Source organism: Homo sapiens, chromosome 14 (assembly GCF_000001405.40).
Source record: "Homo sapiens chromosome 14, GRCh38.p14 Primary Assembly".
Classification (NCBI taxonomy): Eukaryota; Metazoa; Chordata; class Mammalia; order Primates; family Hominidae; genus Homo; species Homo sapiens.
The window spans coordinates 48,363,847-49,517,279 of NC_000014.9; the positions used below are offsets into that span (position 1 = coordinate 48,363,847).

General features: G+C 37.1%; 2 long non-coding RNA genes and 3 pseudogenes across 4 annotated transcripts, besides 5 other annotated features; 3 read left to right on the forward strand and 2 right to left on the reverse strand.

The window, feature by feature from the left end:
- Positions 1–15,258: 15,258 nt before the first annotated feature.
- LOC124903311 (uncharacterized) lies at positions 15,259–21,502 on the reverse strand. The gene is made up of 2 exons (XR_007064151.1): positions 21,121–21,502; positions 15,259–15,403 (listed from the first exon to the last, which is right to left on the reverse strand). It is a non-coding gene; the product is annotated as an uncharacterized LOC124903311 (long non-coding RNA).
- An 8,650-nt stretch (positions 21,503–30,152) lies between these two features.
- LOC105378178 (uncharacterized) lies at positions 30,153–924,177 on the reverse strand. 3 transcript variants are annotated; one of them, XR_007064152.1, is made up of 10 exons: positions 924,109–924,177; positions 792,574–792,617; positions 787,984–788,091; positions 705,946–706,069; positions 372,543–372,622; positions 65,340–65,397; positions 63,618–63,678; positions 36,634–36,711; positions 32,653–32,704; positions 30,153–31,265 (listed from the first exon to the last, which is right to left on the reverse strand). It is a non-coding gene; the product is annotated as an uncharacterized LOC105378178 (long non-coding RNA). The 3 variants fall into 3 exon arrangements; XR_943837.3 differs by lacking the exons at positions 30,153–31,265; positions 32,653–32,704; positions 36,634–36,711; ... (1 more) ...; positions 65,340–65,397; positions 372,543–372,622 and adding exons at positions 685,720–693,011; positions 694,017–694,104; XR_007064153.1 differs by lacking the exons at positions 30,153–31,265; positions 32,653–32,704; positions 36,634–36,711; ... (1 more) ...; positions 65,340–65,397; positions 372,543–372,622 and adding an exon at positions 685,720–694,104.
- On the forward strand, positions 34,463–35,529 carry LOC100422641 (STT3A, subunit of the oligosaccharyltransferase complex (catalytic) pseudogene; annotated as a pseudogene).
- On the forward strand, positions 126,051–126,621 carry RPL18P1 (ribosomal protein L18 pseudogene 1; annotated as a pseudogene).
- Positions 197,534–198,105: an enhancer, noted in NCBI's record as "OCT4-NANOG hESC enhancer chr14:49030583-49031154 (GRCh37/hg19 assembly coordinates)". NCBI's record gives its function as "activates a minimal SCP1, AML or CMV promoter by ChIP-STARR-seq in naive H9 embryonic stem cells {active_cell/tissue: H9 hESC(naive)}" and the evidence as "EXISTENCE:reporter gene assay evidence [ECO:0000049][PMID:30033119]".
- Positions 199,297–200,496: an enhancer, noted in NCBI's record as "P300/CBP strongly-dependent group 1 enhancer chr14:49032346-49033545 (GRCh37/hg19 assembly coordinates)". NCBI's record gives its function as "activates an origin of replication core promoter dependent on BRD2, BRD4, P300/CBP, MED14 and CDK7 cofactors, with strong dependence on P300/CBP, by STARR-seq in HCT116 cells {active_cell/tissue: HCT116}" and the evidence as "EXISTENCE:reporter gene assay evidence [ECO:0000049][PMID:35650434]".
- Positions 234,866–235,422: an enhancer, noted in NCBI's record as "OCT4-NANOG-H3K4me1 hESC enhancer chr14:49067915-49068471 (GRCh37/hg19 assembly coordinates)". NCBI's record gives its function as "activates a minimal SCP1, AML or CMV promoter by ChIP-STARR-seq in primed H9 embryonic stem cells {active_cell/tissue: H9 hESC(primed)}" and the evidence as "EXISTENCE:reporter gene assay evidence [ECO:0000049][PMID:30033119]".
- Positions 1,002,391–1,003,018: an enhancer, noted in NCBI's record as "NANOG hESC enhancer chr14:49832955-49833582 (GRCh37/hg19 assembly coordinates)". NCBI's record gives its function as "activates a minimal SCP1, AML or CMV promoter by ChIP-STARR-seq in naive H9 embryonic stem cells {active_cell/tissue: H9 hESC(naive)}" and the evidence as "EXISTENCE:reporter gene assay evidence [ECO:0000049][PMID:30033119]".
- Positions 1,010,066–1,010,688, forward strand: ATP5MC2P2 (ATP5MC2 pseudogene 2; annotated as a pseudogene).
- Positions 1,104,467–1,104,968: an enhancer, noted in NCBI's record as "NANOG hESC enhancer chr14:49935031-49935532 (GRCh37/hg19 assembly coordinates)". NCBI's record gives its function as "activates a minimal SCP1, AML or CMV promoter by ChIP-STARR-seq in naive H9 embryonic stem cells {active_cell/tissue: H9 hESC(naive)}" and the evidence as "EXISTENCE:reporter gene assay evidence [ECO:0000049][PMID:30033119]".

Below are 1,153,433 nucleotides of genomic sequence, written 5' to 3' on the forward strand. Positions count from 1 at the left end.
GTTGCTTCCAAAAAGAGAAGTCTATGTCCTATCACAGGAAGCTGTGACTGTTACCTTGAGAGTAAGAAATGCTCTTGGATTATTAGGTGGCCCCTAAATCCAATGACAAATATCCTTATAAGAGAAAGACTAAGGAAGAGTTTAGACAGACAGAAGATGTGGTCACCTAGAGGAGAGGGCAATGTGAAGATGGAGGCAGAGATTGGAGGAATGCTGCTACAAGCCAGTAGTCCCGTAAGCAAGAAGTGCCATTAGCCACCAGAAGCCAGGAGAGGCATAGAATGAATTCTTCCCCTAGAGTCTCTAGAAGGAACCAACCCTGTTGATACCTTGATTTCAGACTTCTGGCTTCCAGAACTGTGAATGAACACATTACTGCTGTTTTAAGTAAATATGGAGACTTATAAACTCCTATGTAATAAAAGGGCTGCCTCTGACTTCACTGTGAACACAGTTGGCTCTTGTGAATATTTTGAGGAAACGAAATTATCAGCACAAGTGAGTGCAGAGGCTTGGCCATGAGTGTGCACGGAACAAGCAGAAGTGTGGCAAGTGCCCTGGGGCAGAATTGCAACTTGGAATGAAACTCTGTGTTTTATACATTTGCTGAAATAATCTTTAGCATTTACATGGATTTTTAGGTTTAGTTTTAGGACTTAGTTATAGTAATTCTGTCACAAACTAGTTTTCTAGAGGTAAATTACTTTCCCTGAGCCTGTGTTCATACACTAAATGAGGGATTTCAAATCAGAAGAAACAATTTTTCTCTAAAATAATCTCATTGTAATTTTCAGATAAATTTTAAACATAAAATCAATTAATTTTACCATAAAAGTGTTAAGTTGATTTGTACATGTATAGAGTTTATCAGTTTTATTTAATTACTGTCATAGAGACTATCAGTAAGTTGTCTGCATTTTAATTGTCTGCTTTCGATCTATTCATTCTTTTTCACTTGTGAGGTACAATGATTCAAACATGGATTTTGATGGCACTGCAAAATCAAGTGTTGATTTGACTCTTCCTACTCAGTGGTACAGTTGAACCATGTTCAGTACCATTGACTCCATGACCTATTTTACATATTCATTTCTAATATTAATTAACAACTTATGGATAAGGTGCAGTGGCTCATGCCTATAATTCTAGTGCTTTTGAGGGCTGAGGCAGGAGGACTGGGAATATTGCTTTAATCCAGGAATTGGAGGCTGCAGTGAGGTATGATTGTGCCACTGCACTCCAGTCTGGGAGACAGAGTGACGAAAAAAAAAAAACACTCAAAATGTGTATTGTCCAAATTGAGATGGGTAATAGGTGTAAAATGCACAGCAATATGTAACATTTAGTATGAAAAAGAAAAATAAACATTATCTCAAGAATTTTCTATTCATTTTATGTTGAAATTGTATTTTATCTACATAAAATTAAATAAAATATGACATTAAACTAATTTCATCCAGCTTTTAACATTTTTTAAAAATGTGCCTACAGAAAATGTGAAATTAAATGAATTTGTATTCGTAGCTCACATTTGTAGGTTGTTTTTTCTGTTGCACGGTGCTGGTTAATTTTGTGTAATTAGCAAAGCTCCTGTAAGATTACAAACTAACTTACAAGAAAAGAAGTTACGAGAAAGGGAGGAGGACAACACTTACAGAACACATATTTTGTATAGGGTTTTATCCTATTTATTTTATATATGATCAATATTCAGCATATCTTCTGTGAATTATGTTATTATTATCCCCATTTTATTGTCAAGATTTCCAAAGTATAAGTAGTTAACTTGCCGTTTATATAGGGCAAGTTAAAAGTAATATCAGAAGCTAAAGTTTTTATCTGCTGCTTACAAAGTTCTTAGATTAAAAAAAAACCTTAATTTCTAGAAAAAAAATCAGAGATTATTGTTTCAATATCCATTTTTCCCTTTATAAAATAGTAATAGAATGCCTAATTTTAGTTGGACCCAGCATTTCTCAATCCACTTTCAATTATGTATATCATATAATCTGGCCAAAGAGATGTGAACAGATGGAAATCTTCCTCAAAAGAAAGCCAATACGCGTGTCATTTGCATCTTCTTCCCCTTTCTTTCTTTGAATCTGAGTATGCTGTCTGGAGTTGAAGCAACAATTCTGGAATATAAGATAGCCTTTAGAATCAAAACTACTCCTAAAACAAGATAAAAATAATGCCATAGAATAACTTGAGTTCCCAGAGATTTCGTAGAGGAAAATTAACATGAAAACAATTGGCCAGTTTACCTCAAGACTTTTACATGTGAGAAAAATAAAAGCAGATATTATTTAAGCCACAGATACGTTTGGTCTTTTTTTTTCCCCCTTTGTATAACCTAGCCTCGCCTGATACCAATAGTAATGAAATAGCCTTTAAAATAAAGTTTCTGAATAGGTTTCTTTTTTTTTTAATTATACTTTAAGTTTTAGGGTACATGTGCACAACGTGCAGGTTTTTTACATATGTATACATGTGCCATGTTGGTGTGCTGCACCCATTAACTTGTCATTTAACATTAGGTATATCTCCTAATGCTATCCGTCCCCCCTCCCCCGACCCCACAACAGGCCCCTGTGTGTTGTGTTCCCCTTCCTGTGTCCACGTGTACTCATAGTTCAATTCCCACCTATGAGTGGGAACACGCAGTGTTTGGTTTTTTGTCCTTGCAATAGTTTGCTGAGAATGATGGTTTCCAGCTTCATCCAGTTCCCTACAAAGGACATGAACTCATAATTTTTTATGGCTGCATAGTATTCCATGGTGTATATGTGCCACATTTTCTTAATCCAGTCTATCGTTGTTGGACATTTGGCTTGGTTCCAAGTCTTTGCTATTGTGAATAGTGCTGCAATAAACATACGTGTGCATGTGTCTTTGTAGCAGCATGATTTATAATCCTTTCGGCATATACCCAGTAATGGGATGGCTGGGTCAAACAGTATTTCTAGTTCTAGATCCCTGAGGAATCGCCACACTAACTTCTACAATGGTTGAACTAATTTACACTCCCACCAACAGTGTAAAAGTGTTCCTATTTGTCCACATCCTCTCCAGCACCTGTTGTTTCCTGACATTTTAATGATCGCCATTCTAACTGGTGTGAGATGATATCTCATTGTGGTTTTGATTTGTGTTTCTCTGATGGCCAGTGATGATGAGCATTTTTTCATGTGTCTGTTGGCTGCATAAATATCTTCTTTTGAGAAGTATCTGTTCATATCCTTTGCCCACTTTTTGATGTGGTTGTTTGTTTTTTCTTGTAAATTTGTTTGAATTCATTGTAGATTCTGGATATTAGCCCTTTGTCAGATGAGTAGATTGCAAAAATTTTCTCCCATTCTGTAGGTTGCCTGTTCACTCTGATGGCAGCTACTTTTGCTGTGCAGAAGCTCTTTAGTTTAATTAGATCTCATTTGTCAATTTTGACTTTTGTTGCCATTGCTTTTGGTTTTAGACATGAAGTCCTTGCCCACGCCTATGTCCTGAATGGTATTCCCTAGGTTTTCTTCTAGGGTTTTTATGGTTTTAGATCTAACATGTAAGTCTTTAATCCATCTTGAATTAATTTTTGTATAAGGTGTAAGGAAGGGCTCCAGTTTCAGCTTTCTACATAGGGCTAGCCAGTTTTCCCAGCACCATTTATTAAATAGGGAATCCTTTCCCCATTTCTTGTTTTTGTCACATTTGTCAAAGATCAGATAGTTGTAGATATGCAGCATTATTTCTGAGGGCTCTGTTCTGTTCCATTGGTCTGTATCTCTGTTTTGGTACCAGTACCATGCTGTTTTGGTTACTGTAGCCTTGTAGTAGAGTTTGAAGTCAGGTAGTGTGATGCCTCCAGTTTTGTTCTTTTGGCTTAGGATTGACTTGGCAATGCAGGCTCTTTTTTGGTTCCATATGAACTTTAAAGCAGTTTTTTCCAATTCTGTGAAGAAAGTCATTGGTAGCTTGATGGGGATGGCATTGAATCTATAAATTACCTTGGGCAGTATGGCCATTTTCATGATATTGATTCTTCCTACCCATGAGCATGGAATGATCTTCCATTTGCTTGTATCCTCTTTTATTTCATTGAGCAGTGGTTTGCAGTTCTCCCTGAAGAGGTCCTTCACATCCCTTGTAAGTTGGATTCCTAGGTATTTTACTCTCTTTGAAGCAATTGTGAATGGGAGTTCACTCATGATTTGGCTCTCTGTCTGTTGTTGTTGTATAAGAATGCTTGTGATTTTTGCACATTGATTTTGTATCCTGAGAATTTGCTGAAGTTGCCTATCAGCTTAAGGAGGTTTTGGGCTAGACGATGGGGTTTTCTAGACATACAATCATGTCATCTGAAAACAGGGACAATATGACTTCCTCTTTTCCTAATTGAATACCCTTTATTTCTTTCTCCTGCCTGACTGCCCTTGCCAGAACTTCCAATACTATGTTGAATAGGAATGGTGAGAGAAGGCATCCCTGTCTTGTGCCACTTTTCAAAGGGAATGCTTCCAGCTTTTGCCCATTCAGTATGATATTGGCTGTGGGTGTGTCATAAATAGCTCATTATTTTGAGATACATCCATCAATACCTAATTTATTGAGAGTTTTTAGCATGAAGGGTTGTTGAATTTTGTCAAAGGCCTTTTCTGCATCTATTGAGATAATCATGTGGTTTTCATCATTGATTTTCTTTATATGCTGGATTACATTTATTGATTTGCATATATTGAACCAGCCTTGCATCCCAGGGATGAAGCCCACTTGATCATGGTGGATAAGCTTTTTGATGTACTGGTGGATTCGGTTTGCCAGTATTTTACTGAGGATTTTTGCATTGATGTTCATCAGGGATATTGGTTTAAAATTCTCTTTTTTTGTTGTGTCTCTGCCAGGCTTTGGTATCAGGATGATGTTGGCCTCATAAATTGAGTTAGGGAGGATTCCCTCTTTCTCTATTGATTGGAATAGTTTCAGAAGGAATGGTACCAGTTCCTCCTTATACCTCTGGTAGAATTCGGCTGTGAATCCATCTGGTCCTGAACTTTTTTTGGTTGGTAAGCTATTAATTATTGCCTCAATTTCAGAGCCTGTTATTGTTCTATTCAGAGATTCATCTTCTTCCTGATTTAGTCTTGGGAGGGTGTATGTGTCGAGGAATTTATCCATTTCTTCTAGATTTTCTAGTTTATTCACTTAGAGGTGTTTATAGTATTCTCTGATGGTAGTTTGTATTTCTGTGGGATCAATGGTGATATCCCCTTTGTCATTTTTTATTGTGTCTATTTGATTCTTCTCTCTTTTCTTCTTTATTAATCTTGCTAGCAGTCTATCAATTTTGTTGATCTTTTCAAAAAACCAGGACCTGGATTCACTGATTTTTTGAAGGATTTTTTGTGTCTCCATCTCCTTCAGTTCTGCTCTGATCTTACTTATTTCTTGTCTTCTGCTAGCTTTTGAATGTGCTTGCTCTTGCTTCTCTAGTTCTTTTAATTGTGATGTTAGGGTGTCAATTTTAGATCTTTCCTGCTTTCTCTTGTGAGCATTTAGTGCTATAAATTTCCATCTACACACTGCTTTGAATGTGTCCCAGAGATTCTGGTATGTTGTGTCTTTGTTCTGATTGGTTTCAAAGAACATCTTTATTTCTGCCTTCATTTCCTTATGTACCTAGTAGTCATTCAGGAGCAGGTTGTTTAGTTTCCATGTAGTTGAGCGGTTTTGAGTGAGTTTCTTAATCCTGAGTTCTAGTTTGATTGCACTGTGGTCTGAGAGACAGTTTGTTATAATTTCTGTTCTTTTACATTTGCTGAGGAGTGTTTTACTTCCAACTATGTGGTCAATTTTTGAATAGGTGTGGTGTGGTGCTGAAAAGAATGTATATTCTGTTGATTTGGGGTGGAGACTTCTGTAGTTGTCTATTAGGTCTGCTGGGTGCAGAGCTGAGTTCAAATCCTGGATATCCTTGTTAACTTTCTGTCTCGTTGATCTATCTAATGTTGACAGTGGGGTGTTAAAGTCTCCCATTATTATTGTGTGGGAGTCTAAATCTCTTTGTAGGTCTCTAAGGACTTGCTTTATGAATCTGGGTGCTCCTCTATTGGGTGCATGTATATTTAGGATAGTTAGCTCTTCTTGTTGAATTGATCCCTTTACCATTATGTAATGGCCTTCTTTGTTTATTTTGATCTTTGTTAGTTTAACGTCTGTTTTATCAGAGACCAGGATTGCAACCCCTGCCTTTTTTGTTTTCCATTTGCTTGGTAGATCTTCCTCCATCCCTTTATTTTGAGCCTATGTGTGTCTCTGCATGTGAGATGGGTTTTCTGGATACAGCACACTGATGCGTCTTGACTCTTTATCCAATTTGCCAGTCTGTGTCTTTTAATTGGGGCATTTAGCCTATTTACATTTAAGGTTAATATTGTTATGTGTGAATTTGATCCTGTCATTATGATGTTAGCTGGTTATTTTGCTCGTTAGTTGATGCAGTTTCTTTCTAGCCTCAATGGTCTTTACAATTTGGCATGTTTTTGCAGTGGCTGGTACCAGTTGTTCCTTTCCATGTTTAGTGCTTCCTTCAGGAGCTCTTTTAGGGCAGGCCTGGTGGTGACAAAATCTCTTAGAATTTGCTTGTCTGTAAAGTATTTTATTTCTCCTTCACTTATGAAGCTTAGTTTGACTGGATATGAAATTCTGGGTTGCAAATTCTTTTCTTTAAGAATGTTGAATATTGGCCTCCACCCTCTTCAGGCTTGTCGAGTTTCTGCCAAGAGATCAGCTGTTAGTCTGATGGGCTTCCCTCTTTGGGTAACCTGACCTTTCTCTTTGGCTGTCATTAACATTTTTTCCTCCATTTCAACTTTGATGAATCTGACAATTATGTGTCTTGGAGTTTCTCTTCTGGAGGAGTATCTTTGTGGCATTCTCTGTATTTGCTGAATTTGAATGTTGGCCTGCCTTGCTAGCTTGGGGAAGTTCTCCTGGATAATATACTGCAGAGTGTTTTCCAACTTGATACCATTCTCCCCGTCACTTTCAGGTACACCAATCAGACGTATATTTGGTCTTTTCACATAGTCCCATATTTCTTGGAGGCATTGTTTGTTTCTTTTTATTCTTTTTTCTCTAAACTTCTCTTCTTGTTTCATTTCATTCATTTGATCTTCCATCACTGATACCCTTTCTTCCTGTTGATCGAATCAGCTACTGAAGCTTGTGCATTCATCCCGTAGTTCTCGTGCCATGGTTTTCAGCTCCATCAGGTCCTTTAAGGACTTCTCTGCATTGGTTATTCTAGATAGCCATTCGTCTAATTTTTTTTTCAAGGTTTTTAACTTCTTTGCCAAGGGTTTGAACTTCCTCCTTTAGCTCAGAGTAGTTTGATCATCCGAAGCCTTCTTCTCTCAATTCGTCAAAGTCATTCTCCATCCAGCTTTGTTCCGTTGCTGGTGAGGAGCTGCGTTCCTTTGGAGGAGGAGAGGCACTCTGATTTTTAGAATTTCCAGTTTTTCTGCTCTGTTTTTTCCCCATCTTTTTGGTTTTATCTACCTTTGGTCTTTGATGATGGTGATGTACAGATGGGGTTTTGGTGTGGATGTCCTTTCTGTTTGTTAGTTTTCCTTCTAACAGTCAGGACCCTCAGCTGCAGGTCTGCTGGAGTTTGCTGGAGGTCCACTCCAGACCCTGTTTGCCTGGGTATCAGCAGCAGAGGCTGCAGAACAGCGGATATTGGTGAACTGTAAATGTTGCTGCCTGACCGTTCCTGTGGAAGTTTTGTCTCAGAGGAGTACCCAGCCATGTGTGGTGTCAGTCTGCCCCTACTGTGGGGTGCCTCCCGGTTAGGCTACTCAGGGGTCAGGGACCCACTTGAGGAGGCAGTCTGTCCGTTCTCAGATCTCCAGCTATGTACTGGGAGAACCACTGCTCTCTTCAAAGCTTTCAGACAGGGACATTTAAGTCTGCAGAATTTTCTGCTGCCTTTTGTTTGGCTATGCCATGCCCCCAGAGGTGGAGTCTACAGAGGGAGGCAGGCCTCCTTGAGCTGCAGTGGGCTCTACCCAGTTCGAGCTTCTAGGCTGCTTTGTTTACCTACTGAAGCCTCGGCAATGGCGGGCACTCTTCCCCCAGACTCGCTGCCACCTTACTGTTTGATCTCAGACTGCTGTGCTAGTAATGAGCGAGGCTCCACGGGTGTAGGACCCTCCCAGCCAGGCGCAGGATGTAATCTCCTGGTGTGCCCTTTGCTAAGACCGTTGGAAAAGCGCAGTATTAGGGTGGGAGTGACCCAATTTTCCAGGTGCCATCTGTCACCCCTTTCTTTGACTAGGAAAGGGAATTCCCTGACCCCTTGCGCTTCCTGGGTGAGGTGATGCCTCGCCCTGCTTCAGCTCATGCTCTGTGTGCTGCTCCCACTGTCCTGCACCCACTTTCTGACACTCCCCAGTGAGATGAACCCAGTACCTCAGTTGGAAATGCAGAAATCACCTGTCTTCTGTGTCTCTCACACTGGGAGCTGTAGACTGGAGCTGTTCTTATTTGGCCATCTTGGCTCTTCCCCCTCTCTGAATTGGTGTCAAATTTTTAGATAAACAGTAACTGAAAAGCCTCAAGAATAATAATAACCCAGCAGCAAGAAATAGGAATATTTCAATCAAAGGATTTGGAGGGCTTTCTGGCTATGGTTAAGAACGAGAAGAAGTAGAAAAAGGGATCAAAGAACTCAACAAAATATAAATGACGAATGTGAACATATAACGTGACATAGTTTCTTTTTAACTGTGCACAAAACCTCTCTCCCTTGTATCTCGGGACTACCTTTCACTCGTATCTTATAACTAGTGTGGTTTGGTGCTCAGTTCTCTTTCTCAGCACCACCTTGAGATCAGAGATGGCATAAATATGCCTTGAAGTAGTAAATATAGGCTATAAACAGGAACATGATCGGTACTTGAAACTTTCTCTATTAACCTAAAGTCATCAGAATGAGAAAATAAGCAGATATAAATTCCCATTTCTGCTCTGTCTCAATCACGAAATCACAGACAATGCACAAGATATGCGAGAGAAGACTCACATTGTACACCACTGTTATCCAAGAGTATAGAGCTGGAAACAAATACAAAAATGCCAACAATGACAGTTGCCGCCAAATGCAAAGTGAACAGCTAGAACCAAGTGGGAAAACTATTTATTTTATTTTGCTACATGCTCAAGGTTTGATTTCCATTTTCCCACTTTCAGATTGTCATTTTGCCTAGGAAGTTTTTCATTAAACTTTCAGCTGACAGGCAAGTGATAGTCTTCAAACCTGGAATTAGTTCAGTAATAAGAATCCTCGCTTGAGGCTCTATCAGCATTTCGGAGGCAGAATAGTGTCAAGGGAGAGGCCTGCCAGAGGGAATTTTTAGAGGTGGGAGCAGATTATAGATCAAGAACTCTCTGCTAGTACTTTCCCTCCACCCGAGCCCTTCCTTTCAGTCTTAGTGCACTTGTTTAAGCAGTCTTGCCCTCTTGGAATTCAGGCTGAGGTAAAACAGGCAAACATTGAAACTGACACCAGGAACAGCATCACCTGCCATGAGTTTGTTGAAATAACAAGTCAGTTTTAAGACCCAATACCTACGTTTTTTAAAAGTTTACCAAATCTATTTATTGCACTAAATTTATAGGTTACTTACAATAACCCTCAGCGGACTGACTACATTGTTTTTCTTCCTTTGATTTTGTTTTTACTAAGTGTGGTAATGGTATCATTTCATTTATATACATTATGTACTAAAACATTCCCTTTAAAAATTTTTTTGGAAACTTAAAAGCAGATAAAATGAAAATTTGCTTGGATTATTTTTCTTCACCAACTAATGCATTTAGGGCTAATATATTTAAGAAATGGAAATTTTGCTTTAAAAGAGTAGAGTAAGAAAAATCCAAGCAAGGTGTGAACTTGTTACTTAGGGGAAACTAGGTTAAGGCTTTAAAACTAAGGAACAAACAAAATAAATGTAATCATTTAGAAGACATTCTATCTGTTTTCTCTTTATTATCTTAATTAATGTTATGAAGACAGTGCCTCTAGGCAGAAGGTGCCACTGAAACAATCCAGTCTGCTCAAGGATTTAAAATCATTGTCAAATTTCTGCATTCCTGGGATGTAGCTAAATTTCTCAGAGAATCCATGAATATTCTCAGATGAGTTTCAATATATGAAGTGACTCTAAATTAATGAAAATTGAACAGGGGCTGGAGTTTCTCCTCAAAGCCTAATGTTTAGAATTTTAATCTAGCATACTCAGTCAGCCCTAATTAGAGGACTTCAACATTATGCAGACATCTATCACCATGATATGACTCTGGGGAGGAATGTGTGTGTAATTAATCACCATGAATACCCGCTGTCCTCTTTTCCCTTGTGGAGATTAGAGGGGAGAGAGAGGGCTAGAGTCACCACGTTTGTGTAAACAACTCCGAATCCTATTCAATTATTTTACTTTCTTAGAAGAGCCTTGTTTTAAAAAGTCATTAATGTCCATTTGTTCATTCTTTTTAATATATATTTTCATGGGCAATTTTATCTCCTCACCTGAAAGCAACAGAGCTGCTTCATTGGGAGGAGGGGAAGAACTTTACTGTCTTTTGAAGACTGTGTTTTTCCCTCTCAAAGGACAAAGTTCCTCCATGTGAATCCCCAGTGCCTATCCATGAAACACCTGGCTTTTCTTTGGCGATTTCCACCCAATGTACTGAGAGAGTCTGACCTTTCTTAACTCATAGATAATGACAAGGCAGCCAAACATGTGTTGTCTCATAATTGCTTTTACAGATCTATGCCATGAGGTATGATTAAAGACAAGGAGAAAGGTTATTAGAAGATAAAAGAAAGACAATGCCTTATTTATGGAAATCATTTAGAATTGTGTAGCACCTATGGTGTAAACCACAAATACAGTGAGAAAGTAAGCATTAATGAACTTTAAATGTTGAAGAATATTTTTCTGCTGGGCTATCAACAATTTGAATGCAAGAGGCACCTTTTGCATATTAAATGCTGAGATTTTTACTCTGTAGGACAGTAGTGCGGAAAGGAATAGGAATTGTCCTAAAATAGCAAAGACTAATAGAATAAAGGGGGCTGTTCTCTTCAGTTACCCAAGGGAATTGTATGCTCTGAGTTATCCCAAATGTGTGTCTCATTTACAATTGCAACTTCAAAAATTTTTTCATCAAGCACATCAGACTAGGCAGAAAGAACATAAGTCACTGGGCCCAAGTCTCAAAAACCACTGGAAGTGTCAGTGAACCGTAAAAATCATCAGACTGAAGGAAATACTGGCCTTGGAACAAAATTAGCTTTCATGGTAATATTGTTTATAGATAAAGCAATGTACCTTAAAGATATAATATCTAAGTTTTTATGCCTTTAGATCAAAGACTAGTCAAGGGGTTCTGATAGCTCTGAGGAGCAGCTGGAGAAAGTGTGTGTCCAAGAACAGAAACAAAAAGACCTCTAATTAAAAAGCCCCACAGTGAATGTAGCCAGAGGAAATGTAAATCAGAAATTGTTTAAAGTTGAAAGCGATGGTAGCAGAAACAGAAAACTGGGAACATGAGCTGTGCATTAGAATTTTGACTTAAATAAACAAAGATAATTCAATGAGTCTTCCCATGCAAAGAAAGGCAAACACAAAATTTTAGAAAAGAATTTAAAATTCAGACAGAGATTAGGACCGGTCTTATGCTCCAACCTATTTGAAGCAAGGTTAATTCCTGAATTTCTTACTTAGGGTATAGCTATTACCAAGACTCTAGACATTGTAATTTTGGCAATTTAGGATCCAAGAGACAAATTTGAGAAGAAAAAACGTAGTCCAGCTCATACAATCTTGAAAAATTATATTTAATTCCTGGTTTTGACAATTATTAAGGAAGCAGATGGTGACTCATTCAAAGTTTGCCTCAGACAGGATGACATTGGAGAAGATTGTATCAATTTTTATAGATTTTAAATATTTTATTCTATTTTCTTTAATCAAATCCTCTTATTTCAGTCTTTCCACAACTCAAATACATAATCATCAGGAACAAATATGGTAAGAAAATTTGTATTTTGGGGAGACTTTATCTTCCTTTTTTTGGCTTATAATATTCCTGAAATTGCTCCAGATACTCACGGGTGCTGATTCTCTTCCTACCATATTACCTATCAGAGATTTCATTATAGATTTTTTTTCCTAATAACCAATGATACAAGATCCTAGCTCCTAACCAAGTGAAAGAAGAAAATGCAGTTTGATTTATGAAACATAGCAAAAGACCAAAAGAGAACTACTATGTTAAGAAGAAAAGAAACAAAACAAAAACCCCAAAATTGTTTATTAAAACTCAGTTAAATAAATTAGTCATCATGCCTTTTTGTCAAAGCTGCAAATGAAGGAGACCCATCTTTGCACAGTTAAAAACCTTAACCCAGATGAAAATTACATTTAGATTGATGGTAAAGCTATTTGTTAATATAGTCACCATTTGGACAAGGTTGTCTCTGATTTGCATATTTCCAAGTGATTTATTTTACAATAGGTTGTCTTTTTCCTTATCTGTCTTGCACTAGAGAACAGGCAAAAAGTAACATTTGCCTCATGTTAGTGCTCTAAATGAGGATATGCTCCTTCAGAGCAGGTCAGTAAGTTACACCAAGCAATGAGCACATTAGTTCTGGCACCCTGGGTTTATATCTCTTATAATAATTTGAATAGAATACTTTCAGTTTACATTAGCAAGAAAAGGTTGCAGATTATACCAAAAGTTTGCTTCTTAAAACATGATTAATCTGAATTCAGGTATATGTCCAGTATCTAGCAGAAGAGGGGATGATCAAATTTGTGCAAAACCATTAAAATGAAGATATGCGCCAAATTTTGTGATCTGTCTTTTAAAGCAGTTTCTCATTTGAAATTCCAGAAAGGATTTAGCAGGACTTAATTCCAAAAAGTGTGCTTTATGGAAAAAAAAAAGTAACAAAGAAACAAAGGAATTAAGTGATGATGAGAAATAATATGTCCTCAGAGTGGAAAAAACATTAGATTAAAATCGTGTTATAAATGAAGTACCTGATAAAATATTATAGAATTATTTTTCCTTTGAAACAACAAAAGGCTAGAATCAACTCTCTTCTTTGTAGAAAATTAGTCCATTTATTATTTCTAACTAAAGGCAGCAAAAGAAAAAGAAAATGGAAATAGCAAGAATGATATCAGCAGTGCTAAGGTAGCATTTTGTGAAGTGAGGCAGAGGAAAGACAGTGCCTGACTGCCGGCCCCTTAAAGACAAAAGCATTAAAAAGGAGAATGAATTAGCATGGCTGAAAGCAATGTATTTATTTATTTTTTGTGGAGTACTGCTATTTTAGGTTACCTTTTCTTTTTTTGTTTTTTGTTTTTTTGTTTTGAGATGGAGTCTAGCTCTGTCACCCAGGCTGGAGTGCAGTGGCATAATCTTGGCTTACTGCAAGCTCTGCCTCCCAGGTTCAAGTGATTCTCCTGCCTCAGCCTCCTGAGTAGCTAGGATTACAGGTGCACACCACCACACCCGGCTAATTTTTGTATTTTTAGTAGAGACAGGGTTTCACCATGTTGGTCAGGCTGGTTGCGAACTCCTGACCTCGTGATCCGCCTGCCTCAGCCTCCCAAAGTGCTGGGATTACAGGCGCGAGCCACCGCACCCAGCCTTAGGTTACCCTTTCATCCAACAGTGCTGATTCATCAGCTTGAAGAAATCATTAAATTCAATGCCAGGTATAGTGTCACGCTCTTTGTGGGAGGTCAGTAAACATTAATCAAGGGAGCTTATGAGAATTCACAAAGCAGAAAAATAGTATTATGTAAACAATTGTAAAACACAATAGAAACTGTAGTAGCTCTGGCATTTAAAATATGGGCTAAAATATTTAATAAAATATTTGGCTGTCTTTCTTACTTCGACGACCTTGTTTCTAGGGCAGGTTGACTCCTTTGAGAAGTGGATAATTCCATCTTGAATTTCTAATAATTTTACCTTGTAAAGTTTTCTTAAGAAAAAAATAAATCAGAAGAAACTAAAGTATCAATAGTTGTCTATCTTATTTATTGTTAAATATGTTTAACACATTTCTTAATAATAAAAATGATATTAGTAACTCAGTACAAAAATTGCCATTATTGGATATAAAACTTTAACATTTCCACAGGTATACATTTCATTAATTTAGTAAATAAATAGTGGTGCTTACTATGAGCCAGGTTATCAAAAAAACAATGAATGCCACTCCTGTTAATTATTAAAGTTATTGTTACTTACCTGGTGACAAAGTTTGCACACAAATGTACACAATTAATATGGTAGTGAAGTAGGGAAGAGGGGTGGGGGAGGCACAGCTCCCATAGGAGAATGGAAAGAAAGGAAGGTAACATTCAGACACGTGTTGGGTATTTTTCTACACTTCATTTCATTTACTCTTCAACCTTCCCATCACCCCTCCAAGGTTTTTTTCCTAATTGAAAAACCTCTGGCTTGAAATTACGTAATTCTCTTAGCAGTTAAGTTATGTAGCTAGTATTTGAAATTATGTCTATTTTACTTCTGATTTTATATTTTTAACCATATTGCCTCAGGATCTAGGGGAAATACTCCTGCTATCATATTCCTATTGAGCAGTGGTATATGATTCCTAGCTATAAGACAGACTAATGATTCCAAGAACCCATAACACCATTTTGAACTAATGGCTCACTTTGTTCTGTGATGCAATCATTACAAATCCTATTATTTGCCATTGTTCATTCTGGGAAATATTTATCATTTCTAGAACCAAGTTCCTGAGTTTATGAATAATTGCCTGCACTCTAACTTGCTTACTATCTTGGACATGCCCTAATCTGATTTTATCTGTCATCTTTCATCCCCTTAGTGAGCGCCCAGACTACAATGCAGTGCCCTTGGTAGTAACTCTGAATCAGATGATATATGGAATTAAAAATTCATGTATCATCCATCTTTTTCTTCTGTGCTCCTCCTGATGTTAACTAAAATTTCACTCTCTGTAAAGGTTAATGCTTTGCCTGCATCCCTCAATTCTAGGTAGTGGCAAGATATATACCACTTTCAAAAGCTTTATTTTAAACACTTCACTTTCCTACCACCATTTCTTATTGGTTCAATTGATATGTTCTACTTTCTTTATTTTCTTTATTCTTTATTCATCAGAACACTCTTCAGTGCACTTCCATCTTCATTCAATTTGGATTTATTTACCTATCATTAATTTTATTGACTCCATTGAAAACATTCACGATTCTTTTGCCCACTTAACCTCTGTCATCCTTGAACACAGGGTATTCCATCTCTGCATGTGTCATCAAGCTGTTGGTTGTAGCTGGGAGAAAATATCACAAGCATAATAATCAGTTTCAGTATTAATTCACAATTACAAACACAAATAAACAAAGCTCACTGCCAAAGAACTCTATAATTTTTTTTCCCTTTTTCTTTTTCTTTTTTTTTTTTTTATTTTTATTTTTTGAGATGGAGTCTCACTCTGTCACCCAGGCTGGAGTACAGTGGCGCGATCTCGGCTCACTGCAACCTCTCCCTCCTGGGTTCAAGCGAGTCTCGTGACTCAGCCACCTGAGTAGCTGGGACTACAGGCAAGAGCCACCACACCCTGCTAATTTTTTGTATTTTTAGTAGAGATGGGGTGTCACTACGTTGGTCAGGCTGGTCTCGAACTCCTGACCTCAAATAATCCACCCTCTTCTACTATATTTCCATTAGTATATTTTCGTTTCTCTTCCAAGTCCTTACCACCTCCTTTCTCTAGCACCCTTGACTCTTAGATAATGATTTCACTTCGTATTTCATTGAGAAAATATAACCTAACACAGAACAAAAACTATTTTATCAACCAATACGTCAATAATCCAATAAAAATTTTTATTCCTCATGTGTCTATTATCTTATCCTCTTAATCTTATCAAAGTCCTCTCTTGTCTTCGCTTCTGAATATTCGTTTGACTTTACTCAAAATTTTACTCATTATTCATCACCTTCTTCATCAAATTATCTGGATCCACTGGATTATAAGTATTAGCTGTTCCAGTGACTCCTACCAAAATAATTATAACTCTATTTTCTAAAACCCAAAACAAAACAAAAATAAATTCTTCCTACTTGATGCTACAACTCCTCCTGTGAGGGACATTTTCTATTCTTCTTCATAGAAAAATCTTCAAAGCATCTTTTACAATTTAATTTGTATCTCCATTGTCTCACCTTCTATTTATTTTTCTACCAAAATTATGATATTTTAGCTACTACAGTTGCTCTGAATAATCAACTATCCTTTGTGTATAACAAGGAGTCTGTGTCTTCTACTAACATTCATAAAATGATGGTAGTCTAAATTGTTTTTTTGTAAGTAGGTTAAAATCTCAGACCCTTCACAGCTCTTGACAGTTATCGGTATTTATGTAGTAGTCTACGGACTAAGCAATGCTTTTTGTTTCCCATATCTATCTCCAGTTAACTCTTGTCATATCATTATGACATTTTTTGCATTGTATAGACCAAATCATATTAAAAGGAAATTCCGTAGTACTGTGTAAATATCTACCGCTCTTTATCTTATGTTTGTTTATCTATTTATTCATTCATTATGAAGAAGTCTGTAATTGAATGAGACACATGGTGGACTTCTTATTTTAGGCCTTCAGATCAGCAAATACAGTCTTACTTGCCCATAAATACATACATATTCCTGTAGGTATAACTTCTTATATAGATGAACTACATGCTGTGGTATACATAATTAATTGAATAAAAATATATATTGGAACTAATTGAATTTAAACAATAAAATGCTGTAAGTATATACATTCAAATAAATATTTTCTGTTGTGGACTGTAACTGCTACAGAGGAAGGTACATTGTAATGACAGAAGTGACCACCCTAGACATTTAAAATATATGATTGTCCTGAGAGTTAACTGGGAAATTTACATGCAATAAACTTAACCATATGTGGGAGTGAACAATTAGATCCTGCATGTGTAGGAGGACCCAGAACTCAAATCACAGTAATCTTAAAAGAGTTAAATTACGGAAGCCAGATTTACACTTAAATCAAAATTTGATCAAGCATATGTCATGCCAAGCTTAGAGACTGAGGCTCATTTATCATTTGCAGCACACACAAAATATTTACCCAATGCTTACTGTGTCAAGCATTGTGTACAAAATAATGAGCAAAACAGGTAAGATCCTTGACTTTCTGGAGCTCACATTTCAACAGACACTAAGTAATCACTTAAATTGATTTACAATCACAATTTCGACAAGTGCTATGAAGACAATACTCCAGTGTTATAAAAGAGACATAATTTAGTATCACATTAAGGAAGACCTCCATAGGACCTATTAGATACATGAGGGTTGGACATAAGTGGAAAGCAAGCACAGCAGTGAGGATGGTTTTGGAGAAGGGACTTTTGGCTATATAGAACCCAGCATCTGGGTTCCTTTATTAAGGTTTCCCAAAGTGAAGGATAACACTTGTGGCTATGTAGCTAAAAGATACTTCTTAATATCCGGTAATTCCCTTTTGGATGATTGAAGTACTTGCCTTCAGTAAGGAAAAACAAATTCATATTTCCCGTTTGTTGTTTAGTTTATAAAATATTATTTGGATTATAATTTGACTTTATAAGTTACTAAGCTTTAGGAAAAAAGCACTAACCCACATTCTTATTGCATTGCATTTTTATTATAAATTAGCATATTCACATTTAGGTTTTTTGAGTGGTCTGGATGAGATTAGTTAATGTGTGTTTCACTCTGAGGTATACAGATTTTTAAAATATGCCCTCCAGATGAGTCTATTATATTTGTCTTTACTAGATTCTTAACAGAGGTGAATTCATTAAGGTAAATTCTATCTTGTAGGGTGCAGGGACAAAGTTGAGTGGACAGAAAGATGTTTTCAGTTTGCACTCTCTTTTCTTAGACATGAAAAATGTATTTAAGAACTGATCTATAAACAGTAATAAAACATTGAGCTATTCATGCCTGCTCAGTGGTCAGAAGTAAGTAAAAAGGTAACTGAATCAAAGTTATATTAGATAATATAAGTCCCTGTTTGATATCCAATATTACTTGTTTACTCTCCCTAATGGAGATACTATGTATCTAGTTACAGCATTATGAAATGAATATAAATGAGAAAATAAATAGAAAAATAGATCCTATAGTTATTTTTAATGTTTACAAATGACAGTTATTAAATATAATAGATTAATGGCATAGTAAGTGATATGAAAATAAAATTATTTTAGAAAATTATTAATAATGATAGTAAATATAAGGACAAACCAAACATAATTGTAATAAATAAGTACAAAGGTGAATGTATAGATAACAATCCCCTTCAGCAAATGTTCTAGTACCTTTGCCTGCTGACTCCTGTGAAGACATTTAGACTGAACTTTTCTTTGATGCTGTTAGATTAGTGTATTGTGTATATGTGTGTTTGTGTTTTTTTAAGCTAGTATAACCTTTACCACATAGACTATATATTCCATATTACAAGTAAGTTAGCTACATATTAATATGTCCAGTCTTGCACTATTCATAGCACTGTATTCTCAAACTGGTGTCTCTCAATGACAAAAAACAATCACTAAAAATGGAAATTAGCTGGCTGGGTGTGGTGGCTCATGCTTGTAATCCCAGCACTTTTGTGAGCCCGAAGTGGGCGGATCATGAGATCAAGAGATCGAGACCATCCTGGCCAACATGGTGAAACCCTGTCTCTACAAAAATACAAAAATTAGCTCGGCGTGGTGGTGCCCGCCTGCAGTCCCGGATACTTGGGAGACTGAGGCAGGAGAATCACTTTAACTCGGGAGGTGGAAGTTACAGTGAGCTAATATCACACCATTGCACTCTAGCCTGAGCGACAGTGTGAGACTCTGTCTCAAAATAAAAAAAAAATTTAAAAAAAAGGAAATTAGCTAAGCCACAAATTGGAAACCAATGAATTTATCTCAAATAAAATCCTTAAAATCCATAAAGCTCTATAGATGATGGATGTTGGAGGGCTTTTCTGACAAAGCCAAATGTGGTCGTGATGCAAGATATTTCCTGGACCCCTTCACAGGACTTGCAACAGGGGTGCCTCATTTACTCAACCCACCCCGTGCAAACCCTTGCGGGAGGGAGCACACAGGTGAGCGAGTGCGGGATCCGGCCAGCTGCTTTTGGGCACCAACAGGAGCAAACTCCCTGTGGGCCTCGTGGCAGCATCCAGGTGGGGGTGCGTGCAACTCGCAAAGCCCCAGAGGGCATGTTACAGTGCTCTTTTAGCTCTGCGGTCTGTGGACGGGTTAAGTGTTAATAGCTCAGGGGCCCTTTGCCTTGCTGCATGGGGTGGCTGCCTTCTGCCAGCGAGGGCAAAGAGCCAGTGTGACAGCCTTCTTTGGGTACCCGCACCCAGTACATCCGGAATTCTTGTCTGGTGCCCAAGTGAAATGAGGTCATGTGCACAAATTGAAGGATGGTGAATGTAGAGAATTTTATTGAGTGATGAAAGCGGCTCTCAGTGGAGAGGAAAGGTGGAAAGGGAACGGGAAGGGAAGATCACTCTCCCCTGAAGTCAAGATGCCTCTGCCTCTTTTCTGAAGTCAAGTTGCCTCTCTTCAGCTGCCGTCTCGGAAGTCAAAGTCACCTCTCTCCAATGCCCAGATGTTTCTTCTTTCTGTCAGCTGAATCTGGGGTCCTTATAGGCACAGGATGGGGGGCAGGGTGGGCCATGGGTAGTTTAGGAAAAGGCAACTTTCAAGCAGGAAAACAAGAATAGTTCTCACTTTGGGTCAAGGGTTTCAGGCTTTGCGGCTCGAAGGTGGGGTTTTGCCAGAGACCCACCTCTAGAATTTCTCTGTCTCCTGCCTCTATCATTATATCAGTAGTTATCCTTGCTTACTAGAATATTGTTAATAAGGTTATTAACTGGGAAATTAAATCAAAGTTATTTAGCATTCATATAAATGCCCCTATAATAAGGAATGATTACTTAAGCTTAAATATTATTTTACTGTTAAAGATACAAAACCTTTGGCCGGGCGCGGTGGCTCACGCCTGTAATCCTAGCACTTTGGGAGGCCAAGGCTGGGAGATCACCTGAGGTCGGGAATTTGAAACCAGCCTGACCAACATGGAGAAACCCCGTCTCTACTAAAAATACAAAATTAGCCAGGCATAGAGGCGCATGCCTGTAATCCCAGCTACTCGGGAGGCTGAGGCAGGAGAATCGCTTGAACCTGGGAGGCAGAGGGTGCGGTGAGCCGAGATCATGCCATTGCACTCCAGCCTGGGCAACAAGAGCAAGAAAAAAACTCCATCTCAAAAAGGAAAAAAAAAAAAAAGATACAAACTCTTTATCCATAATATTCTAAAATGATGTTAAACATTACATAAAATTGTTATACACAATTCGACGTGAACTTATAGAAGTTAGTCAGATATAAAAATATCCTATAAGAAATAGCTTAAATATACAAATAAAAATTCCTATAAACTATGTGAAAAAATGCTTCTCTTTGTGTTTACACATTTAATACACAGGATTAAAATGTTAAAAATTGATTATTTCTATCACACAATGTTTTTAGATAGCATGGCTATATAGGAAGATTATTGATTATCCTGGTGAATCAAAACCAACATCATTTCCTCAAATTTATAAGGATGGTTTTGTGCTTATTTTCCCCCAAGTTTATGATATCCAAGTTCACACATTCAGTACTTTTATGATGTAATTTCTTGGATGCATCTCCTATATTATAATTTGGATAGAGATTTTCCTTGTAATTACAGCAAAGTTTACACTATACTCAAAACCATGTAAAAATTATCTCTGACATGAAACATGAAGCTGTTGAAATATTGGGATGACTAAGACTTTCACCCAGAGAAAACAAAGTGATAGAATATTTTCATTGAATTTTGAATCCTACCCCTGATAAAGGCAAACCATCACTTACTCCCTCTTATTAGTCACAGCTATTTTTGTTACAAATGACAACACAGCTCAATCTTACCTCAGCACAAAAATAACTTATTGACTCAAAGGATGGCACTATCTTCAGGCATGGCTGGCTCCAGGAATTCAAAGAGCTGTAAGAACTCTTTATCTTTCTATCCGTATTTCAATTTGGACTCACTCTCAGATAGATGTGGTCCAATACAGCAGCAAGTTTCCCAGGCAACTGTCAACTTACATGTTCCTTGGAGACTGACATGCAAGAAAAATAAAAGTATGTGTTTTGCCAAATGGCTTCAGTGCAAGACCCAGCCCAGATTCTTATTAACCCAGTTTGGATCGTATACTGATTTATGGACTAATTACTTGTCTATGAATGGAGAACTCTGACTGGTCAGATATGTATGTGCACACTATTGCCAATGGGCCTTGGAAATGTGTTCAGTCACACCAGAACCAGTCAATGATCATAATAATGGTAAATACATCTCTGAAGAATAGGATACTGAGCAGACCAGAAATAAATACACCTGATCTTCCTGAGCCTGAATCTTCACATTAACTATTTTAAGAAAATTTAGGTTACAGGATTTTATAAATTTATATTAAAACATATATTTAACTAAAACCTCAGAAGTTTCTTCTGCATTTAGTCATACCAGGTAAGGTAAATCATATTTCTCAAAATATTTAATTCATTTTAATTAATATTTTATATGCATGGGAAGCCATGCATTTAAAATAATATATTACTGAAAGGCACTGAAAAGTGAGCTTCTGCAAATGTTTAAATTGAATAAAGGTAAACAATATTTACTAAGAATCCACTGTGATAAAGATGTTAAGGGAATTTCAATAGGCATCCCAAGTAACAGCAATAATTATATTTATGAATTGAGGAGTAATTCTAAATCAGTGTTAAAATAATCCACCCAAGATTAGGGGACATAACTGAGTTTGTGACTATTCAAATCTCCTGTTTGTTTCTTTTTTAGTCTCCCGCTATCCAGTGCTAGATTCTATATTCCTACTAATTTTGCTATATACTGATAGATACATTATGAAGTAGCTGAGAAAATGAGCTTGGAGATCAATGTGAATGGAGGCAAAATTAGTCATTTCTATTAACTGTTCCCTTAAATTTCTCAACTTCTCTCAGTAGCAGTTTAGATCAAATACATCTAGAACCCATCATCAATCCGTTTAGCTACCTTCTTGCCAATGATACCACTTCCTTTGCCTTTGTGTCCAAACTCTAAATCAACCCAACCCTCAGACTTTTCTGAATCTGACCTTAAGAGCAATTACAAAGAAAACCACACAACCATGCAGACAGATGTCACTCTATGTGTAGACTTCTATCTGTACAAGGCCTTCAGAACTTACTGGATTTATTAGTTTACAGTTCCAGGGGTTAGAAGTCTGAAATGGGTTCACTGGGCTAAAATCAAGATGTCAGCAGAGCTGGGTTCCTTCTGGAGGCTTTAAAGGAGAAGATGTTTCCTCGCCTTTTCCAAATTCTAGAGGCTTCCTGGATTTCTGCACATATGATTCCCATTAGCAATCATATGACTCCAATCTCTGTTTCTCTGCTTCTGTCTTCACATCTCCTCTGATTCTGACACTTCTCTTATAAAAACCATTGTGATTACATTGAGCCCACACAGATAATCCAAGATAACCTTCCTATCTCAAGACACTGAATTTTATCACATCTGCAAAGTCAAATCTTCTATGCAAGGTAACATATTGACAGGTTTGGGGATAAGAACATAGACATCTTTGGGAGACCATTATTCAGTCTATTACACCTTTCTATCAGCGTGTTGAAATGTTCATTGCTTTCCTATTCTCACTCCCTTAACCTTACTTGAAATCAACTCATTTTTTAAACTCTTCAGAACCAATCTTCTTGAGCTGCCTAGAGAAATGTATTTTTCCTCATCACCCTACATACACATACACAGGTAGTACAGAAACGACTTCCACCAAGGCCACTGTGACTATTTTTAAATTACAAAAACCTCTTCAGTTCTTACACTTGACTCTTTAGTTGCATTTGCAGTGTCGGTAACTCATTGCTTCTTAACACACATACATAGGTATCTACGACTTCTACTTTTCTGGTTTTCCACTTGTGTCTCTTGTTCTTTTACAGTTTACTTTCAGGATTTTTCTTCCTCTGCCTATTATTTTTATGTTACTTTTTCTCTGGTTCTGTTAGTCTTATTAGCTACTGGCTGCAAAAATCTCTCTAGGTTGGCTCAAAAACACTATCATTGCAAATTCTTTTAAAAAATACCAAAAAGTTTGTAGTTTCCACATTTGGAATAGATCTCTTTTTATTGCAGACTATATGTACAACTGATTACTATAATTTTAATTAGATAGAGAAAGCACTCTGATCCTATTCTACCCCCTCTGTTTCTTATGCTCAAACAAAAATCTTCAATCTCATTCTTGAATTTTCCTCTATATCCTCACCATCCAATTTGTCATAATTCTTCTGTGTTCTTTATTTTAAATACATCCTGTAATGTTTTACTTTATTTTTATGGTCATGACCATGGTTCATGAAAAGGTTTTCTATCATCTGAATTATTTTTATAGCCTTCAGGCAAGTTTCCCTTCTTCAAATGTGGCTTCCTTTCTAAGCTATGTTCTGTGATAAAGCCAGAGGGATTTTTCTAAAATGCCAATTACCTCTTCCCATTCTCATGCTTAAAATCTTTCATAGTTTTCCATTGCTCCTGGATAGGACCAGCTTCATGGGCATGGGACATGTGTAGTTGCACAGGATCCTGCTCTGAGAATGCTCTGCTCTACCATCTTAAAATTCTTAATATTTTTTGAACATGAAGCCCCATGTTTTCATTTTGCACAGGGCCTCACAAATTATAGAGCCAGCCCTTTTTTAATATTTGCCTATCTTAATTATAGAGCTGGCCCTGTTCTTACATTTAATTACTTGGCCTCTGTCCTTTGTCCCTTTAGCAACTCAAGTTGCTCTTTCTGTCCAAATGCACAGAGACATAAACACACACACAATCATTACAACTCAACCATTTACACTCCGTCTCCAATGCTTTATTGAGCTACTATTCAATCTGTAGATCTCTGTTTCAATATTAATTTCTGGAGGAAGCCATTACACACACTATTTCATAGCCAGTCCGAAGCACAGGGCATCTCTGCTTCTGTCTTGTGGCGCTCATTTATCTATGGTAACTGGTAATCTGCTTTTCTGTATCTGCCAGTGTATGCTAAGGTACATGCAACTGTTAACTATTTTACCCATAGCGCATTACATATTTATTGTTATTAAGGATATTTATAAATACTTAGTTTCTGAAGGGTTAACAAATAGTAATTTTCTTTCTTTTATTCAATAGAAGAAAACATGTAGATGTTAAGACCATCTACTTAATATGGATCTGTGGCAGCAAACATAATATAATTATTATATTTCTATTGATAAGCTTTGTACATCTGCCAAAATTCAGAGACGCACTAGCATCTTGGGTTTTACTTGTGCAAATACTGCAAGAAAGGGAGTATTTTCACAGCTCAAATATTTTAAATTATATAATTTATTATTGACTGCTCTCTTGGTTGACTTTTACAGGGATGGTCTTTTATAGTCATGCAAATATTATTATTATTCTGATAAAGTAAGCCTATTGTTAGCTAAAATCCATGATGAAGACCAAAATAAGTGTAAAATGAAAGGTCAGTTTTCCTGTCTTACTATGATTGTCAAAGCAACCTCTTATTTGTACTATGTAAATAAAAGACTAGAGAAAATGATATTAGCATGAAAGCATACAGGCAGAGATATACTAAGGCCTTTGTGTAAACTAAATAACAGCATGGTACACAATGCTATAAAGGCACTAAAAAGTGAGCTTCTGCAAATGTCTACATTGAACAAAGGTGGGAAATTCTTCCCCATCACAAAATTTTGTCAGAATGCCTAGTCTCAGCATGTTCTTCAAGGTATTGTACAATGGGATAGAACTGATTTGGCTACAGATATGCCCAGTTATCTGGACTTTATTATCCACATTCACCGAGTGACAGCCTCGTCGTGATCATCATCATCATCCTTCTCATGAAACAATATTTACTAAGAATCCACTATGATAAAGATGTTAAGGGAATTGCAATAGGATAAAAATTAATACAGTCTTTAAATTTTATTAATTTACAATTTTTAAAAATTATGCTAAGTGAAATGAGCCAGACACAGAAAAATACTGCATGATCTCACTTACATACAGGATCTTTTAAAAAATCAAGTATATTAAAACAGAGAGTAGAACAGTGGTTACCAGAGGCAGAGAGAGGGAGGAAATGAAAAGTAGGCCAAAGAATACAAATTTGTAGTTAGGTAGGATGACTAAATCTAGAGATCTAAGGCACAACATGAGAACTATAGTTAATAATATTGTATTGTATACTGAACAGTTGTTAAGATAATAGATTTGAGGTGTTCTTACCACAAGAAGGGAAAGATAACTATAGAGGTGATGGATGCATACATTTGACTGTAGTATTAGTTATCATTTCATTATGTATATGTATAATAAATCTGAACATCATGTTATACATTCTCAATATATACTATAAAAATATATATATTTTTTAAATGAGCTATCAAGCCACAAAAAGATGTGGAGGATGCTTAAATACATACAACTAAGTGAAAGAAGCCAGTGTGATGAGACTGCACATTGTCTTAGTCCAACTACATGGCATCCTGGAAAAATTAAAACTAGAAAGACAGAGTAAAAGAGCAGTGCTTTCCAGGGATTTGTAGGGAGCAGAGGAGATGTATAGGAGATACATGGGGGATTTTTAGCCAGTGAATCTATTCAGTATAATATAATGGTGGATACATGATATTTAGTATTTGTCAAAACCCACAGATCTGTACAACACGAAGTGCTAATGTAAACTGAGAGCTTTAGTCAGTAATAATACACCAATATTTGTTCATCAATTATAGTAAATGTACCTGGTGCAAGGTATTAGTGACAGGGAGATCTATGAGGCAGAAGGAGAAAGGAGTATATAAGAACTCTGTACTATTTGCTGGAGTTTTTGTAAACATAATACTGCTATAAAAATAAAATCTATTAATTTAAAAAATATCCTAAATTGTATTGAAGGAGAGCTAAGGACCCTATTTAATACAGCATGCAAATACGTACTTTGCTTTCTTAAGACTTTTCTCATTTATATTTCTGCACAGTGAATTTGCCATATGTTCATCTAGCTGGATTAATGTAAGAACATTTCTCATAAAGTGAGCAGAAATATTGTTAGATAAAAGCTTACAGATACTATGAGCCATAGTGAAACTATGAAAAATAATAAAACATAAAACCGATTGCAAAATAATGCAGCTAGAAAGCCAATAAAATTATGCTATCACAAGACTGGTACCAAGGAAGAAAGACTGTGTGCTGGGAACAGATATAGCACCAGCACACAAGACAGATGCTCTTCATAGCACTTTTATATAAACTTATTTGGGTACAGCTGGGAGGGGCATTGCCAGTCACATCCAGATAGTGCTCATTAGAGAAGCTGTGGCAAATGATAACAGAAACTCAATTTTCCCTCCCAAGAACTATCTGCTAAAGAGGAGTTGTCATTCAGCCTTTGGGAATGTTTCCCCATGTGCAGATGTTTCTATTCTCTGGGTGCATAATCAGATCTGTCATTAGCACTTCCAGTCTTTTCTGTTTGGGCAGAGAAGAGAGTGTTTCCCGCTTACGAGAGAATCTAAGTGTTTGTTATGCCATAGTCAAAAATAAAATGGGATTTACTTCCAGGATCTCATTTAGGCTTTATACTATCTATTGTGAAAAGGTAGGTTCCTCCTCAATGTTATGACAAATTTTTCAATTTGTCTGAATATATACATGCATTAAAAAATAGAAGCCTAATGCACCAGGAAATAGCCCTTTTCTCACCCTGTAGTCACTTTTACCATGAATTTTCAATGCTGTTTTACCCTTGACTATAAGGCTCACTATCTTGCTGAATGTTTTTCTTCAATTTTTTTTAAAGAAAAGGAAAAATCATTTCAAAGGCCAATTGATTATTTTTTCAAGCATGTTGTGGTTTTCAAGTTAGAGATGGATTGGTTAATTAAAATTTGAGGGGTGGATTTCCTCTTCTCAAGTGCAGGGATAACATGTTACACTTATTAGGAATAAGTAGCATCAAAATCGTTAGATATGGGAAAGGGACTCAGGATATACAGAATCTAAAATCTACATAACCAGGGAATATCCTCATAAACTTGACACAGTTTTTACTCGTTTGAGGACAATTGGGATGGTCATGAATGCCTGGTCCTTTTCCCACTGGACCACACTGTAAAATGGCACTTCTGTACTCCCTTTTATGTATGTCCAGGTGACTATCTTTGGTTGAAGACATGTGGTCAAAGGTGATGTGTTACCTTTTGAGTGGAGTCTGAAGAACCAGGGCGTGGTTTCTTTTACCTACTTCCTTATCAACTGTTGTGGTAATAATGAAAGAATGAGAAGGGGCTTCTGCCAATCCTACGGGTCTAAAATTAGTAACCTCCTGCCAAATGACCTCAAACATATGATGTGGGTGAAAAAAATTGTCTTTTAGCTACTGAGATTTGGGAAATATTCATTACTGCATTGTAACATAAGTATTCTGACTTACATGAAGTAAGGTCAAAACTGAGTGTAAAAGGACAAACAGGAGTTAATTAGAGGAATGAAAGGCGAGGAGTATTCTAGAAAAAGGGGATATCACAAGCAAAGATACAGGAAGATTTAAAAGCCTATGACTGGGATAGAAAGCATGCACAATTAATGACTCGGATTTGGTAAAATCAGCACAGAAATCTGCTCAAGAAGTACATTTTTAGCCATGTACTAGTCTGTTTTTACACTGCTGTAAAGAACTACCCAAGACTGGGTAATTTATAAACAAAAGAGGTTTAATTGACTCACAGTTCCACATGGCTGGGGAAGCCTCAGGAAACTTAGTCATGGCGGGAGGCAGCTCTTCACAGGGTGGGATGAGAGAAGAAACGAGCAAGAGAGGACCTACCAAACACGTATAAAACCACAGATCTTGTAAAAACTCACCCACTGTCACAAAAACAGTATGAGGGGAACTGCCCTCACAATCCAATCACCTCCCACCAGGTCTCTCCCTCAATGCTTGGGAGTTACAATTCAAGATGACATTTGGGTGGGGACACAAATCCTAACCATATTAAGACACATATTAAATACAAGAAACAGGATTGCTGGAGATTTTGAGGGAATAAAGGATGAGGGAATGTTAAGTACATATTTTAAGAAATCAACTTCTCCTTTTCCTAGAGGATATATTCCTTGGAAGCCTTCTCTCTGCTGTCTTCCCTATTTCTTCCCATAGTCTATGGCCACTGCAATCTGTAAGGACTTCTCAAAGCAAGCTTTTGACCTCTTAGAAAACCTGCAGATTTTGGTTTTGGTGTCTTTTATTGCTCACGTGTATTTTACAAAGTGGACAGGAAGATTAAACCAGATATAAACTTACAGATGCTACAAGCTTTAGTGACATGAATGGTCTTTTCCCAATTGCAAAATAATACAAATAAGGTTAAAATGCTTTTTATGTATTATATGTGAATAGTATATATTCTATAGGTAAGTTTTCACAAATTTGAATGTATGGACACATATTTCATCTAATGAAATTTTAGAGTTGTCACCAAAACATTATCTGACAGATCCTTTATGATTGATTTTTATCTATAGCCTATATATTTTCCCCAATAATTCTATAGTATCTCAGTAGTGATTAACTTATGCCTTTAATTGCTGAATCCTGGTCATTAAAAAAGTGCTGATTACTTTAAAATTCACTAAAGTTCTTTGATATTAATCCTCTTCCTGAATAACTTTTATTGATTTATTAGCATTACTCCTATCCAATTATCTTTCATTAGATTTTAAAAAATAATAATTTTCTTGTAATAAAAACTGAATTCAAATAAAATGTGCAAATTAGCTTCCTTACCAATCTTTAAAATAACAGTCAAATTCCATTGACTCTGGTTTTTCTATAGTGTAGAAATAAATAGACTATAAATAATCAGGCTTGCTGAGTATAAATCTAAACTTGTCAGACTTAGCTAGTTAGAAACTGTTTTTTTGTACTTCTGTTAGTCATGAAAGATATGCAGAATTGCTTCTATGTCACTTTTAAGTAGCTGAACATTTCTATGTATGCGTATTCCCTGGGGATATTGAAAATAGAAATTTCAAAAAAATTAAGTACCAGATTGTCTAGGAGCATAAACACAAGGGGTAAAATTTTACCTTTAGCTATGTTAATGCAAATGTGGTCACAGTCATGAATATATTATTTTTATTCTTCTGAATCTGAGATTGCCTATATCAGAAATGGAATTTTAGCTCATTTATCCTGTGGATATAACACATTACATATGTACTAGTGAGAACATCTTTTTTTATTCACTTTTTTTTTTTTCGGGTATTACAAAATGTAACTGGTAGCTCATTCTCTTATAAAGTCTGAGAACTCCCTCCTACTATAAAATGGTTATATCAACAAAAGACTATCACTGCAGTGTAAACCATAGCAGTGCTTGAAGTTACTGGCCCTGGCAGGCTCCTTCTCCAGGGTTATGAGATCAAACAAATTGAATCGATCAGCGAGCTCTGTGAACCACTGGCCACTTCCATGAGACAAACCTATTCCCCAGGAAATTGTTAAGTTGTTTTTCAGTCTTGATCAAATTGAAGAGTTATGTTAGTATTGTATAGAAAACGTTCAAACTTACCAGACCTTAATCAGGACCCTTTTCAAGTGGCCATATTTTCCGTAGATGTGTATGTATGAATGTATATGTGTGTAAACGTCAGGTGGGAGTTTGCAGTACTTAAATATCATGTACTATATAGCATTATTATATTTCCTTACTCGTATCCACTCAAAAGGTAGAAACAATAGACAACTAACCATGATATCAGGCAAGAAAATGTAATGTCTTTAGGTTTCCCTTTAAAATGGAGGCACACCAAGAGAATATGAAACTGTCTTTATTAATGCTTTAGCTCATATTCACATTGCTGATGTGCATATCAAAAGTATTATTTTTCCTGTCATTTATTTTACTTGTTTGCATTGACTCCGTAACATGACTGCAGATGGGCCTGCTGGAATGGTGAGATGGACCATATATAAATGAAAATGATACTTAAGTGTTTTAAAATTTGTCTCTTAAAGTTAAAACTTGTATCTTTTAATCTAAAAGCGATTATAGGAATCATGATTATCAAAGCTCTGGGTTCAAATACATAAAGATAGCAAACATTTACTGAGTAGTTACATGGGCCAGGCACAATCCACGTGCCTTCCTTGAACTATCTCATTTAGTCTTCTCAACAGTCCTGTGAGGTATTCACTGCTACTATCTGCCATTTGCACATGAGAAAAGTAAGTCTTGGAGAAGTTAAGTCATTACTTTTAACTTTGTAACTTGTATTTCTAAACAGATGCTAAAACAATGGAACACTTTCATCAATGTGAGAGTGTCTTGAATTGCAAGAACAGGTGTATGTAATTACCAGTTTTAAATTCAAATTAAGGCTTTATTCTCCCTTTAACACTCACCACACATAAAATTAAACATGGGACATCACAATGTTGTTACTGGTGCATCTCTGGCTGTAACACTCATGAGATGAATATATTGCCATGACCAAAAGGAAAAAAGGTAATGCTGTGGACAGATACAGAAAGAGGACTAACCGCATTTTGAAGGTTTATCACATGACTGTACTTGCAACGTTGGATAACTGAGTGTTTAAGAATTTGAGCTAATAGGTCACTCGATTTATTTACATAACATACTTTTATTCTTTTCAGATATAAATTAGTCCAATCATATTAAATATCATGTGCTGTGTGTAGAGTTGGGTAATGATCTCCATCAAATAATGACTGCAGAGGGTACACTTCACCCCAAGTGCCTTCTGTTCCAGCTGTTTCTACTCATCTTAATTTTCTTAATTGGGTTACAATTAGACTCTGAATGAGACGTTTACAGGGGAATTGGAGCTTTTCAACAAAAGAGTTTACTTCTTTTATTGTTTTGTGGTTCTTAAATTTCAGAGGCCTGTTTCTTGCTACCTGTTAATTAAAAAAAAATACAAAGTGTTTAAGACAAGCTTACGGCATACAAAGAATAACCTATTTACATCTCCACAGATCTAGCACTTTGGCTGCAAGAAAAGCACCATGTGGGAAAAATTCTTCAATTTTTTTTAAGGCTTGATAAAATGTTTATTCAAAATCCATTGTAATATCTCACATTTGTTTCTGGCCTTTTCTCCAGTTCTGACTTCACTGAGAAATTTGAAAGCTGTCAACTCTCCGAGGCTAGAATTAGAATGAGTAAAAGTGAAGTATCTGTCCTGGAACTAAGTCTTTGCTATTCAAAGCATAACCCTTGGATCAGCAACATCTCATCACCTGGGAGCTTGTTAGAAATGCAGACTCTCAGGCTCTGTTTCAACCTTATTCAATCAGAATCTGTACTTTAATAACATCCCCCAGGTAATTTTTATACATATTAAAGTTTGAGATGTCCAGAAAAATCTAATCGTAGCAACAAAACAAAGGCAATTCCAAATTCAAAAAAATCATTTTTAAATTCTGCGTCTCATCATGCATTCTGATTATGTATTAGTAAAAATATGAAATCCCACCTGGGCTTAATGCTAACTAAAATTTTAAATATTATCACTACTTTACATTTTTTAAAAAGAATAAAACATTTTAAAAAGCATTATGTAAGAAAAGCATGGAGTCAGATTTGAGTTGGGAACTGTTATTATGCTGGTTCTTTAGGCTGTTGTTTTCTAAGGGAACTAAATAACTCAATTTTCTTATCCTCTTTGGGTGAGTGGTGCTGTAAGTTTGAAGACTAATGTAAGGCTCTAGAGTCAGAAAGTATTTTATTCCATACCTAATTTTTCCACTATGTTTTGTTATTCATTTTAATAATTATACCCCTCTTATGTACTATGTAAGTTTATTTTACCCAATAAGGTATACTTTACTATTAAAAAAATTTTAATCAATAACATATGATATGGTTCAGGTCTGTGTACATGACCAAATCAAATCAAATGGTAATTCTCAATGTTGGAGGGCAAGCCTGGTGGAAGATGATTGGATTATGGGGGCAGCCTTCTCCCTTGCAGTTCTCATGACAGTGAGTGAGTTCTTACAAGATCTGGTTGTTTGAAAGCGTGTAGCACTTCCCCCTTCATGCTCTCTCTCTCTCCTGCCAGCCATGTGAATATGTACTTGCTTGCCCTTCACCTTCCACCATGATTAAGTTTCCTGAGGTCTTCCCAGAAGCAGAAACCTGTATAGCTTTCAGAACTGTGAGCTGATTAAACCTCTTTTTTCTTTATAAATTACCCAGTCTCAGGTATGTCTTTATAATAGTGTGAGAATGAACTGATACATAAAATTGGTACCAAAAAATGGGACATTGCTATAAAGATACCTGAAATGTGGAAGTAGCTTCGGAAATGTGGAACGGGTAGAAGTTGAAACAGCTTGGAGGGATCAAAAGAAGACAGGTTAGGGTATCTGGTGGAAGAAATTTCTAAGCAGCAAAGGATTCAAGATATGATCTGGCTGTTTCTAAAAGCATATGTTTATATTTGTAAGCAAAGAGATGAACTAAAACTGGAAATTATATTTAAAAGGGAAGCAGAGCATAACAGTTTGGAAAATTTGCAGCCTAGCCATGTGGTAGAAAAGAAAAACCAATTTTCTGGGTAGGAATTCAAGCCAGCTGCAGAAATTTGAATAAGAGGAGCCAAATTTTAATAGCCAAAACAATGGGGAAAATGCCTGGAAGGCATTTCAGAGACCTTCACAGCAGTCACTCCCATCATAGGCTCAGAGGACCAGGAGGGAAGAAGAATGGTTTCATGGGCCAGGCCCAGGGTCCTACTGCCTTGTGCAATCTCAGGTCACTGCTCCCTGTGTCCCAGCTGCTCCAGCTCTAGCTCCAGCTGTGGCTAAAAGGGCCCTGAATACATCTCAGGCCACTGCTTCAGAGGGTACAAGTCACAAACTTTGGAAGCTTTTACGTGATGTTAAGCCTGCAGGTACACAGAGGGCAAGAGGTGAGGCTTAGGAACCTCTGCCTATATTTCAGAGGATGTATGGAAACACCTGGCTGTCCAGGCAGACGTCTGCTGGGGGCAGTGCAGAGGAGAAATGTGGGGTTGGAGCCCCCACACAGAGTCCCCACTGGGGCACTGACTAGAGTGGAGCTGTGAGAAGAGGGCCACCATCTTCCAGACCCCAGAATGGTAGATCCACCAACAGCATGCATCATCCACTTGGAAAAGCCACAGGCACTCAATACCAGCTTGGGAAAGCAACCAAGGGGGCTGGATGTTGCAGAGTCACAGGGGTGGAGATGCCCAAGTCCTTGGGAGGCCATCCCTTGCATCAGTGTGGCCTGGATGTGAGACATGGAGTCAAAGAAGATTATTTTGGAGCTTTAAGATTTGTGAATGCCCTGCTGGGTTTTGTACTTGCATGGGGTCTGTAGCCCCTTTGTTTTGCTGATTTTTCCCTCTTGGAACAGGTATTATTACCCAATGCCTGTACCCCGATTGTATCTTAGAAATAACTAACTTGCTTTTGATTTTACAAGCTCAGAGGCAGAAGGCACTTGCCTTGTCTCAGATGAGATTTTGGACTATGAAATTTTGAGTTAATTCTGGAATGAGTTAAGACTTTGGGGGACTATTGGAAGGCATGATTGTGTTTTGAAATGTGAGAAGGACATGTGATTTGCGAGAAGTCAGGGGCAGAATGATATGGTTTGTGTCTGTGCCCCCACTCAAATATCTTGTTGAATTGTAATTCTCAACTTTGGAGGAGGGTCCTGGTGGGAGGTGATCGGATTATGGGGGCTGAATTCCCCCTTGCTGTTCTTACGATAGTGAGTGAGTTCTCATGAGTTCTGGTTGTTTGAAAGTGTGTAGCACTTCCCGCCTTCACTCTCTCTCCTGTGGGCCATGTGAAGATGTGCTACCTTCCCCTTCACCATCCACTGTGATTGTAAGTTTCCTGAGGCCTTCCCAGAAGCAGAAGCCTGTACAGCCCAAGGAATAGTGAGCCGATTAAACCTCTTTTCTTTATAAATTACCCAGTCTCAGGCATGTTTTTATAGCAGTGTGAGAACAGAATAATACAACATATTGTCAAAAATCTTGTTCCAAAGTAACAGACTCTTGAGGAACATTGTGTAGATATTCACGTATCATCTGTTGCCAACCACTGTTGTCAAAATTACTTAGCTGGGATTTTTGCTGCTGTCTTATGAGAAACAGGACACACTTGCTAAGCATCCGCACCTGTTAATAGCCACTTTGTTATCTCTCTTCACCTGTCTCTTTGTAGTCATGAGAATTGAAAACGTTATCTATAAATTGTATCTGCATTCCAATTATTAGACTAACAAGTTCCTGGCTGAGGAGGGGTTTTATAAGTACTGTACCTGGTTTGATAGCCAGGAATGATACTATTTGGAGCAAGTCATTGTACAATTAGCCCAGGTTTAATGATCACATCTGCTGTAAATTACCATGAACTTCATTTTATCCACATTGTAATCAACATTCAGAAAGGCTGTCCCTGTCCTTTCTTTTCTCCTACTTCACAGTCAACACTGAGTACCACCTCTTTAAAGGGCTCATGGATGCAGGATCTGGGCTTTTTTCTGCTTTCATAATTGCAATAGTACCTGCCTGTTCATCCTGACATGTGGCTGTATCCTGTGATAACAAAGGGATTGCCATCTTTTTTATTTGGCTCACCCATAATACATGTGGATTAAGGCATTAAATACGGGCTCCATCTAGTGGTAGCCAACTGCATTCTTTCTTGTTTTTACATAGGCTCTTTGGGATTTTCTGTGTTCCTGATCAAACCAATCTCTTTCTGTGTACTCATAAGATATTTTTCCATTGGATCTCTGTTGCTTACTGTACTGTTTACTTCCTGAGCACCATTTTTTGGGGGAGTGGGGATCTCCCTTGTGTTTGCAGCTCATTCTATCAGAGAACATGGCAGCCTTCCTGGTCTTTGCTCCTTCGCTAGATCTATTCTTTTATAGATTACAGCAAATTGGACACCTAGCAATTTGAAGTCTTTTTCTAGAATGCCCTCTCCCTGATAGTCCTTCTACTTCTCACTGTGGGCCCTGTTTGTATGCTGACAGGAAAACTACCTTCCTAGATGGAGTATTTCTACTCACTGATGGATGGATCTTTTGTATACTAAGAACTATATTGCCATAGTTGCTTTTTGGTCCCAGCATTAGTCCACAGTACAGTCTTTATATCATTTTTTGTTAATGGAGAGCAAGAAATCCTAAATAACACAGATACACAAATGTCTTCATTGCTACTATGATGTGTTACTACTACCTTAAAATAATTTTGGAAAACATGGCAAAAAACATAAGATTTATTATATCCAGGTGGTAAGTATATAGTGTTTGTCATACTCTCTTTACTTTTCTGAAGGTTTGATTTCACAATAATAGTTTTTAAATATAATTGTTTTGTTCTAATAATTTTATGAATTAAAGAAGGGAAATATGCAAAACGTTTCATATGATTTGGCTCTGTGTCCCCATCCAAATTTCACCTTGAATTGTAATAATCTCCGTACGTCATGGGAGGTGATTGAATCATGGGGTTGGGTTTCTCCTGTGCTGTTCTCATGATAGTGAATAAGTATCATGAGATCTGATGGTTTTATAAAGAGGAGTTCCTCTGCACATGACCTCTTGCCTGCTGCCACGTAAGACATGACTTTGCTCCTAATCTGCCTTCCGTCATGATTATGAGGCCTCCCCAGCCATGCTGAATTGTGAGTCAATTAAACCTCCTTATAAATTACCCAGTCTCAAATATGTCTTTATTAGCAGTGTGAAAACAGACTAATACACCTCTGTGAACAACTTTGTCAAGCTTTTATAACTTGTTATTGCTGACATAGGCTGAGCAAAAATGCCACGAAAATTTGAGATTTGTGCCAAGCAAAGCTGTCCTTGTGGTTTTGTCTGTTTGAATGCACTTCTCTCCCAAACTCCACAAATCTTGGTTACTTACTGACTTTAGAGGTCAAATATGACCTTCTCAGTGATGCCTTTCCTGCCCAATAACTAATAATCCCCTCTCCAATTATCCCTACCTTCTTCTGAATTTCACCTTTTGCACAAAAATTATCACCATTTTCATTTATGTATTCATTTTTAAATTGAATGTCTCCTAACATTTGAGTGTAAGTTCCATGAAAGCACTGTATATCTGGTACCTAGAATACTGTCTAACACATAGTTAGCACTAAATACATTACATTAAGTTAATATCAGATAATATGCCATTTCTCCCTTAGGATGTCCTGGTGTATGAGAGTTGGGGATAATATTTATTGACAATCCCATTAGTACCTTGAATATTCTATTTCTTGATATCTTTCTCCTCTGATACTCTGCCACTTCTTGATATCTATATTCAGACAGATGAACCTGCGGATGGAACAAATTACGCAGAATGTCTATTAAGACTTACTACCAACAGGAGTAGAAATTGTGAATTACCATAGTGAGCCAGAATAATCTAACTCTAGATATAATATACATAATGTCAATAGAGGGGATTTTATTCTTAGAGTTCTTGAATTCCTATAGCTATTCTATTGTGAGTTAGCTGAAATAAATGAGGATTCTTTCTTCAAGTTCTACTCAACACTCAGGAAAAGGGTAAAAAAAAAGTGATCTTCTTTATTTTCCTCAGCGATAAGAATTAATAACAGAAACTGGAAAGGAAAAGAACTGGTAAGCACTCAGAAAAGTTTCAAAGGCGGTATTAAACTGAACTTCAGATTCCAGCTTGAGAGGGCATAAACCAGAGAAGGAGGAAAAGCATTGTGATAAATATCTCATTTACAATTCCGCATTTCTGATTCCTTTTGTTTTTTTACTTGAATGCATCTTTTCAGTAGGGATTTTAGGAAGATTTCATCTAAATGAGTGCTCAGGAAGCCCTCTCTGCTCTCCACTGAGATGCCTTCAATTAAAAGTGATACTTCACACCAGTTATTCCAACTGCTGCTAAAATGTCAAAATGAGAAGCATGTTGGATTGTACCATGACCCAGAGCAAATGTAAATAACCACAGCACTGCAATAGCATCGTGTAGTAATATACCTTTCTTAAAATAAGGAGGATGTTTTAATTCAACTAACAAGCAAAAGTGGAAAAGTGAATTACAACTTTTCACATTATCAGCTACATTTTCCCCAGTCTTAGAGTAAAAACATATTTTTTCTTTTCAGTTTCTGTGCAAGGAACGCTGTGGATTCATAAAACCTGCCAAAGTAAGTGCATTGCTTTTTCTCTGAAGCAGAGATCAAGAACAAATAAGGCCTCCAGTTTTCAAAGGCAAGGAACAAATGACTTTATGCTGGATGTACATGGTGTTATTTGGAATAGGCAATGGAAAATGAAGTGAGACCAGGGACACAGTCTGGAAAGGCATTTTCTCTTCTTGGCTTAAATAATTGCTATAGAGACTGTTTACTATTGGTAAATACATTTTTTCTTTGATACTGTTTTTGTCTGTAGCTTGTCTTTTTTTCTTTTCAATAAGATTAAGAATCTAAGTAAGCTAAGAGCTGTAATATGTACAGATTCCGCCCCACAGGATTCATCTATTTATTAAGTGTCTATGTACACACTATACTCTCTTAGACTGTAAGCTCCACACAGCCAAAGTTGAATGCACTTGTAAACTGAGATTGCCACAATTGTTTTAACCCCTATAAAAAATCCTTACATTTTTACAGTAACTCATAATCTATGATTACTAAATCACTCCTGGATTTATGATATTACCCCATTTTGACATGAATACACTTAGGGGAGTTCCAAAAGGCAAAACTTTTACTGGGCATTTACAAATTTATCATAAATTAAATGATTATTCTTCTCCTCCTCCTCCTACTCCTCCTCTTCTGTGACTGCCTGACATTGCTTCACTAAAACTTTAATAATTTAACTTTAAAATAAATATCACTTACTTAAAAGCAGGCAAATAGTTTATAGATATTTTATAATCATGGCTATTAAAATATTTTAAAATAATTATTTATTTTAGTTTATTTTCTATGGTGTCCAAAGGACTTATTTTTATCAATCCCTACCATTTTTCCATAAAAGCATAATTAACCTTCAAGGATGCATGTTAGCACCTGAAAGCCTCAATAATATTTGTAAAAATGAATGCAAATTTTCTATTTAGGATTATATTAAATAAAAAAGAACATTCTGACTTCCCTGCCAATTATCAAAAGTTACTTCAGTAAAAAAGAAATGCATATGTATGATTTATTGTACTATAAATACACACAACATGCACATGTACAGACACATACATTATGTTTTTAATATTATGCTTTCAAATTGGGACAGCCAAGGAACAAAAGGAAGGACACCAATGAAGACTATTTGCTTTTTTGAACTCCTCTGTGTTTTAAAAATTACAATTGTGAATCTCCTTTTAAAAATCTTTATTATACATTGACATTAAAGCTGACTTATCATTTTATTTAGTAGACAGACATCCCTAGCTTCCAGGCTTCATGACACAGAAGAGGTTTCAACATGTTTTTTCCAGTTTCCACTTTTGTCTTGTCCCATCTCAATTTTCTGATCCCTTATTGAGATTGCTTGAATAGAAATACTCGTATTTTTTCCTTGTGAAACAACATTGTCATATCCTATTTTCTGAGATAATACTGCTATATTTTCAAAGTTATATTCAACCTATGATTCCCTTATCTCTCCAAATTCACTATGTTTGAGGAGAGTTAAATCTTCTTTTGCCTTTAAAATTAACCTCCAAGAACATTCAGGCACAGGAAATTCAGCAATGACAACTCAGTTTCTGTTAATAAATAACTAGTTTTTACTCCTTCTATAAATGAACATCTTAGTTTTAGTTTAGTTAGATTTAACAGTCTAAATAAAAGAATGTTTTTTCTATTTCTTACCTTCATTAGATCATATTTTTTATTAGGCCTGGATGCTGAATACTAAATCCATTCAATAAGGACAAGATTGATTTATCATATTCATTTGAAGGTGGTGGTATCTAATGAGTATACAAGAAGATGTTTTGCCTTTACAATAAATTGATGAAATTTCATTATACTCAGTATAATCTTTAGGTACTCAAAGCAAACTTGCTGGCACTGGTGGGAAAGATCAGATGTTAGAAACCATAACTTGAGGACCAAAAGACAACAGTATCCTTATTACCTAATCAGAAGATAAGAAAGGCAATCTTTCAAGTAGGTGCCAAGCCCATGAGATTTTATCATGAAAAACAAATAAAGCAAAGCAACAATCTAGTATTTTTCATTTTTAACCATACATAAACTAAAAGGGTGTAAGTCACAGCACAAATATCTAAGGTCTGTAATACTCTGACAAAAGAATGGTATAAATTTTAACGGATTATTCAATATTTTGTTGAATTCTAGCTGTATGTGGATTTGATGACTTCTCAAACTCTTTATAGCTCCTCAAATTGCTGAGTCTATCAACGTATAACCTTTCACTGTTTGAAGTAGTTGTGACAACAAAACATCCCCCCATCATGCACAATATAAACAGCCTTCAAGAAACTTGATGAAGCTAGGAATGTTTTATCTAGTTTCATTTTAGAAATAGAGGGAAAAATATCTGAGATTTTGCAGATATTTCTCTTTTTTTCTGTTTAAAAGTAATTTCATTTTTAAAATAAAAACTGTCATTAGCTAACTTTTTACATCTCAAAGATTTTGTGTGGCTTTGAACAGTGTACAATATGTTCTCTTTCCTTGAGGTTGTCTGATATAAGTGAATTTGTGGTGGTATAAATATATTAAAGAGAACCAATGTTTCTCTCTTTAAAAATTGCTAACATCAACACTTTCCCATAAGGAGAGAACAAATAAAAGAGAAAGTTTATCTTTATGGTACATGCAAATTATTCTCTTTACACAAATAAAGGCACACCAAGAGAGAGTGAGGGCTACATACTTTGAAATGATGAGATCTCATGAGAACTCACTACCGTGAGGACAGTACCGAGAAGGATGGTGCCAAATCATTCATGAGGGATCCATCCCCATGATCCAACCACCTCCCACCAGGTCCCACCTCCAACAACTGGGTGTATTTGTTCTCACGCTGCTACTAAAGACATACTCAAGACTGGGAAATTACTACTACTTGTCATAGTAGCCTTATGTAACAAAAAAATATAATTCAAAAACAGTTGATAACAATAATTGGTAAATCTGAAGTGACTGATGCATGTATATATATGTATATATGTAGAAATAGAAAAACTCAGTGTATATTTGAAAGGTAAGAAAATGCCTTCAAGATGAACTAATTTATCACTATTCTCAATTTTTAAATTGATACATCATAATCGTATATATTTATGGGATATATGTGATATTTTGGTATATAAATACAATGTGCTATGATTAAGTCAGGGTAATTGGGATATCCATCAATTAAAGCATTATTCCTGTGTGGTGAGAACATTCCAACTCTTCTCTTTTAGCTATCTTGAAATATACAATAAATTATTGATAACTATAGACACCATACTGTGCTGTCAAACACTAGAGAGTATTTCTTCTAACTGTATTCTTTTTAACCCATTAACTAACCTCTCTTCATCTCTTCGTCTCCCCTCCCCCTACCTTTCCCAGCCTCTGGTAACCACCTTTCTACTCTATCTCCTTGAGGTCAACTTTTTTAGCTCTTACATATGAAAGAGTACGTGTAACATTTTTGTTTCTGTGCCTGGCTTATGTCATTTCACAGAATGTTCTCTAGGCTCTTCCATGTTGCTGAAAATGATAGGATTTCATTCTTTTTTATGACTGGATAATATTGTCTGTATATTTACTAATTTTTCTTTATCAATGGATCCATTGATGGACACTTAGGTTTAAACTATATTGTGGTGTAAACAGTGCTGCAATAAACATGGGAGTGTAGATATCTTTTCAATATACTGATTTTCTTTCTTTAGATATATACCCAGCAGTTGGATTGCTGGATCATATGATAGTTCTACTTTTAGTTTTTTGAGTAACATCCATACTATTCTCCATAGTGGCTGTACTAATTTGCATGCAATATAGGACAGTTCTCCTTTTCCCATATCCCCTCCAACATATATTATTGCTCGTCTTTTGGATAAAAGCCATCTTAACTACAGTGAGATGATATCTCATATGGTCATGTTTTAATTTGCATTGCTCGAATGATGGATGAGGTTTAGCTTTTTGTTTCCCCACATACCCATTGGCCATTTGTGTATCTTGTTTTAAGTAATGTCTAATCAGATCTTTTGTCCAGTTTTTAGTCAATTTTTCCCTATTGAGTTGTTTGTGCTCTTTACATATTGTGGTTATTAATCCCTTGCCAGATGAGTAGTTTGCAAATATTTTCTCCAATTTTGTGAGTTGTCTCTTCACTTTGTTGATTGTTTCCTTTGCTGTGCAGTAGCTTTTTAGCTTAATGTGATTCTACTTGTCAACTTTTATTTTGGTTGCCTGTGCTTTTGAGGTCTTACCCAAAATATCTTTGTCCAGACCAATGTCCTGAAGCATTTCCCTAATAATGTTTTCTTCTAATAGCTACAGAGTTTCAGGTCTTACATGTAAGTCTTTTCATTTTTATTTGCTTTTTCCAATATGGTGATACAAGGATCTAGTTTCTTTCTTATACATGTGATATCTGGTTTTTCCAGCACCATTTACTGCAGAGATTGTCCTTTCCCAAATATATATTCTTGAAACCTTTGTTGAAATGAGTAGGCTGTAAATATGTGGATTTATTTCTGGGTTCTCTATTGTATTCATTCATTCTTACACTACTAGAAAGAACTGCATGAGACTGGGCAATTTATAAAAGAAAGAGGTTTAATTAACTCGCAGTTTTGCATGGCTGGGGAGGCCTGAGGAAACATAGAAGCATAGTGTAAGGGGACTCAAACATGTCCTTCCTCACATGGTGGCAGGAAGGGGAAGTGCTGAACAAAGGGGAAAAGATTGTTATAGAACCATCATATCTTTTGAGAACTCACTATCATAAGAACAGCATAAAGGTAACTGCCCCCATAATTCAATTACCTCCCACCAGATCCCTCCCACAACCCATGGGGATTATAGAAACTACAATTTAAGATGAGATTTGGGTGGGGATACAGCCAACCTATATCATTTTTCCCCTGGCCCCTCTCATATCTCATGTCCTCACATTTCAAAACACAATCATGCCTTCCCAACAGTCCCTCAATATCTTAACTCATTCCAGCATTAACTCAAAAGTCTAATTCCAAAGTCTCGTCTCAGACAAGGCAAGTCCCTTTCACCTCTAAGCCTGTAAAAATCAAAATAAAGTTAGCTACTTCCTAGAAACAATATACGTACAGGCACTGGGTAAATACACTCATTCCAAATGGGAGAAATTGGCTAAATTAAAGGGTCTATGGGCCTCATGCAAGTCCGAAATCCAATAGGGCATTCATAAACCTTAAAGTTCCAAAATGATCTCCTTTGACTCCATGTCTCACATCCAGGACATGCTGATGCAAGAGGTGGGTTCTCATGGCCTTGGGCAGTTCTTGCCATGTGGCTTTGCAGGGTACAGCCCCACTCCTGGCTGTTTTCATGGGCCAGTGTTGAATGTCTGAAGCTTTGCCAAGCACATGGTGCAAGCTGTTGGTGGATCTATTATTTGAGAGTCTGGAGGCTGGTGTCCCTCTTCTCACAGCTTCAGCAGGGAGTGCCCCAGTAGGGACTCATGTGTGAGGGCTCTGACCCCACATTTCCTTTCCACACTGCCCAAGCAAGAGGTTCTCCATGAGGACACTTCCCCTGCAGCAAACTTCTGCCTGGACAATCAGGCGTTCCTATACATCCTCTGAAATCTAGGTGGAGGTTCCCAAACCTCAGTTCTTGACTTCTGTGCACCCACAGGCCCAACATCATGTGTAAGCCACCAAGGCTTGGGGCTTGCACTCTCTGAAGCAACGGCCTAAGCTGTGTGTTTGCCCCTCTTAGCTGTGGCTGGAGTTGAAGCAGCTGGGATGCAGGGTACCACATCCCAAGACTCCATAGAGAAGGGGGACTCTAGGCCTGGCTCACAAAACCATATTTCCCTCCTAGGCCATCAGGCCTGTGATGAGAGAAGCTGCTGCAAGGTTCTCTGACATGCCCTGGAGACATTTTCCTCTTTGTCTTAGTGATTAGTTCAGCTCCTTGTTACTTATGCAAGTTTATACAGCTAGCTTGAATTTCTCTCCAGAAAATGGGTTTTTCTTTTCATGCCCAGGTTGCAAATTTTCCAAACTTTTATGCTCTGCTTCCTCTTGTATGCTTTGCTGCTCAGGAATTTCTTCTGCCAGATACCCTAAATCATCTCTCTCAAGTTCAAAGTTCCACAGATCTCTAGGGAAAAGGTGAAATGCCACCAGTTTCTTTGTATAGCAAGAGTGACCTTACTCCATTTTCCAACAAGTTCCTCATCTCCATCTGATATCACTTCAGCCTGGACCTCATTGTCCATATCACTATCAGCATTTTGGTCAAAACAATTCAACAAGTCTCTAAGAAGTTCCAAACTTTCCCACACCTTCCTGTTTTCTGAGACCTCTGAGTCTCTAGAAAGTTCCAAACGTTTCCACATTTTCCTGTCTTTTTCTGAGCCCTCTAAACAGTTCTCTGCCTGTTATGCAGTTGCAAAGTTGCTTCCACATTTTTGGGTATCTTTACAGCAGATCCCCACTCCCAGTACCAATTTACTGTATTATTCTGTTCTCATGCTGTTACAGAGAACTGCCTAAGACTGGGTAATTTATAAAGAAAGGAAGTTTAATTAAATCACAGTTCTATATGACTGGGGAGGCCTCAGGAAACTTACAATCATGGAGTAAGGGGAAGGAGACACATTCTTTTTCACATGACACCAGGAGAGAGAAGTGCCGAGAAAGGGGGAAAAGCCACTTATAAAACCATCAGATTGGCCAGGCATGGTGGTTCATGCTTGTAATCCCAGTACTTTGGGAGGCTGAGAAGGGTGGATCACCTGAGCTCAGGAGTTCGAGACCAGCCTGGCCAACATGCTGAAACCCTGTCTCTACTAAAAATACAAAAATTAGCTGGTCATGTTGGTGGGCACCTCCAATCCCAGCTACTCAGGAGGCTGAGGCAGAAGAATTTCTCGAACCCAGGATGCGATGTTGCAGTGAGCCAACATCATGCCACTGCCCTCCAGCCTGGGCAACAAGAGAGAAAATTAGTCTCAAAAAATAAAAATAAATCATGAGATCTTGTGAGGACTCACTTACTATCATGAGAACAGCATGAGGGTAACCACTCCCATGATTCAATTACCTCCCACCAGGTCTCTCCCACAAAATGTGTGAAATATGGGAACTACAATTCAAGATGAGATTTGGGTGGGACACAGCGAAACCATATCATCTGTTTTGTTCCACTGGTCTATGTATCTGTGTTTATGCCAGTACCATGCTTTTTTGGTTGGTATAACTTGGTAGTACATTTTGAAGCCAGGTAGTTATTTCAACTTTGTTCTTCTCACTGAGGATTGGGGTCTTTTGTGGTTCTATACCAATTTTAGGATTGTGTTTTCCATTTCTGTGAAAAATATAACTGATATTTTATAAAGATTGCATTAAATCTGTAGATTGCTTTAGGTAGCATAGATATGTTAACAATATTGATTCTTCCAAACAATAAACATGGATTACCATTTGATTTTTTGGTGTCCTCTTTAATTTATTTTTATCAGTGTTTTATAATTTTTAATGAAGAGAAATCTGCTGTTAGTCTATGGCGATTCTCCTATATGTGACATGTTGCTTTTCTCTTGATCTTTTTAGAATTCCTTCTCTTAGATTTTTACCATTTGATAAAAATGTGCCTCAGAGAGAAACTTTTTGAGAAAAATCTACTGGGGAATTTTTGAACTTCTTATATTGAATATCTATATCTCTTCTAAGAGTTGGGAAGCTTTTAGTTGTTTTATTAAATAGGTTTTCTATACCTTTTTCTTTCTCTTCTTCTGGAAATCCAATTAGGTGCTGGCTTGATGATGTCACATATATCATGTAGGCTTTCTTCATTCTTTTTTTTTGTCTGAGTTATTTCAGAATACTTGTCTAAGCTCAGAATTTCTTTCTTCTGATTGATCTATTATTGAAGCTCTTGATTATGTTTATTGTATTTTATTCAATGAAACCTTCAGTTTCAAGATTATTTAAATCTTGAATATCAACTCTATCTTTTTGTTATCTATCTCTTTGTTAAATTTTCATTCAGATAATTTTTTTTCTGATTTCTTTCATTGCTTAATGGTTTTATTATTATACTTTAAGTTTTAGGGTACATGTGCACAATGTGCAGGTTTGTTACATATTATACATGTGCCATGTTGGTGTGCTGCACCCATTAACTCGTCATTTAGCATTAGGTATATCTCCTAATGCTATCCCTCCCACCTCCCCCCACCCCACAAAAGGCCCCGGAGTGTGATGTTCCCCTTCCTGTGCCCATTTGTTCTCATTGTTCAATTCCCACCTATGAGTGAGAACATGCAGTTTGGTTTTTTTGTCCTTGCGATAGTTTGCTGAGAATGATGGTTTCCAGCTTCATCCATGTCCCTACAAAGGACATGAACTCTTCATTTTTTATGCCTGCATAGTATTCCATGGTGTATATGTGCCACATTTTCTTCATCCAGTCTATCATTGTTGGACATTTGGCTTGATTCCAAGTCTTTGCTATTGTGAATAGTGCCGCAATAAACATACGTGTGCATGCGTCTTTATAGCAGCATGATTTATAATCCTTTGGGTATATACTCAGTAATGGGATGGCTGGGTCAAATGGTATTTCTAGTTCTAGATCCCCGAGGAATCGCCACACTGACTTCCACAAGGTTGAACTAGTTTACAGTCCCACCAACAGTGTAAAAGTGTTTCTATTTCTCCACATCCTCTCCAGCACCTGTTGTTTCCTGACATTTTAATGATTGCCATTCTAACTGGTATGAGATGGTATCTCACTGTGGTTTTGATTTGCGTTTCTCTGATGGCCAGTGATGCTGAGCATTTTTTCATGTGTTTTTTGGCTGCATCAATGTTTTTTTTTGAGAAGTGTCTGTTCATATCCTTTGCCCACATTTTGATGAGGTTTTTTTTCTTGTAAATTTGTTTGAGTTCATTGTAGATTCTGGATATTAGCCCTTTGTCAGATGAGTAGGTTGCAAAAATTTTCTCCCATTTGTTAGGTTGCCTGTTCACTCTGATGGTAGTTTCTTTTGCTGTGCAGGAGCTCTTTAGTTTAATTAGATCCCATTTGTCAATTTTGGCTTTTGTTGCCATTGCTTTTGGTGTTTTAGACATGAAGTCCTTCCCCATGCATATGTCCTGAATGGTATTGCCTAGGTTTTCTTCTAGGTTTTTTATGGTTTTAGGTCCAACATACAAGTCTTTAATCCATCTTGAATTAACTTTTGTATAAGGTGTAAGGAAGGGCTCCAGTTTCAGCTTTCTACATATGGCTAGCCAGTTTTCCCAGCACCATTTATTAAATAGGGAATCCTTTCCACATTTCTTGTTTTTGTCAGGTTTCTCAAAGATCAGACGGTTACAGATATGCGGCATTATTTCTGAGGGCTCTGTTCTGTTCCACTGATCTATGTCTCTGTTTTGGTACCAGTACTATGCTGTTTTGGTTACTGTAGCCTTGCAGTATAGTTTGAAGTCAGGTAGCGTGATGCCTCCAGCTTTGTTCTTTTGGCTTAGGATTGACTTAGTGATGCGGGCTCTTTTTTGGTTCCATATGAACTTTAAAGTAGTTGTTTCCAATTCTGTGAAGAAAGTCATTGGTAGCTTGATGGGGATGACATTGAATCTATACATTACCTTGGGCAGTATGGCCATTTTCACAATATTTATTCTTCCTACCCATGAGCATGGAATGTTCTTCCATTTGTTTGTATCCTCTTTTATTTCATTGAGCAGTGGTTTGTAGTTCTCCTTGAAGAGGTCCTTCACATCCCTTGTAAGTTGGATTCCTAGGTATTCTATTCTCTTTGAAGCAATTGTGAATGGGAGTTCACTCATGATTTGGCTCTCTGTTTGTCTGTTATTGGTGTATAAGAATGCTTGTGATTTTTGTACATTGATTTTGTATCCTGAGAATTGCTGAAGTTGCTCATCAGCTTAATGAGATTTTCTGCTGAGATGATGGGGTTTTCTAGATATACAATCATGTCATCTGCAAACAGGGACAATTTGACTTCCTCTTTTCCTAATTGAATACCCTTTATTTCCTTCTCCTGCCTGATTGCCCTGGCCAGAACTTCCAACACTATGTTGAATAGGAGTGGTGAGAGAGGGCATCCCTGTCTTGTGCCAGTCTTCAAAGGGAATGCTTCCAGATTTTGCCCATTCAGTATGATATTGGCTGTGGGTTTGTCGTAGATACCTCTTATTATTTTGAAATACGTCCCATCAATACCTAATTTATTGAGAGTTTTTAGCATGAAGGGTTGTTGAATTTTGTCAAAGGCCTTTTCTGCATCTATTGAGATAATCATGTGGTTTTTGTCTTTGGTTCTGTATATATGCTGGATTACATTTATTGATTTGTATATGTTGAACCAGGCTTGCATCCCAAGGATGAAGCCCACTTGATCATGGTGGATAAGCTTTTTGATGTGCTGCTGGATTCGGTTTGCCAGTATTTTATTGAGGATTTTTGCCTCAATGTTCATCAAGGATATTGGTCTAAAATTCTCTTTTTTGGTTGTGTCTCTGCCAGACTTTGGTATCAGGATGACGCTGGCCTCATAAAATGAGTTAGGGAGGATTCCCTCTTTTTCTATTGATTGGAATAGTTTCAGAAGGAATGGTACCGGCTCCTCCTTGTACCTCTGGTAGAATTTGGCTGTGAATCCATCTGGTCCTGGACTTTTTTGGTTGGTAAGCTATTAATTATTGCCTCAATTTCAGAGCCTGTTATTGGTCTATTCAGAGATTCAACTTCTTCCTGCTTTAGTCTTGGGAGGGTGTATGTGTCGAGGAATTTATCCATTTCTTCTGGATTTTCTAGTTTATTTGCATAGAGGTGTTTGTAGTATTCTCTGATGGTAGTTTGTATTTCTGTGGGATCAGAGGTGATATCCCCTTTATCATTTTTTATTGTGTCTATTTGATCCTTCTTTCTTTTCTTCTTTTTCTTATTATTATTATACTTTAAGTTTTAGGGTGCATGTGCACAATGTGCAGGTTAGTTATATATGTATACACGTGCCATGCTGGTGCGCTGCACCCACTAACTCGTCATCTTGCATTAAGTATATCTCTCAGTGCCCTCCCTCCCCCCTCCCCCAACCCCACGACAGTCCCCAGAGTGTGATGTTCCCCTTCCTGGGTCCATGTGTTCTCATTGTTCAATTCCCACGTATGAGTGAGAATAGGCAGTGTCTGGTTTTTTGTTCTTGCGATAGTTTACTGAGAATGATGATTTCCAATTTCATCCATGTCCCTACAAAGGACATGAACTCATGATTTTTTATGGCTGCATAGTATTCCATGGTGTATATGTGCCACATTTTCTTAATCCAGTCTATCATTGTTGGACATTTGGGTTGGTTCGTAGTCTTTGCTATTGTGAATAGTGCTGCAATAAACATACGTGTGCATGCGTCTTTATAGCAGCATGATTTATAGTCCTTTGGGTAGATACCCAGTAACGGGATGGCTGGTTCAAATGGTATTTCTAGTTCTAGATCCCTGAGGAATTGCCACACTGCCTTACACAATGGTTGAACTAGTTTACAGTCACACCAACAGTGTAAAAGTGTTCCTATTTCTCCACATCCTCTCCAGCACCTGTTGTTTCCTGACTTTTTAATGATCACCATTCTAACTGGTGTGAGATGGTATCTCACTGTGTTTTCATTTGCATTTCTCTGATGGCCAGTGATGGTGAGCATTTTTTCATGTGTTTTTTGGCTGCATAAATGTCTTCTTTTGAGAAGTGTCTGTTCATGTCCTTCGCCCACTTTTTGATGGGGTTGTTTGTTTTTTTCTTGTAAATTTGTTTGAGTTCATTGTAGATTCTGGATATTAGCCCTTTCTCAGAAATGTTCTCCCATTTTGTAGGTTGCCTGTTCACTCTGATGGTAGTTTCTTTTGCTGTGCAGGAGCTCTTTAGTTTAATTAGATCCCATTTGTCAATTTTGTCTTTTGTTGCCATTGCTTTTGGTGTTTTAGACATGAAGTCCTTGCCCATGCCTATGTCCTGAATGGTAATGCCTAGGTTTTCTTCTAGGGTTTTTATGGTTTTAGGTCTAACATTTGAAATTGTGGCAATAATCAATAGCTTACCAACCAAAAAGAGTCCAGGACCAGATGGATTCACAGCTGAATTCTACCAGAGGTACAAGGAGGAACTGCTACCATTCCTTCTGAAACTATTCCAATCAATAGAAAAAAGAGGGAATCCTCCTTAACTCATTTTTTGAGGCCAGCATCATCCTGAAACGAAAGCCGGGCAGAGACACAACCCAAAAAGAGAATTTTAGACCAATATCCTTGATGAACATTGAGGCAAAAATCCTCAATAAAATACTGGCAAACCGAATCCAGCAGCACATCAAAAAGCTTATCCACCATGATCATGTGGGCTTCATCCCTGGGATGCAAGGCTGGTTCAATATATGCAAATCAATAAATGTAATCCAGCATATAAACAGAACCAAAGACAAAAACAACATGATTATCTCAATAGATGCAGAAAAGTCCTTTGACAAAATTCAACAACCCTTCATGCTAAAAACTCTCAATAAATTAGGTACTGATGGGATGTATTTCAAAATAATAAGAGGTATCTATGACAAACCCACAGCCAATATCATACTGAATGGGCAAAATCTGGAAGCATTCCCTTTGAAAACTTGCACAAGACAAGGATGCCCTCTCTCACCACTCCTATTCAACATAGTGTTGGAAGTTCTGGCCAGGGCAATTAGGCAGGAGAAGGAAATAAAGGGTATTCAATTAGGAAAAGAGGAAGTCAAATTGTCCCTGTTTGCAGATGACATGATTGTATATCTAGAAAACCCCATTGTCTCAGCCCAAAATCTCCTTAAGCTGATAAGCAACTTCAGCAAAGTCTCAGGATACATAATCAATGTACAAAAATCACAAGCATTCTTGTACACCAATAACAGACAAACAGAGAGCCAAATCATGAGTGAACTCCCATTCACAATTGCTTCAAAGAGAATAGAATACCTAGGAATCCAACTTACAAGGGATGTGAAGGACCTCTTCAAGGAGAACTACAAACCACTGCTCAATGAAATAAAAGAGGTTACAAACAAATGGAAGATCATTTCATGCTCATGGGTAGGAAGAATAAATATTGTGAAAATGGCCATACTGCCCAAGGTAATTTACAGATTCAATGCCATCCCCATCAAGCTACCAATGACTTTCTTCACAGAATTGGAAAAAACTATTTTAAAGTTCATATGGAACCAAAAAAGAGCCCGCATCACCAAGTCAATCCTAAGCCAAAAGAACAAAGCTGGAGGCATCACGCTACCTGACTTCAAACTATACTACAAGGCTACTGTAACCAAAACAGCATGGTACTGGTACCAAAACAGAGATATAGATCAATGGAACAGAACAGAGCCTTCAGAAATAACGCCACATATCTACAACTATCTGATCTTTGACAAACCTGAGAAAAACAAGCAATGGGGAAAGGATTCCCTATTTAATAAATGGTGCTGGGAAAACTGGCTAGCCATATGTAGAAAGCTGAAACTGGATCCCTTCCTTACACCTTATACAAAAATCAATTCAAGATGGATTAAAGTCTTTTCTTCTTTATTAGTCTTGCTAGCAGTCTATCAATTTTGTTGATCTTTCCAAAAAACCAGCTCCTGGATTCATTAATTTTTTGAAGGGTTTTTTGTGTCTCTATTTCCTTCAGTTCTGCTCTGATTTTAGTTATTTCTTGCCTTCTGCTAGCTTTTGAATGTGTTTGCTCTTGCTTCTCTAGTTCTTTTAATTGTGATGTTAGGATGTCAATTTTGGATCTTTCCTGCTTTCTCTTGTGGACATTTAGTGCTGTAAATTTCCCTCTACACACTGCTTTGAATGTGTCCCAGAGATTCTGGTATGTTGTGTCTTTGTTCTCGTTGGTTTCAAAGAACATCTTTATTTCTGCCTTCATTTTGTTATGTACCCAGTAGTCATTCAGGAGCAGGTTGTTCAGTTTCCATGTAGTTGAGTGGTTTTGAGTGAGTTTCTTAGTCCTGAGTTCTAGTTTGATTGCACTGTGGTCTGAGAGACAGTTTGTTATCATTCCTGTTCTTTTACATTTGCTGAGGAGTGCTTTACTTCCAACTATGTGGTCAATTTTGGAATAGGTGTGGTGTGGTGCTGCAAAAAATGTATATTCTGTTGATTTGGGGTGGAGAGTTCTGTAGATGTCTATTAGGTCCGCTTGGTGTAGAGCTGAGTTCAATTCCTGGGTATCCATGTTAACTTTCTGTCTAATGTTGATGGTCGTGTGTTAAAGTCTCCCATTATTATTGTGTGGGAGTCTAAGTCTCTTTGTAGGTCACTAAGGACTTGCTTTATGAATCTGGGTGCTCCTGTATTGGGTGCATATGTATTTAGGATAGTTAGCTCTTCTTGTTGAACTGATCCCTTTACCATTATGTAATGACCTTCTTTGCCTCTTTTGATCTTTGTTGGTTTAAAGTCTGTTTTATCAGAGACTAGGATTGCAACCCCTGCCTTTTTTTGTTTTCCATTTGCTTGGTAGATCTTCCTCCATCCCTTTATTTTGAGCCTGTGTGTGTCTCTGCACGTGAGATGGGTTTTCTGAATACAGCACACTGATGGGTCTTGACTCTTCATCCAAATTGCCAGTCTATGTCTTTTAATTGGAGCTTTTAGCCCATTTACATTTAAAGTTAATATTGTTATGTGTGTATTTGGTCCTGTCATTATGATGTTAGCTGGTTATTTTGCTCATTAGTTGATGCAGTTTCTTCCTAGTCTCGATGGTCTTTACATTTTGGCATGTTTTTCCAGTGGCTGGTACCAGTTGTTCCTTTCCATGTTTAGTGCTTCCTTCAGGAGCTCTTTTAGGGCAGGCCTGGTGGTGACAAAATCTCTCAGCATTTGCTTGTCTGTAAAGGATTTTATTGCTCCTTCATTTATGAAGTTTAGTTTGGCTGGGTATGAAATTCTGGGTTGAAACTTCTTTTCTTTAAGAATGTTGAATATTGGCCCCCACTCTCTTCTGGCTTGTAGAGTTTCTGCTGAGAGATCCCCAGTTAATCTGATGGGCTTCCCTTTGTGGGTAACCCGACCTTTCGCTCTGGCTGCCCTTAACGTTTTTTCCTCCATTTCAACTTTGGTGAATCTGACAATTATGTGTCTTGGAGTTGCTCTTCTGGAGGAGTATCTTTGTGGCGTTCTCTGTATTTCCTGAATCTGAATGTTGGTCTGCCTTGCTAGATTGGGGAAGTTCTCCTGGTTAATATCCTGCAGAGTGTTTTCCTACTTGGTTCCATTCTCCCTGTCACTTTCAGGTACACCAATCAGACATAGATTTGGTCTTTTCACATAGTTCCATATTTCTTGGAGGCTTTGTTTGTTTGTTTTTATTCTTTTTTCTCTAAACTTCACTTTTCACTTCATTTCATTCATTTCGTTTTCCATCACTGATAAAATGGTGTTCTCTTGTATCTCACTGAGTTTTCTTATGATCATTATTTTAAATTTCAAGCATTTCATAGATTTCCTTTTCTTTGGCATCTTTTACTGGAGGGTTATTGTGTTCCTTTGGAGGTGTCATGTTTCCTTTCTTTTTCATATTTATTTTGTGCTTACGTTGTTATGTACACATCAGTTGTAACTTGCACCTCTTCCAATTTTATCAAGTAGCTTCTATGTGAAGGATGTTTTTCCTGTAGATGCATCTATAATGTTCATTGGATAGGGTGCTTTTGCTTTGGCTCTAAATGGGTACCTGATATAGTTTGGATATGTGTTGTCTCCAAATCTCATGTTCAAATGTGTAACTCAATGGTGGAGGTGGGGCCTGGTGGGAGGTATTGAATCATGGGGGAAGTTCCCTCATTAATGTCTTGGTGCCATCTCCTTGGTAATGAGTGAGTTTTTGCTCTGATTTCACAAAAAAAACTGATTCTTTTAAAGTGCATAGCACCTCCCCCTTCTCTCTCTTGCTCCCATTCTTGCCATTTGACATCCTGGCTCCCTGTTGCTTTCCTTCATGATTGTAAACTTCCTGAGGACCTCACCAGAAGCAGATGCCAGAAGCTGGCACCACACTTCCTGTACAGGCTACGGAATTGTGAGCCACAGTAAATCGCTTTTTTTTTTTTTTTTTTACAGATTACCCAGCCTCAGGCATTTCTTTATAGCAACGCAAGAACAGGCTAATACAGCAGCACTATATTATAGTCTCTGTATGATAACTTTGGCTATACTTAACATCAGCATGGTGTACAAATTCCTTAGTGGCATAGGCTATTTGTAGACCCTCTGGTGAGGCTTTGCTGGGGATGGGGTTGCAAGATGGGCAAGTCGTTAGGCTCCTGGATGGCATGTGCATGCACTGGCAGAGGCAGTGATGTGGCTCAAGTGGGCTAGTCTTTGGGCCCCAGTCAGGATGCACAGGTGCCGGTGGTGTCCACAGCAGGATGGGTGGGCTGGTCCTTGGCTCCTGATGGGGCACATGGGTCATAGCGTCTCACTGCTTGAGGTGGGCAGTGGCCTCAGGCAGCCTGTTCTCAGGCTCTGGGAAGCTGACACTTCTGCTCCCTGTGTTCTTGGGGCAACCTCCTTGATGTGCTGGACCACCTATTCCTGGGTGTAGAGAGCAGCATAAGTATGAGTGCCAGTGACATCCACACCACTAGGTCTAGCCACCATCATGATGCTGCAGCTCTTTGTGCAGATGTCAGGGTGTATTGGTGGAAGCCTAGTGATGTGGAGATGCAGCAGCTATTGGACCCCAGGGCAGGTTGTGGTTCAGTCCTGGCTCCATTGTCAAAATGGTGGATTGATGCAGTGGCTTGCAGCCCAGGGGTGGGGCCTGGGGAAGATTCCCTTCCTGGAAAAATGCAGCCGCATAAATTCCAGGCAGCTCCCTATAATAGGTTCCCTGCCTGTGAAGGCCAAGGGGCTTTCCTTTAGTTAGAATTGCAGGCATCTGTGGTAGAAATGTGGACTGCTAGGACTCTCTCACTTAACTTTTACCCAAAATGAGAAATTTCTCTTAGCTTCAAACTGTTCTGGCTAGCTGCTTCACTTCCCTCTGAATACTGTCATCTTAAGTTTCTATGCCTCAGAGGGTTTTCCTGTATGTATGTATGTATACCTGTAGTTTTCCTGCTGGATTCCATTAGTCTTCTTAGATGTGCTTTATCTACTTGCTGTTTTGGTCCACTCTTGTGAAGGTGGAAGGAGCTGGGTGGCTCTCATCAGCCATCTTGAGCTAATTTGTGATTGAAATACCCACAAGTGGTTTAAAAAATTATCAAGTTTCTTATATTTATTTGATGTACAAAATGCATGTTGAAGATACTATTAGTGAGTCAAAGCACGTACATGCCCAGCCATAGAAGAGGGATGCCTAAGATAGTTCATACTTCACCTATGGAAAGATAATTACAAGATACCTCTTAGTAAATCTTCTTCTATCAATCCATTTAAATAATCAAGGGCAAAAAACACTTCATTCCAGCTCTTTGAGATATAACACTGAAGACAAAAGAAATATGCTGGCTATATATCATACAAAAACTGAGATAGATGCTATAATGCTATCTTTTGGAATAATAATAATTGTACAAATTACAAATAAAAATAAAAAGTAATAGGAAAGATATGCATTAGATTTACTCTGTGCCATGTACTGTGGATTATAGTATTATCTGTATTTATTTACTCTAACTTTTGAGGTACAATTATTACTTCATCCATTTTTAAGATGGGAAAATGGAGCCACAGATAGATATTAAGCAACTTGCTAGGATTACCCTTCTAGAATGTGGTGGAGCTGGGGCTTAAAACCATGCAGGCTACTTCTGGAAACATTTGAATGACTTTACTGTAATATCTCTTTATAGAAGTAATGTTTTTAAATACATAAGTATGATTTCTGATACTTTTACAATTCATGTCCTTAGTAGTACACTGATAGTCAATTAATATTTATTTCATTGTATTAGTTTCCTATTGATGCTTGACAAATTACCACAAACTTAGTGGCTTAACACAAAACAAAGTTATTATCTTATTTCTGCAGCTCAGAAATTTGAAATTGTCTCTCTGGGCTAAAATCAATGTATTGGTAGGGACACTTTCCTTTAAGCAGGTGATATAGTTTAGTTTGGAGGTGTGTCCGCAACCAAATCTCATATTGCAATGTAATCCCCAGTGATATGGTTTGGCTGTGTCCCCACCCAAATCTCATCTTGAATTGTAGTTCTTGTAATTCCCATGTGTCATGGGAGGGAACCAGTGGGAGGTGATTAAATCATGGGGGCAGGACTTTGTCATGCTGTTCTTGTGATACTGAATAAGCCTCCAGAGGTCTGATGGTTTTATAAAGGGGAGCTCCCCTGCATATGCTCTTTTGCCTACCACCATGCAAGATGTGACTTTGTTCCTCCTCCTGCCATAATTGTGAGGCCTCCCCACCCATGTTGAACTGTGAGTCAATTAAACCTCTTATCTTTATAAATTTCCCAGTCTTGGATATGTCTTTATTAGCAGTGTGAGAACAGACAAATACACCCAGTGTTGGAGGTGGGACCTGGTGGGAGGTGATTGATTGGATCATGGGAATGGATCCCTCATGAAAGACTTGGCACCATCCCTCTTGGTACTGTCCGCATGGTAGTGAGTTCTCATGAGATCTCACCATCTCAAAGTATGCCGCGTAGCACCACTGCCCTTACTCTCTCTTGCCCCTGTTTTGGCCATGTGACATGCCTCTTCCCCCTTTGCCTTCTGCCATGATTATAAGTTTCCTGAGGCCTTCCCAGAAGCCTAGCAGATGTCAGCATCATGCTTCCTGTACAGGCTGCAGAGCCATGAGCCAATTAAACCTTTGTTTATTTTATAAATAAATTACACAGTCTCAGGTATTTCTTGATTGTACTGTGGGAGTGAAATAACATAGCAGACTCTAGGGTAGAATCAGTTTTCTTACCTTTTCTAGTTCCTAGCAGGTTCCCTCAGCCCTTGGTTTGTGGTGCCTTTTTATCTTCAAAGTCAGCAATGGCCAAGTTACTCTTTCTCATGATGCTATCTCTTAATTTCTGAATTTTCTGTCTCCCTCTTTCTTATATATGGACACTCGTGTTTACTGTGGGCCCCCTGGCTAATCCAGGATAATCTATTTTAAGGTCAGTTAATTAGCAACCTCAATTTCATCTGAAATCTTTATTGCCCTTTGCCATGTAATATAACATATTCACAAGTTCAGAAAATTAGGACATATACATCGTTGAGCTATTACACTCATTATGTATTTGTATTGTGTTTTTTGTACCTATAATGAGTGTGTATGTATGCATAATATAATCACAGTGTAATGGGAAATCAAATTAATTATTTAATTAACCATACCTTAAACAAACATTGTATTAGTTAGTCTGTGGTTTAAAACAGGTTACCTATATTAAACACTGATGAATTGGTTCATGTTGGAAATCGCCATTTGGTCAGTAAACCTCAGCAAGGCCCTGTGAGTGCTATAATTAGGGCTTCCAGCAGAGTTGGAAAAGTAATAGTTGGCATGCGAATCTGAAAGTTGTTATAGTTTGCAGCCAGTAATGGCTTGTCCACTCTATTCTAGGCTCTTGGGATAATAACTTTGTTATTTGAGTATTTAACCTGCTTCTATGGTTTAAAGTATAAAATCTTCAAGAGTAGAGTCTCTTTAAGTCTTTGTAAAAACTCTACATTTTGATGACAGGTCTGTTATTATTCTGAGTCACTTGCTATATGTGATTTGCTTTCTATTTTCTTTATCTTGCCTACTAAACAGAAAATGGACATTAGACAATGTTCTGTGATAAAAAACATCTGCTTAATTTTTTTTCAAAATGCTGGATTCAAGGATGACAAGAAACAGCATTCATTGTATTTCTATAATTTGTGTCGAATATTTAAAAGTGGAAGAAACTGACCTTCAATAGTTATTGAGGTAGTACTCAAATCATGCTCAATTTTTTGTTCTATCTTTAAATCATACCTCATAAATCAGATAATGTGACCTGAAAGACAAAAGCAATGTCTACCTGCAAGCAAACATTGGATGGAAACTAATCACCCTGCCTATATATGTGACCCACATAATGATTATATGACATCAGCAGAAAAAGGGTTGTAAAAATGATTTTGCCAGGGTCCACAACATGAGGCTTATGAACACATAGAGCAGTATTTCTCAACTTTTTAAAAAGTTATAACTTCCTAAGGAGTTTTCTGGACACACTTTTTCTAATCGCTTCCTTCCTTCCGTAGAATTTTAATACTACAGATTTATTGTATATTTGTTTATGCATGGCAGCCCTTGGAGGGCCACAAACTATTGTAATAGCTAAGATGCCACCTCCTAAGGAAAGAATTTTCACACTCTTGGGGCCAATATCACCCCCACTGAGATCCATAACACAGAGTGACAGTAGTGGAAGGAAGCTTAATAGGCTGTTATTCAAAACTCTTCATTCTACTAACAAGGAACCTGGGACACAGAGAAGAAAATTGATTTGCCTAAAAGGATACATACTTAATAGGCATTGTGGAGAAAACAAAAGAAATGTAAGGCGTAGAATATGGTGAATTTGATTTTACATACAACTAATATTGAACAAGTTACCTTTCCCACAGAAAAAGTTTCCATTCCCACCAAAGCACTGTGGGTAAGGAAGAAACCCCATGATACCTGCATGATGACGAAGTGATAATGAAACTGTCAGGACATTCAAGGTATTACAATTTCGTCTGATATTTTCATACAGACAGAATGTAATATGACTTGATAATTTATAAAATAAGTATTATTTTTATGATAATATATAATAGAAAAATAATCCTTTGTCGAATTCAGCCACAGAGATTTTAAAATTCCAATAGAAGGAAAGACTTGTTTAAAGGTCAATCACTCGAATACTCTTGGTATTTTCCCACAGTTAGAGATTATTCGACAAAGTAAAGAGTTCACAACTGTCAGATGCTGGCATTTCGAAGGGTAAAAGACATCTTTATGAAATAGAACAAATATCTTTTCATGTAAAACAGTGTGTTAAATACCATCTAGAAAAGAGTATTAAATTTGTTCTTTCAAGTTATTTATGAAAATTATGTCCTACATTCGAGTAATAAAAAAAGAGTCACAACCAAAAAGTAAAACTGCCATTTGAAATTAATGTCTTCATTTTCCTGATGTAAATGACTGCAAAATATTTAGCAGAAGATTGCTGCTAAGATCAGAGCAGTAAATAATGTTCTATGATTAGATTCCAGTGTATATGAAGAGAGCAAATAGCCTTGTTTCCTGGTCACAGGGAGAGATGGTTTCTGACAGACATTTGCATACATTCCTAGTTGGAACACTAGACCACTAATTAAAATTAGTGAGATTCTTTTAGTCCAGTAAAGTATTCTAAATTGTTTCACTCTGCATACCTTACTTGTAATACATTCCTAAATTTATGAGTAATACCTGTTGCAAAATAATACAAATAATAATACAAATAATGTGGATATTATAGAAAAAAACATAATAAAGTGATGTACAGTTGTGATAACTGAAAGGTATATAAAATATGAAAAAATATGAATAGTTATGTCCTTACTTTTGGCCGTGAATTTGATGGTGTTAACATTTATTCCCCTTGAAAATATGCTTTCCATTCTATGCCATCCACCTATCCTGGGTGTGTCTCAAGGCCAGTAAACTCAAGCAAACCTCCCTTCAATTTTGTTCATAGGGATTTCCTAAGATCCTGTCAGTTTTTTCTAAGATCCTGTCAGTTTTTTAAATGTTAGCCTTGCTCTAAATACATGTTGAGTTTTACCTGGTCTCTTACTTCTAGAATATAACATCCCCAATTCCAGGACCAAGCACCATATTTCTTAAACTGACCTCATTGGCTGGTGAGATAGAGATCAGATACTAATTTATTCCTTCATTTGTTATTTTATTCATTTCAAAAGCATTTATTGATCACTTAAATGGGCAAGGAACTTTGCTAGACTTAGAGACACGATGGTGAATAGGAGTGACCAGTTCTTTACGTATCTTACATTCTAGTTGAGGTGAGTAACATAAAATAAATATTTGCATAATTTAAAGGATTATTCCATTATAATGTTGATAAATACCGCAAATGAGTTTAGAGCATTCATATTATATAAAAAGAAACTTGTCCTAGGCTGGTGAGTCAAGAAAGACTTCCCCGATTAAGTGACATTTAATCTGAGGCTCAAAAACAATACAAGTTTACTTTTCAAAGAAAAAGGAGAAAAGCAATACAGAATGAGCAAAATAGGCAAGGGACCTAAGACAGAGAGGAATCTGGTTCATGAAAGGAAGTACATGAAAACAAGTGTGGTGTGAAGTGAGAGGTGGGGCGGATGTGTAAAATTATTGCTGAGGTAGGTAGATACCAGATTATCTAGCACAATTTTAATTATTTTAAATATTATCCTTAGAGACTTGGGAAGGCACAAATGAATATTAAGTTGTGAAATTACAGGATTATATTTAGGCTTCATAATTATTTTTCAGTAAAGAGTATGGAGAATGAACTGGGTGTACAAAAGAAGCTACTAAAAATGAGTTAGGTAAAAGGACACAATCAGCAGAGCGAAAGGCAACCTAAAGAATGGAAAAATGCTTGTGAACTATGTATGTGATAAGGGGCTAATATCTAGAGCATATTAAGAACTCCTACAACTAAACAACAACAATGACAAAGTCAAATTACCTAATTAAAAAATGAGCAATGGATTTGAATAGACATTTCTCCAAAGATGATATGCAAATGACCAGTGAGCATAAAACAAGATGCTCAGAGTCACCAGTCACCAAGACATACAAATCAAAACCACAATGCCATATTAACTGACACTGGTTAGGGTGTATTTCATCCAAAAACAAAATGTAACGAATGCTGGAAAGCATGTGGAGAAATGGGAACCCTTGGGCACTTTAGCTGTGGTTGTGAAATAGTGTAACGGCTATGGAAAATAGTATGGAGGTTCCTCAGAAAATTAAAAATACAACTACCATATTATCTGACAATTCTACTTCTGAGCATATATCCAAAAGAATGGAAGCAGGGTCTCAAGAACATATTTGTGTTCACACATTAAATGCCAGCCCTATTTACAATAGTCAAGAAGTACAAGCAACCCAAATATTCATCCACAGATACATGGATAAATAAATAAAATGTGATACATTCATGTAACAGATTATTCAGCCTTAAAAAGAAATGTTTCACATGCTATAACAGCGATGAGCCATGGAGTACATTATGCTAAGTGAAATCAGTCAGACAGAAAAAGACAAATACTGTATGATTCACCTTAGATAAGGTATCTAAAGTAGTCAAATTCATAAAAACATAAAGTAGAGTGGTGGTTACCAGGAACGGTGAGGAGAGAGAAAAAAGGAGTTGTTTAACGAGTACAGTGTCAGATTTACAAGATGGAAAGGCTCTGGAGATTTGTTTCACAATGTAAATATAGGTAACATTACTGAACTTGCACTTAAAAATAGTTAAGAAGGTGAATTTTATGTAAGTGTTCTTACCATAATAAAAAATAACCAGGAGGTAATTCCTCAGTTCAAAGAAAAGATGAATGGTTGTTTGCATTAGAACTGTAGTAGTGGAGCTCAAGGAAAAGAAATGAATATAAGAGATTTAGAAAATAAACTTAACAGGCACATTAGAAACATATGTAGGGGTAAGGGAGGGGAAGTAGTCAAAGAAGTCTTGAATTATAAAAATATATATGTGGCAGTATTATAGCTGAGATACATATGCAGGATTCATTGGTATATGGGCAGTAAGAACTGTCATGGGCGTGGATGAGATCATGAAGGAAGTGAAAGGTTGATGGTGAAGAAAGAAAGTGAGATGCAAAGAAAATCTAAAGCTTAACCTGAACTTCTTAGGGTTTACAGGCTAAGTTCAGCAAAAGGGGTTGACATAAATCTCTGAGAAGAAGATATACTAATAGGCGTACTCCAATTAATCAAAAAAAGTCACATTTACCATTAATTGCCCATTAATATAAACCGAAGAGATTATCATAAGGACATAATCCCTGTATAATCCAATCTTAAACTTTGTGATGATCAAAGGAAGAAACTGCACAGTTCCGATTGGTCTTTCCTTACTCTGATTTCCTAACTCTGTTTGTATAAAGATGTGTTGTTCTATAGATTAGATTGAAGTTACTACATAAGCAAATGAATTACTTAAATCAACTAATTGTACAGATTTGCCATAAGTCAACTTACCGTGTGGATTCAACAGAATTCAGATTTTTTTATTAACACTATAACAAACATAGTACCTGTTCAGGAATACTAACCCTTATGTGCATAACTCATGAGGAGCTTTCAAAATAGGGTGTTCATTTCTTACTGCGTGTACCACTTAATACCACTGAGCACACAATTCAAAAAAGCCTGTAAGTCTTAAAACTAAATATTATATTACAGAATACATTGATGAATTCACGTCCAATGCACTACTTCTTGTAAGACATTACAATGTGATGTGGCTAAATATATTTCCACTGCATTGCTAATCACATTATAGATGATATAAACTATGGAACAGATAGTTATTATTTATAAATAAATTTTAGGTCTGTCCTTGATTTTCTTCATTTGAAAATGAGTGTTTTAGGCATTGTAAATCACTTACATTATTATTATTTGTTGCTTTTCTGTTAAAATGACCTCATATTGATTAGTTTCTAATCATTCCAATTTATAAGCACAAATTAGTATAAACCACACATTTTAAAATCTGTCTGATAAGACATTTTGGATACAAGGCAAATATCTACTTGAGTATAATTTCTCTTAAGATTTGTTTCTGTCTACATTTCATACTGGGTTCTTTTTAGAAATAAAAAACAAACTTAATAGTAAAGACCTGTTTAAAATAATTAGACACGAAAAAAAGTAAACTTTTTCATCTTATCTTGTTATTTTGAAATGTAATTTTCAATGTGTTGGTCATCAAACATTGATGTTTACTTCGGTATAAACCATATTTTTGCAATTCTGATTATACCCTAAGGTAATTTATAAGATTCTACCAGTTATTTTGATATAATTAATTACTAACATATAAAAAGACAATAATGATATACTATTTCTATAATAAAAAATTTTCCATTGGGAAGAACTGTAAATACATAAATAGCTTAGTACCTTTATAGACTATAAATATAGCACTGTAGAATAGTAAACGTAATCTGAAAATAAAGCTTAATGTAAGAATAATATAAACAGTCATGTAAGTATTTTAAAATGATCTACCTTTTGTAAAAAAAAAAAAAATCCAACATGTCCTGTAACTCATAGCAGATAATTATTACATAGTTTTAAATAACTTTGAGGGAAATATTACTATGATAAAGTAAATTTGCATGAAAAAGTCCCAAAACCAAGGAAATAAAATATATCGATGAAATCATACATTCATACACATACACCCTCATGCATACATATCAAATATACATACCTTTATGTATATGTCAATAATTTCAAATTATAAGAAATATAATTTGTAATAGTTTAATTCTTTGTATGAAGACACAATAATTACGTTGAAAGATTTAGAAAATAAAAGAATACTCATTACATATAATGAATAGGCTAGAATGTTTAAAATATAATTTAAAATTTCTCTTAAAACTCAAGTGTAATAGAAGACCATAGATATAGATACATATCTTTAATATGTATATTTTAAATCCAAATTGAACATCCCAGTACTTTGAACTATGATGCAGGCTGTTATATATAAAACTCTTAGACAAGAATTTAAAAGTTGTATATAGGTGTGAAATATTTCTTATTACTTTTAAACTGGGGCACATTTCCTTTCTTGGAATAAGTCAATAATAATATTTAATTTAATTCAGCACTTTAGTAAATGTACTTTTGCCCTTGAAGAGATAAATCACTGACTCAGGAGAGAAAAAAAGAGTATACAAACTTTACCTTCTATTTAGAGAAATGCCAGGGTGAGCAGATTGTGACATACATCTCTTATCAGGTGAGCCTTTGAAGGCAATTGTGGGTGAATTTTAACAAAGAAAAAAAAAGTGAATTGTTATAAGTACTGGATAAATAAAACAAATAGAAGCAAAAATAAGGCATTGCGAGTTAACACAGATATGACAAAAATTAATAAAACTTTAAATTATTACTATGCTATTCCAAAGCTTGTTTAAATGAATACATATCTCCTATACAATTTTGCCTATATCACTAAAGAGGTAAGTCACTGTAATTATAGTACATCGTAAAACTCCATTAGACCATTTAAGGTAGTTTTTTTCCCTGTGGTTCCACATTACAATCATATTTCAATAAAGCTAATGCATTTTTCCCAATGATAGGAAATTCTTTTCTCAGTATACCAAATCCATGACAAAATCTGTGCTAATGCATGAAACTAGAAACCTAATAAAATACAAAAGTTTGTAAGAAGAGTCAGAACTTCTAAAATCTTGTTAAATATAGATAATCTAGTGTACACTATATGCCACTTAATGCTGAGTACTTAGGTAAGGATTAATAACTCACTCACATCACTTTCTTATAGTAAGGAATTGCATATTAAGCCATGTGACTGTCATGTCATGTCTAGTAACACATACAAGGACCTATTTTTACCTCCAGCCCTTGCAACAATTATATTAGGAATCCTTTAAAAATATTTCTTAATTTCTACCGAAGGTACCTGCCTCTATCCCTGGCCCCAAATGGCTCTCAGTGCCTATAAATGTTCTCCATTTAATGGCTCAAAAGGGAAAGGGAAACTTATGGTGTCCTTTAAATTCCTTCCACCTATCATTCTATTTCCTTAAGCTTTCTGAAATGATTATCAAATCTTGATAACCTATTTAGTTATAAATAGCAATCAATTCACCATTTATTTAAAAAAAGGGAAACGAACATGGAAGGAAAATACAGAGCAAATTTTTTGCACTGATATTTCTCCTGGCACACAGGACTTCAACTGTATTCAAAAAAAATGGACTTCCCATTGCTGTCTGGCATGTAAGGAGACTGGAAGGTAACGTTCTATGCTAACAATAAGTAAAAACTTGAAACAAGCTGAAAAACTGACTACCCTTCTTAGATTCATCAGAAAACTCAGGTCATAGGGAAAATTGGTGCCCCCAAAATTGGAGAAACAGATGGACACAGAGAATCATAAGATGGGCATTAAGAATCAGCAGAAATTCATTAGCAAAAATCTCCATGGGAACCAGTACTGACATAGGAAAACAAAACTGTAACTGACAATTCCTAGAGGCTCAGTGCAGACAAATCTGATGGTTAAAAACTGCAGGGGAGCCAGTTGTAGTGGGACCTGCACATACTTATAAAAAAGTTTTACTGGCTGGGTGCAGTGGCTCACACCTGTAATCCCAGCACTTTGGGAGGCCAAGGTGGGTGGATCACAAGGTCAAGAGATCGAGACCATCCTGGCCAACATGGTGAAACCCTATCGCTACTAAAAATACAAAATATTATCTGGGCATGGTGGCGCACACCTGTAATCCCAGCTACTGGGGAGGCTGAGGCAGGAGAATCACTTGAACCCAGGAGGCGGAGGTTGCAGTGAGCCGAGATCGTGCCACTGCACCCAGCCTGACGACACATCAAGACTCTGACTAAAAAAAAAAAAAGAAGAAAAAAAATAAGTGTTACCTTCAGGAGCTCTACCAAGTTCTCAAAGTCAAGACTGGAGAACAATCCCCTACGGCTTCTGCAGGAGGAGGAGAGAAAAAGTAACCACATTTAAATCAAGCATTCTTTTTCAAAGGGCTTTTCTTCAACAAAAACCATTTTAGCATACTCTAACCTACTGATGTGCTACCAGAGTTTAACCAACCTGGAAGAAAGGAAGCATGCAACTCTATCCCCCTCAACCCAACCAGTCCCAAATAGAGATGAAAAAAATGAAGAAGGCTTTCTGAAATTCACAGCTGGGAGCACAGGCTCACTTAAAAACTCAGAATTAGTCACAGGACTATTAAAGGCTTCCCTTCCCCTTACACTGTACCACCATACCACTAAAGGCTTATTTACCAGCGTTCTTTTTCCCTAACATATCATGTGTAGATTTAATAACAAAAAAAAGTATACTAAAGGGCAAAAAACCAACAACAAAAAAAACAAAACACAGCTGGAATCGACAGATAAAGCATGAGAACCAGACTCTGATATGACAGGCATGTTGGAATTATCAGATTGAGAATATAAAAACAACTATGATTAATATACTGTGGGCTTTAATGGAACAAGTAGACAACAGATAAACAAGGTAAGCAGAGAGATAAAAATAATAAAAACAAATTACAAACAGATGCTGAGATTTTAAAAAATTGTAACAAAAATGAAGAGTGCCTTTGATGAGCTTATTAGTAGACTGGGCACGGCTAAGGAAAGAATCTCTGAGTTTGAGAATATGTCAGTAGATAGCCCCAAAGCTTAAGAAGACTCCTCCCTACCCCTAAAGTTCCAAAAAGTATATATATATATTTTATATATAATATATATTATATATAAAATATACACATATATAATAAATATATAATATATTTTATATATATATATATATATATATATATTTTTAAGACAGGGTCTCATTCTGTCACCCAGGCAGGATTGCAGTGGTATGATCTCATCTCACTGCAACATCCACCTCTCAGGCTCAAGCAGTTCTCCCACCTCAGCCTCCCAAGTAGCTGTGACTACAGATGCACACCACCACACCCCAGCTAATTTTTTGTAGAGACAGGGTTTTGCCATGTTTCCCAGGCTGTTCCCCAACTCCTGAGCTCAACTGATCTGCCCACCTCGGTCCCCCAACAGAAGCAATAATGACTGAGAATTTCCCCACATTACTTTTTGCAATAAACCTTACTTTTTACTTTTGTCAGGCACCAAACCACAAATCCAAGAAGCTCAGAGAACATTAAGCAATATAAATGCAAAACCAACCAACAAACCCCCAAACTGCACCCAGGCATTGATGCAGGATTTTTTTTATTTATTTATTTATTTTAAGATGGAGTCTCCCTCTATTGCCCAGGCTGGAGTGCAGTGGTGCAATCTCTGCTCACTGCAACCTCCACTTTCTGGGTTCAAGCGATTCTCTTGCCTCCACCTCCTGAGTAGATGGGATTACAGGCATGCACCACCACACCCGGCTAGTCTGTTTGTATTTACAGTAGAGACGGAGTTTCACCATATTTGCAAGGCTGGTCTCGAACTCCTGACCTCAAGATCCGCCCGCCTCGTTCTCCCAAAGTGCTGGGATTACAGGCGTGAGCCACTGCGCCCAGCCAGGATATTTTCTTGATCCCTTCAAGGGGCTTGCAACAGGGGTGTCCTTCGTGGGAAGGGGCATGGGAGCAAACAAGTGTGAGAACTGGAGCAAATGAGCTCGGGAACTAGAGGGCTGCTTAGGTGCTGGCAGGAGGAAACTCCTCTCAGTTGGGCAAGCTAGGCTCCACCCCTCATGGGAGGGAGCACACAGGTAAGCCAGTGCAGGAACCTGACCGCTTTAGCACTGAGAGGAGAGCACTTTGTGCAGGCCCTTCAGCAGCATCCAGGTGGGGGTGCCTGTGACCCCAAGACCCCAGAGGGTATGTTACAATGCTCTCTTAGGTCTTCTATCTGCAAAAAGCAGTGTGTGTTAGCTCAGTGGGCTCTTTACCTTGTTGCGTGGGGTGGCTGCCCTCCTCCAGCGAGGGCAAAGGGCCAATGTGACAGCCTTTTTGGGTACTGTACTTAGTGCATCCTGAATTCTTGTCCAGTGCCCAAGAGGAATGAGGGTACACAGACAGATTAAAGGTTAGTGAATATGGAGAATTTAATTAAGTGACGAGAGTGGCTCTCAGTGGAGAGGGGAGCTGGAAGGGGGCGGGAAGGGCAGATCACTCTCCCCTGAAGTTAAGTCACCTCTCTGCCTCTCGCTTCCAAAGCCAACTTGCCTCTTTCTGACATCCAGCCACCCTCTCTGAGGTCAAGTTTCTTCTCCCTGACATCCAGCTCTTTCTCCTTTCTGCCAGCTGAGTCTGAAGTCTTTATAGGCACAGGATGGAATGGGGTGGGCTGTAGGTAGTTTTGGAAAAAGGCAACATTCGATTGGTAGAAAGACATTATTCAGAAGAATCAATTGGAAGAGAGTGGGCACACAGGGACGGAAGTTCTCACTTTGGGCCATGGGTTTCAGGCTTTTCGGCTCAAAGGTGGGGTTTTGCCAGACACCCGCCCCTGTCTGCCTAGAATTTCTCTGCCTCCTGCCTCTGTCATTGTATCAGCATGTCATATCTGAACTGCAGGAATAAAAAAAACAAAAAAACAAAAAAACCTTGAAATGAGCCAGAGATACAGAGAGAAAACACTTCACTTATGCAGGAGCAAAGGTAAAATTACATCCACCTTCTCAGAGATATTGCAGCAAGAAGAGAGTGGAGTGAATCTGGATTCAAGATGGTGGTCTAGAGGAGGAACATCTGCTGCTGACAGTCAGGGACATGGGAAGTCTGGCCCACTCCCAGCAGATCTTGGAGGGAAGATTGAGAGGAGACTGAGGGAGGACACAGAGGAAACACTGAGCCCAAACAGGAGGAAGCTGGGAACCCTGTACACTGGAAATCAATCCTGGCTTCCAACGACTCCTGGGAAAGGGATGAGTTGAACAGGCAAGGAGAAACATATTCCTGCCATAGACCTCTGGAATTCTGGCAGCAGGAGACCCCACGACCCCCACAGACACTTGAGCTCTATATAGAGATTTTTGTCATTAGCTTGTAAATTTGTAAAAGTATTTTATTATAAATACAAGGTATTTGTTAGTTATGTGTATTGCAAACAATATTTCTAATCTTGTGGATTGTACTTTCAATCTCTTAAAGTATGCATGTGCATGCACACACACGCAAACACACACACTCTTTTTTTGTTGTTGTTTTTTAAGAGACAGGGTCTCCTTATGTAGCCCAGGCTGGAGAGTGCAGTAGTAGCTATTTACAGGTGCAATCACTACACACTACAGCCTTGAATTCCTGGGCTCAAATGATCTCCTGCCTCAGCCTCTTGAGTGCTGGGAATACAGGTATGTGTTACTGCACCCAGCCATAAAGTATACTTCGATAAAGGAAAATTCTTATTTTCTCTGAGTTCAATTTTTCAATATTTTCTTTTATGGCAAATGATGCTTTTTGTGCCCAGCTTACAAAATGATTTATTTTGTTTGGTTAAAATTTTTTTTCTACTGTGTAATCATTTAGGGCATTCTTCATTCAATCCACAATCCATTTGGATTTTTTTTTTCTTTTTGGTATGTTGTGAGTTTTAGCTCACAACATATTAAAAGATGTAACCAACATTGCCTGTCTGTTCTTGCCTGTTGTCTACGTATTCCATTAGAGCCCATGGTATATTAATGATAGTTGTTTTGTATTCTCAGTCTGATAATCCCAACATATTTGCCATATCAGAGTCTGGTTAAGGTTCATTACAAAACTATCTCTTTTGCTGACTCAAAAGCCCTACATCAATATTAGAAAATTAAAAATAGTTATATGTATAAGAAGAGGGGGAAAGAAAATGGGGAGTAGAGAGAGGAATCATATAGAAAAACACTAAAAGCTAAATTAATAATTTAGCTGTTAGTATGGGTTTCAATTGACTCAGTGTCATTTATTCAAAGCAATGCAAAACAAAACTTATATTCTTTATGCCATAATTCCAGTCTCTTTCTAAATCAAGCATCCCTATATGCAAGGATTTTTTTATTCTACTCTCTTTCACTGATGATTTGTCTATCCTTTTTCCATTAATATACTTTCTTAATTTCTGTACATTTTTAATGAGTTTTGATATATGTTCATATATATTCTCTAAATTAGATTTTACATATTTTAGGATCATGATGAGTATGCTTGGTCTTTCCATTTCTATATCAATTCTAGAATCATCTTCTCAATTTCCACAAAATAACATCACATGCATTATATCAGAGAATCACACCAAATTTTCACACATTATTGAATATTACAACCCATAAACATGATATATCTATATATTAATATTTAGACTTCAAAATGCATTAGTAATGCTTCATAGTTTTGCTTATAGGAAACCTCCACATCATTCATAGATTTATTTAAAAGTGTTAACTTTTTTATGATGTGACTATAATTTACATCAATTTCAAAAAGTCTTTTATTAGTTCTGTCTTTCAGGGACTGACTTTTGCATATTGATTTTGTACCAAGTTATGTAGACAAATTCACATACATTTTAATAGTTATCAGCTGAAGGAAGATCTATTTTGTTTTACTAAAGGTTTTTAAAATTAATAATTTAGCTATTAGTATTTTTCTATATGATTCCTCTCGCTACTCCCCATTTTCTTTCCCCCTTTTCTTATACATATAACTATATTTAATTTTGTAATACTGATGTAGGGCTTTTGAGTCAGCAAAGAAGATAGTTTTGTAGTTTTCTTTACTTCTAAAGTCTGTAAAGGCCTTAATATCAAAAATAAGTTGAAATTATAAGGCGAGTTGGGACATTTTTTTCTCTTTTCCCTGGCAGAGCTTTTGTGAGATTGGTATTAATCTGACCTTAAATTTGAAGAAAAAAAATCAGCAGTAAATTAGAGCAACTACATCAACTACGAGATGTTTATATATCAATTTGAATTGGTTAATTGTTTAATGTTCCTAAAACTTCAAATTCATTATCATGAAGTAAGTTAAAATATATTACTATTATCTTTTATGACATTAGCATTCCTTTTTTCCTGATTCAGTTTTTTCATTGATAAATTTTGCCTAGCCTATTTTCAGTCTGTTCAAATAACAACTATTTTGTTGATTTTTTCTATTATAGTCTCACCATATACGCCATTGTTTTCTGTGGGATTTTTTTTTCTTTATTATTTCCTTTCTATTTCCTTTGGGCTTAACTTAAACTTCCTTTTCAAAATTGGACTTATTATTGATTTTCAGCTTTTCATATTTTTAATACATGTAGTTAAGACTATATTAGTATTTCTCTAGTTACGACTTCCTGTTTATCCTCTTTTAAAATGTCATATTTTTATTATCATGCATTTCATTTTTTTATATTTTTAATCATAGGCTATTTAGTAGTGTTTTCTAATATCCCCCTAAATGTAGATGTTTGCTATTGTTTCCACCTTAATTATTTCTAATGTAATTGCATTTGAGTCAACTCATACTGTGTGATTCAAGTACTTGGAAATATATCAAGACAACAATTACAAATTTAGAAACATTATATCTCCCTGATGAATTAATCAGTTTGTTATTAAATGCCTCTGTTTTTTCTGGTAGTGATTCTTGGTTTACTGTCTCTTTTATCTGACACAAATATAGCTATACAATTTTCCTTTTCTTAGAATATGATTGGCATATCTTTTTCTAACTTCTTACTTTTAACCTCTCTGAGTACTAATATTGAATATGTTTCTTTTATAAGCAATCTACATACTGACATATTTACTTAATCTGAAAATATGCTTCTTTAATTTGTGTTTAGGTTTAAATACAATTTTACTATTAGATTTCCATTCATACCACATGACTTTTCTTCATTTTCTTTCTGGTATTTTCAAAAAATCACTTCAATTTTTCTCAGTGCTCCTTAATATGGTTTAGATGTTTATCTTTTCCAAATCTCAGATTGAAATGTGATCCCTAATGTTGGATGTGGGGCCTGGTGGGAGGTGTTTGGGTCCCAGGGGCAAATCTCCCTCAGGAATGGCTTGGTGCCCTCGCTGTGGTAACTCATTACCACAAGATCTGATTGTTCCAAGGAACCTGGGACTTCCTCCTTCTCTCTCTCTCTTGCTCCCTGTCTCACCTTGTGACATGCCTCCATTCCCTTCCTGTTCAGCTGTGAGTGAAAGTTTCCTGGGCCTCACCAGATGCTGAGAAGATGCTGTTGCCAAGTTTGTACAGCCTGCAGCACCATTAGCCAAATAAATTTCTTTTCGTTATAAACAACCTAGTCTCAGTTATTGCTTTATAGAAACACAAAATGAACTAACACACTCCTCCTCCACTTCATTATTGTATAGACTACACATTTTTTCTTCTTTCATATGTTACTTTAGTGGTTACAACATACATTCTTGACTTGTTAAAGTCTGATATAAATTAGTACCTAAATTACTATATACTACTCAGACAATTCAAAAACCGAAACAACACTTGAATACCATTCGCATTTTGCTATTATTTTCATGTGTTTATTGTGCATGTTTCAATCCCCAAAAGTTATTCTTATTATATTTTAAGTTGCTAATATTTGCTTGAATTTACTCTTGCATTTGCTGTTATTTATTCATTTCATTCTACAACTCTGTATGCCCACCTGGTTTGTTTATTTATTTAGTTTTTCTGAAGCACCTCCTATAGCATTTGTTTCAATACGATTTACTGGTGATGAGTTCTCTTGGTTTTGCTTATTTAAGACATCTTTATTTCATTTTTCTGTTTAAAATGCTTTCCACTGGATTAGAGCTATTGGTTAGTAGTTATTTTATTAATATTTAAGCACTAAATATATCATCCCATTTTATTCTGTTCTCTGTATTTTCTTCCAAATGCGAGATGTCAGATTTGTAGTTGCTCTCCTGGTGGGGAGGGGCCAGTGTGCGTGCGTGTGTGTGTGTGTGCATGTGCGTGTGTTCCTCTGCTTAAATCCACAAAGCTTTTGGAATCTGAGGCTTGAAGTCATCCATCACTTTTAGAAAATTCTGAAAGTATGTCTTCAAATACTACTTCTTGCCCCACTCTTTTGTGTTTTTCTGCTGGTCTCCAAAGTAACTTATTTTCGATTTCTAATCATGTCTCATATGTCTACTATGTCGTTTTTCTGAAGTGTTTCTCCTTTTCTTCTTAATGTCTCAAAAATTCTGTATTTCTCACATTCCAATTCACCAGTCCTGTAGTCAGCTATGCCTAATCCACTGTTCAATTTACCTATTTTATTCTCAAATTTATTTTTTGTATTTTTACATTCTAGAGTTTCCATTTTACTGTTCTTTAATAGGCTGCAATATCTGGAAAAATTACCCACTAGAATCATGAATGATTATGATGGTGCTTAAAGTCTGTATCTGATTAACTCCAACTTTTATATCACTTATAGATATATTTCTATTGTTTTTAGTTTTTTCACTTAGGTTTTGATTATTTGGTCTTAATTTTATGACATTTCTACTATGTTTCTATTTAATTTCTGACTTTTATATCACAATTTAACAAGAATAATTTGGAGCTCTTTCTGATGTTACCACTTAACAGACAAGATTTCCTTTTCTTTCTGACAGGGAGTTAGAATAGGTGCATATATATTTAATATAATATAAGGTTTAGATAGTTTGGAACTGAGATATTTTGTGAGAGCTGGGCAGTCTCTGGTTTTACCATTATTTCCTTGCTATAGTGGGTCTAGGGTCCTTAGAAATATGAATAATTTCAGGGTCCCTCCTTGCCAATCTTTAAACTCCAAATTTTGTCACGTAGTTTTGTAAAATTATTGAAAGCAATACTTATCTTCATGCTTATTTGTTTACCTGACTCTAACTTTCTGGACATAGCACTAGTAACTGCAAATATCTTAAAGTAAAAAATATTGACTAAATTTCAAGCTCACCTAGAGGCATTTACTTTTCACTGAGATTTGGGACATCTCATATCTAGATGGCTTGGTAGCTCACTGATGACTTAAAACAGGTATTTTTGCTTGTTTGTTTAATTTTGTTCAGTGTTTCTAGCTTTCTGAGTTGTTTCCACAACAATTTATTCCACTTACTATAGGCAGTGATGTGTATATGAATATTACTGTAAGTAGAAAATAGCTATATTTTCATGTTAGTTATCAAAAGGAGGTGTATTTTTCTGAATTAAAAATTCTCGAAGGAAGTTTTGTTGTTAATCTAACATAAGGTATGAAATTGACTAAGATTTTATAAACAAAGTTATAGAAACGATGTGACTCACCCTCAAAAAAATCATACAGTTTTCAATTTTCAGACTGCCAATTAAAAGACATATTTTCTAATTCCTGATCACAACTCTTTTTTTTTTTTTCTTTGAGATAGAGTCTCTGCTCTGTCACCCAGGCTGGAGTGCAGTGGCGCGATCTCTGCTCGCTGCAAACTCCGCCTCCCAGGTTCACGCCATTCTCCTGCCTCAGCCTCCCAAGTGGCTGGGAATGCAGGCACCCGCCACCACGCCCATCTAATTTTTTGTATTTTTAGTAGAGATGGGGTTTCACAGTGTTAGCCAGAATGGTCTAGATCTCCTGATCTCGTGATCCGCCTGCCTCAGCCTCCCAAAGTGCTGGGATTACAGGAGTGAGCCACTGCGCCCGGCCTGATCAAGACTCTTTACCATTCAAAGCTGTTAGATTAAACAAGCTTACAGTTATTTTCTGGGTACTTCACAATCACTTGTGCATGTTTTCTACTCAAGAAACCATGACAATATTTGCTGGCTAATAGAATAAAAGTAATATTTCAAATAAATATTATATCATTACATATAGGTATATAGCAGTATACCATTTTAGTAGTGTACTTACTGAAAAGCAACTAAAGAAAAATGAATTATCTTTCAATAATAGTCACATCTTCTCACATTTACTTTGTCTTATTTTCTGAAAGCACATAGCTTTATGTCCTGTAGCCAAATTGTTAAATCCCCATCTTTGCCTATGAAAATATATAGGATTGATTTAAAGCCAAATTCACACACACACACACACACACACACATACACACACACACACCCTAAAACACATTGTTATCGTTATCCAGCCTTAAAGCTTGTACCTGAGTCTCCCACCAACCCTACCTATCCTCCCCAACAACACTTCAGGAAAGTGTGCTTGTAGTGAGTTATATCATGAATCCGTGACATAGAAAAATTCACAACGCATAACTTTCCCTTTTCATTACTTTGTTCCAGAATCCATTATCAATTATCTTTGTCTTATAAAAACAGGTATCAACATCCAAATAACTTAAGACATTTAATAAGAAAAGTCAAACAATGTGTGGGAAAAATTTCTTTTAGGAAAAGCTTTCATAAAAATAAATACTTTACTATACCAGGGATAGCATTAATTTTTACGTGTGAAAGATTTTGAAAGCTAAAGCATAAGAAAAAAAAAAACTTCCATTTGTTTGTGTCCTCTTTTATTTCATTGAGCAGTGGTTTGTAGTTCTCCTTGAAGAGGTCCTTCACATCCCTTGTAAGTTGGATTCCTAGATATTTTATTCTCTTTGAAGCAATTGTGAATGGGAGTTCATTCATGATTTGGCTCTCTGTTTGTTATTGGTGTATAAGAATGCTTGTGATTTTTGCACAATGATTTTGTATCCTGAGACATTGCTGAAGTTGCCTATCAGCTTGAGATTTTGGGCTGAGACGATGGGGTTTTCTAGATATATATCTGCAAACAGGGACAATTTGAATTCCTCTTTTCCTAATTGAATACCGTTTATTTCCATCTCCTGTCTGATTGCCCTGGCCAGAACTTCCAACACTATGTTGAATGGGAGTGGTGAGAGAGGGCATCCCTGTCTTGTGCCATGCTCATGGGTAGGAAGAATCAATATCGTGAAAATGGCCATACTGCCCAAGGTAATTTATAGATTCAATGCCATCCCCATCAAGCTACCAATGACTTCCTTCACAGAATTGGAAAAAACTACTTTAAAGTTCATATGAAACCAAAAAAAAGCCCGCATCACCAAGTCAATCCTAAGCCAAAAGAACAAAGCTGGAGGCATCACGTTACCTGACTTCAAACTATACAACAAGGCTACAGTAACCAAAACAGCATGGTACTGGTACCAAAACAGAGATATAGACCAATGGAACAGAACAGAGCCCTCAGAAATAATGCCACATATCTACAACTTATCTGATCTTTGAGAAACCTGACAAAAACAAGAAATGGGGAAAGGATTCCCTATTTAATAAATGGTGCTGGGAAAACTGGCTAGTCATATGTAGAAAGCTGAAACTGGATCCCTTCCTTACACCTTATACAAAAATTAATTCAAGATGGATTAAAGACTTACATGTTAGACCTAAAACCATAAAAACCCTAGAAGAAAACCTAGGCAATAGCATTCAGGACACAGGCATGGGCAAGGACTTCATGTCTAAAACACCAAAAGCAATGGCAACAAAAGACAAAATTGACAAATGGGATCTAATTAAACTAAAGAGCTTCTGCACAGCAAAAGAAACTACCATCAGAGTGAACAGGCAGCCTACAGAATGGGAGAAAATTTTTGCAATCTACTCATCTGACAAAGGGCTAATATCCAGAATCTACAATGAACTCCAACAAATTTACAACAAAAAAACAACCCCATCAACAATTGGGCAAAGGATATGAACAGACACTTCTTAAAAGAAGACATTTATGCAGCCAAAAGACACATGAAAAAATGCTCATCTTCACTGGCCATCAGAGAAATGCAAATCAAAACCACAATGAGATACCATCTCACACCAGTTAGAATGGCAATCATTAAAAAGTCAGGAAACAACAGGTGCTGGAGAGGATGTGGAGAAATAGGAACACTTTTACACTGTTGGTGGGACTGTAAACTAGTTCAACCATTGTGGAAGTCAGTGTGGTGATTCCTCAGGGATCTAGAACTAGAAACACCATTTGACCCAGCAGTCCCATTACTGGGTATATACCCAAAGGATTATAAATCATGCTGCTATAAAGACACATGCACACGTATGTTTATTGCGGCACTATTCACAATAGCAAAGACTTGGAACCAAGCCAAATGTCCAACAGTGATAGACTGGATTAAGAAAATGTGGCACATATACACCATGGAATACTATGCAGCCATAAAAAATGATGAGTTCATGTCCTTTGTAGGGACATGGATGAAGGTGGAAATCATCATTCTCAGCAAACTATCACAAGGACAAAAAACCAAACACTGCATGTTCTCACTCATAGGTGGGAATTGAACAATGAGAACACATGGACACAGGAAGGGGAACATCACATACCGGGGCCTTTTGTGGGGTGGGGGGAGTGGGGGATGGGAGGAGGGATAGCATTCATTGTGTTTAACATTACTAATAAAGTAGTTTAATATTTACTAGGATTTAGAGGATGCAGAACAAAACCTTATCTTAAATATTTGAAAAGGAAAGATAGATATAATCAGTTTTCATTGAAATTATAAATTTTCACAGTACTATTAAAGCACTTTAAACTATTTTGATTACATTTTATGTACTTGCTTATTAAATGATTTGTAATTGCAAATGACATGGGAAAGTTGTCATATTTTCCCTTTCAAGGGCCTTGGTTGACTAAATTCTCTCATTATTTAAGGATTATCATTATTATTAGCACAGTTTTAATTTTAAAAGATACCTGGCATTTAATGGTCATTTTAAAATATATATATATATTTGAATGAAATAATTTTGTCATTAGAAATTACTATTAATGCAAACTTAATTGTGTTTGCAATTTAGTTTGGCATTTACTTCAAGGTCTACAAAAAGCTATAGCTACCAAGAACACTTTCATATCTTAAACAAGAGAGGAAACTACACATTTTAATCAAACTGTTTCCTACTGAGAGTGGAAAATATAAAAGGAAATTTAACAGGTGTCTAGCTCTCTGAGCAAATTGAGCTAATGAGGCAAATTTTCATCTTGCAAAGAATGAAAGAAGAGAATGAGACACAGAGCATCAGTTGAGGAATATATGATGAGCCATCTGGCTTGATGATATAAATAGATGATAAGTTCCATATGCAGTTCTCTCAAAGTTGGCCCAAACGCAGAAGTAGTAGATGAGCACTTTACCTGTTTAACCCCCTGCCATGACTTCCATGCAGCTAAAGCACACTTACATAGTTTACTTTTGATTAATCTTATTGACCAGTCTACTCTCCATACACAAGGTAAATGTCAGAGGGATTTGATAAAGGGGTGGACCATACTCTGACCAAGAAAATATTAGGCCAGTGTAACTGATGGGAGGGGTTGCTAGGAGTAACAAACCATGACATAAAAACAAACAAACAAACAAACAAAAAAAACTATGTAGAAAGAAATGCACCCAGGTTGAAGAAAAGTGTTTTGCATAATTTATAGTAACAATGCAAAATATCTAAAAGGGAAAAATATAATTGAAGACCCTAGAAGCCAACAAATATATAATTCTGATTTTGAATCACATCTCATACCGATTCACTAATTTACTTAACAAGTGATCTTTATTTTTTTTCCAGTTTTTAGGCACCGTGTTCCCTGAGGGAAAAGAAAAAAAAAAGAAAAGAAAACATGTATTCTTACAGAAAATTCTTCTATGAGTTCAATTTTCTTCTTTAATATGTACAAACAGCAGACCAAAAGTTAAGCAACACTGAGAAAATGTAATTACAAGAAAAAATGTTGAGTGCTTAATTTTCTACTTTTTACATTCAAAGTGAAAAACATTGGAAAGGACAATGATAATGGATATTTAACCTTATAAAAAGCAATGACAACAAAAGCCAAAATGGACAAATGGGATCTCTTTAAAGAGCTTCTGTACAGCAAAAGAAACTATTATCAGAGTGGACAGGCAACATACAGAATGGGAGAACATTTTTGCAATCTATCCATCTGACAAAGGGCTAAGATCCAGCATCTACATGGAATTTAAACAAATTTACAAGAAAAAAATCAAACAACCCCATCAAAAAGTGGGTGAAAAATATGAACAGGTACTTCTCAAAAAAAAGACATATATGCAGCCAACAAACATATGAATAAAAAGGTCATCATCACTGATCATTAGAGAAATGCAAATCAAAACCACAATGAGATGCCATCTCATGCCAGTTAGAATGGTGATCATTAAAAAGTCAGGAAACAACAGATACTGGAGAGGGAAGTAGAGAAATAGGAACGCTTTTACATTGTTTGCGGGAGTGTGAATTAGTTCAACCATTGTGGAAGACAGTGTGGAGATTCCTCAAGGATCTAGAACTAGAAATACCATTTGACCCAGCAATCCTATTACTGGGTATATACCTAAAGGATTATAAATCATTCTACTATAAAGACACATGCACACGTATGTTTATTGCAGCACTGTTCACAATAGCAAAGTCTTGGAACCAACCCAAATGCCCATCAATGATAGACTGGTTGAAGAAAATGTGGCACATATATATACACCATGGAATACTATGCAGCCATATAAAGGAGGAGTTCATGTCCTTTGCAGGGACATGGATGAAGCTGGAGACCATCATTCTCAGCAAACTAACACAGGAATAGAAAACCAAACACCACATGTTCTCACTCATAAGTGGGAGCTGAACAATGAGAACACATGGACACAGGGAGGGGCACATCACACACCAGGGCCTGTTGGGGAGTTGGGGGCTAGGGCAGGGATAGCATTAAGAGAAATACCTAATTCAGATGATGGGTTGATGGGTGCAGCAAACCACCATGGCACATGTATACCTATGTAACACACTTGCACATTCTGCACATGTATCCCGGAACTTAAAGTATAATTTTAAAAATAAATAAATAAATAAATAGTGACCCTAGTGAATGTTGTGGTGAATTGTATAATTATAGCAACAGTTTCCCAGTATGATGGAATCATCAGTGTACGGTTAAGATATTTTCATTAAGAGATAAGAAAATATTTTAATTTGTAACTGTATTAATTGGTTATCTGATGATATTGCCAGCATTTTCTTAACAGCCAATGAAATGGTGGTTAATATGATTATAGTCAACTGTACTATTTTTATTACATATTTTAGGCAAAATAAATTATTGCATCATTAGCATTGCTATTGATTTTTCACACACTTGCTTATTAGGTATATGAACTGATTGTTAGCCAGGAATAACATCTTTATTTTCATCTGTATATTCACTCATTCAACAAACATTATTAAGTACCTACTGGCTTGTACCAGACACTGGAACCGCACTTGGAAAATAACAGTTGTTGGCTGGTGAACATATGATAAAAGTAGAGACCCCCCAGAATTCTCTGACACAACTTGAACAACCTGCTCCTGAATGACACAAAGAACATAGGTTGTGAGAGAACAAAAACAGTCAAAAATGACCACAAAATGTTTTTTTCTGAGAAAAATTATCCTATAAACTCATAAGAACAAACTTAAGAAGAATTGATTTGAGTAGAAAAGAAATACTATAATCCCAATTTAATAAGAAACATAAAGCAGAATTATCCTCCACAGGACACAAGAATTAGGACTTTAGAACAACTCATATAAATAAAAATAATTAAAATATCTTGGCAGAAACCCTACAAGCCAGAAGAGAGTCGGGGCCAGTATTCAACATTCTTAAAGAAAAGAATTTTCAACCCAGAATTTCATATCCAGCCAAACTAAGCCTCATAAGCGAAGGAGAAATGAAATACTTTACAGACAAGCAAATGCTGAGAGATTTTGTCATCACCAGGCCTGCCCTAAAAGAGCTCCTGAAGGAAGCACTAAACATGGAAAGGAACTACCGGTACCAGCCACTGCAAAAACATGCCAAATTGTAAAGACCATCGATGCTATGAAGAAACTGCATCAATAAAAAGGTGAAATAATCAGCTAGTATCATAATGACAGGATCAAATTCACACATAACAATAGTAACCTTAAATGTAAATGGGCTAAATGCCCCAATTAAGAGACACAGACTGGCAAACTGGACAAATAGTCAAGACCCATCGTTGTGCTGTATTCAGGAGAAGCATCTCACATGCAAAGACACACATAGGCTCAAAATAAAGTCATGGAGGAAGATTTACCAAGCAAATGGAAAGGAAAAAATTTAAAAAGCAGGGGTTGCAATCCTAGTCTCTGATAAAACAGACTTTAAACCAATAAAGGTCAAAAGAAACAAAGAAGGGCATTACATAATGGTAAAGGGATCAATTCAACGAGAAGAGCTAACTATCCTAAATATATACACACCCAATACAGGAGCACCTAGATTCGTAAAGCAAGTTCTTAGAGACCTACAAAGAGACTTATACTCCCACACAATAACAGTAAGAGAGTTTAACAACCCACTGTCAATAGTAGACAGATCAATGAGACAGAAAATTATCAAGGATATCCAGGACTTGAACTCAGCACTGGACCAAGCAGATCTAATAGACATCTACAGAACTCTACACCCCAGATCAACAGCATATACATTCTTCTCAGAACCACATTGCACGTATTCTAAAATTGGTCACATAATTGGAAGTAAAACACTCCTCAGCAAATGTAAAAGAACAGAAATCACAACAACCTGTCTCTCAGACCACAGTGCAATCAAATTATAACTCAGCATTAAGAACCTCACTCAAAACCACACAAAAACATGGAAACTGAACAACCTGTTCCTGAATGACCACTAGGTAAATAATGAAATGAAGACAGAAGTAAAGACGTTCTTTGAAACCAATGGCAACAAAGACACAACATACCAGAATCTCTGGGGCACATTTAAAGCAGTGTGTAGAGGGAAAATTATAGCACTAAATGCCCACAAAAGAAAGATCTAAAATTGACACCCTAACATCACAATTAAAAGAACTAGAGAAGCAAGAGCAAACCAATTCAAAAGCTAGCAGAAGACAAGAAATAACTAAGATGAGAGCAGAACTGAAGGAGACAGAGACACAAAAAAACCTTCAAAAAATCAATGGATACAGGCGCTGGTTTTTTGAAAAGATCAACAAAATTGATAGACCACTAGCCAGAATAATAAAGAAGAAAAGAGAGAAGAATCAAATAGACACAATAAAAAATGATAATGGGGATATCACCACCGATCCCACAGAAATACAAACTACCATCAGAGAATACTATAAACACCGCTATGTTAATAAACTAGAAAATCTAGAAGAAATGGATAAATTCCTGGACACATACACCCTCCTACGACTAAACCAGGAAGAAGTCGAATCTCTGAATAGACCAATAACAGGTTCTGAAACTGAGGCATAACTAATAGCCTACCAACCAAAAAAATGTCCAGGACCAGACAGATTCACAGCCAAATTCTACCAGAGGTACAAAGAGGAGCTTGTACCATTCCTTCTGAAACTATTCCAATCAATAGAAAAAGAGGGAATCCTCCCTAACTCATTTTATGAGGCCGGCATCATCCTGATACCAAAAGCTGGCAGACATTCAAAAAAAAAAAGAAAAAAAAGAAAATTTTAGGCCAATATCCCTGATGAACATCGATGCAAAAACCCTCAATAAAATACTGGCACATCCAAAAGTTTATCCACCATGATCAAGTGGGCTTCATCCCTGGGATCCAAGGCTGATTAAACATATGCAAATCAATAAACATAATCCATCACATAAACAGAACCAATAACAGAAACCACATGATTAATAGATGCAGAAAAGGCCTTCGACAAAATTAAACAGCGTTTCATGCTAAAAACTCTCAATAAACTAGATAGTGATGGAACGTATCTCAAAATAATAAGAGCTATTTGTGACAAACCCACAGCCAATATCATATTGAATGGGCAAAAACTGGAAGCTCTCCCTTTGAAAACCAGCACAACACAAGAATGCCCTCTCTCACGACTCCTATTCAACATACTATTGGAAGTTCTGGCCAGGGCAATCAAGCAAGAGAAAGAAATAAAGGGTATTCAATTAGAAAAAGAGGAATCAAATTGTATCTGTTTGCAGACGACATGATTGTATATTTAGAAAACCCCATCGTGTCAGGCCAAAATCTCCTTTAGTGGATAAGCAACTTCAGCAAAGTCTCAGGATACAAAATCAACGTGCAAAAATCACAAACATTCCTATACACCAATAACAGATAAATCATGAGTGAACTCCCATTCACAATTGCTACTAAGAGCATAAAATACCTAGGATTCCAACTTACAAGGGATGTGAAGGACCTCTTGGAGGAGAACTACAAACCACTGCTCAAGGAAATAAAAGAGGGCATAAACAAATGGAAGAACATTCCATGCTCATGGATAGGAAGAATCAATATCATCAAAATGGCCATACTGCCTAAAGTAATTTATAGATTCAAGGCTATCCCCATCAAGCTACACTGACTTTCTTCACAGAAGTGGAAAAAACTACTTTAAATTTCATATGGTAGCAAAAAAGAGCCCGCATAGCCAAGACAATTCTAAGTAAAAAGAACAAAGCTGGAGGCGTCATGCTACCTGACTTCAAACTATACTACAAGGCTATAGTAACCATGGTACTTGTACCAAAACAGATATACAGACCAATGGAACAGAACAGAGGCCTCAGAGATAACACCACACATCTACAACCATCTGATTTTTGACAAACCTGACAAAAACAAGAAATGGGGACAGGATTCCCTATTTAATAAATGGTGCTGGGAAAACTGGCTAGCCATATGCAGAAAGCTGAAACTGGATCCATTCCTTACACCTTATACAAAAATTAACTCAAGATAGATTAAAGGCTTAAACATAAGACTTAAAACCATAAAAACCCTAGAAGAAAATCTAGACAATACCATTCAGGACATAGGCACGGGCAAAGACTTCATGACTAAAACACCAAAAGCAACGGCAACAAAAGCCAAAATTGACAAATGGGATCTCATTAAACTAAAGAGCTTCTGCACAGCAAAAGAAACTATCATCAGAGTTAACAGGCAATCTACAGAATGGGAGAAAATCTTTGCAATCTATCCATTTGACATAGGACTAATATCCAGAATCCACAAAGAACATAAACAAATTTACAAGAAAAAAACAACCCCATCAAAAAGTGGGCAAAGGATATGAACAGACACTTCTCAAAAGAAGACATTTATGCAGCCAATAAACTTATAAAAAATGCTTATCATCATTACTGGTCATTAGAGAAATGCAAATCAAAACCACAAGGAGATACCATCTCATGCCAGTTAGAATAGCCATCATTTAAAAGTCAGGAAACAACAGGTGCTGGAGAGGATGTGGAGAAATAGGAACACTTTTACACTGTTGGTGGGACTGTAAATTAGTTGAACCATTGTGGAAGACAGTGTGGAGATTCCTCAAGGATCTAGAGCTACAAATACCATTTTACCCAGCCATTCCATTACTGGGTATATACCTAAAGGATTATAAATCATTCTACTATAAAGACACATGCACACGTATGTTTATTGCAGCACTGTTCACAATAGCAAAGTCTCAGAACCAACCGAAATGCCCATCAACGATAGACTGGATAAACAAAATGTGGCACATATACACCATGGAATACTATGCAGCCATAAAATAATGAGTTCATGTCCTTTGCAGAGACATGGATGAAACTGGAAACCATCATTCTCAGCAAAGTAACACAAGAAGAGAAAACCAAACACCGCATGTTCTCATTCATAAGTGGGAGTTGAATAATAACACATGGACACAGGGAGGGGAATATCACACACTGGGGCTTGTCGGGGGGTGGGGGCCTGGGGGAGGGATAGTATTAGGAGAAATACCTAATGTAAATGACGAATTGATGGGTGTAGCAAACCAACATGGCACGTGTATACCTATGTAACAAACCTGCACGTTGTGCACATGTATCCCAGAACTTAAAGTATAATAAAAAAATAAGTAAAATGAAAAACAGTCAAGATGAGGAATAAAAATTATACTTAAAAATTACTATAAAAAATAAGAGGAAATTGATAGCAACATTAGGGAGATAACTAAGGTAAGAGAAAACTTCACATGCCGGGAAAGAAGTGGTAAGATAGAACAACTACATTCAATGGAAGGAAGGAGTTGCAGTACGGTCTTGTGTAATAGACAGCCCCATGTGCATTAGTAATGTCAAAATCTGTTCCTTCAGCTCTATTCACAGCTAGAAGAGTAGAAAGAGTGAAAATAATAGAAGAGCCCCACTTAGAATCTGAACCTTGGGAATGAAAAGTCACTAAAATGGAAGACAGAAGTACAAAGAGAAGAGATGGATTTTGTAATCTCACAGTAGGCATGAGCTACTACTGCACAATAATATCCTGAGGTTATACGGCGTGTGTGCTGTAGGAGAAACATATCAATGAGGGAATCATGTGGACTTCCTGCTTCCTTCCGAATGTAATTTAAATACCCTTTGTCTTTCCCACTGCCACGAAAGAATGGACCTATAAGAACACATTCATGTGATAGAATATTTTTGAAATATTAATTGATGTTTTATTCCTAAACTTGCCTTGTATGTTCTTCCCCCTTTTCATCACTTTATTTAATGAAACAGATTTGGAATTATTACCTCATCATGATAAGGAATGTGAATTGGATGGAAAACAGGAAATACTCTGCAGGTCTCTAGTAACTTTTGTTTCCAAAATACTAAAGCCCTTAAAAAATTCAGACGACCTCTGGAATAACTTAATGTTTTGACGAGTAATGTTTGAGGATGGCAGGATTTTTCTCTGGAACAGTGTTTCTTATATGGTTACAATTTTTCCTCCCAGGGAATATTTGGCAGAATCTGAAGGCATTTCGAATGTTACCACAAAGCTGGGGTAGGGTAGTGTTATTGGCATCTTGTGGGTGGTACCAGGGATGCCGGTAAGCATCTAGAATACACAAGACAGCCCCCCTACCCCCGCCATCAAATAATTATCCAGTCCAAAATGTCAAAAATAACAAGGCTGAAAAACTTTGATCTAAAGAGACTGAAGAATAGTTTATTTGTTGTCTGGGACGACAGAGGCTATGGGGATAGTAATGACGAAGGGCAGTGGCAGATTGTGCAGGAAAAACTCTGTTTCTCTGGAAGAGCCCTGGATGCTGGGAGGTCACCTGTCTCACAGATTGACACCTAGAGGCACGGGACCATCACAGTAAAGGAAGAAGTGTGCACTGTGTTCAGGCCAATGGGATCTGAGCCAGGCAGAAGTGGTGGTGCTCCAGTATGTCAGGCAAGCCACAGAACAAGCTAAAGTCTAAGGGCACAGGAGAGGAAGAGGTGACTAGAGCTGACTGTCCTAGGCAAAACAGGGAGGGGCATTTTAGTGAAGAGCCTGAATGAAGAGAGGATTCAAACAGAGGCCAGGGTTGCACTCTGATCCACCAGTTCTTCTACAGAGCTGTGGTTTGAGGTATAGAAAGTTGATCCCCAGAAGAGAACAAACTCTGTGGTAAGGGAAAAGAGGGTCACGTTCAGTAACAGCGAAACTTGTGTCCCTGGAAACCAATAAAGTTTATCGAAACATTTTGTATTAAGAAAAATTTTCTTAGAAATAAGTTTAAAACATTCCAATTTTAGATAATGACATTTAGGCAAGGGCTGTTGCTGTGCATGCCAAATGTTAAAATTTCTAAAGTGAAATTTAAATATAATGGATTAGGAAACAGAAAGTTACTTCACTTTTCCCAAATACAAGGTTTTCAAAATCAGCCTATTGATGGCTTAAAAGTCTGAATATGGTTTGTTACTGTTGTTGTTTTGCTTTGGTCTTCTTGAGTTTAGTTTTTGTGTTAAATTAGACATTTTAATTCAAATAGCTGGGGTTGAAAATACAGAAGGAATGCCATTATGCAGATGTGCAGCTATTCATTTTCCTTCTGCCTTGAAGACTTCTGGCAGACCTTGGAGGAAGGATGGTAGCAGAATAGAAGTTATCTGAATCACTCGACCTCCTTATAATTTATATGATTTTTGGTACAGATATTAATGTCATAAAACTCTTTGAAAGCCTGTACTATTTAAATTTTTAAAATATCAAATTCACCAAAAGTAAGAAGGAAAAGCTTTATAGCATAGTAACTAAACTTACTAAGCACTAAGTATGTGCCAACCATTGTATTAGGACTTTGCATGTGATATCTTAATACTTGTGGTGACACTATGAGGAAGCTCATGTAAATATTCCTATTTTAGACATGAAGAAACTGACATGCAGAGATATTTAGTGACTTAAGATCACAAAACTAAGAGCAGATATCAGTAATCAAACCTAAGTAGTCTGATTTCAGAGCATTTTGCTTGGGCTTAGAGCCACCCTTCACTCAAGGATGGAAGGTTCTCAGAATTTGCCAAATAACATTTCTATATATACCCCCATTGACTAGGACTACTTATTGGCTGCAAGGAGACTTAGAATATTAGAAATATTAGAATAAATATTTCTTGTATCCCTGTATATAACAGTATCTCCCTCTTTCCCTCACAGTAGAGGAATCAATATTGATGAACTTGTCTAGATCACCTATCCTATGCCAGATTTTCTACATGATACTTGGTTAATATTTAAATAACTCATCTATTAAAATGGTTTAGATATAAAATAAAATTTTATTGTCAAAAAATGTCCTTTATCTATTCCTAACAAGTTCCTCTATGGAAATGATTGACCCATATTTCCAAGATAAAGATAGATAAGGATATAAATCATACCAACATTTAGGTAAAATTTCAGCACTCATGAAATTAATGACTAAAAATACTCTGTACGATCTGTGCAAATATTGTCTTTGTCATGTAAAACCTAATGTATTTTGTGATTTTTGAAGAATGCATGCTCTTTTTCTTGGTGTGTTTATTGGTTTGAACTAAATACTGCTTAATGGCAGAGTTCAAGGTCTTCGCCACCATTTTTCCTTATTGCTGCTATATAGGAGAGCCTGTAGGTATCTTATAATATGCCACTTTTATGAACTTCCAAGTCTTTTTAAATAATTTTTCAGAAAGGGGGACAAATTTTACAATTCTGTCCCCCTTCCCCTCTCCTCTCTTCTCCTTTTCCTTCTTTCTTCTTCTTCTCCTCTTTTATAGATAGGCAACCAAGATACAATTCTGAAGATTTGGACTCTCTTTTTTCAGTATATTTAAATCTAATTCCTTTTCTTTTCTCATTGCATTGTAATTAATTTTTTTATTCACATTAAATCAGAGAGGTACTAGCTGATATTATTGCCTAGTGCTAATTTTAGTGAGACCAAGTGAAGGGTTTAACTCTGAAGTTTAAAACTTACCATCAACAATATGTCTCTGAAATTATGTTTGAAATCTGAAGATTTACAGACAGAGCCTACGAGGTCTCTGGAATTAGTATACTGGTATGAATAGCAGGAAGCAGCTGTCCAGGATCAAAAAGCAGAAAATGTTGGTCAGAGACAAGTGCAAGATTCACTACATTAGTGTGAAGGAAAAGAGACTAAACACTAGAGAAGGACAAGACCAACCATATTTTCAGGAGAAAAATGTGATGTGACTGGTTGCTATTGAATAATGATCAGTAACACTAAAACTATAGACCAGTTAGAAGAGATTATTACTTGTCATTTTTTCTCAATGTGTTTATATTCAAGATGTTAATACATAATTAATAAAAATTCTTTGCCCCATCCTCTATTGTTGTATTGTAAATAATCCAAATTTAATAATAAAAAATGCATTCTTTGAGAAGTTCAGAAACCAATAAGACATTGTAGTGACCATTCTGGTGAATTTATTTACAAAGTGAAATAATATGTTTACAGAATTATTTGTCAGCAAAAGTGCTGCTGTGATTACTGCAATAAATAGGCCTACGAGAACATCAGATAGAAAAGTCTATTTCCTTGTATACTATTCTAAAAAAAAGTATATTATCTTATTACTATGTTTTCAAAATGTTTATACTGTCATGTTCATGAGAACATTAAATATTTTGTACCTTAAAAATAACGTGATTTGCAAGCAGTGTCAGAGATGTTGATCATTCATCCATACACATAATTTCCATATTTACAATTCACTATATGCAATTCTGTATTTTTATTTTTGCAGATAACCATGGATAGTTAAGAGTAAACAGATTTTCTTCCTTCCAAATGACTGTGGTGTTAACATACTTGAAAGTGTAACTACCAATATAGTATTTTCTCTTCAACATAGACTTTCAGCAAATCTGTCAACCTGAAATGCCTATTTCAATTCTGAGTGCTATTTTAATTCTTCCATAATTGGATAAAAAATTACACTTTTATTTCTGTGTAACCTAGTAAATGTCTATCTTAGGTAACAAAGTGAATTATGGTAATGTGCTTTTTATAGCTGTTCCTAGTGATCCGCTCACAATTTTCTGGGAAGCTTATATCACTGCTCCACATGCATGTTATAAGGAAGGTGATGTCTCTATAACTTTTATGAGTTCTCTCATTTGTTGATCTGTCTCTTAGGAAAGCAGTCTGGCATCTTTTCTTTCTTAACATCTGTCTTTATTTATTCAAATTATTTAGGATTTAATTTCCTCTTCTATGTGTTTTTTTAACCTATTCTAATGTTACCCAACTTTTATGACTGCATATACATACTGTTTTGAGTGTGTTATTTTTAAATGTTGAGGAATGGAAAGCATACTAAAGATGTTATTTATTCAAAAGAATGAAATTGGCAAGAGACATTCGACTCTCCCCCAACATGATTTTCTGATGTCCACAACAGTTTTGAGGAGCCAGACAGTTCCACAGGGGCTTTCATGCTATTCGTTTTGATTCTTTTTTTTTTTTTATACTTTAAGTTTTAGGGTACATGTGCACAATGTGCAGGTTAGTTACATATGTATACATGTGCCATGCTGGTGCGCTGCACCCACTAACTCGTCATCTAGCATTAGGTATATCTCCCGATGCTATCCCTCCCCTCTCCCCCCACCCCACAACAGTCCCCAGAGTGTGATATTCCCCTTCCTGTGTCCATGTGATCTCATTGTTCAATTCCCACCTATGAGTGAGAATATGCGGTGTTTGGTTTTTTGTTCTTGCGATAGTTTACTGAGAATGATGATTTCCAATTTCATCCATGTCCCTACAAAGGACATGAACTCATCATTTTTTATGGCTGCATAGTATTCCATGGTGTATATGTGCCACATTTTCTTAATCCAGTCTATCATTGTTGGACATTTGGGTTAAAATTGTGGCAATAATCAATAGCTTACCAACCAAAAAGAGTCCAGGACCAGATGGATTCACAGCCGAATTCTACCAGAGGTACAAGGAGGAACTGCTACCATTCCTTTTGAAACTATTCCAATCAATAGAAAAAGAGGGAATCCTCCCTAACTCATTTTATGAGGCCAGCATCATTCTGATACCAAAGCCAGGCAGAGACACAACAAAAAAAGAGAATTTTAGACCAATATCCTTGATGAACATTGATGCAAAAATCCTCAATAAAATACTGGCAAAACGAATCCAGCAGCACATCAAAAAGCTTATCCACCATGATCAAGTGGGCTTCATCCCTGGGATGCAAGGCTGGTTCAATATACGCAAATCAATAAATGTAATCCAGCATATAAACAGAGCCAAAGACAAAAACCACATGATTATCTCAATAGATGCAGAAAAAGCCTTTGACAAAATTCAACAACCCTTCATGCTAAAAACTCTCAAGAAATTAGGTATTGATGGGACGTATTTCAAAATAATAAGAGCTATCTATGACAAACCCACAGCCAATATCATACTGAATGGGCAAAAACTGGAAGCATTCCCTTTGAAAACTGGCACAAGACAGGGATGCCCTCTCTCACCACTCCTATTCAACATAGTGTTGGAAGTTCTGGCCAGGGCAATTAGGCAGGAGAAGGAAATAAAGGGTATTCAATTAGGAAAAGAGGAAGTCAAATTGTCCCTGTTTGCAGGCGACATGACTGTATATCTAGAAAACCCCACTGTCGCAGCCCAAAATCTCCTTAAGCTGATAAGCAACTTCAGCAAAGTCTCAGGATAGAAAATCAATGTACAAAAATCACAAGCATTCTTATACACCAACAACAGACAAACAGAGAGCCAAATCATGAGTGAACTCCCATTCACAATTGCTTCAAAGAGAATAAAATACCTAGGAATCATTTTGATTCTTTGTTGCTATAACTGATTATTTTGGAAAAACTGTTTTTTCCCTACAAGGCTTTGATAGGCTGTAGCCTCACTAAATTACTAATATGAAAATGAAAATATTAGTAATTTTAATGCAAATTCCAAACACATTTGTGGAGATAAAATTTAGAAAATAGCATAGATGTGAAATGTTCTAGATAGAATTGAATTGGAAATCCTTTTTAAATATACATCACCACCTTAATGACCATAGCTGAGTAATGGGAAGGAATATACATGTATTATAATATTTCAGCATATGAGTGCCTGTCAAATTTTCCTTTTTTCCAGCTGAGCCTTCTGATACATTAAGCATGTGTTTTCTTAGATTCTGTCTTGAGATGAATGAAAAGTGACTTCTCCATCCTAGGTTCATAAAACAGGTAGATATCTTTAAATAAGTTGTACTTGCTCTATCATGACACAATTTCCAAATGTGTTAAACTTGCTCTCCATTTATTAACAATGCTTAGATTAAGCTAATTCTGTAAGTTCTTACTTCAAAGCATAGCTTTTAAGAAAATATGCATCGGGCAAATAAGTATATGAAAAGACGATTGACATGTCATCAGGGAATTGCAAATTTAAAAAAAGATACTTATTAGAATGGCCAAAATCCAAAATGCTGACAGCAGCAAATCCTAGCAAGGATGTGGAGCAAAAGGAACTCTCATTTATTTATTTTTTTTTTTTTGAGGGACTGTGAAATGGTACAGACACTTTGAAAGATAGCTTGACAGTTTCATACAAAACTAAACATACTTTTACCATATAATCCAGCAATTGTGTTCCTAGGTATTGATACAAATGAGTTGAAAGTGTATGTCCACATAAAAACTAGCACATGAACATTTATAACAACTTTGTATGTAATTGCCAAAATATGGATGCAGCCAACATATCCCTCAATAGCTGAATAGATAAATAAACTGTGGTACTTCCAGACAATAGAATATTCTTAGAGCTGAAAACAAATGAGTTATCAAGATTTGAAAAGTCATGGAGGAAACAGAAATGCATATTGTTAAATAAAAGAGGCCAATCTGCAAAAGCTATGCACTATATGATTCCAATTTTATGGTATCTTGGATAAAGCAAAACTATAGAAACAATAAAAAGATTTGTGGTTGCCAAGGGTTTCTGGGCAGATAGGGAAGAATAAACAAAGCACAGAGGATTTTTAGAGCAGTGAAACTATTCTATATCATACAATAGTGGTTATGTGACATTATACATCTGGCAAAATCCATAGAATGTACAACACAAAGAGTGAACTCTATATGCATCCTATAGACAATGTGTCAATATTGGCTCATCAATTGTATAATAACAGCTGTACCACACTAATCCAACAGGTTACTAATTGGGGAAACTGTGTGTGGGGATGGGGGGTGGGTGTAGAGGGCTATTGGTGAGGAAAGGTATATCAGAACTCTCTTTACTTTCTATGCAACTTATCTGTATATTTAAAAGTTTTCAAAAGATTGCCTATTATAATAATTAAAAAATTGTTCAATAAAGGTGTTCCGCAAAATCTGATTATATCTTCAATCATTACAAGGCATTTAAAAATTATTTCCTCCATAGATAGTTGTAATTAAATTTATTATTTAATACTTTCACTTACAACTTCCAGTAGGAAAACCCCATTGATTGAGAGTGTCCAATTTCCAGTTTAATTGAAGAATAAACTTTCTCTAAACTGCTGAGTACAAGGTCTGAGATCCTTTCATCCCAGCATTCACTGTCTCCTGGGTTCAGAGGGAATATGAGAAATTTTATTACATGTATGCAAAGAGAATGCAATGAGTAGTGTGGTGCAGCCCTGCTTGTAGCCAAACTTTTGCCTTTCTCCCTAATTCAGTGATATCAATTGGTTGCTTGAAATTAGTCATGGTGGAGCATTACACCATGAACATTAGCAAATGTACAAATCAGCTGTTTTCTTTCTTTATTTTGTTTTAGAAAGAGAGCTTATCAGCACAGGACTGGTTAATACAATATCTCAAATTTATATCTATAAGAAATATTTTGCCCCATGTTTAAATATATTATAGAAAAAGCTTTTTCCTCAGGCAACAGAAGAGGAGCTTTGATATCAATTTTTTTCTAAGAAAAACACCATTTTTTTCAACATCATCGTATCCTCTCCATATTCTAGAACCATAATAATAGCTTGCTTTGGAAGTTTATAAATTGTATTATTATTACAGAAATAAATCTGAAAAGCCGTAAAAGCCTACAGATAGTACTAACTTGGGATTAGCAGAAACGTCCAGAAATGATGAATTGGAATAATGAAAGGAACTGAAAGACAAATGCCAGAGGAATTCAAGCATTTCTGCCTTAATGTAACTGTCAGAAACTATCTATGAAAGGGTTATGACAGAGAATACTATAAATGGTTTGTTTGTTGGATGTCTCATTTACTCCATGGTTTCTAAAGCCTGTATGAAGCTTATACAACTTCAAATTGCATATTGAAGGAAATATAGCACTGGGTTGTGGAATTCCAAGTAATAAGATGAATGAAAATGGTGGTAAATACAAAGAAAAAGTATCTAGGGACTTACTGCAACAAATACGTAACTGATTATTAATAGCAATTAATACATCCTTTTAAAACAAACAAGAAAACAACTGCACCAGGTATCAAAAGCACAAAAGTGTTTTCTGGCAAAATTAATTCCTAGCTAATAAGAATTCTTAACTAGTTCAATGTAATGAAGAGACTACAAAGTCCAGTGGAAAGGGCAACAATGCCTGAGAAAGTTGAGACAGGCTGCACATTGAAAAGAAACTTTGAGCTGGGTCTTGGAAGATGAAGTTGATACCTAGAAAAGGAAGTTGATACCTAGAAAAGGAGAAGACTTTTCCAGATAAAGGGGAAATACATGTTGGGATATAAAACTATGTGAAAGGACGTAGTATACTTGACCAGAATATGAAAGAAGTTTAAGAGAAAATGTCAGGAGATAAGATGAAAGCCATATATATTCGTGGGCCACAGAACACCAAGATTAAGTAGCGCCAAAGTATGCTGTGGCCTTTTGCATGCTGTTGAAGCTTTATTAAGAAATGATCCTTATGTTCATCCTTCATGAGATACCAAAGTTATGGAAAAAAAAAAATCTTAAAGGGTTAATTCAATCAGCTACTCATTCAAAATACGAATTCCCTTTCCAATACACTTACATAAAATATTTCCATTTGTTCCACATCTTCTCCCACACTTGATATTGTCATATTGCTAGTTTTTGTTGTTTTAATGTTGTATATATCACAGTATCTCAATTTTTATTTTATTTTGTAATTGCCTAATGGCAGTGATAATAACATTTTTCATATGTTTATTGGCTTTAACTATTCCTATTTTAAAAGTTAGAGACATTTACATATATATTTTAATTAACAGGCAGAAGGTCTTTATATACTTTGGATAAAGATCCTATTTGTTTTTGAACTACGAATTAAAATTTCTACTCCCAACATGTAGCTTGCTTTTTCATTCAATTTATCCTATTAATGGTGTTGTTTGATGAACTAAAGTTCCAATTTATAAATTATTTTTTCTACATCTAATGGTTTTTATAACTTGCATAATAAATTTTGCTGACTTGAAGATCATAAAGCTATTATCCTAGATTTATATTGCATTTTTTGCTTTATCTTTATGACATTATCTATGATCTGTCTGGAATTAATTTCTTGCATGCCATGTGATAAGGGTCAAAGTTATTTCTTCCACATGAATTCACTTCATGAAAACACACTCTCCCAGTAGTTCACAATGTAAATTTGTCACAAACACATATTTATGGTCTGTTGTGGACTCTACATTCTATTCCATTTATCTAGTATTCTATCATGATATGAATATTATATTGTTAATAATGTCTATATATGTAACAATTTTGATCTGTAGTTTCAATCTCCAAAATTTATAAGTAATTTTCTGAATTATCCTGGCAATTTCTATCCATTTTGCTATACCACCAACATTTTTATAGTGGCTTGTCAATTGTATCATACTGATACTTATTTGAAATAACCGGTACTATTTAGGTCAATTGTGAAAGAAAGTAATATATTTTCAATATTGATTCTTTCAATCTATAAATCTGATATACTTAAGCTTTTTAAATTTATCACAGTGAAGTTTTATGGACTATTTATAAAGGGCTTAAACTTCTATACTTATTTTTAGATATGTGATAATTTATGATGTTATTACAAATGATGTCTTAAAATCACATATGCTAATTCTTTGCTGATGCTATGTGGATTTTTTTTGTAAATTAATCTTATATACAAACAAAAATTCTGGCAAAAAAACTTAATAATATTGTATCCCTTTGTACATTTTACATGTAAAATTATTTAGACTAGTGACTTAATTTTTTTTGTCTATTTAGCTAGCTAAATAATATAGTATCAAGTGGAGTAAAAGTTATGGTAAAGATCCTTCATACAATGTTCCTGATAATAAGACAATATTTGCAGTACTTTATCATTGAATATAATACATGCTGAGTTTTTTTCTCAACTGTAATTTATTGTATTGAAGATTTCCCTATCTATTCATAGTTTGCTGAGTTTCTATCATGAATGAGTGCTTTTTTGGCTTCTACTGGAGTGATCAAATTATTTTTCATTTATTCTGTTGATGTGGTGAATTACACAGATTGATTTTTAATGTTAAAAAATCATTCCTAGAATTAACACAACTTGGTGTGGTGTATTAGCCATATGATACATTGCTAGATAAAACACACTTACATTTTGTAGAAACTGTTTGTATCTACATTCTTGAGAGAACTTGCCCTTTAATTTTCATTTATGTTTATGTTCTTATCAATTAAAAGAGGATACTCTAGGCTAATAAAGATATTTGAGAATGGCTCTCTTTTCCAGTATTATCTGAAAGAGTACATGTAAAATTATTTTTTCATTAAATTTTTGAAAACAAAAAAATTGAAGCAATTTTGGATTTTTAGGAATGCTTTTTTTATTTTTAATATACATTTTCTTTTGGAGTAATTATAAAAGTTGCAAAGATAATACAGAGTTTCTTCATACCTTTATTCACCTTCTCCTCATGTTAACATACTCATAGCACATTTTTCAAAACTAAAAAAGTAATATCAGTGCAACATTATTAAATGAAACAAGACTTTATTCAGATTTCACCAGCTTTTCCACTAATATCCTTTTCTCTTCCAGGATCCAATATATGATGTCACATAGCATTTAGTTATCATGTTTCCTTAATTTATTAGTCTGTGACAGTTTCTCATTCTTTGCTTGTTTTTCAAGACAGTGATACTCTTAAAAATATTTTTCAGGTATTTTTTAGAATGTCCCTTTGAGTTTGTGTGATGTTTTCTCATGGTTGTATTGGGGTTGTGGATTTTGAGGATGAATACCACAGAGGGCAAGCTACCCTTCTCATTGCATCGCATGATAGCAACATAACTTATTACTGGTGATGATAACCTCAGTTGCTTTGAGGTGAAGGTACCAGACTTCTCCACTGTAAAGTTACTCTTCTTGCCTTTCCATACATTTTTTTTTTTTTTTTTGAGTAACTAGTAAGTCCAGCTCACAGCTACACTCACAGGGAGAAGAATTAAGTTTTATCTCCTGGTAGGAAATATCTACAAAATATCTGCATAAATTATTTGGACTGTTTTCTAGAAGGAAGGTGTGTTCCTTCTCCTTCATTTATTTACTCAATGAATTTTGTGTGTCAATATGGATTGATGGATATTTATTTAATACTGTAGGTTATAATCCAATGCTATGTTATATATTTCATTGCTCAAATTATTCCAGCATTGACCATTGGAATCTCTGATAGGCTTCTATATCATTTGGAAATGTTCCTATCAGTTATTTTTTTTGTTTCAACACTTATTAACTTTTAGTAATATAAAGTGATCCAGGTTCATCATGTATTTTTCCTTGCCCCAGGTGTAGCATCAGTAATTACTTCCAGAATTTCTGGTTCCTTCAACTGGAGAATGGATATATAGAAACTAAATCCTGAGCGCTGGGTATGCTTATTTGTACAAATGTGTCACTATTTCTAGATCCTCTCTAACATATACCACATTTGTAACAGGCTATTTTCCCTTCTGTGGTTCCTCAACAGTCTGGTTTTTAAATTTTCTTACATTAAATTTCGCTCTTGGTGATATAAAGTTCAACAATGTTGACAAATGTGTAAAGTCATGTAGCACCAATCAAGTATCATACAGAGGAGTTAAATAACCCTAAACATTTCCCTGTGGATTGTTTTTGTAGCAAACACTTTGTCTTCTCCAAAAAAGAAAAACAAACAAACAATTTTTCATGCCAATAGTTTGGCCTTTTCCAGAATGCTATATGTGTGGAATAATGTGACATGTAGTCTTTCAAATTTGGCTTTGTTTTTTCAAAATGTGCTTGAGATTCAGCTATATTTTTATTGCATCAAAAGCTAATTTCCTTTTATCACTGAATAGTATAAAGTATTATTTCACACATCACTCATCTGTTGAACAAAATCTTAGTTATTTACAGTGTTTTAGAGATTGTAAATAAAACTTCTATAATCCTCCATGGACAAATTTTTGTCTGAACATAAGTTTTAAATTCATATATGTAAATACATATATGAATTTAAACGTTTTAAGTTCATATATGTAAATACATGTGAATTTAAAACGTTTAAATTCATATATGTAAATTCATATATGTAAATACCTTGCAGTGTGATTGCTAAGATTGCAGTATAAGTCTACTACTAGTATCAACATATTACAATTCCAAGTAGCACACAGATACCTTATCGTCATTTACATTTCTTTATCCATTTCTTTTTATAATTGTCTGAAATGTTACCTATACATACATTAAGAACTAAAGTCATATTATAATTTTAGCTTTTGACTGTCAAATACAATCTTAAAATCTCCAGAGGAGAACACTCTGTTATACTTATTTACATGTTTATTCTTTCCATTATTCTTTCTTCATTCTTGATGTTTTATATATTCTTTCATTACAATTTGTTTTCCGTTTGCTCCTCCCCAGCAGATCTTGTGTCTGTAACTCCCACCTCCAATCCTCTCACGATTGAGATGACAACCCCCCCACATTTGAACCAAGACCAACAGAAACGAGCCAGGAAATGCATTCTGTAGCCAAGCAAATTAGCTGCCTACTAAAATAAAAGATTTGTAAAGAAACCATCATCTTATAGCATAATACACAAAATGTTCAGGAAAAAGTCTAAACTTGCCTGTAACTCTAAGTATCAGGTGTATCAGCCAAGGTTTAACAAGAAAAGCAAAACTTGTAGGAGATGTATATTACGAGGTTTATTGCAAGAAATTGGCTTACTTGATTGTAGAGACTAGACAAATTTAAATTCATATGATACTTGTCAAGAAGAGCAAGTTGGAGCTATTGTACATGGACTATAGCCATCGTCCAGAGACTTTTTTTTGTAGGCAAGTTTCAACTATGTTTTCATGGCCCTCCAACTGATCAAATCAGGGCTTACTTAGATTATTTTAAATTGTCTTCCTTAATTACGGTCAATTGATTGTGAACTTTAATCACATTTACAAAATACATTCATGACAACACATAAATTAGTGTTTTATTGAATAACTAGGGACTATAGCACAGCCAAAAGAACACCTCAATATCACTGTTATATATTTAAGAAAACCTCTCAAATGGAAAAATATAGTTAATGAACACTAAGATGACACACGTGGTGAAATTACTGGCAAGAATTTCAAAATAGCTATCATAAAAACACTCTAAAATGCAATTAGAAACCCTTTAGAAACAAATTTAAAATATCAACAATCTCAGCAAAGAAATGGATGATATAAAGAACCAAATGAAATTTTAGGATTTAAAAATACAATAATCAAGGCCAGGCTCGGTAGCACACACCTGTAACCCCAACACTTTGGGAGGCTAACGTGGGTTGCTGGAGTTTAGGAGTTTGAAACCAGCCTTGGAAACATGGTAAAACCCCGTATCTACAAAAAATACAAATACTGGTGGAGTGTGGTGGTGCACACCTGTAGTCCCAGCTACCCAGGAGGCTGTGGTTGGAGGATCACCTGAGCCTGGGAGTTCAAGGTTGCAGTGAACCATCATTGTGCCACTGCACTCCAGCCTGGGTGACAGAATGAGACCCTGCCTAAAATAAATAAATAGACAAGCAAACAATAATGAAAATTAAAAAGAAAAAAACCTCATAGAATGCTCAATAGCAGAATGTACATGACAGAGGAATCAATCAATGAAGTTGAAGAGAGAGCAATGGAAATTATGCAATCTGAAGAACAAAGAGCAAATATATTGAAAAAAGAATAAATTGAGTGTCTAGGAGTTGTGTGACAATAACAAAAATTATTTAAAATAATTATTCATTGGAGTCCCAGCAAAAGAAGAAAAGATATTTTGGAGCTGAAAAAAATATTTGAAGAAAAAATGCCTAAAAACTACCCAAATTAGGTGAAAAGCAAAACATAAACTACAAATTCAATAACTAAGCAAATTGCAAATAAGATAACACTAAAGAAATCTGTGCCTAGATATTTCTTGATGAAATTTTTGAAAATTAAAGAGAAAATATCTTGAAATCAGGCAGAGGGAAACTATGAATTACCCATGCAAACAATTCTAATGACAGCAAGTTTCTCATCAGAAATCATAAAGACCATAAAGAAGTGTACAAGTTTTCTCTGCTGAAAGAAAGGAATTCTCCACTCAGAATTCAAATCTAGTGAAAATATCCCTTAGAAATAAAATAAAATAATTTCCAGATGAAAGAAAGCTAAAAGAAAATGTCATATGCAGACCTGTTCTAGAGAATGTCTAAAGGATGTTTTTTTAAACTCCAAACTTTTGCCAGTGATTATATCTTGGAATTAGAAGGGCTAGAGAGAGAATTAAAGCACATATACTGCTTAGCAACTTTTAAATGTATGTATTCTTCTATAATTAACACTTCAGTGATAAGTATCATGTTATGAAACCTGACTATTAATTTTGAAAGGATCTAAAGCAAGTGTAAGAAAAAAGTATAAGAATATTCCCAGTATAACATCTTCAAAGTAAATTTCATTTTATGAATTGATAACTAAAAGAGAAAGACTGCAGTAAAAATATGTGCAAAGAATATGAATGTAAGATTTACAGAAAAGCAAATCTAAATAAATGAAATGTTACAAAATATATCTAAACATTCTCAATTTCCCAAGTAGTCGGAAAAATAAAAAATTTAAAAAGAAACTATTCTGATCACTAGTGCCAGTGAGGGCAGGCAGAGGATATATGCTCTTATATACTGGTGGATATAAAGAAGCTTATATTTACTTTATATATCAATAAATATATAATGGGTATGCTTTTGGTGGAAGTAATATTAGAATACTTATTAAAATGTCCATACCCTCTGACCTTAAAATCTACTCCTAGTAATATATTTAATTGCATGAGTACCCAGACATAAAGATGGTTATGGAAGATAAAATATTAGAAACAACGTAAATCTCATCAATAAGCAGAGGGTTGACTAAACCATGATTCACCAACAGAACACTATACTGACATTAAAAACTAGAGAAGTAAGATGTAAAAACTATGCAAGTAAGACTTACAGATATATAATACCAAAAATCAATAAAGCAAGGTGAAGAGAAGTGTCTATACTACAGACCATTTTTGTAAAACAGAAAACCAAAATACATAGGTGTATAATTAAATATATGTGTGTGTGTGTGAATGCATTTGTATACAGTTAAGGGACCATGGAGTACATTGTGCAAGGATACACATCAGAGTGTTAATATTTGTGGCCTATAGCAGTTGGCGGGAGGATTGGGGGCCGGCAGGAGACAGTAACAGAAAGGAGTATATGTTAAAGAAAATGATCCAATATATTTTGATAAATTACTGATTTTTTAAAAAGCTATGAATTCAGTAATAAAGGCCCTGAAACAAGAAGAACACATCTAAGCACAAATTGGGAAAAAAATTATTCAGTGCAGAATATAATGTGAAAGTTCCAAATCTGTTCTCAAACTGAATATCTCAATCATACTTTACAGTACCTTTAAGAACACTGGTTCAAAATAATTAACCATTCCTTACATATGAGCATTTTAAAATTAAGTTATGAATACATTTTTATTGTACATATTACTTTGTGTAGGAATATGTATAGTGAAATATACGGGATTTTTCCTTAAAATAATAAAAATTTTAAAAAGCTACAAGGAAACATTTTTATTATGTACTTAGCAAATGTATACATTTGAATGCGATTAATTTATAAGTGGTGGAGAGGGAATGCAGCAAAACAATGTAAAATTCTCCCACAAAAGCATTTTGTTATTTTTCTTCTGAAATTGTCAAACTTTCAAACTTGCCAGAAACATACTTAGTTTAAATTATTTCACATGGTTTTGCACATGAATATAACAAATCAACTTTCAAATAAAAATTGTATGTTGAAACCCATGTAACCAAAGATAAATCTATATCAAAGATAATTACTCTCCTCAATGTGTCGAGTGATTCGGGATTCCAGTCAGTTCTTAGTTGGTAGAATTAAAACATCTGAAGTATTGATACAAAATTAAATGAAATCTGAGAGGGACTTGTTTTCTGCAGATTATAAAAAATATCATCTCACTGCTTGAAATAAAAATGAAGAGTCCTAATCTTAATAACAAAAATAAACGCAATCCGTGTTACTAAAAAGAAAATTGGAAATGCTTCCATTATCATTGTTGCCATGCAAAATAAGTAACAATTAAATGTAGTTTGGGAATAAGTGAAAACACTTATCCTGGATGGTATCAGCTTTGAACAAAATTTCTTTTCATCAGATATAAGATGACATCACAAAATTCAAATCTCTTCTTCCTCAGATGTAAACTTTTAAAAATCCTTTATTAAATAAAAGTTCCTATGCTGTGGGTTATGAAATTATTTATATATTAAATTTATATTTGCTTTATACAGGACAATGTGAATAACCATAGTATAAATTGAATAGGACACATACGCATTTTAAGCACTTGCTCAGTGAAAACACAATTGTGATACTGAGTCTGTAACTTGAGGACATACATAGGATATTAAGGTCAATATTAATGAACAGTGTTTATTTGATAAATATAAATATAGCTTGATTTTTAAAATTTTTGACAACTTGCATTCCAAAATTAATTAGGTAAGTTACAGATTCAAAACGTTACAAGGAAAGGAGGATGAAAAATTCTACCTGAGATTTTATGTAGACATTCTCAATCTTCTGGACTCATAATTTACTTACTATAACAAATGTTTAGAAAGTAAATTATCAAACTCACAAAACCTTGTTTTCAACATATTCCAAGTGACTCTCCGTCTGGGAGAAAGACTAGACTTATACTGGCAGGCTCCTTCCCGTGGAGCTGGAGCAGCAGTGAAAACTTTGCATACCCAGAACTAGCTCAATTTGTATGAAGAACTAAGGAATCCATGGAACAGAACAGAGTTAAGTGATTAGAAAAAAATTGACCAAAATGTTAATAGTCACAAGGAAGACAGAAGAACTGGAATAAAACCAGTTCAAGAAGAAAAGACAACATCAGATTGGCACTCTAAATAGAAGACTGATGTGGGACATAATGAGAAAAAGCTGTTGCCCATAGACTTCCCTGTGGGTGAAATATTTAATCGGTACATTCCTGGAAAAACAAACTATAATGAATTTCTTTAAAATATCACCTTCCTTAATTACAATCGGAGGTAGTAACCAGTAATGACACTTTTTTGAAAGGTGAAATTTCAAGTAATGGTAACAGTGAGGAATCAGTAATTTTTTTTTTTTTAAAGATGGGAAAGACAGAATGCCAAGAGAGCAAGACATATCAATGATATCAATGGGAGAAACAAATGCTTATGTGATAGGTTTTTGATGTTTCAATTATAAAATAAAATTTTAAATTCAATTCATTCATGAAATAGCTATTTCTTGAATGTTTATTATGTGGATTATATGCTGGCTGGCACAGTGCAAGACCAATTAAATGGCAGTTATAACAAATGATCTCTAAACATCAAAAATGCATATTAGCATAACACATCACAATTCCATTGCCAGAAATATATCATAAAAGCAAAAAATTTGGGAATATCATGTTGGGAATAGATTCAATCCTTTTCTGCCACAGTGGCAGAATACTTTTTTCATAAACAATCGAAAAAAATAGATGATAATTAGATTAAAATTAATCTTTGTATTTATTTCACTTCTAGTGCCAAAACTTGAACTCTGCTAAAAATGCTTTAAGCAATTAAAAACCTTGCCTTTTTTTAACTTCCAACTTTAAATAAATATGTCTCTTTTCACTAAAATCAATAACACCAAAGTACAAAAGCTCAGTAGGCTATGATTAGCCTATTTTATACCACAGTTTTACAAGAGGAGTGAAATTGGCTTTATAAAGAATGTGACAGTGTATACTGCTCACTAAGTGACAGGTGATGGATTTTAAAATACTCTAAAAGATTTTAAACGTACAAAGTTTCATTTTGTTGGGAATAGCACCCAAATAAAGTAATTCAACAGAAAACAAGTCAATATAAAATGACAAAACAGCTTAAAGGAAAAACGCTTTGGGAGAAATTTTTAATACATTCACTTATTCTGATGACAATAAAGTAAAAATCACAAAGCAGAATAATAAAAACATTACTGAATAATAAAAGAAATTAGATGTACACTACTTTCAAATGTTGGTATATGTGAAATACTTCTATCACATATTCAACATAATATGGAACTGAAACTATACCAGAAATTCCTAAAACACCACTAAGAAAATATTTGGTGTCGTATATAAAATTTGGTAGGTAGCTGGCATTCTCTCCTTCACATATAAAAATAACCACTAGTTCCTTATGAATGGCATATGACCTTTTATTCTTTGTTTTCGAGATAATAGTCTCAGTGATTCCTCCTCAGAACGTTACAACCAATTCAATCGGGACTCCATATTTTACTTTGATGAGAGCTGTGTTCTGTGAAGGATAAAATAATGTAAAAAGCTAATATAATAACTGGCATATTAAAATAATTAGGTACATTTTCAATGATATCTTTTCACATTTATCATGTATTTGAATTTATACAACACTGAAAGTGAACCTAAAATTGTACAACTCAGATTTACCATTTTAATTACACCCAAAGTCAGCACCCAACACAAGTTTATTCTTAGTATCAATTATGTTTTAGTAATTCTGAAACTAGAATTAATTCCCAGATACTCCATGATTACACACTAAAATGTTCACAGGGACGTGGCTGATAACAAATATTTGAATTGGGGTGAGTGTAAGAAATGAGAAGGGTGATCCCAGCTCTTTTCAAAATCTTGGCACATGCAAAATTCTAGTATGTATAAGCCACTTTGGGAAAAGCAGTGGGTTGGTTATCCAAAATGGGAAAATGGGATGCAAGAGTCCACCCTAAGGTTCACCCTTCCATCGTTGTGCAACTACTTCCTGGCTGAGTGGGTCAGTATGTCTGCCAATAGCTTCAATCTATTTGCAGCACTTACAAGGATTACATAAAACTTATTACTTATCCCTTATTACTATGGAGATTGCAGGCAACTGGAGAGTACGAGCTCAAACTAAGGTTATTCCAGTTCACTGTTTATAAGAATTTTAATAATTTTAATGTTCCATAATTTCCATTTTGATAGTGTTTTTCAACCAGTTTTTAGCTAACAACGTTAGGTTGGATTTACAAATTGAGTTGTGAAACTTTTATTGTATGTGTTCTTTGAAACACCTAATATAAATGGGGGAAATGCTTGATGGTTTGTTTAACGTGAAACTACCTATTCGGGTGCCTTTTTGAGGGATATTTTGAAACCTAATTTACTATTTTATGGCTTGACTTTAATTCAGGTATTTTCTTTAATGTTTTGCTAGTTTATATATTTTTAGGATATTTTGTTTGATTTATTTCAAAATATTTGGTATAAAATGTCTTACAGTGTCTCATAATTTTTTCTTGTGCTATATTGCATGTGGAAATTGGTCCCTTCTTAAAATCTACATATTGTTTATTTACATCTCACTTCCTTTGTCCCGGAACAATATTTACAGAGATTTATCTATTTTACTAGTCTTTTCATGTCTGTTTTTCTATTTTTAACTTCTTAAATTGAATAACAGCCACTAGTCTATATTATGTCTATCAATCTTCAAATCTTAGTGAAATAAACATAAAAAATTATTTTTGTTAATGTTGCATATTCAATGTTGACAGAGAGTTTCTGCTTATATTTATTATTATATTGTGATATAATAAGAAATATACATTTAATCTTCATTTCTGGTTCCTGGCACAGAGCTCTTAAAACCCTTGTAACTTCCTGAGTGATACGAGTGATAGAAAATCTTTTGTAATAATACTTAGTCCTAGTACCCACTTTCTTTTTTTTTTTCTTTCTTTTTTTTTTTTTTTTGAGACGGAGTCTCGCACTGTCGACTCACTGCAAGGTCCACCTCCTGGTTTCACGCCATTCTCCTGCCTCAGCCTCCCAAGTAGCTGGGCCTAGTACCCACTTTCTAAAGAGCTTCTAAGACTGTTGGAATCTCTGGAGTGATAAGCGTGCCTTTTTGTATGCTAATGTGATAACTAGTGGCTGAGGACCCTTGGATAAATTTAGGATAGCAGCTCTTCAACAGAAACACCAAAACATGATTAGAGGGTTAGAACTTTCAGTCCAGCTCTCTGACCTCTGGGGAGGGAAGAGGGAGTGGAGATTGGGTTAATTATCAATGTTAATGATTTAATCAGTCATGCATGGAGCCTCCATAAAAACCCTGGACAAGGTGGTTCAGAGAGCATCTTGGCTGGTGAACATATCAAGGTATTGGAAGGGCGGCATGCAGGAGAGTGCATGGAAGAGCCACATGCACCCTTCCTCTCCCATACCTTGCCCTATACATAGCTTCCATTTGGCTGTTCCTGAGTTGTATCATTTATAATAAACCAGCAATAGTAAATAAAGTGGCCTCCTGAGCTCTGTGAGCCATTCTAGTAAATTACTGAACCCAAGGAGGGAATAATGGAAACCTCAGATTTATAGCCAATCTGTCAGAAGTACAGGAACCGCAGGACTTCTAATTGCCATCTGAAGTGGAGACAGTCTTGTGAGACTGAGCCCTTTAACTTGCAGGATATGATGCCAACTTCAGGCAGTGTCAAAATTGAATTGAATCGTAGGACTTCTAGCTGGTGTTGAATAATTGGTTGGTGTGGGAAAAAGGCCTACACGTTTGGTGTCAACAGTGTTGTTCAGACTTACATAAAAACCAAGCTGAGAAATGCCTTTTCTTGGCACACATTTCCACAATCACTGCAGCAGTAGAAAAACAAATATTATAGTATCTCAGAAACTGGCACTTGGAATTTCTCCCCAAACATTACACACTGAATTTTGACTCTCAAAATTCATCAGCCTAAAAAGTTACATACTGACACCTAATTTCAAGAGGCACAGAAATAAAATCCTATCATGTGTGCAGAAAAGCGCAAATGCCCGAAATATTTGGTAAGAAGCACAAATGATCACTCGGTTTAATTAAACCTTCTTAGTTATTTGTTTTATTAAAACATGGACTAGAAGTTATTTTACAGATATCGTTTTAGACATGTCCCATTAGTTTTTACTTATAATGGCACTGTTGCCATTCAGTTCAAAACATTGACATGATCATTTCCTCTTTCACCTTTTAAGAGGTTGGCTCATTCTGCTTGATTAATTATTTTGCCTTGTTTTAATTTTCAAAAATATAAAAATTCTGGACTTTTTGTAATTGGTTTCTATCACATTTTGGCCATAGGCTATATATTTCATGGACTCTTGATTTTTTATGCTTGTGTATATTTTCTTTGTGGTCTAGTAAAAGATCTGATTTTGTATAAACGCTTTGTGATCTAGAAAAAAGTTTTTACTATTACAATGCGGAGTTTTAAATAAATATATTAATTGCTTTGTTAGTTTATCTTATCCTTATTAATATTTGATTGTATTACCCAATTTTTTCATAAAAGAAATTAAATTTTACTACATAATTTTGAATACAGCCGTTTCTATTAATTTTTACTTTGTATTTTTATTCCATATTAATATAAAAATTATTCTTATAGCTTAGTTAAATTTTGTTATTCAGTAACTGGTGATTAATTTTGATTTTTGTCTTAAGATACAGGTACACTTGTCAGATGTAACTGTGCTAACTTTTTCTTAGCATGTTATATTCTTAGCATGAACATTTTCTTAGCATGTTATTTTCTATCTCTTTCAACTTTCTAAGTTATTAAACCAAATTTTTTAACCACATTGAAGGAAAATGTAGTAAAAGATAAATTAGCAAAATAAGATAAAGTATATTTTTAATCCAACACGAAAGCATCTGTTTGTCTTCAGGAAAGTGTAATCTGTTTAACATTTTGTGAGTGTTTATAAACTTGGAAATATATTTAATAATTTATCTGGTGTTATCCCAATGACCATGCAATTTCTTCACATCTTCTTTTAAAAACATTAATTATATTTATTGATTTTTCTTCCCTTTTTTATTTTTACTTTTTGCTTCTTCGGAAGTTATACATTCTAGTTTGATCATTTTAGAGATAACTATAGCTAAAATCAATTACAGACAGATTTATTAAAACTGATAATTTATCAAAAATTTATTTACATCTTGCTTCTAAACCTCTCTATGTAATCAGCTATTTTACTTATTATAATATTTACATATTTCTTAGGTCATTTTTCTTGCTTCTTACATCTCCATCTCTCTTACAGAAGTTTGTTGTTTGGTTGTTCTTTCAGTGAGTGTATAGGAGTAGGAAATTGTCTTGGTCTGTAAGTTTGTTTCTTAATGTTTGTATTTTTGCATGATGTTTAAATGATAGCTTAGCAGGGTATAGAATTATTTAAGGTTGGCTGGGCACAGTGGCTCACACCTGTAATCCCAGCACTCTGGGGGGCTGAGGTGGGCGGATCACGAGGTCAAGAGTTCGAGACCAGCCTGGCCAACATAGTGAAACCCCATCTCTACTAAAAATATAAAAATTAGCCGTGGATGGTGGTGGGCACCTGTAGTCCCAGCTACTCAGGAGGCTGAGGCAGGAAAATTGCTTGAGCTTGGGAGGCAGAAGTTGGAGTGAGCCGAGATCACGTCACTGCACTCCAACCTGGGCAACAGAGCAAGACTCCATCTCAAAAAAAAAAAAAAAGTATTATTTAATGTTGAACAGATATATCCTCCCTCGTGCTTCAGTGATATTAATCTATTGTCTGTGGACATTCATTATTTTTGATGAGATATGGTAAGAAATATTTGTTCACTTTATCCAGTCTTTTTCTTATGCAGCCTTTAAGATTTCTCTCCACATTTCATAATCTATAGTTTCAGAATGGTGTATCTGGACACAGATTTGTATTTCTGTTGTCCAAGACTTTTCTTCTATTTGAAAAGTCAGAATTATTTTTTAGTCTGGATATTTTTTCAGCAAATACGATTTCAAATATAGCTTCTCTTCCTTTTCTCTATTGTATACTGCCAAACATACAAGGAGAGCTTCTGTCCTTCTCATGTTACCCCCAATCTTTCTTAATGGCTATTTAGTGTTTTACATTTCTTCATCCCTCCAGTATTCTTGGTTATTTGCTCATATTTGTCAATTACAGTATCAATTTTCTCTTTAAATAAACCTTTTTTTGTTTAAAATGTTTATTAAATTTTACATTTAATAACTATACTCCAAAAATATGTATTGCTATTTTTAAATCTATTACTATTTTTACATATGTATTTAATTGTCAATCTTTTATAATTTTCTTTCCTTTACATATTTTCCTTGCTGATTCCACAGAATAGAGGGTGAACTGTTATTAGCTCTCTGTTTCAGTGGTAGGAACTTCCCTTCATACGACTCTAATTTGTATAAGGAGCATTATGCTATCTTTGTGGTTACGATGATATGGATGCTAAACTCCAGTGATTAACCTCTGCGGCCTGATTCCCTTAGGGACACTTGCTGTTTTTAGTTGGTCATTTAAAAAATACTTCAAATGTCTTTGTTTGATGGGAGAAGCAACTGCTATCAGCATCCATATAGATTTACCTTATTACTTAATGTTGAGCATATACAATACAAGTATACATTTTTGTATTTTTTATAATCTTTTTATGCATAGAGTACCTATATTATATGTATTGTCTTTAAAATCCTCTCTGCACATGGAGAAAAGTGTGTAGAGTTGAAGATTATAAGCCAGAGTTCAAAATAAGGCATTTTTGCTTGGAAAGGATAAGGGCATCCAATTCTGAGATGGAACAGCTTGACAGAATACGGAATGAAATAAACATCTACCTATAATCCTATAGCCAACAAAAATATCTTTCAAAAAAGAAGGTGAAGTGAAGAGCCTTAAACGCATATGAAATTGAAAAAAGTATATATTTTCAGAAGATTTTCAGAAGAAATTGAAAAAAGTATATATTTTCAGAAGATACAAAATTAAAGGAAATCCTTCAGGTAGAAAGAAAATGATTTCAGATGGAAATACAGATCTTCACAAAGGAATAAGGAGAACTGGCAGTAGTAACTAAGAGGGTAAGTTTATTATCTTTATTACTTAAATAGGTAAATTTATAAACAGATAATTCACATTTAAACAAAGTGGTATTAATGTAGTGTTGGTCTGATTATATCTGTAGAAGTAAAATGTATGACAATAGCACCAAGGCCATGAGGGGAAAACAGAAGTATACTATTGTATGATTCTCATAGTTAAAGTGATATTATTAGATGGTAGAACTGATAAGTTAAATATATGTACTATAATCCATAAAGCAGTCACTAAAATAACAAATATACACACAAACTTTATAACTAATACATCAATAATGGAGATAAAATAAAAGCATTTTTTAAAGTTCAAAAGAAAGAAGAAGTGAAAAATAGGACAAAGAATAGATAGGAAAAATAATAAAGAGAAAAATAATAGATTAAAATACAAACATAATAGTAATCACATTAAACTTAAATTGCCTAAACACCTCAATTAAAGGAAAATATTTTACTATCCACAAGCAAAGAGCAAATCAATAAGCCAAAATTCAAAATATAAGAACAGAAATAAGTTAAAAATAAAAGAATGAAAAAAAGATATATCATGCAAACAATAATCAAATAATCTTGCTTTTTTTTCCCCAAGACTGAGATGTATTATGCACATCCCTCTACCCAAGACTAGTTATGAGTCTGTAGTATTAATGCTTACTGCATGTTATAAAGTTTTTACTAATGCTTATCACAAAATCAATTAATTGTTTAATATCTTTCTTTCCTCCTAGGTTATGAACTCCTTGACAATGTAGACCCTAGCTCTGTTGTTCATTATTGTAATTCCATTACTTAATGCAGAGTCGTATTAGGTGAAAGAATGAGAAAAAAAAACATAAAATGGTAAACTCCAAATTAACTCATCCTACTATCTACATATACATCTTTTGGTTAGGGCATATTACACATGGCTGAATAAACAGAACTATGAAATGAATTGCTGAATTTACTCTGATAATGTAGTTAATTATGAAAGAGTGGGCTCTTTCTGAGCTCTCACAGGGAAAACCTCTTGGCTATCAATCTTAGTTATAGATGTTCTCCTGAATTACTGAGCTTTTATCATAAGGACTTCAAAGCTTATCATGTTTATTATCACATAAATTTTACTGTGTTTTCCTCTTTGTTTTGGTTAAAGCTTAAAAATAAAATAGTGAGCTACAATGAAAAAACGTACTTTTTTTTCTGGTGTGCATTTTGGGTACTAACCTTATTCCCAGCTTCATCTTATTTATTCTTGTTAATTTATCATGCTTTCTAGATTTCTGTACCCACTTACTTTAGTTTTATGTATGACTTATAAGCCACTTCTGAATTAGTGTTATAGAATTAGTCTTTCTACATAAGAATAAATAAAATAGAAAATCAATGACGAAATGATCATACAGAGGTCTCTTTTGTAATGCCTTAAAATTGTGTTGTAAGGATGTTGTGATGAAACATTAACAAGAAAAATAGTTCCAAGAAGAACAGATGATGAGAACAATCACTAACCCTACCCAGATGAGGTCAGTATCGCTTCCCCATTATTTTTAAACTGCTATTAAAGACTAAACATAGATAACTAGTGAAGAGAAAATTCAGAGAGATCTAATTTAATTCAGTTTACAGAGCTGACACAGAGACACAGAGCTCTGATTTATAGGAAAAAAAATTAAATGAATGGGCACGGGGTAATGTTATTATTATTTTTTTAGTTCACATATTTTAAGATGTAGGCCAAAGATGTTGAAGCAAGTCTACTATTTTTTTCAATAAGTAATCTTTCCCAATAACAATATTTTCAGATAAAATATTAGTCTGAAAAAAGTACTGAGATGATGAAAATTTTTTTAAGAATTTTGAATAAATCAAGGAAGCTTCAGGCTCTGCTTATCCTTATAAAAACATAGTGCAAGTTATCAAGGTGCCATTGCTAAAAGCTGAAATACAAATTGGCTTCATGATACTTCTTTTCTATAGCAGAAACTATCCCATGATATTATTAATTTTTAATGGGTGAATTATCTTACGTAATTCATCACCTTTCTAATATTGCTACTATTTAACATCCTTCAAAATGTTGAAATTAAAGATTAGAATGGAATGCTCATTATTAACACTTAAGATAAAAAATAACAGCGTTAGACTGAAATTGCTTTTCCAAGCATGTTCTGATTTCTTCAAATTCATATTTTCTTTATTAAAAAGTCTCGGGCCAGGCACAGTGGCTCACGCCTATAATCCCAGGACTTTGGGAGCCCGAGGCGGGTGGATTGCCTGAGGTCGGGAGTTTGAGACCAGCCTGGCCAACATAGTGAAACCTCGTCTCTACTAAAAAAAAAAACAAAAAAATTAGCTGGGCTTGGCAGCAGGTGCCTGTAATCTCAGCTACTCAGGAGGCTGAGGCACAAGAATCTCTTGAACCCGGGAGGCAGAGTTTATAGTGAGCCGAGATCGCACCATTGCACTCCAGCCTGGGTGACAAGAGTGAAACTCCGTCTCAGGAAAAAAAAAAAAAAGTCTCATATACAAAATAATATAAAAGTTCTTCACAAAGCTCATAAAAATTCTTATCACTAATTATCTCATACTCAAATATTGTTGATAACCTAATAGCAGAAAGGAGCTGCTCTAAGTCTTGGGTATAAGGAAGTGAACAAATCAGACCAAAATTTTCTTGTCTTCACAAATTTACCTTTTACTGAATCTACCTTTTACAGACAGTAAAAATATATATATAGGTAAATAATGTTATTTAATTTATTGATAATTGACAGAGAGAAAAGTAAAGTAGGGAAGTAGCATAAGACACCTATCCTTGAGGGGCATGTGGGGAATTGGAGATGAAAGGCTTCCCTGTGAAGTGGACATTTGAGCAGAAACTTGAGTGAGAGAATCCTATGGGTGTCTGGGAGAAACACATTTCAGTAAAGGTAATAGTAACTGCAAAGACCCCAAGACAGGACTAGGCCTGCTTTCTTTGACTAACAGCTAAAGGCAAATATGGTTTGGAGTAGTGAGCTAAGGGGAAAGTCATTTAGATATGATGAGATTGGTTAGAATTATTCCTGTCATATTCCAGCACATGATTATGTTGTAATTGGAGTTTTTATTTCAACAAATTGGGATACTAGACACTTTGACTTGTTCATATTTTCCTATACCAGCCTTATCCAGAAACATACAATTATTTAAGGCAAATTTTCTAGTATTGAATATTGATGTCAGAATTAATCTCAGTATTTCTTTAAAAGTTAACGCTTTGAATAGAAGATACCAACATTGCTCACTCTAGTTGATTATATGAATTCTCTAGATAATGCTGACTGTTAGCCAATGAGGGTTTGGAGAACATGGGGATTGGGAGAGCAGAATGTTGAAAAAATACTCCAGACCCTAGGTAGGGTAACCTGTGGTTGAGCCTATGAGTTCAGTGTAATGAATTGAGTAATAATAACATTTACTTCATTGGAACATTAGTCCTAAGAGCTAAATCACAATTCTATAGGTTTAGAATAGCTTGTCTGCATTCACTATAACCTTTGTAGAGACTGTTGCCTAACAAAAAAGATAACACTGAAGAGTCCATATGTGCAATTTATCAAAAATATACTTAATACCAATTCTATATTTACTTATTCAATGATGCTTTTCTAACATACATTTTATTTTCTATATATTTGACGTGATGATTAAATGAATAAGAATTATGCAACAACTGCAACTAGCAACATAACATCTCCCTTTTCTGAAATCATGCTAAGAAACCTTACAAAGAAAACACTGGTTAAATAGTTACTTTATCTATTGGTAGGGGAGATATATTTTTCTATTTATTTATTGGCCTCTAGAAGATATATTATCACAAACAAAATAAAATGAAATAGTATTTGGAAAATGTATATATATTTTATCCTCTAGAATTGTGCTAATATGGAGGTGGAAATAGAAAGGAACAAAAAGATAAGATCATTTATTATTAGTGAAATATTATCCGAAGTATTTAATAGAGGCAGAATATATATCCTGTTATAATCCCCAGGAACCTTTGCTACAGCAGGTTGATTTTGAACCTGGTTTGAGATATGAAAGTGTTTGAAAATAATACTTGAAAAGGTAAAGAATATTGATCATTCAATGATAAAAACTAAGAACCATACCAAAGGACCATACACACATTTTTGGGCTGAGTGTGTTCTGCAGAATTAGAGGATCATCAAGATGGAGAAGCGATTTATAAGCTATATTCAAAGTGAATTATTCAGAGAATAAATTCAAATATGAAAGTAAATTATTCTATTAACTTACTGTCTTTAGTTAAGTGATTATATTTTTAGTAGCCTAATTACTACTGAGGCATGTGAGTAGTGATTGGTTGTTAAAAAGTTAAATTTAATTTCAGTTGATTCCAAGTCTGCCTTTCCAGTTTTTCTTTTATTTTTTTCTTCCTTTTTTTTTTTTTTTTTTTCTGAGACAAGATCTCACCATCACCCAGGCGGGAGCGCAGTGGTGCCATCACGGCTCACTACAGCCTCAACCTCCCTGGCTCAAGTGATTCTCCCATCTCAGCCTCTCAAGTAGCTGGGACTATAGGCATGAGCCACCACATCTGGCTAATTTTTAAATTTTATGTCGAGACAGGTTCTCACTATGTTGCCCAGGCTAGTCTCGACCTCCTGGGCTCAAGCAAACCTCCCATCTTGGCATCCCAAAGTGCTGGGATTACACACACAAGCCACCGTGCCTGGCCTTTCTAGATTTTTGAGCATATTTCTTCTCAAACATAAAGCATATGCATGTATGACTAGCACATCACCATTTGTCTGTATTCTTTTGAAATATCTGGTGCTGGACAGGTTATTTCTAAATTGTTATATTTGTTCTGCCAGTCATGTGCACTTTGTGTTAGTTCTTCCATCGGTTTGGCCATTTTGTTCCTCAGCCACAGCTAAAATCTGCCAATTTAAAACACACTTACTGTGTGTACAAAAAAAAAAGTATATAATTCCTTTAACTCATTTACAGCAAAACAGGAAAATATTGCCTGAAATTAGCAAATGCAGAATAATCCTAACTTTAATGAAAACAAGGAAGCTGATAGCCGCTATCCAAGAAATGTCCTGCTTTTAAAGGTAAGTGAGCCCTATGGAATAAATGCTGCCAATTGTGAAATCTTCAAAATTAAGCTGCAGATTTAGTCTGTGAATTCAAAGTTGGTATTTATTAAGCCAGTAGAGCTGAGGCAAGAAAACCAAGATCTGAGAAGCAATCATTTCTTATGATAAAAATGTATAGGAGTTATGAGTTAGAAGATTATCATAAGAATCTGTTACTTTCTAAACTAGGAACAGATGACCTTTTGGTTACATTCAACATCTCTAATCGGTAAAGTAAGCTGTTAATGGTCCATATGTTTTTTACTGGAATCTCAAAATCAGTTAAATAGAGTTTTTATAAGATTCATTTCAGCCTAAAAAAGCATGCAAAGAATATCTAATCACTTCAGTCTCTCTCCTAATTAAGGATCAATAGTCTACATAACGTGACTGTCTTCCTCTCTTTGGGGATTTAAGTGACACCTCTTGCTGAACTTCAGAAGCAACAGCTATGGGAAGCTTGCTTTTTTTTTTTTTAACAGTGGATCCATTCATTTTCCAAAGCCCTTAGTGAGCACATAATAGAGGATGTGTATGCAGCAAAGATGAAAGAAACTCAAATTTTTAAGCATATACTCTGGGCTACTCTCCATTTCAGATACCTTACATCATCTACAATTCTTACAACAAGGCTTTATGTATATATTCTCACTCTCAGTGTATAGATGGGAAAAGAAGTGAGTCTATGCCTACATACTCAGTAAATAAAAAAGCTTGGATGCAAATATGTGCTCTTTTTCTACACAATAGTGCCCCTTCTCTCCACAATCAGTATGATGGTCAATTGACTTGATGGGGCTAAGGAATATCCAGATAGCTGGTAAAACATTATTTATAAAATAAAACAGAAGGAAATCACTCAAAATTCCAATACACTGCTGTGAGATTATTGGTACCACAATAAAATACTACCAGTATCTACTGAAGCTGAGTATATGTATATGCTCTGATCCTGCAATACATATTTGGTTATATATCCTAGAGAAATGAGTGCATATTCACCAAAGACATGTGTAAGTGTGTCCATAGAAACTTTATTCATAATAGCTATAACTAGAAAAATTAAAAAGAAATTTACCTTAATAAAAGAATGGATAAATAACTGTGCCATATTAACATAACAGAATTCTACACATCACTGGGAATGAGCTATCTACAACTACAGAATGCAGAAAATAGATGACTCTCAGAAACATAATTTTGAACTTAAAAAGTCAGACACAGAAAAGCATATGCTCATTAGCATATATATATAGAAAACAAAAACAGGCAAAACTAACTGTTAGAAATTAGAAAAGATGCAGAGAGTTGCAGTTACTGGATGGGAGCCTGAGATGTGTTTTTTGGGGAGCTGGTATTGCTTGGCTTCGTGATGAGAACATGTTACATGAATGGATTGTGAAAATTTATAAATCACTTATGATATACGAACTCTCCTGTATGTATATTTTTGTTTAGTAAAATGCTTAAAAATATCAACTATCAGCTAAAATCTGCATAATACTAGCATGGCAGATTCAGAGAGTGAAAAGATTAGGTGGGAACAAGTATAGATGCTTATCCTGTTTGAGAGGAGTCCATAGATATTAATAAAGTCAAGATCCTGACAGGAATAAGTAAACATAAATGCGTAATTTTAAATTAAGGGTAAACAATACAAGAATGCAAATAGAATGTTTATCTTTTAAATATAGCACAAGAAAATTGTATTTGTCTAATAGAAATTATAGGTAAAGAATGAAAAAGAAAAAAGAAATTCTATTTATTAACTTCGTATCCTCCAATATTATCATATCTAAATGTTACATCTTATAGTTTAAAAAATATTTTTGGTTGATCATTAAAATTTTTTACAGACATTATGTAGTCTTCGAGTATACACAACTGGACATTCTTTCTAGTATATTTATAATTTTTGTTTGTTTTGTTTTACTTCATGAGCTGGGATCTTTAGTACAATGTTGACAGAGGTAGTTAAAGTATACATTCCTGTCTTGTCCCCAATCGGAGAGATAAATTAGTCAGTCCTTTACCATGAGATATATAGTTTTATATAGCTATCTGGTTTTCGATCATCATCAGTTGAGGAAGTTTTCTTCCATTCTTACCTTGTTGAATGTTTTTATTATGAAAGGGTATTGTGCTCCTCTTTTATTCTATTATGGTGATTATTAATAGATTTATTTTCAAATGTTAAACTAATCCTGCATTCATAGGATAAACCACACTTGGTTGAGATATATTAATGTTTTTATATGTCATTAGTTGCTGTTATTTTGTTGAAGATATTTACATCTATGTCATGACAAATATATATTCACATTTTTTCTTCAATAAAGGTTGTGAGATACGTGGTATGATGGTTATTTATGGCTCATAAAATCTAATTAGAAGCATGAATTTCACCTTTTTAAAAAAATGAATAAATGTTTGACTGGTAAAGTTTCTGTCTTAAAGATTTATAGAATTTATTGTTAAAACTGTCTAAAACCAGAGTTTTCTTCATTAAATATATTCTTTTTAATTTCTTGAGTTAGTTTGGTCAATTACTTTTTATAAGGGATGTATTCATTTAATCTCAGTTATATTTCAGGTAGTAAAGTTATTCAAGATACTCCATTTGTAGCCTTCAAAATTTGTATTTCCTCCTTTTCATAATATCCCCCCTCTCTTTCCTGATATTTTTGCTTTTATTTTTCTTTTATTAATTGTGTTTAGAGTTTTAGACATATTATTAATATTTTCAAAGAATAAACCTCTGGCCTTTTTACTGTTGTCTATGTCTGTTTATTACATTGATTTATAGCTTAATCTTCACTGTTTTCATGCTCATACTTATTTTGAAATTAACTTGTTCTTTTTTTCTAGCTTCTTAATGTGATAATTTAAATGATTTATTTTTACCATTTCTTCTTTTATAATGTAGGCTTTTAAACTATGAATTTTTTCATTAAACACCGTCAGCAGTATCCCACAAATGTTGATAAGCTGTGTTTCCATTATCTTTCAGTTTGAGTATTTTATTTCCTTTGTGGTTTTGTTTTTGATTGAGTTATTTGATAGTGTAGTTAATTTCTAAATATTTAAGAATTTTCTGAATATCTTCACTTTTTGATTTCCAATTTACTTTTGGTAAACACACATAGAAAACATACTCTAAGATTTTAGTCTTAAGATACACGAGTTGAGAGAAGAAGGCTTCAGACGATCAAACTACTCCGAGCTAAAGGAGGAAGTTCGAACCCATGGCAAAGAAGTTAAAAACCTTGAAAAAAAATTAGACGAATGGCTAACTAGAATAATCAATGGAGAGAAGTCCTTAAAGGACCTGATGGAGCTGAAAACCAAGGCACGAGAACTACATGATGAATGCACAAGCCTCAGTAGCTGATTCAATCAAATGGAAGAAAGGGTATCAGTGATGGAAGATGAAATGAATGAAATGAAGTGAGAAGAGAAGTTTAGAGAAAAAAGAATAAAGAAACGAACAAAGCCTCCAAGAAATATGGGACTATGTAAAAAGACCAAATCTATGTCTGATTGGTGTACCAGAAAGTGACGGGGAGAATGGTACCAAGTTGGAAAACACTCTGCAGGATATTATCCAGAACTTCCCCAATCTAGCAAGGCAGGCCAACATTCAAATTCAGGAAATACAGAGAATGCCACAAAGATACTCCTCCAGAAGAGAAACTCCAAGACACATAATTGTCAGATTCACCAAAGTTGAAATGGAGGAAAAAATGTTAAGGGCAGCCAGAGAGAAAGGTCGGGTTACCCACAAAGGGAAGCCCATCAGACTAACAGCTGATCTCTCGGCAGAAACTCTACAAGCCAGAAGAGAGTGGGGGCCAATATTCAACATTCTTAAAGAAAAGAAGTTTCAACCCAGAATTTCATATCCAGCCAAACTAAGCTTCATAAGTGAAGAAGAAATAAAATCCTTTACAGAAAAGCAAATGCTGAGAGAATCTGTCAAAACCAGGCCTGCCCTAAAAGAGCTCCTGAAGGAAGCACTATACATGGAAAGGAACAACCGGTACCAGCCACTGCAAAAACTGCCAAATTGTAAAGACCATCGAGGCTAGGAAGAAACTGTATCAACTAACGAGCAAAATAACCAGCTAACATCATAATGGGAGGATCAAATTCACACATAACAATATTAACCTTAAATGTAAATGGACAAAATGCTCCAAATAAAAGACACAAACTGGCAAATGGGATAAAGAGTCAGGACCCATCAGGGTGCTGTATTCAGCAAACCCATCTCACGTGCAGAGACACACATAGGCTCAAAATAAAGGGATGGAGGAAGATCTACCAAGCAAATGGAAAACAAAAAAAGGCAGGGGTTGCAATCCTAGTCTCTGATAAAACAGTCTTTAAACCAACAAAGATCAAAAGAGACAAAGAAGGCCATTACATAATGGTAAAGGGATCAATTCAACAAGACGAGCTAACTATCCTATATGTGCACCCAATACAGGAGCACCCAGCTTCATAAAGCAAGTCCTTAGAGACCTACAAAGAGACTTAGATGCCCACACAATAATAATGGGAGATTTTAACACCCCACTGTCAACACTACACAGATCAACGAGACAGAAAGTTAACAAGGATATCCAGGAATTTAACTCAGCTCTGCACCAAACGGACCTAATAGACATCTACAGAACTCTCCACCCCAATCAACAGAATATACATTCTTCTCAGCACCACACCACACTTATTCCAAAATTGACCACATAGTTGGAAGTAAAGCACTCCTCAGCAAATGTAAATGAACAGAAATTATAACAAACTGTCTCTCAGACCACAGTGCAATCAAACTAGAACTCAGGATTAAGAAACTCACTCAAAACCGCTCAACTACATGGAAACTGAACAACCTGCTCCTGAATGACTACTGGGTACGTAACGAAATGAATGCAGAAATAAAGATGTTCTTTGAAACGAAAGAGAACAAAGACATAACATACCACAATCTCTGGGACACATTCAAAGCAGTGTGTAGAGGGAAATTTATAGCACTAAATGCCCACAAGAGAAAGCAAGAAAGATCCAAAATTGACACCCTAACGTCACAATTAAAAGAACTAGAGAAGCAAGAGAAAACACATTCAAAAGCTAGCAGAAGGCAAGAAATAACTAAGATCAGAGCAGAACTGAAGGAAATAGAGACACAAAAAACCCTTCAAAAAATCAATGAATCCAGGAGCTGGTTTTTTGAAAAGATCAACAAAATTGATAGACCGCTAACAAGACTAATAATGAAGAAAAGAGAGAAGAATCAAATAGATGCAATAAAAAATGATAAAGGGGATATGACCACTGATCCCACAGAAATACAAACTGCCATCAGAGAATACTATAAATACCTCTATGCAAATAAACTAGAAAATCTAGAAGAAATGGATAAATTCCTGGACACATACACCCTCCCAAGTCTAAACCAGGAAGAAGTTGAATCTCTGAATAGACCAATAACGGGTTCTGAAATTGAGGCAATAATTAATAGCCTAGCAACCAAAAAACGTCCAGGACCAGATGGATTCACAGCCGAATTCTACCAGAGGTAAAAGGAGGAGCTGGTACCATTCCTTCTGAAACTATTCCAATCAATAGAAAAAGAGGGAATCCTCCCTAACTCAATTTATGAGGCCAGCACATCATCTGGATACCAAAGCCTGGCAGAGACACAACAAAAAGAGATTTTTAGACCAACATCCCTGATGAATACCTATGCAAAAATCCTCAATAAAATACTGGCAAACCGAATCCAGCAGCACATCAAAAAGCTTATCCACCATGATCAAGTGGGCTTCATCCCTGGGATGCAAGGCTGGTTTAACATACAAAAATCAATAAACATAATCCAGCATATAAACAGAACCAAAGACAAAAACCATATGATTATCTCAATAGATGCATAAAAGGCATTTGACAAAATTCAACAACACTTCATGTTAAAAACTCTCAATAAATTAGGTATTGATGGGACGTATCTCAAAATAATAAGAGCTCTCTATGACAAACCCACAGCCAATATCATATTGAATGGGCAAAAACTGGAAGCATTCCCTTTGAAAACTGGCACAAGACACGGATTCCCTCTCTCACCACTCCCATTCAACATAGTGTTGGAAGTTCTGGCCAGGGCAATCAGGCAGGAGAAGGAAATAAAGGGTATTCAATTAGGAAATGAGGAAGTCAAATTGTCCCTGTTTGCAGATGACATGATTGTATATCTAGAAAACCCCATTATCTCAGCCCAATATCTCCTTAAGGTGATAGGCAACTTCAGCAAAGTCTCAGGATACAAAATCAATGTGCAAAAATCACAAGCATTCTTATACACCAATAACAGCCAAACAGAGAGCCAAATCATGAGTGAACTCCCATTCACAATTGCTTCAAAGAGAATAAAATACCTAGGAATCCAACTTACAAGAGACGTGAAGGACCTCTTCAAGGAGAACTACAAACCACTGCTCAATGAAATAAAAGAGGATACAAACAAATGGAAGAACATTCCATGCTCATGGGTAGGAAGAATCAATATCATGAAAATGGCCATACTGCCCAAGGTAATGTATAGATTCAATGCCATCCCCATCAAGCTACCAATGACTTTCTTCACAGAACTGGAAAAAAACTACTTTAACGTTCATATGGAACCAAAAAAGAGCCCACATTGCCAAGTCAATCCTAAGCCAAAAGAGCAAAGCTGGAGGCATCATGCTACCTGACTTCAAACTATACTACAAGGCTACAGTAACCAAAACAGCATGGTACTGGTACCAAAACAGAGATATAGACCAATGGAACAGAACAGAGCCCTCAGAAATAATGCTGCATATCTACAACCATCTGATCTTTGACAAATCTGACAAAAACAAGAAATGGGGAAAGGATTCCCTATTAATAAATGGTGCTGGGAAAACTGGCTAGCCATATGTAGAAAGCTGAAACTGGATCCTTTCCACTTCAGGTGTAAGGTGATTTCTTACACCTTATACAAAAATTAATTCAAGATGGATTAAAGACTTAAAACCATAAAATCCCTAGAACAAAACCTAGGCAATACCATTCAGGACATAGGCATGGGCAAGGACTTCATGTCTAAGACACCAAAAGCAATGGCAACGAAAGCCAAAATTGACAAATGGGATCTAATTAAACTAAAGAGCTTCTGCACAGCAAAAGAAACTACCATCAGAGTGAACAGGCAACCTACAGAATGGGAGAAAATTTTTGCAATCTACTCATCTGACAAAGGGCTAATATCCAGAATCTACAATGAACTCAAACAAATGTACAAGAAAAAAAAAACAACCCCATCAACAAGTGGGCAAAGGATATGAACAGACACTTCTCAAAAGAAGACATTTATGCAGCCAAAAGACATGTGAAAAAATGTTCATCATCACTGGCCATCAGAGAAATGCAAATCAAAACCACAATGAGATACCATCTCACACCAGTTGGAATGGTGATCATTAAAAAGTCAGGAAACAACAGGTGCTGGAGAGGATGTGGAGAAATAGGAACACTTTTACACTGTTGGTGGGACTGTAAACTAGTTCAACCATTGTGGAAGTCAGTGTGGCAATTCCTCAGGGATCTAGAACTAGAAATACCATTTGACCCAGCCATCCCATTACTGGGTAGATACCCAAAGGATTATAAATCATGCTGCTATAAAGACACATGCACATGTATGTTTATTGCGGCACTATTCACAAAAGCAAAGACTTGGAACCAAGCCAAATGTCCAACAATGATAGACTGGATTAAGAAAATGTGGCACATATACACCATGGAATACTATGCAGCCATAAAAAATGATGAGTTCATGTCCTTTGTAGGGACATGGATGAAGCTGGAAACCATCATTCTCAGCAAACTATCACAAGGACGAAAAACCAAACACCGCATGTTGTCACTCATAGGTGGGAATTGAACAATGAGAACACATGGACACAGGAAGGGGAACATCACACACTGGACCTGTTGTGGGGTGGGGGGATGGGGGAGGGATAGCATTTGGAGATATACCTAATGTTAAATGACGAGTTACTGGGTTCAGCATACCAACATGGCACATGTATATATACGTAACTAACCCGCACGTTGTGCACAGGTACCCTAAAACTTAAAGTTTAATAAAAAAAAAGATACACCAAAATATATTTTATATATTTTGATGAATGTTTCATATGCCTTTGAGGGAATGTGAATTTTCTATCATTGGGTTGGGTGTAATATTTTAAAAATATCATTGAGGTTCAATGGTAGAGCTATATTACACTTGATTTTTTGTCCATTGCTTTATCTGAGAGAAGGTAGTTAAAATGATAGAGAGGACCCCCAATTACGTTCTCAGATTGTCTGTTTCTTTTTTCAATTCTATCAATTTGTGCTTTATGAATTTTGAAATTCTTATTAGAGGTATGCATAATATTGAAATACCTTTATGATGAATTACTCCAACTAGCATTACTTTTACATTTTTGGTCTTGAAATCTATTTTCTCTGATACTAATATTGTCACACCAGGTGTGAGCCACCATGCTCAGCCTACTTTTCATATTTTCTTGAAGATTCAGGCTTCTATCTGATAATACTTTCTTTAAGTCTGAAGAAACTCCTTTAGCATTATTGTAGAGTAGGCACACTGGTGAATAATTCCTCCAGCTTTTAAATAAAAAGAAAATATGTTTACTTGAGCCAGATTTTTGAGTGATACTTTTGCTAAATATGTTTCAACTTTCAGCAAATTGAATATATCTTTTTATTGTCTTCTACTCTGTTTCTGGTAAGAAATTAATACTTATCTTTTTATTCCTTTATATTTATTTTCTGTCCTCTTTTGAGTTTTTCTGTGTTTTTTTCTTTTGCTTTTATGGTATGACTTTATATATTCTGCTTTGAGTGTGCTGCACTTCTAGTATATATACGTTAATGTTTTTCATTAAATTTGAGAAATGTTTAGCCATTTTTCTTGCCTTATTCTCACTCACTTACCCTTCTTAACCTTCAATTTCATGTATGCTGGACCATTTGATATTATTCTGCAGCTATCCGAGATTCTTTTCCTTCAATCTTTGTTCTTTCTGTTCTTCAGATTGGAAAATTTCTGTTGATCTGTCCTCCAGTTCACTGACTTTCTATCCCTATCTTCAACTGGATGTTAAGGTCATCTTGGAATTTATACGTATTTGTTTGTTTGTTTGTTTGTTTAGAGACAGAATCTCACTCTCTTGCCCAGGCTGGAGTGCAGTGGCACGATCTCAGTTCACTACAACCTCCACCTCCTGGAGGTTCAAGCGATTCTCCTGCCTCAGCCTCCCAAGTAGCTGGGACTATAGGCAGTCGCCACCATGCCTGGCTAATTTTTATATTTTTAGTAGAGACAGGGTTTCACCATGTTGGGATGGGCCCACCTCAGCCTCCCAAAGTGTGGAATTACAGGTGTGAGCCACTGCACCTGGCCAGGTATTTATTTTTCATAGTTGTAGTTTTCAATTTTAGAAACTCTATTTTTTGTAGTTTTTATTTATCTTGTGAAAAATCTACATCTGTTCACTAATTAAGCTCATGTTTTTCTTCAATCCTTGAAAATTCTTTTAGTTCTTTACTATAACACCAGTTTAATGTCTGTGGCTGCAAAATCCATTAGTGTATGGTTTCTATTGATGGCCTTTTCCCTGGACTATTCACATTTTCTTGTTTCTTTGAATGTCTAGAAAATTGTTATTATATGCTGATCATTGTGATAACATTTCTGAGATGATAGATATTGCTAGTATTCTGAAATATTTATTTTTGTTATTGTGGGCAATTCAATTATTGGATAGCCTTGAACTTGTGTAAAACTAACTTTACACGTGTTGTGGTAGAGCTGAGAAAAGTCCAAATTGTTTCCTGAGTTCCTCTAAGTTACTAGAACTCATATAAGCTCTCAATTCTGTCTCTTCTCAGGATCTCATTAGGATTTAACTTAGGCTTTGTTAGGGTGGGCCAACCGCTGGCCTTAATTTAGAGTGAGACAATTTCTTCTAAGGTTCAGGCTATGTAATATAAGCTGGATGCCAGGGTTGTTACTGGGGTGTTACCAAAGCCTCTCTATTCTGGCTTGTCCAGAGCTCCCATTACCACTAGCAATGCTTGACTTCTAGTGTATCTGCCCTTCTCTCATATCCATGGTGGCCAATCTCTCTTGGCTGACCAATCCACAACCAACAACTCATGGGGATCCCTGACACTAACTTCTGTCCCGTTCAGTACACAATTCTCTGATTTCTAGTGTCCTACACTACTAATTCCAGTGACTTCAGATAATTTGGAGAGTGAAAACAAGTCTACACACTCAAGTAGCCCAGAAGTCCCATTCAGTAATATTTATCCTAGAGATACTTTTGCACATGCCATAGGGTCCAGAATATTCATTACAACAGTATTTGTTAGGGTGAGATGATAGAGACTACCTAGATGCCTCGTCACTGAGGGATTCTGAATAAGTGAAAGGTGAAGGGGGCATAATATGAAATATTATAAATGAATCAGAATGTATTAAACAGTTTTACATGCAGAAATTTACATAGATCATTCAAAAATAAGGCAAAACATCACAGTAGTTTTTATGGTCAAATAATATGCCATGGACAGAGGAAAATAACTCTAGTCCCTGGCATTGGTAGAATCCTTTGAGACAAAGCAAAAGAGTACTATAGGGCCCCTTAATTTAATTACAATAATTTTCCCAAAGTTACTTTGCACTTTTTACTTTGTCATCAACCTTCACCAGGCTATGAATGTGAAGGGGATTCCAGATGACAATTATTTGGTTTATATGTATTTATGAACAGGGATATTTACATGAAAGGTCAGCTACGTTATGCCATGCTAACAAAAAATCTGCAAACTGCAGTTCCTTTAAAAATCAAAGGCTTATTTCACCTGTGGCATTCATGATACGTAATTCAAACGGGTTGACAAGAGGAATGCAGATGGTCTAAAGGGAAATATTGTTACAAATAGCACTACAATTACCACATTATTTTCTGTTTTGGATGTATATTTAAGTGGCTTACTTAATATAACTATGTTAAATCTACAAAAAGTTTCTTCATGGACCACTTCTAGGAAAGATATGTAAAAGTACTACTAGAACAGTATTTTCTAAGTTGGACTATGCTCCAGAATTACTTAGCTTCATATAGATTTACGGGTCTACATACGGATCCTCTGAAACACAATCACTTCAGTGTGGGCCTGGGAGCTTGTTTTTTAATTAACATGTTCTATTATTAAATACTAGGGATGCTCACTACAGAGCTCTACACTTGGGTACCTGGAGCTTGGCTTCTTGAATAAAGCCTTAGTCACAAAGTGTTGTCTTTCTTAAAAAATACCGAAACAAAGAAACAAACAAATAGATTTTAGATAATAGCAGAACTTATAAGAAACTTTCTCTATGCCAGAATTTTGGATAGAAAATAACCAGTTGAGTATCTTTCTGAACCTGGCTGAACAGAAGGTGCCATCTTGTAAGTCAACATCTACCACAAGGATAGAAAGGTTCCACTCAAGGAGCCCAAGAGCCAGGACATCTACCTAAGGCTGTTGGTCAGGCTGTACAGGTTTATGGCCAGAGAAACCAACTCCACATTTAACAAAGTTGTGCTGAAGAGGCTGTTTATGGGTTGCACCAAATGGCTACCTCTATTGCTTTCCTGGATGATCCAGCAGATGAAACTTTCTGACTGGGAAAACAAAACTACTGTGGTTTTGGGGACCATAATGGACGATGTGTGGGTTCAGGAGGTGCCCAAATTGCAGGTGTGTGTGCTCTGTGGTTGAGTAGCTGGCCCACAACTGCATCCTAAAGGCTGGAGGCAAAACACTCACTTTGCTCCAGCTGGGCCTGGATTTTCAAGGGCCATCACACCGTTCTGCTCTCTGGCTGTTGCAAGCACCAAGCACACCTGCATTTCCACAAGGCCTGGATAACCCTTCAAAGCCACACCAAACCTAACCTGCTCCAAGGGCCAGAAGTTCTAACACTCCAGAGGCCCAGGGGGTAGCCTCAGCTACAAAAATTAACCCGAGATCCTACTCTCTATCAAAAAGATTTTGGATCATGGAAAAAAATATTAAAATATTTTAAAACTCAGTCTTACATCAGGAACAGTGAGTGGTGTCAAAATAACATTATTCATTTGGCTTGGATAACCTCAAAACGAGAAACTATTAACAAAATGTAGGGGGACAAAAGCATGAGACTAATTCTGAATTGAAAAAATGCATGAGAAAGTATCAGTGACAAATATAATACCGCCCTATAGAGATGATTCCATAGCATAGGGCCAAAGTGAGTCTCAGTGAAAATTAGCCCACTGAAGATAAGCTCATAGTCAAAGATTACAAATAGGTGAGAGGAAAAAATATCCTGAGGGAATACACCAAATAGAATGACTTTCAGCCCGGGAACTATAAATACTAGAACAATGCGAAAGAGAATTTTAAAGTAGCTACTTAAGCAGACCAAATTTTACAAGATAAAGGATGGAATAGAGATAATACCAATGAAGTATCTGTAACAATGGCTATAATCTGAAAATCTGGCAATACCAAATGCGTGATAAAATACAGAACAACAGGATTCTCCCTCATTGTTCAGATGTAGGGCCTTGTCCTTATCACACTGCCTAACAATTGCATGGAATGTTTGCTATCTACATTACACATAGGAAAAAAAAAACACCAACAATCCTTCATATAATAGGCGAAGGCCCTAAGCCAGGCAGTAAGTCCAAGCCCATAAACACTGAGGAAGCATTGCTAGAATTTTAATTTATTTTTCAGCTTTATCAGGCTCAGATTTTGTATTAGTCCATTCTCATGCTACTATAAAGAAATACCTGAGACTGAGAAATTTATAAAGAAAAGAGGTTTAATTGACTCACAGTTCTGCATGGCTGGGGAGGCCTCAGGAAACTTACAATCATGGCGGAACTCACCTCTTCACAGGCTGGCAGGCGAAAGAATCAGAGCTGAGCAAAGCGGGAAGCCCCTTACGAAACCATCAGATCTTTTGAGAACTTACTCACTGTCAATTATCTCCACCTGGTCCTGCCCTTGACATGTGGGGATTGTTACAATTCAATGTGAGATTTGGATAGAGACACACAGCCAAACCGTATCGGCTTTTATAAACAAAAGCAACTAAAATTCACTTTCCAAGTTTTGTTGTTTTTATTAATCTTTTAGGGAAAACTAAAATTTAACACAGATAAACACCCTGCAGTCTTACTGGTTTGGAAGACCAGGACAGATACTTGAGATAACACAATGGCTAGAAAGTAAGAGAAAAAATTCTAGAAAAGAGAAGGGGAGGGGGACCACAAATTGTGTTGGTGAACTGCCATATCTCCGCCTGGCCCCTGGGGCAAGCAGCCCATAGAAAGTAAAAATAGTCTCTGAATTAGCGGTAGTCCTCCTTAGGTAAAACAAGACTAAAACAAAACAGAGATCACTAAACTAAATAGTCTCCATAGAAATATTTTTTAAACAATAGCAAAATTACTACAAATACAAAGAAAAAGGAAAATCCAACCCATTGCCAATAGAAAATGTCAATGGAGGAGGTGGACCTGAGAAAAAGCAACTGTTGCAATGGCACAGAAGAATTTTAAAATATCTATTTTAACTGTGCTCAAGAAAATAAAGGTAAAATATTTATTGAATGAACAAATAGAAAATATCAGCTGAATAAGGAAAAACATACAAAAATGGAAATTCTATAATTTAAAAATATATTATGTAAATTAAAAACTGCACTAGGTAGACATATAAAATTATGGAAACTAATAACTATGCTGTTATAATAACTGAAGTTGGCTGGGTAGTCTGTGTGTATGAATTGAGTAGGATAGAGGTGAAACAACTTTTTGTGAGGAAGCCGGTAGAGAGATGAGGTGGAGGGATTAGTATGTTGTGGGAAGGACAATGTGTCTTTCTGAAGGAAATAGTTAGTATTTTGTCCATTAATAAAAGGAGAGTCAGGTGTAACTAATTAGGAAAGCAGGGGGAAGTGATGGTTATGATTAATAGGATAAAAAGAAAAATATAAAATAATATCTAAATGAATAAAAGAAAAAACATGAAATAAATGACAGCTGTATCAAACCCACAAAGTAAAAGAAAAAACACTAAAATAAGTAATAAACGTAGAAAAAGACAGTGGGAATAAAAATATTTATCAGTCAAAATGGACTTACTAGAAGGCAGAGTCTGTTAGATTTGGTAAAAGATTAAAAAGAATTTTGTAAACTATGAATTATCATAAGCTTGTATGATGAAGATGCCACAAGCAATTGCAAGAGGAACAGAAATTGACAATGGGATCTAATTAATTTAAAGAGCTTCAGCACAGCAAAAGAAACTATCAACAGAGTAAACAGACAATCTACAGAATGGGAGAAAAATTTTGCAAACTATTCATTTGACAAAGTTCTAATATCTAGCATTGATAAGAAACTTGAACAAATTTAAAGAAACAATCCCATTAAAAAGTGTGTAAATTACATGAAGAGACACTTTTCAAAACATACATGCAACCGACAAGCATATGAAAAACAGTTCAACATCATGATCATTAGAGAAATGCAAACCAAAACTGCAATGGGATACCATCTCTCATCAGTCAGAATGGTAAAAAGTAACAGATACTGGTGAGGTTGTGGAGGAAAAGGAATGGTGATACACTGTTGGTTGGATTTTAAACTATTCCAACCATTGTGGAAGAGAATGTGGCTACTTCTCAGAGACCTAGAGACAGAAATACCATTTGGCCCAGCAATCCCATTACTGGGTATATACCCAATGGAATATAAATCATTCCATTATAAAGAAACATGCAGGCATATGTTCACTGCAGCACTAATCACAATAGCAAAGACACGGAATCAACCTAAATGCCCATCAATAATAGACTGGATCAAGAAAATGTGGTACACATAATACCATGGAATACTATGTAGGCATACAAAAGAATGAGATTATGTCTTTGCAGGGACATGCATGGAGCTGGAGGCCATTATTCTTAGCAAACTAACACAGAAACAGAAAACCAAATTCCTCATGTTCTCACTTATAAATGGGAGCTAAAAGATGAGAACACATGGACACACACAGAGTGAACAACACACACTGGGACCTATCGTAGGGTGAAGGGTGGGAGGAAGGAGAGGATCAGGAAAAATAATTAATGAGTACTAGGTTTAATATCTTGGTGACAAAATAATCTGTACAACAAACCACCATGAAACAACCTTACCTATGTAACAAGCCTGGACATGTAACCTGAACTTAAAAGTTTTAAAAAAGAACTATTATAAAAGAAAAAAAAAATGAAGAAAAGAAAGGTTGACACGACAGATTAACTGTAATTTCTTTTTTAATTTTCCTGGCAGTGGACATTTAGGTTGCCCCAATGGATGACATCCATAAAGAATGCTGCAATAAATATCTTTTTACAATTCCTTATAACCTAGTGATGGCTTCTCTGGGGTTACATTTGTCAGATGAAGTACATGATACCCAATTAAATTTAAATTTTAGATCTTAAAAAACAGGTTTTTAGTATAAGTATGTCCCAAATATTGCATGGGGCATTCTTATACTAAAACATCATTTTTTGCTTATCTGAAATTCAAATTTCAATAGGTGTTCTGTATTTTTATTTGCTATATCTGGAAGCCCTTTCTAGAGTATACACCTAGGAGTGGGTAGGCAGTTTCATAGAGTTTGTTTAATCTTAATTTTATGAGGCACTGACAGTGGCAATGACTTCATGTCTAAAATCCCACCACGAATGCATTAAGATTGATATTTTCCTCACAGTTTGGCAAGCACATGATATTCACGAACTTTTTAAGTTTTGCAAAACAATATAAAGAATTAAACTGCTTCTTTAATTTGCATTTCATTCCTTACTAGTAAGGTTGAGATCTTCTCCATGAATGACTTTAAGCCAATGATATTTTCCCTAGTGCGAACCACCTGTTTGTATATTTAAGGAAAATGCTTTCTATATTTTACATAGATCACAGAAATCCATTCTTTACAGTGAGAAGTAGGAGAAATGTTTTTGATACCAACTTTTGGAGAGTCATAGTCTTTATTGCATCCTTGGCAAATGGCAACTCCAGCGGCTTTCTGACCATGTCTAAGTTTCTGAGATGTGTCATATCAACAGCTCCTAGAAATGTATTGGATGCATAGCAAGCCCTCAAAAATATTTGTTGAAATAAACAAATGTATAATTAAGCATATACTTTTAAAGACATGCATTTGTAGACTTTTTTCACACCAGTATGGAATCTAGTTCCTGGTTAGACCCATAAGTTCTCAGAAGTGAAAGACTTGTAGAAATCCAGGTAAGTCTCATAATCAGTTAGAGAAACAAGAGGGATAAATCCACAGTATATGCAGATGCCTGACTATTCCATCTGACATGGTTTGTCTGTGCCCCACCCAAATCTCATTTTGAATTGTAGTTCCCATAATCCCCATGTGTTGTGGGAGAGACCCTGTGGGAGGTAATTTAATCATGGGGGTGGTTACCTTCATGCTGTTCTCATGATCGTGAGTTCTCGCAAGATCTGATGGTTTTATAAAGGTCTTTTCCCCCTTTTGTTTGGCACTTCTCCCTCCTGCTGCCATGTGAAAAAGGACGTGTTTGCTTCCCTTTCCGCCAAATTGTAAGTTTCCTGAGGCCTCCCCAGCCATGCTGAACTGTGAGTCAATTAAACGTCTTTCCTTTATAAATTACCCAGTCTCAGGTATGTCTTTATTAGCAGCATGAGAATGGACTAATACACCATCTATTTTGCTTGTAGTTCTCACAAATTCCTATCAACAATTCAGGAAAAGTCCTAGCACTTTGGGAGGCCAAGGAGTGTGGATTGCCTGAGCTCAAGAGTTCGAGATCACCCTGGGCAACGTGGTGAAACCCTATCTCCACTAAACTACAAAAAATTAGCCAGGTGTAGTTGTGGGTGCCTGTAGTCTCCCAGGTTCTCAGGGGGCTGAGGCATGAGAATTGCTTGAACCCGGCAGGCAGAGGTTGCAGTGAGCCAAGATCGCACCTCTGCACTCCAGCCTGGGTGACAGAGTGAGATCCTGTCTTGGGAAAAAAAAAATTGAGGAACAATCCTCCTGTGTTCATCTTTGCCTGAAGAAAGAACTAGATTCTTTTTAATGTTTACTTTGTGTGTGTGTATGCATGTAATATACTAACAATACTAAATAGAGCCAATAATTTTTATTTAATTTTAAGTGTAAAAGCTTTATTGAATCATGCCTCACTCTAACAGCCAAACAGATGGCCAAGGCACTCTTTATTCCAGCTTGTTCTTTGTGTTTTTGCACTCAGTGTTTCAAAACATTATTTATTCTCCTAAGAGCACCAGGAAGCTACTTCTTCCTTGTTCATTCTGTATCAGCAAACTCATATCTCATTTTATCTCACCTTCTGCTGTTAAAACAGAAGCAACTATTGGCATTTTGGCTTTTTGATACCTTTCTATGTAGTCCTACCACATGTTTGAGGGAAATCATAAAACAAAAGTAAGCCTCTTTTTGTTCAGAAGAAATGATACATATGTTTAATATCTATTAATCTATATTTAATATCTATAGCTTTAACATATATTAATCAAAAACAACCCAAAGTTATATATGTATGCTTATATTTATATAAATATATTGAGCATTTCCATACATATTATTATTATATATCTTGTCAGTAATTGTCATCGTGTCAATTAGCTACCATATTCAAATTGTGCCAAAGGAAATATCCAATATGCATAAGAACTATTTACTGTTATTGTCTTTGTTGCCAATTTAAAGGGTAATTATTTATATTAAAAGTAAAAATTTCTTTCTTAGTTTTAGAGAAAGGAAAATACCAGAATCTATAGCCACCTGGAATTGCATCAACTGTTTTACATAATACTTTCTATCTAGTTTTCAGTTTACTCACAATTTTTCTATAATTTTATCTTTTGTAGTATTCCTTCGAGGTAGAGCCCACATTAAGAACATGCTTTCAGGCTGGGCATGATGGCTCATACCTGTAAACTCAGCACTTTGTGGGGCCAAGGCTGGCAGATCACTTGAGACAAGGAGTTCGAGACCAGCCTGGGCCAAATGGTGAAACCCTGTGTCTACCCTCCCTCACAAAAAAAATACAAAAATTAGCCAGGCGTGGTGGTGCATGCCCTTAGCCCCAGGTACTCTGGAGGCTAATGTGGGAGGATTGCTTGAGCCTGGGAGGTGGAGGTTGCAGGGAGCTGTGACCACACTACTACTGCACTCCAGCCTGGGCTACAGAGAGAGAACTTGTCTCAAAAAAAAAAAAGAAAGAAAGAAAGAAAAAGAAAAAAAGAGTGCTTGTATTTATGAAAGTGACATGATAGGTGCATTTTTAGTCAAAAATGATTTTAAATTTTATGTTCAATGGTGGTGTTTATGAGTTACCAACAATGTCTTATGAATACAACTTTTCAAAGACTAAATTAAAGGCATGGTTAATACAATTTGCAATGTAGTATGCAAATTGGTCTACACAGGGATGAAAACTATGGTTGTGACTCCTTTAGCAACCTATCCTAACCTATCACCCAGAATATTTGGCTAAACATCTGTTAAATAGAAAACTTGTTTAACTGTCAAACAGGAGAATCTTTGTCTACAAGTTTTGCTAGTTAAATCATGTGTTTTAATGCAGGATGCATTGATGCTGCATGCTAGCAGATAAATGCCTTTATGATTCTCAAGGTGTATAATAAATAAACTCTAAGCATAAGAGATAGTAATTAAAATTAACCATCTGAAAATTGCTGACTTAGATATGTATAGATTTTATTTTTGAAAATAAATACACATGGTCTTGAATGATCGTCAGCAAAGTGCATCCTTGTGACTTATTGTTGCTGTGATTGAATATACATTCAGTATGGCTTACCCAGTCCTAAGTCCATAAATCATGCCATAAAATAGCCCTATAAGGGAGCCATCTGAGTCTACTCAGTTTTTCATTTTTCTACCATACTCAACTATTTCTAGCCTTAGGTGGTTTCCTTTTCAAGAAAATCAGGATGGTGTTTTATTAGTCTGTTCCGGTGCCTACAAGTGTTATTTTATCTTTTATGCTCTGCGCATTTCCTTTAGGATGAATGATGCAATTTAGTAGAGGAAATACTGGGAAATAACTTATTTGTAAACTACTTTTGAAGGGTGGGAGAAAAATCAGTTGTGTTCCCCTTTGGAGTCTTGCAATGGATAATACTGCAATCTCTTTATTTACTTAGTCTTCCAATTTTAGAAGCCTCTTGTTTGACTTGATATTTTTTCTTTCTTATAAATATAAATTCTTATGAGAGGAACTATTGAGAATTTAGAAATTCCATAATCCATATTTGGAATTTAGACTCACAAGCATCAGTGTGACTCTCTGGAAACAATTCATTATCTTCAAGGACATAGGTAGAACTAGAATTTACACCTTATTATTCTCTACCCAGTGTTTCTTATAATATATTTCTTTGATGCTCTTGTATCAAGCTACTGTCGTCTGAATGTTTGTGTCGCCACAAAATTCATATGTTAGAAACTCATATCTAATGGAATATTATTAAAAGTTGGAACCTTTAGGGGATGATTCAGTCATGAGTGTTCTGCTCCCATGAATGAAATTTATGTACTTATAAAAGAGGTTTAAGGGAGCCTCTTAATCCCTTCTGCCATATGTGGAAAAAGATAAAATGCTACCTAGGAGGAACTGGTCGTCACCAGATACCAAATCTGCTGGCACCTTGATCTTGGACTTCCCAGCCTCTAGAACTGTGAGAAATACACTTCTGTTGTTTATAAATTTCCCAGTCTATGGTATTTTGTTATAACAGCAGTAACACACTAAGACACAAGTGGACTCAATACTCCCTTGGCTGTCTCTAAAGTTATTAATAATGTAATAATAGGACAAGGCTTTTGAAATGGTATAGTAGGTATACTATTGGATCCCCTCCAAAAATGCCCATACCTTAATCCCCCAAACCTATAAATATGTTATGTTACATGACAATGGGGAATTAAGGTTTTAAATGGAATTAGTATAAGTAATCAGAGGACTTTAAGATAAGATTATCCTGAATTATACAGGTGAGCCCAATATTATCACAAGGGTCTTTAAATTGTGGAAGAGAGAGGCAGGAGGTTAATGTCAAAGAGATTTAAAGATATTATGTTGCTGGCTTTGAAGAGGAGGAAAGGACCACAAGACAAAGAAAATGGGAGGTCTTTGGGAGCTGGAAAACACAAGGAAACAGACTATCCCCTAAAGCCTCAGAAAAAGAACATAACCCTGCTGACACCTGTGTTTTAGCCCAGAGATACCCATTTCAGGCATCTGACCTCCAGAACTGCAAGGCAAAATACCTGCATTGTTTTAAGCGACTAAATTTATGGTAACATGTTACATCAGCAATGGGAAACTAATACACTTAGGAGAAGAAAAGGTGGATAGTTCATTTCCAAACCCTTCAGGCCCATATGCATCATTTGCTCTGAAGAACTGTAGCCATCTTATCTTCTTATAGGCATAACAAGCAAACTGTAAGTTCTAAAAGGTACCACACACTGCCCAGATATTATATCACTATCACGGGTCATGAGGTTCCAAGAGCTTGACAATGACAAAAGTCCTTATACAGTGTATTAGAGTTCTCCAGAGAATCAGAACCAATATCGTGTGCGTGTGTACATAAGTCTGTGTATACATATATTCTCACAATAAATATTATATATTAATATTTATATGAGAGACAGAAAGAGAGAGATTTATTATGAGAATTGGCTCACATGATCATAGAGTTGAGATGCCTCAGTATCTGTGGTCAGCAAGCTGGAGACCTGGGAAGGCCACCAACTGGTGGTATAATTCAGTCTGAGTTCAAAGGCCTGAGGTGGAGAGGGGTGGGGTATGATGGTGTCGGTCCTGGATCAAGTCCGAAGGCAGGAAAAAATGGATTTCTCATCTCAAACATATACAGAAAGGGAAAATTAACCCCTCCTCTCTGCTCTTTTGTTCTATTCAGGCCATCAATGGATTGGATGATGCCCACACACATTTTCTGAGGCTGGACCTTCTTTAATAGGTCTATTGATCTAAAAACTAATCTCTTTTGGAAACATCCTCACAGAAACACATAAAAATAAACGTTTTTCCAACCACCCAAGCATCCCTTAGCCAAGTAAGGTTACATTTAAAATTAACCATCACATTTAAAGTAAGAGAAGATGAATATATATGGTTATAATCTTCACACACACACACCTTTGTTGTGTATTTTTCCTGATAATACATATAGTTCAAAACACATTCCCAATTTGAAAAAAGAAAAAGTTTCTCTGTAATCAAATCCAATGAAATAGCTATCATTAAGGGTTTTTCTTCTCTTCTTTCATCTATTTTTTTCCTGTGAGTCAGATTTATTTTTCTACCTGTCAAGTGATAATTTGTTCAGATCTGTTCCTTATATTTTTAACTTTCCATCATCATAGATATAAGTGTATTTGCAAAGTCTTTAGAACAACTATTGTAATACTAAGAACTACTATTTTAATACTAAGATTATTGCTTTAATACTGAAAACACCAAGGGGCTGTTCACTGTATCCATTTACCCTATAAGTTCCAAGAATAGAGTAAAAGAACATATTTCCACTCTCAAGATAAATAAAAGTAACGTATGTCATCATGACATAGTTCATAGAATTTTCCATATGAATGTTAATAAAATGCTTATTTAGAGAACTGGACTCTGAAATTCCAGTAAGCCATTAAATTAGGCTTTCTGACACAAATTAAATGAGAAAGCCTACAATGAAAAAACATGAAAGTCATAAGCATAAATAAAAAATATATTGAAAAATGTGTTTCACAGAATTTTCTTAGAAATGGTCTTGTAATTTCCCGTGTTCTTCAAAATAAATCTTAAAATTAACCATATAACCATATATAAAATGAAGTTCTGCAAGTCATGCAAATATAAACATTTTCTATGACAGGATAATAAATCCTTCTGTGATAGATTCATAAAAATGAATGTTTTGTTGTCATCATAACTTTCTTACATTGTTATAAATTATATAGTGAATTATTTTTATTAGCTCACAAATGGATTTAAATAGCAAAACATGCAGATTTGCTTTTGTTGTGTACAATATTTTCTTCAATAAAGACTAAATAGATTCCTGTGTTGGCATAATTTTCTTTAAAGCTAAAATTTTCCAGGCATTTGCATAGCCATACAAATTAGAGCATATACCCTTTTAATCATGATGAGCAGGCAAGACAATGAAAATATTAAGTAAAGAATGCAGAAAACTTAATTATGTGAAAATACTCCAGTGTGATATTATGGGTCTAATTTTATACTGCTTTTGGGAAAAAAAATTCTCAACTGCCATAAATTATTTTATGCAAATCTGTGACATTATTGATAACACATTGGATAATTAAGTACTTTCACTTTCACCAAAGAATAAATATATATTCTGTTCACATATATTTGTTAATTTTTCTAATAAAATATTCCAAAAATCAAAATCAATTGAGTTAGTTATGACCATTTTTCTGTATTTTACCATGCTATTTTAGTTGAATATATTAAATGAACTATGAGTCAAGGTTTAAAATACTGTTTTTCAGGTTTTCCCATAAAATGTAACAGATGTTTTCTCAGTCAGATTTCTATATTTGCAGAAGCAAGATTATTAATAAGAATTCTCTCTCATTAGAAAATACCTTCTCACATTAAATTGAAAATTATATAATTTGAAATAATATATGAAGTTAGGAATGTATTCTATAGTCCTACAATGAAATGATTTTCAAAACTTACCTAATTACATATGTGAGGAAATAAACTTACAAAAATTGAGAGACTTGCTTCATAACAACAAAGTCAATAAATGGAGCTACCCGCCTACTCTTACGGTGTTATTCCCACAAAATGGGAATTTAGCTTAATTGAATTGAACAAGTGAATTCTTGAAAAAATGGGAATTTGGAATTCAGTTTTGACACAAACTAACTATAAATTTTTGACTATAGTTTTTTGGGTGTTTTTTGTTTTTTGTTTTGCAATGGAGTCTCTATCGCCCAGGCTGGAGTGCAGTGGTGCGATCTCGGCTCACTGCAACCACTGCCTCCTGGGTTCAAGCAATTCTCCTGCCTCAGCCTCCTGAGTAGCTGGGACTACAGGCGCCTGCCACCACGCCCCGCTGATTTTTGTATTTTTAGTAGAGACAGGGTTTCACCATGTTGGCCAGGATGGTCTTGATCTCCTGACCTCGTGATCCACCTGCCTCGGCCTCCCAAAGTGCTGGGATTACAGGCATGAGCCACCGTGCCTGGCCTGACTATATATAGATTTTTAACAAAACTACTATCTGAACTCAATTTTATCCCCTGATAAAATGCTAACATGAGACTCATAGGAATATTTTTGCGGTATATAGTTACAGTAAAAATATTCTTTATAGTAGAGTAAAAAAGTACATATGATAAGACATAATCAAAAGCAACTCAATTTGAATAGACTATTAACTTAAAGAAACATTTAAAAATATTTAAGAATTAAACTAAAAATACCAGGGCTAGACTCTGACTACTGAGAGCTACAAGTCTTCTAAAGCAAACACTGTCTATATTTTGTAAACTGTCCAGCATTGAAAATGTTGGATAGTTTCTTAAATCATTTATGAGGCTGAGATAACTCTCATACCAAAACCAAGCAATGATGAAATTAAAAAAATGTAAATATCGAAAATTTATACTCACAGATATGTGAGAATTTGCAATTCTTAAATATTTAAATATGTATTGCCACTACAACTTTTCCCAGAAATATAAGGATGGTGCAACCTTACAAAAATATTAATTTATCCCATCATTTTAGCAGATTAAAAAGTTGAGTAAAAATGGTATTCTTGCTTAAAAATCATCTGATGAAATTTATCTCCCAAATTGATAAAACTATTTGCAAAGCAGAAACAGAAGAAAATTGTATTTATAAATAAACCATATTTTCTGGTGAAATACTAGAAATAGTACCATTTAAGACAGAAATAAAATAACTTTCCTGCAATCAAATAAGAGGGAATACAGCACTGACAGTTCTATTGCAATGCATTGATAAGGGAACAAAAAAGACCTATAAATGTCAATGAAGGGAAGAGGGAGACAAAACTTGTATCCAGACAACATTCAGATTGTTCAGAAAATCAAGAAAATAAATTGTAAAATTATTAGAATTAAAATGGTTTAGAATGGTGGCCATATATGCTTTCAAAATTCAGTAGTTTTCTTAACTATCATTAATAAGCAATTTTAAAATAATGGAAAAGTAATACTATTTACTAGAACAACTTAAATATAAAATATCTGTGAATACAAAAGAAAAAGAGAAAAGAGAAGAGGGAGAAGTTGGGAGAGGTAAAGAGAAATATGTAAAATATACATAAAGAAAATCACAAAGCTTTAACCATAAAATTTTTAAACCATAAAACCTATATATTCACTGAAAGCCTAATTAAATTCTCTCGAATTTTTTGAGAAATTTTACATTCACCTCAAAAAGAAAATATTTAAGAATATCAAGAAATTTTGCAGTTTAGCAGATTTCAAAATATACTATGAAACCATAGATATTAAATCATTTTTATTATTAATTGAAAACAGTTCCCCCCAAAGGCAAAATAGATGGCTGTCGAACAAAGATTGGCTCCCTCTATGAATTTCTAAAGGCATTAAGGAGGCTGAGGGAAACCATCCTAATGTAAGGTCGCAATTCCTTGTCTAACACCTAACTCTAGGTTTATTTTCAGATCTGCAAGCCAGTGGCTGAAGGGACAGGCTGTTTCAAAGGAGGAAGAACTCTGAAAGTACACTGCAAGATCAGACAGAGTTATTCCCCTCAGGGATCTTTGTCAACTTACTCAGATATTAGCATACTGGGGAAAGAATTATACTCAGAGAGTTCAAGGATGGTTAGACTCAGGGTGAGTTGACACAGATACACCTAACAACCCAAAGCACCAGCGTGCTTCTTCCTTCTCAATTTTTTAATATGAGGTGATATGGGGGCCACTAATAAAGGGAGTCCTGATCCAGATCTGGCCTACAATGGGTCCTCTGAGCCCACAGAATACCCCCAAGTGTTCACTTCCCTAGTCTTCAAAATGGACTTACTTGGTATTTGGTGGAACCCTCTCATGTCATATTATGCGGGATAAGTTATCATAGTAGAGAAAGCCAAGTAGAAGTCCTGAAATTTCCCCTTTCTTCCCATGTCATGATAGTGTACCAAAAATAATTCCTCATGGGAATACAGAGATGAGTGTCCCTCTCAAATTGCAAAGGGTGAGGGTGTGGGTGTGATGGTCTCCATCACTGTAAATTTTATTAAGTAATCTGGCTTCTACCAAACAAACAAACAAACAAACAACTAGATAAATCCTTGAGTATATGTTATTCGTGGACTGTCACAAATTCAACCAAGTAGTAACTTTAGCTTCAGTTGTTATACTAGCTGTTATCTCTGCCAAGCAGGTAACACAGTTTAGATACATGGTATCAATGTGGTCATTCATCTGGAAAATGCCTTCTTTATCCGTAACAGGAGAGAGGAAAAGACCAAATGCAGCATGTACTCACATAGGAAGGACAATAGTCTGCTTCAAGGATGCTGTAACTCTATATTATCCAAATGCATGTCAACCATAATAGCTGCAAAATATCACATTGGTCTACTATATCAATGACATCCTGCTAATCACATCAGATGAGCCAGAGTTGACAAGTACATCAGGGTCCTTGGTAAGATACAAATGCTCCATTAGATACAAGGATAACCATATGTCCTTGCAACATCACAGAAGTTTTTAGAAGTTTACTGCTCTGGATCATGCTAGAACATCTCTTTTTAACTAAAAGAAAACTTATCACACCTTGTACCTCCCATCACTAAGAAGCAAAGACAATACCTGAAAGGCCCCTTTGAGTTCTGGAGGGAGCATATTCTGTATTTGAGAATACAGCTCTAATGTTTTCAGTGAATGAGACAGAAGACTACTGAAGTGAATTGGGGCTTGGGGTGGCAAATCAGTTTATGGAAGAACTGTTTGGGAGCTCTAGGCTGTGTACAATTAATCCTGTGGGGCTTGAGCTATATAACTTAAGAACCTATGGTTATCGAGGTATCCATAATGGGAAAAGACCCAGTGTGGATGTTATGACAAATACCAATAGGTAAAACGCAACATAGACCCTTGCTTTCTCAAGTTAAGTCCATGTCATTTGCCTCAGAGAATTATATATCATTAGAGAAACAGCTGCAGCATGTGCCCTGAATGGTAGGCACCATGAAGTGATCATATATGTAAGCAAGACTTTTCATCGTAAGATGAGCTCTCTCAGACACACCATAAGTTAAGGGTAAACCAGCAGCAACCCAAGGGAAGATGGACATGGTATTCACGTTGTCACAAGCAGGGTGCAAGGGTACAAGTAAACTGTAGAAACAGGCAACTCAGACTCCTATGTCACCTATCATTTTTAACCAGCACCATTCCCTCAACTCATACCTATAACTAAGAAGGAGTGAGCTATCCCCACATTATCCAGCTGACAATAAAGAAACAAGCCCCAACCGGTTCACAGATGGAGCAACTCAGCATGTGGGTGTAAGCTGAAATGACTGTTGCTACACTATAATGCCACTTAGTAGTGGCTCTGAATAAACTTAAGTGGAGGCTGCAGTGAGCTGAGATCACGCCATTGAACTCCAGCCTGGACAACAAGAGCGAAACTCTATCTCAAAAAAGAATAATAATAAATAAAAATAAAAGTAAATAAATAACACCATTGTGTTGATAATTTAATACATATAATTTAAAAGTATACTTTTAAAAGTAGTTTTTACAGAAACAAGAATAGGTTTCAAGTCACAAAATACTGTATTTTAAGGCAATAATAGTGACCACTCTTGCAGTTGAAACTTCATGGTTATAGCTTATCAGGCAGTACTAATGAACAAATATGAATTATTTTAAAATAGCCCAAAACCAACTTTCTAGTGTGGCAGCTTATTAAATAATTTTGATAGTTAAACTAGACTGAAATAACACTGCCCTTATTATTTCTTCTGTCTGGTTTAAGTGCTGTTTGACAAGTCTTACATTTAAAAGTTATTTGCAAATGGATGATGTCAGTTATTAAAATTATATTCATAGTGCATACCAGATATATGATACTATTATGGATAGATACACAGATAAGTAGATATAGTTTTTTATTCTGTTATATGCATTATTGAATATTATTTATAAATTCACATTGGTGTTTAAATTATTTTTATCTCCCAGAAAAATTTATGCTGTTTGTTTCTTAAAAACTTTATTTGCTGCTTTACTATTTTCAAAAATCATAGTTACTATTGAGGTCATCATAAGCAACAGATTAAAATATTTTAAAGCCACTATTTTGAAATTTTATTCCTACACTGTACTAAGGCTTGATTATTTAAATTAATCTAATTTTAGTTATATCTAATTGAGGTCATCTAATTAATTACACCTGATTAAAATTTAACAATAACAGTAATGAAAAATAATAAAATCAACATTAGAAAATTACCAAATGACAAATAAAGACATGTCAAATATTCATCATAGTGCAATGATTTAATCTAACAATGACAATGTAAATTGCCATGGGAAGATTTGGTTAGGAGTTTAAATAGAAAAATAGGTGAGAGTAGCAGAAAATATGTTTATCTGTGAGTGTGATTAATTTCCCTACAGCCTTTGCTTTATTAAAAATATGGGTACATTTAATTTTTAAGAAATTTTTTATCAAACATAGCCAAATGAATATTCTGCTCTTTTTCACACATAAACCAATGTGTGACGAAATTTATATAAAATAACAAACACAAAAGACAATTTCTTAGCAATGCTCAACAACTTTCTTTTAAATTAATATTTGGCCGGGCAAGGTGGCTCATATTCGTAATCCCAGCAATTTGGGAGGCCAAGGCGGGCATATCACCAGAGGTCAGGAGTTCAAGACCAGCCTGGTCAACATGGCGAAACCATGTCTCTACTGAAAATACAAAAATTAGCCAGGTGTGGTGGTGCATGCCTGTAATCCCAACAACTCGGGAGGCTGAGGCAGGAGAATCGTTTGAACATGGGAAGCAGAGGTTGCAGTAAGCCGAGATCGTGCCATTGCACTCCAGCCTGTGCATCAAGAGTGAGACTTAATTAATTAATTAATATTTGCAATGCCCAACAGCAATTGCATTGTAGGAAGTTCAACACAAATAGCTGATTTCCCCGTCGCATTTTCAAAAGATGCAATCAGTTATTTGAAAGCAATAACTCATGAGTCAAGATATAAAGGCAAAAAGGTCAAGTGAGAAATGAAAAAATTTAAGAGCAAAGTTTAAAATATTTATTTAATTGACATACACGTATAGAAGAAGCACCTGACCCTGACAGAGAATTCATATTCTTTTAAGAACACATGTAATTTATGTGAAAGACCACAGATAAGGCCATAAAGCAATAGATTTCAATAATTGCATCAGATAAAAATACTCTCTATGTCTATGAAAAATAAATTTGGAAATCAATAACCGAAAGATAACTTTAAAACTTCATTTAAATATACACTTCTAAATAACTGATAGATAGAAAAATCAATAAAAATAAGAAATAGAATTTTAAAAACTAAAACAAAAAAATCTTTTTTCTTTAATGAGGTATGTTTTTTATATTCCTATTATGTTTATTCTGTTTTATAGTATTTAATTACTTAAAATTATTTTCATTTAGCTTATAGATTTTATTCTTTTATCACTTTATGATTCTACCCTAAAAATCTAGAACTGTATAGGGTTTGAGATTGAAATACATTGTTATATATTTACTGCTATGCGCCAGTAAAAAGTGGTAACACCAAAACTCATACACCAGTAGGCATCTGTTGTTTTTATTTAGTATTTGTTGGTAACAGAAATCATATTTCCTTTGGGGAACTACATATTCTTAAAATGTATGGTTTGGAAGAAATTGGCACTACTCATTCTCTAAAACATGGGCTGCTTTAACCCATTTATTGGTTTAATAAATTTTAACCAATTTATGTCCTTATCAGTAATAAGTGAACAAGGATAAGCATGTGTCCAAATCTTTGCTAATAACTACTAAACTTGGGACATTTAGTGGAAATGCTGTAAATGAGAGGCCATTTTTCCCCGGGGGTTGATAATCTCTTTCTGTGTGTCCCAAGGTGCCACTAACCACCTTGTCATCATAAATGGAGAGCCTCTGAGATGGCAGCCAAGATCTACATTTTAAGTTTCAATATCATGAGCCAATTCATTTTCTATTATCCCTAAATCATTTAGAAGGATTTTAAAAAAATATTTACAACTAATGATTTTAAATAATTATAAAATCACATGCTACTAAAATAAAATGGAATACCCACAGGTTCCTAATCTCATAAGTTTTTTATTATGTCATGAAACTCCATAGGGTTGTGTATCCTGAGGAAGTTCTACAATCATTTTATAGCTTCTTTTGTGAAAAGTAAAATTCAATATATTTGATACTTTCAATAACTAAAGTTTTATTGAGAAGTTTGAATTCTTACGACAGCATTTACTTCCTTCAGAAACATCTCTAAGAAAATTAATATTACACGGTGCTTTTTAAAGGAATGTTTTCTTAATCCAGAAGGATATATATGAAGTGCTTTAAATGAACATATGTCAATCATTCACTCTGAGCAATCTGAAATGACACCAAAGTACTTGAAATGAAAGAGTTTCATTACAAATTCTGGTAATGAAATACAGTAGAACTCTTTTGGTTTATTGACAGAGATTTAGTATATTAAACCATAGCTACTAAATAAAAAATATAGTGTCATGTGATAGTTATTAAGTTAATGTAATCAACTCTAGGATTAAATTTTGGAAAAAAAATTATTGGCTATGCCCTGCATACATGAACACTTAAAAGCTCCTAGACAGGTAAAGGTAGCTTAATGAGTCTTGCCCTCTTACCTGGTTTTCTACCTTCAAATTATTTAAGAAGAGAATTTGAAAGTAGAATGAGTCATCAAAGTAAGGAGTTATAGGCCTAGGACTAGAGAGCTTTCACTTTTCCTCTCTCCTTGCCATGGGAGAGAGGAACAGGCACTCTCTGGTGCATTCCGCTGAATTAAAGGGTTTTAAGAGAACCCTTCAGAAAGAGACCAGGGTTGCTACAAGGAGAGATTGGCATCTATATGCCTGGATGGATGTCTGATTCATGCCTGGATAACTTTGTATCTTCCCAAGATGATGAGGCAGAGAACTGACCTCTTTCAGCACAAACCAAGCATCGACAGTTGTGGAAGTAACCAGACATGCGTTTTCCGGGGACTAGATGAATGAATGCTGAAGCAGATTACCAGGCTTGAAGCGTTTTGTGGGAGTCTGCCTAAGAAGGCTTCTTGAGAGGCTAAAAAGTAAAATATGGTGGGATAGACATCTGTTGAAAGGAGTTGGTAGCTTGAAGTATTAGATAGAATATACTTCTTACGTCCGCAACCTATGCCATGGGGAGTTCCCACAGGGACACTGAAGAACGCACATATGCACCCCATAATGGAACAAGAACTTGTGAGCCTGCCATCATGGAAGATATGCTGAAAGTTTAGTGTTATCCAAGAAAGAACTACACTGTACCAGCTAGGGAAGAGAGATTTTTTCTATTTTACTATAATGCTACATTCCTATTACACAAGCACTAGGGCTTTGTGGTGTAGGTGGGGCAGAGGAATAAAAAGTGAAATAAAAAGAAAACCTTAGGTAATTCATCATGCTCTCTTCCTAATTATGAGTCTCAGGGTCACATATTAGCCTTGAGAAACGGGAGAAAGGAGGGAGGGAGTCAGGTTATAATCAGTGAAAGAAAGGAAGAATTAAATTGATCCGAGTTTAAAATTTTGCATTGAAATTCACCTGAAAATGAGACTGTATTTATAGATAAAAGTGACTTGAAGGGTAAGGGTAGGAGAGAGAAGTCTGACAAAGCATTTGTATAAGCAATATAGTAGTTGAAATTATGCATTTTGGCCCTAGTTTAAAAAATTATTTATGGTATTAATAAAAATCACTATATAACAACCTGAAGATTTTGATTTATCAATTATGAAGTGAGCTCAAAAATCTGTATTTTTTAAAGCTTATATGATAGAATATATGTATCTTAAATATGAAGTCAGTATCTTGATTAATGGGAAAGCACTAGAAAGTTCTCCACTGAAGTCATGAAAAGAACAAGTCAACAATCATTTCTAACATTGTCATAGATGAGAGATAGAGATAAAAGTTACAAAAATTGGAATGTAGAACTACCAATATTTGCACATGATAATACTGTATGTCTGAACAATCTGAGAGAATCAACCAAAAAAGTTACAAATAACAAGAGAATTCAGTAAGATTAATGAGCACAAACTGGTTTACAGAAATGATTACTTATTTAAATTCAGGGAAAAAACACATTAGAAGATGCTACATATAAAAGCACCCAAATGGCACTAGCAGGAACATGAAAGACCTCAATAGTTGGTAACAAACTTAGGAAGAAATGTGAAAAAGTAAATATGAAGAAAAGACTACTGATAGATACAAAAGAAGTCTTCAATGGGAAAGCTCAACATCAGGTAATTCTACCTAATAATCTATAAATTTAAGGTAATCCCAATAATAGTGCTAAGAATGTTATCTTAACTTTTTTTTTTTTTTTTTTTTTTTTTTTTGAGATGGAGTCTTGCTCTGTCCCCAGACTGGAGGGCAATGGTGCGATCTCGGCCCACTGCAAACTCTGCCTCCTGGGTTCAAGCGATTATCCTGCCTCAGCCTCCCTACTAGCTGGGATTATGGGCACCCACCACCACATCCAGCTAATTTTTTGTATTTTTGGTAGAGATGGGGTTTTGCCATGTTGGCCAGATTGGTCTCAAACTCCTGACCTCAAGTGATCCACCTGCCTCGGCCTTCCAAAGTGTTGGGATTACAGGTGTGAGGCATCATGCCCAGCCTAATTATATTTTTTAAAAATGTGTAAAACAATTCATACTAATAGTAATAATAGTATTGTGAACATATCTTGTGAATATAATTGTACAATATTGAGAACAACCTCATTCTCCATTATTTAAGCTTTCAAAAATTTGGAATCCATGCAATAGAAGAGTTTTTAATTAAAATGATAATGTAGATCCCTATTTTTGGCATTTAAAAATGAACGTAATGCTTTTGAGTTATATCTAACATAAAAAGTATATTCCCTCTATGTAAAATTGTGGAAATCTATCTGGCACAATATTAACAATGTTAGCAAAAATTATTTCTCTATTCAAAGCTTTTTGTTTTATTAATCTTATATTTTTCAGCATTATTTCAATTTCTGCAATAAGCTTATATTATGTTTACAATAAAAATAACACTATTTTTAAGTTTTTTATGTATAAAAAGGAATATGGTGGTAAAAGATAAATTAGAGAAATGCACCAAAAGAAAAAAAAAAAACAGAAAAGCAATTTAAATGGATAAAATAAGACTAAAGTTTCTAAAGCATTAAAGGGAGTATTAAAAAACATTGCATGTTAAAATAAAATGTAACATTTACGAGGAAGATTGAAATAGCACATTAACTCTTCACTTTACGTGCCACCACACTGAAGTTAACATGTCAAAAGAAAAATGAGTTGGAACTATGATGACAAAGGGAAGACTGAAACAACCCAGGAAAAATATTAATAAGGCTAAAGAATGTCCAAACAATATTTGATGCCACATAAAACATTATATAAGACATACCCCAGTTTTACAAAATTTTGATATATAGTATGTGGTGCTGTATTTTCTTTAATATTAGTAATGACATCTTTGTGCTAAAATAGGTCTTTTATATCTATGGTGTTTAATATGATCTAAATTTGATGAAAGTACACTCCTGCTCCAAAATACCTAGAAACCTCAGAACAAATTGGAAAGCAAAATGAAACAAAACAACCAGTTGTGGTATCTAAACCTAACTGGACTCTCAAGCCAAGAAATTGATGTTTATTTTAGCTGGCATTCTTTAGCACCTGCCTCAAATATCCTTTCACATGTTTCACAAAAGACCAGTAAAGTGAATATGTCTCATTTCATAGAAGCATTTGGCTCTATTGAACAATAAAGACTTCATTTCTGTGAACACCTCTTGTGTATGCCTGTCTATATCCCCATCCATCTTTTCTTCCTTCTCCACTGTTACAATGGAAAAGATGTATTTCCTTGTCTTTTCATGATCCAAAATCCTACTACTATCTCCTTAACATATTGCTCCAAAAATTATAATCTATCATATATTTTTTCTCTCCTAAATTTTCCAACTATATTTAAACATGCTCCCACATTTAAAAAGAAACTCCTTTAGTGCCCTTGCTCCTTGACTTGATTTTTCTCTCACAGTCAAATGAAAGACTGTCTGCATTTGTTTATGTCCCAGTTATTTCTCATTTACTCATCTATGCACTGAAGAATAAGATCTTCCATATAACGCTCAAGAAAGCAATAGTATCCTTCTCATTAACTCTAATAGATTCTGTCCAATCATCTTATTTGATCTCTCCGCAGCATTTGATTCTATTACCATTCCCTTCTTGAAATATTTACTAAAATATTTACCTATGCTGTACCAACTTTCATTCTGTTAGTTTTTTAATATTTTACAAAAATTTCATTTCCTCCTCTCTATTAAATATAGATGTCTCTTGTGCTTTTTACCATTTCCATCTACTTTTAGCCTTCTTCCCTGATCCAAAGAACTATCATCTAAAAAAATTTTAAGAGAAAAATTTCAGTGTTCCAAGAGATTCACACCTACCCAGGAGAAAAATATCCAAAAGATATTCTAAAAGCACAAGGGTGCAAAAATATATTACTCAAGTATACATTCCTTAAAAATGCAAGTCTCAGATGTACTTCAGAAAGAACAATTTTAAAAGATAGAGGAAGTTCTAGCGGAAGACTTTAGTTTTATGTTAGACAGCTGTGGTTGATTACATTATTTATTCAAAGTTATTATTCCCCTCTGACCATACTTCCCTGTAGGAGAAATGTGTTTTCCCATTGAACTTTGGCTTGGCCATGTGACTTCATTTTCCAATTTAAAAATGACTTGACTGACATACAAACAATCAAAGCAGAAAGTTTACATGCATTTGCATGGCTTCACTCTGCCCTATTCCTCTTCATCATGTGAAAAGCATGTACCTAAGAGTGGCGACTCCTTTTGCCTGGGTTCTAGATTGAGAAGTTACAAGGAGGTGAGCCTTGCTAAGTGCAATTGAGCCAAGACAACTCAGCATAGCTACAGCCAAACAGCTATTACACAACACAAGCAAGAAATAAATGTTTGCTGTTGCAAGACACTGAAATATTGGAAATGTTTTCTATCATGGCAGAGACTAATAAAATAATAAAATAGTTAAATATGTAGTTACAGCTGAATAAGTGTGTTGCTCAAATACAATGCACATTTTTCAAAATGTTATGCATGAAAAGGATCATATGTATAATTCAGTTGTTCAGTATATAAATCATAGTAGATTTAAAGTTCTCACATATTATCAAATACAAGGAAGTGAGTTAATAATAGATAAAGCATGTTGAATGTCCAATTTCACCTAAAGTATAGTGAAAATATAAATTATTATTAATTTTAAAACTTAGAAAAATACTGCTTAAGATATAGGTAATGATATATAGACAAGAAAAATAAATTATAAATCACTAGAAGATGTTTTTTAAATAATAAAATGTATAGAGTATGTTGCCAGTCACATAAACCAAAGTACTAGCAAGAATAAAGTATGTTGATAATGATCATAATAATATTTAATGAATTATATAATGGCTAGTTGAATGCCTAATGTGCACTGAGTTTACAATTATGAATTCAATATACATTTTTCCAATCCTTATAAACTTGTGAATTAGGTACTATTTTAAGTGAGTGTACAATGTTTATGTAAACCTAAAACAAAATGACTGTTTAAACAAGAAACTGCTGTTTTCATGTCTAACGTTTAAAAAAGAAAATCATAAATACTTTATAAAATATTGAGAGTAGCAAAATTAACTTTACACTTATAAAGCAATGCAAAAATCTTAAAATGAGGAAAAGACTGTAGCTCTCCATTAGTAAATTAGATGGGTACATAGTGAAGATTAGTAATCATGAATATGTATTGGTTGGTAATGTAACATTAGAATACACAAAACTGAAATAACTAAAAATATCAGAAGAAAATGATACAAGTGCAATATTGGTAGAAGACTATAAAGTGATCTTGGTATATAACAGATATCAAAAATATATCAAAGACCAAAATAAGAAATAGTATATTTAGTATGATTATCACATATGTCATAATTCATACTTTACTGAGTATAAACTCATTTTAAATAGCCCTGAAAAATCACAAGTGTTGAACAAAAAATAGATTATAAAAATAAACTCTGGACACGTAGACTGTTTTCATACCTTGGCTATTGTGAATAATGCTGCAGTGACAATGGGGGGTGCCAATATCTCTCCGAGATATCGATTTCATTTCCTTTGGATATATATCCAGAAGCTGGATAATATGATGTTACCATTTTTTTGGAGAAACCCCAACACTGTTTTTCATAATGAGTATATCAATTTATATTCCCACCAACAGTGTAGAAGCATTCCCTTTATGTGATACCTTAATCAACACATCTCTTTTTTCATAATAGCCATACAAAAAGGTATGAGGTGATATCTCATTGTGAGTTTGATTTGAATTTCTCTGATAATTAGTGACATGAGCACCCTTTCATATACTTGTTGTCCATTTGTATGTCTCTTCATTTTTGTCCATTTTAAAAATCAGGTTATTTGTTTTCTTGCTATTGAGTTGTGTGAGATATATCTTGCATGTTAATCTTCTATCAAATATATGGTTTGCAAATATTTTATGCTATTCCAAAGCTTGCCTTTGCATTTTTTTGATCATTTCCTTTGCTGTGCAGAAGCATTTGGGTTTGATATAATCCCATTTATTTATTTATTTATTTATTTATTTATTTATTTATTATTTTTTGAGACGAAGTTTCGCTGTTGTTGCCCAGGCTGGAGTGCAATGGCACAATCTTGGCTCACTGCAACCTCTGCCTCCTGGGTTTAAGCAATTCTCTTCCCTCAGCCTGGGAATTACAGGTGTAATTCCCAGTAGCTGGGATTACAGGCGTCCGCCACCATACCCAGCTAATTTTTGTATTTTTAGTCTGTGCTTTTGCTGTCATGTTAAACAAAATCACCGCCAAGATCAATGTTAAACATGGAGCTTTTCTCTATGCTTTCTTCTATGAGTTTTACAGTTTCAGACCTTACATTTAAGTCTTTCATTCATTTTAATTTTTGTATATACTACTGGGGTCCAATTTTATTCTTTTGCATGTGGATATTCAGTTTTCCCAACACCATTTATCAAACAGATTTTTCTGTACCCATTGTGTATTTTGGTATCTTTGTCAAAGATTAGTTAACCGTGTATGTGTGGCTTTATTTCCGGGCTCTCTATTCTGTTCCATTGGTCTGTGTGTCTGTTTTTATGTCAGTAGTATGCCATTTTGATTACTATAGCCTTGTTGTATAGTTTGAAATCAAGGTGTATGATGCCTCCAGCTTTGTTCTTTTTTCTCAAAATTGCTTTGACTATCTGAAGTCTTTATACAAATTTTTGTATTTATTTCTATTTCTGTGAAAAAAAGTCATTGAAATTTTGATAACAATTGCATTGAATCTCTAGATTGCTTTGTGTGTGGGCATTTTAACAATATTAATTCTTCCAATCCATGGGAGGTCTTTTTATTTATTCTTAAATTTCTTTTATCAATGCTTTATAGTTTTCAGTATACAGATCTTTCAACTCCCAGATTAAATATATCCCTAAATATTTTATGAATGTGTAAAGAAATTGTGGTATATACTACCACAATTGGTAAATAATATGAATTATTTAGCCATAGCAGGGAAGTCCTGCCATTGGTGACAACATGGATGAACCTGGAGGACATTATGCTAAGAAAAATAAGCCAGATACAAAAAAAGATAAACACTGTATCATGTAACTTAAGAAGTAGAATTCATAGAAACAGTGAACACAATGGTAGTAGCCAGTGGCTAGATGTTAAGGGGGCAGGGATGAGAATGTGTTGGTCAAAGGATACAAACTTTCAGTTTTAATATGAATAAGTTCTGGAGATCTAATGGACGGCATGGGTGGTGATGGATGTGTTGATTTGACTGTGGTCATCATTACACAATGTATACATACATCAAATCATCATGTTGTACACTGTGAGTATATTAAATCCTTATTTGTAAATGAAAATATTTTGAAAAAACAAATAAATATAGATCTTAAAATACAAACTCTGAAATGTGGCTATCATATAAACAACAATCACTACAATCTTATGATACCCCAAAAAGACTAATCATGTGTCAATCTTTAAACCCCAACTCAACTCCTTACCATCTGTAAATATAGTGAGTTAAAGAAGATACACAAAGTTCAATTATAGGCAATTTAAAAAATAGCAACATAGAGAATATGACTTATTTCCATCTGTGTGTGTATAATATTAATATTAATATACTAAAAGTATGTGTACAAATGATTATGAGCATATATGGATATATAGATGTAGTATATATGTATGTAAATATGTATTTATAGAGTGTGAGTGTATACACATACACACACAAAAAACTCATACACACATACACGTTTATACATGTGTGCATATATAGCATGTTTATATGTATAATTATGTGTATATATGATGCACACATTATATATATACACATATATGTATATACAAACACACATATACATATATAATTGCTCCATTTATTTTTGGTCAGTCTAGATATTATCTCACTTGGGTGAAATGGTTACTCCTCAGAGAATTAGCTATGGACAGTAGAGAATATGATTACTTAGAAGTCAGATGAACTTCCCTTTGAAGATAGGTACACAAACACTATAGCAAATAGCTCCTTCTGAATCTTAGATGTTGAATATTATAGGTTATACATAAAATTATCCAAAAATTTAAAACTTAACTTTAAATGTCTTCTTATTAAGTTAGAAAAAAAATATATTGATGTAAGCATTCAGTTTATAAAGGCAGAAAAAATGAAACAAAACCAACATAAGGAAAAGGATAAAAGCAAATACCAGTGAATTAAAACCAGAAAAGGTTAAGAATTGATAAAAATAGAAGTGTAAATATGTTTTATGAAGAAATATAATAAGTAAATATTATCTAGCCTGGAAATTTTACTTGAAAAACCAAAAACAGTAAATGAACATAACTGGAATATTTTTAAAGTGACAAGTAGATTAAAAATGTAAGAAATGTAGCTACAGTAAACCATACAATAAAGGTGATAATCCAGTTGAAGCATAAGATAGTTAGAATTATATGAACATAATTTTCTCATTGAATACCAATATCCTGGGTGGCTTGTTGTAAATGACTAAGTAACTACCTCCAAAAACATTTTGAAACCAAATAATTTTATAGGAGAGTTATTTTCAACTTTTATAAAATAGCTAATATGCATTTTATATAAATTTTTCTGAACCATAGAAGACTTAATGAACCCAATTCACTTTGTGAAAGTAGCATATCTTGTATACTTAAACATTAGAACACAAAAGGGTTCAAGAAAAATTACAATCAAGAACAGGGAAGAAGAACATAAATTAAATAGAAACATAAACTAGGCCATCTAATAGTGATTTCAATTAAGTTGGTTCTATATCTACAGTATAGGACAGTGAATTAAATCTACTAAATTTGATATATCATTAAGTCCTATTAAAAAGGTATATTTTGTAACTAAAAATGATCAGTACAATTGAGCAAACATTGCTGCTAAGAATTCTTACACAAAAGAAGAATTCTTAGAAAAAAATAAAAATATTTTTCAAATGCATTAATAAAGGCACGTATCAAACAAAAGCAGAAGGCATATTCTTCCCAAATGCACATAGAACACTCACCAATATGGATAGCATTCTAAAAAATGTATCATCTGACAACTCAGGATAATAAGCATACAAACTATTACTTTCTATTAACAAAATTCAACTGTATATTTTAAATTATCCTGTGAAGATATTTCAAATCAGAATTGGTTGATTTTAATTGCATTACTAAGACAAGTTTGGCCTGGCGAAAACTAGAGTGGAATATAAGACAAAAGGGAATTCTGGCTATTAAAACAATGAAATTGCTTCAGGTTTTCAGGGACACTTTTCCCCCTGCATCTAAGGTTTTTGAGAAACAAGCCAAGAATTGGAAAAGTTGAAAAACATATGGCTGAGACTTGGGGCACAATAGGCATGTTTTTATGGCTTATGTATGTTTCTACCAAAATTTTTTAGAATAAGAAAGATTCTAAGTAATATTTTAAATATTTTCTGGTGGTGAAGTGGGAATAAATACCAAAAGGAAGGAGAGAGAGGCGAGAAGAAATGGACAGCCATTGACTGAACTGCCTGCCACGTATGCACAGTACTAATAGAACAAGTTAGGAAGTTACCCGAACAGGTAATTCATATGAATGCCACTGTCTTTAGCATTCATAAACAGTCCCTTTACTCCCTAACAGTGCTTCATCTTCTCTTTTCTTGATATTTTTCCTATTTTCTCTTTTCTTGTATTGTTTTGCTCTTGACATTTTTACAGTCATAATTAACAGAAGAAAATATGAAAATACTCGAATGACAAGGAGACTAACAATGATTATTAGCCTTAATTAGTATACATAATATCAATAGTTCCACTTTTTGAGTTCTCGAAGTGTGCCACCCACTAACCTGGATGTTTTACATATGTTTCATATTCAATCTCCATAAAAGTTCTTTAAAGTTGTATTAGAATTCCCATTTGATCAAGGAAATTGTCATCAAAGGTCCACAAGTAGTCACTGGAAGAGTCAAAATCCTACTATATTGTTCCTTCCATTTCACTCTAATTGTCTCAAAATATCAAGTGTCTCCTGACTTGTAGCCTCCGCCTTTATGTACCTCTGAGAGATAACTAAAGAATTCCATATAATGATCATTAATTTTTAATCTATTATCAAGATATTAGGAATGAAAATTTCTAGTTAATTGCGCAGGTATGGAGGTGGAAGAATTCCCTGGGTTTCTGTGGTGGGTCATATTCCCTCCAGCATACGGGTCAGACTTTTGAAAAGAATTCAGTTAATTAACTCCCTAGGCACTTCACACCATCTTAATTGCTCTATGGACCCAATATTGCATTTGGGAAGAAGCAAGGAGACATGCATTCTTTGTTTGGCTCAATGTCAGATACTTTGATCAATGTTTAACATCTAAATGTGCGAATAATGTATCTCTGGGTTTATTTACTCAAACTTTGGTTGACTCTCATTGTTATATTTTTAAAGCATATTTTGTACCAGGTAATGGGTCATTTTACCAACAGTGACATAGAATTTGTCTTCTATTAGGACTGTATCTCATAGAACCAGGGATGCTATTCAACACATCTAACAATCATTACAGAGAAAAAGCAACAACCAATAAGAACAGAAACAAGAGAAGGGTACTGGATGGCTTTTGCTGTACCAGAAATTCCCCTTAGATTGTAGAGAGGTCCTCAGAATCTTCAGGAAGTAGTCATAGTGGCAGGTAGCACAAAGGACCTTGAGGGGTTGGGACAGGAATTTTGCACCAACCAATGGGAAATTATTTCAATAGTTAACAGCTGACATAGGAGAGAGTCAGCCCTGCCTTAGCGCTACAGATTCTCCTAACTTACGTGATTGAGTTCCTGTATAGGTCTTATTGAGAATTATACTGCCCAATCTTAGAAAAAGAAAAAGGCACAGAAAGCTTATTTAAATAATACAGTGTGTTGCTTAACAAGCTGGTACCAATTAATCTTTTTGTGACTGCTTATGGAAAATGTGTTTTTTCTGCTCCATCAGCTCAGCATGCTAGTAAACACAAGTATCTCGAAAAAACAGTTGACACAAAATTAAGAGAAATACAGGTGGAAAACATTTCAGTTGTGGGCTGCATGGGAAGATTACACTAATTTGAGGGCAATTGCAAGTAATCCTTCCTTTGAATTTAGAAGCCTCAATTGACACCTCATTTTATAGTTTTTCAAGGTAAATTCTTTTTAATCTACTTTAATGAAGTTATTCAGATTTTCACATATAAAGTCAGTAGAGAACTAAGATACATTTTAGTGTTAAGCCATATTACAAATATTCTGCTTGAGAACAACTAAACTGCCTATAATTAGATTTACATCTAGGATATACAAAAAGATTTAATTTTTATTACTCCATTCATCTTATATGGTTTCACTCTCTGCATTGTGAATTAAACAATTGAATAATATTCTCTTAAGGAGAATTAAATATAATAGTACTGTATGTCTCATAAAGTGTAAAATGTGGAGACATTTTTAAAAAGGATGAAAGAATGCATAAAAAGTCAAAAAAAACACAAAATCGCACTTAATTACTTAAACACAAACAAATATGTCAAGTGTTCAAGGGAGGGATAAAGTTCCATATAATCTTTAATTAAGTCTCAATAGTGATATGCCCAGCAAAGCTCTGGTTTCACTCTGAAATAGTAAAAGACAAATGTCAGTAGGTTAAAAAAAAAAATTACCATTTACAACCAAAACTAAGTTCACTTGCATTTCTGAAAGTATTGAAATTGGTATGGTTAGAATGCTACAATGAAACAGTTATGACACGCCCATGCAATTTTTCCAATAATTTACTATATCTTAAAAATACTGAAAAGAAATTTCCTATTATCATTTGTTAAATTTATACCCTTGGAATCTATGAAATTATTTATGAGGTGGCTGAAATAGAATAAAACTATTAAATTGAACCACTTAACTGATTGAAGTTGGTCCTATAAAGTAATAGGATATAATTAATAATTAAATTGATAGTGTTGGTTTTGTGTGTTTTGGTCCCCAAATTATAAAAACTTTTGAAGACATAAGTTAAAACCTTATACATCAACATTTCTAGGGCAAAAAAAAAAAGAAAATCTAAGTCTAGCATTTGTAAGGTATCATCTCATTAGACTTGACTATTTTCAGCCTCCTACTGATGAATTCCAAACTGATTTTATATGTGCAATATTGGTCAGATCAATGATATCAAATTGTCTTTTACACAATCAAATATCGATGTATTTACAAGTTTAGGAAAGCAAATTCTAAATGTGCTTTATGTTGAAAAAATGCATAGGAGAGTGCATTCTAAGATAGATTCTATGAATTACCAGTTAATTAAATTTTTCAAAATGACAGTTTTAATAAATGGGTGATTAAATTTTTCTCAAGCATTAAAATGCTTATTGAATGTTAATGGAAACTGCATAGAGACTTTATTTTAAAACATTTTCCTTATCAACTGAATAAAAAATAATTGATAACATGTTGGACAGTATGTGACAAAAGGTGAACCTCTGCTCACTATTAATGGGAATGCAAGTTGGTACAGCACCTATGGAAAACAGTACGGAAGTTCCTCAAAAAATTACAAATAGGACTACCATGTGATGCAGCAATCCTGATTTGGGGCATATATCCACAGGAAATAAAATCTGCACTCCTGTGTTCACTGCAGCATTATTCACAGTGCTTAAAACTTGGAATCAACCTAAATGTCCCATCAATAGATGCATGAATAAAGAAAATGTGGCAAATACACAAAATAAAACACTATTCAGCATTTAAAAAGAAGAAAATTCTGACATTTGTGACAACATGGAGGAACCTGGAGAACATTGTCACTGAAGTAAGCCAAGCACAGAAGACAATTATCACTTACATACGGAATCTGAAATAATTGAACTCACACAAGTAGAGAATACAATGGTGGTTACCAGGGACTGGAGGAGAGGAGGTGTATTGGGGTGATGTGGATACAAAATTTCAGTGAATACAAAAATACAAAATTTTCAGTGGATACAAAATTTCAATTAGATAGGAGGAATAAGTTCAAGAGGTCTATTGCAAAACATTGTGACTATGGTGAATAACAATGTTTTTTTTTAATTACTAAGAAAAATTTCTAAGTGTTCTCACCACAAAATCATAAATATGTGAGTAATGCATATATTAATTGGCTAGATTTAGCCTTTTCACAATGCATACATATTTCAAAGTAACATGTTGTACACAATAATGTATATAATTTTTGTCATTGTAAAAATAGATAAATCAATATTTTTAAAATGAAAATTAATATATTTTATTTTAGCCATATTTGATTTTCTATAAAAAGTATCATTTGGAAGTTTTCGGGCCAGCACGGTGGCTCACACCTGTAATCTCAGCACTTTTCTCAGAATGAAAATAAGCATGCAAAATACAAATTTCTACAATTTAATGTACAATTGTACATGAAATTTTAATTTAATAAATTAAATTTTTATTCACGATGTTATAAACAAGTTGTATAACTTTAGTTCTCACCATTACACACCCAAAACTTAGAACATTTCCTTAGACATGAGTGTCCAAAAAATTAATAAAAAGTAAAATATTACATATATTCTAAGTTCAGAAGCATTTGAAAAAACAATGTGACACATGCAACATTTGTATATACCTTCCTTTTTTATACATTGTATGTTGTCATTCCTCATAACCCTACAGTGAAGCAAAAAATCCAACGATTGTCTTGCAAATTATGTAAACTGCAGGACAAAGTTAATATCTCATAAGTATTCATATAAATATGCACATATCCATGCTCTATGAGCACTCTGAGTTGGAATATTCAACTTCTGTTTTTATCAGAATCTGACACTTCTTCTTATATGCAAAACAAATATTAAGGTTTTGCTAAAATGTACCTATTTGGTTTAAGTAGAGAATGGGATGTAAGTGAAAGGCTTTAATATTCATTTCTAACATTATTGTGAAATAAATGTCCTGAAAACGAATTCAAACTTGGAAAAATTTTCTAAATAATAAACACACATTATCTAAATGACTAGGGATAAAAAAAAAAAAAAGAGGCTATAAGAAAAATAAGGGTAGGTAGGTCCTGACACCCTGATTTCTTGATGGTTCTTGCCAGTTTTAAGAATCTAGAGCCTTGGGTTTTAGAAGAAACTCAAGAAACAGAAGTAAGGTGGGGAGTTTAAATTGAGACCGCTATGTAAACCCAGGACATAGTAAAAGACTACATTTTCAGTGAAAGGTTCACGTTTGCCTAATAGCTACAAGATAATGAGGAGAATTGTTTGACAGCTGGGTGGAAAAATTGAACCATGTCTACAGCCAAAGGTTAGCCCTCCTGTGGCTGTTTGGTTTGAAATCCCATTACCTGCAGATCCCAGGACATACCAAGTTTGAAAATTAGCTTAACATGTATCCTGGGTTAATAGGACCAAACATGCAAACGGCAAACAAACAAAAAACCTGGGCTGAGGAGGAAGAGGAGGGAGGAAAAGAAGTAAATGCAAACATTCTAAAGGGCCAAATGTAAAATCATTTTATTATTCACCCTTTTATTAATAGCTTCATCATTTAAATAAAGAGTGTGGCTCCATTTCTTATGTTTGACTGGTACAGCTTTTAAGTCTCACTCCTCTTTTCTCTCTACCTTGCATCTGGGCAAGCTAAGAAAGCCTGTGTGCCCTCCCCTTTGGCACTCACATGACATTCAAGCCACATACTAGATGCCTCACCCAAGCTCCACCTCTTAAACACCATCAGTACCCCGAGCCTGTCAGGTTTTCTTTCTCTCTCAAGACATTTTCAGACCTAGTTGGGAGTCATACTGTTCCCTCCAGAAACACTTATGTGAGTGATAAACCTTTCACAACTTTTGGTGTGTGTGGCATTGTTAGTCTCAACATCAAATGCAAAGTCTGAGGCGAGTTTCTTCATGAAATCACAAGCACTGAAGAAATGAAATATGGCATGTTTTTCATTAACCCATCCTTAGAATTGAATCATATGCATAAATAGTTTAGGCAATCACATACTGTCTGGTGTGCAGGGATTAGAAAGTGTAAATTGTGGGAAACTGATCTTCTCTTAGATTCTGAGGACCTTCAATAACATGGCATTGTGTCATGTGGAATGCATGTCTAGTGTCTAAAGATACTGTTTTTTATTTATATATCACTTAATCACAAAATGCTTCATAGAAGGCAGATCTAAAGAAACAGTCATTTGTATCATTCTTGGAGGAACGACCTACTTGGACTTACAGGGAAATGAAATACTGGCCTCCAATATTATACCTTTCTAAGACATTTCAAAACGTAATTTGGATTATAGAGATTTTTCTTTCAAAAGCTGACTCTGTAAAAAAAACTCTAGATAATATATATTATTAAATATCTTATCATGAATAAAAGTCTAGTGTCCTAGGAAATACCATAAAAGAAGATAATCTAATCAAGTTTGCTGGTAAGTTAGACAAAACATGAGACCTTCCTAAGCAAATGACACTTCAGTGGAAACTTGCTTGTTATGTAGGATTAAGTCAGGCATGGTGATTAGACGTAGAGAAAAAAGTAGGAAATTGGGAGGAGAGAACAACACACATGAAGTCTCTGAGGGTGGAAAGTAAGAAACATGCCATGTTAAGAGAAGCAGGAAAAAATGCAAATCAGTGTGGCAAAAATATAGGACAAAATTAGAGTGACTGGTGACAGAAGTTACACAATCCATTATGCAGAGCTTTGTATGTATATTGTTGTTTGTTTGTTTGTTTTTGAGACGGAATCTCACTCTGTTGCTCAGGCTGGAGTGCAGTGGAGTGATCTGGGCTCACTGCAATCTCTGCCTCCTAGGTTGAAGCAATTCTCCTGTCTCAGCCTCCCGAGTAGCTGGGACTACAGGAGCACACCACCACACCCGGCTAATTTTTGTATTTTTTAGAAGAGACAGGGTTTCACCATATTGGTCAGGCTGGTCTCTAACTGCTCACCTCAGGTGATCCACCCACCTAGGCCTCCCAAAGTGCTGGGATTACAGGCGTGAGCCACCATGCCCAGCCTGTATATTTTATTAATCATTTTGAATGTCATCTTAGGAGCAATTGGAAGCATTAAGTTTTCTCAAGGCATTTCTGTGGTCAGATTTATATTTGCAATAAGTCATAGGAAAAGATGATAGTGACTTAGACAAAGGTGGCATAAGAAAACATCAGGAGAAAGCTTTGGTAGGATGTGAGTTGATTAGCTGTGGAAAACGGGAAGAAGGGAGGTATCTGGATAATTTTCATGTTTCTGACATGGACAGCCAGGAGAATGAAAAATGTCAAAAATCCGTTATTACAAAAGGAAATAAGAGTTCAGTTTTGCAACATTAAAAATGTGAGGTGCCAATGGAGCATTCAAGTGGAAATGTCAAAAAGCAAGTATCTATACAGATAAGGAGTTCAGAAGAGATGGCTGGCCTGGTGATAATTCAAGAATTGTCAAATTATAATAAGTTTTTAAAGCTATGGGAAATTGATCTAATCATCAATGAAAAGACAATGTGAGAAGAGAGTGTGGCCTATGATAGCCCTGAGGAACTCCAATGCCATTAGTGAAGTGATCTGAACAAGTCTGCACAAGTTTGTGTAAGTTCAAGACCCATATTCTCTACTAAAGCCATACCTAGAATTCACATCTTGAGAATGCTAGACAATGTGTTGCCCATTTATGAATCAAAGCAAAGCAGACCCAAGAGCTAGATTTGCTGGACAGAGGTATCAGGAGACTACACTTTGAAAAGAAGATTCAGTGGGGAGGGTGTTAATAATGTGAAATTTGACATCTGAAAGTAGAGGCCACATATCTGTATGGCATGCAGACAGTCTAAATTGAAAGTACAATGCAGAGTGTATATTAATTATGAGAGTGTCACATTCCCATTGTTACTTAATTTCTGAAAGTAGGAAAATTAAGGCACTTTAATTGTCCATATTGCTACATATCTGAACATTTAAATTCAAACTGTTAATTTTTTATATTCATCAATATTTCTATATGCATACTAGTGTTTCCACTAGTGTCCACTCTGCTCCAGGAATCTCTGGGAAATGCATAAATTATTTTAAAACTCTGTGAATTCAGCAAAGGCTTCAGAGTCCCTAGTAAAATGACAAAATCTAGTGGGTAAACATATTTCTGCCAAAGAGTTTGGGTTTGATTTATATTGAAAGCATATGCAAATAAGCAGAATACACAGACAGAGAGGAATATCTGAAGCTAAACCATTTCTGAATGATAATCAACTTAATTGTTCCAAGACGTATTGTGCAATTTGTGGATTATCCAAACCCAAACCATTTCTTTTTTATTTCTGATCATTGGATTTTGCCATTTTTTTTTCTGCTTCTTATAATTCTTCCAGAGGTGATCCAGGGAATAGTGTAAGAAAGAAATTTGAATGAAAAAAAAAAACACTTGAATGAAAAAATCTACTTTGATGAAGTAACAGTGTGACTTCAATCAAGTCTTGGTACCTTTCTCAAATTTCTCATTACCTATGGAAGCAAAATATATTGAAGCAGATTTGTCAAGTACTGACTTACAAATGGCTAAAAAACTTATAAATGACTGATAAATTTTCTATATCCATCAGGATACTTTGGTTGCAAATAAGAAGATACCCAAATGAAAGTAACTTTGTTTTTGCTTTCCAACTTTTATTTTAGGTTCATGGGGTACATGTGCAGGTTTGTCACATAGGTGAATTGCATGTCATGGGGGTTTGGTGTACATTAGTACCGAGGTCATGCGTGTAGTACCCACTAGGTAGTTTTTCAATCTTCGTCCTCCTCTAATCCTCTACTCCCAGGTCGGCTCCAGTATTTATCGTTCCCTTCTTTGTGTCCATGTGTACTCAATGACTCAGTGTTTAGCTCTCACTTATGAGACAGAGCACACGGTATTTGGTTTTCTGTTCCTCTGTTAATTCATCTAGAATAATGGCCTCCAGCTGCATCTACGATGCTGCAAAGAACAAGATTTCATTCTTTTTATGGCTGCATAGTATTCCACAATGTATATATATCACATTTTCTTTATCTAGTCCACCATTGATTGACATCTTGGTTGATTCTATGTCCTTGCTATTGTTAATAATGCTTCAATTAATATATGCATGCATGTATCTTTATGGTAGAGCCATTTATATTCCTTTGAGTGTATACCCAGTAACGGGTTGCTGGGTCAAATGGTAGTTCTGAGTTCTTGGAGAAATCTCAAAACTGCTTTCCACAATGACTGAACTCATTTACATTTGCACCAGCAGTGAATAAGCATTCCCTTTTTCCCACAACCTTGTCACCCTATCTTATTTTTTTCACTTTTTAATAATAGCCATTCTGACTGGTGTGAGATGGTATTTCATTGTGGGCATATGTATTTTTCTAATAATCAGTGATGTTGAGCATTTTTTCATAGCTTATTGGCTGCGTTAATGTCTTCTTTCGAGAAGTGTCTGTTTATGTCCTTTGTCTATTTTTTAATGGAGTTGTTTTTTGCTTGTTGATATGTTTAAGTTCCATGTAGATTCTGGATATTAGAGCCTCGTTGGATGAATAGCTTGCAAATATTTTCTCCCATCCTGTAGGCTGTTTACTCTGTTGGTAATTTCCTTTGCTGTGCAGAAGCTCTTTAGTTTAATTAGGTCACATTTGCCAATTTCTGTTTTTGTTGCAATTGCTTTTGGTGTCTTCATCATGACATCTTTGCCAGGGCTGATGTCCAGAGTGATATTTCATAGGTTTTCTTTTAGAGTTTTTATAGTTTTGGGTTTTACATTTAAATCTTTACTCCATCTTGAATTGATTTTTGTATATGGTGAAAAAAAGGAGTCGGGTTTTAATCTTCTGCATATGGATAGCCAGTTATCCCAGAACCATCTATTGAATAGGGAGTCCTTTCCCCATTGCTTGTTTTTGTCTGCCTTGTTGAAGAAGATGTTCTGGTATTTGGCTTTATTTCTGAGTTTTCCATTCTGTTACATTGGTCTTTGTGTCTGTTTTTGTACAGTACCATGCAGATTTGGTTACTGTAGCCTTGTAGCATAACCTTGAAGTCTGGTAATGTGATGTCTCTGGCTTTGTTCTTTTAGCTTTGGATTGCTTTGGTTATTTTGGCTCTTTTTTGGTTCCAAATGGGTTTAGAATTGTTTTTTCCTCTTTTGCTAATTCTGTGAAAAATGTAGTTAGTAGTTTGATAGGAATAGCATTGAATCTGTCAATTGTTTTGCCAGGCAAGGCCTACTAGCCTGGGATCCTAGCTCAGCCACCCCACCCACACCTGAGCATGCTGGCTAGTGTCAGCTTTCCATTTCTCTGAGAGAAAGCTCCTAGAGGTAACCAACAGGCCTGCTACACTCCCGCCCCTAAGGCTGTGGAGGGAGCAAAGATTCCAAGAATTGTTGCAGGCCTCCAGCAGACCTGCAGCTGCCTCGTTTTCAGCATGGGTCCCTGCCCCTGCTACTCATCACCTGGGCCTCCAATGCAGCTGCCTTATCCAACTCCTAACCCCTTCAATTGACAGTGGCTCTGCATTTCTCTGAGGTAGAATTCCCAGAGACAAGTGATATTTCTCTGCCACTGTCACTGCAGTGGTAACTGCCCTTGCTGCCCTCAGGCTGTGGAGCAAACAAAAACCCTGATTTCTTTGCTTGCATATCCAGCAAAAGAATAGGAATATAATAAGAAACCCAGAGTGTGATCGTTTTATTGTTTGTTATGGAGATAACTATATAACGATATTCTTTTAAATTGTGATTTACCTCCCCCTTCAGCCCTGATTGTTGTCTCAAATCCATTTATATGGTTTCACATCTCTAGAAAATAATCATTTTGAGAGAAGGAATGTATGGTTGTCTAACACCTACATGTACATTGGACTCTAACATTATTCAAACTATCTTTCTCTTGTGACCACTGTAATATACTTCAAGAAGTGGGCATTATAGCCTTCCTGGATATAAGGTTCCAGAATAGCCTGATATATGTTTTCTCCACCCGCCCAACACAGTTACCAGAGCTTGCTTAATGTTTAGCTGGTCTGTAGTTTGCTAAGCCATTATAAATATTTTCATCCTCTCTATAATTTCTAGTATGTTATCATCTCTTCTGTTCCCTGATCTCTTATTAGCCTAAGACTTTTTTTTTCCTTCTTGTTATTAATACACTTTATTTTTTAGAGTACTTTTGGGTTCACATCAAAATGAAAGCAAGGTACAAACATCTCTCAAAACCCAGTGTCCCCACACATGCATAGCCTCACCCATTTTCAACATCCCCCACAAAAGAGGTATAAATGTTACCATTGATGACCCTACACTGACACGCATTATTACCACCCAGAGTTCATAGTTTATACTAGAGTCTGCTTTTGGTGTGTATTTCATAGGTTTGGAACAAGCATATAATGGCACGCATCCACCACAATAATATCACACAGAATAGCTTCATCGTTTTGAAAATCCTCTATGCTCCACCTATTCATCCCTCCCTACCTGCTAACCCCTGGCAGCCAATGATTGACACACATATTGACACACATTATTACCACCCAGAGTTCATAGTTTATACTAGAGGCTGCTTTTGGTGTGTATTTCATGGGTTTGGAACAAGTGTATAATGACACACATCCACCACAATAGTATCATACAGAATAGCTTTATTGTTTTGAAAATCATCTATGCTCCACCTATTCATCCCTCCCTTCCTGCTAACCCCTGGCAGCCAACCAGTGATCTTTTCTCTTTTCACTGCCTCCAAAATGTTGCCTTTTCCCAAATGTCACATAATGGAAATCATACAGTATTTAGCCTTTTCAGATTGGCTTCTTTCATTAAGAAATACGCATTTAAATTTTTTCCATGTGTTTTCATAACTTCACAGCACATTTCTTTTTAGCAATGAATAATATTCTACTGCCTGGATGCACCACAGTTTATTTATTTATTCACCTACCAAAGAACATCTTGGTTGCTTCCAACTTTTGTCAATTACATATAAAGCTGCTATAAACATCCATATGTGGGTTTTCAGATGGGCATATGTTTTCGACTCCTTTGGGTAAATACTGAGGAGCATGACTGCAGGAACTTATGGTCAAAGGATATTAAGTTTTGTAAGAAACCGCCAAATTGTCTTCCAAACTGGCTGTACCATTTTGCATTCCCACCAGCAACGAATGAGAGTTCCTGTTGCTTCTCATCCTTGCCAGCATTAGGTGTTGTCAGTGTCCTGGATTTTGGCCATTCTAATAGGTGTGTAGTGATGTCTCATCATTTAAATCAGCATTTTCCTGATGACGTTTAATGTGGAACATCTTTTCATAGGCCTATTTGCCATCTGTGTATCTTCTTTGGTGAGATTTCTGTTAAGGATTTTCTAAAAAATCGGGTTGTTTGTGTTCTTATTAAGTTCTAAGAGGTCTTTGTATATTTTAGATGATAGTCCTTCAGCTGGTTTTGCAAATAGTTTCTTCTAGTCCATGGCCTCTTTTTTCATCCTTATAACAATGCCTTCTGCAGAGCAGGAAATAATAATTTTAATGAAGTCCAACATATAAATTTTTTCATGAAGCATGTCTTTAGTGTTGTTATCCAAAAAGGTCATCTAGAATTTTTTCCTATATTATCTTGTAGAAGGTTTATGGTTTTGCATTTTACACTTAGGTCTACAATCAACTTTTAATTTTTGTGAAGGATATAAGGTCTGTGTTTGTATTATTTTTTGCATATCGATGTCGAGTCATTCGAGTACCATTTGTTAAAAAGACTCTCTTTTTCCATTGTACTACATTTGCTTCCTTGTCAAATATCTGTTGACTGTATTTATGTGGTCTATTTCTGGACCATCTCTTCTGTTCCTCTAATTTATTTGTGTATACTTTTGCCATTTTTTCACTGCCTCAATTATAGTAGTTTTACAGTATGTCTTGAAGTTTAGTATTAAGTCTTCCCATGTTTTCATTCTCTTTCAATATTATGTTGGCTGTTCTGGGTCATTTGACTCCTTATATATAAACTTTAGAAATGGTTTATCAATAGCCATGTAATCATTTGCTGGAATTTGAATGAAGATTGCATTGAATATATAGAACAAGTTGAAAAGAAATGACATCATGACAATATTGAGTCTTCTGATTTATGAACATTAAATAGCTCCATTATTTAGTTCTTTTTTTATTTCATTCATCACAGTTTTGTAGTTTTCCTTGCACACATTTTGTTAGATTTTTATCCAAGCATTTCATTTTGGGGACTTGTAATATAAAGTGTCTTTCATTTTTCATTTCAAATTATACTTGTTCATTGTTGATATATAGTAAAGCTACTGGCTTTTTTTTTTATTAACCTTTTTCCTGCAACCTTTAATGCTGTGATGTTGTATTAGTACCAGCTGTTTTTTTTTAATTTGGTAAATTCTTTTTCATTTTCGGTGTAATCATGTCATCTGTGAACAAAAACAGAGTTATTGCTTCCTTCCTAACCTGTATACCTTTTATTTCATTTTCTTGCCTTATTGGATTAGCTAGGACTTCCAGTATAATGTTGAAAACAAGTGGTGAGAGGGGACATCATGCTTTGCTCCTGATCTTACTGGGAAAACATCAAGTTTCTCACTATTAAGTATGATGCTAGTTGTACATTTTTTGAAGATATTCTTCATGGAGTAAGGGAGTTCTCCTCTATTTCTTCTCTCTACGGAGAGTTTTTATCATTAATGTGTGTTTGATGTTGTCAAATGCTTTTCCTGTATGTATCAATATTATCCATGTGATATTTCTTCTTAGTCTGTTGATATGATGGTTTACATTAATTTTAATGTTGAACCTGTCATGCATACCTGGAATAAATTCCACTTGGTCATGTGGTATATTTATATACTATTGGATTTAATTTGCTAACATTTTTTGGAGGTTCTTGAATTTATGTTCATGAGAGATATCAGATTGTGGTTTTCTTTTCTTATTTTGTCTCTGTATGGTTTTGATATTAAGGTAATGCTAGCCTCAGGGAATGGGTTAGGAAGTATTTCTTCTGCTTCTATTTTCTTCTTTTTCTTCTTCTTCTTCTTCTTCTTCTTCTTCTTCTTCTTCTTCTTCTTCTTCTTCTTTTCTTCTTCTTTTCTTCTTCTTCTTCTTCTCTTCCTCTTCCTCTTTTTCTTCTTCTTCTTCTTCCTCTTCTTCTTCCTTCTTCCTTCTTCTTTTCTTCTTCTTCTTTCTTTATTTTTGTTTTAATTTAGAGACAAGGTCTCACTCTTGCTCAGGTTGGCGTGCACTGCAGCCTTTACCCCCTGTGCTGAAGGGATCCTCCTGCTCCAGCCTCCTGAGTAACTGGGACTACAGGCACATGCCACCCTTCATGACCAGCTAATATTTTAATTATTGCTAGACATGAGGCCTCGCTATGTTTCCTGGACTGCTCTTGAATTCCTGGGCTAAAGCAATTCTTCTGTCTCAGCCTCCCAAAGTTATAAGATTACAGACATAAGCCACCATGACTGGCATGCTTCTATCTTCTGAAAGAGATGGCTGAAAATTGGTATAATATCCTAAATGTTTGACAGAATTCACATGTAAATCCATCTGGGCCTTGTGCTTTCTGTTTTGAAAAGTTATTATTAATTCAATTTACTTAATAGATATAGGCCTATTCAGAGTATCTATGCCTTCTTGTGTGAGTTTTGGCAGATTGTGTCTTTCAAAGAATTGGTCCATTTACCAAGGTTATTAAATTTGTAGGCATACAGTTGTTCATAGTATTTCTTTTTTATCCTTTAATGCTCATGGGATCTATACTGATGTCATTCTTTTACTTCTGATATTAGTAATTTTTGTCCTCTCTGTTTTTCTTACTTAGCCTGGCTACGGCTTATTGATTTTATCAAAGAAACAGCTTTTGGTTTTATTGATTTTCTCTACTGATTTCTTGTTTTAAATTTTATTGATTTCTGTTCTAAATTTGTATTATTTCTTTCTTTCCGCTTACTTTGGATTTAATTTGGTCTTCCCTTTCTAGTTTCCTAAGGTGAAAATTTAGGTTATTTAGATATTTCTTCTTTTTTTAACATATATATCCAAAGCCATAAATTCTCCTTTAAGCACTGGTTTCACTGTGTTACATAAATTTTAATTTTTAGTTTTATTTTCATTTAGTTCAAAGTATATTTTAATTTCTCTTGAGGTTATTTTTGACCTATATGTTATTTACAAGTTTATTATTTAATATCTAAGTACTTTGGGATTCTCCAACTATCTTTCTATCATTCATTTCTAGTAGAATTTGATTGTGGTCTTAAAGCAGGCATTGCAAGATTATTAATATTTTACACTGGTTAAGGTTGTGTTTTATGACTCGGAATGGGGTCTGTCCTGGTGAATATCCTATGTGAGCTTGAGAAAAATGTGTATTGTGCTGTTGTTGGATAAAGTAGTCTATAGAAGTCTATTACATCCTGGCCAGGTGCGGTGGCTCACGCCTGTACTCCCAGCACTTTGAGAGGCTGAGGCGGGTGGATCACTTGAGGTCAGGAGTTCAAGACTAGCCTGTCCAACATGGTGAAACCCCATCTCTACTAAAAATACAAAAATTAGCCAGCTGTGGTGGTGCATGCCTGTAAACCCAGCTACTGGGGAGGATGAGGCAGGAGAATCACTTGAACCTGAGAGGCAGAGGTTGCAGTGAGCTGAGATTGTGCCAGCCTGGGTGACAAAGTGAGACTCTGTCTCATAAATAAATACATACATAGAAGTTTATTACATCCTGTTGACTGACAGTGGTGTTGAGTTAACTATGTCCTTACTGATGTTCTGCATTTTGGATCTGTCCATTCTGATTCAAGGGTGTTTAAGTTCCCAACTATGACAGTGGAGTCATCTATTTCTCCTTGAAGTTCAAGCAGTTTTTATCTCAGTTATATATACTGCTATAGACAATACTTTTGGTCCCTCCAAATTCATATGTTGAACCCTAATCCTCAATGTGATTGTGATGGTAAATTTTAGGTGTCAACTTGACTGAATTAAGAGATACCCAAATAGCTTGTAAAGCATTATTTCTGGGTACGTCTGTGAGGGTGTTGCTGAAAAGAGACTGAAATTTGAATCAGTGGACTGAGTAGAGAACATCTGCTTTCACACAAGGTGGACAGGCACCATCCAATAGGCTGAGGGCCTGGATAGAATAAAAAGGCAACTGAAAGGCAAATTCTCTCTTTCTCTCTTCTAGAGCCAAGATACTTTTTCCCCACCCTTGAACATCAGAAATCCAGGTTCTCTGGCTTTTTGACATTGGGAGATGCACCAGTGGTCCCCCAGGTTCTCAGGCCTTTAGACTTGGACTAAGAGTTATACCATTGGCTTTCCTGGTTCTGAGGTCTTTGGACTTGGACCGAGCCACACTACCAGAATTCATGCTTCTCTAGCTTACAGAGAGCGTATCATGGGACCTCCTAGCCTTCACAGTAGTGTGAGCCAATTCCCCTATAATTACCGTTATCTATCCATCTATCTATCATCTATTGATCGATCAATTGATTGATTGATCATCTCTTGTTGGTTCTATCTCTCTGAAGAACCCTGACTAAAACAGTGATGGCAGAAGGAGTTGGGCTTTGTAATGTGATTAGGTCTTGAGGGTGGAAGCCTCATGAGTGAAATTAGTATTCCCATTAAAAAAACTCCAGAGAGATCCTTTGTCCCTCCTACCATGTGAGAGTATGGAGAGAAGACAGCTGTCTATGAGCCAGGAAACAGGCCCTCCCCAAACACCAAATCTGCTGGTGCCATGATCTTGAACATCCTAGTCTCCAGAACTGTAAGAAATAAATTTCTGTTGTTTATAAGCTTCTTATTCAGTGGTATTTTTGTTATAGCAACCCAAATGTACTAATAACACTCCATTGTTAGACATACACATGTTAAGGACTATTACGACTTCATGGAGAATTGACCCCTTTCTCATCATGTAACGTACCACTTTATCCCTGATAACTGCCCTTTGTCTGAAGTCTGATGTCTGAAATTAATATAGCTACTCTTGCTTTCTTTTAATTTATTTTAGCCTGGCATCTCTCTCCATCCAATACTTTGAATCTATGTAAGTCTTTCTTGTAGGCAACACATAATTGGGTGTTATTTTTTGATCTACTCTGACAGTGTGTCTCTCTTTTAATTGGTGTATTTAGACTATTGAAATTTAAAGTAATTATTGTAATGTAGTTGAATCAATATCACTTATATTTGTTAGCGTTTTCTATTTGTTACTCTTTTCCTTGTTTACTATTTTTTCCTACACTTTTCTTACCTCTTGTGGCTTCAATTGAACATTTTATATAATTTCATTTTCTTTCTTTTATAGCACATTAATCATGCTTCCATTTTTTTAACTTTTAAAAATAGTAGCCCTACAGTCTGCCATATGCATTGATAATTTAGTCCACTTTCAAATAAAACTATATCACTTCAAAGACAACACAAGTACCTTAAAATAAAAAAAATCCTTTCTTCCTATTTCTTTTATCATTGCTGTTATACATTTCACTTATATATGAGAATAAACAGCTATTTATATATACATATATATGTAAACTAATTTAATATATTATTTCTATTATTTTGAAAAAAATTTATCTGTTAGATCAATTAAGAATAATAAAACTGTTTTGATTTTACCTTTACTTACTCCTTCTCTTATGCTCTCCCTTTCTTTATGTAGATCTGAGTTTGTGGTATTTATCATTTTTAGAACTTCTTTTACCATTTCTTGCAAGGCAGGTCTACTGGCAATAAATTCCTTAAATTTTTGTTTGTCAGAGAAAGTTTATGTTTCCTTCAAAGGATAATTTTGCAGAGTACAGAATTCTAGATTGAGAAGTTTTTCTTTCAATGCCTTACATTTTTTATTCCACTATCTTCTTGCTAGCTTGCAGAGTTTCTGAGATGTATTTCTTATCTTTGCTCCTCTATAGTTAAGATGATTTGTTTTTCCTTGGTTTCTTTCAGGGTTTTTAAAATTTATTTTTAATTTTCTGTAGTTTGAAAATGATATGCCTAGGTGTATAGTATTTTTAGTATTTATCCTGCTCAGTGTTCTCTAATCTGTGGTTTGATGTCTGACATTAATTGAAATATTTCTTCTTCTCTTCTCCTCTTCTTTTAGCATTTCCATTACATGTGTGTTACACCTTTTGTAGTTGCCCCATAGTTCTTGGATATTCTGGTCGGACTTTTCTTCAGCCTTTTTTTCTCTTTTCAGTATTGGCAGTTTCTATTGCAATATTTTTAAGCTTAAAGTTTCTCTCCTCAGCCTCATCCAGTCTACCAATAAACCTAGAAAAGGCATTCATTTCTGTTACAGTATTTTTTAAATCTCTAGCAGTTTTTATGGTTCTTTTTTATAATTTCCAGATTTCTGCTTACATTGTGCATCGGATCTTCCATGCTGTTTATTTTACTCAGTAGAGCCCTTAGCATTTTAGTCATAGTTATTTTAAATTCCTGGTCTGATAATTTCAACATCCCTGCTATATCTGAGTCTGGTTCAGATGAGTGTTCTGTCTCTTTAAACTGTAGAGTTTGGGGTTTTTTCGTTTTGTTTTGTTTCTTGTTTTGCGGGGTTTTGTGGGGCTTTTGGTCTTGCCTATTTTATATGTCTTCTATTTTTTACCTGATAGACAGGCATGTCCTTGGCAAATGGAACAGCTCTAAGTGAGCCTTTATTAATGTATTGGTAAAGTGTGGAGGGAGGGGAAGCATTCTATGGTTCTATGAATAGGCCTCATTCTTTTACTGAGCCTGTACCTCTGGACTGTGAACGTCACACATGCTTTCAGTGCCTCCCCATCCTTTAGTTAGGATGGATGGCTAGAGGGCGCTGGAGTTGGGTATTTCCCTTCCCCATGCAAGTAAGGCTCTGATAGGCCCCAGCTGGTTAGGCTCTGGTCAAATAGCTTCTCTTGAGGGGAGACCTGCTGAAAACAGCAGAATATTCTGGTTTATTTCAAATGGTTCCTTTTCTTCTCCCTCTGCCAAAAGCGTAAGAGGATTTTTCTTCAGTATTTATTACAAGAACTTAGTCAAGCTTCTGGAGATAAAACTTACAAAAGTGTGGGACCCTAATGACTAGGTCACCCTTAATTTTTTATGTCTCAGACTCGCCCACTCTGAGCCTCCAGCAATTCCCAAGTTATAGTTCAGGTTTCCCTATCTCAGCGCTGGTTCCTGCAGATGTTTGTGTTCATGGGTTTCTGCTCCAGCAAGCTGTGGCTATTTATTCATAGGTCTCTCTAATTTGGCAGGGAGCAGTGTTTTGCCCTGTGACCACATGTCTCTGAAAAATCTAAGAAAAGTTGTTGAGTTTTCAGTTTATTCTTTTTGTTAGGATGCAATGGTAACTTTCAGCTTCTCTCTTACATGTTGGATTGGAAACCAGAAGTTGCTTTAAAAAAAATAACATAGTTTTAGTGAAGTTTGGGGAAGGAGAAGAGAAAAAAATTCATAGGATCAATATGCCAGATTAAATTGCATGTAAAAGAGTATTTTATATTATACAGACCAAAATGGCACAGAACTTTATGGGCGTAATGCCTATACTATTTTAAAAAATAAATGCTAATATTAATCTACTTTACTTAGACTTTCCTTTTTAGACTATATGCTATCAACTTTGATGATACTGCTACTGACATTGGTTGAGAACAACCAGTGATTTATGCTAGGTTACTGAGGTAAAATAAGTTATTGTTCATTAGCTGGCAAAACTATGGGATAAGACAGGCTGACAAAACAATTCTGTGCTGATAAATTGCTGTGTACTTATTTGCAAGGCTGGCATAAATAATCTTATTTCTTCAAGGTGCAAACAATAGATAGCAAGAGACCATTAGGTGTCATGCCAGAGAAGGGCCAAGAGAGCAATACGGCATCCTCAGGGCTTTTCACAGGAGGATCATTAATTTATGTTTTCTAGTGTGTAGGCTTATTCCTGAGAAAAGTACAGTTCTGATCAGTTTCAAACCTAAAACAGTCATTGTTGAAAAGAGCAAGTCCAGTTGTTTTGTGCTATTACTTAGAAAAAGAAAATATACTGTTTATAATATTGATGTATCTTCCAATGAATTCTAACATGAAGCAGGAGTGGCAATCATTTTGAGAATATATTTTGTTCAGTCATCATTTTCTTTTATTTCTCCCTAATTTTGAGATGAATTCTTTTAAATGGCAACTTTATTGTTTATCAAGTTCAATATTTTTAAATGTACAGTGAAATAACTCTTTTTGCCATATTGAGAAAGGAGTGCTTGTATGTAGTAAAAATATCATAATATTTAAATACAAGATTATTGCAATTGTGGATGAAAATGCTAATAAAAATTATAAGAATTAAAGTGATTTCTAATCATGGTATCTATGACAGAGTAATATGGGAGTCTGTACTTTATTATTAATTAGAAAGTGAATATAGTATCTATTGCAGATTAGATTTAAAGGAAACTTTACTTAAAATTAAGTGTTCTTAATGTAATTTCATCCCATAAAATACTTCCATCATAATTTCAAACATGATATTGATAAAAACATTTCAGATAAAAACACAAATTTCCATTTTATTTCTCAACCTTTTGATGCAAAAAATGAAAAATCTGGGTGGATATGGAATACAAAATATTGGATGTTGTACCCACTGAGATTCATATTGAGATTTATAGGCTGTGTTCTGATTCTGCTGGAAGACTGACCTCTATCCAGTATTCTATTCTATGATTAATTCCTCATATGTGCTCCACAACCTACTTTTTCTCCACAATTCCCAATCCTCCCCAATAGGTCTCATTCTTGTCATGTAAGCCATACTTTGTTCTTTCAGCAGTCAGTGTCTGCTTCTGTTCAAAACACAGAAAGTTCACCAATCCATTCAAAGTTTCACCAGTAATATGTACCAAAATAAAGTTTGAAGATGTCCAACAGTGAATGCCTAATTTAGACATTACTTTTTATGTAAAGTGAATTTGCTTTTTTTCATAAGGCAATGTTACTCAATGTCTTGATGCTTTCAAAATCCCAACTGTAGATTAATACAAATGGAGACAATATAATATTGGAATCAAGTTATTACATAATTTAGATAATTTTGATAGACTGGAAATATGTGTCTACTTCTGGCTCTATTAACGATCCATTTTGTGACCCTAAAAATTATTTCATGAATCCACATCTTAAATTAGCCCTCTGTGAATCTCATTAAAAAATAAAGAAATTGTATGAAACTTTCTCAGTTGTGTCTGATAAAATAAGTGAGGGAAAAAATTGAGATTTTTTCCTATTTATCAGATGTGTAATCAGGTTTCATTTACTTTACCAGTTCTAGGTAAATATAATCTTATATTATAAAGTTACATCAATCCTAAGGGATGTGCACAATTTGTTGTTAATTAAAATGAATACATAAGAAAAATAAGAAGAACATTCTTGGAACACTTAACAAAAAATGTACTTTTGCAATTTAACAAATCATTAGATAAAATAGCTCAGGCTTCCCATATTTATAAAATGTGAGTGATCTGCTCTCCTATTCATTCGAAGCATTTTCTTTGCATATACAACCGATTCTACTCTTTAATGCATATTCATCATTAAACATGTTTTCTTCAGTTAAATATGCATGTGAATATAACAAGAAGATTTAGTGCTAAAAAATCATTTTGGGGCAGATAAGATGAAATCTGCTCATTACTTACCATTTACCAAAATTTTGTTGGTCTATCTTTAATCTTCCATAAATAGATCAAATTTTCAGGGTTATATAAATCAGTAGTAAAAATTATGGTGCTTTACTTTGCTTACTAATTTTCAAAGGAAAAATAACCCTTAGAAATCAAATGGCTAGGATGTAAAAATTTTGGTAAAGCAGAGTGTTTTTTAAAATCTTGATTTGCTACATAAACTTCTAAAATAGCTCTCTCTCAAGCTCTGATTACTACATTTCATGCACTCCTTTTCTAAAGTATATATTCTTCTATCCCCCTGATGGAGAGATTGAAGAGACTAACATGCTATACAGTTAACAATTATGCCTTGACCTATTATTATATTCAAAGCACTATAATTGACTAAAAAGTGAAGGCAGTGAGGAAACAAAACTTAATACAACATTGTCATTGCCCTCTATTTCAAATAGTGAAAGAAAATATAATTTTAAAATTTACAATTCTATTAACATTGCTATAGAAATCTATAAATGCTCTTTTTGGTATAAAATATGCCTTTGATATTTAAAAATTCAATTGTGCACTTATAAATGTATCCATATGCATATATTTCTGGGAAAATACACCCCAAACTGTTCATAATGTTTGCCTCTAGGCTGGAGAAAGAGCTACTTCTTATTAGGTTCTTTTGTTCCATCTGAATGCATTTTGTTCATGACATGTATTATATTCAGAACCTACTTGGTTCCAGTATAATTTATTTACAATAAAACATAATCAAGTAAAATGTGTGAGTAGAGATCAATTATGACAAATACATAACTTCTTGTAAACACAACCTTATTCCTTGATTAATCTACTGCCGATCTTTCTTTCCATAATTATACATTACTTTTACCTATTCTGGAACTTTATGTAAATAGAATCATAGGGTATGCTCTTTATTGTTTTTGCCTTATTTCATTACACATAATGATTTCTGAGATTCATTATGTTTATGTTATATATAAAATACAATATATAAGCTATATTATCTATTAATATGTAAGATATTATATATATTATATATGTATAAGGTTATTCCTTTTTAATACTGTGCTGTATTCCTTTGAATGAATTACCACAGTTGGTTTATTCATTTACCTGTTGATAGGCATATGTACTGTTCTAGTTTGTGGGTCTTATGAACAAATTGCTGTAATTACATAGAAGTTACCATGCAGTCACCTGCTTTTATATCTCTTGGTAGGATTGTGTGATAAATGTATTTGTACCTTCATAATACATTGGGAAACTAGTTCCCAAAGTAGCCATACCATTTAGCATTTCCATCAGAAATGTATGAGGATTCCATTTGCTCCACATTCGCATGAACAATTGGTATCATCATCATTTCAGTTTTATCTTTCAAATGGATGTAACATGTTTTATTATGCATCGAGCTGATGACTAAAAATATTGAACATCTTTTGACCATTTTTGTTTGGCTGTTACCTAATTCATGAGTTATAAGAGGTTTTATATATTTTGATAGGCACTTTGTCAGAAATAAGTTTAAATATATTCTGTCATTATTTGGATTACTCTTCATTTCTTAATGTGTTCTTTGAAGAAGACTTTTTAATGAAGTCCAATTTGTTGATTTTGTTATCAGTTTGTGGGTGAGCTTTTTTTGTCCTAGGAAATTGCTGTTGACTCCGAGTTCACAAAGAATTTCTTCCATGTTTTTGTCTAGATTTTTATAGTTTTAGATTTTCATTTAGGTCTATGATTCATTTTTGGTTAATTTTTCATATGATATGAAGTAGATACTGAAATGCATTTCTTTTTCCATAGGAATACTCAGGTGTTCTAACACAATTTGTGGAAAACATGATCTTCTCACATTGAATTACGTTGTTATCCATGTTAAAATCAGTTTATCACACGTGTGTGTGTTTCTGAATTCTATTCTGTTACATTGATCTATATGTCTTATGCCAACATGCCAAGGTGACACCTTATTTAATTCTGTATCATTACAGTATGTCTTGAAATCAAGTACTGTAAAACCTCTAACTTTGTTCTTCTATTTTTAAATTATTTTGGTTATTCTAGGCTCTGTATATTTCTATATAAATGTTAGAATCAGCTGTGTAGACAAACATGTCATTGCAAATAAAAGGAGTTTTACTTCTTCATTTCCAAACTATGTGCCTTTTATTACATGACTTCTTGCACTGACTAGGCATTTCAGTACAATATTGAATAAAATAAATGGGAGCAAATATTACTACATTTTTCTGATTTTAGAAGTTAGCACTTAAGTCTTTTACCATTAAATACGTTATTATGTGTGTCTTACAAGAAATATTTACATTTCATCTGAGTTGTTTTATTTTTTTGAGACTGAGTCTCACTCTGTTGCCCAGGCTGGAGTGCAATGGCCAGATCTCAGCTCACTGCAAGCTCCGCCTCCTGGGTTCGCACCATTCTCCTGCCTCAGACTCCCAAGTAGCTGGGACTACAGGCGCCCGCCACGATGCCCGGCTAATTTTTTTTTTTTTTTTTCGGTATTTTTAGTAGAGACGGGGTTTCACCGTGTTAGCCAGGATGGTCTCGATCTACTGACCTCGTGATCCACCCGCCTCGGCCTCCCAAAGTGCTGGGATTACATGCGTGAGCCACCATGCCTGACCTCATCTGAGTTTTAAAATTTAATTTTGATAAATAGTAAAACTAACATTCTCTTATTATCTTGTCAATGTCTCCAGGATTATAGGATCTACAGTGATGCAAGCTTACCTTGGTTGATTATTTCATTTCATGATCACAGTCATCTATTGGCTGATGGAATGTGTGTGAAAATAACTATTATATTTTTCAAATTATCTAGTTGTTCATTACAGAAAGACAAAACTAGTGCAAATTACTCCATGAGTTTAGGTTAAAATCTGTGCAAAGTTTTTCAATTTTGAACTTACTTCCTTTAATAAATACAGAGTAATTCAATTTTTCTATATTACATTCAGTTTTGATAAATTGTTTTTAATTTATCAAATTTATTAACATATTGTCAAAAGTGTCCAGTTTTCAACACAACTTATAAGACATGCAAAGAAACAGGGAAATGTGACAGAAGAAACATGTAGACAATACAAACTGTTTTTGAGGGGGCCCTCATGATTAACTTATAAACGAAAACTTAGGAGATATTACAAATATATTCAGATAATTAAAAAAAACCTAAAGAAAATAAAGGAAGATATGACAAAAATTTCCCATCAAATATAGAATATAAAGATTGAGAAAGAAATTATTAAATAAGTGCCAAGTGGAAATTAGAAATTCTGGAGTTGAAAACTCCATACTCAAAACGAAAAAAAAAATTGCTAAAATGATCAACAGTAAATTTGAGATGGCAGAAGAAAAGAATCAGGAGCTTGAAGATATATTAAAAGATATTATTCAATCTAAGCAAAGAGAAAGAATAATTTAAACAATGAGTAAAGCCTAAGAAAAATGTGGAACACCATTAAGCACAATATATACATCAGAGAAGAAGAGAGCCAAAAGAAAGAAGAGAGACAAGAACGGGAGGAAAAAACTTCAACATTAAATAACTAAAAAGGACTATAAAGAAATAATACACATTCTATTCAACAGCGTATGGAACTTTCTTCAAGATAGGCCACAAAACGAGCCTCAATATACTTAAGAAAATTAAAATTATATCAAGCACTTCTATACACCAACAGTGATCAAGTGGGAAATCAAATCAAGAACTCAACCTCTTTTACAATAGCTGCAAAAAATAAAATAAAATACTTAGGAAGATACCTAACCAAGGAAGTGAAAGACCTCTACAAGGAAAACTACAAAATACTGCTAAAAGAAATCATAGACGACACAAACAAATGGAAACACATCCCATTTTCTCGATATGTGGGAGATAAGCTATGAGGACACAAAGGCATAAGAATGATACAATGAACTTTGGGGACTTAAGAGGAAGGGTGGGAGGGGGACGAGGGATAAAAGACTACAAATAGGGTGCAGTGCATACTGCTCAGGTGATGGGTGCACCAAAATCTCAAAATCACCAGTAAAGAACTTACTAACGTACTCAAATACTACCTGTACCCCAATAACCTATGAAAAATAAAAAAAATTAAAAAAATATTATCAACATTTGTATGCCAAATTAGCAAAAAACTTAGATAAAATAGATAAACTCCTGGAAATATAAATTAACTGAAAATGACTGGAGAAGAAATAAAGATTCTATGTAGACTTATAACAAATAAAGAGACTGATTGATGTTTTTAAATGACTTGTCACAAAGCAAAGAATAAGCTGAGATACCTTCACTAGTAAATTTTATAGAACATTTAAAGAATTAAATCTAATTCTTCACAAACTCCTTAAAAAGTAGAATATGAATAAGCACTTTCATTTATAAAAAATAACTTTTACTCTAGGCTCAGGGGTACATGTGCAGGATTGTTACACAAGTAAATTGCATGTTATGCTGGTTTGGTGTACAGATTATTTCATCACCAAGGTAGTAAGCATAGTACCCAATAGGTAGTTTTTCTTTTTTTTTTTAAATTATACTTTAAGTTCTAGGGTACAAGTGCACAACGTGCAGGTTTGTTACATATGTATACATGTGCCGTGTTGGTGTGCTGCACCCGTTAACTCGTCATTTACATTAGGTATATCTTCTAATACTATCCCTCCCCCCACCCCCCTCCCCCCATCCCCCTCCCCACACCCCATGACAGGCCCCAGTGTGTGATGTTCCCTACCCTGTGTCCAAGTGTTCTCATTGTTCAGTTCCCACCTATGAGTGAAAACATGCGGTGTTTGGTTTTCTGTCCTTGTGATAATTTGCTCAGAATGATGGTTTCCAACTTCATCCATGTCCCTGCAAAGGAGGTGAACTCATCATTTTTTATGGCTGCGTAGTATTCCATGGTGTATATGTGCCACATTTTCTTAATCCAGTCTATCATTGATGGACATTTGGGCTGGTTCCAAGTCTTTGCTATTGTAAATAGTGCCGCAATAAACATACATGTGCATGTGTCTTTATAGCAGCATGATTTATAATCCTTTGGGTTTATAAATCCAAAGGTTTATAAACCCTTTGGTACATACCCAGGGTATATACCCAGGGTATATACCCAGTAATGGGATGGCTGGGTCAAATGGTATTTCTAGTTCTAGATCCTTGAGGAATCACCACACTGTCTTCCACAATGGTTGAACTAGTTTACAGTCCCACCAACAGTGTAAAAGTGTTCCTACTTCTCCACATCCTCTCCAGCACCTGTTGTTTCCTGACTTTTTCATGATCACCACTCTAACTGGTGTGAGATGGTATCTCATTATGATTTTGATTTGCATTTCTCTGATGGCCAGTGATGATGAGCATTTTTTCATGTGTCTGTTGGCTGCATAAATGTCTTCTTTTGAGAAGTGTCTGTTCATATCCTTTGCCCACTTTTTGATGGGCTTGTTTGATTTTTTCTTGTAAATTTGTTTAAGTTCTTTGTAGATTCTGGATATTAGCCCTTTGTCAGATGGGTAGATTGTAAAAATTTTCTCCCATTCTGTAGGTTGCCTGTTCATGCTGATGGTAGTTTCTTTTGCTGTGCAGAAGCTCTTTAGATTAATTAGATCCCATTTGTCTATTTTAGCTTTTGTTGCCATTGCTTTTGGTGTTTCAGTCATAGGTAGTTTTTCATACTCCTCTCACCCTCCAAACTCAAGTACGCCCCAGTGTCTATTGTTCCTTTCTTTGTGTCCATGTGTACTCATTGTTTAGCTCCAACATATAAGTGACAATATTTGGTGTTTGGTTTTCTGTTCCTATATTAGATTGCTTAGGACAATGACCTCCAGCTCCATTTATATTGCTGCAAAGGATATTATCTTGTTTTTTTTTATGGTTGTGTGTTATTCTATGGTATATATGTACCTCTTTTTCTTTATCCAGTCTAACTTTGATGGGAATCTTGGTTGATTCCATATCTTTGATATTGTGAATAGTGCTGTGTTTAACATACACGTGCATGTGTCTTTCTGGTATCGGGATTTATATTCCTTTAAGTGTATATCCAATAATGGTATTGCTGGGTCAAATGGTAGTTCTATTTTAAGTTCTTTTATAAATCGCTAAAGTGTTTTCCACAGTGGCTGAGTTAATTTGCATTTCCACCAGCAGTGCATAAGTGTCCCCTTTTGTCTACAACCTCACCAGCATCTGTTATTTTTTTGACTTTTTAATGCTATCCATTCTAAAGCTAAGGAATATGCAATTATGTAAAGTAACCTAATATGTGGCTAATTGGCATTCCTGACAGAGAAGAGAAAGCAGGCAATTTTGAAAACATATTTGAGGATATAATCCAGGATAATTTCCCCATTCTCTCTATAGAGGTGACATATAGATACATGAAATCCAGAGAACTCCTACAATATACTATACTAGATGACTATCCCCAAGGCACATAGTCACCAGACTTTCCAAGGTCAATGCAAAAGAAAAAAATCTTAAATGTAACTAGACAAATGTGCCATGTAATCTATAAAGGGAATCCCGTCAGACTAACAGTGGACTTTTCAGTAGAAACCATACCTTCTGGAAGAAACTGGGTGCCTACTTTTTGGATTCTTAAAGAAAAGTAATTTCAGCCAAGAATTTCATAGCCCACCAAACTAAGCCTTATAAACAACGAAGAAATAGGTTTTCCAGATAAGCAATCTATAAGAGAACTTGTCACCACCATGCTAGCTGTACAAGAGATGCTTAAGGGAGTCTTAAACATGGACTCAAAAGAATGATACATGCCACCAGAAAAACACACCTAAGTATGTAGCCCACAGACCCTATAAAGCAACTATACAATTGAGACTACATAGCAACTAATGAAGAACACCACAACAGGAATAACAACTCAAATAACAATATTAACATTGAAGATAAGTATCCTAAACATTCCACTCAAAAGACATAAAGTAGCAAATTGGATTAAAATAAGAAGACCTAACTTCTTCTGTCTTCAGAAGTTCTATCTCACACATAATGACACCCATAGGCTCAAAGTAAAGGAATGGAGAAGGATCTATTTCATAAAAGGTAAACAAGAATAGGGACTGTTGTTTTATTAATCAGATAAAAGACTTCAAAGAAACAACAGTTTAAAAAAAGCACAAAGAAGAGCATAATCTAATGATAAAGGGATCAATTCAAAAAGGACTTACCTGTCTTAAATATATATACACCTGATACTGGAGGACTCAGATTTATAAAACAATTACTACTGGACGGGGCGCAGTGGCTCACACCTGTAATCCCAGCACTTTGGGAGGTCAAGGTGGGCAGATCACAAGGCCAAGAGATCAAGACCATCCTGGCCAACAGGGTGAAACCCCGTCTCTACTAAAAATACAAAAATTAGCTGGGGGTGATGGTGCACGCCTGTAGTCTCAGCTACTTGGGAGGCTGAGGCAGGAGAATTGCTTGAACCTGGGAGGCAGGGGTTGCAGTGAGCCAAGATTGAGCCACTGCACTCCAGCCTGGTGAGAGAGTGAGACTCTGTCTCAAAAAAAAAAAAAAAAAAATTACTACTGGACCTAAGAAAACACTTAGACAGTGACATAATAATAGTGGGGGGTTTCAACACCCCACTGACAGCGTTAGATTACCAAAGCAGAAAACTAGCAAAGAAATTCTGGACTAAAATTTGACACTTGAACAATTGGACGTAATAGAAATCTACAGAATACTTCACCCAAGAACCACAGAATATACATTCTCATCTGCACACAGAACATATTCTAAGTAACCACATGCTGAGTCATAACAAAGCTCAATTTCAAAAGGAACCAAATTATACCTAGCATCTCCTTGACTACAGTGGACTACAATTCGAAATCAATACCAAGAGGAACTTTAAAAAGCACACAAACACATGGAACCTAAACAATGATATTAAGGCAGAAATCAAAAAAATTCTTCAAAGAAACAAATGAAAATAGCGACACAATACACCAAAACCTATGAGATATGGCAAAAGCAGTGTTAAGAGAAAAGTTTATAGCACTAAACACCTATATTAAGAAGACAGAAAGATCTCAAATTAACTACTTAATATTATAACTATAGGAACTAGAGCAAACTAAACTCAATGCTAGTAGAAGAAAAGAAATAATAAAAATCAGAACATAATTAAATGCAATTGAGAAAAAAAACTATATAAAGAATCAATGAAATGAAAAGTTGCCCCTTTGAAGGGATAAACAAGATTGATAGACCACTAGCTAGAATAACAAAGAAAAAAAGAAAATATTCAGATAAGCACAATCAGAAATGACAAAGATGACATTACAACTGATCACACAGAAGTTCAAAAGATCCTCTGAAACTACTATGAATATCTCTATATGTGCAAATCAGAAAATCTATAGGAAATGAACTCCTAGAAACACACAGCTTCCCAAGATTGAACCAGGAAGATACAGACACCATAAACAGACAAAAAACAAATTCCAAAATTGTGTCAGTAATAATTATAATATTTATAATAAATTATAATATGTTTATAATATATAATTTATAAATTAAATATTTATAATAATTATAATTTAAAAACCCTATGAACCAAAAAAGTTCCAGAGCAGATGGATTCACAGCCAAATTCTAACAGGTGTACAAAAATTTCAGTAGCAATTTTACTGAAACTATTCCAAAAATTAGAGGAGGAAGGATTCCTCTCTCTTTCTGTGAAGCCAGTACTATCCTTATACTAAAAGCTGGCAAAGGCACTGTGAAAAAAACAAAACTACAGGCCAGTATTCCTGATAAACATACAAGCAAAAATCTGCAACATGATTCTAGCCAACTGAAGGTACCAGCAATATCAAAAGGATAAATAACCAGAATCAAGTGGGCCTTATTCCTGAAATGCAAGGTTGATTCAAAATCATTAAATATGATTAACCACATAAACAGAATTAAAAATGAAAACCATATGATCATCTCAATAGATGCAGAAAAAAATTCAATAAAATGCAACATTCTATCAAGATAAAAACTCTTAACAAGGCAGGCATTGAAAAAACATACCTTAAAATAATAAGAGCCATCTTTCACAAACCCACAAATATCATACTGAATGGGCAAAAGTTCCCCTTAGGAACTGGAACAATATAAAGATGTCTATTCTCATCATTCTTATTTGTTACAGTACTGGAAGTCCTTACCAGAGCAATCAGTCGAGAGAAAGAAAGAAAAGGCACCCAAATAGAAAAAGAGAAAGTCAACTTCTCTTTCTTAGCCAATGATATGATTCTATACCTAGAAAACCCTAAAGATTCTGCCAAAAGAATCCTAGACCTGATAAACTACTTCAGCAAAGTCTCAGGATACAAAATCAATGTATAAAAGTCAGTAGCATTTCTATACACCAATAACATTTAAACTGAGATTCAAATCAAGAATGCAATCTCATTTACAATAGCCACAAAAAATAAAATACCTAGGATACAGCTTACCAAAGAGGTTAAAAAAAAAAAAATCTCTACAACAAGAACTGCAAAACACTGCTGAAAGAAATCATTGAACACAATCAAATGGAAAAACATTACATCCTCATGGATTGGAAGAAATGGTATTGTTAAAATGTCCATATTGCCTGAAGCAATCTGTAGATTCAACACAATTCTGATCAAATTACCAATGTTATTCTTCACAGAATTAGAAAAAAAAAAATCTATTCTAAAATTTATATGGAACCAAACAAAAAAGAGCCCAAATAGCCAAAGCAATCCTAAGCAAAAAACATAAAACTAAAGTTATCACAACCTGATCTTCAAACTACACTATAAGGCTATGTACCTAAAAAAGCATGACACTGTTAAAAAAAAAAAGAGGTGCATAGACCAATGAAACAGAATGGAGAACCCAGAAATAAAGCCGCACACTGACAACCAACTAATCTTCAACAAAGTCAACAAAGACAATGGGAAAGGATACCTTATTCAATAAATGGTGCTGGGAAAACTGGAAAACCATAGGCAGAAAAATGAAATTCAACCTCTACCTCTCACCATATATAAAAATTAACTCAATATGAAATAAAGACTTAAATATATGACTTCAAACTATAAAAATCCTAGAATAAAACCTACGGAGTATTCTTCTGGATATTGACCTAGGCAAAGAATTTCTAAGTCCTCAAAAGCAAATGTGACCAAAACAGAAATGGATCTAATTAAAATAAAGAACTTTGGCAAAGCAAAAGAAACTATGAAGAGTAAATAGACAACCTACAGAATGGGAGAAAACATTTGCAAACTAAGCCCCTGACAAAGAACTAATATTCAGAATCTACAAGATACTTAAATCAACAAAAACAACATCAAAAATCACAAACAAGGCCATTAAAAAGTGAGCCAAGAACATGAGCAGACACTTCTCAAAAGAAGGCATACAAGCAGCCAAAACACAGACAAAAAAATATGCTTTACATCATTAATCAATAGAGAAATGCAAATCAAAACCAAAAGGAGGAATCACCTTACACAAGTTAGAACAGCCATTATAAAAAGTGAAAAATAACAGGTTGGCAAGGTTGCAGAACAAAAATGAATGCTTATACGCTGTTGGTGGGAATTGTAAATCAGTTCAGCCCCTAGGAAAAGCTGTTTGGAGATTTCTCAAAAAACTAAAAATAGAATTACTATTCAACCCAGCAATCCCATTACTGGGTATATACCCAAAGGGAAATTAGCCATTTTACCAAAAAGACACCTGCACTCACATGTTCAGTGCAGCACTATTCACAACAGCAAAGACATGGAATGAACCTAGGTGCCCATCAATGGTGGACTAGATAAAGAAATAAAATGTAATACATATACACCATGGAATACTACAGAGCAATGAAAAAGAATGAAATCATGTCCTTTGCAGCAACATGGCTGCAGGTGGAGGCTATTATCCTAAGTGAATTAATGCATAAACGGAAAACCAAATACTGTACATTCTCACTTATAATTGGGAGCTAAACATTGAGTACACATGAACATAAAGATGGAAACAGTAGACACTGGTGACTCCAAACAAAAGCAAGGAAGAGGGAAAAGCTTGAAAAACTACCTATTAGGTACTATGTTCTTTAAAACAAGAAAAGATACAATCTATATGCATCTTTAGATTGCTTATTTGAAGTTTTTTTCCATTTATTTGATGTAGGCACTTATAGGTATACATTCTCCTGTTAGTATTGCTTTTGCTGTATCCCATAGGTTTTGGTATGTTGTGTTTCCATTATTATTTATTTTAAGAAACTTTTCAATTTCCTTTTTAATTTCTTCAGTGACCCAGTAGTGATTCAGAGGATATTGTTTAATTTCCATGTATTTGTATAGTTTCCAAAATTCCTCTTATTAACTTCTAGATTTATTCCATTGTGGTCAGATACTTGATGCTGTTTCATTTTTTGAATGTTTTAAGACTTGTTTTGTGACCTAACATATATCCTTGAGAATAACCCATGTACTGAGGTAAAGAATGTGTGCTCTGAAGCTTTTGCATGAAATGTTCTGTAAATATCTATTAGAGCTATTTTGTCTATAGTGCAGGTTAAATCTGATGTTTCTTTGTTTATTTTCTGTCTGGAAGATCTGTCCAATGCTGAAAGTGGGGTGTTGAAGTCTCCAGCTATTATTGTATTGGGACTCATCTCTCTTTTTAGCTCTAAGTATATTTCCTTTATATATTTAAGTGCTCCAGTGCTGGGTGCATATATATATTTAAAATTGTTATATCCTCTTGCTGATTGACCCCTTTATCATTGTATAGTGACTTTCTTTGTCTCTTCTTATAGTTTTTGCATTGAAATCTATTTTGTGTGATGTAAGTCTAGTGACTCCTGCTCCTTCTGGTTTCCATTGGCATGGAATATATTTTTCCATCCACTTGTTTTCAGTCAGTGTGTATCTTTTTATGTGGAGTGTGTTTCTTATAGGCAACAGATCAATGAGTCTTGTTTTTTTCATCCACTCAGCCAGTCTATGTCTTTTGATTGGAGAGTTTAGTCTATTTGTATTCATTGTTACTATTATTGAGTAAGAACTTATCCTGCCATTTTGTTACTCGTTTTCTGGTTGTTTTGGGTCTTCTCTTTCTTCTTTCATTCATTCTTTTCTCTAGTAAAGGTAATTTATTCTGATGATGTAATTTAGTTTCTTGCTTTTGATTTTTTGTGTATCCATTTTATGTTTTTTTGGTTTGAGATTACCATGAGGCATGCAATTACTATGTTATAACTCATTATTTTAACCTGAAAGCAACTTAACAGTATTTGCATAAACAAACACACAAACAAGAGAAAAGAAAACTAACAAAAACTCACTTTAAATTTGTCCCTGGGCTTTTTAACATTTTGTTATTTCTATTTACATCTTATTTTACTGACTATGTCTTGAAAAGTTGTTTTAGTTATAATTTTTCATTACTTTATCCTTTAGTCTTTCTAGTTAGGATAAAAGTAGTTTACACAGCACAGTTATAGTGTTATTCTATTCTGCATTTTTCTGTGTACTTACTATTACCAGTAAGTTTTGTACCTTCAGCTGATTATTCACTGCTCATTAATGTTCTTGTATTTCTGATTGAAGTACTCCCTTTAGCATTCCTTATAGGACAGGTCTGGCATTAATGAAATCCCTTAGCTTTTGTTTGTCTGTGAAGTCTTTATTTCTCCTTCATGTTTGAAGGATATTTTCACCAGAAATACTATCTGAGTTTAAAAGCTTTGTTTTGTTTTGTTTTTCCTTTAGCATTTTCAATATGTCATGTCACTCTCTCCTGGCCTGTAAAGTTTCCACTGAAAAGTGTGCTGCCAGATGTGTTGGAGCTCCATTGTATATTTATTTGTTTCTTTTCTGCTACTATTTTTAGGATCATTTCTCTATCCTTGACTTTGGGAGTTTGATCATTAAATGCCTTGAGGTAGTCTTCTTTGGGTTAAATCTGCTTGGTGTTCTACAGCCATCTTGTACTTGGATATTGATATCTTTCTCTGGGTTTGGGACGTTCTCTGTTATTTTCCCTTTGAATGAACTTTCTACCCCTATCTCCTTCCCTACCTTCTCTTTTAGCCCAATAACTCTTAGATTTGCCCTTTTGAGGCTATCTTCTAAATCCTGTAGGTATGATTCATTGTTTTTTATTCCTTTTTTCTTTTGTCTCCTCTGACTATGTATTTCCAAGTCTGTCTTCATGCTCATTAAATATTTCTTTTGCTTGATCCATTTTGATGCATTCTTCAGTATGCCAATTGCATTTTTTACCTCTGGAATTTCTACTTGATTTTTTTAATTGTTTTAAACTCTTTGTTAAATTTACCTGATAGAATTCTAAATTCATTCTATTTTTTATCTTGAATTTCTTTGAGTTTTCTCAACCAGTTACTTTGAATTCTCTGTCTGAAAGGTTACATATCTCTGTTTCTTTAGGGTTGGTCCCTGGTGTCTTATTTAGTTAACTTGGCCAAGTCATGTTCTCTTGGATGGTGTTAATGCTAGTAGATGTTCTTTGGTGTCTGGGAATTGTAGGGTTATATATTTATTTTAGTCTTCACTCTCTGGGCTTATTTGTAGCCATCCTTCTGGGGAAGTCTTTCCAGATATTTGAAAGAACTTCAGTTATGTGACATAAGCTGATTTTGCTTTAGGGGCACCCCAACCCCGGTAATGCTGTGGTTTTTACAGACTCATAGAGGTACTATCTTGATGGTCTTGGACGAGATCTGGGAGAATTCTCTGGATTACCAGGGAGAGACTCTCTCTTTCCTTACTTTCTCCAAAACATACAGAGTCTCTCTCTGTTCCGAGCCACCTAAAGCTGGGGCTAGAGTAAGATAAGCACTTCTGTGGCCACCACCACTGTGATTGTGCTGGGTCATACCTGAAGCCAGCACAGCACTGGGTCTTCCCCAAGGCCTGCTGTATCCAATCCTTGGCTACTGCATATGTTCCCTTAAGCCCTTGTGCTCCACAATCAGAGGTGGCAAAGCTAGCCAGGCCTGAGTCTTTCCCTTCATGGTGGTGAGATCTCCCAGGCCTGTGGTGAGTCTAGAAGTGTCATCCAGGATTGAGGGACTAGAGTCAAAAACCTTAGAAGTCTACCTGGTATTCTATTGTATTATAGCTGAGCTGGCACTCAAACCACAAGATGCAGTACTGTCCATTGATCCCTCTCTTTTTCAAAGGCAAAGGAGCCTGACCTCATAGCCACTGCCACCTTTGGCCATGGGGAGTACTGTCAGACTACCACCAATGTTTCCTTAAGGAACAAGGTCTCTTAAGTCAGCTTGTGGTGACTTAAGACAGCATTGTAGTGAATGCTGCCTACCCTGGTAGTTATCTTTCAGGGCAGTGGACTCCTCTCTGGCCTAGGGCAGGTCTAAAAATGCCAGACAAAAGTCAAGTCCTAGAATCAGGGACCCAAAGATGCTGCTTGGTGCTTCATCCCAATGTGGTAGTGTTGGTACGTAAGGTGTAAGACAAAGAAAGTCTTTTACTTTTACCTCTTTACTTTTACCCTTTACTTTTACCTTTACTTTTACCTCTTCTTTTCTCAAGCAGAGTTTTATCCTATAGCCACCATAGCTGGCAATGTGCTGAGTCTCATTTGAAGCCAGTAAGTTTCAGAGGCTCACTAAGGCCCTTGGTGTAGTACGTTGGTATGGTTGCTGGCTATTCAGGGCCCAAGGGCTCTTTAGTTAGCAGGTGATGAATGCTAGCAGGATTGGCTACTTTCCTTCATGCAGCAGGTTCCCTTCTGGCCAAGGATGTGTCTACAGATGTCTTCTGGGAGCTAGGGATTGGAACAGGGGCCTCCTGACTCTGACTGGTACTCTATCCTGCTGTGGCTGAGCTGGTGTCCAAGATGGAAGACAAAGTCCTCCCCACTATTCTCTCTTCTCCTCAAGCAGATGGAAGGGGTCCCTTTTGGAGCCATGAGCTGTGCAGCCTGGGGCTTGGGTAGAGGTGATTCCAGCACTCCCTTGACTTCCCCAGATGGTGTCTCAGTATGTTGCATGCCCTCCCAGTCCACTATCTCTCAGACTAGTTCAGTACTAGGACTAGCCTACAAATTGCAGTCCTTCTGGCCTAGACTGCCTTTCAAGTTTACTTACAAGATGAGAGCATTTTCGCCCTCAGTGTCAAGGTTTGGGGGCACTCAAGTTTGGACCACTGGGATCTGTGATTCTCCTGTGGCTAGGGCTGGTTTAACTGATCCCTCTGTGAGTGGGCATCAGCTAAGTTTGGTCTGTTTTTCTTTTTGCTCTAACAGAAAAGCACTGAGTTCAATGACTCACAATTGCTGTGCTTTCCATCTCCCAGCACATAGATTCTCTCTGCACCACTCTGCTGCTGCTGCTGCTGCTGGGGGTGTGGGAGGGGTGGCATCAGCAATTCAGGACTCTTTTTTTCTATCTCTTCAGTACCTCTTTCAGCCATATTAAGTTAAAAACAGGTACTATGAGTGCTCACCTGATTTTGTTTCTTATGAAGGTGTTAACTAGGTATCCTTACAGGGGAGACCATCAATGAAGCTTTTTATTCCAGTATCTCATCCCTCAGAATGCAGCTGTATTTATAAGTGCCAAAACTTGGAAGCAACCAAGATGTCCTCCTATGGATGAATAGATGAACAGTGGCACATCCACACAATGGAATAGTATTCAGAAGCAAAAACATATGAAATATCAAGTCACCAAAAGAGACACGGAAGACCCTTAAATGCACATTGCTAAGTGAAAAAGCCAGTCTGAAAGGCTACATATTGTATGACTCCAATGACATAAGAGTCTAGAAATAATAAAAAGATTAGTGGTTGCCAGGGTTTTGAGGAGGAGTGGCGAAGAATTAATATGTAGACTACAGGGAATTTTTAAGGCACTGAAATTATACTGTATGATAGTTTTATGGTGCTTATGATGACATTACGCATTTGTTAGAACACATAGAACATAAGCCTTAATGTAAACTGTGGACTTTGATTAATAGTGATGCATCAATTTTAATGAATGTACCACACCAGTGAAAGATGTTCGTAACAGGGAAAGTGTGGGTTAGTGTGACTGTGATAGGGAATACCTGGTAACTTTCTGTCCTTTCTGTTTGATTTTCCCTTAAACTTAATAATGTTCTGAGAATCAAATTTATTAATTGCAAAAAATAGCAACTTTTTAAAAATGGGAAAGAATTTGGATAGATATTTTTCCAAATGAAACTTACGAATTACAATATGCACATGAACATATTCACAACATCACTATTAGGTAAATACTAATCAGAACTACAATGAGATACCTCCTCACACAAACTAGGATGGCTATAATAAAAAAGATACACAGTAATAAGTGCCATCAAGGATACAACTTGGCTTGCTAATTCGTCCCTACTAGAAATATAAAATGTTGCACCCATTTTGGAAAATGGTTTGGCAGTTCCTTAAAATGCTAAACATAGAGTCTCCACATGGCCCAGCAATTCCACACCTAGGTACACAGTCAAGGGAAATCAAAACATGTGTTCACACAAAAACTTGTAATCACTGCTTAAAGTAGCATTATCCATAATAGTCAAAAGAGTAGGCATAAACTAACATCTATTTCATTAGGCCATTTTCACACTGCTATAAAGTTACTATCTGAGACTGGGCAATTTATAAACAAAAGAAGTTTAATTGACTCACAGTTCCACATGGCTGAAGAGGTCTCGGGAAACTTAAATCATGGTGGTAGGTGAGGGGAAGCAAGGCACGTCTTACATGGTACCGAGAGAGAGAGCACAGGAAAAAAAACTGCCGCCTTTAAAACCATCAGATCTTGTGAAAACTACATCACTAACACAAGAATAGCATGGGGGAAATCACCCCCATGATCTAGTCACATCCCACCAGGTCCTTCCCTCGACATGTGGGGATTAAAATTCAAAATGAGATTTGGGTGGGGAAAGAGCCAAACCATATCATCTATCAACTGATGAATGGATTTAAAAAATGTGGAATATCTGTATAATGCAATATTATTTAGTCATAGAAAGAAATTAAGTACTAACATATGTATTACATTACGCTAAGTGAAAGAAGCCGATCATTTAAGACCACAGATTTTATAATTCCATTTACGTAAAATGTTCAGAAAAAAATAAATCTATGGCAATAGAAATTAGGGGCTGTCAGGGACTAGTGGTAGGGGGGAATAATAAGTGATTGTTTATGGGTATAGAATTCCTCCTTGGAGTGTTAAAATGGTCTAAATTTAATTACAGGGATGGACCCATTTAATGGTTGAAATATAGGATATGTTAAAATCAGGAGGACAGCCTTCCCTACTGCTATTGTTGATTAGTAAGAAAGCTGAATCAGAGAACAAAGGGTTGACTCAGGCTTCCACTCGACCGTGGTTCTCTGAGGCTAGCAATTGGTTGGCTTTACATCATTATAAATAATAGCTGGTAAATAAATATTTGTTACTTTTTGACTTTCTGACTAGTCGAATGACAATAAATTAGTAATCACACTGGGAAATAGAGATAGTGCTCCCTCCAATTTTTTTTTGAAGGAATGAAGGGATTTATTGAAAATGAAAGTACACTCCACCATGTGGGAGTGGGCCCAAGCATAGGGGCTCAAGGGCCCCATTATAGAAATTTGGGGAGTTTAAATGCCCTCTAGAGGATTCCATTGGTTACTTGGGGTATGCTGTATGTAAATGAAAATGATAAAGTCACAAAGTTATTTACTTGGCCTATTCCCTATGGAGAGGATATTTCCTGTCATAGCCAAAGCGTAAATTGGCCTTATGTTCCCTGCGTCCAGACCCTATTTTCCTGCCTCATCTACCCACTGAGAGATGTGATCCCCGTCAATCTTTATGGGAGGCAGAGAAACTGATAGTCTTTTTTCTGTAACTGCTTCATGCTGGCTTGGGGCATAGTCCCTACCTGATGGGGATCATGGAACTCTCGTCCTGCTCTGTCTAGAGAAGGCAGGGTAGCTCCTTGAAGGCCAGGGGTGCTGTCTTCACCTGCAACTGGCTGGAGCCTTTGTTGCCTGATCATCTGAAGCTTGATGGTCTCTAGATGAGAGGAAATGAATTTGGTTAAAAGACTTAATGAGAACTTCCGGGGGACTTCATAGATAACTATGCTGTCAAGAATGTTTGTTATAGAGATTTGCAGGAGAAAAAGCAAAACCTAGTCTGCTCTAGAATCTATGTGTTTCCTTAAAGTCTTAGTCCAAACGACTTCATTTTGGTTTGGTTTGGTCTGTTAGGGCCTAGTCCATGAGCTTAGTCCAAAAAAATGGCCTCCCAGAATTTTGTTTAAAAAAACTCCCCCTTTTTGGTGAAGTTCTCACTTAGGTGATGGTGTGACCAAAACTTAGGGCCTTAGTGCCACTCTCAGTTACCATCATTTTGGGTTTCCGGTCCCAGCACATCATTTATAGGCTATAGTGGCCTCATGGGTGCACATTTCTTTAGCTTCTGTCATTCCAGTTGAAGAGAGACCATATGACATTCTACAGATGGCTGCATGAAAGCATTTCAAACATTTGAGAGAATACAGCACACCAGGAAGACTATTATTATGACTATTGGGAGAATTAATAACAAGAGTTTGGAGTATGCTTCTTATTCAAGGTCCCCACAAGCCAAACCTCCTAAAATCAAATAGAGCAAAGAATGAGCTAGATAAAGAGTTTACTCACTTAACTAAGCAGTCTCTTTGCTAATCCCGTACCACTAAATTTCTATAATCTTCATTTGATGTATTTCTCCATAGGCCACAATGGCTAGCAGCTGTACAGATACTTCTTTGTTTAGCCAATTCTATCATAACTCTCACAAAAGAATTTAAAGTCTGTTGTATAATTGAGGACATTATAGTAGAATTTGGTATAGAGCCTATCATGGGGAATACATTTCTAATCATTGCCTCTTTTACTTTAAACCATGGATAAAGGACCTAACAAATGATACCCTTATAGAAGAGTGAAGGCCTCCTGGTAATGTTCTCTTTAACCCACGATGTGGGCTAAATGTTTTCGTTTTAACTGATTATGAGGCAACGTATGTACCATTAAAGTTTCTTACCTACATTGGGCCTTCCTCTGCTGGAGACTAAATGAGAACTTAGAAAATTTTAGGATTAGTTGGATACTGTTGTTTATGGAGAGACTCTTATGCCCTAAAAACAAAACGCTTTTGCAAAAAGCTCATGCAAGACGGGCCAAACTCCCTCAGTTGGCAATTACCAGAAATCCAACAGGTGGAAAGGTTAAAACATCTATTAGTAACTGCTCCTGTCCTAGCTCTACTCTCCTCAAGCAGCCATTCCATCTTTTTGTCAGTGTAAGCAAGGGCATAGCATTAGAAGTACTTACCCAAAAGCATGGAGGCCACTGACAACCCATAGCCTTCCTATCAAAAATCCTTAACCAAGTAACCTGTGGATGGCCCAAATGCATTCAATCTGTAGTGGCAACTACTTTGCTAACAGAAAAAAGTAGAAAAATAACTTTTAGAGGAAACCTCATTGTGAGCACACCTCACCAGGTCAGAACTATCCCAAGTCAAAAAGGAAAAAGGTAGCTTACTGACTTAAGAATCTTAAAGTAAGAGGCTATTCTGTTAGAAAAAGATGATTTAACATTAACCATTGATAATTCACTTAACCCAGCAGGTTTCATAACAGGGGATCTAAATCTAAAGAGAAAATACACATGTTTAGATTTAATTAATTACCACACAAAGGTCCAACCAGACCTAGGAGAAACTCCCTTCAGGACGCGATGACACTTATTTATAGATGGCTCCTCCCAGGTGATTGAGGGAAAAAGACACAATGGGTATTCAGTAATTGACAGAGAAACTCTTGTAGAAATAGATTTAGGAAAATTGCCTAATAATTGGTCTGCTTAAATGTGTGAGCTGTTTGCACTCAGCCAAGCCTTAAAGTACTTACAGAACCAGGAAGGAATCATCTACACTGATTCTAAGTATGCCTTTGGAGTGGCTCACACATTTGGAAAAAATTTGGACTGAATGAGGTCTTATTAACAGCAAAGGATGATTAAAATCCCAAACTTACAAGGTTTTAAACAAAAGTAAAGTTTGCTAAAAGTTAACAACGTAACATGTATCATCCTAACTTCTAATCTTGTGGCCTTAGGCAGTCTAGTCCACATACATGAAGGAAGTCTGCTTTGGAAAAGAATGGTTATCATCTTTGACATTAAAAAAGAGGAGAATTTATGTAAAAAGAATCTTAAGTGGTAAATTCTTGTCCTAAAGTAAATTAACTGGTTGTTTAAAGAAAGGGATGTTTACATCAGAAAGTTAAGGCATGTCAAAGATTGTCTGTGAAAGTCATGAAAATGTTATAAAAGATAATTTATGCAAGAAATGTTGTACAATTTGAAAGTAATTAGGCCTCCTGAATGTAAAACTATTGAAGAGACAGTTTATGTGCAAAGTGTGTAAGGAAAGTAAAATATACCTTAGGTAAAAGGATTATAAGGAGGCATAAGAATGCGGACTTTTACCTACATTAAAAGATTTAAAAAAAGTTTTGAAGGTTTAAGCAAGTTTTGAAACGTTAATTGTAAAGGAAATTCTGTGTGTAAACATATTGGCTAAAGTTAAAGGGGTATCACCCCGCCCAGTTTTTCTGTGAACTGGACATTAAAATAAAAGCACAACAGGCTTTTCTTAAAGCACTAACCTGCTCTTTAATAAAAATTATAAAGGGTTAAAAAGAGTCTATAAAAATCTTACCTTATGGTCAGACATTAAAATTGGATAAATATGTCTACAAGGTTTTATTAAAATTGAGTTTAACATTAATAATACACTAATATAAAGGTAAAATTTAGTTCATCTGGTATAAAAATCATACAGGAAGCACTGTCAAATATAAAATGGTGTTTGGCTTTGTTTGGTCTAAAAACTAATAAAAACAGGTGCTAAAGAGAATTCAAAAGGGAAATGGGTACTGCTAGACCAGAGAGAAATGTTATCCAAACCCCTTATGAGGCAAATCTTGTTCCAACTGCATCAAGGGACCCATTGAGGGCCCCAAGCCACATGTGACGCAGTTCTCAGAGTTTATGGGTGCATAGGAATTTATACCCCGGTGAAACAGTTTAAGGACGGTTGCTTAGTATGTAAGAAAACCAATAAACAAACTATAAAAAGATTACCCCTTGTGGGACAGAGTCCAGGCTTAAGGCCATTCCAAAGTATACAGATTGATTACACAGAGATGCCTCCAATTGGTCGTCTAAAGTATTTATTAGTAATACATCACATTACTCATTGGGTAGAAGCTATTTCCATTTCAAGTACAACTGCTAATAATGTAGTCAAGGCATTAGTTGAAAATATCATACCCAAGTTTAGATTAATAGAAAACATTGATTCAGATAATAGGACTCATTTAACTGCACATGTTATTAAGAAATTAGCCCAGGTATTGGATATAACATGGGAATATCATACTCCCTGGCACCCACTTTCATCAGGAAGAGTGGAAAGAATGAACCAAACTATAAAAAAAGCCACCTAACCAAATTAGTCTTAGAGATGATGCTGTGGGAAGTCAGGGACCCTGAATGGAGGGACTGGCTGAAGCCGTGGCAGAAGAACATAAATTGTGAAGATTTCATGGACATTTATCACTTCCCCAATCAATACTCTTATAATTTTCTATCCCTGTCTTTACTTTAATCTCTTAATCCCGTCATCTTCATAAGCTGAGGATGTATGTCAGGACCCAGTGATGTACAAATGTACAAATTGCGTTAAATGTACAAATTGTTTGTAAAACATGTGTGTTTGAACAATATGAAATCAGGGCACCCTGAAAAAGAACAGAATAACAGTGATTTTCAGGGAACAAGGAAGGATAACCATAAAGTCTGACTGCCTGCAGGGTTGGGCAGAATACAGCCATATTTTTCTTCTTGCAGTGAGCCTAAAAACAGACATATGAGTAGGAGAAATATCGCTGAAGTCTTTTCCTCCAAGGAATATTAATAATTGATAACCCTGGGGAAGGAATGCATTCCCAGTAGTAGGACTATAGACAACCACTCTGAGAGTGTCTGTCTTATGCAGTTGACATAAGGGATGAAATACACCCTGGTCTCCTGCAGTGCCCTCAGGCTTACTAGGTTTGGGAAATTCCAGCCTGGTGAATTCTAGTCAGACTGGTTGTCTGCTCTCAAACCCTGTTTCCTGTTAAGATGTTTATCAAGACAATGCATGCCCAGCGGGACATGCACCCTCATCAGTAATTCTAATTTCACCCTTGCCTTGTAATCCTGCTCTGCCCTTTTGCCTTGTGATCTTTTATTGCCCTTTGAACCATGTGATCTCTATGACCCACTCCCTATTCGTACACCCCTCTCGTTTTGAAATCCCTAATAAAAACCTGCTGGTTTTGCGGCTCGGGATCACCATCATGGTCCTACCAATATGTGATGACACCCCCAGAGGCCCAGCTGTAAAATTTCTCTCTTTGTACTCTTTCTCTTTATTTCTCAGACCGGCTGACACTTGGGGAAAATAGAAAGAACCTACATTGAAATACTGAGGGCTGGTTCCCCCGATAGACTCGGTTACCATGAACAAGATGCCCTCCCATTGCCCTGTTGAGAATCTGAACTGCTCCTTGGAGAGATGTTGGCTTATCCTCTTAAGAAATGTTGTATAGATTGCCCTGCTTGCACTCCACTGGAGACATTCCCACGTTCAAAACAAAAGATCAGTTTCTCAGAAATTATATACTTGGTTTATATTCCACTTTCTCTTCCCTCAGCACTAAAGGCCTTTTGGCACAGGTACCCCCACAGTGTTTCCAGTACACCAACATCAGCCTGAGGACCATGTCCTCCTCAAAAGTTGGAGGGAAGGAAACCTCGGATTGGCTTGGGAAGGACCCTACCTAGTGCTTCTAACCACCGAGACAGCAGTTCAAACAGCAGAAAGAGGATGGACTCATCTCACCTGGGTCAAAAGAGCACCACCCCCTCCAGAATCATGGACAGCTATTCTAGGGCCAACTCCACCCAAGCTAATGCTAAAAGGGGTTTGATCCTCTTATATTGCATCTCTTTCTTTTCCCCTTCTATTGCTAGTCCTCTCGTTATTAATGTAACTAGGACAATTTCACCCCAAACTATTACTTTTGATGCTTGCCTTGTGATGCCCTGTGGAGATTTACCAAATCTAGCATTCCATCAACAGGATAAAAAATAAAATCATAAAAGAAGAAGTGCCTTACATGAGTCCTTTGACCCCCATGTTGATATAAATGCTATTGGAGTTCCGTGAGGAATACCAGATAAATTTAAAGCCCAAGATCAAATAGCTGCGGGATTTAAGTCAATATTTAAATTAATAATATAGATTGGATAAATTATGTCTATTATAATCAGCAGTGGTTTATTAATTACACAAGGGATGCTGTCAAACGGATAGCAGAACAATTGGGGCCCACTAGCCAGATGGCCTGGGAAAACAGAACGGCCCTAGATATGATATTAGCCACAAAAGGCACTGTTTGTGTTATGATTGAAACTCAGTGTTGTACCTTTATCCCAAACAATACTGACCCCACTGGGAGCATAACAAGGGCCTTACAAAGACTTATTGCTTTATCCAATGAACTAGCTAAAATTCTGGAGTCGATAACCCTTTCTCAGGGTGGCTAGAAAGGTAGTTCAGTAAACGGAAAGAATTCATAAACTCAATTCTTACTTCTCTTGCAGGAATAATAGGTGTACTTATTCTTGTTAGGTGTTGTGTCATACCATGCATCCGTGGACAAGTGCAAAGACTTATAAAAGCAGCACTTACTAAAACCTTCCTTAACTCTCCTCCACCTTATTCAGATAAGCTTTTTCTTTGAGAGGATTAAGTAGAGCAGCAAAGCTAAGACATATTTAAAAAGTTTGAAGAGGAAGTGCTATGAAAATTGAAAGGGAAATTGTAGGATATAATAAATTCCTCTTTAAAGGTTTTAGCCTGTAAATTGTTAAGTACAATGAGTTCTGAGATCCTCTCCAAAGAACCAGTGTATCAGTATGCTCAGCTTCCCTGTTCTTTGTTCTTCACTTTAAAGTTTAAGATCCTCATTCTTTTGTCTCCTTGCCCCTAGTTTCAGTAAACAACTCCCTCCTAGTCTCTACCACCTGCTCCATCCTGAGTCACCCCTGGTCACCTGCTCCATCCTGAGTCATCCTGAGTCACCTGTTCAGTAACCGTCTTTCCTACCAAACTATTCATCCCGCCACTCTGACTCATACCCCTGCTCTCTTTAAAATAGTGAATCGGAATTAGCTTAGACTGTGCAGTCCAACCCTAGCCAACAGGGGAATGACACAGCACTAGGGGCTACCTCCCTCAGGAATAAAAACCCCTTTCCCTCCCTTGTTTAGCTGTGCTCTCTCCATTGTTCCATCTGCAAGTCAGACCCTTCTATAGAAGTAAAATTGCCTTGCTGAGAAAATTGAATATATGTTTGAGTGCTATTTCTTTTGTGGCACCAAAAATTTATTTCTGACATATTTAACCAGTTTGCACAGAGAGAAAGAGGCAAGATACTGACTGGTAAGAAATCCTTGCCTTTTGCCAGCATGCCAGGTTTCTGGGTTCTCTCTCCCTGAGTGGCCCTAGCAACCCTGCTATACTGTATGCAAACAAACCCCTGCCATGAATTAAGAATATTCACAAGTAGTATATGAATTATGAAGAAATTGGGCAGAAACAGAAATATAACTCAAATTCTATTTACAAAAGTATACTCAACATGCTTGAACATTCAGGAAGCCTAAAATCCAAAGTTAGGTTAAAAGGCTGGTGTGCTCTATCAATTCTTGCAGACCAGACAAAGGCAGCCAAGGAATTCAAGATAAATGGAGAGTAAACAGCAAACAAATGAAAACTAGAATCAAAAATAAATAAACCAGAAACCAACTCTAAGTTTTCCTACTTAATTTACCTTGGAGGCTACAGTGTTACGTAGGTTCCCAGAAAACCTGCATAATGAATATTTCATTATTGATATAGAATTCAATATCCTTAAGTTCACCAATATTATTATACCTCCTGTGCAATCAAGAAATTCACTTTAAGCACATGACCAATAGTTACTCTAGCACTATCCATGCAAAATGGTAGACATAGTGTGAAGCAATGCAAGCACGTGTGTGAAATTTGGCTCTACACGAAATCCAGCTTCATGCTTAACTATTTTAAAAAAAGAATTGCCAAACTGCAGATGCATTTCTTGACAAAACTTCTTACTTTAATCAAGACTAAGAGCTTTAACTATGAAAATGTTAATTAGCCAAATGTCTCCAACTCTCTATCAGGTTTTAAAGAATATTTTATTATTTAAACTTTTTCCACATCTTTCTCCCCTATTTAATGGTTCTTTACTACACTGTTTCATAAATAACCTTTTCAAATCTATAACTTGAAATAACTTTTAGATAACTTCTGAATTAGACAAAATTATTCTTTTTCACTAATAACATAACCTTTTCTGTCACATTTTGTATACAGAATTATGTGTTAACTAGAATTTTTATCTTAATAACCTTAAACATTAGCAAAACCCTAAAAAGCAAGAAATCCTGAACTATCAAATATGGAAATTTATAGATAAGAACAATTCTACAATTTTAGAAACATGTTTCCCCATACCACAATCCCTTCTTAATTGGAAATGTCCCAGATATTAAATGAGCATCAAAAATAACTTTTTAAGATTTTAATTTATGCAAAAATTTTACCTGAAACATTTATCCCATTCTCTGTACTTAATTTTTACTTTTAACGAGGAAGACATGAGACATCAATCAATATATGTAAAATCAACATTGGTTCAGTCCAGAAAGACAGGACAACTGGAGGCGGGGAGGGGGCTTGGGGGCTTTCAAATCACAGGTAGGTGGGAGACAAGCGTAGCATTCTTTAGAGTTTCTGATTAGCCTTTCCAAAGGAAGCAATCAGATATGCATTTATCTCAGTGAGACTTTGAATAGAAAGTGAGGCAGGCTTGCCCCAAGCAGCTCCCAGCTTGAATTACCACTGACATTTAAAAATATCTAGCAAATACAAACATAAAATTCAGACAAAATTCTGGAGGCATTTCTATTTTTATGCCACCAATAGTTTTAAAGCTAGCTTGTTTAGTAAAGTTATACTTTAAGTCATGTGAATTTGAAAATTGCTTAGACTTATTTTACTTATGAGTGCTCTTTTACTTATAAGACAGTTCGGTAGACACAACATATAACAATAAGGGCACATGCAAATAAACACATCTAGACAGGTATACACATGCATAAATGAAGATCCAATAGCTTGGAACCTTAGCCATGGAATAGCAATGCCAAGCTTGCCAGTTTTACCTTGTCCCAATAGATAACCCAAGGAAAGCTGTGAACCAAAATTTTGGCCACAACATTCTCCATGGCAGTTTGATTTTTAAAGGCCAAACCTCCCCAGTCTCCAAAGAGCACTGGGGCCCAACAATACCAAAGGAGGACGTCACACATTAACCAGGCCCCCTGCTTAGGACAGCAGCACAAAAGCTTGCATACATGCAACACCATTTCACTTTCCCACTAGACAGTAAACTCCAGATTCTAAAGAATGTGGGGGCCAAGCAGCCTTGCAACTGTAAAAGAAAATTCTAAGGAAGGCTTATTACTAGACCTCAGAACCTCTACCGAGAGGGTCTCCTTTGGGGAAGCTAAGGTCCTCAGGATCCCCCAGAGCATCCTCCTTTGGGGTCCAAACTTAAGAGTGTCAGACGTCTCTGACATTAGGTGGGTACCAGTGCCACATGCAGGTTTCCCTCCAGAGCCTACTAGGAGCTTCATAGGCATAGCCATGAACCGTAATGAGAGGAACTGGATGCTGGGTGGGCTTTTTTGTCCTTAGCCAGTTGAGTATGACAAGGAAAGAATTTAGCTTAAGAAAAGGAGGTTTAAGTCACCTGAAACATGTGCGAGTTTGGCTGAGCTGTGCCACATGTAGGGATCAGTGACCAGACACAGAAAAAAATAAAAAAACAGAGTCCTTCCCACTTCTGGGCAGGGCAATTATTCCCATTCATTCCTAGGCCTTTAGGCAGTACCAAGGAGTGACCCCAACCAATTGCCCTCAATTTCCAAGGAGCTACTAGGAAACAGTCACTGAAAGACTGAAAAAGAAAGAGAGGGACAAAAAATGAAAGATACAGGTATCTCAAGCGACCTGGGTGGTGGTGGTTTGGCTTATCCACATGGAAACCCTAGTTTCCCCGGCCATGGCCAGAAACCTGCAGTTGCTTCCGTGTTTACACGCTACCCACCAAGAGTCCTGAGTTTGAAATTAAAAGACACAGAGAGAGAAATTCCCCTGTATGGAGCAGAAAAGAAAAGGAGAAAAGAGAAAAACAAATTCCAAACTTCGGGCTTACCTCTTCCTCCTGGCTGGCTCACCAAAATAGGACACCGGTGGAGGGTGTCCAGGCTCTTGGTGTCTGCACTACGAATTGGACAAAATGCACACATAAAGCAAGGAAAGAATGAAGGGTTTTATTGAAAATGAAAGTACACTCCACACTGTGGAAGCGGGTTCAAGGATAGGGACTCAAGGGCCCCAAAAGGATTTTGTAAAGGGAGTAATCACCTGCATCTACAACAGAATAAATGAGTGCTTTAAACCTCAGCTAAGTCAGCTTCAAAATAAAATAGAAAATATACAAAATTAACACACACCAAAAAAGTATTTATGATACTAAATATAAAAAGCGATAGGTTTTACTTGTAAAGTTTATCTATTATGCTAAGATTTTAAATGGAGATAAACTTGTATTTAAAATGTCTAGCTACTTCATTCAACAGTGTATTTTTTAAAATTTTAGATTGATTCTTCATGTAAGGTAGCAATTTGCAAACATCACATAATTTGTACCAACATAAATAAAATTACATTTAACAGCATTAGAATAAAATGTAAATTTACTAAATGGAACTGTAATTCTCTGACGTGTTTTAATTTAAATGTTTACATGTTTTTCTTCTAAAAAACATTTTGCAACCATAATTATTTAATGTATTTAAGGGAGATTTCATGAAGATAGGAATTTTATTTTATGTTGTGTTTTAGACATACTTCATGTTCCTGGCACACATTAGGCACTAAATAAACTTCTTTTACCATTTGATCAATTGTATTTTTTCATATTTCTAGGTGACCCCCAGTTAATTTTCTCTTACGCTGCTTGTAGATCACCCTTTTAACAACTACTCGTCTTTTTGAGATTTTCATTCTGTTTATCTCTTTCTGGTTTTGGATAGTCTGCTAAAATAAAATCCTTCCTGAGCTTTTATCTGCTTAATGTATTCCCCCACTGACATTGCCTTGAGCTGTAATTTGCATCCTGTGGTTCCTGCACACAGAAATTTCCATTTTGCTTTACTTAAAAAATTATTAGCAAATTAAACCACACATTTTCAATACTAAGTAATTGGTTGTTGCTGTTATATATTGTAGGAGATACAAAAGTATTTTGTAAAAAATGGTTTCTTTCAATAACCTGAAAATGTAGTGAGACAGACAAAATTACAGAAAAAAATATAAAAATATTTGCCTCAAAATGGCAGTTCTGTGACTATATGGGACAGAGCTGAGGAGACAAAGCTCTGTGTGGGCTGATTTTATTTCTCTTTACCTTTAGCATGAAGCCCATACTTTTACTTCCTTACTTATCCTTCTCTTTTTATGTAAGATAATTTTTATTTTGTTTAAAATTACTGTCATGGAAAAGTAAAACATACGCAGAAGAAAGAATACTAATAAACATGATGAACACATCACACAGCTTTAGTGATTATTGCCTTAATGCCAATTCTATTTTATTTATACCTCACCCACTCTCTCCATCCTCTTACTAGATCAACCTGTAGCAAATTCCAGATATTACATCATTTGTAAATGTATCAGTTTGGATCTCTGAAAAGATGGATTATCTTAAAAGCAGTAATTATGTCACTATTGTACTTATAAAAAGGAAACAATGATTCCTTAATATCAAAATCTATTCAGTATTCAAATACCCCAGTTGTCTTATTTTTACAGTACTTTTATTTGAATCTGATTCCAAACAAGTTCTTATATTTGAAATTGATTGATATCTCCCTAAGAGTATTGATACAGGTTGAATTTCTAAAGTTAGAAATGAATTCCTTTTACATGAGAAATCTTTTGTTAAAGCCTGTGCTTGAAAACATATTTAGCATTGGCTATAACTCCGTGAGGAAAATTGAGATATCAGAGTATGATTTCTGGAAGGAATCATTCCTGCTTCACCGGTTTCTAGATGAGAGATTGAACTAAGAAGCCTAGAACTTCTTGCTAATCAATCACTCAGACACAGTTGTCATTCTGATTGTATTCCCCAAGAGAGTGCATTGCTAAAGTAGTTGTGAGTAACTCTCATGCCATAGGCATTCTTGGTCCATTTTTGTATGAGTGTGGGCTGTTACAGGAAATTCTTCTCTTTAGATAATAATATTTATTCAATATATGCCATCACAGCCTTATGTAATTTTTTGTGCAAGGAAAAGAAGTGTAGCACAATCTAGCAGCAATGATTGGAAATAACTCTTGAAATGTCAAGGACTTTCTCTTTAAATGATAATTAACAGATTAAATGCCAACAAGTACATTTAATAACCATGATATTTTGTATTTGGACCATAGCCAAAATAATCAGTAAATGTAGTCACTTAAGGATCTCAGATATCTGATCTTGATTTGAAATGTTACTTATTCATGTATATTTTAATTACTCAGCAGTAACCTCCACTATATAAGGTATGTGTAGTGAGTATTAAAAAGTTTACACTGCATTTAATTTTCTAAATAACAGAAAACTATTTGAAAGTAAATTGTATGTCATAGTAGCTTTTGCCTTAGAAAACATTTATTGAAATCATTGTATTGCATGACCATAAAAATTCAAGTTTTCTAAATTCATATCCAATGCTTTAGAAAATACAAACATTATATTAGTTAATCAATCCTTATCTCTTCCAATGACTATTTAATGCCTGCTTTATGCCAGGCACTATCCTAAAAAGGCATAAAGTACAGACAAAAATGAAATTCCTGCCTTCATGGAGCCTCTCCTAAATAACCCTGCTAAACAAAGAAGGAAAAATAAAGAGTTCTCATCAACATTTCTGGAAAAAAAAAGTGTGTATTTACTAAATATCTAGCACGTTCCAGGCACTGTGCTAAGCCACAAACACAGATAAGTTTGAAACATTCCTTTCCTTCAGAATGGTATGGGAAACTAATAGAACACAGTCATAAATAAGTAGCAGAAAGGAAAGAATCATAACGTGAAAACTCAGGGTGATTGGTAAGAACACTTGGCAGAAGATGATGAAAGAAAAGGGACTACAGAGAACCTGGAAGGATATGGGAAGATAACTTTTTCACCTTATTTTGATGATAAATTCTTGGACAAATAGATTAGATAAAATTTAGTTAGCTTTTAGTTTGCTATAGATTGAAGCATATGACAAGCTATTAAGAGCGACAACTTCAGATTGCTAAGCGTGGGAGTTGAAATGCACTTTAACAGCTAGGAAAGTCAAAGCAATAAGGTATGCTGAAATGAAAAAAGTTTGCTAAATCAATTCAAGTTGAGGCAGCATTTGAAGTAAATCAAAATTTACAAGGCTCTAACAAATGGATATCTGATACTACAATTGAAAAGATGAAAATTAAGAAGTTTTTCCTAAGTTTTTCTTTTTTTTATTTTACTTTAAGTTCTAGGGTACATGTGCACAACATGCAGGTTTGTTACATACGTATACACGGGCCATGATGATATGCTGCACCCATTAAAGTATCATTTACGTTAAGTATTTCTCCTAATGCTATCTCGTCACCCTCCCCCGACTCCATGACAGGCCCCGGTGTGTGATGTTCCCCACCGTGTGTCCAAGTGTTCTCATTGTTCAATTCCTGATGAGTGAGAACGTGCGGTATTTGGTTTTCTGTCCTTGTGATAGTTTGCTGAGAATGATGGTTTCCAACTTCATCCATGTCCTTGCAAAGGACATGAACTCATCCTTTTTTATGGCTGCATAGTATTCCAAGTAAGTATATGTGCCACATTTTCTTAATCCAGTCTATCATTGATGGAAATTTGCATTGGTTCTAAGTCTTTGCTATTGTGAGTAGTGCCGCAATAAACATATGTGTGCATGTGTCTTTATAGCAGCATGATTTATAATCCTTTGGGTATATACCCAGTAATGGGATGGCTGGGTCAAATGGTATTTCTAGTTCTAGATCCCTGAGGAATCGCCACACTGTCTTCCACAATGGTTGAACTAACTTACACTCCCACCAACAGTGTAAAAGTGTTCCTATTTCTCCACATCCTCTCCAGTACCTGTTGTTTCCTGAATTTTTAATGATCGCCATTCTAACTGGTGTGAGATGGTATCTCATTGTGATTTTGATTTGCATTACTCTAATGGCCAGTGATGATGAGCATTTTTTCATGTGTCTGTTGGTTGCATAAATGTCTTCTTTTGAGAAGTGTCTGTTCATGTCCTTCACCCACTTTTTGATGGGGTTGTTTGATTTTTTCTTGTAAATTTGTTTAAGTTCTTTGTAGATTCTGGATATTAGCCCTTTGTCAGATGGGTAGATTGTAAAAATTTTCTCCCATTCTATAGGTTGCCTGTTCACTCTGATGGTAGTTTCTTTTGCTGTGCAGAAGCTCTTTAGTTTAATTAGATCCCATTTGTCAATTTTGGCTTTTGTTGCCATTGCTTTTGGTGTTTTAGACATGAAGTCCTTGCCCACGCCTATGGCCTGAATGGTATTGCCTAGGTTTTCTTCTAGGGTTTGTATGGTTTTAGGTCTAACATTTAAGTGTTCAATCCATTTTGAATTAATTTTCGTATAAGGTGTGAGGAAGGGATCCAGTTTCAGCTTTCTGCATATGGCTAGCCAGTTTTCACAGCACCATTTATTAAATGAGGAATCTTTCCCCATTTCTTGTTTTTGTCAGATTTGTCAAAGATCAGATGGTTGTAGATGTGTCATATTATTTCTGAGGGCTCTGTTCTGTTCCATTGGTCAGTATCTCTGCTTTGGTACCAGTACCATGCTGTTTTGGTTACTGTAGCCTTGTAGTATAGTTTGAAGTCAGGTAGCGTGATGCCTCCAGCTTTGTTCTTTTGGCTTAGGATTGTCTTGGCAATGTGGGCTCTTTTTTGGTTCCATATGAACTTTAAAATACTTTTTCAAAATTCTGTGAAGAAAGTCATTGGTAGCTTGATGGGGATGGCATTGAATTTATGAATTACCTTGGGCAGTATGGCCATTTTAAGGATATGGATTCTTCCTATCCATGATCATAGAATGTTCTTCCATTTGTTTGTGTCCTCTTTTATTTTATTGAGCAGTGGTTTGTAGTTCTCCTTGAAGAGGTCCTTCACATCCCTTATAAGTTGGATTCCTAGGTATTTTATTCTCTTTGAAGCAATTGTGAATGGGAGTTCACTCATGATTTGGCTCTCTGTTTGTCCGTTATTGGTGTATAGGAGTGCTTGTGATTTTTGAACATTGATTTTGCGTCCTGAGAGTTTGGTGAAGTTCCTATCAGCTTAAGGAGATTTTGGGCTGAGACAATGGGGTTTTCTCAATATACAATCAGGTCATCTGCAAACAGGGACAATTTGACTTTCTCTTTTCCTGATTGAATACCATTTATTTCTTTCTCCTGCCTGATTGCCCTGGCCAGAACTTCCAACACTATGTTGAGTAAGAGTGGTGAGAGAGGGCATTCTTGTGTTGTGCTGGTTTTCAAAGGGAATGCTTCCAGTTTTTGCCCATTCAGTATGATATTGACTGAGGGTTTGTCATAAATAGCTCTTATTATTTTGAGATACCTCCCATCAATACCTAATTTATTGAGAGTTTTTAGCATGAAGGGTTGTTGAATTTTGTTGAAGGCCTTTTCTGCGTCTGTTGAGATAATCATGTGGTTTTGGTCTTTGGTTCTGTTTATATGCTGGATTACATTTATTGATTTGCGTATGTTGAACCAGCCTTGCATCCCAGGAATGAAGCCAACTTGATCATGCTGGATAAGCTTTTTGATGTGCTAGTGGATTTGGTTTGCCAGTATTTTATCGAGGATTTTTGCATTGATGTTCATCAGGGATATTGGTCTAAAATTCTCTTTTTTTGTTGTGTCTCTGCCAGGCTTTGGTATCAGGATGATGCTGGCCTCATAAAATGAGTTAGGGAGGATTCCCTCTTTTTCTATTGATTGGAATAGTTTCAGAAGGAAAGATACAAGCTCCTGCTTGTACCTCTGGTAAAATTTGGCTGTGAATCCATCTGATCCTGGACTTTTTTTGGTTGGTAGGCTATTAATTATTGCCTCAATTTCAGAGCCTGTTATTGGTCTATTCAGGGATTCAACATCTTCCTGGTTCAGTCTTGGGAGGGTGTATGTGTCCAGGAATTTATCCATTTCTTCTTGATTTTCTAGTTTATTTGCGCAGAGGTGTTTATAGTATTCTCTAATGGTAGTTTGTATTTCTGTGGGATCAGTGGTGATATCCCCTTTATCATTTTTTATTGCATCTATTTGATTCTTCTCTCTTTTCTTCTTTATTAGTCTTGCTAGCGGTGTATCAATTTTGTTGATCTTTTCAAAAAACCAGCTCCTGGATTCGTTGATTTTTTTGAAGGGATTTTTGTGTCTCTATGTCCTTCAGTTCTACGCTGACCTTAGTTATTTCTTGCCTTCTGCTGGCTTTTGAATGTGTTTGCTCTTGTTTCTCTAGTTCTTTTAATTGTGATGTTATGGTGTCAATTTTAGATCTTTCCTACTTTCTCTTGGGGGCATTTAGTGCTATAAATTTCCCTCTACACACTACTTTAGTTGTGTGCCATAGATTCTGGTACATTGTGTCTTTGTTCTCATTGGTTTCAAAGAACATCTTTATTTCTGTCTTCATTTCGTTATTTATCCAGTAGTCATTCAGGAGCAGGTTGTTCAGTTTCCATGTAGTTGAGCAGTTTTGAGTGAGTTTCTTAATCCTGATTTCTAATTTGATTGCACTGTGGTCTGAGAGACAGTTTGTTATAATTTCTATTCTTTTACATTTGCTGAGGAGTGCTTTACTTCCAACTATGTGGTCAATTTTGGAATAAGTGCAATGTGGTGCTGAGAAGAATGAATATTCTGTTGATTTGGGGTGGAGAGTTCTGTAGATGTCTATTAGGTCCGCTTGGTGCAGAGCTGAGTTCAATTCCTGGATATCCTTGTTAACTTTCTGTCTCGTTGATCTGTCTAATGTTGACAATGGGGTGTTAAAGTCTCCCATTATTATTGTGCGGGAGTCTAAGTCTCTTTGTAGGTCTCTAAGTACTTGCTTTATGAATCTGGGTGCTCCTGTATTGGGTGCATATATATTTAGGATAGTTAGCGCTTCTTGTTGAATTGATCCCTTTACCATTATGTAATGGCCTTTATCTCTTTTGATTTTTGTTGGTTTAAAGCCTGTTTTATCAGAGACTAGGATTGCAACCCCTGCTTTTTTGTTTTTCATTTGCTTGGTAGATCTTCCTCCATCCCTTTATTTTGAGCCTATGTGTGTCTCTGCACATGAGATGGGTCTCCTGAATACAGCACACTGATGGGTCTTGACTCTTTATCCAATTTGCCAGTCTGTGTCTTTTAATTGGGGCATTTAGCCTATTTACATTTAGGGTTAATGTTGTTATGTGTGAATTTGTTCCTGTCATTATGATGTTAGCTGAGTATTTTGCTCATTAGTTGATGCAATTTCTTCCTAACATCAATGGTCTTTACAATTTGGGATGTTTTTGCAGTGGCTGGTACTGGTTGTTCCTTTCCATGTTTAGTCCTTCCTTCAGAAGCTCTTGTAAGGTAGGCCCAGTGGTGACAAAATCTCTCAGCATTTGCTTGTCTGTAAAGTATTTTAGTTCTCCTTCACTTATGAAGCTTAGTTTGGCTGGATATGAAATTCTGGGTTGAAAATTCTTTTCTTTAAGAATGTTGAATATTAGCCCTCACTCTCTTCTGGCTTATAGAGTTTCTGCAGAGAGATCTACTGTTAGTCTAATGGGCTTCCCTCTGTGGGTAACCCAACCTTTCTCTCTGGCTGTCCTTAACATTTTTTCATTCATTTCAACCTTGGTGAATCTGACAATTATATGTCTTGGGGTTGCTCTTCTCGAGGAGTATCTTTGTGGCATTCTCTGTATTTGCTGGAATTTGAATGTTGGCCTGCCTTGCTAGGTTGGGGAAGTTCTCCTGGATAATATCCTGAAGAGTGTTTTCCAACTTGGTTCCATTCTCCCCGTCACTTTCAGGTACACCAATCAGACGTTGATTTGGTCTTTTCACATAGTCCCATATTTCTTGGAGGCTTTGTTGATTTCTTTTTACTCTTTTTTCTCTAAACTCTCATCTCACTTCATTTAATTCATTTTATCTTCAATCACTGATACGCTTTCTTCCACTTGATCTAATCAGTTACTGATGCTTGTGCATGTGTCATGTAGTTCTCGTGCCACGGTTTTCAGCTCCATCAGGTCATTTAAAGTCTTCTCTGTGCTGTTTATTCTAGTTAGCCATTTGTCTAATCTGTTTTCAAGGTTTTCAGCTTCTTTGTGATGGGTTCGAACATCCTCCTTTAGCTCGGAGAAGTTTGTTATTACCGATCTTCTGAAGCCTACTTCTGTCAGCTCATCAAAGTCATTCTCCATCCAGCTTTGTTCCGTTGCTGGTAAGGAGCTGCATTCCTTTGGAGGAGAAGAGGTGCTGTGATTTTTAGAATTTTCAGCTTTTCTGCTCTGGTTTGTCCCCATCCTTGTGGTTTCATCTACCTTTGGTCTTTGATGATGGTGACCTAGAGATGGGGTTTTGTTGTGGATGTCTGTTTTGTTGATGTTGATGCTATTCCTTTCTGTTTGTTAGTTTTCCTTCTAACAGTCAGGACCCTCAGCTGCAGGTCTGTTGGAGTTTGCTGGAGGTCTACTCCAGACTCTGTTTGCCTGGGTATCACCAGCAGAGGCTGCAGAACAGCAAATATTGCAGAACAGCAGATGTTGCTGCCTGATCCTTCCTCTGGAAGCTTTGTCTCAGAGGGACCGGGCTGTATGAGGTGTCAGTCCCCGCCTACTGGGAGGTGTCTCCCAGTTAGGCTACTCGGGGTTCAGGGACCCACTTGAGGAGGCTGTCTGTCCGTTCTTAGATCTCAAACTCCATGCTGGGAAAACCACTACTCTCTTCAAAGCTGTCAGACAGGGACGTTTAAGTATGCAGACGTTTCTGCTGCCTTTTCTTCAGCTATGCCCTGCCCCCAGAGGCGGAGTCTACAGAGGCAGGCAGGCCTTGTTGAGCTAAGGTGGGCTCCCCCCTGTTCGAGCTTCCTGGCCACTTTGTTTACCTACTCAAGCCTGAGCAATGGCAGATGCCCCTCCCCCAGCCTTGCTGCCACCTGGCTGTTTGATCTTGGACTGCTGTGCTAGCAGTGAGCAAGGCTCTGTGGGCATGTGACCCACCGAGCCAGGCATGGGATGTAATCTCCTGGTGTGCCGTTTGCTAAGACCATTAGAAAAGCGCAGTATTAGGGTGGAGTGTCCTGATTTTCCAAGTACCATCTGTCATGGCTTCCCTTGGTTAGGAAAGGGAATTCCCCAACTCGTTGCACTTCCTGTGTTATGCGACACCCCACCTGCTTCAGGCTCACAGTCTGTGGGCAACACCCACAGTCCAACAAGTCCCAGTGAGATGAACCCGGTACCTCAGTTGGAAATGCAGAAATCACCCATCTTCTGCATTGCTCATGCTGGGAGCTGCAGGCTGCAGCTGTTCCTATTTGGCCGTCTTGGTACCACCCTCCATAAGTTTTTCTTTTAAAAAAAACTTAAAACTTCATATTAGAATCAAAAAGGTATTTAAAGGTATTTCTTCTGGTAATTTTTGGATTTTATCATGTTTTGTTTTGTTTTCTTTCTCACAAGGGGCCACATTTTCCCCATATCAAAACTTTTGCATATACTCTCTCCTAGTCCTAGAATGGTCCTTCCACCCACTGTCTATAAATTTACACTTAATTCCTTAGGAAGACTTTGTTGACCTCAGATCGATCAGCATTGTCACCTCCACGGAAATAATATACTTCTTTCAAAACATAACTGGACATTGAAAGTATTGATTAATGTCGACATCTACTGCACTATAATTTCCATAAAGGTAACAACTCAGTTTGCTCCCCATTGTCTTTCCAGGACATTCGCAGTACATAGTAGAGAATAGAACTTCAGTGAACACTTGCTGGATAAATTAGTTGAGACTATTTCTTCGAGCTTGCTTTCTCTTCTGAAGAATATTGAACTGCCAATCTAGTGAATATATAACTCAGAGAAAAAGCAGGGGGAAACACCAAACAGCTTTCACAGAACTTACTGTTGACACAAGATTATTGAAAAGAAACATTCTCCCTGTTCACTGCCCTCTAATCGATACTTCTCCAGAACCAGAACCCAAATTGTTTGTATGCTTTATGTATAAACAAGTCCACACAAAATCTCCAAAGAAACCAACCAGAAAAGTAACAGCATCCTAAAAATCATCATTTGAAGGAAGATCTAGAGTAGACAACCCTTCACATTACAGTCCTTTCAAAATATAACCATAATGAAAAATTTTAGAAAAAAAAAGATTTTAGATTTTAGAAAAAAAAAGTTACTTTTCACTGGACTCATAACTGTCATCATATTCCCAGTGACAAAGGTAATTGAATTTCAGATGTTAGCACCAGTGAGTGGTTTAATTACTTGGCAGACTCACCACATACTCAGTTATAGTCTATAATTTGATCTGGATTTATTTGGAAAGAATATTAGGATGATGATGCTGTTGTTCCAGGCACGGCATGAGGTAAATGGGCTCTGACAAAGAGCATTACAGAAACAAAGATAAATATACAATATACAAGCAACATCTTCCCAATTAGTCTATATGCATTTGCCTGTAACTGTTGTTTTTAATCTTTCTACTCATGCGTAGTCAGTTGGAATATGAGGTTAGAAGCCAAAAAGTACAAATTGTAGTAACTTTCACAGATAAGCAAAAGTGAAAATAAAACTCAAAGTGGTATAAGAAGAAGAAAAACAGTGGCCTTCCAAAGGACATATACAATTTAAACCAGGTCTTGGCAGAACAAATAATCAGAGAAGCATCATCTGTACACATGTTTCCACTTAAATGTTGAGTTTTCTTTTTAGAGAAATATATTCTGTTTTATGACCCTTGCAGAATTTTTGCTCTTCCAATGCGATTGTTAATTTTCTGGTTGTTATCATTTAAAACTAGGCACTTGGAAGGTAAAAGTTTCAAATAAAGATTAAGGCTGTACACAGTAAAACAAACAATAGAGAACAACAAAATATAAGATTGAAAAGCTGAGGAAGACTGCAAAATTAATCTGTTCATCTGATCTAATTCAGGAAAATTTGGAATTATATCTTTAAAGTAATGTTAGCTAAATTTAGAAATACCTGTATTATCCCTCTATACATGTTGTGAGGGAAAAAATGCTTACAAAGAGTTCTGCTTTCAAACTATGAATCCAAATTCTAAAATAGTACTTCAATAGAAAACCATAGAAGAATAAATGCAATGAAAAATAAACTGTCGAATTTTCCCTGTAGAATTTAGCAATAAGAAATACACTTTTATACTCTTGGTGGGTCTGTAAGTTGATACAGCCATTATGGAAAACAGTATGGAAGTTCCTGAAAAAATTAAAAACAGAACTACCATATAATCCAGCAATCCCATTTGTGGATGAATACTCGAAGGAAACAAAATCCGTATTTGGAAGAGACCTGCGCTCCCATATTCATCTCATTATTCACAATTGCCAAGACATGAAAACTCAAGTGTCCATCAACTGATGAATAGACAAAGAAATTACAGTACATATGTATATAGAGTGGACTACTATTCGTCTTATAAAGGAAAGAATCTTGCCATTTGCAATAGGAAAAACAAGATAAATGGATCTTGATGGTATTATGCTAAAGGAACGATCTTGAGGATATTATGCTAAAGGCAATAAGTGAGACAGTGAAAAACAAATACTATATAATCTCGCTGATATGTGGACTCTAAAGAAGTTGAACTCTCAGAAACAAAGAGCAGAGTGGTTGTTGCCAGTGGCTAGGGGTTAGGGGGACTGGGGATGTGTTGGTCAAAGGATACAAATTTTCAGTTACAAGAGAAATGAGTTCTGGGGAGCTAATATTCAACATGGTGACTATAGTTCACAATACTGTATTGTATACTTGAAATTTGCTAAGAGAGTAGATATGAAATGTTCTTACCACAAAAGAAAATAAATCAACAACAAAAAAATGGTAACTAAGTGAGGCGCTAGATATATTAAGTCATTTGATTTTGACAATCATTTCACATTATATCATCATATGGTATGCCCCAAACTTATACAATTTGTCAATTATGCCTCAATAAAGCTGGAAAAGAATGTTTTTAAATAATAATAGGAAATAATAAAAATAGAAATAACAAAACTCTTACTTCAAAAAATAAAGACATATTTATAAAAATACACTTTTAAAATATATTGTTACCAGAGCACATGAGTAATATGTTATAGTAGACACATGGATGAAGAATTCAAAGGACTCTCATTTCACTGACCAGTGATAATATTACCAAGATTATTATAATTATAAGCAGTCCAAATATGTTTTCTAGCTCCAAGAAATAATAGAAATGATTTTTTTCCTGCAGTGCAATAGCTAGCTCATCACTTCCCCCTGTGAAAATTAGAAAAAAAAAGGCACTTTTCTCCCTAGGGACAGACTTAGCCCAATACCAGGGGCATGGTTCTGTAACACTCAGACCTTCAGCCAGCACCCTTACGCAGGGCACACATCTTACAATGTGCCCCTACTCAGGATGAAATCTTTCCATTGCTGTCTTCTGGTAGAATGTAGAGAAGGCTGACAAAGGTCCTCCATCTAATTCATGTATGACTGTAGGAGAAAAACATGTACTTATATATGAATTTCATTTCTTATATTTAAGAAGGTCTACTGCTAATACTACTTGGGACAATTACAAGTATAGTTTCAGGTAAATGGACCAACTACAGTTTATTGTTATTATTATTTGAATTCACAATAAACAGTGAAATAGAATGTTTAGATAATTAATAAGAACTGAGTATACCACTATGGTCTTATGATTTTTTTTCATTCTGCTATACATTTGATGAGGTGCTGAAAAAATTGAGTTATTTAATTTAGAAAAGGAAAATCTACAATAACACATCATCCTCAATATACATTTCTAGCTATCTTTGACAAGTTTCTTCTCCACACATGAGAATATTTTTCATGTATTTCTTTAGTTAAGAAATGAAAACATGGAAATTAGAAATTCTTTTGGCCAGTTTATTTAAAACCCAGTCAAATAAGGGAACCATAAAAAGTAATAGATACATAACGAAAACATTTTTATTTTAACCTAAAACATAATGTATATTAATTCATCATATATAATGCTATATAATATAGTTACATATTATATAATGTGATATAAATATAATTTGTATTTATTTATTTATTAAGTTATAGTCTATTTTTTAGAAATGTGGGAAATATACTTGCTATGTAAACTCTGGGCAGAATCCTTCTAGAAGCTAATTAGGGTTTGCAGTGAGGTATGATTAGTCTTGTTACCAGTGGAAGAGATCTGAATTACATGAGTTATCTGGTGGCAAATCAATTCTTGTCTCCTCGGAAGTAAGAATTCAATTGAGGGCCATAAAGCAGAAAAAGGCACCAAGGCAAGTTCCAGAGCAGGAGTGGAAGTTTATTTAAAAGGCCTTAGAACAGGAAAGAAAGGAAAGTTCACCTGGAAGAGATCCAAGTGGGCCCCTGAAGGTTAAAGAGAGAGAAAGTCAAGTGCCCCATGTCGCTATGGTCCTAGGACTTTTGTAGGCTCGCCTCTTTCCCATGATTCTTCTCTTAGGGTGGGCTGCCCGCATGCTCAGAGCCTCCCCTACCGTTGGGAAATGCGCACATGCAGTGTTTTTAAGGGATTATATGCATGCCCATCTGAGGCTTTCTTCCTTTTTCAGGTGGAGTGTACCTAGGAGATCATACTTCATCATTTTTGTCTCTTAATGTGCATAACCAGGAAGTGTATTCTCCCTGGGGCTGGTCTTTAATTAACACTTTAACGTTAACAAGTGTGGATCATCAAGAAATGGCGTCTCCCTGGCGTCGGGTGCCAATTTATCACTTTTTAAGAGGCAATGCAATAATTATGGAACCATTTCTAGTGTGTGAGAGGAAGCGCCCTCTCCTGACCCACTCATGCCTAACTACCTGTAACAGTCTCACCCAAGTCTAATTTGACAGAAAATTACTTATATCAAGTTTTTTCCAAAACATTCAACCTGCCTTTATAAACATAATTTTTCACATACTTCTTGTAACAAACATATTTGATATAAAAATTTTAGATTTTATAACTAGAATTTGAAATACAACCAACATAATCTATTAAAGGAACACACAGATGACCCCTTTTTAGTCTACCTTTCAGGTAGCGAAGTCTAAGTGGCTACAGAGATGCAAGATAAACACAGACAACCCCAAGAGTAGAAAAAGAGTGGCATATTCCAACTATCTAGCTCTAACAGCAGATTCCTCTAATTAACTTCAACTAGGGAGACTATTTATTTCCAATACACCTACATTTTTCCTGTTTTAATTATTTTCTCTAAGATCAAAGTTTTAAGATTTCTTAAATATCAAATTATTTTGTTGCAGATAATAATAGATCAACTTTCACAGAAAACCTAAAAATGAGGCTAGCCTATCATTTATGCCGAGAAAAGCAGATATATTTCATGCAAATTGAAGAGTTTTTGTTGTCTTGTTCTTGTTCTGTTGTGTTTTTTAAGAGTTACCTGTCATCAGAATAATTATTTTTGGGTACTAACAATTTGGAAAATATCTTAGCTCTAATCGTATTGATCTGTTCCATATCACTATAAAATACATAGCTCTCTCAATCACCTGACTTTTTATAGCAGCCCTTCAGTAGAGATTCATGATTTGTAGGAAACTGTTTCATCTAAATTTTATAATATTTTATTTAAGAAAATCTAGTTAAGTAGGATAGAAAAGAAGTGCTTAAATACAGAGCAAATGTAAAGCATCAGACAAACTCACTGGAATCAGCATTATCTGGTACTTGTAATTCCTCACTTCAATAAAAAAACTTTGTATGACAATATTGTAAATTAATCTCGTAATTATATGCTTATAATACAACATTACATATTTTGGTGAAAGCGCATTTTGAATCTAATTATAAGCAAAAATTTTGTAATTTATTTTATATGTAGACATTACATTTGTATATAGGTAATCATAACCTTAAATTGACTCCTCTGTGCTTTTTATATTTAACTACAATTTTAATATAAGTCAAAAATTATGTGTGTAGTAACTTACTCTATTCATCCTTCAAAAGAGCAGAGTTCTAATGTTCTGTTGGGTGATTCTAGTGAGCATGTGGATTCTTACCACCCAAACTTCCTACATAAAAAGAGAAAAAAAAAAAAAAAAGAGCATGGAAAAGAAAACCTAAGGCACTCAAGCATCTAACTTTATATATGAACAAGCAAAGTCTACTAAGCCTTCTTGAATTCTTGGCCAATTATTGTTCACTTCTTGTAAGAAATAAAAAATATGGTTTTAGTAATTATTTTTTTATTTCAAATATAAGATGTTTTCCTTGACCTTTTAAAATTTTATAAAGTTTTCTTCATTGTTAGTTTAGCGATATTTTGAGAAAATAGAATGGCTTTATTTAACCTTCTAGAGGCTCTTTTCCGAATGAGATCTGTAAAAAACAAAGTCGGAATTATTATTTTGAAAGCCTAATATACAGTTAGTGTAGCAAAAAAATAAATATTAAAGAAATAGGTGCATTACAATAACTTTATTCACACTGAGAAAAATTTATTTTAGCAATAATGATTACCTAATTCTATGCAAATGTGTTTAAACAGTATTTACAACCAAGAAGTCTAAAATTCCCCTTCAACTCTGATGGAAATTCAGTGTCTAGACAACAATTTTTGTTCTTTCTCACATTTGGCAAATGTTTGGCTTTGTAGATTATTAAAAATCCACTTTATCAATTTGAAAAAAAACCAACTGTTTTAGAAAAGATGCTTTTAAATAAGTATAAAGTAAAATTGATTCATCTTTTTTGTTAGATTAATTCAGGAAAATAGGATATTTCCCAAGAATATTAGAGAAAAACACTTGTTACAGTGTTAAAGATTTATCTCTTTATAAATTCAAAACTTACTTTATAAAATTGATTATTTTATATATAGACATATATATTTATATGTTTATAGGGATGTGTATATATGCACATAACAGGCTAACTTAGATTACAATGCATATTTGAGTTGATTTGATTCAACAGACTGAAATACTGAGGATAGATATATAGCGAATATTTAAAATTAACATCTATTACTTGCTGGGTATTCATCTAGAAATCTCTTTCATTTTTCCCATGACACATAAGCACAATTTTAAGACGTACTCTGTCATTCTGAAAGTAAGTTTCTCAAAAACAGTGTGAGCAAATTCAGAGAAAATTAGCCAATAATGCTTTGTATTTGTGTTCTAAATTAAATTCTAATGGTATATACTTATTTTGCCACATATCAAGTACTTGAGACAAGACAATGCCAACCCTCCTCCCAAATTTTACTATATTTTAATAATGGCAATAGAATTTAAAGTTTTGCTTTTTTTTCACACCTCTAAATTTTGTAAAGTGAAATCAGAACACAGGAGATAAATATAAATATAGATATATTAAAATTAGTCCTAATTAATGCTCGTCATTTTGGGATCTCTGTCTCCAAAGGATGAAGAAGAATGCCTTATAAAGTCTATGAATAATTGTGAAGGTTAATTTTATGTGTCAATTTGGCTGGGCCATGGTGCACTTATATGTAGCTAAACATTATTCTGAATGTTTCTGTGAAGGTATTTTTGGATGAGATTAGCATTTAAATTGGTGGACTTTGAGTAAGGCAAACTGCTCTTCATAATGTGGGTGAGCCTCATCCAATCAGTTAAAGGACTGAATACAACAAAAACTGATCTCCCTAGAACAAGAGGAAATTCTGCCAGCAGATCTTTGGACTTGAACTGCAGTATCAGCTCTTCTCTGTGTCTTTAGCCTAATGGCCTTCAGGCTTGAAGTACAGCATCACATTTTCCTGGATTGCCAGTCTGCCAGCCAACTCTGCAGATCTTGGACTTGCCAGGCTTCATAATCACATGAGCCAATTCTCTGAAAATAAATCCCTTTTCATACATACAGTAGTTTCCATTTATGTGTGGGGGATATGTTCCAAAACCCCTAGTGGATACCTGAAACCACGGTATGTTATTTCCTGTCTCTATATATACATATATACCTGAGATAAAGTTTAATTTATAAGTTAGCTACATGACATTTGTGCTGTGAGGCTACTATTGTGTAAAATAAAAGTTACTTGAACACAAGCACTGTGATACCCCAACAGTGGATCTGAGAACTGAGATGACCACTAAGTGACTAATGAGTGGGAAGTAGAAACAGGATGGATGCACTGGACAAAGGGTCGACTCATATCCAGAGCTTGATGGAGCAGATGGCCCAAGATTTCATCATGGTATTCAGAATGGTGTGCAATTTAAAATATATGAATTGTTTATTTCTGAAATTTTTCATTTAATATTTTTGGACTCTGGTTGACCACAGTTAACTGAAACCAGGGAAAGTAAAACGGCAGCTAAGGGGACTATTGTACACATACACATCCTATTTGTTCTGCTTCTCTGGAGTGCCCTTACAAACACACACATCCAAATAGGAGTAACTCTTGTTTTATATGCTCTTTGAAGTTTTATATGCTCTTTGAAAACATCAAATTTTTTTAATCTTTGCATTTCCAAAACTTAACTCATTGCTGAACATAGAATCAAGCCTTAATAAATGTTGAAAAAAATACAGTTATAACTCACTAATAATATTCTTGTGTTAAAGAAAATCATTCTGATCAAAAAGCCATTAATTAGAGCAATTCGGCAATGCTGAATACAGAAGACACTGCTGCTAAGCATGATAGCTTTAGGCCTTGGAGCCATGTAGAATTGAGTTTGAAGTCAGGCTTTACTTTGAGAAATTCACTAAGCCTTCATTTTTCATCTGCATCATGGGTTTTCAATATCTATTCTAGTGGACATTTTATGTTTGCCCAGAATCTTTTAAATATCCTTCCTAGATTTGGGGGTTCTCCACATCCTAAGTTTCATGTTTGTAAGAGAGACAAATATCATTTTCCCAGCCTCCATTGCAGGTGGAATACTGACATGTGACATAGGTTTTTCCCACCGCTGTATGAAACTTTGAATTTGAAGAGAATGACTCAAGAAAAGTGGCTCCCCATAGAATCACTGCGATGAGGATGGCAGGAGGTGTTTATGCTCCAGAGACAGCACTGGCAGAGGTCCAGGATCTAGATACTGGCAGAGTGTGTCAAATCTCTGTACCTGCTATATCCAACTGTGGTGTGATTTTAATTACATCAAAATGTGAATTGTTGGCCTCTCCAAAGATTCTGTGTAATAATTTAATGAATCCTTTTTCCACTTAAACTAGCAAAAATGGGTTATCTTGCCTATGATGGAGATGGTTACTTACATATACCTTACAACTATACTACGAATTAGAATATGTGCAGAGTGCCTAGGAGAATTCCTGTTATAGAGTAGGGTCACAACATTTTAATGCACTGTGTTACTTAAGCTTTCTACAACTGAAGTTTTTCTTCAAAGTTTTTCTTCAATGTTTTTATTCCAGTTTTTGGTAAGCTTCTGCAAGTTATGTGTAAAAATGTGCACAGTGTCAGTAATATTAGATGCTATTAGAAAGTGTATCTACTAAGTAAGTATACAGAGAAGTTCCTTATAAAGTCGGACTGATAACAAAAATGTCTAGAAATTGTTAAAGTTTTAGAAATTAATCAGACTGTACACTGTATTTTTATTTGTTCTCGTCGAAGAATGTATTTTGTGCTTTGAATGAGAAATGCTCCAAGAAACCTTGTATAACTATAGGATGAATACGCCAAGTCACAAAGAGATCTATATCAAATATTTTGAGATACCTTCCCAACCACCTAAGTTTCAGCTTATGCCTTCAGCATAAGGCAAAAATAAAACGAATAAATAAGTCTGTTTCATGCTTGGAGAACAAGAAGAAACAATATTTTCAAAATTAAATCCTGCATTTGATTTACCAAAAGCAAACAACAACAACAAAAACAATGAGTGGTATGTGGAAGGCACTCAGTTATTTTAAGCCACAAGTCAGACTACCTTAGACTTAGAATTAGTAGAGGTTAATTAAAAAAAAAACGATAAGATGGATGGATAAAAGGAAAGATTTTAAAAAGCACTCCACAATCCCTTTCCCACAGGCTTAATTCAGTTTAGGTGAGGAAATTATATGAACCAGTTTGTTCACTGAAAAAAATATTCATTGAGTTTCTCCTCTGTGTCAAACAAAGCAAATAATAGGTTCGCCACTCCACTTGACACTTAGGGATAACAGTCTGCTCTTCCTAAACATCCTCAGAAAAGCTTATGTGTATTCAGATGAAGAGAAGTGAAGCAAAATAACCAGGTGGGGGTAAAAAGGCAGTTTTTGTTTGCATGCCTGCTGCTTTTGTGTCTTTAAGTACTACAAGTACTGTCCTTGAGCAGACAATGCTTTGAAAGATGGGCTGCAAACTTAAATGGGCAGCAACAATACTAGTCTTATTCTGCCTGAATAAATCAAAATTGCATTCCAATCAAATTTCATACTAACAAAATACCCTTTATGCCTACTCTAATGTGTGAGAAAAAGAGAATCAGAAAAAGAATGCTTATTTTCCACAAAACTAATGTCTCCCTCAAACTGAATCCCACTCTTCTGTACCTTTTAAAGAATCGGTGTCATTTAAAAGGGACAAGTGTGTAAGGAATAAGAAGCCTATACACTTTACTAAGCATCTTCAATGCTTTCAGGAAGAGTCTGCATTACCTTGGTGGTGTAGAGATATTTTGTGTCTTAGAACAGTGCCTGGCGTTCAGAATGGGTCAATACATGTCTAAACAACATAAATACAACAGTTTTTAGTTTTAGCAATCTAGCATACTTTCATCATTCTAACTCAAAATTTCCAAGGATATTTGCTAAGAAACAACATTTATATATTACATATACACATATTGAATCCTTATCAACATCACTAATTAAAACCACCAAAAGTAACTTGATAAGAAACCCTTCTATAAATATAACGGCCACATTTTAGGAGGCTGTGGCAGAGGATCACTTGAGGCTAGGAATTAAAGGCCGACCTGGGCAACATAACAAGACCTCGTCTCTACTAAAAAATGTTTAAAAAAAAAAAAAAAAGTAGCCAGATATGGTAGTGCATGTCTGTCATCTCAGCTACCTGGGAGGCTGAGGTGGGTGGATTGTTTAAGCCCAGGAGTTTGAGGCTGCAGTGGGCTGTAAGTGCACTACTGCACCACAGCCTGGGTGACAGAATGAGACCTTGTCTCAAGAAAAAAAAAGTGGCCAATTCTACAATTTGAGTGTCAAATAAAAATCATAATTTAAAAATTAAAATTTCAAAATATTAAATACATGTTTAAAACAAAAAAAAAATCACAGATAGCATCTGCTTACAAAATAACTGAAAATGTGGCCATTAAAATTCCTCCTTTGGAAGGTAACTCTACTATGCACAAATTAAGGGGCAGACTCCCAAACTCACAGTAATTCCCAGAGTGACAATTCACACACCCCTATCATTTTGAAGAACCAATTTTCTTCTCCATCAACACTCCTCAAATTAGGTCTAAAGGGATGTGCGGCATGACACTTTTTCCCTAGTACACACTAGATTGGCTTACAAGTGGATTCATGATCCACCAGGGTAAGTAGTAATACATCACATCCCAGGTCTCTATGACTGCTCCGTGACAATGATTGACAAACTTTCCTGAGACTGAAAAATCAGCTGTTAAATATACAGCTTTCTAGGTCCTTTTTCTGGAGATTCACACCCATTGAGTCTGAGATGGGGCCTAGCAATTCTTTTTTTCAAACAGGTACCCCAAGTGAGTTTTCTGATCAGGAAATTTTGAAATGTCATACTCAAAAGCAGTGGTTCTCAAACTTTGCTGGGGGAATTTAAAATTCCAAATGTCCAGGCTGGAATCTATAGGAGTAGGAAGCATACATCAGTATTATTTTTTTTATATTCTGAGGATCACCAGCACCAGCCACATTTGAGAGCTTGTTAGAAATGCAAAATCTCAGATTCTACCCTCACCTATCTAAGCTTCCCAAGCAGAATGTGTATTTTAAAAAGCTCCAAGGTGATTATATGCACATTAAAGTTTGAGAAGCACTGTTAGGAATGAAATTCTGATCCAAGTCTGGCAATAGCTTTTTTTCTCTTTTTTTTTTCACACGTAGTCTTGCTCTGTTGCCCAGGCTGGAGTGCAGAGGTGCGATCTCGGCTCACTGCAAGCTCCACTTCCCAGGTTCAAGTGATTGTCCTGCCTCGGCCTCCTGAGTAGCCGGGATTTACAGGAACCCACCGCCACGCCCGACAAATTTTTGTATTTTTAGCAGAGAGGGGGCTTCACCATGTTTGCCAGGCTGGTCTCGAACTCCTGACCTCATGATCCTCCCACCCCGGCCTCTCAAAGTGCTGGGATTACAGGCATGAGCCACTGCACCAGGCCAATAGTTTTTCTACACTGAGCTGGGAAAAACTTTTCTGGTGGTGAAGGTGGAAGGATATGAGGCCAGCAGCAGTCACTTCTAGCATTCCCATGATTTCCTCATATGAGTTGATGAGAAAAATATCTTTTTCTTGCAAACAAAAAAGTACTATTTCAGTAAACTTCTTTTAAAACCATCTTCATTCAATTCAAAAAATTAATGTGTCATAGTGAATGGCTGAGGCCCCTTCTAAGATTTAAGCTTTAAAAGTCCGTAGTTGTTTAAAATTTAATTAACTTATTTGCATTTACATTCTCTCTCTTGTAATTTCCTGTCATTTCAAAATGCTCATGTAACTGTGTGGTCTTTTCGTACATTATTGAGGTTCTTAAAGTGTACATTTTCTTAAAGTGTACTTCTCTGTGCATCACCCTATTTACCAGCCCAATAGGAGACAGCAACAATAATTGTGAGAGCACGCTTTTGTTCGGTGGCATAAATGGATATATAATTATACGAAAATACCAAATATTTTTAAAATTTCAGAGAAAATTAGAGACCCTAATTGTTGCAAGAGCAAAAATATGGATGATGAAGAAATGTAAGTGGGTTGGTCTATTACTGTAACCTAAAACTGAATAACATTGGTAAGCAATTTTCAAATGATTTAATTCAAGTAGAAAATTATTTGAAGGAGAACGGTGGTACAATTCTTTGGTGAGCAACTTCTGTGGGCCAGAGTTACCTTAGGACCTGGAAGAAGTTATGACAAAGTAGTCAGCAAGCCACCTAGGGTCTCAACCAGAGACTTGAACTTTGCCCAGAAACCTCACTAAAGATTGGAAAACACGTCTACCTGAGCGAATGAAAAAAAAGAAAACTTCTACATCCAATTGAAGAGTGGGAGAGTGAAGCAGTGTAGCTTCCACATGTTTTCCTGGTCTAAAAGTCCCTGATGGCCGGGGTTCTGGAGGCAGCTGTGAGAACCTTCTACCTGTGTGCCTCAGTGACGTTAACAAAGCCCCAGCCAATGGTTCTTGTGCCAGCCCACCCCTCACATCCCTGAGAGGGCTCATCAGTTTCACATTAACAATTTATAACAATATTTCCCCTTCTCCAAGAAAGGACTTGCTGTTTCATCTTCCAAAAATATCCATACATTGTGTCTCTGGGACCCAAGACTTTTATGAAATAGGATGCATCACATATCGTCTTTAAAAGGCATTTTTCTCCAGACACATAAAGAGTTTTTGCTTGTTTGTTTGCTTTGTTTTGTTTTCCACACAGAGACAAAAAGAATGAAGATCAGATCATCCAACTGAACACAAGTGGTTCTGCTTACAGATGAAACCCCAGTAGCCAGTGTCAAGCTTGGCAAACAAGAGGATCTCATTGTGTGCTATTTTGCTTTATTTATTTATTCTTTCCTTTCTTTTTCAGATTATTGCTTATCTTTAAATAACTTTGTATCAACATATAATGTTGACAGTTGCTTAATTTAAATCAGTAAAATCAACACCATAAGAAATTTGAGTCTTCTACACCACATTCTTTTAAATCACAGATTCCCCTAAATAATTGTTGATATGCTTTTAATATTAATAACATTTAAATTTTCAGGAATTGGTTTCAAAGAACATCTTTATTTCTGCCTTCATTTCGTTATGTACCCAGTAGTCATTCACGAGCAGATTGTTCAGTTTCCATATAGTTGAGTGGTTTTGAGTGAGTTTCTTAATCCTGAGTTTTAGATTGATTGCACTGTGCTCTGAGAGACAGTTTGTTATAATTTCTGTTCTTTTACATTTGCTGAGGAGTGCTTTACTTCCAACTATGTGGTCAATTTTGGAGTAAGTGTGATGGGGTACTGAGAAGAATGTATATTCTGTTGATTTGGAGTAGAGAGTTCTGTAGATGTCTATTAGGTCTGCTTGGTGCAGAGCTCAGTTTAATTCGTGGATATCCTTTTTAACTTTCTGTCTCATTGATCTGTCTCATGCTGACAGTGGGGTGTTAAAGTCTCCCATTATTATTGTGTGGGAGTCTAAGTCTCTTTGCAGGTCTCTAAGGACTTGCTTTATGAATCTGGCTGCTCCTGCATTGGGTGCATATATATTTAGCATAGTTAGCTCTTCTTGTTGAATTGATCCCTTTACCGTTATGTAATGGCCTTCTTTGTCTCTTTTGATCTTTGTTGGTTTAAAATCTATTTTATCAGAGACTAGGATTGCAACCCCTGCCTTTTTTTGTTTTCCATTTGCTTGGTAGATCTTCCTCCATCCCTTTATTTTCAGAACAAAGACACAACATACCAGAATCTCCAGGACACATTTAAAGCAGTGTATAGAGGGAAATTTATAGCACTAAATGCCCACAAGAGAAAGCAGGAAAGATCTAAAATTGATGCCCTAACATCACAATTAAAAGAACTAGAGAAGCAAGAGCAAAAACATTCAAAAGCTAGCAGAAGACAAGAAATAACTAAAATCAGAGCAGAAGTGAAGGAAATAGAGACACAAATACCTTCCAAAAAATCAATGAATCCAGGAGCTGGTTTTTTGAAAAGATCAACAAAATTGATAGACCACTAGCAAGACTAATAAAGAAGATAAGAGAGAAGAATCAAATAGATGCAAGAAAAAATGATAAAGGGGATATCACCACCAATCCCACAGAAATACAAACTATTATCAGAGAATACTATAAACACCTCTACGCAAATAAACTAGAAAATCTAGAAGAAATAGATAAGTTCCTGGACACATACACCCTCCCAAGACTAAACCAGGAAGAAGTTGAATCCCTGAATAGACCAATAACAGGCTCTGAAATTGAGGCAATAATTAATAGCCTACCAACCAAAAAATGTCCAGGACCAGATGATTCACAGCCGAATTCTACCAGAGGTACAAGCAGGAGCTGGTACCATTCCTTCTGAAACTATTCCAATCAATAGAAGAAGAGGGAATCCTCCCTATCTCATTTTACAAGGCCAACATCATCCTGATACCAAAGCCTGGCAGAGACATAACAAAAAAAAGAGAATTTTAGACCAATATCCCTGATGAACATCGATGCAAAAATCCTCGATAAAATACTGGCAAACCGAATCCAGCAGCACATCAAAAAGCTTATCCACCATGATCAAGTGGGCTTCATCCCTGGGATGCAAGGCTCGTTCAACATATGCAAATCAATAAATGTAATCCAGCATATGAACAGAATTAAAGACAAAAACCACATGATTATCTCAGTAGATGCAAAAAGGTCTTTGACAAAATTCAACAGCCCTTCATGCTAAAAACTCTCAATAAATTAGGTATTGATGGGATGTATCTCAAAATAATAAGAGCTCTCTATGACAAACCCACAGCCAACATCATATTGAATGGGCAAAAACTGGAAGCATTCCCTTTGAAAACGGGCTCAAGACAGGGATGCCCTCTCTCACCACTCCTATTCAACATAGTGTTGGAAGTTCTGGCAAGGACAATCAGGCAGGAGAAGGAAATAAAGGGTACTCAATTAGGAAAAGAGGAATTCAAATTGTCCCTGTTTGCAGATGTATATCTAGAAAACCCCAACGTCTCAGCCCAAAATCTCAAGCTGATAAGCAACTTCAGCAAAGTCTCAGGATACAAAATCAATGTGCAAAAATCACAAGCATTCTTATACACCAATAACAGACAAACAGAGAGCCAAATCAGGGGTGAACTCCCATTCTCAATTGCTTCAAAGAGAATAAAATACCTAGGAATCCAACTTACAAGGGATGTGAGGGACCTCTTCAAGGAGAACTACAAACCACTGCTCAATGAAATAAAAGAGGATACAAACAAATGGAAGAACCTTCCATGATCATGGATAGGATGAATCAATATCATGAAAATGGTCATACTGCCCAAGGTAATTTATAAATTCAATGCCATCCCCATCAAGCTACCAATTACTTTCTTCACAGAATTGGAAAAAACTACTTTAAAGTTCATATGGAAACAAAAAGAGCCCACATTGCCAAGACAATCCTAAGCCAAAAGAACAAAGCTGGAGGCATCATGCTACCTGACTTCAAACTATACTACAAGGCTACAGTAACCAAAACAGCATGATACTGGTACCAAAACAGAGATACAGGCCAAGGGAACAGAAGAGAGCCCTCAGAAATAATACAACACATCTACAACCATCTGATCTTTAACAAACCTGACAAAAACAAGAAATGGGGAAAGGATCCCCTATTTAATAAATGGTGCTGGGAAAACTGGCTAGCCATACGTAGAAAGCCAAAACTGGATCTCTTCCTTACACCTTATAGAAAAATTAATTCAAGATGGGTTAAACATTTAAATGTTAGACCTAGAACCATAAAAACCCTAGAAGAAAACCTAGGCAATACCATTCAGGACATAAGCATGGGCAAGGACTTCATGTCTAAAACACAAAAAGCAATGGCAACAAAAGCCAAAGTTGACAAATGGGATCTAATTAAACTAAAGAGCTTCTGCACAGCAAAAGAAACTACCACCAGAGTGAACAGGCAACCTACAGAATGGGATAAATTTTTTGCAATCTACTTATCTGACAAAGGGCTAACATCCAGAATCTACAAAGAACTCAAACAACTTTACAAGAAAAAAACAAACCCCATCAACAAGTGGGCAAAGGATATGAACAGACACTTCTCAAAAGAAGACGTTTATGCAGCCAACAGACACATGAAAAAATGCTCAACACTGGCCATCAGAGAAACGCAAATCAAAACCGCAGTGAGATACCATCTCACACCAGTTAGAATTGTGATCATTAAAAAGTCAGGAAACAAAAGGTACTGGAGAGGATGTGGAGAAATAGGAACACTTTTACACTGTTGATTTCACTGTAAACTAGTTCAACCATTGTGGAAGACAGATGGCAATTCCTCAAGGATCTAGAACTAGAAACGCCATTTGACCCAGCCGTCCCATTACTGGGTATATACCCAAAGGATTATAAATCATGCTGCTATAAAGACACATGCACATGTATGTTTATTGCACCACTATTCACAATAGCAAAGACTTGGAACCAACCCAAATGTCCATTAATGATAGACTGGATTAAGAAAATGTGGCACATATACACCATGGAATACTATGCAGCCAGAAAAAAGGATGAGTTCATGTCGTTTGTAGGGTCATGGATGAAGCTGGAAACCATCATTCTCAGCAAACTGTTGCAAGGACAAAATACCCAAACACCGCACGTTCTCACTCATAGGTGGGAATTGAACAATGAGAACACTTGGACACAGGAAGGGGAACATCATACGCCAGGGCCTGTCATGGGGTGGGGGAATGGGGGAGAGATAGCATTAGGAGATATACCTAATGTGAATGACGAGTTAATGGGTGCAGCACACCAACCTGGCACATGTATACATATGTAACTAACCTGCACGTTGTGCACACGTACGCTAGAACTTAAAGAAAAATTTAAAAAAATAAAATTTCAGGAATTGCACCCTTCAGTGAAGAAATGTATCAACATTTTACCATATTTTAAAAGTATCATCCCTTGTTTCTCATTTCTGTATCTGGGAGAAAATAGATGCATTGCCTTATCACCTTATCTTACAAAAAAGGGAGGCACTTTGATGTCTCTCCTGATATCCATCATAGCTCTCCCAAAAGATGAGAACAATAAAGGCCAAATGACATATTTTGCACAATCCAAAGCCTCAATTCATTCTACACGCCTTGGTTTAGAATCCAAATCGCTAATTTCAATTAAGATTGTCCACAGACAATCTTAATCAAACCATTACTCACTTCCCAGGAAAAACCCAGAACAGTTATAAAATAGAACATTATTTTTTCTACTACCCCAAAAAATAGTTAAATCTGTGAAATTCCCAGCTTTTTAAATGTATGACCTTATTATCGCAGGAACAGTGAGTAGAATTAACAGTCTTGATTAACTTCTGATGTTTATTTTTGCTTCTCTTTCATGCAACTGAACATTATACAAAATTTTATTTAAGGATTTAGATAATTGTGTTTATTTAATATTTCTGTGTTATTGGCATATTGTTTTCTACCCCTTGGGGTAGAAACTGGTCCTGCTTCCTTGAATCTGAAAAGCCCCTGTAGGTGAAAACATAATAATTATTAACAAGACATGATGGCTACATAACAAGCAAGTACCTGCCTCTATCTTACTGTTAACTGTAAGAATCAATTCAGTAAGAAACTGGAAAACATACACTATGTTCTGAGGATATTATTTACCACCCATCAAATGTAATTATTCTCTTAAATATGTTTCTGGGATTTTAAAATTGCTAGAAGTTTTTTTCCAATACCTTGAAAGCTTTTCAGTCTTCATATTTAGGCAAAATAATATTTTAAACATACTTTCTAATAATAACAAGGAAAAGCATAATTATAACTTCAGGTAAATATCTCCTTTGTTCACAGTGCTCAACACATTGTCATATTTATAGGGAGCTCGAAATATTTTGTTGATTACTTAACCTTTGAATAGCAGATGTTAGGAAGGAGAAAGAAACAAAAACAAAAGCAATAACTACTGGCACTGAAGTATTATGACATGCCTCAATGCATTCAAAGATGTAGGCTTTGAGAGTTGCCATCTTGGACAGGCTACCCAGGAATATCATAGGTAAATTGCATATTTAGTATCATACAATATCAGATATGGGATTGAACTTAGAAATCATATAGTTTAGATTTATTATATAGATAAAGAAACTGGAATCTAGCAAAGTGAGTGGATGCATAGCCCACAGAGTTGTATTCATGACAGAGGGCAGGGTAGACTCAAGCACTCCTGACTCCCACTCAGTGTATGAGTGTTCTCCTTTGAAGACCACTGTATTGGAAATCCCCAAGATCCTCTTAAGTTCAATGATTTGCTGAAAGAACCTACAGAGCTCATGTAAGCTATTGTAATCACAATTGCAGTTTATTACAGAAAAAATAATACACATGAAAATCTGCAAAGGAATAGGTGAACAGTAGAGTTCAGGAGAGACCAGGCATAAGCTTCCTGTTGTTCTCTCCTCACAGAGTCATACAGACAGACAGTGCTAAATTCTCCCAGCAAACATGCACAGAGTATTGCCAACAAGGGAAGCTCAGCTGAGCTGCAGTGTCCAGGGATATTTTGCAGGATCTGTCCCATAGGCATAGAGCACCAGTGTGACTGACCTGATTAATTCCATTGCCAGCCCCTCCAGAAGTCAAACTCATGCAATGTGACTCAAAGTCCCCACCAAAAATCATATTGTTAACACAAATTCTTTAGGCTGGCTCAGGGCCACAGGTAAAACAAAGCAAAACAACAAAAAACAAACAAACAAACAAAACACCCTTCAAGCAGGGAATTCAAAGGATTTAGAGATTATCTTCCAGAAGCAGATAAAGGACTAGTTCTTTCTTTGGAGTGTGCAGGGTTTTAACAACCAAAACCCACGGAGTTAACCTTTTACTGAACCGTGAGCACCCAAAACCTGCTGATTTAACTCTTTTCTACTTATCAATGTTAAAGGCTGCATTCTTAAGTCCCCAAAATCTATTGGTTTTGATGATATGCTTTAGGAGACCTTTAATTTTTGTAAGATTATCATCCAACAAACTATTTTTTTATTATTATTATACTTTAAGTTTTAGGGTACATGTGCACAACATGCAGGTTTGTTGCATATGTATACATGTGCCATGTTGGTGTGCTGCACCCATTAACTCGTCATTTAGCATTAGGTATATCTCCTAATGCTATCCCTCCCCCCTCCCCCCACCCCACAACAGTCCCCAGAGTGTGATGTTCCCCTTCCTGTGTCCATGTGTTCTCATTGTTCAATTCCCACCTATGAGTGAGAACGTGCGGTGTTTGGTTTTTTGTCCTTGCAACAGTTTGCTGAGAATGATGGTTTCCAGCTTCATCCATGACCCTACAAAGGACATGAACTCATCCTTTTTTATGGCTGCATAGTATTCCATGGTGTATATGTGCCACATTTTCTTAATCCAGTCTATCATTAATGGACATTTGGGTTGGTTCCAAGTCTTTGTTATTGTGAATAGTGGTGCAATAAACATACATGTGCATGTGTCTTTATAGCAGCATGATTTATAATCCTTTGGGTATATACCTAGCAATGGGATGGCTGGGTCAAATGGTATTTCTAGTTCTAGATCCCTGAGGAATCGCCACACTGACTTCCACAAGCGTTGAACTAGTTTACAGTCCCACCAACAGTGTAAAAGTGTTCCTATTTCTCCACATCCTCTCCAGCACCTGCTGTTTCCTGACTTTTTCATGATCACCATTCTAACTGGTGTGAGATGGTATCTCATTGTGGTTTTGATTTGCGTTTCTTTGATGGCCAGTGATGATGAGCATTTTTTCATGTGTCTGTTGGCCGCATAAATGTCTTCTTTTGAGAAGTGTCTGTTCACATCCTTCACCCACTTGTTGATGGGGTTGTTTGTTTTTTTCTTGTAAATTTGTTTGAGTTCATTGCAGATTCTGGATATTAGCCCTTTGTCAGATGAGTAGGTTGCAAAAATTTTCTCCCATTCTGTAGGCTGCCTCTTCACTCTGATGGTGGTTTCTTTTGCTGTGCAGAAGCTCTTTAGTTTAATTAGATCCCATTTGTCAATTTCGGCTTTTGTTGCCATTGCTTTTGGTGTTTTAGACATGAAGTCCTTGCCCATGCCTATGTCCTGAATGGTATTGCCAACAAACTATTTAAATAAAAAGGATTCGATGAAACTACAGGAAGAGGTAGCTTTCACTGCTAGAGAGGTGTGATCCTTACAGGCCTGAATGAAGACAAATTGCTTGGGCTTTCTTTGTTGTCCAGTATATCCTGAAATTGATTTAGAAAAGACAGAAGTTTCGAAATAGAACTCAGGAGGATCATCAGCTCCAGTTTTTAATACTGTAAAAGAGTAGAAGTAGGATCTCTGGAAACACACCTAGAAGAATGTGCTTGCTTCAAAATGTAATTTACAAAGTTATATGTTCTAATCTTCACTTCTTAGAATATTACTAGGGACATAATAGTACATTTAACAACCCAGTTCTCCAGGGGTGGTAAAACTCTGATTTGAAGCATTTGCTGATTTCTGTGGTGTAAATATTCCCACCACGGCCAATGTCAAGCTATAAATGTAAGGTCACTGATTGTGAAAGGGGAGAGAAATGTACGTAATGGGCTCTTGAAAATCCATATGAACCTGCTCCACTACAACACTGGATATTACCAAGTAAGTTAGGCCTAACTGTTTCTAAGGTTTCAATGTTTAACTATCTGTTATAGACTATATATTTCCTATAGCAAATGTATCCTCAACCATCATTACTGTTCATAACTGTATTTTTGGCTTTTAATCTCACTTGCACAATAAAATTTGCTTTGGCTCAATATATTACAATTGATATTCCTGTAAACTGTAATATTTTCTTCATGTGTGTTATATTTTTAACAGACAGGTAGATAAAACATTTTTAATGAGATCCAAGTTTAAATTTGACCTTTGGGATTTGGGTTATCTAGGAGTGGTCAATATCATCATGTCTAAAAGTACTTAGAATAAATGTCTCATGTATTATTAAGTTTGCTGCCAAAGAAATAAAAGGATGGGAGCGACAGAAGTGCAATAGTGGAGCGGTATATTCAGAAAACATTTTACATTATCAAATTACTTAGTTAAATGGAGGTAGTCATTGAGAAAATTCTTGTATCTAGCATAGAAATTTAACTGCCTAGGAAAGAATAAAACCCAGAAAACCATAAAAATGAAGAGCAATTTGGGACCAAGGCCAGGACTCAGATTCTCTTTCTGTTTGCTGATGTCCCTAATTAGTTTTTCAATTCCTTAATAGGATAGGATTGGTGGTTAAACAATGGCTTCAAATAATTGCAAACATTATAATCAGTTATGCATGCACCAAGCAGGTCAATACATTAATAACTACTATAAATTTTATACTATTATTTTTGTTCCTCATTCATTTGTTCCAATTTTCTAGTAAAATAATTCCATGCAGGTGTTGCTAATTTAGAATAACCTAAAGTGAAAATAGCAAATGTTGCTTGGGTGCCAATCAAAAGACTCTCAAATACACTATTGGTACTTAATAGCTTGAAAGCTATTAACATGTCTGCAGTTAAGAAGATAGTGGCCCAGCAGCCGCCCCATCTGGGAGATGGGGGGCGCCCCTGCCTGGCAGCCACCCCATCTGGGAGGTGGGGGGGCGCCCCCACCCGGCAGCCACCCCGTCTGGGAGGTGTACCCAACAGCTCATTGAGAAGGGGCCATGATGACGATGGCGGTTTTGTCAAATAGAAAAGGGGGAAATGTGGGGAAAAAAAAGAGAAATCAGATTGTTACTGTGTCTCTGTAGAAAGAAGTAGACATAGAAGACTCCATTTTGTTCTGTACTAAGAAAAATTCTTCTGCCTTGGGATGCTGTTAATCTATAACCTTACCCCCAACCCTGTGCTCTCTGAAACATGTGCTGTGTCAACTCAGGGTTAAATGGATTAAAGGCGGTGCAAGATGTGCTTTGTTAAACAGATGCTTGAAAGCAGCATGCTCCTTAAGAGTCATCACCACTCCCTAATCTCAAGTACCCAGGGACACAAACACTGCGGAAGGCCTCAGGGTCCTCTGCCTAGGAAAACCAGAGACCTTTGTTCACATGTTTATCTGCTGACCTTCCCTCCACTATTGTCCTATGACCCTGCCAAATCCCCCTCTCCGAGAAAAACCCAAGAATGATCAATAAATACTAAAAAAATTTAAAAAAAGATAAAAAAACATAATGTCATTAGTTTATGACCAATTAACATGAAAACTAAATTTAAAAATAAACACATTAGTGGAATTTAAAATTTTATTATTTGTTTATTTTTTAGAGACCCAGGTCTTCCTATGTTGCCCAGGCTGATCTCAAACTCCTGGGCTCAGGCGATTCTCCTGCTTCAGCCTCCTGAAGTGCTGGGATTACAGATGTGAGCTACCACGCCTGGCCACATTTGTGTTTTTATCTGCATCATTCCAATTAATCACCAAAAATAGTTTTGCCCATTCTACTTTAATGACTACATAACAAAATTGAGAAACTGTGTTTATGCTTGAAAAGTTCATGCTCCTAACTAGGTTAAACATTTCCTAAAACAATATTATTTATATTATTAACACAACTCTTTTTTAAAAAATAGTATAAATGTAAATTATTATAAGCTTGGATGATAGCTGTTTGAATTAATGAAGCTTAACTAAATGTGTATGTATGTGTGTGCACTGGAGTGGTGGTGGGAATGGACCAAAAGAATCCCTGAGAGAAGAGTACAATTGTTTTAAAATACATTTAGGTAAAGACTATTTATGATTCTTGAGGAAAGAGAGCCTATATAAAAACTTTTTATTATCTTTAACTTTTAATTGTCTCTTTTGAAAATTCAAAGACATTAAATACCTGTTCGTAAAATTTTTCAACAAACTAGGTTTACAATTTTACATTCCCACCACCAACCTTGTCTTGAAAGTGTTCATTTTGTTAGTCTCTACGGAACCTAGGATATGGAACCTAGGATAGTTATCTTATACATGGCAGGCATTTCAATAATGTCACTTGAATACAATTCCAATAATTTTATCACATTTTCAACATTGATACACAATATACGAGGTCAAAAATTCTAATAACACACTTATACTAGAATTTCACATTTCCCTAATTCAGATTTTTAGGAACTTCCTAGACTTATATAATATACAAAGCTATGGACAGAATGTCTAAAAAACCATGAAGCCTGCCTCCAATAAGAGATCCACATTTCTTTAAAAAGAAATTTAAAAGACTCAGGCACCTATATAAGTAGATCTGACTGTCAATATATACAGGTTTACCCACAGAGAAAATAAAATTCCCGTATGTTGTAACACTTGGAAAAAAAAAAAAGAAGATAGTGGCTAAATGAGACTGAAACTTAATACTTTATATTACATGTAATTAATTTAAATTTCATTCATGTTATGCTTAGTAAAATATTCTGAAATCATTCTGTGTTGTTTTAAAGTCCAAATAAAGAGTGACAAACCACAAATGCACAAATCATGGTGGATCTTCCTAAGATTAATTACTCAAGGGCAGCAACTGTCCCAATAAGCTACAGACTCCTCATACCCCACCTGCTGTAAAGAGGGGAAAAAGGGAACTTCATTTTAATTTTTCTAATAAAACACCTTAGAAATACAAATATAAATCATTATTGATATCTATCTATTCCATTCAATGTAACTTCTTTCATAATTAAGAAAAAATTAAAACATATAGTACATCTATAGTTCATAGTTTTTCCACATACAAGAAGAGAGCTATGCTATCACTCTATTTTGTGTGATTGCTATACAAAGAAACCACATCAATTATTTCCTGATAAAAAACTTTTCTAAGCAGTAGGTAATAAAGTTCATAGAATAGTACTTCTGTTTGTTTTTTGTTTTCTCCTAAAAGTTTTATCCAGATATTAGACTCTATCACAATCCATATTTATCATTTCTATTTCAATGTGTAAAATAAAATAGGAAGCATTTACATGTCAAATAAATATTACTTCCTAAAAGCAAGAATTTAATAAACCTTGTCAATACTGGTTTTAATTCTCAAACTAAGAAACCAGAGTAGGTCATGTGATACACTGTAATTTTAATATACCATATATATTGAGATCATTAAGTTAATACTAAATTACTTGCTTGAATAAAGAACGATCTAATTCTGATAACAAAGAAAGTAGTCCAGAAGTAAGAAAATATATGCTATGGTTTGCATGTATCCTCCAAAGTTCATGTGTTGAAAACTTAATTCTGAATGCAACAGGGCATTGAGTTGTGTTTTTTTTTTGAAAGTGGTGATGAGGTCACAGGGGCTCTGCCTCATGAATGGATTAATGCTGTTATTGCAGTGGGTTAATTACTGTGGTAGTGGATTTCTGATAAAAGGATATGTTTGATCTCTTGTTCTCTATCTTGCACATGTTCTCTTGCCCACATGACACCTTTGCCACATTATGATGCAGGCAAGAAGGCCCTCAAAAGATGTGGCCTCTCAGTCTTGGACTTCCCAGACTCCAGAACTGTGAGCCAAATAAATACATTTCTGTTTATTATACATTACCTAATCTGTAGTATTTTGTTATAGCACCATAAAATGAACTAAGACAGTATATAATTTATTCTAATGGAAATATGTTTCCATTATATAGAAATATTTCCTCAATCAAAATTGAATTAGAGCACTTGAGTTAGGTATTTAGTGCAAAATAGTTCTGATGGGAGAAGTACATGTCACTCAAACCTTTAAATGTTACCTTCATTTGAAAAAGGTAAATAATATTCCTTTATACCATATATTTGTATTTAAACAACTACATTAATAAAAATATAAAAAAACAAGTAATAATTAACTTTAAGTGAATTACGTTCAATGTATCTCACATTTTCCTTAAGGAGTATTATGGCTGGAATCATCTTGAAAATAGTAGTTGCTTCAAAGCCAATACAATATTTTACCAACTGCAAAACTTGAATAAAGTGACATTCTCAATCATCTCCTTATTTCACACATAACAGAAATGATGGCAAGTACTCTTAGGGAAAGTTTTCTATATGCTGGGAAATATGTATAAACTGATATCTCAGCTATCCTTCTCCGATTAGATAGTGGACTCCATAAGAACAGGTATTTGACACTCTCTTTTTTGCTGGGGTATCTCTAACACCTAGAAGACTGTCTTGTGGGCCAGGCGTGGTGGCTCACTCCTGTAATCCCAGCACTTTGGGAGGATGAGGAGGGTGGATCACGAGGTCAGGAGTTCAAGACCAGCCTGGCCAAGATGGTGAAACCCTGTCTCTACTAAAAATACAAAAATTAGCCAGGCGCAGTGGCAGGTGCCTGTAATCCCAGGTACTCAGGAGGCTGAGGCAGGAGAATCACTTGAACTCGAGGGGCAGAGGTTGCAGTGAGCCGAGATTGTGCCACTGCACTCCAACCTGGGTGACAGAGTGAGACTCTGTCTCAAGAAAAAAGATAAAAGAAAAGTGTCTTGTATTCACAAGCAGCTCAATAAATATTCCAGATAAGCAAATGAACAAATCCATACAACAGAATTACCAAAGAGGGTACTACCAGTGTTATTCTTACTTTACAGATAAGGAAACAGAAGTAAAGCAACTTGTCTCTAATCACACTACCAGTGAGTGTGAAAGTTGGAATTCATGGCCAGGCACCATGGCTCAAACTGCAATCTCAGCGCTTTGGGAAGCCAAGACAGGAGGATTGCTTGAGGCCAGGTGTTCAAGACCAGCCTGGGCAATGAAGCAAGACCCCATATCATCTACAAAAAAAAAAAAAAGAAAGAAAGAAAAGAAAAGAAGGAAGGAAGAAAGAAGAAAAGAGATGAAAGGAAGGAGAAAAGAAAAGAAAAGAGAAGACAAGAGAAAAGAGAAAGAAAAGAAAAGAAAATTGGAATTCATAATTAGGGCCCTTGGTCAGGTGTGGTGGCTCATGCCTGTAATCCCAGCACTTTGGGAGGCCAAGGCAGGCGGATCACCTGAGGTCAGGAGTTCAAGATCAGCCTGGCAAATGTGGTGAAACCCCTTCTCTATCAAAAATACAAAAATTAGCCAGGCGTGGTAGCGGGCACTTGTAATCCCAGCTACTCAGGAGGCTGAGGCAGAAGAATCACTTGAACCCAGGAGGCAGAGGTTGCAGTGAGCCGAGATCATGCCACTGCGCTCCAGCCTGGGTGACAGGGCGAGACAAATTTTGATACAAGAAAAGTTACATCTACTTTAATAACCCAACTTATCTCACTCTGGCTCTTACCTGCCAAACAGGGAAAGAGTATCTCCTCCCCTAATCTTTCTTTCTTCGTGTGCACCTTCTCCAGGCATTTGCCTGAGATTCTGACCTGCTTGTACCATCTGTTTGCAAGTGAAGCAGGACTAGACCTGTTCCTCACAAGAATCCTTAAATGAATCCTGAAGTGCAGTTTTCAGCTTGGCCACATTGGAATAGGGCTGCTGTCCATTGCCTTCTCTAATGTATTAATAGTTTAAATAGCCGGGTGCGGTAGCTCACGTCTGTAATCCCAGCATTTTGGGAGGTCGAGGTGGGTGAATCACAAGGTCAAGAGATCAAGACCATCCTGGCCAACATGGTGAAACCCCATCTCTATAAAAATACAAAAATTGGCTCAGCATGGTGGTGTACACCTGTAGTCCCAGCTACTCAGGAAGCTGAGGCAGGAGAATCACTCAAACCCGGAGGTAGAAGTTGCAGTGAGCTGAGATCATGCCACTGTACTCTAGCCTGGTAGCAGAGTGAGACTCCATTAAAAAAACAAAAAAAAACAAAAAAACTTAAGATGATCTTGACTACCTTTCTCGATCCCGTGCCCTACTTATTGCTTCCTGGATGCCAGAGGCTCTGTATTGCTGCTTGTTGAAGCCCAAGTAACCTGTTGAGATGTGGCCTTTATGTAACATTTTCTCTATTTTTTCCCAGGGATCTCCTTTTTATATTACCACTGGGTCAGGCCTTGATTGACTGCCCCAGGCAAATGTGTTTTCTCAGGCACTGATAGAAAATGCTCTTTCTTCAGTATTTCCTTCAGTGTATGATACTGTATGACTCATGTCCTAAGTGCTATATCATTTTGATTTCCTCAGGTAACCAGACCCCTAGACAGGATTCACACATAGAGCCACTCTCCTAAAGCCACTCTATATCCATTCTCTTCTCCTTTTATAACAGACAGCTACCTTTTAATCACTTCATACATTGCCACCAGCTAAACAACTACAGCTCTTTGACTTCTTGCAGCTACGTGTGACCATATGACTATATTTTGATCAGTGATGTATGTGTAGATGTGTTGCAAGAAATTTGTGATGTCTCCTTAAAAGCGAACAAACATATACTTTCTTTCTAATTTCTCCTTCATGCTAAGTAGAATAAAGATATGAAATACGGAGTTTAAGCAACCATCTTAAGCTGCTAAATGAAAATTGCATGTTACGAAGAGAGGGACCAAGAAAGAAGATGCCTGGATCCCTGAGGAGAGTGGACCTCTAGTGTTACAGGGACCTGGAACCAGAGCTAAATGTTTTTGCCCTTTGTTGTTATTTGTTATGCATTACTTTTACTATCCAAATAATAGCAATAATAGTAATTATATATCTTATTTTCTTGGTATTAAAACTGCGGAATATGTACAGCCCCCTTAAATAATCTAAACTCAATTTTTGGAACCTGGGGCAATAATCATGCATAAAGTCATACATGCGTATCTATATACATGCATATGTACCTTCATGTAAATAACTAATTGTGACTGGATTTGCAATCCCCACTAGATTATGGTTTTATTCAGGGCAGAGATTAAGTCATGGTCTCTCTAGTACAATGTGTTTCTAGGGACACAATAAATTCAACTGGAAAACCAGGAGCAACAGAAAATAAAATAACAAAATGTCCCTGAAAGAAGAAAGATGAGCACTGAGAGCCATGTGATTCTGTGAGCAAACGTTACTCAGTGAACAGGGCAGAGAGAGAGCTTTCCCAGCAGCAGCTTTTGTCTACAAATGTTCTCCTATCTTATCCAGTTTCTGAAAGCTGACCTTTTTCTTTCACTCAGGTATTTTTATAAAACAAGTCATCCTGTTCCTTTCTTAAAAATGAATACACACAACAGAAGTAGAGTGAGGTCAAGGACAATTGGCCATGCCAAGCATTTAGAAGACACCCAAGGAATAGGTTTTATGTAGAAATGGATTTCACTTTTCAAGAAAGAAACTGTTACTGAAGAGATAAGTTAAGCCCAGTAGTATGCTGGTAAATGCTTAGCAGCTAGATCTCCAGAAACAAAGAACACACACAGAAAAAACTACCACCACCATCTCACCTCCCAAAAACAAAGTCCAGATTGGTAACACTGGCCAGTTTCTGTGGTGTAAATACTGCTACTGTGGCAAATTTCAACCTACAAACTACTTAACCACTGACTCGTAAAATTCCTGAAAATGTTACAATCTTCTCTTGTCAGCCAGAACAGATAGTTATAGTATATCTTTCTTGCCACACGGAGGAGTGCGGCTTGGACTTCCTACAAATGTCTACAATAAAAAACAAACCTATGTTTTTATTGATTTTAATTTTCAAATATTTCTTAACATCGTACTTCCTTTACAGAGTTATTTAATATCTGAAAACAGTCCCTATACATAAACTCATAAAAGTCAATGTTTAGATAACTGTTCTTGGTTGAAAACACATACAAACTCAGATTTGATCAAGAGGCATCCATAAATCAGCAGCAAGACCAAGAGACAAACCTAGGTTTGTGTGTGCTATCCTCTCAGAGAGCTTCTGTTGCTATTTTAGAAACAGAAGATTTTAGTGTTTCTAATCCAGCAAAAGTTCTACTTAAGCAAGTAAGAGTCCCTATTGATTTAAATCACAGAACAGGTGTTCTGAAGAGATTTCACAAGCCTTTACAGTGTGCATTTACAGTGGCATCACTTATGCCACTCAGGTTCGCATGTCAATTTTACACTGAAATCAACCACAGGTGTGGGTCTGTTTCATATGCTGGCAACTCTCCTCACGGTTGAGGTAACTCATGTCCACCAAAACTTGGAGTCAAACCATGGCAACTCTATTTTCATACTTTAATGCAAGTGATTCATACGCTAGTTCCAAGGAAACTAATAAAGGAAGACAATCAGCCCAAAAGAAAGTGTCAAGTGTGGCAAACAACTAAAACATAATGAATGAGTCTTCATTGTTTTTAATACCTATTTGAAGAGTATCTTATAATCATAAATACAAATTATGCTGTAAAAAATAATCCCAAGAAAAGATAATTGCACCAGATAGGAGTACAATACTTTAGAATTTGCAAAGACCTAACATTTGAATATTATTTATATACATATTTTCTTATATTGATTTTCACAATAATCCTGTAAAATGGATAGGGCAGAAGTGACATCTGCAAAGTGTACTATATATTCTTAAGTATGATATAAAAATATTACAGTTGCAATTATGTGAGGGATACACACTGAAATGTTTCAGGAAAAAACATTCTGAAAGTGATGGATTTCAAGTCATTTATAGGGATGGAAAGACAATGGATTACAATTCAAATTCAAAATTATTTTTATTTTATCCAGAAAATCAATTATGAAGTGTCTACTCATTAAAAAGAAAGAAAGGATGAAAAGAAGAAAGTAAAGAAGGAAGAAATTCAGGTTCCAAGATGGCTGAATAGGAACAGCTCCACTCTGGAGCTCCCAGCGTGAGCAATGCAGAAGATGGGTGACTTCTGCATTTCCAACTGAGGTACCGGGTTCATCTCACTGGGGTTTGTCAGACAGTAGGTGCAGCCCACGAAGCAGGGCAGGGCATCGCCTCACCTGGGAAGCGCAAGGGGTCAGGGAATTCCCTTTCCTAGCAAAGGGAAGGCTTGACAGACAGTACCTGGAAAATTGGGACACTCCCACCCTAACACTGCACTTTTCCAAAGGCCTTAGCAAAGGGCACACCAAGAGATTATATCCCATGCCTGGCTCGGAGGGTCCCACGCCCACGGAGCCTCACTCACTGCTACCACAGAAGTCTGAGATGGAACTGCAAGGCAGCAGCGAGGCTGGAGGAGGGGCATCTGCCATTGCTGAGGCCTGAGTAGGTAAACAAAGTGGCCTGGAAGCTCGAACTCGGTGGAGCCCACTGCAGCTCAAGGAGGCCTGCCTGCATATGTAGACTCCACCTCTGGGGGCAGAGCATAGCTGAACAAAAGGCAGCAGAAACTTCTGCAGACAAAAACGTCCCGGTCTGACAGCTTTGAAGAGAGTAGTGGTTCTCCCAGCACGGAGTTTGAGATCTGAGGACAGACAGACTGCCACTTCAAGTGGGTCCCTGACCCCCAAGTAGCCTAACTGGGAGACACCTCCAAGTAGGGGCCGACTGACACCTCATACAGCCGGGTGCCCCTCTGAGATGAAGCTTACAGAGGAAGGATCAGGCAGCAACATCTGCTGTTCTGCAGTACTTGCTGTTCTGCAGACTCCACTGGTGATACCCAGGCAAACAGGGTCTGGAGTGGACCTCCAGCAAACTCCAACAGACCTGCAGCTGAGGGTCCTGACTGTTAGAAGGAAAACTAACAAACAGAAAGGACATCCACACCAAAACCCCATCCATAGGTCACCATCATCAAAGACCAAAGGTAGATAAAACCACAAAGATGGGGAGAAACCAGAGCAGAAAACCTGAAAATTCTAAAAATCAGAGCATCTCTCAGCCTCCAAAGGAAGGCAGCTCCTCGCCAGCAAAGGAACAAAGCTGGATGGAGAATGACTTTGACGAGGTGAGAGAAGAGGCTTCAGATGATAGCTAATAACAAACTTCTCCGAGCTAAAGGAGGATGTTCAAACCCATCACAAAGAAGCTAAAAACCTTGAAAAAAATTAGAGAAATGGATAACTAGAATAAACAGTGTACAGAAGTCCTTAAATGACCCGATGGAGCTGAAAACCATGGCACAAGAACTACATGATGCATGCACAAGCTTCAGTAGCCAATTTGATCAAGTAGAAGAAACGGTATCAGTGATTGAAGATCAAATGAATTAAATGAAATGAGAAGAGAAGTTTAGAGAAAAAAGAGTAAAAAGAAATGAACAAAGCCTCCAAGAAATTTGGGAGTATGAGAAAAGACCAAATCTACATCTGACTGGTGAACCTGAAAGTGATGGGGAGAATGGAACCAAGTTGGAAAACACTCTGCAGGATATTATCCAGGAGAACTTCCCCAACATAGCAAGGCAGGCCAACATTCAAATTCAGGAAATATAAAGAATGCCACAAAGACACTCGTCGAGAAGAGCAACCCCAAGACACATAATTGTCAGGTTCACCAAAGTTGAAATGAAGGAAAAAATGTTAAGGGCAGCCAGAGAAAAAGGTCAGGTTACCCACAAAGGGAAGCCCATCAGACTAAAAGCTGATCTCTCGGCAGAAACTCTACAAGCCAGAAGAGAGTGGGGGACAATATTCAACATTCTTAAAGAATTTTCAACCCAGAATTTCATATCCAGCCAAACTAACCTTCATAAGTGAAGGAGAACTAAAATCCTTTACAAACCAGCAAATGCTGAGAGATTTTGTCACCACCAGGCCTGCCCTAAAAGAGCTCCTGAGGGAAGCACTGAACATGGAAAGGAACAACCAGTACTAGCCACTGCAAAAACATGCCAAATAAGACCATCGATACTAGGAAGAAATTGCATCAACTAATGAGCAAAATAACCAGCTAACTTCATAATGACAGGATCAAATTCACACATAACAATATTAACTTTAAATGTAAATGGGCTAAATGCTCCAATTAAAAGACACAGACTGGCTAATTGGATAAAGAGCCAAGATCCATCACTGTGCTGTATTCAGGAGACCCATCACACATGCAGAGACACACATAGGCTCAAAATAAAGGGACGGAGGAAGATCTACCAAGCAAATGGAAAACAAAAAAAAGCAGGGGTTGCAATCCTAGTCTCTCATAAAACAGACTTTAAACCAACAAAGATCAAAAGAGACAAAGAAGACCATTACATAATGGTAAAGGGATCAATTCAACAAGAAGAGCTAACTATCCTAAATATATATGCACCCCATACAGGAGCACCCAGATTCATAAAGCAAGTCCTCAGAGACCTACAAAGAGACTTAGAGGCCCACACAATAATCATGGGAGACTTTAACACCCCATTGTCAACATTAGACAGATCAACGAGACAGAAAGTTAACAAGGATATCCAGGAATTGAACTCAGCTCTGCACCAAACAGACCTAATAGACATCTACAGAACTCTCCACCCCAAATCAATAGAATACACATTCTTCTCAGCACCACATCACACTTATTCCAAAATTGACCACATAGTTGGAAGTAAAGCACTCCTCAGCAAATGTAAAAGAATAGAAATTATAACAAACTGTGTCAGACCACAGTGCAACCAAACTAGAATTCAGGATTAAGACACTCACTCAAAACCACTCAACTACATGGAAACTGAACAACCTGCTCCTGAATGACTACTGGGTACATAACGAAATGAAGGCAGAAATAAAGATGTTCTTTGAAACCAATAAGAACAAAGACACAACGTACCAGAATCTCTGGGACACATTTAAAGCAGTGTGTAGAGGGAAATTTATAGCACTAAATGCCCACAAAAGAAAGCAGGAAAGATTTAAAATTGACACATTCACATCACAATTAAAAGAAACAGAGAAGCAAGAGCAAATACATTCAAAAGCTAGCAGAAGACAAGAAATAACTAAGATCAGAACAGAACTGAAGGACATAGAGACACAAAAACCCTTCAAAAAATCAGTGAATCCAGGAGCTGGTTTTTTGAAAAGATCAACAAAATTGATAGACCGCTAGCAAGACTGATAAAGAAAAAAAGAGAGAAGTATCAAATAGATGCAATAAAAAAATGATAAAGGGGATATCACCACCAATCCCACAGAAATAAAAACTACCATCAGAGAATACTATAAACATCTCTACATAAATAAACTAGAAAATCTAGAAGAAATGGATAAATTCCTGGACACTTACACCTCCCCAACACTAAACCAGGAAGAAGTTGAATCTCTGAATAGACCAATAACAGGATCTGAAACTGAAGCAATAATTAATAGCCTCCCAAACAAAAAAAGTTCAGGACCAGACAGATTCACAGCCGAATTCTACCAGAGGTAAAAAGAGGAGCTGGTACTATTCCTTCTGAAACTATTCCAATAAATAGAAAGAGAGGAAATCCTCCCTAACTCATTTTATGAGGCCAGCATCATCCTGATACCAAAGCCTGGCAGAGACACAACAAAAAAAAGAGAATTTTAGACCAATATCCCTGATGAACATCAATGCAAAAATCCTCAATAAACTACTGGCAAACTGAATCCAGCAGCACATCAAAAAGCTTATCCACCACGATCAAGTTTGCTTCATTCCTGGGATGCAAGGCTGGCTCAACATATCAATAAATGTAATCCATCATATAAACAGAACCAAAGACAAAAACTACATGATTTTCTCAATAGATGCAGAAAAGATCTTCTACAAAATTCAACAGCCCTTCATGCTAAAAACTCTCAATAAATTAGGTATTGATGGGATGTATCTCAAAATAATAAGAGCTATTTATGGCAAACCCACAGCCAATATTATACTGAATGGGCAAAAACTGGAAGCATTCCCTTTGAAAACTGGCACAAGACCCAGATGCCCTCTCTCACCACTCCTATTCAACATAGTGTTGGAAGTTCTGGCCAGGGCAATCAGGCAGGAGAAGGAAATAAAGGGTATTCAATTGGGAAAGGAGGAAGTCAAATTGTCCCTGTTTGCAGATGACATGATTGTATAGCTAGAAAACCCCATTGTCTCAGCCCAAAATCTCCTTAAGCTGATAGGCAACTTCAGCAAAGTCTCAGGATACAAAATCAATGTGCAAAAATCACAAGCATTCCTATTCACCAATAACAGACAAATAGCCAAATCATGAGTGAACTCCCATTCACAATTGCTTCAAAGAGAATAAAATACCTAGGAATCCAACTTACAAGGGATGTGAAGGACTTCTTCAAGGAAAACTACAAACCACTGCTCAACGAAATACAAGAGGATACAAACAAACGAAAGAACATTCCATGCTCATGGATAGGAAGAATCAATATCATTAAAATGGCCATAGTTCCCAAGGTAATTTATAGATTCAATGCCATCCCCATCAAGCTACAGTGACTTTCTTCACAAAATTGGAAAAAACTACTTTAAAGTTCTTATGGAAACAAAAAAAAAGCCCACATTGCCAAGACAATCCTAAGCCAAAAGAACAAAGCTGGAGGCATCACGACCTGACTTCAAACTGTACTACAAGGCTACAGTAACCAAAACAGCATGGTACTGGTACCAAAACAGAGATATAGATCAATGGAACAGAATAGGGCCCTCAGCAATAATACCACACATCTACAACCATCTGATCCTTGACAAAGGTGACAAAACCAAGAAATGGGGAAAAGATTCCCTATTTAATAAATGGTGCTGGGAAAACTGGCTAGCCATATGTAGAAAGCTGAAACTGGATCTCTTCCTTACACCTTATACAAAAACTAATTCAAGACGGATTAAACACTTAAATGTTAGACCGAAAACCACAAAAACCCTAGAAGAAAACCTAGGCAATACCATTCAGGACATAGGCATGGGCAAGGACTTCATGTCTAAAACACCAAAAGCAATGTCAACAAAAGCCAAAATTGACAAATAGGATCTAATTAAACAAAAGAACTTCTGCACAGTAAAAGAAACTACCATCAGAGTGAACAGGCAACCTACAAAATGGGAGAAAATTTTTACAATCTACCCATCTGACAAAGGGCTAATATCCACAATCTACAAAGAATTCAAACAAATTTACAAGAAAAAAACAAACAACCCTATCAAAAAGTGGGCGAAGGATATGAACAGACACTTGTCAAAAGAAGACATGTATGCAACCAACAGACAATGAAAAAATGCTCATCATCACTGGCCATCAGAGAAATGCAAGTCAAAACCACAATGAGATACCATCTCACACCAGTTAGAATGGCGATCATTAAAATTCAGGAAACAACAGGTACTGGAGACGATGTGGAGAAATAGGAATGCCTTTACACTGTTGGTGGGACTCTAAACTAGTTCAACCATTGTGGAAGACAGTGTGGTGATCCCTCAAGGATCTAGAACTAGAAATACCATTTGACCCAGCCATCCCATTCCTGGGCATATACCCAAAGGATTATAAATCATGCTGCTATAAAGACACATGCACGTGTATGTTTATTGCAGCACTATTCACAACAGCAAAGATTTGGAACCAATCCAAATGTCCATCAATGATAGACTGAATTAAGAAAATGTGGCACATATACACCATGGAATACTATGCAGCCATAAAAAATGATGAGTTCATGTCCTTTGTAGGGACATGGATGAAGCTGGAAACCATCATTCTGAGCAAACTACCATGAGGACAGAAAACCAAACACCGCATGTTCTCACTCATAGGTGGGAATTGAACAATAAGAACACATGGATACAGGGTAGGGAACATCACACACCAGGATCTCTTGTGGGGTGGGGGGAGTGGGGAAGGATACCATTAGGAGATATACCTAAAGCAAATGACAAGTTAAGGGATGCAGCACACCAACATGGCACATGTATACATATGTAACAAACCTGAATGCTGTGTACATGTACCCTAGAACTGAAAGTATAATAATTACAAACAAAAAAGAAGGAAGAAATTGAAGAAGAAAGAAGGGAGAGAGAAGAAAATTACACATAAAAAATTAAAAAATGTTTATACACAAGGAGAAGGATGTAGCCAACATTTTTATTATTGCTCTATTTCCCTTGAAATATCTACTCCCAGGCCTTTTGTGGTGGCTCACACCTGTAATCCCACAACTTTGGGAGGCTGAGGTGGGCAGATCACCTGAGGTCAGGAGTTAGAGGCCAGCCTGGCCAACATAGTATAATTCCATCTCTATTAAAATACAAAAATTAGCCGGGCATGGTGGTGTGTGTCTGTAATCTCAGCTACTTGGGAGGCTGAGGCAGGAGAATCGCTTGAACCCTTGAGGCGGAAGTTGCAGTTAGCTGAGATTGTGCCATTGTACTCCAGCCTGGGCAGCAAGAGTAAAATTCCATCTGGAAAGAAAGGAAATATCTACTCCTAAATCTCATTACTAGTAAAAGTATTTTGTAAGCCTTATTTGGAAAGGAAGATAAAAGATGCTGGTCTACAAACAAATATATATTGAGCCCCAGATTGGGTACTGCTTTAGGCCTGAACATGGTTTTTTCTCACTTGTGGACATGGTATTCCACCTAGTGTTTGCCAGAACAAGCTGCTAAGTGAATTAGGAAAGACAGTGAATATCAGTTGCAATATTTAACAGGTGAGATTCATTTAGGACAGTTCAAGCCTGAGGTTTTTTAGCGAATAAAGAGCCTGAGTTTCAGCATGAAAAACAGAGGACAGCTTTTCAAACAATGTGTAAATTAGTCTACCCCCTCACCAGAAATGTAGGAAACATATTTTTTCATTTCAAGATCATATATGTTTGCATACAATTCAGAGACATTTCCACAAGCTTCCACATAGTAAATAAAACTCGAATTTTTTAAGGTTTGAATTTTATTTTGTTCTTTTTCTGAACCTTCCAATCTAAATATAGAGTAAGCAGTTCCTAGAATTTGCTGAACAAAAAATTGAAATTAATTGGCACACAAAATTTAGCTGATTTCATTACATCATATGGCTTGATTTTTTAATTTATGCTATCTAGACATGGGAGTAAATTTCTCAGGCTATCTATGATTAACTAAATTTCTATTTGATTCATGACCTGCCAAGTGTAGATGTTTAAGTCAGCTAACTAGTGGATACATCTTACCAAGTTAGTTTTCCTCTCTTAAAAGCTTGGTTGAAATTTTAGCATTTTAATACAGAATAAGGCTTACAGGAGCCCTGGTCACAAAAAGTAATCAGAATATTCTAGATGAATTATAGATTTTGAGATGTTTTGTTTGGAAAGTTCACAAGCCACACATTCCATCTCTCTCTATCAGGGCATGAAAGAATTTATTGAGCAGCGTTCTTTGTACAATTGAATCACTCACTCCTCAGAAGCTTTCTTTGAAATCCACTCATATAATAACTGTCAGAAATTATCTTCCATAACATTTGAAAAATTTAGTACAGATGCATGAATTTTTCGCAATTTACAGAGAGGACAGGAAGTTTTACAGAAAACATTTTAATTAGCACTATACATAATTAACAGTAATAAAATATAAGTTCAATATATTTTCTATAGTGTTATGGACTTTGATACTCTGATAGCTTTCATTTGTCTTTTTTTTCTGTACCATGTATCTTTATCAACTATTCTATATTTACTCACATCTCAAAATTTTTTCAAGGATCAGAGCAAATTTCGAGGGATGAATTGGCTGCTCAATAGCTACTAATAAAAGACTAACTGGTCACAATTGAACCCTGTCACTTACTTCACAGTTTCTATTAATTTTAAATATTTTAATAAATATAAATTTTTTTAAAAAAAATTTAAATGTTTTAATAAATATTAAACATACATATTTCTCTTTATGAAATAATAACTGGGCACAAACCTAATCCCAATTTCTGACAATTTCAAATGTCTTTAAAATTTTCTGAAGAAATATGCAGTTCCAACTGGAAATAAGTAACAAGATTTTTCCAGAAAAAATAAAACTTTATGTATACACTTTATGAAATAGTATGCATATGAATGAGTTTTCAAAGTATTCGCTCCTTTCTCTGGAAGATACAGGAAAAAGTCAAACCCATACTGATAGGTGAAGTCGGCTGGGCTTCTGGGTCGGGTGGGGACTTGGGGAACTTTTCTGTCTAGCTAAAGGATTGAAAATGCACCAATCAGTGCCGTGTGTCTAGCTAAAGGTTTGTAAACGCACCAATCAGCACGCTGTAAAAACGGACCAATCAGCACTCTGTAAAATGGACCAATCAGCTCTCTGTAAATTGGAAAAATCAGCAGGATGTGGGTGGGCCAAATAACGGAATAAAGGCTGGCCACCTGAGCAAGCAGTGGCAACCACTGAGGTCTGGAAGCTTGTTCTTTTGCTCTTCCCAATAAATCTTGCTGCTGCTCACTCTTTGGGTCCGCACTACCTTTATGAGCTATAACACTCACCGCGAAGGTCTGCACCTTCACTCCTGAAGCCAGTGAGACCAGGAGCCCACCAGGAAGAAAAAACAACTCTGGATTCGCCACCTTTAAGAGCTGTAACACTCACTGCAAAGGTCTGCGGCTTCACTCCTGAAGTCAGCAAGACCATGAACCCGCCAGAAGGAATAAACTCTGGGCACATCTGAACATCTGAAGGAACAAACTCCGGACACACCGTCTTTGAGAACTGTAACACTCACCGTGAGGGTCTGCGACTTCATTCTTGAAGTCAGCGAGACCAAGAACCCACCGGAAGGAACAAATTCCAGACACGATACTAAATATTTTTAATTTTCAGTTTTCAGGAATGTGCCAAGAAAATTAAAAATATTTCTTTTTGTTTTCATGAAATATATATGCATTCTTTACTGGCAGTACAACCTATGATTAATGGTACAATTGTAGAAGGATATGAAGTTTTGCACAATAACATAATGAGTAGTTTGATGTAGATGATTAATGAGAGATTTCTCCTGTCATGCTCTAAAGATAAATTTCATTAAAAGGAAATATTTGATGCATTATATATTTAGTTGTCTCAATTTTCAAAAGTATGTGGCTATGTGTAAATCAGTCAGATATTTCAGTGTCTGGCATTTTGCTGTAATCAACCTCTTAGTTTTTGTTATCTCCTAGGTCTTAAAATGTCACATTGAATGGCAACAATGTCAAAATCATCTCTGTAACACCTATATCACAAAGCACAAAAAAGTAAAGTTTCAGAACTAAAAGGCCAGTCTCTGCTTTCAACATATCACAGATGAATCCATGATTAGGAAATGAAGAATAAAGAGACTCCTGTAATTTGTCCAGTGTGTTTTCTTCAACAGTGTAACCCATTCCTTCCGGAGTCATACATCAGATGCATGAGGAAAAAATCCTTATTAAATTGTCAGTAATCAGTGTTACAGTCTAACTTTCCATATTTTATGGATAAAATTCCCTTTTATTCTTGCAGCTGGTGGTAAATGCCCCGTCAACCAAGGAGTCAAGGAAGAGAATGATGAATCCTGCTTACTAAAGCTATTAGTCTGAATGTTTTTCTCTAATTCTCCAAAAAAATCTAAAATTTAAGATAAGGATAGATAAGAAATTTCAGATATTAGTCTTTCATTCTGTCTGAGAGGTTTGAAGACTTGAATTAAAAGGATCTTATCTGCAAGCAAAATACCACATGTCAGAATATCAAATGGCTCAAACCTAATTTTCATCTTTTTATGAATGTGTGAAATATCTTAATGGGATTTCCACCAGTTAATTCAAGAAGACACTTCACCATACAGCTAAAGATTTAAATATTTTACTTTCATTATAGCATATACATAGGCCTGACAGGAAACTCTGTAAGCTTTGTAGTGTTCAGCAAACACTAGACATGCAAAACAAGTAATATTTTGCACAAGCTTGGGATTAGGTTTTAGCTAAAATGAACATGTGACTTCTGGTCTTTCCTCAGATATCATTTGGTTCATTTTTAAGAAAGAGAATGGAATAATGTAAGTTGAAGACGTGTAATCCCCACAAAGTGGAAAATATATATTGTATACACACACATACATACAAACACATGCACACACATACGAATTAGCATTTGGAATTTTAAACTTTATTTTTATTTTTAATTTTGGACCGTTATTTATTGGTCATTCTCAGCAATCACAATTAAAAAGCATGTTTAAGTCGTCTCATAAGCTGTTTCTACTCTATTTAATTTGTGCAATTGACAAAAACATGCTCTCTCTCCCGCTGGGAAAATTGCTTGTCAGGAAGAATGCAGGCTGGGTTTCAGTCTCCAGCTGCTTTTTTGGGCAAGTTTCTTTGTGCAGTGCACGACTGAAAAACTGTATGTGGCAACCTGGCCATCACTAAAGTGGAAGCAAGGAGTAGACAAAGATCAAGAGAGAAAGGCTTTTGATATAAGAATTAGAGAATGAGACAAAAAAGTAATTTTACTCAATCACGAAGGGCTTATCTAATTAAGCAGAGGCTGATTGAGTTCTAGACAAAAGAAAGAACAGTAATAAATAGATATTACACCAGTTAAAGTGCATTTACAGAATTGGAGTAGGCCTATCAGCCCACAGCCTCACAGGACATATAGTAATCACTTCTTCTTTGTGGTTACTTTAAACGTTGATGAAAGATTCTTGGGCAGTGTGATAGGAGGGCTTCATAAAATGCTATCTCAAGATGCTCTAGATCAAGCATTTAATTACCCTCTACTTGGATTTAGAAATTCAATGGAATATTAAAAAATATGTAGCTTCTGGTATTTCTTGTCACTCCCTAAAAACTTTCAAATGTGTTTCCCATATAAGGTATTTTCTGCCGATTATCAACAAATTCTTTCATATAGTAACATTATTCTGTCTCCCAGGTGCATATTTTTTTAACCCAAATTCCAGTCTAACATGTGCCCCTGGGCAGCTCAAGTGGCACTGGAGATCCGAGAATCAACATAAACACAGATATCACAAGGGACAAAAGGACCCGTTAACACCCCACCACATGGAAGTAAACCCCAAAGCCAGTGCAAGTCTGTGTGTGTGTATACACCTATATATATATATATATATATATATATATATATATATATATATATATATACATATAAATATTTTTCTATAAGATTCTTTCAAGGAAAGGAGTATGTCAAATATTACAGAAAACATTATAGAAATCTCATTGAAATGATAGTATAGTATATTTTGGAAATGTAAAACATTTTTTATTTCCCAAGAAAATTCTAAAATGTTTATTTGATTTATAAAATGGGGACTTCACTCACCAGTTTAAGTGATGAGAACATTCTCTTTATATGTCAAAAACCCAGTAATCCACAGGAAGTTCCAACTTCCTTGGAAAGCAATATAAATTACAGAGTTCTTCACAAAGTGCTGCCAGCATGGAGCTGCTTAGTTTCAACTCAGGCTAGAAAACAAATGAAGCACTTGCTGTTTTACTCGTCTTCCTTGTTACTCAAAAAATACACTTGTGAATTGCTCAGTATCTAACAAGGCTTAGGGAAAGAGATCTGTTAGCAGTGAATTACCTGTTACTGGTTTTTACCTATAGAAAGTAGAAAATATGCTTGTTTTCTTTATGCATGAGTACTAACATCTGTTTAATCATGGTGTGATATAACTCAACAATGTCATTCCTACTGTTTTCATTATCACCAATAAATAAACTCTGGTGAACTATATTAATCCAATCACCAGACATTTCTGTATAGATGAAGAATGTCATGATCATTGCACTCAGTGGTTCAATTATATCAGATAACTACAGAAGACTAAGTAAAATCAAAATAATATATCGACATACTCAAAATTATTATTTAATTATCATTTCAGAATTCCCAATCTAATTCTAATTTTCCTGACAACCTATAATCGACGTAAAATTAAGGCAAGAAGAGAAAAACCCACAAGCTTAGAAAGAACAGACACTCTCATTATAATTTGGTGACTCCTTTCATTACATAAGGTAAAACAAACTGCAAGAAGATAAATTATTGTTCCGATAATTTTATTATCAAAATCATAAAAGTTTCCTGCATTTTAAATTTATCTGTCTTATTTCTTCTCTCATCCTATACCCTAAGCCTTTAGTAATGTGTAATACCCTGCGTAGTTATGTTATTAGCTAAATGTAGTTGACCATTATTTCAGGAGCTCTGCACTTGAAGACTGAAAACTTCTGTTTTTCTCCCTTAGTAAATACTGGATCCACATTTTTAAAAACCTATTCCAATTATATATTCCAAATTAACACGCCAATTATCTTTTATAAAATAGCTTAATAAGTCTGAAATTAAATGTATTTGCCAGTTGTTGATTATAATTTTATATGCCAAATGGTTAGGTATAGGCTCTAGGCTTAAGGGAGATTGTTACTATGACTTCATGAATTAATAAAGTGAATTAAAGCAATTATCCATGCTATTATGGCAAAAATAAAATTATAAGATATGAGATAATGTCTAGTACAAAGAGCAAAAGACTAAGAATTTAAAAACTTAGATCTACACATTACTAAACAATTGAGTGACTTTGGGCAAGCTATTCGAGTGCTCATAGGTCCCACATTCTTCAGGTAATTCCTAGGTGTAAGAGTTAGGCTAAAATCTGTAATATGTCTTCAAACTCCAGATTTTACTGATTTATGTATTATATGACAAATATTTCCAAGTCTGTTTCATTTAGGTAGATGATATAGTTCATAGCTTAACTGCATACTTTATAAAAAACTGTTTCACTATATGATGACTGAGTGGTGGTTATATAAAAGAAAAACGTTGGACCATATTAGATATATAAGAGGCATCTACCTCTTTTAATTCATTCACCTACTAAAGCTAGACAGACAATATCCAATGATCAATATATCTGTGGTTAGTATGATGGGCATACTTATACAAGCGGGAATTCACATTCATTTTCCTAACCTGAGCTGACTTGAAATTAAAGAATTACATTGTTATATGCTATTTAGCATAATAATTTAATAATTTAGAAATTCATAATGTGAGTATATTTTGAACTCATGGAATCAGTGTCCCAGTAAACTTAATTACTTGAAATATTCTTAGGAGTTCATAAAAAATAAAAAGTGAGGAGGAAAAACTCTTACAATAACGATCCATCGTTTTTCTTGGGATAACGGCAGCATCAAGCAAAGTCCAGAAATCATTGACTCAACAATATGTATTATTCATGATTTTTTTCAAGCATTCAATATTTTTATTAACTGCCTAATAACTTTAGTAGTTTATTGAGTTGCATGAACTTAACCTTTATGGAAATTATATTATAGAGGAAAAGAAGAAAACATTATCAGGCAATTATTTAGATAAAACTGATAATTGCCATGAAAGAAAACATAAAAGTATTTGATTTAGAGTAGGGATTTGTCCTAGTTCATCTATGTTGTTATAGCTGAATACTTGAGACTGGCTAATTTATAAAGAAACTACATTTATTTCTCACACTTCTGAAGGCTTGGAGTTTGAGATCAAGGAACCAGCAGGTTCAGTGTCTGGTGACGGCCCATCTCCACTTCTAAGATGGTGCCTTGTTGCTGCATCCTGGGGAGGACCAGAACTCTGTGCTCTCACACTGCAGAAGAGCAGGCCAAAATAGACCACACTCCCTCTTCAAGCCCTTTTATAATCATTAATCCATTAATGAGCGCAGTCTTGACCTAAACACCTCCTGAAAAGCTTCACCTCCCAACACTATTGCATTGGGGATTATATTTCCAACACATGAATTTTATGGGAAACATTCACATGATATCAGGATTTTAAAACAATGATGAGAAAATGATATTGAGGTGAGATCTGAAGGATAAGCACAAGTTAACTAAGCCAATAGTTACAGGGCAGGGAAAAAGAGGCTTAGGAAACAGCCTTTTCAAACCTACTTCCTGAAGCTGCAGGAAATATGGTAAACTTGAACAAGGTAAGTACACCAATACTGCTGAAGAAATTAAAACGAGATTGTGACCAGAACAAAATAAGGCTTGAGGAGTAACTTGGAGCCTTATAAGCCGTGTGAGCAGTTTTGTCTTTAATTTCAAGAACAATAGAAAACCTTTGAAAAATGCTTGAAAAGGAGTATATTTCTGGAGAAAGTGATGAATTTACCTTTGGAATATGTTGTGTCTAATCTACATTTTGACTTACAAGTAAAGATGTCAAATGGACAATTAGAAACTGTTCATTTAAATGTATTTTCTGTTTTCTTAAGACAAAACAGTTTTAGAAGTGGAAAAGGTAAACTTCCAGAAAGTAGAATATAAATAAATTCATGTTACGTGAAACAATAAAATACTGTATGGGTAAGAATTTAATACTCATATGTTTATTAAAATAATCCATAAATAAAGCAATCGGTGTTGATCATAATATGTAAACTTATATTATCTCCAGGTGATCCTAAAAGGTTTGCCCTGAGGCTGAACTTTTTTCTTAAGGACATATTACCTATGTCTTAACAAATATTACCATGCTTTAATCTAAACTAGAAATATTTCAGCCCTGTTTTATACTTAAGTATAAGTACTTTTTAAAGTGTAAGTACTTGATTTTTTATTTTCTTTTACATTTGAAAAATAATAAGAGCTATTCAACATAAGATGCATGGTATGCATAAAAAGTTAAATGACATTTTGACTTTCATCCTTTTTTTCCAATAAAATGAGAAACTCCAACATCAAAGGATTGGAGCAAATATAACTAAAATGATAATTAGCAAGTAAGTTAAAGAGAATTAATAATCCATGAGTAATTTGGGTCAGGAATTCTTAGCGTCGTCTTTTTAGGAATTATCCTGCTTATAACAGGTCCAAGAGTTTGCATGTTTGGAGAGATAACAGGATAGAAATTCACAGAAAAATAAATCTAGCTGATATTACAAATACAGCACCGATTTAAAAAAATGACTTTTTCTCCGTCACAGATTTTCATGTAAAACCTCAAGAACTGAGGCTTCTCCAGGTATTTTACATAACAGTGACCATGTAACTATAGACTGCTAAGAGTTGCCCATAGTTTAATGGATCATAGTTGCTGGTTTCCTTTTGGAAGAATTTCCTTACCCACACGTGGCAAATGTGGTTACAGATGGTGTCAGACTAGGTTTCCAAATGGAATCAGAAGCCAACTGAAATATAAATAATACTTATAAAATGATATTGGGGTTCTTTTTTTTTTTTTTTTTTTGAGATGTAGTCTCGCTCTGTTGCCCAGGCTGGAGTGCAGTGGCACGATCTCCGCTCACTGCAAACTCCACCTCCTGGGTTCACGCCATTCTCCTGCCTCAGCCTCCTGAGTAGCTGGGACTACAGGCGCCTGCCATCACGCCCGGCTAATTTTGTTTTTGTATTTTTAGTAGAGACGGGGTTTCACCATGTTAGCCAGGATGGTCTCAATCTCCTGACCTACTGATCCGCCCACCTCGGCCTCCCAAAGTGCTGGGATTACAAGTGTGAGCCACCACACCTGGCCCGTGGTTCTTTTCTTTATGGGTCTCTCTATCAAGGATTCCCTAAATAATTATACATTGAGCTTTGTCTTCCTTTGGTAAAGACAACGTCTATGTTCCAACACACACACGAACACACTCAACAGTTTCTCGGTGTTCTGTAGATAAAAACTAAGAAAGGACATTCTGATGAGGGGAGAATACAGAACAGGCTTAAGAGAAGCATGGGCTGTCAAAGGCCCTTAGACTACTTTGCTATTAAGCTCATGAGAGAGAGAGAATCTGTGAACAACACAGTTTGCTGCTCAGGATTCCACAAGAATAAACAAGTCACCTTTGTTCCCATTCTACTGCTGCACAGAATCCATCACTAACTTTAACTTCCTCACTTCCTCCCCAGTTAGAAATTTTATAAACATCTGGAGACGTAGTACCCTTGGCATTGACATCAGCATTTTCATTCTAGGTGATGGCAACACTAAAACTTCTTCAATGGAAATTTCATGAAACAGTGGCTTGGACAAGTAGAGTCACACAGCAGAAACAAAGCTGACAGTTTTCACACATAAGGAATCTTCAGGGACTCCCCAAAATAAATGAGGATATTTTTATGTTTGGAGGGCAGAGGTACTGAGGCTCTTCCTATATGAAGGTAGAGGTCATTCACCCAGTAAACATTTGGGTTACAAGTAATTATTCTCAGAAAAATATTAAATACCCATAACATCTCAGGCTTTACCAGCCCTCTCAGATAAATGTGGCCACTATCACAAAATACCAACCCGAGTATGTTAGCTACATTCAGTCCTTTCCAGGATATTTTTGTTTTGTTTTGTTTTCCTGTATTACTCATTATGAGCCACACAGGGAGGATTCTTTCTCTTTCTGTTGTCTTGGGTTGGGTTAGCCAGGGTTCTCCAGAGAAACAGAACCATTAGGATGGAGATATAGCTATCTATCTTTATCTATCTATCTATATATCTATCTATCATCTATCTATCAATTATCTATCTATCTATCTATCTATCTATCTATCTATCTATCTATCTAGAATTGGCTCACATGATTGTGGAGGCTGAGAAGTGCTGGGGTCTGCTGTTTGTAAGGCAGAGAATCAGGAAAACCAGTGGTGTAGTTCCAGTTCATGGCTGAAGGCCTACACACTAGGAAGGCTGATGATGTGAGTTCTAGTCCAAGAGAACCAGAACTAGATGTGAGAACCAGAAGGCCAATGGTATAATTCCAGCCTAAAGGCAGGAGAGGGCTGATGTCCCAGCTTAAGCAATCAGAGAGAGAGAGGAAGAATTATCTGTTTCTCCACCTTCTCATTCTATTCAGGCCTTCAACAGATTAGATAATGTTTACTCACACTGGGGAGATGGATCTGCTTTACCTAGTCTACCAATTCAAATGCAGCTGGGCACACCTGGAGCCAGTCAGGTTGACACCTAAGATAAACCATCACATGGCTATTTTCCATTTAACACTTCTTCCCATTTTTCTGTCCCAATTGTGCATTGGGAGAGTGACAATGCAAATTGTATTCTCTCGGCACTTTTGCCAATTGGCTTCCTGATGGACTTAGCAAACAGAGAGTCATATGTAGGAGATTTGAATGCAATAGGAAAGAGGACCCTGGGCAGTTCTTCTCTGCTCCAGCCCTGAATTTCTGACAGTAGCTGCCATCCTTCAGGACAACAGCTCCCACCAGGCAGCCTGTCCTTCATGACTCACTTTCTGGGCTCTGGAAATCCTATTTCCTCCACTTGTTCTCTCAATTCTAGGAATATTAATATTTTAACATCCTTGTTTGCTCTTGCCCATGCTTCCGTAAGTAGTTCCTTCCATAAAGTCTCCTCACTTGAACCTTCTGAAGTTAATCCCATTTGTTCCAAAAACAAGGATGTTGTCAAACCAATTTTTTTCCCTCACAATCATTGATGACTAAGGTGCCACCATACAGTTTCCCCACCTCTGCTTCTCACTGGTGCTACACAAAACTTAGAACTCTATTCAGGCTCTTGCGTTTTGGCCACTACAGCAGCTGCCATTACCTAAGATGGCAGCTGGGGTGAATGTTGCAGAAACAGGAAAATACCTGCTATCCCTGATTCTGGAGATTTTTAATAGTTTGCTGTTCTTTTGAAGAGACTCTGGGCATTTTCTTTTGGTGGTATGCTTAATTGAAAAACAGAGAAAGGAATGAGCTGGGGGAAGAAATTATTTCAATAGTGTTGCTTGGGTAGAGAAGTATTACAGCTTTTCTATTCCTACTGAAGTTGCATTATTCCTGATGTTGGGCCATTAAGAAGAGTTTGGCAGTAAGTTAAATATAAAATAGTTGTTTTAAAAAATACAATTAATTCTGGAGGAGGAAAATATAATACTATGACTTTTAGTAATCCCCTTAAGGAGAGAAGGCAAAAAGCAATGTCTCTCTTTTTACACAAAATTTTGAACAAACAAGCATGCTGTACAAGGGACAGAAAATTGGTTGCAAGATGTAGCCTACTCAGATGATAATGTGCTTTATTAAGATACTGTTCTCTAAAAGGTACTAAAAAAATCAGTTTTATGAAAATAAGCAGTAGAGGCTGGGCGCGGTGGCTCATGCCTGTAATCCTAGCACTTTGGGAGGCGAGGCGGGCAGGTTGCCTAAGCTCAGGAGTTCCAGACCAGCCTGGGCAACACGGTGAAACCCCGTCTCTACTAAAAATACAAAAAATTAGCCGAGCATGGCAGCATGTGCGCCTGTAGTCCCAGCTACGCAGGAGGCTGAGGCAGGAGAATTGCTTGAACCCAGGAGGCAGAGGTTGCAGTCAGCCGAGATTATGCCACTGCATTCCAGCCTGGGTGACAGAGTGAGACTCCATCTCCAAAAATAAAAAACTTAACTGAAAGGGCTATCTGTGCATATATTTATTTATCCATAGCAAGTCTTGAGGAGTTTATTTGAGGCGTGAAAAAAAATTTAAGATGGGTAGGTGGTGTTGAGAGTGATTAAACGAACACTATATGATAAAAACTCTACATATTTAGACAAGAAGAAACAAGTAATGACAATTCTGAGGTGTCAAAGTGAATAAAACCTTTTTGAAAAGGCTTCCCAAGCCCCACAAGACCAACTTAAATATCCCTCCTATGTGTTATCATTACACCCATGGCAGTACTTGACACTTCCACTCATTACCTGATCACTTGCAAACTTTCTCCACCATTACAGCATTCTATGCCAAGCACCTATCGCATGATCTAAAGAACATGAATAATAAATTAAATTTTTTTATGTAATAAAGAGATGATATCAGTATGATTTTTTTTTCAATCTTTTCTTGCTAGGGAATTGAAGACACTGCGTAGCTAACAAAAATGCCTCAATTCTGGACTCAGTAATTTCTTCCTCAACAGTGTTTACATGTTAACTATTGCTTACAGGATAAAGGCTAAAGCCTTGACATACAAGCTCCTTCCCAAATGGATGCCACCTCATCTATACTTTGTAGCATACATGCAATACTTCAGCCATACTTAATTTTAATAGGGTTTCTTTACTTCCTTGCATTGCAAAATATAATTCCTCTATATAAGATTTCCTACTCCTTCATTTTTATCAAATTTCTACTGACCTGTCTAGGTCCTGCTCTAATATTCTTTTCAGTGAATTTCACACCCAAGAAAGATATAGCTTATTTCCCCTTAGAGCTTTATGTTTAAATTGGCAAGATGGCTCTCAGAGAAGTAGGGCCTAGCCAACTCTCTAAAAGGAAATCTGTTTTGTAGTCACTGTTCCTCAAACTTCTGCTATTCCCAAGGTGCTGATTAGCTAGATATCTCATTTCTATTCCTTGGGATGCCGCCATTTCATTCTGACTGTATTTAGAGTACACATTACCCCCACAGTATAAGGAAGGGAAGGGGAGGGAAGGGGAGTGGGGAGAGCAGAAGCGGGAGAGGACAGGAGAAGGGAAAGAGAAAGCGATCACCTATTATTCTTATCTCTATTTGCAGATACACCCAAACCTTTAAGTGTTTTACTTTCCAAAATTATCTTATTAATTTTTCACATAAGCTAGTAGTGATGAAAGGCACTACTTAGAAATCTGGAGATAGCCAAAATAAACCATCCAGTGCACAGTTTTTCATTCTGAGAATGATTTATTTAGCTAAAACTAGATCTGGACAATGGGAAGATTTTTTTACACTGTCTATGAGCACAGGAAAATTGCTCATGGCTTCAGCCAATGAACTTCTTAAAAAATAAAACATACACTGTAGAGAACAAATTAAAGCTCACTCTGTTTTCTATAAAAAGTATATTTATTTCTCTTTATTAGGTCATATAAGATGCTAACATGTAATAATGGCATTATTTGTTACGTGATATCTAATCGTAGTCTTTGCCAAAATGTTTTCCACTTCATTATGGGGGGCTTTTCGCATTTTTCAGGAATCTATGTACTCACTAGAATATTATTAGAAACACATTTTTTTCTGACACATTCATGCATGAGGTTACCAAGAATAGAGAACAAGAGTGGATAAAAATTTGCAATAAGACTGGTCATTGAATCCACTGAACTGAAAGTTGAGAAAAAAATTAATAAAAGAAAAAAGACTAATCTGAAACAAGTTCAAACATGGAAAATATTTTCCTAATTTATAACTAAAAAAACTTCTTCCTTCACTAATCTTTTTTTTTCAGTGCAGTCCATTATGTCTTAAACTGTATAGAAATTAGTACTGATTGACTTATTAAGTCTGTCAAAAGAATCTGTTTGCGTTTACTATCAAAGTTACATCCAAAGACCACATAATCTGATACTTCTCTACTCCATATTGGAGCCATGTGAAAGATACTGAAAGAGCATCTTCCTTCCCAGAGGGTCATGCTTTTTATTGGATAAAATTATCTACAGATTTCCTTTATAAAATGTCATCAGATCTCAAGTATTATGTAAATAATATGTTCTCAAATATTATATAAACACATAAGGGGATTCTAAATTATATGCCACTTCAGGAATACAAACATGGATAACTTAAAGGAGGTAAAAATTCCTTACCAAATTATTCACTGAGTGGTATACTTAAAGAAACTCAAATATTTGAGGAGGATGATGGGGCTAATTTTATGGATATTTCATATTTACACAGAGTCATTTAGAACATATTTTTCAAAATACTGAAATCACCTCATTAACTTATGCAACTTCCTTTTCAGGTGTTACTGAAAGAGATGATGGAGAGTGAGTGAAAGAGAGAGAGATGATAGATAGGTGATAGATAGATGATAATGTAGAGAGCTAAAGAGGGTCACAGAGTAGTCAGTTGATTTACACAGCTGCTGAAAGGGGCGAGTCCACAAACTGGAAAACATCATTGATCCATAGAATCTATGGCTTGGTAAACTACCTAAAATTCTCTCCTATATTTTCAGCATCTCCCTAGGGTTCATACTGCTTTATAAGCAGTAAAAATAACCAAATATAACATATTTATATCTGTATATTTCTAATTTAAAGTGACATCTTTTTTTAGAAACTCTATAAAAAAGTAATAGTCACATAAGTCACTCTCGTATATGTCTATTTTGTTCCCTTGTTAAGAGCAACTTTATCATTACTTGTTTGGAAAGCCGATTTTCCTTTAAAGGAAAATCTTAGTATTTTCTCCCCTATATTTCTTTGTTTTAAACCAAGGAAGTTGGATTAAGTAATCTTTAAGGTATCTTTTGTTTCTAAGATTCTCTGAATCCTACCCTCACTTGGATCAGGGAGGGTAAGGCAGTGAGGAAATTGATCTGAGATGAGTAAAGAAGGAAATAGCTATTGATCTGGGCCTTGAATCATGGGCAGATTTTTGACAGCTGAAGTTAAAAATCACTCCCATTATAGGTGCAAAGGACAGCAGACGCAAATGGCATGGAAGTGGAATAGTAAGTAGACTTATAAAGAAGAATCATCCCAGTTAGGGTGGAGGCTTGGAAGGTCTCTCAATCTCTCAATCTCTCTCTCTCTCTCTCTCTGTCTCTCTCTCTCTCCCTCTCCCCTTCTCCCCCTCTCTCCCCTCCCCCTCTCCCTCTCCTCTCTCTCTCTCTCTCTCTCTCTGTCTCTGTGTGTGTGTGTGTGTGATCTCTCTCTGTTTCAACAAGCACTCTAAATGAGTCTGGTATAGATGATCTACAAATGACACAGAGTGATAATGAGAAGGATACAGAGGTGGTAGGAAGCTGAATAGGTTAATAAACAATTCAACACATTAGAGGTGCTCAGTAACTCACGACAGCATTAAGCTCAACTCCTCTGAGAATCTCCTTTTTCCCCCTATTTCTTTTTCATGATTTAAGCATTTGGCTTATTATTTTAGCCTTGTTATTCTAAGTGGTTTATTATTCTTGGTGAATAGAGAATTATTCTAATGGTGCTTATTATTCTATTCATTACAACTTCAGGCTGATTAGGAGTGAATAGCTGCTGAGGAGCCTTTCCAATAGCAAAATTAGATTTCTATAATTTTATGGTGCTTATTTTTCAGTATCAGTAATTGTTCTGGAATTTTCCATCACTTAACAATCCCTTTCTCTGCTTCAAACTACTGAGATATAGTCCAGTGATTACAAAATAAAGACATCTCTTTATGGAGTAAAAAGAATCTTATTTTCAAATGACTCTATATTTAACATGATGTTTCACTTCCTAAAAGTATCTCACAACCCTGTTTCATTTATAATAAATAGAGTATGGCAAAGATGATGCAATGATACTCCCATGGTTACTTTATGATGTGGCTATATAAGTCTTTGCCTTGCTAGGATGAACTAGAGAGATTCCATATTTTAGCTCATACTCACAGGATTCCAGACACTTTATGTCTTCCCTTCTTGCTTCCTTGCCTGCCCCATGGACTTCAGACTTGCTTAGCCAGTCCTTTAATACACTGTAATTTGTACATAACGTATGCATATACATACGTGTGCACATGTGTGAGAGAAAGAGTGTGAACTACTGCTTCTCCGGCAGAGCCTTAATTCCATCTTCATCCCCAATGTTATTATTATTCTTTTACAGTATTTGCATTCTGTTCTATAACAATAACTGTCTTCCTAGTTTCTCCATACATTAACTCAAAGATTGAAAGCACGGCTCTTATGTGTTATCTTTTTGTGAAATTCAGTACTGGGATTGAACATATGAGATAGAAGATATTATTTTATGTTGTTAGAGTAACACACTGCAATGCCATTAGAATGGAGCAGCTCTAACATCCTGAGTTTCTACGTAAGCAAAGCAAAACTCAACTCACTGCGAATGGTCATAGCCTAGGAAAATAAAACTCAAGCTTAAGTAATCAGAAACTGCCAAGTAAATTCTAACTAGAGATTTTACCAATTAAAATCCATGAATTAACCTCTCATCTCACTAGGGACCTTCCACTTTAACCAATCAAATATATTTTTGTCTTGCTCCCTCACACACTTAAGAGTTTTTCCCTTGTACCCTTTTGGTGGAGCTCAAACCACTTGTGATTTGGAGCTGCCTGATTCAGGAATCATTGTCTGTTCAATTACACTCTAAAATTTTACTGTGCCTAAGTTTATTTTTTAACAGTGGTCATTAAATATTTGCTGTTCAAAGGTACCATTATTAAAAAAGGGAACAGATAGGAAGGGCAACATATGGGAATTGCTATTTAAATTATCCTTTTAATTTATCTATTATTATCACGGAAAAGTGTTCCATGTCACTGATCACACTCATAACTGATTTTCTGATTTTCAGATCTCAAGCTTGTTCATGTATTTTAATCATACTACAAAAAAAGTATTTGCTATATTCCACCCCTCATTGTATTCAGCCTTCTTACTAATAACAAACAGATTTTTTTATTTAATCACACTATTCATTTTCTTTCTTAGGACATTCTCATGGGGTCTTCATTACATAATTTGGACTAATTTTATTGTAGCCTGTTGCATGCCTGTCATCACTTTCATCTCACTGCCGATCTGAATTATTCTTTTTTTTTAAAAAAAAATTTACTTTAAGTTGTGGGATACACGTGCAGAATGCACAGGTTTGTTACATAGGTATACATGGGCCGTGGTGGTTTGCTGCACTTATTGACCCATCCTCAGAGTTCCCTCCCCCCATTCCCCACCCCTCAACAGGCCTGGTGTGTGTTGTTCCTCTCCCTGTGTCCATGTGCTCTCATTGTTCAACACCCACTGATGAGTGAGATTGTGGGGTGTTGGGTTTTCTGTTCCTGTGTTAGTTTGCTGAGGATGACAGCTTCCAGCTTCATCCATGTTCTTGGAAAGGACATGATCTCATTCCTTTTTATAGTTGCATAGTATTCCATGGTGTATATGTACCACATTTTCTTTATCCAGTCTATCATTGATGGGCATTTGGGTTAGTTCCATTACTTTGCTATTGTAAATAGTGCTGCAATAAACATACGTGTGCATGTGTCTTTATAGAAGAATGATTTATATTCCTTTCAGTACGTACCCAGAAATGGAATTGCTGGGTCAAATGGTATTTCTGGTTTTAGATCCTTGAGGAGTCACCACACTGTCTTCCACAATGGTTAAACTAATTTACACTCCCACCAACAGTGTAAAAGCATTCCTACTTCTCCACAGCCTCGCCAACATCTCCTGCTTCTTGACATTTTAATAATCACCATTCTGACTGGCCTGAGATGGTAACTCATCATGGTTTCGATTTGCACGTCTCTAATGATCAGTGATGTTGACCTTTATTTCATGTTTGTTGGCTGCATAAATGTCTTCTTTTGAGAAGTGTCTGTTCATATCCTTTGCCCACTTTTTGATGGGGGTTTTTCTTGTAAATTAGTTTAAGTTCCTTGTAAATTCTAGATGTTAGACCTTTGTCAGATGGGTAGATTGCAAAAATATTCTCCAATTCTGTAGGTTGCCTGTTCACTCTGATGCTAGTTTCTTTTGCTGTGCAGAAGCTCTTTAATTAGATCCCATATGTCAATTTTAGCTTTTGTTGCAACTGCTTTTGGCATTTTCCTAATGAAGACTTTGCCTATGCCTATGTCCTGAATGGTATTGCGTAGGTTTTCTTCTAGGGTTTTTATGGCTTGGGTTTTTACATTTAAGTCTTTAATCCATCTTGAGTTAATTTTTGTACAAGGTGTAAGGAAGGGGTCCAGTTCAGTTTTCTGCATATGGCTAGCCAGTTTTCCCAGCACCACTTATCGAATAGGATATCATTTTCCCATCGCTTGTTTTTGTTAGGTTTGTTGAAGGTCAGTTGGTTGTAGATGTGTGGTGTTATTTCAGAGGTCTTCTTTCTGTTGCATTGGTCTATATGTCTGTTTTGGTACCAGTACCATGCTGTTTTGGTTACTGCTGAATTCTTCTTAAACTGCTACCTTTCTCTTTGTTGGAGTCCTTTTTGTTGTTTTGTTGAACTACAAACAGTAATTTTCTTTTTTTTTTAGAAAAAGACTGTGTATACTAGATTTTTTGAATTATTGTGTGTGTAAACAAATCTCTTTATATTTGAAATTTAGAACATTTATTAGCCACTTGACCAAATAAAATTTTATGTTTAAATAATTTTGACTCATAATAATAAATAACTTATTTCAAATTCTTCTAGCATTCTTCACCAGAAGTCTGATGTCATTCTCACCTTTGTTCCTTTGAAGACAATTTAGTGTTTCTCTTTAGAAGTTTGCATACACACTAAAAATAACTGAGGGTCCCAGTTGCTCCACATCCTCACCTCAGCTTAGCATTATTCTAAGAAGAATGTGTAGTCTTTGTGGTGGGTGGCTATTAATGTTTCATTTTGGTTTATATTTACATTTACCTAAGGACTTTGGGCATCTTTTTCTGTGTGTCCTTTGTGTCTTTGCCATGCATATGTATTCTTCGGTGAAATATCTATTCAGATATTTTATCCTTTTCAAAATCAGGTTTGTTTTTGGGTTCTTGTTAATAACTTGTAAGTATTGAAACTGCATCCTGGACACTATATGGAATATACTATACAGTTGCATAAGCTTGGATACATCTCAAACTCAACAGGTCCACAATTGAACTCAGTTATCTTTTTTCTCCATCATAGCTGTTCATCTTTCAGTTATTCCCATCTTGGTAAATTACCCAATCAACTACAGCTGCTGAAAGAGGCTTGGTTTCTAGTATTTTCTCTTACCCAGCATCCAATTCACCCTTCAATCTTTAAAAAAAAAATACAATTTTTTATCATCAATGAATCCAATCTAGTTCATGCCAAAATCATTTGTCAGTTACAATATTGTAATTGCCTTCAACCTGGTATCTCTTGTTTCAATAGTGCCTTCCTACAGAAACCAGAGTATTTTTAAAGACCCATAAATTCCTTGTTGTAACCTCTTTTCAAAGATATGTCTCTTAAATTACACTAAATTCCAAAATCAACCATCATCTAAGTAATCACTCCCAAAATTGTACATATACCCATGCTGATTCACACTTTAGGATGCATGAAAATCTGGAAAGTTTGGTAAAGCACGGATTTCCAGAACCACCCCTACGGATTCTAATTTTGTAGTTCTGGAGTGGGGAATACAACAAGCTCTCCTCAATGCTGGTACTGATATCCATGGATTATACATCCAAATCTACATGATCTTTGTCTTTCCGCAATCTCCAGCCCCATATTCATCTGTCACATGAGCCTTTTTTTTCTATCTTTTGGATGTGGCAACCTTGCAATCTGAGGAAACTTTTCTCTCCTTTCATTCTCTCCCTAGATTCTCTCCACACGTCCCAGGCTGCCTCTTTCTCGTTATTCAAGTTATATTCATAGGTCAACTCCTTGAAAAGCTCACATCCTTAGAATCCATTCTTTAATCGAGTAACTGATTACTTAATAATTCTATAATTATTTTCTTACTAGCGTTTATCACCATTTGAAATTATCTTATTTGGTCATTTACGTTTTCATTTGTTTATTGACCACCTCACCCCTAGAAAATAAATGCCATTAAGAAAAGGACAGTGCCTTAATCAACCTGTATTCTGCATAGTTTTGAATACGTTCAAACATTTTTTGGAAGATGGAATTTTAGGATGTCTGAAGAATAGTGGCAGGAGAGAATCTTAATGAGCTAGGCAGAGATTAGTTCATTTAGGGCTATGGGTAAAATGCTCACACTCATCTAATAAAGTGTAACAAAAAGATATGTCACATAAGGACCTATTTCTAGCTCTCCTCCTGGATTTTTGCTATCTCTCTCATTTGGTGATTTTGCTTATCTGTACATTTAGCAAATTGTACAAGCTTGATAAGCATTAACTATTTGGAAAGGATCCAGAAGCACTAATGAAGACAAAATGGTGAAGAAATATATTCTAGTATTTCTACAATGAGTGCACATGACAAATTCCTTTGTGATAGCTCCAGTCATAAACACAGGAGAGTTATGTAGATTATCACCAACAGGCTAGTCACCTATGCTTCTCTGTAACTGAGCACCTCTTTATCCTAGAACTGCAGGCTTAAAATATTTGCCTCGATCTTGTGAAAGTTCAATCATTTTGGATTAGGGTAACACTATGAAACAAATTGGAATATCAAATGGTCATCAAATCCCTACTAGTGGAATGGTCAAAGAAATCTCAAACATCAGATATCACTGATGTTAATACTATATACGGTCATGGATTTTCCCTCTATTAACATCACCATACCTCTCCTATTTAAAGTAACAGCTTACAAAATTATACTTATAAAATTTTGAGACCTAACTAATATTGAAACTTCAATGATAAGTAAGTTGTTTCTTGTTTTTTTCAATTTTTTTAAAACCAAACATAGGAGTCATAATTATTTTAAATCAACTTAAAATTGGTTGCAAGTGTGAATAGAAAACTTAACTAGATATTAATCTTTAAATTTTGAATTAATTTGACTGCATTATTTTTGACCTGCTTTTCATAGTTCCAAATGTTAATGAAAAATGTTTTATACATTCATGACTTAATGACTGCTATCATTTCCAAATATAACAAATGTAGACTATCAGTAAATATCATACAGCAATGATCAAAATCAATAATTGGGCTACTGTTTTTTAAAGAAAAAAAGGTGCGCCTTAGTTCAAAACAAACCTAACACTGCCATGGAAATGTCTTTTTCTCTGTTAAAACTTCAAGAAAGCATTCAATCAGTAACCGCACCCACCCCCAGTCATGTAAAATGAAAAAAAGAAGAAACGAAAAAAATTCACAACTTTATATCTCAGATAAATAAAGTATGGTATATAGTCAAAGACACAGGACATGAGATTATTCTCTCCATTGTTCATATGTTCATGCTAGTTATCTGAAAATTTGATACTTACATTTTATTTGTCCCATTCTGCAATACAAAATAGGCTATTAAAAATGTTTGATCTGATCCACTAATAACAAACTTCAATAAGGTTGTATTTCAAAATACGAGTATATATGAAAGTGAGGACAATGTCAAGTTTACTGAACTAAACTTTATATCAATACAAATAAATTGCAATTGCATTCTCTGATTTAAACCTGTCAAATCAGCAAACAAATAGGACTATATATATTCAATATTTGACTTCAATCTTGAAGAGATGAAAATGTTTCTACTCATCTTAAAATGCCAGCTTTCTGTGATCTCTTAAGAGACTAAATTATAAATTGCAGACTAAGTGTATCAAAGCTTTCAAAATGTAATAAACAGGAAGCTTTGATGTTTCTGGCCTCTTAGGAAGCATTATGGCTATCTTATGTCATTGTTCGTAGACTAATATGCCCATACTCCTCTAATCAAAATTTATGAAAGTTTTACTTTCCCCCATAGACTTTCAGATCACAATGGAAAGCTCATCACATGGAATTATTCAGCCTCTTTGGTCTGGAAATCTGAACACACATCTACACAATTTTTCACTATTGAGAGGACACGCTGGTTTTAAAGTCTGTCTCCTATTTTCAACAATCCAAACTTCATTTCTATGGAAACAGGACTCTATAGCCTGCAGGTAATGTTAACCCAGCCTCTAATACTAGTGCTGGTAGCTGACTTCCATTTCTTTTCCCGGTGAAAATAGATGTCAAAATGGTTAGGACTAAGGAAAGGTCTTGCAATGCTTCTTATAAAAAACTTATCTTATTTCAGTTGATCCAATTTCTTCAGAAACAAGATGCTAAAGGCAACCAGATATTGAGAATGAAACTACCAGCTCATTTTAACTCCAAGGTGTCAGGCAAGTCTATGAATAAACTGCTATATAAAGCAAAAGAGCACTGAATTTTTGGGTTCTTGAAATATTGAGGCATTACACATAGAAAAAAACTACTATTTAAGACATTAAACTTTTTATTTCATTTTAAAAATTTTATTTTAAAACTACATTTTAGGTACTTACAACAGAGACTTACGTATTATCTTTTAATACTTTAATCATAAAATTATACAAATAGCCTGGTACATGTAATGAAATGTGGTCTCACAGAGTACATCAAAGATAATCTAATCATTGTTCCTATACATTAGCACTAGAAGGGATCCTTTCTCTTATGTGTTAACACCTGTTTTTCAAAATAGTGTCTTGTGGCATTAGTTATTGGTATTAAGAGATCAAATTAAATAACCTGGGTTGGAACACATCAAAATATGAGTACCCTATAGCTATAAAATGTCTAATACTTAAGTTTAAAACACATGACATTAACATCACTGAAGTATCTGTTAAAGTACAATCCCTTTAGAAAGGAGTCTCATGATCATCATATCTAAACTAGGAGCTCACTAGTCATTCTCCCCTGCTCCTATTGGTATACTAATTATATATATATATATATATATATATATATATATATATATATATGGTGTGGTGTGGTGGTGTGTGTGTGTATAACTAGTATGTATATGTTAAATGTACATATAAAAATACAAGTATTTTTAATAAAAAGGGGACCACTCTAGATTAGAAGAGACTTGAGTAGCTGATGGTAAGATGTAATATGTGGTTGTTAATTAGATATGGGTTTAGACAAAGCATCTATTAAAATGCTAAGAAAAAAATTTATTTTCAAGGAGAGTTGGAAATCATTAGTTGAAAAAGGCAGGTTACAAAGGAGAAAGAATATGATCTCATTTTGGTAAAAAAAAATTTGGCCCAGTTCAGGCCAAAAATCGTATCTATGATCTTTCAGGACTGACCATCAGCAATTACAAGGTTCTGCCTGGCAAGTTTCAGTAGGGAAAGTGAACCTCGCCACACCAAAATTGGTGTGCAAAGCCAGTGCCTTACAGTTTTCTGGAGGGAGTTGCAGTTCAGGACGCAGCAATCTACTCCCAGTCCAACCATGCTCTTACATATCTGCATTTCTAGACCAACCACTTCCTTTCAAAGTCCTTTGTATTAAAGACTCATCTGAGATACTTCCCAGGTGTCCTCACCAAGAGCTCCGTCGTGAGAATCTCAGCTGAGGCATTTTTCTCTACTTTAACTCAGTTCCTTTCCGCTCTCAGCCCTTTCCTTTCTTCTCCCCTGTTCCAAGAGTCCTTAAAGAGGCAGAAGTCTTTGGTTTGGTTTCATTATTTAAGATAGCTTACAGAAAAAAACAATCAAACCTTCAAGAAACATTGGACACACTTATAGACATGCAAAATGCTCTGGAAAGTCTCAGCAATATAACAGAACAAGTAGAAGAAAGAAATTCAGAGCTCAAAGACTAGGTCTTCGAATTAACCTAATCCAACAGAGACAAAGAAAAAAGAATAAGAAAATATGAACAAAGCCTCCAAGAAGTCTGGGATTATGTTAAATGACCAAACCTAAGAATAATCAGTGTTCCTGAGGAATAAGACAATTCTAAAAGCTTGGAAAACATATCTGGGGGAATAATTGAAGAAAATTTCCTTGGCCTTGCTAGAGACCTAGACATCCAAATACAAGTAGGACAAAGAACACCTAGAGATTTCATCACAAAAAGATCATCACTTAGGCACATTGTCATCAGATTATCCAAAGTTAAGTTGAAGGGAAGAATCTTAAGAGCTATGAGACAGAAGCACCAGGTAACCTATAAAGGAAAACCTATCAGATTAACAGCAGATTTCTTCACAGAAACCCTACAAGCTAGAAGGGATTGGAGCCCTATCTTCAGCCTCCTCAAACAAAACAATAATCAGTCAAGAATTTTGTATCAAGCAAAACTAAGCATCATATATGAAGGAAAGATACTGTCTTTCTCAGACAAACAAATGCTGAGAGAATTCACCACTACCAACCCACGAATACAACAACTGCTAAAAGGAGCTCTAAATTTTGAAACCAATCCTTGAAACACATCGAAATAGAACCTCTTTAAAGCATAAATCACACAGGACCTATAAAACAAAAACACAAGTTAAAAAGCCAAAACAAAAAAAAACAAAAATCCCAAGTACACAGGCAGCAAATAGCACAATGAATGCAACAGTACCTCCTATCTCAATACTAACATTGAATGTAAATGGCCTAAATGCTCTACTTAAAGGATACAGAACCACAGAATGGATAAGAACTCACCAACCATCTGTTGCCTTCAGGAGACTCACCTAACACATAAGTACTCACATAAGCTTAAAGCAAAAGGGTGGAAAAAGGCATTTCATGCAAATGGACACCAAAAGTGAGCAAGGGTAGCTATTCTTTTATCAGACAAAACAAACTTTAAGCAACAGCAGTTAAAAGAGACAGAGAGGGACATTATACAATGGTAAAAGGCCTTGTGCAACAGGAAAATATCACAATCCTAAACATATATACACCTAACACTGGAGCTCCCAAATTTATTAAAAAATTACAAATAGACCTAAGAAATGAGATAGACAGCAACACAGTAATAGTGGGGGACTTCAATACTCCACTGGCAGCCCCAGACAGGTCATCAAGACAGAAAGTCAGCAAAGAAACAATGGATTTAAAATATACTTTGGAACAAATGGACTTAACAGATATACACAGAACAGTTCATCCAACCACTGTAGAATACACATTCTATTCAACAGTGCATAGCATTTTCTCCAAGATATACCATATGATAGGCCCTAAAACAAGCCTCAATAAATTTAAGAAAATTGAAATTATATCAAGCACTCTCTCAGATCACAGGGGAATAAAACAAAAGCAACTCCAAAAGGAACCTTCAAAACCATGCAAAAACATGGAAATTAAATAACCTGTTCCTAAATGAGAACTGGGTCAAAAACGAAATCAAGTTGGAAATTTAAATATTCTTCAAACTGAATGATAATAATGACACAACCTATCAAAACCTCTGGGATACAGCAAAGGCGGTGCTAAGAGGAAAGTTCATAGCCCTAAAGGCCTACATCAAAAAGACCAAAAGAGCACAAACGGACATTCTAAGATCGCACCTCATGGCACTAGAGAAACAAGAACAAACCAAACCCAAACCCAGCAGAAGAAATGAAATAACCAAGATCAGAGCAGAACTAAATGAAATCAAAACAAAACAACAACAACAAAACCCACAAAAGATAAGTGAAACAAAAATCTGTTTCTTTGAAAAGATAAATAAAATTGATAGACCATTAGCAGGATTAACCAAGAAAAGAAGAGAGAAAATCCAAATAACCTCATTAGAAACAAAACAGATATTATAACTGACACTACTGAAATACAAAGTATCATTCAAAGCTACTATGAACATCTTTACACCTATAAACTAGAAGACCTAGAAGAGATGGATAAATTCCAATAAAAATACAACCCTCCTAGCTTAAGTCAGGAAGAATTAGATATCCTGAACAGACCAATAACAATCAGCAAGATTGAAATGGTAATTTAAAAAATTACCAACCAAAAACAGTTCAAGACCAGACAGATTCACAGCAGACTTCTATCAGCCATTCAAAGAGGAATTGGTACCAATCCTTTCGACACTATTCCACAAGATAAAGAAGGAACCCTCCCTAATTCATTCTATGAAGCCGGTATCACACTAATACCAAAACCAGGAAAAGACAACCAAACAAGAAAACTACAAACTGATATCCTTGATGAACACAGATGCTAAAATTCTCAACAAAATATTAGCTAACAAAATCCAACAATATATAAAAAGATAATCCACCACGGTCAAGTGGGTTTCATACCAGGGACAGAGGGATGGTTTAACACGTACAAGTCAATAAATGTGATACACCACATAAACAGAATTAAAAACAAAAATCACATGATCACCTCAATAGATGCAGAAAAAGCATCGACAAAATCCAGCATTACTTTGTGATTAAAACTCTCAGCGAAATCAGCATACGAGGGACATACGTCAATGTAATAAAAGCCATCTATGACAAACCCACAGCCAACATTATATTGAATTGGGAAAAGATGAAAATATTCCCTCTGAGAACCGGAACAAGACAAGGATGCCAACTCTCACCACTCCTCTTCAACATAGTACTGGAAGTCCTACCCAGAGCAACCAGACAAGAGAAGAAATAAAGGGCATCCAAATCAGTAAAGAGGAAGTCAAACTGTCACTGTTTGATGACAATATGATCGTTTACCTTGAAAACCCTAAAGACTCCTCCAGAAAGTTCCTAGAACTGATAAAAAGAATTCAGCAAAGTTTCCAGATACAAGATTAATGTACACAAATCAGTAGCTCTTTTATACACAAATAACAACCAACTGGAGAATCAAATCAAGAACTCAACCCCTTTTACAATAGCTGCAAATAAATAAATAAATAAAATATTCAGGAATATACCTAACCAAAGAATTGAAAGACCTCTACAAGTGAAACTACAAAACACTGCTGAAAGAAATCATAGATAATACAAAAAAATGGAAACACATCCCATGCTCATGGAGGGGAAGAATCAATATTGTGAAAATGACCATAATGCTGAAAGCAATCTATAATTTCAATGTAATCCCCATTAAAATACCACCATCGTTCTTCACAGAATTAGAAAAAACAATTGTAAAATTCATGTGGAATGAAAAAAGAGCCTGCATAGGCAAAGCAAGACTAAGCAAAGAGAAAAAATCTGGAGGCATCATCAAACTACCTGATTTCAAACTATACTATAAAACCATAGTCTCCAAAACAGCATGGTACTGGTATAAAAATAGGCACATAGACCAATATAACAGAATAGAGAACCCAGAAATAAACCCAAATACTTACAGTCAACTGAACTTTGACACAGCAAACAAAAACATAAAGTAGGGAAAGGACACCATTTTCAAAAAATGGTGCTGGGATAATTGGCTAACCACATATAGGAGAATGAAACTGGATCCTCATCTCTCACCTTATAAAAAAATCGACTCATGATGGATTAAGGACTTAAATATAAGACCTGAAACTACAAAAATTATAGAAGATAACACTGGAAAGACCCTTCTAGGCATTGGCTTAGGCAAGGATTTCATGACCCAGAACCCAAAAGCAAATACAATAAAAGCGAAGATAAATAGTTAGGACTTAATTAAACTAAAGAGTTTTTGCAAAGCAAAAGTAACAGTCTGCAGAGTATTCAGACAACCCAAAGAGTGGGAGAAAATCTTCACAATCTTTACATCTGACAAAGGACTAATATCCAGAATCTACCACAAACTCAAACAAATCAGTAAGTAAAAAACAATCCCATCAAAAAGTGGGCTAAGGACATGAATAGAAAATTCTCAAAAGAAGATATGCAAATGACCAACAAACATATGAAAAAATGCTCAACATCACTAATGATCAAATCAAAACCACAATGCAATAGCACCTTACTCCTATAAGAATGGCAATAATCAAAAAATAGTAGATGTTGGCATGGGTGCAATGATTGGGGAACACGTCTACACTGCTGGTGGGAATATAAACTATTATAGCCACTGTGAAAAACAGTGTGGAGACTCCTTACCATTTGATCCAGCAATCCCACCACTGGGTATCTACCCAGAGGAAAAGAAGTCATTATATGAAAAAGATACTTGCACACGCATGTTTATAGCAGCAGAATTAACAATTGCAAAATCATGGAACCAACCCAAATGCCCATCAATCAACGAGTAGATTAAAAAAAGAAAACTGTCGTATATATATATATATATATATATATATATACAATGGAATACTACTCAGCCATAAAAAAGGAATTAATTAACAGCATTTGCACTAACCTGGATGAGTTTGGAGACTATTATTCTAAGCGAAGTAACTCAGGAATGGAAAACCAAACATCGTATGCTCTCACTGATATGAGGGAGCTAAGCTATGAGGATGCAAAGGCATAAGAATGACACAATGGACTGTGGGGACTGGGAGAAAGAGTGGGAGGGGGGCAAGGGATAAAAGACCACAAATATGGGGCAGTGTATACTGTCTGGGTGATGGGTGCACCAAAATCTCACAAATCACCACTAAAGAACTTACTCATCTAACCAAATACCACCTGTACTGCAATAACTTATGGAAAAAAATAAATAGTATTAATTCAAAAAAGAAAGAATTATTTAGCACTTTATCTTTCATATAATATATAATACATATATTGATTTAAAATGTGTGTGTATCATAAATATAATATGTAAAACAAACACCAACCTCCTCTGGGGAAGGAGAGGAATTATTAGGTAGAAACTTCAAATGTATCTGTAACATATCGTTTCTATCATATCTGAAGCACAGATGGTAAAATGTTGATTTGATAAATCTAGCTATTAGGAACAGAGGTGTTTATTATATTACTATACTTTACCGTATTATGTAAGAATTTTCAAATTATTAAAATTAAAGCAATATGTGCACATAAAAAAGGTTGTACATCTTGCACATATCTCTTATACTATTTGCAGTTTATAAAGAACGTTTACATGTATCAGCTCATATCCATCTGTAACACTATTCATCAACTAGTAGGAAAACAAATTCACTGCAGTATTTGATCAACAAATAAATCATATGTTACCGGAAATTGCAGTTCAAACAAGTTGCTTTATAAAGCGGTTTTGAATAGAAAATTTAAATTCTGTCAAGTAACAAATCACAAATTAAATGAATACAAGCTAAATGAAAAAGCATTGATTTAAAAGATTTTTAAATTCAACAAAGCAGTTAAGTAGCATGCCACCTAATAAAAAGGGTTGTAACATAATATGACTTGAAATCAGCAGGCAGGTAAATGAGGAGTATGGCAAATAATAAAAATTCAACATTAATGCTACCATGTACACACATGCATATTTATTTATTAGACTATATGGGTATTTTATTAAAAGTTGGTAAGTCTCCTGGTATGGAAAGCTAAAACCAATTTATATTTCTCAGACTCATATATAAAGCATACAGTTTAGGACTCCTGTATTTTATTTGAACCCATCACAATAAAATTTTAACCTTCAGGAAAATAATGAAAGAATAGAGAAGAAAAATTAAATTGAATATGGAATTTTCCAAATAACTTTGCTCTAGAGACTGTTGGTTTTTTAAAGCTTTCATTTTCATTACTATTTGTTGTTAAGACAAATCCACAAATCATTTCACAACAGAAGACTTTTCAGCAAACCTGCATTGACTTACTATGAGACATATCTAAAGAAGCTTATTTAGGGAGAATCTCAGAATTGGAAACGAGCTCAGAAACTAACTAATCCAATGAATGCCTCAATATCTGTGGTAGTGATCATTCAGCATCCACTTGAATATTTTTAACTATAAAAAAACTTAAGTACTTACTAAGGTATTGCATCATTAAATGCATACAAATTTGGAGAGGGCTGAAAATATAGATCATGAAGATTCACGAAGTTTTTCCAGAGCTATACGACAGTCCTATATCAGGAAGCTACCGGCTCCAGACATCCAAAATAAAGCTGCCAATACCAGGAAATGACAAGAATTGAAAATATCCTAACCAGGGGATGCCTACTATGATCTATAACAACTAGATGGATGCTGGGAGCCCTGTTTCTTCCCATCCCCCACCTCACTTCTGTCTTCTAAATCACATGCAAGGGCATCTGATTGCTAAACCTTAGTTACATTCAGAACCCCAGTAGCCAAATAGCCCAGAAAATACTATTGTTAGCTTCTAGTCTCTGCACAATAGAGGAATGCTGGTACAGTGATAAAATGGAGCTGAGTTGCAGTTTCACACATTCATCGGAGACAAAAACCTAAGCTTCTCTTTTATCTCCATGAAGTATTTCCTCCTGTAGTGTTCTAAGCCTCAATCCAAGCAATAGTTATTTTAAAGTGTTTAAAGATCTACCATATTACATAGCATGTCCCTCCTTTTTGGTATTCTATTCTAAGCAGAGGCTGAGGGTGTATCATCTTACTTTAAGTTCCTTGTGCCTTATCTTTACAAAATCTAAGTAACTCTAACATATTACACAGGTAACATCGTTTAGCAGTATAAATTAACATTTTTAACATTTAATCACTTTGTCCCCTTCAAATCAAAGAGATAATACAATCCATAAGGTAAAAATGGGTAAACAGGTCACTTTTTATATGTTAATAGTAACGTTATTTATGTACCTTTTATTCCTCTACAAATTAGTTGTTTCTCTCCATGTAAACGTAAAGTATATTTTGACTTCTAGGTTGTAAGAGCTGTATACATTTATCACATATCAAATGTAAAATATAAATATTTAAATAACTAAAAAGACCAACAGAGTTTCAGCAGATACAATTAAATTACTCTGTTCCTCACTGAAATTTGTATATTCAAGCCTGGCCAAGTGGCGAAACCCCTTTCTCTACTAAAAAAAATATAAAAATTAGCCAGGAGTGGTGGTGAGCACCTGTAATCCCAACTACGTGGGAGGCTGAGACAGGAGAATCTCTTGAAGCCAGGAGGCAGAGGTTACAGTGATCCCAGATCCCGCCACTGCACTCCAGCCTGGGAAACACAGTGAGACTCTGCCTTAAAAAAAAAAGAAAAGAAAAGAAAGTTATATATTCATTGGGGCCTTGATTTTAATGGAATATCAAGTTCATGATGCTATATAAAATCTTTTTAAAGGACCAAATATTTTGAGTTGGAGAAAGCTTTTATCGACATGTCCAAGGACTAACAATGAAAAGAAATACCGTCACCTGACATAGCTAATAGAATCACTCAGTCTTTATTATGTATTTAGTTGAAAAGATTGGATTTATTCAACATTGAAAAAGAGGTGTAAAAGCCAACATTTCACCCAACCAGCCTGCTAATCTAGCAAGCAAACTAGAAGCTCAAGATCTTGATAACTCCCTAACCATACTGTGTTGAACTCCATGTATTCCAGTAAACACTAAAAATTTCTCTCCCCTTTAAACCATTATAAAGTTACCATCTTTGCTCTCAGGGATAAATAGAAATATATTTTATAAATAGATTGATAGCAATATAGCAATTCCTAGAAATGTCGTGGTAAGGAGAAGGAGGGTGATGGGTTGTGGGAAAATATCAGAGTATAATATCAAAATAGATAAAAGGTTTATAGAATAGACCCTGGCTGCAATATCCATCATGCCCCCAGCTAAGTGCTGCAGTGCGGTTACAAATAAAGGTATTTCCAGCTTGGAAACATTCCCAGTTTTGCTTTAGCCTCAGTGTTCCACTGAGATCCTTGTAGACTAGGACCTGTAGGCCATGGGTCAGCTGTTAAACATTGAATTCATATGCCACGCCCACCCCACCCCACCTTTGTGAATTCAAGAAAATAGTTTTTTACAGATTCAATCGCATTCTTCTTCCACCTTTTCTCTTATATGCCTTAATTTTAGCGGACAAAAAATATTTTCATTATTACCCTTGACTGTGGTCTTTGGCTTTTCATGCACATGTAATGTTTCCCTGAAACAGTCCCAGTGGTCACCCTGCTCACTGGTTTCTGACTGCAGCTTGGAATTAGTTTCTTTGTGGAAGTGGTCGTGGTGGTAACTATACTAATGGAGAGCTTAGTATGTGACAAGCACTATTCTAAATCCTTTTCACTTATTAGCCAATTTAATTCTTTGAATATCTCCATTTTATGGATGAAAAAACTGAGTCACAAAAAGTTTAAGCAACTAGTCAAAGATGACACTACTTGTAAATGGCAGAGTTGGAATTGCAATCTAGTCAGCCGTGGATTTTACCATACACCATTTGAGTAGAAAAGTAGAATAGAGAGCAGTTTCCTTCAGAGTTTCTCATGCTATCTTCATGCCTTATGCCTTTGATGTTAGACTGAGCTAGTTTTTGTCAGTTCCATTGCATTACACTGTATGCACCACATTCCTTCTTTGAAGTTATCTGAAATATTAACCCCTCAAGAAGATTTGATTTATGGGGCATTAATTTTTTTGGTGACAAAATATTTTCTTGGGCTTTTATCTTTGTTTTTACAATTTGGTTTAGAGAAATAAAACATTGTTATAATAATTAGTTTTTGCCACAATTCTTTTGGAGTGACTCCATGCATTGCAAACTGATGCTTTCATAGGTAGAAAATTTTTCATTATAATGTTCTTCATGTTATGCAGTGTACTAACCAATTATCTGGTTTAAGCAAGTTATGAAAGTCAAGACACAGAAAGAGATTTTGAATGTAAGTGAGGGTTATTTCATTACTTTATCTTATTGATTGCTATAATTAACCAAAGTCTTCTCATTTTAAGAATACTGTTTAGGTTTCAATAAAGTCAAATCATGCCACCATTCCACTTAAAACTCCTTACATTTTAATTGTTCTTTCTCTTACATTTATGAAATACAGGAAACAGTACATGTGAAGCGGATAAAGTTTATCGAATAATTAACTGATCTCAGGTTATGTTTAAAAATTGTACATAAGAAACCTTGTTATGAACCACTTAGTTTTCAAAATAGTAGCATTTTAAAAAATAGTTAAAAACCCTAGCAAATAGCCAATACCTAGAGCTTCTCATCAACACACTTACCATTTCTAGCCAACTACCTACCCTAGGAATCGAGCTTTATTGTATGCCTAGCTATACAACTTCTTAGAAGAAAGTCATCCTGTTAACATTTTCAGTTTCTAGCACAACTTGAAAATTCCTGAAACTGGGAATGAGATGCTCGAGGTGGCTTCTCAGTGATCCCTTAATGTTTTGTTCTTATTTATATCTGCTTAGTACAAAAAAAAAGGTAACATAAGAAATGGGTCAAGGATGTAGAGGCCAGGTGTGGTGGCTCACTCCTGTAATCCCAACACTTTGGGAGGCCGAGGTGGGTGGATCACAAAGTCAGGAGTTTGAGACCAGCCTGCCCAACATAGTGGAACATTGTCTCTACTAAAAACACAAAAAATTAGCCTGGCATGGTAGCGTGCACCTTTGATCCCAGCTACTCAGGAGGCTAAGGCAGAAGAATCACTTGAACCTGGGAGGCAGAGGTTGCAGTGAGCCGAGATTGTGCCATTGTACTCCAGCCTGGGCGACAAAACAAGACTCTGTCTCAAAAAAAAAAGAAATGGGTCAAGGATGTAGAAACTGGAATAAAATAAAAACAAGTTAGACTCCTACTAGACAGAATTGATATACTCTTTTCCACAGGCTGACTTTTCAAAGGATTCTTTTTCCAGCCAGCAGGTATCTACAGGTGTAGGCTGGCAGGTATCATCAGTTGGCAATCCATGAAGAGTCAGCAATACCAGAGTAATTGCTGTGGAAGGATAAATTAGCCTAAGTGCTGCTTGCCAGCAGAGGTATGTTGGAAAGCTCTCTTCCTCTCATTCTGGATCTGATGTGCCAATTCACTTTAGCTCTTCCTCTGAAGAAAAGGTTTAAAGTAACAGCAAATCTCAATTTGCAAGTGAGGAGAGAGTAAAAAAACCAACATTCTCTCTGAAGAGTTCTACCTCTTCTAATCCCTATTGCCATTTGAGCATATAATGTTTCTAGAGTCATTTAATTTCCCTGCTAACAAAAACTATAAAGTATTTTAAGAAAAAAAAATAAGTTTTCATGCACAGAACAAAAATGTTGATAAATTGGATATTCAAGCTAGAAGTTATATAAGTAACTTCTCTAGCTTATATTTCAATAATAATAATAAGTAAATTTTATAAAGCTGTCAGTGAGGTACTACTCACACACATATTACCTAATTTGCCATAAGTAAAAAACTTAGATAAAGCATTTTTTATAGTTAGAAATAAACACAATATTTAACATTTCCTCCAAAATGCAAATCAATAATGTTACTAGACCACTGCATACTATATGATTTGAATCAGTTCCTGTTCAGCTGGAAAATGATGGACCAGAATGTGAATACACCCTGTATTTCTAAAAATTTACTTCTGTTTATCACCCGCTGTAGGTTTATTCAACGGTTCTGATTTCAAGTAACTTTATTACTTTAATAATAGCACTTTACTGAATACAGATATAAGTGTTTAAATTATTATGACATTTAAAAAAATCACAGAAAATAAAATATCATAAAAAGTCCATTATAAGAATACAAGCCCTGATGTTAATTGAGAGTAAGGCATGTTTATTTATACCACTCTGAATTTGTAAATAAAGAAGTAATATTTGATGAGTGAAAATTATTTAACAAATACTACATGCATATTCCCTCATTTACTCCTCAAAGTATCTCTGGGGGATAGAAAATATCAACCCCAAGTTCAGATGAGAATTGTAGGGATTTTCAGAGTTAAATAATCACTCAACCACTATGTGGTAAGTAGTAGAGCTGAGAATTGAACCTGAGTGTATAAGCTCCATTGGTTTTTTTCTTTATTTTGCTGCTCAAAATGGAACTTTCCTTTTACCTTACATTTTATGGCAAACATTATTTTGCCCAACATAACATATTTACAATAACGTAGAGTTCCTATGCATTTTTAATTAGCATTTTCTTATTCCTTAGTTCTATATTTGATGCTTTATTAATCATTGTATGACTGTATATATTTATTAGTACAAAATCTCTCCATTTCCATATTGGGCTATCAAAAGTAATTTACCCAAGCAAATGATGATAAAAATAAAGATATAAGTCATTAGTAAAGATGGTATGAATTGCTAAATCACAAGGAGAGCAGAGTGCTTCTTGTCTTAAAAATTTAAATTGATATTTTCTGTTAAAAATGGTTTGCACTTCACATAGATAAATGTTTTTACTCCTAGATCTGTTTAATTAAGAATGGTTACAAATTTGAGGCTCCTTTATTTGAATATTCTGACCATTTTCCACAAAAATCATTTTAACTGTATCAAAATTTTCTTTCAGCACACCAAATAATTCTGTGCTTGAAAGTATGAGAATTCTGAGATAAAACAAGACATTGAACAACATGAACAAAATTATGAGCCATTTATCCTTTCTCTTTCAAGAAAGCGTTGAATTGACTTTTCGATAGCAACAGGAAGAGTTAAACCATCATTCTTTTATTAATACGTCTTAGATCATGTGGCAGAAACAGCCTGCACCTGTGTTCAAGAACCAGCTGTTCCTGATAAAAAACGTCTGCAGAATCCTCACTGGCAGTGGATGATGGAGCCATTAATCAAAAGTGGTAAATCCTAGTAAACTTTTACTAGGATTTCAAAGTTTGGCACCATTATAATTTGTTCAAGAGTTTCCATAGAAATATAGGTGAAAGAAAATAATTACATAAAATTCATGAGGAAATAAAGCCAACCTTTTCTAATATTGGTTCAAATCATTTGGATTCTTCTTTGTTATTAAGATGCTTATTTTTTATTATGCATGCAATTTCTCCCACCTCTTTACTATATACTGGTAATCACCAGAAAAAAATAAGAAAAGAAAGAAATATCAAGGAATATAAAATTAAATAAAAATAATCTGAAGCAAGCGTACAGATACCTCTTCTTAAACTATGATTCTAAAATATATTCCTCACTTGATGTAAATTTAAATAAACCTATTACTCACTTGAATAAACACAATGTAAAATACTACATTTTGTTCTGCTTCTAGCCAGGATGAGAAAACAGAGACAAGATTTAAATTATTTTCTGAGGCTTTTTTTTTAAAACTGGAAAATAATATATAAAGCAAGAGTTTTCAGGATTTTGGACATTAGACATTTTTGAGAGATGTCAAACAAAGAAGGTGAGCATCACAACTGCTCCACAATACTGTCTAGAGACTGTTTCCAGGTTACAGCACAGGGAGTAAGAACCGAAGTAGACCTTAGCAGTCTGTCTTTGGAAGGACTAAGCTGGCAACATGGCAAGCAAAGGCGAGGGTTATTAGGACAACGTCTCTGAAAGAAGAAAGCTGCAGAGAGTGGAAACTCAAGAGATACCACCATCAAGTAGTAGCTGTGTACTAATGAGCACAGCCATGTGAGGAAACCAGCTTCAGTCAGGAAAAGAAACAACATTATAGGGTACAGTCCCTGAAACTCACACGAGGAGATTGAGAAGAGTTACTGTTTTCACTGTATAGAAGAGAACACTGCATAATTCGCAGGCCATTGGGCAGAGTATTGAAGAAGGGCTTTTCCTCCCAAGTTGAGTAATTTTAACACTAAAGTAATTCTGTTCTGGAACTGTAAACCAAAGCTTAAAAGTAGGAATAAAGCTGTTTCTGTGTAACTTACAGAATTACCTACAGCTAACATACTTGCTAATGAATGACTAAATGCTTCATCTCAAAAAAGAAAAAAAGGAGTAAGGCAATGACATCTATTTTCACCCATTTCTGTTATCATTGTACAGGAGGTACTAGTCAAAATAGTAAGGCAAGAAAACAAAATAAAAGGTATTCAGGTTGGAAGAGAAGAAGTAAAACTGTCTTTATTCACAGAGGCCATATTCACCAATCTAGAAAATCTGATGAGAATTACAATAAAACTATTGGAACTATTAAGCAAAATTACCAAGGTTGCAGGATATAAGATTGATATACAAAAATCAGCCATATTTCTATATGCTGAAAACGAGCAATCAGAGATTCAAATTTAAAAAAATCAATTGAAATAGCATACAAATATACAGTACTTAGGGATAAATCTGACAAAATATATGCAAACCCTATAGTCTGAAAACTATAAAACATTGCAGGAATATAAATCAAAGAAGACCTAAATAAGTAGAGATACATACAGTGTTCAGGTGTTGGAAGATTTACTATTTATTAACATATCAATTCTCCCTATCTTGATAATACATTCAACTAAATAGCAATCAAAATTCCAGCAAGCTTTTATGCAGAAATTGATAAGCTAATTTAAATAGAAATGCAAAGAACCCAGAAGAGCAAATTATTGAGATAGAAAACTTGGAGGATTTATGCTACTTGGCTTTAAGATTTGTTATAAATCCATAGTAATCAAGACCACCTGGCATTGATGTACAGATAGACAAATAGATAGATGGGAAGAATACAGCGTCCAGAAAAGACCCACAAAAACCTGGCCAATTAAATTTGAAAAAGATGCCAGAACAATTCAATGGATAAAGAATAGCTTTTTCAACAAACAATGCCAGAACAATTGGCTAACAATATGCAAGAAGTAAACCTTGATCAATATACACATAGTACTTCATAATTGATTGTAAATCTAAATTTAAAATCAAAAACTATAAAACTTCTAGAATAAAGTCTTCATAATCTTGGATTAGACAATGATTTTTTGTATATGGCACAAATGGCACAATCAATAACAGAAAAAAAATCAACAAAATCAAAATCAAATACTGGCTCTTCAAGAGACATTGTTTAGAGAATGAAAAGACAAGGCACAAAGTAGAAGAAAATATGAAAATATTTTCAAATTCTTTCTTCAATAGAAAACTTCTATTCAGCATATAGCAGAAATTCTCAGAACTCAACATAAAACCAAACAGCCCCATTTATTAAAATGGGCCAAATATCTAAATAAAAATAAGAATATATATAGATGGAAAATAAACATAAGAAAATATGCTCAACAAATACACCATGTTCTTAAAAATGGGAGCCAAATGATGAGAACACGTGGACACATAGAGGGGAACAAGACACACTGGGGCCTCTCGGCGGGGAGGGTCGGGGGAGGGAGAGGATCAGGAAAAATAATTAATGGATACTAGGCCTAAGACCCGGGTAATGAAATAATCTGTACAACAAAACCCCATGACACAAGTTTACATATGTAAGAAACCTGAACATGTACTCCTAAACATAAAATAAAAGTTAAAACATTTTTTAAAAGAAAGAAAGAAAAAGAAAATATGCTCAACATTATTTTAAATTAGGTAAATGCAAATTAATACTATGATGAGATATCGCTACATACCTATTAGAATGGCTACAATTAAAAAGACTGCACATAACAGAGGTATTGGCAGGTATGTGGAACAAATGGAACTTGTATTCACTGCTGGTAGGAATTTAAAATGGTATTAACACTTTGGAAAGCAATTTGACATTTTTGTAAAATCTTAAACATATACCTACCACATGACCCACGCCTTCCACTCCTAGGTACTTTCCTAAAAAGGAAAGCATATATCTCTGCAAAACTTGTTTATAAGCGTGCATATTTTTAATAGCCAAAACTTGAAACAATCTAGAAGTTCATCATCAATAGGCAAATGGATAAACAAATTGTGGTATATCCATGAACTAATTAATTCCGCAAAAATAAAACAAAATAATACATGGAACATCATAGGCAAATCTTAAATAATTACTCTGAGTGAAAGAAACCATACCAAAATGAGTACATAAAGTATGTTTCCATTTATATAAAATTCTAGAAAATGAAAACTAACCTACAGTGACAGAAAGCAGATCAGTGATTGCCTGGGTGGGAAGAGACAAGAGAGAGAATTTCCAAGGGGCACTTAGCAACTTTTAGAGGAATGGATTCATTGCCTTTATTGTGGTGATGATTTCCAGGATATATACATACTTATCAAATCATACATTTTAAATATGTGTGCTTTACTGTATATAAATTATACATGAATACCAGTTTTTTTTAATGGACTTTATATTTTTCCAAGATAAGAAATTTTAAAAAGAACCTTTAAAAATTCTGGCTTAAATTTTGATTTGGAAAAGAATTTCAAAGTTTTGGAAATTGAATAGTCACGAAAGTGATGGTGTTTGATTGAAAAACCCATGTCAAGCTTTTCTCTTGATGCTTTGTAATTTTTCTATTATGTATATTGAAATCCAAGCCATATAATGGAATACAATATTTCTGTTAAATCTTTTATTAAATTACAGTGTGTTTACACTGACTAATTATGCCCGCTGGATTACAAGTAATTTTTTACAGCCAGTGCAATGCCTAGTAAATTGTGCATATTTCATACCAAGAGGTGTTGAGTGAGTGAGTGAATGAAAGAAAAAGGTTTCAATATGCTACTACTATGACACATCAAGTCTTCTCTTGGTTGCCTAGAAAAATTAATATTTTGGAACAACAAAAATATGAGAACCCAATAATTACTACATTTTACTTTAGATGCACAGATGTAAGCATTTCATATCCAATTCCTCAGATGGCCATATTGATACTTCTATACTTCTATTTTATTGTCTTGGCAGAGAAATTTTGCTACTCATGAACAACATCTGATATCAGGCTCATATTCACGTATAAGACTTTCTACGTGGTACTGATTCCAGAAAAAAATATCGTTTTAATAAAGCAACATGTTTTTATTGGTATTAATTTGGCTTGAAATTTGCCTGTGCACATCTCTTACTATAAATGCAACCCCTACTCCTGATTCTTCTCATTTTTATATCTTCACAGCTATATGGGACAAAACTAAAGCCATTACCTAAAAAATAAAGCAGAAGTCCTTTTAATGTAATAAAAAAGAGAAAAGTACAAAGCATATTTTCTTTATGATTTTGTTGATTCTTTACATTTTAAATATATTGGTCACTAGCAGACATATTTGCAAAATGATAATAGTAACAATAATAACAGTAGTAGTAGTAACAGCAAATAGTTGTAATGGGTCTATTACACACAAAATAAAAAAGTATTTAGAATAATCATTAATTAACAGGCAAAAAAAATCTCAATTTTTAAAGTATGTCTTTTTAAAACTGCTTGCTAATTTCAATGACCTTGGAAAAGAAAAAACCTCTGCCTTTTGGGAAGCCAAAATATACCAGTGGTTCATATGGATTTATTTTTGCTAACTATACAAAATAAACTTAATTAATTTTGATTTTTCCAATAAAGCAATGCTTAAGCAAGATAAGTAATAACTAAACTCCACAAACTCCTATGAAAGCACTTATAATTGCTGTCTTGAAAATAGCAAGCTACTTTTTTAAATGTTTTTTACTATATTTTATTCTGTCACAGCTATTTTATTCTGTCACAGCTAATTAGTTTTGTATTATGAAATGGTTTTTCAAAAGCAACTGATGTTGGCTTGCTGATTTTTATAGCCAAAGCATATGTCTCTAATTTAAGGTATGGTGCTTTTCTTGGACATATTTTTAAGCAATATAAAAAGGATGTTAAGTATAGTGGAATCCACTAAACTAATTTTAACATAACCAAATAATGTCCGGCAAAATTTAATGTCTAGGCTCATAAATATAAATTGTAAAACAGTAATATTAATAAAAATTTTGACCTACATATTTCTTAAGCGAAAGCTTCAACTAATCATTTAATGTAATGACCTTGAATGAAATATATTTTTATTATTCAAGCATTTCAAAATTATATTAAAATAGTCATAGTCATAGAAAGCTTCATCTCTCAGGTATATTACAATGAAGTTAACTAAATAGTGACAGTAAAAAAGAAGTTACTTCAAAGTTGCAGCATAAATACATACACACATAACTAATATGGTCTACATTTCTTGAATTCAAAAAGTGGAAATTATTTAAACTTTAAACTATGCTATTCTCAAAATCAGAGTAAGTGGACCCCACTGTCCTAGAACTAAGCTATGCTCAAATATACCTTCTGTTAAAAAAAGATTTTGTTTTACTCAATTTGGGGCTACCATTTGCTACCAGTTAAAATCAACAGATGCTTAAAGTATCTGTCCTAAGTCTTTTCAAAGTAAGTATTTTAAAATTCCATTATTCTTATTTTTGTGTATTGTTTTTTTTTGCTTCTCAACCAGTGAATAATCTGATGATTATCACTGATGATGAGCCTGAATACAGTAGCTCACTTTTTTCTTCTCCCCAGAGTAGTAATTTCATCCTGCAATTGCCTTTTTCTCTTCTGTCAAGTCTTCTGCAACATAATCCATCAAGCCCTTTCCTCAGTTGTCTCTACTTATTTCTCTTCTTCAAGTGCAGTGAAACTCCTCTTCTTTGAGATCATATTTAAATATAAAAGATACACTCACACAGGCATTTGTACACACACACACACAGGCATACACGTATTGGTTCACGTTACTCTTTTCTATTTGAACATAATCCATGTGCTTATAAAGAAATACGTATGAATCATGATTTTACTAATTAGCTATGATAGCAACTTACACAGAGGAAAGAATATTTTCTCAGAAATCCTAAAATAATTGGATGGTAGTCCTGGATCTCCCATTAACAATGTGACATTTAGAAACTATTTGCTTGTTTAGTGCTTGTTTCCACATCACTGAGCTGCTAAAAGAAGACTGCTGGCCATTTCTCAGTTATCTAATTCATTGTGCTTATTTAGGTTTCTTCCAGTTACTCTGCTACCATTTCCACCAAGAAATAAGGAAAGAACCTTAAGTGCATTGAGAAACAAATGCCAGGTCAGATTCCTGTTTGCAAAGCATCAGTGACCAACAGGTGGAACTAATGCCTAAATTGAAAAATTAATTTGGATTTCATTTATCTGTATTTCCCCAGAGATTCCTTATAATTAAAAGTTGACTGTACCTGTTTCCTGTTTACTTCAATGACCTTGGGAAACTAAGTAAATTCTTCCACGGAATTCCTTGTAAACAAGTTGCAAATCTTACCTATTTCTTCCTCTCTCCAGCATCAGGTATGCTATATAATTTTAGGCCTTTAGCTACTAATAGGTTTTGTTCATACAGATCAGAAATAAAATCTAAGGCCAGGCATGGTGGCTCACGCCTGTAATCCCAACACTTTGGGAGGCCCAGGCAGGTGAATCACTTGAGGTCGGGAGTTCGAGAGTAGCCTGGGCAACATGGTGAAACCCTATTTCTACTAAAAATATAAAAAATTAGCCGGGTGTGGTGGTGGGTGCCTGTAATCCCTGCTACTCAGGAGGCTGAGGCAGGAGAATTGCTTGACCTCGGGAGGCAGAATTTGCAGTGACCCGAGATTGCGCCACTGTACTCTAGCCTGGGCTACAGAAAGACTGTCTGGAAAAAATAAAGAAAAGAAACAGAAATAAGTTCTAAATAGCTACTCGCACAGTGCACCTGTTCCTCCGAAATATTTTTCTACTTACCAGCACATGTCCCAGTATCATATTAGATTTAATAACTATTTTAAACAATCATAATTCAGGGTATGTATGGATTTGGGATAAAAACTAGAATAAATTTCATGCTGCAATTTTATTTCCAGACTGCTATGCCTTTATACCTAGAAGAATTGCTGGGAACTTCTTTCATTTAATGAATTATAACCACTTGATAACTGTTGTCTAAAGTTACTGAAATTTTATTCTTCTGTAGAAAATATCTAATGGGTTCAAAGTTATTTGTTAAATTAATTTAGGGAGTGGTCATTTAATCTGAATTATGGAGTCATCAAAACTTATTAATTTAAAATTTAGAGATTCTCTGAGGCAGCATATAATCATTTTAAAACTTATTTTTAATCACTATTATTTCATTTATTGAATTACTCTTAATTAACAAATATATTTTTCTGAAAAATCATTACAATGACATTTTAAAACTAACCTCCTACACCAAATAGAAACATTGGTTCACAGCTTAGGCCAAAATTCCAGAAAGTACTCAAATTTAAAGGACTATAAATAGTAAGTATTAGTGAGGATTTGGGGCAAGTGGAAACCTTATACAATTCTCATGAAAATGAATTGTTATAATTCATTTGAAAAACTATTTGTCATTATATACAACAGATAAATATACATATCTACGATGACCCACCAACTCTTACACATGCAGTTCAAAATATATCTGCAAAGAATATTCAGAGCAGCTGTAGTCAAAATAGCAAAAAACCTGGAAGCAACCAAAATGTCCATCAAATGGTACATTTATAAAATGGAATATTATAAGGAAATAAGAAATTAATAAAATACTTCTAATGCAAAGCACTAACAAATTTTGCAAACAATGCTATGTGACAGATACCAGACACATAAAAAGTACACATAAACTTCAAAATGAAAACATGGAGGTTCTTTTTTCAGTAATGACAAAGTTGCTTATTTTAGAAGAATTATCCTACAAATAACAATTGTAAACTGGTATAAATATTTTTACAAAACTATCAGTTCTGATATAATGTTTATTTTGAAACTGCAAATTTGTTCCAAAGTAATTGATATACTAGGAAATAATTGGAACATAATTTAAATTTCACATTTGCTTGTTCAATTTCATGTGTAAAAACCTTAGATGAATACAGAAAACTTAACTCATCTGAACCTAGTTCCATAGGAACACACAAAATGTATATGCACACATACAGACATACTTCATATCTACACGTTACCTCAGTTCCCATGTATTATTGCCCACACCCATCTATACCTGGTATTATGACTTCCAGATTTGAGATAGCAATCCCTCTACCACTTCACAATAATTCTCAAACTGCAAGCTTTCCAATACCCACTTCCATAAATAAATTCCAAATATTTTGCAAGAAAAGATACATTTAATCATTTAACATACGCCAAACTGGGTTACAATTTTTACAAATACTGAATACTGTTTTTTATGTATCACTGGTAAACTTTTTAAGTGCTGTGATCTTAACCCAATTTCTTTCTATAAACCCTATTGTTTTAATTGCATTGCTTTGCATATTATGATGATTTTTAGGAACACAGATGTTCTCTTACAGAATAACTAATTGCATTTAAAAGTACTGTATAATGACAAAAGACAGGCAGAGGCTGCAGGGGAGTCAAATTTTAAAAGAGGCAAACTGCACTTGGTGATATTTCCCTTTATGTGGAGTTTTTGTTGTTGTCATTTTGTTTTTTTATTTTTAATTTTTCCCTTGAAACATGCCCTAATCTTTACTAAAAGTGTATGATGCAAACTGGAACCCAAGCAGAAAGCCCCATTCTCACTATACTGATAAATTAGGAGTTAGAAATTAGAATTTAATGGTACCAGAGCTGGTAGAAACTGACCAGTGGCCCCAAAACACCAGAATTCACACATGAAGAAATGTAAAGAAGGAAGTACATGCTAATCCATCTTTAAATGCCCTGGTCCTTCATTTACCTCTTAACTGTGTATACACGCAAGAGACTCCAAGAAAAGAGGTAGCTGGTAGACTAAGGGAAACAAATAAATGTTTAGACTGCTAATCACATCAGGGAAACAGTGTTTAGAGTTTCAGTCCAGCTAAGCTATCTGCCTGCTAGAACAAAAATAAATTATCATCAGATTTATACTATAATAGAACTCTGTAATATACTACCGACAACGGCCAGGATGTAATTTTTAAAATTTAAACAAAAAAAAATAAAAATAGAAACAGGGAATGTGACATATAATCAGGAGAAAAAGCAGTTTAATTGAGCCAAAACTAAAATAACTTATGTTAGAATTAGCAGCCAAGCATTGTAAACACCTATTTAAAATATGTTCAGTGATTTAAAGAAAATATGGTCATAATGCAGAAAGATACTGGAAATATCAGTAGGCAAAGATTAACTATGAAAAAAAACAAATAGGAATTTAGAAATGAGAAATAGAATAAAACAAATTAAACACAAAGTTTACTAGATGGCCTTAACAGCAGATGAATCAGTCAGTAAACTTAAAAAGACCAGCAGAAATTATCAAGTCTGAAAAACAGAGAAAAAAGGGATTGAATATAAAAAAGAGAGCCTCAATGACCTGAGGGATGATGTAAAGGAGGCTAGAATATATACATACATATGTATGTATGCAAATAAAACTGTGTTTTTCATATATATGTTTTTTCATATACATGAAAAAACAACATGCAAATATCAGTTCTATTTCTTTTTTTTAATTATTATACTTTAAGTTTTAGGGTACATGTGCACAATGTGCGGGTTAGTTACGTATGTATACATGTGCCATGCTGGTGCGCTGCACCCACTAACTCGTCATCTAGCATTAGGTATATCTCCCGATGCTATCCCTCCCCCCTCCCCCCACCCCACAACAGTCCCCAGAGTGTGATGTTCCCCTTCCTGTGTCCATGTGATCTCATTGTTCAATTCCCACCTATGAGTGAGAATATGCGGTGTTTGGTTTTTTGTTCTTGCGATAGTTTACTGAGAATGATGATTTCCAATTTCATCCATGTCCCTACAAAGGACATGAACTCATCATTTTTTATGGATGCATAGTATTCCATGGTGTATATGTGCCACATTTTCTTAATCCAGTCTATCACTGTTGGACATCTGGGTTGCTTCCAAGTCTTTGCCGCAATAAACATATGTGCGCATATGTCTTTATAGCAGCATGATTTATAGTCCTTTGGGTATATACCCAGTAATGGGATGGCTGGGTCAAATGGTATTTCTAGTTCTAGATCCCTGAGGAATCGCCACACTGACTTCCATAATGGTTGAACTAGTTTACAGTCCCACCAACAGTGTAAAAGTGTTCCTATTTCTCCACATCCTCTCCAGCACCTGTTGTTTCCTGACTTTTTAATGATTGCCATTCTAACTGGTGTGAGATGGTATCTCATTGTGGTTTTGATTTGCATTTCTCTGATGGCCAGTGATGATGAGCATTTTTTCATGTGTTTTTTGGCTGCATAAATGTCTTCTTTTGAGAAGTGTCTGTTGAGGATACAAAATCAATGTACAAAAATCACAAGCATTCTTATACACCAACAACAGACAAACAGAGAGCCAAATCATGAGTGAACTCCCATTCACAATTGCTTCAAAGAGAATAAAATACCTAGGAATCCAACTTACAAGGGATGTGAAGGACCTCTTCAAGGAGAACTACAAACCACTGCTCAGGGAAATAAAAGAGGATACAAACAAATGGAAGAACATTCCATGCTCGTGGGTAGGAAGAAGCAATATTGTGAAAATGGCCATACTGCCCAAGGTAATTTACAGATTCAATGCCATCGCCATCAAGCTACCAATGCCTTTCTTCACAGAATTGGAAAAAACTACTTTAAAGTTCATATGGAACCAAAAAAGAGCCCGCATTGCCAAGTCAATCCTAAGCCAAAAGAACAAAGCTGGAGGCATCACACTACCTGACTTCAAACTATACTACAAGGCTACAGTAACCAAAACAGCATGGTACTGCTACCAAAACAGAGATATAGATCAATGGAACAGAACAGAGCCCTCAGAAATAATGCCGCACATCTACAACTATCTGATCTTTGACAAACCTGAGAAAAACAAGAAATGGGGAACGGATTCCCTGTTTAATAAATGGTGCTGGGAAAACTGGCTAGCCATATGTAGAAAGCTGAAACTGGATCCCTTCCTTACACTTTATAGAAAAATCAATTCAAGGTGGATTAAAGACCTAAACGTTAGACCTAAAACCATTAAAACCCTAGAAGAAAACCTAGGCATTACCATTCAGGACATAGGCATGGGAAAAGACTTCATGTCTAAAACACCAAAAGCAATGGCAACAAAAGCCAAAATTGACAAATGGGATCTAATTAAACTAAAGAGCTTCTGCACAGCAAAAGAAACTACCATCAGAGTGAACAGGCAACCTACAAAATGGGAGAAAATTTTCGCAACCTACTCATCTGACAAAGGGCTAATATCCAGAATCTACAATGAACTCAAACAAATTTACAAGCAAAAAAAACCCCATCAAAAAGTGGGTGAAGGATATGAATATCAGTTCTATTTCTATACACTAACAAAGAGTTATTCGAAAAAGAAATTAAGAAAACATTTTATATATAGTGAGAGAGAGAGACAGAAAGAGAGAGAGAGTGTGTGTGTGTCTTCCAGTATGAGTAATAAAAAAGATTGGGCAGAAATGAAATTATTTAATATTGTAATAGCAGGAAACAATCCTAAATACATTTTTAAGTACAACATGCAAATATCAGTTCTATTTCTATACACTAACAAAGAGTTATTCGAAAAAGAAATTAAGAAAACATTATATATCTATATATATATATAGAGATATATATATATATATATAGAGAGAGAGAGAGAGAGAGAGTGTGTGTGTTCCAGTATGAGTAATAAAAAAGATTGGGCAGAAATGAAAGTATTTAATATTGTAATAGCAGGAAACAATCCTAAATACATTTTTAAGTATATACTTGAAGAATCAAAAATATCATTGAAACTCAAGCAAAACAAATAGGAAAAAAAAGCAACTTCTAAACGCATCATAATTAAGTTGCTGAAAACTTTATAAATGTGAAGAAAAAATCATGAATGTAGCTAGAGGCAGCAGCAAGAGGCAAATAATAATATGCAGAAACATGGAAATTTCATCAGAAATAATGATCAGCAATAGCTAATGAAACAAGTGTTGAAGGAAAAAGTATCTATCTAGAATTCTGTATCTTAAAAACAGGTCCTTCAAAATGAAACATATAATAAAACTTGGGTCTATAGGAAGGAATGAAAAGAGCCATCAATGTTACACAGGTAGCTAAACAGAAAACATTTTTTCCTGCCTTAATTTCTTAAAATAACCTAAAAACTTTAAATCAAAAATTAATATTATTTATTAGAGGTTTCATAAATTATATAGATGATTTGTACTTATAATAGCACAAAAGATGAGGGAAGAGATATGAAACTATCCCATTCGAGCTTTTTAAGTCTTACACGAAATGATACCATATTAATTGTAAGTAGACTGATAAATTGAGCATGTATACCATAATAACTACAGAAACCACTAACAATAATGTAAAGTCATAGTTTGAAAACTAATAGAGGAATTAAAATATATAATGAAATTGTTTTATTAAGTCAAAAAAGTCAGGATAAAGAAACAATTTTATAACAATGAGACCAATAAAAAGTCTGTGAACTGACAGAAGCAAATCTAAACATATTAATAATTGCATTAAAGGTAATTTGACTAAAATATTACAACATATGAAAAAAATATTTAAAGATAATCACAGACCTAAACTTAAACACAAAGGTATAAAGTGTAAGGAAAAAGTTGAAGTATATCCCTGGGACCTAAGAAAAATATTTCTTAGACAGTATATAGAAAGTATCAGCCATAAAATTATTTTTAAGTATTCTTTTTCAAAGTTAAACACAACTTCTATTTATCAAAAGACATCATTAAGAAAATAAGCAAGCTCAAGATGAGGAGAAAACATTTAGAATACATACATATAGATAAAACAGGATTTATCTCTTACATGCAAGGATGGTTCAACATATGCAAATCAATAAATGTGATACACCACACTGACAGAATGAAGGACAAAAATAATATGGTCATCACGGTAGACATAGAAAAAGCATTTGACAAAATTCAACATCATTTCATGATAAAATTTCTTACAAATTATGTATAGAAGGATTCTACCTCATCATATGCAATAAACCATATAAAGACCATATAAAGAGCACAAGCCCATTGCTAACATCATACTCAATGGTGAAAAACTGCAAGCTTTTCCTCTAAGATTGAGAATAAGACAAAGATGCCCATTCTCACTGTTTCTGTTAAACATCGCATTGGAAGTTGTGCTCAGAGCCATTAGACAAGAGAAAAAAACAAAAGGAATCAAATTGGAAAGAAGAAAATTGTCCCTCTTTGCAGATGACATAATTTTATATCTAGAAACCATAAAGATTCCACCAAAAAACTTTTAGAACTAATAAATAATTCAGCAAAGTGCTAAGATTTAAAAAACATGCAAATATCAGTTGTATTTCTATACACTGAGTTATTTGAAAAAGAAATTAAGAAAACAATCTTATGCACAACAGCATCAAAAAGAATAAAATACTTAGAAGCAAATGTAACCAAAATGAAGGATCTGTACACTAGAAATTATAAAACATTGAAAAAAGAAATTGAAGAAAACACAAATAAATGAGAAGGTATCTCAAGTTCATGGACCAGAAGAATCAATATTATCAAAAGGCCCACACTGCCTAAAGCAATCTACAGATTCAATGCAACCCTTCTAAGAAATCTAATGGCATTTTTCTTAAAAATAAAATAAGAAAAATCTATATGGAGCCACAGAAGGCCCTGAATAACCAAAGTAATCTTTAGCAACAAGAACAAAGTGAAAGTGTCACATATCCTGATTGCAAAATATACTACAAAGCTCCAGTAATCAAAATAGCATGGCACTAGCATAAAAACAGATACATTGAACAATGAAACAGAAGAGAGCCTAGAAATAAGTTCACGTATTTATGCTTAGTTGATTTGCAACAAAGTTGCCAAAAACATACAATGAAGAAAGTACAATCTCTTCAATAAATGGTGTTGGGACAACTGCATATCCATATGCAGAAGAATGAAATTGGACCCTTATTTCACATCATATACAAATATAAACTCAAAAGCGATTAAAGACTTAAATGTAAGGCCTAATGCTGTAAAACTACTAGAAGAAAACCTATGGAAAATGTTCCATAACATTGACCTTGGCAATGATTTCTTGGATATGACACCAAAAGCACAGGCAACAAAAGCAAAGATAAACAAGTGCAAATACATAAAACCAAATAAAAAGTTTTTGCACAGTGAAAAAGAAACAATAAACAAAATAGAAAGGCAACGCTTAAGTTAGAGAAAAATATTTGCAAATCATATATCTGTTAAGTTAATACCCAAAATAAACATGGAAATTCTATTATTCAATAGCAAGCAAACAAGAAACTTGGTTTAAAAATGGGCAAAGGACCTGGACATTTTGGACATTTGTCCAAAGAGGACATACAAACAGCCAACAGATATGTGAAAAGATACTCAAGTGATTACTCATCAGGGAAATACAAATTGAGTTTATTACCTGTTAGTATAGCTAGTACCGAAAACACAAAAGATACCTAGTGTTGGTAAGGATGTGGAGGAAAGGAAAAGTTTGCACACTATTGGTGTGAATGTAAATTAGTATAGCCATAATAGAAAACGGCACATAATTTCCTTGAAAAAATGAAAATTGAACTACCATATGATCCAGCAGTCCCACAACTGAGTACATATCTGAAGGAAATGAGATCAGTATGTTGAAGAGATATCTGCACTCTTTTGTTGACTGCAGTATTATTCACGATAGCCAAGATATGAAATCAATCCATTAATGAATAAATGGATAAAGAAAATGTGATATAAATGCATAAATATGTATACACAAAAACTATTATTCAGCCTTAAAAATAAGAAGTAAATCCTGCGATTTGTGAGAATATGGACGAAGCTAGATGATTAGATGCTAAGTAAAATAAGTCCGACACAGAAAGACAAATACCACATGATCTCACTTATATATGGAATCTAAAAAAGTCAAACTCACAGCAACAGAGAACAGAAGGGTGGTTACCAGGAGTGGGGTAGGGAGGGGGAAATATTGGTCAGAGGGTACAAACTTTCAGTTATGAGTAGAAGAATTTCTAGAGATTTAAAATATATAGCATGGTGACTATAGTTAATAATAATGTATTGTCTATTTGAAATTTGCTAAGAGAGAAGATCTTAAGGATTCTTACCATTCATTAAAAAGGTAATTATATGAAGTGATGGATATGTTAATTAGCCTGATTGTTTGTGGTAATCATTTCGCAAGGTATATTGATTGTGGTAATCATTTCTCAATGTATATTGATATCAAAACATGTTGTACACCTTGATGATTTTAATTTGTCAATTTTACCTCAATAAAACTGAAAAAGGTGATGTTATAAATAAATGGACAAAGCTGGAATTTTTAAATTTTGGTTTTTGGCCATTCTATATAATTTCTACACTGGTCTTGTTTTATGGTTATTACATAATATATAAAATATATAAATCTCTCTGTGTGCAGTAAAATTTTCCTCATTCTCCCAAAATCTTTTTAGTAAAATTATATTTTGTTTGAAAAACAAACATAAAAAATAGGAGAATAAAATAAAGAAATGCAACTTGTGCCTGTACTCTGAAAATAAACAATTCAAGAGGTACCATACATTCGTATATTTAAATATATTTTACTCATTGTTAATGAATATATTTTTATTAAATTATTGACTAATGCAAAGTGTTACAATAACACTCCAGTGTGTCATTTTCTTTTAAAACAAAAATTAAGGAAGTAGAAAAGGAAAGTTAGAAAGATATCACAAGGTATCCATTCACCTGACTTTAAAACAATAATATATAGTTGTGTTCAACTTTTTTGAAATTAGAAGCCCTGAGGATGCAAGAAAAATAAATTTGATTGTAATGGAATAGTCACCACATCGTAGTGTAGCCTATTAATTTAAAATATGAGTCTGTTAAGTAATGTGTAAATTCCTGAGCTAGTCATTCATGATCTTCCACAGTATGTAATAGGCCCCTTACTACCTAGTCAAACTTAGCTGCATTCACACAAACTCCTATTCTTCAATCAAATAATACTTCTCCCTGCCCCTTTTACACACTACATCAGTTCCTACCACTCATTATACCTGTACTTATGCTAACTACTAAAAAATTATCTTTAACGTTTCTTCCAGGTCACACCCTTCCTTTAATTATCCTATGTTATTGTTTTCTCAAGAAGGTGATGCTATACTTTTCATTTCTAGAGTAGAACGAGATGGGAAAAAGTACAAAACAAAGGGAAGACTAGAAAATTCTAGAAGTATTTTTGTAGCCTGAGTCATATTGTCAGTGTATAGATGTACTAATAGCTGAAGTATTCATATTACAAAACAGTCATTGTACATATTTTTATAAAATTGTGTTAACAACACATTTAGTCATTTTGTAAAATCTATCAGTTTTATCCCATCTCCTGACAATATATAGTAATTTATAATCTCCTTAGAGCAGAAAGCATTTTGTATTTAACATAGTACTTAGTTTGAGCTAACCATATCATCTTGATTTTACCTTCCCCTTCCTCCATACTACTCCTGTACTTAATTCATCATCTCTTACCCAGACAGTATCAGTAGCTTCCTCGCTAATCTCTCTGCTTCCTGGTTTTCTACACTAATTCATACTTCACATGCCTAGGGAATGACATTTTTTAAAAAAAAAACATACAAACTGCCTACTTAAAACATTGTAGCATTTGCTCATCTCCCAAAACCTAAAGTCTCAAGTCAATTACACAGACTATAAAACCCTCTACTCTATAACTCTTTGCCCCTGTTTTCTTTTCCTTCTCACCTTAAATGTGAACTCTGCACTACTGTTCTTCCCAAAGGCTTTCATATCTCTGAACACATTTTGTTTTTTTCAAGCTTCCATAGGCTCTTCTATTCCTCCCTTTCCTCCATCCCACCCTCTATACACATCTGAAACAGTTCTCATTTCCTTGTCTCCTTGGTAGGTGTCCACCTTCTTTCAAATGTCTTCTCCAACATTTCCTCCTCTATGAGGACTGCCCAGACCTTCCCAGGTCCATCCTTCTGTGGCATCAACCTTTTATGTGTCTGCACTGCAAGACTAAAACCTAGAAAGTTAGGGTATTTGTGTGTCTGTTCTCCTATGATCTGGCTCATGGTAGATGATCTAGAAAAGTTTGTTGACTAGATAAACAGAATTGTGTCCAATAAACAGTTTTCTGCTTGATTTGTTACAAGTATATTTTGGTTCAAGTGTCAGTAACTCAAGCTAATGTAAGCATTAAAAAAACACTGATAATTTTTTTCTAACCATTGGAAGCAAAGAGATTCTGGCTGAGCTTAAAAACAAATATATGTGTGTGTGTATATATATATACACACACACATATATATGTATATGTATATATATTATATATACACACACATATATATGTATATGTATATATATTATATATATATAAACAAATATATATATACTAACATGTAATTATATGCACCAAATTTTAATTTGGTGTATATATATATATATATATATATACACACATATATATGTATATGTATATATAATATATATAAAACAAATATATATATACTAACATGTAATTATATGAACCAAATTTTTGAAAACATCTTATAAAAATAAATGGATATAGAACACTCAAGAAAGACATTAAATGTATACAGCAGTCCTCAGTCTTAATGTGTTTCTCAATTCATCAAATCACTTAAAGGTGATTATAATTTCAATGTTAAACTTCAACATTTCTACGTTTTAGAAACCACCCCAGCCCTCTGGAATACAGCAGTCTGAACCATTCTCTTCAAGCAGGAACCAGAGACAATCTTCCTGCTTGATTGTCCTAGGGGAACACAGGAATAATGCACCTAATAACCAGGATAATGAACAAACTAAATTCAGTAGAAGATTACATATATAATTGAGGAGAAGACAATCATGTCTTTCTTCCAAGAAATTTTATATTTGCCTTAACATTTTCATACTTCTGAAAAAAATCTTCTCACATTAAAATAGGTAATAGAATTGTTGGCTTTAGTCAACTCTAACTTGATTATTTTTAAGCTATTAATGCGACATTTTTTAACGTACTTTGAGGAAAATTCTCTTTAGCATTTCGGATGTCAACAAAATCTAAGATCATTTTGTTTGTTAGAAAATGAAACATGAGAATGTATCAAGATACAGTTGTCAGCCTCTTTTTGGAGTTACACTTTGGAGTACTGGTTGGATGTTGGAGGATGCAATCAAGTACTTTGCATAGATACAAAATGCTGTGCTTAACCATTCCCCCCCTTCCCCCTCCCCCAATTCCCCTGGATTCACTCTAAGCAGCATTCATTGTAATTAAGACACTCAGATAAAATAATCCTCAAAACTGCCATAGCCCTCACCAGGCAATATGATAAAGAAACTATTTTCACCAACTCTTGATATAATAGCACTTTTTACTGAAAATCACTACAAAGATAAAAGAAAAAGAAGACTTTCAATAAATGCATACTTATTTAGAACAGGTCCACCACAATAGGAAGAACTAGTAATAGGAAGAATATACTAAAGCAGCTAGTTCCCTTGGAAGGCAGAACCTGCTGAATTCTGAGCAAGTTGTAACATTAATATACTACAGCAGAAATGTCTTCAAGTAAAAAATTATAAAAATGTAACCTTGAGAAAAAAAAACAAACTAATCAGCAATCTAACTCTAACTTATTAAAAATGGCTCTTGCAATTATCCCTGAGATTTCTTACCAAAAAGGAAGCCTACAGGGATCTCATGCTTTCCAGAGTTAATTATATCAGCAATTTCTCCAAGTGGAAAGTATTTTGCAGAGTGGAATCTTAAGAGTCCTTATATACATTGAGTGCCTGAGCAATTCTTAGGAATATGTCTGCTGAACAATATTTTTGAATATCCTGTCTCTGAATAGTAATATTTGGTAAAAAAAAGAAAAATCACCCTGATTTCCACTGAATGTTTGCCATATTAAAATCTATATTAATAATATTAATTTTCCAACCTAAATTACTTCTTTATTCTAATTACTCTAGGCCACTTGTTAATTCATTTATTCTTTTCTCCCCAGTAATGCATAATTAAACATCCTAATAATCCAAATTTCCAAATGATTTACATTGGAAAAGATGACAAAATTATGAATAAAGTATATAGTTTTTTCAGCTTATCCTGTCCACATCAAGCTTAAGTACAACACAGTATTATAGATGCTTTGCCCACTTATTAGTTCATTCAACTCATCTTTTCTGAGTATGGTTTGTGTTAGGTAATGTGCTAGGTGCTACAGACTGATTAACGCAAAACAGGCTTATTGTACACCAGAATGCCAGTGTGTTTATTTCCAAACACGAATACTCATGTCCATTATCCACAGGAGTTCTTACCAGTACAGAACTTCTAAGCAAATAACCTCAAAGTCTCTTGATGAGCATTGAATCAGAGCAAAGAGAATTAGATTGTCTTGAGTGATATTTCATCCTGTCTGCACAGAAACCTGATGAACTATCTCTTCTTCACAACAAAATAGATGTCCCTTGTGATTTAAATATCTGTGTCTGCCAGACACAGTTTCTCTTTTATTTTGGGCTGTGCTTCCTAAATACTTACAAATTCTATCTACTTTTCTGTTATCCGTTAATGCTTACCACATCATTACTTCTGAAAACAAGATTACAACACAATTGAGTGACTTTCATCTTTCTTCAGTCTGGGGATACACTCTGATCCTTTTGATTGGACTTGATATCTCCCATGTCTCCAATGACAGCACTTACCAGGGCATCTTCTCCTAAGGTATTTCTTAAGATTACTAAGTTGTCCATTTTATGTGGGATTGTGTTTGCTTTTTTACCATTTTAAGTGTGGAAACTTATCCAAATCCTGAGGCTACTTTGAAGATTTCTACATACTGAGGTTTCTGAAGTTTTTTCACACATGTGTATTTTATCAAAAAGAGTACTTTAAAAAGGAATAAAACATGAAATACGGATACATGCTACTATGTCCATTAACTTAAAAAGTACTATGTAAGTGAAAGAAGCAATTTCATATTTTTATGAAATATCTAGAACATACAAACCCATAGAGACAAAAGACAGATTAGTGGTTGCCTGGGATTGGGAGGAGGAGGGAATAGAAAGTAACTGTTTAATTGATATGAAGTTTTCTTTTGGGCTTGATACAATATTTTAAACTAAACAGAGGTGGTCCTTGCACAACATCATTAATGTACTAAATGCTACTGAACTGTTAACTTTAAAGAGGTAATGTTATATGAAATTCACCTAAAGGAAATGTTGTTTTAAAAATAAAAGCATGCTAGAGAATTAAAGCAGGATGATAAATAAAACATTATAAAGTAAAATAGCAATAAGATAAAATCACATATTTTATATGCTATATATATACACACACACATATATATACATACGCAAATCAGATGGATCAATTTTGATGTGAAAAAATAATGACTGTGATATGCTGATGTATTACAACTGGATAATTTACCCAGAAGAACTTTCTACTAGAAAAGATAGCTTTAGCATAAAGAAGAAGGAGTAGGGATAGAGGACTGAATTTGTTATGTATGTATATATGTATGTATGTACGTATGTATGTACGTATGTATGTGTTGGAGTGCAATGGCATGATCAGAGCTCACTTCAGCCTCCACCTCCTGGGTTCAAACAATCCCCCTGCCTCAGCCTCCCAGGTGGCTTTTTATTTCTTTTTATTTTGTAGAGATGGGGGTCTTGCTATATTGACCAAGCTGGTTTTAAACTCCTGGCTTCAAGCAATCCTCCTGCCTTGGCCTCCCTAAGTGCTGGGATTATAGCTGTGAGCCATCATGCCCGCCCTTAATTTGGGGGGCATATGTTAGTTTTGAAGGGTTATTGGTATTCCTAGGCAGAAAAGTGAAGCAGGTAATTAGAAATTAAAGTTTGAAGATCTTGACACTTACAACAGCATCCAAAATTAACGATATGTATTTGAGGGTCAGGTGAATATAGTCAAATGAACAGGTACGCAGAAAGAAAGTATAGCAAGGAATAAGAATTAGTACCATAAAGAATACAAGCTTTTGAAGGGGAAAGTAGAAAATTGTGAAAGAGAAATCAGAAAAATCAGCTGAGAATGTGTAGTCAGAGAATAAAACTATTTATAAAACTAAATCAATAATCATGAGATACCTATTTGTCCCAGACCTGAGACACAGCAAGGAACACTTTTCTATGTTCAGTGACAGGAGGTATCTTATCTGGATTAATACTGTATTCCAAGAGTATGACAAAGTATCTTGCACATATTCATCTATCTGGTGTTATATGCTCTTCAAGTACACGCAGAAAACATAGCCTTACTCAGAGGAGTAGTTTAATAATCTTTTCAGATACTGGTGGAGGGTCTTCTTTAATACATCATTAAAATTCATCAGTGGTAATTTCTGAAAGATTAATTGGAGGGTGAAAACATTATCAGTGAGCTTTTCATAGTCTTTCATATTAAGTGTATCAGTTTTTGTGTACCCTAAATGAAACATTTTACCCATTTGTGATTTGGTAACATAACATATTTGAAAACTATTGACTCATTATACAACATAAAAATAAATATGGAAGGGGATAAGATGGTCAACAAAATTATTGAGTAAACTACTGTAATTTGGGCAGATATTCCAAGAGAAGATCTTGCTGAGAGTAAAAAAATGGGCAACATTGAAGTCAAGGGTGAAGAGGGAGGAAGCTGGGAACCCTGTGCTGGGCACCTGAATGCCAAGGCTAGGTCCTAGTCCTAAATGACTCCTGGGAGAGTGGTGAGTGAGGGAACAAAGGGATGGCTCAATCTCCCTGCATATTTCTAGGATCCTAGCTACAGGGGACCCCATGTTCCCCATCCCTACAAACATGTATGCTGGCAGGGGGATCTTTCCATGGAGTCTTGGACAGCACAGAGCCCAGGAGCTTTTGTGTGCTGGACAGCTTCAGCTAAGAGCAGCCATAGACGTGCATCCTCCAGGGCTTCCCACCCACCTCCAGGAAGCAGAGGCTGCAGTTGACCTCCAAGCCAGGAGAGATCAGGGCCACCTTCCCTACGGGACTGGGGCACATCTGCTCTGCAAGTTCTCATGCCTGCTGACCCCTCCCAGGGTTCCTGCCTAGCCGCCCTGCAGGAGCATGTGCACAGCCCAGCCCCCACAGCTCAGCCTGAGTGTATTGCGGGCACTTTTACAGTGACCCAGGAGCACCTGGATCCACCAGCACAGCTGGAACCCAAACCTGAACCAGGACATTTCAGTGTCCTCAGGGCTTCAGCATGTAGCTCAGCTGTAGATCACCAAAATCTATGGCCTGCACTCAAGAAGAGGAGGAGGCCCCACCCTCAGAGAACTGAGAAGAATGAGACACATGGGTTCCTGGACAGGGGTGGGAGTGGGGCATGCCTCCCTCCACAGGGCTGGTCCAGAGAGAGTGTGGCATATCTCCCTGCTGCAGTCTTTGCCTGAGAGGCCTCTGTGGGCTAGAACACCTAACAAAAGAAATGTAAGTGCATTCCCAGTGATCAGAGGGGCTCCCCCAAAGTCCAAGAGTAGACCTGGCATGGGGTGAGGAGTATCTCCCTTCCTCCACCACTTCAGAGCTGCAGAAGTCTGCAAATGCAAGGAAGTACAAAAGAGCCATGTGACTGGGTATTAATCTAGCTAGTGGCCATAAATCTTAAGCACCACCAACTGAATTGCAACCTAAAGTATAACACCAAAAATGTATCCCTGTAATATACACAGCTTTGAAAACAGGTGCAAAAATTCACCCACACATAAAGATCCTATACAGAGCCTTGGCCCTCTGAAAGCATCCAGAAAGAAAGCCAACTGACTACACTCACTTACACCACAGTTAAAGGAACACCAATCTTCCCAGATAAGAAAGAACCAGCAAAAGAACTCTGCCAATCCAAAAAGCCAGTGTTGCCTTACTTCCAAATGAGTCCACCAGCTCCCCAGCAATGGTCTGAACCTGTCTGAAATGACAGACATAGAATTCAGAATCTGGATGGCAAGGAAACTCAGCAATATTCAGGAGAAAGTTGAAACCCAATCCAAGGAATACAAGAAATCCAGTAAAACCATTCAAGAGCTGAAAGATAAAAGCCACCTTAAGAATCAAACTTAACTTATAGAGCTGAAAAACTCACTACAAGAATTTCATAATATAATCGGAAGTATTAGCAGTAGAATAGACCAATATGAGGAATGAATCTCAGAGTTTTAAGGTCAGTTCTTCAAATCAATTCAGTCAGACAAAAATAAAGAAAAATGAATTAGGAAAAATGAACAAAACCCCCAAGAAATATAAGATTATGTAAAGAAACCAAATCTATGATTCATTGGCATTTCTGAAGTAAAAGGAGAGAGAATAAGCAACTTGGAAAGTATACTTGAGTATATAATCTATGAATATTTCTCTAATCTCACCAGAGAGGTTGACATGCAAATTCAAGAAATACAGAGAACTTTGACTAGATACTATGCAAGGTGACTATCACCAAGGCACCTAGTAATCAGATTCATCAAGGTCAATGCAAAAGAAAAAATCTTAAAGGCAGCTAGACAGACAGGTCAAGTTACATACAAAGGGAATCCCATCAGGACAGCTGCAGACCTCTCAGCAGAAATCTTACAAGCCAGAAGAGATTAGAGGACAATTTTCAGCATTCATGAAGAAAAGAATTTCCAACCACAAATTTCATATCGTGCCAAAGAAGCTTCATAAATGAAAGAGAAAATGAAATCCTCATCTGACAAGCAAATGCTGATGGAATATGTTTCAATTAGCCTTAAAAGAGTTCAACAGAATGATACCTGCTATCGCAGAAACACACTTAAACACATAGTCCATTGTCAACAGGCACTATAAAGCAACTCACAATAAAACCTACAGAAAAACCAACTAAACAAAAGATGACAAGATCAAAATCACACACATGGATACTGACTTTGAATGAAAATGGGCAAAATGCCCCCACTTAAAAAACAGAGTGGTAGTCTGGATAAAAATACAAGACACAGCCCTCTGTTGTCTTCAAGAGACCCATCTCACCTGTAATGACACCCATACGCCCAAAGTAAAGGGATGAAGAAAGATCAGCCATGTAAATGGAAAACAAACAGGAATCACTCTTCTTATATTAGATGAAACAGTCTTTAAACCAAAAACCTTAAGGACAGTGAGTGGTATTACATAATAATAAAAGGTACAATCCAACAAGAAGCCTTAACTATCCTAAGTATATATGCACCCGACATTAGAGCATCAAGATTCATTTAAAAGTTCTACTTAGCCTATGAAAAGACTTCGAGAACCACGCAATAATGGTGGGAGACTTCAACACCCCACTGACAGCATTAGACAGATTATCAAGGCAGAAAACCAACAAAGATCTCTGGACTTAAAACTCAACAATTGACTGATTAGACCTAATAGACATCTACAGACTACCATAACCAATAACTACAGAATATACATTCTTTTAATCTGCATATGGAACATATTCTAAGATTGAACACATTCTTGGTCATAAAGCAAGTCTTAATAAATTTTAAAAAATTTAAATCATATCAAGTATATTATTGGACCACAGTACAATAGAAATAGAAATCAAGAAGATTGATAGAAATAGAAATCAATATCAAGAAGATCTCTCAAAAGTACACAAATACATGGAAGTTAAACAACTTGCTCCTGAACAACTTCTGGGTAAACATATAAATTAAGGCAGAAATGAAAAAATTATTTGCAATTAATAAAAATTGGGAAATAACATCTCCAGAATGTAACAAAAGCAGTAAAAACAGGAAAGTTTACAGCCCTAAACACTTTCATCAAGAAGTTAGAAAGATCTCAGATTAATGTTAACTTTAAAAAGAACAAATCCCAAAACAAGCAGAAGAAAATACATAACTAAAATTACATAACTTAATGAAATTGAGATGCAAAAACCCAGACAAAAGGTAAATGAAACCAATAATTTGTTCCTTGAAAAAATAAGATGGACTGCTAAACAAATTAAAAAAGAGAAGATTCAAATAAGTATAATCAGAAATGACAAAGATGGCATTATAACTGATCCCACAGAAATACAAAAGATCCTCAGATAATATGATAAACAGCTCTATGCACACAAATGAGAAAATCTAGAGGAAATGGATAAATTCCTAGATACACACACACACACTCTCCCAAGATTGAATCAGGAGGAGATTGAAAAACTGAATAGACCAATATCAAGCTCTGAAATTGAATCAGTAATAAAAAAAACCCTAACAACCAAAAAAAGTCCTCAATCATATGTATTCATAGCTGAAATCTATCAGAAGTAAAAAGAGCTGGTATCGATCCTACTGAAACTATTCCAAAAAATCAAGGAGGAGGGACTTCTCTCTAATTCAGTCTATGAGGTCAGAAAAAGCCTAATACCAAAATCTGGCAACAAGACAAACAGTGAAAACCTCAGGCCACTATCCCTGATGAACATAGACTCAAAAATCCTCAATAAAATACTAACAAACTGAATCCAGCAGCACATCCAACAGTTAATTCACCATGAGCAAGCAGACTTTATTCCTGGAGTAAATAAATAAATAAATAAATCTGATGCACCACATAAACAGAATTAAAAACAGAAACCATATGATAATCTCAATGGATGAATAAAAAGCTTTCAGTAAAATCTAACACCATTTTATGATAAGAAATCCTGAACAGGCTAGGCATTGAAGGAACATACCTCAAAATAACAATAAGGAACATTAGAGGAACATACCATCAATGACCAACCCACAGTCAACATCATACTGAATGGACAAAAGCTGGAACCCTTCTTCTTGAGAACTAGAACAAGGCAAGTTTCCCCACTCTCACCACTCCTATTCAACGTACAGTCCTATGAGCAATCAGCAAGAAAAGAAAGAAAAAGCATCTAAATAGAAAAAGAAGTCAAAGTCTCTCTCTTTGCTGATGATATGATTCTATACTTAAAAACCCCTAAAGACACTGTCAAAAGGCCACTAGAATTGATAAATGATTTTAGCAAGGTTTCAGGATACAAAATCAATATATAAAAATCAGTAGCATTTCTGTACACCAATAACATCCAGGCTGAGAGGCAAATCAAGAACAACCCGATTTTCAGTAGCCACAAAGAAAATGAAATACCTAGGAATACAGTTAACCAAGGCGGTGAAATACCACTACAAGGAGAACTACAAAACACTGATGAAATAAATCAGAGATGACACAAATGAATGAGGAAACATCCATGCTCATAGACAGGAAGAATCAGTATTATTAAATTGGCTATGTGGCCCAAAACAATTTACAGATTTGACATTATCCCTATTAAACGACCAACGTCATTCTTCACAGAACTAGAAAAAAACATTCTAAAATTCGTATGGAACCAGAAAAGAGCCGAACAGCCAAAACAATTCTAAGCTCAAAGAACGAAGCCAGAGTCATCACAGTACCCAATATCAAACTATACTACAGGGATGCAGTAACCAAAACAGCATGGTATTGGTACAAACACAGACATATAGACCAACTGAACAGAATAAAAAACTAAGACATAAAGCCAAACATCTACAACCATCTGATCTTTGACAAGGCTGACAAAAACAAGTAATCAGGAAAGTACTCTCTATTCAATAAATGGTGTTGGAAAAGCTGACTAGCCATATGCAGAAGATTGAAACTAGACCCCTTCATTTCACTACATGTAAAAATTAATTCATGATGGATTAAAGATTTAAATGTAAGACCATAAATTCCTAAAAGAAAAAAAAATTAGGCAATACCCTTCGCAACATTGGCCTTGGCATAAAATTTATGGCCACATCTGAAAAAGCAATTGCAACGAAAACAAAAGTTACAGTGAGACCTAATTAAACTACGGAACTTCTGCACAGTAAATGAAACCATCAACAGGGTAAACAGACAATCTATAGAATGGGAAAAACATTCACAAACCATTCATTCAATATTCTGGATATTAGACAATATCCGGAATCTATAAGCAACTTAAACAAATCAACAAAGCAAAAAACAAATAACCTCGTTAAAAAGGGGCAAAAGGCATGAACAGACACTTCTCAGAAGACACACAAGCAATCGACAAACATATGAAAAATGTTTATCACCACTAATCCTCAGGAAAATGCAAACTGAAACCACAATGATACCATCTCACACCAGTCAGAATGGCTATTATTAGAAAGTCAAAAGACAACAGATGCTGCTGAGGCTGTGGAGAAGAGGGAATGCTTATGCTCTTGGTGGGGAGGTAAATTAGTCCAGGCACTGTGGAAAGCAGTTTGGAGATTTCTCAAAGAACTTAAAACAGAGCTAACCTTTGACCAAGCAATCCCTTTACCAGGTATATTCCCAAAGGAATAAACATCATTATACCAAAATGATACATGCACTCCTATGTTCATTACGATGATGTTCCCAATAGCCACTACATGAAATCAACCTAGGTGCCCATCAGTGAAGAACTGGATAAATAAAATGTGGTATATAGACACCATGGAATACTACGTGGCCATAAAAAATCAAATCACATTCTTCATAGCAACATGGATGGAGCTGAAAGCCATTATCCTAAGCAAATTGACACAGGGACAGAAAAGCAAATACTGCATGTTTTCGCTTAAAAGTAGAAGCTAAACACTGAACACACATGTACATAAACAGGGGAACAATAGACACTACAGACTACTACACAGGAAGAGAGGATGGGGGTCATGGATTGAAAAACTACCTATTGGGTACTATGCTCACTACCTAGGATCAATATAACCATGAAATAATCGTATACATGTACCCCCTGTATCTAAAATAAAAGCTGAAAAAAATTTTAAAAGAATGGATACACCTAATTTGCAAAAGAATAACTACTAATAATACCAACATAATTGAGATGAATTTGGTAAACTTTGACATTGCTAGTTACAATGTAATTTGGAATAAATTTGCCATGAAAATTAAAACTAAAAAATATAAATGAATAAATAAGTGCATTTATTTACATTAACTATCAGAAAAGTAAGTAGAGAGAAACTGTCAATCTTACATTGGAGAATATACATGATCTAAACTCCAAATATTCACTTGAAAGCTCACATTTTTTCATTGGAAACAAGTATTGCCAGGAATTTCCTGGAAGTGAAAGGCCCACTTCGTTTATTTTTGTGAAAATGTCTGCCAAATAGTTATCTAAATAACCTTCCTTTTTTATCAGTTGTTCTTTCCAGTGAAAATGGTACTCCATTTTTAAAAAGTAGCTAGTTCAACTCCCAACTCAAACAATCATAAAAGTAATTTTCCCCAAGAAAAATGCCTTATTTTATAGGCAGCACAAATGCTTTATGCATATTTGCCATTATCATCTCAGAATATTTTATAAGATCAAAAGTTTTTGTGGCTTTATCAAATACTTCAATGGTCTGAATTTATCCCCTAAATTCATATGTTGAAACTTAATCTCCAACGTAAGGAGTTGGGCCCTTAGGGGGTGATCAAGTCATGAAGGCAGAGGTCTCATGAATGGGATTATTGACTTTATGAAAGAGGTTGGAGTGCCCTGGTCTCAAGTCATTTCGCCCATGTGAGGACACAGGTGTGCCCTTTTTGCCCACTTCCTCCAAGTGAGGCTACAGCAAGAAGATGCCATCTTGGCAATCTTGGAATCAGAAAGCAATCCTCACAAGATAACTGAATTCACTGGTGTTTTTGTCTGGAACTTCCTACCTCCAGAACTGTGAGAAATAAATTTCTATCATTTGTAAATAACCCAATCTGTGGTATTTTGTTATAGCAGTAGGAATGGACTAAGACAAAGATGTTCTTAAGTTAAACTGGCATTTTATTTTCTTTTACTGGAAGTACAGAGCAATGAGGGTTCAATGACAAGTATTACACTTTGGTGCCACTGCCATGATTTGTACTATGGCACCATCAGTTTTACCCACCATTGCTTTTCCACCATCACTGCAAATAGCCACAGTAAAAAGGACAAGGATACCTCAATATTATTAAAACAATTCTGACTTCACAGACTCCTGAAAACATTTCAGTGACCCCCCAGTTATCCAGTGACTACACTTTCAACTATAGACAAAAATGGGGAGAGAAATTTAGGACTAGTGAATTATTTTTCTCAGTTAAAGATCTTTTGCCTGCTGAAAGTAAATGGGGTGGGGTTAGAGTATTGAGAACAGTGGCAGACATTCTGAAATAACTGTGTGTATAGTAAAGAAAGGGAGTTGAATAGGGCTTTAAAATATAAATCAATTGCATATACCAAAGCACTGGTTGAGGTTGGAAATCATAAATTGACAGTACCATGAATCAGCATTTTAGCATTTTGTATAAAAAATATTTAGGTATGTGGTTTATCAAAGGTAAAGCAGGGGCACATCACGAGAAAGAGGACATTGAAGGTAAGATTTTTAAAATGGCCAGTAGCAATTTTATAGTTTGATTTTTGATGAAAACTTATTCTTTATTTAAATTCATATACCTAGACCAAACATGGGACACTGACTCATTGACCTATATATTATGTTTGTACCACAGTACTCTGATATACAGAATTATACAGATAATATACTAGACATGCTTATGAAATATGGTCAGATATTTAATACTTTATGATGGAAAAAAATTACAGAGTATTTTGAAAAGCTACTAGTTTGTGTTTTCCTTAGTAAGTATATGTTATACAAAAACCTTTATCAAGCAGAGAATAATTCTAGGATGTGTTTGTTGATAGTGAGAATTACTGCTATAATGATAAAATTGTAATTTTCATCTTCTAAGCATAAGAATGTGATTATATTTTATACCATTATTTTCTATTTCATCATTATTATCCTACCATTTGAAGTCAGAAAACTGCCACATTTGTCTGATAGGCTGTGGAATTTTACATGAATATTCAATCACTGGAAAACCCCCACCTGAGGTGTGAAAAGTTTAATTTTCAAGGCCATTCAAAAGAAGGCAAAAATCCCAACATCACAAATGTGCCTCTTTTTTCTTTTATTCTATAAATCTTATCATTTAAACTTCTGCCGTTTTTATGTGGATAACATAATCCCTAAGGTTAATATCAAGTATTAGCCAATTCCTCACAACTATAAGAATGTGATTATATTTTATACCATTTTGATGACCGAGTAGGGATGTTTATATTAGCATTCATTTTTAGTAAAAATAATCATTCTAACTAATGATTGCCTGAAGTTCACTTTATGCACAAAAAATATAGACTACATTAAGAAATTATTATTACTTGCATTTATATAATGGTAGGTCAAAGATTGCTAAAAATTCTTACTTCACTTCCTATTTAGAGGTGAAATCTAATTCCCCTTCCCTGGAGTCTGAGCTGGCCTCGGTGACTGGTTTGATCAATAGAATGTGGTGGAAGTGACACAATGAATTTTCAGGCTATGTTAAAAAAAAATTGCAGCTTCTTCTTCGGTCTATTGGAAGACGCTATAGAAAACCAGCCACCATGCTGTGAAGAAACAATTATCTTCATCAAAAAGCCCTGATGGAGAGGAATTGAGCCTTCCCAAATCACAGCCCCAGATGAGCTCCCAGACAACAGCCAACAACTTTGCTAGGCATTTGAAGAAGCCATCTTAGAAGGGTGTCTTCTAGCCCAGTTCACCCCAGTTGATGGGAAGCTACATGGATCAGAGAAAAACCATTCCTTTCAAACTCCACCCAAACTGTGTTTTGTCACAATATGGATGATTGTTATCTAAAGCTACTAAGTATTGCGGTGGTTTGTTGCACAGAATTAGATAACTGAAACATATGTCATTTTGTTCTGTTTATCCTTTAACATATATTTAATATTAGAAATAAATATACTAAATATCACTAAGTAATTAGCATTAGCACAAGCAAGACAAGAATCCATATTCAAGTGCTCTTTCCAATAAATAAATTATTTTCTTCATATTTAAATACTAGGCACATATCTTAGACTCTGAGATCAAAAGTTTACATAAAATAATATGGAAATTATTTTCTTAATATTTGAGCCAATTATGTTTCTCATATATTTTATACATTATTTTTATAACTGAAGGAACGTCTATTAAAAACTTTCAGTGAGTTACAGATAATCATATTCCAATACAGATGAATATTAATATATTTTATTTGTGGTAAGGCAGGAGAACATGATAAATCAAATACCATCTATAAAATGTTGTCTTAAAATAAGACCTTTAAATGTATACTCAATATTCCATTACATAACATCAATTCTCTATGTAACATTGTTATATTTTTATCTCGTTTTCTTTGTTTATTTTTTGACTCTGAGAACCAAACAGCAATGTTTTAAATTATATGACAATTTTATCTATTTTACTTTTCCTAACATTTCAATTATCTTCTTTTGTCCTTTCCATGATCAAATAAGCCTGTATGTAAACAAGCCTGTATGTAACAGTAGACTTTTTATGAATGTATTTTACAGAACATCTTGGAAATACCTAGCGACATTACTGAAATTTTGAATTGTCATTTTTTTATTAAAAGTTTTGGTTGATACACACACACAGACTATATATATATATATACACGTATATATATATATATACACACACAAACACACAAATAATATATATGCAATATAATGTAATATATACGAAAACAATGTTTATTCTTTTTTTTTGAATTTTCTAATTTCATTTTTCTTCTTGTATAATTGTATTGGCTAGAACTTCTATATTTGTTCTAAATAATAATGGTGATTGTGGACATCTTTATCTTATTCATAAATTCAATGCAGTTTTTCCTAGCATTTCTTCCATTTTGCACTATGCAGACTATATTTATTCTGTATTAATATTAATGAAATATCCATACATTGTATTATATTTATATTTTTATTAAGAATGGATGTTTAATTTCCTTCAGTACCTTTTCATTAGTTCTGGAATTGCTCATGATTTTTCTTTTTTGATTTATTAACACAGTGAACTATATTAATAACTTTACTTATGTTGAACAATTTTAACACTGCTTGAACAAGCTTCACTGGGGTTATTTTAATATGTCGCTTGACTTGGTTAGCTGATTATTTAACATTAGGAATGAAAATGCAAATCCTGTTTATAAGTGAGATTGGTGTATAATTTTTGCATTTTGTTCCCTTTCTGTTAAATTGTGTTATCAGTTTTATGGTTACTTGATAAGATAAAATTGAAATCTGTCCCCCTTTTAATTTTTTTTATTTTTTGCCCTGGAACCATGTAAGCAGCGATGGAATTTTTCTCTTCAAGAATTTCGTAGCGCTCTCCAAGCATGGTGGCTCACACCTGTAATCCCAGCACTTTGGGAGGCCAAGGCAGGCAGATCGCCTGAGGTCAAGAGTTCAAGACCGGCCTGCCCAGCATGGCAAAACCCCATCTCTATTAAAAATACCAAAAATTAGCTGGGCATGTTGGCAGGTGCCTGTAATCCCAGCTACTTGGGAGACTGAGTTGGGAGACTGAGTTAGGAGTATTGCTTGAACAGGAGAGGTGGAGGCTGCAGTGAGCCCAGATCACACCACTGCACTCCAGCCTGGGCAACAAGAGTGAAACTCCATCACACACACACACACACACGCACACACACACACACACACACAACACACAAAAAAGAATTGGGTAGAGTTTATCTCAAAGACTATACAATCAAGGTCTATTATTTTCTTAGTTTTTCCTTAATCTTTTAACTATCTTTATATCTCCATTGTTTTCCTTATCAAATTAAAAAAATATTCTATCACTGGTAATAAAAGATGAGAAAAATCAGTGTTCTTTACCATCTCTCAACTTCTCTAGCATTTCTTCTTTCAACTTTTATACTTATAACATTCCTACATTATCAAGATTTGAAATATGTATATGTTTCTTTGAAATCTCAATCCGTACATTTATTTATATTTTAGTTCTACAGTTGTAAATATCATGCTCATTGTCAGTACTTTGAATATAGGTTCTCTGCTAATGCTTTATGACATTTGTACTATAGTTGTTTAAGAAGTGATCAGAGAAACTAAAGTCTAGGAGTTTTTGCATGTTCAGGGCAAAACATATATGTTGTATGCCTTTACCCATGAACAACTTTTCAGTTGAATATAAGATTTTCCCTCAAGACTTTATAAGCACTGCTTAAATTCTTCTATGGACAAACATTGTGATAGAGAACTATGAGGACAAACTGACGTGTTTATGCTCATATGTAACACTTTTTCTGCTTGACTAACAAAGATTCATGCTATATATTTGAAATCTGGTAACTTTAGTAATAGATATGTCATTGTTAAATATTCAGTGTCAATTTTGCCTGCAACTTATTGTGCCTGTTCATTATATAAAGTCTCTTATTTCTGCAATTTAAAAAAATAAATTTTTTTCATTCTATTATTTTTATCTCTTCTTCAAAAACACCAATTACAATGGGCATAGTGGCTCATGCCTGTAATCCCAGCATCTTGAGAGGCAGAGGCAGGTGGTTTGCTTGAGCTCAGGAGTTCGAGACCAGCCTGGGCAACATGGCAAAACTACGTCTCTACAAGAAATACAAAAATTAGCCAGGCGCGATGGCGGGCCCCTGTAGTCCCAGCTACTTGGGAGGCCAAGGTGGAAGGATTGCTTGAGCCCAGGAGGTGGAAGTTGCAGTGAGCTGAGATTCTACTACTGCACTCCAGCCTGGGCAGCAGAGCGAAATCCTGTCTCAAACAAACAAACACCCACCAATTACATATATCCATTCTATTTTGTCTTAAATGTTCATAATTTTGTTTTTAGCTCATTTTATTTATTTCATTTCCATTTCATTTGCTTGTTTTTCTCAATCCTGATATCCTTGTCACTACTATTTTCCATGATTTTATTTTATTCTGTGAGGCTGATTCCAATTTGATTTCTATTTTGTGTTGTTGTTAACAGTATTTTCTTATTTTAATTTTTAAAATTTTAATTTTTGAGAGTACATGGTAGGTGTATTTGATTTCTGTTAATATAAGTAAGCAACTCTCTCCTGTTTCTCCTCTGAATTCTGCTCATGTGTTGCTTCATTCCTGTTATCCTTTTGTAATTGCCTTAAGCTCTTGTATTTCTGCTCTGAAGTCTTGGACGTTTACATTTGGGGAGTTAATAAAGATATAAGTAGTCAGTCACAATTGTCAATTATTTTAAAAAATTTTTATTAATGACTTATTTATATGCATTTTTTATTTTCTCATTTATTTTGCACTGTCTTTATTCTGACTACTCATTTGTGAATGAGGAACTTCTTTCTGGATCAAAGATTTTTGTTTGCTTTTTGTCTGTGTTCTGGTGGGAGAAATAGCCAAGGATATGTTGAAAGCTAACAGAAGTGCCTTTAAGGAACAAGATTGTATGTATGAGTTCTACCCAGCTGATCAAAATAAACACCATTGCTCATAATACTCATGTTCACATTACCAGCAGGCAGTTTACTGTACATGTGGCATCTCTTATTCATCTTTGCTTCTATTGCTTCTTATTGAAATCAAACTGGGACCAGAAAAGTTCCTAATACAAGTCTACATACCCCTTTCCAAATATAGCAAAAGAAGTCATCATTGATTGTGCACTTCAGTGTGTGCCATTAACTTTGAGTTATGTTTTGAAAATTCATAATGAGTCATATAAACAGGTCTATTAAATATATTTAAATAAAATAGTAAGTCGCATAGTTCTATATGACAACACTGGTGTTGATTTCCTGAGCAATCCTAGCATGTCTGAAAGTCTAGGTCTCCTGTTTCTATTTGTTCCACACACTTGCTTGATATTTACTGGATTTGATTGGGTGGGGATAGCAGTCATTTTCGAGTTTTGTCAATTTTCGATTTTACAATTTAATTTCTAATTTTTCATGTTGCTACTGGGTGATTTGTGAAATTAAAAAAAGGAAAATATAGCAAAAACCCAGAGATTTTAGGATTACTCTTAATTGCTTCCATTCACTTATCCTCCAAGAGTAGATTAATAGATTATCTTTCGTATCTAGTCTTTCTACAAAACTGGTCCTAGCCTGTCATCAGTAAATGATATAATCAGCCATTTCAATTACTTAAACTAAAATATTAGGATTCTTTCTATGAGTTCTCCTTGATGTACATCTTTCCCTGAGTCCCCACAAATCTTCCCATTTCACCTTAACCTCTGCTGCCGTTCTCTTTTTCTTTCCAAAGTCATCTTTTGCCAAGAAAATGCTAAATATCCCATGTTTCTCTGAACTCATCTTCACTTTTGCCCAATCTTTCTATAGCTGCACTTCCAAATACAATAAATAATAGCCACAGATGGCTAAGAAATATTTTAAACATGACTTATCTGCATAAAATCACACCAAATTTTGAAGATTTAACATAAAGGTAATATATAAATATTTAATTGAAAACTTTACACATTGGAATGATATTTTGCATATGTTGTATTTTAAAAGTACATTATTCAAATTAATTTCACCTGATTAGTTTTACTTTTTTAATAAGGCTTCTTGAAAATTTTAAATTATATATGGTTTCCATTATGGTTACATTAGTGGCTTATGATACATTTTTATTGGGCAGCACTATGCCGTATCATAAAAAGTATAGCTTTGTTGAAATACAGAGAGGATAATATACTAACCCAGCCTAAAACTCTCAAATGGCTTTATTTTATATTTAAAATCGAATCCAAATTCCTGTGATTAATAAGGTACCTCTTTTTTGATTTCTACCTTTCTGTCCAACTTCACCTCGAGCTACATATCCTCCCACTTAGAATAACTTTTGTCATGCTAGTCTTCATTTTGTTGCTTTGAACATACAATACTCTTCATTGCCTCAGAACTTATACATGGCTTTTTTTTTTAACCAAAATACATTTCCCCTCATGCTCAAACAGCAGCTCTTATCCTTCCTTATAGTCTTAGCTCAATTCCCACTTTCCAGAAAGGTATTATTTGGTTGCCCAACATAAAATAAGTAACCTTTTGTAATTCCTTCTATCATCCCCTTAACTCATAATGACCTACATATATATTCTATACAATATAATAATCAGGGATAATCTGTGATGGTTCCAAAACTTTTTCAAGCCATGTAAATCTTTTTGTCCTGTAGCTTCCCATTCATCAAATCAGTTGATAGGAATTAGAGAGAAGACGGATGGTACCGAGAATGTAGGTTTCATATTTTAACTTTCAGTATCAAAGATGATTTATTCTTAAATTCATAATATAAAATAGCCATTAAAATAATCCAAAGAAAAGTTTCTAAATTCCTTCTTTCCTGTCAACATATCAAGAACCAGCCCCCAGGGACATTGACAATAGGTTTTGTTATAAGCCAAAAGAAGATTTTTATCTCACCCAGTGTGGGAAGAAGAAAGAGAATAGAGCAAGGGAGATGTGAGAAATGTTAGAATTCCCTTCTCTAAGAGAAATCAGCCTGGGGAAGGAAAAACTCTTCACTAGGCTGAGAAAGAGAGACAAAAGCTAAAGGAATTTTTGTCTCATTTTCTCAGTAGAACTTTGACTTCTAAGCTAGATAGTCCTATGTCAACCCCAGAAGATTAATGATGGCATCACTGGGTTAGATGAAAGGAGAGGTGAAATAAAAGGTGAAAAAGCATGAGAGACAGAGAGACTCTCTCAACTCTCTTTGAAAAAAACAAAATTAGATTTTTATTGAAACTGCATAAAACTAAAACACTTCTGCACAGCAAGGGAAAACAGTCAACAGAGTAATGACACAACCTACATAATGAGAGAAAATCTTTGCGAACTGTGCATTTGATAAGGGGTTAATATCCTAAATACATAAAGAAATCAAACAACTCAATAGTAAGAAAACAACTGGATTAAAAAAGAAAAAAGGCACAAAAATCAAAATACCTAGGAATAACCTTTTTTATTTATTTTTATTATACTTTAAGTTCTGGGGTACCTGTGAAGAACGTGCAGGTTTGTTACATAGGTATACACGTATCATGGTGGTTTGCTGCACCCATCAACCCATCACCTACCTTAGGTATTTCTCCTAATGCTATCCCTCCCCTAGCCCACCACTCCCAACAGGCCCCAGTGTGTGATATTCCCCTCCCTACGTCCATGTGTTCTCATTGTTCAACTCCCACTTGTGAGTGAGAACATGCGGTGTTTGGTTTTCTGTTCTTGTGATAGTTTGCTGAGAATGGTGGTTAAATGTCTTAAAGGGATCCATAATTTACCCCATATCCCAGAGATAATTCAAAATATCACCTTGCCTTTTGGAGACACTCCAGACAGAAGTGCTAAACCCCAGTGCAAGTAGCTGAAAGGTAACAGATTAGCTGGTGTCAGGTATAGGCTGTTTGAGGCACCACATGAGTCTGCAGGCTATGTCACATCTAAAAGTTCCAAAAATTTGTTGGTTTAACCATCAAAGAAAGCCATTAAGCTCTGAAAGTTTCCTGGAAAACCAAGGATACATTCATCAGCCACACCTGATAAGAAATCAATGCAATGGATCTAGGAACTAGACTAGATTGGCTCAGTAGAGACTAGCAAGAAGGCAGCGGATATCAATTGGTTTCAAAGCTCTCTCTTCTACTTCTGGGAAGAGATGAAGCCCCATTCTCTACCCTAGTAACCTTCTTAGAAATAAATAGAAGGGAAGAAATTGGACATAATGCAAACTTACTGAAAAGCAAATGAGTCACTCAAAAGAAACTTTTTAAACAAAATATCTTCCTTACAACTCATGAGGATGGATTCATGAAGTTTCGATAAGTCATTGAAAAGAACTTCTAAGTGCAGTGGATAAATGTGCTCACTCTACACTTTCTATTCTGGCTCTCCAAAGAAAATTAAGCTCCATTGGCATGAACTAAGTCCCCCTTATCATTATATACCCAGCATTTAGCTTGAGATCTGGTATGCGGTAGATGATCAGAGGGAGAAGACAGGAGGGTCTGAGTTAGAAAGGAGACGTGAAAACAGAAGCAGAATTGTAGTGATATGCTTTGGAATTAGAGAAAGGGGTCATGGGAGAAGGAATGCAAATAGGTTCTAAGCTAAATAAAGCAAGGAAACTGATTCTCCCCTAGAGCCTTCAGAAAGAACACAGCTCTGCTGACACCTGGATTTTAGCCCATAAGATCTATTTCAGACATTGAACAACAGATCTGTAAAATAACAAATATGTATTCTTTAAGCCACTAAACTTATGGTAATTTGTTACAGCAACAATAGGAAATTAATGTATATTTTGAGTAAATGGGTAAACCAATAAATGTCTATTTTGGTGGCTTCTAATACCCTAAAGTAATATAGATGTTAACATTTGCTGCCAAGTGAAGGTTTTTAATGACACCACATGGTTAATACAAATTATTAATACATGGTTAGTACAAGCCCCAGAGTACATCTCTACATTTCACTAGTTTAAAATCATAGTAGCACACTGAATATATATAGCACATTGAATTTAATGCCAGAAGGCAAAATTACAGCTAATCAGAGTCTTTAGTATTTGAGTTAGTGTCAAGAGTACACCTGTGTTAATAATATAGCTTTTACATACTCTAATAAATTGCTTTACAACTTCCTAACAGTTGCCAATCTTTTGTATTTACCTCACTGAAGTCTCCTTGTATTTTTCAGGAAATAATTTGCTAGTCATAAGGAAGAATTTTTATTAAGCTTCTATGCTCAGTTACAGGTACATCATATTCCAAAAGAGAACCCAATTTACATAGTTCCAAAATAACGAGATTAATTTAGAAATTTAATAGTCACTTGATGCTTTACAAAAAAAGAAATTCTTTATATAAGAAGCCCTGAAATGAGGCATTTGCTTGAACATCACTGGGTACTTACCAGAAAGTTGGGAGAAATAAAATTTTCAGAATCAAAAATTAAGGAAACTAATTCAATTAGTGCCATCAACTGAGTAGTAGCTGGAAGTTAGGTATTCATTAGATTTTAATATCTGCCAGTGGCAAAGTATTAGACCATTTACAAACATTCAATTTCAACGTATTCATTAAGGAACACAGACACTATATAAAGAAGATAAATAATTTTTTGAAAAAAAGTATTTCTGGCTATGTGACCATAATTCTCAGTACATTGATTTTATTGTAAATAACTGCAAGTTTAACCACCCCATGTGATAGTGCTGAAATAACAAATAAAATGTTTTTTAATCTAAATAATATTCACAGTAAATACTAATTACAATCACCATCTTCAGCTGCCTGACTTATCACGCATTTTTCCCCTGGGGATCTAATAGTGCTCCTGCTTTCTCACTCTGCTTTTGTCCTACTTTGAAGTTAGTTGAGCCTAAGAAGAATTAGAGATGGCATAGATATCATAAAAAATGTTTCTGGTAATTTTAACTGACAGTCTAATGGAAAGTCTAGTCCTTCCTTATAAGACTGTGATGAGACAAATGGATTAGTGCAGAGTTCAGAGTCAATTTCCTTATTAAAGGTCCTCATAGGGCCAATAATTCCACAGTGTTCACATGTCAATTAACCCCAAATGTTAACCTGCAACAACTTGTTTAGCAGCTACCCTTTCTGGATATGTGAAAGGTTTTATTCCTGATGATAGTACAGAAAAGAAGAACAGCTCAAAGGTGGATATGTGATGAAAAACGGGAGGGAAAAATCAAGTTATTTTAAATTTTTTTCTAAAATGTCCTGTAGTATGGCTTACTTTTGAGTAGGATGTTTACTTCTCCAATATCCATATATTTAGGAATGTATGGATGACAAATACTGAAAAAATAATCTTACATCTGCAAACATTTCTGTGATTATAAAAGATTAGCAAGGTCACTATTTAACTCTGTTAAACATAACCAAGTCCAGACTTTTGCAGTAAAAGAATGACTTTTACTGTGTGTGTAATGTTGTTGTTTTAAAAATAGACTTATCCAGGCCGGGCGCAGTGGCTCACACCTGTAATCCCAGCACTTTGGGAGGCCAAGGTAGGCAGATCACGAGGTCAGGAGATCAAGACCATCCTGGCTAACAGAGTGAAACCCCGCCTCTACTAAAAATACAACAACAACAACAACATCAACAACAACAACAACAACAAAAAACTAGCCGGGCATGTTAGCACGAACCTGTAGTCCCAGCTACTCAGGAGGCTGAGGCAGGATAATCGCTTGAACCCAGGAGGTGGAGGTTGCAGTGAGCCGAGATCACGCCACTGCACTCCAGCCTGGGTGACAGAGATAGACTCCACCTCAAAAAAGAAAAAAAAAAAAAGCAGATCTATCCATTCCTATCTATTCATTAATCTAATTTATTCATTTAACAAATATTTAAGTTTTTATTGAGAGACTCTCACTCTAACTTATGTAATAAGCCATCATGTGATCACTGAAAACGATTCTCAAGGAAACATTATTTTAGGTCTGCATTTACTAACATTTTGCTTTCTGTATCCATGGTGATATATTTTGGAATTTTTTATCTCTAGCATTACAAAAACTAAGTTGGAAACAACTTTATTAAATTCTAAATTATTATTTATTTCAAACTATTCATAATCTGAGAATAGTCAATGCATATGTTTAAGTTGCCTATATTTTTAAATAAATTCTAAAAAATGTTATAAACTTGCTTCCTTTTGAAAATGAAAATGATAGAAAAAGAAAGCACAGCAATATCAGTATAAATGTAAAAGAAATCTTACTAAATTCTAAGTAAAAAATACAGCCATAAAATGTTAGTACTGTTTTATGCCATTAACAATGTATATGTATATGTATATGTATATGTATATGTATATGTATATGTATATATGTACCTGAATTTAGAAGGGCATAGGAAAATAAAGTGCAGTGGTAACTGTTAACTTTGATCTAATTTTTGATTTATTTCTGTAATAATATTTTAATCTAATATGGTACATTAATTCTATTCTTGCTGGATGAGTATGCATTTGATTTGATAACAGAGTGGGCAGCCCAAGTAAATCTAGGTTTAAAATGCAACTACAAAAGAATTTGACTGCTTATTTAGTAAATATAAAAATAATCTACTTAAAAATTTTATTTTTCATTGCTATTAGGAAGTTAGTGTTAAATTGCCACTTTCCTTTGCTCCTTTAAGTTTAGGAAATACACAGCAAATATATGCAGCAATTTGTGGATTTCTTAGCAATGAGGTGAGAGGAGTAATTTTCAATACACAGGACATTTTGTGGTCTAATTTTCCTTCTTGAAAATCCTTAACGTTTCAAAAATTTGCATGATGCATTTGAGTATTGTTTTGATGGTTTGTTTCCTTTAGAAATATTTCAGGAGCAATTCTCATCTCATCGGAAGATTTTTCTCTTATTATTAGCTTTTCAACAACACAAAATGAAATATGGGAATGCCCTGTTTGATTTCAGCTGCAATGCAGGGCTATTAATCCTTTTTAAATTGCTCCATAGCACCTCCTGATGGAACATGTATGTCTGCATTTGACATTTTTGTCTTTTCTCTTAATGTTACTTAGGCAAGCAAAAAAAACCTCCCTGCAGCTGCCCTTTTTATCCAGACTCTGTTCCTGGGTTTATTGGAAAGGTGATATGGATAATTTTAGTCACCATCCTTCTTCTACCAAGAAAAATCAGGCACAGATAAATTTCTTTTTCTCTTCTACCACTATGTTTTATTGATTTTTAGATTCCTGTTTCCTCAAGGTATTATAGTCTGTAAGTGAAATATTTTATATTTTTTTCTACTTTTTTATTAGCTTAATTAAATTAGGCAGCAGCAGCTTTAGAAGCTGCTGCTGTCAGTTGGAACAGGCACTGCAGAAAATATCAGCTACAAAACAATCTTCCATGATCGGCTCATTTTCTAGAAGGCTGATTCAGATCCCTGTCTTTGAACACCTTGACATCTGTGCATTTATCCCAACTCATATCCTAAATACATCTTGGTCACTTGCACCTCCTTTGCTACCACATAGTGATTCTTTCCCTTCTTCTTCTGCCACTCCTCATCAGTGCTGCAGTAGTCGCTGATCTTCCAGGTTCAGTAATATACTTCTCAGTCATTTGCATTCTAATTGGCCACTAGTCCAGCCCCTGGAGATTGTCCTCACATCTCAAATGCTTCCCAGCTCCAACAGCCCTTACAGGAAAAGATAAGCAATAAGAAACCATGGCAAGTAGAGTGCTTGGTTCCTAGTAATTGCCAGGAGCATTGTGGAATGTCATGACTAAGGTTTTGTCAAGCCTATTAGCTAATAGTAAGCATTCAAAATAATGAAAATTTCTAGAGCTCCAACATGCATGCCAAACAGAAAACTATAATTTACAATCTGTAATATTAAAATATATCTTAAAATAACTCAATTTTTTTTTTTTTTTTTTTTTTTTTTTTTTTGGAGATGGAGTCTCACTCTGTCACCCAGGCTGGAATGCAGTGGCATGATCTTGACTCACTGCAACCTCTTCCTCCCGGGTTCAATCAATTCTTCTGCCTCAGCCTCCCAAGTTGCTGGGACTATAGGCACACACTGCTACGCCCAGCTAATTTTTTGTATTTTTAGTAGACAGGGTTTCACCGTATTGCTCAGGCTGGTCTCAAACTCCTGAGCTCAGGCAATCCACCTGCCTCAGTCTCCCAAAGTGCTGTGATTACAAGCGTGAGCCACCACACCAGGCCATAACTCAAATATTAAAACACAGCCACACATAAGAGATACTTGAAATCAGTTTACTACACTTTAATGTGTATTATGTATTTATTTTTTCCAATACTTTTCTTATTGCTACACTGAATATGAAGCAGGTGTGGAACATAGTCCCTGTACTAAAAAGTTATATTCTAGGCAGGGACATATGACTAACCTATAGGAATGTATGACTAACATAAAGGCAATCTATTTACCTAACACCTAATCCAGTAAAGACAGATAAATGTTAATTATTAGAAATTGGATAAGTTACTTGTAATTAGGACTAAGGGATATAAGAACCAGCAGAAACCTTAGGGATAACGCAGTCAAGGTCCTTGATTTTGCAGAGGAAGAAAAGTAGGCAAAGTTAAATGACTTGTCCAATGACACAGAACAATTGAGTCCTAAACTAAATCAAAATATGCTAATATTTTGCTAATATATGCTAATATCATAACTCCTACATGAAGGCTTTCTCTACTATAGCCTGCATCCTTGTTAACAACAACAAAAAGATTTTCTATTCTTACATATTAGAATGGCAATCTAAATATTTAATGCTGGTCGTTACCTTATGTAAGCATAAAGCCTTAGTAACAGCACTGGTTAACTATTCGAGAACATATGACAAGTAACACTGGCTTTCCTGAGATTTGTAAGCTAGGATGGCTGGTGGCAAATGTGGCTCACGTACCCAGTTGTTCCTAGAAGGCTCTGAGAACTGACTCATGTACTTAGGAATATATATCTGTCAGCGACCAACATGGCTTCATCACTCTTCTGCTCTTCCATTCAAACACGCTTTGGTTTTGTTGTAGCCAAGGCTCTTACTGTCAAAGCCTGAAGCTGAGGAGGGACTGTCAGCACCTCTCCACTACTTTGGCCTTGGAAAAGAAAAATACGCTTTATTAACTTTGTAATATATTTTTGAAAAGCCATGCATATTAAATGGGAAGTTGAATAAACCTTTGCCTATTTCAAAACTAAAGTACACACTTAATATCCTGTATACTAAAAAGTTTATTGGATATTGCAGTAGTCACAAATGACAAATTAAGATGATGTTAAAGGCATGATAATTTAAAAAAAAAAACCTTTATTTTCTCTTTCAATAGCAACTGCCCCACGACAAGTTAGCTAGTAAAATGTTATTTCTATGTGATGTCTGAATTAACATGGTTTACTTAACAACCATAATGCATTCTAAGATTTAGTACAAAGAATAAATAGTTACATAATTTTTTTATAGAGAGGCAATGTGAATAGGTCAAAAATGATCTTAATATCCAGCATCAATAAATATGTTATGTTACAAGGTTTAGGAGAATCAAGATTGCAGAGTGAATTATGATTGCTAATCACATGACCTTAAAATAAAAAGATTATCCTGGATTATAAAGAAAAGGTAAATGGATTATCTCTATATTAGTTTTCTATCAGTGCTGCAACAAATTACCACAGACTTGGTGGATTAAAACAACAGACATTTATTATTGTGTTAAGAGACATGGAACCAATTGTGTGTGTGTGTGTGTGTGTGTGTGTGTGTGTGTGTGCGTGTGTGAATATATATATGGAGACAGAGAGATGTTATGGAATTATTTTACAGGAGTGTGAAGTTTTTTTTTTTATTAATTCCTTCATTTAATTGGATGAAACCCAACCACACTATGTGGGATAAACTCCTCGACTCATATTCTTCTGATTTACATATTAATCTCATCTAAAAAAATTACTTTCACAGGGACAACTAGACTGGTATGGTTTCAAACATCCAAGTACTAAGACCTAGCCAAGTTGACACGTGAAATTAACCATCCAGATTATCTTCTGTTTCTGGATTTCAAAATTTTTAAATGAGTTTCTCTTTGCTAAATTCAAAATGCTGGAAGGCTGTATTCTTTCTAGAGGACCTAGGGTAGAATCTTTTTCCTTTTCTAGTCTCTGTAGCTGACCACATTTCATGGCTTATGGTCCCCCCCTTGTATCTTCAAAGCCAAAACTTGTTTGTCATTCTCATGCTGCATCAATTTGACACTGACTTTCTTCTGCCTCCTGCTCCCACTTTTATGGACCATTGGGTCCACAGAAATAATCCAGGTTAAACTCCCTATTACAATTCCCTCTGCAATCTTCATTATCCTTTGCCATGTAACATCACATACTCACACGTTCCAGAGATTAGAATGTAGGCATATTTGAGGGCATGTGATTGTGGCTATCACATTCCTCTAGAGCCTCCAAAAGAAATTCAGCTATCAGCCTTCTGATACACAGAACTGAAAGTGTACAAGTCAGTGTTTTTTAAGCCATTACATTTGTGGTAATTTGTATCAGCAACCCCAAGAAATTAATACAGTTGTCATCATGAAGGAATGAAAAGTTTATAGGCAACAGAATTTGTATCTAAACACAATATAAACCTCCTTGTGAATTGGGAGCAAGTTAGAGGGATTTAAACATTTCATATACTTTAAGCACAGTGTCTCGACAGAGTCTTAAAGCCAAGTAATAGGAAACAGGAAAAAAGGCATAAAAGAAGAATAAATAATTGACAGTTTCCATGAGATAGATATTGCCCTATGCCAAGCTTTTCATATTGTGATCCTTCCAGCATTAGTGTTCTGTGAGATATTGATAGGGTTTCAAGCAAAAGCAGAAGTTTTACAAAATCAAATACTTCTGAAAAACTCAGGATTCTTTACCACAGGGCCGTGTTGTGTTTACAATCACTGGAAATGTCCCAATGATTGTGCAGTGTTTCAAATACTTTTTGATGATGTAATTTAATTTTCTCCTTTAACACATAATTCTATTAAACATGGCTTGGGAAATAGTGCAACAAGTTTGGCGCATTGGATACTCTACCAAGGCTACCATTAAAAGTATAAATATCCCTGCTCAACTGATTTTATATATATTAATGAGAAATGAATGACCCTACTTATCTAACTTTTAAATTTGAAAAAAGCTTATTAATTCAACTAAAAATGTATATTGAACAGTTTCCACAGGCACAGCTTTCTTTAGTAAGTGTTACAAATAAATAAAATGGCTCATGAGGTACCTGTAATCCAAAACATCCCAGATAAAAATGAAGAACACTTTTGTTTGGGATGATCCCACCATGAAATCCATAAGCATCAGTGTAAAACTAGACATATTCTATTGATTTCAATCAACCCGGTCTTTGCTGTTAAGTCACCTGTTAAGTATCAGTACTCAGGGTTACCATTGCTTTTTAGGCCCACTCAGCCAAAACTCTGCATCTTAGGTACATTCACAGAGTAAAGAAGAAAGAGGAAATTTGACATATCATGAGACATAATTTATAAACAGGATTGAAGTAAATAAACAGAATTAACTTTGGAAGGCATGTTAATTTTTGCCAACAACAACAACAAAAATCCATAAAGCAATTCTAAACAAGATATATATGAATCAGTTGAGAGTACATATAAAGAGCATGTATGTGGTCACTGCAATACTATTCACATAGCAAAGACATGGATTCAGTCAAGGTGCCCATTAACAGTAACTAGATAAAGAAAATGTGCTACATACACACCACGGAACATTACACAGCCATAAAAAGGAATGAGATTATGTCCTTTGCAGCAACCTGAATGGCATTAGAGGCCATTATCCTAAGCAAACTATTCAAATACCTCATGTTTTCACTTATAGGTAGGAGCTAATCATTGACACAAAGAAGAAAACAACAGACACTGAGGCCTATTTGAGGGTGGAGGGTGGGAGGAGGATGAGGATCAAAAAAACTACCTATAGGTACTATGTTTATTAACTGGGTAAAAAAATAATCTGGACACCAAACTCCTATGACATGCAATTTACCTATATAACAAATCTGCACATGTACCCCGAATATAAAATCAAAAAGTTAATAACTGTTCCAACAAAAACAAACAAATACATAATTGAACTGTGTTTTCATTACTAAATTATAGGAGTCATTTATATATTCTAGGTAGAAGCCCTTTGTCAGATTTACATGTTGTAAATACTTTCTCCTGGACTTTGCCTTGTTTGTTAATCTTAGTAGTGTATTTTAATGAATAAGAGTTTTAAATTTTGATAAAGTCGCATTTATTATTTCCCTTTATTGTTGATACTCATGTCCCTTCTAAGAAAACCATTGCCTACTTGAAAAATAAATAAATAAATAAATAAGGAGATATGTGATTAGAAATGTACTAAGTGCTAACAGAAACTTGAGGAAAGAGGAACAATATAAGCAAAGTGACTAAGTACTAACATATTTGCTTAATCTTAGTGATTTGGGTAGAAGAGAGGGAAAAAGGCAATCTTGGACGAGGGAACATGAAAAAATGCAGACGCAGGAAAGAATAATATATTTGGGGTTCAGATAATCATGCAAGAAGCTACTGTGTAAAAATTAGTAAAAATTAAAGGTTCTTCCACATTTATTTGGGGCAGACACTACTTACTACTTTCTTAAGATGTTATGTCATTATTAATGTATGGGCAGGAGAGTCAGGGGTGTTGGAGAGATGCAAGGTAGCAAGGATCTAAAGGCCAAAATCCAGAAAGAAAAAAACCCATAGAAGAAAATCATATATTCTCCCCTCAAGACATTTGCTAATTTTAAAGCAGCAGCTGAAAAGACTAAGAATGTGAGAAAGTAGCAGCTGAGTGGCTGAGAAGGTGAGCAAAGCTTATGACAATACCATGGGTTTAAGGAGACAAAAATTGAACATCTGGGCCCAAAAAGGAAGAAAGAACCTAATAAACACTTCAGATTTTAGATTAGACGTTCGTAGGACTTCCCCTGACAATAAGGGCAACCCAGAAATAGATCAGCCTATAAAAAGTGTGAAGCCTAAATTTAAATAAATTTTATAACTGGTTTGAAGTTCTCTTTCCCTACTGAAAGTCCCATCGACACAAAAGTAAATCTTTTCAGCAGGAAGATAATATTATTTAGACCCTCAAAACATCTCTGTTTTTTATATACAATAACCAACATTCAATCAAAAATTGCCAATATAAAAGGAGTGAAGATCACATAACTGCAAACCAAGAGAATAGAAACAAACTCACAAAATATTCAAATATTGGAGTTAGCAGACATGGATTTAAAATTTCTATGATTAACATGTTTAAAAATTATATAACAACAGGAAACTAACAACATAAAGTAATGCATTGAAATGTAGAATTTAAAATAACACTTAAAATTAAAACTCAGTAGATGCTCTTCTTACAAACAGTAGTAAACCAAGTTGAGATAAGAACAGATGAAAGATTGGTTAGAAATAAAACATCACTATACATGTGTCAGGGCAGGGGTATATGGGAACTCTATACCTGCCTCTCAATTTTGCTATGAATCTAAAACTGCTCCAAAAAATTGTCCTTAGAGGGGTGGCACCAAGATGGCCAAATAGGAACAGCTCCAGTCAGCAACTCCAAGCATGAACAATGCAGAAGAATGGTGACTTCTGCATTTCCAACTGAGGTACCAGGTTCATCTCACTGGGTTTTGCCAGACAAGTGGGTGCAGCCCATGGAGCAGGGGGGGGCATCACCTCACCCAGGAAGTGCAAGGGATCCAGGAATTCCCTTTCCTAGCAAAGGGAAGCCCTGACAGAGGGCACCTGGAAAATCCGAACACTCCCACCCTGATACTGCACTTTTCCAATGGCCTTAGCAAATGGCACACCAGGAGATTACATCCCGCGCCTGGCTTGGAGGGTCCCACACCCACAGAGCCTTGCTCACTGCTAGCACAGCAGTCTGAGATTCAACTGCAAGGCAGCAGCGAGGCTGGGGGAGGGGCGTCCGCCATTGCTGAGGCTTGAGTAGGTAAACAAAGTGGCCTGGAAGCTTCAAATGGGTGGAGCCCACTACAGTTCAAGGAGGCCTGCCTGCCTCTGTAGACTCCACCTCTAGGGGCAGGGCATAGCTGAAGAAAAGGTAGCAGAAACTTCTGCAGACTTAAATGTCCCTGTCTGACAGCTCTGAAGAGAGTAGTGGTTCTCCCAGCATGGAGTTTGAGATCTGAAAATGGACAGACTGCCTCCTCAAGTGGGTCCCTGACCCCCGAGTAGCCTAACTGGGAGGCACCTCCCAGTAGGGGGGTGACTGACACCTTATAAGGCCAGGTGCCCCTCTGAGATGAAGCTTCCAGAGGAAGGATTAGTCAGCAACATTTGCTGTTCTTCAGCCTCTGCTGGTCATACCCAGGCAAACAGGGTCTGGAGTGGACCTCCAGCAAACTCCAACAGACCTGCAGCTGAGGGTCCTGACTGTTAGAAGGAAAACTAACAAACAGAAAGGACATCGACACCAAAACCCCATCTGTACACCACCATCACCAAAGACCAAAGGTAGATAAAACCACAAAAATGGGGAGAAACCAGAGAAGAAAAGCTGAAAATTCTAAAAATCAGAGTGCCTCTTCTCCTCCAAAGGAATGCAGCTCCTCGCCAGCAACGGAACAAAGCTGGACAGAGAATGACTTTGTTGAGTTGAGAGAAGAAGGCTTCAGAGGATCTGTAATAACAAACTTCTCCGAGCTAAAGGAGGATGTTCGAACCCATCGCAAAGAAGCTAAAAACCTGGAAAACACAGTAGATGAATGGCTAACTAGAATAAACAGTGTAGAGAAGTCCTTAAATGACCTGATGGAGCTGAAAACCATGGCATGAGAACTACGTGATGCATACACAAGCTTCAGTAGCAGATTTGATCAAATGGAAGAAAGGGTATCAGTGATGGAAGATAAAATGAACGAAATGAAGTGAGAAGAGAAGTTTAGTTTAGAGAAAAAAGAGTAAAAAGACACAAACAAAGCCTCCAAGAAATATGGGACTATGTGAAAAGACCAAATCTACGCCTGATTGGTGTACCTGAAAGTGACAGGGAGAATGCAACTAAGTTGGAAAACACTCTTCAGGATAACATCCAGAAGAACTTCCCCAACCTAGCGAGGCAGGCCAACATTCAAATTCAGGAAATACAGAGAATGCCACAAAAACACTTCTCAAGAAGAGCAACTGCAAGACACATAATTGTCAGATACACCAAAGTTGAAACAAAGCAAAAAATCTTAAGGTCAGCCAGAGAGAAAGATCGATTACCTACAAAGGGAAGCCCATCAGACTAACAGCTGATCTCTCGGTAGAAACTCTACAAGCCAGAAGAGAGTGGGGGCCAATATTCAACACTCTTAAAGAAAAGAATTTTCAACCCAGAATTTCATATCCAGCCAAACTAAGCTTCATAAGTGAAGGAGAAATAAAATCCTTTACAGACAAGCAAGTGCTGAGAGATTTTCTGACCACCAGGCCTGTCTTACAAGAGCTCCTGAAGGAAGCACTAAAAATGGAAAGGAACAACCGGTACCAGCCACTGCAAAAACATGCCAAATAAGAACATCAATACTAGGAAGAAACTGCATCAACTAATGAGCAAAATAACCAGCTAACATCTTAATGACAGGATCAAATTCACACATAACAATATTAACTTTAAATGTAAATGGGCTACATGCTCCAATTAAAAGACACAGACTGGCAAATTGGATAAAGAGTCAAGACCCATCAGTGTGCTGTATTCAGGAGACCGATCTCATGTGCAGAGACACACATAGGCTCAAAATAAAGGAATGGAGGAAGATCTACAAAGCAAATGGAAAACAAAAGAAAGCAGGGGTTCCAATCCTAGTCTGTGATAAAATAGACTTTAAACCAACAAGATCAAAAGAGACACAGAAGGCCATTAAATAACTGTAGAGGGATCAATTCAAAAAGAAGAGCTAACTATCCTAAATATACATGCACCCAATACAGGAGCACCCAGATTCATAAAGCAAGTCCTTAGAGACCTAGAAAGAGACTCAGACTCCCAAACAATAATAATGGGAGACTTTAACACCCCACTGTCAACATTAGACAGATCAACGAGACAGAAAGTTAACAAAGATATCCAGGAATTGAACTCAGCTCTGCACCAAGTGGACCTAGTAGACATCTACAGAGCTCTCCACCCCAAATCAAGAGAATATACGTTCTTCCCAGCACCACACCACACCTACTCCAAAAGTGACCACATAGTTGGAAGTAAAGCACTCCTCAGCAAATGTAAAAGAAGAGAAGTTATAACAAACTCTCTCTCAGACCACAGTGCAATCAAACTAGAACTCAGGATTAAGAAACACACTCAAAACCACTCAACTGCATGGAAACTGAACAACCTGCTCCTGAGTAACTACTGGGTACATAACGAAATGAAGACAGAAAAAAATATGTTCTTTGAAACCAACAAGAACAAAGACATAACATACCACAATCTCTGGGACACATTCAAAGCAGTGTGTAGAGGGAAATTTATAGCACTAAATGCCCACAAGAGAAAGCAGGAGAGATCTAAAATGGACACCCTAACATCACAATTAAAAGAACTAGAGAAGCAAGAGCAAACACATTCAAAAGCTAGCAGAAGGCAAGAAATAACTAAGATCAGAGCAGAACTGAAGGAGATGTAGACACAAAAAACCCTTCAAAAAATCCATGAATCCAGGAGCTGGTTTTTTGAAAAGATCCACAACATTGATAGACCGCTAGCAAGACTAATAAAGAAGAAAAGAGAGAAGAATCTAATAGACGCAATAAAAAATGATAAAGGAGATATCACCACCAATCCCAGAGAAATACAAACTACCATCAGAGAATACTATAAACACCTCTGCGCAAATAAACTAGAAAATCTAGAAGAAATGGATAAATGCCTCGACACATACACTGTCCCAAGACTGAACCAGGAAGAAGTTGAATCTCTGAATAGACCAATAACAGGCAATGAAATTGAGGCAATAATTAATAGCTTACCAACCAAAAAAAGTCCAGGACAAGATGGATTCACAGCCAGATTCTACCAGAAGTACAAGCAGGAGCTGGTACCATTCCTTCTGAAACTATTCCAATCAATAGAAAAAGGGGGAATCCTCCCTAACTCATTTTGTGAGGCCAGCATCATCCTGATACCAAAGCCTGGCAGAGACACAACAAAAAAAGAGAATTTTAGACCAATATCCTTGATGAACATGGATGCAAAAATCCTCAATAAAATACTGGCAAACCGAATCCAGCAACACATCAAAAAGCTTATCCACCATGATCAAGTGGGCTTCATCCCTGGGATGCAAGGCTAGTTCAACATAGGAAAATCAATAAACGTAATCCAGCATATAAACAGAACCAAAGACCAAAACCACATGATTATCTCAATAGATGCAGAAAAGGCCTTTGACAAAATTCAACAACGCTTCATACTAAAAACTCTCAATAAATTAGGTATTGATGGGATGTATCTCAAAATAATAAGAGCTCTCTATGACAAACCAACAGCCAATATCATACTGAATGGGCAAAAACTGGAAGCATTCCCTTTGAAAACTGGCACAAGACAGGGATGACCTCTCTCACCAGTCCTAGTCAACATAGTGTTGGAAGTTCTGGCCAGGGCAGTCAGGCAGGAGAAGGAAATAAAGGGTATTCAATTAGGAAAAGAGGAAGTCAAATTGTCCCTGTTTGCAGACGACATGATTGTATAGCTAGAAAACCCCATCATCTCAGCCCAAAATCTCCTTAAGCTGATAAGCAACTTCAGCAAACTATCAGGATACAAAATCAATGTACAAAAATCACAAGCATTCTTATACACCAATAACAGACAAACAGAGAGCCAAATCATGAGTGAACTCCCATTCACAATTGCTTCAAAGAGAATAAAATACCTAGGAATCCAACTTACAAGGGACGTGAAGGACCTCTTCAAGGAGAACTACAAACCACTGCTCAAGGAAATAAAAGAGGATACAAACAAATGGAAGATCATTCCATGCTCATGGGTAGGAAGAATCAATATCGTGAAAATGGTCATACTGCCCAAGGTAATTTATAGATTCAATGCCATCCCCATCAAGCTACCAATGACTTTCTTCACAGAATTGGAAAAAACTACTTTAAAGTTCATATGGAACCAAAAAAGACCCGCATTGCCAAGTCAATCCTAACCCAAAAGAACAAAGCTGGAGGCATCACGCTACCTGACTTTAAACTATACTACAAGGCTACAGTAACCAAAACAGCATGGTACTGGTACCAAAACAGAGATATAGACCAATGGAACAGAACAGAGGCCTCAGAAATAATGCTGCATATCTACAACTATCTGATCTTTGACAAACCTGAGAAAAACAAGCAATGGGGAAAGGATTCCCTATTTAATAAATGGTGCTGGGAAAACTGGCTAGCCATATGAAGAAAGCTGAAACTGGATCCCTTCCTCACACCTTATACAAAAATTAATTCAAGATGGATTAAACACTTAAATGTTAGACCTAAAACCATAAAAACCCTAGAAGAAAACCTAGGCAATACCATTTAGGACATAGGCATGGGCAAGGACTTCATGTCTAAAACACCAAAAGCAATGGCAACAAAAGCCAAAATTGACAAATGGGATCTAATTAAACTAAAGAGCTTCTGCACAGCAAAAGCAACCACCATCAGAGTGAACAGGCAACCTACAGAATGGGAGAAAAATTTTGCAACTTACTCATCTGACAAAGGGCTCATATCCAGAATCTACAAAGAACTTAAACAAATTTACAAGAAAAAAACAAACAACCCCATCAACAAGCGGGCGAAGGATATGAACAGACACTTCTCAAAAGAAGACATTTATGCCATCAAAAAACACATGAAAAAATGCTCATCATCACTGGCCATCACTGGTTTGATAAGCCCATTGGAAAAGTGCAGTATTTGGTTGGGAGTGACCCAAGTTTCCAGGTGCCGTCTGTCATCCCTTTCTTTGACTAGTAAAGGGAATTCCCTGACCCCTTGCACTTCCCGAGTGAGGCAATGCCTCATCCTGCTTCGGCTCATGCACGGTGCGCTGCACCCACTGTCCTGCACCCACTGTCCGGCACTCCCCAGTGAGATGAATGCGGTACCTCAGTTGGAAATGCAGAAATCACCTGTCTTCTGCATCGCTCACACTGGGAACTGTACACTGGAGCTGTTCCTATTCGGCCGTCTTGGCTCCACCAGCCATGGATGAGGTTTTAAACTTTATCTATCATTGAAGACAATTGGGACAAGCTGACAGAAAGTATTTTTTCAATGAATATGTATGTACAATGAATGAAATTAATCCATATAACTTAGACTGCATTGTTGAGGTAATAATCCACCCACCTTTAAGGTATACTGGCAAACCTGAATAACCACTTGTCTGGAATATTGCAGAAAGTTTCAAGCATCAAACAAAGGACATCATGGCTCATATCAGGTCCATAACTCCAAGAATTTTAGTAGCCACAAGTCAAGATAGTTTTTAAAACAAAAACGTAAAAGCATTAGCTATCGTGCAAATTGTAAATGACAAATGTAAGAAAAAAAGTTAAACAATTTGATAAACATATTGTTAACTGAAGTTTTAAAAGATACTACTACACTATAATAAAATGTATTAATTTCAAAAGAAGTAAAAGGAAAGAACGGCAGTATATGACTAAGATTTATGAAGAATAAAGTTCTATCAGAACTATGGAATGTGAAGTAGAAAGGTTGAGCTTGACCTTGGATGAAAAATCCGAACTATGCATGTGATATGTTATAGGATATCAGAGAGCAGAGAAAAGAGAATTATGAAAAATATGTGACAGAATCAGGTAAAAATGTCAATATATTTTTTTTAACTCAATTCTCTTGAAGATTTCATTAGCTGTGTTAGAGTTGCCATTTGAATTACACTTTGTCACCCTTAATTATGGCTGCATATGTATAAGTACAAATAACTGTTCTAATCTAGAAAACTCATTGATAAAAAAATGGTCAGACTGTGGGGAGACTTAAGAGATTAGTCCCATCAAAAATAGTAGATGTGGTTGTTTTAGCTTCTATTTTTACTTAAGATGCTGACTATATACCAAATCTATGTGTTCCAGTCTTCAGAGAATAGACTGGGCCCAAAGGAGCTCCTATGTATTCAAAAATGCACCTCCATAATTTGTCTGCTCCTCTAAAGTGCTGATTCTAATATACCAAATTGTTTGGCTGTATTTTGACCTCATGACTCAAACGTTATCTGCCTAGCCTGGTATGTTTTAGAACTGAAAGGCTTGGAAACGTCTAGTCCTTGCTTCCATGATTATCTCTCTGTCCCACCTTCCAAAAATGAAAGGAATAAATATATTTTTCTGCTCTATTAATATGCAAATTCAGCTTCCCTGCATTGAGAACTCTGAAGTGCATATTGTGGTAACTGATGGGGAAGTTGAAGCTGGTATAAATGCTGCTCTTGGCCTTGACATAAGAATAGATGATTAAAATAAAATTGCACTTCTCTGGCAGTGTTAAGCATTGGCCAACTGCCCAAATTCAGCAGTGCACATTCTGGTAGGCTTAGCTTCTCTCTTGACACATTGCACCACTGAGCTCAGACTTCCCCTGCCTGTTACTTCAGATGTGCTAGATTGATATATTTATCCTGCCTCATTGCCTGTGAGTACCTAAGGCATTAAAGAAAAGATTAACCTGCAGGTATGATGAACTCTGGGGACTCTTACATTAGATGTCACTTCTTAAAGCATTGTCTTTAAGGATCACACACACACAGCCAGATCAAAATGAAGCCTGTGTTATGTTAGTGGTTTTTAACCATTTGCTAGAAGATTGAAAATTATATTACATCGTGTCATAGACTAAGAAAGGTTTTGTAGATTTTCTATTTAATTCATAGCTCCAGGCATTATAGTTAAGACACAAAACAGTATCAAAGGATTCCATGAATTGTTCAGGGAAAAAATAAACTATAGAAATTCTTGCTTTGTATAGCATGCCAAAACCTGAAAACTTCTTTTTAAACTAATTTAAGAACATTTTCCTTTCACTCACCTACACCCTCCACTGCATTGATATCTTGATTGCATTTTTACATATTTAATTATATATTACTGCATAGAATATAAATCACTATAGTGTAGTGACTCAAATTGATGATGCAGCATTTCCAGAATTTTAATATGAGATCCACCTAGGGCAGGTTTCTAAACATGTCTTACCATACCTGTGCCTCAGTTTCCTCATCTTCAAAAAAATGAGCTACTCTCAATAAGGTTGCTGTGAGGACTAAATTACATAGTAAATGATAAGTACCTAGAACAGTGCTTGACACATAGTGAATGCTCAGTTAATATCAGCTACTATAATTAAGCAGAGTAGAAATGAGCACACTGAATGTTCAAGAAACCATGTCATGCATGTAATTGCTCATGTGTATCCTACAGAAAAGAAAAATTGGAAGTTAGTTGATAGCTGTCTTCAAATGTCTGAAAAGTTATTAAGGCATTAAACTTAATCTATGTACCAGAGAAGAAAACTAGTAAACACTAGTACATAGACACTATATATATACACATATATATACATGCCAATCATCTCTCTGTTTCCAACCCTATGGATCCTGATGTAAATTTATATAGAAATTTCATCTGCACTTTTATAGACTACATACTCAAAAAATAATCAGATAACATGCAGATCCTGGCCTCTTAAGAGACTTATGTGTTCACACAGACATCATCAACTCCAAAAGTACAGTAAATTTTCAAGTGCCCTCCTCCAAATTCTATCGGCTCTCAATAAAAATATATATCGTTTCTTACAATGATGAAATAAATAGAGGGAGTAAGAGAACAGACTTTTTTTAAGCTTTATTACTCTGTTCTTTAGTGTTATAAGTAAACTAGTCTGACTACTTAGTTGAAATTCAAAAATCTTTAATTCTAAAATATATATATATAAATATATATATAAAAATATATATATTTAATAAGAAAAGAGAAGCCTTCTGCACTGTTGAGGCCTTCTGGCTTTTTACTAGGATGTTCCAACAGAATTCAAACAGCAGTAACTCAGTTCTGAATGCAAGTTAGAATCACCTGGAAACGAGAAAATGCTGATATCCAGGTTCCTTCCCCAAGGAGTTAGATTTTATTAATCTGGGCTGGCAATCTGGAATTGGTGTATATGAAAGCTCTCCAGCTGGTTTTAATATTCAGCCAAAGTTAAGAACCACTGGTGGAGTCTTAATTATTACACAAGGATTCTAACACAATTAACTAGGAAAAAATATTACATAACAAAAAAATTATTACATAAAACAATGAAACATCATTATGTAAGTTTATAAACATTGAAAGCCATGGTATGGTAGAGATCAGTAGAAGGGCAGCAAGTTTGGACCCTAAGATTTCAATGTTATTATTGATATCAGGTTTCTGTGTAAATATCAAGACAATAACTACAACACATATATGAAAACAAATTTCAGATGTTTCATTACAGTGTAGCCATTGGGAAAAAGCACACTTACTAGGTTCAGAAATAGGATTACAAAGATGGATAAAACAATGCCTCTGCTCACAAGCAGCTCAAAATTGAGATTTGAAGCAAAATAGCAGCATAGCTGGAGCATGAGACTAAAGTTTCTTTATTGAGTTCTTATTGTGTGCTGGGCACTGCTCTAACATAGCACATGAAATGTCTTTGCCCCATTTTACAGGTAAAGAAATGGAGGAACTTAAAGGATAAGGAAATTATCCAAAGTCATATTGTTGGTAATGGTGGAGCAAGGACTTTAACTACAACACCACACCTGGAGAACCTGCACTTGTAACCACCATGCCATACCACTTTTCAATCTCAAAATCTCTCAGATTCTGTTAGTCAATGACCCACTGTCTTCTGTGAAAATTTGTATGCGCTTATCAAGAAAGAAGTGTTCTTTTGAAAACTGAAATTATTTGGTGCCTTATTAAAAGCAAGATTTGAGATACTTTGTTTTCTTTTTTAAGGTTTTGAACAATGTTTAACAAAAATAAATTAGTGATGTTTGACTTTCACCAGTGGAAAACAATTCTTGGTAACTTACAACCTAGATAATTTTATAGAAGTGGTTGGATAAAATAACTTATAAAATTGAAAGAAAACCTGGAAAAACACATCTTGGCAAGTTCAGGGACTGAAGAGGTTCTGGCAATATAGGAAGCAAGAACAATAAACTTTTTCAAGTCTCTCAGATTTAAATAAATCATATTCAACCATGTCCTCTGCTTGTATCACTTTACTAAATATTCAGATTTCAGGAAGAGTGGGATTGGCTGAGCTTTGGGTCACATGCCCACCTGCTAACCAGGAGAGACTTGGCATCTTGATAATCAATTCTACCATAACCACTTGAAATGTGGAGAAATATGTCTCCAAAGAAATTTCTTAAAAGAATGATGGAATCAGGCAATAACCTCTGGCTAATAAACCCCTACTACTATTGAAACGGAGCAATGCAATAATTTTTAAAAGCCTTATAAAATAAGTCTGTCTGTTGGTTAAAAACTGCCCCGAAGAGGAAGTGGGAGGGTGCAAAGTGTAATTCATTTGCAAGATAGCTGCAAGGACAATTACCATGCATCAATAAGCTTATTCATCCTCCCCTGAAACCTACCTTCCTAACCTCTTACATTATGCTTTCAGAACAAGATTTCGGAACAAGATTTGTCCTGTTTTAGATAATTAAGGCTGGAGCTGCTGATTAACCCCAAAGCTTCTATCATTGAAATGGGTTTAACATGAGACCAGGAAAAGCTCTTTGCTAAGCTAAAATTTGAAATGACGACTTGTCTTCTCTTGACTAATTCCCTTCTGAAGGCTGCATCTCACTCTCCAAGTAGAACAAGAGAGGTATTTCTCCACACATTTCTGGCTAGGCCTAAGCATTTTCTCACAATATCATTTCTACATTTATGACAGTCTTTTCATCATTTGATTTCAATGGTAATGATCCTTCTGTTGTCTATGAGATCAAGTTTAAGTTCCTCATCACCAGTTTTCCAGCTGCACATCACCCTACTACTTCAGAAACACACTGCATTCCAGCCACACCAAAATATTAACTGTGCCTCCACAAAATGGGGTGCCTTTCCAAGTCTGCGTCCCTATACATTCTCTGCTTTTCTTAACTTTTCTATTTCATAAAGTGTCATTCTTGTATTAAATAAGTTCAAGGATCAAGCAACCTACTCAAGAACTATAGACCTCTCTAGGTCTCTATTAGTAGCTTGTACATTACAACAAGCTTGATGAAGAATCTTGAGCCATATCCTATCCAGCAGCTGCTAGGGCCACCCACTCCTAGGATTCCACACCCAGCGTAGCCTGCCATGTTTTGTTCATATTTCTATTAAAATAGTTTGACAGTATTATAATTATTTGTTTACCAATATGTCTCTCCTTTTACACTGTGAACTGCTTAGGGATAGTGCCCTTTTGTAATCATCTATCACCATGAATTCAATAAACATTTATTGAATATCTCCTATGCTGAAGAACTTATCTAAGTACTAGGGATTCAATTATAAAAATATAAATAAATCCTGCTGTCATAGCACCTAGAGCACAGGGTCTTGACAAAAACACAGACAATGAAGCAGGCCATTATAACATTCTGTGATGAGTACAATGATAGGAAAATACTGGATTGTATAGGAACACATTGAATCCTTATGACCATCCCATAAGACAGGTCCTTCATTATACTGATGAAGAAATTGGAAAGCTAAGATGTTATAATTAATTTGCTTCAAGTCAGGCAGGAGACAATAGACCTATATGCTATCCCAAACCCTGAATACCCAAAACTGAAGGCTCATCTATTGTGTTATGTTGCTTCTTTTCCCAGAAGAAGATGAGAACAGATGCAATCACCTGTGGAAGCTGGGTGAGAAAAAGAGAGGGCCTAAGACATACTCCCAGGAAAAATCAACACACAAAGACAGAGATAAAAGGCTGCCCTAAAAGGCAAAGTGAAATAGGAAAAACAAAAAGTAGGTTGAAAACCAGGACAGTTTGTATCCATAGAAGCAAAGAGAATAGAATACCTGACACAATGACCAGTGTGAAATAGCCACTTAATACATTTTTCTTCTTTTTTTTGAGATGGAGTTTCCCTGTCACCAGGCTGGAGTACAGTGGCACAATCTCAGCTCACTGCAACCTCCGCCTCCTGGGTTCAAGCGATTATCCTGCCTCAGCCTCCCAAGTAGCTGGGACTATAGGCATGTGCCACCACGCCCAGCTAATTTTTTGTATTTTTAGTAGAGATGGGGTTTCACCATGTTGGCCAGGATGGTCTCAATCTCCTGACCTCGTGATCCGCCTGCCTCGGCCTCCCAAAGTGCTGGGATTACAGGTGTGAACCACTGTGCCCGGCCCACTTAATGCACATAAAATGACAAACTAGCTTAATAAATACAATCATGAAACAAGCCTTCTTGTATTTCTTTCTTAAAGAAAGCTTGAGGATTATTTCTAACTCTTTGTAGGAGAATTTAAACATAGTGTATGTAAAATGATAAATATAAACATGAAAATCACTTAGATGGCATTTTTCAATTATGTTAAAATAGTCACAAACTGAGACATGCACTTTAAATTGTGTGGCTTTATTATAATTAAACTTACTGCTGTAAATACAAGATAACTGGATGATTAGATACTTGCTTAAGGTCTTGTGAATACTTTCATCTTTTCTAGAAGACAGCTTACAAGTAGAAATTGCCAATTCATTGAAAGCTCTGACAACACAATCCATCAAAGATGAAACTGCTGACTAGATTCTGCCTCTAATACTGGGATAGATTCTGACTTAAGTACTTTATAAATGAATCACTATTTTTACTTGATGGATGATACAAAATACATTCCTGGACATACACGCAAATGTTCAAACATAGAAATGACCACAAATAATAAGTGAAAAAAGAAGCTTTAAATTCAGTTAGCACTCTGGAGGGATAGAATAAGGATGGAATTCATTCAAGACAAATCACTGTGGTAATCTTTCCAGATAATATTTTAAGATGTGAGAATCATGAGGTTAACTTTGCATTGGTCTGGCTTATTCCTAGACTCTGCATGATCGATTCTATTGTGCAGTGCTATCAGATGTACTATTTTGTAGATCACAGCATATGCCATTCATCAATCTGGTCGGTGAGGAGATAAAGAAAGAAGAACAAAGGTAAATAAATTATAGACTACTGTTTAATTGAAGTTACTGTAATAGTTATAATCGACTCAATTTCATAACAAGGTTAACTCCCCTAATGTATTCTATTACATTCCATTTTAGAAGACCTCCATTGAACAAGACATTATCAAACAAGTATTGTTTTCAGTTAGTGAAATTACCTCAGTAAAAAAATAAGAAAACATAATACTTTCAGTCAACATGCATTTTTTCAAATCAAATTTTCAATCACCCATAAATTCACAAATAGTTGTACTGGAATTTGTTCTCAGCATAAGGTATAATTTATCTTATTTCTAGTAGGTTAACTCACCCTATGGTGTTACTGATACATTTTCTCTATGAAACTGCATGAAGGAGCATATGAATTGTGTGTCCAATAACCAGTCATCTACGAAGCACCTTGATTAATGATGCTTTCACATCTGTTCTCTTCCATTCATAGTCCACACTTTGATAATCTAGTCCAATGCCAGAGTCTATTGTGCAGTGCTATCAGATATACTGTCTGGTGGCTAAAACAGTAAGTATCCTTAGTCACCTTTTGGTAGAATATCAATTTAAAAATCCAAACAGACTAAGGCTTCTAAAGAAGTGCTATAGTGGTGAAACTTTCTAATTGTTTAATTCCTTGTGTGATATTATTTTCCCAAAAGTTGTATGTCAGGTCATTCTTACAGCTGTATTTTATCAAATAATAGTTTGATAAAATAATATTTTATCAAATAATAGTTTGATAAAATAATATTTTATCAAATAATAGTTTGATAAAATAATATTTTATCAAATAATAGTTTGATAAAATATTTTATCAAATAATAGTTTGATAAAATAATATTTTATCAAATAATAGTTTGATAAAATAATATTTTATCATTTGATAAAATATTATTTTATCAAATAATAGTTTGATAAAATAATATTTTATCAAATAATACTGTTATCAAATAACAGTAAATGCAGTATTTTCCATTTCATTTTTGCATGTCCTACCCTTTCGAAGATTGATTAAAAACCTACCATTTCAAGCACAAAAATTTAAGGACAAACAAACACTGTCCCTCGTATAAAATATGTACTGTGACAAGCACGAATGTTTAAGGACAAGGAAAGCTTTTAATTACTATAAAATATGAACAAAGCTACTTATAATCATATCCAATATTTTTTTCCTTTTAGGAAGTCCTTTTCCTACTACTTATTGACTACTCAATTTACTCCAGTCTGAATTGTGACATCATTCCACCAATAATTTCTTATTAAGAGCACCACTTTAGGGGCTGGGCATGGTGGCTCACACCTGTAATCCCAGCACTTTGGGATGCTGAGGCAGGCAGATCACTTGAGGTCAGGAGTTTGAGACCAGCCTAGCCAAGAGGGTGAAATCCCGTCTCTACTAAAAATACAAAAATTAGTTGGGCAGTGTGGCACGCACCTGTAATCCTAGCTACTGGGGAAGCTGAGGCACGAGAATCACTTGAACCTGGGAGGCGGAAGTCGCAGTGAGCCGAGATCATGCCACTACACTCCAGGCTGGGCAACAGAGTGAGACTCTGTCTCAAAAAAAAAAAAAAAAAAAAAGCACCACTTGATATCATTAAATTTACAACATTGATGGACCTGAAGTACATTATCCTAAGTGAAATGGGCCAGAGACAGAAAGAAAATATTGCATGATCCCACTCATATGTAGAATTAAATAAATAGATAAGAGAGAGAAAGAGAGAGAGAGAAATAGATTGATAGATTAAATACATAGAGATAGAGAATAAAACAGAGGTTTACCAGAGTAGGGATCTTAGGGAGCGGGTAGAAAATGGAGAGATGGAAGTAAAGGATACAAAGTAGTAAATATATAGGATGAAAACACTGAAAGATCTAATCTACAACATGAAGGCTATAGTTAATAATAGTGTATTATATTTAGGATTTTTGCTAAATGAGTAGATTGTAGCTTCTCTTGCCGCAGAGGGAGAAATAGGTGGCCATGTGAGATGATAGATATGCTAATTTGTTCCACTATAATAACCATTCTAATATATATATATATACACACACCAACATATATATCTTAAAATATCATGATGTATACTTTTAGACAATAAAATTTATTTAAAAAATGCAATGGTCGCTCTTCTTTCTTTGTCCTTCTGGAATTATCAAGGTATATTACACAAGTGTCTGCTCAATCCTTGTGGAAAAACTCTTCTCTTTACTTTCATGACTTACATCCTTCTTATACTGAAGGATGTTTCTGTATGAAAAGATGAGATGAGGCCAAAACAAAACACAAAAAACAACTTTCCTTCTTCACACGTAGGCTAAGAATAAAATTTTAAATGTAGCCTTCTTCCTTGAGATAAATGGACTCAGATAGCCACACTATTTTCAAAGTCCTACCTTTTGCAAACACTATCAAGAGATCAATTAAGAAGTTATTTTTATAATAATTTTTATGTTAAAAGTACATTTTCACTGGAAATGTCACATGTTCTGATTATCAAAATAAAAAAGATCTAAACACAAAGCTTAGATTATAAAACTTCTAGAGGAAAATATAGGAAATAATATTTACAACCTTTGGGTAGGCAAAGATTTCTTGGACCACAAAAGCACTAACAATAGAAGAAAATGAACAACTGGAGTTCATAAAAAATAAAATATTCAACTTTTCAAGTTATTGTTAAGAAAACGAAAAGGCAAACCACAGGGAAGGAGAAAATGCTTGCAACACACACATAACCTAAAAAGTAAGAGCTCTTATAACTCAATAATAAAAAGACAACATGCCATTTTTTATGGGGAAAATGATTTGAATGGACAATTCACAAAATAATCTGTTAATAACATGTGAATAGATGGCCAGCACCTTTTATCACCAGAGGAATAAAATTTAAGCTATACAGAAATTCCAGTAGGTATTCATAGGAATAGCTAAAATTTAAAAAGCTGACAATATCAAATGTTGATAGGTATATGAAGCCTTGAAACTCTCACTCATTTCTGGTGGTGGTGCAAAATGCTACAGCAACTTTGTGAAACTCTTTAGCAATTTATTGTAAAGTTAAACATAATTCTACTCTTACTCAGCAATTCTAGTTGTAGGTATATAAACAAGAGAAATAAATCATTTCCTTATTAAAAAAGACATATATGAATGTTTCCAGCAGCTTTATTTAAAATAATAAAAAGGTGGACATAATGGAAATATTCATCAAGGGGTGAATGGAAAAGCAAATTATGAAATATTCCCACAGTGTAGCCTTCAATTAAATGGAACAAACTACTGATTCACACTATAACACAGATGAATCTAAAACTCAATATATGGACCAAAAGAAGATAGAAACAAAGATACTGTATGGTTCCATTTGTGTTAAAATTTCTAAAAGGCAAAATTAATTAAGAAATAAGATCAGTGGTTGTCTAGGACCAAAGGGAGGGTGGGAAGATGAACCACAAAGGCCTCTAGGACACTGTTCAGGTTGATGGTGGCACAAAGGCATACATTTCTCAAAATGCACTTAAAATTATACTTCAAAACATTGACTATATGATTATATTCTCACTAAAATATTTTAATGTTCCATAGTCATTTCTGATTATAAAAGTAATATATGCTAACTATAAACCTTCAAATATTTCAAAGGTACAAAACATAAAAATGGATATCTTCCATATTATTTCCTCCTCCTGAGGAACACATTTTAAAATAATGTAGTATATCTTACTTCAGAATGTTGTATATATAATATATATACACATACATACACACATGTATCTATGTATATACATATTTTACAAAAATTGGACAAGCTTCATATAACCTATTTTCTACTTGTTTTCTTTTAAACTAATGATTCTTTGTGATGTTCTATGTCAGTTCATACAACATTCTAATGAATTCAATACAATTTTCTAATGAATGTCATACTAATGGTATGGTAATATATTTTATAGCTGTACTATAATTTATCAATATCTATCAGTGGAAAAATATTCAAAATACACTTTCAGATATTTAAGCTGACAAATAAATGTGTCACTCTTTTAATAAAAGATATCTTTATTGACTACTTTAGTAAAATAATGCTTTGTGTAATTTACCCAGAGTCGGAATATATTTATATCAGCCATGCATCTTCAAAACTGATGAAAAATACTAAGAGTAGAAACACTGCATGATTAAGTGTGAAGTTTCAAGAAACCTTTTGAATCAAATGGAGAAAATGCAGCCCGGGTTGATTAAAAGAAGTATCCAACGTCATATAGATTGTGGTTGGCAGAGCCAGCATCAGTGCCAAGCTCCCGAATCTTAGTGTAGTGTTTTTCACACATTTTCCTTTGTGCAGAATTCACTAACCTGGAAGGGGCTTCAATCCACAATCTTGGCATCATTAACATTGCATCTGAACACCTGAGGTGACCAATCTTACCTGCAGTTGAATTATTCAGTAGAAAGAAACACTATGCAATGAGGGTACGGAGGTAGCATGGTGCTTGTCTTTCAGGAATGATTCTTTATGCTTCACAATTTAACATACCGCAACAGCACGATGCATCTAATGATTTTTTAAAACAGCTTTCTGCTGACAGCATAAACAGAAACAAGTTTATTTTGAGTGAGCAGCTGCTGTTTTTTCATCGAGGAACGTCACTAGCTGAAATAATGCAGCAGGCTGGCACTGCCGTGAGTGGATAAACATCTACGGGGTTTGTGGACTGGCAAACATAAGACCATTCTGCTTCTGTTGCAATTACCAATAAACCAAACAGCCCATCTTCAATTTTATGAGACTGAAAAGTTAAGCCAGTCTGCAAAAGAGTTACAGAAATGGGCTGCACAGATTGCCTTATTTTAATGAATGGATCAACTGCAAATGACAGATTTTTTTTTTTTGGTCCATCTATGTGGTATTTGTAAGTTTATTTTTCAGGTTTTGTTGAATTAATTATTTTTTAATGTACTCATATCCCTTTAAACATATTTCTTACATGAAACAGTTACGTTTATAGAAAAAGTTAAGTTAATTTCAGCAAAATTCCATTTTTTGATCTGTGACAATCTATTCATTAATATTTACATGTTCTCAACAAAGATTTTAGTGCTCTAACTTTGGTCTCAAAGAAAAAAAAAATCTGAGAAAGAACATTTGGTCAGTAAATGACCTCAAAAAATTTGTGGATTGACAGTTTTGAAACAAGTGATTTCTCTTTTTTGGAGTGTTTTATGTTTTCGTGATTCCACCTTCATTTTAGTGCTTCAGGGAAGGCCAGGAAAGTATCTTGTTTGTCCACTCCTGCATACCTCTAATTATGTAACACCATCTTTTTGGCTGACCTCAAAAATTCCATTTAAATTAAGTATAATAACTAATTACATGTTCTATTAAGAAGGTTTTTTTTAAAGTTTTAACTCACTGAAGAGTTGAAACAATAGTACAGAAAGTCCTCATATACCCTTCACCTGGCTTCCTTTACAGTAACATGTTGCATAACCAAATAATATTTATCAAAATTAAGGAATGTTTTGCATTAGACTTTATAATTTTTTAAAATGTGATTAATATAAGAATGCTATGAAATGATAAACATACTGTACAAGCACAAGAAGCTAAAAGAAGAAAAATCAAATATCAAGAGATTTCTGAGAGGGGAGAGATTACTTCCAACCAAGTAGTTCACTGAAGGGTTCATGGTTTAGAGGAATTTCCACTGGGAACTGGATGGTGACGGGGATCTAGACAGATAACAATGAAGCTGGAGGGAGACCTTTTAAGTTTAAAAACAAGGAATGAGATAGAAAGCAAAAATTCAAGTGTACATGGAGTTGTGAAAATCACCCTAGGAAAATTTGGAAACAAACAAAAGACTAATTTACCTTGTTTGTTTCCCTTTCATTGACTTTTCAATGTAAGAATTTTATTGTTAAATCATTAAAGAACTATAAATTGTGAGAATCAGATGAAAAATAATAATTAAAAGAAAGTCTGCAAACCTTGATCCCATGGTAAGCTATTGAATGTGCCATTAAATTAGATAGTGAACTCTTTCTTGGCCTAATCCCATATAATTATAATTCTGTTCTCACACACTCTCACTTTTGCATAGTTAGCATCTCAGCAGTTGAAGAGGTCATGTCCTTAGGGTGTCAATTAATCAAATTGCAGAAACTTCACCATTTTCTTTAACACTTTAAGCACATTTAATACTGGTATCCTTGAGGATCATGGACATTTGCTAAATGTTAAGTATAAAAAGCAATCAATTATTCATGTGCTGTGTTATTAATATCATTTGGATTTATATAACACAGATGTTTTAACAATAGGACTAGTCTGGATTAATGAAGTATAGGCCAGTTACCAGTTAAAAAGGCAACAAGTTGCCAAGATAATTCTCAACGCCCCTTGGGTTAAGGAGCAATAGCATGTTGTTGGTAAGAGCAGTTGTTGATATTGGCTGCCCTACAAAGATTACTTAATGCCTACTGAATTGTTTGTAGAAAGGATAGAGGTGTTACACAAATTCTCATTCTAGAAATTTAATTTTATTTCAAAAGGAGTGAACATCTCTCCTTATATGGAACTTCCAGATCATTGAAAGCAGATTGAGCAGAAGAATGCAAACAAATTTGTTTTGACCTTTATTCAAATTCAGCAACATGAGCAATCCTTATCTTGGGAATAGAACCTGGAACTTTATGGAAGAGTGAACCCAGATTACCACATATTATGCTCTTCTTTTTTTCCTTTTTTTTTTCACTGAAGTCATCACTAACAAAAAACTCAATTCTAAAGGTAATTCCCACCTCTTCTCAATCTACCCAAATTTTATCTAATTATGCATGACCCTCGACTTTCAACTTTATTGTAAAGACTTAACTGGTCACCTTTCCTCAGGAGTGCTCCCTCCTCTCATAGTTCTGTAAAACATGTTCCATACCATCTATTGCAGTGTTCTATATTGTATAGTTATTTGTTCATGTGCCTTATTACTTTGTCTTCCCAACTAGATTGAGATCTCCTTGAAAACAGATCTGCTACTTATTAATAATCCTTCCTATGATAAATGTTCCTGAAATATTTGAAGCCTGACTTTTCTCTTTTAACTTTTGTTTTAGTTTTAGAGCTACAGTTGCAGGTTAGTTGTATAGATAAATTGTGTATTGTGGGAATTTGGTGTACAGATTATTTCATCACCCAGGCAATAAGCATAGTACTCATCAGGTAGATTTTAATCCTCACCCTTCTCCTACCCTCCACCCTCAGGTAGGCCCTGGTGTCTACTGTTCCCATCTTTGGTTCCTTGTATACTCAATGTTTAGCTCCCACTAATACGTGAAAACATGCGGTGTGTAGTATTCTATTCTGTGTTAGTTTGCTTAGGATAATGAATCCCAGCTCCATCCATGTTGATGCAAAGACATTATTTCATTGTTTTTTTATGACTGTATAGTATTCCATGGTATATATGTTTCCTCATTTTATTTATCCAGTCTACCACTGATGGATATTTAGGTTGATTCATTGTCTTTGCTATTGTGAATAATGCTGCAATGAACATATGCATGCATGTGTCTTTATGGTAAAATGATTCATATTCCTTTAAGTATATACCCAAAATTGGGATTGTTGGATCAAATGGTTGTTCTGCCTTAAGTTCTTTGAGAAATTGCCAAACTGCTTTCCACAGTGGCTGAACTAATTTACATTCCCACCAGCAGTGTATAAGCATTCCCTTTTCTCAGCTTTACCAGCATCTCTGAGTTTTTGACTTTTTAATAGTAGCCATTCTGACTGGTTTAACATGTTATCCTACTGTGGTTTTGACTTGCATTTCTCTGATGATTAGTGATGTTGAACTTTTATTAATATGTTTTTTGGCCATGTATATGTCTTCTTTTGAGAAATGTCTGTGTCCTTTGACTACTTTTTAAAGGGGTTGATTTTGCTTAATCTGATTAAGTTCCTTAAAGATTCTAATATTAATATCTAATATTCATATCTAACATCTAATAAAACTAAATCTAATGTCTGATTTTAATATCTAAAGACATTCTTCCTTTGTTGGATGCACAGTTTGCAAGTATCTTTTCCCATTCTGTGGGTTGTCTATTTACTCTGTTGATAATTTCCTTTGCTGTGTACCTCTTTAATTAGGTCCCATTTATCAATTTTTGTTTTTGTTGCAATTTTTAGGGTCTTCATCATGAAATCTTTTCCAGGGCTGATGTCCAGAATGGTATTTCGTAGGTTTCCTTCAAGGGTTTTTACAGTTTTAGATTTTACGTTTAAGTCTTTAATCCACCTTGGGTTTTCGTATATGGTGTAAGGAAGAGGTCCAGTTTCAATTTTCTGCATATGGCTAGCCAGTTATCTCAGCTTCATTTACCAAATAGGGAGTCCTTTCCCTATTGCTTGTTTTTGTCAACTTTATCTAAGATCAGATGGTTGTAGATGTGTGGCTTTTTTTCTGGGCCCTCTATTCTGTTTTACTGGTGTATTTGTTTCAGATCTTTGATGGCCACCCCAGACGTGGACCACTGCAGAACACTATGCATCACCTAAGTCAACAGCTCATTTTTATTCATCAAGTATTTATTAAGGGCTCATTAACAGCAAAGCACCATACTACAGATATAAAAGAATGAAGTATATCTGACATGTGCAGATTCTGTTTCTAAGGGGATTGCTGCTTAAGAGAAAAATAATTCATGCGCATAAATAACTATAATAAAGTGGGGAAGCTCTGTGTGCTTAAGAGAATCACTGTTAAAAAAAAAAAAAAACTCTCCATGTGCTAACAATGCACTTGGGTTAAGCCTTGAGGACAAGAGGATTTTAGAGTAAGAAGGTAACCAGTGCAGGAAAGTACAAAAAAAAAATCACAGGGAATAGCACATAGTTAAAATTAATAGAATAAAATAATTAATTCTAATTAATTTTGAAAATTGAAACCAGGTCTACATAATGAACATATTAAATGTGTCATTTTAGTTTTGATTTTATTGGTGTTGGATAAGAAACACTTATAAGTCTTTGTAAGTGTGAATCTAAGAAGTGGTCTTTAGATAATCTTTAGACCATGAGTAGAACATGTTGTATATTTCATCCTTCAACAAGCACTCCATCATCTCTAAGGACCCACATTTGAGGTGAAAAATATACTAAAAGTAAATGAAGAATAGTAGATATGTAGAGTTCCCAGGGGAAAAATTTGAGTAATTCTTTTAACAATATTTTTCATACAAGTTTAACAAAAAGATTTACTAAAGAGGAGCAAAAGGGGGGTTTTAAAATAAATATTTTAGAATAAAAGAGATAAGAATTTCAGTGGGCCCCCAAAATTTAAAAGGACCAGAAACATTAGATTATAGCAAACATTACAGCATAAAAGAAATCCACAATGTCAAGATAAAGTTAATGGCCTAGCAACTTGGTTGTCAACTTTTTATTTAATTACACTCTGGACATATTTGAGAGGTCTTCATATGGGTAAGAAAACTATGCTGCTAAAAGTCCATCAAAGATAAACACAGGTCTATGTACCAAGAGTATATACAATCAACCTTCCCATGAGCCAAATGTTTATTATACCAAAATTCAAATGATCTCTTAGGCTATTCCTGTTTATTTCTTGTCTTTTTGTTTAGTACCTGTATTAGTCCATTCTCATGCTGCTAATAAAGACATACCAAAGACTGGGTAATACCTAAAGGAAAGGAGGTTTAATGGACTCACAGGTCCACATGGCTGGGGAGGTCTCACAATCATGGCGGAAGGTGAAAGGGGAGCAAAGTCACGTCTTACATGGTGGCAGGCAAGAGAAGTGCTGAGCAAAAGGGGGAAAGCCCCTTATAAAAGCTCAGATCTTATGAGAACTCAGTATCATGAGAACACCAACATGAGAGTAACCATCCCATGATTCAATTACATCCACCTGGCCCTGCCCTTGACACCTGGGGAGTATTACAATTCAAGGTGAGATTTGGGTGGGGACACAGCCAAACCATATCAGCACCCAATATAATCATAATTCTAAAGAAGCTCTGTGAATTTAATCTTAATGTAGACTATTCTGATATCATAATATATTATTAGTGAAATTGGAGGGATTAATATTTTGTAATAGGGTAAAATTAAGGATAGGCAGTGTGAATCTAAGACCAAGATGTCTACTTGCAAGGCAAAAGAATATGCTCTGAGGAGAAAAAGTCAAAGTAGGAACCCATAGTGAAAATAAATAAATAAATAAAACTTTGTTTATAAATTAAATATAAGGTTTACTTAGTAGGCTAGAACACCTATTAACTTGTATTGATCAAAGTAGTAACATTAATATACACAGCCAAGTTGTTTTCTATGTATCATCTCTTTCCCTCATGGAACATTCTTACAGAATTGAGCAGGTCTATGAGAAGCTGCTTCTTAAGCAAAGATGCCGCTTATGATGCAGTTGTTGCTGTAGCTATAGGTTTATGACTGGAGAAGCCTGGTATGTTGGCAAGGGAGACATATATATTCAGCCATTCAGCCTCCTGTTCCCCTCTGACACTATATGTTAAGTAAATATATATCTATGTCCCTAAAGATCACAGTGCCAATGATGCCATCCAGAGTCAATTAGCCTATTGCTCAGATATGAGACCATACAAGTCGTCTCTGATAATTTTTTTAATCTGTTGATCTTAGTGTTAATCTAGAGATTCTAAGAAATTAAAAGTTTTATATTGTAAATTAACTATGTTTGAAAAAGACATAAGCAGATTTGGCATGTGGTGTTAATAAACGTGTACCATCTCCTCTAAGTTCTACAGACCAAAAGCATTATTAATTTTCTTCACCTCTCATTGGTTTGTGTCTCTACCTCCTATAAATCCAGCAAAACTTAAAAAAAACCCTAGGAAATACTATTCTAGACATAGGCCTTGGCAAAAATTTCATGACAGAGACTCCAAAAGCAATTGCAAACAAAAAAACACAAAATTGACAAGTAAGACCTAAATAAAGAGTTTAGATTAAATTACACCAAAGACCTAATTAAACTATCAACAGAGTAAATAGGCAATCTACAGAATTGGAGAAAATATTTGCAAACTATGTATCTGACAAAGTCTAATATCCAGAATCTATAAGGAACTTGAACAAATTAACAAGCAAAAAAACAAACAATCTCATTTAAAAATGGGCAAAAGACATAAACAGGCACTTTTCAAAAGAAGACATATCGATAGCCAACATTATATAAAGTCTTATTAGGCTCAACATTGCTAATCATCAGAGAAATGCAAATCAAAACCACAATGAGATACCATCTCACACCAGTCACAATGGCTGCCATTAAAAAGTCAAACAAATAACACATGCTGGTGAGGCTGCAGAGAAAAGAGAATGCTTATACACTGCTGGTGGGAATGCAAATTAGTTCAGCCACTGTGGAAAGCAGTTTGGCAATTTCTCAAAGAATTTAGAACTACCACTCAACCCAGTAATCTCATTATTGGGTATATACCCAAAGGAATATAAATCATTCTACCATAAAGATGCATGCACACTATGTTCATCACAGCACTATTCACAATAGCGAAGACACGGAATAAACTTAGATGCCCATCAACAGTGGACTGGATAAAGCAAATGAGGTACATATACATTATGGAATCCTATGCAGCCATAAAAAAAATGAGACTGTGTTCTTTGCAGGAACATAGATGTAGCTGGAGGCCATTATCCTAGTGAATTAATGCAGGAACAGAAAACCAAATACTACATGTTCTCATTTATAAGTGAGACCTAGCCATTTAGTACCCATGGACACAAAGATGGGAACAATAGACACCAGAGCCTACTTGAAGCTACAAGGTAGGAGGGAGGGTAAGGATTAAAATTACCTATTGAGTACCGTGCTTATTACCTGGGTGAAGAAGTAATATGTACACCAAACTCCCTTGACACTCAATTTACCCATATAACAAACCTGCACATGTAACCCCTGAACCTAAAATAAAAGTTGGAAGGAAAAATAAAAATTGTAAAAAAAATCAAAACAAAACCAGGGAAAGACTTGGCAGAAGTCAGTCCAGCAACTACTTTAAGAAAAAAAAATCATTTCCTCCCAGGAGTCCTTAACACAAAAATAGGCATACCTTTCTTGCATTTATTTAATAAGATGATGCCACAGTTGTACTGGGGAAAATATGAATAGTCATAACAAATAACTCATTTTATTCCAAAATCAACTATTAATATATGGATTCAAGTTGCTTATTAACTATACCCACTGTTAAACAGTTCTCTGGTAATGAGATGGTCCCTCAATCATACTATAAAATAGAATATTTTACTATGTCTTAAGTACTTATGGGCAGAAACAAACATATCTCAGCATGAAATTATCTATGCCTTGTAACTAAGTATGAAAACATAGTGAGGACAGTGAGAGTTATTTCCCTGAATTATTTACTTTTAATTATTTATGATAGCAGGATAAAATTACATAATCACCTTCAGAATCCATGCTTAATGAACTTATTTCATCTACTCTGAAAAGTCATTTTTTATTCCTCCATCCTTCATAAAGCTGTGCACTTCTCAGGGTTCCCTTTTATGGAGTGTGATACAGAGGCAAATAAAATGAAAGAAATAGTCCACAAAAGTCTTCCCAGAACGAGACATAAGAAAAAATCAGACTGTGGAATGCAGCAAGGAAATCACAGGAAATATTTTAAATGTTTCTCCTTTTAAAAAATCAGAAAATACAAATTGGGCCATTAAATTCCAAAAGTATGGATTCCTAAAAATTGTTTAAATGTCCTGAAAGGTAAGGATATGTGAATTTATGACTGATGAAAGGAGATAGCAAATGCCTTACACCTGGATATTTGCAAGCATCTGGAAAAGCTTTATCTGTGGAGCAGTTCCTGAGATCCTTCACCTACCCAAGACTATTTATTTGCTAAATGCACAGTCATCGTAAGAAACAGATGGCAGAGGTGCTCACTTTTGTACAACATAATTACAATAAAATAAAGCATAGTGATTTTGTCAGAAGAGGAAAAATGCATAATGCACTTGCTAAAATTGGCTAATTGATTTCACAGAGCCAAGGAGACACAGTGGTATGAGTGGATGTGTGTGTACACATAGAATCTTTCTTCACATCTGATGCATTAAAGAAATGCTAACTTCAACTATGCCATTACCATCCTCAGCACCACCGTGAACACCAGATTTCTCTCTTATAAGATTTTTTGAGGTACAATTGCTATACCAAAAATTATACATATTTAATGTATACATTTTGATTAGTTTGGACATATATATATACACCTGTGATACCATCACTACAATCAAGGTATTATACTAAACATATTCATCGCCTCCAACAAATTCCTTATGTTCTTTTCTGTTTTGTTTTTGGTAAGAACACATAACATGAGATCTCTTCTTAACGTATTTTAAAGTATGTTAACAATACAATTAGTGCACTAACAATACATACAGTGAATTGCGTTGTTAACTACAGGTACTGTATTGTACAGCAGATCTCTAGAACTAATTCATCTTGTATAACTGAAACCAAGTTTTCAAAACAATGGAGAAGGATCATTATGGTAACAATCTTACGGTCCCTTAACCTTCCTGCTCTCTGATTTCATGACAATAATGGCAGCATCCAATGCTGACACTATTTTGGGTATTGTATGTACATATATACATATATGTTTTTGTCTAAATGAAGAAACAAGGGAAGGGTGGGCTTGTTTTCTCCCAGTGATTCAGGGCAGAAATGTGATATTCCAACCACTGGAATAATGGAAAATCTATTGCCCATACAAATACAGGATACTGCTGTTAATTTTCTCTACAGTGTCTACTAAAACAAATGTAAAACCTTCTGTAGCCAATTACCTAGATACCAATAAGTTGCAAAGAAAGAAAGTTGTGCAGGAGCTTGAATTCAAGCATGTCAAAAGAGGGAAGAAAATGCTTGCTGAACTAGGATCACCAAATGTAAAACTGCTGAGCAAGAAAGAAGTATGTAAATTGATTAAATTTTTCAAGAGAGAGTCATTTTCCTTTCTTTTCTCCTCATGCTGAGAACATTTCTTTTTTAAATATCATGGTCACTAGAGGTTGAATATTCACTAGAAAGCACATTTCAGCACAATTACACGTCAAATCTTGCCAGACAAAATGTGTGCAGGTCTTTGGGAGTACTGATACCTTTGAAATAAATTGTGTGTTAACAAACAGTCCATTCTGGTGATACAAGTTAATTGCATAATTATGTTGGGATAAGACAATACAATTACCACATCTCACTCTACACAGATCTCAGGATAGGTATCCAATTAACTCAGGTCAACAGACTCCTTGCTTAGGATGTGGTTTTCAGTCTGCTCCCAAGATGACATCACACAGTTGCCTATCTCCTGAAGTGCAAAAAAGGTTTTTAAGGAAATAAGGCAATTTTGAAGAGGTTAGGAGCAAACTGCTGTGATCTACTTGATTCAGAAAGTAGTATTCTAATAAATCTCTTTCAGTATGTCATGAAAATATTGTTCAAAATCGATCAGAGTGGCTAAAATATACAAAAGTTCATTATGTTGTTTTCCATAAATATTTCATTCAAGGATTGTATCAAAGCTGAGGACATGAGAGTTGAATGTAGTCTCAAAAACATCAGAAAGCATGGAAATCCTATTTTATAAAGATATATTTAAAACTGAGAAGATTACCAGACTATCGCAAGCAAAGAGAGAGCCTAGCATGGAATTTTAGAAAATATGAAATGCCTTTAACAACTTGCCAAATAAATAGGTTTTGATATATAAAGAAATCTGTAATATCATGGAAGGATTCGTTTTTTATTCATTTGTTATCCTGAATACAAAAGCAGCATTGAGCAGAAATGTCAAAATAGGGAACATCTGTTGGTGCCATCCCCTCCAGCAGAAACTGGTAACCCCTTTTGCAATTACATAGCATTTACTTACCACTTTTCTAAACACTTGTCATATTGCAACACAATTATTTTTAAGACTCTTCCACAATAAGATAAATTGCTAAGAAACAGGGAATGTGTCCAAATTCACCTTTTCATCCCCATCTATCATTCACTTAGTTCCCAATAAATGTGTGTTAAATAAGAGAAAAATGTATAAACAGCAATGTAATAAATTTCATTATCATGCCACATAGATATGGGTCTTTCGTAGTTATTTCAACATTAGCCATCATTAGGTTTATATAAAGAGGAAATGAATAGAATGGCAACGCAATGTTATATCCTACATAAATGGAATTCTCTGGCTCATGGTAACGGAATGTAGCCAGTTGGAAAAGCCATGAAGTGGAACTAAACAGTGAAGTCAGTGAAGTTGGTACAGATGCTGGGAGAAACTCCAGGTTGTTAGACCTCACACAACATCCAAATATAAACCAAGATAATGCACTGGCATTGATATTTCTCATATGGGATATATGAAGCCAAATGCTATCTTGTAAATCTATATCAGCACATTGCCTAGATGTTTAAGCTCTGTCCACAATTTCCTGGCTACCACACTGGCTTTTAGAGACAGGCCTCTTTGTCTCAAATCTAGGCATTAATGAGAGCCAGCAAGGCCCTGGTCCTAAAGAGGCTAAGATGTTGGGCAAAAACAAAGACACGATTTGAGCAAAAACAAAGACAGATATGCTTTTTCACTGGAAAAAGTATAGTTATCCAGAAGGCGGAGACGACATGGAATTAGACTTGCCAAATAAATCACAAGTCCAATACAGAGCTTTAAATATAATAAAGGTTGAAATTGGAGCTTGGATGACTTGATTCAAAGCCTTAAGTCACTTAATTTTCTTTTATTTTCTATGTAAAGTCAGGATTGGATCTGGAGACAAAGCTGGTTTGAACATGTTAATGGGAGCTAAGCACCTCTTGTTTTCAATTTAAAAATGTATGCCACGGTAAGGAATTAGGCAGAACCTGACACAAAGTCTGCAACTTTTGTTCCCCACCAGCATATTCAATTTGCTATGGGCAGCCCCCACTCATGACTTTATGAAGTAAATATAAATAGAAGGCAACTAGAGATTTTTAGCCCCAGAATGCCTCTAGTGCATTGTTCCATTGAGATTCTGCTACCTGAGATAATCCCAGATCTATTATCCACTCCTGTTTGAATTTCACTTACGATGGACTATCCTTTTTTGGGGTTTTTTGAACCTAAATTCTTAATTACTCAAGTCTTGGACTCAGTATGTTTTCTCTTTGTTTTGGAAACCTAAACACTTAGCTCAGGGGTTAGATATGTGTGTTTGGACCCAAATTAAGTTCTGAATAATCTTCTTGGCTTGATAAAAACCCACATTCCTCTAGCAGTTGGCAAGACTCTTTCTGCTTCTCACTGTTCGTTCCATTCTTGAGAATGTGAGATGGTATGGCTCCCGCATTCTTCCAGCTAAGTATCCCTCGCTGTTCAACTGCAGCATGAATGACTAGACCCTGGTTAGACTATATTTTAGCTCATTCCCTAAGCTCATGGACCTTGGTAAAACAGCACACAGAGTCCTAGTCCTAGTCCTGCCTATTTGTAGTTCTACCACCACACGCACCTCATTGCCTAAATCTTTAAAAAATATTTGCTTTGGGCGTCCAAGCAAGGAAGACAGATTGTAGCAACTGCATGCTTCTGTTTCTGCTATTTAGAAAGATACACTCTGTACATCCAGATGGTAGCACTACCAAGTCCCTGGATATTTCTCCCCAGGAGCACGGAGTCAGACACTGTTAACTATGGTATTTATTTGTGATACTTGCAGAGAAGTGGCAAATTAATATTAATATAGATCACACAGCCGGGAAGGAAGCCCTATCCTTCAAGTGAAAATGTGCATACTCCAGGAAGGGGGCCTGCAGCAATGGGAACACTGGAGAGGCCCTTCTTCCCATTGAGTTCTAGCAAAACATGTTTCCCAAACAATAATAGAGAATCAAGAAAATTATGTGCTAAATATTAAACTTGAAAGCCAACTCTACCAAAATGATTCAAACCCACAACTTTATTTCAAATATTTTCAACACTGGCCTGCTTTTATAAACTAAATTCAAATAAAGTTATGAAAATATTTTGCTTACCCTCATGATACAGATGTTAGAGGCATGCTTAACAGCTTTCTCAGTTTCTTTCTTTACAATGAGTTGTCTAGTCAACCACAGAGATTTAGTGAATATTTCCAGGTCTATTTTTACATGTCCCTCAAAAATTAATAACTGACCTGGAAAATCATGTTATACATATTATATAAGAGAAATGAGCATGACTTTTGTTCTCATTAATCTCTCTATGTAAGTTTTCGGAAGTTAGAATACCTGAGGTTGAACTGACATTTAACAGTATAAAATGATAAGTAGTCAAGAACTACGTGCTAAGTTTTAAATTTTCTGTTTTTTAAAAATTGAAACTGATTTTTAAATATTACATCTTCTTCAAAATATTTTAGGCTGAGCATGGTGGCTCAGGCCAGGTGCAGTGGCTCACGCCTGTAATCCCAGCATTTTGGGAGGCTGAGACGAGGGGATCACCTGAGATCAGGAGTTCGAGACCAGCCTGGCCAAGATGATGAAACCCCATCTCTGCTAAAAATACAAAAATTTAGCCAGGTGTGGTTGCACCTGTCTGTAACCCCAGCTACTCGGCAGGCTGAGGCAGAAGAATCGCTTGAACCCGGGAGGCGGAGGTTGCAGTGAGCCCAGATGGTGCCATTGTACTCCAGCCCGGGTGACAAGAGCAAAACTCCATTTAAAACAAAAAACAAAAAAAAAAAAAACGCAAAGTTAAAATAATTAGGTTACATTAAAAAAAAAAAAACAGAAAATAAAATATACCTTTTACATCAGTTTAGTCAATAAATTTTATAAGTAAGGAAACTCTATGGAACCAGGGGATTTGGTTAAGTAACCCACATTTAGCATGATTTTGCAATCTGAACACCGCTTCTGGTATGTTGTAAGGATTCTGGAAACACTGGAGGAATTCCATACCTTAAGATTCTAAATAGGATGGGAACATATGAATAGTATTCTAGTTTACTTAAATGTTTACCCAAAAGGTAGCCACTTGATTGATCCTGTCCTGGAACTCTTATAACAATGTAAACCCCTCTACAGAATGCTAGGAGAGTACACACTTAGTGATGTTTAATATTTAAATGAACACTTGAATGAATGAATGAACTGGAAACCTCATATTTTTTTCTCATAAATGTTTCCTTCTTCCCCTCTTAAGCTGCGATAGAAAAAAAAAATCTCTCTCAACTAGGTTCTATTTCCAATGGCCATAATATTCTTAAGAATTAAACATCACATACATATGCACTTAATCTTCTAAAATCCTTTCAAAATTGTGTCATATGCAATTAGTGAATTGTGTAGATTGAGCTTCTAGGAACGATAAAGTTCTTTATATGGATTCCATTTCAAATAAAAGAAAGTATTAATCTTCATAACCATGTCTTAGGTTTAAAATTCTTGACATATTAGAAAAAAAGAAACTTTCTCATCAATATTAAATAATTAAAAGTGGTCATAGTTGAACAGTAACCTACCAAGTTTTACCTTTTCCAAGTTCGGACCCACATTTTCAGTGATTTGTTTTCAGCCTGGGGCAGATGACATTCATTCCAATGAATCTGCATTTACAGAACCCATGAGCTATGGAAAATCAAATCATAGTTTTCGTTTTTGCTCTATTTATTTAAAACTATCTCAGTCGGGTGCTGTGGCTCATGCCTGTAATCCCAGCACTTTGGAAGGCCAAGGACACGAGGTCAGGGGTTCAAGAACAGCCTGGCCAACATAGAGAAACCCTGTCTCTACTAAAAATACAAAAAATTAGCTAGGCGTGGTGGTGGGTGCCTGTAATCCCAGCTACTCGGGAGGCTGAGGCAGGATAATTGCTTGAACCCAGGAGGCAGAGTTTGCAGTGAGCCAAGATAGCGCCATTGCACTCCAGCCCGGGCAGCAGAGCAAGACTCCCTCTCAAAAAAAAAAAACAAACAAAAAACAAAACAAAAACACCAATCTCATGTTTCCTAGGAGGTGATTTTAGCTAGCATTTATCAATAATAATTCTAGGAAAATTGCAAACTTTTTAAAACTTACACATCCATAATTATGCCTTTCCCAAACTGTTTCCAGAATAGTTATTTTTGATAATAAAAATGTATTTATTTAATGAAATGTGTGGTAAAGTATTATAGACTTTCATATACATAAACTCACTATTAGTCTAATCTGCCTTGAATTTACAATTTATCCTAAAGTTCAAAATAGATTTTTCCCTTTGTTCTAAAAGTTTTGCTTAGGCTTCTGGCCAAAACCAATATAATCCTAACCTAAGACCTAAGTAAAGCTTTAGTATGCTTATGCACAGTGTATGTAATGCATGATTTCCCATATAGAGGCAAAAAGGTGAACTTTAATAGCATAGACCTTAAGCAATATTTTCTTTCACTTGCTACTTTATAAGTATGAATTATAAGAAAACTAGACACTAACATTCTTTCATCCGGTATTTTTTTCCAGGATCCATTTAAGATGAAAATAACTATGGTGACTAACATTATCACTCTACTAGCTAGCACTCATATGGCTATTGTTCAACCATCACTTGCAGCATTTGAGAATTTGGGTATAGGAGGCAAATCCCAATTCAAGACTAACAGGGGCTTCCAGTAATCCAAAGAAAGGAGAAAAGAATCCTATCGAGGATCTCACGAATCACCACTAAATAACTTACTCATGTAACCAAATACCACCTGTACCCCAACAACTTACGGAAAAATAAAGTAAAATCAAATAAAATAAAGAATCCTACCAATATTATAAGATTCACTCATGTGCCTCTTGAAAATCCCCAGACTTCATAACTGGCCTCTTCCAAATACAAATTAGAGCTCTATTTACCCTCATTGGGTTTCCTTAGGCTCAAATCCTTTCATTCTCTTGACTATGAATTGGAACAGAAGTAGGCACAGTTGGTCGTTTCAGAACTTTATTTCTAGCCACTTCCTCCTTCATGTCTTCCACAACTCACCACCAAACAATGTATTTAGGTACATATATTTCATGAATGCATTTATTTATTGAAATGGTGCCACTTCTTGTTTCAAGCTGACTGGAATTTTTTTCCATTACAACTTACTGTTGGTTTCCAACACCTGATAAATGTTCATAACAACACATATATGATTATATCAAAGCTATTCAATAATCTGAAAATGGAATATAGTTATTATGAATATTTTATATTATCCATACTTCAGAAATAAAAAATAAAAAATACTTAAAGCAAAACCCATCCATGTTCAGGACATATAATCTCATGTTAAGGCCATACAAGGTTTGTTTTGTTTTGTTTAATCTTAAATAAACTACTGGAAGCATGAATTCCCTTGACCAAATCCTCGACAAAAATTGTACTGGAGCTGGACTGAGGGGCCTAACAAAACATCTGAGCCAACTTTTCCATTTGAAAGAAAGGAAATTGAGATCCAGCTGGTGCTACATACAGGGTACTAGTGATAAGGTTGGGTCTGACACTTCACCCTCCCAGCTTTGGGGTGAGGCTCTTTCCAGACAAGGATACATAGGAGCTGAACTGTTTCTAACTGGTTTATGTTTTTTTAAGGAAGCCCATCAATTTTTTATGTGATAAAGATAATCATGTATACAAATCTATTATATCAATTATCACGTGAAAATGGTGGAGGAATTTTAACCAAATGTGGGAATTATGTCTGGGACAATGTGACTTATATACATTGTGGGTTATGTGTATATTTGCAATTCACTTTGCAGAGCCATAACAGCTAAAGATATCAGTAGTCATCTTTCCAAGCAGCCGACACTGAAGTCTAAGGGAGAGAACTGCGTATGGGCCTTTCAGGAAAGATACAGGAACCATGGGCAGAGGGGGAGGGGCGGCACCAAATATGAGGACAGACTCTCAAATGGTAGGTTTCAAGCTGAAACATGCTGTATCTAATCTGGAAATGTTTGTATAGTGTATTCCAGGGAACAGCAGCAAGATTTAATTGCACAGGAAGAGGAAGATGGTACTGCTTTTTCTCTGTGTTTTGTAGAAGACCTCACAGCAGATTGAAGATCCTTTCTCTCTGGCTTCACACACTCCAGATATTGTCGCAAGTCTGGTTTGGTCCCTAACCCACTAACTCCCTTAACACTGAGCCCCTGAATTCAGAAGGGATAAGGAAAAGAAATACAAATCAGTATTTTTCCATATAGTCTTTTATATCCATTGCAAAAACTTGTAAAAGTAATATTTTCTGGCATCATTATATTTTTGACACTTTTATATCTGAAATAATGCCTTAAAACCCCAAACTTGAAACAAATATTATGAATATGGATGGCAATGAAGCTGCCTCTAAGAAAGCAGCAGGGTAGGAAGTACCTATGTGCTTCAAGTTAGCAAATGAGTCGCATTTGTCTGGCAAATAAACAAAGATATGAATCACCTCCTTGCCTAAAGCTGCTAATTCTTTGGAGCGAAATTATTGCCACAAAGAAAGACAGTGGCTGTGTTTGCTCCTGTTTCAACTAAGAGTGACAGACAGCTAACAGAAAACATTACCAAAACATTTGCTAATGATACATTTACATTGATAAATCTGTGAAATCCCATACACAACATGTTAATAGTATATAAACCTAGATCAAGTTTTGATCAATAGCAGCAAGTGGGTATCTTGAAAAAATCTATTATGCTTTTTCAATTTTGGATTCTGTTGTTACGGTTATTTACTGATTGAATTTTTGATCTTATGCACAAAGACTGAAGATTATTAGCATTCTTTGAATATAAATGAGTACTGTGATGGGATTCAATTTCTCACTGAATTTTAATTTAGAAGATGTTCTTTTTTGTTAGTTCATATTAATAATCAGAATTTTAATCATTTTCATGTGCCCATGGAAGTACTGCAAGAAAAAGAAGCAAATGTAGTTAGAAATACAAACTATATAAACCATAAAGTTTCAGTTCTATGTCCACATTATGATAGTATTATACCAGAGAAAGATCTCCAAAGTAATCTCACTGCTATTTTAATCCACACAAAGAGATGAAAAGATGTTCACTAACTATATCACTTTTCTGTTTCCGGTGATGAATTTTCTCAATGAACTATGTAACAACTCATCTAAGCATATTAAATCATTTTTAGTATGTACACACATGTGGCCACTAACTGAGCTTTTTGCTCAGACACATGAACATAAACACCAGACATGCCAGTTTTTCCTCAAATTAAAAGGACATATAAAATATCAGGAAGAATTCACAGGGAGAATGGGACTAGGCTTCTATCTAGGGGAAATTTTTATAGAAAAATCTATTTTTTCAAACAAAAGATATTAAACAATAGCTCATCTTTTCCCCTCATCTCTCTCTGCCCTTCACATATATATGTGATATAGCTATAGATATAGATATAGAGATACATATTTCAGATGGAGTCTCACTCTGTTACCCAGGCTGGAGTGCAGTGGTGTAATCTCGGCTCACTGCAACCTCCACCTCCCGGGTTCAAGAGATTCTCCTGCCTCAGCCTCTTGACTAGCTCAGATTACAGGCGCCCGTCACCATGCCCAGCTAATTTTTGTATTTTTAGCAGAGACAATGTTGCACTATGTTGGTCAGGCTGATCTCGAACTCCTAACCTCAGGTGATCCACCCACCTTGGCCTCCCAAGGTGCTGGAATTACAGGCATGAGCCACCGTGCCCAGCCCCATAACATATTTTCATAAAACATTTTATAAGTGCATTATTATAAAGTATAAAATACAATGTCCTTCCAGTTAAGGTTGATTTAACAGACTGTATGTGACATCATAAGACTTAAATACTAAAATTAGAAGATAATAGAATGAGAAGTTTCATTCCTGTGACTACAGGCTTCTGGATGTACATTTATTTACCCTCATTCTAAGAGTATTTAACTACTAATATAAGGTATTTAACACTGTACAAATAACTGTTTTGCTTTTGGTCAAAAAATCATTCTATTGTAAATTAACTTTTAGCTGTGCTGTATATGGCAACTTTAAACTTTTATTTACTTTAAATAGGAATCAATATTAGTTCTGGTAGACTTCACTAATAATCCTTTAAGAAAAGGATGAATTGTAGGGATGTGTAACAGTAGTTGGAGATAAAAATATTGGAGCAAGAAAAGATTTGAAGTACAACAGGTCCTCAAATAACACTGTTTTGTTCAATGTCATTTCCTTATACCATTGATGATGAAAAAAAAAAAACTCAAAAAAAAAAAACTCACTCTCATAAAAAACTGTCTGTGTGGAGTTTGCACATTCTTGCCACGTCTGCATGGGTTTTCTCTGGTTTCCTCACACATCCCAAACCTGTGCATGTTAGGCAAATGGGCATGCTTAAATGGTCCCTGTATGTGTGAGTATGTATGTATTATTCTGTTCTTGCACTGCTATAAAAAATTACCTGAGACTGGGTAATTTATAAAGAAAAGAAGTTTAATTGGCTCATGGTTCCCCAGGCTGTACTGGAAGCATTGCTAGAGATGCTTCAGGAAACTTATAATCATAGCAGAAGGTGAAGAGGAAGCAGTCACATCTTTCACAGCCAGAGTGGAAGGAAGAGAGTGAAGAGGGTGGGGGGTGCTACACACTCTTAAACAAGCAGATCTCATGAGAACTCACTATCACAAAGACAGCACCAAAGGAGAAATCCATCCCCATGATCTAATCCCTTCCCACCAGGCTCCACCTCCAACACTGGGGACTGCAATTTGACATGAGATTTGGGCAGTGACACAGACCAAAACCATATCAATTTCCTCTGGCCCCTCCCAAATTTCATGTCCTTCTCACATTTCAAAATACAATCATGCCTTCCCAAAAGTCCCCTAAAGTCTTAACTCATTCCAACATTAACTCAAAAGTCCAAGGTTTCATCTGAGACAAGCCTAGTCACTTCCACCCATGAGCTTGTAAAATCAAAAGCAAGTTAGTTACTTCCCTGATACAATGGGGTATAGGCATTGGGTAAATACTCCCTTTCCAAAAGGGAGAAATTGACCAAAACCAGAGGGCTGTAGGCCCTGTGTAAATATGTAACCCATCAGGGCAGTTATTAAATATTAAAGCTCCAAAATAATGTCCTTGACTCCATGTCTCACATCCAGGGCAGACTGGCCGAAGGGGTGGGCTCCCAAAGACTTGGGCAGCTCTTCTCCCTGAGGCTTTGTAGGGTACAACCCCAATGGCTGATTTTACAGGCTGGTGCTGACTACCTGCAACTTTTCCAGGTGCACAGTGCAAACTGTTGTTGGATCTACCATTCTGGGGTCTGGAGGACAGTGGCTTTCTTCTCACAGCTCTACTAGGCAATGCCCCATTGGTGACTCTGTGTGGGAACTCCAAACCCACATTTCCCCTCTGCATTGCCTTAGTAGAGGTTCCTCCTGAGTGCTTCACCCCTGCAGCAGGATTCTGCCTGGACATCCAGGCTTTTCTGTACATCTTCTAAAATCTAGGTGGAGGCTCCCAAACCTCAACTTTTGCACACTGTGCACCCATAGGCTTAACACTGCCTAGAAGCTACCAACACTTATGGTTTGCAATCTTTGAAGCAATGGCTGGAGCTGTACCTGGACCCCTTTTAGCCATGGCTGGAGCTGGAACAACTGTGATGCAGGGTACCACGTCCTGAGGTTTCATACTACAGTAGGGCCCAGGGTCAGGCCCTGGGTCTGGCCCATAAAACCATTCTGCCCTCCTATGCCTCTAGGCACGTTATGGGAGGGGCTGCTGTGGAGGTTTCTGAAATGGCTCTGAGGCCTTTTTCCTATTGTCTTGGTTATTAGTACTTGCATTTCTTTTAGTTATGCAAATTTCTGCCACCTGCTTCACTTCCTCCTTTGAAAATGGGTTTTCTTTTCTACCACATAACCTGGCTGCAAATTTTCCAAACTTTTATGTTCTGTTTCCCTTTTAAATATAAGTTCAAGTTTCAGATCATTTCTCTGTGTATGCATATGAGAATAGTCTTTTAGAAGCAGCCAAGCCACATCTTTAATGCTTTTATGCTTAGAAATTTCTTTGACCGGATACCCTAAATCATCAAACTCAAGTTCAAAGTCCCATATATCATTAGAACAGGGACATAATGCCACCAGTCTCTTTACTAAAGCATAGCAAGCAAGAGTGAACTTTATTCCAGTTCCCAATAAGTTCCTCATTTCCATTTGAGACCTCCTCAGCCTAGCCTTCACTTTCAATATCACTATCAGCATTTTCGTCACAACCATTTAACAAGTCTCGAGGGAGTTCCAAGCTTTCTCTCCTCTTTCTGTCTTCTTCTGAGCCCTCCAAACCGTTCCAACCTCCACCCATTACCCAGTTCCAAAGCTGCTTCCACATTTTCCTGTACTGTTGCGGTAATTAGAGGACCGGAAAGACCAAATGGGTATTACAGGAGGATTTTTATTAAAGTGTACAATGGCTCAGTGGATTCATATCCAAAAAGCTGAGCCTAGAACAAAGAAAGGGCTTGATTTTCATAAGCAAGCTTACAGAAGCAGAACAAGGACAGTTAATTAAATAGTGACAGGTCTCGTAATATCCAGCATAGCTTGTGACCTTGCAGCTGCATTGAAGGAGAAACCGGAACTTACAAAACTTGCAAAATATTTATGGGGAGTGGGTAAAGGGCTAAAAGAGGAATTTTGTTTTTCTTATCCTTATGTTGGGGAGTGCTGGGAGAGTCTCAAGAGAACATTCCTTTTGGGTTCTGACTTTTTAGATAGTGTTATCAGGACCTTGCCTGGGCCTGGGCTGTGTCTGTCACTGCTTTTTGGGATGACACAGCCTAATACAGGAAAACTTGTTTTCTCTTTTAGTTTTTATTTCTTCTTTCTCTAAGTACCTCTCAGTACCTCTAATAGCAATGCCCAACTTCCCCGGTACCAATTTTCTGTATTAATACATTCTCGCACTATTATAAAGAACTACCTGAGAATGGTAATTTATAAAGAAAAGAAGTTTAATTGGCTCATGGTTCTACAGGCTGCACAATAAGCATGGTTGGGGAGGCCTCAGGAAACCTACAGTCATGGCAGAAGTTGAAGGGGAAGCAGGCACATCTTACATGGACAGAGCAGGAGAAGGAGAGCAAGGTGGGAGGTGCTACACACTTTTAAACAACCAGAACTCATGAGACCTCACTCACTATCAGGAGAACAGCACCCAAGAGGAAATCAACCCACATGATCCAATTACTTCCCACCAGGTCCAACCTTCAACACTGGGGTTATAATTTGACATGAAATGTGGGCAGAGACACAGACCCAAATTATATCAGTGGATGTGTGTGAGTGAGCTCTGCAATGACATGACATCTTACCCAGGGTTGGTTCCTGCCTTCTGCCCTGAGCTACTGGGATGGGCTCCAGCCATCTTCAACACTGAACTGGAATAAGTGGACTGGAAAAGAATGAATGAATGAGTACAAATTACCATAAAATAAAAATCCATGAAGTATACAATGATCATACAAATACAAGACAATAAATAGTGCAGTACACTAGGGATCAGGGAGCCCACCACATTTGTTGTTGTTTTTGAATTACACATTTGTTGTTGTTTTTGAATTACATTATTGTAAGAAGCATGCCTTGCAATTTTCGCTTTGTAAACGTTTACCCCTGATTTAACCTACTACTGCTACAACCACCATTACTCACTGATTCACAAGCAACTGGGTAAAGAATTATCATTTTTTATTAGTCTTTCTTAAAGGCATGTATAGGTCACATTTATTTCAATGTTTAATATTAGAAGTGTTTTGGTTTTGTTTAGAAATTTGGTGATCTCTTTTTTTTTTGTAAACCAGAAATGTGCTTTACAAACTTAACTCTTGTTATATCAATTAACCTCTGGTAAAATTGGTTTTCTTATATGTCATTTTGCTTAAAGTCACAGTTTCCAAGAACTGATTGAAAACATTAAGCAAAGACTTACTGTTTTTTAATGTATCATCCTAATTGCCATAAATAATTCTGGGAGGTGGGGAATTAATGCTGGATATTCCATCTATACACCAAAAAAATTTTTAAAAAAGCATCAGCTTCTTTAAATCTAGTACATAAAAAGTAGATTCCAACCACATGGTACATCATGTAAAACATCAAAACTCCTGTAAAATTCAAATTGAAGCCACATTTAGAGCATATAGTTGCCAACACAATGACATTTTGTTTATGTGAATGATGTAAGTGGAGATACATATGTTCTTTTTTTTAATGTTTCATTTTACATTTTTTCCTTATCTAAAAATTACACAACTTTAAATATTAAAATTTGGACATTTATTTTAAAATAAACTAGCAGTTCTTTCTCATTTTGTTTTTCCCCTAAGGGATGATATTTCAATTTTGTGATAATTAACAGTGAGGAGGTGATAATATAAGGATATTATATTTATTTTCTAACTGTCCCTTGCCTATAACACACTGCATTGTCCTCTTAGAATTTAAGGAGAGCTAGCCTTTTGAGTTGGTACACTGAGATGAACAAGATATGTCTTGAAAAATGAGCATTTATTCACATTAGACAGATCCTCTATTCTACTAGGGTCATTTAGGCCTCAGAAATTCGTAAGAGATTTCTAAGAAAAAAATTTGAAAGTGCTTTCATTCTTCTGAAATTTGCAATACAGAAAGACTTCTTAATTTCAGAATAACTAAGAGTTGAACCAATCTGAAGTCCTAAGATTCAGACATATAAATTACTGTTTTATATAATTAGGTAAACTATGATTTTATTTCTTCTTAAATGTTTACGACTATCTCCTGAACTTTTTCCAGAGATTTATTTATTCAGTAGTCACCCCAATACTTTGGCAAATGTCAGAGCTCCAGAAACATTTGATTGGAATTAAATATGTTGTTTTCCATTTTGACAAACCTTAATTCCTTGCTCCAGCCTTCACTCCACCCTGTTTGCCCCACCCTAATCACTTCTGAATACATTCCATCCATTGCCCTTTTATTCTAACACTGTGCTAAATATTAAATACATGCTAACCCAACCTGATACCATGAAATGTAACATAAATCATATTAAAGGATTAGGGGAATTTGTGTGTTTTTAAGAAGTTATTTGAAATAAAACCTTCTAGATTTTTAAGTTATTTTGCACTGGAATAAGTTGGTTTCTGTATTTTCTCTGTTCACCTTCTTAAGCCTGTGGAGAAACCTTGCCTGCCTCCAAACATATCCTGTATACAAACAAGTGAGAAATCATAGAGCTCTGCCATAGCATTTGCTTTTTATGCAGCTCATTTTATGGGAGCACCTGTTCATGTAGATAAATGATGCCAAAATTGGATGTCAGCCCAAAAGATAGTGACTTCAGTGCAGTAAGCCAAGCAGGAGTTGGACCTGCACACAGTAGGCAAGTCCATCCAGCCTCTGTAGTCAGGCCCTGAGGGTCCAAGTTTTCAGCAGCCGGTTAGACCTCCTACATGTCTGCATATCCTGCTTACTGTGGAAGAAATGTACATTTATAAACACAAACCCTGAGTTAAAATCCATCTATGGCCATAAATTAAAATGGGTCCTCCATTCTATATTCATTGCTTGGCAATTAAAGAGTCCATTTGAATAAACATGGTCCTATGCAAACACTTTGAAGTGTGGCAGTTATCACAAGTGTACACATCCAACAGCCTTTGTCTGTCTTTGACTGTTGCCAACTCCACCATAAGGGGGATATTTCTGAGTCTAAAAACAGCTAGCATAGAGAAAACTTGTCAAAACTAAACAAGGCATTCCCTGTTAAAACATTCATAGAAAGAAAAATCCATTTTAGAACAAGTTTAGTTCTCAAACAAATACTACTGATTGTATGAAAACTAATATCATAAACATTAAGGTAACAGTTACTTTTTGACATACAGAGGCTCAAAACACATAGCTATATCTATATAACTCCAGTGTTCATGTTCTGAAACTTGAGCACTTACATTATTTCATCCAATTCTCAAAACAAGTCAGTAAAATAGTGTACTAGTTTTTCATTGCTGAAGTAACAAATTACCAGAAATTTGGTGGTTTAAACCAACAAAAATTATCTTACAGTTCCAGGGGTCACAAGTCCAAAATGAGTCTCAATGGGCTAAAATGAAAGTTTCGGCAAGGCTGTTTTCCATTTGGAGGCTGTGAAAGAGAATGCATTTCCTTGTGGCCTGCATTTCCTTGTGGCCTGCATTTCTTAGCTTATGGCCCCTTCCTCCATCCTCAAAGCCAGGAAAGGTAAGTCAAGTCTTTCTCACATTGCATATGCATAACGTTGACACTAACTCTTCTGCCTCCCTTGCCCACATTTAAGTACCTTGTGATTGCACTGGGCCCACCTGGGTAATCCAGGATAATCCCTTTACTTAAAGTCAGTCGACTGGCATCCTTAGTCCCAACTTCAGTCTTAATTCACCCTTGCCATGGAATATAACAATTCACAGATTTGGGGGATTACAGGTAGATATCTTTGAGGGTCAATGATTCTGTCTGTCAAAAATAGGAATGATTGGCCTCATTAACATATGAGAAAGGTGAGGCTTAAAGAAGTTGAATAATTTGCCTAAATGTACATAGCTAATAAGCTGAAATATTGGGAGTGCTTCCCCTCATCTGTCCAATAGCTGCTGTATCCTTCAGGGTCTTGGCAAGAAAGAGATGGCATATCCAAATGGTAATTTAAGGAGACTTTAATAAAACCATTACTTAAAAAGTGTGGCCATATGTAAGAAAATTATCATGGCATTAACTGGGGACTAGTAATGAGGTTCTGTTACTACACTGAAGAGGTAAAGGGAAGAAGAGTATGATGAGAACTTGAAGACAGAGGAATAGAGCCAAAAAAGGAGATCTTAATGTACAGGCTGCCAAGAGTTACCTTGTCTTACGGAAAACAGTCAGCCAGTGGTAACCCTGAAGAGAGGGTACTAGGAAATTAAGGACACTGACTTTACTCCCATTTCCCAAACTCTTCTGAGTGCTCCATATTCAAAAACCTGGTGCTAAGACAGAGGCCAAGCAGGTCATTTGCCGAGTCTAAACTGGTCAGCCTCTGCAGAGAGCAGAGTAGAGGAAAGCAGAGAGGGGATCAGAGGCACAACAGAAGACACTGGGGAGTTTCTCCAAATTTATTATTGATTTATTAATTTATTGATTTACATTAATAATCATTGCTGATATCTGGGTTTTACTAAAAATGACTTCAACATTTTGATTTTATAAGCAATTAGTATGGAGGTGGTCAAAGACTTATCTTTTCCTTCACATATTACCCTTTCCACAAAAATGTATTTAGTTGGTGCAGAAGTAATTGCAGTTTTGGCCATTAAAAATAATGGCAAAAATCACAATTACTTTTGCACCACCCTAATACCTATTTACCTTTTTTTACTTTATTGGCTTTAAGCTTCAGAATCCAAAAATTTTTAAGTGCTTTCACTCTTCTGAAATTTTCAATACAGAAAGACTTAACTTCAGAATAACTGAGAGTTGAACCAATCTGAAACCCTAAGATTCAGACATATAAATTACTGCTGTTCTATATTATTAGATAAACTATGATTTTGTTTGACCCCACTGGGAATAATTTATGACTGAACTTCCACTGGCTTCATTTTGAATAAATCTTTTCAGATACAGATAGACCAAGATACAATAGGTTAAATTATTAGAAAGGTGTCATAGGATAGAATGACTCAAGTTGAATCTGATACTTGAATATAAATGTTAAAAATATTTTTAAAAACTTTAAGACAGTACAGTACAATTTTTTCATCTGATAGACATTTTCTGAGACAACCTCTGAAAGATATCAGAGCAACTTGATGGCTTTTTGAGAGACCAGTTCAAGGTTGTCCCTCAGCTACCTGTTCTCCTTACTACAACTTATCTTTAGCCTTTATTTTCAGTTGTTCCATTAATAGCATTCAATATGAAAGTCAAATTTCCTGGAATTACCTCCTTATCCATACCAGGAGCTTCACCTTTCAGTCTTGCACTTTGCATGTGTCCGAGGCATTGATACCGTCAAAATGCATAAATTCACACTATTTGTACTAGATTTTTTATCCTTTGACCTCTTTTCAATTTGTTATTCAATATCAAAAGACTACAGAGCTTTGACTTGAAGTGTCAACCTCAAAGGCACTTCTAATACAAGAAAGAGAGCCTTTACATGGCCAAATACCTGTCTTCCCATTATTTGAACTCTGTCATCACGAATATATAGAAGAATGAGATAGTGGAATTAGAATGATAGAAGCCAAGAAAGAAAATGGAAGTGAAGGAGGGTGAAGAGGTCATTTATTTTATCTCATGTCCATGACAAGGAAACGTAAAGGAAGGAATTATACCAAGTTGGGCTGGGGGCTAAGGAGAGTGAAATGTAAATCTAAAGGGAATCTAAAAGCCAGAGACAACCTTAGAAAGAAATTACTGAAAAAGCTAACTTATTCTGAACTTCATAAGATACACTCCCAGGGCTGTGGAGAAAAAATACAAATAACTTAGAATCCAGAGATATCTGTTCTTTGGTATTATAACTTGAAACAAGACTTAAAGTAAGCATAAAAATCCATGTTCACTTCAAAGTTAAACACTGTGGCTGAACAAATGCAAAAATTTTCCCAGTGATACTGCCATGGAACCATTACACTATAACCTCTTCATCAAGGAATCAGTCTTCTAAAAGCATTGATTCTATCCAGCAACCTTGTGTCAGTTTGGACAGATCCGTACCATCAAGGTGCAACCTGAAATTTGACACGTAATGAACACAAAATCTTTCGTTTAGCTATGAATTTAGGTTTGTCTTTTTGAGTAATGGCCTAACTGAAGATGAACTACTTTGGTGATTTCAAACTAAACTGAACTTGAACTTTTCCCTAATAAGGTATCTAAGTGTGGCATCTCTATTAACCAAAAAGAATTTGGAAATCAACAGAACATGGAGTTCCCTGCCTTCCAACTTATGTTCAGACCATGAAAACCTAGAGATCTACATAAATTGGGTCAAATAATAGAATCCTGAGCTAAGTGGGGTGAGGGTTTGGGGGAATGGTGCTAATTTTTAAGTTATTCCTTAGGTAAAACAATGTATATGGGCAATGGAGGGAAATTTTTAGATTCTATCAAATCAGAGAAACACTACTAGTGTACCAAAACTTAGGCATTAATCTCTTTTCCCAAAAAGCTATGCAGCTGGGGGAGACACACAGATTTTTGTAATGCACATATAAAGATTTATGTTTTATACTTGCATATTGAATACATTTTTCAGAGGCTATACAAGGAGATGAAATAATCCTGAAAGATATACAGTCAAAAGGAAAGATACTAGCAGCTCAAAAATACATGGAACCTGTTCTTCTGTGTACCTCTCAGGCCTCTCAGCACTCACCAACACCATTAGCAGAGGAGAGGACAAGTGAAGGAAGAAAGAGAGCAATGAAGCTGACTGAAGCAAAAGAGAGACAAGGAAGACAGGTGTAGAGATGGACAGGATAGCTAATGTTGATCTTTCATCAATTGCAGACAGTAATTACCAATAGTTCTCTGCAATTTTTTAGAAAACTTAGATTAAGAATGGCATGAATATTCTAACAAGGATGGCACAGAATGTGTGAGGGACAGAAAAAGAATTAGTGAATAGCCAAGAATCAGGCAAAAGGAAGCAGGAGTTGACAGTCAAACTAGACCAAAAAGGAGATGAATATTTACCACAAACTACCTAAAGCTTCCACCAATTCCATGGTAAAGACAGATTGTAGGTTAGCATCGGAATCAACTTGCATATTCATTATAATGTATTGTTTATTCATGTTTAAGCTGTTATATGAACTATGAATAATTCATTTTATAGTCTAAGTAATTTTCAAGTAATCCTTTTATTATCTTTTTTAAGTCCTAAGCTAAAGATTTCTCTTCCAGTGATTAAAAAAATTAGAATGCCATCTGAGCTGAAGTGAGTCAAAAGTGTGCGGCAGCCAGTACTTTTATGGTGTTCAGAATGGACAGACGAACTTTGTAACAACTGCCTTAGAATGCTCGCCTCACAAGACTTGTAGTGTCTGTGAGTGTTACAGATAAAAGCCACTCACTGGAGCTCAGGTCTGCCCTGAATGTCTTCTTGCTCATAATGGATTTGAAATGCATTGGTAACATCTTCTCTCTCATTAAAAATGTAATGCATGTTTGCAACTGGCAGTAATTTTTGAAGTCTATTCCTTTTCTATATGACATATTTTCAATGAAACAAAATACATAAAAATTTTCATATCATTTTATGCCATTTTCTTCCCAAATGCCATTCCATAGAATTCGTTCTTGCTGAAGCAGGAAGACTTGTAAGGAGCTTCCCAAAGGTGATAAAGCATTAAAATATAAAATTCTGTTAACAGCAGATGATGATACTACTGCCCAGGACTGATTCTTCCTACAATGTAATCCCATTTCCTGCTGCCAAGACTAATTATCTAATGACTAGCCTTCTAATTTGTCATGCATTTTTGGTATATTTTGATTTATTTGTCACACTACAGATCTTTGATCACCAATCTCATCTTTGCAATGGGTTTTTTTGTTCCAGTTTGCATACCTGTTTTTGACCCATGGTCATATAAGCCCATCTGTTCAATGTTTCTCATAACCTAGTTGCAATCTCCCCCAATCTACTTTGTAACTCTGCAACTCATGAAGTACCAATTGAAACTCAACTCCACCTGCCATAATACTCACCTTTCTCTACTATAACATGACTCCTCTCTCAAGCCAGAGTCCCTAACCATCATAATTCAACTTTTGCAACTCAAGTCTTCATGTCTGCTCTCTGTAGAGAGCATTTATGGCCCACATCTTTTTACATCCCTGGTCAAAGGATACAATTCCCTGTATAGTATCTTTCTACTTGGTAGAAAAATAACTGGCAAATAATATTTGGATTGTTTCTAAATTGCAATAAAATTTTAATTTTTTAAATGAATCACCACTGAGTGTGACCTAGACAAGCTAAATGTTCTTTTGCAGCAGTAGGAATCAGAACTTAGTTTTAACTACAGTCATATAAGCCATTTAAGTGTTTAATTCCTCTGAAATCAATTTCTTCATCTGTAACACAAAAATGATTCCATCGGCCTTACATATGTCCAGAGGTTATATGACAATCAAATAAAATGAAAATAAGTGAAAAATTTATCAAAAATAGTAAGAGATCAACAATGTAGAGGAATGTGTAGAGGAATATAAAATTCAAAGCCAATGAACTTCCCATATATGTCTTAAAATAGTTTTCTAGTTGTGGTGACAGGTTTGTAAAAACATAAGCAGCATTTTTCCCCTGTCAGCATATCCTTGGAATCCTCCCTACAGTAGATGACATTGCTACCCTGCCCTAGACCCTTCTGCCCTACCACTGCAGTGATATCCACCTGCCAGGACTCACATTTAGTTTTTGCAGAGTTTATTCCAGCCATCTCAGCCCACTTTGTCATCTGCTCAGGAAGCCAGAATTCCGCATGCTCTGGGGAGAACTCTTAAACGTTAATTTTATACTGACTCTCAGAATTCCCCAGTGGAATTTGTCTGCATGTACTTAAAGGAGTAACTAGCATGATAACAAACTCAGCTGCCTTGTTTCACTGTTTCACTGGCCTGGGATCTATAAGTGGTATTCTGGGATCATCTAAAATATAAAAAATAATTAATGATATAATATTTTTAAAATAAAAGTCTGCTTTTACTGCCTTTTACTCAAATTTTTGCTTTAGGATCAGCTTCTGAGTTAATCCAAAACAAAACAGAATTCCTCAAAAACAGAATATAAAAAGCATTCTTTCACATAATTTTTGACCCAACTAACATTAAAAGCAATCTAATTCTGTTTTTTCTGAATTTCAAATTCAGCATGGGCTCTTCTCAACCTATCACATAGAGTTCATATTCCAGAAACATGTCCTACATATTTTCTATGCTTCAGCCATAGTGAGTCACAAATATGCCATCCATTGGAAGTTGTTATGCTTCCATGTCTCTGCCTGTGCTAGTTTTCTAGAACCTGAAGTATCCCTCCCCGATTCAGTACTTAGGAAGTTCCCACTGATCATTGGAGATGAAGGTTAACTATCTTCCCTTCTGTGAAGCTTGCCCAGGCTTCCCTGACACAGTTGATTTTTCTGTCATTAGTTCAACTGAGATACCTAATACAGGCTCTTGAAAAAGAGCCCCCACCAACCTGAATTTTCAAAGATTACAATTCCAAAGAGTTCTTGTATGCATAGAGACTCATGATCATACCCTAATAAGCAAAGCTTTGATGAGATGAAGACATCAAATGGAGCCGGTTACAGTTAAGACCTGATGAGCCTAACCGTGCCAGGATCACAACACTAATGATCACATCAGTGCCTCAAAAGAAGTGACTGTTTTCATGACATGAGCTTAGGAAACACTTTCAAATAGCCAAAACAATGAACGATAAACTCAGTAATGCCAAAAGCCTTATGTTATTAGTTTTATTGCAATTACTATATTTCTTCACATTCAACATCTGCTTAGATCATGCAGTGCTTATGGGCATAATTTTTCTTTATCCCAAGACCCTAGGAAAGCATACACACATAACATAAACTCAATAAATATATGTCAAGTGTGGAAAAAATGAAAATATTTTGGCTATTAGATTGAGAATAAACACCTTCAGATGTAATATGAGAGGTGTAAGCAGTCACTGGACTTGATGCTGGCCTAGAAGGAAGCCTCATCTGAGCCTTAAGAGGTTAAGAGATAGGAAGTGAAGCAGGGACTGCCTGTATGTTCATAAATTTGCTCCTGGTTCCCTTACTGTTTAATGTGCATTTATTTCATAATTTCTTTAGTGAGTACATCTTTACAGAGTGTTCGGTATTTGCTACACATTATGAATCTGCAGAGCAACTAACAAGAACAAGAAAACTTGCAACAATGTGAAGGAGGAATTTTGTTGTTATCATTGCTGTTTTCTAAAGGCTTTGCTGCCAGGTTTCCAGAAAATTTATTCTTAACCTCTGGTTCATAATTAGCTGCTCAAATTAGATGATCCAAGAAATTATGTGTGAGTTTCTCATTTCTCTGAATGTAGAAACACTGAAATTAGTTCTTATTAAAGGCCTAAGAATTTATTCCTTGAATATCTTTAAAAATAGGAGAAACTCTCATCTTGCAGACATTTTAGATTATCATAATTTATCTGGAATTAAGAAGATGAAGGATGCACAATCATTTTGAGAGACAGGACTAGCTGGATTTCCTAGGCCGACTATGAATCCCTAAGCCTAGCTGGGAAGATGACCACATCCACCTTTAAACACGGGGTTTGCAACTTAGCTCACACCTGACCAATCAGGGAGTAAAGAGAGCTCACTAAAATGCTAATTAGGCAAAAACAGGAGGTAAAGAAATAGCCAATCATCTATTGCCTGAGAGCACAGCAGGAGGGACAATGATCAGGATATAAACCCAGGCATTCGAGCCAGCAATGGCTACCCTCTTTGTGTCCCCTCCCTTTGTATGGGAGCTCTGTTTTCACTCTATTTCACTCTATTAAATCTTGCAACTGCACTCTTCTGGTCCGTGTTTGTTACGGCTCAAGCTGAGCTTTCGCTCACCATCCACCACTGTTGTTTGTTGCCGTGGCAGACCCACCGCTAACTCCCATCCCTCCAGATCCAGCAGGGTGTCCGCTGTGCTTCTGATCAAGCAAGGCGCCCATTGCCACTACCGATCGGGCTAAAGGCTTGCCATTGTTCCTGCACAGCTAAGTGCCTGGGTTCGTCCTAATCAAGCTGAACACTAGTCACTGGGTTCCACTATTCTATTCTGTGACCCACGGTTTCTAATAGAGCAGTAACACTCACCGCATGGCCCAAGATTCCATTCCTTGGAATCCGTGGGGCCAAGAACCCCAGGTCAGAGAACAGGAGGCTTGCCACCATCTTGGAAGTGGCCCGACACCATCTTGGAAGTGGCCGCCACCATCTTGGGAGCTCTGGGAGCAAGGACCCCCACCCCGCCGGTAACAATTTCTTAAATATGAGTCTTGAAAGGAAAGTTGAGACAATAAAGAATACCATTGGTGTAGACGTTTTCAGAGTTCAGCTGGCATACAGCAGCACACCCAGCACACTTCCTGTCTTTTACACTTTTGTTGGCATGTAACATACCAATGCCTTCAGGTTTTCAATTCAGCGTCGCAGTGCTTCCCAGCCTCTCTCCTTCTAGGGGGCTGTGAAAGCCCACGCAAGGGAGGTAAAGTCTATCAAAAACTGCCGTCATCCTTTTACAGGTCTAAATGTTGAGGAATATTTCTTCAAAAATCCTGTGTAGACCAATTGCCTCCTTCTAAACTTTTTACGAAGAGACCTCACCTGACTTAAATTACCAGGTTGCATGAACCAATCTAACTAGAAATTATTATTTGCATTGGAAGTCCTGAGAAATTAAGTATGGAATTTATAGAATTTACTGTGAGGAATTCATAATGACAGAGAGGAGAAAGAGGGATATTCCAAAAGTAACAAATGACTGAGCTTAGTAGCTCCACCATTTGTAACAGATCTCAGCTTTGCCTTTTCTTTCTATGCATCTACTTTAGTAAGGCTTCCATGCATAAAGAAATGTGTACAGTAGTTAGCTCTACCCTGACTGAAGAGCCCACGGTTTAATCTCAGCTGTGCATTGATGGAGTATAATTTAGAGATTCAGAGAGATGTATGAAATGCATCTAAATTTAGAATCTGACACAATGGTGGTTGCTAGGAGCTCAAAAAAGAAATCAAGGAACAAAGGGAGCGGCTTTTGAAGTGGTTGAACTCATTTACAGAAGCAGAAAGACTGTGCCTTGTGATGTGGCCTCTGTACTGCCATAGACTATTAGGATGAATGAATAAATGACTAGAGGGGTAGCTCAGCAAAAATGTCATAAGAGCTAGAATTCCAGGAGAAGCAGAAAGGTGACTTTCATGACGATGAGCTGAGACTCAAGTATGAAAGTCACATGAACAATATGTGAATCCCATGTCTAATTTCCTGCCTGTTGAGTCCCCATTTGTCTCCTGGTTTCATATAATGATAAATGTAAGGTATTTCATTTGACCTTGTCCTTTTTTTAAAGCCATATGCACAATTACTTTAGTCACTATCCATTTTCCTCTAATTCCGTTCTTCCTATATTGTTGCCAGACTCATTTTCTGCAATTTGCTTTGTTAAGCTGCTCTGTGCAAATATACAGATGGGGTGAAAAGAGGAGTTAGGAAGGAATAACAACAACAATAAAAAGCTTGGTTCAAATGGAAATCATCTTGACTGTGTAAAGTTATTTAATTACTTAGCTCTTTCTGTGGTAGTCCCCCTAATTCCTTTAGTCACTGAATTAGGCAGATAAAGATAGAATTCCAAGAATGTTGACAAATTTCAGCTGGAACCAGCAGCTGAGTCTTCACAGTGTTTTTGGCTATTATAATTTGGCTGTTGGCACAGTACTTGTATATGAGATACTCAAAAACCTTTTATAATGATAGAGAGTTTACCGTGTAATAATCCCAGTGATGAAGTTAGAAAGAATACCCTGCACATTCCAAATAGGAGTGGCAGCATGGTTTCTGTATTCACTGATAATAATCTTCTGTTTGACTAGGATCAACTGAAACTATACAACAGATTCTCGGTTCACAGATTTCTAAGAATGTCTTTATTCAAAATAAGCAGATAAACCACCAGAGACTCTCACTCTCCTCCTTCCTCACAATCTGCTTCAAATTTACTTTAAAACTACATTTGTTTTCATACAGTCAGGAAAATTTCCTAATAAAATAATCTTACTGGTTTTCAGAAATCCAGCTTTCCACACTGGTTTACCTATTCTTGGCTACTCCAGGTCAAGTGGCTTGCTTTGAGAAAACAAAACATCAAATGGTTCCTTTCTGAGTATATGCACTGTGTACATGCCTGTATTCTCACACCTAGTGATAGGTAAAGAATATCAGCAGTAAGACTCAGTGTTTATAGGTACATGATGAACTTTGGCTCTGAATGAAGGCATCTCAGGCACCTTTAATTGTATACTTTGATAACCTTTCTGCTGGTCTTGGAATAGAGAAAACTTTAGAGTTAAAAGTATAGTCTCTGGGCCACATTAAATTTTCATAACATTAAACATGAGACAGAAAGAATTTGCCTAGTGAAACCTAGGGAAAGAATAATGGAAGGCAGGGCCCAAAGATACCCAGAGACCAGGACAGATAAAATCCCAGAGGAACGTGCGTGCTTAAGAACAGGGCACCCATCAGGAAAATGTTGTGATGCCTCACGAAGAGCTCCTGAGTCCTATTTTTATAGAAAGAGCTAAAAACCTGGAATATCAAGCCATTTAAATGGATTGAAATAACTTATCCCACGACTTCCATCATATCAAGCACACCTGTTGTGTTTGCTTGGTGGTTTTTCCTCAGCTCTTCTATCAGTCTTCTCCCATGTGCATCCAGAATAGTGGGGTTCCCTGGGGTTCCTTACCCAGCACTGTCTCTGTTCACCGAGTAAGCTCCTTCCAGGTGAAGGCACCTATTTCCATAATTACAACTACTACTATCCATACCCTGAATTCACACCTCTCTTCTGAGGCCCCAGTACACAAAGGCCTCTCTATGGCTACACCAGTGCCCACAAATATGTCTAAAAATGAAATATTCATCTGTCTTCACCACCAGAATTGCTCCTCCTCTCATAGTCATCATGCTTGATCATCTCTCCCTCATCATTAGTCCATTTTCTCCACATGTGGCCACTCTACGGATCTATACATCTTATTTTGTTTATAGATATTTATTTATTGAACTCTACTGCACATTGGAAAATGGTTTGTGGTGATGCCGGTGTAAACAAACCTACTGCACTGCCAGTCATAGAAAAGTATAGCACATAGAATTATGTACAGTACACATTGCTTGAAAATGATAATAAACGACCATCTTACTGGTTTATGTATTTGCTATACTATATTTTATATTGTTATTTTAGAGTGTGTTCTGTCTACCTATTTTTTTAAAAGTTAACTATAAAACCGTCTTGGCCTGGTCCTTCAGGAGGTATTCCTGAAGAAGGTATTGTTATCATAGGAGATGACAGCTCTAGGCATGTTTTTACCCCTGAAGGCCTCTAATGAGACAAGATGTGGAGGTGGAAGACAATGATATTGAAGGTCCTGACCCTTTATAGGCCTAGGCTAATGTGTGTATTTGTGTCTTGGTTTTTAACAAAAAGTTTAAAAGGTTAAAAAAAATTTAAAAATTAAAAAAATAGGAAATAGCGGACTGTGAGTGGTGGCTCACGCCTGTAATCCCAGCACTTTGGGAGGTGGGCGGATCATGAGGTCAGGAGTTCGAGACCAACCTGACCAACAAGGTGAAACTCCGTCTCTACTAAAAATACAAAAATTAGCCAGGCGTGGTGGTGCGTACCTGTAATACCAGCTACCCAGGAGGCTGAGGCAGGAGAATTGCTTGAACCTGGGAGGCGGAGGTTGCAGTGGGCCGAGATTGCACCACTGCACTCCAGCCTGGGTGACAGACCAAGACTCCATCTCAAAAAAAAAAAAAGAAAAAAAAGAAAGAAAGACAATGGCTTATAGAATAAGGATATACAGAACAAAAATATGTTTGTACAGTTGTACAATGTATTTTTCTTTCCAGCTCAGTGTTATCATAAAAGAATCAAAAAGTTAAAAAAAATTAAAAGTTTATAAAGTAAAAAAGTTTTGGTAAGCTAATTTCTTATTGAAGAAAGAACTTTTTAAAAATAAGTTTAGTGTAGCGTAAGTGTACAATGTTTATAAAGTCTATAACAGTGTACCGTAGTGTCCTAGGCCTTCACATTCACTCACCACTCACTGACTCAGCCAGGTCAACTTTCAGTCCTACAAGCCTCATTCATAGTAAGTGCCCTATACAGGTGTGCTATTTTTAAAAAATCTCTTATACCATATTTTTACTGTAACTTTTCTATATTTAGATATGCTTAGATACACAAATACCATTGTACTATAATTTCCTGCAGTGTCCATTATAGCAACATGCTACACAGGTGTGTAGCCTAGGAGCCAGAGGCTATACCAGAGATATACCAGGTTGTAGTAGGCTATCCTATGTAGATTTGTGTGAGTATACTGTATGATGTTCACAGCATGACAAAATCACCTAAGGATTCATTTCTCAGAACACATCCCCATTGTCAAGCCACATGGTTGTACTTATTAAATTCACACCCAATTAAGTTGCAGCCCAAACCCAATCAAGTTGAAGCCCAAAATTCTTCAATAGCTATCCATAGCCTTCAGGAAAAACAGTCCAAACTCCTCAGCATGGCATATATGACTATGATCTGTCCTCTGCCTCTCTTCCCAGTCTTGCCAAGCCATGTTGGTATTTTTATCCTGTGCTCCTACCACACTGAATCTTTTAGAGTTCCTGAAAGTGCTCTTCCCTCTCCCCACATATACAGGAAAGAGAATCTTACAGGTGAGCATTAGAGTAATTTTGCTAAAATAGACTACTTTTCTTACCATTTCTACTGTTATACATGCACCTCTCTCTGGCAAGCACATGATCTTTCCTGTCTTGACAGCACGTCCTTACAACTATAAGTCCCTACCTGTCACTTAGCTAACTTCACCTGCTACTCACTTTTTAAAACTCAACCCTGGAGTCACCTCCCCCGGTGGTGAGGTATAAGCAGCAGTCATCTTCTCACAGTGTCCTCTGCACACATGAAGTCTAGTACTTATCATATTGCATTTCAGTTGTTGTTTTTGTGGGTCTTTCTTCCCAATAAATTATGACTGTTTTGAGTTTAGGGATTCTGTCTTATTCACATAAGCCAATGCCTGAGACATGAGATGAGCTTTAATACAAAGTTGTGTGGATGATAAAGAGGATATATAAATTAACTGCAATAATTCAGAACTTAGGCCAAAAAGTAATCAATGAGGATCAGAAGCATAACTTACTGTGTTCAGAGACCATATACCATTTCAAATGACGACATCTACAAACTTATTTTACTACTTAAGACTCCCCAAACAAACAAACAAACAAAACTGGTACTTATTATTTGAATCAGGTAGTGAATAATGTTTAAATATTTTTGGTAAAAGAAAACATGATTCTTAGGTCATACAATTTATAATTTGGGAATTTGAAGGTAAAAATATGATTAAAAATATTTTCTAGTATACACAGCTTCTTAATGCAAATTTAAAAAAATATGCATGGCAATCATGTGATATGAAACACATGTATTATTTGTAATGGCCATTTTAGAGATTAGATGATGAAGTTCTTAGAGATTACAAAGTCAGTCAGAAGTTCAGCAGCCAACAAATGGCAAAGCCCAACTGGAACACAGGTTTTTCAAATCTATGTTGCAACTTAATGTTAAACTGATATTAGGGAAGATTTTATAATATGTACCTTCTAAAATTATGTACTTGGGAAAAAAAGAGCCCCAACCATCTAATATGACTTAGGAGGAATATAGCCTATAGTAAGGCATTAATTTTTATTTTCAATTTTGCCACAAGCTTCAAAGTTCAGACTTCTGAACCACTTGAATTTTTAACGTATCAGCCTTGCTTCAAAGGCTTAAAATCTCTGAACTTTTTTGTGAGTCTGAAGCAAATGTAGTTTTTGTCTTGAGAATATTCATGTACTCCAGGCATTTTGTTATTCCCTGGCCTAGAAAATGCAACTATTATTACCTTTATCCTTTCGGCATAAAGTGAATTTTAGTTAATTCATTTCTAGGCCAGAGTTAAGAGTTTTACATTTATTTGTGATGTTGTTTTGTGCTGTGACCATGAAAAATTATGGTACTCTGGTTTGTGATTAACTTTAAACTTCATGTTCTGGAAAGAGAGAGAGTGAGATTGATTTCAGAGGAGAACACCTACAGCCACTTGTCAGGTTCATAGGAAAGAAATCCCTGAAAAACAGGATAGGTTTAGTTATTTGATTTAAAGAAGAAATGTAAATTGAAAACACCAAAGGAAACAGAGTAATTAAATGACCTTCAATGATTCCCACTTGTTATAGAATCGTACATTTTGCCCAAACATTTTTAAAAATTTCCAATAAAATCAGTATGCCTAATGTCTATCAGCTTGAGGAAGTCATATGAGCAACAATAAAAATAGTAAAGTAAGGTCTCTGGCTTTGAATCACTTCCAGCAAACATTGCTTCAGCTGCTATCTTAAGGAGGCTGGAAATGCAGACACAGCATTCCAAACTGGGGTGGGAGGGGGTCAAGATGGCCTCAACTCTGAGACTGGATTTGCCACACCCCAATATCACCGTGGAGCAGTGGCACTGAGCTACTCATTACTATCAACAATTTCTTCTAAAGATCCAGAGGATAATCATCTGTTCAGGAACATTTGTTAAACAGGTATCACCTAATAATTACTATTTCAACACAAAGGCAACATCCCCGGCTTCAAGGGACTGACAATTTAGTGTTAGAGTCACATAAACAAACTACCAAAATACAATTTACTAAATGTTCAAACTGATGTTTGTACAAGGTGATATAGGAGCACAGGAAAAGTGACTCAAACTCAGCCTGGGGAAAATAGAGAATCTAGTAACAAAGTTGAAATTAATCCAAAAAGATGAGTAGAGGTTAGTGGGACAGTAATATCTTTTCTAAAATATGGACTGAGACAGAGCTTGGAGAGTTCTGGAAAATGAGATGCTTCAGTACACATACAGTATAGGATGAACAGAAGGGTATGTAGAAGATAATGCTGAAAAATTGGGAGGTGGCTAAAAATGCAGGGCATCGTATACCATGCTACCAAATTTATATTTTATCCTTAGTGCAACAGATAGTCATTATTGTATTAAAACCAAGAGAGTGACTGACATGGTCAGATTCACACTTCTTACTGTACACTGTTGAGGCAGTATTAGGATAAATTTTAGAGGGGCAGAAAAGTGGGCTAACACAACTTTCCTAGTGAAAAAAGGTTGAGGATCTACTAATCAGTGATAAAGAGGAAAAGGTCTGGAACTACCTCTATTGCTTTCTAACATAAGCATTGACTAACTGGGAGTAAAATCATCAACACGGGGAATAAAGAATAAAAAACAGAAAATGAAGATGGGAATTTTGGCTTGGCACAAATTGTACTTAGGACCACTATGGCATATCTAAGTGGAAATATGCATGGACATTAAGAAACAATGACTTCTAACTCAAGAATAAAGTCTGGATCAAGGATATAAGTTTTGTAGTACAATCATAAAAGTGACAGTTAAAATAATGAGTGTGAATAATATTGTTTAAAAAATATGTAAAATGAAAATAGATGTTTTAATGAAATTTTTACTTTATCCAGCTTATCACATTTTTACATGGATCATGCTTTTAGCTGATTCAGCTGAGAAATCTGCTAAAAGCCATATTAGGGGTCTGCTGAATATGATGTTTCTTTTCTTTGGCTGCTTTGAGTATTCTTTCTTTGTCTCTAATTTTTGGTAGTTTATAATGTGTCTTGGGGAATTCTATATTGGGTTAAATCTGATTGGTGATCTTTGAGCTTCTTATTCCTGAATGGTGCTATTTTTCTCCAGATTTGGAAATTTTTCTGCCACTATTTTTAAAAATATTCTTTTGAGGTATTTTTCTCACTTGTCTTTGGGAATTTCTATTATGCAGAAGTTAGTTTACTTAATGGTGTCATATAATTGTCGTAAGCCAGCTTCAATCTTTTTTATTCTTTTTTTCCTTTTGCTCCTCTGATTGGCAAAATTCATATGTTCTATCTTCAAGGTTGTTAATTCTTTCCTCTGTTTGATCATGTCTTCTGTTGAAGTTTTCTAACTGGGTTTTCAATTCAGTCATTGTATTCCTTATTTCTTGAATATCTATTGTTTAAATTGCTTCTATTTCTTTGTTAAATTTCTAATTTTGTTGCTGGTTGGTTTTCCAAATTTCACTTATTTCTCTATCTGTATTTTCTTGTGATTTCCTGGACTTCTTTGAGATAATTATTCAAAAATCTCTGTCTGACATAGCTTAGATCTTCAATTCCTTGGGGTCCACTGCTGGAGCTTTGTTGGTATATTTTGGTGTTGTCATATTTCTGTGAGTTTTCATAGTCCTTGTGTCCTTACATTAATGCCTGCGCATTTGAGGAAACAGCCACTTTTTCTAGTTCTTACAAGCATTTTTTGGTAGTGTTAGACCTTTACTGCTTATTTTCAGAACTTAAATGCTAGCCCAGTGAACACTGGAAGTAAAATACTGTACTGGAATTAACACTCTACCATTGTTTCTTGGTCTGGGGAAAACTTATAGTGAGCCCCAGAAGTTAAACATGCCTTGGAGCTATATCGTTGCCCTGCCATTGTTTCCCAGTCTGGGGAAAACTAAAGCAGGCCATGGAACTTAAGTCCAAACTTTTAGTCATTGCTGAACAAGCGGAAGACTCTAGACAAGCACCTAAACTTTGTGGAAAATCTAGCCAGGGATTCAGGCCTTCCTATTAAATTGTGACACCTGTGGTACTATGGCACCAGTCATTCTCTTCAGTGTGGCATCCCCTCTGATTGGAGCACAGAGTAGTCACCAAGATCCATTCATCAGTCACTGACATTAGTACTTGCTTTTTGTCCCCAGTTCACCCAAGGTGGCTCAGCCCTCCTGGCACTCCCAACAATTTCTGTGGAATAGGACCAGAGTAGGCTTCCCAGGAAGATCCCAGACCAGTGGAGAGATTCAATATTCACTTCTAATTTTCCTCCTCTCACCTAAGAAACTGTGGAATCTAGGCAAATTCTCTGTGAGTGGTGTTATGCTGGCATGGGAGAGGAGTAACAGTCTAAGATGAGCATTTCTCTTCCAAGTCACAATATCTCTTGATTCTTGGGGCTCATGGGATTTCTCCACTTCTCCCTCAAGTTCTGGTGAATTCAGGGTGGTATTCTTGTCTTTGGATAGTTTGTAGGTATATTTTTTTGTGGGGGAAGTGAGGCCAAGGAATCTTCTATTTTGCCACCTTGCTGCAGTCACCTAATCCTATATTGACATATACTATTGTAATCAATGGTGTAGCTTGTTTCAAATGTTAAATACAAAACATAGATCATGAACACATGCTCATGAGAATGACCATTCTCAGCCTCAAATGGTATTTCCATAAAAGAATTGGCATTATTCCTTTTAGATGCCATGAGCGTATATTCAAAGTAAAAACACAATTGACTAAAAACTACTTATTAAAGTTATCTTTGTTGTTCCAATAAAGATGAATTATGTCTAGTTTCTGACAAATCATCTTTAATTTATAACCTGATCTATTTAAAAATATTTTACCTCATGTCTGATTTTTATTGCCCTTAATATTCTGCCTTGTAATTCAACTACATATTCATACCTTTTGCCAATTTTTCTATTATTGCACTTGCTTTATCTTATTAGATTTTAAGAATTGAACCTGTACATTTTTAACCTTTATAATATTAAAAAGTTTAAACATTGTGTAGAGAACAGTATAATATATCCCATATTCTCACCACTTATTCTAAATATGGTCCATTTTTTATTATCTATATTTCCCTAGACACATTTATATCAAAACTACTCTCCCCATCACCTGTAAATTATTTTAAAGCAAATACAAGGAATCATATTAATTTATTTATAAATATTTTAGCACATATCTCTAAAAGACAAAGGCTTCTTTTAATTTAAGCAAAACATTATCTCTAAAAATGACATTAATTTGCTCTTCTTTTTCTAACTTCTTGAGGTATGCACTTTGTCAAATTGTATCAGGTTTTTTCTAACATTTATATTTAACACCGAAAATTTTACAATAAGAATGTTTTAGCTGCATCCTGCAAGTTGGGATGTGTCATATTTTCATTATGCTCAGTTCAAAACATGACTAAAAGAGTCATGTCTTACACAATCCATTCTTTGGCCCAAGGATTATTTAGAAGTATATGCTTAATATCTTAATATATGGGGATTTTTTTTATAATTGATTTTAATGTCTAGCTAATTCCACTGTGGTCAGAAAACATAGTCTGTGTATTTGCCGTCTTTTGAAATTTTTAGAAACTTGCATTTCAGTGCTTTGAAATTTGTAAAAATGTCCCTCATTGCCTAGCATTTAAACAATATGGTTAAATCAATATGAGTACATGCTCTAAAAGCACTTGGAAAAAACGTTTGTTCTGTAGTTGTTTGGAGCAGTGCTTTCTTGATACCAATTAGATCGATAGTGTTATCATGTCATTCCAATCATCTATATCCTTACTGATTTTATCTTTTGCTTGTTGTATCAATTTCTCCAGTTGTGGTATATGCTATGATATGCCACTCAAATTGTTTTTTCAGAAACGAAAGACTTAGTACCATAGTTGCTGAGAGTGCAATAAGTAGACAGTTCCTAACTGTCAGCAGCCATACAGACCTTTGTGAAATGACCTACATACAATAACTGATCCACATGGGGATATAAAGACCTGGCTTCCTTGTCCCATCCTGGTAAAATTTCAAAGGATCACCTCATTTTCAGAATTCTCTTCAGAGTAAACCATGAATTCTGTAGATAATGCATTATATTGCAACTTTTTCTTCTAATCAATTTTGCTTCTTTCCCTGTTCACTACAGCTGCTGATGCCAGTGGCAATCCTTGAGGAATCTACTATATTGTCATCTCCAGTCAATATATGCTTCCAGAGAACCCATCTGGTGACTGTTAGTGCTAGAAATAGTCTAAGACTGTAGCCACGGGGTTGGGATTTTAGACTAAGATCATCTGTCACCAGCTAAAAGGAGGACTGCCATCTTTGGTGTAGACAGTAGGTGAAGGACAGATAGTATCTACTACGTAGCAGTCCAGTTGTTAAACTTTCACAGGTATTGAACTGTAATGGAATCCCGGTAGAAGTGAATACTTTTGCTGACAGCATAATATAGATCCATCCTTTGAGAAATAGGAAAGAAAATTTATAAAGATAATATAATTGGAATGTTACTATTAAACTCAATTGGAAAAAATATTTTACTAAGACACTGAGAATAATTAATCAGCAATTTAAAAGCTAAGTTGGGAAAGAAAAAGGGGCTCATTGTTTGCATAGAGAGAGCTCTCATCTCCTGCAGTTTGGAGGGCAGAGAAAGCTGAGGCCTATCCCAGAACATAATTGTGAAGGTAGCCAAAATCCTAAGAAGATTAAATTCACAGCCAACGTTAAGTCTTCTATGTTAAGGTTGGGACCAAATAGGAAAATAATAGAGTAGACCACAAAACAAGTCTCAACAAATTTAAGAAAATCAAAATTATATCAAGTTCTCTCTCAGAGCAGAGTGGAATAAAATTGAAAATCAACTCCAAAAGGAATCCTCAAAACCATGCAAATACATGGAAATTAAATAACCTGCTCCTGAATGATTGTTGGGTCAACAATGAAATCAAGATGGAAATTTAAAAAATTCTTTGAACTGAGTGATAATAGTGACACAACCTATCACAACCTCTGGGATGGAGCAAAAGTGGTGCAAAGAGGAAAGTTCATAGCATTAAATGCCTATATCAAAAAGTCTGAAAGCACAAATAGGCAATCTAAGGTCACATATCAAGGAACTATAGAAACAAGAACAAACCAAACCCAAACCCAACAGAAGAAAAGAAATAACAAAAATCAGAGCAGAACTGAATAAATGAGAAAAAAATATAAATAATGAATGAACCAAGGCTCTTTGAAAAGATAAACAAAATTGATAGACCATTACTGAGATTAACCAAGAAAAGAGAGAAGATCCAAATTAGCTGAATTAGAAACAAAACAGGAGATGTTACAACCGATACCACAGAAAAACAAAAGCTCATTCAGGGCTATTATGAACACCTTTACCCACACAAATTAGAAAACATTGAGGAGGTGGAAAAATTCCTAGAAATGTACGACCCTCCAAGATTAAACCAGAAAGAAATAGAAACTCTGAACAGACCAATAACAAGTGGCAAGATTGAAATGGTAATTAAAAAATGCCAACCAAAAAATGTCCAGTATCAGATGGATTCACAGCTGAATTCTATCAGACATTCAAAGAAGAATTGGTACCATTCTTGTTGCCACTATTGCAAAAGATAGTGAAAGAGGGATCCCTCCTTAAATCATTCTATGAAGCCAGTATCACCCTAATACCAAACAAGGAAAGAATATAACAAAAAAAAGACCAATATCCCCGATGAACATAGATGCAAAAATCCTCAACAAAATACTAGCTAACTGAACCCAACAGTGTATCAAAAAGATAATTCACCATGATCAAGTGGGTTTCATACCAGGGATGAAGGGATGGCATAAGATACACAAGTCAATAAATGTGATACACCACATAAAATTAAAAACAAAAGTTACATGATCATCTCAATAGATGCAGAAAAAGCGTTTGCCAAAATTCAGTATCTCTTTATAATTAAAATCCTGAGCAAAATCACCATAGAAGGGACATACCTTAAGGTAATAAAATCCATCTATGACACACCCACAGCCAACATTATATTGAACAAGGAAAAGTTGAAAGCATTCCCCCTGAGAACTGGAACAAGACAAGGATGTCCACTTTCAACACTTCTATTCAACATAGTACTGGATGTCCTAGCCAGAGCAATCAGACAAGAGAAGGAAATAAAGAGCATCCATACCAGCAAAGAGGAAATCAAACTGTCACTGTTTGCAGATGATATAATCATATACCTAGAAAATCTAAAGACTCATCCAAAAATCTCCTAGAACTGATAAATGAATTCAGTAAAGTTTCAGGATACAAAATCAATGTAGACAAATCAGTAGCACTGCTACATACCAACAGCTGGAAGACCAAACATCATATGTTCTCACATATAAGTGGTAGCTCAGCTATGAGGATGCAAAGGCATAAGAATGACAGAGTAGACTTTGGGGACTTGGGAGGAAGGGTGGTAGAGGGGCGAGGATTAAAAGACTACACATTGGGTACGATGTACACTGTTCAGATGATGGGTGCAACAAAAATCTCAGAAACCACCACTAAAGAACTTATCCATGTATCCAAAAACCACCTGTTCCACCAAAACTTATTGAAATAAAAAATGGAAAGAAAGTTTACATTTTCAAATAAAAAATAAAATATACAATAAATTGTTAACTATGGTAACCCTATTGTGTTATAAAATACTAGATTTGTTTCATTAATCTAACTGTATTTTTGTAGTCATTATTCATATGTACTTTATCACCCCCTCCTCCCTATACTTACCAGTCTCTGACAATATCATTCCTCTCTCTGTGTCCGTGAATTGAATTTTATTTTTAGCTCCCAGATATCGGTGAGAATATACAATATTTGTCTTTCTATGCCTATATTATCTCATTTAACATAATGTCCTTCAGTGCCATCCATGTTGTTGCAAATAACAGGATTGCATTTTTCTTTATTGCTGAATCATATCCCATTGTCTATATGCTATGCAGCACATATGCATCCTTTGATGGACACCTAAGTTGACTCTATCTCTTGGCTATTGCAAATAGTACTTTAATAAACATGGGAGTGCAGATGGATATCTCTTCAATATATTGATTTCCTTTCTTTTGTATATTTACCCAGCAGTGACATTGTTGGGTCATATGGTCCTTTTAGTTTTAGCTTTTTGGGGAATCTCCATACTGTTTTCCATAGTGGATACACTAATTTACATTTCCATCAACAGTATATGAGGGCTCCCCTTTCTCCACATCCTCACCAGCATTCATGACTTCCTGTCTTGGGGATGGGGAAAGCCATTTTAACTGGGCTGAGATAATATCTCACTGTAATATATTGATTTGCATTCTCTAATGATTAGTGGTGTTGAGCATTATTTTCATATGCCTATTGGCCATTTGTACATCTTCTTTTGAGAAATATGTATCCAGATCATTTGCCCATCTGGTTTGTTTGTTTTTGTTTTGTTTTCATTCTGTAGCCCAGGTTGGAGTGCAGTGATGCGATCTCGGCTCACTGCAATATCCGCCTCCCAGGCTCAAGCGATTCTCTGCCTCTGCCTCCTGAGTAGGTGGGACTAAAAATGCGCCCCACCTACCCAACTAATTTTCTGCATTTTCACAGAGACGAGGTTTCACCATGATGCCCAGGGTGGTCTCCAATTCCTGAGCTCAGGCGATCCACCCACCTCGGGCTCCCAAAGTCTTGGGATTACAGGCGTGAGCCACCGTGCCTGGCCCATTTGCCCATCTTTCAATCATTTTATTTGTATTTTTCCTATTGATTTTTTTGAGCTCCTTACACATCCAAGTTATTAACCCCTTGTTAAGTGGATGATTTGCAAATATTTTCTCCTATTCTATGGGTTGCTCGTGCTGCCTCAGTGGTGGGAGAGGAAGAAGAAAATTCATGTATAAATGGACTTAGGCAGTTTAAACCCATGTGTTTCTGGGGTCAACTATATACTATTACAAGATTTCTACCTTGTTTGTTAAGTAAGAAAATGATAATTCAAGTTAGACTGTAATAAATTAAGGATAAGTGATGAAATACCTAGGATAATCAGCTTAAAATTAAAGTATAATTTAAAAGACAAAAGAATAAACTGGAATAATGAACAGCACTTGAAGGCAGAATAAAAGAAGAATAAGTAAAAAGGAACAGATGGCACAAATAGAAAACAAATAGCAAAATGGTGAACTTAAACCCGACTATATTAATAAATATTTACAGAAGTAATGAATTGGCAGCCATCTCTTGATTTTAAAAAGTTATAGAATCATTTAACTTAATTAATGGTTTTTAATCATTTTTACAATGTGTTTAGCCAGTGTAAAAATGATATATTTCAATGTATAAAAGTAAAATACTGAAGTGAATACATGACATGGATTTTACTCTTAGTCCTTTCTTAAAGTAGAATAAAAGATTTGAAATATCATATGAATTTATTGACCTCAGTGTTCTTGTATGTAAAATATAAAGGTAGACTAAAATACTTCTACTTTTAAAAATCTAAATATTCTGAGGCCATAGATAAGTTTACACTGTAAATAAAGGCTATGTAATATTGTAAATAAATATTACTGTGACTAACATGTTAAAAATTTAATGGAAGACAAAAATCTAAAATTCTGTACATTATATTACAAAAATCTATTTAATGAAATTATATTGTGTGGATAATTTTTGCACATTCAGGCTTTGTTAAAAAGTAAAAATAATTAAATTTATACATGCACATCCAAGACTAAAGACATTCTTAAGGAAAAATTGCCTATTAAGACAAAACTACTTCTGCCTTTGAATTTTCAAACACAATATTTTCATTACTCTGTATTAACGGAAAAAGATGACAGAATAAGCTATTCCTAGTATATAAAACAGAGGGATTTTGAAAGTGAAGGCAACAAATGATGAGCTTGCTCTGTAATATAAACAAGGCTCCCTGAGGTTTTCACACTGGGTGGAAAATTGTAACCCAGAAATATTTTTCTCTAAAACATTCCTTTCCATGAATGATCAGAAATTAGATTTGAGTGATTACAGCCAGATTGAACAGAGTGAGTCCAGAATGGCAATGAGGCAAAATGTCATGAGAGGCAAAGTCTCTGAAGGGAAGGAGAGTAAGGCTGGACCTCCATAGTATAGAATGAAGGGAAAGCAGCACCACATCAATATAGCACCATTTTTACCAAATGGATAAACCAAACATTTATTTTAAGAAGATTTACAGCCCAGCGCAGTGGCTCACGCCTGTAATCCCAGCACTTTGGGAGGTCGACGCTGGCAGATCACCTGAGGTCGGAAGTTCAAGACCAGCCTAACATGGAGAAACCACGTCTCTACTAAAAGTACAAAATTAGCCAGGCATGGTGGTACATGCCTGTAGTCCCAGCTACTTGGGAGGCTGAGACAGTAGAATTGCTTGAATGAGGGAGGTGTAGGTTGTAGTGAGCCGAGATCGCACCATTGCACTCCAGCCTGAGCAACAAGACCAAAACTCCGTCACAAAAAAAAAAAAAAAAAGAAGATTTAGTGAACTGCTGTAGTTGGAAGGGATTACATTATTAATAATCCTTAGGATTTCCCCCTTTGCTGCTGAGTTCAGGTGGCTTAAATTGATTACTGTATAGGAAAATAAACACTGTTTCCAAGCCTAACATTGTCTCTATATTGAGAATATACAAGCTGATAGAGTCGGGTGGGGGGGGCCATCTTTAAAAAAAAAACAAAAACTTACATTAGTGGTGCTGAGCTTAGTAAAACAGCTGGAGAATTACAAAAAAATTCTCAAATGTATTGTTAACAAGACCAACTAGTCTATAGTAAAGTGAAATAAACTTTAAACCTTTGAAATCCTACAACTATTAAGATCTGCCACAGCCATTTTTATGGGACATTTTTCCTAAATATTTGTGTTTCCTTGATATCTTATGTAATTTTCCAATTACATAAGATATCAGGGACTATAATAAAATATTCTGGAAACCAATAATGAGTTCTAAGATTACGGTGATTCTCATAAAAATAGTTGCTTACAATAGTGGTGTTTACTACTAATCTTTCCATAATTTTTCAGATGCTTTGACTTTATTATGAAATACTGCTTTTTAAATCTATTTATATTTATTTTCTATTGTTTTGGATACATAATAATTGTATATATTTATGGGGTGTATATGATATTTTGATGCAAGCATATAATTGTAATGATCAAATCATAGTAACTGGTATATCCATTGCCTGGAATATCTATCATTTGTATTAGGAGCATTCTAATCCCACTCTTCTTGTTATTTTGAAATATAAAATAAATTATTTTTAACTATAGTTATCCTTTTGCCATCAAACACTAGATCTTATTGCTTTTATCTAGCTATATTTTTGTGCCTATTAACCATCCCTCCCTGATCTCCCATTCCTCACTGTCCTTCCCAGCTTCTGGCAATCCTGCATAAAAACAACACAGCTGAAAGCATTACATTAACTGACTTTAAATTAAACTATAAAGCTATAGTAAGTAAAAGAGCATAGTACTGGCATGAAAACAGGCACATAGACCAGCAGAACAGAATAGAGAACTCAACAAAAACATCCACATATTTACAGTGAACTTATTTTTTACAAAAGTTCAAGGAACATACATTGGAGAAAGGACATTCTCTTCAATAGATGGTGCTGGGTAAACTGGATGTACATATACAGAAGGATACAATTAGACCACTGTCTCTTTCCATATATAACATCAAATCAAAATAGATTGAAGATTTAAATCTAAGACCTGAAACTATGAAACTACTAGAAGTAAACATTGGAGAAACATTTTAGAATATTGTCTAGGCAAAGATTTCTTGAGAAAGACCTTAAAAGCACAGGCAACCATGGCAAAAATGGACAAATGGGATCACAACAATCTAAAAAGCTTCTGCACAGCAAACGAAACAATCAACAAAATGAAGAGAAAACTCACTGTATGGGAGAAAATATTTGCAAATTACTAATCTGCCAGGAGATTAATAACCAAAATATGTAAGGAGCTCAGACAATAAGAAAAAAATCCAATTTAAAAAATGGGCAAAAGATATGAATAGACATTTCTCAAAAGAAGACATACAAATGGCCAATAAGTCTATAAAAAAGGCCCAACATCACTAACCATCAGAGAAATGCAAATCAAAACTACAATGAGATATCATCTCACTCTAGTTAAAATGGCTTTTATCCAAAAGATGGGTAATAATGAATACTGACGAGGATGTGGAGAAATGGGAACCCTCATACACTGTGGGAATGTAAAGTAGTATATATACCATGGAAAATAGGATGGCAGTTTCTCAAAAAACTAAAAGTAGAACTACCATTTGGTACAGAAATGCCACTGTTGGGTATATATGCAAAAGAAAGGAAATCAGTATACTGAAGATATATCTGCACTCCCATATTTATTAAATTACTATTCACAATAGCCAAGACATGGAATGAGCCTCAGTGTCCATCAACGAATGTATAAAGAAAATGTGATGCATATAGACAATGGAATATTACTTAGCAATAAAGAAGAATGAAATCCTGTCATTTGCAACAACATGGATGGCACTGGAGGACATTATGTTAAGTGAAATAATCTAAGCACAGAATGACAAATATTGCATGTTCTCACTCATAGATGGGGGCTTAAAAATTAAACTCATAAAATGTGTTTTCTAAAAATATTAAAGTTGATATACTCTAAACTAATTCTATGAAGTATTAACTCATTTTGGTATTACTCTGATACCAAAACCAGACAAAGACACATCAAAAAAGAAACTACAGGCCAATATCTCTGATAAATATTGATGCAAAGAAATCTTCAACAAAATACTGGCAAACTAAATTCAACAATACATTAAGAAGATCATTCATCATGACCAAAGTAGAATTTGTCCCTGGAATGCAAGGTTGGTTCAAGATTTGCAAATCAAACAAGGTGATACATCATATCAACAGAATGAGGGATAAAAACCATATAATTTCAATTGGTGTTGAAAAAGAAGTTGATAAAATTCAACTTCACTTTATAATGAAAACCCTAAAAAACTGGGGATAGAAGAAGTATACCTAAATATAATTAAAGCTATAGATGACAGACTCACTGTTAGTATCATACTGAATGGGGAAAAACTGAAAGCCTTTCCTTTAAGGTCTGGAACACAACAAGGATGCCCACTACCACCACTGTTATTCAACATAGTACTGGAAGTCCTAGCTAGAGCAATCAGACAAAAGAAAGATATAAATGGCATCCAGATTGGAAAGAAAGATGTCAAATTATCATTGTTTGCAGATAATATGATTTTATATTTGGAAAAACCTAATTCCACAAAACAAGTATTTGATTTCACAAAGCAACTATTAGAACTGGGAAAACTGGATATATATATGAAGAAGAATGAAACTCAAACCTTATCTCCCACCATATACAAATATTAAATGAAAATTAATTCACTACTGAAATATAAGACTTCAAACTATTAAACAACTACAAGAAAATATTGAATAAAATCTCCAGGACACTGCTCTGGACAAATATTTCTTGAGTCATACCACATAAGAACAGGAAACCAAGGCAAAAATGGACAAATAGGATTACAACAAGCTAAAAAGCTTTGGTACAGCGAAGGAAACAATCAACAATGTAAAGAGACAACCCACAGAATGGGAGAAAATATTTGCAAACTATCCATCTGACAAGGGATTAATAACCAGAATATATAAAGAGCTCAAACAATTCTTAGGAAAAAAATCAAATAATTCAATCAATAAATGGGTAAAATATTTGAATAGACATTTCTCAAAAGAAGACACACAAATGGCAAAAAGGTATATGAAAAGGTGCTCAACATCATTGATGATCAGATAAATGCAATCAAAACTACAATGAAATATCATCCCCCCCTGCCCCAGTTAAAATGGCTTTTGTCCAAAAGACAGGCAATAACAAATATTGGAGAGGATGTGGGGATAAGGGAACCCTCGTACACCACTGGTAGGAATGTAAATTAGTTCAACTGCTATAGAGAACAATGTGGAGGTTCCTCAGAAAATTAAAAATAGAGCTATCATATGATCCAGCAATCACACCTCTGGTTATATACCCAAAATAAAAGAAATCAGTGTATCATATCTGCACTCCCATGTTTGTTGCAGCACTTTTTTTTTTTTTTTTTAGATGGAGTCTCACTCTGTCGCCCAGGCTGGAGTGCAATGGCATGATCTCCGCTCACTGCAAGCCCCACCCCCCCAGGTTCATGCCATTCTCCCGCCTCAGCCTCCTGAGTAGCTGGGACTACAGGTGCCTGCCACCATGCCCAGCTAATTTTTTTGTATTTTTAGTAGAGACAGGGTTTCACTGTGTTCGCCAGGATGGTCTCAATCTCCTGACCTCATGATCCGCCCACCTCAGCCTCCCAGAGTGCTGGGATTACAGGCATGAACCAACGCACCTGGCCTGTTGCTGCACTATTTACAATAGGACCAAAATTTGAAACCAACCTATGTGTACAATAGATGAATGGATAATGAAAATGTGGTACTCATCCGTAATGGAGTACTATTCGGTCATAAAAAGAATGTGGTCCTGCCATTTGCAACAACATGGATGGAACTGGAGGTCACATGTTAAGTAAAATAAGCCAAGTAGAGAAAGACAAACATCACATGTTCTCAATTATTTGTGGAATGTAAAAATCAAAACAATTAAACATGGAGACAGAGAGTAAAGGATAGTTTATCGAAGGCTGGGAAGGGTAGTGGAGGGGGTGGAGCAGAGTGGGGATTGCTAATGGGTAAAAACAAACAGAAAATATGAATAGCTAGTATTTCATAGCACAACGTTGTCATTATAGTCAAAATAATTGTGCATTTTAAAATAATTAAAGAGTATAATTGGATTACTTATAATACAAAGGATAAATACTTGAGGGGATGGATACCCCATTTTCTATGATGTGATTACTACACATTGCATGACTGTATTGAAACATCCCATGTAGCCCAGAAATATATACCTCTACTATGTACCCGCAAAAAATAAAAATGAAATAAAAGTTGATCTACTTGCTTTGTTTGCTGTTTCTCTTTAAAATGCTATTTTTTTTTTTTGGTAATGACTTCAATTGAGAGTTTTAACAGTTAATGAAATGACAGATTTTATTATGGCATTTACATATTAAACAAAAACGACAAAAATTACTTTTGCACAATGCTTATGACAGGTTTAGACTATAAATAGTTATATTCTGAAAGTTTGGTGAGTTAGTTCAAGAGTGTTAAAGAATGTTATTGTTACTTTCAAGTAACGGATGAATAATTTAAAACCTGGGATGGAATGTTGTACAATAACGTATATTGATGGCTTGGCTATTTTTAGCCCAGCTATAGAAATAAGCCTGAAAGATTTAGAGACAGTTGACTAGGAAATTCAGAATACTAGCTTAATGGTAAAAAGAAATGGTTTGGATGCCTTAAAGGTGCATATACAATTATTAGTATACTTAATGTGGAGTGCAATAAATACTTTTCTGATATGTTGTTGAGGTCATTAACATGAAGGAATGAGTAATCAAAAATAATTTCTGTAGCTAATTACTGAAATATGTGTACATCTGTGCTATTGCTAAACTTCTCTTATTGGTTTACTGAGTAAGAAGTTAGACAAAATAATTTGGACATAAAGATGCATGGCAGAAGTCTCTTGGATCAATAACAGATTGTCTGAAACTAGATTTCTGAATACCCAAATTATAATGAAACACGTTGTAAAATGAAAACTCAGAAAAGGATTTAGAAGACAGGTGTAAAGAAAAAAAACTTGCATTTTATCAGTCAGAAACTGATTCATGGAGAAGACTGATGGAGCAGAGAAGGAAAGAATGCTATCATGAGTTCAATTTGTGTGACTTTCAAGAGAATACCTCTGTTAACCAGGGTCTAGCTTTCTCCTGGAGGTAATAAACACTTCTTCTCACTTATTCATGGTTCTGTGGTAGTGAGAATACTTAGTTCAAAACAACCAACTTTAATCTATAAATGGATAAACATAAAAATGACATAACAAAACAATGATATAAAAGCAGAGAAAATATGACCAAAAAGAAAAATTAAGATAATAATAGAAAATCAGAGATACAATTAGCATGCAAAATGTACCTTACCAATTTCTAGAGCCCAGAGTTGCTAGAAGCAAGTAACAGATTAGTACTGCACTTCTTGGTGGTAAAGACAAGGAAGGGAAGCTAACTACTGTATCCAGTGAATAAAAGCACATAATCCATGAGAATAGGAATAACTACTGCTGGATTTGAAAACTGAGAACAAGTAATCAATGAAGATGTCACCAACATCCCTATGATAAATATTTCAAGTTTCAATTGAGTAATTATTTTATTGACCCTAAATGCAAGCCAAATACAAAGCAAATCAATGAGTAAAATTCTACACATCAGAAAACAATGTTACCTATCTAAGCAGCTTTCTGATCTGGTTTGATCTAAGGATAAAATCTAATAAAATTCCTATGCCTTAGAGCTTAGGTTTTCTATACTTCAGTCACATAAGGTGCTGGTTAACTTGCAGATCTCAGGACTTTATTTAAAGGTGTTTTATGGTCCACAGATCACTTTAAACATGGCTTTAGGAAGTCTTTCATGAATATTGTATGAGGTAGAAAGATATTCAGATGAAAAAAGTGGAAACTTAACATCATGGGCTTAAGTAAGGAATGTTAATCTAACAAAAAGTGTGGAGAGAAAAAAGACAGTTCTTCGGTGTCATAAAGACATTCTATCTTTTTGCTCTGCCATCTTCAGAATGTAGCTTTAATCTATTTGATCACAAAATTTTTCCTGTTCCTTCAATGCACCACATACAAGAATGAGTGAAAGAGAAATGCAAAAAATGAAGGTGGATACGGCCTTACTCTGCTGTTTTAAAATTTGTTTTCCCAAGAAGTCCCACCTAGCTATATCTTCTTGCAATTCTTCTTATATTTCATTGAATTGAATTAAATCACATGACTACTGCTAGAAGCAAAAAGTCTGAGAATGCGGGTATTTTAAACAGATAGATAATCTCAAGTTTTAATTCTCTGATATGACATTACAAAAATCCAAAGTATTTTTAGACATTAAGTGGTTAAAACTAAATATGAATATAATTTGATATGTAATGAATAAAATATTTAAGATCAATGTTAGCAAAGTTATGTACTATTTTCTACTTTAAAAAAGTCAAACCACATGTCTGTGATTTTGTTCTACTACTCTCTATTTGGATAGTGTCTCATTTCCTATATGTAATGTCATTTTTGAGTTTACTAGTGACTTTTTGTGTGTGTTCCCTATAGTTAAGTTTTGCTCTCCCCAGCAATTAACACTTTGTAAACCAAACCCCTATTTCAAATACCCAAGCTAATCTTGGAAGCAAAAGTAACAGCTCCAAAAATCTGAAAGATTAACATTTCTACTAAAGAAACCCTATTAAGATTCTTATTTTGGATTATAATGTTGTCCCTTCTGCCCTCAATCCCATCCTAAAAGTTGAGAACTCAGAAAGTAGTTGAGAAGCAATAGAGAATCAGAAAATTATATTTTTGTTTCCTATTTGAGTTGCATTTTGAGAAAATTTGCAACCTCTGTATAGCATTTGCAAAAGTCCCTATAAAATAATTAAAAATTAATATAAGGTCATATATAAACATATATATTTATATGAATTTACATATTAGAGCTATATTCCTATTACATATATAGTATTTATAGAATGTTAGTAAATACATGATCCAGAAAACTAAGGTCAAACATTTTTAAAGTTCTCAGATATCCATTTAAAGTTTCATTTACTTCATTGAATAAACTAAATAAAATTACTTTCTAAAAGGAACTTCAGGTGGATTTCACAACGCCTAATATTTCCCAACTTTTATACTAATTATGGGGCTTAAGAGTGGGGTGTTGGCAACAATCGTGTCTTTTTCTCTATATCAACAGTTGATATTATATCAATGTGGCAAAATGACTTATGGAAGAAACTGCACTGATAATTATTAAACCCTAAAGGACTACTGCATACAACTATAGGAATTCGAAAGGAAGAAATGACTGAAAGTAGTAGAGAAATAAGTTGATAAAGTGACTAATAACATCCCATTTGTATTCCAAGGCCAAAATAACTACCTCTATTTAATTTAAATTTTCATTCAGGCACAGTGGCTAACACCTGTAATCCCAGCACTTTGGGAGGCTGAGGTGGACAGATCATGAGGTCAAGAGATCGAGACCATCCTACAAAAATTAGCTGGGCATGGTGGCACGTGCCTATAGTCCCAGCTATTTGGGAGGCTAAGGCAGGAGAATCTCTTGAACCTGGGAGGCCAAGGTTGCAGTAAGCCAAGATTGTGCCACTGCACTCCAGCCTGGGCATCAGAGTAAGACTCCGTCTAAAAAAAATAAAAAATAAAAAAATCTAAATTTTCATCTGACTTATGACCTCCCACAGCAATTAGTCACTAACAAAGCTGTAATAATATAGAAAATTGCCTGCTAACTTTCCAAAATTATGCTTATATAAAATAAACTGGTGGAAATTAAATATTAATATGCTACATTGTACTAAATAGGTTATCAATAAATATTTGTTGATATTAAGAGAATACAAATTCAAAATTACTTGAATCTCAGCTATACAAACTGTTGGTATTAAAAATTTGGCATTAGGTGACACAGAATTCCTACTATACTTGAAAATGAAGAGTTGCTACATTTTCTAACATTAACCTTATTTGCAAGGCTATTCTATTCTACGTGAAGAGACTTAAAAACAATGACAATGAAAAGTTAAATTAAATCCTTTAAAGATGTGGCTTGTGGTGACCTACATGAGTGCAAAATCCACTATTAAATGATTATCTATTTAATTGTATTCTGTAGAAGTGATATTGCATTTTTCATCTACCTGTCATGTTTCAGGAGCAATTTGTATTGTTTAAGGACAAAAAGAGATTAGGGGATTTTTTGTGTGGGGTGACTCAAGGCAGGTATGCATACCTTATCTTAATGAAAGCATTTAGCAAGGACTGTAAGTTTATTCCACTTAAAATATTTTAAACACAGCCTTTTGCATTTTCATGCTTGAAACCAGCTTACATAGAGAGATGAGTCAGTGCAATGGATACTCCTAATGCCTCAAGGTTCCAGAGACAACAGCTTCAAAGAAAAGAAAGATAGGAAAAGCATTCATTCATATTTTGTGACAGGCACATCTCTGTTAGCTTATAAAGCCTAAAATGAACAGCTACTGCAAAAGATATTTGAAGTGATGAATCCAACGTTTGAGAGCACTTGACATGCCTGGGAAGGCAGCCATGTGAAAGATTAAAATAGCCCACTCTGATTTTGGCTCCACTGAAGAGTAGAAGAATCAGTCATGGAGGATGATTCAGAGAGCATTTATTTCACTGTGATATTATTTTCACACAGGTCCCATTTATTTGCTAATAAAATTATTCTTGAGGTTTATAATTTGACTGTTGTAATACTTGTAGTTTCATTTTTTTATAATTTGTCCATAAATATGAAGCCTATTTCAGATGATGTGTTTGATTATTATGAGTACAGCATGAAGAGAAGAAACAAGGTATAGGCATTGGGTTTCACCCAGGGCTATGTCGAAAAGCACTGCTGGAATTCTTTTGAGACTTTCTTGTTTGGTTTTTATTCCCTGTAAGTCTGGTTTACCTCCATCATTCACACAACAAGACTGAAGTTCACTGCCTTTTCATCCCTTAATAAGTTATTATAATTGGCAATGTGATTTTTAAGTACCAGCTAATTTGGTACTATTTGCTCTTTGCACTTAAACATGTTACCTACTCTGAGTAAACAACTGTGAGTTTATAAGACTACTCAATGGTATGGTCACCGGTTAAGAAATTTTACTCCCAGTTGACAGTTCTGCTTCGAAGCCCAGTTCTAATGACTGTGTGATTCTAGATGTGAATTTTGACTTTTCTGATCATCAGAAAATAAACACACTCCTTTTATGCGATTATGAGGATTAAAATGATATAATCAACATAGAGTTTATCAAAATACATAATAAGGACGTAGCAAAGGTTAGCTATTATTATTTTTAAGTGTGTGGTATTTTTTTTAAATCTGGACAAACGTATAGATGGCAAAAAGGAAAAAGTGCTGGCACAAGAACATAATCTCAGCAAATGCATTTGGGAACACAGTGTGGAACTTTGATATGTTGGAACCAGTGTTGCAGTTTGAAAGCAAAGCTTGACCTTGGAAATGACCTATAGGCTAACACAATCAAGACCCTGGACACAAATGACGGTCTTTGCATATCATTTTAGCCTTCAGCAGAAACTGCTACTCTGGAACCTGAAATCTATAGATGTACTTGTACTTGGATCAACTCTCTGATCTATAAAAGAGCTAGGATAATTTGATATTTAACATTTAAACAACACAACAAAAACATAAGTGATGGCTTTCCTTAAGGTACTTTAAACAATCTTCTATGGAACTAACCGTGGATTTCCACGCAAAATTTAAATATAGAGAACAAATAGTCACACATACGAAAAGTCATTAGTAAACTCAAAAAAGACAACAGATACAGGAAACGAGACAGTATCCAAGTAGAGAGAAGTAGAACAAAACCACAGGCATGTGGTTTGACTTATTTTAAATCAGAAAATAATACATAATCTTGCTGAAATTGATCTGAAATATTTCATTCATTACTTACCACACTATATTCATATGGTCGGGCGTGGTGGCTCTCGCCTGTAATCCCAGCACTTTGGGAGGCTAAGACGAGCAGATCATGAGGTCAAGAGATCGAGACCATCCTGGCCAACATGATGAAACCCCATCTCTACTAAAAATACAAAAATTAGCTGGGCGTGGTGGTACATGCCTGTAGTCCCGGCTACTCAGGAGGCTGAGGCAGGCGAATTGCTTGAAGCCAGGAGGCGAAGGTTGCGGTGAGCCAAGATTGTGCCACTGCGCCTTAGCCTGGCAATAGAGTGAGACTCCATCTCAAAAAAAAAAAAAAAATTACATTCATATTTAGTTTTAGTCATTTAATGTCTAAAAATACTTTTAATATCTGTAATTTCATTCTAGAGAAGTAAAACTTCAGAGTATTTTTCCAACAAAAGTTTCCCCTATGTTTTTATGTAAATTTTTATTCTGTTTAGTTGGTAAAAATTTATTATATTTCTGCAATTTACCACAATACAATTCAGTATAAAAAGATATAAATTAAATATATATTTGACTACATGAAAATGTATTTAAAACTCTTATAAGGCAAAAAAAAAAAAACCATAAGTAGAGTCTGAAGTCAACTGAAAAGTAGAGATAAAAGTATTTGCAAAATATATTTTAGATAAAGCATTAGTATCCCTAACACATTTTTAAATACCTAAAAATAAAGGAGTAAAAGCAAAATCACAATAGAAAATGGGCAAAAGACATGAACAATTTTTACAAAAATACAGAAACATGGCTCATAAATATATCAAATGATATATTCTTTTCAAAATAAGATAATTACAAATTAAACTACACTGCTATATCATCTCTCACTAATCAGTTTGTGTATATTTTAAAAGTGAAAATGTTGGTAAGGCTGTAGAAAATGGGCACTAGTGAGAATTCAAACTGGTATAGGCGACAGAGCAAGTCTCCGTCTCAAAAAAAACAACAACAAAAAACAAAACAAAACAAACTGGTATAATATCTATAGAGGGGATTTTGCAATATCTATTTTAACAACATATGTGTTTAGCTTTCTACCCAGCAATCTCATTTCTAGGAACTTACCCCAAAGATACACCCAACAATACAAAAATATATATTCATAGTTATTCACGGCAGCATTGTTTGCAATTGTTTGTAATCTCCCATATGACCTTACATTGGTAAGTGGTTGAAAAAATAACTGTAGTAAAGCCATACAAAGGAGTATTAAGTATCTGTTAAAAAAAAAAGAGAGAGTGAAAGAAAGGAATGAGAAAGACTCAATGAACCCATATATAGAGATGTCAAGGATACACTAAGCATTAAGTGAAAAAGCAAAGTCAAAAACCAAATATTGCATGTTTTCTCACTTATAAGTGAAAGCTAAATGATGAGAACACATGGACACATAGAGGGGAACAACACACACTTGGGTTTAGCAGAGGGTGGAGGATGGGAGGAGAGAGAGGATCAGGAAAAATTACTAATGAATACTGGCTTACTACCTGGGTGATGAAATAATCTGTACAACAAACCCCCATGACACAATTACCTATGTAATGAACCAGCACATATACCCCTGAAATTAAAAGTTAAAATAAATATTTTTTAAAGAGTAATTTTATAATGCTTTTTCTAAGTAAAAAGGAAATAGGAAAATATTCAGATATCTGCTCATTATAAAAAGAAACACAAGTAAAAACTAGAGACTAGTGAGGTTGGTTATCTGTAGGGGATGGGTGAGAACAAGGAGAAAACATAGAAGAAATGTGAGGAGGGAGTGAATGACGCTTCTCTAAAAGAATTTTCCACACAATTTTGGCTTTCAAAACCATGTTGATATGATTTGGCTCTGTGTTCCCACCCAAATCTCATGTTGAATTGTAATCTTTGACATTGGGGGAGAGACCTCATGGGAGATGATTGGATCATGGGATGTATTTCCTCTTTGCAATTCTTGTGATAGTGAGTAAGTTCTCAAAAGATCTGATGGTTTAAAAGTGTGTGGCACTTGCCCCTTTACTATCTCTCTCTCTCTCTCCTGCCACCAGGTGAAGATGTGCTTGCTTCCCCTTTGCCTTCTGTCACGACTAAGTTTCCTGAGCCTTCCCAGTCATGCTTCCTGTACAGCCTGCTGAACTGTGAGCCAATTAAACCTCTTTTCTTTATAAATTACCCGGTCTCAGGTATTTCTTTATAGCAATGTGAGAATGGACTAATACAGAAAATTGGTACTGGAGAAGTGGAGTACTACTATAAAGATACCAGAAAATGTAGAAGCAGCTTAGGAACTGGGTAAAGGGCAGAGGTTGGAACAGTTTCTAGGGCTCAGAAGAAGACAGAAAGATGAGGGAAAGTTTGGAACTTCCTTTTTTTTTTTTTTCCTTCCTAGAAACTTGTTGAATGGTTGTGACCAAAATGCTAATAGTGATATGGACAATGAAGTCAAGACTGAGGAGGTCTCAGATGAAGATGAGGAACTTACTGGGAACTAGAGTAAAGGTAACTCTTGCTATGCTTTAGCAAAGAGACTGGCAGCATTGTGCCCATCCTCTAGGGAGCTATGGAACTTTGAACTCAAGAGAGATGATTTAGGGTATCTTGAGGAAGAAATTTCTAAGCAGCAAAGCATTGAAAATGTGGCCTGGCTGCTTCTAAAAGCCTATACTTATTTGCATAAACAAATAAATGACCTGAAACTACTTATATTTAAAAGAGGAGCAGAGTATAAAAGTTTGAAAAATTTGTAGCCTGACCACATGGTAAAAAAGAAAAACCCATTTTCTGGGGAGAAATTCAAGCTGCAAAAATTTGCATAAATAAAGAGGAGCTGAATTTTAATAGCCAAGACAATGGGCAAAGTGCCTCCACAACATTTCAGAGACCTTCACAGCAGCCCTTCCCATCACAAACCTGGAGGCCTAGGAGGAAAGAATGGTTTCATGGGCCAGGGCCAGGGCCCCAATGTTCTGTGCAGCCTCAGGACATGGCATCTTGCATAGCGGCCATGCCAACTATGGCCATGGCTAAAAGGGGCCAAGATATAGCTCAGGCCATTGCTTCAGAGGGTGTAAGCCCCAGCTTTGGCAGCTTCCACATGGGGTAGGGCCTGTGGGTGCACAGAAGATAAGAGTTGAGCTTTGGGAGATTCCACCTAGATTTCAGAGGATGTAAGGAAACACCTAGATAACAAAGCAGAAGTCTGCTGCAGAGGTAGAGTCCCCATGGAGAACCTCTACAAGGGCAGTGCAGAGGGGAAATGTGAGGTTGGATCCCACATACAGAGTCCCTACTTGGACATTGCCTAGTGGAGCTGTGAGAAGAGGGCCACCATCCTCCAGATCCCAGAATGGTAGATCCACCAACAGCTGGCACCAAGTGCCTGGAAAAGCCACAGGCACTCAACACCAGCCCATGAAAGCAGCTGCGGTTGATATACCCAGCAGAGCCACAGGGGCAGAGATGCCCAAGTTCTTGGGAGCCCACCCCTTGCATCTGCATGCCCGGGATGTGAGACATGGAGTCAAAGGAGATCATTTGGGAGCTTTAAGTTTTAATGACTGCCCTGCTGGGTTTTGGACTTGTGTGGGTCTCATAGCTCCTTTGCTTTGGCCAATATCTCCCATTTGAAATAGGATCATTTACCTAATGAAATAGGATCATTTACTTAATGTCTGTACCCACATTGTATTATGTAAGTAATTAACTTGTTTTTGATTTTACAGGCTCATAGTTGGAAGAGAATTGCCTTGTCTCAGATGAGACTTTTGAGATGGACTTTTAAGTTCATGCTGGAATGAGTTAAGATTTTGGGGGACTGTTGGGAAGGCATGATTGTATTTTGAAATGTGAGAAGAACATGAGATTTCAGAGTGGTCAGGGGTAGAATGGTATGGTTTGGCTCCATGTACCCAGCGAAATCTCAGGTTGAATTATAATCCCTAATGTTGGGGGATAGACCTTGTGGGAGGAGGTTGAATCCTGGGGACGATTTTCCTCCTTGCTGTTTTCATGATAGTGAGAGAGTTCTCATGAGATCTGATGGTTTGAAAGTGTGTGTCACTTCCTACCTTTGTCTCTCTCCTGCTGCCACATGAAGATGTGCTTGTTTCCCCTTCACTTTTTGCCATAATTGTAAGTTTCCTGAGGCCTCTCAGTCATGCTTTCTATACAGCCTGTGGAACTGTGAGTCAACTAAACCTCTTTTCTTTATAAATTACTCAGTCTCAGGTAGTTCTTTATAGCAGTGTGAGAACAGAGTAATACACATGTTAATGTTTGATACACTCAAGAAACTTTTAAAAAATTAATTGGGCTAGGGAAAACTCTACAAACACAAAAACAAATTAAACCATATTTCACATGAATAATACAACCTACCTAAAGGGGAAAGAGAAACTAACTTTTAAACATAATTTTTATAAAACCAGAAACAAATATTGAACTGTAGTTTTTTTACAGTGATATAGGTTAATAATTCTCACACAAATTTCTGTATATTCTAGGATTAAGCAAAGTAGTAAATATATCATAGATGCCTGAACTTTCAAATGACTCAAAATAAAAGTTATAATAATGTGTGTGTGTTCGTGTGTGTGTGTGTGCACTCATGGGAAGGGCAAATATGAATTAAAAATAAGAGGCTTAATTCTCCCTGTTAAAAATAAGAGTAGAGAACACTCCTCTATTTTCTTATAGCATGTGCTTTAGAACAATTGTTATTATAAACGTTCTCTGACTCTGAAATGTATGTAAAGCTTTTTAGAAGCAAAATAAGGCTCCTACCAGCTTGAAGACCCAGGAATGTTTTTCTCAAATAACTGGGAATTAACTCTTTGAAATGTAGTCATCTAGGAAGATAACTCCCCTATCTCCTGGTATTTGTGAGAGAGTAAGAAGGTACCTTGGACAGACCTCAGCTCCAGGTTACAAATAGATTGTATCTGCTGGGCTATAATAAATGAGAGAGATTTCTTTCAGTCTAGGCACTCTCTTAGCAGATTGCCTGTGATATGCATCACATTCCAGATTAATGCTTATTCAATAATTAAATTTTATTTCTCTTCTACCTTTGTTGGGAGATTTTTCTGGACTAGAAAGATATGTTGTTGTAATTATATTTCCTCAACTCTGTGTGTGTGTGTGTGTGTGTGTGTGTGTGTGTGTGTGTAGAAAGAGAGACAGAGAAGAGGAAGAAACAGGAAGTAAGAAGGAAAAGTAAACATAGTGTTAACATTTGGGGAATCTGGATAAAGGTTTTCAAGGAATACTTTATATTATTCTTTAACCTCTCAATAAGTCTGAAATTATTTCAAATTAAAACGATAAAATATAGAATAAAATGACGTAAAAAGCACAGGGCACAGGAAAATTCTGAGCATGAAACTCAACATTCTTGGATTAGTTTTATTTGAGAAATCCAAGACCTTTACACAATTTTCAGAGTTTTTTCTACTGTTCACCACTAATGAGATATCAAGCCTGGTCTATAAAAAATTTACCTATCTCATCACTTAAGGACAATTAATCAAACTTTTTAGAATTATATAACTCTTAGCTCTCAACATTCTAACAGGGATCATTTTATTCAATCTTTTGACAAATCAAGATGAGGTTAAATTTTCAAAAATGACTAGGAAGTTATTATCATCTTTGATTTGCAGACTGTGAAATAATGCGAGATGCAATGAATATTTATTAAATTCAGAAAATCTTCCATTTACAAAGGTAAAAATATTTGTAAGTCACTCTATAAAATAAACAATAAAAACTATAATATAAGCTGGGTGCGGTGGCTCATGCCTGTAATCCCAGCACTTTAGGAGGCCGAGGCAGGCAGATCACGAGGTAAGGAGATCGAGACCACCCTGGCCAATATGGTGAAAGTCTGTCTCTACTAAAATACAAAAAATTAGCTGGGCATGGTGGCGCGTGCCTGTAGTCCCAGCTACTTTGGAGGCTGGGGCAGGGGAATCGCTTCAACCCAGGAGACAGAGGTTGCAGTGAGTCAAGATCACGCCACTGCACTCCAGCCTGGTGATAGAACAAGACTCCATCTCAAAAAAAAAAAAAAAGAAAAAGGAAAAGAAAAAGAAAAAAACTATAATATATACAAAAATTCAACTGTGACTTGAAATCAGAAAAGGTTTTAGTAATTTGTAATCAACATTTTGAGGTTAGAAACAACTACAACGGGCCAGGCGTGGAGGCTCATGCCTGTAATCCCAATACTTTGGGAGGCAGAGGCGGGTGGATCATGAGGTCAAGAGATCGAGAACATCCTGGCCAACATGGCGAAACCCCATCTCTACTAAAATACAAAAATTAGCTGGGCTTGGTGGCACGTGCCTGTAGTCCCAGCTACTCAGGAGGCTGAGGCAGGAGAATTGCTTGAACCTGGGAGGAGGAGGTTGCAGTAGGTTGAGATCACACCACTGCGCTCCAGCCTGGTGACAGAGCAAGACTCCTTCTCAAAAATCAAACAAACATACAAAGAAAAAAAAAAAAGTAAACTGAGCTTCGGAAGTGAAAAATATTTAGTCTCATGAACTATTTGCATTAGTCTGTTTTCACACTTCTATAACAAACTACCTGAGACCTGGTCATTTATGAGGAAAAGAGATTTAATTGACTCACAGTTCCACAGGCTTCACAGGAAGCAAGACTGGGAGGCCTCAGGAAACTTACAATCATGGTGGAAGGGGAAGGGGAAGCAAGGACCCTCTTCACATGGTGTCAGGAAATCGAAAGAGTGAGGGGGGAAGTGCCACAAGCAAACAGATCTCATGAGAACTCGCTCACTATCACAAGAGCAACAAGGGGGAAATCCCGCCCCCATGATCCAATAACCTCCCTCCAGGCCCCTCCCCCGACACGTGGGGATTAAAATGTGAAATCAGACTTGGGTGGGGACACAGAGCCAAACCATATCACTATTTGCAAAGGGAGTGTCTCAATAAACTAAAAATTAACTTTGTAACTCTATGTACTAAAAGCACTTACTTTGATATACATGTCAGTTGTACAAGTTCAGTTTTCTAAGGTTATGCACGTACTTTTGGGGTGGACAGGCTTTTAAATGTGTATTATTCACCAGGTATATATAATAGCATTACATATTTTTGTCTAACCAATTAATCTCATAATTCAAACCATCTTTACTCATCAAAATTATATAAAATGCAATAGGCTGAAAACAAAAGGCACATTTTGTAATTTTTTCATACTCCTATTATCCATTTGGCGTAAGTACTTCTTTTAGCATCCTTCTTTTAGTACTTAACACTAGCTTTATTAGTTGCATTTGCAAAATATTCTAAAAGTATACAAATAATCATTATAAAAAATCATTATAAAATCATTTTGCATTTGCAGAATATTCTAAAAGTATACAAATAATCATTATAAAAATAGCTAACATGTCATGAGAACTTGCTCTATGTCATGTACTATGATAACCAAGTGTACATTTATGTGATTTATTACAGCAACCCTGAGAATATTATCTCCAGTTTATAGATGAATTAACTGAGGCTCAGAAAGATTAAGTAACTTTCCCTATGTCACACAGCTAGTACATAGGTTGCTGAAGTATAAATCTAGTGCGTCTGGTTTGGAAGCCTATAAAAATTATCCTCAACAATATTTCTCTATCTGTATTCATCATGTGAAAACAGAACACAGAAAATGATATGATGGACCATTTTCTCAATTTTTCCAAGAATGCTATATAATTAGAACTAGTCTAGGTGAATAGAAAAGAAGTTAATTCATTAGTTTCTATTTGGTAGTGATTAGTTTGTGCCAGACACTGGGAAAAGTGCTACATGTACATTAACTTATTTAATTACCAAAGCCATCCTGAGGGAAACATGGTATCAGCTCAAGCTTCTAGACTAGGAAACTGTTGCTCTGAATGAAAAAGATGAATTGACCAAGTTCATACAGAATTTATCCCTCCTCACCACCGGAATTCCTAGCCTAATCTCATTTATAATCACTCTCTTGACAATTGTTTACATAGAACTTTAAAAATGAAAAGTCAAAATTGGAAAATGCTTAAAATGGACATAAAATGGCTAAGGAAATTTTCAGCCTAAAAAGTAGAAATTCTACCTAAAATTTGCAGACTGTATTTCTACCTCTGAATCTTATAGAATTATCAGAGCTCTAGAATAATAATGTAGCCAGCATTTCTTCTCACTCAAAAGTCATCATGAAAGGACATTTTGTGTGCATGTTTCTCATTATGTATTTAAATTACCATACCAGTAAGAAGCCTACTCTTAGAGATGGAATTTTCACCTTTAACTGGATCATATCCTGTTATTATAAAATCCTCAAACTCAATCCTGCAGTCAGTTTCAGGCAAAATGTCTTGTCTGTGTAAAAATTTTAAGTGCTTACAACTCCAAGTTTACGCGTGCAGGCCTCTAGTGTTATAATGTCTATAATTCATGTCAAATGTCAGAATCATTGTAATGAGAAACAGTGAGATAGAGTGGCATCGTTACATGTCATCTGCAGAGTATCAAAAATATCTTCAATTCCAATGTAAAGGCTACATTTAGAGGGGCAATTCGTGACAGGTTAGAGTCAATACTTTAATCTGAAGAGGCCACTACTATTTGTCTGCTGTAATCACTGACTAACAAAATGGTTCCATTTTGCAGCTAAAATCAAAATAGGTTTACAGTCTTTGTGCAAGTTCTAAGCCTTTCTTTTCAAAGTTACTAAGTCTGATTATCATGAGGTCAGCATGAAAGCTGAAGCAAGAGACATTTCATCCACTTGGTGACATTTTCTTTACACTTAAATAGAAATTATTGCTCTTCTTTTCTCCTTACTTTTTCTCCTTACCTTTATATTAAAATTTGTTAAGTTCAAATATTAGTACTTACTTCAACTGTTTTTGAGTTTTCTAATATAATAAAGTCTAATGGCTTATGTAATTAAGCAAATAACATTTAGCATTATTCTGTGTTTTCTCCAAAGAAACTACTTATTTTTTTTAAATTATTGAAGGGAAAGATAGTTTTACATTCAGATCTTTTACCACATAACATCTTTCACCATACAATTAAATATATGCATTTGTTAACAGGCAAACTACGTGATTGAGGCCAACCTTCTTGACTGTGGTAGTAAAAATGTAAATAAATAAATCATTAAAAAACTAGTGAAAATTTGAAATAGCCCCTATGGAGAACTGAAAAGGGGTAAACTAGGAATGAAAAAAAGAATTTCCAATTAGAAACAAGGTTGCAAAGGTTAGAACTCCTTTATTTGTAGCAAAGGCAAAAAGTATGAGTATGGAAATTTTCCCCAAAGCAATTTTAATGATACAATAACATAATAAAAACAAGAGGGTAGATACTAGGGATATTGATGAAGATGAATGAAAGGTACCTGGTGATTCTTAGAGTGAGACTCAGGGCAGACTAGGACAACTCCCATGTTTCTGGCTTAGTGGCTTGGGATATTAGGTGGATAGTAATGCTCTGTCATAAGAGAAAACTCAGATTAAGATTAAAGTGTGGTAAGATGGACAAAATAATTACTTCAATTCAGTCTAGAAGTCAAGGTAACTGAGAAACCTCCAAGTAAGAAATTTATATATACTTGAACATATGAGTTCAGAGTTCAGGAAAGTAATCTCCGTTACATCCTGAAGTTATTAGTGCCTCAGTATTTGGAGTTCTGTGCTGTCCTTACTTTGGAAGTAAATAGCAAGAAAATAATATGGCCAATTAAGGACCTGAGTAACACCAACTTTTCAGGCTACATTATGGGATCACGTGAAGAAAATTCCATGAAGGAGACTGAGAAGGATTTCTATGAAAAGTAGAGGGGAAATTGGGAGTGACAGTGACTTAGTGTATCAATATCAAAAAAGAGTAAGGTCTAATACAGAAGAAATTGTCAAGTGTCAAGATCAATCTTGTCTTTTCCAGGCAGGCATGAAAACATATTCAGGAGAATGAACACAACGAATTTAGAAACTGGGATGTCACTGGTGACCTTGGAAGATCAGGTTCCTTGGTTACTGTAGGAAGTAGCCAGATTCTAGAGAACCTAAATGTGAGGTGGAAGAGTATAGACTATTTTTTTAAGAAGCTTAGCCGTGAAGTGGTGGAGACAAGTAGTAACTAGAAAGTGTAAAAGAATTGAAGGAATATTATTTTGTATTGTAAGAGAATGATAATTATTTTATACTCCAAAAAAAAAGGCCATTGGAAAAGTACAAAGAATGTATGGAAGAATTGATGTAGCAAGATCTTTAGGGAGTTGAGTGAGACGGAGATCCAGAGGAGACCTAGAACTTAGCCTCGGGGAGCAGAAGAAACCCCCTTTCAGTGGAGATATATTTATTATGCAAGGGCACAAAATCAGGAAAGTTTTCTTGCATCTCAGATTTATCTCTGGTGTCCTCATTCCCCATTGCTATTTCAAGGCCATGTTATCTCCTTTCTCCAACAATGCTTACCCTTTTTAGATTTACAAATTTACTTTTACATTTCTGTTTTGTTGGCATGGGATTACATCTCCCGACTGTTCCCTGTCATTCGCTGATAACCTAGGCACCTGGATAACAGTTTTCCTTTCCTCTTGCAACCCAAATGTCCAACAATGATAGAATGGATTAAGAAAATGTGGTATATATACACCATGGAATACTATGCAGCCATAAAAATGATGAGTTCAGGTCCTTTGTAGGGACATGGATGAAACTGGAAACCATCATTCTCAGCAAACTATCCCAAGGACAAAAAACCAAACACCGCATGTTCTCACTCATAGGTGGGAATTGAACAATGAGAACACATGGACACAGGAAGGGGGACATCACACTCCGGGGACTGTTGTGGGGTGGGGGGAGGGGGGAGGGATAGCATTAGGAGATATACCTAATGTTAAATGACGAGTTAATGGGTGCAGCACACCAACATGGCACATGTATACATGTGTAACAAACCTGCACATTGTGCACATGTACCCTAAAACTTAAAGTGTAATAATAATAAAATTTAAAAAAAAATTCTGAAAGCATTTCAGTCTGTGTTGGTGATACTTCTAATTCTCTAACAATGTGTACAGTGATCTTTTAACCTCAAACAATTGTTATCCCTATGTCATGACCCTGGTCTGAATGTCACCTGGAAAATCTGAAACTCTATAATGTAATTAATGATTAATTAATTTAATATGTTATTAGATCTATTATTAATTACGATTAGAATCTTCTACAAGTGTAACTCTCACTTCATCCAGTCATCCTATCCTCTCACTTGCATTAATTTCCATTTTTATTTAGCCATAAATTCACGGCAAAACACTTCAGCACATACCAGTTATTTGTCTATCATATTTTTCTCTGTAGTTGTTCCACTTATCCTTGGACCAAGAAAAATTCAAACATCTCCTTTCTGTTTCCTTGCTCTCATGCTGATGAGCGCAGTCAAGCAGGGGTAGAGGGAGCACGAAAAATTGGATCCACTACAAATGTATTTATTCTAGTTCAACTGGATCCTTAGTGCTGATTAGGAATTATTTTATACTGCTTAATGGACACCCATTTCAATCCTCACAATAATCCTCCCAAACCATTACCAACCTATTTATCATTTCTTAAGTATTGTCCTCATTATAACTCCATTATAATGCCATATTCACTTCAGGCCTTTATACTTTTCCTGGACTACTGCAATTGTATCCTAACTAGGCTGTTGGCAAATAGTCCATTCTTGTGCCAATTCTTCATCTAATTGCTACCAAAATAATATTTAATACTGAGGCCCAATTATGACAGTTTTCCATATTTAAAATTCTAACTAAACTATAGGCTTTCAGGATAAAGTTCAAAAACTTCAGAGGTAAAAAATAAATATTTAAAAGTCTTTAACAAGCTGGTTTCAAACTAAATTTTTGAACCCACCATGAATCTGCCAATCTTTCCTCTTTTTCTAAATTTTGCAAACTTTGATATGCAATATATTCTATCATCCATTTAAAATAACTTTTTTTTATTTTTGTGAGGTAAAATAGCATACATTCTTTTCAACAATAAAAATGTCACAGCCTCTGTAAATTCTTCACTTTAGAACCCCTATGGCTCTATTTACATAACCCTTTTTTGGAAAATATCAGGTTATATTATGTTTTCTGAGGGAAGACATTCTGTGTTATTCATCTTCCATACTGGGATGCTTATAAAATAAATAAGTTTACAATTAGAACTGCACTGGCTTCAGAACACCCATTCTTCTAAGAAAGACTGATTTTCATGACTTGCCAAGCACTCTATCGAACAAGAAGGAACACTTAATCAACCCTGTTCTATCCCATGCCCAAAGTTCTAAAGGTTTGCTGGTCTCCAAGGACTCTCCAAGAAGTGAGGAAGCAGAAGAAGGAAACTTTATCTGTATAATCATATAGACAGATCTTAAGATTATAACTGTAAAAAGGAAAGTTACAGGCAATAAATAAAAACTGATAAAATCTATGAATTAAAGAGACCAAATAACATTAGGTACCAGTCACCTCTGTATCTGTATTTGTGTGTGTGTGTGTGTGTGTGTGTGTGTGTGTATAATTCAAACAAGTTAGCTATATATTCATCTTTGGAAAATATGTATAATACAGATTATATGTGTTATCTCACATATTTTCTCGTTGGAAAATTTGTAGAACACATTTTAGGTGTTCTATGGAAAGGATACATAAGATATCTCAATAGGAGAAATTATGTAAAGAGAGAGAATAGGATTAGGTGGGAGGATCTAGAAAGTCAAAAAGGATTCAATTTTATATTTAACATTTTATCAGGAAAAAATAGAATAAACTAAATATAATATTATCTTGACTATTTTAAGTTGTACATAATATGCATTTCTGTATTTCTGAGTTTTTAATTTTTTTGAAACTATTATTTTTAAATGATAAAATATACAGTAAACCTATTGCTTTTCTCAGGTTTTGGTGAGTGAAAATGCTTATATTCTGGCTATGAAGAGGAAACACAAACATTTAAGATAAAAATAAAATAAACTTTATTCAGTTTTAGCTTTGAGTTGTTGAGTAAACTGGGCCTTGAGAAAAGCCCATAGTTTCCTTAGAAATCAAGTACTTCATCCTAGATACAGAGGAATAAAAGGAAATTGTTCTATAGAATAGTTATGGCACATTCTCAAGAGAATGGTGTTGACGGTTCTATAATTACACAGTATGAAGTAGTTCCCAAAAGACTATTAAATATACAGAGTCTGACAGAGAATCCATAATACCGTTTCCTGTCTACTCCCAAAAATGTTGATCTACAGGGCTATCTCATTGAAGTGTGTTCAGCTATGGAGTTTGTTAGCTCTTATTTTACAATAAGATTTTGCAATAAATACACACTGATAACATCTATAAATTAAAAAGACCAAATAATATTAGGTACTGGTCACCTCTGTATCTGTACTTGTGTGTGTGTGTGTGTCTGTGTGTGTGTGTGTGTATGTGTGTGTGTGTATAATTCAAACAAGTTAACTACATATTCATCTTTGGAAAATATGTATAATACAGATTTTATGTGTTTTTTTTTCTAACAGGAATGACAAACACACAATAAAGAATTATGTTGTCTTTCTATTGGCCATCTCAAATTTCTCATTGGTTTTTAACATTTGACGTCTATCTGCATAGGTTGCTATCTATGTAATCAGGTAGAGAAAAGGTTTACAACATTAGCAAAGCTTACACTAATACTTTTTATAATTTTAATACACCAAATATATTTAAATGTTATATATTTTAAGCTTTATAGCCCATGATATATTCATATTTTATTTGAACATTTCAGAAAATAGCAAAAAGTCATATATAAAGCCACTCTTTTTTTGGAAGAGTATAAAGTAAAAAATTAATACCTAGCTCTCCAATTCTTTTGAAGTGACGACAACTAACAGTTCTTGTAAACGAATGCACAATAGTGCGAGAAATCTATCTCAGGTAGAAGAATGGAAGCACAGAACATAAAAAGCAAATGCACAGAGGATAAATATGAAAAGACTGCTAACTGCTTAAAGTGACAGTGTGAACAATTCACTCTGGTGTTTACAACATATCTGGAAGTAAAATATATAACAATAGTGAATAAAAGAGCAAGAGGAATTAAGTAAATTTAAAAACTGTTTCGAAGTTTTCACATTGTACTGGACTTGGTAAGAGGTCTAATTTAAGGTACATGGTAAAATAAGTTACAGACGTCTTTTGTAATATCTGAAGTACCTAGTAAAAGAATGATAGTTATAGTCATAGCAAGTCAGATAATAGAAAAAGTACATTGAAATGACTTTGAAAAATATGTAATTAATACAAACAAAAACAAGAAAGAAAAAAGTGAGTAAATAAACGATGTCACAAATAAAACAGCAAGATCATACACTCCAACACTGTGTGTATATGTGTGTGTGTTTATATATAGGCAAGCAAAAATAAAGCTGGTTTGGCTATATTTACATCTAATATATTATTATATTTTAAATTATTGTTAACATGTAATATTAACATAGCACAAAAGTAGACCTTAAGGTAAGAGTAATAGGGATAAAGAAGGACATTTCATAACGATAGCTAATTTAACAGAAATATGTAACATTAATGACATACCATTAAATATATACATATAATTGATAACATTAAAATATATTAAGCAAAAATTGACGAACTAAAATGAGATAACAAATCTACAATGTAAATAGAAGACTTTAAAGTACTTATTTCAGTAACTTATAGAAAAAGAAGACAGTCATAGAATACTCAAGCAACATATTTAACCAATTTAACCTAATCAACATTTACAGAACACTGCTCCCACAAATACAGAATACGTATATTTTTCAAGTGCATATAGAACATTTACCAAAATATTATGAACCATGAATTATGTTTCAACACATTTCAAAGGCTGAAAACAAGACAGAATAGATTGTATGAATACAGTAGAATTAAATTAGAAGTCAATAAGGAAAAAAATAACTAGAACATCTCCACATTCGTGAAAACAAATGAAAACACTTTAATCCTTGGGTAAAATTTTAAAATTTAATCACATGGGAAATTAGAAAATATTTTGAACTCAATGATAATGAAAACATAGCAGATCGAAATTTTAAGGATGAAGCCAAAGCAATCAGAACAGTTAAGTCCTTACTTAACATCATTAATCTGTTCTTGGAAACTGCAACTTTAAGCAAAACAAGATAAAATAAAACTAGTTTTACCATGGGCTAACTGATATAAACAAAAGTTAAGTTCCTGTGGCATATTTCCAGTCACAAAAGCATCACCGAACTTCCAAATAAAGACCAAACACCCCTAACATTAAACACTGAAATAAATGAGCTACACATACACTTAAGAAAGATTAATAAATACAAGTATAATGATTATTTACCAACTTATTCCAGTTCAGAGGTGCAGGAAGCTGGAGCTTATCCTGGCAGCTCAGTGCTCAATGCAGCAACCAACCCTGGACAGGAGCCCATCCCAGCACAAGGCACACTCCCACACACCCACACTCACTCAGACTGGGACCACATAGACATGCCCATTCTTCTAACACACACGGCTTTGGGCAGAGGTAGCACTGGCTGGGAACTGATTTTTCGTCCCTCATCAATGTTATAAAGAAACATTATTTGAGGACTTGCTGTACAGGAAATTTTTATAGCTTTATATGGTTATATTAAAGAAAAAAATAAAGATTTTAAATCAATGATTCAAGTTTCAACCTTAAGAAGGTAGAAGGTGATGAGCATTTTAATGTAAAAGAAAACAGATGGAAAGAAATAATACACATGAGCTGAGAAATTAATGAAATGGACAACAAACAATAGAGCAAATTTAAAAAGCAAAAGATCTTTGAGAAGATTAATAAAACTGATGCACCTCTAGCCATAGAGCTCAATTACCAACACCAGAAAAGAAAAGGTGCTGATCACTATCGGTGTTAGGGACATCGAAAGGAAAAATAACAAAATATTATAAACAAGGTTATCACAAGAGATTAAAAATCTGGATAATATAGACAAATTTCTTGAAAAACACAATTTGCTAAACTAATGAAAGAGTAAATATAAACTTTGACTATATAATATATATAATCTATATCTACATATATAGATAAATATATGCTTAAATTCATGTTTAAAAACCAATGTCATTCAAATTCTTTAAAATAAAAGGTGTAAATAGCTGCACTGGTGAGTTCTTCCTAATATTTTAAGGAAAAAAATAATATCTTCTACAAATTTTTCAGAGGTTAGAATCACAAATTATTTTATGAAGCCAAATAATCTCAGTACCAAAACCTGACAAAGAGAATAATAGAAAGACCAATTATGAGTGAGTATCTATCATGATCACAGAAGCCAAAATCCTAAACAAACATCAAATGGATATACAGATATATAAAAGATTAATACATCAAGACCACATGGAACTTATTCTAGAGATATATATTAATTTGTTTTTTGAAAAAATATCAATTAAATTCAAAACATTAACACAAAAAGAAAAATAAACCTATGAACTTCTCCACCAAAACAGAAAATCACCCATTCACAATACCAAAAAATCTCTCCAAAAATTAAGAAAAGTAGAAAACTACCTTTTTCTGAAAGAGGATGCTTAGAAAAATCTACAGCTGACATCATATTCTATCATGAAATACTGTATACTTTTACTTCTAAAGTTTGTACTATTTGTTCAACAAATGTTGAATTTACTCAACATTAATGCACAAAAAGGAAACAAAAGGCATAAAATCAAAAACGAAGGAGTTTAACTATCTTTATCGATGGTTTCATTTGGAATTTACAAAATCCAATTGAATCTACAAAATAAACGGTTAAAATTAATAAGTAAATTTAGGAAAGTCACTGTTTACAACATGAATCTATTTTTCACAGAAAATATATTTGTCTTTATATATATACTAAGGAAACACAATTAAAATAAATATTAAAATATTAAAATTTATAAGATCATAAAAACATTGCTGAGAAAAAATTTTAATGAAAAAACAATAAAAATAATAGGGAAAGAGGGAAGGATGAAAGGAGGGAAGAAGGAAGGAAGAAAAGAAGGAAAGAAAGGAGTTAAAGTTCGTGCATTAGAAAACTCAACATTTGTCAATTTTTCATATGTCAATTCTCCCCAGACTTATCTTTGCAATGCGATACTGACCAAAACTTGCTAATGCATTTTGAAATTTGACAGGTTGATTGTAAATTTACATTGAAATAGTACATATGTGAAATATCTAAGCAAATATTGAAAGAGAAGAAATATTTGAAGAATTTACATTACCAAATTTGAAGACTTAATATAAAGTTACAATAATGAAGACATAAAGTGAGCGTTAAAAGATAGCTAAATATGAAATGGAACAGATTAACAGCCCAGGGACACATCCATGCATATACACTTTCTTGATTTTCAGTGCAAGTATCATTGCAATCTAATGGGGAAATATTTTTTTTCAATAAATGGAGCAATTGAATATCCTTATGTAGGAAAAAATGAGTCTTGACCCCTACCTCACATCTTACAATAAAATTAATTTAAAGTGGATCCTTGACTTAAATGTGAAAGTGAAACATTTAAGCTTATACTAAAGAACAGCAACAAAAATAAACCACAGAGAATAACTTTACAAACGGGAGGCTGGCAAAGATTCCTTAAATAAACAAAAAGCACTAAATTTTATAATGACTGTATTGGGCATCGTTAAAGTTGACTTATTTTTGTCAGAACACATCATGAAGAAAGCAAATAAGCATGCAGCACTGGTCGCACACATTTTCAATGTATATAGTTAAGAAAGCATTCATTTCCAGGACATATAAATACTTCCTATATCTCAGTAACAAAGAGACAGACAATCCAATTAGAAAATGAAAAAAAAAAAAGAATAGAAACCAGTATTTCACAAAAGGGGATTTCCAAATACCCAGTATTCATATTAGAAAAAAAAAACTTATTACCTTATGGGAGTGAAAATTAAAATAACAATAACATATCAACATATAAACCAGAAAAGTTCAAATGAAAAAGACAAATTCTAACATAAGCAAAGATGTGAAGAAACTGGATATTCATACATTACCAGTGTTGATGCAAACAGTATAACCATTTTGAAAATATAGCTTGGCATTTTCATACAGAGTAATACATACACTTACTACATAATGGTAATTCAAGTCTAGGTATTTTCACAAGATAACATAAAACAAATGTCTACAAATCACACATATAAGAATATTCAGAATTACTTTATTCATAATAGCCACAAACTGGAAACAATCCAAAAGTCTACAACAGGAGACTAAGTAACCAAATTATGGTATATTTAATCAATGGACTACAAAAATAACAGTAATAAAAGAGCACACTTCTGATATTTATAAAACCTAGCTGTATCAAAAATATTATGCTGAGTCAAACACAAAAGAGTGTTGGAATTTGATTCCACCTTATAGGAAGCTCAAAAGGAGACAAATCTAACCCATGTTACTAAAAGTCCCACTAGCAGTAAGTAATCTCTTGGGCATGAGAGATATTCTATATCTTTATCTCAGTGCTGGTTACAAGGGTATAATACGTACCTACATAAAACTCCATTGAGCTGCACACTGAATATTGTGTCCTTTACTACATTTAAATAATATCTTTTTAAAACAATTCCTTGCTGGCAAAATGGCAGAATAGGAACAGCTCCAACCCGCAGCTCCCAGCGAGAACAACACAGAAGGAGGGTAATTTCTGCATTTCCAACTGAGGTACCCGATTCATCTCACTGGGAATGGCTGGACAGTAGGTGCAGCCCAAGGAGGGCAAGCCGAAGCAAGGTGGGGCATCACCTCACTCAGGAAGCCCAGGGGGTCGGGGAACTCCCTCTCCAAGCCAAGGGAAGTCAGTAGGGACTGTACCATGCACTCGGGCCCAGATACTGAGCTTTTCCAAAGGTCTTTGAAACCCACAGACCAGGAGATTTGCTCCAGTGCCCACTGGGTTTCCACACCACCAGGGCCCTGGGTTTCCAGCACAAAACTGGGCAGCTGTTTGGGCAGACACCGAGCTAGCCCCAGGAGTTTTTTTTCATACCCCAGTGGCACCCGGAATGCCAGCAAGACAGAACCATTCACTCCTCTGGAAAGGAGGCTGAAGCCAGAGAGCCAAGTTGTCTGGCCTGGCAGGTTCCACCCCCACGGAGCCCAGCAAGCTAAGATCCACTGGCTTGAAATTCTCCCTGCTAGCACAGCAGTCTGAGCTGGACCTGGGACTCTCTAGAGCTTGGTGGGGGGAGGAATGTCCTCCATTGCTGAGGCTTGAGTAGGCAGTTTTACCCTCACAGTGTAAACAAAGCTACCAGGAAGTTCAAACTGGGCTGAGATCACCACAGCTCACCAGGGCCACTGCAGCCACACTGTCTATACAGATTCCCTCCTCTCTGGGCAGGGCATTTCTGAAAAAAAGGCAGCAGCCTCAGTCAGGGACTTGTAGATAAAACCCCCACCTCCCTGGGACAGAGCACCTCGGGGAAAGGGGCGGTTGGGGGCACAGCTTCAGCAGACTTAAACGTCCCTGCCTGGCAGCTCTGAAGAGAACAGCAGATCTCCCAGCACAGCATTCAAACTCTGATAAGGGACAGACTGCCTCCTCAAATGGGTCCCTGAACCTCGTGTATCCTGACTGGGAGACACCTCTCAGTAGAGGCCGACGGACACCTCATACAGGAGAGCTCTGGCTGGCATCTGGCATGTGCCCCTCCAGGACAACGCTTCCAGAGGAAGGAACAGGCAGCAATCTTTGCTGTTCTGCAGCCTCTGCTGGTGATACCCAGGAAAACAGGGTCTGGAGTGGACCTCCCACAAACTCCAGGAGACCTGCAGCAGAGGGGCCTGACTGTTAGGAGGAAAACTAACAAACAAAAAGGAGTAGTATCAACATCAACAAAGAGGACATCCACGTAGAGACTCCAGCCAAAGGTCACTGACTTCAAAGACCAAAGATAGATAAATCCATGAAGATGGGGAGAAACCAGTGCAAAACGGCTGACAATTCCAAACACCAGAACGCCCCTTCTCTTCCAAAGGATCACAACTTCTTGCCAACAAGGGAACAAAACCGAACAGAGAATGAGTTTGACGAATTGACATATTGAAAGAGTTTTAAGAAGGTGGGTAATAACAAACTCCTCCAAGCTAAAGGAGCATGTTCTAACCCAATGCAAGGAAGATAAGAACCTTGATAAAAGGTTAGACGAATTGCTAACTACAATAACCAGCTTACAGAAGAACACAAATGACCTGATAGAGCTGAAAAACACAGCACAAGAACTTCGGGAAGCATAAACAAGTATCAATATGCTTTCACTTGATCAATTTGGCTATCAGAGATTGAAGATCAACTCAATGAAATGAAGGGAGAAGACAAGATTAGAGAAAAAAGAGTGAAAAGAAACAAAGCCTCCAAGAAATATGGGACTATGAGAAAAGACCAAATCTACATTTGATTGGTGTACCTGAAAGTGACGGGGAGAATGGAACCAAACTGGAAAACACTCTTCAAGATATTATCCAGGAGAACTTCCCCAACCTAGCAAGGCAGGCCAACATTCAAATTCAGGTAATACAGAGAACAATACAAAGATACTCTGAAGAAGAGCAACCCCAAGACACATAATCATCAGATTCACCAAAGTTGAAATGAAGAAAAAATATTAAGGGCAGCCAGAAAGAAAGGTTGGGTTACCCACAAAGGGAAGCCCATCGGACTAACAGCAGATGACTCTGCAGAAACCCTACAAGCCAGAAGAGAGTGGGAACCAATATTCAACATTCTTAAAGAAAATAATTTTCAACCCAGAATTTCATATCCAGCCAAAATAAGCTTTACAAGCAAAAGAGAAATAAAATCCTTTACGAACAAGGAAATGCTGAGAGATTTTGTCACCACAAGCCCTGCCTTACAAGAGCTCCTGAAGGAAGCACTAAACATGGAAAGAATCAACTGGTACCAGCTACTGTAAAAACATACCAAATCGTAAAGACCATCGACACTATAAAGATGCTGCATCAACTAAAGGGTAAAATAACCAGCTAGTATCATAATGGCAGGATCAAATTAACATATAACAATATTAACCTTAAATGTAAGTGGGCTAAATGCCCCAGTTAAAAGACACAGACTGGCAAATAGGATAAAGAGTCAAGACCCATCAGTGTACTATATTCAGGAGACCCATCTCACATGCAAAGACATACACAGGCTCAAAATAAATGGATGAAGGAATAGTTACCAAGCAAATGGAAAGGAAAATAAAGCAGGGGTTGCAATACTAGTCTCTGATAAAACAGACTTTAAGCCAAAAAAGATCAGAAGAGACAAAGAAGGGCATTACATAATGGTAAAGAGATCAATGCAACAAGAAGAGCTAGCTATCCTAAATATATATGCACCCAATACAGGAGCAACCAGATTCATAAAGAAAGTTCATAGACACCTACAAAGAAACTTAGACTCCCACACAATAATAGTGGGAGACTTTAACACCCCACTGTCAATATTAGACAAATCAACGAGACAGAAAGTCAACAAGCATATCCAGGGCTTGAACTCAGCTCTGGACCAGGCAGACCTAATAGACGTCTACAGAACTCTCCACCCCATACCAAGAGAATATACATTCTTCTCAGCACCACATTGCACTTATTCTAAAATTGACCACATAATTGGAGGTAAAACACTCCTCAGCAAATGCAAAAGACCAGAAATCATAACAAACCATCTCTCAGACCACAGTGCAATCAAATTAGAACTCAGGATTAAGAAACTCTCTCAAAACCAAAAAACTACATGGAACTGAACAACCTGCTCACGAATGACTACTGGGCAAATAACGAAATGAAGGCAGAAATACAGATGTTCTTTGAAACCAATGGGAACAAAGACACAACATGCCAGAATCTCTGGGCCACATTGAAAGCAGTGTGTAGAGGGAAATTTATAGCACTAAATGCCCACAAGAGAAAGCAGGAAAGATCTAAAATTGACACCCTAACATCACATTTGAAAGAACTAGAGAAGCAGAAGGAAAAAAAAAATCAAAAGCTAGAAGAAGGCAAGAAATAACTAAGATGAGAGCAGAAATGAGGGAGATAGAGACACGATAAACCCTTCAAAAAAATCAGTGAATCCACGAGCTAGTTTTTTTTAAAAGATCAGCAAAATAGACCGCTAGCCAGACTAATAAAGAAGAAAAAGAGAATAATCAAACAGACGCAATAAAAAAAAATAAAGAGGATATCACCACCAATCCCACAGAAATACAAACTACCATCAGAGAATATTATAAACACCTCTACAAAAATAAGCTAGAAAATGTAGAAGAAATGGATAAATTCCTGGAGAGATGCACCCTCCCAAGACTAAACCAGGAAGAAGCTGAATCCCTGAATAGAGCAATAACAAGTTCTGAAATTGAGGCAGGAATTAATAGCCTACCAACCAAAAAAGTCCAGGACCAGAAAGATTCACAGCTGAATTCTATCAGAGGTACAAGGAGGAGCTGGTACCATTCCTTCTGAAACTATTCCAAACAATAGAAAAAGAGGGAATCCTCCCTAATTCATTTTATGAAGCCAGCATCATCCTAATACCAAAACCTGGCAGAGACACAACAAAAAAATAAAATGTCAGGTCAATATCCCTGATGAAAATCAATGCCAAAATCCTCAATAAAGTACTAGCAATCCGAATCCAGCAGTACATCAAAAAGCTTATCTACCATGATCAAGTTGGCTTCATCCTGGGGATGTGAGGCTGGTTCAACATATGCAAATCAATAAATGTAATCCATCACATAAACAGAACCGATGACAAAAACCACATGATTATCTCAATAGATGCAGAAAAGGCCTTCGATAAAATTCAACACCCCTTCATGCTAAAAACTCTCAATAAACTAGGTATTGATGTAAGGTATCTGAAAATAATAAGAGCTATTTATGACAAACCCACAGACAATATCATACTGAATGGGCAAAAACTGGAATGATTCCCTTTGAAAACCAGTGCAAGACAAGGATGCCCTCTCTCACCACTCCTATTCAACACAGTATTGGAAATTCTGGCCAGAGCAATCAGGCAAGAGAAAGAAATAAAGTGTATTCAGTTAGGAAAAGAGGAACTCAAATTGTCTCTGTTTGCAGATGACATGATTGTATATTGAGAAAACCCCATCGCCTCAGCCCAAAATCTCTTTAAGCTAATAAGCAACTTCAGCAAAGTTTCCGGATACAAAATCAGTGTGCAAAATCACAAGCATTCCTATATACCAATAACAGACAGAGAGCCAAATCATGAGTGAACTCCCATTCACAATTGCTACAAAGAGAAATAAATACCTAGGAATCCAACTTACAAGGGATATGAAAGACCTTTTCAAGGAGAACTACAAACCACTGCTCAAGGAAATAAGAGAGGACACAAACAAATGGAAAGAAATATTCCATGCTCATGGATAGGAAGAATCAATATCATCAGAATGGCATCGCATGTTCTCACTCATAGGTGGGAATTGAACAATGAGAACACTTGGACACAGGAAGGGGCACATCACACACTGGGGCCTGTTGTGGGGTGGGGGGAGGGGAGAGGGATAGCGTTAGGAGATATACCTAAAGTAAATGATGAGTTAATGGGTGCAGCACACCAACATGGCACATGTATACATATGTAACAAACCTGCACGTTGTGCACAAGTACCCTAGAACTTAAAAGTATAATAATAAAAAAAAGAAAAAAAAAAGAATGGTCATACTGCCAAAAGTAATTTATAGATTCAGTGTTATCCCCATTAAGTTACCACTGACTTTCTTCACAGAATTGGAAAAAAACTACTTTAAATTTCATATGGAAGCAAAAAATTGTCCACAAAGCCAAGACAATTCTAAGCAAAAAGAACAAAGCTGGAGGCATCAGGCTACCTGACTTCAAACTATACTACAAGGCTACAGTAACAAAAACAGCATTGTATTGGCATCAAAACAGATACATAGACCAATGGAACGGAACAGAGGCCTCAGAAATAATGCCACACATCTACAAACCATCTGATCTTTGACAAACCTGACAAAAGCAAGCAATGGGGATAGTATTCCCTATTTAATAAATGGTATTGGGAAAACCAGCTAGCCATATGCAGAAAACTGAAACTGGATCCTTTCCTTACACCTTAAACAAAAGTTAACTCAAGATGCATAAAAGACTGAAACATAAGACCTAAAACCATAAAAACCCTAGAAGAAAACTTAGGCAATTCCATTCAGGATTTAGGCATGGGCAAAGAGTTCATGACTAAAACACCAAAAGCAATGGCAGCCACAGCAAAAATAGACAAATGGGATCTAATTAAACTAAAGAGCTTCTGCACAGCAAAATAAATTATCATCAGAGTGAACAGGCAACCTACAGAATGGGAGAAAATTTTTGCATTCTATCCATCTGACAAAGGGCTGATATTAGAATCAACGAAGAACTTAAATTTACAAGAAAAAAAACTATCAAAAAGTGGGCGAAGGATAGGAACATACACTTCTCAAAGAAAATATTTATGCAGCCAACAAACACAAGGAAAAAAAGCTCATCATCACTGGGCATTAGAGAAATGCAAATCAAAACCATAACGAGATACCATCTCATACCAGGTAGAATGGCGATCATTAAAAAGTCAGGAAACAACAGATGCTGGAGAGGATGTGGAGAAATAGGAATACTTTCACACCGTTGGTGGGAGTGTAAAATAGTTCAACCATTGTGGAAGACAGTGTGGTGATTCCTCAAGGATCTAGAACTAGAAGTACCATTTGAACCAGCAATCCCATTAGTGCGTACATACCCAAAGGATTATAAATCATTCTACTATAAAGACATATGCACATGTATGTTTATTGTGGCACTATTCACAATAGCAAAGCCTTGGAGCCAACCCAAATGTCCATCAATGATAGACTAGATAAAGAAAATGTGGCACATATACACCATGGAATACTATGCAGCCATAAAAAGGATGAGTTCATGTCCTTTGCAGGGACATGAATGAAACTGGAAACCATCATTCTCAGCAAACTATCACAAGAACAGAAAACCAAACACCGCATGTTCTCACTCATAAGTGAGAGTTGAACAATGAGAACACATGGACACAGGGAGGGGAACATCACACACTGGGGCCTGTAGCAGGGTGGGGGCTTAGGGGAGGGATAACATTAGGAGAAATACCTAATGTAGGTGATGGGTTGACGGGTGCAGCAAACCACCATGGCAAGTGTATACCTATGTAACAAACCTGCACGTTCTGTACTTGTACCCCAGAACTTAAAATATAATAAAAACAAAACAAAAAAATCCCTTAAGGAATTATTTATAAGATGCAAAAAGTAGACAATGAAGGACACTCATTCTAGGAGGTTCCTTTGAAACCAAAGCAGCCATAGTGTGTTGAATTATCAATGTTGCCCTGAAAACTAAAGAGACTGTGTACTGTTTTGGAGCATCAGTCAGAGATGTTAGGAAATGTCCATTACAGAATATTTCTTTACCAATTAGCTGTACCAGAAAAGCTACAAATGGTAGTTCTCAAGTAATAAAAACCTCTTTTATAAAATGTAAATATGTTGGGTTTGCAAAGCTGGTTCTATTCATCAGGATGATATTGCAGAATTTACGATTTGCTTTCATTGTCACACCAGCATTATTAGCTATTACCTATTTAGAAAATACTGTTTTATTTGCTTTGAGAACTGAATGCAAGATTAAAAAAAAAATCTTAAAGAATGATAGAAAAACTGAAGAAACAAAAGGAAAAACAGTAGAGCCCACTCTGACAGTATCGACATCATGATTTCAGCCTTGGTTCAGTTCTTGCATTCCCTCAAAACATATGCACCACAGAAAAGCCTGAGCAGACGTTGTTAGAATCCCAGCTTTTCATGTAAGAAAACTAAAGATAAATTCATAAAGTAAAACTGGCTCACCTACTTTAAGGAATTGTCTGATGACCAAAGAATTAATTCCTTGTTATAAAAATGGCATTTTTTAGCAAGAGTCTCAAATTTCACAACAGATCATGCTACCAACACAGCTACTACACAGCTATTTAATCTCAGAAACGTTATACCAGCAATCTGGGTTTTTTTTTTTTCATTTTTAAAATAGAGTTTAATTTTTTAGTTTTGATACATGTATAGAGGTTAAATTTTTAGTTTTGATACATTGCATACATTGTGGAATGATCAATCAGGCTAAGTAACATATCCATCACCTCAAATATTTATCATTTTGGGGGTGAGAACATTTTAAATTGTTAGTTATCTTTAAATACACAATACACTATTATTAACTCTATGTTGTGCAATAGATCACCAGAACTTATTTCTCCTGTCTGACTGAAATTCAGGTCCCTTTCACTAATGTCTTTCCTTTCCCCGTCAATCTCCCCTTACCCCCCCAACCTCTGGGAACCACCATTCTGATCTATACTTCTACAAGTTTGACTTTCTTAGATTCCTCGTACAAGATTATACTTGTCTTTCTGTGTCTGATTTATTTTACTTAGCATAAAGCTGGTTCTATCCTCTAGGTTCACCCATGTTGTCAAAAATGAGAGAATTTTCTGGTTTTTTGAGGCTGAATTGTATTCTATTGTATATATAGGTTTTTTAAAAATCTATTCCTTCACTGTTGGGCAAGTTGATTGTTTTCATTTCTTAGCTATTGTAAGTAATGTTGCAGTGAGCATGGGAATGCAGACATCTCTTTGACATATTAATATTAGTCCCTTTGACTATAAACCAGAAGTGCAATTACTAGGTCTTATGGTGATTCTGTTTTTAGTTTTTTTGAAGAACCTCCATATTGTTTACCAAAATATGTGTACTAATTTACAATACCACCAACAGTGTACAAGGCTTCCCTTTTCTTCACATTTTTGACAACCTTATTTATCATCTTTTTTATAATAACTAATCCAACAGGTGTGAAGTGATGTCTCATTGTGGTCTAATTTGGATCTCTGATAAGAGATGTTGAGCATTTTTTCATATGTCTGTTGGCCTTTTGTATGTTTTCTTTTGAAAACTGTCTATTCAGATTCCTTTGCCAATTTTTGATAGAGTTATTTGTTGTCCTAATATGGAGTAATTTGAGTTCCTTGTATATTTTGAATATCGGCCATTTATCCAATGTATAATTTGAAAATATTTTTATCAGTATGTAGATTGTCCCTTCACTCTGTTGTTTCCTTTTTCTGTGCAGAAGCTTTTTAGCTTGATGCAATTCCAATTGTCTATTTTTGCTTTTGTTTACTATGCTTTTGGGATCTTTTCCAAAAAATCACTGGCCAGATCAATGTCATAGAGCTTTTACCTTATATTTTCTTCTAGTAGTTTTACAGTTTCGGGCCTTATATTTAAGTCTTTAATTCATTTTGAGTTGACTTTTGTAGAAAGAGTGAGATAAGAGTCTAATTTCATTCTCCTGTATGGAGATACCCCATTTTCCCAAAACTTACTGAAGAGATTCTCTTTGTCCCACTGTGTGTTCTTGGAACCTTTGTCACAAATCAACTGACCATAAATGTGTGGGTTTATTTCTGGGCTCTATATCCTATTCTATTGTTTCATGTGTTTGTTTTTATGCCAGTACCATATGGTTTTTATAATTATAGCTTTGTAGTATATTTTGAAATCTGTAGTGTGTTGCCTCCAGCTTAGTTCATTTTTGCTCAAGATGGCTTTGGCTATTTTGGATCTTTTGTGGTTTAATATTAATTTTAAGATAGTTTTTTCTATGTTCGTGAATAATGACATTGGAATTTTGTAAGGTATTACATCTGTAGATTTATTTAGGTAGTGTAGACATTTTAACAATATTAATTATTCCAATCCAAGAATATGAGTTTTTTTATTTATTTGTGTCATCAATTTATTTCATCGATGTTTACAATTTTCAGTGTATAGATCTTTTACTTCCTTGGTTAAATTTACTTTTAAGCATTTTTCTTATGCTGCTACAAATGGAATTGTTTTCTTTACTTCTTTTTTAGGTAGTTCTTATTAATGTATAGAAGTATTACTGACTTTTGTAAGTTGATTTTGTAACCTGCAACTTTATTGAATTTTTTATTTCAAATAGTTTTACAGTAGAGTCTTTAAGATTTCCCACATTACAAGATCATGTCATCAGCAAACAGAGACAATTACATAATTATTTTATACTTAGATGCAATTTATTTATTTCTCTTGCCTAATTGCTCTGGCTAAGATGTCCAGTAGTATGCTGAATAGAAGTGGTGAGAGTGGGCATCCTTGCCTTATTACTGATCTTAGAAGAAAAGCCTTCAACTATTCAATTGTTGGGTATGTTGTTAGCTGTGGGCTTGTCATTACTGTTTTGAGATACAGTCCTTCTATATTTTATTTGTTGAGAGTTTTAATCTTGAAAGACTGTGGAATTTTGTCAAATGCTTTTTCTGCATCTATTGAGAGGATCACATGGTTTTTGTCCTTCATTCTGTTAATATGGCAAATCATGTTTATTGATTTGCGTACGTTGAGCCATCCTTGCACCCCATGGATAAATCTTACTTGATCTTGATTAATGATCCTTTTAATATACTGTGGAATATATTTTCCGAGTATTTTATTGAGGATTTTTGCTTCTATGTTCATTAGTGATATTAGCCTGTAGTTTCCTTTTCTTGCCGTGTCTTTGCCTGGCTTTGGTATCAAAGTGATGCTGACCTTGTAAACTGAGTTTGGAAGTATTCCTTCTGGTTCAAATTTTCGGAAGTGTTTGAGAAAGATTGGCATTAATTCTTCATATATTTCGTAGAATTGAGCCAAATAGCCTCCTGTTCCTGGGCTTTTCTTTGATAGAAAACCTTTAATTACTAATTAAATCTCCCTACTCTGTATTGGTCTGTTCAGATTTCCTATTTCCTTGTGATTCAGTCTTGGTAGGTTATATGTTTCTAGGAATTTGTGAATTCCTTCTACGTTCTCCAATTGGTTGTAATATATTTGGCCATAGTAGTCTCTTATGATTCCTTGTATTTCTGTGTTATCTCTTGCAATATCTTCTCTTTCATTTCTGATTTTGAGTCTTCTTTTTTTTCTCTATTAAGGGTTTGTCCATTTTATTAAGCTTTTCCAAAAAAAAAGCCCCTCAATTTTATTGATCTTTTGTATTTTTTTTCTAGCGTCTATTTTATTTATTGCTTCTCTGATCTTTGTTTTAGATAAACTAGAAAAACAGAACTACTATCCAGATAATGTTAATTAAACATCCTCTTGAGCTGTGCAAAAACAAAAATTTCTATTCTATAGTACTGGGATCCACAGATGCACTTAAGAATAAGAATATGAGAGATGGAAAGCCCTCAGATACATTCCTAAGAGCAGATAGGAGGTCAAGCATCTTGACATAAAAATTGAATTATAAAATTTAGAACCTTCATATTAGTTGTTCATGACATAAAGCAAGCATATCAACAGAGTAGAATTCAGCACTGAATTTCAGTTGCTACAGATTGAAGACTGAAAGTGATATGATTTCAAACCTACACAAAAATATATAAAGCTGATGTCTAATCAGAGTGCTTTGATAATTCTGAGATTTCCAGTTCTCACTTATGGTCAAATGCAGAGTTCCCTAGGGAATTAATCAGAAAAGAACCAAATGTGTGGGTCATTTTTGCTGGGCTGGCTCATAGACTGTGCTGACAGTTCAACAAAAGAGGTAACTTGCATGATTAACAAAATCACTCTGCTCCATTTCTGTAAATTTAGCCAGAAAGACTCACTGGTTTTTAAAGAAGAGGATTAAGATATTTCAAGACAAGTGAGAAACATGAAGAAAAATTTCCTGTGTCCAACCAGACATAATATACATCATAATTGGTAGCAGCATGTTAAATTATCCTTAATCATGAAAATTAACTTATATTATGCATTCTTCCCATTTTGTATCTTTCAAATTACTTTAATTAGCACCAGTAGTATTTTTCTCTTAATCGCTTTCATGAAAATGAAGATTATCTTTTAAAAAAGTCTATTACACTGAGTTATCTTAAATCCCCAACCATATTTTATATGTTAGGCAAATATTAACTTGATTTATAAACATCAAATAATCCTTATTTTCCTCTTTATTTTAAAGGATTTTATAGAGTTTCCTGATAACTAGTATTATTTTCTTCTCAGACTGACTTTATATCTCAGTATTTTGGAAATTAAAATGTTTATTTCTATTACCCCCATGGATTTGATATCCTCACATATTCATGCTAGATAAATTGCATATTTTTAGGTATTGCCATATTTTCTAGATAGGAAATATCTGGTCATCTTTTCACACACAAAAGAGAAATTATGTGTGAACTAATGTTTTTCAAAACACGGTACACTGGCATCAGAGTACTTGTTGCAAATACAAACTGCAGGCTCCACTGCAGATCTACTGAAAAGAAGTTAGCAGGAGAGCAGGCGCCTGTATTTTTAATAAGCTCCTCAGGAGAATTCTTATGTACACTCAAGTGCATAAAAATGCTGGAGACAGATATCTGGAATACGCAGATTTAATTTTAAATATTTTTTTACAACAATCTGCATTGAAATGACAAATTTAAAGTGTAGAGTGGGAATTTTTTTTAAGAGAAATCTACTTTATAAGGAGTTTGGAGTAGCGTCCCAGTTCTCTTACAGAACCAGAATGAGTAAAATTAGTAAATCAGCCAAAAACAGTGCAGGTCAGTTGAACCTTGGAGAGGGAAAGAAAAATAAAACAGGGAGTGAGCAGAATTGCAGAATAGTTAGAATTCTCTTCAGTTTAAGAGAAATAGTTTCTAGGGCATTATGGGAATTAAAGATCAATGCTGTTCTGCCCATATACCATTCCTGGTTGCTCCATGTATAGGACCTTCACATTATCAAAATAATGTCATGATGAAATGCACAAGCAAATAAAATGGCAATTAGAGGAGAAGCCCCACTTATTTTAGGTAGGATGTTTGATAAACATTTGCTGAGGCTGAGCCAAAATAAGGACATCAGGAAAAAAATATGAGTGATGTAGAAAATCATTAACTTGAGCCTGCCTACCTAAAAAAAGAGAGAGAGCTTTATTCCAGGAACTGCTGAGTTGCTATTTCTAGTGATTATTCCAGTGGGTTTCAGTATTAAACAATTAATTATGCCCCTATATATGCATGTTGTCTCACCTGGTTAACTCATTGGCTTCAAGTTTCCCATTCCCTCTGCTCCACAGAAGCCCAGGCAGCTTGCTGTTTGATGGCTCTCCTCCCTGCCCTTAAGTCTCAAGAGTAAGAAGCTAGCCACAGTATTATAAACATTGGTCCATTTATTTAGGCAGGTAGCCTTTATTACCATGTTTTATTTTCTGTGAATTTTTTTTATCAAAGTAATACACGTACACTTTTAAAGTCTAACTATAATGAAAAACAATTCTCTTCCTCACCTCCCCTTTTCCTGAATCCCTCTCTTCTAAAATTTTTGGCTGTTTTTTTTTTCTGACACTAACCCACCTGGTTATAAAGTTATACTCCCATTTCTTATCGACTTAAGACATTAACAATTTTATAGTATTATGTATGAAGAAGATTTAAACTTTCACTTACTAGCTCTATTTTAGTGCCAGCCTCTCTTGCTCTCCTGCTATGCTTTGGGTGTCCTTCAGTATGGAGCCTCTAGTTCAATTTCTCCACCAAATAAACCTCTCTTCTCTTGCAGGGGTGAACGAGGCAGCTGTTTCACTGTACATTGCGGGGGTCCATCCCGCAGACCCTGACCCAACGACGGATGAGTAACGTACACTGACACAGATACTCCACTTGTCAGTCCGGCTGAAAGTCCGGGCGGCTTACAGACTCCAAGTAGAGTGCTGTAAAGAGTCAGCAGCCACGGACTGGACTCGCTGGCTCTCTGGGTATTTATTTAGCACACATTAAATGACAAAAGTCTTAAGTAAACAGCAGTAGAAGGTAATTACCATTGCTGACCCCGGAGTAGAGAGCAATCACGCACGCACAGCTAGTCAAAGGTTAGTCTTAGGACTACATGAGTAAACAAGCTATTTAGATAGACTCCTGTACATTCCTATGTTAATTACCCGGGCTATAGCTCAAAGAGGATTAGGCTGCCTTCAGCCATAACTTTATCCTGAGGCTTTTGCAAAAACCTTTGGCCTTCCAAGAAGGTTTATTTTTATTTTACAATTTTCCCCACCATCCTGACTGAACCCCTACAGTACAGGTTTAGGGAGGGGCTTGGGGGGAAAATGTCTTGCAAACACTTTCAATTCATCCTTCTCATTTGAGTCCACGTCCCATCCCACGCCAGCCAAACCTGGTACACTCCAATGTACCTGCCTGGCTTTGCTTTGGTGTTCTCTTCCTAGCTCATACCATTTACTGACTTCTAAAACATATGTTGTCATTTCCTATCCAATATTTTGTTGGCTTATACCATATTTATTTTCGTACTCCCACTTTACCCAGATTTAAGAAAGGGGCTGAGATAAATGCATATGTGCAGTACACCACAGTTAAACTCAAATCTTCTGAATAGTATAATCCCTCAATTGTGTCAACAGGTCACTTATGTATAAACTAAGAGTCGCTAGTTTCTGTTTTGGTTTGGTTTAATCTCATAAAACATATTCTTATTGTTTGAATTTTGATAATGTGATGAGGCTACAGTAAAAACAGGCATTCTCATATTCGTCATGGTCGTGTAAATTGGTACAAGTTTTTTGGAAAACAATTTAGCAGTATGTATTTAAAAGCCTTTAAAATGCTAAGTCTCCTGGACCCAGTAAAATCCCACTTCCAAAAATCTGTTCTAAGGAAAGAATCTTAAAAATAAGAAAACTATGCACAAAGATATTTATTATGTACATATTCTGAAAGGATAAAATAAGGGATAATCTCATACTAACAGTAAGAAAATGGCCAAGTAAGGAAAGGCATAAACACCCAATAGAATAGACAGATATTTTAAAATGTTGTTTACAAAGACTGAAAACAATGAATTTGGCAACTAGGCTAAAGGCCCACTCAAAATATTTCTAGGCTTTAGTGAGAAAGGTTTCTTCAAATATTGAACAAAACCTTGGAAATCGGTTTATTGAAGATGTGTTTATACGTTATTAGTATGTTAAAGCTGTTATTTGGTCTTGGATAAGAATTATTCAGTATTTAAAATATCTTCTAGGAACTAATTCTTAGAAAATTATAAGCTATGTTTTACAAAAGAAAATCCAAGTATTTAAAAAACACAAGGCAGTTCAGTTCAAAACGAGTTGGGGTGTATTGGAATCAGTAGAACTTATTTTTATAGCAGTACTAAATAGCTTCTGAATGTCTGTTTTGATAATGACACATGAATATTCTTACTCCAGGGGATAGCGAAACTAATTATTTGGGAACATTGGTGTTTTGAATTTATGCCAGGATTCTCTTTTTTGAGAATAATGAAAACCACTACATATAAATTAACCCATTTGTTCACATCATTTCTCACAGATACAGGGATGGAGCAAGTAGTTTCCCAAGTTTATAATTAGTGAGCTATGAAGAATATTTAGCATGTTGTTGAAATCTGTTTATAAAACTCAGCTCTCCTGTGCTCTAAATCAATTGTTCTTTGCTCTAGCCTTGTCATTTTATTATTGTGAAAAGGATCTCTCAACTGTGATCAACTGTACTGCTGAAGAGTTTAACCTCTCATTTCCTGGTAATGATTTTAGAGTATTTTTTTCATAACCTACAGTGAGCCTGAAGCAAATGAGAACATTAATGATCAATTATGTTGTTTGAACAAAGTTTATCATTGAAATTCAATGACTGAAGTCATTGTGACAACATTACTTTAAATGAATCTGAATGGCTTAATGACCTATGTCAGAATGAAGTATCACTATATATCATTAGTATCATCTTACCAGTGCTAAGAAAATAACTAGTGAGATGTTTTATGGTAAATGACTGTCTGGAAAGATTGTTTATTTTAAAATGTATTAAAAAAAAGTTTGTCCTCCTTGATTACTACAGACGACTTCAGTCAAACTAATAACATTTATTTCATTGTCTAAGATGAAAATTTGACCCATAATTAGTATTGTACCTTAAATAATCCTCCAGTGTATACAGAATTCCATTTTAATGACTGCCATCATACCATTTCATTCTATGTGATCACTATTTTCATTTCCCAGATAAAAGACTCAATTAATACTACTTTGATGCTATAAATATAATACATTCTATTAAATGAAAGCCCTATAAAATACATGTTCTTGTAAATTCCTGTCTATATGTCTGTTGGAAATAGCATCTTTTTCATTCAGTATTAATGTGCATATGTACAATAAATTTGTATGAATGTGAATTTTAGGTTATTTTTCTGCATTATGAATATTTTCTTATATTAAGAGATGCTGGGGACGGAAGCACTGGCTCACATCTGTAATCCCAGCACTTTGGGAGGCAGAGATGGGCAGATCATCTGAGGTCAGGAGTTCAAGACCAGCCTGGCCAACATGGTGAAATCCTGTCTCTACTAAAAATACAAAACTAGCCAAGCGTGGTAGCATATGCTTGTAATCCCAACTACTCAAGAGGTTGAGACAGGAGAATCACTTGAACCTGGGAAGCGGAGGTTGCAGTGAGCCTAGATCACGCCATTGCACTCCAGCCTGGGAGACAGAGCCAGACCCCATCTCACACACACACACACACACAAAAAAAAGAGAGAGAGAGAGAGAGAGACAGAGAGAGACATAGAGATGCTGGTACTTTGAAGAGTGTGGATGGAACTGTAATAGGAATTGGGTCCTGAATGGATTCCCTTCTTATGTGTGCCAATAGCAATACAGTTATGTTTGACTCAACCGTGTGGTAATTTGAGAAAGAAAAAGAAAAGAAACATGTAACTTTAGGTTACCCCCAAACTTACCAGAAATGTGGGCATGTTCCCTTACTAAATATCAAGTCCCTGTGGTAAGGTGAAAAAGGAAAGAAAATTGCCTTGAGAATAAAATTGAGGCCTGTAATTCCATTGTGTTACCAGTTGTCAACTTTCTGTAGTACAAGCTTGTTTAAAAGGAAAGATTAAAATGTCCATATTCACAAATCGCCAATACATTTGGAAAAAGATGTCAAATTGTATTAGAAATATATTCAAACATATGTATTCTCTTCCTTGAATACTCTAATCAAATACTCAACTCCTTTAACAGTTTTTCTTGATATGTTTTTTTCTCCCAAAAATATTATTGCTCGATTTTCAGAATTCCCGTAGGATTTTGTACTTAGTTAATTTTCCACAAGGTTCTCTCTATTGTGTAATGGTTTTTCTTCATGATTATTTCTTCTACCAAGCCAGGAGCTCTTTAAAGACTGAGACTATCTTACTTATCTTTATACTCCAGGTGAAAGTCATAGGAACAATTAATTCTAAATGTTTTAAAATCATCAAATTTTATCAACAAATATTTATTGATTCCCTACTATTTTGTAATGAATAAGATAAATCCCTTCATGGAATTTACATACTAATGTAAAGTGACAGACAAATAAACAAATATCTCTTCTATGAAAAATAAAACTAGTTTGAGGATATAGAAAGTGATGAACAGGTGTTGTTTTAGGTAGAATAGACATGGAAAGCCTTTCTGGATTGGTGATTAGATTGGAGTGAATATCTCAGTGAATAAGAGAGTGCCATTGGGTGGAGATGACAAAGATTCTCTCCTTGGACAAACTCTAGACAAGCTTCTCTGAGGCCTCTTCTTGACTAGACCTCAACCTTATCCCATAAAACCTGCAGACTCTCAGTACAAATTATTTTCATCTACTGCATCCCATCCCCTATATACGCACACTGTTTAAGAGACTTGAACAAACATCAGTATAGTTTCTAACAGCTCAAGACCACATCACTAGGGTGATGACTTCCCCCTTAAGTGCCTGCCTGAAAACACTCAATGCTGCCAGGAGAATTTACTATTCTTTCCAGCCAAAACCTGGTAATAGGCAAATAGGCCCTAACCTTCTCTTAGAGCAGTTACTTTAGAAAGCTTGCAATTAGAAATATTTTTCCTACCCCTTTAGGCAGTAAATCTACTACCCCAGAGAACTGTCTTCTCAAGGACCTAAGAGCTGTTTCTTTGACATGCAATCATTCACTGAGATCACTTTCTCCCTTGTTCTCACTGTGGGAAAGTACTTAACTTTGCTTAACTTGCACCACTGCCTACTGTCATAAAGATATGAGAAGTTTGTTTCTCTTATGGGTAAGATCTAATTAGCACACCCAGTTGATGGGCCAAACACCTTAAGACCCCCAAGAGTCTTTCCCTTAGTCCACTCCAGTCTTTAAATGTCTCCTGCTTTTTGTTTCGGTAAAGTTGAGTTGAGTTTAGGTCATGCTGGGCCCTCTTCCCTATTGCAGTAGTCATTTCTGAATAAAATAATTCCTTGTTGCTTTAGCCAGTGTCTGGTTTTGTTTATCTTTACAGGGTTGTATATGGGGAATCATCTCTTAGGCTGACAGAAAAGCTCTCAGGTTGAAGTTTGCGTGGTGCTTTTGAGGAACATCAAGGAGGCCAGTGAGGCTAAAGCACAAAAGGAGGAGGACAGAGTTGTGGGGATAAGACCAGAGAGTGCAGGGGCACGTATGCCCTGGTTAGAGCTTCGGGTTTTACCTGAGTGAGATGGAAAGCACTGGAGGATCGTGAACAGGGTATATTGTAATCCGATTTACTTTACAAGAATTGCTTTGAATAAGGAATAGACAAAAGATGAGTGGAGAGCTATTGGCAAAAAAATGGAAAGAATAAGGCCAATTAGGAGGTGATGGCAACGACCAAAAGAGAAATAGCATTGCTTTGGCCAAGATGGTGATGGTGGTGAAAGCGTTGAGAAGCAGTCAGACTCCATATAGATGTTGAAGGAAAAGCTGGCAAAATTTGCTATGTGAGTATCAAGCAATAGGTTCAGCAAAAGAAATAAATATAAACATTCCCATAGTTATACTACTGGAGGCTATGCTTTTAGAAGTAGCAAAACCTTAGCTTTGATATAATCTCTAATTTATAATTTTGGCATATAAATTCTCTATTAAATCCGGTCAGAAAATTTTAAATTTCAGTGTATCTCCTCTGAATCATGTATTTTTAGAAGAGTTGGATTCAAAGTTCATCTCCTATGTAGTGAGGTTTCTACAAACTTGTAATTATGTCTACCTGGTCAAGGGCAGACAGTAGACAGTGCTTCATGCAATCCACAATCTCTTATATATTTTTATTGAAGCCACCTAAAATCAGTGTCTCATCTACTAACCATAACTACGGCCCTCCTGTCACGCGCTGGGCCAACTGCCATTGCATTTCTAATCATTGAATGCATGAATACTTTTTGCACAGGTCAGACATTTTCATTCCGCATTAGAGGTAACTTTGATGTGCACGCTTTTGACCCAAATGCAGAAAATAGGTCATAGTAAATATGATAGTCTGCTCTACTTAACTTGGAAAAATATATTTATAACTATTCAAAACCACAGGGAACATTGCTCTGACATGAAATAAGCAAGATTTACCTAGCCCAATGATTTGACTTATCTTTATTAGTCATTACAGGCCATTATCTCTAATACTAAAGGTTTATACAATTCTAAAGGACTCATAGCAAATATATCCATAAGAAACCACTTAAAAATGTTTCCTATAGCCAAGAATCTTCTAAAGACTTTGCATTGAATCTAGGAAACACAGAGTTTATAAAAGGGATTTTAAAAATGATCTTGGGATTCAACTTAAATCCCCATATCTAAAATATAATTTCAGATGAAGCCATTTAAAAAGCAATCATCTGGAAGCCTACTTTAGCTGCATTTGGGGTCTAGGATAGTGCCATTCACTCATCTGTGCATTGAACTTATACTGAGAGCCTATGGTATGCTTGCCACAGTATTCTACACTGGGATAAGTCAGGGTGTTCCCTGAAGTGCTCACAACTACTGCCCTAACTCCGAGTAGAAACTACAGCCCTCAGCTTACTGACAGACCTAACGTTAGTTTAGTTACTTCCTTTATGGTATTTATTTTTAGTGTCTGAAGCAATTTGCATTCACATTGAATCCAGACCCTGACCTCCGGTTAGTGTTATGAACTAACAAATTCTTGATTTACTCATGTATAAATTGGATTGTGGAAGAAATGTATTTCTCTCTCTGTATTCCTCTCCCAGAGTATACTAACATATTGGTATATTCGGAATATTCTTTAAAGATACTATGCATTTGTTGCTAGCTGATTAATCCACTCAAAAATAGCCTTAGTCTCCTACAAATAAAAGGAGGGCTACATAAGAACTATGGAAAGTCTTCCTGGGAATGTTTTTTAAAGTTAAAAGAATTATGTAACTACACTAATTCTTTATAAAATAAACATAGTTTTCTTTAGGGCTCTAAACAGTTTTCAAAGTTATAACTTCCATCAATAAGGTACTGGATGGACTATTGTGTTGCTCTCCTGAGTTTCAGCCCTCTCCTGTGGTATTGGTTTTTTATCCTTCTGACCCAGACATACTGAGGATAACTTCTCATTCACTTTGCATTATACTGCTTTTGGAAGCAACTGTGAAGATTAATATACGTACACAGTACATGTCCTTATGTGTATTATCAATCCAGAGTTATTTCAACATTAATGTTCAGCCTACTGAACAATAATTCCTAGTGTTCCCAAAAAGAGAAAAGAGAGAGTCCAAATTGTAATCTTATTTATTATCATTATTCCTTTTATGCCTTTGACACAGGAATCTCATCTTCTTTTCTTATGAACAATCCTAGACTCCCAGCAATATTGCTTTATAAAGTGATAAATAAAAACTAAAGCAAAGAAATAAGACATTTGAGGTAAAATATGTATTTTATTCATTTCTCTTTCTTATAGGGAATTCTAAAAGTATCATTAAAATAATTTTAACACTTCTTTTAGTTCTTTATATTAGATTTTTTTGTGTCGGTTCATACATATTGAGAAAATAAATAAAATTGAGGTTAACTTTAATTCACATTATTGCCAGAAAAATTTACAATAGATAAATTATACTAACATAAAGTGTTTATTTTTGTCAAGCCACAATTACATATTAAAGCTTTTTACCTAAGAAATTCTATATAATAAGCACATTATCATTTTTTCAAATGAACAAACTTAAGCAAAAAATATATATATTTTAAAAGTTATCCAGGGGCGGTTATCCAGGGGCGGGCATGGTGGCTCATGCCTGTAATCCCAGCACTTTGGGAGGCCAAGGCGTGTGGATCACCTGAGGCAACAAGAACAAAACTATGTCTCAAAAAAAAAAAGTTATCTCAATCATTGATTGAATTGGTCTGAACTACTCCTACTCTGTCAGAAAAAAAAAAAGCAAATAAAAATCCTCCTTCAAAGAACAATGTCTACATATTCAAAATATCTCTATTTTTATATCAAACAATCAACATTATAAAAGGCAGAAAAAAGACATGAACTGACCAAAAGTAAGGAAAAGAGAGAAAATGGACAACAGAAACAAAATGACAGGAGAACCAAATAATAAAATTAACATGTAGATATAAAAATAATTCATTTTGTCATGAAATTAAAGCACAAAATGAAGAATATTTAGACAATAACTAGAAAGTAAGACAAGAATAAAATGGGCCTTCTCACAATGAAAAATACAGTAGCTGAAATTAAAAGCTAAATACTTTGTTTTAATAATCATATACATTGAAGATAATTAGAGAATTAGAAGACGGACCTGAAAAATTTATGCATACTGAGTAACAAAAAGAAAAAATGACGAACATTAACAGAAAAGATGTTGAGAAACATTCACTGTGCAAAATGATAAAAAGGTCTAAACCATATTTAATTAGAGGCCAAAAGGAAAAAGGAAAGAATGGTAATAATTGAAAATATAATTGCTAAGAATATTTTTAAACTGGTTAAAGACACCAGGTTATAGGCTCAAGAAGTGCTACAAATTCCAAGCAGGATAAATATAAAGTGATACACAGAATGATAATAATAAAACTGATGATAATGAAAGACCAAAAGAAAATATTAAGAGCAGCCAGAGAAAAGGCATATTACCTTCAAAGGAGTCTGGCAGCTAACAAATCAATGGAAACAATGAAAGCCAGAAAACAATCACATTATGTCTTTGAATGGTAAAACTACGGAACAGCCAATCAAGAATTCTACACCAAGCAAAAGTATTGTTCAAAAATGAAAATGAACTTAAGACATTTTTAGACAAACAAAACTCACATAATTCAGCATCACCTGATTAACAGCAAAAGAAATACCATAAGATGCTTTTAAGGCAAAGGAAATTACAGCAGATAGTAATAGGGAATGTATGAAAGAACAAAAGTAAGTATAGTATTTGTGAGAGAAAATATAAATTCAAATTGACTGTATTTTTAAGTGACTGGTGAAAAGATATATATAAAATTAAAATATTCTACAAATGATACTTTCAATTTCAAAATGGCAGCATAGAAACAACCTGGCTTCATTTTCCCTACCCCACACCGAAAACTAAAAACAAATATACAGTGCCAAGATTAATACCAATAATATCTTAGAATGCAAATATGAGGATTAGGCAGTTTCCAGGGCCATAGAGAAGTGAAAAAAAATCAGGGCAAACAGTAAAAGAATTGGACATCCATATCTGTGACACACCTGCTCCCAATCTGCCCAGCAAAATGTATGTGAAAAACTTCCCCCGACTCACTGCCTCTATACCAGAAAAAGTCAGATTGAGGTAGACAACCAGCTTCTCCATTATCTCGGGTTTTCTGGTAGCGATCTGTCCCTGCCTCAACCCATGGGAATCATAGGGAACACTTGAAGGGAGAAATAACCCTAAGGACAGCCAAAGATAAAGGGAAGAGGCAAAACTATCACCCTCATCCCTGGCATCTCTGCTCTGCAACTTGGACTGAGGAGAAGCCAAATAAGAGTGGCTGTTCAGCAGCACTATGCTGCAGGAAGTTTGTCCCAAAGATCCCCTGGACATGAACCCCTAGCCAGCCTTCCCAAACTACTGGAAAATGCCCTTCGATACCAACCCCATTCAGTACAGGCAGCACTTTGATTGTTTACTCTAATAAGTCAAACCCGGGTTTAAGGAGCCATCTAGTGCTGAAAAAGGAGGCATAAACCTAGAGGAAAACTAAGATAAAATCAATAGGTAAATTACAAAGAATCTCTAAGAAAACACATGCAATAAAAAATAAAACAAAGCCAGACAGAGAAGATTGAAATAAATAATATTTCAAAGATAAGACATAGACATACATCCATAAGAAACAACACAAACAAGGAACCATGACCTCATCAAACAGACAAATCAAGGCACCAGTGATTGACCCTAACGAGAAAGTGAAAAATAAATATGTCCATGCATTTACAGTTAACTCATTTTCAACAAAGCTGCCAAGAACATACCGTTGGGGAAAGGACAATCTATTCAGCAAGTAGTGCTGGGAAAACTGAATAACCATATGCAGAAGAATGAAAGTAGACACGTATCTCTCATCATACACAAAAATAAAATAGAAATTGGATAAAAGACTTAAATTTAAGACCTCAAACTATGAAACAACTAGATGACAATATTGGGTATACTCTACAGGACATTGGTCTGGGCAAAGATTTCAATAAAATTTCAAAAGCACAGAGAATGGAAGCAAAAGAAGACAAAGGATTACATCAAGCTACAAAGCTTCTGTGCAACAATGAAAACAACAAACAAAGTGAAGAGACAGCCCGCAGAATGGGAGAATATATCCACCAACTACCCATCTGACAAAGAATTAAAAACCAGAATATATAAAAAGCTCAAACAACTCAGTAAAAGAAAAAAAAAAGTCTGATTAAAAAAAAGGGGGGCAAAAGACTAGAATAGACATTTCTCAAAAGGCGGCACACAAATGGCCAACAGGCATATGAAAAATTGTTCAACATCACCAATCAAAGAAATGCAAATCAAATCTACAATGAGATACCATCTCACCCCAGTTAAAATGGCATTTATCTAAAAGACATGGAATTGCAGATGCTGCTGAGGTTATGCTGATGGGAATGTAAACCCGGATAGCCATGATGGAGAAAAGTATAGAGATTCCTCAAAAAAACTAAAAATAGAAGTACCATGCAATCTAGCAATTCTACTATTGGATATACACCCAGAAAAGAGGAAATCAATATAATGAAGAGGTATCTACACACCCATGTTTATTGCAGCACTATTCAGAATAGCCAACATACAGAATCAACCTGTGTATATTAATGAATGAATGGATAAAGAAATCATGGTATATATACAAAATGGAAAATCAGCCATAAAAATTAATTATATCTCGCCATTTGCAGCAACATGGGTGAAACTGGAAGTTACCGTGTTAAGTGAAATAAGTCAAGCACAGAAAGACAAATATTGTATGTTCTCACTAGCACGTGGGAGCTAATAAAGTGGATCTCATGAAGATAGAGAGTAGATTGGTGGTTATCAGAAGCCAGGAAGGGTAGAAGGAAGTGGGAGATGAAAAGAGGTTGATTAATGGGTACAAATATATAGTTTGATAGAAGAAATAAGACCTCATATTTGATAGGTTAGTAGGAGAACTATAGTTTGTGATATCTGTTACATATTTCAAAATAACTAGAAGAAAATAATTTGAATATATCTAACATAAAGAAAAGACAAATAATCAAGGTAATAAATATCCCAATTACAGTGATTTGATCTTTATAAATAATGAATATATTAAATTTTCACATGTACCTTCAAAATATATACATCTATTATATATCAATAAAAATTAAAATACATATATATTCTACAAGTAAACCACATAATTGGGAATTGAATAGTGTTCTAAAGCTCTGGCTTTATCTGAAACATGGGATAGTAAGTGTTCCTGTAGTAGTGATAAAGAATCAAACAACAGAGGAGAAAGCAGGAATAATTTTTAAAACAACTGACTGGTTCAACTGAAGGGAAGAAAGTAAAAGAAAAAGGAAAATAGAAAAAATGAAACCAAATTTAACATGTTACATATCAGTAAATGTATTAAAATTAAATTGAAACAATAATACATTATCACAGAAACCAATTATCATGCAGGAAACAAAGTAAAATTCAATTATATACTGCTTGCAAGAAGCACAACATATATAAGTACACTAAAAGGTTAAAAGTAAATAGAAAAGTTATACCATGTAAGGCTGGGCGCGGTGGCTCATGCCTGTAATCCCATCACTTTGGGAGGCCAAAGCAGGCCGATCACTTGAGGCCAGGAGTTTGGGACCACCCTGGCCAATATGGCAAAACCCTGCCTCTACAAGAAATACAAAAATTAGCTGGGTGTCATGATGTGCACCTGTAATCCCAGCTACTCAGGAGGCTGAGGCAGGAGAATTGCTTGAACCCGGGAGGCGGAGGTTGAGTGAGCTAAGATCACACCATTGTACTCCAGCCTGGGCAACAGAGGGACACAAAGAAAAATTGTAACTTAAAGTAAGAAGTATGTATTAGTCTGTTCTCATGCTGCTGACAAAGTCATACCCAAAACTGGGTAATTTATAAGGAAAAAGAGGTTTAATGGACTTACAGTTCCATGTGGCTGGGGAGGCCTCACACTCATAGCAGAAGGTGAAAGGCATGCTTCACATGATGACAGACAAGAGAAAAATGAGAGCCAAACAAAAGAGGTTTGCCCTTAAAAAACCATCAGATCTCATGAGACTTACTCACTACCACTATTGCCCCCACGATTTAATTGTCTCCCACTGGGTCCCTCCCACAACATAGGAGAATTATGGGAGCTACAATTCAAGATGAGATTTGGGTGGGGATACAGCCAGACCATATCAAAGTATAGCCAGGTCTAGAGAGAGCTTCTTCATGATGATAAAAGGCTCAGTAAATCAAGAATATATGACAATACTCAGTTTGTTTGTATCAAATAAGATAGCCTCAAATCATATAAAGGAAACATTGACAGAAAATCAAGAACAAATTGAAAACCTACAATTATATACAAAAAGTTTTTTTCTAGAGACAGGGTCTCGCTTTGTCATCCCAGGCTGGAGTGCTGTGCGTGATTAGCTCACTTGCCACCTCAAATTCTTAAGCTCAAGCAGTCCCATCTCAGCCTTCTAAGTAGCTGGGACTACAGTCACATTCCACCATGGCCAATTTATTTTTGTATTCTTTGTAGAGACAGAGTCTCGCCATCTTGCCTAGGCTGGTCTCGAACTCCTTGGCTCAAGTTATCCTCCCACCTCAGTCTCCCAAAGTGCTAGGATTACAGGCATGAGCCACCATGCCCAACCTAAAAGATTTTTAACAAATCTCTTTTAGTAACAAATAAATCAGTCAAATTAAAATTAAGAATACAACAATAACTTTAAACACGACTTCATTTTATTTTTATTGAGACAGCATCTTGCTCTGTCACCCAGGCTGGAATGCAGTGGCACAGTCTCGGCTCACTGCAACCTCTGCATCCCAGGTTCAAGCGATTTTCCTGACTTAGCCTCCTGAGTAGCTGGGATTACAGACACATGCCACCATGTCCAGCTAATTTTTGTATTTTTAATAGAAACGGGGTTTCACCATGTTGGCCATGCTGGTCTCGAACTCCTGACCTCAAGAGATTCACCCATCTAGGCCTCCCAAAGTGCTGGGATTATAGGCATGAGCCACCCACCTGGCCTCAACAAGACTTTAAATTAAACTAATTACACATACAGAACACTATACACTAAAATAAACATCTACAAATTAAAATTGTTTTATGTACATATAGGTACATTGCAAAGTTGACCATATGCCAAATCATAAAACAAGCCTCAGTAAATTTCAAAGGATTGAAATTATACAGAGAATATTAGTTGACTTCTGCAGGATTAAGCTAGAAAGCAATAACAATAAATAGAAAATACTTTAAATTGAATACATAATAGTAAAAATATGAAAATGCCACACGGTGGGATAAACCTAAATCTGTTTGTAAAGGGGAATACATAGCCTTAAATGTATGCATTAGAAAACAAGAAGCTCGAAAATCATACATTTAGGGATCTGCCTCAATAAATTAGAGAAGTAAAGCAACATTAAACTCAAAGACAAAAGAAAAAATAATACTTTAAAAATACAAGGTAACTGTAAAATACAGAGAATTGAAAAACCTAAAGTCTAAATAATAACAATATACATGTTACAAAATTAATCAATTTAAAAATTATAGAAAATACAAAACAAATATCAGGAATAAAAATAACTTCAGATCATATAATTAAGATGCAAGAGGTTATATGAAAAAATGTTAGGCTCATAAATAGTAAAAATTTAAGTAGAATGGACAAACATCTTGAAAAATTCATTTTACCAAACTGGGCCCATAAAATAACAAAAAAGTTGAACAGTACAAAATTTTATAAAATAATTTAATCAGCAATAAAATTTTTCCTGCACAAATAAAACTCTAACCCAGACAGATTTAAACATGAATTCTCAAAACATTTAAGAAAAAGTAAATAATATCAATCTCATACAATTTCTCTCAGAGAAAACTAAAAGAGGGAATACTATTCTACCAGTTTCATGATAGTGGTATAAATTTAATATTATACCAAAAAAGGACATTACAATAAAACAGAGCAATGTTACAGGTTCTCTCTCATGGACACAAATTTTTTTTAATCCTAAATAAAATATTCAAAAATAAGAAAACCCTTGAGAGAGAGAGTGCCCAATGTAACAAAGCTATTAACATAATGAAGCAGAAACTGCAAGACCTTTATCATGCTGTCTTTAGTAGGTTAAGAGGTGATAAAGCTAGGCCAGTCACTACAAACCAATATGTTCTTCAGTGCAACCATAATGGAAGTATTTTGATTGAACCAAAAAACTGATGATCTCAGGCCACAAAAAGGAAACCCAAAAGGGAAAGAGAAAAAGTAAGAGAATAAATCAAAGATGGATTCCATTACGTGGATAAAGTAGTAATGTTCAGAAACTGATTGTTTGGATCACAAACCATTGAAACTGCTTCAACTGTTACATCTTTAAGTGCTTCTACTTGAATCACTAGGTTAAAGCTACACTTTGATGCTTCTATGGAAAGATGTTTAGGACTTCAAGCATGTACTTGTGGGATGGGGAAAGCCTCAAATTTTCATGAAATCCTTCTGCATTGTACCCAAAATTCTAAATAGTTATGTTCAAAGAATATAATAACATGAAAACATGATATGATTTTCCAGTCACTTTGACAGCTATGTTTTTTAGTAAAATGGTCACCTTAAAAAACAGCAAACATTGGGGATCTAATTATTTTAAGATGCATTTCATTTTTTATGACTTAAAATGCAAAGTAGACTTATATTCAGTTTGTTAGCTCTGAAGTATAGTGAGATTTTCAAGTTACTTAATTTTATGAATATTTAACTTATAATTTTTTCCTGTAGAAATAACTTTATGTTTGAATTTATAAAAAAAAAAAAAAAACTTTTCCCTTTTGTATAGAAATTTCAAGCAAATTTATTTTAGCAGTTTGGGGGCAGAGAAGTGTAATCACTGGTAGTTTAGGCCACAGGCCTCCCACCTGTAACCAGATAGAAAGCAGCTACCTGCATAGAGACACAGAACTCCTTTATGTATATTATTAAATCCATAGAACCCCTTGGAGTAGTAAAGACAGCCTGTAGGGATGGCCTCACAGTTGAGAAAACTGAGATCTCACTAAGCTCACCGAAACATTACAAGCCACACAAAGAAAAGAAAACAACAGTAGAGGAAGAATCAACAGATGAACATACAAATTTTTTAACCAAAGACATTTGACTATTTGGACCTAACACATACCTACAAAATAATCCACGCAACAGAATATGCGTTCTTCTCATCTGCACTTGCACATTCTCTAAGATTGACCACATATGCAGCCATAAAGCAAGTCTCAACAAATTTAAAAAATAATCAAAATCTTACCAACCACACTCTCAGACTACAGTACAATAAAAATAGGAATCAACACCAAGAAGATCTATCAAAACCACACAGTTACATGGAAGCTAAACAACCTGTTTCTGAATGACTTTGAGGTAAAGAAAGAAATTAAGGCAGAAATAAAAAAAATTCTTTGAATCTAACAAAAACAGAGATGCAACATACAAGAATATTTGAGACACAGCTAAAGCAGTATAAGAGGAAAGTTTTGAGCACTAAATACCTACCTCAAGAAGTTGGAAAGATTACAAACTAACTAATTTCACACCTAGAGTAACTAGAAAAACAGGAGCAAACCAACCCCAAAGCCAGAAGAAGAAAAGAAATGACCAAAATTAGAACTAAACTAAACAAAATTGAGATGTAAAAATCCACACAAAAGATCAATGAAATCAAAAGTTGGTATTTCGAAAAACTAAACAAGATGGATGACTGCTAGCTAGATTAATTTTTAAAAAAGAGAAGTCAAATAAATACAATCAGAAACGAAAAGGGTGACATTACAACTAACCCCACAGAAATGCAAAAAATTCTAAGAGATTATGAACACCTCTATGCACACAAACTTGAAAATCTAGAATAAATGGATAAACTCCTGAAAATACAAAGCCTCACAAGATTGAATCAGGAAAAATACTGAAATGCTGAACATACCATTAATGAGCTCTGAAATTGAATCAGTGATAAAAACCTTACCAACCAAAAAAAAAAAAAAAAAAAAAAAAAAAAAGCCCCAGACAAGATGGATTCACAGCTGAATTCTACCAGATGTACAAAGAAGAGTTAGTACCAATCCTACCAAAATTATTCCAAAAAATTGAAGAGGAACTCATCCCTAACACATTCTATAAAGCCAGCATCATTCTGATACCAAAACCTGACAGAGACACAACAAAAAAAGGAAAACTTCATGCCAATATCCCTGATGAACAGACACAAAAATCATCAACAAAATACTAGCAAACCAAATCCAGCAGTTAATTTATCATGATCAAATAGACTTTATTCCTGGGATGCAAGGTTGATTCAGCATATAGAAATCAATAAATGTGATTCTTCACATAAACAGAAGTAAAAACAAAAACCCCATGATCATCTCAATAGACACAGAAAAGCCTTTGATAATATTCAATATCTCTTCATGTTAAAAACCCTAAAGAAATTAGGCATCAAAGGAACATACCTCAAAATAATAAGAGCCATCTATGACAAACCCACAGGCAACATCATACTGAATGGGCAAAAGCTGGAAGCATTCTCCTTGAGAACTGGAACAAGAAAAGGATGCCCACTCTCACCACTCCTATTCAACATAGTATTGGAAATCCTACCCACAGCAATCAGGCAAGAGAAAAAAATAAAAGGCATCCAAATAGAAACAGCAGAAGTCAAACCATCTCTCTTTGCAGATAGTATGGATGCTATACCTAGAAAACCCATAGGTTCCACCAGAAAGCTCTCAGAACTGATAAACTACTTTAGCAAACTTTTAGGATACAAAAATCAGTGTACCAGAAGCAGTAGCATTTGTGTACACCAATAATGTCCAAGCTGAGAGCCAAATCAAGAATGAAATCCCATTCACCACAGCCACAAAAGAGAATCAAATATCTAGTAATACAGCTTACCAAGGAGGTGAAAGATCTCCACAATGAGAATTACAAAACACTGATGAAATAAATCAGAGGTGATATAAACAAACGGAAAAGCTTCCATGCTATTTCTTTTTCTTTTTCTTTTCTTTTTCTTTTTTTTTTTTTTTTTTTTGAGACGGAGTCTCCCTCTGTCACCAGGCCTCCCAAGTAGCTGGGACTACAGGTGCACGCCCAGCTAATTTTTGTATTTTTAGTAGAGTCAGGGTTTCACCATGTTGGCCAGGATGGTCTCGATCTCTTGACCTCGTGATCTGCCTGCCTGAGCCTCCCAAAGTGCTGGGATTACAGGCGTGAGCCACCACTCCCAACCTAGATTCAATGCTATTTCTATTAAACTACCAATGTTAATTTTTAACAGAACTAGCAAAAATTTTTAAAATTCATATGGAATCAAAAAAGATCCTGAATAGCCAAAGTAATCCTAAACAAAAAGAACAAAGCTGAAGGCATCACACTACTGATTTCAAACTATTCAACGCAGCTACAGTAACCAAAACAACATTGTACTGGTACAAAAACAGTGTGACATAGACCAATGGAACAGGATAGAGAACCCAGAAATAAAGCCACATACCTACAACTGCCTCATCTTTGACAAAGTTGACAAAAATAAGCAAGGGGGAAAGGACTACTATATTAGGCCATTCTTGCTTTGCTATACAGAAAGACCTGAGACTGGGTAATTTATAAGAAAATAAGTTCAATTGTCTCATAGTTCTACAGGCTGTATAGGAAGCATAGTGCTGGCGTCTGCTTCTGGGGAGGCTTTAGGAACCTTTCAACATTGTGGAAGGTGAATGGGGAACAGGCATCTCACATAGCTGGAGCAGAAGCAAGAGAGTGTGAAGGGGAGATGTCACACTTTACAACAACCAGATCTCACAAGAAATCACTCACTATCACAAGGACAGCACCAGGCCATAGGGAACCTGCCTTCATAACTCACGCACCTCCCACCAGGCCCCACTTCCAACATTGGGGATTGCAATTTAACATGAGATGTGGCAAGGGCATATATTCAAACCATATAAACTCCCTAGTCAAAAAATGGTGCTGGGAAAGCTGGCTAGTCACATACAGAAGATTGAAACTAGACCCCTTCGATTCATCATACACAAAATTTAACACAAGATGGATTAAAGACTTAAATGTAATACCTAAAACTATTAAAAACTCAAAGGGAAAACCTATGGGAAACCATTCTGGACATCTGACTTGGCAAAGAATTTATGACTAAGTACCCAAAAGCAATTGCAACAAAAATAAAAATTGACAGGTGAGACCTAATTAAACTAAAGAACTTTTGCACAGCAAAAGAAACTATCAACAGGGTAAACAGACAACTTACAGAATGAGAGAAAATAATGTAGTCATTCAAGAAAGTTCTAATATCCAGAATCTATAAGGAAGTTAAACAATTTATAAGCAAAAGACAACCCCATTAAAATGAGCAAAGTACATGATCAGACACTTCTCAAAAGAAGACATACATGCAGTCAACAAATATATTACAAAATGCTCATCATCACTAATCATTAGAGAAATGCAAATTAAAACCATAATGAGATTCATCTCATACCAATCAGAATGGCTATTATTAAAAAGTATGAAAATGTTCGGGCACAGTGGCTCATGCCTATAATGTTAGCACTTTGGGAGGCTGAGGTGGGCGGATTGCCTGAGCTCAGGAGTTTGAGACCAGCCTGGGCAACATGGTGAAACCCCCTCTCTACCAAAATACAAAAAAAAAAAAAAAAAGTTAGCCAGGCATGGTGGAACACACCTGTAGCCTCAGCTACTTGGGAGGCTGAGGCAGGAGAATCACTTGAACCTGGGAGGTGGAGGTTGCAGTGAGCCGAGATCAACCCACTGCACTCTAGCCTGGGTGACAGAGCGACACTCTGTCTCAAAAAAAAAAAAAAAAAAAAAAAAAAAGTCTAAACACAATGGATGCTGGCAAGACTGCAGAGAAAAGGGAAAACTTATACACTGCTAGAGGGAACGTAAACTAGTTCAGCCACTGTTGAAAGCGGTTTGGAGATTTCTCAAAGAACTTAAAACAGAACTACCATTCAACCCAGCAATTGTACTGCTGTGTATATACCCAAAGAAAAATAAATTGTTCTACTAAAAAGATACATGCATTCATATGTTTATTGCAGCACTATTCACAATAGTAAAGACATGGAATCAATGGAAATGCCCAATAATAATGGAGGGGATAAAGAAAATTTGGAACATATACATCATGGAATACTACATACACATAAAAAAAAAATCATGTCCTTTGCTGCAACATAGATGCAGCTGGAGGCCATTATACTAAGTGAACTAATGCAGGAACAGAAAACCAAATACCACACGTTCTCACTTGCAATTGGGAACTAAATATTGAATACGCATGGACACAAATTGAGGCAGAATAGACAAAAGGACCTGCTTGATGGAGGAGGATGGGAAGAGGGTATGGTTTGGAAGGCTATTTATCATGCACTGTGCTCACTACCTGAGTGACAGGATCATTTTGGGCACCAAGCCTCAGTAACATAAAAATTACCCATGTAACAAACCTGCATATGTATCTCCTGAATCTAAAATAAAAGTAGAAGGCCAGATGCAGTGGTTCACACTTCCAATTCCAGCACTTTGGGAGGCCAAAGTGGGAGGATCACTTGAACCTAGGAGTTGACTAGCCTGAGCAATAGTGAGACCAGGTCCCTACAAAAAAATAAAATAAAAATTTGCCAGGTGTTGTGGGGCACACCTGTGGTCCTAGTTACTCGGGAGGCTGAGGTGGGAGGATAGCTTAAGCCCGAGAGTTTGAGGCTGCAGTAAGCTATGGCCATGCCACTGCACTCTAGCCTGGGTGACAGAGTGAGACCTTGTCTCTAAATAAATAAATAAATAAATAGAAAAGTAGAAAGGGAAAAAATAAAGAACTCACTTGACTTCACATCCTCTAAAAAGTAATTAAAATATAATTCAACTTCCATTCATAAAATTTTAAAACCTCTTAAAGTAGTATTAAAAACAAACTTTCTTAATTTGATAAAGATTTTCTGCAAAATACTTTCAACTCTACACATAATGATGAAATATCAAAAGATTTCTCCTGAAACTCAAAACAAGATAAGAATGTCATACGATCAACACTTCTTTTAATACTGTACTAGGATCCAAATCCAGAACAATAAGGGAAGAACACATCAAAAACACTTAAGAAAGCTCCAGGGAAGAAAAAAAAAATATCATTAGAAATGACTTGTTCATAGACAATCAAAATTATTGATTGTCTACAAATAATTACTATTTAATGAGTTCCAGGGATATGAGATCAACATATGCAAATCAGTTGTATTTAAATATAACAAAAACTGAAAAATGGAAAATGATATTTAAAATTCAACAAGCCTTTTATGATTTATCAGAAAACGTGTATCTAGGCAAAAATCTAATTAAAGACATCTTCACTGAAACTATGAAATATCAAGAGAAATCAAAAACCAAAATAAATGGAATTATCACATTTAAGAACACCTGAAATCTACTCTTTTGGCAATTTTCCAGTATACAGTACCATGTTATACACAAAGCAACTAGGTAAAGGCATGAATATGTTAATTTATTGACTACAGTAATTATTTCATTATGTATATTAAAAAATCATGTTATACAGCTTAAATATATACAATAAAATAAAATTTTTTTAAAAAATTGAAAAAAGAAATTATCACATTTAATAATTTGAAGATTCATTATCATGCAATTGAGAATTCTTCATCAAATTGTTCTCAAATCTCAATGCATTATAATCACAATGTAAATCTCAGCAAGTTTCGTGTGCACGGGGAAAGTTAGAAGGTATAGTGAGGGAGACCGATAAACTGACTGTATCAAAAATATCAAAGACAGTCTTGGAGAAGAGGAACATAGTTGGAGGATGCACACATCCAGATATGAGGACTTATGTTAGCACTACAGTAATCCAGATGGCATCCTAATGATGCAAAGATAAACAACCAGAAGAAGCTAAGGAAAGTTTAGAAACAACCATACAAGTATGAATAATTTATGACAGAGATGGCACTTACATTTTAGTAAACATTGAAATTCAAAAAGTATTGTATCCTACCCTGTACCAAACACACACACCCCCTCAATTCTAGATAGTTTGCAAATAAAAACGTGAAACAACAATCATTCTGGAAAATATCAGGAGACTATCTTCATTAACTCTGTGTACTAGGCTGAATAATGGCCTCCTAATCCTTGAAATCTGTAAATGTTATCTTATTTGGAAAAAGCAATGTTTTAGATGTAATTAAGGATCTTTAGATGGAGAAATTGTCCAGGATAATGAGTGCACACTAAATGCAATTACATGTATTCTTATGAAAGGAAGGTTGAGGGAGATGCTGACTAAACAGACAGAAGAGGTGAAGGCAATGTGAAGAGGTGGTGAGCATAGTGATGCAGCCACAAGTCACAGAACAACAGTAGCCATCAGAAGCTGGAGGAAGCAAGGAAGGGATTCTCCCTCGAAACCTCCAGAGAGTATGTGGCCCTACCAATTCTTTGATTTCCACCCAGTGATACTAATTTTGGGCTTTTGGCTTCAGAACTGCGAGAGAAAAAAATTCCATTTTTTTAAGCCACCAAATTTTTGAGAATGTGTTCTAGCAGGTACAGGAAACGAATACACGTAAATAGAGATTGTCAAAATATATCACCAGAAACACTGATCATAAAGAAAAATATTGATAAGTTAGACTTTATTAAAAGGAAGAATGTTCATCAAAAGACATCATTAAGACAATGAAAAAGGAGGCTAGCAATGGAGAAGATATTTACAGCATATAAAATTGACAAAGGACTTTTGTCCAGAAAAACATACATAAATCAATAAGAAAAAAAAGACAACAAAAAATAGATGAAAATATCTAGGAAGATACTCTACAAAATAGCAGGTGTAAATCATCAGTAAGAAAATGTTGCCAACTCCACTATTCATTAGGAAGCATAAAGTAATACCATAATGATATACAACTACATCCCTGCCAAACTGGCTATGATAAAGCAATTGACAATATGAAGCATTGGTGTGTCCATGAATAGAAACTTTGCAAAAGTGTCTATAACTTAGCAAAGCTATTCTGGGAATGTGTCAGGCAGTACAAACTGAAGTTGAACATACACGTTCTTATGACCTCAAAATCCTATTCTATTTCTAGAAGTATACAAAAAAGAAAAGTGTGTGTTTGTGTGTGTGCACCCAAAATATGCACAAGATCATTATAATAGTGTTTCTAATAACACCAAACATGAAACAAAAAAAAATGAATTTCCAATGGAGAAGAATGTGAGGGTGGCTGATGATGTGCTGATAACATTTGTCACTCAGTCTGTGTAGTGACTCTCTCAGTTTATTTAGTGACAATGCATTGAGCTTTACCATAACAATTTGTATACATTTTTCTATGTTATACTTTCATAAAAATATTTTTTTAAATGGCACTATTAAACCTCGTTACTCTTCCATACGTAATTCCAACAAATATTCTTGGAATTTTTAATGAAAATTGTCAGAATATATACATTTTTATGAGAGGAATTGTCATTCTAATAACACTGCATCTCCCCATACATAAGCACAGTTTTCATTAGTATTTACATAATATTTAGATATATATATGTGTGTGTGTGTATATATATATATATCTCACTAATGCATATATGCATAGCATACTGTGTATATATTCCACCATGTGGGTCTTACACTTTGTAGGTTTTATACTTAAATGCTACTGGGAAAAGTATTTTTTTAATACACTTTCCCAATTGGTTTTTTACTGCATAGAGAATTGCTCTTGGTACTACTTTATCTGTTGATACTATTGGATTTTTTTCAATTCAGCAATCATTTTATCAGCAAATAATAAAATTTTATTTTTCCTTTTTTATAATTGTATCTCCTCTTTTAAAAATGTTGCTTTATTGGACACCTCAAGTTAAATATTGAATAGAAGCCATTGTAACTAGTATCCTTTCTTTTTCTTGACATTAAATGTTTCTAATACTTGTGCCTTAATTATTATGGTTATTTTGGGGTTTATAGCATTTAAAATAAATATATTTTAAAATATTCAACAAATTCTTGCATATTGATGTTAAATCCTACTTGCTTCTGATGCATTTTATCTACGTATTATTTGATAGATTTTGTAAATAATTTCATAGTATTTTTACCTCTATGTTCATAACATATAATTTTTATTTTTCTTACTGTCCTTGTCCAGTTTTATGGCAAAGAAATACTAACCCTTCAGAAGGATTTGGAAGACCAATTGCTCTTTAATCTATAGAGTAGTATATATGACATTGGCATTATCTTTTCTTTAAGGTTTTGCAAAGTGCCCTTGTAATCCCTTCTAAACCCAGGATTTTGAAAGGTGGAAGGTGGGCACAGAATATGGAACAAAGATTCCATTTATTCAGTAGTTGTAGGTTTTAGTTTTTACTTCTTCTCTGAGGCTATTTTGATATTTTAAGTGTTTTTCGGAACATTTTTTATCTAATCTTTCAGCTTTATTCGTATAAATTTGCTCATTTTGTTGATAATGTGAACAAGTAAAATGTAACATAATCTATGTCCCCTTTTTATACTGAATACTGTTTTTTCATCTCTTAATCATTCTTGCTAGGTGGTGGTGAATTTATCTTTTCAAATAATCAGCTCCAGGTTGAGTTTATCTTAGCTACTATATCTTTGTGAAAAATATATTTTTCAGTTGAATACAATTAAATTTGAAGTGATCTGAAATTATATCATCAATTTATATACAATAGAAGACATATCTGGCTAGATTACCAATATGAGTAATTTTCTAATAAAATTCACTCTTGGTAGGGAAGATCAATTGTAAGATTTTTGAATTAATAAAAAAGAAAGATTTTTTAAGAGATTTTTTACAAGCATGGCTAGATGGATGATTGTTATTCTTCAATTAAGGCATATTTCTGTCTTAAGTACCACAATTATTCCTTAGGAATCAATGTCTTCTTTCCTCTTCATTGTCTGTCATATATTAATAACAGGTACTCAGTCTTATGTCTTAAGTTGAATAAGTGAAGGAGGCAAACTAACGCATTTTTATGTTCTGTCATTTTTTTATTTCAGTTGTATTCTTCTCATCTTTATTGACTAATTCCAGAAATAAATATTCAGCACTATTCTGGGACATGACAACACACTTGTAAATAGCAACAGGAAGGTCCTGATTCCCAGAGCTTACATTCTTTCATGAGGAAAGTTCGAAAATAGACAAGTAAAGAAATAAAGACAATGCCAAATAGAGGGGAAGGAGCATACTATCTGAAGTGGTTATCAAAGATATCTCTGAAAATATATTTCTGATACCAAAATTATGAAAATGAACCAGTCATGAGAAAATAAACTACTGGCCAGGCACAGCAGCTCACACCTGGAATTCTAGCACTTTGGGAAGCCAAGGCAGATGGATTGCCTGAGTTCAAGACCAGCCTGGGCAACATGGCGAAGCCATATCTCTACTAAAAATACAAAAAATTAGCTGGGCGTGGTGGCCTGTGCCTGTAATCTCAGCTACTCAGGAGGCTGAGGCATGAGAATTGCTTGAACCTGGGAGGCAGAGGTTGCAGTGAGCCAAGATCATGCCACTGAACTCCAGCCCTAGGCCACAGAGTGAGACTCCGTGGAAGGAAGGAAGGAAGGAAGGAAGGAAGGAAGGAAGGAAGGAAGGAAGGAAGGAAGGAAGGAAGGGGAGAGAGGGGAGAGAGGGGAGAGAGGGGAGAGAGGGGAGAGAGGGGAGAGAGGGGAGAGAGGGGGGAGAGGGGAGAGGGGGGAGGGAGAGAGAGAGAGAGAAAGAGAAAGAAAGAAAGAAAGAAAGAAAGAAAGAAAGAAAGAAAGAAAGAAAGAAAGAAAGAAAGGAAGGAAGGAAGGAAGGAAGGAAGGAAGGAAGGAAGGAAGGAAGGAAGGAACTGGGAATGCATTTGAAAGAAAAGTCTATAATGAATACAAAGACCAAAGAGATTGGCATGTTTGAGTAAGAGCAGGAACCCAGGGAAGAAGAGGGGCCCTGAAGATGATGGAGTACGTAGGAGTCAGATCACATCATGCCTTGTAGGCCAAGGTTTGTTTTGATCCTGAACACAGTAGCAAGTTACTATACATTTTTTATTATTTTGCTTTTTGTTTATATTTATGTTTTAACAGATTGTTATGACCTAATTTCCCTTTTTAAAAGATCATTTTAAAACACTTTGGCAACTTTGTTCCTATTCTCACGGCTTTACAAGCTATTCTTTGCATAATTAATAACTTATAATTTTTATTTTTCTTACTGTCCTTGTCCAGTTTTATGGCAAAGTAATACTAGCCCTTGAGAATGTATTTGCAAAGAATGGCTTGTAAGGTGGTAAGAGTAGGGTTAAAGATGCCAATTCAGTTTAAAGATAATGGGTTTGAACTAGCACAATGACAGTGAAGATGGTGAGAAGTGAGCCAATTAAAGACACAATTTAGAGGTAGAACAATCATGATTTATTGATGAATTAAATGTGAGTGGTGGGGAGAAATTAAGGATAGTAAATAAAGGATAAATCCATGGTTTGGGTCTTGAGAAGAGGAATACTAGAACAATATTATGACACATTGCAATACAGTTATCAAGATGCCAAATTTATTTCCACTAATTATATTGCACAGAAATTTTCCTGACAGTACATAGACATTAAAGTACAATGTACAGGCTAGGCACGGTGGCTCACGCCTGTAATCCCAGCACTTTGGGAGGCCGAGGTGGGTGGATCACCTGAAGTCAGGAGTTCTAGACCAGCCTGACCAACATGGTCAAACCCCATCTCTTCTAAAAATACAAAAATCAGCTGGGCATGGTGATGGGCGCCTGTAATCCCAGTTACTTGGGAGGCTGAGGCAGGAGAATCACTTGAACCCAGGAGATGGAGGTTGCAGTGTGCTGAGATCACGCCATTGCACTCCAGCCTGGGTGACAGAGTGAGACTCCATCTCAAACAAACACACAAACAAAAAAAAAAGTACAATGTACAGAGCAATTAATTATGGGTCCAGAGAATTTGGTACAACTCTTATAAAGCTCACTCACTGCACAAGACATTCTCTCAAACGAAAATTATAAAATTTAAACAAATGATTGTGAGCATTAAATTAGATAACAAGGGCAAAAGTAACCAGCACAATAACAGCACATAAAAATTGGTAAGATCTGGATCTATATATATTCTGATCACCTCAGTGAGTGATGGAAGATATCCTGGTACCCTTGGATTAATTTTGACCTTTTACTCTCTTCAGATGTAGAGACTGAGGACCATCGTATTCTGAAGGGTGCTAAGTTGATCTATTATCTCAAGTGAATTACTTCTTCAGAAGCTTAATTTTGTCAATTTTCATACTGAATGTATTTAACTTGAAGTAATTTTTGGATGCTATTGTTGCATTTTCTAAAATGTGTCACACTTTAAACTGTCAAAAGAGAAATATAAGGAAGGCATTGAATAATTTAATGTTAGATTGTTTAGGGGTAAACTCCATCTCAATGCTTCCTTATGATTTGGGCAAATCAAATATCTCTAAGCTCAAGTTTTCATAATAGCAGACAATGACAGTTGAAATAGATAATCTTTTAAACTGCATTTACATATTGCCTTCCTTACTAATACTTGTTAATTGGATAATGAGTTTACAGGCATAAAAATCCTTTGTGAATTGTAAAATATTAATGAAATAATTCCCTGCAAATGTTTATTGACCATTTATTAAATCCAAGACCAAGCACAACTGCTCTGTCAGAGCCAATAAAATAGTAGTAGAGAAACAAGCAATAACTGAATAAATGAATCAATAAAAACACAAGACAATGATTAAGCGTCTAGAAGGTAAGAAATGGATAACAACGTGGAGTGAGTGGGTAATTTTAGTCAGTGTAGGCCCCACTAAGAAATAATTTCAACAGAGAGTTGAAACATGAAAACAATTCAGCCTTACAATCCAACGAAAACTAAAGGAGACTTCCAAAAATAACAGTAAATATAAATGTCTAAGATGAGAATAAGTATGGATTGTCAGAGAAAAAAATAGAAAAGCTAAAGTGGGCAGAGAAAGGAAACTGGGTAGAGAATAGCACAGTAAGACATGAGAGTAGGCAGGGGCCATATCATTTATGACTTCATAGGCTGTGGAACATAATTTGGATTTTTATTATAAGAGAAAATTATTAGAAGATTATAGCAATAAAATAACCAGTTGGTATAGGGGAAAGATTAGAGACAAAGGGACCATTTAGAAGACTAGTAATCATGAAGGTAGTAGTCATAGAGAAGATGAAAAGTAATGAAGTTTGGGAAATATAGGGTTCACAAGAATTGCTGATGAATTGGATACATGAAAAATGGAAGTCAACAGTAACTTCTATTTTTCTTTAATAACTGTATCAATGATGGCATCATTTACTGAGATGTTAAAGGCCAGAAGAGTAGCAGGATGACAGGAGGTGTGGGATGGAGCCAAAATTGAGAGGGACACTTGGGATAAATTAGCTTTAGTATGCCTACTGCATATCCACACGCAGTTGGTGAAAAGGTAAGAGAGTCAGGTACATCATTGTGAAGCTGAGAGGTTAGGACTAGATATCCAAACTGGATAGTCATGCATATAGGATGGTATGAAAATCCAAGGAACTATGTCAGATCACATAAGGAGAAGGTGTGGACATGAAAGGTTGAATTATTTTTGTTATTTAAAGGTTGGGAAAAGGACAATTCAGCAGAAGAGATTAAGAAATAGGATAAAAGGAAGAAAGAATGGTCTTCCAAGAGACAAGTAAAGGAAGTGAAATTTCAAGAAGAAAGAGTAATCAACTATGTAAATCCTGCTGGGAATTTCAAAGTTGAAAAAAAAGAATTGCCCATTGGATTGGACTTATCAAGATTGACAATATTGGTGACTTTGACAAAAGCAATTTCAATGGATTAATGAACAAAAGTTTAACTGAAGTGGATAGAAAAGAAAATGGGAGGACAGACAATTAGAGACAGTGTGCTAGAATATATGTTTGTAGAAGAGCAGAGAAATGGGGTTAAGAGCTAAAAGAAGATGTGGGGACTAGGACTCATTTTTAAGAGGAAGATATTCTCATTGTTTTAATTTTGGTGGTGATTTTCAGATGGAAGAAATGAAATTGATTATGAGACAAACTAAGCTGTGATTACATGATCAAAATCCTTAAGTTGACCAAAGTATCTAATAACCCACAAGTAGAAAAAAATTGGCTTCCTATGGACACAGAGGAGAGTTTTATTTTGACAAGAAGGAAGAGGATGTACATGGGTACAGATGAAGACGGTATGTGGATCAATGTCTATTCACAAATATCTTCATCTCAACCTCCTTCCCCTGTCAGAGCTGTCTGTATATGGTGGTTAAAAGTGTAGGCGAGGCCAGGTGCCGTGACTCATGCCTGTAATCCCAGCACTTTGGGAGGCTAATGTGGGCAGATCACGAGGTCAGGAGATTGAGACCATCCTGGCCAACATGGTGAAACCTTGTCTCTACTAAAATACAAAAAATTAGCCAGGCGTGGTGGTGTGCCCCTGTAGTCCCAGCTACTGGGGAGGCTGAGGCAGGGGAATCGCTAGAACCTGGGAGGCAGAGATTGCCATGAGCCAAGATCACGCCACTGTACTCCAGACCAGTAACAGAGCAAGATTCCGTCCCCACAACCAAAGAAAAAAAAAAACGTGTAGGCTATGGAGCCCAACTGACATGGTTCAAATCCCAGCTCAGTGTGACTACGAACAAGCTGCTCATCTGTGTCTCAGTCTCTTCATCTGTAAAATGGGGTAATAATAGTACCAACCTCATAAATACTGTTGAGGTGACTCAAAGTTTTAAGATCCACAGTTGAAAGGAAATGTCAAGTAAATGTTTTTATTATTATGACCTATTATTATTATTATGTCACTATATCCAACTGCTTGTTCTACATTGCTACGTGGTTGTCTGAATATCTAGTACCAAGCATTTTTTTGTTTGTTTGTTGGAGATGGAGTCTCGCTCTGTCTCCCAGGCTCCAGTGCAGTGCCGCTATCTTGGCTCACTACAACCTCTGCCTCCCGGATTCAAGCAATTATCCTGCCTCAGCCTCCTGAGTATCTGGGATTACAGGCACACACCGCCACGCCCGGCTAATTTTTGTATTTTTAGTAGAGGCGGGGTTTCACCATATTGGCCAGGTTGGTCTCAAACTCCTGACATGGTGATCTACCCGTCTCAGCCTCCCAAAGTGCTGGGATTACAGGCGTGAGCCACCGCGCCTGACCTAGTACCAAGCATCTTAAGCACAGCATGTCTAAAACCAAATATGCAATAAGTTCCTAAATTTGTGAATGCAAAGCCAGAAAAGGGTGTTCCTAAACCAAAACCCAGCTAATATTTGCCTGAATTTATTTTCTTTTTCTTATCCTTTTTATCTTCTCTGGAATTTATCAACAATAATAAGTGCTATTACTTCTAACAAGCATTTCAAAACTTGAGATACTATTTTTCTAATCTACAATTTAATTCATGGTGAAATAGAAAGTAATATCAATTTAGAAATCATTTGTATTTTTCCCTCCATACCTAATGTAAGCCATTGTAATAGCTTCTCAAAAACCTTTTAGTCATACTAAAATTGTGTTGGTGTCTCATGATTTGGCACAGAGTCAATTTATAAGTATAAAAACCTGAAGTATTCTGTACCTAACTTGAAAGTGGATATAAATGCTGAAGTGTGCTTTAATGCAGTCACATGTAATGAAACCTAAAACTTAATTTTAACTTAATAAAATATTTTTTAAATCGAAATGTCTTTTCCTTTCAATTGGGAATATTTTCATTTTAATTATATTTCATTAAGGAGAAGAAAAAACATATTCTGACAGCTAAATGACAACTTTAAATATTTTCTACCAAATATTTCAAGAATGTTTTGATAAAATAAATTAGAATAATCTGAAACTGGCCAATTTTAATTTAGATTTTCATATTTATCAAGTATGTCATATTGTTTTACTAAAAAGAGTAAGTGTTCTTAGGAAATGAAATCTTACCAAATTATAAGATATAATAATCACTATCAGCAATTAATGACCTATAACCAAAATGGACATATAAAATTTTAAACCTTATAATGAAATACTCCTAGGAACAATATTAGGTAAATGTACTTCAAGATTATTGAAGTTATTATTTAATTAGGTGGTTACTGTGGCACATACATTTATATTTCCTCTAAAAAGCTTCCAGAGAAGTAGTTTCACTCTCTTTGATTGTCTTTTAGTAAAAACAAAAAAAGCAAATAGAATCAAGCTGTTTATATACAATAATATACTATATATTAAATTGTGTATTATATAGAATCCTAAAATAAGATTTCACTAATGCTAATTATTGGGTATTATATTGAGTGTTGGAAACAATGTACCTTAAATATATTTAACCAAGAATATTTCATATAAACACTAGAAGACAGCAAAATTGAATTATCTCTAATTGTCATTAATATAAACCCCCTTTTACATAATATACTTTTAAGAACCCAAGTAAAAACAACTGAAAAAGTATTCATAGATCTAAGGATATTAATGACACGTATATTGTCTAATGCTCTTTGTACCACATCTGAAGAAAGACCATGCCCTTCACAAAACAAGATTAGAAAGGAGAAACAAAGAGAATAGGTTTAAACATACAAAACTGCCAAGATTTGGTCATGTTTTTAACTACAAATATATTTTTATATGATTCAGCTTATTATATGACAGCAAGAGCGTGGCAAATACATTAATCAGTTTTTTTATGTGTTTGAGATACAAGGACTTAATTTTCCAGTTGTTAACAAATGGATAGAATCTAAATTTTGTAAGTAACTCAAGCTTTTAAAAAGTCTGAAGTCACATATGTATCTAACCTTGAAATTGATCAATTCAATTTTAGGGAATCATGTGGAAGAAAGAAAACTGAATAAATTTTTATCCTAAGATGAAGAAGTTAAACATTCAATTTTGGTTCCATTATTATCTAAGAAACCATAGTTTATAACAGATTACAATTTTTATTTTATTTTAAAGAGCATTTTTTCCACTTTCACCTAACCATTTCCTCAAAAGTTTTCATGTGCTACCTTAGAAACTTCACATTAAGTAATCATCTATTGTGTACCACACTGGTTTTTTTCTAGGTACATCTCTCCTCTAATCTTGTCTTCATTTTAATTTTTATCAATATGTAATGATTGTACATATTTATGGGGTACTGTGATATTTTGATACATGCATACAAGCTATAGTGATCAAGTCAGGGCATTTAGGATATCTGTCACCTCAAATATCATTTCTTTGTGTTGCAAATAGTTCAAATCTTGCTTGTAAATATTTTGAAATCTACAATAAATTGACTATAGTTACCCCACTCTGCTATCAAGCAATAGAACTTAATCCTTCTAGCTATGTTTATACCCATTAACCAACCCCTCTTCACTCCCTCCCCTCCCCCCACACACTCTTGCCAGCCTCTAGTAACTATCATTCTAATCTACACCTCCATGAGATCAACATTTTTAGCTCCCATATCAGAATGAAAACATGTGCTATTTGTCTTTCTGTGCCTAGCTTATTTAACTTATTGATCTCCAGTTCCATCCATGTTGCTGCAAATGACAAGATTGTATTCTTTGTTATGGCTAACTAGTATTATCTTATGTTTTTTATCCATATCTATTCCGTATGTTCTTTATCCATTCATGTCTTGATGGATACTTAAGTTGCTTCCATATCTTGGCTATTGTGAATAGTGCCTCAATAAACATGGGTGCAAGTACCTCTTTGATACATGGATTTCCTTTCCTTTCCTTTGGGTGAATACCAAGTAGAGGGATAGTTGGATCATATGGTAGTTCTATTTTCAGTATTTTGAAAAACATTTATCTGTTATCCATAATGGCTCTGATAATGTACATTCCCACCAACCATGTGTAAGAGTTACCTTTCCTCTGCATCCTTGCCAGCATTTGCTATTATTTCGTCTTTTCTATTACAACCATTCTAAATGAGGTGAGATGATATTTAAAGTAACCAAAACAGCATGGTATTGGTATAAAAATAGGTACATAGACCAAAAGAACATAATACAGAACCCAGAAATAAATCCACATATTTACAGCCAACTGATTTTCAACAAAGGTGCCAAGGACATACATTGGGGGAAAGACACCCTCTTCAATAAATTATTCTGAAGAAACTGGATATCAACATGCAGAAGAGTGAAACTAAACCCATCTCTTATCATACACAAAAATTAACTCAAAATGGATTAAAGACTTCGATACAAGACCCAAAACTATAAAACCTCTACTAGACAAAAACATATGGAAAATGTGTCAGGACATTAATCTAGACAAATATTTTATGGCTAAGACATCAAAAGCACAGGCAACAAAAACAAAAATAGACAAATGTGACCGCATTAAACCAAAAAGCTTCTGCACAGCAAAGGAAACAACAGAATAAAGAGACAACCTGTAGAATGGGAGAAAATATTAGCAAACTATTCATTCAAGGACTAATATCCAGAATATGCAAGGAACTTCACAGCAAAAATAGAAAATAAAAATAAAAAATAATACTCCCCTTAAAAAATGAACAAAGGACACAAGTAGACATTTCTCAAAGACATACAAATGGCCAAAGAGTATATGAAAAATTCTCAACATCACTAATCATCAGGTAAATGTAAATCAAAACCACATTGGCTTTTTAATATAAGCTTAATATTATCTGACTACTTAGAAATTTAACTTAGAGGAAATACAATTGTGGGAAAACGTAACTATTTTAAAACTGCTGCTCAGTAAGTCCTCAGTATCAAGGAACTGGTTAAGAATCCACCATCCTGCTGCCTGACCCTGTCTTCTATCATTCCCCAGGAAAGAAAGGTCTTTCCATCTATGGTCTTGGGAAATTGAAAGAAGTTATGCTTCAATGAGACTAGCAATTGTGGTTCAACAAAAATCAGTAAAGGGTCAACAGGTTCAGTCTGATCTTTCTTCTTTAATATTTGCAGACCTTAAATATAGAAGTCTCACAGGTGCAATATTTAAAGCTAAGCAGAAAGGAGAAGTTGGGAACACATTTAATAATGCTACCTCCACAAATTTCCTGTATGTGCTAACAATCATGACTCCAATAATTTAGGTAGCAGGTCTTACCTGCCTTTTACTTATACATACACATTCAGAAAATCCTTGAAGGAAAATTCACAAGAAACATGCTAATTCACAAAATGTCAAGTTTGCTTTTTGTTCACTAAAATTAAATGAGACAAATCTCAAAGAGGGTAATTATATTACTAGTGTATATGTGAAATTAAATGTTAGTTATCATGTCAAAGGCAAAAAAAAAAGTCTTCACAATAAATAATGTTTTTCTGTTTTTAAAGTGCTTTTACATGTTATTTCATTTTACCATTACTAACATAAGGTACATATAATCTCACTTTACTATTGATGAAAAGCAGGCTTTAATGGATTAGGTTTGTCCAAGCTCACATGGCAAGTAGCAGAAATAAAACTCAAATACTTATTATCTGATTACATATCTCTCTTTAATATTGTAGACTATTTTAACAAGATTACTAAACACATTATGAAATATACAAAGCGATCCTACTAAATCTTAAACACTTTTTGTATTTTCTGCAAATTATGATGCTATCATTTAGTCCTTGACTTTTGGGGACTTGATTGCAGTCAATTCCTGTTACCATTTGGTGGTTATGATCACAGTCACTGAGGAATACATGACATCCCTGAAGTCACAATATCAAGTGACTCATAGTTGTATTTCAGCTCTAAAGGAGAACTAACTTGTGTTGTTGAGAGAGGACTCTGGGTGACAAAATAGAACCAAGCAAACAAACAAACCAATAAATAAATAAAATGAAAATATAATAAGACAAAACAAAAATAAACAAGACAAAAAAACAAAAAAATTATGAAATCCAGCTTTTGCACAGCTATGCCAATCTCTAGTAAATAATTATTCTTCTGTACTTTTTTGTCCCTCATGCTTTTTTAATGAATGAAATTACTGATTCGGAGAAAAAAAGATAATATCAAATATAATTTCTGTCTTTACATAGTTCTCTTCCACCAGTGAAACTGGATAATTTTTTAGCTTTACAGTTGTTATAAATTTTAGCAGGTACTTTTTAAGAAAAATACATAAAAGTTAAAAATATAAAAATCTTGGTGTTTATTTTTATATTCTACTACACTTGCTTCTTGAATATGATACTTAGAAAACTAAGACCAGCAAACAGTTTTTTGACAATTACTTCACCAACTTTATCATATTTGCCTTCTACCTAATCATGTTTTGAAAAAACCATAATAATTGTTAACTTTGTTAATTTTTCTAAATAATTTTTGTTTTCTAATAGCAATATAGTAGAAGCATTAGGAATTCAATGCACATTTAAAATTCTCTTTGAGAAAACAGATGAAAGTTACAATCAAATAAATTTTGTTCTTATTGATGTGTATGTGTTTAACGGTATGACCAAATTAAAATATTAGTCCATGAATGGAATAAATAATAGAAAGGAATTGGCCAGCTGTAATGTAGATTATATGTAAGGTTAATTAATTTAGTATTCCTAACTCTGTAGACATTTGTATATAATTTTAAGAATATTAAAACGGAATCTCAGTAAAAAATGCAGTGCTAGAGATACAGAAGTTGATACTCCTAGAGCAATGTACCATTTAGCCTTCATTGGGAAGACAAGAATATTGTTGTGCAGTGGACTGGAGGGAACTTGAATTAGTTCAGTCAATTAAGTCATGATTAATTTATGTTAGATCCTGCTCTCCTGAGTCTATAAAATCCAAGAGACATTAGTTAACCAGCAGTATTTAGTTTAATAAAAGTAAAGTCTTTAAAAATGAATTCTAGGCCAGGCACAGTGGCTCACGCCTGTAATCCCAGCACTTTGGGAGGCTGAGGTGGGCGGATCACGAGGTCAAGAGATCGACACCAGCCTGGCCAAAATGGTGAAACCCCATATTTACTAAAAATACAAAAATTAGCTGGACATGGTGGCACACGCCTGTAGTCCCAGCTACTCAGGAGGCTGAGGCAGGAGACTCGCTTGAACCCAGGAGGTGGAGGTTGCACTGAGCTGAGATCGCGCCACTGCACTCTAGCCTGGGCAACAGAGTAAGACTCCATCTCAAAAAAAAAAAAAAAAAGAAAGAATTCTAAAGAGAAAATAATTTACTACTGACATAATCAATAGACAGCAAGATTCCTATTCTAATCTGAGTCAAGGGAAGTTAAAATAAATTTAGAAATTAGTAAGAACAAGGTTGTTCCCTTCAAATGGATTACCAAATTTCCCAAATAGTTATTAGCATGGCTTATACAGTAGCTCTTCCCTGACGTGTGATAAACTTTAAGTATGCACAAGAGCAAAGACTTTGCAGCAAGAATTGCCACTAGTGATAAGTTCATGTTCTCTCTTGGTCTAAATAGAAACAGTCAGTTGCTAACACCTTCAGTCAAAAATGATTCTGCACAGGCTGTGAGTAGATTTTGATTACTCTAATTATCTATTTGAACATAATACATGAGTCTAAGGGACCTTTGTGTATTTAGGGTATATTGAGAGAACGTGTGGTTGTAGGCATAGCTGGGTTCCTAAACCACTGAGAAAATAATAGCGACTTACTCAGTCTCTTCAAGGAAAGAACAAAAATGAATCTTAAGGAAGATGCTTTAGCTCCAATCACAGAGTGGCTGAGATACTCTAAATATTATGCAAAGTGTTTGACTGAAGGCAAGCATAGCACTTATAATAGATCTTTATCTACAAGAAACCAATGATGGAAGTATGCACCTTCAGGAATATCTTCTTTGATGAAGAAAAATTATGTAGCTGATTTGCGTCACATAGTTTTTCAGAAGCATTTCAATAAATCCTACCTGTGTAATCTGAGTTCTATAACAGTTATAAATAATGTCATCATATGGGGTTGACTTTGATAGGGCAACGGCTGCATATGTTTTTGTTTTTTATTTTTTAAATTAGAGATGGGATCTCGCTATGTTGCCAAGGATGGTCTGGAAATACTGGGCTCAAGGGATCCTCCTACTTCTACCTCCCAAATTTCAGGGATCACAGGTGTAAGCCACAGCTCCTGGCCATATTTGTTATGTAAAAAACAGTAGTTAAACAGATAATTCTTCCCAAATATACTCTTATATTCACCTGAATTTAAACTCCTAACCACTTTTTGTCATTACTTTAAAAATATTTCAGCTTAATACTGTTATATATACTTAAAACCATAGCATTTCATATAAAGTGTCTGAGATCATAACATTCCATTTTCTTTTTATTCATTTACACTTTCGATTTTTAAACATATAAAGGACAGGGGGCCATAAATGAGACTTTTTTCCAAACTGAGTACGTTTTAGTTGTTCCTAAGAATTCTGGCTAATGGCATCAATGTCAGATATGAAGTCACTGTTCAAAAAAAATGACAATGAGAAAGACACACTCTCCATGATGGTAAATGCCTAAGTGCTCACATTATCCCTCATGAACTGCATGCTTCAAGTAGCGATCAAGCACAGCCATCCATCCTTCTTACAGCCAATGTGGCGGAAAGTAAGAGGAGTCCCATCTTTGTGAAATACCATGTTTCATTGCCAACATGAAAGATTTTTTTTTTTTTTGCCAGAGTCATTCAGTAATGATATACTAGCTCAAAGGTGTTATTTTCAGCAGTAACTATCATAGTTTCTGTTGGTCTAGAAAATCAACAATGGCTTGCTCGCATTGAATGAAGCTTAAAGTGCACAATGAAGGAAAGGTATTTTTGACAACAATGGCACTTGTTGTGTTAGGGTCTTTAAAACAAAACCAATGGAGAAGGGTATGAAAAGTGATATGTTTTCTGCTGTGGATATGAAGATGCCCTTGTATAATGATAGACTGATGTCTCAAAAAAGGAAAATAAAACAGTGAACTGCTTTCTATGTCTCACAAAGGATAAATCACTAAAAATATCGTTTAAGAGTTGATTAGGAAAAAAAACCAGAAATATGTATATATCGTTACAAAAGTCAAGCCCTTTTGGAAGCTGTGGAAAATGGTGAAAATAGTAATTATCCCATGTGCCTAATTTTTAAAAAATTATTTTTTAGTTTCTTATAAAGGAATACCTGACCACTGTGTTTTGGAAAATAGAGATGAACCAAAAGAGAATCATTTCATAATCCATTGTCCCACTACTTTTTCCCCAGGGTAGTCCATTTTGTACAAAGCAATTAATGTGACCTTTTATAATTGTTAATCTGTTCACCACCTTCTAATGTCTGTTTGGCATACCTAAAATGAAGTCTAAATGACTCCCCATGCCTATATAGCCTAAACAACCTGGTCCCAGGCTCACTCTTTCTCACTAATTTCCCACCACTCTTCCCCTAGCTCATTCCACTCCAGCCCAGAATCCAGCAGCAATTTCTCCAGCATGCCAAGTACATTCCCACCACAGGACATTCCTGGCTGTTCCCTTGACTTGGATTGTTATTTACCCAAATACTTACACTTTGTTCAGGTCTCTGCTCAAACATCGCCTCCTCAGCAAGGTCCTTCCTGATAACTTCCTCTAAAGAAACACCTTTACCACCACCCTTTCTCCTTTTTACCCTGCCATTTCTTAAACTCTAACACGTATCACTACTGAACTTTATATTGTATATTCATGTGTTTATCTCCATGTTGTTTATATACACTAGAATGTAAGCACCCTGAAGATGAGAACTTGGCCAGCATTCCCACTGCTGACAAAGTTCATGACCTAAAGTGTGTTCTCAATAAATATTTGCTGAATAAATGAATACCCAAGGTTAACATTTTGGTTATAAAAGTAAAAATAAATAATATTTTGGGGTTCTTATTTGGAGCCAGTCATTCTTTTAAATGCTTCATATGCATAAACTTACTTAATCCTCCCAAACATCTGAAGAAAAAGGTGTTATTTTTTCCCACTGTATGAATGAGGAAATTGAGGCACAGGGATATTAAATAACTTGCCCCAGATACAGTTAGAAAATGATGGAACTAGAATATTAATCTAAGCAGTCTAGCCTCAAGGCCAAAACTCTCAACCACTAGCTCATGCTCTCCTTTCTCTCTTTCTTGCTCAGCCAGACACATTCTCACATGCACAATTATGCACACACAGTCTTCCCTTATGTAGTGTTTTGGGCATACTTTTACATATATTTAGATATCCTCTGACAACATCGTTTTAATACCTTACCACCTTCTACTTTGAGTTTGTGAGAGGGATTTTAAAACCAATAGCATATGGTGGGCATTAATAGATGACTTGCTTTAAATATAATTAACACATTTCCTATACGTCAAATTATCAGATAAAAAAGAGACATGTTCTCAAGGGGTTTTAATTTATATTACCAACTTGTTCTCCAGAAAAGTTAACTTAATAATCATTTTCTCATATCCTCAAAACCTGGGTATTTTTAAAATTTTAGTCATTTTGATAAAGTTTTTATTTGATTTTTCATTATTATTTAAGGTTTGTCTGATTTCTAGTGTGGTGGAACATTTGTTATAAGTTTATTTCTCCATTTCTTTGATTCTTCATTTTTATTAAGCAAAATTGCTGTAGTTCCTAACTGGTTTTATATATTATTAAAGAAGTGCCCTAATGCATAATATATTCTAGTTATATCCAAGTCCTTGGTTTTATCTACATGCTTTTATTCTAGGCCTGAAACCAGATTTTCATGAACTGAGTTTTGACAATGTTTATATATTTGTTACTAAACAAGTCATTGGATACACCTGGTATTTCCTCTAAAAGTGAAGAATTTACCAGAAGATAACAGGTAAAAACAGTCTGACATTTTGGTCTATATTCCACCTACTTATTGACTTGGCCTCCTATATATCTGGGACTAATAAAGAGAAACAAAGATATAGGTAAAGGCATGTACATAAAAGAGTAAAGGTGTTAAAGTCATTTTATGATTTTACATTTTATCTTTATCTACCTATCTGGCTACTGAATAATTTATTGTGAAACTATGCTAGGTGAAAAAAGAAGAGGTATTTATCACTTCACACTGGGATTGTGAATTCAGTTGCACTTTATCAGCTAGATAGGTAATAATTTTGATAGTTGATTTTGTGCTGGGTAGTATGCAGAGTTTTATACACACACACACATTGTATATATGTAAATATATGTCAAACACATTGACGATAGATACATAGAACAATCAATCAATCAGCCAATCACAAAGCTCTTCTTTCTCATTGTGATGATTAATTTTAAGTGTCAATTTCATTGGATTGAAGGATGCAAAGTATTATTTCTGGGTGTGTCTGTGAGGATATTGCCAGTGGATATTAACGTTTGAGCCAGTGGACTGGGAGAGGAAGATCCACCCTCAGTGTGGCTGGGCACTATCCAATTGGCTGCCAGAGCAACTAGAAAAGCAGGCAGCAGAAGGTGGAAGAAGATGGCTTGCTGAGTCTTCCAGGTTTCTTCTTTCTCCTATGCTGGATGCTTCCTGCCCTTGAACATCAGCCTCCAGGTTCTTCCACCTTTGGACTCTTGGACTTACACCAGTGGTTTGCCATGGGCTCTCGAGCCTTCGGCCACAGACTAAAAGCTGCACCATTCTTCCCTGCTTTTAAGGCTTTTGGACTTAGACTGAGCCACTACTGGCTTCCTTGTTCCTCATTTTGCAGATGGCCTATCAGGGCACTTCACCTTGTGATCGTGTAAACCAATACTTCTTAATAAACTCTCTTTCATATAAATATATATCCTATTAATTCTGTCCCTATGGAGAACTCTAATACAGTCGTCTATAATTCCTCTCACCTCTGATAGGCATTTTTATAAAATGCACAGACATTTTAGTGAATTTTACCATTGCACAATAGTAAATAAGAGAAATAACTAGAGTAACAAATTCAGTTAAAACATTCAAAACACTGAATCTTGTTTTTGTTTTTTTTTGAGACAGGATCTTACTGTCACCCAATCTGAAGTATAGCAGTGGCTCACTGCATCCTCAAACTCCAGGGCTCAAGCAATCCTCCTGCCTCCACCTCCCTAGTAGCTGAGACTACAGGCTTGCACCACCATTTCTAGTTAACTTTTTAAAATTATTTTTAGTAGAGACAAGGTCTGGCTATGTTGCCCAGGCTGGTCTCAAACTTCTGGCTAAAGGGATTCTCCCATCTCAGCCTCCCAAAATGCTGGAATTACAGAAGGGAGCCACTGCTCCCAACCTGAAGAACTCTTTATATCCATTGTGATGTAAAGAAGTGCACGAGACATGAATCAATGCAACGCTGACTGCCATGGGTTACTAAAGCAATCTGGAGAAAGTTACAGAATCAAATAACAAACGAAGAGGATGCCTAGACCAGTACCAAGTACCAAAGCAGAATCTTCCAAGAGCCTCTCTTGAAAGAAAGGGTATCCCTAGTTTCCTAGAGAAAAGGGATAGGGCTAAACTGGAGCCGTAACTACAGAAAATATACAATTACACTGCACTGTGTGGAAGTATTTTTAAAACAACTTTTTGGTAATTTATGGGTGATTTAGTCCAAAGAGTAACTTAACTCTTCCTAATAAATAATGATATTTACTAAAGCCTGCATTAAAAGAACTCCTTTAGGTGCTTAAACTACTAAGCCAAATCAGCATTAGAATAAGGCACCTTGGTTCAAGGTTGGCTAGCCAGCTGGCTTCTAGTCCTTTTAGAATGCCACTGTCACTGTAGCCTAAGCCACCATCATATCTAACCTAGAACATTGCAAAGGACTCCTAATGGGCTTCCCTGAGTCCATGCTTGGTGTCCCTACACTTTACTTTTCACACAATAGCCAAAGTTTAAGTAGGGTTTCTTCCTATTGAATAGTATTGATGCTACTATTTAAATTACTGCCTTTGCAGTAAATGATTCAGGCAACTTCAGAGGAAAGAATTCATTATTTTCATGGCAAACTGGAGACACAAACACTAGCCTTCTCCATACCTTTCCATCAAACTGAAAACACAGGACACAGAGTCCAGTGACATAAAATGTACCTTCTGTTCCGACAAGCAAACCATCTCTTCCTATGTATCTCAGGATAGCTACCTGAAATCCACCTGAAATCATTTGATTTCAGGTTATAATTATTTAAACTTGGTTTTCACTGACCACTCCTAGATCCATTGATGAGTTCTACTTTCCTTCCCAAATTCAGAATAGTTCTGCCCGTGATTCTCCACTCTTCTTTTCTGAAAATACACTGTAGTTGAACTCAGCAGTTCCGTGGCTTTATATAGTCTCTGCACACTGATGAACCAAAGTTTACATCTAGCCTTGACTTTTTCCTTGAACAAAAGTTTTATATATGCAAGCATGCTGAATATCTCCCTTTATATGTCAAATGGACAAACTTAAGTCCAAAATACAGCTCTTGAATCACCCCCTTGGCCCCTGAAGTTTCCTCATTTCAGAAACTGTAGAACAACATACATTCATTCTATTGTTCTACAAAACTTTGAAGTCATTATTAACCCTTTTTCCTCATCTATGCACCCAACACCTCATCTGCCAGCAAATTCTATGATCTCTGCAATTAAAATACATCCAAATATAACTCAAAACCCAATCACCTCACCAATGCCACCACACTGCTCCAATGACCAGCTTATCTTAGTTACAGCAACACTCTCCTACCTGGTTTAGCTGTTCTGTCACTCCACAGACATCTATTTTTTTACACTGCACCTAGAGTTGTGTGTTTAAAATGACATCTGATTATTGTATTCTCCAACTCAAAGTCATACCAGCTGTATTTAGAATCAAATCTATTTTTTTTTCTTTTTTTTTTTTTTGAGACAGATTCTCGCTCTGTCACCCATGCTGGAGTGCAGTGGTGTGATCTCCGCTCACTGCAAGCTCCACCTCCCAGGTTCACGCCATTCTCCTGCCTCAGCCTCCCGAGTAGCTGGGACTACAGGCACCCGCCACCACGCCCGGCTAATTTTTGGTATTTTTTAAGTAGAGATGGGGTTTCACCTTGTTAGCCCGTATGGTCTCGATATCTTGTGATCCACCTGCCTCGGCCTCCCAAAGTGCTGGGATTACAGGCGTGAGCCACTGCGCCCGGCCTCTATTTTTCTTACTATGGCTTATAGGGCTCATCATGTCCTGACACCATGCTCTGGTCCCTGACCTTAATCTTGCCACTCTTCTCAATTTCTCTCTCCAATCTTTACTGTCTTTCTTGTGTTTTTTTCTAACATGCCAGGCACATTCTCAACTTACAGCCTTTGCCCTTTGGTCATTGTGACTCAGAGGCTCTTCTCCGACTCCCACTGCGTTCCCACCCGCACACAAATTTTCACATGACCTCTAAGTGTATGCAGACCCCGCTCATAGAGGCTTGTTGACATTATCTAAAAGAGCACACATCCCCTATTCTAGATCTTCTTATGCTGTTTCATTCATTTTCATGGTATACTATATATGTATTTGTTCATTTGCATATCGTCTGTCCTCCTCACCAAAATGAAAACTCCATGGGGTCAGGGATATTGCTGCTTTAGTCCACCACTATATCCCAGTGTCTAGAATGGTACCCATTTTAGATGCATGACTATATTAGAGGACATCAATTATCATCTAACATAATCTTGCCTTGATTTATAAGTGCCATTGGAGCAGTAAAACATATAGCAATACTAATGCAAAAATTACCAAAGTGATTTTTTTTTTTTTATGAGATGGAGTCTCATTCTGTTGCCAAGGCTGGAGTGTGGTGGCTTGATCTCAGCTCACTACAATCTCTGCCTCCTGGAATCAAGCTATTCTCCTGCCTTGGTCACCTGAGTAACTGGGATTACAGGCATATGCCACCATGCCCAGCTAACTTTTTGTATTTTTACTAGAGATGGGGTTTCACCATGTTGGCCAGACTAGTCTTGAACTCCTGACCTCAAGTAATCCACTGCCTCAGCCACCCAAGGTGCTGGGATTACAGATATGAGCCACTGTGCCTGGCCCAAAGTAACTCTCTAAAAATAAATTAATAGATATAAAAACAGCTCTTACACACAAAAGGAGGGTCACTGAGCCAAAATTTTAAACTGGCAACCCAATTCATTAATCCACCACTACTATTCTACCAAAACTATTTTGTCCAAATAAAAATTGTTTCTTTTGTAGATTACTGTATGTTTATTGTATCTGCAATATGGGTACAGACCACTTATTCCCAATATGCGATTGCTTACATTATATTTTAAATTCGATTTCTCTATATTTTGTTCCCCTGCCCCATTTCCATACAGCACTCTTAATTGATTAATGGCAAATGTACTCCTTGGGCATATGCTTGGGATTCTCTAGAGTCTCCTTATACTAGCTTACGGTACAGATTTGATTGTCAGAACTTCCTCTGCCTTGAGCCTCCTCTCTCTTTAACAAAGGAAAAATTTTTAATAAAAATAAAAAAGATTTCCTTAAGAAACTCTTGATTGTTTAAAAAAGTGTCCAAAACTCCATTTAATCTCTCAATATTTATTAATAAATTGTTTTTTTAAATTTCTTTTGAGATACAGCCTCGTTCTGTCACCCAGGCTGGAGTGCACTGAAGCAATCCTAGCTCCCTGCAGCCTCAAACTCCTGGGCTTAGGTGATCCTCCTGCTTCCGCCTCTCAAATAGCTAGGAGCACAGGCAAGTGCCACCACACCCAAAACATTCTTTTAAATTATCCTTTTATTAAAAGGTAAGAAGAGTGAAGGGAATATTTAAGAATGTTCAAGAATTTTTAATTGCTTAATTAAAATGGCTTAAATTTATTTAATGTTTCAGAATTTTTTCCTCCAGACTTGTATGTACTCATTGTCTTTTTTCTATCCATTGAGGGGAGTCAACAGTTTCAAAGATCACAATGTTTGCAATTGATCACATGTATTTTCCAGGATTATTTATTCCAGTTTTAAGTTGCCTAAATGTTCCATATAAATAAACCTGTTTTATTTATATATTGGTTTTCAAAACCATACTATTTTTAATTTAAATTAAATATTTTCTAAGAATTATTTACTTGGGATTGTATCTTTAAAATTTACCTGCATTTGCTTTTTCAGTAAATTTCTGGAATACTTTATATATGGCTAAAGACCAAAGATGTGGTGACCGTTCTTTTTTCCCCAAGCTGGAACCCCTATCATAATACAGAGCCAATCTAAATGAGATTTAAAAGTTTATGCCCAAGGGGAGTGCTTGCTATTAACTAGCAATGTATACAATTAAACTTAAAGCATGGTCACAGTGTTTTAATCAGGAAAGCTAATAGTCATTTCTGTCCTGTGGGGTAATAAATGAAGGCAAAAGCAATTGAACAAGCTTTCTGATGTGCTAAGTGATATATGGGCTCTCTTGAGTCACCAAATTGGAAGGACCACATGCTTAGTTAATCAACACTGCACAGTCATATTGGGGGAGAGGTGATAAATTTAACAGATGTTACACTAGCAGGGGTCGGGGTAAAATGGACTTGATCCACCACCTCAGTAATTAAAGTGATGTCTTTAAATGCCTATTATCAAATGCCTGACTATAAAAGAGAATGAATTTTTTACTCTCAGTCATTCACTGTAAGTGAATTTAGTAATACTATCCACCACAATGGTCTAAGCTGGCCACTGACTAATACGTATTGACTAATATGTTGACAGGGTAGAAAATCAAATCCCAGGAGACCAGTTAATGTACTTCTTTCTAGAATTTTCAGGGCAGATTAGAACAAAATCACATCCATAGGAAACCATTAAGACTACACTCAGGTGATAAGTTACTGTTCCTATAGGCTTTTCTCCTTCAAGGATGAGCCATATACTCTCTGACTAGAAACATTGTTTCTCTTGCACACAATGTAAGAGCAAATGGACCAAAGGAATTTGTAGCCAAAATGTAGTGATTTTTCCATTTCAAGCACATATACCACAGCTTGTATTTGTAAATGCGTTAGAATGAGCAAGTCATACTTCCGCAATTAAAAATTTGATGCCAGGGCTGGGCGCGGTGGCTCAGGCCTGTAATCCCAGCACTTTGGGAGGCTGAGGCAGGTGGATCACAAGGCCAAGAGACCATCCTGGCCAACATGGTGAAACCCCATCTCTACTAAAAATACACACACACACACACAAAAATAGCCAGGCGTGGTGGTGGAGCCTGTAGTCCCAGCTACTCGGGAGGCTGAGGCAGGAGAATCACTTGAACCCAGGAGGTGGAGGTTGTAGTGAGCCGAGATTGCGCCACTGCACTCCACTCCAGCCTGGCAACAGAGCGAGACTCCATCTCAAAAAAAAAAAAATTGATGCCTGTTTTTGAATAAAACCTTTTCTGTTCTGAAATTCCAGTCACTGTTTAAACTTTTACAACATGAAAGATGAATTAAATAGCAAATATGGATTCTTCCTATCAATAGAGAGAACAGAGTTTTTACTTATAAGTCTTCACAGTCCACAAAATTTCAACTTTTTTTTCACCATTTCCATCATCTCTACCCACTACCTTCAGACCTACAGTTGTACTGTTGCTTTTTGTTTGGTTTTGGTTTAGCCAGAAAAGAATGATGTCTTGGATCATGGCCATTTTCCTTTCTTTCGTAACTTCAGGAATAGAGAAGAAAGCGCTCTGTCTCTTCCCTGCTTTATGTATCCTCAGCATTGGATGGAAATACCCTAAAAAGTAAACCTAAGGAGAGAAATAAAGGAGATATTTTTAAACATTCTCCTTACTCATCTCGTCTGATGTCCTGAAAACTCTGCCAAATTCTAAAGCTTCCCTTAACCGCAACTTAGACTGAACTTTAAGACCAAGAGCCACTGGAATTGAAATTCAGGTCTACACTTTACTGATGACAATGTTCACCAATTAAATTATTCCTGCAGCATATTAGTTTGAAGAGGTTATTTTAAGTATCTCATCTATTTGCCTCACCTGGCTTCCTTTCTGTTCTGGGTTAAATAATGGTATCCTCTTCAAAATTCATATGTTGAAACTTAACACCAATGTGATAGTGTTAAGAGGTGGAGTCTTTAAGACGTGATTAATTCATGAGGGTAGACCCCTCATGGATGGGATTAAGGCCCTTATAAAAGGGCTTGAGTGAGTAGATTGGCTCTGTTGCCCTTATGCCATGTGAGGACACAGAGAATCCTCCAGAAGATGCAGCCACAAGGTACCATCTTGGAAGCAGAAATCAGGCCCATACCAGACACCAAACGTGCCAATGCTTTCATCTTGGACTTCTCAACCTCCAGAACTGTGAGAAATATGTTGCTATTGTTTATAAATTTTCCAGTCTGTGATATTTTGTTACAGCAGCCTAACTGGACTAAGACACTCTCTCACATGACTGGCTAAGCCCAAACTCTCCGAGCCTCAGTTCCTCAACCGTAAAATGAAAATGAAGATAATACCCACTTTATCTCCTTGCACATTATTAATGAAATAATTCTCATTAGAATAAAAATGAATAATTTATAACAAAATAATTAATGTTCCATGTAAAAAGTATGTGTGAGTATAATGTATTAAAAACCTGCTTGTCCTCCATACTCTCTCTCAAAATTCCCACTCCTTTGAGGTAGCTTCTGTTAGCTGACCTCTATTCTTCTAAACATATCTCTGATCTAGAAAGAAGCAAGCAAGCCATGGTTGATTCATAACTGAAATATAAGCAATGGAAAGAATGTAGCATATGAAATCATAGATTAATTACCCAAGATGGCAAAAATAGAAAAAAAAATACATATATATAAAGTAAGATCACAGCCAGGGTCGGCCGCTCATGCCTGTAATTCCAGCACTTTGGGAAGCCAAGGCAGGCAGATCACGTAGGTTAGGAGTTCGAGACAAGCCTGGCCAACATGGTGAAACCCTGTCTCTAGTAAAAACACAAAAATTATCCAGGTGTGGTGGTGTGTGCCTGTAATCTCAGCTATTCAGGAGGCAGAACAGGAGAATCGCTTGAAACCATGAGGCAGAGGTTGCAGTGAGCCAGGATTGCCACTGCACTCCAGCCTGGGCAACAGAGCAAAACTCCGTCTAAAAAAAAAAAAAAAAAAAAAAAAATCACAAACCCACTGTTCTACATCTTTTTGTTATTGTTTTACTGAGTTTTACTCTTTATAGGATACAATAGTCCTATTTCAATATCTTAGTATCTGAAATAGCTACCTGATACTTCACTGTATGAATGTATCAAATTGTATTTAACTACTCTTGATGGACAATAGGGTAGTTTCAAAGTTGGATAGATATTACGAAAGGCCTTTCATTAAAATTTTCATCTGTACTTTTACTCAAGACCACCATTAGAGCTGGGCAACCAGGGCCCCTGTCCTAACCCCTGCTTCAGAGGGCTCCTTCTCTGGTCCTGCTCCAGCTATGATCCTGACCCTGCCAAGAATGGGAAAAAAACTCCAGGGCTAATATATCAGTCCATTCTCATGCTGCTAATAAAGACATGCCCGAGACTGGTAATTCCATGTGGCTGGGGAGGCCTCATAGTGCAAGGGAACTGCCCCTTTATAAAACCATCAGATCTTGAGAGACCTATTCACTACCATGAGAACAGCCTGGGAAAGACCCACCCCCATGATTCAATGACCTCCCACTGGGTCCCTCCTAAGACACATGGGAATTATGGGAGATACAATTCGAGATGAGATTTGGCTGGGGACATAGTCGAACAATATCAACTAAAGAGACGCCTAGCTAGCCAGAAGCTGTATACTCTATTTTAGATCATTATCTAAGTACCTGGAACTGGAGAATTCCCTGTCTAAACAGCCCTGACCCTGCTTCCAGGTACTGAAAGGACTTCTTAGCTGGGTCTGCTCTTTCTCAGAGTGAATTACAGGTGCACACACCCAGGATTGTGGAGTGGCCAAGGAATGTTGTTTGAAGGTGGGTATGGAGGAATTGAATTTAAATGCAGAGACTTAGATTGTTCACACATATGTTGCAAGTTCCCTTCCGGAACCGGATAACACTACAGGGTGACCAAAAAAAAAAGGGTTCCACAGAAACCTGGAAGCTTTCCTTCATACTCTTGTCCTGGGCCTGTAAATTTAAGAGCTTATCTGCTTTCACTTACAGGATCTAAGAGTTTTGTTTCCTGAAAACTTGCTATCAGTTGGTATTATAATTTCTTCTCATTTTTGACACTCTGAGGGTTTAAAAACTCATGTATTATTATTTTAATTTGCATTTATGTAGTTCATATTTTCACATACTAATTATTTCCATTTTTCCCAATACACTGATTTTTATTATCTATTTTAAAAACTAAATAGTCACTGATCTGTTCTCCCTCTATGTAATCTTGTCATTTTGAAAATGTTATATAAATGCAATCATATAGTATGTGACCTCTTGAAATTGCCTTTTTGCATTTAGCAAAATACCCTTGAGATCTGTCCAAGTTGTTGCATGTAGCAGCAGTTTACTCCCTCTTATGTCTAAGTAGTAGTCCATGGTATATGTGCACAGTTGTTTCAAACTATTACTTCTTCAAGGGCATTTTTGTGGTTTCTAGTTTTTTACTATTTCAACCTAATCTGCTATGAAAATTTATGTACAAGATTTTGTGTGGACTACAGAGGTAGCAAGAGAGAATGCTGTGATAGAATGTTCTATATCTTGATACCCCCATGTATGTCTACATGATGATTATAATTTCTACAAATGATACCATGTGATAAAATGGCATTGAACTATTCATGTAAATTGCACCAATGTCAATATCCTGGTTCTGCTAACTGCAGTTATGTAAGATGCAATTACTTGCATAAACTATGTGAAGTGTACATGGAACTACTCTGTGCTATCTTTGCAACTTCCAGTGTATCCATAATTTAAAAATAAAATTTTAAAAATTGGTATTTCCTTTATTAATTTATAATTACTATTTTCAAAAGAAAGTTAGTACTTCTGTTGTGACTTTCAGGTTTTGTCTTTTTATTTCTACAAGTGATAACTTATCCTCTTCTGAATATTTGTTTTATGTAGTTTAATAAACCACAGAAAACAGGCCAAAAGGAAAATATCCAACATTGTAATCAAACTCATTAAATTTTCCAAATGAGGCTTCTGGTTTTTGTGTCACATTGACAAAGATTGCTTTATCCAAAGATGACAATTTATTTAAAAATCTGCTAAAATCTAATTCCTAATATTTTAATGTTTATTTTCATTAATAAATTTGGTCTTTTTTACTTTTTATCTATAATTGTAAGGTGTTGGTGTCAAATTTTTCTCTCATGTCAAAACTTTTAGCCTTTTCTATATTCTAGAACACTGAAATAATAGTATATATTCTGTCCTTTGAAACTTTTAAAGAAATCCCCGAGAAAAAACTTAAGCTGGGAGTTTTAGGTTTTTGTTTGTTTGCTTGTTTGTTTTTTCATTGTAACTCTTTGACCACGCTCTCACTTTCTTCCACATTCAGGCTGTTTCTCTTCCAGAGTTAACTTTGCCTGGGAAGCGGTGAATTTCATCAAGGTTTTCAAACTAATTCACTAGTTTTAAGACATTGCAAAAAAATAAAAGAATGTGGTCTGTAATATTTTAAAGTTTTTTTTTTTACTTCATAGAGGCTTTTAAAATATCTAAATATATGGTCAAGTTTTATTAATATTCTATCATTACCTGAAATTAAAGCGAATTATCTGATTTTAAACTATATACACATACATGTACACCATATCCACATAAATCAATATATGAGATACACCTCAATTGTACAAATCAGATTCTCTATCTCCTTACAGTGGTATATTTGTGTTTCTATATCTTCATTAAAAGTAAATTAACTGATAAAGTCTACAAGAAATGAATTAAAATTTCCTTACTACAGTTATGTGTTTTTATAAATTTCTTCCCTTTCCTGAAGTGTTTTGATGTATTTTGATACTGTATTTTAATGACAAAAAATTACTTCATCTTCAGTGTAAAATTTAATCCCTATCATTATAAAGCAACATTTACCCTTACTTAATATTTATATGAATTCAACATGAACAGATGGTTAATACTATAGCTTCCCTATTTCCTAGTGTTAAGCTTTCCTTTATAAGGTAGATGGCAAAATTGGCTCCAGTACTTGTTAACTTCTCCCGTAAGAGATGAGTCTGTCCTTATTCCTTGGGACATGCTTTGACCAGTGGAATGTTTCAGAGTGGATTTCTGCTCTAGTTGTATCTTTTGCTTTTGGAATCCTATCATCTTTACCTGCGAAGAAGTCTGGACTATTCTCAGGGATGAGAAACATGTGACCCCCACCATTGTCCTAACTGACAGCCTGCCAACCATCAGATGTGTGAGTGAGGCCATCCTAGCTCATCCAGTGGTTGGGGGACATGCAGCTGAATGCAAGATGCGTGAGGACCCAGAGAGATCAGTCAAGTTATCTAGAACAGAACAACTGAGCCCACACACAGAATCATGAACTAAACAAAGGGTTATTGTTTTAGATCACCAAATTTCAGGTAGATTTGTTTCATAGCAAAAGTTAATTGATATAGGTTGGTTGATTGGTTGACAGAATTCATAGCTAAGATTTTTTCTTCTGTGGTCTCTAACAGGTAGCATACCCTCTAAGTTCTTTATTGTTCAAAAATGATTGCCTTTTGCCCTTATTCACGGACAAAAATTTAGCTAGTTATTAAATTTTGAATCACAATTTTTAACCTCAGAAATCTACAGACAAGATCTACTGTCTCTTGACATTGCACATTACTATGGAGAATCTGAGTTTAGCCTTTTTCCCTCCTAAAGGTAACTGCTTTTTCTGATGGATGACCATAATATTTTTTATTTAACCTTGAATATTAATATCTATACAATACTACCCCTCAGGGTTGTTCATGCTACTTTTCCTGGAACATAGTATTCATCTTAGATTTGTAAATTCAGTTCTTTTATATAGAGAAAATTTTATTGCTTTTCTGTATTTAATCCAATCTCTAATTCAGATATAAAAATCATACAAATTTTATATCCCCATTCTCTGGTCGTTATAGCTATTTGCTTTCCTTATCTTGTCTATGTAATTTCCTCATGCATATTCTTGGTTCCACATTGTCTAGCAGTGAGGGTACAGAACTGAAAGAATTTTAGAGATACATAATTTTTTACCACCTGGACTCCTAACAAAGATGTAGCATGGGCATAATGTCTGTGCCTCGGTTTTCTCATCTGTAAAATGTGGATAATAGTAACAGCTAAAATGCAAGTCTTCCAATATTTCAATGAGCCTGTAGGAGTAAGGCATTCAGCAGAGTTTCTGGTAAGTAGTAAGTAAACATTAGCATTTATTAGCATTATAAATTATCACTGGCTCATTTTTCATCACATATACTCTTTTGCTTCTAATATGGTTTCATTTTTATAATGCCTTTATTATCTTCAATTTCTTTCCTTAGCGCTCCAATCCTACTTTTCAATTTCTTCTGCTTTTCTGTTCTCTTTAAACTCTTCTTCAGCTTCTCTAGTATGTGTCCTTTCCCTTTTTCCCCCCATTAGAGTACATGATCTCTTTTATTTCAACATACTTTTTAGAGTCAATTTCTATTTTTCTAATGTAAACTAAGTAGTCTCATGGGCACACTGTAAGCCATTCCAACTGTGGTGATCTGTTCAATCTGAAAAGAGAAATTCCACAAAAACAAGGTAAGGTCGTCTTTGAAGTGATTTAGCATTTATTTATTTCTTGAAAACTGCAAATCTAGTTTCTGCTTCCATCCTGTTATCTATCCTACCTTATCTCTATCAATTCTTTCTGTTAGAACTTACAGTTGCCTAAAGTAATAATCTCATTTTACAGCAGGTACTGCTATGTGCTTCACATCACTCCACTTATTATTTTAGCTGTAGTGCTAGTGGAGAGTTCTATTTGAGCTCAGTCTCACATCACACCATCGGCATCCAATCTGAAGTTTAAGCTGTGTATCACTCTGCTTTCAGTGTCACTGATTTCTTAAGAGCCTGTTCATCTGCCCACAAGTGCTGCTTGGCAGCATGGGCGTGGTCAGGACCCCTGAGGCAATCTTCAGCCAGTAGAGAGAGAACACTGGAGATAAATGCTTTGTCTCCTGTCCTTCAACTGACCAATTCTGAGAGGCATTCTGTGTACTTCAGAGGTTCCAGTGGAATCACATGCTTATTACTTACTGTAGCAACTTTGATAACACACCTGCACATAGGCTTTCTCTGCATCCTTGTCTTAACTTTTCTGCTCTCTAGCTCCTGCTTCTTGAGTCACTTTCTAAATAATCTCTCTGTGCCAAAATCCTTGTCTCAGGTTCTGCTTTGAAGAAACGCAAACTAAAACATACATACAAATATCTATACAATCTCTCTTTAAGCCCTTTCCCCCACACTGCTCTACAATATGGAACTTAACCTCAAGTGATAACCCCAAATTTTCTGGTAGACTGTTTTGTCACAAGGCTTTGTGATCTATAATATTGCTACTTTGACAACTCAGGATCAAATAAATTCAAATATTCAAATGTACGCATCCTGCTTAAGATTTAGAGTTATATATGACCTTGTGTAATACAAATGAAGGGTTTTCTCCTTTTTTTTCAAAAACTGTAAAAAGTTTTTCTAAAGGGTAAACAATTTACTTTGGAAAGTTTAGAAGTCATTAATAATTGAAGCAGAATTAGATGGACTAAATATTAGATAATCCAAGGAGAAGGAATTTACTCTTTGTTCCTCATTACTTGGAGCTCTGTAATAAGGGAGAAGGGTGGCATGAATAAACAACATCTACAAATAAGAATAAACCACATTATAATAGTTTCAAACTTCATTTTTATTATTCTTAAGTCGAAATACAAATAAATACAGCTAGTTGCAAATTTATCTACTTTCCTTTTGAAGATGCATTTATGATTGATATTTGCATGCTTTGTAGTAAGGTATGATTGGAAAAAATATGGTGATTTAGGAGAACAAAGCACTCCTAACTGACATTCTGTTTTGAGAATTAGTATCACATGTTGAATATATTTAATTTCCTGGACAGAAAAAAATGATCTTAAGTTTTTTAAAAAAATGATTCTATTTGGTTTACCCACTAATACTACAATTTGCTTATATAATATTTATATGCATAAAAATAAGGTCACTACAACTCTAAATGACTTACTGATTTGACACTGTCCATAGAACCTAATTATTTATGCAATCATGTTGAAAGCATGATTTAGTAGCATTTTCAAATGTCTTCTGTCTTCTAGACTGTGCTAGTCAACAAGAAGGAGAGGTGAGGCCTTTGATCACACAGAGTTGACAGTCCAGAGAAATTACCAACATGTGAACAGGCAGTGCCAACCAGAATGAGCTGCACCATAATAAGAGAAAAACAGAACTTTCCTATACCCGGGACAGCTGTCTAATCCAGACTTATGGGATAAGAATGTGTTCTCAAAAGAAATCCTTATCTAGTTGCCTAATAATTGAAATAAAAAGCTTTTCTATTATAAAGTTGGTTCCCTAAGAGAGGCCAAAACTATTTACCTGAAAATGTCTATGCGAGTTAGAGTTAGCTATTTTGACTTCCTATGCCTTTAAGTAGGCAAGGCAAAAGAATGCTTTCAATATAAATCTGTCTTTTAACAGATTTCTTCTGAAAATGATTTATTAGCTGTGATTAGTCCTCTGTAAACATCCTAAAAGAATAAAGTTTTAAAACTTGAAATTATTCAGGAGAAGATAACCCAAAAACCTTTATTAAATGCACTTTGATAAAGGCAGAATACTGTTGCTAATCCTAATTAAAGCCTTTTATAAAATTCCAAAGGACAAAGAACAGAAAATAATGATCTAAGAAAGAGACATCGTGATTCTCTCAATGCATTGTTCTATTTCTTTACAAGATAAATGTTTTATGAAGGTAAATCAATATTGGGAAGAAGAGTTTTAACCCACTTAACTGTACTAATACTTAATATTTATTGAACATTAACAATATATAGAAAACTGTTTTAAATTTCAAGTTAGTCGTGGTTTCTGGCCAAATATGATCTTTTAAATTCCTAACTACATTTGGGTTCCAGCCATAATTCTTTAAAACCATGCTTCTTTTGTTAGAGATCTAAACGTTAATTGTTATAAAATTGTTAAATTCTTCACAGGCAACCTTGGACAAAGCAACTAAGGGTTCAGGGCCCCTAAACATCAAGCATATCAACAGATGAAACTATTCATATAAAAGTGTTGAAATACACAGAAAACTCACAGTAATCTACTTTTAAAAGGTATTGGCAAGGATGCAGGATAGAAAATTAATATGCAAAACTTAATTTCACTTCTATATATTAGCAACAAACAGTTGGAAATTAAAATTTTATTTTAAAATACCATTTACAATAATCACAAAAACATGGCATAGGTAAAAATACAGACAAAATATGTGTAAGAAAGATTTAAATACTAACAAATAGAACAGAGAATTTAAAAGACTAAAAAATAGATACACCATGTTCGTGAGTCAGAGGACTCAATATAGTTAAGATAACAATTCTCTCAAATCGATCTATAGGTTTAATACAATCTCAATCCAAATCTCAGTGGGCTTTTTGGTAGAAATTGACAAACTGATTCTAAAACCTACATGGAACTGCAAAGGACCTAGAATAGTAAAACAACTTGGGAAAGAAGTGCGAAGTTAGAGGACTAACACTACCTGATTTCAAGGGTTCTAATAAACCTGAGGCAGTCAAGACAGTGCAGTTTTCTTGTAAAGACAGAAAAACAACAATGAAACTGAAGAGTCCAGAAATACATCTATATGAACAACTGATTTTCAATAAAGTTGTAAAGACAAATCAGTAGAGAAAAGGCAGTTTATTCAACAAATACTTACGGAAAAATCGGACATCCATATGCAAAAAAAAAATTTATACCTCACACCTTATAAAAATGCCCTTGAAATGAATTATGCATGAAAATGTAGAGCCAACAATTACTTTTTAAAATATGTAAGAAAATGTAGGAGAAACCGCTTTGTAACCTTGCCTTGGCCTAAGCTAAGAATTCTTAGATACAACACCAAAAGTGTAAGCCATAAGAGAAAAATTGATAAATTAGACTTCATCGAAATTATGTTCTCTTTGAAAGACATTGTTAAAAGGAAAAGACAAGCCACAAGAGAAAATATTTCACAAATCATAACTGATACAGGAATTATATATTTAACATTTTAAAAATTGTACCCTTTAAATATGTGCAGTTTAATAATAAAAATATTTGAAACATTTATTGAAATATTTCTACTTCATTAAGCAAACAATATTCCATAATGTCATCATCTTTTCTAGGATGGACAGTTCCCTTTACTTGCCAGAATAAAATGGAAATTATCTTGCAAAATTCATTCTGAGAACCTTTCAGGTAGTCTTCTGGAGTTTGAGAAACTTTTACCAACAGGAATGAAAATGTGTATTGCCTTTTCATGAGTCTCTTTAGAGTCATATTTATCCTTGAATGAGCATTAACTTGGGAAAATGCAATAATGACACCTAGTTTTTAAGCAGGTTCCAGACCAGTTTTTCTTAATTCATTTTCTTCACTCAATTTTACCCAACATGTCCTCAAGTAAAAATAATTTCCACATATTCAGACTTTCTCTTATCAATACTATTTTTTAAAGATTATTTTTTCCTAGCCTATTTAGGCAATGAATGGAGAATTTTATTATTAAATGCATAAACTTGCCTTGTGTCAGCAAGGACATTATATGATAACAAATAAAGCAAAGCCTGTATAATCCATCACCTTACTTGAACTCCTACACCAGCAAAGATGAAAAAAGCATAATTGTAGAGTGAAAACTCTCCTTCAGCCAACAATGAGAAATAGTAATGTGCCCATTGAGCACCAGTGAATTACAGAGCCAATATAATTGCATGAAAATCATGAACACATTTGTAAATCTAATAAAATCAAACAACAAATCATGCAATGAAATTGGGAGCCACACTAGGTGGGAATTGGTTTTCAGTGTACATTGATAGAAAAATTGAAAGAAAAAATCCCAATTTGAGTGTAAGGTTTATTGACATGAGGGCAAATATGTGCTAAACCTATTCCAATAATTTGGAGGAAGGGGGAGAATAAGGAGGAGAAGGGTAGCGGGAGGGAAAGAAGGGCATTTTTCTTTTTGAAACGAATATGATTGGGCCATTTCATGGGCTAAACATATCAACTAAACTCTGAATGCATTTACATAATATGACTTGTAATACATTTGTAATATCAGAATTGGCTCCCAGCCTCTGTATCTAAAAATGAGAGTCCAGGAAAAAAAAAATCAAGAAAGGGAAGTTTGATGAGTTTGGTTATTTAAGTGTAGTTAAACTTCCATTTAAAGTGAAAATAGGCCGGGTGTGGTGGCTCACATCTGTAATCCCAGCACTTTGTGAGGCTGAGGCAGGCAGATCACTAGGTCAGGAGATTGAGACCATTCTGGCCAATGTGGTGAAACCCCGTCTCTATTAAAAATACAGAAATTAGCTGGACATGGTGGTGCATGCCTGTAATCCCAGCTACTCAGGAGTCTGAGGCAGGAGAATCTCTTGAACCAGGGAGTTGGAGGTTGCAGTGAGCTGAGATCGTGCCGCTGCACTCCAGCCTGGCAACAGAGTGAGACTCTGTCTCAAAAAAATAAAATAAAATAAATAAAATAAAATGAAAATATCAGTAGACACTATACCTTCTATCATAAAAATAGATAAAGATACAATAGACTTGTGTTATACTTTTACTTTTTGGAAGTGTATGAGGTTTTACTTTCATGCAATATTAGGATTCTGCAGGACGATTCTTTATTAAATATATCAAGACACTGTCTAATCTATTAAAGTGGCAAGGCATTTTTAGCACTAGGCCAGAGGGTTAATATCATCTCAAAAAAAGTCACAATAACTGCCCAAAGCAACAATAGGTTCAACACTATTTCTATCAAGCTGCCAACACCATTTTTCACAGAACTAGAAAAAAAATTCTAGAAATCATGTGAAACTAAGAAAGAGCCCAAATAGCCAAAGCAATCCTAAGCAAAAAGAACACAGCCAGAGGCATCACATCACTTGACTTCAAAGTGTATAATAGGACTACAGTAACCAAAACAGCATGGTACTGGTACAAAAACAGACACATAGATCAATGGAACAGAACAGAAAACTCAGAAATAAAGCTGCACACCTACAGCCATCTAATCTTGAAAGCTGACAAAAACAAACAATAGTGAAAGGACTCCCTATTCAATAAATGGTGCTGGGATAATTGACTAGCCATAGACAGAAGAATAAAACTGGACTTCAACTTTTTACCATATACAAAACTAACTCAATATAGATTAAAGATTTAAGTATAAGACCTCAGACTATACGAATCTGAGAAGAAAACCTAGGAAACACCATTCTGGACATCGGCCTTGAGCGAGAATTTATGACTAAGTCCTCAAAAGCAATTGCAGCAAAAAACAAAACTTTACAAGTGGGACCTAATTAAACTAAAGGGCTTCTGCACAGCAAAAAAACTATCAACAGAGTAAACAGACACTTACAGAATGGGAGAAAATATTCACAAACTATGCATTCAACAAAGGCCTAATATCCAGAATCTGTTAGGAACAAACTATTGAACAAGCAAAAAACAACCCCATTAAGAAATAGGTAAAATACATGAACAGATGCTTCTCATAAAAGGACATACAAGCAGCAAACAAACATGAAAAAATCCTCATCATCACTAATCATTAGAAAAATGCAAATCAAAACCACAACGAGATGCCATCTCGCACCAGTCGGAATGACTATTATGAAAGAGTCAGAAAACAACAGATGCTGGTGAGGCTACAGAGAAAAAGGAACACTTATAACTATAGTGGGAATGTAAATTAGTTTAGCCACTGTGGAAAGCAGTTTGGATATTTCTCAAAGAACTTAAAACAGGACTACCATTAGACCAGGCAATCCCATTACTGGGTATATATCCAAAAGAAAATAAATCATTCTATCAAAAAGACACCCACATGCTTATGTTCATCACAGCACTATTTACAATAGCAAAGACACAGAATCAACCTAGGTGCCCATCAACAGAGGATTGTATAGAGAGAATGTGGTATATATGCATTCATGGAATACTATGCAGCCATAAAAAAGAATGAAATCATCTTTGCAGCAACATGGATGTTGCTGGAAGCCATTATTCTAAGTGAATTAACACAGGAGCAGAAAACTAAATACCACATGTTCTCACTAATAGTAGGAGTTAAACAATGAGTGCTCATGGACAAAAAGATGGCAATAATAGGACACTGGGGACCACTGGAGGGCAGAGGGAAAGAAGGGGACAAGGGTTAGGGGACAACTAACTTTCGGGTACTATGCTTAGTACCTGAGTTATGGGATCAATCATACCTGAAATCTCAGTATCACGCAATATACCCAAGTAATAAACCTACCCATGTGCTCTTGAATCTAAAATAAAAGTTGAAATATTTAAAAAGAATCACAAAAAGAAAAGCCATAATAATGCAAGTACAATTTTCATGTGATTCATTCAAAGAAATTATTAAAATAACAATGAGACATCATCATAAGTACTAGGAGGAATTTTTAAATTAATGATTTAACATGAAAACACAATTAAATCCCAAACAAAAATGACTCAAAATAATTTAGCAGCTTTGTTAATATACAGTAAGTGGATTTGCCCATTTTGTTTAATTTACCATAGTCCACATTGTAAAAATAAATAAGCCCAATGTAATTACAGTCTATAGGATAAGCACAGCTTCTGTTCATTCTTGGCTCATGTCATCTTTTCCCATGGAGAAGATAATCTCCAAGATGCTTCAATCATTCTATTTACTGATGAACACAAAGATACTCTATCAAAATGGCACTGAATTGAAATGCTCATTTGTAGACATAACCACAAACAAGCAAGAGCTTTCTAAGTTTTTAATTTACGCAAAATAAGAATCATGGTGTCCAGGTAACAATGTGAAATCCAAATTTCTGCATTTGTGTGCTTAGGAACTCTATCCAAGAAGAGAATTAGTGTGGGGAAAAAAAAGGAAAAACATGTTAACTCATATGAAAGACAAGATGGAATTTAAAACTTAAAAATTATGAGTAATAAATCCTTTATTTGTTCTACATGCTAATATTTCACACTCCTGTTTTTAAATTACCTTAAAAATATATAACTGCATGTGACACCAGATTATAAAATATTAGCACCTAAAGAACCTCAGGTAATATTTCTAAATCAAAATATTCTTCAAAGTCCTGTCTTTAACCCCTCCATAGAATGTCTACTACCTACAAGTCCAGTCCAAATGTCCTTCATCCAAAGCCTTTCACATGTCTGTAGCCAACTCTTAGCAGTATCTCCCTCTGTTTCCCTTTTAGCCTATGACTCAACCCTGCAAGAAAGAACACTTGACCACTGTACCCCAAATAGTCACAAATTTTTGTGCTTTCTTTTTTCTTCTCCATTTGGCGAGTTCTTTCCTTTCCACTAAGTTGTAACATCACCTCTGCAACAAAGGTGTCCCTGATCCTTGCCCGTAGAGGCAGTTGTTTCTTCTCTGCTTACAGTGTAGTGAAAATAACAAGAGAATCTAGAGCTCAGTATTAATTCAAAAGTGTGAGCCTCTACCACTGACCATTGGTTTCTGAGTAGCTTACTAAATCCTTCTAAGCACACTTTCCTCATTTTTAAAGTACTACATTTCAGTAACTGCCTTGTATAATAGGAGGGACAAATACCATAAGATACATAAAGCATCCAGACGAGAATCTAGCACATAATAGATGACAGTGAATGAGAACTGTCACTATTAGTATTTCACACAACTCTATATAAGATCCCATTGCCATCATTTAATGTATGTCTATCCTCCACATTACGCCATCAGAGGGAGGAACTGATCATATTTAATCCTCGAATTCTTAATAACTAGCACCATGCCTGGCAGAGAGCAGTTACTGACTGAAGAATGAATGGATGGACAAATTGATAAATGTAAATCATACAGCACAACACATTATTTTATAAGTGAAGAAACCAAGGGCCAGACAATTTAAATGATTTGGTGTAGGTCACACTTCTAGTTAATGAAAACTGTAATAAAACACAGAGAAGATTTAATTAATCAAGAATTTTTCTCTTTGGGAACCTCATCTCCCCCTCTCAATGCTATTTGGATACAGCTATAAATTAGGTGGGTCTGTGTCCCTCCAACATCCAGGAGCAATGTGACTCAGGCAGCCAGTCAGGGTACCTCACTCCATCTCCAGGTGGAATGATTGGTAAAAGGGTGGATTTGTAGCTCAAGAAAGGCCATGAGAATTCTTTAAAAGTTACTCCTCTCCTGACAGTGATTCTGCTCTGAGATCAAAAGTTAGCTGAGATAAAGTGGAGAGGGAAATGGAAAGAGAATAAATGTTGACATCAGTAGAAACTGTCTGCAACTGAAGCTTCTTGTACTTCACTGTTTGTTTAACCTATACAGGCTGGGTTGCTAGTATTTGCAATGTTAAGAATATGAATACATTTTTCCTAATTTCTAGACCCATGTTCTTCCTGTACACCCTGATGTCTGCTAAATAACTACCAAATAGCATAAAACACCCAGACAAGTAAGTAGCAGTACACTAAACCAACTGCTTCATTTCCAATGGCATATCTGATATGTTTAACCTGAATTTCCCCCAGTTATTACTGACCAAAACTTGAATAAAATGGCATTCCTAATACTTGCTACTCACATATATTATCCCTTATCATTTACAGAAATCATACTTTTAATTAGTAAATTATAACATTTATCAGTTGTCCTTTGTATGTAATACAGACTTATGAAATCACTTAAGCCTGAGCAATCACCAACTTTGCAATAGTTAAAAACACCTGTGTTTCTGACCACAGTATCATCATGATCCCTTCCCTACATCAATTTTCTTGGAAACATTACATTAACATAAAGCGAATTTTCAAATTAGAAATGTAAAAAGGTTTTTCATCAGAGTAATATGTTAAACTAGTTTACTGTCCTAAAGACAAATGTTTAAGATTCAAATCTAAAACATTTAGTTTTATAATTTTTTTATAAATAAATTATAAGTCTTTGACCTAAACATAAAGTCCCACTGACTTACAACACAGGCTGGAATTTAATAAATAAACGTCTTTTATAAACAAGGCTGTTAGGTATACACAGTCTGTCATTGAGAGTTGAAAATTAAAACTACTCTTAAGTCCCCTGAGAGTCCTAGTATTTTATTGTTCTACAAATCCTTGAATTACCTTGTTAAACAATACTATTTAATAAAAATATTCTTTGAGGTTAGACAAAAATATAGAACCCAATATACCAAAAATCAGAATATAGAACCCAATATACCAAAAATCAGAACATTCAGTCCAATTTCCTCAGAATTTTCCAAACCTATATTTTTATTAATTGTACTTTCAAAAATTAAATGTTGGATTGCTATCTGAAAAAATCTTAAAATATTTTATTTTCAAATTACATATTTGAAAATATTAATCAAATATGAAAAATATGTAACAGTATGCTAATTAAACTCATTCTTTACCTTTCTAAAACAATTTTATTTTAGATGCCCTATTCCAGAGAGAATACTTCTGGTTCCTCAGTCATTATTCTTAATTTTAATTGAGAACTAGACAATCACGTCCTCTTTAAATAGCTCCACCTTAAGTTACTCTAAAAACTTGTGGGTGGTGAGGAAATATCTGAAGCATTAGTTGATTTGTTTCTCTCTTCCCTATAGTTCTTCTATATCCCATCACCCTTATGCAGCACTCATTACCTTAGTAGAGTTGTCACAGCAAAACCAGAGATGAAGAGTCAAATAATTGGGTCTCAATTTAATATGCCAAAGCCTAGGTATGAGCCAAATATAACTAAAAGAATACTTGCTTTATTAGTCCGTTTTCATACTGCTATAAAGAACTGCCTGAGACTGGATAATTTATAAAGGAAAGAGGCTTAATTGGCTCACAGTTCAGCATGACTGGGGAGGCCTCAGGAAACTTACAATCATGGCAGAAAGAGAAAGCAGGGTACTTTCTTCACAAGGCAGCAAGAAGAAGTGCTAAGTGAAGGGGAAAGAGCCCCTTATAAAACCATCAGATCTCATGAGAATTCACTCACTATCACGAGAACAGCATGAGCGAAACCACCCCCATGATTCAACTACCTCCACCTGGTCTCTTTCTTGACAAACGGGAATTGTTAGGATTATAATTCAAGATGAGATTTTGGTGGGGACACAGAGCCTAACCATATGATTGTTATACACATATGTTTCTTTTCAAGGGATATAAAGTTTTCCTGCAAAGTGTTGAGGAGGGAAGCCACAAAACTAGGTGTTGATGTCAATCTCTAAAGGAGGAAATCTATACCCTGCCCCTCTCCAAACTCAAACATCTAGTATAGTAGGTTAGAGAAATGTAGAGCTAAAAATGAGAGAACCCCAAAGAAGTCTGGAGTTTTGAGAGCACAGAGAACAATTTTTTTCCCCAAGAAAGCTCTGGGAATTTTTCCATCCTTATAGAAAAATTCTACGTCCAGAATGATGAGGAACAATGGTTTGGAAATGCCTGCATAAGGATTCCAGGAATTTGCTCCTGAAGGCAGCCTCACAGAGAAGGTGCCCAAGGGATCATCCTAAAGAGGGAGGTGGTGAGGACAGAGGAACACAGTAGCAGATACCAGCATGAACCAATATAACTGGAAAATAGGGAGAATATACAACAGAGGCCAGTGTGGAAAGCCTACTGACCAGAGAGAGATGGGGGAGTAGCCGATGCAGCAGTGGGTTTGCAACTTGGACTGCCTGCCTCTGAGTACCTTGTATCATCTTCTGAATTCCCTCCCCTCCTGACACCTTAATGCTACATTAGCCTATTAGAACTTACATGCAACTCCAGAGAAAAAGAAAATGTGTTTGTTATCCATTGTTGTATAGGAAGTTACCATGAATTTAGGGAGCTTAAAATAACACCAATTAGTTCACACTTCTGTGAGTCAGAAGTGACGACGTTGAATTCTCTGCTCAAGGTGTCGGAAGACTAAAATTAAGGTGTCTTCAAGGCTGACTTCTTGCCTGGAGGCTCGAGAAAAATCTGCTGCCAAGCTCACTGAGGTCATTGGCAGAACTCAGTTCCTTGTGCTATAGGATTGAGGCCCTTTCTCCTGGCTGGCTGTTAGCCAGGAATTGCTCTCACACCTAGACACTGCCTACATTCTTGGCTGCATGGACCCTTCTATCCTCAATGCAATCTGTGAAAAATCTCCCTCACATCAAATCCCTCCCTAGCTTCAAATCTCCATGACTTCTCTGTCTCTGACCTTCAGGCTCAGATTTAAAGGGCTCGTGTAATTAAGTGAAATTCCCCCAGATGGTCTCCCTTCCTTAAAGTAAACCTTAATTATATCTTCAAAACCCATTCACAGCAGCACCTAGATGAGTGCTTGATTGATTAACTGGAAGAAGGTGTGTGAACTCCAGAGGCCAGCAATCTTGTGAGCTATTTTAGAATTTGGCCTACCACACAGATGGAAATCTGGAATTGACTTATAAAACCCTAATTGAATGTGTTTATGTTGAGGTATTGTTAATATTACAAAATTTCTTTCACCCAAATCTGCAGCTATCTAATTTTATTCATTTTATTTAGTTTTTTTTTTAATTTTCAGATCATGCCTATGGCTGTTAGGTAGTAGGCCAGGACAGCAGGAAATGTCCAAGTACATAAATTAGAGTCAGAGGGGAGCTGCGATATAAGTTTTCTCTTTCTGATCAACTTCTTTACTACCTGATTGATGGAACCCAGGTGAGACCCAAGCCTCAAGGTGAGAAGCACACCTTGGGAAAATTCAAAGAAGCAGCAGGGTCCTTAACATTCTTCAGAAGCTAAGGAGGGATAAGAAAGACTAGAAGGTGCTTTGAAGAGTACTCTTGAATTCCACTTCCTGTAAGAGTACTCTGATCCTTGTAGACCAAAAGGTTTTCCCTGTGAAATTGCTGCTGTGAAATAACCCTCCATCTTGACTGGTGGCTGAGAACCATTTTCCTGAGAATTATGATTCCCCCGTGAAGCAAAACAGGAAAATGCTGAAGACCACTCTACACTGAGACTACACTCAGAAATGCACCTACAAGAGTAGGTTTTTTAAACATTAAAGTGCTCAGTTACAAATATAATTTTCCTGATATAGGGCTTTTGTTTTTACCTTATAAAACAGAAATTTTAAATCAGATTTTCAATACTGTCTTTACTCGGCTTTAGTTATGCCCAACTATTACTCATAATAATGCTGGCTCTATCCATGATGCCAAGAGCTCTTTCCATAAACCAAAATAAATAGACAGTCTCCTTTAGGAATAAAGGGAGACTGAATAAGTTGAAGCAAGACACTCTTCGATCAGCATCTGGAGCACCAAGCAGCTTCTAAATTTATTCAATTCGTACTTTGCTTTTAAAGAAGACTGAGCCATTTATTTCTATCCTATAGGCAAACTCAGAATATAATGGACAAAATGTCAGGGAGAATGAAGAAAAATGATGATATCCCCCAGCAGAGTAAATACACCTTCTGCAAAAATAAAGTTACCCGAGTCACCCTAAGCCCCAAGTGCTCAGCTGCTGTGACACATAGGACTGAGCTGAAATCATTGAGCAAAGAACTTGGGTAAATGAGGATTTATATTTAGAATAAAGCAGCATCAGTGAAGATTGATAATCTTTCAAGAACAGACGCCCTAGTTCTCAAATCCCTAGATGTTATTTCAATTTTCCTAAAGGTATTCTGTAACTTTGGATCACATTCCACTCTTGGGGATCTTAGAGACCCCTTGTTAATAATACGTGTTTTGAGTTCTAATACAGAGAGACAAATGGCTTTCTCAATGTGCGTATGGAGGAACATTTGGAATTTCTGAACTGCTACTTTCACATCTGCCAGAGAATGGAGTTTTATTGGAGAATGAAGCCCTGCATTTGGCAATTTATGCACAGCCAGTTTTTAAAAAATAATTATTTGATAATAATCATTTAACAATATATGAATATTGACTTTCCTAAGTAATACTTACCAGATTCTACCCGAAAGACCTCCTCATTGTCCCAAAATTTATTTTAGCCATTGCTAACACCAGATCCTTGCTCAACTTTTCTATCAAAAATCCCATACAAACCTGAGTCCAAATGATTCCCCTATTTTCTCAGGTTTTATCTGCACTATTCAAATTGATATGCTCCTGCTTCCTCCACAAAGCCTGTAGCTCTCTCCTGGTAGGTCTCGCAGTAAATTGAATAATAGTCAACCAAAAATATCAGATTCTAGTCCCTAGAACCTGTAAATGTTGCCTTATTTGGATAAAGGGTCTTTGCAAATGTAATTAAGTTAAAGATCTTGAGATGAGGAGATTGCCTTGGGTTATCCAGGGTGGCCCTAAATGCCATAACAAATCTTTTAACAAAAGAGAAGCAGTCTGGGCACTGTGGCTCATGCCTGTAATCCCAGCACTTTGGGAGGCTGAGGCGGGTGGATCACCTGAGGTCAGGAGTTCAAGACCAGCCTGGCCAACATGGTGAAACCCGTCTTTACTAAAAATACAAAAAATTAGCTGGGCATGGTGGCCGGTGCCTGTAGTCCCAGCTACTCAGGAGGCTGAGACAAGAGCATCGCTTGAACCCAGGTGGTGGAGGTTGCAGTGAGCCACGATCATGCCATTGAACTCCAGCCTGGGCAACAAGAACGAAACTCCGTCTCAAAATTTAAAAAGATAAATAAAAATAAAAATTAAAAAAACAGAGAAACAAAAGGAGCTAATACACACACACACACACAAGGGAACAGGGGAAGGCAACGTGGAAATGGAGTCTCCCCTAGAGCCTTTGGACTGAAAGAACCCCTGCCAAATATGATTTCCAACTTCTGGCATTCAGAACTGTGAGAATACATCTCTGTTGTTTTAAGCCACGAGTTTGCAGCAAGTTTGTTATAGCAGCCACAGGAAACTAATATAGTCTACCGAATGAGTTTGTTAATTAACCCACTGCTCCTCACAGAGGGATTGTATAATAATTCAGCATATAGCTAAGCTCAACCTGTCTTGACGAGACACCTGGACTTTTGTAGCTTCATAATTGCATGTGGCTGGACATGTTAAAATTTGATTTTCCCCAGTTGTAAGAAAAATGTAATTCTCTCTTTGCAAGGTTATTCAAGTTCTGTTATTTCTAAGTAAAACAGTTATTTTGTTTATGATTTTTTTAAAGTAAAACATACTTGAGTTCCCATGGGTTCCAATCCCAGCCCTGACACTTGCTAGCTTGCCTAAAATAGGCAATTTTCATTTAATCTCTTTAAGCTTCCATTTTCTCAGATATAAAAATGTGATACCTTTATAGGATTGCTGAGTGAATGAAATAATTCATGTTAAGCACAGTGACTAGTCCATGGTAAATGCTCAGTGACTTGCAGCTGTATTTATTATTGAGATTCCTATAGTTTACTTGTTCAACACGTGTTTCCTAAAGGCCTCTTATAAACTGGGCACTATTCTAAGAGCTGAGATTACAAATCTAAAGAAATGGACTAAATCTCTATAGTCATGGAATTTACATAATATGATTTCAATTCCTAGTCAGTGCATTTCTTATTTTTAATTCTTAAGATGAGTCATTGATTTCTCTATTTGTTTTCTCTCTTCTCTAATAAGCCTTTTGGCTACAGAGTACCCTTTGCATTCAGCTTGCTCTAGATTCCACATATATGAAGTAGTTTCCTTTTTATTGTTTTTTGCATGGTTCACAGTTTCTTTTTTGAGTTTCCTCATTGCTACAAGGGTTATTTAGGCCTGTGTTTTCTAACTTTAAGTAGTTAAAGTATTTCGATCAATTTATAATTAATTATTTCAATTATACTGACTTATGAGTAGAGAATAAAATGGTAAAATTGCCCATTTAAAAAAAATGGAAAGGTTTTCTTCATAGCCAAGTACATTTCATGCTAATTTATTACTATTGCATCTTGTTTTAAAATATGTTTTTTGGGGCCAGGCATGGTGACTCATGCCTGTAATCCCAGCACTTTGGGAGGCCGAGGCGGGTGGATCACCTAATGTCAGGAGTTTGAAACCAGCCAAGCCAACATACTGAAAGCCCGTTTCTACTAAAAATACAAAAAATTAGCTGGGCATGGTAGCAGATGCCTGTAATCCCAGCTACTTGGGAGGCTGAGGCAGGAGAATTGCTTGAACCCGGGAGGCAGAGGTTGCAGTGAGCCCAGATCGTGCCATTGCACTCCAGCCTGGACAACAGAGCAAGACTCTGTCAAAAAAATACAACAAAATAAAATGTTTTTTGGTGTCATTCATTGTTCTTTTTCATCTTGTTTACTGCTCTTAATCTTAAATTTAATCTTGTCATTAATACTGCCACCCCTGTTTCCACTACTGTGTGTCTGTCAGGGCTTCTTTATTGTTAATCTTTCTTCAAAATTTTTGTACTTGATTTATTGTAAATAGCATACAGCTAGGTTTTGTTTCAATGCTATATAGCAGCCTGCCTTTTATTGAAAATCATCAGTCCTTTCATATTTGCAATGTACTTCATTTTATTTCCTCCATCTATTTTATGTTTTTTTTTTTTTTTTTTTTAAACGGAGTCTTACCCTGTCACCCAGGTTGAAGTGCAGTGGCCTGATCTCAGGTCATTACAACCTCTGCCTCCCGGGTTCATGCAGTTCTCCTTCCTCAGCCTCCCAAGTAAGTGGGGTTATAGGCACGTGCCACCATGCTGGCCTAATTTTTGTATTTTTAGTAGAGACGGGGTTTTGCCATGTTGGCCAGGCTAGTCTCGAACTCCTGACCTCAAGTGACCCACCAGCCTCGGCCTCCCAAAGTGCTGGGATTACAGGCATGAACCACCACACCTGGACATTAATTCTTTATTTAACATTATTGTTTGCTCTATGTATTTATTTCTTAATGTTTTCATTACTTTTAAAAACATATTCTTACATTCCTCCCCTGTTTATTTTAAAATTTAATTGTACTTTATCATGCTTATATCACCTTCCATGTTAGTTAAGGTAACACTGGCTGCTTTACAAAACTTCACTTCAGTAGTTTAATATACAATAATTTATTCCTAACTCACATTAACACTCCAGTGTCATTTCAGGTAGTAGAGTTTTGCTCTGCTTAATAATTTTGGAACCCATAATGACAGATACTCTGTACCTAACTCTACACCTTCAACTGGATGTGAACATCAAGCTGGCAGACAGGGAAAGAACATGAAGGATGATACCTGGCAGTGGGACACAGTTTAGTCACAGGCAGAAACTGGGAAGTTGACTCTAGCCATGTATTAAGCATGTACTAGCCAAAATCAGACACACGTGACTCTCCTTTTACTTAACAAGATATCAATTATATACATCACCAGGTTTTTCATATTTCTATCATGAAGTTACCAATACCAAGATATAATGGAAATAAATTTTCAATGCTATCTGATGTTCAAAAGTACATTCAGGAGGAAAAATGAAATGGAAATTGATAAATATGCTAGTTTTCTTACCTGTTTTTATAATATATGTAATATTATCCTCTGAAAGTAATTTAAAGTCTTATTCCAATTAAAGTCTTATTCCAGTTGTTTATGAATTTGGCTCTCCAAAATGCCCATGCCACCTAGAGATTAGTGATTTACTCTGATTAGTTCTGACTGTTTCCTCATGCACTGCATGTGCCATGAAGCAGGGACAAATCTATGAAGGCTTGAACAGCTCCAACAGTAAGGATGAGCATTCATACAGCATTGTCTCATGTCATCCTAAAATGCCTCCAAATATTCCACTAGAACCTTTCTAAAAAGAGTTTGTAATTAATATATAATAAACTTATTAAGACTGACTTTCCTGGTAGGTATTTATAAATAATATGCATTATCTGGGGAAAGGGAAATTATTCAAGAAGAGAACTAAGAGTTACTGAAAATTTGCAACATTTCAGAATCACCAAATTTCTTCATGATTCATTCGCTCCACAGTCTCTGGAAGGAGAAAAAGCCTGGAATTAGCAAACTCACATCATTCAATTTGGTGACCCACTGCTGAACAGGACCATAATTCTGTAGCAGCTCAGCTATGGTTAAGGATTAGGCTGAGGATTAGGTTACAAAGGTTAATTAAAGCACCCAAAGAAGGATTCAGAAGACAATTAGAATGCATCACAAAGCATCAGCACTACCTTGGGCTTTATGAGATATTTTGTACAGCTGGTCTTTGCTAAGCGGAAAGCTAGTTTTATGTCACTATAAATTACATTTAATTGCAGTTTTTGTTACATAATTTACTGCATCCTTGTCTTCTTAAAATTTCTAATTTAGCTCTACTTTTCGAAAGCTTGACTTCTTCTGTACTTTTTTTCTTTTGTTTGCACTGTATGTCCATCCTTTTTCCCACTGCAGTCACATATTGTCTAAGCCGTGGAGATTTGATCATTTATAGCCCAAATTCTTTGTTCCTCACTAGGAGTCAACTTCAACTTGCATCTGTCTCACTTCTAAATCTAAGTTCACTGATGAGATGGTTGGTCTATCCTGCATTAAGGCATTCCAAAGACTTCTAAAATAAGTCCTCATCCTAAAGAACCTGCTATTTGTATAAATACTTTGCGATCTTACCTCAATACAGCTCCCTTTTGTGTAAAATAGAATATTGGGAGGTTTATCTTGAGCCCCGCCTATAAAATTGATTATTAGATGTCGTGGAAGAAACTCATGATAGTGCTTCATCAGAACCGTTTCATGGCATGAGTCAAAGCTGCCATGTCATTGTTAGCTCTAGAAGATATCAAATTTTATCTGAATATTATGCAAGCAAATATTAGTATCTGGTGGTAAACCGGTAATATATTAAGCATGTTTTGGTGTTTCAAGGTTTTCTAATAACCGGAATTAGATTAGAATAATATCATATATCTTATACAGGGAAATCCAAACACGCAGAATACATTTATGTTACTTCTCTCACCTAAGGGAATCTAAATTGGGTTACAGTGCATATAGGTTTGTGTGTGTATGTATGTGTATGTGTAACCCCAATAAAATAATCACACTTACATATATCTTGAAATCTGAATTATTCACATAAGAGTTTGTTAAACAATCTTTCCAAATCAGTGGAGGTAGGAATCATCACCTTACTCAGCTGCATTTTTTCTGTAGGCTGGGGGACATGCAAAGACGTGATCAAAATAATAGCCTGATCCTATGCATGCACCTATATGCATGCATACATACACACACAGTACCCTTGTCTGATCATTTATAAAACAGATATAATAATAGGAGCTCAAAAAGCTATTATTAAGATAAATATATATTTCAATCTATGCGTAGTGTCTGACACATGCATTCCCAGTAAAAGTTAACTATTATTTTAACAATAGTGATTATTATTGTTCTTTGAACAATGTTTTATTATGGCTTTTATTATTCTAACATAGGATATAGTTTGGGGCATCACGTTGTACCTTGTCTCTTTCATTAAGCAAGATGACCCTATTAACTATCTTAAACTAAATGTAAAATTGATCTTTCTTTAAAATATTTGATGAACAAATTGAAGGATAGAAACGAATCCCTTCCCCTGAATTCTCATCTTTGCTTTGGAAAATATCTTTAATATTTAGCATTTATCCTTTCTAAGGAATAAAATGGACAGAAAAGAAATGACATGGCACAAAGAGAAAAGAAGAACTAGAAAGATTGCTTAATGAGCACTTTGGTCTTCTTGTCCAAGAACTATTAATTTTTAATATTTGCATATATCAAAGTTTCCAAAAAGAACTACTTATGCATGTTTTCATTAATAATGCATCCATAAAAGCTGCATCAAAATATACTAATTATACAATTATTCTCTTTCTCTTTATTTGACTTTTTTAGCATTCTTGTAATTGCCACAAACCAACTTCAAATCATATCATCAAAATTCTATAGAAACAGCACAAATCAAAGAATGTATTTGATTCATCCTAAAATTTAATTAGAAAAGTGTATCTGTGACCTTTCTGTTGGAGAGTGTTGAATGTTTTTCTTAACAAATGTCCCCAGGCAAGAAATAATTATCATAAAATGTGAGAAAGGTACACTAAGGTACAGAGCAATGAGGTTATTTATCAGCTAATAGGGTATCTCACTGTTTGATATCATGCAAATTTTTTATCATTATGGAAATTTAATTTGCACCTCTGATTCCTTTGTGCTTTCCTTAAACCCAGTTCAGCTGTTAAGAGTTACCTTTTATCTCAATAATTGTAGCTCTGATTTATTCCTCTTTTTCAGACAGTGAAAATAGTCAAGAGGATTTCTGCCATTTATTGATTTGGAGAACACACAGCAGTTCAAGGTTTTCTTAGTACTCAAAGGCAATTTAATTGTGCTTTCAATTGTAGTGACAGTAATTTGCAGGCACTTGGCTTGGTACTCAGCGTGGGTGCATTCTGAGAAGTAGTGGCAACTGCTCAGACATTCTAATTCTTCATTCTAATTGTCTGGCCATTCTTTCAGTTTAATAGCACATGCAAATTATCACCTTATTCTTCAGTCAAACCATAAAACCAAGAACCAGCAGATCTGTTAATTGGAGTTTAATTTAGGATCTAGGCCAGATTTCTAGTAGGGTAATTCCCTAGATTGGCCTATAATTTCAGTGATACATTTTGTTTTCGTTCATTTTCTGACTTAAAACTATTGAACAATATTGCCTTATACCTTCCCCTACATCCCTACTAAAAAGATGCAGACATATCTAAATTCTTAAATTAAGTTAAAATCATTCCACAACTAAGATGCCAAAACTTGATAACCTCATAAAATAATATTAAAAGTTTGGGATAGTATCTTATTATAAGAAAAACACAGTGAAAAAGATAAACTTTGAAAAGCCTTGGTGTTGTCAAGCTCAAGGCCACAAGCAGTGGTAACCTCTCAACTGAAGCCCTTGATTAGAGGGCAGCCACAGGCCATCCTAGTCATCACAGCCACCTTTGCCTGAACACTTTGGCTATTGAAAATGCCATTCTGCATTTGGTTTGATCTCACAAATCAGGAATCTCGTACATGTCCAAAAATTGTCATTCTAATCTGGGAGACATAAGTAAAAGCAAATGGATTTAATTCAACAACTGTGTACAAAGTGACTATCTGCCAAGTCAGTTTTAAGGGCAGTGGACAATATAAAAATAATAAAAGCAGAGTTTGCATCCCCTAATCTAGTAAGGAGTTTGGCACTTGCAAAATCTGTGCATAACACAAGGCAAAGAAAGGCAGTAAATTCTATAAGAAGGGAACGAAGTGGAATAGGAAGCCAGAGAAAGAAGGTAATTCTATTAAGGACATGAATACTAGAGACCTCGACATGATTCCGAGTTTAGTCCAATGTAATAGTACAGTTCTCCTAAAGGCATAGCCTGATGGTTCTATACAAGTGACAATTGTAAAGTCCACACAAGGTTAAGATGAAAAGGCAGAATTCTTTTTTTTTTTTTTTTTTGAGATGGAGTTTCGCTCTTGTTGCCCAGGATGGAGTACAATGGCGCGATCTCGGCTCACCGCAACCTCTGCCTCCCAGGGTCAAGCAATTCTCCTGCCTCAGCCTCCCAAGTAGCTGGGATTACAGGCCTCCACCACCACGCCCGGCTAATTTTGTATTTTTAGCAGAGACGGGGTTTCTCCATGTTGAGGCTGGTCTTGAACTCCTGACCTCAGGTGATCCGCCTGTCTCAGCCTCCCAAAATGCTGGGATTACAGGCGTGAGCCATTGCGCCCGGCCGAAAAGGCAGAATTCTTGTTGTTGGTCTCGCCCACATTGTGCTTCATGCCTCAGTGAATTTTTTCATAAATAAATATTCAAACTAATGAAGCAATGACCTATTAGAAGGTTTATTAGAAACTTAGTTTAACTGGCTTCACTTAGTAATGGTAAATATTTCATAGTTATATAATCATTTCCTTACTTTCTACTTATTCACAATATTATATACCATTGAAAATAATCCAGGTATCTGATTATTTGAGGGTGAAATATATATTGGGTTATTAGTTTAAATCTCCTAAATTATGAAGAGGGAACCAGACACTCAAGGAGTTTACGTGACTCTCCCAATGTCACAAGTAGTTAAAATGGGCAGTGCTTGGCCGGGCGCAGTGGCTCACGCCTGCAATCCCAGCACTTTGGGAGACCAAGGTGGGTGGATCACGAGGTCAGGAGTTCGAGACCAGCCTGGCCAACATGGTGAAACTCCGTCTCTACTGTAAATACAAAAATTAGCCAGGTGTAGTGGCGGGCGCCTGTAATCCCAGCTACTCAGGAGGCTGAGGCAGGAGAATTGCTTGAACCCGGAAAGCGGAGGTTGCAGTGAGCCGAGATCGCACCACTGCACTCCAGCCTGGGTGACAGAGCAAGACTCTGTGTTGAGAAAAAAAAAAAATGGGCAGTACTAACAAGTGACTTTTAAATTTGTTTATATATGAAGACTTTTATCTTTTGATGATCAATATTTCTGATAATTCAGTATCCAGCTAGCAACTATTTAAGAATTATCTTTATGTACTTGCACAGTTTAGGTTGATAACACTTTAAATATTTTAGTTTAGAGCTCTTTTAAAGATTTGCAGTTTTGTTAAAAGGACTTTATTGCATAGCAGCACTCTGTATAGTTTAGTTTACAGAGGCATAGGGACATAAAATAATGATTGCTCACTCCCTTTCAATCCCAAATTAGAAACATTACAGGTACATCCTGAAGGTCTTCAGAATGTTCCTCTATGGTATAACTTGGACAAGTTGAAAGAGGTTTATGAAAACCAAAGGACAGGATGAGAAAAGAGTTAAATACACCCAAGTAATTATTGTGGAGCTGGATAAAATTAAAAAGGAACTAAAAATCCAAAGAATATTAGACACAAGGCAGAAGGAATTGCTGCTGGGTTAAACACGAAGATATTATACACTGTGCATCTCTGGAAGGCAAACAAGAAAACAACAACAACAACAATAGTTTACAGGGTTTTTTGTTTGTTTGTTTGTTTGTTTTTGCAGAATGGGCTTTATGCCAATTGGATCAACTCCAATAGGCAGAATTAGAATGATCTCAGTTCAGTAGCTAGAAGATAATTTAGGTCCACTAGAAAAAAGAACTTTCTAACAGAGCTTTCAGATAGGAAATGGGAGTTGTTGTTTAATAGGTTTAGAGTTTCAGTTTTGGAAGAGGAAAAATTTCTGGAGATTGCACAACAATGCAAATATACTTAACGCTACTGAAATTTACACTTAAAAATAACTAAGATGATATATTTTATGCTATGTATATTTATCACAACTTTTAAGATTTAAATGTAATGTACCACTCTGTAAGGTAATGATGACCCATTTTTATAAGTACTCTGGCTGGGAACACAACATAGCATTTATGTTATGGAGGGAAACTACCACATTAAATAGAAGGTTGAATCAGAGACGTTGGGAAATCCTTTCTAACTTCAAGAGGTTAGAAATTTAGCACTGACTTTCTCTTTTGAAGCTACATTTATTTTATCAAATTCTCAAAGAAGTAAGTAAGTAACCAAAGATGACTGGAAACTACAGATTAACAATGATCCAAGGGGGCAAAAATTCAATCTAATAAAAATATTAAACACACGTTGTATCAATTTCCTAAGACTGCCATAACAAAATACCGCAGAGTGGATGACTTAACAGAAATATATTGTCTCACAGTTCTGGAGGCTAACATAAAAAACCAAGCTATTGGCCAAGCTATGATCCCTCTGAAACTTGTAGGGAATCCTTCCTTGCCTCCTCCTAACTTCTGGTGGTTTTCTGGCAATCTTTTGCATTCCTTGGCTTGTAGCTGCGTAATTCCAATCTCTGCCATTGTCATCACTATGTGTTCTCTCCGTGTCTCTATGTTTTCATACAGTCATCTTTTTTATAACTGCAACAGTCATATTTTATTAGGGTCCACCCTACTCCAGTATGATCTCATCTTAACTAATTACATTTGCAAAGAAATAATAACAGAAAACTTCTCAAACTTGAGAAAGACACAAACATCCAGGTACCAAAAGGTCTTAGAACACCTAACAGATTCAACCCAAATAAGACTATTCCCAAGCACATAATAATCAAACACTCAAAAGTCAAGGGCAAAGAGAAGATCCTAAAAAACAGCAAGAGCTAAGAAGCAAGTAACATGTGAGAGAACTCCAATTAATCTGACAACAGACTTCTCAACAGAAACCATACAGGCCAGGAGGGAGTGGAATGACATTTTCAAAGTGCTCAAAGAACAAATTAGACTCCAAGAATATTTTATCAAGCAAAATTATAATGCAGTGACCCTATTTTCAAATAAGGTCCCATTCTGAGATACTGTGGGTTGGGACCCCAACATATATTTTTTTGTGTGTGGGGAGACACAGTTTAACCTATAAGATAAACTGTGCAAGATATTTTCCAGATTAAAGGATTACTAGATGATCTTCCTATGATAAATGAAAGTTTTGCCTTATTCTTCACTGAAGCCCTAGTACCTGACCCAAACTATCAATTAAGAAATATTTGTTGAGGCCAGGCATGGTGGCTCACGCCTGTAATCCCAGCATTTTGGGAGGCCAAGGCAGGCAGATCACCTGAGGTCAGGAGATCGAGACACGCCTGACCAACATGGTGAAACCCCGTCTCTACTAAAAATACAAAAATTAGCCAAGTATGGCAGTGCGTGCCTGTAATCCCAGCTACCTGGAAGGCTGAGGCAGGAGAATTGCTTGAACCTGGGAGACAGAGGTTGCAGTGAGCTGAGATCACACCATTGCACTCCAGCATGGGCAACAAAAGTGAAACTCCATCTCAAAAAAACAAAAAAAAAACAAAAGAAAGAAAGAAAGAAATATTTGTTGAATAAAAGAAAAGTTAAATGTGACTATGAGTTCATGTTGAAATAATAAATTTAGCATGTCCTTTGGAAATCTAACAGCATAGCCCCAACAAGAAGTTACAGAACTAATTTAGTTTATAAATCACCAGCATCACTTGCCTTTTATTCAGCTGTGAGACCTGGACCTACAACAGATAACAATTTCAGGATCATTAGCATTCTCTTAATACCACTTTCTGTGGAAAGATGAGCTGTAATGGATGTCTGGAAACTAGCCCATTTCAGCAGTGAAGAGTTCAGATCACGCCACACAGCTCCTCAAGATGTTATTGAGAATTTCAAAGAAAATGAACAGCAGGGTAGTGTGACAGTTATTGTGTAAGTAATCCCAAGTGAGGTCATTGCAAACAAGAGAGATTGAAGAAAGGCTTTCTATGAGTGACTGATTAACATTTTCAAATAACTTGATGTGATTGTGGAAAACAGTGATAGACAAATCAAAATGACCTCCAACTATAAAGAAAATTCTTGGGCCAGGTGCAGTGGCTCACGCCTGTAATCCCAGCACTTTGGGAGGCCGAGGCGGGTGGATCACCTGAGGTCAGGAGTTTGAGACCAGCCTGGCCAACATGGTGAAACCCCACCTCTACTAAAAATACAAAAATTAGCGGGGCATGGTGGCAGGCGCCTGTAATCCCAGCTACTCACTCGGGAGGCTGAGGCAGGAGAATTGCTTGAACCTGGGAGGTGCAGGTTGCAGTGAGCCAAGATCACACCACTGCACTCCAGCCTGGGTGACAGAGTGAGACTCTGTCTCAAAAAAAAAAAAAAAGAAAAAAAGAAATTTCTTCAGCCACAGCTCAGAGTAAATGGTAACAAGATACTAAAATTGCAGCTACTAGAATAAAGCAAATGGCAAATATCAACTGTACATGATGTAGAGATGACAGTTGTACTTTTTCTTTTTAGCCTCATCCACACACAGAAATGCTATTGTCACCATCAGTACTTTATCAAGAAGAGAATAATAACATATTCAGAAAAATATGCCTCAGACATTTCTACAAGTACAAATCTTAAAAGATTTTTGTTTCCACATGTGCCTAACAAATTGTGGGCATTCACTCAATCTAACAGAGGTTGACAGCCCAGTTTCTCAAAATAGGATTCACACTTTATGTAACTTTTATGTATATGCTTGATCCAAGTAAAGTTAAATATGACAGAAGAAAATCATATTTTACCCAACCATCAAGGTGGACTGGAATAGAAGAACCTAAACTGGTATGTCAAGAATAGTCAAGAAAGACCCATCATACTAACCTAGCTGCCTTAGCCTGGCACTGAGGATTTTGATTTTCTTCATGTCAGAAGTGAGAGACAGCAGCAGGCTGGTCAGTGCCTCACCCTTGTTATGTGCAGAGCTGAAGAGATTGACCTAGATGCGTCTGTTTGTAATCACACCTCATGAGAAATACCCCACCATCCTCCAGATATCCATCTGGATACATATAGACAGAGTCTTGCTCTGTCCCCCAGGCTGGACTGCAATGGCTCCATCATGGCTCCCTGCATCCTTGAACTCCTGGGCATAAGCAATCCTACTGCTTCAGCCTCCTGAGTAGCTGGGACTACAGGCATCAGATATTTTGAAGAGTCACTCCATTCTTCATATTTGCCAAATAGGAACCTTGAGATATTTTCCCCCTCCTACATAATATACATTCACCAAGCACAAGAATATTCTAGTCATAACTGTATAATACATGCATGACCTTAATGACTTTCAAGCACTTGTCCAGGACATATTCACATTCAAAATGTTTTTAGATCCCAAAAGAAATAAATGTCAATTTAAAGTACAAACAGCAAAGAGACATCTAAAAGTTAAGCATGTCCTCACATCATTTTCTTCATTATATCAGATCATTAAAGTCTTCAAAATTGTCTATTATAGAGACATTTTATATTTTAGTGAAGTGTTACTTATTTAAAATGGATTTAAATAAAATTATAAGATAGTACTTTGCACTATTAGACTCCGCACAACATCAGATGCAAATAACAATTACTGACTGATAAAATAAATACCTAAAGCAATTACTCAAATCAAAATAAACATAATTCTTTTTATTATTTCATATTGAAGTATAACTGACTTTGACATAAAAAAGAACGCATACCTAAAAGTGTACCATCAGAAAGATTTTGACTTATGGATACATCCTTAAAACTGTCACTTCAATCAAAATAATGAACATATCCTTTGCCCCCAAAAGTTTCCTCGTGCCCCATTATTATCTTTCCCTCAAGTTTCTGCCTCATCTTCCCCAGGTAAACATTGACTTGCTTTTCACTACAATAGATTAGTTTACAGTTTCTAGAATTTTCTATAAATAAAATCACACAATATGTACTCTTTTTTTGTTTTAGTCCGGCTTCCTTCCCTCAGTACAATTGTTTTCTGTATCATCTATTTTGTTGTATATAACAGTAGATCATCCCTTCTTTATTCCTGAGTAGTATTCCATGGCATAGATATACTACAAATCATTTATCCATTCCTCTGTGGAATTTTGGATTCTTTCCAGATTTTGGCTATTACAGATAAAGCTGTGCTGAATATCTACAAGTATCTGTATGGACATATGCTTTTTTTGTGGGAAGGCAGGTCAATGTCTAGAGTAGAACGATTGAATCGTATGTAGGTATATGCCAAGCTCTTTTCCAAAAAATTGATTGTGCCATTTTACATCCCCACTAGCAGGGTGTGAAAGTCTACTTTCTCTACATTCTCATTAACACTTAGTATAGTCAGTGTTTCTCATTTCAGCCATTCTAATAAATGTTTAATGGTATTTCATTTTGGTTTAAATTGCATTTACCTAGTGACTAATGATGCTAAGCATCTTTTCCTGTGCCTATTTCCCATTGTATATCTTATTAGGTAAAGGGGACGTTAAAATCTTTGTCCATTTTATAGAGAGTTTTTATTTGCTTATTATTAATTATTAAGCTTTGAACCTTCTTTATATATTCTGAAACAAATCCTTTATCAGGTATATGAATATTTCCAAATTTTTTCTCCCAATCTGTGCTTGCTCTTTTATTCTTTTAACAATGTTGTTCAAAAAGCAGTTTTTAATTTTATGAAGTCCAAACTATAAAATTATTATTTTATGAACGATGATTTTGGTCGTGATTTTGACCACATCTAAGAAATGTTTACCTTACCCACATTGACAAAGCTTTATTTCTGTTAATTCTTCTAGAAGTTTCATAGTTTTACATTTAGGTTATTGATTTTTTTTTTTTTTTTTTGCATTCAGGTTTGCAGTTTCCTAGCACCATCTGTTGAAAATACTAACTTTTCTCCTCTGAATCACCTTTGCACCTCTGTCAAAAATCAGTTTTTCTCTCGTATTTTCTTTTCTTCAATTTTCTAGAAGAGGCCAAGAATTCACCAGTGAAGTCATCTGGACCTGGAATTATCTTTGTAAAATGGTTTTTAACTACCTATTCAGCTCCTTTAACAGAGCTATTTATATCAGATATATTAACTATATCTTTTTAAACAAACTTCAGTAGTTTATGTCTTTCATAGGTATCTAAGCTATCAAATTATTTATAAAAATTTGTTCATAATATTTTCTTATTATCTTTTTAATATCTGTAGAATCTTTATATTATTCCATATATGGGCAATTTCTGTTTTCTTGCTTTGCTTTCTAATCAATCTGGCTACAGATTTATCAATTTTATAGATGTTTGCAAAGAAGGAGCATTTGATTTCATTGTATTTTTATTGTGTTTTTGTTTTCTATTTCACTGATTGCTACTCTGATATTATTCTCTTTCTTCCACAATAGCGGGAGAGTGCTCCTTTTTTTACTAGTTTCTTAAAATGGAAACTGAGGTAACTGATTTGAGAATTTTTTCAAATAAATATGTTTAATACTGTAAATTTCTCCCTAATTACTGTTTACTGGTAACTCACAAATTTTGATATATTTGTGTTTAATTCTCACTAAGTGCAAAATACTTTCTAATTTCCTTTTGTATTTATATTTTACTCATGAGTTATTTAGAAGTATATTATTTAGTTTCCAAATATTTAGGAATTTTCCAGTGACCTTTCTGTTACTGATTACTAATTTAATTCCACTATGATTTTAAAATATGTTTTGTATGGTTTGAGTATTTTTAAACTTATTAAGACTTATTTTATGGCCCAGAACATGGTCTATCTTGGTAAATGTTTCACATACGTGTGAAAATAATGTGTATTCTGCTGTTGTAAGTGGCTGTGTTCTAAAAATGTCAATTATGTCTATTTGGTTGTCATTATTGTTCAACTCTAAATCCTAATGATGTTTCTCTAGTTAGTCTATCAATTATTGAAAGGTATTGAAATCTCTGACTATAACTGAGGATGTGTTTATCTCACCTTTCAGTCCTATCAGTTTTTCCTTCATATTTTTGAAACTCTGCTATTAGGTGCCTGATTGTTTAGGATTGTGTATACTCTTGATTAAATAACCATTTTATTATTATGAAGCTATATCCTTTATTTCTGCTAACATTCTTTGCTCTGAGATCTAATCTTTCTGATAATAATATAGCTACTATCTTTTTATTACTATTAGCATGGTATATATTTTCCTATCCCTTTTTTATTGCATGGATGTTAACATTTTAATGTTCCTCCCTTGAAACTTTTTTTGCATATATAATCATATTTTCTTACAAATTGAGTCCCAAATTATGTACCTGCCTTTTCATTTAACATACTTAAAATTAAAAATACACATAGTTTTGTTTCCTATTTTGTTTACTAAATATTGTGTTTGATCTTTATTTTTATTTATTTACTTATTTATTTATTTTTTGAGATAGAATCTCGCTCTGTCGCCCAGGCTAGAGTGCAGTGGCTCGATGTGGGCTCACTGCAGCCTCCGCCTCCCAGCTCAAGCAATTCTCCTGCCTCAGCCTCCCAAGTAGCTGGGATTATAGGTGCATGCCACCACACCCAGCTAACTTTTGCATTTTTAGTAGAGACAGGGTTTTGCCATGTTGACCAGGCTTGTCTCGAACTCCTGACCTCAGCCTCGGCCCGCCTCGGCCTCCCAAAGTGCTGGGATTACAGGAGTGAGCCATTATGCCCGGCCATACTTTTACTTTTAACCTACTTGTTTTTTTACCTTTAATGTATTTGGATCATCAGCTGAGTTTGTTAAATGCTTTGTAATTCAGAGACTTTGTTGTAGGTTACTTGTGTAAATAAGAGTCAACCTAAAATTTACAAGACAGTACTTTACATATATTATTTAATAGAATATCACATGCAAATAACAATTACTGATAACAAATTAAATATCCAGAGTAGTCACATCAAAATAAAAATATATAAACTTTTTATGTTAGTTTAAAGCAGAACTGATTAGCCTAAATGTCTTTGAAATATCTTATTGAATATTGATATTTTTTAAATTATTTGGTAAATTAGATTCATCAGTCTTGTTTAAGAAGAAAGTGAATGGGTAGTCTGATATTCATGTACAAAAAAAAGATAGTACAATATGTATTTTGTAAGTCTGAACAAGAAGTAGACAAGTGAATCTAATATATTTGATTGTGTATGTTATTTTCTATCCTTGCCTACAAATATATATAATATGTTTGCCTGTAGGTATAAAATACATATATATTATATATGTGTATATAAAATACATATATATTATATATGTGTATATAAAATACATATATATTATATGTGTATATAAAATACATACATATTATATATGTGTATATATAATACATGTATTATATATGTGTTATATAATACATATATAGTATATATGTGTTATATAATACATATATAGTATATATGTGTTATATAATACATATATAGTATATGTGTTATAATACATATATAGTATATATGTGTATATATAATACATATATATTATATGTGTATATATAATACATACATGTTATATGTGTATATATAATACATATATGTTATATGTGTATATAACATATATATAACGTGTATATATAACATATATATGTTATATATGTGTATATAATACATATATATTATGTTATATATGTGTATATAATACATATATATTATGTTATGTATGTGTATATAATACATATATATTATGTTATATATGTGTATATAATACATATATATGTATTTTATAGATATAAAATATTATAGATATAAAATATAAAATATAATATCTATAAAATATAGATATAAAATATTGTATCAGTGATTAGCAATGTTAATAGAAGTTTAAATCAGTATCTTCATTCTGAAACCTAATATATATGTCTATTTGATCCAGAAATTTCACTTCTGGGGTTATAAGGTAATTACAAGGTATATGCACAAATATTTTACAATGATGATATTCTTCAAAACAGTATTTTAACAACTAAATTAAAAATAAATTAAACCTCTAAGAGTAGGTAATTAAAGAAATTGTGCTACATCCATACAGTGGAATACTATGCATCTTGTAAACGAATACTTAATATCATAGGAAAGTATTCAGAACATACTATTAACCAAATGCAAATTGTATTACAAACAGCATACACAATGACTTCATTTTTTAAATATATATAGTAATGAAAGTTCTGAAACACATGCGATTACCCCCAATAATAAAATAGGTCCATTAATATGTTAAAAGTTGTACAAGTTGTCATCTTGGTTTTATTATATGAGGTGCTTTGTGTATTTAAACGAAATCTTTCCAAATTTTTACACTGAATATGTATTTCTTTTATAACTAGATAAAAAGCACCATTCACAATTAAAAAAGGAAATCCAAAACTTCCCATTGCACTAATCAAACATTTATTAGGAAATGATATGCATCATAAATTACACATATACGAAAAAAACATGGCCCCTAGCTTCAGAGTACCTAATAGAAATTGACCCTGACAGACTGTGGTTAGGAGAAACAAACATACATTTTAAACAAAGCTAAAATAGTAAAAACTGAAATCAAACCCCCTTTGTGGTTAATTCGCATAAGGCTGCATCCAGCTGCTTTGGAAATATCAAAGACCGTCCAATCATTAACTGCTAATTCAAAAAGCAAACCTTGTAACTCTAATTATGCCTTTTAGAATTTTGTAATGTCTTACTAGTATTTGCCAAGTGGTGCATTAAACATGAATATTGTAGGGGCCAGGCGCGGTGGCTCACGCCTATAATCCCAGCACTTTGGGAGGCCAAGGCAGGTGGATCACAAGGTCAGGAGATTGAGACCACCCTGGCTAACACGGTGAAACCCCGTCTCTACTAAAAATACAAAAAATTAGCCGCGCGTGGTGGCGGGCGCCTGTAGTCCCAGCTACTCGGGAGGCTGAGGCAGGAGAATGGCGTGAACCCTGGAGGTAGAGCTTGCAGTGAGCCGAGGTCGCGCCACTGCACTCCAGCCTGGGCGACAGAGCGAGACTCCGTCTCAAAAAAAAAAAAAAAAAAGAGAGAATATTGTAATGGCTATCACTCATCATCATTTTCCTAAATGCAATGCATTGACTGTTACAGCCTATATGATCTTAAATTCTTAAACGCAAACGTTTAAAATGAATTAAATGTGCATATATATGCACGTGTGTGTGGGTGTGGGGGTGTGTGTGTGTGTGTGTGTAAAAATGGGGGAAAGGGGAAATGGGAGTTTTGATGCTTGCTATGGCTAAGGAATTGTGTAAAGCGTTTCTGGATTTACAAATATACATCAGAAAATGACTAAAGATCTAATGAATTTCAAATCTAGAAAAGATAATAAAGTTTTACATAATACATAATACATAAAGTTTTACATAATACAAATTAGAAGTCCTATACTGCAAGCTATAGTACACAGCAGTAAGTTATGAGTCCCCAAATATAGGTTTAGAAATAGAGAGCTGTAGGTATTCCTGGAAACAAGAAATATTTCTGGCTTGGTTGATCTAGACAGGTTTCCTGGGTGGAGTGTCATCCGAGCTGCAACTGCAATAAACATCTACTCCCTATAAAGCCAACAGAAACCCTACGTTACAAAGGAATGAGTATAGATATATTTTTCTATAGAGGAAACACACAGCATCCACAGCCCTACTGCCTTCCATCCACACAAATAAGAATTTTTCTACACATAACCTTTGAACTCAGACAGACTCTCTCCTTGACCAAATCTTAGTTAGGCTCCTCTAAGCCTTCCTTTCTACTACACCTCAACCTTGGCCTCTGTCCTGTCTTTAGTATGCCTAGCCCAGTCTTAGCAAAAATCCTGCCAAGTCAGTTTAGCAAGAATTCCCACACTTTTAGTATATGATCACCCTTGACATCTGATCAAATTCCTTGTTCCGCTACCCTTGATGTCTGCCCTTGTCCTGCCTTCAGCAAAAATCCTAGTAATTTGGTTTAGCAAGAATTCTTATACTCTTGATGTCATCTCTTATTAATTTCCATCCACTGAGCCCCTCATTCTGCTTGTTGGCTATAAATCTTCAGCTGTCTTTGTTGTATTTGGAGTTGAGCTTGATCTCTGCCCCCCACTGCAATATTGCAATAGTCTTGAATAAAGTCTTCCTCATCATTTTAAAAAGCATCGGAATAATATTTTTTAACAACTCTGAGGGCCAAGATGATGAATCCAGTCAAAATGGATACACCTTGATTTTTCCAACATATATTAATATTATTTAAAAGTTGTAATTCAACTTTATGTAAATCAAGTTCTATAAATTGGCCAGGAAAATTGTTTAGTTACTCAAGAAGTGTTTATTTAAAAACTATCCCTACGAACAGTGAAGGGTCTTAGAGTTTAACAAGTTAGGCTGCCAGTTTTGTGGATGCTGGCAAAAGACATGAGACTCCTGGGATTAAAACAGAGGACTTTTATTACTTAAGGCACAGCAAACAGCATGACCATCAGCATATTTGTAGCAATTCCCTTTTCCTCCCAAGTCTCATGGGGTGATGTGAATGGACTCAGATGAATGTTACAGATGTAGTGAGGAAGTGAGTTGCATAACAAGAAACTCTGAGCTTAAAGAACATGAATCTTTTATAATGTGCAGCAAGTATGCCTCCTCTTTTCTCTGGAGGAAGATTATTTTTCACTATTCAGATATCCTTGTAAAGACGGTCTAGGACAAAGATCTATTAGGGCCTCACCCACAAAATGTTTAGAAACGTCGAGACACCTGTGGAGAATTGTCTCTCAGCACCACTTTGAGCCTATCATTACAGGAATCCTCTTAAGTATATAAGAAGAAGGTAATTTATCAGTGTGCATTTTCATGTCTGATTTTTGCAAAGCCTGAGATATACTTACACATAACACTGATTTGTGACTTAACCAAAGAATATCAGATAACAGTCCCTTTCAACCTAAATTCTTGATGGTTTGTGAGATGAAAAGAGACAAGAGGAAGCATCTTTCTATTTATTTCCATCAGCTCCAGTTCTGCTCTTCACCTTAAGGTATCTCTGCTCTTCATCTTAAGTAATGGCAAATTTCTCCAGAACTTTCCCCCTCGCTTCACCTACTATGTAAGGGGGATAAAGAAAATATCAACTTCTATGCCAGACATTGTAATGGGTGCTCTTTCTACCTCTTCTTTTCTCATGAGCCTAACCACTGTTCAGCATCAAACCATATAGTCAGCATAAAAACCTGAATGTCCTGAAGAAGCTTAGATTTAGCAAAAGGAAAAATCATTCCCTCGATTCCACAACACAAAACGTCTAACTCAAGCAGATTTGAATTTTTCAGTAGACATTGAGGAACAACCAAAGTTTAACCATGCAGAACCTTTCTTTCTGGTTTGCAAACAGGAAGAGACCCAAAAAGAAAAATTGCAAGTAACTTGCTCTCTTTCGTGCTCTCACTCTCATTCCACCTCTTGCTCTCTTCCTCTCTCCCTCTCCTTCTCTTTCCTTTATATTGTGATAAATACATCAATGAGATCTCCAGAAATCCATCTGTCTTCATTTTCTCGATATGCAGAAACAAACAACCCCTCAAATACAACTTAAATGTTACATTTTAAATCTGAATGAATTTAGAAAAGCAGCCTCATAGATCATAAACTTTATAAACAGGAGAAAGGCTCAATGTGTTAAGGCCTATTGCAAACTTTTGCATTCCATTTCTTTTAGTCTATTTTCCAAGTCTTGGATAAAATATATTTTTCAAAAATTGAATTTAGATAAGTTTGTCTAACAATACTGAAATAATTTTTAAAAGGTAGACTGTTATCCAAAGTCTCCACTTAACTTTTTATGTCAAATTGAACAACTTCATTTGTAGCTTTAGCAGTGTTGAGAAATATCTGTATATTTCATAACATATTTTAAAAATTCAAAAGATTACGTAAATGCTTTCCTTTAAATGTATGTTTTTTCCTTTGCCTGCCTTTAGTCATTGTAAAGGGACTATTTCTAGATAACATGTCTGATCTTCTGGATATTATTTCTTTTTGACATTGCTTTCTGGGAATTACAATGAGGTTGGCTGTCAAGTTTACAAGATTTTAGCAACCACATATGCTCTTCGTGCTCTTCACTAAAAATAAAAACCTATTTTCTCTGCCCCAAGCATCATAAGTGATGTTTCAAAATAAACTCTAATTACGTAAATTCTGAATCAGTCCAGTGATGTTTTAAAATAAATTCTAATTACGTAAATTCTGAATTAGTCCTAAGGTAATAGAGTGAAAGGGTATAGAACACAGTGTCTTTTCCAGGAAGCATCAGGAACATGGGGGATGGGAAAGATCTGCCATAGTGAATAGGTTTGAAAATCCTGGGAATCCTTAAAAGTTTGGAGAGATTGTGGGGCTTAGTGAGTAAGAGCCTGAGCTCCAAAATCAGACAGCAGTGGGCTTGACTTTCAACTCATTGTGCTATTTACTTTGGAACACTGGAAATTTACTTAATATTTATTAAACTTCTCTTTTCCTATGCAAAATGGACATGGTAATACCCACTAAATAGGGCTACTGATAGGATTTATTAAAATGATACATAAAACACATATTACAGCATTTCACAAATGTTAGCTACTAAAAACCTTGATGAAGACTGTAATGAAACAATGATAATTATGATGAGGTTGGGTTGCAGGTGTAACCAAAGGCCTTGTCTGTGGAGCACTAAACAGGAAGGCTGATATTTGGTTTCCAAGTATCCGTAAATCTTTCGGCTCTTTAACCAGAGTTTTATTTTTCACTGACCTTAATCAAAATAAGTTCTATGTGAAAATGAATCCCAAATCAGACTTATTAGATTTTATTTTTACATATGTCACCTGAAAGTAGAGTTCCTATGGTCTATCAGTAATTCGATTTCCAGGAATTTCTTCTAAGGAAATAATGAGAGAGATTCACAAAGAATCATGCTCAAGAATATTAACTCCAATGATTTTTAATGCTTTAAAACAATGTAATTATACAAAATATGAGATTGGTTAATAAATTATGGAGTATATAAACATATGGACACATGTTGAAATTATTGTTATATTCTTGAAAAATAATAAACATTGTCAGGATAAAACTTTTTAAAGAAGAAAAAATACAAAACAATTTGGACAAACTGAGCCACATTTATTACTACATTTTTTAGCCACAAATATACACACACATATATATATATATATATCAATGTGTTAATAGGTTTTTTAAATATATGGCTTTTGTGTTGAATAGTGATTTTATTTTCTTCTTAATATTTTTAAAAATTCTAAAATGAAAAAGCATTACCTTTGTATCAAAAAATTATATTCTGGGTTTGACTATTGTCCTTCTTCATATATGAAATAAAATGTTCTGGGGCACAAAGAAAAATGTTTTATGAGTAGACCTTTCTAGACTGGAAATGTTTGATTTGGTTAACCTGTTATCTTGGATGAGTCAGTGCTACACTGGATTGTAAATAAACTAAAACATTTATTTTAAAAATTAAATCACTTCACTCACAAAACTATAAATTTCTTCTACCAATAAATATCCTAGTGAGGCTCATAATGATATATCCATAACTCTCTGATAGCCATCAAACCAAGGACGTTGCAAGATTCTCATATCTAGTGTAAAAGGGGAAAAGCAATAACAAAACTGGTTTGCTCTCTTCCTATAGGGGAACTATTATAAGTGTAAACACTAACTGGGGAATAATAATAATAGATACTAGCAAGAGTTTCATTTATTGAATACTTAGCACAGTACATAGCCCTGTTTTAAGGCATTCTGTTTTATTTTCAGACTTTATGTCTTTTATTTTCTTAACTATATAAGCTAGAAATTTATTATCATTACCATTCAACACATGAGAACACTAAGGCTCAGAGAGATTAATATATTGTAGGTGGCACGGCTAATAAACAGCAGAGTTAGATTTTGGACCCAGGTCTTTCTAACGCTAAAACCCATTTTCCATAAACAACGTTGTTTCCCTAACCTTTCATTTCTTTACTTCACAATTATCCCTCACCATTCAGAATGTTTCTGGGCAACCAAATTTTAATGTACCTGTTACTTCTCTGTTATAACAATCTATTAGCCTAATCAAGAAATTTGGAAAGGATCATCTTTCTTCTCTACTGTGTTAGTTTATAAGGGCTGCCATAACAAAGAGCACAAACTGAATGGCTTAAACAACAGAAATGTATCATCTCCCAGTTCTACAGATTAGAAGTCCAGGATCAAGGTGTTGGCAGGCCCATGCTCTCTCTGAAAGCTCTAGGCAAGGATCTATTACAGGCCTCTCTCCTAAGCTTCTTGGCTAGGGGTGCACCTTAGCTTGTGGCAGCATAAATCCAGCCTTCACACAGTGTTCTTCCTGTGCATGTGGTCCTTTTTATAAGGACACCAGTCATGTTGGATAGGGGTCCACTCTACTCAAGTATGACTTTGTCTTAACTACTTATATGTGTGACAACCCTATTTCAAAATAAGGTTACATCCTGAGTCATTAGGAATTAGGACTTCAACATTTGAATTTTGAGGAAACACATTTCAACCCATAACACCCACCGTGATTATATCTCACTTCTACTCTGCCAAACGTTCTTCAACCCCAGCCACCAGGGTTATTAACTGGGGGACCCTCAAGAGATTCATGAATATAAGTGCATTTCAATTCATTGGCTTTCTTTGTAATTCTATGTTTGAAATTTCATTGATTTTAAAGAGCATTTCAGGAACAGATACTTCTAAGAGGCCTCAGTAGACTGCCAAAGGGATAAATGCCCTTCCTCCCAAAATTAAGAACCCTATTATATCATGTGACACATAACAAAAAAATGTAACATTTGTATCTCCATGATTCTCAAAATTAGTTGGCCTAAATATTACCTAGAAAGCTGTACTTAACTCTGATAATTACTTCATGGAGGCAAAATTATTCAGTGCTGTACCTTTTGGGGCCTATTAAGCCTTGTTGTCCAAATTATCAATACCGTCATCCTAATCCAAGCAAAATGTTAACAGTATCCTAAAGTGCTTACTTTGATTGTACTTAAAGTGCTACTTTTAAATAGAGACCATTAGGGATGGGCCACATTTTATATTTTGTATTTTTCACAGTGCTTACTGTTAGAACTTAGAGATATTATGTAATAAAATGTTAATGACATTTATTAAATTAATAGATTAATAGATGGATTAACATGTGTTTGGAAATGCTCCTTTTTATTCCATCTATAATGTCTACCTGCACCATGTGTTGGTTTATCCTCTGAAAGTGGCAAGCTGGTTCACCATGCCATGAGATCACTGATTGTCCATAGTAAGATTCCTGTACTACAGTTCATAGGTTAGTCTACCATGTTCAGATGATTTGTTCCACTTCTAATTAAGAAACTTCTCTGATTAGCCTATTAATAGAAATATTTCTATTTAACCCCATAAAATTAATAGCAGAATAATTAAGTGTTGAGACTTTGAAGCCGGTCTACCTATGTTCAAATTCCAGATCTAATGTGAATTTGTTACAAATTTATACAATCTCCCAGGGATTTAATTTGATTACTTAAAAAATGGGTGTAACAATATGCGCACCTCTTAGGATTATTTTGAGAGTTATTTGACTTAACTCATGAAGCACACTTAAGTCAGCATCTTACAGCACATAGTAAGACTCTATGACTGACAATTATTTATAATTAAAGAAAATACCTGTAGTGAGAATATATAAATATATGTATGAAAGCAGTCATCAATACCTGAATTAGCTCTCTTTATCCAAATGAGTTAAAAAATATTAACATAGTTTGTAAGAGAACAAATGATATATATATGAAGGAAAGATATTAATACATCAAAATTTTAAAGTCAAACATTTTTTTAAATTATTCATAAGGAGAAACATAGTGATGCTTTTTAGAGTTAGTTCCTCATAGAATAATATATTCTTGGATATATATGCCAACACATATACTTCAGTATATGACATCCATTTGCCATACAAAAATTGGCCTTTTCTAATAACAGTTGCACTGTTACACTGAAAATCATCTGCCTTTCTTGAGGAAAAAACTGTCTAAAATACATGAAGAATTAATGAAGATCTAGTATTTTTAAAAAAGGTAATTCTTGTGAATTTCCTAATATCAAATATGCTTATAACAATGCAATAACATTACCAAAGAGTTGTGGCGTGCCCATTCCCAGAGTTTTAAGGACAAGTCTCACAAACATTGCCTGGAGCAGTTAAAGTTCGGACTGGAAACATACAGACAGACTTGAAAAGTATAGAAGCTTCTATGATTAATCAACCCAGAATTACAGATTATAGCTCAAATTTTTATTTTTTTACTGACCTGACCAACTATTTGTGTAAAAACAAGAGAATCTTGACACTGGGGAGTCTTTAATTCAACAGACCAATTCAGCATGCACTCATTAATTGTTTCTTATGCACAAAGCACTCAGCTACACATTGAGTATATACCAGGCCCCATCCCTGAAGAATGTTCAGTCTATAACTAGGCATACAGCAAAGTAACCAGGGAATCAACATGTCAGGACAAATGCCACAGTTATGGTAAGCAGAAAGTGCTATAGAAGGACCTAGAACGGAAAACACCTAATCCAGGTGTTAGTGGTCTAAGACTTCTTTCTGGAAGAAGTCATATCTGAACTGAGGCCATAGGGCAGCTAGTAGTTAATAAAGGGAAGTGCAGGCTGGGAGGTGTAGAATGAGAGATTATTCCAGTAGGACATGTTTGTTGGCCCAAGCCTCCAGACAAGAGGGCGATGGTTTGAAAAATGTCCAAGGAGCATAGATTGAGGGAAGAAGTATAAAGAGATGAGCCTAGGGAAGTAAGCAGGAAAAGGCAGGTTAATGAAGAGCCTGGTAATCCATGCTACACATTTTGAACTTTATCTAAGGGTATATATGAAGCCATTGAGGGTTTTTCCCTAAAGAAGTACCACACAAGAGTCTAGTCTAGGTCAGACTACAGCTAGAGAAAGAGCATTTAATCCTTTTCTCAGCTTCTTTACTTCTTTATGTTAAATGATTGGGAGATAGAGAAAAGCTGCTGAATATCTTCTTCATAAAGATTTTTATCATCCAAGGGGACCATATAATTTATCATTCACACATAGTTATGCCAGAATAATAAGTGTAAACTGAAATATATGGTCACACTAAATTTAAATCTCTCCAAAAATTTAAGTCCTCCTCTAGCCTATTTTTTTCAATCCTATTTAAAATGCAGAAATAAAAATAAGACTTTTGACTAATCAGCAAGATTGTGTTCACTGGTAAGGCTAGAGGACTATCATGCACTTCATAATTAATTGTATCCCTTTTACTTTTCTGGATATAACCCTGTGTTGCTGGCTCATTTATAGTTTGTATCTTATTGCATTTCCTAAGTATTTTTATGTTATACTTGGGCTTTGAAAGTCTTTATTTATTTTGTAGTTATTCTGCCTAAGAATTTTTCCAACCATAATGTATCTTGGTTTCAGTAGATCATTTCTCTAATGTATAGAGATCACTTTCAATTATTTCCATCTTTGAGCTGTTAGCCACAGAATTATCAGCCATTAGGTCATAAAAGACAGGAACTATGCCTCCCTAGATGTAATAAGGTGTGTATCTGAGTACTTTCTAGATGAAAGAACCAAATTATGTTATTTTTATTGTTGTTTCTGTCAATTCTATAACATATATAGGTAGTGTTACCGCCACATTACTGAAAAAGAAAATGAAGAATTGGAGGTTGGTCGAAGAACTGAAATTCTGATTCATTCCCAGATTGTGCTTAATTACTTATTATTAGCTATCAAATGAAATTAAACTTGGATATGATTTCATTTTTCTTAATAAAAATAGCATTATCACAATATATGCACTGTTCAATGCAAAAATGATTTAAAACAATAAGGATTCTTTAAGTTATCAAAAGTTTCTACAGACAAAGAATGATTTACTTGTGAATTAAAATGTTACATTGACCTCGAGGTAGAAGTTAGGTCAGCAGAAATGAGCTTTGTTGCAAAAAATATATATTCAGGATACAAACTGTAAAAATCACATTGGGAATAAAACGTAATTCTCAAGTTTATTTTTATTTCTAGATACAGAAATATTATTGAAATCATAAATAAAAGCATAGCTGACATATTTGTATTTATTGACCCACAAATAAAATCCCTTAGAGCTTTTTTTCATATTGAATTTCAGGATTCTGGCTAATTGGTTGCAGCTCCCTTAAATTTTTTTTAAGACAGACACAGGAGAAGCATCCTTTTTCTGGGTTTTAGGAGATACATAAATGTCCAGTTATGTATAATTAATTTGGGTTTCTATTTTAAATGTTACTTACATTCAAAGCCACCTCTGTGAGTCCCTGTACTTCCTTAGAAACATCAGTGATTTCCACTTCATTTCACTTCAGCCATCTATGTCTATGTCCACACCGAAGTCTGGCATCCCTTGATACCGAAATAATAAATGCAAACATTCTTCTAAGTTCCGAGGTCTTCTCCTTCCAGCTGTCTGACCCAGTTACCTATACTTTACTCATCATTCAACCTTGTAGAGACCTCTGAGTCTTGATTTGCTGATTTCTTTATCAATTGATAATGGTTTAGATTTTTCTTTCCTTTTTTATGTATGTGTCTGTCTGTCTGTCCATCTAGGCAAACACACATAGTGGGTAACTCTCTCATAATTTTTTATTTATTGCTGTAGACAAAAGCAGTTCCATTGGCACAAGAAATGCCCATCACTTATTCATCCCAGCGTAAGACTCACAAGGCTGTAGACTGGAGTGTGCCCTGCATTTGCAACATGGATGGCAACTCAATCCCAGGAATCAGTGACGGACTGTCACTAGCCCTAAGCCCTAGACTCCTCTCGTGTCCAATATGAGATTAAGTCACCTCAAATCAGCATGTCAGCACCATTTTGGAAGCCCAGTCTCACATAATACCCATAAGAGAAGTATAGCATTGGCCAGCAAGAGTATATTGCACATCAAGCAACTCTCCTGGGAATGGGCCCAGCCACAGAGCTCCTAGGTAATTTCCATTAGGCGTGACTCCTTAAGTATCTGGTCAATCTCATGAATTGGGGAGAGAATTAGATAAACAGGGATGGAGGTCCATCTCACAGCTCTGGAGGATGACAGGACCAAGTCGCCAGCAGATTTTGTATTTGGTGAGTGTTCTGGCTCATAAAACAGATGCCTCTTCGTGTGTCCTCACCTGGTAGAAAGATCGCACAAGCTCTTTCAGGCCTCTTTTATAAGGGCCCTAATTCTATCCATGAGGGCAGAGCCCTTACGACCTAATCACCTTCCAAAGGCCTCACTTCCAAATACCATCACATTGGAGGTTAGATTTTAACGTAAAACTTTGGCGGGACACAAACACTCATTATATAGAAATCTCTGTGAATGACTAGGTATAGGAAGGTAGATCTCCCAAAGGCCCCACTTCTTAAAATCATCCCTGGGGGTTAAAATTTCAACACATGTATTTTAGGGGGACACATTCAGACCATAGCTGGTATTCTGTGCGGACAACATTGCCAGCCCCAGCTAGTTCCAGTCACCGAGGGTGTCTTAGAAAATTCCAAGGAAGACACTCCAAAGTGTAGTAACACCCAGAGGCACAGGGTCTTGAGCAGGGACCTCATTTCCCTTGGTAAAGGGGAAGTGTAGGCTGTTGGGTTCAAAGAGGAAACACTCCAAGACACACCATGAAGAAAGCAAGGGTTCAAAGGGTACGAGGCAGAAGCTGTCACACTTCTGACCTAGCCTCAGCAATCCCACAGCATCACTTCTGTCTTACGTTAGCAGATACAGGCAAGACACTGTGGCCAGACCAGAATCAAGGGAAGCAGAATTAGACTCCACCTCTTGATAGAAGTCAAGGTCAAATTTCAGAACAGCATGTAGGATAGAAGATATTGATGCAGCCAGCTTTGGAAAATACAATCTGTCATAATCACCATAACTGTAATTCTTCTCCATAGTACTTACAGTGTTTTACTATGATTACTTATTTCCTTTTCTATATTCTCCACCAAATTTTCAAGTAATCTGATGACTAAACACCAACACTTGTGTCATTTACACCCCTGGAGTCTGTTGATAGAAGTAGTTAATATGAGAAAATAGAAATAAAATGGCTGAAAACTATGAAGGGGCACCAATAAACAAGTTATGCTTCTTGATAATGCAATTAATTACATATGTATTAAACTGCAAGAAAATACATAATAATAAAAGTTGACTCATAAAAGTCAACTTCTGTGGGAGCTGTGTCAAATTCATCAAATAACAATTCAGTCCTTTGCCACAAAGCTTTTGCTTAATATGCAAAACTCTGCTATGCTAGTTCAATACAGCACAATGTGGAGAACACAGAGGATAAAACATTTGAGTAGAGCAGTATGTAGGCCAAAGATGCTATTCCTTCCAAATGCCCATGGAGAGAATGAGGAGGCATCCTGAGAGTAAGGCACTGAGTGCTTTAATAACAAAGGTGAAATTAATAGCTTTAATCTGTTTATCTATTCTCATTCCAGTCTGCTCCAACCCACAATGTCTGGAAGTTTTCATCCTCAGAAAAAGTGAAGTACTTACTAAGTCTGTCTTTTTTTTGCTAATCTTCAGATGCTGAAAATCATTTTAAATCTATTCCTGTCATTTTGGATTTGCATAAGTGTCTTGAAAGAAAAGTCTAAAAAGGCAACGGCTGATTTAGTGTGAATGAACATGCCATAAAACATTTCAAACCTTACATCACTCATGTAAATCTTTCATGATTTAAAATGTTTGAACTTGCCAATAACGAGTAGTCTAGTGTCAGGCTGGATGAAATAGCTAAGGCTGAAAAGACGCTTTCATTAAAATCCTCCCTCTTGCGGCACATATAAGTTTGGGAGGGGGTGAAAAAAAATCTTCACTTCAGGCTGGAATTTGAAATCTTAGCCTAAACCTATGACATACCAGTTGAGGAAAAAGGAAATTTCTATAGAGTTTCATTAAGATTACAAGGGCAAATAATGTCTTCACCAATGAGATGGGGGATGGTTTTGATATTCAAATTCTGTCTATAGTCAAATCAATTTAGTAAAGAATGGGTGATTTAGTCAAGTAACTGATTAAAAAAATTACTTATATACTGGGAATTTGGTTTTACTAAATCAGCCTTATTGTTTTTCAAAGTGAACCCATCATAGACATTCACTTAGGCAGTGGCTTTCAACAGTGAGATAGATATTTGACAAATCTCTAGCTGGTTTGTCAACACATGGCACAACAAAAGCACTCTTCACCAAAGTACCAATTTTTATGAAACACAAGTCACCTATCAATCTAATTTTCATTCAGACCATACCAAAATCTTTAGAATTTCAATTTTACTTTTCAAAATCCCAAACTTGTGGTGTTTTCATACTATTCTGACCTCATCCAATTGTTATTAAAACTTTTAAAAAGGGAAATTCCATGCAAGAAAATAACTGAAAAGAACCTTCCCACTCCCAGAAATTTGACAGATAATAAGAAGTAAATAATTTCTAAAAGATATAAGTAAACAATATTCTTAAAGTTGTGGGTGGAGGATAAGAATTTCATTTTCTTTCTTTTCTTTTTTTTTTTTAACACTAGTGACCTGAGACAGCAACACTCCGTGTTTTCAAGCATTCTTATGGATGAAAGTTGTTCAGTTCCACTTGGCAAAGGGGCCATTAGCTAATGTCTTAGACCTGTCTACAGAGACTGTGGTTAGCACTTGAGGGCCTGTGCCTAATGAGGCTCATCTTCACCTCTGACAACACAGGGAAGTTTCCTACACAGTTTGTATTAGGACTGCAAGGAGAAAACTGCCCCAAACAGATCTTTAGCTTGAAAGCCACAGGGACTCCCATTACAAATGTATTGTTTTGAATAGAGCATTCTTTTTCTAATATGTTTTTCAATATAACTGCCATACACATACACTACAAAGATTCTACATTGAGTGATGACTCATCTTGTGAATGTGGAATAATACTTATCCTCTGCCCCTACCAGCAGCCCTGCTGTGGACTGTTACCCCAGAGAGGTCTTGAATGTTATTATTAAAAGGCATTTTAATGGTGGGCTGTCATGAAAAAAAAAAAAAAAAAAGAGTCATGAAACCACACAGTATCTAAGGTGAGCATCCGGAAACATTCAGCAATTGTCTAATCCTTTTACTCCATCTTTTGTTGACTCCCCCACATAACTGAATTCTCCACATCTCTTGCCTCAGACCTTCTTCAGAGGATAGTCATTGTTAGGACCCCAAGATATACAATAAGAGCCATCAACACATAGGTCAATGATTGCTTAGAAAGCAAAAAAGCATTTCAATGCATCTTCCACAATAATACCTTTAGAGTCTCTGGTATAGCAGATGCGGCAGGTGCCCCAGCAGTTTTTATTTCAGCAAGCACCAGAGGTGATCCTGACATAGGTGCTTTGTAGGGTACATTTAGAAAATACTAATATTTTACAGAAATGGGAAATAATACTAAAACACAAAAATAGAAGTGGAAAGAGTGAAGGATGAGGGATGGAATTCTATGAGGCACCACGCTCACTTATAAACTAATCTGTGTTTATGAGTTCATCACTGTTTATTGATTAATAGGATTTCACTATCTGAGACTGAATGTTTAAAACAGAGTCTATTTGGCCAGACGCGGTGGCTCATGCCTGTAATCCCAGCACTTTGAGAGGCTGAGGCTGGCAGATAACGAGGTCAGGAGATCGAGACCATCCTGGCTGACACAGTGAAACCCCAACTCTACTAAAAATACAAAAAATTAGCCAGGCGTGGTGGCGGGCACCTGTAGTCCCAGCTACTTGGGAGGCTGAGGCAGGAGAATGGTGTGAACCAGGGAGGCGGAGCTTGCAGTGAGCCCAGATCATGCCACTACACTCCAGCCTGGGTGACAGAGCGAGACTCCATCTCAAAAACAAAACAAAAGAAAAACAAAAACAAACAAACAAACAAAAACAAAAACAGAGTCTAAATTATTTTAATTCAAAATAAGTGATGCTAATGAGAAATTTTAGATAATAGTTTATGGAAGATATCATGGGGAAGATATGGGTTGACAGGCAGGCTTTCCCCTTTCCTCTCCCAAAACTTACCACATAAGTGGCTTCCTACTTCCCCATGCTTAAGAACAGCTGTTTTTGAGGTCTCCAAGACACAGATCTGACTGACATTCAAAGTTCTTTGATCTATTAACTCCAAAACTTTCACTGAGTAATTAAGAAAGTTCTCACAAGCTTGTTAGATTTTGGTCTTATGGCATTCATTCCCTGAAGAAAGAATAAGATAATCTATACAGATTAATGTACACCAGGCCTAGCAGATGTGAAGCCAGTAACAAGGCTCTCATTGAAGACTTAGTATGACTAAGTAGAGTTATTTGAATTATATGTTATTTAAATTTGTCTTAGGAGACATTTAAACCAGTAATGGAACTGCTTTTTTTTTTATTATTTGGCCATGTACGTGAATTTTAATTTACTCTTCTAATACCACCACAGAAGAAATGAAGAACAATGCATATTTCTACTAACACTAGGGTCTTTAAGTTATTAATTACATATCCAAAGTATGTTTAAATAGTTGTTAGCTTGCATATGGATGGCAAAGATATAATCTGTCTAAAATATCTCACAGTACTTAATATGATAGTAGAGCATAATTTGTAATTACTCTTAACATATTCCCTTTATAAAACACAGTCCATCATGATTGTTTGTTCTTTGATGTTTCAGTTTCAGGAAGAAGACAAAGCTTACACTTTCTGAAAAGCACCAGAACCTAACTTTGAATCAGAAAGACCAATATTTTGACACAAAAATACTGTTAAAATTTATTTTGTTCACCATCTCAAAAGACATGTATGCAGTTATTAAAATTGATTTGGAATGGAAATTTTAAAAATTGTTATCTACTCAAACTCTCTGCAGTGATATTTACCTACTTACCTTTATCATTGCTATTAATTATCCCAGTGCTTGTTAATCCCACAGTTTGGAACCACATAATTAGCCTGACCCACTTCCTTTGCCCTCTTTAGCTATACTGGAGCACTGAGTCATGCCAATTTTTCCTGTTATAGTTTTAAGGTGCTCCCTAAAATTCAAGTGTCATAAACTCAATTCCAAGGAAGGGGATATTGGGAAATAGGGCCTTTTAGCATGTGTTTGGCCCTCATGAATGGATTAATGCTACTATAAAAAGGGCTTGCAGTAGCAGATTTCTCTTCTTCTGCCATGTAACAATATGATGCTCCTTCCCTCCAGAGGACTCAGGGTTCAAGGTGCCATGTGGGAAGCAAGAGACCAGAGCCCACACTTGCTGGCACCTTGATGTTGGACTTCCAAGCCTCCAGACTGTGAGAAATAAATTTCTCTTATTTATACGTTACCAAATTTGCGGTATCCTGTTATAGCAGTCAAAATGGACTAAGACAATCACCTTCTCAAAGTAAGTGCTGATTCACTAAGATTCCTGAAGTCCACATTGTGAACCTAGATTTGAGGTATTGAAAATCATGATAAAGATACAAACTCTTGGACTGCATATAGTACTTGACACACTTCAGAGTCATTCACACAACCAGCAATGATTCAGTAGTCACTTAGTCACTAAGAGATCAGTACTGCACTTAGCGTTACAGATATCAAGACAAGTAAGACACAAGCCCTCTCCTCAAGGACATGGTCTACTAAAGATTATTGATACTCCAAGATGAAATAAAGCATTGAAGATGCCGTGATGAATGTATATAAGAAACACAGGAACGACAAAGGAAAGAGTAGTAATTCCTACCTGGATGTGGAAAGAACAGCTCCTAAAAATTTATATTGGAGAAAGCAAAATTCTGAATGTTAAAACTAATGAGCAATCTTTCGTCTGGTGAACAAAAAGTATATATCAATCAGGATTCCAAAAAGAAACAGATGGCATATGTCAAGTAAGCTAGTGAGTGGGGGGTTTATTTACCAAGTTTTTTATTTAAACTTCTGAGTAATTTGGTTAATTTCTGCATTGGAATAACGACTTGATATATTTTAAGAGCAAACAATAATTAAATATTTAATAAGACCAATAATTAAATATTTAATAAGACCAATGTCAAGTGCTTCACTTACAACACCCTTGCAAAGATAGGTACTCAGTCATTCAGTAAATACTCAGTGAGCCCCTGCCATTTAACAGGCATTGTTTGAGCACTGGAGATACAGCTGTGAACAAAGCAGTCAAGTTTCCTCCCTTCATAGAAATTTGCTGGGAGGAGGCAGGTGATAAATAAATATACAAGATAATTTTAGCTGGTGGTAAGTATTATTAAAAATAAATAAATAAAAGGGCACACTTGGTTTCTCAGGTGGTTGCTTGGCCTTCTTCCAAGTGTGCTTTCCTTGCTTTCTTTCCTTTCCTCACAGTTTTAAAGCTTTTTAAATAAACTTTCACCCCTGCTCTGAAACTTGCCTTGGAAAAATAAATAAATACATAAATACATAAAAGGCTTATATAAGTTCAAGTAGCTGAGTAAAGGTATGAGGGGCTATTTAGGGAAAGATCTCTCTCACGGGAAGACATTTGAGATAAGACCTGAGTGATGAAAAAGAGCTTTATTTTAACATTCTGGAAAAGGCAAAACTATGGAGACATTGAATAGAGAATCAGTTGTTAAGGGGAAACGGGAGGGAAGAATGAATAGGCAGAGCAGAGGGGTTTCTTTTAGAGCAGTGAGACCATGTTGTATGACACTACCATGGTGGATATGTGTCTAAACCTGTAGAAAGTACAACAGCAAAAGTGAACCCCACTGTGAACTATGGACTCTGGATGATAATGATGTGTCAGTGTAGGTTCATCAATTGTAACAAATGTGTCACTCTGGTCAGGGATGTTGATAACAGGGAGACCATGCATGTGGAGGGGTAGAGGATATAAGGGAAATCTCTGAACTTTCTGCTCAATTTTGCTGTGAATATAAAACTACTCAAAATATAAATTCTATTTTAAAATTGTTTTAAAATATGATCATCTAGCTCACAAGAGAACTCAATTAAATTTCCTGTGATTCAAATTAAAAATATACATTAAAATCCTCAGGTATCACGTATGTTATGAGAATTGCTTCTGGTTAACCTGTTGGAATCTGGAGTCTCTAAAATGCACTCATCTGCTTGGTGAATTTTGACATAACATCTGAATTAGGTGATTACGTTCAGAAAAACTGTGATTGCTACATTTTTAAGCAAGAATCATGTTGGGGTATGGATTGGAAGAGGATGGATATGGAATGAAAAGATGTAAAAGGTGGTAAATTAGATGGTATTAAGTAATTGAAACTCATCTGAGTAAAAGCAAAAGCAGTTTTAGTTCAGTGTGAATCATTAAGTCAGCACTGAATGTGACTGGTTACTAGAGGAACTTGGGTAATGGAAAATGAAAACAGCTGGATTTATAACTCCCATAAATAAGTTAAACAGCCTACTCAGTGCCAGTGAAAACTATTGACAGTGGTAAATGGTGAGGCTTCTACATACAAGCATGTAGGAAGGAAATCAACAAATTGATAAACCTTTAAAGTTACGGATTAAATACGTTTGAATTATCTTGCTTTTGGTCATTCTTTACTAAGCAACTTGTCTATCCTGATAGCTAAAAATCATAAAACTTTGCATATTTTTTAAATATTGTATTGAGTTGAATTTGGTGTTCTATAAGATAAACCTGCAAAAAATTTACTATCAGCTAGCTATACTCAAACAACTGTCTTAAATAAGTAGTTGAGGAATTCCAAAGTTATGGTGGTATAACCGTATTATACAACCAAGTTATGGTTGTATAATTACGACCCTGATCTCCTTTTCTTCTAACCTCAGAATCACTCTCTTAATTCAGGCCCTTGTTTCCTGACATGTGGACAATTACAATAACCACTTAAACTATTTTCTTCAGGCATCCTCTTCCAATCTGTTCTCCACACTGCCCCCTGAGCTATCTTTCTAAGACATCACTCCTTGCTGAAACCCAAATTCCGTAGAATATAATTCAAACTGCTTACTTGGAAATACATGTTTTGATAACCTAGATCCAACCAACATTTTTAGTCTCATCCTTTCAGAGTAGGATGACTATGTAATTTACATTTCGTACCAGAATACTTTTGATAGTAAAAGAAGGAACTATTTATAATTTCCCTGAGACAACAAGTTTAAACCTGACTATCAAGGCAAGCAAGAAAATATAATTACCTTATTTAAAAGCCAATAGTTTCTTTACTTTCCCAGGATAAATCGGTGGCTCCTCTCCTCTGTGCTCCAGAGCACAGAGCAACATTCCCCTACTTAGCAATTTCACATCATATTTTGGGAATCCTGTATATTTCCGCCACTAGACTCAGAAGTCCAAGAATTCAAAGATACATCTTTGCAACCTGGTACCAAGTACAGGACCAGATACATAAAAGGCTTTCAATAAGTGTTTTTTGATGGTGAATTAATATTGAAGCAGAGGACTGACAGACCTAAATGGAAGAAGTAAGTAAATATCCAGGAAATAGGACAAAAGTCAGGTAAAGATCTAATCACCCAGATAAATCTATAAAATTATGTTTACATGGGAGCTGTACATATATGCATATTCATCCAAAGGAAAGAAGTATTACATATAAAAGATCAAGATTACCTGTGTAAACATTTGTCATAGGTTTTGATCTTTATATTTATTCTTTGAGATGAAACAATAACTTTGCATTCTCCTTTTAAATGACAAGGTACAAAAATAAAAGATAAATTTTTAACATCCTGGTTTAAAAATGCTCCCCAACATGTTAAATAGTACTTATTATGGCTCCAAAAGCATCTCTTCCCAGTCACCCCAGGACTCTAACATTTCAAATTCTTACTAACAAATGATCTCCCAATTATTCCACTCAGTTGATTAAGATACTTCACGCTTTACTCCTTACAAATGTTCCTCTCCTGTGTGATGTTTCCCACACAGGATCATCACAGCTGATTCTGTGTAATCACCACAGCAGAAATAAGTGAACAAAAGATGTAACTCTAATGAAAACAGCTATGCTTCCAAATGGTATCTCATCAGGGATCCCAATGAAAAATGCTCAGAACTTCAAGTCTATTTTCTTATTTTGCAAAGGCATATATTTGATTTTAAAAGCATTTGATTTACAATGACATAAAATAATTTAAAATGAAAATGGGAGAATAAATATGCATAGGCAAGCCTTTGTATTAATAGTTTCAATAACTTTAACAATTTTCATGAGACATATACTCTTTAATGGTAAAATATAAGGTGAGGACCCTCATCCAAACTCCTGCAAACTCTCATCCTTAGGAGAGCCCTCATCACTCCAGAAATCTCCAAAGTTTCATCAGCTTCCTCAGACTCAGTTAGACATCACCTGGGAATTAAATGAGTTAATGGATATTAAACATTTAAAGCACTTTCTGGCATACTTTATGTTAGTTAATAATATTGCAAGATACTTTATTTAACTCTGAGATTTATTTATCTGTTACATGCAAACTTGTCCTCATTCATTAAGTTCTCTAGATTCTTTCAAGGTTTATTTTCCACCCTGTATTTACTGTAACCCCTAGAAAATGTAACCTCCAGCAACCTCATATTATAACTTGAGTTGTCTTTACTCCAGTGATCCTCACTTCTGTTCACTCAGTTACTTCCTATAAGGGCCACACCAAAGATTTTGTGATCATCAAAAAATATTCCCATTAAGAAACTACCGAAGGCCCACGCCTTCTATCACAGCAGTTGATCTTTTGATTTTAATTTAATCAAAAAAATCCCATTCCAGCACCATGCAAGATGACCTTCAACTTCAAACCCTCCTTATCTATACCATTAGTCATTCTTGCTTGTTTTAAAGATCAAATGGTGTTCTTCCTGCTCAAGGCCAAATTCTCTCCCCAGATCTTGTCCCTTTCTCCTTCTTTCTTCCCCTCCTTCAGGATTTTGTTCCCTCTGTTATCATTCATTTTCTATATGCAACTTCTTTTCTTCTCTCTCTCTCCTGTGTCTTTCCCCTCACCTGAGAACAAGTTCAAATATTTTATATCAGGACAACTCTTCTTGAGCTTTTCATGCAGCTCTAGATACTGCCGAGATAATTTTTCCATGTCTTATCCAATCTTGTCAAAAATAAATCTTCATGTTATGTTTCCAATTCCTCACCTCCCATTCACTAATTCATTATTGTCTTCAGTCAACAAAACTTAACAAGTGCTTCCTGTCTGACAGTTAACTCTAACCCAAACTCTTACTTCATAAATCCACTAACATTAACATTTCAGCTTGTCTTTTTTTTTTTTTTAGTTTTTGATAGTGTTAATCACTTCATTAGCCTCCCCTCCTGCTGTGTCTCTGTGAACATACTCATTTTTACATTTTATTCTACCTCTTGTCAAGGAAAAATTGTACCAAACAGAATCAAGCCAGCAGGACTATTCAAAACTATTGCCATAGAGGAGAAAGATTAATTTTGACTCTGCTGAAACAGAAAGCAGGAAGATTTTTAAAAGCTGGTGGGAACTAATGGAAAACTACTGGAGGATGTTGTAGGAGTAGCTCAGTGTAATCAGGCTATCTGTGTTTGCCCACTAGTGTTTATTAAAGTTAGTCTCCTATGCTCCCGCAGATATGGGAGACAGGGTCGCCATCTCCTTAGGTGATATTTCAAAGGGATAATCCACAGACTCTTAAGAAAGACATTCCTGGTAACATCACACACCAAGGCCTGTTGGGGGGTGGGGAGCAAGGGGAGGGACAGCATTAGGACAAATACCTAATGCATGTGGGACTTAAAACCTAGATGACAGGTTGATGGGTGCAGCAAACCACCATGGCACATGTATATCTATGTAACAAACCTGCAAGTTCTGCACAAGTATCCCAGAGCTTAAAGTGTAATAAATAAATTTTTAAAAGAAGAAAGCCATTCCTGGATTGTAGAAGATTTACTCTCAAAGGGACAGAGGCAGAATTTACAGTTGCAAGTTTTCTAAAGTAAATGTTCTAAGTAAAGGGAAGTCAGGGGCCTATAGATAGGGTTCTTTAGAAAGAACCTGTCTAAAGTTCAGTCCAGCTGAGGGGAATGTTATGGATAATTTGATCACTGTCTATTATGCTTTCCCTTCTTTCTTTGTCCTTCTTCTGTCACATCTTAAAAGCAGGGATCTTTAGTAATTATTATTTTACCTACTGCTGCTCATTTTATTCAATACCAACCCTGGGATGCCTTGGCTATCTCATAGTTTCAGTTATCACCTGCTAGATACCCTCCACAGCTTTTCTCATTCATTAATTACCACCCAAATTGTAATTTTTCTCTCTTATATATTTCTCAAATCATCCCCCCATTAATTTCTACTATAATTTGATGCCTTAGTCATTGCAATAGCTTTTTAAATAAGTGTCCTCCTACAAGTTTGCCTTCACACAACTGTCAAACATCTAACCAAAATGTAAATGTGACACGAGACTCCATAGCTAAAAATACTTCAAATTCTCCACAGAGCCCAAAGTTAAAGCCCAGGCTCCCTAACACGGACAGCACACAAACCTCCAGGACCGGGTCCTAGCCCATCTCTTTGGCCCCATTACTCAAAAGGTTGCCCTGTGAACACCAGGATGTCTCTCATCTCCAACCCCTAGCTCACTTTTATGTTTTAACCCATTCTGTTCTCATTCTCTCAACAAACCAAATACAACTTGTTTGGTATGATCATCTAAATTGTTACTAAGTTCCTGGCCAGGCATGAGGGCTCATGCCTGTAATCCCAGCACTTTGAGAGGCCAAGACAGGTGGATCACCTGAGGTCAGGAATTCAAGACCAGCCTGGCCAACAAGGTGAAACCCCATCTACTAAAAATACAAAAAATTAGTGAGGCATGGTGGCACATGTAATCACAGCTACTTGGGAGATGAGGAAAGAGAATCACTTGAACCTGGGAGCAGAGGTTGCAGTGAGCCAAGATCGCGTCATTGCACTCCAGCCTGGGCAACAAGAGCGAAACTCTGTCTAAAAAAAAAAATTAAATAAATAAATAAATTGTTACTAAGTCCCTGATCCTCATTAATTGGGTAAGGTGCCCTCTATAATGCTCTGTATGTTACACTTTGCACTTATCTATAAGTAACTGAGTGTGTTTGTACATTTCCCCTAAACATAAAGTCCTTATGAGGACTCCATCTTTTCCATTTTAAAATGCCCAGCAAAGAATACAATGCCAAGTACATAGTAGATATCTAACAATTATTCATCGAATTAGTTATTAAATTAAATGAGCGAACAAGTGTCTTAGTCCATTCAGGCTGGTATAACAAAATACCATAGACTGGGTAGTTTATAAACAACAGGAATTTATTTCTCACAGTTCTAGGGCTGAGAAGTCCAAAAGCAAGGTGCTAAAAAGACTAGAAATCTGGTGAAGGCCTATTTCCTGGTTCATAGATGCCACATTCTTACTGTGTCCTCTCATGATAGAAGAGTGAATGAGCTCTCTAGGGCGTATTTTATAAGGACACTAATCCCATTGAAGAGGGCTCTGCCTTCATGACCGAAACACCTCCCGAAAGGTCCCCATCTCCTAATATCATCACTTCAGGGATCAGAATTGCAGCCTACCAGTTTTGGAGAGACACAAACATTCAGACCATAGCAACAGGTAAATATGTAAATGGAAGGTTGAATGACTTAGGTATCCTTTTATGCTCACAACAAGATCATAGAGAAAGCAAATATGTCCATCCATACAAATACACACATTTACTAGCAAATATAAAATGACCTTCAAATCTGTTCTGTAAGTTTAGTGAAGTCTAAGCTCACTGACTTTTTAAGTGCTTTTACCATGCATTGCACAAAATTTCTCTTGGATGGAGGGGATATGTATAAAAATATTCTAGAGGCAGAATTCAGTTAATCTGATAGAGAACCTCAGGCAATCAGAATCCTCTAAAGTCATGATAGCACACGAGACCATTTTAGAAGCAAGCCTCAGGTGCCATTCTGAAAAAGGAAAGGATGCAAGACTCACTACAAGTTTTATATCTTGTTTAAGAGCAAATGAGATGTCTAAAATATTTTAGCCAATCTAATATTTTTAAACCACTACTTTCACCCCCATAACTCATTAATATCCATTATGCTAATTAACAAGCCATTAATTCTGCCAATGAACACCCATTGCTAATGTGCTAATTAGCTAATATTTGGTGCTAGGAATAAAGAAAGCTAAAGCACTTAAAATAGTGCTTTTGGAGTGTGGCCTTGCTAATTAAATGTTAGTTGACCACCTCCGGAGTGTGAATACTGGATTAGGGCAACTGACTACCGCTCAGGTAGAGATTAAAGCTAATCAATGCACACACATTGTTTATGCTAAAGAATTGTCAAGCAGATTATGGTCACCATAGCACTCACTGTTTTACATGCACATAAACTCTGACTATTAATAATAGAACCCCGAAACTCTTGTTTAGCCTTTCCTTCCACAGAATGAGAAATTATGGTCTTAAGATTTATTTTCCAAATGCTTCTGCATGCACTTTACAAATGTGGTTTCTACAATCAATATTTAAAGGAGAAAAGAAAATATATTTGATGTACCTATCCAAATATTTAGCATTACACCTCAGAGGAAAATGTATCTTCGTGTCTTTATTATGTCATCAGCTTATGGCTTGAAGCATAAAGATAAATTTCTTCAAAGTCCTTCTTTTTATTAACAAGATAGAAAATAAATATGAACTTTTAACAATCCAAGATACAATCCTTTCTTCCTTAATATCCTCACATTAATCTTTACCTCTGCAATGGTGATGAAAACCATGTAGCATTATTATTGTTTAGTCTTGAATAAGATGTATTAGCAAAGTTAATCCAAGGGGAATGCACACTATTACGCATCTGAAACCTGCAGCATTAATACAGTTCTCAAATCTGTAGGATAAACATATAACTTTTTGGAAGTCAAAACACAATAGATCAGCACACAGCACAGCCTATTTAAATATATTTTGATATATTTCCTTCCATTTATCTTAGATATAAAGACTAGTCAATTTCATATCTCAAATATGGTTTTCTGTGTTGTATGCTTGATATACTACAGAGGACAAGGAAAGACTCCTAAGTGTCAAATAGTAAATCTTTACTCAATTCTTATAAACGTAAAGAATGACAAAAAATGGACTCTAAAGAACAAAAGAAATGTTGTTATATTGAAGTAGTTGTAACTATCCATGACAATATAACAGTGGACAGTTCATACACACACACACACACACACACACACACACACACACACACACATCCCAACACATAATAGATTTTAATCATGTTTTCTCTTAAATACCATGGGTGTTACATAGTATAAATTAATTATTTTATCTCAACTTTGTCTAAATTAAGTCAAGTTTGGTCAAAAACACTGATCTCTGTTTTCATGTTGGCTAAGGCACTCTTTACTGTGTAGAGTTCATTTGCTCTGGAATAAGTTTTTATAATATTCTATACGTTCATCAAACTGATAAATATTTTGTGCTTGTCATAGTGGAAATGAACATCCTCAGTCTTCACTATGCCAATATGTAAAATGCAACTAATCTATTCAGATGAAAATTACAATGAGAGCAATTATTTTATTTAGGATTTACCCTAAGCAAACTTGTGGGGGGAAAAAAAAACCAAAACACCTAGATTTGGTTTACAAATGATTGAACTCCTGCTCTTGACACCACTTCTATTCTAATTCCACACTGCCATATTTTATAGCTATACATGGGTCGCCGATTGATTCCCACAGTGAAATCTTTCCTGGATTTACCTATTTTGAACATAAAACAATATCCAAACCTTCCCATTTTCCATTCCGTTGAAAGGTACTACCCTTCTATTATTTTCTCTGTTCCTACATATCAATTAGAAAAGCAAATGAAGTAATTTATACTATGCTATTAATATAACAACTGAATATGGGATCCCCTAAGAAACATATTTGAATATTAATACATTCATTATTCAACAAATATTCATTGAGTGTCTCCAATGCATTAAGTATTGTTCTATTCTACACCACTGGGGAGGTATTAGTGAAGACGATCAGTGAAGAAAGCAGACAAAGACACCAGCCCTCCTGAAGCACACATTCCAGAAAAGAGAAAGAGACAACAGACACTAGTATATTTGCATATTAGGAAATGGTTAATGCTATGGAAAACAAAAAGAAGAAAATAGAACAGGATAAGAAGATCTGTAGTATAGGGAAGGAGAAAGGGTTGCAATAATTGAGAAGGTGATTTATGACCAGAGACTTGAAGGAGGTGAGGAACAAGCCATTCAGACATGTGGGAAAAGTGCCGAGAGCAAACACTGCAAAGGCCCTAAGGCAGGAAGCAGGCCTGAGATGCTTGAGGAACAGCAAAGAAGACAGTGTGGCTGAGCTCAGCAGAGTGAGCTAGGTAGAGAGTAGGAAGAAAGATAAGAAAGATAAGAAAAAAGGGGAGTGGAAGAGAAAGTCAAGATTATCTAGGGTCTTGTTAATAAATAACTTATGAACTTAACCTGTCATGACCAAAAACAGTGCAGGATGCACCAGTTACAACTGCATACTTATTCCTTTATTCATTCAATAAGTTTTAAGTGTCCAATAAATACCAAGCACTAAGTGAGGTGTGAAGATCCAAAAATGTAAATGGTGCCTTTGGAGAGTTTAAATTTAGCAGGAATACAAAGCAGGGAATTACAGCACAAAGCAAAAAGTCCTATAATGGTAATATTTATAAGACACACTCATATTATACGAGAAATAGCTCAAAGTGCAGCAGAGAAGATAGAAAGTGGAGTTTCAGAAAAGGATAGGCAGTAGTTGAACTGAGATTAGCTGAGCAGAAATGTAGATGTCTCATACATGGGAAGGGCACTCTTAGCAAAAGAAATACAGTCATGTATTACTTAATGATGGGCATACGGTCTGAAAAATGAGTCATTAGGCAATTCTCTCACTGTGTGAACATCATAGAGTGTACTTACATGAACCTAGGTGGTATAGCCTACTATACACCTAGGCTATATGGTATAGCCCATCGCTTCTAGGCTACAAACATGTACAGCATATTACTGTACCGAAACACTATAAAAAATTGGAAGACAATATTATTTGTGTATCTAGACATAGACTTCAAAGAAACAACAGTTTTTTTAAAAAGACGGGAAGGTTTTTTTTAAAAAAGACAAGAAGGTCATTATGTAATGACAAAAGGATCAATGCAAAAAGAAGATATTACAATCCTAAATTTATATGCACCTAATACTGGATCTACCAGATTCATAAAACAATCACTACAATACCTAAGTAATGAGATAGCAACACAATAAGAGTGGGGGACTTCAATACTCCACTGATAGCATTAGACATATCATCAAGAGAGAAAATTAACCGAGAAACAATGGGCTTAAAGTACATTCTAGAACAAAAGTGCACTCTAGATCTAACAGATATTTACAGAGCATTCTACCCAAGAACTGCAAAATATACACTCTTCTCATTGGCACATGGAACATTCTCCAAGACAGACCATATGATAAGTCACAAGACAAGTCTCAATAAATTTTTATAAACAAAAATCATGTGAAGTATTTTCTCAGACCACAATGGAATAAAACTAGAAATCAACTCCAAAGGCACTCCCAAAACCATACAAATACATGGAAATTAAACAATCTACTCCTGAATGAATTTTCAGGTAACAATGAAATTGAGATACAAATCAAAAAAATTATTTGAAATGAATAAATTAAGTGACACAAGTTATCAAAACCTCCAGGACAAAGCAAAAGCAATGCTAAGAGGAAATTTTATAAGTCCAAAATGCCTACATCAAAAGGTTGTCATTAAAAAAAAATGACAACTTAATGTCACACCTCAAAGAACTAGAGAATTATTCACAAACTAAACCCAAAGCTAGCTGTATTAGTCTGTTTTCACAGTGCTTTAAAGATACATGAGACTAGGTAATTTATAACCAAAAAACGTTTATTGGTTCACAATTCCACATGGCTGGAGAAGCCTTAGGAAACTTACAATCATGGCGGAAGGCAAAGGGGAAGCAAGGCATGTCTTACGTGGCATCAGGAGACAAAGAGAGCGCAGGGGAAACTGACACTTTTAAACCATCAGGCCTCATGATAACTCCTTCACTATCACAAGAGTAGCATTGGGGAAACCACCCCATGATCCAATCACCTCTTACCAGCTCCCTCCCTCAACATGTGGGGATTACAACTCAAGATGAGAATTGGGTGGGAACACAGAGCCAAACCATATCATTAGCCGAAGAAAAGAAATAATAAAGATCAGAGTAAAACTAAATGATATTGAAACAAAACTATACAAAAGATCAATGAAACAAAAAGCTGATTCTCTGAAAAGATAAACAAAGTTGATAGACAATTGTTAGATTAACCAAGAAAAGAAGAGAGAAGATTCAAATAAGGTCAATTAGAAATGAAATGGGAGACATTAGAACCAACACCAGAGAAATACAAAAGATCATTCGAGACTACTATCAATGCCTCTATGTATACAAACTAGAAAACCTAGAGAAAATTGATAAGTTCCTGGAAACACACAAAACCTCCTGAGAGAAATAGAAATCCTGAACAGACCAATAAAGAGCAGTAAGACTGAATCAGTAATAGTAATAATAATAGTAATAATAAAAAGACAACAAAAAAAGCCCAAGGCCAGATGGATTCACAGGTGAATTCTACCAGACATTCAAAGAATTGGTACCAATCCTACTGAAGCTCTTCCAAAAGATTGAGAAAAAGGGAATGCTGCCTAAATCATTCTATGAAGCCAGTATCACCACGATACATAAACAGGAAAAGGCATTTAAAAAAAAGAAAGAAAACTACAGACAATAACCCTGGTGAACATAGATGCAAAAATCTTCAACAAAATAACAGCTAACTAAATCCAACCATACATCAAAAATATAATACATGATGATCAAGTGGGTTTCATCCCAGGGATGAAAGAATGGTTTAACATATGCAAGTCAATAAATGTGACACATTACATAAACAGAATTAAAAATAAAAACCATAGGTTAGGCCAGGCATGGTGGCTCATGCCTGTAATCCCAGCACTTTGGGAGGCTGAGGCGGGCAGATCACAAGGTCAGGAGTCTGAGACCAGCCTGGCCAATATGATGAAACCCCAACTCTATTAAAAATACAAAAATTAGCCGGACGTGGTGGAGGGCACCTGTAGTCCCAGCTACTTGGGAGGCTGAGGCAGGAGAATTGCTTGAACCCAGGAGGCAGAGGTAGCAGCGATCCAAGACTGCGCCACTGCACTCCAGCCTGGGTGAGAGTAAGACTTCACCTCAAAACAAAACAAAGTAAAACAACAACAAAAAACCCCATATGTTCTTCTTAATAGATCCAGAAAAATCATTTGATAAAATCCAACATCCCTTTAAGACGAAAACCTTCAACAAACTAGGCATAGAAGGTACTCACCCCAAATTAATAAAAGCCATATGTGACAAACCCACAGCCAACATTATACTGAATGGGGAAAAGTTGAAAGCATTCCCACTGGGCATTGGAACAAGACAAGACACCACTTCTATTCAACATAGTACCAGAAGTCCTAGCCAGAGCAAGCAGGCAAGAGAAAGAAATAAAGGGCATTCAAATTGGAAAGGAGGAAGTCAGACTATCGATATTTGCTGATGATGTTATCGTATACTTAGAAAACCCAAAAGACTCCTAGATTTAATAAACAAATTCAGTAAAATCTCAAGTTACTAAGTCAATGCACACAAATCAGTACCACTGCTATATACGAACAATGACCAAGCTGAGAATCAAATCAAGAACCTAATCTCTTTTGCAGAAGTTGCCAAATATTATAATAATAATAAGAAGAAGAAGATACCTAGGAATATACTTAACCAAAAAGGTAAAAGATCACTACAAGGAGAACTACAAAACACTAATGAAAGAAATTGTAGGTGACACAAACAAATGGAAACACATCCTATGCTCATGGATTGGAAGAATCAATATTGTAAAAAATGACCATACTCCCCAAAGCAATCTACAGATACATTGCAATTCCTATCAAAATATCAACATTATTTTTCACAGAATTTGAAAAAGCATCTTAAAATTCATATGGAACCAAAAAAGATCCCAAATAGCCAAAGCACTCCTTAGCAGAAAGAACAAATCTGCCGGTATCACATTATCAGACTTCAAGTTATACTACAAGACTATCATAAACAAAACAGCATAGTATTGGTATAAAAGTAGACACATAGACCAATGGAACAAAATAGAGAATCCAGAAATAAAGCCAAATATTTACAACCAACTCATCTACAAAGCACACAAAAACACAAATTGGAGAAAGGACAGCCTATTTAATAAATGATGCAGGGAAAACTGGCTAGCCACATGAAGAAGAATGAAACTGGATCACTACCTCTCATCTTATAAAAAAATGAACTCAAGATGGATCAAAGACCTAAATGTAAGACCTGAAACCATAAAAATTCTAGAAGATAACCCTGGAAAAATTCTTCTGGACATTGGGCTAGGCAAAGAATTCATGACTAAAACCCCAAGAGCAAATGCAACAAAAACAAAAACAAATATATGGGACCTGACTAAATTAAAAGCTTCTGCTCAGCAAAAGAAATAATCAACAGAGTAAAAAGACAACCTACAGAATGGGAAAAAATATTTGCAATGTTTACATCTAACAAAAGACTGCTATCCAGAATTTACAAGGAACTCAAACAAATTAGCAAGAAAAGAACAAATAATCCCATCAGAAAGTGGGCAAAGGATATGCACAGACATTTCTCAAAAGAAGATATACAAATGGCCAATAAACATATGAAAAAAATGCTTAACATCTCTAATCATAAAGGAAATGCAAATTAAAACCACAATTATATACCACCTTATTCCTGCAAGAATGGTCATTATTAAAAAGTCAAAAAACCATAGATGTTGGCATGGATGTGGTTAAAGAGGAATGTTTATACAGTGCTGATGGGAATGTAAATTCATACAACCTCTGTGGAAAATAGTATGGCGATCCCTTTAAGAACTAAAAGTAGATCTACCATTCAATCCAGCAATCCCACTACTGAGTATCAACGCAAAGGAAAAGAAGTTATTATATGAAAAAAACACATGCACATGTAGGTTTATTGCAGTACAATTCACAATTGCCAAGATACGGAACCAACCTAAGTGCCCACTGACCAACGAGTGGATAAAGAAAATTTGGTATATATACACCACGGAAGACTATTCAGCCATAAAAAGGAATGAAATAATGTCTTTTGTAGCAACTTGGATATAGCTGGAGGCCATTATTCTAGGTGAAGTAATTTAAGAATGAACAAACTAATACCATGTGTCATCACTCATAGTGGAAGCTAAGCTATGAGCACACGAAGGCATACAGCATGATATAATGGACTTTGGAGACTCAGAGGGAGGATGTTGGAAATGAGGGTGTAAGATTAAAGACTACTTATTGAGTACAACGTACACTACTTGGCTAATGGGTGCACTAAGGTCTCACAATTCACCACTATATAATTCATCCATGTAACCAAAAACTACTTGTAAACCCCAAAAGCTTACTGGGGTACATGTGGTATTTTTAATAATTTTTTATATTTAAAAACATTACAAATAAATAAAAGAAAGAAAATACATTCTCAAAAAAATAAAATAAACATCGAAAATATACAATAAAAATATGGTATAAAAGGTAAAAAATGGTACACCTGTATAGGACACTTACCATAAATGGAGCTTGCAGGACTAGAAATTGCTCTGGGTGAAATCAGTGAGTGAATGGTGAGTAAATGTGAAGGCCTGTGCTATTACTGTACACTACTGTAGACCATATAAGCACTATACAGATAGACTACATGAAATTTATTTTTTAAAATTTCTTTCTTCAATAATGAATTAACTGTTGTTTATTGTAACTTTTTTACTTTATAAATTCTTAATTTTTTTAACTTTTTGACTTTTTTGTAATAACACTTAGCTTACAATACAAATACATTGTATACATGTATAAGAATAGTTTCTTTTTTATATCCCTATCCTATATATTATATTATTTACTATTTTTTAAATTTTTTATGTTTGTTTTTTTTTTTTTTACTTTTTAAACTTTTTTTGTTAAAAACTAAGACACAAACACACACAGTAGCCTAGGTCTACACGGAGTCACGGTCATTAATATCACTGTCTTCCATCTCCATGTCTTGTCCCTCTGAAAGGTCTTCAGGGACAAGAATATGCATGGAGCTGTTAGCCTGTGATAACAATACCTTCTTCTGGAATACCTCCTGAGAGACCTGCTTGAGGTTGTTTTACAGTTACATTTTTATGAGTAGAAATAGTACATTCTAAAATATTGATATAGTATATAAATATATAAACCAGTATCATAGTCATTTGTTACCATTATCAAGTATAATATACACTCTACATAACTGTGTGTGATGTACTTTCATATGACTGGCAGTGCAGTCTGTTTACACCAGCAGCATAAACATGTGAGTAATGCACTGCACTAAGACATTATGACGGCAATGATGTCATAGGGATAAAACTTTTTCAGCTTTCTTATTATCTGATGGGACCACCATAATATAGAGTCCATTGTTAACTGAAATGTTGTTACGTGCTGCATGACTGTAGATAAGCCCGTTAGAAAGTAATAAAAAAAAATATATATATATGTTTCCCAGGTATTATAAATAGCTCAGTAGCATCATAGCAAGAGAATGTATCCTCTTGAAAGCATCGGAGTACAATAAGCTGTGTCCTCCAGCTTCATGGGTAAATTGGGTGGGGGGGGTCCTTAAAAAGAAGAATAGCACTGACCGGGCGCAGTGGCTCACGCCTGTAATCCCAGCACTTTGGGAGGCCAAGGCGGATGGATCACGAGGTCAGGAGATCGAGACCATCCTGGCTAACACGGTAAAACCCCGTCTCTACTAAAAATATAAAAAATTAGCCGGGCATAGTGGCAAGCACCTGTAGTCCCAGCTACTCAGGAGGCTGAGGTAGGAGAATGGCATGAACCCAGGAGGGGGAGCTTGCAGTGATCCGAGATTGCGCCACTGCACTCCAGCCTGGGCGACAGAGCGAGACTCCGTCTCAAAAAATAAAAATAAATAAAAAGAAGAAGAAGAATAGCAGAACTAGCCACCTACAAATTTATTTCACTGAAGCTCAGAACCACAAGTCTACATGGTTACTTCTGGGGTTCTGGCAATCGCTAAGGCATCTCTACCAAATGAGAACAACCTGCAAGATATATCTTGGCCTCCTCTGATTTGACAAGCATAGAATGTGGCACATTAGCATAACAGAACAGCAGCACCATTTTCATTTCCACCATCATCAAGCTACTTTGAGTCACATCACCTTTTATCCTAACAAAGATCCTGCTACATAGCTATTATCTGTCCCCACTTTATGTAACATTAATGGGAAAATGCTTTTAAATGGCTGCAACAGACTGTTTCTTTGTTTTAGGCAATCCCTGACATTCATCTCAGGAGTCGATAAAGTTTAAGAAAGCTCAGTAAGGGGTTATTTTTGGTATTCATCAGAGGTAGCCATCAGAGCCTCATCTAAGATGGAAGCTAAGACATAGAAGAGCTCCTGGAAATGTCAGCCGAGCAGAGCCTAAGGAGAAGACACCAGTGAAGAAGCCCTCGTGACCAAATAGCCAAAGGTCCCTAACAACTGTGATGTCTAATATTCAATTTTAGGCAATTTTGTTAAAATTACAGTAACCCTTCTCCCTTCTACTTCTATTATGCTCCAGAAATGAAAAGAGTAACAGCCATTTATAGGGCAAAGCTAGGAGAGAGGAAAGTTGACAAGGTGAAACAGCGATGGGGTTTTAAGAATAGAGCAGAAGAAAGAACTTACAAGTGTGTCTGTTTCTCTTCTTCCCCACTGTCATCATCCTGGTTTAAGCAATTGTCACAGTAAGTGTGACAGAGTTGCAACATTGTTCCTACTTCTCTTCTTTGTAGAAAATAATCCAGAGTGGATGTGGTGAAGGAGGAATGCTTATACACTGCTGATGGGAATGTAAATTCCTACAACCTCTGTGAAAAATAGTATGGCGATTCCTTTAATTCTGCCCTAACTAATCTGCTTTTCCTCATGAATCCTAACTGTGCAGTACATCAACAAAAAAATAAACAAAAACACTAAATGTCCACTCTGATAAACTCAATCTGACATGCTACCCAAATATTCCCGTTTAGATAATGCTAAGACTTTTTAGTCAAAACTGTTTCATTTCCCATTGTTGTTCCCATCTCCTGATCAATTTTAAGATGGCTTCATGGTATAGCTCATGGGGATAGGTATGGTCTATGTGATCTAGAGGCGAGGAGATATGGGGTGGTGTTATGGCTCTCTGGGTGTCCGAAGGATGGCTCTTGCATCATGGATTGCTACTTGGCCTGCTGGTCTTCATAGCTACACTCAGTAACTGCAGATCTTATAACCCAATTCCTCTGATCTAGCTCAGGATCCTGCAGTGTCGCCTGGTTTTCTTCAATTCTGTTACCCCCACAGGTCCCTCTGAACCTTTGCCATATTAAGCTAGCTTCTATTCTGCATTTTCCTCCCTACATGCCTCTTTATTGTTCATGACAGAAGGGACCCAATGACAGACAGCCCAGCATTCAATCCAGCATCCAAACCGTACATGACCCTAAAGGATGAAAGAAAGGAATTTAGAAATCTCTCCTCATTTCTCTCTCTTTCTCTCTCATGTTTGAATTTACACCAATTACCATCCTGCAAAATTCTTTTTGACTGTCAAACACTAACAAGTAACCCTCTTATTCTCCTTTCATTCCTGTGTCATCATCTTAACGGTGGGGGGCAGATACGTATGCTTCAAGCAGACTACAAGGTTAATGTATACATACGAAAATGAAAAATTTAAAAATGCTTTTATATATTACTTATTTTGTTCCATGAGATCTCAGTCAATAAATATTTCTTGTATGAAAGAAATACATAAATTTTTAAATTGAAACAAAATGAAATACAGAAAATAGCAACAAACCTACCAGACCTAACTAACCACACAGCTGGTGATAAAACTCTGGAAAAAAAAATAAGTTCCTGCAAGTCTTTCTTCACCTTCCTACAATTTCATCTTACAGAAATAAAAAGTGTCTGTAAATATAATTTCAACAAGAAAAAATTAGTGCTTTATTAGTTCATGGTGGCAGTTTATGGTGAAAGTTGAAGTTTATAATACTAGACTTTGGCTTAAAACAAAGCAAACACAAAGATGCTTATTTTGTTCTGCTTTTCTTCAAGGAGAAAAATAATCTTGAATAGATTTTAAAAAACTATGGAAACATATTGAAAACTCACGTGTTTTAAATGAAAATAATTTCTAAAGCTTAGAAAAATTCTACTACATGATATGAAAAGACATCATAGTTGTAATTGAGATCTATTGCCTATAATTTTGAGAAATTTTAACTAATGAAAAAGGGAAGGCTTTGAGAGCAAGACTGTATTGGAGTTGCTCCATTTCACTTTCATGGAAGTAAGTGAAAACGTTCTTCAAAGAAAATGAAGCAAAGGCCCAAGATTGGAAAACAGACAAAGTAAGATTTAGCTGTAGGCTGTAGTGCTGGTACATGTGAGGAGGCAGTTAAAGAGAAACCTGGAAGAGACTGAAATCAGATCCTGGGGAACCAGGAACACCAGACTAAGTAATTTATTCACTGTGTTTTATTTAGCCTTTTATCCTAGGGACACAACTCAGAGCATATATATTCTCCTTATCATTATTTATTTTATCAAAGAAATACTCTCTACCGTAAGCACACTTTGGGGGATTCTATGCTGATGTGTGTAGTTAGCCATGATCCCTTGGGTTGCTTCAAACATGTGTATGTGTTTTATCAATATTATAACAGGAGACTAAGTCTAGGGAACTAGAAGCAAGTGGGCAATGCCCTAGGAAGCAATCGAGAGGAGATACAGTTTTCACATCAATTTCAAAGGTGAATTATACAAGCCTTGTCATAAAACCAAAAAAGAAATGAATTTCCAAGGATGGAAAATAATGAGATGGCTAAAAAAGCAAAAGGCCCAGAGACAGAGCAGATTTGTTAGGCTAATGAGAAGTATGAAAAAAAATTATAGAAGAAAGAGCTACATTTTACATTACCTACTTCCACTTACTACAAAGTATCCAAGCACAGAAAGTTTGACTTAACACCTACGAAAAGAAATTATGATTTCCGAACATTGACAGATTTTCCTGCCATGGCCAGCCATGCCAGGGTTCTTTCCTTCGTCTATGAGACTCATGATGCTTTCAGAGCTTTTTCCAAAGAAATAAATCAGAATGTGTCTATTTAACAATATGTCTTTTCCATTTCCTTCCAAATTTTACAATCATAAGTGGAAATAGATTTCTCCATAGTTTATGTCCCTTTCTCCAAAGAGAGTAGAAATTTATACTCAATAACCAGCTCTGCCTTTTTCCCCTTCAAGGGGCAGAAGTGATGACTCAAGTATAAAAGAAGAGTGAAAACAATGGTAAAATGAAAGTTTAAATTTAAACAGAAAAAGAAATTTTGATTTCAAATTTTCTTTATAAAAAGTGTTGACAATATGCTTTAGAAAACACATGACGAATAAATACTTTGCTGCTCAAACCCATTGGATATTGCACTGGGCATACTCCAGCATTTAATGAATATTTATTAAATGACTGGTAGGCTCTGAAGAACAAGTAGGTAAGGACTAAACACTGCAGCAGTTAGTACTTTCAACAGATGCTAATGATTAGGAAACCATTTACGATCTACAATAACAGATGAACATACAATAAAGATAATTTGCTTCACAGTATTCATAACCAAATTGATAGTAATTTTTAACTTCTGATTCCAATTGTGATGATGGAAATGAGATGGGATTTATAACTACAAAATGAACAGGCCGTACAAGGCTGTGATCCCTAAATAAAGAGAAAAAGCAACATACGCCCTAGGATTGCACCAGTCTGCTGCCTGGAGTCAGTTTCTAGGCTGCAATCCAAGGAAGGGGACCCAATTAGAGTCCAAAGTTTCATTAAGTTGAAAAAAACAGAGATTGGAGTTTGCGGATGCCAAGGCAGCTAGAATTTGCCATCTAAAACACCAGACAGGGCCAGGCGCAGTAGCTCACTCCTTTAATCCCAGCACTTTGGGAGGGTGGATCACTGGAGGCCGGGAGTTCGAGACCATCCTGGCCAATATAGCAAAACCCCTTCTCTACTAAAAATGTCAAAAAATTAGCCAGGTGTAGTGGTGCATGCCTGTATTCCCAGCTACTTCGGAGGCTGAGACAGAATTGCTTGAGCCTAGGAGGCAGAGGTTGCAGTAAGCCGAGATTGTGCTACTGCACTCTCGCCTGGGCAACAGAGTGAGACTCTGTCCCCCACAAAAAATTTTTTTAATACAAAATTTAAAAAATAATAAAACACCAGATAGGCATGAACTGCACAGAGAGAGCTCTGGATACTTAAATACTGATCTGCTCATGTATGAGGGAAAACTACCCAAGACCAAGGAAATAACCACTAAAAAGTAATAAGCAGAGTTTATACTGGGCTTAAAATCATTCAGACAACATGGAAACACCTCCTAATATGAAGGACATTGGCTAAAATTCTGAGAAAGATATCTCCTTAATAATGGGGCTAAATTCTGCCTATATTAGAGTCTGCTCTGGACTCACCCTAAATTTAAAATAAAGCTTCAGATGATCTAATCGATTTTGAATAATGTAACATGTTAGAATAAAGCACAACACAGTTTAAAGAATACAACCAAAGCCAAGTGCAGTGGCTCACACCTATAACTGCAGCCTTTTGGGAAGCCGAGGGGGGCGGATCACTTGAGCCCAGGAGTTTGAGACCAGCCTGGGCAACATGATGAAACTCTTGTCTCTACAAAAATACAAAAAGTACCTGGGCATGCTGATGTGCACCTGTAATCCCAGCTACTAGGGATGATGGGATGGAAGGATCGCCTGAGCCTGGCAAGGGTGAGGTTGCAGTAAGCCATGGTCACACCACTGCACTCCAGCCTGGGTAACAAACTGAGACACTGTCTCAAAACAAACAAACAAACAACAACAACAAGAAAAAAAACAACTGAACACAGAAACCAAGAACATACAATCCACAATGACCATCAGACCATCATCTAATGAACATTACTAGGTACACAGAAAAAAAGGAACATATGACTCATTACTAAGTATCAATCCATAGAATCAAACACAGAAATAACAGATCATAGAATTAGCATTAACATACATTTAAAGGGCTACCATAAATATTTGTCATAGGTTCAAGAAGGTAGAGAAAAATCTGAACATAATGAGGGAAGAAATGGATAATATACAAAATGCATAGTGAACTTGGAGAAACACAGAGAAAATATGCTAAGGGAAAAGTGACAGCATCAGTAATTTGTAGGAGAATATCAGGTAGACTAACATACTTGTAATTAGACGTCCAGAGGCGAAGAGAGAAAGAAGAGGATACAGAAAAAAAAGTTAAAGAAATAATGTTTGAAAAAAACCCAAATCTGGTTTTTTAAAAATGAAACCTCAGCTCTAAGAATCTCGACAAACCTGAAGTAAAAGAAAGGTAAAGAAAACTCACAAGGCCATATCATAAGAAAGTTGCTGAATACCAGAAGTAAAAGAAAAATCTTAAAAACAGCCTAAGAAAAAATGATATCATGACAGACTAAATGATTAATCACATGCTGTATGGCAGAAGGGCAGGGAGATGGAGCATGATGTGTAGTGTTTGCTAATTCCTGGGGTGTCGCTACTTCTACCTTGTCTATCTGCGACTGATGTCCTTCAATACTGAGTTTGGGGCTGAGGCACACAGTCAGCTCTCACAAGGTGGTAACAAGTTAAACACAGCACACCACTGCACACAGAAAGAACAAATCTAAGAAAGGCAGTAGACTTCTTGTCAGAAGCCATGCAAGCAATAGGACAAAGGCACAGTTAGTTTAAAGCAGTGAAGGAAAAAAAATCAACTTGGAATCACCTATTAAGCAAAAACATCTTTCAAAAATAAAGGCACACTAAAAACTCCTTTACTTAAACAAAAGCTTAACTTAAAACTGACCACCAGCAGGCTAAGATATACTACAATAAATATTAAAATAATTTCTTATGCAAATCAAAACCACAGTGAGGTATCATCTCACACCAGTCAGAATGGCAATCTTTAAAAACTCAGAAAGCAACAGATGCTGGAGAGGATGTGGAGAAATAGGAATGCTTTTACACTGTTGGTGGGACTGTAATCTAGTTCAACCATTGTGGAAGACAGTGTGGTGATTCCTCAAGGATCTAGAACTAGAAATACCATTTGACCCAGCCATCCCATTACTGGGTACATACCCAAAGGATTATAAGTCATTCTACTATAAAGACACATGCACACATATGTTTACTGCAGCACTGTTCACAATAGCAAAGACATGGAACCTACCCAAATGCCCATCAATGATAGACTGGATAAAGAAAATGTGGCACATATACACCATGGAATACTATGCAGTGATAAAAAAAGGATTAGTCCATGTCCTTTGCAGGGACGTGGATGAAACTTGAAACCATCATTCTCAGCACAGTAACACAAGAAGAGAAAACCAAACACTGCATGTTCTCACTTATAAGTGGGAGTTGAACAATGAGAACACGTGGACACAGGGAGGGGAACATCACACAACGGGTCCTGTCAGGGGGTAGGGGGCTGGGGGAGGGATAGAATTAAGAGAAATACCTAATGTAAATGATGAGTTGATGGGTGCAGCAAAACGACACAGCACATGTATACCTATGTAACAAACCTGCACATTGTGCACATGTACCCCAGAACTTAAAGTATAATAATAAAATAAAATAAAATAATTTCTCAAGGCAGAAGGAAAATAATATCAGATGAAAATTTGAACAGACATACAGGAATGAAGAGTGACAGAAGTGATAATCCTGTCAATAAGCACAAATATGTATTTCTCATTTTCAAACTTTTAAAATGATAATTGATTATTAAAAGCAGAAATAATGATATATGTGTACATTTATTACATATGTAGAAGTAAAATACATGCCAACAATAGCACAAGGAATAGGAAAGGAAATGGAAGTGTATGTTTTAAGGTTCTACATGCTAAGTAAAATGTCACAAATTTTTTGAAGGTAGACAGTAATAAGGTAAAGATGTATATTGTAAGACCAGAACAAATATTAAAATAAAACAAGGAAGTACAGATTTTAAGTCAAAAGTAGAGATAAAAATGGAATAATAAAAAATTAATCCAGAAAAGTCAGAGAAAAGAGAAAAGTATAAAAAAGGTTGGGACAAACAAAAAATCAAAAGGTTGGGACAAATGAAGAAAGAAATAGCAAGATAGTATATTAAACTCACATTGATGGATATTATTATAGTAAATGTAAATGACCCACATACTCCAATTAAAAGGAAAAGATTGAAATATTTGGTTAAAAAGAGTACCCTAATATAAGCTGTTAACAGGAAACCCACTTTAAACATAAAGATATAAATAAGTTAAAAGAACAAAAAGGAATATGCCACAAAAACAGGAATCAAAAACAAAAGCTGAAGTAGCTATGTTAATATCATATAAGCTACATTTCAGGACAAAAATAATACCTAGGATAAAATTAATCTTTTTATAATGATTCACAATTCATCAAGAGGCCATAACAATCCTCAATGTATAAGCTCCTCACAGAAATCCGAAGTACATGAGGCAAAAACTGAAAAAATGGGGAAAAAATATACATTCACAACTGTGATGGTTAATACTGAGTGTCAACTTGATTGGACTGAAGGATGCAAAGTATTGTTCCCGGGTGTATCTGTGAGAATGTTGCCAAAGGAGATTAACATTTGAGTCAGTGGACTGGGAGAGGTACCCCACTCTCAATCTGTGTTGGCACATCTAACCAGATGCCAGCACGGCCAGAATAAAAAGCAGGCAGAAGAACGTGGAGCAATTAGACAGGCCTAGCCTCCCAGCCTACATCTTTCTTCCATGCTGGATGCTTCCTGCCCTCAAACATCAGCTTTAGGACTCGGACTGGCTCCCTTGCTCCTCAGCTTGCAGACAAGCTATTGTGCAACCTTATGATCATGTAAGTTAATACTCCTTAATAAACTCCCCTTTATATATACATCTATTCTATCAGTTCTGTCCCTCTGGAGAACCCTGACTAATACAACAACTATGGTGGGATATTTCAATACCCTTTCTCAGTAACTGACAGAACAAAAACCAGACTCAGTAAAGATTAAAAAAAAAGATTTAAACAACACAATGAAGGAAGTTATCTAATTGAAAGTCATAGAACATTACTGCAAAGCCAGACTACACATTATTTCTTAAATGCATTCACCAAGATAAATGACATTTAAGATAGATTTATTCATTTATAAAACAAGTCTCAATAAAATTGATACAATTGAAATCAGGCCAGTAAGCTATCTGACAACAAGGTAATTAAACTGGAAATAAGTAATGGAAGGGTATCTGGAAAATCCTCAACTGTTTGAAAATTATACAACATGCTTCTAAATAGTCAAGGGTGAAAGAAGACATCTTGAAGGAAATTGGAAAAGACATTGATCTAATGAAAATGAATATAGAATGTTCAAGAATTGAGGAATTCAACTAGAGTGATGCTTAGAAGGACATTTATAGCATTAAATGCTTATATTAGAAAAGGAAAGAGATTTCAGATAAATTATCTAAGCTTTCACCTTAGATCATGCAAAATCAATGGCAAAAAGAAATGATAAATAACTTTTTAAAGAGCAAAAACTAATGATATTTACAGGGAAAAATAGAGAAAAATCAATAGAATCGAAAGGTCGTTTTTGAGATGTCAAGAAACTGAAAAAATATCTAACCAGACTGATGAGAAAAAAATAAGGAAAAAGTCACCAATTGTCAATATTAGGGACATCACTATGGGCATCACTATGAATCAAACATTTAAAGACTAAGAGAAAATTATGAACAATTGCCTATAAATTTGACAACCTAGATAAAATAGACAAGTTTCTTAAAACTTGTGAGATTTAAGTCAATAAATGTGATTCACCACATAGAAATAATTAAAAATGAAATTACAAAAGTAACTCAACAAGAAATACATAACTTGAATAGCAGTATATCTAGGAAAGAAATCCATCATAAAAATCTTTTCCACAGAGAAACTTCCAGGTGTAAACAGTTTTAGAGGTAAATTCTATTAAACATTTAAGAAAGAAATAATACTCTTCTGGGAAATAAAATAAGAGGCATCTCTTTCTAACCTATTTAATAGGGGCAACATTAAGATAAATCCTGATGCCAAAACCAGACAGTATTGCAAGGAAAAGAATAATAACTATAGACCAATATTCCTCATGAACATAGACACAAAAATTCTTAACAAATTCTTTACAAATTGAATCCAGTGATATTTTTAAAGTGTAATGTCTCATGGCCCAGTGTGTTTTATTCCAAGAATGCAAAGTTGCTTAAAAATGTAAAAGCCAATCAATGTATCTCACCATTTTAAAAGACCTAAAAAGAAACCATACAAACTTCTCGATAAATGCAGAAAAGATTTTGAAAAAATTCAACATCCATTCGTGATATTTAAAAAATCCTCATCACATAGGAATAAAAAGTGAAATATTTAACCCCATATAGGAAACGTGTTAAAAAAATCCTACTGCTAATATTATATGTAATGGTGAAATACTGAATGCTTTCCCTCGAATTTCAAGAACAAGGCAAAAATATATACTGGAGGTCTTAGCTTCTTTTTATTTGTGCATGGCATGATTACCTCTGTATAAAATCCTTAGGAATATACAAAATAGTAACTGAGTGTAATAGAATTAATAAGTAGATTTACCAAATTTGCAAGAAACAATGTCAATAAGGGAAGATCAATAGTAACTCTCTACACATATAGTGGACAACTAGAAATTGAATTAAGATAACAATAGTTTCAGAACAGCTTAAAACATGACATAGAAATAAGTTTTATGTTTGTAAATCCTGTACAATGAAACCTACAAAACATTACTGAGACAAATAAAAGAAGCAAGTCAATAAATGTGATTCACCACATAAACAGAATTAAAAACAAAAATCGTATGACCATCTTAATAGATGCGGGAAAAGCATTTGACAAAATTCAGCATCCCTTTATGATTAAAACAAACTAGAGTCTAGAGGCATAAAAGGAACATATCTCAAACTAATAAAAACTATATATGACGAACCCACAGCCAACATCATAGTGAATGCGGAAAAGTTGAAAGCATTCCCTCTAAGATCTGGAACAGGACAAGGATGTTCACTTTCACCACTTCTATTCAACATAGTGCTGGAAATCTTGGAGCAATCAGGCAAGAGAAAGAAATAAAAGTCGTCCACATTGGAAAAGAGGAAGCCAAACTCTCTGTTGGCCAATAATATAAACTTATATCTACAAAACCCTAAAGATGCCTCCAAAATATCCTAGGTTTAATAAATGAATTCAATAAAGTCCCAGGTTACAAAATCATTATGTATGAAGCAGTAGTACTGCCATGTACCAATAAGAACCAACATGAGAACCAAATCAAGAATGCTACCCATTTACAATAGCTGCAAAAAAAGTAAAATATCTGGGAAAATACTTAATCAAGGACATGAAAGATCACTGCAAGGAGAACTACAAAACACTGATGAAAGAAATTGTAAATGACACAAATAAATGGAAACACATCACATGCTCATGGATAGGAAGAACCAATGTCATAAAAATGACCATACTGCCCAAAGCAATCTTCAGATTCAATGCAATTCCTAACAAAACACCAATGTCATTTTTTACAGTATTAGAAAAAACAAACACAACAAATAGACAAGTACAACAAATTGATCTTTGACAAAGCAGACAAAAACATACCTTGAGGAAACGTATTCAATAAATGATGCTGGGAAATAAATGGATAGAAAAATAAATCTGAATCCCTATCTCTCATCGTGTACAAAAATTAACTCAAAATGGATTAAAAAGTTAAATCTAATACCTCAAACCATAAAAATTGTAAAAGATAACCTGGAAACGCTCTTCTGACATTGGCCTAGGCAAAGAATTTATGACTAAGACCCCAAAAGCAAATGTAACAATAACAAAAATAAATAAATGGGACCTACTTGAACTTAAAAGCTTTTGCACAGCAAAATAAATAATCAATAGAGTAAAAAGACAAACCACAGAACTGGAGAAAATATTTGCAAACCATACATCCAACAAAGGACTAATATCCAGAATCTACAAGGAACTCAAACAAATCAACAAGAAAGAAACAAATAATCCCATTAAAAAGTTGGCAAAGGACATGAACAGACACTTCTCAAAAGAAGATCTACAAATGACCAACAAACATATGAAAAAAGATTCAACATCCCTAATCATCAGGGAAATGCAAATTAAAACCACAATTATATACCACCTTACTCCTGCAAGAATGGCCATTATTAAAAAGTCACAAAACAACAGGTATTGGCACGATGCAGTGAAAAGGGAATGCTTATACACTGCTGGTGGGAATGTAAATTAGTACAACTTCTACAGAAAACATTATGAAGATTTCTCAAATAACTAAAAGTAGATCTACCATTCAACCCAGCAATGATTCTGCTAGATACCTACCCCCTCAAAAATAAGACGGCATTATATCCAAAAGACACCTGCTCACATATGTTTATCACAGCACAATTCACAATTGTAAAGATACAGAATCAACCTTAAGTGCTCCTCAGCCATAAGTGGATAAAGAAACTGTACCATGGAGTACTAATTAGTCATAAAAAATGAAATAACATCTTTTTCAGTGACTTGGATGGAACTAGAGGCCATTATCCTAAGTGAAGGAACTCAGGAATGGAAAATCAGATACCATGCGTTCTTACTTATAATTAGAACCTAAGCTATGAGTACTCAAAGGCATACAGCATGGTATAATGGGTATTGGAGACTCAGAAGAGGGGAGGAAGGGATGGAGGTGAAAGATAAAAAGTTATCTATTGAGTACAATGTGCACTATTGATGTGACGGGTACACTAAAAGCCCAGACTTCACTACTACACAATTCATTTATGTAACCAAAACCACCCGTACCCTTAAAGCTATGGAAATAAAATAAAAATAAACAAATAATTAAATAAATGGAGATACCACATTTACAGCTGGGAAGACATTTTTAAAATGTCAATTCTCTCTAATGTGACATATATTCTATATAATCTCAATCAAAATCCCAGGAAGTTATCTTGTAGAAATCACTAAGCTGATTCCAAAATACATATAGAAATACAAAGAATATATTCTATATAGAATATAGAATATATTCTATATATAGAATATATTCTATATATAGAATATAGAATAACCAAACAAACTTAAAAAGGGAACAAAATTAAAATACTTTTATTAGTTGATTCCAAAGCTTACTATAAAGCAAGAATGATGAAAACACTATGGTATCAGTGTAAGAACAGACATGCAGATCAATGATACAGAGTAGAAAATTCAGAGATTCGTACATGAATGGTCAAATGATTTTTCTACAAAGGTGCCAAAGTAATTCAATGGGGAAAGTGTAACCTTTACTACAAATGATACTGAACAACTGAACATTCATATTTTAAAAATAGACATCAACACTTGTCTACCTCACATAAAAAAGATTTAATATGGTTCATAGATCTAAGCATAAAGTGGCAATTATAGAAAATACTTTGAAGAAATTCTAATTTGAAATTGGAAAAAAATTAAGAGAAATTATTTATAATTTTGAATTAAGCAAATTTTTTTAACTAGTATATAAAAGGCATGAATTATCAAAGAGAAAGTTGATATATTGGACTGTATGAAAATTTTAAATGCTTCCTCTTCAAAAGACACTTCAGAAACTAAAAAAAAAAAAAAAAAAAAAAAAAAAAAAAGAAGTCGTGCCTGTAGGAAGGTATTCATAAAATAAATGTTAAAGTATTTGTAACCGGAATAAAACTAAGCCATTTTTAATATATCAAGTTATGTCATAATGATATATATATGATAAACAAATCTTTGTATACAAAGATATACTAATGGTCAAGAAACCTAGGAAGAGAAACTCAACATCTACAGTTACTAGGGAAATTTAAATTAAAACACAATTCAATACCACTAAACACTCACTAGAATGATTAAAATTTTAAACACTGATGATAACCAAGTACTGGTAAGCATATGAAGCAACTGTCATGCTTACATATTTCTGATGGGAATGCAAAACGGTACAGCCTCTTTGGGAAGCAGTTTATCATTATTATATAACTTTGAACATTCACTTATACACAGTTTAGCAATCTTACTACTATATATTTACCTAGTAGGAATGAAAATATTTATCCATACAAGACTTGTACATGAATATTTTTTAAAGTTTTATTTATATTAGCCAAAACACTGGAAACTATCCAAATGCACACTGCTTGATGACTAGTTAAACAAATTGGATTCACATCCATACATGGAAAACTATTCAGTAATAAAATGGAATTACTGATACATGCAACCTGAATAAATCTTTTAAAACATTATGCTAAGTAAAAGAAGCCAGACACAAATAACTACGCTCTTTTTTATGCCCTACAAACTAAATTTGAAAAAAGGCAAAACTATAGTTACAGAAAGCAAATTGGGGGTTGCCATAAGCAAAAAGTGGGGTCGCAGATTGACTATAAAGGTACAATGAAGTGACAGAAATGTTCTGCATTATTTCAGTAGTTAGACAACTGTATATTTCTGTCAAAACTCATTAAAATTGCTTCACTGTATTATATTTAAATTATACTTCAATAAAGCTGATTATTTAAAAAATAACTTTAGTTCTTACATGTATTGATAGATCTCTTGTGTCTCCCTAAAATACATAAAACCAAGCTGTAGCCCGACCACCTTGGGCGCATATACTCAGGGTCCCCTGGGGCTGTGTTATGGGCCACTGATCACTCATATTTGGCTCAGAATAATCTCTTCAAATATTTTAGATTTCGACTCTTTTTGTTGATAATATATACACATAATTTACCATTTAACCATTTTCAGTGGTATTAAGTATATCACAGCGTTGTACAACAATCATTACTACCCATGTCTAGAGCTTTTTCAACCTCCCAAATGCAAAAGTCTATAACCATTAAATAATAGCTCCCCATTTCCTTTTCCCTCAATATGATCCCATTCTTGTAATAAAAGTCTGGAAGCATACACACGAATTGTCTCAAAATGTTCATCTTACCTGAACATTTACTAAATATTTGCTTGACACCTATTTTGTTCCTCCCAAAAAACAATGGATGACTAGATTAAAAGCAATTTTTACAACTATTTTGAACTTTATAAAACAAATGATTTATTATACGTATAGCATTTAGAAATAGTACCTGGCACGTAGTAAGCTCTACATTGGTGTTAGTTATTACTATCTTTTTTGTGCTAATCTTTATTTTCTATTTTTCCAAGAGTGAATTATTCTTATGAACAGAATAAAGTTTACTTTGAATTTTTTTTTTTGAGATGGAGTCTCACTCTGTTGCCCAGGCTGGAGTGCAGTGGTGCAATCTCGGCTCACTGCAACCTCTGCATCCCAGGTTCAAGCGATTCTCCTGCCTCAGCCTCCTGAGTAGCTGGAACTACAGGCACGCGCCACCACACCCAGCTAATTTTTTGTATTTTTAGTAGAGATGGGGTTTCACCATTTTAGCCAGGATAGTCTTGATCTCCTGACCTCGTGATCCACCCGCCTCAGCCTCCCAAAGTGCTGGGATTATAGGCATAAGCCACCGTGCCCAGCCGAAATTTTTAATAACAGGAAAACTACAAAACAGATAAAGAATTGCTATCCAAATCATACAATATTTATTTTTTAATATAAAACAAAAATACATAAAGAGATATGAACACACATATAAGCAGCCCTATGAATGGAGCTGTCCCAAAATGTGACACTGAAAGGGCCTACCCAGGGGAACAGAGCACACACCAAACCAGGGAAGAAAGCTCTGACATGCTGGGTGCAGGTTTCACAGCTTTCACATCTGTTTCTGAACAGTCAGGTTTCCATAGTCTCTCTCTACACTCTACTCATTATGTTCCTGCGTCATCCCTGGCCGGATTTCTTTTAGCTGTGACTCATTTCATTTCAATCCTGGGGACTGGGCTAATTTGTTCAGCTATATAAAGGAATAGAATGGCACAAATCCTGATTAGGAGCTTCTGAAAATGCAGGATTTCCTCTGCATAGAACAGCAGGGTTTAGTTCTGCCAGGAACATAGGCCTATATCTTCCCTTTCTTTTGTTCTCCAAGATTTTTCTATCTCAATACCCCTAGAGTACTATGTTTATTACTCTCATTTATTGCTCCTCTGAATGTGAGGGTTTGATAGTCAGTGGGGCAAAGCTTACATCCTCAATAGATTCCTCTTCAATACGTGTAAATGACTCTAACTCTTTCCATGCAAGGGTGTTGAGTATGGCTATTTGGATCATCTGTGCTAGTTAAATTACACAGTCTCAGCCTTATCACTACTTTTCAAGGCTACTCAGAAAGTCACTAAATTATGTGTTCTGCTTACCAGAGGAAAAGGATATGTCATCAGGGTCTGTTGCTTTAACACTTTGGGGGCCTAATGTCTTATTCAGTTCTTTTTGGTGACTAATCCAGACCACATTTGCATTAATAGCCTTAACCCCAGTCACAGGTTTAATTTGTTTAAAACTATATTTAGGCCTTTGGGAGCTTCTATAATGAATTTCATTAAACAGAAAGATTATATAATGTACTCTTTTATGATTAATTAACTCTCTATAAAGATGGTAATTATAATTAAACTCATAATCTGACTAGTGTGTCATTATCATAATAATTGATCAAGTCATTTTATCCTGCAAGCATTCAAAAACTGCAATGCTTCTGAAACAGAAACAATTCTAAATCATCAAAAAAACGCAGTTTTCACATATATTTCACACACTCTACAGCCTTTTTCCAGTCTTTTCAGTTAATGGCCTCTTTCCTAACTATAACAATTTCCTTCCCCAAAAACACTTTTTATTACCCAAAAGATCACAATAAATTTATCTATAACATTCATATTTCATATCAGAATGACTGTGTAATTTAGGCATATCTGATGTTTCTGTTTTTAAAATGCAGGATATGCTACTGCCCTCAGGATATTCAAGTTTGTATATGTGGCCTTTGGCTACACTATTAAACAAATGGACAGCATTAATCAGAGACTCCATGCAACACATTTTCAGAGGTATGATGACCTGGCTAACCTTTGAAGGCATTGGCACTACATACTGTAGAATATTCTTATTTCAAAAATGAGAAGGAAGACTCTTCCGGTTCTGACTACTCACAGCAGCCCAGAAAACCCACACAAATACCCACGGGGAATTATAATTAACCTTAATGAATTGCCACATTCCAGGCTTTCAAAGGTCTTATCCTGAAACATCACTGCTCTTCATAGTGCACCCCTGTATCTGGAGGCGTATACAATAGCAGCTGTGAGGAAATGCTGCAGGCAAAACAAACGGCAGCATCATTACGGCTATTTTTAGCCTGTAGGATGGAATCAGCTCAGGGCTGCTGGCTCGGCTCACACACCCACCTACTGAGGCGTCAGCGTTCCACAGCACACCAGAGCAGGACCATTTCAGTAACGACTCAGAAGACGTCAGGACAATTCTGACTGAACACAGAATTCTCCCTGAAATTGCTATATGCAGGTAAAAGTCTCAAGGAAACAGTGGAAGACCCAATGTGAATTTTATGGTTCTCTCATCCAAAACCATCTCCTTGAGAGAAGCGCAGTGGAGTGAATATACATAATGACCTTTTGGCTCATATAATTTGTCTGTATTAACTATTTTCTATTCCTTTATATATATATAGTATATATGCTATATATTATATATTATAAATACTATATAATATATAGTATATATGCTATATAATATTATATAGTATATATGCTATATGCTATATAATATTATATAGCATATATACTATATATTATATATGCTATATAATATATTATATATACTATATAATATATAGTATATATGCTATATAATATATATTATGTAGCTTATATAATATATATTAAATAGCATATATAATATATAGTATATAGCATATATAATATACTATATACTATATACTAGTATATAGTATATACTATATACTAGTATATAGTATATTATATATACTATATACTAGTATATAGTATATTATATATACTATATACTAGTATATAGTATATTTAATATACTATATGCTAGATGATATTATATAGTATATATAATATACTATATGCTAGATGATATTATATGGTATATATAATATACTATATGCTAGATGATATTATATGGTATATATAATATACTATATGCTAGATGATATTATATGGTATATATAATATACTATATGCTAGATGATATTATATGGTATATATAATATACTATATGCTAGATGATATTATATGGTATATATAATATACTATATGCTAGATGATATTATATGGTATATATAATAATGTATATAATTAAATATATACATTATATATATACACACACATACAAATATTCTTTTCTGTAAGTCATCTTGAGAACTTGTTTGAAAAGAAGTGAGATACAAATAAATATTAAGACCCTAGGATGAATTACATTTTAATTACCTCGGCCAAACTAAGGTAAAGCCACTTAGTTTAACCCACTCATTTCTATAGAGGTAGAAACAGGACCTTGGTTTCTATGTCTAGGAAATGAATGGGTTAAACTAAGTGGCTTTCCAACCCAGTGCATGCTCCCTTTCTGATTGTCCTCTGCCACCTGCCTCTGGCTTCCTGCCACTTCTGGAACACACTCTATGCTCCAGCCACAGATCTCTGTGCCTTGACACATGCTGTTCCTCATCCAGTTTTTTTCAGTTTTATAATCCTACTTATCTTTCAAAACTCTGCTCAAGCATTGCTTTCTATAAGAAGCCTTTCATGCTTACCTGTACCAAGCATTTATTCTCACTCTGCTGCAAGCCATGATTGTGAATAACTTTCAAGTAAAAAACCATCTTTCATTCATCTTTGCAGCTCCAACACCTAGTACAACACCTGCCAATAGGACCTAAAAATATTGTGTATTGAATGATTAAATGAATGTCTTTTCCAGCTCTGACCTCTACTTAGATTGAGATAAGCCAGTCAGATAACCAGCACAGCCCTCACACATTACCCAAAGGGCAGCTGCCTCTGATGGAGGTGGGAAGGCTTAGGAAACTACAGAGAAACATCAAACTGACTCTATAGGACAGGCCTGGGATGAGCACCAGTAAAGAAAAGAAAAGAACAAAAAGGAAGTGTCTGTAACTTTTAATTTTGCTTAGGACTAACCCGGGGATTTGTACAGTAAGTTAATTAAATGTGATCAAGCTTGGACTCTTGGATAAACAAGTAGAACAACCTGACATCAGTCAAGATTTCCAAAATGTGTCATATACACTCAAGAAGCAGCAGGAGAGGCATCAAATGTTAAATAGATTCCCTTAAAATACCTAGACTACAGGTCCCATTGGTTATAGGGTTCCTCAGTGTTCTCAATGGGGCATTACTTACTGCCCCACCCCAGAGGTATTTTGAAGATTTGTAGAGTTTTGTCTCTTTGTCTTCTACTATAACTGTGCCTATGCATTTATATGTAGAACTGTATATTATTTTACTAAAATTACTTTCCTATTATATTTCCCTTAAATTATACTTTCATTTCTATTTAAAAATTGAGTGTTCATATGATTTATTATCTATAATTTTGTTTCATGAAAGGAAAGAAGTTATTATATAATATTTTCTATAGAAAAACTCAGTCTCACCTCCAGGGATCACAGATAATAGACCAAGAAAATGAGGAACGGATCATGGCTCCCTCCACCTGGCTTTTTCCAGTCTTCATTGTCACACACTCTTCAGCTACCAGAAGCCACTGCCCCTGGAGGCCCCACCTAGACTTCTCAGACAAGGATGTCTTGCTTCGAGATTTGAAGCAGATACCAATGCCTTTAATGATGTCAGATCTGCTGCCTTTGGAGGAACAGAATGCTTTAGCCCAATGTGGAAATCAACGAAGTCAGAGGATACACTTAAATTTGTCCTTGAAACAAGAGTAGGAGGATTGAGATTTTTCTTTTTTTTTTAAATTTTTTATTTTATTGTTATTATACTTTAAGTTTTAGGGTACATGTGCACAATGTGCAGGTTAGTTACATATGTATACATGTGCCATGCTGGTGTGCTGCACCCATTAATTCGTCATTTAGCATTAGGTATATCTCCTAATGCTATCCCTCCCCCGTCCCCCAACCCCACACCAGTCCCCAGAGTGTGATGTTCCCCTTCCTGTGTCCATGTGTTCTCATTGTTCAATTCCCACCTATGAGTGAGAACATGCAGTGTTTGATTTTTTGTCCTTGGGATAGTTTACTGAGAATGATGATTTCCAATTTCCTCCATGTGCCTACAAAGGACATGAACTCATCATTTTTTATGTCTGCATAGTATTCCACGGTGTATATGTGCCACATTTTCTTAATCCAGTCTATCATTGTTGGACATTTGGGTTGGTTCCAAGTCTTTGCTATTGTGAATAGTGCTGCAATAAACATATGTGTGCATGTGTCTTTATAGCAGCATGATTTATAGTCCTTTGGGTATATACCCAGTAATGGGATGGCTGGGTCAAATGGTATTTCTAGTTCTAGATCCCTAAGGAATCGCCACACTGTCTTCCACAATGGTTGAACTAGTTTACAGTCCCACCAACAGTGTAAAAGTGTTCCTATTTCTCCACATCCTCTCCAGCACCTGTTGTTTCCTGACTTTTTAATGATTGCCATTCTAACTGGTGTGAGATGGTATCTCATTGTGGTTTTGATTTGCATTTCTCTGATGGCCAGTGGATTGAGATTTTTCTCCCTCCTTTTTTTCTTGCTCCTTCCTTTCTTTTTTGAATAGGTGCAAGAACTGCATCAATCATAATCCTTTGTTCATAACACACCATTATCACTGACTCACACCAAAGGATCCAAAGTCCCTTGAACAAGACGAATTACAGCAGAATAGAATCTCAGTTTAGGGTTAGATTACAAAGTCAGTGTACACAGACCAAATCACCTAAATCTAACTAGAAGGTTCCTTATATCAAGCATAAAATACAGTGTACATGATTTTGATCAAGAACCCTGGATAACAGTTATTATGCATGTCAAAGTTTGAGAATCAATTAGCTAGAATAATGGAATAAATAAAAATCATCTATGCAGACTTCTGATCATTTCAACTTTTCTGCTGCTGTGACAGACGTCAATGTTTGACAGTCGATAAGAGATTGGTAGAGAATTCCAAAATGCTCTTATTCCTTTATTCTGTTGGTTTTACTTTTAGCATCTCTCAAATTTTCTTTGTTTCTATTTTTTTAATTTTAGAATAGTTTTAGATTTACAGAAAACTTGTGAAGATTGTTGATATGGTTTGGCTGTGTCCCCACCTAAGTCTCATCTTGGATTGTAATTCTGATAATCCCCAAGTTTCAAGGGAGGGACCTGTAATCCCCATGTGTTGAGGGAGGGAGGTGATTGGATCATGGGGGCGGTTTTCCCCATGCTGTTCTTGTAACAGTGAATGAGTTCTCACAAGATCTGATGGTTTTATAAGTGTTTGGCAAGTTCCTTCTTGGCTCACTCTTCTCTTTCCTGCCCCCATGTGAAGAAGGTCCTTGCTTCCCCTTCACCTTCTGCTATGATTGTAAGTTTCCTGAGGCCCCCCCAGCCATGTGGAACTGTGAGTCAGTTAAAGCTCTTTTCTTTATAAATTACCCAGTCTCCGGCAGTTCTTTATAGCAGTGTGAAAACGGACTAATACAATTGTAGAGAATTCCCATGTACCCCACATCCAGTTTTTTCTCATTGTAAACATTTTTATTAGTATGATACACTTGTCACAACTCATGAAGCAATACTGATATATCACTATTTACTGAAGTTTTTAATTTATGCATATTTTCTCAATTTTTACCAACTATCCTTGTTCTGTTCCAGGAGCTCATATAGGATCCCACATTACATTTAACTGTTATGCCTCCTTAGGTTCTTTGTGACTGTAACAGTCTCTTAGAATTTCCTTGTTTCCAATGACTTTGCCAGTTTTGAGTAGTACTGATGAGGTATTTAGTAGAATGTCAGTTGGTATTATCTGATGTTTTCTCATAATTAGATTGGAATTATGGGCCTTTAGAAAGAAAACCACAGAGGTAGAGTGCCAGTCTCACCACATCATATCAAGCATGCATACTGTAAACATGACTTATCACTGCTGATGTTAACCTGGCATTCCCACCAGTGATGAATGAGAGATCCTGTTGCTCTGCATCTTTGTCAACTAGCAATTAATATGGTAAGCTTTTTGGATTTCAAACATTCTAATATATGTGTAGTGGTATCTCATTGTTCTTTTAACACATATATCAGGTTGAGCATCCTTTTCATGCTTATTTTCCATCTGAATATCTTCTTTGATGAGGCGTTGTTCAGATTTTTGGCCAACTTTTTGAGTTTTTTGTTTCCTTATTGTTGACTTTTAGAAGGGTTTTTCTAGTATATTTTGGGAATACAAGTCTTTGATCAAATATGTGATTTGATTTTCTCCCAGTCAGTGAGCTGTCTTTTTAGTCTCTTGACAGTATCTTTCACAGAGCAAAGTCTTAATTTTAATGTCTAACTTATCAATTTTTCTTTCATAGGTCAAGCTTCTGTTATTATATTAAAGAATTCATATCCAAACCCATGATCACATAGATTTTCTCCTATATTTTCTTCAGTAAGTTTTATCATTTTGCATTTCGCATTTAGGTCTACGATCCATTTTCAGTTCAATTTTGTGTGTAAGTTTCATGGCTTGGCCTCAGATCGTTCCATATTCCATGCTGTTTTATGTGTTTGTGTTGGAATAGAAGGGTGAGGTGGTGGGGAGGGCAGCGGTGCAAGCAAGGGACTAAAACCAGGGTCTGAATTCAATGAATAAATGATGTGATCCTACTGTGTTCACTATGAGGACATTTCTTTTTTTTTTTTTTTTTTTTTTTTCACAGTTCCTCCAGGGAAGCAGTAAAGTAGTGTAAACAAGTTTTCCAAGGACTACTTTGGTGTCCTCATTTGCCTCTGAGAAAAATGCCTGCCTGAACTTTACAGGTCTCTTTTGGAGGTCAACAGAGATTATAAAAAATTAAGGCACTTTGAGAAATTCACCCAGTACAAATGTAGTTTAACAAGTGTCACTCTATAATGAAAAATCTTCCTTCAGGCTCCCTTCTTACACCATGCCTGGGAGGAAGAATCATTCCCTTACTTATGGGAGAACTTCTCATGGTGTAAACATTCATTCTAGAGAGCATTTCCCCATCAAGCTACAGGCTGATGCTCTGAACTGGTGCTCCCTGCAAAGCAATTTGATAAGATTAAGTATCCCCATCCTCCATGTTTTTCTCCCTCCTCCACTTTCCTTTTCTGAAAAGGACTGTGTGAAACCACAGGGAAATGATACATTTGCACGCTATTCAGAAAACAGCTTGGCTGTCTGGGCTTGGCAGTGGATAAGCCCCTATTTTAGGCTCTCTTCAACTCACCATGCTCTGCCTAGAGGAGGCTGAAATCATCCTTTGCCTCCACCTCCACATTGTAAGTTGAATGTCAGCCACAATCCCTGGCCACAGCACTATCTACCAAGTAGACATCAGCCCTACAGCATCCAAATCATCTGCCAAGTCATATCCCAGGGGATCGGAGGCATGGAGTCGCATTCATCCTGGGGACTCGAGTTTGGCAATGGCAAACTCATCACTAAATGAAAAGCTAGCCAATTCTTGAGCTTCTGTCTTCTTTCTGAGTTTCCCTAAGTCCAAAATTCCCTTTCAATAAAAAGGGGAAAGTTGGGTTCTTGGCCCACATGTATCCTCAATACATTGCCAAATCATTCTAGCTTTCGAATGAGTTACCTGATGCTTACAAAATATGAAATCTTTCTGAGCCTTCTCAAATCAAAATGGAAAGAAAAATACTTCAGATTGAAGATTTCAAATGCGAGATCTGAATAATGACTCAGTTCTTTCCTTCCATAAGCAAACTGCTAGTTTTCAAGTACAAAATATTCCCAAATAAGCAAAAGCAATGACTGTTTTCTGGAAAAGAAAATACAGATGAGTAACGATACATTCAATATTGATATTTCCATTAGCCTGAAATCCCATTAAAGACATTTGTAATTAATTGCAAATATATTTTGAACACAGAAGATTTAACAAGAATACCATGTGCACATTACATTCTAATTCTGTTGATCTAGGTCTTTCTATCTCTGGAAACAACGTATGTAATGAATACCTAACCTTTGCTATGTGAAATGAGGGACTAAATGAAGCTCACATTTAAATGTAACTGAAAATGTGTCAAGCGAGTTGTAAGTGAATAAAGCATGTCAGAATGATTATTTTCTAAAGGTGGCAGACACTGAAGCTGTATTTCCAGGTATGTGGAGAAGCTATTAAAATTCTTGCAAGGTCTATCAGGTTCAGAGAATGACACTGGAAATTTATTACAGGTGCCAAATTCAGTCATATTCTGAAGCGTGTTAATGTTTCCCACTGCAGACTCCTATAAAATACATTTCAAGATCTTTACGAGGAAAAAAATGTATTTATGAAAATCAAAGGGCCTCCAAAAGGGAAATAGGAGAATAAATGAGTGTGTGTGTGTGTGTGTGTGTGTGTGTGTGTGTGTGTGTGTGTATGGTGTGTGGAGTGTGTATGGTGTGTGGAGTGTGTATATGAATTGCTGTATTATCAAATGAGATAAACCATAGACTCTAAAATAGCCCTATCTATGTTCTTTACCTTCCAAAGGACCATATACCCAGTGCGTTCAACAAAGCTTCAACAAACTACTGTAGTATTAGTCTTTCTTATTTTTATCTATGCTACTGCCATGGCCTTGTTTGCTCCCAGGGTAACCAGACAGCCAAACAAGTTTCTGCGTATTTGACTGTTTTCCAAATACCCTCTCAAACACACAAACTCTCCACTCTAAAACCAATGTGAACAGAAAGGAATCATGGATAAATAGATCTTTCAGTTTCTCTCTGTAATTCCTTTCACTCTTTCCCACTTTCTTTTGTTTGTTGGTTGGTTTATTTGGTTGATTAGGGGGCTGGATGGCTGTTTGCTTGCTTACAGCAAGTTGAGACACTTGTTTTATTTCTTTTAATTTAAGGTGTGATACTTTAAACTGTGTTTAACATCATTAACTCTGTCCAAGGATGATATAAGTTAAGAAATATTCCTCCCAGTGGCACACTTGCCTCCATAGATGTAGGTAACTGATTCTGCACTAACCTAGCAGAACTATTCTAGGAAGAATATATAGAAATTGCTTTATTTTGTTAAAGACTTTCATCACAGAGGGGGAACTCTGATGGGAAAGACTCAAAGGGCCGATGTGGTTGTGAAGTACAAGGGATCAAGCAATGCACTATAAGACTAGCGCTGTAGTATGTTATGACACCCCAGTGAAAAGTAAAACTCCTGTGCAGTAGCTTTTTTGCCTAAACAAACAGGCAACAACTCATTGATTATTGGGAAAACTGATTTCACCTGTCATTTGGTGGTATGTAATTAACATAAATAAGAATGGGTCACTCTGTGTTTGGATCACAGAACATCGGAAAGGTCCATCTGATGTCAAGAAGAAAAAAAAAGAGGAAATTACAGTTCAATTCTTAATCCCAGTCTTGCAGGATACTTAAATCATTGTCTATGATCCATTCATGCAGATTAACTGTCAGTCACACCACACTACAGAGAGGCAACTAGTAAACAGCTTTAGATCCAAGTCAGCAGTATGGGCAAAGGACCAGCTCTGAACTGCTCTGTTATGCTCCTGTCATATTATGCCCCTGGTTTGGAGGAATTTTAGGTAAATGTGTGGACTCATGTTCTTCTCATGGGTATCGAAGGTTTTTTTCATCACTACTAGTGGCTAAGATTACTAATCACCCTACAACAAGATAAAAGAGGAAACACAAAGATTGTCATACATGCCTGAATTTTTTCCAAGCCACCATTTTTCACCAGGTCTCACCAACCAGGAGATCACCCTTTAGGTTCAGACCCCTCCTCCTGCCCATCCTCCTGACATTTAAATCTTATTTCTCACCAAACTTTAACCCATTCTCCACCATCAAGGCTACATTCTTCTCTAAGGCCTCGAAGAAATAGTATGGAACAGACAAGAAGTAATAAAAATCACATAATCAAATAAATAAATATATATATATATTTCTCCATTAATGCAGGAATATGTCACTGAGAACAAATATACCACCTAGAAAGCATAGAATAAGAGTATACCCCCACAAGAAGCAGAGAAAGCTAGAACGGGAAAAGATGAACAGTTTTCTTGAACTGTTACAGCTTTATTTTTTAGTTTGCTGAGCAATTTACAACCTGGAAGTTAGTAATAATTGGTGGTAATCTGCTGGTGACAGTCATGTGAATGCGCTTGTATCCAAGTGGCTGGAGGCCCCAAACACCGCCTTATCTTGTTTGTGTGCCAGGTCTGTGACCTGTGTCAAAAACACACCAACACATCCATCGATCATTTACCTCAGGGGGTTTTTCATATATGCCTACAACAGTACTGCTTCTGTTGCCCTCTTTTTTGGTAGCCTCACTCAAATACTTTTTAGTCTGCTACCTACAATATGGTTCTTCAAAGAAAGAAACCCATCCAGAAAGAAAGCGTACACCTGCTGTTTGAAGCTGATGGTGTATTGTTGGTAGATGACAAAAAGAAACTGAACTCCTCAACTCCTATTTTGCTTTTGTCCTCACAGTCAAGGGAAAAGATATTTAGACAAAAATGAGTAGAACAAACACTGGTTACCTGGAAATTGAACCTCTAGATGAGAAAAGGGGTTGTAAGGGAGCGCCGATAGTCTATAAATAAGTTCAAATCTCTTGACCTGAGAATTACGTTTCAGGTTACTGGGCACACTTTCACTTGAGTTTGACAAACTACTATAGGTAATCTTTAGAGGAGAAAAAGGGAAACTTGCTGGAATACTGTAGATAATGTGATTTTCATTTTCAAAAGTGGTAAGGTGTACTTAGTACAAAATTAAATTCCAGGCAGGACCCTAATATGAAAAGAAAGTGCATGAGCACCACTAATGCAGAAGTTGGTAAACTTTCATGAATGATTCAAAACAATCCCTTTCAGAAATCTGATTCCATAACACAAACCTTTGCCCCCAAATATGGGATGAATAACTAAAATATAGGATGAGTAGCTATCCTCCCAAAATATGTAAATGCACACAAACTAAATTTCACATACAGTCTCAGGAAGTTCATTACCCCTCTTAATTTCATTCATGACTTGATTAATGAGCTCATTAAGAAAAATCATATCCAATTAAAATAGTTTCTGCCTTAGCAAGGTTTCTAACTGATAAATCTATAAATAGGGTCAATAATGCATATTTTAATTTAGACAAGACATTTTGATAAACTCATCATATTCCTGTGAACGGGATGATAAAAAAGTAGGTTGACTATTAAAATTAGTTTGTTATCCCTTTAACAAATATTTACTAAGTACATTTTACGTGTCATTTACTATAGGCACTAGGGATAAGGTGAAGCCCAAAATAGACAAGATCCCAACATCTGAATCCTTGTAGCCTACTGGATAATTCAGACAACAGACAAAAAATAATTTCAGAGTGTGATAAGTGGTATGGTATGAACAAAGTAAGCAAAGTAATATGATGAACAGTGAGGTGTATGGGCAAAATACGTGGGCTATTTTGGTAGTCTAGAACAGTCTTTCTGATGTGTTCATACTTGATCTGAGACTTAAACCCTGTGAGGGTTTAAGTGAGGAACAAGGGAAAGAACATCCTAGAGAGAAAGACAAGAAGGTGTGAAGATCTGAAATAGAACAAGATTACCATCACTCTTCTCCTGGTCCTCAATGGTAGCTCCCTGCCAATCTTCCAGATGCTACTTTAAAGCATTCCTATCTATTCTCTTCATAAATCAGCCAGAGATATTGACTTGAAATGTAAATCAAATTGTGTCATTTCCCAATTAAATTTCAACTGTTTCTCAACATAGAATATTAACTCCTTACCATAGCCCTCAAGCTTCAATTGATATGATATCTACCTATCTCTCCAACTTCATCTCATGCTTCTCATTTCTTCTCTCAATATGCTCCAGTCTTCTTTCAAGTCTTCAGAAACATCAAGCTCTTCCCTGCCCTAAATCCTCCAAGATACTCTCTTTCCTCTTCCTAGCATATTTTGGCCCCATCTTTTCTCTTGGCTGCTCAACCCATAGGTTTCACCTTAAATTAACCCTCTTTGAAGAGGCTTCCTTGACAACCCTCTCAAAAGCTGATTCTCTGCCTGTGCCTCCCTCCCATTCTGGCCCACTATCTCTAGCTTACCACTCCCATCATTTCCTTCCGACTATTTGTCACAATTTGTAATTATTTTACTCATGAACATATTTTACATGTTTTTTTGCTCCAAACTATAAGCTCCAAAAGACAGGGGGAATCAGTTTTGTTCACTGTTCATTGGGCAAGTAAGTACAGCACAAAGCTAAGAGCATAGGTTCTGAAGGTGGACTGCCTGGGTTCAAATTCTACTTTGCTAATTCATAGCCTTTCTGACCTTGACTTCTCTGACTTCAATGACATCTATATGAAATATGAAAAGAAAATGTACTTACTTCAAAGGTTTTTAGGAGGATTAAATAAAGATATAAAGTGCTTTGTATAAACACACAATAAATACTAGCAATTATTGTTTTAGTGCCTAGCATATAGTAAGTACTGAACAAGCATTTGTTAGAAGAATGATTTCCTCAAAGAGTAGCATTTATAAAAAATGTCAAAACTAGCTGGAGATTATCTATAAGATTAAGAAATGACCTTTACCTGCAAGAGATTTATAACCTCAAGTCAATTGTCATTGCTGTTTTAATCTATTCACTCATTTTGGGTTAACTTCCCAAATAGCTTTTTAAACTCATTTTGGGTTAACTTCCCAAATAACTTTTTAAACTCTTCATCACCTTAAGCCCTCAAAGGAACACCCACAGCCTTCACTTTATAGTACATCAAAACAATAAAAAGTATTTTTATGCTGTCTTAGTCTGTTTTGTGTTGTTGATAACAAAATATTACAGACTGGGTAATTCATTAACCATAGAAGTTTATTTGGTTCAAGGTTCTGGAGGCTGGGAAGTCCCAGATGGAGGAGCTGCCTCTAGTGAGGGCCCTCTCACTGTATCATAACATGGCAGGAGGCATCACATGGTGAGAGATGCTGGAGAGAGGGCAAGAGACAAACTCGGAGGCTCAAGCCCTTTTGTAATCATCCTTATTCATGAGGATGAAGCCCTTATGACCTAAACACCTCCTTGGGCTCAACCCCCAACCCTGTTACATTGGGTATTAAATTTCCCAAACATGAACATTGGGGGACACATTCAAACTATGGCACTGGCCAATTCCCAATTTTCCTCACCTCCACCTCTAAATTTAACTCTGCCTTTAATTACTTTCTTGCTTAGCAACTCAAAAAGAGAAAATCCCCTCCTTTTTCCAGGACCAACTCTTTTTCCCATGTTTCTTAATTTTATACTCTCCTACATTCTCTAGATGCCACTTCACTTTTTATACCTTCTCACTCAACCTCTACCTCTATTTTGAGTTTATGCTCTCAATCTACAAGGATGCTAATGTCTTCCCAAATATTAATAAAACTTTCTGGTAATTTTACCTTTCTTTTACCACCATTTCTTTTCCATACTCAATACCTTAATTTTCTCACCACCATTCACTTTATAACCCACTTTCCAGTACCATTTGTCATTCTCACTGAAGTATTTCCATCTTTCTAATAATGCCATGTATTTTCACCCTCCATGGCTTTGTTCTTATGTATCCAGAATGATTTTTCTTGCCATTATATATCTCTATCAATCAATCAAATTATCTTTCAAAGTCTGATGCAAATTCTCTTCTTTTGTTTAGCTCACTCTACTCCTTTTCTCCCTAGGCAAAATTATTACTCTTTCCTTTGTCTTTAATAGAACTTCATTTATATTTCTAATGATTTTAAATTCTTTCTAGAACAAGGTACATAGATGATGGATGTATTAATATAGAGGTAGGTATTCTGTCTACTAGCTTTCGAACTTCTTAATAGCAATGTATAAGTCTCATTTATTCCTGAATATTTATTTAATTATTTATCACTTAAAGTGTTTCTTTTAGCACTGACAATATTTCTGTCACTGTGTTAAGCATTTTAACTTTAATCCTTAGAAATCTAGAGGAAAACTATATTATCTCCATTCACAGATGAAGAAAATGAACCTTACAATAGTCAGTTTACTTGCCTAGAACAATAGTCAGTGTGCTTGCCTAGAACAATAGTCAGTTTACTTGCCTGGTACATCAGCTTTTGCTCTTAACCATCATATTACATTTCCTCCCAAAAATTTTTAGAAAGGGGGAAAATGGAGAATTAATGGGATGAGTTATAAAATAAATGTAACAATGTAAACCTAATCTACAAAAACACTTCACCAACAGTTGCGCTTCTTTTATTTTCTGTTTTCAGCCTCCAGTAGATTCTTTTTTAACAATAGCTTAAACCTAAAAATTATTAAGATGAGAGCAACAGGTAGGACTATATTCTATTGCTTATTCAACTGTCAGACTTTTCTTGGTTTACCTTACCTTATTCTGTATTTTTTTAAGACCATTATTACTAAGAATTCTTGCTTAGGGAGGAAACAACAAAGGAAATTCAAGTTACAGTCTTACTTTTACAAGTGTTGAGGGGCCTTCATAAGAGAAATATAAGCATTAATAACTATAAATAAACCTGAATAAACTAAATAATACAACTTTCTGTTATGTTACTATATTAAGCCTTTAGGAATTTAGGGATGCCTGGCTCTTACTCACTCTAAATGAGTAGCAGCAGGTGATATTAGAAAGAAAGGGAGAATAAAAGAGCCAGAAGATGTAATTTAAAATGAGCCTGAAGGTAGAATTAGGGAGAGGAATGAAAACATTAATTGGAGGGACAGAGAGGGTTGAAGGAAGTAATCTTCTCTTTCTTAAGGAGCAATATTTTAATCTCTAACTTCAGCAATATTAACACTAAAACTACTAGGCTCATACAATATATACATTTGAAAATTATAAAGCACATGGCTTATATTGGATAAAAGAATAGAAACAACCTAGATATGCACCATTAGAAAATTGATTAAATAAATTGTTGAATAACCATACAATGGAATATAATACCAATGATAAAAAGAGTATTGGCATGGAAAAACTCTTAATATTTGTTATTTACTGAAAAAAGCAAAACTACCCAAAAAGTATAAAATGTATAACTCCATTTACGGAAATAAATAGGACTACATGTTATATGTTGTGTATATGCAATATATTGCTAGATAAATGATATAAAATTACCCAATATTGTTATTTTATGTTCATTTCTAGAAGGTATAACAATAGGATGGGATGAGGACGTGAAGAAAGAAGTGGAGAACTTCATTTTCTGCATTTAAAAATTTGTATTTAAGTTTTTTACAATAAGTATATATTACCTTGATGTGTGTGAATTTATTCAGATTTACTTTAAAATATAGTAATCATGGAATAAAGACAATTTTAAATTAGTGATACAATTTTTAGAACTTATCTTTGTTCTGAGGAGTTATAATTAACAAGGTAACCATCAAATGATAGAATGTAAAGTTGAAAGAATTTTATCTAATCTCCCTTTTTAGAAAAGAAAATAACACTAACAGGGTAAACTGATTTACCCAAGGTCTCATAGACATTTAGCATCAGAGTTGGAAGGAATTAATGAATCAGTGAAAAACCAAAAGGAGGCCTTTCAGCTAAGTTAACAAGTGAACAGCAAAAAAAAAAAAAAAAAAAATTGTAATAATAAGTTGTTTGTATGCACAAGAATTAAGAAGAGATTTGTTGTCTTTTATTCGTTCTCCTAAAGGAGTCACTTCTGTGTCTCAGCCCTGCAGTACTTGAAGGTGGGAGCAAGAAAAACTTTAACAGCTGCTGCTAACTTAGGGGAAAAAAAAGGAAAATCAGGCATGTGGTGCCAAGAGAGAAGACGAAAGAATGATTCACTCTCCAACAATATTTATGGCTCTCCTACTGTGTGCCAGGCTGAACACACTTGATGATGTTAATAGGAATGGAGAGAACAAACACAGCATGTGCAAGGTCACCTGAAGCCTCCAGTCAGAACACAAACAGCCAACCAAATTATAAGCAAATAAAAATAGATAACATCATACCATTCAGCAAAATAACTTGAGCACATTTTTAAAAATGAAAACCAAAATAGTTTCACTGGGTGACAAATGCTATCCTATGTAAACCTTTCCATGGAAGCTATCAAAGACCGCTTGTCCTTTTTCCTTCTTAATTGATATAAACTTAGTCTAATGAACAAAAGGATACAATTTTGGCTGCCACTCTGTGTCAAACCAGGAAAGCCTTACTGGCAGTCCATTCTGAGTAATGATTTGGCAGGAGTTAGACCACTTGAAGTGATGACATCACTACATGTACCCTTTCTTTCAGGACAACAAATATCAAATTATGCTTTTTACCATTTTAGGTAATTTGATTTTGAGGCTTCAAAGTTCTAGATCCAGGCCATCTAAAGAATTATAATAATTTTCGTAAGTGTGAAGGCCTCCATGAATACACAACTGAAGAAATCTGAAAAAGCTCCACAGATTGTACCAATGTGAGTTTCTTGATTTTGTTATTGGGCTACAATTATGCAAGATGTTAACATTTGTGGAAGCTTGGAAAGGACGCATGGGTCTTCCCTATATATTTATTTGCAACCTCCTGTGAATCTATAACGATTTACCAGTTAAAAGTTAGAAAAACAAAACAATCTTTTTGTTTTATTATACTTTAAGTTTTAGGATACATGTGCACAACGTGCAGGTGTGTTACATGTGTATACATGTGCCATGTTGGTGTGCTGCACCCATTAACTCATCATTTAACATTAGGCATATCTCCTGATGCTATCCCTCCCCCCTCCCCCCTCCCCACAACAGGGCCCGGAGTGTGATGTTCCCCTTCCTGTGTCCATGTGTTCTCATTGTTCAATTCCCACCTATGAGTGAGAACATGCAGTGTTTGGTTTTTTGTCCTTGCGATAGTTTACTGAGAATGATGGTTTCCAGCTTCATTCATGTCCCTACAAAACAATCTAACTTTTTATTTAGAAATAAAAGTTGGAAAAACAATATCTAAAGTACATTTATTCTAAGTGCAATGAAAAGTGGGGGTTAAGTTATAAATCAAGCGGCCAATGTCTTCGATTAAGGGCTATGAATTGTATCACCTCAAGGGGTTATTTTCCATTCACTGTCAGTCCCACTAACTTTCATTTAGAGGTTGTTCGGTTTAACAAGCATTCAAGCAGCATTCTGAGAGCTAAGAAAAATTGCACTGTTGGCAGCTATATGACACCCAGACCACACTTCATCTTATTAATAGAGTTTCAATGCAGATTTGTCTATGTTCTTACTTTACTGCAGGGCTCATTTTCTTTCATTTGTTCTTCATAAATTGTTTTCATCATCAGAAAAGTGATTTTATAACAGGTACTAAATATTTCCTCAAGTTATATTTTCTTTATCACATTTCCTTTTGTTTCTGGTAAAATATTAATTTTCTTTCATATCTCAACAGCCAATCTAATACGCTCTGACACTGGAATGAAAAATTGTAATCTCTTTTTCTTTATGTGGTGTCTTCAAATTTCCAGGTAGTTTTTCTCATAAAATCATTATTTACTCTTCTTATTGGATAGGGACATTTTAGAGTGGCTATGCTCAAGGATGATATACTAACCTAAATCATTCAAACCTTCTCTGAACTTACTATCTACCACCCTGCAGATAGTGGAAGTTTAATAACACTCATATCTTTAGTTTGCCAACCAACATGGAAAAGATGATAACAGCCAGATGGCATGGGAAGTAGAAGGAAAATTTATGGAAGCAATAAGATCTTTGTGACTCAGGCAAGAATGACAAAGCTTTCGATGTGGGAGGGCTAGTCCCAATTAAAGATATACTTTCTAAAAGAGTGTCAAGAGATATTTGACCATTTTTTTCAGCAGCCAATTAAAACAAAAAGTGTAGTCCCTGATCTTGATTTACATTTGACCCTGACAATGGCATTGCTTTAGCCAGGACATCCAAGCCTAAACCAATCCCTCTTACTCATGCTTGGGTATGACCTGCTTATATAGACCTAGCTTGCTGTATGCTTGTCATACAACAGGATGGGAAACCAAGATGTTGGACCTGCTTTGATCATGGGAAACAATAATTAGAGGGTTCTGTCTTATCTTCAGAACTTTTAATTATTCTTATTGGTAAACAGTGACTGAGAGGAGACAGTAGTCCTTGCTATTCATATCAATCGAGTTGTGAATGGAAGGGGTGCTGTTGTAAACACAAGTGATACGGGGGAGCCAGAGGTGTTGCCGTGTGTGCTTCTTTCCTTGAGGCAAACAGCAGCACCAGCTATAGCTCCCTCTCTTCTGAGATTAGAGGGAAAATGGATGGCTGTTTTTGTAATTGCAAAGCATTTAAATCTGTTTTTAAGGGATTTATTTATATCCTACAGTCAATACATTTAGTAAACTGAGCAAAACCCTGCCTGCAATGACAACTTCTTAAACTGCATTAAGCAGCTTTGTTTCCAGCTCCAGTCAATAGAGGGACAACAGGCAACTCCTCTGTGGTTTCTGGACAATTTGTCTTTCCCCATTAATTGACTTTGGAAATGGTTCCTCCCCTGATTGAATTTTGCTGCTGTATATAGAAAGTAACAAAATGTGTTATAGTTGAAAGAAAGAGTACTTACAATCTTCTGACCCAATCCTTATCTGACAATCATACCCTCAGCAGAAATATGTCTCATCTTTATTTTTTTTTTCTAGACAGAGTTTTTTGCTCAGTCACCTAGGCTGGACTGCAGTGGCATGATCATGGCTCACTGCAGTCTTGAACTCTGGGGCTCAAGCGATTCTCCTGCCTCAGCATCCTGAGTAGCTGGGACTACAGGCACCTGCCATCACAGCCAGCTATCCCATCTTGACAAATAAGCAGAAGAAAAACCTACTAAGTATCTTAAAGAAGAATTTACTCCTGATAAACTAACTCTTATAAAGGAAAATTAACTATATAATGCCAAAATTTTGAGATAATAACAGGATTATGGACCTAGGAAGTTTAACATCAGTAACATGTCTTTCTTGGTCAATGTTCAAATATCATCTTAGAGTCAGAAATATCACTGTCCCATCTTATAAGAAGGAAGAAAGCAATAGGCAACAAAAGAATAGCCAAATGGGGTTACATCAAATGTAAATACTTCGGCTCAGCTAAGGTAATGATTAATAGAGTGTAAAGGCAAACTGTGGACTAGAAGAACACATTTGTAAATAATATATCTGATAAGGAGTTACTATCCAGAATATATGCAAAACTCCTGTAACTCAAGAACAAAACAAATAACCCAATTTTAAAATAGACCAAAAAAACTTAACAGATATTTCCCCAAAAAAGCTATACAAATGACCAACATGCAAATGAAAAAAAAAGACGTTCCACATTACTAATCACCAGGACAATGCAAATCCAAACCACAGTAAAAAATGCTGCCACATCAATTAGGATGGCCACAATAAAATCGTTATAAAAACACAATAGAAAATAACAAGTATTGATGAAGATAAAGATAAGTTTTTCATAGCAGCCATACCAGTTTGCATTTCCACGTTGGAACATATGGTTTAAAGGTTTCTTGAAAAACTAAGAATAGAATTATCATATAATCAATTCTGCAATCCTACTTCTGGGTATATATTCAAAAGAATTGAAAACAGGATCTCAAAGATATATTTTTACATCCATGTACAGATTTGTAGCATTATTCACAATAGCCATGAAGAAGATGAATAAATGGATAGAGTAAATATAATATATCCATACAATGAAATATTATTCAGCCCTAAAAAAGGAAATCATAAGCCATAATATGAGTAAACCTGACGACATTATGCTAAGTGAAGTAAGCCAGTCATAAAAAGACAAATACTGTATAATTGCACTTACATGAGGTATCTAAAATAGTCAAATTTTTAGAAACACAAAGTAGAATGCTGGTTCCCAGGGGCTTGGAGGAGGGAGAAAGAGGACTTTTTCAATGGGTATAGAGTATCAGTTATGCAAGATGATCTAGAGATTTTTGTACATTACTGTGCATATAGTTAAAACTACTGTACTGTGCACTTATACATGATTAAGATGGGAATACTGCACCATATTCAAAGCAGGAAAGTCTCTTATGGGCAGCAGCAGGGCCTAAAGAATACTTGGATTATCACTGTTGTGTGTGGAAGTGGGAAAAGGAGTGAGAGGCAGACCACATCCACTACCTGGGTGCTTTGTGGAAGGCAGAACTTATGAAAGATTGGTGAAAAAAAAAAAAATCTAAGCAAAGTGTTGAGGGTGTGGCATGGCTTCTCCTGACTGCTTAATAGCAAAATGTGAGAAGAGAGAAACAAAATAAATATGGAATTTATAATCAAAAGGAAAGCACCTATCACTTCTAGAGTTAGAGGCTTCAAACTCCAGTATTAGAGATTGAAGCCCAGAAAGGCAAAAAAAGAAGCAGGCTATGCTGTAAAGAATGAAAAGTCATATTCAGGAGAGAACACCAAATATATGGCCAAGCAAAAGTCTGATAATATGGCTAAAGGGAAGCCAAATGCTATTCATCAAGACAACAGAAGAATGATCCCAAAGGCATTTCAGAGATTATTGGTGCCTGTCCCTTTCATCAGAGGCTCAGAGTATCAAGGCCTAGGAGACAGAACTATGTCAAAAGAGGGGCCTTAGGCCCCTGTGTGACCTTAGCACTTACTGCCCTATGCCATCTCAAGTGCCTGTTCTCTGTATTCTAGCAGAGCACTCCAAGGCTTCTCCAGGTGTGGACCAAGTGGGCCCAAATGTAACTCAGGCCGCCCCTCCAGAGGGCACAAGCAGTAAACCATGGCAGCGTCCACATGGTGCTATCTCTGCAGGCACACAGGGTGAAAGAGCATGGGGGCATGGCGACATCCGCCTTGATTTCAAAGGATGCCCAAGAGTGTCTCAAGGTCCAGGAGAGAATTGCCACAGGGACAGGGCTACAGCGAAAAGTCTCCACCAGGGCAATGCCTAGCAACGCTGTGGGGTCAGGACCACCACAGAGAGCCCCTACTAGAGCAATGCCTAGTGGAGCAACAGGGGCAGGGTAGCCCCCAAGACCTCAGCCTAGAAGAGCTGCAGGCATGCAACTCCAGTGCATAAGAACTGCTATATGGACTACACCCAGCAAAGCCATGGGGGCAGCTTCCCCTGGGGCTTTGAAGGCTCAATCCTCATCCCAATGTGTTTTGAAGTTGGGTCACAGAGTCAAAAATTATTCTCAAGGCTCAGTATTTAATGTTGCTTACCTTGTCAGATTTTGGACTTAAGTGGGACGTATTACCCCTTTATTCTTGTTTATTCTTTCTTTTGTAATGGAATGCCTACCTATGCCTGTCCCACCATTGGATTTTGGATTTAGATAATACTTAGATAAGATTTCAGACTTAGATCTTAAAGTTGATGCTGGAACAAGTTAGGGCTCTTGGGGCTATTGAGATGGAATGAATGCATTCTGTATATGAGAAAAACATGCATTTTGGGGGAGCCAGAAGTGGATTGTTATGGTTTGAATGTTTGTATCCCTCCAAAATTCATGTTGAAACTTGATCCCCGTTGGGTTGGTACCAAAAGGTGGGGTCTTTTGGGAAGTGATTAATTCCCTTATGAAACAGGCTTCAGGGAGCTGCCTTTCTCTTTGGTCTCTTCTGCCATGTGAGGGCACAGCCACAGGAACCATATAGGAAGCAGAGAGTGAGCTCTCACCAGATGCCGAATCAGCCAGCACCTTGATCTTGGACTTCCCAGCCTCTACAACTATGAGAAATAAACTTCTATTATTTATAGGTTACCCAGTCTATGATACTTTTTATAGCAGCAGGAAAAGCCTGAGACAACTCCAATGATACTATCAGCATACTAAGCAAAATGTATTCATATCCTGAAATTTGACGCTTCCTATCCCTTTCTTCTTGAAAATAATTTTTATCTTCTGAAAAAAAATTCCTCTCCTTTAATAGCTTGCCTGTAAGTATTTGCTCAGAATTATCTTGTACTTTCCCATAAGGATTTCACACACTACAACAGCTTCAACTCTACCTGAAATTCAGACACCCAAATCTACATTTGTGGCACTGGAGGTACTGCCCTCAAGAACTGTAAAGTCTACCTGCTTGACACCTGCTACGTTCTACTCTTCTCTGCCCAATCCCCCAAAAAACTTAAATTCTACCTTAAATTATCTTTCTACACTCTTCAATTAACTGGTTTTTCCTCTTGATTTTTTTTTTATTCTGTAATTGTAGCAACATCCATCCAAGCATTCTTACATGAAATCTTGGAATCATATCTTCTCCCTGCTTACATTCAATAAATTCCTAAGACTTGTAGATTCTTACTCAGGAATTTGTTTCACTTTTCTTACCTCTATTTTCTCTCTCACCAACCTGATTCAAGACCTCATCATTTCCTATCTTTCTTTACCTAAACTTCCCATTAGAATTCTATGCAATTTACCAGATCAACCATTCCAATCCCAGTTCTGGCTATATCCTATCCATCTCTGTGGAATCCCATAACATATTGTTAAATCCTCTTCTTTACTCCATTTTGCCTTAAAGTAATTTTATCACTGAATTTTGCACTTTTGGAGCAGAGAACCTGTGTTTTCTCCTCTATAAAGAAGCATCTAGCAGAGATTTGCCTATGGAAGTAATTAAGAACATTCTACTGAAACTGAATTCAATTTAGAAAGGCTTCTTTGAAAAGAACACATCAGTTATACCAATTTCAGTTTTTCTTCAAAGCAGCTGTCAACACTGTAGATATTATTAGAAAATATTGGTAAGTTTACCAAATATATCATGAAGGACTAATCTGTAGAAAACAAGTGAGTTAATTTCAAACTTTGTACAACTTTTTCTCTCCCTCATTTTCTTAATTTTTGGGTTTATTTGACTCCATGTATGCCGTGGTGTTATGGTATTCCCCAAATGTGCATATTGAACTATACATAAACACATGTACACACACTAGATAATTGTCAATAAATTTAAACCTAGTTTTAGAGAAAGGGAACAGGTTCACTTTACCTGAAGAGGAAAAAATCTGGGTTAACTCATGTACTGAGTTAAATTATTGAACCTGAAATTCAGTGGTCCATGAGTGATTAATAGAGGAAACACACTTAATGAGGCTGAGGACTAATATTTGTTTTTAGGGATGTTACTCCTACAGTTGTTGTTCTATAGAATATCACATAAAAATTATTGCCAGATGTAACTTTAATTAAGAGTTGGGTAAATACATGCGTCATTTATCAATATAAACAATATGAATTTGAAGGGTTATATAAATATGGTCATATCTCTTATATTTCATTTATCTTTTCAGCCCTGGTACTTATGGAGTTTGGTATAAAGACGGTAGTCAACAAGTCCTTGATGAACTGAATGTGCTCATTCTTTTATCTCCTATGCTCTTGAGGAGTTGAAACTCTTACTTGCAATTGTTTGTTAAGCTAGGCAAAGACCTTAGGAGCCTTATTGTCAATGGGCAGATCAGTTGAAGAAAAGAATTAGAGCAAAAATATCCCAAGGCAGGCCAACTTTGCCTAGGCAAAGATTTGTATACAGATCTAACGAGTTTATGTGGACCCTATTACCTTACTACAGCATTAATGAGGGCTGAAATTGGAGCTATTCCTATTACATACTGTAGTATGCAATAAAGTACCATGCAATAAAGATAATAGCAACTTTATAGGAAGAGGTTGAGAGGAATAAAGACTAAACCCCTACTACAGATAAGGCAAGAATACTGCATGTAAACAGATGGAACATTTACGGTTTCCTCAATCCTTCTCTTACAACAATGCCTGCTTTAGCCTTACTACTAAAGTGTGGTCCATGAAACATCAGCATCACCTGGGAACTTGCTAGAAATGCAGAATCTCAGACTTTCCCCAAGACCTAAAGTATCAGTCTATATTTTCACAAGAATCCAATGTGATTCATAAATTTAAGTGCTCATGAGAAACAGTTTACTTGACATTGTATAAAGTAACACAAGGTACTAGTAGTGAATCGTGGATTAGAACTAGCACTGGACCATTCTTGAAATATTGAAATGAGACAATGCTACATAAACATATTAATACTAATAACATAACAGCATACTTGATTCCTGCTCTGATTTATATTTGAATCCATTATGGACATAGCAAAGAACTGGGAAACTCAGGGATATATTAGACATTTGTCATCCACAAAACACCTTCCTCAGGGAAGACTTCAACTCTCAATAGACAGTAATGCATGAAGGTCTCCATATAAGTATGCAAAACGCATGAAAGCACACACATGGCAGCAAAGGCAATACTATCACTTACTCTTAAGCCTTAAAACCTACTACAGGAAAATATCATTGGCAATATTTAGTAAAAGTACAAGCACATTCAACTGCCCATGAGGCATTATACATTGAGGCATGGATAGAGGAAAAGTCACATCAGTCCAAGAAATTAATTGTAGTCCTATTTGCACCTGTTTTAGGAAAATAAAAATAAATGTGTGTCCATTCAGGATTAGCTTTTCAAAGCTAGTCTTCCAACCCCGGGAGACACCAGAAGTAATGCAAGCCTCTATAACACATCCATTTGAAACCCCCACAGATTTTGCTATAGAACCTTGGTTCCAAACCTTCCTGCCTCCAGGGTTCTGTTGGAACATGTAGAATATAAAAGGTCACAAAGATACCTGAGCAGGATCCATATCCCGCAACAGAGAACAACTGGAAAAGGGAATTCTCTGAAGACAGCCTTCAGTGTAACCTAAGTCAATGCCCCAGGGGAAAGGGATATTAAGGACAGCTATAGCTGAGTCTCCTTAGGGAGAAAATCAGAATGGGTACAGCAATCAGAGGCCTGTGCTGGGCCACACAGGGAAGATCTTTGCCGGTGTTTTAAATTGCATGCTTAGCCAAATCGTGAAATAGTGCTCTTTAGGACTCAGCGCCTTTCTCAACTTGGACCTCGCTTTGCTTGTGATGGCCCGTCATGGTCACCAAGGAGCTGCAGTTATTCATTATGGATTATGTGTACACATTTCAGCAAGGCAGTATCCATCTCTGTCCTCCCTATCAGACATCACAAGGTTAATGTGGAAAATGCTATCTGAGTGTTAATCATGTATGAAAATGGCTGCTGAGCGGAAGAGGGTTGGGAGGACTATGAGGAACCAAGAAAATGCATTCCCTTTCTAGAATATGCATGCGTTGGGAATCGATAAACTGAGATGCATATCCTTGCAACTTCAGGGGAAAAATGGATGACAACTTGCCTCCTTTCTAGGACACAATCAGTATTCTCACTAATCGCGTCACATACAGCATCGTGCTTCAGGCTTCTGTCATCTGGAAGCCTTTCTGTTCTCTTAAAAGTCTTTAAGGGCAATGTATTTGGGGCTTTGCCACAAAAAAAGGAGGAGTGGGATGCTATAAAAAGGCAAATGCTGTTATATATCATACACGGAGGATTTGTTTTCCTTTTTGCTGTTAGTGGCATTGTGAGATGAGATGTTCTACAAAAGTGAACCCTTGTAACTGAAGTCTTTTCGTTTACATGCCCAAACTTTCCATTTTCATTTTAACCATTTTAAATGAGATGCTTTTTACATTTTTAGACTACATACTTGGATGTGCAAAAATTACAACGCTCTTTATTTCTTTATAATTAAATTTACATTAGCACATGAGCCATTGTTCTCCACCTTTGCCAATTAAAGGCAACCTAGTCTCTCCAGTCAAAGTTCCATCTCTTCTGAGTAACTGCTCAGTCCATTCAGAACTCTCTCTCTTCACATTCTTCCTTTCCTTCTCACCAAATATCTGATGGGTTCCGGAGAAAGATGAGCATGCAGGGGAGAGGCGTGTATCACCACTTGTACTTAACGCCTTTTCTTTTTTAAATTTTTATTTTTAACTGACAAATAATAATGGCATATAGTTATAGGGCACAATGTGATGTTTTCATACATGTGCATGTTGCAGAAAGATTCTACCAAGCTAATTAACATGTGCAGCACCTCACTTATCCTCTTGCCCTTTATGTTATCCTCATTGCTGCTGGCCCCTGCCCATGTCAGCCGGGGCTATACACGCGGCCTCCTGACTGGAGAAAGTATGTCGAGTGTGCAGGCTCATCTCATCCACTTCAGAGGAGTGATGCTGAAGGGAAGGGTCACTGAACTCTTTTCAATGGATTCCCCCACTACATTAGAGAACCCTGAAGAACTTATGACCTGGGAGATCTACTGAACTATTGCTCCTGACTATCCTCATGTGCCATTGGACACGTGCCTTATCTAAGAGTCTCTCAGTGTTCCTTTAATATACCCTGGAGCAAAAGGCGCTGCTTTCAGACCCTCCAGATTGATCTAAGATTTTAATCACTACCCCCTACCCCTTATCAAAGTAGGAGGGGGCACTGGGCCTTTCTCAACGACCCAGGCAGTATCTAAGCTCCAGTCACATCCTCCTCTAATTCTGTTGCCCTCTCTGACCAGGAAATGGCATTTATCTCATCAGGCATTCCTCCCACTCTAGGGGTTAAGGTCCAAATTCTATGCTCTGAATCTCCCAGGCTTCAGGCCTTACTATTTAAAGGCAAGCTTCTGGAATTCATGAAATCTAATTTTCTGACCTGAGTTTCTGGTTCCTTCAATTGAAAGCTGTAGCTTTTAAGACTTTTATCTATGCTATAGATATACAAAAGTATGCACAAGAGCTCAAAAGCCTAGAATTTACTCTTTTCTTTCTGTATCATCTCAGCCCTGCATAGCAGAGCAATATAGATAACTTTCACTGCTGTTTCGATGATAAGAAGTGAAGAGTTAGAAGGAATTGGAAAAATACACAGCTTAATATCAAAGTATTACACTGCTACACGTGACTTATTTACTTCCTAAAGAGGGGATGCTGAACATAATTGTGCATTTTCTGAATAATGTATGCTGCTTATTGGCCTGGGTTGTAAGCAAATGCCTTTTAGTTTTACTGTTTCTGCCTTTCCCATCAGGCTATCAACTATCACTGCTATTTTGAAGGCTACCTCCAGATCTGCCTCTTTTCTAGTTTCTAGTTTCTTGCCTGTTATGAGCTGGATAACCATATAACCGAGCTTGTTAAAATTGAGTATTAAAGGAAAGTCAATAAGAAGTCCTGGCCCGAGAAGTTAAGTGCATGCCTTTGTAACCGCTATGTCAGCCTAAGAGGCTGTTTTTTTTTCTTACTTCTAAGTTTGGGCTGAGTTTTCAAGGGTAGAGGTTGTCAGAAATTCCACCTCTGAATAAGTGGATCATTACTATCATTTAAGGCATAGTTGGTATCATTCTCCTTCATAAAATTGACACAATAAATGCCTTGAAATTGATACCATGAGCATCATGTTTGAACTTAAAATGGGAGTCAAAGCCCCATTTTCCAATATATCTAGGTTATTTTCAGATATCTACAAAAAAGCAAGCATGCCATTAGAAAGCAATGGGTTTTTCTTTCTCTCTGCTTTCATTGACAAAAGTATATTTTCATTTCTCTTTCCCATGAGAACACTGACTTCAGTTATTCAGAGTTCAGATTTTTGACCCAGCTGCCACTGCAAAGGTTTCAACTGAACATCTTCAATTGTGAGAGATCAGTACACAAATTGGGCTATAAAACCATGGCATTTCCTTATAATTGCTTGAGAATGTCTCAGATTAGGAACAAAGTCAAAGATAAAAATATAAGGCACTCAGATCAATCTTTAGGAAATTCTTAATCATCTAAATAAATATATTATGCAGCAATTCTTTCATTCAGCATGTTGACACCTTGAGGGGAATAATATCCTAACTTCAAAGCTGAGGGCTTTTAGCTTTAGGGCTGCTCATTTTTCTCAAGTATCAATAGCAAAGATGCTCCAGGTGAATAGATACCAAGGATCAGCCATACAAAGCCAATATATTAGGGGTATATTAGGAGTATATTAGGAGGTTCACTCTTCCTAGTTACTAAAACTGAAGACATTCAGCATTAACTCACTGGAACTAGAGCCTTTTGTCTAGTCGATTTTTTATTTGTTTTGTTTCTCTTTTTCTCCACCTCACACTTGGCTAATAGGAAGAATGCAATAGCAGGCGAGATATTCAAACTTACTCATGTTCTACAAATAAACACCTCATTAGCTTCAATCTTTTTACACTGCTGGAAAACGCAGCATCCATATTTTGCTACCTGCTCCTAGCAGTAGCTCCATGGTTAATCTCCTGTACCTCTTGGTTTAATAGGATTTTTCCTCTTGCCTTTGCTTGTGTTGCACACTCTTAAAACAACTCTTCATACCGAGTGAATACAAAATAAACAATTGATGAATTCATTCATTTCTTTAGGAAATATATATTTGCACACTAAGTGTTATATCAACAAATTAATACAGTTTCTGCCTATATTAGTAATCCATTGCTGCATGAAAATATTACCACAAACTTAGCAGCTGTTTTTGGCAGCTTAAAACAACACACATTTATTATCTCACAGCTTCTGTAGGTGAAGAGTCTGAGCACTGCCCTCGTAGGCATTATAATCTAGTGAAGGATACAGTTAAATAAATTATCAGGTACATCATGTTGTAATGAGCAGGGCCTACCCCTTAGACCCAAGCAGAAGAGAGGATGCTATGAATGGGCATGAATGTGTGGGCTGCAGTGTTCATATGCATGCCTAGGAGGCTCCTTGAGGTGAAGCATATAGCTGGAGATGGCAAAAGGAGTGGGACAGGAGTAAAGATAGCTCTTTCCCTGTGCCATCAAGTTCTGCCTGAAAACTTGGGACGTCTGAGAATTCTACATTTGAATCAGGCTTTCCAGGTTATCATGAATGTGCATTTGTCAGCTAAGAATAGGATGTGTGGGCCACTGTCTATTCTTGCACCAGGCTCTTCAGATTTCAGGGGTAGACCTGATGCTAATACCATGATATAGGTAATTCTTGGGAAAGAGTTCAGATGAGAGCTACATAACCTCAGATTAGGAATTATTCTAGAGGTGGAGTGGGAGTATTGGGGGACACACCAGCCATGAGAATGAGCCTCTCAGATTCTGGGGGCAGGGAGTATAATTGAGCAACGTCCTCAGCTACTGTGCTGTGAAATCCACCACCATGTTTGCACCAAGGCCGCTGCTCTCAGCCAGTGACTGGGTTGCTCTCACATCAGGGATTGTGTGGGTTGCTCCCAGCCAGAGATTGAGTGTGGCAGGGATATTAAAGGAGACCCATTCCCAGGAGATGTAGGATTCCTCCAAAGGTTGACTTTGCCTTAACGACTCCCCAGTGGCCTTCTAAACTCTTCATAGAACTGCTCGACAGTCCCATACACTTCCCTCCAGTCCTTCTTCCTTCCTTCCCCTCTCTTTCATTCAAGGTCAGCCTCCCAGAGCTGTCTGGCGGCTTTCTTAATCTCAACCAGCTTCCTCCCTATTTTCCCTCACTGGTCTTTTTTCTCTAAATTCATTGCATGTTTAGTCCTATTTTGTATAATGCCTTCTACCAATAAGTTTCTTCCAATAAGATTATTCTAGGAAGCCTTCCTTGTTCCCCTGTGTTAATCCAGGTCCTCTGACAAGTCTGTGCTCAATAACTCTGCAGGACAAGCAATGGCAAGCCAGATTGTAGTGGCCCCTCAAATCACATGCAGTCGTCATCTCAGCAACACATCACAGAGTCAGAAGAAAATTTCCCATCCTCTAGGGGAGGTGACATTGCCTAGGATGACTGCAGGGGTTCAAACCCTGGCTCCTCACATATAAGCTGTGTAAATTGGGCAGATTATTCCATGGGTGTGCCTTAGTTTCTCTAATTGTAAAAGGATGAAAATTGTAGTGCCTATCTCATAAGATTATAGGGAGAATTAAAGGAGTTTATTCCTGTAAACCTTTAAGAACAGCACTTGGCTCCATAGGAGTCATTCAAATACAAGGTATAAAATAAGGAAAAAACAAAGCTTTAAGAACTGTAAATCTTCTTAACAATCTTGAAAATCTTGGCACCTAAAACAAAGCTACATTTGCTTTTAATTTTCTACAGAGAAGCTTCCCAGAAATGGGAACAAATGACTGCCTTTTTTCACATAACACATTATACAATAGGATTTGTAAAAAGCAATGTATATTTCAGGGGGACCATGAATCTGTGTTTACATTTGAAGATGTGACTAAAATATTGCCACATTTATAAAAGTTATCATAATCTTATCTTTTAGAATGTTTATGGTAGAAAAATTGTCCTGTGTCACAGGTATCTGCAGACCCCTCGTTAAATGTCAAAAATCTCCAGAAATCATATTATTGTAAAGTAGAATGGATGGCGCCAGATATGCTTGCTTACTTAAGCACTTGTTTAATTTACTTCAATAACTTTTTAAAATATTGAGATAAAAATTGGTATTTTAGTGTAAGTCTGTGTGTCAGGGAATTTAGACAATTTAGAGCTGCTATATCATTCTGCTAAAGGTTGAATTTCACCAAACATAAAAAAAAAATTATCACAGCCCAGTAAACTTTAATGTTCAAAACCAGGTCTTTTTAACTCCTAAAATACTGAATTTTGCCTCTTGAAATACAGCATTCAGAGCTGTGTTTTTCTAAAACATATTTTCTGATGGAAGTACATACATAGCAAGCACTATAGGCCCAGATGAAATGTATACGTGTGCTGAGTCACCTCCTTGATGGGAAAACCTCACTTAGAAGTTTTTAAAGTTTGCTGTAGATAAGCATCTAAAATTTAACCACTTTCAAAGTCGTCAATCCCTCTTGCATTTACAAAGTGAGCCAGAACCATGCAGAGTGCAAACGTTCTTTAAAATGACTCTAACAATTTTTGTTAACATTTTTATGCTATAAACACTTATGCTTATGATTATTACTTATAATAATTATATTGTGGATTTAAGATTGCCATAGGGAATCACTATCAAAAGGAAAATATTATTAAAAATCTTTTTGTAGTGATTTTTATTGTATGATAATGTAATGTAGCGTTTTGAAAACTGAGACTCCTAGTTTTAAAACATGGGCCACCCCTTATTAGCTTGTGTAACCTTGAATAAATTACCTAATATCTCTGAGCCTCAACTTCTTCATCTGCCAAAATGGAACATTGTCACAAGAATTACATAAAATATAGCATGGAAAACTTTTGGAAGAATACCTGACTCAGGGAGACAATCATCAGATACAGTTCCCTTCTGCTTGCCTTCAGAAAAACAAACCTGAAATGGGAAGATTGTGATGGGGTAATATGTTTCATCCATGTATACTAATAAAGGGACATTTTCTAGTCTTAAAAGTATCTGTTTGTGATATCAGTTTTCTTGCCTTCATGGATAGTCATTCCTTTTCTCATATGACTGAAACCTAAGAAAAACACTCCTGTGATAAGTCTTCTAATAAAACTCCATCTACTAGAATTGTCTTCTAGCAGGATCAAACTATAAGTTAATCTACTTGGAATAGTCCCAGATATAAGAAACCTACCCAATGTTAGAAACCCTCTGGTTTTTTTTGTGATCCAAATGGATAGATAAATATGTAAAATAATAAATTAAGTGCAAAATTGTCACAAAGAACAGTTTTAGGCTCCAATCGTCATATTTTGAGGATCATGAGAAGTTTTCATCACCGTACTCATTCCCTTGTGGTTTACCTCCAGACCAAATTGATTCCAAAGCTGGATATCTGGCCAAATCTATGGAGGTCATGTCTAAGGCTCCTGAGGATTCTCAATCTCTCTAAAATGCACTCCCTTGTCCCCTGCCAGAAATATCCCTGTATTTCCATGCAGTTTGGAATCTATCTTGCCTAACAGAAGACCCTGAACCACCTTCCAGAAAAACTCATTTTGAAATTGGAGCTGAACCAAGAATTAACCAAGTCCTAATCATTTGGAGCTCAAAAGAAGCTCCTTGAAGGGGTGCTCAGATAGGCCAATACTTCTCACTTAGCTTTCAGAGGCTTTTTAACTAACAGATGACAACTTAGGAATAGAAGCACGTTCTTGATAATTATACTGACATAGACTGGAAGTCTAATCATTAGGCTAACTTTTATAATAAAGCTAGTTCAGAGATATATGGGAACATAAAAGCAAGTAGGACAAACTCCAGGGGTAGGGATGGAAAACAAGAAGGCTTCCCAGAGAGATGACATTTCAGATAGCTATCAAAAAATGAATATATGGTCACCACATTCAAAAGGATGATTAGAAGGTGTATTCCAGGTAAAAGAAACAACTTAGGGAAAAACACGGAAATATGAAAGAAAAAAGCACCCTGGGGGACTCTATAGTACACAGATATCCTGCTTTGTGATGTTCTCCTGAGTGCTAATTTCTTATAAAACTATTTGTCCCTGCATATTCCTCATTAAAATGGATAAAAGACATCACATGCGTGCTTATATATCTACATGCTGTTGTTACATGTGTTTTTTACATTCTCAGAGCACTCTCCAACATTTTTTCCAATGGGTGCTCCCACCAAACTGCTTTCCACCCTCAGTCAATGAGAGTTAGCATACCATCATGCAACAGCTCTCAGCCAATGAGCTTTTATCAACCAATCCTGGGCTGAGTGCATTCTGCAAAATAAATTTATCTTTCTGTGGCCTCTCTCTGAAATTAGTGTTGTATGCTTACAAACAGCTTTGATACATCATGACTGCCAAGAGATGATGTTGCTGGACCTGCAGCTAAGAAACAAATGAAGAAGATGGCACGGATATTAAAATGCCAGATACTGCTGCCCTGTATTTTAAAGGAAATCGTCAAAGAAATAGGATAGGAACCACAAAGTCAAATGAAGCACTTAGTAAAGATCACTGGAACCTGAAACAATTGAGTAACCAACAGTAAAAATGTTAAGGGAATTATAGACAGAGGTATGGCATGGAAGTCAGGGGACTTAAAGAAAGTGTGAAAATAAAGAGCAGCTGCCAGTGTGTGATGCTGGAAAGGAATTTTGGCTCTGATTTACAATGCACAAACTTAACTCTAAACCAGGTGGGCTTCTGGCTCGTTGTGACTGGAGGCTAGAGTATGCTGGGAGATGCCACAGGAAGGAAATTAGGAAGGTAAACTAAGGCCTGATTTACCTTAAAAGAGTTCATGTTCCAACTATAAAGCTTAAACTTATTCTCTAGGGAAAGCAATAGAAAAAAAAAATTTCAAATGATGAAATTACAGAAAAAAAATTTGTGTTTCAGAAATTAATGATGGAGTAACACCTCTTTTTAGTAGCATAAAATGGCATTATCTATGAAATAAACCAGGAGATTAACACTGTTATAAAATAATAGATTGAGAAAGAATATACAAAACAATATAAATATAAGGAAGAACTCCAAACTCCAGAGTTGTAAATTCCAGTGAAAATACAGCAGGTAAAAGCAAGGTTTCCTGGTCTGGTACCAGCTGCCACCTGACCCATCCACTCTTAGTACGTCTTCCTATCTATGTTTATTCTCCCTTTTCTTCTATCTTATTCTACCTCTACTCTGAAAATACAGATGGACCTCAGCAGATGAAACAAGAGACACTTAAAATGTCAGGTCACAGGGAAAGGTTACTCAGCAGGGACATATCCTACTCCAACATGCCCTACCTAGCTTGACAGAAGAGTTGAAAAGGTTGCCAACGCCTGTTAGACAATCTTACAGGAATGAAGGCACTTTTATCTCTTTTAGCCAAAGGATCACAAGAAACTGAAGGTCAGGTTTTTAATAGAAGATGAAGGTCCACTTCATTATGAGTTTCAAACACAGAAGATCATAGTACCACAACAGCAACGTGAGAATCTCAGAACAAAGTAAACTGCCATATTTCCCATAGGGAGTTTCCCAAGCATAATTGTTAGTTTCATAGTCCTTGAGGTTTTGAGATGCTTACTAATATTTTCATGGGGGCACCTTTCTTTGAAATTACAACCCCTAGTCCTTTATCACTTAAGGACAGGAGTGCTTAACTATTATGTAGTCAAAACAGTGGCATTCAGAAATATCCTGTTAGTCTTACAGATAAAATCAGTTGAACTTTAGACAGTAATAGAGATTAGCCATCATGATTATGGCACTGTGCTATAAAGATGACACAGCTTATGAGATTTTGTTACAGCAAACACCCTCAAAAAGGACTTCATGTCATCCATTTTCAACATCCTTGCAGGAAGTATGACTTCAGTGGTACTCTGATTGTGAATGCCATACTAATGACACCAGCAAGAGCACCCACTCAGAATAGCTGGTGAATTTATCAGGTTTACCCATCTATAAGCCTTTAGGATCCACTGTCATTAGTCTGAATAATGGCTCCAGTGTCTATAAATGAAAACAGTCCTCTACATGAATAATCACTTCAGAGAACAGGAAAATGTTGTGGGGGAGGAGAATCAAAGATTACATTTCATTGTGGGAGTTACTCAGAATCTTCTACTCATTTCTTTAACTAGCAAATGTTCAGGAGAAAAAGCTTGTCTGTGCTGCAAGAACTGGGGGAAAGTTGTCAAATAGGATTTATAACTGGAAAATGAAAAGATTTTCTAAGCAATGTTTAAGAATTGAGAATCATAATATATATTTTGCACTTCACTACTTTAAAATTAATGGTTCCAGAAATCAAAAGGACAAAAATAATTAGAAAATTAATTGAGAGACTAAATTTAAAGAACTAAAGATGTCCACACAAATGCTTACATTCTTAAGTAGATTTGAGAAACTCCAAAGCATAACTAGCATAAAGAAGCTGAGTATGGGAGGAATCATTTGGAGTAAACTGTAGTATATTTCATAGCAAATAGATCCATTTGTCTTGCGGGTCCTTATTATGAGTCTGTAAACCAAAGTGCCAGCTATCACATGGAAATTAACCAAACATTATAAATAGCATTTGTCTTATAATAGAGTCTTCTAAGCTACATTAATACAAAATAATTTCTGTATAGATACTGATTAGCAACCAGCACTAAATTATTTTTTATATGTGCCTCATGAAGGTTGACATGCAAAAGTCTTCTGAAAACACCTCACTGTAGATTGGTTTGTTTAATAAATTCAGTGAATTTAGAATCATATATAAAGAACTCATAGTGATGACAGTTACAGATCAGAAAGTGTCCCTACAATAAGAAAACCACTGGAACACATTGTTCACAATAAGAATGAATGAATGTCAAGGCCTTCCCAAACTAATCAAATCAATTGGCTTCCTACTTTTTTGTGCTGTTTTCATTTGTGAGATAGTAGGCCAGGTAAATCTTGAAATCTAAAGTATTCTGTTTGTAAGCATCATCCACACTAGAAGAGACAAACTTTTCTGTACACTGTCAGGATACATTCTTTTCTTAGAGCAAATACATACTTCTTCATAAGTGTTTTATGCTACTTCAAGTAAGACATGTCCTTCGTGTTCCTTGGTACTATAAACATACCTACAAAAACAGTGAATGAATTATCTTTTTAAAAAATATTGAATGCTCCAGTATTTTTTCTATTTATTCTTTCAAATAATTCAGGTTAAAAATCCACCTTTTTTTTTAATCTGCCTTATATTGTGCTGCAATTCTTAGCTTTAGAGACTGCATATTGGTACCAACTTTATGAAAGTATAAGTTTATATCTCACTCTTAGCAGTTTAGACTTGATACAATTTTATATAAGAGTTTAAAACTTAAAGGCTTATAGTTAAAATAACCTGTGGCACATAAGGCAAATACTGAGCCCCATACAGAGTGTTTTATGTTAATATTATGAAAAAAGTCAAGAGAACAAGATGATATAGTTCTGCTAGAATACTTGAAATCTGATGCCCCTGTCCAAGGCTGTGTCTACACATGAATTTAGAGATTGAATGAAAATGGCAAAATTCAGAAAAGCTACTAATTTTTAGTTAATTAACCCAATGGGTTTACCAAATAATTTGTAAATTTAACTATATAGAGAGTAATATATTTTCAAATTCATCTTAAAACACTAGAAAGGCATCTAATTTATATTTATGCCTTTTATTTATGGCATATATTAGAGTAAGAAAAAATATTTTATAAGATAAAATTTTAAAATTAATGATTCATATTTCTGCACTCAGCCACAATGAAATAATTGGTAGCAAACTTGTCCTCCTAACAGCTAGTGCAATTAGAGCAGAACTACCCTCTCAACAACTAAAAAATTGGATTGGAAAACAGACAGTAAAGGACTATGTTTCCTGAAAGAATAAAAATAAAAAAGATGAGCCCAACAATCAGCATGTTTTTTTGCTGTTTTTTTTTCCCCTAGATTCACTTATTGAGCTGCAGTGTAAGAAGCAGGAGTCTAAGCACAGTATAGCAGCTTTGCTGAACAGAGGAAATAGAGATAAGAGTTCAGGAATGCTGTGGTGACTGGAATTGGATCTATTTCAGACTTTGGTCAAATATACAGCTACATGAGAGTAAAGTTCAATGAGGCTTAGCAAAAGACAGTTACCAGGGAAATAACATCATTATGGAGACATAAGATGTAAGTTCCTAGAATTCAAACAGGATTAATATGTATCTGATTTCAAGAAGCCAGAGCAGTGAGATCTCAGTAAGGATTCAGGTCATCCAGTAGAAATCCCAGAAGAATCACACATTACTAGTAGGGCTTAACTACCACTACAGTACAGGCTACTTTGGAGTCTTTCATTAAAAACCTTAAAAAGAAGTCTTGAAAGGATAAAACTGAGCTGCAAATAATTTAACTGCTAGACAAAATAAAATGCACAACTGACAGGAAGACAAAAAATTTAGATAATCAGCAATAGAATGTGGAAAGTGCCCAGCATTTAATCAATAATTATTAGACACACAACAAAAGAGAGAAATAAATAATAAAGAAACAATAATACATAATAAATTTAGTTATCATTAAAATAAAAATTGTAAATTATCTATTACAAATGTTTTCCAGGATTTAGGCTAAAACATGACCATAATAAGAAAAAATTGAATATATAAAAAATAGCTAAATAGAACATGTAGAAAAGTTAAACTCAATATCTGAATTAAAAATTTTACCAAATGGGCCCAATAGAACATTGGATATTATAAAATAAAAGATTAATGAATAGTGAACCTGAAGACATAGCAATAAACTATCTAAACTAAAGCAAGGAAGGGGAAAAAAAGCTAAAAAAAAAAGTACAGAGTCTCAGTAACATGTAGCGAAAGATCAAACATCTAAAATGTGATAATTGGAGTCTAAGAAGGAAGGGAATAGGAAATGGGCAAAAATATATATATTTGAAGAAATAACAGCAGAAATGTTCTAAATTTGCTAAAAACTGTAAAACGAGATCACAGAAAATTGATGAACCTCAAGCATCATAAAATATACAAACAAAACAACATCAAAGCATGTCAAAATAAAATTGCTGAAATGAATATGAAAAAATCTTTAAAAGAGCCAGAAATAAAAGACACATTACAAACAGGGAAGCAAAAATGAGAATTACTACAGACTTCTCATCAAAGACAATCCAAGCCAAAAGACTAAGAAACAACATCTTTAAGGTGTTCAAAGAAAAATACATAAACCTAGTGTTCCAAAACCAGTGAAAATATGCTTCCAAAATAAATGCAAAACAAAGGCATTTTTAGTCAAACAGTGACTGATTCATCTTGTTACCAGCAGATAGGCTCTCAAAAAAAATTTAAAGAAAGTTCTTCAGGCTGAAGGAGCATCACAGATGGAAATGCAAGTCTATACAAAGAAGGAGAAGAAGTGAAGAGTTACAGAAATGTTAAATATGTGGATAAATATTAAATAAAATATTCTTTCTTTTCTTTAAATGTAATTGACTGTTTAAGGCAAAAATATTAACAACGCAGGCAGCAGAATAATGGTCCTTCAAAGTTGTCCACATCTTAATTTCCATAACCTGTGAATACATTACACTGTACAACAAAAAGGACTTGGCAGATGTGATTAAGGTTACAAGTCTTGAGATGGAGAGATTATCCTGGATTATCTGGGTGGGTCCAATATGATCACATGAGTCTTCAAAAGCAGAGAACCTCTCCCAGCTGTGGTTAGAGAGAAATATACAAAGATGGAAGAAGAGTCAGAGAGATTTGACATGAGGACTGGACATGCCATGCGTTGGGAGCCAAGGAATGCAGCATACTCTAGATGCTTGGAATGACCTTCAGTTTACAGCCAACAAGAGAGTAGAGACTAATTCAACAATCTTAAGGAACTGAATGTCAACAACCAAAATGCATAGGAAACAGACTGCCCCCAGAGTCTCTAGAAAGGAATGCAGCCCACTGACACCTTGATTTTAGCCCACTGAGCCCCATACCAGACTTCTCATCTAAACCATAAGACAACAAATTTATATTGTGCAAGCCACTAAGATTATGATAGTTTGTTATGGCAGTAATAGAAAACTACTATAAATATATTATGGGGTTGATGACATATATAGATGCAAAATGTATGACAAGTATAGATAGCAGAAAAAAAAAACAGAAGAAATGTAAAATTTACATCACACATTGAGTAATATAACATAATTTGAAGGTTGAGAGTAATAAGTTTAAAGGTGCATGTTACAAATGCTAGATAGATTCATAGAAAAGACATATTCCTTGACTCATTGTGTATCAAATTTGGTGGTCTATGATAAGTAAAAGTTTTCATTTGCATTTTCTTTTGCATGATATTAAAGAGCTATTCATGTGTTTGAGAGTTATTTGTATTGTCTTTCCGGTGTGAAGCTATTTTTCAATTGGTTTGCTGGCCCCCTCTTACTGGTTTGTAAGAGTATTTTATATATTAAGGAAATTAACCCTTCCTTATAATATGAATTATAAATATTTTCCCAGGTGTTTTTCTTTTTGAAGAAGGTGTTTTTCAGTCATAGTTAAAAAAGACTTTCCTGCTTGCAGATTATAAATTTGTTTTCATTATTTCCTCAATTTTTGTCATGGCTTTTTAAAAAATATTGCTCTTTGATAATTTTAAAGTTTTCTGAATTTAGGAGAAGATTCCATTTTTTTCAAGATGTCTAGCCATTCTCCCAAGCCACTTATTAAATCCATCTTTTTACAGCTTATATTAGATGTCTTTTTGTCATAAACTAAATTCCTATGAGCATTTATATGTATTTCTGGATTTTCTATTACATTTCTTGTCTGTCTATTCAAGCAGTAATATCACTCTGTTTTTAATGACTGTAGATGTAACATGTGCTTTAATGTGTAACACCACCTAGCACATGCCCCCCAAACACACATACACACACTCATATTTCTAGCTATTTTTGCTTGTTTCATGTAAACTGTAGAAATCAGTTTTTCTGGTATATAAAAATACCATTACCATATTCATTAAAATCCCATTAAATACATAAATTAGTTTATCAATGGGGAGCTGTCAATTTATGACATAAAAATACTTTCTTCATACTATTAGTCTCTATATCTTGGATTCTTTTCGTGTTTTCCTCACAGTGATTTAGAAATAATTCATAGAGATCATGTTTATTTCTTGTTATACTTGTTGTAAGGTTTTTTTTTCTATTATGTATGGGGTCTTTTGTTATGAATTAATATCTCCAACTGGATATTATGCGATACACACACACACACACACACACGACATTTCGGGGGTGGAGTTGGGGGACTAATATACAAAACGACCAGCAAAGGAAATAACTTATTGGCACCTACTCTGTATCAGGCACTGTGGTAAATGCTGACCCATATATTACTTTATGTAACATCATTTATTTATCTACTTGCCAAAAGACAAATGACTAACAGGAAAAAGTTGTACAACTATTAGCACAAAGAGTTAAGTTTCCTAAAATATTTAATAATAAATATATAGAGAGAGAGAGGGAGAGCTAAATGCCAGGCGTTGGATAAATTACAATCAACACACTTTGCAATGCATTTTTAAACTCAATAGAAAGTACAGAAAATCTCTAAGAGCCAAATAAAAGTAAGGCTAAACTACAGTCATGAACTTAGAACTCTGCTGACTCTGTGACAGAAAGCCAGTACCTGAAACCTCTGGTTTGGAGAATTAACAACTACTCTGGGGAACAAAGATTAGTCTTTGGCATCAACAAAGTGAGTTGTAGCCTGAAACTAGTACATAAAAAAGCCAGCGGCCGGGCGTGGTGCCTCACACCTGTAATCCTAGCACTTTAGGAGGCCGAGGTGGGCGGATCACGAGGTCAGGAGATCGAGACCATCCTGGCTAACATGGTGAAACCCTGTCTCTACTAAAAATACAAAAAATTAGCCGGGCGTGGTGGCGGGCGCCTGTAGTCACAGCTACTCGGGAGGCTGAGGCAGGAGAATGGCGTGAACAGGGAGGCGGAGTTTGCAGTGAGCCGAGATCGCGCCACTGCACTCCAGCCTGGGCGACAGAGTGAGACTCTGTCTCAAAAAAAAAAAAAAAAAAGCCTGGGCACTCACCTGGGCTTTCCTCTCAGTTAAATGTTAGTGGTAAAAATTTCACTTGCCCACCAAGAAAACTACAATAAATTTAAAAAAACAAAAAACTATTTCTGCCACTATTCATGAGGAAGGTATGTGTGAGGAGGCAGTGCTTGAGAATGAAGTTCCTTCCTGTGTGTTTTTCATAGATACTGTTCATTAGATTTATGCACAGTTTGGTAAAAGATTTTATCATAAATGATATTGAATCTTCTTGAAAGCTTTTGCTACCTCTATGTCTCCTTTAATCTATTTATAGATTTAATTAATTACCCTTGAATTCTCAGAATAAGCCCAACCTGATCATTTGAAAATTGAATTGCCAAATGTTTAATATAGAAATTTTACATTTAAATTAATAGAGTTTCTCTAATAAATTGCCTTTTTATATTGTCCAGGTATTGTCATGGGAAAAAAATCACTTTTACATATTTTTATTTTAACAGGATAAATTTACTAAAGTTATTAATTTGTTAATCTACCTTTATATCCAGAAAGAGAAGAGACAAACAACAGAGTCCTTAACATATGTGTAAAGAAAGGAGTCAAGATATCTCAGATTAGATGTCACCTTTCATCAGAAACAATGGTTTACAAGGATTTGCGGTTAAAGGTTATGTTCTCCAAAAGATAACAATATATCTTTAAAAACATGTTTTTTTTAATTTCTTCTGAAAAAAAAAAACAAACAAAAACAAAACGGGATACATGTGTAGAACATGCAGGTTTGTTACATAGGTATAAGTGTGCCATGGTGGTTTGCCGCATCTATTGACCCTTCCTCTAAGTTCCCTCCCCTCACACCCCAACAGACCCTGGTGTGTGTTGTTCCCCTTTCTGTGACCATGTGTTCTCAATGTTCAACTCCCACTTATAAGTGAGAACATGCAGTGTTTGATTTTCTGTTCCTGTGTTAGTTTGCTGAGGATGATGGCTTCTAGCTTCATCCACGTCCTGCAAAGGACATGATCTCATTCCTTTTTATGGCTGCACATTATTCCATGGTGTATATGTACAAGATTTTCTTTATCCGGTCTATCATTGATAGGTATTTGGGTTGGTTCCATGCCTTTGCTATTGTGAATAGTGCTGCAATAAACATACATGTGCATGTGTCTTTACAGTAGAATGATTTACATTCCTTTGCATATATATGCACTAATGTGATTGCTGGGTCAAATGGTATTTCTGGTTCTAGATCCTTGAGGAATCGCCACACTGTCTTCCACAATGGTTGAACTAATTTACATTCCCACCAACAGCGTAAAAGCGTTCCTATTTATCCACAGCCTCGCCAGCATCTGTTGTTTCCTGACTGTTTAATAATCGCCATTCTGAGTAGCGTGAGATGGTATCTCACTGCCGTTTTGATTTGCATTTCTCTGATGATCAGCGATGTTGAGCTTTTTTTCATGTTTGTTGGCCGCGTAAATGTCTTCTTTTAAGAAATGTCTGTTCATATCCTTTGCCCACTTTTTGATGAGGTTGTTTTTCTTCTTGTAAATATAAAAAACATAACGTTTTAAAAAGGATTTTCTATAGACTAGAGCATAGGACATCTTTGGGTAAATTCCCAACACTCTAGCCTTCATTCCTGTGACTTCACCTCCCACTGCTCTCCTGGTTTCTTCTGATTCAGCTCTTCCTCAAACGTGCCAGGCCAGTTCCTGCCTTGGGGCTTTTGCATTTTTCTCTTTCTTCTGCCTGGATCCATGCTTTCTGCCCTCCTTCAGATTGCTGCTCAATGTCAACCTCTCAATGATGCCCACTCTAATCCCCTAACTGAAATTGTTATCCATCCAACTCAGGTTCTTTATTTCTTCTGCTTTGTATTTTCTTTAACATGAAAGAAATAGCATATGATTTAGTTTTGATAGCTATCTCCCACTTCCCTCTAGAATAAAATCTCCGTGAAGGCAGTGACTTTGGCTGTTTTATTCAGTGTGGTATCTCTTGCACCTAGATCAAGTGCCTGACTCATAATACTTGTCTAACAAATGATTGACTCGCCTCTATTATTTCTTACTAGTTACTGTTCGTTACTGCTCTATTTCCATCTTAACCTTATACCCCCCAAATGAGTGCTTATTATGACTATTGTTTTATTCAACCATAATGTTTATCTGGGATCAGAATTCCATATTAATAACCTTGAAGATCATTCTATTTCATGGTTTATATTGTTGCTATTGAAAAATCATGTGACTGTCTACCACTCCTTTACATGTAATCTACCTTTGCTTTCTGATGCCTTTAAAATTTTCTCTTTATTCTCACTATTCTCCATTTCATTAACTATTCCAAATGTGAATTTATTTTGATTGATCTTGTTTAGGGATTCATTGTGATTGTTGAATTTGAGAAGTCATGTCTCTGAAAGCTCCTGGAAAATTCTCAGTTATATTCTATTTCAGTAATGTCTCTCCTTATTTCCTCAATTTTCTCCCTCTAGAACCCATTTAGATAGAGATGCTCAATCTTATCATTCAGTGATTCATGTTTCTTAACCATATATATTATCTCTTCATCGCTCAGTACTGCAGTCTGGGTGATTGCCTCACATATGCCTTCTAAATCATGAAATTCCTCTTTTTTAAAGAAATTTTATTTTCTTTTTATTTTTTAACTTTCAAGTTCAGGGGTACATGTGCAGATTTGTTGAAATCCTTCTTTATCTCTAATTTGATCTTTAAACCCATCCACTGGACGTTACTTTAAATTTCTAGCAACCAAATATGCATTTTTACAAACTTTTCCTACTAATTTTTATCTCATCCTTACATATCTATTTTTTCATTTATTACTTTGATAATTGTAAAAATTTATGTTATAGTCTATGTCTGATATCTCTAAATTTTGAGAGGCTAAATCCTGTATTTGTTATGTATGCTAACCCATTCTTGGTTGATTTTTTTTCCTTGTATGTTTGATAATTGGGACCATTAGCTTATATTGAGCAGGGCTTTAGCTGTCTGTTTCCACAGAAATATTTGGCATCTCTTCTGCCAGTTACCCCAAGGACAACATTTATCCTAATTTCTTGATTTAAAGGTTAACAGACTGCATATTTTATAAGTATGAAGCCAACCCATATAAAGGTAGTTCTGATTACAAACTTTTCTGAAATAAGTATTTAATTGTTTACTTATTTATTGTTTTATTGTTTTATTCAATGTCAAAAACAAACTTATTTGTCATATTTCCTAGCCAATTAGCAATTTTTCCTATTACATCATTTTATGAAGGTATAGTTATTCAAAGGTATTAGCTTTTTAATAAGAAATTCAGTTCCATCTCCACTCCCTGCCCCTTCACTCAGCCTTGTCTCTTCTCATCATGTAGATATTAACATTCTAGGTTCCTCATTTGCTGCTGTTTCATAACTGTGCTTCCTAAATTAATTTCTCTCTTTGTTTTTTGCTACTGGAAATGTTCTTTACTCTTTAGGTTCCTAGGTATGAAATTAAATTTTTAAAAATATTTTCTACAGTATTTCTAAATATTTTATAGTAGAAGTATACAGGTTGTCTACTACCACATTCCTGATACCAAAGTCCTTAAGGGTTTCAAGAGTGGAAGTATATTCCAGGGAAATCTACAACAAAGAAGTCTGACTCAAACCAGATACATGAGGCAGGGCCAAAGCTCCTATAGCATATGGGAGATCATAATGAAACGTAACTCTGAAACACTTCAGGCTCACATGCTTCAGTGTGAAAGGGCCTGAAGAACTGTCTTGGGAGAAAGCTGCTTGTCTATAAATCTCAGTAAGAATCATACACTTTCCACATCCATAGTCTTTATGCAGATGGCATTGCCTTGAAGAAGTGTTCTCTTGTATTTCCAATACATTCTGTCATGAGGCTACCAAGTATTTGTACCATGAACTTCCTCTTTAAGTGAGTCTTCAATTTTAAGCATTCATAAGGGAATACAGTAAGAGTTGGATGCATAATTAAGCAGTCATGGTGACATTGTCTTGAAACTGTGTCAAATTCTGAACATATGTATTCACTATTAGATACCAATAATACTTTTAGTCCCAGACTGGGTATATCCAATTATAGTTTTGTAAATATCTTGTGTTATAAATTGTATCCTTTGTATGAATGTTTTCATTTTGCAGGATGTATTTTCCTTGTAACTGTGAAAATTGGATGCAACTGCTCATTAACTGGGACACATTTATATAATCTGGCATAACTTAGAACATTAATTAAGGCAGAGCATGTTTCAAATATACATGCCCTTTCCAACAATTACTGAATTGGTTGGGAGGAGGGTGCATATCTCTTTGGTACAATAAAAATTTATATATTCAGTTGCTCTTTTGATGATGTGACATGAATTCGCAGACATAGAGCATTATTCCTAGTAAAGGAAGATAAATAGATGATATAGATAGATAGATAGATAGATAGATAGATAGATAATAGATAGAAAGATGTCCATTGTATCTTATCTACATTTCGAAGATTTCCAAAGTCCTGAAAATTGAAAACGTGTTTTATAATTCATTTGACAACAAAATCTGAGCTGACCCCAATTTTTTTAATGGTAAAGCGTGATCTAAACACATATGAGCTATTTAACACAACACACTTACTGTGCCTATTACACATTGGACTGAATAAATATTAAGGTGTTGATTACAGGGCACTTCCCCAGACCTTAGTAGGGTGTTACATAATGTATACATTATATAAAATTTGCACTACATTACCTATCTAAAGTCCAAAAAGATGCTGAACTCTGAAAAACTAAGACTAAGAGTCTCAGAATGCATTGTGGGCCTGTAATAAACTAGCATTAAAAACTAAGAGAAATCCTTTAAAGAATTACTAAAATATCTATGAATTTGGAAACTCCAAACATAGATTTAAGACAGCACTCATAAATCACAATTTTACTTTCTTGTATAAAGTTTAACAAAAAAGTGTATATGTATGGTAATGTATTATCAAAATTTAATTCAAATAGGCTGTAATGCTATAGTGAGTACTACTATTTTTAAGCATATTTGGAATGAAAGCATGCATTAAGTAATAAATATGGCATTTATAGCCACTAAAAGATGTTTGAAAAAATTGAGAGAGTAATCTCCTTAAAGTTATATAAATGTTTGAAGTTTTTTATTTTATTCCAGGATTTCTCAATAACAGTACTATTGATATTCGAGGCCAGGTAATTCTTTGTTGTGGGGGACCAGTCCTGTGCAATGTACACTGTTCAGCAGCTTATCTGACCTCCACTCACTAGACGCCAGTAGCATATTTCTTTGCCGATCCCCAGTCCTTTTAATCAGCAATGTTTCCTGACTTGCTAAATGGCAAGGTGGCAACTTAGTGGAGAAAAACACTGTCTTAATCCAACTCTCAAATAAGACTTCATAGTTTGTAAAAGTATTTTCACATATATGCTGTTATTTCACCACAAAATAGCTCTGTGAGGTAGTATTAACATGTCCAAGTTAGAAATAAGGAAACCAAGGCCCAGGTAGGTTAAGGAACTTGCCCAAACCACATAATTGACCAGATAGGACCACCAGTCTGCTCAACCAGGTTCTTCCTTCAACATCATCCTGAAAAGAGTATTGTGTCTATAAGACATGTTATAGATCATCTCTAATTTTTGAAAAAAGCAAACTAGAAACAACACATTTTGGAACATATGTTAAATCGTTTAAGAACACAGCAGACAATTACTTATGAAACCACTCATCTCTGGGTTTAAGCCATAAGTTGATCATCGGCATGCCAAATAGAGCCAGCTATTTTCATACTTCTAAGTCTTACCAGGCAATGACTCTTGTGGATAAGAAAAACTAGCAACATGGAAATAAGCTGGTGGTATGGAAATCACTTTGTGACTTCTTACTAACAATCCCACCATAAAATCACTTAAAATAATTCCAAATTCATATTTTAAAATGGAATATTACAATGAACTGTGATATGAATAATCAAGAAAATTAGCATTAAACCCACGAAATTAGTTCCCAATAGCTCCAGCTGTTTACAATTCAGTTTAGGGAATAGGTAGTATCACATTGCTTTAAATGTATAATAGGAATGCATTTTCAATTGCACACTTATCTCTAAGGCTTTAAATCTTCGTGAAGTTTATTTGACACTGTGCCAGATAAGGAGCAGCACAGTCACAGAAGCCGGTACACAGCCAGTCCAAGCTCTTTTGCAAAGCACTATCGGCAATTCCAATGAAACCTGGGACAGTCTCCACATTATTGATGCAATTTCATTTTCAAATGTCACATTCGTGTCAAATTGTTTACTCCCAAGAGATTTTGCAATTCACAGTTCAAAGGCATAATTTTCTTATGCTTTTTATTAATCCGTATTTTGCATGACAGGTGCATCATACATTGTTGTTGTTATAACCTATGGGTAAAAATACACACATACTCCCAACATTTGGTAATAGTCATCAAAATCATAACATTTTATTTAAAGATAAAAAGGTCAGTTGATTGGAGTCCCTGTACGCCACATACGGATCTTTAACTGAGAAGTAAGGCTTTTTATCTATTTAAAATGTGAATAAGCATAATGTCAAGATACAGGTGCATTACTTAAAACAGTTTTGTGAGTTACCTTGAAATCTGACATTTTCACCTACATTCTGTTTTTAAATAAATCAGAGTAATATAAAAATATTTAAAACTGAAGGATGTCTGTAGCTTAAAAAGAGATGTGTCTTATGACTTAATGCCTGGACTTCTTAGGATGCAGTAGCTTTTCTCCTCTAATATATATTTACATGACATGGGTACATAAAGCAGAAGAATAATTTTCATGTTTTTATACAAAAATAATAATACCTGCTTACCAAAACAAACCTTAAATAGCTAGAACTATAGGAAGCATGAATTTTCTAAATAAAGGGCTAACTTTACCTAATTATTTTTATGACACTCTTTATCATAATATTTCAGAATCAAGAAACTTATCACATACGTTTGTTTCCAAGCTGAAGGGCACACTATAACAAATGACCTATTCCATCCAATTTTATTGTTTCTTCACAATCACAGTAACTTCACTTACAAGTTTTGGTGTTTATAAACTAAGTAGAAGAGCTAACTAACCCAATGCATAACAGTTCTAGCAAGCTTGTAAAAATCCATATTATATTTCTTACTTAAACAATTGCCTCATACCCTGTGGTCCATCCATTTGGAATAGTAGAAGAAGAACTGAACTAAGTGTGCAGAGATGACTCACTCATCCAGACTCTACCATTAAAGAATAACAACAGGTGACTCTGAGCTGCAGGATCGTTATCCGAAAAACAACAAAATTGGAGCTACTTTCTTACCCAATTGTCACAGAGAAAATTTAATTAAAATCAACACATTTTTGAATACACACACACACATTTGTACAAATGTAGGATATTCTTACTTATCATTGCTTTCTTAACATTCCAAAATTAATGGATTTGAATCCCATCTAATCCATAGTTTTGAATTCCCCCCAACAAAACCATACTCCCACAATAGATGTTAAAATTTTTACATCCTAACAGTAACCAAATTCTAAAAAGGTAGTTGAAAAACCATTAATGAATTTTGAAATTAAGGATCTGAATATGGATATCTATAAATCAGAGTCTTAGAGATTGCAAATGATACTGATTATATTTAATAATAATATTAAAGGTAAATGAAGTATACCAGTTCTTATAAAACTTGAATCACAATTATTGTGTCCTATTTACATAACTCCTAGCCCACAGACATTGATAACCATATTGTGAAAGCCTACCTGTATCTGTTATGTGAGATAAGTGTTCACCAACCTCAAATAACTCATCCCTAAGAAAACAAGATTTTATTTTTCTCAATAGGTAACTTAAAAAATAAAGATAACCCTTCAAAATTTTTATTTACTCATTTATCAAAATGTTAGAAAAATCAATAAACAAACTATAACAGCAAAAATTGAATATAACTGACTTTTTAAAATACCATATTCTATTTGGCCTAGAAGCATACAGCTTTACTTAGAAGCCCACAGAACACATGGGCAAAAATTCTGCCAAATTTATAATGCCATATAAGCTTCTTGAAGATAGTATTTGTGTTTTATTCCCAGTGACCATCACAGTTCATGAAGGATTAGGAAATATTTAACAGCTCTATTCCAATGACTGACAGACACTGAAAATGTAGCAAGCCCAAAACTAAATTTTTACCTTTCCTCATGTCTAACCCTCATCTCCTTTATCATTGCAGTGGTCTTTATAACTGCAAATGTTATCAGTTAATATGCAATTATGTACATTAGAAATTAGAATAATTATTGATGCCTTCCTTGCCTGAAATGTGGTACGTTTCCTACGACCATTGATTTCACTTCTAAATCTGACTCAGATTTAACATCACATGGGCCACACAGAGAGGCTATACTGACTCTGAAAGGAGCTGACATTCCACCAGTGTGGAACTTTTAGACTTACAGAAAATAAATCCGTAAGTCTATTGAATACAGAATTACACATTGCTTGGAAAAAGCCATTTAAATTCACAAACTCCACTTCCTTGGGTTCTCTGTTTTAAAGGGCCCCTAGGGTGTTCTGCCTTTAAACTTTAAGAATTCATCTGGAAAAGGAGAATATGGAAACTTTTGGTGACCTCTTTATCCCATGTAAAATATTCAAATTATTTTCTATACTCGGAGATCAGATTATATTGCTAAAGATCCTGTAATTCCTAGTTTTAGGTAATACCCTTAGCAATTTTCTCTTTTCAACACAATTAAAGATACATGGTTCAATATAGTGGAATTTAACATTGTAATACATTCTTCCCCTGTCATTTTAACCATTGAAACAATCCAATCCATTTCAGTGGCACAATTTACTTGTAACTGGAAAGAGCTTAGAAAAGAAAATAGAAAAATCTATACCATCTAATGTTTCAAATAAATATTTTCCAGAAACCAATACAATTATTTTAAGGACGTGAGTTCTCAAATGTCAAAATCTATAGTTCTTTTTAACAATAAGTGCATGTAAGCTTAATTTTTCTAATTTCCCATCACTGTCTGGATACTTCCTATCTTTTTAAGAATAATTTTCTGTAATAAACCTTTTTGAAGTGATTTAATGTTCCTTTTTTCCTTATCCCGTTCTTAAGAATTAGGTTTTCATACACACTGCTCCTCTGCCGCCATTTGATCTGTCACTGTAAAGCGCACACCGTGACTTCCAATTCAGAGTACCCACACTTACCTTCAAGGCCCGCTTTCTCCTGTCCTTGCTACAACGAAAGAAAAAGAGCTCTGGATACTTAATTTTGTTGCCATTCATTTCCAACTATTGTTTATAGTTGTGCTCAGCCTCTGGAATCAAACTGACTTATTTCAGTTATATGGTCAATTAGGTGGTTATTTTTCTGTTAGTGTTAAAACTTGTTTCAATAGAGTTTTATAAATTCCAATACCTAAATGAAAAGGTTTTCTAACCTGTTTTAATTCATTGTGAATAGATAACGTTTAACAGTACAAACCAAAAGAGAGTATTCTTTTCCTTATTTCTTAGGATTTTCCTCTTTAATGCACGTGCATACCTGGAATATCTTCCCAAATGTATTCTTGTAAACATAAAATATAAAATTCCCATTAAATTTACATAATGACATTCCCAGACCTGTGCTTATAACTAACAACTTTTTCAATATTCACTGGTGGTTTCACTAAAAATACATTTTCTACAATTTCTACACAAGAAAACTCTTTGGAAACAAATATGTTAAATTTCAATAACCTTATATGAAAAGGGAGTTTTATAATATAGAGATTCTTAAATATTCTCATAGATTACCTAGAAAAGAAGAGAAATGTGAAACAGTCGTTGCAGAAAACAAAAAAAGAAGGAAAGCTCTATAGGATGACAGTTTCCACAGTTTAACCCAATAAGTAATTTATAAACTGATAGTAAACTAGTATACCTGGAAAGGTCTCAAACTAAGAGCTCACCAAGGTGAGGTAAAGGCTCCATGGGCCTCACCTATATCCCAGAGGCTGTAGGATATGAAGATCTGCAGGCTTTAGAACTTTGAGCCTAGATTCAGAGCCCTGTTCTATTACTTACAGTCCCATGACCCTCTGGCTAATCAATAAACCTCTCTGAGGCTCAGTTCCCAAGCTGTAAAATGGGAATAATAACGTCTACCTTGAGCAAAGACATAAGAAATAAGTTAAATTTATATGGATTCCAAACACACAATACGCCGAACAAGTGTTAGCACTCTCAATTACAAAAAGAATTTTCCAAGTTGTACCCTCAGGGTATGAATTTACTTTACTTGGGTTTATGAATTACTTTAAAAATGTTATTTCCCTCAAATTCATCAGGTCAAGTGACATTACTTTGGTTGGTACTACTCTCATGAACCAAACTTATTCAAAAAATTTTTACAAAAATACAAACGTCATTAATAAGTAAAGCAAAAACACTATACGTATATATTCAACAAATACTTATTAGGCACTTTTATTTCCCCATTCAGTTTCTTATCCTCCTTATGCTTTGAGAAGACCTCTATACTGCCAGAACAGGCATTTGAGCTTTTACCAAAAAAATGAGGTACAAAAATGAGGAAAGGAAAAAGGACCAAAATCAGTTTCAGGCTGGGGAAAGTGTCAGAGAAGAAAGGTGTGTGAGCAGGCTGAGGAATGTGAAGGAAGTGGATTTGGGAGAAAATGGTGAATTAATAAGTATTACTACGGAGAATATATATATATATATATATATTCCAGTAGAGTTTAAGAAACGCAAGTGATGTTCACAAATCAGTATTACTTTTGGGATTAGGACTGTGTTCTTTCAACTACAAAATGTCTTTAACGCAGACAACATTTAAAGACACTATAAACATAAAGTCAAAGGAGTGGCCTCATCAAACCAGAAGAGAATGGACCTACCCTGACGTGAGTGGGGCTAGGGGCCGGAGGAGAACACAGAGGCAGGTGAAAAGCTAAAGGTAAGTAGAGGGTGAGAACAAACATTTTTGCTGCTAACAATAACAAGTATGTTTATAAAGCTTACTATACATGAAGCTGTGCTCTCAATTGTTTTCATGTATTAACTCTGTTAATATTCTCAACAAACCTATGAAGTTGGTATGATTATTATCTGCATTTTACAAATTAGGAGACTGAGTCAGGAGGTGGTTAAGTAACTTGTACAAGATCACAGAGCCAATAAGTGACAGTCCTAACATTCAGATCCAGCCAATCTGGCTGCTTGTTTTCTATTAGTGTTTTGTTAACTGAAGTTGAACAAATTAAACTCTCCTCAGCAATCTGTCCTTAATTTAACTTAAATTTCCATCAATATTTTAAACTGGATTTATACATCTAATATATTTAATTTGTAAGAACTTCACCTATCCAATAAATGCTTTCTTAAGCATGATCCTTGTAAATCTAACAAATTAAACATTATATATACACTTAAATATTGCATTTTGTTAAATATTACAAACATTTTACATAACAAACATAATGATTATCCTGAATTGAACACAAAAATATTTACATTGTGAGTTTGCTTTGATTTTTGTGCTTTGGTTTTTCCCTTCTGCATTTATTTTCTTATTTTCCTAAGATTGTATCATATTTTTGCAGAAAGTTTAGGGAGGTGCAAATTGCGACGTTAGGCAGTGTAAGATTCCTGGGTCAAAAATTCAGTCAAATGGTATTATTGCTTAGTGGTTATTAAGGATTTAAGACTGAACAAAGTTTCTAAGGGAGAGCAGCTTCTAAAATGTTTCTACCTAAATTGCTTGTTTAATTGCTATATTAATAGGGGCTTCAGCTCTATATTTACTAGAGATTTGTTTGACTCCCTACATATCTCCAAGGATTAAGTAGTTACTTCCACAGACAACTCTTTTTAACCTGTTCATATTTTTATTATTTAATTCGTATAGGCAAAATTTTCACCCCACACAGGTTGCTGTTACTTTCCTTCACATCTGCGTTCCTTTCATATTCTTGTTTTCTAGGATTTCAGCCACAGCTCTATAAACAATCACACTGACATTTTTGCTGAATATTTCACTTTTCATTCCATTATAAGTGAGGATGGGCCTGGGGTGCTTCTAGGTGGTATTATGATGAAAGGACTTGAAATCTGCCCCCAGATCACAGTCATTCTTCCCTGGGTGGACCCAGGGAAGACACCTTTATAGAATAATGATAAGTAAATAGGGATGGTGTCCTACTTTCATGAATTAGCTTTGAAAGCACTCTTAGGCCACCTTCTACTTAAGGGCTTGGAAAGAAGAGGTGGGGAAGTGTCTAAACCGTGTTCACACAGGCCATACTTCTAACCTTTTTAAAAGCCCCTCTTTCAGAAAATGGAGCTCCGTCAGTGGACTGACTATGATGACAATTCAGATCACGCTATTTCATCCTTTGGTGGAGCTATAGAGAGGTAGAGAAGGCCACAAAGGAAGTTTGAGGCCTCAATTGTCCCTAGTTGCATTCTCCTTAAAGTTCAAGGCTTAAAAGAATAAAATGGCCATCATAGTTTTTCATAAACATTCTCTCCAAAATTAATTGCACTTCATCATTTGTGAAAAGCAACTTTAAAGACCAACAGACTTACATTTGAATTCCTCTTTGGGGAAGTTTTTATCTTTCTGACATTGCGTAAATTACTTTTCTGAGCCTGAATTTCACTTATTTATAAAATTAAGTCAATTCTATCTACTTCCTAAAGCTATCATGATGAAATGACAGATTTAAAATATTAGAGATATATTAATAATTATCAATGTAATAAGCTGAGAGATATTGGTTTCTCCATTCAGACACTACCCCATCTCTTCAACTTAAACACATTGCCCTCTTTTACCATCTGGCTTATCCAGCTTATAGCATGAAGCAATACCACTGCCTGTGAATGGTCATGAATCTCCAGCTATTCTACCTATAATAATGATTGTATCACTATAACATGTTTATCTGAACTTCAAAGTTAAATTAATTATCCAAGCCTAGTTCATTACTCTAAATTTAAAATAAAGCCATCTAATTCAAAGAGAACTGATAGCCATTTTTATCAGAATTTGTGGTATAATTAATGTTGGCTTGGTATGCCCTAATAATTGAGTGATTGGCGCTACAGATCTTTGCCAAATGTGGTTTCAGATAGACTGACTACAACTTACTAAACACAATGGTTTCATAATTCTTCTGTAGCTGTGGTCAGACCTACTCACAGATAGCATTTTTCTAAGGTTCTCGTCTCTTCTTGTTTTTACTAAAGTTAGACAAATGTTACATTCTCATGAGAAAGTAAAATTTTTATATCCATCAGTGCTACAAGAGTTTAAAAAATTATGTCAGCCCAAAGGGGGTTCATTTATGATAGAACCATTGGAAGTAGGGCATGAATTATTCAGAATTTTAAATTACAGCCTCATCTTAATTTACTTCCATGTCTTATCAAAGGAACACTCAAGTTAACCATTGAATAGGACAGATTCCTTCATGATTTGCTGCAAACATCCACTCCTATGCCAAGCCATTCACTCATGGCTTCACTTCTTGGCTGGGTGTCTTCAAAAGGAAAAAAAAACTTACAACATTGCCCTCATCTTTTAAACCAAAAGCCAAATGATGCAAGAGAACAAAAACATCAATAAAGATTAAAAGGAAATGTTCTATTTTATTTTTGAGGACTCTCAAATTCACAGTCCCTGTCTCCCTTATACAGTCAATAATTATTCTTAAATGCAAATTTTCAAATACACAGAATTGTCAGTCCATATTTCTGAGTTCCTCACTTTTGTTGTTGGAAATGTGGAACATGGGTGCAATTCATTCTACTCGGCAAGAACGAATAAAGGAAACACGCAATTAGCTACAGAAGGCCAGGTTACCATAGCAACATGGTAAAGATAAAATGATCTCTCAAACTTTTTCAGCACCATGTGTCAAAGGAAAGTTTGAGCTCTTTTATCTTTCTTCCTGGGATGGAAAAGGCACACTTTGTTTTCATCCAAAAGGAGCACCTGCTTCCTTATGATCCTCACCGAGTGGCTTGTGGCAGCTGAAAGGAAAGTATTCAGGGTACAGTAATGACTGAAAAGATTGTAATATCCTTGGTGTCATGGAAAAAAAAATAGCTCACCTCTTATACTCAGGCTATCCTGACTCAGCCGTAACCAGACCGACCTTCCCATCCCATAGGTTTCATAATCCTCCTGGGATGTACCACAATCATAAACTAGAGTTGGGACAGAAAACTCCAGTGCTTTATAAATTTTTCCAAAACACAGAATATATAAAACCAAAAAAATATTATTTGTGAACCTAGCATAGCCCTGATATTAAACACCAAAATATAGCTCAAGAAAAAAAGAACCCCAGGCCTATCTTACTATTGAATATAGATACAATATATTAATTAAAACGCTTACATGTCAATCTTAACATGTAAAAAATAACAAACCAGGAACATCAATAATTGCTTAATATTATGAATCTATTAGTGGAGATGACAGATATGGCTAAAATTAGAAATTATTAGAAACTTTGACCTAGACTATTCAAATTAAAAACTTTGACCTAGATTAATTTTTCAAATTTAAAACAGTGATTATCTCAATATGTCATGAAAAATATTTGAAAAAGATTGGTACCATATTAATATATAAAATAACTCTGAAACCAACAAGAAAAGAGTTACTTTGTAAACAACAATGTTATTAAATCTTTGCTGTAGTTTCACAGCTGAAGTCCAAATCTGAAAATAAAGAATGTTATGCCCACACATTCTAAAGAGGAGTTTCAGGATTCCTTACCTTCCCTACATACTCTACAAACTCAAGTCAATCAACCACAGAAACTGTGGGTATTTATCAGACAAAGATACTGATCTTTTATCCCCAAGCTGGTTATTTTCTAAGCTCCAGAAACCTAAGCTCTTCTTTCCCCAAGAAATTCTCTCAAAGACTCATATTATGAATAGACCAAAATGAAAACCTCTGCTGTGCTTCTCAAAAAAGAGCCAGTATTTGAATACTTGCCATACCAAGGGGATTCAAAAACCAGATCATAATTGTACCAAGTGAGCAATCCTCTCTTCTCCTTACTTGTCCTCCCTCCCCATCTCCAACTCAATATCCTCATGGGAAGAAGAGGGTAGAAGAATGAGGAGAGAATTGGAAAATAACTGTGCATTTAAAAATCTATACCTTATTAAACATCTTGGAAACTCCCCCTCAAGTCCATACAGAATCAGAATGTGATATCTCCTACATAACAGTAGGGCTCTCCTGTAAAGTCTAATTTGGTAGGTGTAGGGTGGGGCCTAGGAAACCGAATTTTTAATACCACTCCAACATCAAATGGGGGAAATGTTGCACTAAGGAAAGAGAAAGGTGATAATGTGTTAACAGGTTTTATCAGTTGCTTCTAAGAAAATACAAGCTGGAGGATATGCCAATGATCTTTCAGAAATAACATCAAACCTAGAATGCTTAGGTCAAAAGCCCAGAGTACTCCCCCAGCTCAATGTCCTAACGGTTGTAAGTAAAAGTACACAATTATCAGTCACACAAATTCTGCCACCACATTAGTAGATCATATTGTAGACAGCAAGTTACATACAGAATAGTTCTTGGGAACAAAAGTTGTACATACCATTTTAAATCAAGGTCATCTTACAGCAGAAATCTCACCTATAACCACATTTTAAAATAAATTCTGATGAGGAATAACTTATGTTCTTATCCATCTAATCCATTGTTGAACCTGATCCAGGTCATATATCCAGAGAAGATTAAATAGCAAGAACAGGTTAAAATATGTTTGCACTTGTAAAATTACAAAGTATGTGCTCAAACCTGGCAATAATCCATGACTTGCTTCCTTACTTCTAAAAGAAGTTCAACCTTGTGAAAATGTCTAAAATTTCAACTATCAGGACAAAGGAAAGGTACGCATTTTCATTTTACCCATGAATCTTCCACATTTTCATCCAGATAACAATGTCACTCTACCAGGGGTGGCCATCACAGCTTTCTGACCGGTATGCCTTCAGGAAGGCTGCTCTTGTGACACCCACATTTCTAAAACGCTGATGTCCTCAGATTTCTAACAAATTGAAAATGAAAATCGGGAACAAGTTAAAAGCGTGCTTTCTCACTTTGTATTCTGTCATCCACCTTTTGGAGAAAGAGAGAGCCTGGTAGAAACAAAGAAAACCAACTTTATCATTACCCTTCTTACTAAAAAAGTATAATGGAGAAAAGTGCTATTTTTAACCAAAATTTCTGGTTCTTTCCAAAGGGGTTCTTTTGTTCTGAACATTATAATGAATTTGGGATAAGGAGCTAGGAAGAACTGCATTGCTCTACAGAACAAGATGAAAACAGTTTGGAGTTACCTGTGCTATCCGGGGACAAAGGAGGGTAGAGAGGAGACATGAGAAGGGTCAAGGAGAGAAGCAGTCAAGATGGTGAGACCAGGATCTAGGATCTAGGAGAGGTGAAGCAGCTGATGAGAAACCCCACATTACAGAGGATTAAAAAACAAAAGATGTTCTAATATAATTTGAAATCGCTTGCATTGTTGCATGATAAAGCTCTCCTCATCACTGTCTCAGGTTGCCAGTATAGTTGGCTGAATGCAGTTGCCCAGTAAAAATAGCTTTTTATGAAAATTGGGCTAGAACTCAAGGATTACATTTGAGATTCCACACAGAAGCATACAGGCAGCAAGCAAGGGTGGTGCAATCCCTAAATTAAATGAATTCTAGGAAAATAAGAGTTTAGGGTCAGATGTAAGCATGAAAATATAAACTCTTCACCCAAGAGGTATTTGGAAAAGCAGCTTATGTGCAATGAAGGGCTCTAAGCAATCTCATCTAGATTTTAGGAGAAGAGTCTTCTGTTAACATCTCAGTTTTCAAGAAACACGACATAATTATAATAAATAGCGAATAAAAAATTTTGTTCTCTATAAGGCCACACCCAGTAAAACAACTGTTTATATTTGGATATCTATCCTTCCAGCAATATTTTCCTTTTCTCTGTATCTCCGTATGCATATGTGTGTATACATGCACAGATGTTTAAGAAAAATATTATTCAAATAATGTAATATACATGTATATATAAACACAGACATTAATTTTATTTAAATAGACGCACAAAATTTTGTGTTCATAAATTCTGTAGTCTCTAGTCCCCACTTCAGCCTTCCCCAGTTTTTCTCTGAATAATACAGAATTTTACAAAAAAAGTTAAAAATATTTACAATACCAGAAACAGAAACTGACATTGTCATGTCACAATCTGGAAGAAATTTTCAAAAATTATGGGCTGCATGGAGCTAGTTTAGATGAAACTATTCAGGCTACAACACATAATATAACCTGATTTCCTTTATGAATCGGAGATTCCCTAAAAGAGATACAAAGAGGTTTTCTTCCCTCACCAACCACCCTCCACTGAAAACAAAGACCCTAGATCAATAAGAGAGCAGGGTAGCTCACACTCTGTAACCCTTTGACTCTGCCATTTTGAACCAGTGTTTGATTATTCCCCTCACTTCCTGGCACATTGGCATGGTCTCCTGACATTCAGGACTTCAGTGTATAACCTTTTGCCTCAAGCTTCTCAAGGAACTGTGTTCTCAGAGAACTTTTCCCCCGAAAGGAGTACTGATATCAGATGTAAGGATAGTAAGTTGTCCATTACATTATATTAGCAAAACCTAAAAACAAGAACTTCCAATAAAAGAAGGTAGAAAATTCTGAGTTGGTAAGGATGATAACATATGTATTACAGTATGTGTCCTTCCTAACACTCTAGTGTGCAAAGGGGAGGTACATAGTGAAGTCTCCTGCCTCTTCAAGTGGAAGGTTACTACGAATGTAGTAAGAAGGTGTCTAGTCTTTTAATTAATTTTAAATAGCACAAATATTTAAATATTTTGTGAAGCAAAGTACTCCATGAAAAGGTTTACATCTTGTCTTTTTGGGGCAAAAACAGAAGGAACCTGGTTTAACTAAGAAATTGTTTTTAAACACACAAAGATTCACTGAATGTGCATTAAACATCTTCTATGGGATTTTCTAAGAAATTAGAATGAGCGAAACATACCGAGTTTTAGAATTTTGTTTCCTAAAGGACCACGCTAGAAACACAGATACATTTGTTTATAATGAGAAGTTAAAAGCATAAGTAAAAATAGTAAAAAAAAACAAGTGAGTGGAAATGAGAGCAACAGACTAAACTTTAGTAACAACCAAATTTAGTAACTGAACTGTAAACAACATTACCAAACCAAGCCCTTTAAAATCTGATGGTCCTGTTTCCCTTGAAGGAGCAAGTCACATAAGATTTTATTAGCCTTAGGTCAAGTCTAGAGTATCATACTTTAGGGTTTTCCTGAACTTGACTTTCTTCCTTCCTTTCATTCATATCTGAAATGGGTTCAAAGGCCAGCGTGCAAAAATTAGACACAAAAACTGGCATCTTTTTTAACATGGAAAAATCTGAAGCTAAACACATTCTTAGTACCTCACTGAAACTCTCTGAAATATTTTAATACAAATTACATTTCAAGGAAACAAAGTTTAACCATGACAAAAGTGGTTGAAGGACAGAAGTTCAACCACAGCAAAAGTCCATTCACTATATTCTCACTGGGTGTTTCATTAGGATTTTTGTTTATTTTGTTTTTGTTTTCTAGAAAAGCAGAAGGCATAGGTATTATATTGTCTTTTAGTGAAAGTGTGGCTACTGAGAATGGCATGGGAAGAAGAGGGAGGAAATGGGAAGACATGGGTCAAAAGGTACAAAGCTGCAGATATGTAGGATGAATAAGTCTAATCATAGAGTATGCTTAAAAAAACCTAGATGGCACAGCCTACTACACACTTAGGCTGTATGATATAACCTATTGCTCCTAGGCTACAAACCTGTACAACGTGTTACTGTACTGAATAACATAGGTAATTATAACACAATGGTAAGTATCTAAACATGGAAAAGTTACCATAAAAATATGGTATAATAATTCTATGGGACCACCATAATTGACCAAAATATCATTATGAGATACATGACTATATATCAAAACATCATCTTTTATACCTTAAATACATAATTTCAAACAGAATAAACTGTTAACACATTTTCTGATTTTAGCACTCAAATACATTTTCACAACATTTACTTCACACTCAAAGTTCAGTTCTGTTAATTACACACACTTAGTCATCATGGTTACAAAATCGTAATTATATCTAAGTGACTTGACAGTGGCACATCCCCATTATGAGAGTGTGAATTCTGAGCTTGTTTTCTGAACTGTTAACCATCATTAGATATGAGAAATTGCAGTCAGTTTTCACTATGTTATCCAATGTATCAGTCAGGATTTAACAAATGCTTAGAAATGTGCTTAGATCATAATCTGAACACCAATTTCTTTGTGAATTTTCACTCTATCAAAACAAATACAAGCCTGTGTGTGTAAAATACCTATGTTTATAAGTATGCAAGGTTTTGATGTTACAATTAAAGTCTCTTTCATCACATATTTAACATACAATTTGCATTCATGAAAATTTTAAGTTCTTGCAAAGAATTACAGGTTTATTTACTAAGAAAAAAATACACCAATTAACTTGTAAAATTAGTTATTTTGTTTAGAACTTGGTAATCTCCAGAGCCAGAAAAAATAGGTAAAATATACTTCCATTTATGAAAGGTTTATTCATCTATCTAGGCTTGATGAAAGTATTAAAATGTTTATATCATATATAGTTGTAGCCTTCTTTAAGAAAAACAAAAAACACATATTTACCAAGTAGTGTTTTAAAGAGATCCCTTGCTTTTCTAGCAGATTGTCGTACTGCATTCAGTTATAAATGTAGGAAACAGACTAGTGAAGTACCGTGTGATCTCCGTATTCTTTGATATAAAAAAAAACTCATCAAGACAATTTTTAAATGTAATAACACTGTGTTCAAATGAAAGTTCTCACAGATGTCCAATATTTTGAAGATTTGGAAGGCAAGTTGGTTGACTACAAAATGGTAGCCAGAAACACTCACTTTATTTTCCCCTGTCTACTCTCCTCCCTGAATGCAACCCAAGAAAATTTCCAGAAGCATATTTAGAAAACCACTGAAGAACATTTAATATTTTAAATTAAAGCTGGGATGAGGCGGGCAGGTGGGGCCACACAGTCTTTTAACAGCACACTTACTTACTAAAAAGTGGGATGCACTTCTGGTGCTGGAAACCCAGCATAAGTTGCAGGAATTGAATATACGGTTTCCATTTCTTATTGTCTGAAAGGGTAATAATACTATTCCCGGATTATGACTTTTTACATTATTTCCAGTGAACCTCTGAATGTTTTGGTAGTAATAGAGAACAACTAAGAAATTATCTGTTGCTCCTCCCTTAGCACATGTAAATTTAAGAGCAGCTTAGGAGTTTATTAAGAAGTTTGTCAGGGTAGTTTAGTTTCTGTTTTGTTTTTAATGTCACAAAGAAAAAAATTATCAATGCATCTTTGTCTGCTTAACAATACATTGGTTTAAAACTCAAAATGCAAAAGATATTACCACTTTATTGCTTCCTGACCCTGGCATAAAGTCAGTAGATAATGCAAACATAGTGCTGTTGTCCATTACAGCAATTACAATTATTTAATGTGCAATAAAAGAATCCTAAATCCAATCTAAGGCTGCACCAATATCACTACTAGATTTGTGGAGTCAGATAAAGTTACTTTCATGGGTAAAAATAAAATCAGTCAACCTACTTGTTTTTTGAATTGACCAGATGTTTGTATTATGGTCCTGGAAACATACTTCCACTTGCCAGCATACAGCAGTGTCAGCATCTCCCTGAGACTGTTAGGGCAGGCTAACAAATACAAGGACAAACCTAGCTTGAAGATCTTAGAGGACATAGCTCTTATCTCATACCCGTCCTTGAGTAGTCATTCAACAAATATGTACTGAGGTCATAATGCACTGTCAGCCATGTTCTAGATACTTGGGATCATCACTGAACCAGACAAAAATCCCTCCCTAGTAGCACTTATATTCTATTGGGGATGGGAGGAAGACTGGGAAACAAACAACGGGCATAAAATAAGTAAATTGTATGGTACATGTTAAGAGATACAGGAATTAAAAACAAAGCAGGATGGGGGAATAAAGAGTGTGCGGAGTATGGTGGGAGTTGCACTATTAGAGTAGTCAAGGCAATTTTCATTGAGAAGGAAGTTATGAGGGTTAATACTGAATGTCAACTTGATTGATTGAAGGATGGGTGTGTTTGTGAGGGTGTTGCCAAAGGAGATTAACATTTGAGTCAGTGGGCTGGGAAAGGCAGACCCACCCTTAATCTGGGAGGGTACAATCTAATCAGCTGCCAGCACGGCTAGGATAAAAGCAGACAGAAGAACATGAAAAGGCTGGACTAGCTTAGCCTCCCAGCATACATCTTTCTCCCATGCTGAATCCTTCCTGCCCTTGAACATCAGACTCCAAGTTCTTCAGCTTTGGGACTTGGAATGGCTTCATTGCTCCTCAGCTTCCAGACCTGTGATCATGTGAGTTTAATACTCCTTAATAAACTTCCATATATATATATGGAAGCCACCAGCATCACTCAGGTAAAGAAGTTCTAAGTCCCCCTTAAGAGATGCAGCAGTTTCAAAGCTCCTTTATCTCAAAAATGCATATTCTCACTTCTTAACTGCCCATATTTTCCAATAGAACCAAGAAATGATATAAAAGTTGTTTGTTTGTTTGTTTTTAAAATGTTTGTGTTTAAAATGTTTCTTCTACTATTTTAGATATTTTATAATCAGAGAGTTTTGGGAACTCAGGTATGCAACTTGCCAGAAACCATTTGAATGGGGCTGAAACATACCTAACTGCCACTTTTATGTGTTTAAACTTATCAGATGTTGGTACTTGCAAATGTTTTGACCTAATAGAAGTATCTTTTAATTACTTACATTAATAACCAGAAATATATGTGCCATATAAGTTATAATATATGTAGCAAAGATTGCTGGTTGCCTGTGTAGTAGGCACTCTCTCCTTCTTTAGTAACAGAACCCTGATTTTGTTCAAGATGGTACTGGGACCACCCAAAAAATATACATTCCCAGACTCTTCTGAAGCTAGATGTGGTCATTGACTAAGACCTGTTCAATGATATGTAAGTAAAAGTTTTGTGTAGGACTTCCAGGAAGATTCTTAAACAGGAGCTTATTTGACTACTGGTTCTTGATTTTTTTTCTCTTCCCCTTTCCCTCTTCCTTCCTGTTTCCTGGAATGTGAGAGTGATGGGAGGAGCTCCAGCAGCTGTCATTGAAGATAGATGGCACATTGCAAAGTGACACAGGAGAAAGATAGCAGGGTCTCAGAGTCCCTAATGATCTCGTGGAGCTTTTGCAAGTACCCCTAGAGTAATAATATTCAGATTATAGAATAAATTGTTCATAGAATAAATCAACACAAAGGCCACTGGTATTTCTATTTTGTTTTTCTGGCTTGTTTTGTTTTTCTGTTATATGAAGCAAAATCTAACTCTAGATAAAAGAAAATTATTTTTTAAATTAATTTATCTAAAAGTAATGGAAGATAGTCATTTTAGATTGCTTTTCCCACTGACTGTAACATAACTACTATCAGTTATATAGGTAGGAAAAATATCATCTAGCCATCTAGGAATCAGTCCAGGTAAGGTGGCTCATGCCTATAGTTCCAGCATTTTGGGAGGCCAAGGCAGGCAGATCACTGGAGCTAGGAGTTCAAGACCTGTCTGGGCAACATGGCAAAATCCTTTCTCTACTAAAAACACAGAAATGTACAGGACATGTAAGTTATTAACTTTTTGTTTTCTTTTGGAAAACATTTTATAGTCATGGTATGGTAAGTCTGTGATGCACTGATGGTCAACATTTTAAGAATGTTAAAACTGGTATGATACAATTTATGAATTACATATATAAAAAACCCTAAGGTTTCAACTGATTATCTAAGAAAATATTCGATTTATTTTTCTCGCTGAAAAAAAATGAACCTGTTTCTTCCTTTTCGTTTGTTTTACCAAATACAATTTTAACCATGGTCACATACCACTGCAATTTAATACATTTTCCTGAGAAAAATTAATATAAAGCATTGTAGCTGCTCTGAATAGAGGATCATAACAGCAAAATTCAAACATTTTAAGAATTGTTTAATGTAAAAATTCTACTTTTTAAACTATTCTTATATATAAGCCACCATGGAGAATGTTAATATATATTTTAGTGCTTCTAATGAATATTTTAAAAGGCAGTAAATAAATAATAAAAATACAGATTTGAGAAGACATATCAACATTTATATATCAATAAAGCAAATAATTATTATAAGATTTAAAATAACTTTGAAATATTTAGTCTACTTGCAAGTTTTAAGGTAAAAGGGTAAAATAGTTCTCAAAAATAAAACAATAAGACTTAAAAACCTCACATTAAATCAATCACTGTCTATTTTAATTAATGACTCTTAATTTCATTCTGGAAAATGATATAATCCATTACCATTTTCAACACTCTATAGTAAAATAAGAATAAAGCCTTTGCAGTGGGTTTTTAATAAAGCTGACCTAATTCGATTTAAAAGAGTGTCCTTTATTCTAAAATGGTATCTTTTATTTTCTGATATCCTATTGATCACAAATAATTATTGTTGCTGCTGCTGCTTTATTTTTAATGTCTTTATTTAGATTCTACTTTTGATCTCAAAAACTTGTTTGAAAGTTACTGATCTCTTAAATCAAAAGTGAGAGAATCCCTCATTTAAGTGATTACTTAGTTCCATTTCATTTAGCACGTTTCTTTTAGATTGTCCATTTTGTACACTTCCTTTGAAAATTATATCAGAACTAAAGCAAGATTTTTGTTAAATTTATCACTGGTCATTACTTTGGAACTCACTCCAAAATGAATTTCGTCACACTTTTCACGAACTTCCCTTAATAATAACAGCCATGTTTATGACTATTATACATATGTATCATGAAAGATAATCCATTACATAGCAAAGTCCACATAATATCTGTGTTTTTTTTACTGATCCAGTCAGGAATGCAATTTAGAAACAGTCTCAACTAATGACGATTACTTGTAAATATTTCTGCACAAACAAATTTATAAGGCTAAGAAAGAAACGTAGCAACACCATTTCTCCTCATTAACATGTTACCTCTTGAAATACCAGACTGTTGGTTGTAGATAAAACACGAAAGTTTATCTTTTATCTATATAAAATACAATAATTCATGTAAGAAACACATTCTTACTACAGAGATCAAGTCTAATAAGTGTCGAATTGTACTTTGTCTATAGAGATGTAAAACTTGTTATTCATTCTGTAAAATGAAAAGCCTGAAGCAGATTGTTTAACAAAAAGATAATGTGAGCCACATATGTATTTTTTTAATTTCCTAGTAGCTACATTTTAGAAAGGAAGAGAAACATGTCAAATTAGTTCTATTTAATTTAACCTGATAAATCCAAACTACTTTCAATGTATAACCAATATAAAAATTATTAAAATATTTTATATTATTGTTTTGATAGTAAGTCTTCAAAATTCAGAGTATATTTTACACTTAAAGTGCACCTCAATTCAGACCAGGCACATTTCAATTGCTCAATAGCCACATGTGGCTAGTGATTACCATATTGGACAGCACAATCCTAAAGACATATTATTCTTAACTCTGAAATAATTGGGATATAGACCACAGGTAAGTAACTGTGTAAATGTGAGATTATTAGATTTAATTGGAACCCAGAGTTTCTCATTTGAACATGGCTGTTTCCACCCAGATGAACTTTTCAAAAGCCTGCAAAATGTGATTGATCCCAACAAATAGGACTGGCCCATTTTCTTATAATAATCTTAAATAAAATGAGTTTACAAGCAATGAAAACCCAATTTACAAATCATTCTTAATGCAAATTCAGAGGTATAAAATTGGCAAGAGCAATAATTTCATAATTTTCATAATTTATATCATGTAATCTGGACAAGGGCATCAAGAGTGATGAAGGTCCTAAATTCTTACAACCTAAGGAAATTCTGAATATTCCATGGACACTTTTCTTGCTAGGCCTTTTGGCCAACCCGGGGCTAAGTGCTGAAAGCCTAGCCATGACACCCACAGTGGATATTCTCTTAACTCAGCTACTCTTAAAAAGACATTACACAATCTGCTCACACATTGCTTACTAATTTGTGGTGGGAAGAGAAATAACTATGTAGTCTAAAGAAACTAGACAAACCTCGATCAGGTGATCAAATTAACATCCTCAGTGAGGGGCCGAAGGACATGATGTACCTCCACATCTGGTACTCTTTTTTTTTTTTTTTTTTTTTTTTTTTTGAGACGGAGTCTCGCTCTGTCGCCCAGGCTGGAGTGCAGTGGCGGGATCTCGGCTCACTGCAAGCTCCACCTCCCGGGTTCACGCCATTCTCCTGCCTCAGCCTCCCAAGTAGCTGGGACTACAGGCGCCCGCCACTACGCCCGGCTAATTTTTTGTATTTTTAGTAGAGACAGGGTTTCACCGTTTTAGCCGGGATGGTCTCGATCTGCTGACCTCGTGGTCCGCCCGCCTCGGCCTCCCAAAGTGCTGGGATTACAGGCGTGAGCCACCGCGCCCGGCCCACATCTGGTACTCTTAAGTGAACACAATACCACTTTTGTGGTATTCTGGGCAAGAACACATAACCTCAGTCTAATTACAAATAAACATCAGACAAACACAAATGAAGGGATACTTTTCTTTAAAGTATCCATGTTGTATTCTTCAAAAATGTAACAAAAGATTTTAAAAAATAGTTGAGGAACTGTCTTAGATGAAAGGAGATGGAACGCAATGTGTAATCCTGAACTGGGCCCTGTATTGGAGAGGGGGAAATGCTAAGAAGGGCATTATTAGAGCAAGTGTCAGAATTGGAGTATGAGAAGCAGATTATTATATCAATGTTTCTGAATTTGATAACCGTAAATGGTTACACAAGAAAATATTCTTGTTTTTAGCACACTGGAACGTTAAGAGATAAAGAAGTGTGACGTACACAATATATTTTTGAAAAAACAGTAAAATGTATATATGTGTTATATGTATATACATATCTACTATACATATGTAGAGAGAGAGAACATGAGCGAGAAATGCAGCAAACTTGGTAAGTCTGGACAAATGGTATGTAGGAATTCTCTATATTGTGTTTGCAGCCTACCTGTAAACTTGAAATTATTTCATGTAAGAAGTTAGCAAAACACAAGACACAATTATAGTTGGAAATAAATACCCCCTTACAGATAGGACTGAGTTTTAGAATAAGATGACATACATTTGAATTACGCTTTCCTTCAAGGCTTTCCATTTTAGAAAATATTTACATTTCTATTATTCATAACTCTTCTCCCTATAAATAAAAATTTACAAGTTTAAAGATAAAAACAAATCTTGATACACAATTGGAAAAGCAAGGTTGTTTACTAAAGGAGCACAAATGAAGTGATGAATGTGCCCAAAGCAAACATATGTTAACTGTGTGAACTAGTTACTTCACAAAAATTTAAATCTCACATAAAGACCAAATTCTTCCTATCTTGTAAAATTCTAATGAAATAATGAACAAAGATCATTCTGAAAAGTATAAAGCATTATATAAATGTGAGGCTCATACTATTGCTCACTGCTAAGTGGTGACTGTTTACATATCCAGTAGATATACATATTCACCTGCCTGCCTGCTTCACTGGTGACCTGAGATTTTGGTCTTTTCTTGACTTCAGACTTGAAGTGAAACATCTGCTCTTGTTGGATATTGAGACTGTGAGCTTTTGAAACTATGACATACCCCATTGGCTCTCCTGGTCCTCTAGCTTACCCACTGCAAATGTTGGCACTTCTCAGCCTCTATAATCATGTGAGCCAATTTCTTGTAAGAAATATACATATATCCATTCTGTCGGCTCCTTTTCTCTCAGAGAATCCTGATTAATACAGAATGTAGACATTACAGACCCATTCTAATAATAATTTTTATTGGAACAAATTGCTTGTGACAGAGCAATGCCTTCACAGGGATGACAAGTCTACCAGTGATTCATTCAAAACAAAGTTATAGTCAGAAGGGGTCTGTAATCTTTTGGATACTATGCCTGTAGAAAGAATTGAAGTAGAATATTTAAGAAATAATTGGAAAAATCAAGTCCCAAAATTTTGCTTGCAAAGAAAATATCTATTTTTGCAGGTTTTGTTTGTTTTAATTTTTTGCACAGTTTTTCTACCCTTTTCTCTATTTACGCTGCAGAATGAGCAACGGAGGCTGATTACTGTTCACTAGTAGCCATTGTTCCTTTTAGTAACAGAAACCTCAAGATGTAGCTGGGCGTGTGGTTTCCCAGCTACAGATTCCATTTTTCAGGTAGCTTGTTGCTGCTAAGGGATGAACATGGGCCAATGGGATGTAAGCGGAAATGATGCTTATAATTCCCAGGTCATCTTCTTAAAGACACTAGTCCTAGACATGATCTTTGCCAACCCCTTCTACTAAGCAGGATGAGGCAATGACTGGAAGAACCTAAGAAGCCGTGCATGCTGAAAATGGTAGAAATGCCCCACTAGTTCTAGACCATTCACCTCTAAATTGCTATGTAAGAGAAGTAAACTTTTGTCTTATTTACCCCACTGTTTTTGGAGGTCTCTGTGTATAGCAGTTTAACCTACATCCTAATGAGCATACGAATTAGCACTGAGAGTAGGAAATTGGTGCAACGAAAACATCACCTATGTTTAAATATATATGTGTATATATAATGGCATATATATGTCTGTATGTGTATCTACATGTATATAGATACATGTAGCCAGATACAGATGCTGAAGCTGGGAAGCTGCTGACCTTGTTATATTATGGGCTGACATGGAAGGTAGATTACAAATGTACTGAGTCTACAGCTGTGGGAACTTGGTTGGGAAAGGTCAGAATGTTGTGATGTGATAGCTGCCATTGCTGCTTTTATTATATATGAGAAATCTGAGCTCAAGCAAGAACTTTCCAGTTGGCAAGAAGAAACTAGGGGAAAATCTGCTAGAAGAGGTTCTCAACCTGTAGCCTGTAATCAGTTAAATGAGAAGCATGAAATTTGGGATTTCACAGGTTGGAAAAACCAAATGCTTTTGTACCTCCCAGAAAATACCAAGAAATAAGAATGTGACTGGGAGCTGTCCCAGCTGCGAAAATAAGATTAAATTTATCCTTTAAGATGACCTTAGAATAGCTAACTCTAAATTAAAAGACAGAAAAGCAGACTGAGTACAGAATCCGGTAAACCAAATGAGGAGATTTGACAGGTTTGAGAACCATGACCAGAACAGATTTTTGTGTGTGGCTATTTTCACATAGAATTGCTGGGAACAAATAGGCCTGAAGCTTACTAAGTTTCTGAAGGAATTGTGTTGCCAAATAAATTCTAAGCCAGGTGTATTAGTTTCCTGTGACGACTGTAACAAATTACCACAAACTTGGTGGCTTAAAACAACAGAAATGTATTCTTTCACAGTTCTGCAGACCCAAAGTCCAAAATCAAGGTGCCAGCAGGGCTGGTTTCTCTGGAGCCTCTCAGAGAGAATCTAGTTCATGCCTTTCTCCTGGCTTCTGACAGTTACTGGCAATCCTTGGCTTTCTTTGGCTGTTGGATGCATCACTTGCACTTCTGCCACCATCTTCACATCCATTCTCCTCCTCTGTGTGTCATTTCCTTCTATTTCTCTTAGAATGATATTTGGGATTTGATTTAGAATCCACTCAAATAATCCAGGATAATCTCCACTTGTCAAGATCCTCAATTATATCTGCAAAGACTCTTTTTCCTCAGAAGGCAACATTCACTGATTCCAAAACTTAGGACCTGATATCTTCAGGGGACAATTATTCAGTCAGTTACATGAGACCCAAATAAACTTTTGATTTCATCATTAAAGTAACCATCAGATAGTTCTGCACCAGCAAGAAGCTGGCTGCCAAAGCTGAACGATGCCCAAGAGAGCACAATCTGCAACACCTTCTTCCAATGTGCCCAAGGAGGATAACAGAAGAACATCCCAGAGGCAGAGCCAATGACAAAGGGATTGAGTGAATCCAGGAACAGAGGTGGAAAGATGGGCCCACAAAGAAACTCATCCTCATATCAGGGCAGGGAAGTCTCACAATATCTACCCAGTAGGATCTGAGAAATGCTCTGGACCAATAACTGCGAGATACTTCCACACTTCCCTCTTGAATGTGGAACTTTTAATTATCCTATGGCTGCTCCCCATTGTACATCTGGTATTGGGAGCATGTAGGAAGACACCTGGCCTTTCAGTTTATAATTTGGTGAACCTCAGACAGCTGCAACAAGACCTGCTGGAGAGGTTAGGTATCAGCCCCAAGATCCTAGATTTTTGAGCTGGGTGAAGTAACTGTATTGGATTTATCACTATCTCTCTTGCAGAGGGGTGTATGTTCTATGCAGAGGAGAAAGATCAATAGGGATATTTAAATGACAAGAGAGGGAGATCATGGTGAAGTCTTCTGTCACCCCTTCTTCCTCAGAATAATAGAGCCCCTAGAACTTCAACGGGCCGTGGCCATCCACCTACAAATTACATTTTCTAATCTCTCTTGCAGTGAAGTGTAGTGGTGTGAGTAAATGTAAAACAATAGAATATAAGTGTAAGTAATAGACATAACTTCCAGTCCTTAATTCTTTCTGTCTGTACTTCCTTTTACCTTCTTTCTACTGGCAAGGAAATGGCGACAATAGTGCCACCACTAAATCTTATGTTGGGATAGCAAAGCCACCCCACCAGCCCTTCAGCCCTGGATCACTTATTTCTAGGCTATTATGAGAGACAGAAATAAACTACTTATTTCTAATCTTTTTGCTAAATGGCTTAGCCTAACATTAACAAATTTAAGTTTCATCTAGCTTTCAAGAGCCCTAGTGCAAAACTATGTTTGACATTCCAAGAAAAGTAATAGGAAAGATGCACATACTGGAAGATCATGAGCATTCTCATGAATACAAACATATACTCATTGCTACTTTAAGAACTAGAAGTCATAATCTTCCCTAAAAACATACCTGATTAATTTTTCATTCACACACACACAAGAAAACAGAATTTGCCTTATTAAGCTGAAGACTTGCATTTGAAGCAAAATATATGGACATCATGTTGAATATCTACCTGGCAAAAGCACATCACTGCTTAAAAAGGAACTTTACTACTACATGAGAAAAAACAGTCAGACTGTAAGAATTTCACTGGGTAAAAATGTTCCTCAGTAATGCAGCTATGCTTCACTTTCCCAAAGATAATGGTAAGACACTTGGAATTATTATCCTGGATGTGGCAGATCATTATGATACAGTTTTACTCTAATCCTGTTCAACACTGCTCACTAAAATAATGATAAATATGCCAAATGGTAGTACATTTGCAGAATAAAAGTTACTTCTCTCCAGCTTAAACAGAGGTAGAGTTATACTCAGCCTCCTGCAGACACCATATTCTGAGTTTGTAAAGATCAAAGATTATGTTAAAAGTGTCTCTATACCCCAATAGTGCTTTCTCCAGAGAAGATGCAAGAAAAAAAATCAACAATCTACTCTTTAATTTTCTCTGTTATGATGGTACACAAATCTCCACTTTAAAATCAGAGTAAATACACTATGATTTTCTTTGACCTTCCTGCATAAAAGAAATAAATCCAGGAATAATAAAAGGCATTTGAGGCTATATAAGTGTGTGGGCGTGTGTGTGTGTCTGTGTGTATGTGGTGTGTCTTGTCAAAAGAAAAAAGAAGCCGATGAAGTTTGAGGGTTTAGACTGCGGCAACCCAAGGATATATGGGAACGTTCCTGAGGGAAGATGACAAGGTGATTTTTTACAGAAATGTCAAGTACAGATTAAATTCAGAGTCACTCTGCTCTTAATATAATAGTTGTCATAAACAAGGAGGTATGAGTTATCAGCTGTTCACATAAGCAGCTTTAGAGAATCATGGAAACAAAGATTAAATGGATATAATTTATAATCTGGGCTCTCTACAATCCTAGGGCTTTGAGTACTGAACTTCTGCTGAGCCTCTGGGCGGGCCTCATTACTGACCTTCACCACAACACTGGTTAACACTGTGCTGTCTTTGATATTGACCTATTATTCCTCAGAGTAATACACAATAATGCAAATGCAATTTTTTGAATTTTCAATTCCCCTTACAAGACTTTCACTGTAAAAATCAGAAAAGGAGAAACAGCATGCAGTTTGCTCTGTAAGCACATGGCAGACAGACGTATCACAGTTGGCCATTGCATTTACCTTTTTAGTATGCAGTAGCCAATTTCTCTGTTGCGTGTGTGTATTACAAGTGAATATATACAAAAATATAAAAATGGACTATATCAGTTTCTCTTTCCTGACATAATAAGCCAAGATATAAAAATAATGCAATGGAAATGTTAACACCCTGTTACTCTACTTTAAAAAATCACCTTTTCCTTCTCTAAATTATTAAATCAAATTATAAATGGTGAGTTTTTATATTATAGCATCTCTTCCCAAATGTGATACATGGCTTTTTACTTCCTAAGGGTGAATTTTTTCTACTTTATAAAATGTTTACTTATGTATATGATAGTGCCTAAGTAGGAGAAATTACATTAATCCAAACATAAATTCCTATTATGTGAAACAAATTCCTATTAAAGAGCATAATAACTACAACTACCAGTTCTAGAGTCAGGTTTTCTGAAATTAAATCTCAGCTTCCCCATCTACTAGCTATGTAACTTTAGGCAATTTAGTTAACCTCCCTGAGTTTCTTTTTCCTTGTCTCAACAAAAGACATATCAATAAAGTCTCCATGTGCTTTGAGGATCAAATGAAATGAGGCATCCTAACTAGCAAAATGCTCAGGAGTTAGTAAATTCTCAGTACGTGTTACCTATTATTATCATCAAGATGTTTACCTTGTTATTGCTACACGTAGGGAAAAAATTTATTGTTATAGTCAGGCAGAAAGAGTTATGTAAACATCCTGCAAAGTGACAAAAAATGAATTCCTCCTTCTTTATCACCGCTAAACAGGACCAAAAAGAACTAATCATTATATGTGTGTATAATTGCTATGTGACATAAAAAATATTTTAAAACATCCAAGTTGTCCTCAAGGTACTCCAGTTGGAAAATGAACATATACGGTAAATGTTCACCTTTACTTTTGGGCCATTTTAAGCATACATCTGTATTCGTGTTCTGTGGGGGAACAAAGAGAACCTCCTTTCTGTGGGCAGTCATTCCCAAAGCTTGTTCTCTCTCAGAGTCTTTGTATTTGGAATATTCCTTCCCCACCATAGGTTTTGTTTCCTTGGTATTCTACTTTCAAATCACACTCTAAAATACTATTTCCAGAATAATGGCATTTGGCTTTCATCACCGTGCAAACTTTATTTCTCTGTACTGTGACCCCTCCTTTTTTCCTGTGACCTTTTCAGGGCATAATCATCCCCTCACTCACCCAAGCTGAAAAATTTGGAGTCACCCTCAACTTATTTGTCCCTCATCTCAGCACATGTACTTATCAAATCCAATCCAGTCCACTACCAAAATATTTATTAATGGGATCCCTATTTACCCGATACCCACTGCCCAGGAAAAAACTACTACTAAATTATTTTATAAATGTTCTTCCTTCACTTAAAATATTGCAATATTTTCTAATTTCCTTACTGCTCTGCATATATCCCATTTCTTGTATATTTTTCTATTGTTTCAGTATGTTTGGTATTAATTGTATACAACCATAGGCTCAATTTTGATTGAATTTAGATACTCATAACTTGTATTTCTCTCACATCACTAAAATGCTTCAAGAATGTGATGAAAGTTATGTATTTAACAACACAGTAGCCTCTGATGATTAAACCCACATATATACAAGAGCCAGTACGGGTCAACTCTCAAATGTGTATTAGTCAGAAATCAGCCTGCCCTCAAAGCACATTATAATATGCCCATTCTTAATAACTTGATACTGATATCAAATATAAAACTGCTTAATAGTCAACTTCCCATTGGGATTTTAATTTTTAAAAGAGACAAGATCCTCAATATATCTAATGGTTTAAAAACTGTGGATTTGGCAGCCAAAAATATTCCCATTCATATGTGTTTATATCGACTGAATCTGTTAATACAACATGAGCATAAAATCGTTTAAAAAAAGGACCTAAAGGACAACCTCATGTTAAAAGACAATGAGAGCTAAATGAAATCAGACACTTTGTTCCACGTGAAGATGGTGTATTTATCTTTGGTAAAACTTTTGCTCTAAAGAAATGTTTAATTTTTCAAACAGATGCAGAAATTCAGAAAGGTTGATATTTTGCAAATGATGTGAAGAGTTGTGGTAATGGTTTACCACAAGTTGATAAGAATTTTAGAGCAGTTCTCCTGAACATAGTCCATCTTCCCTCACATTAGTATCATTTATAGCATCCAAAATGCATTTGAATTCAGCAGACTTCCTGGAACCCCAGAAGGGAGTCATTACATATCTTTCCCAAAGTTAATGTCTTTTTATTTGCATAAAAATACGATTCCATCACAGCTTCCAATCAGAGGTGATCAGAGAGCATTGTGGATGTCTCATCTAAAGATTTTCATACCTGAATAGATCATGAAAATGGAGCTTCACATTCATTGTTGACCTTTTGCCTTTTATCATTGAATTACACACACTACGAAAGAATATACAAGCTTAGAAAAAACATCTTTTACAAAGACACCAGAGCTTATCCGGAGGACAGATCCTATGATGTGTTTTGTAACAAAATACCATCAGCCTTTTTTTCAAAGTCAGGAGGAATGTCTACACAGATTCCAATGATGGAAAGTGTTTCAAAATATGACCTCTTAAATTTCAGCTCTACATAGGTACTAGAATTCCCGTTTTAGGTAACTGTAGAAAGCTGGCAACCACAATACTTTGATCTTTTCCTTGTTGCCTACCTGCAGGAAGATACAAAATAGTTAAACTGATGAGTGCTTAGATGAACCATCTGGGCTGAGACTCCCAGAGCAGGACTAACTTCGATTTCCTGAACTTCAGTCCTAGGCAGAACGTTAACAGAGAGTGAAAGGCATTATATTTATTCACTCATTTGGGAATGCTTTACTGAGAGGGTGACCATAGGTCCTGGGTTGCTTGAGACAATCACTTTTTATATCTATTGTCCTGGTATCGTTATTAATAGTGTTCCCTCAAAGAGACTTCTTTGGGCAACAAATTATGTGGTAACCTTTTTAACATAAGGCTTCATATATGCCAGGTAAGTTTTGAGTTTCAGGTAATGCTCAAAAGTCTTTTGCTCGAGGAATAAAACCCTTTTTGTTGCCTAAAATCACGGAAGCAACAGTCAGTCACACAGGAGTATTATCTGAGGCAGTTTGTAAGGCAATACCTGGTGTGCCCAGGCCTTGCCGGTAAGGGAAGCCTATTAATACTAGTGCAGAAAAACAGCCAGGCCAATATGGATTAAGGAGACAAAATAGATTGCAGGCTGACTAGGACAGCTCAGGATTGAGATTATGTAGAAAATAACTTATCTGGTTACTCAGAGATAAGGGTTTTATCTTGTTAAAACCCTAGAGATGATGGGTTAATATTTTTAAAAAGAATCACACTGTAATTATGCCTACATGTTATTAGTATTTCATTTAGCATATATACGTGCTTCAGTGAGATATTAGCTAATGTGTCCTGTACCTGGTTTATCTACAGTGTTTAATAGTTCAGCCCGAAGATCCTCTCTGCTGCTTGTTTTCCCACTAAAATATTAAGCTCTGAAATCCTTAAATGCAGGTCCGTGTTTAAGCTCACATCAGCAAAACAATCTTAGATGCCAAGCAACACGCAGTCTTCTTAGGGCAAAAATGATAATGAAACCTATGAGCATGTTAGGTCCAGAATCATGGTTACCAGGGATATTCTTCTAGGGAATCTAGGAGGATAGTTTTACCCCTAGATGTTTGAAATTAGGAGCTGCTGCATAATGTATTAGAAAATGCATGGAATTTACAATCAGAAAATTTGGACTTGGGTCCTATGTACTAACTAAATGAGCTCAATTCAATTTCTTACCTCTCTGAACATCATATTCTCAGAAAGAATACGCAGATGAGAATTATGCTGATTTCACAGGGTTATTTTTAGGATCACATGAGTTGAAGTACAATCATGGAATAGAAGATGCTAGCAACAAAGGTAGGACGGCTAGTACACCCTTATTCTCTTCATCCCATGTCTAAAACTCCTTTCAAATTGGTCAGACCTCAACTGTATCAAAGATATTTCTTTCTTCCCTTGCTCATTTATTTTCTTTATCATTGCTGGCATATGGGCAAAAAGAAAAGTGGTCATGTCAGCACACACAAATTTCTTTTTGCCACATTCAATTCTTTATTTTTTGTTGAATCCAGTTAACTCTGCTCTTGGGTTTATTAATAATATAATTAATGGCAATTGTCTAAACACTTTGCTTCTCAGCTATTTGTTTTATTGCCATGAGGAAAAAACCATACTTGATTTTTATCTCCTTTCTAAGAGCAAAGATTTTTCAAATAATCAAATGAAGCCAGTATGGTTCTGTAGTCTAAGGATGTCTCATGTCTTTCCTGAGGAGTGCACAGTTAGCGGCTGCTCACAAAGTAACTGGGAGTAAGTGCATTGATTCAGATGCTTCATGACTATCTGCCCCATATTTTATTTCAAATGACATCTCCACCTGCCAATAAATAATCCAATGGTCGTTTTATGTTCCATTCTAGAAACCAATTTTTTTCTTTTTTTCAACATATGGAAGAATACTCACGGTTGAGAATATGAATTATTAAATAAAAAATTAGAAATTAAGATAGGAATTGAGAAAATTAAAAAGTCATTTCAATATCTAAGAAGGAGAAAATAATTTCAAACCACTAATCTTTAGAAGGCAAAACCAAAGCTTCATTTTACAAACTTCCCTTCTACCCTGTTACTTAACTAACTGTCTAAATACTCAATGTCTGAATTTCTACAGTGGTTGAAAAGCTGTGCTCAACTACTACGACGCAAATCTTCAGAATTAGTTCTTGATTATTTTCCTGAAAGGCTCAAGCTTAATACTAATTCTCTGGTTCATCCTTAACATTTCTATAGGAAATTGATAGATATCAATATTAACATTTCATAAATTCTACAAAATCTTTAAGAGAGTGACACACTTACACTACTACTAGTGAATAGATCCCAACCAGCCCAAGGGAAATTCCCTATGTTGCTTTAGGCCACAGTCATCATTAATAGAGTTATAACGTATCTTAAATTTAAACTTTATAGTTAGCAATTAAAGTTACTCAAAAGTGTCCAGGAAGTGATGTTAAGCTACCAGGGCATGACTGACTACAGAAGATTTAGAGATAAATCTGAAACTGGAAAGTTGACAAAGACACATGTTAAATTTTTTTATATTTTTTATAGTTATGTAGGCATTCATTTTTTTCAACAAACATTTTCTAAATGCCTACTTTGTGCCAAGCATCATTTTAGATCATTAGGATGTATCCGTTAACAAAATTCCTGCCCGGAAGGAGCTCAAATTTTACTAGGTGGGGACAGACAATCCACAATATATATAATAAAATAAATAAAATGTATACTATCTTACAAGTTTATGAATGCAATGAAAATAAAAATGAAGATCAAGATTGTTGGATAGTATGGGGAAGAATATTTTTATCTTTCATCAATTGTATTGTATGTACACCAAGAAACAGCTAATACTTAAAAATCATTATTACAAGTACCATTTGTTTCTTGCAAATATTCATTGGCTTTTATAGTACAAAATTGTCCATTTTCCCTACATCTCTTAAGTGTATTTGTAATTGGAATAAAATATACAGCTACAAAAGAAAAAAAGAGAAACATATGTCATCTTAAATCTGTTGGTATCTATTTCATTCCAAAGGTGATGTCACGTCATTCAAATTAATAAAATTATGTTCTGACACTGTATACTAAAAACAGTATCTGTAATCTCAGGGAAAAGCAGCTGCTGCTTTAAAACAGCTGTTGACCTAGTGTGGAACCAATTTATTTCCATTGATGTCGTAACTATGAGAGCTTCAATAACATTCCAACGTAGCTATACAACCATGTTTATTTTGTAGGTGACTGTTGCTTTAATTGCAGAAGTACATTTTCTTTTACATGTCTCTAGTGACTCCATTGTTACAGAAAAAATGGTGGGCAGCAACATCCAGAGGATGTTAGCCACAATAATTGAAGCTCTATGCATATTCTCCATCTCTCTGCAAAACTGCATTTGTTTCTCACTTAGAATTCAAGAAACATTAATGGAATGCCTACTAAATTTCAGGATTTTTGCAAGAATATAATGTTGAACAAATTAGGTTCCTTATCCTCAAGCAACTCTCTCTTAGAAAGGTTTGCAAAATGCATAAATAGCTGTAAATCCAAAAGATATCTGTAATTGGATAAACACACTAGATATTTTGAACTGTATTCTGATTTGGCCATTGTTATGTAGCATCCTAGATCTCAGAAATGTCACTCTAAGCTTCTTGGGCCTATTATTTTTATTTGCTTAATTTTTCTATTTCATATCACACTTGCAATTTTGAAATTTGCAATAGTGAATCAAGATATAGAAAGAGTATACTTATGAGTATACTTATGAGTAGAGCAGGCAGGCAAGCAAGACACACCTTTGTAAAGACCACCCTGTACAATAATGAACAGTAAGGAAAAGAAGGGATTAGAAAAAGGAGTGTATTTATTGGTAGCTTAGCAAGAACAAGGTCACCAATCAAAATAGAGGCTTCTAATCTTTTGTGCCACAGACCTCTCCTCAGAATAATGTTTTTAAATGCACGAAGTAAAATAAATAGCATTACAAAGAAAACCAATTAAGTACAAGTATCAAATTTTTATTGTCATATAGTAATATATATGCTTCTTTTATAGCACATTAAATCATAAGAGGTAATAGTATATCTAATAACACCTATAATTTTAAAATAGTGAGTGTAAACGATATTTTGAAGTATCTGCAACAACTGTGATGTGATATAAAAACATCTGTGATTTCTATTGATGATAAAGTCACAGGTGCTCCTACAGAGTGGTTTGTTGCCTTCATTCATAATTGAAATATGTGCCAAAGTTCATATGCATAACATGTTATATTTTACTGATTATAAAATGTACTGTTCACATGCCTGCCCTCAGTCACTGGCCCGTGGTACAGACCTAATTCTTACCAATGCTCGTGTCATTCAGCAATCTAACTTCCCAGTGCCTCACAAAAGCAACATCTTATTAACCTCCCACATTTTACACAGAAGCATAAACCTCATTATGCCCTTCGGACTTCCCTGTCACCAATATTACCGGACTCCTGATAATGTGCACTTGAAGTTCTATTTACCCAAAATGCACCACCATTAACTGTCATTTTTGAAACCACAAAAATTATATAATACTAATCATTACTTTAGCTTTTCAGAAATACACTAAAAAATACTGGTTACAGCACCAAGACAATTCTATTAAGACATACAATCAAGCTTAGATGGTTTGCAAAGTCAAGACATGAAGGAGGAATCAATTAGTTAACAACTGACAACAAAAAAAATACTTAAGCAATGGGAACTCCCTGAATTCTGTTATTCCGGGAAAAGACTGTCAAAGCTGGTGCTAAAAGATGAAAACTGTGTCAACAAAGGTAGAACATCTATTGGAATGCAGACAGACAGTCTGGTTTCTTCAGAGCTCAAGTGTAAAAAAAGCAAGACATACTGTTTGATTCATGTGTTGGTGTGGAATCATGTGGCATTCAATTTCTAGAGTAGTTTCGTCTATGACACCTACAAGAAATATTTATTATATGACAAAGTAGGGTCATTCACTCATTGAAAAGAGAAGAACCAGACATATAATTTACACATGAAACATCCTAGATCCACTCAGAGTGTTAGCAACATGCGGATCACATGAACACAGCAGCTTCTATGTCAATAGCTTCTCTGCTGTGCAGAAAATAGTGCCTTTGAAGGCAAAAATGAAAGGAGTGCATCTTAAGCAACTACAAAGGAATACTGATTTTCACCAGACTAGAAAAAGAGATGGGAGATATGGGAGATAAGATTAGAAAAGGAGAGGAAGAGTCAGACTCACAGCACTTAGGGAAAGTGCCCTCAAGAAAAGGACAAACATGGCCACACTATGTGCCCAAGGACGTGGGATCCTTGGCCATTGGGTTCCAGGCAACTCAATGCTCCTTGTACCCTGTGCGCCGCTCACAAACAAAAAGCTACAAAATTTCAAAACCCCATTATGACCTTGGAATATGGGAACATCATCTTCCCCCATTTTCTACTAACAGTAAGATTCTCAGATTCTGGTGCTGCCAGGCGGAACTGAGACTAAATTTTTCTATAATAAAAATAAAATCATAAATCATTCCTTGTTCTTGTTTTTTTCTAACAAGAAAAAAATGTGTTAGAAATTTGTGCCATATTTATTTCTGCTTTCTTAAACTGAACAATGAAAATAAAATGAAAATAAAATGTTGGAAGTCACACAATATGTGAGTGAAAAAAAAAACCAAACATTAAAAAGATAACAAAGAATACATATAGTAAAGAGACTTTGGATAAACCTCAAATAACAGCCTCAAACTCATTACCTGATGATTTTTGATACATGGTATAGACAGAATTCTTCTGTCCATAACTTATACTATTAGTCCATTTTTCATTTTCCTATACTTTTTCTGTGGCTGTTCATATTCATCCCCTAGTGTCTCAGAGCTGAAATAATTCTCTTCTGAGCAAAACTTCCCCTCAGATATATGTGCAGTTATTGTGTATCTCAAGATTTCTGAGTTGAAATTAATTTTTAATGTCTGTGCAATTATGTGAATCATTAAGATTGTGAAGATATTATCAACAAAGTAAAACAAAACGAATGATGAAGTTATGAGCTCATTAACCTCGACAGGGACCAATGAACTCTGTCTTATTACGTAAGACCGAATCTCACAGAGCCCACATTCATGCTGGTTACTTAATAAACCGTGAACAGAGACAGACACAAGGCATAAGCTACCAATACATTCCTTTTTCTAATCTCTTCTTTTCCTTACTCTTCATTATTGTAAAGGGTAGTCTTTACAAAGGTGTGTCTTGCCTGCCTGCCTGCTCTACATATGAGTATACTCTTTCTATATCTTGATTCACTATTGCAAATTTCAAATTTGCAAGTGTGATATGAAATAGAAAAATTAAGCAAATAAAAATAATAGGCCCAAGAAGCTTAGAGTCTCCAGTTACTGCAGTCATTAGAAACTGCACCAGCATCCTGATCCAGGTGGCACTGGGGTAATTGACAACTTCCAGGAAAGGGAGCACCCAAGAATGTCACAGAGAGAGAAATTGGCACAACCCCAAAATACTTTGTTTGGTGTGTTTTAAGCTCCAAATAGTAAAACAAAAAATGTCTGAAACATAAATATGTGATATTGCAAATTAGAAAAAAATAGGGAGAATTTTATTTTTATTGTAGAAGGAAAAATAGACATAACAGTTTCAATTCAGAATATAAAAATCACTACAGAGAATGGGTTAGAAATAAATATTAGTGGCTTTTGGAGGAATAGTACTTATGGGAGATTATATACATATTTTTAAATGATTACGCCTCTCCTCATGAGAGAATTATCCACCTCCACCCTATTGATATCAGCCTTTATGTGTCACACTTGGCCATTAAAATAAAAACAACGAGATATACCACTTCCAAAGATAAGCTTTAAGTGTCATGTTCTCTTGTGCCCTGTCGTGAGATTGGTATGACCCAGGTAGGGGCTACTTCTTCAGTCTGGATCCTGCAATGAAGTTGTCACAGCACAGAGTGACAGTTCATTAAGGATAAATAAGCAGTATAAGCAAGAAGTAAATTTTTGTTTTTGTAATCCACCAAGATTTGTAGAGTTTTCCTATTGCAACGTAACTTAGCCTATAATACAGGATTGGTGAGATTCCAAAGGCAAAAAGCAGGACCAGTGAACATCTTCTAGTACATACAAATGTACTCCAGCTATATACCATACTGTTACTTTTATCCTAGAATCCCAAGATAGACATGCTGCCTTCATCTTTGAGCCAAGAAGATAGTACCGGACCAGTACTGCAGGATACAGCCCAAAGTCAATGGTTTCTGCATTGTTCAACCTTTCTGGAGCACATAACTCGAAGTCTTGTATCTCATTAGCTTTGATAGCTCTACAGAATAGACCATCTAGCACTTTATTTCTCCTGATGCCAGGGGTCCTGTAGGGTTTGTAAACAAGACTTTGCCCCTTTTGTGTTAATAAGGAGTAGGAGGAGGTTAGACGAAGAAACTGTGGGGAGAAGAGAAGGTAGCATGTAAGAATCCCAGTCCATATACCCAGGCACACAAGATGTATAACTTTATTTTCTGAAATAATTTGATTCTGTATTTGACCTGTATTTCTTGAGGTCTTTTATTATTAGGTCAAGCTACAGTTTCAAGAGCTGATCTAGGGGGCTTCCTAAAAAAAAAACAGTAGAGAAGAAGGTTCTACATCATCAGTCCACACAGATTGTCACTGAGATATTTACTGTCCCAGTTCTTAAAGTTCCCTTGAAATTTGTGACTGGCAGGTGTTTCTGTGACACACCTGAGAAAGCCCTTCACGAGGCTGACTACAAACTACTTTGCCTAGCAATCTAGCAGCAGTTCCAGAACAAGGATCTTGCTCTCCCTATAACTGCACACTGGGAATCAGACCTCTCTGCTTGCATCACATTCATCTTTCCTCAGCTGGGCATCTCTAAAAGGAGGGGGAATTCTACTACCTTTGTTTGGGAACAAAATAGTTTTGTTGTTTTGTTTTGTTTTGGATTTTTTTTTTAATAGCTGGCAACTTCTACCTTCCTTAGGCTTAAATTTTCAAAGCAAATGCCAGAAAAAACCACAGACTACTTCTGCTTTGTATGCAACAACCACTCTACTCTGAGGTGGTACAAAGAAGCCAGACAATCTGACTGAATGGGAAGAAAAGCAAAGAGGCAAAGACAGGCAGCTAAATTTAAGTTAGCCTTCTGCACCCACTCAATATTACAAAAGCATTGTGGTAAGGCAAAATTTCTATGAGAGGCCCCTAAGATTCCATACTCTAATCACCAGACCTGTGAATGTGACATCACTTCAAGGTTATATTATGTGGCACAGTTTACCTTACAAAAGAGAGATCATTCAAGTGGGCCTGATCTAATCACAGGAGACTTCAGAGGAAAAGACACTTCTCTGGCTGGTAGCAGACAGGAAGCTAGAAGAGGAAGTCTCAGATATGCATGAGTAGGGCTCGATGCACACTTGCTGCTTTGAAATTGGAGGGTCCACAAGGAGCTGAGGGCACACCCCTGACAGACAGCAAGGACAGAGGGACTCAGACCCACAAACACAAGCAACTAGATGTGCCAACACTTGAATGGGCTTGAGAGCAGATTTTTCCTTAGAGCTTCCAGACAAGAGCCGACACCTTGTTTTTGACCTTGTAAGCCAAGAGCCCAGGTGAGCCCACCTGGGCTTCTGACCTAGAGAGCTGTGAACTAGTAAGTTTGTGTTATTTCAACCACCTTTGTGTTCACTTGTTACACAGCAACAGAAAACAATACAGTCCTATTTCCCATACCCAATTTCACTCCTGCAATAAGTTCACAAACTTCCTATGAACTATCAATAATTCTTCAAGGACCATTTTTCCTTAAATTGTTTAGTTTACCAAGAGTGACTGCCTCCCTTATCCTTCTTAGAACATTAAAATGGTGTTCATTAAATGTATATAATGATTGTACTTTTTTCTTTTTTAAGCTTTCCATGTGTGCTCACACTCATTTTAGATCCTTGCTTGGGATGGATCTAAATAGCACAAAAATGGCAATTCAATATCTTTAACCTAATAACTTATTTTGTCAAGGACAATCAGATTTTCTTCAATGTTGGGAAATATTCTAACACTATGCTTTGAGCTCTGAAGATGCGATTTCCTTCAATAATTAATAGAATTGAGATTATAAGAATAAAAAATGAATTTTTGCCAACGACTGCCTCTGCACACTGACTGCCTCTCAATTTTCCTTGGTTTTGAAAATTCAAGTTAGAAAATTAGTTATTTTCTACTAGTTTAATTCTGTAAGTCCAAAATATCAAAAATTATGTGATATGCTTCAACTTTCAATTTAATTAAGGCCATTTTACATCATTTGGTTTTATATGTTCATTTTCTTTGTTTTTATTAAACAACTCTGAAAGTGCAAGAATTTTTTGTTATTTCAAAACACATGAAAAAGTAAAAGTTTACTCTTGCTGTTTCTGGTTTTTAGCCAACAGAAAAAGTAGAAAGGTCAAAATAGCTGTTTCCATCTTAAGTCACCATTATACACTTATAAGCGCCCCTTCAGACAAGATTTCCAGCTTTCACCTCCTAAAAAAGGCTGGCATTTGGAAGGAAGCACCTCATTCAAGGAAGTTTGAAAAGCTCCAAAACTTGTATTCTATAACTCGGGAACATATCAAAGCCCTAATGTGCTGTGAAAATGCTTTTTGATTCTTGAAATGTTGCTTCTCTGTAATTCTGAGTCCCTCGTGTCAGTTTGTCAGCAATAAAAACATCATTATGTTGTGGTCCCTGAGGTTTTGATTGTTAAAAAAATGGTCTTCAACACTCAAAGTTCAGGCAGTGTTTCATTACACAATTTCACATCTGGGCACTAGTTTACGTTATCTAAAGGGAGCTGTAATTCTCCTTAGGAGATGACTAGAAATGAATTGGTTAATATACAATAAAACATAGTGGAGTAAGAGTTTGACTATGTGATTTATGGTGAACAAGGGCAGCCCCATTCTCTTGTCAGATTATCAAAGTAAGTTTTAAAAATCACTGCCTATGCCCCCTTTTCTATAAAGAGTTTGTGACCAAATTTGCATGCCAATACTCTTTCAGGGATTTCAATACTTGGGAAATGTGAATAAAAAGAAAAGGGTCTGAGGCAAAAAAGGAGGGAGAGCAAATAAAGAGGAGAATGTTATTAAGCCAGTCTCAGCTTTCCACCAAATGTAGTTGAGTGTTCAATCTCATAAGATGTCTCATGAACGAAGATGTCTTCAGGAAGTATGATGTACTTCTTAGAAGTGTTAGAAGTGTTTCTTCTAACAGTCCACTGGGACATCTGCAGCCTTGTGTGTTCCACAGTGCACCAAATACCTCCCAACTTCCAGGTTACACCGGAAAGACCAATATGGCAGTCTCTAGAATGCCCGACCCCAAGACAGCAATGGCAGCATGGGTAGTGCTTATGGAAGACGTGCAAGCAGGGCAAGTAGGGGGCAGATACAAACTCAGATACTCCCACCTTCCCACCAGCTGCTACTTGGACTCAGCCTATTAAGCCTATTAAGCCATTGCACATGGGCACTCAGAAGAGCCCAGGGCATCCTGTGCCTCAGTAGCAACTGTGAAGACCCAGAGAAAGAGCTAAGAAGCTCTGAGCATTATGCTTGAGAAAAGATGTCAAGTCATGCCCATGAGCAACATGAGGACTTCAGAACAGCTGCCTCCAATGAAAGGTAATAATGGAATCCCATTAGACTCCCTTTAATAAAGATTGACACCACCTCCATTAAGGTCCATGAAAATGCAGTTGGCTCCAGGAGGTATCTCTGGAGACTCATCTATGACATCTAGCAGAAAATCATGGCCAAGCAAACCCAGGGATTCACTTAAACTGATCCAACACAGTTTACCCCTTGTGCCATTCAGATTCCCTTACATCCTTTTCTGAGAAAAAAAAAATCTTATTTCTCTTTTAGAGAGCAGCCACTTCTAAGGGATGGCTAATTGTAGTCACCAAAAAAAGACTTAAGGATGGTTAGGAAACTAAGCCCTCATCCCCTCTATATAGGGGGGATGGTCCCAACATTGTCATTGAAAGTCATTAGTTTTCTTCTCCACTGGCCGTTCTATAATTCCCTCACCTTTAGCCAGCATTTTGGGTTGTATGGGTTGTATGTCTAGTGAGGAGATGCAGACCTTTAACACCAATTAGTCTGAGTCCTTCCTCAGTTGCCTTGTCCTTGTCAGACCATGATTGTTATAATCATCCACTTACAGTTATTACCAGGCATGGCAGCACCAAATACACAAAAATACATAGCCATAATCACAAACATTTTCCTTCTTGCCTCTATTATGTATCAGGAGGAACATATAAGCAGAAAAGCGGTGGAAATTCACTGAAAAGACAAATTAATCATTTGCCTAGTGACCACCATCATCACCAACAACAACAATAGCAGCAGCAGCAGCAACAAGATTGCCTTTCTAAAATTAAGAAAGCCTAAGATATCCAATCCAGACGCTCAATGGACTTCAAAAATCAAACACATATAACTGATTAACCATGAGCAATTTTGTTGTAAAAAAATGGGTAGGCCGAGGCCGGGTGCAGTGGCTCATGCCTGTAATCCCAGCACTTTGGGAGGCTGAGGTGGGTGGATCATGAGGTCAGGAGTTTGAGACCAGCCTGACCAACATGGTGAAACTCCAACTCTACCAAAAATACAAAAAAAAAAAAATTAGCTGGGTGTGGTGGCAGGTGCCTGTAGTCCCAGCTACTCAGGAGGCTGAGGCAGGAGAATCACTTGAACCCAGGAGGCGAAGGTTGCAGTGAGCCAAGATGGTGCCACTGCACTCCAGCCTGGTGACAGAGCAAGACTCTGTCTCAAAAAAATTTTTTTTAAATAAAAAATAAATTTAAAAAAGTATAGCCTATTTATAGAAGGAAAGCTATTACCCAGGATATCAAGAGCCAAGACCTACTTGCTGTTACCAAAAAACAAACAACCAAAAATCTCTGCAGTGAATTCAAGTCATACCTGCTATTACAACAAATACTATAGTAAGGTAAGGATTGAGCTTAGCACATCTGAACACAGGAAATAATGACCAGTTCTATAGAAATCCAGATTCTTTGCAAGTAAGCCATTATGTACAGTGAGAATGCATTTTGCTTATTTTTATTATTTGCACTTCATCAAATAGTGGAACATAATTATATTTTTGCTAATAAACCTACAGAATGCCCAGGAACTCCCTTGGAAATAGCTAAAATGGATGTTGATATAATGATGGGTATAGATTGTATAAAAGTAAAAAATGCACACAGGGTAAGGGAAAAATAAAAGTGTGTTTCAGCAAATGAAGAAAAATTGTTTAGAAATAGGAACCATTGTATTAGTATCCAGGGCCCTTATTTAGAGTTCTAATCTGAAACCCAACATGTCTGCTTTTCTTCCTTGACTAAGAAGTGAATGCTTCCATCTTTGAAGTTGTTCCAACAAACTTCCATCCAACAATTCAATGTTTAAGGTGGCGCAGATTTCTGGTCCACATGGGGTTTTGTTTTTGTTTTGTTTTTAATTTTTTTTTTTTTACTATTTCATCTATGTCAAATTTACACAAAACATCTAGAAAATCCAAAATCATTTAAGAAAAATGATCTCAAAGGTAACCATTGCCAAACACAACATGATGCAGCCTTTCCCCAATGCACAAATTTTATTTGTGATGAGAGTGCATGACAGACCATTAGAGAAGGAAAAAAAAAAATAACTGGAATGGCTAAAACAATTATACAGTGTAATGGTTTCATCATCATCATTTCACTAACTCACATCTGTGACTATTTTGAATCTGCTACTAATTAAATAGGGGAATCATAGGAAATAAAACATCTGGACCAAAATCATGGCTGAGGTGCTCATCACAAACATTATCTACCCCTCACGTTTTCTTTTCACTTGATGAGGCTTCATGAGGAATAATTTTCCTCCTTAAAAAATTCTGAAGCAAGGATATTATTCCTGTAAATATCTATGTTATCCATTTCATTCTATAATAAGGTATAATAATATAAATAAATCTTTCAAATTAGTTCTGTTAAAATATTTTTTCCTCTGATAATTTAGAAAATGAATCTAATTTCACAACTACCTCTAGGGACAACATTGAGCTTTTTTCATATTTGTAATTTCTTTAGCTCTAATCACTATAATTTTTAAGGTGGTTCTTCACAGGCCATTTCTTTGGTAGCCCGATGATACAAATATCTTAGAGTAGCCTCCTTAACACTTCTGAAACCATCTTTAGCTAGCACCAACAATTTAAAATGTCCCTAAGGTCTATATCAATGTTCAAGAATAGCACACAAAAGAAATATTGAACTGTGTTCAATGTAAAACAAAAACTAAAGCCAAAGTTTCTTATTTTGTATCCTAAAATGATTCAGAAATGGAGGAGAGCTTGAAACATGTCATTGTGAGGAAAGGTACCCTACAGAATTCCTATCCCCCAGGCCAATCAATCAATATAATTACAAAGTATCATCATACTCAAAAAACGGTCTAGTTCTTACCCTTTCTCACACATTCATACAAAGAGGTAATTGTAACCTCTGCTGCCAGTTATCTTCAATAAGACTTTTCAAGGTATGGATTTCATCTGCATTGTTTTAGCTAAATGTTAGATTTTATATATTCACTGAAAATACACGGGATGCCTAAGTCCCGGCATTGTATTGGATATACCATTCAACACAAGCAGACTAGTCATTAGCTACGTCGCATACAAAAGAACAAAATGCATCTGGAATTTTTTGTTGTGTCTTCCTCCTTGAAAGGAAAAGAGTTGAAGGGCAACTAAAATACAGTATCTAACCTTATGGAGTTACATTCTAGTTGAGGATGTACAAGAGGACTGACTGTACATAAAAAGTTAAGCTGCAATGTGATCCAATGAGAAAGGAGAGGTTTTATCTGTGTTATTTTTCAGATTTCTGTTAACACTGAATTTCAACAATAATTTCAGTCATTTATATTTGTCTGTGAATCACAAAATAAATATTTATAAGGAATAAGCAGATAATGTAAATATGTCTGTTACCTTTTAGGTGTTACCTTTGGTTTACACTCAAAATTTTAAGGATTTTTTTTTTTTTTGCTTTGTTTTGTTTTTCCTGGAAATATAAAATATCACTTCCTGATTTGGGTATACCATATACCAGACCATAGAAAATCAGATTTTCAAGGTTACAGCAGGCAAACCACCAGAATACTATAAGACAACTGTATAACTTTATATTCTACAGGGAACCATAAAAATTCTAGTTAAACCTAAGCCTTTTGGGGTGATATGGTTTGGCTCTGTGTCCCCACCCAAATCTCATTTTGTAGCTCCCGTAATTTCCACGTGTTGTGGGAGGGACCCAGTGAGAGATGACTGAATTATAGGGGTGGGTCTTTCCCATGCTGTTCTCATGATAGTGAATGGATCTCACGAGATCCGATGGTTTTAAAAAAATGGGAATTGCCTTGCACAAGCTCTCTCTCTTTGCCTGCTGCCATCCACATAAGACGTGACTTGCTCCTCTTTGCCTGCTGCCATGATTGTGAGGCCTCTCCAACCAAGTGGAACTGTGAGTCCAATTAAACTTTCTTTTGTAAATTGTCCAGTCTCGGGCATGTCTTTATCAGCAGTGTGAAAACAAACTAATACAGTAAATTGGTACCAGTAGAGTGGGGTGCTGCTGAAAATTACCTGAAAATGTGGAAGCGACTTTGGAACTGGCTAACAGGCAGAGGTTGGAACAGTTTGGAGGGCTCAAAAGAAGAAAAAAAAATGTAGGAAAGTTTGGAACTTCTTAGAGACTTGTTGAATGGCTTTGACCAAAAGCATGATAGCAATATGGACAATAAGGTCCAGGCTGAGGTGGTCTCAGATGGAGATGAAGAACTGTTGGGAACTGGAGCAAAGGTGACTCTTGTTATGTTTTAGCAAAGAGACTGGTGGCATTTTGCCCCTGCGCTAGAGATCTGTGGAACTTTGAACTTGAGAGAGATGATTTAGGGTATCTGGCAGAAGAAATTTCTAAGCAGCAATGCATTCAAGAGGTGACCTGGGTGCTGTTAAAGGCATTCAGTTTTAAAAGGGAAACAGAGCATAAAAGTTTGGAAAATTTGCAGCCTGACAATGTGATAGAAAAGAAAATCCCATTTTCTGAGGTGAAATTCAAGCCAGCTGCAGAAATTTGCATAAGTAATGAGGAGTCTAATGTTAATCACCAAGACAATAGGGAAAATAGCTCCAGGGCATGTCAGAGAACTTTGCAGCAACCCCTCCCATCACAGGCCTGGAGGCCAAGGAGGAAAAAGTGCTTTCATGGGCTGGGCCCAGGGACCCCATGCTATGTGCAGCCTAGGGACTTAGTACCCTGGGTCACCCAGCCACTCAAGCCATGGCTATAAGGGGTGAACGTAGAGCTCGGGCCATGGCTTCAGAGGGCACAAGCCTCAAGCCTTGGCAGCTTCCAAATTGCATTGAGCTTGAGAGTACACAGAAGTCAAGAATTGAGGTTTGGGAACCTCTGCCTAGATTTCAGAAGATGTATGGAAATGCCTGGATGTCCAGGCAGAAATTTGCTGCAGGGGCAGGGTCCTCACAGAGAACCTCTTCTAGGGCAGTGCGGAAGGGAAATGTGGGGTTGGAGCCCCAACACAGAGTCCCTACTGGGGCACTGCCTAGCGGAGCTGTGAGAAGAGGGCCACTGTCCTTCAGACCCCAGAATGGTAGATCCAATGACAGCCTGCACCATGCACCTGGAAAAACTGCAGACACTCAACACCAGCCTGTGAAGGCAGCTGGGAGGGAGGCTGTACCCTGCAAAGCCACAGGGGTGAAGCTGCCCAAGACCATAGGAACCTACCTCTTCCACCACTGTGACCCGGATGTGAGATGTGGAGTCAAAGGATATCATTTTGGAGCTTTAAGATCTGACTGCCCCACTGGATTTCAGACTTGCAGGGGGCCTGTAGTCCCTTTGTTTTGGACAATTTCTCCAATTTGGAATGGCTGTATTTACCCAATGCTTGTACCTTCATTGTCTAGGAAGTAACTGACTTGCTTTTGATTTTAGTGGCTCATAGGCAGAAGGGACTTGCCTTGTCTCTGATGAGACTTTGGACTGTGGATTTTTGAGTTAATGACTTTGGAGGACAGTTGGGAAGGCATGATTGGTTTTGAAATGTGAAGATACGAGATTTGGGAGGGGTCAGGGGCAGAATGATATGGTTTGGCTCTGTGTCCCCACCAAATTTAATCTTATAGCTTCCATAATTTCCACATGTTGTGGGACAGACCTGGTGAAAGATGATTGAATTATGGGGGTGGGTCTTTCCCATGCTGTTCTCATGATAGTGAATGGCTCTCACAAGATCTGATGGTTTTAAAAATGGGTATTGCCCTGCACAAGCTCTCTCTCTTTGCTGCTGCCATCCACGTAAGATGTTACTTGCCCTCCTTGCCTTCTGCCATGATTGTGAGGCCTTTCTGACCACGTGGAATTGTGTGTCCAATTAAGCCTCTTTCTTTTGTAAATTGCCCAGTTTTGGGTATATCTCTATCCACAGCATGAAAACAGACTAATACATGGGAGATGCAAGAGGTAAATATTATCTACTTCAGTTTCCACTGGGTTTTTTATACTATTGTCTAACATACAATAAAACCTTACAAGAAATATCAAAGCATGAAAACATTACGCCAAATCCTGAGTAAAAAAAAAAATCAGTAGAGGCATATTCAGAGAAAACCCAGATATTGAAATTAGCAGATAAGAACTTTAAAATAAGTATTATGAATATGTTAAATATGCTAATGTAGAAGAGATAAAACAAAACATGTGTGTACAGATGGGACATTTCAGCAGAAAAATGGAAACTACAAGGATGAACCAGAATAAACTTCTGGATGTGAAAAATTATGATATTAAAAAGAAGTAATACATCAACCAGGCTTAAGAGCAAAAGAAAGGATTGGTGAACTCAAAGACAGGTTAATAGAAATTATCCAAATAATAATACAAAAGGAAATAAAGAATAGAAAAAAACTGAATAAAGCTTCTGATATTGTTAGGATGATATCAAACGATGAAACAACTGTAACTGGAGTCTCAGGATGAGAAAGAGAGGATAAATAATAACAATCCTACACAAACTCCTTTATAAAATACAAAACATTTTCCTAGTCATTTTATAAAGCCAGAATAACCCTGATATCGAAACTTGATACATACATTGCAAGAAAATAACAAAGCAATATGCCTATCATTAAAGGTGGGAAATGTCTTTTAAAATATTAGCAAATTAAACAACAATGTATAAAAAAGGATAATAACACACAATAAAAGAAAATTTGACTAAATTTAAAACCTATCTGATATATTTTTAAAAAAATACTGTAAGAAAACCAGAAATGGAAGAAGTCTCCTGAGCCTGATAAAAGGCACCTAACGCTAGCATCATACTTAAGGCTGAAAGATGAAATGATTCTCCCCTAAGATCAGGAATCAAGCAAGAATGTCCACTATCATCACTTCTATTCAACTTTGTACTAAGTGTTCTACATAGTAAATGAGGGGGGAAAATGAAATAAAAGCCATCGTATTGGAAAGGAGAAAGTAAAATGTTTTTTATTCATGGATAATGTGATTGTATACACAGAAAATCCTCAGGAGTTTTCAAAAATGAATTAATAGTGAGCTTAGAATGTTCTCAAAAAAATCAAGTGTATTTGTATATATAAGCAAAAAATAACAGAAAACTAAAACTTTTAAAACAATACAATTTACAATATTACTAGAAAATATCAAATATCTCGGAAAAAAACTAACAAGAGATGTGAAAGACTTCCAGAAAAAAACTAGTTTGAGATTTCTCATAAACGTAAAAGTTAAAGCCATAAGCTTCTGGGAAAAAGAAAAAGAAAATATTTTCATGACCTTGGTGAAAGCAAAGATAGACAGAATCTAAAAATCACTAATCATAAAATTAAGAATATAACAATCAGGCTTCGTAAAACTAGAAAATTCTGCTTATCAAAAAACTAGTAATAAAATAAGCAAACTACAGGCTAGAGAAAATATTTGAAATATTTGACAATATAATAATTGCCAGAATATATTTTTAACATTTTATGAATCAATAATACAAAGACCAAAACCTAATTTAAATGGTTAAAATATTTGAACAAATACTTCCAAAAGAAGATAGAGGAATGTCCAATAAGCATCTGAAAAGGTACTCTAAGAAAATACCATTTAAAGCCACAAAGAGATACCATTTCACAAGCTCAATGGCTAAACTACTGGATAACACTGAATGCTGACAAGAATATGGAACAATTGGAACTTTCATACAGACAGCATAATGACTCTGAAAACACCATATTGACCTAGCAATGTCAGTTCTAGATATTTACCCCCAAAAATTAAAAAATGCCCATTTTAAAAAGCTTGTAGAAGAATGATCATTGGAGTCTTATTCATCAGAGTTAAAAACTAGAAATAACTCAAAGGTCTATTGACATTGGCATCAACTAATTAATTGTGGTAGATATACTACTCAACAATGAAAAGCAATGAACCACTAATACATGCAACAACATGAGTTAATCTTGAAACACTGTGTTAGACAAAAGGAGCCAGGTCCAAATGAACACAGATTAAATTATTTCATTTTTACACTGTATAAGAACAAGAAAAACTAACCTGTGATTATTGAAATCAGACACTAGTTCTTCCAGGGCTTGGGAATTTGACTAGAAAAGATCATGAAGGAATTTTATGGGTGACAAATTGTTCTATACCTTGAGTGAGAATTACATAGGTGCATAGAATTGTCAAAACTCAACAAATTGTATGCTTAAGATCTGTGCATCTTACTAATGTATATGATACGTCAATAAGAGAAACAAAGGATGAGGAATGTATTTTTTAAAAAAACAGTGTTAGGAAAGATTAACTTATCTGAAAGTGTGCCAGATACAGGACAATAATTATTCTGTAAGGCTTAACAAATGGCTACCATATGTATGCAAAACACTCACGGAGAGGCAAAAAGTAGAACAGTTGCTAACATGAAGAAATTTAAAATATAATGGAAGTTCACAACTGGCACCCTGCCATGTTTGTATGTTCATGAAAGGTCCTCTTCAATTAAAAATATTACCAGTTGAACAGGAAAAGTAGTGGGAACAATACTCATTAGGAGAATCTTGAGTCAAGAGGAGGCCAAACCCAGGCAGGCATCAGTCACAGCCTGGCAGAAGAGGGAGTCAGCCCAGAAGAAAGACTCTTCAGCTTAAGGGTGTTGCATGAAAGCTCCAGATAAGGAGGCAGATTCCTGGCCAGTGTGTGGAAGAGAATTAGAGGATTCAGAGCAGAATGAGAACAGAGAAGCACCTATTCAGCCTTTAAAGAAGAGATCCTGCCATTTGTGACAACTTGGATAAATCTAGATGACATTGTCCTAAGCGAAATAAGCCAGACACAGAAGGGAAAATACTGCATAATTTCATTGATATGTGCAATTAAAAAATCAAATACATAGGAATAGAGTAAAATGGTGATTACCAGGTGAGGGGAATAGGAAGATGTAAATCAAAAGGTACAAAGTCGTAAATATGTGAAATGAATAAGTCTAGAGATATAATGTACAACATAACGATGGATTATTGTTAACAATATAATAATAATACATTATGCATGGGTAATTTGCCAGGAGAATAGATTTTAGGTACAATTACCACCAAAAAGAAAGGTAATTACAAAAGATGATGGGTATGTTATTAATAATTTACTCGACTGTAATAGTCACTTCCCTGTGCATACATAGATCAACATAAGTATATCAAAACATCATGTTGCATACCTTAAATATATACAATAAAAAATGTTTTAAAAGAAAAAGAAAATAGAGAAAAAACAAAAGAGGAGAAGGTTTCTTATCAGAGAGATGGTACCTCCTGGTGAGCTGCGGTCTGCTTCGTCAGAGCCTACATACACCCCTGGTTTTGCTCAATTCTTAACATCCAGAGGGCCAAGACCTCAGCTGCATCTGTAAACTCCTTACCAGTAAGACTGGCCATTTGGAATTTCAAAGCCTTCTCTGGCCATCACCTCTATTTTCCTCCTTATTTCTTTGTTCCAGGTGTCTGTTTTCTCAGTGTTCTTCCTGACTCTAAACTTTCATTACAACTTTCTGGATTCCTCTGCAGTTCTCTGGCCTTGCCTGTCATCTCTCTGATAGTCAGCTCCCGCCACAGAGAGAGGGCTTTTCCACACAGGTGCTCGTCCTTCTATTTATTTATTTATTTATTTATTTATTTATTTATTTATTTATTTTTTGAGACAGAGTTTCGCTCTGTTGCCCAGGCTGAAGTGCAGGATCTCACTGAAAGCTCCATCCCCAGGTTCAAGCCATTCTTCTGCCTCAGCCTCCCGAGTAGCTGGGAATACAGGCACCCGCCACCATGCCCGGCTAATTCTTTGTATTTTTAGTAGAGATTTCACCTTACTAAAGGTGTTTCACCTTACTATTTTTAGTAAAGGTTTCACTTACTTTAGTAGGGGTTTCACCGTGTCAGCCAGGATGGTCTCAATCTCCTGACCTCATGATCTGCCTGCCTCCGCTTCCCAAAGTGCTGGGATTACAGGCGTGAGCCACCGCGCCCAGCCCATCCTTCTCTCTTGACCACTCCTCTGCCTCTCCTGATGGCTGGAAATAGTCAGTCTGCATTAATCTGCTCTCAGCTAGAGCCTGCCTTTTTAAGTATTCTAGGCTCTCTTCAAGCTAAACAACTGTATTTTTCAAAAAGAAAAATTTAATCACAGTTTTGGCCTTTAACTGAGTTTGTCAAACTCATTTTTCTGAGTTTATCAGAAAAATATATGCCTACACTTATTCACTAGAGTTGAAAAATTAGACAATCACAGTCTTGTGCTATTTTTATCTTTTCTTTCCCTCGATTTCTATTTTCAAATATTCTCCTTATTTACCATCTTTACTTGAAGAGTAAAATGCACTAATTGGATACATGGCAGTGAATTTCCTGAAAGACTCAGCAACCTTAGCAGGTGACAGGTCTTCCAGTGCTAGGGACAAACCTCAGCAGTAAGAGAGGCTATTCCTCAGAAGAAACCTTCACCCAGTCAGCCTTCAACGAATCTCAGATAAGCCTAGGAGTACACCCTAAATTTCCTAACTGAGCCTGGAGCAAAGCGTTATTATTCTGCGTGCTCAGTAACAGCCACCGACTGCATCTATGCTACAAAACTAAGCTTGTACCTAATGAGGTGATGTTTTTCTGTATGTTCTACAGACTAAAAGTCTCCAGGTTGTATGCAGATGCTTTCACAGCGGTGTGTGACATGGCCCAGCCATCTCCAGCTTTAAGCTCTTCCTCAATGCAAGATTTGCCCTGTCTCAGTAACCACCAGGAAGCTTTTCTTTGGCCATCCTATTTCACAGAAAACAGAACTGCTTGTTGCCAGTTTTATTTCTTAACAGAGTTCTTCTCCCTCCCAACTTAAAAAAAGAGCATTAAGTCTTCTAATCATACTATTCAAGGGAAAATATTGAGAATTAAAAGGAAGAGGGAAAGGAAAAAAGTTTAAAAAAGGACTTACGATACATGCTGCTTTAAAAAGAGGACGGTAGGCCTCCTTGAGACAGCCAGGTAGGAAGGGCTCCCCGGCAGAACCTCCTAAGTCCTGCGCACTGGGAGGAATGTGCACTGGGGTGGAGCCTTGGGAAATTCACGCTCTTTGCAGGGGGAGGAGCCTGGCCTCTCTCTCCTCTTCCTAAGTATGGTCCCTGGGATTCAATCTGCAAAGCGGGAAGCCTACTAGCAGGACCCTGGCTTTGCGGAGTGCCTGTTTCCCTTTTCTTCCTGGGCGATAAAAAAAGGGATACATCTCATTTTACTCATTTTCCCAATATATCTCATTTTTCTCACCCTTCAAATTGTCTGCAAGCCTAATTTTGGCGGTTGTATGACAAGGACCACATCTTTAGCTGAACTAAGGAAAAGTCCTACAACATCCTTGCAAGACATACTTTTATTAACCTGTTAATGAAGTTGATATGAATGTAATCTGTTAGATTTCTAATCTATTAGATATCTAATCTACTGGGGTCTCACATTCTCCTCCAGATCTTTATTGAAGTTCCCAGAGGTATGTAGGGTATCTGGACACTGAGGACGGCCCATCAGGTTCTTGAGTCATCTGACCAGGCAGTGTCTGCTGAGGCTTCTGTTTCAAGTCTCTGTCATCTTCCTGTGGATCTTCCCTAATGCCTTTGAAATGGCCTTCTCCAGTCTCATGGCTCTCTCTACTAAATCTGTGCATTGCTTTGAGGTATAAAATATCTCCACTGAGGAGAAAGAGAAAAAGGTGAAGTTAAAGGAGAAAAAGCTGAAAAGTTGCCAGTTCTTACTGTCATCAGGGGTCAGGCTTCAGAACATATGTTAACATAGAACTTGTCTAATTAGCAAACTGAATTGCATTGAAAAAAGAAACAGGAAAACTCTGCTACAAAGAGCAAAATTTCATGTGGGTCAATTGGCTTTATCCTTACATACTCTAGAATTAGGAATTCAAACAACTCAACAACAACAAAAGAAAAATAATCCCACTAAAAATGGGCAAAGGACATAGATAGACATTTTTCAAAAGAAGACATACAAATGGCCAACAATATGAAAAACTGCTTAACATCATTAATCGTCAAAGAAATGCAAATGAAAACCACAATGAGATACCATCTTACACCAGTGAGGTGGCTATTACTAAAAACTCAAAAAAATCACAGATATTGGCGAGGATAGGGAGAAAAGGGAAACCTTACACACTGTCGGTGTGAATGTAAATTAGCACAATCTCTATGGGAAACAATACGGAGATTTCTCAAAGAACTAAAAATAGAACTACCATTTGATCCAGCAATCCCACTACTGGGTAACTACTCAAAAGAAAAGAAATTGTTATATTAAAAAGATTCTTATATTCATATGTTTATCACAGCACCATTCCCAATAGCAAATATTTGGAATCAACCTAAGTGTCCATCAACAGATGATTAAACAAAATGTGATATATATATAAATATGTATAATAAAATAAGCAAACTACAGGCTACAGAAAATATTTGAAATATTCAACAATAAAATAATTCCCAGAATATATTTTTAACATTTTATGAATCAATAATAAAAAGACCAAACCAATTTAAATGGTTAAAATATTTGAACAAATACTTCCAAAAGAAGATAGAGGAATGTCCAATAATATTATATATATAATGATATATATAATGATATATATATCATATATATCATTATATATATCATTATATATCATATTATGTTATATAATGATATATCATAATAATTATATATCATATTATGATATATAATTATATATCATAATAATTATATATCATATTATATATGATATATAATGATATATAATATATGATATATAATGATATATATCATATTATGATATATGATACAACAGATCAGAATGAGTGATTTGCTACATGATACAATGATATATGTTACATATATATAAAGAAATGTGGTGTACATTAAAAGAATGAAATCATGTCTTTTGCAGCAGCATATATGGAACTAGAGACCATTATGTTAAGTGAAACAACTCAGAAAGACAAGTATCACATGTTTTCACTTATAAGCGGGAGCTAAATGTATAGACATGGACATAGAGTGTGGATTGATAGACACTGGAGATTCAGAAGGGTGGGGGGACTTGAGGGATGACAAATTACTTTATGGATACAATGTATATTATTTGGGTGATGGTTACACTAAAAGCTCAGACTTCACCACTACTCAATATATCCATATAACAAAACTGCACTTATACAAATTAATTAATTAATTTAAAAAATTAAAACAATATGAGTGAGTCCAAAGCTTGAAAACAATAAACAGCATAAGTAGCAAATCATGAAGACAGAGTTCTTGTGGAAAGTAAACAAGAGAAAAGTGAAGAGAGAGAGGCAGGGCCGCCAAGAATCCTAGCAGGAAAAAAATATGCCCACTCTCCAGCAAGAGCAAATTGGCTAAGATCATGCACAGAAGATTGGTCCTCAAGCCTGGGATCATTTCTAGGATACTAAGCCCTGGTAATTTGCATGGGCTTTCCTCCTCTTCACTCTTACTAACCATGGGTAGAAGCAAAATAAAAGCCACAGGGATTAAACACATCAGAATGAGTGATTTGCTACATGATACAATGTTTTTGGAAGCACAGTAAGAAAGGCCATTGGTAGTTTCATCAAAATAATTCTGGTGCTTTTCACTCACTAAACACTGTGAATGGGAGTTAAATACAGTAGCACATATGTCATACTTATGAGAATTTAAAATAAGAATACACACACAACATCAGCTTGCTACAAAGCTTTGGCTACTTTTTCCTGCAGAAGGCAAGAAATGGCCGGAGCTTCCTTCTGCCAATCATTGCCACCATGTGCGACTATCATAAACCAGCTTTTCTAACACAACTGCATGTACACACTTCCAGATAGCCCTGATAAAAGACTGCCAAAGGCTTAGAGGCTCTTGCTGACCATGGCTCAAATAATTACTTCTCTTTGTCCATTGACCATTTCAGAGTTTGATCCAATTACTGAACAATTTCTGCCCTCATTCAGGAAATTGACAATGCCCATATAATCTCAGACTGAGAGGATATGGGTCTACTCTGCTCTGCAAAGGCCTAACAGGTCTTTAATTCCTTTTTTGGCAGACGATTTTCTGATTAAAAACTTTTGAATTTCTAGTTAAACACTCAGGAAGAATCTTCAGAGAAAGACTGTAATGTATCCAGTGTCATTACCGTGGCCGCTAATCAGCTCATTGTCGGTAGAGTTCCTTTGGGCTCAGTTAGAAGCCTTTTTTTATTTTCTATACAAATGCTCAAGGCCTACGTTTTCATACAGTTAATTTGCATTTTTATAGGGTGAACCCATTTTGTATGCCAGGGAGTCATCTGTGGATTTTGCACTGGATACTTTTTTAAAATGCATTTAACATAATGAAGGATAGATTGCTAGATACTGAAGTATAGAGGTTAGTACAAAATAGTTGAAAACGTGTCTCACCTAGACATAATAAACCGAGAAATAGTATATCTTTCTTTTTGAAAACCAAAATCTATGCAGTTTTAGACAGAATATATATTTATATATGTGTGTGTGGAGAACACACAGACACAATTAGCTCTTTTATAAATGAGTGACTGTAAAATTCAGTAAAAAATAATGAAGTTATACTCTGTATAAAAAAAAATACTAAAGTTGCCAGAATTCTACAGCTGCTGTAGAAGCTCCTAACTGAAGATATTTAAAATTAACAGAAAACATTGTAAGCAGAAATAACACTAATTAAAAACACTTATTAAATCAGCATGGATTATTTTCCAGAAGAAAGAGAGAAAAAGAATGGGAAAGGACTGTGGCTGACGTGAGAGAGCCAGAATCTATGTTTTCAGTGGAATTACAATATGAATTGCAAGGAATGCAAAGCCCTGTCAAGTCAACACAGGAATAGAAAGATAAATAAGACACAGTCCTTGTTCTGGGCTTATGAAAAAAATGGAAAATCACCATAAAGAATTGTCAGTACCATTTTTAGCTTTAGCTTATGTTTCTCACGGCTCTAGCTCCTGGCATGAAAACTCTCAGACCAGTCGTGCCTTGCTATTCAAAAAGTGGCCTGTGGATCCGTAGCATAGGCGACACGTGGAAGTTTATTAAAACTGCAAAGTCTCAGGCCTCACCCCGCGCTACTGAATCAAAATCTGCATTTTAACAAATCCCCAGGTGATTCTTATGCACATTAAAATCTGAGAAGCACTGGTGTAGAGCTCTGTTTGCCCATATTTTTAATTCTGCCAAAGCTCTATTTAAAACCAATTGATTTCCTAATTATAAGTTATATCTCTTTGAAAATATACTTTGATTATGTTCTTTCTTGTTCAAAACGCTTCAGTGGTTTCCCTACTTTCTAACCATAGCCCTCAGGGCACACTACAGTCTGACCCATACTTATCTTTTCCATAGATGAAACACACGTGTACACACACACACACACAAACACACACTAGGAATCTGGTATCACCATCCCCAGACACTCCTTGCATTCATTTTTACCTGGCATCTTTATTCATTTGATCCCCTCTCCCTCAAGCAATGCTTCCTAATTTTGGCTTCCCATTAAAAACTGTTAGGAAAGATATTAAAATCCTGTTGCCCAGATGTCACCCCAGACCAAGTAAATCAAGTCTCTAGAGGTGCAGCACACACATTAGTGTTTTTATAGCTCCCTAGGAAGATTTCAATATACAACCAAGGTTATGAACCAGTGGCATAGAAAATCTTCCCTCCTCACAATTCACATTCTGAAATCCTATCCATTCTTCAAGGCAGAGATCAAATGCAGCCCCCAATCATTCCAACATACTGAAATCTCTTCCTTATAACTCACAGGCACTTTTTAGTCCATGTCTTCTTTTTGCAAACTGCAACATAGTAGATGCTAATTTTATCTTTAATTAAAAGACTGTTAAATCTAAAGTTGCCACTGGATCCCTAGGGAAAGACTGGAGGCAAAAGGTACTCCCATCTCCCACTGATGGCAAACTTGCATGATATGACAGAGCCTAGCAGGGAGTGGGGCTCTGAAGAACACATAAAAATATGACAACTGAAGAGAGAAAAGGGAGAAAGAGGAAATGGGTAGCTAGAGGGCTCCTTCCAGATTCCGGTCTTCCTCCTATCTAGCTCAGTCATGGCAGTGTCACCAGATAACCCAGTTGCCAAAGTCAAGAAGAAACCCTATTCCTCACTCTCATCTTGTTTATTATTCATCTCCCTCCACTAAAATACAAGGTCTGGAAGGCAGAGAGTATTGTTTTTTTATTCACTGATATAATTTCCTATTGACTAGAGAAGTATGTGGCACAGAGAAAGTGTGATACTTAATTTAATATGTCAACTTGACTGGGCCACAGGATGCCCAGACATTAGGCCAAATATTATTCTGGCTGTGTCTGTGAGGATGTTTCTGGATGAGATGAACATTCTAGCCAGTAGACTGAGGAAAGCATAGTGCCCTTCCCAGCATGGGAGGGTCTCATCCATCTGTTGAAGGCCTGGATAAAATAAAAAGACTGAGTAAGGGGGAGTCCACTCTCTTTGTCTAACTGTCTTTAAGCTGGGACATCAGTCTTTTCCCGACTTTGGACTCAGATTTGGACTGGAACTCACATTCCCAGCTCTCCTGCTTCTCAGGCCTTCATACTTAGCCTGGAGTTGTACCATCAGGCCCCTTGGGTCTCCAGCTTGCTGACTGCAGATATTGTGACTTCTTAGCCTCCATAATCATGACAGTCAATTCCTTATAATAAATACTTTCTCTCCCTCTCTGTCTCTCCTCCCCTCCCTCTCTCTGTCTCTCCCTCTCTCGCTCCACGTTCCCCCCACCCATCTATATAACTATATACAACTTATTGGTTATATTTTCCTGGAGAACACTAACACAGAAGATGTTCAATGAATAGTTGTTGAGTGAATGAATGATCTGATGAGCAATTCTTTGCCGTTCCTTAGTTCAAGCTTTCATTGTGTTGTACCTGAATAACTTTTCCTAGCTTAGACACACACACACACACTCAATCCTTTATGCATTTATTCTTGGAAGAAATGCCTTTTCAAACCCCAAATGTGACCACGGTGACCACAATTTCTCTCCAGCTTAAAATTAAGTGCTCATCATCTGCCCCGAATACAGTTTGGTTTCTTAAGCATCCCACATAAAACATTGAGAATTCAACCCCTACCACATATTTAGCCTCATCTTCTATAGTTATCACCCTTCACTTTCCACTTCCATACCAAAAGTTTCTTTCCTGGTGGTTTATCTGATATCCAAGGGCCTCACTCATCTCTGCCCTTGCATATACGGTCTTCACTGTCTAGAATTACTTTCTGCCCTTTGTCCACTTAGAAAACTACTTTTCATCCTTTAAAACGAAGTTCAGTGATAGCTCCTCCAAAAGCCTTTGATTCTTCCAAAATAGGATTTACTACTCATCTCTTTTTGATATTAATCCCGTAGGTTTAAGTTCTCTTTAATTCTACTTTTTTTTTTTTTTCTTAGAGACAGAGTCTGGCTCCGTCACCCAGGCGTGGAGTGCAGTGGCGTGATCTCAGCTCGCTGCAACCTCCGCCTCCCGGGTTCAAGGGATTCTCCTGTCTCAGCCTCGCGGATAGCTGGGACTACAGGCGCCCGCCACCATGCCCAGCTAGTTTTTTGTATTTTTAGTAGAGACAGGGTTTCACCATGTTAGCCAGGATGATCTCCTGACCTCGTGATCCACCCGCCCCGGCCTCCCAAAGTGCTGGGATTACAGGCGTGATCCACCGCGCCCAGCCTAATTTTTTGTACACTTTTATTGGTCGTGTAATTAGGATGCTTTGAGCTACAAAAACCAGAATGCCTACGAGTAGTTTTTAAATGAAAGAGCCATTTAATTATCTCACATATTAAGAGTTCAGGCCATTCTAGGCCACGTGCAGTAGATAAACTAAGCCATGATGGATCCAGGCTTCACTACCATCCTTAGTATGTCTGTGATGTTCCTCCTGTTTAGAGCTGCAAAATGGCCTCTATGGCTCCAGGCATCCTCACTTCACAGGATGGGGTCCTAAGCAAGAAGTAAGGAGTTGGAGCAAAAGGACTTTATTTTTCATCAGGTAAAAAATTAGCTTCAGAATACCAACACAGACTTTCTTTTAGGTATTCTTAGCCAAAATTGGTCATATGCTTGTTTCATAACCGATCTCTGGCAAAGAGACACAGGACATCAATAGATACACCAATCATAATTCATCACCTAGGCCTGGAAAAATTGTCACAATCACAAAACTGAGATCCTATAAACTGAAGCAGAAAAGAGAATGACCACAGGATGAGTAACCAACATTGGTACTACATTAGTCTATATGTCTTTCTCCCCAGCAAGATGCAGTAGGTTTGAGAGCAAGGTCTATATCATTTCACCTTCTAGCCTAAGTCCATAGGACAATGCCTGGCATTGAATGTATGGAATTGAATTCTGAGGCTCATCTAGGAATAAAACCCTAGTTACAATAATTACATAAGCAGCCTAAGGGGAAAGAAAAGCCAAATTTCCCTTTGGCTTTGTTTTCCCATTCATAAAGTAGAGGTAATACCCCTTCACTCCCTAAACTTCACATTAAAAATTTTAGGCTAGATCCAGTCATTGTTTATGATACATAAGAAAACAAAGCATGAAAATACAAATCAAAAATCTAAATACCTATTTTCATGAGCAACACGGAATTGTTGTCAAATGATGAAGATGTGTATATTTACGGGGCACTTGCCTCTGAGAGGCAAACTTTACATACTATGTTAGTTTACAGGGCTGCTGTAACTAAGTACCACATATTGGTGGCTTAAATAATATAAATTTATTGTTTCACAGATCTGGAGGTTAGAAGTTCAAAATCAAGGTACCAACAGGGTTAGTTCCTTCTGAGGGCTGTGAGGGAAAGACCTCTTCTAGGCCTCTCTTCTTGGCTTGTAGTTGGCCATCTTCTCCCTGTGTATCTTCACATCAGCTTCCCTCTGTCCATGTCTCGGTGAACAGTTTCTCTTTTACATAAGGACACCAGTTGTACTGGATTAAGGCCTACCCTAATGACCTCATCTTAACTTGATTACCTCTGTAAAGACCCTATCTCCAAATATGATCACATTCTGAGGTACTGAGGGTTAAAAATTCAACCTATGAAATTTAGGGAGACACAATTCAGCCCATAACATATGCGTTATCCTCCCAGTCATCTTCTGCAATAGATGCTATCATTAGTCTCATTTCAGAGAGAAAGGCATTGTGAATTGGTGAGGCCAAGTAGGTTCTCCAAGGACACTAGGGACTGGTGGAGCAGACTCCCTATCTTATTTATGAACTAACTATAATTTAGGATGGCAGTATTATTTATAAAATATAGATACTAATTTTGAAATACTTGATAACGTCACCTGAAATATTCATTTTAATTACATTTTGAAGACATTATAACCAGGAAATATAAAACTGAAGTAGATAGTTTCCTTGGTGATCATTGAGTCCAGTCACTTCATTTCACACCTGTGGAAACTGAGGCCCAGATATGGAAATGTACTTAGTTAAAGTCAAATAGCCTGTTCAGGGAAAGACAACCAGAATGCAGATGTCAGCCCGGGGTTTTTTCTATACTGTGCCTCTGACTCTCAAAGTACAAAGCAGACCACTGTTAAAGGAGGCTCACTGGCCTGAGAGTTCAGAGACTCAGGAGCTTTTGCTAACTTTGCTACTGAATACATGGAACTGATTACTTATACTGTTACTCATCTAACAAATATTTCTGCGACTCTGTCCTCTACAAAGGAGATATGTCCCAGTTAAAAACATGGGCTTTGGGATCCTACTATTCCGATCCTGATTCTGTCATTTACTAAATGATCTTGGAAAATGGACCAAACTTCCTGCTATTCTAACTCGTCATCTGTTCAGTAGAGATCATCACAGCTCTTGGCTCACAGGGTCATAATGAGAATTAAATGAGTTAATGCATGCAAAGGACGTAATAAGGAGCCTGGCATGCAGTAACATTCAGCACATGTTAGCTCTAAGCTCTTACTCTGTGCTAGGAACTGTGCTAGGCACTGGAGATATAGATGTTAAAGACAAACAGAGGGGAACACAAACCAATAAATAGAAATTGCAATAGACATCAATAAGCACAATGTTAGGCATACTGTGACAGAGTCTGTTACCCAGTTTGGAATAAACTGTGGTATATCACATCACACTCTCGGGTAATTTGGTGGGAAAAGTATCTCTGGTTAAAAATTTTTTATATTTCTCTTAATTCTGAAGGTCAGAGAAAGCTGCTCAAAGCAGTTGTTGCCTAAGCTGTGTCTAGAAGTTAGGGGGGATAAAAGGGAACATTCCAGGTGCAGGAAAGGGAAATCATCAAGGACAGGCAAGGATTTCACTAAGGCCAGATTTTAAGGATGCTTGGCGGTGGTGGATAAGGGGAGGAGTGGTGAAAGATGAGGGTGGAGAAGCCAAGCCAATCCAGATAATGAAAGGCTGAGCCAAGATGTTGGGAATTTAGCCTGAAAAAAAAATAAAAGAAAAGAAAGAAAGAAAAGAAAGGAGAACGTGTAAAGGATTTTAAGCAGAAAAGTAAAACAATCACGTTGCACTTAAACATCTGTTTCTCACACTCTCCATTTCTGTAAAATGACCAAGCGGAACAAAATATCTTAGATTTTAGATATCAGTGGGATTTGTCTTTTCTAGTTCCAAAATTGCCTTTACTTTGTAACAAATCTCTGTAGATCTTAATTCAAAGCAACTTTAGGTTTATTTGGAGATAATGCAAGTGGAATGGTTGGTGGTACATTCTACGACAATCTGTTAGCAGGAAAGCTTAATGTAGTAAAGAAAACCCATTTTAATACTAGACCCTCAAATTGAGAACTACTGTCCTAATTATGAAGCATGGCCTGAGCTATAAACAACGTTACAGATCATCGGCAATAGCTATAGCCATGTGCTTCTGAAAATGAAGTGGTACCCACAACACGTGCACAAAACAGTAATGAGTAAAGGTTAGTGCATAATTAATAAAATCTTGTTTTGCAACAGAATTTGAAAAGCCAGGATAAACAGTTTGGAGTATGAAAAGTCAAAGACTAATGATTAATAGAATGATTAGTATACCTTAAACCTTAAACTGGTTCTCCCCGTGCATGAGTGATAGTCCATCCATTAGTGTTTGCCTAGCTACAAATCTTTGAAAGGAGGACTTGTCTGAATATGAAATATGTCCCTGTTGGGAAAAAATACTAAAGGCTGGAATGACTGCTGTAGTAAACTGACAGTTTGATTCTTTGAGGTATTTTTTAATCTTTTAAATACACATTCTGAAACATCAATCTAGCAGCAACTTTTCTAATTTATTTCAACACCACTTGAACAATAGACAACTTACCTATTTTTCTTAGTGCAACTTAATGTCAATTATATATGCAGGTCATAAGTTTTCACAGTTAAAAGTACATTTAAATTGAGACCAACCCTGCTTTCCAAATTGCTTTCTTAATTAACATTCTACTGATGATGACTGTGTATGCAGTACACAAAATTACACTCCGTTGAATTTAATTTGGTGGAACGTTACAAAAGGCAACACCACCCATATTCCTAAATCAAATACCAGTAAGAGGATGAACCAAGCCATCTTAGTCAAAACTTCAGAGAAAACTGAAATGAATTAAGTTTTGATATAATGGCAAAGACAGGGACTGACAGGTTTCCAACCCTACTCACATTAATTTTGGTAACTAGTATATACCAATCAGGCAAAAGTTACATTCAAACAGCTAACATGGAAAATCCTTGAGGGCAGGTAAAATAGTTTATCCTGATACCCACATCCAAGCACAGGGTCTATTCCAGTGCAGGTGTTCAGAAAGTGTGTTCCAAATTGTTAACAGGAGGATGACTATAGAACCCAACCCATCATTTCTGTTTTGCAGCATGTCTTTTCTTTTCAATGAGAAACACTACCTTGTGAACCACTGGAGTATTTCTAAAACAAGTATTGTTTACTTCCCTCTCCAAGGAGCTTCAGACATGCTGACTAGATTTATCACCACAATAAAACAGAATAATTTTAGGCCAGAAGTTCTGATTCTTCTATATTTTATGAGTCTCTCATTGATATTTTTTATTTTACTGGATTATATTGCCCTGAATGGCAGGAGCCACATTTTTGTACCCATTGTTTTAATCACCCCCATAGTGCCTAATACAGAGACTTAAGCAGGCAAGGAAATGCTGTGCAAATGAATTTTTAAAAATCAATCAATCTAAGTCATTCTTTCTTCCTGTTCCCACACTTCCAGGTCATCATTTTACACATAAGAAGATTGAGGATTTGAGAAAGTAACTTAATTGTTCAGGGAGACATAGCCAATTACTGGCAGAGTTTCTAAATCAAGCTGCTGTCCTTGTACTGCTATTTCAGTAAGAGAAAATTGTAAAAGAAACACACTAAGAAAGAAAAGCTTATTGATACTGAAAGTTGTAAGCAATGTGCTACAAGAGGAAAGTCAAGCCATTACAAATGTAACAACAACATTGTAATTTGGTCAAGGCATAGAAACAATTTGCTATGGCTCTTAACCTCAGTCCCCAGCTTCAATTTATTAGAGTTAACATTCACCAACTGCATGTTACATGCCAGGCCCTGTGACACCAAATAAGTGTTATACATAGATTATTGTGTTTATTTTTCAAAGCAAGACTTCAAAATGAATATCATTATCCACATTTTTATATACGAAAAAACAAGAGTCTAAATGGTTTACTTCAGATCACCAAGCTAAAATGGAGTGAATCCAGGATTTAAACTCAGATCCATCCATCCCAAAGACCCTTCTCTTTCCATTATACATTTTGGCTTCTTGCCAACAAAAATTAATACAAATATTTTAAGGATTTTCCAATATCATTTGAAATTGTCTACTAAAGATATCACTTTTATCACTGAAAGTATGCATTGTGCATTTCCCCTTACTGTACCTACCTCTACAGCTTCCTCTGCATTGGGAGAGGGGAAGGCAGGAAGAGCATTCCAAGAGTCCACTTTCTCATATGGTTCCGGGTTACAGTTGCCAGTGTGGAGCCGTTGTTGTAAAAGCTGGAAGCTGGGAAATGGGGAGAAGTCATTCTTCCCTGGAGGCAGACACATAGCAGAAAGCACAGGCAAGATTCATGGCAGCTTCCTGGCTGGTGGAAGGCAGCTGCGATTGTGGGAAGCAGTTCCTTGAGAATGGTTGCTTCAGCACCCAAGGCTGAGATGGTAGCAGGCACTTCATAGGGTTCCTTCAGATTTGCAGAAGCTTCCACCTGGAGAACCACTAGTTTTGAAACCACATCATTGTTGGCTTCCTGGATCTTTGCCTCTCCAGTCTTTCTGATCTCCTGTTAAGCCTGCAATTCCCTGGAATAAAGCCTCCATAGTTGGAATTACATAAATGGTTTATGTTTTCCTGGAGAATCCTGGCTAATACAACTACCTAGGTCAATTTCAAAAATATCCAAGTAAAATAAAATAAAATAAATTTACTTATCAAAATACTAACCATTTCCCTTGATCTCCCACAAAACAAAGCATCAAAAATTTTGTAAGTAAAATGTTTTTTTCTTTAGAAATTGCAATTTTTCTTTGTGGGCCCTAATATGAGTTGGTAAATGAAGCTGTAGAGTCTTCCTTGTTGAGATTTTTTTAGATTAAGACAACCATCTGCTTTGATATCTCAGGGTATTTTTTTCCTTGAATCAGGGTTTGTACAAGAAGAGTTTGTTAAGATGTCTACTAATACGACCATTTTAAAATTTCCTCTGGCTGGTGACATAAAAACCACAATACCACATAACACTGAATTAAAATATATATATACACACACATACTTTATGTATCTATATATTTTAATTGCTAAGAACATTCTTAGGGGAAAACATCTGTTATGCCAATATAAAACATTTTAAATGAACACAATCTGGCTGTTTTAATTCCAAAATTAAAACTGCCAAATTTATAATTTGATGGTGGACTGTCTCTGAATTCTTAATTGTTCCTATTTTCTTCCAAAGCCACTAGATGGTGGTTCCATCATGGAAACCCTCATAGTCATGGAAAATGTCTCCATATTTATTATAGCATTATTGGAATATACACTGTAAAGGAAGAATCTATTTCTAAAAGAAATAAAGACACAGTAAAAAGATCTGAGAAAAAGCTAGGGTGAACAAGTTATTTGGAAATTTCTATCATTTTCACTGATGTGTGCCTTCCAGATCCTGGGCTAATTTGTATGTCAGCTCCCCACTCTGTATCAAATGCTTCTGAATGTGCAAAACTGAAATTTTAATGGAGTAGATTTTTCAAGAAAGTTTGAAGCAAGGTCTCTCTCACAGGTAGCTTTAGATAAGCTACTATATACTGGAGTTAAGAGACTTTTTTTAAAAAGTTTATTAATACTGAGCTAAAAATGTGGCATAGTTCAGCCAAGGGGGGCACTGGAACTTGTACAATGATCAGCAAAAGATGATGACAGAGAAACATAAGTAAAAGCCAAAACATGAAAGGATTCTGTACCATACTAAGGAATACAAATGTTATTCTATGGACACCAGAGAGCCATTGAAGGTTTTAAGGAAACTAATCAGATCTGACTTGAATTTTAGAAAGTTCATGTTGGTGGTACTAAGGAAAATATATCAAGGAGAAGAATTAGTAATCTGTTTCTTTGTTTCCTTGAATCCTTATTCATTGATGCCTCTTTTTTTGCTCAGCCCTTAATTCCTAAGGTTATATGGAGCTCTGGTCTCAGAGATCTTCCCTTGCACATGGCCTTAAACTCCGTAAAGATTGCAAAAGGTAATGTGAAAAATAATTAAGGTAGCTGAGGAAGGGTGGGAGATTATTTGATGCCTGTTTCTGTAAGGTGAATCAGCTTTGTATCACTCGGGCACCCTGGAAGAAACAGATGGCACATTCAGAAGGGCTTAACTGAAGAAATTTGTAATGAAGGCACTATTTACAGTGGCATTGGGCATGGTTAAGGAAACCACCAAGAGAATGGTGAAGCAACAGGGGGCTAGCAATAGCAAGAGAGAACATACCACATTCTTGTTGACAGTGAAAACTGGAGAAAGGAAAAGGTGCCACTTAGCAAAAGTTATGACCACAAAAGAATGGTGACCCCCAGAATTGCTACAAGGCAGGGAGAGAGGAAGGGGAATACATGCCCTGGCCTCTCTTTTTTCTTGTTCTCTGATATCCAACCAGTTCCTCTGACTGGCTGAACATTAAGGACCACAGGTGGTGCAGACCACAGAGGTCAGCCTTCCAATGCACACAGCAGAGACAAGACAAGCAGAAAATAGACCTGGGGAGTGGGGGAGCCAAATAGAGAATAATAAGCGCAAATTCATTCACTATCAGAACATGAGAGAACGATGTCAGTATAACACAGAAGTCACGCTGGTAGGTACACACATTTATGCTTTGCATCATACAGTACTAGAGGCTAAATATACAGAAAACATGGAGTGGTCAAACCCATCAGCACAACAGAATTTATTCAAAAAAAAAGAGAGAGAAATCATCAGAGATCAGTGCTTTACATAACACCAATACTTAAAGGGTGAGTACAAGGAAAGGAACTCATCTTGAAGGCTTGAGAGAAACAGATTGAGGAATCCAAAGACAAGGTTCTGAAGGTGGTGTGAGTAGCCAGAGGCTACTTTATATAGTTATATAGCTTTAACTTTTAGTTTCAGTTATTCGAGAAACCTCAACTCCAGTGACAAGGAGCAATTTAAAATCTGAGTGAGGGTGCAAACTTGAGCCCACAGCTGGTGTGGAGAGCATGCCACTTAGCAGGGAGCATCCACTTCTTTAAGTGGCTTCACCTTCTTCTACTTATTGTCAAGGACACATTAACTCTCGTTAAGAGTATGAATCAGGAAATTCTTAAGCTGCAATCTCTTGCAAGTTATGATGACATTATCCGTTATGGTGATATTCAAGAATCTAGAATGCATAAATATTCTTGAGATATATTTCCACCCAAGTGTCAGGGACCTACGATACCATAGAGGTAACAAGTAAAATAAGTGTTGAAACTTTATGAAGTTTATTTGGAATCACTGGAAACTTTGACAAAGGAATGTCCTGAAATATTGATGTGAAGACCAGTGAAGGTGGGTTGCAGAAACGAGGAACAAGAGCCAGATTGTAGCTGGTTATGGAATGAATGGGAGGTGAGAAAGTTAGGCGGCGAATGTAGAGTAAGGTTTGAGGGGGAGTGACCCAGCTATCACTTCTGGGTAGAGAAAGCTTTATCAGAGTCTGACTAATGAGGAAGAAAAATGTGTAGGATAGAAGGAACTTACTAGAGACCTCTTCCTGATCTTGGAGATCTCTGTAATTAAAGAATTTGAAAGTTAGGATGTCGCATGGAGTAAAGGTGGGAGGGCCAGTGGGGCTGCATGTGCTCAGATTTCAGGTCCATGTGAGTATGAAACCTGTTTTTATTAACTATTGAATCACCAGAGGCTAACTCAGCTCCTGTAGAATAGATACTTTGTTATTTTGTTAAATGAGATGAAGAAAAAGAGAATGATCAAAGGTAGAGGCCAGCTCACTCCATGAAGGACCTCAGCCATGGGGTGGATCAGCCCGTGGGAGAGACCGAGCTGAAGCCCACGTGGCTTGTAGTCAGCAGAAATAGTTAATCAGATTTCATCATCTTTATTGTACCATTGAGATTCATTCGCCTTGAATAAGAGCAGCAGGAAAACACATCCTCCAAATGTGTTCATTTTCTCCATATCCCTCTAATATTTGCAGTAGGTCGTGGAAAAACATTCAACTAGAAAATAGGAAACCAAGCTCTTAGTCCTAGTTTCATCACTAATTGGTTATGTGGTCTTAGATAATTCATTCACTGTGTATTTATTACCTATTGCAAGTCAGGTACCGTATCAAGCTCTGGGTGTGAGACAACGCACAAGGGAGTCACCACGGAACTAATGAAATGAATAAGTAAACAACCACTGCAATATAGTATCCAGACAACTGAGTGGTGACTGTAGTGAATGTAGAGTATCAAACAAGATGACACAACACTGTACCTCTGTGAAGTCAGGAGAGGTGCCACGGAGGAAACGATGATGAATCTTACAAGTTAAAGACACGTTGAGTCGAGGTAAACCCTCACCTCTCTGACATAGCTTCTGTGAGAATAAAATAAGGAGGGTTGCCAGAGCATCCCTCAGATCCCCTTGTCCATTATAGTATAATATGTGATCCAATTTTTCTGTAATAGAAACAGAGCTGAAGAAATGCTTGAAATGCTATCCATAAAAAGGGAGAAATTCTGTGCTTAAATTGCAGGATGAAAAGGAGCGGAAAAAAAGGTAGTGTTCAAAAACAAGAGAGAGACAAAACACAAGTGAGAGCACATTTTCTAGGGCATAAAGGATTTTTGTTTATTTTTTAACATAATACACCAAAAAATAAATACAATTATCCCAATTTCTGCCCACAGTTTTCAGCATTGTACAGCCTTTATTTAATGATACATCAAAACACATTCTCTGCCAATCCTTCTGTTGCTTAGGAACAGGCAGTCAAGAGCCTAAGCTCAGAGACTCCAAAGTCATCATTAAAAGGCTTTGTGCATTGCTATCAGAAAAATGCTAATTTAGTAAGCCTGATTGATACCCTCCTGCTAGCAAGTTCCAGGAATGGGGACCCAGGTCCCTCTAATTTGTCTAGTTCCCCTTTATTTGGCTCAGTGGGGCCTGTGTAAAAAAAAAAAAATAATGAAGGACTGCCAGCCAGTGACTAGGAGCATTTTATTTCTGAAGAGTTGGTTCTTCTTGTTCAACACACTCCATGTTCTTCTTGAACCAAGATGGGAAACTTATTTACCTGCTGTTTGTATTTACTGAGTGTTTTCTGCTCTGCAAAGTCAGACTATTTCTAACTGTATAGTCTGTATTCCACATCCTTTTCAGTCACTTCTTGGTTTAATCATGCTTGACTTGTGCTTAAAGAGAAAAAGGAAACTTCTTTCGTTGGCACGAGCAGTATGACAGGTATTAGGAAAGCCAACTGCCCCTGAGTGCTCCGCAGCTGTGAAATGGCTGGAACCCTGAGCTCCTGATCCATGCTTTTCTCTGATTCGCATCCATGGAATCCAGCCACAGTTACCCCTACTTTTGGCCCTCCTTGCCTTGACCTAGGGATGATGCTGCTCCGCATTGTTGGTCACCGCAGAACTGCTGTACCCCTGCTGCCACTGCGGGAGTCGCCTCTTCCAGCCATTGTCTTCTCCATTATGGCTGTTTACTACCATTGCTGCAACCTGGCCCTGAGCTGAAGGTGCTGATTCCTCTTTGCTGGCTCTGTGATGGGTATGAAGACAAAGCTCCACCTCCCATGGCTGGTTGTTTACCTCTCTCCCATTTCAAACGCTGCCTCCTCCTCCCTTCCACTCTCAAAGCAGAAACTGTAAGGAGATGAGACTGCTCTCTTTCACTAAAGGAGAGGGCTCTTCTACTGTCCTCAGAAAACTGGCATCTCTCTTCTCCACCTTCATACAGATAGTGGTGTTTATGCTCCAGGCATGCTTTTAAACACACTAAGTCAGTCCTTTATTGAAGCAGCTGTGAGAATGCTCCTTGTAGACCTCTACAGAAAATGTAATTGGCCTAGAGCCCCAGCTGCTGCACTCTGAAATCCATCACCGTATGTATAGTGAGATCATACTTCCTGAGCTGTTGCCAGTGGATGACTGAAGTGATAGGGATACTAAGGCAGGCCTACTCCTGGGAGACCTGGGACTTCTCTAATAGGCAATTTTGGATTCAGAGATACCCCAAAGGCCTTGTTCGACATTCCTTAGGTCACCTATCTGTGATGCCTCCACCCAATTTGCCTGCCCGTGGTGCGCCACGGTCTGTCAGCTCCCCTGCCGCCCCTAGATTCCTGCGCCTTTTCTCTAACAGGTGATTACTCTAATATAACCCAGTCACATTGAATCCTGGCTTGTAGTCTGCTTCTTAAAGGACCCAAATTAACCCACCCCTTCACCAGATTTATTTGACTGGGTCTGCATGTTTGTAGCCTCCTGTATATTTGAGGCCCTTACTGTGACTACTCACTGGCATTTTCACTTGTGAATTCCTTCTGACGTCTTTACCCCACGACACTTGAGTGCTTTCTGCATGACTGTACTGTGAAGTAGTTGGCCACTGGTAAACCATCTCTAGCTTCACATTAACAGACCCAGAGATGCTCTATCTGCCTCTAAAACACACAGTGGCTGTCCCATGAGCACTCACTTCTCCGAATGTATGCCTCCAGCAGTGCAGGGCATTATGGCCCTTCTGAATAAGTCCAGCAATTGCCTATACAGGCTTTAGGAGCCTGATCTTGAGTGCTGTGGATCTGAGAAGACTATTCCAATCCTAAGCAGTTCCAAGAGGATTTTCCCTGACCCTCCAGCCCTCTTCTGCCACAAAATGGTAGGTCTCCTCTCAAATGTATTTGTGTTTAAGACAAGCTTAAGTGGGTTAGAGAGCGCTCAAGGAGATCACAGATCAAACAAGCTCTCTGAGTTCTGCCCTAGAAGGTACTGAAAACCTGAGTGGCCTGAAATCAATCCAGCTTTGAATGATACTCTAAGTCCAATGTGCTCCAGAAAGAAACCAGATCTTAAATGCACATTACTGATTAGCTGTGAACTAAGCTTGCTTATAGGGTAGAAAATAGTAAAGGTGGGGAATAGAGGAGATACAGGAGTGACTCCAGCCATTTCTTCTATCAATATTGGAGTTCCACGTGGTATGTATGAGTGTGTATGTGTGTTCTGGCAAGAAAATCTCAGATACAAAAGATGGCTTATAATGTGGGGATCCTTGCTTAAGTTAGAAACTCTCTCTATATTTGCAGATGAAAGATGCATAACTACTAAATTTTTTCTTGAGGCCCCAGAAATGGGGCTTCTCTGCCTTAAGGTAGCTCATTAGTTCCTTACCAAGTCTATGTACTGGAACCCAAAGAGAATGCAAAAATGGACAGGCAAAATGTATTCCCCCTCCTCTTACGAATGAGAAAAGCAAGTTGTAGTAGAAAAATTCATGAAAATTCAAGAAAATGTAACTGTGATTGGACCTCAATAATGGTATGAAAACATATCTTTTACTCTAACAGGCTCTCTATTCATTCTAAAATGGACCAGAAAGCAGAAGGATTGCCCTTGTTTGAAAAATAATGCCCTTGTTTGAGGAGTCCAGGCCAAGTAACTTCATGCAGAAGGGAAGCTTCACCATTTGGACAGGAGCTGAGCAGATGTGACCTCAATGTCTGCACTGCATTAAAGCTTCGGTGTAAATCTGATGACCTCATCTCCCCACAGCCTGTGATTAATTCTATTTATAAAATACAGCTCAGCAGATCAAAGTTAATCCTTTCCATGCCAAGTGGGGAGTACACAGTGATGGGTCACTCTGTCAAAGGGTAGGAAACTAAATCAGGCTGCTGTTCTTCATCACGGAGTAGGATACAGGGCTTTTACCTTCAAGAGGAAAGGTTTAATGACTTTGAAGAACTTGTAATGCCCATTTCTTGATACCCTTAAATTCTATTTCAATTTTTTACTATCTTCAAAAAATATAAAATTCCTCAAATATCAGACTCATATTTTTATTTGTTGCACCATACAGCTTCCAATACCTCACCAATACACACACACACACACACACACACACACACACACGTTTGTAGATCCCATGCCTTTGAAAGAACTCTACGAAAAGGTGAGAATGACCACTAAGAGCATCTGTACAGCATCTTAAGCGTATGGTTTCTGGAATCAGAATGCTTACGTTTTCATTCCAGGTATGCCACTTATCCAGCCAGAGGATCTTGGGTAAGTTACTTAGCCTCCCTTTGTCTCAGTTTCTTCATCTTTAAAATGGAGTTATAGTAGTCCCTGACTCACAGGGTTACTGAGAAGATCAAATAAGATAATACGTAAAGAACTCAGAACACCGCCTGGACCTTGGTAAATCTACATGTGACAGCCGTAGCCTGACCCCACGCCAAGCTCAGGAGCATGACATGTACCACAGAGTGTTCCTCTGAACTAGTTCGCATTTTTAACTGACATGGAGATCCAAAAAACCAGTCCTCTTATATCCTCATGTGAGTTAAAAATCCCTAACACTTTGGAACACATTCCCCCACCTTGCCCACCAACCCCATGACAGAGGTAAACTGCCATTCGGCTTGGGGCAAAAATGCCATATTCCCACTGTGTATACATTGTGAGAGGAAAAATAGCAAGTTCAAACCTTTTCTGCCCCTTAGCATGGTTCTGTTTGACTAGTCCCCCTAATTTTCATTTACAGTTAGGTCTCAGTATGGTTAATATCAGGTCTCTGTAGCATTAGGCCTCTGCAATGTTAATACTGTTTAACGAAATGATTCTCATGAGTACCTTGCAAACTGAATGCTGATTTGAGGATTCTAATTTCCCAGTGTGTAAATGAGGTCATATTAACAGAAATAGCTCAAATTTCACTGGGTCATGATTCTACTTGTCCTGAACACTCTCAGCTCCTTACCACCTCCCATGACCAAGGACTCCAAAAATCTACAGTGGGTAAGTCACATGTGCTCTCAGTAAATCTGTCCCTCTGGGCACTAAACCTCCACTGCAAGGTTCCTCTAGAGTTCCCACCATGATTTTCCCCAGTGCTCTGCCCATGCTCTGGGCCTTTGCTGTGGCCCAGATGTTTTAATTCTTTTTAAAGACTAAAATAGTACTTTTAATTTCACTCACAGTGCTTGTGCTGTGTCAGGATTCAGACATGAGTCCAGTGAGGGGTCAGGGCAGAACCAGAATCCAAAGGATAGGCATGATTGTGTAGGCACAAATGCCTCACTTCTGCAGTGACTGAGGTTTTCATATTGAGTCTGAGATGGATATTTCCTGGGGGCAACTCAGTTTTCATGCTAATGCCTGGCTGGTGTTGAATTCAGCTTTGTATCCACAAACTAAATCTGATTTAAGCCAGAATCCTGAAGCTGCAAGAGCAAGAATCAATGACCAACACACTGGTCCATAAACAGAATCAGGTGTATCCTTTTCCTTAAGGAGGGAGTTACTAAATGCTTAAGAGTTAACCAAAGAATATAGCACTTTGTAGAAATCCTAATCAAAGCCTTTGGCTCAACAAAGCCTTGCCTGCTGCTTGTTATGAAACCATCTCATCCCCTCCACTAGAAAGAACCAAGCAACGTGTAAAACTTTTACTTCCCCTCATAAAAGTGTATAACAACATTCAACCACTTTTACACCTTTTCTTCCTAATACACGATATCCAAAATGAGTTCATAGGCAGAAAAATGCCATGAGGGGAGTTTGGCTTTTTTTTTACCGGCAAGCTTTTTGGATGTGACAGCCTAGAGCCTTTCTCACTACCACCAACAGATGGGACACAATATCCACCAATGAGCCATTATGGTCTTTGGTTGTTATTTTTCCTGTGGTTCAGCTGGAACACATTCAGAAAAATAATACACATTTCTGGGGCAGGTTTGCATTATAATTTTGGAGTGTAATCCAGACTTTCCCTTGTCTATTTCCTACTGCAGCAAAAATGGAGCCTCTCTCTCTAGTTCCATTTGGACTTCACTGGGAGGATGCAACTTGGCAAAACACAGCGATACTGGGCTGCAAATGGTTTGTAAAAACATCAATGGTCCCACATGGGAGTCAGTACATCTACCATTCGAACTAGATTGCATTGGCTCTGTTGGGAGTAATATGGGTGCATGTATGCAGTTATCACTAAAAGGCTTTTCATACTGTGACAATCAGATCCTCTGGTGCTCAGATATTGCATTCATTTTCTAACTCATTCATCATGTGAATGGAATGAGGAAATAATGGGATCTGTTCATCATACTTATCCATCATTTAGTGAGGACACCACGTTCAGCTTTTTTGGATGAAAAAAGAAAGATAAGTAAGAGGCTTAGCACTCCTAACATCTGACAGTCCTAGCACCTCGTGAGGACAAACGTCACTCAGGAACCATATCACAACAGACAAGTCCTTGAGAAAGAGGGAAGATGATGAATCTAGCAGAGCCCACCAGGCAATTCTGGGCAGGCACACCTTCAAAACCCTCCTTCTTATTTTACCACATTCTCGATAAATCTTTTAGTTACATTAAAATATTCTCAACTAAATTAGAATAAAATTGTATATCTTTTGGCCTTGTAAATCCACTTTCAAGAATTTATTCTTAAAAAATCAGAAATGTACATAAATACAAATGTTCAAGAATGTTCATTCCTGTGATATTTTAAATAGTGAAAAATTGGAAATGACCTAAATTTCCAGGAAGTTTAGATTACTTAAATAGATTATAATAGAGCATGTATCATAAACAATATTTGTGAAGAACATTTAAATGGAGTATATGGAGAAATATGCAACTATATGAAGTGAAAAATCAAATTACAAAAAAATATATATTTTGCCAATTAAGTAAGAAAAAGTATTAGTAATTATTCTCTCTAGGTTAGGAATTTGAAATAATGATTTTTTTCTTTTCCATGTTTTTTGTGTCTCTTAATATTTCAATAATAAATACATGCGAAAAAAACCTAGAACAAATGACATTTTTAAGAATTCAAGAGTGAGAAAATAGCTTTCTGGCCTGCAATTATGTTGCCTTTGTTTTACAATATACAAGAAAATAAACAAGCAACTTTAGATTGGAAGAAATTACTAGCATTTGGGAAGCAGATACAAGCCAATAGCAGCCAAAACCACAAAATGACTGGGGAAAAATAGAGAGAGGGACTAAAGAATGTTCCTTACTGAAACATTTTTTGCTGCATTTTCTCCTAGAACATACTGCCTTCCACCATGGCAACATTCCAACACAGACAGTTCTACATGTAGTTTGCTATGTATTAACTGTTCATTCATTGTTTCATTTATTCTTTCTAGGTCCCTGTTACTTCTTGAGAGAATAGAAAGATCGTGGCAAACAGGATAGAATTATTTCTGCTTTTGTGGAATTTAAATTTTCTTTTAATTCTTGCAATCACCCCACAAGGTAAATTGCTTATTCCTCAGAGGAAGTTAAGACAGTTTATGTTACTTGCCATAGGTAGTCAAGAGAACTAGTATTCAACCCAGGTCCTCTGATTCCTTAAGACCAAGGTTCTTTTGACTATAGCAGAAGTTTTCAAATATTTTCAAAAAGTGACGTGCATTGTTTTAAATAAAGTTGTAATTGCCATATTTCACCAATTCTGATGAACACTTTTTCACATTTCACCTCACCTGAAAACAAGAAGCATTTATTATGGCTGTTGGCAAGGAAATTACAGAGATTAAATTCTGGTAGCCTGAATGTTTGCCTCCATTCTTGCAAAGATGGTATCAGTAGCTTGCAAGAAAATCCCAGAGGTAGTGGTGGAGTGCTCTTTCAGAAATACTGCCTTACTAATACTCTCAGTGGCATAGAGGATGATATTATCTGGAAAACATAGACATTGGATAGTCAGATTTCAGATATAAAACCTTAAGAAATTCATATTGTTTGCATGCCTAAACAAGACTAAAAGAGTGCTTTCAGTAAGTATAACATTTTTAAAAGCCCAAGTAATGAAAAATCATTGTAGCATGTTTATTTTGGCAGTTATTTTTCTCTTTCTTAATAATATAATAAAGATAGTACATCTTGCCTTCCATGGAATCATAGATTCAATGCAATGTGGCATATCTACAACACTTCGGGCTTGACTAATGAGGTGGAATTATACGCACCACCACCTTCACATCAGGCTCCAACTGGAATAGCTCTTCAGGGGGCTTGGCACCTCTCCTCTTTCTTGATGGGTAAAGATTAGCACTATCAGAACTTCACTGAAAACTTGATAATTGAAATCATGTTTTGGCAATGACTGAAATATGTCTAAGGGATTTGATATTGCATGAGCCACAGATTCTTGATACTCAGACCTCCTAAGTCCATTCCAAACTATGTCCAAATGAGATGGGGTGAAGTAAGATGTGCAAACTTTATAGGCACCAGTTGTAGAATCAGTTCTCTCTGGTTTCAAGTCTAAACTACCTATTTTTTTTGGCAATGTGACCTTGGATAAATTACTTAAACTTTCTATGCCTCTGTTTCCCCAACCATAAATATTAATAGCGCTAATCTCATAGGGCTTAGAATATTGAAAGAGAAAATCCCTGTCAAATACCAAAAAAAATAACAATATTTGTTAAGTATTCAACAAATATTGTGGGGGAGGGAATGAGCCTAAAATTATAGGTTTACCTTTGAGACTTTGCCTCCAATCTTCCAACAAAATATCATCTATAATCTGTTTTCACCAATGACAGATATTTATTGAGCACTTTTTCTGTGGGAGGCATCCTCTAGAAATTTATCATCTATTAGAGGGATGAAATACAGACGACAGAAAAACATCTACAAGACAGTATATTATAAGTGGTATGGAAAATGGCACTTTACAATTCTAGAAGAGGTGATATTGCTTCTAGCATGAGCAGAAAGACTTCACAGAGGCAGCAGGATTTGGAACTTCAGACCCAACACTAATCTGAAAAGAAAACAAATAAGGAGTCACTGGAGCTCTCTTTGTGAACACAAGTGACCTACTCAAGGTCATGTTTTAGTGAACATTCTTTGTAGATCAACAGGAATATAGATCAGGTCCTCTTTGGAGGAGAGTAAGGGAGAAAGGTGACATTTTCCTGTGGTCTTGTCAAGTGTATTTAGCAATAGGTCAGCTCAGAAGGGAAGCAAGATCTTCAACAACAAAGATTAAAAAGCTGTTAAAGGAGTGGGTGAGGCAAAAGGAAATAGTTATCCAGAAGAAGACTACTGAATTCAGACTGCAACAACAAAAGAAGTGAGATTCAGGTTACACTTACCAGTTGAGAGTTGAACAAATTAGATTAATATAGGCTGGGGAAGAATTTGCTAAATTTAAAATACTCTGACTATCTCAAGTTAGGTCAATGACTCTATGACAAACACAAGAGTAATTAATGTGTAACTTCAGGCTAAAAGGAGAAATTGAAAAGCTGAATTAAATAAAGCACATCAATAATAGTGAGATTCAAAAACCCACCATGGCCATTTGCTCCACGATTACCAAAGACCCTGAACAATGAAATCTCACGATAAAAGATGCATTCATCACAGAGTGGGAGAGAAATGATTCCAGGAATCTGCCTTAATTTTTATTACCACTATCATAAAACTGTTACAGGATTATTAATATTGATGTTTGTTCAGGGATTATGCATCACCATTTCATGGAAGCAGCTTAAGAGTTGCCTTCTGTGAAGCCCACCAAGCTGTTTACATAACCCTAAATGCATGGCAAGAGTTCAAATGGTAATTGTGATTTCAGACATAGTTTGTATTGGTCACTCTCTTAGTGTCTAATCACTACAGTTCATGAGAAACAACAAAAGAGAGGCAAGTGTTTGCAGTTCCCCCAGATGATCTACTTGGGCATTCAATTTCACAGATCAAATAGGTTACTGCAAACATATACAAAAGGGTTTATTAAGGCTATTAAACAACTGAAATTATATAGCTAAGAGACCCAAAATATGTGTTTAAACACTTTATGAGAGATAGAAAAATTAGGTCAGACACAGATGGGAATTACTTACGTTTACTCTTAACTCTTCTGAAAATCATCATTGACTGTCTTGGCTGCCACTCACCCCTTCTCCCTATTTCTAGCTCAGAACAACACATCTGTTGTTATTTCCTCTCATATTAATGTTTCTACATTTGGGGGTCAGCACTTCTAACAGGAGCACAAGAGAAATAGCATTCTGGGGAAAATAGCTAAGTAGCTAACTAGAAAGATTTGGGTCAGCTTGCATCTGAATTCTGAATGCAGCTACCTAAATGAAGGTAGGTCAGCCACAGAGGGCAGTGTGATCTATAGCCCCAACCTCTAGGGAATGAGTCAGAGTAGAGATGGTTTCACAGTTTATGGGGAAAATCCTAGGATCTCAGAAAACAAGTATCAGGATAATACTGCATATCTACCCATGGTGAAATTCTGCCAATTCAGGGAGTATATTCAGAGGCAGACAGGAACCTGAGAATGACTGGCCTCCATTAGCAAAAGAGAGCTTCATAACTGAATGATGACAGGATACGGGCTGGAGCCTAAAGGCTACATAAAACAAGGAGGCCTTCCTAGAAGTCAAGGTCATAGGACCATCTCTCAGGATTGATATTTATTGTCTTCAGGGGCTACACCATTCATCTAAATAGATGAAAGGGCCCCCAAATGGTTCTCAGCCTTTGCTGCACATTGAAGAACTTTAAATAATACTAATAATACTAATTCCTGGGTTCCACTCCTGAAGCTTCTAATGTGGGTGGTTGGAGATGCAGCCTGGGAATCTTTATATATGATTGCCCCCAGGTGATTCTGATATAGAGCTAAGGCTGAAATCCAGGAGCCTGGGGTGATATAACAGGGAAGGATGAACATGTGACTAACTAGGGAATATGTCCTGCTTAAAACTATTCAAATTCTTTTGTTTTTTAAACACCAAGCTGGCCATGTGAACATCTCCATTGTCTGGAGCCCAGAGTTTGTAAAGGGACCAAGAAAGACCCAATAAAAACTAATTCATCCGTAGAAAATGATGCTAATGAAATAAAGTGAATTACGGTAAAGATGAGGGGAACTATGACTTGCTAATGCTGAGCATCAACTTTGTGCCACACATCATCTCCTTTAATCTTCTAATCCTTAGAATGTCACCAGAACAACAATGCCTAGCACATAGGAAGCAGTCAACAAATATTTGTGAATAAATATTGTCCCATTTTACATATGGAGAACAAAGGCTCAGAGAGGTTAAATAATTTCTCCACCGTTACACAGTTAGTAGTGAAAGATCCAGGATTTGACTCCAAGTCTGTCAAATCTTACCACTTGGCTGTGCTGCCTTCATCTTTGAGAAGTCTGAATTATCCAACATCTCAGAGAGAAACATAGTCTTAGGGACCTGGTAAGGTATTTGTCCTAGATACAAGTTGTGGTTGAGATACATAGCAGCACTGACTCTCACTTTCCAGAAACAACTTGATTACTAATTTGAAAAAGCGCAATAGACTCCACACCTAAAAGACTGGTTGAATCATTTTAACAAACTAATAATAACAATATTTACATGACATTCAAAGCAATTCCAAGAATTAACCAACTCTAAATAACTAGAGCATCTGCTACAGAAGATAAAATAGGATAGCAGATTTGGTATACCAGCAAACTCCCAGTAACATAAGCAATCAATGAAAGAGATGCATAAATGTGTAAAAGACTATCCATAATGGGGAGGGAGAAAAAAAACAGCCAATGTATGGTGTCAGCTACCAAGTCATATACAAAAAAAAATTGGAAAGGAGAAGGCTAACATAAACAACTAATGGCAACAGCACAAGCTGAATATAAATAAGTAGGCCTAAAGGTCAGGCCTTTAAGGGGCTTGAACTTTATTCAACACATGCTGTTTTCACTCCCTAGAATCCTCTCTTTTTTCTATCTGGAAAGGTAACTCATCTCTAAGGCATGGCTCTACTGTGAACAATTCTCCAACTCTTTTCAACAAAGCAAATAATTTTCTGACGTCTATTCTCACAATATTTTCTATATATCTCTAACAAAACTTACACAATTTGTGTCACAATTATATATGTATTAAATCTCCCTTTTGGCATGAGCTCTTTTAAAAAATGAGAGAGGCCATAATTTGTCTTTGTGTCCCCAAACCTTGGCATGGTGCGTGGCCCATGCTAGATGATAAATATTTGAAAGAATGTTTCTGCTGAAAGAAGCCTTTAGCTGCCTCTAACAGCCACGTGGGGAAACCTATTAACCTTTAAGTGATACTGGAAGTGTTACTATATTTGCCTATATAGTCAATCCCAAAAGCAAGCTGGTAAAGTTTAGTTCCAGCATAACTTCTAGGATATTAAATCTGGTCCTAAAGTTGCTTTCAAGAATACTCTATAAAAGCAGAGGTTTCCTGCAGCCATCAAAAACTATCAGTTAATATTTACAGGATCATAATACCATGGTTCTCCATAGCCAAAAGTAAACATTTACTGTTCTATAAACAAATTTTGCTTTAAGAAAAATTCACTTAAAGAAACATAGCCTCTAGTGTTTCAGACCAATTCAGTACTTTAGCTCTATTATGCAATAAATGTATAATGTTGACCCAAGAACACTCTGAAGATTTAAGAAGGTACATCAACTCATTAGGCCATGAAATCACAAATTTGTAGTCTATTATGTTGAAAAGAGTTAATGCTAATCACCCCTCCCCATCCAATCTCTTAAAAAAATAAAACCTTATAAAAGGGAAGATCTGTCTGTAAGAATTAAATTGCCTTGGAGAGCAGCATTTTTAAACTAATAGCCAGAGTAAGGCTCACAGACAAAATACTTGACCTGTGAAATATCTCTTGCTTACTTTTAATGACTATCCTCAACTCAGGAGTTTGTCATAATCACTCCTTCTTATTGATGTGATGGTAAATTAATCTTTGCACTCTGTCAGGAAAAAAAAATGAATGCACCTGAATACACCCTTAAAGTTATGTTCTGAAAATCAATTTTTCTTGATGAAAGATGGTAAATCAGCCTTTAATAATTTAGATTCTTCAGTGTGAAATTTTACTTTTGATAGAAGATATTTTAAAAAGCTATTTTATAGAAATAAATGAAACAACGTACAATAAAGCTTGACCCGGGTGCCATTATAAACACCCTTCACTTTATAAAGAGACACCAAAAATTCCCTTTTATGGATGGATAGATAAGCATTTAGGATTGTGGTGCAGGAAAGGAGTTGGGGAGAAGGAGAGGGAGAAGAAGAGGGAGTGAAAGAGTGAAAAAATAGAAGGATATGCATATTATTGAAATAAAAATTAACTTATTATTTCAGCTACTGAGAATAATCTTATGAAAGATTTCCTTTGATAAGCCAATCTTTAACTCCAAATAAATGTTTAGGATTCACAATCCCTGTGCTGATAATCCTTGATAAAATGGCAAGTGTTTCCCTCAGCAATATCGAAGTATGGTGATAAGAAACATGAGTTCTCCTCCAGCTGGCATCTGGTGGGTGCCCCTCTGGGATGAAGCTTCCAGAGGAAGGAACAAGCAGCAATCTTTGCTGTTCTGCAGCCTCTGCTGGTGATACCCAGGCAAACAGGGTCTGGAATAGATCCACAGCAAACTCCAGCAGACCTGTAGCAGAGGTGCCCGACTGTTAGAAGAAAAACTAACGAACAGAAAGAAATAGCATCAACATCAACAAAAAGGACGTCCACACAGAAACCCCGTCCAAAGGTCACCAACATCAAAAACCAAAGGAAGATAAATCCATAAAGATGAGGAAAAACCAGCATAAAAAGCCTGAAAATTCCAAAAACTGGAATACCTCTTCTCCTCCAAGGGATCACAACACAACACCTCACCAGCAAGGGAACAAAACTGGATGGAGAATTAGTTTAATGAATTCACAGAAGTACGTTTCAGAAGGTGGGTAATAACAAACTCCTCTGAGCTAAAGAAGCATTTTCTAACTCAATGCAAGGAAGCTAAGAACCTTGAAAAAAGGCTAGAGGAATTGCTAACTAGAATAACCAGTTTAGAGAATAACATAAATGACCTGATGGAGCTGAAAAACACAGCATGAGAACTTCGTGAAGCATACAAAAGTATCAATAGCTGAATCAATAAAGCAGAAGAAAGGATATCAGAGATTGAAGATCAACTTAATGAAATAAAGCATGAGAAAAGATTAGAGAAAAAATAATGAAAGGGAATGAACAAAGCCTCCAAGAAATATGGGACTATGTGAAAAGACCAAACCTACGTTTGATTTGTGTACCTGAAAGTGATGGGGAGAATGGAACCAAGTTGGAAAACACTCTTCAGGATATTATCCAGGAGAAATCCCCCAACCTAGTAAGACAGGCCAACATTCAAATTCAGGAAATACAGAGAACAGTACAAAGATACTCCTCGAGAAGAGCAACTCCAAGACACAAAATCATCTGATTCACCAAGGTTGAAATGAAGAAAAAAAATGTTAAGGGCAGCAAGAAAGAAAGGTTGGGTTACCCACAAAGGGAAGCCCATCAGACTAACAGCAAATCTCTCTGCAGAAACCCTATAAGCCAGAAGAGAGTGGGGGTAATATTCAACATTCCCAAAGAAAAGAATTTTCAACCCAGATTTTCATATCCAGCCAAACTAAGCTTCATAAGCGAAGGAGAAATAAAATCCTTTACAGACAAGCAAATGCTGAGAGATTTTGGCACCACCAGGCTTGCCTTATAAGAGCTCCTGAAGGAAACATTAAACATGCGAGGAAAAACCAGTACCAGCCTCTGCAAAAACATACCAAATTGTAAAGACCATTGGTGCCATGAAGATAATAATAATAATAAAAAAAAAGAAACTGCATCAACTAATGGGCAAAATAACCAGCTAGCATCATAATAACAGGATCAATATCACACATAACAATATTTACCTTAAATGAAAACAGGCTGAATGCCCAATTAAAAGACACAGACTGGCAAATTGGATAAAGGGTTAAGACCCACTGGTGTGCTATATTTAGGAGATCCATCTTGTGCAAAGACACACATAGGCTCAAAATAAAGGGATGGAGGAAGATTTACCAAGCAAATGGAAACAAAAAAAGCAGGGGTTGCAATCCTAGTCTCTGATAAAACAGACTTTAAACCAATGAAGATCAAAAAAGACAAAGAAGGGCATTACATAATGGTAAAGGGATCAATGCAACAAGAAGAGCTAACTATCCTAAATATATATGCACCCAATACAGCAGCACCCAGAATCATAAAGCGAGGTCTTAGAGACCTACAAAGAGACTTAGACCCCCACACAATAATAGTGGGAGACTTTAACACGCCACTGTCAATACTAGACAGATTAATGACACAGAAAATTAACAAGGACATTCAGGACTTAAACTCGGCTCTGGACCAAGCAGACCTAATAGACACCTACAGAACTCTCCACAGCAAATCAACAGAATATACATTATTTTCAGCACCACATTGCACTTAGCCTAAAATTGACCACATAATTGGAAGTAAAACACTCCTCAGCAAATGCAAAAGAACGGAAATCATAACAAACCGTCTCTCAGACCACAGTGCAATCAAATTAGAACTCAGCGTTAAGAAACTCACTCAAAACCACACAACTACATGGAAACTGAACAACCTGCTCCTGAATGACTACTGGGTAAATAACAAAATTAAGGCAAAATAAATAAGTTCTTTGACAGCAATGAGAACAAAGACATGATGTACCAGAATCTCTGCAACACAGCTAAAGCAGTGTTTAGAGGAAAATTTATAGCACTAAATGTCCACAGGAGAAAGCAGGAAGGATCTAAAATTGACAACCTAACTAACATCACAATTTAAAAAGCTAGAGAAGCAATAGCAAACAAATTCAAAAGCTAGAAGAAGACAAGAAATAACCAAGATCAGAGCAGAAATGAGGGAGACAGAGACATAAAAAACCCTTCAAAAAATCAATGAATCCAGGAGCTGGTTTTTTGAAAAGATTAACAAAATAGATGGACTGCTAGCAAGACTAATGAAGAAGAAAAGAGAGAAGAATCAAATAGACACAATAAAAAATGATAAAGGGGAGATCACCACTGATCCCACAGAAATACAAACTACCATCAGAGAATAATATAACACCTCTATGCAAATAAACCAGAAAATATTAAACAAATTGATAAATTCCTGGACACATACACTTTCCCAAGACTAAACCAGGAAGAAGTCAAATCCCTAAATAGACCAATAACAAGTTCTGAAATTGAGGCAGTAATTAATAGCTTATCAACGAAAAAAAAAAAAAAAAAAAGCCTAGGACCAGACGGATTCACAGCTGAATTCTAACAGAGGTAAAAAGAAGAGCTGGTACCATTCCCTCTGAAACTATTCCAAATGATAGAAAAAAAGGGACTCCTCCGTAACTCATTTATGAAGCCAGCATCATCCTAATACCAAAACCTGGCAGAGACAGAAGAAAAAAAGAAAATTTGAGGCCAATATCACTGATCAACATTGATGCAAAAATCCTCAATAAAATACTGGCAAACTGAATCCAGCAGCACATCAAAAGGTTTATCCACTGCTATCAAGCCAGCTGCATCCCTGGGATGCAAGGCTGATTCCACATACACAAATCAATAAACGTAATCCATCACATAAACAGAACCAATGACGAAAACCACATAATTATCTCAATAGATGCAGAAAAGACCTTTGATAAAATTCAACACCCCTTCATGCTAAAAACTCTCAATAAAATAGGTATTGATGGAATGTATCTCAAAATAATAAGAGCTATTTATAACAAACCCACAGCCAATATCATACTGAATGGGCAAAAACTGGAAGCATTCCCTTTGAACACTGGCACAAGACAAGGATCCCCTCTCTCACCACTCCTATTCAACATAGTATTGGAAGTTCCGGCCAGGGCAATCAGGCAAGAGAAAGAAATAAAGGATATTCAAATAGGAAAAGAGGAAGTCAAATTGTCTCTCTTTGCAGATGATATTATTTTATATTTAGAAAACTCCATCATCTCAGCCCCAAATCTCCTTGAGCTGATAAGCAACTTCAGCAAAGTCTCAGGATACAAAAGCAATGCGCAAAAATCACAAGCATTCCTGTACACCAATAATGGACAAACAGAGAGCCAAATCATGAGTGAACTCCCATTCACAATTGCCACAAAGAGAATAAATACCTACGAATCCAACTTACAAGGGATGTGAAGGACCTCTTCAAACAAATCACTGCTCAAGGAAATAAGAGAGGACACAAACAAATGGAAGAACACTCCATGCTCATGGATAGGAAGAATTAATATTGTGAAAATGGCCATACTGCCCAAAGTAATTTATAGATTCAGTGCTATCTCCATCAAGCTATTATTGACTTTCTTCACAGAATGAGAAAAAATACTTTAAATTTCATGTGGAACCAAAAAAGAGCCTGTGTAGCCAAGACAATCCTAAGCAAAAAGAACAAAGCTGGAGGGATCACACTACCTGACTTGAAACTATACTACCAGGCTACAGTAACCAAAACAGCATGGTACTGGTACCAAAATAGATATATAGACAAATGGAACAGAACAAAGTTCTCAAAAATAACACCACACATCTACAACCATCTGATTTTTGACAACCTGATAAAAAACAAGCAGTATGGAAAGGATTCCCTATTTAATCAATGATGTTGGGAAAACTGGCTAGCCATATGCAGAAAACTGAAACTATACACCTTCCTTACACCTTATACAAAATTAACTCAAGATGGATAAAAGACTTAAACGTAAGACCTAAAACCATAAAAACTCTAGAAGAAAACCTAGGCAATACCATTCAGGACATAGGCATGGGCAAGGCCTTCATGACTAAAACACCAAAAGCAATGGCAACAAAAGCCAAAATTGACAAATGGGAGCTAATTAAACTAAAGAGCTTCTGCACAGCAAAAGAAACTATCATCAGATTTAACAGGCAAACTACAGAATGGGAGAAAATTTTTGCAATCTATCTGGCTGACAAAAGGCTAATATCCAGAATCTACAAAGAACTTAAACAAATTTACATGAAAAAAGCAAACAATCCCATCAAAAAGTGGGTGAAGGATATGAACAGACACTTCTCAAAAGAAGACATTTATGCGGCCAACAAACATGTGAAAAAAGCTCATCATCACTAGTCATCAGAGAAATGCTAATCAAAGCCACAATGAGATACCATCTCATGCCAGTTAGAACGGCGATCATTAAAAAGTCAGGAAACAACAGATGCTGGCAATGATATGGAGAAATAGGAACACTTTCACACTGTTGGTGTGAAACCATTGTGGAAGACAGTGTGGTGATTCCTCAAGGAACCAGAAATACCATTTGACCCAGCAATCCCATTACTACATATATACCCAAGTGATTATAAATCATTCTACTATAAAGACACATGCACATGTATGTTTACTGCAGCACTATTCACAATAGCAAAGACTTGGAACCAACCCAAATGCCCATCAATGATAGACCGGATAAAGAAAATGTGGCACATATACACCATGGAATACTATGCAGCCATAAAAAAGAATGAGTTCATGTCCTTTGCAGGGGCATGGATGAAGCTGGAAACCATCGTTCTCAGCAAACTAACACAGGAACAGAAAACCAAACCCCACATATTCTCACTCATAAGTGGTAGTTGAGCAACGAGAACCCATGAACACAGGGAGGGGAACATCACACACTGGGGCCTGTTGGAGGGTGGGGGGCTAGGGGAGGGATAGCATTAGGAGAAATACCTAATGTAGATGACGGGTTGATGGGTGCAGCAAACCACCATGGCACGTGTATACCTATGTAACAAACCTGCACATTCTGCACATGTACCCCAGAACTTAAGTATAATAAAAATAAATAAATAAATAAGCATTATTAAATATAGCAAAATGTATTCATATTACCACAAATATGTACTTCAAATTTGCTATTGAATAAAATTAATGAGATTACTCAAAAAAAAAAAAAAGGAAACAAGCTCTCAAGTCACGAAACCTGGGTTCAAATTTTGGCAATTATGACTGCCCATTGACTTCATCTTTCTGTTCTTCAGTTTCCCTCTCTGTAAACTGGTAATAACAGTACCTGCTCATGGAGTTATACAATGTTTAACTCAGTAAGTGCCTAACAGTGTTATTATTTATGTTACATTTATTTACAGACTAAAGAGGCCACTAAAAATAGCGGTGATTTCTAGAACATGTTAGGTAGAAAGTTGATGAAAATAATAGCTAATAACTGCTATTTATAAGGTCTTAAACTTTAGACAGCGTTCTAAAAGCTTTCTATGAAGTAATTTATTTAATCCTTTTAACAGTGCTATGATGTAGGTGCTATTATTTTTCCCACTTTTATACAGAAGGAAGTGAGACTCAGAAAAGCAATGAGAATTGCTCACAGTCGCTTATTTAGAATGCAGCAGAACTGGCAGTCAAGACGGGGACTGGATTGACTAGAAACGGAGATTCAAACAATCTGCTTTTACATAAGCCTTATTCTCAATGAAATACAAGAGAAAAATCTTTTGAAATTTTTTTCAACATTTGTCTTGATTATCCTGATCTTTTCGTTAAAATAAACTCATGTTTGCAACTATATTCCAAATATTAACGAGATTTTGTATACATAAAAATATTCCTTCAAAATGTATTAATTAATAAGAGGTGGTAAACCAGTGATCAATCATAACCATGCCTGTTTTCAATGCTGAAAACATTTTTATCATCTGAGATTAATGCAATGTCAGTTCACTTCTTATTGAAAATGTCAATTCACTTTGTTATACCTATCGATTTTAAAGAAACTTAAAACCAATTTTACTTAATTTTGTTGTAGAATATAATTAAATTTCAAGTGGGTATAAAAATTAAACAAGGGATTATTGAAACATGAGTTATAACATATACCTGGAGTCAAATGCAAGTCATCTTTTATACAGCTATTTTTCATTATTCAAACTTTTCATATACATTCTATCAATCTTCCTCCAAAATATACCAATTCCTATTCTAAGATATTAGGCATAGTCTTAAAATATTATTTTTTAAAGTTCAAAAACTAATTTTGCGCCATGCTTCTCTTTATTACAACTATGATTTATTGAACATGTATTAGATGCCAATACTGATAAATAACATTTCACTTATTCAACATAACAGATCTATTTAACACAGGAAAAACTGAGGCTTGAGAGAGCTAAATACTACACCCAAGGTCACCCAACACTTTATCATAGGACTTACAACTGTTTCTCCACTAGCCATATCAAACCTATAGCTTCCTCAGCTATGACATTCATCTACCTCACCTGAGAGCTTGTAGACACATAAAAACAGAGCCATCTTTCTGAATATTCAGTGAAATATTATGGAATATTAGAAACATGGTTTGCATCATGTTCAAGACTAACGGTTCACAAACTAGTGCACATGAAAATCATTTCCAAACCTTGTTTAAAATGGAGATTCCTAAGTACCATTACTACAAACCCAAGATTCTAATCTGGTTTGGAGTATTTGGAACAAGCACCTCAGGTGATTCTGACAAAACTAATTATCAGATCATACCTTAAAAAGCAGTATTCTAGCTGGCAGAGCAAGATGGCAGAATAGAAGCCTATACCATTTGCCCTTTACCCCAACTGGAACACCAAATTTTAATGGTTATCTGCACACGGAAAAGTGCCATCACAAGAACTAAAAATCTGACAAGCAATCACCATACCTGGTTTTAACTTCATATTGCTGAAAGAGGCATTGAAGAGGGTAGGAGAGACAATCTTCAATTGCTAGCATCACCCCTCCAGCATTCCCTGGCAGTGGCCTTGCATTGCGAGGAGTCTGTGCACCTGGGGAGGGGAAAACACAGTGACTGTGGGACTTTACATCGAACTCAGTGTTGCCCTATCACAGTAGAGAGTAAAGCTCTTCTGGGCTCAGCCAATGTCTGAACAAGGAACATTTGGACCAGACCTAGCCAGAGAGGAATTGCCTATCTCAGTGGTCGGAATCTGAGTTTCTGAGCAAGCCTCACCACTGCAGACCAAAATACTCTGGGGTCCTGGGTAAACTTGAAAGAGAATCTAGGACACAAGGACTGCAACTCCTAGTACTAAGCTGAACTCAGAGCCAGTGGACTAGGGTGGCAAGTCACCTAGGGAGACACCAGTCATGGCAGCAAAGGTAATGCTTGAGCCACCCCTTCCCCATCCCTAGGCAGTGCAGCTCACAGCAACAAAAGTGACTTCTTCCTTCTGCTTCCTTAAGCAAGAAGAGGAGAGATAAGAGTAAAGAGGACTTTGTCTTGGGTCTTGGATACCAGCTGAGCCACAGCAGGATAGGGCATCAGGCAGAGTTGCAAGGACCCCATTCCAGACCCTAGCTCACAGATGACATTTCTAAACTTACCCAGGACCAAAAGGGAACCTACTGCCTTGAAGGGAAGAAAGCACTCCTGACAGGATTCATCACCTGCTGACTAAAGAACCCTTGGGCCCTGAATAACCAGCAGCAATACCCAGGCCTTGGGTTACATGCTGAATACAGATGTAACCCAGCACATTCCCAACTGTGGCGGCTATGGTGAAAGATCCTCTCTGTTTGAGAAACACAGATGGTAAAGTAAAGGGGACTTTGTCTTGTACCTTAGGTACGAGCTTGGCCACAGTTGGGTAGAGCAACAAGTGGGTTCTTAGGGTCCCCAGGTCCAGGCCTAGGCTCTTGGAAAGCATTTCTAGACCTGACCTGGGCCAAAAGGGAGCCCATTTCCCTGAAGAGTGAGTCCTAAGCCATGCAGCATTCACTACCTCTTCAGATGACCGAAGAGCTTTTCGGCTTTAAGTGAACATTGGTGGTGGCCTGGCAAAACCTGCTGTGGGTTGGTGGTGGTAGTGGCCACAGGGAGAGGCTTCTCTACCTATGGAAAAAGGAAGGACTTTGTGTTGTGGTTCGAGTGCCAGCTTAGCCGCACTGGAATACAACATCAGGTAAATTTCTAAGGATTTTTACTCCTATCTGTAGCTCCCAGGCAGCATCTCTGGGCCCACCCCCAACCCAGGGCCTGAGGAAAGTTTCCACCCTAAAGGGAAGGGCACAAACGTGGTGGGCTTCACCACCTGCTGATCAAGAGCCCTAGGTCCTTCAGTGAACATAGGAAGTAGCCTGGTAGTGGTTACACTGGGCCCTGGGTGAGAGCCAGAGCTGTGGTGGCTTGTGTTCTGACCCAGCGTAGTCCCAGTGCTTATGGCCACAGGGGTCCTTGCATCACTATACCCCCAGTACCAGGTAACTCAGCACAGATAGAGACTGTTGTTTGCTTGGGAGAAAGTAAGGGAAAATAACAAGAGTCTCTGCCTGCTAATCCAGAGAATTCTACCAGATCTTATCCAAAACCAGCAAGGCAATACCTGTACAAGTCTGCAAAATCCACAGTATTATTGGGCTTGGGGCCCAAGTCCCTTCAAATACTTGGAAAGCCTTCTCAAGAAAGATGGGCACAAACAAGCCCAGACTGCAAAGATTACAATAAATACCTAATTCTTCAATGCCCAAACACTGATGGACATCTACCAGCATCAATATCATCAGGAAAACATGACCTCACCAAATGAACTGAATAAGGCACCAGAAAACAATTCTGGAGAAAGAGAAACATGTGACCTTTCAGACAGAGAATTCAAAATAGCTGTTTTGAGGAAACAAGGAAATTCATGGTAACACAAAGAAGGCATGCAGAATTCTCGCAGATAAATTTAACAAAGAGATTGAAATAATTAAAAAGAGTCAAGCAGAAATTCTAGAGTGGAAAAATGCAATTGACATACTGAAGAATGCATTAGAGTCTCTTAATAGCAGAATTGATCAAGCAGAAGAAAGAATCAGTGAGCTTGAAAACAGGCTATTTGAAAATACACAGTCAGAGAGGACAAAAGAAAAAAAGAACAAAATACAATGGAGTGCATTTTTAAGATCTAGAAAATAGCCTCAAAAGGCAAATCTAAGAGTTATAGGCCTAAAAGAGGAGATAGAGAAAGAGATAAAGGTAGAAAGTTTATTCAAAGAGACAATATCAGAGAACTTCCCAAACCTAGAGAAATATATCAACATTTAAGTACAAGAAGGTTATAGAACCCCAAGCAGATTTAACCCAAACACTACCTCAAGGTATTTAATAATCAAACTCCCAAAGGTCAAGAATAAAGAAAGGATCCTAAAAGAAGCAAGGGAAAATAAACAAATAACATACAATGGAGATTCAATACATCTGGCAGCAGACTTTTCAGTGGAAACCTTACAGACCAGGAGAGAGTAACATGACATATTTAAAGTGCTGAAGGAAAAAGTTTTTACCCTAGAATAGTATATCTGGGAAAAATATCCTTCCAACATGAAGGAGAAATAAAGACCCTCCCAGATAAATAAAAGCTGAGGGATTTCATCAGCTCCAAACCTGTCCTACAAGAAATGCTAAAGGGAGTTCTTCAATCTGAAAGAGAAGGATATCAATGAGCAAGAAAAAAATCATCTTAAAGTACAAAACACGCTGGTAATAGTAAGTACACAGAAAAACACAGAATAATATAAACCAGAATGGGGGTTCTTTCTTGTTTTAAGTAGAAAGAATAAATAATGAACCCACCAAAAACAATAACTACTACAGCTTTTCAAGACACAGATAGTATAATAAGACATAAAGAGAAACACTAAGAAGTTAAAAAGTGAGGGATGAAGAGTTGTTAATAGTTTTTATGTGTTTGTTTATACAATCAGTGTTATGTTATCATCAGCTTAAAATAATGGGTAATAAGATACTATTTGCAAGCCTCATGGTAACTTTAAATAGAAAATCATACCACAGATACACAGAAAATAAAAAAGCAAGAAATGAAAGCATACCACCAAGAGAAAATCACCTTCACTTAAAGGAAGACATGAAGAAAGAAAAGAAAGATAAGAATACCACAAAACAACCAGAAAACAAATAACAAAATGACAGGAGTTAAGTCCCTACTTACCAATAATAACATTGAATGTAAATGGACTAAACTTTCCAATCAGAAGACATAGAGTGGATGAATGAATGGGAAAAAAAATTAAACCCAGTGATCCACTGCCTACAAGAAACACACCTCACCTATAAAGATACCCATAGATTCAAAACAAAGGAAACTAAAAAAGAGCAGGGGTAGCAATACTTATATAAGACAAATGGATTTCAAGACAAAAACTGTAAGAAGAGACAAAAAAGGTCATTATATAATGATAAAGGGGTCAATTCAGCAAGAGGATATAACAATTGTAAATATATGCACCCAACACTGGAGCACCCAGATATATAAAGCAAATATTATTACAGCTAAGGAGAGTTAGATCTCAATACAATAATAACTGGAGACTTACATTCACTTTCAGCACTGGACAGATCTCCCAGACAGAAAATCAACAAAGAAACATTGAACTTAATCTGCTCTATAGAACAAATGGACCTAACAGATATTTACAGAACATTTCATCCAATAACTACAGAATACACATTCTTCACCTCAGCACAGGAATAATTGTAAAGGATAGACCATATGTTAGGTCACAAAACAAGTTTTAAAACATTCAAAAAAATTGAAATAATATCAAGCATCTTCTCTGACCACAATGGAATAAAACTAGAAATTAACAACAATAGGGATTTTGGAAACTATACAAACACATGGAAGTTAAACAATATGCTCTCAAATGACCAGTGGGTCAATGAGGAAATTGAAAAGAAAATTTAAAAATTTCTTGAAACAAATGATAATGGAAACACAACATTCCAAAACCTATGATATACAGCAAAAGCAGTACTAACAGGGAAGTTTATAGCTATGAGTGCCGACATCAAAAAAGAAAAAAAAAACTTAAAATAAATAACTTAATGATGCATCTTAAAGAACTAGAAAAGCAAGCACAAACTGAAACCAAAATTAGAAGAAAAGAAATAATAAAGATAGGAGCATAAGTAAAGAATTTGAAATGTAGAAAACAATACAAAAGATCAATGAAACAAATAGTTGGTTGTCTTAAAATATAAACAAAATTGACAAACCTTTAGCCAGATTAATGAATAAAAAAAGAGAAGACCCAAATAAATAAAATCAGAGATGAAAAGGGAGACATTGCAACTGATACCACAGAAATCCAAAGGGTCATTAGTGACAATTATGAGCAACTATATGCTAATAAATTGGAAAATCTAAAGGAAATGAATGAATTCCTAGACACATACAACCTACAAAGATTGAACCATGAAGAAATCCAAAACCTAAACAGACCAATGACAAGTAATAAGATTGAAGCCATAATAAACAGTCCCTCTGCAAAGTAAAGCCCAGACTCAATGGCTTCCCTGCTAAATTCTATCAAACATTTAAAGAAGAACTAATACCAATCCTACTCAAACTATTCCAAAAAAATAGAGGAGGGAATACTTCCAAACTCATTTTACAAGGCCAGTATTACCATGATGCATAACCAAAGACACATCACCAAAAAAGCAAAAGAAAAGAAGGAAAACTACAGGACAAAAATCTTCAACATAATACTAGCAAACCAAATTCAACAATGCATTAAAAAGATCATTCATCCTGTAGGTTGACTGTTCACTCTGATGATAGTTTCTTTTGCTGTGCGGAAGCTCTTTAGTTTAATTAGGTCCTATTTGTCAATTTTGGCTTTTGTTGCCATTGCTTTCGGTGTTTTAGTCATGAAGTCTTTGTCCATGCCTATGTCCTGAATGGTATTACCTAGGTTTTCTTCTAGGGTTTTTATGGTTTTAGGTCTTACATTTAAGTCTTTAATCCATCTTGAGTTAATTTCTGTAAAAGGTGTAAGGAAGGGGTCCACTTTCAGTTTTCTGCATATGGCTAGGCAGTTTTCCCAACACTATTGATTAAATAGGGAATCCTTTCCCCAGTAGTTGTTTTTATCAGGTTTGTCGAAGACCAGATGGTTGTAGATGTGTGAAGTTATTTCTGAGGCCTCTGTTCTGTTCCATTGGTCTATATATCTGTCTTGGCACAAGTACCATGCTGTTTAGGTTACTGTAGCCTTGTAGTATAGTTTGAAGTCAGATAACATGATGCTTCCAGCTTTGTTCTTTTTACTTAGGATTGTCTGGGTTATACGGGCTGCTTTTTTGGTTCCATATGAAATTTAAAGTAGTTTCTTCTAATTCTGTGAAGATATTCAATGGTAGCTTGATGGGGATAGCATTGAATCTGTAAATTACTTTGGGCAGTATAGCCATTTTCACAATATTGATTCTTCCTATCCATGAGCGTGGAATGTTTTTTCATTTGTTTCTGTCCTCTCTTATTTCATTGAGCAGTGGTTTGTAGTTCTACTTGAAGAGGTCCTTCATATCCCTTGAATTGTATACCTATGTAACAAACCTGCACATTCTGCACATATATCCCAGAACTTAAAGTATAATAAAAAAAGAAAGAAAGATTTTAAAATATATCTGACATTTCTAGAATTCATGCAAATATAAGCCTGTTTGGAATTAAAAAATCCCAAGTGGGGTTTATCCCTAGGATATAAGGATAGTTCAAGAGACTGGGATAGGTAGTGGGGTCTTGGGGGTGGAGGCAGGTAGAGATGGTTAATGTGTACAAAACACATAGAAAGAATGAATAAGACCTAGAATTTGTGAGAAAAACAGGGTGACTATAGTCAATAATAATTTAATTGTACATTTTAAAATGACTAGAAGAGTACAATTGGATTGTTTGCAATGCAAAAGAAAACCACTTGAGGGGATGGATACCCTACTTTTTGTGACGTGATTATCACCACATTGTATGCCTGTATCATAATATCTCATGTACCCTATAACTATATACACCTACTATGTATCCATAAAAATTAAATATTAAAGCAAAACCCAGCATTCTGGATTCCAAATAAAAATACCAATCATAAAGTCAGAGTAACTGAGATTTTGCATTTTTTACTCACCTCCTCTGTTTCAAACACATCGTAGTGATTAATGAAATATAATGATTTTAAAATAGCCAAGCTCAAAAACAATATACACATATCTGTGGGACAGAAATTGAATCTCTGTGGGGCAAAGCCCTGAGCACAAAATGAAGCAGAGGCTCACTTGCTCCCAATTCAGAGACAGGCGTTAGTGACTGGGAGCTAACTACCATAAAAAATGAAAACAGTATTACCAGATGAATTAAACTCTGACACATAAATCATTAATAGGAGCACAAATAAGCAGTACAATAAGAGGAAAACTTCATTAATAACAGACAATAATCATGAACATACATGTACCTAATAGCCTAGCCTCAATATATCACAAGAAAAACCTGAAAGAATTATACAGTCATCTCCCATTATCTGTGGAGGATATAATCCAAGACCCTCGGTGGATGCCTGAAACCCCAGATAGTATCGAACCCTATAAATACTGTTTTTTCCTATAAGTACATACTTACAATAAAGTTTAATTTATAAATTAGGCACAGTAAGACATCAACAATAACTAATAATAAAATAGAACAATTGTAACAATATGCTGTAATAAAAGTTATGTCAATGTGGACTCTCTCTCAAAATACCTTATTATATTATATTTACCTATTTTTTGACCATGGCTGACCACCAGTAACTGAAAGTGTCTATTAGAGGGAAACACTGTATGCAGAAACAGAAAGATCCACAATTATATTGAGAGATTTTAACATATCTATCAGAAACCAATGAATGAAATATAAAAAAAAACCTAGAGAAGATTTGACCAAAAAATTAAAGTTTTATTTAGTAGATATAAAATTTTACAGAGAACAAATAGAAACCATACATTCTTTCACATATGAAAAATATAAAACATTTATAAAAGTTAACCATGAAATAAACTACAATGGCAGACTCAAAAAATTTTCAAACAATTATCAGCATGCATATCTTATTCTCTGACATATAATTAGGAAGCAAAAAATTAAAACATATATTTATAAACTTTCAAATACATGAAATGTACACTGAATTTAAAGAGAAAATGGTAATAAAATTATGAAACATTTAGAAGTGAATAATAATGACAGTGTTATATATCACTAATGGTATATGGCTAAAGGGATATCTAGAGGAAATTCTATAGCCTTAAATGCAATTACAGAAAAATGAAAGATTTTTTAAAATAAGTTATTTTAAATCTAATGAGCTATATAAGAAATAACAGACCAAAGCTAAGAATAAAAAACTGAGAAAAAGGAATAACGGAGAATAACAGAAATTAATGAAATAGAAAAGGCAACAACAGAGAGCAAAAAATCAAAAGCTGATTCTTTGAAAAGATATTCTAACAAAAAAGGGTTTATAAAAAGGGAGAAAGCTGACCTCTGCACCAAAAAACTGCTCCTTTTGTGGAAGCTGGGCCTACAAAAGAAAAAGAGAGAGAGAGAGAGAGAGAGAGCAAGAAGGAAGGGACGGGAGAAAGAGAGAGAGAAATGCCCAAGTAAAAATATGGCAATGAAAAGGGGACATAATTAGAAATACAGTTTGGATTTGAAAAGCACAAGTGAAATCTATGAAGAAATTTATGCCAGTAAATTTGAACATGTATATAAACTAGATCCTTTTCTAGAATGTTTACTCAAGAGAAATTAGAAAACAAAGATATGGATGACTATTAAGGAACATAAACAGTCAGTGGAAAGACTAACAGACAATAAGACAGATAGTTCTACAAGTGTTCTAAATCTGAAAGAAATAAATAACTTTTTATTATGCAAACTGTTTCAGATAACAGATAAAGAAGAAAGGCTAACTCAGCATGCTTTATGCAAGTAGCGTAGTTTAACCAAATCAGAGCAGGGAAATAAAAGCAAAAGAAAATTTTAGACCAATTATATGTATTATGATCATAGAAAAAATTCTAAATATATTAGCAAACCAAATTTAGCAGATTATCATTTTAAATGCATCACAAAAAATAGAGTTTATCTCAGGAATTCGAAAGTGAGTCATAATCACCAAAGCTAGTAACCTAACACACAATATTAATGGATTATCAGAGAAAATAGTAGCATCTCACTGGATGCAGAAGTCCACTTACTAATATTCATCTGCTATTCATGAAAATATTCTTAACAAACAAGGAATTGAAGGAAACTTCAGTAACTTGATACAGGACACTGAAGAAACATATAGCAAACACTGTGCTTAATAAATAATATTTTAGAAATGTTCTTATTAAAACAGCGTCAATACAAGCATATTCTTTATCATTTCTTATCAACAAAAATGAGAAACTATAATTGGAAAGTCATTAACAAAACTAACTCTATCTGAAGACAATATTATTATCTACATAGAAAATTCAAGAGAAACTATGGACGTCATATTAGAACTGTTCATATAGTTTAGCAAAGTTTTTGAATACAAGATGAAATCATCAAAACTATTAGCCTTCCCATATGCCAGTAACAATAAAATAGAAAGTATAATAGAAAAATACATCTTGTTCACTATAGCAGCAAAATATATAAGGTATCTAAAAATGACTTTAACAAAAGATGTAGAAGATCTTTATAAGAAGATATAAGGCAACATATAAGGGCACAAAAGAAGATGAAAATGGGAAGATATACTAACTATACAGATGAGAAGACTCAACACTATTAACATGTCTATTCATTCCAAATTTATCTATATATTCAATAGACTATCATTGCCCTACAACCTAAGACTTATTAGAAGCAAAGAGGAAAAAGGCAGTATAGTATTCTTGCAAGGATAGACACACAGACAAATAACACAGAAGAGAAACTTCAGAAACAGACTCGCATGTAACACCAGATACATGACAGAGGAGGAAATCCAAATGAGGAGAGAAATGAACAGTGCAGGGGAAATTGATTCTCCTTAAGGAAACGTCACATACAACTATGTTTCAAAAACAATAAGATAAAATAAAACTAGTTTGTAAGAAATTATAAAAATAATTTTCATGAGAATTAAGGGCCTAAATGTAGGGGGAAAGAAAACCCTTAATAATGCCTTTTGAAGGCTATATAAGAATATATTCTTATGGCTTTGAGAAAGGAAAGAATTTCTTAAAAATCAGTGATAAAAAATGACAAATAATCAAGAAAACAAATTTAAAATTTCATAAATATCTTTATCTCTTTAAAATTCAAAATCATAAAAATATCCATTTTTCTATTGTAAATGGGATTGTGTTCTTAATTTGCCTCTCAGCTTGAATGATATTGATGTATTGAAATGCTACTGATTTTTGTACAATGATTTTGTATACTGAAACTTTTTTGCCCTTCCAATATTTACTGTAGATTCAAGTGATACATGTGGAGGTTTGTTACATAGCAAATTGTTTGTTGTGGGTGTTTGGCATACAGATAATTTTGTCACCCACATAATCAGCATAATGCCCAACGGGTAGTTTTTCAACTATCACCCTCCTCCCAACCTCTACCCTCAAATAGGCCCCAGTGTCTTTTGTTCCCTTCCTTTTGTCCATGTGTACTCGATATTTAGCTCCCACTTATAAGTGAGAACAACATGCAGTATTTGGTTTTCTGTTCCTGTGTTAATTCACTTAAATAATGACGTCCAACTCCATCCACGTGGCTGCAAAGGCCATGATCTCATTTTCTATAGCTATGTAGTATTCCATGATGTATATGCACCACATTTTCTTTATCCACATACTGAAACCTAACTGAAGTCATTTACCAGGTCTAGGAGAGTTTTAGTAGCACCTTTAGGGTTTTCTAGGTATGGAATCATATCATTACTGAAGAAAGATGGTTTGATTTATTTTCCTATTTGGATGCCTTTTATTTCTTTCTCTTGGCTGATTGTTCTGACTAGCATTCTAGTATGATGTCGTACAGGAGTAGTGACAGTGGGCATCCCTGTCTTTTTCCAGTTCTCCAGGGGAATGCTTCCAGCTTTTGCCCATTCAGTATGATGCTGTGGGTTTGTCGTAGATGGCTCTTATTATTTTGAGGTATGATCCTTCCATGCCTAGTGTGTTGAGAGTTTTTATCATGAAGGAACATTGGACTTTATCAAAAGCTCCCTCTGAATCTATTAAGATGATCACATAGATTTTCTTTTTAGTTCTGTTTATGTGGTGAATCACATTCATTAATTTGTGTATGTTGAGCCAACCTTGCATCCCAGGGACAAAGCCCTCTTGATCATGGTGAATTAATTTTTTGATATGCTGCTGGATTCAGTTTACTACTATTTGCTTGAGGATTTTTGTGCTTATGTTCATCAGGGATATTGGCCTGTAGTATTCATTTTTCACTGTGTTTTTGACAGGTTTGGGTATCAGGGTCATGCTGGCTTTGTAGAAAGAATTAGGAAGGAGTCCTTCCTTGGTTTTTTGGGAATCATTTCAGTAGAATTGGTACCAGCTCTTCTCTGTATATGTGATAGAATTCTGTTGTAAATCCACTGGGTCCAGGGCTTTTTTTGGCTGGTAGGTTTTTGATGAGTTATTCTATTTTAGAACCTTATATTGGTCTATTCAAGGTTTCAATTTATTCCTGATTGAATATTGGGAGGTTGTGTGTTAATAAATTATCCATTTCCTCTAGATTTTATAGTTTGTGTACATAGAAGTGTTCATAGCAGTCTCTGAGAATATTTTTTATTTCTGTGGGATCAGTTGTAATGTCACCTTTGTAACTTCTGATTGTGCTTATTTGACATGATCATTCTCTCTCTCTCTTTCTCTCTCTCAGTTTTTTGTTTGGCTAGCATCTATCAATCTTGTTTATCCTTTCAAAGAATCAATTCTTGGTTTCATTTATGCTTTCTATGGATTTTTGGGTCTCAATTTTGTTCAGTTCTGCTCTGATTATAGTTATTTCTTTTCTTCTGCTAGCTTTGGGGTTAGTTTGTTCTTGTTTTTCTAGTTCCTCTAAATGTAATGTTAGACTGCTAATTTGAGATATTTCTAACTTCTTCATGTAGGCATTTAGAGCCATAAACTTTCCTTTTAACACTGCTTTTGCTGTATCCTGAGATTTTCATATGTTATGTTTTTGTTTTCATTTACTTCAAATATTTTTTTTTATTTCTGCCTTATTTTTGTTGTTTACCCAAAAGTCATTCAGGATTAAGTTGTTTTATTTTCACATAGTTGTGTAGTTTTAAGAGGTCTTCTTGGTATTTATTTTTATTTTTATTCTACTGTGGTACAAAAGTATAAGTGATATGATTTTTATTTTTTAGAATCTACTGAAATGTACTTTTATGGAAGAGCATGTGGTTGATGTTAGAGTATATTCCACGTGCAGATGAGAAAAAAATACATATTCTGCAGTTGATGGTTGGAGCAGTCTATAAATGTATATTAGGTTCCTTGGTCAAATGTCTAATTGAAGCCCAGAATTTCTTTGTTAGTGTTCTGCCTCAGTGATCTAATGCTGTTAGTAGAGTGTTGCAGTCCCATACCATAATTGCTTAGCTATCGTCTTGTATATGTAGAAGTACTTGCTTTATGAATCTGGGTGCTCTAATATTAGGTGTGTATATCTACAGATTCAATGCTATTCCTATGAAACTACCAACATGATTTTTCACATAACTAGAAAAAAACTATTCTGAAGGTTATATGAAACCAAAAAAGAGTCCGAATAGTCAAGCAATCCTATGTAAAAAGAACAAAGCCAGAATCATCACATTACTGACTTCAAACTATGCTATAGGGCTACAATAACCAAAACAGCATCGTACTGACACAAAAATAGACACGCAGACCAATGGAACAGAATATAGAACTCAGAAATAAAGCCACACACCTACAACCATCTGGTCTTTGACAAAGTTGACAAAAATAAGAAATGATGAAAGGACTCCCTATTTAGTAAACGGTGCTTGGATAACTGGCTAATTACAGGCAGAAGAATGAACCTGGACCCCTACATTCACCATGTACAAAAATTAACTCAGGATGGATTAAAGATTTAAATGTAAGACCTCAAATTATAAAAATTCTAGAAGAAAACCTGGGAAACACCATTCTGAACACTGGCCTAAGGAAAGAATTTATGACTACATGCGCAAAAGAAACTGCAACAAAAACAAAAATTGAACAAGTGGGACCTAATTAAACTAAAGAGCTGTGGCACAACAAAAGACACAGTCAACAGAGTAAACAGGCAACCCACAAAATGGAGAAAATACTTTCAAACTATGTGCCTCACAAAGGTCTAATACCCAGAATCTATAAGGAACTTAAACAACTCAACAATCAAAAAACAAACAACCCCATTAAAAAGCAGGCAAAGGACATGAACAGACACTTCTCAAAAGAAGACATATAAACATACGAAAAAGTGCTCATGTCACTAAACATCAGAGAAATGTAAATCAAAACCACAATAAGATACCATTTTACATCAGTCAAAATGGCTATTATTAAAAGAACAGAAAAATAACAGATGCTAGCAAGGCTACAGAGAAAAGTAAATGCTATTACAATGTGCATAGAAATGTAAAGTAATTCGGCCACTTTGGAAAGCAGTTTGGAGATTTCTCAAAGAAATAAAAACAGAACTTCCATTCAACCCAGTAATCTCATTACTGGATAAATACCCAAAGGCATATAAATATTTTACAAAAAAGACATATGCACTTGTATGTTCACTGCAGCACTATTCACAAAAGATATGAAATCGAACTAAGTGCCCATCAATGGTGGATTGTGTAAAGAAAATGTGGTATACACAGACTATGGAATACTACGCATCCATAAAAAAGAATGAAATCATGTTCTTTGCAGCAACATGGATACAGCTGGAGGCCATCATCCTAAGCAAATTAACACAGGAACAGAAAACCAAACGCCACATATTCTCTCCTAGAAGTAGGAGATGAATATTAGGTACGTAAACTTGGGAAAAAATAGACACTGGGGACTACTGGGGTGAGAGAGCAGGAGATAGGCAAGGGCTGAAAAACTACCTGTTGGGTACTATGCTGACTACTGAGGGATAGGATCATTTATACCCCAAACCTCAGTGTCACACAAGATATCCATATAACAAACCTGCACATATATCCCTTAAATCTGAAAGTTGAAATTATAAATCACAAAACAAAAAACTTGATTATTAGCATACTTTAAACTCCAGACATTTTCCCCATTTTCTGCTACAATACCAGGTCCTCCCTCTCAGCTAGGTCTTTCCCATCAAATAAACCAGCTCTTATTTCTCCCATCTTAAAAATATTTTAAACATCTATTTTTTCTATTTTCTTTTATGGCAAAATTCCTCAAAAGAGTTATTTATTATTGATGACCCAAATTTCTCTTGTATTATTGTACTATTTATCTAATCTGTTGAAACAAATCACCCTGAACCACTCCACAAAAACCACTCTTGTAAAAGCCACCAATAATCTCCAAATTGTTCAATTGAATGGTCAATTCTCTACCCCAATTTAACAGAGTTTGATGATCACTCTCTCCTCTTTGAAACATTGTTTTTATGTGGCTTCCAAACAATATATTCCCATGGTTTTCCTTCTTGCTTACCACTTATTTCTTCCTGCTCTTTTTGTTGATCCTTCTATATCTCCTTGCCCTTTTAATGTTGGAGTGTTTCAGGGCTCAGTCATTGTCCTTTTTTCTCTTTTCCATGTTCACTGATCCAGATTCATGATTTTAAATACCATAGATATACTATCATTCTCAAATGCATATTTCATTTGAGCTTCAGAGTTACATATACAACTGCCTACTTGACACCTTTATATGGCTAACTAAAGGCATCTCAAATTTAGCATATGCAAACTAAACTCTTGATCTCCCAACAATCTGATCTTCCCAGCATCTTCCCTACCTCTCCACTTCATTTTTCCCATTTGCTCAAGCCAAAATGCTAGTCTCCTCTTTCTGTCATAGTCCACATCAAATTCCTCAGAAAATCTTATTAGTACATTTTCAATATATAGCTGAAATTTGGCCACTACTCTCTCCTCTATCGTACCATCTGGATCTAAGCCCTCATCATTCCCACCTACACTATTGAATAACCTCCTAATTTATATTCTTGCTTCTACCTTTGTCTCATCTATCCTTAAATAAGCAGCCAGAGTAATCTTGTTCAAAGACAGGATGATTTTGTTACTTCTTTGCTCAAAACACCACAATAACATTTCATCTCACTCAAAGGAGAAAAAAAAGAAACACATAATGACAATCGCCTAAAAAGTAAGTTTCAATTTCACCTGTAATTGTTTTCTTAAATGCTCATAATACTGTTATTTGAGATGTTTCACTACAGTAAATAAGACAAGGCCCCTATTCCTTCTCTGACTTCTTCTGTTATCATTTGTTTCTCATTTGCTCCTCTCCAATCACAATGGCTCTCCTGATACTCCTTGACCCTACCAAGAATGCAGTCTCCTTATGACTTTCATGCTTACTGTTCTCTTTACCTGAAATGCTTTTCCCCCAGAGAGCCACACAACTTACCCTCTTGCCTCCTCCAGGTACATATATGAATATATTACCTTCTCAGGAAGGCCTTACCTATTAGCTTCTTAAAAAGTTATAACACTTCCCTCCCTCTAGCATGCTCTAGCCTTCTTTCATGCTTCATTTTTCTCTGTAACACATATCACTATCTAATACACCCTTTCGTTATTTCTATTTTATTTTCTATTGTCTCCCCTCCCACTGGAATGTAACCTCCAGAACGGGAGGGATTTTTGTCTGTCTTCTTACTGCTGTATCTCCAATACCTACTGCAGTGTATAGCACATTTCATATTCAATAAATATTTGTTGAATGAATGAATGCACAGGTAAATAGCACAATTCTAACAGCAAAAAAATTGAAAATGATTTAAATGTCCTTTAACAGAAAAATGGATAAACTCAATGTAATCTAATAACACAATCTCAGAAATATATTGTTGGGGGTAGAAGGGAGGAATCTACATAAAGTGTGATATCAGTTATAAAGCTTAAAACCCTGCAAAATAATACTTGCTTCATTTACAGTTAAATACATATGCAACAATGGAACAAAATCACCTATGGGTAGAGTAAACATGAAATGCAGAGAGTTTTAACTCTGGGATAACAGAAAAATGGGATGATAAAACTAAACAGGAGATTTTATTTATCAGTGAATTTTGAAATATGTATATACACTTCTAGTAATATTTGAAATATTTAACATTGAGTAATATGTCTCTTGTTTGCCTAAAACCTGCCTCTGCATGTTGTCAGTGTTTCTGAAATAGTGAATTGGAGATCTTGTGTGAAAAGGAGATTATTTGCAGATACAGCTATAGCATAAAATCCAGTCTATGACTTCACTCAATTCAGAAACTGAATTGATTGTACTTCAGCAGGTTGAGCATAAAACCACATGGAATGTGTTAAGGATTCTAAATTTTGCTTGCAGTATGACATTAATCAATCTCTAGTGATTCCTAGATCTTCACAGTTCCATAACCAACTCTGTATATATATATATATATACTTTAAGTTCTGGGATAAGTGCAGAACGTGCAGGTTTGTTACATAGGTATACACGTGCCATGGTGGCTTGCTGCACCCATCAACCCATCATCTATATTAGATATTTCTCCCAATGCTATCCCTCCCCTAGCCCCCAACCCCGACAGGCCCTGGTGTGTGATGTTCCCCTCCCTGTGTCCATGTGTTCTCATTGCTCAACTCCCACTTATCAGTGAGAACATGCGGTGTTTGGCATAACCAACTCTTATCCTATCACCCACAGCCAGCTTGTGCTGTAATTTAGCATAAAACTTCCAGGTATTCCCACCACACACCCTACTGAGGGCTTAATCTGTTCTCAGCATGCAAATTTCCAAAGAAATAATCATTTTTTAAACACAAAACTATGATCTTATCACAAAATCTTGTAAATTCAGATTTTAATCTAATTATTAGACATCCATAAAGTTGGATTACTCAAATTGTTTTATATTTGCTATAGAAATCATTAGAAAATGTCAAAGCTCCTGATTCTGGATAAAATAGACTTGCTGTGTTTTAGGATCACCATCAGCTCTTCTTTTGCTATAAATTCCATCTAAAACATAATAGTGTATTTTCTTAAAACAGCTTGTCTTGAACTAACCTCCATATTCTACACAGGAAGCTCGCATTTATCTTTATAAGACACCATTCGGCCAGGCGCGGTGGCTTACGCCTATAATCCCAGCACTTTGGGAGGCTGAGGCGGGTGGATCACGAGGTCAGGAGATCGAGACCATCCTGGCTAACATGGTGAAACCACGTCTCTACTAAAAATAGAAAAAAATTAGCCAGGCGTGGTGGCGGGCACCTGTTGTCCCAGCTACTCGGGAGGCAGGAGAATGGCGTGAACCTGGGAGGCAGAGCTTGCAGTGAGCCGAGATCGCGCACTGCACTCCAGCCTGGGCGACTCAGAAAGACTCTGTCTCAAAACAAACAAATAAACAAACAAACAAACAAAAAAGACACCATTCACCCCACTCCTTTTAATAAGAGAAGCTATGATGCTACAAATGAATTAATTCAGTATTTATTGGGAGGCAAACCTTTAAATCCATAAATATTTAATAGGCACAGGTATTATTTTGAATGAATGCTTTTCTACTTGCATAGATATAGGAAACTGTCATTCTAAATCAACACCCTCATCCCCACCCACCACCCTTCTTAGAGCATGGTCCTATGCTTAAATAATCTTTATAATTACAGCAATAAGGACCTAGCCTGTTAATGGACAGTTCCTTATGGGAATGGTCCTCACCTCAATGAATGAAGAATAACTGTGGATTAATTGATATTAAAATGCCTAATTGAAATTAGTACTTACAAATTTGTTGTTCAAAGTTGTCAGTGATTTGACTGATTTCTATCAGCTCTTATTTCCACCTACCCTCTCCCAAAAGAATTCAATAGGTAGCCCCTCTGGCCCACCATCTGGCCTAAAATAAGAAATCTTGCCCTTTAATTGCATTTATATTGTAACCTAAAGGTGGAGAATCCATATCAAAATAGGAAATGTCTTAACATAATGGACCCAACAAACTCATCTATTGCCTGTGTCAAATCCTGACACTAAGTTGACAGGTGGCTCATATATCTGACTGGCTCTACTCTTCAGCTAGATGCAGAGATCACAGCTGCTATTACACATTTAGAAATGTGGATTTTAAAAAATAAAGAACGACTCACAGCTCCACATATCACATATAATATTGCCACAGAACAACTGTTGACACAACTTGGTCCATCCTCTTTATGAGAGGACCTGAAAGAAGTCATTCCTTTTGGGGTTCTGGTCATCTACAGGGAACATGGTAAATATATTGTTATAATTTATAATTTAACGAATGAGTTGTATTACAGTAAAAATAATTTCACATTTACATTGTTGCTTTACTTTTACTACTTGTCCCCTCCAAAAATATTATACATTGGTAGGAGGGTTGTGTTTGGGAGGGATTTTGAGATGAGCTCAGCATGCTTCCCAATGGTTTCTAGAAGCCAACTCCAAGAGACAGAGATCCCCAAATGGTGCTGATTACACAGACCTCTGCATTGCTGTTGAACAATTATTGAGTCTATGGCCATACCACCCTGGTCTACGGCCATACCACCCTGAATGCGCCCGATCTCATCTGAACAATTATTGAACATTTACTGTTTATCAGATTAGTTTGCCAGACCTGGAAATACTGACATGAGTAAGATGCTGACGCTAGCCTCCAGGATGTCTACTCACACACATAGACAGACAAGCACAACACAAATAATAAAAAGCCTAAAATGACGCTGACAGAACCAAACTTCTCCCAGTCTCAGAAAGAATAGCTAATTCTGGCTAAGGCAATCAAAAAAAGCTTTTGGGAAGAGTTCACACGTAGAGTAAGTCATTAGGAACAAATGAGAATGTGTAGCATGTGGATAGGATAGATAAGGGCACACCAAGCAAAGAACAGCACATACACAGAGGCACAGACATATGGACTAATGTGGAGAATCCAGGCAAAAGCATAGGATGGTTGTGGAATTTTATCCTGAAGGCAAGAGGATCCTTTCAAAAATTGTATGCAAGGAAGTGAACTGATCACACATGTGCTTCAGGAAGATCACTATGGCAGCAGCATGGAAAATGGATGAGGAGGGCCATAGGAGAAATGGGAAGGGAATTATGTGGCCAAAAACCTACAAACTGTATCAGCTGTCTGTCACATCAGGAAATGTGTCAGATCGATTTGGCACTAAATAGTACTTGGGTGACAAGACAGAAATATTTCAAATGTTGTTGGAATATCATTATAACTGTATTCCCTATGAAAATAATAATGAAATAATAATAAAATAATAATTCACTACCATTTAGTATCTTTAATCCTCATAACTATTCTACAAGGTAGAGTTTATATTCCATTTTACAATCATGCCAACAAAATCAGAATAATTAAGTAAATTAATTCCAATAACATATCTACTAAATGGCAGAATCAAGATCTAAACCTGGGTTGTCTGGCTCCGAAACCCACACTCTTTTTATTGTACCATGATTTGTCTTGGATTCTCCATCTCAAGGGTTTATCAATGAAGTCCCCCAAAAGATCATTAAATAGTCATCTCTTAGAAAATATTCCAATAAGGTGAATATAGAAATTTCTCCATCATTGTATTTTCCCCTCATCCATGTATTCAAGATTAAAACATTTTTCACAGAAAATGTACTAGAAGGAAACTGGCCACAATAGTGCTGATCCGGGCCACATAGGGTTATTTTCAAGGCTAAAACAACTTCTCAGAGAGAAATACTAACATTAAATTATGCTAAAAGTATTTTTGGCTCTTACTAAATGATGCATATAGAAAGGCTAGTTTAAAATAGTCACAGATTGGGGGTTGGGAGGGAGGAAAGGTACCTCACTGGCATGCCCTTGCTTAAATTGACTAATTAGTCATGCAAAATGCAACCTATATGCAATGGATGAGTTAACATTGCTATCACAACCTTCACTTTTCCATTATCTGACTTTTATGAGTTTAAATTTGCAGTCTTAAAGGTTGCGGTTGTGCCACTTTAGAATTTTTGCATTTAATTAAACATAGCAATAGAGAAAACTCACATTTTTCAAAACAAATGTTCATCAGCTTAAAACTAGCAATAAAAAAGATGACTCATCAATATTCTCAGAGGAAAGCTTTCAACTTGCCTCGCTACCATACTATTCCTTTTTTTACAGCCAACATGAGTTCTGCCAAAAACACGTGGCTACATCTACAAAAGACATTACTGTATTTGTTTTTAAACTTTCCTACATGCTATTCTGTGACTGAGTGCAAAATCAAGTCTAGCTAGAATGTGTCATTTAAGCCTTTAATAGATGTAACTTTATTTTTTACTATTATTATAATAGGCCAAAGTAAATTCTATCTTAAAAATCCCAAGATTACAATATTTTCTATAATTTAAGCTATCTATCCTCAAATCACATGAAGTACACCAGATATCAATATCAAAACCCAATGAAACAAAAACATCTTTTTTCCTAAAATTGAGTGGTGAGAGTGATCCTCAGAGTATGTTAAAAACACTAAAAATTACATATATTGTAATGGCATCTTATGAAAGCATTTAAACCTATGAGGTAAGCTTTTGGTGGTCATTAAAGTGTCCACTTAACTGGAATGTAAATATTATGGTCTTAAATATTCTAGAGAATACATAGATCCTGTAGAGATATTGCTACAGAATCTTCCATTATTCAGTCAACAAATATTTATATGTTATCTTCTACAGCCAGCCCCTATACTAGGCTCCATCATCTAGGGAAGGGGGACACCGGCCTTGACAGACACATTTTCTTCTATTTGGAGGAGGAAGTTTGTCGGCTGAGAAAAAGGGCAACGGTGCTTAAGTATGTGTTTTGAAGAAGGTGACAAATGTTTGGAAAAAGGTGATGCGAACAAATAGAAGAGCTGATTGAGGACAATACTGAGGTTGAAAATCACACTACAGACCATGAGTTTGGTATGAGTCCTCTCAACTCTGATTTCATCTAGCATCTTCCAGCATCTGAGACACAAGAATACAGAAGGCAGAGGCTGATGAAATTAGAGTTAACAGAATAGATCTGGTAGAAACATAGGGAGACTCTAATGTTGAGAGTACTGGTAAGAGAATGGATGGTGTGTCACACCCCAGGCTTCTAGACAATATTTGGACACGTGTAATAAAAAAGAAACTGAGATCTGGCCAGTAGAAGTGTTACACTGGCCACCACAATAGAAAAGCATAGTTTGCTCATGTGCTTCCCACATCTAAGTCAATTCTTAAGAGACTACCTTGGTGAGGCCCGGTCCCTCTTGAGAAAGAACTCTATAATGCTACTATGCATACATACTATAAATATCATCCTGATTCTTCTCCAAAGGGACTTGCTGCCATTTTTCAGAGTGCCTATGCACTCAGGGAAAGGGAATAACCATACTTTTCAAGAATAGCTAGATATGGGATGTGAATGATATCATCATGGTTTTATGTTTAGAGACAGGGGCTTATTGTCACCAGTTGATAAGAGAAGTTTTCCCCCAAGTTTATCTGATAGATGATCCAATGAGTTTTTGGACCCAGCTTGTAGGTCCCTGTTCTCCATGGTTTATAATGGAACATATATACCCTGGCCTGTGGTATAGGGGCATTATGGTAGAAAGAGCTTAGTAGAAACCACTAAAATGACCTCCCAGTAATATTATCTCTGACCAAGGGAACTATTATAAGGCTAAGGCTATGACAGAAGGCCAAAGACAACAGAAGCCACTGCTCTTCCCATGATCTCCATCAGCCAGAAATAGCCAGTCTCATTGGATCATGGAGTGGCCTGTTAAAGGCATAACTAAGACACCCCCTTGGAGACAACACATTTAAGGACTGAGTTGTTGTCATTCAAAAGGCAATGACTGATATGTGAGGCTATATCTTCAAAGGCTAGAATATGTATCTGTGACCCAAAGGGTAAAAATAAAATTGGCCATTTAAACCACCTCCCCCAGTGACCTACTTGCAGAATGTGTGCTCACCAGCCCTGCAACTTTAGTTTCTGACAAGTGAGGATGGAGACAGGTAAATGAAGACAGTTTCTACCAAAAGCCACATCTCTACAACTATGCTAACAATCTTGTCACTTTGGCTCCTTGTGTCAGGAGACTAGGAAGAAAATAAAGGAGTGATTGTAGTGGCAAAGATGATGGACTCTGACTGACAAGATGAGCTAGTATTGCTTCTAAACAAGGGTGCAGGGATCAGTGCATCTGGAATGCAGGGCGTGTCTCGTGTTTCCATTCCCGTTGATTAGAGTAAATAGTCAGTCACAACAACCATAGTCTAATAAGGACAGAAAAACAGGACTCAGACTTTTTGGGGAAGAAGTCTGGGTTATCCCATCAGACAGGCAATTCAGATGAGCAAAATTTTGACAAATTGTAAGGGAAATCAAGAACACATGGTAGAAAAAATAAATGAAGTCTATGAAATAAGGCCTCAGAACCAGCTGTAGTAATTGAGACGATAGCCTGTTTCAACTCTCCTTCTTGCCTCTACTCCTTCAGAGACTGTAGCTGGCCACCACTTTGAAGTGAACTCTGTGACCTGTAGCTCCCCACTGGAAAAGAGAGGAGGGCATCAAGTTGTCACAGTATTGGAGGTCCCATATCATGATGGGGATGGGAGGCAGATATAACGGAAGGATCAAGTGGATATGAGTGATCCAAAAGGTAGATTATAGCAGGTTTCTCTTATGGAGCATTTCAGATGTTCCTCACCTCACCTGTCTCTTGTTCTAGCTCTTGTCTCAGTGAGCCAATGCCACATAGGCTCCTATGGACTTCATACTGGTACTTCCCGACAGTATGGCACCTCAGGCCTGAATTAAGTTCCTCTCTTGCCTCTCTTCCCTTTGATATTTATTCAGGACCAGTCAAGACAAGAGCCAGTGGATAAATTATTCGCCTTTGGTGTTAGGAATCAGAATCTGAGGCAGAAATTTTTGTTCGAGTGATTCGTTGAAGGAGTATTCCCAAGAAAAAGGGAAAAGAGGCCAGCACCTTAGGACAGGGGAGGAAGCCAACCAAGGATTTGGCCTCAGCAGTTGACTAGCTTTAGCCTGATCCCATAGGGTGCTCTGGGCCATGAATCAAGGCAAGGGGACAGTCCTTTGACCCTTCTGTGAGTCAGTCATTGGCTAGGGGCTACTCCTCAGGCTGGAGACTAAACTTCCTGTTATAATGACTTTCTGGCAATTTTCCAGAGAAGGGGCAGTGATGTATTTCTGGCAGCCAGCACAGCAGCTGGGGGATGGGTGTGCAGGCCCAGTAAAGAGAATCTAGGGGGACTCCAACAGCATCCTTTCTGTCCACTGAAGGAGAGTCCTGAGAGGTCATTTATATGACTGCTCAGGGAACAACCCTTAGAAGCAAGTAATCATTTGCATCATGTGCATGAATCATTGTATATGCAACGGGCCCCATAGCACACCCTGGTATTGGCTCTTCTTCCTCCTCTGTGTCACTTCCCTGTCCTCCACTCCTGCTTCCTGGGGATTGTAATCTCTAATAAATTAAACACCCTCTGCCTCAGGCTCTGCTTTCTAAGGAACCAAAACTAAGACTACTGTGGAAGAAAGAAACAAAGAATAAAGGACCTGAGAGGATATGCAAAGGCTCAAGGTGTTGCCGCAGTGAAACGGTGGGATGGGGGCAGATAAGAGACCTGATTGGACTGACAGGCCTATTCAGAATGAGGTCTCCTGTGCATGGCACTGGAGGCCTGATGAAGGTGACAGTCTTGCTCAATACTTAGGCAGCATTTTGCCAAAAAGTTACTTGCAGAGTCCCATACACAACTCAAGGAAGCATAACTCAATTAGTCAAAGATTTTGGAAGATAAAAATCTCTCCAAATATAAGAAATTTTATCTTCCAACCAAAATTTGTGACTGGGTAGGCCATAAGAGTTAATTATAGTAATTTATAATGAAAAGTCCAAGATGCCTATATGTTTATAGGTGACTAGGAAAGGATTGATATTTTGGTTCCCTGAAAGCTTTCTTCTCAGAAGATTCACAAAACATCCCTGGAGGCATAAGACCTACTTACTTGGAGAAGTTACCAATTTAAATCACTGTTTCTATAGATAGCATTAATTCCTATATGTGGCTGTTTCCCATGCAAGCTTTTGAAATGTTCCTAGCTGTTGAAGTGTGAACAACTTTCATAAAGTACAGAGAAATGAAAATTTTCTTAAAGCCCCATTTGAATTGCTTGTCTAGTAGAACATTACATAGGTTATTATGCCTAGGGATTTGATTTACTTCACCCCTTTGGCACTTTCAATAAGCACCCCATTATCAAAAGCCTCCTTAATTTCATTTAATGTGAAAAGCAAAAAGTCACTTAACAAAGCAGGAAATAAGTTTATTATGCCTGGCAATACTATTATCATTAATTATATTTGTTAACTTTTTTAATTTCCCTAGATTCAGCATGCTTCTTAAGGACATAAACAGACACTTCTCAAAAGAAGACATTTATGCAGCCAAAAAACACATGAAAAAATGCTCATCATCACTGGCCATCAGAGAAATGCAAATCAAAACCACAATGAGATACCATCTCACACCAGTTAGAATGGCAATCATTAAAAAGTCAGGAAACAACAGGTGCGGGAGAGGATGTGGAGAAATAGCAACACTTTTACACTGTTGGTGGGACTGTAAACTAGTTCAACCATTGTGGAAGTCAGTGTGGCGATTCCTCAGGGATCTAGAACTAGAAATACCATTTGACCCAGCCATCCCATTACTGGGTATATACCCAAAGGACTATAAATCATGCTGCTATAAAGACACATGCACATGTATGTTTATTGCGGCACTATTCACAATAGCAAAGACTTGGAAGCAACCCAAATGTCCAACAATGATAGATTGGATTAAGAAAATGTGGCACATATACACCATGGAATACTATGCAGCCATAAAAAATCATGAGTTCATGTCCTTTGTAGGGACATGGATGAAATTGGAAATCATCATTCTCAGTAAACTATCGCAAGAACAAAAAAACAAACACTGCATATTCTCACTCATAGGTGGGAATTGAACAATGAGAACACATGGACACAGGAAGGGGAACATCACACTCTGGGGACTGTTGTGTGGTGGGGGGAGGGGGGAGGGATAGCATTAGGAGATATACCTAATGCTAAATGATGAGTTAATGGGTGCAGCACACCAGCATGGCACATGTATACATACGTAACTAACCCGCACATTGTGCACATGTACCCTAAAACTTAAAGTATAATAATAATAAAGTAAAAAAAAGAAAAAAAAAAAGATCATCAAATGCAACAATGCCATATAGAGTTCACTGGAATGAAAAATATCTCTGATGTCACCAAAAGGTAAAGAATTACCAGCTGAAAGCCATTCAGTAAAGATGACAGAGATTTAAAGTTGAAATGCTCTATCATTGTCCAGGTAGCATTATAATCTGTGTGTATACATATAAAAAATACATGGACACATTTTTAAACACATTAGTTAGAAGCACAGAACTATATAAACAGACATCAGATCTTACATACTACTGAAGTGCCTTTTTAAAGAATTTAAAAGTTTGTGGGAGTTTTTTGGCAGAAGCTAGGCATAAAAAACAAAGATAAACACCAACAAAGATGAAAAACATTTAAAACATGAGCATTTTTGGAGAGCTTATAACTTAATAAAATGTGAAGCATACCTTCTAATAAATGCCTGTGGGTAGATATTTTAAAAGCTTAATCCTTTACTATCCAGCCCCCAGGGTACCCACACATCTTAGGTAGCTACACATTGTCATAAAATGCCTAGAGAAAAGACATACATTTTTTCTCACAGTTATAAGAAGCAGAGTAAATATCCAGGCTCACTGACAAATAAATCTAGAAGGAGCTATTAAACAGTTTTACTATGAATTTCCCTGTCAAATGAGTGACCAAGTTTTAGTCTTTCTGAGTCAACACAAGCAAAACCTTGGTATTCTTTAGAAACATCAGCGGAAATCCTGCGTATTTCTGAGCCTTCCCATATCTATTTCAAATTTCAGTTCAGCATTAAGTGACATTTTAATATTTTTCATTCAATTGGCATTAGTTGTTGAGAGTCCACTCTGTGCCTAGCACTGATGTAGGGGCTAGGGTTTAGAAGGGTGAATGAAAAACACTTTGCTGTTTAGTATATTATGGCTCTCAGGATTATAAATGTGTAAGATCCTTAAGGAAGAGACCATGTTGTCCATCTCTCATGGAGATTAGCAGAGTGCTAAGCACATATTAGATGCTCAGAATTCACTGCACTTTTTTGAAAATACTAATGGTGGTTGCTGGCATATGAACAACTAATTTTTATACTCTAAAATACTTTATTATGTAGCACCAAAATACTAATTCTTACAGATTATGGGATAAGATGCCAATATATTGATAGGCAACTTTGCCTGTCAGACACAGGGTCACCCCATTCTTTATCATTATACTACTTGAACTGTATGCCACCACTGCATGCCCACCTCATGGATATAAGAAGTGTTGCGATGTCCTCCAAAGAGATTCTACTACCCACACTTCTTGCAGGCCAGCCAATTTGATTTTAACAAATATAGTTCCTTTTTCAGTCTCCTTACATTAGCTGCTGTTTGTGCAGGTACCTTACTGCATTGTGTAATTCTATTATTATTTATATCCCACCCACTTTTTGAAAGAATTTGGAATGGCGTAAGATACTAAAATGTGTGATAGACAAGACCATTGTAAGTAAAAAGGGAGATCAAAAACCAGATCAGAATAATGAATAAACATCAAAAAATGAAAATGATGTACTATAAGAGAGCACTAAATTTAGCTTTAAGCTTTCTCAAAGTCAAGGGGAATAGGGAGCTTATGGTCTAATACATAGTTCCATAATATATAATATAGCATATATTATGGAATATGGCAGATTCAAGGAATTGTGTCAACTTATCTATGGCAGAGACTGCTGGGTATCCAACAAAATCTGTTCTCCTCTTCTTCCATAGTGACAAAGTGGTGTCTGGGCCAGTTAGGGACTATATTTTGCAGCCTCTCCTGCAATGAGTAGAGGTCATATGTAACTAAGCCCTCACAAATGCGATGCGAGCAGAACTGATGTGTGCAATTTCCGCATCTCATGCTTAAGATGAATTTTATAGACATGACTTCCAGTCTTTCCCCTTCCTGCTAGCTGGAATGGGCATGACTAGAGTGACCTTGGAAGCTACAAGTTGAAAATGACACAGCCTCCGTTGACTTGGATCCCTGATTGACCCTAAGGAACAGAGAAAGTAGGCTTTCTCCAGGGAAATCCAGGGTGCCCAACTTGAATACTTTTCTCAAGTCATCCAAACGTCTCAAAAATATGAGCTGAAGGAGGTATCTTTGAGTGAAATCAAAAATATATCTCCCAAAAAATGCCACTGAACATCAGAAGAAATTAAATCTGAGGTCACAGCAGGTACTTAGGATCAGACTGGTTAAAGAATTGGGAAAGTAAGCTTCTTGATCAAGATGGCCAAATAGGAACAGCTCCGGTCTACAGCTCCCAGCGTGAGCGACGCAGAAGACCGGTGATTTCTGCATTTCCATCTGAGGTACTGGGTTCATCTCACTAGGGAGTGCCAGACAGTGGGCGCAGGTCAGTGGGTGCGCGCACCATGCGTGAGCCAAAGCAGGGCGAGGCATTGCCTCACTTGGGAAGCGCAAGGGGTCAGGGAGTTCCCTTTCCGAGTCAAAGAAAGGGGTGATGGACGCACCTGGAAAATTGGGTCACTCCCACCCGAATATTGCGCTTTTCCAACCGGCTTAAAAAACGGCGCACCATGAGATTATATCCCGCACCTGGCTCGGAGGGTCCTATGCCCACGGAGTCTCGCTGATTGCTAGCACAGCAGTCTGAGATCAAACTGCAAGGTGGCAGTGAGGCTGGGGGAGGGGCGCCCGCCATTGCCCAGGCTTGCTTAGGTAAACAAAGCAGCCGGGAAGCTCGAACTGGGTGGAGCCCACCACAGCTCAAGGAGGCCTCCCTGCCTCTGTAGGCTCCACCTCTGGGGGCAGGGCACAGACAAACAAAAAGACAGCAGCAACCTCTGCACACTTAAATGTCCCTGTCTGACAGCTTTGAAGAGAGCAGTGGTTCTCCCAGCACGCAGCTGGAGATCTGAGAACGGGCAGACTGCCTCCTCAAGTGGGTCCCTGACCCCTGACCCCCGAGCAGCCTAACTGGGAGGCACCCCCCAGCAGCGGCACACTGACACCTCACATGGCAGGGTATTCCAACAGACCTGCAGCTGAGGGTCCTGTATGTTAGAAGGAAAACTAACAAACAGAAGGGACATCCACACCAAAAACCCATCTGTACATCACCATCATCAAAGACCAAAAGTACATAAAACCACAAAGATGGGGAAAAAACAGAACAGAAAAACTGGAAACTCTAAAACGCAAAGCGCCTCTCCTCCTCCAAAGGAACGCAGTTCCTCACCAGCAACGGAACAAAGCTGGATGGAGAATGACTTTGACGAGCTGAGAGAAGGAGGCTTCAGAAGATCAAACTACTCTGAGCTATGGGAGGACATTCAAACCAAAGGCAAAGAAGTTGAAAACTTTGAAAAAAATTTAGAAGAATGTATAACTAGAATAACCAATACAGAGAAGTGCTTAAAGGAGCTGATGGAGCTGAAAACCAAGGCTCGAGAACTACGTGAAGAATGCAGAAGCCTCAGGAGCTGATGCGATCAACTGGAAGAAAGGGTATCAGCAATGGAAGATGAAATGAATGAAATGAAGCGAGAAGGGAAGTTTAGAGAAAAAAGAATAAAAAGAAATGAGCAAAGCCTCCAAGAAATATGGGACTATGTGAAAAGACCAAATCTACGTCTGACTGGTGTACCTGAAAGTGATGGGGAGAATGGAACCAAGTTGGAAAACACTCTGCAGGATATTATCCAGGAGAACTTCCCCAATCTAGCAAGGCAGGCCAACATTCAGATTCAGGAAATACAGAGAACGCCACAAAGATACTCCTCGAGAAGAGCAACTCCAAGACACATAATTGTCAGATTCACCAAAGTTGAAATGAAGGAAAAAATGTTAAGGGCAGCCAGAGAGAAAGGTCGGGTTACCCTCAAAGGGAAGCCCATCGGACTAACAGCGGATCTCTCGGCAGAAACCCTACAAGCCAGAAGAGAGTGGGGGCCAATATTCAACATTCTTAAAGACAAGAATTTTCAACCCAGAATTTCATATCCAGCCAAACTAAGCTTCATAAGTGAAGGAGAAATAAAATACTTTACAGACAAGCAAATGCTGAGAGATTTTGTCACCACCAGGCCTGCCCTAAAAGAGCTCCTGAAGGAAGTGCTAAACATGGAAAGGAACAACCGGTACCAGCTGCTGCAAAATCATGCCAAAATGTAAAGACCATCGAGACTAGGAAGAAACTGCATCAACTAACGAGCAAAATCACCAGCTAACATCATAATGACAGGATCAAATTCACACATAACAATATTAACTTTAAATGTAAATGGACTAAATGCTCCCATTAAAAGACACAGACTGGCAAATTGGATAAAGAGTCAAGACCCATCAGTGTGCTGTATTCAGGAAACCCATCTCACATGCAGAGACACACATAGGCTCAAAATAAAAGGATGGAGGAAGATCTACCAAGCGAATGGAAAACAAAAAAAGGCAGGGGTTGCAATCCTAGTCTCTGATAAAACAGACTTTAAACCAACAAAGATCAAAAGAGACAAAGAAGGCCATTACATAATGGTAAAGGGATCAATTCAACGAGAAGAGCTAACTATCCTAAATATTTATGCACCCAATACAGGAGCACCCAGATTCATAAAGCAAGTCCTGAGTGACCTACAAAGAGACTTAGACTCCCACACATTAATAATGGGAGACTTTAACACCCCACTGTTAACATTAGACAGATCAACAAGACAGAAAGTCAACAAGGATACCCAGGAATTGAACTCAGCTCTGCACCAAGCGGACCTAATAGACATCTTCAGAACTCTCCACCCCAAATCAACAGAATATACATTTTTTTCAGCACCACACCACACCTATTCCAAAATTGACCACATACTTGGAAGTAAAGCTCTCCTCAGCAAATGTAAAAGAACAGAAATTATAATGAACTATCTCTCAGACCACAGTGCAATCAAACTAGAACTCAGGATTAAGAATCTCACTTAAAACCACTCAACTACATGGAAACTGAACAACCTGCTCCTGAATGACTACTGGATACATAACGAAATGAAGGCAGAAATAAAGATGCTCTTTGAAACCAAGGAGAACAAAGACACCACATACCAGAATCTCTGGGACGCATTAAAAGCAGTGTGTAGAGGGAAATTTATAGCACTAAATGCCCACAAGAGAAAGCAGGAAAGATCCAAAATTGACACCCTAACATCACAATTAAAAGAACTAGAGAAGCAAGAGCAAACACTTTCAAAAGCTAGCAGAAGGCAAGAAATAACTAAAATCAGAGCAGAACTGAAGGAAATAGAGACACAAAAAACCCTTCAAAAAATTAATGAATCCAGGAGCTGGTTTTTTGAAAGGATCAACAAAATTGATAGACCGCTAGCAAGACTAATAAAGAAAAAGAGAGAGAAGAATCAAATAGACGCAATAAAAAATGATAAAGGGGATATCACCACCGATCCCACAGAAATACAAACTACCATCAGAGAATACTACAAACACCTCTACGCAAATAAACTAGAAAATCTAGAAGAAATGGATAAATTCCTCGACACATACACTCTTCCAAGACTAAACCAGGAAGAAGTTGAATCTCTGAATAGACCAATAACAGGAGCTGAAATTGTGGCAATAATCAATAGTTTACCAACCAAAAAGAGTCCAGGACCAGATGGATTCACAGCCGAATTCTATCAGAGGTACAAGGAGGAACTGGTACCATTCCTTCTGAAACTATTCCAATCAATAGAAAAAGAGGGAATCCTCCCTAACTCATTTTATGAGGCCAGCATCATTCTGATACCAAAGCCGGGCAGAGACACAACCAAAAAAGAGAATTTTAGACCAATATCCTTGATGAACATTGATGCAAAAATCCTCAATAAAATACTGGCAAACCGAATCCAGCAGCACATCAAAAAGCTTATCCACCATGATCAGGTGGGCTTCATCCCTGGGATGCAAGGCTGGTTCAATATACGCAAATCAATAAATGTAATCCAGCATATAAACAGAGCCAAAGACAAAAACCACATGATTATCTCAATAGATGCAGAAAAAGCCTTTGACAAAATTCAACAACCCTTCATGCTAAAAACTCTCAAGAAATTAGGTATTGATGGGATGTATTTCAAAATAATAAGAGCTATCTATGACAAAGCCACAGCCAATGTCATACTGAATGGGCAAAAACTGGAAGCATTCCCTTTGAAAACTGGCACAAGACAGGGATGCCCTCTCTCACCACTCCTATTCAACATAGTGTTGGAAGTTCTGGCCAGGGCAATTAGGCAGGAGAAGGAAATAAAGGGTATTCAATTAGGAAAAGAGGAAGTCAAATTGTCCCTGTTTGCAGACGACATGATTGTATATCTAGAAAACCCCATTGTCTCAGCCCAAAATCTCCTTAAGCTGATAAGCAACTTCAGCAAAGTCTCAGGATACAAAATCAATGTACAAAAATCACAAGCATTCTTACACACCAATAACAGATAAACAGAGAGCCAAATCATGAGTGAACTCCCATTCACAATTGCTTCAAAGAGAATAAAATACCTAGGAATCCAACTTACAAAGGATGTGAAGGACTTCTTCAAGGAGAACTACAAACCACTGCTCAAGGAAATAAAAGAGGATACAAACAAATGGAAGAACATTCCATGCTCATGGGTAGGAAGAATCAATATCGTGAAAATGGCCATACTGCCCAAGGTAATTTACAGATTCAGTGCCATCCCCATCAAGCTACCAATGACTTTCTTCACAGAATTGGAAAAAACTACTTTAAAGTTCATATGGAACCAAAAAAGAGCCTGCATCGCCAAGGCAATCCTAAGCCAAAAGAACAAAGCTGGAGGCATCACACTACCTGACTTCAAACTATACTACAAGGCTACAGTAACCAAAACAGCATGGTACTGGTACCAAAACAGAGATATAGATCAATGGAACAGAACAGAGACCTCAGAAATAACGCCGCATATCTACAACTATCCAATCTTTGACAAACCTGAGAAAAACAAGCAATGGGGAAAGGATTCCCTATTTAATAAATGGTGCTGGGAAAACTGGCTAGCCCTATGTAGAAAGCTGAAACTGGATCCCTTCCTTACACCTTATACAAAAATCAATTCAAGATGGATTAAAGACTTAAACGTTAGACCTAAAACCATAAAAACCCTAGAAGAAAACCTAGGCATCACCATTCGGGACATAGGCATGGGCAAGGACTTCATGTCCAAAACATCAACAGCAATGGCAACAAAAGCCAAAATTGACAAATGGGATCTAATTAAACTAAAGAGCTTCTGCACAGCAAAAGAAACTACCATCAGAGTGAACAGGCAACCTACAAAATGGGAGAAAATTTTCGCAACCTACTCATCTGACAAAGGGCTAATATCCAGAATCTACAATGAACTCAAACAAATTTACAAGAAAAAAACAAACAACCCCATCAAAAAGTGGGCGAAGGACATGAACAGACACTTCTCAAAAGAAGACATTTATGCAGCCAAAAAACACATGAAAAAATGCTCATCATCACTGGCCATCAGAGAAATGCAAATCAAAACCACAATGAGATACCATCTCACACCAGTTAGAATGGCGATCATTAAAAAGTCAGGAAACAACAGGTGCTGGAGAGGATGTGGAGAAATAGGAACACTTTTACACTGTTGGTGGGACTGTAAACTAGTTCAACCATTGTGGAAGTCAGTGTGGCGATTCCTCAGGGATCCAGAACTAGAAATACCATTTGACCCAGCCATCCCATTACTGGGTATATACCCAAAGGACTATAAATCTTGCTGCTATAAAGACACATGCACACGTATGTTTATTGCGGCATTATTCACAATAGCAAAGACTTGGAAGCAACCCAAATGTCCAACAATGATAGACTGGATTAAGAAAATGTGGCACATATACACCATGGAATACTATGCAGCCATAAAAAATGATGAGTTCATGTCCTTTGTAGGGACATGGATGAAATTGGAAATCATCATTCTCAGTAAACTGTCGCAAGGACAAAAAACCAAACACCGCATATTCTCACTCATAGGTGGGAATTGAACAATGAGATCACATGGACACAGGAAGGGGAATATCACACTCTGGGGACTGTTGTGTGGTGGGGGGAGGGGGGAGGGATAGCATTAGGAGATATACCTAATGCTAGATGACGAGTTAGTGGGTGCAGCGCACCAGCATGGCACATGTATACATATGTAACTAACCTGCACAATGTGCACATGTACCCTAAAACTTAAAGTATAATTAAAAAAAAATTAAAAAAAAAAAAAGAATTGGGAAAGTACCATGAGGAAACATGATGCATTTTATCTGACACCTAGAGTACTGTGATAGCATAAATGTGCACCAGGGAAGCCTGTCGCAGCGGCACGGCACTGCCTACTGCAGAGCTCTCTAAAGGGCCACTCACTGGGCTCCTTTGGGCCCCAGAGTGCCCAGTTATCATCATATCACTCAAGTCTAGTCCTGGGGAAAGTTTTGTTGTTAGTCATGTTTCATATTTCCTCTTCCTTTCCATCACATCCCCTTACCGCAAAGTACCCTTAAACCAGTGCTGATCTCTGGCTCTGTATGGCCTACCTCCTGCATCAGCACCCCATGCTGCATGTTTCCTTCTGCCCATCAAATTTTACTGGTCATGTGTCATGTCCCTTTAAAGCTTCATTATGGAATGACTTTCTAATCTGATTGTCCAATAGCAAAGTAGTGCAAATAAAATTATGTTACTGCAATTCCTTCTTAATGTTTACCCCACCAGACATTCTATTTGAAATGTAAATAGATTTCCACTGCCAAGGCACACATTTGCACATACACACACAACTAATTGTCTAATATATGGTTCTATAATATGTAATATAGCATATATTTTGAAATATAGCAGCTAATACTTGGAACTTAGAGCATGTAGGCCATTGGGTTGAAAGTTTGGATTCAAAGCAAGGAGAGAAAATGGAAAAGCCATGCCATTATTATGGGTGTCAAGATTCTACTATAGCATTCTTAAGTTATGTGGCAACTTAGAGGAAGATAAGTACTATCTATTTCCTGAAATCCTAGGAGATTTTATTGAGGTTATAGGTGGCCCACTGTGCTATAGGACTATCTCTTGACTGCCTTCTGACATTCTAAAAAACCAGATTTAAGTAAAAAAGACAAAATTTTAACCTTTGTTCTTAATGTGATGCTTGTCATCCTTTTTCCTTCTTAGAATCTAGTAACAGGTAGTTAAGTGCTTTGGATCTAGAGTTTTTTCCCCAAGTTCTGTATCAATAGATTATATGTATGTATATATATTTTTGTATATACATTGTAATATACATATTACAATTACATAGACACTATACAGGACTGTGAACCCTAAAGGTTAAGTAGTCTATAATGAAAGGGGTAACAAATGATCTTCAAATAGCTCTATTTGAAAGATGAGTAGTAAAAGCATGCTTTAAAATGAGGGCTACTATACAATTTAATCCTGGAACACGATAGGAAGAAAATATTAACTATAAAATATATGTTTGCCTAGTACATAGTGCTAAATAGCCCTTCAATTCCAGCTTTAACATATACATAGTATTTTTTAATTCTCACAACAATCCTGCCATGTAGGTATTATCAGCTCACTTTTAGTGGGGGAAATAGTTGCAGAGATCAGTGAAGACCCATTTCTGTATTTTCTACAACTCTTTTAGTTGCACAAAACAGAAACCCAACTCAAACTATCTTGAGTAAAAACAGAGTAGGGGAGAATCACCAGTTTATACAATCAAAATGTTGATAGGGAGCTCTGGCTTGAAACATGGCGGAATACAGGTAGCCAAATGGCCATCTTCAGGGCTCTGTGTCTCTCTTAATCTCCTAGAAAAAAGATAGCCATGGTAGGAGCATGATAGCCATCAGCAGACCAAGAGTCATATCTCCGGAGTTTAGCAACCACAGCATAGAGTATTTTTCCCCAAGGATCTGATTGAAATTGCATGCCCATTCCTGAACCAAGCTCTGTGGCCAGAAACATGATTGGTCAGGCTTGGGTATACTATATACCCCTTTGAGAGAGGGAACATACAAATAAAGCCCTCTCTATTACCATATGGAATGATCCCCACTATCTGCCATATACACACAAAAGTATTATCTTTCTAGAGAAAGTGGAAAATGGATTCTGGGCAAGCAAAACCAAGAGATGTCAATTACACTCATCACCCTTAACCTCCAAGCATATTGCAATTTTTTTAGTCATATATATAAGTATGAAAGTATTTCACTTGGCATATGCAAGTATTCACATAAAACTTAAAATCCATTAACCCTCTGCTCAAGGAACATAGTCTGAATTCTCATATACATAGAATTGCTGAATGTTGTGCATCTTTTTCCATCAGATTTTAATATGGCTCCTTAAGACCTAGCAACCTATGGCCAATTGGATAATTTCACCTCCCTTTGCAGACATAGAAGAAAAACAGAATAAAGACAAGTGATGTCCATTTGGGAGAGAAAAGGTAGCAACATTCAATAGTTAGCTCTTCATAGCATTGCCCATTCTGTTAGGCAGAGATAGGAAGAACTCACTGCCTCAAAGGTAAAGTGAGGCCTTCATCAGCTGAATCACTCCAGGGTACTCACCTGGAGGACCTCTGCTGTCCATGGACCTCTATGGCAATACCTGAGAGAGCCATGAGGAAAGGCAAAGCTGTGGGTGTGGGAAAGCTTCAGGAACATGCTTGTTGATATGGTTTCTAGGGCTTATGCAATCACATCCCATAGGCTAGGCCTGGGACTCCTGTTTCAATACAGCCCACTTAACAGCACCTGAACTATCTGGGACACATATACTATTCCTGAATCTCTAGTTGAGCTCTCATTTCATCTCATCCCTGGCCAACACAGTGAAATTTTGTTAACTAGCCCCAGGAGAATTAGACTGATTTTTGTAAAGTCTCTCAGAATCAGAAAACAGCACCATAATATCCATTACTACATTTTCTCCTCCACCACCTCCTCCTCCTTCTATTTCTCCTCCTGCTTTGTATCATTTAATATAACGCACAAGAGTTGCATGATGTACAAACTGATTATAACATTACAAAAGGATAATAAAATCTAAAATCTCCTTCAAAATCCACAATAGTGTTTTAAGGCATCTGGGAATTGTTAAATTATATTGACTTTGCTCCTGAGAAATGAAGCCTGGACTTCAGTTTGAAAGTAGATGTCTCCTATCAGCCAGGCCATCATTTCCCTATAACCATGAGCTGCTGGTTCCCAAAAGTGAGTGTGAAGATGATTTTAATCAGGGCCTGTCTGGTGGATCACACTCCCCTGTTGCCCACTGCCACACACACAGACAGACATAGACACACACACACGCGCCCGCACAAAAAGTACAAAAAGCCTGATTTTCATTACTGTAAAATAGACACATTTTGTTTGTTTTCCTTTCAGAAGCCACCACGTCTGAAACTATCACCAAAGTATTTGGCTTGTAAAGCATGTGTTTTGCCAGGGAGCTAATAGCAGTTCTAATTCCAGTCAACAATATCTGTTTCATAAACCCAGCATACACATTCTACTGTACACAACCCCTACTTGGAGGCAGGGAGCTGTCTTTATACTTCCAACTCATTTCTATTATAACTTTTTGAGTTGCTACATTTAGGATAACTGTTTGGCAGAACTGCAATTTTCCTCATGCACAGTTAAGTGAAAACTCTTATTATATATTGCTACATTGGGAGCAACTAAAAATGCTATCTCAGAGAAGGAAAAGGAAGACATCTAGCTTTGAGAAACCTTCTCTAAGTCAATTCTCCATAATCACATTATTCTTTTGGAGTTATCCAGCACTTTTTCCATGCAGGGACACAGCATTTCGTACTGTGTCATTTAGTCATACTTACAATATCCCCAAAATGAAAAATATACATAAAAATTATCTCTGTTTTTTTAGGGGCTGGTTATGATTAAAATGAAGCAACCATTATTTCTGGTAACCAGAGCAGGCTAGGAAGCAAGGTGCCTTGATTTGAAGAAAGATGGTTTAGGACTGAAGAAAAAAAAAAAAGAGGGAAAGAAATTTGGAGGTCAAGGGCGAACTAGACACCGACCCTAACCCTAACCTTAACCTTAAGTTGAATCTCCTTTCTATAGGGTTTGACTTTGTGGTTAGTCTGCCACACTAGTCTCTCAGAAACTTCAGGATGGAAATTGTACAGTAGAGGGTTAATTCATCAGATCATGATTACTCTAAATCTATACATTCCAAAGAAAAGCCTGTCTTCAGGAGAACTGGCCCTTGATCAGCTCCTATGAGATAACCTTTGACCCCTTAGAATGTCTTCCTTTATAAGACTGTTTTGGCATTCCTGAGGCCTGAGGCCCCCATGCGTCAGTTTGACCAGACAGCTTATGCTAACAGTGACTTGTGGTGACTGTTTTTGCATGCCTGGGTCTCCGGGATTCCCTATATTAGTTTGACGTCTCAGTAGTGGTAGGAGGATGAAGGAGTGGCTAGACGCTGAATAGCTAAAGTTAGTCATGTCCTGAATAAAATCCCTGGACACCAAGGCTCCAGTGAGCTTTTCTGGTTGTCAACGCTTTACACATGTTTTCACAAATTATTACTGGGAGAATTAAGCACATTCTTTGTGCAACCCTGTTGGGAGGGGATTCCTGGAAGCTTACATTTGGTTTCTACTGGACTTTGCCCATGTACCTTTCTCCTTTATTGATATTGATCTGTATCCTTTCACTATGATAAACCATAAACAGAAGCCTAACAGTATTTCTGAGTCCTGTGAATCCTAGTTAATCTATCAAACTTCAGAGTGGTCTTGGAGCTCCCCCAATACAGAAGTGACTGAAAGAGATAGCTGGAGGAATTTATCCCTGAATATTAATCAGAGATAAATCTTTTGTACTGTCCAGCCAGAAACAGAAACGTTCAAGGATCTGCTGACAACCCTTCCCTTGGAGCCAGAGTCCTGGAACCAAGCCCTTTCCCTTTGTAATGCCTATGTTAGAAAATAAAAGAGCTACTAACCATGGCAGGCCTTCTCATGTTAGTTTATTCCCAGATAAACATTTTTAACATAGACTGTCTCCCTTTCGTCAGTCCACTGCAGAACAAATACATGTCCAGTACTCTCAAAATGCAGAAGCTCACTAGCTCGTTCAAAAAATAAATAAATAAGGATGTAAACTCTCTGGGACTTTATACTCTCTAGTATTTTTTGAAAAACAAATAACTTTATTTAGACAGTCATAAAGTTTTATACAATTCATAAGACACAATTTTGATATTTTGTTTTATTCTTATGCAAAAAGTATTAAACTCTCTTAAAATATTGAAAAATCAGAATACACAATATCAGACCATTGCCCCCCAAAATTTACTTATATTTATAAGAAGGAATAAGGAGAGTGAGAAAAGAAAAAAATAAACTAGTATAGCAGTGTTGTAAGTCCACTCAGGCAGAGAAATTCCCATATCTAATGCATTCAGGTTTTGTTTCCCTCTTGGATGATCAAAATGAACTATCATACTTCCGCATGCTAGAGTACCTAAACTGCCTCTACTGTTTCTAAAAATCCTGCGAAGAGATTGCAAAGATCATTTAGCTTTTATATTAAATCTTCCTATTTCTTTCCAGCAGTTTCTGACTTCTACCTCTTGTTAATCACAAAAGTTCTTAAGATGGTTTTTGTCTAATACACATTTTAAAAATCCCTGAGGCACCGATTACAGAAACCACTATCATCTCCCAATCAGTACAAAGTGTGAAAATCCCATTTGACCTGGCAAATCCCGCAAAGCTTTTATGTTAGCCTACACATCACAATTCACCAAGGGGAGGCTGTGAAGGACTGAGGAACTTGGGCTCTCCAACTCTGCGTCAGCTCGGTCAGTTTTCCTTGGTTTACCACTAGCCAAAATTAAGACAAGAGTTCCACAGTTTCACATTAGAGACAAAACATAACTCTTTCCCAACTGGAGAAGTGTGTTTGGACCTCTTTTTAATTTTTATATGTAAAGGACACAAGAAGCAAAAAACAAAATCTCAAAATCTTTATTTTGAGTTCTCCCTTCAAAGCATAAAAATATTAGGAACTATATTATGATCCTTGAAATTCTGGGTGGCATTAAAAATCCTCCATTTTAGCCATGTATAAAAGCAACAGACAGGGCCAGACGCAGTAGTTCACCCCTGTAATGCCAGCACCTTGGGAGGCTGAGGCAGGCGGATCACATGAGGCCAGGAGTTCAAGACCAGCCTGGGCAACATAGTGAAACCCTATCTCTACTAAAAATACAAAAAAAAAAAAAAGTAGCTGGCCATGGTGGCATGCACCTGTAATCCCAGCTACTCAGGTGGCTGATGCAGGAGGTGGAGGTTGCAGTGAGCCAAGATAGTACCAGTGCACTCCAGCCTGGGCAATAGAGCGAAGACTGTCTCAAAAATAATAATAATAATAATAATAAAGTAAAATAAAGAAGCAGACAATCTTTGTGCCCATGAAGACTGTGAGTGGTTTTACATCCTCAAGAAGAATAAGCCACTAAACCAATCTATAGGCACATTACCACTTAATAAACTTACATTTAAAAAGCACTAAACCTAACGCTGGAAAAAACTGCCTCTTTCTATGGTGCAGTTTCTTAAAAAATCACAGCTGTGAAGCCCCATCAGCTAATTTGCCTACAATCAGTTGAGGCAAGACTTCCCTGGAATAAAAATGGAAAAATCAAGGTGTAGAGAGACACCTTCAAATTCTTTAAATGTAGGTAAAGAAGCAAGTTTGGACCTAAGGCATATGAGAAAAGCAGTTTTCTCTGTTCCTTTCCTTCTTTCCTTTACCTCCACTCATTGATTCAGAATACTTTTGCTATATCCAGAAACCCTCTAATGGAAAATTAGCAACCTCAGGGATAACATTTTGGTAACCTGGTAACCTATACAAACACACACACACACACACACATATAAACACACACTCACACACATATATACACACACATAATGTGTGCATATGTGTGTATTTCTAAGGGAATTGACTCACACAATTTTGGAGGCCAAGAAGTCCCACTATCGCCCATCTGTAAGCTAGAGAACCAGGAATGCCAGTGGTGTAATGTAGTCTGTGTCCAAAGCTTAAGAAGCAGAGCAACTGACAGTATAACTCTCACTGTGAGTCCGAAGGCCTGAGAATCAGAGACGGGTGGTGCTAGTGTAAGTCCCAGAATTCAAAGGCCCAAGAGGCAGGCTCTCCAGTGTCACAGGGCAAAAGAAGATAAATGTCCCCGCTTAAGAAGACAGAGAGCGAATTAGCCCTTTCTCCACCCTTTTGTACCATTCAGTGTTTCAATCGATCACATAATGCCCACCCACACTGGTAAAGGTAGATCTTTTTTACTCAGTATATTAATTTAAATGCTAATCTCTTCTAGAAACACCCTCATAGACATATCCAGAAATGATATCTTACCAGCTATCTGGGTATCCCTTAGCCCAGTCAAGCTAACACATTAAATTAACCATCATAGTTTGTGATTACTAAAAACCTATCTTAAGACTTTTTAATATATAATGGTGAAAAATTAAAGCTTATCTAAATGTCTATCAATAATACAGTGGTTAGGCAAATTATGGTATATATGTATAACTGATTAAATATTATGCAATGAATAAATAAGATGGCTATGATTATTGTATCATTTTAAGTGAAATAATCTAGATATATAGTTCATAATGGGATTAAAATTATATAAAAATACATATGAAAGATTATTAGTAAATATATACAAAAAGGATAACAGAGTATGTTGTGATGGTGAGATTATAGGGTTTTTTTGTTTCGTTTTTATTCTTTTTATTTTCTTCACATCCTGTTTTTTTTTTTTTTTTTTTTTTTTTGGAGTTTTGCTCTTGTTGCTCAGGCTGGAGTGCAATGGCACGATGTTGGCTAACTGCAATCTCCGCCTCCCGGATTCAAGCAATTCTCATGTCTCAGCCTCCCAAGTAGCTGGGAATACAGGCATGCACCACCACGCCCGGCTAATTTTTGTATTTTCAGTAGACATGGGATTTTGCCATGTTGACCAGGCTGGCCTCGAACTCCTGACTTCAGGTGAGCCACCCACTTCAGCCTCCCAAAGTGCTGGGATTACAGGTGTGAGCCACTGTGCCTAGCCTATTTTTCTAATAATATATATATAAAAAAAAAAAAAAACCTAAATTTTTAACTGGAAATCCCGGTTTTAGCCCTTAAAACCAGGGTTTGAATTCTGGAGTAGGCAGAATGAACTAGGTGTATTATTCTGGATTAGGGTTCCTCAACTAGGTACTGTTGACATTTACAGTTGAATGATGCTTTGTTCTGAGGGGCTGCCCTGTCCATTGTAGAATATTTGTCAGTGTCTCTGGCCTCTAGCCACTAGATGCTGGCAGCAACAACATTGCCAAATGTCCCCTGGGGGACAAAATCTCTGCTGGTTAAGAACCACTGCTGTAGATGCTTTCTGAAAATATTTATCATCTATTACTTTAAAGATCTTAAAATGCCTGAGTCATGGCCCTGTTCTCAGGAAGCATGTATTATAGTGGGAATAAAAAGACACACAAGCAAATGTGAGCATAAACATTAGTAAATAATAATAATAAAGATGTGACATTTACCAAGTATGTAGTCATGAAAAGGAAGGGAACAATCAGCTCAGGCTAAGGTAAAGGTTGAGCACCACTGACCCTACCTTCTCACTGGGCCCCAAACTTCTCATAAGAGCTAACACATGAAAGTTTGAGAACAGTTTAAGAAGTGTATCCATGACTGGAAGGGGACTGGCAGGGGATAGCAGAATGAGGGTTTGAGAGGGTCGTATTCCCGGCAGAAGTAAGGGCATGATCATATTCCAGGCACAGAAAATCCCAACAGAGATTTGGAAAATAGCAATCAGGTGGAATTGGTTGCAGCCTAGGATTTCCTCATGAAACAGTGGAAGATCAAGTGAGAAGAGTAGAGTGGGGCTTGATTGTGGAAAGCTTTGAATGCCAGTGTGGGCTTTCTTCTAATCAGTTGTTCTCAACTATGTCTGAACATTAGAAGCATCTGAGATGCTTCTTTAAAACTCCCATGCCTGGGCCCCACTCCAACCATCAACATCAGAATCCTCAAGGAATGAGACCAGGTGATTCCGATTCTCAACAGGCAGTTTGAGAACACCTGTCCTAGACAGTGGCTGTGGTGAGGCCAAACGTTAAATCCAGCCCTAACAACAATAACGTGATTCTTCCCATAATCCTCTTCCAGAACACCAACCCGACCCATACAAACATCTCATCTCTCAGCTGCATGCTTGAAGCTGAACGCTACAGCAGCAGAGACTTCTATTTCCTCTAGAATAGCCCCTCGAGTGGCCAGTCTACTTCTGACAAGACTCTACCTCTGGTAGTAAAAAATCTCAGTCTCCTAAGAAATATTTTGTTATAGTTTTGAGAGATCTGGAGATTTAGAGAACTTCAAGGTACTCATTTGAAATCTACATCCCAGAAATCTGTACTGCCTGATCTTGGTTTTCTCCTCTGGTGCCACGAAACAAATTGAAAATGTCTTCCCATAAGAACTTTGAAATTTCTGAAAACAGCCAATAGATCGGCACCCTAACTACTCAATAGATTAAACATCTCCACTTCTTTCACTTACTCCTGTTGTGATATGGTTTCAATTCCTCTCATCACAATGGTCACGCTTTCCTGAATACACACCAGTTTGCCATTGTCTGTCTTGAACTGTGATGCCCTGACCTAGATAAAAGACTATAGAAGTAGTTACATCAATGTAAGAAAAGCACAGATTTCTCTTGTAATCAGCACATTAATGCATTCGAGGTAGAGTTGGAGGGGCCACTAGGACATGCACACTGAGGATATGCACAGGACAGGAGGCAAGCTTCTCTTCCCTTTCCATGCTAAGTCCCACATTCTGTATCTGCTTCTCTTCCCCTTCCATGCTAAGTCCCACATTCTGTATCTGCTTCTCTTCCCTTTCCATGCTAGTCCACCATTCTGTGTCTGGTTCCTCTTCAGAAGATTCTTGTTTCTTTATGTTGGAAAACATCACATCACATTTGGAACTCCTGTGATCAGTTTTTCCTCTGGCTCAGTCTCCTCTACTCACTCTCTCTTATTTCTGATTCTGACTCTCCTCTGTAGCCTCAGAATCTTCAATTTCCTGGCTCCCTTTTATTTCTTCAGTTATCCTCTTTCTTCTAGATAATATGCAGGGAAGTAGAGAATATGTATTACCAAATAGTTTTCACTTTCTCCTCAAGCCAAGAATCCAAAAGGTAAGTACAGTTTAGAACACTTTCCTCATTGTCTGCTCCTCTTAGGATGGGGTTCTATAAACAAGCTGCTTATAATTACAGCCTTACCCCAACGATCCTTATCTGTTCTCTCTGCTTTATTTTTTTGTGACACCATCTAACTTATTGGAGATTTTACTTATTTTGTTTACTGTCTATGCCCCTCTACTTGAATGGAACGGATTTTCACTATTTTACTCACTGCTATATCCCTAGTGTCTAGAAGAATGCCTAGCATATTCTAGGTACTCAGCAAATACTTGTGAGATGAATGAATGACAGTGTCTTTAATAGCTCCCACAGATGTCTGCCAGAGTGAACTGCCTGTGTTTATTCCCTTGTGTTTAGATTCAATACTTCTGAATACTTTACCACTTTGCATAGTACGGTGGACTATCAATTGTTGGCAAAACCTTCATCATTTACCACTAATCTGACAGTTCCTCCCAATATCCAGCAGACAGCATATTGGAGAATTGTTCCACTTTTTCTACTTTTTCTTCTACTCAGCTGCTACAGAGTTCAGCTGCCCCAGAATACCCTGGGCTCTGACTCAAACCATGGTCCCTGCACGTGACCCAAGTAGGTTGCAGTGCTTTACAAACACTCCCAAGTTCCAAGGCCCATGGATTCTTACAATTAAGGCATTAATTATCTTAAATCTATGGCATGGACTTTTCCTCATTTTACAGCTTTTATTACTCTGGATCTTCTGGAATTTCCATTGATTCCATTTCAAAAATGCTTGAACTTAGTTTGATCTCTTCTCCTTATATTTCAACACTACAAATGTTTCATGTGAGTATCTATTGCAAAGTGTGCTGTTGGTATAAAAGGTATGCTCAGGTGAACAAGCTACATAAGACAAATCAGAAGCAATTCCCAGTCCTGTAGGTGTTGATAGTCCAATTTATCACTCCGATTCTTTACTCCAGGGAGCCAATTCAATGTCCTCTTATCTTCCCTGGCATGATGGGAAGGCCAGTGACCCAACTTCTCAAAAAGTCAACAGGAGAAACACTTTTGGAGGACACACAGAAGTCCTAGGATGCTTTTCAAAACACAGTGGAAGGCAATAAGATAGAGTATACAGCGTCAATCTCCCATCCCTCTTAACATGTGCCTAATGCAAGGTGAGATGTGCCTAATGCAGGGTGAGAGAGAAGCAGACCAACAGCTGTAAAATAGAAAGAACCCTTAGGAGAGATAGGTATGTACATTGTGAGGAATAGTGGTCAAGCACAGTAAGAAAGAGAGGGTGACATAAGGCAGTTTGATTGCTCTGTGGCGGCATCTAAAATCTAAAGTGTATACCCTGAAAGCTAATAGAGAATATGGTTCCTATTTATGGTTCTTTGTATTATCTGTAAGTTCCAGCAAGAAATTGTATTGTTGCAAGTACTGTCCCTGATTTTCTGTAGTTATGACAGAGAGAAATAAATACTTCTGTGAAATTATTTCCATGAGGAACATATGCTATGCTTGACCCAGTTTTCCTAGCAGAGCAAGGGCATTTCACAAGCAGCACTTGAAAGGCTCAGAATTATGCAGCCTTAACCACAGTGATGATCAAAGTGTGGCCCTCTGGTAAAATTGGACCAAACACAAAAATCTAAACTGAACCCTCCTATGGATCAGTATCCCTGGAGCAAAATTTTGCCTGAAGCCCTTACTTCGGCCGCTGCTAAAGTTCACAATGTGAGTCTTAGGCTGTCAAATAGCTCTGACAATTCAGGGAAGAATAACGAAAATTTAAATGAACAGAAGTCCTGTTTCTCTGTGTTCCAAAAGAGAACATGGTGTACTGTCATCTTCACGTGGAGCAAGAAGAGATTGGCCAGCAGTCCCATTCTCTGCCTGTATTCAAACACAGCTCATTTCATCATATCAGAATTCATTTCTGCTCTTGCCTCCTCCTCAGCAAGTTATCAGAGCTGTCAATATGACACAATTACATAATCATTTCCCGGGAACTTTGCAAAGCAGGCTCCCTGAATACCCTTCCATTGCTCTCAAAGTCCAGCTGTCTGTTACTTGTCAGGGGTCGGTGGGACTACCTTTTGCCTTTGTTTAAGTGGGATTATAAAATTTAAAGTACAGGGAACACACCGATGAAGGTTAAAGCAGTAGCACGTTAAATCTACAGTAAATGAAAATTTAACTCTAGCTACAAACAGTAGTATTTACTGAACCATAGACATTAGCTTTTCAAAATCACATTCAGAGTTATTAATACTGGATTGCTATTATTGTAGCTTTAAAATGATCATTGAAATATAATTTCCCTGTTCATGATGATGTAACTGCTGAGAAGCCATGTGGTTGGTAATTACACAATGCAGTATATGGAACTGAGCTAATGCCCTGAAATCTATTAATTGTTTGATTTTTTTTCTTCCTAATTCCACTGCCTGGTGTGCATTTTGTGTTGAAATAAAATAAGCTGTAACATCCATATTCCCTTGCTTAGCCTCTGGAGAATGAGGGAGTGTGGGAATGGAAGTGGAGAAGCTGTAACTGACTCTGGATTATTCGGAGTTCTGAGGGAGCACACACTGAAGTGCTGATCCACTGCACCATTTGTTGTTGCTTCCTTCATACTACCAGCAAGCCATCAACACTAAATGCAATTGCCAGTTAACTCTATTAAATATGTATGCATGTGTGCATGTACTTTGATTTTATATATATATATATATATATATATAATTTTTTAAGTACACTGGCTGTTACCACCCTTATTTGACAGATTCTAAATAGTGTCTCTTTATTATCCAAATAAAGCATAGCTGGAGAGGAAAATCAAAAATATATATTCAGAAAAATACCTGTAATAGACAACAAGTAATTACTTTTCTATTTTTTTACTTTATTTGCAAATTAAGGTACATGTCTGTGTGTCGAAAAGATTATAGTTGTAAGAGTTGACAAAACAACACAGATTTCATGTGGAACTAGCCACTGTTGCTTGCCAAGGGGTGATTTAAACATATATCTTGTCTCAGTGGTGTGTGTACATCAGTCACAGGCCATACAGACAGCACAAAAAGAGACTTGGAACCAGTTAGCCTGGGCTTGCATCCTGGCATGGTCACTCACTATCTGTGAGATTTGGGGAATGTCATTTCACTTCTATCACAATTTCTCCATATGTAAAAAGAGGATTGTGATAGTATCTTTCTCACAGTGTTGTTGTGAGTATCAAATGAATTAATATATGTAAACTGCTTAGAACAGCGCCTGGCATACAGTAAGCACTATTCAAATGTTGGCTATTATTGCTTGTAAACAATAGACATGGTCTCTAGCTAACTTACAGAAGAAATATACTGAAAGGAAATTAAGTATCTTGCAGAATCAACAGGAAAGCTGAAAAAAGCATATAAAATGGACAGGAACAAAGACAGCCATGCAGCAGGATCCCCCAGATGGTGTAACACGCTACGGCCAGCAGCATGGCCCCAACACCACAGGACAGTGCCACTGCCAGGCATTGTGTTTGCCCCCCCGACCACTGGATACCGTATGCTGCCCCAAATAAGTCCTAACTGATCCTTCCTCTTTATATCACTAGCTCCAGAGTTGAAGCCCCAGGCAGGGCATTCAGTGGCCAAGCCTCGGATACCTGGCTATATCCACCAAGCACCAGCCAGAAGAAATATCCAGTCCCTTTAGTTCCTGAAGTGGGAGATGGGGCTCTGCCTCCTACCAAGATTCAACACTGTGGGGATCCTTCAAAACAAGAAGGGAGTTTAGATGTGGGAGGGGAAAAAACCAAAGCCAAACCAAACAGAAGTCTACTACTGTTCTAAGCTGCCGGGAAGAGAACTTTCTCAGGTCCGCTGACCTATCAAGAAAGAGAAGAATGACTATGAAAACCAGAAAACAGAGATCACCGCAAGTCACCGATCAGGTAGAAAACACAGAAAAGTGAAAGAAAAAAAGAAAACTAGAAACAGGTCATTAGGTAGGAACAATCAGTGTGGCAGACAAAGAAATTTGGCCTAGAAAGCAGTAAAATAAGAAGCATAGTGCTTCTCATAGAGTCAGAAGAAAAGAGCCTAGTCTGGTTTAGTGGTTCTCAAACATTTTGATCACTAAGACCCCTTTACAAACCTAAACATTATCAAAGACTTCAAATATCTTTTTCTAATGTGGGTTATATCTGTGTATATTTGGTGTACTGAAAAAGCCAAGAAATTATGAAAAAGATATTAATTCATTTTACATAAAGTAAACCCACTACCAACATAAATGATATATATTTATGAAAAGCAACTATATTTTCCTCCAACAAACTATAGTGAAAAGAGTGGCATTGCTTTATGTTTTTGTGAATCTGGCATATTAGAAGTCTCATATCTGCTTCTATATTTAATCTGTTGTGATATTACAAATCACGGAGCCCCTGGAAAACTCCAACTGTGAGAGAATGAGTGAAAACAGCAAATAACATGTTAGTATTATTATGAAAACAGTTTTGACCTCCTCTAAAAAGCATCTTGGGAACCCTGCTAGAGTAGACCAAGAATAGTAACAAGTTAGAGCTAAAGAGACAATACAAGCTGGGGATTGTGTCTCATGCCTGTTATCCCAGCAATTTAGGAGGCTGAGGCAGGAGAATCACTTCAACCCAGGAGTTCAAGGCTGCACTGAGCCATCATCGCACCACTGCACTCCAGCCTGGGTGACCAAGTGAGACTCTGACTTTAAAAAGACGGTATAGGTTTCACCAGGAACTACAAAAGATGGGCTATGATGATAACGATAACAATATACTCTCACCTCAGCTTACATTTATATAGCACTTTGTTATTTACAAAAGCATTTCCACATATATGTTCTATTTTACACCCACCACAATCTGGGAGGCATTACTTCCACTTTATAAGCAAGGACTCCAGTGTTCAGAGAGGTTAACAGCATCACATAGCTTGTAAGTAGAAAAGCTAGATACAACATTCCCACCCACTATTGCATGTGGAAGATGTAGTTGTTGTCATGAGGGAAGTATGGAAACACCGATATAGCCGTCTCCATTTCCTAGGCAGGATCCAAGGCCTACGGTTTTGAAAATGTCCTTCCTTTGATCCGCAAGCGGGAGCAGAACTGTGTCTAGATCCTAGATTTGTTGGCTCTCGATTGGACTTTAGTAACTAAGCAAGCATAAGTCAGAGTTAAAAAATTCCGTGAATTTTTTTTTTAATAAAGAGCTGGATTCTAAATCCATTATATGGATAAACAACTTCTTGGTAGATATAGGCAGTGGATTCATTTGTCCTTTGCTCCTTAATCTCATCACTCACCAAAAAAATTGTTAAGCCCTTCAACAATTGACCTAAAAATAAACAAGGAGTCTCCAGTTCCTAGGTGGCAGCAGCAGGAGGTAGAAAGTTTGATAAGATGCTCATTTTTTATAGATATCTTATAGATATTTCCAGATACTTTTGTGAATCAGTCATGATTTACACCCTTGTTTTCAAGTGGGAATAAAGACAGGAAGAAAGAGAGAATGATGACTAAGCTGGCTTAAATAATAATGACATTTTATTATCTTAGAAATCCTGATGTACCAAGATAGGACATCTCCAAGATAAGCTCATTCAGAAGTTAAATAACATAATAAAGATTCAAATTCCTCCCCTCTTTCCTCTCTGCCTTCATCGAATGTCAACTCCCCTCATAACCTCAAGATGGCTGCCAGAGTTCCAACTATCACATATAAACACAAAAACTTCAAAAAAAGAAAAGGGGCCATTTCTTCTTTGGCTTCTTTATAACAGCAAAATAAATTTTCCCAAAAGCTCACATGCAGACCTCATTGCACAACTTATTTCCTTTGCCTAAACGTTACTGGTGAGAAGAACGTGACCCAAAGATGAACAGAGACAACCAACAATTATTTCTACTACTGGGGACAAATCAGCTTTTACTGACACCATTTGGGAAGGATTTGTCAGAAAGAAAAAAACAGGGGAATGAATAATAGCGGTTTCTACATTTTAGGGTTTTTTTTTTCACCTAAGAATTCATTTGCTACAATCTTTGGGAGTTTTTTTATTTTTATTTTTTGAGAAAATATGATGCTGACATAAACACTATCCCATGGAAATAAAGAGACCTAAAGCCTAGCATAAAAGCCATGATTTTTAAATATAATATTAATAAATATAGGTGACTGCTTTTGATATAATGGAGCTAATTGCTAATTTACTAAATGTAACATGTTAATTTTTTCAGTGTATTCCATATACAAGTTGTCACTAAATAATACTCCAGAGCCCCATTAAAATCACTGAATGCAAGCAAATTCAATTAGTGTTCACTTTCAAGGCAGAATGTGCTATTCATATTAGGTCTGTAGATGTGGCAGCACGAGCATTAGGGAGAGCCCAAAAGCAATTTGGAGAATAAATGACTGGGGATGGGGCAACCAAAAATGGGGAGGAAAAAAATGGATTAACTATTATTAGAGGAAAACCATCAAAACAAAGCTAGGAGTGGCATTCTATGAGCCAGCCCTCTGTGGGCAATAAGCCACTCTCAGATCCTTAAATTGTTAAACAATCATCATCCTGACCATAAATCATCACCAGCTCTAAATGAGCCACCTTGTGGCTTTTACCGAAAGACATTTAGAGTTGGTGATGATTTATGGTCCATGCTGCTATAAAGACACATGCACACGTATGTTTATCGCGGCACTATTCACAATAGCAAAGACTTGGAACCAACCCAAATGTCCAACAATGATAGACTGGATTAAGAAAATGTGGCACATACACACCATGGAATACTATGCAGCCATAAAAAATGATGAGTTCGTGTCCTTTGTAGGGACATGGATGAAGCTGGAAACCATCATTCTCAGCAAACTATCACAAGGACAAAAAACCAAACACCGCATGTTCTCACTCATAGGTAGGAATTGAACAATGAGAACACATGGACACAGGAAGGGGAACATCACACACCAGGGACTGTTGTGGGGTGGGGGGAGGGGGAAGGGATAGCATTAGGAGATATACCTAATGCTAAATGATGAGTTAATGGGCGCAGCACACCAACATGGCACATGTATACATATGTAACTAACCTGCACGTTGTGCACATGTACCCTAAAACTTATAGTATAATAATAATTTTAAAAAAAAAGAAAATTGGGATAAGTATCTAAAAAAAAAAAAAGCCACCTTGTTCCTAGGGTCAGTGAATTTAGTGCCTTTGATTGCAAAAACTAATTCCCTCTATTTTTAAGCATATATATATATATATGGGCATACATATATGTGTATATATAGTGTATAATACACTATATATATAGTATATGAGGTAATTAGTGCATAAGGTATATACACTAATGTTTTTGCAAAGCCTATACGTATGACAGGCTTTGCAAAAACATTAGTCAGTGTGTGGTAGTGGATACATATGAGGACATCTTTGTACGTCATTTCTTCTCAGCTACTAAAAATAATATTGTATGATAGGGAATGCCAAAGTCACTGTGATATAGTTCAAAAGAACATCTATTCTCTTTCCTCTACGAAAATCTCAAATAGATGGAAGCAATCCAAGGCAGTTTTTAGTTCATTCCAACTCTCCGACCCAGCAAAACCTCCAAAGATAAACACTGCAATTGACAATGACAAAATTTGATATTAGCAAAAAAAGTCCAAAGTAGCTACCTCCACTACTACCCAAAGGGGATTCAGTGATAATTTGCCTAGGTTACTGCAGGTAGATCAGTATCTTGGAGACATTTTCATCTCCTACAAAGGGAGTGATTCCCACTTTTCTCCATGACTCAAATGTGCTCACTAAATGTGGACACACTTTAAAGTTGCCCCATAATCCTGCCTCCTGGATTTCTTGCCCTTGTGAGATCTCCTCTCCTTGTGTGTGGGTGGGACCTGTGACTTTCTTCCTTTTTTTTTTTTCTTTTATTCCCTAGTACGTGCTTCTAACCAACAGAAGATAGCAAAGGAGATGGGATCCCATAACTAAGATTACATTATGTCTAATTACATCTTGCTAAGAGATTTGCTATAGAGGGTTGCTTCTTCCTCCTTTGCTGGCTTTGAAGATGCAAACTGCCATGTTAAAAGAGGCTTTGTAAAGATGATTGCATGGCAAGGGACTAAGGGCAACCTCTAGGAGCTGTAGTCAGCCTCTGAACCATAGCCATCAAGATGCTCAGGCCTTCAGTCTCCCAGCTGCAAGAAAATGAAATTTGTCAGTTAACTGAGTAAGATTGGAAGCTGTTACATTGCCCAGGCCAACACCTTGACTGTATCATTTCAAAAGATCCAGCTAAGTCTTGCCTGCACTACTAACCCACAGAAACTGTGAGATGATAAATGCATGCTGTTTTAAGCCACTAAATTTGGGATAATTTGTTACACAGCAATAGAAAACAAATATACTAACCAAACCTAGAAAAGTAGGACTTCTGGTTGTAGAGAATGCCAAACCAACATAGTCAGACCAGCAATTCATTGTTTTTCACATCATGTTTCCTATTCCTCGGAATCTTACTGACTCTTGGGTTGGTGGGTTAATCTAGTGTGCACATTTTATGATTTACTTTTGTCACTTTATTCCTTCCCAGAGACACTGCGACTCTTTCCAGCTAATGGGAAACCATTTCATGCAATGAATCAAAATTTATTAAACTGTGTCCAAATGGCCTGATAGAATTTATGCACCACCAAAGTGAACCAATTTATTCCTCGTTCAGACACATCATTTTCGTTGTCCCTACATCCATTAATAGAGCATCCTTCGCTGATGTTTCATTTGCTCTAAACTGGATCATCCCCTCATGATGGTTTATGATGAGAGAGAATTCTCAGAAAAGAATACCACAGATGACTTCTTATAAATTTTTTGCCTGTCTTTTTCAGGTTGTTTTTTTAAATATACAGCTATAGAACCATTAACAATAGTTTCATTACAGATGTAGAGAAATGACACATGGTTGGCATTTGTAGTACATGTCCCTTTTATTCAAAGTGCCTTTATAGGTGATAAATGAGGTTGACTTTTAGGCTCAAAAAAATTGGAGGTAGAGATAGAAAAATATATGAATATATTGTCTCTTACTCTGCAAGTAAAATAGCATATGTGTGACTTTCAAGTTAGAAGGACAAATATGGAGCCAAGGACAGTGGGGGCAGGAGATGGGGGGATGGAAATAAACATTTGTGGAAAGTAAAATGTTGATAGCCTGTGCAGTTTGAATCTATGCAATTTCTTATATAAGAAAAGAAGACTAAAGTAAAATTTACAACAAATCAATACATCTGCTTAATTGATCTATGACTGAAATTTACTTTCCACATTAGTAAAGAGTCAGAGCAGTTCATTTCATTAACATAACTATATCTCAGTGCTCACTGAAGAGCTAACAAAACCAGAAACCCAAGGACATGTAATAAAGCAGCAAGGTTTCAGAAAACATCAGCTGCAAATACATCAACACCTGCATGTTCCAGAGTAACTGGGAGGGGGAAATTTAGCTTACAAAATAGACACTAGGAAAACACCATAAAAGATCGAGTTATAGTGTCTTAAATAATAGAGATCAAAGTTAGATCCCTTCAGAAAGCTGGATTCATACAGAAAAGCTCTAATGGTGAGAAAGTGGCAGTTCAGGAAAGGATTTGGGAGCACTATATTGTTGGGAGGGAGGTTAAAAACTTGTCTTCAGATGTGCTTGCCTAGACTGTAGACTTTATATAAAAACTTTAAAACATGAATTATCCATTTTAAAAAATAGGATGCTGGGCAGGAGGTTGATAGCTAAAGTCACCTTTTAGCACTACCACTGCAGAGAAAAGAAAAATAATTTTACCTAGGATGCCCAGGTTTTAGGAGCATAATAAGATGAGAGGAACTGCTGAGTAAGTAGCTGTCTTGGTCTGTTTTGTGTTGCTATAACAGAATTCCTAGGACTGGGTAATTTATAAAGAAAAGTTGATTTAGCTCACTGTCCTGCAGGATGGGATGTTCAGGGGCATGGCCCTGGCTTCTGGCAAGGGCTTTTGTGCTGCATCATATCATGGTGGAGAAAATCAAAGGGGAAATAGGCACGTAAAAAGAGGCAAAGTCTGCGGGGCGTCCTGGCTTTATAACAACCCATTTTTGTGGGAATTAATCGACTCTTGCAAGAACTAATCCAGTCTCCCAAGAGCAAGAACTCACTTACTACCTCAAGAGCCACACCAAGCCATTCATGAGGGATGCCTCCCATGACCCACACTTCTCACTTGGCCCTACTTCTTAACACGGCCACGTTGGGGATCAAATTTCAATGTGAGTTGTGGTGGGGACAAACTAAAACCATAGCAGTAGACTTACATCTACTAGATGATGGCAAAAATCCCCAACATGTATGGTTTGTTTTATGTAACCTCACTTCCCTCAGCTTTCCTTAGGATAGAACCATGCCTTGATTACAGCACCTGCACTTTGAGAACACTGCAGCCTTTGGTACACTGAGGGATTACTCTTTCCAATTTTCAAATTTACCGTGGGAGTTTATAATTTAACTTGTTCTCAAAGCTTTAAGCACCTCCTCTCCTATCCCTTCATTAAACAGAAACTGACAAAAGATATGGGCACTTTCTCTCTTAGCCCTTCCCTGAATTCTGGCATAGAAATACAAAGTTTTAAATAATGTACTACCATCATTAAATGTGCTTAGGAAAAGTAAAAATAAGTTATGAAGATAAAGATAAATATCAATCTGCCCCACCATAAAAGATTTATTGTTAAGTAATAAAAATTTTAATTTTTGTTTGTAGAAGCCCCTACAACCAAGTTCTAAAATAAAATAACCATAACAATAGTAATAATAAAAACTCAAGCCAGGCGCGGTGGCTCATGCCTGTAATCCCAGCACTTTGGGAAGCCGAGGTGGGCAGATCACAAGGTCAGGAGTTTGAGACCAGCCTGACAAACATGGTGAAACCCCATCTCTACTAAAAATACAAAAATTAGCTGGGGGTGGTGGCAGGCGCCTGTAATCCCAGCTGCTCAGCGGGGAGCCGAGGCAGGAAGATTGTTTGAAACCGGTAGGCAGAGGTTGCAGTGAGCCGAGATCACGCCATTGCACTCCAGGCTGAGGGACAAGGGTGAGATTTCACCTCAAAAAAAAAAAAAAAAAAAAGAAAGAAAGAAAAAGAAAAGAAAAAAATTACGGAATTCCAAAACATATTGTGTTTGCTGCAATTGCAGCCCTGCCTGTGGTGAGCATGTAGGCTTTGGAAGCAGGAGTAAGTATTACCGATGAAGTTGTGCTCTGCTACTTCTAAGCCATGGTCTAGGCAAGTCACTTTCTCCTCCTTATCTATAAAATGTTGATCATACCCACTTGTTTTTCTGAGATTAGCAACAGAGCATATAAAACATTTAAAAATGACAAACACACTTTGGGAGGCCGAGGCGGGCGGATCACGAGGTCAGGAAATCGAGACCATCCTGGTTAACACAGTGAAACCCCGTTTCTACTAAAAATACAAAAAAATTAGCCAGGCGTGGTGGCGGGCGCCTGTAGTCCCAGCTACTCAGGAGGCTGAAGCAGGAGAATGGCGTGAACCCGGGAGGCGGAGCTTGCAGTGAGCCAAGATCGCGCCACTGCGCTCCACCTGGGCGACAGAGAGAGACTCCATCTCAAATAAACAAAAAAAAAAAAAAATTGTGTTATATACCAAGCATTGTTTTAAACACATGGAATCCTTAAAATAGTCTCATGTATAGATATTATTATTATTCCTATTTTACAGGTAAGGAAACTGAGGCCCAGAGATGTTCACTTGCCCCTGTTCAAAGAGTCTGGACTTCAACCCAGCCAGTTTAGGGTCAGAGCTTGTTCTCTTAACCTGTACTACACTAAGACTGCCTCTCAAAGCAGCAATAATAAAATCAATAATAACTGACTTTTATTGAGCACTTTCTTTATGTAGGGTACTGATAAGCATCTTGCTTGAATTATTTCATTTCATTTTTAAAACAACCCCATGAAGTAGGTACTGCCAGAATCACCACTATGCTATATCATACTACTCCTCATGAAGCGCCTGGAAAAATACAGTAGCTCAATAGAGGGTAGTTATTATTATTATCCCCATTTGTACTAATATGTCTTCAAGCACGAAGCAAAGAAATAATCCTGAGCAATACAATTGACATTAGAAATAAACTTACTTTGTAGAATAATGTTTTCTCAGCATGTTGGAACACAGGCAAACTCCTGCCCACATCTTATCCAGCCTCCCTCTGTTACAGCCATCTCTGCAACTAGGCAGACTTTCATTTGTAGTTTCATTTAAAAAAAAAAAAGTATGGCTTTTGGCCTGGGCTGTTTTCTGTGGCTCTTTGGAAAATGAAATCTCCCTACTTCTGTTCAGTGTATTGAACTTTCTAACCATAGCATCAATACCTCACACTCTTCCCCATCTCCATCTTTTGTATTAAAAATTAGGGAGAGACTGTGAGAAGCTGCTGCAATGGAGACAAATGATGAATAAAATGAAAAATTCTTTGCTTGGTTCACCGAGAAAATTCCATTTTTAACGTTTAGCCTTGTGTACTACATCCACTGGCGAGCTAAAATATACCGTGAAGGGTAGATTTCAGGAATATGGTTTCCTGTTCCACATTGAAAACAATCTGAAGCAGAGGAGGGGTGGGGACAGGCTGCCTGGTCAGGGTGATAATGCAGCAGTGAATGCAAGAGATGGCCTCTAGGGCAATAATCCAATGTCATTCAGGGCAGACCACCCCACAGTCTGGTGCTGAGGGGAGACAGCAGAGCACCTCTGATGCAAAAGAAGATTGAGATATTGGAAGATGAGCAATGTTTACCTCTCCCAGGGAAGAGAAGGAAGTGTATAATCCAAATGTAAGACAGACTTCTGACCTAAGAATGGATAACTATACAATTCTTTTGCAGCAAAATTGCTAAATTAGCTTAAGCTAATTTTAGAATTAGAGTACTTTTTTAAATTTTCCTGTTGGGATCTTTCATTTTGTTATTATACTTTAAGTTCTGGGATACATGTGCAGAACATTCAGGTTACATAGGTATATATGTGCCATAGTGGTTAGCTGCACCCGTCAACCCATAAACTACATTAGGTATTTCTCCTAATGCTATCCCTCCCCTAGCTCCCCAACCCCTGACAGGTGATGTTCCCCTCCCTGTGTCCATTTGTTCATAAGTTCACCTCCCACTAATGAGTGAGAACATGCAGTGTTTGGTTTTCTGTTCCTGTATTCGTTTGATGAGAATGATGCTTTCTAACTTCGTGTTCCTGCAAATGACATGAACTCATCCTTTTTTATGGCTGCATAGTATTCGATGGTGTATATGTGCCACATTTTCTTTATCCAGTCTATCATTGATGAGCAGTTGGGTTGGTTCCAAGACTTTGCTATTATGAACAGTGCTGCAATAAACATACGTGTGCATGTAGCTTTATAGTAGAAAAATTTATAGTCGTTTGGGTATATACCCAGTAATGGGATTGCTGGGTCAAATGGTATTTCCGGTTCTAGATCCTTGAGGAATTGCCACACTGTCTTCCACAATGGTTGAACTAATTTACACTCCCACCAACAGTGTAAAAGCATTCCTATTTCTCCACATTCTCTCCAGCATCTGTTGTTCCCTGACATTTTAATGATCACCATTCTAACTGGCATAAGATGGCATCTCATTGTGGTTTTGATTTACATTTCTCTAATGACAAGTGATGATGAGCTTTTTTGCATATGTTTCTTGGCCACATAAATGTCTTCTTTTGAGAAGTGTCTGTTCATATCCTTTGCCCACTTGTTCATGGGGTTGTTTTTTTCTTGTAAATTTGTTTAACTTCTTTGTAGATTCTGGATATTAGACCTTTGTCAGACGGATAGATTGTAGAAGTTTTCTCCCATTCTGTAGGTTGCCTGTTCACTCTGATGATAGTTTATTTTGCTGTGCAGAAACTCTTTAGTTTACTTAGATCCCATTTATCAATTTTGGCTTTTGTTGCCATTGCTTTTAGTGTTTTAGACATGAAGTCTTTGCCCATGCCTATGTCCTGAATGGTATTGCCTAGGTTTTCTTGTACAGTTTTTATGGATTAGGTCTTAAGTTTAAGTCTTTAATGCATCTTGAGTTAGTTTTTGTATAAGGTGTAAGGAAGGTGTCCAGTTTCAGTTTTCTGCATATAGCTAGCCATTTTTCCTAGCACCATTTATTAAATAGGGAATCCTTTTCCCATTTCTTGTTTTTGTCAGGTTTGTCAAAGATCAGATGGTTGTAGATGTGTGCCGTTATTTCTGAGGCCTGTTCTGTTCCATTGGTCTATATATCTGTCTTGGTACCAGTACCATGTCGTTTTGGTTACTGTAGCTTCAAAGTATAGTTTGAAGTCAAGTAGCATGATGCCTCCAGCTTTGTTCTTTCTGCTTAGGATTGTCTTGGCTATAAGGGCTCTTTTTTGGTTCCATATGAAATATAAAGTAGTTTTTTCTGATTCAGTGAGGAAACTCAGTGGTAGCTTGATGGGAATAGCATTGAATCTATAAATTATTTTGGGCAGTATGGCCGTTTTCATGATATTGATTCTTCCTTTCCATGAGCATGATAAGTTTTTTCCCTTTTGTTTGTGTCCTCTCTTATATCCTTGAGCAGTGGTATGTAGTTCTCCTTGAAGAGGTCCTTCACATCCCTTGTAAGTTGGACTCCTAGGTATTTTATTCTCTTTGTAGCAACTGTGAATGGGAATTCACTCATGATTTGGCCCTCTATTTTTCTATTATTGGTGTACAGGAATGCCTGTGATTTTTACACATTGATTTTTGTATCCTGAGACTTTGCTGATGTTGCTTATCAGCTTAAGGAGATTTGGGGCTAAGACGATGGGGTTTTCTAAATATACGATCATGTCATCTGCAAACAGAGACAATTTGACTTCCTCTTTTCCTAATTGAATACTCTTTGTTTCTTTCTCTTTTCTGATTGCCCTGGCCAGAACTTCCAATACTATGTTGAATAGGAGTGGTGAGAGAGGGCATCCTTGTCTTGTGCCAGTTTTCAAAGGGAATGCTTCCAGCTTTTGCCCATTCAGTATGATATTGGCTGTGGGTTTGTCATAAATAGCTCTTATTACTTTGAGATATGTTCCATCAATACCTAGTTTATTGAGAGTTTTTAGAATGAAGGGGTGTTGAATTTTATCAAAAGCCTTTTCTGCACCTATTGAGATAATTTTGTGGTTTTTGTCATTGGTTCTGTTTATATGATGGATTACATTAATTTGATTTGCGTATTTGAACAAGCCTTGCATCCCAGGATGAAGCTGACTTGATCGTGGTGGATGAGGTTTTGATGTGCTGCTGGATTCGGTTTGCCATTATTTTATTGAGGATTTTTGCATCAATGTTGATCAGGGCTATTAGCCCGGAATTTTGCTTTTTGTTGTTGTTGTTGTTGCTGTATCTCTGCCAGGTTTTTGGAATCAGGATGATGCTGGCCTCACAAAATGAGTCAGGGAGGAGTCCCTCTTTTTCTATTGTTTGGGATAGTTTCAGAAGAAATGGCACCAACTCCTCTTTATACCTCTGGTAGAATTTGACTGTGAATCCATCTAGTCCTGGGCTTTTTTTGGTAGGCTGTTAATTACTGCCTCAATTTCGGAACCTGTTATTGGTGTATTCAGGGATTCAACTTCTTCCTGGTTTAATCTTGGGAGGGTGTATGTGTTCAGGAATTCATCCATTTCTTCTAGATTTTCTAGTTTATTTGTGTAGAGGTGTTTACAGTATTCTCTGATGATAGTTTGTATCTCTGTGGGATCAGTGGTGATATCCTCTTTATCATTTTTATTGTGTCTATTTGACTCTTCTTCCTTTTCTTTTTTATTAGTCTGGCTAGCAGTCTATTTTGTTAATCTTTTCAAAAAACCAGCTCCTGGATTCATTGATTTTTTGAAGGGTTTTTCATGTTTCTATCTCCTTCAGTTCTGCTCTGATCATAGTTATTTCTTCTCTTCTGCGCCATTTAGTGCTATAATTTTCCCTGTAAACACTGCTTTAGCTATGTCCCAGAGACTCTGGTATGTTGTCTTTGTTCTCATTGGTTTCAAAGAACTTATTCATTTCTGCCCTAATTTTGTTATTTACCCAGTAGTCATTCAGGAACAGATTGTTCAGTTTCCATGTAGTTGTGTGGTTTTGATTAAGTTTCTTAATCCTGATTTCTAACTTGATTGCACTGTGGTCTGAAAGACTGTTTGTTATGATTTCCATTCTTTTGCATTTGCTGAGGAGTGTTTTATTTCCAATTATGTGGTCAATTTTAGAATAAGTGCAATGTGGTGCTGAGAAGAATGTATATTCTGTTGGCATGGGGTGGAGAGTTCTGTGGGTGTCTATTAGGTCTCCTTGGTCCAGAGCCGAGTTCAAGTCCTCAATATCCTTTTTAATTTTCTGTCTTGTTGATCTGTCTAATACTGACAGTGGGGTGTTAAAGTCTCCCACTATTATTGTTTGAGAGTGTAAGTCTCTTTGTAGGTCTCTAAGAACTTGCTTTATGAATCTAGGTGCTCCTGTATAGGGTGTGTATATATTTAGGATAGTTAGCTCTTCTTGTTACATTGATCCCTTTACCACTATGTAATGCCCTTTTTCATCTTTTTTGATCTTTCTTGGTTTAAAATCTGTTTTATCAGAGACTAGGATTGTAACCCCTGCCTTTTTTTTTTTTTTTTTTTTTTGCTTTCCATTGGCTTGGTAAATATTTCTCCATCCCTTTATTTTAAGCCTATGTGTGTGTTCGCACATGAGATGGGTCTCCTAAATACAGCACACCGATGGATATTGACTCTTTATCCAATCTGCCAGTCTGTATCTTTTAATTGGGGCATTTAGCCCATTTACATTTAAGGTTAATATTGTTATGTGTGAATTTGATCCTGTCATTATGATGCTAGCTGGTTATTTTGCCCATTAGTTGATGCAATTTCTTCATAGTGTCGATGGTCTTTACAATTTGGTATGTTTTTGCAGTGGCTGGTACCAGTTTTTCCTTTCCAATTTAGTGCTTCCTTCAGGACCTCTTGTAAGGCAGGCCTGGTGGTGACAAAATCTGTCAGCATTTGCTTGTCTGTAAAAGATTTTATTTCTCCTTCACTCATGGAGCTTAGTTTGGCTGGATATAAAATTCTGGATTGAAAATTCTTTTCTTTAAGAATGTTGATTGTTGGCCCCCACTCTCTTCTGGCTTGCAGGGTTTCTGTGAGAGATCTGCTGTTAGTCTGATGGGCTTCCCTTTGTGGGTAACCCGACCTTTCTTTCTGGCTGCCCTTAACATACTTTTCTTCATTTCAACTTTGGTGAATCTGATGAATATGTGTTTTGGGGTTGCTTTTCTTGAGGAATATGTTTGTGGTGTTCTCTGTATTTCCTGATTTTGAATGTTGGCCTGTCTTGCTAGGTTGGGGAAGTTCTCCTGGATAACATAATGAAGAGTGTTTTCCAACTTGGTTCCATTCTCCCCGTCACTTTCAGGCACACCAATCAAACGTAGGTTTAGTCTTTTCACATAGTCCCATATTTCTTAGAGGCTTTGTTCGTTCGTTTTCATTCTTTTTTCTCTAATCTTGTCTTCATGCTTTATTTCACTAAGTTGATCTTCAATCTCTGATATCCTTTCTTCTGCTTTATCGATTCGGGTATTGATACTTTTGTATGCTTCACGAAGTTTTCGTGCTGTGTTTTCAGCTCCATCAGGTCACTTACGTTCTTCTCTAAACTGGTTATCCTAGTTAGCAATTCCTCTAACCTGTTTTCAAGGTTCTTAGCTTCCTTGCATTGGGTTAGCACATGCTCCTTTAGCTCGGAGGAGTTTGTTATTACCCACCTTCTGAAGCCTACTTCTATCAATTTGTCAAACTCATTCTCCATCCAGTTTTGTTCCCTTGCTGGTGAGGAGTTGTGATCCTTTGGAGGAGAAGAGGCATTCTGGTTTTTGGAATTTTCAGCCTTTATGCACTGGTTTTTCCTCATCTTCGTGGATTTATCTACCTTTGGTCTTTGATGTTTTTGACCTTTGGATGGGGTTTTTGTATGAACATTTTTTTTGTTGATGTTGATGCTATTCCTTTCTGTTTGTTAGTTTTCCTTCCAACAGTCAGGCCCCTCTGCTGCAGGTCTGCTGAATTTTGCTGGAGGTCCACTCCAGACTCTGTTTGCCTGGGTATCACCAGTGGAGGCTGCAGAAGAGCAAAGATGGCTGCCTATTCCTTCTTTTGGAAGCTTCATCCCAGAGGGGCACCCGCCAGATCCCAGCCAGAGCTTTCCTGTGTGAGGTGTCTGCCAACCCCTGCAGGAAGGTCTCCCATTGAGGAGGCACAGGGGTCAGGGACCCACTTGAGGAGGCAGTCTGTCCCTTAGCAGAACTTGAGTGCTGTGCTGGGAGATCTGCTTCTCTCTTCAGAGCCAGCAGGCAGGAACATTTAAGTCTGCTGAAGACTGCACCCACAGCACCCCTTCCCACTGGTGCTCTGTCCCAGGGAGATAGGAGTTTTACCTATAAGTCCCTACTGGGGCTGCTACCTTTCTTTCAGAGATATCCTGCCCAGAAAGGAGGAATCTGGAGAGGCAGTCTTGCTACAGCAGCTTTGCGGAGCTGTGGTGGGCTCCACCTAGTTCAAACTTCCTGGTGGCTTTGTTTACACTGTGAGGGGAAAATTGCCCATTCAAGCCTCAGTAATGGCAGATGCCCCCCACCACCCCCCCCCCCACCCCACCAAGCTCGAGCATCCCAGGTTGACTTCAGACTGCTGTGCTGGCAGTGAGAATTTCAAGTCAGTGGATCTTAGCTCGCTGGGCTCCATGGGGATGGGATTCACTGAGCTAGATCACTTGACTTCCTGACTTCAGCCCCCTTTCCAAGGGAATGAATGGTTCTGTCTCGCTGGCATTCCAGGCACCACTGGGGTATGAAGAAAAAACTCCTGCAGCTAGCTCAGTGTCTGCCCAAAGGGCCGCCCAGTTTTGTGCTTGAAACCCAGGGCCCTGGTGGTATAGGCACCCAAGGGAATCTCCTGGTCTGCAGGTTGCGAAGACTGTGGGAAAAGCATAGTATCTGGGCCAGAGTGCACCATTCCTCAAGGCACAGTGCCTCACGGCTTCCCTTCACTAGGGGAGGGAGTTCCCCCGACCCTTTGCATTTCCCGGGTGAGGTGACGCCTCACCCTTCTTCGGCTCACCCTCTGTGGGCTGCACCCACTGTCTAACCAGTCCCAATGAGATGAGCTGGGTACCTCAGTTGGAAATGCAGAAATCACCTACCTTCTGTGTTGATCTTGCTGGGAGCTGCAGACTGGAGCTGTTCCTATTCAGCCATCTTGCCAGCTACCTAGTACACATTTTTTAAGTACAGATGACAATTAGTGGCAAGAAAAGTTGTACTGAACAACTGAAGGACTTCGGACTTGGATTAACATCTGGCCACCTTAGTTGCCTTTCTATAATTAAAAAAAAAGTGATTTTATAATACAATGTACGTAAGAATCACCTGGGAAGTTTTTCAAATGCAAATATTTAAGCCCCACCCCTGATGATTCTGCTTCCATTGGCTTGGTGACCTCACTCTAGGTATTTCTGACAAAGTTTGTTTTTGGACCAGTGCTAAGATGTGCTACTATTAAGTGCATCCTGAGCTCTGGTTACAGCAAACCTGTGAGTTTCTAGATTGACTATGGAGGAAGCTTGCATCATATATTCTCCTGGGCTTTTGTACCTGGCATTTATCCCAAGTCCTGTAGAGGAACCCACTGCAACTGCCTCCAAGATTCTTCACTCCTACATTCGATTTTCTCACTTTTCCCTAGAAACCATTTTAGATTTTAATATATCATCTAATAATTATCCCCAGCCTGAAAATGAGGAGACAGACTCAAAGAGGGGTCATAGAATTTTCCCATGTTTTTATAAAAGATATGTAATAACAGGAGTCACATTCAAGGCCTATGGTATCTAATAAGAGCTAAAATTTATTGACCTCTTTTATATGCACCGTGTACTGAATATATTGTATTGACTATCGTGTTTAATTCTAGTAAATGTTAATGGAAAATGGGAGCCTAAAGGTTATTGAAAAGAAAAGATTTGGCAGTGTTTTATTAAGAGTCTTAATATGGCAAAAGAAAAAATTTTAAGTAAAAAGCAGTATGATTATTCCAGCCAAGTGTTGATGGAATTAGACCAACAGGAATCTCCCTTAGGTAGCTTAAGCCTTACTCGAGTTTACTGTATAACACATTAAGTTGCCATCAAACAACAGTAGCACCTGCAGAAATGTAGTTTCTGCCCCTACCTCCATCCTCCCGCACTAGGCAGGCCTTTCCCAAGATCAGTAAGGAAGACAGGAAGGAAGGAAGAATTCAAGTTAAGGCTTGAGGGAGATAACTGGAGAATGAATCAAAGGCACTCAGAAGTGAAATTTAGGAATTTTTGATGCTAGTCCTACATGATATTTTATAAAATTTATACATTGAAGATGATAACTAATGTGTTATTCTTTTAATAGTTACCTTTTTATCTTTTAAAATGTACAAGAAAATTGAACTGACCTCTCACAGGTTTTCTCAGAACTGTAGAGAAAATAATACATTAAAGCATGTAGAAAAGTGCCTAGCAAGTCGTGAGTCTTCAGCCAAGATTAGCTGTTGTTATTTTCCATGATACCCTCGCACAGTGATGTTAACAGCTGTGCCTAGGCTACGTTAATAAAACTTCAGTGATCACACAATGACAGCTGCTGCAAAGGAAGGTATTGGGAAAATAAAATTAAAAACAAAATCTCCTGCCAACCCAGAAAACCTCTCCACGAAGGTAGAAAACAAAGAAAAGTTGTATTACTGAGTAAGCATTAAACCAAAATGCAATGCTCATCACAGCCAATCTGCAAAGAGAATGCAAAGACAAGCAGAAACTTCCTTCTGTTATATCGCCAAGTGGATACAACCCAGTACATACATGTTCTCGAGATACATAATTAGTCCTCAAGCAAGAGGGCTTGACGGCACCATTTCTCACACAACGTTCATACAAAATTCACTCAGTAATTGAGGTGACCACTTGTGTTAGCTTACTTGGCTTTACCAAAAGGTAAAATAAATTTATTATATCTTTATGACAGGACGTAGTCGTGAAGCCAGGCATCATCTGATGCTACGATCTTGCCCTCCCACAGAGACTGGAAGATAGGTGCATTATCTTTCTCTCTTGATGATTACTTTTCAAAGAGATAGTGCTCTGATCTTAAGAAAGACATTCTTGGGCCATAAAACTGGTAAGAGGCTAACTTATCTTTTAAAAAGGTTTACATGCATTTTGAAAAGACAGAAAAAAGACCTTAAAATGACCAGTTTTCTAAAACATATCATCTAAGAAAAGGGAGAAGGAAAGTGTCTTCCTTTATTTTCATCAGGGAGAATTAAGCCTCTTATTTTTAAACTGTATTTGCCATTGCAAAAGCAGTTATCTGGGAGGAATTTAAAAGCTTCTTGGTGTCTTTTGCTGATTATCAATTATTTCCTAATGAGAAAACCCACATAGACATACACAAGTGAAATACAGAAATTAGAAATTTCTGGCCAGGCATGGTGGTGCATACCTGTATTCCCAGAACTTTGGGAGGTCAAGGAGGGTGGATCACTTGAGGTCAGGAGTTCGAGACCAGCCTGGCCAACATAGTGAAACCCTGTCTCTTCTAAAAAAATAAAATAAAATAAAATAAAAATACAAAAATTAGCCAGGTGCAGTGGCATGCACCTGTAATTCCAGCTACTCTGGAGGCTGAGGCAGGAGAATCGCTTGAACCCTGGAGGTGGAGGTTGCAGTGAGCCGAGATCATGCCACTGCACTCCAGCCTGAGGGACAGAGAGAAATTCCCTCTCAAAAAAAAAAAAAAAAAAAAAGAAAGAAAGAAAGAAATGTCCAAGGAACATTTGGGTAGTAGAGGAGACACAGAACATCTATTTTTTATTAAATCAGAAGAGAGAACTATTATCTTTTAAAATGAAAATACTAAATTGGTTTGATGTTAAGAGACAGTCCAACCAAGGGCCATGTAAAAGTTAACCTCTGAGTTCACAATCATCAAAATCTTTCAGAAAATCTTTTGAAGAATGTTACTAGTCAAAGTGGGTAAGTAAACATTATTGCTTTAAAATTAAGGCCTGACTGTCACCATCCCCCTGTCCTCAGTGAGTACAACCACCAGTTGGTGGTGGTGTTGCTCTCCTGAGAAATGGCTGCATCACAGAAAATCGTCATTCCTGTAGACGTATGCTTAGAGGGCACTGTGGGATCCTTCATGATGAAAGTGCCTTGTAAATGTGAGATATCACCACCATTATGAGTGAGATCTAACCCTGGACGATGTCATAAACTTAATGGTGGGAGTTAAACCACCACCATCTCAGTGTACTCCAGCCAATGTGTATTCTCATCACACTTCAAAAAGCATAGGCTGTCCAAAGCAGGATATCTGCCTGCAGACCCCAAACTATGTTTTTCAGATCATTAAAACCACGGGACACTGTAAGCCTAGATTATCCCCATTAAGTAGTAGATTTAAAGTATTATCCATTAGGAAAAAATATGCAACAGAATGATTTTACAATACTACTTAAAATCAGCAGTAGTGCTGATGCAGTAACAATTTTTGACACAATAATTTGGTTTTTATTAATACAAACTAACATAAAGTGAAATTCACTTTCCCTTAATAAATAATCAAAATTTATTTTATTTTCTAAATTCAAAAGGTTAACATATTAAGGTCAGCAACACGCTGTACCTGAAACAATATTGTGCCTAAAACAAGGAGATGAAAAATTGTAAAGATAGCCTTTGTACATTTTTAGGGATTATAATGATAAAAAGATCAGCAAGTTTCCTGTCACCAGAAGGCAAAAACTACAGCACACACAAGTTATCTAATGAAAGTGTACACTGGGAGAATTGCCTAGCTGCTCAGTGACCTACAATGTCACAGTTCTGTACCTAACATTACTTTACTGCCTTCCCCAGCTTCCAAGATAGAGTCTCACCCAAGATTACAGTGTTCAGAACTTTAGTTAATTAAAAGACAAAACTTCTCAAAATAAAAAGCCAAGGCCATTCTCATTAGAACAAAATTTTTTAAAGATAGGCAAAGTAAATCAAGCAAATGGGAACAAAGAGAGTAGAGGGATAATATTAATATTAGACGAAGTGGACACTGAAACAAAATGCCTTAGGTGGTTTGTGTATTTCTTCAGTGGTTAGAGATGATGAGACTCGAGCTAGGCTTCAAGGTCATGAATGTCTTAGTGAAGGATGTTTATGGGAGCACTGTTCTGTTATTTCCAAGTAGATATTTGAAGGTCAAGCCTCAATTTTTATTATTTTTATGACAAGGCTGGGATAGGGTGAGGCTTCAGTTGTATTGCTAGACTCTCTTCTCCTCCTACATTAAGCTCATTATGTCCCATGGCCAAGAAGGAAAGAGTAGATGGAAGAAAAAGACAATCTGGCTATATCTACAATTGCTATATATTATATTTCAGTGTTCAAAACTAATCCAATCCTATAACTCCCAACTTCTGAGTCTAAATTTTGATTCATCTCTTGGTTATCTAGAGTTTGTCTCCAAGTAGCTTTATTAGGAAGAATACCTAGGTGATAAACGTAATTATTTATATTTAGAATATTTAAGGAAGAATACAAGGACACATAAAATAATAGGAAATATTAAAATAGGAAAAGAAAAAGAATGATGAGAACATAAATTAGTGCCAGGACTGAGACATCTAATGCACTGTATGTACTTTTTACCTGTATTAATTGAAATTCAGCTAATGTGCCAGAGAATAAAATGGCAATGAATTTAAAAGATAGAACATTATTTCCCTGTCAGAGAAAATTTCCAACAGATAAAGTGGATCTGCTCTACAGTCTTTGGAGGCCCATGCTACTTTGTGTACCTTGTGGTTCTGTCGTCCCAAAGGCATAGTCTACATTCACGCTGTTCAAGATGGTTTCTCATTACACTTGCATCTCAACTGCACACATCCATTCCCCTCTATCTCATTGGCCATGTATTCCCATGGTTATACCTAGTTGCAAGGAAGATTGGGAAACATAATCTTTACCTAGGCATCCAGGTACTCAGCGTCAAGTTCTATCATTGTATAAGGGAGGGGAAGAACAGATACAGTGGATAACCAGATGCTTTCATCTCATCACATTAGGCCTCAAATATATTTGACTCTTACCATTTTTACAACCAATATAAAAAGAAAAGCCATTAATGATACTCTTAAACATAGAATTATAAGGATGGCAGTAATAATAAAATGATTCAAAATTTTAAAAATAAATAAAAGCCATTGTAGTTGTACAATTCATGGATATGAAAATGGAAAATTTCTTAGAAGAATTACAGGTTATTTACTATGAAGTCCAAACTAGAATTTCTCCAAAGTACTCCTATATTCTGGAATTTTGCATGTCAGAAAAAGTTTCCCTTATCCATGAACTTCAATTTTGAGTGACAGTGAATTCCGAGGCCATAATTTTTTGCCCAAAATACTCTTTAAGTACCATCCTAAGATATATGGTGTTCTGAAAAAGAAACTTGATGCCAAACTCATTTTTATTCCTTTGGGTTATGTGCTTGGATATGTGATTGTCTTTTACTGGAACAAGTCTAAATACAGCTTTCTTTTCTTTAGTTACACATATATTGTAGGGAAACTTCATTCCCAAACTCAGATCTTCTTTTAGTCTACAAAAGTTTTCTGTTATTTCTTTGATTATTTACTCCACATTAATTTTTTGTCTTATCCTTCAATAATACTTATTTGTATCCACGACTTGAATTTCCATAGCTCTTTTCTTATATTTTGTCATGTTTATCTCTTTTCTTTTTTCTTTTGTATTTTGATGGTATTTATCTTGTTTGTCCTCCATGTCTCAAGTTTTCACTAAGTGGAAATATTTTTGTTGCTTAGTGCAAATCTATTTATAATTATAGTTATATTCCTTACGATTTCTGATTTTCTCATTAAAAAGAACTAGCTTTATTTCATGTAATACTTTTTTGGCATAAATTCCACCTTGTTTATGATGAAAACCACAATCCATGCTTTTGTCTTCATTTCTATAATAATTTTGTTTTTTTTTTCTTTAACCCCTTTTCCAGGATGGGGGAAGAAGTTCTCATATTTTTTTCTCATTGGAAGTGCTACCACAGGTATATATTATTGCTAATTTTTAATTCCCATACTTTTAGAGATAATCGACCAACCCACCAACCAAGTAGTATTTACTGAGCATCTACCATGTCTCAGGGACTGTGCTAAGAATTTATCATTCAATGCAAAACACAAAAGGCATGGTCTCTGCTTTCGTGGAGTTTGCAATCTAGTTGCTAGCAGAAGGTAGCAGAGTATCACACCAAAGAGAAAGCTTTGGGTGTTTGTTATGGGTGCTCCTATGGCAAGGGACTTGATCTAGGCCAGATGTTGGAGAAACACCTCCTTCAGGAGGTAGAACCTAGGTGAAGATGTAAACTGAATAGGAGTTAAGCATTAGGGAGTCATCCTGGGGCAGAGAATAGAGGGTAAAAGGAGAGGAGAGAGAGGTGACTGGATTAGGGAGACTCATGTACAGAAGCTGGCCCTGAGAGGAGACAGCAGGGAATCCTAAAGGCATTTCTCCCAAATGGCTGGAGCTTGGAGTGTGAAGAACAAATTCTATCTGGGGGTAAGCTATGCTGACCTTTCTGTGTGTGTGGTGGGGGTCAGAGAGCAGCAACATTATATGAGAGTGAGTAGTGGCTTTTGAGCCCTCCATCCCTGAGATTTTATAACATGATCTTACCCTAGTTAAGTCATCCAGTACCAACTGAGGAAGGATGAGTTATAACCCAAAATTTGCCACAGGTATAGTCAATACCTGAGAGAAAGATATCACAATCGCCTAGGAAAATCTGTGGCCAAAAATCAAGCAACACACATGTAGATGCTCAGTAAATACTAGTTGATTGGTTAGTTGGTGGATTTTTTCCAAAGACCTAGATATGAAAAGGCAAGCAATTAAAATATACCATGAGTTAAATCTCAGTTTAAATTTCAGACACATCAAAGACTTTTAACATTAACATGAAAAACGAAAGTCAGCTACAGATGTAACATATGCATATTTTACAAAAGATTAAGAGAAGCTGTAGTCTTTCAACAGTCACAACAGTTTATCTTCAATGGCTCACAAGGATCATTAAGCAGAAAAAAGAAAGGTGGTGGTCAAGTGTCAGTGCTTTCTTTCCAAATATGAACCGAGGGTGCAACAGGGTAACTCATTACAAGTAAAATCAAAGATATTGAGGACCGAATAAACCACATGAACACCAGACTAATCCTCTTTGTGACATGACTTAATGTAGGATACTGATAACTTCACTTAACCTCACCTTGTCTCCATTTCCCAATCTGTAAAACAGGGTTAATAATTTTAACCCACTTCTCAGAGATAGTAGGTGGATTAACTATAATAACAGTAAACTGATTGAAAACACAAATCATGAGAATGTTCTAGCAAGAGCTATACTTCCTTATAGTAAGAAATGTGAATTTCTTCTTCTCCAGAATTATTCCAAATGCATCAGTGAATAATTTATTAGAAAAAAATACACTGTGACCTTCCCTTTCAGTGACTAAAGATATTCTCTGGAGTGAGTCTTTTCTTTTTTTTTTTTTTAAAATAAAAACTTACCTTTTTTTCGGGGTAAAAAATGACTTTGATCCTATCTCAGCTTGGTGATTCAATGGATGGCAACTCAGCCAGGAAGATTTAAGAGCACTGTCTACAACTTACAAGACTCCACTGAAAAATACTCATTTAGCAGTGTGAGTATTTGACCTAGAATTTATGCCAGAAACAACAAGGGCATAAAGATAAAACCACTTTAGCTTGCTAATCATAATAAACTTATCCTAGACAAATTTACTGAATAAATACAAAGCAAACCAATTCAATTGCCTACCCAAACTTTGTAGTTACATGAATATAAATACCACACACCTAAATATTGTTCCTAAGATAATTAAGTGTATTGTTTCTCCAGAGACTGGAATAATAGGAAAACACTGAAGTTCATTGTCAAACACTTATTATGACTGTTACTAAATAGTCAATCTGTATTTGTACTTTATGGAAATATTTACATTCCTATACCATCCAGAATCCTGAAATTCTGGAACAGAGTGCAGGTTAAGCAAACCTTAAGTGAATCTAAAACTGCACAATAGAGAGTGGTGTTAAACCCTGGCAGACTATAATTTATTAACACACACAAATAGATTACTTCTGTTGAAGTCAAACAGCCTGGAAAAAAAATGGATTTTCTATAATCCAGCTACCCAATTTCCTTTCAGTTTTCAAGATTACAACTACCATTTATGACATGACCACATCTTCTACAGGGCAAAAAAATAAATCGCACTGTATATAATGGGGCTAGGATCCCAAGACAAAAGAACCATAAATTCCACTCCCAAAAAGGTTGTAAACTCTCTCATTCCATAACAAACACAAGTATGCAGAACAAGGCTTCCAGGTAACTATGTGGCCACATGACATACACAAACAGGTCAGAAAGCTCCCAATGTAGCAGTTAAACAGTGTTTCCAAGGTCACAAAATAACATTACTTTTTATTTCCCTCCCTTCTCAATGCAGAGAGAGGAACTACCCAATTATACTAATGTAGTACTTACTTCTGGAGATATTCCAACCTATTTTGATGAAGAATTTTCCAGTGAGAACTTGAATTTTGGAGAGGGTAATAGAAAATGAACTAAAAATCACAAAGGGTAAATGTACTGGATTATTTTAAAGTTGTTAGCAAAAGTGTAACATTTATTATTTTTAAAGTGTTTATCTTTTAAAATATGTTAAATAAAGCTTTTAAGTTATAAAGAGGTAAGTTATATTACCATTAAAATGCTAGATTACTCTATTTAGGTATGATTATTGTTTCTTGAATAACTACAGTTAAGTTGAGGAAAAATTTGAATTAGAGTAACATTAATCATGAAATAAAATTATATTCTTGCTGCTCAGGCTAGATATCCAAGAATAATGAAAATTCAGAGAGAAACAGAAAGGTTTAGATTAGTTTGAACTACTCATAAAATTTAAGGAAGTAAAGATAAGTCTTTTTAATAAAAATAGAGCAACCTTTCCACTGGTACTCAAACAATACCAAATGGTCTAACACTGGTACAATCCTATCTTCTACATACATTTCAGAGAGGAATTTTTATATTCACTGGCCCAATTTAAATAATATATATGAATATAGGTAGTCAAAGGAGAAAGTAGATCAGAAAAATTTCCAGGTCCAATATTAAAGACAGAATTAGCATAATATTAGACTGTCTCTAGCTTCAGACTTTCTATTCTGTCCTCAGAATGTCTAACCAATGGTTTCTTCTGAGGTTCCTGCTACAAGATATGTTGGAAAAATATATATCCAAATGAAGAAGCTTATTATTTTCCTAGGGGAATATTTGACTGTAGTTTTTCACTACATAGGTGTAAAAGTGTGTAAGCAAATATGATGGAAATGCTAATTAGAACATTAAGGCAGTCTTTTCAATGCAAAATGAACATTAAAAACTAAGTATTACAGGCACTGGAACATTAAAAGTTCTTAAATCAGACTTTGCATATTTGAAAAGAAATATGAATTATGTGTTATTTCCTAACACTGCTAAGTGCATTATTAATTTGGATAGAAATCTAAATCCATTGCTCACTAATGAATAACCAAAAACCACTGGAAATCCTATAAACAAGAATTACTCCCATGGAAAATGATTTCTATTTTCTAATTTTGATTTCTAATATGTAATGTGAAGAGATGATACCCACAAAAATCAGAATCTAAATTTCCCTCTGTCCTGTTCAATGCAAAAGATTAAATTTCCATGTTCAATTGTCAGTGCGATAGAAACGAACAAGCCAAGCCCCTGGTGCCCTATCCCCAAATACAAACGAGGTGAAGTTTAAAAATTAGACTTTCAAAAGAAAACAGAAATTCTTTGTGCTTTACACATAAAGATAAAAAATAAATTCACCAGAGGAAGGATTAGTATAAATGTTTAAATTCTGGTTCTAAAAGTTTGAAATAGGTACTGCTGTTTTCACTATTTCAACTAAAGGAATTCATAAAAGAAAGACCCTAACTTTGAGCATTCTCCTTGGTTGGCTGTGGGTTCAATGTGATTGTTGTGGCATTATCATTTTGATTCCGAAATTTACTCAAAAGTTTCATTAAGCCATTGTTTATGGATGTTGTAAATATAGTCATGTATTTCAGTCAATGACAACCAAAACAGAAACACACTCTCTTGCCTCCCTCCTTTGAGAAAGTTTCTACCCTTTCGTTAATCTATCAATGGAACCTATAGAATTCACGTTTTTAAAAAAAATCTACTTATTTCTTTTAAAATATGGATATAAGTTAACATTCTGTTTTCTTCTTTTAATACATATTTATGGAATAGTTCCAATTCATTATGAATTTTTATAACCTCATTATTACATTGCCAGTTGCTACAAATATATGCCAATTATCTCCTCCATGAAAACAAACGTGCTAGAGGCAGCTCATTATTATAGTTCAGCTCAAAGAAAAAAAAAAGGCCACTTCCTCTCTCTCACCCACCAATCAGAGCCACTTATAAAGTTGAAAGGGTAGGCCAGTCCTTCACACTTGTAGACTCAGAAATATGTTCATAAACTAGAGATAATGGTTTAATCATAACTACCATTTCTTAAGCAGTGTGATGGTTATTTGCCACGTCAAGTCAATTCACTGCCCTTCTAGGCCCTAGGAGGTTGACCTCTATGGACTGCATGATCCAATTTCTGAGCCCTTGGTTTCTGGTTCAGTTTGACAGAAGATCAGAAGGCAGGAAGAGAGACATAGGGGTTTCCTTCTCCATTCTATCCTCAGTAGAAAACTCTGGCAGTGGCTACTTTCCTCTAGGGCCAGAGCATTCCCCTACAGTCCAAAGTCTTACCAGGTTATGATAATAACATCCTCTTGTTGTTGGGCTCTGACTGCTTCACTTTGCCCCCTTTGCTTCCTTAACCCTGCTCACACCTTTGTACTTAGTCCCTTTATTAATGTCTATTCATTTAAACCATTTGTGGGAGGCATAATTCTAAGATGGTCTCAATATTCCTACCCCTTTGTTTGCACACTATCCAAGGAAGTCCTATGGTACTGCTTGCTGTAATTCACGTGGGATATTTCTACTGGGCAGAAAACACTCTAGGACACCTTGCAAACCTTTATATCTAGACTTTGGCTTGAGCCCCTACCATTCTTGTATTTTTGGCTAGGACAGCTAGGTCAGTTTCTCTCAACACACATGCCATATGCCATAGAAACTTATAGAAAAAGAGAGAAAAACAAAACAAGAACAAATGAATACCACATTGGGCTTCTCTCCTAAGGGTGGAGGCAGTATGTAATGGAGATTACAGAACACAGACTTTGGCATTCGAGATACACAGGTTTCAGTCAGGCTCTGTTCTTTGCTCTCCATATGACCTTGAGGAAGTGATTCTTACCCCTCTGTTTGCACACTTTATATAATCTTCTTCCCGTAAGTGTGAGTAAGACTGGCCCAATCAGTGAGGCCTTTAAAAAGAGAAAGTCTAGGAGTCCAAGATGAAACAAATCAGAGATATCCAAAACTATAGCAGACACTCTCCCGTCAGCCCTGAAAAAAGCAAACTGCCATATTGCGAAAAAGGCCACTAGGCAGGGATTGTTAGCAACATTGAGGAGCTAAAAACCGTAAGAAACCATAAAAAATTTTGTTGCTGACTGACGGCCAGGAACAAAATGGGACCTCAGTCCAACAAGCACAAGCCAAAGAAGCTTGGAAGAGGGTCCCAAGCTCCAGAGAAGATCACAGCCCTGCCCAACACCTTGATTTCAATTTTATGAGACCCAAAACAATCTATTTTTACACTATCTGTTTTTTGTGGTTTTTTTAGTTTTATTATTATTAAGTTTTAGGGTACATGTGCACAACGTGCAGGTTTGTTACATATGTATACATGCGCCATGTTGGTGTGCTGCACCCATTAACTCGTCATTTACATTAGGTATATCTCCTAATGCTATCCCTCCCCGCTCTCCCCACCCCACAACAGTCCCCAGAGTGTGATGTTCCCCTTCCAGTGTCCATGTGTTCTCATTGTTCAATTCCCACCTATGAGTGAGAACATGCGGTGTTTGGTTTTTTGTCCTTGCAATAGTTTGCTGAGAATGATGGTTTCCAGTTTCATCCATGTGCCTACAAAGGACATGAACTCATCATTTTTATGGCTGCATAGTATTCCATGGTGTATATGTGCCACATTTTCTTAATCCAGTCTATCGTTGCTGGACATTTGGGTTGGTACCAAGTCTTTCCTATTGTGAATAGTGCCACTATAAACATACGTGTGCATGTGTGTTTATAGCAGCATGATTTATAATCCTTTGAGTATATACCCGGTAATGGGATGGCTGGGTCAAATGGTATTTCTAGTTCTAGATCCCTGAGGAATCACCACACTGACTTCCACAATGGTTGAACTAGTTTACAGTTCCACCAACAGCGTAAAAGTGTTCCTGTTTCTCCACATCCTCTCCAGCACCTGTTGTTTCCTGACATTTTAATGATCACCATTCTAACTGGTATGAGATGCTTTCTCATTGTGGTTTTGATTTGTATTTCTCTGATGGCCAGTGATGATGAGCATTTTTTCATGTGTTTTTTGGCTGCATAAATGTCTTCTTTTGAGAAGTGTCTGTTCATATCCTTGGCCCACTTTTTGATGGGGTTGTTTGTTTCTTTCTTGTAAATTTGTTTGAGTTCAATGTAGATTCTGGATATTAACCCTTTGTCAGATGAGTAGGTTGCAAAAATTTTCTCCCATTCTGTAGGTTGCCTGTTCACTCTGATGGTAGTTTCTTTTGCTGTGCAGAAGCTCTTTAGTTTAATTAGATCCCATTTGTCAATTTTGACTTTTGTTCCCATTGCTTTTGGTGTTTTAGACATGAAGTCCTTGCCCATGCCTACGTCCTGAATGGTATTGCCTAGGTTTTCTTCTAGGGTTTTTATGGTTTTAGGTCTAACATGTAAGTCTTTAATCCATCTTGAATTCATTTTTGTATAAGGTGTAAGGAAGGGATCCAGTTTCAGCTTTCTACATATGGCTAGCCAGTTTTCCCAGCACCATTTATTAAATAGGGAATCCTTTCCCCATTCCTTCTTTTTGTCAGGTTTGTCAAAGATCAGATAGTTGTAGATAAGCAGCATTATTTCTGAGGGCTCTGTTCTGTTCCATTGATCTATATCTCTGTTTTGGTAGCAGTACCATGCTGTTTTGGGTACTGTAGCCTTGTAGTATAGTTTGAAGTCAGGTAGTGTGATGCCTCCGGCTTTATTCTTTTGGCTTAGGAATGACTTGGCGATGCGGGCTCTTTTTGGTTCCATATGAACTTTAAAGTAGTTTTTTCCAATTCTGTGAAGAAAGTCATTGGTAACTTGATGGGGATGGCACTGAATCTATAAATTACCTTGGGCAGTAGGGCCATTTTCACAATATTGATTCTTCCTACCCATGAGCATGGAATGTTCTTCCATTTGTTTGTATCCTCTTTTATTTCATTGAGCAGTGGTTTGTAGTTCTCCTTGAAGAGGTCCTTCACATCCCTTGTAAGTTGGATTCCTAGGTATTTTATTCTCTTTGAAGCAATTGTGAATGGGAGTTCACTCATGATTTGGCTCTCTGTTTGTCTGTTATCGGTGTATAAGAATGCTTGTGATTTTTGTACATTGATTTTGTGTCCTGAGACTTTGCTGAATTTGCTTATCAGCTTGAAGAGATTTTGGGCTGAGATGACGGGGTTTTCTAGATATAAAATCATGTCATCTGCAAACAGGGACAATTTGACTTCCTCTTTTCCTAATTGAATACCCTTTATTTCCTTCTCCTGCCTGATTGCCCTGGCCAGAACTTCCAACACTATGTTGAATAGGAGTGGTGAGAGAGGGCATCCCTGTCTTGTGCCCGTTTTCAAAGGGAATGCTTCCAATTTTTGCCCATTCAGTATGATATTGGCTGTGGCTTTGTCATAGATAGCTCTTATTATTTTGAGATATGTCCCATCAATACCTAATTTCTTGAGAGTCTTTAGCATGATGGTTTGTTGAATTTTGTCAAAGGCAAAATTTTCTGCATCTTTTGCACCTTTTCTGCATCTATTGAGATAATCATGTGGTTTTTGTCTTTGGTTCTATTTATATGCTGGATTACATTTATTGATTTGCGTATGTTGAACCAGCCTTGCATCCCAGGGATGCAGCCCACTTGCTCATGGTGGATAAGCTTTTTGATGTGCTGCTGGGTTCTGTTTGCCAATATTTTATTGAGGATTTTTGCATCGATGTTCATCAAGGATATTGGTCTAAAATTCTCTTTTTTGGTTGTGTCTCTGCCAGGCTTTGGAATCAGGATGATGCTGGCCTCATAAGATGAGTTAGGGAGGATTCTCTCTTTTTCTATTGATTGGGATAGTTTCAGAAGGAATGGTACTAGCTCCTCTTTGTACCTCTGGTAGAATTCGGCTGTGAATCCATCTGGTCCTGGACTTTTTTTGGTTGGTAAGCTATTGATTATTGCCTCAATTTCAGAGCCTGTTATTGGTCTATTCAGAGATTCAACTTCTTCCTGGTTTAGTCTTGGGAGGACGTATGTGTCCAGGAACTTATCCATTTCTTCTAGATTTTCTAGTTTATTTGTGTAGAGGTGTTTATAGTATTCTCTGATGGTAGTTTGTATTTCTGTGGGATCGGTGATGATATCCCCTTTATCATTTTTTATTGTGTCTGTTTGATTCTTCTCTCTTTTCTTCTTTATTAGTCTTGCTAGCGGTCTATCAATTTTGTTGATCTTTTCAAAAAACCAGCTCCTGGATTCGTTAATTTTTTGAAGGGTTTTTTGTGTCTCTATTTCCTTCAGTTCTGCTCTGATCTTAGTTATTTCTTGCCTTCTGCTAGCTTTTGAATGTGTTAGCTCTTGCTTTTCTAGTTCTTTTCATTGTGATGTTGGGGTGTCAATTTTAGATCTGTCCTGCTTTCTCTTGTGGGCATTTAGTGCTATAAATTTCCCTCTACACACTGCTTTGAATGTGTCCCAGAGATTCTGGTATGTTGTGTCTTTGTTCTCATTGGTTTCAAAGAACATCTTTATTTCTGCCTTCATTTCATTATGTACCCAGTAGTCATTCAGGAGCAGGTTGTTCAGTTTCCATGTAGTTGAGCAGTTTTGAGTGAGTTTCTTAATCCTGAGTTCTAGTTTGATTGCACTGTGGTCTGAGAGACAGTTTGTTATAATTTCTATTCTTTTACATTTGCTGAGGAGTGCTTTACTTCCAACTATGTGGTCAGTTTTGGAGTAGGTGTGGTGTGGTGCTGAAAAGAATGTATATTCTGTTGATTTGGGGTGGAGAGTTCTGTAGATGTCTATTAGGTCCACTTGGTGCAGAGCTGAGTTCAATTCCTGGGTATCCTTGTTAAATTTCTGTCTCATTGATCTGTCTAATGTTGACAGTGGGGTGTTAAAGTCTCCCGTTATTATTGTGTGGGAGTCTCAGTCTCTTTGTAGGTCACTAAGGACTTGCTTTATGAATCTGGGTGCTCCTGTATTGGGTGCACATATAGGATAGTTAGCTCGTCTTGTTGAATTGATCCCTTTACCATTATGTCATGGCCTTCTTTGTCTCTTTTGATCTTTGTTGGTTTAAAGTCTGTTTTATCAGAGACTAGAGTTGCAACCCCTGCCTTTTTTTGTTTTCCATTTGCTTGGTGGATTTTCCTCCATCCCTTTATTTTGATCCTATGTGTGTCTCTGCACATGAGATGGGTTTCCTGAATACAGCACACTGATGGGTCTTGACTCTTTATCCAATTTGCCAGTCTGTGTCTTTTAATTGGAGCATTTACCCATTTACATTTAAGGTTAATATTGTTATGTGTGAATTTGATCCTGTCATTATGATGTTAGCATGATGTTAGATGGTTATTTTACTCGTTAGTTGATGCAGTTTCTTCCAAGCCTTAATGGTCTTTACAATTTGGCATGTTTTTGCAGTGGCTGGTACCGATTGTTCCTTTCCATGTTTAGTGCTTCCTTCAGGAGCTCTTTTAGGGCAGGCCTGGTGGTGAGAAAATCTCTCAGCCTTTGCTTGTCTGTAAAGTATTTTATTTCTCCTTCACTTATGAAGCTTAATTTGGCTGGATATGAAATTCTGGGTTGAAAATTCTTTTCTTTAAGAACGTTGAATATTGGTCCCCACTCTCTTCTGGCTTGTAGAGTTTCTGCCAAGAGATCAGCCATTAGTCTGATGGGCTTCCCTTTGAGGGTAACCCGACCTTTCTCTCTGGCTGCCCTTAACATTTTTTCCTTCATTTCAACTTTGGTGAATCTGACAATTATGTGTCTTGGAGTTGCTCTTCTCGAGGAGTATCTTTGTGGCGTTCTCTGTATTTCCTGAATTTGAATGTTGGCCTGCCTTGCTAGATTGGGGAAGTTCTCCTGGATAATATCCTGCAGAGTGTTTTCCAACTTGGTTCCATTCTCCCCATCACTTTCAGGTACAGCGGGGTCAGATGTGGATTTGGTCTTTTCACATAGTCCCATATTTCTTGGAGGCTTTGTTCATTTTTTTTATTCTTTTTTCTCTAAACTTCTCTTCTCACTTCATTTCATTCATTTCATCTTCCATCACTGATACTCTTTCTTCCAGTTGATCACTTCAGCTCCTGAGGCTTCTGCATTCGTCACGTAGTTCTCGTGCCTTGGTTTTCAACTCCGTCAGGTGCTTTAAGGACTTCTCTGCATTGGTTATTCTAGTTATCCATTCGTCTAATTTTTTTTCAAAGCTTTTAACTTCTTTGCCATTGGTTCGAATTTCCTCCTGTAGCTCGGAGTAGTTTGATCGTCTGAAGACTTCTTCTCTCAACTCATCAAAGTCATTCTCTGTCCAGCTTTGTTCCATTGCTGGTGAGGAGCTGCATTCCTTTGGAGGAGGAGAGGCGCTCTGATTTTTAGAGTTTCCAGTTTTTCTGCTCTGTTTTTTTCCCATCTTTGTGGTTTCATCTACCTTTGGTCTTTGATGATGGTGACGTTCAGATGGGTTTTTGGTGTGGATGTCCTTTCTGTTTGTGAGTTTTCCTTCTAACAGACAGAACCCTCAGCTACAGGTCTGTTGGAGTTTCCTAGAGGTCCACTCCAGACCCTGTTTGCCTGGGTATCAGCAGCGGTGGCTGCAGAACAGCGGATATTGGTGAACCACAAATGCTGCTGCCTGATCGTTCCTCTGGAAGTTTTGTCTCAGAGTAGTACCCAGCCATGTGAAGAGTCAGTCCACCCCTACTGGGGGGTGCCTCCCAGTTAGGTTACTCGGGGGTCAGAGACCCATTGAGGAGGCAGTCTGCCCATTCTCAGATCTCAAGCTGCATGCTGGGAGAACCACTACTCTCTTCAAAGCTGTCAGAGAGGGACATTTAAGTCTGCAGAGGTTACTGCCGTCTTTTTGTTTGTCTGTGCCCTGCCCCCAGAGGTGGAGCCTACAGAGGCAAGCAGGCCTCCTTGAGCTGTGGTGGGCTCCACCCAGTTCGAGCTTCTCAGCTGCTTTGTTTACCTAATAAAACAACTAACTCGGTAATGGCAGGCACCCCTCTCCCAGCCTCGCTGCCGCCTTGCAGTTTGATCTCAGACTGCTGTGCTAGCAATCAGCAAGACTCGTGGGCATAGGACCCTCCGAGCCAGATGCGGGATATAATCTCCTGGTGTGCCGTTTTTTAAGCCCATTGGAAAAGTGCAGTATTAGAGTGGGAGTGACCCAATTTTCCAGGTGCCATCTGTCACCCCTTTCTTTGACTAGGAAAGGGAATTCCCTGACCCCTTGCATTTCCCGGGTGAGGCAATGCCTCACCCTGCTTCAGCTCACACAGGGTGCACTGCACCCACTGTCCTGCACCTACTGTCTGGCACTCCCCAGTGAGATGAACCCGGTACCTCAGTTGGAAATGCAGGAATCACCTGTCTTCTGCGTCGCTCACGCTGGTAGCTGTAGACCAGAGCTGTTCCTATTCGGCCATCTTGGCTCCTCTCCCCTATCTGTTGTTAAAGTTTGTTATGCAAATGACTATGGGTGAAGCTGCAGAAAGCATGTTTAACTGACTGAAGGAAACCAAATGTGTAAGAAATTTAGCATTTTGTGATTGCTTTTTTCTATACAAATAAGTTACCAGTTTATTAACTAGAAATGCTAATGCTTTCTTTGTAGAGTAATTTCATGTACTTAAAAGAAACCCATTCTTTTTCTTTTTCTCATTCCAGAATGGACTTAAAGTAGCTAACCTAGCTTTCCCTATATTCTATAGTTTAAACTTTTTGAAATATATCCACCCCTTAAAGTCTGTCTGCATTAGTGAGTTTGTATTGTCCTGAAAATTGATTTCTTAACTTTATTTGAATGAGTATGACTCTAAATATTAAAAAATCTTTGTCTTCCTTCAGCATCTCGATAACTTGCAAGTTGTACAGTTCTGGTTCAATATCCTTTTTCTTTCCTCCTATTCCTGTCACTGTTCCAAAATTAGGTGAATGGCTGGCTAACTCCTTTCATAAATCAAATAACATTCTTCCTGTGGTTTCAATGGAGTAAGTCAAGCTTCAGAAACTGGCACAGACACTTACAGTAGCACTGTTCCGGGGACCCCAAGGAATAAAAGATTTTATGAAATTGGTCTATATAAGTCACATCCCCACTCAGCATAATCACAAGCTCTGCTGCAGTTGCAAACAATGGAGTGTTTGAATTCTAAATCGGTCCTTCAATTATCAAACCTGTCACTCCTTCTCCTTGATGGTTTTTCTACCCCGCAAAATCCCAACTGCTATTGCTATTGCTGCAAAGTTCTCAAATTCTTACTCTCAGAATTTTTCCAGAGTATGAAAAGTTTTCATGAAGCAATGAATATTGATGAATGCCAAGATAAGGGAAAGCCTCTCTCTGCAGTATATTCAATTTCTCCCTCTCTCCTGGATCTTCTTCTAGAAATTCAAACATCCTTAAGTTGCTATAGTTTAAAAAAAATTCTTCCTTACACATATACAGATATTTATCTCATTTTCATTTTCCAGCCAAATTTCTGTTGTAATCCATATTGCTTTACCGCTTTCGTCTTAACCAATTAATTTTGCCTCCTTCCTCTATTGTTTTACTGAAACAATACTTGCTAAGGTTACCAATTATCTCCACAGTGCTAAATCCAAAGGATGTTTCTCAGACTTCATTTTATTTACACACTTCAAAACATTCTTGAAATTAATCTTCCTTTGGCCTGTGGATCACACTCTCCTGGTTTCCTTCCTCCTTCTCCAGCTGCTTCATCTTAAATTTATTTGTGGGCTCATTCTCGTCTACCAGCCATTAAATGTTGACAAAGAGAGAAGTCCCAAGACATTCTTGAGAATCATCTTTGGAATCTCCCTGCTCAAGTCTGATTAATTTTGCCTCCCAGTTTTCAAATCCATTACTTCTCCCCATCTCCATGATCACTACCTTTCATCCAAGTTATAATCATCTTTCCCTGTACTGCACAAACCTCCTGTCTGGCCTCCTCCTGCACCCCATCCCCTCTCTCTCTACTATGAGGCCAGAAATGTCCTTTAAATATGCAAATCTGACCGTGGCATCCTGCCCTTTTTACATAAGCTTTTCCATGGCTTACTATTTCTTTTAGGATAAAGACCTTTAAAAGACCTCCAAGTTCTTTAAACGATCTACGTATTTTACCTGCTGCCTGTTTATTTCATCATCCCCCATTTGTTCCTCCTTCTTTGCGTTCTTGTGGTTCCTTGAACAGTCAATATTCCTCCATGGTCTTAGCAACAGCTGTGTGCTCTAGAAAGAAAAGTTTACCTCTCAGTTAATTCAATAATCACTTCCTCAAAGAAGCTTTCTCTGACCCTGCAGTCTATGTCATATCCTTTGACTTGTGTCCTTTATAATTACCTACATTGTCAGCAACTACACTGACTACTGAAATTACATCAATTTGTGTGATCTTTTGATTATTTACTTAAAGACTGCCTCTCCTGCTAGACTGTAAGTTCCTTGAGAAAAGGAGCTGTGTCTATTTTGTTTATATTTGTAGGATCTGCTCTTAGTACAGATTCTGAAAGATGCCCTATAGAAAAGGTGCTCAATATCTTCCTGAAAAAGTAAAAGAAAAATATTAGAGCCATACATGGAAAATTGGTAAGGCTTGGCCCTACATCTCTGCTCCTCCCTTTTTAGAAAAACCATAAGAAATCATGTGAGAAGTTCAATAAAAATAAGAAACTATTCCTTCAGTTAGTCCCAAAAAGTGTTTTTTTCCCAAAGACATACCAGAGCTTTTGTGAAAGTTAATTAAAGGAATGAAATAGTAGGTTAAGATATCTATATATATTTCATAATGCCTCCAGGCCCTAAACATACTAATAAGCACTGCTATACCTAGAATCAGTCAACTAAGGCTTGTAACTCAGGCCCCTGTCCGTAGGACCCTGTTCTGACCTTCCGCCAGCTAAGCCTCTCCACACAGGCTGAAAAGGGGGTTAAGGCCAAGGGATAAGCCCAAACCTACCTAGAGCTGTGCCTCCACACTCCTAGACCTCACCCCAGATGCCCAAACAACCCTGAGCTGAAGCCTACATATGCATCTTCCTGGGTTCATTCTCCTGAGTGCAGACAGCAACACAAGTGACCACGTCCTTAGCTCTAACCCATGACCATGGTATGGGTATTTCAGGGTAGAGTGGAGGTGGTTGACAGAGTTTGGATTTGCCCACTGGAATGTCCACAGTCATAAACCAGAAGTCCCCTCCAGAACAGGACTGTGCTCAGGCTGGGAAGACAATGGGCTCAGGCATTAGACCAGGGGCTGCCATGTGTATTAAATAACGAAAGAGAAAACAGAATTAAAGTTATGCAAATGTTGAGGCAGACCCACTAATTAGGTGTCTATCCTTACAGGCGGATTGATTTCAGTCTCTCCCCATCTGCTCCAACCATTAGGCCAAAACATTCTTCACACTCCTCTCTCCCTTCTTCAGTATATAATTTATAGCCTGACTTTTTGCCTATTTTGCTGAATACAAACTTCTCTTGGGAAGTTCTAAAAGCCCTCTATTAGAACCCCAACCTCCACAGCCTGTAGGTATGCTGGGAACCCTCTCTTCCTATCCAGCCCATTTGCACATGCGCCCTGTCCTTCACCTCTGTGTTCTCTCCGGCTGTCATGTCTGTACCCTCTCAGTCTACCCAAAGAACCGTGCCCAGACTTCAGAACCTTGCTGACCTCCGTGATTTCCCAAAACACGCACTACATGTTCTTATCCCTGAACTTCTATAGCAGAGATGTCATAAAATTTTAATTAGGGCCAATCAGAAATCCAACTGTGTAGACCCTATCCGTTTTTGTAAAAATGGCAAAGGACTTATCTTATTGGCCATCCAGAAGTATGGCTCTAAACACAGTCTCAGAAAGGGTCAACTTTACTTAGACATGTGCCAATCTAGGCTTAACAGTATTAAACATTTTTTACCAAGTGAATGAGAACTCTGGCATTTAACAAACTGAGCTATCCTTTTACAAAAGTGTGACAGCCTGGCCAACATGGCAAAACCCCATCTCTACTAAAAATACAAAAAATTAGCTGGGCGTGGTGGCGGGTGCCTGTAATCCCAGCTACACGGGAGGCTGACACAGGAGACTAGCTTGAACCCGGGAGGCGGAGGTTGCAGTGAGTGGAGATCACGCCATTGCACTCCAGCCTGGGCGACGGATCGAGACTCTGTCTCAAGAAAAAAAATAAAAAATAAAATAAAAAATTTAAAAGTGTGATGTTTTCAGCCAAGACATACCTAAATTCCAACTCGCAATTTCCCTCACCCAGGGATGCCTCTGGGTTTCCCTTTCAGTAGTTTCACAAAAGTTTCTCTTTCCAGATACTTTCACAGAGTTTCACAGAGACAAACAAAAACATTGTCCAGGGATGTCCCAGAGCAAGGATTTTCAGGTGAGTTCTAAGACTGATATTCTCAACTCTGAAGCTTCAGGAATACTTCTGGATGAATATAGATTGTTTTCAAGTAATTCCGTTCTTTTTGAAACTAAGTATCCCTCCCCACCCTCTTCCACACCCATAAGGCTTTACTAAGCTTTTTTGAGCTTTACTAAAGCTCAAAAAAAAATCTGCTACTGCGTTAATCGAGGTATTTACAAAATTATGGTAGAATTTCAATACAGCCCATAATTGCAATCACCTACAAAGATGTGGGTAGCTGAAATACCCAGCTCTTAATAGACTTAGAAATAGAAAAAGGCAGACCATGAAAACATCTTTGGATTCTTGTTTTTTCTTAAAAAACAACACTAATAGACATAGATGCTCTTTTAATAAATGTTTCCAGATATGCTATTTCCTATATTTTTCAATGATAAATACATGTAGCAGGTCATTTACTGACAAGTGCACATAACAATTTATATTATAATGTCTAATAGGGAAAAATCTAATAACTCACAGAACCGTCAGGTGAAAAAAAAATACAGTTAAATCTCTTGCACAGTGGAAGTCTTCATTTTTTAAATTATTATTCATTCATCACTACTGATGTCATATTATGCACATCATAAGTTTCTGAACTTAGGCTTTTATGCTTTTCGTTGACTGAGTCATGGTCAAAAGAAGAAGTAATAAGCAAAGAAAAAATTTCCTAGAGAAATCTGCACACACAAAAAAATTCATATTTTCCATTTATTATGAGATAGGCAGATAACAGAATATTGAGAAGCTATTTATTTTTGGCACCGTATTTGATCAAAAGCTTCCTGTATTCCTTTTTAAAGCTAATCCTATTCACCAACAGGTGAAGAAAATTGACTTAATTTTGCTCTATTTCTACTCTGACAAGATATTTTACTCATTAAAGGGCCTTGTTGAGCTTCTAGTGTTTAGCGTTAGTGTTTAAAAAAAGTATACATACACACACACACACACACATATTCTGTGCTCTAGCCCAAATGGCTAGAAATTGTGAGCTATTGAGATCTTGCTGCTATTAAATGAATAAAAGGCTCTCCGCTGCCTAAGAGATTACATAGATATGAATATTATTTATGTGTATATACAGACACACACACATATATATCTATATGAGTTCAGTTTTTTATTTTCCTGTATATGAAATGTTTGAAAGATCTTATCAATTTCACAGCAATGAACATTTTCTTTTCTCAGGGAACTTCCTCTTCACACTGTTTCCTTTATTCCCAGTCTCTTAGGTGACTTTAAACAATGAAGAAGAAAAGACAGGCCACGGTGTCACGTCTTACTAAGTGTTTCAGGTATATGATTATGAGACAGGCCCCATCTCCACAAGAATCAAGCAAGATAAGGGGGGTTACATCATTTTAACAGTGTTTCAAATGGCTAGAGGAGAGGATTTTGAATATTCTCACCCCAAAGAAATGATTACTGTTTGAGGTGATAGTTATACTAATTACCCTAATTTGATCATTACACATTGTATACATGTATCAAAACATCAAACTGTATCCCACAGATATGTATAACTATTGTGTCAATTAAAAATAATTATTTGGGGTCAGGCGCAGTGGCTCACACCTGTAATCCCAGCACTTTGGGAGGCCGAGGCGGACAGATCATGAGGTCAGGAGACCAAGACCATCCTGGCTAACAGGGTGAAACTAAAAATACAAAAGATTAGCCGGGTGTGGTGGTGGGCGCCTGTAGTCCCAGCTACTTGGGAGGCTGAGGCAGGAGAATCGCTTGAACCCGGGAGGCGGAGGTTGCAGTGAGCCGAGATCACGCCACTGTACTCCAGCCTGGGTGACAGAGTGAGACTCCATCTCAAAAAAAAAAAAAATTTAAAAAGAGTATTTCACTGACTGTATTTCACACCAGAGAAACACATGTGTGTATTTGATACAAAACATACCTTGTCTTTTTGGACACTTCAGCCCTTGACATACCTTAAGTACCTCTAAGCACTGTTCTTATGCACTTCCCATTAGTAAATATCTCATTGAAAAACCTCTGCACAAATATTTTTTTTACCAAAAATACGAGAGACAATCTGCTGCAACAGAATATAAAAGAGCAAATAAGAAATGTCCCAGAATATAAAAGCAAGGCCAGAAAGTTTTTATTCTCTGAGGTAAGAAAAAAGCCACCCCCAAAATTATGTTTATTTAAACTAGATTTGAATGTTTCTCAAATTTAGTAAGGTGGTTCAAGTTGACGTCAGGATACCAACTAAACAACAACTTATGAAACAAGTCAATGAAGCATTATCTATCCACATGGATTTTACCTTGACATTATGAGATAGAGCTATGTCCAACATAAAGTGGGGACCTGCAGGAAGAGGAGGCAGAAGTAAGAATTTATCACAGTTTTAACAAATGCAAAGGACAGAGGATACTCTTTTAGTAGGCAGAAATATTCCTGGTATGAAGAGCAATCCATCCTATTGGCCCAGATCAATATAAATATGCCTCTGATTATTTGATCCCCTTGGTTTAGAATCATTCATCTGTTCATTCAACAGTTCTCCAATAAGTGTTGATTTTTTAATGAGCACTTCAGTACATGAGGGAGATACCAGGAATAAAATGCTCGAAGAGAGCTCAGTCTAGTAAGAGAAGTAGACTAGTACGCAGACAATTACTAATGAGTTTGATAACTCACTGTTCACTGAGTCACTTGATGTATATCCTGTCTCCAGGGGACCCACCAATGTGGTCTTGGTTCTTAAACCCGGTATAATTTCTACCACAAATTCATAAAGCAGTAGTCTTTTTACCAGTAAGTCTCTTGTGAATTTATTAGCATGACCCAGTCTCCCTGCAGGCAAAAACATCCAATTTAATTTCTGCCCATGCAAAGTAGGTGTCCAGGCCCCAAAACCATGAAGACTCCATCCCATGAGGCTCTTCCTGAGACAGCCAAATAATGTCTCTTGACAACTCTGGTTTTTGCAAAAAAAAACCATTTATTCACAACACTCAGCCCCGACATGACAGGGCTTCTATCACATGATAACATTTCCCTAAATCATTTCCATCACAGGTGTGCATGGGCTTTCAGCTTATTTTACATCAGTAATTCTCAAACTTTAGTGAGTTTAAGAATTCCCTGGGAAGAATAATGAAAATGCAGTTTCATAGGCCCCACACTGCACTCCACCCTGGGTGACAGAGACCCTGTATCAAAAAAAAAAAAAATTGTACCATGTGGTACATTTGCATAAATGTAATCTTATTGTCATTTTATTGTTGTACCCACTGTGGATGTTAGAAATGACACAATATGATTGATGATTTTTATTTTTATTTTATTAATTTTATTTTTTCATAAGTTATTGGGGTACAGGTGGTATTTAGTTACATGAGTAAATTCTTTAGTGGAGATTTGTGAGAACCTGGTGCACCCATCACCCAAGCAGTATGCACTGCACCATATTTGTTGTCTTTTATCCCTCGCGCCCTCCCACTCTTCGCCACACTGTTTTCCATAGTGGCTGTACTAGTTTACATTCCAATCAGCAGTGCAGAAGTAGCGGGGGTCTGTCCTGCAGACCCCAGGTGCATGACGGATGAGACACGTACTCAGACACCGATATTCAGTGGAAGAGTGGGCTGGGGGCTGCTGGCACTAGGGGCCAAAGAGAGTTTGCAGCCCCTTCCAAGCTGGCAACGCTTCCATTTATTTAGTACAGATTTAATTGACAAGGACTTTGAGTCAACACACTTGTGGTCATCCCCACCCTGAAGAGGGCCATCTTGCCCACAAATGATCAAAGGTTGATTTTAGGACCACATGAGTAAACAAGCTATTTAGATAAACTACTCTACATTCCTTTGTATCTGTGCCCCAAGCTGTTAGCTCAAGGTAAGGATTAGGCTGCTTTCAGCCATAACCCTAGCCTGAGACATTTGCAAAACCTTCCGGCCTTCCAAGGTTTGTGTTTACATCCTATAACTTCATCTTAAAATTTTTCCCACCAGCCTGACTGAACTCCCACAAGAAGTGTTCCCAGATCACCACATCCACGCCAACATCTACTGTTTTTTGTTTTTTTGATTATGGCCATTCTTTCAGGAGTAAGGTGGTATTGCATCGTGGTTTTGATTTACGTTTCCCTGATCATTAGTGATGTTGTGCATTTTTTCATACGTTTGTTGGCCATTTGTGTATCTTCTTTTGAGAATTGTCTATTCATGTCCTTAGCCCACTTTTTGATGGGATTGATTGTTTCTTTCTTACTGATTTATTTGAGTTCATTGTAGATTCTGGATATTAGTCCTTTGTCAGATGTATAGATTATGAAGATTTTCTCCCACTCTGTGGATTGTCTGTTTACTCTTGCTGACTGTTCCTTTTGCCGTGCAAAAGCTCTTTAGTTTAATTAGGTCACAGCTATTTATCTTCGTTTTTATTGCAATTGCTTTTGGGTTTTCGGTCATAAAATCCTTGCCTAAGCCAACGTATAGAAAGGGTTTTTTCAATGTTATCTTCTAGAATGTTTATAGTTTCAGGTCTTAGGTTCAAGTCTTTAATCCATCTTGAGTTGATTTTTGTAACAATTCTACCATTAATATGGAACCAAAAAAGAGCCCACATAGCAAAAGCAAGACTAAGCAAAAAGAACAAATCTCAAGGCATCACACTACCTGATTTCAAACTATACTATAAGGCCATAGTCACCAAAACAGCAAGGAACTGATATAAAAATAGGCACATAGACCAATGGAACAGAATAGAGAACCCAGAAATAAACCCAAATACTTACAGCCAACTGATCTTCAACAAAGCAAACAAAAACATAAAGTGGGGAAAGGACTCCCTTTTCAACAAATGGTGCTGGGAAAACTGGCAGGCCATATGTAGGAGAATGAAACTGGATCCTCATCTCTCACCTTATACAAAAATCAACTCAAGATGGATGATTTTTAAATCCACAAGAAGGCTGGACACAACAGAAGTGAATCCTCCCCCTCCAATGCTGGGAAAGAATGCATTCCAATGATCTCCTTGCTAATGCTTTCCTCCTGCCAAACTAAATTTACCTTATTCACATCAGTTATGCACTTGGTCTTGATATGAGCAAGGTTAAAAAACCACAAAAAGATCATGTGACTAGAGGAAGTAGTGGGACATAAAAAGCCCAGGCCTGCAAATTCTTGATACCAGTACTCTTAGGAGAAATTACAGGAAACCTCAGTGTCTCTGGGTAAGACATGTGAATATAACCAAATGTTGAGGGGGAACTTAACCTGTTACCTCAGAAATGGTGGCTTGAAGACAAAACTGATGACAGTGACATCAAATACTCCACATTCTAAAGAAAGCTGTAGAAAACTGATGGCCAGATACCCCCTCCATTGATTACTAAGAGAAGCCAAATCAGTCCTGTGACCCCACCATCACCACATTGACCTAGCCAATCTCCAGGCCCTTTCAACCTCCTAACCTCAGAAGCAACAGACTAAGGAGAAGAGAAGGGGTGAACAGTATGTGTTATGTAGTGAGAGAGGGCTCCTGCTTTCAAGCAATCCACTTGTTAGTTGACTTCCTAATTGTTTTTCACATCCTGAGTGGTATTTGATAACTCAATTGAGGAGTTATACAGAGATGACAGGCATTACACAGAGATGCCATTGAAGAGCCAAGAGTTTGATTTCTACAGTCTCCATCTTTGCTGATGGATCAGGGCAATGACTGAATATTAACTTCCATAGCCTGAAATACAACTTTCTTTAACATTGATTTTGTAACCAAAACATTTAAAAGTTATTTTTACCTTGCATCAATTCATTATTTTAAAACCCTGTCCTGATGTGAATTAGTCTTGAGAATCAAAATACCCTATTCAGTAAATTAACTTCAAGTCTGATGCCACCGATGCTAAGCACTCCATTGAAAAGCAGAGCATTCCTCTTCCAAGATGTGCAGCAGAGCAATTCTTGAGGTTGATCCAACATGAATCCTCAGGGAAACCGGGGGAAGAATCTGATGCTCTTACTATTGCTTGGAAATACCTCAAGAGAAGAGTAGAAAAGAAGTCCCATATTTCTGCCTTGAGATATTAAATGGAGAAAAAAATATCCCAGATTTAGTAGCCTGGTGAATACTAAATGAGTCAAATGATGCATTAAGTCAAATGATGCAGTGATTCATTTTGCATCATCTGTTAAACGAAATGATGCTCCTAACTTTTCAGACACAGCACCATTCTGTCATTGTCATTGTCATCCACACATGCTAAGATGAGAGCAAGACTCCATTTATTTCCAGAGCTTCTCTGGTGAAAGATGCTGTGATGTGCAATGTGATGTATACTGATATATCAATTCACAGTTGATTGTAATTGTCACAAAAATGTAAAACTTCAGACAATGTAAAATAGAGGGGGATCTTTGCTATTAAATAGAGAAGATCATCATTTATCTGCTTCTCTGCCTTTCTAGTATTAGTAACTCAGTAGGTGGACCTGTCTAAACCATGGCTCATTTCCATCCAGACCACAATCTGGATCATGCTTGACCAAATCCTTTACCTTATGGCAGCTATCACATAGGGAAAACCTCACTCGACTTTGAATAATCTAGACTGGGTTGCTGGTGTAGTTTTGCCAGTTGTCAGCTAAGGGCCTCCAGCACACAGTTTTAAAATTTTCAAAGCCTCAGTTTCCCCATCTACAAAATTTGGACAATATTTTAACTCTTTGGATTATTGGGAAGTTTTAAGTTAAAAAATATTTGTGAAAACACCTAGCACAGACATTACTGGGTGCAGATGCTCAGTAATTCATCTTTTCAAAAATCTGTTAATAATGGTATCTTTCTAAGTTATCCTCTATGTTATTTATTCTTTTTCCTTCTCTGCTACCTGTTGCAGTTGTGACAAAGTTTCCAAGTACAAATGAAGTGACCCTCATCTAGCAATAAAGAAACAAATCCTCCAACAGCTATTTCCTGTCTGACAGTTGGTATGCATATGCTTCACTGACTTTACTGTTTAGCCATGAAACCTTCATCATAAGTGTCATTTGGCCTTAACTTTGCAATAAGGTAATTATAGTGCTGGGCTTATTAAAAACAGACTCCATCACAGGAGACGTTGACGGATGTTGGTTGAAGTTCTAACTTGACAAGCAAGTGGGATGAGCAAGTGCATGGCAGAACTAAAGACATTATATTGCAAATGCTGTTTATTTTCTGTCAACTATAAACTATGCAGTAAATAATACATTATAAAAGAGATCCAGAAATAACATTAAGCTAAAATGGAACCATCAATTATTCTCTCTTCTTTAGCTTTCAGAAGATTTTTTTTCCCCTTCACTATTGGTACTTTTTCCTTTACTCGTTAATTGCTTTTTTTCCTGACTCCCCTGTTCTGCTCCAATGCCTATAAATCATTGTAAAAAAAAAAAAAAAGATAGAATGTTACTATTATGAAAAGAGTGTAAAAATGGTATTTAAATAAATTTGCTTTTGCTATCCAGCCAACTTTCTCTAACCTTTAAGTGAAAGTTTAAAGCTTCTGCTGTGAATGTTGTAAACTCTTGTGGGCACATGCATGTATTTTTTTTTTTTTTTTGACATGGAGTCTTCCTGTATCTCCCAGGCTGGAGTGCAGTGGCGTGATCTCAGCTCATTGCAAGCTCTGCCTCCCGGGTTCATGCCATTTTCCTGCCTCAGCCTCCTGACAGGCAGGGTTTACAGGCACCCTCCACCATGCCCGGCTATTTTTTTGTATTTTTAGTAGAGACGGGGTTTCACCATGTTGGCCAGGATGGTCTCGATCTCTTGACCTCGTGATCCACCCGCCTCGGCCTCCCAAAGTGCTGGGATTACAGGCGTGAGCCACCACGCCTGGCCCACATGCACTCACACGACTCTAGGCACTGGGCACAGTTCAAAATTTAAGCAGTCCCTTCACAGTGAGTTTTGAGATGTAAATTTAAAATATACTATGGCAGGAAGTTCAAGGTTTTACTGTAAGGAGCAACTTTGAAATACATTTGCCTATGGTGTTAAATCACAAAGGATTCTGAATTAGCTGCTTATGACAGCAAAATGATAATAAATGGAGCAAACAGGGAGGAGAAGAGGAAGAAAAGAGTAGGTGAAAAACTACGTCTCACCTTACTCAGTTCCATGCCTACACCCATGCCTTAGAAAGCCACTCCAGTTATAACAGTTCCTTTCCCAGTGTGAAGATTCAGGATTCTCCTCTAAGTCAATAAGTAGTTACTGAACATCTATCCCATATCCATCATCATGCTAAACATTGCTTTTATACATGAGTCATTCATTCAAATATTTGGGGTACCTAATATGTTCACATGTTGGGGATCTAATTAAGAATGAGACAGAAATTACCCTCAAGGAGCTTACAGTTTATTTCTATGTGTTCTTAAGATACACAGGCTTAATTCTGAAAATTTTCTTATTTTCTTCAGAAAAAATGCCCGTTGAATATACCTAGTGTTACCAGTATAGAACCTCTCTGTTATACAATCTTTGAGGAGCATACCACTGTTACAGGTAAAACAATGTGGGCATAGGAACCTTCAGTTCCTTCCAATTAAACACACCCATATATGCAGGTCAAAGCAGAGAACTGATGAAACTGAGTGAAGTGGAAATGAGGAACGCTGGGTTCTATCAAGGAGTTACAGAACTACTATTTACTCAGCAACTTTATGCATACAGAAACCCACAAATATAAAAGACAAATACAATAAAGCCCACTTAGCATACCCCTGCATTTCAGGTTCTCTAAGATTCCAGATTCTCATTGAATATCTTACATGGCTGTAAGTATAGAGGTGCAGTTATGCAATGTGGTCGTGGGCTCTTTGAGGAATAGCCAAAGTTACTCATTGATCAAAGCAAAAAGGCTACTGGTCCCTCATCGACTTTTCAAGCCGTATACAGATAATTCATTCCATGTTAATAATAATAATAACAAAATACATCTCATTTGAAAAATATTGAAGAACTTCACATTTTTTGCATCCCTACAGACAACTGGAGATCATCTGAAATGTCTCAAAATCCCATGATTGGGAATCATGATCTAGTTATCAGAGCATTAATTGAATTACAAGGCTTTGGGGAATGTGAATAGAAAAGAATGTGTGCCTCCTGGCACTTTTTGGCTAGTATAAAGCACTACAGGAATAATTGGGAAGTATTCAAAACCACTACCCATTACCACAATTCAACAGGAATAAGACATAAGAACAAAAAAGGGCTAGAAGAATTAAATCTCACTGACAAATTATTTCAAGGAAATCCCCACCACACCAGGCCAACACAGGCACCATGCTACCATTTCTTTAACTCGCTGAGCACTAAAATTCTCTAAAACCACAAAATAAAATGTGAATAGCTTCATTTAAATAGTCTACTATAAGGAAATTGGGCCTTATTTTGAGCATTATTATAAAGCAGCTGTTTCTGTTCATCACAGAAAATCTCTACCTGACATTTAAGACACAGGCAGCAGTCACTGAGTCCTCTCCATTCTTAGGAGCATCTTAAAGCAACCACTTCTCTAGAATGTACACATTTATGCTTGTTGACTTAGCCACTTTTCCGGCAGCATATTTTGGCACATACATCTCTCCCTCATCTTAGAACATAAATGTATTTATAAGACATATTGGTGATGCGGAAAGAACACATGAACAATCACTTTCAGTAAGACTTGTTAAATCATGATATCACTGTGTGTTTTTTCATTCATGATGCTTTGGTTTCCCCAACTATAAAATCAGAATAATGATATTATCTTCTGCCTTGGTGTGTTCTAAGGAATAAAGAGCTTGGCACTGTGCCTGGCATCGTAGTTGGTATAATTACTACTATTGGTGTTGTTGATATAGTGATATCTTTACAGATATTGTAACTGATATGTACATATTAATATATAACTACACAGATAGAGACAGAATTTATGCAGAATGTGTAGGAAATAGGACTTTCAAGATGATAATTTTTTTAATAATCAAAAATTGTCTTTCAGGCCTAAAATCATTTAAACATCTGGAAACAATCACCACATATTCGTCCCAGTCTCTGAGATATGGAATTCTTCCCATCTGCCCCAGTGTTCCCCTGGCAGCCCCTTATCAGGTCACTCTAGTCATCCTTCAAGGTCTTTCTTTCTACAGTATTTTGGCATGCCTCCATGAGAGCACTTTCCATATAATGCTGATGATTTCTTCCTGTAGAAATCCCCCACCAAACTGTCATCTTCTGAAAACTGACCTTATCCATCTCTGAGTCCTGCAGTCCTAACATAGCGCCTTGCTCCAAAGTATGAAGGAGGAAAGGAAAGAGAAAAGAAAGCAGACAAAAGGGAAAAAGAAAAAATCAAAAGGGGTAGAGGGAAAAGACAAAATGTACACAATCAAATCTCCACGTTTTAAGTCTCTCTTCTCAGGCAATTTTGTTATAGATTTCCAGAGCCTCCTGTGGACTTCTTTGGCTCTTTGCTCTGGTCTGAGTCTGTACTCTCAGAGAAAATGATGTTGCTGGCTCAACGAGAAAGATCCACAAAGCCACAAGAAAAATGATAACAAGGAAAAGCCTTCATTTGAATATCCACACATTATCCCTCTGCATACGGCAAGAATTTTAAGAAATTATAAATCCTAGATATTTTAAGAAACACTGATAATCTTTTTTAAGAATTCCTATTGTTATTTGCTAGTTACTTCACTCATTTGAAAAAGATGTGTTTAGCATCTCCTGTGTACCAAGCATTCCTTTGGTACTGGAGCCTGCCTTTATGATGCTTACATTCCCAAGGGCAGGGATAGACAAAAAATAAAATAATAGTAACACTACCTCAATAAGTAAGTCATCAGGTATCCAAGAAGGTGGCAGATGTTGGGGGTATTATGTGGGAGCAACAGAGGGACAGAGGGGATGAAGAAATCAGGAGTGCTGGATTCAATTTTAAATAGGCTGCTCAGGATAGGTGAATGATAGGGTGACATTTGTACAAAGGGTGCACAAGTAGTTGTCAGGGTGTATTAGTAAGGGTTCCCTAGAGGGACAGAACTAAGAGGATAGATGTATAGAGAAAGAGGAGTTTGTTAAGGAATATTCACTCACATGATTACAAGTGAGTTCCCACAATAGGCCGTCTGCAAGCTGAGGAGCAAGGAAGCCAGTCAGAGACCCAAAACTGAAGAACTTGGAGTCCGATGTTCGAGGGCAGGAAGCATCCAGCACAGGAGAAAGATGTAGGCCAGAAGATTAAACCAGTCTAGTCTTTTCACTTTCTTCTGCCTGCTTTTATTCTGGCTGTGCTCGCAGCTGATTAGATGGTGCCCACCCAGATTAATGGTGGGTCTGCCTTTCCCAGTCCACTGACTCAAATGTTAATCTCCTTTGGCAACACCCTCACAGACACACTCAGGAACAATACTTTGCATCCTTCAATCCAATCAAATTGACACTCAATATTAACCATCACACATGGAGTGTTCCACATAGGAGAAAAAGCCAAAGAAAATGTACCTGGCATTTAAGTTCAGCAAGGAGGCCAGTGTGAATGGAGCAGAGTGTACTGGCAGGGAATGGGGACGGGGTAGATGAAGTCAGAGAGGCCATACGACGGAGGGGTGGCAGATCAGGCATAGCCCTGTAGCCAGTACAAAAACTATGATTTTACTCTGAGTCACATGGAGACCCATTGGAGAGTTTGCCTCTACTTACTTTTCTCTTCCTATAAGCAGCTGCCTAGAGTTGCCATCCTCTCCCCCACTGGAAAATTAGGGACTTTTGCAGTTAGCTGTCCTGGCTTTTACTAACAGGGGCAATGTCAGTTTGCTGTCAAATGTCACATTTAATAGGGCCCACCCTCATGGGCTTTTCCTGGCTATATCTCTCCCCATGGAGTAAAGAGTTGAAGAGATCTAGGCATTTTCCCACCTAGACCTGCCTCCCTTTTTCCAGACCACAGTCCAATACCCAGGAACTTTCTGCCTAAAAAAGAAGACTCCCATTCCCAGGGCATGTACAACCCCCTTTTCCTGGGCTGTCCTCTCTGACCAGGCCATGCTCTCTCAGCGTGCAACCCAAGATGACCAGGGGCTGGGAGTTTACAGAGGGAGATAGAGCTTGGACTTCCAGGCTGTTGGGATGATGGAGGTTCTATAGGCTTTGACATATGCAATTGACTGGAGGCCCCCTGAAGTGTAGATGCAGCCAGAGGGGGTGGGTTGGGAGCCACTGCCTATTTTCACTTCAGCCGCAGCCCTGCAAGTATTCAGGCAGCCTAGCTATCAAAGCCCTTCAAATGATAAGTCAGAATACCAAAACTCCCTTGCCAAAAGTAAAACTCTCCTCTCTACCTGGTTCTAACTGTATCAAGAAGCTGTTTCCCTCTGCAGTTCTATTTTCCCTGCTCCCCTGGCTTATTCACTTTATCGAAATGGATTTCCAGATCAGATGGAGATGTGAATTCCCGGCATTACCTGAGCACATCTCTCATGGGTCCCCATGTTCCCAGGCTGCCAGCCTTCTACGAGATAAGTGTCACCCGATCACCCCTGAGTCTCTCTTTTCAGCCACAGGTCATCAGGTACACCATGGAAATTGATTATTCTACTCCCTTCAGCTGGGAGGCAATAACTGTCCATCAAAATGGCTATTGCCAGCAGCAATCACTTTTTAAAGGGACTAAGCACTTCTGAACAATTTTAACTTGAACATAACATATTTCCAACAGTTAAATAGTAGCTTTCTCCATAAGAGTACTTCTTTTAGGAGTGCTTTCCAATCTGTTATCTCCTTTTATTATCTTAATATTTCTGTGAAGCAGGTAAAGTAGCTTGAAGGAAAAGAATCCCAGAGAGTGTGAGGGTTTTGACTGCAGCCACTTCCACAGGTAGTGTTCCTACGAAGTCTAAATCTCAATCTAGACCAGGCTCTGATGGCCTTTCCAGTATACCATGCAAATCCTGACCCCTCCCCAGTCAGAAACCCTGAATTTTTTGGCCATTTCCAGGTCTCACTTAATATCTCTTCCTTCCTGAATCTGCCATATCAGTGTCACCTACCTTAACATGAAATAAATATAAAAAACTATATGTTTTCCTCTTGAAACTTCATGTCTCTTCATTCACTCGACTAATGTTTATTGAGTGCCTATTTTATTCTGGGCATTGTGCCAGGGGAACACAAAATAGTCAACCTCCCTGGTGTCATGGAGCTTGCATTCTAGGGGAGAGGAACAGTCAGTAAAGTAGAACAAACATAAATGAACAAAAGCGCAGTGGACACTGTCTCTGCCTGCTCATATGACCTGTGTATTCCCATTCTCATGCATGCCAGTCCTACCACTTCCTCCTATAAGCACCCATGACTTTCCCCCAAGACTCTCTCTGGTGAACCTGGCCCCCACACAGGACAGGCCCGCCTCAAGTGCTGGGGACTTGATAGTCTCAGCAACAGCCCTCAACTAATAACCAATTAGAGTTAGTGGATAAATACCCCAGCTCCCTCACCTTTCAGGTGGGACAACTTTGAAGCAAAGTCTTCTACACTGTCACCCAGAGTTCCCCAGTGGCAACAGCCCCAATTTCCCATAGCAGGCACCCTGCATTGGCTTCCATTGCTTCCCATACTTACTTCCACACTGCCCCACCTGTTCTTTCTAAGATCGCCTCCAAGAAAACTACTTAGGCTCAAATCTTTCTCTTGGGGCATTACAGATAGTGATAAATATTATGAGGGAAATAAATTAATATAATGATAAGAGATTGAGAGAAGAAAAGGCAGTATTAGATTGGGTGTTCAGGGAGGGCTAAAGAATAAGGTGATGCTTGAGCTGGGGTGATAGCTGAGCTGAGACTTGAATGATGAAGAAGAACCTGCTGGTGGAAACTGGGAATCTGAGGGCAAGTATTCCAAGGAGAAAGAACAGCAAGTGGGAAGATCCTGAGGCTGGAGGAAGTGTGGGGTGCTTGAAGAATAGCAAGAAGGCCAGAGTGGCTGGAGCAGATGCAGTCGGAGAAGTAAGAAGGAGCTGGTTCCAGAGGACCTGGGGGACACAATAAGGATTTCTAGATTTCATACTAAGCACAATGGGAAGCTGCGGGAGAGCCCAAGCTACGGAGTTGACATAATTCAATCTGCTTTTTTGAAAGGTCATTATAGCTGTTGTTAGATCCTGTGCCCTCCACTTCAGCACCATGCAGTACACAAAACCACTCCCTTTGGATGGTTGGCTTAGATCACATATGAAGTATAGTTACAGTGAACTTCAGAAAGAAAAAATAAAGAAAAGAAAAAGATAGGGATCCAAAAATTTTCCTATGGTTAACAGGGAACTTCCCAAGTCTCTAGTTCCACACTCCCCATATCAAAAATGTGTTTGATAAGCCTATTGTGAAGAAAGTCATGGGAAGTCCTCCTAAATCTGTCTCAAGTAGAAATGTGCTAAAAGACCTCTGCATTACATATGAAAGTTTAGAGAATTCATTCATTTCCTTGATAAATCATTTTGAATTAAAAAGAAAGGTCATTTTTGCTAATAGGAGAGAAATGAAGGTCAATTTATCTGACCATCTGGCCCCTGATCTCAAAAGATCACTGCTTTTAAGTACTCGCTGCTATTATTAATGATGCTATACTAATGCATATTCCTCCTGATCAAACTGCTTTGCCACTTTGTTACTTAATGCAGATGCTGTAGAAGCAAAGGTTAGAATCTTGCACCTTTTAGAGCAAAAAGATGAGGCTAGTTAGGCTGATGCTTGACAAGCAGTCAGAATAAATTAATTTCCCCTCTCTGAAATGTTTCTTTGTCAGCTTCTGGGGGTCAGTCACTATTTTAGCTCAGCTAATGCTGCCAAGAGTAGAGTATCAGATGAGAGATGCAGAGAAGTTTACTTCAAATCAGTGCTTTGAGCTAAAGCACCTGATGCCTATACATACAGTGCCTGCTAGTCCATTACCCTGCCCTCAAAGGCTCATTCTGTTGTTCACAGGAGTTATTTACTGGGAGGCAGATAATCTTGTGGAAGAACACATGACCAAATTCCTTAATCCATGTGCTCTTTGAAAGAATTATATTAGGAAAATGCCTCTCAAAATTAAGAAAAAAAAACTTCCACATTTTTAAAAGGGAGATTTTGTTTAAAAGAATGAAAAATAGCAGCTTCATCCACTTTTAATTCCGAATATTTTCAGAAAAAAAAAATTATACCACCAAAAGAATCACTCACTGATTTTTTTCTTTTCTTTTTGGTAATTTCAGCTCTCACAAAATTATCCTCTGCAATTTGAAAATGGTATTACTAGGTAGTGATGGAAAGTAGCACACACCTAAAATCTAAGGAGCAGTTGTGTTTGGCTGGAGAGTGAAGATAGTGCCTGTATGACATACTCAGGTATGAGGATTATAACCAGTGCCATAACAAGGAAGAGCTATCGTGAGCCCTAGTACATTCACAATTATTGTTGGGAGATTACTACAGCTTTGTAACATAATTTGAAATTAGAAAGTGTGAGGCCTCCAACTTTGTTCTTTCTCAAGATTGCTTTGGCTATTAGAGGTCTTTGGTGGTTCCATACTAACTGTAGAAATGCTTTTTCTATTTCTGTGAAAAATGTCATGGAATTTTGATGGAGAATACATTGAATCTATAAATTGTTTACGGTAAGATGGACATGTTTAACAATATTAATTCTTCAAATCTGTGAATGCAGGGTATTTCTCCATTGATTTATGTCTTCTTCAAGTTCTTTCCTCAATGTTTTATCAGTTTCAGTGTGTAAATATTTTTCTTCCCGGTTAAATTTATTTCTATATTTTATGCTACTGTAAATGAGATCATTTTCTTGATTTTGTTTTTGTGTAGATTTTTACTGGTATAAAGAAGGCAACTGATTGACTTTATATCCTGCAATCTTATTAAATTTACTTATTAGTTCTAACAGCCTTTTGTTCCTTTGTTTCTTATGTATTTGCTATATTTTGGTAGAGTCTGTTTTTCTATATATAGGACTATGTCATATGCAACCAGGGATAATTTTATTTCTTCCTCTCCTGTTTGGATGCCTTTTACTTCTTTCTCTTGTCTGATTGCTGTTGCTGGTCCCAGTACTATACTAAATAGAAGTAGTGAGAGCATGCATTTTTGCCTCGTATTGGATCAAAGCTATAGCAATCAAAACAGTATGGTTCTGGCATAAAAACAAACATATAGACCAGTGAAACAGAATTGTGAGCCCAAAAGTGAACCCAAGCATATATAGCCAACTAATGTTTGACAAGCAGACCAATAATATGCAATGAGGAAAGGATATTCTCATCAATAAATGGTATTGAAAAAACTGGTTATTCACATGAAAAGAATGAAAACTGGACCCCTATTTAACATTATACACAAAAATTTACTCAAAATGGATGAAATATTTAAAGATAAGACCTGAAACTATAAAATTCCTAGAAAAAAATATAGGCAGGACGCTTCATGACATTGGCCACAGCCATGATTTGTTGTATATCATACTAAAAACTCAGGAAAAACAAAAACAAATGAACTACACTGAACCAAAAAGCTTCTGCACAACAAAGGAAACAATCAACAAAATGAAAACCCAGACTATGGATTGAGAGAACATACTCAAAAATCACATATCTGATAAAAGTTAGCAACCAAAATATATAAGAAAATCTCACAATCCAACAGCAAAAAAAAATAATCCATTTTATTTTAATGGACATCTGAGCACATTGGCTCACCCTGTAATCCCAGCAGTTTGGGAGGCCAAATAGGGAGGATTGCTTGATTCCAGGAGTTCAAAACCTTCCTAGGCAACATAGTGAGACCCCGTATCTACAAAAGAAAAAAAAAATAGCTAAGCATAGTGGCATTTACCCGTAATCCCAGCTACTGCAGAGGCTCAAGTGGTAGGATCGCTTGAGCCGGAGAGATTGAGGCTACAGTGAGACATTATCGCACTATTGCACTCCAGCCTGGATGACAAAGCAAGACCCTGTCTCAAGCAAACAAATGAATAAATAAACAAAGGGCACAAGATCTGAATAATCACTTCTCCAAAAAAGAAATAAGAAGCCAACAGGTATATGAAAAAGTGCTCAGCATCGCTAATCATCAGGAAAATGTATATCAAAACCACAACAACATAATACCCCACATCTGTTATGATAGCTATTATTGAAAAGACACAAAATAACAAGTGTTGGTTAGGGTGTAGAGAAAAGAGAACCCTTGCACACTGTTGGTGGGAATATATAAATGTTTATTAAAAATTAAAAATAGAATTGCCATGTGACACAGTGATCTCTCTCTTGAGTATATACTCATTGGAAATGAAATCAGCCCTTCATACAAATATCTGGGCTCTCATTTTCACTGAAGCATTATTCACAATACCAAAGATATGGAAACAACCTAAGTGTCCATGGATGGATAAATGAATTCTAAACTTTGGTACTATTCCGCCTTTAAGAAGGAAGTCCTGCCATTTTCATGGCAATATAGATGAACCTGGAGGACATTATGCTGAGTGAAATAAACCAGACACAGAAATAAAAATATTTGATTATCCCACTTAACATATTGAATCTTAAAATAAAAAGTCAAATACATAGAAATTGAGAGTAGACAGTAGTTACCAGGGGTAGGGGTTGGAGAGAAATCTGGAGTCATATGTCAGGGTACAAAGTTGCAATTATGTAGGATAAATAAGTCTAGAGATATAACCTATGCCATGATAGCTATGGATAATAGTATTATATAACATACTGGAAATTTACAAAGAGAAATTTCAGGCATTCTTGTTACAAAAAAAAGATTAAATAAAGATCTACCTATGTAAGGAGATAGATATATTAATTTACTTGACTATAGTAATCACTTCACTATGCTTATATATATCAAAACATCATTTATACCTTAAATATTTACAATTTTAAAATTAAGGAAGTAACAATTCAAAAAAACAAGGCACAGTTATCATTGGGAGACAAAGGTATGCTTTTTAATTGATTCTGATCTCATACAAGCAAAATGGGAAGTTAAATTTTGATTTTGAACCTGTTTTCTGTTTTAAGTTGCATTCCATTTTGTTTATATTTGAATGAATGCATTGCTTTGTTTTATTCTGAGTAATTATTATAAGATAGAGAGTAGAAAAACAATAAAAAATAACAATGTAACTTAAGAGTATTTGAAAAGAAACAAAATCAACAAACTTGCTAGACTAAAAAGAGACAGAAGGCTCGAGTAAATAAAATTATTAATGAAAAAGGAGACATTATAACTGATACTACAGAAATACAAAGGATCACAAGAGACTACTATAAACAATTATGCCAACAAATTGGATAAGCTAGAAAAGTGGATAAATTTCAAGAGACATATAGCCTTTTATTCTTTCATGATTCAGCCTTGAACAGACCAGTAATGAGTAAGGAGATTGAATCAATAATCAAAAACTTTCCAACAAAGAAAAGCCCAGGCCCTGATGGCTTTAGTGCTGTATTCAACAAAAAACTTAAATAATATTTAATAACAGTTCTTCTCAATGTCTTTCAAAAAATTAAACAGGAAGGAACACTTCCAAACTCATTTTAGGAGGCCAGTATTACCCTGAATCCAAAGCCAGACAAGGACACTACAAGAAAATAAAATTACAGGTGAGCATAGATGCAAAAATCTTCCACAAAACACCAGCAAACCTAATTAGGTAGCACAGTAAAAGAACCATTCATCATGACCAAGTGGGCTATATCCCTGGGATGCAAAAATGGTTTAACATACTCATATCAATAAACGTGATACACCACATTAGTGTAATAAAAGCTACATCATATAATCATCTCAATAGACATAGAAAAAGCATTTAACAAAATTCAACATATTTCATGATAAAAGCTATCAACATATTATGTATAGGAAAAACTGAACTCAACATAATAAAGGCCATATATGAAAAGACCACAGCTAACATTGTACTCAATGTTGAAAAGCTGAAAGCTTTTTCTCTAAAATCAGGAACAAGACAAGGATAACCTCTCTTACCACTTCTATTCAACATAGTACTGGAAGTCCTAGACAGAGTGATTAGGCAAGAAAAAGAAAAAAATGGCATTCAAATTGGAAAGGAAGACATAGACTTGTCTCTGTTTACAGATGACATGATCTTACATATAGAAAACACTAAAGGCTGTATCAAAAAGCTGTTAAAAATAATAAACCAATTCAATAAGATTGCAGAAAGTCAACAGGCAAAACTCATTAGCATTTCTATACAATAAAAATGAACTATATGAAAAGAATTTAAGAAAACAATTCCATTTACAATCCTACCACAAAAATACTTAGGAGTAAGTTTAACCAAAGAGATAAAAGACCTGTATACCAAAAATTATAAAACATTGATAAAATAAATTGAAGGAGGAAGCCAAGCAAGATGAGCAAATTGCCCTCCAGCAATTGCCCACACACACAGAGGAATATCAAATTGAACATCTATCCGTGCAAGAAATTAGCTTCATACAAACTAAAAAAAAAAAAAAAAAAAAATTCAGGTGAGAGATTACAGTACTTGATTTTAGCATAACAAGAAAGAACACATTGAAGAGGGTTAGAAGAACAGTCTCACATTACCCCTCCCTCATTCTCAGGAGGCCCAGCACAGACAGAGACTCCTTCCACTTGGGGGAAAGAGAAGGAAGAAAGTGGTGGATTTTGCATCATTTCCCAGAGTATTCTCCCTTAAGTGCATCAGGGCTGAGTATCTGAGAGGCTGCAAGTCACAACATAACTAGGCTTAGGGTGCCCTCTAGTGCTGAAATCGCTGGAGTGACCACAGGCTTAGTTAACATATAACAGTCTCCTTTGACTTTTGGAAAGCCCTCTGAAAAAGGACCAGTACAAACAAAACCAAACTGTCGAGACTGGAAAAAAATGCCTAATTCTTCAATGTCCAGACAGCAACAACATTCAAAAGCACCAAGAACATCCAGGATAAAATGACCTCACCAAAGGAACTAAAGAAGGCATCAGCAGAAAACCCTGGAGTAATGGTGTGCACCCTCTAACACAAGAAGAAATTCAGAAATCTATCACAGAAATTTAACAAAGAGATTAAAATAATTTTTTTAAATATGGAACTGAAAAATTCAATTGACAAACTGAAAAATACAACAGAATGTCTCAATAACGAATTGATCAAGGAGAAGAAAGAATTAGTGACCTAAAAGACAAGCTATCTGAAAAAAATACAGTCAGAGGAAAAAAAGCAGAGGAATGAAAAAGAATAAAGTACACCTACAAGATCTAGAAATTAGCCTCAAAAGGGAATATCTAAGAGTTATTGGCCTCAAAAAAAGATATAGAGAGAGATCAGGGTAGAAAATTAATTCAAAGAAATAATTTTAAAAAAATAACTTTCCAAACAAAGAGAAAGATATAAATACACAGGTAAATGAAGGTCAAAGAACAACAAGAAATTTTCACCCAAATAAGACTACCTCAAAGCCTCTCTTTCTTTATTCAACGAATATTTATTGAGTGCTCAACTTGAGCCAGATACTGCTTTTAGACCAGGGAATCAGTAATTAACAGACACAAATAATTGCCTTTGTGAAGCTCATATTCTAGTGGAAATACACTAGAATTAATCAACAAGTAAAATATATATATATATCAGATAATGATAAATACTATGAAAAAGAATAATGCAGGAGACAGGGGATAGAAACATGCCAAAATGGGTTTTGTCATTTTAAATAAGGTTCTCAGGGAAGATTTCAGGTAGTAGGGAATAATTGAACAAAGACCTGAGAGAAGTAAGGGAGAGAGTCATGTGACTATCTAGAGAAAAAACAGTCCAGGTAAAAGGATAATTGAGTGAAAAATGCCTGGGGGGTAGTATCATTGAAGTGTTTGAGAAACAGCAAACAGGTTGAGAGGTTGGGAGATAGATAGGTAAAGAGGAGGGCTGCAGTGGAGTGAATAAGCGAGGAGTAATAGGAGATTGAGTGAAGGAGTAGACAATGACTTTTGTTTCTCTTCCTGTCCCAAATTTTCTATGAATTCCTCTCATCTGTGGAATCTGAAGTAGAAGGATTCTGGGAAATGAAGTTCTGGGCTTCCCATTCCTCAAAAGGGTAACTGCAGGTGGTGGCCCCACTTTAATTCTCAAAGATTAAGAAAAAAATTAAAAATCCTAAAATCAGCAACAGAAAAGAAGCAAATAACATATAAAGGAACACTGATACATCTCCCAGCAAACTTCCCAGTGGAAACCTTACAGGCCAAGAAAACATGGAACAACGTATTCAAAGGGCTGAAGAAAAAATAACTTCCAACTGAGACTATTATACTCAGAAAAGAAATTCTCCAAACATAAAGAACAACGATTTTCTCACACAAACAAAAGTTGGGGAAATTTATTACAAACAGACCTGTCTTACAAGAAATGCTAAAAGTTCTTTAATCCAAAGGAAAATGATGCTACTAACATGCCACAGGAAATCATCTGAAGGTATAAAACTCATTGATAAAAGTAAGTACACAGACAAATTCAGAATACTTTATTACTGTAATTGTGGTTATAAACCACACATATCTTTAGTATGAAGACTAAAAGATGAATGCCTCAAAATCATAATAATTAGAACAATTTGTTAACAGATAGACGATATAAAAGATATAAGTAAAGACAACAAAAGTCTAAAAGGTAAGGGGGGATAAAGTTAAAGTATAGAATTTTTTTCTTTACACACAAAAAAGAAATTTCTTTTTTCTTTGTGATCAGAGTTATGTTTTTACTAGTTTAAAATAACATACTATAACTATAAGATGTTATTTGCAAGCCTCTTACTAACCACAAAGCAAAAATCTATAATAGATATGCTAAAAATAAAAAGCATCAGCACAGGGAGTACTCTGCAAGTTAGACTGCATATTAGGCCATGAAACAAGTCTTGACAAATTCAAAAAAATTGAAATCATATAAAATATCCATTCTGACCAAAATAGAAAAAAAAACTAGAAATCAATAATAAGACAAACTTTGGAAACCATACAAATACTTGGAAATTACACAACATGCTTCTGAACAACAAATAAGTCAATAAAGAATTTAAGAAGGAAGTTTAAAAATGTCTGGAAATAAATAAAAGTGGAAACACAATATACCAAAACCTATGAGACACAGCAAAGGCAGTACTAAAAGGGAAGTTTATAGCAATAAATACCTAGATAAGAAACGTAGACAAACTTCAAATAACCTAATGATGAATTAGACAATAAAAAACAAATCAAACCCAACATTAGTAGGAGGCAAGAAATAATAAAGATCAGAACAGAAATAAATGAAATTGAGACCAAAAAATACAGAAGATCAATGAAATGAAAAGTTGGTTTATTGAAAAGATAGACTGAAAAACCTTTAGCTAGACTAAGAAAATAAGAGAGAAGAGCTAAATAAATAAAATCAGAGATGAAAAAGGAGACATTACAACTGATACCAAAGAAATTCAAAGGATTATTAGAGACTATTATGAGAAACTACATGCCAATAATTTGAAAAACCTAGAAGAAATGGATAAATTCTGACACATACAACCTACCAATATTGAGCCATGAAGAAATAGAAAACCTGAACAGACCAACAATGAGTAACAAGATCGAAGCAGTAATAAAAAGTTTCCCATCAAAGAAAAGCCCAGAATCAGATGGCTTCACTGCTAAATTCTACCAATTGTTTAAAGAATAGACAACAATTATATTCAAACTATTCCAAAAAATTGAAGAGCAGGGAATACTTCTAAACTCATTCTATGAGACTGGCATTGCCTTGATACTAAAGCCAGATGAAGACACAAAAATAAACAAATGAACCAAAAACCTCTATAGGCCAATGTCTATGATAACCATAGATGCAAAATCCTCAACAAAATACTGGCAAACCAATTTCAACAACACATTAAAAAGATCATTCACCATTACTAAGTGGGATTCACAAATTAATGAAGGTGATACATCACATTACTAGGATCAATGACCAAAACCATATGATGATTTTAATAGATGACAAAAAAGTATTTAACAAAATTCAGCACCTCTTTATGATAAAAACTCTCAACAAATTAGTTATGAAAGGGAAATACTTTAAAATAATAAAGGCCATATGTGACAAATATGACCCTAGACCATATGACCCAAACCCATAGCATCATACTGAATGGGAAAAATCTAAAAGCCTTTTCTCTTACATCTGGAATAAGCCAAGGATGCTCACTTTCACCACTTCTATTCAACAATATACTAGAAGTCCTAACCAGAGCAATTAGACAAAATAAACAAACAAACGGTACCCAAACTGGAAAGGAAGAAGTCAAATTGTCCTGGTTTGCAGATTACATAATCTTATATTTAGAAAAACCTAAATACTATACCAAAAAAAAACTCTTAGAACTGGTCAAAAACTTCAGTAAAGTTGCAGGATACAAAACAAACAAGTGAGAATCAAGAGCATTTCTATATTCCAGCAGTGAACAATCTGAAAAAGAAATTAAGAAAGCAATACCATCTTTAATAGCTACCAAAAAAAAATGTCTGGGAATAAACTTAACGAAAGAAGTGAAATATCTCTACAGTGAAAACTATAAAACACTGATTAGAGAAATTGCAGAGAACACTAAAAAAACAGGAAAAATGTCCTATGTTCATGAATTAATATACTGTTACAATGTCCATACTATCCAGTGATCTACAGATTCAATGCAATCCCTATCAAAACAGTAATGAGATTCCTAACAGAAGTAGAAAAAACAATCCTCAAATTTGAATAGAACCACAAAAGCCTCCAAATAACCAAAGCAACCCTGAGCAAAAAGAACAAAGCTGAAAGCATCACATCACCTGACTTCAAAATATACTACAAAGTTATATCCAGACATAAATTTATCCACAAATCAAAATAGCATGAAACTCATAAAAACAAATACATAGACCAAAGAAACAGAATTGAAAGTCTAGAAATAAATTCCTGGGCAAGATGGCAGAATAGTAACAGCTCTGGTCTGCAGCTCCCAGCAAGACCAACGCAGAAGGTGGGTGATTTCTGCATTTCCAACTGAGGTACACGCCTCATTTTATTGGGACTGGTTAGAAAGTGGCTGCAGCCCACGGAGGGTGAGCCAAAGCAGGGTGGAACGTCTCCTCACTTGGGAAGTGCAAGGGGTCGGGGAACTCCCTCCCCTAGCCAAAAGAAGCCATGAGGGACTGTGCCTTGAGGAATGGTGCATTCCAGCCCAGATACTATGTTTTTCCCACAGCCTTCGCAACCTGCAGACCAGGACATTCGCTCGGGTGCCTACACAACCAGGGCCCTGGGTTTCAAGCACAAAACTGGGCGGCCATTTGGGCAGACACCAAGCTAGCTGCAGGAGTTTTTTTTTTCATAACCCAGTGGCCCCTGGAATGCCAGTGAGAGAGAACTGTTCATTCCCCTGGAAACGGGGCTGAAGCCAGGGAGCTGAGTAGTCTTGCTCAGCGGATCCCACCCCCACAGAGCCCAGCAAACTAAGATCCACTGGCTTGAAATTCTCACAGCCAGCACAGCAGTCTGAAGTCAACCTGGGATGCTCGAGCTTTGTGGGGGGAGGGGCAGCCACCATTACTGAGGCTTGAGTAGGTGGTTTTCCCCTCAAAGTGTAAACAAAGCCACCAGAAAGTTTGGACTGGGCAGAGCCCACCACAGTGCCACAAAGCAACTGTAGCCAGACGGCTTCTTTAGATTCCTCCTCTCTGCACAGGGCATCTCTGAAAGAAAAGCAGCAGCCCCAGTCAGGGGCTTATAGATAAAACTCCCATCTCCCTGAGACAGAGCACCTGGGGGAAGGGGCAGCTGTGGGCACAGCTTTAAAAGATTTAAACATTCCTGCCTGCCAGCTCTGAAAAGAGCAGCAGATCTCCCAGCACAGTGTTCAAGTTCTGCTTAGGGACAGACTGCCTCCTCAAGTGGGTCCCTGACTCCCATGCCTCCTGACAGGAAGACACCTCCCAGCAGGGGTCCACAGACACCGCACACAGGAGAGCTCCGGCTGGCATCTGGTGGGTGTCCCTCTGGGATGAAGCTTCCAGAGAAAGGAGGAGACAGCAACCTTTGCTGTTCTGCAGCTTCCGCTCCAGACAAACAGGGTCTGGAGTGGAGCTCCAGCAAACTCCAGCAGACCTGTAGCAGAGGGGCCTGACTGCTAGAAGGAAGACCAACAAACAGAAAGGAATAGTATCAACATCAACAAAAAGGAAGAACACACAAAAACTTCATCTGAAGGCTACCAACATCAAAGACCAAAGGCAGACAAATCCACAAAGATGAGGAAAAAACAGTGCAAAAAAGGCTGAAAATTCCAAAAACCAGAATGTCTCCTTTCCTCCAAAGGTTCACAACTCCACATCAGCAATGAAACAAAACTGGATGGAGAATGAGTTTGACAAGTTGACAGAAGTAGACTTCAGAAAGTGGGTAATAACAAACTCCTCCAAGCTAAAGGAGCATGTTCTAACCCAATGCAAGGAAGCTAAGAACACTGATAAAAAGTTACAGGAACTGCTAGCTGGAATAACCAGTTTAGAGAAGAAAATAAATGACCTGATGGAGCTGAACAACACAGCACGTGAACTTCGTGAAGCATACACAAGTATCAATAGTCGAATCCATCAAGCAGAAGAAAGGATATCAGAATTTGAAGATCAACTCAATGAGATAAAGTGAGAAGACAAGATTAGAGAAAAAAGAATGAAAAGGAACAATTAAAGCCTCCAACAAATGCGGGACTATGTGAAAAAACCAAACCTACATTTGATTGGTGTACCTGAAATTGATGGGGAGAATGGAACCAAGTTGGAAAACACTCTTCAGGATATTATCCAGGAGAACTTCCCCAACCTAGCAAGAGAGGCCAACATTGAGAGGAAATACAGAGAACACCACAAAGATACTCCTCAAGAAGAGCAACCCCAAGACACATAATCATCAGATTCACCAAGGTGGAAATGAAAGAAAAAATGTTAAGGTCAGCCAGAGAGAAAGGTTGGGCTACCCACAAAGAGAAGCCAACAGACTAACAGTGGATCTCTCTGCAGAAACACTACAAGCCAGAAGAGAGTGGGGGCCAATATTCAACATTCTTAAAGAAAAGAATTTTCAATCCAGAATTTCATAGCAAGCCAAACTAAGCTTTATAAGTGAAGGAGAAATAAAATCCTTTACAGACAAGCAAATGCTGACAGATTTTGTCAGCACCAGGCCTGCTTTACAAGAGCTCCTGAAGGAATCACTAGATATGGAAAGAAAAAACCGATACCAGCCACTGCAAAAACATACCAAAATGTAAAGACACTCCACACAATTGCATGGAAATTGAACAACCTGCTCCTGAATGACTACTGGGTAAATCACAAACTTAAGGCAGAAATAAGTAAGTTAATTGAAACCAATGAGAACAAAGACACAACGTACCAGAATCTCCGGGACACAGCTAAAGCAATGCTTAGAGGGAAATTTATAGCACTAATGCCCACAGCAGACAGTGAGAAAGATCCAAAAATCAACACCTTAACATCACAATTAAAAGAACTAGAGAAGCAAGAGTAAACAAATTCAAAAGATAGCAGAAGACAAGAAATAACTAATATCAGAGCAGAACTGAAGGAGAAAGAGACACAACAAACCCTTCAAAAAAATCGATGAATCCAGGAGCTGGGAAAAGATCAACAAAATATATAGACCACTAGCCAGACTAATAAAGGAAACAGAGAAGAATCAAATAGACACAATAAAAAAATGATAAAGGAGATATCACCATTGATCCCACAGAAATACAAACTAACATCAGAGGATACTATAAACACCTCTACACAAATAAACTAGAAAATCTAGAAGAAATGGATAAATTCCTGGACACATATACCCTCCCAAGACTAAACCTGGAAGAATTCGAATCCCTGAATAGACCAATAACAAGTTCTGAAATTTAGGCAGTAATTAATAGCCTACCAACCAAAAAAAGCCCAGGACCAAAAGGATTCAGAGCCAACTTCTACCAGAGGTACAAAGGGTTGCTGGTACCATTTCTTCTAAACTATTCCAAACAATAGAAAAAAGAACACCTCCTTAACTCATTTTAACAGCCCTGCATCATCCTGATACCAAAACCTGTCAGAGACACAACAAAAAAAAGAAAATCTCAGGCCAAATTTCAGGAACATTGATGCAAAAAATCCTCAATAAAATAGTGGCAAACTGAATCCAGCAGCACATTAAAAAGCTTATCCAACATGATCAAGTTGGCTTCATCCCTGAGATGCAAGGCTGGTTCAATATATGCAAATCAATAAATGTAATCCCTCACATAAACAGAACCAATGACAAAAATGACAAGATTATCTCAATAGATGCGGCAAAGGCCTTTAATAAAATTTAACACCCATTCATGCTAAAAACACTCCATAAACTAGCTATTGATGGAATGTATCCCAAAATAATAAGAGATATTTATGACAAACCCACAGCCAGTATAATCCTCATATGATTTTTACTTCCAGCAAAAGCTAGAAGCATTCCATTTGCAAACTGGCTCAAGACAAGGATGCCCTCTCTCATCACTCCTATTCAACATAGTTAGAAGTTCTGGCCAGGGCAATCAGACAAGACAAAGAAATAAAGTGTATTCAAATGGGAAGAGAGGAAGTCAAGTTATCTCTGTTGGCAGATGACATGATTGTATGTTTAGAAAACGCCATCGTCTCTGCCCAAAAACTCCTTAAGCTGATAAGCAATGTCAGCAAAGTCTCAGAATACAAAATCAACATGCAAAAATCACAAGCATTCCTATACACCAATAATAGACAAGCAGAGAGCCAAATCATGAGTGAATTCCCATTTGCAATTACTACAAAGAGAATAAAATATTTAGGAAGGACCTCTTCAAAGAGAACTACAAACCACTGCTCAAGGAAATAAGACAGGACACAAACAAATGGAAAAACATTCCATGCTCATGGATAGGAAGAATCAATATTGTGAAAGTGGCTCTACTGCCCAAAGTAATTTACAGATTCAATGCTATCCCCATCAAGCTATTATTGACTTTCTTCACAGAATTAGAAAAAACTACTTTAAACTTCACATGAAACCAAAAAAGAGCCCATATAGCCAAGAAAATCCTAAGCAAATAGAACAAAGCTGCAGGCATCATGCTACCTGACTTCAAACTATACAACAAGGCAACAGTAACCAAAACAGCTTGGTACTGGTACCAAAACAGATGTATAGACCAATGGAACAGAACAGAGGCCTCAGAAATAACACCACACATCTACAACCATCTGATCTTTGACAAACCTGACAAAAACAAGCAATGGGGAAAGGATTCCCTATTTAATAAATGGTGTTGTGAAAACTGGCTAGGTATATGCAGAAAACAGAAACTGGACCCCTTCCTTATACCTTATACAAAAATTAACTCAAGATGGATTAAAGATTTAAACACAAGACCTAAAACCATAAAAACCCTAGAAGAAAACCTAGGCAATACCATTCAGGACATTGGCATGGGCAAAGACTTCATGACTAAACCACCAAAAGCAAGGTCAACAAAAGCCAAAATTGATAAATGGGATCTAAGTAAACTAAAGAGCTTCTGCACAGCAAAAGAAAGTGTCATCAGAGTGAACAGGCAACCTATAGAATGGGAGAAAATTTTTGCAATCTATCCATCTGACAAAGGTCTAATATCCAGAATCTACAAGGAACTTAAACAAATTTACAAGAAAACAACAAACGACCTCATAAAAAAGTGGGCAAAGGATATGAACAGACACTTCTCTAAAGAAGACATTAATGCAGCCAACATATGAAAAAAAGCTCATCATCACTGATCATTAGAGAAATGTAAATCAAAACCACAATGAGATACCCTCTCATGCCAATTAGAGTGGCGCTCATTAAAATGTCTGGAAACAACAGATGCTGGAGAGGATGTAGAGAAATAGGAATGTTTTTACACAGCTGGTGGGAGTGTAAATTACTTCAACCATTGTGGAAGACAGTGTGGTGATTCCTCAAGGATCTAGTACCAGAAATACCATTTGACCCAGAAATCCCGTTACGGGGTATATACCCAAAGGATTATAAATATTTCTACTATAAAGACACATACACACGTATGTTTATTGCAGCATTATTCACAATAGCAAAGACTTGGAACCAACCCAAATGCCTATCAATGATAGACTGGATAAAGAAAATGTGGCACATATATGCCATGGAATACTATGCAGCCCTAAAAAAGGATGAGTTCATGTCCTTTTTAGGGACATGGATGAAGATGGAAACCATCATTCTCAGCAAACTAACACAGGAACAGAAAACTAAACACCACATGTTCTCACTCATAAATGGGAGTTGAATAATGAGAACATATAGCCACAGGAGGGGAACATCACACACCGGGGCCTGTCGGGGAGTGGGGAGCAAGGGGAGGGATAGCATTAGGAGAAACACCTAATGTAGATGATGGGATGATGGGTGCAGCAAACCACCATGGCATACATAAACAAACCTGCACATTCTATACATGTATCCCAGAACTTAAAGTATAATAATAATAATTATTTTAAAAAAAGAAGTTAAAAAATGTCTAGAAATATATCCACACATTTATAGATCAGCAAAGGTGCCAACAATACACAATAGTGAAAAGACAGTCTCCTCAGTAAATTGTGTCGGAAAAACTAGATGTCCACAGGCAGAAGAATAAAATTGGATTCTTATTTCACATTATGTACAACATACACTCAAAATGAATTAAAGACTTAAAACACAAGATCTAAAATTGTAGAACTACTATAAGAAAACATAGTTGATAAAGCTTCTTGACATTGGACTTGGGACTAATTGATTTTTTGATATGACCCCAAAAGCACAGGCAATTTTTTAAAAAAAACAAATACAGACTAATAAAATTACATCTTTTATTTTTATTCTAAAAATCTTTTGCACAGCAAAGGAAACAATCCACAGAATGAAGAGACAACCTGCCAAGTAAGAGGAAATACTTTCAAATTATACAGATGATAAGGGGTTAATATCCTAAACATATATAAATGACACACATAACGTAATAACAACAAAGCAACCCAATTAAAATTGGGCAAATAATCTGAATAGACATTTTTCAAAAAACTACAAATGGACAACACGTATATGAAAAAAATGCCCAACATCAGTAATCATCAGTGAAATTCAGATTAAGTCACGGTGAGATATCACCTCACACCTGTTAGAAAGACAAAAGATGACAAGTATTGGCAAGGATGTGAAGAAAAGTGAACCCTAATCCACTGTTTGTGGGAAAGTAAATTGGAATAGCCAATGTGAAATACAGCATGGAGGTTCCTCAAAAAATTCAAGTAGAACTACTATTTGTTCCAGCAATTCCACCTCTGGGTATATATCTGACGGAAATAAAATCACTACATGTAGTAATAATGTATTGTATACTTGAAAATTGCTAAGAAACTAGATCTTAAATATTCTCACCACAAAAAACATGATAACTATGTGAGACAATGAATATGTTAACAAGCTTGACTTTATCATTTCACAATATATGTGCTCTTTTGGTTACCCTGTCTATAAAATATCTTTTTTTATCCCCTTTTCTTTCAGCCTACGTGTGTCCTTAAGGCTTAAGTGAATCGTGTGGACAACATATTGTTGGATCTTCTTTTTATTATTATTATTCACTTAGTCCATTTTGTGTTGCTATAAAGGAATATCTGAGGCTGGGTAATTTATAAAAAAAAAAAAGGTTTATTTGGCTCACAATACTGGATGTCTACAAAATGCAAGATGAGGCATCTGTATCTAGTGAAGGCCTCAGGCTGCTTCCACTCATGGTAAGAGGTGAAGGGGAACTGGCATATGCAGAGATCACACAGAGAGGGGTGAAGTGTCAGGTTCTTTTTAACAACCAGCTCTCTTGGGAACTAATACAGTGAGAACTCACTCACTCCCAAGGGAGGACCTTGATATACCAATGAGAGATCTGCTGCCATGACCCAAACACCTCCCATTAGGCCTTGCCTCCCAACAACTGGGATTAAATTTCAACATGAGGTTTGGTAGTGACAAACATCCACATCATAGCATCCATTTTGCCACATTTGTGTCTTCTTTGTTTTAATTGACAGATTAAAAAATAAAGCTAGTTAACATATTTATCACCTCTCATACTTATCACTTTTGCAGTGAGAACATTTATTCTCTTAGCAATCCTCAAGTATACAAAACATTTATTAACTGTAGTCATCATGATGTACAATAGATCTCCAGAAACTATTCCTTCTAACTGAAACTTTGTAAACTTTGATATACATCCCCTCAATGCCTGGTAACCACCACTCTGCTTTAGACTAACAAAAGCTGAGGGAATTTCATCATCAACTTTAACATTTTAAGTTTCTACATGTAAGTGACATCGTGTATTATTTGTCTTTCTATGCCTGGCTTATTTCACTTAACATAATGTCCTCCAGGTTCATCTATGTTGTCACAAATGCAGTATTTTATTCTTTTTTAAGGCTTAATGGTATTCCACTGTGTATATATACCACATTTTTGTTATACAGTCATCTGTTGATGGCCATAAGTTGATTCCATATTTGGCTATTGTTAGTAATGTTATAATATAATGACCATGAAAGTTCAGATATCTTTTCAATATACTGGCTTCATTTTCTTTGGATCTATACCCAGTAGTAGAATTGCCTGATTATATGATAGTTCTATTAACTCTGTTCTTTCAATTGGAAAAATAATCCATCTGCATTTAAAGTAACTATTGATAGGGAAGGACTTATTATTGCCGTTTGTTTTTTCTGACTGTTTTATAGTTCCTTTGTACCTTTTTTCTCTCTTGCTGTCTTCCTTTGTGATTTGTTGCTTGTTTATTTGTTTTTAGTGGTATGCTTTTATTCCTTCTCTTTATCTTTTGTGCATTTACTAGAGGTTTTTTTCTTTGGGTGGTTACTAGAGGTTATCATGAGCCTTACATAAAATATCTGTAGTTATAGCATTCTATTTTAAGCTGAAAACACTTCAAACACATACAAAAACCCTATACTTTCATTGTTCCCCTCCCCTGACACATTTTATGCTATTGATGTCACACTTTACATCTTTTTATATTGTGTATTCACTAACAAATTCTTGTAGCTATAGTTATTGTAATACTTTTGTCTTTTAGCTTTTACACTAGAGTTAAAAGTGATTTGTACATCCCTATTGTAGTTTTAGAGTATCTGAATTTGACTATATATTCTAAGACTCACCTTTACCAGTGAGTCTTAGACTTTCATATGTTTTCATGTCATGACTTAGCATCCTTTTGTTTCAACTCAAAGAACTCCCTTAGCATTTCTCGTAAAGTAGGTGATGATGAAATTCCCTCAGCTTTTGTTAGTCTAGAAATGTCTTTATCTCTCTTTCATTTGTGAAGGACAGCTTTGCTGGGCACAGTATTATTGTTTGGTAGGTTTTTCTTCTTTTAGCACTTCATCCTCGTTTGCAAGGTTTCTGCTGAAAAGTCTACTGAGACTTTTGAGAGTTCCCTAGTATCTCTTTTCTCTTGTTGCTTTCAAGATTCTCTGTCTGATTTTCACAGTTTGATTATAATATGTCTTAGAGTATTTTAAGGTTTTTAGGATTTTTTTGAACACGTGAATCTGGAAGTCCATATCCCTTCCAATATTTGGAACGTTTACAGCCAGTATTTTTTAAAATAAGACATCTATCTCTCTCTGTTCCTTCTGAAAATCCCGTAATTCATATGCTCATTTGCTTGATGGTGCTTTCTTTACTCTTTTGCGTTCTTCACTCTTTTAGATTCTTTTTTCTTTTTGTTTCTCTAATTGACTAATATAAAATGAACTGTCTTTGAGTTAGCCAACTCTTTCAATTCTTTTCTTGAAGCTTTCTACTGAATTTTTCAGTTCTGTCATTATTCAGATGGTCCTCAACTTATGACAGTTTGACTTACGATTTTTTTTTTTTTTTTTTTTACTTTATGATGGTGCAAAAGTGATAGGCATTCAGTAGAAAGTGGTACAATACCCTCTCACAATGCTGGGCAGTAGCAGCAAGCCATAGCTCCCATTTAGCCACATGATCATGAGGGGAAACAACCAATACCCCTACAGTGCACTGTGTTGCCAAATGATTTTTCCCAACCATAGACTAATGCCCTTTAGGGCAACTGTAGGCACAGTTAAGATAGGTTAGGCTAATTTATGACATTTCATAGATTAGGTGTATTGGATGCATTTTTGACTTATTGTATTTTCAATTTACAATGGGTTTATCATGACATAACCCCATTGTATATCAGGAAGCATCTGTATTCTTCAGCTCCAGTACTTCCACTTGGCTCTTTTTTATTATTTTGATTTCTATTAAATTTTTCATTTTGTTCATGCACTGTTTCCTTGATTTTTTTAGTTTTATATCTTTGTTCTCTTGCATCCCATAGAATTTCTTTGAGATTATTTTGAATTCTTTTTCAGGCAATTCATAGATCTCTATTTCTGGGGTCAGTTGCTAAAGCTTTACTATTTTCCTTTAGTGGTTCACATTTGCCTGTTTCTTCATTATTTGTGTAGCCTTGCATTGGTGTCTGTGCATTTAAAGGAGCAAATACCTATTCCTGTCTTTATACACGGTTTCAGCAGCTGAAGATCTTCTCCTGTTGGGTCGCTGGGCTGATAGGATTGCCAGAATCATGGTAAATAGGGGTTGGAGCTGGGTCACGTGACTGCTGCTGGGTTCACAGTTACCAGGGGCTCAAGCAGGCATGGATCCTATGCAGTCGCTGGGTAGACTGAATTGCCTTCAGGACCTTGGTCAGTAGGGCTGGTGCAAAGATGTAGGTCTGCTTCAGGGTTTGCAAATGGCAGGCCTGTTACAAGGTATGCAGATGGGTGTGGCTTCCTCCAGGTATGCCTGGGAGAACTTCCATTGAGTGACTGGGTGAGTCCTTTGGGAGGTGGTGCTAGTCCCATACCATGGCTGACAGGGGCTGGAACTCAGTAACAGGGATGGTTCAGCATCCACAGCTAAGACCAATGTCTCCAGGCCCGCCTCTGGGGACATGGACTTGTGTGACTCCCTCCAAGTCTAGGGTAGGCAGAACTGCTCTCAGGCTGCAGCTGAGAGGTGCTGGGGTTGAGTTGCAAGGCCATGTCAGGATCTGCAGTGAGATCCAGGTCAAATGGCCCTGCCTACAAGGCATAGATAGGTATGTCTCCCACCAGGTCCCTGAGTGGGCAGAACTGCTTTCAGACCCAGCTAAGAGGGGTTAGAGCCAAATTACAGGACAATTTCAGGGTCTACGGCTGAGACTAAGGTTGATAGGCCTGTCACCTAAGTCATGAAAATGGTCATGACACCTCCCAGATATCTTGGCAGATGGCTCTGGAGGCAGGACCAAGGCTAAATGGAGCTGTATCTGAGTCTGCAGTGGGATGGGTATATTTTTGGGTATGGGTTCTAGATCCAGATCTGGACTCAGGTCTGTCCTCTCAAAATGGCTCTCCTAGATGTTGGGCTCCACCAAGATTTCACAACCTCCTACCTAAATCCCAAAGCTCACCCAAAGGCACTTTTATCCATAGATAGCTGTTTAATTGTTGATGCTGAGGGAATATGATCAGAAGACCACCTACTCTACCCTATTGTTGACCATCACTCCCTCTGATGTTGTTTTGGTAACAATCAGCACTGCAGGCACAGAGCCACCCACTGCCCACCACTTACCATCTAATGGGCCACCTAAAGAATCACAGTCAGCAAACAAACTGTGTCACTAACTCTCTGGGGCCTCGTTTGTGATTCTTTAGAAACCCAGACTACCTTCACACCACAGTGCCGTGTATTCTTCACTGACAGACTTGGAATTATCACTAACCACTCAGATATTTTTTAGCTCTCACTCATCCCCCAACACACACACACACACACACACACACACACACACACACACACAGAGAGAGAGAGAGAGAGAGAGAGAGAGAGAGAATGAATCAGAGACAGAGAAAGTTAATAAGGCTCTGCCACCTACTAGGCATTAACCAATACCTTATCTCTCATTTCCATGGTTTCATTTTATTCCCTTTAAGGATCTTTTCCCCATAAGCTTCCTAAGTTCATGCCCTGCTTCTTCATATTTCTCCCTTGTTGACTTCAAAACAAAAGCCACCAACTTCCTGCTGGGAAAGGGAGGTGGAGAGGAGCAGGAATAGGATTAAGGGAAGGCTGTTCTTCACCACTCCCGAGAGCATGAAAGCACCCTGACCTTGCCCATTCACTTTCTAGGCAGGACTCAGTGGCTTTATCTGTACACAATGACAGAGGTTAATTAATTAACTGCCTCTGGCCTGGTTGCCCTAGCAACTGGCTTTGATTCATAACTAAATTCTAGCAAGGGATATTTCTCAGAGATTTTGTTGACTTACACTAGAAGAGAAATTGGATAAGAATTTAAAACAGAAAATTAACAGGTTGTAAGAGAAGCTTTTTCCATTCATTAAAATCTTTGAATTTCTATCTTATAAGTGTGGTTATGTCCTTATTACTCAAGGTCACAGTAAAAAAGTTTCTGGTTACATGATGTTTTATCAGACTAAAGAAACAAACATCCACAGGCATTTAAATCAATCTAAAACAGCTCCCATTCCTACCCTCACCCCAACAGAGCTCTGGAAAACCAATATGAACTAAACCAGGGGATCTGGTGTGGGAATAACAATGCATTCATAATTCCCACTGGCCGAGCTCAGCCCTGGCCATCAGCGCATTGATACACATTGCAACCAACCAGCCCCAATTCTCTCCTTTATGGAAATCACTCTGTGCCACCGTGGAAACTGTACCTTTTCCAGCCCATTAATTTCTCTGTATTTAAGAGTAACAGCATTTCCATCTCTTAGATTAGATTTTGTTCATTAAATCCGCATCTCACTTCCCAACCTGCCAAATTTTCATCAGTAGAGATCTGGGATTCAGACAACACAACCCATTAAGCATAACATCTTGGAATTTACAATTTTGTTTTACAAAACCCTCCACAGACAGTCTATCTTACATATATTAGCCTTGTAAAAGATTAAATATAAATGGATGCTTTCTAAAGCATTTTAAAGGTATTACTGTTTGCTTAACACTTCAGATACAATTTCCATTTTGAAAAATACTCTTAATCATACATAATATGCAAAGACTGGAAATCTCAAATTCTTGTTTGTTTGCTTTTAATGATAAGTATTTAATGTAACTATTTGTCAACCTGCTCTTTCAAAAGCTTTTCTTTAAAAGAAAAAACTAGTGAGGGACTGGGGATGAAACATGATGGTTTGGGAGCATGATGTTAGAAGACTTAAAGTAGAAAATTTTGATGATCAAATTGTATTATGCCAGAAAAGAGGAGTTAAGTGGGAAAGCCCGAACTCTTGGAGGGAAACAATACAGCCCCCTTCTCAATTTTGTTTGCTTGGGTGTGACCTCCATGATCAAAGGAAGGCAGAGCATAGAGACAACGTTAAACAGTTCCAGGGGACAGCCTGACAACATTAAGTCTTATTGGTCAGCCCTCAGACTTCTTTCTTCTAAGCAAAGGGACATCACCTACTGAAGTACTGGGCCAGTGGGACCATGCAGGACTGATCGCGTCTGCCGATGCCAGAAGTAGGAAAGCCCCATCAATGTGAGAGGAGCAGCAAAGGCCTAAGAATAAAAAGTTCTGCCCCAAGAGCTGAAAAGACAATCCAGAGGTAGGGTGCTGGAGAAAAGTCACATGCCTACATACCTTGATCCAAATAAGGAAGATTTTAATTATGGGAAGAAGCAGCTTTAGCGGTTTTACAAATAATCTTTCAGTCTCAGGAAACTAAAACAGGGCTGTCCTCTGAGGAAAGCCATATCCTGGTTTAAATATTTGGGACTTACATTCTAATGCAAAAGCTAATCATGTCAAAGATGAAAAAATTCATATACAATTTCTCACGTTTCCTGATCAGGCTGTTCTAGAATATGATTAACACTGTGATCACAATAAAAATGTTTTATTTAGTGGATAATTGTATGTACTGGTATCTACCATTTCTAAATGTCTCCTTTTATTACCCTTGTTCAAGAAAGTCCTAATATTTAAGTGATTTACTGATCACTTAAAATGCCAGCCTCGCCATTAGAAGGTACATTCACTATACGTTGCTTAATTTTATAGTACATTATTTCTTTATAAACAGACACATTACTGTAGAACATTAATTAAACCTTTTCCCCATTATGCACTACATTTTGAAGACAACAGTGTAACCAAGTGTTGCCTTGACAGATATGCCTGTGACTCCATTTCTTGGCTCACGAAGGAAGCAGATTCCCCAAGAAGTAGTGCTACTGGGACTCCAGGATTAGGCAACAGACAGCTACGATTTGTGAAAGACGTACTTAATGAATAATGCATGGCAGATGTGCTTCAACAACCCAATTTGCTGAACTATTTAGCATCAATAACCTAGCTATAATGGAAACAGAAAGCCTTTTAGAGGTAGATTATGAGAAGAGTTTTAATAAAATGATATCACTCCAATCATGTGCATAACATTTGCATTTAGTAGAAGCTGATGTTTAGATTGGTATAAAAAGAAAACTTTTGCAGCCACCTTTTTGTAAAGCCCTCACTCAGAAATACATTTACATATGGGTGCTGTGTGAGGAGGATCAGCCATTAGGGAAGGATTTGAAGAAACACTGAGCAAGTTCTTCTCCCTGAAAATCACACAGACTAAAAAGGCCAAACTCTGATTTCAGAAAATCCTTCTGGTTGAAAAATAATTCTAATGAGCACAAAACTACAAGCAAATTTCCTATTTGCTTTGAGACTGAATGGCAAGTATTACATAAAAATTCCTATGGCATAACATATTTTCTAACATTAATGGAAAAGGGCAAGAGTGGTGTCATAAAACTAATCTTCAGTAAATCATTTGCTAAATGCATTTGAATTACCTATTTCATATTTCCCTGCTGACCCCCTGCTCTCCAAAATCAATATGCAAGAAAAAAGTTGCCCTAAGATGCCCTAGAAACCATTAAAATGCTATGTGTGAGCTATCCAATTAGCAATATTTAAATGAAAATTTATAATTTAGTACCTTCCCATTGATAAGAATGAGAAAGTTACACCCATGTCAACTTTTCCAGGGCTAATAACATATGTAAAAAATAAAACTAAATTTGACAAGAACAGGATTTTACTGTTGCATCAGTAGGGTTTATTGAGTGACCAGAGGTGAGTTCAACATTCAATATTAGTAGTTACATAATGACAGGAGAAATTTCCTAGGGCAAAGGACTGGTCTGGATCTTATACTCATAAAGAATGGCCAAAGCCAATCTTCCAAGAGGAACACAATAAAATTCCCCCCAAACCCATCCTTGTATCTCTTGAAGCCTTGAAATCTATATCTTTGAAGCCTAAGAGTTCACTGAGCCAGAGACTGGACTTAGGGATCCCAACTTCTTATCATAGTAACTTAACTGCTTGGTCAGATGGGAGCAATTAAGGCCTTAGAGAAAGTCATTATAAATGCAAGACATAGGCTCCTGCTGAGAAGGGATCTGATAAATATTAAGTAGCTACTACATTCTAGGCCTTGTGCTAAGTGATCCATGCACTGTCAACAATGATTTGAAAAGGTGAATATTGAAATTGACAAAATAAAATGAAGGTAAAATAAATTGAAGAACCAAAGTATGTATTTTTGCAATGCAACTTTGGAGAAAAGAAAGATAAATTGAAACAAAATAATATAGGGAGGGGCCCTACTGGAACTACACTGTCTATCTTGGAGAAGGTGCTGAGTGAGCAGGTGGACAGATTCCAGTACATCATGGCATGTCCCTTGTTAGACACTTTTATAGCATCTAATACCTTCCTTCCTGGCACTTATCCAGGTTTATAACCATACACATTTTTATATGATTATTTGATTCTCTTTTTCACTCAGCTATAAGCTCCATGAGGGCAGGAACTGCATCTGTGTTCATCTCCTCTGGTTTCCTAACACCAAACACAATTCCTGACACCTAAGAGGTGCTTAGTAATTATTTATTGGTGACAGAAGAAAAGGATAAAGGGAAAAAGGCAAGAGGCCAGGAGCATGGTGAAACTATGAATGTGCATCCTAAGTCTCAGATGGCCTGGGAACTGGGGTGGGGTTAGCCAGCCCAGCAATCCCTGCCCATTTCCTGCCCTTTCCTGAGGCAGAGAAGGATAAACTGGTTATAAGGAGGGCTGACAACACGTCTGCTCCACTTGCCCTGAAAATCCATTTGCGTGGCCACCCTTGAGGCTGCTCTGGATAAGCCAGAATCTCCCTAATAGGATTTCTTCTAGCGTTTGTCCTAGTTTTATCTGAGATAAAATCAGAGAGCAGGCAGGATCTGAGAAAACATTAATAATTTGCATTGATGTAAAACTCTGACCACGCTTATGTAAGTTTTATCTGCCCAAGCAAGGGAACTACAAACTACTTGGTCAAGTTAGTGGTGTGGTGCTTTCCCCCAGTCAGCAGTTCCGTGTTAACACAGATGTTTGTGCATCACCAACTTCACTGTACAATGGTTTCACTACTGCCATAGAATTTCTTTCTGCCACGTTGCCTTTCCTCTTCTCTTATTTCCTATGGAGTCTGCTGTGAGCTAACTTCCTCTAGCCTCACTTGTAACTCTTCCTGGGCTGTCCCCTAGTTTATACCACTCCCGCTGTGATGTTAGCACCTGCTGCTGGGAGAGGGGGTGATTTTAAATATGCTGACTGGCATACAAGGCTCAACAAGCCACCAAGGCTGCCATATCTGCACCATGTCAATCCTGCTTATGTGCTCAAAGGATTCCTAGAGCAGGCTAGTTACAGTCCAAAAGCTGAAATCCTGTGTTTACAACAGACTGAAAGGAATGTCCTAGTCACACTCTGGCATCAGTTTCCCCTGAGCTCTCTCTCTCTCGTCCAGTTTAGAGGGCCAATTGCAAAGCTGCTGCCAGTGGCTTCCCTGCCAGGGTGGCTAAGCAGCATGACAGTTTAGATACTCCAAAAAGCCCACGCCACTGGCACAAAGACAATCTTTCTGGGAAACAAAGAGCAAGAGACTGCAAAAATGCTGGCAGCTGACACCCATGGTCCTTCACATATCTACTGATTGCAGAGCAGATGGGGCTTAAAAAGGAAGAATGCATGCTGGAAAGTCTATCTGCTCCATCTTTTAAAGTAAAAATAAAACCTGTTTGTGTCAAGCAGACACTGAGTACTGACCCCACAGAATTCTAGCATCTAGCTCCCTCACTCACCAATACAATTTGCAAGTAGATTACTAGGAATTAAGAGACCAATTTCAAACTGAACTCCCATTCCAGAAGCATTGGTTTGGGTAGACAGAAAAGAGAACTGCAGATATAACCACAAAAAAGGGTAATGTTTCTCCTTTATCAAAGCCTTGGGTATTTTCATCAAAAAGACCACTGCGTGGGAGAACTCTCAGGTATGATTCAGGTGGAGACCCTCCTCAGCACTGGAGGCAGAGCTGCCTGGAGAACATATGGACTGTAAATATGCCCTGGTACATCTGATGTGTGGCCTTGTGTTTGCTCCATGTAGTTCCAAGAGGTAGGACTAGTGCCAAAGGGCAGAAACTACAAAAGAACAGATTTGGGTTTAATATAAGCAGGAACTAAAGAGCATCCTAGACACAGTGTTGTCACCTGCTAGTGGCAATGAGTTCTCTGCCAGTGGATGCCCAGTCCCTTCTCGCAGATAAGTGAGGAATCGCGACTCTTGCAATGGACTAAATGTTTGTGTCCCCAAAAAATTCCCAGCCTCCAGAACTGTGAGAAATAAATGGCTGCTGTTTAAGCCACCTCGTCTATGGTATTTTGTTATAGCAGCCTGAACCAAGACAGCTCTTGAAGTCTAAAGAGGCTAGATAGAGTGCAAACATACCCTTCTGGCATTTCCCCCAAAGGAAATACATCCAGAGGCAAAACCTTAACAGGAACCATAATTAGAAAGTTTATCAAATTGTCCCAAAGAGTCATCGATCTGAAAGAGAAGATAAACAAATGCACCCTAAAGAAACAGACATAGAAGAGAGAAACCCTGTTTTAAAACAAAGAAAAGAAGAAATTGATTTTAAAGTAAAGGATGAGAAGCAAAGCCTTAAGAAGCTCCTGAGGTGACCAGTGGACAGAGACAGCTATGGTGCCTAGAGATTTTAGGGCCAAATTTGAGTGCATAGCCAGGAGATTTCAAATCTAGACTGGAACAACTTTCTGCTAGGATATTACAGAAGGTGCTCAAGCTTTGGATGAGTGGTTGGACTACATCAGGACTTAGGGGTTGGGACTGCTAAACTCTCAAATTACACATCGTATTTTGTGAGTATGTGTCGATGTACATTTTCTGGAGAGAGTTGACAGCTTTTTATCAGATTCTAAAAATGTACATAGCACTGTTTTAGAAAAACTCCAGAGCATCTTCAAATTCAATCTGCACGTTTAATGTCAAATATTTGGAGATGATTCACTTTTTTACCTGACATTATATGATGACAGTTTAAAGATGATAACCAGTATTAATCCTTGCTTTTTCTGGGCCTGAGAGTAAAAGAATAAATTTTCCTTCTACTGAATAATTACACTTGAGGTGATACTGGGTTTTGTAGTCATCTTATGGAGCCCTGGGAATGCAAACATACCACAGTGTCTGAATAATATGCCCAGTCTAAGGAGGGAGATGCATACAGTATCTATAGTGTCTATTTGCCCTTCGCCTCTCCAACCTCCCTTCCCTCTTCTGGCAACTGCCTTAATGTTTGCTTAAGGATGTACCCCCTCCCATTCTCAATTAATATGATCTGGGCAGGGCCAATCGTCAGTTCTGGGGGTGAACCTCTTTCAGTCAGAGTATTACCTTTCCTGGCCACAATGATCAGTGTAAGGCAGGCTGGTAACCTAATTCAGTCTGGGCCTGGTGGCTGTCAGGGCATTTTCTGGGAATACTGGGACAAAGACTCTAACTTTTTTTGTCCTGGATTTAAATCTCTGAGTTGCTGACAGGCACCTATTAACTATATGAAGTCCCAAAATAGAGCCAACATTGAAGAAGCAGATCCAATAAATGAGTATCAAGAACCCAGCTCCTGGTTGTGTAGTTTTAGCCATGAATTCAGGCACAGTTGAGGCTGTTTCACATATGACTCATATGTACCAATAAACTCTCTCTTTTAAACAGCATAAGCCAGTTTAGGTTGGGTTTTCAGTCACTTGCAACCAAAAGAGTCCTGACTAAAGTAGTAGTTGAAAATGCAGCACTATAGTTTGACAGTTACCTTTTAGAGTCCCCATAAAATAAACCTCTGTCAATTAATACGACTTCCCCTATGCACACCTAAATGTGCACCTTTCTTCATAGAAAGGGTCCTTTTATCTGCTTTCCCCTCCCCTATATCTTTGTTTCCTCTTCGCTCTTTTAAAGTACTCCAAGATAACATAAATTCGCTTGAGGACTCATATTTCCATTTAAAACATGCTCTGAAATGCAATCAGCCCTTGAAATCATTTCACAGAAACCTTAACAAGGCAAAGCAGCAAAAGGAATGTAAAATGTAATATGGCCATGGTTTTTGAACAGGGGGTATTAAGGCCTAATGAGGAAACAGAACTCCTTCCAGTTTCATTTATCCTAAGAAACTAAAATCAGTGTAAAAGGTAATGTCACTCTTTTCACAGAAATAAATTAATTTTTTCATGGAGCAAAAAAAAAAAAAAAATGGGCTTTAGAGCCTGAGACTTAATCTTCTGTTTGTAATTTGTGAAAATATAATTCAAATGGCAATTAGCAAGTGACTAGAAACCAAACCTTGATCCCAGAAGACTTGAAGGCAATTGATAGCAGAGACAGCAATAAAACAGGCAAATTAACACTTTGCCTAATATGTTCAATGAGCTTGTGAGTACTTGGCAAACAACTATTTAGCACAGTCCTTTCTATAATTATTTACACCACATACAACATTATGGTGGTAAGCCAGATACACATAGTTACACCTAATTTGAAATTAGACAATCAATCAATAAAAGTACTTGCCTAATAGGAAAAGTTTTATTGTGAAGTTTTTATTTCAATTGAAAAAGCAGCAAAAGAAGCTCAGAATTGATTACACAGAATTCTGCATATTATAAAATTTAAAATAAGAGTGATTACTCAATAAAGTAGCTGTAAACACCAAAAAATTTTTAGACAACCTTTTCAACATGTCATTAGCTCAAACAGTTCACAAGAAAGCAAATCTAAGTAAACCTCTACATATCTAACAATTTGCCTCAGTTGGAATATTTTCCCAGACTGACTTATTTACTGTCTTTCTAGAAGTAAATGAAAACATATCACTGGAACGGGTTCTCTGATTTTCTCAGGTTTATCTAGAGGCACTTATTCAGATGAAATAAGAGTTCATTCATCCCAGTAAATTAAACCCAAACTTACACGGTTTTCTAAATTTCTTTAGTTCTAGAAGTTTTCTTTTATGCTACATTTAATTACAGAACTTTTCAATCATAAAATTATCCCACCATCACTTTAAAAAGACCAGTTCAGAGGAACACTGGTCAAACCCAATGGCTCAAAGCTTTAAAAAATTGACAGATTGTGATATTAGATTTTGCAATATCTTCTCTTTCCCCACTTCCTGTGAATTCTGATGCATTCAAGTTGATTTCAAACTAATTTAGTCTTAAGACATCTTTATGACCGCTGTTGGGATACTCGAACAGCCATACCTTCTGATAAGGAGAGCAACACATACACAGAGACTCTACTTCCATAGAAGTGCATTGAGCTATATTGTTCTTGGAGCCAAGTTCTACCTGATTGAAGGCTCAGGGCCCTTCGAGTCAGCTGAGTCTGACATACGTAACAAACCTGCACATTGGGCACATGTACCCTAGAACTTAAAGTATAATTTAAAAAAATACAATGGCTGGAAGCAATCATTTCAAGTCTTTAAAAGATACCCAATTGTGGTCAGACTAAGTACAAAGGCTTATGAAATATTAGACAAAAACACAAGCCATTCTTCATATAGCTTACAAATTTATAGCCTATAAAAGAATATAAACTAACCACTTGAAAATTGATGTGGCAATGGAAATGGGATATTGGGGAAAGGCAATGCAAAAGCATTCCCAAAACACTGTAAGCACTTAAAGTAAAAAATCCGCTAATATACAAAAATAATATTTTATAAACAAGTTTTCATACATAAAATAAAAGGAAAATACCAAAGGAAAGTAAATTTGGAGGCTAAAACACAGTTCCAATAAAATTATTTCATTTTTAACTACATACATTCCTTAAGTAGTTTTTTCCATGTAATGATACTCAAAACCATCTTTTCTAGAAAATAGTAACAGCTAATTAAAGCTACCAAGTCACACATGTGGAGCATAAATTATTAATGAGCTTAAGAGTTGATAGTAAGATAACATAAAAGGCAGCTTAGAGCTGTAAAATACTATAGAAATAGGAGAATCAAGGGAGGGAAAACTAGCCCTCTTGAAGAAGAGAAATAGTCTCTATAATTGTGTCTCAAATATTCATAAAGCAAGAAAACTAGAGACTCCTGGTAAACCCAACAACAAGCCATAAAAGTTCCATTAATGAACGTTATTGATGCAGTTAACTACTAGATAGAGTAATTGCTGTATCATCAACACAAGAGATACAGGTTTCACTTTAGATTGGTATTAAACATTTAAAATGTATGTTAAAAGGACTAATATTTTAAGCATCTTAAAATGGTAACTAGCAGGTGAACCAAAATATCAAGGCCAGCTCTCAGTCACAAGTACTTAACCCCAAAATTCCCATCTGGAACCTCCTTTAGAACACCAGTGCACCCCACAAAAAAAATCTACCGTTACTAGCACAGAAAGAGATATGCAAGAGCCAAGCATGCAGTAAAACAGGACAATTTGGAACCAACGGGCAAAAACAGCTGTCTTTCATCACTGCCCACCTTACAGAAAGTTCTCATTTGTATGGATTTGTCAGCAGTTCCCATTCATCAACTCAGCAGTGCAGAAGAAGCCACATTCATCACCCAGGTTCTGACATGTACCGTTTCCAAGTTTTCAACCATAATGTGCTTCTGTGGCTCTCTTAGTTGAAAAACTTTGAGAAAATTAAAATCGTTAACTATATTTAGAAACTTCTAACAGGTCATTCATAAAGATAATAGCAGAAAAAAAGCAAAGTCTAATGCTATTGTATGCCCATGCTTCAATTCAGTCAGCCAGTCTTCTTGGAGAATCTTTTTTTCCAGATGTTGAGTTCAGTAAGTTGCTACCCACTATAGCCCTATTTTTACCCCACCCGTTCTGTGAGCGTTAAGATAAGGGATACAACTTTTTCCTTTGTGTGTGTGTTTGTGTTTAACTTCTCTAATTAATGAAGGTCTTCAGGTTCTACAATCTAAGAAAACTCAGGTATCCTTGAAAACCAAAGCAATTATTTTCTGCCCATATAGAAAAATACTATTTAACTCAATTGTAAAACAGTAAAAACATTTAATTAGTGCTTCCTACGTGTCAGACACTGTATTAACAGGAGATACAATAATGACAACACAGAAAACTCTAATCACAGATAATTCCAAAAGTTTTCTTTGTCTGAAGTAGCAACCTAAACACAAATGAATTTTCTTTTCCAGATCTATGAATGTTGGTGGGAGTTCTTATCTTCCCTTGACTCATCCAATTCCAGTACAGAGTTTCATAGTCTGTGGCATAACTAAAAAACAAAAGAAGGAAAGCCAAGCAACAAGATTCCACAGATCACTACCCATCATCTCTCCCTGGAAACATCTTATCTTGAACTTTATCCACTGGAGATAATATTGTATTGGAGAAGGACCAGCCAGCCTGAGGCAAAACTCCCAAAATCATGGGGTTTATTTTCAGAGCTCTATACACTTCTCCTTTCAGCTTCTCTTTTTTGCCACAGTAGTGGTTGGCTTCATACCAGCATATAGCACAATATCTGGCCCAGAAGAAGTACTCGATAAATATTGATGGCATCAACTAATTGATTAATTAATTGGTTGATTATATTCCTGGATTCCTTGGCCACCATCAGCCAAGTTCTATAACATCGTTGTAACGAGGTCCCTGTCCTTGAGAGTCTTATCACAGCTAGTCATCTAAGAAAGTAATCTCAGATGCAATTAAAATGCTAACAGCAAGGAGTAGGTACTCAAACTTGAATATCCCAGTATAGGTAAATCATATCAACAACTATTTATCTGAGAGCTTCTATAAGTACAATGAATCCCCAGGATTAAAATTTCAGACATTATCAAAAGCTGAGGCCAGGAAAATGTCTCAGATCATATAACATCTGCCCCTAATCAATGTGGCCATGCTCAGAGCCAAGGCCTATAACCTCTGCTGGAGAAAGGGAGAGGAGGGAATGGAATGCATCCCAGTGAGCCAATCTTTAGTTTTATTTATTTTCTATGTTCCTCATTACTACAAAATGAATCTGAGATAGATTGTGCCAAAATCATTTAAAAATATATCATGAGACCAACCCAAGAACAGTGAAAATACGGTAGTTCTCTTATTATTAGCACATATGCTATTTACATAGAGTGTACATAGAGGCACACTACTATACTGGTTAGCAGCATAGACTCTGGAAGTCTTACTAGTTGTGGCCTTGGACAAGTTGTTTAGCCAGTGTGACTCAGTTTTCTCACCTTGTAGACAATAAAACACCATCCTCATAGAGTTGTGATGAGAAAGAACTATGCCTGGCACAAAAAGAACACTTTATAAGAAACAACTTCTATAATTTGTAGAAGTTGGTTGATATAAGTTCAAATATTCGTCAACAAACAGGAATTTTACAAGGAAATGGCCTTCTCAGCACCCCTAAAATATACTGCAAAGTAAATCAATCTCTCTACCCAAGGATGATACTTAAAATGCTGTCCTACCAACTGGTAAACAGCCTCTGCCTCACATATTTGTCTAGCACCTCCCTTCAATCCTCTCTCCAAGAGCTCTCCGGGTATCCCCACAGTCCAGCATCAAAGGACTGATTGCTAACACTGGCCCAGCCAGAAGCCTCCAAGATCTTACTCCAGGGCTACAGCCAGTGTGCCAGACCAGCATCTACCATTTGTTATGGGTAGAATTGGATCTCCCAAAAACAATAAGTCAAAGCCCTAACCCCCAGTACCTCAGAATATAAACTTATTTGGAAACAGGGTTTCTACAGAGAAAATTTTGTTAAAATGGGGTCATTCATGTGAGCCCTAACCTAACATGACTCGTATCCTTATAAAAAAGGAGAATTCGGACGCAGAGACAGGTCAGCACACAGGTAGAACACCATGAGAAGATGAAGACAGATATCAGGATGATACATCTACAAGCCAAGAAATGCCAAAGATTGCCAGCAAACCACAAGAAACTAGGCAAGAGGCCTGGAACAGAGTCTCTCTCACAGCTTCAGCAGGAACCTACCCTACTGACACCTTGATCTTGGGCATCAAGCATCCATCACTGGGAGACAATAAATTTCAGTTCTTTAAAACATCTGTTCAATGGTACTTTGTTATCAACAAACCAATACAATACCTTTCTTTTTTTTTTTGAGACAGAGTTTTGCTCTTGTCACTCAGACTGGAGTGAAATGGCACAATCTCATCTCACTGCAACCTCCGCCTCCCAGGTTCATGTGATTCTTCTGCCTCAGCCTCCCAAGTAGCTGGGATTACAAGCATGCACCACTACACCCAGCTAATTTTTGTATTTTTAGTAGAGACAGGGTTTCATCTCATTGGCCAGGCTGGTCTTAAACTCCTGACCTCAAGTGATCCACCTGCCTCAGCCTCCCAAAATGCTGGGATTATAGGCGTGAGCCACCATGCCCGGCCCCAGTACAACACTTCTGAACTGCACTTCTCCATGAGGTGGTGTCTACCTCCCTGGCTTTCCATAAAACATAAGCATAATTTACTCAAATCTTGGAAAGATAAAAGCAAGATTGTTCTTTAGCCCAGTGAGTACATTCTCACAACCCAATCAGAGAGTCCACAGCCTTAAGGAACTAGGGGGTTTTGATAACCAATGGACTCTCAAATCCTGGAACAGGTTAAATTTTCATGTTTCTGAATAGAAGCCAGGTTTCACTATCAAAGATTACTTGCAGCCCTACCTGCTCTTTAACCCTGGACAACAGCCTATATGATACCTGAAAGACATGAGCAAGTCTCCTGGGAAACCCAGAAAACTGAATAAGGTTAAAGTACACATTCCTGTGAAATTGTTTTACCAAGCATGCTTGCAAGAAAATAAAAACAATGGCTGCTTCTGAAACTCCCAAGCATATATCTGACTTGGAGTTATATTGTACCTGCTAGCCACTCCCAGGCACAAACACCTGTTTGTACAAGATTTTAGTAACATTCTCATTCTTCATCTTAAAACCTCACTATGTAAATTAAGAATACTTACAGTAGAGACTCAGGCTATCACGAATTGATCTGATATACCTGTACTTAGGTTTTCTCCCTTTTTATAGGCAAACAAAAGAGAAAAAGAGAGCCATAGTCAATCAGGAGAGGGACTGAAACTAGACTCTAACTAGATTTTCTGTCAAACCATTCAAACCATTCAATCATTATTAAATACCAGTTATGTGCTAAGGATACAGAATCTGAGAGTGGTAAGGAGGGGTGAGGAGTGGGGATAAGAATTAAGGTAGAGAGAGTTAGTATGGCAAGAATACTTGTAGTGGCAGTAGAAGAGAGTAAAAGACCCACAAAGGAGATGCCCCTTGAGCTGGACCTTTGAAAATAAGTCACTGTTCATTAAGTCAACATAGAAGCCAGGAAGGCAGAGAAAGGAAAGTCATTCCCATCAGAACAGTAGAGAAAAAAACCACAAAGCATAGAGTGGGGTGTCCAGGGTTGGAAATATCTGGAGGAGGGCAGGCTGCATCTTGGATATTAGATGTTTGGGGCTTTATTTGACAGGCGGTGGAGAGCTACTGAAGGGTTTGTATGGGATTTGATCAGTTGTGTGTTTCAGAAAACTTACCTAGTTGACAATGTTCAAAATAAACTAGCACTGGGGATAGGCTGGATGCTGAGAGACTTATTAAAAGGTTATTTCAAGATGTAAGGTAAATGCACCTGACAGCAATAACTTAAGCGTACTCAGAATAATCCTATATGGCAGATGCCCCTGAATGTGTGTTCCAAGCTAGGGAATCCAGAAGTGGCCTACCTGGAGATCCGTTCCCTGTCTATGAGGAACATCTGAGCCCCTGTCCTGTCTCATGGAGCACAGGCTGTGCAGGGGATTGAGGCCCTAAGTTTTGAGTTAAATGAAGGTTGCCAGGTGGAGGTCATTAAGGAGAGGGTGTTAAGTGAAACTGCTGTCTAAACTGCATGCTGTTTGCAAGTGGTTGTGGTTTTCCTGCCCAGCCCACTGCACCTGGACTCTCTTTCTTGTATGTAAGCCCCTAATAAAACCCCATGTCTCATTTGATGGTTCTGGGTCTCTGTTCTTCGGCCTTTTGAACCAGGTGCCTTCCCTACTGAGGTTCATAAGGGTTCAGCACAACACATGAGCTCGGGAGAAATCAGAGGTAGAAAATGATGAGTCATTTCAGAGGTCAGTTGACCAATTTTGGTGGCCAGTTGAACAAAGAGAAGGAAAGCAAGGCCAAAGATGACTCTGAAGCTCTGAGGTTTCTAAAAGACAGGAAAGGATGCTATTAACCGGAAAAATAAACCCAGAGAGAGTTTGGAAGCCTTGTGAACTTCCAGATTGTCTCTCATCACTTCTTACTGACACTAACAGGATCATAAAGTTGTGTGGAATGAACATAAAACTTTGTGATTAAAAAAACACAAAAAACATAAAACTTTGTGTATTCATTAATTTAAAGTAAAGAAAATAAACTTTTTCTTCAGATGTCCAGTACTAACAACACACACATTTCAACTAGTTCCCTGGAAAGCAACTATATTTAACCTAATTGTAGGTTAATTATTGTGACTTTGTGACTAATTGTGACTTTGAAAGACAATTATCAAATGGGAGAAACCCCAAATATTTCTTCTTGTAAATTAGTAAAGGTCTATATTAGCAAAGGTAACAACAGACCAAAAATGCTATTGATTTTAATAATTCAAGATTTATATTTTAACACAAAGAGGTGCAATATAACTCTAAGCTAGATTTATGCCTGGATGTGGGTGGGTATTCATTCAATCAATGGGAGGACACAAGAGGAGATTCAGAAATAAAGGTTATTCCTATCCTCAAAAATTATCTGCTCTTATTTACCATGGGTTTGAACAAAATACAGGATATACATTGGTTTGTGTTCAGTACTGCTTGTAAAAAGCATAGCAAGGGCTCTGTAAGACCAGTCATTAATAATATAGACTTGATCCTTAAATCTTTCCATTCTACACACTATCTTTAGGCCATCTCTTCTACACAATTGTTGTCTTATGAGTCCAAATACCACCCTCTCTCCTGGGTTCCAGATCTTCCTCACCTGGGTACAATGCCTCTCTGCTCAAACTGAACACAACCAAAACTGAAGTCAAATATTTTGTTACCCCAAATCTGCTGGTACCTTCTTTTGTATTTTCTATCTTGGTTAACAGAATAACTGTCCACTTAGGCTCCCTAAGACTGAAAGTTGAGAGTCATCCAGGATAACTCATCCTAAAGACCTGGATCAGCCTCCATATTCATTCTTTTAGCTAAGTCAGCCATCTCCCCTTCCATCCACATTGTCACTGCCTTGTTTTAGAATCCCATTGTTCTTGTGTGAACAACTACAATATCCTTTTAGTTTTCCCCCTACCTCCAGTGTCAATTTTCCATAGAGTGATTCTTCTAAAGCATAAATTTCTAAACTACCACCATATTCATTGGCTAAATATGTGTCAAGAGCTTCTTCTTGCCTTCAGGATAAATTCAAACACCTTCTGTAGTAAGAAAAGTAATAGCCTTCCAAAGACGTGCGTGTCCTGGTCTCCAGTACTAGTAACACAGCCATAAGCTAAAGAATACAGCCAGGCTCTAGAAGCTGAAAAAATGCAAGGAACAGATTCTCCCCTGGAGCATCCAAAAGGAATATAATTCTGCCAACCCTTAATTTTAGCCCCCATAAGACCCATTTCAGACATGTGACCTCTTGAGCTGTAAAATAATAAATTTGTATTGTTTTAAGCTACCAAGTCTATGATAATTTGTTACAAAGGCAAAAGAAAGCTAAAACTCCTTTGTCTGGCATACAGAGCCGTTGTATGTGTCTGTACGGGCCCTACCTACCAGTGAAGCCATACCTCCCAAGTGCCAAATCATATATTAATTTTCTCACGTTTCTATGCCTGTTGATGCAGGACTTTTCTATCTTCTCTACTAATTTTTCAAGATTCTACTAAAGCATGATCTCTTTTGAGAAAACTTCCCGGTCTTTGAGATGGAGTCACATGTCCCATGCTCTGCATCCTTCAATTCTTCTATATCTAACTCTGCTTTGCACTTAGCACAGTCTACCAGGTAGCCTGCTTTGTCTGTATCCTCTAGTAGACCATGAGCTATCTGAGAGCAGACACTCTATGATAATTCATCTCTGCACCCCAGTAGCTAACACAATGCATAACCCATAAAGCCAAATTGAATTCAATTAATAGTAAGAAGAAAAATAGGACAGTAGACCAAAGGGAAGCAAGGTTAAAAAAAAAAAGTGGGTTTCAAGATGATGAGAAACCTTAATTTATTGCAGATAAATGGCAAAAGAGCCAAGGAAGGAAGAGGGAATAAATATGCAAATGAAAAAAGAAAGAGAAATTTATTTTAGTACTCTGAAAGTAGTCCAAATAAATGAGATCACTGGCAAAAATGGAGGAACTATCCTTGAAAAGGAGGAAAGTTTTTTCCTTTAAGTAAGAAAAAAAGCAAAGATTTAATGTAATTAAAAGTTAATATTCAGATAGGAAAAGGAAAGGTATATATTTTCACAGGGTTAAGGACTTAATTTTATTGTAAGGCATTACATTTATGTAGTTTCCCTATATTATCTTTCTTCAAAATCTTGCAGCATAATTTTCATAATATGTCAAATAACTATTAGGTCTTAAGACATTTTTAGCGTAGCAGATTCTTTTCCAAGTCACAAAGACATTGCAGTATTCCTAGGTGCTTCCTTCCACAAAAGAAACTACAGTTTATTTCTAACCAGTTCAAGTTCTGCTAACATAGCCCCTAGCAAATCTCTCCCAGGCTGAAGTCAAAACAGTTTCTGTCCCTTGATCTCTAGGCCACAGCACCTCAACTACATTCTCTTAAATGTATTTTTCACAAACAAAACACACAGACGTTTACTCGAAAATTCCATCCCTACTGATGACAGTGCTGATGAGATGACATCAAAATGCTGCACAAATAAAGGAATATTGAGAAGTCTACATAGCCACCTGCCACCAAGGAAAGCAACACGAGGGCACATCTCTGACGCTGCACTCACCAAGCCATTTTTGGAGTCAAAAAAAAAAAAACTTCTCACATTAACAGATTGTGAAGCCAAAACAACACAGCTCTCCTGGCAAGAAACATACTATGAAAGCTCAAGCAGAAGAATTTCTGGCGCCAATATTCCAAAGACAGCTGTTCTCTGTTACAAACGACCCACCACCACAGCACTCCTCTAGGGGGAACTGCTGCTGAGTCAGCAGCTTTGGGTTTTTGGGGTTGGTTTTTATCCGCATCGCTTTCTCCAATGGTATTTAGGAAAGGTTCGTTCTTAGCCAAAGGGGTCAGACTCTTAAAACCAATAAAAAAGCATGGTCAGGTCGCAGGCACGGGACTAAGATGCCCAGATTCTCAATCAGAGCTTCCATTTCCCATATAGCATGGGTCTAAGCATATGGTCTCGTCCCTGTAAGGAGAAACTCATTATCATCTCATCTTTTTGCCTAGTTTTCAGTGTCCTATATAGCTGGCTGCCACCATATTTGACATGTCCATTTGTAATACTCCATTTCAGGCAGGTTTTATACCATTTCTATGACTTTTTTAAAAAGATCATCTCACCTAATTCAAAAACAAATAAAATAAAACCAAAAGGACCACATCTCATTATCACATTCATATATTCAATTAATATTCTTTAAGCCGCTTCTGTATGAAGGCACTGGGCCTTCCCACAAAGGAAGCCAAAGGCATGAGGAGGTAAACACCACTGCTCACTGGATGTCATTCAGTTCATCAGTAACAATTTTTTCCTAAGTGGCTACTCTGTTTCCAGCATCACAGCGTTGCAGAGGATTTATAAGACAGAGGCCCTACTCCCACAGACTTAACATAGCAGTTTGAAAGCCAAAACACATACAAATCAAATAACTAGAGAAAGTCGTAAGAGACAAAGGAAAGAGCTTCTTCTAAGGCAGATAAGAGTCAACAAAAAGGGGTACTTAAATGTGGGCTAAATCAGACAAAATTTAGGACATTCAGAAAAGCTGTCATCTGAGCTGAGTGTACTTTCTAGTGGAGTTGGGTTTGGGATCGCATCACAGGAAAAGCAAACACTTGAGCTGGGTGCTGAGTTGAGAATTTGCACAGCATTTTTAAGACTGCCCAGAATATTTCCCAATTTGATCAAAGAAATGGTTGAAAATACTCCCTTCATGCATACAAAGTACAGAAAATATCCTAGGTTGGGGTTAGGGGGAGAGTGCAAAGGGAATTATGTGAAAAACTACTCCTGGAGCAATATTACTTTCCCTTAAGGGAGGAAACACTAACGCTCTCAACTCTCGCCTCATTCTATTATTAAAAAAAAAAAAAAACACAGAAGTGCTTTGGACTTACTCTCTCTCTTATGAAAAAAAATGCTCTTTACATTGGTATTTACAAATTACATTATATGTGGAAATGACAATACTAATAAGACATGATGGCTTGTGTTGAATTGGACCAAAGAGAGACACCAGAGATCAATGAAGGCACAAGATTCCATGCCTCAGATTCTTCAAGTCTCATTTTTATGATTTCACAAAACACAGCATAGGAATATTACATAACATTCATAATTCACAGAATAAAAGCATTCCTGTCAAAGGCTAGTAGATGTCAAAAAGTACTATAACTGCTAAACTTTCAGTCATGTGCGTTGAATTTATATTTCCAACATTAAGAAATAGTTTGGAAATAAACAAATCAAGCATTAACATCAACAACAAAGAATAAGAGAAAGCAGGACTTGTAATATTAAAATGGTGTCTTAGTAGCTAAAAGAAGTTTCAGTCTTAAATCATAACACTTTACTAACCCAGTGAGAAAGTGGGAGAGAGAACATTGAAGATAAAGTTAATGGTTCTAACATTTTATCAAAACAAGAACTACTCTTCTCCTTGGAGATGTTTTTTTCTTCCTTTCAGATCATTTTGGTGACCTTTTATTACTCTTCTAGCTTGATCTTTAGTAACCTGGAAATAGTGAATGAGCAGTTCTCAAGGCAAATATAAGAGCAAAAACAATCTGCATTCTAGCAGTGAGCTGCTGGAAAACCCAAGTTATCTTATTCAAGGGTTGGATGCAAAATACTAAAAACAAATCTGCAGCAAAAAGAGATTGGCATTTTGTTGTTGTTGTTAAATAAAGAGGGAGTTTGGCAAGACTTGCTACGTTTTTAAAAGAAAAAAGAATTGCACTGTTTAGCCGAAAGTATTTTGTATATAGGAAATGCTCAAAAAAATAGTAAAGAATTAATTATTTTAACTTATTTTAACTGTGAAAATTTCAAATTCAAAAAACCTTAATCAGCTTAGCCTTGCCTATACAATGAAGACAGGTCTTTTTATTTTTTTCCAGCTTTATTGAGGTATAACGGACAAATTAAAATTGTATATATTTAGGATATACAACATGGTGTTTTGATATATGTATACATTGTGAGATGAGTAACACAATTAAGCTAATTAGCATAACCCTCACTTCACATAGTTACCATTTTTTTGTATGATAAGAGGGAATTTTACCTGTCTTCATACTTTTCCTCACCACCACTCACCTCTACTTTCAACCAAATCTGCCAGGCAATCATCTTCCACTCAGTAAGCAGGAACTCCTTATTATACAATTACTTTCTATTGCTTTTGTGCTATAAACAAACACAAAATTTCAATCAAAAAAAGGTAACATTTGGCCTAGATTATTTTTCATGTTCTTCCACTTGGCAGAAATCTATGAAAAGCAGATGGAGAAATAGTGGTGACTCAAAACAAAAAACAACACACTTACAGTCTTTTTATAAAAATCGGAACAGTTCTGCATGCAAATATTTAATCTGTCTTGGTAGACACAATGAATATTCAATAGGCACAGTCAAGAAAAAGACAAATTTGATATAGAAGACTATCAAGTGATATCTGTTACCAAGCAATCTATATTTTGAATACCTGAAACTTTCCCAGTCTCTAAGTAACACATTTTTGGAAAATAAAACTCACAGAGTGTTTTTAGATTACACGCACACTTATATTCCTCCTTGATGGATCTAAAAGGTGAAAATAGGGCTGTGATAGTTCACAGAATTTCTCAATCTGTCTAGAAAGAGCAATAAATATCTACTAAATTTTGATTTTTTTTCTAGTGAAGTACTATTACACTGAGGCCCTTCTACAAAATTAAATCTTCTTAAAAATTTTTGAAAATAATTATAATTGCTTACAATGTTTACCAAAGGCTCATGTCAGCTCCCAAAATTTAGAATATAGCATTTAAAAAAAATTTTATCGAGAACCTAGCTCATCGTCATTACCACTATTATTATTTAAATGAAACAAAGATACTAAAAAATTGCAGGATACAAAAAACATTTCACATAAAATAAAATAATATTTGGGAAAGATCTGTATTACTTAAACATGCGAGGCATGGTAGCAAAATAAATATCAAAGAAAAGCAGAGCTGTTTATTTCAGTTAACTTCTGGACTTCTTGCTGATTGAATATAATATTTCTTTGTTAGCAGGAGATTCACTAAAAACAGCATGGCTTTAGAAGAGAGCACTAAAGCCAAAAACCTATTTACTTCATGGTATTGAGAAACTTCATATTATTTCATAATAAGTACATCTTCTTTGACTTTTTTAATAGTTTTTTTTAAAGTTTTAATATTTGGAACCCACAGACGCATGCACACACACACATACACACACACACAGAGATTTTATTCATACATAGTCATGAACTGTGAAGGGACTGAGGTTTTAACCTCTTGCAAGCTAACAAGTGAGCCTGCCATAGCTTCACAGATGATGGCAGAAGAGATTAGCCTCCTAGGTGAGAGAAAAAGAACTTTATTACTCGCAACAGCAGGCATAAGCTTCACATTTACACCGGTTCCCCTTGCCCCTCGAAGCCCATGGGGGTAATCTCAAGAAGCCCAGGTGGATGCTGAGCACACAGTGGGTTTGCTTCACAGCCACAGAACACAGGAACACCAAGCTAAAGGAAACCCCGTCTTTTACAATGGGCAGCAAACAAACCTGCCCACCTTCAACCCTGAGGGAAATATGATTTGTATTATACTAGCAGTAAATAAACCTACCCTTGGTCCAGAGAAGGCCAGACTCTATCTCTGTCTTCCAAGGCTGTTCACTATAAAAACATCCTTGAAGGATCATCTGCAACAAAAAGCTGTCAGTGCTTCTGCTCACAAGAGTGCAGAGAAATACAAGAGACCCATGAAGAGCTGTCTCCCAATACATTGATATTACCTGTAACCTATATATATTGTTTGTGACCTATAAGTCACAGTTTCCTTGGAAAGCCTCCTATCTCTTTAAATATTCTCTTTTAATAGAACTCCAAGGCCCTATCTATCTCTACTGTGAAAACGTCTTTGTTCTCCCAGGGCCCGGCCTTCCTTAATAATTCTGAGAACCCTAGAGGCCTGGTCAAGGCAAAAGCCAATTCTGATTGCTCTCACATCCTTCCTGGATGTGAAACTGCTGGATGAGTCCATGCAAGGTACTGTGGATTACCTTGTATATAGCTTTATATTGCTGCCACAACAAATCACTTCAAATGGATCAGCTTAAACCCATACTCACTTATCACCTTATTGTTTCTATGGGCCAGAAGTCTGGGCAGCAAATAGCTCAGTTGGATTCCCTGAGTCTCAGAAGGCCAAAATCAAGGTGTCAGCAGAGCTGAGTTCCTTATTGGATGCCCTGGAAAAGAATCCACTCCCAAGCTCATTCAGGATGTTGGCAGAACTCCACATGGTCCTTCCATCTTCAAGCTGGCAATGGTATGTCAAGTCCTTCTGACACATCACATCTCTCTGACTTCCTCTTCTTTTCTGCTCTCTGTTGTCAAAGGTTTATATAATTCCACTGGATCCATTCAAATAATCCAAGAGAATCTCTCTATTTTAAGGTCAATAAATTAGCAAACTTAATTATATCTGTAAAGGTCCTTTTGCCATGTAAGGTAACATACTCATAGTCCCAGGGATTAGGGTGTGGGATCTTCTTGGGGGACCATAAATTCATCTACCACACCCTGCTATGCAAAGTGTGGTCCTCTGACCAGCCGTATTCACATCACCTGGGAATTTGTTAGAAATTTGGAATTCCAGAATTCACCCCATATTCAATGAATTAAAATCTGCATTTTAACAAGCTCTCCAGATGATTGATATCCACATTAAAGTCTAACAAGTACTGAATATCTATAGATATGTATCATCCAACGGTGTTGCCACTCAACAAGTTAGAGACAGTCAAAATGTTGGTAGAAAGAAAAGATCCCTCCATTTATCCCTGCTAATGCCAATGCGCCAATGTCTCTACTTGACAACACCTAGAGAGCTGGAGTTGGGGCTAAGATACCTGCTTTGATCATTGCCACCTGCTGCTGGTCTAGATCTTGCCCAGGTAGCAAAGATTCCTTAGGCTGCGGAAGGAGGACATTTCTTCCCTGAGGGTTATAATCTTTCATTTCAAACACACACAGCCAATGTCCTCAGACTGTGTTCACTGTAAGGTGGATTGGTAAGAAAAAAGCTTCACATTCTTATTCTCATCTTATACCTGAAACCATTCCTCCTCAACACCCAATGACCTGGTGGCAATCCCAGGTGCTACTTCAGACCTGCCTTGCTATATAGGGAATTTTCCCTTAGGAGCTGGTACTTTCTTGCAGCTGAACTTCGCTGGGGCTACTTCCATCCATCAAAGATATTTTAGAAATCTGAATATCAAAAAAGATATCCTTAGTCCCTGTCATGGCTGATTTTTGGTGTCAGCTTGAATTAAGGGATACCCAGATAGGCAGTAAAGTATTATTTATTCTCAATCATTGTATTGATGATTCAATATGAATCAATGCGTCAATAGGCATTGGGCCCATCCCTCTTCCGCTGAAAGGGAAACTTAGGTAGTTTGGCATTTGATTAGTATGATTGGGTGGCCTCAGGAATTTCTATGGGGGTGTTTCCAGAGGAGACTGGCATGTGAGTCAGTGAACTGAGTGGGGAAATTCCACCCTCAAAGTGGGCAGGCATCATTCAATAGGCTGGGGCCCAAGTGGAACAAAAAGGCAGAGGGAGGGCAGATTCTTGCTCTGTCGTTAACTGAGCTGGGACACTCTTCCTTTTCTGCCCTTAAATGCCAGAAATCTGAGCTTTCTGGCTTTTTTTGGACTACAGGCCTCACACCAGCAGTTCCCAGGCTTTGGACTGAGTTACACCATCAGCTTCGTTGGTTCTATGGCCACCTATCATGGAACTTCTCAGTCTCCATAATCAAGTGAGCCAATTTCCCCTTCTATCTCTCTCTCTCTCTCTCTCTCTCTCTCTCTCTCTCTCCCTCCCCCCCCACCCCACCCCCGCCCCTCAGGCAGATAGATTAGATTAGATAGATAGATAGATAGATAGATAGATAGATAGATAGATAGATAGATATAGATATAGATATTCTATCAGTTTTGTCTCCCCGGAAAGCTCTAACTAAAATAGTCCGTATGCAGTTTTCTAATACAAAATCTGATTCCAATAAATCCAGGACTCTTTCATAACATGTAATTTCATCACACTTACTCATTAGACAATGGGAACAGAAACTAAATTACAGTTTGGAGTCAAGGCTCCAGGTCACTTTCAATTGGAATAAAAATTAGTTTGTTTAATATTATAACATTACTCTTTAAAATACAGAGAACTAGAAGTTGCATTTAAATTAAGACAGAGAATAATAAAAGGCACCATTAATTTGCTCAAACCTGAATTTTACAAAGTATTTCCAAATCATTTCTAATATGATCTTTATACTAGCTATGTAAGGTAAATAAATATATTATTATCCGCATTATATGGATTTGAAAATGAGACACAAATAAGGCTATTTTCTTTGATTAAGGCAACCAATATTTAATAGAAGCAGGACCAGAAGGGCTTCTGACTCCCAGATTCACATCATATAACTTATGATGTATTCTTTAGTACAGAATGTACCTAATTTATAAATTCAGATTTTTAAAGAAACATCATTTCTTAAAGCAAGACGTATTTTTCAAACCTCAGGCTAGAATACAAGAGGAAGGGAGCGGTATTGAGAGGAAAACTATATCTAAGAAATAAATAAGGTAGTTACCCTTCCACATATCTTGAATGCTATGTAAGTTCATGCATTTTCTTGCATAATATAAAATATTCTCCAGAGCATATGAATCTTTAAAACATTCCATGGCTTAAAGTATGTTGCAGTAGAGAAAAAACTATTAGTCTGCTACATTCCACTGTGAGACATGTAAAATTACATTGTTGGTATAGACATGAATTGTAGAGAGTACCTTTACTGGAAAGTCATGAAATACCATTAACCTTTTAGTGGAAAGTGGTTGATATAGCCAAATAAAACAAATTTTAAGCCCATGTAGAGGGGATACTGACTGTATGCATCCTTTCAGGTGAATGTTATTAATTAAGCATTAAAGTATATTAAATAATTTAGAAGTAAATACTCTATAAGGCTATTTTAAAATGTTTCCCGAACAGTTCAAATTGTATATCTCAAGATTCCTTAGCTTTACTCAGTAATTACTCTTTGGAATGAGAGGAAAGCAAATACTCCTAACAATCTGCTAGGATGAAAACAAAGAAAAGAAACTCAGTCATTAATAACAGAGCTTTCTGCAAATGAACCATCAACCACTAAAAGTCATCCCATAGGTTGTCATCTGGGCAACCACCCCTCATCCGTATCCCACTGCTTTTCTGTAAGAACAGAAATATTATCCTGTCTCTTTCCATCCTGGCGATGTTCTTTTACTCAGTGTGTGTGGTTCAATGGGCAGGCAATGTTTCCACTCACAATTTAATTCCATGTCTCCAAATTTAAGATAAAGCCACCAAAACAGTAATCATGCCCTGCTATTTGAAATTGGCTTGCATATTTCATGTAAAATGCTATTTTATAGTTGTGATGGAACATAAAAGATTACCTGGATTGTCTTCAGAGAAGTGAGGAAATCTAAACTACGTATATCACCAATTATGTATTTTCTACTTGAATATTTCCAGGGAGATGTTCCCTAGAATTCTCAGCTAAATACCAGTTACCATTTGTTGACCAGATACAAGGTGAAATGAACAGTACTAGGCACTAAATTGGGTGGTTTACTTATATCTTCTCAAGCTTATAATAAGAATGCAAGAATGATATTCCAAGGCCATAGAGAAAGTAAATGGCAGATCAGTATCCTAACCAGCCCTATATGCTCTCAAAGTCTTGCTATCCAACCAAAATCTTCTCTATATTTTCTTCATTCAATAAATATTCAATTTATGTATCAGTTATAAAGGCACCATATTACTGTGTCATTGAATTTTTTAATCTGCCCCTCCTGGAACTGCAAATCACTGACTTCCCCAATTACATTATTGGTATAGTTTGGATGTTTTCCCCAACCAAATCTCGTGTTGAATTGTAATTCCTAATGTTGGAGATGGGGCCTTGTGGGAGGTGACTGGATCATGGGGGCGGATTTCTCATGAATGGTTTATTTAGTACCATCTCCTTACTGCCCTTTCGATAGTAAGTTCCCATGAGATCTGGTTGTTTAAGAGTGTATGGTACCTCCCCACTCTTTTGCTCCTGCTCTGCCCATGTGATATTTCTGCTCCCCCTTCACCTTCTTCCATGACTGTAAGTTTCCTGAGGCCTCCCCAGAAGCCAAGCAGATGCCAGCATCATGCTTCCTGTACAGGCTGCAGAACCATGAGCCAATTAAAACTCTTTTCTTTATAAATTACCCAGTCTCAGGTATTTATTTCTTAATAGCAATGCACAAATGGACTAATACAATTATCTTTCTTCATTTGCTATGCCAAATAATGTGCCTAGACAAGCCCTTTATTTATTTAACGAACATTTATTCCACATCTACTATAGGACCATTTCTGGTCAGCAATATGCCAAATCATTAATTCCATCCATACTCAAGTAACCTTACTCTAAGCAAAACTAATGAGGATCTGCAGTTATACTTTCACAAGAGAAAATAATCATCCAAGTATACTTTAAGTTTTTTCCAGAGCCTATTTGTTCCAACCAACCTCCCCAAGTGCACAGACTTGCTTCTTGCCTGCTACTCAGGGAATTAAGTATATGTCCGTGTACTTTTCTGTCAGTTTTGCAATTTTGTTTATGGCTCCTCCTCCATACCTACAATGTATTCCTAGGATATTGTATTAATTCTACGCCTACAATACTTCTCCTTCCCCTTTTTGGTAAAAACAGATTCTAAAGAAGGGTCTGAATATAAAGATAACGTTCTAGCTTATATGATTAATTCCTCATAACTATGGATTTGGTAATGATCATTCAGTCTTTAGACTATTTGTCAAAATCGCTTTCCCAGGAATAACGACTCTTGATCAAAGGTAACTAGAAATTACATAACTGGTTCTACACCAATGAGCTCTTGCCATACAGAATTCTATAAATGGGAGACTAATGGAGACAGTGATGGAAAAGTAAGTTGGCACTAAGTGTAGAAGATCTTTAATGGCCAGCTGAGGAGGCATACTATTTTTTTTTCTATAAGAAAGTTTTTTGACAAGTTTTGCTTTTTAAAAAAGGAGGGGAATTCTGGTCATTATTTGTAGCAGAGATTGGTCAGAGGAAGGAATAAGGACAAAGCCATTTGAAAAGCTGTTGCAATAATCTCAGCAGTCAGTAATAAGGGCTGAAATAAAGTGGTGGAGATGGCAATTCAAAGGAATAGAAATTGGAGACATCTCCAAGAAATAATTAACAAGATCCCATTTCTTTATTTATTCAACAGACATTTATTGAGAACTACCCCATACCAAGCATTGTGCCAGAGCTGGAGTTACAGTGTTGAATACAGTAGATATGATCTGTAATCTCATTCTGACAAAGGAATAAATAAGTTTACAAGCAACTTTTAAAAACATTTACAAATTGTGAATGAAACAAGATACTGAGAAAAGATCACCTGGAAGAGTGATGAGATGGTCAGGGCAATGGGTAAATTGTACAGAGAAAGCCAAAAGATGGAGTCAAAATTCCCACTAAGGAGTCAAGCCTGGATAGCTGAACAGATGGAGGCATCAACAGAAACAAAGATGAGCCAATTTGAGAGAGGACCTGACAGATAGTGATCTACCCTCAGATGTATTAAATCAGAGACACTTGTAGAAATGTTCGACAAATAATTGGAAATGTTGGCCTACTTTTAGAGAAAAGTCAGGATTTTGGATACAAATCAGAGTGTCTACCACTTAAAGACATGAAATTATATTTCTTCATCAAGCAGAGAGAAAGGGACCATGAGCAGAACACTAAAGAATGTGCAATCTGGTGGGGTAAGAGCAAAAGAAGACAATGAAGGAAAGGAAGCCATAAAAGAGGGAGAAAGGGTTAGTTGAGATGGTCCTCTGCCACATACTGAGAAAAAAGATATCAATAATGAACATCAACAATTGTACATTTTTACAGTGTTCAAGGGCAATGAGATAAGAAAAATATTTTTGAGTCATTGATAGAAGGTATTGAGAAATATTGAGGGAGCATTTTCTGTAAAATTATGGGTGGGCCAGTTCACAGAGAGGAAGCACGGCTCAATTCATAGATAGGAAGCCCCAGATTCTCTGGAACACTCCCAATTATAGTTTATTTTATCCCATTACACACCATATGTGTTTTGGTTCTCCACTTGAAACTGTGGTAACCTAATGGTAAATAGATGGAAACAATGCTGTTAAAGCTTTCAAGATGCTTGTCAAGGGAAGGAAAGTGAGCAATAAGTACTTATAACTTGAAGGGGAATCAAAAGAAGGCATTTTTTGGAGTAGAGCGTCCTGTGCACAACTGCAAGCAGTATGGAAGTGAGCAGCTGTCAAAAGCAGGAGAATGAAGATTTGACAAACAAAAAGAGATTTATTAATGGCACTTGGTTCCAGAAAAAGGCAGAAGTTGGGATCAATGGAACAAGATGGAAAAAGGTGAGGCACTTCTTTTAAATAGTAGTAAGTAAACAATAGATAAATATGGAGACATTCTTGAGAAGAGAGGAGTAAAGTAGAGTAGGGAGTGATGCTAGAATATAAAGTCAGTAAAATATAAGCTCCAGGAGATCAGAAGTATTTGATTATTCTGTGTGACTAGTTTTTAATAAATATCAGCAGAATAAATTCTGTGCAGTCAGCCCTACCAGGTAAAGAAGGAAGTGTGCTGATCTCAAGGTAAGGAGCTGGCAAGGATGTTGCAGGAGTCATGCAGAGGCCTAAAGAAGGGGACTTGGGAAAGCTCAGCGGTATGTGATGCAGAGTCAAAATGAGGCAGATAAGATAATGCTAGATGATGTTCCTCATAAGTGAGGGCTCAGCTGAGATTATTGCAACAATCTGTTCTTTAACTCCTGCAACTCTTTACTCAAACACCACATTCTCAGTGAGGCCTTCCCTGGTCATTCTATCAATACCTAAAACTGCAACTCCTTCTCCACCAGCCTCACCTCTTATTGCTGTTCCCTGCCTTATTCTCCTTCTCAGTACTCACCACTCTCTGTCATGCTATAGGTTTCACTTTGTTGTATTGCTGTCTGCCTCCCGCTACTAGAATTTAAACTACGGCAGGCATCTATTGTTTGTTTGTTCACTACTCCCTGTCTGCAGTGCCTAGAACAAGGCACCTTCAATGCAGGGCTGCCTCTGCATGAGATTGAGACACCAAAGTTAAATGACTTTCTTCAATAACAGTGAGTCATTTGTACAAAGAAGCAGAAGGGAAAAAATAGATGATGGAGGAGGTCCAGAGTGAACAGTGGGTGAAATCCAAGAGAGAGAGATCCTAGAATGCTAACAGCTAGAAAAACGTGAGGTAATTGGGACTCAGTGAGGTGAAATGATAATGCATAGCATGACTGCCATCCTGCCAATGGCAGCCACGAATACCACCTCCCTCTTACGCTGGCTGGGGCAGGAGGTGGAGAGGTGGGGGGTGTTGAGCTACATGCTCTGTGTAAACAATGTTGCCTGGCACATAGTCAAGTGTTGAGTAATTGTTAGCTGGTGTGAGGGGTTTTTTTAAATATATTTTTCACATTGCTCTGGCCCAGAGCCACTGAGGCTAAGGGAACTTCATCACTCCTAAATCCATTTCACACTACTAGCTAGTCAGGGTATGGGCCTAAAGATGAGAGGAAAATCCTCATCTCCTCACTGGTGGGAAAGTATCAAGCACAGACATGTTGCCGTCTGGAAAACCTAGATTTGTCAAGATAGAATTAAGTCATCTAACTTTGGCTGAGCAATGCCATCCTGATCAATATCTTTCCTACAAGTGATGGAACATTGCCGTGCTCTTTTGTGCCATGCCACTGCAGATGCATTCCAATAGCAGCCAAAGCTAACCCCAAGATCTTGTTGGGCCCACTTAGCCTTTCTCCATATCATGTTTATGTTATTGTATTATTGGCCTATAACCGAAGCCATGCTCTTTTGCCCCTTTAGAATAATCTCATCTTGGCAGGAGAAGAAATAGAATTATTTTTTCCAATTTAAAGATCATTTTAAGTATCAATCTGACAACCCAACTCCATATGCATTGGCTTCAAATATAGAGTATGTATCATCGTCCTTATCATCCACTGAACTGTTTGAGTGAATTAAGAGAAGAGGTGCTACAGATGGGAAAGCCAAGCATCAGCAAGGCTAAATCATTAGTCCAGGGTCCTATAACTTGTAAATGATGTGAGCCATATCACTGTGACCCCAAAGCCAAACACTGCCCGGATTTAAGATAGATGACTTCACTGGAGTTTTTCATTTCTGATTCCTCAGAAAGAGATTATGGCACAACAAGTTCCCAGAAAGTGATTAAACACATTTTCTTCAAAAATCTAAGAGAAATTTTTTCCAGGTTTATGAACAATATCTAATGTCATTTTACTTCTGCATTCAAATTTTGAAATGTCTTATTTGTTAGTTAAAATAAAATATATTTCTGCACTAAATATGTCTGACCAGGAGTTAATCCTCTTCAGGTAAGGACTGTGTTTTCAGCAGATGTTTAAGAAAAAAACACGAATCATCTTGAAGCTGTTTAATTCTGGGGTTTTTGGCATATATTTTAAGCTGTGTATGTGTGTGATGTGACTTTGAAAAGCAGCTATAGAAAGAAGCTATGACATGGTTGTTGGAAGTTGTTCTCTTTCACACAGACACATACACACACACACACACACACACAAATCATGTTTCTTCATTCCACAGATGTGACATATTTTGATCTACATAAATGGAACTGAATTGAAAAAAAAGAAGGACATCGTGATATAGAAACTGCCTTTTGTCCTACCTGAGAATTTTATCATAAAAATGCAAAACTTATCATCATCATCATTTGTTAGCCATTCATAACGTACAAGATTCTGGGCATTGCAGACTGTTATAAAAATGTAAGAATATAGTCTTCTATTTTAAAAAGACTAAAGGAAAACAAATTAAAATATGCAGGAATCAATGCATGCATTTCCATCCATGCAATTTTTCTTTAGTCTCCCAAGAAACAGTTTTATGAACTATTTCTGAGTGGCAGATTCCCACCTATAGTCGTTATCTTTTGCTACATAACAAATTGCCCTCAAACTTAGTGGCTTAAAACAACACACATTTATTATCTCAGTTGTATGGGGCAGGGATTCAGAAGCACCTTAGCTGGGTGGTTCTGGCTCAGGATCTTTCATGAAGTTACAAACAAGTTGCTGGCAGGGACTGCAGTCAGCCAGCGTTCACTGGAGCGGGAGCATCCACTTCTGAGCTTACTCATGTGTGTGTTGGCAGAAGCTTCACCTTTCACTAGCTGTTGGCTAAAGGCCTCAGTTCTTTGCCACCTGGGCCTCTCCATAAGGCTGCTTGGGTATCCTAAGGACATGGCAGTTGTCTTCCCCCAAGGTGGGTAAACAGACAGTGAGTAAAACAGAGAGAATAAGGAAAAAACTACAATGTCTTTTACAGCCCACACTCACGGGAAGGGGAATTAGGTTCCACATTTTGAAGAGAGGAGTATCAGAGAATTTGTGGGCATCTTTCAAAACCACCACACCTCCTAAGCACATTTCTCTGCTCTTTCCCTAGTTCTTTCTCAGAACTCTGTAAAGCATTGGACTTACAGGACAATCATAATCACAGTTATACCTAAATGCACTTATTTCAGTATCTACTATGTGTCAGGTACCATTCAACACACATAAATGAAACAAAAAAGTCCTTGCTCTTATAAATATAGTAAGAGATTGACAGTAAACTGATAAATATAATATGGTTGTGATAACTGCTATGTAAAAAAACAGACTAAGAAGTTAGAAAAGTGTGAGTGCTTAAATAGCTGAAAATACTTCATATCAGCGTATCACATATTATGTGGATACACTGCTTCTCAGCCTTGAGAATTCAAATGACCTTAATCTGCAAAAACCATTATCTTTGTCCTTGACCACATGCTTTTTCTTCTTCCCTAACATTTATGCAAAACCCAGCAGCAAGACTTGCTTCTGTGTTCTTTCTCAGCTTTGCCAGGACTTCACTGTATATGCCAAGTCTTAAAAAATAACCAGAAATCATCTGTCAGCTCCTCTTCAAACAGCCATTTCTTTTTTCTTTTGTGGCTGGCTCTCTTCCATGAAAACTTGGCATGTAGTGCCTCCCCTTCTGGAAAATCGCATGTTGTCCTGAAGCAAGGATCTACGGTCTTACCTGCTCTCTACCTGAGTCATATCAGAAACCAAACCCTCTCCACTCCCAGGAATCGGAAAACCATTCTTTCTGTTGGTAGTTGCCACCTTGGCTCTCAGTGCCCCACTACCAGTTTATCTATCTTGGCCCATCATAACAGGAGCATCAGTTTCCACAACCCAACCAGGACTCCAACATCTGTCTAAAAAATGTATAATAAAAACAACACACAAACCCCCCAAACACCAAATAATACAAATCGTCTTCACATCATATAATCGGGAGTTGTCAGGTTTTTACCTGTTTCTGGTACGTATCACTATTTGCACTTCTCACAATTCTTGTATTTGCTAAACCATGAGTTTAGGGAAGATTCCAATTGGGAGAAAACTAATTACTTTTAATTGTTGATTTTAAATATTGTGCTATAATTGAAATTTTATTTCCAAATAAAGGTTAATTTTCTAAAAAGACCACAACCTCTCGCCTATGTTTTATTTATTCAGTTATCTTCCTCATTCCGTCTATGCCCTAGATGTTTATTTACTTATTTAATAGTGCCCAAGTGATGGGGTGTTGGTGTAGTATATTTAGAAAATCAACTAGGTCTCTCTCTTATCTGCCATATTACTCCAGATGGAAATACACATTGGCATATCACATAAGCTACCTTGGTTACCTTCTGTTCACAGTTGCTATGCCAGTGAAGAATATGAAAATTGGAACTTTCCAACCAATGGCAGACAATATAATTGAGTTAGAGTGTTCCAAGTTTTCTGAATGGCATTGGGTTGCACTTTGCCATTTTACTTTTTAAAACTCTGGCTTGAATTTGCCATACTAATGTTTTTACATGAAAAAGGTATCTGTCACACACCTTACAGTGTAAAGAAAGGTTACATTTCCTAGAGCCCTCACCAATTTTTCCTCTTTTTCCAATTAAGTATATCATAATCCTATAATATGTTGTACTAGACTAGTTATAAAGGCTATCATGTTGCTGAAAATAGTATAGTATCCAGTAGATAATAGAAATAAGTCCACTGACATATGCCAACACTGTATTCTGGTTTAACTACTGACTAGAGGAAATGTAATAATGGAATCACCACATGAATCCCCAACATCTCTACACAGAGCACTCTCCCATGTTTTTACAATGCCACATAGATACACACATACAGAGGACAAATAAAGTACAGCTCATTCAAGCACTAATCTTTTAGGAGTACAAAAACATCACTGGAATAAATTTAAATAGTGTAGCAATTATCTCACATTTTCACATACAACTCACTATACAATTGATGAAATGGAAACTGACCTTATTCCCGCCCAAATAATGCCCTAAGTGAAATTTTTTTCAATAAAGTAAATCAGAAACAAACAACTTCTCATCAATAACAACTTGACCTTCATCGAGTATTTTTGCAGCATGCGTATGCAAAACTCATGGTGCAACCACAGCCACAGGAGCAACCTGAGACTTGCCAGCCAATGGTTACTTCAAACCAATGTTGTCAAATAGCTGAACTCTGAGGAAACACAGAATGACACAGTAGTTTCCTGGAAACACCTCACTTGTTTTATTATTCAAATTTTATTCTAATACATTGTCTTGTTTGAAAAATTACCCCCCAGAAAAACTCTGAAAGGCCTGTAATCCCAGCACTTCGGGAGGCCGAGGTGGGCAGATGACCTGAGGTCAGGAGATCAAGACCAGCCTGGCAAACATGGTGAAACCCCATCTCTACTAAAAATACAAAAATTAGCCAGGCGTGGTGGCACACACCTGTAATTCCAGCTACTTGGGAGGCTGAGGCAAGAGAATTGCTTGAACCTGGGAGGCAGAGGTTGCTGTGAGCCAAGGTCGTGCCATTGCTCTCCAGCCTGGGAAACAGAGTGAGACTCTGTCTCAAAAAAAAAAACAAAAAAAATTGAAGAGAACTACAGAAAAAAGAAATTTAACTTTCTAACAATAAATTCAGAAAAATAATCATTTTTAAACATTTTCAATGATGGGAATTGTATTAGTCAGGGTTCCCTAGAAGGACAGAACTAATAGGATATATATAGATATAGATACACACACACACATATACATACTATATATGTGTGTATATATACACACACACATAAACATATATACATACTATATATGTGTATATATGTACACACATATATACATATATACATACTATATATGTGTGTACATATATACACATATATACATACTATATGTAGATATACATACTATATATTATATATACATATATAATATGTGTATATATACTAATATAATATGTGTATATATACATATATACTAATATAATATGTATATTTACACACACACATATATAAAGGGGAGTTTATTAAGTATTAACTTACATGATCACAAGGTCCCACAATAGGCTGTCTGCAAGCTTGAGGAGGAAGGAGAGCCAGTCCGAGTCTCAAAACTGAAGAACTTGGAGTCAGGTGTGTGAGGGCAGGAAGCGTCCGCACAGGAGAAAGATGTAGGCTGGGAGCCTAGGCCTATCTCTCCTCTTCACGTTTTTCTGCATGCTTTATATTCACTGGCAGCTTATTAGATTGTGTCCACAAGATTAAGAGTGGGTCTGCCTTCCCCAGCCCACTGACTCAAATGTTAATCTCCTTTGGCAATACCCTCACAGACACACCAGGATCAATACTTCGCATCCTTCAATCCACTCAAGTTGACACTCAGTATTAACCATCCCAGGAATATTTTGAAAGCTATTAATGTACTTTTTCTTCTGCCTTTGAGTATGAGACCATCGCTTTAATTGGCATTTGCCTAGAGCCAAAAAAGGATTTTTCACAGAAAGAATGCAAAGAGAAAGAATGAAGTACTATCCAACTTCTAACCTGCAAAATAAAATTGTGCAGCAAGAAATAACCCTGTGTGTCAGGCTTTCATTTTAAGAGAATAAAAGCTCCAAGAAAACAGGTATTTTTTTGTTCACTGCTGCATCCCTTATCAACAGAGCCTGGTACATAGTAGACATCTAATATATACTTAGTGAGTGAAGGAATGAATGAGAGGGAGTTGTATAAATGTTTTTGTCTCCTCCTCTAGCATATCAGAAATCAAGTCCAGAGTTTCCAATTCAGACTGGAGTTGCCAAACTCACAGAATTCTCCTATGGGGTAGAAAATACAACGTTTTGTTATAATGAAGGCATGTCACTTGTTCTGTTAAAGCAAGAGAATGCAATGCTGGAGGACAGGTGAGAGGTTCCACCATAACCTCCCCCGTGGAGACTGTGGAAGAAGAGAAAAGATGGAGCAAGACACCTAGAAGCATGTGCCCTGGTTTCTGTGCATTAGACAGGTAGAGATACACTGAAGGCAGAAGAAAAAGACTTGCCTTATTTTCTGTTTAGAACTCCTGAAAAAGATCATCCTTTGTGACCACCCCCAGTCCTTACCACATGGGCTTCCCAGTCAAATCCACAAGGAGAATCTCTGCTGCTTGGAGCCCCTGACCTCAAGGAGGGCCAGTCCTTTCAAGCACTTTCACCTGATTAAATCAGGCCCATTCAGGATAATCTTTATTTTGATTTACTCAAAATCAACTCATTTGGAACCTTGATTATATCTGCAAAATAACTTCACCTTTGCCATATAATGTAACTTACTCATGGGAGTGACATCCCATCACCTTTGCCACATTCTATTGGTTAGAAGCAATTCACAGGTCTCACCCCAACTCAAGGAGAGGGGATTACACAAAGGTGTGAACACTAGTATATTAGGTCATTCTAGGATCTGGTCTCCACGCTGGGCTCTAACCAGCAGAGAGGAAAGAGCAAACTGAGTTATGCAGAACAAATAATAACCAGGATGATCATGCTGACCGTCATCCCAGAGACCACAGAGCCATAAGACACCCCACACACACGCACACACCATATGGTCGTGCTTCATGTTCTTCTCCTCAAACACCCAGACACAGTCTCAAAAGGATACAAGGAAGGGGAAACAGACTCAAAATCTCAGAGACTGATCATTTTTACCTCTAGAGATTAAGGTTTACCTAAACAAACTTGAAATCATGAGGGCAGACAGAATTGAAAAAGTGTCAAATAGAATCAACAGTACATTTTTTAAATTGTTAAAAAGTGGAGGATCATGAGAGGGGCCAGTTTAATTAGAAATAAAATAAAGGACACACATTTTTATCCACATGTCCCCAAAAGATATGTAATTAAAAATCAGTTTGACCTGCTGTACATATTTTTATAGAAATTCTGTAACTAAACTCATGAAAGAGATGTTTATTCATGGTGAATATGATTAAGGTTATCCACTTATAAATTATTGAAAACTGTAAAATAAGACAATTTTGAGTAAATTGAAAATGTTGTATAATTGTAAATACAAATAATAACCTTCTTAGGTTGATCATAAAGAACATGGCATATTTTTGCTAAGAGAAAGTTGAGTTTTCTTTGTCCCTACTAAAGATGTGTTGAGTAAATAATGTCCATTTAAATGCTTGTCAAAGGGTAGGCCAGTCCTGGGCATCAATGTGCTTCAATCTAGCCTTTCACCCACTGCATGAAGATGCAACTCACAAAAGAAGTCCCTGTCAGTCATTTCTTAGAATGTAAAGTATATTTTACTACATTAACTACTCTATTAGCCACTAATTACATGTTAGACACTACGCCAAGTGCTTTGTATATATAAAACCTCAGCAAATTATTGAAACACTATAAGAATATGTAATAATGCCCATCTTATGGATGAGAGAACTAAGGCATTAAAAGGTTAAGTAATTTGCCCTTTGTCACACAATGAGTAGAGATCCTGTAAGGATTTAAACTCAGATCCACATGGCTCCAAAATCCATGATTGAAATACGTATACTGTATCTGTCAGACTGGTCTACAAAAGCCTATTAAACCCAAAATGTAGCTGAACATAGCATTGTCATTGTACCTATAGCTTTTAAAAATAGTAAAATGGGAAAAGAGATTCCAAGTTTCACCTTGAGACAGACACACTCATCTCTTCCACCCCTGCAGGGGATAAGGGCAGAGGTTTTCTCAGCCCATCCATGGTTTCCTAGCTCTAGGACAGGAGACTCCTCTAGCTTCACGTCTGTGCTGGTTGTTGTTCCCACAAGCTGAGGCAGGACTAATGATGGACGCTTTCAAGGCTCTGAGTGGGCAACACTGGGGGTTCACAGTCTCCTGCCACATTAAAGCCCCAGGACATGACTACATCTGAGATGGTCCCTACCACCTTCTTACTGTCCCTCCTCAGGCTTCATGGATTGACCTGACTCCTTCCTTTCCACTGCCACTGTTTCTTGCTTCCAGTCAGGGTTTTACTATTCTCTAACCTTCTGCAATATAGAAGTTGTTCTCTAGTGTTCTGAATTTCAACCTTCTTATCAGACAAAAAGCAAATCAGAAGTTCCCCATTCATCCCACCCTTCCCATAAAATGTGGAAGCTCACATTTGCATATAATTTTCAGTGGCCAGGCTGAGAGATTCAGGTAAAAGGGAGGTGAATATAACCAGTTGCTATGACAACAGCAAGACATAAAATGGCATAGCAACTCATAGGACAAGCTTTTAAAATTACATAAATGTGAATTATACAAAAAGTCATTCAAAATTACATATAAGAAAATGACTGGCCAATTGAAAGAAGCATACCACACAAATAAACCACCTTGAATTAGGCAATTAAAGAGATATATATAATTCTAACCCTCAAGGGACTGTGAGAAAGAGGGGAAATTACAATTCTGCTGTCTCTGTAATATTACTTGTCAACCATAGTGATCCAGCTTCATTCACGTTAAAATTTTTCATGTCTACCACAAAGCTGAGAATTAAGTCACAACTACATTACAAGGCCAGCAAGAATGAAACGGAAGTGTTTGCCTTCACCATTTGATGCCGTTGGCCATTCTCCCTCTCTTTCTTAAAATTTTCTCTCTTGGTTTCCTGACACAGCATTCATTTACAACCTTCCCTCCTCTCAGATTGTTCCTTTCTTTCTCCATCTGGTCTTCACCAGGTTTTGTAGATGGTTCTCATCCCTTTGGTATTTAACCACATGTCCTCGATTAATACCTCCTGTCTGGTGGCTCCCAAATCTATACCTTCACTCCCAAACCTTTGGCCATGCAGATCCCATGTTCCAGTTTCATGAACAGATCTCCATCTCCACTTGCATCTCCAAAGGCATCTCAGAGTCAGCACTCCTATATTCAAGGTGAAAGACTATTTCTCCTCTTTTCTGGATTCCCTAATGAGGTTAATGGCACCAACATCTTCCAGGAATTCAGGCAAAAACTATTTTAGTCATTGTCATCTCTTTTTCTCTCACATCCAGGCACTAAGCCCTGTTAATTTGACCTCTGTAATAGCTATAGGGTCCATCTGCTCCAGTACAAACCAGATGGGCACCAACAAGTCTAGAACTGCCCATTACCCCCTCATCAAACTGCAGGAATGGGCTCCCAAAAGCTCTCCCTGATTTCAGGCCTTCCTTATTCCATTATTGCCCATACAATCCTGACCATAAGAATTACATCAGTTTGTGTTGTTTTTAAAATACAAGTTTCTAGGCCTTGCCTCAGACCTACTATAACAGAGGAACTTGGGAACTTATATTTTTCTAAGTATTCCCAGATGATTCCTGTAATCAGTACTACCAGATTGACTTAATTTAGAGCCCTTAGGCAAAATTTTTCATGGCCCCCATTGCTGGCAAAATCAAGTCCCAGTACCTGCTTAACATTTAAGGCCCTCCACAATCTAGTTAACACACATCCTTCCAGTCATCTTCCCCATTGTTACTTATCCATACCTTATGTCCAAAATACACTATTTGTCATTTCCAGAACTTCTACATTTCCCACCCCTCCCCCATCGTGGGAAAATTTTTGTACACGTGTATGCTTAGTCTGGACCACCCTATACCAATATCTCTCTGTATTCAAGTCCCATCCATCTTTCAAAGTTAACTGTCATTATATTTATGACCATTTTTGCCACACCACCATCTGTCGCTGCATTTATTAATGCATCTGTGCTACATCTATTGATGCATCTATTGCTGTGGTTGTTATATTGCTATTTCTTTATGTGTATGTCTGCCTCTCCTCTGTGATATGAAGCTCCCTGGGGAAGACGACTATGCTGCTATCCATCTTTGTATTCTTGGAGGGCTCATAATAAGCAGCACACAGTTGGTGCTCAAAAATATTTGGATGAAGAAGGGAAATAGAAACAAAATCAGAATCGACTGCTTGGAGCAAATAGGCCTGCCCATTATTCCCTCTACTCGTGTTATATTTTTCAGCTTCCTGGCATGACTCATATCATCACCATTGCCTGAATGCCCTCCTTTTTCTCTCCCTTTGCTAGTCAAGTTCTACATAGTCTTTGAGACAGGGTCTCACAAAATATGGGCCAGCTGCTACTTGAATCAGAAATTCCTGGGTTGTTTGTCAAACTGCAGATTCCCAGGTTTCTCCCAGACATGAATTACAATCTCCGGGAGATGGAGCCTAAGAATCTGCATTTTTGACCAGGACTCTCAAGCAGTTCTTTTGCATAAAGATGTAGAGACCATCTGTTTCTAAACCTGGCTCAAACCCCACTCCTCTTAGAAATCCAACAATGTGGGTCCTTTTTATAGACTTAATGCTGCTGCTTTGTGACCTTGTTTACTTTTGTCTTATGTTTTTATTTCATTTTGTAAGCTATCAAATAATTATAATCTGTGTGAGTTGTGGAAACAAAATAGTATTATATATAAAATGTCATATAACACATACAGATTAATAACTATGAGTATGTCCTAGGATCAACCTGCCACCATTCACATCCCTGCTCTAGCACTTACTTACTGGCTACGTGACTTTAGACTATTTAACTCCTCCACACCTCCACTGTTCCGCTAAAGCTTAGAAGCATGTACATCATAGGGCTGTTGTGAGGATTGCATGAGATAATTCATAGAAGGTACAAGCAGAGTACCCTTAGAAGTACTAGTTATTATTACTGCTGTATGAGTATCACTGTCCAAAAAGTTCTTTGATTCTAGTTGGGCAAATACAACACAAAACTTAAAAAAAGACTAACCATAAACTCTTTAGGGTTCTTTTTCTTTTCCCTCTGTTTCCCTCATAGTACAGAGTTGCCTTGTACATGAAATAGTGAACAAAAAGTATTAGACACATAGGAAGGAGCCCCAAATTTAGAAAGATCCAATACTGAACCATCATACAAAACTCTAATATTCAAGGCCTTACTCCTAGAAGCACAGTTTACCCTAAGTTTCTAGATCTAAATCATATGAAACAATCACTATCTAACCTACAACAAAGGTCAAGAACTGAGACTCTATCTTTGGAGATTCTACCAGCCAATCTCATAGTAGGTCGTGTCACTGTCTGTATAGAAGAGTAGTAACTTCTCAGCTTGCGATTTCCATACTAACGTATTTTGACCAATGCATGTTTTCAGAGGTCTAGACCCTATCCCTCTCCCCATTCATTGCCTTCTTTTTCTCTCATCATCTTTCCTATTATTCTACTGCAGAGAATGTTCCAAGAGATATGTTCTCTTAAAGATTTGAGTGACTTCTTTATGACCTTTTATGAAACAGCTTAGTGGGGTTTACCTCTTCCCAATACAGTTTTTGGTCTTCTTATGGAAAGATGAAAGAAAGTAAATTTCATCACACTCTTCAATTCAGAATATTATTTCTTCATTAATTTCAGCATTTATTTTAGATACAGAGGGGCACATGTGTAGGATTGTTTCATGGGTGTATTGAACCCAGAAAATAAGCATAGTACCCAATAGGTAGCTTTTCAACTCAATGCCTCCTGCTTCTCCCCTTAATTGGGACTTAAGCCTCCATAACTTCCTATAATCATTTGTCATGGTTCTTTTTTCATCTAAAACATGATTTCTGCTTTCAGTTTCTTTGTTTAGCCATTGCTTTAGATCACAGCTTATGCACTGACAACAATTTTACAGGGACCAGGGCTTGTGTATAACACTGAAAAATGCTCCTCCCTACAAGGCTCTATATTTTAATTTTTTTAATTAAATAAATGAAAAATAAAGTAACAGGCAACCAAAAACTAAGATGATAGGATTGTCTTGTAATTCATTTCCAAAGGCTATATATTTGCTTTTCATTTATCTAAACAGCAAATGTTCTTTTCAGTGAGCTATGTTTTAAATCTTTCTATCCTTATAACAGCTTTACTGAGATATAATTCACATATAATAAAATTCATCCTTCTAGTATACAATTCAATGTTTTTAATATATTCACAGTTGTGCAAAGAACGTCACTATGTAATTTTAGAACATTTTCTTTTAGAAAAAGAAATCCTATACCATTTAGTAGTCACTTCCCATCCCTTCCTCCAAGCCTCAGAAACCACTAATCTAATTTTTGTCTGTATGGATTTGCCTATTCTGGACATTTCATACAAATGAAAATATACATATGTGGTCTTTGCGACTAGTTTTTTTTCACTTAGCATATTTTCAAGGTTCATCCATGCAGCATATACCAGCACTTCGTTCCTGTTTATTGTTGAATGTTTCATTTTATGGATTTGGCACATTTTGTTTATCTATTCACCAGTTGATAGACATTTAAGTAGTTTCCCTTTTGGCTACCATGAATACTGCTGCCATGAACTTGTGTCTGCAAGTTTTTGTATGGTTGTATGTTTGCATTCCGTTTGCATACGTGAATAGGAGTGGAAATTCTGGGTCATATGATAACTTTAACATTTTGAGGAACTGCAAAACTGTTTGACAAAGTGGGCACACGAAGTTTACAGTCCCACCAGCAATAAAGGTTCTATAATAATTTCTCTATATCTTCACCAATGCTTGTTATTTTCCTTTTTTTAAATTAGAACCATCCTAGTGGATGTAAAGTGTTATCTCCTGTGGCTTTGATTGCTTACGCTTATCAGCCATTTGTCTACCATCGTTGGAGAAATGTCTATTCAAATCTTTGCCTGTATTTTAATTAGAGTACTTCTCTTTTTATTGTTGAGTTGTAAGAGTTCTTTATACATTTTAAATATAAGTTTTTAATCAGATATATTATTTGCAAATATTTTGTATAATTCTGTGGGTTGTATTTTCACTTTCTTTATGATATTCTTGAAGCAGAAAAGCTTTTCATTTTTATAAAATCCAATTTAACTATTTTGTCATTTTTTGTATCTAAGAAACCATTACCTAATTCACAGTCATAAAGCTTTACCCCTGTTTTCTCTTAAGAGTTTTATACACTTAGCTATGTCTAAGCCTATGATTCATTGTGAGTTCATTTTTGTCTATATTATTAGTTACGGGTCCAGCCTCATTGTTGTGCTTATGAATACTCATTAAATTTTTTCACACTCTTGTCAAAAATCAATTCACCATAAATGGAAAGGTGAATTTCTGGACCTCAATCCGATTCCATTGATCTATATGTCTGTCCTTATCCCAGTATCACACTGCCTTGATTACTGTAGCTCTGTAATATGTTTTTAAGTAGGGACGTATGGGTCATCCCAATTTGCTCTTCTTTCAACATTATTTTGGCTATTCTAGGTGCCTTGCATTTCTGTATCACTTTTAGGATAAGCTTACCAATTTCTGCAATGAAGGTAGCTAGGTTTTGAAAGGGATTACATTGAACCTGTAGCTCAATTAGAGAATTTTTTTTTTTTTGAGACAGAGTCTCACCCTGTGGCCCAGGCTGGAGTGCAGTGGCATGATTTCGGCTCACTGCAACCTCCACATCCCAGGTTCAAGCGATTCTCCTGCCTCAGCCTCCCAAGTAGCTGGGATTACAGGCACCCACCACCACACCCAGCAAATTTTTTTTTTTTTTCAGTAGAGATGGGGTTTCACCATGTTGGCCAATCTGGTCTCAAACTCGTGACCTCAGGTGATCCACCTGCCTCGGCCTCCCAAAGTGCTGGGATTACAGGTGTGAGCCACTGCACCCAGCCAGAGTAGTATTTTTATCATAAAAATGTTAAGTCTTCTAATCAATGAACATGGTATATCATTCCCTTTGTCTTCAAGTTATTTTAATGATGTTCTGTGGTTTTGTGTGATCAGGTATTGCATTTCTTTTGTTAAATTTACAACTAAGAATTTTATTCTTTTATTCTGGTCCAATTTTTTTTTTCTTTTTCAACTTTTATTTTAGATTCATGGAGTACATGTGCAGGTTTGGTATCTGGGTATACTGCCTGGCCCTAGGCTTTGAGGTATGAATGATCTCGTCACTCAGGTACTGAGCATAATACCCAACAGTTATTTTTACAACCCTTGCCCCCCTCCCTCTTTCCCCCTTCTAATAGTTCCTAATGTCTATTGTTCCCTTCTTTATGTTCATGAGTACATGATGTTTAGCTCCCACTTATAAATGAGTACCTGGAGTATTTGGCTTTCTGTTCCTGCATTAATTCCTCCAGTTGCATCCTTGTTGCTGCAAAAGACATGATTTCATTCTTTTTTATGACTGCATAGGATTCCATGGTGGATAGGTACCACAGTTTCTTTATCCAATCCACTGTTCTTGGGCTCCTTGGTTGATTACGTGTCTTTGCTATTGTGAATAGTACTGCAATAAACATGCACACATGTGTGTCTTTTTGATATAATTATGTGTTTTCTTTTGGAAATCTACCCAGTATTGGGGTTGCTAGCTTAAACAAGAGTTCTGTTTTTAGTTCTTTGAGAAATCTCCAAACTGCTTTCCACAGTGGCTGAACTAAATTACATTCTCACCAACAGTGCATAAGCACTCCCTTTTCTCTGCAGCCTCACCAGCATCTGTTGCTTTTTGACTTTTTAATAATAGCCATTCTGACTGGTGTGAGATGGTATCTTATTACAGTTTTGATTTGCATTTCACTGATGATTACTGATGATGAGCATTTTTTCATATGTTTGTTGGCCACTCGTATGTTTTCTTTTGAGAAGTGTCTATTCAGGTTATTTGTTTTTTGCTTAATTGTTTACATTCCTTATAGAGTCTGGGTATTAAACCTTTGTCAGACACAAATATTGTGAATGTTTTCTCTCATTCTGTGGGTTATCTATTTACTCTATTGATAGTTTCTTTTGCTGTGCAAAAGTTTAGTTTAATTAGGTCCCACTTGTCAAGTTTTGTTTTTGTTGTAATTGCTTTTGAGGACTTAGTCATAAATTCTTTCTCAAAGGTCATGTCCAGAATGGTGTTTCCAAGGTTTTCTTCTAGGATTTTTATAACTTGAGGTCTTACATTTAAATCTTTAATCCATCTTAAGTTGACTTTAGTATATGGTGAAACATAAGAGTCCAGTTTCAGTCTTCTGCATATAGCTAGCCAGCAATCCCAACACTATTCATTGAATAGGGAGTCCTTTCCTCATTGCTTATGTTTGTCAACTGTGTCAAGGATTAGAGGATTATAGGTATGAGGCTTTATTTCTGGGTCCTCCATTCTGTTTCATGGGCCTTTGTGTCTGTTTCTGTACCAGTACCATCCTGTTTTGATTACTGTGTACTTACAGTAGAGTTTGAAGTTGGGTAATGTGATGCCTACAGCTTTATTCTTTTTGCTTTGAATTTCTTTGGCTATTTGGGCTCTTTAAGGTTTATGTAAATATTATAATAGTTTTTTTCCAATTCTGTGAAAAATGACATTGGTAGTTTGATAGGAATAGCACTGAATCTGTAGATTGCTTTGGGCAGCATGGCTATTTTAATGATATTGATTCTTCCAATCCATGAGTATGTAATGTTTTTCCATTTGCTTGTGTCATCTGTGATTTCTTTTAGCAATGTTTTCTAGTTCTCCTTGTAGAGATCTTTCACTTCCTTGGTTAGATGTAGTCCTAGGTATTTTTGTGTGTGTGGCTTTTGTAAATGGGATTGCTTTCCTGATTTGTCTCTCAGCTTGAATATCATTGGTATATACACATGCTACTGATTTTCATACATTGGTTTTGTATCCTGAAACTTTGCTGAAGTGGTTTATCAGTTGCAGGAGTCTTTTAGTGGAGTCTTTAGGGTTTTCAAAGTATAGAATTACATCATCCACAAAAAGAGATAGTTTGACTTCTTTTCCTATTTGGATGCTTTTTATTTCTTTCTCTTGCCTGATTGTTCTGACTAGCCCTTTCATTACTATGTTAAATAGGAGTAGTAAGAATGGGTATCCTTGTTTTCTTCCAGTTCTCAAGGGGAATGCTTCGAGTTTTTGCCTACTCAGTATGATGCTGGCTGTAGATTTGTCAAACATGGCTCTCATTACTTTGAGGTATGTTCCTTCTAAGCCTAGTTTGTTGAAGGTTTTTATCATGAAAGAATGTTAGATTTTACCAATAATTTTTCCATGTCTATTGAGATGATCACATGGTTTTTGTTTTTAATTCTGCTTATGTGCTGAATCACATTTATTGATTTGCATATGTTGAACCAGACTTGCACCCCAGAAATGAAGCCTACTTGTTGATGATGAATTAACTTTTTGATGTGCTGTTGAAAACAGTTTGCCAGTATTTTGTTGAGAAATTTTGTATCTATGTTTGTCAGTGATATTGGCTTGTAGTTTTCTTTTTTAGTGTGTCTTTGCCAGGCTTTGGTATCAGGGTGATGCTGGCTTTACAGAATGGGTTAGAGAGGAGGCTCTCTTCCTCAATTTTTTGAAATAGTTTCAGTAGAATTAGTACCAGCTTTTCTTTGTATGTGTGGTAAAATTCACCTGTAAATCTATCTGGTCTGGGGCTTTTTTTGATTGGTAGGACGGTGAGTCAATTAAACCTCCTTCCTTCATAAATTACCCAGTCTCAGGTATTTCTTCATAGCAGTGTGAGAAGAGACTAATACAGTAGTCTGTAGAGAGTACTGCAGAGAGTAGGGTGCTGCTATAAAGATACCTGAAAATGTGGAAGCGACTTTGGAACTGGGTAACAGGCAGAGATTGAAACAGTTTGGTGGGCTCAGAAGACAGGAAGATATGGGAAAGTTTGGAACTCCTAGAGACTTGTTGAATGACTTTGACCAAAATGCTGATAGTGATATGGACAATTAAGTCCAGGCTGAGGTGGTCTCAGACGGAGAAGAGGAACTTGCTGGGAATTGGAGTAACGGTGATTCTTGCTATGCTTTAGCAAAGAAACTGGTGGCGTTTTTGCCCCTGCCCTAGAGATCTGTGGAACTTCCTACTCGAGAAAGATGGTTTAGGGTATCTGGTGGAAGAAATTTCTGACCAGCAAAGCATTCAAGAGGAAGCAGAGCACAAAAGATTGGAAAATTTGCAGCCTGATGATGCAATAGAAAAGAAAAACACATTTTCTGGGGAGAAATTCAAGCCAGCTGCAGAACAAGGAGCCAAATGTTAATCACCAAGACAATGGGGAGAATATCTCCAGGTCTTGTCAGAGACCTTCAGAGCAGCCCCTCCCAACACAGGCCCAGAGGCCTAGGAGGGAAAACTCATTTTGTGGGCCAGGCCCAGGGCCTCCCTGGTCTATACAGCCTCAGGACATGGTGCCCTGCATCCCAGCTGATTCAGCTCCAGCCCTGGCTAAAAGGGGCCAATGTACAGGTCAGGTCATTGCTTCAGAGGGTGCAAGTTCCAAGCCTTGGTGGCTTTCATGTAATATTAGGCTTGTGGGTGCACAGAAGTCAAGAATTCAGGTTTGGGAACCTCTGCCTACATTTCAGAGGATGTATAGAAATACTCTGGATGACCAGGCAGAAGTGTACTGCAGGGGAGGAGCCCTCATGGAGAACCTATGCTAGTGCAGAAGGGAAATGTAGGATTGAAGCTCCCACAGGGGCATTGCCTAGTGGAGCTATGAGAAAATGGCCACCATCCTCCACACCCCAGAATGTTAAGTCCACTGACAGCCTGTACCGTGCACCTGGAAAAGCCACAGGCACTCAATACCAGCCCATGAAAGCATCCTGGAGGGGGTTGTACCCTGCAAAACCACAGGGGCAGAGCTGCCCAAAGTCATGGGAGCCCACCTCTTGCATCAGTTTGTCCTGGATGTGATACATGGAGTCAAAGGAAATTATTTTGGAGCTTTAATTACTGCCTCATTGGATTTTGGACTTGCCTGGGGCCTGTAGCCCCTTTCTTTTGGCCAGTTTCTCCCATTTGGAATGAGTGTATTTACCAAATGCCTGTACCTCCATTGTATCTAGGAAGTAACTAACTTGTTTTTTATTTTACAGGCTCATAGGTGGAAGGGACTTGCCTTGTCTCAGGTGAGACTTTGGACTTGGACTTTTGGGCTAATGCTGGAATGAGTTAAGACTTTGTGGGATGATGGAAAGGCATGACTGTGTTTCAAAATGTGAGGACATGAGATTTGGGAGGGGTCGGGGTGGAATGATATAGTTTGGCTGTGTCCCCACCCAAATCTCAGCTTGAATTGTAGTTGCCATAATCCTCACATGTCATAGGAGGGACCAGGGGGGAGGTAATTGAATCGTGGAGGCAGTTACCCCAGTGCTTCTGTTCTCATGATACTGAGTGAGTTCTAACAAAATCTGATGGTTTTTAAAGGGACTTCCCCCTTCATTTGGCACTCATTCTTCTCTCTTCTGCCACCATGTGAAGAAAGCTGTGTGTTCTTCCCTTTCCACCATGATTGTAAGTTTCCTGAGGCCTCCCTAGTCATGTGGAACTGTGAGTCAATTAAACCTCCTTCCTTTATAAATTACCCATTCTTGGGTATTTCTTCATAGCAGCATGACAATCAACTGATACAGTAGGCTTTTAAATTACTGATTCCATTTTGGAACTTGATATTGGTCTGTTTAGTGTCTCAATTTTTTACTGATTCAATCTTAGGAGATTATGTATTTCCAGGAGTTTATTCATTTTTTCTAGATTTTCTAATTTGTATACATAGAGATGTTCATAATAGTCTCTCAGGATCTTTTGTATTTCTGTGAGATCAGTTCTGATGTCACCTTTGTTGTTTCTGGTTGTGTTAATTTGGATCTTCTTTTTCTCTTTCTTAATTTAGCTAGCAGTCTATCGATCATGTTTATCCTTTCAAAGAGCTTTTATTTCACTGATTTTTAATATGAATTTTTGGGTCTCAATTTTATTGAAGTCCAGTCTGATTTTACTTATTTCTTTTCTCCTGCTATCTTTGCAGTTGGTTTGTTCTTGGTTTTTTAATTCCTCTAGATGTGATGTTACAACAAAAATTTGAGACCTTTCTAACTTTTCGAGGTAGGAATTTAGCCCTATAAACTTTCCTCTGAACACTGCTTTTGCTGCATCCAGGAGATTTTGATATGTTTTGTCTCTGTTTTTATTTATTTCAAAGAATTTTTTTATTTCTACCTTGATTCCATTGTTTACTCAAAAGTCATTCAGAAGCAAGTTGTTTAATTTCCACATAACTGTGTAGTTTTGAGAGATCTTTTTGGTATTGATTTCTATTTTCATTCCACTGTGGTTCAAGAGTAGGGGTGGTATGATTTTGATTTTTTTTTTAATTTATTGAGACTTACTCTATGACTAAGCATGCAGTCAATCTTGGAGTACATTCCATTTGCAGATGAGAAAAATGTATATTCTGTGATAGATAAGTGGAGTATTCTGTAGATGTCTATAAGGTCCAATTTATAAAGTGTCAAATTTAAGTCCAGAATTTCCATATTAGTTTTCTGCCTCAATGATCTGACTAATACTGTCAGAGGGGTGTTGAAGTTTCCCACTATTACTGTATGGTTCTCTAAGACTTTTCATAGGTATAGAATTACTTGTTTTATGAATTTCACTGCTCCAATGTTGGCTGCATACATATTTAGGATAGCTATGTTTTCTTATTGAATTGAATCCTTTATCATTATATAATGCCCTTCTTTGTCCACTTTGACTTTTTTGGTTTAAAGTCTGTTTCATCTGATATAATATTTGCGACCTCTGCTTTTTGTTGTTGTTGTTTTCTGTTTGCATGATAGATCTTTCTTCAACCTTTCGTTTTGAGCCTATGGGTTTCATTACAAGTGAGTTGGGTCTCTTGAAGACAGCACACAGATGAGTCTTATTTTTTAATCCAATTTGCCCCTCTGCCTTTTAAGCGGGGTATTTAGACCACTTACATTTAAGGTTAATATTGATACACAAAATTTTATTTTATTTTTATTTATTTTTTTATTTTTTTTTGAGACAGAGTTTCACCCTTGTCACCCAGGCTGGAGTGCAATGGCATGATCTCAGCTTACCGCAACCTCCACCTCCCAGATTCAAGTGATTCTCCTGCCTCAGCCTCCCAAGTAGCTGGGATTACAGGCATGCACTCCCACAGCCAGCAAATTTTTGTATTTTCAGTAGGGACAAGGTTTCACCATGTTGGCCAATCTGGTCTCAAACTCCTGACCTCAGGTGATCCACCCACCTTGGCCTCCCGAATTGCTGGGATTACAGGCATGAGCTACCATGCCTCTCCAATATGTAAGATTTTAATCCTACTGTGAAGTTGTTAGCTGTTTGCCTTGTACTTTCTATTGTGTTTTGTTTTATAGCCTGCAGGATATCTGCTCTAGTGTGTTTTTGCGATAGCAGGTATTGTTCTATTGTTTCCATGTTTAGAACTCCTTTAAGGGTCTCTTTTAAGGCCAGTCTAGTGGTAATGAATTCTTTTAGCACTTGTTTGTCTGGAAAAGTTTATTTCTCCTTCATTTTTGAAGCTTAGTTTGGTGGGATATGGAATTCTTGGTTGAAATTCTCTTTTAAGAATGCTGAAAATAGGCCCCCGATATCTCCAGGCTTGTTAAGGTTTCTGCCAAGAAGTCCACTGTCAGCCTTATCAGGTTCCCTTTGTGTGTCATTTTCCCTTCTTCTCTAGCTACCTATGAGACTTTTTCTTTAGCATTGACCTTGGAAGTCTGGTGATATATGCCTTGGTGATGTTCACTTTGTATAGTATCTCACAGGTATTCTCCAGGTTTCTTTTATCTGGATGTCTACCTCTCTAGCAAGATTAGAGTAGTATTCTTAAATTAGTTCCTCCAGCATATTTTCCAGTTTGTTTGCTTTTTCCTTTTTTTTTTTTTTTCCTTTTCTCTGAGGAATGCCAGTAATTCTTAGATTTGGTTGCTTTACATAATCCTATATTTCTCAAAAATTTTGCTCATTTTTAAAAATTCTTTTTTCTCAATTTTTGTCAGATTGGATTCATTTAAAAGACTGGTCTTCAAGCTCAGAAGTCCTTTCTTCTGTTTAGTCCAGTCTAATGATAAACCTTTTAATTGTATTTTGAAATTTCTTAAGTGAGTTTTTCAATTCCAAAAGCTCTATCGATTTCAAGATGTTTATCTCTTCCTTTATTTCCTGGATTGCTTTAGAAATTTCTTTGTGAATGTTCAACCTTGTCTTAGAACTCAGTGAACTTCCTTTAAATTCATGCTTTGAATTATTTATCTGTCATTTCTGAGTTTCCATTTTGGTTAAGGACTACTTCTGAAGAACTAATGCAGTCCTTTGGTAGTATCACTTCATTCAGATTTTTCATAATGCCAGAATTGTTGTGCTGTTCCCTTCTCATCTACAGACTCTGGCACTTCTAATTGTTGTAATTATTTTCATGTGGGTAGGATTTTTTCTTTTTCTTTCTTTCTCTATAATGTCTTCTTTTTTCTTTCCCTTTCCTTTTTCCCCCCTCCCTAGGGAGAGTGTGACTGTAGAGAATGCTGGATAGGATCTTTTGGCTTTGCTTCTATAGCCCTATGCACTTCTTTCAGCAGGTTTTATATCGGGCTGCACAGTTTTCCCTACAAGCCCGTAGATGGCACTTATAGGTAAGAGCCAGCTGCAGTCAACATTCCTGGGTATATACCTGATCCTCGTTTACTGGCAGAAGCTATCTATTGCCTCAGGCATGGGCTGATTCATGAAATTCACAGTAGTCTGAGCTCCCTACTCACTCCTGGAGCAGGGTAGGTTGGTGGGGGCAGGGCATGAAGGGCAGGGCCAGACCAGCTAGGTCTGCCTGAAAGTCCTCTTATGGCAAACGCAGGCACCAGTTACAAGGGGCAGTCCAATGGTTGGCCACCAAGCACCCAGAGGTGTCCCTAGGTGTGGAACTGGGAAACCTCTTTGGCTACAAATTCTCTGCATGGGGAAGTGGGGCAGCCTAACCTCCTAATATAGGCGAGTGGGTGCTCTCGATGCCTGGAAATCTGCCTGTGCATGGAGAGGGTCCCCCTGCACCAGGATCTCTGCAGAGGAAGGGTGGGGTGGCTCAGGCTGCTGAAGTAGGCAATTAGGTACTCAGAATGCCTGGATATCTTCCTGGGCAGGGAGCAAAAAGAGCCCCACTGCACCAAGATCTATGTCTGGGAAGGTTGAAGCAGCTCAGGCTGCTAAACTAGGTGAATGCATGCTCCTAATACCTGGAGAACTGCCTGAGTATGGAGCAGAGAGAGTATTGCTGCACCACAATATACGTCCAGGAAAGGTAGAGTGGCTCAGGCTGCTGGTACAGGCAAGTAGTTTCTCCAAATGCCTGGATTTCTGCTTGAGAGGAAAGCACAGAGGGCCCTGCTACACCTCGATCTCAGGGGATCACAGTGGGGCACCAACCAATGACACATGCAGGCTATTTCCAGGGCTCCAAGCTGGCTCTGGCTGCAAGTTTTGCCAACCACAAGAAACTATAGCTGTAGCAGTTCTCCTCCCACCCCAGGCTTGCAACTGGGCAGAGCACAATTCCAGCACCTCCTGCTGAAGTGCTTTCCACAGTTCTGGCTGTAAAGGCCCCTACCCCACTCCAGAGCAGCCACTCCAATACCTAGTCCAAAACTAAAATGCCTAAGCAGCACGCTGCTGTGTTGCTGAAGGATGGCTAACTTTGTATGTGCCTGGATTAAAAATAGCATCCTGCTCTCAGTCCCAAGTCTGGGAAAATGTCTGCAGCTTTTCCCAGTGTCTTTTCCTCACAGTGTCTCCAAGCCTCTCTCCAAGTTAACTCTAGGGCTTAGAGAAACAAATGTACTCTCCCTATACCTGGGTTGCTCAAAGCCCCAGTGAAAAAGGGAGTCACAGAGGGAGGCTCTCTCCCTCTCTCACCCATTGGGTCTTCACTCACTTTTATCAGCCAGACGCCATCATGGGGCTGTTTGCTGGTATTCTCCTCTCCAGATTCTGGGGTGTGCTTCACAGTTCCGTAGATACCCATTTTCCTTCTTGAATTAAATCTCATAGATTTTATCTTTATGTACTATCATGCTATTTCTAAGTGGCTGAAGCATACTAAAAGCCTCTAATCTGGCCGGGAGCGGTGGCTCACGCCTATAATCCCAGCACTCTGGGAGGCCAAGGTGGGCGGATTACCTGAGGTCAGGAGTTTGAGACCAGCCTGGCCAACATGGTAAAACCCCGTCTCTACCAAAAATACAAAAATTAGCTGGGTTTGATGGCCTGTAATCCCAGCTACTCAGGAGGCTGAGGCAGGAGAATTGCTTGAGCCTGGGAGGTGGAGGTTGCAGTAAGCCAAGATCAAGCTACTGCACTTCAGCCTGGACGACAGAGCAAGACTCTGTCAAAAAAAAAGGCTTTAATCTGCCATCTTGGAAAAAAGCTTTTTATTTCTTTTTACTATTGTTAATGGAATTGTTTTCTCAATTTCATTTTTGAGTTGTTCATTGCTAGTGATTGTATAGAAATACAACTCATTTGTGCATATTGTCTTATATCCTGTAAACTTGTTGAACACTTTATTAGTCTGAAATTTTTTGTGTATGCATTCCTAAGGATTTTCTAAAAGGAAGATTGTGTCATCTATGTCATCTATGAATAGAGATAGTTTTACTTCTCCCTTTTCAATCTTGATGTCTTTTATTTATTTTACTTACCTAGTTGTCCTGACAAGAACTTCCAGAACAATGTGGCATCAAAGTGATGAGTGGAGATCCTTCAGTTGTTCCTGATCTTAGGAGGAAATCTCTCAGTCTTTCACCATTAATAATGATATTATCTGTGGGTTTTTCATAGATTCCCTTTATAAGGCTGAGATTATTTCCTTCTATTCCTAGATTTAACAGTGTTTTTAACCATAAAAAGGTGTTGAATTTTTCAAATGTGTTTTCTGTATCTACTGAGATATAGAGTGGGTTTTGTCCTTTATTCTATTAATATACATGACATTGATTGAGTTTTATATGTTGAACAGCCTTGCAGTCCTTGGATAAATCCCATTTGGTCCTGGTATGTTATCCTTTCTGTGTGTTGTTGGCTTTCATTTGCTAGTATTTTGTTGAGGATTTTTACATCTATACTCATAAAAGATATTGATTGGTGGTTTCTTTTCTTGTCATGTCTTTGTCTCATTTTGATATCAGGGTAACACTGGCCTCATAGAATGGGTTGAGAAGTAATCCTCTTCTATTATTTTGAAGAGTTTGGGAAAGACAGGTATTAATTTTTTTAACATTTGTAGACATCACCATTGAAAACTTACTGAGATATGTTTTATGGCCAAACATATGATCTGTCCTGGAAATTTTTCTTGTACACTTGGGAAGAATTTCTATTCTGCTGTTTTGGGGGTAGAGTGTCCTATATATGTCTTTCGGGTCTAGTTGGTTTATAGTCTTGTTCAAATTTTCCTAAGGGACAATTTCTATTGACTTCTTTTTCCTTGTATATGGGCCACAGTTTCCTATTTCTTGTGTGTCTCATAATTTTTTGTTGAAAACTGGACATTTTAAATAATATAATGTGGCAGTTCTGGAAATAAGATTCACCCCCTCCCTGTGGTATTTTAGTTTTGCTGTTTGGTGCTGTTTGTTGTTGTTGCTATTGCTGTTTGTTTAGTGACTTTCTTGACCTAATTGTGTAAAGTCTGTATTCTTTATCATGTGCAGCCATGAGGTCCCTGCATGTTTAGCTTAGTGGTCAGCTAATGATTGAAAAGAAATTTCCCTCTTCCACCACAGGAGGACACAGTGAGAAAGCACCATCTATGAACAAGGAAGCAGGCCCTAACCAGACAGATGCTGAATCAATCTGTTGGTATCTTGATGTTAGACTTCCCAGCCTCCAGAACTGTGAGAAGAAATATTGGTCAACTCATTTTAGAGGAAACTTAGTAATATAAGCATCAGTGATATAAAAGGGAATATAGTGGGATCTGGCAAGATGGCCGAATAGGAACAGCTGTGGTCAGCAGCTCCCAGTGAGACCAACGCAGAAGGCGGGTGATTTCTGCATTTCCAACTGAGGTACCCTGTTTATCTCATTGGGACTGACTTGGCAGTGGGTGCAGCCCATGGAGGGCAAGCAGAGCAGGGTGGGGTGTCCCCTAACCCAGGAAGTGCAAGGAGCCGGGTGGGGGGGCCTCCCTTTCCCAGCCAAGGGAAGCCATGAGGGACTGTGCTATCCAGCCCAGATACTATGCTTCTCCCACAGTTTTTGCAACCCACAGACCAGGAGATTCCCTCGTGGTGGTGCCTATACCACCAGGGCCCTGGGTTTCAAGCCCAAAACTGGGCAGCTGTTCAGACAGACACCAAGCTAGCCACAGGAATGTTTTGGTTTTTTTTGTTTTGTTTTGTTTTCTGTTTTTTGTTTTTCATACCCCAGTGGCACCTGGATCCCCAGCAAGACAGAACCATTCATTTCCCTGGAAAGGGGGCTGAAGCCAGGAAGCCAAGTGATCTCACACAGCGGGTCCCACTTCCACAGAGCCCAGCAAGCTAAAAACCACCGGCTTGAAATTCTCGCTGCCGGCACAGCAGTCTGGAGTCGACCTGGGACGATCAAACTTGGCAGGGGGAAGAGGTGTCCACCATTATTGAGGCTTGAGTAGGCGGCTTTCCCCTGACCATGCTAGGGACTGGGCGGAACTCAACACAGCACAGCAAAGTGACTGTGGCCAGACTGCCTCTCTAGATTCCTCTTCACTGGGCAGGGCATCTCTGAAAGTTAGGTAGCAGCCCCAGTCAGGGGCTTATAAATAAAACTCCCACTGCCCTGGGACAGATCACCTGGGAGAAGGGGCAGCTGTGGGCACAGCTTCAGTGGACTTGAACATTCCTGCCTGCCGGCTCTGAAGACAGTGGCGGATGTTGACAAGAAGGGTTCTCCCAGCACAGCGCTCAAGCTCTGCTAAGGGACAAGCTGCCTCCTCCAGTGGGTCCCTGACCCCTGTTCCTCCTGATTGGGAGAGACCTCTCAACAGGGGTTGACAAACACCTCATACAGAAGAGCCCCTGCTGGCATCAGGCCTGTGCCCCTCTGGGACAAAGCTTCCAGAGGAAGAAGCAAGCAGCAATCTTTGCTGTTCTGCAGCCTCCGCTGGTGATACCCAGGCAAACAGGGCCTGGAGTGGACCTCCAGCCAACTGTAGCAAACCTGCAGAAGAGGGGCCTGTTAGAAGAAAAACTAACAAACAGAAAGCAATAACATCAACATCAACAAAAAAGGACTCCCACACACAGAAACCCCAACCAAAGGTCATCAACCTCAAATATCAAAGGCAGATGAATCCACAAAGATGAGGAAAACCCAGCGCAAAAATGCTGAAAATTCCAAAAACCAGAATGCCTCTTCTCCTCCACATGATCACAACTCCTCTCCAGCAAGGGCACAAAACTGGACAGAGAATGAGTTTGACGAATAGACAGAAGTAGGCTTCAGAAAGTGGGTAATAACAAACTCCTCTGAGCTCAAGGAGCATGTTCTAACCCAATGCAAGGAAGCTAAGAACCTCGACAAATGGTTACAGGAACTGCTAACTAGAATAACCAGTTTAGAGGAGAATATAAATGACCTGATGGAGCTGAAAAACACAGCACAAGAACTTCGTGAAGCACACACAAGTATCAATACCCAAATGAATGAAGCGGAAGAAAGGATATCTCTGAATCAAATAAAGTGTGAAGACAAGATAAGAGAAAAAAGAATGACGAGGAACAAACAAAGCCTCCACGAAATATGTGAAGACACCAAACCTACGATTCATTGGTGTACCTGAAAAGTGATGGCGAGAATGAAACCAAGTTCTTAGAAACCAACAAGAATGGCCAGGCGCAGTGGCTCACGCCTGTAATCCCAGCACTTTGGAGGCCAAGGCAGGTGGATCACAAGGTCAGGAGATTGAGACCATCCTGGCCAACTTGGTGAAACCCGGTCTCTGCTAAAAATGCAAAAATTAGCTGGGCATGGTGGCGCGTGCCTATAGTCCAGCTACTCAGGAGGCTGAGGCAGGAGAATGGCTTGAACCCAGGGGGCAGAGGTTGCAGTGAGCCAAGATCATGCCACTGCACTCCAACCTGGGCAACAGAGCAAGACTCCATCTCAAAAAAAAAAAAAAGAAAGAAAAAAGAAACAAACGAGAACAAAGAGACAACATACCAGAATCTCTGGGACACAACTAAAGCAGTGTTTAAAGAGAAATATATAGCACTAAATGCCCACATCAGAAAGTGTGAAAGATCTAAAGTTGACATCCTAACATCACAATTAAAAGAACTAGAGAAGCAAGAAGAAACAAATTCAAAAGCTAGCAGATGACAAGAAATAACTAAGATCACAGCAGAACTGAAGGAGATAGGGACGTGAAAAATGCTTCAAAAAAATCAGCGAATCTAGGAGCTGGTTTTTTGAAAAGATTAACAAAATAGATAGACCACTAGCCAGACTAACAAAGAAGAAAAGAGAGAAGAATCAAATGGACACAATAAAAAAAAATAAAGGGAATATCACCACTGATCCTACAGAAAGACAAACTACTATCAGAGAATACTATAAACACCTCTATGTAAATAAACTAGAAAATCTTCAAGAAATGGATAAATTCCTGGACAAATACACCCTCCCAAGACTAAACCAGAAAGAAGTCGAATGCCTGAATAGACCAATAACAAGTTCTGAAATTGATACAGTAATAAATTGCTTACCAACCAAAAAAGCCCAGGACCAGATGGATCACAGCCAAATTCTACCAGAGGTACAAAGAGGAGCTGGTACCATTCCTTCTGAAACTATTCCAAACAGTAGAAAAAGAGGGACTTCTCCCTAACTCATTTTATGAGGCCAGCATCATCGTAATTCCAAAACCTGGCAGAGACACAACAAAAAAAGAAAATTTCAGGCCAATATCCCTGATGAACATCGATGCAAAAATCCTCAATAAAATACTGGCAAACCGAATCCAGCAGCACATCAACAAGCTTATCCACAGTGATCAAGTTGGCTTTATCCCTGGGATGCAAGGCTGGTTCAATATATGCAAATCAATAAATGTAATCCATCACATAAACAGAACCAATGACAAAAACGACATGATTATCTCAATAGATGCAGAAAAGACCATCAATAAAATTCAACACCCTTCATGCTAAAAGCTCTCGATAAACTCGGTATTGAGGGAACATATCTCAAAATAATAAGAGCTATTTATGACAAACTCATAGCCAATATCATACTGAATGGGCAAAAGCTGGAAGCATTCCCTTTAAAAACCATCACAAGACAAGGATGCCCTCTCTCACAACTCCTATTCAACATAGCATTGGAAGTTCTGACCAGTGTAATCAGGCAAGAGAAGGAGATAAAGGGTATTCAAATAGGAAGAGAGGAAGTCAAATTGTCTTTGTTTGCAGATGACATGATTGTATATTTAGAAAACCCCACCGTCTCAGCACAAAAACTCCTTAAGCTAATAAGCAACTTCAGCAAAGTCTCAGGATACAAAATCAATATGCAAAAACTACAAGCATTCCTATACACCAATAATAGACAAGCAGAGAGCCAAATCATGAGTGAACACTCATTCACAATTGCTACAAAGAGAATAAAATATCTAGGAATACAACTTACAAGGGACGTGAAAGACCTCTTCAAGAACTACAAACCACTGCTTAAGGAAATGAGAGAGGACACAAACAAATGGAAAAACATTCCATGCTCATAGATAGGAAGAATCAATATTGTGAAAATGGCCATACTGCCCAAAGTAATTTATAGATTCAATGCTATTCCCATCAAACTATCATTGACTTTCTTCACAGAACTAGAAAAAACTACTTTAAATTTCATATCGAACCAAAAAAGAGCCCATATAGCCAAGACAATCCTAAACAAAAAGAACAAAGCTGGAGGCATCACACTACCTGACTTCAAACTATACTACAAGGCTACAGTAGCCAAAACAGCATGATACTACTACCAAAACAGATATATAGACCAATGGAACAGAATAGAGGCCTCAGAAATAACACCACACATTTACAACCATCTGATCTTTGACAAACCTGACAAAAACAAGCAATGGGGAAAGGATTCCCTATTTAATAAATGGTGCTAGGAAAACTGGCTACCCACATGCAGAAAACAGAAACTGGACCCTTTGGTTAGGCCTTATACAAAAATTAATTCGAGATGAATTCAAGACTTAAACATAAGACTTAAAACCATAAAAACCCTAGGAGAAAACCTAGGCAATACCATTCAGGACATAGGCATGGGCAAAGACTTCATGACTAAGGCTTGAACACAGTTGGATACTTCTGCTTTCCTGAACTGAAAGCTGCAGGACAAGATAGTGGTCAGTCCAAGACTCAGACCAATGGGTCTTAAGATGAGGAGCAGGATTATCTTGCACATGTCCATCATAAGAAATTCAGAAAACACAGAAAAAAGCCAAGAAGAAAACATAAACTACCAAATTACTTGTCAAGAGATACTCAGCATTTATAGTTTGGCGGATATTTTTCTAGCATTTCCAAAACAAAATCATACTAAGATACTATTTATTGATTTGTTCTTAATAAAATACTATAGATACTTTTTATATTAGCAAATATTGATCTATAATTATATAATTATTTAATGGCTACATAATATTCTATGTTATGGTTTTATGATTACTTATTTAGCCAGTCAACTATTGGCCAGAATAGTTAAAATTGACACTGCTCCTTGAACTATGGAGTCTGAATTCTTTCAAAGATATGCTTTGGGCTGATTACCTATCTGGTATAATTTACTGTATTTTTCTATTGCAGAATTTATTAAGTTATACAAAATTTGTTTAATAAAAATACTTCTACTGTATAATACAATCTCTGGAGAAAATATGTTTTAAATAATACTCTAAGTTACCCTAAAAGCAAAGCTTGATTTAAAAACTGGATGTGGAAGGCTGGTTATAATATAAACAACCAAAAAACCTATTAAAAAGACCACAATAAATCAGTTGAGAAATAGAAATCCTAGTTGTAGCAACTACTTACATCCATAACCCGAGCCTTCATCGTAGAATGGAAGTTATCTTTTTTAACTGCCTGCTTACACACTAAGAACTGGGAGGAAAATTGAAAACACACAAACATCCACATAAAAACACATGCACCAAAACAAACACACAAAGCAAATTACAGATGCCTACCCAATTACATTTCCTAGTGGGACTGAAAAGTAATCAACTCTAATCAGATAATTAAGAACATAGGATGTAAACCATGCCAAATTTGTCTTGATCTCAGATCCAGTTCCTTTTAAAGTGCAGACATGATTACTGCCTCATTTACATATTATGACTCATCTTCTGACTGTACATAAGCCCTCAAAAACAGGGTGATTACTCCACTAAAGTTGGAGCACATGCAGTGTTAAAGGCAGCACAGATACCTGATCCTTCTACATAGATTAATTCTTTAAAACAATATTTGCCTCAAACAAACAACAAAGTAATTTTGAGCTTTTATTTGCCTAACTTTTGTTATACATAACACCTTAGCCATGGCAATCCTACTGCCCATATTTTCAAAATATGTCTGATTTTAAATGTTCACTGCTGCATACCTTGTCTTCTTTTTTAGGCTGAAAAATACAGCCTTCCTAATGATAAGGAACATAAAAGAGAGTCCCATTGCTGGCAAGGAACCCTCATGGGAAGACCAGAAACACACAGCTAAACAGGATAAGCTGGTAGAGAAGTAAAATGTACATAATAGAGTACCCAGAAGCTCAGAGGAGTGATAATCATCCTAGCTTCTTTGTAATCCAAGGCTTTATAACATATACGTAAATTAGAACTCAGAGCTGTACATCTAAGTATGTTAATAACTTTAAATAGATTTGAAGATTGAAAAGCACACCTGTAGTGTTAATGAAACAGAAATAATCTGAAACAGTGCTCTCCAAACATTTTAATCACATGCTCCCTCAGTAAAAAATATTTGATCACTCACCCCCAATACCTGTATATTTATTTGTTTATAAATATATCCTTGTACTGTTGTCCTTAGCTACTATTATTTGGCACAATATATACTTTTGATGAGCTTAATCATTAACAACTGTGGATTAGTCGTGTATTTTTTAAAGTCTTCTTAATGGCAATCGTTTTGTGATTGTTTTGTGATGTGATTGATAAAGAATTTTTAAATTAGGCCCTGCCTTTTTTTGCGGGGAGGCAAGATGGCCAACTAGATGCAGCTAGGAGGAACATCTGCCACCAAGGGATGGCGACTTCAGGAAGACTGATACACTCTGAGCAGATCTTCAGAGAGAAGGTATTGAGAGCAGACTAAGGAAGGATGCAGATGCTGGGCTGAAGCGGGAGGAAGCTGGGAACCCTGCACGGGACTACCATGCACCAGGACTCATTCCTGGCCCCCAGTGACTCCTGGGAAAGGAATGAGTTGAGCATGCCAGGAGTGACTTACTCTTGACACAGACCTCTGGAATCCTGGCAGCAGGAGATCCCAAGACCCCTAAGGACACTTGAGCTGTCAGGGAAAACTGGATAGAGAGGTAGTAGGTACAGAACTCCAGCTGATGCGGAGCCTAGAGAGTTTGGTACAGGAGCATCTGTAATGGAGCACAGCCAGGGACACCCATCCCAAGGCTTGCCTTACTCTTTTAGGAGATTTCAGCCTTAGGGGAACTGTCAAACCTGAAAAGAACAGGGCAATCTTGCCCATGAGATGGGGCTGGTACGACCTGAGCAACCCCATCTGCTGGCCTCTCGTGGGGTGCCAACCTGGTGGTGCCTGTTTGCTGTAAAGCCCGGGATGCCCAGCTGGGATGCCTCCTGGGGACCTGCATCATTGCTCCCGCGCTGGCAGACTGTACCTGACTGTTGGAGAACTCCAGCAGAGCAGCCCCTTCCAATGCACACCAGCCCATCTACACCCTCCCCTCACCATAGCCCCTCCATGCCACTTTGCCAGCATGCACTTGCCCATGGCCACCACCCACATTGCTTTGCAAGCATGCGTGCACATGGATGGAACACACCTCCCATTCCCCACTGGCACACAAATGAACACGTACCCCACTATGCCACAGCTGCCAGTGTGAGCGCATCCCACATCACCACAACCCATCATCACTATCAATGCAAACACACACAAGGAGACCAGTGGCCCTGCCCACTGCCTGGGCAGCCATTGCCGCCAGCACAATCACATGCATGGAAGATGCCAGCCCTACACCTACCAGCACCCCATGGCAGGACCCACACCTCTGCCAGCATGAATGCATGCACAGAAGATAGCAGCCTCACCCCCTACCACAAGTGCCACACTGCCACTGCCACCAATGCAAACATATTTATGGAGGCTGGCACAACTGTGCCTGCCAGTGCCCAGCCTCAGCTGATGAGTGTGCACCTCACCATGCTGCCGCTGCTGCTGGAACACACAAACCATCATGGATCCTGTTGCCACCACACAGTGAAGCACCTTGGCTGACACCACACATCAGAATGTTGTTACCAGAGGTCCAGAAACACCACAACAACCCCAGTGCAGAAGGTTCCTAACTTCTAGGGGCCAGAGAAAAAAAGCTGGGAGCCTGAAACCAGCCCTCCAGAGATACAGACTGCAGCCCAGGAGTCCTTAGCTGAGCCTTGGCCCACTAAAATCTTCCAGAAACAAAACTACAATCAAACCCCCAAGGACATGAAAGAGGATGAAATTTTTTAAAAATCCAAAGGACAGCAACTTCAAAGACTGAAGGAACATCAGCCCACAAAGATGAGAAAGAACCAGTGCAATAACTCTGGCAATTCAAAAAGCCAGAGTGCCTTCTTACCTCCAAACGACCACATTAGTTCCCCAGGAATAGTTCTTAGCCAGTATGAAATGGCTGAAATGACAGAAATAGAATTCAGAATATGGATAAGAATGAAGATCACTGAGATTCAGGAGGAAGTCAAAACCCAATCCAAGGATTCTAAGAAATTTGATAAAATGATACAGAAGATGAAAGATGAAAATGGCCATTTAAAGAAAGAACAAAACATACCTCATAGAGCTAAAAACTCATTTCAAAAATTTCAGAATACAATCACAAGAATAACAGCAGAATTGACCAAGCTGAGGAAAGAATCTCAGAGCTCGAAGACTCTCTCCAAAATAACTGTGAGACAAAAGTGAAGAAAAAACAATGAATGAACAAAACCTCTAAGAAATATGAGATTATGTAAAGAGACCAAAGCTATGACTTCCTGGCATCCCAGAGAGAGAGAAAGAGAAAGCAAGCAACTTGGAAAACATATTTCAGGATATCATCCATAAAAGTTGTCCCAACTGTGCTAGAGAGGCCAAAATGCAAATCCAGGAAACACAGAGGACCCCCGTGAAATACAACACAAGAAGACCATCCCCAATTCACATAGTCATCAGATTCTCCAAGGTCAAAATGAAAGAAAAAAATGTTAAAGGCAACTAGAGAGAAGAGGCAGGTCACCTACAAAGGGAACCCCCTCACGCTAATAGCAGACTTTTCAGCAGAAATCTACAAGCCACAAGAGATTGGGTGCCTATATTCAGCATTCCTAAAGAAAGGAATTTGCAACCATGAATTTCATATCCAGCCAAACTAAGCCTCCTCAACAAAGGAGAAATAAGGTCCTTTTCAGACAAGCAAATGTTAAGGGAATTCATTACCACCAAATGTGCCTTAAATGAGTTTTTTAAGGAAGTGCTAAACATGAAAAGGAGAGACCACTACTGGCCAGCACAAAAACACACTTAAGTGCAAAGAAGACCAGTGATACTCTAAAGCAACAACAGAAACAAGTCTGTGTAGCAACCTGCTAACAAACAGAGGCTCAAATCTGCATATATCAATACTTACCTTGAAAGGAAATGAGCTAAATGCCCCAATTAAAAGGCAGAGAGTGGTAAGTTGGATGAGGAAGCAAGACCCAACAGTATGATGTCTTCAAGAGACCCATCTCACATGCAATGACACCCATAGGCTCAAAGTAAAGGGGTGGAGAAAAATCTACTAAGCAAATGGAAAACAGAGAAAGCAGGGATTGCTATTCTATTTTCAGACAAAAGACACTTTAAACCAACAAAGATCAAAAAAGACAAAGAAGGACATTATATAATGGTAAAGGTTCAATTCAACAAGAAGACCTAACTATGCTAAATATATATGGAGCCAACACAGGAGCACCCAGATTAATAAAGCAAGTTCTTAGAGGCCTATGAAGAGGCTTGGACAACCACACAATAATAGTGGGAGAATACAACACTACACTGACAGTATTAGATCATCAAGGCATAAAACTAACAAAGATATTTGGGACATGAACTTGACACTTGACCAGAGGACCTAATAGACACCTACACAGCTATTTACTCAAAAGCAACAGAATATACATTCTTCTCATTTGTACATGGCACATATTCTATTCTTGTCATTTTCACACGGCACATACTCTAAAATCAACCACACAATTGGACATAAAACAATCATCAGAAAATTAAAAAAAAAAAAAAAGAAATCATGCCAAGCACACTCTCAGACCACAGGGCGATAAAGTAGAAATCAAAGCTAAGAAAATCGCTCAAAACCATACAGTTACATAGAAATTCAACAACCTGCTCCCAAATGACTTCTGGGTAAATAATGAAATTAAGGCACAAAACAAGAAATTATTTTAAAATAATGAGAGCAAACATAGGAAACACCAGAATCTTTGGGACACAACTAAAGCAGAGTTAAGAGGGAAGTTTATAGCACTAAACACCAACGTCAAAAAGTTATAAAGATCTGGCCAGGCATGGTGGCTCACACCTATAATCCTAGCACTTTGGGAGACAGAGGCAGGTAGATCTCCTGATTTGAGACCAGCCTGGGTAACATGGCAAAACCCCATATCTACCAAAAGTACAAAAAATTAGCCAGGCACGGTGGACTGTACCTGTGGTCCCAGCTACTCGGGAAGCTGAGGTGAGAGGATCTCTTGAGCCTGGGAGGTGGAGGTTGCAGTGAGCCAAGATTGCACCACTGCAATCTTGTGACAGAGTGGGGCCCCATCTCAAAAAAAAAAAAAAAATTATAAAGATCTAAAAGCAATCACCTGAACTAACAACTAGAGAAACAGGAGCAAACCAACCCCAAAGCTAGCAGAAGACAAATAACCAAAATCAGAGCTGAACTGAAGAAAATTCAACTGCCAAAAATCATAAAAAATTAACAAATCCACAAGTTGGTGTTTTGAAAGAATTAATAAGATAGATAGACCACTAGCTTAAACTAATAAATTAAAAAAGAGAGATACCCAAATACAATCAGAAATTACTAGGAAGGGACATTATCACCGATGCCACAGAAATACAAAACACCCTCAGAGACTACTGAGACACCTCTATGCACACAAGTTAGAAAACCTAGAAGAAATGGACAAATTCCTGGCAACATACAACCTCCCAAGACTGAACCAGGAAGAAGTTCAAACCTTGAACAGACCAAAAGTGAGGTCCTAAATTAAATCAGTAATTAAAAAGCCTACTAACCAGAAAAAGCCCAGGACCAGACAGATTTATAGCCAAATACTACCAGAGGTACAGAGAAGAGTTGGTGCCATTCCTACTGGAACTATTCCAAAAAATTGAGGAAGGGGGACTCCTCCCTAACTCATTCTATGAGTCTAGCATCATCCTGATACCAAAACCTGGCAGAGAGACACACACACAAAAAGGCCAATATCCTTAATGAACACTGATGCAAAATCCTCAAGAAAATAGTAGCATACTGAATCCAGCAGCACATCAAAAAGCAAATCCACCATAATTAAGTAGGCTTTATTGGTTCAAGGTTGGTTCAACATATCCAAGTCAATAAATGTCATCTACCACATAAACATAACTAAAAACAAAAACCACATGATTATCTCAAGAAATGCAGAAAAAGATTTTGATAAAATTCAACATTGCTTCATGTTTTAAAAAAAAAACCCTCAACAAAATCAGCATTGAATGAACATACTTCAAAAGAATAACAGCCATCTATGAGAATTTCACAGTGAACACAATACCGAATGGGCAAAAGCTGGAAGGATTCCCCCTTCATAACCAGAACAAAACAGAGATGCCCTCTCTCACCACTCCTATTCAACATAGGAGTCCTAGCCAGAGCAGTCAGGCAAGGGAAAGAAATAAAAGGCATCCAATTAGGAAGAAAGGATGTCAAAATGTCTCTATTTGTAGATGATATGATTCTACAGCTAGAAAACTCCACAGTTTCTGCACAAAACCTCCTTTATTTGATAAACCACTTCAGCAAAGTTTCAGGATACAAAATCAATGTACAAAAATCAATAGCATTCCTATACACCAACAACATCCAACCTGAGAGCCAAATCAAGAACACAATCCCATTCACAGTAACCACAAAAAAGAATAAAATACCTAGAAATACAATTAACCAGGGAGGTAAAAGATCTCTACAACAATAATTACAAAATACTGTTTAAAGAAATCATAGATGATACAAACAAATGGAAAAACATTCCATGCTCATGATTAGGAATAATCAGCAATTTTTAATGGCCATACTGTCCAAAGCAATTAACAGGTTCAATCCTATTCCTATCAAACTACCACTGACATTCTTCACAGAATTAGAAAAGAAAACTATTTTTAAATTCATATGGAATCAAAAAAAATAGCCCAAATAGCCAAGGCAATCCTAAGCAAAAAGAACAAACCTGGAAGCATCACATTACCTGACCTCAAAATATACTATAAGGCTATAGTAACCAAAATAGCATGGTACTGGTACAAAAATATAGACCAATGAAACAGAATAGAGAGCCCAGAAATACAGCCACACACCTACGACCAACTGATCTTCAACAAAGTTGGCAAAAACAAGCATTGGGGAAAAGGATCCCTATTCGATAAATGGTGCTAGGATAACTGGCTATCCAAATGAAGAAGATTGAAGCTGGGCCCCTTTCTTACACGATGTAAAAAATCAACTCGAGATGGATTAAAGACTTAAATGTAAAATCTAAAACTATAAAAATCCTGAAAAATAACCTGGAAATACCATTCTGAATATAGGCACTGGCGAAGATTTCATGACAAAGATGCCAAAAACAATTGCAACAAAAACAAAAATTGACAAGTGGGACCTAATTAAACTTAAGAGCTTCTGCCTTGAAAAAGAAGCTATCAACAGACTAAACAGACAACCTACAAAATGGGAGAAAATATTTTTGCAAACTATGCATTTGACAAAGACCTAATATCCAGAATCTATAAGAAGCTTAAACAAATTAACAACCAAGAAAGAAACAACCACATATAAAAGTGGGCAAAGGACATGAACAGTCACTTCAAAAGGAGACATACACATGTCCAACAGGCACATGGAGAAAATGCCCAACATCACTAATCATTAGAGAAATGCAAATCAAAATCACAGTGAGATACCATCTCACATTAGACAGAATAACTATTATTAAAAATTCAAAAATAACAAATGTTGGCGAGATTGTGGAGAAAAAGAAATGCTTATACACTGTAGGAATGTAAATTAGTTCAGCTATTGTGGAAAGCAGTGCAGTGGTTTCTCAAAGAACTTAAAACAGAACTACCATTTGAACCAGTAGTCCCATTACTGGGTATATATCCAAAGGAATATAAATTGTTCTACCATAAAGACACCTGCACATATGTCCATTGCAGCACTATTCACAATAGCAAAGATATTAAATGAACCTAAATCCCATCAATGGTAGACTGAATAAAGAAAATGTGGCACATATACACCATGAAATATTACACAGCCTTAAAAAAGAATTAGAGCACGTCCTTTGCAGCAACATGGATGGAGCTGGATGCCGTTATCCTAAGCAAATTAATACAGGAACAGAAAACCAAACACTGCATGTTCTCACTTATAAGTGGAAGCTAAACACTGAGTAAATATGGACACAAAAAATAAAACAACAGACACTGTGGCCTCATTGATGCTGGAGGGTGAAAGGAGGGTGAGGATTGAAAAATTACCTATTGGGTACTATGCTTATTACCTGGTGATAAAATAATCTGTATATCAAATCCCTGCAACATGCAATTTGCCTATATAACAAAGCTGCACATGTACCCCGAACCTAAAATAAAAGTTAAAAAGGAAAGAAAAAGGAAAGGAAAGGAAAGGAAAGGAAAGGAAAGGAAAGGAAAGGAAAGGAAAGGAAAGGAAAGGAAAGGAAAGGAAAGGAAAGGAAATTAGGACTAGGGGCCATGCATGGTGGCTCATGCCTGTAATCCCAGCACTTTAGGAGACCAAGGCAGGCAGATCACCTGAGGTCAGGAGTTTGAGACCAGCCTGGCCAAGATGGTGAAACCCCGTCTCTACTAAAAATACAAAAATTAGCCAGCCATGGTGTTGGCTGCCTGTAATCCCAGCTACTCAGGAGGCTGAGGCAGGAGAATTGCTTGAACCGTGGAAATGGAGGTTGCAGTGAGCCAAGATTGTGCCATTGCACTCCAGCCCGGGCAACAAGAGTGAAACTCCATCTCAGTAAGAAAAAAATTATGACTAGGACTGTCCTAATTCCATTTCCTGTAGTTCTTCTGCATTATTAGTTTCTCCCAAAGCCAAAATTCTTTGGCTAGAATCTTTTTAAACCACTTGTTAATTTTGTGATAGTTGTCGTTTAAATCTAGATTACAATCTATAGATCCACCCAATCAGGTGCATATGTACTGCAAAATATTGCAACATGTTGAGCCCCTACATCATTCATCTCATTTATTTTTTGACATATGACATGTGACATGTATACTAAGCTAAATGCTAGTACCAATCTGCATATTAAATATTAGTAAAGCTTAATTAATTCCCATATATAAGACACTAATTAATTTTAATTAATATTGAGTTCTATATAAGAAAGTCCAGGTCACAAGATTACTTCAGACCAAAACAACAAGACAAAAGCACGCAAGTACATAAGAAACAACTTCCACATAAGTTCAGTCAAAAGGGCTCATCTAATCTTTATACTTTCCAGAAACAACTCCATAGAACATATAGTAATAAACCATGGTATTGTCCTCTGTTACACCTCAGTATTTCTTCATTACTTTCTATCCTTCCCATTGGTTCCATCTTCTTTCCAAACAATGAATATTTATGAAATTCATTTCTCAGCTGACAAAATCCCGACTTAGTACACATTGGGACACTCTCCAAGTTCATAGACTCTCCATTGAGCTCTCCACCAACCTATCCATTAAGCCCTTGGTCATCTGTTCTAATACAAGGACCCTGTCTAAAGTAATCACCTATCACCAGGCAAATTGAGATCCATCGAACTCCTCTGAATTTTCTCATTTTCCTCAGTCCCTCATATTCTTCAGTTGACATCTCAGTCAGGATACCTCAATTGCTTAAACACATTCAAAAAGACATAGAAAGCCACTCAACCTTACCTTCACATCCCTTTCCAGTGCCCTAAGGGCATCACCACATGCAGCTGGTGTCAGAAAGAATCATTTATTGCACATCACGGTGTGCACACATTATGAATCAGAGTGCTGCAGATGCCTGCAGTCACCACCTGAAATAGCTAAACCTGCACTTCAGTCACTGTCATTTCTAGTACGTGCTAGGAAACCTTGACTGTCTCCATCATGGCCTCACTTCAGTCAAGGCTTCTGGACTTCCCGAGGAGCCCCCACCAAAAAATAAAAAAAAAGTATGGCTAAATAAAGCAAAACTCCACCAAAAAGTATAACTGACTCATAATGTGTCTTAAAAATGTTTAACCTTGTATAGGTGAAAATACCAGCATAAAACAAATACCATCATACTCTAAATTTTAAATATGCTGGATACTGCTTTTTTCCCACAAGAAACAAACAAAATAATAATAATTTTTAAAGCCCACCTAATATGGAATTTGAAGTCATTACAATAATTTCAAGGTGTTGCTGTTTGGAGAAGTCTTTCTGGGGATTTACTTTAAAAAAAAATCTGAGTACTGTACAAAGTGGGGCAAATCTATTTCCAGACCAGACTCAAGGAAAGAAGTGACTCTTCTAACCAATGAAGATGTATAATGGTCCCTCTCAGTCCCTCAGCATAGAAAACTTTTATGTTCCACAAAGGGAACAAAGACCCTGGAGAGAATTACAGACACCACATGCTGAACCCCAGTGAGCCATTTTCATTAACAAGTAAAACAGTTAGTGCATTCCATAGCCTATTTGTGAGAAGTAAAAATATTATTCAGGAATCAATCAATTAATAAGTGATTCATTTGTGTTTAAGGACAGTCGAGAACAAAAAGAAAATTATGGAACTATAGCAATAAGGGCCCTGCAGCCAGAGGTGGACAGCAGGACAGATGGCCCAGGACACAAAGAAGATACAATGAAAAGGACCTGAACAACATAATAGAAATTGTCTCATTACTATATTGTAACTATATTATTAGTTACTATATTCTTACTATACTTGCAACTATATTGCTATGGATTTGCATTGCCACTTTATGAAGTAAGAACTTGAAATTTGTTTCAAAAACACCACCTACCCTTATACTGTGTCATTTATAAATGTAAGTAGTAAAGTGTTTAGAGATCACATTAATTCAGTCAATCTCTACAAAGTTTTTATTATCTGATTCAAAGAACCCTTGCAGAGATCATGATCCATAGAGTTTTACTTTGGATGAGCCCTGCCTAACTATTATTTCTCAAGGACAGGAAATCCCAGTTAAGGAGAACCCTTAATGAATACTCTTAGCTAAATTAGTTAAATTTTGTCTGAATGTGTCACAACTTACACTTATAAAAATAATTTTCATCAAATAAACTGTACATGTAAATAAAAAACCAACATGGAAATAAACACTTAAAATTAACAGTTTAATACCATAAAGGGTATTTTTAAGTCTTTTGACACTGTTTTAATGTGTTGGTGATATATGACAGACCTATTATGTCTATATCCATTTTCTGTAAAGGCCTGAATGCTAATAAAATATGTGCTATCCCTAAAGAGTAACTATCCTCCACCCCCAGGAAGTTGCATTAAAAAAATTGTTTCAGATGTTATAAATTATGTATTACTCACCTTGATTTCAGTGAAACTGATCATGGTTGCTTCACTTGAAATAAAAACAGCTTTAAAAATTTGGGATCAGAGCCATTTTCTTTCAGAGGAAATAAAAAGAAACAAAGCAGATATTGATTCTCTATTACCTACTGTAGGTCTTTATTCATCTAAACTAGGGAATACCCATCAGGACTTGCTGCTAGGGCATCAGGATGGTGAGTATGAGGTTTTTGGATCCGGACGTACGCCCTCTTCTGGGATTCTCTTCTTCTCTGAGGCTTTACTTACACATCATTCTCCACTACACTCAGCTACAGGAATGCTAATGTTCTTTATCCTGCCTGCATCAAACTGTAACAGAAAGCTTCAGAAAAATAAAACTTTCTCATTTTGATAGAAAGGATAAAACCAGCCTGGACCCATTTAAATTATTAAGGCCAGTCATAAAATTTGGGTAAATATATGGAAAGATATTTTCCATATATATATATAGTAACTATAACTATATATATATAGTTATATATAGTTAGCTACACTAGTTAGCACTGTATACTAAACGCCATACCAAAACATGCACAAGGTAGTGTATGCTGTAACACATTATGCTAAAGTAAGGTGCATGAGTACCAGAAATCATTCCCAAAGAAATTTAAATTACCAAGCCTTTACACTAACATATATAGACAATTTGAAAGATATATCATCAAATCCCTACTGTCTTCTGAAATAGCTTTAAAGCCTGTGTATGATTCAGGGCTCTTTTGGTTGCAAGAGAAAAAAAAGATTCAAATCTGGTTAGCTAGACCAGCTCATGAAATTCAGGGAAATCATCCAACCAACTAGTAAGATAAGTAAAATATGCAGAGCTATAGCCAACCAGAACAGCTTGAGCTTGACTACTTCCTCCATTCATTCTCTCTCTCTCTCTCTCTCTCTCTCTCTCTCTCTCTCTCTCCACCTTATGACTTTCTATGATGTCCACCACCAGAGAGAGACCACCTCACCAGTTCTCAATTTAAAAATTGAAAAATCCCAGGAAGGACTAAATGGCCAAGTCCAGGTCAGGAGGACAACTCTAGGCAGGGATTTTGAAAGTACATCACAGCTAATATGTGATTCTGGCCTGAAAGAAAAGAGGAGTTTCAAGAGGAAGAGAGAGTGATGAGAAGACTAAAAATCACATGTTCACTACAATATCATTCCATTGTGCAGTTAAGATCAAAAGAGGTTTTGGGAGTTTAGTTGTTTGAGAAATTTCCAAGCTGCTTTCCACAGTGGCTAAACTAATTTTTACAGTCCCACGAACAATGTATAATTATTTGCTTTTACCCACAGCCTTACCAGCATCTGTTGTTTTTTGTCTTTTTAATTATAGCCATGCTGACTGATGTGTGATGGTGTCTGGAGGTTTTGATTTCCATTTTTGCAATGATTAATGAGGTAGAGCAGTTTTTCATGTTTGTTGGCCATTTACATGTCTTCTTTTGAGAAGTGTATGTTCATGTCCTTTGCCAATTCTTTAATAGGGTTATTCATTTTTGTTTGCTGAGTTGTTTTAAGTTCCCTATAGATTCTGGATATTAGGCCTTTGTCAAATGCATGCTTCGCAAATATTTTCTTCTATTCTATGGGTTGTCTGTTTACTCTGTTGATTGTTTCTTTTGCTGTGCAAAAGCTTTTTAGTTTAATTGGGTCCCACTTGTCAATTTTTGTTTCTGTTGCAATTGCTTTCGAGGACTTAGTCTTGAATTCTTTGCCAAGACCCCTGTCAGAATGGTATTTCCTATGTTTTCTTCAAGGAATTTTATAGTTTGAGATCTTGCACTTAAATCTTTAGCCCATCTTGAGTTAATTTTTGTATGTTGTGAAAGGTAAGGGTCTAGTTGCATTCTTCTGCAAATGGCTAGCCAGTTATCCCAGCACTATTTATTGAATAGGAGTCCTTTCCCATTGTTTATTTTTGTCAACTTTGTGAATGATATTTTTAACAGTGTTTATTCTATTTTCACCTACTTGAAATTATAATTCCTGCTTTGCTTGGGGTATTAGAAAAATTGCTTTTTCAAGGAGAAAAAAAGAATAAAAAAGTACTTCCAGAAACAGACATGATTTATTCATTTTAAGTGAAGCATCAGAAAGAGAAAAGCATACTTAAAATACACAGTTTTTAAAAGTAAATATTTTTCTACATGGAATCTTATTGTAAGGCAAAATGTGTGAAAAGATGCTCTAAAGTCCAGTCAACTAGCCCACAAATCAGTGGGTTCATCTGCTTGCTTGAGTTATTCTCTTTGTCATACTTGCTCTCTTACTTTCTTCTGAGGGTGGCTACATGGATATACATATACAAGTAAACTCTCTGCAACTAGAAACCCTTGATACATTCTTTATTACTATAATAATAATATTCAGGGAGTACATTAGGACAGGTAAAATCTCCTCATTCACTTGTTAAGTATACCTGTATTGATTTTTCTGTAACTATACTTTTAATAATTCATTACATATGTTTCCCCATGTATGTTTTATAGAATTGATTCTACATCACTACTCATATCTAGATGGTAATAGAGACATTCTCCCCCAAACTCACTTAACACTGCATAGATCTTCAAAGCAGATATAAGCTTCAAAGCTTTAAAATGTATATAGACACGTGTATGTGTATGTGCATGTGTGTGTAACTTAGAATACTGTGTCTTTGAAGTAGTCATTTTAGAAGTTTGTAGCATGCCAGAAAATTTTACTGTTATTGAAGGAAACTTTTCTGTGAGATCATTTTTATCCCCTCAAGAGCTAGGTTCTACTTATCCACCAACACCTCAACCCACAAAAAGCTGCTATAGGGCTCCCTATCTACCCAGGCATATGGAACACAATGGCCTAATGAACCCTGACAGGTGTCATTGATTTTAACATATCTAAATACCCAGGTGGCATTTATTTTCTTTAACCTTCAGTGACCACTTGGCTTGCAAGATCCCTCTTCAGCTGTCTCTTCCCACTGTGACAACCTAGATTGGTAGCGAGTCAGGGACTCAACAAGAAAAGCCAGTAAACCTGAAGCACTGGCCATGCCTCACCTGGGCACCACTCAGAAGACATGGACGTAAGATTCCTCAGGGAAACAGCCCACCTAGCCAAAACAGTACCCGCAAAGTTAGAAACCATTCAAACGGATTCTCATGTGTGTCCTAGGAGAGGCCAAAGAGACCTGTAAAAAAGTCTCTTTTGTATCATTTGGGACTCAGAAGTCACAATGGCCATGGTCCTTCCTGATGACCTCATGCTTGCAACAGTCACAGAAAGGAGACAACTTGATTATTTCCTGGATTTTCATCTCCTGAAGATCAAAAAAGCAGCCCTTGTAAGAGACAGCAATTAATAGCGAACAAGGGTGACGTTTTTTGAACATAGAGTGAAAATGCTAACATTATTGATAAGCCTAATCAGAAATTGCTGGACACAAACACAAAGCCTGATGACACTCAGATAGTTTCAGTCTGATTTATTTATCTCATGTAATGCCTCCCATGCCAGGCAAAGCCAGTCCAGGATTGTATGCAATGTCAAAAACTGATAGTGTAATGAATCTGAGTACAAACTCCTTGAAAACAGAAGCCAAAGCATTTCTTTCTTAATTTTATGAATGGTATACAGCATCCACAGTGTCCAAATATATAAAATAACAACATGGAGGTAACAAATAACTGGAAAACTGGGCTTTTTCTCTGGATGTTCTTAAATTAAGTCAATTCTCTGGACTGTTTCATTAAGAAAAAAATATGTCAAATATGTTCAAAATAGATCACTAGTACAGATGCAGCAAAGGCAAAAACAGTAGGATCTGTTGAATAAATTTGAAGTGTCCCAATAGGGATTTCACATTTTTAGGGGAAAGTAGAGACGATGAAATAGATATTGCAAATAACTATCTTTTTTTAAATCTAAGCAATGGGGTGGGTGAGGACAGTATTTATTATCAAATGCCAAAACCATTCCTGCAAGGCTTGTTGGACAAGAATGTAGTCACACTGGAAGGAAGAAATGTTTCAAGGACAAACCTCCAAATCTTGTATCTCACTTACATATCAATTACATAGCTTTTAGACTTGTGTGTACAGAGATCCCTCGACAAGTGGGCACTATCACTGCACCAAGGGCAAATTTTACCCACAGTCAGTGTTAAGGAGACTGCCAATTACAGATCTTTCTCAAGTACCCTTCTGACCCCAGAGAAATTAGCAACTGAGCAGGGAGGTGCAGGATGAGGAGACCGATGACCCTACCAGCTTAGTAATGACACATATTGGAAGGAAAAACGATGAGGTTGCAGTATGAACAATGCAAAAAGTTTTTAAATAAAGGTTTTTAACGTTTAATATAAGGGAGCTAAAAAGCTTTGACGTTCAATTTCAGTTCAAAGTGATACTTATTGACAGTACTGTCCAATAGAAATATAATGCAAGCCACATATGAAATTTAAATTTTCTGGAAGCCACATTAAAAATAAAAAAAGGTTAATTTTAATAGTACATTTTATTTAACCCAATATATCCAACTTACAATTTCAACATGTAGTAAATAGAAAAACTTATTAATGAGATATTTTACTTTTTTTTTTTACTAAGTCTTTGAACTTTAGCATATATTTCATCCTTGTAGCACATCTCAGTTTGGACTAGTCACATTTCAAGTGATCAGTGGCCATGCATAGCTAGTGGCTACTGTATTAGACATTATAGCTCTATAGGCACCCCAAGAATATTCATTCATTCATTTGATTAATATATAAGAATCACCTACTCTGTTTCAGACACTCTGTAAGGCACTAAGCATATGTCAGTGAAAAGAATTACTACATCTTTGCTCTTATAGAGCTTGGAATTTGGCATCTTGGCAAAAACAAAGATATTAAGCAAACAATTATGTGAATGTTTATAATAAAGTGTGATAAAGGAAATATACAAAGTGCTGCAACATATACTACTATATGCCTACCAGGAAGAGAGAAAGAGATCAAGAAGACATTCATGAAGGAAGGGACACCTAATCTGAGATTGGAAGGATGGGTAAAGATTTATCAAGCTTGGAGGCTGGGAGAGGGGTGGGATCAGGGAAATAAGTGGTCCAAGTAGCCTTTGAGTGGAGAGCAACCTGATGAGGATGAGGGACTGATAGAAAGCCCATGAGCTGACAGCATGATAGGTAAAGAGGAGAGTAGCAAAAAATGAGATTAAAGAGGTAGGCAGGAATCAGAGTTCAACAAAGATTTGAGCTTTTATCAAAAGAGCAAATGGCCGCTTGAGGAGAATGTTAGAGGGAGGTTTGACATGATCAGATTGCATATTAAGAGGATAAATCTAGCTGCTGAATGGAAAATATATTTGAGGTTATACAGAGTAAATGTTTAGAGCCCAATTACAAGGCTACAGCAGCCCAGGGGAAAGATGGTGGTGGTTCAACATATCTGGGAGATAGACTGAATAGGATGTGGACTCTATACCAATGATTCAGTAGGATGTGAGTAGTAAGAAAAGGAGTTGTCAAGAATGCCACTAGGTTTCTGATATCAGCCATAAGATAAATGGTGGGGCCATTTGATGAACTGGAGATAAAATAGAGGAGTAAGAAGAATATGAGTTCCATTTTGAACACGTTCATTTTGAGATATCTGCAATACATCCAAGAGGGAATGTCATTAAGACAGAGATGTGGCCCTGGAAGTCAGAAGAGAGGTTGGAGCTAAAATTTTAGCATTATCATTGGCAGAAAGCAGTTAACTGAAGCCACAGAAAAAGATGAAATCACCTAAGGTCCAAATTTCAAGTGAAAAGAGAGGGCATAGGGCTGAGTCCTGAGAGTCTCCATCAGATAAAGACTGAGTAGTGAAGAAGGGCCCTGATATGTTTTGCTGTGTCCCCACCTAAATATCATCTTGAATTGTAGCTGCCATAATTCCTATGTGTCGTGGGAGGGGTAGGTGGGAGGTAATTGAATCATGGGGGCAGTTACCCCCATGCTGCTCTTCTCATGATAGTAAGTGACTTCTCATGAGATCTGATGGTTTTATACAAGGGAAATTTCCCTCTTTGCTCAGCACTACTTCTTCCTGCCATCATGTGAAGAAGGACATGTTTGCCTCCCCTTCCACCATAATTGTAAGTTTCCTTAGGCCTCTTCAGCTATGCAGAACTGTGAGTCAATTAAACCTCTTTCCTTTATAAATTACCCAGTCTTGAGCAGTTCTTTATAGCAGCATGAGAATGGACTAACATAGTAAGTTGGTACCGTTTAGTGGGGTGCTGCTGTACAGATACTTGAAAGTGTGGAAGCAGCTTTGAAACTGGGTAACAGGCAGAGGTTGGAACAGTTTGGAAGGCTCAGAACAAGATAGGAAGATGTGGGAAAGTTTGGAACTTCCTAGAGACTTGTTAAATGGCTTCAACCAAAATGCTGATAGTGATATGGACAATGAAGTCCAGATTGAAGTGGACTCAGATGGAGATGTGGAATTTATTGGGAACTGGAATAAAGTTTACTCTTGCTATGTGTTAGCAAGCAGACTGGTGGCATTTTGCCCCTGCTCTAAAGACCTGTGGAACTTTAGGGTATCTGGCAGAAGAAATTTATAAATGGCAAAGTGTTCAAGAGGTGACTTGGGTGCTGTTAAAAGCATTCAGTTTCGTGTATTCACAAAGATATGTTTTGGAATTTAAACGTACGTTTAAAAGGAAAGCAGAGTATACAATTTTGGAAAATTTGCAGCCTGATGATGCATAGAAAAGTAAAACACATTTTCTGAGGAGAAATTCAAGCTGGCTGCAGAAACTTGTGTAAGTAAGGGGCAGCCAAATGTTAATTGGCAAGACAGTGGGGAGAAATGTCTCCAGGGAATGTCAGAGGTCTTCACAGCAGGCCCTCCCATCACAGGCCCAGAGGCCTTAGAAAAAAAATGGTTTCATGGGCTGGGCCCAGGGCCTTGCTGCATTTGGCAGTCTCAGGACTTGGTACCCTGTGTTCCAGCCATGGCTAAAAAAGGCCAATGTATGGCTCAGGCCATTGCCTCAGAAGGTGCAAGCCTCAAGCCTTGGTGGCTTACACAGGGTTTGGGGCCTGCAGGTGCATAGAAGTCAAGAATTGAGGTTTGGGAACCTCCACCTAGATTTCAGGGGATGTATGAAAATGCCTGGAGGTCCAGGCAGAAGTTTGCTGCAGGGGTGGAGCCCTCATGGAGAACCTCTGGTAAGACAGTGAAGGCAAATGTGGGGTCAGAGGCCCCACAAGGGCACTGCCTAGTGGAGCCATAAAAAGAGGGCCATCTTCCTCCAGACTCTAGAATGGTAGATCCACCAACAGCTTGCACCATGCACCTGGAAAAGCCACAGACACTCAATACCAGCACTTGAAGGCAGTGAGGAGGGGGGCTATACCTTACAATGCCAGAGGGGTAGAGTTTCACAAGGCCTTTGGAGCCCAACTCTTACATCAACATGACCTGGATGTGAGACACGGAGTCAAAGGAGATCATTTTAGAGCTTTAAGATTTGACTGCCCTGCTGGATTTTGGACTTGCATGGGGCCTATAGCCCCTTCATTTTGGCTAATTTCTCCCATTTAGAATGGGTATATTTACCCAATGCCTGTACCCCCATTGTATCTAGGAAATAACTAACTTGCTTTTGATGTTACAGGCCGATATGGCTTGGCTGTGTCCTCACCCAAATCTCACCTTGAATTGTAGTTGCCATAACCCCCACATGTCATGGGAGGGACCCAGAGGGAGACAATTGAATCATGGGTGTGGTTACCTCCATGCTGTTCTTGTGATAGTGAGTGAGTTCTCATGAGATCTGATGGTTTTATAAAGGGCTTTTCCCCTTTTACTCATTCTTCTTCTCCCTTCTGCCAGGTGAAGAAAGGTGTGTTTGCTTCCCCTTCTGCCATGATTTATTGTAAGTTTCCTGAGGCCACAACAGCCATGCTGAACTGTGAGTCAATTAAACCTCTTTCCTTTACAAATTACCCAGTTTCAGGTATGTCCTTATAGTAGCATGAGAATGGACTAATATAGCAAATTGTTGTGATAGAGTGGGGTACTGCTATTAAGATACCCAAAAATGTGGAAACAACTTTGGAACTGGGTAACAGGCAGAGATTGGAACAGTTTGGAGGGTTCAGAAGAAGATAGGAAAATGTGGGAAAGTTTGGAACTTCTTAGAGACTTGTTGCATGGCTTTCACCAAAATGCTGATAGTGATTTGGGCAATAAAGTCCAGGCTGAGGTAGTCTCAGATGGAGATGAGGAACTCGTTGGGAACTGGAGTAAAGGTCACTCTTGCTATGCAAAGAGACTGGAAGCATTTTGCCCCTGCCCTAGAGATCTGTGGAACTTTGAACTTGAGAGAGATTATTTAGGGTATCTGGAGGAGGAATTTCTAAGTGACAAAGCATTCAAGAGGAAGCACACATAAAAATTTGGAAAATTTGCAGCCTGACGATGTCATAGAAAAGAAAAACCCATTTTCTGGGGAAAAATTCAAGTCTGCTCAGAAATTTGCATAAGTAAAAAGGAGCTGAATGTTAGTCATCAAGACAATGGGGAAAATGTCTCCAGGGCATGTTGCAGACCTTCACAGCAGCCACTGTCATCACAGGCCTGGAGGCCTAGGAGGAAAAACTGGTTTCTTGGACTAGGCCCAGGACCCCTCCACTGTGTGCAGCCTAGGAACATGGTGCCCTGCATCACAGCCATCCCAGCCATGGCTAAAAGGGGCCAAGGTACTGCATGGGCCATGGCTTCAGAGGGCGCAAGCCCCAGGCCTTGGCAGCTGCCACGTGGTGTTGAGCTTGTGGGTGCACAGAAGTCAAGAACTGAGGTTTGGAAACCTCTGCCTAGATATCAGACAATGTACGGAAACACCTCAATGTCCTGGCAGGGGTGTGCTTCAGGGGCAGAGCCCTCATGGAGAACCTCTGCTAGGACAGTATGAAAGGGAAATGTGGGTCAGAGCCCCAACACAGAGTCCCCACTGAGGCACTGCTATTGGAGCTGTGAGAAGACGGCCACAGTCCTCCAAACTCCAGAATGGGAGATTCACCTACAGCTTGCACCATACAACTGGCAAAGCCACAGGCACTCAACACCAGCTCATGAAAGCAGCTGGGAGTGGGGCTGTACCAGGCAAAGCCACAGGGACAGAGCTTCCCAAGGCCACAGTAGCTCACCTCTTGCATCAGCGTGATACAAGTTCACTCTCAAGTTCAAAGTTCCACAGATCTCTAGGGCAGAGGCAAAATGCTTCCAGTCTCTTTGCATAGCAAGAATGACCTTTACTCCAGTTCCCAACAAGTTCCTCAGCTCCATCTGAGACTACCTCAGCCTGGATGTGAGACATGGAGTCAAAGGAGATCATTTTGGAACTTTAAGGTTTAATGACCATTCTATTGGATTTCCAACTTGCATGGGAGCTGTAGCTCCCTTGTTTTTGCCAATTTCTCCAATTTGGAAAGGATGTATTTACCCAATGCCTATACCCCCATTGTATCTAAGGATTTTACAGGCTGATAGGTGGAAGAGACTTGCCTTGTCTCAGATGAGTCTTTGGACTTGGACTTTTGGGTTAATGCTGGAATGAGCTAAAACCTTGTGAGACTGTTGGAACGGCATGACTGTGTTATGAAATGTGAGGACATGAGATCTGGGAGCAGCCAGGGGCAGAACAATATGGTTTGACTGTGTCCCCACACAAATCTCATTTTGAATTGTAGTTGCCATAATCCCAACATGTGAGAGGAACCAGGTAGGAGGTAATTGAATCATGGGGGCGGTTACCTCCATGCTATTCTTGTGATAGTGAGTGAGTTCTCATGAGCTCTGATAGTTTTATAAGGAGCTTTTCCCTTTTATTCATTCTTCTCCCTGCCACCATGTGAAGAAGGACATGTTTTCTTCTTCTTCTGCCATGACTAAGTTTCCTGAGGCCTCCCCAGCCATGCCAAACTGTGAGTCAATTAAATTTTTTTCCTTTACAAATTACCCAGTCTTGGGTATGTCCTTATAGCAGCATGAGAACAGACTAATGCACAGGCTAATAGGCAGAATGGACTTGCCTTGTCTAAGATGAGACTTTGGACTTGGACATTTGGGTTAATGCTGAAATGAGTTAACACTTTGGGGGACTGTTGGGAAGGCATGATTGTGTTTTGAAAGGAGAGGACATGAGATTTGGGAGGGCCAGGGGTATAGTGATATGGTTTGGCTGTGTCTCCACCTAAATATCATCTTTAATTATAGTTTCCATAATCCCCACGTGTCATGGGAGGGACCAGGTGGGAGGTAATTGAATCATGAGGCAGTTACCCCCATGCTGCTGTTCTCATGATAGTGAGTGAGGCCTCATGAGATCTGATGGTTTTACAAGGGGCTTTTCCCTTTTTGCTTGGTACTTCTTCCTGCCATCATGTGAAGAAGGATATGTTTGCTTCCCCTTCTGCCATGATTGTAAGTTTTCTAAGTCCTCCCCAGCCATGCGGAACTGTAAGTCAATTAAACCTCTTTCCTTTATAAATTACCCAGTCTCAACCAGCTTTTTATCGCAGCATGAGAATGGACTAATAAAGGCCCCATAATGGCAGGGAAGTCACCAGGAAATCACAAGACAAAAATATACAGGGAAGCCAAGAATAGAGTTTTTTCAAATAAGAAGGAGTGAGTAGTGAATGTATGGAAATTTCATAAAAAGTCAAGTTAGATAAGAATTATCCATTAGACTTAGAAACAAGACAACTTTGTAAGAGCAGTTTCAATGAAGTGGTGGGCCCAATTGAATCAGGAAGTGAAGACAGTACATATCAACAAATCTGAAAATCTGGTTATGATAGGAAGACGAGAGTCTGGGAAGTAACCTCATCACCATTCTCCATTTTCCATTATCCTGCTTCCATCTGTCAATGTCTGACTCAATATAAAATCAGCACTGACACATGCATAGTTACAGCTACACATAAGAAGTCTGTCTGTAGCTAAAGCCAAGCAAACATAATACCCACAGCAGGGATGGAAACTAAATATCATGAGGTGATTGTCATCAAAAGATGACTCCTTTTTGAGGAAATCCCAAGTGAAAAAAGAATTGGCACTGGGGTCAGGAGATTTTCCTAAAACATCCTCCTGTTGCTAAGGAACTTGAAGTCTACACAACTGTACACACATAAGTCTACTCCTGGCCTGTGGCGATCTTTATTATTCCCTATTTTCCTACATTCAGAACCACTGAGGAGAAAAATATCCATGGGCAGGCCAGCGAGTTACAAATAATGGAGAAATAGACATGGAATAAAATTGAATCATCGAGTTTGTGAACCAAAGGCCAACCTGCCAACTCATTTCTAAGGTTTGTAGCAGGTTGTCTGTGGTCAGAAACTATATAGATAGTTTTTACGCATTTCAAAACCTCAAAAGACAGCGTGGCAGAGAAAAGAAGCTGGATCTCAGACCTGTCTGGATTTAAATCCTGGTATCCTTACCTACTGCAGATTGTCCTGGGCAAGTCACTTCCACAGGCTGAGCCTCAGTTTCTTCATCCAATAAAAGAGGTCTAAAAATATCTCCCTTATGGTTTAGTGGAGGAAATTAAATGAGATAATGTATAGAGTGCTCAATGGGCTGTCTGGCATGCAATAAATATTCATTTCTTCTGACTGGTCAAAATGCGCTTTGAATGTGCATTTAGTAGCATGAATAGGAGGTGTGTGCTAGTACTTAATACATCAGCAAAAAGAATCTAGGTGGAAATTAGAAGAAATGCAGTAAACAAACAATTTAATGTGTCAACATATTCTGAAGGAGTTAGAGAAATCCTGAAATTACACCAGTGGTTATTATCTGATGGATGGGTAAATAAAACAGACAGTCCATGACACTATCCTTTCAGTCTTTTTAGAAGAGAATGAGGTATGGTATCCTCTAAGGTAGTATCCTTCCCACACAAGGACATTTTGTCATTAATATCATTTTTAACACAAGAAGAACCAATGAGACTTTTTTACTTCTGCATGCCCAATTTCAGAACCACAGTTAAACAATTGTTTTTTAAAAGAGATTTAACATTATAGGAAATATTTTTCAAAATTTTATTTTATTCAATTATTTAGAGACTAATAGGCTTGCGTTCTGCTTCCTTATTCATTATCCTAGATTTTGAGCTACAGATCATTGCTCTAAATCTCACGATCAGCTGGACCACTCTGAAATAGAGCTCTTAGATATTTAAAGGAGGCATTTCCTAAGGCAATGCTCATCTCATCACATGTCTCCCCCAGCATACAAGATCAGTGATAGTCACTGGACTTATACAAGATTTTGAAATGCTTCCACATAGCCCTTCAGAAAGTATGTAAAATGCTATGAATAAGACATTGTCTCTGGGTTAAACGTTTAATCAAACCTAATGTACTTTTTAAGAGCAAATCAGTGATCACTTCAATATTCTTTACACATGACTTTTGAGTCCCCTTACAACTAAGTCAGCCTCAGTACCAAGAGTAGATAGAGATTTGATTTTCAAAGGGCCATTTTTGTCATAATCCATACCACTTAGAAACCTGAACGACAACACTCAAGAACAAATTCTTACACACTGAAGTCAAACTTTCCCATAGTCTGACCCATCTCATCTTCTACATCTCCCTTCCATAAACACTAAACCCTAATTGACTTTATCTACTAGCCATTTCCCAAACACACTGCTCATTCTTTCTCATCTTGCACTTTCCTGATAATGCCGTTGCCTTTGTCTAGACTGATTTCCTTCCATCTCCATCTATTTAGAGCTACATGCCCTTTCAAGGCCTGGTTCAAATGCCCCTTTCTGTTTGTTTTTTTTATTTTTTTCTTCAATTTTATTTTAAGTTCCAGGGTACATGTGCAGGATGTGCAGATTTGTTACATAGGTGAACATGTGCCATGGTGGTTTGTTGCACAAATCAACCCATCACCTGGGTATTAAGCCCAGCATCCATGAGCTATTCTTCCTGATGCTCTCCTTGCCCCCATGCACCCCCAACAGGCCTCATTGCGTGTTGTTCTCCATCATGTGTCCATTTGTTCTCATCGTTCACCTCCTGCTCATAAGTGAGAACATGCAGTGTTTGGTTTTTTGTTCCTGCATTAGTTTGCTGAGGATAATGGTTTCCACCTCCAACCACATCCCTGAAAAGGACATGATTTCATTCCTTTTTGTGGCTGCACGGTATTCCGTGGTATATATGTACCACATTTTCTTTATCGAGTCTATCCTTGATAGGCATTTGGGTTAATTTCATGTCTTTGCTATTTGTGAATAGTGCTGCAATGAACAAACGCATGCATGTGTATTTATAATGCAATGATTTATATTCCTTTGGGCATATACCCAGTAATGGGATTGGTGGGTCAAATGGTATTTCTGCCTCTAGATCTTTGAGGAATTGCCACACTGTCTTCCACAATGGTTGAACTAATTTACACTTCCACCAACAGTCTAAAAGTGTCCCTTATTCTCTGCAACCTTGTCAGCATCTGTTGTTTCTGAACTTTTTAATAATTGCCATTTTCACTGGCGTCAGATGGTATGTCATTGTGGTTTTGATTTGCATTTTTCTAACGATCAGTGATGTTAAGCTTTTTTTCATATGTTTGTTGGCCGCATGAATATCTTCTTTTGAGAAGTGTCTGTTCATGTCCTTTGCCCACTTTTTAATGGGGTTGTTTGGGTTTTTTTCTTGTAAATTTGTTTAAGTTCCTTATAGACTCTGGATATTAGAACTTTGTCAGATGAACAGATTGCAAAAATTTTCTCCCATTCTGTAGGTTTCCTGTTCACTCTGATGATAGTTTCTTTTGCTGCACAGAAGCTCTTTAGTTTAATTAGATCCCATTTGTCAATTTTTGCTTTTGTTGCAATAGCTTTGGAGTTTTTGTCATGAAATCTTTGCCCATGCTTATGTCCTGAATGGTAGTGTCTAGATTTTCTTCTAAGATGTTTATAGTTTAGGGTTTTACATTTAAGTCTTGAATCCATCTTGAGTTAATTTTTGTATAAGGTATAATTAAAGGATCCAGTTTCAGTTTTCTGCATATGGCTAACCTGTTCTCCCAGCACCATTTATTGAACAGAAAATCCTTTCCCCCGTTGCTTGTTTTTCTCAGATTTGTTGAAGATCAGATGGTTGTAGGTATGCAGTCTTATTTCCGAGTTCTCTAGTCTGTTCCATCGGTCTATGTGTCTGTTTTTGAACCACTACCATTCTGTTTTGGTTACTGTAGCCTTGTAATATAGTTTGAAGTCGGGAAGAGTGATGCCTCCAGCTTTGTTCTTTTTGCTTAGTTCTTGGCTATTTGGCAAATGCCCCCTTCTTTATGAAATTTCCATCATCAACCCAGCTAGAAATTAATTCTCTCTCCCCAGAACAGCCATAACACTCAGACTATACTCATCTGCTACTGCTTTGTACCTCCTGAGTTTAACTACACTTGTATGGAGGTATAATCCTTCTGTCTTACTGGTCTTTAAGTTTCTTGATGAAAGAGATGATGCTTAAATATTATAATAATTCTTTATAAATAATAAGTGCTCAATAAATAATAATCCTTGTTTTACAAAATCTTAGCAAGTGCTTCACATCACTAATCACATATGTAAAATCTCCACTTCTCATTTGCATAACACTCAAGGGTTGTGTGAAAGGATGGGCAAAGCGAAGCTTCTTTTAATCCGTTTCTAAGCTTCTTTGCACCACTTGCCACATTCTAGTTTTCCTTCTAGTCATCCTAATGTATTCATTATGGCATTCATTCTAAACCCACATGAGACCCTCAAATAAGTCAATCCTCCTTTGAAACTACACTTTATAATTAGGATTCATGATTGGAATGAACATTTGTATTTCAGCCTATAGGCTGGCCCCTTAAGTTTTGAAATTCTTATTATGACTATATAGTAAACATTTTCATCATGTGAGAAAACATCCTTTCTCCTACATAGCAGATATAGAAGTCACAGAGCACATTGCCTGACACCTACCATCTCATCAGAAAGACACAGTTCACTATTCAGATAGTGAGTGCTTTCTGTGACCCTAGCTAATGCGGAGCTCCTGAAAAGCCACCCACTAAGGATGGCAGGATTGTACTAGCTGGAAGACTGATATGGTTTATGATCATTCCTCAGTTTGAGCCTGTGTCACACTCCCACTGTACAAGATTTTTCTTCCTATCTGGGACATACATTCCTCCATTACTTTTGAAGTTTTCTAAAGAAAAACACTCTCCTCCTGCCTCTCTTTTTTTGGGGGTTGGGAGGGAGTTGATGCTTTTAAGAGAGGAGGGGACTCTGTACCCCTCCATGGAAGAATTAAAGCCCATCATATCTTTTTCTGGGATTTTTCTGACAGTTTACCCTTTGTCATATCAGAGACAGAGCCTAAGCTTCCTTGTGCAAAGGCAAAAGATATGCAGAGAGAGAGAGCCTGGGCCTCTACTAAGGAGCTTTTCTAAAAAAAAAACAACAACAACAAAAAAAATAGCTACTGCTATTGAACAGATTCTAGGGAAAGGTGGCCAACCCTGGAGAGTCAAAGTTCAGGAACAGCTGGTTGATTTTCAATTAAATTCCATGATTTATGAAATCTGTGTTTCCAATTTGAACAAAAATAAATGACAGATTAAAAAGAGTAGGTCCTTAAAAGGACATAAAATATTGACAGTATAAATAGCTGTCAGGTTCAAAATTTAATCATGAATTGAATCCAAGATGATTGTGTTTACACCAAAACAGTGTCCACATGGACATATTAGTAGCAGTCCTACTTGACGATTCCAAAGCAGTAAAGCCACATTGGGTGGAAGATGGACCTCTGCAGAGAAGGTAAATTGCACAGAGATGATCGTGTCCCTTCTTCCCTGTCATTCTTCCCGAAGAGAACCTCAAAGCAGTTCAATTTAAAATGTTGCAAAGCACCACTACCTCCTTTCAACTTTTAGCTGTTCTGTTATTCTTCACTGAATTGAAAAAGGGCAGAGTTGGGACAGGCTTTTATGCCCCACACCTCCAGAAGAATTCACAGAGCTTGACCAGAAAGCAGTGTTGCTGTCTAAATGATAAAGGGATAATTCTAATTTAATTTAAAAGGGTAAGCCGTTAGGGAACTGAACACCTCAGGACTTATCCATAAGAGCTAAGGCCTTTTATTACTAGATTGATATATCCCCATACCACCCAGATCAAAAGTAAGTAAAAGTCATTTCCACATAATAACTCTCTGGTAGCCTATGGATAATGAGTTTGTTATCTCCAGCCATCTCTCATTAGGAAGGGATTGGCCCCTTTACAAACACAGTACAGAGTGGCTAACTCTATATAAAGCTTTTATGAAGAAAGAGCTAGATACAATTTCCCAGTGCATCAAGGAAAGCAGATTCTAACCTCATCTGCGCTGACTGGGTTTGACAAATTTAACCTTGACACACTTCCATTTGTAAAGATGTAAAACAGAAATACCCTCAATAACAACTCATCTTCCACAGAGTCTTTGTCAGGATTAATGACTTTGGTGTGTATCGTAAGAAAAATATTCAAATAGAATCCACAGCTGTATTTTTCTGCTGTTCCAACTATAGCCATGGTAAAGCCTGGTAAAGACAATGATTCAGTAAGAAAAAGAAGGCAGAAGTTTGTTACCAGGGGTTGGCAATAATATTCTTATATGGTAGATGAGCTTTTAGTGTTGAGGTACCTGCTCATCTATCCTCATGGTACCAACAGCTCTGAGCTTTTCTAATCAGGAGAATCTCCCAATCCAGCAGTGCCACATGGACCATGTCAAGATGCCTCCCAAGAGAAGCATGTGAGGAGTCGGTGTTCTATGTCCACTTACCTGTGTCCTGTCCTAGAGTGTAGCTTTTAACTGCTTGTTTGTCAGTTTGGTAGTAAACAACACCAAAAGTAACAACAAACTTTAACATAGTCCAAGTTGTCATTCTCACCAATCTTCAAACCCAAACCAAACTTTGTCATAAGCCCTAGCTTGCTAAGTCAGGACAACTTGTACCACGTCACAGCCATGAGAACAACTTTGTCCTACACTGAGCACTGCCTAACATCAATGGTTCCCAACCCTGGCTACACATTAGAATCACCTGGGGAGCTCTTAAAATCCAGTTGCCTAGGCAGCATCCTGACTAAGTCAGATTTTCTGGGGTGTGTCACTGGTTTTCAGGTCTCGCTGGGTGATTCCAAGGTATATGCAAGGCTGAGAACCACAACTGTAGAGTATCTTTCCTTTCTACTATATGAGTTCAATACTAGGATGACCAGCTCATCCTTGTTTGTCTAGGACTGTCTCGGTTTCACCACTGAAAGACCCACATCCCAGGAACCTCTTCAGTCCAAGCAAACCAGGGCAGTTTGTTAGCCTAGTGCCGAACTGTTTTTTCAATAACTAGCTTTCAATCCTATTGTTGTTGTTCTTACACTTTCCATTAACAAACCATCACACACCAAAATCTGCTGTTTCTCACTTGTGCCATAAATGTTCTTTATTCTGCATCTCATTCCCTATCCAAAAGATTTGGGGATAAAATGTCTAAAATCCAAGAGATATTGACTCACGAGCAGATGAATTACCTGAAGAAGTTAAAAATGGATTTCAATAAACATTTATTAAAAGCCACTATGTGCCAAGCAGTTTCCAATGCTGTGTGTCAAAGATGAATAAAAAGACAAGCTTACATTCAGAATGTTCACAATCTGCTAGCATCGTAAAAGCCAAGAGAGAAAAAGGAGAGGACCAAGAGAAACAAAGAATATGAAGAGATGGATTAAAAATAAGCTAAGCAAATAAATTTGCAGATGTTATAAACTTTAACTTTGGAGGAAAATATAGTATAGATCTGCTGAAAATAAAAATGTTAATGCAGGAGAACAAACACAGGAGCCTCCCCACAGAATTTTTAGAGCATATTTCTTCATATATCACTTCAGAAAATGTTCCATTTCTAACATTTAAAACTCAGCGCAGATGAGCAGATTCAGAATGACTTAAAACTCCTAGAAATCCAAGGTCAATGACATTATAAATTCCAAGTACACCTGAGTTAAAGGCATATGTTTTATTGGTAATTGGCCTCCATTTTGGAATCTGTGCTCATTATACTATGAAAAACCCTCTCGTATAATACAGGTAACAAAAGCAAAAGGTAAGAATAGTGCTAGGCTGCTAGGTCAAGACACATTAAATAAAATATGAAAACAGTGAAGATAAAAGGTAATCTCAGAATTTTATAAGAAAATAAAATACAATCCACTCTTAAAATCAAACATCAAAAAAGAACTGGAAGTTTTCGTTTTCACTCAAGAACATTCTCAACCACCACACAGACTTGATCTCATCAGTTTTTAGCAGGTTTAAATATTTTATTTTATATTTCCCCAGAAAAAGTAATTATAGCCTTATTCTACCATTTTTATACCAAATCGGAAAGTTGCCTATAACAGCTCTCTCTTCTTTCCTATTTCCATTTCACTCCAGAAAAAAAAAAGGTATAAAACTAACTACCACATCAATCTTTAAAATATCTAAGAATATTTAAGTTCTATTTCTTTTTTTCTTACCAAGAAATTGATAAAAGAAAGACAAAGGGAAAAGTTTTTACTAATTTATATTACAACTCTAATGGCCAGTCACATCGGTTGTAGTTCCTACATGATTGCATCGTTTCTAAAATTAGCTCAGTTTAAATAGGAAGCATTTGTAGGTTAGAGTTCAAGGGATGTGCTGGAGCTGGCTTGCACCAGCTTGAAATGGCTGATTGTTGAATTTTATGAGCTGGTTATTTTATATTGGTGGCTTAAAACAGCTTTGGAAAGAGAATTTACACCACAGAAATTGGCAAGAGTTACTAGAAATCAGGGCTTTTGTTAATTGACAAACAATAATTGTATATATTTACAGGGTACAGTGGGATGTTTTGATAAACCTTTATATTTTGGAATGACTAAATCAGACTAATTAACATATCCATCGCCCCAAATACTTGTCATCTTTTCTGCAATAGATCTCAAAAACTAATTCCTCCTGTCTAACTGACATTTTGAATCCTTTTACCCCTATCTTCCTCTTTCCTGCCCCACCCCTCACCTTCGCCTCTGGTAACCACCATTCTACTCTCTATTTCTATGGGTTTGACTCTTTAGATTCCACATATAAGTGAAATCATGCACTATTTGTCCTTCTGTACCTTATTTCACTTAGCATAATGACCTCCAGGGTCATCCATGTTGTCACAAATGACACGATTGCCTTCTGTTTAATGGTTGAATACTATTTCACTGTATATATATACTACATTTTCTTTATCCATTAACCCATTATGGACAGTTAGGTTGATTTTTATATCTTGGCTATTGTGAATAAAGCTGCAAGGAACATGGGAGTGCAGATACCTCTTTGACTTACTGATTCCAATTCTATTGGACATATACACAGAACTGAGATTGCTGGATCATATGGTAGTTCTATTTTTGTTTTTTGAGGAAGCTTCATTGTTTTCCATAATGACTATACAAATTCATGTTTCCAAGAACAGTGTACAAGAGTTCCTTTTTCTCTACATCCTCACCAATACTTGTTAACTTTCATATTTTTATAGTAGCCATTCTAACAGGTGTGAGCTGAAAACCCATTATGATTTTGATCAGCATTTCCCTGATGATTAGTGATGTTGAGGATTTTTTCACATATTCATTGGACACTTGCAGGTGTTCTTTTGAGAAATACCTACTCAAGTATTTTGCCTATTTTTAAATTGGGTTATTTTCTTGCCATTGATTTGTTTGAGTTCCTTACACATTTTGGAAATTAATCAGATGTATGGTTTGAAAATTTTCACCCAATCTGTGGATTGTCTTTTCATTCTTGTTTCCTTTGCTGTGCAGAAGCTGGTTATTAATCATTTACCAGCACACCACTTGCTCTAGCTCATCACCCATCTTGAATGCGTTAAAAGAATCAGACACAATTTTTTTTAAAAAAGGTGAATTCTGGAGCAGAAAAATAAGAGTCTCCATGATAACCATCAGTGAAATGGGCAAATAAACAGAGAGAATGCAAAATTTTTCCTACCACAGTGATAGAATGTGAAGGAAAAAAGCTGCTCAGTTCAGGATCTCAGCTCAAAAACATCCACCTTTAAAGAGGAAAGGCACAAAGGCAGCCATAATGTGGAAAGAGGTTGACACTCTGGAGGCACCCAGAGAAATCATGGTGAGGGTGCAACAGACTCCTCGCACTTTCTATCTGCCCCATTTCCACATTACAGTGATGAAAGGGTGGGCTGGGAAACCCGCGTATGGGGTTCCTAAGAGGGACCTGACTCTTTTTTTATAAGATTTGCCCAGTTCCACCGGCCAGAATGTCTTTCCTTTCCACAGCCCCACAACGATGCCCTTCATGAAGTTTAAATACAAAATTCATCCCAAAGCCTTTCCTCTCTGTCATATCAAAGTCATAGCAAGAGGGAAAAAAATTCCTGTTTCCCATTCTGAAGGTGATGTTCAAAGTAAGAGATACTCTATTTTTGTCCATGCTTTGTAAGCATGGACAAAAATTTACTGTGAGTCCTTTCTGGTAGGTTTCTGTTTATGTTTTTATCCAAACACATTAGAACACTGGCTTCCTGTTTCTTTCCCAGAAATACGCCTTATGGGCCCAGTGCTTCCCTGCTAATCTCTCACATCCTGTTCTGTGACAGTCTAAAATGAAGGTGCAGCAGGTCAAACTGTCATTGATTTAGCAATGCTTCCCTTAGCTTGAAGAGGTGGAGAAATGTTTCCTGTCCCTTAAGAGGCATAAAGGTAGGAAATCAGGCTTTTCAAAAGGCAGTCACATTCTGTCCATGTGAATACTTTCCTTAGCCTGCTTGGGCTCTGACACCTGCACTGTTTACACACCTGGATGCACTTTGTAACCCCAATCGGGCTCTGACACCCCACATCAGGCCACCAGTGCCCACCTGCATGGATGCCCACCTAAACCTTCTCTAGCTCTGGCACTCTACACTGGGCTGCCTTCACAGGCTCTCCCTTCTCACTTCACTCAGGCTGGGAACGTTGTGTGTTCATGAGTTCACTTAAACTCTTCATATCTGAAATAGTTTATCTCATTCTCTTTTTTCCTATATAGAATGTTCTGTAAATGTTCCTATGTTCCATAGAAAGAAATTAAGGAAGGAGGAGGGGAAAGGAAGGAAGGCAGTAGGGAGGAAAGGAAAAGGGAAGAAGAAAAAAAAGGAAATATCCAGGGACATTTTTTTTTTAATGGAGTCTCACTCTGTTGCCAGGCTGGAGTGCAGTGTCATGATCTCGGCTCACTGCAACCTTCACCTCCTGGGTTCAAGCTATTCTCCTGCCTCAGCACCCTGAGTAGCTGGGATTACAGGCACCCGCCACCATGCCCAGTTGATTTTTTGTATTTTTAGTACAAATGAGGTTTCACCATGTTGGCCAGGCTGGTCTCAAACTCCTGACCTCAGATGATCAACCCCCGCCCCCCGGCCTCCCAAAGTGCTGGGATTACAGGCGTGAGCCACAGTGCCCAGCCCCAGGGGCATTTTCTAACCACACACCTCTGTATGTTCATAAAACTAAACCTTTTCCTTATACTGCTTTTTCATGTCCCTGGATTGCCAACATTATTCAGCTGTGGCAACACCCATCAACACTGCAGCCACACACCATTTGCAATTCCTCTGCATCTTAACAGTTTACTCTGCTCCCAAGATATTTTGCAGGAAAGAGAAAAAAGAAAAGGTTATAAAAATTTTTTGTTCTGCAGTAGCCCTGGGAATTTTTTAACATGAGGTGCATTCACACCATTAAGTGAGCAAACAAAAAAAAAGCCTTCATTTTATAAGAGCCATTTTAAAACTGCTTAAAGGAAAGTAAAAGCAAAAGCATCACAGAATTAGATGCCACTAAAAATATTTAATTAATTTGAGATGAGTAGTACATTGGGCTCCAACCACTTTCCTGCAATAACACTGGTAACCTGATACCAAAAGTGAGGAAGGAATACAGGAACTTACCCTCTCCCAGGGCAAGAGCACACCTAATCTGGGAATAGCAAAAGGAGATGCAGTACAGAAATTAGCTGGGACACAGAATTTATGAAAGAAAGAAGCCTTGCCGGAAGCCATCCACTTGTGCCTCACTATTAGAAATCATTGGTGCAAGGTAATATTTGGACAGGCGTAGACACTCATTTGTATTTGAAGGTAAGCAACGAGCAGCCAAAGGCTTAATTAACTTTGCTTTCAACTACTACTGTGATGTAATTAATTATTGCTATCCCTAAAACCATTATTTTTTTGTGGTTGATCTTTTATTGATGGGATCTTTCAAAGGATGAAACAGCAAGATTTTTTAACCCTTTGTGACTCATAAGGACTTTCAATCTCCCAAGTTGAAAATGCCAGCATCTAATATAATAGCCTTCCACAGGAGGTGCATAATTCCTTAGGAGTGTGCAAGATGATCCTTTGGAGTGCTGGAAAAAAATATTAGGGCATTTACATTTGTTTATATTTTAATCTATAAATAGAGAAAGAAACCAAGCTCTACTAATATCTAATGTACAGACCAGCTCTGGCACCCTCACTCAGTGCATGTGTCCAATAGCCAGGTAGTCAGACATCACTGATCTAGATGTACCCTATCACAGAGTGGGAGAAGCTGCCAGCCTGCCCTCTCTTTGTCTTTGGTTTTCAGCATTTGGCTCTACATCACAGTTTGCATGTGCCCAGCAAAGTGGATTCACAGATCATGTTACTTAATTTTAATCAAACTAATTCTCACCAAACGCTGCTATGGCTTTAAGATATTTCTGCAAAGAATCCAATGGATTAATAATGTAAATGCAAGTGAAAAAAATAAGAAGAGAGCAATGGCAAAGCTGACACTTCTACCTTCAGTACAAGCTCTTTGCCAGCTACACATTTAATCGGTTCCTTCAAGGTAAATTAGATGTTTTAACAATAAGCAACAAAGCAACTTCTTTTTAAAAGAAATTCATGCTATAGAAAGAGCATTGTGAAAATGAACGTTTGGAAATGTTTCCATCATTATATGATTTTGTTGAGGAAAACACTGTAAGTATACACTCTAAACACTCCCTCTCTGCTGTTTTTAAATCTTCCAAATGGAGAGTTTCAGTGGGTTTTGAATGCCTTTGTTAAAAACATTAAAATGCATTATCTTCAAATTAGTTTTGCAAGAACATCTGATTGAGATCACAGAAGATGGAAATTTGCTAGCCATATTTCAACAAAAACCATTGCAAGATGAATTCTAGATTGAAAATTGACTTACATGATTGTGAAGTCCGTAATGCACTCCTCCTACTTGGATGTTTTCAGAAATATGTTTCAACTATGATAATAATTGAAAACTAAGTCTCAAGATAAACTCGAGGTAGAAATACAACTTCTAATTGCTTCACTGCAAAATTTTAAACTAATCGTTTAAAAACAAATAAACCATATTAAAGTATATTGCTCTCCTTTAAAAATGGTACTAATACTTGGATGAGAACAAAAATATTTTATAACTATAAACAAATACAATAAAATATCATTTTAATGTGTTTATTTTATATTCATGACATCCTTTAAATTTATTTAAGTGTATGTTTTACAATAAGCATACATAGCTATTGTAGTACATTTATAGAAATGATAAATAAGCATATGTAGATTGTGGATAGAAAGTTCAAAAATATTTTACTGATAGAGGCACAAGATCTAAAAAGTGTTGTGATGACCATTGGTCTACAATGGCTTCCAGCCTGGTGAGAGTTTACTTCCAATACATGTACTGTGTACATCAGAGAGCTGAAGTTCCATCATGGTGCCTACTGTATACATCAGAGAGCTGAAGCTCCGTGTTAGGTAAGTTTGGGAGCAACAAAAACATATTCAAGGTAGTGCATCAGTAAAGCTTCGATTAAGAAAAACAAGATTTACTAAAATGTAGGCCATAAAATACGGGTTTTACATATATTAACTTCAGAATCATAACAGTATACCCACATTGGTTGCAGTACTCCACTTAAATAAGTTTAGAAATGCTGCATATGACTAAGAATGCTTTCAAATCAAAGGTTCCTAAAGCCATTAAACTGCCTTCCACCTTAGAGTAAAATCACGTTCACAGATGATGTCAAAACTTCTGATAAACAAAACACAACTTTCATCATTGACAAAATTTTTCCCTATATGTCAACTCATGCCGCTCCTATATTCAACACTTTCCAGCAGGCTTTTCATCTCAAAGTAGAATCCCAAATTTTTGGAGTTGCCTACAAGATCCTCTCTGATCTCACCCCTTCTACCTCTCTGGCCTCAGCTCCTTCTACCCTCCGTCACTGGGCTGCAGCTACACACCAGTCCCCTCACTCTTTCTTGAACATTCCAGGCCCATTCCCACCTCAGGCCACTCTTGCTGTTCCCCCAGCCTAGGAGATTATCCGTTCTCCTCCCCCACTGTCCTTGACTGCCACTTTAGCAGGAAAGCCTTTCCTGAACACCCTCCTGCAACCTCTATGTCTCTTTCATGATTCATTTTTCTCCTTAACTCCTGTCACCATCTCAAATTATATGTATTTAGGTTTTTTTTGTTTTTTTGCCACAAAGGAAGATTTTGTGTTTTATTCACTGTTGTATCTCCAGTACTTAGCACAGTGCCTGGCACATAGAATAGTAAACATCTTTTGAATAAATCTGCATCTTAAGCAGAAAACTGAAGAGCTGTTTCAAAATACTCAGAAGTAGAAACCATCTCCATCAACTTATTCAATATTTATTGTGAATTTACTATGTGAATTTACTATGTAATTTACTATGACCAGGCACCATTTTGGATTGTTTGAGAAAATGTAAAAATAAAACAAAACTCTCTTAAGAAGCTTAGGATTTGACATAAAATGCAAACAGATCATTGTAATATTCAGCAGGCTATGTTTGCTAAGCATTATTGAAGGGTTGCTGGCTTGGGAAGTGTCGGGAAGAGAGAACTCACTTCTATCTATTAGAGCGGGAAAGTCAGGGAAGTAGAATATCAGGAATGACTTCAGAGAAGAAAGTATTTGAATTAACTTTCAAAGGTAAACTTTTGTTTATAACTTTAAGTACACCGTGTATTATATAGTATGATTCATTTTTCTCTAAGATTATTTTCAATTTTCTCCACTCCCTAGTTCGCAGAAAGGTAAAGAAAATGAACTTATAAACATACTGGCTTTCAAGGAGCTTAGAGCTTCTTATCAATCCAGGAATTATTAGAATTTTAACAAAGCCTCTTGAATTCAGAAACAGAGAAACTTGGCCCACTGTAGCAAGGGGACATTGTCACATCAGAGGCGAGTAAGTGTGAGTTAGACGACCAGGATACACCCCAATCTGAATGGGGAAGGAAAATGTGTTTGATTAATTTTGACACCAATAGTTTCTTTTAGCAAATGCCACATTCTTGGCAGGTTTATGTTTCTTATTATGCCATTTTACCATTTAAAGAGGATAAAAGGGAAAAATTAAAGTCCCATGAGTCTCTATTAATCTTTTCTTCAAACATCACCTCAAGGATCAGGCATCAGATATGACATCTTTCAGGGTTTTCACCCTGAGTATTCAAGTCCTTTTATGCCAAATGCAAAGAAGAGACACCAATCCAGTATTACCAGATTTATATTCATTGGCATTTTTATCTCATCCTACTATTACATATCTGTGATCATAGCACCTGCTGATTCAGAAGCACCAAAAGACCAGGTTCAAGAGCTCTTGCAACTAGTTAGTTACTGAACTAAAATAGGTGTCTGGACAGCAGAGACTTGTGCTTAAAATAGGAGAGCAAAAATATCTTCCATGCCATTAGAAATGCATAACCTTCCAGCAACAATGTGACGGTGGCCAGTGGTCACTAGAAACCCCCCAACCTATAAGCACCTTGAGGTTATAACTGAAGTGTGTCCTTTATTTCTGACAGTTAATCCCAAACATGGCATCAAAAAGGGACTTCCCAGGAGCACTAATGGGGTCATTTTCTTTACAATGGTACAAGCAGTTATTTGATATGAGTAGGTTCTAAGAATAAAGAACTCTGGCATTATTTCCATATTGACTAAAGAGTATCAGACCCCACAAACAAATATTTTATTTATAAATAAAAGTGTGCAATGGTACATGAATACAAAAACAGTTAAAGGTAGGAAACTCTTCCCATTATAAATATCCACAGCTTTTAATTGAGTATAAAATAATATCTCCTGCTTGAATAATTTTGTAAGAAATTAGGATATGCAAGTCAATGAAGAAAAGTGTCTGGGAATAATGCTTGGATTATATGACAAGGATCCTTATTGGCAGTCATTAATGTCACTTATATCCCTGTCTTTTCAGAAGAAAAGAATGTCACTTATATCATTTTCAAAAGAAAAGGCAGGGATGGCTGCTATATAGACCATCACAAAGCTCAAAAGAAATTAATTTGGTTTGCCAATCCTTTTTGTAGCCAGGCTCATGTTTGTAATTTCTTGTTGATTCAGAAGCAATGAACAAATTTTTGCTCAGTTTAGGATGTCTTTTTTGGACAAATTCTGATTTCCAGAGCCAAGGAGTTAATTTTCAGATATTTCACATGACATTCTAGAGGTTAATTATTAAGCAGGTAGTGTGCATTTCATTTCCAGGAAGAGATGGACATCTACCCTGACAGTTCTCAGGGATAATGGAAGGCAGAAGAAAGATCTAATCTTCATTTCACTGTTGATGAAGTGAATATCCTGAATGGATATTCTGTGGCAGTCTAATGAGACAACACAGCATACAGCGGAAATTTGAAATATTCTGAGTCACTACAGAAGAGTAGATAGATTCAAACCTGCTTTTATTGTCTCATTTCCAAGAGCTTTTATACCATTTCTCCAAATATGAAAACGTTCCTTGTCTCTCTCCTACCACTCCTTTTTGCTTGTGTCAGTTACTCAATGCAAAACAATTCCAACCAGGAACAGTCATTCCAGCCCCAAACAATCATCTGAGTTTGGCTTTCTGTCCTCAAACAGCGTCCACACACACTTGATTCCACTCAAATACTCTTTATCCTCTTGCCACGTCATAGAAATGGCCTTGACACATCCCAAGGCACAGACCACAGCACGCAGTTCTCCAGTACATAAGTACATAAGAGACAGAGAACAACTCCAAGTGAGTTATTCAGTATCTCTTATATAACTCATTCCATTCTGAAAAGCAGACTTCAGCCACGGTTTAGAATCAAATTGCAACATAGCTCTAACAGAAGTAAGGTCTGTAGCCCAAGGAAATACCACAGTCACTTTTTATTGAAATCCTTTATTGGCTAGAGTCTAGATTCTCTTAGGTATAGGCTGATGTCTTTCGTGTCCTATGGCCTATGAACATTTGCCACTATCTTGATGGATCTGTTCCATGAGTAAACAAAAATTTCTCACCTTTACAATTGTCAATCCAAAAATTTTCATCAAGGCCCTCAAAAGCTTTTTGGAACTCCCAAAGTGTACCTAAAAAACACACTGCACTACTTATAATCTCAGATTTCTCTACACTTGCCTTAGAGCAAATTATTTCTCCTCATCACCCTCTCCCCTACCCTTTCCACAGGCAAAAGTCAAAAAGCTAGTTCATATTAAATTTTAAGATCTGTAAGAAAAAAACTCAGCAAGTTGCTGTTGGTTGAAGCAAAACAACATAAAAATCTTTCTCCATAAGTGAAGACACAGGGAAAGAAAGAAAACTTGAGCCCAGCAAAATAGTGCTCTCTTCACGCAATCAAGATTTCTGTTAAAAGTCTATTCTTTATAAGCAGTACATACCCATGGTTCTCACCTGATGCCAGAGAAGCTCAAGGTATTTTAGGTTTCCATCCTGAACATTTTCCTTAAGAAATGATACCTGCTGACCAGAGAAAAGAATTAGCTATTACTGAATAAATATTATTTTATGAACTTCAGGGCCTCAGGGGGACCATGATTTTACCAATGAGCTAGCTTTTTAAACAGGATGGATGAGTGCACGGGCACATTACAGACGCGATCCTATGGCCATTACCTGTCTGTGCATCTCCCTCTGAGACACCAGGTAGCAAAGTAAACTGCTCCCCTGTAAGATAAAGCCTTAAATGATGAAAATTCAATTCAAGTGTCCCAGTAAACTATATCCTATTTTCCCACCCCTGAAGACCAATAGCCTCCTCTTTCTTTTGCCTTTCTTTCTGAGTTACTTTTCTCTGTGCCTCTGCCTCTCGTTCTGTCTCCATCTGTGAGGAAAGAGGGCTCAGGGAATGAGGAAGAATTCTGTCTTTTGACTTCTGTCTCCTTCTCCTAGCCTCTCTCCCCCTGTTTCTACCTCTCAGCATCTCTTCCCCAAGTCTCTCTCCCTCTTTCCCCATCTCCTTCTCTCCCTGTCTCACTTTGGTATTTCAATTTGGGTTTTCTTGTTTTGCAGGAAACAGTACTGATTTTATACTCCTGGAAATGAGGGTATACAGCTGGGCAAGAACTTCTCTGGGAGTGAATCACTATTGTTCCCAGAGGTTTTATTTGTCTTCTTTACAAGTCTCCCTGCTGCCCACAAAAGTGCCAAGCTCTTGATCAATGGGATGGCGAAGTGTCACATTTTTCCCCTCTAAATGCAGAGTAAACCTTCACAGCCTTGCTCCACTGCACTGAAAAATGAAACTGTAACTACATGCTGGAAGGTCCTTAAACAATTCCTCTCTAGGCATAGCCCCTGAATGGCTTCTACATGGCTAAACAAGTGCCTCAGAGGAAGAATGTTTATCCTTATAAAATAATTTCCCATAAGAAAACTTTGGTTCCACAATTGTCTTTTCCAGGAATCCTAGTTACACCGTCAACATTAAAACCCACACCTGTCACATGAAGCAGATCAAAAGAAAAAGAAAAAGAAGCCCTTCCCATTGAGGACTCAGCCCTATGTACCTTCCTATTCCCCATAGCTAGCAAGTATAGGTGATAAATGCATATTGGTAATAATGAGACCTATGTTTTATGACCTAAAATCCTGCTAAAACTAGAGTCCTGACCCATCCTTTCTCTTCCCAGAATTTTATTCATTCTGAAAATAATAGAAGTTTTCTTACAAGTTTCAATAAGCCACGACTATCAATATTAAGAGCCTCACTCCACAATTATATTAATTCACACTTGTAGCTCCTGTTGCTCTATGCCAGATCCTGAAAAACTATGGCCCATGGGCCATATCCAGCCCACTTATGTAAGTTTTACTGGGACACAGCCATGCTCATTTGCTTACATAGTGTCGAAGCCTGCTTCACACTACAATGGCAGAGTTGAGCAGTTGCCACAGAGACAGACCCTTTGCAGAAACAATAGATATACCTGCTCTAAGCAACAGAAACACCTAATGATTATGCCAATAATTGCCATCACTCATTCAGTATTCCATGAGAAAGTGACACATACTTTTCCTGGATTATTGATTTGCCACAGCCTTATGAGTAAGTGCTGGGATTATAGGCGTGAGCCACAGCACCTGGCCTGAGTTAGGCACTTTTATTAACACTACGATAGACTGAATGTTTGTGTTCCCCCCTAAAACTCATGTTGAAATTTGAACCCCCAATATTATGGTATTAGGAGGTGGGGCCTTTGGGAGGTAATTAGGCCATGAGGGAGGAGCCTTCATGAATGGGATTAGTGCCCTTATAAAAGAGACCCTAGAGAGATCCCTGACCCATTTTGCCATGAGAAGACACAGTAAGAAAACAGCTGTCTATAAGCCAGGAAGCATGCCCATGCCAAACACTGAACCTGCTGGTACCTTGATCTTGGACTTCTCAGCCTCCAGAATTGTGAGAAGCAAATTTCTGTTGTTTATAAGCCACCCAGCCTATGATATTCTGTGACAGCAGCCTGAAAGAACTAAAAGAATTATCATTTTCAAAACGAAACCAGGTATCTTGTAAGAGGAGCAAGAAGTCAAACCCAGACAGTCTGGCTTGAGAGTCCATGCTGGTAATCACTACTCCAAACTGTCTCTAGATTTGGGGATGCTAATGCTCAGACAGGAAAGAAGTTGGGTAACAGTAGGACACAGTACAAAACAAAACAGTGAATGTATTTTTAAAAGCTGAAGAAAGTAAAACCAAATAATAAGAAAGGATTGGGAGCTATCAATATAAGAGCTGGGACAACAGTTTGTAAAATTTCACCCAAGTCAGACTTTTAAACAACTTTCATAGATTCTTTAGATGAAATTCAGGAGAGAGCAACTAGCTAGATACTGAATAAATGTTTGTTGAGTGGATGGTTGGATAGATGGATAAGCACTACGGTATCTCACAGAATCAAGCGAATGACCAAGAAGTGGGAAGAATTGGGACCAAGGTAAATCAAACTTCAATAGGAGAATTTAGAGGTCCTCTTTATAAATGACTATCATCAGCATGACTCAGCCTCAGGAACACTCAGTTTCTGGGTATTCCCATTCCAGATTTCAAACTCCAAGGAGACAAAATCTTACTGGGTCACCTTAGCCTAGATAAATATCCCTAGAGCAGTGGTTCTAAGCCCTAGCTGCACACTTGAATCCCCTGAGGCACTTTTAAAGAATACCAACTCCTGAGCCTCACCTAAGCTCAACTGAAACTGAATCTCTGGGGATAAAGACATGGGTGAACTTGGGACTCTATTCTGTGATTGAGGCAGGCAGCCATCTCATAAAGCCAACTGGAAACAAAGCAGAAACACAGAGCTAAAGCCCTCATGGAGTCTTTTCAGGTACAGGAGCTAATAAAATCATTCTTCTCTATGCTAATTTGTGTTGGGTCTTTTCTTACTCACAAAATGTAGCATCCTAACCAATAGAATCCTGATCTCCAAATGCCATGAAATCAGACCTAGTAAGTTAATGAACATATTCCGAGTATCTGCTCTATACTCAGACCTGTCCTGAGTGCTACAGGGGACATTAATAATTATTAGACTCCCTGTGTCCTCAATAACTCATAACTCTAACCTATGGAATCTAGAAGAAATAGAGCATGAGAGATCTGAACTGAGTTAGTATGCTAATAATACATATTTTTTGGTCTGGCTTCTTTTCTTAGAAGAAATGGATTTTCAAACAGTTTAGAATCTATGTTTGGGAGAAATTTTAAAGAATGGTTATCTTGGGCATTGGCTTATATTTTGGCCTCCGATATGGGAAGAAAACTAGTAATGCTTCTAGAACTATTTGTAGGACTGACTGAAAGGGCAATCAATGGAACTCATGAGATTCTCTACAGCTGCAAAGTCATGATTTCTGAAGCAAATCAAACTTTCTATGCAAAATCTTATCTCCTCAAGGAAAGCAGTGCAACCTGTAGTCAGGGGAAGGGAAGGGAGGGAGGAAGGAGGAACAAAGCACTGATTTCAAAAGAGAGCTGCTTACCAAACTCATCCAAATCTCCAGTGGCCACTTGCTTCTGATTGAACCACCTGATCTTTGTGAAGAGAAATAAATCTTCTCCTCAGTGCTTTGACTGTTAGTACCGTGGAGAGTTCTTCCAAGATGCAAAAAGAAAGGAATTTAAAGAATTAAGAGAATAAGCAACTGCTGGCTCTTCTCCTTCTGCTCTAGGGATTTAGGTTATTAGAAGACTTTCAACCTCCTTGGCTGAAGGAGCCTCATGGTACACACTAAAACTGCAACCATTTAGGGCTAAACTCAACGCTGTTCAGGCCTTGCACAGCCTCCCTAATACAATTCATCATGTAGTTTATGGAACAGTTGAATAGGGGGCCATAGGAATTGGAACCAGAGTTTATCACTGTGAAGATATTTGAAGAGTCTGCTCCACCATGTTAAGGGAGCCTGAACAAAACAAAACAAAGGGCAAATTATCATAAAATGTAAAAACAGGCAAATGGGTCGTGATGGTCATGGTGGTGATAAGTTGAAATTAAAATGTAATGCTGACTCATTTTCCTTTGGAATTCAGAAGTGATTGTCTTTTTAGCTTTTTTATCTGAAAGTATGTCAGAAACTAGCCATGGATGTTACTTGTTAGTAGTGTATTGTAGAATATTTGCTTTGATTGCAAAACAAATTCTTTCAGTCTCAAAGAACACAAGTACACAAATCCAAACAAGAAACACAAAGTTTTTGAAGAATAGCATCTTTTTGAAATAAAGTTCTCCTAAAGCAAGAATATTAGTGCTGCCAGTGGGATATTCATATCAGAAAGACAGACAACTGGTCAACTCCCTACCATTCCAAATGCGAAGACCCTGTAAAAAGATCATCAGCAACCTATTCAGCAAAGTGGAGAGCCATTTTTTTTTTCAAAAACTCTTTTTGTGTTTATAGCTGTATGGGCCATGCCTTAACACATTTCTTATATAACTAGCAAGAGAATTTCTGCTGCTTGGAAACCAGAGATTAAAATTAATATATTGGTTGATAACCACAACAGCCTCTCAGGTGTCGTCATTGAGAATTATTATTTTCAGCAGTTCATGGCTCATTTCTTTAAAATTAAAATTAGTGTTGTGGCACCCAAGGATAATTTTCCAGCTGTCTCTATGGAGAATAATATAAGCTTGGTGAGTTTAATGAATGGTAGTTTACTGCCATTCAGTGTCAATGCAGTGAGTGAGTTTGGATTTAACAGGAACTGGAATAACAGTCTTACCACTGTGTCTTCATTAATATGGAATCCTAATACAGCCATGATAGCTGATAAATTATGCCCAGCATCTCAATTACCTTATCAAAGAAAATTATTCCTAATGACCAAGGAGGGGATAAGGAAATGCAAAGAGAAATAGGGGCCAAATTAGTTGGGATGAAATTAGACCTTGTGCAGATTGGCAGATCAGATCTGAGCTAGTTAGTACGAAGATGTGAAGGTAGTGGAAAAACAAGAACAAATAGGAACTAGAACATGAAGGTCATGAAAGGCGACCAAGAAAGATGACAGTCCCTGAACTTCTCCAAACAAACAACCAAGATCTCACACCACCATTTATGTCGGGTTTGCAAACACACACGAGGAAGTGTGCACATAATCAGAGTGCTGGAACTGCTTTGGGACTTTGGGAAGACCCTACAAGTGAGGTTCCTGGTGCTATGCCCTAGACACCTTGTTCCTAAATTCTTCCCAGCCTTCCCCCACCTAACTCTGTAATGCAGAAGGACTAACTCTTGCAGGATCATTCCCATGTTCCCTCCTCAGCTGCCTTCCAGTTGGATTTGGCCAGCAGGAGCACTAATGAGACTGGAGGGAGGAAAGGAGAAGCCAGAGTATTTCTGCCGCTCTCTGTCTTGGGTAGCATCTCCAGCAGAAGCTATTTCTCCTCTACCCCAGCTCCCACTGAACGGACAACTATCAGTGACCCCAACCCATGGGCTCCAGTAACACCTCCTTCTTCCTTTGTTCCTGCAGACAGGGATGGTATAGCAACCTCTCACTGTTTCTAATCTCCAGAGTACCTACTGTCCTCTACATGACTACCCAGTTCTTGCCATCATAACCAGTTCCTTGCATTAAATTCACGTTGTTTTAAACACAGTAATTTCTGTTTTCCTGGTTGGACTTTGAGTGATACAGGAAATAAGAGATGGAGAGGCCACAACTGAAAGGCCTCAGGAGTCTGTATGACAGGCCCATTCACTCTCATACTGAATTCAGGAGTGGGGGGTAATTCATTACGAGAAAGTGCCTGCAGAGCCAGGCGCCCAGGTTTACGTAAATTCATTGCATGATTCTACTTCAAGTAGCCTAGAAATTGAGGGAAACAAGAAGCAATACCCTTCCCAGGCAGGCCCTTAGGAAAGAAAAAGCTGCAAAATCAAGGCACTTATTCTTCGCCTCCCCTCTGGAGGAGACTTGAGAAAACAATGGAGAGTTACCAGATGGACAGAAAGATAAGTGGGCAGCAAAACCTCTCCTCCCCATTCAAAGATGCATCACCAGGGTTTTCACACAATCTAAAAGAGATGAACCCAGGGTAGCACAGTCAAAACAGAAAGCAGAGATTTCCACCAACAGTGTGGACCTTTTAGCCAAGCAGCAAAAACCTAATCAAAAGAAAATACTAACTAAAGTTAACACTTCCTCTGTCTCCAAAGTCAAACAGGTGGGCAACCCTGGGCTGGGAGTGGCTCAGGAGCAAAGGCCATGTCCTACCAGCCTTGCAGGGGGTCAGGAAATGTTTGTGAAGGAAGCCCCTCTAGTTTCTTTCCCAGATGAGCCCCATGAATCATCAGAAGACTGAAATAATTCCATCTTTCTCACAGAAGAACTGAGGCAATGTAATGGGATCCAGATTGCACAACCCACTGGTGGTTGAAGAGAGACAAATAATAAGATTTATATATAAGCAAAGTCTCTGACATTAAGAATGAGTCCACTGGCATGCTGCTGCCTCTCAGGGATCATTACCATACTGCTTTCCGTAATCTCCTTAAAGTGAAATTAAAAGTCACCACTGCTCTTCATCTCCCTGCCTATTTACTCAATGGAATGAAATCATTCTTCCTTGTGCTGCAAATGAGCCGCCTACTTCGAAAATCCCTTAGACACTCCTGGCATTTTCTTGAAGAAAGGCCTCCTCCATCCACCCTTAATTAAACCAAGGTGACAGAAGAGGCTCCCCTACGGCCCTCTTCAGCATGTGCAGTGGTATCAAGTGCTTCACTCCTCTCACCTTTATTTCCTGTTAGGCTCCCAGCACACAGGCCAGTTGCGAGCCAGTTTGGCCATGCAGAAAATGCTCATGCTATACACTCGGGGAGCCTTTTCCCTGACTGTTTCAAAGAACATCTGCATTAGCATTCTATGCCTCTAGGGGACAGGGTGAGGGAGCTATGTTTGAGTTCTGGCAAGAGGAGTGAGAGTAAGGGAGCCCTCCCTTCTGTAAGCACTTGCCCATCCCTATGGAAAGCTTCTCCTGGGAGCCTCCAAGGCTTGGAGGCAGGCCATTTCTGCACACATCAGCCCCTGCAAGCATCTGACCAGATGGACTGTGAACCTGACCTCCAGGCCCAGTGCAAAGAGTTTCCAGCAGCAACTGCATTAGTGCCACCTTAGGCTTGAATAATTTTCTATCTCAGAAAATTTAAGAGTATTTGAAGAAGAAGCAATACCTTCTGAAATTAAGCCATTTAAAGGGGAGGTAGTAAAGTGCCAGATTACTTTGTTCATAGGCAGTCAAGGTAGCTAGCGTATGTAATTTAAGAATTCTAGGAGCAGTCCCAATCAGCTCCCACCCTCCTCCAAGAGGCAATTACAGAATACAAGCCAAGAATCACTTAGAGCCAAGAGACTTGAAATTGATTCTGAGATCCACCATATACTGAGTGACTAGAACGAATAACTTCTCTGTATTTTACTTTCTCATCTGTAAAATGGAAGTAGTGATTATAAAAGTACCACTTCAAGGCTATTGTGAGAATTGAACAGGTTAGCCTATATAAAGAGCTTATGGTCTTGGCCTAAGGAAAGCTTACTGTATTTAGTAGTCTGTTTCTTAAACAGCCAAATACTGATGTCCTGGTGACTGCAATTTTCAAGGATGAGAAATTTTGTTGTTACTGTTGTTCATTTGTTTGTTTTTAAGGCATCAATCCCTGTTCTACTGTTAGTACCCCCAGGAGGAGCCACATGTTGCGCACACTTTTCCTCATAGAAATAAGTTGGTAGGCAGTTTCTCCAAGTTTGGAGAATTATTAATGAGGCCTTGCCCTGTAACAGATGTCAGCACACCACACAATCTCCTGGCTCCCTTCACCACAGCACTTCTCAAACTTTATTGTGCTTTAAAAACTCACCTGGGGAAATCTTGTTATATTATGTATTAGGATTTTGTAACTCCAGGATGGGGCTTGAGGCTCTGAATTTCTAATGCATCCTCAAGTTGTGCTACTGCTGCTAACCCAAAGACCAATCTTTAAGTATCAAGATATCTGTATACACCAAATTCTAGTGCAATTTCACTCCCCACAGCCAGCACCTGTGTCTTTTTATCAGCAGGCTGCCCGCAGGCTGCAGGAACAGCTCTGCCATCACATACCCAAAGCTGGAAAGGATGAGAATTGATGCCCTTGGGAGCAGCTCTTAATGCTGGACGGTACTGGGTGTAAATACCTCAGTGACCTCTTGCCTGTTCTGGACAACACTGAAGTGTGATTGCTGCTATCTCAAAAGCTCTTCTGTGGAATTGAACTAAAGTTAGCTTCTGGGAGACTTTGCTTGCTTTTGTACACTTTCTTGGCTTCTTTCCCTTTCCTGTCCAACTTCCCCACTATTCTCATACCTTTTTTTTTCAAGAACACTTCTTAATAAATTCCAATGAATGGGCTGTGCATGGTGGATCACGCCTGTAATCCCAACATTTGGGGAGGCCAAGATGGGACAATCACTTGAGGTCAGGAGTTCAAAACCAACATGGCCAACATAGTGAAACCCCATCTCTACTAAAAATACAAAAAAAAAAAAAAAATTAGCCAGGGTGGTGGCACGCACCTGTAGTCCCAGCTACTCAGGAGGCTGAGGCAGAAGAATCACTTGAACCAGAAGGCAGAGGCTGCAGTGAGAGTTTGTGCCACTGCACTCCAGCCTGGGTGACAGAGCAAGACACTGCCTCAAAAAATATATATATAGTAAAATAAATTCCGATGAATGGTGTTTGTCATTCATTCATTCAAAAAAAATTCATTCATTCAACAAATTTTTATTATTCTCCCTGACTCCTATATGTGCCTGAATATGACACTGTGGTACAGGAACAAGTCTCAGTCCCTACCCCAAAGAGTCCTAAGCCCACAAAGACCAGAGCCTACACAGGTAGCACTTGGAGAGAGCAGAAGCCCATGCTGAAGTTGAAACTAACCCACCTGGGAAAACATGTTCAGCTCTAAACATGGTCATGCACTAGTGGCCTTTTCCAAACAGTGTCCCAAACAGAAGTGACAACACCAAAATTGATTAGCACGTCAGTTCTCTCTCTCCATCCTTTCCTCTCTCAGGAAGCTTGAATGGCAAGATGCCATGACAGTGGAGAACCCACAGCTGCCTACAGCCTGGTGGATCTGGAGCCAGGCTGGCTGAGCCCACTCTGGCTGCCTGAGCCGGCCTTGGCTGCCCCTCCTCATCAACAGCTTCCGCCTCTCAAGAAGTGCAGGTGCAAGCTGGTTTGCAGGGCACCAGCTTGATGCAGGAAGCAGCAGTGGGCCGGGAAAGCAGCTGCAGGGAAATTCATAGCTAGTCATGAGATGACACATGCCCCTCACTCCACCTTCCCTGCATCTCTGGAAGAATGGCTGATATTCCTGAGGCTCTCTCTCTTCAGAAGCCACTAAGTGGCTCTGCCAAGTGGGGAGTGCCAACAGCCAGGTGACTTCTCTCCCTGGAATACAAATAAGAAGTAACATTGGCCAAGTAGGCTGAAATCAGAATCACGCTGGAAAAAAAACTAGGAAAGTGCCCCAGGAACAGTCTATAGGCAGGGAGACCCGCTCTCCGTGTGTGACCATCTCAGTAATAAACAGGCATGAGAAAAGGTCAGCAAAGTGACCAAAGAAGAAAATCTCTCCAGGAGACTTCATCTCAAGAATCAGCAGGATAATGGATAAAATCATGAGCTAAAAACAGGGCCTTTAAAACCTGGATCAGAATTTTAATGCTGAAGCATCAACAGTTGTTAATCTCTCTTTGTGTCCCAGTCCCCAACAGGTAGACTGGGGGAATCGCACCCATCTCATGGGGTTGCTGTAAGGATCTAATGGTGCCAACGTTCAATACTTAGCACAGTGCTCATAAATGGGGTTCCTCCTGCGCCTCAAAGCCTCATCCACCTCCTCCACTTCCACGGCTCCACTTCTCTTCCCTTCTTTCAAGCAAAGTTGCCTCTCCCTTTCACTTATCTGCCTTCTTTTCAACATCCACTCCTGTCCTTGGTTTTCCCCACAGCATCACCTAAATGTGCATGTATTTGCTTTTATTTCCTCCAAGAGCCCCCAGAAGCCTACTTCTCCCACATAAAGCCAATGTGGCTCCTGGATCACATTCTCTGATCCTCTGAACTTCTGAGTCTCCTCAATCTCCCAGGGTAGTTCCTCAAACACCAGATAAATGTATTGTAACTAATCTGAACAAATGTGTCCCTAAATTATTTTTCATTGACAGAATGTATTTTAACCTAAACAAGACAAACCAACATCCCATTTGACTTCAACCATAGCTGCCGCTTGTGCCCACGCAAGTGCATTTCTAGGACCACTGGAGATAGTTTCTGTGTGTGACTCAGGAGAAGGTGTCATCAGGGCTGTGTGTTCTAAAAACACCCTTCCTCATTCACAGTGACATCCAAGCATGCTACTTTGCCTTAAGTAACTTGAAAACTTCTTCAACACTAAAATGGGAAGATCTTGACATAGTTTCCTAGAATTTAATGAGAAATCACTAAAAAAACTTATATATACATGTGAGAGTGTGTGTGTGTGTGTGTGTGTGTCAAAAGATAAAACGCTTCACAATTGTCCAGTAATAGTTGCAAAAATAAAAGATTATTTAATTTTTAGGAAGATTGCTTTACTATAAACATAGCTGAGGGTTTATATATTTTAATCACAATCACATGATAAACATTTGATTTATGTTTATCAGATAATCGAGAATAAAAGTTACAATCTCAGGAAAGACATTTAATAATTCTAAATGCTGAACATTTGAATAATAGTGACAAGGGACTGTAATAACAGTAAAACGTACCCAAGAAGAAAATTCAGAGGCTTCAAAACATCTTTATGGAAAAATAAATAAATAATAGAATAATAAAAAGCATCACAGCTTAAAAGATGAAGGAGGGGGCAAAGATTTTAAAAATTAATGAACTGGGGTCTTTTCTCCAGAAACATCATTTCTGTATCATTTAATCAGACTTGAGCTTTCTTAAATTGCCTTTGAAACAAGTTAATAAACAATGTGTGCTGTCCTAGTATGGCATTTTTTACAAGTAAAATGTACTCTGAGATTTGTCCTTCAGTAAACATAGGAGAAATACTAGTGGTTCCTGTTGGCCTTATTTGACGTCATCAGTGAAGGATAAATGGGGAAAAAGCTCTTCCTCAAAGACACAGGAAAACACCACCTGCTCCTTACTGTGTGACTGGACTGTCCACTTCTAGGCTGAGAGTCACTGGTAGGCACTAACTCCTTGTCTACAAAGATTTTTAATAAAGAAAAAACATGTAGGGCTGGACACAGTGGCTCACACCTATAATCCCAACACTTTGGGAGGTCAAGGCAGGGAGATCACTTAAGGCCAGGAGTTCGAGACCAGCCTGGGCAGCATAATGAGACACTGCCTCCACATAAAAAATTTAAATATCAGCCAGGTGTGGTGGCGCATGCCTATAGTCCCAGCTACTCAAGAGGCTGAGGCAGGAAGATTGCTTGAGCCCAGGCATTTGAGGCCATAGTGCACGATGATCAATCCTGTACATAGGCACTACATTCAGCCTGGGTGATAGAGTGAGACCTATCTCTAAAATATATATAAATAAATAAATATGTGGGCTGAGACAGGCTGTAGCTTAATTCACAAGTACTTATCAATACATTAAGAGGAATCAGAGCCCCAGAAGTGAGTGTACAAAAGATTGAGATGATTGTTCCTAGGGCAGAGAAGATAGAAAGGTTGTATTTGGAAAATGAGAAGGCTATTTTGGAGTACTAGGAATAGTTAAAGGGATCATCAGGAATGAAGGGGGGCCAGGTGTGGTGGCTCATGCCTGTAATCCCAGCACTTTGGGAGGCTGAGGCGGGTGGATCACTAGAGGTTAGGAGTTCAAGACCAGCCTGGCCAATATAGTGAAATCTCATCTCTACTAAAAATACAAAAATTAGCTGGGCCTGGTGGCACACGCCTGTAATCCCAGCTACTCAGGAGGCTGAGGCAGGAGAATCACTTGAACCCTGGAGGCAGAGGTTGCAGTGAGCCAAGATCACGCCATTGCACTCTAGCCTGGGCAACAGAGCGAGACTCTGTCTCAAAAAAAAGAAAAAAAAAGAATGAAGAGGAAGCAAAATAAGAAGGAAAAAAATGGGATAATGTGCAGGTTTGTTACATAGGTATATGTGTGCCATGATGTGTGCAAGTGCTGCACCTATTGACTCATCCTGTAAGTTCCCTCCCTTCACCCCCCCACCCCATAACAGGCCCTGGTGTGTGTTGTTCCCCTCTCTATGTCCATGTGTTCTCATTGTTCAGCTCCTACTTATGAGTGAGAACATGTGGTGTTTGGTTTTCTGTTCCTGTGTTAGTTTGCTGATGATGATGGCTTCCAGCTTCATCCATGTTCCTGCAAAGGACATGATCTCATTCCTTTTTATGGCTGCATTGTATTCCATGGTGTATATGTACCACATTTTCTCTATCCAGTCTATCATTGATGCGCATTTGGGTTGGTTCCAAATCTTTGCTATTGTAAATAGCGCTGCAATAAACATATTGTGTGCATGTGTCTTTATAGCAGAATAATTCATATTCCTTTGAGTATATACCCAGTAATGGGATTGCTGGGTCAAATGGCATTTCTGGTTATAGATCCTTGAGGAATTGCCACATTGTCTTCCAAAATGGTCGAACTAATTTACATTCCCACCAACAGTGTAAAAGTGTTCCTATTTCTCCACAGCCTCTCCAGCATCTATTGTTTCTTGACTTTTTAATAATTGCCATTCTGACCGGCATGAGATGGTATCTCATTGTGGTTTTGATTTGCATTTCTCTGATGATCAGGGATGTTGAGCTTTTTTTCATATATTTGTTGGCCATGTAAATGTCTTCTTTTAAGAAGTGTCTGTTCATATCGTTTGCCCACTTTTTGATGGGGTTGTTTGCTTTTTTCTTGTAAATATATTTAAGTTTCTTGTAAATTCTGGATATTAGACCTTTGTCACATGAGTAGATTGCAAAAATTTTCTCCCATTCTGTAGGTTGCCTGCTCACTCTGGTGATAGTTTCTTTTGTGAGCACCCTCATCTATTTTGCAATTTTACCAAAGGTAGGAATACCTCTACCAGGTATCTGGCTATGTCCTAATATACCAGATGGAGATTAACTGCCAATGAAACAACTTTGTTTTAAGTTAGGGATTCATGTCTCAGAGCCCACAGAGGAACAAGCCCTCTAGTTTTCAAATCCATGAGAATCTACCTTTTCCTCAGTATCAAGCTCAGTGGAAATCTTAAACTTCATGGAGTTAAACTTAAAATAACACTAAGATCAAAGTGTTTAGACATAAGCCAGCCAAAGAAAACCTCACCTATTCACCCACACTTAGATTCCCAGGTGCCATGTAAACAACTCTGTACTGCTGATACCCAACATAATACAAGAAAGGCTCAAATTTTCAGAGAAATAAATAATTATTCCACAGTTTGGGAAATGAACTTTGTTCGTGTCAAAACTGTTGTAGATTGTACACTTTTCTGTTTCTTGAAGACCTGAAAACACAGAGGGACTCAGGTATGAAATTGAGAGAGTAGATCACTGCGGAGTTTGTTGCAACTGTAGGTCTAGTTAAATGTTGGCTGGAAATGTGCACAAAATACCCCCCCAAAAAAAAAGATTTCTCAAAGGAATAGAGTGATGTGAAAGCTCACGGTCTATTCGTTGGAGAGTTTCCCTCAGATACAGAGCCCCTGATTGAAATTTCATTGCCCAGCAATTTCAGATTCTTCTATATTAAGCAGGCACCAAACCATTCCCACCAAGAGCTAAGATTCGTGAAATGTTCTAACAATTTTAAATTGCTCTCTTCCACTCATGAACTGACTTCCCAATCAACCTCCCATTCCAGAGCATATTAAGATGGCAGGAATTTTGTGAATATTAAATCACTGTGAATCATGCATGGTAATTTAAAACTATTACAGACTAATGTTTGATTGAGAAAAGTATTCTAATTGGAAAAATGATAGAAAAGTTAGTCTAGTTCAATGCTCCAGGACATATTGAAAGAAACTGTGGCTAAAAAGCATTACTCAATTACACAATAATTCTTGCCTCTGTGTCTACGTCCTTGTTGAGAGAGGAGAACCCACCCTTACCCCTCTTCATGGAGCATTAGGCAATCTGGAGAGGAAGTTACTGGGAGTGAACCCTGCTGAAAGAGAACATCCTGGAGGCAAGGATGGGCAACCCAGGTGGCTGAAGAATGGTAAGCAAAGGAAAGACTGAAAGGCAAGTGATAAAAAGACCAATCTTGGGAAGCATTTGTAACCACAGGAAGGGAGACAGAAGCAAGGACCTAACTAGGAATACACATAACTCAACAAAAGCCAGCAGGAATGAGAGCCAATCAATATGTCAAGTTGGAGATGGGTCAGAGGAAATGATTCAAAACTAAGCTCAGGAACCATACAAGTGCTACTTTCACATGGTCCATGTTGGGGGTAAGGAGGTGAGTTGGGTGGCTCACAGTACCAATGCAAGTTGGGTAATAACCCCCAGTGGCTTAGACCAAGGGATGCAACTCAGGATTGGCCCAGGATTGCACTCTCAAATTGTGTTTGTGTTCCTCTAATGTGTCAAAGTATATGCAAAATTCCAAGATAAACATGGCATGTAAAGTGTCAATTGTCCTAGGTGCATAACTTAAACGCTATTCTCATTTTAAAGCAATCCAGGATATACTATGCAGCAGAATCCAAAATTTGCACTAATTTCTAATAAAATAAGTGGCTTGGAAAACTGCGGTATTATCAGAAGACAGGTCTGTATTGGGCTCTGTCTTGAAGCTCCCTGGGGACACTAATTCTATTTTACCAAAAAGGGAACTTCACTCTAAGACTGGACAAATGTGTGAATACAGTTGGACCCACTGAGGTCACCTTTTCTCAAACAAACAAGACTCAAGTAAACAACGCCTAATCTCCCATGATCTATTTTCTGCCTTAGGCAGACGCACATGCCTCTTTTATTTGGATATGAATTGAAAACCAAAGTTTGGAAAGCAGATTCTGAAGCCCACAGAGCCTGGAGCTCATGATGCTCTCTGAGAGACTGTGTTTGCAAGCATGCCCCCTACACCCCATCAAGAGTCTCCAGCTTTAATGGTCTGTAGAAGTTGAATAGAATTGCCTAAGGGAAAATGCTATTCTTTTGCAACACAACACACAGCTCCTCATTCATTTGAGATTTACAATGTGTAATTATATAAAGATCTACAGCTAACACTGTGTGGAACTGCCAATTGTCACTTTGTGGATTTTGCTTAACCTGTGACGGTTATAGAGTTAAATCATTCTTGGCATAAAAAGGGTTAAATTCATGAAATAGTCACATGATGTTTACTAAGTTGTCTCTAGCAAATACTATGTAAGAAAATAACATGAAAATTATTTCCTCAGCTAGAAATTCAGATAAAAAGGGAGGTCTTCCACAAGAAGGAAGGGGAGGGGGGATTAACAAAGATGCTTCAGATTAATCCTTAAGAAAATGCCATCTCTTTCCAATCTCTAAGCTGATGGGGGTTGGGTGGAGACAAGAGACAGAAGGACAAACCAGAGCTGTGCCAGAAGAAAGCCAGTTTCTATTCTTGTTCTCCAAGTCAGTGAGAGCAGACACCTTAAAAGTCACACACCAAGAATCAAAACGTGACCACTTATATTTACCCAACCCAGGGACCCTAAGGAAGCTAAGTTCTATGTACCCAGTTTGGAGAAATATGAGATTTCCAAAGCTGCTCCCAGATTTCATGACCTGTTGAGGAGGCATATGAAGAGGAATTTTAGTTCAAACACTGCCTAGAGGAAATTATAGGCACTTTATAGTAACCCAAAAGGAGCATATGACCTAAGTCTGAGCAAAGGAAGTCTGAAGAACTATATCCTGTCTCAGAGATTCAAAGCTGCTAGAAGGAAACCTCAGAGTAGATCAGTTTCCCAGGCTCACTTTCCTGGTGAACCCATTTTCCTTAAGAGACTCGCCCTTGAAGAACTCAACAAGGAAAGTGCTGTGAGCTGTCCTCCACTGTGGTGCTGAAATATGAAGGCTGCTCACCAAGACACCAATATACCATTGAAGGAGATGGGAAACAATGAGGAGTAGCTGTTGTTAGAGTCCACATAGGTTTCCAAAAGGAGCTGTGATCACAGAGTGCCACCCCCACTCGCCTCTGAGCTGCTGTCGCTGAGAACAAGTGCCAAAAAATCAGCAGGCAGTCCCCTCGGCTGGGAGCTCCCACGGGCTGGATTGTCCCTGGAAGCAGTAGTTTCAGGCTAAGCAGAAAAGGAGAGGACATTTATTCCTGATGGATTTTTTCATCTCTCCCTGCCACAGCAATACAATGACATTATTGTAACATCCAAAAGGAAAATATCTTCTGATATGTTTATTGATGGGTCTTCTGATAAATTCACTAAAGGAAAAGGACAATTTTACATTAAATAATTCCACTGAGATTAGAGACCTCAAAACTTTGGGCAGGCTCTACTGTATCTTGAGTATATTAACTCAAGCTTCTGACTCCCTAGGGCCCAGAATGTGACACTGGAAAAGAACATTATACATAACAAGACGTGATCAATGGGCCATTGCTTTCCTAACTGCTCCAAACCTCATCTGTAAACAATGGGTAATAATATCCTCCTCATAGTAAGCTGTGGTGATTAAATTAAATTATTTTTAAGATATTGGACAAAAGTCCCTGTCATATTGGCTGGGCAATAGTAGATGCTTATTAATAGAGAACAGCATATGAAGAAACCAAGGGTCAGGGAAATGTGTAAATTGCCCTTCATATACATCTTTATTATAACATTTATTATGATATTTTTCAATTATAATGATCCAACTGTATGTCTCCTCTATGAAAACAAAATCATATTTATTCAAATTCCTTTGCCCTGCTCCTAACATTTTTTATTGCATGCTTAGTAAGTATGTTTTGAATTAAGTTTACTTGCATTTCCTACAATTAGACTTGAAGCATGATAAGAGGACAGCAGCCACACAATTATCTGGGCAGTCTCCAGTCTTCCTGCCTAATACTTAGAAATTTCAGTGAACTATAACAGCAGCTACCCCTCACCATCTCTCATTTCTTTAGACATCTCTTTGGCATTAGCAGACAGTCTGACACGTCTGGTCCACCGCACCCTCATATTGCATTACTACTGTCCACTTTCCATGCCTCAAGGCTAATCATAGAAAAATATTCCATTCTTTAGATGTGCTTTCTGTATTGCCCATAAGTCAAACAGCAGCAAAGGGAGGAAATAAAACAGAACAAGTGAGAAAGAAATGTATTTTTTTTCTGCTCTCACACTTGTGAGCACAGCTCCTGGACACTTCAGCTATAATTATTTTTTATTTCTGGACAAAACTAAAGTTTCACTGAAGGAACAATGTGATAACTTTCCTATAGATTTCCATATGTAGGATTTGAAGTTTTTTAATGTTTACTAATAAATTAGTAAAAAAAAAAAATCTATACTCCAAAGAGTATATCTGCTCTCCAAAGAGATCAGATGATGTTTCCTAAATACATTTACTAGCTTTAGCAAAAACTTAAGTCCTGCTAAGTTCTGGAATTGCTCATTATTTCAGATGTCCATTTTACAGTTCTGTATATCGCCTCTAAAGTGACCATCTCTAGACACTTCTTTCTTTTAATTCTGTTACCTACGTATAATTCCAGATTGGTAGAGAGGCTTGTAGAGATGGTACTAAATGAATTACCCAGACCAGAATGAACCCTCTTGCTATGCTCATATTTATTATCATATACACTTGCAGCTTCTAAGCCCCACACTTAAAATTGTTAATATGTAGGAGGTGTACAGCAACACAGACCATACAAGAGCTGAGTCATTAGTATGCATAACTAGAATTGAGAATAAAAACATGCACTATTTGATCTTGGACCTAGACATAGCTTCATAGTAAAAGGTAGGTATTTTTGGATCTTTGATGCAGATAATCAAAGGGAGAAAAAAAAAATCCTATGGTGTTTGATCAGGTCTCAAAAGGAAATTAACCATGGCTGTTCCATTAAACAACTTGGGGGTTCCAAACTCATTTTACAGAAATATATAGCCTATATTTGATGCTAATTTCAGATGCTGCTGTAAGTATCTGTGCTGTTATGACTAAGCCATTGCAGAAAAGAAAGGTGAAAAAGAAATGAGTCCCTACCACGGTTAAAAACTGAAAAAACATTGAGAAAGAGCTCCACCTACTGGAATGTTTTTCTACAACTGAAGACCTATAAAGTTACCCTCAAACTTTTCTAAAATAAAACTTCAATAGGGTCATAGGTCAGATAACAGGTAACATCCTTTGAAGTTGCTTAACCCTCTGATTTCAGGTTGCACTGAGAGGCAGAGAATTTTTCAAGAAAATCAAAGGAAATTTTTGTAATTAATTGACTTATTTCATCTACTGGTTCATAGATTGTATTATGGCAACCAGATCAATATTATATAGAAAAAAGAGGGGATTTTTAAATTGTATTTCTATGTGGCCAAGTAGAGCTAATAGCAGTAGTGTCTAGCATTTGTATAAGTCTTTAGTTCATAAAGCATTTATATGTATATATATATATCATTTAATAATATCTAGCAACCACATAGTTTCCACAATTAATATTCAGCATATCACACCAGTATTACACACTTAAAGCATTCATCCTGATTAGTGAGTGCCTATTCAGTGCCAGCTGTTAAGATATTTTTAATATTGCCCTTGACTTTATTGCATCCTGATTCACGTAAAACTGAATAGAAAAGGGAATATTTGAGTAATTTTCAATCAATAGATAAATATTTTCTTTAATCTATCCTCCCAATACCAACCCCTCACACATGGCCCCTAAATCAATGTTTGCGCTGGGGAGGGGAGGAGGGATTCTGCCCTCCAGTTCTAACCATGCTTCCCCTCGGAAATATCCTTCACAGGATTTACACACACACACATTTACTTTCAAATGGAAATATCCTTCACAGGATTTACATACACACACACACATTTACTTTCCCTAACTCTGAGGAAATCTCAACTCTTTCATTCAATTGGCTGCTGAACACTATTGTGTGTCAGTTACATTCTAGAAATACAAAGAAGATGATAAGGAAGACAGTAAAACTGGAGCCCTGTCCCAGTACCACATGCAAAGCCTGACGTGGACTCTAAGACCCATTACCTAAATGCAAAAGTCAAAGCTGCAAAGCTAGTAGAAGAAACTGTAGAATGTCTATGTGACCTAAGGATGAGAAATACTTCTTAAACAAAATACAAAAGCGCAAACCAAAAGGCAAAACATTGACTAATGAGTTTTCATCAAAGCTAAGCTTTTCAGTTCCACAAACGATATTACGGACAAAATTAACAGAGCACTGACAGAGTAGGAGAAGATATTTATAATGCTTTACCCATTTTATTTTTTTTTTAAGTGAAAGCAAGTTTATTAAGAAAGTGAAGGAATAAAAGAATGGCTACTCCATAGGCTGCTGGTTGCCCATTTTTATGGTTATTTCTTGATTAGATGCCAAATAAGGGGTAGATTATTCATAAGTTTTCCAGGAAAGGGGTGGGCAATTCCCAGAGCTAAGGATTTCTCCCCCTTTTTAGACCATATAGGGTAACTTCCTGATGTTACCATGGCATTTGTAAACTGTCATGGCGCTGGTGGGAGTGTAGCAGTCAGGACCACCAAAGGTCACTCTCATTGTCGTCTTGGTTTTGGAGGGTTTTAGCCCGGTTATTTGCTGCAAACTGTTTTATCAGCAAGGTCTTCATGACCTGTATCTCGTGCTGACCGCCTATCTCATCCTGTGACTTAGAACATCCAGCCTCCTGGTAATGCAGCCCAGTAGGTCTCAGCCTTATTTTACCCAGCCCCTATTTAAGATGGAGGCACTCTGGTTCAAATGCCTTCGACATTTCTCCCCTCCCTTTTATAAGAGAACCCTTAATCCTAAGTGTTGTAGGAAGATGAAGATCCATCTTCCGTAACTTCTTCAGGCTGAATAGGGGCGATGATATTCCTGCCTCAGTATGAGGGTTTCTTGTATTCGGGGCAGAGAGGGCTTAGTTATACAGCATCAGTATGCACTTTACCCATTTTAGAGTAATATCTACAATGTCTAAGAAATTCCTAAATCCAAAATAAAAAGACAGCAATCTCAAAGGAAAAATAGGTAAAGGATGACAAAATGCAATTTACAGTGAAGGAAACCCCAGAGGACTAACATGCTTATGAACAGACACTCAGATCCACAGTTATCAGTGAAATGAAAATTGAAACAACAATGAAATGTAACTTTACAATTAGACTGCCAAAATTTAGAAATCCGGAAAATGCTAAGGGTTGGCTGCAGTATGGGACTATAAAACCCAAAGGATAAAAAAGATAAATAAGACCATTACCGCAATAATGACTAATAATACCACAGAAATTAGAAGCATCTTTAAAAAAAAATTACAGTTTTGAGCACCTAGTCTGAGCCAGTCCCTGTCCTAATAGTCACCTGAACATGCATTATCTTCTTTATTCATGATAGTGACAGTTATTACGGTCCCCATTGTATAACCAGTATAAGAAAACTAAAGCATATAACAATTAAGGGCTCAATCACACAGCTACAAACCACTGGATGAACATTTAAACCAATGTCTTCTGACTTAGAGACCAAGGTTCTTTCAATACCACAGAGTCCTCTTGAGTTTTTCCCTACACCCAGCTGCCACCCCTAGAAACACTCTAGTAGGCCAAGGAAACAGAATTTGCTTTTAAAATTAAGTTAGTACAATTGTTTCTGAAGTACCTGCATAAGTTAACAGTAAAATCAACTCTTTTGTGTGAAAAAAAATTAATAATCTTTTCTGATTATGCAAAAATAGGACTCTACTCTGGGATACAGATTAAGGAATTTTGTGCTTTTCACTGGCAACCTCAAAAGAATGAGAGGGTGTGAAGTGCCCAGAATTTAAAGACAGCAGGAGAGGAAATTGGCATGGGGAAGAGAAGGGGTCCAGGACGATGGCAGAGTCCAAGCAAGGATTTGCAACAAAGAGTGGCTGTAGTGGGGAGTGATAGTGACATATTTACAAAGGAATATTGGAAACCAATATGAGGTGGTTTCCCATTCTATTCTGAGCTTGCCCTCCAGGATCCCCCAGTCTGTCATACATCACAGCCAGCCTCAGTAACCTTGCTCACCCTCTACACTCTCCCTCCAGATTTCCCACAAGGCCACAGTAGCATCAGGCAGGGCATGTGAGGCAATGGGGACACACATGTATTCAGTTGATTGTCTACACTGACCACAGCTGAGCCTGGAAGGATTGTTTTACCCTTTTTATACACAAAATCAATATTCTTTCCCTCATGATTGCATTTGTGTTGTGTGCTGCTCAAACCTCTCTGAAATTCTTTCCCTGACAGTACCTATGGATGGAGCTAGCTAAACTGTGGGATGCTGCTCCTCTAATTACTATTTCCTTTACTTACTTGGGGCTTTTCTTATAATGATTTCATTACCATAGAGGAAAGAGGAAGACCACGCAGCCAAGCCAACCCAAAGAAATGAGTGCTTCATTCAGTCTCACTAGATGCCCTGGTCCATTTGGTCCATTTGGCCCATTTGGCCTGGAGTAAGGGGAAAATCAGGGAAGCCCTCCTGGAGGAGGTGATGCCTAAACCCAATCTTGAAGGTTAACTAGTACTCAGCAGACGAAGAAAGGGGAGCAGAACATCCAGACAGAGGAAAGGAACAGAGGTACAGAAGGAGGAATGACAAGTGCATGTGTGAGGTAAAGGGAGTGTGGAGGGACTGAGCATGAAGAACAAGGCAGGGTTTGGTGGAATAAAGGACTGAAGAGAGCACTGAGCAGTGTGCACTATATTCTTAGATTGACGGGATGCAACTGAGGGGTGTCAAACTAAAGAATGGCAGGATCCGATTTGTGCTTTACCTAGCCTGACAAAATGATCACCTATTGAAAAGCCTAACAAAGAATTTCTCCTAATTTTTTAATCAATTGACACAAAATATTTATAAAGGTTTTTTAAAATAGAACATACTTAATCATTCCTTTCTCAAGTTATTAAGGATATCCCAGAAAAACTATGATGCAGACATCATATTAATTTCTGGAATATGACAACAGAAAGATAATTCTTATTCCAAAAGGCATAAATCTAATTTTTAAAGGACATGGGAGTAAAATTTCACATCAAGAAGATAAGGTCATGTGCAGAAACCCAGGAAGCCAGCACATGATATTGAAGATAGGTTACCAGGTTGCAGAAGGAAGTCCAGCTAGGCAGGCTAAGGAATGGCACCCAGGAGACCCAATAAGGAGTGGCAGGTCTCCAGAGGGTGTGGCTTCCACTGCCATGGAAACAACATAATGAATGAGCAGAGACATTAGCATCTCAAAAGGCTCTTTTTCCCTATAGTCTACATTTATAGGGATAAATATAAGGTCAAGGAACCCAGCTGCACAAACTATATCCTACACCTTACCTACACCTAAAAGAATCCCCTCAAAGTGGTTTTTATCCATGTTCCTCACATGGCATTACCAACCTTTTCTTCCTATCCTCCCATAAATCCTGGTATATAACCTTCTCTCAGTTGCATATGCTCAGTTGGGTATGTGGCTATTTCCACGGACATGCATGTGTGCACACAGGCATGCACACACATACATACACACACACACACACACACACACACACACACACACACACTCTCTCTCTCTCTCTCCAGCAACAATGTACCTGTCAAGCATGTTGCCATCACTTCCAAGTTTCCAAGTTCCTGTCGTACACTTGGCTCCCAACCCCGGTTATCATCAGAATCAATCAGGAGCCTCATGCTGGTCAATTTTTTAATGGTTAACCAACATGCAACCTTTCAGTAACATCAACTCAAACACAAGCTCGAATGGTGAAACTCTCCAGTGATATTTTCCTCTCTTATCCTGATGCAGCCAACATTTCTGTCATGAAAATGAATGCTTCCTCATTCTCTTTATCATATCTTAACATCACGAAGACAAGCAGGTGACATCTAGCTATAGTAAATATATAAAGTAAGGATATAGGGAGAGTAAATCAAGTGGGCAGTCCAGCCTTGGGGTGATCTGACAGCAGATATCCAGGCTCCTACACCACTGGAGTTGAGTTTGAGAAGCAGAGCTCCAACACTTGGAGAAAATTACAAAAAGAAAATAGAGCCCAAATAATTTATCGGTAAAAGTGCTAGACCAGTTTTTTGTTTGCTTGTTTTTTTGTTTTGTTTTGTTTCTTGAGACGGAGTTTTGCTCTTGTCCCCCAGGCTGGAGTGCAATGGCACAATTTCAACTCACTGCAACCTCCACCTCCTGGATTCAAGCAATTCTCCTGCCTCACCTCCTGAGTAGCTGGGATTAACCTGTCTTCAATATCATGTTCTAGCCTTCTGGGTTTCTGCAGATGATGTTATCTTCTTGATGTGAACCGCCACCACACCCAGCTAAGTTTTCTGTATTTTTAATAGAGACAGGGTTTCACCATGATGGCCAACCTGCTCTCGAACTCCTGACCTCAGGTGATCCACTCGCCTTGGCCTCCCAAAGTGCTAGGATTACAGGCATGAGCCACCGCACCTGGCCTAGACCAGTTACTAAAGCAGGAAATCAAGTGCAAGGAAATGAGACTGGAGACAGGAAATGAGACCCTCAGGTACCCAGTCAGAGCAAGTCTATCATCAAATCTGACTTCATGTTGCATCTCCGAATCTCCTTAAATGCCGCAGGACATGGTGCTAGAGTCAGCATAATATTACCTTCCCTGTAAGGAAAAGTCAGGTGGGCCTGCTGTGAGGATCAGAGACTTCAGAAGCAAAGAGGCAAACAAGAACCCACAATGAGAAAGAAGCTGATTAAACCAAAATAACTCGAAGTTCAAGTTCAGACAAATTAGGTCCCAGGCTACTGAACACATTTTCAGTTATGATCACAAACCACCATCAGAAATCTTGGAAGGTTCACAGTAAAGGCTTCAAGGAACAGAAGAGGTGGGCGAACATTGTTGCAAATTTTTGGACCATGAACACCAGTCCCTGGCAAAATTATAAAACACATTAAATAAACAGCTCATTATAAAAAAGAAAAGACACTGTGCTTAGGAACCTGCCTGAGTTCACTGAGAATAAGTCATGTAAAACTCATCTTTCTCTATTTTCAATGGCTACTAAATTGATGGTGCAGCAGAGATTATCAGCTGTTGTTCTGATTTCCACAATGAACTTGTCAAAATCTTTTATAAAATCCTCATAGAAAAGATGGAGAAATACACACCAATTAAATTTTTAACTATTGGACGAACGTCTACCTAGATAAAGGACTTTTGTAGTGCACCACAATAGTAGCATCCTTCACCCCACCTCTGATCTTGGCCACAGCTATGGGAGATATTCTGGGCGAGCTCATTTTTGCTGTGACAGCATCATACCCCAAGCTGGGGGTGTATATTGCGTCCTTCATTCTCTTTCTCAGGGACTTCTCTGAAGAAGAGAGAGCCCACTGGCCCTATTCACAAGCACACCCTGAAAGGGCAGAGATGTCAATGCCCCCAGGGAAAACACATAACAAACTAGAGATGGATACCAGTGGATATATGCAACACACATCCATCCTTCTGAACAACTCTGGGAGACCTTCAGTGTACCTCTCAGGAGGTCTCTCTAGAATTGAGCCCCAATGCCTATAAGAGTCTCAAATGGCTTTTTCTCCTTCCCTGCCTCTCTCTCCCCACCTCCGCACTCCTGCTTTCTGGGATCATCTTCCAGAAAAACATCTACACACAAATCCTTGAGTTGGCTACGTTTGTGGAGAACTACAGTAAGATAGTCACTAAGTTCTTGCCATTGTCCTAGAGACACTTCTAAAGATAGAAAGGGCATGCATGGTAAATTTGTGCATGACCAAAAATAGGATGAAATACCTGAGAATAATACCAAAAAATCATTCAGAAAGACATGGATAGGCTGGAAAGACAAGCTAAAACAAAAAGCATGCAATATTATATAAATAAATTGATCATTCTAGACCCAAGTGTAAAACATCAAGTACACAATTGCAGATGGAAGAGGCCTGGCTTAAAAGCTGTTTGTGTTTAAAAGGCTCTTGATACAGATGATCTCATGTGCTGTTAGAGGAAGTGTAAATTAGTCAACACTTTCTGGAGCTGCACATATTCTGATTTATCCAATCTGGAGCTGTGCATATTCTGACATAAGTTCCTGCCAGGAATTTGTTAAATAAGTATGCAAATGTGTATATACAAGCATATTCATCACAGCATTTATTATAGAAAAAGGAATGTTTAACAATTTAAATAACCATCAATAGAGAAATAGTTAAATAAACTATGGTACATCCACTCAATGGAATACTATAGATTAAGTATAATAAAGTTGTTTCATAACTGCTGGCATGGAAAAATATTTTATGATATAAAAATGTTGAAAAATCGGATTGCAAAGTAGTATGTCTGATATTATTCACTTTCATAAAACATACAAACAAATATATGTATATATAGGTATATACATTTTTAAAGTAGGAAGGATTTACCTAAGTGATTTTTTCTATTTTTTATCTATTTTTATAGAGTTTCTACAATAACAATATTCTATTTCTGTTATGAGAAACAGGTTCTTTTTTAAAGAAGAAGTCCCCTGGATTTTATTTGCCATCACAATATGAATCAATATGATACAAGTGATGCAAATGTAAATTTGGTAGAAGTAAAGTGTTTAATTCTATTAAGAGTTAATAGACAACCGGGAGCAATGGCTCATGCCTGTAATCGCAGCACTTTGGGAGGCTGTGGCGGGTGGATCCCTAGGTCAGGAGATCAAGACCATCCTGGCTAACACGGTGAAACCCCGTCTCTACTAAAAATACAAAAATTAGCCGGGCGTGGTGGCGGGCACCTGTAGTCCCAGCTACTCAGGAGGCTGAGGCAGGAGAATGATGAGGCAGAGCTTGCAGTGAGCCGCGATCACACCACTGCACTCCAGCCTGGGCGACAGAGCAAGACTCCATCTCAAAAAAAAAAAAAAAAAAGAGTTAATAGACGTATAGTGTTCAGGAGGACTTGGAAGGCACAGGTCATTGTCCAGACCACTGGTCCGACCACATCCAGACCCTTCTTTCCAGGCTGCATTCCAAGTATTGAGAGTAACATTGATAAACTAAAGCTCATCAGAGAAGTGTTCTCAGGAGCGTGAAGGGCCAAGAAACCTGTTGCTGACGAATGGGTGATGGGATGTTTATCCCTAACATCAGACATGCTGAAGTTAGTGTGAGAGTTAGCATCAATAACAAAAAGAGCTAATGTGTAGAAGAAAGATCTGGATCATTCTGAACAGCGTTGGAGGACCAGTGGGTGAAAGTATAAATAAATCAGATTTTTCACTTACAACAAAGGAGAAAGAAAACGAGAAAAGGGGATAGAAAGAAAAGAAGTAAAAGAACCTTCTAACAATTCAAACTGTTTGAAAACTGAATAGGCCAAAGTGATGAGTTAGTTCATCACTGAATATGTGCAAAATGCATATTCAGGTCCATCTTTCAGGAATAGTATTGTGGGGTCTTATACTGGGGATGGTCCCTAATGTTCCTTCCAATTCTAGGGTGTTATAAAAATTCACTCACCCCCTTATATCCTCCAATATGCAGTCTGCAAAACAGACGACAGGAAATAAATCAAATGCTTGGGTTCAATAGCGCATAGAACTAAGGATAACGTAATTCCCTTGAGTACAGCATGACTCATTCAGAGCATTCACATTTCTGTAGAATTTGGAGAAATTGTTATGAAAATGTTAAGTGTATAAGAGGTGAATGTCACTTAAAGTTAGAATTGTTTCTTGTTTCCATACTGCAGTAGTAACAGCTTCTTGTCTATGTTCCAGGCCTAGTTTATCAAAATGAAAGTTGGCTTGGGGATTTGTGTAACTGTACAGTCCTTCAACTGAGAAGACTCACAGTGGTAATCCTTTCATAAGAAGTTTTTCTCACACAAAAAGTTACCTCACTACAATAAATCTGTTTCATCTTTTCAAAATGAGTGGAACACTTACCTATGTCACACAAATATAAGGATGAACAATAATTTTAAAATTATATTACTTACCTAAATTATATATAAACTGTAATAAAGTGCATTTACTTAGCATAACACATACCATTACAAAATAGGAAATAACATAAAAAATAAGACATATTTGCCCATATGAATCACACTTCAGACCTTACGGTTGCTTCTTGTGAAAGTGTAACAGTGCCTCTTGAAAGTGAACACCATCTGCGTGGTGCAGCACCCCCTAGAGAAGTATGGTGTGGTCCTTTGTCAAGAAGAGCTCCCTGTGTTCCCTAAGTTCTTCTGAGCAGGGTTGGGAGGACAAGCATGGTGGAGAGGCTCAAGGTCAGAGTCCCATTTTCTCATCGCACAAAGGTCCCAGGCTAGAGAGGTAGCATGCTTGTTGAAGAAGACCACGGTCATTTCTTAGGGTGCTGATCCTCAAGAAGGGATGAAAGGTAATGTCAAAGTGAAGAGCAGAGCTGGTCATCAGATTGACAGCAATCTGAGGCAAAGTAAAAGTAGCCCACAAAGCTCTAGTTTCATCCAGGAAGCTCCTAGTCAAAGCTCAGACTCTCATGTGGAGGCCCCAGAGACAGGTCAGACTGAACTATTATTCCAAGTTTTGACTAATTAGCACTTACTGAGAGTTTAACACGGCAGCGACCCTGAATGTTCTTATGTATTCATTGAGTCCCCACAACTCTCCATTAGGCAGAAACTACTATCTTCCCATTTTGCACATTAGATGACTGAGATTTCAGTAACTTTCACAAGGCTAGGAGGTTAACTCAGGTCTTTCTGACACCACACTCTATATAAAATATCTCATGCAGGCTGGGTGCAGTGGCTCACGCATGTAATCCCAGAACTTTGGGAGGCCGAGGCAAGCGGATCACTTGAGGCCAGGAGTTCAAGACCAGCCTGGCCAACATAGTGAAACCCCGTCTCTACTAAAAATACAAAAATTAGCCAGGCATGGTGGCACACCTATAGTCCCAGCTACTCAGGAGACTGAGGCATGAGAATTGCTTGAACCTAGGTGATGGAGATTGCAGTGAGCCGAGGTCACACCACTGCACTCCAACCTGGGAAATAGAGCAAAACTCTGTCTCAAAAAATAAAAATAAATAAAATAAAAAATCTCATGCAAAAGGTGAATTGGTCCATGATGAAACAATCTCACTATTTCTGAGCTGGTTGTAGTTCAGGATTTGGATATTGTGAGTATATGAATTTGTACTATTGTTTCCAGTCAGGTTCCTCAGGCTCAGCCAGCTCCCTGAATGCTTCTTCCACATAACATAATTCTAAATGTTTAAAAGCTTAATCTATTTACAAACATCAATTGAGAACCTACTAGTACCGGATGCTATGCTGGATTCTGGGATACATAGGTAAGAACCAGACATGCACCCTGCCCTGAAGAGTCTCAGAACAGTCTAGCAGAGATAAGGTATATGCCAAGAATGAAATAAAAGTTTAAAAGGCACTGACAGAAAAAGAAAAGCTGGAAAAAGTAAGACTGTCTCCAAATCCAGGAATAAGGAAAAGGAGAGGAGAGAAGAGGACAAAAAAGGATAGGTTTGGGTACAAAGTTTCAGTTAGACAAAAGAAATAAGTTCTGCAGATCTACTGTACAGCATGGTGACCATAGTTAATAACAATGTACTGTGTACTTGAAAATTTCTGAGAGTAGATCTTAAAATGTTCTCACCACAAAGAAAGATAAGTATGTGAGGTAAGAGATGATTAATATGTTAATTTTCTTAATTTAATTATTTCACAGTATATACAGATATCTAAACATCACGTCGTATACCATAAATATATACAATTTTTGTCAATCTTACCATAATAAAACTAGAGAAAGATAAATAAATAAAATAAAATAAAAGCAATGGGCCCAATGCAAAGTAATAAATTGTAATCAAGTTTACTTGAGAGACATGCTGTTTACCCCGTGAGATCCTGAGAGAATATTTTGTCCAGACTACTCTTTGTTTCGTATTTTTTTACTTCTAGAAAACACTGTTTTTAGGTAAATAAATATGTAAATATTACTGTATATAAAAAGGCTTTAATGACTGAAGAAAATTGATTATAAAAAGCCTCTCAGAACTCAGACGAACTAGGCCACGTGCAGTGGTTCACATCTGTAATCCCAGCACTTTGGGAGGCCAAGGCAGGAGGATCACTTGAGCCCAGGAGTTCAAAGCCAGCCTGAGCAACACAGGAAGACCCCATTACTACAAAATAAATAAATAAATAAAACTTTTTGGAAATCTTTACTTTTCAAAATCTGGGCTGTTTAAGATCTGGCCCAAAGAAATCCTTGGAAATTTATTTCTCATGACTCTTACATACTTTGCATTTCAGCCAAAGCCCTTATTTTCTCTCAATATGCCTCAGATCATTCTATTTCCCCTGCCTGTTTTCATCCTTCTTTGTCTCTTCTCTTCTTCCCTTCTCCTTATTCCTGGATTTGGAGATAGTCTTACCTTTTTCAGCTTCTCTTTTTCTGTCAGTGCCTTTTAAACCTTTATTCCATTCTTTGTATATACCTTATCCCTACCAGACTTGCTAACTTTTTAATTAGTCAAGCATAGTGGCTGTGATCACACCACTGCATTCCAGCCTGAGCAACAGACCTCAAAAAAAAAAAAACTTCTGATAAACTAAACATAAAGAGAAGCTGAATGGCCTTTAAAATACACATTGGGGATGGTTCATGCCAGAGTCTCACTGAGTTCACCGTATGTTTTAAAATAGTTTGAAATATTAGCCCAACTAACTTTTGTTAGAAACCCAGTTGATCTCAGGAAAATAAACAGAAATATATTAATTTGACACAAAAGTGATGCTGTTAGAAGACAATCCCATCTGGTTCTTAAAAGGCAGCTCATTTTGACAATAAGTTTCACCTACATTAAGAACAGGCACAGGTTTACCCAGATCTGTATGCCCAAGGAAACATGGAAACCAGCACTGCAAGCTCATTGCCCAGAGAGGGGCATAATGAAGAGTGGCAGCATAGGTACATTCAATGCTGTATTCTAAAAGGAAATCAGAGTAAAAAGAGTTTTCCAATGTTGGTAATTTCCTATATGATGCTGCTTCTGGCTCTCTCTAGGAATGTTCTGTACAAGTAGTAGTCATATCCAAGTGCCTTAATTTAGTTGTTTGACTGAGACAGAAATCTGTCTTCACTGCAAAATAGAACTAGCCATTTATATATCCAACATTCACTGCTTTGGGGTTTCTCCAGGGCTTCTAGAGCTTTAGTGAGTCTTTTAAATACTATTGATGATAATCACTGAATTGGTCAACTGACTAATGAAGTTGATTTATTTATGTATTTATTCTGAAACTTCATTGAGTACCTACTATGGTTCAGGCACTGGATGCTGAGAATATAATGGTGAACAAGATAAATAATTCCCTCTCTCAAGGTTATATACAGCAGCGAAAATGACATTAGTGCCTGTTCTGTGCTGTGATATGTTAAAAACTGTGGGCGTAGTTAGTTGGGGAGATACAGGGACAAAGAAAGGAGAAGGAAGGAAGGAAGGAAGGAAGGAAGGGAGGGAGGGAGGGAGGGAGGGAGGGAGAGATGGAGGGGAGAGGAGGGGAGGGCAGGGGAGGGGAGGGGAGGGGAGGGGAGGAGAAGGGAAGGGAGGGAGGGGAGTGGAAAGGAGAGAAGGAGGAAGGAAGGGAGGGAGGGAGGAAAGAAGGAAGGGAGGGAAGGAAGGAAAGAGGGGAAGAGAGGGAAGGGAAGGGAAGGGAAGGGAGGGAAGGAGGGAACATACACAATGATATTGTCCCATCCTTAAGACTTTTTTTAACCTTGTTGGAGACACAAGACATAATATGAACAAAAGTGAAACATAACAGACTTGGAAACAAAAATTTTGGCTTCAAGAATATCATCAAAAAAATCACACATACACAAACACACACAAAGGTTTGAACTTTAGTATCATCTGAGTAATGTGTCAGCAGTTTTCCCTGTCAGCAAGGGAATTTGTCTGAAAAAGTCCTAATTAATGAGTCTTCCTTTGAAATCTGAGTTGAGATGCTAAAAGAGCTCTCCATGCTGGCACAAAGCAATTTATACACATTTGAGAAATGATTCTGTAAAGAAAACTTCAAGAACATCATTATATTTGGAGTGCACCTGCTGGGGAGCCAACTGTTGGACATTTTTAGATGCTACCTCAGCAGCCGATGAGGTTTGAATGTGTAATTATTGTATTTATATTCTTATACTCTGCCAAAGTTCATTGTAAAATAGTGTCATTTTCCATATAGTTTTTGACCTGTCCTTTAGACCCAGGTCCATCTGCTTTTCTAGTGTGATGACTTTAAGTTGGAGACTGTGAAGCACAGAGTCAAGAAGATAAATAGAAGTTGCATCTCCACTCCAAGGCAAAGTTCTTAAAAATGCAAAACTAATAACATGAGCTATTATGATATATCTATGCTAAGTGAAGCACAGAAAAGTGATGTGGAGAGAGGTTACCTCTTGACATCACAGTTGGGGCTAAAGCAGTTTTTTTCACAATGTAGTTATGGCTCATATCACACTCTTAAGTATAAAATAATAGACCAATTTTTTCTTGTCTTACAATGAATTTATTTAAACTGAGAACGCCTTCTGACCCTATTAGCAGAAGAGTCAACTTCAGTCATTAATGGAGCTTGCTACACACTCTCACTCTTGGGGTCATGGAGAGGTCTCGAGGTTTTGTGATGAAAAGAAGAGCACATTGGAGGAGACCCCTCTCATGTTCAGTCCACAGCAGTTACCACTGAGATGGCATGTTCCACGCCCATCTCCCTTGAAGTATGGCAGCTCTCTGCTTCCCAGTTTTGATTGGGGCACTCCCACTTTGTGGGAGGCTGAGAATTCTTGTCCTATGTCATCTTCCCTGCTGCTCCATGTCACCCTTTTCCCTGAGGTCTGGCCACCCATACTGGGTGCAGCTGAGAGCAGAGATCTGCGCTTAATACATCTTCCTTTCCTCTCTCCCCTAATTCCTGACCAGCATAATCCCCCACAAAGAACTCAGGCTTCCAAGGGGAAAAAATCCAGGAAGACAAATTGTTTAATTTTTTTTCAACCATCAACAAACCCTCCTTGATGGCAAATGAGCGTAAGAGCCCAGCAACCTGGAAGGAAATGATGAGCACAAAATCAAGGAAGAACTAAAACACAATCAATGTCTCAATACATCATCCTGCCACAGTCAAATAACATCATTTGAACTTCAGAAGAGCTAGAAATGGATACGTTCTAGTAATGTCAGGATTCGGGAATTGCTTCTCAGATTTTTTTTCCATTAGTCAATGCAAAATGGAACATGAATGTCGGAAGTGTGAAAGCAGCTCCTAGTTTCCTCGTGGGAATAGAGATAGAATAAACAAAAAGACATAACTCCCTTCTCTCATTCACACAGAAAAGCATTGCAATTAACACAGACCAGAGCAGGCCTGGAGCTATTTTTCCTATTCAACAGCATGCAATGTGTTTACATTTCATTAAGATCCATATTCACACTGGTGATGGCATGACACAAAGTCCAGGGCTACTTTGCCCCTGAAGTGGTACCCCAATGTGACTGCAGTTATTAGAGTGTTCAGGGATAGCCATCTGTGATTTCATACTAGAGATTAAGATCTTTGAGGAGAGAGAGATAGAAATAGCACCAACACTTATAAACTCAAATTAGTATGTATGCTTGCCAGATACAGCACAGAAAAAAAATAATTAATGACCATTTTAATGTGAATTATGGATGTGTGACCTAGGTCACACTCTGAGTACCTATCCTCCAGTTCTGAAACTTTTTTTGGTGGAAGAATGAAATAATATCAAAAATATGATCATTTGAAACTGGCTGAAGCAAAATGAGTGAGTTGGCTGTTGCCTGGTCTCTCCAGGTATTCAGCAACAACCTCCAGGGAAATTTTGTTTTGGCTGATATGCAAAGCTGATGGAGCCAAGGTCCTGTCTTCAAAACATGAGTGTAAGTGACATGCTGGAAGAACATTTGTGCAGTCTTCACGGACAAATTCATCTCAGTGGTTGGCATTCTTATTTGTGACTTAATGAATAATTGTTGAATGAATGGATGATTGTGTGAATGAGCAAGTAAATGAAAGGTTGCAAAGGCCCTCAGAATGAAAGGCGCTTTAGGGATTGCTTTTCACCAAAAGTAGAGTGAGAAAGAGAGAGAGTGCTGTGAGACAAGGATGAAGATGAAAACAAGGGCCAGATAACTCAGCATCTGGCATGCCATGGTAAGGAGATGGACTGTATTTTTGATGATATTGGAAGCTTCTGATGGATTTTTAGCAGCTCAATGACGTGATCTGTGCTTTAATTCTGAGTACTACATTTAGAATAAAATAGAATTGCAGTGGCGTATACAGGACAAGTATGGTGCTACACAATAGTCCAAGAGAAAGATGATGGAGGCTTGGACCAAAATGGGGTTGACAAAGGAAAAGACAAGCAGACAGGTCCAAGACATTTTGAAAAGAGGAGTCAAGGACAACTACCAGGTTTTTGCTTTAGTGACTAGAGGACAAGGAAACCATTTACCGGGATGGAGAGGACTGGATATGGCCAACTTAGAGAGGAAAATCATGGAGTCCAGTTTTGATGCTAAGTTTAAGAGGCAAGTGAGGCATGCAAAGGGAGATGTTGAGAAGGCAATTAGAGATGAGTCCTGCACCCAGCACAACTAACTAGAGATCAAAAGCTTGGAGTGATCAGCATAGACATGGTACTTAAAATCATAGAAAGGATCAGATTACCTAGGGAGAGAGCACAAGCATGAAGAGGGTCCAGGGTCCAGCCCTGAGGAACTCCAATAGGAAGGGGCTGGATAGAGCAGAAAGGCCAGGAAGGAAGAAAACCAACAGAGGATGGTGGTGTCACAGAAACCAAAAAAAAAAAAAAAAAAGGAGAGAGAGAGAGAATGTCACCAGAAAAAAGGCACAAATTGCTACATGGAGTCAAGGAAGAAGAAGATGAAAAATGTTTCACTGGATTCAGCAGGAGTCATTGACTTTGATGAGCAATTCTAGCAGAAACCAGATTGCAACACAGAGCACAGTGAGAAGTGATTACACTGTAGACTACTCTTTCAGGAAGTATATTTAACCTTCATTATTTCCATCAATTCTTTCACCTATTTAACCCTAAAATCAAACACTTCCGTATTTGCCATGAAAATTAACAAACCACTTACAATGAAATAGCTTCAGCCATTGAAAGAATAAGGTATCAGATGTGTGTATATATGGAAAGATGAAGGAACCAGATGTGTGTGTGTACCAGATGTATATATTAATATATAGACATGGAAAGATGAAAAAGATATATAGTTAAATGGAAAGAAATTGAGCATTGAAAAAGAGATAAAATAAAGAAAATACACATGTATGTTTAAAAAAACAATATGTTGAAGGAATACATAGCAAAGTAATAATTGTGATTATTTCTGAGGACGGGAGTGTGAAGCATTTTCATACTGTGTGTCATACAAATTTTATAGAGGTATAACTTATTTTTGTAATTAGAGAAAAATAAGTTTGTTTTTTTTAGGACCATTACAAAACGCCGTATCAAAAGAAAATGCCCTTAACCCACAGGAGCTCACATTTAATTGGTCTATAAGGTGTGGCCTAAAAGAGCTAACACATTCTAACTGCTCTGCAGAGGAAAAGACCATCCATCTTTACCAGAGAGCAGCCGACTTTTGGTTGGGACTCTTCATAAAACATCCTGTAAAAAAATCTTCTAAAAGTCAGTTATAAACTTCCAAACTTTCCAGCAAAGAAATATGCTTTAGTGCAAAGTAGAATCTGACTTGAGAAGTGCCACAGATGGAAGACTGTCTTCAAATACAAGTTTAAATTATCTTCCTTCTGTGTCTGCTTTAATGGCAAGCACTTGATAAGTTTCTTTTTTCTAATAAATTACCAATAAGTAATTTAAAAAATGCAATGTTTTTAAAAGCAAGTCAGACAATTTACAACTGATAAATCAAAAGATCTGAAACTATGGTAACATGGTCAAAGTCAATATTAGCCGTGTTTATACATCAAAAGTGTGGATCTAGCCAAATGAACAATGCTCCATAGGGAAAAATGTTTTATTGACCTCAAGGGCAACAGTTGGTTTCCAAGAAGGAAATTTCATTACTTTGTGTTATGTGTTCTACTACAGATCCTGCTTTGTTGTAAACTTGTCATTTTGAGTCTGAGTTCTGTATTTGTTGCTGAAATACAGGGGCAGTGAATCTACACGCTGAGAACCCAGAGTGGAAACTGGTTTCCTTTCATTTGTTCTGACTCAACATCCAATCAGCACCAGTGACCTACTGAACTGGCATGAGGGAACACACATGAAGAGGAAGATACTCAATTAGATCTGTGCCCTTCACAATCTTCAATTTGTCAGTCAAGCCACCCTCTAATTCATATCTATTCCTGGATACATAATTTTTCTGTTCCAGAACATATTGTCTGTTTTAGCTTTACAATCCAAAATAGAATTGGCTGGCTTTTGTTTTAACAATTTGCAAAGTGTCTCTAATTTGCTGCTACCCATTTTCACCTTTCTTTTTCCTACCAAACATCTGTTCACTTTACATTTTTTTCTGATCATTCTATCCTAACATTCTATTCTAACATATAATTTCCTGACACTCTCAAAAACAAACAAAAACCTCTTGGGAGCCATTCATTCAACTGTTCACATTCAAGGTTATTATAACTCAGTTTGGGAGAAATATAAAATACAATTTTATTAATAATTTAAATAGATTTCCAGCTCAAAATGTCCAACCCCCTAATTCTACAAATAAGAAAATTACTAAGCCCACTAATATCTGATGGCCTGATCAGAGCACATTAAGAAATGGCTCAGATCTATGACTACTACCTAAAAAAGCACTGGAGACTTTTTTACATGCATAGGTCGGTAATAACAATAGTAAAGGAAACATCACATTGGTTTTATATTACAATTATTTGGGACTATTTGTCTTCCCCAATAGATGGTAATACACTAGAGAGCAGAAACTATGATGTGTTCATTTTACTTATAGCAGCACATCTTGCACATAGGAATGCTTAATAAATATTTGCCGTCTTCAATGTGTTGAGTGGCTTTGTAGTTGACCTCCTGGTAACAAGATGGTTGCTGGGTAACTAGCATCACTTACAAACACAGCAATATCCAGCAGAAGAAGAACTGGTTCTTCTGGGTCACCTGAGTACATCTGAACCACTCACTTTTAAGGGGAATGGAGTCACTATGCCTGGTTTTATGAAGTCACCAGCAATATCTGTGTAACACTAATAACACTTTGTAACAACCTTGGAGCTTGCTTGTAGAGACCTATAAATAAAAATGCAAACTGCCAAGTTGTGTGTACTTTACAATTCAACTTTGTAAAATGTTTGCACATATGGCAAAAAAAAACTCTGAAATATATACCTATTAAAATATATTTGCTTGACAGGATAAAGGCTCCTTTTCTTCTGTTGTCAATTTCTTTCTTAATATTGTTGGATTGTTTTAGAACTTTTTTAAAAAATCAAGTGAACTTTAATATTCACATACATAGCCCAGTTTAACGAGACAATAGTCTTTGACCTCTGATCTTCCCCTTCAGGACTGACTACCCAAGAGATAGATGACCCTCCCCAGGGCAAATCTATTCCAGGAGCAACTGAGACAGATTCCCCAGGTGATGAGCATTGATAGCAGCTTCACTTTTCTTGACGATGTCCAATGAGAGTGCACTGAAGGTTGCTGAGATAAGTGGCAACACCTGCTATGTGTGGAAATTTGGGAAGGATGGTAGTGTTTGGGAGAGCTCTGAGTCATCCTCTGGCCCTTCTGTTGGCTCCTCAGAAGCTGACTTCAATGGATGATGGTGACATCCTGGAAGATGCCACAGCAACTGCACCCACAGTGTGGTGTGATGGAATGAGAAGGGAGGAGCCTGAACTACCCAGGGAGCAGGTCAAATCAGGAGATCATGCCTGCTGGGACACGTCATTGAGGGTGAACAAGCAAAGAAAAAGAGACCACCACAGTGAAATTTTACAGTATTGGCTGTTGGATGGTTTTCCAGGGTAGGAGGTTATATTGTGTGTTAGTTGTAAAAGTTTTTTTGTATAGGTTGTGGCCAGGAAGCTTGCAGTGAAAATAAAATGGCAGCCTACCAGTGCAGGACAGGACAGACATTTTCTAGGGCTTATGGATGGGGCTTGCTCCAGTGAGCACTCCTAAAGAGACAGGTGCCATATGCTTCGGAACAGCTCCATCCATTTTCCATTCTTAATCTCCTCCAACAGGCACAGCATACTGAGTACTGAATCTATTGAACTAGTTTACTTTGTAATAAACAAATATTTCCATTTTGACTTTCTAAGGTAAGAGATTTTTATATCATATATAAAAAATAAATCATAAGCATCAAATATCAAATAATCATTATAGATAGCAAGTAAAAATGTCCAGAAACACTCCATTGACCAAATAATCAAAGAAATGTTAATTAAAATAATACAGAATGTTTTTCATTCATTACACTAGAAAAAGTATTTAACAATATTAAGTTGAGGAGAAGGAGAAGTGAAACGAAAATGGATACTCTAGTGCCATGTAAATTAGAATCACCTTTTATAGAGAGTAATTTAGCATACAAACAAAATGATCATCTCATAGGAACCAGCAAATATATCACAGAAATCTAATTCAAGAAATAATCCAAAATGTAGAAAAATCTGTAGACCCAAAGATGTTTGTCATAGTGTTCTTTATATTAACCTAAATATAAAATAATTGGGGGCCATTAAACTAAATCATAAAATATAACATCAATCAACTATTGTGCCACCATTATCAACCCTAGTTAGGAAAACTGTGTTGAGGTAGAGAAAAAGTACAATTTAACCCATGCTTTAATTTTGAAACACAGAGAAAATGTATGCTTATCTTGTCTGCAATTAATTTGGTCATCCTGCTGAGCCCCCATTTGATATGGTTTGGTTCTGTGTCCCCAGCCAAATCTCATCTCAAACTGTAATCCCAACCTGTTGAGGGAGGGACTTGGTGGGAGGTGATTGGATCATGGAAGCAGTTTCTCCCATGCTGTTCTCATCATAGTGAGGGAGTTCTCATGAGATCTGATGGTTTAAAAGTGGCAGTTTCCCCTGCCTACTCTGTCTCTCCTGACACCATGTAAGATGTGCCATGCTTCCCCTTTGCCTTCCACCGTAATTGTAAGTTTCCTGAGGCCTACCTAGCCATGCAGAATGGTGAGTCAATTAAACCTCTTTTCTTTATAAGCTTCCCAGTCTCAGGCAGTTCTTGATAGCAGTGTGAAATGGGCTAATACAGAGAATTGGTACTGGCAGAGGAGGGTAATGCTATAAAGATAAACTGAAAATGTGGAATCAGCTTTGGAACTGGGTAATGGGCCAGAGGCTGGAACAGTTTGGAGGACTCAGAAAAAGACAAGAAGATGTGGGAAAGTTCGAAACTTCCTAGAAATTTGTTGAATGGTTTTGACCAAAATGCTGATAATGATATGAACAATGAAGTCCAGGCTAAGGTGGTCTCAGATGGAGATGAGGAACTTATTGGGAACTGGAGTAAAGGTCACTCTTGCTATGCTTTACAAAGAGACTGGTGGCATTTTGCCCCTGCCCTAGAGATCTGTGGAATATTGAACTTGAGAGAGATTATTTAGGGTATCTAGTGGAACAAATTTCTAAGCAGCAAACCATTCAAGAGGTCACCTGGCCAATTCAGAAAGCATTCAGTCATGTGTATTCACAAAGAGATTATCTGAAACTTGGAACTTTTATTTAAAAGGGAAGCAGAGCATAAAAGTTTTGAATATTTGCAGCCCGACCATGAGGTAGAAAAGTAAAACCCATTTTCTGGGGAGAAATTCAAGCTGGCTGCAGAAATTTGCATAAGTAACAAGGAGTTGAGTGTTAATCCCTAAGACAATGGGGAAAATGTCCCCAAGGCATTTCAGAGATCTTCACAGCAGCCCTTTCCATCAAAGGCCTGGAGGCCTAGGAGGCCTAGGAGGAGGCCCAGGGCTCTGCTGCTTTGTAGAGCCTTGAAACTTGATGCCCTGCATCCCAGCTGCTCTAGCCCCAGCCATGGCTAAAAGGGACCAAGGTACAGCTCCAGCCATTGCTTCAGAAGATGCAAGTCCCAAGTCTTGGTGGCTTCCATGTGGTGTTGGGCCTGTGGGTGCATGGAAGACAAGAGTTGAGGTTTGGGAACCTCCACTTAGATTTCAGGAATGTATGAAAATACCTGGATATCCAGGCAGAAGTCTGCTGCAGGGGTGGAGATGTGCCTAAACAGGAAAGAAGTCCAGAGGTTTCTGAGTTAGTTGATTTAGTGGCTCCTTAGTATAATCCTAGGTTCTTTTTATAAACTGGTTCTGCCATTAACAAGCACGAACCTGGACATGGTGCAAAAGAACCATCTCAACCATTGTCTTCTTAAAAGCAAGGGAAGACTTCCCACCTTCACAGCTTATTGGCAGATGAAGAATTAACCCTCAAACCACAGATAGAGCACCTCACCTGAATCATACAGAGAAGAAAAACACCCGGACACAATCAAGGTTCTGTTAGCAAAGAAGACCAGTGAAATAGGTATACAGTAAATAACGAGTAAACAACCAGCAAGTGTCTGATCTTCCAGTTTGGAGCTTGGCATTTATTGTATACCAACCTCACATTTTTGTGTGCCGTGGAAAGTTAGGCAAAAAATTTGGATACTCATTAAAGAAATGAAGGATGTTAAACATTTTTAAATTATAATTCTTGTTTTTTATATTTATAATGAAATGTTGAATGACAAAAACCAATTGAAAAAATATGCATTGACCACAACTAAAACTATGTTTTTAAATGCATTTTAATATAAGAAAGAAAACACACCAAAATAATAAAAGTGATTGTGATTAAGGTCTTGGGGACTATTGATGGTTTTTCTCCTAATTTCCGAGTCTTTTATAATATGCATAAATTCTTATATAATTTTTTAATTATAAAAATTCCAAACTCCATTCTATTTTGTGTTTTTCTTTTAAAATTCTCATTATTATTGTGCTCCAATTTTCTTTATTTTAACATCCTATAAGAGGAAATAACCTGCATAGCCTACCTGTGTTCATTTTACATATGAGGCACAAATACTCTTCATGAACAGGGTAATTAAACAAAATATTCCTCTGTCATAAATGCATGCTCAATGTAGCTAAACTTGCCTTTAAATGTACTCCCCTCATTAAATCTGAAGAGGTTATTTCTAGTATTTTTCCCACAACCACTGTAAAATTCTAATGGGCTCCATAATTATTTCCTATTTTTCAAGGCACTTTCAAATTTGTACATTAGTGACACTGAAACACTCAAGCTACTATTTTTGAGGTATTATTCACTCCTAAAGCACCTTTAAAAGGGAACTCTTAATTCTGCTCTTTTTATCTCCCAATTTCTTCAAGCCCAAGAGTTAGCTTGGCTTCCAGAGTAGTTATTTGGTTTGAAATATGCCAACTCCCATTTAAGCAGAAGCTGATTCTGAATATAATGTGTTCACCTGCCTTGCAGTCATTTCCCTACCACCCAACCTGCTGGCTCCACTGCTGATGCTGCTATCGCACGTCTTTTCCCTGTTGGTCTGTGGGTACTGCCAAAACGTTCAAATCAGTCTGTCACATGCTTTCTTCTGCTATATCCAGGCTTTATAATTTATTGTTATAGAAAACCAAGAGTAGAATTGTCACATAGTCCTTAGGTGTCACTTCACCAGCTAGAAACCTCTGTGGCCAGCAGCACCTCTGCTTGTGTTTTGCTTGTGACCACTGGTTTCATTCCGCCCACTTGGCCCAGCAGGCTGCACTCAGCTTGCACTACTGGCCCAAATCCCATGCATGCCAAGGGTGAGCCAGGTGCAGAGTGGTGAGGGGTGTGTGAGTGAGCACAGGGTCCAGCCACTGCTCACAGCCAGGCATGCTGGCTGTGGTGGGATGGGCAGCTCCAAGTGGCAGCACAGGTACTGGCTCTGTGAAACCCGGAAACTTGGAGACATCAGAAACTGCAAAGCCCTAAAGAGATTGTCACAGCCCTGGCTCAGGGAGACCCTGGGTCTGGACTCCCCAAAGGGCCACAGCTCTTTTCTTCTCATTGCCCACAACATGGTAAACAGGGAGCATGTTTTGGCCCTATTTGTGTTAAAACTCTTTCATTCCCACCTTTCAGTGGGTCCCAAGTTCTTGTCTTGCATCCAGGAAGAATGAGGTACACAAACAACTGGAGGGTGAGCAAGACAGAGAGGAGCTTCACTGGGTGACAAAACAGCTCTCAGGAGACCCAAAGTGGGTAGCTCCTTTCTGCAGGCAGGTCATCCCAGTGAGTATCCGGCTCTCAGTGCAGAGGAGACCTGTGGTGGGTAGCTCCTTCCCACAGCTGGTAGTCCCAATGTCTATGTGAGTCTTGCTGGGTCTGGAGTTTTTATGGGCTCAGAAGTGAGTAAATGCATGCTGATAGGTCCATGGGTGGCCATGGGCAGGCCTGAAGAAAGCACCATAAGTTCTCACTCTGGGTCACAGACTTCACCCAGAACTGACAGCCCTACCCCTAGACTTCAAGCAGTCCCTGTCTTGAAGGTGACGCTTCACCAGAAACCTGCCCTTTTCGACCCAGAAGCCTGTCTTCCTCCTGGCACCATCAACATGTCCTCCACAGCATCCAGGCTGTTTGTGCCTACAGGCCCAAACCAAGCCAAACTCAGCCCCTCCTCAGCTTCCATCTTGTGCTCATTGGCACCCAAAGTCCAGAGGGGGCCAAGATGGCAGGGGGCTGGTGTGTCAGCACAACCCCAAGCACATGCACACTTGGCCAGGTCTTGACAGTATCCTGGCTCAGCCACAAATTTGCTCTGCCCTAGAGTGAGCATTGGGAGCAGGGAGAGGCCAGGTAGTGGAAACAGGCATTTTCAAGCCTGCGGGGTCAAGGGGCTCCCTAGGCCCCCAAGAGCACAGGGATGCCCCGGTCCGTAGTCACAGCTGGGTGGCTGCAGCTGCCCCCAGGAGCATAAGGCTCCTGCCCCACTGACTTGGCAGGGGGTGGGCCTCCCACCTGTTCCAGCCCCTGCTGGCTCCATGGAATGCACAGCTCCAGCTGTGCCTCCCCTGCTGCAGCTGGCATCTTCACAGTGGCCACTCTAGACAGACTGCCACTGCCATCTGAATGATGACTAATGCATCTTTATTCTTGTCCTACTACTGTAGTAGTCCATTCAGGCTTCTATAACAAAATACCACAGACTGGATGGCTTATAAACAACAGAAATATATTTCTTAAAGTTCTAGAGGCTGGGAAGTCCAAGATAAAATTGCTGACAGATTTGGTGTCTGGTGAGGGCAGACTTTCTGGTTCATAAACAGAGCCTTCTAGCTGTGTCCTCACATGATACAAGAGGCAAGGCCGCTCTTTGAGAACTCTTATAAGATCATTAATCTCCATTATGAGGGTTCTGCCCTCATGACCTAATCATCTCCAAAAGGCCCACCTTCTAATACCATCATATTGGGGATTCAATTTCAACATATGGACATGGACATACAGACCCTAACAATTTTCATCTTTCTCTCTACAGTTCTAGAGTAGAAGAGCCTTGAAAGAGTTGGAATCCAATGTCTTCTATCTAACCTGGCATTTGCTAATTCCTCCATTAAAAAAAATCTTCATCACAAACTGAAATCTCTTTTCAATTCCTTTCTTTCTTTCCAATTAACCTTCCAGCCTAAGGCCCATTTTTTAAATAGCTCTTTTAATTTACCTCCTCTCCAGACCATATTTTTTGCAGTACTGTGTACTTATTGTTTTTCATTTCTCTTCAACCACATTGCCCTCTGCTTTTTTTCTTTCTTTTTTTTTTCTTTTCATTTAGACATCCCTACTATGAGTTTCTCCTCTAAGATTCTTAGTGGATCAATTTAAAAGTTGGAAGTTGTTTTTGGTTTCTTAAGTAGTCAGACTTGTTACTTAAGTAGTCAGACCTATTACTGTTAATACCATAAACCAGTAAATGTAAAACTGTTTTTACCATTTTAGACAAAAAAGTATTTTCATGTTAAATGCTTTCAAAGAACCAAAAGCCTACTCTTGTATAAAAGAAATAGAAGTATGCACAATTTCTCATAAATATGATCTTTTACCAAAAAAATTTAGGAAAGAAACATTCTTTTATCATATAATGCTTATTTCCTTGCCAGTACAGATAAAAAAAATTCCTTTTCCTGTTGAATGGGAAAAAATATGTGCAAACTATTCATCTGACAGGGGACTAATATCTAGAATATACAAGGAACTCAAACAACTCAACAGAAAAAAAATAATTTCATTAACAAGTAGGCAAAGAACATCAATAGACATTTCTCAAAAGAAGACATACAAATGGCCAACACATATATGAAAATATGCTCAACATGACTAATCATAAGAAAATGGCTATTATTAAAAAGACAAAAAAAGATATTGGCAAGGATGCAGAGAAAAGGAACTCTTTCTAGTGTAATTTCAACTTTTATTTCAGATTCAGCATGTACATGTGCAAGTTTGATACCTGGGTATATTGTGTGACACTGAGATTTGGAATATGAATGATCCCATCACCCAGATAGTGAGCATAGTAGCCAACACTTAGTTTTCAAACACTTTCCTTTCTCCCTCCCTTCATTCTATTAGCCCCCAGTGTCTATTGTTGACATCTTTATGTCCATGAGTTCCCAATGTTTAGCCCCCACTTATAAGTGAGAACATGCAGTATTTGGTTTTCTGTTCTTATATTAATTCACTTAGGATAACGACCTCCAGCTGCATTCATGTTCCTCAGTAACACTTATACACTGTTGGTGGGAATGTAGAGCCACTGTGGAAAACAGTATGGAGATTTCTCAAAAAACTAAAAACAGAATGACCATTCAATCCACCAATCCCACTGCTGGATATTTATCCAAGTGAAAAGAAATCAATATATCAAAGATATACCTGCACTCATATGTTTATTGCAGTACTATTCACAATAGCAAAGACATGGAATCAACCTAAGCGCCCATCAGTGGTGGATTGGATTTTTAAAATGTGGTACATATACACTATGGAATACCACACAGCCATAAAAAGCAATGAAATTGTGTCACTTGGAGCAACATGGATGAAGCTGGAGGTTATTGTCTTAAGTGAAATAAGCCAGGCACAAAAGACAAATATCACATGTTCACACTTACATATAGGAACTAAAAAAAAATTGCATACATCTAGGTAGAGAGTGGAAAAACAGATAATGCAGACTGAGAAGCGTGAGTACAAAGGAGGAGGAGAATGAAGAGAAGTGTGTTAAAGGGTGCAAACATATAGTAAGATAAAAGAATAAGTTAAATGTTTGATAGCAGAGTACAGTGACTATACTTTTAAAAATGCACTGTATTTGTGTGACAGACATCCTAAATATCCTCACTTAATTGTTACACATTAGATACATGTAAAAAATCTCATGTACACCATTAATTTGCACAAAGGAAAAAAATAAGAGAAGAAACCTATTATTACTGTTACATAACTGTGGGTTTAATAAAAGTTTAACAGAGGAGAAAAAAAGAAGAATTATTGCTCATGAATATTGTATGTACACACTAATTTGGAAAGTGCTAGAAAATATAAACACAAAACATCATATGCTACTGCTTGGGAACTTTTATCTGTGGAATGGAATTAATACTGAGCAGAAATTAAAATTCTAAAAGGGTGGTAGATTGTTTGTAAAACTGGCTGCACTAGTTCTCCTTCCTATCCATGCCCTCAGGTAGTCTCAATGCACACTGACTCTGGGCTTTGCCATTTGACTTGCTTTGAGCAATGGGGCAATAGCAAACATGATACAAGCAGAAACACAAAGTGCTTGCCTTTCCATGCTGCCTTTTAGGAACCTACAATCATCTCAATGTAAGAAACTCAAGCTAGCCCACAAATGATGACAGACACTTAGTCATCTCCATCACTCCATAGACATCTAGGCAACTCTCAGATATGTGAGTGAGTCCATCCTACACCCTTCAGCCCAGCTCAACAACCCAAATCAGAAAAACTACTCAACTTACCAAAGGATTGTGAAAAATAATAAATTTTTATTGTTTTAAGCCACCAGGTTTGTGGGTGTTTTGTGATAAAGAAAAATATAGCTGAGAAAGAAATTTGTTCTAACATTAGAGTGCTGATATAATGAAATCTAAAACAAGTAGCACTGACTCTAAGACCTGGTAGCAAGCAGAGCCTGGAGAAGAAGCAAAGAAAATTTTAGCCAAGTCTAAAAACTGTCAAATAAATAGTTAGCAGAGGCTGGAAACGCAATGAAGAACCTGCTTTAGCAGGCTGGAAAATGAATCTCACATTATGTAATAAAGAAATAATTGGCAAAACTATCACATACGGTAAACTAGGAAGATAGAATATCACCGAATGAAACTGCAGATGTTGGTAAGATGATTTGCAGGTAGAATACTGAGTGTCAATTGGCTTATTTTAGCTGATAATGATATGGTATGAGAAGAGATGGATGAGTTAGGAGAACTGTTTGGTTTCAAGCAGAATTTAGAGGTATATAGAGGAGCCAGAACATACTGGATGGGACAATAAAACAATAAAATTAGACAATGTCTCATTTCCAGTCCCTTAAGCCAGTAAAAGATCCTCAAAGTAATAAAACAGCCTCAAGAAAAAGATCAAATCAAGATGCCCCTGCAAGCCGATTTGTTAATACCTTGTAAGATTTAACGCAGTGATTAATGGGTCCTCTCAACTATACAAAGTGCTTGCATTAAAGTAATTGTTCCACAGCAGCCTGACATGGCTCCCAAAATAAAAGAGAGGCCTGTCTCAGAACTGTACATGGAACTTTCATTAAATGGAGTAGATCTGAAACAGATCCTTAGAGAAACCCACAGAGATTTCAGGAGAGTTGTGCTAATGAAAGTTATGTCAACTTGGACTATAATAGACTTGAGACACCTAAAAATAAAGAGAGGCCTCTGGGCTCCCAGCTTTCTATGAGAAACAGGCTGAGAAGTTTACTCAGCTGCAAATACTAGCCACTTTTACGGAAATCAAAGGCATTTTAGAAAGTGACACTAAGAGACATAAAGAACAATGGACTAGGAAGCCACTCCCGGGAAATAGAACCTAGCTCTGATCCCAAAGGCAATGCTCCGTGGCAGCATGTGTCTATTTAGATTTCAGAACTGCTGTGGACTAGTAAGTGCTATGTGATTCCTGTTATTTTCTTTTCCCTTTTGAACACAAATGTCCGTTGTTATTATCCTGGTCCTATTTTTTTTTTCTTTTTTGAGATGGAGTCTGACTCCGTCACCCAGGCTGGAGTGCAGTGGCGCGATCTCAGCTCACTGCAACCTCCGCCTCCCGGGTTCAAGCGATTCCTCTGCCTCAGCCTCCCAAGTAGCTGGGACTATAGGTGCCCACCACCACACCCAGCTAATTTTTGTATTTTTAGTAGAGACAGGATTTCACCATATTGGCCAGGCTGGTCTCAAACTGCTGACCTTGTGATCCACCCGCCTCGACCGCCCGAAGTGCTGGGATTACAGGCATGAGCCACCGTGCCTGGCCTCCTGGTCCTATCTTATCAGGGGGCCATATGAGTTGCCTTTTTAATTCCTAAGTCTTTGGATCACGAAGCTCTCCACCAAAGGAGCCTATCAACCCATCCCAGATCCTGAAACCTCTTCTGAAGCTTTTTCACTGAATCCCACCCTCACAATTCCTGCTTCCCAGCTTCAACCCTGACCCTTACTCCTGCCTGATCCTCCCAGCTCTCCATGGGCATTTAGAAGTTGCTATCTCAGCAGATGCCCCAATAGGCCTTAGACCTTTAGCCTCTGAACTTATTCCAAGCCCCCTGATTTGGCTTCCTATGTGACTCACGGTAACTCTACCCTTCTTCGACATGTGAATTCAATGCAACTAATGACTATCAAACATTTACTTTATGAAAGGCCTAGTGCCTGTGGTACAGCATATCAAGTAAGATTTCCTGCTCTCTAGAAGCTTAGGGACAAAGCCATGCATGTGCTATAGATGCTGTGGTGGATTATTTGCAAAGACGGCATCAACAATTCCTCCCATCCCTATAGGTATGCATCCTATGGAATGAGACCTTGTAGCTCCTCTTATCAAGCTCCTCCTTGTAGCTCCTCTTATTTTTCCACCCCTTAAATTTTGGCTGGCCTGTGAGTTACTTGGACCCATAGAATGCAACAGAAATGGCATTGCATGACATCCGAGCCGTGGCATCAAGAGGACTTACAGATTCTTCTCTCACCCTCTTAGACAGTGATGCTACCATGTGGGGAAGCTCAAGCTAGCCTGCTGGAGGACAAGTTCACATGCAACAGAGATGAGCCAGCCCAACTTAAGCCCCCCAGATAACTAAAGAGACATGGGTGACCCCAAGTGAGACCAGCAGACCACCTGTCTGATACTAGCCCCAACTGCTGACACAGAATCATGAGCAAATAAAACAATAGTTGTTTTAAACTATTAAATTTGGGGTGGTTTATTATACAGCAAGAGGTAACTATTACAGAAGCACAGAGGAAAAAGAGATTAACTGTGAGAACATTACTTATGCTTTTCACAGTTAATTGCATGATTTTAACAGGTTTTTATTGAGCCAAATGAGTTTTTTACTGATTAGGTCTCAGGCTGGATTACAAAGGGAAAGAATGGGGGCTGGAGAATCAACATTAAATAGACCAGTCCTGCCTGGGAGCTAGCCTGGGGTGGGGAGGGAGTGGTCACTTCCTCAAAGCTGCTTCTGATTTTCACCCTTCTAACCCCCAGTTCTGGACCCACAAATTATCAAGCTTCTCTCCATCTCACTCCCAGTTCTTACTCACACATTATTTTCAAGAACTAGCATATTAACAATGACTCCTATGACAGTGACAGCCAAGCAAAGAAGGGACAGGACTGGGGTGGAGGCTTCCTGCATAGAAGTATATCCATTTGATGTACATAAAAGACACCAGCATTATTTTAACCAGGTAATAAGACTTGGCATCAAAAAAAAAAATACTTATCTCACTCATTCCTTTACTTTCCAAATAAAGGTTTTTTTCTGCTCTCTGCTGAAATTTGTTTTCTGTCTTAAGCACACAAAAGGAACAGTATCTGCCATCTCCATCAAACAATATGAAATGAATACTTTAAAGTTCATGAAGCAAGAAAAAGTCATTATCCTAGTCTATTCTTGTCCCAGAGTTTCAAACAATAAGCCCATTCTGTCCAGAAGTGACAGAAGAACTACTATTGAAGATAATTAACACTAGAAATAGTCTATAAAGAATGTACAGGGTAACATAAAAACCCAGAAGAGGAGTCATGCCCCAAAATCTAGGAAGGGAGCAACATCGCTCTTTATAACTGTAAATAATGGTAACTGTGCCTTCCCAAGAAGTACTAGCCAGGATCTGGGGTCCATAAGTTTGGCATGAGCCATCCATAATTTTCCCAAAGAAAGGATAACATGCCCATAGAGTAAATTCTAGGCAAAGAGAAAATAAAGTACTAACTATAGGCAATTGCCTTCTGCCTTTCAAGGAAGTAGCTTTCTTGGGCTTGTCTGAGAAAGGTGCATAAACTGCGAAGTGAGCTGAGGTGGCCAGGGTAATGGAAAGATTCTGGATTTAGAGTGGGAATAAAAAAAGAATTGAGACAAGGCAAGTCCTGAGTTGGGAATATTTTGCATGTTGGAGGAATGTGAATCACTGACGGTCAGAAGGCAGGCTGTGGGTTGACTGCAATAATGAACATAAATTCTTTTTATCCCAGTGTGCATGCTCCTTTGCAACATCTCCTTAGAACAGAGATGTCTAATGGAGAATTTTTAAGCCATGTGAATCCTCTTTCCTGTCTCCTCTTAAAGCGTTCAGCAAACCTACCTTATTATGTGATGATTTGAGTATTATATTAGGGTTTTTTATGGAAATACATGCCTCAGAAAGGGTATGGGATAAAAGCAGAGGCTACTCAATTACATTGGGGTTGAATTAATTATGGTTTTATCCATAAATCCCTCTCTAGTCTCCTGTAACTCTGAATTAGTACCTAGGTCAGAAATAGGCCCCAGTTACCTGACCACTTCTTCCTTTGCTTCACTTCCTCTAGGCCTCCTGCAGCAGGGAAGTGCGGTGAGGCTCCTCTTCCTGGGCGTGGGCCCACCTTTCCCACTGCATGAGAGGTAGGAGTGAAAAAGAACAAAGCAGAGAAATTCAAATAGAAAGTGGACAGAGGAAAAAAGGAAGAACTTTAAACTTCTTCACACCTTTCTTTCTCCCATTTTTTTTTTTTTGATGCCACTTTCTAAAAGCCTAGCCTCCATATATACCTGGATCTTCTTAGAATTCTCTGTCCTGTTCCATTAGGTCTACTTCTCTGTTCTTACACAAGAACCTTGCTGTTTTTATTATTATAGCATTGTAATATGCTCTAACTTCTGATCAGGCAAACTCCCTCCAACTTTGCTCTTCTTTTCAAAGTTGATGTAGCTTTTCTTAAAATCTTATTCATTCCTCCATTCAAATTTATTTTTAATTGAATTTATATTCTACTCTATTTTTAAGTGTATTAAGCATTTTGTGTCCTTCTTCACAGAAGAGAATGTCCTGGGTAGAACAATATACACCAGCACATTGAAGTGGATAAATCAGAAACATGGAAGTTTAGATACCACCCAAAAAAAGAGCAATAAAATTACTTTTATGAACTTAAAATCTAATTCTAGAGCATGATGAGTCCACTGAGGTGCAGCTGCCCCATGAGATCCTTCCATGAACAGCTTCTCCCTTACCTTATTGTACTGCAGTTCCTAGCATTTTGAACAAAAAAACTCCTCAGGGTCTGAAGGAGAGCTTAGTGCCAGTCACCACAGGCCAGCTCCATGGTAGTGGCAATATTAAAAGACCTTATCTGAGCACCCTTTTAGATTTAATTATCCTCAGGGGAACCTCAGTCATAAATGGAAAATCCTGATTTACTTACTCTAAAACACTTTATTTTGTGTTAGTTGCATTTACTACTTTTACAGCAAATTTTCCTTCCTAGTTCTGCTATGCTTAAGGTAATTTGCATAGGTTTCTTTATCAGAAGATCTATGGGGAAAAGTGACCTGGGTTCAAACCTTAACTAAGAGTAGTATTTTCTTTTAGATTTTCAGATTCAACATGGTAGCTTGAGCCCACAGATTGACCTCTAAACCCCATTAGAAGGGCCAAGGAAATCTAAAAACTAAAATCTCTGTAGCAAAGCTGGAATACAGAGGAGGGTGCCAACAGAAAGTTAAAATGCAGCAGAATAGGATCAGATTGAAAAAAACCCCATCGATGTGGAAGAGGAAACTCCTTACACAGGCAATAAAGCCCCGGTGATGAGCAGTGAGTCAATTTCTCCAACAAATCCTGAGAGGGCATGGGAATCAAGTAGAACCCACAACAACCATTGGTTTCTCTGACAGAACATTTTTCTCCTCTCCTCTTTGGTCCCCGTTTTCCCTCCCTCAACTGTTATTAGTATTTATTCATTTGTTTGATTGTTCATTCAACAAATATTTGTTAAGCATCTCTTCTGAGCCAGGAAGTATTCTAAAGACTGAGGATACAGCAAGGAACAGGGAAGACAAGGTCCAAGCTCTCATGAAGAAAATATTCTAATGGAGAGACAAACAATAAAAATACCAGAAAACACCAGATGATGATAAATATTCTAAAAACACTAAGAGTAATTTGTTAAAGGTTTTCTGTCAGGCTTCCTTACATTAGTTAATCAGGAATGACCACTCTGAGGAGGTAATATTTAAACTAAATATCAGAGAGCAAAGGGAACAGCGTTCCGGGCAGAGGAAACAGGTAGTGCAAAGGCCCTGTGGCACAAACCCGCTTGGCATGTTTCCAGTCTCAGCTTAGACATCACTTCTTCCAGTGTATTTTCCCAGTCCAACCCACACACCCCCTGCCACACACACACACACCAGGCTGGATTCTGTGTTCTCAAAGCACCCTGTTCTTCCTTTACTCCAGTATTATCACACTCTGCTAAAATTGCTTACCAAATGCCCACAACACCCTGTGGAATTACTCTCTAAGGGCAGAGACTATGTTGTATTTTCAGCACCCGAGAATGTCTAGACACGGAAGAAATCTAATCAATATTGTCTAGCAAATGCATGTCTAGCAAATCAGTTCCTCTGAGTCCAAGTCTAGTTCTCTTTCCACTGTGAAACATCACCTCTCCAATAAGTGAGGACTACTGTTGAAGCAGAACTTCATTTTTATTATTTTATATTGACTTCTTCCATCTTGGAATTTCCACCTGTTCATACCTGGATAATAATTAAATTTCTGTTCTCCTTATTAGGCTCTTAAATATTGTTGGGAACAATGGAGAGAGATGTTGCCTAGTCTACTTTTATGTTTTAAATTTTCAAGAAATAACTTCCCTGGTTTTCTTAATATAATTTCCCCCTATCATCACCTCTGTAAACAGCAGCCAAAAATACCTCCATACACTTGTCTCTACCAACTAAATGACACATTTCCCTAATGCCTCCTTCTGCTGTTTCCCCTCCTTTGATAAAGCCCAATTTATGACTTCATTATCATGATTAGTTTGATTTTTGAATCCCTAGTCACTTTCCTCAGATAATCATGCTTTTATCATTCCACTCTGCTAGCAACTGCCTATATGTTGACTTTACCCTTGGTACACTAAATTCAAACTCATTCGCTCTGCAGTCCCCAGACCAAGTAATGCCACATTCAAACACAGCAACCAGAGTGCTCCCAGGTGCCTTCTGCAGTAAACACTGCAATCAAGTCATTTGATTTTACTTTCTCAGGTTCCTAGGCTCATAACTCTCTTCTGTATATACAAGAATCTAATAAAAGAAAGAAATTTGCAATGCCTACAGCATTACAGCATACTCAAAAACCTGAAAGAGCTGTTATCACTCCACAATCTCAGAGCTTGCACCGTCAATGCTTTCTGCAATCTCACGCACCTCCACAAACATTGTCTCATTTGCCATTCGTAGCATTTCATGGTGCATCTAAATGGTATTACTTGATCCCTATTTAAAAAATGAAAAAACTGTAAAAATCAGAGAAATTAAGAGAATGGTCAAATGTAGCTAGAATTTGGTGATATTTATTCATTTATTCAACAACATTCATTAGCACCTACTGTAAGCCAGACCCTAGTCTAGGTGTTGGAGATAATTTCATTGAACAAGGCAAATAACATCCCAATTCTCATAAAACTTACATTCTACTGGAGAGACAGAGTATAAAAAAGTAATCACTCATTCCATAAGGCATTTTCACAAAATACTAAGTGCTATTTTTAAATGTGTATACTATGATAGAGTGCCAGGACATGAGTTGGAAGTGGGTGCTACTTAAAATTAGACGGTCAGAAAGAACCTCTTTGAGGTGAGCTGAGACCTGGAGGAGCCAGTCATGCAAAGATATGAGAGAAAAGAGTTCCAGGCAGAGGGAAAACAAGTGCATGGCCTGGCCTGGAGGTGGGAAAGAGCTGAGTGTTTCAGGGACAGAACTAAGAGACTGCTTTTGAGGCTCAATCATTTGAGTCAAAATCTCTGTGATTCCCTAGGTCTTTTCTTCATGGTCACAAAATGTCTACGGAGGTTTCAACATCATGTCTACATTCATGACAGAAGGAATGCAGAAGGGCCAGTGCTAGCCACATCATTTCCTTTCAACAAAAAAATTTTAAAAGATTCTCAGAAAGTCTCTTGCAGAATTTTATTTGGTGTTATTGGCCTGAAGCAGTTCATAAACACTCCCCACCCACCCATCCAGCAGTGAATTAGGCAAGGAAAGTACTGTCATGACTGGCTTAGATTAGTATAGCTCCACTATCTGGGAATATTGGTACTCTGAAAAAAAATCAAAATTCCGTTGGCAAAAGAGGAGGAAATGACTATTAGGCGGCCATAATAGTGACTACCATGGTGGAAAGGAGAAGATGAATTCAGAGAGATATGGAGGTATCACATAATATTGGGCCTTGTAAAACTATGGTAAAGAGTTTCGATTTTTTTCTAAGTGCAATGTAAAATCATGAAAGAGGTAAGTAAAAGTGTGACATGGTCTGATTTGCATCTTTAAGAGTGTGGTTGCCATTTAGAAAATAAATTGTAGAAAGCAAGAATAGAAACACAGACTTTGATTACAAGACACTTGCAATGCTATAGGCAAGAGATGATGGTGGCTTACTAGGGTAGTAACAGTAAAGGTACAGAGAAGTGGTGGACTCAGAACATACCTTTTAAGTTATAACTGGAAGGACTTGCTGACATCATATGGGGGTTTCAGCAAGAAAGAAACAAACCAAAAGCTATGGTCTGATCCTCACAAATCCTTTATAATAGTATTTACAAAGACTGATAAACAGACTCAAAGAGAAAAATAATAACAATAAGAGCCATGCTTTGGATATGTTAAGCCTGTGAGGCTATTAGACATCCAAGTAGTTATCTCAGACCACAACTATAGTAGATGCTGTGATGTGCTGCTCAGTTTTCTCTTCAAGATCAAGGTAGTAATTCCCTCAGCTTCCAGGAGTGATTTGCAGATGACTCATAGCTGAGTTCCTACCTGGATATTGCCCTTGGCCCAAGGAAACTATTCTATCCAAGGTTACACATTCTCCTTGAGAGTGGTCCATATCCAATGGTTGGTTGATGCAGGCAAGCATTGGATTGGCTCCCTTGCTTCAGTTTGTAACTACTTTGAAGGGACATCCAGTGCCAGAGTTCCTCATGGGGATGGCTAAGGTTTTGCTGTGACTGTGTTGTCTCTTATCTTCTCACTCTGCCCAAACCTGCTTCCTTCATTTCTTCAAAAGTGTTCTTCCCAACATCATTCTCCAATGAACTTTGTGCATACCTGACCTGGGACACTTGATGTCCCAGGAGCAATGGAGAAAAACAGAACGTGAGGCTGGGAGCGGTGGCTCACGCCTGTAATCCCAGCACTTTGAGAAGCTGAGATGGGTGGATCACGAGATCAGGAGATCAAGATCATCCTGGCTAACACGGTGAAACCCCGTCTTTACTAAAAACACAAAAAATTAGCCAGTCACGTTTGCGGGCACCTGTAGTCCCAGCTACTTGGGAGGCTGAGGCAGGAGAATGGCCTGAACCCGGGAGGGGGAGTTTGCAGTGAGCCGAGATTGCACCACTGCACTCCAGCCTGGGTGACAGAACGAGACTCTGTCTCAAAAAAAAAAAAAACCAGAACCTGAAAATGAGACTTTTTAGCTGGCCCACCTGCTAACTGGCTGGCAATAAAGACCCCATCACTGGTGGTACATGCATTACTGAAGTCCCTGGTTTTTGGTAGGAGTTGGTTAAACTGTTTAAATTTTCACTGGTAGTAAACCAGGAGGAGACAGTGGCAGAAAGGAATGCACTCACAAGTCTACTATATCTCAGGCATTTGAGAAGTAGTAATTATGAGGGCAATGGAATCAGATGGCTATTGCTGAGTGCTATCAATGAGTAGAGAAAGACAGTGAAAAGCTGAGGGTAATTAATCACCAATTCCAGATGAATTATGAAAATCAAAGGGTCTAACTGATAACATATGAAAACGTTGTTATATACTGCAGCCAAAAAATAGAAAAGCTAGTAATTGGGTTCAGAAGTTAATTACAAGGTTAGAAGAGCTCAAGACAAGGTTGAATTCTCAACCTTGCAAGGTCTACTGTGCCAAGATGAGAGTTCTGGCTGGGGAGAGTCCTAAAACTTGGGATCTAGACATCTAGGCTGATGTACTTTAAAACCTTGAAACCCCAAATTCCCCTCCAGAGTGTCCTACTATCCCATGTTGAAGGTTAGAACTTCCCCATTTCTTGCAAATAAGGGAAGTAGAGAGGCCACTATCTTGCAGGACAATATGAACCCCACTCAGGATTCAACTCAGCACCTTCCTTCCTAGTCAGTAACTAAGATCAGTAATCAAGTCAAAATATAGCCCATCTATGCTGGGTGTGGTGGTTCACGCCTGTAATCCTAGCACTTTGGGAGGCTGAGGCAGGCCGATCTTTTGAGCTCAGGAGTTTGAAACCAGCCTGAGCAACATGGCAAAACCCCCTCTCTACAAAAAAAAATAAAAAAATTAGCCAGGTGCAGCAGCTCACACCTGTAGTCTCAGCTACTTGGGGGTGCTGAGACAAGAGGATCACTTGAGCCTGGGAGGCAGAAGTTGCAGAGTTGCAGTGAGCCAAGATCATCACACCACTGCACTCCAGAGCCTGGGTGACAAAGTGAGTTCCTAACTAAAATATATATGTGTATATATATATATTTTTTAATCCAGAAAATAATGGGCCTGTTATAGGAAAAGTCATCACTCCCTGAAGGAGCTACAGGACCTAGTCAACATTTACCAGCAGGGGCCAGGAGCAGATATATGGGGCTGGATCCAAAGGGAGCTTTATTGGAAGAGACTGGGGAATAGAACATAAACTGGTATAAAGGATATAGGATTTAACACCCTTTCAAGGATCCATGGATATGAGACAAACATGCTGAGCTAGCTCTTGGATGCTTAGAAAAACTGATGACTCACAGAAATGTTAGAATTGCCATGATAGATGATAGACAAATGGATCAAAAGACTCAAAGAAATGGACATGCTGGAGTGGATATACCATTAAGGCCAGGAAACTTGTCGGCCAAGTATATTCTGCTTGAGCACCAGAAGAATGCTCTATTTAAAACAGTAAGGAAAGCACTAAAAATGCTGGTGAGAAAAGAACCAGCATTGTGGAGAAGCTAAATGATGGCTGTCCTTCATAAGCCAGGGGTAGCAGAAAGATATACCATTACAGAATGTGGCTCCCTAATGGCATAGAGGATGATAGAATCCCCAAACAATCAAGGCCAGGAGGCACAGTTGATGCTTAATCAGAAGCAATGCAGGTGGCATAGTCAGAGTGAGATCCAGAGGAGCCTCATCTACGGAGAACAATGGAGATGGTTCACAGAATACAGAGTCCACAGGCACAAGATAGATAAGCAGCTAATAGGCATATTTGTTAATCTATGAAATCAGGGGAGAAAAGCAAGAATGAATCATCAAGAGGATGAGAGAAGCTACTCTAATAAGAACATTATGATCCCTATTCAGTTTCAATTTCTGGATCTGAGTCTGTTTTTCAAACCCAGAAACCAATTGACTGAAGGAGAGACTGGGTCTTCAGGAGGAAAGACCCTGAAACACCAAGGCAATTGTATATGATTATGTATATGATTACCCAAATCATTTGCCAAGTGGACCTATGATCATATATTAGGGTAACCATACATTGGAGAAAGGGAAATACCAGGACATTTTGAGTCTTGCTAAACATAGGCTCCAAGTCATATTGGCCACAATGAAATGTTGGATTGACCCCACTTCTATTCCAGGTCTACCTCATGATGCATATATTAGGTTCAAGAACCCACCTAGTGGTAATTTCCTCAGTCCTACCAAAATACAAACATAGGTCAGGTGCAGTGGCTCTCATCTGTAGTCCCAGCACTTTAGGAAGCTGAGGTGAGCCCAGGAGCTTGAGACCAGCCGGGAAATGTGGTAAAATCTGTCTCTATGAAGAAATACAAAAATTAGGGACATGATAGTATGCATCTGTAGTCCCTGCTACTTGGGAAGCTGAGGAAGGAGGATTGCTTGAGCCTGGGAGATCGAAGCTGCAGTGAGCTATGATAGCACCACTGTACACCAGCAGGGGTGATAAAGCAAGACCGTGTCTCAAAAATAATAATAATAATTGGCAGAATTCCCACACTGGTTTCTTGGACTCAGGGTTAAGTACTTCCATAATGTGGAAGGCCAAATGGGAGCCTCTGAGCACCCCAACTTAAACCAGCTGAATTTTATCTTGCTGGGGGAAAGTCTGTCTTTTGTTCTATTCAGGCCTTCAACTGATTGGTGAGGTGCACCCACATTATGGAGGGCAAGTGGATTACTCAAAGTCCACCCATTTAAATGTTAATCTCATCAAAAAACACGCTCACAAAAATATCCAGAAAGATGTTTGACCACACATCCAGGCACCATGGCCCACCCAAGTTAACATAGAAAATTCACCATCATGCCCTTCATGAAATTTGTACTTCCTGTCTCTGGAAACTTGACTCCTGCAGGTTCAGAAGAAAAACACATGTACCAGGGGACACAACAAAAAAGACATTAATCATTAGGCCACAGCTGCAACTCAGTTTCTTCAGGTTTCTTGTGCCAAAAGACTAGCAGGTAAGGAAAGGACATCATCCTGGCAGGGGTATTTGGCCCTGATCAGTGAAACAAGGTGAGGGGTGTCCTTAGACAAGAGGGACAGGGAAGGATATGTTTGACATCCAGGTAGTCCCCTGGGGTGTTTCGGTACTCTCTTGCCTAACTTTGATGGTAAATGAACAAGTACAGCTGCTCTAAGATATGAAGGGCATGGTGACCAGAGGTTCAGACCAGAGGTCTGGGTCACCCCACCTGGTAAACCACCTAGACCAGCAGAAGTGCTGGGAGTGAAGGGAACATAGAGGAAATGATGAGTACCATTTGCATCGCTGAGACCAGCTGCAGCAGTGGGGGACGCAGTTCACGTCACTAAACTTTCTCTTATAAGTTTCTCAAAAAAAAAAAGGGGGAACCAAAGAAAATCCTAGAAGAGCTATTCCTGGAAGGGATAAATTTATTATATCAAACAAGTGGACCCAAGGGCACAACAGGTGGAATTTGACGTGCTCTGGTGCACCATCTAGATATCCCCTCCTGAACCAAAGTGCTCACTTTTGTAGGTGACAAGCATTTTGGTTACTCACAGCAGAATATCCAAAAATCGATCTTAGCTGAAGGAGCTACTTGGCTTCCAGTTTACTCCTCCTTTCAGCTCCCATCTAATGACTGGTCAATGCAAAGACACAAAGGCCAAACCCCTGCCTCTACTAAGAATACTTCCAGTAGGGCATGGTGGCTCACGCCTGTAATCCCGCCCTTTGAGAAGCTGAGGTGGGAGGATCACTTGAGGCCAAGAGTTCAAGACCAGCCTGGGCATTATAGTGAAATCTCGTCTCTTAAAAAAAAGTAAAATTAAAAATTAGCTGGGTGTGGTGGTACACACCTATGGTCCCAGCTACTTGGGAAGCTGAGAAGGAAAGATCAATTGAGTCCAGGAGTTTGAGGCTACAATAAGCTATGATTGTACCACTGCACTCCAGCCTGGGCAACACAGCAAGACCCTGTCTCAAAAACAAACAAACAAACAAACTTCTGGAAGAGCTTTCTAGCTCCAGCACTGGGCTGAGGCTTTTGTTGTAATTACATAGTTCAACTTCTCCCTCTGCGCAAACCTGCTTTCTTCATTCCCTCATAGGAGTTATACCCAAGAGCACACCTTGATAAACTTTCTGCATGCAAATCTCCATTTCAAAGTTGTTTCTCGGATAACCTCCTCCCTCTTTCCTCTCTCGGGCCCCTTCTCCTTCTGCCCCTCAGGAAACACTGATTCACTTCTTAGGTACAAAGTTGCAAAATCTAACTTTTAAACATGAACAGTAAGGAATAAACTGTAGGAAGAAATGGCAATAGTGTTTGATTAAGTTAGACTAAAAAATGAAGAAAAGTTGCTATTGCATGCATTTTCCATGACTAAGTAAACAGCAAGCCTGTTAAAACCAGAGATGACCTAGTTACCACTGTGTGTATACATCCAAAAACAAGAAGCAGCCTCCTCTGTCATCCTTCTTTCTGGGGTAGAAAGAACTTTTAAACCCAAGAGAAAGTGGAGAGAATGCAAAGAAATTTCTAATTACATTTTTAAAAGCGGGAATTAAATAAGCACTCATTAACAGTTTATGGAGAAATTAGCTCAGAAGTTCTAGAAAAATATACCCCAAAAATGTTAACAATCGTTTACTCTGCATGCTAAGATTTAAAGTGACTTTATGCTATTTGTCTTCGTGCTTTTGAAAAATGTTTAAGACCACTATAGTCATAAAAGCCTCTTTAACCTAAATATCATTTGCATAAAACTGTTTACCTCTATTCATAAAATATACAGCATTTGATATAAAAGGCCTAGGAAATTATATACACACATATATTCATATGTCTTTGATGACTAAGATACCTTAAAATTCATCCTGAGCATTCTCTTCTCCCTCTCTAATTTGACCACATATCTTTTTTTTCTCTCTCTCTTTTTTGAGCTGGAGTTTGACTCTGTCACCCAGGTTGGAGTGCAGTGGCACAAACTCCACTCACTGCAACCTCCATCTCCAGGGTTCAAGCCAAACTCGTGCCTCAGCCTCCTGAGTAGCTGGGACCACAGGCTTGAGCCATTACACCAGGCTATTTTTGTACTTTTATTAGAGACAGGGTTTCACCGTGTTGCCCAAGATGGTCTTGAACTCCTGGCCTCAAGTGATCTGCCAAGGCCTCCCAAAGTGCTGGGATTACAGGCATGAGCCACCGCACCCGGTGACCACTATCCTTCTACCACAGTGGCTTTTATTCCTGCAGCTCTGGTTCACAACCGTCCCCACTCAGCCTCCAAAACAACTAACTCCTCTCTTCTTTAGTCCCACCGCCTTCACATCTACCATCCCCACAGCCATAGGTGACTTCCCTTCAGGGACTTCTCCAAGATCTCCCTGCCTTCCTCTCCAAGGTCACCCTCAACACTCTCTGGAGGGTGAACTGCTTACAGCTCCACATTGCAAAGCAGGCTGTTGCTCCCAAGTTTCAACAGTGAGTCTGCTTTGGGAGCCAAGTCAGGCAGATCACTTGAGGTCAGGAGTTCGAGACCAGCCGGGTCAACATAGTAAAACCCCATTTCTACTAAAAATACAAAAAAAAAATTAGCTGGGCATGGTGACTCCTGCCTGTCATCCCAGCTACTCAGGAGATTGAGGCAGGAGAATTGCTTGAACCCGGGAGAGGCAGAGGTTGCAGTGAGCCAAGATCTCTCCACTGCCCCCCAGCCTGGGGAACAGAGCAAGACTACGTCTCAAAAAAAAAAAAAAAGAACAAAGAACAAACAAAAAAAGAAAACAGTGAGTCTACTGATTTGTCAGTTTATTTAAGTTTGTATTCTGAAAAGGACTTAAGGTGGGCACTTTTTTTTTTATTATACTTTAAGTTCTGGGACACACGTGCAGAATGTACAGATTTATTACATAGGTGTATGTGACCCATGGTGGTTTACTGCACCCATAAACCCATTATCTACATTAGGTATTTCTCCTAATGCTATCCCTCCCCTTGCACCTCACACCCTGACAGGCCACGGTGTGTGACATTCCCCTCCCTGTGCCCATATGTTCTCATTATTCAGCTCCCACTTATGAGTGAGAACATGTGGTGTTTGGTTTTTGTTCTTGTGTCAGTTTGGTAAGAATGATGGTTTCCAGCTTCATCCATGTCCCTGCAAAGGACATGAAATTCTTTTTTTATGGCTGCATAGTATTCCATGGTGCATATGTGCCACATTTTCTTTATCCAGTCCAACGTTGATGGGCATTTGGTTTGGTTCCAAGTCTTTGCTATTGTGAACAGTGCCGCAATAAACATACATGTCCATGTGTCTTTAGAGTAGAATGATTTACAAACCTTTGGGTATATACCCAGTAATGGGATTGCTGGGTCAAATGGTATTTCAGGTTCTAGATCCTTGAGGAATCACCATACTGGCTTCCACATGGTTGAACTAATTTACACTCCCACCAACAGTGTAAAAGCGTTCCTATTTCTCCACATCCTCTCCAGCATTTGTGGTTTCCTGACTTTTAATGATCGCCATTCTAACTGGTGTGAGATGGTATCTCATTGTGGTTTTGATTTGCATTTCTCTAATGACCAGTGATGATGAGTTTTTAATCATATGTTTGTTGGCCATTTAAATGTCTTCTTTTGAAAAGTGTCTGTTCATATCCTTTGCCCACTTTTTGATGGGTTTTTTTTCTTTTTTTTCTTGTACATTTGTTTAAGTTCCTTGTAGGTTCTGGATATTAGCCCTTTGTCAGGTGGATAGATTGCAAAAATTTTCTCCCATTCTGTAGGTTGCCTGTTCACTCTGATGATAGTTATTTTGCTGTGCAGAAGTTCTTTAGTTTAATTAGGTCCCATTTGTCAATTTTGGCTTTTGTTGCAATTGCTTTTGGTGTTTTAGTCATGAAGTCTTTGCCCATGCCTATGTCCTGAATGGTATTTCCTAGGTTTACTTCAAGGGTTTTTATGGTTTTAGATCTTACGTTTAAATCTTTAATCCATCTTGAGTTGATTACTGTATAAGGTGTAAGGAAGGGGTCCAGTTTCAGTTTTCTGTATATGGCTAGCCAGTTTTCCCAACACCGTTTATTAAATAGGGAATCCTTTCCCCATTGCTTGTTTTTGTCAGGTTTATCAAAGATCAGATGGTTGTAGATGTGTGGTATTATTTCTGAGGCCTCTGTTCTGTTTCCATTGGTCTATATATCTGTTTTGTTACCAGTGCCATGCTGTTTTGGTTACTGTAGCCTTGTAGTATCATTTGAAGTCAGGTAGCATGATGCCTCCAGCTTTGTTCTTTTTGCTTAGGATTGTCTTGGCTATGTGGGCTCTTTTTTGGTTCCATGTGATATTTAAAGTAGTTTTTTCCAATTCTGCAAAGAAAGCCACAGGTAGCTTGACAGGAATAGCATTGAATCTACAAATTACTTTGGGCAGTATGGCCATTTCCATGATATTAATTCTTCCTATCCATAAGCATGGAATGTTTTTCCATTTGTTTGTGTCCTCTCTTATTTCCTTGAGCAGTGGTTTTAAGTTCTCCTTGAAGAGGTCCTTCACATCCCTTGTAAGTTGTATTCCTAAGTATTTTAATTTATTAGTAGCAATTGTGAATGGGAGTTCACTCACAATTTGGCTCTTTGTCTACTATTGGTGTATAGGAATGCTTGTGATTTTTGCACATTGATTTTGTATCCTGAGACTTTGCTGAAATTGCTTATCAGCTTAAGAAGATTTTGGGCTGAGATGATGGGGTTTTCTAAATACAAAATAATGTCATCTGCAAACAAAGATAATTTGACTTCCTCTTCCTATTTGAATACCCTCTATTTCTTTCTCTTGCCTGATTGCCCTGGCCGGAACTTCCAATACTATGTTGAATAGGAGTGGTGAGAGAGGGCATCCCTGTCTTGTGCCAGATTTCAAAGGGAATGTTTACAGGTTTTGCCTATTCAGTATGATATTGGCTGTGGGTTTGTCATAAATAGCTCTTATTATTTTGAGATATGTTGCATCAATACCTAGTTTATTGAGAGTTTTTAGAATGAAGGGGTGTTGAATTTTATCTAAGGCCTTTTCTGCATCTATTGAGATAATCATGTAGTTTTTGTCATTGGTGCTGTTTATGTGATGGATTATTTTATTGATTTGTGTATGTTTAACCAGCCTTGCATCTGAGGGATCAAGCCAACATGATCGTGGTGGATAAGATTTTTAATGTGCTGCTAGATTTGGTTTGCCAGTATTTTATTGAGGATTTTCACATGGATGTTTATCAGGGAAGTTGGCCTGAATTTTTTTGTTGTTGTTGTGTCTCTGCCAGGTTTTGGAATCAGGATAATGCTGGCCTCATAAAATGAGTTAAGGAGGAGTCTCTCTTTTTCTATTGTTTGGAACAGTTTCAAAAGGAATGGTACCAGCCTCCTCTCTGTACCTCTGGTAGAATTTGGCTGGGAATTCTTCTGCTCCTGGGCTTTTTTTCATTGGTAGGCTATTAATTACTGCCTCAATTTCAGAACTTGTTATTGGTCTATCATTTAGTCTTGGGAGGTTGTATGTGTCCAGGAATTCATCCTTTTCTTCTAGATTTTCTAGTTTATTCACGTACAGGTGTTTATAGTATTCTCTGATGGTAGTTTGTATTTCTGTGGGATCAGTGGTGACATTCCCTTTATCATTTTTTATTGAGCCTATTGATTATTCTCTCTTTTCTTCTTTATTAGTCTGGCTAGTGGTCTATTCATTTTGTTAATCTTTTCAAAAAAAAAACCAGTTCGTGGATTCATTGATATTTGGAAAGGTTTTTTGCATCTCTATCTCCTTCAGTTCTGCTCTGATCTTAGTTATTTCTTGTCTTCTGCTAGTTTTTGAATGTTTCCTCTTGTTTCTCTAGTTCTTTTAATTGTGATGTTAGGAGGTCGATTTTAGATCTTTCCTGCTTTCTCCTGTGGGCATTCAGTGCTGTAAATTTCCTTTTAAACACTGCTTTAGCTGTGTCCCACAGAATCTGGTATGTTGTGTCTTTGTTCTCATTGGTTTCAAATAACTTATTTATTTCTGCCTTAATTTCATTATTTACACAGTAGTCATTCAGGAGCAGGTTGTTCAGCTTCCATGTAGTTGTTAGTGAGCTACAGTGAGTTTCTTAATCCTGAGTTATAATTTGATTGCACTGTGGTCTTGAGAGACTGTTTGCTATGATTTCCTTTCTTTTGCATTTGCTGAGGAGTGTTTTACTTCCAATTATGTGGTCGATTTTAGAATAAGTGCAATGTGGTGCTAAGAAGAATGTATATTCTGTTGATTTGGGGTGGGGAGTTCTGTAGATGTCTATTAGGTTTGCTTGGTCCAGAGCTGAGTTCACGTCCTGAATATCCTCGTTAATTTTCTGTCTCGTTGATTTGTCTAATATTGACAGTGGGGTATTAAAGTCTCCCACTATTATTGTGTGGGAGTGTAAGTCTCTTTGCAGGTCTCAAAACTTGCTTTATGAATCTGGGTGCTCCTGTGTTGGATGCATATATATTTAGGATAGTTAGCTCTTCTTCTTGCACTGATCCCTTTACCATTATGCAATGCCCTTCTTTGTCTTTTTTGATCTTTGATGGTTTAAAGTCTGTTTTATCAGAGACTAGGATTGCAACCCCTGCTTTTTTTTGCTTTCCATTTGCTTGGTAAATCTTCCTCCATCCCTTTATTTTGAGCCTATGTGTGTCTTTGCACATGAGATAGGTCTCCTGAATACAGCACACTGATGGGTCTTGACTCTTTATCCAATTTGCTCGTCTGTGTCTTTTAACCGGGGCATTTAGCCTGTTTACATTTAAGGTTAATATTGTTATGTGTGAATTTGATCCTATATTTTGATCCTAAGCTTGTTATTTTGTCCCTTTGTTGATGCAGTTTCTTCATAGCATTGATGGTCTTTACATTTTGGTTTCTTTTTACAGTGGCTGGTACTGGTTGTTCCTTTCCATATTTAGTGCTTCCTTCAAGAGCTCTTGTAAGGCAGGCCTGGTGGTGACAAAATCTCTCAGCATTTGCTTGTCTGTGAAGGATTTTATTTCTCCTTCACGTTTGAAGCTTAGTTTAGTTGGATATGAAATTCTGGATGGAAAATCCTTTTCTTTAAGAATATTGAATATTGGCCCCCACTCTCTTCTGCCTTGTAGGGTTTCTGCAGGGAGATCTTCTGTTAGTCTGATGGACTTCCCTTTGTGGTAACCTGACCTTTCTCTCTGGCTACCCTTAACATTTTTTCCTTCATTTCAACCTTGGTGAATCTGATGATTATGTGTCTTGGGGCTGCTCTTCTCAAGGAGTATCTTTGTGGTGTTCTCTGTATTTCCTGAATTTGAATGTTGGCCTGTCTTTCTAGGTTGGGGGAGTTCTCCTGGATAATATCCTGCAGAGTGTTTTCCAACTTGGTTCCATTCTCCCTGTCACTTTCAGGTACACAAATCAAACGTAGGTTTGGTTTTTTCACATAGTCCTATATTTCTTGGAAGCTTTGGTCATTCCCTTTCATTCTTTTTTATCTAATCTTATCTTCATGCTTTATATCATTAAGTTGATCTTCAATCTCTGATATCCTTTCTTCCGCTTGATGGATTCAGCTATTGATACTTGTGTATGCTTCACGAAGTTCTCATGCTGTGTTTTTCAGCTCCATCAGGTCCATTTATCTTCTTCTCTAAACTGGTTATTCTAGTTAGCAATTCTGTTAGCCTTTTATCAAGGTTCTTAGCTTCCTTGCATTGTGTTACAACATGCTCCTTTAGCTTAGAGGAGTTTGTTATTACCTGCCTTCTGAAGTCTACTTCTGTCAGTTCATCAAACTCATTATCCATCCTGTTTTGTTCCCTTGCTGGCAAGGAGTTTTGGTCCTTTGGAGAAGAGGTATTCTGGTTTTTGGAATTTTCAGCCTTTTTGCACTGGTTTCTCCGCATCCTCGTGGATTTATCTACCTTTGGTCTTTGCTGTTGGTGACTTTCAGATGTTTTAGTTTTAAAACACTAAGTTTTAGTGTAGTCATCCTTTATGTTGATGTTGATGCTATTGCTTTCTGTTTGTTAGTTTTCCTTCTAACACTCAGGCCCCTCTTCTGCAGGTCTGCTGGAGTTTGCTGGAGGTCCACTCCAGACCCTGTTTGCCTGGGTATCACCAGCAGAGGTTGCAGAACAGCAAAGATTACTCCCTGCTCCTTCCTCTGGAAGCTTCATCCCAGAGGGGCATCTGCCAGATGCCAGCCAGAGCCCTCCTGTATAAAGTGTCTCCCTGTCAGGATGTACGGGGGGTCAAGAACCCACTTGAGGAGGCAGTCTGTCGCTTAGCAGAGCTCGAGCACTGTACTGGGAGATCTGCTGCTCTCTTCAGAGCCATCAGGCAGGGACATTTAAGTCTGCTGAAGCTCTGCCCACAGCCTCCCCTTCTTCCAAGTGCTCTGTCTCAGGGAAATGGGAGTTTTATCTATAAGCCCCTGACTGGGGCTAATGACTTTCTTTCAGAGATGCTCTGCCCAGAGAGGAGGAATCTCAGCACTTTTTTCTTCACAAATAATCAGAAAAATAATCAGGGATGATGAGGGTAGCACTGGTGAGGAAGAAGGAAGAAAGAAGGGGCTGGGAAGTGGAGCTCTGGGAAGTGAGAATGGTAAGAATAGAGTCCCCCATCCCACAGGCTTGCAGTCTTTTCAGGAAGATAGCTCTAAGTAGGAATTCATAACATAATGCAGTTAAACCTTAAGCTCGGTTGTCAGCTAAATGGAATTGTGACATAAATACAGCTTGTTTTAAATGCTCATCACCTTTTGCATTTCCTCACAACCACCAATTCATCTTGAAATTTCTCAGACTCTCCTCCACAGAACAGTACTGCTTTGGGAGTGGTTAGGGGTTTGCGAGAAGAGGGATCTGTTTTAAAGTGTGGGAAACATTGCTTACCACAGACATGCTCCTAGAAAGACACATAAACCTATTAAGAGCTCTGAAAAAATTATTTCCTTGTTCAATATGCAAAAGTATAGGTGAGCATAGCTAGCAATAAGTCTCAAAAGTCTTTAAAATATTTCTATTCCTTGAACCAGCAATTTCAAATACAAAACTTTATTAATAAAAAAGAATCATACACATGCACAATCTTGCTACAAGGATGTTTATCCCACTGTATCATGTATTTAATAGATTAAAAAGGAATTACATAAAAGCCCAATAGTAAGGGATTGGTTATATAAAGTATGGCATACCCATATAATGGAATATTATGCAGAAAATATAATGATATAGACAATTTAATGATGTGGGGAAATGTTCGCAAAATATTAAGAACTTACAACTGAATATGAAAGGATACTCTCTTTTTAAAATTAAATATTTTCCAAGAAGGAAAAGATCAGAATGGCTTATAACTGGAGTCTCAAACCCAAAAACCTCAGGGTGTAGGCAGATAAACTACGACAAGGAGTTTTCTTTCCTAGCGAGAGCAACTCCCATTCAGCTTTGAGCTCTGTGATGCTGGAATGCAGGCTACGTGATGCCTAGTGTCAATATTTCAGAAGATGCTAGAAACACTTGTGTTTGTGAGAAATCATTCCAGTTGTAAATGCTGGCATTGTAATTCAAAAAATGTAAATATTATACAGCCAAATAAAGCACATATTTAAACTACTGTTAGCAGCTCTGATTTATGCGGAATGTCAACACTGGTTATCTCTGAATATCAGGATTTTGGGTGATTTTTATTTCTTTCATTTTGTTTTTATTCTTTTCCATATTTTCTATAATGAAAAATAATTTTTAATAAAAAATACATTTTGTTTAAATTTTTAAGAGTTCAATTGTTACCTTACCATTACCACTGAAAATAGAAAAGGAAAGTTGTAATTTAAGAATTAAGGTTAGAAATAAAGAAAGCATAAAACAATCTGTATAGTGGCAGTAAGAAATATAACATTCACAGGAAGCTTAGAAAATTAATGCATTTCCTTCTCATCCTTGGAGCTACCTGAAAAAGAAAAATCTTCCCTGACATTTTTGCAAATTATTTGCTTTTATTCAAAACATTGGCAATATTACAAATATAAACAACCTAAGGTTATAGGAAATGGTGACAAAGTAATTTTTCTGTAAAAACATTCCATTAAAAAAAGGCATCTATCCAGGACACCATTTCCCAAACTAGGTTCCTTGGCAGATCCGTAGTCAAATGAGTTCGGACTTCACTGCATCAAGTATCTCCCACAAGAGTTCAGTGCATATTGACAAGACAAAGACAAGGCTCTGAAATGTCCTGCAGTTTAATTCTGTGTGCGCACAGACACACATGCACATGCACACTTGCACGTGCACACACACACACACACAAAATAAGGTGCCTTTGTTTAGCCAAAGAGTTTCAAACTGATTTGTCCACAGAACTCTTTTATGGAGCACCTATTACCATCCCATACATAGTAGTATTCTTCAGAACACAAATCCGAAAATATAGAGTAAAATATAGAGTCAAGAAGAGAAAATAATTTTTTTCCTTAGAAATGTATTCTGTGTGTTATACTAAAAATTGTTCTTTTATCTGAAGCTCAGATTTTAACTGGGCAACCTGTTTGGGGTTTTGTTTTTTGCTAAATCTGGCAACCCTACTGACAGGACAATACAGTAGGTGAACCTCAAACTGTTTGAAAATGGTGTTAAAGTAGTAGGGCCTTGTTGTGTCTCAGCAGAGTTGACAACTTCCACAAATGGTGCTGAGTCCTCCAGGATCTGAGGTTTGGTTACCAATTCCCAGGTGACAGTCCCCTTTCCAAGCACTGAGTCCCTCCTTACTCTAGGAGCTGTGGGACAAAAAGAGAAAACAGGAGTTCTCCGTTCCAAGATGGCCAAACAGCAACAGCTCTGGTCTACAGCTCCCAGCGTGATCAATGCAGAAGACGGGTGATTTCTGCATTTCCGACTAAGGTATCTGGTTCATCTAATCGGAACTGGTTGGACAGTGGGTGCAGCCCACGGAGGGTGAGATGAAACAGGGCGGGGTGCCGCCTCACCTGGGAAGCACAAGGGGTTGGGGGATTTCCCTTTCCTAGCCAAGGGAAGCCGTGACAGACGTACCTGGAAAATCCGGACATTCCGCCCAAATACTGTGCTTTTCTCAGTGTCTTAGCAACTGGCAGACCAGGAGATTCTCTCCCTTACCTGGCTTGGCAGTTCCCACGCCCAAGGAGCCTTGCTCACTGCTAGCACAGCAGTCTGAGATCGACCTGCAAGGCTGCAGCCTGGCAGGGGGAGGAGCATCCACCATTGCTGAGGCCTGAGTAGGTAAACAAAGTGGCAGGGAAGCTTGAACTGGGCTGAGCCCACCGCAGCTCCACAAGGCCCACTGCCTCTATAGACTCCACCTCTGTGGGAAGGGCATAGCTGAACAAAAGGCAGCAGACAACTTCTACAGACTAAAACGTCCCTGTCTGACAGCTCTGAAGAGGGCAGTCATTCTCCGAGCACGGTGTTTGAGCTCTGAGAACAGACAGACTGCCTCCTCAAGTGGGTCCCTGACCCCCATATAGCCTAACTGGAAGACACCTGCCAGTCGGGGCCGATAGACACCTCATATAGGCGGCTGCCCCTCTGGGACAAAGCTTCCAGAGGAAGGATCAGGCAGCAATATTTGCTGTTCTGCAGCCTCCGCTGGTGATACCCAGGTAAACTGGGTCTGGAGTGGACCTCCAGCAAGTTCCAACAGATCTGCAGCTGAGGGACCTGACTGTTAGAAGGAAAACTAACAAACAGAAAGGCATAGCATCAACATCAACAAAAAGGAAATCCACACCAAAACCTCATCTATAGGTCACCAACATCAAAGACCAAAGGTAGATAAAACCACAAAGATGGGGAGAAACCAGAGCAGAAAAGCTGAAAATTTTAAAAACCAGAGCGCCTCTTCTCCTCCAAAGGATCGCAGCTCCTCGCCAGCAAAGGAACAAAGCTGGACAAAGAATGACTTTGACAAGTTGACAGAAGTAGGCTTCAGAAGGTCAGTAATAACAAACTTCTCTGAGCTAAAGGAGCATGTTCTAACCCATCGCAAGGAAGCTAAAAACCTTCAAAAAAGGTTAGACGAATGGCTAACTAGAATAAACAGTGTAGAGAAGACCTTAAATGACCTGACAGAGCTGAAAACCATGCCATGAGAACTTTGTGATGCATGCACAAGCTTCAATAGCCAATTCAATCAAGTGGAAGAAAGAGTATCAGTGATTCAAGATCAAAGTAATGAAATAAAGTGAGAAGACAGGATTACAGAAAAAAGAGTAAAAAGAAAGAAACAAAGCCTCCAAGAAATGTGGGACTATGTGAAAAGATGAAATCTAGATTTGATTGGTGTACCTGAAAGTGATGGAGAGAATGGAACCAAGTGGAAAACACTCTTCAGGATATTATTCAGGAGAACTTCCCCAACCTAGCAAGACAGGCAAACATTCAAATTCAGGAAATGCAAAGAACACCACAAAGATACTCATCGAGAAGAGCAGCCCCAAGACACATAATCATCAGATTCACCAAGGTTGAAATGAAGGAAAAAATGTTAAGGGTAGCCAGAGAGAAAGGTCAGGTTACCCACAAACGGAAGCCCATCAGACTAACAGCAGATCTCTCTGCAGAAACCCTACAAGGCAGAAGAGAGTGGGGGCCAATATTCAACATTCTTAAAGAAAAGAATTTTCAACCCAGAATTTCATATCCAGCCAAACTAAGCTTCAAACGTGAAGGAGAAATAAAATCCTTCACAGGCAAGCAAATGCTGAGAAATTTTGTCACCACCAGGCCTACCTTACAAGAGCTCCTGAAAGGAAACACTACACGTGGAAAGGAACAACCAGTACCAGCCACTGCAAAAACATACCAAATTGTAAAGACCATCAACACTATGAAGAAACTGCATCAATTAATGGGCAAAATAACCAGCTAAAATCATAATGACAGGATCAAATTCACACATAACAATATTAACCTTAAATGTAAATGGGTTAAGTGCCCCAGTTAAAAGACACAGACTGGCAAATTGGATAAAAAGTCAAGACCTATCAGTGTGCTGTATTCAGGAGACCCATCTTACATGCAGAGACACACATAGGCTCAAAATAAAGGGATGGAGGAAGATCTACCAAGCAAATGGAAAGCAAAAAAAAAGCTAGGGTTGCAATCCTAGTATCTGATAAAACAGACTTTAAACCAACAAAGATCAAAAGAGACAAAGAAGGCCTTTACATAATGGTAAAGGGATCAATTCAACAAGAAGAGCTAACTATCCTAAACCTATATGCACCCAATACAGGAGCATGCAGATTCATAAAGCAACTCCTTAGAGACCTAAAAGGCAACTTAGATTCCCACACAATAATAATGGGAGACTTTAACACCCTACTGTCAATATTAGACAGATTGACAAGACAGAAGTTTAACAAGGATATCCCGGAATTGAACTCAGCTCTGCACCAAGCAGACCTAATAGACATTTACAGAACTCTCCACCCCAAATCAACAGAATATACATTCTTCTCAGCACCACATTGCACTTATTCTAAAACTGACCATATGATTGGAAGTAAAACACTCCTTAGCAAATGTAAAAGAACAGAAATTATAAGAAACTGTCTCTCAGACCACAGTGCAATCAAATTAGAACTCAGGATTAAGAAACTCACTGAAAACTACAAACTACATGGAAACAGAACAACCTGCTCTGGAATGACTGCTTGGTAAATAATGAAATAAAAGCAGAAATAAAGATATTCTTTTAAACCAATGAGAACTGAGACACAATGTACCAGAATCTCTGGGACACAGCTAAAGTAGTATGTAGAGGGAAATTTATAGCACCAAATACCCACAAGAGAAAGCAGGAAAGATCTAAAATTGACACCCTAATATCACAATTTAAAAAACTAGAGAAGCAAGAGCAAACAAATTCAAAAGCTAGCAGAAGGCAAGAAATAACTAAGATCAGAGCAGAATTGAAGGAAATAGAGACAGAAAAAACCCTTCAAAAAAATCAACGAGTCCAGGACCTGTTATTTTGAGATCAACAAAATTGATAGACCACTAGCAAGACTAATAAAGAAGAAAAGAGAGAAGAATCAAATAGATGCAATAAAAAATGATAAAGGGGATATCACCACTGATCCAACAGAAATACAAACTACCATCAGAGAATATTATAAACTCCTCTACACAAATAAACTAGAAAATCTAGAAGAAATGGTTAAGTTCCTGGACACATACACCCTCCCAAGACTAAACCAGGAAGAAGCTGAGTCTCTGAATAGACCAATAACAGGTTCTGAAATTGAGGCAATAATTAATAGCCTATCAACCAAAAAAAGTCCAGGACCAGACGGATTCATAGCCAAATTCTACCAGAGGTACAAAGAGGAGCTGGTATCGTTCCTTCTGAAACTGTTTCAATCAATGGAAAAAGAGGGAATCCTCCCTAACTCATTTTATGAGGCCAGCATCATCCTGATACCAAAGCCTGGCAGAGACATAACAAAAAAAAAAAGAATTTTAGACCAATATCCCTGAAGAACATCGATGCAAAAATCCTCAGTAAAATACTGGCAAACTGAATCCAGCAGCACATCAAAAAGCTTATCCACCACGATCAAGTGGGCTTCATCCCTGGGAGGCAAGGCTGGTTCAACATATGCAAATCAATAAATGTAATCCATCACATAAACAGCACCAACGACAAAAACCACATGATTATCTCAATAGATGCAGAAAAGGCCTTCAACAAAATTCAACAGCCTTCATACTAAAAACTGTCAATACACTAGGTATTGATGGAACATATCTCAAAATAATAAGAGCTATTTATGACAGACCCACAGCCAATATCATACTGAATGGGCAAAAATTGGAAGCATCCCCTTTGAAAACTGATACAAGACAAGGATGCCCTCTCTCACCACTCCTATTCAACATAGTGTTGAAAGTTCTGGCCAGGGCAATCAGGCAAGAGAAAGAAATAAAGGGTATTCGATTAGGAAAAGAGGAAGTCAAATTGTCCCTGTTTGCAGATGACATGATTGTATACTTAGAAAACCCCATCATCTCAGCCCAAAATCCCCTTAAGCTGATAAGCAACTTCAGCAAAGTCTCAGGATACAAAACCAATGTGCAAAAATCACAAGCACTCCTATACATCAATAACAGACAAACAGAAAGCCAAATCATGAGTGAACTCCCATTCACAATTGCTTCAAAGAGAATAAAATACCGAGGAATACAACTTACAAGAGATGTGAAGGACCTCTTCAGGGAGAACTAAAAACCACTGCCCAATGAAATAAAAAAGGACACAAACCAATAGAAGAACATTCCATGCTTATGGATAGGAAGAATCAATATCGTGAAAATGGCCATACTGCCCAAGGTAATTTATAGATTCAATGCCATTCCCACCAAGCTACCAATGACTTTCTTCACAGAATTGAAAAAAAACTACTTTAAAGTTCATATGGAACCAAAAAAGAGCCCACATAGCCAAGACAATCCTAAGCAAAAAGAACAAACCTGGAGGCATCAGGCTACCTGACTTCAAACTATACTACAAGGCTACAGTAACCAAAACAGCATGGCACTGGTAACAAAACAGATATACATAGACCATTGGAACACAACAGAGGCCTCAGAAATAACACCACACATCTACAACTATCTGATCTTTGACAAACCTGACAAAAACAAGAAATGGGGAAAGGATTCCCTATTTAATAAATGGTGCTGGGAAAACTGGTTAGCCATATGTAGAAAGCTGAGACTGGATCCCTTCCTTACACCTTATACAAAAATTAATTCAAGATGGATTAAAGATTTAAATGTAAGACCTAAAACCATAAAAACCCTAGAAGAAAACCTAGGCCATACCATTCAGGACACAGGCATGGGCAAGGACTTCATGTCTAAAACACCAAAAGCAATGGCAACAAAAGCCAAAATAGACAAATGGGATCTAATTAAACTAAAGAGCTTCTGCACAGCAAAAGAAATTACCATCGGAGTGAACAGGCAACCTACAGAATGGGAGAAAATTTTTGCAATCTACCCGTCTGACAAAGGGTTAATATCCAGAATCTACAATGAACTTAAACAAATTTGCAAGAAAAAAACAAACCCATCAAAAAGTGGGCAAAGGATATGAACAGTAACTTCTCAAAAGAAGACATTTATGCAGCCAACAGACACATGAGTAAATGCTCATCATCACTGGTCATCAGAGAAATGCAAATCAAAACCACAATGAGATACCATCTCACACCAGTTAGAATGGCGATCATTAAAAAGTCAGGAAACAACAGATGCTGGGGAGGATGTGGAGAAACAGGAACGCTTTACATTGTTGGTGGGAGTGTAAATTAGTTCAACCATTGTGGAAGACAGTGTGGTGATTCCTCAAGGATCTAGAACTAGAAATACCATTTGACCTAGCCATCCCATTGCTGGGTATATACCCAAAGGATTATAAATCATGCTACTGTAAAGACACATGCACACATATGTTTATTGTGGCACTATTCACAATAGCAAAGACTTGGAACCAACCCAAATGTCCATCAGTGATAGACTGGATTAAGAAAATGTGGCACATATACACCATGGAATACTATGCAGCCATAAAAAAGGATGAGTTCATGTCTTTTGCAGGGACATGGATGAAGCTGGAAATCATCATTCTCAGCAAACTATCACTAGGACAGAAAACCAAACACCGCATGTTCTTACTCATAGGTGGGAATTGAACTATGAGAACACTTGGACACAGGGCGGGGAACATCTCACACCAGGGCCTGTCAGCAGGTGGGGGACTGGGGGAGGGATAGCATTAGGAGAAATACTTAATGTAAATGACAATTTGATGGGGGCAGCAAACCAACATGGCACATGTATACCTATGTAACAAACCTACACATTTTGCACATGTACCCTAGAACTTAAAGTATAATACAAAAAATAAAGGGAGAGAAAATAAATATTCGATACACACTGGCATGACTGGCAATAGCTCAGGGGTTTCAAACAGGAGTTCACAACTCTTAGTGGGACGTGAATGCAGAACATGCCAGTATTGGGGGCAAGGTAGAATAAAATAGAATAGGTGGAAATGTGACACGGGGCAGACAATCAGTGTATCACCTGTATTTTGTCTCCTAAAACAAACTATGTGTGTACACTAGCTATCAATACTTCTTACTGTAGTCATGGTCTAAAATGTTGGAAAGCCACTGATATGATTTTGAGACTTACCTGGCATTATTGTGAAAACTGTGTTGGATCAACAGTGAGGATGTTAGTTTTACACTCACAGGTGAGGGTAAGCTTTGCTTTGTTCTGGAAATATTACCCTTCTGGAACCACTTTATCTCTTTTTGGATTCTGCAATCCCTGCAAACAGACGCCAATGCTTCAATTAAATCAGAGCTCCTAGTTTTGTTTCATTTTGCTATAATCACTTTCTGGAAGCACACTTTGGAATTCAACATTGTTGCATCTAATCTTAGGCAATAAATATAAGTGATCATGTGGGACCAAAAAAAATCCATTCTGTGTAATTGATCATCTGTAGTGGATTTACAAATTACATAGTCTCAACATTTTTTAAAGAAGGTTTCTGGTACTTAGAAACTCAAGGAACAAAACCGGCTCTCAAAACTCAGGAGATTAACCCAGTCATTCACAGTAAGGTATATCTCGAAAATCCACACATTAAAGGATCCCTTGAGGTCAGATTTTTTAGTCTAATAACAAAACGATACTGAGCTAAAAATCAGTGGGGGTCAGCCATAGGGCGAAAACGAAAGACTGCCTGAAATGGCTCTCCTTTTTCAACAATTTAACTTAGACCTCAGTTAGCAGGACTTCTACTCAGTGTCATGGTAAAAACTAAACTGCATCATTTTATTTTAAAAGAAAACTGTTGACACTCAATGTCAGTCCCAGACACTCTAGCTAAGCTTCAAAATGGAATGCCCTGAGTCAATTGTTTTAAAATACCTTCCAAAAACACATGATATTTGACTATTAGTTTCTTCATCCACTACACCTGCATCAAGACCCACCTAGGATGATTAGACAGTGACATCTCTTCATCCCTTCTCCTCCCCCCATCCTCCCCCTAAATCTCACACGAAACAGGGAAGCAGGGCAGACTAATCTGTTTGTGAGGTTTGTGCTTGCATGTGTCGATGTGCGCTATGGGATCTTAACATTGATTGCTATTTATTTTTATGTGTATTGGTTTGTCTGCAAAGGATAATATATCAAGTTGATATCTGACAGCTTCCTTCCAACTGAGACCTTGCAGCATGAATCCAGCCCAGCCCACTTTCCCTCCCAGCTAGACTCCAGCTGTTACTCCTCTGCCACTGAAAATTGGCAGCACCCTCCTCCCCACAGCAGATTTTGTGTGTGTGATTGATTGGGATTTTATTTGTGATTTTTCCTGTTCTTAACTTTTCCAAGAGATACACGATTCCCAGATGACTCTGCACTGGCTTGCAAAATTCAGAAAGTAGCCTCTGCAGGAGAACTCTGCCCCTTTGCTTTTGTTTGCTTGTTCACTTACTCTAAAGAAAATGAACTTCTGGTCAATAATCACTTGCTCCAAAAAGGGCACAGCCACTAAAGTACACCAAAAAATCTAAAAGACATTAAAAATATTTCAGGGCCAGAGAAAAACTACCTTTTTCAAGGATCCCAGCACATGCAGACAGGGAAAAGATAAGAACCCTACAGTCTTTGTCTGATAATAAGCTTAAGTGAAAGCAATTTCCCAACGCAGAGCTCTCTTCTGTGGTTTACCTCACAAAAAGCCTGTGGTGGGAATTTTTTTTTCCTTTGAATCATGTTCCCCTTCACATTCAGTTGATAAGAAGCCTTCTTTTGTGAGAGCCATTTGATGTTCAAAGGGCTCTGCAAAATGCATGTGGACAGCATTTGGAGAATTCTTAGAACACCAATCTAAATTTGGGTCTTAATAATGGGAAAGTTTTGTTAGCTATAAACAAACTTCAATGCCAAATTCTAAAGAGTAAGAACAGTTGTCATCAGCCTCTGAAGTCAAGGGTAGGTTAGAGTTCGACAGTTCACACATTTCCATCCCTCACCATTTAAATGTCAGAAACAGCCACTACTGGACAAAGGATACTGTCAGGCTGTCACAGGTAAATCCAATTCTCTGCTGGGCTGCTGTCCAGTCATAACACAATAGTGCAGAAGTATCCATTCTCCATTTTTCAGAAAATTCCTACAATTAAGACACTGCTCTGGGCTTCCCATAAGCATATGAAGCTCCAGGAGCACACAGGGGAAGATGCAATTAAGACATGCATCCTTTTCCCCAATTACTTCTTTGTAAGATTTTTTCCAGCAAAGGAACAGAAATTTAACCCCTAGGAAAAGTAGGCAGGAACTGAGTCAAAGAGAACAGACCAATTGCTGTTGTTTTCCATTCCCATCATTTGGTGAAACTCTAAAAACAAACCACTTTTGGTATGGGTCTTATTTGGGGTTATTCTTTTCACTTTCCAGGAGATTCCTTATTTCTCAGTCAAGAAGAAGGAATCTCAATTGTCTTGCAAAAATTCAGAATGTGAACTCTAGAGAGAGCTGCCTCTTTGCTTTTTTTGTTGGTTTTTTTGTTTTGTTGTTTTGTTTTTGTTTGCTAATTCTAAGGAAAATGAATTTCTGGTAAAAACTACTTGTCCCTGAGAGAACACAGCCACTAAAATACAATGAAAAAGCTTTACAATAACACTCACCAGTTGACCATTTGATTCCCCTGTTCTGATTTACCTTAGCCTCTAGTTAACCATAATAATAAAACTAACCAAATGAATTGGGCACTTACTAGATGCATCTTACTGTTTCACAAAACTCCATTTAATCCATATGGATTCTCCCTCAACTGGGGGTAGGGGAGTGCAAGACTAGTCCCACCAAAACATAAGTTGTGCAATGAGTTAACACAGAAGCTGCTGGCTGGGTGCGGTGGCTCACGCCTCTAATCCCAGCACTCTGGGAGGCCGAAGCAGGCAGATCACCTGAGGTTGGGAGTTCGAGACCAGCCTGACCAACATGGAGAAACCCTGTCTCTACTAAAAATACAAAATTAGCGGGGCATGGTGGTGCATGCCTGTACTCCCAGCTACTCGCGAGGTTGAGGTAGGAGAATCACTTGAACCTGGGAGGTAGAGATTGCAGTGAGCCTAGATCGTGCCATTGCACTCCAGCCTGGGCAACAAGAGCAAAACTCCGTCTCAAAAAAAAAAAAAACACACACACACACACACACAGAAGCTTCTACTAGCTCTATATTTTCACTACACCTAAACCTACCTCCCAAACCCTCCCGACACCACTCCTGAGTCACAGACCCATACATCCAACTCAACTTAGATATCCTAAAAGCACTACGAGCTCAGTGTCTCCAAAACTTAATTTGTCTTTTTTACCAACCTTCTCTTCCTCCTGTTTTCTCTACAGTGGTAGTAAATGGCATCAACATCCACCCAGAACCTAAGCCAGAAACCATTCTAGACTCCAATCATTCTAAACTCTTCCTTTCCCCTCAACCCCCATATCCACGTCCACTGACCAAGACAGCCTTCACATTCCCCTCAGCTTGACAAAACTTTAGACAGGCTTCTTGACCCTAGGCCCTGATCTCCCTTTTCTTAGAGCATTTACTTTGGGAAATATGTAAATTCTTTCTCTGTCCTTTTGAGATGTGTGTAAATGTTTTTAGAAGGCTTTTGCCAGTTTTTCAACGTAGGCCTGTTTTTCTCAAGGACTTGAGAGCCATCTCTTTGAAATGTAAATGTCAAGGAAGATAGTCCCAGGCTCTGTGGGAGGGTAGGAGCCTAACTTCAGCCAGCACCTTGCTCTAAGTTGTAAAACTATCTCCTGTCAGAAAGATAAGAGAAAGTTGACTTTTCCTTTGGGTAAAGCCATTTAGCAAACACAAACCACCTCTGTTCTCCCTCTCAATCCAGCTGTTACAAATCTTCCCACCCTCCTTTTCAGTGGAGTTGAGTTCAGAGTTCTGTTCTCTCTCCCCATGACAATATCCTTGAAAAAAGTCTGTTGTCTTGTCTGTTTAACTTTGGCACAATTTTTGCTATGACACCAGCCATCCCAACTCCTTGACACCTGTCAAGTGTTGTTTTTTTTTTTTCCTCTCTCATTCCAGGGCCAAATCTTTAATTTAAGTTGCTGTCTCACTCATCTGGATGACTACAATCATTTCCTAATCAGCTTCCCTGATTTCAATCTTCCTCCCTTCCAATCCCTTCCCTATACTGCTGTAGCCAAAATGGTTCAAACACCAATGTTTAGTTCACATACTCCCCCTACTTAGAAACCTTCAAAGCTTCCCCATAGTTCCTATGATGGTGAGACCACACACATCCAGGTTACCCCGAGATAGTCCTAATTTACACATGTTGTGCCAGGTTAATTATCAGCTTCCTTTTACTCTAAAAATGTCCCAGTTAGAAGATAATAACACCCTAGTGTAGTGTCTAAGGACTAACCTCCCACATCATCTAACATTGCTCTTCTACACACACCATACTTCAAACACAACAAACTGCTTATGGCAATGGACCTCAACCCTGGCTGCAAATTAAAATCATCTGGAAAGTTTTGTAAATGCATCTATGATCCAGCTCAATACCAGACTAATTAAATCTGACTTTCCAGGGGTGGGCATTAAGCATTGATATATATATATTTTTTTTTTGAGATGGACTCTCACTCACTCTGTCACCCAGGCTGGAGTGCAGTGGCACCATCTCAGCTCACTGCAACCTCTGCTCCCGGGGTTCAAGCAATTCTCCTTCCTCGGCTTCTCAAGTAGCTGGGATTACAAGCATGTGCCACCACGCCTGGATGATTTTTGTATTTTCAATAGAGACAGAGTTTCACCATGTTGGCCAGGCTGGTCTCAAACTCCTGACCTCAAGCGATTCGCCCACCTCAGCCTCCCAAAGTGCTGGGATTATTAGTGTGAGCCACCACCCCCAGCCTGACAGATTTTTTTTATAAGTTTCCCAGATGACTCTCATGTGAAACCCAACTATAATAATAACTGCTGACATGTGGTTGCCAGGTCAATCATCTGTGAAGCTTTCTCTGCTCTTTCACAGTAGCCTGTACATGCCTTTATTACAGAACTAAAACTGAATTACCATCATTTATTTACACGTCCATCAATAGCTAAGTTCTGTTGATTCTGTGTTCAATCTGTCTTTTGAGTCTGTATCTCCTTCTCATTTTCCTTCACTAGTTCATCATCACCTTTCACCCAGGTGGCTGCATAAGCTCCCTATTGGTTTTTCTGCTTCTAATCCTCCCCACCCAAATTGTTCCCAGTTATCTTCTGTAAAACCAGTTGAATGGTATCATTCCATTATTCAAGTTTGTGATGGTTCATCACCTACTATAGGATAATGTCCAAAGTCTACGGTGTAGAATTCAAAAACCTTCCCAAGAGATCCCAACATGCCCTAGATTCCCCTCACTTCTAACACCACCCACCTTGGTCCCAAAGGGTGACTCATTCATCTTTGATCAAGCCACCATGCTTCTACGTGAAATGCCTTATTCTCATTTTCCATCAGGCAAACTCCTTATTTTTAAAAGTTCCACTGAAGTATTGCTCCTGCAAAGCTGTCCCCAGCCAAGAATTAACTGCTTCCTCCTCTCTCCCACATTTTCCCACTTTAAATAGCTATAGATCATTCATCACTATTTGGTTTGCATTATGTAAATGCCTGCCTCTGTCACTGGATGTGAACATCTCTAGGGCAAAGGTCAGTAATACTAGTAACTATCACCCTCACTAAGTGATTGCTGAAGTCATTTCAGAAAACATTTTTAAATCCCTAGCTGATAAATTGAAGATAAGTATCTTTAATCATTTCTGTCTCTTCATCCATTGAAGAAAGTGGCAGTGAAAATAACTTAGATCTCCAAGTCCCAACATTATAAGAATTGGAGAGCTCAAAGGAATCTTTGGAAACTAGGTCCAATATACATTTTGCTGGCCAAAAAAAAAAAAAGGCTCTTTCCAGAATAAAATACTTCCAAACATAAAATCTATTAGGCTATTGCCATCTAGCTTTTAAATTTTGATTTTGAGTTTAAATCATGTTCAATGAAAGGTCACTTATTGATAGAAAAGACAAAGCCAAGTGATTTCTCACAAGATCTTAAGAGTGTTTAAGGATGGTTTCTCATTTCTAACCTTTATGGTATAGTTTCTAAGCCTCTGCTTTTATGCTAACAGCAACATAAGCTGCAAATTTGAGAGTGATAAACACTTTTGTCCCGTCAAAAGACTGATATTGCTCTAGAAAATCTGCTAGATCCCTAATTCTGGGTTAGTAATGGCTTATTTCTATAAAAGTAATATCAAATGACAAGGTCTCCCAGAAACTTCCAGGAATTACTTCTACTATTTTACCAAATATCAACATGGAATCTGCCTCTGCATTTTGGGTAAATGCAGTCTTAGAAGAAATGCATTGGGGTGGGATTTAGAATATTTTTTTCTGAAATATCTGGAACACATACTCTTCTCTGAAAAATCTCAAATTCAAAAATGCTAATAAATGCCTTGTGCTACAGATGAAAATCTCTTACTAGTTCCTTAAATGATCTGTCTTCTATAAACAGATTGTTACTTGGACCAAATGTGTGTGGATCTCTTCCCTCTTGGGCAATATAATGAGGTGGCATCCACTGAATTAGAACTTATGCCAGCAAATATTTTTTAATAATTGTGTATTTATTTTACTGTATCTTATTTATATATATATTTATTTAGTTATATTTATATATATTTTTATATAAATATTTGTATATATTTATATATAAATATTTATATATATTTATATATAAATATTTATATATATATATAAATATAGGTATATTATATATATTTATATATTATATATATACCTATATACCTATATATAGGTGTATATATATATATACCTATATATGTGTGTGTATATATATATACCTATATATATGTGTGTGTATATGTATACCTATATATGTGTATATATATACCCATATATGTGTATATATATACCTATATATGTGTATATATATACCTATATATATGAATATATATATACCCCCATATATATATATGAATATATATATACCCAATATAATCCACCCACAAATATTGTGGCTTAGAATGAGATAATAGTTGTTATGGCTGCAGTAAACCATCTTATTCAGGTTGAATAAAGCACTGCACCCTGGCATAGGCGTGAGTGTTTCAGATCTTCAGTAACTGAATTTCTTAACTGTCTGGAAGCATTGCTAATAATAAACAATGGCCTAGACCTCTAACAAGCCTGCTCATATGGCATATTCCGCAAACATCACTATGCTCCTCCTAGGCATGTATAAGCATATGTAATTTTATCAGAAAAGGCAACAAATTGTCCTTGGTCCTTTCTGATCATGTGCGCATGTGAGTGACACTGTCAGTACTAAGTCAAAGCAAAATTAAAAAATAATACTATTGAAGTAAAACCTCCTCTGTGTCTTAAACTAGGTAACATTAAACCTACTATTCCCTTATTATTGACTGCCCCCAAAATTTCATTCTTCTCAAGGAACTAATTTTTAGTTTTGCATTTTATAAATCAATGACATTTATAATATTTAAAATGTTATATGTAATTTTAATGATTATAGTATTTACAATTTGATACTCTATAATTATAGCATTTATAATTTGATATTTTTCTTTGAACTTTATTTAATAACAGCATGGGGCTTTTAAATTTTAGTATTGCAGTTATCTTCTATTTGTGATAAGAAACTGGTTTTTACTGGTAGTAATAATATAACATTTCCTTTTAAAATGAATTTAAAGTTAAAATGAAAGAAGTCTATTCAAAGAAAAATCATAAGTAAATAAGAATATAGAGGACAGGAAGACATGAACACGGCATAAAAGATGTGCTTTGAAAACACTGTCCTAGGGAATAGCCCTTTATAGAGGTGAACACTGTTCCACAGAAAGTAAACAACTCACAGTTTTGCCACTGCCACTTCCTAAACCTGGAAACACATAAGCAGACAACCACGAAGAGTGCTGCTCTGGAAAACATGGATAAAACTTAACATGTTTTTAGAGCATTTGGTTTTTTTGATTGTATAGAAAAACTCTAACAGAGATGAGTAATTTTTTTAATCAACACCCAGATAACAGTTTAGCCCTATTTTTTTTTTTTTTTTTGAGACGAGACGGAGTTTTGTGCAATGGCGCGATCTTGGCTCACTGCAACCTCCGCCTCCCGGGTTCAAGTGATTCTCCTGCCTTAGCCTCCTGAGTAGCTGGGATTACAGGCATGCACCAACACGCTGGGCTAATTTTGCATTTTTAGTAGAGATGGGGTTTCTCCATGTTGGTCAGGCTGGTCTCAAACTCCCGACCTCAGGTGATCTGCCCACCCTGGCCTCCCAAAGTGGAGTTTAGCCCTTTTTTAAACACTCAACTCATTCCTCCTTTATGCAATGTAAGATCTCAAGCTTCTCAGTGAGACTCACCACTGCAGGGTGAAAAATAAAGAAACTCTATCTCGCAAGTATCCTCACCAACCAGAGAAATATTATGTTGTGCATTGTCTTTCATTGTTGGTATTTTAAAAATAGGGTTCCCTACACACATATTTGAAGCTACATTCTAGCGCATATGTTTTTACAAACCCAAACTCTCCATTCTGGAGATTTCCTGAGACACATTCCTTACGGAGTCATGTACGATAAGCTGGGAGTTACTGTCTCCTTTATCACCATTTTGAAAAGCAGAAGCTGCTCTCAGCAACTGAGGCACTATTCGTTACTCCCTACATGGGCACGCTATAATTACTTCAGACTGTTTAAATTTTCTCAATGATAGTGAAATGCAGTTAGAAACCATAGTTAACTTGCCACAATAAAGACAAATTGTAGAGAAATACAATTAAACTAAGTTATTTCCATTCTTATTTTAATAACATGAGAAAAGAGAGTTTGAGGTAATATGGCAACTCTATAGTTTGCAATATAAAGTGGCAGTAGTAATATTATTTTTATAATAAAAAATGGTGTGGGAGCAATATAAGCCTATCCTGATTAACATTCCTAACCTTGCAAATATGCAGGAAAAATTTTTTTCTACAATAATAAGTTCCAAGATTAAAAATGGTTCAACTATACTTTGACAGATACTACATTGATACTGTGTATTGTCAAACAAAAAAGTAAAACAGACTATAAAATAAAATCACAAACTAGGAAATGTAGGGAAGCAACAACATAAGGTACACTTGGAAATTTCAGTGTTCTTCTAGTACTTTTTCAGTAGTAGAGTAGTCATCAAGAATTTCTAATGCACCCAAACTCTTTGCATGAAAAATAAATGAGACTGCTGAGAAGATTATTGTAGATATGCAGTATGGCACATGCCACTAGTTGTCCTTCAACAATTATTCTCCACTTCTTTTATAATAATATAACCTCCTATTTTTAATTGGGTACATGGATAAAGACTACATTTCCCAGCCACCACTGAAGAGAGGTGTACCAATATGACTTCACTTCTGAATGATAAGATATAAGCGAAGTATAAGATGAAACACCCAGAACATGTCCTTAAAGGAAAGGGCACAACCTGCCACTATCCCTTTCTCCTTCCTGCTGGCGGGAGGACAAACCCGATGGCTGGAACAGGAGCTCTGTCTTAAGCCATGAGATGGCCTTATGCATAGGACTATAATGTATATATTAAGGAGTGATAAAGTGAGTTTATCTGAGAAGAGAGACTGGTAGATCCAAAAAGGGATCTACCTCCTTTTCATTTAATAATCTTCTGTACTCTTCCAGTTTTTTCTTTTTCTTTTTAGTGTGGATAGGAATAAGAGGAATGTGCAAGAGGGATTGAGGAAGAGACTTAAAGATGTGTCAGAATGAAATGAACTTAAGGAGAAGCGAGAAGATCTGAGCAGTATAAGCGGTGTGCTTTAGTGAGTGCTACTGGTGCTCCACCTATATCCCCATTACAAACTGGCATGCTCATCCCTACCCGTGAGTATGGTTATCCCTCAATTTCCATGGGGAATTCGTTCTAGGACCTCTAGCAGTTACCAAAATCCACAGATGCTAAAATCCCTGATATAAAATGGTGTAGTGTTTGCATATAACCTATGCACAGCCTGCCATATACTTCGGATCATCTCTTGCTTCATACCTAATACAATGTAAATGCTATATAAGTAGTTGTTGTATGGTATTGTTTAGAAAATAATAAGAAAAAAAGTCTGTACACGTTCAGTACAAACACAATTTTATTTCCGAATACTTTCCATCTGCAGTTGGTTGATCCCAGGGATGCAGAACTCATGGACGCTGAGAGGGCCGACAGTATTGCCTGAAGACAACTTAGAGTTGTCCCCTTCAAGGAGAATTTACCTGGGCCAAATGGCAATTGCCTTGCCCAGGAAGCCTCACCCACTACCCTAGGAGGCAGATCTTGACCAATGACTGAACAGAATGTGCTTCAAGTTGGGATCAATTTTGTGGCTCACACCTGTAATCTCGGCACTTTGGGAGGCCAAGGAGGTCAGATCACTTGAGCCCAGGAGTTCAACACCAGCCTGGGCAACATAGTGAAACCCCATCTCTACTAAAAATACAAAAATTAGCCAGGCGTGGTGGCACACCCATGTAATCCCAGCTACTCAGGGGAACTGAGGCACAAGAATTGCTTGAGCCCGAGAGATGGACGTTACAGTGAGCCAAGATTATGCCACTGCACTCCAGCCTGGGAGACAGAGCAAGACTCTGTCTGAAAAAGATGTAAAAACTAAAAATAAAAATAAAAGATGGGATCAATTTAATAGTAAAATTTCCACTCCAGGGCTTGTGGGGCCCTTGTGGTGCCAGAGCTAGCTAGTCTATAGTTGAAATCACATTCTTATTTATCTTTTTTCCCTTGCCTTATCCTACTTTTCTCCTACCCCTTCTATTGCATGCACTTCTCCAATAAATCATTGGATTTACTAGGGCTCCATGTCAAGCTCTGCCTCTAGGGGACACAATCTAAAAACCACTATATGGGTTTTCTCTACGTTGGGAGCAGTTCTTCTGCCACAGCCCCCCACCCCCTGAAAATGTAGCCTGCTTCAAGTTCCTCTCCACGTCCTCCTTGGTCAAGAACACCTCTCAGCTGCTGAGCCATCCACTATCTGCAGTGGTGCTGAAATGACCAGAGACATTGACAGATGAGAGCCTCAGCAGCTTGGCAGTCTCATGTCCCCTTACCTCACTTGCCCATAGCCGCAGCTTCCAAACCAGAGCCATTCCAAGGGACATCGACACAGCATCCAAGTTCACTGGGGTTGGGGCTGCCACAGTTAGGGTGGCTGGTTCTGGGGCTGAGACTGCTATTGTGTTTGAGAGCCTCATTATGGTCATGCCAGGAACCCGTCTCTGAAGCAACAGCTCTTCTCCTGTGCCATTCCGGGCTTTGCCCTCTTGGGGCCGTGGGGCTCTTTTGCCTGATGGTGGCCTTTCTCACCCTCTTTGCCATGTGAAGGAGCTGTCTGCACCTCCGACAGTTCTTTCTCCCATGTCTTGTCTGCCCTGTGTGTTCCTTTTCTTGTACCTCCCCAGGTGGCCTGGGGCACATGGTTGGCTCAGGGTTTGACAGAGGGAAGACAAATAAATAATGTATTAATAAGGAAAAAAAATGATACTGAATTGATCCTACAGAAAATAAAATTCACTCACTACTGTTTCATAATTTACATTGTATTTTTTCCTAATAAAAATGGAAGATATTAAATATTTAAATAAGGAACAGCATACTTTCAAACCAGCACACCAATCTAGAAGGGTGTAGTCTAGAAGGGAGTATCCACCTAAATTATTTGTCCGAGTGGCTTATTCAAAGCATGACCCTCTAAATAAAGGTGATCTGCTTTTTCTGTAATCATATTGTATGATCATTATGACATGAGCATTAAACTTGCAGCTAAGATAGCCTCACTAGGAAACTGGTTACTCTGACACAGTAGCTCTCACCATTTGAAAGTAGGCCCTATTGGCTACATCATGGGAAGATTACAGACAAAAACCCCACTCACTCTACCTAAAAAATAAGCCATCAGCCAAACAGCTTCATCTATCCAGCTAAAGCTAATCGGGAGATTTTAATCTGCCTAAACTTTGACTGTGGAAGACACTGCTTTTATTTTACTGGCAGAGTAATGAACCTTATCTAATCTACTCTTAAATGTTAATTCAGTGTTTTCAAACTACCAGAAGTTTCTTCCTTATGTCTAACCCTAAATTTTTCACACAGCAATTTTGTTGTAGACTTAGGCACTAGGTAACAGACTCTATTTCTTATCTTAAATAATTTAAATGTCTACATATTTTCTTATAGGCCATAACTTTCTAAAAACCAGTATCTCAGGCTATTCACTAACTTTTAGAGCATCTCTCTTCAAAATTAGAAGACTCGAACACATGCAATATTGCTCATCAATGTTCACAATGATGGTAGATATTGGGCTTAAAAAAATCACTATATAAGAAAAGTGTGGCACATACATATAATGAAATATTATTCAGCTTTAAAAAGGAAGGAAATTCTGATACATGCTACCACATGGATGAAACTTAAGGATATTACATTAAATGAAATAAGCCAGTCACAAAAAGACAAATACTGCATTCTCTTATATGAGCTACTTAAAGTAGTCAAAATCATAGAGACAGAAAGCAGAATGCTGGTTACTAGGGGCAGGGGGAAAGGAGGAAGGGGGAAATTTTAATCTGTATTTAATGGATACAGAGTTTCAGTTTCACAAAATGAAAAAGTTATGGACATAGATGGTGGTGATGGTTGCACAACGTTATGAATGTATTTAATATCTCTGAACTGTACATTCAAAATAGTTAAGATGGGCTGGGCATGGTGGCTTATGCCTGTAATCCTAGAACTTTGGGAGGCCAAGGCGGGTGGATCGTTTGAGGTCAGGAGTTCGAGACCAGCCTGGCCAACACGGTGAAACCCCATCTCTACTAAAAATACTAAAATTAGCCAGGTGTGGTGGCCATGCCTGTAATCCCAGGTACTGGGGAGGCTGAGGCAGGAGAATTGCTTAAACCCGGGAGGCAGAGGCTGCAGTGAGTCAAGATTGTGCCACTGCACTCCAGCCCAGGCAACAGAGTGAGTGAGACTGTCTCAAAAGTAAAATAGTTGGCCGGGTGCGGTGGCTCACACCTGTAATCCCAGCACTTTGGGAGGCTAAAACAGGCAGATCGTAGGTCAAGAGATTAAGACCATGCTGGCCAACATGGTGAAATCCCGTCTCTACTAAAAATATAAAAATTAGCTGGGCATGGTGGTGCGTGCCTGTAGTCCCAGCTACTCGGGAGGCTGAGGCAGGAGAATCGCTTGAACCCGGGAGGCAGAGGTTTCAGTGAGCCGAGATTGCACCACTGTACTCCAGCCTGGTGACATAGCGAGACTCCATCTCAATAAATAAATAAAATAAAATAAGATAAAATAAGATGGTACATTTTATGTGTACTTTACCACAATTTTTAAACAATGGAAGAAAATTAAAAGAAAAAATAAAGTAAAACAACTACAATGATAAAGCCTTCAGCATTACTAATATTGTTCTCTTGCTCTTATGGCTTGTCTTCTATTCCACTTGTATATGGGCTTCCTACTTTTTATTCCCCTCCACCCTCTCCATTGAACTTCAGCATTTTTTGTCTAATTGTGTGTCTACCTCATCAAAGTCACATCTATTACTCCAAAAGCACTAAATAATGACTCTCAGTTAGACATTATATTGTAATGTAAATAAGTACAGTAATTATTTTCCCTCCTTCAGCATGATTCTTGAGAACAATTGCCAAATGATCCCATTCAGTGTTCACTTGGACCAGTGTCTCTTATGTAGGGTCACATGTCATAATCATCTGTGTATCTTTGTAAAACTACACACACTTGGGACACTGTCCTGTGGATTATCAATCTCAGTGAAGTGGAACCGGGTCACTTAACTTCCAAAGCTCCACAGGTAATAATAAGAATTAAAATTCTTGAGTGTTTATAAAGTGCCAAGCACTGAACTAAATGTTTAATTGTGATTCTGATGATTACCTCTACTTAACAACTACTTCCTTAACTAACTCCAAGCCCTAAATTACCTTTGCAATTAAGAGTTTTAACCTGGAAGTCCACAGTCAAGCTTAGCCAGGTTAGCAGTCCATCCATCTCATCCTGTTGTAGGAAGCACTGTGTGTGTGTACGTGTGTATGTGTGTGTATGTAATTTTCCTGGAAAAAGGATTTGTCGTAACTTTTATTATTTCCTCAAAAAAGTCTCTGACACAAAAATAGGTTAAGAAAAACTACTTACAATAAAATTCCCCACCATTATATATTCGCCCAAGAGTGTTCACCCACACTTATTCATTCATTCACCAAATATTTAATGAGGACCTATGACATGCAAACTGTCAAGGTTTGAGATCAGTGAACAAAACCAAGTCCTTGTCCTCATGGAAACTTACATTTTAGAGGAATAAACAATAAATATCTAGTAGTTAAGACAATCCTTTGGCTCAGAATATAACTTCTTAAATTACTAATACAAATTGCACAATCCACTCAGGGGCAATTGGGACGCAAAGCCCCAGCTAGTTCCAAAACCCATACCATTTCCACCATTTATTGTTGTTTTCAAATACAACATATTTTATGAGGACAAAATTTTACCTATCATCTTTTACTGCTCACAGCAAATAGTCTAACAAATAAATACTACTTTTAGTCTTATGAAATGTTAAGTAGCGTTTGGTTATTCAAAAGTATTTCCAAAGAGGTACAAATAGTCATGTCTTATTTCTCTAAATTCATAAGAAAGTATGGAAGTTAGTAGATGTTGAAAGTTTTGTGATATTGTCATATAGTTTACTTCTACATATGTTATAAACCCCGGAATACATTATTATTAATTTTGCTTTAAACAGCCAAGTACTTTTTTAAAAGAACCAAATACTATTTTAAAGGTAGTTTCCACGGATGCATGAGCTGGCCAGTACCCAATTGAAAACTTGAGGGGAACCCTCTGCACATCTCCGGAGCTTTCTCGCTTGCTCGCTCACGCTCTCTCTCTCTCTTGCTCCCACTCGCTTTCTCTCTCTCTCTCTCTGTCTTGTTCCCGCTCGCTTTCTCTCTTTCTCTCTCTCCAGCTCTTTCCTCTCCGATACTCTGTCCTGTGAACTCTAGCCACCTTGACTTCTCCAGACCCCCAGCTCCATATTCTCAGACCACTGATCTATGCCTGGGTCCCCACTTCTTTCCCTGATGCCTGGAAATTCTCTCTGGGCAGTAAGCTGGGTAATCATAGGGGCTCACCTCATCTGTTTCCCATCTTTCAGGGATTATTCTTCTTTGCTATCTAATGTTCAACGGCTTGAAAACTGTTATTTCATATATATCTTACATGTTTGAGGCTTAATTTTAGTTGCTTCAGCAGGTGAGTAAACCCAGTTCTTGCAACTCTATGTTGGTGAGAAACAGAAGTCTCTTTAATGTAACTACAATCCAAGTATTTTTAAAAGTAAAAGTTATGATAAAGCTTATTCAGAAGAGTAATTTTGAAGAACACAAGTTCAGCATAGAAGGAACATCTACAAACAAAGTCAGTGATAAAATGCTCCTCCCTGTTGGGACAGACCATCCCCATAGCCCCGCCACCTTGGTATATCACTGCTGATAAAGTTAAACAAGCCCACGGTGGCCTTGGCATCAGATGGACTTTGTCCAACCCAAACTCTGTCACTTACTAATAAATGACATGCAACCATGAGTAAATGACTTAACCTCTGTGTGCCTCACTTATCATATGTAAAATGGAAATACTAGTAGTACATAGGACATAGGGTTATTATACTAAATGAGAAATGCACAGCTACTCAGCAAAATGTTTGCTATGTATGGGCTCAATAAACAGTGTGTTCTATTAATATTCTCTGAACTGCAGATTTGCCACATATTTAATCCACTGAATTAAATGTCAATCATTAATGTATACATTAGTCCTTTTTATCATCCAGAAAGAAAATGTGACTAAATTAAAACTAGCACACACTGGCTAGGCGCGGTGGCTCACGCCTGTAATCACAGCATTTTGGGAGGCTGAGGCAGGTGGATCATTTGATCACTTGAGGTCAGGTGTCTGAGACCAGCCTGGTCAACATGTTGAAACCCCATCTCTACTAAAAATACTAAAATTAGCTGGATGTAGTGGCAGATGCCTGTAATCCCAGCTACTTGGGAGGCTGAGGCAGGAGAATCGCTTGAACCAGGGAAGTGGAGGCTGCAGTAAGCTGAAATTGAACCACTGCATTCCAGCCAAGTCAAAAGAGCGAGACTCCATCTCAAAAATAAAAAATAAAAATAAAATTAGCACAAACTATTCATATTCTTCTAAGCATTTAGTTTATTACACTCTGTTCCCTAAAATAAAAGGATGAAGTCACCAGATATCTCAAAGTTATAATCTTTTCAACATTTATTCAACTCATCTCTAATTTGTCATCGCCTTTCTTCTATCTTCAACTTTATTATTTCCCAGTTCCATTGAATTCCTGATGGGGCCTACTGTGTCCTATTTATGGTCCTTACTGAGAGCTTTGTAGCAAAAGAGAAGTAGATCTTGAGTTCCTCCTAACCAGCTCAGGCTGCTACATTACCTGTTCAGATTTTGGATTTCTTTGGCTCTTAAGAATTTAAATATCCTTTTATCTATCTCTAAATACCTTTGAATATGACAGGATCCTGCATTTTTTCATATTATTCATATCTATAGGACCTTGTAGCTCATAAATATATTAAAATGATATTCAATTAAATTCTAGTTATTTCTATGGCCTTATCTGGCATTGCCATCCCAGCTTCGAAGGTCATTCTACTGACAAGCACTTTATCTATATCTACTGTCAAACAACCTAGAATAGATAGAAATATTCGCTCTGAAGTCAAACCATGACTATGCCAATCGCTACTTGTGTCAGCTTGGACAAGTCACTTATACTTCCTAGGGCTCAATTTCCTTACTGTAATATGGAGAATGACTAATCATACCTATAATGGTGTCTTACAGAGTTGTTGCAGGGATTAAAAAGAAGTGCCTAAAATGCTGCCTGGCACATAATAGATGCTCAATAATTTTAAGCTACTATTATTATTATTACTACTATAATTATTATTTTTGACTTGTAGTATATAGTGCTAAATATGTTTTTTATGTACATTTGCTATTTGTCCTCCCTGGAAGTAAATTTTTTTTCTTTTTTGAGACAGAGTCTCACTCTATCACCCAGGCTGGAGTGTAGTGGCGTGATCTTGGCTCACTGCAACCTCCGCTTCCCAGCCTCAAGCTATTCTCCTGCCTCACCCTCCCAAGTACCTAGAATTACAGGCGTATGCCACCACACCCAGCTAATTTTTCTATTTTTAGTAGAGATGGGGCTTCGCCACGTCAGTCAGGCTGGTCTCGAACTCCTGACCTCAGGTGATCCACTCACCTCAGCCACCCAAAGTGCTGGGATTACAGGCGTGAGCCTTCGTGCCCGGCCAGCAAATTCTTTTATAAAACCACAAGTGGTTCATCTCTTTCAGGCCTGTGGTGGCTTCCACATACATCCCATAAATACAAGTTGAATAAGGCATATAGTTAGGTTCTTTGAATCCTAGTATACTTAGGCATATGCTAATTTACACAGTTTAAATGCTGTACTTTTGAGCTTGCTCTACCAGTGAATTTTACTAAAAACTAATGGCCAAAGAAGATCCCCTGATGGTTTCCCTCAGGCTGACAGGATGATCTCTCCTCACTGCAGCTCTCTAACTCTCCTGTCCACTGGGTGCTGTCACCCACCCCTTAGGTGAAGTCCCCCCGCTCTGTGCCCTATCTCTTGACATGGCTGGGGGACTCCCATTCTTCAGTATCAAGTGTCCCGGTCACTGATGCCTTCTGCCAATTGTCCTGGCTGCCTGAATTGGCCATGTCAATCTGGACTGGAATCTCATGTTTATGTGGATCCACCTAGATCCACTGCCTTATTTTTAGAATTATAATTGTCAGAATCATGGCAATAGTTTTTGACTTTATATTTTATGAAGTACTTTCAAGAATATTATTTGATCTTTCTGTTTCTGTGAGACAGGTAGGACTCATGTTATTATTCCTAATACAAACTAGAAGGGATGAGAAAATGTCAGGGGGTAGAAACTATTAGAACTGAGACTAGAAGAAGGATTCACAGTGTGGGCATGTCATATTAACACTAAGCAAGAAAAAATTAAGGCCTGAGACTGTGCTGAATCCAAGAGAAACAAGTTGAAGGTTAGCAGCCAACCTCTCCTGGGTGGTGTGAGGGACAGACCTCTTAAGGAATTAGGAAGCACCTTGAGTGTGAATATTGGAGGTTTGTTTATCTCTAACACTGGCATTTGAGTACCTCTCAAAGAATTGATTCCATAAAGCCTTGATTCTAAAGTAGGCATTAGACTTCCTAGACTCTTTCTCAATCAAGGTTCCATTAGAGAATTGATCCCTACAAAAATTATCTGAGTGACTATTTTCTTAATTCTTCCAAGAATGGTACAAATCTAGTACCATTCTAGATGCATAGACAAGAAATTAATTCATTACATGTGATGAATGACTTGGGACATTAGGCTTAATTCTTCTGTGGAACCGTGGTTGAGAAGACCTTAATGAGAATGAGAGAGTTAACATTAGACCTACTATGTGAAGCAACAAACTCCACCTATAGTAAGTGTTTCCCTTTAAGAATCAGAATAAAATATCAGAGTCAAATGAAGAAATCCTCTCAGAACTCAGAAACCCATGGCTAGTGACAGCTCCTTATCCCGCGGTAATGCTCCGTTTTAGGTATGAATCTTAGTAAGAGTTAAATATTCTATGAATCAATGTGGAAAAAAAACCATAATAATCAGACTAAATTCCTGTTGATGCCACATGCTTCATTGTATGGGGACTGAGTAACAGAATGTGAACAGATTAGCACCTTCCAGCCCTCTCTGGTAGGACACCATCTCCAGGGAATGTCCCCCAGGCAGTAGGCCAGCCAGAGCAGCTCAGCATATGAACAAGAGTACGTTCAGGTGTCAAGACAGATGATAAACTTTGGAAGCAGGCTGAATGAATGCAGCCAGAGAGCTTTTCCTGCAAAGTGCTTCCAGAGATTTGTGGAAGATATTTCCAGAGTCTGGAAATTGATCCCTATTGACTCCAGTAGGGTAACTATGACTTACAAGCCTTGTTTTGAATATAGATTAGTGAGCCAGGGCCACCTGGCAGTAAAAACAAACCAACCAGGCCTTTTCTGAACTGACAAACCACCTCCAAGCCAAGGAAGCAAGTCCGTCTTTGCCATTAACGTATCTCTTAGTTAAAATAACAAGAAGAAGGAAATACAACCAGCTAGATTCAAGAGAACAAATTCAGGGGAATTTCTCCTCCCATTTATTTCCTTCCATAACCTCTTGCAACACTTTAAACATTTACTTTGGGAGTGAGGTAAGGAAGTAAATGCACTCTGAAAGGAAAAAAAAAAATTAGAATAAGAGCATAAGGAGCTAAGGAAACAGACCCCTAAGGAAACAGAAGCGAATATTACTTGAATAAATTGGCTTAATCAAGATTAATTCTGTTTATTAACAAGCAGAATTGTTATAAAAGCTAAGTAAGCAGTGGTCTGTGTCTCATTAGGGCAAACGACTCTCTTGGAAAAGTTAGAACTGGGAACCACAGTGAAAGCTGCCCTCATAGTAAGGAGGGAGAGAAAGTCCTCCCACAGAGCTGTTTGATGAAAAGACCCAGAAGGGAAATTAAATAAAGCTTTATTTGAGGCAAACTCTGCATTTGTTCTTCCCTTTAAAAAATAAAATAAAATGTATTTGAAAGGGTGAAATGTGTGGAATTTTACATTTAAACACTACTTAATCCATTTATTAAAGTAACAATAGCTAACATTTTATCTCCACCAAGTGCCATAGTAAGTGCTTTGTGAATTCTCTCCTGTAGTCCACATTACAAAGCTATGGAAAAGTACTGGTATTATCTCTTTTGACTGAATTAATTGGTCCCTTTTCTGTTACTTTGGATTTTTTAAGTATTTATTGCTTACTTACTATGTGCTAGGCACTGTGCTGGCCTCTAGGTGTGGTCCCTGCCCTCAGGAAACTTACAGACAATACAAAATATTAAAAAAAAAAAAAAAACAGGGGGCTATGGTAGAAAATAATGAAGGAGGAAGAAATCTGCTGAAGTGGTCAGGTCAGCTAAAATCTGAAAGATAAGAAAGAACCAGCCGTGTGATGAGCAAGAGGAATGAGCATACCAAGCAGAAGGCAGAGCATGTGCAAGGGCCTGAGCTAGACAGCTCTTTGTGTATTTACCGTTTAAGAAGAAGGTGGAGCCTGGCATGGTGGTTCATGCCTGTACTCCCAGCTTCTCAGGAGGCTGCAGCAGGATGATCCTTTGAGTCCAGGAGTTCAAGCCTAGTCTGGGCAACATAGTGAGACCCCATCTAAGAAGGTGGGTTTGTGAGAAAACAGTGAGCAAGATGGAGGGGAGCATGAGATAAATTTGCAGAGATGAACACAGGCCAGACTGCAAAGGAGGTTTCAGAACTTGTTAGAGTTTGGGTGTATTTTAAGTACATTAGAAGCTCCTGAAAGGTTTTAAGCCAGAGAATAATAGGATCTGATTTGCATTTTTTTTTAATTACTCAAATGGATCTTTGGAGACTGGATGTAGGGGTTCATAAAGGAAGGCAGAGACACAAGTTAGGAAACTAGTGTTTAGGTAAAGGAGACAGTGGCTTGGGCAGGCTACAGGATGGCTGTGGAAAAGAAACAGGGTTGAGGAACACTTTGGAGGCAGAATTAATTGAGTTCTACCTTTCACAGTTCTAAAATAGCAGTTACCACATTCTCTCTTCACTGTTCCTTTGTCTCTTTCTGCCAATAACTTCCACCTCTCTCTAAATGCAGGAGCAATACTTCACCATCTGTGATTCCTCAAAGCCAAGCATAGTGCCTGATAAATTCTCAATAAGTATTTGATAAACACATGTTAATGAGGTAAGAAAGATACAACTTACTCTGGGAGGATTAACTACCTGCTCTGTGTTGTCTTACCTAGGTTAAAATTATGACAGGGCAAAGCTGGCAAGTTCTATTCTGAAAGAGATGGAGTCACTCTAGCACTCCTCTAGAGTAGGAAACCCAGGACTATGATATGGAGAATTTGAAGATTCTAGCTAAAGGTCATGTTGATAGTCTTGAGATTGGGTGATCCAATCCCCTGCTTCTAAGACATCAGAAGAGGTAGTATAGTATACTGATTAAAAGAATAGACTTTGATACCAGGTTCAAATCTTACACCAGATCCTTTCTAGCTATGTGACTTTGTGCACGTTACTTAACATCACTGTTCTTTATCACCTGTTAAATGGGGTAATAATAATGCTTAACCTGGTAGACAGAATTACAGCCACCCAAATGTGTCTACTTCCTAATCTTTGGAAACCTATAAATATGTTCCTTTACATGGCAAGGCAGAATTAAGGTTGCAGATGGTATTAAGGTCACTAATCAGCTCACCTTAAAATAATGAGATTACATACCTCCAGCACACCACAGTCATCCTAAGGAGAAGAGGTCAGTCTGTCTTCCCCCTGAGCCCCGCCCCCACCACCCTGCTCATCACCAGGAGGGCCCCCCTGGCTTAGGCCCACAAAGCAGCCACCCCTACCCTGGGCTGATTGCTTCTATTGGCAGCAGCTCTGCATTTCTCTTGGGTAGAGCCTCAGGAGACAAGCGAAAGGCCCGCTGCCATTGCCACTGCCAAGTTCCCTGCCCCTGCTGCATCCAAGCTAAGGAGGGAACACAAACCCAAGCTCACCCAAGGCTGCAGTGTGCAGCCTAGGAATGCCAAGCCAAGGTCTGCAGCCAGCACTCGAGTAGGAGAGGAGCCCACACTCCCAGAGAACTGAGAGGGAGCACAGCTGAGAACATGAGGAAAACACACAGAAACCATGTGGCTGACCAAGAGGCCTATCTACTGGCCATTACACTTAAGCATCATCTACTGGATCACAGCCCAAGCTTCAATACCAAAAATACTTTGCTAATATACCCCCCTGTGAAGCCAAGGACAAGAATTTAGCCACAAATAAAGACCCTGCATAAAGCCTCAGCCCTCTGAAAACATCTAGAAATAAAGTCAACTTACTATACCCAAATTACAACACAGTTAAAGGAACACCCACACAAACATAAGAAAAATCCAGCACAAGAACTTTGGCAACTCTAAAAGTCCCAGTGTCTTCGTTCCTCCGAGCAATTGCAAACTTCCCCAGAACATGTGTTTAACTAGGCTGAACTGGCTGAAATGACAAATATAGAATTCAGAATATGAGTAGGAACAAAGGTCATTGAGGTTCTGGAGAAAGTTGAAACCCAATCCAAGGAATCTATGGCTTGTAATAAAATGATACAGGATTTACAGATAAGCAAATGCTGAGGGATTGTGTCACCACCAGGCCTGCCTCCCAAAGGAAGCACTAAATATGGAAAGGAAAAACTGGTACCAGCCACTGCAAAAACACACCAAAATACAAAAACCAATGACACTATGAAGACACCACACAAACTAATGTGCAAAATAATCAGCTACCATCATGATGATAGGATCAAATTCACACATAACAATATTAACCTCAAATGTAAATGGACTAAATGCCCCAAATTAAAAGACACAGACAGGCAAATTAAAGAGTCATGACCCATCAGTGTGCTGTATTCAGGAGACCCATCTCATGTGCAAAAACACACATAGGCTCAAAATAAAGAGATAAAGGAATATTTATCAAGCAAATGGAAAGCAAAAAAAACCAGGGGTTGCAATCCTATTCTCTGATAAAACAGACTTTAAACCAACAAAGATCAAAAGAGACAAAGAAGGGCATTACATAATGGTAAAGGGATCAATGCAACGAGAAGAGCTAACTATACTAAATATACATGCACCCAATACAGGAGGACCCAGATTCATAAAACAAGTTCTTAGAGACCTGCAAAGAGAATTAGACTCCCACACAGTAACAGTGGGTGACTTTAATACCCTACTGTCAATATTAGACAGATCAATGAGACAGAAAATTAACAAGGATATTCAGGACTTGAACTCAGCTCCGGACCAAGCAGACCTAATAGACATCTACAGAACTCTTTACCCCAAATTAACAGAATATACATTCTTCTCAGCACCACATTGCACTTATTCCAAAATTGACCACATAATTGGAAGTAAAACACTCCTCAGCAAATGCAAAAGAATGGAAATCATAATAAACAGTCTCTCAGACCACAGTGCAATCAAATTAGAACTCAGGATTAAGAAACTCACTCAAAACCACACAACTACATGGAAACTGAACAATCTGCTCCTGAATGACTACTGGGTAAATAACAAAATTAAGGCAGAAATAACTAAGTTATTTGAAACCAATGAGAACAAAGACACAATGTACCAGAATCTCTGACAACAGCTAAAGCAGTGTTTAGAGGGAAATTCATAGCACTAAATGTCCACATCAGCAAGCGGGAAAGATCTAAAATCGACACCCTAACTTCACAATTAAAAAAAAAAACTAGAGAAGCAAGAGCAAACAAATTCAAAATCTAGCAGAAGACAAGAAATAACAAAAATCAAAGCAGACCTGAAGGAGATAGTGACATGAAAAGCCCTTCAAAAAAAATAAATGAATCCAGAAGCTGGTTTTCTGAAATGATTAACCAAATAGACAGACCACTAGCCACACTAATAAAGAAGAAAGGAGAGAAGAATCAAATAGACACAATAAAAAAAGATACAGGGGATATCACCACTGATCCCACAGAAATACAAACTACCATCAGAGAACACTATAAAAAACCTCTACACAAATAAACTACAAAATCTAGAAGAAACAGATAAATTCCTGGGTACATACACCCTCCCAAGACTAACCCAAGAAGAAGTCAAATCCCTGTATAGACCAATAACAAGTTCTGAAATTGAGGCAGTAATTAATAGCCTACCAATCAAAAAAAGTCCAGGACCAGAAGAATTCACAGCAGAATTCTACCAGAAGTACAAAGAGGATCTGGTACCATTCCTTCTGAAACTATTCCAAGAAGTAGAAAAAGAGGAACTCCTCCCTAACTCATTTTATGAGGCTAGCATCGTCCTGATTCCAAAACCTGGCAGAGATACAACAAAAAAAGAAAATTTCAATATCCCTAATGAACCTTGATGTGAAAATCCTCAATAAAATATTGGCAAACTAAATCCAGCAGCACATCAAAAAGCTTATCCACCATGATCAAGGTGGCTGCATCCCTGGGATGCAAGGCTGGTTCAACATACACAAATCGAACAATGTAATCCATCACATAAACAGAACCAATGACAAAAACCACATGGTTATCTCAATAGATGCAGGAAAGGCCTTCAATAGAATTCAATACCCCTTCATGCTAAAAACTCTCAATAAACTACATATTCATGGAACATATCTCAAAATAGTAAGAGCTATTTATGACAAACCCATAGCCAATATCATATTGAATGGGCAAAAGCTACAAGTATTCCCTTTGAAAACCAGCACAAGACAAGGATGCTCTCTCTCACCACTCCTATTCAACGTAGTATTGGAAGTTCTGGCCAGGGAAATCAGGCAAGAGAAAGAAATAAAGGGTATTCAAATAAGAAGAGAGGAAGTCAAATTGTCTCTGTTTGCAGATGACATTATTCTATATTTAGAAAACCCCATCGTCTCAGCCCAAAATCTCCTTAAGCTGATAAACAACTTCAGCAAAGTCTCAGGATACAAAATCAATATGCAAAAATTACAAGCACTCCTATACACCAATAATAGACAAACAGAGAGCCAAATCATGAGTGAACTCCCATTCACAATTGCTACAAAGAGTAAAATATCTAGGAATCCAACTTACAAGGGATGTGAAGGACCTCTTCAAGGAGAGCTACAAACCACTGCTCAAGGAAATGAGAGAGGACACAAACAAATGGAAAAACATTCCATGCTCATGGATAGGAAGAATCAACATCATGAAAATGGCCATACTGCTTAAAGTAATTTATAAATTTAATGCTTTTCCCATCAAGCTATCATTGACTTTCTTCACAGAACTAGAAAAAACTACTTTAAATGTCATATGGAACCAAAAAAAAGAGCCTGCATAGCCAAGACAATCCTAAGCAAAAAGAACAAAGCTGGAGGTATAATACTACCTGACTTCAAACTATACTATGAGGCTACAGTAACCAAAACAGCACGGTACTGGTACCAGAATAGAGATATAGACCAATGGAACAGAACAGAGGCCTCAGAAATAACACCACACATCTACAACAATCTGATCTTTGACAAACTGACAAAAACAAGCAATGGGGAAACATTCCCTATTTAATAAATGGTGGTAGGAAAAATGGTGAGCCTTAAGCAGAAAACAGAAACTGTACCCCTTTCTTCACCTTATACAAAAATTAACTCCAGCTGGATTAAAGACTTAAACATAAAATCTAAGCCATAAAAACCCTAGAAAAAAAACCTAGGCAATACCATTCAGGACATAGGCATGGGCAAAGATTTCATATCTAAAACACTGAAAGCAATGGCAACAAAACCCAAAATTGACAAACGGGATCTAATTAAACTAAAGAGCTTCTGCACAGCAAAAGAAACTATCATAAGAGTGAACAGGCAACCTACAGAATGGGAGAAAATTTTTCCAGTCTACCCATCTGACAAAGGGCTAATATCCAGAATCTACAAAGAACTTAAACAAATTTACAAGAAAAAAACAACCCCGTCAAAAAGTGGGCAAAGGATATGAACAGACACTTCTCAAAGGAAGACATTTATGCAGCCAACAAACATATGAAAAAAAAGCCCATCATCACTGGTCATTAGAGAAATGCAAATCAAAACCACAATGAGATACCGTTTCATGCCAGTTAGAATGGTGGTCATTAAAAAGTCTAGAAACAACAGATGCTGGTGAGGATGTGGAGAAACAGGAATGCTTTTACACTGTATGTGGGGGTATCGGGGAACCTGCCCTGATATTCACGTAGGTTCTTTTCTATTTTCCCTAAGCGTTGGCCGGCTTGAGAAATAAAGGGACAGAGTACAAAAGAGAGAAATTTTAAAGCTGGGCATCCGGGGGAGACATCACATGTCAGTAGGTTCCATGATGCCCCACAAGCCGCAAAAACCAGCAAGTTTTTATTAGGGATTTTCAAAAGGGTAGGGAGTGTGTGAATAGGTGTGGGTCACAGACATCAAGTACTTTACAAGGTAATCGAGTATCACAAGGCAAGTGGAGGCAGGGTGAGATCACAGGACCATAGGACCAGAGGTCCAGGGCGAAATTAAAATTGCTAATGAAGTTTCAGGCACCATTGTCATTGATAACATCTTAGCAGGAGACAGGGTTTTGAGAGCAACCAGTCTGACCAAAAATTTATTAGGCAGGAATTTTCTCTTCCTAATAAGGCTGGGAGTGCTATGAGAGACTGGGGTCTATTTCACCCCTACAGTCTACAGACCCATAGGAGACGGCCACACCTAGGGGGGCTGTTTATAGGCCTATACCCCCAGGCGTGTATTCTCTTTCCCAGGGATTTTCCTTGCTGAGAAAAAGAATTCAGCAATATTTCTCCCATTTGCTTTTGAAAGAAGAGAAATATGGCTCTGTTCCACCCTGCTCACCAGCAGTCAGAGTTTAAGGTTATCTCTCTTATTCCCTGAACAATCGCTGTTATCCTGTTCTTTTTTCAAGGTGCTCAGATTTCATATATGTTCAAACACACATGCTCTACAATTTGTGCAGTTAATGCAATTATCACATGGTCCTGAGGTGACATACATCTACCTCAGCTGACAGGATTAAGAGATTAAAGTAAAGACAGGCATAGGAAATCACAAGGGTATTGATTGGGGAACTGATAAGTATCCATGAAATCTTCACAATTTATGTTTAGAGATTGCAGTAAAGACAGGCATAAGAAATTATAAAAGTATTAATTTGGGGAACTAATAAATGTCCATGAAATCTTCACAATCCATGTTCTTCTGCCATGGCTTCAGTTGGTCCCTCCGTTTGGGGGTCCTTGACTTCCCGCAACAGGGGGGTGTAAATTAGTTCAACAATTGTGGAAGACAGTGTGGTGATTCCTCAAGGATCTAGAACCAGAAATACCATTTGACCCAGGTATCCCTTTACTGAGTATATACCCAAAAGATTATACATCATTCTACTATAAAGACACATGCACATGTATGTTTATTGCAGCACTATTTACAATAGCAAAGACTTGGAACCAACCCAAATGTCCATCAATGATAGACTGGATAAAGAAAATGTGGCACATATACACCATGGAATACTATGGAGCCATAAAAAAGAATGAGTTCATGTCCTTTGCAGAGACGTGGAAGAAGCTGGAAATCATCATCCTCAGCAAACTAACACAGGAACAGAAAACCAAACACCACATGTTCTCACTCATAAGTGGGAACTGAATAATGAGAACACATGGACACAGGGAGGGGAATATCACACACCAGGGCCTGTTGGGGGTTGGGGGAAAAGGGGAGGGAGAGCATTAGGACAAATACCTAATGCATGCAAGGCTTAAAACCTAGATGATGGGTTGATAGGTGCAGCAAACCACCATGGCACATGTACACCTATGTAACAAATCTTCACGTTCAGCACATGTATCCCAGAACTTAAGGTACAATAAAATCAATAAATAAAAAATAATATGATACAGGATATCAAAGATGAAATGGTTAATTTAACAAAGAACCAAATTGACCTGACAGAGCTGAAAAAATACTATAAAAATTCCATACTACAATTGCAAGATTAAGAGCAGAATAGACCAAGCTGAAAACAGAATCTCCTCAGAGCTCAAAAACTTTTCTCCAAAATAACTCAGTCAATCAAAAATAAGGAAAAAAAATTTAAAAAGAATGACAGAAATCTCTGTGAAATATGGGATTATGTAAAGAGACCAAATCTATGACTCATTGTGTCTCCTAAAAAGAGAGAAAATAAATAAATTGGAAAACACATTTGAGGATATCATCCATAAAAATGTCCTCAGCCTCACTAGAGAGGCCAAAATTCAAATCCAGAAAATGCAGAGAATGCCTGAGAGAAACTATACAAGACAACCATCACTAAAAAACTAGTCACAAGATCCTCCAAAGTCAAAATGAAAGAAAAATGTTAAAGGCAGCTAGAGAGAAAGGGCAGGTTAAATAGAAAAGAAACCCCATGAGCCTCCCTTTGGTCACCTACAAAGGGAACAGTGGACTTTTCAGCAGAAACCTTAAAAGCCAGAAAAGATTGGAAGCCTATATTCAACATTCTTAAAGAAAAAAAACCCCAATCAAGAATTTCATATCAAGCCAAACTAAGCCTCATAAGCAAAGGAGAAATAAGATCCTTTTCAGACAAGCAAATGCTAAGGGAATTTGTTACTAGCAGACCTGCTTTACAACAGGCCCTTAAGGGAGTGCTAAACATAGAAACGAAAGACCATTATTGACCACCACAAAAACACACTTAAGTACATAGACCATTGACACTACAAAGCAACCACACAATCAAGACTGCATTATAGCCAGCCAACAACACATGTAACACAACAAGATCAAATCAAGTCCACACATATCAATGTTAACCTCAAATGTAAATGGGCTAAATGCCCAAATTAAAAAGCACAGAGTGGCAAGTTGGACAAAGAAGCAAGACCCAACTGCATGCTGTCCTCAAGATACCCATTTCACATGCAATGACACCTATGGGCTCAAAGTAAAGGGATGGAGAAAAATCTATCAAACATATGGAAAACAACAAAAAAGCAGAGCTTGCTATTCTTTTTTGTTGTTGTTGTTGTTGTTTTGAGACAGAGTCTCAGTCTCTCACCAAGGCTGGAGTTCAGTGGCGCAAACACAACTTACTGCAACCTCAATCTCCAGGGCTCATGTGATCCTCCCACCTCAGCCCCATGAGCAGCTGAGACCAGATGTGCACACCACCAGGGCTCAGCTAATTTTTTTTATTTTTTGTAGAGATGACGTCTCCCTATGCTGCCGAGGCTGGTATCAAAATCCTGGGCTCAAGCAATCCTCCCACCTCAGCCTCTCAAAATGCTGGCTTTACAGGCATGAACCACCATGCCCAGCCTAGGGATTGATAATCTGATCTCATACAAAACAGACTTTAAACCAACAACAATGAAAAAACACAAAGAAAAGCATTAAATAATGGTAAAATGTTCAATCAAACAAGAAGACTTAACTATCTTAAATATCTATGCACCCAAAACAAGACCACCCAGATTCATAAAATAAGTTCTTAGGGACCTATGAAGAGACTTAGATGACTACACAATAATAGCAGGAGAATGCAACACACCACTGACAGTATTAGACAGATCTTCAAGGTGGAGAACTAAAAAGATATTCAGGATCCGAATATCAACACTTAACCAAATGGGCCTAAGAGACATCTACAGAACCCTCTACACAAAAACAACAGAAGATACATTCTTCTCATCTTCCTATAGCCCATACTCTAAACCATACAATCAGCCATGAAAGAATCTTAAGCAAATTCAAAACAACTCAAAATCATACAAACCACACTCTAAGACCACAGCACAATGAAAACAGAAGTCAGTAATAAGAAGATATCACTCAAGACCATATAATTACCTGAAAATTAAACAACCTACACCTGAATGACTTCTGGGTAAACAATGAAATTAAGGCAGAAATCAAGAAATTCATTGAAACTAATGAGAACAAAGATAAAACATACCAGAATCTCTGAGACAGAGCTAAAGTAATGTTAAGAGAGAAATGTACAGTGCTAAATGTCCACATCACAAAATTAAAAAGATCTCAAGTAGGGGTGGTTGGCAAGATGGCTGAATAGGAACAGCTCTGGTCTGCAGCTCCCAGCAAAATTAACGCAGAAGGCGGGTGATTTCTGCATTTCCAACTGAGGTACCTGGTTCATCTCACAGGGACTGGTTAATATTAACGTTAAATGTAGATGGGCTACATGCTCCAGTTAAAAGACACAGACTGGCAAATTGGATAAAGAATCAAGACCCATCACTGTGCTGTATTCAGGAGACCCATCTCACATGCAGAGACACATATAGGCTCAAAATAAAGAGATGGAGGAAGATCTACCAAGCAAATGGAAAACAAAAAAAAAGGAGGGGTTGCAATCCTAGTCTCTGATAAAACAGACTTTAAACCAACAAAGATCAAAAGAGACAAAGAAGGCCATTACATAATAGTAAAGGGATCAATTCAACAAGAAGAGCTAACTATCCTAAATATATACACACCAAATACAGGAGCACCCAGATTCATAGAGCAAGTCCTGAGTGACCTACAAAGAGACTTAGACTCCCACACAATAATAGTGGGAGACTTTAACACCACACTGTCAACATTAGACAGATCAACGAGACAGAAAGTTAACAAGAATATCCAGGAATTGAACTCAGCTCTGCACAAGCAGACCTAATAGACATCTACAGAACTCTCCACCCCAAATAAACAGACTATACCTTCTTCTCAGCACCACATCGCACTTATTCCAAAATTGACCATATGGTTGGAAGTAAAGCACTCCTCAGCAAATGTAAAACAATAGAAATTATAACAAACTGTCTCTCAGACCACAGTGCAATCAAACTAGAACTCAGGATTAAGAAACTCATTCGAAACAGCTCAACTACATGGAAACTGAACAACCTACTCCTGAATGACTACAGGGTACATAACGAAATGAAGGCAGAAATAAAGATGTTCTTTGAAACCAGTGAGAACAAAGACAAAACATACCAGAATCTCTGGGACACATTTAAAGCAGTGTGTAGAGGGAAATTTATAGCACTAAATGCTCACAAGAGAAAGCAGGAAAGATCTAAAATTGACATCCTAACATCACAATTAAAAGAACTAGAGAAGCAAGAGCAAACTCATTCAAAAGCTGGCAGAAGGCAAGAAATAACTAAGATCAGAGCAGAACTGAAGGAGATAGAGACACAAAAAAACCCTTCAAAAAAAATCAATGAATCCAGGAGCTGCTTTTTGAAAAGATCAACAAAACTGATAGACTGCTAGCAAGACTAATAAAGAAGAAAAGAGATAAGAGCCAAACAGACACAATAAAAAATGATAAAGGGGATATCACCACCAATCACACAGAAATACAAACTACCATCAGAGAATACTATAAACTCCTCTACACAAATAAACTAGAAAATCTAGAAGAAATGGATAAATTCCTGGACACATACACCCTCCCAAGACTAAACCAGGAAGAAGATGAATCCCTGAATAGACCAATAACAGGTTCTGAAATTGAAGCAATAATTAATAGCCTACCAACCAAAAAAAGTCCAGGACCAGATGGATTCACAGCCAAATTCTACCAGAGGTACAAGGAGGAGCTGATACCATTCCTTCTGAAACTATTCCAATGAATAGAAAAAGAGGGAATCCTCCCTAACTTATTTTATGAGGCCAGCATCATCCTGATACCAAAGCCTGGCAGAGACACAACAAAAAAGAGAATTTTAGACCAATATCCTTGATGAACATCGATGCAAAAATCCTCAGTAAAATACTGGCAAACCAAATCCAGCAGCACATCAAAAAGCTTATCCACCACGATCAAGTGGGCTTCATCCCTGGGATGCAAGGCTAGTTCAACATATACGAATCAATAAGTGTAATCCAGCATATAAACAGAACCAAAAACAAAAACCACATGATTATCCCAACAGATGCAGAAAGGGCCTTTGACAAAATTCAACAGCACTTCATGCTAAAATCTCTCAATAAATTAGGTATTGATAGGACGTATCTCAAAATAATAAGAGCTATTTATGAAAAACCCACAGCCAATATCATATTGAATGGGCAAAAACTGGAAGCATTCCCTTTGAAAACGGGCACAAGACAGGGATGCCCTCTCTCACCACTCCTATTCAACATAGTGTTGGAAGTTCTGGCCAGGGCAATCAGGCAGGAGAAAGAAATAAAGGGTATTCAATTAGGAAAGGAGGAAGTCAAATTGTCCCTGTTTGCAGATGACAGGATTGTATATTTAGAAAACCCCATCATCTCAGCCCAAAATCTCCTTAAGCTGATAAGCAACTTCAGCGAAGTCTCAGGATAGAAAATCAGTGTGCAAAAATCACAAGCATTCTTATACACCAATAACAGACAAACAGAGAGCCAAATCATGAGTGAACTCCCATTCACCATTTCTTCAAAGAGAATAAAATACCTAGGAATCCAACTTAAAGGGATGTGAAGGACCTCTTCAAGGAGAACTACAAACCACTGCTCAACGAAATAAAAGAGGACACAAACAAATGGAAGAACATTCCATGCTCACGGATAAGAAGAATCGATATCGTGAAAATGGCCATATGGCCCAAGGTAATTTATAGATTCAATGCCTTCCCCATCAAGCTACCAATGAATTTCTTCACAGAATTGGAAAAAAATACTTTAAAGTTCATATGGAACCAAAAAAGAACCAGCATTGCCAAGTCAATCCTAAGCCAAAAGAACAAAGCTGGAGGCATCACGCTACCTGACTTCAAACTATACTATGAGGCTACAGTAACCAAAACAGCATGGTACTGCTACCAAAACAGAGATATAGACCAATGGAACAGAACAGAGAAATGCACATCAAAACCACAATGAGATACCATCTCATGCCAGTTAGAATGGCGATCATTAAAAAGTCAGGAAACGACAGATGCTGGAGAGGATGTGGAGGCTTTTACACTGTTGCTGGGAGTGTAAATTAGTTCAACCATTGTGGAAGATAGTGTGGTGATTCCTCAAGGATCTAGAACCAGAAATACCATTTGACCCAGCAATCCCATTACTGGGTATATACCCAAAGGATTATAAATCATTCTACTCTAAAGACACATGGACTTGTATGTTTATTGTGGCACTGTTCACTATAGCATAACTTGGAACCAACTCAAATGCCCATCAGTGATAGACTGGATAAAGAAAATGTGGCACATATACACTATGGAATACCATTCAGCCATAAAAAGGATGAGTTCATGTCCTCTTCAGGGACATGGATAAGCTAGAAACCAGCATTCTTGATAAACTAACACAAGAACAGAAAACCAAACACCACATGTTCTCACTCATAAGTGGGAGTTGAACAATGAGAACACATGGACACAGGAAGGGGAACATCACACACCAGGGCCTGTCAGGGGATGAGGGGCTAGGGGAGGGATAGCATTAGGAGAAATACCTAATGTAGATGATGGGTTGATGGGTGTGGCAAACCACTATGGCACGTGTATACCTATGTAACAAACCTGCATGTTCTGCACATGTACCCCAGAACTTAAAGTATAATTAAAAATAAAATAAATAAAAATTAAAAAAATAAAAAGATCGCAAGTAAACAACTTAACACCAAACCTTAAGGAACTAGAAAAACAAGAGAAAGCCAACCCCAAAGGTGGCAGAAGACAAGTAACAACCAATATCAGAGCTGAACTTAAGGAAATTGAAACAGACACACACACACACACACACACACACACACACACAAAACCACAAAAAATCAACAAACCAGACATCAGATCTTTAAAAGAATAAATAAGATAGACAGCTAGCTAGATTAATAAAAAATGAATACCCAAATAAACACAATTAGAAATAACAAAGGAGACATTACCACCAACCACATGGAAATACAATAAACCATCAGAGACTATTATGAACACTTCTATACATCTACAAGAAATGGGTAGTTCCTGGAAATATACAACCTTCCAAGACTGAAGCAGGAGGAAATTTAAACCTTGAACAGACCAATAACAAGTTCCCAGATCAAATCAGTAATAAAAAGCCTACCAACTGGAAAAAGCCCAGGACCAGACAAACTCACAGCTGGATTCTACCAGACATACACAGAAGATCTGGTACCATTCCAACTGAAACTGTTCCAAAAAATTGAGGAGGAGGGACTCCTGCCTAACTCATTCTATGAGGCCAGTATTATCCTGATACCAAAACCTGGCAAAGACACAACAAAAAAAGAAAATTTCAGGCCAATATATCAGTCTCTCACCAAGGTGAGATGATCAAAGATGCAAAAATCCTCCACAAAATACTGGGTAATTAATACAGCAACACATCAAAAACCTAATTCACCATGATCAAGTAGGCTTTATCTCTGGGATGCAAGGTTGGCTTAACATATGTAAATCAATAAATGTGATTCATCACATAAACAGAACTAAAAACAAAAAACACATAATCATCTCAATAGATGCAGAAAAGGCTTTCAATAAAATTCAATATCCCTTCATGTTGAAAACCCTCAACAAACTAGGCACTGAAGGAATATGCTTCAAAATAATAAGGGCCATCTATCACAAACCACAGCCAACATCATATTGAACAGGCAAAAGATAGAAGGTTTCCCCATAAGAACTGGAACAAGACAAGGATGTTCATTCTCACCACTCCTATTCAACATAGTACTGGAAGTCCTAGCAGAGAAATCAGGCAAGAGAAAGTAATAAAGGGCATCCAAATAGGAAGAGAGGAAGTTAAACTATCTCTGCAGACATATGATTTTGTACCTAGAAAACCCTACAGTCTCTGCCCAAAAGTTCTAAGATCTGATAAATAACTATAGCAAACTTTCAGGATACAAAATCAACGTACAAAAATCAGTGGCATTTCTATACACCAATACCATCTAAGCTGCATGTCAAATCAAGAACACAATCCCATTCACAATAACCACAAAAAAATTAAATACATAGTAATACCGCTAACCAGAGAGGTGAACAATATCTACAATGAGATTTGCAAAACACTGCAGAAAGAAATCAGAGATGACACAAAAGGAAAAACATTACATGCTCATAGATGGGAAGAATCAATATTATTAAAATGACCATACTGTCCTAAGCAATTTACAAATTCGATGCTATTCCTATCAAACTACCAATGACATTCTTCACAGAGTTAGAAAAAAACTATTTTAAAATTCATATGGAACCAAAAAGAGCCTAAATAGCCAAGGCAATCCTAAGCAAAAAGAGTAAAGCTGAAAGCATCACATTACCTGACTTTAAACTATGCTTCAAGGCTACAATTACCAAAAGAGCATAGTACTGGTACAAAAACAGACACATAGACCAATGGAACAGAATAGAGAGCCCAGAAATTAAGCCACACACTTCTAGCCAACTGATCTTCAACAAAGTTGAAAAAAACAAGCAATGGAGAAAGGACTACCTACTCAATAAATGGTGCTGGGAAAACTGGCTAGCCATATGCAGAAGATTAAAACTAGACCCCTTCCTTACACCATATACAAAAATCAACTCAAAATGGATTAAAGAATGTAAAAAGCTAAAACTATAAAACTCTGGAAAATAACCTAGAAAATATCATCCTGAATATAGGCCCTGCCGAAGATTTCATGACAAAGATGCCAAAAGCAATCTCAACAAAAACAAAAATTGACAAATGGGACCTAATTAAACTAAAGAGCTTCTGCACAGCAAAAGAGACTATCAACAAAGTAAATAGACAACCCACAGAATGGGAGAAAATATTTGCAAACTATGCATCCAACAAAGGTCTAATATCCCAAACCCATAAGGAGCTTAAACAAATTAACAAGCAAAAAAGAAACGACCCCATTAAAAAGTGGGCAAAGGATATGAACAGACTCTCTTCAAAAGTAGACACATAGACAGCTAGTAAGCATATAAAAAATGTTCAACATCACTAATTATAGCAATACAATCAAAACCACAATTAGATAGCATCTCGCACCAGTCAGAATGGCTATTATTAAAAAGCCAAAAAAGTGGCAATTTCTCAAAGAACTACCATTTCACCCAGCAATTCCATTATTGAGTATACACCCAAAGGAATATAAATTACTCTGCCATAAAGACACATGCACCTGTATATTCATTGCAGCACTATTCACAGTAGCAGAAACATAGAAGCAACCTAAATGCCCATCCACAGAAGATTGGATAAAGAAAATGTGGCACATATATACCATGAAATACTATGCAGCCATAAAATAAAAATGAGATTGGCCAGGTGCAGTGATTCATGCCTGTAATCCCAGCACTTTGGGAGGCCGAGGCAGGTGGATCACTGGAGGTCAAGAGTTTGAGACCAGCCTGACCAACATGGTGAAACTCTATCTCTACCAAAAGATACAAAAATTAGCCGGGCATTGTGGCACGTGCCTGTAGTCCCAGCTACTCAGAAGGCTGAGGTGAGAGAATCATTTGAACTCAGGAGGCAGAGGTTGCAGTGAGCCAAGATTGTGCCACTGCATTCCAGCCTGGGTGACAGAGTGAGACCCTGTCTCAAAAAAAAAAAAAAAAAATTTAATGAGATCATGTTTTTTGCACCAGCATGGATGGAGCCAGAGGCCATTATCCTAAGTGAACTAACACAGGAGCAGAAAACTAAACACCACATGTTCTCACAAGTGGGAGCTAAACATTGTGTACATATGGACAGAAAGAAGGAAACATTAGACACTAGGGCCTACTTAACGGCGGAGGGTGGAGGGAGGGTAAGGACCCAAAAACTACCTGTCTGGTACTATGCTCATTACCTGGGTGATGAAATAATCTGTACACCAAACTCCCAAAACAAGCAATTTATCTAGCTAACAAACCTGCACATGTAACCTGAAACTAAAAGTTTAAAAATAAATATAAATTTAAAATAAAATAAAATAATCAGGGAAAAAAAGAGTGAGGTTATTCTGGTTTATCTGGGTAGGCCCAATATAACCACAGTAGTACTTAAATTCAGAAGAAGGAGGTAGGAGAGTCCATGTCAAGGTGATAGAGTGAAAGAAAGACTCCATCAGCTACTGGTTTGGAAGATGGAAGTGGGACATGAGCCATGGAATGCTGGCAGGCTCTAGAAGCTGGAAAAGGGAAGAAAATAGATTTTCCCCTAAAGCCTCCAGAAGATCACAGCTCCGTTGACACCCTGATTTTTAGCAAGGCCCATTTTGGACTTCTAACCTCCAGAACTGTAAGATTAATAAATGTGTATTGTTTTAAGCTACAAAATGTGTGGTTATCTGTTGTAGCAGTGATAGGAAGCAATTGCACTATTATTTTAGGGGTACTATAAGGATTAAATGAGTTAGTATCTGTAAGAGTGTTCTTGGCATATGCCAGCCTCATCTGAGCATCATCTATCTCCCTATATGGGGAGAATATCCGAGGGTTGAATGTCCTTGGCTGCCCAGTGCACTTGAGATAGCACTACTTCAATATATAATTTCATAAATTATGATAAATATACTCAAATGTAATTATGTAAATACAAGACTTCAAGACACAATTTTAGACCATGTAGTTTAAGACATAGACAATATTATAAGGCATTTTCTTCTAAGTCCCAATGTCATTTCTCTCTCACCAAAATGCTGTGTCTGGATAGAAGACAATTGAATTGACTCTGAAGATCGGAGTCTTATAATTGTAGATGCCAGTTTTGAAACTATGAATTGCTACACAATTTCTTACCTCCTCCTTTCCATCACCTAAAAAGGACAGATTTTTATATTCACTATTGAGCATTTCTGTCCTTAATAAATAGCCTGATCCAATGCAAAGGCAATGATTAATATTTTCACTAATTAGGGAAGAGCACATTCATTATCAACTGTAATCATTTGTTGGCTTAAACTGGAGTCTCCTTTGTTTAATAAACTCATCACTGCCATTTATTAAAATACAATGCATAGCCAGGAACACCCTTCTGCCATGCATCACCTGGCTATGTCCCACTGGAGATTTAAACTCTGTGAGGCACCCCCTGAATGGCAAAGTTCTCCCACACATGGGAGAGTGCTCTTCCTTTTTATTTCTGTTGTTACCTGTACTGATCTCTCTCATAGACTTACCCAGGAATGCTGATGTGATTACTGGCTTTCTCTATAGCCTCTCCCACCAGGCTGTGAGCCCCCTTGAGTACAGGCATTATGTTTATACCTAACTGGAAGAGAGTATGTTGAACTTATCAAATCCAAATTTGATTAGTTCCTGAATTTTCCTAATGTCACTTTAAAAAATAACTGTTTCCAAAAGGGAGAAAATTCTGGTCCTAAAGGAGGCATCAGAAATTGGGGGTATGCCCTCTGAATGTCTGTTTTACACTCATGGCTTTGAGTCTGAGATCAGGGTGGTAGCCTGAGCTCATTGTACCTTGTAAGAAGCCCAAGGCCAAATCCACAAAGAGAACCAACTGCAGGTCTCAAAGAATTACAAAATTCAAAAACTGAATTAATTTCCTTTAGCAAGTTTTCTATAAGGGGCTGAAATCTTTGCTGAAAATTTGAGAGAGTTTCTAAAAAACCTTCAATCCTCTCATCTGGCAAGAGAGTCTTGGGTTTTTGTCTAACCTCAGGAAACACAACTTCAGTGCATGCTGCAAACAAATCGCACCCTCAGACAGGTGACCTTGGCAACCTGGAGTGAAGAGTTATGCTGTTCAGGACAGCAGTCACCAGCCACATGTGGCTGTTGAACCCTAGAAGTACTCTAAGTGAAAAATATACACCCAATTTCGAAGGCAATACAAAGACTGCAGAATATTTCATTAATAATTTTTATATTGATTGGATGTTGAAATAACATTTTTATGTGTTGGATTAAATAAAATATGTTATTAAAATTAAATTAACCTGTTTCTTTTACTTCTTTTTTACATGTGGCTATATGAACCTGACATGTGTAAAATTACACCTGTGATTTATGCTATGTTTCTGTAAAACAACTTCTAACTATAAGGTAGGCACAGAGAGGTTACATAACTGGGCAAAGCCTCACAGTGAGTTTTGAACCCAGGTAGTGAGACCCCAAGGGCCACACCCTTAGCCACTGGCCTATATGATTAAAAAGCACTTAGCACAGTGGCTGGCACATGGTAAATATTTATGTTAGCAATTTGTAATACAACTTAATTTTGTCTCTCACTCTTTTATTACAATATATTCAGTGGGTTGGGTTCTTCCCATGCTCTTGGTCAAAACCTCAGACATCCTTATAACTTATCTCATTACCTTTGGGTAATGTAAAGTCCTATAGCCATGTTAAGTGGCAAAAAAAGTCTTGATTCAGAAATTATCAGAAAATCAGGCCACATTATATTAGTCAATACTTCTAGTCCTACCATCTCCTACCAATACCCACCTTCCTGTCCCCAACCCGTCTGCCTCCCGCTCCATCCTAACTGTAGCCATAAAGAAATCTTTTGAAGTGAAGTGGATTGTCCACTGTGACAATGTTTGGTCTGGGAATGTTGCTCAGAATTTCAACCCTTATCACCAAACTGCTATTTCTCATTGCTTTTCCATTAGAATATCAGAAGAAAAAATCAAGTGAGCAGTTTTTTATTTGTCCCACAGGTCCTAAACCATTAGCTTTTATTATATGAGGTAAAACCCTAAAGAAATATTTTTGTTGCAGTAACATTGGTTAAGAGTTTACTTTCTTTACTGCTGTAAGTTAAGTGAGAATTTTATGCCCTCCTCCACCCCATTCGTGATTAAACCAATCTTATAAAAACTGGATTGTTCCTGGAATGTTCATGACTTGGCTAAAGGTGTCACTGTCTTCATGAGGTCCATTTCACCAGCAATTTATCCAAAGGAAGGCTATGTTGATTCCAGTCAGGTTTCAACAATCCACTTAAAACTTTCTAATTTCACTTCTTGGTAATTATTCCCCCAGCATTTCCTGTAACTGTGCCTTATCTGATTCTTTCACCCCAGAATGTTATTTTTATTGCAGTGTAAAACAGAAAACATTTTGAATTATAATTGGAAGTTCTGACTGGTTTTCCATTTGATGCTGAATAATTTAATCCTGGCTAATTAGGCATGTGGAACCCTCAATTCACCCTGCAGAAAGGCTCACCCTGACTTCTGACGATGTTTCTGGAATACAGTTAATTGTCAGAAGTCATGTGTAGTGATAATGAGCACATCTTTGCCTCTTTTGCCCTCAGGAGGGAAACTGGAGATTTCTAAAGTGGTATTTAGATGAGCTATGGCGCTTTTTCAATGTTCTAAATTATGAAATGGAACATCCTGGAAGCAACTGGACCATCCATTTTACCCAGTTCTCAGTTCAAAGGGAATGTGCCTGCCTCGAGACTCTTACTCTGGGATTTCCCCGGAAACAGAAAGTTAGCCTCAAGTCACTTTTCACTTTTTTTTATTTAAGAAAAACGGGCAACTGCCTTTGTTCTGCAGCCTTCCAAAACTCGAGTTTATTCTTCTGAAGATTTAAGCAGAGTTACAAGGTGAAGATTTGTGCCTGTGCTAGTTAGCAGCTCCTACTTCAGTTGGAGGGCTTAAGCTATAAAAAGACAAAGGAGACCGATAGGACAAGAGTACTTCTGGAATCCTTATAGAAGTGCTTCTCTGACAAATGTAAATTTTTGGACTGAAAAATCACATCTATTCTTAAACATATTTTCATCAGAATCTGACAGCCCTGCAAGTGCCTTCTGCCTATATTCGTTTATTAAATGTTGACTTCATATAACCAACCATTTTCATCTTTTAGAAAAGTTTCATCTGTTCTAAAAGAAGAAAGCTGTCAACATAATTTTAATTTTTTCTGACACATCTTTTTATGTTTTTATATTTGCATTTTTTTTCTTTTTCACATTATTTGGTCTATTATATGAAAGAATCTCCTTTCAAGTACTGATAAGAGAAAATTCAAGAGGACATCAAATTCAATTGATTTTATTTTATTGTGTTCTTAAGGATGAAACGTATCCAAGGAATCAGATTTATAGAGCTGAAAGGGAGCTTTAAGATCCTTCCACATCTGAGAGCACAAACTGAAAGTCCTGCTCAGAATGCATCCCCCAGAGGGACTTCTGTTTGACTGCTCTGCAAAGGCAGCTCAAGCTTTTTAAAAGATGATACCTGTCACAGGACAGGAATCATCCTGTACCACAATTGAGGCAGTTTTGTATCTACCATATTACATCCCTGCAACCTCACCCATTTACCCTAATCACATGCTTCTTGCACACAGGTGGGTTTGACAAATAGCTTCACTTCTTAGCAAATGGTACCGAAGTCCAAAGAGACTAATAATCTGACCATGATCTATTTCTGGTGGGTGGCAATACCAAAGGCTAGAACCAGAGACTCTCAACCACCAAGCCATTCTTCTCTCCATTGTGCTATATTCTTCAGCACATTTAAGGGATAAAAGAGTCACTGCATCATCACTGTGCATTTCAGCACTGCTTCTCATATTGGGGACCCTGACATCCACTCCTATACACAAAGAAGTTGCCAGATAGTTGACAGTTGAACAAAAACTGCAAAATGTAGAGGCTATCAAAGGCCAAAGACTTCCTCATACAAGCTCTAGAGATTGAGGCTCTTTTTCTAAAGCTCTCTCTGGTCTTCAGCTAATAGTTATTATTTACTGAGCCACTAGTACATGCCAGCAGCATGCAAAGCACTGGCACTTAATCATTTCATATTATCTCATTTAATCTTCACTAAGCTATGAAGTAGGTCTTGTTTTACACATAAGGAAACTGAGGCTTGGACACCAATAAATCTCCCAGGGTCACACAGCCAGTAAGTGACCACAGCAGAACTTTATTTGAAAACAAGCCCACTGTACTACTACTACCAGCAAGTAACTTCTTCTCCATATAGTCAAATCAAGCAAAATGTTATTGAAAATAGCTTTTACCCTATCTTTGCTTTTTATCCTGGCCTATCCTTGATCAAAAAGAGAAAATATGTTACTAGCCTTCTCCCAAACCTGGAAAATTTTATCATCAAATCAGTTTATGACTTCCCTAGTAACCCTCAGCAAAGGACTGATGGTACATCCCAAGTGCTTGAACTTGTTGTGATTATAGCCTAAATTCATTACACTGATTCTTATTATGTTTTCAATAGAATAGAGTAACTTCACCCACCCACCAAACTATATTATATTCTATTCCATTCTCTTCTTTTACTTTTCTCACAAGTTAAATAACTCCAAATCCTTGCAGTATTATTCAAAGGGCCTATTTCCAATAGTATAAGCAAATCTACTCATCTTTCCTAAATGAGTGGTCTCCTAACTAGGGTGTGTGGATGCAAAAACTCTTCCTTAGGCTCTCTGAGAGTCCTGTGAGAGTCGATTTCCAGATTCTCAGACACCGTCTATCCTCTTTCCTAAAAATGACCTTCCTGAGAACAAATGTAATCAGAGCACCATGCTGGCTCTCGTTCCCTCCTCCTCTTTCATAATAGCCCTTGTCCTGTTTTGTGAAAGAAAGGCAGACCTCACCCTTGCTGCATCTTACAGCTGTGCATTACTCTGCAATGAAGAAGCCTCAGGAGCAACAAACGGACAAATCAAAACATTGCTGTTGACCTTGTTGTTGAGAAAGTGAGTGACTCTCTAACTGGGTTATGTATCCTTTTATGAGTCAGATGGTTTCTAATTTATTATTTTAATCTAGCTAAATAAAGACTGAGTCAAACAATCCACTGATTTAAAAAAAACTTTCTTTTCCTGTTCTTATGAAAGATCACTGGATGATTTTTTGGCATCTAACTTGAAAGGAGTCCAAAGAATTGACTGGCACTGAAATAACAAAACTTTCCATTTATTCATTTATGAACAAGGTTTCTCATTGCTTACAAATATAAAAAATGAAAAATAGATGTAACATTGATGCTAACTCGGTTTCATTCTAGCATTATTAATCCACAGATACAAGAACTAACTTTAAAAACTTCCATCTCTTTAAGAGACTTATTTCCAATTAATTTTACTTTTTATATTTAATAAATACCCCAACCTGTAATGATAATCTGTACAAAAAAAGTTAATACTTTGAAACTTATGGTGAGAGAAATATGCTAAGATAAATTCAACTTCAACATAAATAGCTGCAGTATTTAGACTCTTAAATGTATTTGATGCGTTTAATAGGAATGCAATAAAATAAAATTATTTTAAAAGAGGAATGCAATAGCTATATTTTGAAATGCTCATATTTACAATACATAGTAAGTTACACTGCCAGGGACTGAATGCTTGTGTCACCCCAAAATTTATATGTTGTGCTCCTAATTCCCAATTTGATGGTATTTGGATGTGGGGCCTTTGGGAGGTAATTAGGTTTAGAAGAAGTTTTGAGGGTGGGACACTCATGATAGGATTAGTCTCCTTATAAGAAGAGGAGGACCAGAGCCCTTTCCTTCTACTGTGTGAGGATATGGCAAGTAAGTAGCCATCTGCAAACCAGGGAGAGAGCCCTGAGATACCGAATCTGCCAGCACCTCAATCTCGGGCTTCCCAGCCTCCAGAACTATGAGAAATAAATGTTTCTTGTTTAAGCCACCCAGTCTGTGGTATTTTGGTATAGAGGCCCAAACTGACTAAGACATACACATCTACTTAAACTTACATTGAAAATTTCAGAAGTTAAAGATTTAAAAAGTTAAAAATGTGGAAAGGGGCCGGGCGCAGTGGCTCACGCCTGTAATCCCAGCACTTTGGGAAGCAGACGGGGGTGGATCACTTGAGGTCAGGAGTTCGAGACCAGCCTGGCCAACATGGTGAAACCCCATCGCTACTAAAAATAAAAAAATTAGCCGGGTGTGGTGGCAGGCAACCATAGTCCCAGCTACTCAGGAGGCTGAGGCACGAAAATTGCTTGGACTCGGGAGGCAGAGGTAGCAGTGAGCCAAGATCCCACCATGGCACTCCAGCCTGGGTGACAGAGTGAGACTCTGTCTCAAAAATAATAATAATAATAATAATGTGGAAACGAATTCCTTAGAAGCACGCAAGGAAAAAAAAATGAAGATAATATCTATGAAGAAACTCCAAAGCTCTTTTTATCCTTCTTCATGTTTATTCCTATAGCCTAGATTTAATGGTCTTTAGTAAAAATATCCCAAAAGTTCACAATGTCTTGGTTAAATCTTAGCCCAGTGCTGCCTCTAGGAGAATTACTTTTTGATTCCTACATCTTTTTTTTTATTTCTTATTTAAACATCTCAGACTTACCCTTTTAGGAGATAGTTCTATTTCCTCACTGTCCCACAAATCCTTTCCTATTATAAGTATGCTCAAACAGTGTGGAAATATGATATATATGTCATATTACAATGAAACTAGCAGTGAGCTTAGAGGGAACAGAAAACTTTCACTTTTTGGTCCTCTCCCCATTCACTGCTAGTGAACATCTTAAGGCAGGATGGCTTGGAGTAGCCCGACATCCCTCAATAGTTTTCCTTCACTCCTGTTCTTCCTTGGGTCAAACAAAGATGTCTGCAAGTCTTGAGCCCTGCTAAATCTCTGTAAACAGGAATAAAAGGGAGAGGGGGAAAATGCCAATTTCCCTCATATTCATCTGATATATAAAATTAATAATTTAATTTTATAATATTTGGCATGGGGAGCCAAGGAATCTGGTCATGGCTTTGGACTGTTTAAAATCAAGATTAGAACCAGGCACAGTGGCTCATACCTGTAATTCCAACAACTTGGGAGGCTAAGGCAGGAGGATTGCTTGAGCTCAGGAGTTTGAGGCTGCAATGACCTATCGTCATACCACTGCACTCCACGCCGGGCCACAGAGCAAGACCTCATCTCTATAAAAAACAAAAAACAAAAAAATTTAATTAAATTAAATTGAACCTCCAAAGACCAAGATTCAAGGTTGCCATCCATGTATCCTGTAACAACAGTAACTATATTCCGGCAATTTCACAAGAACGGACCTGCTGATTGCTGTAGAGGACTTGGGGAAATATTGCAAGTCTGGAGTTCAGACCTTACTCAGAGATTCTGTCTCTCTGAACCACCTCCAGCTTCTGAGAGATGACTGACCTCATGTGGTCAACAAAAACCTCTTAAGATCCTTTCTGACAAATGGTGTTTCTCTTTTTTCACCCAGGACAATGTGTGCTACCATCTACAGAAAGGACGGGCCTTATTTCCCCCAATATCCAGTCCTTTGATTAGTGCTCCCACTCAGGTGATGATATATTTAATCCTAGAGCCATTGAAAGCAGTGTTCTTATAAATATATTGATGGGAGACACTCAATAAGCATTTTGGGGCATCTAGGTTCAAGAGCTGCAATGGAAAACATGAAAGGAAGAAGAAAAAGGAGGAGGAAAGAGGAGAAAGAGGAAGAAAAAGAAGAGAAGGAGGAAGAAATGTCTCCAGCCTTAAAGAGAATTCATTCCATCTAGCTGAGAAGGCAAGATAACAGCAGAGAGTGTGCTCCAGTAAAAGATACTGTTCAGATGCTTAGTCATGACTTAAAACCAAATATGGCCTATAGACACAGCAGGGAATGGCAATTAGCAAATTTCTTAATTAGGATACTTCTTAACCTTCTAGAGTCAATTTTAGTTTTTTTCATACAACCAAGAATTGTTGCTATTTATTAAATACAGAAATACCTATGAACAAACTCGAGTGCATTTCCACCAATGTGTTTGCATTTCACCACCTCACATTTCACCACAGGGACCCAGGTTCAGTCAATGTCATGCTGTGATTCCTGCAAGTAAGGTATAGGGTAAAAATGAAGCTAGCATTTTTCCTTCCAGATAAATGTATAATCAAAATCCTGATTCATGGATTTGCTAATTGAACTTCCTGCTGTGGACATAGAACATTCTTGGCAGGAAGCATAAGGAACTGTTTCAGAGGGCTCAAATTGCCTTATTTTTTTTTAAGTACTTCAATATGCCTGTCTTTGAAGAGTGATTGGAAATAAAAGAATGTCAGTGGGAGTTAATTCAGGAAAGAGGTAAAGGAGAAAAAAAATGGTTGTAGAAATGTGATCGGCAAATGAGAAGAAATTAGCAAGGGAGTTCATCTAGTATGATGGGTCTCTCTGCTCTTGAAACTCAAGAAACCATTAAGCAGCAAGGAGTTTGCTCCTTGTTTCCATCCTGGCATGGACAGTAATGTCAGCTTCTGGTCAACTCCAGCTGTTTGTGCTTTCACTGATTTGCCAGGCAATATCTTGACAGCCCACATCCTGCTAGGCACTGGGGCTTAGAAATTACAGAAATTGTCTCTGGCTCCAGGGTGGAAGCACCAGGGTGCTCATGAGCAGAGTTACTCTGATGGGCCACCCCCATTCACCTGTCTCAGCATCAGCAAATGTCTTAAGTATCTGATTTTCTCCATTATCTTCCTCTCCACTCCAAACTTCAACTTCAGCTAGCTTTGTGGGTCCTGCTTATTGACTTCATTCCTATGAACCCTATCTCTAGTACAAAGTAAATGCTCAATAAATATTTGTTGAATTTATAAATAATTATGCCTATTTCCACCTCTTTCCCAACTTCCCATCTCTTTCCATCTCTTTCCCACCCAGCAGTGGAAGTTAAGGAGGACTCTGAATAAGGGAAGGCTGGTGCTTGACCTCAAGAAAACAATGCATGCAGCTGGGAGAGAGAAAGCAAGGGGTGCTTTTAGGGTGGTGAGATCAGGAAAGGTGAGTCTGACACTTCTTCCAATTGGCAGTGAAGGAAGGGAGGAAAATCTGATGGGACAAGTTGTGTCCACAAGTACTTTGTGGGGTAAGTATTCTCAGAAGTGGGATCCCCATTGACAGTGAGAATGATCAGGAAGGAGAAGAACCAGTAAGTCACCAAATTAACAACATACCACACCTGATAGAGTCCTTTTATTTAAAATATCTGTTTTTAGTTTAAAAATATTCTATTCTAGAGTCAGCAGTCATATCTTGTCTAAAAAATAAGCTTCTTTTTAAATTCTTGGTTCCCTTTAAGTCTAATTTTTCACATTCTGATTAAACACTCTTCTATCTGCTCTTGCCCTTAAGAAATCATCATACAACCAAAATACTGCTTAAAGAAAATGGTGTCCAGACTTGCTATTTACCTTCCCGATTTTACCTATAATATAAGCACACTTATCTCTCCAGGGATTTGCAGTGTAAACCGAATAAATCTCTCACTTTAATAATACAGCCCTATGGTAACTTAAATCTCAGCTATTTCTGAAATATCATATTGGTAAAGTAATCCTACCACACAGGGTTTTCCTTTTCACACATATGGCAAAATGAGATGTACCCACTAAATTGTACCCCAGGCGCTGAACAGCAGTCTGTCATTATTAAGAAAGGTTGCAAAGATACCTGCTCTGCCAAGTGCTTGCATATTTAAATTTCTAAAAGCCTGAGATGACAGACTATGTGTTGTGTGTCTGAAGATAAAAGCACCTATGTTCATTATAGCCAGGCAATAAGCAGCATGAGATATGAGTGATGCTAATCCCCAGCTAGCCTTTTTACCTTCAAAATTGGGTTGCCATTGTGTCCAAGAAAAGAGGTAGAATTAATTTCCTATATGTCATAAATAATAATTCTTCTGTAATTCCATCCTCAACTCTAACATGCATACATACAAGATGTACCTCTTTTACTTGGCTCTTGTCCAATGTAGAATCTTCACCCCTGCTAAGGTAACTTCATGTTGGAAGCCCTCACCTTTCAAAGGAAAAGCTCCTTTCACTGTACAAAGGTCTTCTGAGGCACCAGATCCATGACAGTATTTGCAGCTTTATTAGCACAGGGGATTTCAATTCACCGTTTCATCCTTCTCCACTCTTGCAAATCCCTCAAGCACCCAACTCTGGGAGTGTGACATTGGCAGAACTCTACAATTGACCCATGCCCTCCAGGAATTATATTATTTGGCACGTAAATTATTTATTTTGTTGTTCCTTCTCACAAATATTCTCTCCCAACCAACTCTTTGTTAGTCACCACTCTCGTTGAGTGACTTAATTTAGAATTTCATTAGAATTGCTCAGTAACAGTAATTAGCCTGAGCATTCACCCATATGCATTGCATACCTACAAAAGGGCAGGGAAGTAGAACGTGTTTTTAAGAAAAACTCATTTATTTCCCTTCACTTCCCTTCACTTCACATCCTTTAAGATGAACTGCAGCCCCCAGCCAAAATACAAATAAATGCACTACTTTATTCCTTCAATCAGAAAATATCTACTAAGTACCTACTGTGGGTTAAATACTGTACTAAGTCCCATGGAAAGCAAAGGTTATAGCTCAGTTCATTCACTTAAATCAGCCCCACCCCACCTGCCACTCACCCTGGGACATTTAGCAATGCCTGGAGATATTTTGGGGTTGTCGCAACTGAAGGAGGAGTGTTGCTGGCACCTATAGTAGGTGGAGGCCAGGAATGCTGCTAAACAGTCTACGGTACACAGGACAGCTCCCCACACAGATTTATCCAGCCCCAAATGCCAGTAGTGCTGAGGTTGAGAAACCTTGCCCTGAATCAGAAATGTGATCAAATAATCATTTGAAATGCTAACCTATTTTTGTTCTGTGATGTTTCCCTTTCTTTTCCACTGTGATCAAGTTGGTACAGTCCGCTCTATGTCCCTTGCCTTGGGACAAACAGGTACATGGCAAGAAAACAGAGGCCTCCAAGGCTTTCCAACTTTTGTGGGAAGAGGATTTGAGAGCAAAGACCAAATTTCCTGGAGAAAGTTGAAAGACTGAAAAGAGGTGCTTACCCAAGATTGAAAAGAGGTGCTTCTGGATTAGGGGAGATAGGAAAGACAGAAAGAATCTGTGTGTCCCAAGTACAGAAGGCACCCGGGCCTTGCTTCCTGGCAGCATCCGAGAGTTGGAGAGAGAGGAGTGGCCACGGATCACATCTGGATCATGGGTAGCTCTGCTGCAGATTCCCATGCATGGCCACAGGGAGCCATCAGACCTGGAGGAGTCATGTCTACAAGGATGATGGCCATCTGAATGAAACCTGCTACTCCAGGGCCTTGGACCCTCATAATAATGGTAGCGATTTTAAGGTAGTGTGTGCATAAGACTACCACAGAGAAAACAGACGTTTATTGGTGAATCTGTCATGAGAACAATCTCCATAATCTCACAGGCTTATAACAATAAACATTTATTTTGTGCTCATGTTTCAAGTCAACTTCTGCAGCACCACGTGTTTTCTCAACTAGGACTCAAGCTGAACCAACAGCCCCTATTTGCAACAAGCCATTCTTGTGGCAGAAAGGATGAGAGAGTTAGCTGGCAGAAACGTAAATAATTTCTCTAAGAGAAGCATGGCCTATGTCACATTTGTTCACATTCCATTGGTCAAAGCAAGTCACACGATCAAGGCCAACACCAATGAGGTGGAGATGGATGATTGTTACAAGGAAAGAGGAGTAAGTTGTAGAGAAAACAAATAATTACCACAAAGAGCTAATATCAGAAAACATAAGATAATTATGGGGCAAAGTGAGAGGCTATGGGAATCCTATAAGGTGAAAGACAAGATGAATGAGAAAAAGCACCACGAACCATGTGGACATGGTGGGAAGAAAGAAACTGATGTTGGTTGGACCTGAACAATGCCTTTGTACGTATTACATCAGTTAATCCAACTATCCTATGAGAAAACAAACTCATTACCTCGCCCATGATCATTCAAGTAGTAGTTGATTAAATACCTTGTCCTAAAACCCACATGGCAGAAATGAGTAAAATTTAGACAGCTAAAAGGAAGAGAAGATAGTATTGTAGGCAGAAGGAAAGCTAAGACTATAGGCACAGAGGCAGGATTTTCATTTTCACATGACAGTGAAAGTCTGCCCTAATCAGAATGGCAGGCTAAGTCAGAGAGCTGTAAGAACTAAAGATTAGCAGGAGAGATCAGGTGATAAGGGGCCTTTTTAATGCAGAAGAGGAGTAAGAGGAGAAATGATGGCTCAGAGTCAAGACCTTCTGCCATAACTAGCTGGGTGAGCTTAGGCAAGTGTCTATGGGATCCAGAGTTGAACTCATTCATTTATGGAATGGAGACGTGTGAGGGAGAAAACACAGGGGTACATGATTTCTAAACTTCCATAAGGAGGCAATGCATAGAGGTGTAATAGATTTTAGGGAGAAGATATCAACTCAGCACTGCAAGGCCTCTTGCTTTCTTGTCCCTTCCCAGTTCCTGGGTATCCCAGTCCCAGGCTGTGAGAGATATTGGGAAGGAAGCAAGGCCCCCAAACTCACAAAGACCTCACTCAGGGTGGGGAGCAGCTGACCCTTCCCTTACCTGGTTCTAGCAGGCCAAAAATTCTGACTTGCTGTAGGAAGCCATCATTGCTGACATGGTGAATGAGATGTTTAAGAGAGATGAATTGGTGAGTACATGCTACACAGAATGGAGAGTAGGGGCTAGAGTCAGGGAAGGCAACCAGTGGGATTCTGTAGCAATTTTGGTAAGGAAGCTTAGAAAGAGGAAGGCAGTGGGAATGAAGAGGAAGGTTGCTGAAGATGCATTTCCAGGGTGACAATGGAAATGTGAAGGTCTGGGAAAGCTAATGAAGAGCATGAGATCTAAGCTGGCTTCCCTTCTTAAATGAATTTTTGAAATCATTTGTGAGTGACTTGAATCCTGCCCCTTTCACCTCCTCAGGATACTGTTCAATGCCTTTTAACCAGTCAAACAAATCAGAATTTTGCCCATTAAAATGCTCTAATAGCACATGGACAGGAGTTGTCTCTCCAGTAAATTAGCTAAGTATATTTTAGGTACAATTGTAAAGTGTCCATTATTTATAGCATCATTGGCAGTGCCAAGCACCCTGTGATTGTGCATTGGATATGAGATGATAGTGATTGCCTATTAAATGTTTTAAACTTGAGTTCCACAAGTTTGCCTCCTGGCTCAACAGGAAGAAAATGACTTTTCTACAGGAAAATATATAAGATATGTACTCTATAGCCATGCCAGCTGAAACATGACACATTTCCAAAGGCTTATATGACCTTTAATTCTATAAAGTCCAAATATCAGAGTGAGGAGGGATGGGATACTAGTCTAATTGCCACCTGGGTTACTACTCCAAACTAGGAGGCGGACAGCAGATGGAATTCAACCACTCTGGAGGAAAGAGAAAGGAGAGAGCCAGTCCTCTTAATAGAAATGTGTAAGACAACACTCAAAAATCACTTTCGACTAGAAAATTTGAGATTAAAACATGCCAGAAATGGTGAAATACCACAGGGGGCCAACATTATAAATATAAATAAATAAATAAATACAAAGTGCCAGGAATGGGAACTAGAGGCCAGGTGTGGTGCCTCACACCTGTAATCCCAGCATTTTGGGAGGCCAAGGTGGGAGGGTTGCTTGAGCTCAGGAGTTCAAGACCAACCTAGGCAACATAGGAAGACCTCTCCTCTACTAAAAATAAAAATTAAAAAGATCAGCCAGGCATGGGGGCACATGCCTGTAGTCCTAGCTGCTTGGGAGGCTAGGGTGGGAGGACTGGTTGAGCTCCGGAGATCCAGGCTACAGTGAACTATGATCACGCCACTGCACTCCAGCATGGGTGACAGAGTAAGACCTTGCCTCAAAAAAAAAAAAAGAAAAAGAAATGGGAACTGGAAGAAAAACCTGTTTCCAAAGCCAGGGCTCAGCCATGGTCATCCTTTAGTAAAAATTTGTTCCTTACTCCAAAGTTTGTGTTCTCACTCAGAGACACAAGTACAGTCATGCACCCCATAACAATGTTTTGGTCAAGGATGGACCACATATACAACAGTGGTACCATAAGATTATAAGAGAGTTGAAAAATTCCTATCACCTAGTGACATCATAGCTATCATAGCTGTTTTAATGTCATAGTGCACCACATTACGTTTTCTACGTTGAGATATATTTAGATACACAAATACTTACCATGGTGTTACAATTGCCTGCAGTATTCAGCCCAGTGCCATGCTGAACAGGTTTGTAGCCTGGGAGCAATAGACTGTACCAATGTATCTAATAGGCTATACCATCTAAATTTATGTAAGTACACTCTATGTTTGCACAATGACAACACATTTCTCAGAACATACCCCAGTCATTGTGATGCATGACTGTACAAAAGCCTTCAAAAAACTGTCATCAATTTAGCTCAAAACAGTTGATCTCTTATGGCTTGGGGTTTAGAGAGATACAAAGGAAAAGGAAAAGGCAATCCTGATCCTTGAAGAACTTATAAGGTCGCTGAAGAATTACACTTAAGAATTATTAAATAACCACACAAGAAAGAAAGGTATCTGACGGGTCACGGTGGCTCACACCTGTAATCCCAGCACTTTCGGAGGCTGAGGCGGGCAGATCATGAGGTCAGGAGTTCGAGACCAGCCTGGCCAACATGGTGAAACCCTGTCTCTACTAAAAATACAAAAATTAGCTGGGCATGGTGGCGCACGCCTGTAGTCCCAGCTGCTCAGGAGGCTGAGGCAGGAGAATTGTCTGAACCCAGGAAGCGGAGGTTGCAGTGAGCCCAGATCGTGCCATTGCACTCCAGCCACAGCGACAGGGTGAAACTCCACCTCAAAAAAAAAAAAAAAAAAAAAGTATCCAGTGCTGTAAACAATAGTTACACGGAAAAGAACACAGACTAGGAAAACCCCAAAGCCCTGGTTTAGGTCTGCCAACAATGATCTGGACCTCAATTTCTTTTTATTTCATCACTGCCAAACACAGTGTGCCAAGTACAGGAATAGTGACACTGGCTCCAAGTTTAGTGGGAGAGACCGTAAGAGGCATATGAACTACAAGATCTTCAGGAAGATCCAAAGGACTCAGTAACCTAAGGTCTCTGGCAGTTTCCACATTCTAAGGAGCCTCCGTGCTCAGAGAAAAGCCTGGTCAATGTGGCCTAAAATGGACAAGGAAGACTTCATCACAGGGTGAAACTTGAGTTGTGCTTCCAGGTAGGATTTGAATAACAGGGCATGGGGGCAAAGGGAGCGGTGGACAATGTGAGCAGAAGTGAAAGAAGAGGAAAGGAAAGAAATCACTTTCCTGAAAATTGGATCCATACAGAGGAGGAGGAGATAAATTTGGGTCAGATTAAAGAAACCCTCAAAAGCTAAATCAAGAAATGTGGAGCTTTTTCTATGGGTCGTTTTTTGTTTTTGTTTTTGTTTTGAAGCTTGGGATCATAGAATTTAAGGAAAACAATATATTGGAAGGACTGAGCCCACTGATAATATTGAACACAGGATGGATTGAAGCTATAGGGACTGAAGCAAGGAGATGGCTACTGCAATAATCAAAAAGGCCTTGAACCCAGGTTGTGGAGGTGAGAAATGCAAGGAAGGCATAGGTCCTCTGCCTAGACAGATTTTGAACAGAAGAATGGACTATCTGACCAGAACTATGGGACAAATAATAGAGGGTCCAAAATGACTCAGATCTGAAACCTGGGTAAGTTGGATATTGCTGGCGTTTTCTACATAAATAAAAAAGTCGGGAGAAGGAATATGTGCATACAGACAGGTGACAAGCTTGTCCCGAGTAAAATCAAGCTTCAGGTGACATAAGGTGAAGGGTTGGTTCTACAGTTGGTATCCACCTATTGCAGATCTTTATTTTTTATAACCACTTATGAATCATAAAATTCCTTAGCTTGGCTAAAAGACAAACGCTTCCATTTTTAACAGCTCATGTATTTAAATTAACCTTCAGCCTGGTCATTTACAGCCCCATTTGTATCCTTGCTGTAGTTAATTGTAGGTACTGTACAAGGTCATTCTTGACAACAGAGAAGTTCAATTACAATATGTATTCTGTTGTTTTAATCACAATTCTGTACTACACAAAGACAGACAGGGACAAGAAGTTTGAAAGAGTAATTGACCATAGTTAAAAATAATATACTATATAGTTTCAAACAGCTAGAAGGAGGATGTTGAATGTTACCAACACAAAGAATGTGTTGGTAACACAAATGTTTGAGATGATGGATATGCTAATTACCGTGATCTGATCACCATACATTATATGTATCAAAATATCACTATGTACCCTATAAATATGTACAATTATTTGTCAATAAAAACTTTTTAAATTTAAATTTTTTTAACTTAAGCACTATGTAGCCAGGATAATACCTCAATTATAGTAACTGGGGTATTACTATGATTGAGGTATTATCCTGGCTACATAGTGCTTAAATTAAAGGTATCAGTAGTGATGTTTCACTTTACAGTAATTGGGGTATTATCCTGGCGACACACTGCTGAGCCTAGTTTTTAAATTAAAAAAAAAATTATTAAGAAAGAGTAATTGCAATGCCTTCCCCTAAAACAAAGAAAAAATCCATTTACCTAAAGAAGGTAATACAATTTTCATCATAGTGACACTCCTGAAAGGAGAGACTGGATGACAGAATACAGAAGCAAACTCCATAAGCAGTAGAATGGCAAGAAATGGGTCTTTTCAGAGAAAAGACACAAAGGGCAGCATTCCCAATAAACAAAGGGGATAAAGGAAATTAAGACAAACTAGCAAAAGAAGCAAAACGCAGTGGCTGGAGCTGTTCCTGAACAGTAACTATTGAAAACCAGTATTTTTCTGAGTACTTTGGGAAAAATGAAATAAAACAAGCATGTCAGATACCTTTTGGGATATGAACATTTAAAATAGGACATGAACACTTATCAAACCTCAAACTCCAGTCGAAATTATCAGCAGACCATTTTGTTTAACCTATTTAATGTATTTTTGCAAGGTAAAGAATATGATTTAGAGTACAGCTCTCATTATAAATACTTAGAAAGCTTTTCTTAACAGGCTAGCACATTAAAGTATTGAAAGCATTGGCTTAATTTTTTCTTATGGAAATTTTTGAGACCCCTTTAGATTTGCATAAATGTTTAATAGCTTTTTGCAACCAATCAAAATAGGAGTGTCATTGAATTGGAGAGAAATGACCACCATTATTTTTAATTCCTTCTGGAGGTAGACTACCTAATTTAAAGGCACCTTCCAATTTCATTCATCTCTATCCTCAAAGCACAAACTGCTCCTACAACTAAACTGCTTAGCATCAGAAAGACTAGAGTCTCCACTGGGATTCCAGTGTCCTCTTGAATTCACCCCTCCCCATTTCTCAACTTACACAGGCTTTCACATGTCAAATAATTCTCACACTCAAATGATAAAAATATTATTAAATTATTTAAAAACCTGGAGATTATCTCCAGCAGTCATTTTCTTCAAGGAAAAAGAAAAAGGGGAAATGCAAATACTCAGCAGAGAAAACACATTCACACAGCAACTTTGAGTTCCCATGTCACCTGGCTATGTACCATATTCCAGGAGATAGCAGTTCCCTGTTAGTGAAAAAAGGCAACCTTCCCAGGGGAAGGGGGTTGGGAATTGGAGCATTTCCACTCCACGCCTAGTCTTGCAGTTTGGGGAACTCTCATGGGTTCCACTGCTCTTGAAAAAGGAAAACTCACTTGCCCGAATCAGGTAAAATTCTAACCTGACCAACTCTCAAATGTAAAAATACTCTTTCCAGAAAGACAGAACTATCATAGCACTTCCCTCAGTCCAACTGCCAGCAGACTCACAGATACCTATGCCTGGATCTATGCTTGGTAATTTAGGAAAAATCTCAAGAAAAGAACCAAAAACAAAAATATAATGATATTCTGATTTTCCAATGGCTTTTTATGTTTCAGCAGGAAATAAAAATCTTGGTAACATGGATCCACACTGACTCAAGTCTAATTATTTCCTATCAAGACCCAAACGAAGACAGCACTTTCTACCTCCCTTTTTGCCAGCTCATATTTGAGTTCAGCATGGAGTCATCGTCTTGAGACAGACCGCTAATAGTCCTGCAATATTCATCGTGCCCTCCACTATTATTGTAACAGAGTATGAGAGCTTCAGCTAGGTACATGGCCACCCAGAATAAGCACAATTCCCTGCTGGTCATATGACTAATTGCTAACCAATAAAATGGAAACAAAGTGACATGTATCTGCAGCTTCATCCAGAGTCTCATGTGACTGTGTCAGTGTTTCCAACTCTGACGTCTTAAATTCAGCAATATCAGTAGTGATGTTTCACACTATGATAATTGGCATATTATCCTGACTACATAGCACAGAGCCTGGTCCTTCATCCCTCCCTGAATTCTTTGATGCCCTTTTGTAAGCTCCTTTCTTCCTTAAATTAGCCAGAGTTGGTTTATGTTGCTTGCAACTGAGAACGTTGACAGAGAGATACTATTCTAGGCTCTATGTATGAATATACATGTGTAGTCCCTTCCCTGTGGAATCCTCAAGGTCCAAGTATTAGTCGTTGTTTTATTTCTTTAGCCCTTCCTCCCAATGTAGAACCTGCCTATGAGATTAAAGTAATGAGTCAGTTCTTAAACAATTTTACATCTAAGCAACTTATACATCTTAGGACCCCTCCAAGTAGCAAATCTTGGCTCATAACACACTTATTACACTGGTAGTGCCACTGTTTAAAACTTTTTAAAATTGTTTGAGAATTGCCTTGTGCCTGGCACATAATCTTTTGTTTTAGGAAAGTATGTGTTTAAAATCTAAATATTACAAGATGAAAAATCTCCTTCTCAAATTTTTTCCTTGGTTTCCTAGTTTCCATCCCTAGAATTCATGTGCTTCTTAATTCCTTTAAATCCTTCTAGAGATAGTATAGGGGTGTGTGTGTGTGTGTGTGTGTGTATGTGTGTGTGTAAATTATGTATTTATATCCTTTTTTAGCAAAAGCAGTAATACATTCTTATGTACCTAGTTATTTCACTTAATATATACCTCTGGCTCATTCTTACTAATGACAGAATAGTGTTCTAATTAACTGATGCTCCGTAATTACCTAACCTGTCTCCTATTGTTGGATATTTATGTTTTCTCTAATCTTTTCCTGTTGTAGTAAATATTCTGTGCAAGATTTCTTCTGTACTTTTATGAATGTAGCTGTGGGATAAATTCCAAGAAGTATATCCACTTGGTAAAAGGGTACATTCATTTATTATTAATAAATATTTCTAAATTACCCTAAAAAGAAATAGTGTAAAGTACCCTCTTTTCTTTTTCCTTTTTTTCTTTTTTTTAATTGAAACAGGGTCTTCCTCCCTTGCCCAGGCTGTGATGCAGTGGTTGCTGTCATGGCTCACTGCAACCTCGACCTCCCCAGCTCAATGGATCCGTCTGCCTCAGACTCCCAAGTAGCTGAGACTATAGACATGTGCCACCACACTCAGCTAATTTTTGTACCTTTTTGTAGAGATGGGGTTTCGCCATGTTGCCCAGGCTGGTCTCGAACTCCTGGGCTCAAACAATCCACCGGCCTCTGCCTCCCACAGTGCTGAGACTACAGGCATGAGTCATTGTGCCTGGCAAAATTACACTCTTATGCAAATTTTTACCTTTTGAGAATAGGTTTAACTTCTGAAAACTGCCCCAAGTTACTCAAAACCAAGTCTGATGAATAAAAGCATGATTTTCTTAGGTAACAACATTCTCAGTACAGGATGAGCTGTGACTGAAAGTAATTAGATGAGTTTTTTGTTAGTTTGATTTGTAAAATGAGTGTGAGATAAGCTCCAAAAGGTCCAAACATATTTTGAGCAACAGTAGTATCACTCAAGTAAGTGTGCTGCCTCCCAAATGGATACTTTTTTTTTTTTTTGAGACAGAGTCTCTCTCTGTCGCCAGGCTGGAATGCAGTGGCGCGATCCCAGCTCACTGCAACCTCTGACTCCCCGGTTCAAGTGATTCTCCTGCCTCAGTCTCCCAAGTAGCTAGGATTACAGGCATACACCACCACGTCCAGCTAATTTTTGTATTTTTAGTAGAGCTGGGGTTTCACCATGTTGGCCAGGATGGTCTCGATCTCCTGACCTCGTGATCCGCCCGCCTTGGCCTCCCAAAGTGCTAGGATTACAGGCGTGAGCCACAGCGCCCGGCCCCAAATCGATCCTCTTAAAGGAGATGATACTCAGTCAGACAGAAGAACTGGTCTACATAATAAATAATTCTAATTGCATCATAGTCACACTACCTGTAAGATGTAAAAAATCAAATTATGAGACTTGTTGGTATCTGATTTATGCAAATCAACATCATTACCCTATAGCCAGTTTTTTATCTTTTATCCTTGTGAATCCTTGCAATTTCCTTGGATTGAAGATAGCAGTGTATTTCTTCTCTGCTGGAACATAAGAATTCCAGGGAATCTCAGTGCCTTGCACATAATTGTACTTACAGTGTCACAGAACACAGCATGCCACCTGGGAAGTCCTGAAAGTAATCAGTTTGCTTTTCTATTGACCTAAGAAAACCCTTAGTTTCCACGATGTGTTTCCACAGGTCTTTGGTAGAAAGATGAGGCATAATCTGAAATTCATGAATATTCTAATATCATTATAATTAATTAAAATTGCACCAAACAGAGGGTGAATGGTAAGTAAAACTTAAGCAGATGTACAACTAATAATGTTCTAGCAATGCTTAAGAACCAGCTCTCAGGGTGGGGGGAGAAATTCACTCTTTGTTACATTTGCCAATTTTCATACTATAAATGCTCCTACCATGGCTGATTTCAAAACTGTCTACATGACATCAACTAGCTCACAAAATTCCTGAAATTTTAACAATAGGCTCACATGAGTTTGTATGAGCAGACTCTAGTACATCACTGCACAACAACCATAGTACCTTCTGAAGATGTTATGGCATGAAGTTTTTACCTGAAGGAAAAAACTCAAACTCTTCTGGGCTTCAATATATTACACCTCTGACTTTTGTACTACTGTGGATTATCGTGTTCTTATTTCATATATTTTTGAACTCAAACTTTGCTTTAAGCTTCATTATCTTCAATGTACTGTGCATCAAAGCATGTAACTTCAATTTTCATAAAATTATATTTTTTACCTAGGTTGATATGTGAGTCTATTAATGTTTGCTCATTCGACACTTCCTTTCTAACTTTTTCTCTATTTCATAAATACGAAATGGAAAGAGATCAGGAAGCATGTATAAGATCATTTTTCTATATTTACTTAATGAAAAAGTTATAAGTAATGTGAACAAAGGAGTCAAAAGGGAATTCAATACATAGCAATTCAGGACATCTTGATAAATAGGACGTTTTGCAGAGAATCTGCATAAATCTCTGTTGAAAAAACACATTGCTCTTAAAAAGATAATTTTTAAACCATAAAAGTGTTTAAAGATGATTTAACATGCTCATCAGCTCAGTCTGTACATGTGTAAATGTGTATATGCAAGGTGTGAGTATCAAGAAATAAGACTCTGTGGACTTTCTGATAATAGCCTTCAAAGTACTCAAATCAAAAGGATGCACATGTTCAGTTATGCTTCCATTGCCTGAAATATTTCTGGGACTGCCTTCACACCACTGTATAAATCACACAGGAAAATTTAATTCATGCATTCCTTTATAATCACACTTTATTTCAATGGAAAATTAGAACTATTTAACATGATGATCTCCTTTATTCATCAGGCTTAACTCCAAGTGACTTTTAGATATTTCCAAAGATCAAATCTGCCCTCAAAGGTTAAAGATTTATCAACATTCAAACAGATTCCCAAAAAGAAGTGTCAAAAATGTTTTGGAAAATAAAAATAAAAAAATATAAATACAAATAAACTAAATTTTAAAAATGTTTTGAGCAATAGCTGCTTCACTAAAGTAAGTGTGGGGCCTTCCAAGATGATGATTTAGAAGGACACAACCACTATTTGGATGTATATACTCTGGTACATTTGTTTTGAAATTTCATTACATTACAAGAAGCCATGTCACAAAGTGGTCGAAAGCACATATCTGGGAGTCACTGGTAGGTTCAAATTCTGTTTCCGGCCAGGCATGGTGGCTCATGCCTATAACCGCAGCACTTTGGGAGGCCAAGACAGGTGGATCACCTGAGGTCAGGAGGAGTTGGAGAACAGCCTGGCCAACATGGTGAAACCCCACCTCTACTAAAAATAAAAAAATTAGCCGAGCTTGGTGGTACATACCTGTAATCCCAGCTACTTGGGAGGCTGAGGCAGAAGAATCGCTGGAACCCAGGAGGCAAAGGTTGCAGTGAGCTGAGATAGTGCCACTGCACTTCAGCCTGGGCAACAGAGCAAGACACTGTCTCAAAAAAATAAATAAATAAAAATAAATAAATAAATAAATAAACAAATTTTGTTTCTAACATTTCCCAGCCATGTGACCTTGAGTAAGTTATTTATTCTCTCCATGCCCCAGTTTCTTTACCATAATCTATAAAATAAAAATAGTAATACTCTCCCCATGGTATTGTTTTGAGGTTGAAACATGGAAAATATAATTAAAATATGTAGCTGCATGCCTGCAATGTTATAACTATTTGGTAAATAGTAACTATGGTATTTTTTTCTCTTTATTATCAGTCATGTCTCACAAAGCTCTGCATGTCCTTTTTTTCATATGACATTCTTTCTTCTTCCATCTCACCTATTAGAAATCTAGAGGTGCTACTATGCTTTTACTTGATTGAGAAGGTTAAACTGGGCATGCTTGAGTTTCCACCTCAGGTTGGAAAGTAGAGATACTGCAGTAATAATAATTACACACATATAATACAGAAGTGGAGAAAAGTAACACCTAGACAGCAAAACCATATTCCATGACTCAGAGGAATAATGAAATGTAATCAACTCTCATTTTAGTTGAAGATATAGTAGTGGCATTCATTGAACAGAAGTTTCACATAGAAAAAAATTAGCAGTCTCCATATTCTTAACCTCTGCATGTTTACATAGTACCATGAATGCCAATCTCTTGTCCCTGCTCATGTAACATTATGAGCCCTGTTGGTCACTCCATGGCCCCATACCTTGTCTCAAACAATGAAGAAAGCTCTACAAAAGTCAACACATAGGGAAGAGGAGGAATATATCCTGGCCAGGAACACCCCAGGAACAAGCTCTTAGTCTGGTGCACCAAGAGGAAGGGTTGCGTCTGCAGGGAACTGTGTTACTCTCCAAGACACCCCAGAGAGAGGGCTGGAGAAAAACAACTCAAAGAAGCAAGGAGAGACTGTCAGCTTTCCTTGCCTTACTTCAAAGCTGGATTTGCCCTCCTTCTTTAATATAGCCTCATTAAGTGTCCCTTAATATTTGCCCAAAGTGCTAGGCACAGCCCAGTCATATTAGGAACATTCCTTTTCCACTAGGAAATATTTCTAGATATTAACTTCTGGGAAATGATAAAGCACATACATTGCAAATATAAAGGGTTATATAAATACTTAACAATAGAAGCTTTTCTAGTACTCTGCCCACAAAAAGCCATTACTGTGTCTTTATGACAGAAGGTTTAATGTCGCTGAATCTTGCTCAAGTGTAATATTCACTTGAACGCTGAGGTCCAATTTTATAGTCATAATTTTTTATTCCAAATCACAGTCACAACCCAATCCAATTCAAGTATTCTGATACCACATCTTCCATGAAATAGCTCTTCTTCAGCCTTACCTACTTTCCAGCTCAGTGCTTCCCTACATCCCCAGAAGCTGGCCTGGTGCTCAATTCATAGAACATACTTAATAAATTATGAGTGGATGGATGAACACTTCAAAGTGACAATTTGTGTCTCCTTATGAGAGGTGCACTAAACAAGAGAAATCATAGTGATAACTACCATATGTGGCAGGTGCTTTAAGTATATTATCTCTAATCCTCACCACCACCTCACAAGGCAGGTAAAATTGCTATCCACTTTACATACAAGAAACTGAGACTTACAGCCAATGAGTCACTATCTTGGCCAGTGCCTGCCCAGACAGAACAAATAAATTCAGGGATGAACACAGCTCGAATTCTCAAACTGAGATCTCTGGTCTATTAGGAAGAAAAGATGAGAAAACAACTCATCAAGAAAAGTAACCTCCAACTACTTGCCTCTATCTCTCATGGCCATGTCTCTTTTCTCCTCTTATCCTCATTTCTTTCTACATATATCTTTTTTTATTTGATCATTTCTTAATGACCTTTACAAAGTGCTTAGTACTGGGCTCGGTTATTACTCAAATCTCCAAATTTCCCTAGACATTTCTTTTCCTTGGAGGTTTCTTGTTTGTTTCCTTCTCCATTTACTCATGATGAGTCAGAGCTTTAAAGAAGAAACATCACCCTAATCCTTTGATGATTTGCCCCATGTTTCAGATGTACTTCTCCTAGCTCTTCTTATTGACCAAAGTTGTAAATGTTGCAGAGACACTGTCTGGTTGAGCCCTGAATTGTGTATTCTAAATAGAAAAGAAGATGGTCCAGCACAGCCAACGAAGCTGGGAAGAACGTCTTCAGCATGCACCTCTCAGCTCCCAGAAGCCCCAACAGCATCACATGAGCCTATCATGTGATGATATCACGTGCGGTGAATACCACACTTCTACCCATAAGTAAGACAATTTTCAACCTATTGCTTTCATTTTCAGTGGTTTTCAAACATTTTAAGAAATGTTCACAGTAGGCATTTTATACGAAATACCACGTTTAGAGGTATACAGAAGGAGACCGAGTTAAACTGGCAAAGAGCCAACACAACAACAGAGCAAGAGTCTTCTAAAGATGAGGAGGGAAGCCAGAAACTCTCTCGGCCTGGAAGTTAACTTCGTCAGGAAGTCAAAGTCTTGAAAAAGAAAAAGCTGTAGAGCTTTGATTAAAATTCCCATTGCTAGTTATATTTATATGCCCATTCAGGTGCCCATAAAGGAAGGGCATTTTATTAAGAACACTGTAGATCACTTTGAATACATTTCCCTGTACTTTTCCTTACTCCTTCCTCCATCTTTCTATAATGATATAAATTAAAGGGCAGAGGCATCGGGTGATAATGATGGATTTTCTCAGCTATTTGGCTTGTGCCACAACAAACCTTAATATTATTTTAGTGATGTGAGTTATTTGACCTAGAAGGATCAGCCTGTTCAATACATGCAGTAGTACCGCTGAGGAATTAGTTTGCTTAGCCTGGGGCAATCAATAGATTGACAAACTAGCCTTTTTTAAGTCCAAGGCCTGTTTTATAGGAATATTAAGCTTGTGGTGTTCCTACAACAAAGGAGCCTGAAGCCTGCACAAAAGGTTTCACAGTTGAAAGCATTCACAGGGCACATTTATATCTTTAAAGAGGTTCTCATACACACAGAACTAGCCAAAGGTGCAGGGTCTTGGGGGCTAATAGACACAGCCATTCATCTGAAACAACTCTGGATAATTTTAAAATACACAAACAAAGCCTTGAACATCTGAGGGAAAAATAGGTATTTTCTGTGAATAATCCTGTGGCTGTTGCAACTTCAGACAATGCTCCCATAGCTATTTTGAAAACATTATGTGAGAAGCAAAATAAGCAGTGAGTAAAAGATGAAAAGCTGTGATAATGGGAAGAAGTGATATTCATGCCATTTCTCCAGATCTCACAGGGAGCTCTCATGACCCAACCATATCCCCCTGTGTCCAAAGGTGGAAAAGTATTTTAAAGTTCACAGGAAGCTTGCCCTGAGACAGCACAGAAACTCCTGACAAGTCATGCTATTATGCTAGTCTGTCTGGCAGCAGATGGATTGGAAGGGAAGTGTCAGAGGAAGAAACACCTGGGATGCAGATTTTCAGAGGCTTCTGCCTTCTCAGAGAGATGCTGCCATTAGCCTCATGGTCACTGAGAACTGTTTACATGCATTTCCCCCACAGAAGTCTAATAGAGAACGTCAGTTTTTCAGGCATTAGAGGCTACAGGGGGCTTTGCTTTGGAAAAAAATGGACTGCTTTCTCCAAGAAAAAAAATATTCCTCCAGTGGACTCCTTCACTATTATATGGACTTGCCCATCATGGAGATATTTATTGCTTTTCCCCTCTCCCAGGTTTTTTAAATATACCCTATTGAAAAGACAAAACCCCATGCAGTGAATTTTGATTAGAAGCTCATATCATCACTCTCCTAATACCAAGCTGGTGTTCAAAGGGTACTGTTATAGAGGTCTGTAATTCCTAGCCAGAGATCTGTAATATTTCAAACAAAGGATATGATAAATTACAAAATAGGCAAGAAATTTATTCGATTAAAAAAGACAGTGTGAACTATTTCCCTCTAGTACATATTAATAGCCCCTGACTGATCCCTCTGGTATCCACACACGGTGAAATCGAGCTTTTCCCAGAAATCCACTGCAATGCCAATGCCAGAGAAGGGCACCGGAGGAGGAAAATCAGCACCAGGGAGGGGTGCACACAGTGGTAACGAGGAACGCTGATTACACTCCAAATCAATGCAAGATGCTGACAGGGCTCTGCGGTAAGAAAAGCTGGCAACCAAATTGCGTCTCCTGAGCCCTGCCCATCAGTAGGTGTTACTATTCACATATGCAAATCAACAAGCACTGAGCAGAGATTAAAAGTGAGAGGGAGGCAGAAGATGGCAGAAAGAAAAAGACTTCGGCTCAGGCTTCAGATCAGAGTGGCAGGCATTATCATAAACATAAAAACTCTAAAATTCTCTCTCCATTCCAGTTCACAGGTGCTTTGCTTTAAAAAAAAAAGAAAAGAAAGAAAGAAAAAAGTAAACCACAGATTTATTTTCTAAAAAACCTCCTAAATTTTCTTTTATCATTGAACAGCTGTTCTTTCAAGTTCTGGTTAAGCCCCCTAAATCTTTCTTGATTAGTCTAACTATGCAGTGGGGGCATCTACTTAAAATCTAATGCCAACTTTGAATTTAGGTCAGCAGTGCCCACACAAGAATTATTCATTCTATTCTATGGATCTTATCCCAGAAGTGTTGGGGAACATGTCTGAGGGTAAAAAAAAAATCTAAGGGTGTGTGTGATATGTGGAATAATTACTCAGATGCCCTGGTGATATGTAGGAAAGACAATCCCATAAGTAGACTCCTATTGGCATGATCCCATGATGAAGTTTGTGCTTTCTCTTCCTGGATGCTTTCCCTGAGATGTTAAAATTCTGACTTTTCATTATGATTATGCACATACAGCATCACTGTGGACTGACTTTTCAGCTAATGGGGACAACATGACACTCCACACCAATTTCAAAAGGGGAATCCTCTACCCAGGGGAAGTCAATGATAGTCCAGGAACAGGGCACGGGCATAAACACTCCAGAAATCAGTGGAAACACCAGTATGAAAACATGTAATCACCAGCCTGCATTAACTGAAGGGCTGTTACAATCCCCAGCCCTGTAGCTCAAATAGAAATGTGTCAAACAGCCAGAAGATTTGCACTACCCTGACACAGCCAAGCATGATTTTCCTTGGAATGAAAATAGGCCCCAGTGAGATCCAGGTTAGATGCAGAGTCAGCTTCTCTCCCTTTCCTTTGGAGAAATGCATCTCTTAATTCAAATTGTGTCAATTAGAGCTATTTTATTAAAAAATCTTTGCCAGATATGAAGCGTTCAGAATGGTAATAGCCCTGTACATTTACATGATGTCTTTCCACACTGATTCATTTCATTTCTTCCTACCATCTAAAAATTCTCCCATTGCCATGACTGATTCACTACTATAAAAAACTCTCTATAATAATTGCAATCTTCTGCTTGGTTTTGAAATGTGCTAATTATTTTTGCAAAAGATATTAGAGAGTCCTAAGTGCTCTCAGATCTCTCTTTAGAGCTGAGAAAATAAGAGTCCTAAATAGCTTACATAAAGCCCTCAGGTTCCCAAAGTTCAGAGTTAGTCTTTGATCAAAATCAGATTTGGCATTTTGGAAAAAATAAATAAACTTTTCAAATTGAAAGAAGAGCCACTTCACAGAGGAAGCAAAATAGGTTTTACTGGGTTGGGCCAACATGGCAGACTAGAAGTAGCTCATGTGCACTGCTCTCACAGAGAGGAAACAACCGACCCTGCAGGCCGGTCATCTGAGAAACCTCATCGGGATCCATCAAGGCAGCAGAGGGGATACAGAGAGGAGTGAGGAGCAAAGCTGGGCACCAGCCTGTCTGGGCCCAGTGCAGAGCCAGGAGAACCTCTCCAACATGGGAAAAGGTGAGTGAGGGAAAGCCCCCTGGGGGAGTCACCCTCTCCACAGAAACCACTGTAAGGCTAGGAATGAGAGAATCTCCCTGGTCGTCCCCCCCCCACCCATCCCCCACCATGCTTCTAGACTGAGGCAAAAGGCCACCTGGACATTTTTGGGGGGCAACTCCGGAGTCCAAGGGGACTTCTACCAGCCTTGGGCCCCAGAGCGACCAGCACTGGTGCCATAGCCCCAGTAGAGGCTGCAGTTATGGTGTCTCAAAGCGGTAAGATTGCTCCACCTCCCCTCACCAGACGGGGCTTGGCATCAGCTTCCAGCCTCGCAGTTCCAATTCTGTATGAACTCAACCAGTAGGCACAGACTCCTGTTGTCCCAGGAAGTACCTGGACAGCAGGGTGGGTGACCCTACCCACCCCCACCACTGGTAGCCAGGTGGGCATCACTTGCTAGAACTTCCAGCACAGCAGTCCCACTTCTGTGTGAACTCAGCCAGAGGGCACAGCCTCCTGTTGTCCTGGGAGGCAAAATAGGTGACACCCATCCCTGCCATTGGTAGCCAGGCTTGCAATGCCTGCTAGAGCTTCTGACCGAGCAGTCCCACTTCTATGTGAACTCAGCCAGCAGCTGCAGCCTCCTATTGCCCCAGGAAGCACCCACAGAACAAAGTAGATGACCCACTCAACCCCACCACTGGTGACCAGGCAGACAATGCCTGTTAGAGCTTCCAGCCCAGGGGTCTCACTTCTGTCTGAACTTAGCCAGCAAGTGCAGCCTCCTGTTGTCCCAAGAAACACCTGTACAGTCAAGTGGGCAACTCCACCCACCCCTGCTTCTCACAGCCAGATGAGCCATACCTGCTAGAGCTTCCCTCCCAGCAGTAGAACACCTTGTCCCTTCCTGAGACAACATGTGCCTGAACTCTGGGGGCAGATGCAACCCTGTGTTTCCCTGAAAAGCACATTAACAGCGGATTAGGGCCAACCCAGCAGAGATATGGCCTGTCTGCCAACTGCAGCCACTGCCTAAGGGAGACTCATCAACCAGAACACCCAACAAAAGAAACACAGACACAGACAGAGTAACCAGAGGAGGCTCCTCAAAGACCCAGGAGTGGATTCAAATGCAAGCCAGTTGACTGAACCCACCTTATATTATAATCAAACTTCCAAGAACATCAAACAAGATAAAAGCAAAATAAACCCAACCAAAGGTGAGCAACTTCAAAGATTGAAGGAATATTAGCTAACACAGGTGAGAAAGAACCAGCATAAGATCTCTGGCAACTGAAAAAGCTAGTGTCTTATTATCTCCAAATGAGTACACTAGTTCCCCAACAGTGGATCTTAACCAGGCCGAAATGGCTGAAATGACAGAAATAAAATTCAGAATATGGATAGGAATAAAGATCATCGAGATTCAGGAGAAGTTGAAACCCAAGCCAATGAATCTAAAGAATAAAATGAAACAATACAGGAGATAAAAGACAAAATAGCCATTTTGAGAAAGAACCAAACTGAACTGAAAGAGCTAAAAAGTTCACTTCAAAAATCTCAGAATATAAATTTCAGAATATAATCACAAATATTAACAGCAGCATCAACCAAGCTGGAGGAAAAATCTCAGAGCTAGAAGACTGGTTCTCTGAAATAACTCAGACAAAAATAAAGATAAAAGCAATAAAGAATGAACAAAACCTTCAAGAACTATGGGGTTGTGTAAAGAGACCAAATCTATGACTCACTGGTGTCCCTGAAAGAAAAAAAAAGCAAGCAAGCAACTTGGGAAACATATTTGATATCCTCCATGAAAATTTCCCCAACCTCACTAGAGGCCAACATTCAAAATCAGAAAATGCAAAGAACCCCTCCAAGATACTATACAAGATGATCATCACTAAGAAACATAGTCATCAGATTCCATAAGGTCAAAATGAAAGAAAAAATGTTGAAGGCAGCTAGCGAGAAGGGGCATGTCACCTACAAAGGGAACCTGGTCAGGCTAACAGTGAACCTTTCCACAGAAACTCTACCACCCAGAAAAGATTGGAGGCCTATATTCAGCATTCCTAAAGAAAAGAAACACCAACCAAGAATTTTATATCAAGCCAAACAGCTTTATAATCAAACCAGAAATAAGTTCCCTTTCAGACAAGCAAATGTTAAGCAAATTTGTTACCAGCAGACCTGCCTTACAAGAGGTCCTTAAGGGAGTGCTAAATATGGAAAGAAAAGACTGTTAATGGCTACCACAAAAACACATGTAAGTACATAGACAATTAACACTACAAAGCAACCACACAATCAAGTCTGCATAATAACCAGATAGCAACACAATGACAGGATCAAACCTACACATATGAATATTAACCTTGAATGTAAACAGGCTAAATGTGCCAATTAAAATGCACAGAGAGGGCCAGGTGCAGTGGCTTATGTCTGTAATACCAGCACTTTGGGAGGCCAAGGGGGACAGATTGCGAGTTCAGGAGTTTGAGACCAGCCTGGCCAACATGGTGAAACTCCATCTCTACTAAAAATACAAAAATTAGCCAGGCCTGGTGGTGGGCACCTGTAATCCCAGCTACTCGGGAGGCTGAGGCAGAAGAATCTTTTGAACCCAGGGGCAAAGGTTGCCGTGAGCCAAGATCATGCCATTTCACTCCAGCCTGGGCAACAGAACGAGACTCTATCTCAAAGGAAAAAAAAAAAAGGCACAGAGGGAAAAGTTGGATAAAGATGTAAGACTCAATTGTATGCTGTCTACAAGAGACTCATCTCACATGCAATGACACCAATAGGTTCAAATTAAAGGGATGTAGAAAAATCTAACAAGCAAATGGAAAATAGAAAAAAATGTAAGGGCTGTTAATCTAATTCCAAACAAAACAGACTTCAAACCAACAAAAATCAAAAAAGACAAAGAAGGACATTATATAATGGTAAAGGGCTCAATTCAACAAGGAGACCTAACTATCCTAAACATATATGCACCCAACACAGGAGCACCCAGATTCATAAAACAAGTTCTTAGAGACCTATGAAGATATTTAGTTAACCACAAGATAATAGTGGGAGACTTCAACACCCCCATTGACAGTATTAGACAGATCAACAAAGCATAAAACTAACAAAGATATTTGGGACCTAAACTCAACATTTGACCAAATGGGCCTAACAGACATCTACAGACCTCTCCACCCAAACAAAACAGAATATACATTCTTCTCATCTGCACATGGCACATTCTAAATCGACCACCCAATCAGCTATAAAACAATCCTCAGAAAATTTGACAAAAAAAAAATCATAGCAAATATACTGTCAGATGACAGTGTGATAATATAGAAATAGAAATCAATACTAAGAAAATCACTAAAAATCATACAATTACATGGAAGTTAAACAATCAGCTATGAATGACTTCTGAGTAAACAATAAAATTAAGGCAGAAATCAAGAAATTCTTTGAAATTAATGAGAACAAAGATACAACATACCAGAATTGCTGGGACACAGATAAAGCAATGTTCAGAGGAAAGTTCATAGTGCTAAACACCCATATCAAAAAGTTAGAAAGATCTCAAATTAACAACCTAAGATCACAACAAGAGGAAGTAGAGAAACAAGAGCAAACCAGCCCCAAAGCTAGCAGAATACAAGAAATAACCAAAATCAGAGCTGAACTGAAGGAAATTGAGATGCAAAAAAGAAAAAAAAAATACAAAAATCAATGAATCCAGGAGTTTCTTCTTCGAAAGAATAAATAAAACTGATAGACTGCTAGCTAGATTAATAAAGAAAAAGAGAAAATCCAAATAAACACAATCAGAAATGAAAAAACAGACATTACCACCAACCCCATATAAATTCAAAAAACTCTCAGGGACTACAACAAACACCTCTATGCACACAAACAAGCAAACCTAGAAGAAACAGATAAACTCCTGGAAACATACAACTTACCAAGATTGAGCCAGGAAGGAATTGAATCCTTGAACAGACAAATAACAAATTCTAAATTTGAATTCATAATAAAATACCTACCAACAAGAAAAAGCCCAGGACCAGATGAATTGACAGCCAAATTCTACCAGATATATAAGGAAGAGCTGGTAGCATTCCTACTAAAACTACTCACAAAAAACTGAGAAGGAGGGGCTCCTCCCTAACTCATTCTATGAGGCCAGCATCATCTTGATACCAAAACCTGGCAAAGACACAGACACAACAAAAAAAGAAAACTTCAGGCCAATATCCTTGATGAACATAGATGCAAAAATCCTCAACAAAATATTAGCAAACAATTCAGCAGCAAATCAAAAAGCAAATCCACCGCAATAAAGTAGGCTTTATCCCTGGAATGCAAGGTTGGTTTAACATATGCAAATCAATAAATGTGATTTACCATATAAAGAGAACTAGAAACAAAAACCATGTAATCATTTCAATAGACGCAGAAAAGGCTTTTGATAAAATTCAGCATGCCTTCATGTTAAAAACCCTAACAAACTAGCCATTGAAAGAACACACTTCAAAATAATAAGATCTATCTATGACAAACCCACAGCCAACATCACACTGAGTGGGCAAAAGATAGAAGCATTCCCCTTGAGAACTAGAACAAGATAAGGATGCTCACTCTCACCATTCCTATTCAACATAGTGCTGGAAGTCCTAGCCAGAGAAATCAGGCAAGAGAAAGAAATAAAAGGCATCTAAATAGGAAGAAGGGAAGTCAAACTATCTCTGTTTGCAGACAATATGATTCTATACCTAGAAAACCCCATAGTGTCTGCCCAAAAACTCCTAGATCTGATAAACAATTTTAGCAAAGTTCCAGGATAGAAAATCAATGTACAAAAATCAGTAGCATTTCTATACATCAACAACATCCAAGCTGAGAATGAAATCAAGAACACAGTCCCATTCACAATAGCCACAGAAAGAAAAAATTCCTAGGAATACAGCTAACTGGGGAGGTGAAAAATCTCTATAATGAAAAAACAAAATACTGCTCAAACAAATCAGAGATGACACAAACAAATGGAAAAACATTCCATGCTCACAGATAAGAAGAATCAATATTGTTAATGTGACCATATTGCCCAAAGCTATTTACAGATTCAAGGCAATTGCTAGCAAACTACCAATGACATTCTTCACAGAATTAGAAAAAAAACTATTTTTAAATTCACATGGAACCAAAAAAGAGCCCGAATAGCCAAGGCAATCCCAAGCAAAAAAACAAAGCTGGAGGCATCACATTACCTGACTTCAAACTACACTACAAGTCTACAATAACCAAAATAGCATGGCACTGGTACAAAAACAGACACATAGAGGAATGGAACAGAATAGAGAGCCCAGAAATAATGTCACACACCTACAACCATCTGATCTTCAACAAAGTTAACAAAAACAAGCAATGAAGATAGGATTCTCTATTCAATAAATGGTGCTGGGATAACTGGCTAGCAACATGCAGAAGACTAAAACTGGACCCCTTTCTTACACATACAAAAATCATGTCAAGGTGGATTAAAGGCTTAAATGTAAGACTTAAAACTATAAAAACTCTAGAAAATAACCTAGGAAATACCATTATGAACACAGGCCCTGGCTAAAATTTCATGACAAAGACAACAAAAGCAATTGCAACAAGAATGAAAATTGATGAATGGAACCTAATTAAACTGAAGAACTTCCGCACAGCAAAAGAAACTAACATTAGAGTAAACAGACAACCTATAGAATAGGAGAAAATACTTGCAAACTATGCATCCAACAAAGGTCTAACATCCAGAATCTACAAGGAACTTAAACAAATTAACAAGCAAAAAAGAAACAACCCCATTAAAAAGTGGGCAAAGGACATGAACAGACACACTTCAAAAGAAGACATATACACAGCTAATAAGCATATTTAAAAAGTTCAATATCACTAATCATTAGAGAAATGCAAATCAAAACTACAATCTCACACCAGTCAGAATGACTATTATTAAAATGTCAAAAAATAACAGATGCTGGCAAAGTTGCAAAAAAACAGGGAACACTTACACACTGCTGGTGGGAATGTAAATTAGTTAAGCCTTTGTGGAAAGCAATGTGGTGATTTCTCTAAGAACTTAGAACTACCATTTGACCCAGTAATTCCATTTTTGAGTATATACCCAAAATAATATAAATCATTCTACCATAAAGACACAGGCACATGTATGTTCACTGCAGCACGATTCACAATAGGAAAGGCATGGAATCAACCTAAATGCCCATCAACTGTAGACTGGATAAAGAAAATGTGGCACATATATACCATGGAATATTATGCAGCAATAAAAAAGAATGAGATCATGTTCTTTGCAGCAATATGGATGGAACTGGAGGCCATTATCCTAAGGGAACTGACAAAGGAACAGAAAACCAAACACCACATTTTCTCACTTACAAGTGGGAACTAAACATTGAGTACACACAGACATAAAAAAAGAAACAACAGACACTGGGTCCTACTTGAGGGTGGAGAGTAGTAGGAGAGAGAGGATCAAAAAACTACTTATTGGGGCAGAGCGTGGTGGCTCATGCCTGTAATCTGAGCACTTTGGGAAGCCAAGGCAGGCAGATCACTAGAGGTCAGGAGTTCGAAACCAGCCTGGCCAACACATTGAAACCCGGTATCTACTAAAAATACACAAAGTAAGCTGGACATGGTGGCACACCACCTGTAATCCCAGCTACACAGGAGGCTGAGGCAGGAAAATCACTTGAACCAGGGAGGCGGAGGTTGCAGTGAGCTGAGATCACACCACTACACTCCAGTCTGGGCAACAGAGCAAGACTCTTTCTCAAAAAAAAAAAAAAAAAAAAAAAAAAAGAGGAAGAAAAACTTCCTATTGGGTACTATGATTATTAACTGGGTGATGAAATAATCTGTACACCAAGCCCCTATAACAAACACACACATGGACCCCCGAACCTAAACCTTAAAAAAAAAAATTGTACCAGGTATTAAAACATCTGTAGATGGCCGGGCACGGTGGCTCACGCCTGTAATCCCAGCACTTTGGGAGGCCGAGGTGGGCGGATCACCTGAGGTCAGGAGTTTGAGACCAGCCTGACCAACATGGTGAAACCCCGTCTCTACTAAAAATACAAAAAAAAATTAGCCGGGCGTTGTGGCGCATGCCTGTAATCCCAGCTACTCGGGAGGCTGAGACAGAAGAATCGCTTGAATGCGGGAGATGGAGGTTGCAGTGAGCCGAGATCATGACACTGCACTCCAGCCTGGGCAACAAGAGCGAAACTCCGTCTCAAAAAAAAAAAAAAAAAAAAAAAATCTGTAGCTATTTTGCATTCTCGTATCAGTGAGAGTATTGTTGCTGACATTTAATTTTTAAAACCTTGAGCTTTATGAATTTACAGATTTTCTCAATTTTAAGTGCAATTTTACTATATCTTGAAAATAAAATATTTTCCCTAAAAAAAAAAGTAGGGTCTTTTTCTCAGTCAACCTTCTGACAATGTACCCACATCCTATATTTCCAGTCACATTTATATCTTAACATCAGTCCTGGAGAAGACTAGGTCTTGTATTCTATAGTAAAAACAGAAATTTTCTTAAAAGAAGAAGCTTTGAAATAAGTCAAGAGGAAGAATGATTCGAATTACAATGCAAAAAGGGAGCAAATAAAGAGGCCAAAGCCTCATACTCAAACATCTTTATGAACGAAATACAGTACCTCAAACTTGTCTCTTTCGCTCAATTCAAAATAAATTCACCATTAAATCATATCTTGACTCTCATCAGTACCTGATTTAGATGATATTTAGATGAAACTTTGAACTTCAGATTTTTGAGTTGATGCTGGAATGAATTAAGACTTTTGGGACTATTGGAATTAAATTAATGTATTTTTCCTGTAAGAAAGACATGAATTCTGGGGGACCAGGGGCGGAATGCTATGATCTGAATATTTATGTCCTCAAAAATTCATATGTTGAAACACTAACCCCCAAGTTGGTGGCATTAGGAGGAAAGAGCCCTCATAGTAGGGATTAGTGCCTTTATAAAACAGGCCCCAGAGAGCAAGTTTGCTCCTTCCACAAACTAATGACCCATCTAGAAGACACCATCTGTGAACCAGAAAGTGGGTCCTCACCAGACACTGAATCTGCTGGCACATTGATTTTGCACTTCCAGCCTCCAAAACTGTGAGGCAATTTTGTTTATAAACTTGTTTATAAGCCAACTAGTTTATGGTATTTCTTTATAGCAGCCTGAATAAACTAAGACAACCATCATCCAAGGTTGGAAGGGTGAATCCTTCTCACATTTAACATCAGAAAGTTGGTTTCACTTCTCATTTGTTTCCATAAAAAGATAAGCTTCTGTTCATCATTCTTCTTATTGACTTGTTCTATGACAGTGACAATCTTCCTGGATTGATGTCAGAGATGTCTTCATCCTCGGATGAAAGTTGCTCTAGTGAGAAATTTATTTTCAATGTGTCCCTTTGGCACAAATATCATTATGGTTGTTTTCAGATATGTCCACAAGTCTTCTGATACTCCTCTTTTTGATAGAGCTTAATTCTCCTCCACTTGAGTGTGGTCTGTACTTAGTGACTCTCTTCTGAATAAATAAATTGTGGCAGAAATGACAGAGCATAACCTCCAAGGGTCAGTCATAAAATACACTATTTCCCATCTTGTTCTTTCTCTTGGATCACCCACTCTTGGAAACTAGCTGCCATGTTTTGAGGACACTCAACAGCCCTAGGGATAGGGTCTATGCAGCAAAGAACTGAAGTCTCCTCCCAACAACCTGCACGAATTTCCAGACATATGAGTGAGCCACCATGTAAGTAGGTCCTCCAGCTCCATTCACACCTTCAGAGGACTGTGGCCCTGGCCAACAGTAACCACAGGAGAGACCCTGTGCCAGAATCACTCAGCTAATTCCTCCTGGATTCCTGGTCCACAGAAACCATGTGAGATAATAAATGTTACTGTTTTAAGCAACAAAGTTTTGAGGTAATTTGTCACACAGTAATAGACAACTAATACAGCCACGATTATCAATTAAAATTAATTAGGCACCTACCCTGCGTAAGACAGCATGTGCCCCATGTATGTATGTATATACGGCATCCTTCCTGAATAGGTCTTGCATTTTCTTCAATGACATTTGTGAATCCTGGGGGAAAGTTGTGAAACAAGAGCTTCCATTCCGACTATCAACTAAACTCATTTCGAGAAACAGGTTTCCCCACCCACTCTTTTCTTCACTCTGGAAAGGACTTTGTTTGTTGTTTAAAAACAAGTCATGCTGTTATCATGGATGTCTTCAGAATCTGACACCATGCCATATTTATGTTTTGTTCTATTTGTTGCCTTCCAAGTGCAGCTGAGACACAGCAACATTTTCAGATAACAGGAGAAGAAAACAAATTCTTGGAAGAAAGCTGTCACCCAATTTTATTGGCAGCACAAAACTAAGTTTTTAGCTAACAGGACACACATAAATATCACTGATGCTTGCTTATTCCGAATGTTATGTCTCCCTGGCTCATCATTAACAATACAGATCAACACCCAAGACTCACAAATAGAGAGGGAATGTGAATGCCAACAGAATGACAGTGCCTGTGGATGGCACAGATGATCTAGCAGCTATTTAGAAAATTTCATCTCGGGTGCTAACTCTAGGCAGTGAATGGAACAGATTCTTTCATCTGATTTACACTTTATGGCTGTTCCACTTTTAAGGAGGCCTGAGAAATGTCTGCCTGCATCCCAACTAATGTTTCTTCTTCTGTACTCACTCTCTGAAAGACTCTATAGGCCATGCCTTTCCTCCCTCCCCAAGAGACTGGCCCCTCAGGACCCAACCAGAGCTTCTCTCCAGGTCACCAATCCATAGCTCCAAGCAAATGCCATTCAGAGAATGAAACACATCAGTGCTTAACACTTTTGGCAAGAAGTAGAAGCCATTAGACACCCTAGGTTGGAATCCTGGCTTAGCCATTTCTCAGGTTTGTGACCCTCAGCAAGTTACTCAATCTCTTTCAGTTTCAGATTCCCAGCTATAAAATAGTATGATAGACTAGTCCCCATTTCCCAAGGTTATAAGGAGATTTAAATGAGGCAATACGGGTAAAGCACTAAGTGGTACCTGGCTTACAGCCTATGGTCAAGAAATAATAGCTGTCACTATTTTTATCATAATTGCATGACTATATGGCCAGTAGAAAGCTGTTTCTCAATTAGTGCCCTTGTAAAGAACAACTGCCTACCTGGGATCTAGGGGGCACATGTCCCTGTTCCCCCCATCTTCCTGCCCTGCAAAGCCCTAGAGTCTTCCACTTTGTTGTCTTTCAGAAGCAATCACACCACTTTGCCAAACAACTCCCAGGAGTCAAACAGTTTCTGGGTTAAGGCAGATCACACAGTTAGAGGGAGCTTTGAGTATGGAGGGTCTATAGCTAGTGCCACTTCAGGTGAGTCCAAACACCTGGACTCCCTAAATGAAAGAACTCCCTAAATTCTGGTCAAAAGTGGGTGGGGGCTCAGCTACAAAGAACAGTAAGTCTTGCTTTCCCATAAGTATTTTATATGTGGCATGCTTGCAAAACCACAGACATCCCCGTGAGAGATGCCAACTCTAAGACCAACCCTACATACAAGCCGATTAGCAAGTCACCAGCAGGACATAGTCTCTGGGCCACCCAAAGGCTCATGAGAATCTGAAGTTTCTTTACAGGGACCAGGACTTTTATTCCACAAACACAGATATTTCATTAAGCAAATATAACTGGAAGAAGTAATCCAAAATAGCTGATCTTAGATCATTTCACCTGAGGGTAAGTTTTAAGAGAGTGGAAAGGGGAGAAGGCAGAAGCCAGAAGGCAGGAGATGACTGGTTGGGAGGTAAAACACTAAGCATGCTCTCTGGAAAGCAGAGCCAAAACAAGAAGTGTGAGAAACTGTTTAGGGAAAATGCCTGTGAGAGAAGATACATGGGGAGGGAGCCAGAAGAGACTTGGAGAACTGTCAGAAGTACAATGAAGACCTGACCTCAAGTAAAGAGGAGAGTGAAGGAAAGACGGAAGATAAGAAGGAAGCACGTAAGACTGCAGTGCAGTTACACATTCAACAAGGCCACTGGGGAGTCCCCAGGCCAAAATCACTTGAAAGAGGAATTCTGTGCCTCCGAGATGCAGGCCTGCCTTAGTGTTCCAGCCTGGTTTAGTCCCTGGCCAGGAGCAGCCCATGGGAGGCACGGCTTCAGCAGAAATGTGTTGATAGACTTCAGAGCACAGTAGCTGGGGTCTTCCATTGATTGCATTTCGTGGAGAGACCAGAGGCAAATCCCATGGCTGCCACATAAATAAAGGTTGGAAGTTGAAGAAAACCAGTAGTGTCTCATGTTGCACTAGAACCAGCCCTGCCAGCATCAACATTAGACAGAGGATTTTAGCACCTCACACCAGGTCACAGAGAACCATCATAGCTTTTGGTCCCACAAAAAACTAATATGGACACACTGAGCCAAACAACCTTCCTTAACGCTTAGTTGTTTTTTGTTTGACTTATGTCTTAGAATTCCCACCCAAGTCCCCTACAGCATGTGATCTAGAATAGAATAGGTTCCATGACAGCAGATCCTATTCTCTCCTTTCTCCCCTCTCCCATGGAGGCAGCAATAAGCCCTGGGCAGAGGAAGAGGGAATGTTGTCTGAGGCTGTTGTACCAGGGAGATCAAGATTAGGGTGAGCTACCTGGCAAAGGCAAGGGAGATGAATCAAGGAAATTGAAAACAATTTTTTTCCATTTCAAAACTTTGCCAGCTGTTTACCTAGACAAGAGGGAGAAGAGGATTACATCTTTCATGAGGACATTCACCTAGATGGCACTTTCCAAGGAGAACTGGCTCTCTTGAGCTTCTGCTGGCCCTCAGCCCTTCAGGGCATAAGTGGTTAGAGAGAGTCTGTCCCCTTTTGATACTGAATTGAGCCTCATTTTCTATCGAAAAAGAACTCCAGCTCCCTCTGGCAAAGTTGGCTAAGAAAGCTATCTGTTGGCAAATAACTGTTTTCAGCTCCCTAATAGCCATGATGAAACTCCACAGGTACCTGATAAGAGATGTGGTTGACTCAAGGGGTGCATTAATAGAACCAAAAGAAAGGTAAAGTAGGTGGTCCTACAAAGCTCGCTTTGACAAAGAGCATCCTGCAGGTCCTATTTCATTTAAAACATCCTTAAGAGGCTTGCTATATGCCCTATATTGTTTCTAAATTATAGAAGGAGTTATATTCATAAATTTTATCCAGAGCATATAGAACAGAGAATTAATGTGGCCAGAAAGGCGAAAATAGAATAAGTAGGTCTAATACTTACAGGTAAAATAATTAAAACAATATTACCCCCAAACAGAGGAGGAAATGGGAGGTATTTAATTGTGCTGTATCACTATTAATGTTTTCTTTTAAAGATGAGATTTTATATATAAATACATAGACATTATCTGCAAATAAAATAATTTCTTCTTCAAGCATACATAGGAATTTGTCTGGGGTATTTTTTTTCTATACTCTACAGAGCTGCGACCCAAGAGATACATTACACTTACTGCAGAAATTATTTATCCCATGTATTTGTTAAGATTGAATATTCATCTTTTCTTGAATAGCAGACTGATTATAACATTGAAATCTTGCATAATTTTCCCAAAGATTTTCACTTAATAACTAAGCTAAATGTGCATTCAAAACAGCCTCTGAGCAGCCATGGTGCATTCACTCCCTACCTGCCTTCTGCTCAGTGCAGGTCCAGTGGCTGGATCCGCTCTCTGCCTATGGGCCATTTGTGTTAAACTCGGACCACAACTCATCCTCAAGCTGGGGAACACTTTGGCCACATCAATATAGCCACTTTCCACTTCTCAAACTGAATGGCAAAAGAAGAGGAAGGAAAATTTATAAAATGCCTGCTGTGTGCCTAGCATTGCTCTAGAGCAGTGCCTGTCATACTTTTTCACATTATTGGCATTATCTGGACGCTTTTTACCTTTTTTCCTAATCACTCCTCCCCCATTAATTCTTAATACCACAGACAGACCATAAATCTGTTTGTGTACTATATGACTATCTGGGCTTTATACATAAAAAGAATAAAGCTTTTTTGCCCCCTTCCAAGAACCAGTTTTCATTCCCTTGAGGGCAATATTGCCCTCATTGAGAATGCATGTACTAGATGCTCTACCTCATCCATGTAGCCTTATTTGAGGCAGGATAGTGTTATGGTTAAAGTATAAATTTGAGCCAGACTACCTAGATTAAAATCCAAGTGCTACCACTCCCTAGAGGTTTGATCCTGGGCAATTAACTCCAATGTGCCTCAGTTTCCACATCTGTAAAATGGGGATAAGAATGGTATTTACCTAATAAGGTCAATTGTGGAAATTAAATTACTTAATATGGCTGGGCACAGTGGCTCATGCCTGTAATCCCAGCACTTTGGGAGGCCAAGGCAGGAGGATTGCTTGGGCTCAAGGAGTTCAAGATCAGCCTGGGCAACAAAGTAAGACCTTGTCTCTACTAAAAAAAAAAAAAAAAAAAAAAAAAAAATCAAAAAAACTAGCCAGGCACAATGGCACACACCTGTGGTCCCAGCTCCACAGGAAGCTGAGGCAGGGGGATCACTTGAGCCCAGGAGGCCAAGGCTGCAGTGAGCTCTGTTCATGCCACTGCACTCCAACCTGGAAACAAAGCCAAAATGTCTGTCTCAAAAAAAAAAAAAAAAAAAAAGTTAATATAAGCAAAGTGTTCAACATAGTGCCTAGCACATAGGAAGCACTATACAAGCTGTTGCTGTTTTATTAGTAAATCCAAAACCTTAGAAGTATTACAAAGTGTATCTTAACAAAGAGAAAACATATGTTTAGAGAGAAAGAAAATAATTGGCCCAAGTCCACACTGTTGTGAAAGGCTGAAACTGGGACCGAAGGCCAGGGTCTTCAAGACACCAAAATATGCATTTTCCTGTCTATATCACCTCCATTATACCATGAAGCTCACAAAAGATACCCCTGGATAACTCCAAATGGTGTCCCCCATTGAACACAAACCACTGAGAGAATACTCTCCTGTTTTCCCCTTCCAAAAAGCATACATATTACTCTTCCAAACATAGGGAAACCATGCCTTAAGTGATCTCCTTAGATAGATAGCAGTGCTTTTCCCAGCAAAAGGCACCGAGTTCCTTCCTTCCTCTCATCTTAGGATGAAGAAGGCCATTTGATATCATGCAAAATATCAAGGTCTAGGAATCAAGAAACTGACCCCATCCCCAGGTCTGCTAGGCTGTGATCTTGGGCCCATCACCCTCCTCTCTGGTCCTCGGTTTCTTCATTCGCTCTTTGAGCCAAATCAGCTTTATAAGTTGCAGAATTCTGGGATTACAACGCTAGTGTGAAAGGTGGCAGCCATGACAAGTACAAGCCCAGCACCACGTAAGTCTGCATTTTACCCACACCTGCTCAGCAAGCCAACCCAGCGCCGAAAGGAACAAGCACAAGTCTCTGCCACAGTTCTGGGAAGGCAGCACCTTGTCCTAGTTCATCTGACGGCATCCCCTGGCCAGGTCAATCTAAACAAAAAGGGACATTCTGTCCCCATCCCAGGCCCACCAGCAGAGGAGACGTGGGCAAGAGAAGCTTAGAATGACTCATTAGCAGATCTAGCCTTGCTTCTTTTTTTTTCTTTTTTTTTTTTTTTGAGATAGAATCCCACTCTGTCACCCAGGCTGGAGTGCAGTGGTGAGATCTCAGCGAACTGGAACCTCCGCCTCCCGGGTTCAAGCAATTCTCCTGCCTCAGCCTCTCAAGTAGCTGGGACTACAGGCGCACGCCACCACACCAGGCTAATTTTTTTGTACTTTAGTAGAAACAGGGTTTCACCGTGTTGCCCAGGCTGGTCGCGAACTCCTGAACTCAGGCAATCCACCCACTTCGGCCTCCCAAAGTGCTGGGATTACAGGCATGAGCCACCGTGCGGGGCCGCTAGCCTTGTTTCTTTAACTTGATGCTATATTTCCTTAACTTGAAAACATTGAGTAGCGATTAATGTCATTAGATAATGACAAAGATGATGGTTTTATGTCTGATGTGATGCAAAAAAAAGGTGCATATGGCCTACAGAGGTCTTAGAATGACAGCCATGCATATGTTTTATATTAACATTTTATAACATGAGAGTAATCCTGTGCATGTGGTTTTGAGTTCTTTTTAACTTAAAAAGTTGTGAACATTACTTGTGAACATATTCCCATGGCTTTAAATTATTTTCTAAACTATAATTTTTTTATTTTTTTATTTCAATAGCTTTAGGCATACAAGTGGTTTTTGGTTATCTGGATGAATTATATAGTGGTGAAGCCTGGGATTTTACTGTATCCTTCACCCTGTATTGTACATTGTACCCTAATAGGTAGTTTTTCATCCCTCATCTCCCTCCCACTCTCCCCACTTCTGAGTCTCTAATGCCCATTATACCACTCTGTATGCCTTTGCATACCCATAGCTTAGCTCCCACTTACAAATGAGAACATGCAAAAACCATGATTTTTAATGGTAGTTTATGTTCCATCCTAAAAGTACACCATCGATTATTTAGCAATTTCTCTCTTGTAAAATGATTAGATTATTTCCAATTCTTGTATTCTATATAAAGCTACTAGAACATCCTTGTAAATAGATTTTTGTGTGAATCTCTAATTGTTTTCATATGATAAATTTCTAGAAGTGGAATTACAAAGTCAAAGCAGGTAAATGTTTTCAAGACTCCTGAACATATCATCAAATTCCAATGGAAAGATAATATAACTTTTTCCTCCCACTACCAGTACATGAGAGGTTCTATGTCACCTATATGTCTCAGTTTCCTTATCTATAAAATGGAGATAATAGTATATACCTAATAAGGTCATTGTGCAGATTAAATTAATGTAAGTGAAGTGTTTAAAATGGTGCTTACACTCTTGTCAACTATAGTTTTGTCATTTTTCAAAATATCTGCCAACGTATTTGGTTAAAAAATAATATATTGTGGCTTTAATTGCTATTTCCTTGATTATTATTGGAGTTGAAGATGCTTCCAAATTTCTTCACTTTTGAAGTCTTTGTTGATATCCTTTGCTTATAAAAGGAAAATTTTCAAAAATCTTCCTAATAACACCCTTTGTGATTCATCCTACTTAATGATTCTTACATCAGCTGGAAAAAAATAGTGCATTTTTGAGACTCAAAAATTCAAACCAGTTCTAATTTTTCATTACTCTATTTTTGTTTTATGGCAATTATCACTTACTTTTCTGCAAGGCTGAAAGAAAAAAAAAAAACTAGCATAGGTTTTTGTTTCCTTAATGCCTTTCAGCATTAGCCACACCTGAATGAGCCTCTACTGTTTTAGGAAGCCACATCATCTGATATTTAACTGAAAAAAAATGGAAATAGTGAAAAGTTTTGTGCAAAGAAACAAATTCTGTTCCCAAGACCCTCAAACAATCAGACTCTCAATGTTTCTTAGCATAGGTTCTTCAATCACCCCATTCCCTGGGAGAATTCATTCAAAAGGCATATTTTAATGCCCCTCCTCAGACCTCCTTACTTAGAATCTCAGATCAGTGGCCCTAGAATCTGACAACTTCACAAGCTTCTCAAGTGATTATCTGAGAATCACAAGACTAAAGTATATCTTGTTTGCCAAAGCATGTGGTTTATAATCTGTTTTACAAAAAAATAATTAAACCAAAGGTAGAAATCCATCTTCAGAACTATGGCAGATTTGAAGCATTATTATTTCTATTAAGCATGGATTTCCCACTAAGTTACTAACTCGAGTTAAACTGAAATAGATGAAAGGATAAGAATACAGTTTTAAAAAGTTTATTCAAACAAAAAGCTGGAAATAGCCATCTGGGAGACACAGACTCCAGAGAAAAGGGGTTGGTGCTCTGACATTAAAAGTTAACTTCTTGTTTATATAGGAAGAAAACAAAGAATTTTAGTAGGATTATAACATTTTCTATACAAGGCTAATTTATGAATTACAGCAATTTAATTGGTTACACTGTTTTCCCATACAGCTTGTTTTGATTTCCTTTTCAATTTAAAAAGAAGATATTTAACATTCCACATTAAGACAATGTGATAGCAATGAAGTCTTTGTGTAAGAAAAGTAAGAGGGAAGATAAATCGATCATCTATAATGAAAATCAACAGTGAAGCAGAAAGGGGTCTTCTCTGGCACCCTTTAGTCATTTACAACATTTTACAAAACAATGTAAGTAAGGAAGAAGACTAATCTATAATCCGAGAAACAAAGGTTACAACTGCCTGTCACATGACTCAGGCCCAATAATGGCATTCCTTTAAGGCTCAAAATAATTTAGAGTTCCAACAACTTAGATTTTTGAATTACTTATATTTACACCCATCAATACAGCTAAATCGTGAGAGAAACTTGCTATTCCTCATCTCTACCCCACCCTCTTTCTAGCTGTGTGACTTTAACAAGTGACTTTCTGAGGCTCAATTTCCTCATTTGTAAAGGGGGGACATCATGGCACTCTGTCTCACAGAATTATTCCAAGAATCGACTTAGACTATATATGTTAAGTGTCTAACACAATTTCTAGCACCAAAAAAATGACAGCTGTTACAGCGGTGGGATGAAAATTTATACAGCTGAGGTGGAGGAGAAAAAGGTCCATAGGAACAACCAATAATTTTGGAACACTACAGTCTACAAACCACTTTCACATATCTCATTTGATCCTTTGAATATTTCCACGAGATAGGAGGAAAACCTATTGCTATATTCCTTTCACAGACTGAGGCAACTGAAGCTTGACCAAAGCTATATAGTTAGTTAGTGGTAGAGCTTGAACTTCTGACTCTAGAAATCAATATGTCAATACTTGTCAACAATATAAAAGCCCAAAGTCTCCTACAGACCACCTACACTCATCTTATGATTAGAAACATTCTCTAGTGTGATTCAATCTAAAGAATACTTTTTCCCGACTTAGAAAGCACAATAAAAAAACAGCTAAATGACACTGATGTCAATTATCATTATTCAGATTCTTAATTGGCTCTAAATTGCTTTCAAGGTTACCTACAATTCAGAAGAAACCATCATGGCAGCTTTCAAAACCTCCGTACTACAAAACTATTCAAGACTGGTTTACAGGGCAACTCAAAATGTCCTCTCCTCCTCTAAGAGCTCACAGCCTTTCACATTTAAAGCTGTTTGTTCTTTCCTGGTTCTTCTTATAGTTCCCAAGCATCCTCTGCATTTGCTGTAAAGAGTGTTTGCATAATATTTGTGATAAGATTTAGGTCCAAATTATCAAAATGAAAATCCTCTGTCCTGAGGTATAAGCTAATGAAAACAGATATTATTTTTATTCAATTCCCTAAACCCCTGATGTGGAACATGTTCTAGTCTGCAACATTTTTAAGTTTCTCCACAGCTAAAAATATTATCCACAGAATTATAAAACTAAGGGGGAAATGACTCACTGAGATTGTAAACAGCATATCACTCTTCATGGATCAATGCATCATTTGAATACAGTCTTATTCTGCGTTCCCAGCTTCAAGTGAGGACCATTCATAGTTCAGCACTTCATAATTACATACAATTAACAGCTTGGAGGCTGAGTAGCAGAGTGACTGGTAAGCACTGAAAGCTACAAATCTGTTTTGCAGTAATGTATATTTTTTTCTCCCTTGATTTTCTTTATTGTTGTTTTGCTTGTTGCCTGTTAGCATACCTCTAGGGAATGTTTCAAAGATGTAATGTTAATGAGCAAACACTTGAGAGATTGCCAGTCATGTCAGATGACTTTCTTTGCAGGGCACAGAAAGGGGAAAATGAACTGACACATTGTTATGCAGCAAAATAGAATTATGCAGAAAATGCAAAATTATGCAAAATGTTATTTATGCAGAGCACATTAATGGAGAATACAGAGTATCATTGATTAGGAGTAGCAAAGTAGGAATAGATCTGAGTATTACTACCTACTAAAGAATCTTGTTAATACAAGAATAACATGGGTATTTCAATGCAAGACACAGGAGTTATTCTATCTATCCCTAAACTCATAGACCAAAGGATAGGGCAATGAGCTAGGGGATAAAGGAGGCAGAGATTTGCAAGGATAGTAGGCAAACAAAGGTCTGTCAGAGACTCAAGACTCACTAGATGTTAATAATAAAATAATAAAAACAGCAATAATATGAACACAGCTGACATTTATTGACTGCAAAATATGAGCATTGTCCTAAGCACCTCACATGCACTGACTCATTTAATCTCACAACAATTCTGTAAAGTAACATTATCATCCCATTTTATAGCCAAAGAAACTAAGTCTCAGAGAGCATAAATAACTTGCCCGGGGTCACATGGTGAATAAATAGGTAAAGACAGAATCTGAACCCAGAAGCCTGGCTCTGAAGCCCCTTCTCCTCATGGCTGCTAAAGAATGAAACTCCAGAACTGGGGGATTCTACAGCATTCTTATAAATTTTCAAGTTTATAGGCCCTTTTAAAACAGATGAAAAAAAACAATGGGTGTTTTCTCAGAAATATGTATACAAGCTCATACCAAATTTTATAAATAGTTTCAAGGGCACAAGGATCCCTTGAGGTACATCCTTGGATCCTTGTAAAGACCCCTGTTCTAGATGAAATAGATAATAAAATTGGCACATTAGATTGATTCTAGATACTCACAGATGTAATAGATCTCTCAAAAAGTTACACGCCATCATACCATGATGTGCAATGGGACACAGGACACATGTACCATCACTGTTCTCTTCAAGAGGACCTAAGACCCTGGCTCTTCCTTTTGCTCTATGAGCCTGCACTAAGATTTTTGAATTTACAAATATATTTTCTCCTTGTGGTTCTAGTTTGTTCAGTTAGTGTTTATTTAATCCTTCCTCTTGGTGGCCTTGCTATCCAAGAGCAGTTATTAATACTGTTTATGAAAAATGTAAAAAAGGAAAGGAGGGTGGGAGAAAAGTTAGTTCTGCAAATGGTGCCCTGCTGTGGAACTCCTCCATTCCCTAAGTTCCCTTAGAAAACTCAGCTCTCAGCATGTCCCTTTTTCTCAGAAACCCAGGTGGAATTGTTACCAGATGGAAGGTCTTGACTGTGAGTTGTCCAGGCTTCTTTGGCATACTGAACAAAGAATTGAACAAAATGCACAAACAAAGTAATAAAAGAATGGGCAATGAAAGACAAACAAGATGAAGTAAACAAAGCACCGATTTATTAAAGAAGCAAAAGTACAATCCACAGAGTGGGAGCGGGCTGGAGCAGGTGGCCCGAGAGCCTCCCCTATAAGGGTTTTTATTAAGCTACAGAAGTTTGGTAACACTCCTAGGTGCCCTTTAGAGGCCTCCAATTATGCCCTGTGAAGGATTGGCCTGCGACCAATCAGAGGCTGAAGTGGAGACTTGGCCCACAGTCAGTCAGAGGCTAACTGGAAGGAATGTGTGATGTCCCTTGATCAGCTCTTGGGCCCTAACAGCATGAATATTTACCCAGGATCACTGATAGTCAACTGATTTCTACTGAAATGGATCAGGCTTCCTATGAGATGTGATGGAAAAGGGTAAATACCTTCTCTGCAAGACTCTGTAGAAACTCTGTCTAGTTATCACAGGAGCGAGGGTGTGGCCTGGATGCTGCCTAATCTTGCTTAGAACTGTCTGCACCTGCTGTTCTTTTGCTTATGCCTTAACCTTTGGTTACCCTAATTCCCTATTCTCCTGCCTCAGAATGGGCACCAAACTAACAGAACAATTTCATCTTCTTTGCTTAAAATGAATAATACTGGCAATTTGCCAATATTTCCAGCATACTCATACTAGTAGAGTTAGCAGTTTCCACCATGATGGGATTTGAGGGGCAATGTCCACTGTGCCAAAACCCAGCCTGTACCCTGAGGAGCTCACAGCCAGAGTCTTCTGGAGGAAGACCAGACTGGAGTGAAAAACTCTTCCTCCAGACGTGTGAAAAGCTTCACCAGGTTGCTGACATTTGATCAGAGCCTTGGAGGACAAATAGAAGCTGTTCAGTGGAGAAAGAGGAAGGGGCATGAGAGGTGGAAAGAAAAGCAGGAACAACACCATCCTGTGGTGGAGGAGACCAGGAGAAGCCCAGAACCCTGGAGAGAAGGCCAGAAAGATGAGCGGAGGTCAGGGTGTGAAAGGTCACCTACCTTGGGTAGAAATTTGAATTTTATCCTTTAAGCCATTGGTTCCCAAACTTCAGGATGCATAAAAGTTAAGAGAACTTGTTAAGAGTACAGGTCCCCAGGCTCTCCTCCCAGAGCTTTCAATCAATAGGTGCACATTTGACAAGCAGGTGATTCTAATGCAAGTGGTCTGTCAACCACATTTGAGAAAAAAAAAATGTTTTAACCTGCTGAAAGGAGAGCTGCTAGCAAGCTAAATGGTTTGCTGTCATTATGCCCATTGCACAGAGAATAATGTGCACACAGGAATCCAGGGTTCCATTTGGCCACATCTATAGTGAACCCTGGGTATTACAATCCCATCTAAATAGACCCTGCCCTTACAGCAGGAGACAGGGGTCTGAAACAGTAGCACCATTCAAGACAACCACATGCATAGCCCACACCCGGGAGGACCCACGGAAAGTGCCAGTCATGCTGCCTGGACTTAGTAGGTGCTAAATAAATGTGAAGGGAATCTCCTCTCTGGAAAGCAGAGGAAACCTAGCATCCTCATTTCAGCAATTCAGAAATCTCATGGATTGTAATTAATATCCAGCCGGCATTTTGGTCATCAAAGATTATCATTTCCTCTGGGGACAAGGTAGGGGAAAGAACAATCCCCTATAATGGGTTTTGCATCCTTGCTTCATAAAGGGAGTGGTGAAAGTTCCTTGGAGATTCGTATGATGGCAATATCTTTCTAAGCTTCTAGCAAGAAGTTTCTGGCTGCTGCTGGCTAATGTGAAAAGGTGTTGCCAGATCTTTATACTTGGCTGTGATTACTCTGCCCACAAATGTTAGTGAGAGTGTGAGCTGAGTACCTGGGAAGGATTGAATTTACTTTCCCGGATACGGGCACATCAGAAACATTCATTTAGTCCTTTCAGAGAGCTGGTGAGAAACTTTATGCCACACACCCCCCACTGAGCACAGGATCCACTTAAACTCTCAGAGGCACCAAACATCCTCTGAGCGAGCAGAGCTCTGAGGCCTGCTCCCATCAAAAAGGTTTCACTGATGGTTGGACTTTTCATCTTTGCAAAGGGAGGATTCAACTCACAAAAACCCCTAATGCAGCTCACTATCTTGCTTCGGGATCCATCATTTCCCAAGGTTTGATTCTCTCAGCCTCACCACTTGGAAGGAGTGTGTGATGTCCCTTGACCAGCTCTTGGGCCCTAACAGCATAAATATTTATCCAAGATCACTGATCATCAACTGGTTTCTACTGAAATGGATCAGGCGTCCTACAAGATATGTTGGAAAAGGGTAAATACCTTCCCTCTAAGACCCTGTTTAGTGTTTACTTCTCTAAAACATTCGATTATTGCCGCTGAGAAAAGGGACATGGGGAGGTCCTGATTTGTGGTGATTCAATGCAGAGTAATTATTGAAAGTGTTTGCATTTGTCTGAATAATACTAACTTTAAGACTATGTCATTTAAAGCAAATTGTGGGATATTATTTTTCTGGCAGCAATAATCAGGCATTTTTCATAAAATGGCTTCCTTGCAAGAAAATCGCCAAATAATGGCAGAAAAACACTCGGTTCTAAATACAATGAAGCACGAGGAGGCAAAGTGAAGATTAAAACGGCTCTCACGCTGCGGATACAAACTGGAGTCGCTGAAAGGATGTCTTGCTGTTCCCGGGCATGCCGGGAGCCACTGCTGAGGCTCTAATGGGCCCCACACAGGTCTGTAGAGTGGCTGCCTCACAGGGCGTCTGTTATATCTTGACCTAGGGGCATGCCAGATGAAGAAAACATGGGCTCAGCACTCAGGAGACAAAAGCTTCTCTGCACCAGAGGACATGTGCAGGCTTCCACCCAGGTCTTGGACTGGTTCCCACAGCCTGTCTGTTTACCCCTTTGCTCCAAGAGTCTCGCAAAACCCATCTCATGAAAACCACACGAGACCTCCACATAGGCCCATGGTGAGGCTCAGGGAACTCCCGAGCCCCAAAGCTAATAATTTTCCTATTGTCATCTTGCCTCCCCAGCAATGCAAGGGGGAGGGGCACAGCCCCCTAAGAACAGTGTCACATTTTTAGAATCTGTTCTTGTTATATTTCTCCATGCAACTCTAGTTCCAGTAAAAACTTCCTCTGGTTTTTGGGAACAATATCTGAGTTTTATATTTTCAAATAAGAGCTACAGATTTAAAATTCTTGATTCATTCTATATACTGCTTTTAGATTTGTCTCCAATTCAAACAAGCGTACACTGAGTGTCTTACTGAATCTGTTCCTTCCCAATACTACCCAAGGCCATCTGTGAGACAGCCCTATCCTGACTAGGTCCAACGACACCCTCTCCTAGTCCACAGGAGCCGCCCTTGTTTGGGAGGTTGTGCCCCATCAGCTCTGCACGCCAGCCCTCCAGCAGCTTCGGAACTGCTGCATTCCTCTGTAGTTCCTACTGTTCTTCCTGCCACAGGTCATTTTCATTCCCACACCTTCACAGAAACCTCTGCCTAGAATGGGCCCCTCCTAATCTCTCCCAATGTATTTCTACAGTTCCTTCCAAGTGTTCCTCAAGATTTAACCTACACTCACTAAATCTCTGCTGAGGGATGCTACTCCACAATGTTATGTCTCCTCCAGCGTTTGCCCCACTTAAAAATACAATGTTTCTCTTTGATTTCACGTGTATATCATTTCCTCCACCTGGGATTTGAGGTTTGCGGAAACCATGTCCTGTACTTTCTTATGTGGCTTCGTCTCACATTCACCTCATGGCTACTATGTGCCACTCGTGCTGTCTCTCAAAGGATTGAAAATGGTACTTGCCAAAGAATATGCTTTGAATCAATGAATTAACATTTGTTGGCTTAGTAAATACACTCAGAATCCAATAGGTTCATTTGGGTTCCACAATTCCTCTTTATTTTTGTGAAGAGGAAAAGTCTAATAAATGCATGCACCTTGCTCTGTGTATATTTTAACATGCAGCATGCTATCTCTGCATGAGCAGGGATGGCACCATTTTAAGCACTGAGCCTGATGCTCCCCACCATGGTGGGGGGAATAGTCCAACGCCAAGTGGGGAAGACTCTCAGCCTCTCTCCCAGGAATTGTGCATTGGGCCTGGGATGTGGAGCCAGCTTGAGAACCTGGCATGAAAGAAGCATAGTCACACCCACTCAGCCACTGCAGGCCCTGTTCCCCTAAGATGCCCTAGGACCTCTATAGCTGAAAGCAGACAGGGAAGGCCCAGTTTCCTTGGTGAACCGGATAGGGAAAGGCTCTCCTCCAGCTCCCCACCCCCAAGCTTGTGCTTTGCACACATCGGTCCTCACACCCAAACATCGACACACACCAACAGTCAGTCCACTTCAGGGACAGCAATTCCCAAGAGTGGCCACATCAGAGCAACTCCAGGACAGCACCATCCCTCAGGACAACGCTGGGAGGCCAGTCAGGTGGCAGACATTTGTCCCTGAGATGCTGTCTCCCCACCTGATCCAGACCATTCTGGGAGTGGCAGGGAACAAGAAACAGACCAAATGGAATTTAAAATTCTGGTGCCAATAGCCATGTGACCTGGAGCAACTTCAATTTCTCCATCTCAATTTCCTCATCTATAAAATGGGAATCAGAATAATACCTACCTCACGCAAGGTAGAGAACTGAACGGGCCAAACAAGTAACATACTTAACACAGTGCTTGTCATTTTATAATGCATTGTGGTTCTTATCATTAACTATTTTCATTAAAATTCAAGATTGAACTTTTTCTCCCTTCTCCTAAATGGCCATACAAGCGTGTTTGCAAGAATCTGTGTTCTCTTCCCTTCCTCCTCACCCATCTTCACATTTCAATTTGCTTTTTTGTTTCCCCCTTTACTCCACTCCTATCCCTACCTACAACCAGGAAAGCACAGGGGCTCCTTCTGAAATTACACTTGAAACAAAAGGAAGTGAGGGTCCATGTTAAGCCTGACACCTCAGTCACATACACCATAGTGCTGTTCCATCCCCCATTCCCTTTTCAGGGTCAAAACCTCACTTATCCACATTCCATTATTGTCATCTCTGCACTAGAAATTCTTTAACTTTTCAGAATGTTTTAGACATTTTTCTTGTGTACCAATCAGGAAACCGTAATTTAAAAGATATTCTCATCCAGCTTGTTGCAGGATAATAAAGCATTCCACTATCTTCCATTTTGACCAAGATTCACCCAGAAAGTAAATTATATAGAGAAAGAGAGCATGTAGGGAGGTGTGCTGGAATAATGGAAACTTGTCTTTGTCCGGGTGAAATTTTCCTTTTTTTTTTTTTTTTTCTTGAGACGGAGTCTAGCTCTGTCGCCCAGGCTGGAGCGCAGTGGCACAATCTCGGCTCACTGCAAGCTCCGCCTCCCAGGTTCACACCATTCTCCTGCCTCAGCCTCCCGAGTAGCTGGGACTACAGGTGCCTCCCACCATGCCCGGCTAATTTTTTTGTATTTTTTTGTAGAGACGGGGTTTCACCGTGTTAGCCAGGATGGTCTCGATCTCCTGACCTCGTGATCCGCCCACCTCGGCCTCCCAGTGTTCTGGGATTACAGGCGTGAGCCACCCGGCCCCGGGTGAAATTTTCTGTGTTCAGTTAAGTCATTTGGGTTTTGTCTTTTAAGAAACAAAATACAATATAGAACACTAGTTTGCATTTTCCTGGAATTTTGCATGCCTGTGGATCTTGTTTTATTCCCCATTTACTGAATCTATGGTTATTAATATTTTAGTCTCTCAGTAAGTTTCTGTTGTACTAATGGAAAGCATTTGGCCCTCTAGGAGCCAAATGCTACATTGAATAGATCTGTTAACATGCCCTTCAGTAAATTAGCAAAGAGTGTAGCTTCATCTTTTATTTATTAAATAATGAGACTACTTTCATAAATAGCACTTTTTATTTTATTTTAAATGTACTTGAAAAGATTTTATAAGGGTTGAATAACCTCTCCCACCCTACTATGGTAAGCAAAATAATGGCCCCAAAGATGTCCACATTCTATTTCTTAAAACCTGTACATATGTTACCTTACATGGCAAAAAAAAAAAATTAGTAAGGTCAAGGACCTTGAGATGTGGAGGGCTCAGTCTAATCACACAAGTCCTTAAAAGTGGAGAACTTTCCCAGCTATGGTAAGAGAAAGAGAGAGAGGCAATGACAGAAGAGAGGTCACAGAGATGCAAAGTGAGGACTTGACCTGCCATTGTTGGCTTTAAAGATGGAGAAAGGGACAGGAACTAAAGAATACAGTTAGACTTTAGAAGCTGAAAAAAAGCAAGGAAACAGATTCTGCCCTAGAACCCCCAAAAAGGAATGCAGCCCGTACTGTTCCTTGATCTTACTCCAGTGAAATCCATGTTGAACTTCCAAACTACTTAAAGATAAAAAATTTACATTGTTTAGTCTAAGTTTGTAATCATTTGTTGCCACAGTAATAGAAAATGAATACATCGACTCAGAACTAACCCTTTGACTTCAAAGCGAATCAGAATGCAAGGTTCTCTGAGCAAGCAAGAGGGTAGCCATTGAGCATGGACTGGGTTGTAATTGCAGCTCTTTTTGCATATACTGTTCACTTGCTCGTATTCAGTAGCACAAATGTATAAGTAAATGAATGTCTAGTAGTTAGAAATTCCTAAGAAACACACAATAAGGGTTGGGAGTTATAAAAAGACAATATATTGGTTTATGGATTATATATGAATTATATGATCATTAAGAAATATTAAGCCACTACCAATCAATCCCCATAAAAAGAGAGTCTCTAGGCCAGCCTTCGTGGCTTACACCTGTAATCCCAGCAATTTGGGAGGCCAAGGAAGGTGATCACCTGAGGTCAGGAGTTCGAGACCAGCCTGGCCAATGTGGTGAAACCCTGCCTCTACTAAAAATACAAAAATTAGCTGGGCATGGCGGCGGGCGCCTGTAATCCCAGCTACTCAGGAGGTTGAGGCAGGAGAATTGCTTGAACCTAGGAAGTGGAGGTTGCAGTGAGCCAAGTTGGTGCCATTGCACTCCAGCCTGTGCGACAGAGCGAGATTCCATCTCAAAAAAAAAGAGAGAGAGAGAGAGTCTCTATTCCTTTATTTGGAGACATTGTAACCATTACTAGGAAGGCAATAGATGGGCTAATACTGTTTTGCTAGGGGCATCAAATTACTACACAATTTGATGGCCTAGTGTGGTAGAATAGTATTGCTTCTCTTAATGAAGGGAGTAAGCTCCTAAGCACAATTCTTTGTCAGAAATCTGGCTGAAGTAGGAGGCAGAGGATTCCCCAATTAGAAAAGAAAAGCCTTGACATATAAATGCCTAGTTGAAATGGCACCACAATGAAAAGATAGTGACCAAACATATGTGATTGATTGGTATTAGATCTGCCCCAGCTTTGGATGGAGGAAAGGAAGGTGCTGACGTGGAACAGGAAAAATTAAGAGGCTGAAAAGACTAAAGTCCAACCTCACAGAGATAGTCAACATAGGTTAGATAAAAGCGCCTGGAGGCTGGGTTTATTCATTTCTTCAAAATGGTACAAACTCAAGCCCAGCCTTACACAATTTATGTAAGCTTGAGGTTTATTCTTTTAAACACTGTTGTGTGATAGATCTTCCTTTCTAGAAAATTCCTTAATCAAATTATTAGCATATATTGTAAATTTCTAAAATTGTGTGCTTGCTTGATAAAGGAGTAAACAGAAGCAGCTACAGAGTTTAGATTCAGTGAAGTTTCTACATAATTGACTATATGATGTGAAAATTTCTGGTTGCATTTGTTCTCAAAAACCAATTGAATTCACAGAATTGCAAGTAGTAGTTCCCCCTGAGGTTTCATGATATAGATTAAAATGTTACAAATTTGAGGAGAATTCAATTTTTTCCGTTATAAACTGTGCAACCGTCACATTTTACTTTTTCATGTTTGGCAAATTGACAGATGACAGAGCCCATGATGATAATAGTGATAGATCTCTCTAATTGCCATTCGAAGTAAATTAATGCATTCCCGCAACAAGTACAGCCAAGCATTCTCATTAAACTTGGGCAAAATAGAAAGGTGCCTTCTGGGGAGTTTTGACTAAATATAATCAGAACATGCACCAGACAAATCAGACTCTATGCGCATCTGGAGAATTCAACATCAGTACTATTTGATTGCTTGCTTACTCCATTTATCTAGGATAAAATGGTAGTTTGGCAGTGCCTGTATTGTCTCAGGAAGCTGAATTTTTATTGACACACAAACGTCAGAAGAAACTTCTACTCAGTCCATCTGACTTCTCTTAAACCAAATTGAAATAAATTTCTCTGATCATAGCTAGTGTAAGACTCAGACACTCATCAAACATTTCAAGTTCCAAACTTTCTGTTTTACTATTCCTAAAGCCAATAAAATGTCCCCAAAACTATAGTATTTCTATATCTAAAAATACCTAGTGCACAACTTCACACACTCAAAGCCACGCAAAAGTCTTGCTACAGGTGCTCATCTTTAAAAATTAGGAAGATGCACCACCATATTCTACATTAATTTGTCTCCTTCAATATGTAAAGCCCCTTTAAGGCAAATTTTTAAATCAAAGATGAACCATACAATATTCAGATTCACTAAAAATTAAAACAATAGATACAAATGGAAAACATTCGCTACTTCTGTGCTAGAAAATACTACTTCCAAATTATACAAAATCTGTTCTTGAAGATTATGTTAAAGAAAACCATTGTTATGGTTTGCATGTGTCCCCTCCAAAATGTCTGTATTAGAAACTTACTCCTCAGTGCAACAGTGGTAAGAGGTGGGGTCTTTTGGAAGGTGTTTATGTCATGAAGGTTCTGCCCTCATGAAAGGATTATTGCCATTATTAAAAGGGCTTGTAGGAGTAGATCCACTCACTTCTGCTCTTCTGTGATATGAGGGCACAGTGTTCGCCCCTCCCTTGCCCTTCTGCCTTCCACTATGGGAAGATGCAGTAAGAAGGCCAACACCAACACCAGATGCTGGCACCATGATCTGGATTTCCCAGCCTCCAGAACTGTGAAAGAATAAATTTTTGTTCTTTATAAATTACTCAGTCTCAGGTATTCTGTTATAGCATCACGAAACAGACTAAGACAACCATTTTTTCCCACATTGTCATTGAAACTTGAATATGGGATGCTTCCCATCGTAAGCAGAGGTAGCCATAAGTGAAATGGAATATTAAGGTCTTCTGACTTTTGCTGGGCTCCCTCTCCATCCCCCCCTCTCTATGTGAAGACCATATGTATCCAACAGACCATGGAATCAGAGGAACCAAAATAATAATAATAGTCCTAGTATAGTTCAGTACCAAAGATATTTGCAACATGATTTGCAAACATCTGGTTTGAAGATAGAGAAAGGGACATGAGCTAAGGAACAAAAGAAAAAAAATGAGAATGCAAAGGAAAGATGAAAAATATATACGAGATTTTAAAGATATGAGAATTTAAATTCAGGAGTAATTCCAGCTTCCTTGGTGTTCCTGGCTTGGCTGTGGTACTAAGAGTCATGGGAAATGGCAGACTTTTGTGCTTAACTTCAAAATCAAGACTCAAAATGCTGAAACCAGTCTAAGGTAGGTGGGACTGTGGTATGGTTTGGCTCCGTGTCCCCACTCAAATCTCATCTAGAATTGTAATACCCACATGTCAAGGGAGGGACCTGGTGGGAGGTGATTGGATCGTGGGGCTGGCGGGTTCCCCCATGCTGTTCTCATGATAATGAGTTCTCACAAGATCTGATGGTTTTTAAAGTGTGGCACTTCCCACCCACCGCCTCTCCTGCCACCTTGTGAAGAAAGTGCTTGCTTCCCCTTCACCATAATTGTGTTTCCTGAGGCCTCCCCAGCCATGTGGACCTGTGAGTCAAATAAACCTCTTTTCTTTATAAATTACCCAGTCTCAGGTAGTTCTTCATAGCAGTGTGAAAACAGACTAATACAGACTGGTATACTGTACTACTTAAAAGCCTAGGTCCTAAACCCCACATCTGCCACTTAGTAGCTATTAATCTCTTACTTCTCAGTTTCCTCATCAATAAAATGGAGATAGTAATGGTCAATTTTATAGAATTGTTATGCAAATAAATGCATTTCACAAGTCTTCTGATTTTTCTCTGAGAGTTAAAGTGGAGTTTATGTAAAACATGATTTATGTGGAGAAAGAAAGGAGTAATAGAGTTAAAAGAAAAACCTCAGTATCATCACAAAGGTAGGATGAAGGATCTCCAGCAGGATGAGGGAAGACAAAATAGGATGCTTCTAGTGGGACTCTTTGTGGAGGACCAAAGAAAGTTGAATGTAAGCAGAAGAGTCATGTGTGATTGTTAGGAAGACCTAGAGTCATCTCTACTCTTTGAACCAAATATCGATTAGCCTGAAAAAAATAAATAAAAAATAAATCAATAAATAAAACAGAAAACTTAAAAGGGGGTTGCAAACATGTGGCTTGCTCATGCTCTATGTTTGAGAGATTAACAAGAGAGGTAAAAAGTCAATAAACTTAATTGATAAAGCTTCATCCTACATGTCCCAGGGAATCCTTAAGCTGTTATTGACATGAGGAGGTGCTAAGGTCTGTTACAGAATTCCACGGATTAGTACATGTGAGGAGGGCCACCAGGACCATGAGGCTATCAGTGGGTAGATGTGACTGGGATATTTATAGAAGTGGGTAACTGACAACATTCAGGCCACACCTACCCAGAACCTGGGCCTACATCTGGAGACTGCATACTGGATACTGACTGCATAAAGCCCACCATGTGTCAAGCAATGTAGCCACTCTTCATCACAGGATGAGCTCAAGGAGATACAAGCCCAACAACAGGACACGGTGCCTCCATAATGGCAGGAAGCTGAAGGCAGAGAAGACACTGGTTCTCAACCCACCCTAACCCATCAGGTAACTTGAGTAAGTCACTTCAACTTTCTGGGCTTTAGGTTTCTTATTTGTATATTGAGATCATGGAACTGATAATCACTAAGATCCTTTCCATCATTTTCCATTTATAAATCATAGTTTTGAGGTTTGAAGCTTTGGTCACTATCTCCTGCTAAGCCAAAGTTCAGCACTACATCCAATACCACAGAAAATGCAGGAAAATTTTGGTTCTGTACCCAAAAATAGTCCTGAGTTGACCAGGGGGCCCCTTGATGCTAGGGGATTGAGTGGGGAGAAGGAAGACCTTTCCTCTAGCTTAGGGCAGGCTAGAGAGACCATCTGGCAGCAGAATAAAGGATGTGGTTCTATTTATTCCTTGTACTTCTTCCCCCTGTAGTCCAAAGCTGCTTGAGGTAGTTACTGACAGAGGAAGAAATTGCTAGAAGCCAAAGCTATTCCAATTAAAACTATTAAAAAATCTGATTGTGAGAATGTTTGTTAAAAGAAAAAAAAAATTCTGCCGTAAGCCTGAACTACAGATTGCCTGCAAAGTGCCCATATGGTATAGCTATATAAATTTTATTACCTAGTAAAATTTGTGTCTTAAAACTCTTGGCAAGAGACTTCATTTAACTAACCCAGACTTTTTTTTCCCTTGGCCCAGATACAGAAGAATCGGTGCCACTGAATAACATATTAGGCACTTGCTTTTTGCAGTAGATACACTGTTCTTCTAATGTTTTGTCATATAACTTAACTGCCACCTGAACAAGAAATAACTGTTCAAACTTTTTTTACACATCTTAGCTGAAAATTCAAACTAAATTCGACATCAGCCAATTCTTAAAGGGTCCTTTCTTCCTTTGTATCTTTGATTCTCTACCCTCTTTGATATATATGTTTATACAATCAGCACAGGAATCATTATTTAAAGTGTGCATTTTTTTCTGAAATATGTTGCCTTGTGTTCAAGTGAAATGCAGAACAGTTTTTCATCATCTCACTGGTTTTGGAATTTGGATTTTGAATGTCAAATCTTATATTTCTTTTCATTTTTTTTGAACTGTTAAGAAACTGTGTGTGTTCTTTTAAGTTTACAGTCTGCTCTGAAATTACAATGTAAATAGCTTTAACACAGTCTAAAGTACTTCTAATGGGAATGAATTATTATGGAAACTATCAAGAAAGGCACTGAGCATTATTTGGAAGGCGGCTTTGTTTCTATCTTGGTTTATCCTTTGCCAGTGGCTCCATTAGGGTATCACTCAGTCAGTCTCCCTGCTGGATAGTAAGCTACATCCATCCCTGTACTACTAGCCAAAAGGAGTAGAAAGCTCTAGGCAGAAGCTGTGGCCCCTTGAGAAAAGAGAAGCTTTCTGTTAAATAGTTTCTAATTCCACCCATATTGGAAATACCAGGTGGGACCATTTCACCATCTTTTCACAAAAAGTATGTCATGCCTCTTTCCTTGCCACTACTATAAGGGCTTCATTGAACTTCAAACCTCTTCTAAATCAACAAGATATCTCACACAACATGCAATGAAGTGAGGTGCTACTTAATCCTTCAGCCTTCCAGAAGCACATTCTGTAGCTCTTGATTATTTAAAAAATGCAAAAGCAAAACTAATATAATAGTAACAAACCCTTATAGTTATGATGTGCTTATTACATGCCAGACACCATACTAACGCTTTACATCCATTAGCTCATTTAATACTCACACACACACAAACTCTAGGGGGCAGTGTTGTCCCTACTGTAAAGACGAAGAAACCATCTTAAAGAAGTTAACTGTACTATATATGGGTTTCTGCTAAATGAGTAGATTTCAGCTTCTCTTGCCACAAGAATTTAAAAATGGGTAACTATGTGTAATGATGTACATATTAACTTGTTTCACTAAGTAATCTTTTTACTATTTATCTATATCCTATAATATCATGTTATAACCTCTTAAATATACACAATAAATTTTATTTTTTAAAAAAGGTATAAATTTCCCAAGATCATATAGGGAAACCAGGTGGAACCAAGCACTAAGTCCAGTCTGCTCCTGAGATGGCTTCTTAGCCAGGTCCTTTATGCTGACAATAGTTAGAGACACATCTTAGAAAGCCAATAGGTGACTTGGAATTAGTGTAATGGGAAAAAATGAACTATTACTTAAATCGATTTTTGAAGAATTTCTCTCAAGGAGAAAGCTGTCTTCATCTTAAGTACACCTTAATAATAAGAATGGTTAATATTCAGTGGGTGCCTACTGTGTGCCAGGCAATTTCCTAAGTATTTTACCTATATTAACCCACTTGATACTCAGTACAATTACCATTTTTGCATCACTACAATGGCCATCTTACAAATGAGGAACTTGAGGCAGGTAGAAGTTAAGTAACATGGAAAAGCCACGCAGCCAGGGAGGGTGGAGACTCCATGTAGAACCATGTCGTATGGCTCGAGTGCATATCCTCTTAACACGACTCTATGCTGCCTTTGTGATTACAAACATGTTTGATTATGACAAAAATCATAGGGACAGAGCCTGGATGAGTAAATAGCCAGATAATAAAACAGCTAAGGTGGGTCTGCACAACAAATTACTGGGAATTTCAGGATTTAGGAGCAGAAAAGACAAAGGGAGTTCCAGAATCATCACAGGAACCTGTCACCCAAATTCAAAAGATGAACAAGAAAAATCTTATCGGTAAGAATAGACACAGGACCATTGAAAAAAGGGATGTGTCATAGGTTTTTTTAATTTTTAATTTGTGTGGGCACATAGCAGGTGTGTATATATTTATGGGGCATATGGGATCTTTGATACAGGCATATAGTGTGTAATAATCACATCAGGATAAATGGGGCATCCATCGCCTCAAGCATTTATCCTTTGTGTTACAAACAACCCAATTCTACTCTTTTAGTTATTTTAAAATGTATAATTAAATTATTATTGACTATAGTCACTCTGTTGCGGTATCAAATACTAGTTGTTATTCATTCTTTCTAACTACTTTTTGTACCCATTAACCATCCCCACTTCTCCCCCACCTCACTCCACTTGTCATAGTTTATTTTAAGCTGCTTATTGTGCTGCACTGCTAAGTAACCACTCCATGACACACAGAGCCTTGAGATGGGACACTTTGGGTAATAAAGGAATTGGGATGGTGTCCAGCAAAGAGCTGCAGCATAGAAAAGGGCCAGCAGGAACAGGAAGTAAAAGATCAGCAGAGATGCTGGGAAGTAATGGAAACATTCTTCAATAATCTCCAAAGAGTAGATCACCCACTGTAAATGGGATGTGGAAGTTCAAGCCAGATTCTCTCAGTCTTAATGGACAATCTCGTTGCAACAAGCTGGAGGACTTGGGGAAAGACACCCAGCCCGTTGAAATCTAGGTTGGGCTAGAATTCAAAGTTTCTGATTTCTAAAATTAAACACTCATTCAATAAGTATTTATTGAGTGCCAACAGAATGCTGGGCCTTGTTCAAGATACTAGGGATACAGGAGTAAGCACAACGGACTTGGTTCCTGCCCTTTGGAGTTTATAATCCAGTGGGGAAGGCTGACAATTAAGCAGTAAAACACCCTAAAGTGTGGTCAATGGCTTGATAAGGGGAGCCCAGTATGCTAGGGGAGCAGGTGGCAAAGGACCCCTAAACTACTTGCCAGAAGAGGTGGTGCTTAAATTGAATTGCAAAGCAGAGCACTGAGGAGGGATGTTTATGCAGACAGAAAGAAAAGAAAGCACTGAAGAAAGTCCGGAGAGAGCCCTGCAAGTTTGGGAATGGAGAAGAGTTCACATCTGAAACTTCATACTGGAACAGTAAAGATAAAGGGAATGGTGTCAAGATGCAGGTGTAGAGGGCAGGGGTGTCACAGAGGGCCTTGGAAACCACACTGAGGGGTTTGGGACAAAAGGAAGATCAAGTTTCAAACAGGGTAGTGATATGATCAAATGAGAACTACAAAGTTTAAGGTTAAAAAATAAGTGAAGAGGGCACTAAACTTAAGTTTTATTTTCCTGAGCTGAAGGTTTGTGGTGTTTTTCTATTGATAATAAAGAACTGTTCACTCCTACAATGAGCTATTCTGGACTTACCACTAGCCATCATTATATAGGACATAAATTTGCATGGTATCCTTTGGCAATATCATTGTCTATACAATCTGTGGACTGGACCCATAGTTATCACCTTTCTGTCTATTGTGTTGATTCACACTCCCCAAAATTATTTTATTTATTTAAAATACACCTTCAGGATTACAAAAACTAACTCATGTCATCCTCGTAACAACTCTATGAGGTAAGTACCATTATTATCCCCATTGCGCAGATGAGGAAACTGAGGCTTAAAACAGTCACATGGCTAGTAAGTAGCAGATGCTTTATAGTACACGCACTCAAACCACTACCACATGAAGCCTATCTGGTTGGTTTGGAGAGGCTAAAGGCAAAATAATCTAGAGAGAGCACAAACCTAAGTAAGCGGAACATTCACTAGTTGTTTGAACATTTATTTACTCATCTTGGACCAGCCTGGAGACACAAAAATGAATCTGTCCAGTCCCTCCATTCCTAGAGTACCCAGTCTAGCAGCAGAACAGACAATATCCTAAAATCACAATCCAAATGAGAAGAGTGATGTGTGAGGATGTTAGCAGTGGCAGGTGAACATCTCACTCTCCTTGGGGCAGAGAAGCCCCCAGGCGAGAAGTTCCCCAGAGGAGCCTGCCCAAGCATACACTGAATGATAAGTGGGATTCCACCAGCTGGGCAAAGAAGAAAGGAACATGAGAGTACCCAATGGTATTGTTTAGGGAATTGCAAATTCTTCAACCTGGCTAAAGACTGGGGACCCCTGCAGGAAATGGCAGGAAATGGGACTACAGAGTGTGCTGGTTCAGGCAGCACTGTCCCTTGATAAACTCCCAGAGAACAGCCACATTGTCAGAAAGCACATTTTCTGCTCATTCCACTGAGCTTAGAGGGTAAGAACACCCTGAAAACTGTGGCCCAAATGTCTCTGTGGACAGTTAAGGTGTTTCCTTGGCCAGAGACGTTTGCTAAAATCTTCCTCTGCAGGTTCTGGGCCTTTGGCGTAGTGCCCAATTTTGAAACTGCGATGTCCCCGAAGTTCCTTCCCCATGGAGCTGGCATCCACATCTTATGACTAAATTATAGATTGTCCCATGTAAGATGGAATAATACCTTATAAAAGGAGTAATTGCTTTACCTCAGGACTTCTGTCCCTCTGAAAAATAAGTGAGTTCTATATAAAAAAGAAAAATAAATCTCTAAAACCCAATATAATCTTTTGAGATGTTGTATCAACTTTGATCACATAAAAGACCCAGAGCCATGTTTCAGGCATATATACACTCGTCTTCAAAATGCCTTACCTTATATACCTTATAAAATAATACCTTATCTTAACATTCCTTCTCTAATGATATTAGTCAAAACAATTCTACTTTTTAATTAATTGTTTTGACTTTTTTAAAGCATTATGCCTCCAAGAGACTTTAAGCCAAGAAAATAATTTGACAAACCTAATTACACACACACTCATACACACATCATACATAAACACGTATGGGTTTAAATGAAAATGCAAGGTTGAGCCAAGCACAGTGACTCATGCCTGTATTCCCAACACTTTGGAAGGCCGAGGTGGGTGCATTGCTTGAGCCCAGGAGTTCGAGACCAGCCTGGGTAATATAGTGAGACCTCATCTCTACCAAAAATACAAAAATTAGCCAGGCATGGTGGCGCAGACCAGTAGTCACAACTATTAGGGAGGCTGAGGTAGGAGGATCACTTGAGCTCAGGAGGTTAAGGCTCCAGTGAGCCATGATTATAACACTGCACTGTCTTAAAAAACAAATAATGCAAGGTTGGAACTGGAACCAAATGGGCATAAAATTAAATAACATGACATTATATGATTCTGTCTCTTTATATGAGCTTTGCAATAACTTTTACTCTTGATGGCTCCCTACGACCTCACAGGAAGGACTAGTATCATTTAGCCACACATATTGCAAATAAAAGGAAGCCCAAAGAGATTACAGGGTGGCTATGATTTTGTGTAAAATGAAGCAGAATGATGAGACACAATCTGGGTCATTCTGGAGGGAAAAGGCTAATAAGGGATAAGAATATCTATTCCAACCTCCCCATTTTACAGATGACCAAACAGAGACCCAGCAGTTGACCCTTAGGCATATGGCCCATGAGTGAAGAAACAGGAATAGAGCCACATTATCTGAAGTCTAGTTCTATGTCCTTTCTGATTCTTTACTTCTCAAACCAGTTTATACATCGTCCCCAGAGATTCACAGAAGAGAGGCACAGAGGACTCATGGTCATAGCATAAAGCTCAAGCATCAAAGGTACTTGAAGATTTGAGGGAAATCATATTATTTATCTAATCTTTATGTAATTCTAATACTTAAATATTAGAACAATTAGAAAATAGTATAGATTTAAATGTAATTGCATAATTTTTTTCAAAAACAAAACAGGTGACTTCAAAGAAAGATGATGCTTACTGAAGTTGCTTGGACTACCCGGCAAATTGCCCAGGGGGGCACAGTCCCACTGCTCCCTGCCACCAGGACACATCAGCACCTGCTCCAGGGAATCACGGTGCCCCATGAAAAGTGGAGCAAACTCTTCTCACCCACTCTCCCCCCGACTAGTGACCCTAAGGATTGGGATGAGAAAGAGAAAGCTTTGGAAGAGCCTAATCCCAGGAACTGGTTCATCCTTCTCTAGAAGAAAGAAAATAAATGAGGTTAACTTGCAAGAGAAGTAGAGGAAGTGAGAGAGGGATTCTTTGGGAGAACTACAAAGCAACTATTAAGTCTCCAGAAAGAAAAGCCAGGCTGTCAGAAGTGCTAACATCCAGAAGAGCAGAAATATTTTCCCACACTCTAGTTACAAAGGCCTTGTATTTGCTCCTAATGGCAGAAAAGAAAGGCTCACTTCACCACCAGACATTGGAAAGACCTGAATCTTGCCACAGGGCCAACCCAAGGGAACAAAGAACCCTCCTACAATGGGACCTCACAAAAGCGTAGTTTTTAAGCGTCACAGTCCCAGGACAGGGTCGTCTTGCTGTTCCCTTAGCAAGGAAGATATGGTTCATGGTCATGGATCAACACCATTGTTGACACTTGACACCTTTTGATCTCAGCTCCTAAGTCTCCTACTTCTACATTAGTCATACCATGCTCTATGCTGTCACTTTTCTCTTTCTCTTTTTTTTTTTTTTTTTTTTTTTCCTGAGACGGAGTCTCACTCTGTTGCCCAGGCTGGAGTGCAGTGGCACAATCTTGGCTCACTGCAAGCTCCACCTCCCAGGTTCACACCATTCTCCTGCCTCAGCCTCCCGAGCTGGGACTACAGGTGCCCGCCACCACAACCGGCTAATTTTTTTTTTTTTTTTTTTTTTTTTTAGTAGAGACGGGGTTTCACCATGTTAGCCAGGATGGTCTCGATCTCCTGACCTCATGATCTGCCTGCCTCAGCCTCCCAAAGTGCTGGGATTACAGGCATGAGCCACCACGTGCAGCCAGTCACTTTTCTCTTTCTTGCAACTTCTCTCTGCCCTTAGCTTTAAGAAAGGACTTCTGCTTACTCCTGCAAGCATCTCCTGACCTCTAGGTTTCAGGGTGTGCATCTGTCAGTGTTTGTATGCTGTATCCTCTGGTCTTTTTTTTTTTTTTTTTTTTTTGAGTAGCTGGGATTAGAGGTCTGCGCCACCATGCTTGGCTAATTTTTGTATTTTTAGTAGAGACTGGGGTTTTGCCATGTTGGCCAGGCTGGTCTTGAACTCCTGACCTCAAGTGATCTGCCCACATCGCCCCACAAAGTGCTGGGATTACAGGCGTGAGCCTCTGCACCAGGCCTGTATCCTCTGATCTTGTTTCAATCAATTAGCTGTGTCTTTGTCATGGCTGCCCACATATGAATTGATGTCTTCTAGATCACATATAACAGCAGCTTAGTAACTTGCCTTTCCTTATTTTCATCACGTGCATTTATCAGATCAAAAATTAATCCCTTGAAAATGTCTTTGCCTAAAGAAAACTCTTTCTTCTTTCTCTGTAATTAATTTTTCTCATTGCATGTAACGTTTTAAAACATTTGCTATCTTCTCAGAATGTTAAATATGTTTGATTTTCTTAGTTCTATTGACTTAATCATAGAACCTCAAATATCACCAGTAAGGCAAATTACAATAGAACTAAGAAATATCAACTTATACACTTTAGAAAGGCAGCGTAATTGGCATTATAATCACCAAACCTAGAGGCGCTGAGAATAGAGGGCAAAGGTGAGTTGCTAAACAAAAAACGGGCATTAAATAAAAATCTGCTTATCAAAGAGTGAGACTCCATCCTGTGTGCACGATGCCACCAGCCAAGCACACACCTCATGGCAGGAAGCTGAAAAATCCTTCTGGGGAGAAACTGAATGGCCCAAAGAAAAGATCAAAAGACCCTAATCTTTAAGCCTTTCCTGAAAACAAGGAAAATAAGTCTTTCCTGCTTATAACCTGATCCCCTACAGAAAAGCCCACTTTATGGTCACAGTTTTTTATTGTTTTTGTGGCTCACATTTAAATGGGAATAGACAACCAGGGATCACTAGAAATTTGAGAAAAAACTTCAGCACAAAGTGAAATCATAAACACAAGTAGAAAAAGAACCTGGCATAAATGAATAAACTGCAAGGAAAGGAAAAGAGAAATTTTTAACATCCCTACTACTCAAAGCCATCTACAGATTCAATGCAAGCCCTATCAAAATACCAACAATATTCTTCACAGAAATAGAAAAAACAATCCTAAAATTTATACGGAACCACAAAAGAATCCAAATAGCCAAAGCGATCTTAAGCAAAAAGAATGAAGCTGGAGGCATCACACTGCCTGACTCCAAAATATACTACAAAACAATAGTAACCAAAACAGTGTGGTACTGGCATAAAAACAGACACATTGATCAATGGAACAGGATAGAGAACCCAGAAATAAATCAATGTATTGACAGCCAACTGATTTTCAACACAGGTTCCAAGAACATACATTGGGGAAAGGACAGTCTCTTCAATAAATGGTTTTGTGAAGACTGAATATCCATATGTAGAAGAATAAAACTAGACCTTATCTCACACCATATATAAAAAAATCAAATCAAAATGGATTAAAGATTTAAATATAAGACCTGAAACTATAAAATTATCATACTAGAAGAAAACAAAGAAAACATTAGGGAAATGCTTCAGGATATTGGGCCTGGCAAAGATTGTTTTGATAAGCTCTCAAAAGCAGAAGCAACAAAAAAAAAATAGACAAATGGGATTATAGCCAACTAAAAACCTTCTGCACAGCAAAGGAAATAATCAACAGAGTGAAAAGACAACATACAGAATGAAAGAAAATATTTGCAAACAATCCATCTAATAAGGGGTTAATATCCAGAATATATAAGGAACTGAAACAATTCAACAGAAAAAAAAAATCAGAATTTAGGAGGGGTAAATAATCTGAATAGTCATTTCTCAAAAGAAGATCTACAAATGGCCAAACGGGTATACTGAAAAATGCTCAGCTGGGCATGCTGGCTCATGCCTGTAATCCCAGCACTTTGAGGGCCAAGACAGGTGGATCGCTTGAGCTCAGGAGTTCAAGACCAGCCTGGACAACATGGTGAACATGGTGAAACTCCATCTCTACAAAAAAAAAAAAGAAAAAAAAAAAAAAATATATATATATATATATTTGTGTGTGTGTGTGTGTATATATATATATATATACACTTATACATACAAAAAAAATCAGCTAGGCATGGTGGTGTGCACCTGTAGTCCCAGCTATCTGGGGGGGCTGAGGCAGGAGGATCACTTGTGCCCGGGAGTTCAAGGCTGCAGTGAGCCTTAATCACACCACTGTACTCCAGCCTGGGCAGCAGAGTGAGACCCTGTCTCAAAAAAAGAAACGTAAAAGAAAAATGCTCAACATCAATAATTATTAGGGACATGCAAATTAAAACCACAATGAGATAACATCTCACCCCAGTTAGGATGGCTATTATCAAAAGGACAAAAAATAACAAATGCTGGTGAGGATGCAGATAAAGGGGAAACTTATACACTATTAGTGGGAATGCAAATTAGTACAGCCATATAGAAAACAGTATGGAGTTTCCTCAAAAAACTAAAAAGAGAAATACCATACCATATGACCCAGCAATCCCACCGAGTATATATCCAAAAGAAAGGAAATCAATAGGTGAAAGAGATAGCTACACTTCCATGCTTATTACAGCACTATTCACAACAGCCAGGATATTGAATCAACCTAAGTGTCTATCAACAGATGAATGGAAAAAGAAAATGTAGTATATACACAAAATGGAATATTATTCAGTCATAAAAAAAGAATGAAATCCTGTCATTTGTAGCAACATGGATGAGCCTGGAGGCCATTATTTTAAGTGAAATAAGCCAGGCACAGAAAGACAAATGCTATGTTCTCACTCATATGTGGAAGCTAAAAAAAAATTGATCTCATAGAAATAGAGAATAAAATAGTAGTTACCAGAAGCTGTGAAGGGTATGAAGGAGGGAGGGATACAGAGAGGTTGGTTAACAGGTACAAAATTACAGCTAGATAGGAGGAATAAGTTCTAGTGTTCTATAGCACAGTAGGATGACTATAGTTAACAATTTATTGTATATTCCAAAATAGCTGGAAGAGAGTTTTTGATGTTCCCAGCACAAAGAAATGATAAATGTTTAAGGTGATGGATATGCTAATTAACCTGATTTGGTTATTACTCATTATATACATGTATGGAAACATCACATGTACCCCATAAATATGTACAAATATCATGTGCAATTAAAATAATAATAATAATTTATTAAATCCAAATTAAATGTCCACGGAGAGTGAAAAGAACGTAGTGCATTCATGAAATAAAAAAGGAGGGCTGTTTTAAAAAAAAATAGACATAAGGGCTAGGAAAATGTTGGAAATTTTTTAATACATGTGAAAGCAAAAAGAAAAACTCAATAAAGTTTGGAATGTGATCTCAGTTGAGGAAATCTCCAGAAGTAGAACAAATAGACAAAGAAATGGAAAATAGGAGATGAATAAGAAAATTAGGGAATCATTCACTGAAATATCCTCCTTTTGCCATGTGACCTGCAAGCACAAGCTTCTCCTTTTGCCATGATTGTAAGCTTGCAGAGGCTTCCGCAGACGCAGATGCCTGCTTATGCTTCCTGTACAGCTTGCAGAACCATGAACCAATTAAATTTCTTTTCTTTATAAATTAAAAAAGACACAGAAATAATACAAGTTCCATTATGAGAGAACAGAGAAAAACAGAGGGGAGGATCTCACAAAGACATAATACAAGAAAAATTTCCAAACAGAGTGGCACAAGCGCTCAAATTGAAAGGGTCCATGTCCCAAGCACAACGAATGAAGAAAGACTCACACCGGGAATAAAGATTCTAAAAGTTTCCAGAAAGAAAAAAAGCAGGGTGGGGTGAAGCAAAAGTAAGCATAAGACAGGAGAACTAAGAAGCATAGAATCTGACACACAAGATGTCCTAAGAGAATTCTCAGGACATCAGCTGTGCTTCAAGCCTAGACCTCGCCAAGCAAGAGTGGAACAAAAAGGCAGAAAGCTGCAGGAGAAAGACTGCTGAGGGAAACAGCATAACTGGAGAATGAATGAAGTTCTTGAGCATCAGAAAAGAAAGACTAATGATGGGCATTTGGCAGCTCTCTTGAAGCATTTGGGAAATCCAGCAATAGGTACTAAAACAAAGCAAATGAAAAATAAGACGTTAACAATTCCAAGAATAATAAAAAGAAACATCATAAATAAATAAATAAATAAATAAATAGGCATCATAATTTAATGACTGAGTTTAATTTCACTGATTATCCTGGAATGTTCCAGTAAGTCTGAAAAAAAATTAATACAAGAAAGGAAACATGTCATATGTTTGACTCACATGGGTTCATCAGGGAAAATATTTATAAGGCATAATAATGTAAACACTGATCACTTAAAATTTGTGATATAACTACTTTGTGTGTGGGTAGAGCACCTAAATCCTTTCAGCATTATCTCATTGTTTATATGCACATGACGCTTTGGTTAAAGTTAAAAATAACTCAAAGTGAATAAGAAAAAGCTATCAGAAACATCATGGTGCTGCCTCAAAAAATTAGAAATGGCAATCACCATCTGATCCAGCAATCCTACTTCTAAGTAGATACCCAAAAGAAGTGAAAGCAGGGTCTCAAAGAGATATTTGCACACCCATGTTTATAGCAGCCTTATTCACAATAACCAAAAGGGAGAGGCAACCCAAAAGTTTATCAACAGACACATGGGACCAGGCATAGTGACTCACATTTGTAATCCCAACAGTTTAGAAGGCCGAGGTGGGAAGACCGCTTGAGTCCAGGAGTGTAGACCAGCCTAGACAACATGATGCAACCCCGTCTCTACAATATATAAAATTTAAAAAAAAATTAGCTGGAAGTGGTGGCACAAACCTATAGTTCCAGCCTCCTGAATATAGGAGGCTGAGGTGGGAGGATCACTTGAGCCCAGGAGGCGGAGGTTGCAGTAAGCCATGATCACACCACCACGCTCCAGGTTGGGCAATAGAGTGAGATCCTGTCTCAAAAAATAAAAAATAAGATGAACAGATAAACAAAATGTGGTATATCCATACAAAGGAATATTGTTTAGCCTTAAAAAGGAAGTAAATTCTGACATATGCTGTAACATAGAGGAACCTTGAGGATATTACTGTAAGTGAAATAAGCTAGTCACAAAAAGATAAATACTGTATGATTCAGCTTAGGTGAGGGACCTACAGTAGTCAAATTCATAGAGACAGAAGGTAGAATGGTGATTGCCAGAGGCTGAGGGGAGGGAGGACTGGGGAGTTGTTGCTTAATGTGCAGAGTTTCTATTTTGCCAGATGAAAGGTTTGGGGATCTGTTGTATAACAATGTGAATATATTCACATTATATTGTACTGAATTGTACACTTAAAAATGGTTAAGTAAATTTTAGGTTATGTATCTTTTACCACAATTTTTTAAAACTTTACAAAATGAATAGAGAAAGAACATAATGATACAAAAGGTAAAAGATTTAAATTCAGAAATGAAAAATAAAAACATACATAAAATGGAACTTATTTTCTAATGATTGAATTTAAGTTTCACTGATTCTACAGGAATGTTATTCCTAACCTGAAAAAATATACATAAATAGATACATTATGTTTCCATTAACATACAAATAAAACAACTCTCCTGTTTTTTGTTTTTGTTGCTGTCACAGTCAGTGTTGTTGATGTTAGTAATGTAACTTCACAGTGGCTATCATGATCTAGTTTAAGTCACTATAGTTAAATAACACAAATCTGGGTGGTCATCCTATGAACAAAGTTTAAGAAAAACTCCAAATACACCAAATAAATATCAAAATAGAAAATTACCTATTTCACTATATAAAAGATGAAAACATAAATCAGGATATCCCTACTAAATACTAGAGCTCCTTTCAGATTGTATTAGTGAATATTCTTAGCTGAGTTTTACTTAGTATCTGTCTTGTCAATGACTTTAAAGGAAGAGAGAGACCAGACACAGTGGCTCATGCCTATGATCCCAGCACTTTCGGAGGCCAAGGCAGGAGAATTACTTGAGCTCAGCAGTTTCAGCCTAGCCTAAACAACAAAGCAAGATCTGGTCTCTACAAAAATTTAAAATAATTAGCTATGCATGGTGGTTCACATTTATAGCCCCAGCTACTTGGGAGGCTGAAATGGGAGGATTGCTTGAACCCAGGAGTCCAAGACTGCAGTGAGCTGCACTCCAGCCTGGGCAACAGGGCAAGACCCTGTCTCTTAAAAAAAAAATTAAAATTAAAAAAAGGAAGAGAAATAAATTGCAAATTTAACCATGAGGGTATATTCTATTTTATCTCGAAAAAAATGCTCAAATCATCAAGCACTGCTTGACGGCCTTCTGTAGTTTCATGCATTCATTAAGAACTTACTACGCATGAGGTACTGTGCTAGGTGGGTGAGACCCAAAGAGTTCCTTCTCCCAAGAAACTCATTCCCCAATTTTTCCAAGTAATGAAGCATTCTCTTTAGGGGCCTAAATGGGGTACTGATCTGTTTTAGCCAAGTAACTCTATGGCATCTGTTCTAGAGTAGAGCCTGTCTAAGAAAATGAGTAGAAGAAAGGCCGACCACCTAAAAGTAGATAGAGCCTTACCACAGATGATCTCCACACTTTCTTCTACCAAATGTAATTGAAGATTATAGTTTTTATTTTTTCTTGTCAAAAACTGGATTGCCTCCATCTGCCTGAAAAAGGTATTCCTGGTTTCCTGCCCCTACTCTCTTGGGAATTCTTTGTTGTTCAGGATTTCTAATTTTTTTTAATGACAAAAGACATTCATTTTTTCTAACCCTTTAGATTTTTTTTAAAGGCAACATCTACCCCATCACCTCTGCCTCACCCAAACTCACACTCACACTCACACATGGCAATTTTTAACTTTCAAAACAATTCACTCATAGAAATGAAGCAGACTCCCCCTTCAATCCCATATTCTCCCTGTGGAAAGAGTGGACAAGAGTTCAAACTACATCCTGTTCCCTTTACCAGCTAACTGGCCTTGGGCAGTCATTTAACCACTCTAAGTCTGGTTTTTCCTTAACTAAAAAAAAAAAAAAAAAAAAGGAAAATAAACATATTTCACGGGGTTGCCTATATATGACTTTAAAAAATAATAATAATGTTTGTAAACCTAGCACAATGACTAGCTTACAGTAGGCACTTCATAAAAGTCCCGGAGGAGGCAAAGCTGTCAGCAGCTTGGACTGAACTATAATCCAGCTTTCAAAATGCCCAGTCCCATACCCTGAGATCAAAATTATCTCAGAATTCACTGTTTTTAGAATTACAGGCTGGCATAAGAAAAGTTCATACTCTCCCTATATTCTTACCTCCATGCAGGCCATCCTCAAGGGTGAAACAAGCAAAGAACAGTGGCAGAGGGCTTACTGGAGAACACTGGCTCTGTAGTGCCTGCTGCTCCAGCAGCACCTGCGCTGTCAGCCAGCCAGCAGAAGAAAGCCGCCTGCCCATCCCCTGAAATGCTGCTTATGTTGCCCTTAACAAGGAAAGCAAAAAAGTCCCCAAACCAAAACTCAACTTCTTCAGTGGAAGTGCGTTGACCACATGCCACTCCCTCTCTTCAAAGTCCCAAAGAACCTACACGACTTCTCTGAAAACCATTTCTCCATTCTAGGCCAAGCATATTCACTGCCTTTACAGCCACATTGAGCCTCAACATTAACCAAAAGAACCGCAGTGTCTATGTGTCCCAGATTTTACTTATGTAAAACAACTGTACAACACCTACTATGTTCTAGGCACTGTTCTAACCATTTTTACAAAAATAGCTCATTTAATCCTCATAAATCATAATGTAGGTAAGGTACTATTATTATTCCCATTTTACACAGGAGAAAACTTGAGGCCAGGAGAGGTTAGTAACCGTCAGACCAGCTGATTCCAAAGTCTGTGCTTTTAACCACTAAGTCATGCCACCTCCTCATGTAGCTCTAGGGCCCTTAGCAGAGTTGTAGTGTTCTAGAAGGTCTGCCTGTGTATATATTATTAGGAACAACAACATCAGCAAATCTATCGGCCCACATAGATGAAAACTGTTGCTATGCTACAGAATTGATATAGGTAACAGAAGCTGCAAAGTACAGTGGGCAGAGGCTGGGATGTGGAGTCAAAGTGATTGAAATCAAATGTCCCTAGATTAGTTGATTAAGTATTATGAGTCCTTGTTTTCATACCTGTAAAATAGGGATCATAATACCAATCTCATGGAATTACTGGGGAGATTAAATGAGATAACTTACATAAAGAACCTACTAATATGTCTTTCACATAGTAAGTGTTCAATAAGCTATAGCCTTTAGGATTTAAGGCTCTGGTTGTTTTGTTGTGTACAAGTGGTTTTTTTTTTTCTGTGAGAAACTCGCAAGTATTGAAAAAAATGTTAATTCTAGAAGAAATCTAATAAGCACAGAGTAATTCAAACTCTAGGAATTATAAAACTAACAATTCAATTCAATATTTAAGTAAGCTTTCTGGGCATGACATAAATAAATTAAATGATTATGGGCTCAAGGGCCATACATTTTAACTATATAGAAGCAATAAATTAGGGTGTTTTAAAATAACCTACTCAGCCTTTTAAATAAAAATCAATCTATTATCACTGGAAAATATCACTTTCTTATTTCATTTATTGAAAATGCCAAGAGGAGAGAAAAGTATTAGGGATTATATCTTACCAATTCAATGTGCTCCTATAGTAATGCAACTGTATCATTGGTAGTTTTCTTCTTTCCAGGCCCTTGGTGGGACTGTGTTTCTCTGATTCCTTAGACTAGGTGTGGGCACATGACTTGCTTTGGCAAGTGAAATGTGAGTAGAAGTGATATGTGTCTCTTCCAGGCAGAAGCATTTAATTACTAAGATGAGACTCTGCCGAATGCCATTGACCCTTCTTGGGGATCATGGAAGCTCATATTGAGTTAAAATCCCTATCAGTCTGAGTTTCTGAGTGACTATGATAAGCAGAACCCTCCTGCCAATTCTCACTGGTCTTGTAGCACGAGAAAGAATAAAGTTTTGTTATATTAAGCTACTAAAATGTAAGGGTTGTTTGTTAACCATCACTTCACCTAGACTATCCGAACGGACAGGATAAGTTACAGAAAAAGTGAGTTAATGCTGTAGAGTGACTCATCTCACTAATCTCACAGAATGGGGATTCATCAACTGAACTCCTGGATGTGAGAAAGAACCATATCATTGATATCACTGTAATCTCATTCTTCAGTAAGCAGTTGCCTTTGATCCTCACTATTTATTGTAATTATAAAGGATGTATGTTTCTTTGATGCTAATATTAAAACCTATTTTTAAACATCTTTAAAACATCACTAGATTTTTTTATAGCTTGAAAATTTGCTGGATATATTTAGTAAATTTTCACTAGCAATGTTTTTTAGGCATTAAGATTTTTCTATTTTTGTTAAAACAGGTCTAAGTTGTCTGAATAGACTAAGAAACTTTATCCTTCTGACTCTCCAAGAAGAAATGGTTATGGTGGCCTCCCACTGCTTACCTACTTATCACGGCATCATAAAGAGTTAAAATTTGAAGACATACAGGTGCCTACTGAAGAGATACATAGATATCAGAACTTGAAAAGCTTTAATGATCACAGAATAGGTCCTGGCCTAAAGATTCATAGTACCCTTTTATAAGAAAAGCTTGCCAAAGTGTTGTCATGACAGAGTAAGCCATATCCACTCTCACCCCCACATAACAGAAGCATCTCCTATTTCCTGCCCAAGTCCCATGTTTGCTGGTTCACACACGCAGTTGGAACTCTATAGGATAAGCCACGCTTGACTTGCCACAAATTGCTGCAGAGTCTAGCATGAAAATCAAAAACTTTCATTGAGCCTTTTAACATAGTTAGAATGGGTTATAAAATCCTGGTCCATGAACAGGCCTCACTTGCATTAGCTTCCTACAAAAGTTGCATGTAAATCTTAGATGGATAGAGAGATAGAAAGATATATAGATATTCATATATAGACATATAGTATGGTTATATTTTATTTATATGCATGTTAATGTTTATGTATATATTTTTTCCTAGAAAATTAAAGGAGTACCTATAGCAAAACACTTTGCTCAGTAACTAATCATTTTTCAATATCCCTATGTTAATGTCAGGATTTATGTCATTTGCCCTATTTTATATATTTGCATGACAGTCTAGGGACCAATTGCTTTAACAAAAATATCCAGCTGCCTAAATGTCCTCAACAAGTAGTCACTTCAAGTGAAAACTCACAGGATCTTGAGACTGCTGTTTTTCATCATTTGATTTCTGCCTCTGATGAGAGTCAACAGACAAAAGGCACAACCCCCAGCTCCAAGTCAAAGGGCTCATCTAGACCCTGCAGTCACTGGGCCTGTGCCCTTAGGCAAGTTCTTTAACCTCTTGAAAGATGTGGTTTAGGTGGGAAGGGGAACAATAATCCAGATAACCTGTAAAATTGCTTCCAGAGGCAAAGTCTCTTTAGGAATAAATGAGGGGTCTAACATCTCTCACTGCAGGGTAGCAAGAGGATGGGCTGGAAGGACAGGATGAGGCTGACTCAGAGCAAGCTGGAGGATTTCGAGAGAGAGGGGACACAGAATGTGTTGTTGTCGCTGTTATCAACTATCCCTCTTCAAGCAGAAGTTTTTACTAAACTGAAGTTTGCATTTTCTCCTTCACCTAGAGTCCCTATCCCTTTATGAAGTCTTTATGAACAGACTCGATGTGTTTCCAGGGCTGACGTGAGGCATAGTTTCTGCCCTGGTCATCACAGGAGAGTGATTCCAATAAAATAAGAATAAAACGATGGAGATAAAAGACAGGAAAGAAAATAGACTCACCAATAATATGTGTACATGTGTCTTGTTTTCATATTATCTACTACAAGTTGGAAGCTGCAGTGGCAGGGTCTTTGTTCTGTGGTATCTTTACATCCTTATCGAGAATAAACAATAGAAGCAAACACTAAAGTCAGCAAGTTAAGAGCAGAGGTTGTTAAGATCAGTAATAAATCTGCAGCAGCTGATAGTGCATCCTGCGTCATCTTGATTCATTTCTAACATCCTTATTGATAGAAAATAGGAAAATCCAAGCAGCTCAAACAAAACCAAACAAAGCAAAACAGGCCAGGGAACAGGAACTTGATGGAAGAATTATATCGTGCAAGTCTTGTGGCTTACAAGGGCCTATATATCTAATCTGGTCTCATCGTTCACAACTTCCCATCACCCTTCATTTGAGGCACTCTGAATTTATCTTTCTCATCTCCCAGTCTTTGCACATTCTGTTCTCTCAGTCTGAAATACTATGGTCTTACTCCTTCACTTTTGCCCAAGTAATTCCTATTCATCTTTCTGGTCTTCTTTCTCCAGGAATCCCTCTCTTGTCTGGTGTCCCAAAGCTGACTTAGATGCTTGTCTCATGTGCACCCATAGCCATGTATTAAAATTACTTGCAGGCTTATCTGTATGACCACAAGACTGCAAGTATCTTGAGGGCTGTTACTGCGAATAATTGTCTTCACATCCCCAGCACCTACGCTGTAGCTGGCACATAGCGCTCAATAAATATTTGAACAGCGTGGTTCACTCTCCTGGCCTAATCATGAAAATCTTACAACAGAGTTTGCCAAACTAGTCCAGTTTCTTTGACCAGGATAAAACCAAACAAGCTGAAAACGAAAGCAGTACTTTTGGCAAGATGTTCTCTTTTCCTTGACTAATAATATAGGCAAAGTGCCTAGAGCCAGGCCCAGCACAAATCAGACTCAGTAATGTTCTTATTTCCACCTCATCCTCTTCCTCATATCCTTTGTTTTTCAAGTGTAAACTCAAAGATCATTCATATACCAGAGATTGTTCAAGATACACTCCTAAAAAACTTGTGAAGAAAGTTCCTTGAGAGAACCAAGAGAAAACATGGTACCATCTATGTGATAAGCCCTGAAAATAATTTCGATCAAAGCATTAAAATTTGAGCCAGGTGCAGTGGCATGTGCCTGTAATCCCAGCTACTCAGAAGGCTGAGGTGGGAAGATCATTTAAGCCCAGGAGTTTGAGGCCACCCTGGGCAACACAGACCCCATCTCTAAAAAAAATTTTTTTAATTAGCCAGGCATGGTGGCATGGGCCTGTAGCCAGCTACTTGGGAGGCTGAGGCAGAAAGATCACTTGAGCCCAGGAGTTCAAGATTACAGTAAACTAAGATTGCACAACTGCACTCCAGCATAGGCGACAGGGGAGGCCTCATATCTTTAGGAAAAAAAAAAAAAAAAGACCACTCCTCACCAACTGTACTGCTTACCTCCAGCCCTTCTATTTTGCACTATTGCAACAGCCTGCTAACTGGTCTCTCAGCTTCTGCCTTTAATTCACATCTCAAGGGTAAAGCCTATTTTCAAGACAGCCACCACTTGCTCCTTTTGAAATGTTAAGTCGGATCACTTCACTCTTCCACTAAAACTCTCCAATGAATTTAGTCTGAAATCCCCACCAAGTCATTTTACATTAATCACTAAATAATGCTACAAGAGCCAACTCCAGTCTTGGCCAGCATTCTACAAGCATGTTATGAGAAAGCCATTATAGTCATGGTGATACAAGTAAATCCTTGCTGTTAACTGCAGTCAACAGGGGAGAAAACTGCCTAAACATAATGATTGGTTTCCAATGTATGGTTTCAAGTCAACGTATAGTTTCCATTCACAACTGAACTCTCCATGTTAGTAAACTATGCATTTCGTTTGAATCATGACCCTATGCTATTCTTTATAACTTGGTACTCCAAACGTTCCTCACTTTCCTCAAGCTTTCTACCCCATTTCTCATTTGCAGAGAATAGAATTCATCAGTATCTTTCTTTTCAATTTTCAAACATATTGCAGTAAATAGCAAAAAGGGTCACAGCTGTTCACACCTCCCTGAATACATGCTCTTTGCAATGTGAATTTTGAGCTCCTCCCATCAAGATGTGAAGCCTATTTCCCCAATCCACAAATCTAGGCTAATCTTGTATGACTTGCTTTGTCCAGTAAAATGCCACAGAAGTGATGCTGTACAAGTTCTTATCCTAGGCCTCAGAAGAGTTGACCACATTTCTGCTCACTCTTGAAATCCTACCCAGTGGCTACATGAATAAGCCAGGGCTAACCTACAGGGTGATAGAATACCACCTGGAGCAGAAATGAGTCATCCTAGCCAAGGCCATCCTAGATCAGCTATCACCACCCACCCTGGGAGCAATGGAAGATATATAAGTGATCCCAGCTAAAACCAGAAGAACCACCCATCAGAGCCCAGCCCAAAGTGCTGGTCCATTAAATCATGAAATAAATAAATAGTTGTTGTTTTAAGCCACTAAGTTTTGGGGTGGTTTGGTGCACAGTAAAAGCTAAATGGTAAACTTATCTAAATCTTCTCCTATGTTTATTACCTCAAGTAAAGGTGACTCAACTTTTCCAGAACCTCTTTGCCTAAACACACTCTCTTCTTCTTAGGATGCCTTCCTCAACCTGGTCCATCTGGGAAACTTATATTGAGACAGTTCAACAGCACATCAATAATCTCCCCTCCCACCACCTGCCACCTCACCCTCCTCTTTGAGCTCATAGCATATATACATACCTCCATCTTTGTATTTATTTTCATTATACATACCTCCATCTTTGTATTTATTTTCATGTCCGTCTACCACAGAAGGTTGAGATTACATTTTATTCATCTCTCTAATTCAGTACTTAGCCTAATGTTTGTCGTATAGGAGCAGCTCAATAATTTTGCTATAAATAAACATTAAATGCTTTGACATTTTTCATTTCTGTCTTCTTTTCTCTATAACTACTACCTCTGCCTTCATGACAGCCCCTATCCTGAATGACCTGAATAATTTAAACGGAGGCCTTTCTTCTTCCCTAACTAGTCTTGTTGAGTACTCCCACAGCACATTGTAAACACTTTCAACACACAATCATGATTATTTATACAGGGTTCTTCCCATAAAACTTTTAGCTCTTTCAAGGCAGAAGTCATATATCCCTTATTTTTTAATATCTAATCCCTAGCCTAATAACTTTTTGATAATAGCTGGTTAATTTATGATGAAACTAATTTTAACATTTTTTAAACTATTTAATGAAAAAATAACTTTAATTCCATAAACCAGACTTTCTAATAGGATGTTGATAATAGTCAATACAGTGAAGAGTACTGTCCAGACTCAGCCATGTGAGGAAGGAGAAGGAATCAACTCTTACCTCGTAGGGATTTTTCTGAAGCAGACATTGCTATCTGGTTTTGTCTCACTCGTAGCCCTAAATGAAATCTCTTCTACCAATTCATCTACTTTGATGAGGTAGATGAAGCTTTCAAACAATGTGGAGACATTGGTATGGGAGAAGTCACTCCTTTAACTGTCCCCAAGAGCTGTCAATTAGTGGATTATTTTCCACTAATGTTGATCTGCTCAAAGATTCTGCCTTTAATGTTCACTGGCATTATCAACAACTAGAATGAAGACACAGAAAGTAGTTTTATCAAATTCAGGGACAACCCAAAGCTGAAATGAAGACCTATTACCTCAAATCCATTCATTCATTCAGCAAACAGTTATTGCATACTTACCTACTATGTACCAAAATAGTGTTCTAAGCATTGGGATACAGCAGAAAACAAAAAACACCAGGTCTTTTCTTTCATTGAGATTTCATTCTAAAGGCAGAGGATAGACATTAAACAAAAATCTAATAAACATAATGAATAAGCAAAACTAACACTTTGCCCTTCCACCATAGTGACCAAACACACCACATACCACAGTCAGGGCTGGTGGGGGAGCACGTTTTTTAAGGAGTACTTCTACATCATGAAATAAACTTCAAAAACAGGAATTTCCCATCTAGAGTTAGTCCTCAAAATAAATGAGACCTTGAGCCCTTTCTCAGAAATTGCTAAGTCATTAGTGAACATATTTTGCCCCTGACTTTTGCAATGCCAGCATCGGCAGATATGTGATGACCCTACAGATGTAATAATTATGTGAGAAAACCACTATCATTTCCCATCATGAACAGTTAACTAATGATAACCTTGAAGAGTTTCTTTCCATAAACACTTGCCATGTCCTTTACCTGGAGAGCCAGTTCTGAAGGCTGGTCTTTCTTGCAAAACATTGCAAGTAAAAATCCTTTTGCTTTCTCATTGCTTTTATTTCTGAGTTGTTCTTTCACCCACTGGAGCTAAATAAGATATATTACTTGAGAAATACACCACTTCAATCTGTTTCACCCAAGTTTGTCTTTTTCAGCTTCTTGAATAAAAAGCTGTGGAGACATAACTTTAACTCTCTGTAACTCAGTTTCTATTTCTGTTTGTCTTTCAGTTTCTGGATTAAGACTGGTTCTTGGCCAGGTCTGGTTCTGTTTTACACATGACTACTGTTTTATTCCCTCTGTAAGTGGCAGTAATGCTCAGGAGACAGGTTTCAATTATATGCTCTGACCATCTGGTTTCTGTTGGGTGGCAGACAACAGGAAGTCTGGTAGTCTCCTTATATTTTTTCTTTTTATTTGTCAGCGGTCTTTCTGATGTGTCCTGGCACTTGAACATTCATTTCTTTGTCACTAAGTCATGCAACTATGGCCATATCATCGTGTGGTCTCAATCACAGTGTTGGGAACTCACTCAGGTCACATCCTCAATCACTGATCATACATTTTTATTTCCAACTATCAGTAAAATCATTGTGTTGTTTGAGCTCAAATCATGCAAAATAAAAAAGAGAAAATTTCTGTGCCCCTGAAACAGAGAGCCACACCTGGATCAAGGGACATCACATTGAGGACACCTTTGACATGCATTGTGTCCCTCCCCTTCTTGACCCAGAGCTGCTGAAACTGACAAGTAAGTTTTTGCTGAAACCCAGCAAATTGGGCTTTGTATTTACCTTTGACCCATGACTGAGGCTGCTAGTTCTTCATGTGTCTGTGCCCTTTCTCAGGAGGAAATTACGTAACCTATATCAATGGAGGAGGAAATGCTCTAGGAGAATACTGGTGGAAGCAGAAAGGCCAGGTAGGGCTATTAATAACGTCACTGCAGGCAGGAGATGACAGTGGCTTAGGCTATATGATAATAGCAAATGTGTGAGAAGTAACTGCATTCAATAGACTTTACGGCTGAGGTGACAGAGAATGAGTATACGGTGTGTGAAGAAGCAAGGAGCCAAGAATGACACCAAGATTTTTGATAGATGACAGCATAGGAATTCAAAATTACTTTTACTGTTCAGGAAAATGAAATGTAATAAGGACATGTAAAGGCAGCTCTCAGATCTAAAATTTCAACTGCAAAAATGCAAGATAAGGGAAAACTGGCCTAACAATAGCCTATAAGAAAATGAGCTAGGAGTCTTGCTGGACCTCAAGTTCAGTGTGATTCACATGACAATCAGAAGAGCCTACAATTTAAAATATACTAGAAGTAGAATGCCTGAGTTAAGGGAGATGAATCTTTAGTATATTTCACACTAATCAGTTCATGTCTAAAATCCCTTCCATTGCTAAGATTCATAAATCTTCCAATCCATCACCTAAAATGAGCATCATGTACTTATAGGGGTCTCAATGTGTGATGTGTGTATAGTGCATTTCTCCATTTGGAAGGAATAATAGAGAAAGTTCACATTTTAAAACATCAAATTACAACCTAGAATACCATCTACTTTGTGCTAATTGCCTCATTAGCAAGCTTTGCATACATGATTACTGAGCTTTCTCAGTGATTCCTTCCTAAACAAAGGGTGAGCCCTCCATGCATCTACACTGAGCATCTTATTTGTCTTTGGAGATTCTTTTTTTGGATAGGCATGGGAGTCAGTAGAAGAGTGGCATTATGCAACATAAGTGTGTGTGTATTCATTGAGAAGCAATATAAGCATGAGAGCAGTCAATCAAGTCAAAGACCTGAGTTCCGGGTGGGTCTCAGGCTTCAACTCTCCACATGACTTCAGGCTAGCATCCTTTCCCTGCATTTCCATGTCCTAAGCTATAATGCAGCAAATACTGGCTGTCTCCACGCCTTCCCAAAAGAGAAGCTCTCAAGAAAAATGGGGTGTCCTAAATTCAACAGCCACCTATGGAACAGTTGTGGAGGACAAGACAGTACAATTAAGCCCTTAGGAGAAAACTGTGCTCTGAGCTCTCCAGAGAGAAAAAGAAAATGAGAAAGTGAAAAAGGACGCTGGGCAGAAACAAAAGTTTCTCCCTGGGAGCTACTAATAGTTTAAGAAGTGTTTCTCTCTAGAAGCATCCATCTAAGGTACCAGAGCTTTTAAACACACCAGCCAGTAATGGAGTGCAAGAGAGGTCACTGCCAAAGATGAATGTAGTATTCGTCAAACAGCAGAAATGGATGGTTAGTGTAACAAGAACAGATAGTTCTACCAGGGCAGTCTCTCCCCTGTCCTTCCCGCCCAGGTTTATAATGCCATGTGTAACACCAAGGGACAAAGATCAAAAAAGGAAATGCCAACCACATGGTTAGCTCATGAAAACGATTAGAAAAAAAGTCCTTTTGGCAGCTTCAGGTAAATTAGTGTTCATTCTGACACCCATTCCAGACCACTCCAGACAACATCTCACCACATAAAAAACACTTTCTTTTGTCTCTTTTCTCTCCAGTCCATGGGCATTTAATTCCCGCATAAGAAGAAAAGAAAGAGCCTTAAAATATAAGAACCCAGAAAATGAAAACCACTATTCCTTTTAAGCAATTCCAAGCTAGATCTACTAAAAACTATTTGGTCCACTGGTTTTATACAGAAAAGTTTAGCTGACTGAAAACTATACTATTTTACAACTAAAAGGAACACAAGAATTCAGAAATCTGGCAGCACATAAAGTCTCTGCATTTCCATTTTAAAGCAACATTACTTTTCTTTAAGATGGATATTTTATTTCTAAATGGCTGGACATGACCTTTACAAGTGTGTAGTTTCTGTCTGCAGCTGAGAAAAAAAAATGTCATTCCTGCTTCTCATTCTTTTATTTCTATTAATCACTTTTTCTCTTTACATACTACATAATCAAGAGGGACACATCCATTGCCCTTCTAGCTGATTTCTATTATTTCTCATTACAGCCTTTGTTCCATTTCCCTGCTTCCCACCAGGCATTAAATATTTGGACACTGAGTCTAAACTGTTCTATCCCTGCCTCTGTAGGGGTGACTATCATATAGTTGTGTAATCAATTAGCCTGGCATCTGATCTCTATTTCAAATGTCTTCTTAGGGAAATTTAATTATGATTAATATCTTTTTATAACTTTGAAATTATATAGGCACGATTCCTTACTCAGCCATGCTTGTTAAAAATCATAAATCAATTTATTTTATTCCCTGTAGAAGTGAGGAGTCCTTTCCAATTCTGATTGAATTCTAGCAACATAAAAAGTCCAGCAGACATTAGAAGAATATACATTTTTTTTCCTTTCAATGGGAAACCCTTTCCATAATATCTTTGTGGTTGGGAGATTTGCGGAGCCTCCAAAGCAAGCCTTACAAATACAATTTAAAGAAAGCATTCTACAATTATGACAGGAAGAAAGATGTCTTCAGACAATAACAAAATTCAGATTCAAGTGTGTTGTACTCCACGCAAGAGATGTATTCCTGGAAAGCTGAAGTAATCACTTTTTAATAAATCAAATATTTCAAAATCAGAGTAGTTATTAATAGATATAATCCTGGTGGCAAATTCTTCTCTGAGGGGCAGGATCCATTTCTAACGAAAAGATATACCTCTCAATGTAATGGTTTTAAGTTTGTTTTGGTGCTCAACTTTCCAAAAGTAGGACACTAATATATGAATTTTGAAAGTATTTGGAATATCTGTCCCACCTTTTCAGAAACTTCATGACCCATAAAATCCAATAATAAATGTTGATTCTTACCATGCCACCTGCACAAGTGTCCCTGTAGCAGACATGATTAGCTGATGAACCCAACATCAGTTTCCCTACCTGACTTAAGAAAACTTTTCCAAAACTTAGAAATAAGGCAAAAAGATGACTCACGTTCTTGTAATGTCATACTGGAGCATTGTCTGATGGGCCCACCCATGGATTATTTAATTCTCTAGGAGAATATATCTTTAATTTTATGATATTATTAATTAGGGCCCATATTCTGTGATGTTACATGTTAATTAATATATACTTTTGTGTAGTAGACATGCCAATGATTTTGTCCATTGGAGAACATAACATCAAAGGTTATGGTTTTATTGTCCTACTGGACATTAACCAGTTTCATCTCTAACCTAGCAAACTTATTTCTGCAAATTATTCCTCAAATTTTCCTTCTAACCATCTTTACCTATCCTGCTGGTTGTCTCATTAATAGATTAAATAAATGCTGACACACACTTATTCTTTATCTGTATGAGAGTCATGTTTTAATTTCTTTGAAAATTATGCTTGACACATCCCTCTACTTTCTTTCCTAGCCTCTTCTGTAATTAGAGATAGCCATGTAACACAGTTCCAGGCAATCAGATACAAGTAGAAGTGTGATTAAAGTTTCTAGAAAAGTGTTTGCTCCTCTGATAAAGAAGACAGTTGTATCTGGCAGTGACCCCTTTTCCCTCCTTTCTGCTCAATTACCGACAAGATTTCTGGAGTTGGAGCAGCCAGTCTTGCTCCTAAGAGGAAATAAGAACAAAAAAAAAGCTAAAAGACCCTCAGATACATCAACCCTTATATCACTGAGCCCATGAGACAAGAGGAACAGCAATCAGCCTCTAAACTTTTTGTAGGAGAAAAATAAACTCCTATTTGTTCAAGTCACTATAAACCAGGGTTTCTTCCTTGTCTTCAACCAGACACATTTGCAGCTGATAGTAATTCATTTTCCAAAAAACTTTTATTTTAGGTTCAGGGGTACATGTGCAGTTTGTTACATAGGTAAACTTGTGTCATAGGAGTTTGTTATACAGATTATTTTGTCACCAGGTACTAAGCCTGGTACCCAATAGTTATTATTTCTGCTCCTCTCCCTCCTTCCACCCTCTACCCTCAAGTAGGCCCCATTGTCTGTTCCCCTCTTTGTGTCCATGTGTTCTTATCATTTAGCTCCCACTTATAAGTGAGAACATGTGGTATTTGGTTTTCTGTTCCTACATTAGTTTGCTAAGAATGATGGTCTCCGGCTCCATCCATGTTACCCCAAAAACGTGATCTCATTCTGTTTTAGGGCTGCATAGTATTCCACGATGCATATGTATCACATTTTCTTTATCTAATCTGCCATTGATGGGCATTTAGGTTGATTCCATGTCTTTGCTATTATGAATAGTGCTGCTATAAACATGCATGTGTCTTTGTGGTAGAATGATTTATATTCATTTGGGTAAATAGCCAATAATGGGATTGCTGGGTCTAATCGTAGTTCTGTTTTTAGCTCTTTGAGGAACCACCACACGGCTTTCCACAATGATTGAACTAATTTACACTCACACCAACAGTGTACAAACATTCCCTTTACTCCACAACCTCACCAGTAGGTTATTCCGCTGATAATAATTCTTTAGACTCCTCTATCTTCCCCATTTTGTAAGTTTGCCAGTTTTCAACTGGAAAGGCAAGTTCTGCTCAGCCTGAAGCCTATACTGCAAAAAAGTATACTTTTTACAGAGATTCTGGAGGAGGCTTACTAATGCTTTACAACAGTTTCCAAAAATCAAACTGATATTGTCTTCACGTGTAATGAAAATAACTAATGAGTTCCCTCAAGAATTCAGCTTTCCCTCTAAGCACCAAAGTTGGTGAATTATAAATTAAGGAGACCACCTCCTTCTAAGGATGTTCCTTCCTAAAGCTATAAAGATCAGAGGAGCTCCCTGGTACAACGATGGCAGATGGGAGTGCAGTGCTTTACAGTAGCCCTGCAGTGCCTAGGGCGCAACCCTACTGCCCCTCCCACTCTCCAGGACTGACACCTGGAGCATGGGAGGATACCGGGACTGACACCTGGCCTTGCCTTTTCCCTAGTTCACATTACCGAAGAGTGGAGCTCCAGGGGAACATGAGTTGGCAAGCAAAAATAACTAGATCCTGAAGAGCGCTAAGCACATAACTAGACTCAGCTCAAACCTGTTGGCCTCTGCTTTCTTTCTTCTGACACTCAGATAATCAAGATTTTTTTCCCCCATAATTGTTGGTTGTGTGCTCAAGACTTAGTCCTGGCTTCTCATCAAAAAGAGAGTGGCAATTCCTTTTTGTATATATCTTCTAAGTAAGAAACATTTGCTTTATATATTTCCAACAAAAAAATTCTTACTTGGCCTACTATATGAGATCTGAGCTGGTCTGCTCTCTGCCAGGTGCCAAAAGAGAGAAAAGAGAAAGAGAGAAAGTGGGAGGAGGAAGAAAGGAGAGAAGGAGGGAAGGAGGGAGAAAGGAAGGAAGGACAAAGTGGAGGAGTAAGAAGGGAAGGAAAGAAGGAGAAAGTAGGGGGAGGAAGAAAGGAGAGCAGGAGGGAAGAAAGAGAAAGGAAGGAAGGAAAGAAAAATCAGGGGAGGAGAGTAGGAGGGAAGGAAAGAGAAAGGTTGGAAGGAGAGAGGAAGAGGAAAGGGGGAGAAAGGAAGGAAGACAAGCAGACTGGATCCCTAGGTAGAAACAAGAAAGGAAGTGAAAACACACACACACACACACACACACACACACACACACACACATTATTTGTTATATCTGTGATACTTTGAAACACTTTAAATATCTTATCTCATTAAATCTTCACCGTGTCCTATGTAAGGTAGGAGTTTATTATTGGTCCCATTTTACACGTGAAAGAATTGAGGTTCATATGGTAACAAATAGCACAACTAGAGTTTGAATTCAGGCCTGTTCTTCCTAATGCCTTGTCCTTGTATTACAGTATTATGTCCTATCTTCTGCCTCCATTCTCTGTTCTCATGACACTACACACACACACCTATTTCCTCTTCCCTTTTAGTACTGTCAATCTCACTCTCCTTTTTTAAAAAGCCAACTCTTTTTCATGTAAAAGTCCATTATTCAGAGAAATAAAATGACCTATAAAAATTGCCTGTTTCTGAAGTTTTCCCTGAATATTCTGCAGGCCCTCAGTAGCCCCTTCTGAGACAGCTCCTCTAGTACTGCCTTGTGATAGGACATAAGCCTATTATGTCCCTATTAGATGGATTTATAATATTCCTTTTGCCACTTAAAATGATAGTAGTCTTGTCGTCTTTTTTTTTTTTTTGCATTTTTTTCTTTTCTTCCTTCCTTTTCAAAGATTTGTGTGATCACTGCCATTCTCTTACCCTTCTGATCCCCCACTACCTCTGCCCTTCTTTCCCTGATTTTCTCTTTCTTCCCAGCTCTTTCAAACCCATGTGTAGAAAATCTGAGTGAAAAAGAATAGGTGGATGGGAGCACGTGGGAAAAGAAAATGACACGGAACATTAGAGAAACAATAATATAGTAATGTGATAATTCCCTAAGAAGAGCCTTCGGAGTATCTGCGAATTGAAAGCGAGTTCACTTGAGGTTTTGTCAATTTTGCCTTTGAGCCTGGACAGCCTAAGCTGGCCACTATTTTAGACCCTGTGGGAAATGAGGTGGCACAATGATCTCGTCTTCTTCGGTAAGGTTATTTCCCTTAGGATTGGGTCTCCTAAGTCACCTGGCCATTATCTAACTGTCTTCCAGTCTGGTAACAAAACCCCCAAATGGACCTAAACAGAATCTTTCCTTAATTGATCAAGCAGAAATGCTGAAAAATAACCTTGCCACCAAAGCAGCCATTCCTCTGCTCCAGAAAAAGCAAGACTGTAAAGGGACACATGTTTTCTGAAGAGGTTATTTCTGTGACAGTCACTCCTCAGAATGGAAGAAGGTGCCCAAGGAGTGTCTGGTGCCCAGGAGATTTTGGGTAAAGTGGCCCGGTTTTCTGCTCCTCCTAACATGGATCTTCAATTTAAGGGAGCACGAAAATATCAGACACATTTTCTCAAAAATGAAACCAGGGCTTTAAAATGCTCTTTTTTTTTTTTAAGTTTCTTCATTGTACTTTTCTGTTGATGAGTTTGTTTAATAGAGAACACTTCCCATTTTTACCTAAATCAATAAACATTTTTTTTTCTTTTGAGACAGAGTTTCGCTCTTGTCTCCCAGGCTGGAGTGCAGTGGCATGATCTCAGCTCATTGCAACCTCCGGGGTTCAAGTGATTCTCCTGCCTCAGCCTCCCCAGTAGCTGGGATTACAGGCGTGCATCACAATGCTCGGCTAATTTTTGTATTTTTAGTAGAGATGGGGTTTCACCATGTTGGCCAAGCTGGTCTCAAATTCCTGAGCTCAGGTGATCTGCACAATTTGGCCTCCCACAGTGCTGGGATTACAGGTGTGATCCCAGGGATTACAGGCCACCACGCCTGGCCCAAAATGTTTATTCTAAAAGCGGCTATAAAACACACCCCAATGCTAAATGGAGGTGCTGTGTGGATTCTCTGCCATTTTGTAATGTTCATGCTGCTGATCCCTCCATTGAGTGGATAAATGAAGTCAAGACTGCTTGCGACGACAACCCCAACCCTCACCCTCTCATGACTTCTTGTTGTTTTAGGAACCTGGGGACTTTGGGGAAAATGGAACGTGTTTAAGCAAAAAGTAAAATCACTTTTCAAGACTAATTATTTTTTTTTTTTTTTTTTTGAGACGGAGTCTCGCTCTGTCGCCCAGGCTGGAGTGCAGTGGCGGGATCTCGGCTCACTGCAAGCTCCGCCTCCCGGGTTCACGCCATTCTCCTGCCTCAGCCTCCCGAGTAGCTAAGGACTAATTATTTTGTCCAACTCTCATTTTGCACAAGTCTTTCTCAGAATTGACATTTCCCTGAGAGTGGCAAAGTCTTCAGCTCAATGTAAAGTGCAGAAAAGCCTTCTATTTTCTTTAAAGCAAAAAGGTTTCAAATGTGTTTTACCATCCTGACAGCAGTGACAAATGGGACTTCCACTCAAATGGATTACAGATGGGCTTTCTGAACCACATAAAGCTCCATGCAAATAAGGAAGGACCAACAACATTTTTTTTAATGTCAGAAATACTTAAAGGGTTTTTTTGACATTTGTTTAAAAAAAAAAAACTCCCCTTTTTCATTACCTTTTTCATTTATTATCAGCAGTAGATTGATATCGGGTAAATTGTTAAGGAGGGGCCAGGAAAACAAGAGGCTCTTTGGCCAAGTCACAGGCACCGTGTTTACAGGTCAGCAAGCAAATGACTCAGACCTGCTGATGGTCTGAGGAATGGATAAACACCGATTGGCAAACTTGTTCTGCAAAAGTCCAGATAAATAAATATTTTGGCCTTTTGGGGTGATGAGGTCTCCATTGCAACTACTCAATTCTGCTTTTGTAACATGAATGCAGCCATAACACTATGTAAATGAGTGAGTATGGCTGTGTTCACATAAAATTTTTTTATAAAATAGGAAGGGGGCTGATTTGTCCCATAGACCAGATTTGCAGCCCCTTGGAAAATGATGTGTATGACACTGAAATCATAGTGCTTGGCAAGGAAAGGGAGAGTCACAAAATATCATCCCCCAAAAGCTTTCAACTGGCTAATGAGCTAGAGCAGGTCTGGAGAGCTCTGTGATGCCAGGCATTAACCCTTCGAATACTGAATTCTGGGGAGGTGGGAGCTTCCAGTGAAGGGGCTGGTGGGGCTGCCTGGAGCTTCAGGGCCGCAGCTAACTCCAACCAGTAGAAAAAGTTCACCAATATTTTAACAACTGATCAAGCCATGCTAGTGGGTGCCAGTGAATAACAGCCTGTCTACAGCCTGGATTCCTGAATTAAGGTACCATCCCAAGGAAGAGATTAAGAAAAAAATTAAAGTCTTTCATAGATGGGAGATTTTTTTTCTACCCTCCTCCCAAAAACAAAAAAATAATTAATTCATTTACAAGCAAAAAAGATTAAAAAGCCATGAGAAGACAATACAATTATTCAGCGCAATGGTCATTTTAAAGAAGGAAGAGAGTGGGCACAGTGAAATGCTTGTAATTGGGTCTAACTAGTTGGCTATATTGCTCAATAATTGGGCTGGCATTAAGGGCAGGGAGAAAACAATGGCTTGTGACCCTCTGGAGGGTGTTGATACCACAGAAATAGTGTTCTGAGGAAAACTTCAACAGAGCAATAAATTGTCATTGGAGTATGCTGCCCCCCAACCCAGGTGCTCAAGACTCTCCCCACCTACTACCACTCCCCCAACACACACAGACACAAGTGCACGCGCATACACCACTAACCTGCAACTTTCTCTCTCCCTAAGCCCTCAGCTAGCTACCATTAGAAAGTTATTAGCCAAACTAATTCAAGCTAAAGTGTCCATGAGTAACAAGAGCTGCATATCTTTTACTTATCCAAGATTTAAGAGTTTTGTGAAGGGGGCCCTGGAGTAAACAATTCTGTTACCCAAATGAAAGATCCCATAATGGGGAGGAAGACAAACATTTTTAGATATTTAGTCAGGGAGCCCTCCTCTTCTGGAAACAGGCTATATTGACGGCTACCAATTCTTTCCTTGAAAAAAACAGACCCTAACTACAGCACATGATGACAGAAAGTTTGCATTTTTTTTTAATTGAAGGTCTTATCTTGATGCCCAGATTTTCAGATCATCAGGAACGTTAGAACACACTGTACCCTGCATGCACTTCCCCATTCACTTCTCACTTTTTAAAAGGGACTGTATGTTCAGGTAACACAGGGCTTGCCATGTGATTACACTATGAACACGAAGGCTTGCTAACAACTGGATCATGCAGTTTGTGGAGGATACAAAGGGAAACTGGCCCTTGGCCTATGGGGGCTGCCCCCAGGGATCTTTGGCCCTGTCAGTCCCTCTCCTGCCTCTGGTGCAGGGAGAATGTATCTTTGGAAGTTAGGCTGCCCTTTGAGGAGTTCTGTTTGGGCCAATGGGCAGCCAGGCCATTTCCTTTGAAACAGTGGCCTTAAAAAAGGGGGGAGGGGGGAGCGGGGGGGGGTGCCAGGGCCAAGGCCAGAGCACATGACCTCTAAGTCACAGAAGCAAGATTTAGGTAGGACCTGTGATGTGCAGTTCCCAGATCCCCAGACCCGAAGCTCTATCCTGTGCAACCCAAGCTTACTCTTTAAACATACAAATTGCAACTCTTACAAATGTTTGGCCTTCAGCTAACCACATTTAATCAGAAGAAGGCATTCTGAGCCCCTGGCTCTATGCACTTCAACAGCCTTAACCGTAGAGGCACCCAGAGAGGATGTGATTCTATTTCCCAGTAAAGGCAATAAAAGCCTCAAAGTTTGGGCTAATAAAATCTTCACTAAAAACTCTCTCTGACCTTACCTAAAGCACTGTGGAGTGGTTTTAAAGCCTTGTGCAAAGCCTTTTCACAGAACTGTTTCATTTAGCTAAAGGGATGGAGGTGGGGAGAGAGGTGCTTTTCCATTTCCAACCATGGAACAGCAGTAAGGAAGCTTCTATCAGCAACAGGAATTTGATGACTGGCTTCTCCAGCAAAGCACTAAAAATGGGGTCAAGACTGAGCCCCTTGATAAAGTATGGTAATCACCACCATAAGCAAGATATCTTTTTCTAATTAAACTCTCCCTTCCCTCCCAGGAGAAGTCTTGGCCAGCCAAGAGCCCCAGGACCAAATGAGCCTCAGAACTGCAAGAGATAGAATCACAAAAGAAAAATAACCTGGTGAATGGGAGTTTGGGCTCATTGGAAGAAATCGCGTGTGAAATGACTCAAGTCGGAAGGCCTGAGATGAAGCTGCAGAGTCTGATGTGACCCAAGCACTCACACTCAAAGGCATCTCTGGAGTCCCCATGGCTGCCTTGCACAGCTGAGTCCCTGCCTCAGCTCTGTCACAGCATCTAAATTATGAGGCAGTGTACACAAACCGTTCAAAAGCACAAATAAACTGTTATTGCTGGAATTCAAGGCAGGGACCAAAAGAGATATGAGGTTTATGGGGAACATGGACAAGCAAGGGAATCCAGAGGCCTGTGCTGCAGACAGTGCATTTGCCCAGCCAAACCGTGGCCAAGCATCCCTGGGGTGGAGCCAAGCGGAACTGTGGGACAGCTGTGATTTGTCTTTGATGCCCATCTATCTCTCTGTCAGCATTTACTGCACCCACTTCATGTACTAGGCCCTCAGGGTCCTTATCCAGTTTCCTTTCTGAGCCTGCCTTCTTCCTAAGCAAGAACCGAAGCCCAGAAGATTCTCCCCTTCTCTGTCAAAACTTACCTCCTGAGCTGTGTTTCTCCCAGGACCTTGTTCTCTGACAGCAAGTTTTTCAGATCAATTAACCTCTCGTAACAGGTGATAATGAAGATAACTTTCTCAAGTTAAAGATTTGCATATTAACAAACTCAATGCCTTGACCAAAAACTGTGGCTTGGCCGGGGGCAGTGGCTCACGCCTGTAATCCCAGCACTTTGGGAGGCTGAGGCAGGCAGATCACTTGAGGACAGGAGTTCGAGACCAGCCTGGCCAACTTGACGAGGCCCCCATCTCTACCAAAATACAAAAATTAGCTGGGTGTTGGTGACACACGCCTGTAATGCCAGCTACTCATGAGGCTAAGGCATGAGAATCACTTGAGCCCAGGAGGTGGAGGTTGCAGTGAGCCAAGATCTCACTCCAACTTGGGGGACAGAGCAAGACTCCATCTCAATAAATAATAAATAAATAAAAATAAAAAACTGTGGCTCAACTGCTCAAAATATTGCAAGGACCCACTTAAACTAAGAGGAGAGAAAACTGCCACAGTTGCCTACTATAACCAAAACCCATAGGTTAGGCATGAAGCTGGGTCACACTTTTGTCACCTGAACATTACTGAGTCCCATCTCCTCTTGATAACTAAAGAACAGCAAAACTTCATGGAATCTTGAAATTAAAGCTTCATAAGCTAGGTGGGGGTGGGGGTGGGGGTAGAGGCAGTTCAGAAGTGATGACCAGGAAAGCTATGAAGCTATCCTATTTGCTGTAATCCAACTCCTGTCTTCCAAGTTACATTTCTACTTGGAGAGCATGGAAACTCTCCCCAGACTCAAATCTAGCTCAGGACTGGGGGAGATGGCCGGCAGGGCAAGGCATACATGGCCACTTCAAGCCTCCCAAGCCAGAAAGGAGTAGGAATTTGGCCAATGGGTTTCAGTGCTGTTTACATAATCTGAAACTCTTCTTTATAATATATGCACATCTATATATTTTTCTTTTTTTCTTTTGGTTCTGGAAAAATGAGTGTCCTATGTCTTTTGGTGGTTAAATTGATGAGGAAATGAAATTTCTTTGTAATACTTAGAAGTTAGAGTATAAAGTTAAAAAGAAAAAATCAGAAGACTCATCTTTGATTCAATAAGATCTCACCTGGCACAGTGGTTGTATAAAGTACACTGAGGCATGTTTGCCAGCTAAGAGAAAGAAGCCAGAGAGAGGGGGAGGGAGGGAGGGATGCATGGACGGACGGTTGGATGGATGATTAAATAACAATGAAGGTAAAAATAGACTCCACATCCTCAGTGGACTACATAAGATGTGAAGAAAGGATGAGAAGACAGAATAGAATATGTCCTCCTGCCAGCAAGGCAAATGTTTTTCTGGTTTATTTGTTTTGGTTTTTGTTTTTTGAGACAGGGTTTCACTCTGTTGCCCAGGCTGGAATGCAACGGCACCACGACAGGTCACTGCTGCCTCAACCTCCTGGGCTCAAGTCGTCCTCCCACCTCAGCCTTCTGAGTTGCTGGGACTACAGGCATGCACCACTGCACCCAACTAAATTTTTTTTTTATTTTCTGTAAGGACAAAGTTTTGTCGTGTTTCCCAGGATGGTCTCAAACTCCTTAGCTCAAGTGACCCACCTACCACAGCCTCCCAAAGTGCTGGGATTACAGCCATGAGCTACCATGACTGGCCTGCAAATTCATTTTGAATATCAAAATTCAAGGATCCCGCAAAGTCTTTCTCACCCTGAATGAAATCCTACCACAGCAACATTGCTAAAAAAAAAAACTAAGAACTAGTTTGATTACCTTAGTATGGTTTCCTTATTCTCCTTTCACATCTTTAGACTACATAACAATTTTTCCATGACCATTAGTAAAAATCAAACAGTTTATTCCTTTTGACAGCAGAAGACAAAGGCTGAGGCACATGTAAGAAGTAGCAGAGAATGAGAGGGAAGAGTAGCCATGGGCGATGGATCAGTGGGAAAGAGAAGGAAAGTAGAAATAAACACCTCTCTCATCTGCCTAAGGACTTGAGGTCCCTAAGACACACCACAACTCCATAGGCGAGCTGATCAGGACCCAGGTCTCCTAAACCTACGCAGCAATTTGCAATACACAACGCTAAATTATGCTGAAGTGTGTGTGGGTGAAAAGAAAATTTCCCTGACTGCATTCCTACGTGTTCTCTCTCCCACTGTTTCTGTACCCACTCTATCCAAAGAGCATCAGTAGAATGTGGAAGCACAAAGTGGAAATGAGAAAAATTACTTTAAAGACTTATCGATAAGTACTGAGCTTAAAATGTTCGAAACAGAATTGAGTGCTACCCACTTCCACCAAAGTTCTTGATAATTTCTTATGTTCTAGGTCTACCCTACAAAATATGGTGCCCCATTAAGTCCCGTATTCATAGGGGTTCCAAGATTGCTACTTGTAATGTCTGTTTTAGAGTATCTGAATAAATAATTTCTTCTCCATTTCTCACGCTTAGCAGGTTGAACATCTTACTACTAAATGAGAGAATCAGCTCAGTGACCAAACTTTACCAGCAGAACCCAGACTTATTTTCAGTAGGGAAGCCTGAGTTTGCCTTACTAGAGTGTCACCTAGTGTCTATATATGGAACTGCACACAATTTTTTGTTAACGAGTTAAGAACGCATGTCATTGTGTGGCGCGGAAGAGCCTTCCTTTATGAAGTGCTAAAGTACATATGTAGACATTTTTCCAAATCCAATTATAGTTCCATTGATTTATATTAGTATTTTAAATATGCATTCACATTGAAATGATCTGAGACGTTATAAAGTTGGCACTTCAAAATTCAGCAAGCCTTTTTAAATTACATATTTAATAGAAAAATTATTTCTAGAAAAATACTGACAGAATTATCCATGGTTAACATACTGTGCTTTAACTATTAGAGACCATGGTGGTTGCTAAACAACAGTCTTAATTTTCTAGAGAAATATTTGTGAATTTTTCCCAAAAGTATTTCATATAGAGCTCATATGGATAATGACAGATGCTTGTTGTACAGTTACTATGTTCTAGACACTGTGCTAAACACATTACATAATTCCTGTTTAATTCTCACTTAATATTTATAAAATGCTTAGAGCAGAGCATGGCATATAGTAAATGGTGTTAAATAAATAAAATAGCCTAGATTATCCTGAGATGTTTTTATCCTCATTTTACTTATAATAAACATGAGTTTAGAGAATTTAAGTAAGCTTACCATGGTTATACACTTGCAAGTGGCATACCTAGGGTTTGGCCAAGGTTTACCAGACTCCGCAGGCTGCGCACCATGCGCTATTGCCACTCTCGTACACCTCTTCTCTATATATGGTCTCTGTATTCGTTTGCTAGGGCTGCCATCACGAAGTACCAGAGACTGGGTAGCTTAACCAACAGTTTTTTGGGTACTGTTTTGTTTTGTTTTGAGACGGAGTTTCGCTCTGTCACCCAGGCTGGAGTGCAATGGTGCAATCTTGGCTCACTGCAACCTCTGCTTCCCGGGCTCAAGCGATTCTCCTGCCTCAGCTTCCTGAATAGCTGGGATTACAGGTACTCACCACCACATCTGGGTAAATTTTGTATTTTTTTTTTTTTTAAGTAGAGACAGGGTTTCACCACATTGGCCAGGCTGGTCTCGAACTCCTGACCTCAGGTGATCCACCCACCTCGGCCTCCCAAGGTGCTGGGATTACAGACCTAAGCCACCACGCCCAGCCTAAACCAACAGAAATTTATTTTCCCATGATTTTGGAGGCTAGCAGTTTAGATCAAGTTGTCTGCAGGATTGACTTCTTCTGAAGCCTCATATGCCTTGGCTTGTAGATGGCTGTCTTCTTCACACAGTCTTCCCTCTGTATGTGTCTGTGTCCCAATCTCTTCTTATAAGGATACCAGTTATATTGGATTAGGGCCCATGCATATGACCTCATGTTATTTTAACTACTGCTTTAAATGCCCTTTCTCCAAATACAGTCACATTCTGAGGTACTGAGGGTTAGGACTTCAACATATGAATTTGAGGGGAGCAGAGTTCAGCCCATAACAGTCCCTATGTTAGCTTATTTACTTATTAGACTCTTTCCAGACATCTCTAAGAAGGTATGCCTGCTATATACACCAGGCACTGATTCAGACACTGAGAATACAAAGATGCATCTTCATAGACAACAACCATATGTAGCAGGAAAAAGTTTGCAAACACAATTATCACAGCTCAATGTGGGGAAGGTACAAAAATAAAAGTAAGTACACAGCCAGGCGCAGTGGCTCACACCTGTAATCCCAGCACTTTGGGAGGCCAAGGCAGGCAGATCACCTGAGGTCGGGAGTTTGAGACCAGCCTGACCAACAAGGAGAAACCCTGTCTCTACTAAAAACACAAAATTAGCCAGGCATGGTAGCACATGTCTGTAATCCCAGCTACTCCGGAGGCTGAGACAGGATAATTGCTTGAACCTGGTAGGTGGAGGTTGCAGTGAGCTAAGATTGCGCCATTGTATTCCAGCCTGGGCAACAAGAGCGAAACTCTGTCTCAAAAGGAAAAAAAAAAAAGTACATAATTCGGAGCTGGTTGAAAAGAGAAAAAGGTTTATTCTGGAAAAAGGAGGCAAGACTTCAGCAGAGATGGCCTCTAAGGTAGATTTTGAAAACAAATCATTTAAGTAGACAAGGAAAAGAAGGACCTTTGAAATGAAGACACGGGGCATGAAATAACACCCACACCAAGGATATGCCAAGTCATTCATCCAGTCCACAGGAATATACATTTCAATGCAGAAGAGACTAGAATGAAATGACACTGGAGAGATAGCGAGGGACCCTATTGCGAGGAGGAGCTATTTAAGAGTAGTGTGTCTGACTCAGTGAACGGGGTGTTGAGGGAGAAGGCGTGATTTGTAACATTTGCTGATTTCTGTAATATAAGCCCTCCTACCAAGGCTGATTTTAAGCTGTCAATGCGAAGTCACTGACCTCTGGAGTTGAGAAGAGATGTACAATAGCACACCATTATATAGTAATTCCACCATACAGAGTCGACAATACAGTAAATAACCTTGGGCAGTTCAGGCTGCTACAACAAAGCATCATAGACTGGGAGGATTATAAACAGCAGAAATTTATTTCTCACAGTTCCAGAGGCTGGAAATCCGAGATCAGGGTGACAGCAGGGTCGGGTTCTGGTGAGGGCCTCTTCCAGGTTGCAGACTGCCAAGTTCTCCTTGTATCCTTACGTGCTGGAAAGAGAGCTAGCTAGCACTCTAGCTTCTTCTTATAAAGGCACTAATGTCATTCATAAGGTCTCCATCCTCATGACCTAATTAGCTCTCGAAGACCCATTACACATGGGGAATTCAATTTCAACATGAATTTCAGTGGGCACACAAATAATAAGGTTCATATAAGCCTTATGAATATGGATAACAGAAAAATGTAATAGAATAATTAGAAAGTGATGAGTTTTAAGTATTTATGACCTTTTGTTCTAAATATAATTTATTTGACTAGAAGTTTCTATAATTTACTTTTTAATGAAGGCTGTGTTTAACAATTGGCTCACGATTCCGGCAATCATCATGGCAGATAGAAGGCAGGACTAGATTGCAGCTCCAACTCAAATGGACGGAGCAGCATGCAGACGCTTGCATTGTGAATTTTAGCTCCAGAACAACTGCAAGAACAAACCAGGAATCCCAAGAGGACCCACAGACCCTCTGAAATAAGGGGACTGCTCCTGCAGGACCTGGGAGACACCCCAAATACTGTGAGTGCACAAACTGTGGAAGTGGGAAAGGAAGACCCTCCTTTCCGAAACACACACTTCCACTGGGGAGAATGAAGGTCTAGTTTGCGAGAGAAGTTTCCAACCTTACCTGGGGCTGAGTCCATTTAGACAGTCGAGAGAAATACAGGGGTACAGGAAGCAGCGGGAAATGCCCTGGGAGTTCACTGGGTCCCCAAGCAGGACATTCCTGCCTGGCACCACAGGGATCCTTTGGGAGGGCGGCCAGAGGAGTCGGGGGAGAACGCCACAGGTAGAAGGAAGTCTGCGGCTGAACTTTCTAATAGTTGGAACCGGGCATATGCAACCACCTGCAAACAGCATGCAGTTTCTATAGCATTTTCACTTAACACCCTCCCCCTAACAACCTCCACCTGGCAACCTTCCTTTAACCCAAACCTCAGGGCCTCAATCCCCTTTATGGCCTGTGTTCCACGGGACAGGACAGAGGTGGGGGTCGGGGGTACTCAGATGTTAATCATAGAAACGGAAGGAATCTCCAAATTGGCCACTCCCAGATTCCCTAGCTCAGGAGCACACATTCAGGTGCATCTGCCATACAAGGTTATGCTAAGGGTGTGATTAAATTATTGCTATCAGGTGCGTTTACCCTACACCATTTCATACAGCCTAGAAGGGTGATTTGCAGCCTCCGTGGTACTTAGCAGGAGACAGAAAACAATGAAGGCAAAGACATCTGAATAACTAGACCCAATGAAAAACAAATGCTCCAATTAAAATGCCCTCCCCAGACCCAGTGCTTAGCGTTCTCAGATGGGTATGTGGCTAAGAATCACAAAGCCAGAGCTTACATGATTTTTCTTGATAGAGTAGTCATTCAGATTTCACGTGCTAAGAATTAAAAAACAACAACAAAAATGCTGTAATGATCAACAGTGGCCCGAGTTAGGAATAGAAAGGGGAAGGAAGACGGTAAATGTATAAAGGGCAACACCACAAGGAATCCTTGTGATGACAGACATGTTCGGTTTCTTGACCTCTGGTGGATACACAAACCTACACACGTGCTAAAATTGTATGGGAACAGAATGAGATAGTAGTGATCATTGCACAACATTGTGAATATACTAAGACCACAAAATCACACACTTTAAACTGGTTAAAGTAGTGAAAGAATGCTTGGAACTAAATACACATACAGACAGAAACAAGTAAAAGCAAAGATGGGAAAATCTGAATGAAACCAGCTAGATTGTGTCAATGTCAATATCCTAGTTGTGTTATTGTTTTGCAAAATGATACCTTTGACAGAAACCAGACAAAGTGCACACTGGGATCTATCTTATTTCTTGCATGTGAATCTAAAATTATTTTAATACAAATTTCAATTTTTCTAATGTAGTTTTTCAACAAGACTAGTTATGTTGTATAATTGTCTAGTAGTACCTGAAGATACAGAGAAAAGAGATGTCTTTGTCTTATTAATCAGAAATGCTTTCTAAATGTGAAGTTTTTCCTCTCAGATTCAAAGACTTCTTGCTATCCCAAGTGGTCAGCATTCTTTGTTAACTGTGTATCTATATAGCTAGGAGGTTTCTGAGAAACCTTCCTGAGAAGGTGGAACTTACATTTCTTTCTTTTCAATCCACATTTCTGCCTGAGATTCATTTATTTTAGAGATAAAGAAATAAAAATAACTGGGCACGGTAGCTCACGCCTGTAATCCCAGCACTTTGGGAGGCCAAGGCAGGCCGATCACCTGAGGTCAGGAGTTCGACACCAGCCTGGTCAACATGGTGAAACCCGTCTCTACTAAAAAATAGAAAAAATTAGCCAGGCGTGGTGGCACACACCTGCAATCCCAGCTACTCAGGAGGCTGAGGCAGGAGAATCACTTGAACCTAGGAGGTGGAGGTTGCAGTGAGCCAAGGTCAATCAGTTTTGCTATGGGGCAAAATAGCTCCTCTCATTCAAATTCTTCAATCAATTTTACTAAATTCAAATAGAAACACTGTGAGGGGTGTGGTAGCTCACGCCTGTAATCCCAGCACTCTGAGAGGCTGAGATGGGCGGATCGCTTTAGGACAGGAGTTCAAGACCAGCCTGGGCAACATGGCCAAACACTGTTTCTACTAAAAATACAAAAATTAGCCAGGTGCGGTGGCATGTGCCTGTATTCCCAGATACTCAAGAGGCTGAGGCAGGAGAATCGCTTGAACCCGGGAGGCGGAGGTTGCAGTGAGCCAAGATCACACCACTGAACTGCACTCCAGCCTGGGTGAGAGCAACTCTGTCTCAAAAAAAAAAAAAAAAACTGCAAATATGAACACTGCTCGTATGTACAAATTTGCAGTTATGGTGATGAACCATCATAGCTATACCTGGATAGTCTTAACCCTAAGAGACAATTGTTTCTTCTCTGCTCCATCTTCTCCCTCCATGTATCCCTCTCCCAAAGCCAGAGTTTACTAAAACCAAAGACAGTAATTCCACCCATCGTACTTGCTTCCTGGCCTTGACACTTTGCTCTGTGACACACCTCTGATTTATGTTATGCACGCGTGCCTTCTCATTCACAGCAGAGTTGTGCTGTTTAACAAACCCACGATGTTCAAAGTAGCCCCTTCATGTGCTTATATCCTTATTCCAACAATAGTACATGCTGATGCACAAAACATTGTGGACATTCTTACGATTACCTTCAAGGCTTGTACTATATCCTTTTGTCTATCCTAAGTAATGGGAATTTTTTTCCTTTAAAGAAAGAAGTTGATGATTGAGAACAGCTAAATAGAATTCCCAGTTAAAGCCAATAAATAATGTGGGCAACAAAGCTTGTTAAAACTACTTTTCTTTTTCATTCAAAATGACCATAAAGCAATGAGACCAAATTTTTAAATGTTTATGGTTCGTAATACTAGTTCTGGAGGCAGACTAAGAAGAATTTTCTCTGTTTTAGGCAACGACAGCAGAAAAATAAATGTGTGTCATCAATCTTATGATCTCTTTAGAAGACAACAATTGCTTGGACAGAGAATCTCTAGTAAATGCATATCATCAGGGATACAGGTTATGTAAAGAGGGAACCAGGGCCCCCAACTTCCACTGCCAGCCCACTGACAAAGTAATATCCTGCCAAGCCCAGAAGGGGACATAATTCTTGGAATTGAAAGACATGCAATAGGATTGTCAAAACTACATGGAAAATAAGTCCATAAATTGTGAAATAACTTATAGAGTACTATAAATTTTATCAAACACAGAACATTGAAACAAGGGCCATGAGCAACGTGAGTGCCATCTTGAGGCAAAAACTACCATTCACAATCACTCCAAAATCATTTGTTCCATGTACACCTGAGTAGAATATTTATTCAAAAATTTAAACCTCAGACTTTTTACTTTGTAGATATATCATCTTTTTTGTTTGTTTTAAGATAGGGTTCCGCTTTCTCACCCAGGCTTGAGTGCAGTGGCAGAAACATGGCTCACTGCAGCCTCAACCTCCCAGACTTAAGCGATCCTCCCATCTCAGCCCCCCAAGTAGCTGGGACTACAGGCACGTGCCACCACACCTGGCTAATTTTTGTATTTTTTTTGTAGAGACAGGGTTTTGCCATGTTGTCCAGACTGGTCTTGAACTCCTGAGCTCAAGTAATCCACCTCGGCCTCCCAAAGTGCTGGGATTACAGGCATGACCCACGATGCCCAGCCTAAGTCATCTTTAAGATACATGTAAAGTGCCTGGCACAAAGGTTTTCAATAAATGTGATTGAACACCTTCAGCTACATTAGGCTGGGCTGAATCACTATCTCTGTTCTTAAGTAAAGAGAGACTGGGTATGTCTAAAATTACCAAATTCTTCAATCTCAACAGCTGAGTTTAACAAATTTATTTCTAGTTTTCAACACATGGAATTCACTTGGGTTAATCATGTATCCTTGTAGTTCTCAAAAAATGCTAAAGTGGGAAAGGACTGGAAGCATTAGTGTCCTTTGCAGAATATGCCCTTTACTCTGTTGCCAACAGAGTAAAACATCCGAGTCTCTGCCTTGTTGGTTTTCTTCCTATCTCTCCCACTCCTCTGTGCTTCAACTAGCGACAAGGCTTACCAAAAAAAAGACCTCAGAAATATTGTTGCAATGGCTATGCCTCCAAGCAAGGGACATGAAAGCAAGAACAGTCCCAAACTGCAAGTTTCTGTTAAAATGTCTTCCTGTTAAAACCACAAGTTCCCATTCCAACAGGTGTAGCTTTAAAAAAAATAAATAAATAATAAAAACTTTTAAAACGGTATGTTTAATGACAGCTTTCAACCTTTCCCTACCCAATCAAAACCCTGACTCTGCTTCAGCTGGGGAGTGACCTGGTCATCAGTCTTCAGGTGCCTCCGACACACCACCTCACTTAGATTCTTTTCTTCTGACATCATTGTATGGCAGATGCACCTGATAGCAATAACCTAAGCATACCCTGAGAATGATGCTATGGTCTAAGAAGAATGTGTGTTTGGAATTCCAACCTAAGGAATTCAGGAGTGGCCAACCCTGAATTTCATTCCTTATCTATGAGGAACATCTGAACCCCAGCCCATCCCGTGGAACACAGGCCATACAGGGGATCAAGGCCCTTTGTTTTGGATTAAATGAAGATTGCCAGTGGAGGCTGCTCAGGGGAGGGTGCAAAGTGAAAATGCTATATAAACTGCATGCTTTTTACAAACAGTAGCAGTTCTCCTGTCCAGCCTGCTGCCACTGGATAGGAGAACCACTACTGTTTGTAAAAAGTAATGTGGGCCGGGCATGGTGGCTCATACCTGTAATCCCAGCACTTTGGGAGGCCGAGGTGGATGGAACACAAGGTCAGGAGTTTGAGACCAGCCTGGCCAACATGGTGAAACCCCGTCTCTGCTAAAAATACAAAAATTAGCTGGGTGTGGTGGTATGCACCTGCAATCCCAGCTACTCAGGAGGCTGAGGCAGGAGAATTGCTTGAACCCAAGAGGCAGAGGTTGCAGTGAGCCGAGATCACTCCACAGCACTCCAGCCTGGTGACAGAGCGAGACTCCATCTTGGGGGAAAAAAAAAAAGTAATGTGTAAGTCCCCTCAATAAACCCTATGTCTTGTTCCCTGGCTCTGGGTCTCCTCTTTGGCTTCCCAAACATGGTACCATCCCTATAGAAGTCAATAGGGGTCTGGCAAATATGAAATGTATTTATTCCATCATAAAAACTTAGGAAAAATTTTATCAACAAAAAAAAAAGATTATGTTTTATATAGCAAGTGCTTGTGATTCTTCAGCAGCATTACAACTATGAGTACCTGGGTCCACAGAAAAACCATCTCTCAACTTAGAGCCAGATGGACAGTCTCAGAGTCTCCCATTAACATTCACCTGCACTTTGGTCAGTGATTTGCTGGGTGCTTGAGTTTGCTTGCAATAGTAGATGCCAATGATTTAAAAACAATTAGAAGGAGAGCTTAAAACAGAGATAATTCTATCTGTTCACTTATTTATTGTGTGGTCATTGCCTTTTGTCAGAGGTAAAGCATCAGAGGCACAGGATCATAGCCTGAGAGCAGCTGATGTTCATATACCATTCTCAATGTCCTCACTGGTTACATTTCCCAAAATGGAAATCAGTGTTTAGAATACAGTAAGGCAAAAACCAACCACAATTAACTCAGAAAGGATACACCTAGGGAGCTGTAGCCAAACTCCGAAGACAATACATCTTCCCTCAACCTAATGAATAAAAGGGTATTAACTACAAAGTAAACATAGCCCAGGGCAAGGGATTAAGTGACTTTCCTGGGACTGAAGAGAGATGAAGAATAAAGACAGGTTCAGAATAATGTATATGGGGATTAAGAACTATTAATAAAGCAAGGCAAGAAGTAAGATGTATTTTACTATTAACTATATTTTTGTTAATATATTGATAACTCTTCGTGCCACTGTAGTTCCTGTTTGGAAAAGGTAAATGAAGGTAAAATTCTGCATACTAAGAGCCACATTGACGAATTCAAATTTAAATGCTAATTGGATATAGGAAAGTTACCTCCTAGATCCTTAGTGACTCAAAGTTTGGATCTAACTACAGCTCTAACCCTTACTCTTAATGTCAAAACCCTGCCTTGCATGGTGTCAGCAGCCTAATTAAAGAAGCACCAGGAGAGTAAAACCAATAACCTTTGTTAAATTACACTATTTTCCCAAAGCCTTATCAATAGCAAACAGCATAGCCAAATCCCAGGGATCAAGATGGGGGAATAAAATGTTCCCTGAGGCTTTCAGCAAGATATAATAGGTCTCAAGGAAGACTTCAAAGCCAAGCAAAACCTTCCTCAGTGCCCTACATAGAATAGCACTGAACTAATAATTTACTCTACTGAACTAGAGCAAGAAATCCTGAGCCCTGTCTGTGGCTTCCTTCTCCCTCCTATGGCCTTCAGGCAGTGGAACTCCAGGGGTACCAGAACCTTGAGGAAGGGATGCTACACTCTGTTGTTGAGAGGTAAGAGGGACCTCACAGTTAGAATGAGGTTTTTGTGAGCCTCTACCCATAGTCAGTGCTCTGCTGTCCCTGAGTCCAGAGCAAAAGCCAAGTTCTAAAGTTGGTGGGAGAAAATGTTGCTCTTTAACAGGGATGCAGTGACGCCACCACGCTCATACACACACCCTTCAGTGCATCTCTGGGCAATTAGCTAAGATTCTCTGGTCTGCCATTTATTGCTAACTGTGGCTTTGTTAAGATCAGAGATCTCTGACAGCATGAAGACCAGTCTCCACAGTTCTTCCTGCTCTCATGCCACTGGCCATGGAGAATGGTAGGGGCCTCTGTAATAAAAAGGAAAGTGTTTACCCACTGGGGCAAAGGCCTATCCAAAAGACAGGCAGCCCAGTGTGGAGGGGATCCCTGATGCCAGGATGTAGCTGCATGTCTGTCATGCATAGGACTTACAATCGGCTAAGTGATGGCACCCAACAGTATCAGGTCCTAATTCTTGGAATCTGTAAATGTCACCTTCTATGACAAAGACTTTGCAGGTAAAATGAAGAATCTTGAGATGGGGAGATTATCTTATCCTGTATTATCCATGTGGGACCAAACATAATCACAAGTACCCTTTTAGGAGAGGCAGAGAAAGATTGGACACACACAGAAGAGGAGTTGACACAAGGTGACCATGGAGACAGAGATTGAAGTGATATGGCCACAAGCCTAGGAATGCTGGCAGCCACCAGCAGCTGGAAGAAAGAGCCTGTGAAGGGCATACAGCCCTGCCAACATCTTGATTTGCATCCAGTGATACTAATTTTGGACTTCTGGACTCCAGAACTCAGAGGGAATAGATTCCTATTGTGTTAAGCCATCAAGTTTGTGGTAACTAGTTACAGTGGCAATATGTAATAGATTCAAATTATCTAACAGGAGTTTTCTTAAGCAAAACTTAACTAAGTTTACTTCAGGCTTAAAGAGTACAATTCTTAATGAGAAAAATTACTAGTATGTCCACACAGTGGAAAGTACTGAAACTACATCTGTGTTATCTGAATGTGTCCTCCTACAATGGAGGTGTTGGGCCAGGTGTGGTGGCTCATGCCTGTAATCCCAGCACTTTGGGAGGCCAAGGTGGGTGGATCACCTGAGGTCGGGAGTTCAAAACCAGCCTGACCAACATGGTGAAACCCCATCTCTATTAAAAATACAAAAATTAGCCAGGCGCAGTGGCTCACACCTGTAATCCCAGCACTTTGGGAGGCTGACTGAGGCGGGCAGATCACAAGATCAGGAGTTCGAGACCGGTCTGACCAACATGGTGAAACCCTGTCTCTACTAAAAATATAAAAATTAGCCAGGCATGGTGGCAAGTGCCTGTAATCCCAGCTACTTCGGAGGCTGAGGCAGGAGAATTTCTTGAACCTGGGATGCAGAGCTTACAGTGAGTCGAGATCGCGCCACTGCACTCCAGCCTGGGCGACAGGGCGAGACTCCATCTCAAAAAAATCAAGTGTTCAAGTGCTACTCTTAGTACCTCAGAATGTCACTGTATTTGGAGACAGAACCTTTAAATTAAAGAGATAATTGAATTGAATGAGATCATATGGTAAACCCTAATCCAATCTGACTGTTGGCCCTATAAGAAGAGCAATTTTGGACACACACAAAGAGATATCAGGGATGAGCACCCACAGAGCAAAGACCATGTGAGGACACGGGGAAATGTAGCTATCTGTAAGCCAAAGATGGAAGTCTCAGGAGAACCCAACCCTGCCAGCACCTTGATTTTGGACTTCCAGCCTTCAGAACTAGGAGAAAATAAATTTCTGTTGTTTAGGCCAGGCACGGTGGCTCATGCCTGTAATCCAACACTTTAGGAGGCCAAGGTGGGTGGATCACTTGAGGTCAGGAGTTTGCGACCAGCCTGGCCTGCATGGTGAAACCCTGTCTCTACTAAAAATACAAAAATTAGCCAGACGTGGTGGTGGGCACCTCTAATCTCAGCTACTTGGGAGACTGAGGCAGGAGAATCGCTTGAACCCAGGAGGTGGAGGCCGCAGTGAGCCAAGATCACACCACTGCACTCTAGCCTGGGTGACAGAGCGAGACTCTGTCTCAAGATATATATATATATATATATATATATATATAGTTTAAGACACCCAGTCTGTGATATTTTGTTTTAGCAGCTCAAAAAGACTGATACAATCAATGACCAAAACCTCTTGCCTCCCCACTTCCACATCCCCCAAGAAGTTTATATATAGTTCCACTCAAACAAGATTGGCCCAAGGAACCCGTGACAGGAGGCCAGTGTTTTTAACATAAACTCACTTTGTTTGTCTTTCTCTTTGTTGCATTAGAAGGAGTCATCCTGCCCATTCTAGGGTATAAAGCAACCTTCCCCAGAATGGACTGCAAGCACTTCTCCCTCTCTTCCCTTCTAAGGTAAAGAGCATTTCTTGCAGCAATTCTAAAGGCTACGGCCCTCTTCCAGGAAAAGTGGATGGGCCCTTTTGTGGTTTCGGGGTCTAGGCCTAGCTAGAGGAAAACTCCAGTGCTTCCTGATGAGCCAGTAACCCCACTCTGAAAGAAAAAAATATGTGTGGGTGTTGTTGGGTAGGGTAGTAAACATTTTGCTAGACTGAAGGTGAAGGCAGTGTATAAGGAAAAGAGTCATGACCCTAGAAAGGGGAGAAGAAACCAGAAGTTGCAGATGGAGACCTGTCATCTTGCTTAAGAGTAACTCCCCAGAGATGGAAAGACCTCTTTATGAGAATAGACAATGGTGACCATAATGGACTTTAGCTCCATGGCACTCCAACCTAAGTGGAGGGAGGTAACCGTGAAAAATGACTTTTTTAAACCTGTGCTCTTGATGAGAAGAAGGCATCAAGAAAGACTAAGTACATAGAGACACCACTAGAAGGATAGGCCTGAGTGGAAGTTGATGAGGACCAGGCAGTTTTCCTAATGGGTGGCCAGAAGGAACATGCCAGCAAGGAAGGGAATCCTGAAACAAAAGGTAAAGCTGTTACACCAAAGGGCACCAAGTTCACTAATTTTTTTCCCTGTAAGGGAATTCTAGGAAGGGAGCATCTATAAGAAGAAACTCTTTGCTGAGTATTTTAAGTTATATTTGGAAAATTTTCTGTATTAATCAGGTTTCTCCACAGAAACAGAACCAATAGAATATAGATAGATAGAAAAAAATGTATTATAAGATATTGGGCCAGGTGCAGTGGCTCATGCCTGTAATCTCAACACTTTGGGAGGCTGAGGCAGGAGGATCACTTGGGGTCAGAAGTTCAAGACCAGCCTGGAAAACATAGCAAGACCTCAAAATTTAAAAATACTAAAAATTTAAAAATTAGCTGTGCATGGTGGTGCATGTCTGTAGTCTCAGCTACTCGGGAGGCTGAGGTGGAAGGAATGCTTGAGCCTAGGAGTGTGAGGCTTCAGTGAGCCATGACTGTACCACTGCACTCCAGCCTGGATAAGAGAGCAAGACCCTGTATCAAAAAAAAAAAAAATTACCGTAAGGTATTGTCTCATGGGATTATGAAGGCTGAGGAGTCCCACAGTCTGCCATCTGCAAGCTGGAGGCCCAGGAAAGCCAGTGGTGTAGCCCCAGTACAAACCCAAAGGCCTGAAGACCAGGGGAGCCAATGGTATAAGTCCCAGTCCAAGTTCAAAGGCCTGAGAACCAGGAGCATGGATGTCCAAGGGCAGGAGAGGATAGAGGTCCCAGCTCAAGAAGAGAGAACAAATTCACGTTTCTTCCACCTTTTTGTTCTCTCAGGCCCTCAACAGATTGGATGATACTCACCCACATTGGTGAGGGCATCTTCTTTACTCAGCCCACTAATTCAAATACTGATCTCTTCAGAAACACCCTCGCAGATACACCCAGAAGCAATGATTTCCCAGCCATCTGGGCATCCCTTACCCCAGTCCAGTTGATCTATAAAATTACGCATCATACCCTGTGTTATGGGTTGAACTGTTTCCCACCCCGCCCCCCCAAAAAAATATGTTGTAGTCCTAACCCTCAAGTACTTCAGAATGTGATTCATTTTGGAAATAGGGTCTTTACAGAAGTAACTGAGTCAAAATGGAGTCATCGGGGGTGAACCCTCATCCAATATGGTGGTGGTCTTATTTAATAAAAAAGGAGAGACTGGATGCAGTGGCTCACGCCTGTAACCCCAGCACTTTGGGAGGCCAAAGTGCGTGGGTCACTTGAAGTCAGAAGTTCAAGACCAGCCTGGCCAACCTGGCGAAACCCCATCTCTACTAAAAATACAAAAATTAGCCAGGCATGGTGGTGCACACCTGTAATCCCAGATACTTGGGAGATTGAGGCAGGAGAATCGCTTGAACCCAGGAGGCAGAGGTTGCAGTGAGCTGAGATCATGCCACTGTACAGCCTGGGTGACAGAGCAAGACCCAGTCTCAGAAAAAAAAAAAAAAAGAAGAGGAAATTTGGGCATAGAGACAGACACAGAGGAAAGATGATGTGAAGATGCACAGGGAGAATGCTATGTGAAGACAGAGGGTTAGAGTAATATATCCACCTACCAAGAAACTCCAAAGATTGTTGGCAAACCACCAAAAGCTAGGAAGAGGCAAAGAAGGAAGCCCTGCAGGTTTCAGAGGGAGCATGGCCCTGTTGGCAGCCCGCTTGGGACTTCTGGCCTCCCGAGCTGTGAGACAGTAAATGTTTGTCGTTTTAAGCCACCCAGTCTGTTGTTACAGCTGCCCCAGGAAACTGACACATCCTTCTTTTCCAAATGTATAATATATGCCAAACTTTTTCATTTTAACTCCCACACCATTCTCCAGCAATTCCCACCCCACCCAAACACACTCATTCCTCTCTCAATGACTCAGGAAGGTAATGACTCCAGTAGATTAATCACTTCAAAGTATGTAGTATCAAGGATTTTCAAACTTTTTTTTAAATGAAAGCAAATTCAACCTGTCAACAAAGTGAAAGAGATGTTTCTCCCACATGCTTTTACTTTGATTAAATATTTATTTTAAACAATATTACATTATTGTCATTTGACAGCCCCCTACCACCCCACTTCAAACCTGGTACCAGGAGGAAATAATCCACTCTATATGCTCTAAAGATAGCAACCTGACTACAAGGCTTGTGACACTCTTTTCCTCCTGGGCTCCTGAGAAAAAGGGGCCTCCCATGTTAGAAGTTTTATATGCAGTTTCCCATAGAACAGAAGGCCCAATGCCAAAGACAAAGAAACAAACAAACAATAAAAAACCCACTAAGCAGGCACAAATGATTGTTATGATCCTCAGGATATTTTTAATTTTTTGTATGGTGGTTCAAAAAATAATTACATTAAAAGCTAACAAGCAAAATAAGCAATAAATAAGAATATATATGTGTGTATATATATATGTTTTTTTTTTTGAGACAGAGACTTGCTCTGTCACCAGGCTGGACTGCAGTGCCATGATCTCAGCTCACTGCAAACTCTGCCTCCCAGGTTCAAGTGATTCTTCTGCTTCAGCCTCCCAGTAGCTGGGACTACAAGTGCATGCCACCACACCCAGCTAATTTTTGTATTTTTAGTAGAGACAGGGTTTCACCATGTTGGCCAGGATGGTCTCAATCTCTTGACCTCCTGATCTGCCCGCCTTGGCCTCCCGAAGTGCTGGGATTACAGGTATAAGCCACCATGCCCAGCCAAGAATATTTTTTAAAACTTAGTCTTTGACATGGAACACATGGTTCTGAAGGCCAGAGATAAGAATTTTTTAGATAACTCACTCACTTGGGCAGAGTCATATTTGTTCAACAACTAAGGTATGACTGTTAGGATTGAGTTTGGTTATATGCAATAGATATTTGACTACACTGTCTTCACAAATTATGGTTTATTTTTCTTACAGAACCAGAAATTCAGAAGCAATCCCACCATGATGAGAACAGCTGCACAAGGAAATCACAAAGGATCCAGGCTTCTTCTAACTTCTGGCTCTTCCACCTTTTTAGCATGTGACTTTTGCCCTCATTGGCACAAGATGACTGCTTAACCCCCAGTCACTGAATCTTTCTTCCAGGGAAGGGGAAAGGCAAAAGACTAAAGGTAAAGATACGTGCCTACTGAACCTTCCCCTTTTTTCAGGAAAAGAATAGCATTCCTGGACTTACATCCCACTGGCAAGAATTCTGTTACTCTGCAAGAAAGCCTTGGAAATCTAGTTTTACAGGGTTTGTTTGTTTGTTTGTTTGTTTTTGAGACAGGGTCTCATTCTGTTGCCCAGGCTGGAATGCAGTGGTGTGATCCCATCTCACTGCAACCTCTACCTCCCATGCTCAAGCAATCCTCCCACCTCAGCCTCCCGAGTAGCTGGGACTACAGGCCCCCACCACTATGCCGGACTAATTTTTGTATTTTTAGTAGAAATGAGGTTTTGCCATGTTGCCCAGGCTGTTCTCAAACTCCTGAGTTCAAGTGATCCTGCCTAGGCCTCTCAAAGTGCTGGGATTACAGGCGTGAGCCACTGCGTCAGCCTACTCTGTTCCAGTATTGCCCCAAACAAAATCTGAGTTTTTAGTAAGGAACATGGAGGTGAATGGCACTGGGTTGTGGGGACATTTAGCAGTTTCTGCCATGAGGTATGGAGAAGAAAAACCAAAAATGCTCTTTCTCTCTTAAACTGTAATATCTCTCCTACTCTTAGGACACAATTAAAGCAGTATGTGCCATCATTGAATCCTATGAGGGGAGGTAAAACCACCTACAAGGTAAACAAGCTTAAATTGCTAAAAAGGAGTTCTAGACTGAAAATAAGCAAGAACTTCTTAACAGAGAAAACCAACAAACACAAACTCAACCAGCCATTAGCAATTGAATTCCTCCTTAGATGAAATAAGAATCATATCCTACAGAAATTGTTGTACATGTACATCAAATGTATGTACAAGGATCTGAAATGTTGCACTGTTTGTAAAAATTGAAAGTTGCAAACAACCTTAAATACAATAAATAGAGAAGCAATTTTTACAAATATATATATATATGGTATGCCCATATACTGGGAAGTCTAAGCAGCTGTTGGAAAATAGGTGGACTTGAATGTCTAACATGGAAGAGATTCCAAAATGTATTGTTAAATGATGTATGTGTACACACACCACACTGTAGAGGCTGGGTGAGGAGAAGCAGTGCGGAGGACAAAGAATGGGGTCAGTAGGACAAGGGAAATTACCTTTTGTTCTTTATACTTCTGTATTACTTGAAATTTTACAACAAAAATACATTTATCTATTACTTTTGTAACTTTAAAATAATAAAAACAAAAAAGACTAAAATTGTATGTTCTGTACAACATGACACTTTAGTATTAGGAAACCTAGACTCACTTCTATCATGAATTTTGAATATCAATTTCTTCATCTGTAAAAATAGGAGAGATTGGATAGCCCAAATATAGGACAATTTTGAGAAACAAATGAGAATATCAAAGTTCTTTGAAAAACTGGAAAAGCCCTATATAGTAGTCCCTCCTTATTCAAGATTTTGCTTTCCAAGATTTGTTATCCACGATTAACCACATGGCCCAAAAATGTTACATGGAAAATTCAAGAAATAAACAATTCATAAGTTTTAAATTGCATGTCGTTTTAAGCAGCATGTTGAAATTTCTCACCATCCCACTCCATCCCAACAGGGACATGAACTAAGCCTTGGTCCAGCATATTCACACTGTCTACACTACCTATTAGTCACTTAGTCACCTTCTGGGTTATCAGATCGAAAAAACATAATATATATATATAGGGTTTGGTACTATCCTCAGTTTCAGCCATCAGTTGGGGGTTCTTGAAATGTATCCCCTGAAAATAAGGGGGGCTATTGTATACGCAGATGTAAGATATCATTATTGCCCCCTAAAAACCTTCCAGAACTCATTCATTCGTTCAACAAACCTTTTCTTTCTTAGGGAGGGGCCACTGTTCTACACACTAGGATTCCAGAGATGAGTAATATATTATCACCACTCTCAAGGAGTAACTGAGAATCAATAATCACAGATATTATAATGGAAAAATAATGAAAAGGCCTATGCTTCTCCATGAAAATTCTGTAATAGAAACTATAGATAGAGAGAAAGAATGTGAGGCTCATAGGATGGAGTGGGAGAGAGAGGAGGGCTAGTTAAGACATCTAGAGTCAGGCTTCCGAGCCACCTTCCTGGCAGGTATGTCCCTTTTTGATCCAACCTGGCTCATTCTCAGTTTGCCCAACATGTTCACTACTGCTATTGTAGAAACCAAGACAGGGCACTTTTAAGGCTGATGCCGAAAGGTGCATGTGTTTGGGAAGCAAAGATGTTCAGTGTAATCCTGGAAAAGAGGGCCCCCATCTGATTCAAGAGCAATAAAATACGGATCATTCAAACAGCAAAAACATAGTTGACACACTTACAAAGAAAGGAAGCACCAAAGTCCCTCTCAGGCTTGGGACTCAATAATTAGAATCCTGTCAAATCACTGGAGTCATAGATGAGAGAGCAAAAGAGGTCACGAAAGTTCCATCCAGAGGACCATTGGTCATCCTCCCCTGAAGCCCCATTTTACAGGTGAGGACATCAAGGCTTCCCCCAGTCCTCTGGACTTCTTGACCGCTCATCTTCCCCTAAGCAAGATAAGTACATCGTTGCCCATCAATCAGAGGGTCAATGATCCTTTATAGATATCAGTAAGGTTTCCAAATCTGGTTTCTTGGAACCGTCAGTATAGTGAATAAAACTGTGAGACACTACATCACGTTGTTTATTGCTTTTTGCACAGTTCAAACTGGCATCTGTTCAGCCCAGGGTTATTTAAGGCCTAATGTTCATGGTGCTGGAGTGTACAGTGAAATAAATGGGGTTTCAGCTAATTAAATGCTGGCACAAAGCTGAGGTGTTTGAAAAATCTCTAAATCCATCTAGTGGCCTGTCCCTGAGCCAAGAGCTGCTGCTGTTAAATGACACAATAAAAGAGATGCTGTGTAAATTTCAAATATTTTATTGAACATAAATAATTAGAATATCTAACCATTTGCTAAGGCAGAAATATCTAGCAGCTAATGTGCAGAACGCACTGCAGATGTTCACAAACTACAGAAATGTCAATATGCTTTTAAGTTCCTTTTAACCAATTTTTTACTCTAAAGAAGTAAACATTTATAACTGTGAATAAATGGTTTGTGGTTTGGGCAAAATGTTTAGGAATATTCAATAAAGCAGCCATATAAATATTCAGTTATGGAGATAATTTGATTTAAATAGATGGTACTTTCAATAAATAAACGTTGTTCAACATGAATCAACATTTTAAACAACCAGCAAGCATCAAAACCCAGCTGATGTTTCAGGCAAATCTTTGGAAAACATTTTATTTAGCAGTTCTTCTTACATATGCTATACAATGTCAATGATTCCTTCATAGTCTTTATTATCAGGAATATTGGCATGAAAGCAGTATCTTTTCTTAAGAGAATTCATCTTCTTTCAGCACCACATTTTATTACGATCTTTTCTTCTTTGCAGAGTTGCCACGCAGTGTTGTGGAGTCCAAGGTTGAGAACAACAGCAGGAACCAGCCTAGGTTTAAATTGTCTCTGCTACTTAAAACTGTGTGATCTTGGGCTGGCC